Below are 901,336 nucleotides of genomic sequence, written 5' to 3' on the forward strand. Positions count from 1 at the left end.
CCTTCACCGTATGAGACACATGATATTTAATTTCTTAAAATGCACACAACTGCAAAGTTGGAGGTGCATGCACCGCACCGGATTCGAACCCGCACCCTCCGAAATATGAGGCAGAGGTCATATCCACTGGGCTATCACGGCTGTTGTGTACATTATAAGAAATTAAATTAAATTCCACGTGTCTCAAACGGTGAAGGAAAAACATCGTGAAGAAACCTGCATACCAGAGAATTTCCTTAATTCTCTGCGTGTGTGAAGTCTGCCAATCCGCATTGGGCCAGCGTGGTGGACTATTGGCCTCACCCCTCTCATTCTGATAGGAGACTCGAGCTCAGGAGTGAGCCGAATATGGGTTGATAATGAATCTTATAAACTCTTATCTTGGCATAGTGACTTTCGAATTGGGACTACAGCGATAAATTGCAATCGCTGGTATAGCTTGGCAAATTCATTCGTAACACTCCCGATGGTCCGCGCAGGCCGGGAGGGGGTTAGTGATGCCCCGCGCGCACGATTTCATACCCGCGCAATCCTTCCCTCTGCTCCGCGCGTACAACTTCCACCCGCGCAGTCCTTCCCCCCGTCGCCCGCATATCATGGGAGTGTCATCAGCGAACTAGCCAAGCTAGTCCCAATTTTCACCAACCTTACAACGGAAAATTTACCTTTACCTTTTAAAATATAAGTCTAAAACGAGCTAGTGTATAGTTAGTCTTAGAACCAGACTAAATCAGTTTTAGAAATTTCACTAAACAAATTACATTCACTTGATAGTCGTGGAAATCACATAATTGAAAATTGCTATTACACGGACGAACAAACTCCAAATGCATTTTGGATTCAATTTTCAGATAGTATAAAACAATCTACTCTATCTAGTCTGAGTAACTTTAACTAGATAAGTTTTCTAGATCACTTTGAACTCAAATAAATCTCTCATGGAAGAGGGAGATGATATACTTAATCTCATTGTTAAAGTACTGGACCACTTGGTCGTGTATCTCACACAAATATAAAACGTATAATCAAACTATAAATCTAAACAAAAAGTTTACATTATAAATCAACAGTGAACTGACCTGTTATATGTACTTTCGAAACCTTTTCTGATAAACTCATTAACTTATGTTAAATAGACTATCAAAGTAAGTGTTTACTTAGTAAAAGACGATAAAAAGAACATTAATGGTAATACACCTACAGGGCAGGCAGAATTTTTTTGAAAGAACCATAGATTACAAAAAATAATTATAAAGTCTGCGGTTTGAATTCGTAAAATAAATAAAGAAAAATCTATAATAATTTACAGTCATGTGTAAAGAAATGCAAATAAATACAACTTTTTTTTATCTGGTACTTATCACACAGGCTGTTTTTGTGTTATGTCTATGAAACGAATGACATTCTTAACCATCCTTCGTAGACAATAAAAGTAGAATTGCAGGTAAAAGTAACTTCCATATACACCTACGAATATCACGTAAACGTGTTACTCGATGTCGGAGACCAATTAGCGTTGTCGCAGCAGAATAATAAAAAAAAACTTGCCAGTCTTTTATCATAGAGCTTACAACTTTTGAAAACTTTTGCAATAACTAACAGAAAACTACGTCGTACTCGTAGCTGGAGAAGATCGTCCTTATTATACTTTACCCGATTAAGATAATATAAGATGGTGGGATTTACGACTGCAATAATTATTCTGTCAAGTAATAGTAGAATTCTTTGGCACATAACTCGTCCGTGGGTGTATTGATGATTTCTGGCGCCTTAGCATCCAAGGTCCTGATTTATGAGTGCTATCATAAAACACCGTATCTAAATATACAGTGTAATGTCATAGCACGTTTTAATGCAGCAGTATTGCCGTGTTGTGTAAAGGCAAACCAGCACACAGATCGCGAAGTGTAGGCACCATACAAAGTACAAAAGCGGAATGCCCAGTCTCTATACATTCGTGGGCTAATACCGAACAGGCAAATGTAGGTTAAATATTATCTAAATAGGGTTCTTTATATCTCTGTTTTAATAAAAATCTTATACCTAAAATTATATATTTTCTTTTAAATACGGTTACGGTATAAAAAATGTGGGGATATTATTGGTTAAGGTTTTTTTTTGTTTTTTTTTTGTCCCGTGGCAGGCAGGCAGGACGATCTGCCAAGAAAAGAGTTTTATAGGATACCGGGTAAAAAAAACCTCTGCTTTTGATATACTGAGGTTCTCTCCGTTTTGTTTTTAATTTGATTTACTGACATTTCTATAAATTTTACTGTAGAACGGGTTTTATTATTTTGTATTTATTATTTAGTTTGAGGTTAAGTTATTGTCATACATTACACTTCTAAAGTCATAACTCTCCCATTTGGTTTCGCTGTAGTCGGGTAAAAATCATACTCTTCGTGATCCTATTTCAATGTATCAAAGACATACAATATAAAGAATACTCTACGATATTTCTTTTCCTCGCTGGCTATCCTTGCGTCCATATAAAATTTACATTGATATTAAAATCCCTATGCTCATTTTTCATTCCTTTCGCAGCTGAAATGCAATACCCATACAAAATATGGAAAAATTCCACTCGGAATTTCACATAAATTGACTTATCTTAGAATATCCATTCTATTTAATGTACAACGAATACGGTGTAGCTTCGATCGTGGTTTTCTTATTAAAATGGATTCGTGTTTTCGTTTTATCAACTATCGAGCCGCATACTGAACCATGACATTTTATAATTATACTCTTACTTATACCAATTAACTTATATGGTGCTTAATAACTTCATCTATCTTCTAGTAAAAGTCCCATTAAAATCGGCGCAGTCATTCCAGTGATTAGACCGAAACAGACAGAAATACAAAAGTTTTAAAAGTTTGTGCAAATGATGATGCAGAAATGAATTGCCTACATCATCATCATCATCATCTCTTTACCCTTATCCCACTTAAGTGGGGTCGGAAAAATATCTCAATCTTTTCCATTCGTCTCTATTACTCGTCAACTCATCATCTGACACTGACTACATATAGCTCTTGACTCCTAAATGGACGACCGGTCGTATCCGTTACGTGACATGTAAAAAAATATAAAGTAAACTTAGGGCAATAGGCGAGCACAGTATCATGCTCCGCGCGATAGAGGAATATAAAGATTTTTTTAAATGGCTCACAACGGTAGATTAAAACCGCATTCTCTGACTGTCGGCTTCTTCAACGCAGACGGGCTTTTCGGTAAAATACTCGCTGGCAGCGAATGGTTAATACAAACCTGCATTGTACCTGGACCAACAATGCTGTCATACTTTTACATACGAGTAGGTATATTACTTTTTCGCTAGTAAAAATATCGGGTTCCATCCAACACCCAACATTTACACCCTTCATCAAAGTTGACAGGAGCGCAAACTTTACGCATCAAACTTGTTTATTAGATGGCCAAGTTTCCTATAAGATAAGCAACTACATTAACTGAAATAAAAACTTTCATAATTCAGTAAAACCCAAAGTTGGGAAGTCGGTTATACTTGTATTACACTTCAGTGGCTCAAAGCCCCGTCTAATAAAACCAATTGCTATCCAAACACACACAGCTGATAATAATCGTATGTCTGTCTGACTATCTGTTTGTCAAGAATTAGAAAAAGACATCTTCAAAAAAAAAATCAAGAAAAAGACTTTCGATACCTGTATCCTACCCTGCATTACCTATGGTTGCGAAACCTGGGCTTTGACAAAAATCGGGACAGGGACAAACTAGCAAGATGTCAGAAAAGCATGGAAAGAAGTATGCTAGGTTTGAAAGTAATGTACAAAGTACAGATATCAGGTATAAAAATAAACTAACAAACTACTGACACGTATTGATCAACAGAAATGGAGATGGACTGGACATATACTCCGCTGCAAAAAAAAAATGGAGCAAACAGGTGACAATTTCGTATCCAAGGGATGGTGCTAGGAGCCGAGGTCGCAAAACAAAAAGATGGGAGAATGACCTAAAAATGACTTTAGGACCCCTTTGGATGAGAGTAGCGGCCGTCAGAAAACAGTGGAAGGAGTTAGAGGAAGTCTTTGCCGTAAGGCACACTGAAATAAGAGACATTCTATAGTTATAGTGTAGCTTAAATTTTTTTCTTCAATGTGTACTTTTATTTTTAATTTTTGTATTGTATTTATTAGCAACTGTTTATTTCGGGAAATAAAAAGCTTTTTAGTAATATGGATACCTTGTATTGCAATAATATTTTAAATCATAGTTATTTAAGTTACAATAATTCAAATTTTAAGTATACATACTTCTGTCGGTTGAAATGCGACATATTTGCTTCTGTATTTATTATTGTTTCCTGAGATTAAAGGTATGGATCAAATTCTAGTTATGTATATCGAAAACGTTGTTCAAAGGCCATGTCGTTTGTAAGAATACCTGGGCCATGAATATTGCCACAGGAGATTTTATATGCAACAAGCGTTTTTTCTAAAGCGTATCTATAGGGACGAGAGAATTACAGATTTCTAGTCTCGCCGTTCTGTTACAAATAACCACAAGTTATAATAAATCTATGAGCCAATCTTCACTGGCAAAATTCAAAATTCAATTCTACTTTGTATTCGACTATTTCTCGCCTAATATATCATTATCAACCCATATTCGGCTCACTGTTGACCTTGAGTCTCCTCTCAGACTGAGAGGGGTTAGGTCAATAGTCCACCACGCTGGCACAATGCGGATTGGCAGACTTCACCCACGCAGAGAATTAAGACAATTCTCTGGTATGTAGATTTCCTCACGATGGTTTCCTTCACCGTTTGAGACACGTGATATTTAATTTCTTAAAATGCTCACAACTGAAAAGTTGGAGGTGCATGCCCCTGACCGGATTCCCAGAACCCACACCCTCTGGAATCGGAGGCGGAGGTCATATCCTATGATTTAATCTTGAATGATCATATTATAACCTCATTGGCAGTGCTTTATTCAACCCATATATTAATCAATTTCTGCAAGACAATAAGTCCTCAGCCAAATGAAGTGACATTGTCGCAAGTGAGCAACTTCGAAATTGAATTATCTAACTCGGTGCTAAGTTAAAAAATAACACTTATTCGTACTCCCAACTCTATCGGCCTATAAAACTTTTTAGTCTCGATCATATACTCAGTAGATGTGATCTAGATGACGCTGACGCTTGTAGTGCAAAGCATTTACAATGAGCGTTGTGACTCGTGGCCCAGGGTTATAGGATTATTTTCTCCCGTGGTAAAGCAATATACGTTCACAAATATTTACGAACCTTTGAAACAGCCTAAACCTTAGCGGAGAGAGAATATTTTCTTCTACGGATTACTCATAAGGTATATATTAGAAATCCTTTATGTAAATCAGCCGCTTAAGGGTTATTTTATATTTATTTTTGCCTTTCGTGTTCATAAACAAGTATTTTACTAACTCTTCTGGCAATGATATATTGTGTACCTACTAAGTCATAACTCCCAGAAACCCAACTTGGGTTAGTTTAAGGCTTTATTAGCTCAGTAAACGATGCGTGTGTGAAGTCTGCCAATCCGCATTCTGAGAGGAGACTCAAGCTCAGCAGTGAGCCGAATAAGTCCAAGTCAAAGTCAAAATTCATTTATTTCAAATAGGCTTAGTTTACAAGCTCTTTCGAAACGTCAGGTAATATTAAACTTAAGATAATGGTGATAATAATCATTCGAAAACTTAAAATTAAAGTTACGAGGGTTCCAAACGCGCCTTGGTCCGAGAAGAGCCCATAACAAACTCAGCCAAGGCTTATTTTTTTTATTTATCACCATTTTACAAACTTATTTAAAACTAAGCACACAATATGGGTTGATGATGAATGATGATTAAAAATATATGATAAAATCAGCTATCTTAAACCCAAAACAGGCTACAGCTACGCTTACTTTGGGACTAAGTAGTGATGTGTGTAAGTGTATTGTTTAAGTACGAGTGTATCTATACTAATATTATAAAGCTGAAGAGTTTGTTTGTTTGTTTCTTTGATTGAACGCGCTAATCTGAGGAACTACTGGTCCGATTTGAAAAATTCTTTCAGTGTTAGATAGCCCATTTATCGAGGAAGGCTATATATTATCCCCATATTCCTACGGGAACGGGAACCACGCGAGTGAAAACGTGCGGCGTCAGCTAGTTGATTTATAGACGTGATAGCCCATTGAATATGACCTCTGTCTTTAATTCGGAGGGCGTAGGTTCGAAGCAAATCTGGGGCATGCACCTCCAACTTTTCATTTATGTGCATTTTATATCAAACGTTGAAGGAAAAACATCGTGAGAAAACCTGCATACCTGTGAATTTACCTCTACGTGTGTGAAGTCTGCCAATCCGCGTCCGTGGTGGACTTAAGGCTTAAACCCTCTCATTCTGAGAGGAGGCTAAATAGTGAGCCGAATATGGGTTATTAATACTATATCTATACTAATCTATACTAATATTATTATAAAGCCGAAGAGTTTGGTTGATTGAACGCGCTAATCTCAGGAACTACCGGTCCGATTTAAAAAATTATTTCAGGGTTAGATAGCCTATTTATCGAGGAAGGCTATAGGCTATATATTATCCCCATATTCCTACGGGAACAGGAACTATGCGGGTGAAACCGCGCGGCGTCAGCTAATCTATTTATAATTATAATGACGATTCTACAAAATGATATCACAATAATTTAAAAAAAAGAAACAGTTGTAATCGCACATTATATAAACAGTGCTACCAACAGATAAAATAGCGCTGACTTTCATTATTCAAACAAATAAAACGACCGGCAGATTGTAAGTTCAACGAAGCATAAAGGAGATAAGAAAATAACTAACTTCGCAATATTTGCCTCCGCCTCGCTTTATGAGCTTTGTTAAACGGGCAAAAAACGGGCAAATGAGAAAAATTGTTATTAAAAAACTAATGAAATAGTTGCACACTGAACTTTTTATGGGGAAATTATTTTATGTTTTACTACAATGGATTAGTACTTACGAGTTTTTTAATTTGCATATCATTATCACAGAATAAAGATGATCCAGAATGAGTCTTTACGGAACCAATAAAAAAAAACAAACGTCACGCGTCTCCATGACATCCGCATATAGAAAGTTCTTTCTTAATATGTATTTAAAAATTTAACATTAACAACAATCACGTAAATTAATATAATAATCAATAATTGCCCATAAAAAAATACTCCATCTTATTTTTTAGTTTGTATAAACAATTTTTAAAATATTTAAAAACATAAGACGCCATTTTTTCTTGAATAACATTAAAAATTGCTTCGTTTGTACTGACTTGAGAATGAATTTATTCATTTTAGAATTTTGTATTTGGAGCGGCTACGACACCGTTATGTTCCGTGCGCTCTGTCTGCCTATTATTCTTTAATCTGTGATCATTATCTGTTTCTATTCTTACAGACAGAAAGACTTACTTTTGCATTTATAATATTACGAGTAGTATGTCTATCATACTGCCTCTGCCTCATTGGTTACGTGGTAAGCTGGTTCTGCTATGGACATTGAGGTCGACGGTTCGAATCCCTGGTAAGGGAGGCTACTCTGTAACAATATTTTTATCACGTCGACATTGTGAGCTTCAAAGTCGCATCCGTCGCTCTCTGTCTATAGCATCATGATATACAGAGAGAGATAGAAGTGTATTCGAAACTTCACTTATACAAAAACAAAACGTATACTTAAACACTTATATACAAAACATCGTTACAGAATAGGCCTCCAGGGCAACAAAAAAATACTCTATTGGGATTTTTCCTATCTATCTGTTATAATGAATAAAAATGATCTGATGATGATAATAAGAGATACGAGTATCAACGTAACTGCAATATGAAACTACCCCCGATTTACCAATATGGAAATTTAACGACGTTTTTCACGTCAAAAGCTAATAAAAATCTGCAAATCCAATTTAAATTTTTTGATTCAAAGGCCATATTTTCTGTACGCTCCGACCGTCAGAGGCAGAGCATCCGATCTACGACATATCCTATTTATAGTAAATATTGTCAGGAAATCGAACTCCACTGGGGTCCGTAGTCAAGTCAAATAGCATTTTTGTTTTGAAAGTAGTAAACGGTTTGTATTTACTTTTTATATACTGACTAGCTGACGCCACGCGATTTCACCCGCGTAATTCCCGTTCCCGTAGGAATATGGGGATAATATATATTCTATAGCCTTTCTCGATAAATGGGCTATCTAACACTGAAAGAATTATTCAAATTGGACCAGTAGTTCCTGAGATTAGCGAGTTCAATCAAACAAATTCTTCAGCTTTATAATATTAGTATAGATTGCCGAAAAAATATGAGTTAGTGATTAAGTACATATTTTTTTATGAATACAGACTCTACAAATTAATGGGTTAAATAAAGTATAACATGAGGAATCATATCCCACAAGTCGCAATAACTTACTTTCGAAAAACCCCGTTAAAGATTTTTTAACAGAATTTTAAGGGAATCTTTAAGGACAAATGATTGCCACGAAACTAAGGATCTGATTATAGACATCATTACTCACGGAAATATAAAAAAAAAAAAATTTTCTTGGTCAATTGAGGACCTAGACCCTTTTAACCTATTAGCTTCTAAAGCCACTACTTTCATTCAAATTTTGATTACCTATTTAACCCCCTTCCATTTTTATTTTCGTACCTGCTTCGTAGTATTTGCTCAAATAGTTTTATTTGAATCGATCCAGTAGTTTCTGAGTGTTACATTTAAAAAAGTGGTAGGAGCATCCGCTGACAGATCTTCATAAAATCAGGCAGGCTATACATAGGCTGATAAACATATAACCTTCCTTTGTATAAATTGTTGATAAATAAAGATCTTTTCTTTCTTTCTTTCCTTTGCATCGTGGGCACAGATTAATCAATAATATGATGGACCGTACGGAACACGACGTTGTCGTAGCCGCTCCAAATACGAAATTCAAAAACGAATACATTCTCGAGTCAGTACGACACGAACCGTCGCATTAGTTATTAACGGATTCCGCATTAGTAATTTTCAATAATATTCAAGAAAAATGGCGTCTTATGTATATATATGTATTTTATACTAGCGGACGCCCGCGACTTCGTCCGCGTAAAAATCGATGTCAACTTGCAACCCCTATTTCACATTCTATTTTGCAAGTTTTATAACTTATACCTAATAAATAGTCCACTTATCTACATTTACAAATGTACCTAGAAAAATTAAGGACTCTCCGTACAAACTTTCTAGCCATATCTGATTTTAAAACTTTACAAAAACTAAAGAAGATGAAGTAAATTTTTTTATTAGTAACTATTGATTATTATATATATTTACGTAATTGTTGTTAGTGTTAAATTTTAAAATACAAATTATGAAAAAAGTGTGTATATGCGGTTGTCAAGGAGACATGCGGCGTTTATTTTTTTAATGGGTTTCACCGGGTGCAGTACGTTGCTTGTAAAGACTCACTCTGGTTACTCTGTGATCGTAGGGTAAAAATTGCATTCTCTTACCATTTATTAAAGTTCTCATAACTGAGTCACGATTAAACAGATCGGCCATGAATAAACCAAACGCAATATGGACGCTGTAAACCGGGAACATTTTCGACGCTCCCAAATTCGTTGGAAAAAAATTGGATTCTTTAGCGTGTCGTTATAAAACCAATTTGCAAGTGATAGCCACTCTGCGCGGTGATGGCGCGGAGGGCTTTTGTAAGTAATTTGGACTCAAATATACTTTTTAAAGCCGTGACAGCCCAGTGGATATGACCTCTGCCTTCGATTCTGGGGGCGTATGTTCGAATGCGGTTCCGGGCACCTCTAACTTTTGATGTGCAGTTTTTATGAAATTAAATGTTACGTAGCAGACTCAGAAGTGATTACAAATATAAGAAAACTAATGTCAAACAAAGGTTATGATTCACAATATTTGTCAGGACGACATAATTAACCAATCAAACTGTAACCAAAATAAGACCCTAGAATGGCAAAGAATGACCTTGATTGAAGTCACGCACTTGTGAAATTTGTGTTTAGGGTTAAAGGCGCCTTTGACTGTTAACAAACCCATAAAGAATTACACAACAAGAGATGTGGACGCCTCGAACGCCACGAGCACACTGAAGCCGTCCGTACCGCAAGTCGTTGCAACGCGGCGATAACACGTATCTCAAACGGTGAAGGAAAAACATCGCGAGGAAACCTGCATACATTATTTTCTTAATTTTCTGCGTGTGTGAAGTCTGCCAATCCGCATTAGGCCAGCGTGGTGGACTATTAGCTTAACCCCTTATTCTAAGATTCTTTTAACACTAGACAGCAGAGGCGTAGCTACCGCCGTAACAATACGGGGCCCCCGGGCTACAGAGGCCCCTTACGTGTGAAAGCTAAAATTTGTAAAATGTTATTCAAAATCTCACTTAATACGGTGCTTCCCGAAAAAAAAAAAACATAAAAAACTGACTGTATAGATTTTGTTCAATTTCAAAGTTTAGACATTTTCATTGTTTATTTTAATATTCCCAGTACCATAGGCTATATTTTATCTTCGTATCCCCACGGTAACGGAAATTACTAGGCTAAAATATAATATAAAATATTCTCTAAAGGCTAAACATTTATAATGCGACAGAAACATTTCTTGTTTTTTTGTTTTAAATAAAATATGCAAATTTTGTAACATAATCAAGGCTTAATTCACCAACTAAACACTGTCACAAATGATCCTACTTTATCACATAATCCTAGCGCTACTGAATGTATTTCTAAACGTTTATGTTATTCGTTCTAAATAACTCCATTGTATGTTTATAAAAACATTCAAATTGAACGTAAATTCCATTTGGAGGAATTTGCATTTTAATGTTCCGCAGAAATTTTATCGTAAAATACATTTGAAACGAATTTCAACGAAATTCCATTGAAAAGCACCGTCAACGTTACCGTGAAACGCAATACTGTATTCGTGAAGTGTAGGGATTTTATTGTAGTGTTCTTAGATAGTACCTACTAGTCGTCATCCCGAGATTTCACTGACGTATTGGATAGAAGCAGGCGTTACTTTGCGGAAGTTCATCATGATTATATAATGATTTATTTATTTTGCTATCATCCGCGAAAATTCGGCGAACCCATGCGACAACGTCACCCAGGTCCGACAAAATACTCTCTACGTACGTTTCACCCCGAAACCGGAGCATCCTCAGGAGATGTTGACTCTACAACGTGCAATTGCAAAGTGTCGTTTTCGACCTTTGCTTCGTCTTTTATAGACCAAAAAGTAGGTGGGGCAAGAGGTGGGCGTTGCCAAGATACTCATAATATAAGCGATTTAAACATTTTTATTAGTGGTGACTTCGATAACTCTATTTGTTCATTTAATAAGGTAATTCCTGACTTATTATGTTTTATTATTTCTAATTGTTCCAAAACGCATAGTCGTAGGCCTTTATTGCAAGTGTGTAAAATGTCATACATATGATTATCTGCCAGCTTATGACCAGTATCTAGGAGATGCTTTGCAAAGTGCGACCTTTGTGGACGGTCATTTCGAACAGCGGATATGTGTTCCTTGTAACGTGTATCAAAATTCCGACCGGTTTGACCAATATATGTTGCATTACATTCAGAACATTGCAATTTATATACTCCCGATTTATGTTGCTTTTCTAGTTTATCTTTACCATTGCAAATATTTTTAAGAGAGTTATTTGTTCTGAAAGCCACATTTATATCATGCTTTCTAAGTGTTTTTGCAATACGTTCCGACACTGGACCAAAGTATGTTAGACTAGCTTTAAATTTTTTAGGTTTTTCTAATGGAATTCCATAAAGTTCTTTTCTAATCAACACCAATTGTTTCTTATTGATTATTCTATTCACAATATTCGGGTTGTATCCATTCGAAATGGCCATGCGATATATTATATTTAATTCCTTGTTATACTGATCCCTAGTTAGAGGAATGGACATCAGTCTATGAACATAACTATGGAAAGCTGCTAATGAACAAATAGAGTTATCGAAGTCACCACTAATAAAAATGTTTAAATGCGATGCGAGATAAATCGCTTATATTATGAGTATCTTGGCAACGTCCACCTCTTGCCCCACCTACTTTTTGGTCTATAAAAGACGAAGCAAAGGTCGAAAACGACACTTTGCAATTGCACGTTGTAGAGTCAACATCTCCTGAGGATGCTCCGGTTTCGGGGTGAAACGTACGTAGAGAGTATTTTGTCGGACCTGGGTGACGTTGTCGCATGGGTTCGCCGAATTTTCGCGGATGATAGCAAAATAAATAAATCATTATATATTCACTGACGTAGTTCCCGTTGCCGTGAGAATACAGGAATAAAATATAGCATATGATACTCACAAATAACGTAGCTTTCAAGTGGTAAAAGAATTTTCAAAATCGGTTAAGTAGATCCAGAGTTCAGGAGTAATCTCTAGAACTACTGAACCGATTTTGATTTTGTAGGGACAAAACCAAAAAAAAATACCTATAGATTATATTAGTATAGATAACTCATATAAGCTTTTTATTATTATTATAGATAACTTGTCTTAGCTGACTGTCGGAGCCTTATTCGCACGAGAGTTTTTTTAATGGACGTTAAAAATCGTTTAAATATAGTATGAAAGAATGAATGTCTATTTCTATGTATTTATTTATTGAAAATGCAACACTGCTAGAAAAAAAAGCATCGTGTTTTAAAAATTCAACGCTTTTTTAACGTCTGTTAAAAAAACTCTCGTGCGAATGTGGGCTGACTGTCCATCTGAATAACCATCAGACCGACTGACTGACACATCGAAGCACAGCTAAATCTACTGAGTTTAGCAAGCTGAAAATCATTCGCCATCCAACGGTTCTTAGAAATTGTATCTATAAAGAAGAGAAAAGATTTTGAAATTCTTTATTACCTAATGTATAGAGACGTGATAGCTCAGTGGATGTGACCTTCACCTCCGAGTTCGGAGGGCGTAAGTTCGAATCCTGTCCGGGGCATGCACATCCAACTTTTCAGTTGTGTGCATTTTAAGAAATTAAATATCACGTGTTTCAAACGGTAAAGGAAAACATCGTGAGGAAACCGGCAATCAGATAATTTTCATAATTCTCTGCGTGTGTGATGTCCGCCAATCCGCATTGGGCCAGCGTGGTGGACTATTGGCCTAACCCCTCTCATTCTGATAGGAGACTCGAGCTCAGCAGTGAGCCGAATATGGGTTGATAATGATGATGATATATGATGAGGAGGTATATATAAATTGAAACGTTTATTACAACCGTTTAGATTGCAATCGAGACAGACCGTAGATCCAATTAAGCGATCTAGTTTAGAGACGGAATAGATAGGCATCTAATTCCAATTGAATGGTTGCATTGAACGGGAGGTATGATGCATCTATTAGGTACTACCAATGATATAATTTTATACTATAGATCGGTTACGTCAAAATTTAAATACTACAAAATCACCGCAAAAAGTGATTCGAATAATAGGGCTACAACACTGAGCGCACACATGCACAATTTTGTTTTTAATTAATAATAATAATAATAATTATCTTTATTACCATACTTATTATTAGGCATACATAAAATCAATTTAATTTTAATTATTGAGCTTAAGCTATAATACAAAAATGAAACAAAAAAAAGAAACCATATAATTAAAAAAATAAAATATATAATAAAAAGAAAATATATAATTTCCTGAACACACAACTCGACATTGTAGACGATATTTATGAGTTATTGGTTTAAATAACGTTCGTTGTACCACAACTAACATTGAGTTGATTATAAATTTCCTCTTTTGAGCGCCTCATTTTTCATGCGCTAGTAACACATCTAAGTAGGTAACTGTAACTTATTTTTAATGCGCTAGTAACAGTATTTAATATCATTAACTATAACTACTTCTCTGGCATAATAGGAACGTTTTGTCATCGAGAGGTCTTGACTTTGATTTCAATCAAGAGAATTTAATCAAGGAGGGCATTTCTCATTTCAAAAACCTTGGCTGAGTTTGTTGTGGGCTCTTCTCGGACCAAGGCGCGTTTGGAACCCTCGAAATAGTCGAAAACTTTAATTTTAAGTTTTCGACTATTATTACCACCATTAGATTAAATTAAATTATGACGTAATCCTGACATTTCATACTTGCTTGTAAACAAAGCCTAATTGAAATAAATGAATTTTGAATTTCAATTCAACTTTTACTTACGTACTTTTACGTACTTTCTGCATCAATTTTGGATATTCCAAGTCCAAGGCTTTTGACGTCAGAGTTTTTTTTTTACTTTTATTCTTTACAAGCCCTTGATTACAATCTCACCTAATGGTAAGTGATGGGCTAACTTGTTAGGAGTAGGATGTAAATCCACACCCCTTTCATTTTCTACACGTAGATACCAAACGCTAAGTCGCTTGGCGATACGACTTTACCGGTAGGGTGGCAACTAGCCACAACCGAACCCTCCAGCCAAACCTGAATCGGCCAAGCCGTGGATCGAATCCAGGACCTCCGATTTGTGAATCCATTGTGCGTAGCACTACGCCAAGGAGGCCGTCACGGAGGCGTCACAAAGGGACGGGGTTCCTATTTCAAAATTAGCTCGCCCTTATACCTTCGAAACTTAACTATAAAATTAATCTCGCTAAGTGAAAATAAATTACAAGGCCCTTTATTTCAATCCCAGAGATAATTTGAGGCTAAAAGTTATCAAGAGGGTCCGCAGAATGGTTAGACAGCTCTGGAAATTAGTTAGAAAGACCTAAAAAAAGAAATACTATTTTTTAATGCCCTTAATCCTTAAAATAGCCTTTAAATCATAAAGTGGCGTAGCTAGGTAACAAAGAACTTCTTAGAAGAACCAACTTATCTGGTTAGGTTTTATATATATTCTAGCTGACGCTGCGCGGTTTCACCCGCGTGGTCCCCGTTCCCGTAGGAATACAGGGATAATATATAGCCTATAGCCTTCCTCGATAAATGGAAGAAATTAGGAGATCCGCAGAATTACCTAAGTCACCAACATAGCTCAACGAGTTGCGAAGCTGAAGTGGCTATGGGCGGTACATAATAATAGTTCGAAGTAATAACACATAGTTCGAAGAGCCGATGGACGTTGGGGTCCCAAAGTATTGGAATGGCGATCCCGCATTAGTAAGCGCAGTGTTGGTGGTTCCCCCATCAGGTGGACTGACATCAAGCGAGTCGCAGGGATTCGCTGGATGCAGGCGGCTCAGTATCGTGATGTTTGGCAGTCTCTACAAATGTCCTGCAGTGGACGTCCATCGGCTAATATGATGATGATGATGATGATTATGTTGCAGGTTTCCTCACGATGTTTTTCTTTCACCGTTTGAGACACGTGATATTTAATTTCTTAAAATACACAGAGACCGGATTCAAAGCAACACCCTCCGGAATCGGAGGCAGAGGTCTAGTAGATAACTAGGCTATCACGGCTCAGTTATATTATTTATACTTGTATATACCTAAATACCAGTATTACGCATTTAAAGGTATTAAATTCTACAATTCCATTCTATTCGTAACTGGGCTTAACCGGAACAATGGGAATTCGCATTCGAGTCGCCATTATCAAGAATTACTCCTATTGAAAGTGAACAATGCGACCGATAATATGTTAAGTCTTTAAAAACCTTTCAAGAGCGCTTAGGGGCTGTATGATTGTGGGAAGAGCAATTTACGACTATTAAATATCTAACGGTTTTACTAGGTTACAAAAAAATTGTAAATGTTTTAAACCACTGGCATGTCTCTCAAAAAGTTCAAAGTGTTTATTAAACGCAAGCTCGTAGGAAAGTCTTATTATTGACCTGAATTGGAATAACTGAAAATCAGTGCTGCATACTTTTTTTGTTTATGAAGTATGTGGCAAAATGCTGAGTTACTTACTTACTGCTGAGATACTTTTTCTAGGTTATTACTAGGTTCATATTGCAGGGCGTTATTATTAGGTATATATTGCAGGGCGATCTTCTTTTATTACTCTAGCTATAAGCTATATATTTAGAATTTTATATTGTAATGTGTGGCACTACCTAAAAATAAAGATATTTCTTTTTTTCTTTCTTTATCATAGCTGGGCACCGTTAATCAAATAGTTAACTTCGCTAATCCGCTACAAAAATAGTTAGCTTCGTTAAACGTTATAGATAGCATTACATTTCGGAAGAATTAACGCAAGTTATCGACACCCCTTTCGGTATCTACACGGCATCGTACCGGAACGCTAAATCGCTTGGCGTTACGTATTTGCCGATAGGGTGGTAACTAGCCACGGCTGAAGCCTCCCAAGCCAAGTGCTACTAAGGATGAAAAAAAAATTTTGACGGCCTCCGTGGCGCAGTGGTATGCGCGGTGGATCTACAAAACGGAAGTCCTGGGTTCGATCCCCGGCTGGGCAGATTGAGATTTTCTTAATTTGTCCAGGTCTGGCTGGTGGGAGGCTTCGGCCGTGGCTAGTTACCACCCTACCGACAAAGACGTACCGCCAAGCGATTTAGCGTTCCGCTACGATGCCGTGTAGAAACCGAAAGGGGTGTGGATTTTCATCCTCCTCCTAACCAGTTAGCCCGCTTCCATCTTAGAAAAAGAAAATGTAGTGCCTCGACAAAGGAATCGAAACTGGTACTCACTTACCATTGGACCAGCGACGCGTTTATAGTAATAGGTCATCTGAAAAGATCCCTCAAAATCCAGCACAATATACGAGGCGGCATACATAGTCAACACTCCGTATTCGTGTCACGATCGACAATATCTTCGCGCCTAAAGAAAAGAGCACTCACGATATTATCTCAAAATGGAAGACGGTTTTAATCTCGGATATACCTACCTACCTCTATACTCACTCTATTCTTCTCTCTACCGCTAATATTTGGTAACAATTTTAAAATTGTTTTTACCGTAGTTAGTTGTATCTTCAAGTGGAAGGACATAAAGGAGAGGAAGGCCAAAGAAGAGATGGTTGAATTGTGTGAAAGAGGATATTTATGTACGTACAAGTACGCAAGTTTTCAACACGCAATTGAAAAATTTTCCACGAATTTCCCAAGAATAAATAAAATATTCAAAAATGTTTTCGCTGTGTAGAAGGCACATCATAAAATTAAAATATGAAAGATCTACTCACAACTTAAGCTAATTTGTTTTCGAGAAAGAGAAATGTAAAAAGTAACTGCTAACAAGGTATACTTACAACATTTTGCAGTCAGTCTAGAAAAATATTTTATTTAGGTATACTCGCGCGTTCTTGTTGACGCCCTTGTAGAAAGCTTGCGATAGTCAGACATACTTTGATTATGAAATATGAAAAATACGGAGCAAATTGAGAACCTCCTCCTTTTTGAAGTCGATTAAAAAGGAATCCGACCATTTATCATATATTGCTGGGCCTGGATTTAATGAATGAACCGTTACAATACCCAAAGTGGCATAAACTAACTATACGCCCGCGACTTTGTCCGCGTGGAATTTAGTTTTTCACAAATCCCAAGGTAACCATGGATTTTTTCGGGATTAGCCTATGTGTTAATCCAGAGTAAAATATATATTTCCATTCCAAATTTCAGCCAAAATCGCTTCAATAGTAGCGGCGTTAAAGAGTGACAAACTTTCAAACAAACATACATCCATACAAACTTTTGCGTTTATAATATTAGTAGGATAATAATATTTAAGCCTACCTACGGATTCGTGACTTAGTCACTCAGTGGGCGATGGAGCGAGTTATGTTTGGAGTTTAGAATCGAATCTAATCAGAAGAAGAGATCCGCAGACAAACCAAAGTCACTGACAAAGCTCAGCGAGTCGCTAAGCTGAAGTGGCAATGGGCAGGCCAAATAGAAGAGCCGATGGACGTTGGGGTCCCAAGGTGCTGGAATGGCGACCCGAACCGGAAAGAGCAGTGTTGATCAACCCCCACTAGGTTGACCAATCGCATAAAGCAACTTGCAAGAAGCCGCTTGGTGTTTGGAAATCCTTGCAAGAGGCCCATGACCAACAGTGGGCGTCCATTATCTGGTAATGTTGAAACCTAAAGGGGTTTGGATTTCATCCTACTCCTAACAAGTTAGCCCGCTTTCATCTTAGATTGCATCATCACTTATGATCAGGTGAGATTGTAGTCAAGTAACTTAAAGTGAATAAAAAATAAAAAAGTGTATCCAGTCGCAGGTCCTTACCTTGGTGGTAACACTTCGCTAAAAACCCTTCGAATTATCTTGAAAAATTTTGACGGCAATGAATGGCACTTAATACTCCCTTTAACGAAAGGTTAGTAACTGGCAACCGTTAGGTACATGATTTCACATAATATGCCTATAAAAATATTAAAAAATATATGAACGGTTAAGGGTTTGGACCCTTGAAACCCGCTACCTTTCAAAAGACAGCACAACTCAAACTCCGTAAATAGCTATAATACTTACCTATACCTATGGTTACCTATGATATGGTAAAGGGAGGCGCTGACAAACATTCAGCCTTCATAAAATGAGGTAAGTCTGATTATCACAAGCTCTCAGTCCATTGCAAGGTGGAAAGGGCGTGACACGAAATAAAAAAGCGAAAGGGTAGTTGTCGTAGTATTATTTATGAGTAGTTTTCTTTTGTTTTCCCTGAAATACCTTTGTTGGAAAGTCAAAGTCTTTTGTCCAAGTTACTTTTGATATACGGATAAAAGCAAACTTTGGTTTACTTTGTTATTTTACGTCATCATGATCAGTATATTTGAATAACAATACAGGTACAGACCTCCCTTTTTGTATTACTTCATCATGATCACATCATGATCATATAGCCCCATATAGTTATATGTACAGACCTACCTTATTATAGTAGATGGGTTTTGGAACTTAGACCTGCCACGCGTCTACAGTGTAGAATGGCAAATTGCAAATTTCCAACTCCATGATAATAATATGATGCTCATGACTAAGAACACTGAATTTTTTTTAAAGAATATTTGCCATAACCGAGGAACCATTCGCCATGTTTCCTCTACGACAATATGCTGGTATATGCCAGAGACACAGAGAGCATTTAAGCCTTAGGTTCCTATTACCATTATCATCTGATACCTTCACCCTCCTTTCGCCATATCTTTTTTTTTAATATGACCAATATTCCCATTCTCCTCCAACTAGTCGGGAAAGACTGTATTAGGAGTGGGTACGACAATAGACCAACGGGTGGAGATCGAACCACCACTCCTCGGTGATAAGTCCGAACGTACTCACCGTTGAGCTATTGAGGCTTATTTAGTTGAGCTATTAATTTATTATGAAACACGACTAAAACTCACGTAATACAACGTCGGAGTATACACGTTTAGTTTGGATCGTGCCGCGTTGCAAGAACCAGCTCATGACTAAGGGCCCCGTACGGGTTCGAAACTAGTCGGGCGTAGTCCGACGTTGTATTACGTAAGTTTTAGCTGTGTTTCATAATAAATTTATATTAATAACTCAGGTAAAGTTTGTGGTATTGTAGAGGATAATCTCTGGATCTACTGAATTGATTATGAAAATACTTTTATCAAGAAATCTTAGAAAGCCACATTATTTGTGAGTGTCATAGGCTTTATTTTATCACGGTATTTTTACGGGAACGGGAACTACGCGGTTGAAACCGCTGCTAGTAACTGATAAATAGCTTTTCTAGAACTTTATTAACCGTTCCAAAAAAGGAGCTTATGAATTAATTCTGCTTGTATGTATTTACGTTTGTATGTTTGTTTTTTAGCGGTTTTCAACCTCTGACCCGATTTTGATGACGTTTTATTAATTTAAAAGCACATTTTCTAGAGAAGTTATACTTAATATCGGCTCGATTTTCCTTAAAAAACATACATTCCGGATCCGCTGTCGCGGTCGCTTTCGCTTCCATCCCCGCTGTGGCTTTCGCTTCCGCTCCCGCTATCGCTTCCGCTCGCCCTCTGTTGACATTTTCAGACAGCAAACGCATTTGTATATGACAGCGCAGTCAATTCAAATACCACAAATACAATATGCGGCTAATGAACCTATCGATCCGAGATAATTGCATTATTCACTAATGCGTGATGAATTGCAGCATTTTGGATTTGTATATCAGAGTATAGGACATTGTTGGTGAGTCGTTATCCAAAGCACTTTAGGATGATAGAGTCAAAGGTTTGATACTTTGTTCAAGAAATAAAATATTAATTTCTTTTGCTTCCAATACTTACGGATACTGTACGGATTTATACTTTCAACTTTTATTAAAACTGACACGATGTCAGTTTTAATAAAAGTAATAAGTAAGAAAAAGAAACGAGCTCACGAGATTACCGCCATGTGGAATGTTGAGTCAACTATTATTGTTTCGATAGTCGTTTCAGTCAATGGTCTTATAGCAAAAAGCTTTGACCAACGTCTCAAGAAGCTTTCGCTAAACTGTTGGGTCAAGGGATACAGAAGGCAGTGATTCTTGAGACAGCGCGTATTGTGAGGAGGTTCCTCACTCTGGCGCACTGACCACCGGTTGCTTGGGCACTCAAATGTCCTGCAGCGGAGGGATTGAATTATTTTTTATAAATTTTTAATACTTTTTTTTCTATTTTATATTTTATCAACATTGTTAAAAATTAAAAAAAAGGATAAATAAATAAATAAGAGATTCATAAAAGGTATTTGTATAAAGATTATATTTTTTACCTCTTTCTAATATTAGTAGGTATAGATTCGACTTCCGCATTCGCTGGTTTTCAATTACAGTAATATAAGTTTGACAGTTATAGAGTAGGGAAAGGTGACAAACTTAAATATTAATACTTATAAAAGCTCGTACAGAAGTTTCTGTCAAAACTTCGCTATACACGAGATAATTCCTTGAAGTTTCGTCGATTTAAATATATTAAAATTGATATATTTGGACAATATTAATTTCGTATAGTACATGAAATAAGGGTTCGAATTATATCAATATTAATTAATATAAGAGGATTTCATTAAAAAAAAACAAAGGATATGGTTCAAAATTGTATGGAGCCCAATAGATCAGTTATTGTACCCTGGCGGAAATAAAAGAAAATATTTTTTTTAACTATTTTTGATTATACAAATCTACGAATTTACTTTAACTCTATCGAAACAATATTCATTCTCTCCTAAGAAATGCAACACTAATAGGGGTAAAAATACGCGAATACGCGAACGCGTGGGGCGAATTGATGACGTTTTCAATCATTTTCAATGCAGTAGTCGATTTGACATTTGCTGTCAATTGACATGGTATAGTTGCTTTATGGGCGCCATCTTGTTATAAGTAAGTTGTAGAAACTTGGTTTATTTTTTTCCTTTTTTTATTTACTTATTTAGATTTTAATAAAATCCTTGATTTATTTAATTTTAATAATAAGGGGTACAATTATAATCTGAAATAGACCATCTCCTTTAAAATTATGTATTTTTTTAATTTTTTTCCAAACGACAAAAACGCTGTCGCTGGAAAATAGAAGAGATAATTGAGATTATTTATAAAATATATACCTTCTATCCCAAAAAATCTATGGTTCCCGTTGGAATTTGTGAATAACTGAAATTGATGCGGACGAGGTCCAGCACTGCAAAGATAGTTTTATATATTGTTTAGTCCTCAGACTTTCAAACGTTTATAGCACAACTAGGCAATTTACAAAGTAACATTTAATCCAGAAAATATAACACAAACATACTTTAGCGAAGTCAAATATAAAGTGAAAAAGATTTGCTCAAATCCCACCTAAATACTTAATGTAGCCTCAAAAAAGAATTCGTAATCAACTTATTCAGCGAAACGTAATGACCTCTACACACGCATTTTTAAAGAAATTGTACGCGGGAGAAAAAGTTTACTTTACACCATAGACTAATATAATAAGCAGACGGTACCTCGCTGTCAAACAACTGCAGCAGCATCATGGCGCCAAGTATCTTTGTATATATGTATATATGTATTGCCATTGTTACGAGTAGGATGAAAATCCACATCCCTTTCGGTTTCTACGAGGTTGGCGGTACGTCTTTGCCGGTAGGGTGGTAACTAGCCAAGGCCGAAGCCTGGTCTGTTTTCGTATGTGCATCTGTGTGCGTGTCGGAGTGTACGTATATTTACAAATTCGCAGAATTAGGGTGCGTCACTTTTTAGCTCAGAAGACGGTATCTGGACTTTTTATTACGTCCATGCTTTATACATACATACGCAAATTGTATTTTTATTGAAACTCACGAAAGTACCGTCGCATATTAACATAATAACGCTTTTTCATCCGTATGTGCCGAAATCATTAGTGACTTCTGAATTATTCAGAAGAGAAAAAGACATTTAATGCATATATTTTGTGGTAGAATGTATTACAAGCTTGAGTAAGCAACGACGTCGTTAGGGTTATGTTCGTTTGTATTTTTAGTGTAAAGGTTATATTAGGTTTGTATAATGCAAACTTATAGAAAAATCTCATTAGGTATCATATAAATATAAAATGATAATCATCATCATCATTATCAACCCATATTCGGCTCACTGCTGAGCTCGAGACTCCTCTCAGAATGAGAGGTGTTAGGCCAATAATCCACCACCCAATGCAGATTGGCAGACTTCATACACGCAGATAATTAAGTAAATTGTCTGGTATGCAGGTTTCCTCACGATGTTTTCCTTCACCGTTTGAAACACGTGATATTTAATTTCTTAAAATGCAAACAACTGAAAAATTGGAGGTGCATCTTCGGACCGGATTCGAACCCACACCCTCCGGAATTTGAGGCAGAGGTCTTATCCACTGGGCTATCACGGCTTCAACTGGGCTATCACGGCTTTGTTTGTATGTATTCTGTTCTATTTATATAGATCGCTCTAGTAAAATTGCTAATGCCGCGGTATCCAGTAGAGCGGTTCTAGGTTTGATTACCAGCATTTTTGGTTATTACCATCTTGAAATTTTAATTAGAATTGGACCTGTGGACCCAATATATCGGGTTGCAGGTAGTCGTTGGATGCAGGCTGCACAAACCGTGTTGTTTAGAAGTCCTTTAGAGAAGCTTAAGAGTATGTCCAGCAGTGAGCATCCATTAGTTAATGATGATGATAACCCAGGTTAATACAGTAACTCGAAAACTGTATAATCATTGAGCTATTATAACCTAGAGGATAACCTCTGTCTCCGATTCCGGGGGGTTGGAATCCGGTCCGGGGCATGCACCTCCAACTTTTCAGTTGTGTGCATTTCAAGAAATTAAATATCTGTCTCAAACGGTGAAGGAAAAACATTGTGAGGAAACCTACATACCAGACAATTTACTTAATTATCTGCGTGTGTGAAGTCTGCCAATCCGCACTGGACCAGCGTTTTGAGAGGAGACTCGAGCTCAGCAGTGAGCCGAATATGGGTTGTTGATGATGATGATGATGACATACAAACGATATAATTCCATTATTTGTTTATTTTATCTTATTTATTGCACGGAAAATTAAAAAAGAATGACAGACATGTGCAAAGGCAGTCTTATTGCCAAATCAATTTCTATCTACCTCTGGATAAAGGAATTCAATTATCAAAGTCAACAAATCGTGACATAAAGACGATGAAATTTCTCGCTATTTTAAACCAATGTCACAGACGCCTTGATGTTATTTTGTATCGTAATATCAGAAGTGGGATCGTTTTTCAGTCTAGACATCCAAATAGTTGTCGAACAGGATTAGTGTAAACAAAATAATCAACCAGCCCATAACAAAAGTCGTTTGCTCTCGAAAGTATCTGCTTACTGCAAAATACACAACATTAACTTTAATTGCGTTGAAATAATCTTCGCTGTCTCAAGTGAGGATTCGTTACAAATTCATTTATGTTGATAAGCCTTAGTTTACAACCACTTTTGAAACTTCACCCAAGATTCCAACGCAGATTAACGGCTCCACAGATCTATATCGTACGCATCGCATCAAACGGATTTTATAAATTGGCAACCTCATAACACTACGATGGTCCGCGCGGGCGTGTAGCAATGAATGAAAAACCCACGACTGATGCACCTCACTTCCCCGCACGCACGGTTTCACACCCGCGCAGTCTTTCACCCCGTAGCCCGCATATCATGGGAGTGTCATCAACGAACTTGCCAGACTATTCTTTGTATAGAATGAACGGCCTCCGTGGCGCAGTGGTAAATTTGCAAGACGAATGTCCTGGGATCGATCTATGGCTGGGTCGATTGAGGTTTTTCTTAATTGGTACAGGTCTGGCTGGTGGGAGCAAAGACTTACCGCCAAGCGATTTAACGGTATGCCGGTGCGACGTTGTGTAAAGCCGAAAGGGGTGTGGATTTTCATCCTCCTCCTAACAAGTAGCCTGCTGCCATCTTAGATTGCATCATCACTTACCATCAGGTGAGATTGTAGTCAAGGGCTAACTTGTAAAGAATAAAAAAACAGTCGCTCAATTACGTCCACTGATCGGCATCGTACGGATCGCATGTCACGGATTGGTCCGAGTCGCAGAGGAGAAGCCCTTTGAGAGTTGTTCCGCCCATCTCTCGTATCGCATCGCAGAAGCATCGCCTGGCGGGGCTCGAAAGCAGAAGCAGTTCTACCTTCGAGGACCGCTAGGCGATGCTTCTGCGTTCACCCAAAACCCCCAATGACGCCGCTGAGATCTCATTCAGGAGACAAAACACTATTATTGAATGAAAGTCTGTCAGGTCTCATTTCCCACCAAGAATGTTACCAATAAACCTTCGAATGGCAGAGAATAACCTTGAGTGAAGTCCCGGACTTGTGACCGAAGGATGTAGGTTTAAATCTAGTTAACACTCCCTTTCTCCACTCAAGTCATTCTCCCTGCCTATCCCAAAATAATCCATGAAGGATTATCCAACAAGAAGTGTGGACGGATCGAATATCACATCACCTAAGGCACTTAGACAATCAGAAAAAAAAATAGAAACTTCTAATTAATTTGTTTGAAGTTGACTCTATCGAGAAAAACGCTGAAAACAATATTTTCTCAAGTGAATCACCTCCACAAGTAAGTTACTTATCAAAGTAAAATCCAAGTCAGTTACTTACTCGACACTTTTAAATTAAGTTTCAAAACATTCAAGAGTTATTGAAAGACTTGGACAGACATTTTCATTTAAAAAATGATTATTAGAAAATAGCTTCTTAAAAACTTTATATTATAAAAGAAAAAATGTTCGTGATTATTTAAATAAATTAACTTTTTGATCGACATCCAAAAAGCAAGTGCCTGTTAGAGCCATATGTACTTATAAGTTACCAATTTTAAAGGGATTTATTATTATGTGAATGCATGTTTTTTCAGGAATTATTGCGATTTGAATCATCATCTTCATCATCATCATTATCAGTCGATAGACATAGGCCTCTTGCATGGACCTCTAAGCAACGACCAACACTGCGCTTTCCGGTGCGGGGTTGCCATTCCAGCACCTTGGGACCTCAACGTCCATCGGCTCTTCGAACTATGTGGCGATTTGAATGCATATTTAATTTTCTTGTAAAAAAATAATAGTTATGATAACATTTTCGGAATACCTTGAATACCAAGAAATCCTCGATCTTCACCACCCTACCCGAAAAAACTACCACCAATCGATTTAACGTTCCAGTATGCTGCAAAACCGGACAAGTGCGAGTTGAACTCGCCTACTGAGGGTTCCATACGTAGGATCATTATAAATTAATGATCAGGAATCTAATCTAACAGTTTCTGCCGAGCTTCTCCCAAATTTCAAACCTTTTGTTTTTTAAAAATTATTTACAAATGTTTAATAATCGTATTTTTTCTAGACTTGTTGTGTACGACGATGTTACTTCATAGTTTTAGGTCAACAGGAAGTATACTATGAGTTTCAAATCCCTTGAGTGTCGAAATATGCGTTTTTGTTAAAAAAAAAAGACCGAATCTTTTTTTAAAACTTAGTAGTTTTAATTTTTTTCACAACTCCATGAGACCGTAGCAGGGGAGTAGCTACTGCCGTATCAGCCGTATCAACGATACGGGGCCTCCGGACTACAGACGCCTCTTACATGGGAAAGCAAAAATTAGTAAAGTGTAATCCACAATATATCTTAATCTGATGCTTCCCGGAGAAAAAAACAAAAAACTGATTAGAGTTTTTCGGGATTTGACGCTCGTCTAACGAGCCCGGCCCCTCCAACTAATTTTGATTTAATTTTGACTAAAGTCTACGATCCAAGGCAAGCTAAGCCACTGCAGCGTAGACTTTAGTATACGGTTTAAATTTCAATTTGATACGTCCACGCATTCCTAACATAAAGGGACTTGACAGACACATATACGGATAACAAAGTGATCTAATAAGGGTTCTGTTATTTCCTTTTCAGGTATGGAACCCTAAAAAGTCAGGATATTCTTAGAACGTAACATCAGATTCTCGTCACGGTGACAGGGGATCATAAAATCGTGTGTCGACGACAGCCGGTCGTAAAACGTATATTAAACCATACATGCTACACAATATTTTACTGCTTCAACTTTGCTTGTAAAATAAAGATTTAGAGAACAAGCAACACTTAACTCTAAATATTACCTTTACATAAAGGTTATAATAATAGGGATGATAACAGTGTTTATTTTTTAAATTAGAAGTTTGCTAATAGTAAAGTAATTTTGTAAAAGTAACAGGATATCTGCGATCATTACTATCGGAGCTACAGGGATTCAAAGGGTCAGATTTGCGGCGCTGCCACGGATCCCTGAAAAACGCTCCATACAAAATGGTACGATTTAATGACGTCGTAGGTCATAATGATCGTTAGATTTGTATGGGCGCTCGAACAAAATTACTAATATCTTTTATGCGTTTATGTTTATACTTCAAATATTGAAAAATGTCACATATAATGTAAGGAGGCTAAAACTGTATGAATTTTTATCTAATTACGATAGAAGATTTTTAATAGATTTTTAATTTTTGTAATCTTCAAATATCCAGACAATCTTTGCATTTTATGTATATTCAAACCTAGTCATCATCTTTATTGTCAAGCCATATTTGGCTCACTGTCGAGCTGTGAGCACGAGTCTCCTCTCAGAATGAGAGGGGTTAGGTTATTACTTAATATTTACTATTGACGTGTATTCAAGGGTTAACTTGCAAAGAATAAAAAAAAGATAGATGCAGATTTTAAAACATAACCATTCCGCACATTGAGTTTGATGTTCTCCCCCAATTCGAGGAATGCCCCACGCAATTGGCAACACTGACTACGCCATTACCTCGCTACAGCACGCTCCATATAGTTCGTTCTTTATAATTTCGACCTTTCCAGAAAATGAAGCAAACACAATACCGGTCCGTTGTCGGAATTTTCCCCGAAAACATCGTAGAGGTATGGAATGAGCACTTCTTTAATATAACACAACCAGCTTTTCTGTTTCTTTAATACAATGTACCTTTTGTTGTGGTTTTCGAGAATATAATAAGTGCAAAAAGGTCGGGTAAGCGTATGGAACTACGGGTATTATTTATTATTCTTTTAAAGGAAATTGCATACGTTTTTATAATAAACTAAGCTGCTGGAATGTCTTTCAAAAAGTTCAAAGTGTTTATTAAACGTACGCTTTTGGGAAAGGCTTATTATAGTGTTATCCGTACTCCGTGGCGCTGTGGTATGCGCGGTGGATTTACAAAACGGAGGTCCTGGGTTCGATCCCCGGCTGGGCAGATTGAGATTTTCATAATTGGTCCACGTCTGGCTGGTGGGAGGCTTCGGCCGTGGCTAGTTACCACCCTACCGGCAAAGACGTACCGCCAAGCGATTTAGCGTTCCGGTACGATGCCGTGTAGAAACCGAAAGGGGTGTGGATTTTCATCCTCCTCCTAACAAGTTAGCCCGCTTCCATCTTAGACTGCATCATCACTTATCATCAGGTGAGATTGTAGTCAAGGGCTAACTTGTAAAGAATAAAAAAAAAAAGAAAAGGAAACATTTTACAACTACTATTTGAATATAACAATTCATAATAATCCCAACATAGTTTTCTTTTTACGTTAAGAACCAACGTATAATTTCAGTGGAAGTATCATGTTAAGTTAATTCCCTGCGGTACTGTAGTCTTCATTACATACGTTTCAAGGAAACAAGATGGTAGGGAAATTACGTAGCGGTGCATGTTAATTATAATGAATATGAGCTTGTAAGTTATATGAATGTTGGATACTAAATTAGTCGATTTAATGGAGTTATTTAACAGCAAATCGGTTTTATTTTTGATCAACTGACTTCAAAAATTTTTCGTTTCGTTCGTCCGAAATTCCTCAGTGCCTGAAGACAAAAGTCTTCGAACAGTGCGTGTTGCCAGTGATAACCTATGGATCGTATGGATAAAACGTATATTAAACCATACATGCTACACAATATTTTACTGCTTCAACTTTGCTTGTAAAAAAAAGATTTAGAGAACAAGCAACACTTAACTCTAAATATTATCTCTAAATACTATACACAAAGGTCATAATAATATGGATGATAACAGTTTTTTTAATTGTATATAGATTAGGAGTATGCTAATAGTAAAGTAATTTTGTAAAAGTAATATATGAGATCATTTCTTTCGGAGCTACAGGCATTTAAAGGGTCAGATTTACGGCGCTGCCACGGATCCCTGAAAATTGCCCCGAACAAAATGGTACGATTTAATGACGTTGTAGGTCATAATGATCGTTAGATTTGTATGGGCGCTCAAACAAAATGACTAATATATTTGTTATTTGTGCGGTTATGTTTATAGTTCATATAATGTAAGCTAAAACTGTATGAATTTTCATCTAATTACAATAGAAGATTTATAATATTTTGAATTTTTATAATCTTATTTATTTTGCAAATATCCAGATAATCGTTGCTCGTTTTTATGTATAAATTTGTTAACCTTATTTACCCGAATTCATCATAAAAATCAATATATTCAAACCTAGTCATCATACCCATTGTCAAGCCATATTTGACTCACTGTCGAGCTGTGAGCACGAGTCTCCTCTCAGAATGAGAGGGTTAAGCTAATAGTCCACCACGCTGGCCCAATGCGGATTGACAGACTTTTATAAATAGGCAGAATTAAGAGAGTTCTCGGGTATAATCCTTTTCATGAAAGAAGTCCCCTAGACGCAGTGCTAATGTCTCAATGACGTTCATTGTCATTTGGTAATGCGCTGTCAATTTTAGTTCAGGTTTTAGCCACGGGACTTCTTTCATAAAAAGGAGACTATGCAGGTTTCCTCACGATGTTTTTCATCCAATGTTTGACACACAAGATTTAATTTATTAAAATGCACTGAAAAGTTGAAGTAGCCTATTATTTTAATACTAGCGGACGCCCGCGACTTTGTCCGCGCAGGATTCACTTTTTCTCAAATCCCGCGGGAACCATAGATTTTTCCGGGATGAAAAGTAGCCTATGTGTTAATCCAGAGTGAAATCTATTTCCATTCCATATTTCAGCCAAATCGCTTCAGTAGCCGCAGCGTAAAAGAGGAACAAACATCCTTACACACTTACACACAAACTTTCGCCTTTATAATATTAGTGCTTATAAACAATTTTGAAAATTCTTTTTTTTTTTGGAAGAGTATATTTCCAGATTGGTTCCATTTTATTTTCATGAAAATCGGTTTAGTAATTTTGTGTCAAAATCAAAATAACTGAAATATGTCTTTAAAGTCGGTTAAATTTTTATGTAAAAAAGATTGTCTTTATTATAGTTAGATAGATTTATTATTGACGTGTAGTCAAGGGCTAAGTTTTTTTTATTCTTTACAAGTTAGCCCTTGACTACAATCTCACCTAATTTTAAGTGATGATGCAAACGTTGACTAAAGATAATTTATATCTGCCTAAAAAATTTAAGTACCATATAGCTTCTCTGTTGGCTTACAACTTAAATGAGTCAGTTACAAGTGCTGTAACTCAGTCTATTGACATTAATATGACATGTAATAATAGTGGTTATGTTTCTATTGACCAGAGTACGAATGATAGTACTGTCTCAGTTGTTAATTGTAATTTAATCGATCCAGTTACAAGTATTGTAACGCAGTCTTTTGACATGTTTACAACCTGTACTAATAGTACAAATATTTCTATACCTGACTGCAGTACCAATCCTAGTACTGTTACAATTGAAAATATTTTAAACTAGAAAATACGACAACGGAGATGCCCTGTAACATTAACCTTGTACACCAAAACATACAGAGCATCAACGGCAAGGAATTAGAAGTTGAACTATTTGTAGAAAAATTCAATATACACATCTTATGTATTACGGAGCATTGGCTCACTAACTCACAGCTGTCAGTACTTAATATTAATAATTATTCATTGTCAAGTGTGTTCTTCAGAAGGGCTGGTTATGGTGGCTCCTTAATTTTTTTACATAATAACTTAAAATGTAAGGATCGAAAAGATATAGTTAGCCTTTCTGTAGAATGCATTGTTGAACTATCCTGTGTGGAGTTGGAACAAATTGTTATAGTATGCGTGTACAGACCCCCTCCGGCTGACTTTGATCAATTTGAAGAGGTAATGGAAGATGTAATGAGGCGATTGTGCACATCTTCCAAACAAATACTGATTTGCGGCGATTTTAATGTTGATATTCTAACAGAAAACTCAAAGTCTGTTAGGTTTCTTAACTTATTCAAATGTTTTGATTTGACACATGCTTTTAACGAACCTACTAGGATAACCGCAACATCAGGTACCTGTCTAGATAATATATTTTATAATTGTGTGCTTGAGAGAAAGAAGATAATAAATAAATTAAGCTCTGATCATAGTGGTCAAATAATTACTATTTTAAATAATAAAACCAATATCAATCAATGGGTAAAGTATAGGCCAATAACTGAAGGTAAATTAGAGCGATTCAAAAACACAATTATTTCTAAAATTCCAAGTCTTGCATTTGAAAATAGTCATCCAGACTTGCTCTTTGGTACACTTTTCAAGACAATAGACAGAGAGTTTAGTAAAATTTTTAACTTCAAACGCATTAATGCTAGCCAAAAATTAAAGTTTAGCGAATGGGCTACTGTAGGTATCTATAAAAGTAGAGATAAATTGTACGAGTTGTACGAAGAAAAACAATATACTCAAACGCGAACTTATTTAGATTATGTAAAAAGTTACTCAAAAATTTTCAAACGTGTTTGTATTCTTGCGAAATCGTTACACATCAAACAGAAAATAATTGAGTCTGAGAACAAGATACAAACCACCTGGAATATAATTAATAGAGAATCAGGAAAAATCAAACCGCGTGATACGAGTTTTGAATTAATTGTCAATGACAAAAAGATAAACACTGATAACGAGGTTGTTAATGCCTTTGAAGATTTTTTCCAGAATGTTCCTATCTTGTTAACAGATTCACTGGATTCGTCTGCTACGGAAGCCCAGAGACTATTAAGAGGCAATGTTAAAGAGTGCAACGATCTTTTTGAATTTCACCATATAACTGTATCTGACATTAAAAAATCTTTCAATTTGTTAAAATTAAAAAGAACTGGAGATCTGTGGGGCATGTCAATGAAAGTAATATCTAATATAATTGATGTCATTGCTCCCCACTTAGCCATTATTTTTAATGAATGTGTGGACTTAGGTATTTTTCCGAACCTAATGAAGCATGGCAAATTGATACCACTTTTTAAATCAGGAGACAAATCAGATCCTAATAATTATAGACCGATTACAATATTGCCAACACTTAGCAAGGTCTTTGAAAAAATCATATTAAATCAACTTTTATGTCATTTTAATTTAAATAACTTGTTTCATCCTGAACAGTATGGTTTTACAAAAGGTCGCAATACAACTGATGCAGGGGCTAAACTTTTAAAACATATTTATGAAGCATGGGAAAGTTCTAAGAATGCTATTGGTGTGTTCTGTGATCTGTCCAAGGCGTTCGATTGTGTTGACCATAACACTCTTTTACTCAAGTTAAGCCACTATGGCATCAAAAGTGTTGCGCTTGATCTCATTGCCTCTTATCTCAGTGATAGAACACAAAAGGTATGCATAAATGATATAAAGTCGCACGGTTCCACTACCAAAATGGGCGTCCCACAGGGTTCAATTCTGGGTCCTTTTTTATTCTTAGTGTACATAAACGATTTACCATTCCATGTCAGCGGCATATGTGAGATTGTACTGTTTGCTGATGACACATCCTTAATTTTTAAGACGGACAGAAATAAAGATAACTCTGACGACGTAAACCGTGCCATGTCGCATGTGTCGCATTGGTTCACTGCAAATAATCTACTTTTAAATGCCAAGAAAACTAAATGTATTGAGTTTTCATTGCCAAATGTAATAAAATTAGAAAAGTCTATAATGATCGATGGTGAAACACTGGAAATGGAGAGTTCCACAGTTTTCCTGGGAGTGACCTTGGATTGTAAACTTCAGTGGGGTGCTCATATAGAAAAACTGTCTGGTAAACTCAGCTCAGCGGCATTTGCAGTGAGAAAAATAAGACAGTTCACTGATATTGATACAGCTAGGCTAGTTTATTTTGCGTACTTTCACAGCGTAATGTCTTACGGTATTTTATTGTGGGGCAAGGCTGCCGATATACAATCTATATTTGTACTTCAAAAAAGAGCAATTCGAGCAATATATCAATTAAAATCACGCGAGTCCCTTCGTCAAAAGTTTAAAGAAATAGGTATACTAACAGTAGCCTGTCAATATATATATAACAGTATAGTCTATGTAAGACAAAATATTAATTTGTACAAACGAAAAGGAGATTTAAATCCACGTCTTACTAGACACGGGCATAAGTTAGTTATTTCTGCATATCGTCTCCAAAGAGTAAAAAAATCTTTTGTAGGTTTGGGTGTACTCTTCTATAACAAGATCCCCAAGACTGTGATGGACCTGCCAATGCATAGCTTTAAGCAATTTGTTAAAAAACATTTACTTAGTCGAGGTTACTACAACATTGATGAGTTCCTTAAAGACAAAAGCGCTTGGAGGCCATTGGATCAGCTTCCACCTTCACACAGGAAATAAAACTATAAGAAATTGTAATTGTTATCAATTGTAAATTATAATACTGTATGACTTTTTCAAAAGAGCCACTGTTGAGTTTCTTGCCGGTATCTTCTCAGCAGAACCTGCCTTCCGAACCGGTGGTAGAATCTTTACAAATAGTCAACTGACGTGTCAAAAGTGCTTGTAAACTGAGCCTACTTGAAATAAATGATTTTTGATTTTGATTTTGATTTTTGATTTTGAATCTAAGATGGAAGCGGGCTAAATGATTAGGAGGAGGATGAAAATCCACACCCCTTTCAATTTCTACACGGCATCGCACCAGAACACTAAATCGCTTGGCGGTACGTCTTTGCCGGTAGAGTGGTAACTAGCCACGGCCAAAGCCTCCCACCAGCCACACCTAGAAAAATTAAGAAAATCTCAATCGGTCCAGCTAAGGATCGAACTCAGGACCTCCGTCTTGTAAATCCATCGCGCATACCACTGCGCCACGGAGGCTGTCTTTGAAGTCGGTTCAATTTTTTATGTAAAAAAATATTGTCTTATTATAATTAGATAGATTTATTATTGTCGTGTAGTCAAGGGTTAACTTGTAAAGAATAAAAAAAAGATAGATGCAGATTTTAAAACATAACCATTCCGCACATTGAGTTTGATGTTCTCCCCCAATTCGAGGAATGCCCCACGCAATTGGCAACACTGACTACGCCATTACCTCGCTACAGCACGCTCCATATAGTTCGTTCTTTATAATTTCGACCTTTCCAGAAAATGAAGCAAACACAATACCGGTCCGTTGTCGGAATTTTCCCCGAAAACATCGTAGAGGTATGGAATGAGCACTTCTTTAATATAACACAACCAACTTTTCTGTTTCTTTAATACAATGTACCTTTTGTTGAATGTACGTTTTTATAATAAACTACCACATGAAACTGCTGGAATGTCTCTCAAAAAGTTCAAAGTGTTTATTAAAAGCAAACTTTTGGGAAAGGCTTATTATAGTGTTAATGATTATATTAATGATAAAAAAGCTTGGTGTTTAACTGTATTATACGACTGTGTGCTTAGTTTTAAATAAGTTTATAAAATGGTGGTAAATAAAAAAAACTTGTCTGAGTTTGTTGTGGGCGCTTCTCGGACCAAGGCGCGTTTGGAACCCTCGTAACTTTAGTTTTAAGTTTTCGACTATTATTACCACCATTAGATTTAATTAAATTATGACATAATCTTGACCTTTCAAAAGTGCTTGTAAACTAAGCCTCATTGAAATAAATGAATTTTGACTTTTGACATTGACTTTATTATGTAAAAATGACTAGACTACAATTTCAGCTGATGGTAAGTGACGATGCAATGTAACGTGGATACTAACTTGAAAGGAGGCGGATGAAAATCCACACCTCTTTCGTTTCCCTTAGACATCGTACCGGAACGCTAAATCCGTAAATCGCTTGGCGGTACGTCTTTGTCGGTAACTAGCCACGACCGAAGCCTCCCACCAGTCAGACCTGGACAAATTAAGAAAACCTCAATCAGCCCAGCCGGGGATCGAAACCAGGACCCCTTGTCCGTCTTGTAAGTCCACTGCGCATACCGCTGCGCCACGGAGACCGTCAAAATGCTTGGAAATGAAATGTATTACATGACAGGCTACTTATATACCTATTGTTAAATGGTGATAAACCAAAAAAGGATAAACCTGGCTGAGTTTGTTGTGGGCTCTTCTCGGACCAAGGCGCGTTTAGAACCCTCGAAACTTTAATTTTAAGTTTTCGAATAATTATTATCACCATTATCTTAAGTTTAATATTATTACCTGACGTTTCGAAAGAGCTTGTAAACTAAGCCTATTTGAAATAAATGAATTTTGATTTGATTTGATTTGTAGTTACTTTAGTTACTCATTATGGTAGCGATGCTTGTGAGATAATAAATTTATTTATTTATTTATTTATTCCACCAGCGACTGTTGCAGCATTTACAATCTAAAAAAAAACACAAACACAAGGCTCTGCACAATCAAATGAAGGTAGACACGGCATGCACAATTCCGTAATATTCAAATAAATTAACGATTACATAAAATCAGTTTACATAAGAAAAAAAAATACATTTTAGAGTAACAAGAAAGGGAAACATTTTACAACTACTATTTGAATATAGTATATATGAGTCCGTGATAGCCCAGTGGATATGACATCTGCCTTTAATTCCGGAGGGTATGGGGTCAAATCAAGTCCGGGGCATGCACCTCCAACTTTTCAGTTGTGTGCATTTTAAGAAATTAAATATCACGTGTCTCAAACGGTGAAGGAAAACATCGTGAGGAAACCTGCATACCAGAGATTTTTCTTAATTCTCTGCGTGTGTGAAGTCTGCCAATCCGCATTGGGCCAGCGTGGTGGACTATTGGCCTAACCCCTCTCATTCTGAGAGGAGCCTCAAGCTCAGCAGTGAGCCGAATATGGGTTGATCATGATGATGATTTGAATATAACAATTCATAATAATCCCAACATAGTTTTCTTTTTACGTTAAGAACCAACGTATAATTTCAGTGGAAGTATCATGTTAAGTTAATTCCCTGCGGTAATGTAGTCTTCATTACATACGTTTCAAGGAAACAAGATGGTAGGGAAATTACGTAGCGGTGCATGTTAATTATAATGAATATGAGCTTGTAAGTTATATGAATGTTGGATACTAAATTGGTCGATTTAATGTAGTTATTTAGCAGCAAATCGGTTTTCTTTTTTATCAACTGACTTCAAAAAAAGGAGGAGGTTTGTTACCTCATAACTTCCTCATTTATTAACCAATCTTGAAAATTATTTCTTTTCTCGGTAGAGTATTTGTCCCATTAGTTTTCACGAAAATCTTTTTAGGAATTTTGAGTTTTTTTTTTTTTAATTTATTTTACGGCCTTGGATACAAGTCCTTATAGGCCCTGCTTTAAATATTACATTTTTTCTTAAAAATAATACAAAGCACTTAAAATTATCGTCGTCGTCGTCTAAATATACTAATCTAATTACTACTGTATTTTACAATTTCTCTATTGTATTACTAATGAAATCTAAAACAGGCTTATAAAATAAATGGTTCCTCAACAATTCCTTAATGTGGCGGGGGATTTTGAGTTAAAATCAAATTAACTCAGAGAGAAACAAAAAAAATTAACGGACTTAAAGACTTAGTCTTTGGTCTCGCCTGATGTCAGCCACTGACGATCAAGTTAGCTCAAATATCCACGGCCAAAGCCTCCCACCAGCCACACCTGGACCAATTAAGAAAACCTCGATCGGCCCAGATGGGAATCGAACCCAGGACCTCTGTTTCGTAAATCCACCGCGCATACCACTACGCCACGGAGGCCGTCAAAATTATAGTTATTGTTATGTTAGCATAAGTCCTCATCATCATCTCCTTACCCTTATCCCACTTAAGTGGGGTCGGAAAAAAATATGTCAATCTTTTCCATTCGTTTCTATTACTCGTCAACTCATCATCTACTCCTTTTACACACATGTCCTCTTTCACACAATCCAACCATCTCTTCTTTGGCCTTCCTCTCCTCTTATGACCTTCCACTTGCACATTCAACATTTTTCTAGTAATATGACTTTCCTCTCTACGCATTACATGTCCATACCAAGCTAACCTTCTACTCCTCAATTTTTCTGTCACTGGCGCCACCTTTAGACTTCCTCTTATATACTCATTCCTTATTTTATCTATTCTTGTCACACCACACATCCATCTCAACATACGTATTTCATTCACATGCATTCGTTTACTATCCATCCCTTTCACCACCCAACATTCTGATCCATACAGCACGACAGGTCTTACAACCGTTTTGTATATTTTACCCTTAAGTCTAAGAGGCATTCGCGGGTCACATAGTACACCTGAGAGTCCTATTATATATTCTTTCTTTTACAACTAAATTTAAAGGCACAGTCTTTCATCAGATCTATACCAACCAAATATATAGATATTCAGTCATCATCATTATCAACCCATATTCGGCTCACTGCTGAGCTCGAGTCTCCTCTCAGAATGAGAGGAGTTAGACCAATAGTCCGCCACGCTAGCCCAATGGCAGATAGAGCTGTGCAGGTTACCTCACGATGTTTTTCCTTCACCGTCTGACCGTTGTATATGATTTCTTAAAATGCACAGAACTGAAAAGTTGAAGGTGCATGCCCTGGATTGGAGTCCAACCCACACCCTCCGGAATCGGAGGCAGAGGTCATCCACTGGGCTATCACGGCTCATACTAATAGTTATTCTAGACCCTTCTGTGTATTAATTTCAAGCACTAACTAGATCGTGTGTGTAGATTACGCGTGACTTGTTAACTTATGCAAAGCAATACGGGATTATTATTCGACCCATGTGATGTATTTAGCCATTAATTTAATATATGGACATTGATCGTCTTAGGGTCTCTGCACATTAACTCGAAATTAGCTTAAAAATCTTTTTGGAGTGTGTGACAAACATTATTTTTTAGCTTTCAGTACATGACAAAGATACAATTAATGTTTATTTCTTTAATAATAATTTTATGTTTATTCCTTGGAACGTTCGATCGCTTATTAGCGATAAGGTCGCCTATAGTGCATTTTTTGTATTTGTTGTATTGTATATTCTTTGTGGTGTACAATAAAGTAGTTTTTGCTATTATAGAGGTTTAATGTTTCGATCTACTGAACCGATTTTGAAAATTCTTTAACTAATAGAAAGCCCTATTATTCGTTAGCATTGAGGCTATATATTACCCTCGTTCTCATGGGAACGGGAACTATGCGCATCGACGCGCACAAAACTGCGAGGCACCCCTATTTTCCCTGTAGAAACTTTTTTTCCAAACTAATATTGGACATATTTTGAAGTCCTATCTAAAAAAAAAACCCACCGACAGGATTGAGAACCTCCTCCTTTTCGAAGTCGGTTAAAAATAAGAATTATCAAAATCGGATTACACTGTAAAATGTTATGCGTGGCTTTACATTACAACTAATGGGTACACAATCAATCATCCCCTGTTTTCCTATCATTAGGGTTGGATTTTTATATCAAAATATGGGGACCTGATTCGAAATATACACTTTCTAATTAAAAATCGGACTACTCAATAAAAAGTAACGAGTGTTCATACATAAATAAAAAAAAATATATATGGTCGAATTGAGAAACTTCCTCCTTTTTTTGAAGTCAGTTAAAAAATCCACGTTGAATTGTTTACCTTCTCTCTGTCTTTCGTCGGTTGAAAAAGCACGTACTACAAAACACAAAAAAGCTTTTTGAAAGGTTAAATATAGGAGGGAAACAGAAAGATTTATAAGAAAATTTATATTGTAACATTGTTATTTCCTATTTCCTACTACAAGGTCGTCAAAACAAATAAAAGTTTCCATTTGTCTTCAAATAACCAGGGCTGTCACACGAAAAATAAGCAATTATTAGAAGTTATTATTAAGCAATTATTAAAATCTGGATTTCAGATTATGGGATTGCCAAAATTGAATTCGAATACCCCATAAAATATTTCGTAAAACACGCCTTAATAGAATAAATATGTTTATCCAAGATTTTTAATTTATTCCTGTAATTTAAAAGTACTATCATGCAATTTGATATAGGTAATGTTATATACATACAGTATAAGTACACAATATGTGATAAGATGGATGCCATTACTCTAAGGAATATTATGGGTATAGATCTCATTCCAAGTTTTCTCAAGTTTGTTTGTTTGTCATTTATAAATCGTCATTGTTAAAGAATTGTTAATTTAATAATACTAACATCATAAAATATTATTATTTATCTAATTAAAATAAAAAGAAAAAATAGTAGTATTATGTCGTATTGACTGTGGAATTAATGAATATTACTTTTCTTTTCTTTTCTAGGATTATTTAGGAAGTTTGAAGTAAGCTTACTATTTAGTGACAACCCTAGATACAGCTAACACGAATAGAATAATCAGTTTATCTATCGCCAAAGAAATATTCTTATTGAGTCATAAAGCCATCGGGCGACATTTACAGGCTGAACCCCGGATTACTTGTATATCCCTGCGCAGGAATCACAATAGTGTGAAATATAGAGGAAATTGATCCGATAATACGGTTGTCTTGATACAGAATGATAGAGTTGCCAGTGTACCGTTTTATAAATGGTTTATATTATTTTTATATTAATGTGGGTAGTTCTTATCTCTATTATTATTAGTTGAATATGTTACTTTACGAGTAATTCCACGTAACTATTGAATTTTAGAATTTAAGGGCCCCGTATGGGTTCGAAACTAGTCGGGCATACTCCGACCTAATATAACGTGAGTTTTAGCCGTGTTTCATAATCAATTAACTATTGAATTATTAAATTTTTTTTTAATAAAACATTATTTAGTTGTTATCGTTACAAAACTTCAAACTTCAGATAAAGAAATCTTTCTGAGTTTGTCGCTCATTAGCTGATCCTGACTGACTGACTGCCATTACGAGTATATCAACGCTTAACCAAAACTATAAAAATAACTAGCAATATTGACTCAATAAGAAAAAATATTTGGAAAGGAGATGGTCCATTTCAGGTCCACTCTAGTACCCCGTATCATTAAAATTTAAAAAATACAAGGGTTTTATAAAAAACTAAATAAGTGAATAAATCTAACTAAATAAAAAGAAATAAATAAAATTAAAAACCCAAGTTTTTGAGTTGTATCAAGATGGCGCCCATACAGCAAATATGACATGACCATTGACAGCAAACGTCAAATCGACTACTGCATTGAAAACGTCATCAATCCGCCATTATTACCCACAGTAATGTTGCATTTCTTGGGAGAGAATAGGGATGATGACAGTTTTTTAAATTGTATATAAATTAAGAGTATGCTAATAGTAAAGCAATTTTGTCAAAGTAACAGGGTATCTGCGATCATTACTTTCGGAGCTACAGGGATTTAAAGAGTCAGATTTGCGGCGCTGCCGCGGATCCCTGAAAAACGCTCCATACAAAATGGCACGAGTTAGTGACGTCGTTGGCTCGCTGATCGTTAGATTTGTATGGGCGTTCAAACAAAATTACTAATATCTTTGTTATTTGTGCGTTTATGTTAATGGTTCATTTATTGAAAATGACACATTTAATGTAAGGAAGCTAAAACTGTATGAATTTTTATCTAATTACGATAAAAGATTTTTATTAGATCTTGAAATTTTATAATCTTATTTATTTTGCAAATATCCAGTCAATCTTTGCTTTTTATGTATAAATTAGTTAACATTGACCTTATTTATCCGAATTTATTACAAAAATCAATATATTCCAACCTAGTCATCATCCCCATTAATATTATTTCGAAAGAATTAAAGTAAATTCGTAGATATGTATAATCAAAAATAGTTAAAAAAAAAGTGTGTGTCAGCTCCGACGCACAGATGGAGTTTACTCTTTTCAATAGCAACGCCTGAAAAGTGAAAGGTGCGCAAGCGAGGTGCAGCGCTGCGTGCGCGCCCACCAACAGCGTGCACGTGCGTGCGGACGCGCTAGGCATGTGAACGCTGTTGGCGGCAGCGCACGGTGAAAGGTGCGCAGAATAGGTTGCGCACAAAAAAGGTAACGCTATGCGTTCATCGAATTTTACTGCCCATATTTTTTTCATAACGGAGGCTATATATGAAAAATCTATTCTTAAGGAGTGAACTCCAATAAGTTATGAAATGACATGCGTAACGTTTTTTGTGCGCAACCTATTCTGCGCACCTTTCACCGTGCGCTGCCGCCAACAGCGTGCACATACGTGCGCACCCATGTGCACGCTGTAGGCGGGCGCGCACGCCGCGGCCTGCTGCACCTCGGTTGCGCACCTTTCACTTTAAAGGCGCGAGTATTGAGACGTGCTTCGGGGTAACTTTTTGTTTCATTTTAACATGCACACTTTTTTTGTTGGTAAACAGTGCACATCGAGTAGGGCTTTAGTAATGCTTATGTTAAAGAAGACTAAATTTATAGAATTGTAAAAAACTAATAGACTCTATAATATACTTCACATTATATATTTTACTCTTACAATGATATAATCATTAAAATAAATTAGAAAGTTGCGCACTAAAGGTGCGCACCAAAAACGTGACACTTTTTCGTTAGTTCAGTTGGTTTTACCCCTCGGATTTTTCTCATACCGGGCGCCTTATATATAAAAAATCGATTCTTAAGGAGTAAACTCCAAAAATATTGTCTTTTATTTACGCCAGGGTACAATGACTGATCCTGGGCTTTATGCAATTTTGGACCATCTCCTTTCTACGTTTAAAGGGTAAAAGTATAAGAAACTTTGTATTAAATCTTTTAGGATAAAGGTTCCGACAGACAAAGTCATAAGAGTCAAGTAGTTTTCGTAAATCCAGTTCACTCAACCCCCAAATAACCGCTATTGTGTTATATAGAATTGTAATAAAGCTATACAGTCCACGAATAAAGCCATACAATATCTTTGCGCTCGTTAACGTCGGCCTATTTTTCGCACTTACCCTTTTGTGTACCGTGCCCTTTTGTCCCTAAAATGTCACAATAAATGTACCCAATGTGATAGTGTAACATACAACTAAGCGAGCCAATGAGAAAATTATACCGGCGACATTTGTTCGAGTGACCCTCGTTTAATTCAGCAAAAGGGCCCGACCTGTCCTTGCCCCGAACAAATGGGGGAAACTCGGAGCTTTTCAGAAAACTACGATTAGGATTAGTTTTAGGCTACCTTTTCATCACCGGTATTACATAGCTGCACGGCTATTCTCTAACGATTTTTTTCTCGCAAGTGCGAGTTTCGAATTCACCGCTATCTTTCTCATTCTATAGTATAGTGTTAAACATGACGAGAGATGGAGGTGGAGGGTGGAGGAGGGTTAAAAATATTCAAGACATATCTCATACATACATTTGTGATAGCCCAGTGGATATGACCTCTGCCTCCGATTCCGGAGGGTGTGGGTTCGAATCCGGTCCGGGGCATGCACCTCCAACTTTTCAGTTGTGTGCATTTTAAGAAATTAAATATCACGTGTCTCAATCGGTGAAGGAAAACATCGTGAGGAAACCTGCAAACCAGAGAATTATCTTAATTATCTGCGTGTGTGAAGTCTGCCAATCCGCATTGGGCCAGCGTGGTGGACTATTGGCCTAAGCCCTCTCATTCTGAGAGGAGACTCGAGCTCAGCAGTGAGCCGAATATGGGTTAATGACGACGACGACGATCTCATACATGCAACATCCTGAAACGGTAATTTGTTTAGGCGGTCGATACTTACGCCATTGTAATCACCAACCGATTCAAACTTAAAATGCAACCTAGACCCGCTCTGTAAGCCCCCGAGTAATGGCTTTCTAAATTTAACGTCTCAAATGTTATCGCCGCGTTGGCCGTTTGTTTTTAATAAATAATGTAGGAAATAGTAGTCTGTAACGGATATGACGTCGCTCGATCTCGTGTTGGCTTCAGTGTGCTCGTGGCGTTCGAGCCGTCCACATCTCTTGTTGTGTAATTATTTATGGGTTACTTGGGATAGGCGGGAAGAGTGACTTGAGTGGAAAAAGGGAGTGTTTGATATCAGTCAAAGGATCCTTTAACCCTACACACATCGTTCACAAGTGCGTCACTCCACCCAAGGTCATTCTCTGCCATTCTAAGGTCTTATTTTGGTTACAGTTTGATTTGTTGATTAAGTTGTCCTGACAAGTGTTGTGAATCATAACCTTTGTTCGACATTAGTTTTCTTATATTTGTAATCACTTTTGAGTCCTATAATACAAAGCCATCCTATTGTGAACCAAGAATAATTAACCAACTACTTCAAAAAGGTGCTTAAGATAAACGCACATTCGTAATCAATATGTCAATGTTACTTTTCATGCTTTTCTTGTAAGGCAATATGACAGATACATTTCATTTAAGGCTGTCACAATATGGGCAGGCGAGCGACAGTTGTTTTTTTAGTGACTCCCCCATAATGGAAGCATAACGTCATTACTTTTGTCCATTACCAAATGAGGGTAGTACAATATTGTTTTAGGACGGAAACTTTAATTGGTGCAGGTGTAGTCATAATGTTAAACGTCCAAATTGAATAAACATTCAGAAGATAAGAAAAGTTAATGTAAGTTATGATAAGTCTATTTAAAAAGCCTCAATAGCTCAACGGTATAGCAGTCGGACTCATCACCGAGGAGTGGTGATTCGATGCCCTCCCATTGGACTATTGTCGTACCCACTCCTAATACAATCTTTTCCGACTAGTTGGAGGGGAATAGAAATATTGGTCATATTAAAAAAGTAACAATTATTCTTTTTTAAAAAATATGGTTAAATGTTTACTTTCCTACTTTTTAAAAGATGTTCATAATAGCTCTACGATAAAATGGCATAGTTCTTCCAACCAACTGGAGAGGAATGATATGAAATACTGCTTTTCTTTCTTCCTAAAAAATATCAGCCTTAGATCAGCCCACAATTGGGAATACTTGTCTGTAAGCCATACTACATCTAAAGGAAAAGCTTCCTCTAGTAATAGTAAGACTTTACCTTTATACAAAGAACTCCATCCACGTTCTCATAATCCAGAATAGAGAAGTCATCATCATCATCATCCATCCACATTCGGTTAGACATAGTCTAGCACGCTGGCACAATGTGGATTGGCAGATTTCACACATGTAGGGAATCAAGAAAATTTTCCTTATGATTTTCTCTTTCACCGTTTGAGACATGATCTTTCTTAATTTCTTAAAATGCACTTAACTGAAAAGTTGGAGCATATCCCGGACCGGTTCGAACCCTTGAACCAGTGTCGCTTCGGTAACCGCGCGAAGCAGTTGTGTCGGAGTGAACGTCATAATATTATTTCTCGCGCGCCGGCCTTGAAACGACCGTTTCGGCCGGCCGGCCGTAGCATAATGAATGCTGCTGAGATTACTGCGTGCGACGATGACATGGAAGATACCGTAAGCCAAAAAGCAAGGCAACAAATTATTGAAGATTACCTTAAAAATATTGACGCGGATATGTCTGAATCATGTGGTGAAGATTTGCGAACCCCCAAGAGGCATAGAATGGATGAAGATGAAGGTGAATGGACGACAGTAGGAAAAAAAACAAAGACTGATATTATAGAAATATACATTTCATTTTCGAAGATATTGCCAAAACAGTTTGCATTTGCTAAACTTCTAAAAAATAACAATATAACAGAAATTGAAAAAGTTAAATACATGAGCCCCTTCAAAATAAGACTTGACGTTTGTGAAGAGAGTGCTCACAAAATATATAACTGCAAGGACTTTATTGACAGAGGGTGGAGGATATATCGGGCGATGGAAAGAGACATCTCTCATGGTGTGATAAAGGGAGTTGATCTGGATCTGTCATCGGAGGACATTTGGAAACGAATTGAATGCCCCAGCAAGATTGAACTAAAGTCTGTAATGCGCCTCAATCGACGTAGTGAATCTGCCGTGTCTGGTTGGTCTCCAAGTGAAAGCGTCCGCTTGAGTTTCAAAGGCGAAGAATTACCACCTTACGTGATAGTAGATGGCCTCAAAATTAAAATCGTACCATTTGTGTTTCGAGTGTCGCAATGTTCTCGATGTTGGAGACTGGGTCATTTCTTAAGAAGGTGCCCTATGACGAGAATGGTATGCCCTAAATGTGGAGGAAAACACGAAAATTGTTTAACGACATCCTACAAATGTGTTAACTGCGGCGGGAACCATATGGCGATGTCAAAGATATGCCCAGCTTATCTGAAGGAGAAGAAACTACGACAAATCATGGCGGAATGCAATTGTACATATAAGAAAGCTTTAACGATATATACTTCATCCAAGGAAGATATACCTACGAGACCAACGTCACCTGTTATTCCTTATACAGTAGATCCCAACCCATTCGCACCGTTGTCTACGGATAAATCAAGTTATGCAGAAATTCTCAAAACTAGCGCAGACATTCATACACTACCGAATAATAGAAAGCCACCTAGTTCGAGTACACCAAAAGCAGCAAGGGCACAGAGAAGAAGGACCTCAGAAATATCCGTAGAAAATAGTATTAGACCTGACGATGTTAGCTGGAAGGAAAAAGATGCAGAACCTAAAAAGAAGTTCCCTTTTGCAGAACTCTTGAACAGACTAAAAAATATACTATTTTTAAAAGGAATTTCTATGCAAGATAAATTGAAAAGTATTGTGAAGTGTTGTTTAGATTGGGTGTTTTCCGCATTGATGGAGTTTTTATCTGACTGGTCACTATTACAAACAATAATTGAATCTTTCATCAAAAATGGCTAACAATAAAAATTATAATGTTAAACTGAATATTATACAATGGAATGCTCAAAGTATAAAGCCCAAGTTATTGTCGTTTCAAAATATTCTCGTGCAAGAAAAAGTTCACATTGCTGCCCTAAGTGAAACTTGGTTAGGATCAAACACATCTCTTAAGGTAAAAGATTACAATATTTTTCGCAAAGATAGGATTGATTCTTTTGGGGGGGCCGCGTTACTTGTACATAAATCTATCAAAACTGACCTGATACAATTACCAGATATGGGGTCAGACATACAAATAATCGGAATTAAAGTCTACAACTGTGATGATATAGAATATATTATTTCTTTATATTGCCCGTCATATGCGCGAACAACTTTAAAAGACTGGGATACCCTATTTTCAAATTATCGAAAAAAATCACTTATCTTAGGCGACTTTAATGGCCACCACGTGAGTTGGACTAATAAGACTGATACAAGAGGGATTCAGATATATGACGCTCTAGAGGATAATTTGTTATATTCATTAAATGATGGAACACCGACGCGTGTGATTTTAGTTAATGGCCAGCTCAGGAAGTCAGCACCAGACATATCCTTAGTATCATCAGACATTGCACTACAATTTAATTGGTCTGTTTTAAATGAATCATTGGGAAGCGATCACTTAATGATAAAGATTTCAACTGAATTTAGAGCGCAAGCTTTTATTTATCCTCGAAGGAATTTTAGAGCAGCAAATTGGAGTGGTTTTAAAAAGAAATTAGAATTATTATTTAAAAATTACGAGTTTAATAATGATTTACAGATTTCCTATGACACTTTTATAAATAATTTAAACATTGCAGCAGATTTGCATATACCATACTTAAAAATCAACCCGAACCCTTCAAATAAATTTCACCCTAAACCGTATTGGAATTCTGATTTATCTAAATGTGTTGCAGAACGGCGTCTAGCTCTGTCGAAATTTAGACGTAACCCAAATCCTCTTAATTTAGACAATTTACGCATAAAAATTCAAGAATCACAGAGAAAACTGCGCAATGCAAGCAGTAAAGCGTGGCAAACATTTTGTAATAATTTAGATGCGTCTTGTAATCAAAATGATATGTGGCACAAAATGAGATGGTTCAAAGGTCGAACTGTTCCTAGAAGTAATGTTAATAAAGACAATTGTGTTAAACTCTTAGAATGCCTTACTCCCGATTCCGCTGCACCCGACAGGCCATTATTTGTATCAAAAAATGTAGCATTAGATTCCGAAATATCTCTTACTGAATTGCAATCCTGTATGAAAAATAAAGATACAACACCCGGAAATGATGATATATCTTATACCATGATAAAAAATCTTCCTGCTAATGGTAAAGGTATTTTACTTCACTTGTATAATGCCTTTTTGGTAAACGGTTTTGTTCCTAAACAGTGGAGAGACATTGTTGTTATTCTCATTCCAAAACCTAGTAGAAATCCGGATTCTCCTAATTCACTACGGCCGATTTCAATGATTTCGTGCATTTGTAAAATTTTTCATGGCGTCCTAATCAGAAGATTAGAATGGTACATAGAAAAAAACAATATCTTATTACCAGTAACAACGGGTTTTCGAAAAAGTCGTTCTTCCTTAGAAAACTTAACTGCTCTTGTTTCCCAAACACAAATAGCTTTATCTAAACGCTTAATAACTATAGGGTGTTTCATAGATCTTGAAGATGCTTATAATAACGTAGATATTACAATTTTATTACAGACATTGGACAAGTTGGGAGTAGGGAGTAAATTGTGCAACTACTTATGGGACTTTCTAAGTGAGAGGAATTTAAAAATTAATGTAAATAATTCATCTATAAATAGGAGAACTGGTAAGGGATTAGCTCAAGGTGACCCATTCTCACCGTTCCTTTTTAATATTGCGACGATAAGTCTGTGCAAATCCATAGACAGTAATAAAATTACAATTTCTCAGTACGCCGATGATTTTGTTTTATATACTACTTGCAAAAACATTGAACAAGGGTCCCAAATATTGCAAAGAGAGATAAATAAATTTGTACATTCAGCTGCCCAACTTGGTTTACAGATATCATCAGAAAAAAGTAAAGTGTGTATTTTTAGAAATGGATTCAAAAATGTAACAGCTAATTTAACAGTGAACAACGTCACGCTTCAGACAGTTGAGTGCGTTAAATATTTGGGCTTGTGGCTAGATTATTCTTTGAGGTGGGGATTACATATCAATGAAGTAAAAACGAAATGTTCCAAAATTTTTAATGCTTTTAAAGTTTTAGCAGGTCCGGGATGGGGCATTCATCCGATTCATTTGAGACGTTTATACATTTCCATAGTTCGAAGCCGTTTAGATTATGCATGTTTTCTGTTAGCTAATAGTTGCGACACACATCTAGGTAAATTAGACAAAATTCAGAACCAATACATGCGCATCATTGGTGGCTTCATTAGAAGCACTCCAATTCATGTAATGGAATCCGAGCTCCATTTACAACCTCTATCTATCAGAAGATATTATCTTGCGGGAAAGTTCTGGTTTAAAGCCATTTCATATTATCCAAATGATTTTGATAAAACTTTGAACAATCTCACCGATTTATGCAATAATGGACATTGGAGACGCAAAAATAAACCTTTGTTAGCTGAGATTCATGGTCAGTTTAAAACCACTCCATATCATAAAATTTCTACATTAGAGTGTTTTTCTTTAGATACTTGGGTCAGTAATGTGAATTTGGAAAATGTAGTTTGTACAGATATTGAAGCGATGAACAACTCAAAAAGGCGATACGACTCTGTAGTGTTAAAAAATACTTGTCTAACTTACCTAAGTAATAAATATAGTAAGTGCTATGCTATTTATACTGATGGCTGCAAAGGAAGAGATAAGGCTGGATTGGCCTTTTTAGATATTAAGTCTAATAACGCAGTTAAATTTCAAGTTAACAGCCTTATGTCTATTATGCATATTGAGTTAATAGCTATAGCAGAAGCTTTGGCATATATTGACTCCCTCATTCCTGGTAACTATGTCATTTTCAGTGATTCTAAAAGTGCCCTTCAACATATTTTAAGATGTACTACCGCAGTATTTCGTGGAGTACCAATTGCTTACGAAATTTTAAAATCATTACAAAAGATCCTGTCCGAAAAAAAAAATATATACATCCAATGGATACCATCTCATATAGGTCTTCCGGGTAATGAGGAAGTAGATCGTCTAGCAAAAGAGGCTTGTTTTGTTGATCTGAAATTTGAAGGCCTTCCTTATTTTGCTGATTTATTTTTTTTAGTTAGAGAGAAATGCTTTAACTTGTGGAAGGAACACTTTGATTTAAGATCTCGTACTAAAGGCATATGGTACAAAACAATCCAACCATCTCTTTCACGGTCGCCATGGTTTGCCGGGGTTAAATTAAGTAGATATAATATAGTGTTAGCATTAAGAATTCGCTCTGGACACATTCCACTAAATGGATTTGCATACCTTGTTGGGAAATCTAATTCGCCTAAATGTACAGAGTGTGATATCATTGAAGACGTTTATCACATATTGGTGGAATGTGTTCGGAACGAAAGAGAGAGATATTGTATTAATATTAATTTACGAGAAGTGGGTGAATGTAACAGGGTCCTAGCCCAGCCCTTATCTAAGGAGGCTAAAATGTTGTTTAATTTAAGTAAGACAGCGATTAATCGTAGGTAAATAAGTATTATTGTATGTATAATGTGGCTCCTATGAGGGTGGCATGTTCAATTATGAACAAACCCTCGTTAAATAAAGAAGATTTAAAAAAAAAAAAAAAAAAAAAAAAAAAAAAAAAAAAAAAAAAAAAAAAAAAAAAAAAAAAAAAAAAAAAAAACCCTTGAACGGAATATGACCTCCGAATCAAAAGCAGAGGACAGATCTACTGAACTATCACGGCTTCGAATAGAGATGTACCCTTAATTGGTCAAAATCCAATTTGCATCCAACTGTCCCACACTAATGGATTTTTAAAATGATCTGTCTGGATCTGGTTAAAAGCATCGTCAACGTTTCCGTAATTCAATATTGCAATGCTGAAGCCTCAGCGTAATGGAGTTTGTCTGACGCACTTTTATATAGGTACAGCTTTATTAAACAGGAAATACAAAAAAGAATATCTTTTATTCTGAAACACGGCTAAAACTAGGGAAACCGCTTTTTCATTCAATGCCGCAAATATCAAGTTTGGAGCAAGATAGTGTTAGTTATGTTTGTTTACAAGAAGACGGTTCCAATCAAGATGACGTTTAAGATCCGTCGGAGAGTGTAACAGAACCTTTACTCACTTTTCAACCCTCAATGCGCGCTGCGAGCGGCAGCACGCGCTGTTTGGATCGTGCCGCATTGCAAGAACCAGCTCATGACAAAAGGCCCGTATGGGTTCGAAACAAGTCGGGCATACTCTGACCTTATATCACGTGAGTTTTACCCATGTTTCATAATAAATGAATATGAATAACACTCACTATAGTTTAAATTCTAGAATACCTTTTATAGTGAAAAATAACAATACAAGTAAATAGCCGCTGCCAAGCCACTGGATGCTAGCATCTCCCGACCGTTGTGTTTGGAAATCTGTTTGCAAGAGGCCTATATCCAGCAGTGGACGTCCAACAGCTGTTAATGATGATGATGAAGCTCACTCACAAAATCACTGTCTTTGGGTATTTACCTAAATAGCTTTGTGAAGGTCATTTCATTGTAATGACAATGTCAATGTCATGACAATGTCAATGTAATGACAATGTCAACGTCATGTAGCAAATAGCTTTAACCAACACCTTAAGAGGTTCTCGCTTAACTGCTGGATGAAGGTCAGATACAGAAGGCAGTGATTCTTGAGACCGTGCCGTGCGTATTCTGAGGAGGTTCCTCACTCTGGACCGCCACCGGTTGATTTTTAATATTCGTAGTGTTCTGTATATTATTAACATTTTATTAAGTTATCCAGCGAATCGCAGGGATTCGCTGGATGCAGGTGGCTCAGTATCGTGATGTTTGGAAGTCCCTACAAAAGGCCTATGTCCTGCAGTGGACGTCCATCGGCTGATATGATGATGATGATTAAGTTAGAAAAACATTTATTATCCCATCAATATATGTGTCTCATTAATATAACATGACCCACTAAACATTTCCATTTTGTTTAGCCTTTGATTTCTTTACACAAATGTCGGTTTTGGGGTTGTTCTTAATTACGTGTACCCAAGCGTGACTAAGCGGTGTGCGGGTAAAGGAAAGAAGGTAATTACCCTGGTTTTAACACCTCACTTTACTGCCAAGCCTTTTATGACCCAACAAGTTTCTAAGGCTGTGACTTTTGCTTGTCAGACGCGTGGTTGTTTTGTTATGTAATGTAATTATATTCAAAATTAGAATTAATCTAACTGTGTATGTTTGTTATTTCTTATGTATGTATGTTTGTTATTCCTTCAGCTGCAACTAGCGATTTAGCTGAAATATTAATTACTTTTGTGAATCAGCTTATAATTGTTGTCTCTTTATATAGTATACTTGATATCTTAGATTATATTGTAGATTAGATTACCTATGAATTAATGGATATATATAGCTAAGAAGTGTAATGATACATAATGTAAAAATTGTAAAAGTTGTAAAAATCTTTTAACAGCTAAGCATTAACGTAATTTATCAATATAATTAAATGTAAGCATGAATTTATTGTATTTATATATTATTTATTTATAGCATGAATTTATTGATTTTCCTTATAAATAAATATATAAAAAGTCTTATTTATATCCTTGGAAAAACCGAATGTGACGCGGAAATTCAGAAGCATCTAGTATTTCCTAAATTGTGTTATGCAACGGCAATTATAATGATTAAATGATAAATAAAATATTATAATTTTTTTTTCAACTTTGTTATAATAATGCTTGATGATAAAAAATATAGGTAAAGGTAAAGCGGTACTCCCCCAGGTGAGCCCTGTCAAAAAGAGCTCTACTATTACTAAACACCTGAATAGTTTGTTCCACTCCGTGGCACAGTGGTATGCGCAGTGGACTTACAAGACGGAGGTCCTGGGTTCGATCCCCGGCTGGACCGATTGAGGTTTTCTTAATTGGTCCAGGTATGGCTGGTGGTAGGCTTTGGTCGTGGCTAGTAACCACCCTACCGACAAAGACGTACCGCCAAGCGATTTAGCGTTCCGTTTCCATGTCGTGTAGAAACCGAAAGGGGTGTGGATTTCATCCTTCTCCTAATAAGTTAGCCCGATTCCATCTTAGACTGCATCATCTTACCATCAGGTGAGATTGTAGTCAAGGGCTAACTTGTAAAGAATAAAAAAAAATAGTAAAGATAATATTCTATTTATAAAGATAAAAGTAGTCAAAACCACAGAACAGCAAACGCTAAAAGCTAACGCTTTTAGCAATAGAAGTAGCAAGGAGGCGTGGCCCGCGTATACCCGGGTGTGCGGAACATCGCAAGCGTGTCCGCGCATGTACTAGCAGTCTTGTTTTATTCTGTGACAAAAGGATTAAATAATATTCAACTATAAAGTAAGGGTGACATATTTCATTTTTCACTAAATATTAAACAGCCATTTAGACCACGCCCCTGGGTACGCGGGTTTCAATACAAAGAATTGACACTTTATAAATCTAGTTACCTCTTATATCTGTGGTTAAAACGCCCCGCTCTGACTAATGTGACATGAGTGTTAATGTAGGCGCGACACACGGCCCATAATTACAGATGTTTATTCGATTTGTGACAGTACCAGTATGTTTTGTATGGGATGTGTTTAGTTTGCAACAAATTGCAGTTATTGTTGTGGCAACAATGCGGTATTTGTGCATAGGAATTGCTCATTAACTGCTCGATATGTTTCAGAGGTTTTGATTTATATTCTACAGTTCAGTTTGATTTATATTCTAGACATGATTTTGTTCTAAACATCGCGCGTGTTTTATTTTAACAATGAAAAATAATAAATAAATACATTTTATATAAATATGGCTTCCTATTCGCCGTCGCCGGGATCTGCATGTACTTTCTCTTCTGTACTGTGTGCTCTTTAATCCAAAATATCCTCCTTATCTTAAGGAGAAATTCACATTTCTGAGAGTGCAAATAGAACTAAGAACATGTCGTGCTCTTACTCTGTGTATGCCTTTCCATAGGAGTAAATTTTACAAGTGTTCATTTTTTGTTCGTGCTATTTGTTAAAGTGAACGCAGCCATCATCTGACATTTGGAACGCTCGTGTCATGTGTCACTGTCAAATGTGCTGTCTATTGCTTTTTCTCTCACTTCTGCCATTGCATCGGACGGGTTCTAATATAATCCAAATCGCATCTTTGTTTTACTTATACTTTACTAATCATAATTCCGCTGATTAAAGTGTTTATTAATACATCTTTTGTATTCATTTCACAAATAGTTTTCATTAGGTCATGGGCCCAGACGCCCGATTAGTTTAGAATACGTAAAAGTCTTAAAAAACGTTTCACCACGCGGATGCATTTGGATTAGATCGGTGTTAAAATATCGATCAAAAATGGCCGTCGCAGGCGCACACGGTTTCGCCCCAATTGAAAGATTATCTGGGCGCGACAATTATGGCACGTGGAGTTTTGCCGTAAAAACATATTTGGAGCACGAAAATCTTTGGAAGTGCATCGACGTGGCGCCGGATGCAACGCTTACGAAGGAGGAAGACATAAAGGCAAGATCTAAAATCGTCCTTCTTGTGGAACCAATGAATTATATTCACATACAGGACGCAAAGAGTGCGAAGGAGGTATGGGATAACTTAAGAAGGGCTTTTGACGACTCAGGCCTGTTGAGAAAGGTAGGTCTCTTGCGTGAGCTAATCACGACAGACTTGGAGAGTTGTGGTAGCATAGAAATTTACGTTAATAAAATAATCACATGTGCACACAAGCTCCGTAACATTAAATTCATCGTAGATGACGAGTGGCTCGGAACACTTTTGTTGGCCGGGCTACCAGAATCATACAAACCTATGATTATGGCGATGGAAAGCTCAGGTGTGGCTATCACTGCTGATCTGGTAAAAACGAAAATTTTACAGGATGTAAAGGCTCCAGACAACTCATCAGTTTTTTTCTCAAACTTTTACAAAGGCAAGCCAAAGAGCAAATGTTCAGGTTCCAAAGCGAACAATAAAGGTCCCCGCTGCTTTCGGTGTAATAAATATAATCACATAGCCAAATATTGTACATCTAACAGCTCAAATCAAAAGAATAAGTCAGAAATTAACAATACTTCTTCTTCCAGCTATGTTGCAGCGTTTCCAGCCTCACCTGGGTTGGAAAATGGATGCTGGTACATTGATTCAGGAGCTGCGATGCACATGACAAACAAGAGAGAATGGCTATATGACTTTGGACCTGCTTCGGTAACAAACATTAAGGTAGCAGATAATAAAATATTAACAGTAAAAGGCTGTGGTAAAGTAAATATAGAAACATATAATAGTGAGAATAAAGAGAAAATAGGTACTATACAGGTCAAAAATGTTCTGTATGTGCCAGAATTAGCTGTCAATTTACTGTCAGTTCGTCAGATAACACAGAATAACTGTCAAGTGAAGTTTACGAAGGATTGTTGCAAAGTATATAAAGATTCTAAATTAATTCTCACAGGATATACAAGGAACAATTTGTATGTAGTTCATAATGAAACCTTTGCTTTATTGTCTACATTACATTTATGGCATCAAAGGATGGGTCATCTAAATTATAATGATCTTCAGAAACTTAACGAGTCCACAGATGGAGCAGATATAGAGTCGAGTAAGGACAATGTGGTATGTAACACATGTCTGAAAGGCAAACAAACAAGGCAGCCTTTCAAGAACACTGGTACAAGAGCTTCCGCCCTCTTGGAGTTGATACATTCAGATGTATGCGGACCTATGGAGGAAAAGTCTCTCGGAGGTGCCAGATATTATGTCACATTTCTCGACGATTATTCTAGAAAGGTATTTGTTTACTTTATACACTCTAAATCTCAAGTACTCGAAAAGTTTAAAGAATTTAAGAACTTTGTAGAAAATCAATTAAATGCAAAAATTAAAACACTAAGATGTGATAATGGCAAAGAATATGTTAATGAGGCATTTGATAATTTTTGTAGAAATTCAGGTATTAAACGTCAGTTGACAATACCCTATACTCCTGAACAGAACGGTATGAGCGAGAGGATGAATCGAACATTAGTAGAACGTTCTAAGTGTATGCTTATGAATTCCAGCTTACCTAAGATGTTTTGGGCCGAGGCGGTAGCTACAGCTGCATATATAATCAACAGAAGTCCTACAAAGTCCTTACAGTTTAAAACGCCTGAAGAGGTATGGACTGGCATCAAACCTAATATCAGCAATATGAAAGTGTTTGGTTGTAAAGCTATGATGCATGTCCCAAAAGAGAAGAGATTGAAATGGGACAGTAAGTCAAAAGAACTTATTTTTGTTGGTTATTGCCCGGAATCTAAAGGTTACAGATTGTTTGATAAAGCTGAAGGAAAAATCATGAGGAGTAGAGATGTTGTGTTCATAGAGGAGAGTGTGAACAAAGATTTTATTCTGGTACCACTTACAGAATCTCAAGACAGCGAATGTTTAAAGAATTTAGATGACACCACAAACAGCTCAGAAAGCTTTAATGATACATTGGAGACTGTCAATCCAAATGATGAAGATTATGTCCCGGAGCATTCCATTACTATAAGTGAGACACCTGTGTGCAGTAAGAATTTAAGACCAAGAAGACGCAAAGTAATGCCTACCTTTCTCTGTCAGAATGAAGATATGAGCTCGTCAATTGAGTCTGACCCTGAAACTCTAGAGCAAGCGTTGCAGTGTGAAAATTCACAGAAATGGATTGACGCCATGGATGATGAATACAAGTCATTATTGGAAAATAATACATGGACTCTCTCGGAACTCCCTCCTGAGAAGGTTGCTATACCGTGCAAGTGGGTGTTTAAAACTAAAATAGATTCAAATGGAAAAGTTTCTAGATACAAAGCTAGATTGGTTATAAAAGGATATCAGCAGAGGCAATATATTGATTACAATGAGGTATATGCACCAGTTGTGAGATTAACTTCTATAAGATACCTATTTGCAATTGCAACTAAACATCAGCTCAAGATAGAACAGCTGGACGCTGTTACAGCATTTTTACAGGGTGACATAGATGTTGAACTATATATGTCCCAACCAGCCAGATATGAAGATGGGACTAAAAATGTTTGTAAATTAAACAAATCTATCTATGGTTTGAAACAAGCCAGTAGAACATGGAATTTGAAGCTGGACAACTTTTTGAATAATATTGGATTCTCAAAGTCAAGGATAGACCCTTGTGTTTATTATAAACATGGAAACACAAATATTATGTTTATAACAGTTTATGTGGATGATATCTTGCTATTCTATAACTGTTCAGAGTCTGCAAACAAAATAAAATTTGAAATGAAGAATAACTTCAAAATGAAGGAGCTTGGAATTGCTTATTGCTATATTGGATTATGTATTACATATAGTACTGAAGGAATAGCTATAGATCAAACAAAATACATAGAGAGTACATTGAAACGTTTTGGCATGGAACAATGTAACTCTGTTGGAACCCCAATGGAACCAAATATAAAGTTTTCAACTTCTGAAAAAATGGAAAACATACCTTACCAAGAAGCTACGGGCTGTTTACTATATATTTCACAGGGAACTCGTCCAGATATATGTTATGCTGTACATACACTGTGTCGTTATAACAATTCACCTACTGCAGAGCATTGGAATGCTATTAAGAGGTTATTTCGATACTTACAAGGTACTAAGAACCTCCAGCTCTGTTATAGAAGGAATATCAATGAAGATATTACAGGTTTTTCCGACTCTGATTGGGCATCGTGTTCAGAAGACAGGAAGTCATGTACTGGATATATTTTCAAATTTCAGGGTGCTGCCATATCATGGAACTCTAAAAGGCAACATACTGTTGCCTTATCCACCACTGAAGCAGAGTATATGGCACTCGCAGCAGCTGCTCAGGAAGCTATGTGGCTAAAGCAGCTACATACTGAGTTTTGGCCTTGTGTAAAGGCTACATCTATAAATATGTTCTGTGATAATCAAAGTGCAATTAAACTTACAGGTACTTTTAACTATCATGCTAGAAGTAAACATATTGATGTCCGCCATCACTTCCTACGAGACAAAGTTCAATGTGGTGACATCGAGCTATCATATGTGGGCACTGATTCGATGATAGCGGACTGCCTGACCAAAGCCCTGCCGAAGCCGAAGCACCAGATGTTCCTGGAAGCCATGGGACTGCGTTCAAGGGAGGATGTTAAAGTGAACGCAGCCATCATCTGACATTTGGAACGCTCGTGTCATGTGTCACTGTCAAATGTGCTGTCTATTGCTTTTTCTCTCACTTCTGCCATTGCATCGGACGGGTTCTAATATAATCCAAATCGCATCTTTGTTTTACTTATACTTTACTAATCATAATTCCGCTGATTAAAGTGTTTATTAATACATCTTTTGTATTCATTTCACAAATAGTTTTCATTACTATTAAGCTATGGAATGCACTCCCAATGGACATTCGGAAATCCAAATCCCTTGATATGTTTAAAAAATCCGTTAAGTCATCTCATTATCTAAGTCACTAGTTACATATTTTATTTTATTAGAATATTTATCATACGACATAATGATATATTATATATATTAGTTTATTTTATGATATTTATAATTATTATATAATTTGTGTATTATGGTTTATGTATTAGTGTGTAGTTATTTGTATGTATGTATATGTACATTATTATTACGCACACACCACCTACAGTTGTCCTAATAAGTTCCTAAGCCTAAGGTTGCCTGGAAGAGATTGCTACTAAGCGATAAGGCCGCCTTTTGTATTCTACTTTTTCTTGTGTTTCTGTTTTGCTTGTTTTCTTTTATTTTTTGTGGTGTACAAATAAAGAGTATAGTATAAATAAAAAATAAAAATAAATAAAAAAAAATGTGTTCATACAAAGTAATTAAAATAATACCGACTATCCATGTAATACACGCCTTTATTCAGTCGTCGCATATAAATGCCTATAAGGGACACATTTTAAGATCTATTCACAAAAGAAATATTATTATTTACTCCGAAAATATTCATTTTAGAACACATATTCCTTGAACATTTTGAATGAATTTTGAGGTCTATTCAAGAATTCATAATAGGTATTTTCATTTACCTACCTACAGATTTTTTTTGTATATTTAAGTAAGTAGGCCATATATACCTTTTTACCAGAGAAGATGTGACTCAGAAAGAAGGCAATTTTACGAATAGCATGGCTCTTTACACTTCCCCGAATTTAGAGAAGCGACTTATTCTGAGAAATATCTCAGAAAATAGCTTATTCTTAGCTATAAAGATCTTCCAAGAAATAAAATGAATGCTCTTTACAAAGAAGTGTTATTTCAATGGACAAAATGGACGCTAAAAGTCTTGTAAATTCTTATAAAGTCAACAAATTGTAGTAAGGACGCGGACACACTGTTCGCGTAACTTAGCGATTTGCTGCTACGTTTTTCGCTAGCTTGGTGGCTTTGGGAAAATAAATATTTAATTTAATTTAAACTCGTTGTTTAATTATTTTAATTAAAAAATACTTGATCGGATCGGATCGGATTGGATTGCCTATAACGAAAAAAACACTTGTCATTATTAGCCTATTTAAAAAGCCCACTATAGAAATGCTTAGACTCGTCACGCTTCACCAATGTTGCTCGGTGGGTTATACCTACATAATGTATGTAATACCAGATATTAATGTTTCAAAACCAGGAACTCCTGATCGACAGCGATGTAAGCTAATATGTATGTGGGACTAACGAGGAAAACAACAATGCATGCATTGAAATGACGAAAACCATATCAAGATGGATTTTTGAGGAAATTGCGGACATACAAACATGCATACATACAGTGGCCTTTAAATAGGGTATATCCTTATTCGCGGGCGATACGTTCTATAAAAGTAACGCCAAATAGAATGGTATTTTACAGGATTATAGGGACTTGGGTGTCAAAAATTTGAAGTTGAAAAGGTTGAAGTTTTTGACCATATTGAATAATAATTATCTACCGTCTTAGACAATGGATTTACGAATTTTGTAATTGTTTTCTTGCTTGACAGTTTTTAAATTTCATTGAGGCTGATATTCAGCAATGGCTTTCTTTAAAAATGCACTGTACTACGTCACATTTACTATTCTATACGAGTACAAGTTGTACAAAATGGAAAAGTCCTTGTCCAATACTAGTTCGTAATAAGCCCCCAGGATAAGGAGTACATTTTTGAATCTATGAAGTGCACACGTTACTTTCTTTTTTAAAATAATTAAAAAAAAAATAAACGCAAGCTGCATGCCCCATTGTAAGTGCAGCCTAAGCTTTCTGAAGTAACAATGTAGCTAAGTGATAGGAAACTATCTTCCGTAAACAATGTCACACGTATCTAAAACTCTTCACAGAGACATTGTGAAGAATCCAAACACATGGTCGAACTAACTACTCGTAAATAAAGTAAATAAATGCGTAACATTTATGTTTTTTTTTAATTTTCACAAAACGGTCATTACAAAAAAACAAATATTTGTGCAATCAACGATATGACGTCACGCAAAAAACTGACTTCTGACTCTGCAAAATCGCTTTTTGAAGTAGGTACCTGTACTTAAAAAAATTCTATAACCTAAGTGTTATTGACAAAATAGACATATTAGGTATACACATATTTTAAAATTACTGCTCTGTTACTTACAAATAACGTTTTACTAATGAAAACTAATGAAAACTAAAGGAATTTAATATACAATATACATATGTATACAAATCTAAACAAATAATTATTAATGTTAACTTTTTTTTAACGGTCCACTACTGCCATACCTGCCTCTGTATAATAAACGGGTTATGTCAATTAAGGATCTAAAACGCTGCTCCCAATCGGGTTGGCGGTCTTATTCATGTTAGATTATTTAGCTAATTTACCGTAAGTAGCTTCAAAATTGTTAATATCAAAGCTAAAAATATCAAATTGTTTCATGTCATTATACGTCAATTACATAGCTTTCATTTGCGTTTTGCGTTTCATGTCAAGTCACACGGGAATGCTGTCGAACGGGATAAAAAGTATCCTATGTCCTTCTCCTGGCTCTAAGCTATAATTATAAGTGGAGTAACTAACACGACTTTCTTTTATATATATATATATTTGATATGAGCAACTACCCTATTGTAAAATATCACATCACACATCACATGAAATTGCAGAAAACTCGCGACGTGAGTTCGCAAGATTAGAAAAGGGAAATGCGGTTGCGGTGTTTGCATTATTTATCAAGCTTTTATACCGGCATTGTCTCGCACACACACATACCCAGGTGTGCATAATTGAGTACTTCAACCCAGAGTTTTGTCACCTTGCAGACACGAGAAAATTGAGACATACGAGTATATTACTAGCTGCCCAACGTGCTCTCTTCTTTCTTTCTAGAAATTTCTATCATACAGAGTAGCGTACACAAAGTCTTGTAACTAGGGTATCATCATCATCCATCATTATCAACCCATATTCGGCGCACTGCTGAGCTCCAGTCTCGTCTCAGAATGAGACGGGTTAGGAAAATAGTCCACCACGCTGGCCCAGTGCGGATTGGCAGACTTCACACACGCAGAGAATTAATAAAATTATCTGGTATGCAGGTTTCCTCTCGATGTTTTTCCTTTACCGTTTGAGACAGTATATTTAAAATCTTAAAATGCATACAACTGAAAAGTTTGAGGTGCAACTAGGGTATGCACAGCATGTACAAAATTGAAAAATAATTCTTCTCCAATATCTGTTCATAATGAGTCTTTGAAAAGGCATTTTTTTAGAATTTTTTCATCATGCAGAAAACACAACAAAATAGAAATATACGAGTATGTTAGCTGACCCGGTCAACATGCTCTCTTCTTTATTTCTAGAAATTTCTATCATACGAAAACAGTGGCATACACACGTCTTTTAACTAGGGTATGCCGTATGCACAGCATTATATGTATGTCGTAAAAATCGTAGAGTCATTAATAAAAATATGAACAGAACCGCTGACCTAACCTTGGTCATCGGCTCTGCCAATTACAATAGGTATGCTATGCTTAACCTTACTTATCGCATACACAATAAACTACTCTTAATTTTACTATTTTACCCTGGTAGTTGTGGTAGAGGAAGCACATCGAGCAAGTCCCAGGACTTGTGACCAAGGGTGTGGTTTAGCGCCTTTTAAAACTAGTAAACACTCACCAACCCTGCTCGACATGCTCTCCATGCCCACGTAAACAATTTAAGATCAATAATTACTTCATCATGTACAAATTTTTTTAACATCAACATTTTTTTTAACGTAAAAAAACTATCGACCGAAAGAGGACTAACTAACTAATTTTGAGTTTTCGACTAATTAGCACCATTATCATTAGATATAACATTACCTGACGTTTCAAAAGTGTAATCAATAAATGAATTTTGACTTTGACTTTAAATTCAAATTGTGTAACTGTACAACAAAACGTAGTAATTATGCGTAAGTGTCATATCAAAAATTTAATCAAACTCAACTCAGTCAAAACCGCAGACAAAAGCTCCTCGTATAAAGCTTTCATACGACCCCCGTGGTCAGTGCCCGCGTACCGGAACGCTGAATAATAAATGATACGGACCTGCGAAATTGGGCTTAAATTCTTCGCACAACATCGCTTCGGATACATTCATTATGTCGAATTTTTTAGTAAATATTTTTCTTTTAAATTTGCTAATTAAATAATCACAGGGAATAAATTTGTGAACTATAGGTATATAGGTGCTGGTATTCTCACCAGTACGAGAATTTCCTCTATTATCTAGGCAGGTTTCAATCACCGACGGCCTCCGTAGCGCAATTGTATGCGCGGTGGATTTACAAGACGGAGGTCCTGGGTTCGATCCCCGGCTGGGCCGAGGTTTTCTTAATTGGTCCAGGTCTGGCTGTTAGGAGGCTTCGACCGTGGCTAGTTACCACCCTACCGGCAAAGACGTACCGCCAAGCGATTTAGCGTTCCGGTACGATGCCGTGTAGAAACAGAAAGGAGTGTGGATTTTCATCCTCCTCCTAACAAGTTAGCCCGCTTCCATCTTAGATTGCATTATTACTTACCATCAGGTGAGATTGTAGTCAAGGGCTAACTTGTAAAGAATAAAAAAAAAATTTAAATTGAGTAATTTTCAAATCCCTAATGAAAAAACTTTTGTAAGTAAACCTATAAACACAATTCACCAGATAATATTTGTCTGAATACTAAATAATATTACTTCAAAGAAAATCTTCCACAAAGTTGCAAAAAAGTCAAGGGTACCATTAAAACATATTATAAATGGCGGTAACAAAGTATGGAGTATAAGTTAAAAACTTAAGTGGCCTATAAAGAGTGTACGCTAGAAAGTGATCGTTAACTTGGTTAAGTGCCCAACTTAACCCATTACACTGTTTTAAATGGCCTGTGGCAAAAAATGAGGCCATACTTTGTAGTTTAAACTAGAGAACCAATTTGCGTATATTTTACCTGACGTAATTAGAAAAGGTCATCATAATCATTAACTTAACGCAACTTAATAAACTTGAGTGACTTCAAAATATTGCGAATCGGTTTATATTCGTCATCAACCCATATTCGGCTGAGCTCGAGTCTCCTCTCGTCCACTACGCTGGCCTAATGCGGATTGGCAGACTTCACACACGCAGAGAATTAAGATAATTCTCTAGTATGCAGGTTTCCTCACGATGTTTTCCTTCACCGATTGAGACAGGTAATATTTAATTTCTTAAAATGCACACAACTGAAAAGTTGGAGGTCAGGAATCAGATTCGAACCACACCCTCCGTAATCGGAGGCAGAGGTCATATCCACTTGGCTATCACGGCTTCATTTCGGTTTATATTTAGCCTTCGCAAATATGACCACCATATATCTGAATTTTGTCATAAACTTAAGTGGCTACCTATTCGTCGTCACCGGGATCTGCATGTACTTTCTCTTCTGTACTCTTTAATCCAAAATATCCTCCTTATCACAAGGAGAAATTCACAATTCTGGGAGTGCAATCAGAGCTAAGAACGTGTCGTGCTCTTACTCTGTGTACGCCTTTCCATAGGCCGCCTTTTGTATTCTACTTCTTCTTATGTTAATTGATTATGAACCACGGCTAAAACTCACGTGATATTAGGTCGGAGTATGGCCGACTAGTTTCGAACCCATACGGGGCCCTTAGTCATGTCATCGCATCACATCATTGGGGCATCGCGGCACGATCCAAACTGCGAACGCGCGACGCGCGACGCGCTGCTGCTCGCATTGCGCGCTCGGAGAGAGGTTGAGTGGTGGGGAGTGAAGGTTCCGTTACACAATGAAAGAAATAGCGGTTTCTACGCTGTGGGCAGCAACCATTCATGATCCTGATTATAATGCTGGTTGCTGCCCACAGCGTGTAAACCGCCATTTCTTTCATTGTGTAACGGAACCTTCACTTCCCACCACTCAACCTCTCTCCGAGCGCGCAATGCGAGTTTAGCCGCGATGCAAGAACCAGCTCATGACTAAAGGCTCCGTATGGGTTCGAAACTAGTCGAGCATACTCCGACGTAATATCACGTGAGTTTTAGCCGTGGTTTATAATAAATTAATATGAATAACACTCACGATAGTTTAAATTCTTCTTATGTTTCTGTTTTGCTTTTTTTTTTAATTATTGTGGTGTAAAAATAAAAAGTATTAAATAAAAAAAAACAGCCGATGGACATCCACTGCTGGACATAGGCCTCTTGCATGGACAACACAACGGTCTCGAGCCGCCAGCATCCAGCGGCTCCCAACCCGCATGATGTCCTCGGTTCACCTAGTAGGGGATCGAACAACACTGCGCTTTCCGGTGCAGGGTCCCCATTCCAGCACCTTGGGAGCCTAGATTCCTTCGACTCTTTGAACTATGTGGCCTGCCCATTGCTACTTCTACTAATTCTGCTACGCGGCCTTCGACTTTCAAACATTCAGAATTCTCGTATATCGTTCCTATCGTTAACTTATTGTGACATACAAATAAAAACTCGGAAATAAACACGCATGAAATTGTTGATAATAAGTACCTATATCAAAAACTTTTTAATATAATATCATAAACACAAAAATGGTGAGCAGGCTTGTTCAAGATAGGTACCACAAATACAAGCAGGGATCCCGTAACCTTAAAAGGTCCGGTAAAAACATAATGTCTATAAAACTATACCTAAAGCCTCATGTAAGGTTTGATAATTTCCGCCCACGGTTGACTTTTACGTAAAATTTACGTACAAAATGCCGATGTCAAAAATTGCCCGCTTTATGGGGATAGCACCCCAAACATAATCACCATAAAACAACTCCACTCCACTTTATCGCACCCTTTCTATATAAGGCAAAAAGGGGGCATTTTCACCTGACATAAAGTTAAAAAATAGATCTGTGGTTAATTGGTCGAGTTTTAAAAATATAATTGTTGAAAATAAAGTACAAAATGGAGTAAATTTGTACGTAGTAGAGTAGAGGGACAGGTGTACTGTCTAATTTACTCACTCGTCTGTGATTTTTGTTATATATTCTTTGTCTTTGTTATGTAGATCTCTCATAAAATATTTCCTGGTAATGTATCGGGTATCAACTAATAAGCTAAATGTTTGTTATACTAAGAGCAAGAAGTTCTTAACTAATTGTAGTGTACAAATAAAAACCATTAGTTATATTTTTCATAAACGAAAAACATCAGTAAAGTAATAACCGATATCGCAGATTACTTATAGCAAAATACCTTACTTATTGTCTATAAATGTGAGCCAATATATCGTCCCTAATAGAACAAAAAGAAAACGGAAAAAATGTCTTCATTTAACGTGAGGACGGAGAGAAATAAACGGCAATATTTTAAAAATGGCGTCTGATAAAAACGAACAAATCGTCGGAAATTCGTCAATAACATAACTCGAGAATGGTGATGTATTTTAACGAAAGATGTTAACAATTTTCAACCTTATAGTGAAAAACAGAGAATTCATTTTAGAGGCGTATATATTTTTTTATTGTTTCGTACTTTTTGTTGTTGGTAACATTTTAATTTTTCCACGAACAGTTCCTAGCCACACTCTCCAAAGTATAGGTATTAGTCCTTTAAACCATCAAAAAACATGCAACGTTTATTTTTTAAAGAATATTTGCCGTATATGTATTTTTAAATATGGTCCCAACCCTCGTCGGAACCAACGATATTACTAGAGATATGGCGCTAGCGCGGCTAATAGTCTTAATTTCATTTAGTTGCTTATTATACAACGAAAGTTATTTAAACAAATAATGCCTAAATACTGTCTACAATGTCGAGTTCAGTTCGGACTACTTTAGTATTTTAGTCGAGTACAAACAATTTTTGGATTTGCCACCCAAAAATCTTTTGTACTCGACTAAAATACTAAAGTATGTACGAGCATGAGCATACTTACCACAGATTAGAGATTACCCCTAAAGGTGCTGATAGACTTGAGCATTCACTTGTAACAGAACAGAATTTGCCGTTTTTATATTTGTCGAACTGTACAACGAGCCGAGCGAAATCTACCAAACGCTCTATTCGATGCTCGTCAAAGATATTCTTCATGAAGATGTCAGACTTGACAGTCGCGTGTGCTGCGTTTATACTCATTGGTTATGTTAAAAAAATATAAAGGCAGAAGCTTGGCTTGACAAAAAACACCAAGCAAATCTGCTCGCTAGAACGTGCGATAGAATGCTCGCTAAAATGTCTTCGTATTTTTCTGTGATTGTAATGTAACATTCGCACGAATGCTCATTACAAGTGAATGGTCAACTCTATCAGCACCTTTAGTGAGTCATTCCGCCCATGGCTTCTGCTGTTGCCTTCAGGCTTCATCAGGTGACGCCGCTGAGGTCCCAATATAGAAGAGAGATAAATATATCTATATTTATCTCTCTTCTATATCTATACTTATAACAAAACTCCAACAGGTCAAATTCTGTACATTGAAGACATTTTGAAATTTTTTATTGGACATTCATTATAATCGATACTGAAGCCAAAATATTTTTTTAACCGACTTCATTTCGAGTTCTTGTCTGTGTCTGTCCGTGTTTTTGCGTCCGGGCATCACGCTGAAACTACTGAATGAATTCAAATGAAACTTGCCACGATTTGAGACCATAGTACGGTGAAGGTTATAGGATACTTTTTGTTGCAATAATTAAATCAAACAAGGGTTAAAAGTTTGTATGAAAAGTTCTTCATTTTTAGAATTAAAGTTATAAAAATTTGTCCAAAAATCGTAAAAAATACACGAACTGTAATGTGATTTAAAAAATTTTAAAATTCAACCCCTAAAGTGGTGAAATAGGGGTTGAAAGTTTACATTGATTTCCACGCGGTCGCGGGCTTCCGCTAGTCAAAAATAAGACCACAGATATAAAAAAGTGTAGCTTAACCTATGTGAAGATAACATTAGAGGTCACAACTAACTCATATGTTAGCAGTAAAACTTTGGCTACATCTCGAATATTCCATTATCAATTCAAACTTTGCACGAGTGGATTTACCTACTCTCAGTGTTTGCCCATGCATTATCTACATGAAAGCGACCAATTTAAGTGTTATGCTATGGGTTAAGTGTTGATATAAGCGTCCGCTAACATTGTGCAAGACGGGGTAAGAATAGAAAACTTGCTTATTGGCTTATTTTTAACCGACTTCAAAAAAAGGAGGAGGTTCTAAATTCGACGTGTATGTTTTTTTAATGTATGTTACCTCATATCTTCTTCATTTTTTAACCAATTTTGAAAATTATTTTTTGTTTGAAAGGGTATACGTACAGATTGGTCCCATTTCATTTTCATGAAAATCGGTTTAGTAATCTTGTGTTTAAATCAAAATAACTGAAATACGTCTTTGAACAAGTCGTTTTAATTTTTACACGCTTTATATTAACTTCACTTATAACTATGTATGTAAGAGAATCTTGGAATCTCAATTTGACCCACTTCCTGGTCTTCGTGTAGGATGATGCTGGAAAACAGATGCTGGGGGAGCATTTCACATCTTTGTAGTGCATATATTTTACAAAGGTTGACCCAGGTCTCGAACCCAGAACCTCTTGAACCGAAGATATAAGCAGACCACTTGACCAACAAGACAGTCACAGTTTTATAAAGTTTAAATCAATTAGATTTGTTGTTTACCTCTGTTTTCTAATATAACGTAATTAATTTGTCAAATACTAACAGCAAAAAGGCTTATTTTATTTATACATACACTACCTACCTGTTTCCTCAAAACCTAAACCAGGTAAAAGTAAAACGAAAAGCGGATTTGCTCGCCGGGAAGAAAGCAATCACTTTCAAAACTAATACAAACTTGTGGGTAACCACAAACTTCGTAAAAGCTCAATTACATTGTATAAGTTATGTTGTTATGCGTTGAGTGGAGTTAGGGACGTTTGATAACCTACAGATAGGTATAACGGAAAAGTGAAAGTTTTGCCGAAAGTATAAGTAAAAAGTTTTCCTACTTGAACTAAGTAGATATGATTTTATTCCTTATCCAGTTTGGGGCATCATAATCAAATGGATGTTGGGGTCCTGACATGCTATAGAATGGCGACCCCGCACCGGAAAGCACCGTTGTCGACCCCCGTTAACGTGTCGCTATCGATGGATGCAGGCGGTTCAGGGTCAGTGTTTGGAAGTCCATACGAAAGGCCTATGTCAAGCAGTGGACGTCCATCGGCTGATATTGATGATAATAATAATCAGGGCCGTCTAAAAGAATTTTAAGCAAGGTACGCAAAATTGTAAATATTTTCAACACGGATCTTCGCGAGTCGTAGGGATTCGCTGGATGCAGGTGGCTCAGTATCGTGATGTTTGGAAGTCCCTACAAAAGGCCTATGTCCTGCAGTGGACGTCCATCGGCTGATGTGATGATGATAATGATGGATCTTCGTGCCTCGGAGAGCTGTCATTATTGATCGTAAAAGAGTTTGTTAATGTAACTAAACTTAACTTAAGCCTACCAACCCCCTTTCGTCTAATAGGACGGTCTGGCTGATGGCGAAGCAAGCAAAAGAGTGACTTACTTACCAGAGCCATGCTCTTTTAATTAACATTAAAATTAAACCATTAAGTTTTAATCTTTAACTAATATAAACCCTTTGCCGGTAAGATAGGTAAGAGGAGGTTATTAAAAAAGTTATTTCAAGTAGACTCGAGCTTGCCTGTATCCGTCGAGAACGGTTCAAATCAATAACAAAACTAATATAAACTCTAAACTTATGTTTGCGGATGCTCTACCGTACAGGCTTCGTCAATGCTTATACAATATACATTATATAGATATTTTAGTTGTAAAATTAATCACATTACTTAGTACAATTCTTATTTTTAGGATTTCACGTTTCAAAAGAAATAATAGAATATAATAGTTTAAACAACTAAAAACAACGCTTTTAACACGCACTAAAAATTACAAATGGATGTTTTTTCGTATTCCTGACAGCTAACCCTTTCATTTGATAGCCATATAATGGGGGTGCATTTCAAATAGCCTGTCTGTAATCATATTGGATTTATCACTGGATCTACCTACTAATCCGATTTTGAAAATTCTTTTATCACATTACATGTGAGTGCATATGCTATATTTTAACCCCGTATTCTCACAGAAACGAGAACTACGCGGTTGAAACCGCTGGGCGTAGCTAGAATTTGATATAGATACATACATTTGTGACATCAGTTATATTTGAATATTGTTATCTGAGTCGTGCAAAGTGTCTGTCCCTTATATCTGGCGCGTGTAATCCCCATGTCACACGAAGCTGTCAGCTACGTGACGCGGTATGACCCAATTCCCCAGCCACATGATCAATAGACGGCATCGATTTCACTATAAGTGTCCAGAGAATAAGAATTAATATAAAAATCTTCGGATTTAGCACATTTTCCGCATGTACTCGTAGTATGTAGATTATTGCGAAGGTGTCTAAAGAAAATTTGTGTTATTATTTTTTGGTATTCAACAAACTATATCACTGAACTGAGACTTAGATCTAAAATTATTACGAATTAGAGTTACATAGTAAAAACCACCGTAAAACATAAATCAAATATTTTATTATTAATAGTATAGGTACTCGTACGTTACAAAATATGTTAATATTCACACTTGTTTCAAATGTCTCACATTTGAATATTGTTATCTGAGTCGTGCAAAGTGTCTGTCCCTCGTATCTGGCGCGTGTAATCCCCATGTCACACGGAGCTGTCAGCTACGTGACGCGTTGTGACCCAATTCCCCAGCCTCACGCTCAATAGACGCATCGATTTCACGTCAAAAATGTCCAAAGTATAAGAATTAAATCTTGCTATAATATTACGGTGGTCTAGGTAAAGAACAGCAAATCTTGCTAGATAACATTCGTTTTAATGTAAGAAAAAATATTATAAGCGATAGCTCATTCGACGCAGACTAAAATTCTGAGAATTCTGCAAGCCAAGAGCAAAATTATGGCATCAACGTTTTGATAACAACTTAAAAACCGTGAGTGATATTGAAAATCTAAAGAGGTCCTTAGGGAAGAGAAAATTACCTACCTAAAAACTGTGACTCAAAAATTTTCAACATAAATATAGTTCTGAAGATGAGATTCCATCTGGCCTCAAAAACACAGGCAAGTCACCGCTATATACGCTACACGGATAGTTTTTTTTTATTGTAAGTAATACTAGGTATAATAATAATTTAAAATATTGAAAAAAAATTAAATGATTTGCAGACCTACAGGAACCGACTACCGTCAGAATTCTTCTTGGAGCCTTCTTTTATCCCACCCGCGACTTCGTCCGCCCTTAGAACTCTTTAATGCAGCCCTATCACAAAATCCGTTCTCAGTGGATTCGAGTGTGGGAATTGACTTTATGGGAGATTTTTCAAGATTTGCCGCTCGTCTATTGCCCCCCTCCCCCCCAACTAATTATTTGCCCCCTCCAAGGCACACTACGCCACTAAAAGTAGTGTTACAAATAGTACCTGCTTCCCGCCTATTTTGTATAGATAAGTGTCGCCGCCTAGCGTATAGTAGCGTCATTTCATTTCATACTTTAATGACTTCCGGTTATTATAGTTAAATTTAATTAAGTAACAATGATTTATCAATCTGAACAGTGTAGAGGTTATTATTAATTATTTATATAAATATAATTATTTATTTTACATGATATAAATTCATCATTGGTAATTTTACTCTTAACAAATTGTGACGTCACGTTATGATTTATATTGTATTTAATTTCTCAACTTTGTGTTTCGATATTTTAATATTATTTTACGATCATTATAAATATCCTCTAATTAATTAATGTGTTTTAAATAGAATTATAACGTTTGGTTTGTATAATAATACTCCGGAACTATTATTAAAACGTACTTGTATTGTTAACATATTCGTGCTACCAACAGTAGACACTAACTTTGCATATATTATAAAATAGAGGGTTGTTTAGCAGATTCATTCTTATACTACCGTGCGTGTAATATTAACATTATAGAGGAAGCTATGCTGAAATTGTTATCGAATAAATTTGTGTACAGTGAAACTATTATTTTACTTCTCCAATCTCCCACCTTCTGTTACAGTAGCTATATTGAGCCCCTCCAAGGCACTACGCCACTAAAAGTAACTCATTATAGTACACGTAGTTAGTATACTTCTAAGCATAAGTATACGTAGTAAGTATACTTATGCTTAGAACGCGCTACATAATCTAATACCTATTGCATTGCCACACGCTCTCTTAATTAACATGCACTGTTCCAGCGTAATTTCATTATGTTGCATGTTTCCTACGAGTCGCTATTTAATACGAAACTATTACACTACTTACCTACTGTCCTACATTTATGTTAGGTAGCTGCATTTCTTTTAAATATATACAGGGTGCTCGGGAGTATTTCCCATAACTCTAGGGTTCTTCTTAATTAATTCTTTAACAAAAAATAATTAAAAATGTTTAAGGAACATGTAATCTAAAATGAATATTTTCGGAGTAAATAATATTTATTTTGTAAATAGATCTTAAAATGAGTCCCTTATACGCGTATTATAATATCCATATAATAATGACGTATTTATATTCATGCTCGTAGGGAGGTACAGCCCGCAAAGCTGTTAGTTACTCGAGCTCCACAGCTATGCGATAGAAGCGGAGCGGGATGTGGATCGAGAACCGTTTCGTTTCGGTTGAAAACCGGACGAAACTACAGGCGAAACCGAAGCTGAAATTCGTTTTCGGTTTCAGCCGTAAAAACTGGTTTGATAGGACAGTTGATAGTAATGTGAGATACTCAATGTGAATTTAAGTATAGCTGGCCCCCCTTAAAAACAAACCTGGCTACGCCCATGTTTATATTTTACAATTCAACGTTGTACTTAAAGGAGGGTGTTACATGGATAGTCGGTATTATTTAAATTACTTTGTATAAAAACGTAATTTTTAACGTTCCGACGTGGTCTCGTTAATACGTTAAGGTTGGAAAATACTCCCGACCAACCTGTATAAAAGCGAAAGGTCACTCACAAAATATCGTAAATAGCTTGATGTTGAAAGATGAAGTAGACCTTCCACTAAGAACATATTTTGCAACAGGGCCGGATTATGGAGGTTTAAACGCGGACGAGGTCGTGGGCGTCCGCTAGTTTCTCATCTACTAATAGCTGTAGAATTAAACACAACTGCCTTGTAGGTCCTGAATTCGCTTCCTTGATTGAGGTATGAAATGAAGGGATTTTCTTTCTTATAGGAAATTTTCAGTAGCTAGACGGAGTTAGGAAGTTAGTGAAGGTTACAAGACCACGGTTGGTTACGGTTACAAGCCGTCAGTCCCTGTCTAGAAAACCATTAAATTTTAAACAGCAACCATTAAACTTGCAAGAACCAGCTCATGACTAAGGGCCCCGTAACGGTTCGAAACTAGTCGGGCATATTCCGACCTTATATTACGTGAGTTTTAGTAGTATTTCATAATCAATTATAGCAACTATATAGCAGATAACAACCTAATTAATTGATATAATATTGTAGGTATATATATCTACAACAGAGCTAACTCAATTTAGAAAATAAAAAGTTGTCACAAGCTGGGATCGAATCCAAAATCTTCCGACTATAAACAATTGCGCCACCGAGAGCTTTTTCATACGTCAAAAAGTAATTTAAGTCAGGAAAAGTTGTTCCGTTTCAAAATTCTCACAACAATTTATTCCTTTTATTTGGTTTGAATCTTTTGAATGTGACGTTGATTCACATTGAAAATTGTTTTCAAAAGTTGTACGAGTGTTATGAGTTTATAGCAGCTTTACATTCAGAAATAATAAACATCTGGTAATGAAGGCGTGGGCGCTTGGTACCTTGTAAAGTAAATTAAGTATTACGTTCAGAAATCAAAAGGTTTCATAGCCTGAAACGGCTAGATCTTCTTAACATTTTATAAAAACTGACGACATCTGTGGCGCAGTGGTATGCGCGGTGGATTTACAAGACGCAGGTCCTGGGTTCGATCCCCGGCTGGGCCGATTGAGATTTTCTTAATTGATCCAGGTCTGGCTGGTGAGAGACTTTGGCCATGGCTAGTTACCACCCTACCCGCAAAGACGTACCGCCAAGCGATTTAGCGTTCCGGTACGATATCGTGTAGAAACCGAAAAGGGGTGTGGATTTTCATCCTCCTCCTAACAAGTCAGCCCGCTTCCATCTTAGACTGCATCATCACTTACCATCAGGTGAGATTGTAGTCAAGGGCTAACTTCTAAAGAGTAAAAAAAAAGATAAATAAATAAAAACTGTTTGATATCCAATGGCCATACCAAAAGTAGGTTATAGTCTATGTTTAGATTGTGGTCTTGATAGGTACCTAGCAGATTTGTAGGTCCAGACTCTCAATCGTCCGAATACCTACATATACCAATACTTTTATAATATCGTTCCGAATAACATGAAGAAACGATCTGCCGCCTGACACATATCTATGTAATTTCATGGAAATCGCTTGTTGTCTGGGGAAGGGTTGCTGAGAAAACAACTCAACGAATCGCGAAGCTACCGTGAAGTGGTAATGGGCACATAGTTCGAAGAAAGACGAAAGACGTTGGGGTCCCAAGGTGCTGGAATGGCGACTTCGCACTAGATAGCGCAGTATTGGTCGACCCCCCACCAGGTGGACTGACGAGATCAAGCGAGTCGCAGGGATTCGCTGGATATAGGCGGCTCAGATTCGTGATGTTTGAAAGTTACTACAAAAGGCCTATGTCCTTATGTCCTGCAATGGACGTCTACTGGCTATATCAGCCTGATGATCATCGATATAAATCGTTAGATGAGCCCCTCCATATTAAAGAACGCTCAATTTTATGTCATTATCCAAAGACGTGAACGCACATCTTATCTTAGTACGTAAGAAGCGCAAGAGTGGACGTGGACTTATAAAAATATTTACTGTTTTTTTCTTATTTTAATCCCTTTGGCCTTCGTGTTCATTTTGAAAGTGTAAAAACACAAGCCACGACATGAATAAAGAGTGTAACGAGTGACGACGTACTCAATGTGCAAAACCAATGACAATTCCGCGACGCTTTGAGGCCCATCTAACGATCTACGATTGATGATGATGATGATGATGATGATGATGTTTCGCCTAATAATGACACAAAACATTATTCATTTCATACACAAATGATATAAAAACTAAAACTGATTTTTTTATGTCTCATATGCTCATAGGAATAATATCGCTCTGTAACTTATGAAACTAAAACAAAAGTAAAACTACTCAGCTAAAGACGGCAGCCTCATAACTGCCTGTAATGTTAGCCACCCACGGTCCGACATCCCCACATGTTTGCAGCGCTGCTGGCACGACGTCCGGTAAAACTCATCGCGTACTATCTACTTGCACAAACTGCAGGCAGAGTAACAGGTGTGGCGTCCAAGAATTCAAATTCAGAATAAACACGGTCGTACGCACTATGCATGCGCCAACGCCAACCACCATTCTACTCCCAACCTCACACGAGATACTTTTACTGACATCGATGCTACGATAGGTACAATAATGGCGGCTCGATAGGCTTTGTATAAATATTGGTAATGTTATCTCTATTGTACATACATCCAAGTTTCTCTATTCGTATATATTAATTTAACTATACAAAACATACATACAGCCGAACGTAGAACCTCCTCCTTTTTGGAAGTCGGTTAAAAAGTTATTATACCTACACTCAAGTGCGTGTCATCACACTATCATATTTCACACTAATATTATAAAGGCGAAAGTTTGTGTGTAGGTAAGTGTGTATGTTTGTTCCTCCTTTACGCTGTGGCTAATGAAGCGATTAGGCTGAAATAGAAATAGAATTTACTCTGGATTAACACATAGGCTACTTTTCATCCCGGAAAAAACCATGATTTCCGCGGGATTCGTGAACTGTACCGCGGATGAAGTCGCGGGCGTCCGCTAGTTTATTATAAACGTGGGGATCCAATCTGCCACACCGGTAGGACCGTGGGTAGCTAGCTTAACATAACTACTTATGATAAGTATTAGTACCAACTCAGATGAAGACGGCAGCCTCACAAGTGGCCTATTCCCCAGTTTTAAGTAGTTCGCCAGTTGCGCCCGTGTTCATCGCGAGCGTCTATCGAGATAAAACTTACTAACAACTCAATCTGTCTTTCTTCCCAAGTTCCATTGAATAAAACAAACTAAGACACAGCTATTGTTTGCGCGGAGTTCGCAACTCGCAAGTTCCGAGATTTAATCTCAACTGAAGGCACAGATTAGTACTGAAAAGATTCAATTGAGTTTCCAGTGGAAAGTTTGTGTAAGGCGAGAGATTGTTGACTTTAAAAGAGTAAATATTTACAGTAGCGTAGCGTGGAGTATTGTAGACGTGTGCGGTCCCATTAGTAAGGCCATTTTTCTTCGTTAGTTAGCTAAAACCCCAAAAACTACCCAAATTTTGCTAACACCTTGCAATTTAATTTAAAGACAAATTAATTTAATTTAAAGATAGCTATTGAAAGCTATTGAAAGTCTTCGAACAGTGCGTGTTGCCAGTGATGACTTACGGATCTGAGACTTGGTCGCTAACTATGGGCCTAATAAGAAGCCTCAAAGTCACTCAGCGGGCGATGGAGCGAGCTATGCTCGGGGTTTCTCTGCGTGGTCGAATCAGAAATGAGGAGATCCGCAGACGAACTAAAGTCACTGATATAGCTCAGCGAGTCGCGAAGCTGAAGTGGCAATGGGCAAGCCACATAGTTCGAAGAGCCGATGGACGTTGGGGTCCCAAGGTGCTGGAATGGCGACCCCGCACCGGAAAGCGCAGTGTTCGTCGACCCACTAGGTGGACCGAAGACATCAAGCGGGTTGCAGGGATCCGCTGGATGCTGGCGGCTCGAGACCGTTTTGTTTGGAAGTCCATTCAAGAGGCCTATGTCCGGCAGTGGACGTCCATCGTTAACAATGATGATGATGATGATGATTGAAAACTTGCTCTATTTTCGTAATTAATCTGACGATAAGTAATGTTTGCGTACTCTCTGATGATCAGTTGATCTCTCGGTTAATTGCTTCCTCTGGGCTGAACACTGAATCTACATAGTAACACAACTGTAGCACCTAAGTGCAACTGTCCCCCTCTTGTCCAAGGCTTGTATTTATAGACTATCATCTATATATAATCTATCATCAGCCTAGGCTGTCAATAGATACTATCCTTTAACGTAGTTAAAAAATCTAGATAGTCCAAAGTTTCGCGTGTCTTTTTTTACTTCGAGGTCGTGGGCGGGAATCCAATGCGCCCATTCCTAGCTACGGCACTGCATTACTCACTGAAAATAATGCATGGCCATGCGTGTACTGTGCTACGAAAACTTACTAATAATAATAATAAATGATTTATTTAGCTGCGTACACAAACAATTTACCTAAATATAAAAAAGGGGGTAAAAAACACAAAAACATAAAGACTAGATTAAAATTTTGCAAAGCTTGGTTTCCTGGTAACTAACTAAGAGTTAAGTTGGTACTAACTAAGAGTTAAGTTGGTACTAAGAGATACACTGTTCTTTTAAGGGTAAATATGCACATTAATTATTAACCTATTTTAGTCCGTATCAGACATCCTTATACTATAAGAAAGGGGAAACGGAAGTAAAATTTCTTCAAATATTTTAAAAGTAAGTAGCTAAGTGTTTTATTAAACATCGATGAAAAAAAAATTATAAAGCTTACTTTAATTAAATTTTTTTTCTAACGTTTTCGTGTATTAGATTCACTTAGTTTCCTTGGAGTAGGTATATATATTCTTTGGTCATAATATAGTTCATTTTTATACTGTTGTCCTTCGGAATGTTATTCGGGAATAATAAATAAAAAATGGAATATTTAATTTACTAATTTTTTATTCATATTTTACCCTTACTTCAAAAGTCTTAAATTACTATCTTAGTTTGTCTAACATATAGATGCCAACAAATCAAAACTTAGCTATAATTTTGTACAGTGTTCTAAGAGGTAAACATCAGATCAATTACTGTAAAGTATTTAAATAGTCTGTTTATTTAGAAATCGAAGTCTGCGTAGATCAAACACACATACCTACTGAGTTACTATAAATATATTAGTATAATAATGTCATACAAAAGTCATGATTAAAGTGAAAAAACTACCTTTTTTAAGCCAGAAAAATAACGACGGTCGGACGGATTTTGAAAAAATGAGGCATATCGAGATTTTTTTACTAAGTATTCTCACATTCATAGATAGAAAAAAAACTAGTATAATTAAACAGTAAGTACTGCGTACCATATCAAAAGAGTATTCTAAAATGTACAGTTTTAAAGAGTGAAAAAATAATTAATTTTCACCTTAACTAAAGGTGCACTTACACGGACATTCAAAATTGTTTCATTCTACACAATATTGGTTAACTTACATAAAAAATATTATAAATCAAGGAGCAATTTAAAAGTATTACTGAAACAATTTCAAAATTGAAATTTCTCCAGATTGCTCTACCCATGTTGCTGAGCAAAAGTTGCTACACTTTCCCTTATAAGCGCACCGTAAAAGACATTAATAAATGCTAAACATTTCTGACACTATCCTTAATCAGTTTGAATTTGACAGCGAAGCAGAATGTTGGTCTCTGAATTTGTAAAAAAAAAGTATTTGTTAAACTTCCAGGAAATCAAATAATAAACAATTCAAATAATAATTAATAAACAACGGGGAGCAATTTAAAACAAAATCTTTGAAATCAATTATAACTGAAATTCCCCAAAATTGTTCTATTAATTACTCCAAGATATATACGTATCCAAGCAATAATTGCTACTTTCCCGTGTAAGCGCACCGTAATAGACAATGACAATATTTCTGACAATACCACATAGGTTAAATTTAGGTGACGATGCAACACAGAATGGTGTATATTTACATAAACATGGAATAATTATTATTGTGTACTTTCATGAAGTTGAATAACACTACTAATGATTGCTAAATCACAAATACACAATAAATTACTGTTAGCTATGGTTGTCTGATCCTCGCTGTAATACAAGGAAAATTATAATATTATCAGTTTGTTAAACACCAGTGTTTATGCGATAAACTAAAAAAAATTATATTTGTCTGACGTGACGTGTCGTGACGTATCAAAACAGAATCGGTATCATTTTGTATGACGATTACACTTAAGCCGTATTTATATTTGTCTGACGTGTCGTGTGGTGACGCATCAAAACAGAATCGGTATCATACGTTTTATATGCGGCACGACATGTCACAACACATAAGTGTAAACGTTGCCATAGAAAAATGTATGATACCGATTTTGTTCTGATGCGTCACGACACGACACGTCAGACAAATATAATTTCGCCATAATGTGCGCGCGCGGCAGTACTGTGTTGTGACGCTGTCATGTCAGCGTCGGCTGAGGCTGTATTAATTAATAAACATTGTCCTGATGCGTCAGAATACGACATAAAGGCGGAATTACATTTGACTGACGTGTCGTGTCGTGACGCATCAAAACTGAATCGGTATCATACAATTTGTATGGCAACGTTTGCACTTATGTATTGTGACATATCGCGATGATAAATGTATGATACCGAATCTATTCTGATACGTCACGACAGGACACGTCAGACAAATATAATTTCGCCATAATGTGCGCGCGCGGCAGTGCTGTATTGTGACGCTGTCAGCGTCAGCTGCGGCTGTATAGATTCAAACCATTGTCCTGATGCGTCAGAACACGACATATTTGTAAACACTTGCCATCACGTCATGTCACGACACGTGACGTCACATCCGCCAAATATAAATCCGCCTTAACTGATTTACAGTTATTTTTTCCACTTATATGAAATAATTGTCAGTTTTATTTGTCCAAACACCATCACTGGATCACAAGTGAAGTTATTGTCAGTTATGTTTGGGCCGCAGCCCGTCGAGCGATTCTCAAATGTTGTTCATGTCGTACAGAACCTGCGCAATCGTTCGAGACGCCTCAACATTGCTCAGCGCTATCACAGCTAGGTGCGCTTCGAACGAACGGAGGAGCCTGAAACAACGTTTTGATACATATGTTAGGGGTGGCGAGAAAAGAAACTCGAGGTTCACAAACACACCACTTTAATAACACAACTTCTTCGAATATAATCACAAAAACTGACCCCGGAACCCCCAACGGAACAAACAACAAGAAAATAGTCAAACATCAATCTTTTATCTATACGTATATTGACAATATTGTAATCTTTAATAATGTAATTTGTTTTTTTTTGTAATTGTTTTTTTTTTGTAATTTTTTAGATATAATTTTTTTGTTTTTTATATTTAATTTTATGTGACTTGTTTTTTAATTTTATTGCTTTTAGTTTATTGTAGTCTGACATTTCTTGCATATTAATTTGTATTGTGTAATTTGACATTCATTCATTTCTGACAACTGTAGTATTGACATAATATTAATTTGTGTACGCTGTGTTAACCTATAATTAGCTGTGCAATAACTACTCATATATTTATTTCAATGTAAATCTTTAACATGTGAAATTGTAATAGCTGTTGGTTATCCTAATAAAAAATAAATAAATAAATAACTTCACTTATGAATTACGTCAATGTACGTTTTAAAATCTATTTATTTATTTTAGTTTAGTTTTAAGAACAAAGAATTATTTGGTACCTACGTATATTGACAACACTACAGTTTATAACAAGGTTGTTTGTAACATCTAATGTAGCATATCCGTCAATACAAATGCCTTCTTATTTAATTTTCTAACACATATGAATAAAATTGAAGTATTGGATAGAAGCAGGCGTTACTTTGCGGAAGTCCATCATGATTTATTTATTTTGCTATCGCATGCATTTGCATGCTCGTGTGGAGCATACTTAATAGCACGTTTTTAGTATGTGTAACAGTACCTTTACGGTTTCACTTCGTTAGATTATAATATACCGAAAAACGACACGTTATATTGTAATCAGTATGTTCAGTTTACAATATAACAACAGATTACAATATCGCGAGTGAGAATATAAACTAACGTATTTTACAATTTAACGGTAACATATACAAAGAAGGGGGTGAAATAGGGGTTGAAAGTTTACTTTGATTTCCACAAGGACGTAATCGCGGGCGTTCGCTATATTTATATAAAAGCGAAAGCGACTTTACTTACGCAAAAAGTATAGAAAATATATACTTTACCTTCTTCCAGTGTTAGAATAAATGACGATATTCCTCAATATCAGGGCAGCCGTAAGCCGAATGCTTTTCGTCACGGGGCCTTCATTCTCATCCTGTGATAAATAAAACATTACATAACTACTTATCATTTATGAGATTAAAACAAAACGATACACAGACACATAAAGCGAACAAAAACAAAAACACCAACAGTTAATGTGAGTTATAACAAAAAAAAAACCTCTCCTTATTAGTATCTGCATATTAGAAAAATATTTGCAAATGAAAATTCCTTCAACCTCTGGAAATAAACATACAAATCGCAAAAAAATATAATAACAACATTTACAAAATAAATAAAAAATACGTGTTTCGTTGTCAAAAACACGCAAAAAAAACTTATAGATAACGCCAAATTTACGATACATACTTAAGCCGCATTCACACGAGAGTGTCTTGATTCTTATAATTTCAAATCAAATTAATTTATTTATTTCTGTAAATTCAATTTTGAAAAGTCAAGTTTCTCTACTGAGTAATTCTCTACTTACGGTTCAGAAAGCAGATTTTACTGAGAAGAGCCGACAAGAAACTTTGCAGTTGCTCTTCTTATAAAGGTAATTAAAAGTTACATTTTAATTTTCGATCTGTTTTAGATGAAAGCATATCCGATTGTTTCAATCTTCCGAATTATCGAATCTTGCGATTAATTGATTTAAACAAGAGGATATTTTGCGTTATCATTACTCGACAATATTCAAAATTGACCCGAATAAACCTTTGAAAATGCTAATTTTCTACAATCTTTACAATTAAATTTTGTGAGATTTTGACTCATACATTTGCAGTTTGCAGTTTAACTTGAAAGTTTCCAACTCAGCGAATGTGTTTCTTAAATTATCAATTTGTATTGTACATGATTTGCTGCAGACAGAGGGCGTTGGGTCATGATGGAGGAGGCCTTTACCCGAAAATCGGTACCCAAGTACCCGCCCAAAAAAAGGAACTACAATAATGAATAATAACAATCAACAATAAATATTTATTATTTTAGAATTAAGCTTATGTTAATCTAAGTTAGTTTTAAGTTCTTTATCCTTATTAATTGTTTGTATTAAATTATTTTACATGATTACCACGTATTTAAAATAGCTTTATCGTTTTCTCGGAATGACACTCTTCTGTGAATGCAACTCTGTAACTTACTTTTACTTTAAGATAGTGAGCAAACTAATTAATTACTCTACCTAGAACATAAAGATGAAATTGCAACACACACCAAATGAAAACGATGCAAAATAAAAAACGCAAACGGACGGACAACAAGGACGACACAAAAACAGCTAGTGCGGTGCGGTGTGAACATGCGTGACGGGGCTAGGGCGTTACTCTGAAAGTGGTCACATTGTGATTTTATAGTAACAGTTGACGAAATTTTGTTTGTTGATAAATATTTTACAGTTTGACTTTGGTATAACTATGTAAATAAGTTTGATTAATTTTGAAAAAACTAAATCAAGATAACGCTGCTGTGCTATGACATTATATACACTGTACTTACCATCAGGTAAAATTGTAAAAAATATTCTTTAGATACCCTGTTTGGTGGTAACAATCTTAAATGAGATCCTCGCACATTTAAACGAGAAAATTGAGGCTCAAAAAACGCTAACAAATGCATTAATAGTAATTACTGTTTCAAGCAAATATTAGGTGATTAAAAACTAAACTGAAATGTGATTTCTCAAACGTAGATCTTTTATATATTCAGTGTTTTGTCACATTACAGCAGACAATAAGGTTATGTATGTACAATGTATAACTTCCACTTTCGTTCGGTCCGTTATTAGGACACCCTGTATACGTGTGACGCCAAGCCCCGCCACAAAGCGATGCAAACGAATCTCACCAATGTATCCGGCGTGCAACTCACATCGTCCCGTTGCTGCACACGGGCGCGTGTTAGTGACTAGTGGGCACATCACGAGTGGTGGTCATTAATTGTTCAGTGTGCAACCGACACGTGTACTCGCACCAGTGGCGTGCACAGGGTGTTTATAATCCGATTCAAACATTATCGACACTAATTATACTACACTTACTCGAATTTTGGCAAAACCGAAATTAAATTAAAACCCAAGTTTTTTAATTATATCAAGATGGCGCCCTTAAAGTAACTATGACATGACAATTTGACAGCAAACGTCAAATCGACTACTGCATGGAAAACGTCATCAATCCGCCATTGTTAACCATATTATTGTTGCATTTCTTAGGAGAGAATGAATATTATTTCAAAAGAGCTAAAGTAAATTCGTAGATTTGTATAATCAAAAATAGTTTAAAAAAACAATTTCTTTTATTTCCGCTAGGGTACAATGACTGATCCTGGGCTCCATACAATTTTGGACCATCTCCTTTTAAACATGTACCTTTATTAATATAAAAGTTATCGCAATTTTCCCTTTCCAAATCTTTACAAGCCTCTACTGTAAAGTACACTTTTACGAGTTAGCGTAGTATAAATAGCTCGTGTCGTTATGACGTCACGGAACATCGTGTATTAAATCGACGAAGGGGCATCCCCCGCGCGCCTCTTTCTTACCTGCAGTTGCCTCACACGTATTATTAGTATCGCCGCACACGGAAGAAACGCCACAAACACCTAACCTATCACCACCTAAAATTAAAAGCGGTTTTTTGTGACGTATGGCGGCTACCGGCATCACCGGCAGTGTGTGGAGAGTTCATATATAATATATGAAAACTGCAGAGAAGAGAACGAGCGATGGCGGCATTTTGTGGCTGTGGCGTGGCTCCCATGTGCGCGGACACTAAAGCGGCTCAGAGATTGCGTTTCTATCAGGTCGTGATCGAATGGGACAAACCTACTAAACTATATTTGTCTCATCACTACAATGAACAGTTCAAAAACCTTTTACGCCAGTTCGAAGTAACATACACGATTTGTCAGAAACGCAATCTCTAAACAGCGGACTTTAAGGTGTAATTTACGTACTACCTGTGTGAAGCAACACTCGCAGCTAACTTCAGAGACGTCACAAAGTTTGAATAGGACTGTAACTAAAGTAACTACTATACGTACAATACAAAGTGGAAAATTCTTTAATACAATTTTTCATTTCTGCATATGACGTGCACGCCACTGACTTGAACTAGCATAGAATATCGCAGACCATGAAAATGTTTATTTGTGAATTATGAGCGTATAGAAGATTCCATTTTTTAAGTTCTTCTTCTTTATTTCTTTGGAACTCAAATATTCACGCTCCTACATCGAGGAAACAGAATTTCACATAGCTTGGCAAAAAAGTGTAGAAACGGAACTAACTTTTTTTCCCTCTTGCAACACTGTTCAGTCAGTTGTTAGTGTCTATGCTGTCAGTCTAGGGATAATTTACGAAATAAATAGATTGTGGGAAATTGTCGGAAGTGAACTAATATTATTGTGGCATAAGATGAATATGAATGTCTGGCAGAATTCGAAACCAAATTTTGTCTGACCTGAACAATGTTTACCGAAGAACGGCTGGGGTGACAGGTTTTTATTTATGTTGGGCTCTAAAGTATTTTACAATATTTACATGTTTTTAAAGCTTTAAGTTAACGTTTTTCGTATTCGTGTTGCCATATTGGTGTTAGTGGCGCCCTTATTAATTTCTACTCTTTTTTGCCAAGCTTTATCAAATTATCTATTATCGTCAATTCTTAAGTCGCAAATCGCGATACACATGGTAAACATGGTATTAGAATAGAAATGTGACAAAAATACTTCATGTTAAACCACTTTGACCGGTCCATCAAAATGGGTAATTCAACTAACCCACATGAAGATGAGAAGATAATTATAATTGCAATAATAAGCTTAGCGGGACTGCACGTAGCTATTGTAACACGAAAAGGAGATTCCTTTATAAACAATTAGCCCTATATACCTACCAACTTTCATGTACTTTAGCTGAAAGTTCTGTCTAAGGATGCCTTTCCATCAAATATGCGTAGTCAAAAATATTGGCGCCACATGAGGCAATTTTGGTGTTTTTAGGTAGTGCAGTTTGTTGTTTCATGTAATCAAAATCAAAATTCATTTGTTTCAAGTAGGCTCTATAGGTTTAGCTATATATGTAGGTATATAGCTTTGCAACACTCCCATAGTATGCGGACGACACTCCCATAGTATACGGGCGACGGGGGGCGAATTAATGCGGGAATGGGAAATCGTGCGCGCGGGGCAGTGGCCAGGTGCATCAGTTAAGAACTATTTATGAATTGTGTCTGTCAGAACAAAACAAGAAAGACAAAGACTACCATGTCTTAAACGTATGCTTTAAAACACCTGAGAATAATCTAATAATCTCTACACGTAAGATTGATGCAATTTATGTAACGCTATGACAATGGAAAGGCTACCTTACACATAAAAAACCTAGTGAATAAAAATAATTAAAATAAACAATCATAAATCTATTTTCCTTCAGGTATTAAAAAGTTAGATAAACACAAAGTATATCAACATAAATTGATTATGTATCAATGAAACATTAAAACAATTTCCGATTAAAACGTTATTCTGTAACGATAACTTAATACTAGACAGTGTGAGTATTTTGTTTTTACCTCTCTATCTATAGTATCTTATAATACAGAGAGAGATAGAGACAAATTTAAGACAGACTGTCAATTTATGAAGCTGTCGAAAATTTGTTAGAATTTGCGAGTTAATATTGTGACATACATAGCAAATATTGTGTATACTGCTTACTAATGCTAGTTAGTGTATTGTTTGTGCAAATCCTATGAGTCCTCGTCAGCGCAGCACAGGCAAACAGTGCCGGATTACGGTAACTTGAATCAGGTAGCTCTAAACAATTTTCCATGTATTACCGTAGGTAGAATATGTATGTGTTGTTTCTCCTGCCTTTATCCCATGATAAAGGGGGGATCGGCACAATACGATTTGACATGTTTTTTAGAGAGTCTACAATTTTTTTTTCTCGATTCTCTAAGGTGCCTCCTAGGTGGGATGCCCTAAGCCAGCGTTTTCCATCAGGTGGGTCGCGACCCGGCACCGGGTCACAAAAAATAAATACCGGGAATATGTTGTAAGGAACAAACCCAACTGTAGCAAATCAAGCAATACAATTTATACTGCCTTTTGTCACATCGTTTTCGGCGGACTTGGATGCCTTGGTCAAAAATAACCAGCTTCATACTCACTGATTATTGTAATACGAGAACATATGGGCAATGTTTATTTTTAATAATATTTGAAATCGGTATTTTACCTAATACCGATTTCAGTTGGGTTCAAAAACTTAAGTGGGTCACGAAGGAGTATGGAAGGAGATGGTCCATTTCAGGTACACTCTTGTACCCCGTATCATTAAAATTTAAAAAATACAAGGATTTTATTAATATTTATTAAAGTATATAAATCTAACTAATTAAAATGAAATAAATAAAATAAAAACCCAAGATTTTGAGTTATACCAAGATGGCGCCCATAGATCAACTATGACATGACAATTGACAGCCAACGTCAAATCGATTACTGCATTGAAAACGTCATCAATCCGCCCTTAGTAGTGTTGCATTTCTTGGGAGATACTAAATATTATTTCGAAAGAATTAAAGTAAATTCGTAGATTTGTATAATCAAAACTAGTTTAAAAAAATAGTTTCTTTTATTTCCGCTAGGGTACAATGATTGATCCTGGGCTCTACACATTTTTGGACCATCTCCTTTACTGGGTCACAGTAGTACAAAGTTTGGGAAACGTTGCCCTAAGCAATTGCTTAAATAGCTTATAGGCGGGCAACAGGTGTATTCTTCATTCCTTAATTGACATACAAGCGTGTTGCCGCCTCTGTTTTTCGTCCCACTATCATTATACAGTAGCACTTCTGTACTGCGTGGGCGAGGACTCATTTATACAGGGTGCTTAAATCAAATAATTTATTGACAATTGTGGTAAATCTGTCATTAGAATACTTTGCCCATGATATCTTTGTCTACAACTAATTTATTATGACAACTGTCTGAAAACATGTAATGATAACGATTCTCACCATAAGCTCCCGTGGGTTCATGGTGTCTGTGGCATGCTTGTTGAGCGCTGCCAACGCCGCGTTGGGCGGGTATCCCACTGAAACTGGCTTGTTGGCTTCCGCCTCCGCCGCTATGTGACGCCGCGAGTTGAATATCGCCTTTAGTGCCTAAGGGAAAATATACAATTAAAGATATTAATTTATTAACGGAATTCTAAACACACAAATAACAAAGGTATTTCTAAATTTGTTTTAGACAAATCAAGTATTTTTACGTAGTTTTATACCGTTTTAAAGCGATCTGCGGCAGCGGATGGTGATGATGAAAAGATCTATTTTTTATCACAATGGGACGAAAGAGATATACAAACGTCGACAGTCATCTTATAGCGCCCAACCTAAGCGAGCTGAGCGCAGGTGGTGCATTCCAGAATATTCTATGGGAAATTTAAATGACAGGAAGTCTTCAGGTGTCACCTGGGGACACCAGGGGACTTCCTGGAGACACCTCTAGCTGGTGGTTACAGCTAGTGACACACGAGTGGAGCTCACGTGGGGGCTGCAGTGTTTGTCGGTGAGGTGGTTGAGCAGCGCGAAGGTGCGGCGCGGCACTCGGTCGCAGTCGAGCCACATGCACGGCGCCTCGCCGCCCGCCGCGCTCGGGCAGTGCGTGCGCGCCGCGTGAGAGAACACCTCTGACGCGTTCGAGAATATTCTGTAAAGAGTAAATACATAGTTAGGGTCTTAACCGGCATATTAATTCAAGGTTGTTTGTTTTGTTTTTAATTTAAAGGTAATAATATAGTCTAATGTCACTGTGGCTATGTATATCCGTGGTGTCACCTGGATCGAGGTAGCAGCTGAAAATCAGCGCCGCTTGGCCAAGTACTTTGCTTGGTTTATGCGGCACAATGCTGAGCTGTTACCTTTTTTCAAGGTTGTGTCAAACATGATGAAGTGGTTTTTGATGCTTCAACTACTTTAGTTTTGATTTTCAATTGATCAGGTGGTTGAAGCATCAGACACTACAATACCTAGTGCTTACTTAGGCATTGTGGTGTATGGCACAATTTTTTAAATAAATGTTTTTTCTTTTCTTCTTTTCTTTCTAATTGTCTCAAGTACTTATACTTATATATATGACGGTGGGACAGACTAAATTGTACTTCTGATAACGGAGAAGCCGTAGCCTCAAAGCAGGTTCTAAGCTTTAAGTGTCAAGGATGGCAGATACACAAAGTAACACTATCGATCATTACCGGAACGACCGCCTTACTTGTTAATACAGTTCTACACTCTAACTACTATATTGATCAAGTATAGCGCTGATACTATCAGATGTAGACCAGGATTAACTATTGTGGAGCAGGTAGTCAAGCACGAGCGAGATTACGGGCTGGCAACCGCCAGTGGCAGGATTAAAGACGTCTTTTGCAACCGGTTAATGCTCTCCTTCCTCGCTCGAGTTGCCTCCCAGCCAACTAACTAACAATGCAATGGCCGGACTATACGGATAACTCACCCACTAGCTTCACTAACTGCTAAAATGACTAGATCCAGCTAAAGCGTTCACCTGAATACTTTTCTCAGATATCGTCAACTGACGGATGTCCATAGACAAACAACTGACAGATAAACAACACGTACTCCTTGACGTTTCTAACAGATATCGCCGCCTAATTAGTTACTCTAATGTAAGATGGCGCTACTATTCAATCCTCCGACATATATAAAAATTTTGTCTGTCTGTTTAATCTCTGATGAATCGATTTATTGGGATTGTCACTGGAAGATAGTTTAGATTAACTGTTTTAGTTTTTTTCCTAGTAAAAAGCGGATATATTACTTTTTATTACGTTTTTAATATTAATATTAATAATATTTAAATAGTTTTAAGTACATAGCCGTTAACTAAAATAGGTGTAAGTTAGCCTTAGTTAGTACCTATATTCTAGTGTTATGTTGACTGTATGTTATTTGTATAAAAACATGCTTGTGAATAATATTTCTGTTTAATAAAGAATATTGAAAAACAAAAAAAACAACTGGAAGATAAAGCTGGTTATTAAGCAAAATGTGAAAATACTCACTTCCCACAGCCTCGCCAGTGGCATATCCACGGCGTATCTTCCACTCCAGGCGGTAGAGTCAACGGCGGAGGGGTCACCGTTTTCATGAGAGGCGGCGGTTTTGTCTGACAAATGTGGAAACCGATTAATCCAACGTCAAATTAACTACTCAATACATTATGACATAATTTCCTTCTGTAAACAGGTATAAATATATTTTACCAGAAAACCAATGGCGAAGAAAGGTTATGATTCACAACATTTGTCAGGACAACTTAATTAACAAATCAAACTGTGACCAAAATAAGATTCTAGAATGGCAGAGAATGACCATGAGTGGTGTCACGCACTTGTGAACGTTGTGTGTAGGGTTAAAAGATCCTTTGACTGTTAACAAACACTCCCCTTTTCCACTCAAGTCACTCTTCCCGCCTATCCCAACTAACCTATAAAGAATTACAACAAAAGTTGTGGACGGCTCAAACGCCACGAGCACACTGAAGCCGATCGTACGATGAGCGCCTTCTAACGCAATTTTCAAATAATCATGGCATAATCACAAGAATACTTTCCAAGCCAGAATAATCTCCCGGTGTGCCAGTGTTCGAAGTCATTTAAGCAAATTCGGGGGTACGAGTTGATTAAGTAAAATGACAATTACCTCTGTAACGGGTTGGGAGATGACCATTTCCTTGTCGCCGATCTTCGTGTTGCCGACCATGACTGGTTGTCGGGTTATCACTTGACGCATTACCGGTTGTTGCTGACTTTGACCCTTCTATAAATAATAGAGACAAATTGTATTTTTATGTAGCTTTGTTTTAATAAATAATAATAATAATTTGTTTCTATAAATAGTAGAGACAAATTGTATTTTTATGTAGCTTTGTTTTAATACCATTTTAAATCGTGAACAATAAAGTGGACAAAAATTTATAATATAATGGTTGTGTGGGCAAACCTCCGGCTCTCATGCGAATTGATCAGGGGCCCATCAACTAATCCAGTGGGAAACCGGGCGTTCGTAATACGGCGCTACACCGCGAAACGAAAGCCTTCAAGTCAGTTAGGCACTGAACTACTTACGGTCGAAGGGTCGCGAGTTGACCTAGGTTGGTTGACCCTAGCTGACGGGCGATATGAGTATAATGTGTCTAGTGTAGGTCGAGAATGTTGTATTTCAATGTGTCACCCGTCTGCAGGCCAGAGCGATCCTCTTCCAGCCACTATGTACTTCAATGTCTAGATAATTTTATCGTTCACTACCGCGGCATAAGCGCTTAACTTCGTCAAGTAAGCTGCAACTACATGTCTCAACGCAACAAAGATGGTCATACGGAAACAAAAAAAACACTAATTCTCCGTTACAAGCTACACGCGTTTTGCTTCAACGTTCGGGCAACGCGAGCGCCGGCCCTCAATTCAATGTGCAATCGCACCAATGACCACACGGTCCGGTGCAACAATGAATCTCCCACCATGACCTCAGCCACGCGGGTCACTCCATCCGATCCAAGCATCAATTTAACAATACGTCCGCGACGCCATACACAACAAACACAAGTGTTGGTCGCGCTGGTCATGGGCGACTGATTCCTCTGAAGCTGTTGGATGACCCGATGCACGCCCCACTTCATAGGCGCGTTAAGTATTATCTGCTGGTTGTTGGACACTGCTATTACTAGATAACCTTACCTTACTGTGTCCCCCCACTCTTCGCCTCACAAGTGCTAGACGCGCTGGTCGCGGGCGCCTGACTCCTCTGAGGCTGTTGGATGACCCGATGCACGCCCTACTTCATAGGAGCTTTCACTATGATCTGCTGGTTGTTGGACACCGCTATTACTAGATAACTTCACACACCTTACTCTGTGTCCCCCCACTCTTCGCCTCACAAGTGTTGGATGCGCTGGTCGCGGGCGCCTGATTCCTCTGAGGCTGTTGCATGACCCGATGCACGCCTTGCTTCATAGGCGTGTTCACTATGATCTGCTGGTTGTTGGACACCGCTATGATCTGCTGGTTGCCTTGCATCAACTGTTGGTTACCTTAGAAACAATACATCATAATGACCAGCATTTTTTTTAATGGTAGGGCCAATCATTTCTGCTTATAAGAGATAAGTTAAAAGCTTGGATACACCAAGTTACTTCAATGCTAGTTGGCAGGTTTAAGGACAATTTGCTTGTTATAATGCAGAACAGCTTTTAAAATATTTGTCAGTATGTTTGTTTATTGCTCAAACAGCAATCGCATAGTAATAGACATGATGCTGAAAAAAAGTTACAAAATAAGTTTTAGAACTTTTTATATTTAACCTTAGTCATAGATTGCCTTATTAAGGTTGCTTATTAAGGTTGGTAAGCTTTTAGTAAATAAATAAGTAATATTTAAATCAAAATAGAAATTTATTCATTGCTTGCCGTCCGAAATAATCAAGGCGGTATATCCCTAGACAACCTTTTTTTATATAGTGCTTTTATACTACTAAGCTTACCTTGAATTATTTGTTGGTTGCTCCCAACTATCTGGTTGCTCGCAACTAATTGATTGTTCCCTACTAACTGGTTGTTACCAACTAGCTGGTTGCTGATAATTTGATTGTTGCTCGAGGTGCTGATTAAGGCTGGCGGTTGTTTTTGGGTGACGACAATCTGTTGTTGCGGTTGCTGGTTGACTATTTGCGCCTTGTGCGGTTGCGGTTGGGTTGTTATTATAGGTTGCTGACTCGGCGTTATTTGCGGGGCGTTCTGTATTGTGAAAACTTCAATTAGCTTACAATGTAATATTTATTTCTTATTGACAAGCTCTACTAAAACTAAATACTTAATAGTTACTATAAAAATCTAATACAGCAAAACAGTGCTTAGGCCGCCGGTACAGAAGTAAGGGTGTAGGATAAAAAGTGGATCCACAATCAGCGACCAAAAAACGTCCTCACTCAATGAGTGCCAAACACAACTTCTTGGCACTCAATTCAAATAGTCGCATTTGCAAATTCAACCGTAAACTCAATCATTAAGGTTGAATTTTCTCTGAATTTGGGATTTTATTGAATATTGGACTACATTTAAAGGCGTTTAAGTATAATTTTCTTTACCAATAATTCTAAAACTGTCAAAGCAAAATTGGTCAGTTGTTAAGTGAAACTTTCTACATGACTGTGCGTCCTTTTATTGTAAGATTTCAATGTGAAGGACTGAGTTATGTGGTTTGATTATAAATATTAATCAACTAAAGTGGTCAGATATAATTAGCGAGGTAAAACCGTCGCATCTTGCTTTCTTTTTGCTGTTTAGTAAAATTTTCTGTTGACTCTTAAAAAATAAATTGTTTTTCAAAATTATCTATTGACTACTAAAAAAAAGTGGTTGGAAAATTTTATGTCTAATTTTTTGAAATCTGTTTTGGTATTGTATAATTTATTTTGCCAATTAAAAAAAATAAAAATAACATTCAAGCAGATAAAATATTTTTTGAGTTAATTCAAGATGGACTGTTATACCATTGTCTACATAAGTCAAATTTTTGAAAAAAATAAAATAACATAAACGATACTGTACTTAATAGTTACCCAAAACCAATAACAAAACCATTACTCCATGATTTATAAAAGAAGCTAAAGATAATATAGCAAATAAGAAAAAATACACCAAGATACCAATATTTCATGCTAAATCAATATACAAATGATACTTTAATTATATCAACGAATCTAAGATACTCAGTACAGAGTAAACCATAATAATATACTATTAAATAACAAAACAATCAATACCTAATGATAATATTTATTACCTGCTGAACGTTATAGAGATAAATAAAATATTCTAAACATTTAAAAAACACTACAAAATTAAACTAATCATTCCGAAAACAACTTCCCTTTATGAGCTCTATACTAAAAAAAACTATAAATAATCCGTTTTTAAGGTATTTTACTACTAGATAAATTAAATTAATTGAATTTAATTTATTTGTTTTCGATTACTAGCAAAACTAGTAAAATTTTCTCGTACTAAATCAATAAGCAAATTACTCAATAGTTTCCTCTCCCACGCGAGTGGACAAAGTCAAGTCTCAACTATAAAAAAACCTAAAGAAATCCAAAATGCTAGCCACACACGTAACGATTTACTTGCGCAAGTTTACTTGCAAAAATATACTTCTTGTAACGTGTATTGGAAGATACTTGCAATGATGTTGATTTGCGATTGCTACCAACGCATGTCAGTCATCATCATCACCATTAACGACCCATAATCGGCTCACTGTTGAGCACGAGAATCTTCTCAGAATAAGAGGGGTTAGGCTAAAAGTCTACCAAGCTGGCGCAATGCGGAATAGCAAACTTTACACAAGTAAAGATTAGAGAAAATTATCAGGTACGCAGGTTTCCTAAAGAAAAGCTTCGGATTTTTCTCTCCCGTTAGAAAAACGTGATATTTAATTTCTTTAACTGTAAATTTTGGTCGGAGATGGGTCGAACCTACGCCCTCCGGATCGAAGGCAAAGGTCATATCCTCTGGATTATCACGGTTCATACATTACGTTACGTTATAGAACTCTATTACAAAGATAAATTTACGCAATTGAATCGCTAAGTGTATAGCTATCATTACAAAACCCGTACAAACAACTAATTACTCTCCAACATGCATGTACAGAAGCGGTGCAGTGCTGTGAACCTGTGTGAAGGTGGTTTTGACCACGGCTATGGGTTGTGAAGTGCTGACGAGGGTGGGTTGACTCACAATCACCCTTTGCGTCGACTGTATCACCCCCGAATTCTGTATTCAACAAGTACTTATTATATATAACTTAGTTTTAAGTACCAATTTCATGTAGTCAATAAATTCCCTGTTAATTTCTTAAGAAGCTTGTTATTTATTTTTATTCCATGACAAGTTAACCCTTCACTGCGATCTCAAATTAAGGATGCAGTCTAAAATGAAAGCGGGCTTACTTGAGACTTCGAATAAAGAAAAATATGTAAAACTGTTCATTATAAATGTTAAGATAGTAACAAAAACTGTTGGACATATGCCAACCAAAACACGTGAAGCCTAACAATGAAATAATTATATAATAATTTATATTTCTATGACAGTAATTTTGTATTGGAACCGTCACTATCTCTCAGAATTCAAGAGAAAAATAATTAATAAACTTTTAAATGCAATTTACAACAAAATTAGGAATGTATCACACTTAATACGGGGTTTACACTCAAATCTTGACCCAAATGTCCGTCGTATCACCTTCTACATAGATTGTACACACAATTTATGTTTATGATTGGAACACGCCATTTATATTGAATCATTATTAAGATTTTTATGGCACTAATACTTAATACTGTAATGTTGCCACATAATTGTAACATATTTTTTATTAATTAAAATAAAACTTAAATAACTTAACTTTAAATAATAAAAAACAATATAGTAATACGATTGAAGCTATAGTGGAGTAAGATACACCTTATTCTATACATCCTCTTACCTTAATGTTCACCAAAGATAGAAAAATGTTTGTTATATAACAGAAAAAATGTTATTATACAAGACAGACATATTAAACATTATTTTATGTAACGAACAAACAAATTATGAGTGTATGAAACAAAAGAATTAGTAAAATTATAATGTGCTTAACGTTAGAATAGTGCTTAAACAAGTCTTACTTATCTACGTTTTTCTTGCAGCCGTTTTCAATAACCTAACCCAAGATTATATAGATAGATAGCTATCCTCGATTATCAGTAACAGTCAAACTAACTTTACATAGTCAAACTATCTGTTGTATTGAAAAGCAGATAAGAACAGAAAAATAGATTTTCTTAACTTTAGTAAGCGAAATGGTGTATAGATAGGTTATTGAAAACGGCCGTTACCCTATATATCTGTAAACCGTCGATAAGTTGCCTAGCAACGCTGTTATTAATCTCAAAATTGCGATAATAATAAAAATAAAAATGTATAATTATTTTAACGTAAGGCTTAAGCCCAACTGAGCGAAATATACTAATTGCTGAGGATTGATGCAGACATATTTACAGATAGATAGATTAATAAAACCGTTTCAAGCTGTTGGAAAAGTAATGAGAATCAGCAAAGTGCGTGTCAAGCCAAGCGCAGCGCAGGATCCCGTAGTCGAGCGTTAGAATATAAGAATAAGAATAGTTTATTTGAAATAACTCAGTACACAAATTGCAATGACGTCCTGACCCTTAAACTAAGTAAGCCCGTGTCTTAAGGGCCAGTGACTTCCCTAGGTACATATGCATAGGTACTGACAGTGACACAAATGATGTAATTATATATTAGTATATGCAAAAGTTACTTCAATAGATTATAATCAACTGAATAATAGTGATTTAATAAACTGTAAGCAGGTTCAATTATTTTGTCAGCTTTCAAATTACTGATTTATTTACAATTTTACGGTAACATAAACATGCCTTTTTGTACCAGCTTCTGTCAAGCTTAGTTAAATGAAGGATTGATACAACTAAAATGTATTTTTGTTTTACTGCGGAACCCTACAAAGCGGTGATCATTTGAAAATAAAATGATACCTTCATTTTATATTTCCATTTTATAATGTACTATTTAACTGTACAATAATTCACTAAAGGACACGTGACCCAAGGCAATCGAATGCGAGAAACTAAGAAACTATTGCCAGACTCATAACTTTTATTACTACTCCATAGACATTTGATAACCTAATTTGATTTATATACAAAACAATAGCAGTTCTAAACTAACAATGATTTTAGTTTTTTTAATAGTAAATAAGAGGGTAGATGTATTATACATGGGCCTGACAGTCTATTCCAAAAATATAATCCCGTTCGTTTAATTTATTTCAGATTCATTAATTTTGAAATAAAATGAGAAGTATTCAAGTATCAAGCCAACAATAAACCTCCTCTTTCGTAGAAAAAAAAAAGCTTGAAATATATTTAAAATGATGTATAGTACAGTACATTAATTTTAAAAATAAAAGTTTGTTTGTTAGTCGCCAAAACGGTCTCGATTCGCATTACGGCTTGACTGGCGTATATATTAATTGTTATATTCATCTCAATACTGAGATGTTTTAAGAAATGAGAAAATTAGGAAAAGCCCAAAGATACAGTCAAAATAGAATTAAAATTTCCAAGAAATAAGCAACAAATGAGATATAAATGAATGCTCAGTGTATGTTAAACGCTGTAAAGCCCGCAGAAGTCCAGCTACGGTATACATTACTATTATGCCATAGGTTTGTGTTGTCATGAATTTGAAAAACATGCTGACGAATTACAAAACTTCTTAAATGTTTTTCGTCACCATGTGTTGCAAATTCATATCTCTATATTTCTCTAGCTCTAGTGTTGTGTTAAAACAGAGACGTCGTAAAAGTAGTATTGGGATGATGACAACGTTTGAATGTACTGTTTTTATGAGATATTGGGGTAAATAAGATCAATATTAATTAACGAATACATAAATTCCTGTATTGGACTAATATCGGCCGTTATCAGTCCAATACAAGAAAGCCTTTAACAATAAACAATTTTTTTTATTATTGTTCTCTTTCTCTGAGAGAGAGAGAACAATAATAAAAAGTAACACGCTAAATACACACGCTAGCGAAAAAAAAATTCAATTATGAAAAAATTTAAACATCCTGTTAAATTATGTTTCGTAAGTATGAAGTTGTTGAACATTGACCTAGTTAAAGCTAACGTGAATGACCTCAAAGGAACCGACCAACCTCATAGTTTAAAAATGTGATCATCCCTATTTTAAACTAATTAAACCCACACATGAGTCTTGCATGCCAGAGCTGGAGCTTTTTCTATGGAGCGCTTGGGTGAGCTAAGGTGATTATAGGAGGTACAAAATCTCGCTGCAGGCGTCGTAATAAATAATATGAACAGAGCGGATTCCCTTGAACTTACAGTTTTTATAGCAAGGCATACTCGTAGTGATTCGTGTCGATATCGATAAAACTAAATACAATGTGAAATAAATTCATGTTTGTGTGTGCAAGTTAAATTCTGAAATTTTTCATTTAAATTTAGTAATAGGGACTTTTAAATATAAATATTTTAAAATAAATTTCAATTATCAAGTTTTTATATAAATGCTCTAACATTTAACACTAAAGTCATAACTGATCTCAAATTCTACAATGATGAGGTCTAGGTTGGTGCGCGCTTGTTTAGTTTAGGAAGTAATAGGAAAAGGTCGACAATCGAAAGTCAAAAAATGGTTCTATTTTCGCTGCCAGGAATTGACTCACGCAAACTAACAGGACAAGTTAAATAAAAACTTGTAATAGAAATCGTAGACCACGTGGAGAACGGTAATTATTTAACGATAAGATATCAAAAACAACACTATTCAAACCACATGATTTATGACACCTAAATCCATAAATCGTAGATTACGTGGAAAACCGCAAACCTATATCGATAAGATACCATAGACAACACTATACAAAACACGTTATTTATATACACCAGCTGAAGCGAGATTTTGCCAAAGAGTATATAATAGCGACAGAAGTGATCAAGTAAAGGTTAGTACAGTAGCTAAATCTTCAAGTATGTAACCTGAATGATTTGCTGTTGAGTAATCGCCTCTGTGGCCTGCGCAATAAGGTTGTTTAGCGTCGCCTCGTCCAGACCAGATGGGTTGTTCACCTTGCGTGTAAATTTTAATAAACATAATATAAATGCTTAACATCTATATGCATTAGTTAAAGAACAGTACCTTCTAGAAAGTCGATTGACAAATAGGAGGGCCCTTCTGTAAATGTTTTATAGCTCCACAGTGTGAACTTCGAAATCGTCTGTATCCCTCCCTATTTATATCACTATGTTAGACAGAGAGGAGTAGAGATTAATTCGTGACTTTTACTGACGAGTTATAAAATCATTGATACAGCGTCAGTCACACAGTACAGTCGTGTATCCCTCTCTATCCATAGTAATGTGTTAGACAGAGAGGTATAGTGATGAAGTCGAGACTCACATTGTCGAGTGTTAAAATCATTGATACAGCGTCTGTATCCCTCTCTATCTATAGTAATGTGTTAGAAAGAGAGAGATAGAGATAAATTTTAGACTGACAAGGTAGAGTGTTAAAATCATTGATACAGCGTCTGTATATGTACAGCGTCTTCTCTGTCTATAGTAATGTGTTAGACAGAGAGGGATAGAGATGAATTATAGACTGAAATGGTCGAGTTATAAAATCATTGTTACAACATAGCGCTGTAGGTGTTAGAACTATGACACTTATTATAAAATAATTTACATATTTTATGTAATCCATAAAATGTTTTTAGATCTCTTCTTTAATATTATAGTCTACGATACGCTGTTTCTTTCCCTCACATTTTGTAAATCGACTTTATTTTTCGGTGCGTCTATATTGCTGTTTCCATAGTGGAAGAAAATTGTAAAAAAAACATTGTACATGGTTTAAATTTAAAATTTAAACAACTGTAGGATCCGAGAATAACAATTTAACGTGAAAAATACAATTTAAAAAATATATAGTCCGATGCAATATTTATGACGTTTCCGAACGTCATGCGTTAAGCGCATTTAAGATTTTAGGCACCCCGGTAACGCAGGAGCGCAGCGGCAGGGTCATCCATACCTTATTTCGGAGACATCTTATAGATTACATTCATAGATTACATTGACTATACCAACAAATATTCGGTCGCCTATAATATTTTTAAAGTTATAATAATATTTTATTCAATAATAATATTTTATTAAATACATTTTATTAAATATAATAATATTTTATTCAATAATAATATTTTATTAAATACATTTTATTAAATATAATAATATTTTATTAAATACATACCGTCAACGTCAAAGGCCCGGCGCCAGGGTTCTGCACTATGATGATAGTTTTCTGCATCATATTGCCGGGTATGTTCTGCGTTATGTAGCTAAGTCCTCCTGAAAAAGTTGCATGCATATCAATACAATAAAACTGTAAATAAAACAAAGTGTATGTCTGTGTTTTCAAGATAACTGTTTTCAAGTGGTAAGTAAGGTAAGTAAGTAAGGTAAGTAAGGTAAGTAAGGTAAGTAGGGTAAGTAAGGTAAGTAAGGTAAGCAAGGTAAGCAAGGTAAGCAAGGTAAGTAAGGTAAGTAAGGTGAGCAAGGTAAGTAAGGTAAGTAAGGTAAGCAAGGTAAATAAGTAAGGTAAGTAAGTAAAGTAAGTAAAGTAAGTAAAGTAAGTAAAGTAAGGTAAGGTAAGGTAAGTAAGTAAGGTAAGGTAAGTAAGGTAAGTAAGGTAAGTAGGGTAAGTGCCAAAACATAAACAAGGTTTTTATAATTTTTGTCTAAAAGAAAGCGTTTCAAAGATTATTATAAAGCTGAAGCTGTGTTTCTTACAAAAGCTGAAGAATTTATTTAAAAATTAGCGGACGCCTGCGACTTCTTTACCGTTAAAATTAATGTAAACTTTCAACCAATATTTCACCTCTTTATGAGTTAAATTTTAATAATTCATGAATCACATTATATTTTGTATTATTTTTATGACTTATAATTAAATTTTAACTTTTTAAACTTCAACTCTAAAAATAAAGGACTTTCCTTTATTTATATTTTAGGCTCAAAAAGTACCCTATGTTTTTCTCCAAGGTCCTATTTACTATAATACCAAAATTCATCTTGATCGGTTCAGCCGTTTAGCCGTGAAAAGGCTACAGACAGACAGACAGACTTACTTTTGCATTTATAATATTAGTATAGTTACCTTGCGTGTTGCTTGGTGTGGCGATGATTTGCATTGGCTGTTGCATGAACTGTGTCGCTTGAGTTGGTATTTGCTTTTCTGTAAAAAACAAATATAAGCGACTCTTATACTTGACAGTTAGACAGAATTACTCAACTAAGACGAAATAAATTGTCGCCCGTTGCATTGTATCTTGTCATATTTGCAGATTATTTGTAGAGAACATTAGGTATCTGTATATAGATTAATATTATAGTGATTATATTATTATTTATTATTATATAAATGGATATGATGAAACAAACTTATCAATTAACACCCATAACACAAGCTACACTTACTTTGGGGGTTAGTGTATTGTCCTAATATAGTATAATTCTCATCAAAAACAAAAAAAATCGAAACACTCCGCCTTAACAGTACTTGCGGACTGAAGTATATTTTTATGAGAAGTATATTTATGTTTTTATATTTTTAATAGTAAACCATTCTTATTCCTACCGAAGGGCATTGGTTGTCGATGTCATTACAGATATGATGCTTAGACACCCTAATATGGGCAGCACTTTGTAGGTATGCCTTGCATGCCCAGTAAAGTGTTACTCTGTTTATAAGTGATGGTTATCCACTTACCATAAGGTAGACCATCTGCTTGGTCCATCAATTATTACTATAATAAAATCTCCAGTTAAAAAATATTACCTTGTAATATAATCTGTCCGGATTGTGAAGCTATAATGTTTTGTACGTCCATCGGCTGCACTTGTAACATGGGCTGTTGCATTTGCAGCGTAGGTTGTTGCACCTGAGAAGTATAATAAAAACATTACCGGCCGTTTTCAATAACCTACCTATCCTATAATAACAATCAATTCAATAACATTCAGTTTCCTATTTTTTCATTTTAATGTAAGTACGTAAATTCAAGTAAAAATTTATCGTTAATATCGATTAATAATTGTACACAAAATAATAAAATGTTAAAAAGAAAATAAAAACAAATAATTTTGTGCGTAAAATCATTTTGATTTTATAGTAAAATGAAACATTTGAAAAAGTTTGGATAGACGAGAGGGAAGAAGCTATCTGTCCATAGTCTAAGATAGATCACACTTATCTTTGTCTGTGAAAAGCAATGTAAAGATAATCGAGGATAGCTATCTATCCGTAATCTTGGATAGGTTATATGTCGGCCGCAAATCAATATATAGCGATGCCTCATTAGTACGTTGCATTGTGTCGTCGCAGCGGATTAATGCACACCTGCGTTGCAATGAAAAAATTACGTCACAGCTCAAAATGACAGCACACAGTCAGTGTCAACAATGCATACAAAACAATTAAGCAAATAATTAATTTATTAATTATAATTAATTAATTCTTCCGTTTAATCGTTGCGTGCGTCGAAGCGATGCTTTTATGTGGGATGTTATTTAAAACATATAGAAAACGACGCGACGTAACGCAACGTACTAATGGCACAACGCATATAATACATACATACATATCGAAGCAGGTAAAATCAGAGTTCGCTACTTTCATAATAGATGGCTCTGATGTTGGAATAGTACAATTGTTTCAAAACAGATGGCGCTTTAATTATAGCGGGAGCCTGGTGCATTTGCAAAGTCGGCTGTTGTACTTGGAGAATCGGCTGTTGCACCTTCAATACATTTTACATTACATTTATACACATTGGTTTCTCTACCTGTATAGCGGGAACCTGGTGCATTTGCAAAGTCGGCTGTTGTACTTGGAGAGTTAACTGTTGCATCTTGAATATATTTTACATTACATTTATACACATTGGTTTCTCTACCTGTATAGCGGGAGCCTGGTGCATTTGCAAAGTCGGCTGTTGTACTTGGAGAGTTAACTGTTGCATTTTGAATATATTTTACATTACATTTATACACATTGGTTTCTCTACCTGTATAGCGGGAGCCTGGTGCATTTGCAAAGTCGGCTGTTGTACTTGAAGAGTTAACTGTTGCATCTTGAATATATTTTACATTACATTTATACACATTGGTTTCTCTACCTGTATAGCGGGAGCCTGATGCATTTGCAAAGTCGGCTGTTGTACTTGGAGAATCGGCTGTTGCACCTTCAATATATTTTGCATTACATTTATACACATTGGTTTCTCTACCTGTATAGCGGGAGCCTGGTGCATTTGCAAAGTCGGCTGTTGTACTTGGAGAGTTAACTGTTGCATCTTGAATATATTTTACATTACATTTATACACATTGGTTTCTCTACCTGTATAGCGGGAGCCTGATGCATTTGCAAAGTCGGCTGTTGTACTTGGAGAATCGGCTGTTGCACCTTCAATATATTTTACATTACATTTATACACATTGGTTTCTCTACCTGTATAGCGGGAGCCTGGTGCATTTGCAAAGTCGGCTGTTGTACTTGGAGAGTCGGCTGTTGCACCTTCAATATATTTTACATTACATTTATACACAATAGTTTCTCTACCTGTATAGCCGGAGTCTGGTGCATTTGCAAAGTCGGCTGTTGCACTTGTAGAGTTGGCTGTTGCACTTGCAAAGTCGGCTGTTGAACTTGCATTGTCGGCTGTTGCACCTAAAATAGTTTACATTGTATTTAAAACTTCAATTATTTTAGTTTCTAATGTATGTAGTTCATCTTCGAACTGCTTAGGTCATTCGCATTTTCAATATGTCTATTTAGGCTGTATCACAGTATATATTTTAAAAACATCATAAATAACATAAAATATAAAAGCTTTTTAAACTAAACTTAACTTCTTTGGCACTCATTTGCACCATACAAAACACTGCATAAAGCTAGAAACGCATAAAAAAATCTAAACACTAAACACCTTTGCCAGAGCACCGGCCAGTATGAGCCCACGCGGTCGCTATTGGTACAGACATGAAAAAACACAACCGATTACTTTATTGCGGTATTAATACTGTACATTTTTGTAAATTGAGCTACTGACATAGTGCACTTTTCAAATTGTGACCTTCAGGTCATTATTTACATATAGGTCTATATATTTAGAGATGAGTTGGCTTTGGATGTTTTAGTAAGACGAATAGATTGGCAAAAACGTGTAGAACGAAACTATTTATATTTCTCTCTTACAACACTGTCAGTTGTTAGTATATGCTGTCAAAAGTCTCAAGATTATTTACGAAATTATTAGATTGTGGGAAGTTATCAGCACAATATGAAATGCAATTCGTAGTGGCACCCGCCAAGTTATATCACGTTTATAAGAGACGTCTGGCAGAATTCGAAGCCAGATGTTGTCGGATCTGGACAATGTTTACCGAAGAACGATGATAGGTTTGTATTTATTGTTGAGCTCTGAAGTATTTTACAATATTTACATGTTTTTGAAGCTTTTAATAAGTGTTTTCGTGAATAACCTGTCGGCTTTGAATGTTAAGTTGTTATGGTTACGTTTACGTTGTCAATATTCGTGTTGCCATATTGGTGATAGCGGTGCCCTTATTAATTTCTACTCTTTTTTGCCAAGCTATAGTGCGTTTGTGTGTATTAACTGAAAATGAAATATCTCTTTAATTTCACACCCTGTTTATAACTGTTTACCTTCAAACCAATACATCAAAAGCCAAATAAGACTTTCAAAAAACATACTATACAAGATATGAATGATGAATATGAAGATGTTCTGTAACAAGACATAGCGGGTTAATAAATGCTACATCAGAAATACAACAAAATTTTACCTGCCACCAACTGCCATTGTTATAAAGTTGAAAAATAAATATGCCATCCAAAATTGTAAATAAACATAGGTGAGAACAATCTTTGTCCAGTTAGCTAGTAATTACAAAGGGTGTTCTAACTACTTACTAAACCTGCTAACTTCTAAAAGGGACAGACAGCACTTTCGTAGCCACAAGCTATATACAACTAATGTTGTAGCTATTGCACATATATGTCACCGTAAAGTTGTACACCGTTAGATTATAATCTATTTCACGACATTGTGAACTGTCGAAGATTGTGAACCACAACATACTGCTTACAATTTAACGTTTTATTATTCGGTAGATTGTAGCCGGGTTACCTTTTAAAAATACATACATACATATTAATTATTGTAATGAATATGTATGGATGTATGGGAAACCGGTGTTTGTATCAAGCAGTATGAATTTCCTTTTCTTTGGGAAGTTTTACCTTTGTCAAAATTATACTTCGCCACTGGAAGAAACAAATAAAGCCTAACTTATAGTACTATTATTAAATCCAGCAGTTTAAAATACCATTTCAGTGACAGTTGTACTTGTCATTTTACTGGCTGGAATTAATTCTTCGACAATAACCATTGGTTTCTGAGTCACTCAGGTACCGGTTCTTTGGAGTGTGTAGCGGTTCACAATCTTTCGACAGTTTACAATCTCGCGAGTGTTATCGCCGCGTTGCAACGACTTGCGATATAAGGCGTCCATCGTACGTACGGCTTCAATTCAGTGTGCTCGTAGCGTTCGAGCCGTCCACATCTCTTGTTGTGTAATTCTTTATGGGTTACTTGGGATAGGCGGGGAGAGTGACTTGAGTGGAAAAGGGGAGTGTTTGTTAAAAGTCAAAAGTACCTTTAACCCTACACACAACGTTCACAAGTGCGTGACTTCACTCAAGGTCATTCTCTGCCATTCTCGGGTCTTATTTTGGTTACAGTTTGATTTGTTAATTAAGTTATCCAGACAAATGTTGTGTATCATAACCTTTGTTCGACATTAGTTTTCTTATTTTTGTAATCACTTCTGAGTTTGAGATTATAATCAAACAATAGTTACAATTTTAAGGTGTCATATATAAAATTCAAAACCTTTGCCTTACGGATTTAATAAATTAATGGATGATAGCGTACGATATGTGCAAAGTAAGGTACTTGAACGTGTAAAGTTAGCCGCCATGTCAGTAGCTCGTCATAACCAACACAAATGATAGTTACTTACCAAATCATCTTCATCTTCGAGCGCCGACGCCGCGATCGCCGCGTACAAGTTTGCGGCGGTTTTCGACACGCTCTCTTGGGGAGAAGTTGTCTAGCGATTAAAATACAATGTTAAAACCCCGTTTTGAATAAGGCTTCTACCTCATCAGTGCGTTGCGTACGACGCAGCGTCATTATCGCGACGCTCCACGGTTTTACCCACGTAGTAACCGTTCATGAGAATACGGATATAAAATCTAGCTTCTGACACTTACAATTAATGTGGCTTTTTAGTGGTAAAAGAATGTTCAAAATTGGTTTAGTAGATCTAGAAACTACCCCATACAACACCACAAACTTTGCCTCTTTATAATATTTGTATAGATGACATGCTACATAAAAAGGTTGCGTGCGACGACGCAACGTTTTGACGCACGGCGACGACGGTCGGTATTCAACCATACATTATTGACACTGAGTGCTTGCGTCGTCCTCTTGCGCTGCGACGTCGTGCATCGTCGCAATACTGGTGTGGCTTACAATGCGTCGATTCAACGCACTAATGAGTCATCGGCCTTAAAGTTGAACATCGATTTTTTTACGCAAGTCTGTAATTTTACAAGTTATATTCACTATACGAATCGTGGAGTCCGTTAGTAATTTTAATTATACTACCTCGGTGGTATCCTCGACCTTAATCTTCTTATTCGGAGGTTCGGTGTATGAGTGATCTGTCACCACCGTCTCCATTATATGATCCTTTTCAGACTTGATACCCTGGATCACGCTTTGCTGGATCAACTGCGGTAACAACTGATCGTTTTTGATCACAATTTGATTCTGATCATTCTTGAACTGCAAAAGCCCTTGCAGCTGATCGCTTTTGAGTTGTATGATTTGACCTTGATCATTCTTGATTTGTATTAGCTGTCCTTGTTCGTTTTTGATTTGGAAGAATGGTCCAGATGGTTGTACGTTGTCTGTGTTTATTTGTATGAGTGGGTTATCTGACTTCACTTGGACTATTTGACCCGTCTCTGTTATTTGTATGGTCGGTGCGTTGATCTGTTGACCCATTGGTACAACCTGTACTGGAGGATTGGACTTTTTCTCCAGGAGGTCAGCTAGCATTTTGTTTTGGGCTGATTTCTGTGGAAATTAATTGAAATTAATATTTCTTCAAACAATAATTTAATAATAATAATATAATATGGCCTCGTGAAATATCAAATTCAAATTGTTTATACTAAAGGCTCGGTTTAGTAACAATTTTGAAAGGTAAAGAAAGGAAATATTTCAATTGATTGGAAAAGTTTTCTCCATCTGACCGCCAAACTTCAGTTTGAAGAGGGCACCTGATGATGACGATGTTTATTAAGGTTAAGTTATGAATATAAAGTTGAAATAAAATTACATACGATAGTCAGCTGCGCCTGCTCATCGATCTGAATTTGCACGGGCTCTTCTTTTGGTACTGAAAATTAAAAAAAAATGTATTGTAATACTGTAGAGGAAAAAAAAAATCGGAGATAAAATGTAGCTTGTAGTTATGTATGTCGGAAAAACCAGATTGATATTAGAAGCGGATTTAAATAGCTAAACACGATTATTGAACCAGGTCTAATAATTCCCACAATACAATATTATCAATAAACCCTCGCAGAGAATAACCTTGAGTGAAGTCCCGGACTTGTAACCGTTGTATGTAGGGTTAAATACGTCCTTTAAAACTAGTTAAAACTCCCCTTTTCCACTCACGTCATTCCACCCGCCTATCCCAAAATAATCCATGAAAGATTCAAGGTGTGAACGGATCGAACGTCACGACAAGAATGAGCTAGGACACCCCAGCGGTCTCCCACTACTTCTCGCCTAACTCACGTAACACTTCGTTCTATCGACCGATCGAATGTATCACTCGCGCCAACATATATATTTCAAATGTCAGTCACATCTGTTCAGTAATTATTGCATAATGATAAAAAAAAAATGAAGCCGTGATAGCCCAGTGGAAAACATCGTGAGTAGACCTGCATACCTGAGAATTTTCTTAATTCTCTGCGTGTGTGAAGTCTGCCATTCCGCATTGGGCCAGCGTGGTGGACTATTGGCCTAACCCCTCTCATTTTAAGAGGAGACTCGAGCTCAGCAGTGAGCCGAATATGGGTTGATAACGACGAATGATAAAAAACCGGACAGTGCGGGTCGGGACTTGCCCATCGAAGATTCCGTTAAAATGATACTTCGTCATAAATTGAGAACGTAAATCACAAGTGTTCCCGGGATAAAAATTTTTGACAGACAAACAGACAGATGGGTGAAGAACAAAATTATCCTATTAGGGTTCAGATTTTTTTTCTTTTTGAGTTAAGTAATACTAAATAAATACCTAGTACTTCTTCTACCGCACTGACGATCATCTGAAAGAGACAAAAAGGAAATAATAATCAACATATAGGATATAATGAGACGATTATCTTAACATCCCATGGATTCACCGTGCGGGTGCCGGGTCTATTGCGTGGTAGAGAGAAAAACTCCGAGCAGATTCCTGAACTTGTGACTACAGGATGTAGGGTTAAGTAATTCCTAGACTCTCCTCAACACTCCTTGGTAAGATCCTTGTAGAGCAGATTTGGATACTCGTTCGAATATAGAACTAGCTGCACTTCACTTTTATACTGTGGTCCTTCGGAATGTTAGTCTCCCACCGCACAGTAAGCTCTACAAGTACTAATCGCTTAGTTTGTTTGGACAAAAGGTTTAATAAAGTCCAATCAGGTGCAGAACCTAGGATTGAGTAAGGCTTCCTAGATGATTTTGTTATTGAACCTGCTTTGACGAAGTTAATTTGTCTTTTATTTGTAGTCAATCCTTTTTGAGCTCTATCTACTGAAGTGAAGTTAAAAAAAAACCAACACCACGACTGTGAGACGCTATACTTTCCTTTTTTCGAATATTGTGATATGGGTATGAAATTCGAAGGAACCTCAAGAGGTTTTTTTTTTATTGTTATTATTACCTTTTCGCCTTGCACGTTCTGGCTGGTGGTCACGCCGCCTGGTATTATTGTGGTACATTTGATCAGCGCCTCAGGATCCACTTCCATACCCTGAAATTTATGTATCATGATGACAAGTTGTACTCTGCATTTCATCATATCAGCCGATGGACGTCCACTGCAGGACATATGCCTTTTGTAGGGACTTCCAAACATCACGATACCGAGTCGCCTGCATCCAGCGAATCCCTGCGACTCGCTTGATGTCGTCAGTCCACGTGGTGGGGGGTCGACCAACACTACGCTTTCTGGTGCGGGACCGCCATTCCAGCACTTTGGGACCCCAACGGCCATCGGCTCTTCGAACTATGTGCCCCGCCCATTGACACTTCAGCTTCGCGACACTATGAGCTATGTCCGCATTTAGCCTAATATTATAATATAGTCTATCCATCATTATAAAGTGCAATCATCACCCCAACGCCCTCTAGTACCTATTAGATCAGAGTTTGAGTTCAATAAAAGTAGGATTTTTCGACTGTCTTAGTTTGGGAAGACAGTTGCAAGTTAGTAACGCCCACCGTAATTACACGTGTAAAATTAATTTTATGGATGGAAGAGTAAACAAAAATAACAGAACACAACTTATATCATGTAAAAAAATGTTTAATTTAAATTCGAAATAGTGGTGCTCGGGATCGCGCCGCCCGGGTGCAACGCACAACCTGCACCATAGGTAGAGATGCCTCTGATCATTATCAACCCATTTGCGTCTCACTGTGAAGCACGAGTCTCCTTTCAAAATAAGAGAGGTTAGACCTTAGTCCACCAAGGTGGCCCAATGTGTACGACCTAGATATTGTTTCAAAAATCAAAATTTATTTATTTCAAGTAGGCTTCAAGTTGACTATTTGTAAAGATTCTACCACCGGTTCGGAAGGCCAGTTCTGGTGTTTACTGGTGGGTATCATATTATAGTATGTAGATGATATTTTGTCAATTGATTTGTCGTTTATATTAATAGGTAAAAAAAAATTATTAAGACCTAAATGGTGAATAGGCCAGCTGTACTGGGCCGTTATCTATACTATAAAGCTATTATCTATACTAATATTATAAAGCTGAAGTAATTTGTTTATGTGTTTGTTTGATTCCATTAATTTCAGGAACTACTGGTTCGATTTGAAAAATTCTTTCAGTGTTAGATAGCCCATTTATCGAGGAAGGCTATAAGCTATCATTTATCCACGTATTGCTACGGGAACGGAAACCATGCTGGTGAAACCACGCGGCGTCAGCTAGTCTATACTAATATTATAAAGCTCGGAGTTTGTTTATATGTTTGTTTGAACCCGCTTATTTCAGGAACTACTGGTCCGATTTGAAAAATTCTTTCAGTGTTTGATAGCATTTATCGAGGAAGGTTATAGGCTGATATCATGCCCGTATTCCTACGGGAACGGGAACCACGCGGGTGAAACCGCGCGGCGTCAGCTAGCTAAAACTTACTGTTGTTTGTGTAGGCTGAACCACAACAGTGCCGGCCTGTGTCGGCACTACCCTCTGTTGACTTTGTTGTCTTTGAGCAACCTATATTTAAAATACAATATGAATCCATAGCTTAAGAAAATAAATACTAAATATTAAAAAAAATCTTTATAATATGGCGATTACTCATTTTTAATGATTAGAAAAACAAATATTAGGAATTACCAAGTATTTTATAAACGCGACAATAATTTTACATTGAACAAAGTTATAAATAAAGGTATAACTAATAAGACAAAATGGCAATTGTTACTGAAAATGTCTCATTGAATAACTAAAAATTATGTAATATAGCCATACTTTTCTATTAAAAGAAATTTTAAAACAACTTGTTCACGTTTAAAATGTCACTCAAATTGAAATAATTTATCTAGATAATACCCATTCCTACTCAAATTATCCTAATAGTTTTAGTAAATTTCCATATTGCAATCAAATTAAAAAATACTAAAAACCTCAACATGCTTCCAACAAGCCCTAAAGCCTCCCGCACACTGATGCGTTTTGCATTTGCGTTCTAAATTGCGTTGTATATTACACATGGCAGTATATAAAACTTATAAATCCTGAGATTTCTGATACTGAACAGATACTGTCTGTGAAAAGAAATTGATTACTTCATTAATTTCTTATCACAGATCGCTCAATGAAGTAGTCAGTACTTACTTAGTTCAATACTTTATTAATATCAGTTGTTTGGAACGAATGAACGTCTTCTTTATCTCGAATTTTCTTCAAAATTTAGTCCTAATGCTTAGGACTTTCAAACAAAAATATTACGTACGATACCTTTGCTTAATATTTAGTAAAAAAAAATTGCTTTAGCAAAAAAAAAAATATTACCTACATCTTTGAAATGTTTTTGAAGATTAAAGGATGTACTGACACAAATATGTGAGAAGTGAAAATTAATGTTGTCATTTCTTTTGTTCGTTCTTTTGACGTGACAATGTCTTATAATTCGATGGAGCCGGCTGCACACTCGAAAAAAGATGACGTCGGGTTGCCAACTTTTTTTTACAACAAATAAAGTATATTCTGGTCTATGAAGATTATTTAACAGTATTTTAAAAAAACAAACATTTTATTTTGAAAAATGCAACCATTATATCAATATTTTCTTATGACGTTGTCACGATCAACTATCGTCAGTAAACCGAGTTTACAGACAACATATTCTTTTTAACCTAACGCAAGGAGCACTTAGAACTTTTATTTGCAACGCAACCTTTAAACGCAACAGTGTGTGGGAGGCTTAAGTCTTTACGCATGCCTAAATTGAGTAGCTACCAATAGGTTAGTTTTTGTCATGCTTAACTAAATTTTCGCTACTGTTTACGAATCAGTTTTTCTCATAACAGGTTTTAGTGTTTTAATAAGTACTTTTTGTACATGCATTTTGTTAACTTTGTTTCATTTAACTCTGTTGAATTTTCTTACTACTGTGTAGATACTTCATAAATCATGTTGCCAATACGTCGCGAGTTTTTGTCCTGTCTAGAAACTAAACATAACATAACTATATATAAAATAAACACACAAAATTGTTCTGCGTGATGAGCATACTATATTAGTTTCTAATAGTCTTTGGTGAGAAATATTTTCCAAGTTCACAATCTATAACCACTGTACAAAGATAAAAATAAATTCATTACAGAGTATACATATTTCTGACAATTCTATCCTAAGATCACCAAATCTAGAAATCTAATAAAAACACTTTACAAAGATAAAAATCATCACAGAGTACGCTTATTTCTATGACGTCTAGCGCAAATTCACCAAATCTACAGTTATGATTATAGACCGATTTTTAACAAGTCAGTTATCTAAAAATCTAATACAAAATCGCTATTTAAAGGTATTCAATTATTATATGCTTATTCCTGTGATATCTATCTATCCAAAGACCACACTAAATCTAGAAAACTAATAAAAATTTTGCTCTGTAAGGATAAAAAATCATTACAAAGTGTGATAGTATAAGTAGCTTATTTCTTTTGAATCTATCCCAAGATCACCAAATCTAGAAATCTAATAAAAAATCGCCGTACTGAAATGAAAAAAAATCATTATAGAGTATGCTAAGTTGTGTCACATCTATACCAAGATCACCAAATCTAGAAATCTCTTAAAAAACCTCTGTACAAAGATAAAAAAAAACAATACAATATGCTTATTTCTGTGATATCTATCCCAAGATCAGCAAAACTAGAAATGTAATAAATAATCTCTCTACAAAGATAAAAAAAAAATCATTAAAGAGTGTACTTATTTCTGTGATAAAATACTCGTATATCCCAAGTTTTTAAGTTATGATTATAGCGAGACTTTCATTAAAAACCATTAGACGAAGAAAAAAATAATTATACAGTATGCTTATTTCTGTGACATCTATCCCAAGATCACCAAATGAAGAACTATTATAGCTAGACTTCTAATAAATACATACTTTACAAAGACAAAAATCGTTACAGAGTATGCTTATTTATGTGACATCTATCCGAAGATCACCAAATCAAGAACTATTATAGCTAGACTTCTAATAAAAACATACTTTACAAAGACAAAAATCGTTACAGAGTATGCTTATTTATGTGAAATCTATCCGAAGATCACCAAATCTAGAATAATTTAACTAGACTTCTAATAAAAACTCCCTTTACAAAGTTAAAAATCGTTACAGAGTATGCTTATTTCTGATGTAAATTTCTGTGTAAGGTTAAGTTAGTATTGTTAGTAGACTTACTTGCGCGTGCGTTGCTGGGGCGGGGCTTACTTTGTGCGCTAGGAGGTGTTTTATGAGCGTGGTGTTGGACGCGGTGGATTCCAACGCTTGAGACAACGCTGGGTGCGGTGGCTGCTGTTGGATCTGCAATAAAAAAAAATATGTATCATATTTTTTGAGATATCTATACTATTATAACGCTGAAGAGTTTGTTTGAACGCGCTAATCTCAGGAACTACTGGTCAGATATGAAAAATTCGTTTATTGCTAGATAGCCCATTTATCGAGGAAGACTACAGGCTATATTTTACCCCCGTATTCCTACGGGAACGGGAACCACGCGGGTGAAACCGCGCGGCGTCTACTAAATAATTAATAAAAAAAAATATTTTTTAAATATTTTTTGACAAAACGCTATCAGTCATTATGGTCTATATTTTATCTGTTTCATGACGTCACGTAAGCCCATAAACACCAAACTTTGATTTAGTTGAACCTAACGGTTGAGTGTTTGACAAAGTTATAAGTTATTCCTTCAGTGACATCAAGTAACATAGTGACGTCACAAAATGGACGAAAGCGTTTTTGACGTTTGGAAAAAATTAAAAAATATAAATTTTTAAATCTGCACTAATCTGCATTGGACCAGAGTGGTGGATGTCAACTCCAACTTTTATAGAGAAAAGATAAATGGAATATCTCTTTACCTATATATATAATAAGAGAGAATAACCCAAGAAAGTTCTATGCACATTTAACTACTGTGTGATATCCTTGTTTTTTTGTTTATTGACTTTAAATAGTAACTCAAATGCGAGGGAATTTTTGGTCAAATATAGATATTTATTTTTTACTACAGTAAATACATTTTGACTAAACACACAGGATTACAAAAATGGTCGAAGTACTATAACCGAACTATAGTTCCGTAAATTGACAACAGATGGCGTTTTACAGATTAAAAATCGCGCTAGCGTTTTTAGTTACACAAAGTTGAACTCTGGCGTTCAACGTTTTACATGTGAAATCAGTTCAGTAGTTTTAAGATTTTTTGGATACTATTTCAGCGAATAAATATTTGCTAGAAATAGTCAGAATTAAAATAAATGAAGTTAAAAGTGTAAAGTGAAGTAATTAATTACTTTGCTTTAAACAATAAACAAGACGTCTTCCTCCTTTTTTCAAGTAGAGTCGGACAGTCGGTTAAAGACAAACAATAAGAAATAATGTAATCTAAATGGCATGACATTATTATTTACATGCAATTTGCTTATTATGATTTTAATTATTATTACTTCTAATAAAAATAAGTCGGGTTTTCCTTCCTGACGCTATAACTCCAGAACGCACAAACCGATTTCCACGGTTTTGCATTCGTTGGAAAGGTCTCGGGCTCCGTGAGGTTTATAGCAAAGAAATTTCAGGAAAAGGTAGGGGTAGGGTAGGGGTAGGGTAGGGTAGGGTAGGGTAGGGTAATGTAGGGTAGGGTAGGGTAGGGGTAGGGTAGGGGTAGTTAAAAGTTTACATCGAGTGTCACGCGGACGAAGTCGCGGGCGTCCGCTAGTTACTTCTAAAGTTCAAAATTGGTATTTTATAAAAATTAAATGCGTTTTACAATTATATCACAGTTATAACTCTGGGTTAAGGATTTTTTTTAGAATCAGGCAATAGGCATAATAATGTCATTTCATAATTTTTTAATAGTATTTTGTACTATTAACATTGTTAAAAAAAATGGACAAATGAGAGTAAAAAAATTTTTAGGTATTAAAAATAATTACTAATTACTATTTCAAGGTCGAGAGCAGTGATAGCCCAGTGGATATGACCTCTGCCTCAGATTCCGGAGGGTGTGGGTTCGAATCCGGTCCGAGGCATGCACCTCCAACTTTTCAGTTGTGTACATTTTAAGAAATTAAATATCACGTGTCTCAATCGGTGAAGAATAACATCGTGAAGAAACCTGCACACCAGAAAATTATCTTCATTCTCTGCGTGTGTGAAGTCTGCCAATCCGCAATGGGCCAGCGTGGTGGACTATTGGCCTAACCCCTCTCATTCTGAGAGGAGACTCGAGCTCAGCAGTGAGCCGTATATGGGTTGATGACGAAGGTCGAAAGTCAAAATTTCTGTGTTCAGTAAAAATTTTGAATCATCGTAATACTTTTGTGGGTTTCTTTTTACATTATTATAAAAATAACAACATATTTTTTTTTCACTTAAAATTAAAGTGAGGGTTCCAAAACCCTTTCTAAAGAAAAGGGTTTTGGACAACGAAGCACAGTTGTTTACCTGTGGTTGTTGGGGTACTGGTTTCGGCTCGCTGACAGCCGGTTTGTTGGTCAGTTGCGCCTTCAGTATGGGTGACGACGGACCTGCTGGAGATAAATCATAATTTTATTAATAAAACAAGTAGCTAAACACATTTTAGCTGTTTTTTTTTTAAATTGTCTTCAGCGACTATTAATTTATAATAGGATTCATCAGGATTTTTTTTCTCGAATTTTCGAGTTCGGGTATGGTCAATATCGCAATAGCGAAGATGACCGTTTTTTAAATTGTATAAAAATTAAGAGTATGTTAAACCAACTTACCAGCAGATGGATTGGTCCTATTCTGCACATTCTTCGCTCGTATACCGACGTATACGTGTTGAGTTTCGCCTGACGATGTGCTTATGGTGTTGGGTCCCACGGTGCCACCGAAAACAGTTCTATAAAATAAGTAACAGCACATAAAATTCAGATATTGCTGAAATTACTATTCGATATCGACGATCTTATTTTATTGCAAAAAAAAGAAAAAAAAACCTCAATCGGCGCAGCTGGGGATCGAACCCAGCACTTCCGTCATGTAAATCCACTGCGCCACGGAGGCCGTCAGAATATGTGTCGACATTATTTCTTCTGTCGTCTCAAAATGTCGTGGTATCTTAGGTTTAGAGACTTTTTGAGGCAATTTTTTCACACCTGTTGTTGAAGGAATTCTTCGTAGGACGCTCCCATAGACACAAAAATAAGTACACTATATCTCGCTTTCAAAAACTAAAGCACCATAACGCGCCGAGTGGGAGTGTGTTAACTTCACACTCTATGTGTGAGTGTGAAGTGCCCTACCTAAATATAGGAAAGACAGAAGTCTTCGAACAGTGTTGCCAGTACCAATGGTTCTGAGACATGGTCGCTAACTATGGGCGTCATAAGAAGGCTCAGCGTCACACAGCGGGCGATGGAACGAGCTGTTAGGAGTATCGCAGAAGAACCAAAGTCACCGATATATCTCAACGAGTTGCGAAACTGAAGTGGCAATGGGCGGGGCACATAGTTCGAAGAGTCGATGGACGTTGGGGTCCCAAAGTGCTGGAATTGCTGGAATGGCGACCCCGCACTAGTAAGCGCAGTGTTGGCCGACCCCCCACCAGGTGAACTGACGTTATCAAGCGAGTCGCAGGGCTCAGTATCGTGATGTTTGGAAGTTCCTACAAAAGGCCTATCCTGCAGTGGACGTCCATCGGCTGATATGATGATGATGATGATGATGATGATGATGATGATGATGATGATGATGATGATGATGATGATGATGATGATGATGATGATGATGATGATGATGATGATGATGATGATGATGATGATGATGGACTTGACTTTATATTACGTCTGTGGCCTCTCCTCGCCAGGCCCGCCCGACACGCTCGCACTCGTGGACACGGCGACTCACCGGACGAGGCGCGGGAAGTGCGCAGGCGCGATGACGCCCTTGCGCGACAGCTTGGTGCAACAGGCCAGGTACGCTCGGTAGACCTCCGCGGCGTCGCTCGTGCTGTTGTCGTTCGGCGGCAGCGCCTCGTAGGACGCTCTGAGCCAGGCCCGCACGACACGCTCGCACTCGTCGACACGGCGACTCACCGGACGAGGCGCGGGAAGTGCGCAGGCGCGATGACGCCCTTGCGCGACAGCTTGGTGCAACAGGCCAGGTACGCTCGGTAGACCTCCGCGGCGTCGCTCGTGCTGTTGTCGTTCGCCGGCAGCGCCTCGTAGGACGCTCTGAGCCATGCTTGCACGAAATGCTCGTTTTCCTATAAGCACAAATGCCAATTTTAGCACAGTTGTATCGGCCAACTCACTTGCTTTGGCAAAATCCTGGTGCAATTCGGATGGCACACACATGGACGATTTGCTACTCACCTGTGGTCTCTTGGAGTAGAATTTCCCTTTAGACTTTATTGTTCTATCGACTAGAGTCGGCTCGTATTCATACGAAGTAGTACGAATTGTTGCGTGACTTAAGTGGGGTGTAGTAGGGGCTCGAGTTGTGGCGAGGCGCTTGATCCTTCCACGCTATTTTGTGTAATAATTTATGGAATATTTTGCATATTTTGTGTAATCCTTTATGGACTATTTTCGGATAGGCGGGGGGAATAACTTGAGCAGTGAAGGTGAATGTTTAATGTACATCATGAAGGGATCCCTTTTAAACCTGCGCCCAGAGTTACAAGCCTTTGGGACTTTCAAGGGTTTATTGGTTACATTCAATAATTGTATTATCCCTTTTAAATCCACATCTGATGTCATCGTCTCCAACATCAGAAATGGGATAGAGAACTTGTGCGCTCATAATAAACTAAGGAATGTAGCGATATCTCAGACTCCGAACATCAATATCTTACTGTTAATATGTCTGTGTGACTGACAAGTCTCCGTTACGTGTGTTAAAATCTCTAAACGGTCTATTTTTCGACATAAGCATTGTAAAGACTTTCTGTGTGCTTCTTTTGGAATGCCCTTCGAGCATCCCTTTTCCCTACCACCTACAAAATGGGTATCTTCAAGTCAAGAGTAAGTAGGCATCTTCTAGGCAAGCGCGTTCAACCATCATCGCTTACCTCAGACTAATTACATAAGGACTAGTATCACACTCAAATTCACTAACAAAATTGTCTATCATTTTTTGAGGAAAACGAGCTTAGATTAGGTATATATAATTATAATAATAAAACTGGTCGAATTCCATACATTTATTCGTAATTTGAGATTTTACTTATACCATTTGTAACAACAAACGTTACCGTGGCATAGAGTACTAGTAGCGTCATATAGAATCTATACTTATAATACGAATTCTTTACATTTTGAACATTCTGTACATTAAAGATATTTTGAAAATTTTTGTTGGGGGCATTATTTAATCCATACTGAAGCTAAAAATATTTTCAAGTCGTGGGCATCCGCTAGTCATAAACTGAATTAGAAGTTGATGACCGTTTTTCTTTTACGCATTTAATTTTTTTTTAGTTTATAACAACTACGAAACATCGATTCTACAGAGACAGTTCTTATAATCGCATATACTTTGACAGAAAAGTAACCTCTAACGAGGCAGGTCCTTATGTAATTAGTCTGAGTCGCTTACTGTCAAGCATGATTGCAGCCAAGCGATCACCATGTAAAAAAAAATCGTCCTGAAAAAGGCGTTGATCCGTTGCGACGACGCAAAGCAACGCACTGATGAGAAATGGCTCTTAAAACGTTCGCTGCGGTACGAGGTCAATTGACCTTGTACGTCTAGCGTGTTCAAGAGTACCACACTAGAGGAAAGTACATAAAAATCAGTGCCGCAGCGAAAGTTTTAAAGTAGTTTCAATAAATAAATACCTGCACAGTCCTCTGTTGTATGTGCGACTGTTGCAATGTAGACATGGGCGCTGTGGTGGGCACCGTGGGCGCCAGGTTCGACACCGTGGCCAAAGGAGGCGGCTCCGATATTTGCTTTGAAGGCGTGCTCGGTTGGGACTGTAATACATTTTGGTATTTTGCTGTCATAAAAACATCATCATCATCTCCTTACCCTTATCCCACTTAAATGGGGTCGGAAAAATATGTCAATCTTTTCCATTCGTCTCTATTACAAGTCAACTCATCATCCACTCCTTTTACACACATGTCCTCTTTCACACAATCCTACCATCTCTTCTTTGGCCTTCCTATCTTCTTATGTCCTTCCACTTGCACATTCAACATTTTTCTAGTAATATGACTTTCCTCCCTACGCATTACATCTGTCATAAAAACATATAAAAGCGAAATCTCTCATATAAACATATAAAAGAAAGGTCATCAAGATATATTGAAAACCGCTTGACGTACAAAAATGTAATTTGGAAGGGAGGTAAGATTTGACGTCTGCTAAGAATAAATTTCTATGAAAAAAAGCGACGGGGCCAGATTAAAGTGGTCTAAGGGTGGACGAAATCTCGGCGTCGACTTTCTAGTGTAAATATAATTTAAAAAGACTTACTAATTAAAATATAATTAAAAAAAAAAATTTTTTTTGACTACCAGTTGACGTAACCGACTGAAATTCTATAGCAATACGTTACTGAACCTAAAAATATCATTTATTGCAAACTCAGTCAAGCTTCGCTTTGATATAAGTGCACTTCTTCCCTATATTTTATCCAATTATTCCCACGAGAACGGGAACTAAGTGGGTAAAAACCGCAGGGCTAATCTATATACAGGGTGTCCCATAATTAATGGATAAAACGCAAATGGTAGATACACCACCTAATTATCTAAAACTAAATTAAGTGGTGTGGTGTATCTACTATTTTCATTTTATCGATTAATTACGAGACACCCTGTATATAAAAGAAAGTCAGTTTTGTTACAACACTTATAACTCAAGAACGCCTGTACCTATTTGGCTGATAAATAATTGGTGGCGAGGTAGCTTAGTACTTAGAGAAGGACATAGGAAACTTAGGGTAGGGGTAGCGTTGAGTAAATGTATGCTAGGGTAGGTGTAGGGTGAGAGTATGGTAGGGTAGGTGTAGGGTAAGTGTGTAGGGTAGGGAAGGGCTAGGGTAGGAGTAGGAAAGGGTAGGGTGGGAGTAGAATAGGATAGGGGTAGGGAATGAGTCAAAGCTCAATACACTCTCAATAGCTCAACAGTAAGAGCGGTTGGACACATCACCAAAAGGTGGTGGGTTCAATCCTCACTCCGTTGGTCTATTGTCGTACCCACTCCTAGCACAGTCTTTCCCGAGTACTTGGAGGGGAATGGGAATATTGGTCATATTTAATACATGTGGCAATATTTTTTTTTGTTATAAAATAAAAAAAAAAAAGCTTGCCCGTGTCCGCTAGTTTTAAATATGTTATAGTAGATGTGTTTACCTGTGGCGCTGGTATGGGGTGCGGCTTGTCGGGCTCTCTCTCGACGCTCGCGGCGGCTTGCGGCCCGCTCACCGTCTCCACCACGCGCATCAGTATGCACGCTCGGGGGCCATAGCTCTGCGCCTGTACAGCTCAGACCAATTATAAAGGGACCTGTATCGCACTCATACTCACGCACAAAATTGTCTGTCATTTTCTGAAGAAAACGAGCTTAGATTTGGTATGTGTCTTATACTAAACTAGAAGTTTTTGGCCGTTTTTTAAACAATTCAATTACACAAAAAGGTATTTTTACGGAGCTCTTTAACCGACGAACACGATTACAACTATTTAACATCGATTCTATAGAGACAGTTTTTATAATCGCATTAGATCGTTGATCATATACTTTGACAGAAAAGTAACGTCTAGCGTGGCAGGTCCTATACAATAATTGGTCTGAGCTGTACAGTCATGGTACGAATTCCTCGAGTACTGGCAGTGTTAACAATCATTATAGAAAGAAGGTATTAATATAAAAGTTATATGTTACGACAGTGATACTACAAATGAGAGCGTAATCATTAATTAATAACTTGAGTTCAGTTCTTTGTTGAGCAGCGTGCACACCGTCACGCTGCTCGCGTTAGTGATTTTATGCGAGAATGATTTATTGACCTTAAATTGTTTAGTGTGGGCATGGAAAACATGTTGGACAAGGAAGATAAGTGTTATTGCATTCTAAAGGGATCCCTTAAACCTACAAGTCCTGGGACTCGTTCCAGATGTTTCCTCTATTGATATACAAGATGATGGTACAATCTCTGTCACTGCTACGCGTCGCGTTAGACATTAACAATCAATATTCATCATCATTGTCAGCCTATTCTAACGGCTTACTACAGGACCAGGCCTCTTTGTTCATAGGAAAGAAGATATGGAACTTAGACCCATTAAGTTGCCCATACTAAATAAAAAAAAAATTGAAATCAAGTGGTGGTCAGACATTTGTCAGGGGGCAATTTACTATAGGACGCACCAAAGACTGGAAGATATCTTGGAAGGAAATCGCCCCACTACCATAGTTGATAGGTTTTGTCCGACTCAGTACGAATATCACATCACACATCACACACATCAATTTGTTCCTGGGCAATGACTTCCAACTATTAAGTTTTAGCATAAACTCGTACACACAAACGCTAAACGGACTTCTATAATAAACTGGCTGTAAGTAAATTTACTATAAACTAGCGGACGCCCGCGACTTCGTCTGCGTGAAACCCTACTACTACGCCTACCCCTACCTTACCCCTACCCTGCCCCTATCCTACTACCCCTATGGTAGGGACCATGCGACGGCGACGGAAGCTAAAAAAATGGAGTAACTTCTCCCGTTTTCCCAACATTTCCCGTCACTGCTCTGCTCCTATTGATCGTAGCGTGATGAAAAGTATACTATAACCTGCCCAGGAGTATGAAGAATAATTGTACCAAGTTTCGTTAAAATCCGTCGAGTAGTTTTTTTTTTTTCTATAAAGAACATACAGACAGACAGACAGACAGACAAAAATTTTACTGATTGCATTTTTGGCATCAGTATCGACCACTACATGTACAGAATTGATCTCTCTACAGATCTAAAAATGAATCGCACAATGCGTTGGTAAGCGCATAACTCAACAACGCCTGGACCAATTTAGCCAATTCTTTTTTTTTAAATGTTCCCTGAAGTTCTAGGATGGTTTTTACAGTGAGAAAAATTCGAATAATTGCCGGAAAAACCATAAAAATAGCCCTTCTCTTTTTACCATACAAATGTAAACGTAGTCAATTTGAGTTTAATTGTTATTGTATAAAGTTCATATTCATAATAATTAGAAAACGGGGTAGGGGTAGTTGAAAATTTACATCGAGTTTCACGCGGACGAAGTCACGGGCGTCTGCTAGTTTATTATAAGTATAGATTAACCGTACCTCGACGGTGACCAGTGAGACCAGCGTCTGAAGCAAGCCGGGCACTCTAGCGACGGCCTCGCACGCACGGTCGCCCAGCCCCGTCAGTGCGTACACGCACTCCAGCGTGCACACCAGCACCATGATGTCGCGTAGAGTCAACAGAGCGCACACGTCACTGTACACCTGAAAGTAATGGCACAGGTAATGTCACTACTGTGATATGACATAACACTGTATCTTCAGATACAGTTTTTTGTAGTAAAACTCTACAAATGAGGTCCTCACACATTACATATATGTCAGAGGATTGGATGGTAGCGCCATCTTACATTGATTAGGTGGCGATATCTGTTAGAGACGTCAAGGAGTGCGTGTCGTTTATCTGTCAGTTGTTTGTCTGTGGACGTCTGTCAGATGGCGATTTCTGAGAGAGCTCGCGGTGAAGTGTATTCGGTTGAACGCTTTGGCTGGATCTGGTCAGTTTCGCAGTGTGTTAGGGAATTGCATGAGTCAGTTATCCCTATAGTGAGGCCACTATAATAATAACATTGCATTGTTAGTTAGTTGGCTGGAAGGCAACACGAGCGAGGAAGGAGAGCATTAACCGGTTGCAAAAGACGTCTTTAATCCTGCCACTTACAGTTGCCAGCCCGTAATCTCGCTCGTGCTTGACTAATTGCCCTATGATAGTTAATCCTGGTTTACATCTGATAGTATTAGCGCTATACTTGATCAGTAATATAGTTAGAGGGTAGAACTGTATTAGTAAGTTAAGCGATTGATTCGGTGATGATTGATAGTGTTACTTTGTGTATCAGCCATCCTTGACACGTAAAGCTTAGAACCTTCTCTTAGACTACGGCTTCGCCGTTATCAGAAGTGCAATTTAGTCTGCTCCACCGACATATACTGTATGTATATGTCGGTGGAGCAGACTAAATTTACAGACATTTAAAAAAAAATACTTTAAAATACTGTAAATTCTATTAATAGTATTGCACTGTACCCTACCTACCCAAGTAGGAACAATGACGGAACCTTCATGCAACAAAGAAATGCAATTTCTCAAATACAGATTGTTAATGACTTTGTGGCAGCGTTGATTAATAAAGCAACTAAGATTTTTGCAGCAGTTGTAATACTTTCTTTTTACATTTTTTGGTAAGTAGAGACAGACATCTTGGTGAAAAAAATTGACAATGAATTAAGACGCGTGCACCGAAATGACAAGACAGAATCGCAACGGCACAGATTAATATTTCACAACTTTACAGACCCATAATACATGTAATGTCAGTTAGACGGAGAATTTTGAGTGACACCAACACAGAGCGCGAGCGCGAACACAGATATTTATTTTATACAGTGTTTTGTCACAATATAGCTATGTGAATGTCACAAACCTTGGCTTCAAGCGATTTAAGCAACGCGTCTTCGTTCGCCTCATTTTGCGCCAGTTTATTGAGCAACTCCAAAGCCGCCAGAACTCTTGCACGGTCCTGTGACACTAGTGCAGATTGTATCGTAGACAACACGTGTCTAGATATCAAACACGTCGCTGGATCCTGAAAATAATAATTTATTTAACTTGTATTAACAACATAATTATTTTTTTATAAATAATGCTAGGCCAATCTCTGGTCTAGTTTTTAGAGTTCCATAGTCCAAAAGAAACCCTCATAGTTTCCTGTCTGTCCGTCCTCGATTTAGCCCTGAGGCTATTACTACCAGAAAGCTGTAATTTAGCATGAGACATTAAAAATGTGAACGTGAAAGTAGGTAATTATAACTGACTGTGACGTCACCCGAGTCTCAGCTGAAATCAGCGCTGGGCATTGCTTTTCTGCGATGAACGGCTATTGCTGAGCTGTAAACCCTTTCTGTTTGGTGTCACAGACAGTCATATAATATCTTAGATAGGGTGTACTGTTTGTGACACTAAAAATGAATAAACTTATTTTCTTTCTTTCTTTCCAAAATAAAATCTTGAGAAATATTTTTTTTACCTACATGTCACCCTGGGTATGGGTACCTTTCACCTCATGTAAAGTGAAATTTTGTTTTTTATATTTCATTTTTATTGTATCAGCTATGCTTGAGAGTATTTAATGTAAAGTGGGAATTATTTTTTTTTTTACTTGTTTATCTTATAGTGTGGGGTATCGTTGGATGGGGTCTTTGAAAGATATGAGGGATCTCTTATAACTATTTTTTGATTGGATCCGTTTGTGAAATATTAAGGTTTTAAGAGCTAATTCTTTTTCGTTATACTTGTACAGTATTTTAGATATTATATTTTCATTTATATCACATGTAAATACATACAATAAAATGAAAAACAGAAAATAATCTACATATTTTACCTTTATGATAAGTTCTGTTGAAACATTACCCAGGGTATCCAAACCACTTTGCCTCAATGTTCCGACCCAACAGTTTGCACAGAGTAACAGGAATCTGCAAAAAAAGTTATTTGTATAAAAAAAATCTTATTATTTGTATACAAGATTCCACAGCAAAATTACTACATTAATCAACTTATTAGACATAAACCAGTTTTTTTTATAAATAATAATCGGAATAATATTATCTATCGGAATAATTTTTGTCTGTTTGCTTATCAACATTTAGCCACAAATATTTTTTATATAAATAAAACTAGCGGACGCCCGCGACTTCGTCCGCGTGAAACTCGATGTAAACTTTCAACTATCTCTAGCCTACCCCTACCCTACCCTACCCCTACCCTACCCCTACCATACCCCTACCCTACCCTTACCCTACCCCTACGTCAGGAAGGAAAACCCGACTTTTATTTTTTTTTATAAAAAGTATCCTATGTCCTTCTCCTGGCTCTAAACTACCTCCCTGCCAATTTTCAGCTAAATCGGTTCAGCCGTTCTTGAGTTATAAGTGGAGTAACTAACACGACTTTCATATATATATAGATTTAAATATTAGAATGAAAGAGAGTAAACGCGTTACGTTGCTTGTTAGTTCAGTAGAAAACGGAGTATCACCTGATCAGTGTAGCGTTCCTGGCGAGATACTGCACGTTCTCCTCGTGGAAAGACAGCGAGCGCACAATAGACGCAATCTGCAACACGCGCTGCGTGTATACGCAACTCGCGCCGCCCGCCAGCTCCGGCGCGAACAGCTGATCTTCTTCCGAAGGTTCCGTCACCCAGTCTTCAAGCAGGTCCTTTAACGGTGAACAAACAATAAATAAATAAATTCCAAACATTGTTAAAGAATATTTGAAAAATGTCATAATAACCATGATTTTTAAAATGTTTTATAAGACAGAACTCACACTCTTATAGTTTGACTAATATAACACTTTTGCATTAGCAAAGTAGCCGTATCGCTATAGTAGAAAAAATTGTATGACGTGAGATATCCTCTCATTGGTGGTTTCTTGTAATTTATACATTAGTTGTCTGATAGATCAGACACTGTACTGCTTAATACAAAAAAAAACACAGCAAGCCAGTTGTGACATTAGACTGTATCTTCATATACAGTGTTTCAGTAACACTTTTACTCATGTTTTATTGTGCATCAGTCAAATATAAGAAAGTAAGACTCCTATATAAGTTATTTGCAAATTATATACTAGCATTTAACTTGTCAAAACCTGATAGCCTAGTGACAGACTTAAATTTTTTGTTTCACCAAGGTAAAGGACCGAAAAGTTTAATATTTTTTTAAGACTTAAAATACTGTAAAATAATAAGACAACATACAAGAAAACAATACAAGAAGAGTATATTGCAAAAACAATAGTCAAATCTGTTTTGAAAGTATGTTTTGAAAAAAATTGTGTCATGACAAAACACTGTATCTAAATATTTAGATACAGTGTTTTGTCATGTCACAACACCAGTTGCCCTATAACATAAAAAAAAAAATTTGACACATTTAGATAAACACAACACTTACGTCTTCAATAATCTTCTCCAAACAGTCATCATCTCCCTCCCCTTGCATCAAACAGTCTGTCAGTGTATTATGAGCTGCTAGAGCTTGAACCATCAGTTCCGGCTGTTCTATGCCAGGCTGCATGAACTTGGTCTCGTCTGCCAGTTCCTTAGCACCACCGCCACCAGCTCTCAGCTGCCAGAACTCATGAGGATATCTTCCTCGGGCTTCGTAGTATGACCGACCAATGGTGTCTCTTAGACTGGCTGGAAGTAATTATTTGGTATCAATTTTCACATTTTCACATGTCCAATAATTATCTTTCCTCGCCAATTAAGCAACGAAAATAGTTGACAAACACAGCAAAACTTAGGAATTAACTCTATGATATCTCAGAATTCAGCTTAGCTAGGAACTAGTGAGTTATCCTACCTCTTTATCTTCAATCAATAGACACCTACATTGTCTTATTCGTTTTTAATCAATTGCATTCCGAAATAATAAACTAATTAAACAGGCAAATTAAATAATAAAAATTTGCCAAATATCATCACTTAACAATAGCTCACTCCAAACTAAAATTAATTTTGAGAGCAGTGAAATAAAGTCGACATTATTAAATTTTCAAATTTAATTCAGGAAATGTCAAGTATTGTTTAAAAGTAACAAACACAATTCATAAATAAAGTTCAAAACTAAAAAAAACTTACAGTGGTTATAAACTCCAGCATGCGCCAATAAGAAGTCCAATATATGAGGGGTTGTGCTCAAAGGCAGTCTATTAGAATGATCAGCGGCGAGAACTGTGCAGACGTTAACAGCAAAGTCCTGCTCATTGGGCATGGGTGATAGCAATGATAGTGTCAACCTTTCAGATGGACCAGCAATTCTGTTGCCCGGACGAAGAGTTTCTCCTGATGCTGCAAGGTATAATATTTTATTTATTGTAATAAAATTCCTCATGCTAAAAGGCGGGAGGCCCAAACTGTTTTTCAGTTAGCATGGGTACAGTGACATGGGTACGCCTGTATGACGTTCATAATACATTCTATTATTGTGAAGCGCAGCAAACTTTTAAGAGAGAAACGAAATGTCACCTGTAGTGGGCCATTAAAATAGGTCTGATAATTAACGAATATGAATCTCTTATTGTATGTCTCCTCCAGCAATCTTTACTGCTCTACTCTGCTCTCCACGTGCTCCACAACATATTTCATGTAGACAAAATAACATATTGTTGACCACTAACAACCAACCCGAAATATTGCCCTATTTTGTTCCAATAGGACTAGAGAAAGGGCTACATTTCTGGTTTGGCCATTATTTATTGACTAGCGGACAGCCGCGATTTCTTCTGCGTGTAATTTAGTTTTTTAAAAATTCCTTGGGAACCATGAATTTTTCCGGGATAAAAAGCCTGTGTGTTAATCCAGACTAAAATCTATTTCCATTCCAAATTTCAGCCAAATCATTTCAGTAGTAGCAGCGTTAAAGAATCACAAACATACCAACAAACATCCATACAAACACCCATACAAACTTTCACATTTATAATATTAGAAGGATTGTCTATCTTTTTCTACAGTACAATTACTTGTTAATACACTGATATGATGTAATGTTTTAATGCACTAAATGTATCAGAACAAGGCGTAAGGCTATATATAGGTGACTTATGTATTGAGTGCATCACATTAAATGGATTGTTTTTTTTTTCTGTAAATTGCCATCCATAAAATGTGGATCAGTGGACACACTTGTACGACATTCTATACAAAGAATACTACAATCTGTTTGATGCAATGTGTCTGACACTTATGTTGCGGATATGTTAACGCTTACCATTATGCAGAAGAAGAGAAAAACTATAAATGTTTTAGTAACCTGATATATAAGTTCCACCACCAAAGGAAATCCTGGGCATTCCACTGCCCCTTCCTCTCCTAGGATCTTCATCCATGTCGTTATCATCGTCCCTTCCTGGTGGCCCTTTGGCTCTTTCATACCTGTAAAAAATATATTATATATATAATATATTTAAACTAAAAAAAAATTACTTTACCAACCAGTTTTTTCCAAAACTGACTTAACACAAATTATCTAGCTACACAAAAGCATGCTTCTTTGCTGGACTAGAAATTGGGCTCGAGCTATGATGAAGCACTTTATTCTTATTCAATTCCAGAGTTGACATGTCTTTTAAAATATACATATACCAATTTTTTCAAGTCAAAAAATAAAAGATTTTTAATCATTACCCAAACACTTACTTTTCCAAATATGTGCCATATATCCTTCGTAGTAGTGTAGATCCATTTACACAGGGATGTGGTAATCGTAGTTGGCGTAAAAATGATTCCCACGTGTCATTTAGATTTACCTATAAAAAAATCAACATGGCTAGCCAATAAAATGCCACAGTCAGGCAGGAGAGAGACTATTCTTGCCATTAGCCTATTTCAGTGGCCCTGGCCTACATGGCTAGGCCTCCTATAGTATGCGCGTTATCATCTGAGTCGTCCGGTCATAAAAGTCAAAAAAGATAGGAATGTGCAGCGCGCCTACCTGCGCACCCTAATTATCGATAAACGGCTACCTGCGCACGTGCTAATGATGAGTCAATAATGATTTGGACGATTCTGATTGGTCGGTTTCTAATGTAATTGCATTGCGTATTTTTTTTGCTATAAATGTGTTTACTGCAATTAAATAAATACATTCATGTGTTACTCGTTGCGCACTATGGATACTTTATTTTCTAACGTTGATCTGAAGAAATTACATGGCGATATTAGCCCTCAAGCTCGAACACTGATTCACAACGTATTTCTGTTTCTCAATGAATTGAAAAGTGATCCGAATAAAGTGGCTTCTCTAAATTTCAACAAACCACGTGAAATGGCCGCATTTGTTTGTGGTGTGAGCAGAGCGACAGTGGACCGAATCAAGACGGAAGTATTTAGTTAATAATTATATAATATGAAATATGTATTATATTAAATCAAATATTGTTAATTTTTTTAATTTTGTGAACAAGATACGATAATAAACTTTACTTATCGATAATATGTCTTTCATTGTTACACCCTTCACTAGACGGCTCCATAAGACCCATAAGTGCAAGCGAGATAGATATAGAGAAATGATTTATGGCCCTAAGACTCAGTTGTTAACGATAGTAGTATAGGAGCTAGGAGGATATTTGAATCAAAGCAAGCCCACAGGGATAATGTTCAATTTCATTAGCATGTGTCAACAACATGACACTTGTGAAAACAAAATGTCAACCAATAGCAGCCCATCAAGATTAACATTCTCTCTTTCATTGCATTGGACAAGAGAACTGGGACTGGGGCAACTTTGCCACAATTGGTTGACATTTGTCTTTTCTCTTCATGAGATATGTCATGGTGCACATCTTGGGCATACATTAAGATCACTTTTGTGTTTCTGTGCCATGGTACACTAACATTCAGAATATATATAGCTATGTGGTTAGTCGGTACTCCGTAGCAGTAGGTGAGAGGACTACAAGCAAAATCTCTCTTATAACTAGCTTAAAGAACTTGGCCTCTTGGGCTTTGGGCTTGAGATTAGTACAAACAATCAAACAAACTCTTCAGCTTTAAAATTTTGATATAAATATGACAAATACTCCTCATTTCCATCCAACTAAGTGAATAACTTGGGTTACCACAACATCCAAACGTGCAAGCATCGAACATTGGACTTTTCTCTAACCATGGAGTTATCGTGGCTTCTATAGTTACCTATGTGTAATGTATCATGTGTAATGTGTATAGATAGATAACAAACTTACCCTACTAAGGCCTCCCCGCTGTATAACAAGTGAATAAAGTAAGTACAAATCTATATCTACTCCGTTCACTACCGGTATTTTGTACGGTATACTGAAAAAGAAAATTATGTTTATATTTCACACATTCGTATTCCACGTACGTTCACTGGACATTGTGTAAGTTCTCATAAAATGTATACTCACTTTTTACTCTCATTAAACTGTTTTAAATCCTTTAGAAACGTTTCCTTATCCCGCGCATAATTTCTGGATTTAGTATTTATTTGTGATTTTGCCATTATTGAACCTTACAGCGGAAAGGATGCTCACTGAGTTACCAACGGACACACGCGTTTGCTTACAAACAATCAACTTTAGTTGTGAAAGATTTTATCAACAAACATTTTAATTTATGATTTATTTGTTAAATTTAAGGTTTATTTGGAAAAAATGCCTTCACATTCAACCCAAAATTAGAATTTATCGCGTTTGACCATAGACAAAGATAATTTATTTATTACACTTTATGCCACAGACTATATGTGTTTGACCATAGATGACATGACAGATGTAGATGATAAATCACAGACGTCAAAACTAAATCCACGTTAGAAATTAGAACTAATAAATATACAGTTTATAATCTCGGCGATTAACTCGCTGAGCACGAAAGAACCATTTATATACTCGTGGATACTCGTTTATGAGTTATGAATGTCATTTTGGTGTCTGATGATGAAGACGAGGGACGAGGAATTATCATTAGAATTTTTTTTAACTAAGGATATGTTTGTTTATTTGTTAGCTTAAATATCGGTAATTACACATTTTTGTAGATACTCATACTTTTTGAGTTATTTATGAAAAGCCGCTTTAGATTTTTGTGATTTTTCATGATAAAAATGCATGATGTATTTTTATCATGAAAAATCACAATCTTCGTTTTTTAATAACTCCGAAAGTATTACTTTATTTCAAAAACTTTATATAAAAATTTTGCTTACAATTTGCTTTTCTTTTGGTTCCTGGGGTTCTTCTTATCAAAATAATTTTCACCCCCGAGAAAGGGTGCATTCACCCCCACGGCAATAGCGGATTGAAGTTCAACAAAAACGGAAACCCTTCAAAAAGTGTACTTTAGCTATGTCTTTTCTATCCTTACATTTTAGGATATGCAAAAAAATTGTGCCATCATAACCAGCCCTTCTGAAGAACAGATTTGACAATGAATAATACTGACAGCTGTAAAGTTAGTGAGTCAGTGCTTCGTAATATTTATGATGTGTATATTAAATTTTTCTACAATTAAATACAATATGAAGGTAGATCAAAATATGTAAATTACTTCATGTAAGAGTAAATCTTAGGTCAATTACCATAGGACCTGCCTCGCTAGACGTTGCCCCTCTGTCAAATGTATATAATCATTATCTAACGAGTTTATAATTATTTCAAACTACGTCTACATAATTGATGTTCCATTGTGTTAAAATAACACGTGTGTGTATTACGATTTAAATTTATAGTTGTGTGTAGTGTAATAATAATAATATTAATAAGCCCTTTATTCTGTGTAAAGCAATTTCAATTTTTATATACATTACATTAAAATTTAGTTTTTTTTTTGCAAAGAATGTCTCTTAACATAGTGTGCCTTTCGGCATAGGCCTCCAGCGACTTCCACTGCTCTCTATCTAGTGCGACCCTTCTCCAGTTTGGTACTGCTGTGAGCTTTAAGTCATCCTCCCATCTGAGGAACTGTTTGCCTCGATTCCTTCTGCCATCTCTAGGGTACCATTCCGTCACCAGTCTACTCCACTTCCCCATTGTGTCCCTTAGCATGTGGCATGTGTGTGTGTAGTGAAAGATTTGTTAAATATTTTCGACCGCATTGGTCGATTTCTCATCAAGCGGGTTGCAGGGAGCCGCTGGATGCTCGCGTTTTGTTTTGAAGTTCATGCAAGAGGCCTATGTCCAGCAGTGTACGTCCATCGGCTGTTAATGATGATGATGATGAAATATTTTCGATGTGTGAGCTTAACTTGTCCCCCTCAAAAACGACAATTTTGTTAATGAATGTGGAATGCGATACTAGTCCAAAGATAATTAGTCTGAGGGGTAAATAAATATTATAGAGCGACTTTGACGAGTCAAGGACAAGTCCCGTGCGCTCCTGTGTCTATAGTGATCTGTGGTCTATACTGTGCTGTCAATGTCAATGTTATTTTCTGATGATTTTTGTCTATGAAAAATCATTAAATAGTAAACATTGACTGACATGTGTGGTGAGATCTGAGAGGTTATAAAACGTTGAGATTTACAAATTATATTTTCATGTTCTAAAATATCCAAAGAAAAATGGTGAAAAAAAAAATAGACAACCGTATAAGGGTTATGATAGAAAATGGGGTAAAACTCGGCCACCGGACAATGTTTCTCCTTGTAGGAGACAAAAGCCGAGATCAAGTAAGTGTTGTAAAATTTTGCTTAAAATAATAACATACATTGATTAAGTAATATAATTCATTTGATATTTAATTACATGTTACTACTCATATAGAAATTCGCACAGCTATATGCTAAAAACTTGCTATTTCAGCAGTCGAATGGTAGAGTAAAACTTTGTAATTAAATGATATTTTTTTTCAACCTAAGCCCATGTTTTCTATTGTGCGTTATAACAAAACAAAAAGCAAAACGTTCAGCGATACGTCGGTCTTAAGATAAACTTAAAGTAAAATTAAGTATTAATTTAATTTATTTGTTCATGATTAGGGATTTATACTGTTTATAGTCCTATAATATTGACGTTGAAATCTTCAACTGTAAAAAAGATCCTGTTTCTATGTTTTTAGGTACCCATCTTATATGATATGCTAGTGAAATCAACAGTTAAAGCTCGTCCAACAGTGCTATGGTGCTATAAAAATAAAGATGAAGCAATCAGCAAGTAAGCCATAACTTTGTATTTTCATTATGAAATTTCCCATATGTAGCCTGCAGCACCCTTAATGCCCATCTCCGGCCCAGGCCTAAACACCTGGCTATTTACTTATATCTGAAAAAATCTTGATAATTTTACTCTAATAATGAAATTACTTTATTAAAAAAGGTTTGCTACAACTTTCAGTACATTTTTAATTTGTCCACAACGGGGACAAGCTAAGATTGTTTACATATATAGCATATACATACCATACAGCTTGAAAAAAATTATACAGCTTTGGTACACCGGTGAACATTTTGCCCTAGAAGAGTGATAAAAAAAATATTTTTCTTCAAGAAACAAACTTTTATTAAGCCAAGTAATTAACCAGATCCTTATTTATACAGGCAGGTACACCCCCATATACTTTTATATGGGGGTGTACCTGCCTTCCCTGGGCCAACATTATATTGGCTGGTGGGCATTCTCCTTTATATTATAGACAAAATTTATAAATTAATTACCTGAATATTCTCAATATTGCAAAGTGTGCAGCTGAGGCATTAAAACAACTTTTAAAATCTTATTATGCCCTTACTAAAAATACCACAAGATACATTGTTTGGTTGCATGTTAGGCCTACTGTTTGGATTTTTCTTGCTACCACAAGATGGACCAAACACCGGCATGATGGTGCTGAGATATTTGTCTGGAAAAGAAAATTCTCAAAAAAATGTCTTAACTTTTATTTCAAACTTCTACTTTTATCATAAATGTTTTATCTATATTTCAGTCATGGACGTAAAAGAGCAAAGAAGATAGCTGCTGGTAAATTAGAAGTGTCAGAAGAATCTCTCTTTGATTCATTTAGAGTTGCCACTACTATACATGGTAGATACTACTCTGAGAGCCATGCTATGCTTGGACAAACTTATGGTGTTTGTGTTTTACAGGTAACTTGGTTTTGTATGTCATTCTGTGGGGGTATAGATCATAAGGTTCTGAGTTAATTGTGGGTCAGGGCTACTAAATATTGAATTTTCCTTTTATCTGAGATAGTCTATAAATAGCTGTCATTTCTTTTATAATAATTTCACAGGATTTTGAAGCTTTAACACCAAACTTGATGGCCCGAACTATAGAAACAGTGGAAGGAGGTGGTCTAATTATATTCTTGTTGAAAACTATGGACTCATTGAGGCAGTTGCACTCTATATCTATGGATGTTCATTCAAGGTAAAAAATTTTGAATTTTGACAAAATCTTTAAAGTGACACATTAGTCATTGACCTCTTATAATGAAAGGATGCACAATCATGTAGAAAATTTCACCTCAAAACTGGTCAACTTTGCAGTTGACAGTTTTAGAATTTTTGGTAAAGAAAGTTATACCTAAAGGCCTTTAAATATAGTCCAATATTCAATAAAATGCCAAATTCAGAGCAAATTCAACCTTAAGGATTGAGTTTATGGTAGAATTTGCAAATGCATCTACTTGAATTGAGTGCCAAGAAGTTGTTTGACACTCAATGAGTGGGGTCGTTGGTCGCTGATTGTACATCTGTTCATCATCATCATCATCATCATCATCATCATCATCATCATCATCATCATCATCATCATCATCATCATCATCATCATCCATCATCCATCATCATCATCATCTTCAGTATTTTGATGTACATAACAAAAAAAATATCACTTGTCTGAAACTGAAGGAAAAACATTGTAATAAAACCTGCATACCAGAGAATTTCTCTGCATGTGTGAAGTCTGTCAATCCACATTGGGCCAGTGTGGTGGACTATTGGTCTAACCCCTCTCATTCTGAGAGGAGACTCGACTCAGCAGTGACCAAATATGGATTGATAATGATGAATGATGATGAACAAAAAATCTTTATTTTGATTTTAAATTTTACTGTGCTTCAGATTCAAAACAGAAGCCTATGACACAGTGGTGAACAGATTCAACGAGCGATTCCTGCTGTCCTTAGCTGATAACCCTCGATGTCTTGTTCTGGACGACTCTCTGACTGTACTGCCTATATCATCTAAAACTGCTCAGATAGAACCTGTTGATGCTGTCCCAGAGGTAAATATTTAATATTATATTTAATGGCCCCAATAGCTCAACGGTAAGAGCGGTCAGACTCATCACTGAGGGGTGGTGGTTCAATCACCGTCCTGTTGGTCTTTTGTCATACCCACTCCTAACACAGTCTTTCCCGATTAATTGGAGGGGAATGGGAATATTGGTCATATTTAAAAAAAAAAAAAGATAGGGCAAATATTCTTTTAAATAAAATATATTACTAGCGGACGCTCGCGACTTCGTCCATGTGGAAATCGATGTAAAGTTTCAACCCCTATTCCACCGATTTTAAAATTTTCGCATGTTTTATAGGTACATGATAAATAGTCCACTAATCATTTTACAAAACTATAACTCAAAACATGAATGATTTGTATCAAGAAATTTCAACCCTTTAGGGGTAGAATTTTTCAAAATCTTGAATGACATTATTTTTAGTATTTTTTTGGTAGTACACATAGATTACATTTTTACAAATGTAGCTTGAAAAATTAAGGACTTTCTATACAAACTTTCAACCCCTGTTTCAAACAGACCAGGTAACTTATCTATATAGTACATATGTTTTCTTACAGCGAGTAAACCCAAAACTGACGGATCTGGTGACGTCACTGTCGGACACGCCGCCGGCCGGGCCACTGGTCGCGCTGTGTCGCACATACGAGCAGGCGACCGCTCTGGTCGCGCTCATCAACACTTTGGCGGACAAACAGACCAGGTAACTTATCTAAAATATATAGTATGTAGATGTAACGTGTTTGTCTATAGGTTTTTTACAGGATATACTTTGCAGAGAGTACACAGGAACTTTTGACGGCCTCCGTGGCGCAGTGGTAAGCGCGGTGGATTTACAAGACGGAGGTCCTGGGTTCGATCCCCGGCTGGACCGATTGAGGTTTTCTTAATTGGTCCAGGTCTGGCTGGTGGGAGGCTTCGGCCGTGGCTAGTTACCACCCTACCGACAAAGACGTACCGCCAAGCGATTTAGCGTTCCGGTACGATGTCGTGTAGAAACCGAAAGGGGTGTGGATTTTCATCCTCCTCCTAACAAGTTAGCCCGCTTCCATCTTAGACTGCATCATCACTTACCATCAGGTGAGATTGTAGTCAAGGGCTAACTTGTAAAGAATAAAAAAAAAAAAAAAACTTTTTAATCTAGTTCCTCCATCACCATTCCACTACAGAACGGTGAAAGTCCATGAACAGTGGCATTTGTTGTTGTTGATATCCAGCACGAAATGTGTTTCAATGTTTCTAATAAGAACATCGATGATATAGAATACCCTTCCTTTTCTTTGCTATAAATAAAGGAGTGCTATAAAAACAAAAAATCAGATAAATCGAAAAATTAAATTGGTTAAATTTTGTATTGAATTTATTATTTCGGATATTCAAAAAGATTTAGTAGAACAAATGACAATGCTCATGATGAATGAATCATCTAAAATGTTGACAAATACACCGCGAGTATTTCTTAAATGACCGAAAGACCATGAATCCCTTCGCGTGATAATCTGTTTTCACAAAATTTCCTAGACAAAAAGTAACCTATATGGTTATCCATATTATCTATCGTCATTCTAAATATTAAACAAATCAGTCCATTAATCGTGGCGTGAAAGATAAACAAACATATTCAATTACACACACGAACTTGTCTCCTTTATAATGTGAGTGTAATTGAAAAAAAAAAAATCTATTTCAGGCCTCCTCACTGCCTCACAGCAGCCAGAGGTAGAGGCAAATCAGCCTGTCTAGGCTTAGCCGTCTCCGCTGCCGTGGCTTTAGGCTATGTGAACATCTACGTCACCTCCCCGCACCCAGAGAACTTGATCACATTGTTCGAGTTTGTACTAAAAGGATTGGATGCTTGCCTTTATCAAGAACATATTGATTATAACATCGTGAGGTCGACCAATCCGGATTTCAAGAAGGCTATTGTTAGGATCAATATTGCGAGGAATTCGAGGCAGACTGTACAGGTATTGTAAATTTTATTAATTATGTTTGTCATATTGTCAATCTGCTTTAGCAGTTTCTGGGAGACCCTAAAATCATATTAATACAGATAATATTTTTTAAAAAGAAAACATGCTGTATAAAGCTGTAACAAATTTTACTGGTGATGATGTTTTTTATATTTTATTTTATGTCACACAAATGAAAGAGTTATTGGATCAAATGATATATAGGTGTAAGGCTGCAAAATAGTTATTTGCTGTGTGTGTATCGAATACTGTGCAAGTGAATCGATAAATAAAATAATCCACATGCAAAGCAAGGGTTCAAAAAAAATCTTGCATTTATAGCATGCGAAACTTTCGCTTGCTATAAATAAATTAAACTTTATATCTGAAAGCATTAATGATAGTCTCGCTCAAGAGAAATAAACTGGCAAGTCCTAGTTTGCTATTACTGACATTATATTGACATGACATGAGTAATATTGCTCAGCTACCCTATTTGCTTGAGAATATTTTTAGCAATTTAACTCAATCGCTAAAGAGAGTAGACTGTAATGTTTTGCTCACTGCTTCCCTTAGACTACCTCGGCCTCGTTCGGTGTCCATCTTTTATACGTTAACACAAACAGTATTTCACAATCCATGGCATAAACATGGTGGTAGCGGCCATCTTTGAAATTCAATTATCTCTTTGGTATGGATTGACTCTTTGGTTACTTGTCAGTCTATGACTGACATCTATACCCGTATACTACATAGGCCATTATAAGGTTACTGATTCTGTTCAACAAAATCTCAGATCAAGGCTAAGTTGGTCAATGTACAAACAGAACTCCTAATCTTTTACAGTACATAACACCGGACGACCATTCTCTACTGTCGGTAGCTGACCTGGTATTGGTCGACGAAGCCGCCGCCATACCACTAGTGCACGTAGCTGCAGCAGCGTCAAAGGCGCCCTTAGCTTTCCTGTCCTCAACAGTATCTGGGTACGAAGGGACTGGACGAGCTTTGTCCTTGAAACTCTTCGCTCAGTTGCAAAACGAGAACAATGCTCCGCCGCCGGTAAGCTTTTAAAAATCCCTTAAGACTATGCAATAACTGACTACATATTATGACTCAACAAATGAATTACTTAAAGTAAAAAAGGTCATGTGGTTTAGTCCTTAAAGATAAAAGCGCTTGGAGGCCATTGGATCAGCTTCCACCTTCACACAGGAAATAAAACTATAAGAAATTGTAATTGTTATCAATTGTAAATTATAATACTGTATGACTTTTTCAAAATAGCAACTGTTGAGTTTCTTGCCGGTATCTTCTCAGCAGAACCTGCCTTCCGAATCGGTGGTAGAATCTTTACAAATAGTCAACTGACGTGTCAAAAGTGCTTGTAAACTAAGCCATTCCAGCACCTTTTACGACATACAATAATTAAAAAACAAAAAGGGATACCCTTTAGGATTACCCTTTTTGTTTTTTAATCAACACACTTTTTTTGACAAAGCAGCTTTTAAGGCTCCGCCCCTGTCGGTGGGGGTTGGCCTTCCCCCGCGCCCGATTTTAATATCTAAAAAGTGGCCACGTACAATGAAAGTTTACACCAATTCTCGCGCGGATGACGTCGCAGTTTTCTGCTAGTACTATATAAAAATACATTTATTTACAGATAAAATTAGAAGAGCCAATACGTTACCGCGCCGGTGACCCTATAGAGGGTTGGCTGAACTCGTTCCTGTGTCTCGAGGCGCCGCCCCCCTCGGTGGGGGTTGGCTCCCCCCCGCCCGCGGCGTGCGAACTGTTGCGAGTGAACCGCGACGCGCTGTTCTGCTACCACCGAGCGGCCGAGGCGTTCCTGCATCGACTTGTTGCTATATACGTCGCTAGCCATTATAAGGTACTATATAAAAGAAAGATATCCTATAGACTGTTGGCTAAACTTCTCGTTCCTGTGTCCCGAGGCGTCGCCCCCGTTCATGAGGTTTGGCTCCACCCGCCCGCGACGCGCTGTTCTGCTACCACCGAGCATCCCAGACTTTTTAATGGGATCTCCGCGGCGTCACCGGGGGTTTTGGGCGAACGCAGAAGCATCGGCTGTTTGGACCCGGATGCAGAAGCAGATGAGATGGGCTGAAGAACTGAAGAATTCTCTAAGGGCATCTCCTCTGAGACTTGTACCTCGTTTTGGAGAGGTGTTTTGGTCTGAGTGTATCGTAAAGGACATTTTTCGGGCGTCTAGATCTACAATTGGCATTGGAATTAGGGTTAAATCCCAATTACAGGTCCTCGCTCTTTATAGGAGGAAAGTGGCTTAAACCCATACCATGCCGCTCCATGTTCTAATGCGGCGTAGACTCATGTTATAATGTTGGTCTCTGTGTAACAATCACTATCAAATAATAATGGTAATGACCGGAACTGACAGGATAACGTGATCTCCGAGGCGTGGGTTTGAATAAATAACTTCCCATCTGTCGTCTGAGAATGTATCGCCGTGGAGGTTTTATGTTAGTATATTGATATGAAGAGGACGATTGTATTGATATGTATATTTATTCTTTCACTGATTATAACAATTGTATATGGATATAAAATAAAAGTACAATCAAAAAGATGAAGCGGTGTGAAATGGAGAACCGGTAAAGATGTAATGAATGGGCGAAACAATATATCCACGCATTCTCGAGGTCGAGGGAATTCTAAATACAGGGATAAATTTGGCCCACGTAGCTTTCTAATGGTCAAAGGAATTTTTGTTGAGTAGTTTTTAAAATCGATTGAGTAGTTTATTAGTTTAGGCATTATTGTACTAACGGTTATTTTAAGTTTCTGTCCAAAATTTCTACAGAACAGTCCCAACGACATACAACTGTTGGCGGACGCGCCTGCGCACTGTCTCTTCGTTTTGCTCGCGCCCACACCTCCCAAATCGACGAGCATGCCGGAGATACTCTGCGTCATACAACTGTGCCTCGAGGGAAGCTTATCTGACAGGTAATTTTGAACAATGGGGATGATGACTAGGTTTGAATATATTGATTTTTATGATTCATTCGAGTAAATAGACCAATGTTAACTAATTTATACGTTAAAAGCAAGGATTGTCTGGATATTTGCATAATAAATAAGATTATAAAATTTCAATCGTGAAAAATTTCAATTTCGGACCTGGGTGACCTTGTCGCATGGGTTCGTCGGCTTTTCGCGGAGGATAGAAAAATAAATAAATCATTTTATAATCATGATGAACTTCCGCGAAGTAAATCTTAGATAGAAGCAGGCTTCTATCTACGATTTCAATCGTAATTAGATGAAAATGTTTAGATGAAACAGTTTTAGCTTCATTAAATGTGACATTTTTCAATATATGAACTATAAACATAAACGCACAAATAACAACGATATTAGTAATTTTGTTTGACCGCCCATACAAATCTAACGATCATTATGACCTACGACGTCATTAAATCGTACCATTTCGTATGGGGCGTTTTTTCAGGGACCCGTGGCACAGCCGCAAATCTGACCATTTTAATCACTGTAGCTCCGAAAGTAATGATCGCAGATACCTTGTTACTTTTACAAAATTGCTTTACTATTAGCATACTCTTAATTTATATACAATTTAAAAAACTGTCATCATCCCTATTACATTGTATTTATTTTGTATGTTGTGTAATGGAGAACAACTCCTTTAAAAGTTCCAAAAGAAAATCGCAAGAAATCACTGGTTATATGTACTATATGTATAATAATAATTAATTATTTTTTTTTATTTCCAGATCAGTAAAAGACAGCTTAGGCAGAGGTAGAAAAGCTGCCGGCGACCTGATACCCTGGAATATCTGTGAACAGTTTGGTGACAAAGATTTTCCGAAACTTTCTGGCGCGCGGGTGGTTAGGATAGCGACCCACCCTTCCTATCAACGTGTGAGTGTCTTAATCTTTACTAATATTGTAAGTAAGTAAAGCTGAATTTATGGAGTAATTTAGATCTACATTTTGCCCACGGGAACGGAAAGTACGCAGGTGAAGCTGAGCGTCAATTATACGTAAAACCGTAAGGTAACACGAAATCTTGAAAACCGCTACAAATTTGAAATTTGGCAGGGAGGTAGTTTATAGTTAGTATTTGACAATACGAGCCAAAACGTCTGCCTGTCGGCCATGATGGTCTATATTTCAACTGTTTCATAACGTCACTATAACAAATTCTATATATAAAAACTATATGAGTCAACTACCCTATTCCAAAGCCCCGAACCCTAGTTCGTAGCAATACAATATTAAAACATTGTCAATGTAAACAGATGGGCTATGGCAAACGCGCTTTACAACAGTTAGCGGCATATTACATGGGCGACATCCCATGCCTTGACGAAACACCGAGCGATGACGAGGAAAAAGAAACTACTGGCAAAGCGGACTCATTGCATACTGAGACTATAGTTCCAAGGTTAGTTTATAGTATAAGAGGCTGTGGTAGCTTAAAAACCTTTAATAGATTGACTAGGAAGACTCATCGACATGATGAAAAAGACATATGACCAATAGCGGTGGAATTGAAATATGGCGTTCTCTCTTTCGTTGTGATGGGACAAAAGGGAGGCCGATATTTTAAATTTAGAATGAAGCTAGCTTCATTCGGATATAATTTTTCATATTCATCAACATTAAAAACCCATATGCGGATCAGTGTTGAGCACGGATCCTCCCAGAATGAGAGGGGTTGTCTATAATCTCGCATACGGCTCGGGCTAGCAGTATCGCATTAGCTGTAATTTTAACTTAATTAAATTTAAACTTACCGCATTTATATCACAATATACTATTAATTTAGTTGTGTAATCAAAAACAAACTTGTTTTTTTTTATTTATATATTTTGTTTTCACTTATTATAGATCAAAACCACCGACTTTACTAAAGCGACTAACTGAAGTGAGGCCGGAACACTTAGACTATTTGGGGACCAGTTTTGGACTTACTGAGGAGCTTCTCAAATTTTGGAAATCTCAAAAATACATGCCCGTTTATTTGAGGTGAGCTATCATTTAATAATTAAGGAAGAAACATTGCATAATATTTATTTTCTGATTTCGATTTTTAATATTAGAAAGTCCAGTCTTTCCTTTCTTTCTTTAAATATTTTATTGAAGGTTTTCTGGAGATCGCTTTTAGCGATAATACTGCCTTTGTGCATTTTACTTTTCTGTTGTATTTTTTTATTTTCAGTATATCTTTATTTTTTTGTGCTACTTATTCTATTCCAGTCAAATGAGGTTTAGGTTATATTACGAGTACGACTATCAGGGTAGCATTAAGGGAAGTATTTATTACACGCCCAAGGTGTTGTTCTATATTAAAGGATGGTTTTTCCAATTACTGGGTCTGTCATCATTATAAATAGTTCAGGAATTGGGCAGTTTTTGTCAAGTTTTTCTCTAATAACAAAACCTCTGTTGTTTTTGATTTTATTACAAATATATAGTTTTAAAGTGTTTTCTTGTACTTAGTCCTATGATGGAACTATAATGTAGGTTCGTGCCATATTTCATACGGGTATCCCTTTTGATTATTGAAATACGCGTATTTTGCAGAAAAAATTTTCGTATCTTTTCATACGTAATTAGTTTGATTTTCCACAACTTTACGGGACTGTAGATCCGTTTAAATTTCAACCTTCACGCATTATTACTGAGAAAAGCGAAATAAAGGACAGGCAGATACACGGACAACAATGTGATATTATAAGGGTTCCGTTTTTTCTTTTTGAGGTACAGAACCCTAAAAATGAGCACGATAAAAAAAATTGTTAGGGTTCGTCGTCTTACTTATATTTTTCAGTTTCTTTTTCAGTTTTTTTTACAATAATTGTTATTTATCACCCAGTACCATCGTGCTAGCCCAGTCGATGACGTCTGACCTCTGCCTCCGGAGGGTGTGGGTTCGAATCCGGTCCGGAGCATGCACCTCCAACTTTTCAGTTGTGTGCATTTTAAGAAATTAAATATCACGTGTTCCAAACGTGAAGGAAAACATCGTGAGGAAACCTGCATATCAGAGAATTTTCTTAATTCTCTGCGTGTGTGAAGTTTGCCAATCCGCATTGGGTCAGCGTGGTGGACTAAGGCCTAACCCCCTCTCACTCTGAGAGGAGACTCGAGCTCAGCAGTAAGCCGAATACGGGTTGATAACGAATACCTAGTACAGGTTTCCACCTAGTACAGGGGCCAATGCAATTTTTATGTAATAATTGACTTAATGAATAAACGTTTTCTTTTAATTTTTTTTCATTATTGTCAATTTACAATTTCAGTCAAAAAGCAAACGAATTGACAGGCGAACACTCGTGCATTATGTTACGATCAATGCAAGACTCGTCGTGGTTGGCGGCATACAATGCAGACTTCAGACAGAGGTTCTCAAGGCTTTTGGGGAGGTGTTTTAGGAAACTACCCGCGTCTCTGGCTTTGTCTACTCTGTTGAATGATAGCGTGAAGATAAATAAACCAGGTGAGATTTAATTTTTTTTTAGTTATTAAATATTATTAATTAATATGAATTTAAAATATTTGTTCTGTTGAACATTCATGTGCGACATAGGGAATATGAAACTTAGGTGTATGCCTTTAAGGTCGAATTTAGATTGCAGCTGCGACTATTTTCTATTTATCTATTTAATAGCACTCTAACAATATTAAACATTATATCATCATCATCATCAATCCATATTCGGCTCACTGCTGAGCCCGAGTCTCTTCTCAGAATTAGAGGGTTTAGGCCAATAGGTAGTCCACCACGCTGGCCTAATGCACATTGGCAGACTGTCATACAGATATAAAGAAAATTCTCTGGTATGCAGGTTTCCTCACGATGTTTTTCCTAAACATTGTATAAAATATATAAATATTTCGAAAATGCATATTCTATTGCTATTGACAACAATAGAAAATTCTGGAGTTTTTATAATATTTTCATCCTTCTTCGTAAAATTTAAATGACCTAACTGCCCTGTATGACCTTAAAAATATGATGATGATGATGATGATGATGATGATGATGATGATGATGATGATGATGATGATATTATAATTACACTAAGCGGCTGGACTTGATACCGAAACTATATGGATTAGATCCCATTTGGATTATGGTTTTACCCATTTCTAACACAGTCTTGACGACTACAATACAATTAGTATTACTATTGCTAAATCATTTCGATAATTTGCAGTACTAACAAAACAATTGATTGAGCAATATCTATCCGGACATGACCAGTCCCGTATCGAGATGTACTGCAGACAGCAAGCGGACTATAGACTATTGACGGACTTATTGGTGCCGATGGCCAATATTGTGTTCCATACTAAAGTTAAGCTCAAACTGGAAGCTATACAACAGGTATGAATGATTAATGTGAAATATTTCATTATATCGAAATTAAAACGTATTTTTAGCAAATGTGTGCTTTGATTTAATTTCAATCCATCCCAATCTGATTGCATGTATTTACATATACCCAATCGTTTTGTAATATTCTTTCTAGAAATTCTGAGTTCTCAGTTCTCCAAATTGGCAATTTTGTGGTGCACCACGCCCATACCTCAGAGAGCATTAGACATTAAGTCATCGGTCCCTGTCTGTCACTGTCCTCTTTCCGAATACACTCTTCTCTTCTAGAGTTCAATCTCCTTTTCCAGAGTTCACTGTCCTCTTTCAGAATTCACTCTCCTCTTCCAGAGTTCACTCTCCATTTCCAGAGTTCACTGTCCTCTTTTAGAATTCACTCTCCTCTTCCAGAGTTCACTCTCCTTTTCCAGAGTTCACTGTCCTCTTTCAGAATTCACTCTCCTCTTCCAGAGTTCACTCTCCTTTTTTCAGAGTTCACTGTCCTCTTTCAGAGTTCACTCTCCTCTTCCAGAGTTCACTCTCCTCTACCAGAGTTCACTCTCCTCTTCCAGAGTGCACTCTCCTCTTCCAGAGTTCACTCTAATCTACCAGAGTTCACTCTCCTCTTTCTTCTTTCAGAGAGGTGTTTGTCGTAGACAAATTTGTCGTGGGCCATCAAAATAGTCTAATAATGATGATCGTGGTGGATTTTATGTAACCTTCTTTTACCAACAGGTAATATTTGTAGCAATGGGCTTCCAAATGAAAGACGTCGACGACATAGCAAGCGAACTGACGCTCCCCGGATCTCAAATTCTGGCTAAATTCTACGAGGCGTGCAAGAAGATAAACGCTGCGCTCAACTCCGTTCTAGAAGTAACCGTGGCTAAAGAGATGGGCATAGAAGACAAGATCTCAGAAGTCAATACTGAAGAACCGATGAAGCAGAGCCTACAAGAAGAATTGACGAAGGCTGCCAAGGTATTGTTACTCTGTGGTGTAGTTTTCAGTTTTTGGAAGATGAGGAATAAATTTAGTTTATGAATTGATGACTTTTTTTATTTACCTAATTTTAAAACTTCAGTATTGGACCTGTTTGTATTTGCTTGTGTGCGATTTTGTCAAAAACTACCTATCCGTTTGTGGTCAGGTTTTCCATCCATAGTTTCATGTTTAATATTATATTAGTTTCGTTGACACAAAGTATTTGGCAAATGAGAATATGATTTTGACCAATGTTAGCTCCCAACGCCATCATGATTTAAAATAGCAACTGTTGAGTGTGTCGTAATGGGCAGCAGCGATAGTGATTGTACCATAATTTTGTGACAGAGGAAACACCTCGAGCAGGTCCCAGGACTTGTGACCTTGGGGGTAGATTTAAGGGATCCGGTAGGTTTTGCCGTGAAAGACGGGCAAACAAACAGACACACACACTTTAACATTTATAATATTAGTATGGATAGCTATCACAGCACTATAACAGATTATTATATAAACAGATGAATAAATAGTATGAGTATGACGGGTAAACATGGGAGATAATTGTTTAAAAACACCATCCGTAAGTGAATGCACTTGTTGTTCTTTTCTCCACTTATTAAATTTTTCGTAAGTAGGTGTTTCATTTGTATCCATCTTCAAATTAGGGTCACCATTTTCACCACCATACAGGATGTCATGATCTCACCCATGTCTTCAAATTCGCTCTATTCGCAACTCAATAAAAATTAAATAAAAAAATTCCACAGATAAGAACGCAGCATTTCATTCCAACTTAAAGTTTTTTTATTTATTTTTCAAAACAATCAGGGCCTTACCTATAATGATTCTATTTTCGAATAAAACCTCCTCCGTTTTATAGTAGGCTAGTGCTTGGCTAGTACTCGTAACAGACAAGAATTAAAAAACCAAAATTACTTTAGCCCCTTGAGGCTGAAATGCTTGTTTAGCCCCGCTGTAGAGTGGTGTTTTTAAGCAAGAGTAGTGAAAAAATTATTTATTACATTATGTATATATCATTTTCAGGACCTGGAAAGGAAGCAGCGCAAAGAGCTATCCAAGCTGATGGGTGAAGATCTCGCTCAGTACCGCATCAAAGGCAGCGATCTCGACTGGGGACAAGCGCTCAAGTCGTCCACAGAGAAACAACTTGTCTCTGTTAAGAGGTATGAATACCAGCACTGAGGAGTCTAAACAACCCGATTCCTAGCGGCTTACCTTATAAAAGTTTTCCTTTTGTCCAAACAAACTAAGCGAATAGTACTTATAGAGCTTACTGTGCTGTGGAAGACTAACATTCCGAAGGACCACAGTATAAAAGTGAATAAATATTATGACCTAACAAATGAACTAACTAAAAATGGCTATGCAGTTAGTCTGTACGCCGTAGAAGTAGGTGCCGTAGAGGATTACCAGCAAAATCTCTCTATAACTTGCTTATAGACCTTGGCCTCTCTCTAGAAGTGCAGCTAGTTCTATATTAGAACGAGTATCCAAAGCAGGTCTAATAGGATCTTACCAAATTTGGCTAGGGAGAACAACCGAGCAGAGAACGGCGAGTGTTGATCGATCGTTAAGGAATTCCTTAACCCTACATCCTGTAGTCACAAGTTCAGGACTCCGCTCGGAGTTCTTCTCTACCACGCGATGGACCCGGCACCTGCACGGTGAATCCATGAAATGCTAAGATATTCGTCTCTCCCATACCTATTTCGATTTTCTTTCGAGGAATTCTTAGTATTAGCCCATAGCTGGAACAGTGTGGTTGGTTTAAGCCCCAAGCCCTGTAGATATCTTTTATGTTTACAGTGGTGAAAAACGTCTGGGTGAAGACAGCAAAGAGATCGACGAATTGATAGAAACACACTCTAACAATAAGAAAAAGAAGAAAAAGCATGTTAGAAATTAATAAAGTGTAAGTTTTACTGCAAAAATGTTTTATTTCATACCTCACACCAATGTACCCGCAATATTTTGAAAAAGTATGTAACTGGCAGTTTTTAATTTTATCCACTTTATGAATAGTATGAAATATTATAAATTTAATGGCAATTAATAAACTTACTATAAAAAAAGGACTTATAAATGGAAGGAAATGCTATATGTCTGTTTTATTTTATGGCTAAACCGCTGAGACGATTTGGATGAAATTCGGTATAGGGGTATGGATCTTGGAGAAGAATGTAGTTTCTTTTCATCTTGGAAAAAATCCATGGTTTCCTGGAGATTACTTTTTTTTTATTCTTTACAAGTTAACCCTTGACTAAAGCGGGCTAACTTGTTAGGAGGAGGATGAAATCCACACCCCTTTCGGTTTCTACACGGCATCGTACCGGAACGCTAAATCGCTTGGCAGTACGTCTTTGCCGGTAGGGTGGTAACTAGTCACGGCCGAAGCCTCCCACCAGCCGAAATTTATAAAAAGTGAATTTTATGCGAACTGGTCGGGTCTCGGTGTTACATATATCTTTATTATGCGAAGATTGCTAAAAAGCTTTTGCAAAGGCCCCTAATCTTCAATCAATCGTCGTGTCTGGAGGACCTTCTTTCATGAAAAGGACTATAGAGGTCATATCCACCAGACTCGGCTCTGAGGAGAACAATACATTGTGTGATTTGTTTTTTGTCCTACGAAGTGTTACTGTATATTATATAGTACGAGATCCAGCATAAGGAATATCGTCATCATCAACCCATATTCGGCTCACTGCTGAGCTCGAGTCTCCTCTCAGAATGAGAGGGGTTAGGCCAATAGTCCACCACGCTGGCCCAATGCAGATTGGCAGACTTCACACACGCAGAGAACGAAGATAGTTCTCTGGTATGCAGGTTTCCTCACGATGTTTTCCTTCACCGATTGAGACACGTGATATTTAATTTCTTAAAATGCACACAACTGAAAAGTTGGAGGTGCATGCCCTGAACCGGATTCGAACCCACATCCTACGGAATCGGAGGCAGAGGTCATATCCACTGGGCTATCACTGCTCATTTCTTTTCATTCACACACTTTCATACTTACACACAAACTTTCGTCTTTATAATATTAGTGTGATTAAAGATAAAGGTAAGGTCACATGTGATTAAAAAGAAACAACAGATTTTTTTCAATAATAATTTCTATAATTATTGTAATATAAAAAAGTGTTGGTAGTTATTCAACCCTTGGAATAGACAATAGATATTTCCTCTTAAACATAACAAATATGTGGCGGGAGAAGGGACGCGGCTCGTAAAAAAATACTCTTTCTGAATCGGCCCCGCCTCGCCTGCCTCGCTCCCGCATACGCTAGACTTCACCATTTTAGTACAATATAATGTGATCTAAGAAAAATAATATTTTCGTCTAACGCCCGCTGGGGGGCGTGTGGTAAACAATTTTATACTATCATTAGTTTGTCACTTATATATAACACGCACTACCTTAAACGAAACGGCCCGACGTATCCCTTGCGAAGTTACAATGTTACAACTTCATTATGTTGCGTAACACTGTGGGCGTTTGACCACGTGACCACGAACTTATTCTAAGCGAACATCGCGGACGCCATGCTAAGCCGTGTTTAGCGCAAAACGTTCTCACACCAGCCTCGCGTTCACTATCGACTAGGTATATTAGAAAATACATCGACTACAAAACATAATTTTAGAATATCGGCTGTTACAATTTAAATCTACGTGTTACAAAAATGTTTTCGTTAAAATTTATCTCACTTTTTCTTCACAGGATACTTTCTTTTTTTCTTTTTAATTCAAATATTTATTTGATCTCACTAATAGCGTATTAATAAAGGTAGCTTGCTTGAAATATGAATGGTATTGAATGTGAATAGTTCAAACGGAACTGTTGCTGAGTATCCCGTGAAATGTTAGTCCTAAGCGTTATAACATGCTTCATTTAAATGCTATCTTAGAAGATTGGTGAATACATTGTATAAAAACACAGAGGTACAGTAATTGAGAAGGAATTGCACTTAGGAAGGTTTGCGTCTCTTGGCACTTTATCTTACAAGTTAACTAATCAATATAATTGGAAAAACCAACAAAATGTCACTACGTATTTAAAGCTGACAGGAGAGTATGTATTGTTTTATGCTAAATCGAGCTAAGACGAATTCTTGTTGTAACTAAGCTAAGCTAAGTTGTAACGTTTTTCTGATCGGCTTTTATCGTCATGTCTGGACTTAGCATAACACAAACAGCTGAAGTTAGAAGCATAGATAAATTTAGCTAAAAATTGGCAAATGAAATATAAAATTCATAATAATAATTAGAACCACGCACATCGATGAAATATTAAATACTTAAAGTTAAATCGTTTCTAGATATTTTAATTTTCGATATTATCATAAAATATATTTTTTAAAACGTCAATAATTCGAACTTAGTTGTAGGGGTTTTTTGTAAGCAGTGTACTTACAGCGTAAGTTTACGTACAGACAACAATATTTTTATTGCCCGTAATGTGATCAAATCGAGCAAGCGATAAAAACCCGTATTCGGTCATTATTAAGGTTTAGTTTCGATATTCGACTTTGTTTGTATGCGAAATTGTTTGTATGCGAAATGTTGCTGCCTGTACCTAACCTAAGGATTCAGGTGGACTAGTGAGGAGAAGGGACTCTATACACCTTATTATTAATAATAATATATCCAAAGACACAAAAGCAAATCCACTAGACTTATTGCCACTCTTAAATTATTGCTACGACATATACGACTGTTCTACTTTTAATATAATAATAATAATATAATATAATAATGTAAATATAATCAATAATCCATTACAACATCCAATAAAACAAAATATTATTAAATATTATTGCGTTACTTTAGTCCTACTATAAATGCCTGTTCACACTTAATCGCGCGGGAGACAACGATCGTAACATCTTTTAAGGCTTTCGTATTCAGCAAATCATATTACAACTTACAAATTATCGCATTTGTGATTATGATCAAATTAAAGAAACTCTTCACAATAATAATTGTTCTAAATGTTAGAAAAAAAAATCGATGTTTTTTAATATTTAGTATGATTATCGGCGTTTAAATGATGATCATATATTAATTCAGCGAATTAATATATTTATTATTTTTATTTAGAAGACTCTAAAGAGCAAGTATGTACTTTTATAATCTTCTGTATGTAGCTTTATGTGAAGCCATTACGAATTAGTAAGCTAGTAAAATGATCAATAAAAGCAAAAAAAAAAAACGCCCGATCTGTCGCAATCTCCGTCGCTAGTGTGAACAGGCACTAACTCAGAAGGGGTTTACTTGTAAACGATATTTATTTCTAGATTATTGCGTGCATTTTGTATGTGTGCAGTGCGAGAGATTTAACATGGGCTCAGAATATGGAACGTACTAAAAAACCGACAGCATTTTTTACAATTTCAAGACAATATCCTTTGAAACTGTCTAGAATACTTTCTGTGCTTAAATATGTCTTTGACATAGCAACTATCTAGATTGGGCGAGGGATTTGACAGTATATTCAAATAGTTAAGTTAGGTAAATGATTTTATGTTACGTATTATTATAAAAAAAACGTTCGACATATGTGATAACTTAAACTAATTGAATCTAAGTTTGCTTTAATTAAATTAAATTAAATCTAATTTATTATTGAATTTATTTCTCTACTGTGGATGGAGAAGTGTGAAGAACATTTTGACAGCAGCAACATAGAAACTTTTAAAATAATCCGTGGTCGTAAAATACCCCGAAGTTCGCTCTTTTAAGTGTCAAACGTGCCAACTTCTCGTTTACGGATCCCTGAAAAACGCCTAATACAAATTGGTGCGAATGACGTCGGTGATCACAATTAACGTTAGATTTGTATGTGCGCTCAAACAAAATTTCAAGTATCTTTGTTATTTTGTGCGTTTATGTTTATGGTTCAAATATTGAAAAATGACACTTAATTTATGAATTTTCATCTAATTACGATAAAAGATTTAAATTTTATAATTTTATGTATTTTACAAACATCCAGACAATCTTTGTTTTTTACATATTATTAATTAGTTAATATTGACCTTTTTACGCGACTGTCTCGTAAAAATCAATATGTTCAAATCTAGTCATCATCCCTATTGTTCGTTTCTCTTTCGAGGAGTTCTAATCTCAAGCATTTTTGCATATATGATCTAATACAAAATATTAATTTACTTATATACTTAATCAATTAAAATAATGGATAACCAAGGCTAAGTGGTCCGGTTTTCTAGTAAGTCCTAAATTCTGAGATCACTGGTATGGGCCCTGTTTCTTAAATCTTAGAATCAGAGTCCTGACTGACATTAACCACATCGAATCTTTGAATTGAACCACTCAAGTAGCCATAATTTTTAGATTTTGTGTTAAATTTGAAAGATACTGAGAAAATCTGACTATGTATTCTATTTTCAACTGACGAAAACAGAGAGAAAGCGTGTATAGTTTTTTTTATGTATGAACACGTCACTTTTTATTGAGTAGTCCGATTTTAACATTTTTTTTACTTTCTAAAGTGGTTCAATTTTAACATTATGTATGTAACAGCGCGTTCCTTTATTTGACCCAATAGTTTGCTTGATAAATTACTCACTAAGGCACAATTTTATCTTTAACTTTGAACTTTATTTAATTCTAAAATAAATTAAGTCAATTCCCCTCATTGCCGTGAGGTATATATCTAGCTGTTGTCTACATTTTTTATATTTACGTTTTGTAAACACGGACATGCAAAGTCTTAGCACTACCTTAAGTAATTATGATTCTTTTGATTCGTTTCAACTTATAATTAATACATTTAGCAGATGATAGGTACACAAATTCTGTAATTGAATTCTAAATTAATATACATTGAAATAACAAAACCCTGCGTCTAAATGTAGTTTAAAAATGAACAACCAATTAAGCTTAATTTAATGAACAAAAATCACACCGGTAACTGTAGAAATATTAAAATAGATTACTAGTAGTATAGTAATATAAATTGTAAGTACAATAAATAATACGATAAATTAAACTGCAGTACCCACTTATCTATCACATTTTTTAGAAGAGACTTCAGGTCACAAAACCCATAGATACATCATTTTGTAAGGTCTGTTCAGATGCATGGATATGCCGCGCGGCGTTTGCTAGTAGACGCCAAGACGCAAGGCCAAGTTCTAACGCTATTCTGTAACTATGTTTTTAGTAATCGACAGTGTGTCTCGAACTCGCCCTTATCTCTCTCTTTCTAACACGATGACGAACTAAAGATAGAGAGAGAAGAAGACGATATCCCAATGTAGAGTTGTATAAATATCGTTACAGAATAACCAAGACAGGCAAATTGCGAAGACGGTAGACCTGGGCTACCAATAATCCGATATTTAGGCGACTGTGTGTCAACATTTTATAGAAATCGGATGTAGCTAGGTATTTTGAATATGGAGAAACAATTTCTTAATGTTCTTTCATGATATTTAATAATTTCTATCCCTTTCTCCAGTTTCCTCTTTTCTCCTAGATCGATCCCTTAATAGCTAATTTAGAAATATCTACTAATAACTATTTCACTTAATACTAATCTGCATGAACGAGTATCATCACTTGCTATCGCCATCGAGTACTTACATATTCAAAGTAGCATGAGTAATTTCAGTTGAGTGCTGCAGTTTTTATCTATCATATTATTTTTGTTTTGATGTTCCCTCTTTTTAATAAAATGGTTTAAAATACATATTTTTAAATAGATACCCTATCTATCGTATACAAAAAGCGCGTATTGAGGATGCTTTTACAATGCACACACTTCACATTTGCTTTTTAATATTCTCGGTAACAAGCCATAAAATGCAAGTGTTATATCCTTTAAGCATTCTTATAAGCTGGATCCTGATTCTCAATAGGCACCACAGTTAATGATATATACCTAGATCTAATAGGCATCTACAAGAAAACAATTTCTGTATATCTATCACAAAAAGCTTGATCTCACTAAAAATGTGTTTCAAAAATATTCTAGCAATCATCTGTCCCAATGAAAACGCTTTGAATCTTATCGATATTGGCGTTAAGAAAATACTATTATAGGCAAACTACAAATGTCTTCGCCTGCGTGGTACAGAGGTACTGCAGGAGTATGACATCAGAAGGTTGGCGTCAAACTCATTCATATTCATTTAGGCTTCGACAAACAGATCCCGAATTTAGCGCACGGCACTTGCCTGATTATGATTGAATTATGTTGTACTATGACGTATGCAAAGCTTAGTCGCGCGATTAGGTCGTTCTGTATGGTGAAGCCTTTATTCCTTCAATGGCACGAGTGATGACCTCTCCTTCCCTACGCAGGCGAGGGTTCATTCGGGATATTGTAACAGAGAATCAGAATCCTGTAAATGCTTTATTGGGTCGCTCGTCATTTATCAAACTAACAAGCGTAGGTTTATAACTTAGCTCGTCAAATATTAGGTACTTAATAATATTGCCAATTTTATATTTATTACCTTGGTTTAGAGTTTCTTATTAGAAATCTTGACCATATTGGTATTACATTTGACCTGTAAAAGTGTATAAAAAACAAATACCTATATTTATTTTGAACTTCATTCGCGATCTAGCCGAATCTTAAGGCAGTGTCTTATGACCTTATAACACTTTATATCTGGAAGCTTGCAGCGAACTTGTTATAACAAAACATCTAACATTTACTACTTAGCTACTTTATAATATATTTTAGAACTTTTTTATTATGATGCCATTTTATATTTAAAAAAATATAAAATTCAAATTCCATAATCACTACGTACTAATTGGTGAACTTGTTACCTACTTATAATGATGCAGAACCAACCTTTTTCATAAAATAACACATATTGTGTTTTTAGATATGAGTGCCCTTTTCTCTGCATTTATAGACCAAGACCATACGCTTTATTATGTCAACCTAAACCTCCTTAGTATCCGCTTATCGCAATCCGTAAAATTGCTGATATTTAAAAATAGAGCGCAGTTTTTTTTTAATTTACGACTCTGGGTTCTAGCTTTTTTGAGCCTTTTATGTATTCATGTGACCCAAAACTAGTTTGGATCCACATTTGATACCTATGCTCGATGTAGGTACGTTTCGTATTAGTATACTAGATGTAGATACGTGCCGCATTACTCTGACCAGAAATATAAAAATCCTTGTAAGGCTGCCACAAACAATTTTTCCATTGCTATCTTAGTAGCAGTTTGGGTAATTTTCAATCCGTCCTAAACCGGGTCCTGTGAGTTTTAAGGCAAACCACTTTGCCCGAGTGAAACTCGGGGAAACTTGTGTCCCCGGTAATATATTCTACATCCTTGCTAATTTATTTAGAAGAAATTAGTTCCTCCATTTACCGCATCATGGCTAAGATTTTTTTCTGGTCAGATTATAGCCAGCTAAGTAAATTCATCTATCACGAATAATTCTATACAAACCGGGTCCACATACTAACTATAGAAGTTTTAGTATCTACTATCGATTTGCCAAATAAAATCTACCATAATTACTACTTCAAGCAGATGTGAGCTTTCGTTAAACTCGCCTATTTATTGCTCCACACATTTTATTATATCAATTATTTCTAATAGGTCTGAATTTATAAACTTACCACCTTAAATATATCCTAAAACACAGATTTAAATCTAAGACTGCAATTGAAACATTTATTTAAGGCATATCATTTACTATCTGTTGGAGGTGCGATCTTAAAATATAATGGTAGTTTAGTAAGGCATATACGTTCACTATAACTTGTTACATGCATTTAGTACTTACAATTGCTAATTCAGTTCTATACAAAAATTATACTTACTTCCATTCAAAAAGGTTTTTTAATCTTCTTTATAAAAGGCTTTGTTCAATTCTGAACATGCCACCTTCATTAGCAAAAGGGGTTGCCATATATAAAAAGCATTGATCTAATTGGTTTTTTTAAATACATAATAGTACCTACACATAAATAGGTAGTTGGTAACTTTGTGTGAAGATGTATCTTGAGATGGAGCTCTAATGCGACTAACCTGCAGATTTAACTGTAGGTACAACCAAACTGTTTAGTTAAAACGTCTGTAGGTAGGCAAAACTGAGAATCAGCGGCGTAGCCGCCGTATGAATGATACGGTGCTACCGGACTTGGGAGCCCCTAATAAGTATAAGCAAAAAAATGTAATCTACAATCTCACTTAATCTGATGCTTCCCGAAAAAAACATATTAAAAAAATTGCCTGCATAGAGTTTTCACTTCACAAATGACAAAAGTAAAAACTGCTACTGCTGACAACTGTACAGTTTTGTTTGATGATATTTGTTTTGATAAAACTGAAAGTCTGTAGCCTGCAGGCTGCATATAAGTATAAAAGATTGTCTCCTTATCGAAGCCCACGTTCCTCTAACTCCGAGAACTCCCATATAAGATGCTATTACTTATGATTCGTTCCTCCTTGAGAGCTAGTCTAGAGCCAAGGACAGCTCGCTACGCTTGCCCAAACCCCGTCGGGTGAGGTTTGGTGGCCACGACCTCGATTTGTTGTTGGGCGTGGTCGCAAAAGCTACTATTTGACCACGAACGGTCGTAATGCGGCCACAATGTCGGACTATTGCAGTTTTCGTTGTCAGAGGAACAGCTCTACTAATTTAGATAGTTGGCTTTTTTTTTTATTTATTGTAGCGAGAAATTCGTATAGAACTGAATTAGCATATATTTCTTGACTAAGATAACCTTATTGCTTTATTTTATAATTGCTTTTTTGATCCAATTTATATTATATTTTTATTAATATCTAATTTACTATAACAGCCATACTTCTCGCCGTGCGAAATCAAAACGTGCCGTGGGAAAAGAAAGGAAAAAAGAAAAATAAAAAGAAAATGTACTATACATAAAAATTATTGTATTCTATCATCAATAACATAGGGTATAGTTACACAAAATAATAAAATTAAAGGAAAACAAAATTTATACATATCTCTTAACGTAAATATAAAAAAAAAACAAATCATACATGCTATCAACACAAAATGTTACTAAAGAAAATGAAAAACAAAATAAAAACAGTATTTTACAATTTCCTAGAACAACCGCCTAACGCTTCCCCAAACAGCGTTCAAGTTATCTTAAGATTATAATTAAAAAAAAATGTCGTTAAGAATTTGGCGTCAATTTTAGGATTCATTTTTGAGATTAGCGCATAATAGACATTTTTTGTGGTCCGAAGTTTGTAACGACGCGTGCGAAACGTGGTGAGGTAACTTTACAATACAAAAGAACGCACAGGGCCGCGAAATAGGCTAATTTTTATTTAATCTATATGTTTGTTACGGCCAAAACCCGAAATACATTGCACCTTGTTCAGCAATTCGGATATTTAAAATATAATATTCAGTTTAGTCTAGACTAAAACCAGGAAGCCTTTATACTAGATAGGTAGATAGACCGTGACAAAAATACTAGATCATAGATAATCTAGCATTTATTTCATACTTACTTGTCACAGTCAATCTACCTAGACACAGACAAATTTTAATAATCACACACAGCCTTGGATTTATTAATGAATTAGTAAATCAATAAACGCTCTGTGTATTGAACTGTGAAATAATGTATAAAAGCACAAAATATTTTTTTACATTGTCATTTTGTTCACGAACTTACTAACCGGATTTTCATGCAGATTTTACAGGAAAAATAAACAAAAAAAAAAAATATTTTTTTTTGGCAAATTTAATTGTAGAAAATCTTTCGACAAAATACCAATTTCTTGTGAAAAGAGCCGCGAGAATCTGAGAACTCTTTATTATTCTTTGATGCCGAATTTTAATAGATTCTAGACCCAACTTAAGCCGGATTAAAATAACTAATATTACGAACCGGCGTTTTAATTGTAGCAGACTATTCTGTGGTGCAAGAATACTTCGTGTTTTAGCCGAAACATGGGTACCTAGTCTACATTTATTATGTGTATAATAATATGTAATATTCTCTAGCCATTTACTCGTATTGCAGATTATAAAGGACACTTGATCGAATTAAATCTAACACCAGAGCCGTTATTTCTTTATTAACTTAAATAATAATCAATTAAGCAACAAATCGTTACATTATGTACCGTGACATTAAACACTAAGAACTAACAAAAAAAAATAATAATAATTAGAGTAATTTAAAAGTACACTTGCGAGTTTCCAAACGAGATGCAACAAAAAAATGTTGATAAATTTATAATAAATAATAAATCAAATCATTATACTCAACACTTGTCTAAAATAAGAATAAAACAAAATGAGTACAAACAAGGTCACGAGACTTTTGCCATATTTAAGGCAGATTAGAGTAAGGGCCAGCGCACACCACCCGGCCGGTTAAAGGATCTTAAATTATCTAATTAAAAACTAAAGCTTCAAAAGTTTTGAGAATACATAATTTCAAAGTAACTAGAATAAATTATCTAAAGGATTAGTATTTAGTCAAAATATATATCATTTACCTAAATAACTGAACAATAAAAACAAAAACAAGATGGATAGGCCCTGGATGGGTCCTAAACATCGATTTCCTATTAAAAAGTAGATGCACAATCAGCGACCAAAAAACGTCCCCACTAAATGAGTGCCAAACACTTGGCACTCAATTCAAGTAATCGTATTTGCAAATTCAACCTTAAACTCAATTCTTAATGTTAAATTTGCTTTGAATTTGGAATTTTATTGAATATAGGACTATATTTGAAGGCCTTTAGGTTTAATTTTCTTTACCAATAATTCTGAAACTGTCAAAGCCAAATTGGCCAGTTTTTAAGTGAAATTTTCTACATGATTGTGCGTCTTTTTAATATAAGAGGTTAATGGTCCGAAAGTGATTTATAGTCTAACAAAATGTGAGTTGATGTGGTTTTGCCGGAACACATGACATGGTTGTACAGTTAACATTTACTATATATTTATTTTAATGGCAATTTTTTTTTAATCTCATTATAACCGGACCAGTTATATAAAAAAAAACCTGGATTAAGGACGCCACGAGTATTTTTAGCAGTCAATGCCTAGTATGTAAGAAATTAATTTATTTTTCCAGGTTTTTTTGTGTGCGCTGACTTAACTGTGCCTCGTGAACCTCAAATTTCAAGTTAAGTAATCTTCGCATCCTGCGCAGTACAAATAAATTAAACAACGTCCATAATAAATAACAAATTAAAAAAAAAAATATAATATTTAAATAATTTGTGCGAATCGTAAGTACCGATGTTGAATGGAACAGAAAATATAAAGATTTCAAAGCAGCCATTATCATTAAAGAACTTTGTCTGGAAATTACAACGAAGTAATTAGAATTTTAGATTACCACCAATTTATCTGTAATTCTATAGTTTATTCAATTAAAAAAAATATTCAATTAAAAAAATGTTCAATTTACCTAAATAATTATAATAACATAAAATCGAATTTTTTAAAAATTAAAAAAAAAAACGTGACTCCAGGTGTCACTTTGAAATGTCAATATTGGATAAAGTAGTAAAGTAACAATAATTTACAATCCATACAAAATTGCTACGACATTTGTCAATGTCGTCGCTAAATTGACAGACAAACAAAATGATCGCTAGCATTGTTAGCGTCAGCTCACTTTTACAATGTGAAAGCTTTACATGAATAAAAACGCTGTCGTCCATTTTGTGACGTCATAATGTTACTTGATGTACTAAACGTCAAACTAATTGTTTATGACTTTTTGTCAAACGCTCCGTTTGTAAACGATTTGTTAACGTGACGTCATAAAACAGTTAAAATATAGACAGGCATTTTGGCTCGTATTGTCAAAAATATTTTAAATTTTTTTTTATGTAATCACGTCTCAAAAAAATATAATATTTTTTTAAACATAATGAACAATTTAAGACTATTTAAAAAAAGTGTCAACTAGCCTATTTATTATTATCAGAATTTAACTTGTACACAGATAAATTGGCGGCTTTATCTAGTCCCCTGTGATGTACCACGCTTGGATTTTTATTATAAAAAAAGACAAAGCTTTATCACAGCTATATTGTGATGAAAAAGTAATGTATGTTACCGTGCCAATAATAAAAAAAACACTAATAATAATGTCAGCACGCCTCTTCACAGTGACTGTTCAAAATGTTCAAGTATGAAACAAACGATAGTCGCAATCATCGTGAACAGCCATTGAGTGTCCCTTAGGCAGCCGATCGCAGCATAACACAAATCGCAATAAATTAACTACCATTAGGGATACCATTTTTCATGAAAGAAGTCCCGCGGCTAAAACCTACTACACAAATGACAATAGGTATTAAAAAATTAGCGCTGTGCCTTTGGGACTTCTTTCATGAAAAGGACTTTAAGGTATAACGCCGGCTCGCGTGCTCCGCAGGTAACTAAGCTTACGGTAAATACGGAATTGTTCAAAATCGCGCTCTCTATCTACACTAAAAAATTACACTAAAACCGAACGCTGCAAGCTTCCCTAATACGAACGCTTAAAATATAGTGTTGGATCAATTAGCATACGAAATCTCGTTTTGGTATTTAATAAATCAATCGCAGTTTGTGATTCTTTTTATTTGTGCAATTGATTATTATTATTATTGCATAAGAGATTTCGTTTTCACGCAACTTTTGTTAACTGTATATTATTATTTTGCTAAAAACGCGTTGTTTAATGTGATGTCCGCAATTAGCTGGCTTATAGCACACGAGAATTCGCATGCCAATGAAGTTAACGAAAATTGTAGCATTAATTACCATCACTATTAAAACGTTCACAATAGTAAATCATTGAAGAACCATATTTCTTGTGATATTAATAATAAATTTTCCGTGAATACTCGCACTATCACGCCAGGCCTCATATCTACATTCACACGATAATTTCTTATTTATTTATTTATCTTATTTATTATTACATTCTTGACCGCTTACTTATAAATATAGTTTAGATACATTATAAATTAAAATATATAGAATGAAAACTACACATATCTTATAACATACTATGTACAAGGCATCTCGCTTCTTATTAACAATATTACATGGTTTGTGTTTTGTCCATATTGTTTTGTGTTTGCAACTGAACGCAAACTTCGTCACCCGCTGTCGTGACAACAATACTATTATATTCATTAACCAATTTTATATATAACATATTTAACAATATTTTTAACTAATGGTAATTTTACATTGAAAAGAATAAACCCGATGTTTTTTTTATAAATTATTCTACAATTATTAAAACGCGTTTAGATCCTTAAAATAATTGTATCTTTCGGCTTCATAAAATCCAATTGTTATATTATGTACAAGTATTATGCGTTCATCACGTATCAAAATACAGTTTTTTTGAGTCTAGCCTATCATTTAAATTTAAATAAATCATTTAAAAAAAATTTGACATAAGTTCTCATTTTGTATGGAAAATATGACAGCTTCATACAAAATTGACAAAAAACGTAACATCCGTGTCACGTTTGATCCTCGAAACTTAAAAAAGCTCACGAATTATTTCACAGCACTGTTGTCACGGCGACCAGCAAAACGAACTTTATACAATCTTACTATAAACTTCCATACAAAAACCTATCTGGCACTAACATGTATATCATTACAAAATGTATAATATATAATTGTATTTACAATCACAACTTAAATTTGATAAACAACCTAGAAGAGAAAGATATTTTGGTGTTATGTTATATATGGATTCCGTTTGCGAAACAAATATCAAGTTAACATTGATAGCTTTCATGATACTATAGACTGTAAATACAGACCATTGAAGGAAGAATCTTAGAGAACGTTTTGTTCAAATATGTGTGAACCATTTACTCAATTACTGTTTGCAATATATGTTAAATCAAACTTTGACGATTTTAGGCCTTTAAATAAACCATGACGATGTTCGGCATGATGTTAAGCCGAAATCATTGGCGTTTTCCATGATATAAACAGCCTATAGTAACCACAGAAGCGATTATTGCACATACTTTTATCCAAAAATATATATATTATGTGTTTGTTTTTACATACAAACGCCTGTATTGCCTCATTCCATTTCACACGAATTCGGCTTTTCATTTTCATGTTTACTTAGCTCGCACAAATGGGAATCAAATTATTGTCTATCCGAAATGTTAGCGTTACGGAAGTCAAGTTTCACATTTAATCAAAAAATACAGAAAAACTGATCACCAACACCCAAATGTCGATTGATATGTATACAAGAAAAAATAGATTTGTCAATCATGCTGCATCATGAAACTTTTTTGCTCGTGAATTTATTGATCAATTAGTGTTCAATCATTTCATACACCCAATACAATACCCATAGTTCGAGTTTGGACGCCTAGACGTCATCGAAGGTTTTCAAGTATTAAAACACTTTATCGTTGAAAGTAAAAATGACACTTGTTGCATTTATATCTCACATACTTCATTCATTGATTTGTTTCAGCAAATTCTCACTTAAAAGGTGTTGGCTGAGAGACATTAATACAAGTCGATCCACTCTGCTCTGACGATATGGTGTATCGCGATAAGGGTATAGACTGCGCACGAATTTAACTATCTTACAGGTCACGCCAAATCACTCCTAAACCGATCAGAAGAAATATAAACTAATCTATACCAAACTACGCGTTCCGTCAAAGCGATAGTCAAACTGAAGTTAATTGCGAACAACTACATGATCCCTTTAGTGTTGAGATATTACTCGATTGGCCCGCGCGAGAGTGTCGTACAGCTGCATAGAGAGAGCAATACGCACTGCTCTCGGATAATCCTTTTAGAAAGATAAAAACAACGAAAAACACTTAAGATATGATTATTCTATCACTTAGTTTATTACACCGAGGCGCTACTGCATATTTTTAATATTGACAATCGTGACACCTGAGTCATGTTTTGTATGGAAAAAATATCTCAATTTGTATGGTCAACCAATTTGTCATTGTCTAAATATGTGACGCTAAAGTCACGTTTGCCAACTTAACAATTGCACTAGCAGCTCTGGAGTTCGCACACCTGTCCGACTCTCGCGCTAGTCGCTTTGCGACTATATATTTACAATTTATACACATTTTTTTTTTGGTCATCATCTTGGGAAGTGAACGAAATGGGAAGACAATTTCCTCATCATTTTTGGCAGTCGGCACTGGTTCGTCCAAAGGTCATTCGATTCGTATCGTTTTCTGAGAGTTTCTTCTCTTTTTATCTTGTTTTATAAGAAATTTATACATACATATTATATCATACGAAAACCATTATTCATTTAAAAACAAACAATACAATTTTACAATGGCAACAATCAGAAATATTATATTTATATTAATTTATGTAATTAAATTAATCTAAGTAATTTGAATGTAATAATAATAATAATTGTAATTGAAACTAAAATTGAAAGAAAAAATTCAGAATTATTAAATTAATCATTAAAAACACATATAATCTGTGACCGTTTTCAGTAGGTCAAAGGTTTTTAGTTAAATAAACAATGAATATTTGACTAAATATCATATTATATAATTATTTGAACTGTTTACTGTAATTATATAGATGAGAAACTTGAAATTCTCTTTGTAATAATCATATCCTATTAATCTTGCAATCGTCATTGCCGTAATATATTATTATTATTGCGTACAAAAATCTAGCATGAAACTATTTCTCGTAAAAGTTAACCAATAAACATCCATATTCAATCATAGTCAATGATAACTCACATACCCTCTACTTGTGTGGGTACATACATGAGTCATACAAATGTCCAGACGAAGCGATTTACGAGGAAATCGCGTCACCAATCGTATGAACGTCTTGTATGATCACATGATCTTACAATCACGTCATTGGCTACGAAATCGCTTCATCCGGAGTAAGTAATTGCGTACAGAAATACAGTTTTAGTAATATAACCGTATTTATGTGACGCTGTTTATTTGGATCGCTTTTACTGGCCGATTACACATTATCACAAACTTTTGGAAGTAGTTCGCATTTATTGCTAAGTACGGGCAATATAAAGCCATTTTGTAAATAGCACCCAAGCAGACGCCCAGCTTAGCCGTAGAGTTTGTGGAAAGTTTTCCTTGCTGAGCTGAATTATTAAATCATTTCCCTTGTATGCAAATAACTCTACCGCCAGGCCGAGACAACTGGGCAGGTACCTATTACATGTATTATTCTCTAGTATAAAAACACACATCGATGATTAATTCTACTAACGCAATAACTGCAATAATGATCAATTTCAAAAATATAATTATATTACCAAGCAATAATTATTATTATTTATTTATTTTATTACAGTAAAATGTGTTATATTACATCACATCAAACTTGGAACCAATTAGAACTAAATACACTTATTAAAAACTGTATACTTGAAACGTTGCGAGTGCCATCATACTGTTAGTTTGTTTTGCCCTTAACTATATAATAATAATAATATTTTATATATAAAGCGATATTGTTTGTAGAGTCCGGTTGTTTGTCTTAAGGGTCTATTCAAACATATCATATCATCATGGTCAGAAGATAATAATGTGCCAATCGCTAATTGACGCAACATGTTTCTCGTTTGAAATTGTCAAAAATGTCAACTGCAATAAGGGTAGACAAGGATTGCTTCCATTAGAGGACATGCACTAGAATAACCAAGATTCTTGTAATATATGAGATACTGAGCACATTAATAATAATCCATCCCTTTACAGATTATGTTTGAATAGACCTTTCAGTTTACTTTTATATTGTTTGTTCATTTCCCTCTTTGTTTTAGCAATACATCGAAATGGAGTCGTTAAAAAGCTGTCTACTTGCATTATAATATTTGGACACAATACAAAATTATATATTGTTGCAAATATGTCGCCTTCGCTAACATATTCTGATTCTTCTACAAGTATTTGATTATGTAGATATTGCTAGTATGACTCCATCCGATTCATTGTTCGCTAAGATACGCATTGAGGCTCTTGTGGCCAAAATATAGAGGTCACGTTAGCCTTACTTGGTGTTTCTAAGCGTACTCTAAAAATTATAATTTCTCTTGTCTCCGATCAAAAGTACACCAAAATATCACAATAAATTTCTAAAAATGATATAATTAGCACATTATTATTATTAAAATTAGCAAAAACTCGTATAAAATTTATTCTCAATAATATTTTTTTTTATAAATACACAAAACTCTGTAGAACTACTAGATCAAATGTCACAGTCATTTATTTATTTATTATTGCTTTTCTTGAATCAAATTTAGTACAGCTACTGAAAATATATTTTATTCTGATTAATTAATACAAAGCCGCGAGATTTGTACATTTTTAAATTTACAGCTTTTAAGTAAAAGCCAGGCCAAGCGATGCTCGGTTTTCAAGGTACTCTTTACTTATCGTCCGGTGAGCGATCGGTATTAACTTCACACACACACACAGGTGACACAAATTTTTTAATGCACAATTTTGGTGGAATCACTAATATGACGTAAGCTAACGTGTCACAGTCAATTTGTATGGACGGCCAACTGTAAATTGACAGTTTCATACAAAATTGACTAATCAACAAGACTCCAGTGTCACTTTAAGATTTTAAACCGCTCCGATAATTAATATTTCTCAACTAACCAAAATATTAAATATTCCGCCCGATGTTTTCCCCAATTTCTTTCTCTTTATTTTGCGTTTTCAAAATTGCGTCTACAATATTCTGTGTATCTAAGTGAGTTCTAACCATATTGTATGTCTTAATACGCAGTACTTGTTTACTTTTAGATCTTCTTGTGTGATCTTCAATAACATTTTTTATTACATTCCTAGCGAAAAGTAGATATGCTAAGCGGATTTAAGTTCATTCAAGAATGGTGTATTCAAGTTCAATAAACTATTTTTGTCCGTATATATTCAATATAAATACAAATAAAAAAAATATATTGAGAAATCAAAAAAATGTGGTTTTATAAAAAAATGTGTTCGTTCATTATAAAATAGACCGTTAAAATATTGAATTGCTTTTAAAATTACTAAAGAATAATAAAAAAAAAAAAATATTATTTAAACATTCACCAATGAAATAGAAAAATAAGAGTTACATCTATTTTCGAAACTAAATTACCAATGTAATAAGTATAAATGATAAATCATGATTGTTCATACCTTCGAAATAAAGGGATTAGTCGAAATGAATGCGTGATTTAAAGTTAAAATCTTAGGCTAAATTAGTCCAAAAAACGATTAAATAGTGAAATCCTATAGATAAAATTTGCGAACCAAGTTTCATTGGAAGTATTAGAACTTGCATAAAAAAGTAGTTTGTCGTGTTGCTGAAAATGTGGACTTCGTGATACGAATTATTGTCCTTTTTTCAGATTTTCAAATACGTTTTCTGTGTTGTTTAATACGTATGTAGGAGTCTGTCTTATTGACATGTTTATTAAATATCGTGATGTAAAACCTTATTCCTCGAACACGTTATATAAGAGAAATGTGCGCTCACATTCCCTTGCCTCAATGAGTCCCTACTCTCGTATAAAATCACTATAATCTCATTTTGATTATTAAGACGCAATGTTTAAGAGTTGCTTATGCCTCATTATAATGCCTCATTTCGTTTCCATAATCTCTTATATCTTTACATACATTACATTATAAAACCCTTCTTATGTTATAGGTGCGAAATTCGGAGATGAATATTGCCACTAAATTATTAGAGCGTGTCATATTGAAGTAATTTCGGAATTGAGGTGGAATTTTTCGCAGATGCGATAGTAACACAGTCTAATAAAATAATCATTCCTGAATTTTACATCCATTTCAATGAGGTTCGTGCGTGAACGCCAAAGTGCGTTTTCAACTCTATCTCGCGATTGTGTTCTTTATCTGCCTGCTTAGCTTTTAATAATAATCACTACAAACAGACAAACTTGACGATTCAAAAGTGCTTCTAAATTAAGTTTACGTATACTTGAAAAACTAATCTAGTTTAATTTATTTTTCTGTTCGATCTGATGTTATGATATAATAAGTCCATCGTCACATACTCCAAAAAAAATGTGGCCTTAAATATTACCACACCCTGTTTTATAATACTGAAATAGATAAAGTCACACAAATCCGTCAGGGTTTCAGTGTGTTTAAGTGTCGTGGCATAAACCAAAGTTTAATTCACATTTCACGTGATGTGATTGATCTATTTTAATATTATACAAAATTACTTTAAATTCTAATAGAACCTGTTCAATAGAAACAGTCTTGAAAAGTTCAATATGTCAGTTAATAATGATTGAAACTCTCTACGAATAGTAAAACTTGCGTCTTGTGAATGGACGGTTTAGACGCAAGAAGAGATAAAACTGAAACGCAACATTGCGTTCACGCTGTCCATAATCGAATCCATCGAATCGAACGAATCGAAAACTATCAAATCACCAGGTGTCACCACCGCATCCACCAACTGTCACTTCCCGAGTCATCATGTGGAATCGAAACCGTCGTGAAGCGGAAACTAATGAATCGAAGTATCACCACCCACTGTCACTTCCCGAGTCACTGCACACAGAGTACCTGTACGCGTCACTGGGTGCACAGAGTACCAGTACGCGTCTATAGCGCTCGCTGCTGTGGGCGCCAGGCGCGCGGTCACTCGCGCGGCGCGTTCTTGAGCAGCGATATCGCGTGGCGCACGTACTGTACAAGATGGCGGAACGTCGACGACAGGGACAGCGGGCCGCACTTGCGGTCAACTGCTATGAACAGATCTGGAAAGAGATTAATTCACATTTAATAATTATGTTACAATTTTAGATGTATAAAAGGCGAGACTTGAGCGGCGGAACGAAAATATTGCCCTCTTTCGTCCCATCGGACTGAAAGATAAGTGCGATATTTCTGATAAAGTGTTTTATCTAGTTTTTGGAGGCAGGCAAAATCATTTTAGCAGTGTTTGCGTGAATCACCAGCATCTCGGGACCCCAACATTCATCGGATCTTCGAACTACATGCCTCGCCTATTGTCACTTGAGCTTCGCACATCATATTCTATTATTCATCATCATCATTAACAGCCGACGAACGTTTACTCATCCTTTCCTCAGTCCACCTAGTAGGTCGACCAACACTGCGCTTTCCGGTGCAGGGTCGCCATTCTACCACATTGGATACTATTAGTAAATAAAAATGTTGGTAATGTCACCTTGGTTCGCGCGCAGCCGACACAGGCAGTCGGCCTGCTCCCACAGGTCGTGCGCCACGTACAGGAACGTGTAGTACTTGGTGAGCTGCAGCAGCGCGTTGTGCGCGTGCACCGGCACCGCGTGCACCATGCTGCAGTAGGGCGCGGCGCCGGGCGCGTGCGGCAGCGAGCAGTAGCCCGAGGAGCCGGACCCGGAGCCGGAGCCGACGGACCCTGCAGGGGAGGGCGACGGCGACATGGGCGACGCCGAGCGCGCCGACGACGCCGCCGCCGCGCCGCCAGGCAGCGCCTCAGCACACGCGGGCTGAGGAAACAACACACATAATAAAACTCCCTGATATACGTAGCATGTACGAGACGGGATAGGTCAAGGAAGTTTTTGAAACATCGTTTCTAACAGCATTTGGTAATGCTGTGGCATTCAACAAAGACGGCCTAGTAATCAATTTCGTTTTTATTTCTTTCAAATTTTTAAATAGAATAACTACACACCTTCTGCTGATACTCCTGTACGATCTTGTTGTACTCCTTCACTTCCCGATTGTACATCTTGAACATCCGCAGGTATAGCAGAGCTTGCACTCGGAGGCTGTGGTCACAAAATAGCACCGTTACAATAAGAGATCCAATTAAAGCAATTGTCTACATATTATCAACTAGAAGTAGACTTTACTTTCTGGACAATCATTATGAATAGGGATTAATTGATTTATAATGCTATTAATCGCGAAAAAGGCTCTAGGCATGTTTCAATCCGAAACAGGAGCACCTTCAGGAGATTTCATTCCTGTGTTTGGCTGCAATCACGCTTGATTATAAGCGATGTGCAATGCGTTTTTCTTGTACGACCAATCTGCGATCAGTCTTTAAACAAACGTGTTGCGAGTGTCATTGTCATGTGGAGCTCGATTCTCATTCAGTGCATCCTGTTTTCAAATGTCCAGGTCGAGTATGCGTTTACGTTTCAGAGGCTTCGGACAGTCATCAGTCAATAGTCTTTTTGCCAAGATATAAGGATGAGTAAGGATGATAGCAAAATAAATCAATCATCCACAATTTCACGTTGAACATTGATTCACACTGACCTGAGGATGTCCAGTTTGCTGAAGGTGGAGTGAGGCGACGCGCGGAACCGCTGCGGCATCGAGTGTATCGACTTGATGTACTCGATGGTCTCGCGGTAGATGGTGAACGCCTTCTTGGTGTCCAGCTCCAGCTCCAGCACGCGGCCGGTCAGCACGAAGCACAGCACGGACTCCAGGTACAACATGACGCGCGACAGAGGCTCCTGCTCGCGCTCCGCCGCCGTGCGCAGGCGTTTGGCTTCTGTGAGGTAGTACCTACACGGAAAAACAGACACATTTGTTTTAGATAACATTGTAAAATGGTGATGAACAAAAAATCCCTGGCTGAGTTTGTTGTGGATTCTTAGCGGACCGAGGGAACCTTCGTAACTTTAATTTAAAATTTTCAACTTCAATTATCACTATTAAATCATGACATAACTTGACGTGTCATAAGTGCTTGTAAACTAAGCCAAGGCACCAGGTGTCACGTTTTGCTATGTGAGGCAGTATCTTCGCGAAAAAATAGACAAACTATTTGCTTCAGTGAGGTAGTATCTATGCAAGAAAATAGTCGCGCGTTTTTTTCATGTGAAGTAGAATCTACACAAGAAAATAGTATAATACACACGGTTGGTTTCTGTGAGGTAGTATCTACGCGAGGAAATAGACACACTTCATGCTTATGTGAAGTGGTATCTTTTCGAGAAAATAGACACAAGTTTTGTAGAGGTACTAGTACTAGATGTCACGTTTTGCTTCTGTGACGTAACATCTAGACAATAGACGCATGTTTTGTAGAGGCACCAAATGTCACGTTTTGTTCATACAGCATTGCATAACTCATAATGAAAAAAAACGGGCGCCATTTTGGAATTTCTTATAGCCAAAGAGTGGTAATGTAAGTTGCGTTCAAGAGAGGGTTCTTACTTGTGGTCTAAACTAAAAAAAAGTGTGTGTCAGTTTCGACGCACGAATGGAGTTTATTATTTCAGATCGACTGTCTAAATAGGTGTATGTTGTCCCGCAGCATACACCAGTCACTATGCCAGGTCTGGCTGGTGGGAGGCTGTGGCCGTGGCTAGTTACCACCCTACCGCGACAAAGACGTACCGCCAAACGTTCCGGTACGATGTTGTGTAGAAACCGAAAGGAGTGTGAATTTTCATCCTCCACCTAACAAGTTAGCCCGCCTACCTTATCTACCTTAGATTACATCATCGCTTACCATCAGGTGAGATTGTAGTCAAGGGCTAACTTATAAAGAATATAAAAAAAAACTATGTACGTCTCAACTACCTACGCCTTAAAAGTGAAAGGTGCGCAACCGAGGGGCAGCAGGCCGCGGCGTGTGTGTTTAATGTAAGTAGCGTTTGGGAGGGGGTTCTTACTTGTGGTCTCGCTCCTCATCCGTGAGCGCGTCGGCGGGCAGGCGCTCGAAGTACGAGTAGTAGATGGGCGTGCGGCCCCCGCGTCTCTCCAGCGCCGCCAGCGCCGAGCCCGCGCCCTCCAGCGACTGCGGACCAGGGAATGTTGATTAATACATCGCTTATCTATACTAATATCATCATCATCATCATTGTCAGCCGATAGACGTCCACTGCTGGACATAGGCCTCTTGCATGGACTTCCAGACAAAACGGTATCGAGCCGCCAGCATCCAGCGGCTCCCTGCAACCCGCTTGATGTCTTCGGTCCACCTAGTGGGGGGTCGACCAACACTGCGCTTTCCGGTGCGGGGTCGCCATTCCAGCACCTTGGGACCCCAACGTCCATCGGCTCTTCGAACTATGTGGCCTGCCCACTGCCACTTCAGCTTCGCGACTCGCTGAGCTATGTCAGTGACTTCAGTTCGTCTGCGGATTTCCTCATTTCTGATTCGATCACGCAGAGAAACCCCAAGCATAGCACGCTCCATCGCCCGCTGTGTGACTTTGAGCCTTCTTATAAGGCCCATAGTTAGCGACCAAGTCTCGGATCCGTAAGTCATCACTATATATATTAATATTATAAAGAGGAAAACTTTGTTTGTATGTTTGTTTGTTTATTTGTAATGAATAGGCTCAAAAACTACTGGACCGATTTTAAAAATTCTTTCACCATTCGAAAGCTACATTATCCACAAGTAACATAGGCTAAATTTTATTTAGGAAAAAAATAGGATTCCGTAGGATATTTGGGTTTTTTCGACACAAGGTCTAAAAAATCAACCAGAAAAGTTACTTATTTTGCGTACGGGTAGGGGTAGGGTAGGGGTAGGGTTGGGGTAAGGTAGGGGTAGGGCAGGGGTCGAGTAGAGGTAGGAAGGGGTAGGATTGGGGCAATTGAAAGTTTACATCGAGTTTTACGCGGACGAAGTCGCGGGAGTCCGCTAGTTATTAATGATTAAACGAACTTACCTGTAAGTGAAGTTCTATGATAATTATGCGAGTCGCTTCATTCGAAGATATAATTTTACCAAGTAGTTTCCTTTAACTTACAAGCAAACACCGCACGTTTCAGAGATTTATTTTCTTTGAACCGGATGTCAACAAACAAAGTATTCACCCACTTTGATCTAGCCCCACTATGCCATTTGTTTCAGTGTTGGTCGCGTTTAATACATCGCTTATTATTCATCGTAATATCCGCACTAAAATTCGACTACAATTTTTATTTTGTCTTTGCCTTATAGATGCCGGCTGCATGCACGAACAAGTGTCACGTTGAACTGAGCGTGTTAGCGAGAGCAAGAGGTAGAAACACGCAATAAAATAATAATAATAATAATTAAGTGATGCAACCCGCTTGATATCCTCGGTCCACCTAGTGTAGGGGTCCACAGGGAGCCTGCTGGCGGCTCGAGACCGTTGTGCTTGGAGGTCCATGCAAGAGGCCTATGTCCAGCAGTGGACGTCTATCGGTTGATAGTCACAAGTGGTAATAACAAAATATAATTTAAAAAAAACGTGCAATTTTCATCAATATTTTCATAAAATTATTGTCCGTAAACCAAATTTACAGACAACCAATTTCAAATTCAAATGTCTTTTATTATTTTGTATAACTGATTATAGCGGGATGCGCACCGTGAATTTGGCGCGTCCGCGGGATACCTCGCCTGCGGGCAATACTTACATGTTCGATGGGCGGCGTGGGCGGCGTGGGCGGGGGCGGCTTGGGGCGGCGCGCGGGGCGCTGCAGCGCGCGCAGCGTCTCGGGGCGCAGGCGCGACAGCGGGATGCGCACCGTGCACTGGGCGCGCCCGCGGGACACGCGCTCGCCTGACATACAAACATATTAATAACAGAAAACCTACGTTTTTTAGTATTAATTAAGTATATATGTCGAAGGTAAAGCTAGTCCACACGCAACATTTCTAGTTGCAAGAATTTGATGTTTTAAAATTTAGACTCGTTTATAATTGTCATAAGAGCAAAAATACATGGCCAAAAGTGATGACGAAATGGAGACCAAGGGTAAAAGAAAATTAAAAAGATGTGTGAAAAGAAACTTGCAAATAATGGAAAAAAAAAGATCAAGAAATGCAGAAAAATGGTTGAAGAGGCGCTACATTCTTTGTAGGCAAAGGATGTAGCTCCGAAGGTATCGATGTAAGCAAGTCTTACCGTTTAAAGTAGCCACGAAGCCAACGTCAGCCTCAGCCCGAATGTACCGTTCTGGTGCGATCCTTTCCACCCTCTCCAACTTGTCCCCCGGCAACCGGTCTATCGACAACTTATCACCCGACAACCTCTCGTGCCCAATTTTATCACTTGCTAATCGCTCGTGTCCAGGTTTCTCAGCCAGTAACCGATCGTGACCGATCTTCTCGTTCGATATCCGATCGTGACCGATCTTTTCGTTCGATATCCGATCGTGACCGATCTTTTCGTTTGATAATCGCTCGTGGCTGATTTTGTCACTCGATAAACGCTCGTGGGTCAATTTCTCTATTGATAGCCGGTCGTGAGAAAGTTTGTCACTCGACAATCGCTCGTGCGAAAGTATATCGTTCGACGAGCGATCGTGCGATAACTTGTCACTCGACAACCGCTCGTGCGACAGTTTCTCACTCGACAGTCTATCGTGTGACAATTTATCACTCGACAACCGATCAAACTTCTCGCTCGGTATCCGCTCGATCGACAGTTTGTCACTTTGTATCCGCTCCAACATCTTTTCTCCCGACAACCGGTCGCTGGATTTCCGTTCCGACGACGAGAGAGACGACCGATCCGACAACCTGTCTGACGACAGTCGGTCGGAAGACAGTCTGTCTTGCAACCGGTCGGTGGACAGTCGGTCGGGTGGTAACCGGTCGCTGGACTGTCGTTCCGGGAACCGATCGGTTCTGTCCGGTATCCGGTCGTTTGAGGTTCTTTCCGTCGGTCTGTCGGGTATTCTGTCGGCGGAGCGGCGGTGTCCGGGGCCTTTGGAGGCTCTCTCCTGTATCCTCTCGTTGGTCATCCGTTCTTCCCGTTTCCTGGTGATCGGCTCCGGTTCCTGGGGCGGCGAGACCCGGGCGATGGCCTCCTCGTTCCGTCTCTCGACCGAGCGGTCCCTGACCCTGCGGTCGTCGTCATCTACGATGGACACTGGCGTCGCTTCGATGATCGTCACTTGACCTTTGCCCTTTCCACCTTTCCCCTTGCCTCCTTTGCCGCCTTTCCCGCCGCCTTCGTCTTTAAGTCTTTGAGTGAATACCTGGAAATAGAATACAAGATAATTAATAGTAATCTCCCAAAATATTGTAAGTCACACTTATTCGACTTCTTTTTGTTTTTGTTTCATATGCATTGTATATTTTACTTTATTTCCTTATGTACCCCAGAGCAGAGCGGAAGAGCTTTTTGACAGAGGTACAGAGTACTACAGCTCTGATTAAACAGTGAAGGGCAGCACATTATAGGACTTGTTCCTGGCATGCTCTAGAAAGTGTTTCTCTTTTATAGAATAACTGAAGGTCATCTGCTAGTATTATCTAATCTCCTGTATGTAATATAAAAATCTTGTCACAGTGTGAATGTTGGCATTCCCCCAAAGAGTCTCGATCAATTTTAATGATTTTTATTATTATATATTTGGTAACTATTAAGCAGTAATACTTGATCTCTTGTAAAATAATAATTAATATTCCTCCTATCTCATTTTTAATCGCAATTTGTGTATTTGTATGACATAAAATATGGTATAACAATATTTGTGGGGTCAGCTACTAGATATAAAAGGCAAGCTCGAATTGGAGAAACTATACCTTGCGGAATATGTGCGTCTTAGTGCCTTGCATGGGGTTGTGTTGCGGGGTCTCCGGCTCGGGCTCGCTGTCCGGCGCGGGGGACGGGGGCCTCGTCTTGGGGGGCCGGCCCCTCTTCTTCTTGGGGGGCATCTCTTCAGGCGTTCGAGGGGTTCCTTTAGGGGGCCTGCCACGTTTGACTCCCGAGCTTTGGGAGCTGTTGGCCGCACTTACGGAGGGCGAAGGCTGGGTCCGAACCTGATTATTAAAAACATAAATATTTTTTTTTAATAATAAAAAGACCGTTTAATGTAAAATGCCTTAACATATAGCAACAGAATGTTTGCGACGACAAATGAGCCCAAACTCGATAGGTTTATGTTCTTTAGTATAGGGGTTCCCATGGCCAACTTTTGACTCTATCATTGGACCAATTGTACTCCATAGTACCACATTAGTAATGTCCATAGTACCTACCATGTTAACTAATAATTATCATTTATATACCCAAATACCTGAACATCTTAAATACTTATAATAAATCTGTAGAGAGGTAAATTCTGTACATGAAATATATTTCCAAAATAACTATCAGGGGGTAATCAGTGATCGATACTGATGCCAAAAATGCAATCAGTAAAATTTTTGTCTGTCTGTCTGTTCGTTATAGAAACAAAAACTACTCGACGGATTTTAACGAAACTTGGTACAATTATTCTTCATACTCCTGAGCAGGTTATAGTATACTTTTCATCACGCTACGATCAATAAGAGCAGAGCAGTGAAGGGATGTGTTCGGACTCCATTTTTACAGCAATACTACTGTAAGGGCTGGATTAGAGGTCTAAGGGCGGACGAAGTCGCGGGCGTTCACTAGTATATAATAAGTCTTTAGCCCTATTCTATAATCTATACTAATATTATAAAGCTGAAGAGTTTGTTTGTTTGTTTGTTTGATTGAACGCGCTAATCTCAGGAACTACTGGTCCGATTTGAAAAATTCTTTCAGTGTTAGATAGCCCATTTATCGAGGAAGGCTATAGGCTATATATTATCCCCGTATTCCTACGGGAACGGGAACCACGCGGGTGAAACCGGCGCGGAGTCAGCTAGTAATGTTTATAAAATTCGTGATTTTCAAATTCATCTATATCTTTTTTTAACCGTAGAGACATAAAGTCCAATTGGACACTCGTGCTGTCGCTTTATAAAAACATTGTCACATAATTGCTATAGAGAATAGTATGTAGGTAGTTGAGAATGCAAAAATACGAAACCTTTTGTTTATACATATGGACTTGTCGGTTGAAATAAATACATACCTACGTATATCAAATAACATGTTTAGACTGCACTAGCAGCAAAGATGCAAACGCATCAAAGAGGTAGGTACGTTTAGATATAAAAAACGTGGCAACTAATTTGATACCTTGTAACAATACGCAGAAATTATAATTTGATGATTTTTGTTATTGTTGGTACAACGATGTGCGCCTAAAGTAAACAATACAGTTTAGTTTTCATGTTCAAATTTAAAAAGTTTTAACACAAAAAATATGGTAGAAATGGCAATTGAGCTAAAATCTTAATATTTTGCCTTACAACTGTTGGAAAATATAAAATCTTAAACTAATCCGGATTGGGAATCGAACCCAGGACCTCTCTGTTGAGAACCACAGCACTACCAACTGTGCCAAAGAGGTCATTAGATAACAAACCAAACTAGCAGAATTCCCGCGGTTTCATATGCGTAGTTTGTATAGCAGTTTGGATTTTACCACGTTGCAAGAACCAGCTCATGACTAAGGGCCCTGTATGTGTTCGAAACTAGTCGAGCATACTCCGACGTTGTATCACGAGTTATAAATTAATAAAATATAGCTCATAATATTCACAATTAATGTCGCTCTCTATTGGTAAAGGAATTGTTAAAATCGAATAAGATCCAGATGTTCAATAGATCTACAATCATACACACTTTTTTATAATATTAGTATAGACTATTAGTAAAATCCCCGCGATATGCTCGCTGATAAATTAGCTTTCCATTTGTGAAGGAATTTTTAAAATCGGTTCAGTAGTTTTGAAGACTATTTCTATAAAATCAATCAAACAAACAACTTCTTCTTCTCTTCTTCGTGCCCACCACGAGATATTGTGTGTGTGAAGTTAGCAACAAATGACTGCGCAATGAATCAATAACGGTAAAAACGACGCGGACGGGGAGCCGGCTAGACGCGACCGCTCATCTATACTCATTCCGCAGCTAACTTCACAAACACAAAGATCCGGGGCGAGCACTATAGTTATAATATATTTCACAGAACTTTTAGCAGATACGTTTAAGTAATTCAGGAATTATAGATAGTTTATATAAACACATTAGGTTAAGCCTGTAATGTTTATATATATTTATTTATTTAAATATACATATATATCTATATATATATATATTTAAATAAATAAATATATATAAACATGTATAAACATGTATATATATGTATAAAATAAATAAATAAATCTATACTAATACATTATCCACAAGTAACCTAGGCTAAATTTTATTTTGGGAAAAATAGGGTTCCGTAAGATATTTGGGTTTTTCGGACACAAGGTATAAAAAATCTACCAGAAAACTGGGGTAGGGGTAGGGGTAAGCTAGGGGTAGGGTAGGGGTAGGATAGGGGTGAAAGTTTCATCGAGTTTCACGCGGCCGAAGTCGCGGGCGTCGGCTAGTAAATAATAAAGCTGCACACTTACCGGCGCCGGTCGGGGGCCCTCGTCGTCGCTGGAGGCGGCCGACATGCGGCGCGCGGCCTGCGAGCGGCGGCGGCGCGCGCCCGGCGACGGCGACGACGCCTCCGAGTCCGACAGCTCCGATATTGGACTCTGCGATGACAAACAAACATACATTCATAAAAAAATCTACTATATAAAAATAAGTCGGGTTTTCCTTCCTGACGCTGTAACTCCAGAACGCACCGACCGATTTCCACGGTTTTGCATTCGTTGGAAAGGTCTCGGGCTCCGTGAGGCTTATAGCAAAGAAAATTCAGGAAAAAGTAGGGATAGGGTAGGGGTAGGGTAGGGTAGGGTAGGGGTAGTTGAAAGTTTACATCGAGTTTCACGCGGACGAAGTCGCGGGCGTCCGCTAGTATATAAATATATAATTTTATTAGTCGACCTAAGAGCCCGACAGTTCCGATATTGGACTGTGCAATGGCAAACAAACGTTCATTAATAAAACAAAATGAAAAAATAACCTGTTCCAATGTAGGTTCATAATAAGTCAAGGTAGGCAGTGAATTTTTGCATCTATGAAATGCACGCCATTGATCCCACCTAAATTTTCCATACAAATTCAATTGTTTCATCAAGATCTTCAAAGTCTTAATTCCAGCAGCTTCACTATTGAAAAAACTGATTCAAGAAAAAAAAAATTGAAAAATCCGAAAAAAAAATATAACTTGGCCACCCTAGGGAGTTTTGGAAATCTATTCAAATTAGTTATAGATAATTAGGTGGTGTACCTATCTACCATTCGCATTTTATCCATTAATTACACCCTGAATAATATAATGAATATACCTCAATAGCTCAACGGTAAGAGCGGTCGAACTCATCACAGAGGGGTGGTGGTTCGTTCCCCGCCCCGTTGGTCTATTATCGTACCCACTCCTAATACAGTCTTCCCCGACTAGTTGGACAAATGTGAATATTGGTCATATTTAAAAGATATGGCAAATATTCTTTTATTAAAAAAAAAAAAAAAATCATGACATTTTAAGATCAAACAATAAGTATAAAGGGTACACAGAAGTATAATATATAATAATAATATTTTTTTTATTTAAACGCAAAAAAACCAATACAAAATATGCTTAGTTTAAACTTGGGTCGTAATATGCACGAAGTCAAATCTTAAGCCTAGAAAACTACGTCTAACTGGAATGGTTAATAAACCCAATTCCAGATGTCAAACAGGTCACAAGGATCATAAATCATTTTCTGTTCATGTCTTGGTGAACAGATAGCCAATACGAGAAAATTTTATTGTGCATATCTTCACAGACGAGCTGCAGTATTGCATTGTTAGAGTTCCCAATTATTTTCCAAAAAGATGTATAACGATAATAAGTATAATAAAGTAAGTAATAAATAAAATAAGGTAAGTATAGCGACAAATATAAATAATATATGACAGAGTTGTGCTCACCATTTTCAGACAATCTATATCTATAAGCTACAGGAAAGAAAACTGTAACTTGGTCCAGACATGGTAAAGGAAATGACTTCGCAATTGCTCGGGGGGCCTTGCCACTCGATGTATATATACCCTTCCCTCCACTTACGAGATCTATTTATACCACTTGCTTTCAGAGTGCCGACTGCCGATGCAATTGCAATTCTGTTAAAGTGTTAAATTGTAACAATAGGGTGTGTACCTACAATAAAGATTTGAAACAATCAATGCGCTGAATTTTCAATATGGATATGCACTGAAGGAAAGACAACGTGAGGAAACCTGCATACCAGAGAATTTTCTTAATTCTCTGCGTGAAGTCTGCCAATCCGCATTGGGCCAGCGTGGTGGACTATTGGCCTAACCCCTCGAATTCTGAGAGCAGACTCGAGCTCAGCAGTGAGCCGAATTTTTATAATGATGATGATGATGCACTAGAAGTTGGCTTTTTTCGAAATTTTCAACATCCACTTCTTCAGAACATAAAAATAAAAAAATAAACAACAGGATATTTTATTATGACTGCTTTCTCTCTCTAGGATCTACCAAAAAGAAAGACGCTGACTTTAATATAAAACATTTTTAACAAAAAATCTGAATCGTCTTCAAAGTTACAAATATAAACTTTTTCACTGATCAGTTTGAAGGCGGTGCCACGCCAAATGGGCTCTTTGGCCCATAAATTATAAATATGGACTGGAGAAGAACCAAATTTTCTTCAAACTATAAATAGTATGTCTATTTTTGTATTACTTAACTTTAAAGAAAATTGAGGTTTAAATCTTAATCCATGTTTATAAATAAAACATGGCCGTTTAAATACATTGTTTTTTTAGCACTGCACCGAAACACGTGCAAATTGCGCTGCCATGCGCCGGTTAACCTAAACAGTATATTATGTAAAGCCACATGCAGATGTAACTGTAATTTCACTAACTCATATATTTTAAACCTAAAGACACACTTCTAAACTAACAATTAATTAACTTTGAGCAACTATATTGATAGCCAGTCATATAAATTCAATCTCCATATAACTACAGAAATATCATTCTCTAGTCGACGCCCTGCGGTTACACCCGCGTAGTTCCCGTTCCCATGAGTATACGGAGACAAACTATAGCCTATGACACTCACAAATAACGTGGCTTCCTAGTGGTAAAAGAATTTTCAAAATAGGTTCAGTAGATCCAGAGATTACCCTCTACAAATACCACACACTTTATCTCTTTATAATATTAGTATTTTTCGACTTCATCCGCCCTTAGACCTCTTTAATCCGGCCCTCTCGCAAGATCCGTTCTCAGTGGACGTCTACTACCTACGAACTACCTCTCTGCCAAGTTTCAACTTTATACGTCAAGCGCTTTTCGAGATATCCCTCCACATTTATATAATAATAAGATAAGATAGATGAATGATCATAAAAATAAAGAAAATATCAAAGTGAAAATAAGTTTCCTACCATATCCGACATGCCCGATATGTTCCCATGAATGGCGCCAACGACATTCCATAGCGTGTCTTTGATTGTGTTGTACTTGTACATGATTTTCATCTTCTCCTTCGGGGGTAACCCTTTTATGTTGCTCTCTAAATTGACGAAACAATTCCTCAAATTGCTCTTCAGTATCGTCAAATCCAACCACTTCTGGCGAACGGGTCGTCCCTCGCGCGACACCATATCGTGAATGCGTTTTATGACAAAATTATATAAGTCTTCTTCCATGTTTTCCATTGAGAACTTTCAAATACAGAATGTTTCAAAACTCAAAAAACTTCACTACAGAACTTATACAGTTTTTTGGAAAAAGGTTATAAATTAAATGAAAGGAGTTACAATGAATGTCGTCGTGCCAAAAGTCGAATAACAAATGCCTGTTACTTGTTAGCACTCGGGTTCGGTTGGCGTGGTTCACTGAATGCTGAATCAGGGACCCATGTACGGGGAAGTGTTTATCTCAAGTAACCCAACACCTGGGTATATAGACACGTTGGCAACTAACGTCATAACTACCTATAATTCTATGTGTGCAAAATCATAGCCTACAAAAAATTATAATTATTCAATAATTGCAATAGCACGCGTTTATGTAACAAACTTACAAAAATTTAATTATGTCTGAGTATCAATAATTTTAATATTATTGATACTTAATATACCTATATTGATAAAACCGAATGTAATCCTACTGAAACATGTCTAACCTATTTTATTACACCTTGTATTAAAATAGGAGTACATACTGGAAGATTCAGGAGTGGACCATTGCTATGTTACTAGATATTTTATTTATTGATATGAATATTATTGTGAAATACTGAGAACAAAATTTAAAAGCCGAGTTTGCTTGTAGGTTTTCTGACCATGACTTCATACAAAGTTCTACTACACATTGCCTTACACTACACTAGTGTGCACAAAAATGTTCTGCCTGTCCTAAGGACCTATTGCTACACTATTGGAGATGGAATTTTCCATTTTGAATAGCTAAAAACCTCATTCTTGTCGTGACGTTCGATTCGTCCACACCTTTAATTGGATAATACTTCATGGGTTTTCTTTGTATAGGCGGGGAGAATGACTTGAGCGGAGAAGGAGAGTATTAACTAGTTTTAAAAGAAGTTTTTAACCCTACATCCTTCGGTCACAAGTCCGGGACTTCACTCAAAGTTATTCTCTGCCGTTCGAGGGTTTATTGGTAACATTCTTGGTGGAAATTGTTAGACCTGACAGACTTTCGTTCGTTTCGTTAAATTCTGATGTCAACCTGTTTCCGACAGCATGTGTCGGAAACGGGAAATATGCCATGGTATCTTGGGTCGTAAGGTCCAAACATTCAACCTACCGGCTTCTCCTTGGCGACAGCGAGGACGTTGCTAAGGTCCGCATGGTCTGGCGGTTGCGCTGCGGGCGGCACGAAGTTCCTCAGGCCCCAGGAGCTGAGGCAGGGCGGGACCGCTGGCTGAGGGTTGGGCGGCGTCGGCGCGGTGGGCGGCGCGGCGCCGGCAGTCGACTCCCCCGACGATGACTCCGTGTCATCAGAGTCTGATGGGGACGACTCGCTGCCAGAACTCGGACTGCCACCGATTGGTGAAAGGATTCTGTGAAAGAGAATGTCATTTTGTTAAGGGGGTGACTTGGCGATATATTTATTCTTGTTACTGAGATGATGGCAATGATAATCTTATACTATAGACAGGTTAAGTCCCTACAAAACCACCGCAAAACGTGATCCGAATTTAGGGACTATAAAAATATATGGTTTTTACACTTCCTGAACACAACTCGACATTGTAGACCACATTTAGGTATTATTTGTTTAAATAACGTTCGTTGTTTATTAAGCTACTAAATGAAATTAAGTAAATTTTCCACATTTGTCTGCTTCAGTTTTGATGCGCTAGTGTAAAATATGATTGGATGATGGTAATAAAATTGTAAAATCAATGTAAACAGACAAACTAGTAGTTTCAAAAGTAATTAAAGCCTACTTGAACTAAACGAACGAACAAAAACGAACTCACTCTTGAGCTCGGCTGCCTTCTATTGAGTACCTTCAAAATACAAGAAGAAATGAACTTCTAAAACTCTTTTATGTTAATAATCAATAATAATTGATCATTATAATTTTTAGTGATTGCACCATGCAATAGTACTTACATCACAGTTTATTTAAAAACTAATATCGGTATTTTAGACTTAGGTATTAAAAATACTCGATAGAGTAATGTACCAACATAACTACCATATAGAACATCATAATTATTCTGATAAGACTCTGTATAAGTCAAAGTCAAAATTCATTTATTTCAAATAGGCTTAGCTTACAAGCGCTTTCGAAACGTCAGGTAATAATATTAAACTTAAGATAATGGTGATAATAATCATTCGAAAACTCAAAATTAAAGTTACGAGGGTTCCAAACGCGCCTCGGTCCGAGAAGAGCCCACAACAAACTCAGCCAAGGTTTATTTTTTTTATTTATCACCATTTTACAAACTTATTTAAAACTAAGCACACAGTTTAACACCAAGCTTTTTATAATTTAAATACTCATTAACACTATAATAAGACTTTACTAATAGCTTGAGCCTATGAACTCAAAATTTAAAACTTTTTTTTTTTTATTGTTTACAAGTTAGCCCTTGACTACAATCTCACCTGATGGTAAGTGATGATGTAGTCTTAGATGGAAGCGGGCTAACTTGTAAGGAGGAGGATGAAAATCCACACCCCTTTCGGTTTCTACACGGCATCGTACCGGAACGCTAAATCGCTTGGCGGTACGTCTTTGCCGGTAGGGTGGTAACTAGCCACGGCCGAAGCCTCCCACCAGCCAGACCTGGACCAATTAAGAAAATCTCAATCTGCCCAGCTGGGGATCGAACCCAGGATCTCCGTTTTGTAAATCCACCGCGCATACCACTGCGCCACGGAGGCCGTCAAAACTCTACATTAACAAGAATTGTCTTTGTATATCAGAACATGAGTTCAGAATATCATTCCATTCAAAGAACAAACTAAACATAGAACTGTTGCCCCGAAGTCCGAAATGGTCACAGATAAGTTGACTCCATTGATTACATTTGCCCAAAGTTTGCCGAACCAACCGTCCACGCTTGAATTGCACGATATGGTAGTTTGTACGTGAAGTTAGAAGGTATCCCGCAATTTGTTGGGCCAAACAGTTTTTTTTTTAGTAACTTGCCACAACTTTTAGCGTTTTTTATGTTGCAGTATTCGACTGCTAGATTAAAAAAGTTTCCTCAACCTTATTGACTCAACTCTGTTTTTCCGTTTACTTACATTTATGTCCGTGCAATAAATATTGTGGTAAATGCAAAAGTAGGTTTGCGAACGAGCAAAACTAACGTTCCTTACACACGAGGAAGGGAAAGATAAACAGAATTGCGGGGCCCGCTCAATTAAGACTTAGCAACTAGTTCCAGGGTCTGTACTCAATTAGTATAATTTGAGATCTTTTCAGGATTGGCTTTGTTTTGGGTGTTTTGTATAAGGCCTTCCACACACACGCAATAATACTGTCAAATTAGAGTAAGGTTTTGTCAAGTCGTGCCCCTAAGAAAATAATGATGTCGGGCTGTTTTACACTACTTTATTGGCAACTAGCGGATGCCTGCGACTTCGTCCTCGTGGAATTCAGTTTTTCACAAATCCCGCGGGAACCATGGATTTTTCCGGGATAAAAAGTAGCCTATATGTTAATCCAGAGTATAATCTATTTCCGTTCCAAATTGCAGCCAAATCGCTTCAGTAGCCGCAGCGTAAAAGAGGAACAAACATACTTACACACAAACTTTCGCCTTTATAATATTCGTGTGATGTGATATTAGGTATCGAGTGTGTGTAGAACACCTAAAAGAAAAGCCTTATTTTGCCAAGAGGAGCGATTGTAACTTGCGAATGCGATACTCCAATAGACTTCGTAGCAAATATCACAGACTAAAAAAAAGCTTCGAATACAGTAACTGGGCGTCCAGAGGTTTTTAATAGGATTCCATATAGTATATGTATATGGTAATAAACTAAAAAAGGATAAACCTGGCTGAGTTTGTTGTGGGCTCTTCTTGGACCAAGGCGACCTTTGGAACCGTCGTAACTTTAATTTCAAGTTTTCGAATGATTATTATCACCATTATCTTAAGTTTAATATTATTACCTGACGTTTCGTAGCGTACGTTCGAGCTTGTAAACTAAGCCTATTTGAAATAAATGAATTTTGACTTTGACTTTTGACTTTGACTATAAAAAATTAATACGTTTAAAAATAAATTGAAAGCTTGGCTTGTCGAGAAGGCTTTCTACAGCTATTACGAATTCCTAGAAAATTTTTATGACTTTATTGTAAAATATAATTTAAAAATATGTTTAACCGATAATTTATAATGATTTGTGACGATTATTAAGAACATTTACGAATAAATAATGATTATAAGTATGACTTGGCCAATGAGACAATTTCAAATAATCACGCATACACACACACTATAATCTCTTAACTATTGTTACTGTGTGGACAGGGAAGTTATTAATTATGTCTAGGAAGGCGAGCCACGGCCTTCCACATGTCCAATAAATTATCGCCGGTCACGAAACTGTTCGCAGCAAGTAATAAAGGTCCGCAAGGTGCTTCAATTGAATAGATACTAATCTACTCGTATATTACGAGTGAGAAAGTAGGAATCGTGGGTCTGTCTGTGACTTGAATACAGGGCCTGTAGCCCTGTGGCACGTCGATTCTCTTTCTACAAACGCTAACGTTTCGAAAACTAACAAAATGAATGGGAATGATATTCACTGTCACGTGATCAAGTTGTCGATCGAATCTGTCATTTGCATACATTTTGTTAGTTTTCTAAGCGTTAAAGTTTGTAGAAAGAGAATCGATTATCGACGTGCCACAAGGATACAGGCCCTGAACATAAAACACTAATTTATAAAATGTCTCTCTGTCGTTCTGTCTGTCTGTATATCTATTCCGACTAATCTCTGGAATCGTGGAATTTTCATGCAGTTTCACGAATTTTCATGCAGTTTTTACAGGTAAATTAAGCTAAATACAGGCTTGGTTTTGACTGTATATTGTATGCCTATCTGAAGTCTTTAAAGGAAACATGGCTTTAAATGATTTTCGACAAACTCTCTGTCTTTCCCTCTCCCGCGGCAATGCCTTGTTGCGAGATCCCCATCGATTGGACTATTGTCATAGTCACAATTAAAGAAAAACCAAAATAGATGTGCATGTCAAGCACATCGCGACCAATACACGATCAGTTTTATCGGATGTCTTGCCGTTAGCGCTGCGGGCACGTGAACTTATTGGATGGTGAGTGGCTAGCTTAGTGCTTTACTTTTATAGTACTTTAAGAAGTCCAAGTAAAGTAGAGACTTACGGTTCTAAAGTCGTGGTGGCAGCCACCTCATCGTCACTCTCAGACAGCCTCAGGTTATTGACCACGTCCCTGTAAATTATACATCCAATATATTAATTAACGAACAAGCTATGTTCAAAGTATCTCGACGTGATCGAATCAGAAATGAGGAGATCCGCGATCTAACCAGTCACCGACGTAGCTCAACGAGTCGCAAAGCTAAAGTGGCAATGGGCGGGGCACGTACTTCGAAGAGACGATGGACGTTGGGGTCCCAAGGTGCTGGAATGGCGACCGCGCACCGGAAAGCGCACTAGGAAGACCGATGACATTAAGCCGGTTGCAGGGAGCAGCTGGATGCTGGCGGCTCAAGACCGTTGTGTTTGGAAGTCCATGCAAAAGGCCCATGTCCAGCAGAGGACGTCCATCGGCGGTTAATAATAAAATTTTTAGCTGGTGGGAGGCTTCGGCCGTGGCTAGTTACCACTCTACCGACAAAGACGTACCGCCAAGCGATATAGCGTTCTGGTATGATGTCGTGTAGAAACCGAAAGGGGTGTGGATTTTCATCCTCCTCCTACCAAGTTAGCCCGCTTCCATCGTATATTGCATCATCACTTACCGTCAGGTGAGGGCTAACTTGTAAAGAATAAAAAAAAATACCACACGCTAATAATATTCTTCAATTGCCTCGTTCGTTCAACGGTTAGCCTATGTGACATTCGAATCGCGAGGTCCTGAGTAGAGCTTGAAGAAGTATTGAGCTATTCTTTCCTTCTAAGAAATTGTCAAGCAGGAGTGTGTGGTGCTACATCCCGTGACTTGGAGAGCACCAACGATTTTATACTATTAGATATGTTACGTGCCTACAAAATAACCGCAAAAATTGATTCGAATTACTGAGCGCACACATGCACAATTTTGCGTTTACCAAGTAAACTTTACTTTACATTATATATTTAAGTAGTTTTAACACTTCCTGAACACGTCGAAATTGTAGACAACATTTAGGTATTATTTCTTTGCCTCCTCAGTTTAGTGACACTGGTGACATGTCTAATAGTATAAAAATATTTGGAGAACAGGTTAAGTCTGTCGTAAAATAGTAAATAATTAATTAACATCAAATTAATTAACTTTACTACTACTATAATTTATAACAGAAATTATGACAGTTTTACATAGGTACGAGTATTAATTTGTTCACTTAGGTATTGAAAAAAAAAACGATTCTGTGATGAACTATAATAATTAAAAAAACTTCTAATGAACAACAACAAAAGCAATTAAAAGTTGAAACATTAGACAGTCAAAGTTTATATACCAAAGTCAAAGTTTATATATTTTATCTGACTGTAGATCAAAAATTTATTGAAAAAAGAAATTCCATTAATTAATTTCAAAAAGAAATAAAAATCTATTATCTAAATTCTGAACTTAAATTAAAATAAAAAAAATACTTTGTTGCATTAAAAATTAAAAAAAAAAGAACGATAAATAGGCAATAATTAATATTATTAATTATGGAAATAGTTCAACTTACGGCGAGACAGAACTCCTTGAGTTTGATATCCGGTTGTCTAAACCTGGAAAGAAACAAAAAATAAATTAATACATTGAGTAATTAGTTAAATACATAAATAACTACATTATTAAACTAAGTTTCATCATCATCATGTCAGCCGATGGACGTCCACTGCAGGACATAGGCCTTTTGTAGGGACTTCCAAACATCACGATACTGAGTCGCCTGCATCCAGCGAATCCCTGCGACTCGCTTGATGTCGTCAGTCCATCTGGTGAGGGGTCGACCAACACTGCGTTTTCTAGTGCGGGGTCCCAAGGTTCGAAGAGCCGATGACAGCTTCATTCTATACCAATTTTATATATATAATTTAGCATGGCGTCTTTAATCTCATTGTCAAATGATTGAAAATGCACGCCTGATTCTCATGACAAAAAATCCCACCTACATATCCAGGAATCGAATTCGTGACCCATTTGTTAACATCTAACCATACCATTCCACTGCACGTATGGTACACAAATTAACATACATTAGCTTTAAAATCTCTTAAGCGGTAAAGTACCTTGGGTTACACTCGAATACTGTTTTCAAATACCATCATGTACGTACTTAAAGATATCGAGATTGCAAGCAACTGTGTATGTTATTGTAACAAACATAAGGGGTATTTTGGCATGCACTCAGCTTGCGTAGTGGTATGAGAAACGCCAGAGTGTTTGTTTAGGCGCTGAGCGGCAATGTAAACAGTCATTGTGCGGGGTTCGACTCCCGGCCGATACCCTGTCGACTTACAAACACCGACCAACGACTTTATTGTGTTACGAGAGTGAACTTATTGGTCACCAAAATTCAATTTGTATAATAACCACGGGATTTTTCAGAGATGAAAAGTAGCCTATGTGTTAATTCAGAGTAAAATCTATTTCCATTACAAATGTCAGGCAAATCGCTTCAGTAGCCGCAGCGCAAAGGAGGAACAAACATAAACACTTACACACAAACTTTCGCCTTTATAATATTGGTGTTACTAATAATAATTATAACTAGCAATTATTAACGTTTAATGAAGATGATGGCATTCGGGTAAATAAGATAAATATTAACAAATTAATAATAAAAACCAAAACTGTTTGTCAACTAAAGTACCTACGAAGACCTACGGAGACCCAAACAATTATTTAATTATTAGTTTATTTTTTTTTTTGGTACAAATGTACGACAAAGATAAAATCTAAAATGGTTTATTTGTTTATTTAGTTTATAACGCAAAATTTTCCAAGAAAAATATTATCGTTAATTTATTGAGTATTAAATTCAAAGGAGAATGTACTTCGATTATTATTTAGCTATAACAAATAGGTGTCAATAAACATTTCAGTCTGCGATAGACGCTCAAATCCATTAATTCATTGGGTCGTAAACCCCCGAGCTTCAGACGCCGGTCATATTAATATTAAAAGCCTACAAGTTTAGGTATACCAACCTTTTATTTAGACCCATGCCATTATCTAGAGTATACATTCCAGACCAACACATTAGTGCAAAAGCAGACTAAGTGTTTTGCAAAATATTTTGTCGTATGCACTACATATAAATTATAAGTATGTATTTATAATTTAGAGGCCATCGAGTGGTTGAAATTCGACCATAATTCATTTAACTATGCTTCTAAAAAAAACATACATACAGCCGAACGTAGAACCTCCTCCTTTTTGGAAGTCGGTTAATAATAATAATGATGAAAGGTAACTAATAAAATGATAATTTAAAAACTTGTAAATGGATAACTTGTAAAAAATAAAAAAAAGGTTTTTTTTTTTCAAGTTTTTAATAGTGTTTTAATAATTATATTGTATGTAAAAGATTGTTAAAAAATAAAAAAATTAGAAATAAATACTTAAATGAGAGATAGAAAATCAAAAGTTTCTAATACTTAATAAAAATGAATAAATATATTTAAATGAATGTTTTTGTTAATTTTGACATTCAATAAGACCTACTCTTACCTCGTACTGGAGAAGTATTACTCAGTACAAATACGAAATTTCGCATATTGAATTTATATCAATATGTAGGTATTTTGTAGAATAATAAATAAATAAGCGCGAACAAAATGTATAATGTATAGTGTTTTTATACAAATAACTATTTTTTTTCTAAACTTTGCAAAATGAAGTCTATTAATGAGTAGTACCTATTACATTAAATACTTAGTATCTGTCACCGATTACAAGATTCTTCTAAAAACAATTCTAGATTAAATATTCTGGATACAAATCTAAGCACACATTTGTTCCAGTGGCATATCGCCAGTGTGGTCCAAGTAAGACGGCACGTGAAACGTAAGGGGGGCACGTACCTACTCGTAGATAGCAATGACCTAGCTCTCCCGCGGGTCGCCGACCTACGGGGTGAGCCGTCTCTGAGGGAGCGTTCACACCTAGCGTAAGCTCTGCTGCTGTAAACAGGCTCACTTTCTGCCCTAGTGTAAACGGTCTCTATGTTCACACTAGGGCTGAAAGTGAGCTGTTTTTTTTCTCTACCTCATCATCGTCAACAGTAATTATTTGCAACCCATTTTGGACTCACTGTTGAGCACGACGCTGGCCCAATTCGGATTGGCAGACTTCACATAAACCCAGTGGATATGACCTTTGCCTCCGACTCCGGAGGGTGTGGGTTCGAATCCGGTCCAGGTTTGCAACACCAACTTATCAATTGTGTGCATTTTAAGAAATTAAATATCTCATGTCTCAAACGGTAAAGGAAAACATCGTGACGAAACCTGCGTACCAGAGAATTTGCTTAATTCTCTGCGTGTGTGAAGTCTGCCAATCCACATTGGGCATGTGTGGACTATTGGCACACTCATTGTGAGAGGAGACTCGAGCTCAGCAGTGAGAATACGGGTTGACAATGATGACGATGACGATACGTCACATAACATGAAAAGTATCATAATATATGCCAACAAAAAATGGCACCACATGTAAAAAGCTTGTCATTATTCACAGGAAAAGCAGGAAGGCATTTGTTATTTCTTTCTAAGAAACATACACAGATCACAGTGATAAAGCGGCCCGGCTAGTGTACCGTAGCGTTGTGCGAATGCAAATGTAATGTGTCCTTATATTCGTCCGTATAACTGTACCATGTAAATAATTATGTTCGTAGTTGACTTCCACAACAGCAGCGGCGTTAACATGCAACCAACGAGATAATCTCGTGGTGAGAAATAGACAAAATTCAACCAATGGCGGTGCAACCAGAAATAGTGCTATCTCTTCTTCCATTGCGTTCGGACGAAAGAAATGGGACTGGGACAATTCCGCCACTAAAGAAAATGATCATCTAAAAGTATAAAAGTTAATTATAATCTTCTTAACATAAAAATGCAACCAAAAAATCTGCTAGATTGATAATCTTTGATTACTGAAGCTAACCTACTAAAGGGACCCCGTATCAAAACTGGCACGGTGCTAACGTAAATACTTAGGTGCTAGTAGGAACTGCAAAACGTGTGAAAAATGAACCTTACGACCTTTCGTATCCAACCCAACCGCAACAACCGATGAGCCATTGAGGTAGATGTAAACAAACAAAACCAAGTCCCATTGTCAAAAACCTGAACTTCTGATTTCACGTGACAGCAACAAAAAGGGCAACAAGAAGCCAGAAAACAATCAAAAAAATGCCATGACGATATTGCTTTAAAAGGGGTATAGAAATTTGTGGAACAGAGACAAAAGGTCCCTTAGGCCCATTGTCCCGCAGAAAATAAACGAAACCCGAATAATACGGCGTTCTTACATTTTGTAACTTTAAAACTTTTCTAATTATTCAGCTCTGGGTGTGAAGCAACGAAAGGGAGGCACGTTCCGTCTAATATCCTTCAGAATTCCTAGTGAGATATGGTATAAATCTACTTAATTCATAACAATTAAGCATTGACCTCTTATAATAAAAAGACGCACAATCATGTAGAAAGGAGAATGCCAGATCCTGAACCAGTCCTAACTCGGAATTTTGCGGAAAATGTAGATATACTAAATATATTAAATTTTTAAATGATTGTTTTTTAATAAACCATTTTTACTGTTAAACTCCGGAATAAAAATCTGCCAAAAAAAGTAATTATATCCATTACGTTATTTCCTCATAGCTGACATTGTTTACTTATTTTTTAAAAACCTTATTTCGACCTTAGGTTCGAGCCCTTTAGAGCGTTTTTAGTGCATTCTAATTATTTTATGTTCAAAATGGCTAGAATCCAGAGCTGCGAAGTCAGATCAAAATGTAAAAATAAACTGTCATAACACTGTCAAACTATCAAAACTCGTAATAGACACCTCGGAGTAATTTGAAAATAATAAAATCACGTTTTTTTGTAATGTATTGCATGTGCTAAGTGCTTCTGTATTTACAAAAAGCCAATTATGACGCTTTATCGTTTTTTATTTCATAATAAACTGCACATATACTTAACCTTAAACTCAAACTTCAACTTGGATTTATTTTTATACCCCTAGTTATAAAGGGTTAAAAGGTAATATTTGTTTAATAGTACAAAAAATCCAATAAAATGATATATAATATATTGTTGGAAATTATTTTTTTTAGTGGGTCAAACTTCTATACATTGTCTGGCATTGTCTTTTCACTTAACACTGACCAATTTTGCTTTGACAGTTTTAGAATTATTGGTAAAGAAAATTATACCTAAAGGCCTTTAAATATAGTACAACATTCAATAAAATTCTAAATTCAGAGCAAATTCAATCTTAAAAATTGAGTTTAAGGTTGAATTTGCAAATGCGACTACTTGAAATGAATGCCAAGAAGTTGTGTTTGGCACTCATTGGGTGGGAACGTTTTTTGGTCGCTGATTGTGCATCCACTTTTTAGTAGGAGATCGATGCAATTAAGCTACAACAAGCAAGAAAGCAAGGCGTACCTTCAACCGAGTCCCACACTCTGGCAATACGACAAAACTGTTTATAAGGAACTTGAGCTAGCGGTAAATTGCAGACGCTAGGTGGGTATTACAAGATAGGCAAGTATGGGGGAAATAATGACGTCCGTGCACTTCAATTGTTCAAATGGGAAACGCCAACTAACCTCACATTAATCTATTAACTGCCCCGTTGGTCCAGTGGTGGATCTGTTCTGCTACGGATCCAGACCTCCACGGTTCGAGTTTTGGGCCGGACTATGAAACATTCTTTTGTCCAATCTACCTATACTACTATTAAAAAAGGAAAGATTTGATTGTTTGTTTGTTTGCATTGAATAGGCAACGATACAACTGAACCAATTTGAAAAATTATTTCACTGTTGGTAAGGCTACACTATTCCCGAGTGCTATAAGCTATATTTCATCCCCGTATTCCTACGGGAACAGGAACTACATACTACGGGTATAACCGCAAGGCGTCTGCTAGTCGTAAATAAATTGTAAATAGCAGTCTGGAACACCTTAATTCATCACTACCAATCATTATCACCTTTATTATGACTGAGATGCCTCAACGACATTATCTAGTACCGAAAGAAAAAACAGTGTCGACCAATAGCGGCGCAATCGAAAATATCACCCCATTGCAAGTAAAGAGGGAGCGACATATTCGATTTTGCCGCTACTCGTCGCTAATATTATGTCTTTCTTGTCAGGAGAGTTATTAAGGCTTTCGGTACCATTGTGATTACATAATGCGTAACTCAGTTTACGAATCAAAAAAACCGTTTTTGTAAGATTAAATAAAAAAAAATCCACCATTTAAATAAATATACTACAAAAATAAACTTACAAACTTTCTAATTAATAAACAAATGGGTTTAGTTTATTCGCGTTATTTCTCTACGCAACTAAAGTTACTACCTCCATTGTTTTGTTAAAAGCCATCACTTAACAGAGTCGACATGTTATGGGAAAGATTAAACGAGACAAGAGACGTCTTTGTCATCACAAAGTTACCATTAAGTGGAGCTATTGTGATGCGATTTATAACACCGTAATGAAAGCAGAATAACGAGTAAATTGTTTTAAGGATCTCGATGTTTCAGTAGTTAAAATATTCGGCTACGAATCATGAGGTTAGAATATGAAAATGGGATTTTTTTGTTACATAAGCGCTTGACCGTAATCATGACTGATGGTAAGCAATAATGCTGTCTATGGCGGACCGCGCTTACCTATAAGATGCTTATTAACTCTTGACTTGATACCCATATTGTAGGTGGTAAGGAAAACATAAGCTGGCATTCCTTATACGCAGTGCAAGGTGCGTATAAGGAATGCCAGCTTATTTATGTTATTCTTATTAGGAATAACGAACTGCTAAGATGTGGCATGACCTTCCGGCGTCTGTCACGCTGCGTTGTGTGTCGCAATGTCGTCGTCAGAATAGTAAAGGACATTTTTCTGGCTTCTAGATCTACAATTGTCTTTGGGATCGGGGGTGTAGTTGAAAGCCTCAACCACTAGTTGGTTGGGGTGGGTGGCGGCGGCTAAAATAAGCTGATAATGATGATGTGAAAAAAAAAAAATTACGAGGAGGAGACCGAACGTACAACCTCACCCTTTTTGGAAGTCGGTTAAATATCGCCTTTATTAGTAACGTCAAGGGTCTTTCCTTTGGTCAGTAAGTAAACGTACCTTATTTCACCTTATTTCATTTAGATTTATTAGTGCACCCACTCCAAGCAAAATATTTTCGCTTATTGGGTGAGATAGAGGAAATATAGATCAAAAGACTTGGTTAATTAAATAAAAACATGAAGCATCCACTTAATTACGTCAGACAACTGAAGCTGTAAGTGTTCATTGTTCGAACATCATAAATGTAGTTAAAAACAAAAACAATAAGTTCTTATAATTTATTATAGAATCAAACAATGCAATATAAATTAATAGATACCTATGAACAGGTGACACGTAATAGAGACAGTAGTATCTGTTTATAGTCTAGGCGCCGGTGTGATGTTAATAATGTCAATTACTACATTAATAATTAACGACACTACTAGCATGCCACTTGGATTTTAAACTCTACTGTCATATTATATTCACATAGCTTTTATTTGATCTGTCAATATTCAGTTATATTTCATTAATTAATTTATAGGAATTAAAGTTATACGAAATTAATAAGAGAGGGCGTTACCAGAAATGTATGTTTGTTTTTTAAATAGAGCCGGCTTCACCACCTTCTAGTGTGCTAACACACTAGAAGGTGGTGAAGCTGGGAAAAGTTCATGCAAACCGATTCCCGCCGGGTTACTTTTAAAAATGCATGCATATTCACTGCTGTACTGTAACCAGATATATGAGAAACCAGAGTTTGTATCATGCTGTATTATGAATTTCCTTTTCTTTGGGTCGGCTTACCTTCATCTAAATTCCATTCGTTACCACTGTGTGTTAAGTCTAACAGCTAACTGTAAGCTTTGTCACTTTTTTATTTTACGCCAAATGACACAGCTTTAACTTGTGAATTAGCTATCAAACCTTTATCAAACCTTTAGTGGTGAAACCGGTCCCGGTATTTTAATTAGCTGACAAGTCGCAATTTTAGTGACACCTCGAATTTATAATTTTTATTTTAACTGGATAGTGGGTACTGTACTTAATAATTAACCTATTTCTTTGTAACTTAAACCCTTAGCCTTAGTACCTTAGGTAAAACGTTATACAAAACACACGTCCCAAATAATAATTAAAACGTCATTAGTACTATAAGCTACTGTACACGGAGTACACTAGTTGGGTAATTAACTTAATGGCATATTACATAAGGCGTTATCGACATCGACATTTAAAAAAATATTACCACCTTTTTTTACAAAACGTTTTATAAATCAAACGGCGTACAAATCATTCAAATTTAAAACCCCAGATACTAGCTAGATCAGCTTATCAAAATGCATTGCAACAAAGTAGTTTATTTTTTTTATTAAAAAATATTAAATCGTACTTCTTTAACAAAATCAGGGATGCATGTAAATCATCTCCACCACTTTCGAAGGGTGTTAAGGGTAAAAAGGGGAGAAATGGCACATCTCTTTTCATACGCGAGAGTTCACTCAGTCATTTCACCTGAGCTAATGACGGAGTGAATTCCCGCTGCGAATAATATTCTCTTTTTAAAAGTATAAAATAATTTATAAATAGAACATACACTACATTTTTCAATTTTAAACCAAAACCGGAGTTTTATAATTATGGATACTTTAATTTAGCTGATTACGTTAACACAAATTTGAATATTGTATTTTAAGTAGATCATTTAGGGTGATATGAATAAGTTCAATGAAAATGTTATAAAAAACGTAGTACCAAGAGTATTTCAGTGCCTTATCTTCGGGTAAAAAAATATTTTATATTTTATCCTAAAGTATTTTAATCAAAATAAACTAAATAATTTCTAATTTTTATTTCGTTCATATTTTCAGTTTAGCAGTTTATTTTATTGTTAATTTGTATCATCTAGTCGGTCATACCAAAATAGGCCGCGAGTGCAGTCGTCTTTGTTCATGTTCAAATTAGTTTAAATGGCATTGTGATCGACGTAAACAACGCAGTTCAAATTCAAACGATGTCCCTTTGTTATTATTATCCTAATTAGTTATAATGGTAAGATAAACAATGTAAAGGTACATGAATAATTGTATATGAAGAAAGTAACTATTTATGTTTACCTACCGTCAGATCAGTCTAAAGTATTTACCTATTAAAAAAGAAAAAAAACCAGTATTTTGAGCTATTGTGCTATGATAATGAGTTACAGCTGAATGCTATCCAATCAAATTCAATTACCTCAAGTCCTATCAAAGCTAATTAAGAAGTCCCTTTAAAACCACAAGGCTTGTCTATTTCCGCAAGGGAGTAAACTGTTCGGCATTCAAATTACTGGAACGTATACATAAATGTTGTATTGCAAATGTTTCCGGAAAGAGGGTTATGGGCAGCCAAGCGAATCCGAGTTAAAATCATAAAACCGTGGCATAGAGGACGCGTCGCAAAAATTAAATTAAAAATTCTTTGATACGGGAAGCTTGAAGAGGCCCGTGTACACAACTAATATTCCTAAAATCTCAAGTTAACGCTTGCAAATTTGTGCCACAGAGAAATAGGGATGTTCTTTAAAAGAAAATATGTTAATCTAAAAGGCAAACCTTTGATTTTTAGCCTTGACTGATGACTTTTTTTTATTTTTTTACAAGTTTCTTGACCAAAATCTCATGATGCAGTCTAAGATGGAAGCGGGCTAACTTGCTAGAAGGAGGATGAAAATCCACACACCTTTCGGTTTCTACACGACATCGTACCGGAACGCTAAATCGCTTGGCGGTACGTCATTGCCGGTAGGGTGGTAACTAGAAACGGTCGAAGCCTCCCACCAGCCAGACTTGGACCAATTAACAAAATCTCAATAGGTCCAATTGAGGATACCACCGTGCCACGGAGGCCGTCAAAATGACTGATAGTAGCATTTTAGCAAATTCTTATATAAAACCCAAGGATTTTAGAGGTCATAGTTACAAATTTGACGTCAGCCAACAAATAAGTCAACATTTGAAAGTCACACAAAGTCGCAGTCTGGTACGTTTAAGTCATCGCCGATGCTAATTGGCTAAATTGATATGTTGTACAAGACAATGCGGCAGTAGATAAAACAGATAGCGATCGGAGATTCGACGGCGCGTATTCCACAGACGTCCGGCTGCGGACACAGATTTGGATGCTGCGTTGTTTATTTTTAGATTTATAAATACCCTCAAAACTTTTTACTTATACACATTTGTTACATTTACATAATATATGTTGCAATGAGTTTGTCAAGGGAACAAGATGACCTCGGATTTATTATATACCTTAATTTAACATCAAAATTTAAGGCTATGTTATTTTATGATTTTATAATTTAAACATTTATGTGTTATTATTTATAATGAAGACCGGGGTTGGGTACTGAAAGTATATATTTCCCAGGCAGATACTGAAATTTTCTTTTTTTAAATCTGACTAGCGTACAACGAAATTAAACATAATTAACCTTACAATAATAATTTTTAAATCATAATAAACGTGTTCTTTCACTGGGGCTTCGCTTGAACATCCACTAAATAAACAAAACAATTGTATATTGTTATGAAACACACTGAATCAGAATTAAAACCCTCAATAAACATACCGCAAATAAAATCCCGACCAAGAAGCACGTCGCCGCAGTCGATAAGCTGCTGAAGCAAAGTGATTCGGTTCTGATATCCATAATCCGACGCGAGCAATCCCAACATTTTCACATCGTTCCAATTCACTTCCACTTAACACTTTATTTTCACTTCAAAGAGTTTTAGCTGTGACGTAGACACTGCAAGTTTTCATACCTACTTGTAGGTATTATTTATATTTATACACATTTGAAGGTTAGCATAAAAAAATCGCCCAAAAATTAAATTTCGCCTAACTATAATAATTCCATAGTTAGAAATAGTTTCAAATAACACGTTAGATTTGGCGCGAAGACACCGGCAGATGCGCGCGCGCCGGTCCGGACGTCTCTGCGTAAGCGTCTTCCGAAAGCTATTAAAACAGACAGGTGGTGACAACGAGCCCCTGCTTCCCCTTACGCGTCGCGCGACCAGTCGACCGATCCATCGCCCGACCTATCGCCCGACCGTGTTCCCGATCGTACTCTCTTATACAAATCTAATTCAAACTTTACTTATATTTACGGCGACCCTTTTCAAAGAAATGTGGAGTAGTGGTACCGTTGTATATCTGTGTTCTAATGTTACACGTGCATCTCATCTTACAACGATCTATTGAGAAATTGCTTACTTAAAAAATGCGTCTTTTGTCATAGGTTGGTTGTTACGAAAGTTTCGTAATTTTTTGTTGTAAGTAACTACTAATTTACGGCGTAGTAAACTTTAGATACTTATTTATATAATTTATTACCTGACTTACAAAAAATTCGTGTGTTTGTTTATTTTACAGGTTACAGTTAATTTCTGTTTGGGTGAGTTAATTTCATTGACATAAATTAAGGTTGTCTCTTAAGCTAATATTCTATTACAACCATTTGAAGCTACCTGCCTATTGTTATGTATTTTCTTAACATTTGTATATTGTAGAAATTATTAAAAAAATATTTTAATTTATTACATTAGATGTTTGAAAAATTATTATTCTCAAATCTATACTAATATTATAAAGCTAAAAAATTTGTTTGTTTGTTTGATTGAACGCGCTAATCTCAGGAACTACTGATCCGATTTGAAAAATTCTTTCAGTGTTAGATAGCCCATTTATCCAGGAAGGCTATAGGCTATATTTCCGTATTCCTACGGGAACGAAAACCACGCGGGTGAAACCGCGCGGCGACAGCTATTTAAAGAATAAAGACAACATATTCACTATTCCAATCATCTCACATCACATCGTGCACATAAAAACGACATCACAAAAAATTACCAAGAGTCCATAACAAATAAAAGCGGATCAATAATTTTAGTTCCCTCTTTACAAACGTAGTAGACACGCGGGTTATTAAAATCGATGAGATCAGACCATTCACAAAACGCAAGTGCGGCGGAGTGACTGCGCCCGCGCCGTTGCACAATGCACCCTATAGCGCACGCCATAGGGTGTAGAACCCCGTGCGTGAGGACGTCCCTCCGTCCCTCCCGTTCGCTATTATTACTCCGCAGTCCGCATCCGAGGCGTAGGGTTGAGCCGTTGATTATTATTCGCACATCAACATGTTTGCGTTGCATCGATTGTGGGCTAGACGCCCGCCGCGGCGCCTATACCTCCGTGACGTCATATAAACTAAATATTTGTGACGTCACAAAGATTTTACCTAAATTACACAACTAAATGATAATATCGATGTGGGCTAGACGCCCGCCGCGGCACGTATACGTGACGTCACAAAAATAAACATTTGTGACATCACATAAAAATAATTTTTAGGTAAATTACGCAACTAAATGATAATATCGATTGTAGACGCGGTCTTCGCGACATCGCAAATATTTAATTTTTGTGACATCACTAATTTTGTTTTCTTTTTTAACAAAGTTACGCTAAAAATGGAAGATCGATTGTTAACGCGACCTCAGTGACGTCACAAAAAAAATGTTGACAAATTACGCAACGAAAAGATAACATCCACTGTAGACACACGCTAAGGCACGTAACCGACGTGACCTCTATGACATCACAAACAATAAACGTTGGTAACGTCACTACCTTACAGGTTATTTATTTTTAAATTGTACAACGAAACTACTACTAGTACAAGTAGATTAAGTCAAGAACTATTTAATTTAAGTCATCCATACTGCGCCTGAAACAATTCTTCGAAGACAATCCTCTATACTACTAACTAGTGTATGGTCTATACCAATAAAATAAATTCCGATATTAAGTTATGTACTAAAAACATGTACACATAATGACCTTCAATTGCACACAAAACTCCAAATTACTTGAACTAAACTAGACTCCACTTCTATTAATCCTACAATTCATTCATTACATTCATTACAAAACAGTGAAACGATGAAATCAAAATACGCTACAAAATACAAATCATCTCTCACAATATTCACCGCACTAAAATATTTCTATACCCACAACAAAACGATTGTTTACAGTCCAAGAGACGCCTACAAAAGTTGTGAATGAATTAAATAACCAATTTATTTTATACATAACAATTAGTCTTTTATATCTGTTACGAGTAAACTACCGGGAATTCTATTTATGCAATGTCACTCTTGTTAGTAATTTCGTGATATAAAATCCAGTAAAAGTTTAGTACAAACTGAAGTATGTATGCAATATTATTGATATTATACTGTTTACGTTATCAAAGTATCCTACTAAATATCAATTGTTTATGTAATTTCATATTGTTTAGTTTGAAAAGTGCATTATATGACTTTTAAATAGAACTACCTACATGTTACATCGTTTCATATTAGTTCCGTTTCAATGCATTCAAAAACAGTTTATAACTATAGTGCGTCTGTATGTGACTAATCCATCTATCACGGTATTGTAAAGTGCATCACTATACACGGATATTTTACCGTCATCTCCATGACTATAAAGTATAAACATACAAGTATACATTAAGTAGGCACTGCATGAGTGTACTGTCGATATTTCACACGTTTTCTAACACTTGTGTACTTGATAATGGCGTGTTTATTTATGCGAGACAAAAGTTCTAGCGAAGAGACGAGCGGTGCATCAGCGCTTGTGGTGCGGGTAGGTACAGTCGCGCGGAACGGTGAGGCGATGACGTCACGAGACGTCGCGACAAGGCGACGCGCGCGAGTGTACTGACCGCACGGCTTTTCGGTTCGGACGCACCTCCTATGCACTATTTGCCATGCATTGGCAATAGTGGGGATAAGCTGCGATTAATGAAAAGGGGTTGATGATGAATACGATTACGACGCGTTCGCATTATTCAAATATTAAGTGGCTACTACCCTCTATTGACTGTCCGCCCTCTCTTCGCACGGGTAGTACAGCTTCGTCAAATTGAACTATTGATTTTAATCGGCATAAAGTCGACTTTAATCTGTATCTAGACTCTAACATACTAAATCATAGTTTAATTTAATATTAATCTAATCTATTTATTAACGCCAAGTAAACCTCTTAATCCAGTAAGGTGTGTTTTTTTCGACATCTTATTTACGTTGTTCTGAACTTCTTTTAATCTACCCGCAAATCAAATTAAAACGCAAGATGCGAGTCAGTTGTACATTAGATAATTAAAAAAAAATTACTCTCTTACTATACTCGTATAAATAAAATTTACAAATTTCACAGTTACAGTAATGTATGTAGTAGATATGTAATTTTATGTACGAGTATTCCAGAGCCCGATTCCCATTGAGAAGGTCCACCACATTCAAACGGAAGGCTAAGACGCAATAAATTCCAAACAAATCACTATAATAACAAAACGAAGTCAAACAAAAAAGTAAAACAGTCTAAATACCGCGAACTTCACTCCGCAGCGAAGACAAGACGGTAAATCCTAATTTTATCTACGGCGCGATTAATGAGCAATTAAAAGCATGTGCATCTGAATATTTCAAGTGAGCGCGCGGCGGCGACGCGTGCTCGTGCTGACGTCTCGGCGTCGCTGCTGGGCTATTTGCGTATCGACGATTGCTTAAGTTGAACGAGCTGCAATAAAAAAAAAGCGAAGCCTGTCGGCCCAAGATGCGTGCCGCGAGATATATTTTTTATTGTTTATTAGTTAACCCTAGACTACAATCTCACCTGATTATAAGTGATGATGCAATCTAATATGGAAGCGGACTAACTTGTAAGGAGTAGGATGAAAATCCACATCCCTTTCGGTTTCCACACGACATCACACCGGAACGCTACATCGCTTGGCGGTACGTCTATGCCGGTAGGTAAATAGCCACGGCCGATGCCTAACAACAGCCAGACCTGGACCAGTTAAGAAATTCTCAATTGACCCAGCCGAGGATCGAACCGGACCTCTGTCTTGTAAATCCACCGCGCATACCACTGCGCCACGGAGGCCGTAAATCTCGTGAAGAGAAAAAATAAATATTGACCAATTGCTTGGTATGGAAAATGTCTCTCTCTATCTCTATCGATACTTATTGTAATTTTTTGTTACATATATTTTGTTGGATAGCCAACATGACACCTTTTTTTTGTTGGTTTCTACACGACATCGTACCGGAACGCTGAATCGCTACACCGATGTGTAGACAAAATCATAATCTCTGTGGGCGCGCATGTTATGCCTAGAGCAATGACAATCTATCTATGATGATGGAGCTGGTACAGACCGCTGTAATCGAATCACGTGGGTTTCCTGCAGCCTCCGAATGGGAAGAGAAAAGAAGCGAGAAGAAACAATTTTCCAAGGGAGTCAAGAAGAAGATAATACGCAAAGAGAGCTCGTTTGATTTGGTTCAAATAACAGATAGTTTAATAGGATTATTGGAGGTAGTAGGTTGTCTCTACTTAGTCTATGGACTTGATAAGAAGGCTCTGAATCACTCAGCGTTCGAAAGAGCGAGTCAACATTAAAACAAAAAAGAAAAAAAAAAACATTCGGTTGTCTGTAAAGTCGGTTTACTGACGATAGTAGAACGTGACAACGTCATAAGAGAATACTGATGGAATGGTCGCATTTTTCAAGAGAAAATGTTTGTTTTCTAAAATATTCTAAAATACTGTTTAATAATATTCATAGACCAGAATATACTTTATATCTTGTAAAATAAGTTGGCAACCCAAGCGAGGGAACGACGCATGACGTCATCTTTTTTCGAGCGTGCCGCTGGCTTCATCGAATTATAAGACTTTGTCACGTCAAAAATAACCAACATTGAATTTCAAGATCCATTATGGTTTTCATACACAAACCACAGAACGATATTTAAAAAAAGAAAAAAAAAAACAAGAAAAAGAGAATCATATTAAGGCACTGTGAGGTCACTTGGTGGCACGTGTGCGCGGCATACGGAGTGCGTGAGGCGCAGGTGCCCAACAGGTGTGCGAACCGATTGTGCGGTCGGAGTGAACGACAGACGTGAGGCGTAACATGCAGACAAAGACACGCACAGAACCCGATGTTTGCTGTTTACATAAGTGGTTTTGAATAGAAGCAGGCGTTACTTTGCGGAAGTTCATTATAAATAGTGACTAATTTATTCACCAACATTCTCTAAATTGGGTTAGATCTGGTCTAGGGCTTAGTCCGTGATAAGCCACCACCCTACCTCTAACCACTAACTCTACCGATTATGCCAGCTTCCATCTTAGACTGCATCGTCATATAACATTAGGTGAGATTACAGACAAGGGTAACAACCAAGCAACAACGGGATCCGACAGTAAATCATCTACGCACGTTTCAAACCGAAACCGAAGTATTCTCAGGAGATGTTGACTCTACAACGTTTCGATGCGAAATGACTTCGCTATTAGCAAAATAAATAAATTAGTTACCTACCCACTAATTATGTGGTTTTACTTCAACATTGATCACGCACTGCGTCTCACTAGATACAGAATCATGGAGTTAAAACCTCAATAACTCAACGGTCAAAGGATGCCGGACTCACCACCGAGAGATCGTGGTTCGATTCCCCGGATGCTGGACTGGTTAGTACACAGCCTTTTAACTAGTTGGTGGGGGAATGAGAATATTGGTCATAATTATAAGATATGGCAAATATGGCTTTAGAAAGCGTAAATGCATCCAGTGAATCCCCGGGTCGACCGTGTTGGTCGACCCGGGGATTTTCACTGGAAGCAGGTGGCTCAGTATCGTGATGTTTGGAAGTCCCTACAAAAGGCCTATGTCCTGCAGTCCATCGGCTGTTATGATGATGATGATGATGATGATGACGAGGGCAATGTATTCTTTATAAGAACATCCTTTGGGAGTTTGATACAGGTGGCTTTGGGAAATGCGAGGTAGCAGGTTTCAAGGGACGAGACTTTCTAAGTAAAAAAATCTTAATTTTTCTTCATATTAAGCTACGTCTACACTTGTACCAGCAACTCAGATCGTGGTCAAGCGAGAACTAATGTCATAAAAAAGAGCATGTACATTTGGAGCAGACTATTCATAATGCGTACTGATCACTCGCGAGTAGGGTTTCCAGGTTCGCCGAAATTAAAAGCAGGACAGTCCAGCCAGTTTGGTCTGACATTTGGGTAAAAAGGCCGAACAGCCTACATTATTGAGGTGTACGTCAGTATTAATAGGTACTTACGAAGATTTTTTTTCGTGTAAAATCAAGTAGGTATTCATGATTTTTACCATATGTTGTTCTAACAAAGCCGGACAACGTTTATTTCGGCCGGACACGGAAAAGAAAAGCCGGCTATGTCCGGCTTTATCCGGACACCTGGCAACACTACTCGCGAGACTTAATAATATTAATTAAATGATGCGTGAACCAATCGCTGCACTAACCGCACGCGTAAATCGAGAATAATTGAAAATAAACGAAAATACGAGAGATGTGAAACCGATAAACTGTTTTAGACCGTTAACGCGTTTCTATAACGAGCACAGAATAATCTATTCGTGTACCGAATCGTTTACTAGTCGTCGCAACTAGTTTTGGCGTGATTTTAATATTTGAAAACATTTTTAATATACATTTCTTAGTTATAGTTGATGGACGCAGAAGATGGACCATGTAAGTGAAAAAACATCGCTTATAAAAGAACGTATTAGCAGAAAAAAAGCAGTAAAAAAATCTCCAGTGGTGCTAACATGAGAACAAATGAAAAGAAATCGACAAAATGTCTAATGGTGGCGGAGTATGTCCCAGTCCCATCTATTTCGTCCCAACGCAATGAAAGATAGAAGAACACGTTTTCCGTTTTTTCAATCACACCACATTTGTCTATTTCTCTTCACGATACTTTGTCTATATCTCTTCACGATATTATCTCGTTGGTCGCATGTTAGCGCCACAAGCCCAAGATGCCAGAAGATATTGTCCACTTTTGTCTATATCTGTCGCTCTCTTCGTTGCGATGGAACAAAAGAAAAAAAGCGATATGTAGACACACGAGTACGTATCTCGTTATCTCGAGACGTGCAAGTTTGCTGGTACATGTAACCAAAGTGTTGGAGCGAGCGCAGCTCTCCCAAGAAGGAGGGGTCTCTTGTAAGTCTCAGACCTTGGCTTAGAGGGACGTTGGGACCGATGGTGTTCGTATTGAAGGCTGTGAGATCACTAACGCCCCTATGATCCTGGTTCGATGTAACATTCGCAGAATATAAGAAGTTCAAATGTTACTGTAATTACCAGAATAAGTAGAACTTCTCAGGACGATCTCTATCAAAAAAACCCAAAGTAACAATCTACTTGTTTAACTAATTGTACTCCAACAACTTTGACTTCTTTGTTCAGCTGTAGTCACGCAAGCGTGTAATATCAACCCAAAACATACACCAAAAAAAAAACGAAGCCAACCACAATTAAAGTCAGGTTCACTGAAAGGAGTTTTCACGATAAACCCCGAAAGCCTTTTTAAAACATTTCACAACTGAAAAGAGATTTTAATCTGTTTTTGTTCACGCAATTTTTGTTGGTCATACACAATAAGCGATCCATTATCATCGTCTACGAGGCATCGCTTACACGTGAATGCGCTGAAATCACTACCCCAAAATTAATATCACCCGGCCAAATTAAATGGCCCGCCGGCCCGATACCGCGCGTATGTATAATACGGGACACATTCGTTAAGTTGCCCTTCCACCTGACTTGTAGGGATGTATTTCAGATGTGAGGTTAGATCTGGGTTGCGATACCGCTATTTCATACTCGTCTATATAATATTCATCTATAACAAGTTTTATTACAATTTGAATTTTATTTCTATGTGATGCCAAAAATAAAATATCACTAACAACGGAGTTGCCATGTAAATAAGCGATGTCACATCGCTGTAACTTTGCAGAATACAGGGCCTGATTTCAAAATAATTAATTTTAAGCTATTGCATAGATTTTATCGCGGGCTTTGAGCACGGTGACCGCATCAAGAAATTCCGTAACGTAAATAAACCTAACACCCAAGCCAAGTGCATCAAAACAAAAATTTAAATCACATAACTTTCACTTGTACTCATATTTATTATTTTCTTTGACTCAAAAGTTTTATTGCTACGTACCTATTGCATGAGATAAGATAAGGTAGAGCTATGAAAAATCACACGGCTTGGTTTCGTAAACTATCGTACTCGTATGTATTATAAACCTCACTTAGTCCGGTTATTACACTCCCACTACATGAGTTTCAAAATTTCATATGAAGCAGTCGTTTCATAATGTACTATATATGTACGGGTTTGGCCTTCTTGAATCAAATTATCAAATCAAAAAATTCATTAGTTTAAAGTTGTCAATATATTCGCACAAGCACCATTGAAATGTCAAATCTGACTATTTGTAAAGAAAACTCAACAGTTGCTCTTTAAAAATGCTATTATTTATTTTACGTTGATATAATATACTCCTAGCAAAGATACAATTGTAACACTTCTATCGTTAATAGCTAAGGCAGACAGCACAGTGGAAAGGCAGCATTAGTCATGTAAAACTAAGCGTAAATCACCACCAATTTGTTAAATAGCTGCACGCAATTATGGCATTAACACGAACACAATAGAGGTTATTTACGCTTGCACGGTTAAAGCCGTCGCCCGCTCCACAAAGGACACCGTACGTGGTTGCTTCTAAAATGCTCCGGTTAGCGTTACCCCTCTAATTGGTAAAGTAACGCAAACAAGCGAAAACGCTAAACGCGTTACATAAATAAGGTGAGTACTTTGTATGAGAAAAAATTTAACATACCAAACGTCTATGAATTTGTTTTGTGGTTTAGAATCTTACACTAATTACAGATGAAACTGCCTCGGTCGTTGTTACTTTACTGTCAAAGTAGGTATATGATCAACGATCTAATGCGATTATAAAAACTATCTCTATAGAATCGATGTTTCATAGTTGTAATCGTGCTCGTCAGTCCGTAAAAATAACTTTTTGTGTAGTTAAATGGTTTAAAAAACGGTAAACAAGTTCTAGTTTAATTAGACTGAGTTTAGAATAGATAAGTACTTTTGCCTTGGTTGATATAATATGTTCGTTATTTCAGTCATTCATTTATCAACCCATATTCGGCATACAGCTGAGCTCGAATCTCCTCTCAGAATGAGAGGGGTTAGGCCAATAGTCCACCACGCTGGCTCAATGCGGATTGGCAGAATTCACACACGCACAGAATTAAGAAAATTCTCCTGCGGGTTTCCTCACGATGTTTTTCCTTCACCGTTTGAGACACGTGAGACCTAAATCCTTAAGTACTTCGGACACATTGCCTGAAAAAAAAATGGAGATAATCTCGAGAAACTGATGGTTACTGGAAGGAAAAAGTCACAGCCCGATGCGTTGGTGTGATCTGTGGGAAGTGACTGATTACTTGAATGGTACGAGTTACATAATAACCCTGCAGATCCGCACCACACTTGAGTCCACAGTCAATGCTTTCCGTGGTGGACACAACCAAACTAAAACTCATGGGCAGAGGTCAAGACTCTCATATATGAGGAACACGACTGTAGAAGGATTGTCCCAAGGACACTATTCTTTAAAAGAAAATGCAGGTATCAAAACACGTAGAGTTCATCAAACTGTGTATATGTGTGTGTACGTACGTATGTTATTGTGTACGACTTACAAGTAATCAAAGAAATTCGAGTAAGACGACGCCTTACAAGTCGCATTTAACTTTTTATAAGGTTTCTCCAGTTTTAGATAAAAAGGTAAAGTAAAGCACTACTTACACTTAACTACAAACAATCGGTACACTTAGTGAATTGTTGAAACGGATAAATGTTATCGATAAAAATGTATTTTTGTGATATCGATTTATTAGTAATTATACCACTATTATAAGTGATATAATTATTTATGATTTAGGATTTAGGTTTCAAAATGGAGTAAGTTACGAGTTATAAGTTATCTTTTTTAAATCGGGTTCGCATTAATTATACTATGTGAATTGATCTATGGGTGGACGAATGCTAAATGCTAAATCTCATCTCATATCTCGAGGAGTTGAGAGTAAGTCTCACCAATTATCATATAATTTTTTCCCGGGGAAAAGTGTAATTTGGTTATTTAAAGTAAAACATGTTTCAGACTAAAATAAAACTTAATTTAACAAACAGGACATATATTTATAAATTACAGATTTCCACATGATATTTTGGGACGGTAAAGAGTCGAAAGAAAATTTTAACAAAACATTAAAGAGCTAACAACACAACATCGACAAAACTGAACACCACAACACAACACTAGTAATAATCACGTTCGCTTATAAAATCGAAAGTAAAAAAAAAACATCGATAATTCAGCATAATCGCTTTCAAACGTATCGATATCTTGTTTTGCACTTGTAAACGATCACGGCGGTGCATAGCATCACGCATCTCTCGGCTTTAATTAATTTAATTAACAGTACGACATATAGCGAGGCACGCGAGGCAAAAAGAGCCGCCCGCCTCGATCGCCCGATGACAATGGGTCGAATAAAATCATTGCGTAATCGAAATCGCTCCACGCAGACCTTAATGGGGTTGTTAAAATTCCGTGCGGGGTCAAAAGAAGTCTACCGCGACGCGATAACTTTGTGCCTTAATGGCAACATCCTTATCTCTAGATATAATGCTGGAAAGTAAATCTTTAAAAAAGCAATTCACAAGAATTAACTGATTTCGTTTAAATTGTTAAAAATTGAAAATTTTTTTGAAATATAAACATTTGCACTATCCCCAAAATATAGAGTGCTTTGTCCAGTTTTCAAAAACTGCGAAATTGCACAGCATTGCGAGCACATACCTACCTCCTTTACTTTAGGATAAAACACTACTTAGTGCGTTATTAACTGAGTCGTCGGGCCATAATAATATATACCAAGCCAAAAGAGATCACTTACTGATAAGGCCTGTAAATTTTGTATTTTATTTTTTTATGCAATAAAGTTATTATAAAAAAATGTGAATGGCCACAAACTCCTCCAACAGCCAGGAAGACTCCTTTGGAGCATTTACCACGCTGCTGAAATGCAGATTAGCGAGCGGGTTAGGACAAATCAATTAAACAAATAATGACGTCACGACTCAGATCATAACGCGCTGACTACGTGTAGCTCACCTAGATCTTCAAAAGATAGACAAGCTGGTACTCGATATAAAGACTACTTGTCACCTGCCTATGAGTTCTAACAACCATTGCACATCGGAGATTACTCCACGCATTCTCTAGTTAATGGAATAGTTAAAATTGCGGTCGAGGTCAAGTGAAACTCGCCGTCGTGTTCAAAGTTCAAACTTACAGCTCGATCGGAATATGATCCGATATAGGACGATTTTATAACGATAACAGCTGAAGCCGCGCGGTTTCAATCGCGTGGTTCTTGTTCCCGAAGGAATACGGGAATAATATATAGCCTTCCTCGATAAATGGGCTATCTAACGCTGAAAGAATTTTTCAAATCGGACCAGTAGTTCCTGAGATTAGGGCGTTCAATCAAACAAACAAAAATCTTCAGCTTTATATATCAGTAAATTCAGTAGATCCAGAGAACGTCACAAATTTTGCATATTTATAATATTAGCATAGACAAACATTACGTTAACTAATAATACATTTTTAAATTCAGAAGTTCTATTAGTTAATGAGCGTTTTTTTATTCTACCAAAAAACTAATCGGTAAGCAAGGATATCGATTATTTGCCTTGACGACCCTTTAAGCTGTTGGTTCCCAGTACTTTTTTTTATTTATACTTTAATATATGATAGAGATCTTCACACACAACTCGCATTGGTACAGCGTGGTGGGTCTAAACCCCAAATCGCTGAAGAAAATTGCCGATGTAGTGGCGTAAAATTAAGAAAAGAATATCCTCTCCCGAACCGGATACTCGAAGTAGGTCGCCTTTCAGACGCTGTAGCCGGATATTAGTAGGTGAAAATGAATTTCCCATTTCCAAGGCGATATTTTTAACTCAGTCTTAACTTTAACTCAGTTTAAATAGTTTATTTAAGTGTTTTTCACTGAATCCTTATCGTCATTTTCTGTTCATAAAACAAACATTCACAATACCTACTACTATGTTTTATTAAAAATTTATTGCCATTTTTATTTTTATATATTACGTGGTTAGATAAGATGTCCTAATAAATGGAACATGGAACTTTTGACTGGTGGGAGGCTTCGGCCATGGCTAGTTACCACCCTACCGACAAAGACTTACCGCCAAGTGATTTAGTGCTCCGGTACATGTCGTGTAGAAACCGCAAGGGGTGTGAATTTTCATCCTACTCCTAACAAGTTAGTCCGCTTTCATCTTAGATTGCATCATCACTTACCAAGTGAGATTGTAGTCAACAAGGACTATCATCATCATCATTAACAACCCACATTCAGCTCATTCAGTTGAGCACGAGTCTCCTATCAGAATAAGGGGTTAGGCCTAGTTCACCACGCTGGCCAAATGCGGATTAGCAGAATTTACACACGTAGAGAATTAAGAAAATTTTCAGGTATGCGGGTTTACTTACGATGTTTTTCCTTCCCCGTTCGAGACACGTGATATTTAATTTCTTAAAATGCACTTAACTGAAATGTTGCGTATTCAAACCTACGCCCTCAGAATCGAAGGCAGTTGTCATATCCACTAGGCTACCACGTCCTATATCTACACCCACAATAAATTACTCAATTATTTAAGGTATTGGCACGAAAGAAATTTACGACGAACAAGTCACAGGCACGCCATCCGATAAAGTTCAATTTCGGTTAGTGTAAATAACGCCTTTATTATCCCGTATATTAGTATCCTGCACGGGAATTAAAGGAAAATGCGTCCTAATGAGAGGAAATCAAGATTGAATTTTCCCTGTGAAAACGTGTGGGTTATGTCATTTTTCCACGTCAACGCAGGGTCGGGGCGTCGTTGCGGTGAAACGTCTTTAATATTGAAGCTAGGAGAGGTTAAACAAAGGAGAGGCTTTGGTTATGGGAATTGCTAAGGGAATTTACATTCGACCAGATACTCGCACTACGGCGTATCATGTTTTGTGCAAGGAGTTACGGCCATTTGGCTTATATCACCGTTTAATTGCCTTCACGAGTTACTCAAATAATACCTATGCCATTAATACCTATGCTAGCATACTTTAGACTTTCATAGAATGAGGCATATCTGACAATCGCGGGTTCTTGGAGATGTTGTACAAAGGAGGAGCTTTGGTTATGGGAATTGCTACGGGAATTTACATTCGACCAGATACTCGCACTACGGCGTATCATGTTTTGTGTAAGGAGTTACGGCCATTTGGCTTGTATCATCGTTTAATTGCCTTCACGAGTTACTCAAATAATACCTATGCCATTTATACCTATGCTAGCATACTTTAGACCTTCATAGAATAACGCATGTCTGACAATCGCGGGCTGTTGGAGAGGTTGAATAAAGGAGGAGCTTTGGTTATGGGAATTGTTACGGGAATTTACATTCGACCAGATACTACGGCGTATCGTACATATGGCGAGTTACTGCCATTTGGCTTATATCACCGTTTAATTGCCTTCACGAGTTACTCAAACAGTGTAGATATAGTATACATATAATATGTACACAGAAATGGCATGGCTACACTCTAACTTCGGATGAGAAATAAACATGGCGGTGGTCTGTGGCGTGCACTTCATAGATATACCTACAAAAAATACACTTCCTATACGTTGAGAACTTAGTTACGCTCTGGTACTACGAAATCATTATACGTCAACGCATTGCAAATAAACAGTGGCGGCGTGATCAAACAACAGAATGTAGGCGAGGCAGATAGAAGATACGCACTCGCGACTACTTCTCGCGAGTCTCTATGTAGTTGGTAGGCGACTGATAGTTTACCGTTGAATGCGAACGCATACACCGCCGCAGGCCGCGGGTTAGGGCCGGCACACACTCGCGACAGTCGCAAATAGTCATCAATAACGTATGATATGACAATCAATACTGAAAAGATGAATTCATCATCATAGTCATCATTAGTCGCCGATGGACGTCCACTGCTGGACATAGGCCTCTTTCCATAGACTTCCAAACACAACAATCTCGAGCCGCCAGCATCCAGCGGCTCCCTACAACTCGATTGAAAATATTAATTAGAAATAGGTCATACTTGAAAAGTAGGTAAAAAGACGCAAATGGCAAATCAGATTGAAGATTCGAACTTGCGGTAACTTTCCGCGAGATTATCTTAGTAGGCGACTGATAGATTACTTTGAAATACCACGATTTTCAACCGTCTGTACCCAGTAACTCCTAACACAAATTCGTATTCATTCAATCATTTAATGATCCGCACCTTACAACAACAATTAATACGGTTAATGACAGCAGGCAATGATACGTACGATGCGGATCTGTGGACGCCTGCCATAATCCAATCTCCACAGTAAATTTGAAAAAAAAAAACCGCCTATCACAAGTCAACTCACGCAACGAGAATTTTGTACTAATTTAAAAATAATCAAGTTAATTTTTATCAATTGCAAATAAGTATTTTTCAGGATTTTTAAAAGGAAATACAACGGTTTTCAGATTCTATGTCGCCCACAACAAAAAGTCAAGTAACATTTAGTCTTAGTGACTGCAAAGTGTGCGAGCGGCCTGCGTTATGGGATATGGGTCTACAGAGGATTTCTCATACCCATTTGTATGTACGAGCATCCAGTATGTGCCATTTGCGAATGCCTATTCAAATCGTATGACGTGTTTATATTTTGTGATAAGTTGGAACATATAGAGTAGAAGAGTACAGCTCGACAAAAGCGTGGCTCCTTTTTGAATAAAGAGGTTTTATTTTTGATAGAATGATGTAATGCAATTTCGCAAACTTTTATTTCATTGTCTGGATATAACATGTGAATTATTATTGATGAAACACTGCACTTCACCTGTCGTAATAGAGTCAAATAATGGCCCGCTAAATCGTATTACAAAAACGTTGAAGGTCTAAGCCATGGAACATATTTACTCAGGAGAAGAATGCTAAGCTTCACATCTCTACAATCAATCAATCGATCAATCAATTTATTTCTTTGCAGATACAAATGTATCTTGCCAATTAGGCATGCAAATTATTTATTAAGTACTAGCGGACGCCCGCGACTTCGTCCGCGTGAAAGTCGATGTAAACTTTCAACTACCCCTACCCTAGCCCCACCCTACCCTACCCCTACCCTATCCCTACCCTATCCCTATCCTACCCCTACCCTACCCCTACCCTATCCCTACCTTACCCCTACCCTACCCCTAATTTTCATTTCCAATAAACCTCACGGAGCCCGAGACCTTTTCAACGAATGCAAAACCTTGGAAATCGGTTCGTGCGTTCTGGAGTTATAGCGTCAGGAAGGAAAACCGGACTTATTTTTATATAGTAGACTAGCGGATGCCCGCGACTTCGTTCGCGTGAAACTCGATGTAAACTTTCAAATACCTCTACCCTACCCTACCCTACCCCTACCCTACCCTACCCTACCCCTACCCTACCCTACCTCTACCCTATCCTACCCCTACCCTACCCCTAACCTACCCTACTTCTACCCTACACCTACCCTACCCCTACCCTACCCGTACCCTACCCTACCTCTACCTTACGTTGAAATTTTTCCTGAATTTTCTTTACTATAAACCTCACGGAGCCTGAGACCTTTCCAACGAATGCAAAACCGTGGAAATCGGTTCGTGCGTTCTGGAGTTACAGCGTCAGGAAGGAAAACCCGACTTATTTTTATATAGTAGAAGAAGAAGATAATGATTCAAATGACAATTTCACCAAGGATAACGTCTAGTCCCGCTGTGGGTTGTTATAAATATAAGGAATCACATTATCACAATGACGATATTAGCCAGGTATTTTTGTCTATACTAATATTATAAAGCTGAAGAGATTGTTTGTTTGATTGAACGCGCTGATCTCAGGAACTACTGGTCCGATCTGAAAAATTCTTTCAGTGTTAGATAGCCCATTTATCGAGGAAGGCTATGCTATATATTATCCCCGTTTTCATACGGGAACGGGAACCACGCGCATAAAACCGCGCGGCGTCAGCTAGTTATATATATCTCGGTGTATGATTCAAAACCACTGAGCCACTACATTGTTTTTCATAGTGTTTTCTATTTTACGATCTTCTAACATAGTTTTTGATATTACATAGTTATCATCATTTACGCAAAGTGGCATTAGTACAGTAGCAAATACTAACGTCATATTAATAAAAAACCGTTAACTAAAGTAATTTAGTTGAAACAATCGTAAAAAAAACGTGTGTGTCTCGGGACGCTTAACAGAATTGATAACTTGAACCTGCTGCCGTACGCGTAACAGAAATGGAATTTAGACAGAGTGGCGCTCAGTATGCGTTACGTTACGAAGCAGTTTACTTAAGAAGTTATCACTTCAAAAATGACTACCCCTTGATGTAAAATGGATAGGAGGAAAGGTTAGAGGATCGCAAACACGAAAAACGGATACCGAGATACATAATTGACACACAGGTAAGTTTCCAATCGTAAGTGCAATGTAAACAGTTCTCCCCCACAGTGCGGAGCTAATACGAATACAAGCTATCCGAAGCATACACTCCGCGGTGCGAACTTGAGCGTCGATACACTTGAATCATGAATGCAGCCGGTATATAGGTCGGCATTAGGATGCAGCGGAGATCCGCAGATGGACCGCTCCTAACACATTGCACAGTGTGTGAACTCGTATCTACGAGTATGGCTTGGATATGTGAATTATTAATGTTTAGTCAGTGGTGTCGTGTAGAAATAATAATGGGTGTGGATTTTCATCCTCCTCCTAACATGTTAGCCCGCTTCCATCTTATATTACATCATTACTTACCATCAGATGAAATTGTAGTAGCTAACTTGTAATCATCTAGATGTGGTGGTTCGAACCTCGCCCGTTGCACTTTTGTCGTACCCACTCCTACCACAGTCTTTTCCGACTTATTCGAGGGGAATGGGATATTTAAATTTTGGTCATATATAAAATATATGGCAAATATTCTTTTAAAAAAATATATTAACCGATTAATCGTAATCGACGGTTATCGCAATATGAAATTAATTAATTCAAATTTTTAAACATTCGACCCCTCACTAGGTGGACCGAGGTCATCAAGCGGGTTGCAGGGAGCCGCTGGATGTTGGCGGCTCGAGACCGTTTTGTTTGGTAGTCCATGTAAGATGCCTATGTCCAGCACTGGACGTCCATCGGCTGATAATGATGATGACTTAAACATTCAAATCAGTTAATTGAAATTGGTATTAATTGTTGATGGAAAATGAACAATTTCAATCATTGTGATTTAATTTGTTTTAAAAAAGATATAGATTTATGTATATGTTCAACACTCGAACAATTACGTAAACAGAGATTATCTGAAAATTAATAAATATTAATGACGAAGTAAGAGAAAAAAAAATACGCAGATTCTCGCTTTGTGAAAATAATAATATCCACGCCATAAAAGCATTTCTTTTTCAAAAATCCCCCGCCCTTTGTTACAAACGCTCTAAGAATTGTGAAAGTGCTCGACGAAGTAACCGTTTGGTACGAGTAGGTATAGTTCCCGGCAAGTAAGTTGAACCAAAAACGCGGTCATCGGCGCAGGTACACACACAATTATAAAACAAAGTGTTAGAAGCATGCTCCGTGGTCGCCCATTACACTAAATTAATGTGTCAAATAATTGAAAATTTTGTATGCAATGGTGATGTCGTCAAAGCGTGCTAACATGCGACCAAGTGAAGAGAAATAGACAAAATATCTGTTCCAATCCCATCTCTTTCGTACCAACGCAAAGAATTTTTTTTTAAATGACTAATTCCCATTCCCCTCCAACTAGTCGGACAAGACTGTATTAGGAGTGGGTACGGCAATAGACCAACGGAGAGTGGATCGAACCACCACCCCTCGGTGAAGAGTCCGACCGCTTTTACCGTTGAGCTATTGAGGCTATACTCATTGCCAATGTAACATCTATACTAATATTATAAAGCTGAAGAGTTTGTTTGTTTGATTGAACGCGCTAATCTCAGGAACTACTGGTCCGATTGGATAAATTCTTTCAGTGTTAGGTTGCCCATTTATCGAGGAAGGCTATAGGCTATATATTATCCCCGTATTTCTACGGGAACGAGAACCACGCGGGTGAAACCGTGCAGCGTCAGCTAGTAATGATATAAGTGTAACATTTTGTCTATTTCTCTTCACGAGATAATCTTATCGGTTGAATGTTAGCGCCAACGTTGTTGCTATTGTAACTCGTCCATAGGTACGTCGCTAACATCCGAAAATTTCTGCGCATAGGTCAACTTATAGGCCGCGTACTATACTCGTTGGTACCTTGTAACCCTTTTTAATTGAATTGACGTTGATTTAACTCCCTGTAAATGCTGGCTCTAATTTGAGGGGACTAAAAAACCTTGGCTGTACGCCGTCGTGAATAATGAACCACGATTGTTACAATACATTTAATATGGTATAGTCAATTCGTTCATGGGAAGTCCGTTTCGCTTTGTATGTATTGGTAGAGTATAAACTGAATGAGCATTGTTTCATTGAACACTAGTCGACGCCCCGCGGTTTCACCCGCGTAACCTATGACACACTATGTAAAAGAACTTTCAAAATCGGTTCAGTAGATTCAGAGATTACTCCCTACAAACACCACAAACTTTAGCTCATTATAATATTAGTATAGAAATATGGATAAGAGTTCCTTGTACACTATGCGCCTATATTATGCACTAATTGTTTATAGATCTTTTATACACCTTACCTACTTACACAAAATAACTACTTGAACGTTATGAAGAGGAAAGTTGCATTTTTGGCAACCCCAAAAATTATATCTCTATACATATAAAAGGAAATGGATGGAAAACTTCAAGGAATGAACAAAGCTCAGAATACAGAAAACTCCAGAAGGTGTGATAGAAATGAAGCCGTTGAAATTACTCTATTTTTGGTGTAATTTCACAAACAAGCGATTAGACACAATGCAAGCCGTGTTGTGACGTGCTATATAGGTATAATTTTTGGACACAATGCGTGTTTTATAATGACAGCTGAAAGTGGTTTCTGGTGTTTTTGAACAGGTTTTTATACCTGAATGCACTTTAATATGAAGAAGATACCTGATGACGATGACATATAATACCGATGGTACATAATATATCATTGGTAATATATGGCATCGTAATCAAACACCGGCGATTTCGTCGGCCTGGATTACCTCGACCCTTCTAATTTCAAGGAAGAGAGATGTAGGTATTGTTATGTAGAGAAAATTATAGCCATGAAACATATTAAGTCTCGAGATCACTTATAGTAACAGCTCAACACTAAGCCAAAGTCCAAGTAGTTAAATAATTCAAGTTTGAGGTACCGAGTCGAGTATGAATTAACGTGGCTCCCTACTACTGGGTAGTGGGTAGCGGGTAGTGAGTAGTGGGTGCACTACAGTAGTACAGTAGTAAACTCCGCACGACGGGTGTGTACGAGTCTACGCTCACGTACACCCCACTAGGGCACTAGGGTTGACAACGATACATTTCATTTGATGCGTAAGTTTGACATGGCATCGAAAAATACAGTGCCTGATTAACTTTGCGCTCAAAGAAATCTTCACCTGTGTGCCCCCCCCCCCCCATATTCTTAAGTTATAACAGGACTGTCCGTGCTTGCGTAGTGTCATACGTTGACAACCGTCAAACCAAGAAGTGTAGATACCAAAGATACACTTCAAACATCAACAATATTCAGTTTTGAACAAGCAAGATTCGTCCAGACGGAGATTCATCATCATCATTCATGAGATCATTAACATCTTCCGGTTTTGGGGTGAAGCGTGTGTAGAGGATTTTTGACGGATCTGGGAGAGAGCTTAGATATGTCACTTTTTCGAAAATAAAAGCAAAATAAATAAATTAGTCACTATTTATAAGTCAATTAGTTACTGTTAACGTTGATCTTCCATCACCTCCTTTACAATGATCTCCTGTTTTTCGAAACGCAAACAGTGGCAACCCTATCCGTACTCGTGGCCGTGGGAAGACAGAGGGGTGTAGGTACGCCCCCCTCCCCCGCCCGTCACGGCGCGCGGGTCAATAGATGGCGCCTCACGATTAATATTGGCTTATTGAGAGGAGAACGGTATTTACATCGGGCGCTATTGAAATTTGTTGTTACAAACGGGGCGATCGGAGTTATGCATATATCAGCTACCAGCAGACGCCCCGTGGTTTTACCCGCGTAATTTCAATCCCGAGGTAGCACGGGTATGAAATATGGCCATGTTACTCGCTACACTATAGCTTTCCATTGGTGAAAGTATTTTTTCTAGTTTTCAAGTTTTTTGTGTAGTTGTTTCGGAACCTGTTCGAATCAAACAAACAATCAAGTTTTACCTCGAAACCCGAGACCTAATGATAAAAAGTCTAATAGACTAACCGCGGCAACAACGAGGCAATTCTATCGATCGTAATATTAAGTATTTTTATTGATGTAAAGAGACAAGTGTTAATTTTTTGTTTTACTTGAAAAATAATTGAAAATTATTAACGAGTAGGTACTTAACTTGATCTTATCACAACTGGGTCACAATTATATTTGAGTATCTTGAAAAAAGATCTATTTCAGTGAAGAATATCTGGTATTGACTTATCAAGTATTAAAGATAAAAAATAATATAATAAAAATCATGTAATGTATACCCGAATTAGCACCTACTTCGCAGACTTACAAATCTTTTATACTTCAAATAAACAAAACTAATCAAATTAAATAACCCCAAAAATAAAACATCAGTCAGAAAGAAAGAGAGAGTTAGAGAGAAATATAGAGAGAGAGATAGAAAGAGACTGACAGAGCAGAGAGCGTTAAGTAATGAAACACTAGTACTCTCGCAGTAATGGATTTGTCTTTTGGGATCGCAATTCGATGCAATTCCCTCGCACCGCATAAGGAGCAAATCTCGGTCTCGGAATCCCACTTTCTTTAACTTCTCTATTCTAAGTCGGTGCACGCCGCCTTGAATGCGAACTATTTGCAATTGCACGGATATATGACTTCGTGTGAATAAAGTGACCTAACTCAAAATATGACAATTTCTACGATATTTCAATATGGTGTATTAACCGTGGAAAACATATTCTAACACAGAACAACAAATCTTATCTAGATTAGTAATCTAAATATGTGGATTTTCATCCTCCTCCTAACAAGTTAGCCCGCTTGCACCTTAGACTGCATCATCACTTACCATCAGGTGAGATTGTAGTCAAAGGCTAACTTGTAAAGAATAAAAATATTGAGTATTAACTATATTGATGTATGTTAATAACACAATTATAATTTTTATTAAGGAAATCAAATGGCCTACTTTAAAAAAATACTGGAACTATAAATAGTTTCGATTCAAAGTCAAATTCCATTCAGATCGCGACCTTATATCAATGGAACCGGTTTATTAACACCTAAAATTGAACTACTTAATATTATGTCAAGCGAAATAAATCTATACTAATATTATAAATGCAGTAAAGTCGATCTGTATATATTATTTTTTTCAATATAAGGTATTTATTAGTATATTTTGATATGTATTTTATTCAATATTGTAGGTATTTGTGTAATATTGTTTATGTATTAGGATGTAAATTATTTGTATGTATGTGTATTACTAATACTATGGTTATTTTTGTTTTACGCCACCTGCTGATGTCCTTAAGTTTTCCTAAACCGAAGGTTGCCTGGAAGAAATCGCTACTTAGCGATAAGGCCGCCTTTTGTATGCTGATCTCTTCCTAATTTGTTTTTTATTTCACTTGTTTTTGTCTTTGTGGTGTGCAAATAAAGTATATTTATCTTATTTATCTTTATCTTATAAATCCGAAGAGTTTGTTTGTTTGTTTGGTTGAACCACGCGGCGTCAGCTAGTTTATAAAATCTGCGAGGAGGTAACAGAAAGGATAACAAACGAGTGCATTGCGTTACCCAGATTCCTCAGTTCCTCGCGGAATCGCAAATTAAGTACGTTATGCATTAAACGTTTGCTGAAAAAGGGCAAATTCTGTATCAGGTCACTTTTGTTCTGAAGTAACGATATTATTTACTGAATAAAGCCTTTGTGTGAACGCAGCCGGCACGAACAATGAGGCGACGTGTGAATTGCTGCAATTTGAATATCAAATGTAGGTCCTCGGTACCACACAGCTATCATATAATATTTAAAAAAATGGAAGCACACTTAATAATACGTTCAAGATGCTATTATATGGCTTATATTTCATTAAATTTATCAAGTAAATGTGTACGATTAGATATTATGTAGTCTTAGCCAGTTTCTTCATGTAAAGTAACAGTAAAAGTAGTAAGTAGTAAAGAAGCCTTTATTTTTCAGTGAATAAGACCGTCACTTTTGATGTCACTTGCGATGAAGAAACTGGCCGTTAATGACTTTTTCACCTAATAATCGTTAATTTATAAGAATATTTAGGTTAAAAATTGCGATAAAACCTATCTACCAAGTTGGACTATATTGCAAATAGTAGATTTTTTTAAAAAATTAGTTTAAAGTTTCGGTTTTACATACACATATAAGGATGTGTATGTAAGTATTGCGACATTACTTTAGAGTATTTTAGAATACTTCAGAACTATAACGTCACAAGTCAAAATAAAACCTATTTAATAAGTTAAATGTATCAGAGAATCAAGTTGTAATTAACAAAAAAGTAAATCTACCTATATCCAATGTCCTCGCTTTCTTTTCTATAGAGATAAAAGCGAAAAAGCCCACGGCTTCAAATTGTCCGTATTTAAATAAACTTAATGAAAATTTATTTCAGCCGCCGCGGAGTGAGGTTTTCAAGTTTACTCTTAATAAATGGCGATCTAAAAGTAGGCTTTAGTAATGGAGATTTCAGTAGTTCAATTTGTTAATGACTATTACCTTTTTAAATAAGTTATATTAAGAAAAGAAAAAGAAAGCGATTAGAATGAAAAAAAAACAAAATAAAGAAAAGTAAGGCTTTAGTAATGGAGATTTCAGTAGTTCAATTTGTTAATAACTATTACCTTTTTAAATAATAATGTTTTTGGCTGGTGGGAGGCTTCGGCCGTGGCGAGTTACCACCTTACCGGCAAAGACGTACCGCCAAGCGATTTAGCGTTCCAGTACGATGCCGTGTAGAAACCGAAAGGGGTGTGAATTTTCATCCTCCTCCCAACAAGTTAGCTCGCTTCTATCTTAGACTGCATCATGTCATCATTTATTCTTGTAAAGAATAAAAAAAAATAGTTATATTAAGAAAACAAAAATAAACAACAAAATATACAAAGAGAACAAATTGGGATTTCGATTGAAAGCCTATGTTTTACGAATATATTTTCTTTAGATATATAGTAATTTATTTAACCTATTTGTTCTTTTTCAGTTTCCAACTTTATCACTACATGAAAATTCAAGTTCAGTGCTATAGTTGTGAAAAGTTAATAGACAGACAGACATACGTATTTATTTTCGCAATTACAATATTTGTATGAATTCTGTTGTCATGCATCCTCTAAATTTCAATTTTATATATGCGTAATTCCTGTTCAAGTGAGAATACGGGGTTGTAAAAGTTCTTGTGGTAAAAGGATTTTCTAAATCACGTTCAGTAGATCAGAAATTTGTTGAGTTTTTTCCGAACCAGTGGTAAAGTCTTCACTAAATAGACAAACTTGATGTTTCAAAAGTGCTTGTAAACTAAAACTAACACAAACTTTACCCCTTTATAATATTAGAATAATGAAAATTTAACATGTGTTTTCACAGTGTACATTACAAATTAAAAAAGCTAACGAAGATAAGATTCGGTACGCCACTGAAAAGTGAGAACTTTCAATTGAGGCTTTTGAGTAAATACAACTTAACGAAAACGAGCTCCATTTGTTGAAGCAGTGGCGCAAGTTTGTAAACAATTTACATTAAAGCGGTGCCTTTGGAAAAATCAACAGAAACAAATTGGGCAAATCGTATAATGAGCAATAATAATGCCCACTACCTTAATATTTTAATCAACTTTTATTTTCAACCAAGTTCAAAAAAAGGAGGAGGTTCTCAATTCAATGTTTTTTTTGTGTAGTTTGTTACCTCATAACTTCGTCATTTATTAACCATTTTCGAAAAATCTTTTTTTTTGTTTAAAAGAGTTCCATTTCCAGATTGGAATTGGAATTTCATTTTCATTTCATTCAAAGTATATCACAATTCATTTTATAATTTCAATATCGATACTTATGTTGGCCTCATTTGGCGAAAATTTACAATTCCGCCAATTAACTTCTTAGGCCTTAGAATTATATTTAATACTAGCTGACGCCGCGCGGTTTTACCCGCGTGGACCCTGTTCCCGTAGTAATACGGGGATAATATATAGCCTATAGCCTTCCTCGATAAATGGGCTATCTAACACAGAAAAAAATTTCCAAATCGAACCAGTAGTTCCAGAGATTAGCGCGTTCATACAAACAAACAAACAAACTCTTCAGCTTTATAATATTAGTATAGATATATTCAATTCCGCCACTTAACTTCTTAGGCCTTAGAATTATATTTTATATATTCAAAAATATTGTAGTTAAGCCCTATCAAAATTGTTTGTTTTCGTTTTATAGTAGTATAAAATTTTTGGTAATCAAATTAATGCTTTCTAATCTATCTAAATGGTGATTGAAATCTAGATATCTGTAGCCAAATGAATTTCATTTGATAGCTTATCTGGCAGTTCGTAAATTGATAAATATTTAATGTAATTGCCTCGATAATATAATCGATGAATGTTTGATCTAGAACGGTCTTCGAATACATAATATAACAATGATAAATAATATAAACAGGCAATTTCACATATATCGAGCCAATAAGCGATGGAGAATTTAATCAATATACATAAGACTTGTATATAAAACGCACTATATTTTAAATATATAAATATTTTTTTTTCTCAAAATACAACAAAAATAATAATAATCAACACTCTACAAGGCCCTTACCACAGTAAAAATATACTGTGCCCTTACTGAGCCGGATGTAGATCAAATAACATCTGTATCTTGGTTGCAATTCGGTGACCTCTTTGGGGAAACCGAAGGTTTTGTCTGTGAAATTATGGACAAAAATATAAAGACTTGAAACTACCGGAAACATATTATGAAACATGGCACTCTAGACATCTGTCGAGCGTGTCATCGTCCTGGGGAGTCCCTCAGGCATATTGTGTCCAACAGAAGTCGGTGGTTTTAACAGACTCAAAAGTGATAACAAAAATAAGAAAACTAATGTCGAACAAAGGTTATGATTCACAACAATTGTTATAAAAATAAATAAAATAAAAAAGCCTTTTATTTCTTGCATAAATTTACAGAGTTTTATAATAACTTAATTATATGTTTTTTCACAACAATTGTTAGGACGATTTAATTAACAAATCAAACTGTAACCAAAATAAGACCCTGGAATGGCACCTTGAGTGAAGTCACACACTTGTGAACGTTGTGTGTAGGGTTAAAGGATCCTTTAACTGTTAACAAACACTCCCCTTTTCCACTCAAGTCACTCTCCCCGCCTATCCCAAGTAACCCATAAATAATTACACAACAAGAGATGTGGACGGCTCGAACGCCACGAGCACATTGAAGCCGTCTGTACCGCAAGTCGTTGCAACGCGGCGATAACAGTGGAATACCTGGACCCGCAGAAAGTTGGGATCTTACCAGGACCACGATCTTCAGAAATTAAGGCACGACCACAGAGAGAGAGAGAGAAAGTATTAGTGATTAGAGAACTAATCAAGTCGATTCTTAATAGACATCAAAGTAATGTCTCACTCAAGGTAAAGTAAATCGAGAGTCTGCGGTTGCTAAATACGTATTAAGCAAACGAAGACGAGCCCGGGCCGAGAACTTCGCAATAAACACAAGTTTCGTTTAAAGCCTTTGAGGAAATTAACTGGGAGAACTAAAATGGGACCATCTTTGGCGGCAACACCCGGGGATTGTTTCATTTGCAACTTATAAATAGGATGTCTGATAGAATCAACACAGCGAGAACTTATTAATTAAATTAACTGTTTGTTATTAAAAGACTCCATTCTCCATACAAACACAGTCCCAAATTATACGATACTAGCTGACGCCGCGCGGTTTCACCCGCGTATTCCTACGGGAACGGGGTTCCCGTTCGGGGGATAATATATAGCCTATAGCCTTCCTCGAGCTAAAGAGTTTGATTGTTTGTTTGGTTGAACGCGCTAATCTCAGGAACTACTGGTCCGATTTGAAAAATTCTTTCAGTGTCAGATAGCCCATTTAACGAGGAAGGCTATAGGCTATATTTTATCCCCGTATTCCTGCGGGAACGGGAACCACGCGGGTGAAACTGCGTGGCGACTACTAGTATTAGTATAAGTATAAGATAAGTTATGAGTAAGCTAAGCTTACAGGCTGTATTAAGCCAGAAAAGCCTGACAGAAGTTAGTCACTAGTAAGTAAGCACCTGACAAGGATATAGAGTTATTGAACCGATTAATTACGGCGCGGGCGGGGCGATTCGGAAATCCCGCGAGCCCCAGGTGAAGCAAAAACTTATTTTGCCATAACAGAGGTAAAGTTAACTTTATTATACTTAAAATAAATAGCTGTCTTAGAACACAAAATCCTTACTAATATTATTAATGCGAATATGAGTTTTTTTGATTGTTACGCAACACGCTTTTAAAAATTATTTCACACATTAAAAACTACATTATTAGCGAGGCTATAAATAAGTATTTTATGATATATTGTCACATCCTGTCTTCCGAACCGGTAGTAGTCTCTACTTAGTCTTTTCTTACTTTCAAAAAGTGCTTGTAAACTATGGCCATTTACGTTAATAAACAAATTTTAATATACGATACGAACAAAACTGATATACCTACCTAAAGAGGTAAAGTTTGTGGTATTGTAGGGGTAATCTCTGGATCTACTGCACCGATTCTGAATTTTTTTTTACCACTAGAAAGCCACGTCATTTGCGAGTGTCATAGGCTATATTTTATCCCCGCATTCTCACGGGAACGCGTCCGGTAATAGATATTGTAACAAAAGCACCATCCAAAATGATATAACGTAGGTAATTACGGAGTTTGTCTTCGGCGAAACGAAGTGAATCGCTTTATAGATGGTATCGTAAGCCTCCGAACCGTTTGACGTAATGAATAAGTCAGGCACAGAGATTTATTGTCACGGCCTCCGTGCTCCTCCGCGGCGCCCTGACATTTTGTTACGGCCTACGAGTACATAGTGAGTGGCCTGTAAATATGCAGCATAGGGCATTTAACTAGGGTAGGCATTATACATACAAACTGTAAAATGGAAAATTCGTTGTCCAATACAATGTTCGTAATGAATTATCAGGGCAGGCAGTGAATATCCATATCTATTTTTTTCTTTGAATATTTTATTGGCAATTACTGGCTTACTAAATATTGTTCAATCAATGTTTACTTATTCTCTAATTTAATAAAAACACTATAATATAACTTGTTTATTATTTACTAGCGGACGCTCGCGACATCGTCCGCCCTTAGACCTATTTAATCCAGCCGTTACAGTAGTATCGCAGTAAACATGGAGTAACTTCTCCCAATTTCTCTTCACTGCTCTGCTCCTATTGATCGTAGCGTGATGAAAAGTATACTATAACCTGCCCAGGAGTATGATGAACAACTGTACCAAGTTTCATTAAAATCCGTCGAGTAGTTTTTGTTTCTATACCGAACATACAGACAGATAGACAGACAGACAAAAATTTTACTGATTGCATTTGTGGCATCAGTATTGATCACTAATCACCCCCTGATAGTTATTTTGCAAATATATTTCATGTACAAAATTGACCTCCCTACAGATTTATTATAAGTATAGATAAAGTTCTTTCTTTTTTATATTTTCGTTCTTTATATAACACAAAGGAAAAGCTTATTTTCAAAGTATTACCTACGTCAATAGAAGATCGATGTATTACATACTTTATCCACATTGATGAATTAGTCAGTTAGTCAACTTGCATCTATAAATTTTCATTTAAAATCGATAAATAAAGATAAAAAAATGCCTAATCTACAAAGACAGACGCTTAACACATCGCTTAATCTATAAAGACAGTTGCTACGCTCGACATAGCTTACTTTAAGCACGCAGTACTTAAAAATACATTTGCAGTCGCGTGTTTCGGCACTCTAATCGTGGAATTTTAAATGACTTTATACACATTGACCGCCTTAATCGGTCTTTCTGTTACTAACATTGACATTGCTTGCATAAACTATTTCGTTTATAAGGCTGGACGCGCATTATAACCGGGGTGTGATTCCTCTATTTTTAACGAACTTCAAAAAAACGAGGAGGTTCTTCGACGCGTATGTTTTTTTTTAATGTTTGTTAACGCATAACTTCATCATTTCTTAACCCATTTTAAAAATTATTTTTTTCTTTAAAAGGGTATACTTCCAGATTGGTCCCATTTAAAAAAAAACCGAAGTAAAAAGATTTCATTCTGTTATTATTCTAATAATATAACTACTCGTACATGACATTCACAGACAAATCAATATAATTTATCATTGCAGGTAGATAGCTGCTACGTGTATATACCAGATATTGAACTATTAAAGCAAGTGAAATACTAAAAATTAACAATACACTCATCTATATTTTAAGAAAATAATTAATAATAAGTTTTCAGTTGCGTGCATTTTAAGAAATTAAATATCACGTGTCTCAAACGGTGAAGGAAAAACATCGTGAGGAAACCTGCATACCAGAGAATTAAGTGAAGTCTGCCAATCCGCATTAGGCCAGCGTGGTGGGCTATTGGCCTATCCCCTTTAATTCTGAGACGAGACTCGAGATCATCAGTGAGCCGAAGATGGGTTGATAATGATGATGATGAATTAATAAAATCACAACATCATAAACACTCTCTCTGAATATCATAAATACTAACTAACAACATAATGAATATGTCTCAGATAACGTTTAAATGTCACGAAGTATTACGGTGAACTGTGAATCGGCAAGATATACGAATATCTCGAGCAGCAGCACTATATGGTCGTTTGCATAGCGCAGAATAACAGTACAGAGATTTATATTGAGCCGAGCGATGTCGGCATTTGTACGATTAAGCTAATCGCACATCACCGGAAGGCCATAGTAGCATGAGAGTTAAAAAGACGATGCGTTATAACGCGGCGTTAGCGAGCGTAGCGTATAGTATGATGTTGAATAAAGGTTGAATACGTAGTTGGTAATAGTACTAACTACATAGAAATTGTCCTCCAGTCATACGACTGGAGGCTTGGGTAAAATGCCCAGCTGAAGCTATGGTCGAATATCCTATCACAAACCCCCGGTGTCCAATAAAGCGCGCATTTTCTGTGCTTGGGTAAAATTCCCAGCCGAAGCCACGGTCGAAGGCCCTATCAGTAACTCCAAACTATCCGTTAAAATAACTCGTGCGAATGAAGGCTAAGAGTGCACGCGTTAACACATCAGACTATTTTCTACTGACTTAGGTAGGTAGTAAATGCGGAGGTTTTCTAACAATGCACTATGATACAAGGTTTCTCTAACGGAACCCTAATTCTGTACCACACTAACATCGCTAGGATGTCTTTTTGTCTGTCTGTTTATACTAAAATTAATAGTATTCACTCGCGATTACGGTGAACTGTGAACGATAAGATGCGACTACCTCAAGAAACGCAGTATGGTCGTTTGCATCGCGCAGAATAACAGTAGGACAGATTTATATTGAGCCGAGCGATGTTGGCATTTGTAGGATTAAGCTAATCGCACATTACCGTAAGAGTACACACACGCGTTAACCCACGCACTATTTTCAACTGACTTGGGTAACTAACTGACAACTGACTGGAATGCGGGGGATTTCTACTGTAATAATTATTATCATCAAGTTTCTCTAACGGGACCCTAATTCCTTATTTAACTATAATGTGGCGTGCACAATGATTTTAACTAGGGTAGGCATTAAACTTACGAATATTATAAAATTAAAAAAAAATCATTCTTCAATTCAAGTTCGTAATAAGTCCTATCTACGAAGTGCAAGCTCGATTGAAATGACTTAGTGGTACAGACAGACAACCAAGATTTATATCACAAATACAAAGAGTAAGTATAGACTCTATAATATTCTCTTCTTTGTATTTATGTCAGGTATTGTATGTGTGTTATTTTAATCATTGTAACAGCACTTATGGGCCTTATTAGAATCAATATCACTCATCTGGCGATGGAGCGAGCTATGCTTGGAATTTCTCTGCGTGATCGAATAAGAAATTAGGAGATTCGCAGACGAACCATAGTCACTGACATAGCTCAGCAAGTCGCGAAGTTGAAGTGGCAATGGGCAGGCCACATAGTTCGAAGAGCCGATGGGCGTTGGGGTCCCAAGGTGCTGGAATGGCGACCCCGTACAGGAAAGCGCAGTGTTGGTCGACACCCCACTAGGTGGACCGCGGTCATCAAGCCGATTGCAGGAAACCGCTGGATGCTGGCAGCTCGAGACCGTTGTGCTTGGAGGTCCATGCAAGAGACCTATGTCCAGCAGTGGACGTCCTTCGGCTGAGAATGTTGATGATGATGAACGAATTTTCCATTTTACGGTTTGTATGTATAATGCCTACTTAAATGCACGCCACTGCTTGGCTGTATACTCTCTTCTTTGTATTTGTGTTAGGCATTGTCTGTGTGTTATTTTCATTGTAACAACACCTTTATTTAATTTTGTATCAAGCCTGAAAGCCCACTCACGCCAGTGCATGCAACAAACGTTGACGCAGCGTACCCATACGAGTACGTATGATCACTTGATCAGTTAACGTAGTAACCAGTTAACGAACAAACGACTCCAATCAATCCAGCGCTAACACGCGTCTGTTCCTAACCTATAGAGGCTAGGGTGGAATCTGGCAGCCAAAAAAGACTATAGTGATTTTATGCCCAAACGAACTAGAGGGTGTCTTCACACGTAAACGTTTTGTATCCATAATAACTGACACCGCGCGGTTTCACCCGTGTGGACCATTTCCCGTACGGGAATACGGGGTAGAATAGATAATATTATAGCCTATAGCACTCGATAGGATAGTGAAGCATCATAACAGTGAAAGAGTTTTTCAAATTTATTCAACAGTCAGAGCCTATTCAAAACATACAAACAAAAAATCAAATATTTCCTCTTTATAATGTTAGTATAGATAATATAGATTAACTGAAATCTCAACCTGTCCATCGTAACTTTAAATTAGCCTTGGAGCCCTCGTAATTTTAATTTTAAGCTTTCAAATTTAGGTACCCACACAGCCGTACGTTTCAAAAGTGCTCGTAAACTAAGCCTACTAGGAATAAATGAACTTAGACTTTAGCCGGTTGGTAGATCGTCGAAATAAGACATTTGAATATCGTTCATACGACAGAAGGTGTGAAATTCCGGAAAAGTTATCTAAGTCATTATCCCATTCTCGTCGCCCACTTAGTAAGTAGTATATTACTGCATTGACAAGACAATAGTATTTTATGTGCGAAAGTAATATCTGTCTGTTTATCTCATAGCTAAACCGTTGATCGATTATGATAAATTTCAATTCACATAGCGTTATGAACCTTTACAGCAATAAATACTTAAGTTTATGACTTTACTTTTCACAATTACTGTCACTATCAGCTCATTTTATGTCACAATGCAACTATATGATCATTTAGAATCGTCAAGCAGTTGAAATGTAAACGGTTGACGGATTAAAAAAAATATTGAGTCTGTTTACTTGTCTATTGTATCATCAGTAAAATGACATCATCAACGAAATAATACACAACACTGTGTACATACACAACTGAAACAATTTGTTTACAAGCAGGCGCGCGTTTAATCTAAATATTATTAGACGGACGGATGCGAACGAGTGTGAAGTGACCCTAATTCGTGAATCGTCCCCCGGCGCTATGTCGCATGCAGGTACGAAAGTTATTCCAACCTATTTCAAGTGGCCCTATCTATTCGCAGCCATAAAATAAAACCGGTGCAATATTAGAATCGGCAATATTCAGCGATTCTTTTGGAATTCAACCCGCGGAACAAAGCTTCGTGCATACTGTATAAACTATTGGATCTGTCATCGCTCGTTTTGTAGTACTGGACAAAAGTTATATAGAGCAGCTTATTTGTAAAAAAATTTTCAAAATTCAATTTTTTTTTTTAAATTGGCTCAGTTAACAAGCAGTTTGAAAACGTCAAGTTACGTTGTGTTGTTTTGATCTTTTTTTTATTATTTATTTTTTACAAGTTAGCTCTTTACCACAATCTCACCTGATAGTAAGTGCACCTACTTCTAGATAAGTTTGTAAGATGGTGGTTAACAAAAAAAATAAACCTTGGCTGAGTTTGTTGTGGGCTCTTCTCGGACCAAGGCACATTTGGAACCCTCGTAACTTTAATTTTAAATTTTCGACTTTCCTTACCACCATTAAATCATGACATAACTTGACGTATCAAAAGTGCTTGTAAACTGAGCCTAATTAAAATAAATGAATTTCGATTTTTACTTTAAATCTGATTAGGGAATAACCCCATTTTACGAAACCGCTTTAATTAAAATTCCCCATCCATTTGCGAGCGATTTAATCGAAAAGTCCACTAAATCCCGAGAAAGGACACGAAAGTACGACTTTAAAACATCAGCACTAAAAATAGTTAAAACCAAAAATCTAGAACAATCCGCGGGGCTAGTTAACGCAGAGTTTCAGTCGGCTTCGCAAAAATTCCATTAGCGCTTAACCGCTTAGATATGTCTCATCTAAAGCGAGTCCTTTGTAGTGTCCGAATGCACGCAAATATAGCTTTTATCACAAGTAAATACGGATTATAATCCAATGGGACAGCAGCGTGGAGTACCGATAATCGCGTTGCATACAGCCATAGGGTTGTACAGAGGTGAAAAAAAATTTAATTAATTATTTTAATATAAGAAAGTTTTTATATGTCACAAAATACTCAAATGAAGTAAGGTGACACTGACCTTTTCTACTTCATTCGTTATATATTGATTAATAGTGGAAAGCCCGTGACTTCGTCCGCGTGGATTTTAGCTTTTCACAAATCCCGCGGGAACTATAATGGGGATGGTGACTAGGTTGGAATATATTGATTTTTATAATAAATTCGGATAAATAAGGTCAATTTTAACTAATTTATACATAAAAAGCAAAGATTGACTGGATATTTGCAAAATAATTAAGATTATAAAATTTCAAAATCTAATATCGTAATTAGATAAAAATTCATACAGATTTAGCTTTTTTACACTAAATGTGACATTTTTCTATACATGAACTATTAACATAAACGCACAAATAACAAAGATATTAGTAATTTTGTTTGAACACCCATACAAATCTAACGATCAGCGAGCCAACGACGTCACTAACTCGTGCCATTTTGTATGGGGCGTGTTTCAGGGATCCGCGGCAGCGCCGCAAATCTGACCCTTTAAATCCCTGTAGCTCCGAAAGTAATGATCGCAGATAGCTCGTTACTTTGACAAAATTGCTTTACTATTAGCATACTCTTAATTTATATACAATTTAAAAAACTGTCATCATCCCTATTGTTTATATACATACAAAACCTTCCTCTTCAATCACTCTATCTATTAAAAAATCGCATCAAAATCCGTTGCGTAGTTTTAAATATTTAAGCATACGGGATGAGAGGGACGGAGAAAGCGACTTTGTTTTAAACTATGTAGTGATTATTATCAATGCCGTGCTGTCGTACCAACGTTGTTTTTTAAAAAGTTTTCTCATAAAAAGCTCGGTAAATCGAAAATATTGAAGTAATACTACTATATTTTACACATTGCCAACTAAAACATGAATAAAAAAAACTAAAAAAAACAAAAATCGTCATCTTAAATTAATATTATAATTTTGCAGATGTCCTGGCGAGCGACAACCCTGGCGGTGACCGGCAAAGCCGGGCAGCGTTGGTATTCATTATTATTCAGTTAGCGCAGCAAATATTTCTGCGGCCACGTTTGTTTTATGAGTTTATCGCGCGCGACGCGACGTCAGGGCGCACGGGGCTTGTGTTTTTTTTTCATTATTTTTTTTTTGTTTATTTGTTGCGATTTATTCATTCGCGTCGGCGACAGGTGGCGCTGGCGATCCGTGCCCGCGATACGTGTAAACTGCCTTTAATAATTCATTCTAACTTTTATATATCCTCGAGCACTCGTTCCCGACGCAATGTGGTGCGTTTTTATCTGTGTTCGCATTTTTTTTTACGTTTAATATAAACATTATTATCGTTATGGTTAATATTATAGATATATTACTCGGCAGATGTTCGCTACTTTATTTTTAACCGGCTTATAGTTGGGCATGTGTCATACTAGTGGACGCCTGCGACTTCGTCCGCACTTAGACCTCCTTAATCCGGCTCTCTCGCAAAATCCGTCCTTAGTGGACGTCTGCTACCTACGAACTACCTCCCTGCCAAATTTAAACTTTGTACGTCACGCGGATATCGAATGACCTTTCGCATCTATACTAATACAGCTTGTTTGGGGATAATCTCTAAATCTTCTGAACCGATTTCAAAAATTCTTTTACCACTAGAAAGCCACGTTATTTTTGAGTATTATAGGTTATATTTTATCCCCGCATTCTCACGGGAACGGGAACTACGCGGTAGAAACCGCGGAGGGTCGGCAAGTACTAAAATTAAAGAAATACTATGAAATACAGTTATATGTTATATCCACACTACACTATACGGTCAGTGCCTAGTGGGAGTTTTCAATATTTTCATATTGTTTCAATTCCATAGAAATTTGCGTTTACGTTGACGCGATAGTAACAGTGTCAAACTGCCACCATACTAAAGCCATACTCAAGGAGTACTGTTTACCAACAAACAAATTAAAAATGAGGGTATAAATCGCTAGTCATTTCACACCCAATAATAATTATAATTAACTTGTTATTAAATTAATGAAAATAAATTTGATTAATATTAATAAGCTTAAAACAAGTAGGTATAGTTAATATATTTTGAATACTATTTTATAAAACACCAAATACATAATTTAAAATAAAAAAAGTCATGAAATTACTACTCTCATTTCTAATTTATTTGTTGGTAATAGTCACACAGCGGGCGATGGAACGAGCTATGTTAGTATCTCTGCGTGATCGAATCAGAAATGAGATCCGCAGAAGAACCAAAGTCACCGACATAGCTCAACGAGTTGCGAAGCTGAAGTGGCAATGGGCGGGGCACATAGTTCGAAGAGCCGATGGACGTTGGGGCCCAAAGTGCTGGAATGGCGACCCCGCACTAGTAAGCGCAGTGTTGGCCGACCCCCCACCAGGTGGACTGACGACATCAAGCGAGTCGAAGGGATTCGCTGGATGCAGGCGGCTCAATATCGTGATGTTTAGAAGTATCTACAAAAGGCCTATGTCCTGCAGTGGACGTCCATCGGCTGATATGATGATGATGATGATGATGATGATGATGAGAGTATTCATCAAGAAAGGCCTGTAGTATAGGCCCCTCTAATTACAATCATTATTGTATGGAGCGTGAAAATGTAACGAGCAACAAAAGTTCGCGATTAGTTCGCAAAAGTTTTCCATTAAAAAAGATTTAAAAGTAGCACTTCCGTACTCCAGCGGAGCCTTCAGTGGTCGCTCAAGTTTGCGAGCTTACAGTCAACAAAGAAAACAAAACTGAACTTGGCAGTTTTGCCTGCGTTTCTAAAGAATTTTCCGCTACGAAACACTCTTGAATGCGTTTTGTATGATACAAAAATGTTAATTGGTACGAGTATAAACGGTGGATTTCAACTCGTTGTGAATTATGTATTACTAGCTGACGCCGCGCGGTTTCACCCGCGTGATTCCTGTTCCCGTAGGAATAAGGGGATAATATAGCCTATAGCCTTCCTCGATAAATGGGCTATCTAACACTGAAAGAATTTTTAAAATCGGACCAGTAGTTCCAGAGATTAGCGCGTTCAATCAATCAAACAAACAAACCAACAAACTCTTCAGCTTTATAATATTAGTATAGAAGTATAGATTACTAGCTCTTTACCGTGGTTTCACCAGCGTAGATCGCCGTCTATAGTTAAAAAATTAGCTTGTGTTTTTCTGACAATCTTTCTCTATGCTTCATCCAGAATTATTTAGCTGTTTTGATCCGAGATTAGGTTATTCGAACTTTTGCATTTATAACATTATTGGCAAACTCCCCGTAGTTTCACTCGCTTAGTTCCGTAGGATTACTATGTTACTCGCTGATAATGTCACTTTCCATTGGTGAATTTTTACAATCCAGTAGTATCTGAGCCATATGGTAACATACCAAAAACAAAATCTTACTATAAATATACGACTAGCAGACGTCCCGCGCGTATTCCTGTGGGAATACGGGATAAAATATAGCCTATGACACTCACAAATAACGTGGCTTGCTATTTGTAAAAGAATTTTCAAAATCGGTTCTGTAGAACAACCCCTGAAAACCTCACAAACATTATTTCTTTATAATAAGTATTAGCTACATTAATTGAAATAGAAGATAGAAAATTATTGTTTTACTAGTATTTTAATAATATTCAGTATTCCCCTCCTTTTCAAAATAATTACCCAACAAATACAGAGGTCAATAACGTTTCAAAAAAAAAAAAAGAAGTTTTTACACGACCAAACAGTCATACTAATAAAAATGAAACGTCATCGCGCGGGTGTATTTCTTCGTTCATTCAGCACCGAGCGGAGACCGGGAGACGGAGTTTTTCGCGTCGCAGCCGCCGAGGTGGCCAATTAGGCCGCGGCTAAATGGGCCTTTTGAGTTTTTATCGTCGCAACTTTGGGTTAGGGTTGTCAACCTTTGGTACTGTGTACATAAACTAAGCAGACCGAACGTCACAAACTGTTGTATATCATGTGTAAGTTACAGCCAATCGATGTTTTTTTTGACATTTTGCAAGGATATAATATGATAATTTTGTGGTTAAAAGTTAACTTTTATTATTCGACAAAAAACGGACGCACTTTGGCCAGTGTGCATCCGATTTATTCAGTTTATACTTTCTCACTTCTCAGATCAGCGTTAGATTATTAAATTTATTAAAAATTGAAAATCATTCAGGGGTCAACAGTTACATGACATTAATTAGTGATGTAGAAAATGTGTAAGAAAGGGAAGCCAGAGGGCGCCATAACGAGTAACGTTACGAAGCGGTTTACCATCCTATATGAAGTTATAATTATTACTTCAATTAAAACGTAAACGTAATTCTAGAATTTGTATATTATGATAATAAAGTATTAGAGCTATAATTATATTTGTTTCAATAGTTTCAACCTCTACTTATAAAATAATATTTATAAATAAGTATATAGGCACAAGAAGTCCTAATGGGATCCGTCGAAATCCAATAAATGTAATTTTAGTCCCAAGTTACATAACATGTAGGTATATTTACCTCATTTCATGTTATCAGTAGGCCTTACATGGGACCCACGGCATTAATTTGGTGATTTTAGTCCTGCTGATTACATAGAAGACGGAGGAAGTTAAGTTAACCTATAAGTTAGTTAAGTATTAAGTTAGTTATAACCATCCTACTAATATTATAAACGCGTAAGTTTGTGTGGATGTTTGTTACTCATTAACGCACTAAATCGATTTGAATGAAATTTAAAACGAAAATAGATAATACCCAGGATTAACACATAGGCTACTCTTTGTCTCGGAAAAAATCATGATTTCCCGAGATTTGCGAAAACCTGATGGTTATGATGGTATGAATGTTTGTTACACTTTCACGCCGCGACTACAAAACCGGATTAACTGAAATTTAGAACGGAGATAGTTTATAACCTGAATTAACACTTAGGCTACTTTTTAATCCGGAAAAATTAAATTACGTACTTATGTTTCGCGGGTCAAACCGTGGGGCGCAGCTAGTGATAAATAAAAGCTAAATAGTCCACTTACCGGGTTTGGTTAGGGGTTGTTTGAGATCGTTGGTCAGCTGCGGGTTCTCCTGCACCTGCAATGATTTATATCCATTTCAATTCAATTCAGTGGTGTGCATAAGGTTCACACCTTATGCATACCACAGCTCAATGCGTGTGAAGTAAACTTACCCCTTTGCCCACCGCCCAAAGGCGACTCTAAAACCCCTTCAGGTCCTTCAGAACCGATTTATGCGTCAGACCGCGGGCGCTCCGTGGTTTGTGCTCAATAACGACCTACATAGAGACTTAGATCTCCCCACAATAGCCCAATATATGAAACAGCTCTCAAAAACTTATATTGAGAGAACCGCCACCCACCACAACCAACTAGTGATTGATGCTTGCAGCTACATCCCCGATACTAACGCTGATTGTAGATCTAGACGCCCAAAAACGTCCTTTCAGTTCCTGACGATGACTTAACGAGCGACAATGCTTCCCAGGGAAGGTCCGAGTCTCAGAGGAGACGCCCCGTTAGAAAGTCGTTCCGCCCATCTACTCTGCTTCTGCCTTCGGGCCCCATCAGGCGATACTTCTGCGCTCACCCAAACCCCCCGGTGACGCCGCTGAGGTCCCATAAGGAGCCTACATCACTTACACAATCAAGAGAAAAAAGAAAAAAAAACTTACCCTATTGGTGAAGTCGTTGAAGATGAACTTGTTCTCCAGCTCCTTCCTCGGCGTGGCCGCAATCACCGACAGCGGGGTGGGGAGTGACTTCATTTCCTGACCACAGAGTATAACCATTTATTTTTTTATTTAACTTAAGTTTAAATCTTAATATAACGTAATAGCAATGCAATGATAATTTTTATTTTGAGGAATAGTCTATTTATTATCACGCTAGGACTAATAGGAGCAGAGCACCAATGAAGAATATTTCAAAATGGAGCATTTTTTTTCCCTATTGAGAGCTTACGCTGCGTAAACGGTTAAAGTTTCGCAAAAATCATGTATGACAGAATTGTTCCCCTCAAAAAGTTCTAAAAAAAGTACGCGACAGTGCCCGCGGGATTCGTGAAAAACTGAAATCCACGTGGACGAGGTCGCGCTCGTCCGCTAGCTTGATAAAAACCCAATATGAATCAGGAGTAGATGATTCATCATCATCATCATCATCATATCAGCCGATGGACGTCTACTGCAGGACATAGGCCTTTTGTAGGGACTTTCAAACATAACGATACTGAGCAACCTGCATCCAGCGAATTCCTGCAACTCGCTTGTTGTCGTCAGTCCACCTGGTGGGCGGTCGACCGACACTGCGCTTACTAGTGCGGGGTCGCCATTCCAGTACTTTGGGACCCCAACGTCCGTCGGCTCTTCGAACTAGTAGATGATTATTTAAAGACAGTGAATGAATGAAAATGAATGAAGGAGATTGACATATTTTGCCGATCCCACCTAAGTGGGACAAGGTACAGGAGATGATGATGACTATTTAAACACAAGTTCTCTTTCGAACACTCCAATCATCTCCTGTTTAATCCATCCATAAAAATGCATAATTTAATAAGTTTTAACCAGTTTAAACCAGCAAATATAACGTCCCTGACTTCCGTTACAATGCAAATTTCAAAAATGCTACCCTACTGTTAATTCCTAAACAACAATGCTTACAGCCCACGGGATTAATTAATGAACTTTGTCATAGTTTAATGACGTCACTAATAGGTAGCCGGTACCGTCGAGTGGCTTCTAATTTACATTTTTAAACCCCTAACCGCGTAACCGTTGGAACAATTTCTCAAAACAAATATACAATTCAAAACTTTACCGCGTTTAAGTCTCACGGTTATGTAAATATGCGGGGAAGTTCAAAACTTGAGATGCAAGTTAACGCTATCGGAAACTTTTCAGCCATTTTCCTACGAACGGAGTAAAGTAAAGATTCGCTCCGCAAATAGCCCACAAAGTATTGGAGCGGTCGGTCTAAGCTTTTAATCCTCTCCCTTAATTAATGTTTAATAATTACTAGTGTAAGATGAAAATGTAAACGACTACATTTTAGTAAATAAATAGTGATTTGCTTTTGATTTTCTCAAATGTGATAGAATAATGAATAGTAATATATCAATCTTTGTAGGTATACCTAACAGGTAAGATATTTAGCTATTAACTTCATTCTTAAAATATAATTTTATCAATTAAAACATTACTATTTGGATACCTAAATATAAATTCGTAATATAAACTACAATTAAATCTTGTTATTAATTTTCTTTGCAAGTCTATGCAAGAGGCCCATGTCCAACAGTGGACGTCCATCGGCTGATAATGATGATGATGATGATGATGATGATGATGATGATGATGATGATGATGATGATGATGATGATGATGATGATGATGATAATGACGACGATCATGATGGTGATGATTTAATTTCACGTACCTTTAATATACTTTCTATGGGAGGCTGACTGCTGCTGTCGATGGTATTCTGCGAACAAAACAATGCATTTTAGTTTCTGTATTAGAAATAAGTTGTATCCTAAATAAATTGCACTTTCAGACGAGAGCCATCAAATAAAGTCTTTGGCTCTTTCTAAAATAAGAAATATCCGGCTCTTTGCATTTTGTGTAATGTCATGTGCTAAATTATCTGTTTCACTTTGTCCTCAGAAGTCCCAAACAACAGTCCCTAAAGACAATGCTTCATGATCAACCCATACGGCTCACTGCTGAGCTCGAGTCTCCTCTCAGAATATGAGGGATTAGGCCAATAGTCCACCACGCTGGCCCAATGCGTATTGGCAGGCTTATGTGGACTTACAGCAGTGACCTATGACAGTAAGCTTCCATAAGCTGATGCGATGATAAAGTATTATAAAAATGATATTTATAATATAACTAGCTGACGCCGCGCGCGTGGTTTCCGTGCCGGTAAGAATACGGGGATAAATTATATATATATACACACGGGCCTATAGCCTTCCTCGGTAAATGGGCTATCTAACACTGAAAGAATTTTTCAAATCTGACCAGTAGTTTCTGAGATAAGCGCGTTCAATCAAACAAACAAACTCTTCAGCTTTATAATATTAAGTATAGACATAATAATAACGTTTAGCCAAATCATTAGCATTCTTTTGACTACTCTCGATATAGAAAACGACGCAATAGTACATTTGCAAGTGACGTCATTACTACACTTGCAAATATATAGTATGGAATATTCGAGAACATTCCCGGATTAATGGGATACTATTTACCTACATTCAATAAAACACAAACATAAAATGGAGTTGTAACCGCTAAACGCTAAAATAAACCGGCGATAAGACGTCGTAAAAATTGAACAATTTTGCAGAAACCGGGAGAATATAACTATTTTTATGGCAATACATTATTACTGCTCAGCAAGTCGACCGATTAAACATTTCATCCGTTTATTCGTAGGGTACAAGGAATTTTTCCATACATACTAATATTATAGTGGATAGTGACCCTGCTTTTTTTCGATTCCCACAACTGGAAAATATTTGTGTGATGAGCATGAGTGTTTTCCAGTGTCTGTGTGTAGTTATACATTATATAAGTATTTATATGTAGTATATAATTGTATATTAATATTATAATATCAACTATCTTAGCACCCATAACACAATCTACTCTGTATGCTTACTTTGGGGCTAGATAGTGATGTGTATTGTTTAAGTATATTTATTTATAAAGAGGAAAAATTTGAAAGTCTGTTTGTTTGTTTGCATTAAATTTCTTGTTCTAAAACTGCTGGACCGATTTGAGAATTCTTTCACCAATTGAAAGTTACACTATGAGCGAGTAACTAGAACTATATTACTAGGCTATTCACGAGGTCTATTGTCCATTGTCCAGCAGTAGATAGACGACGTCATAATGATGACAAAAGATAATAGAATTAAAATTATCGTGTTTATGGTTAAAACTCATATGATTATAATGTCATATTAAGTCAAACTAGTTTCACTACTACACCACTATTACACTATGACTAAGGGTCAGTATAGGTCCGAAAAAATTTATCGTAATATTATATATAACAGAAGGTATGAAATGAAATGCAAATACACTTTATTGTACACCACAAAGAAACATACAATACAATAAAATAATAAAAAAAAACGTACGTGGTATGGTACGTGGTATTTCATTTTATAATATTAAATTTTTAGGTTACCTTAGTTTTATTTATCTTATTAAAATAAGATTTAGCAATTACTTTTAAATCATAACTAGAATAATGAGCGTCAACTCGCCAACAAACTGCCTGTACAGTTTGGCGAGAGTATCGATATGTTAAATAATTGTTATATTTTATCAATAAAATAAATAAAAAAAAAGTACGTTTAATTTGGACTAGATGGCGTTGTACTGTCCTAATGTATATATTATTGAATATTATGTACCATCATCTCCTTACCCTTATCCCACTTAAGTGGGGTCGGAAAAATATGTCAATCTTTTCCATTCGTTTCTATTACTCGTCAACTCATCATCCACTCCTTTTACACACATGTCCTCTTTCACACAATCCAACCATCTCTTCTTTGGCCTTCCTCTCCTCTTATGACCTTCCACTTGCACATTCAACATTTTTCTAGTAATATGACTTTCCTCTCTACGCATTACATGTCCATACCAAGCTAACCTTCTACTCCTCAATTTTTCTGTCACTGGCGCCACCTTCAGACTTCCTCTTATATACTCATTCCTTATTTTATCTATTCTTGTCACACCACACATCCATCTCAACATACGCATTTCGTTCACATGCATTCGTTTAATATCCATCCCTTTCACCGCCCAACATTCTGATCCATACAGTACGACAGGTCTTACAACCGTTTTGTATATTTTACCCTTAAGTCTAAGAGGCATTCGCGGGTCACATAGTACACCTGAGACCTGTCGCCATTTCATCCATCCCGCATTCATTCTACTTTTTACGTCTCGGTCCACATTGCCATCGTTTTGAAAAAGCGACCCGAGGTACCGAAAATCGGAGCAAGCTGGTAGGGTTACATCATTTAAAGCAATTTTGGAAGATTGAGATGTACCGCCAAAGTCCAAGAATAAGTATTCAGTTTTCGTTTGACTGATTCGTAGACCAACACTTTCCAATTTCTCCTGCCATTTTCCCAGTCTGCTCTGTACCTCAGATGCGTTTTCTCCGACAAGTACAATATCATCGGCGAACAGCATACACCAAGGTGCTTCTTCCTGTATGTCTGATGTCAGAGCATCCATTACTAGGAGAAACAAATAGGGGCTTAAAGCCGATCCTTGGTGTAAGCCCACCTCCACTTGAAACTTGTCAGTAACACCAGCTTCTGACCGTATGCTCGTGCATGCATCTCTATACATTTCTTTCACTATTCTAACATACTTCCCAGGTATTTTCTTCACGTTCATAGCCCACCATACAACCTCACGGGGTACTCTGTCATACGCTTTCTCTAAGTCAACAAACACCATGTGGAGATTCTTTTGTGCATTCCTATATTTCTCACACAGTTGACGCAAAGCGAAAATGGCATCAGTTGTACCCCGTCCTGGCATAAACCCAAACTGATTTAGAGTAACCTCACTCTCCTCTCTTATTCTCTTATCTATCACTTTCTCCCAAATCTTCATAGTATGTGACATGAGCTTTATTCCTCGATAGTTGTTGCAATTTTGGACATCACCCTTATTTTTAAATATGGGCACCAACGAACTGCTGGACCACTCTTCCGGGATTGACTCTTCGTGCAACAACTTATTGAAAAATAAAGTCAGCCATTTCCATCCATCCACTTTCAGGCACTTCCATGCTTCGACTGGTATACTGTCAGGCCCTACCGCTTTACCACTTTTCATACTTTGCACTGCCAATTTTACTTCATCTATACTCACCTCTTTTACCACTGCCACATTCATTGATACATTCTCTAATTCGCGATTCCAGTCATTCTCTTCGTTCATCAACTTTTTAAAGTATTCCTTCCACCGACCTTTTATTTCTTCGTCATTTGTCAAAATTTATTGAATATTATGTACACTTAGATGAAATTCGGTCAAAACTATGAGGCATACAGTAAATAAAAGTAATTAATAAATACGTCAGCAAAGACGTGTCTTCTATAAAATAACCTCGAATTTATAACCTCTAGGAAGTAGGCCAAAACTAGTGTTGTTATAAAAGAGTATGGAAGCACATTACGAGTTCAGCACCTTATAGCACACACTACACTATAATATTGTTTGCAAAACATTGTAGCAAAGACTTTCTGCGAGTAGGTCACAGAGGTTGCGACATACTGGAAAAGAATAGTATAGGACTTAGGGATCTCATGTATAATCATACCAATTTCAAGACCATTGGAGGAGTTCTCTATCTCTTTCGTACGTACCTCGTCCAATAGTTATCCTACGTGGTTACACACATATCCCACGTTAGACAGTCGATCATCATTATCAACCCATCTTTGGCTCACTGAGAGGGGTTAGGCCAATAGTCCACCACGCTGGCCCAATGCGGATTGGCAGACTTCACACACACAGAGAATTAAGAAAATTCTATGGTATGCAGGTTTCCTCACGATGTTTTTCCTTCACCGTTTGAGACACGTGATATTTAATTTCTTAAAAAGCACATAACTGAAAACTGACTGACTGACTTTCTGGTGGTAAAAGAATTTTCAAAACCGGTTCAGCAGATCCAAAAATTCCCCAAACTATCCCATCAACTTTACCTCTTTGTATTATTAGTATAGATATAGAAACGATCGTTAAAAAGTCTATCTCCCTAAGCCCACCAACCCGCATTGAAGCAGTGGGATTACTGGAGCGTTGTGAGTCTAATCTAAACCTCCATCCATCCATCCTCCATCCATCCATCCATTCTCCTCCGTCCATCCATCCATCCATAACAGAGGAGTACTGTTTCCAACAGTGTTATTAATTACAGTTACTTTACCTATGCCTCATACCACTCAATACTGCATCAAAAATTTGAAGCAAGTTGTCGAGATCCGTGGTAAATAACGAAACACAAAATATTATATAAACAAATTCGCAAAATCAAACGATTAATAAAACGTCATCGAAAAATAGTTCTTATGCAGGATCCATTTAGGAAAATAAAAAATATGAAAAAAAAAGCTATTTTTCCCGGTAATATATTTCGCTTTGTCAACGGCCGACGGTGGCTTTTCCCCAGTTTTCCATTAAGATAGGGGGAAAATTCATAGGTGCCTCATGTTTTATTTATCTTTTAAGACAAACTCGCAGTTATCTAATAAGAAAATAATGTTTCGCCTTTATTCTTTAAGTCACCTTGAGTCGGGTGATATATTAAGCCGAGACTCTCAGAAATTGTGATTTATAGAGCCTCTTAGAGTTCGCAATAATGGTAAACATAACAACTCTGCTCAACGAAAAACGTATTAACATAATATTTTCTTTATGCCTTCAAACTAACATGATACGCAGATAAGTATACCTAAATAAAATTCTTTTCTTTCTGTCTTATAAACATTTCGTTACTTATACTTTTACTAGCGGACGCCCGCGAGTTTTTCACAAATCCCTCGGGAACTATGGACTTTTCCGGGATAAAAAGTAGCTTATGTGTTAATCCAGACTATCATATATCTCAATACCAAATTTCAGCGAATTCGGTTCAGTAGTCGAGGCGTGAAAGAGTAACAAACATTCATATCATCAAAATCATCAGTTTTCGCAAATCTCGGGAAGCCATAGATTTTTTCGGGATAAAAAGTAAAATCTATTTCCATTTCAAATTTCAGCTAAATCCCTTCACTAGTAGCGGCGTTAAATGGTAACAAACATCCATACAAACTTTCGCGTTTATAACATTAGTAGGAAGTAGGATGTTTTAAGGTTTTTTCATTCTTAATTTTAGAATAAGATACTTTTGTTTTCAAAGAACTAAAAGTAGTTGTAACTTTGTCGGTTCGTCCGCGTTATTTTCGGTTGAATTGGATTTTTTTTTTACAATTTTAATTAGAATTTTTCCAACGAATATCCAACATCTATTCAAATATTGAAGTGAAGTTGTAGGGGACTCTGAATCTACTAAGCTAAAATTTTTTGAAAATTTTTTTTTCAGTGATAGTAAACCACATCTCTTATTTATTCCAGAAGTCTGAAATAAAGTTTTGAAAGAAAAAGCCCCTATCACCATGGTTTGCTACGTTCATTTTATCTGATTCGCCATGAATATCACATATTACACAAAGTTTGAGTAGTGTGGTCATGAATAAATACTTAGTTCGTGAGCCCAAGGACCATTACGAAAGCTATTTGAAAAAATTTGGAGTTTAGTTTCAAAACAATTGATTCTGATTTACCGCTCGCGGCACGCAAACTAGATGGAGAGTAAAATCCTACGTTTAACTTTCAAGTTTCTGCTTTGCGCAACGTTTTCAAGTACTTTACATAAAAAAGTGCTTCGATATAGTACTCGTATAGGTATATCTATAGTAATATTTTATAGAGGTATAGTTTGTGTCGTTGTAGGGGGTAATCTCTGGACCTACTGAACTGATTTTGAAAATTCTTTTATCAATAGAAATCCACGTTATTCGTATATAGTGAGTGTCATATATTTTTGACGGCCTCCGTGGCGCAGTGGTATGCGCGGTGGATTTACAAAACGGAGGGCCTGGGTTCGATCCCCGGCTGGGCCGATTGAGATTTTCTTGATTGGTCCAGGTCTGGCTGGTGGGAGGTTTCGGCCGTGGCTAGTTACCACCCTACCGACAAAGATAGGTAGGTAGAAAGGATAGGAAGGTACGATGTCGTGTAGAAACCGAAAAGGGGTGTGGATTTCATCCTCCTCCTAACAAGTTAGTCCGCTTCCATCTTAGACTGCATCATCACTTACCATCAGGTGAGATTGTAGTCAAGGGTTAACTTGTAAAGAATATAAAATATATATATACCATAACCAGCTTCAAATATTCAAACACTTGAATGGAACTATATATGGCACGGGACTTTGTATGTTTGTTAAAATAAATGCGCAAAGAAATGCACTTTGTCGAGCGGTGACCTTCAAATCCCCTCTCATATTAAGGAGAGAGGTCTATATAGGCAGATGATAATGATCGAGTTGGTTGAGTTAGTTGTGGGCTCTCTAGGACCAAGGCGCTTTGGAGCTCTCGTAACTTTAATTTTTCGACTTTAATAATCACTATTTAATCATGACCTAACTTGACGTTGCTAAAGTGCATGTAAACTTAGCCTAATTAAAATAAATTATTGATTACACAAATAATTTTTGGGAAACAATTACAAAAATTTATAAAATCATTTTTATTAGTCTTTTATATAGTTGTTACATTGTTTAAATTTAAATTAGCAAAAGATATAGTACATACAATAGATACAATAGTTTTAGAATACTCACTTGTGATTGGACCCCATTCGGCATCCGTAAAGGAGGCGGTCGGTGCGGGACCGTACCCGAAGTGAGCCCCTCGGTCTGAGAAACAAAAAAAAATATATAAATTAGTATATTAGCTACAATAACTTAATCGCCTAATTAATTATATCGAGAAATACTCAATATTCAGAGAGGTCTTAGTAGTTAACTTATTCAAAACCGGATTGTGGACATAAACTCACAGCTCAACGACGCTGCCGCTTATGTTTTTTAGTAATATAATACCTACAGATGGGTAGCTTCGTCGCTAAACTATGGGCTAACTAAGAGTCAGCGGGTGGTTGAGCAAGGTATGCTTGGAACATCTCTGCGTGATCGAATCAGAAGTTAAGAGATCCGTAGAAGAACCAACGCCACCGACATAGCTTAACGATTTGTGAATATGAAGCAGCAACAGGACGGTACATAGTTTGAAGAACGTTTGATGGACGTTGTGGTCCCAAGGTGCCAGAATAGTGACCCCGTACCGGAAAGTGCAGTGCAGTTGATACCCACTAGTTAGACCGATGATATCAAACGAGTATCAGGGAGCCGAACTATTAAATATATTATATAATGATTTATTTATTTTGCAAATATTGCAAAGTGTCTTTGCAATTGTATGTTGTAGAGTCAACATCTCCTGAGGATGCTCCGGTTTCGGGGTAAACGTACGTAGAATATTTTGTCGGACCTGGGTGACGTTGTCGCATGGGTTCGTTGGCTTTTCGCGGATGATAGCAAAATAAATAAATCATTATATAATCATGATGAGCTTCCGCAAAGTAACGCCTGCTTCTATCCAATAATAAATTTGTTTCCGAACTGTATAACCGCTTATCTGCGTGTACACATAGTGTTGTGCAACCTAGGCATTGACACTGTCGATCTCTCTTATCAGCATCGTATATCACTTTACTTTTATGATGGGATTAAACGTAAACACATTATCATAAAGGTTGGCCAAGGTCAGGATTTCCAGTACAACTTCTGTCGCGAGTTTTAAAACCTTAAACCTAAGTTTTAAAATCTCTCTTTTGTAATAGAAACAAATTGGTCTGCTAAGACGTGCTGACTAATTCTAAGATAACAAGGAACTGAAGGTTATGCTACTTTCAACGTAAAAAGTGGTAGAAAAACTAATTATTTGCCTAAAACCTATAATATTCATTCATTAGCACAAAAAACTACTTTTAAGAAGAAGAACAAAGCAGCTAAATGCACTCATGAAATGCATCTCTTAACTTCTAGTAAAACATGAGCAAAGTGGCACGAAATAAAGAGACTAAAGTCTTCCCGACGATAGTCCGTGTCAATTTATCGAACAAACACCCCATACACATTTCATTTCAAACATGGGAGTGAAGAATAAATTATTAATGCTTAATAGCATTAATAATTTATTCATCGAAGTATCTTGAACACTGGTATACCAGCAGAGTTACTTCAAAAAGAAATGGAGGTAGCTAAAAGAAATCAACAAAGCATTAAAACTTCATCTCCAGTTTACAATAGGAACTAAGTGGCCCGAGGCATGGAGACTAAGGACTAGACGACGATAGTTCGGTGTCAAATTATCGAACTAATGCACTATAGATCTCCTTTAGAACAAGGGAAAGAGAAATAAATTATTGTTGATACTATTAAATGTATCGAGAACACAGAGAACACTGGTATACCGGCAGAGTTACTTCAAAAATAAAATGGAGGTAGCTAAAAGAAATCAACAAAGCGTTAAAACTTCATCTCCAGTTTACAATAGGAACAAAGTGGCCCGAGGCATGGAGACTAGAGTCTCGCCGATAGTTCGGTGTCGAGTTATCAAACTAAAGTAACGACTGCGTCTGTTGAAAACTTTTGCGGTGCTTCCCTTTCATAACATCATTTTATTATTTGAAAACTTGTTTAAAAACATAGTTGTTAGACCGAGAGCCTGTGATATCTGAAATAACTACGCAGACGCCGCGCGTTTTCACCTGTGTGGTTCCCATTCCCGTTGAAATACTCATATAACACTCAAATCATCATCATCATCTTGGATAGAAGCAGGCGTTACTTTGCGGAAGTTCATCATGATTATATAATGATTTATTTATTTTGCTATCATCCGCGAAAATTCGGCGAACCCATCCTCAGGAGATGTTGACTCTACAACGTGCAATTGCACGTTGTAGAGTCAACATCTCCTGAGGATGCTCCGGTTTCGGGGTGAAACGTACGTAGAGAATATTTTGTCGGACCTGGATGACGTTGTCGCATGGGTTCGCCGAATTTTCGCGGATGATAGCAAAATAAATAAATCATTATATAATCATCATCATCATCATCATATCAGCCGATGGACGTCCAACGCAGGACATAGGCCTTTTGTAGGGACTTCCAAACGATACTGAGCCACCTGCATGCAGCGAATCCCTGCGACTCGTCCCTCCCTGATGTCGTACCAACCAATTAAATAAATAAATACGGGATAAAATATAAGGCTAGTTTTTAATATATTTTCCTTAACATAAGATGATGAATGTCCAAACGAAATGAAACAGTGTCCCAAGTCACCAACCACTATGTGAAAATCACATCAATGATTGAATGAAATGATTGTATGAAATGAATTAATGAAATGAACGAATGAAATGGACGAATGAAATGAACGACTGAAATGAACGAATGAAATGAACGAATGAAATGAACGAATGAAATGAACGAATGAAATGAATGAATGAAATGATTGAATCACACAAATCGATCCAGTAACCTCTGGTAATAAAAAAAGACGTCGACCATCAGGGATTACACTCTCTTGTTAGGAAAATAATTTGAATATAAATGATAGCAGAGCATGAGGCGCGCGCAATTCGGCGGCCATTGTTATGCAAAGCTCAGTTCGAACGCTACATTCTGTAATCGAATCACTTGACGCCATTAAACGATTTATTATACGCCGTAAACGAAAGATTTTTTAATGAACAAAGTATAGTATAGTTAACTTTTGTTTGACCCATCATTTAATTTGTTATGTTCGATTGAACGCGCTAATATCTCAGGAACTATTGGTCCGATTTGAAAAATTCTTTCAGTGTTAGATAGCCCATCTATCGAGGAAGGCTATAGGCTATATATTATACCCGTATTCCTACGGGAATGAGAACCACGCGGGTGAAACCGCACGGCGTCAGCTAGTTTGTTATAAAAATATACTAGTAATTAGCAGGCTCGACTGTTTGTTTGCACTTCGCATATTCTAATGTGGAATTCCCGATGTGGAATTCCCGGCCCAAGTCAATCCTAACCACCCGGCAATTTACTTATACCTAAAAAAATCTTGATAATTTTACTTTAATAATGAAATTATTACTTTATCAAAAAAAGTTTGGTTCAACGTTTTATGACATTTTTAATTTATCTTTAATTTGTCCACAAAGGGGACAAGCTAAGATCGTTGACCATACAGCCTGACTTTAACGATTTTTTTTAAAACTTATGATTAGTTTGTTTGTTTCTTGTTTTTTAAGCTTGTTGGTAACAAAAAAATAATACCACTTAAAAGGTCCGAAATATATCGATATTAATTAATAAAAGTTATGGATTTCTTATAAAACTCAATTTAAAAATCATGTATTCTTTAAAATTTTCCAAAAGTCAAAAACGCTGTCGTCCATTTTGTGACTTCACTTGTTACTTGATGTACTAAACGTCGAACTAATTGTTAACAAATATTTTTGACAAACGCTCCGTTTGTAAGGGATTTGTTATAGTGACGTCATGAAACAGTTGAAATACAGACCATCATGGCCGACAGCCGTTTTGGCTCGTATTGTCAAAAACATATTTAAAAACTAAAATTTTCATGTAATCACGTCTCAAAATTTTTTTTCCATCTAAGTAGAACGAAAATGAACTATTTAAGACCATTTAAAATAAAATAAAAAAGAAAATTTAAAAAAAAAGTGTCAACTAGCCTATTGTCTATTAAGGATTTGGTGTTAATGAAAACTTTATAAGTAGCTAACGTGTAAATCTCTATGGTATGTAAACACAACGCGAGTTGCGGAAGCCCGAAAAAAAAATGAAGATCGACACTGAATAATGGATCGACTTAAGTTTAACGAAGTTTACAAAAATGTAATTCGGCACTCTTATCTCAATAATCGAAAACTGCCACCGCGGACGATATTAAATGGAAAGCACCTCGACGACGCGAGGATAATTTCATTTCTTAATATTTTCTTAGCTATTTTGGGAGATGACGTCTCATTATAGGATAACTTAATTTAAGGAGTTTTAAACAGCTTTCGGTGGTTACAACTGTACGTATACTTTGAGTTGAAATAAATACAAAATATTAAAAAATACAGGTTTACAAATTATAATTCTAGGGTCCAATCACATAATTAGTATAACAAGTCTACTAAAATTAACACAAAAAGTTTCATGCATTGTAATCCAGGCATTAAAAGCAGCTCTTCCATTTGACAGCTATAGAAAAACAGCGAGTGTTTAAAAAGCTTTCACGGCTTTCTTTCGGTAAGCAGACCTTCAGTTTTAACTACTCAGTTTAACTGTACCTACAATTTTATCTACTTAATCGAAACATTAATCAAAGTTTTTAGAAAAACTGTACAGTTAAAACTGGAGGATATTTCACACGCACGATTTAACTGAGCAGTTCGATAGTACAGTAAACACTGCTGGTCTGTAGCTCGCATAATAGAATAAATATGACAAAAACAGTGGAACTTTAATGTAGGTCAACTATTATAATGCAGAAAATTGTTTGTTTATAATATAATTAACTTTATATTTAAACATTTTCATTTTCATTTGACGATAAAATAACAAGTATTTTTTGAAAATGCTTACTGTACCAATTCAATATCGATAAGGTAAGTAAGTTCTACATTGACGGTGCCAATAAAGGTGCCACTTCATAAAGTAATTGAGCATTTTGATCTCGTGTTTAATCTGTAATCAAAATCGAAGATGAGAGGGCGAGCCTCTGTGAGGACAAACGGAGCGCGGAACGTGTAAGCCGAGGGCCGAAGGGCAGAGGGAGTTTCCTTATTTACTTTGTACCTTCCGAGTATTACATTTCGATTGTGTTTGGTGATCCTACTAATATAACGTAAGCTAAGCTGCAGGCTAATTGACGTATATGCCTACTGACAACCCTTCGTAGATATTTTACTGTGGGTAAATGACATTTCTCAGTTGATCTGATGTTTATTTTAATAGTTTGTTAATAAAGACCAAATTAGTGAATATGCCAGCTTGATTTGTTGATTGGTTGGCCATTAAAATATTACACTTTGGGCTAAGCGTGTGTGTACCTTGTTAAATTAATCGTAATTTGTATCACTTTTTCCAAATTGGCGGTCGTGGGATAAACCTCAAACCAACCCCAAAAACTAGAATAAGAACTTTACAGTAACCTCCTTGATAAATCTATACTAATATTATAAAGCTGAAGAGTTTGTTTGTTTGTTTGAACGCGCTAATTTCAGGAACTACTGGTCCGATTTGAAAACCCCTTTCAGTGTTAGATAGCCCATTTATCGAGGAAGGTTAGGCTATATTTATTCCCCGTATTCCTACGGTAACGGGAACCACGCGGGTAAAACCGGCGTCTACTATATAATTGCATTGTTTGACGCATACAAACTAATGTAACTTTTTAATGGTACCTTTACCAGATTGTATACTATACATAACACAGTGGTGTATTGATGCTTTTACAATTTCTCTGTCTTGACATGCTAATTGTTGAGGTATCTGACTCCACAGTAGTCTAAGTGTTCATTTACACGAGCGGCAGCTGCTCGACTCGACTTCAATCGGCGACCGCCGTCGACCACCTCCGAGAGTCGACTGCAGTCGACTGCGGTCGTCGGTAGAGTTGCCGCTCGTGAAAATGAACCCTAAGGTGATCCAATTAAAAAAAAAATTACCTTATTGAAAGGGTACGGTCGATGGTGGACCCGGCCATTGAGAGCGTGTACAGGCTTCTTGAACTCGTTCTCACGTCTGGATGGGTGACCTGGAACAAACAGAAACTCAGGTTAATAACTATAACATATACTTAATAAAAAGCAGTGATAGTCCAGTGGATATGAACTGTTCCTCGTGCATTTAAAAAAAAAATAATATCACGTGTCTCAAACGGTGAAGGAAAACATCGTGAGGAAACCTGCATACCAGAGAATTATCTTAATTCTCTGCGCGTGTGAACTCGTGATTTACAAACAAAAGATTCACTGAACAAAACAAACTCCGGGGATCAAATCTTGGACCTCTTGGATTAATCGTGGAGAGCATGACGCTAAGTTAGCATCATTTACTTGTAATTCCATAGTACCTAAGTAAATTAATTAACTTTCAGTAATAAGTGACAAAACCTGCCCATCAAGTCTGCAGCAATAACCAAGTTCTCGGGCATGCTCCCCAAAATTGAAACTACTTTTTTGGCGCGCGAATTTTTGGGCGAAGAGTAAAAAAAAAAAAGAAAAAACATTACACCACCGCAATTTTCGTTCCGGTCGCGCGCTGCTTTTCTGGAGGGAAATTAAACCGCCGGTGTTTCTCTTTTAAACGTCTAAAACTTTAAAAAGCTGAAAATGTGAGGTTATTTTGTTCTTAATTACCCGCGCTGTTATTTGGCAATACAGCCATCAGTCTAATCTTTTAAAAGTCTTTCAAATATACTTTTGAAAGATTAGATTGATTAGATGTCTTTCATTTATAAATGACGACGGCCTCCGTGGCGCAGTGGTATACGCGGTGGATTTACAAGACGGAGGTCCTGGGTTCGATCCCCGGCTGGGCCGATTGAGGTTTTCTTAATTTTCTTAATTGGTCTAGGTCTGGCTGGTGGGAGGCTCCGGCCGTGGCTAGTTACCACCCTACCGATACCGACAGAGACATACGCCAAGCGATTTAGCGTGTTATGTATACTCATCACTTTATTAGAGTAGTTTAGTTCTATGGTGATCTCATTTCGTTGCGCAAAATAATATACTCAGAGGCACAATTATCCGTCCACCTTCGTCGTCTCGTTCTTCGCGTCATATTAAAGTGGGCGGGTAATTGTGCCTCTGAGTATATATTCGTTTCATATTAATATTCAAAATCGTATTAAAAGATTGCCCGTGAATACATAAATATTAGAATGTATACATAAGAAACGTTTATCCAAACCATTGTTCAAATTTGAAAGCTCTTTTCAAAATTACCTATTATTTAGTGTATAGGAAGAGGACTAAAGTATAAAGTAACCTATACAAGTGAACTACGTTCGAATAAACTATCATAGACACGAACAGCCATACATACATGTTATTTTATGACACAAAAACATGTAATTCATATATAATAATACTTAATTGTGACAGCACAAAGAACTAAACAACGTATATAATATTATACTAATATGTGTATATATAAACAACGATGTTCACTTTTAACACATCGCGTTCGCATTACGCCTCAAATCGCCTTTATGCGGCTACATAAAAGCGTCCTGAAGAACTCTGTTATGGTACTGCCACATCTGTTGTGTTTCTATTTAAATTTTCTTTTAATTTACCGACAACTTATACAACGTACCTATATTTCACCTTATTTAAATTTTGAATTCCGACAAAAACTGTTATGTGCACGACAAAAACGTATATTTCACCTTATTTAAATTTTGACTTCCGACAAAAACTATTATGTACATGACAAAAACGCATATGTTACCTTATTTAAATTTTGACTTTCGACAAAAACTGTTATGTACACGACAAAAACGTATATTTCACCTTATTTAAATTTTGACTTTCGACAAAAACTGTTATGTACACGACAAAAACCTATATTTCACCTTATTTAAATTTTGACTTTCGACAAAAACTGTTATGTACACGACAAAAACGTATATTTCACCTTATTTAAATTTTGATTGCTGATAAACTGTTATGTATATTTTTAGTAAAATAAATTGGAACGGTTATACAGATATTAAATCACCATTAAAACATGACATAACATTCTAAAAGTGCTTGTAATCTAAGCCTAATTGAAATAAAAGTAATTTGAATTTGAATTTGATATCTCCCAGGCTAGCGCGCCACGACGAACTTTTTAGGAAAATTGTTTTCCATCAGCCATTGCATGTACACATGAATCTCGTCTATTAAAGACTAGAAAAAAGTGTCATTACAAATTTACCGATATATTTACATGGTAATTTTATTTAGGTTGTCAATTAAACAAAGGAACAACTGGATAAAATACACGTTTCTTCACGCTAATTTCAGGTCCAACAAAACAGATTTATTATTATCATATATTACTATTTCATATCGTTTTGACCCAGAGAAACATAAAATTTTTCGAAAAACTAACACAGAATAAGCTTTATGAATAACAAAATCTTAAATATATTTATTATTTATTCAAATATTGAAATTATATTATGTATAAAGAATAAAATAAATATTGTGATATAAGTATTACACTTATGTGGGCATTGCCTTATAGGGAGAGCCAGTCTCGTCTAACGGGGGTGGAATCTCGGCTAGGTGTTTCCCTGGTTTATGGAGATTGGGAACAGGACAAAGCACGTCAGACTTATATGCCTAGACTTTACCTATTATATTATCTGCTAGCTACTTTCACAACTCGTACTGTAATACATTTTTGATATCACCAGGTGATTTTGAATTTTTGAGTTCAATATTCGTTCGAACGTCACATTGTAATATTGCCTTTATAGTTTCAACTAGCTGACGCCGCGCGGTTTCACCCGCGTGGTACCCGTTCCCGTAGGAATACAGGGATAATATATAGCCTATAGCCTTCCTCGATAAATGGGCTATCTATCGCTGAAAAAATTTTTCAAATCGGACCTGTAGTTCCAGAGAGTAGCGCGTTCAATCAAACAAACAAACAAACGAACTCTTCAGCTTTATAATATTAGTATAGATAGATAAACATTAATTTTTTTTAACACTGCAACTGTACTGCAGCGATTTCCTGCACTAAGAGTGCAAGTGGCTGTATATAATAGTGACCTGTCCTTTCTTCAATCAGAGGAGGCCAGGGCGCTGGTACAGCTTTGAAGAAAATTAATTAAAGTCATCTAAATTATAAGATTAGATACAACAACTAAGGCTGCCTTACAAAGCGACATAGTCCAAAACAGGACTCAGCTCCTTAAAATAAAGATTTAAAAAAAGACACTCCTTATAAAAAATGCGTACCTCAGTACTTCTCTACTTTTTCTGCATACAGGACGAAAGTACTTATAAATATGTTAAATTCTAAATTATTTGTTGTAAGGTAAAGTGCTGAATTATTCGACTCTTCTCCATAATATTAGTGCAAAAAAGAATAATTTTTCTCTACTTTCTTTAAATATCATATACACTTATGCGATAGTAAAAAATATCGAAACACACAGAAGAAAGTGTCATACAAACTAACTATTGATAGAAAAACAGTTTTTATTTCAAATACATATAAAATAGAATATAAAACCGCTTGTTCGAAGAAAAACCACTTGAAAAAATAACAAACTAATTTGCATTTGCATTATAAACGCGACGTATTATCTAATTTAATATGCAAAACCCACATGCCTAGTTATCGTGTCTTTTGATTGCAGATAATGTGGTTGTTGTAGCATTGAAAACATCATTTTATGGTAATGACTAAGCCCTCATTCGCACGAGAGTTTTTAAACGGACGTTAAAAAACCGTTCAAATATAGTATGCAGTTAAATGAAGGTCTATTACCAACGTCCAAAATTGAAAATAGAACACTGCTCGAAATAAATGATTTAATTAAACAAATAAAAAAACATAAAATATAAAAAAATTGAAATGAAAAAAACAAACTCAGTTCAGAAGTGTAGAAAGCACTTAAAAAACAGTTATGGGATAGAATTATTTTTGTCTATATTATATAATAGGTCTTACATACTTACATATATACATACAAGATACGCGCGAAAAACATAACCCTTCTTGCATTCGGGTAAATAACGGTCGTGTTTTAAAAACGCTGTCGTGTGAACATATAATTGGGAATGCATTTGTTGTATTTCAACGCTTTTTAACGTCCGTTAAAAAAGCTCTCGTGCGAATGAGGACTAAGTCGGTGGACGTCCACGCTGCCCTGCGACGTATCGATTGTTGTGATAGGAAATAATTTATTATGGTATTGTTACATTGTGTACAGTTTACCGTACACCATTGTTTTTCCGCTTTATACCTTATTGAGTACCTCTCATACATTTTAATTATTTTGTTAGTCACCAACTGAACTATTATACAACTTTTACTAAACGCAAGCTTATAGAAAAATCGTATTATAGTGATAATGAATATATAAACGACAAAAAAGCTTGAAAATAAAATGTCTTACATGACTGGATACATAAACACCTGTTGTTAAATGGTGATAAACTAAAAAAGAAAAAACCTGCCTGAGTTAGTTGTGGGCTCTTCTCGGAACAAGGCGCATTTGGAATCTTCATAATTTTAATTTTAAGTTTCCGACTAATTATTATCACCATTATCTTATAATATTATCACCCACACCCGCCTACCCGCACCGGAGCATCTTGGTGGGTCGAAGCTCCATATCCCCTCTGTAGACTGTATGATGAGGAAAGCTTGACCCAGTTTTATGCCTAAATGTTATGAGCCTATTTTAAAGGTTACAGGGTCAGGCATTCCTCATTATGCAGACGGGATATGGAGCTTAGACCCACCACGGTGCGCCAATGTTGGCTAGCGTGGTGGGTGATATGCTAAATTCTTTAACAACCACCGTCATATGCTAATAATAATGCCAGGTATTGGCGTGCTTTGCGAGGCAAGGGAATGTAACAACACCAATTTCACAACTTTTGCACAGAAATAAGAGCTCAGTATTTCATAGCTTTGGCTGATGGGAGGCTTCGGCCGTGGTTAGTGACCCTACTGGCAAAGGTGTACCTCAAAGCGATTTATCGTTCCGGTACGATGTCGTGTAGAAACCGAAATGACTGTGGATTTTCATCCTTCTAATACTTACAAGTTAGCCCGCTTCCATCTAGATTGCATCGTCACATATCAGGTGAGATTGTAGTCAGTCAGCCTGTCAGCTCGAAAACAGGACTCGAATCCGTGATCCGAAGCCACATAAGCTGACTGTTTGTACAAGCAGGCAGGCAAGTTGGTAAAAGTAACAACTTTTCAATAGAATTCACTTAATAGGCTTTCGCTCCAGTGCAACGACTTGGCTGGTAAAATTCAAATAGTAATTAAATTTCTCTGAATGAAATGTTTGACAAAAGACGGCGACCTATATTTACTAATTAATATTCTAAACAACACTACTTCATTGCACATTATAAATTATTGTAAATGAGGTTCTCTTGTCCAGCTAGTCTCGGAAACTATTGTAAGAATTTTTATATGCTTTTAACAATAAATCTAAAAATATACTCGTACTTAAAAACAGAGTGGATGGTTAGGCATATTTTTTCATGTTTAATGATTTTATTTCTTTTTGTAATGTACAAATATGTTAATTGTTCGGTAAGGTATTATGCGGTTCGTCTGAATTATACGCTCTTAATATTTCATTTCATTTCACGCATCTGTGAGTTAACACATGCAGTCTATTCATCTAATAACGTGCATATATTTAACTAGCTGACGCCGCGCGGTTTCACCCGCGTGGTTCCCGTTCCCGTAGGAATACGGAGCTAATATATAACCTATAGCCTTCCTCGACAAATGGGTTATCTAGCACTGAAATAGTTTTTCAAATCGGACCTGTAGTTCCTGAGATTATCGCGTTCAATCAAACAAACAAACTGTTCAGCTTTATATATTAGTATAGATAGGTTTGATAGTGACTCAAATGGAACCTACTTTTATATTTTAAATATTCAACCTATGTATGTCAAATGTATCAGCAAACATTAATCTTAACATAGTTGAGAAAATTGCTCGGTATGTTTTATATTATAACGTGAAAAATTGATAAGTTTACCTTTTAATTTAAAAACATTCATCGTATGTAATAGGATTTCTAAACAAATACTAATCTTAGCATAGAGGAGAGCTACTCGGTTTGGCTTTATGCAGTCAGTATGAATAATTCACTCGCAAACATGAATATTTCTTAAATATGACAGCGTCTTATATACATTGTTGTAAGACATTCAACATATTATAAGTTAAAGGTTAACATTGTTATGAGAATTGTTCGGTATGGCATAATGCCATCCATCTGGATAATTCGCTCGCTATATCACGCGTCTGTGGGCTAACGCATACAGTCTATTTATCTAACGACGTGCAATACGCACATACCGGTACGTAGCTGGCATGTCTCGGCGCTACTGCGGTGCGCTGATTTGCCGATTATGTTAATTATGTGGTCCGATAAAAATATTAATGACGAAACTGAGCATAGTTCAGAAAATTGTTCCGCATGGCATTATGCGGTCCTGAATAAGTCACTCTCAATATCACGCGTCTTTGGGCTAACACATTCATTCTATTTAATAATATGTACTTTTTGAAAACACTTAACACAAAAATTTCAATTGGTTTATAAGCAAACATTTATTTAAGCATAGTTTATTGAATTGCTCGGTATGGCATAATGTGGTCCATCTGAATAATTCGCTCGCAATATCACGCGTCTGTGGGCTAACGCACACACTCTATTTATCTAACGACGTGCAATACGCACATACCGGTACGTAGTTGGCATGTCTCGGCGCTACTGCGGTGCGCTGATTTGCCGATTATGTTAATTATGTGGTCCGATAAAAACATTAATGGCGAAACTGTTACGGGCTAAAGCTACGAGTAACTTTGGTTGGGCAACTGATTTTAATATAGTTTGGTATGGCTATTATATATAGCCATACCAAACTATATTAAAATTAATGTTATTTTAATTAGGAAACATTAATCGCCTGTGTGGATGTTTATATATTTTTAAACGACTTTAAAAAGGAGTCCATACACAACCAGTATGTTTGTATATGTGTCCGTGATTTTGTCAAAAAAAAAATTACTAATCCAATTAAGCTGCGATTTTCATAATAGAAAGAAGGGGATTGGCATTTCATTGAAACATTTCTCTCATTTCAAGGCTAAAATAATGTATCCTTCCATCATCTATATCTATATAATAGGAAGCAATCTATTTCTGTGCTAATCAAGATCGTGTTCAGTGGTTGACGCAGAAATAGGTAACAAATTAACTAGTACCATATTTATACCTAACTACTTAGATAACTTAAGTAATCGTCAAAAAGTAATTGAACATAAAAATCAAATGTATTTGATTACCCTTGCTCTAGGTACCTTTACTCAATAATAATTGAATGCAATATGAAATAATATTCTCCCGATAAGATAACTTTATCCTATACACAGCGCAATCGATAGCCGTATCAGATAAAAAAAAAATATCAACAAGAGAATTGCACTCCCCGTCCAATTACCCATGTACGTCGCCAGTGATTGGTCAATTTTCCGTCTTCTATTACTGGCTACTTGCTTACTTGTGTTGCTTAAAGGGACAATTCACACTTGTCAGTCAACTAATCACAAATGCCAGTTGATCGTAATAAACTTGTTTTAAACCACCAGATAACTGTCTAACTCGGCAGTCGGCAGCAAAATTAAGATATATTAAGACTGATGTATTACAAAACACCAAGAAGACAAGTTGAAGTTTAGTTCAGCTTAAATATCTTAAACTTTGAGATAGATGTACCTATTAGTACATGTACCTATTAGTACATGTTAGTAGCCAGTTAACAAGTTCCACATCACAGTTAAACGTAACAAATTAGTTTTCCAATGTTGTTTCATAACGGACAGGGGGTTCAGCGTGCTCAAATCTAGCGATTAGGAAACAACTAAAAACTGTACTATTTGGTTATGTAAATTTTTTACTCGATTCTCATTATTATAAAGTACTTAGTACAAAGCTTTGTACCTGTAACATGTCATGTTTAGATTTCGGCAGACGTAAATACTATGCTGCGATTAGTTCTTGGCTTTTTTAGTCTTGGTTAATTGAAAAAATCTCAAAAACAGATATAATCATAACTATAAATGAACTGAAGGCTCCATCTCATGTACGAACAAGTGTAGTGCCCCCCCAACAAGGCGGGATCATAATATAGGAATGAGCGGCTCATAACTGAATCCCATTCCGAGATGTTAAGAAGCCTTACAGCACGATCCCACGGGAAAATGCTATTACACGTCACAGTCGACAGTAACATCATAGCATCACACCGTGATGTAATTTTAACATTTTCAAAACCAATTTGAAAGTATATAAAATAAAAAAATAAAACAAAGCAAACCGTAATTTGCCACCCACATGTATCTACTATTTTTTTATTTATACTACCGTCATTTTTAGGGTCACCATTTTGTTTTAGTAGGTATACCAAATACAAACTTTCGATCCCTTAAATTCCAGAAATATAGCGCTTTTTTATTCATCATTAGCGCAATTATTCATCATTATCAAACCATATTCGGCTCACTGCTGAGCCCGAGTCTCCTCTCAGAATGAGAGGGGTTAGGCCAATAGTCCACCACGCTGGATTGCCAATGCGGATTGGCAGACTTCACACAAGCAGAGAATTAAGAAAATTCTCTGGTATGCAGGTTTCCTCATGATGTTTTTCCTTCACCGTTTGAGACGTGATATTTAATTTCTTAAAATGCACACAACTGAAAAAATGGAGGTGCATGCCCCGGACCAGATTCGAACCCACAGCGTCCGGAATCGAAGGCAGAGGTCATATTCGCTGGGCTATCACGGCTCATAAAAAAAAGATTTCCGTTTTGATATATTAGTATACGTAAGAAAAGACTATGTATTTATATCGGAGATCAGCCCGTGAATCAAAGATGTCACCCCACATAATCTAGTTCCAAAATTTATTGAGCAGGTTCCGTTCACAAATCACTTGGCATATGGCAAACGGCGGGTTTTGCATTCTGCACAGCATTATTTATATTAACTTGCTATGCCAGTCGTTTTCCTTAAATATATAAATCTTATAAACTATTAAGAATAGAATGTCAATCATAGCAATGTTCAGTAAAATAATTTTTAGTTTTTTACTTATACTATTATTAATTAACTACTCGTATGAAAAAAGAACGATATGAATATTTTATTCAAACACCTTGTTAAAGTTAGGTATTACATATAGAAACACCAAAGAAGCTCCGGAATAAATAACAACCATTTAATAAGTACTAACACTGATACAACTTACACATCAATGGGTACTAATATTTAAGTGACACTGTGAGACGGTGATAACAGAAGCAATCACACATTTGTTTGTAACATCACATATAAATCGTAACTCAAGACCCCAAAGATAATGCATAATAATATCACAATCTTTACGAGTTGCCAACAACGATCGTGTAATAAAAACTGTACACGACTTTGTAACTCGTATATCGCTGAATGTGGTTCATAAGGTCACGGCATGTGATCCTCTCATATGTAGGCAATCTGTATTCTCGTTCATACTCCGTATATGTGGACGATTTGTATGCATTCCTAGATACACAAGATAATAATATGTGGCAGACATCACTAAAATACTGTGGTGCAAGGAGTTGAATAACAAATAGTGACACACGGAGAATGTGTGCTTCGACACTGTGACATTCCAGTGTTATCGTTGTCGTAACCGAATTTGGGTGTCGTATGCGTCAAGTTTGATAAGGCTGACGATACTAACATAGTGTTAGCACTAAAATATTATGAATTTGACACGCATAGATGATACGGATGACATACCGATAACATGTGCAGTCCTAGATACACGAGACAATATTATGTGGCAGACATCAATAAAATACTGTGGTGCAAGGAGTTGAATAACAAGTAGTGACGCTCGGAGAACGTGTGCCTCGACACTGTGACATTCGAGTGTTATCGCTGTCGTAACCGAATTTGTGTATCGTATGCGTCAAGTTTGATAAGGCTGACGATACTAACGTTAGTACTATAAATATTATGAATTTGACACTCATAGATGATACGACGGACATACCGATAACATGTGCAGTCCTAGATACACGGTATAATATTATTGTGTGGCAGACATCACTAAGATACTGTGGTGCAAGGAGTTGGATAACAAATAGTGACACACGGAGAACGTGTGCTATGACACTGAGACATTCCAGTGTTATCGCTGTCGTAACCGAATTTATGTGTCGTATGCCTCAAGTTTAATAAAGCTGACAATACTACCATAGTGTTAGTGAGGACTGACACATATAGACGATACGACTGACGTACCAAGAACATGTGCAGTCCTAGACACACGAGATAATATTGTGTGGCAGACATCACTAAAATACTGTGGTGCAAGGAGTTGAATAACAAATACTGACGCTCTGAGAACGTGTGCTTCGACACTGTGACATTCGAGTGTTATCGCTGTCGTAACCAAATTTGTGATGTCAATCTGTGTACTATGCGCCAAGTTTAACAAAGCTGAAGATACTGACATAGTGTTAGTGTAAATATTATGACACACATAGATGATACGAGTGACATACTGAGAACACGTGCCTCGACACTGTGACATTCAAGTGTTATCGGTGTCATAACCGAATTTGTATCTTCAATCCGTGTCAACTTTGACAACACTTGCTGACGCTAACAAGTGTTAGAACATACTCCATGTTTGTGTAGAAGTACTACCCTAATAATATGTGAATAATATAATTCAAACAAAAATATTTGACTTAAATGTGTAAAATGATAAAAACAAAAATAAACCAATCATACAACTGTCTCATTAGAAAAAAAATTAATGCGTTTTGGTGTATCTTTGATCTTGCCAGTCTCATCATCGTCATCATTATCACCTTATATATTCGGCTCACTGCTGAGCTCGAGGCTCCTCTCGTAATGAGAGGGGTTAGGCCAATAATCCACCACGCTGGCCCAATGCTGATTGGCAGAATTCACACACGCAGAGAATTAAGAAAACTCTCTGGTGTGCAGGTTTCCTCACGATGTTTTCCTTCACCGTTTGATACATGTGATATTTTAATTTCTTTAAATGCACACAACAGAAAAGTTGGAGGTCCCGGGCCGGATTCGAACCAATGCCAATGCAATTAGCAATGCTTCATCCAGATTTTATAAAGGAACTCTAAATCTATAAATAACATAGATTTAACAATAAGCCAAAAGAATTACTGCGCCTATTTTTATGGCTGATTCGGCTCAGTGATAAAGTACCTACAGATATGGAATTTTATTACACACTAAGTTATGTTCAAAGAGCTTATCACACGAGACTTCGCCTACACACATTTTATATTTCCCCTGTAGAGATTTCTTTACTTCGATATTCGTATTTTATACATTTCACAAGTTATTATCAAGACAACTATACAATTTATATTTAGCATAATTCAATAACAAATATTCGTATCTATACTAACATTATAAAGCTGAAGAGTTTGTTTGTTTGTTTGCTTGAGAGCACTAATCTGAGCAACTACTGGTCTGATTTGAAAATTCTTTCAGCTTTAGATAGCCCATTTATCGAGGAATGCTATAGGCTATATATTATCCCCGTATTCCTACGGGAACGGGAACCACGCAGATAAAACCACGCGGCGTCAGCTAGTTTATTATATTCGTAAGATTAACTAAATATTGTAATAGCCTAGATCATAGGTATTTAAAAGTAAATAACCAATTATTATTTAACAATACTTACTTAACTTATGTGATTCATCATAAGTAACATATTTATTGAAATCCATTGTACTATTATCCGTTTTACGAAACAACACTATGAAATCAAGTACATACTTACGGTAAATATGTGAAATATGAGAAAACTACTCGGTATAAATATGCCAAGTCGAAAAGAAAACCATGTTCTGTGGTATAACAGAAAATTGACAACTTAAAAATGGCGGTACATTAATATAAAAACGAATGGAATAAACATTTTGATTAAAAAAAAAAAAAACTACTAACGATATCAAAAGCGGCTAGTAATGTACTGTATAAAATTATTGTAACGCTTTATTTATAAATTCATATCTATAACACTTAAACGTACAGTACTTATCTGCATTTTCCCATTAATTTACTCGTAACTTGTCTGCCACAAATGTTAGACGGGAATTCCCCTACTATAAATATTTAATGCTTTTCCAACGCTTTGCAGTCTGTGACTCGCTAGCGTTCGCTTACGATGTTTGTATGTCTAAATCATCTCATATTACGTGAACTACCCTCATGTTACATTTTACACTAACGCATAATTTATTGTACTTTACAACTGTACATTACTATTAGGCTACTTGAGAACTGTGAAACCTGCGGATAATGTTACAATGGAAGAAAATTTATAAACGACTAGCAGACGCCACACGGTTACATTCATCAAGAAATCTCGAAATAAGATTGACGTAGAAAAATTAAATTCGGCAAGGAGGTATTTTATAGTTAGTAGGTGTCCGCTAAGAACGGATTTTACGGTAGGACCGGATTAAGGAGGTCTAAGGGCAGACGAAGTCGCGGGCATCCGTTAGTAGAATATAATTCGCCATTATAGTTCAAAAAATTTTTGTATCACGTATGGGTACGACGACAATCTAGCGGGCGGAGATGATAATACTTGAAAATCACATTAAGTTGTGATACGAGAATTTTCCTCCCGTAAAACAGTAATTTTCGAGATATCACGTTATTGAAGCAAAGAGGCGATATATTGAAATAGAGGTGAACGAGAGTAGACGTTTTAAGTATTTTTTTAAACAATAATTCCCCTCCAACTTCTAGAAGAAGTCTGTATTAGGAATGCGGACATTATAATACTTGAAAATCACATTAAGCTGTGATACGAGAATTTTCCTCCCGTAAAACAGTAATTTTCGAGATATCACGTTATTGAAGCGAAGAGGCGATATATTGAAATAGAGTTGCACGAGAGCAGACGTTTCCAGGCACTCTGCGGAATTGCCTCCCCCACTCGAACAATGGCCGATCCGCTGTGAAAGTATTGAGTGTATTGGCGATGCACCGGCGCGAGGCGGCGGGTAGTCTACCCGGGGATATAAATCTGGCGCGAAGTAGCCTGTTGCATACCAACGGCGAGATTAGACGGCGTGGATTAGATTGAACCTAACATACCCATACGGGATGTTTTTAAGACAAGGATCTAATAGGTTTTTGAGTTTCCTTGGCTTGCGTCATTGATACATTTCATTGAATTGCATCATTTTCATGATATTGAATCGATATTTAAACAATTTACGACTGCATAACGCCTGTTTTACACTAAAGGCGATATTAGACGGTGTGGATTAGATTAAACTTATACCAATACGGGATGTTTTTAAGACAAGGATCTAATAGCTTTTTGAGTTTTCATACATTTTATTGAAGTGCATCATTTTCATGATATTGAATCGATATTTAAACAATTTACGACTGCACAACGCCTGTTTTAAACTAAAGGCGATATTAGACGGTGTGGATTAGATTAAACTTATACCAATAGGTACGGGATGTTTTTAAGACAAGCATCTTATGGGTTTTTGAGTTTTCTTGGCTTGCGTCATTGATACATTTTATTGAAGTGCATCATTTTCATGATATTGAATCGATATTTAAACAATTTACGACTGCATAATGCCTGTTTTATACTAACGGCGATATTAGACGGTGTGGATTAGATTGAACCTAACATACCAATACGGGATGTTTTTAAGACAAGGATCTAATAGGTGTTTGAGTTTTCTTGGCTTGCGTCATTGATACATTTCATTGAAGTGCATCATTTCCATGATAATGGGTCAATATTGGAAAAATGCGATTTAATTCAATTCCATACCAATATAACGCCAAAGTGTCTTGGCCTCGCAATTTAAAATGCATCTTATAGCAAAAAAGTTACGGAAAAGTTTTTAAGCAAACAAAAACAAGTAAATATTTAATAATTTAAAGAACAAAACAAAACAAAGTCTTCTCTGATATAACACGTGACATTACAACCGTTCGTATGAAATATTCAAGAAAAAAAAACAAAAATGAATACTAAAACGACACGAACGGCGAAACCGCAAAATAATTTGCAATGCATTAAAAAGCAATCAGGTGTCGGTGCGCCGGGTGGCATACGGCGTACGACGCGGGAGACCAACGTTGGCCAATGACACCAACGCTGGCCAATGACACCAACACCTGCGGCCGTTGACAGATGCGCACGCGCACACTCGCGTGACGGACGCGAGAATAAAGTTAAGCCTTATACACACATGCGTCCGTTATTGACGACTAGCTGACGCCGCGCGGTTTCACCCACATGGTTTCCGTTCCCATAGGAATACGGGGATAATATATAGCCTATAGCCTTCCTCGATAAATGTGCTATCTAACACTAAAATATTTTTTCAAATCGGACCAGAAGTTCCTGAAATTAGCTGAATGAATGCAAAAAAACTCTTCAGCTTTATAATATTAGATGATGAATGACAAAAAAACCCTTTACTACAATCTCGTCTGACGTAATTTACCCCATAACTCTAACGGTTTCTACGCAGCATTGGAAGGCTAAATCTCTTGGCGGTACGTCTTTAACTAACTAGCGACGCTAATAGGCACTATACTACTATCGTTAACAACTGAGTCTTAGGGCCATAAATCATTTCTCTATATCTATCTCGCTTGCACTTATGGGTCTTATGGAGCCGTCTAGTGAAGGGTGTAACAATGAAAGACATATTATCGATAAGTAAAGTTTATTATCGTATCTTGTTCACAAAATTAAAAAAATTAACAATATTTGATTTAATATAATACATATTTCATATTATATAATTATTAACTAAATAAAATTAATCTTCATCTGAGTCTTCATCATCAGAATCTTCGTCTTCTGCCAAATTTATTATAAGCGGCGCGTGATCTCTAATTAGAGCTTTTTGTAAATCTTTGTTTTGAAGTTCTTCGGCATGCCTAACACATTTGGCCCAGTCTTCTCGTGATCAGAATCGTCCAAATCATTATTGACTCATCATTAGCACGTGCGCAGGTAGCCGTTTATCGATAATTAGGGTGCGCAGGTAGGCGCGCTGCACATTCCTATCTTTTTTGACTTTTATGACCGGACGACTCAGATGATAACGCGCATACTATAGCGGGAGGTCGGAGACCAACGATGGCCAATGACTTCAACCTGCAAGCGTTGACAGATGCGCGTGCGCACATTCGAATACACTTTTTATGCGGCTTTCTTTTTACAAGGGCTTTCACACACATGCGTCCCGTTATTGACGATTCGGAATGAATCACGGGTCATTAAAATAAACTGAATTTCGACACAAACATAAGCAAAAAAAATACACCATTGTTGTTTGCGTCAAATTCTGCGCAAGTGTGAATGAAAACTTACAAAACACTTCAATACTGACGTCGACTCGTTCATTCTGCATGTTACGATCTTTTCTTTTATTTATGAGCGTGTTTTAAATTGGATTCACCGAAATGTTATGACTTCGCCTCTGTATTTACATGTTTTGCTAAAGAGGGATCATTGCCAAAACCGTCATGCACTTCCTCGTACGGATATTTTTAACCGACTTCCAAAAAGGACGAGGTTATACGTTCGGCTGTATGTATGTTTTAAATAACGCGCTCCATTTTCCTGTTTAATTAAAGTTAAGTTACTATTGCAAAATAGAAAGCGACAAAGGCCTTTATGTAACGTTAGCTAGACGGGCGTAAGGTTTGATTCTGCATATTTAGAAAGTGAAAGCTTTTGAGGGGCTTTTAATAGCAGGAATTTTTGGCAGACTTTAAATTTATTTTATACGTTTTGGCTAATGAAATTAGAGACAGAAATCGCCTGCCAAATTAATTAATTCTGAAAATTATAGTGCAAATATTGGTATAACTGAGTTTTGGTACTTATTTATAGGTAGTAATGTATTCACACACAAAAAAGTAACTTAATAAAATTAAAAAAAACGCATGATTTTTTATTTGTTTGCTTTCAATATATATATTTTTTTTTAATTTTGCGGGCGATTTCAGTATCTACTTTAATTAGCCAGACTCTATGCATTTCACGTGTTGTGTGTCACGTGATATTATAGAGAGAAAAAGAAATTATTATTCCAAACTTCGATAGGTGTGATAGACAATTTTTAAAAAAATTTTTAGGTACTAGTTAGACAATAATTAATTAATGTATTTTGTAAACCTATTTTATCATAAAGAACTCTCGTGCGACCTAACTCAAGGTCTTTAAATCCGAAAAGTCTAGTTAATTTTTTTTAATAAGAAAGCAATTGGACTGTTACAATTTTCAACATAACCCTTAGAAGACTTCGTAGTTTGACAGACAATACTTTGCGCAGCTAAATTAAATAAACAACAACTTTAAACTACTGAAGAAAGTTTGTTTTTGATCTCATTTTAAAATTCAAAATCTTAAACACTAGAGTCACTTGTGAGAGTTTCAGACAGGTACAAGGTAAGCAGTAAAATGACTAACTCCTACCAACTTTGCCTGCGAACGCCGTGACTTAGTCGAAAGTTTGCAAGTTATATCAATAGACGGGGCACGTACTGCCGCAACCGAGGTTGACTTCTTGAATATGATTTCTAGTATTGTCTCTATGAGACATAAAGACAGTTTAACCTTAATTAGTGATTGTGAAGATCTTATTCATCATCATCACCATCATTATCAACCGATGGAGGTCCACTGCTAGACATAGGCCTCTTGCATGGACTTCCAAACAAAACGGTCTCGAGCCGCCAGCATCCAGCGGCTCCTTGCAACCCACTTGATGTCTTCGGTCCATCTAGTGGGAGGTCAACCAACACTGCGCTTTCCGCATCCGTATAATTATGACGTAGCCAAGTTTGACGTATTTTAAAACGCAAGGATAGATAAAGGCGTGTAGATAGATAATAAGATAAATGGATAGTCGGAATTATTTCAATTACTTTGTATGAAAACATAAAAAGTTTTTATTTTATAGTTTAAAAATACTAGTTTTTCAGTTTGAAGTTATGGAAAATACTCCCGAGCACCCTGTATATGTACTCGAATACCTATAAAACACACAGAGACAATATCAAAAGCGTATGAGTTAATCCGATTAGGCTAAATAGGTCAGATTCAAAGGGAAACCACGGCAGGGTTGTATCCATCAGTACTGAGTCGATATCTAACATCGCAGCAGGTGGCTATAGTCTGTATCCATTCGCACGGTTGGCAAAGCGGAAACTATAGGATCTATCGATAAGCGAAGGCTTCTATTGGGATTTAGTAATCAACCTTAAATGTGTTATAAACCAATTTCACAATATTTAAAGGTAACACGATTATGTTTTACCTAACAACAGCATGGCCAAAGGGATAGGAAATAGAAAATGCGGAATAAAGTACATAACCTCTGCTTCCGATTCCGGAGGGTGTGGGTTCGAATCCGGTCCGGGGCATATGAACCTCCAACGTTTTTAAGGCGATAATAACAAAGAGCACCTAATTTTTATCTTATGTTTTATTTAGGAACTCTAAGTGTCAAGTGCGCAACCTATCCCAAAACTTTTGAGCAATCTGAATATACCGAAAAAATTCATGGTACCGGCGGGACGTGCGAAAAACTGAAAATCAAGCGGGCGATCAAAGTTGAAACATTCTAAATGGTACCGAAAACGATTTCTATATAGATAATTTGTCTGTCATGGCATGACCGCATTCTGAATTTGTCAAGACGCATTGTCATGGCCTTATACGATTCGTCATATACATGACGCACCATGACGCGCGACTATCAATGAAAGCTCATTAATTAAATCACACCAACTATTGGATGTAATTTAGCAAGTCAAGACTTATAGACTAAGAGCCTGTGAACCCCAGACCTTCGTAATTCTAAAATAGCTGAAATTTTGTCAGCTCAAGCCCCTACCGTAAGTATGTACGGTAGCCAATTATGGAGTTTGGACCGTGGTGGCTTTGGGAGGTAGCAGGTTTTAAGGATCCAGACCCTCAATGAGTGTAATTATAAAAAGTAAAAAAGTATAAAGTGTAATTTTTTTCATGTTTTCCTCGTCATAACATGAGAAATTATATTACCACTCACTTAGCTTTGCGACAACCCTTCGAAAAACACTATTTAATTTGACACTTCAAGGGTCTTTAGCGAAGAGTTTGCAATGGAGCCAAGTGTCTAACAAATGGGGATATCATTTCTCAGAATATACCGATAAAATATAAAAAACTAGCGGACGTCCGCGTGGAATTTAGTTTTTCACAAATCCCTCGGGAACCATGGATTTTTCCGGGATAAAAAGCTTATATGTCCAAATATAAAATCCAATATAAAATCATCCATTCCAAATTTCAGCCAAATCGCTTGTGTACTAGCGGCGTTAAAGACTAACAAACATCCAAACATCCATACAAACTTTTGCGTTTAGAATATTAGTAGGATAGTAGGATATATACTTTATACTTAGACGTTTTAGGGTCTGGATCCTTAAAACCTGCTATCTCACAAAGCCGCCACGGACTAAATTCCATAATTGGCTGCCGTAGTTACTTATGGTAGGAGCATGAGCTGACAGACTTTCAGCTTTTATAAAATGTCGAAGGTCTGGGATTCACGGGCTCTCCGTTTATTAAATCCATGACCTTTGTTATGCGATTGTCGGTAAAAACAAACCTTAAAAGGTTTGCGCGGCACGTCGCGTCGTTTCGTCAGTCAAGGCCGTCTGTGTATCATCACACATATATATATATAAGGAGGTCAATGCAAAAATGCCTGGAGGTTTTCCCTTCGCTATAAGGATAATGTGCAGTCGTAAAAACACGTAAATACATTCTGATTGCGAGGGAAAAGAATTTCTCATATTGTTGTTGTTGCAGGAAAATAATACGTATCATTGGTAAATATTGAGCTAAGTAATATGTTGGTAAGAGTTTATCCTCACTTTATGATGATATCGTCCGGGGAAGCTCTACCACCACCGGTTTTGATATTATTAAGAGTTTATCCTCGCTTTAGGAAGATATCGTCCGAGGAAGCACTACTACCACCGGTTTTGATATTATTTCAAGTGTTAACTTCTTATGGGAGAGTAAACAGCTTCGTAACGTAACGCGCTACGGCACCACTCTGTCTGACTTCCCTTTCTCTAACGCATACGGCAGAAGACTTGAGTTTTATCGAGTGTCCCGATACGCCCATGTTTTTTTTATATATTTATATTTAATAAGCTAACTATACAGTATTACTGAGTTTCGGTTAGAACGGTGGTATGAGGCTTAAACTAACTTAGATTTAATTGAGCCAAAAAATATTTAAATTTTATTTAAGATAAAATTACTAGTGAAATTATCAATGTATTCTTGTATCTATACTCGATACTAATGTAGGTACATATAAAGCTGAAGAGTTTGTTTTTTTGATTGAACGCGCTTATCTCAGGAACTACTGGTATTTATCCCCGTATTCCTATGGGAACGAGTAACACGCAGAAAAAACCGCGCGGCGTCAGCTAGTTTTTTTATAATACTAAATAAACAACAGCAAATGTATAAGATAACTCAAAACAAATAAACAAAAGCTCTTACTAAATAAATAAATTTGGACTTAGACTTTGGACTTTGACTTTTCATCGTATTTACGATATCAACTCCAGCCACATTAAAGCACTTTAAGCCAACCGCAGTCCGTATTCCTCGCACGCAAAGCGACTCCTTCATTTCCACCTCACCTTCATCATCGTCCTTCCTTCCATAATTCCGAACGAACAAAAGATTTTATTACAAACACAGAATGTTGATTCAGGGTCGCAGCCATAATGTATGTTATAAAAGCTCGGGCGCATTAGAACTGATAAAGACATCAACAGACTAACAGCGAAACGGCGGCGGGTACGTTCATTCATACGTACGGGCAGTTCATATGGAATGAATAAGTTTACATTATATTCAAATAGGTACACTATTAAACTGCTACATTTACAATTCATAATAATAATAAATAATTTACAATTCAAGACAAACATCGGGTGAGATTGAAGTCAAGAGCTAACTTGTAGAGGATAAAAAAGACAATTGTGTTTAGTTTTTTATAGATCTTACATTTCGAAACATTAAACCTTAAAATTTCCATAATTCATCACTTTAAATAATTAGGTATTACTTTGGCCACAGATTCTTAAACACACAGCCACAGAGTGTTTCGATTAAATAGTTTGTTGTCAGTTTAAATATTAATAATGACATTGCAAAACTTTCTATAATAGATAACTGCGTGTATGCACTACACGGAGAAGTAATTTTAGCTACTCCGTGTAGCAAAAAAAAAGTGTAACGAATATTTCACCGTTTTAAAATTAGGACTCCTAAATGATTTCAAAATTATTTTATATGCATATTCTGTACATTTCCATTAATAACTGTATGTTAGTAGTAGTAATGTAGTAGTAGTAGTGTAGTTAGGTAGACAGAGAGACAGATGGACTTTTATAATAATTTGGACAGAGCGCGGCATCGCTGACGAACCACGTTTGATGTGGCAACGCCTTAAGCGTATCAAAACTTTCTGAATTCAAACCGCACTCCCTCGAGGGTGGTAGGGGGGGGGGGGGGGTGAGATAGTCGGGGTAATCACGACGAATTGGAAAACAAATCTCATAATAATTACAACTCAGAATATGAGTATTAAATGTATACGTTTTGGTACTAATTAGTAAAGAGCCTTGAATGTATACTCCACTACTCCCGTCTTTTCAGTCACAAATCTGACTAGAAAAACATTTCTTTACTTTTCAGTTAGTAGTCAAAATAGTAAATTCTTTTTATAAATACTTTTATATTACTAAAATGACAGACTTCTTACTTTAGCTTTCCGTTCGTTCCGACTTTCGTTTATTCCATCCATAGAGAAAAGGAAAAGTGTGTGTTAGCAATTAGTCATTCATGAAGATCCTAACTTTTACTTTTTATCTGATTTTGCAAGGTCAACCGTTTCCGTTTATATATTATAAAAAAAATGGTTCCGTGTAGTGGGGTGTCATATTCACAGCGGTGTGCACTTCATAGGTGCAAAAATGCATTGCGCACCTTGAAGACTCATTACAAACCTGTGTTGGAGAAGGAGTATTTACCATTTTTTAGAATTTTTGCCGGACCATATTCGAACCCCCCGAATCGAAGGCAGAGGTCATATCCACTGGGCTATCGCGGCTTTGCACGCCATATATTTTGATATACAACGGCACACCAATCAGATCTCTTATGATTTTCTAAACGCTAGGACGGTACTGACAGACAAGAGATACACACGGTAAACTTAAGGTTGCCATTGACGGTCAATTATTCTCATGTTTCTGATAATCAAACGGCAGTACCCACGCGGCTTAATATAGAAGTCATGTACGCAGCGACCAACACACGATCAATTATAGTCGTGGGTGATGCAGAAACGTGAGAATAATTGACCGTTTGTGGCTAGCATTATACGACTCCACTTATGTCAAAGATAAAACATAAATACAGGCAACGCACGTCACAATATAAAACCGGAACATCTTCAGATATGGATTCCACGGCTCTAATAATTCCCATTTCGCAAAGTCGAAGCCTTTGTGGCAAGGATTTGTCAGATTTATCGCGGCAAATAGCAAAATAAATTTGATATTTATTCATCTTAAATACACTCGCAGTTCCTCTGAGGTCCAGCTAAATGTTGGAAAATGAATCCCGACGGGCCGGGGAGACCGCTTTGTGGACCCAGGATAATCCTCCACTGCACCGTAAATAAGCAGTACAATATTACACTCGGTTATTATAAGCTAGCGAATAAAAGTATACACCGGGAGACGGCGGTGGAATTTTAAAGAGGATTGGATAATGATGGATGGATGGATGGATGGATCAATGGATGGATGGATAGATGAACTATCTTGGCCTAGTTCGGACTACTTTAGCATTTTAGTCGAGTAGCGTACTAAACTACTTGCTACCGCTCTAAAATCGTTCGTACTCAACTAAAATGAGTTTGTTATGCTTTAAGGCCTTAACTACCTAACCGATCATTTGGAAATTCTATGTTGTAGATTAGAAGGGAAAATTGTAAATAAGGGGGGGGGATATTGTCCCTTCGGAGGAGTATGAAGTAGCTTTTAGACGCTGGCTATTATGATAATTAATTAGCGCAATAGTGTAAGTGGGTGTGGAGTAAACATATTGTAATGTACAGCCTTAGTTTTTGTAACTATCTACAAATAAATTACACACACACAATTTCCATCGCCATTACTTTAGAGTGTTCTACAATTTACGTGAATGAAATCAACGCCTTTTAGTTAAAGATTTAAGTAATTTTTTTTTCATTCTTTACAAGTTAGCCCTTGACTACAATCTCACCTGATTGTAAGTGATGATGTAATCTAAGATCTAAGTATCCTAGATAATCAATAATAGATATTAACTATTAGGTACTATATCCTATTCGCTAAGATTGATTAACAAGTGTGATCGACTTTTTCTATATTATTTTCTTGGGAAATGTTACGGTGGCCTCTTATACTAAATCACATACTCGTACGAGAGCATGTTTATTGCGTTTGTAATGTAAACCCCAAGTAGGCTTTTCAAAATGGCAACGTATATTTTGTAGCGAAATCCGTATTGACTAAGGAGTAAGTATGGTTTAAGTGGTGTACCTGTCTAACTATTTTTCTTTATTACTTTTGCAAGCGCGTTTCGCATATGTTTTTATACTACAAAATACACTTTGCATGTGAGGACTGTGTGCTTTTTCGACGTCTCAAGAGTCTTTATAAATTGGTGTAGTTTAAACCAAAAAAATTAATTCAGTTTTCACAAATCTCACGGGAACGGAACCATGGATTTTTTCCGGGATGAAAAGTATCCTACGTGTCAATCCAGAGTAAAATCTATTTCCATTCCAAACTTCAGCCAAATCGCTTCAGTAACCGCAGTGCAAAGGAGGAACAAAGATACACACAAACTTTCGCTTTTATTATATTTCTAGGCGTCCGCAATGCATCTGCTGCAATTCGTCTATTACTAAGTTGTACCTATATTAATTTATTGACATAGATTATAAATAGTAAATCAGAGCTATCACCCAGTTGTGCCTAGCTACCTACTTCTATATGCACTAGGCTCAATGATATTTTATACTAGAGCTATCTCTAATATATGCCCTATGTGCCCTATGAAACTAGCGCATCAAAACTGAGGCGGCAAATGTGCATAATTGTCTTAATTTCATTTAGTCGCTTAAGAAACATCGAAAGCTATTTAAATACGTGATACCTAAATATTGTCTACAATGTCGAGTTGTAAGTTTAGAAAGTGTTAAAACTATATATTATACGTATATATATTGTAAGTAAACACAAAATTGTGCATCTGTGCGCTCAGTGGTGTCGCTAAATTCGAATCACTTTTTGCGGTGATTCTGTAGGCACGTAACATATCTGTATTATAAAATAATCATTGACTAGGCTACGCATTGGCGTAACATCGGCTCATAAATATCGCCAGCCGATAGCCAACGTCGATACGCAAATCGCATTATTGTTTATGCCCCCAGTGTCTTATTGTATTCAAACGCACTGCATTCTGCAATCGTTTAGCAAACGTGCCCCGTCTATCACTGTGACGGATTTTTAATCTATGCTGTATCGTTTATGATAATTTTCATGTTAAACTAAACGATATTAGTTAGATAAAAGAGCTGTGTTTTTAACCGATTTTGAAAACGGATGTTCTGCATTCCATACATTATGATCCTATGTTTGTGTGTATTGCAGTTTTGCATAAACGCGATTTTTTGAAAAACTGATTCTATTATGATGGGGTTCTCGATATATAAATGCATATTTATCAGGAAAGGGTTTAGTGTATAAGTGAAAGGCAATTCTTTTTGGTTGCTTTACGAGTATTATTAGAAAAAATCTATTTCTTGGACTATTTATGTACTCACACATAACACCTGCTTTCCGATTTGTTGGAGGGTAAAAGAAAATATTATTCCAGTTATAAAAATATTAGGTTAACATTTTTATTCGAGATATTTTTTTCGGAGGCAAGCTTTTTACACTTAACTGTTAATGATTCTTATTATCCGAGATCCCCGCTTGAGTTAGTTAATTCAAATGAAAATTTAGTGAAAATGTTCAGTATCACGTTTAAACTACCCAATAACCTGAAATTAATTTATAGAGTTACAACTTTATCATCATAGTGGCTGATAATTAATTATTCATCATTATCAACCCATATTCGGCTCACTGCTGAGCACGAGTCTCCTCTCAGAATGAGATAGGCCAATACACCACGCTGGCAGAATGCGGATTGGCAAAGTTTACACATGTAGAGAATTAAGTTTTAATTTAGGTTTAATCACGATGTTTTTCCTGCACCGTTTGAGACACGTGATATTTAATTTCTTAAAATGCACACAACTATCTGAAAAGTTGGAGGTGCATGGCCCAGGCCGGATTCGAACCGGAATCGGAGGCAGAGGTCATATCCACAGGGCAATCACGGCTCACATTGATAATAATTATCAAATTGGGAATAATTTAAGTATGTTAAAAAATAATTATAAATAATTGGACAATAATTATAAATCCAGAAGCAATACTTACATCGCGTATTAAGCGATTGTTAAGAGGAGACATGTAGACTTCAAACGGCATTTAATAAAGCTTCAAGCACCTCCATTATAATTTATAACGAACGTGAGAGACTCATTAAATATCGTACAATGTTCTGTTCAAGCATGCCACAGCCTAAAGAGATTAAATTTTAATTTTTTTTTTTTCAATAATTTACAGCCAATGAAATCCTAGTGTCACGGTGTTTGTTATAAAACTCCTCCGAAACGGCTGGGACAATTTTTATGATATTTTGTGTGCATAACCGGGTAGGTTAGTAACCTATCGTGTAAGTTATATATAAGCTGTATTAAATAGATTAGTATAAGTTTTTTGTGAGTTATTATTAGATTTGTAATAATAGGACTGACTTGTAGATACCCTGTAAAGTCGGGTAAAATCGGGCGTGTCTGAGAATCAGCCATCTTTATTTTTCATATAACAACAACGTTTGCCGGGACTTCGACCGCGTGAAATTCAATTTTCATAAATCCCGCAGGAACCATGTATTTTTTCGGGATGAAAAGTAGCTTATGTGTTAATCCAGAGTAAAATCTATTTCCATTCCAAATTTAACAAACATCCATACACACTTTCGCATTTATAATATTAGTAGGACACGAGCAAATAAATTGGAATAGTCTTACGGCTACCGAGATTTATAAAGACTTATTACACTGTGGCGCAGTCGAGGGCCGTGAATTATAACGACGGGGAATCGACTCATTAAATAAATATCGTACAAGTTACATTCAACATTGGAAATTAAACAATTCCGACGCCTCGAGACCAGAATACTAATATATGAGAAGTTGCATTTATTTTTCTTTAAAGGACATGTCAATTCATTTTTTTTCAAATTGACTCAAAAGCAGTCGTCGGCCGCGGCCAAATTCAAAATGAAATTTTCCAAAGTGTAATGAAGATGTTTGGAGTTACTAAAAAGTTGTGCGTGTGTGTAATAACAAAGAACGAAGAATATATACCTATGCCACTAAGCGTTTGTGTTTGGCTTTGTCCATGATAAGGTTACTGCCCATAAATGACCACGCTGGTCATTCTAGACCAGGGCCGGATTTTGTCGCACCGGTGTCGCTGCCCGACACCGGCCTGTGCCATTCATAAAAATCCAGTCAGTTAAGAATGGTTTTACCGCCATTAGTCGGTTGCAGGGAGCGGCTGGATGCTGTCGGCTCGAAATCGTTGTGCTTGGAAGTCCATGCAAGAGGCCTATGTCCAGTAGTGGACGTCTAGCAGCTGATAATGATGGTACTGATGATGAATAAGATCTTCACAATCACTAATCAAGGTTAAAGACCTATTTCTAGAGACAATATTAGAAATCATATTCAAGAAATCAACCTCTAGTGGACATCTATCGGCTGATAAGGTAAGGTAAGGATTAAGCGTTGTTTTCGGTTAAAAATGTATACTAAGGCTTTTCACGAAAAATAATAGGTACGTATTTTAAAATATCATCAAAATCAGTTTTGGGAAAAAAGAGATTCTAACACAAGTATAGTAATAAATGCTGTAGGTAGGTACCTATACGTAAGCATGAATGACAGTAAAAATCATACATTTTTATCTCACGCGTATGTGATCGTAGTCACGCGCCAACCACAACTTCTGATATCATGTGTTACACTAAAAATGTACATGTATTAGCCATGTGATAGTGTGTGCGATTCTGATACGCGGTTATGAGGAAAGGCAGTACGTATAAACAATGATTTCGGATCGCGAATACGCGTATTCGTTCATATGCCAGGAGCATTATTGAGCTACGTGATCCGACTTGATTAGAATATGAATCGACTTATTGGAACACACATACAAAAAAAAATATATATATACAATCGAATTGAGAAACCTCCTCCTTTTTTGAAGTCGGTTAATTATTTCATAGCTAAACTAATATTAGAGAGAGATAATATTTGATTGTTTGTCACTTACGATGTAACTCAAAAATTACACGATCGATTTTAAAAATTATATTACACCCAGTGGCGTGCACTTCATAGATGCAAAAAAGCATTGCCTATCAATACAATACCTATGTGGGACCACAGAACACATAGTTGTAGGTACAAAGAATTTTTGAATTTTTACATATAATGCAACAACAAGTTAAAAACCTTATGCAAGCCATTGCTTCCACCATTAGAAAGCTAAATCCTCTAGTCTATATTCTATCCCCGCAATCCCACAGGAACGGGAACTACGCGTTATCATTCCATCTAAACTATAAAGAGATAAGATTAGATTTTTTCTGTTTGTTTGTTACGATGTAACTCAATAGCTACTCGACCGATTTTAAAAATGATTTTACCGTTAGAAAGCAACATCCTCGCCTAGTAACATCGACTGTATTTTATCCCTATCTGCCCTCGGGAACGGGAGCTACGCCGGTGAAACCACAGGACGTCTGCTAGTCTTTTACTAGGTATACGAATAATGTAAAAATACCTATAACGAAACACCATGCCATCTTTTTCGTGTTTCTACTGTTACTGAAGCGATTTGGCTGAAATTTGGAATGGAAATAGATTTTACTCTGGATTAACACATAGGCTACTTTTCATCCCGGAAAAATCCACGGTTCCCGCGGGATTTGTGAAAAACTAGATTCCACGCTTACGAAGTCACGGGCGTCCGCTAGTTTGACAGCAACGTAAATTATAAAGAGAGGCTTTACGAACGAAACCAAATGTTAACAAATAGGTCGCTAATTACATTGCAATTTTCGATTACGAGACAATTACACTAAAAGGCCCGACCGGTAATGGCTCGGATTAATGCCAAGGGTGAGCGCGCATCAAGATGCGGGGGAAATAAATTATAAGCGAAGAGCGTAGGCTTTACCTATTAGCGGAAAGGTCAAATATATTTGACGATCACTCTGACCTAACTGTGATTTTATCCGATTACGGAGGCAGGGTACGTGCCTATATCATATTGATTGCTATTTGCGTAATATATGTTAAAATCCGTTAAAATAGCCGTGATAGCCTAGTGGATATGACCTCTGCCTCCGATTCTGGAGGGGGTGGGTTCGAATCCGGTCCGGGGCATGCACCTCCAACTTTTCAGTTGTGTGCATTTTAAGAAATTAAATATCACGTGTCTCAAACGGTGAAGGAAAACATCCTGAGGAAACCTGCATACCTGAGAATTTTCTTAATTCTCTGCGTGTGTGGTGGTGGCGTGGTGGACTGTTGGCCTAACCCCTCTCATTATGAGAGGAGACTCGAGTTTAGCAGTGAGCCGAATATGGGTTGATAACGACAATGATAAAATCCGACTGTGACTGTGCTAAAAATCTTGGGGCTTCATACTTATAACGCATACGATATTATCGATTTGTCTACGCCCTCCTGATTCAAAATAGAATACCTTTAAATTTATTTATTGCAAAATTTTACTTAACATTGAATATTAAATTATAAATATAATAATTATTCTTTAAATATATATTCAATATTCTTTTTTAAGCAAAAGTATCAAAGAAAAATATTATTAAGTCATTGTCTTGGCTTGCCTGATTTTAAATAAAATACCTTCGTCTATTAATGAATTACCTACAAAATTAAACCTATCTTTAAATAAATTGTTGTCGCTTGCACATAAAAAATCATCCACTAATATATCCCTGTCATAAGCAAATCTTGCTTACCAATTTTAACCCCAAGTTTCCCATTATCAAAAAAGGTATTAGTAAAAAAGATTGCGAAGTCAATTGTCTGGGCTGGTTTGATTTTAAACAGACCTTCTGTCTAAGTAAATACAAAACTAATCCTATCATTAAAATAATTGTTGTGACGGCGACATATAAATAATTCATCCACTAATACCCCCGTTCAAGCAAACGTTGCAAATGAATTTTTCACCCCCCACGCCCGGTTTTCCAGTCGGCGTTAACAATTTGTCAAAGCGGCGTGCCGTAGGCTTGAAATATGAGGCTTGATATAAAAACGTTCACCCACCTAAAAACATAACATAAACATACAACTTGAAAATTACTTGCGAAAATCTTGCTTTATACTGCTGTGTACAAAGAGATGTCAACTACTATGCGTAGGGTTGCCAAAGTTTCTTCGACGAAATACTCGTATAATATCTACGTAAAAATAAACTATTCACAAATAAATAATATATTTCAGTGAAAAAGAAGATATTATGATGAATATGAGATGTGTTGATCATATTTGTTAGCATTTCTTGCATCTTTTAACAACATGACATTAATATCTTCTTTCTAAAGTCTGAAGTTTCTAAAGCATCCGAATAAATCAGTCTATGTTAAGGTACCTTGAAAAAAATTCAAAATAAAAGATTTGTGTAATTGTGGATAGTGGAACGACGATATGCTTAGAGGACGATTTAGGTCAATGGGTCGTTTGCAGGTTTATTGGATCAATCCTGACGCCCCAGTGACCATAATTAATACTAAAGTCGTTAGAAATCTATATTATTATACTATATATTTATTTGGTTTTTTACGTTTTCACGGTTAAACCGTTAAACCGAACTGTAGGCTACATTATTAATGAGTAGCAGAATTTTACCGCCGTATTCCCGCGGTGACGAGAACTACGCGGGTAAAACCGTCGGGCGTCTGCTAATATTAAAATATAGTACCAAATATAGTAGAGTATTGTTGACAACCCTAACTGTCCGGTAGAGACTACGTTCGTAGTAAGCTGGCGGGAGCGGGGGCGGGTGCAGGCGGGGCCTTCAATACAATAGAGCAAGGCCGCTTCGAGACATTAAGTGTGTCATTAAAGCTAGATTTATAAAGCTGCTCCGTGTTATACATCACTTCGAGTTATATGGGAGTTAAAAACAGACAGATTTTATATTTACCCAAGTTGTAACTAAAACAATAAGATCATTAATAATAACAATTATTTCTTTACGTACAGTTTTGTAAGTACTAAACAGCGTTCCACATGCGAGTGTTTCGAATTGAAATTCTGTTTTCCCCGTGAGTTGTAAGAATACATGGTCGGTGAAAACTGTGTTTTGTGACATGGTTTATTTGATTACGAAACTATAAAATAGTGTAAAATAAGAATTAGCCAACTAGAGATAATTCGATCTTAAACTCGTAATCACCTACCCCATCTTTTCGCCACAGACAAACACACAAACACACAGACAGTGACTAGTTGCCACCCTACCCTAGTCAGAGATATGGGTGGAATAAACTTGTATCTCCAAGTAAACCCGCTTTCATCTCAGCCTGCATCAATACTTAACAGGTAAGATCGCAGTCAATGATTAACTTGTCATAGAATAAAAGAAAAAAAGATATACCTCATTCGTCGAACTTATTACACCATTTTTTACCCGCGCGGTCAACCGCTCCCGCTAGCCAGTGCAATGTGTCACCACCACAACCCTTAATCCCCGGGGTCGGTCGGCGATATAATGAGACTAAATAAAACAAGCGCTCCACAGCGGCATGACTTTTTACACTGCGCCGTTTATTACTGCGCTTACTTATGCTTTTTTTTCGATATTTATTACTTGTTCAATTATTAATTGTGTTTGACTTACATCACTTTTGTTTGTTGTTGAAAAAATTGAGATTTTTGAATGAATTGAAGCATGACAACAAGTGGGTGAAGTCTGTCAAACGAGCGAGCTAGCGTAATGTACTATTAGCCTAACCCCTCTCATTCAGAGAGGAAACTCCTGCTCATCAGTGAGCCGAATGTTGAGTTCTTAATGATGATGATGAAGCATCATATTTTTTATTTTCCTTTTTTAGATTTTATTACATTATGGTTATTTAATTGCATTTAATCGTAGCGTCAACGTAACTGATAATGCTCCAGTTTCGTAGAGAAACGCATTTATATGAAGTTAAGCCGTCCGCTAGTATGCGTATGAATTTTCAAAAGGTAACCCGCCAGGAATCAGTTTGCTGGGACTCTTCGCCTCTGGTAAATACTGCTTATTTACTGAAAGTTTCGATAAGGACAGAATATAGTGAAGATTGTGCAAGCACAGACAATGGAGGGGTAAAGTTTACAATTTGCGCTTAGACACAGTTAATTAGTTTGCTATAACTTGGAACGGTGATTATGGAAACAGGTCAAACGACAATGCTTAAAATACATTAATGATACAATGCATTACAAAACTTTACAAACATTATTAGCCGTGATAGCCCAGTGGATATGACCTCTGCCTACGATTCTGGGAGTGTGGGTTCGAATCCGATCCGGGGCATGCACCTCCAACTTTTCAGTTGTGTGCATTTTAAGAAATTAAATATCACGTGTCTCAAATGGTGAAGGAAAACATCATGAGGAAGAATTTTCTTAATTCTCTGCGTGTGTGAAGTCTGCCAATCCGCATTGGGCCAGCGTGGTGGACTATTGGCCTAACCCCTCTCATTCTGAAAGGAGACTCGAGCTCAGCATTAACGCATATTCGCGTTGATAACGAATTATAAAACTACCTAGTCGTATTTTACGGACTTCAAAAAAGGTCTTAGTTTTTAGCTAGAGCTCTAATAAAATATTCTAAGGCATTGCATTCGTTATATACCTCAGACAAATAAGGATTTAATCTACACCCCTCCGGAATCGGAGACAGAGGTCATATCCACTGGGCTATCACGGCTCTTGGTGTTCCAAAAGTTGTCTCAATATTCTCAAAAACCACTTACGTACGTCACACTGTATATAAATAAATAAAGTCTTTTATTTCCCGAAATATACATAGTTGTTAACAAATACATTACAATAATTAAAAATAAAATTACACATTTCAGAAGAAAAAATTTAAGCTACACATTAAGTCTCTTATTTCAGTGGGCCTTGCGGCAAAGGCCTCCTCCAACTCCTTCCACTGTTTTCTGTCTACCGCTATCCTCATCCAAAGGGGTCCTAAAGTCATTTATAGGCCGTCCTCCCATCTTTTTGTTTTCCGATACTGTATATAGGTATACAAATACATTATATTTATTTTTTTAATTACTACAGGAAACTCTTCTGTTAAAACACCAATAATTTTGACACTTTTTAAACATAGATAAGACACTTTTATTTATACTCGTACATAATTAGTGTACAGTAGAAAGGTCAGGTATCTCGGCCAGCTCTTGACACACTCAATAGTCCCCATTTGCCTGTAGGTTACAAAGGTCAACACCGATTATTATCAATGCTGTAGCCTATATGGTTTCCGATCACGAGGTCTTGGGTTCGAATCCTCGGACGGTCTACGTTTTTCTTTCTTCTAAGAACTTTTCAGCTGAAATTCTCAGCGCAGAGTTCGTTAGTTGGTGGTGTTACATCTCCGTGCCTTTGAGAGCACGTAAAGACGTGGGTATAGGTCATTATCATTAACATCTGATAGTGGCCGTTAACTTTGTATTTTTTAGGTCTAAGCCCGCCAACCTGCATTGAAGCAGCGTGTTGGGTCTAAGGTCTAAGGTACCTACATCAATTGTGTACCTGGAACATCAATTGTAGTGGCCCATTAGGTAGTGGGCCACTACAATTGATGTTCCAGAAAGTCATAAGCATACTATATACTAATATTGTAAAAATGTAAAACTTGTAGTATTGCAACCCCCTACATTATTTCTAGATCTACTGAACAGATTTTGAAAATTATATTACTACTAGAAAACCACGTTATTTGTGAGTGTAATAAGCTATATTCTATCCCCGTATTCGCACGGGAACGGGAACTACGCGGGTGAAACCGCGGTGCGTCGGCTAGTGGCTGTTATTGATGTACCAGAAAATCATAAACATAAAGAAGACTTATTACGATTATCATGAAAGCAGCACACAAGTCTAGCCTCGTCTACACGCACACAACGACACAAGAAACAATAAACGTCAACCCGTAAAATTTAAAGGCAATTCCGGGCAGCGGATCTGGAAATCTCAAAAAAAGCGCTACAAAACTCAATAATGGGGCGCAATGTAAAAAGTCGGGAGCGGTTATGAAGCGCTTCAGCGGTTGTTTTATTTACTCTCATTATGTCGCGGACCGGGGAGATTACGGGGCGGCGCGGGCGATTGATCGCGGGGTTTATCGACTATCGATATAAGTTAAAGGCGATTTATCGATATAATTGTGATCGGTTTAAAAGGGACAAGTGCTATAAAATCACTATGTTATAGAAGTCCTGATTTTCACGAATTCAAACGCAATCCGCCAACTACAATAGGGATATTGTTGAAACTGTACGTCTGTACCACGGGTAAAAGTCCGTTTATATCTAAAAACACAGTGCGTCACAGACAAGTAGCGTGGCAGACACCCACAGACACCGTCTATTCACACTGCTCAGCAGCAGCTAGAGACACTTAAAGTCCATTTCATGACTCAAGTCCCCCAGACGCAGAGCTAATGTCTTAATGGCGCTTGTTGATTGTCATTTGGTAATGGCGCTCTTATTGTCATTTGTGTAAGGCGCTGTCAATTTTAGTTCAGGTTTCATGAAAACGACTCTACAGACATGAACCGCACAGACAAAATATTCTTTCCGCGAATACTGGCCAGGCGCGGCCTGTGTCTGTCAAAATCTACGCGGTCGTGTTACGACAGATATAAATATGTTAATAAACACTGAATAGAAGAATATTATTTTGTCTGCCACGGCACGTGTCTGGCACGCTAAATGTCTGTAGATATAAATGGACCTTAATGAGTTAATGTTTGACCTAACGATCGCTTTTAATGTTAAAACGAAGGAAAAACAGAAGATTGAGACATTTAGACTGCATCAACACCCAAAATCAAATTAGATTTTCTCTCAAAGATTAACAACGTTCAAGACGTATTAAAATATTTTCACCCGCCACTGAATGCTAAAGTAGGACACTGAAAACTAAAGCAATAACTTCCAGACGCGAACGGACAGATGTCTGTGTGTATTTACATTAAATTTAGATCATCCGGGAATAATATCTGGAACTTTATATGTTTAAGATCTATTTAATGTCAACAGCGAACGTGATATACAACTATGAATATATATCATACGGTAATGTTTCTTTTCTTTAAATTCAATTGGAATATGCCATGGCTATCTAATAAGAATATATATATGTCAAGGAAGGAAGGAATACGAACTTTAAAATTATATACTAGTATAGTAAACCCTTCTCCGAAAGATATGCATTTTATTTAACAACGAAATCATCCCCATTTTAACGCTAGCTATTGACCATCCAATAAGCTCATGGGCTTGCAGCATCACGCTGCAGGCTCGTGGACTTATTGTATGGTAGTGGCTAGCCTAATTTGATAGCAGTTTTAAAGAAAAGCGCGTACACCACAAACATACATAATATAGGTAGGTACCAGTGGCGAAGGATGAAATTTTGAAATAATGAATATGTATGTATGTATTTTTAAAAGGTAACCCGACGGGAATCGGCTTGTATGGACTCTTCGCCACTGGTAGGTACTCGTGGTAGGTATCATGCCAAAAGCAAATAATTACTATGGTGAAAGAACTACCGGCTACATGGTACCTAAAATATATAATAAAATTGAGTGGCTCAAAAAAGAAAGGGAGATCAGTGAAGGAGTCCTCAAGAAGAAATTAAAGAAGGTTTACCTTGGGGACCCCATCACTGACGGATTTACTTAATAGAAATTGTTTTGCACCTTTTGTATTTTTTTTTTGTATTGTTTCATTTTATAATATTAAATTCCTAGGTTACCTTAGTTTTAATTATCTTATTAAAATTAGATTTGGCAATTACTTTTAAAAAATAACTAGAATAATGAGCGTCAACTCGCCAACAAACTGCCTGTACAGTTTGGCGAGAGTATCGATATGTAAAATAATTGTTATATCTTATCAATAAAATAAATAAAAAAAAAAAAAATCGTACAATACTCTAATACAAAATGTCATTTTTCTTTAGAGCAAAACCTACCCTCCGAACCGGTGGTAGAGTTATTACAAATACGCAAACTTTCAATCGTTTTTAAACGACTATTATATATTAATAACAAATTATACATAGGTAAGATATATATGTTAAACTATATGTTAAGCTATGCCAGCAACTATACCTACCCATACCTAACCTGACTGATATAATAAAAAAACACAATTTAACGACTTAAAAAATAATTGTAAATCATAACGACTGGACGTTCTAAGTGAAAACTTCTGACGATCACGCAAAGTCAGTGTATTGTCCTTTCCCAAAAATACCAAGCATGCCTAAGAAACCACTTTAACAAATAACCAAAAAACACCCAGCATGCATATTAAGCCACTTTAACAAATAAACAAAAACTTCAAAACTACAAAAAAAAGCCATCGTAAAATAATTTAAAGTAACAATAACCAACAATATTACCGAGAAAAAGGAAAGAGATAACAAAATACACAAAATGTAAATACAACCAACAAAAAATCTATCCGACAAATATTTACAGGTGTATACTTCGACGCGCAAAACATTTTTAGCTCCCCGTCATATACGGCATCCAATAATCCTCCCATCCCGACGGATCGAACCAGTAAGCTGATTTGTAAAGTACTCCAGCATGTTAAACTTTAATTCCGTCTAACCGAGACGAAATTAAACACTGCAAATAATATCTATAACAAATAACTTTACCTCATTAAAATCTTAATATCTATACTAACATTATAAAGCTGAAGAGTTTGTTTGTTTGATTGAACGCGCTAATCTCTGGAACTACTGGTCCTATTTGAAAATTTCTTTCAGTGTTAGATAGCCCATTTATCGAGAAAGGCTATAGGCTATGTATTATCCCTGTATTCCTATGTGAACGGGAACCACGCGGGTGAAACCGCGCGGCGTCAGTTAGTACTCGTCTGAATGCGAAAGGCCATTCATCACGGAATCTCGGAAACCGCTTGATGTACAAAGCTGAAATTTGGCAGGGAGGTAGTTTATAGTTAGTTGGTATCTACTTAGAACGGATTTTGCGATAGGGCCGGATTAAAGAAGTCTAAGAGCGGACGAAATCGCGGATGTCGGCTAGTACTAATATAATAAAGAGGTAAAGTTTGCGGTCAATGGGGGTATTCTCCGGATCTACTGATGTGATTTTGAAAATTCTTCTACCACAAGAAAGCCACGTTATTTGCGAGTGTCATAGGCTATATTTTATCTTCGTATCCTTACGGGAACGGGAACAACGCGGATGAAACCGCGGGACGTCGGCTAGCGTTGTATAAATTAACTTCGACCGAAATTGAGAACCGTAATCGATTTCGTTTTGTTCTACAATACGGTATTATGGCATCTGTTTGTAATTACGGAAAGATTAATGGGTGAATCGACAAAAACAAAAAAAAAAACGAAAGACACTTCGGGCATTCGTATGGTTGATTTATGATGGTGGCACACTTACAAGTATAATGTTTCAATTGAATTAAATTGAAGCTTTATCTATGACCAGAAACCATTAAACTCTTACAAAAAAAATAAAGTCATTGACCAAAAAACATCGTCACTAAACGAGTGCCAAAAACAACTTTTGGGTGGACTTTTAAAGTAGTAGCATTGCAAATTCAACCGCAAACGAAACTTATTCACCCTTATAAGGTTCATATTTTGCTCTGAATTTGCTTTAATAATGAACTATAAGCGATAGGTATTTAGATTTAATTTTATTTAAGCATTCTAAAACTGTTTAAACACAAATGCGGATACTTCTAAATTGAAATTTTCTTTATAATTGTGTCTCCATTTTGAATGACATCTCGATGCCAGGAACACATTTAAAACAACGCTGATTCACTGGTGTTTGAATCGAATAGAATTGAAGCATTATCTATGACTAGAAACACATTTAAAACGACGCTATCTCACTAGCATGAGACGTCGCGGTACACACAACAGTACAGTGTGACAAATTGGACAGGTTTACTTACAAACAATTCGTTTGCAAAGCTGTTTATAATGACATTTTAAAGTATGTGTGTGTACTGTGGACAATGTAAAACATATTAAGTACTTCGTTTTTTTAAATTGTTGTTCAACAACGGATGGCATAAGTCTCTATTCTCCTCAAAAACTTTAAATAGAATATGGTTTTTCTTCAGTAACTAATAGATATCATCTAACATATTAAGATTAGCTTCAGGATAGAGTTTTTTTGGACAAAACATTAAATAATAAAAAGAACAACATGTTCTCGACTTAGTATTGATAAAATGTAAAACAATAAGCCACCTAACATTGACGTAGTCAAAATACAAAATACGTCAGGTGTGGGCGTTACATTAGGGATTAAAATGGGTTCCAGTAAAAAAAAATAAGAATACGTCCTCAATCACCGTAGATCATTTATTATCGCATGCTTTAGAGATACGAGTATATAATGAATGTATCAATCGAGATCGGTAACGGAATTAGCCGCACATAGCAAACTGTTCACGACTTAGTATTAACCAAATGCAAGCAATAAGCCATGTAATATTGGCGCAGTCAAAATACATCAGGTGTGGACGGTGCATTAAGGAATAAAATGGGTTCCTGTAAAAAAAAATAAGAATAATCGCCGCAGATCATTTATTATCGTATGCTTTAGAGACACGAGTACATAATTAATGCATCAATCGGGATCGTTAACGGAATATTTGTAGAAAAATTCAATATACACATATTATGTATTACGGAGCATTGGCTCACTAACTCACAGCTGTCAGTTCTTAATATTAATAATTATTCATTGTCAAGTGTGTTCTTCAGAAGGGCTGGTCATGGTGGCTCCTTAATTTTCTTACATAATAACTTAAAATGTAAGGATAGAAAAGATATAGTTCGTCTTTCTGTGGAATGCATTGTTGAACTTTCTTGTGTGGAGTTGGAACAAATTATTATAGTATGCGTGTACAGACCCCCTCCTGCTGACTTTGATCAATTTGAAGAGGTAATGGAAGATGTAATGAGGCGATTGTGCACATCTTCCAAACAAATACTGATTTGCGGCGATTTTAATGTTGATATTCTAACAGAAAACTCAAAATCTGTTAGATTTCTTAACTTATTTAAATGTTTTGATTTGATGCATGCTTTTAACGAACCTACTAGGATAACCGCAACTTCAGGTACCTGTCTGGATAATATATTTTATAATTGTGTGCTTGAGAGAAAGAAGATAATAAATAAATTAAGCTCTGATCATAGTGGTCAAATAATTACTATCTTAAATAATAAAACCAATAGCAATCAATGGGTAAAGTGTAGGCCAATAACTGAAAGTAAATTAAAGCGATTCAAAAACACAATTATTTCTAAAATTCCAAGTCTTGCATTTGAAAATAATCATCCAGACATGCTCTTTGGTACACTTTTTAAGACAATAGACAGAGAGTTTAGTAAAATTTTTAACTTTAAACGCATTAATGCTAGCCAAAAATTAAAGTTTAGCGAATGGGCTACTGTAGGCATTTACAAAAGTAGAGACAAACTGTACGAGTTGTACGAGCAAAAACAATATACTCAAACGCGAACTTATTTAGATTATGTCAAAAGTTACTCAAAAATTTTCAAACGTGTTTGTATTCTTGCGAAATCGTTACACATCAAACAGAAAATAATTGAGTCTGAGAACAAGATACAAACCACCTGGAATATAATTAATAGAGAATCAGGAAAAATCAAACCGCGGGATATCAGTTTTGAATTAATTGTCAATGACAAAAAGGTAAACACTGATATCGAGGTTGTTAATGCCTTTGAAGATTTTTTCCAGAATGTTCCTATCTTGTTAACTGATTCACTAGATTCGTCTGCTACGGAAGCCCAGAGACTATTAAGAGGCAATGTTAAAGAGTGCAACGTTCTTTTTGAATTTCACCACATAACTGTATCAGACATTAAAAAATCTTTCAATTTGTTAAAATTAAAAAGAACCGGAGATCTGTGGGGCATGTCAGTGAAAGTAATATCTAATATAATTGATGTAATTGCTCCCCACTTAGCCATTATTTTTAATGAATGCGTGGATTTGGGTATCTTTCCGAACCTAATGAAACATGGCAAACTGTTACCACTTTTTAAATCAGGTGACAAAACTGATGTTAATAATTATAGACCAATTACAATACTGCCAACACTTAGTAAGGTTTTTGAAAAAATCATTTTAAATCAACTTTTAAGTCATTTTAATTTAAATAATTTATTTCACCCTGAACAGTATGGTTTTACTAAAGGTCGCAGTACAACTGATGCAGGTGCTAAACTTTTAAAACATATATATGATGCATGGGAAAATGCTAAGAATGCTATTGGTGTATTTTGTGATTTGTCCAAAGCATTCGATTGTGTTGACCATAACATTCTTTTACTTAAGTTAAGCCACTATGGCATAAAAAGTGTTGCACTTGATCTCATCGCCTCTTATCTTAGTGATAGAACACAAAAGGTATGCATAAATGATTCAAAGTCTCGCGGTTTTTCTAACACAATGGGCGTCCCACAGGGTTCAATTCTGGGTCCTTTTCTATTCCTAGTGTACATAAACGATTTACCACACCATGTTAGCGGCATCTGTGAGATAGTACTGTTTGCTGACGACACATCCCTAATTTTTAAGAGTGACAGAAGTAAAGATAATTCCGACGATGTAAACCGTGCCATATCGCATGTGTCGCATTGGTTCACTGTTAACAACTTACTTTTAAATGCAAAGAAAACTAAATGTATTGAGTTTTCATTACCAAATGTTATAAAATTAGATAAGTCTATAATGATCAATGGTGAAACACTAGAAATAGAGAATTCCACAGTTTTCCTGGGAGTGACCTTGGATTCTAAACTTCAGTGGGGTGCTCATATAGAAAAACTGTCAGGTAAACTCAGCTCAGCTGCTTTTGCAGTGAGAAAAATAAGACAGTTTACTGATGTTGATACAGCTAGACTTGTTTATTTTGCGTACTTTCACAGCGTAATGTCTTACGGTATTTTGTTGTGGGGCAAGGCTGCTGATATACATTCTATATTTGTACTTCAAAAAAGAGCAATTCGAGCAATATATCAACTAAAATCACGCGAGTCCCTTCGTCAAAAGTTTAAAGAAATAGGCATTTTAACAGTAGCCTGTCAGTATATATATAACAGTATAGTTTATGTGAGACAAAATATTAATTTGTACAAACGAAAAGGAGATCTAAACCCACGTCTTACTAGACACGGGCATAAGTTAGTTATTTCTGCATATCGTCTCCAAAGAGTTAAAAAATCTTTTGTGGGTTTGGGTGTACTCTTCTATAACAAGATCCCCAAGACTGTGATGGACTTGCCAATGCACAACTTTAAGCAATGTGTTAAAAAACATTTACTTAGTCGAGGTTACTACACTATTGATGAGTTCCTTAACGACAAAGGTGCTTGGAGGCCGTTGGATCAGCTTCCACCTTCACACAGGAAATAAAACTATAAGAAATTGTAATTTAATTGTTATCAAATGTAAATTGTAATACTGTATGACTTTTTTCAAAAGAGCAACTGTTGAGTTTCTTGCCGGTATCTTCTCAGCAGAACCTGCCTTCCGAACCGGTGGTAGAATCTTTACAAATAGTCAACTGACGTGTCAAAAGTGCTTGTAAACTGAGCCTACTTGAAATAAATGAATTTTGAATTTTGAATTTTTTGAATTTTGAATTAGCCGCACATAGCAAAGTGTTCACTACTTAGTATTGCAAACAGTAAGCCACGTAACATTGGCGTAGTCAAAATACGTCAGGTGTGGACGGTGCATTACAGATTAACATAGGTTCCACCAAAAAGAAAAATAAGAAGGTGTCCTCAATCACTACAGACCATTTATTATCGCAGGATTTAAAGGAATGAGTATATAACGAATGCGTTAACGGAAATAGCCGCATATAGCAAAGTATTCACGAATTTTATATTAATAACAAAACGTAAAAAGTCAGCCACGTAACATTGGCTCACAGTCAGAATACGTCAGGTGTGGACAGTACCTACATTGCGGATTAACATAGGTTCCAGTAAAATAAAAAAGTACGCGTCCTCAATCGCCGCAGACCATTTATTATCGCACGCTATAAAGGTACGAGTATGTAATGAATGCATCAACCGAGGTCGTTAACGGAATTAGCCGCACATTGCATGCGCACAACTCCGCGCCGTCGACTGCAACTAATCAAGAGTGCAATTGTAAAGCTACCGGCTGCTGTGGGTTATTTTTATAATAAATTGCATTGGAGTGTTCATAAATACATGTCTAATTTGACGGACTGAATAGTCATGACCGGCAGTGACAACGCTTTGGAAATTATATCAATAATAAATAAAATTAAAGTTGTTTTCTCAAGTGTGTGTTTCTTTCAAAATAATAAAACACAATCAAGTTTTTTTTAATGTTTGTCTTTTTGTTTATTTGTCCGGTCTAATTACTGGAATGGCTGAACCGATTTAAATGAGACTTTCACTGGAACATACTCGTAAACGAGGTTAATGATACTTTTATATCCCGGACAAATCCATGGCTCCCACGGGATATGGAGCGTTGGGGCATCTAAAGTAAAGTAAGCAATTAAAATTGCAGATAAATAAACGCTTGCTTAGTTGATACAGTGGTTATGTCGTGATCATAGATATATGTCGTGAACCACATGTTAGGTCTATAGAACACATAACGTATTCATAAAAATGAAGGCTGTTGTTCAACTGACCTACATTCAATATAATCACATATCTCATTCACGCCTACCTTTATTTTGTACGAATATTGCCTTTACCCTCTAACGAAGTGTAAATCCGGTTCTAGTAGAGGGTACTATTGGGTTTATCGGGTATAGGTAAATGGCTTATGTTCGTGTTTTCAATTTAAACGCACTAAATTCGAGCAATCCCCGTGAAATGCTCCTGTAGCGACGAGGCAAGGTCGTTAACGGAATTAGGCACACCACTGCACAACAAGTATACAGTTAGGTAGGGAAATTTTTGTGAATGTAGTGCTCAAATAAAATCTAACAATTATTGATCACACTACAAACAGCTATTCTAGCTTGTATAAAAATGAAAGTCAAAGTCAAAATTTATTTATTTCAATTAGGCTAAGTTTCCTACCACTTTTGAAACGTCAGGCAAAATATTATTAACATAATGATTATGATTAGTCGAAAACTAAAAAGTTACGAGGATTCCAAATGCGCCTTAGTCCGAGAAGAGCCCACACTAAACTAAGCCACGTTTAGTTTTGTTTATCACCATTTAACAATATTTAAGTAGCCTGTCATTAAGTGCCTTTAATTTCTAATCTTTTTTATCATGAACACTATAATTCTGTAAGCTCCCGTTGCATAACATAACATAAATAAGTAACCACGCAATTATTAGTCTATATCTAATTAAATTCCCCGCATTTGTTTCCCCACGTTAGTTTTCATTTGTTAATAATTAGTTATTTTAAATTCTAAAATATTATTTTTTTATGTATGGTTTATCGGTACTTAACTGTTAGATTGTTAGATGGTATTGTTTTATCGCAAATAATCGCACACTGTCGCGAATTCGGGACTACTTTATCCGCCGATTGTATTTAGACGAGTGTGATTGTTATTTGTACAAATTATTCGATCAAATTGGCGGTACACAGATTTCTTTAATTTATCATTTTATTCTATTGTATGTTAAATTCTATTGATAAAACTATGATCAGATACTATGTAATTACTTACTATTTTCAGAAACTGATGTGTTATGTTAAGTAATATATTTGTTTTAAAATATTTGTTTACGACGCTTCCTTCATCTTCTGATTAGTGTCGGACAGTCTAAACGTAAGTGTTGTCACTTTAATAAGACAGAAACCGGTCCTTATTTTACTACTAGCTATATAGTTCCTGAGATTAGCGCATTCTATCAAAGAAACAAACTCTTCAGCTTTACAATATCAGTATATATATATTTTTTTTATTTAAATATTTTCGCGATTCAACTTTTACGAACTCTTTAATAAGTAAAGTTAACGTTGTTAATAGTTAACAAGTTCTTTGTAACACAAAGGTAATAAAATAGCCCAGTTAAATGTACTAAGTCTGATAAGCGAAAGTACTTCAGCTCGTTATCGGCGTATAACGTCACACCATAGGGTTGTCACTCGCCACTTCGTCATCACTTTCCCATAAATAGCAAAATAATTTAAATAGACTTAGTTTACAAGCACTTTTGAAACGCTAAATTTGACTGTTTAGATAGATTATAGACTACTAGAGGCGTGCACGGGGTTCTCACTAGGGTAGATACTGTACTTAAAAATAGTACAAAATAGAAATATCCTCCAATACAGGTTCGTAATAAATTCTCAAGGTATGCAGAGCGTTTATGCATCTATGAAGTGCACGCCACTGTAGACTACCACTAGTTCGTATGGCAGATTATTAAATTCATGAATTACTGTTATAGAAAAACAAGTAAAACTCAGGAGAATATCAGGATATAGCCGACTAGTTTCGAACCATTACTTAATCATGAGCATGATAATCATTCAACGTCACCTATACCGAATAAATTTTAGTCATGTTAGTTTTAACCATATTTATATTGCAGTATATATTATGAAAAACACTGACGGTACGGGTAGTTTAAATTCCAACGTGATAAGAAAGATCGATGGTGTGTGACAGCCCTAGCCGCGCACTTTAAGCGACTATTGTTTCACCCCCATTAATTGTTTACATGAATTAGGTACATGCAAAAACCGTTCGTTGCTGATAGCGTCCTACAATGCAATGTAGATATTCTACATAATATTAACTTGTATGGGCAAATGTTCATTCTGTAATTATAATATTCTTGTAATTGTGGAAGTAATTATATTACTATAGTTACGATAACTCACTCAGCTTTTTTTAAATTAATAACATTTGTTTAACATAAAGATGGAGCCGACTTCAAAGATGTAAATACATCTTAATCTTCAAAGATGTAAATTACATCAGTAATTTTGTGTTAAAATCAAAATAACTGAAATCAGTTATTTTGATTTTAACACAAAATTACTAAACCGATTTTCATGAAAATGAAATGAGACCAATCTGGAAGTATGGTCTTTCAAACAAAAAAATAATTGTCATAATTGGTTAACAAATGACGAAGTTATGTTCATGACATGGTAATATGCCTTTTTTAACATGCATATTTTTTACGAGAGTTTGCTTAAAGTAGTTAGGACAATATTCAACCGGGCGGGCATCAAACCAAAATCAAAACAAAGGACTTAAGTCAAACTCAAGGGTTTAAGTCAGACTCAAAAACCATAAGAGCTGTTTCCTCGTAAGTCCTTAAACTGACTTTGATAATATAACTCGGTATTTAAGACTATTTTCATCTAAGTGCACTTCATAGATTTGTATTGAATGCCAATTTCACAACTGATAAAATCCGATTCGCAATTACCTACCGAAGCTATTCAAGATTATCTTTCGATCGCTCAACATTCCGCTATTTGCTCGTTTCCAATTCAATTTTGAACTAGGATTTGCTGAACTATGAAGATTCGTAACGAATACTCTGAAGGTAAAATTTAAGTTTGCTAACCTAATAGCAATATAATATAAATATCTATAGGTCAGCAAAAAGAAAAAAAAATGCCATTTGAATTTCCCAAGTAGTGATTCATCATTATTATCAGCCCATTTTTATGGCCTAATGATATTGAACCGAACATCATCATCATCATCATGAGAGAATCATCATGAGAGGGCTTAGGCCAATAGTCAACTACGCTGGCCCAATGCGGATTGGCAATTATGACATATATCATCCATTTTTTTTTCAATTGACGACAAAAAAGCGCTTGACTGCAATTTCATTATCATCATCATCATATCAGCCGATGGACGTCCACTGCAGGACATAAGCCTTTTGTAGGCATGTGTTACATAAATAAAAACATTCTATTCTATTCAATTCAAACAGCGAGTATTTAAAAATTCAATCAACCGAAACGATCGTTCAATAGTTGACTCTCGTGTTTGCTCTATTTATTTCTAAGCCGCAGTTCGACAAACTGGATTGTTTATGAGGCTCTATCAATAGGGCTTAGTGAAAATAGAACGAGCAACGAAAGTGGGAATAAAAATATATTTTATCTCGAACGACAGAGAGAGTAAGAGTATGTAGTGAGTAATCGAATGATTGTAAGAGTATGTTATAATACTATAATAGAATTTGTTTAGATTGTTATTTATAAACAATACAATACCACAAAACTAAATTATTTAAAAATCCAAAACTGGACCCACGAAAATGACAAAAACTATACTAGTATTAGAGAGGTAAAGTTAGTGGTATTGCAAAAAATATAAGGGTAATCTCTGAATCTACTGAACCGATTTTAAAATTTCTTTTACCACTAGAAAGCCACGTTATTTGTGAGCGTCATAGGCCATATTCCATCCCCGTATTCCCACGGGAACAGCTAGTAAAAAAAAGGAAAAAAACTGGATATATATTCAGTTGGAAGCATAATAATGATTAATATATTAACTACTGACCGGATTTTCGTCTTAATTCTACAAATTCAAACATCAAGTTTGTAGACTATAAGACTATAATCACCTGAGAAGAACTCAGAAGACAGTCTTTACTGGGTAATAGTCGTATCTACTCTACGTTACAATAATTGTTTTTTTTTTTTATAATAATAATAATTCTCTTGAGAAGATGAAAGTCGATCCAATCGCTTCCAAACTTTAATAAATTTATCAAATTCTGTAAATTTGGCTGGTGTACTAAATATCAAATGTGTTTTAACACATTGTTTTAATAAATATATTTACACGTATACAAAATACACAAAAATATATATTAACAATAATGAAATCATCCGAGAAAATACAAATTCCTCGCGAACGACGTCACGAGCAAACGATGTGTATAGAAACAAACGCATGCAAATCCGAGGTGAAAAGCTAGTGATAGTATAAAATCCACTTTGCAGTACGCATCTACATATTTCAATCAACTAAACCGTTCGTTCAATCGTTCACACTCATGAGGATTTGCTCTGTTTATTTATAAACTACAATTTGTCTAACTGATTGGTTTATCTATCCATTAGAATTAGCTTTATTGAATAATAGTTTATTTTAAATTCCATTCATATTGTACATTCATTTTATAAGTAAATATTATTAAAATTTTAATAGCTATTAGAATAAGTTAGTTTAAGTTACTTATTACGCGAAAAGTAAAAGAAAATATACAAAATCGCAAAAAAACTAAGTCTATACAATAATTATTTAAAAAAAAAAACCAAGTTGTACAGTACAGAAAATGTCTAGTTAAAATAAAGTTTTTTTCTTTAACTTGTAGGAATAGTAATTACATAAATGTCGAGTTTTAATATCAAGCAATTTAGGAACTACCTACACTTCTGGAAAAAGTTATCTACCTTATTTAAATAATAACTGACGCCGTGCGGTTTCACCCGCGTGGTTCCCGTTCCCGTAGGAATACGGGGATAATATATAGCCTATAGCTTTCCTCGATAAATGGGCTATTTAACACTGAAATAACTTTTCAAATCGGACTAGCAGTTCCTGAGATTAGCGCGTTCAATCAAACAAACAAACTCTTCAGCTTTCTAATATTAGTATAGATTGACAAGCTATTGGACATTCAAAGAACCTTACCTAACATAGTGGCATTATAGCCGACGCGAAGGAATCGATTGAAGTTGTTTTTTATTATTTATTTATTGAATAGAAGAAAAATATTCCACACATCGATGTAACTGTCACATACAAAAAGGCTTTCGAAAAAAACAATGCAAACGAAATGCGACGGCTAGTCCGGATCGCCTATCTAAATACCAACCGTGTTTGGAAAATTCCGTAAATATTCGAACATTTCAGTCAACCGAAATCATCGTCCAATCGCCCGCACTGCCTCCCGTTTGCTCTATTTATTACTAAACGACAGTACGACAAACTGGGTTCTTTATAGGTCATTTGTGCCCCACATAAACAAGTAAATTAACTTAATTAATTTATTCAAACCTATTTGAAAGAAATGTTTTTTCTTGCAGTGGAATTTATATAGAGGAATTCATAGACGTTGTTGGGGCACCCACAGTGGAAATTTCACCCACTGAGTGTCAAATTCTCAAACAAATATAGGTTAAATTCGACACTTAGCGGCTAAATGATCCCCTGGGGGTGCCCCTACAACGACTATAAATTCCACTGATAGACGTTGTGGGGATCGTTCATAAAAAATAATCTATTAGTTCACTACTGTACGAAAATACATGATCATTCAATTGAACCAAATTGAGCGATCATTCATTCACACTCACTCTCTTTTACTCGATATATTTCTAACCTACAGTTCAACAAACTAGTTCCTTTATGAAATGTACTTCTATAGAATGTAGCCATTCTATAGAAGTAAACTGAGAGAAATAAAAATATTTTCCACAACTTTACAGTTTAATAAATAAAAACATTGGCGGCACATATATTAATTACCCGGAATGTTAAAACTATCGTGAAAAGCCAAGCTAATATGAGGGTAAATAAATAAGTATATTATAAAGAAGTAAAAAGTTTACTGAAAATAAAACTTAATGGTATATATTAATAAATACATTTCTTAATAATACAGGCGCACGGCAGTGTTTAGGCCAAGTTCTAAAAAGAACCCCCCTACGATACTCGGGCAGTGTGCATATTAAATAGGAATCATATCAACTGTTAACTAACTAGTACATTCTAATAACTGAAGAGTAATAAATAATTTTAAGTAGGCATCTAGGTCGAGGGAATGAACTACAAATGATGTAAGCCCAATTCCCCGATACCTTTCTAACCTTAAAATAGCGTGTTAAAACACAATACAGAAGGGTCGCGGGGCCACGGCTTTAAAGAAAAGAAACAGCGGCAACGACGCTACACCCAAAAAAATCTTTAAACTGCTCGAGCTCATAACGACGCGCTGTTCGACCTACCTATGTAGCAAATAAAATCAAGGATGGACTTTTTTGTATAAGCAATCCCACTCAGAATACGCAAACATCTCATTGCAAAATTAACGGCACCGGTATTCATCTCAAAGCTCTAAAAATTTCTTTGTAGACAAAGAAATGACGCACTGTGTATTCTACTTTTTTCGTATACGAAAACCCTTTTCAGCTACGAATATTTATTGGACAAATATTAAAACATTATATGCAAACTAAATAAAATACAAAATAAAATTACGTAGTTAAAATTATAGCACAACGAAAAAGTTATCATAATTTTACATTGCTACTTCGTTGACCAATACAAACAAATACAATAGATCAGTAAACGCCTCAGAGAGGCAACAGGCGACCCTCGGGCGGGCAGCTTTCTCGCGCAAAGAATTTCTATCGCAATTCAGCGCGGGAATGCTGCCTGCGTGATGGGCACCCTACCAAGGGCGGCAAATTTCGATAATTATTTCTAGGTATTAGTTTTAATTTTAATTTATTTTAATTTTGTAGTTGTAGTTATATTTCCTTATATTTTATTTTTATAATAAGTTTAGCTAATTTAAGTATTATCTTCATTAATAAATACTTTCCTAATACAATCGTATAACAGTAGCTTTCATCATTTAAAGAACGTTCTTTTAAGGTTAGGTTTTTAAACAGAACTATGTTTTTGATATATCGCAACTGTGTCAAGCGTCAAGATCGTGGCCCAGCGTTTATGATTCACGCCACAGACAGACAGCAGTAAATCAAGGGATTTGCAAAGTTTACAATAATGCAAAAGCTGCCGCGGCTTAGCCCGAGGTCCGCAGTTTGTTCACTCTATAATCGCACTAATCCTCCGTGGACTATTGCTAATGTAAAGTCCAATTAAACGTATCTAGTGACTGAAAACTTTATCTATTGTTTAGACTTTTGATGTTCTGTTTTATGATGAAGGTTTAGTGTTGGTTATAGTGGTAAGATGATAGAACAAACCCAATTCAGTGTGAACTATATTTATGAGCTCCAGCAAAATGAAGATGCATTTCTAAATAATTAGGAGATTTCATAATCAGGAATTATAATCTAAATCTAACAATCACATTAATCAGATCAGATTCACACTAATCACATTTGACTGTAATTTGGAATGGACATAGAATTTACTCTGGATTAACACATAGACTACTTTTCATTCCGGAAAACCCACGGTTCCCGCGGGATTTGTAAAGATTTTTAAATCCATGCGGACGACGTCTTGGGCGTCCTTTAGCCTTATTTATTACCTATATAAAATATCGTAGGTTTGTGGCACTATATGACGGTTCTACTTCCCGACGAACTCGTAAACCTCTACAACTATACTCTTAACCCTATACTCTAACTATATAGGGTTAACCCTAACAATGTATCATCCAGCACATTGAGTATGTGCAAAGACAAACAAACGGTGTGAGAATGTAAAGTTATTCATACCAGCGTATTCAGCGTATCAATCTTATACAAATGGCACAACGCATTGAGTTGTATCGGTGCGCGATATAAATAATTCATCGCCGCCGCAGCCCGCGTCGCTACATGATCTACGAGTCAGCTCTCATAACGAGCGTGTTAATAAATCTACATCATCTATGTTCAATTGAAAATCGGGACACCTGATACCTTGAATATGCTTACCTATCTGATAAGCAAGCTCTGTCTAGCGGCCATAAATGCTTGTGTAGGTTTTTTTGATACTAATAGTCGTTAAATAAACAATTAACTGTACAAAGTCTACAATTTTGGATATTAAGGGAGATGCTTTTACCCGGTAACATAATTTCCGACTATGAAGATGATGATGATGAGTATGTGAGGAGAACGTGGGAGATAATAGTTCAAAACACTCCTGTCGTAAGTGAATCCATTCGTTGTTGTTTTCTCCACTTTACCTAGTTAGGTATTTAAGTAAAAGCGTCTCGCCTTTGATGGTAACAGATTGAAAATCTCACCCATCTCCAAATTAGGATCACCATTCTCACTAGATGAAGACAACAACAACAGTTAATGTTGAAAAATATGTAAGTTACGGTCACAAATTTACAATGAATTTCTTAAAAAAAATCAAGTGTGTGTCTGCACGCCAATTGTGTTTCAAATTCTGGCTTTTTAATTTTATTTTTCTTTTACATGAGAAAAAGGCAAAGGTATTACACCGTACAGGATGTCCCATGTCTTCAAATCTCGCTCTATTCGCAACTCAATAAAAATTAAATAAAAAAATGATCGCATTCCACAGACAAGAACGCTTCATTTTATTCCAATTTAAAGTTTTTTATTTATTTTTCAAAACAATCAGGGCCTTACTTATAATGATTCTATTTTGAAACATTATAGGTAAGGCCCTATGAAACCCTTCTCCGTTTTATAGTAGGCTAGTACTTGGCTAGTACTCGTAACAGACAAGAATTAAAAAAACAAAATTACTTTAGCCCCTAGAGGCTGAAATGCTTGTTTAGCCCCGCTGTGGAGTGGTAATATGACAGTGTTTTTGAGCAAGAGTAAAATACAGTTTTTTTTATGATATATTTATTTTTAATTTAGAGTATCTTAATTATAAGAATCCCTTATAGGGTATAATAGGCCTCCCCTAGTTTTTACTTTCCTTCTTTTAATAGTAATTTCTTGTTTTTTATTTTCTTTTCGTTTTTTTTACCACAGAACTCACGTGACTCGTTTCTAATTCGGATTTTCTGCTATTCCTAACGTTATAAAATTTCGTTACAGTTACAGTTAAATAGACACACAATCAAACGTCACAAAACAGTTGCGTCACTCCCCATATTGTTTGAACAGGTAGGCATGATCTCAATTAAATTGGTCCAGAGTTTCCAAGCCGTCCGCCGAATCCCGACCGTTTTCGTCGAGTCCTTTGATGGGGGCATGAATTATACATGCAAAACGGATGAGCCAGTTACCCGAGCGCTGATTGTGGGAACGTAAGCTAATGTGTACGGCTCATTCGCTATTGTTCGCACGTACATTGTCTCTAATGGCTAATTTAAGTTCGCCCCCAATTTCTTTTACATGTGTGTATACTTACGTTTTACGACTATGGTTTGGATTACATGAATGGTATAGTAGAGGTTACATAACGGCTTGTATTTTTAGGGGGTTTGCTATTGGATGGATGGAAATGGAAGTAGAAGTTGAATTAAAACCCAAAAGGTCATCATTTAAACTAACGGAACCGATCAAGCTTCGCTTTGACTCATTCCCTACCTACACCTATCCTATTTTACTCCCACCCTACCCCTATCCCGACCCTACCCCTAGCCTACCCTACTCCTACCTTACCCCTATTAGTCATACCAATTTGAAATGTTCCATCAAAACATCCAATCTCCATTTTAGAGAGGTAGGAGGTTAGAAAGAGATAAAAAGTAGCCTATGTCTATTCGTCGCTCCGTTTCGCCGTGAAAGACGGACAAACAAACAGACAGACAGACAGACACACACACTATCACATTGATAATATTAGTATGTATTACATAATACGTTTCTTTTCAACAACAAAGTATAAAACAAAGTCTCTGTACGCTTAGATTTTTTTAAACTACGAATTTAAAGGTATACATAATTAGATAGTGTTACAATAAGTGTAGTTTAACATTGTTTTTCACGTGGACAAAGCCGCGGGCGTCCGCTAGTTCACTATAATGTTACTGAGTGTAGAAAGCGAAGTGATGGGCGGGACAGTGGCAAATGCAAGCGGAATCATATACCGTGCTAATAATAGCATGATATGAATAACTAACACATAATATAATATGTAGGTATGTACATACTACTAAAGTGATACGTTATTTCAATCCACTCCGCTACATTTAACTGACATAATATTGGGTCACTGTATTAATAGTAAGCGTCCACATAGGTTGGTGGGAGGCTTCGGCCGTGGCTAGTTACCACCCTAGTGGCAATAAAAATGGCGAAGACGCCTCCTAACAAGTTAGCCTGTATCCATCTTAGATCATCACTTACCATCAGGTGAGATTGTAGTCAAGAGTTAACTTGTAAAAAAAACATAACCACATCGTTCGTATCGGAGGCATCGCATCCGAGTGGAGTAGTGATTTATCATTTATGTGGAAGGTTTTGGCATATAATTTATTTATATATTGTGTAAATTTATTGAAATATAGCGATAATTGTTGAAAGATACGGAAAAAGTCGAGCCGTCTGACACTGCTTAAAGCCTTTGAAATGTTATAACAAAAATATGTATTGGTATAATATTTCTCATTTATTAATTAACAAAACAGTTAGGCGATGTTATTATCTTTTAAGGATAACTTACTATATAATACCTACCTATTCTATTTTCCAAAAAATGGTCACGTACAATGAAAGTGGACGAAGTTGCGGCTGTCCGCTAGTTTTTATTTACTCAAGTACTTACTACACTGCGGTAAGTGATGCAAAAAGGGCAGGCGTGTGTGTCGTGACAGCCACTGCAAGTGACACGTTGAATCATTTATTAGTACGCGGCTCGCTATGATTTCACTCCATATATCGTGCTGCGACAACAAACCGTTTCGACGTAAATAAATGCCCAGCATTTTACGTTAAACGTGACATTGTTATTATCTACCGAATACCTACACTAATTTAGTTTTCTACTAGCGGACGCCCGCGAATTCAGTTTTTCACAAATCCCGCGAGAACTATGGTTTTTTTCGGGATGAAAAGTAGCCTATGTGTTAATCCAGAGTAAAATCTATTTCCATTCCAATTTTCGGCCAAATCCCTTCAGTATCCGCAGCACAAAGAGGAACCAGCATATTACATTCTTGCACATACTTACATACAAACGTAGCCTTTATAATCGTCGTCGTTATCAACCCATATTCGGCACACTACTGAGCTCGAGTCTCCTCTCAGAATACAGCCTTTATAATATTAGTGTGATTCTCCTGAGGATTATCAACATTTCAACCTCATGAGGATATTCTGGTTTGAGATTGAACATACAACATTTTTAACCGTCCAAATTTTTCCGATCAAATTTTTGGCAACAGTACGTTAAAATAATAACTGAATGAAAAATTTATGACGACAAATTAATACATAAAAATAATTTATACGAGCCTCGGGCAATTGTTAGTGTAGGATTTACGATCTCTTGCTATTTAGGACAAAATGTCGTTATCGGTTTTCTATTAATTTATGGCATGCCGCCGGAGATAAGAATGTACTGCTTATAGCCTTAATAGTTTCATAACAAGCCCTGTGTTACGTGCTGCTTGCACATTAGAACAGAGCTTGGTAGCGCTTGACACAGAATAGAGAGACATATTGTAACAGAAGAGATACAGATAGACATATGTAAGACAAACGTAAACAATTATATCGTGGTGGTGGAAAAATAACATACACGAGATTTTACACATACTTAAGCTTATGAAGCTTACTTAGAATGCATGAAGACAATCCACGACTTTCATTTTGACACAATAACTATAGGTTTTTTTTATTGCGAAAGAATACAATAAGGAACTTAAAATAACTATAGTTAATTATTATTTTATGTAAATATTGTACTGAATATCTTAAATATTGTAAAAAAATATGATTTTAAAAGAGAAACTGTTGAGTTTATTGTCGGCTCCATTCAGAGTCTCTACAAATAGTCAAAATTCAAACGATTCATAAATTTTGAAGACTTGAGAATGGACGATTCCCTGGGGGCACCCCCACAACGTCTATGAATTTCACTGTGAGTATCCAATGTTTTTGTTCCGTCAATAAGCATACAAAAACGCATACACACGGACGAAAGCGAGTGAAGTAAGTACAAAATTTCAAGAATGAAACAACTTTAGAGAAACTGCTAAACTTTAGGGAAACTACAACAGCTTACTCTAAAGCTGGAAAAGTATTTAGCCGTTTCGGCTAAGTTTGCGAGGAAATACGCGAGCATAATTGCTGTGTGCAAACGATTTCACAAACACTCGGACAATTATCAAAAATTAAAAAAAATAAGACGGTACAAATCGTTATTCTATACGTGTACACACTTCCTTCACTCAAAAACTTGCATCATAAGTCATAACTGTAGTCGTCGTTATCAAACCATACTCGGCTCCCTGTTGAGCTCTGGTCTCCTCTAAGAATGAGAGGGATAAGGCCTTAGTTCACCACGCTGGCCCAATGCGGATTGGCAGACTTCACACACGCAGAGAATTAAGAAAATTCTCTGGAATGCAGGTTTCCTCACGATTTTTTCCTTCACCGTTTAAGACCCGTGATATTTAATTTCTTAAAATGCACACAACCACGCTACCGGAAATAATGTTAAACCATTTTATAGCACAGTTTTTCAAATTATTTTTTTTTATTTAAAGTTATTCAACAATTTTAGTGTCAATATTCACGATCTCTCTAATGGACGAGCACCTTTACACCAAAGCATACATCGCAAACATTTTTATTTAATCAATATAATTACTTTTAAAAATTATTGTGACACGAACCAGTGGTACGCGTATTTTAAACACCAGGTAGGTTGTTTAAATAAATTTGTATTTCAAAATGAATAATTACAACTAAAGTGACATAGTAACAGCTGCTGCCAGTTTATTGAGCCGGGTGGCGCAGTGGGTAGTGACCCTGCTTTCTGCATCCACGGCCGTGGGTTCGATTCCCACAACCGGAAAATATTTGTGTGATGACCATGGGTGTTTTCACAAATAAATACACACAGACACTCTGTGTGTATTTATACATTATATAAGTATTTATATGTAGTATATAATTGTATATTAATATTATAATATCAACTATCTTAGCACCCATAACACAAGCTACTCTGTATGCTTACTTTGGGGCTAGATAGTGATGTGTATTGTTTAAGTATATTTATTATTTAATATTATTTATTATTGAGACAAACGTTTCGGTTGACTGATTATTATTATTATTTTGTTTTGTATTATTTTGTTTTCACAATGCCCCCATACAAATTTATCATGGTGACACAGCGTCCGTGTGTCACCGACGTGACAACACGTCGCCAGCTACACACGGAATCATTTATTACCTACCACGACCTGTGCCGAAATTCACTGCGCAAAAGTTTTTTTTTTCTTTTTCACTTGACTGACCATGGAGGATTATGTTTTTAGCTCTCATGTATAAAATACGTGGTCACTCAATGTGCTGGAATAGCGACCTCGCACCGGAAAGTAAAGCGTGACAACCCACGAGGTGGACTTCGGGCATTATGCTGGTTGCAGGAGTCGCTGGATGCTGGCGGCTCTCAGCCCGGTTTATTTGGAAGTCTTTCAAGAGGCCTATGTCCAGCAGTGGACGTCCATCGGTTGTTAATGATGATGATGATAATAATGCCCACCGTTTTGAGCCTCGTAAGACGACTCTGAGTCTGGTTTGCTCTGCTCGGAGTATCCGAGTGGATAGATAGAAGTAGGCGTAGCTTAAACATGGCCGGGGCACATTGTTCAAAGAGCCGATAGAAGTTGGGGTTCCGAGGTTCTTAACTGGCGACCCCGCATTTGAATTCGCAATGTTAGTTGACCCCACTGACTGACCATATCAACAAGCTAGTCCTGGGGAGTCGCTGGATGACTGGAGACAGGTCAAAATAGATCGGTCCTAAAGGTTCAGAGACCTTGGTTTTTAGTGTTCGTCTGCGCGTGCAAGAATGCGACGGAGTTTGACTCCTTTGTCTCTTTTCTTGATATGAGTCAACCTTATTAAAAGATAATAAGGTTGACTCATCTAACATAAACAATACTAATTCGATAGCACACGGAATAAGGGTAGGACCCTTATATATCGATATCGATAATATATCGATAAAAATTAATAAAACTAAACTTAATTTAAAATTTATGTATATTTTAAATTTTCAATCGACGAAAACGCTGTCGTCCATTTTGTGTTACTTGATGCCAAAGTAAATAATATCTAATAATTTTGACAAACACCATTTGGTTAAGGTTTTGTTTACGGGCTTATGTGACGTCATGAAACAAATAAAATACAGACATCATAGCCGATAGCGTTTTGGCGCGTATTGTCAAAAAAATGTTCAAAAAATTAATTTTAAATGTCTCAAAAAATATGATAATTTTTTTCAACCTAGTAGAACGATAATGAACAATTTCAGAACCCTTTTAAAAAAAACTCTTTAAGCCTATTCTTTTTTATTATTCTTTTTTATTTTTTTTTTATTCTTTACAAGTTAGCCCTTGACTACAATCTCACCTGATGTTAAGTGATGATGCAGTCTAAGATGGAAGCGGGCTAACTTGTTAGGAGAAGGATAAAAATCCACACCCCTTTCGGTTTCTACACGGCATCGTATCGGAACGCTAAATCGCTTGGCGGTACGTCTTTGCCGGTAGGGTGGTAACTAGGATTCTAACAGATCAAATCAATTTCCTAGCAATATTCGGGTACAAGGATCTTATCTAAGAGTAACTCCTAATTCTTTTTAATAATTTACCACTCCCGTAGCCGACACTCGTCGACGTGACAATGCGCCAGTAACGACGGGATAAATTGTTTATCAGAATTCGGCAGAGCACTTTGACGTGATGCGCCCGCACCAGAAAAATTCACTTCAAAAACACCAAAAAGCCCGTCCGATTCACGTCCCTGGAATATTTTCATTTGGCGTGCGAAATAAAATTTTATTGCTATTGTTTTCAAATGAACGTAGAACGTGAAAAGGCGGGATGTTGATAGAAACAATTTAAGAATTAAAAGCAAGCATTTATTCGTCACTAGCTTGGATTATTCTAGAGATAATTTAATTTGATGATTATTATTTTAAATTGTGTTACATTTTTACTCGTTTCCATTTCATACGGTAAAGATGATCAATTAATTCTTAAACAATTATGCCATTTAACAAATTATGACACTATGTAACTTTAAATCTATACTTAAATTATAAAGCTGAAGAGTTTGTTTGTTTGATTGAACGCGCTAATATCAGGAACTACTGGTCCGATTTGAAAATTTATTTCAGTGTTAGATAGCCCATTTATCGAGGAAGGCTATAGGCATATTTTATACCTGTATTCCTACGGGAACGGGAACCACGCGGGTTAAACCGCGCGGTGTCTAATAGTTCTAACAATAATAATCGAAAATTATTTTTTTAAATTGTTGTAAAGGTTTGGAGTTACGACTTCGGCCGTGGCTAGCGGAAAACCTATGTTATTTTACGTTCCAGTGCGGTATCGAAAATAGTTTGCGACATGGGTTGAACTATTCTTTGCTAAGATTTCCTTATACTGTGCAGGATTATGTCAAACATCACCAGATATCACGTATGTATACGTGTTATCTAGTTTAGTAAAAAAAAAACTAAAAGCTCATCGCAGCTCATAAATCGAAAGCATTAAATCATAAAAAATAAACTAGCACGTTTAAGGCAGAAATATAATCCAACAGCGACGAATAAACACAATTTATATTTCGTCGGAAACGACAGAAAAAAAAAAACGTTAAATTCGATATCATTTTTAAAGCGGGAAATGCGACATGGAATGGAAAATGAAAACATTGGAGTGTGAATTTACTGTTAAATACGTGGAGCGGAGTAGGTATGAATTAAACTGAACAAGGTGTCGTCCTTTTTTTGCTTTTAACTAGTATAATCTAAAGAGCTAATTTGCGCCTTGTGTCTTAATAAATTAATAACCCTCGGGTTTATGTATATAAAACTATACACATATAAAAATGAATGTACACGCGTACAAAATGTTTCAAATCCTTGTTCCTAATCCACAGTGCAAAGATATCGATCCTAAACAGTTTGTTTGTTTGATTGAATGCGCTAATCTCGGAAGGCTATAGGCTATAAATTATCCCCGTATTCCAACGGGAACGTGAACCACGCGGGTAAAACCGCGCGGCGTTAGCTAGTGTATAACACTACCATCTTCCGTTTCTCCTATTAACTACAACGTGGGTATCTTCGAGTCAATAATGAATAAACAACTTCTAGACATACGTGTCTACGTGTTCCTTCTTCACCGTGGGTTATATCCTCATCCTATAAAAGATTACTAAGTCTGTCCTACATTTATTTAGTTATTTGGCCTAGATTTTTATTTATTTTTACTTAAGTATTATTTTTAAAACTCATCCCATTTTCGGGCAAAGGCCTCCCTCAAACTCTTCCATAGGTCAATGTTCGTTTTTTAGTGCTATGGTCATCTCGCACATGATCTGGCAGGCCTGTCCTACATACCTACCTGATTTAAAATCAATGTAAAATAAAATTTAACACAAAATAACTGACGTCACAATTTGTGATTTGGAAACAGCGTGAAAACAAAAAAAAAGTCATACAACGGAACAAATATTTCAAATGAGCCATTACGCAAATAGGGTTCGCGAGACGCGGGCGGCCTCCAAAAAAAAAAAAAAATATATACGTCCTTTTTTGTTTCAGGTGAAAATTTTAAGATTTCTGAAGCAGCTCGCGGCCGCCTATCAAATAACTCAGCCTTTGTTATGGTAATGCCGCCCGGAATTACCCCCTCTGTGTAATCTCGAGGTATAAAAAGTTTCCAACGCTGCATAAAACGCTTTTATTTTCGACTGTACCTTGGATTCCCGCTCGGTAATTGTATGCAATGATATCTGTTTTAATTAATTCTGTCTGCATCATAATGCATTGCTTGAAATACTTTGAATAATATTTATTGTCAGAAAGTATTGTTGCTCGTGCGATCATACTTTTGTATTGTCACGTAGGATGTTAACAATTTGTTTATCATTCTTATTTAGAGATAATCGGAGGATTGTTTTTAATAACTAATTATATTACACTACACCTAACTACTAAGTAACAAAGTTCAGTTTTGTTATATGCCGCTAATTAGGTTTGATAGCGTGGATTAAGTTATTGAAAAATCTGACGAGGACTCACTCGTGGCACAATGCGAGCTATAGACCTTCAGTTTTACCTGCGCAGTTTCAACGGTAAAGTTAAAAGTGTGTAGGCAAATCTAAAAACGGCACAGTTAATCTATCAATTTAAACTCATTAGATAAAGATTTTGTATTTTGTATTTTTTGTATTTTGTATTATTAGATAAAACTGTACAGTTAAAACTGAAAGTCTGTAGCCCGCGAAGTGTAATTTTTGTCTGTCCATGATGCAATAAGTTTCAGATTGAATAACAACCGGTACAGTAAATGAAAACCGACAATAGGCACCCAAGCAACTCTTCATCATCCTTAGGATATTCACATTCACATACTATAACAAGCCTCAGTTCCAGAATCACAAGTACGGCACTGAATTACGCAAAAAGAGCCTCATTCCATCAATCACAAGAAAAATAAATTTCGGTTTCAGAATACCTACTTACTGTCTCAACATGACACACGACTTCACAGCAAAAATATCTTATAACAACCATCACGTAAATAGGATTTTCTTATGAATACATATACAGCCTAAAAATATACCTGCGTTGAGGCTCGGGAGCTGGGACAGATCTGCCTGAATTCTGTTACACTCGATTTATCAGAGCGCAATATGCCTTCTTATTTACGCGGTATAAGGCACTCCTACGTAATTCCGTGAAACTGAAAAAAAGATTTGATTTGGTCCTTTTAAAGACACATTCACGGGTTTTAAATAACTAGCTGACGCCGCGCGGTTTCACACGCTTGGTTCCCGTTCCCGTAGGAATACGGAGATAACATATAGCCTGTAACCTTACTCGATAAATGGGCTATCTAACACTGAAAGCATTTTTCAAATCGGACCAGTAGTTCCTGAGATTAGCGCGTTCAAACAAAACTCTTTAGCTTTATAATGTTAGTATAGATGTCAAGGTCACATTGTAGGGTAAGTTTGAGTACGTCTTATCTGAAGCATAAATGTTAAGTTTCATATTAAGTTTATTAATTTCACCGACAACACAAAATTGTGCTTGTATTTTTCCAGACGAACTCGGTCAGAAAGATATGTACCTACTACTACAAAAGTTGTTCGAATTGAAGAATTATAACCGTGTCACTTATCAATGCCATGTAGTGTTTGTGTCTACTAAATAGATACCTACAACACTACATACACTATCACATGTACATTGGTAGTGGGGGAAATGGGACAGTCTAGTCTGTCACCGACGCTCGACCGGGGTGGTCGTGTGCGATCTGCTTGCCATACTAGTGTAGGAATAAGCCAGTGATTTGCTTATCTCATAGTAAGGACAAGGGTCCTTACAGTTACAAATAAAAAATTAAATTGAAAATCAATTAAAAACACGTAGCGTTATTTTATGCCACGGTATACAAAACAAATCACTAACGGGTGATATAATCTATTGTTAAGTCAGCTAAAAGTTGGAGATTACTGAAGCACCCAGTGTCAAACAACTCCACTTTTGTCATGCAAATGCGACGGGATTACACTGTCTAGTGTCTGTGCTAAATATCTAGCAGTAGAAAGATTTAAACGTCGCTGAAAAGTATACAAAACCTAGTCCCTACCTGAATTATAAACGCAAAAGTGTACTTGTTCGTTTAAAGTATTTTCGTATAAAACTATTTTTGCTTCCACTAGAACTTTACGTTGTTGGTGGTAGGTACCACAAAACAGACATCACTAAAAGCTAACGCTTTAGGTACAGTACAAGTACAAAAATAAACGTATATATATTTAAACTAAAAAAATAAAATGTTTTTTTTTAACCCTAAAATACCTGTCCGTGACACTGGGTTACACACCTCTAAATCCACATACAAATAGCGCTATTCTGTAACTATGTTTTTATTATTTTATTTATTTATTATTCTACAAAATACATATTAAAGTTAAGCCTAACCATAAATGCAACACAAACAGATAAATATAAATGAGCATAAATTGACAATGCGAGTTTCGAATTCGTCTCCATCTCTCTATCTATAATATTGTGTTAGACGGAGAAAGATACAAAACCAATTCGAAACTCACACTGTCGAGTTTATAAAAACATCTAAACAGAACAGTGCTACAACATATAAGCGTAACTTTGGAACTTCACGTCCCGAGTCCCCAACTTGTATACAAAATTAAATCGAATTTCCCCGCCAACGACTCGCAGAATCTTTGAACCCTTTGAGAGAATGTCCGTCGCGAACGATCAAACGGAACCGAGGCGTGTAGCTGCTAGCTGCCGCGCACTGGGGAGACTGCAGACGAATGGTGTAGACCAGTGATTCCCAAAGTGGCCTATATCGACCTCTAGGGGTCTATGACAAATTGCAAAGGGTCTATTATGTCAGCGAAAAAAAATTTGGGTGTCTATTAAATAAAAATGGTTTCCACGATAGAGGATAACACATAAACTGATAGTACCTATTTTTTACATCATATTATCTTATAATATCAAAACATATACATTATTTTAAAAGGAACTATGAAGTAAAAAATGTATTATATACGTTTATAAAATTGTGTAAGTTGTAGGATACAGAAAATCAATATCAAATAAGTAGGGGGTCTACCCAACCCGGAAAAACATGGCAAGGGGTCTACGACACAAAAAAGTTTGGGAAACTCTGGTGTAGACAATTTAATTAAGTCATCATTATTGACAGCACAGAATAAATTGTACACTGTATACTGACGGGTTAAGATTGATTTTGTTTTTACGGCAAGTTTACCGTGACTGTGTATATCAGTGGATTGCACAAAGTTATTAACTAGGGGACTATACGTCAAAATTGTACAAAATGGGATATCCTTGGCCAATACAGGTTCTTAATGAGTCCTAATTAATGATCTGAGATAGTTTCCTTGGCAACACGACTATTTGTTTTTATGAAACTAATTGTAAAATCAAAAATCTGACAACGTATTTACCAAATGGTAAAACCATATGAGTCGAATCTAATGAAGAAACGAAAACCAAAACAAACAGTTTAGGCTGTTGAGCGTAGCTGTAGCTTTGGCACTTTATCGACTCGTATGTTTTGTGGTAAAAACCTATCTTAGAATGTGATATACTTAGGAACTATAGAAAAACACGATAATGGCGGGTTTACTTGAAGGATTTAATTCCATCTACCCATAACTCTGACGGTGCACCGCCGGACCTTGGCAACAAGATGTGTAGAGTAGAGTGGTAACTAACCACGGCCAATGGTGTTTTATATGTTTTATAGTGCCTAACCTAGTTAAAAACCTTGTGCACACCACTAACCACGGCCAACGCCGATACCACCAGACAAAGTCGCATAAAAAAACATTGTCATCAATAAATACCTATTGCTCAATGCTCATACCTCAAGACATTTAAGTCCTGATTTGTTACCAAGGGACGATAGACGTAAAATGTTGTTATATATAAGCCATATCTAATATATAAAATTCTCGTGTCGCGGTGTTCGAACTTGAACTCCTCCGAAACGGCTCGACCGATTTTTGTGATCCTTAGCGTGATTGTCGGCCAGGGTGGAGAATCGGCCAACATCTATTTTTCATCCCCCTAAATGTTAAGGGTAGTCCACCCCTAAATTTTTTTTTTTATTTTTTAGGCAAAATTTTTTGTTTTTATTTTTTTATGACACAGCATACAAAAATACTTACAACCCTAAATTTTCACCCCTCTACGATCAACCCTTATATTTTATTTGTTAATTAAAAACTATAATTTTTTTTGGTAAAATTTTTTTTTATTTTTTGATGACTTACAATAAAAAATCTCATAATACTTTCAATTTTTCACCCCTCTACGATCAACCCCTATTTTTTATTTGTTAATTATAAACTTTAATTTTTTGCCAAAAACCCTAAAATAGCCCTTTTCTTTTTCCCATACAAAGGGGGTAGGGGTAGGGTAGGGGTAGGGTAGGGGTAGGGTAGAGGTAGGGTAGGGTAGGGGTAGGGTAGGGGTAGGGTAGGGCTAGGGTAGGGGTAGGGTAGGGGTAGGGTAGGGGTAGGGTAGGGGTAGGGTAGGGGAAGGGTAGGGGTAGGGTAGGGGTAGGGTAGGGGTAGGGTAGCGGTAGTTGAAAGTTTACATCGAGTTTCACGCGGACGAAGTCGCGGGCATCCGCTAGTTAATATATAAAATTATGTTAGAACTTTAAGCCCAACAGTATTAATCAGTAAACCGAAACAACTTGATATAGATTATAGAGGGTTCACCTAACACGTTAGGTAATCTAAAAGTTTAGATAGCCCCAGAGATGACAGTAACTAATATTAAACGTAGTTTTGTTTATACAACAGTACACAGATAAACATAAAACTTCAGACAGTGTTCTCTGTTTATACGTCAAAGGGGACTTTGAGCAAAACTTTAATTTAATCTCTCTCTCTCTCTCTTTAATCTGTGTCCCACACGCTTAGTAGATATTTTACCATTGGAATTGCAATTTGTTTCTACCGCATTTTATTTTAATCTACATAATATGCTAGATACAGGTACATCAATGTCAAAATAAAACATTTAATTATTAGTGTCATCATCACCTCTTTATACAGGAAGAAAATTTTTTTAGTGCGGATATTTTTATATTTTGTACATAAACAAAATTTAATGAACACGTATTTTTTCTTTTTTTTTTTAACTCAAAAATAACAAAATTATCGTTAGCTAAAGTTATTTACTTTTAAACAGAATTTTAGGGTCACCCTATTGTGCGTTTATTTTATTTTCGTTTGATACCTAAAGGACGTCACCAGATCACTTTTAAGCTGAATATATCTTGTTTAGTAATAATATGTACATTATTTTGTTATTTTAGAGACATAAATTAAAAAAAAAAATTACATAAAATGTATCGAACTGTTTGCAGATTTATATTCTATTAATGATACAGAACCACGAAAAAAAATATCCGCACTAAAGACCGAATCACCCTGTATGTATACAACAGTAAGGATCAACAAATCATGTAATTCGCTTTACATAACACACCTTTTACGCACATACATATAAACAAAAGCTCAACAGTTAAACCAATTCAGGAATCTCTTTTCAAAATCCAAGTTTACAAATTCATTGGTCCGTATGAAAGGTCCATTCTTCTTTATTTTATTTAGGACAACAATTTTGTACATCATTTTCGAGGATGCAAGAGAAAACACAAAGTTCAAAAAGAATCAATACTGCAATTTTACGCCAAACAAGATAACATATTTTTGGCATGTTATCAAGAAATAAATTGGCGGAAATACAGTATGATACTACAGGTAAAATGTTGTAGATGTCACGGAAAAGGAACGCTGGCGTTAGTTCTAGTACTAGAGCCGTTTAACACATGTGTCGATCTTTACTGTGAACTGACTCGTTTTATTTATTACACGAATGCACAAAGAAAAGAGTGTATTGTTTCAGGATTCATATGAGTTCATGAATTATGTTATTAAACCGTAACTTCTTGAACAACTTGTTTGAACAAATTTTCATATACGGCTTGACGAGAATTCCTTATTTTCCTAAAGAATGTGTACTATGTATTTATATTTAATCGGTCGAAATCATTGGCGTATCTAGGATTATTTCCTAGGGTGGACCTGACCCCGAAATCAAGTCTATTATTAGTATCATAATAGAATTCCATATCGGTAGCCCAAAATCCTAGGGTGGACACAGGTCCATTCTAGGGTGGGCACGGCCCACCTGGCCCACCTGCTATATACGCCTATGGTCGAAATGTATCTTCTATCAACTTTACATATTCTATGTTAGCTATTACCAACATAAATATATCAAATAAAGCGATGACGCCATCTTGTAGGTCAGATGAATAACACTAATTTCAATCAAGAATTATTGTTATAACCGTGTTATACGTTCAAATGATTTAGCACTCAAACATCAAATGGATAAGGCGAGTTACACACTTGCAAGGTTAGAAACGTAAAGATGGATTTGAAAAAGTGTGGATGAGGTAAATGCTTCCTATTATTATTATACTGTAATTCATTGATTATAATTTAAATTTATAAATTCTGTAATAACTGATTAATAAAATAATAAATGAATTTAAGTTAAGTAACACTCTAACGCACTAAAGAAAGATACACACCTAGCAAATGTAACATTCTATTCGATTTATCATATAAAATAGTTTTATAATTATTTGAAATCATTATTTTAATTCATAATAATCTACAATAATTTAAAGAAAAAAACTAATTTTTCTGGTTCAGTAATTAGTGATTGTATAGCCGATACGAGATTGACATTCATAAATACCTATTACTCATATTCGTACCTATATCAAGACATTTAGACCATGATCAGTTTCCACCGGGACCATAGACGTGAAATGTTGTTCTAAATTCTAATCTAAAAGCCTTATTAATATAGAAAATTAGATTAGTCGGCCAACTTTAAACCCAACAGTATTATTCAGTACACGAAAACAACTTTATATAGATTATAGAGGGTTCATCTAATACGTTAATCAAAAAGTTTAGATAGCCCCAGAGATGACAGTAACTAATATTAAACGTAGTTTGTAGTATAATCCATACAAACTTTCGCGTCTATAATATTAGTAGGATAGGATGATTCTTAAAATTCAAAGCGATCATCACCCGTGTGCACTAAGCCGATACCGGCCCCCGCTCCGCGCGGATCACGGCGCGCAATCACCGGCCGAATAAAGTGCTAAAATAATGGAAACTGCACAATAAATCCATTTTAATGCCGGCCTCGCCTCAGCCGATATAATGCCGCCTGATTCTTTAAATATCTCCGCTTTTCAAACCCGCCGTGGTGGTACTTTTAAATATTACCGATTGCATTAACATTTTGTGAGAACATTCTCGGTTGTTCATTTCGTTTTTACAGGTCCGGTCAGGTTACAGGTCCAAGAAACTCGTGCGAAACTATTTGCATCCCACATTACTAATTTGCACAGCAAAAATTTGGGTTTGTGTTTCCTGACACTTATAATTTAAACACCTTCAAAGCAAGAGTGAATAGGCATCTTCTAGGTAATCTGTGAGGGTTCCTTATGGAGCCCTAAAAACGAGATTATCTCGTTGGTCGCATGTCAGTCAATAAATAAAGAGGTGTACTCACAGGGCGCGGGGCTGGCGGGCTCGGCGCAGATGCCGATCGACTTGCTGGGGTCCTCGATCAGCGTCTGCGCTAGACGGTAGTCGCCCAGCTTTGTCTGGATCTGCTGGGTCACGTGGTCCCTGTCACCGGACACCTGCAACAAGGTAATATGACATGTTACTGATATGTACAATCAATCAAACAATCAATCAATTTATTTATTTGCAGATACATGTTGCGACCCCGAACTAGAAAACGCAGGGTTCCCTGGACGCAGACGGCTCATGATCGTGATGTTTGGGAGTCCCTACAAAAGGCCTATGTCCTGCAGTGGACGTCCATCAGCTGATAAAATGACTAATATGTTACCCAAGTAACTGATATTTATACTAATATTCTAAAGAGGTAAAGTTTGTGGTATTGTTGAGGATAATTTCTTGCTTTCACTCCTAGAAAGCCATGTTATTTGTAAGTGTTATTGGCTATTATATCCCCGTATTCTTGCGGGAACAGGAACTACAAGGGTGAAACTGCGGGGCGTCGGCTAGTGTAACAGACAATTAAAGTTTATCTACTGTAGAAAGCATCTCAAACATAGACAATTAAATGAATATCAATCAAATTTTTTAGAAAAAAACTGTACAGTTAAATGACTGACACTACAAAATATGAGCGATTTAACAGTTGAAACTGCAGGCATTTAGCTTGTGTAAACGATTTATATGACAAACAATAAAATGATATTTCAAATTAAACTTAAAATTTTCGTGAAAAAGAAATTTCAAAATACAAAAAAAAAACATAAAACTCAAAATCAATCATCAAAATCATCTCACAGACACTAACATTTATTTGCAAAATAATGGTTCACAAGTTAATTTCATAAACCATTCTAAATTCAACGCCCACAATCAGATGTAGATAACATCATCTCCTGACAGCAGTACAAAGGGACGTGTGAACTTTTAGCGTAGGGGCATCTACGATATCTGACATACTTGTATGAACCCAACACCTCACTGGTGAATTTACATTACAATACTTTAGAATTACAATACATTGGCATTACGTATGCAAGATATGTTATCACATTAGTGGGTGTATAATACACCACCTGTTTTGCTATGTCAAAGGTCGCCTAAAAGAGATCCATACTGAGCGATAAAGCTGCCTTTTGCATTCTACTTCTTAAATATTATAATTATGGTTTACGAGTATTTGTTACTCACTGTCATATTTGCATTACAATACATTGGTATTACGCATGTAAGATATGTAACAGTAGTAGGTGTATACCACACCTGTTTTGTTATGTCAAAAGTTACCTGAAGATACTGGCGATAAGGCTGCTTTTTGTGTTTTCCTTATTAAATATTACTTTTCTGTTTTACGAGTACTTGTTGCTCACGAACATATTTCATTACAATAAATTGGTATTGCGCATATAAGTAGTAGGTGTGAACCTATTTTGGTATGTCAAAAGTTGCCTAAAGATACTGGCGATAAGGCTGCTTTTAGTGTTTTCCTTATTTAATATTATTTTTCTGTTTATCGAGCACTTGTTGCTTGTTGAGCACAATATTAATTTCGTGTAGTACATAGAATAAGGGTCCGAAATATATCGATCGATACATTTTTTTAATCTAGTAGAACGATAATGACCTGTTTAAGACTATTTAAAAAAAATGTGTTTACATTTTTTTTTAGCCTTTTAAGATTGCTATAAATCTAATTTCTAGCAATCTTAAATTCGTAAAAAGCACCTCATCGTTATATTTTCTTTGGTAACCATGGTGTAAATACACCATTCAAGGAACACATTCCAATTTCAGTTTCCGTTCGATTTCCGGTTGGGTCAATTCGGGAAACGGTCTTCTTTAAATTGGCTGAAATTTGAATTTTTTTCCATGGTTCCATTCCGTGTCATGTTACTAATAAGAAGCCAATGAATTTGTTATGGGAATCGGCAAAGTTTATTTTTTATTGGCGAGAGAAAATTATATTGCATAGATATAATCTATACTAATAGGTATAATACAGCTGAAGATTTTGTTTGTTTGGTTGAAAGCGCTAATATCGGTGATTATTGGTTCGCATTGATATTATTTTTCAGTTTGTGAAATAAAAAAAAATGAGTAATTATCGTCTCTTCGCCCATTGCTAATTCAACTTAAGTCGCTGAGCTATGTCAGTGACTTTGATTGAACTTCGGCGGATTTCCTTATTTGTGATTCGATCACATCGATCAAAACAGCTCGCTCCATCGCCCGCAGAGTGACTCTGAGCCTTCTTAAGACGCTCATAGTTAGCGACCAAGTCTCGGATCCCATAAAAAAATTACAAAAATAGATACATTCGGTTTCATAACAGAGATTCGCAATAAAGTTGCAGTATATACTACGTGCATGCATTTGCTGGTGCAGTGACATTGAGGCGATTTATTTAGGCCGCCGTCCCGCGCGTCGGCGTGACGACTGTTCGCGGCCTTGCGATATAGGTATGACGTGGACAATTATATGAACGCTATAGCTACTGCCCATGGGTTCTGCGCGCGCGATTTATTTTTACATAGTCGCGTAGTCTGTGGAACGCTTAATACATAAATAAGTAATTGCCACACACTTCTAACTGACCTGGCACATGCACAAGTGAGCGGTTTTTTTGATAGAAAGAGTGATTGAAGAGGAATAATTAAATAACATGCATTATTCTCGCGGGATTTGTGAAAAGATAAAATCCACACGGACGAAGTCGCGGGCATCCGCTAGTCTATTATAAATATAAATCTGAGCTAATAAAAAAAACCGAGCTAATAAAAAAAAGTACCTTCTACTTATCAAGCATATCACACCCAACAATGATAATGATAAGGAAGGTCATCAAAATTGAAATAATATTTTATATCTGACAATTTATACCAATTAAAGCTAGGTAGTTCATACGAATTAACAACCAAGGTATTCAAGCGCGAATAAGGAAGTAAAGTAAGACATGAAAATTAATTTCGTGCATTAATTGTTATCATCGCGAATATGTTAAATGATAAATGTGCACGCTAAAATAATTGCACAATCGTTAAACTTGGCACGATGTTGTTTGACATTTAGGAAGAAATACGTACATGTAATCGTAACTATGGAAATTAAATAATACACGTCTCAAACGGTAGAGGAAAAACGTCGTAAGGAAGGAAAAAATTGCATAATTTTCTTAATCCTCTACTATATGAAGGCTGCCAATCCACATGGGGCCAGCATGGTGGACTATAGCCTAACTATAATGAGAGGAGACTCGAGCTCAACAGTGAGCCGAATATGAATAGTTAATGATGATATATGCGAAAGTCTGTTCGTTTGTTTGTTACGTTCTCGCGCCTAAAACACTAAGCTGATGAAAAAAATAATTTGACAAAGCTATTAACATGCCTATATTTTATCGAACGGGAATTACGTGGTAGGTGTGGGAAAAACGCGGGTGAAGCCGCGGAGTGTTGTTAGGATAAAATACAATTTTTTTTATTTAAGTTACTAGCGGACCCGGTCAAGCTTCTCTTTGACTTATGTGCACTTCTTCCCTATACCTACTCTACCCCTACCCTACACCTAACCTTCTCCTATCCTACCCCTACCCTGAATACATTATCTTAATTTAAATACAAAAAACACACACGTATCTATCTATAAGGTATCTTCGAATAAACAAGATTTGACTGTATTTACAAATTATTTTGATTTCAATAGAAAATTGTCATCGCAACCCTCATTCGCACAAGAGATTTTTTAACGTCTCCATTATAAAAGTCTCGTGCGAATGGGGTCTCAGTCTCCGTGAGTCACGCACCAAGTGTCGGCAATACGTCCGAGTATGCACGAGTATGAATAACGCTCTATTTTAGAGGTGGTGAGGAATCGACCACATTTGTTCCAATCAGGCGCGTTTATGACCATTTTCAATAACGCGTAATGACTCTGAACAAATGCTGCTGGGTTTTGTTGTCTATGTAGGTAGATAATATGCTTCGTGGCTGATTTGTTAAGGTGATCATTTTCCAGTATTAATCACTATGTGAGTCATACATTATGGTGATCTTACTCGTAGTAGCTATAAATACAGAATATTTCAGTAAGTATTTTGTTAGTAAACTATTTTTCCCTGAGAAACAGACGGAATACAGAATTATCTTTGTTTTTTCCAATAGTAGGATTAGGGTCACAGCAAACATATCAACTCGGAAAGGGATCGTTACCGTATCGCCTAGTTTTGTGAGATTGTCCCGAGACGTGGCAATTACGATATAATTCCGATTAGTGTGCGTAGAGAAATATTTAATACTAGCGGACGCCCGCGACTTCGTCCGCGTGGAATTTAATTTTTCGCAAAACCCGCGGGAACCATGGAATTTTCCAGGATGAAAAGTATATGTGTTAATCTAGAGTAAAATCTATTTCCATTCCAAATTTCAGCCAGCCTTCAGTAGCCGCAGCGTAAAAGAAGAACAAAAATACTTACACACACTTTCACACTTACACACAAACTTTCGCCTTTATAATATTAGCGTGATTTATAGAATACCGGAGGACTCGAGTTTATATACGATGACGATCCTTTTTCTGAGCTGGTGTGTGCCCAACCCTGAGAATTATGTTCAGTTAGAAGTATAATGACGTCAACGTCTCACAACTGGCGTTTTGAAGACCAGACTCCCATTATAACCATTATTGAGAAAGGACACGACCAATTCAAGAACAAAAATCTGTTTTCGATCGTGTTTTGTCACTTGTCTATACTATAATATTCGTCTCGTTTAGAGCGTATAGGCACACGATACTGATCAAAGATAGTGCCACCCACTCGTTCGGACAAAAAATACTGGAGATCTCAAGTCGATACGATGAGGATCCCTTTCCGAGTTGGTATAGTGTGCAATGACACTAAGACATTTTTTCGGTTAATTTGTATAACATCTCCGTTTCATTTTAAGTGTACTTATTGAAGACTCCTAACAAAACCGTAATTGGGGAAGGACACGACCAATTCAAGGATAAATATGTTTACGATCGTGTTTTGTCACCTGTCTATATAATATTCGCCTCATTCTGAGAGTTTAGGCACGCGATACTGCTCAAAGATAGCACACCCGGTCAAACAAAGGATACCGGAGGACTCGATACGATGACGATCCCTTTCCGAGTTGGTATAGTGTGCAATGACACTAAAACATTTTTTCGGTTTAATTTGTATGACGTCCACGTTTCATTACAAGTGTACTTATTGAGGACTCCTAACAAAACAGTAATTGAGGAAGGACACGACCAATTCAAGGATAAACATGTTTACGATCGTGTTTTGTCACCTGTCTATACAATATTCGCCTCGCTCCGAACGTTAAGGCACGCGATACTGGTCAAAGATAGCGCCACCCACACGTTCGGGATGATTCACTTTAGTACTCACAAGACGCGCTTTAACGCGTGTTATTATTGTTCGATCTCGAGAAGCGAGAAAACTCGCTTATTGACAGGAACGACTATGTTAGTCCCAAATACTATAGAATATTATTGACAAAAATGTGTATTGGTAAGGATGCTTAAATTGAAAACTCAAAAAATATCAATAAAAAACAAATTAGAGAAGAATCGTTCATTTGCGTCTACGTCATAGGTATTTGATTATTATACCTTTTACCATAAAATATATAAAAGACCACGTTGATTTGAATATAATTAGACTTCTTTTTATGACAACGAATTATATTCGCAATTATGTATGCAAATTCAAAGAAACAAAGAACGCTCAAATTTGTTAAAAAAATCACGTAATTGCAATTAGCAAACGAATAAGGAACTTCTCGAGATTAATTATTGCAAAATTAATTTTGATATAATATCTTCCTTTTGTTCACGCTCCTCGCTAATTTAGCTTTAAATAAACAGTAGAAATTAGAATATAATATAAAAACATGACGTTTTTAAATCATTTTATATTTAATCTGGGACATTTTATATTAAATCTTAAAAATTAAGGAAGACGGTTTAAGTTAAGCCCAAATTCGCACGAGAGGTTTTTAACGGACGTTAATTAATCAGTCGGTTGTCAGATTAATCTGAATTAAGAGAACTCAACACCACTGTTGAAGTCAGTAGTGGGAATGATAATAGTGAGTTATTAAAAATGTACGGCAAATATTCTTTAAAAAAAAAAAACAAAAAAAAATCTATGCATCAGAAAAGAACTTCCTACATTCGACAAACAGTTCACGAATACTATTATCGTGATTAAAATGATGTGTAAAGTCTGGGTGCAAGTGGAACTCTCAACAAAGATTCATTTAAAAAATTTTTATATCTGCCAAAAATATATTTTTACGATGAGTTGCGGGGCATTGTCTCCCCGGCCGTGGATTACTCTTTGTTTGGGAAAGTAAAGGTGGGCGCTGATCGGCGATACGCGATGTAATGTAACATTTATGCTTTTATATGGTACACTGCATATGCTGACCTGTACACCCTTTCTTTTTAAGGGTTACAGACAGACATGCTGTCTTTAGGGTGTGATACTGTTTGTAACTTTTAAATCTGAATAAATTTATTTTCTTTCTTTCTTCCTATTTTCTTATTCGAATAAAATCTAATTTATTTTACAAGTAAACCCTAAGATGACTCCCTTACGGGTACTGGAAGAATCTATTTAAAAACAGTTTGGTTAACATGTGCTCTGGAGTACTTTTTTTTTCTCCGTCTCCTATAAAAATGGTTGAGGTGTGATTCGATTCGGAATTGAATGTAGATAGTTTTTGAAAAAATTGAAAGCCCGCTCGCATATATTGCAAAAGTTATGAACAATTGACTAAAAATAAAAAAGGGATTCAGTTTTTGACTTTCAACTCAAAAACTATTTCAGATATTTCTGATTTGACAAAAGACTCAAAAAGAACAGAAAATTTCCTTTTTGCAATTTCAAAAAATGCTCGCTTTGTAACATGTTACATTACAACTTGTAACACCGGTCATTACCACCTTAATGTTGTATTGTTACCGTCTCTCTTAGCTCACAAAATGCCTCGTATTGCATTTCCACTAAGATATTTAAGCGTAGTGGCAAACAAAGGATTTAAATATACATATACATTTTTGGACGCTCTTATAAATGCTCTGTATACACATAAATATACTCAGAGGCACAATTATCCGCCCACTTTAATATGACGCGATTATATTAAAGTGGGCGGATAATTGTGCCTCTCAGTATATAAAACGGTAGAAATTTAAAGTTTTACAAAAATTATAGTCTCTATTTCATCCTTTATTTCACCAACCTACACGTTTTATTTTTGCGACCAGTGGTCGCAAATTAAAAAAAATTACAATGAGTAGGTAATAGTACTATAATAGCTTAATACTTTAAACATGTACTTCACTTCTAAGATATCTGCGTAGAATGATTTACATCCTAATAAATAAATGAAAAAAAAAACGCGTTACCAAAAGACACCATTGTCAAGGAAGCACTAAATTAATTAATTAACACAATAACGCATACCATTAAATTACATACATGAAAAAAAAAATTGGTGATCACGCATGGAAGCAAAACATTATAAATAGTAGTGGCACACAAGCAATAGACTACGTAAAATTCCTGTGGCGGAGTTAACCCGAGTTTAATATACAAACAATAAAAATAGACGAGCCAACAACACAAACAGCGCGAGTTGTTAATTTATTCAAAAGAACCGTCCCAACACGCCATAGCGTCGGGTGTCCGCGAAGCTTCTACGACATATATACATCCACACACGTCCCAACTTTGTACTCCCGACTTACGTTCCAACTAACACTTCGTAATTGATTCTAACATTATGTCTGTGCTGATAGTGAAACATACATTTTCTAACGTCTTTCACAATTCTGTACTTGTACTTGAGAAGTCGCTTGAAGGACTAATTTAAGAATAGCGCTGTAGTGAAAACCAAGTTTATCAAAGTTGTGTTATAAGTTTGACGTGTCTGTCTGTCTGTCTGTTTGTCAGTCTGTCTATGGCACCATAGCTGAAAGTAGGGAAGAAGAACGACGAACACGAGTGGGATCTCAAATGAAATCGCACTGAAAGAGAATATTAATGCCTTGATAGAGAGTGTAATTAATAACTTCATGACCATCGGGAGTTTTTCAAAACTATCAATTTTATGATAAATTATAACATCTCGACTTTAGTAAAGTAAAAAAGCGACGCTCATACAACATAAGTATAATATGTCAATAATGTGAATAAATTCGTACATCTGTTGCAATAAATCGCCGACAGTAAAATCAAGTTTTTACAAGTATCAATATGATATTGTATATCCGAAGTCAAAAACGATTCACGAACGACCCTAAAGTAACGCATGTATCTTTAAGGTCTTCTAAACTTCAAATTTGAAAGTCAGCGCGTGTGTAGTCAAATTTGAAAGTCGGCACGTGTGTAGTGGTGCGCGCGAAGCTGCTACGCCATAAATATGTCAACAGTGCGAGTAAAGTCGTTCACATGTTTTAGCGCGGCTGCGATAAATCGCCAAGTCCCCATTCACTTTAAAACAATCAAGTTTTTATTATTATGATATTGTATATCCGATGGTGCTTCACAAACGACCCTAAACTATCGCATGTTTCTTTAGGGTGTTCTAATATTCAAATTCGAAAGTCGGCGCGTGTGTAGTCAAATTTTAAAATCGGCACGTGTGTAGTGGTGCGCGCGAAGCTCCTACGCCATAAATATGTCAATAGTGCGAGTAAAGTCGTCCACATGTTTTAGCGCGGCTGCGATAAATCGCCGAGTCAACGCCCGCCCGAGTGGGGCACGGCGTCGCAGTCGGGCTCCCAACGTTCGTTATTTATCTTCTAAACCATTGATAATGTTTAATCAAAACTCCACAGATTATGCTCTTATTACCCCATATATCCGTGGGCCGTGATAGCACAGTGGATATGACCTCTGCCTCCGATTTTAGTGAGTGTGGGTTCGAATCCGGTCCGGGGCATCCACCTTTTCAGTTGTATGCATTTTAAGAAATTATATATCACGTGTCTCAATCGGTGAAGGAAATAATCGTGAGGAAACCTGCATACCAGAGAATTATCTTAATTCTCTGCGTGTGTGAAGTCTGCCAATCCGCATTGGGCCAGCGTGGTGGACTATTGGCCTAACCCCTTGAACGCGCTAATCTCAGGAACTACTGGTCCGATTTAAAAAATTCTTTCAGTATTAGATAGCCCATTTATCGAGGAAGGCTATAGGCCTGTTATCCCCATATTCCTACGGGAACGGGAACCACGCGCGTGAAACCGCGCGCCATGCTTGAATTTTTAAAACAAAACACGTAAGATTTTGAAACTCGATCGTGTGTGGCTGGCGTTAAGTTACATTTGAAGATACAGTAACATAATAATATTTTCTGATAACTAATTTATATGTTCATTAGCTTAATTGACGATTTAATTAATAATAATTACATCCTATTCATAACAAGTGGATTCCTAAGAAGTCTTTAAAATTATGTTCTCGTATAGACATACCAATTTAAGTACCAAGCGATTAAGCGTTCTATTACTTGTGATAGGCGCGCTTCCATATTAGCCTACATCGTCACAACTTTAGGTAGCATCGTGGTCAAGGACTCACTTGTCACTAGATAAAAAAAAAACAAAACAGAAGTCCTGGAAAGCCCTAGTGGAACATTCGTTTCGTTTAGGATGGGGCGGGTGACAGTTCGTTAAACCCAAAAAAGTTTGCCGCGATAATAGTGCCTATTATGAACATCATACAGGCGACTGTCACCGTACCCATGCTATCTGTAAAAGGCTTCAATAACGAGTATTGCCGCAGTTGTGGCAGGTAATAAAACATCAACAACAATATAGAAAATACCGTAAACGAAATTGATCGTATAATTCTTGTTGACAAATTTATTTGCTCTTGCCGCTATGGCCGACTCTCAGCCCTTTGTGAACGTTAATAATAAATGCTGGAAACATAAGCTTTTATCCCATGAGGGAAAACTTTATATTTTGTTCTTTATGCTCCTGATGTATGGGACAACAAAATGAACCATTTTTTCATCTTAAATTGAAGCAAATTCCTATAACTGAGTCTTTTAAAACTTTAATTCATTTTTCAGTAAATTAGTTTCTGTTATTTATTCGTGCCGTGGTAGCCCAGTGGATATGACCTCAGCCTCCAATTCTGGAAGGTGTGGGTTCGAATCCGGTCCGGGGCACCTCCAACTTTTCAGTTGTGTGCATTTTAAGAAATTAAATATCACGTGTCTCAAACGGTGAAGGAAAACATCGTGAGGAAACCTGCATACCTGAGAATTTTCATAATTCTCTGCGTGTGTAAAGTCTGCCAATCCGCATTGGGCCAGCGTGGTCTATTGGCCTAACCCCTCTCATTCTGAGAGGAGACTCGAGTTCAGCAGTGAGCCGAATATGGGTTGATGATGATGATGATGATTTATTCTACTGGCAGAACAGATACCTAAGTTTATACAGGGTCACTGGAAACGGATAGCAAATCCCTTTAAGGGGTGATAGTAGGGATCAGGGATCATTAGGTATCAAATTGAATTTGGTTACATGGGGCAGAAATGTACCGATTTCGAAAAAAAGAGGCTTTTTGTATATCACATAGCACTAATATTATAAAGCCAAAAGTGTGTATAAGTGTGAAAGTGTGTAAGTATGTTTGTTCCTCATTTACGCTGCGGCTACTCCAGCGATTTGGCTGAAATTTGGAATGGTAATAGATTTTACTCTGAATTAACACATAGGCTACTTTTCATCCCGGAAATTGATGATGATTCCCAAGGGAATTGTGAAAAACTGAATTCCACGCGGACGAAGTCGCGGGCGTCCGCTAGTATTTTAATAAATTTTTTTTTGTTTCATTTCACTGCGGCTACCTTAACAAATATTACTTCATTATTTATCCATTTAAACACAATCCAAACCGTACAAACCACGATCACCGCAATCATATCACAGAAACCGCACAGCCGAAACCCCCACAATATAAAAGCAGTAAGACAATACGATTATAATATTATCAAAGAACATTTTTCTGCGCAAAGACGTCGGCATGTCGAGGGGGTGAGGCGGACGAGCGGGGGGAGACAGGGGAGAGAAGGGGCGGTAGTAATGAGGCCGTCTAGACGCCCGTATTACACTACAATGCTATATTGTATTTGTATTATTCCCCATACTTCTTCATGCATTCCTTACCCCAAAACGGTGTAGTGCAAGTCATGCAAATTATTGTTATTATTTATTATCGAAGGGTGAAATTGTCTTAACTCCAAATAAATAAAATTATTTCAATTACAATTGAATTAAGATTTCCCATCTGACAGGATGTTTAGATTATTTATGTTTAGGTTGCCTGGAAGAGATCACTATTAGTGATAAGGTCGCCTTTTGCCTAAAAATTTATGTGTTCTATTGTTATTTTCTGTTTTGTGCAATAAAGTTGTTAAAAAAAAAAAAAAAATAATAAGATACGAGATAATTATCAGTACCTATATGAAATTTCAATGGCCCATATTGTACTTTAGACTAATGAATTTAGAACTCTAGACTCACCACGATGCTCCAACAATAATTCACTTGGTATATTTACACGCCCATGTAGTCATAGTTATAATACTACTACTATATGCTAAGTCCGTTTATATCTACAGACATTTAGCGTGCCAGACACGTGCCGTGGCAGACAAAATAATATTTTTCTATACAGTGTTTATTAACATATTTATATCTATCGTAATGCGGCCGCGCAGACGTTGACAGACACGGGCCGCGCCCGGCCAGTATTCGCGGAAAGAATATTTTGTCTGTGCGGTTCATGTCTGTAGAGTTCTTTTCATGAACCTAAAATAAAATTAGCAGCGCCTTATACAAATGACAATAACACTGTAGATATAAACAGACCTTTAAAAATGAAATCCTTGTACCTTAACCAACGTATACAGTAAGGTGTCCAGGCGGCAGTTTTGTGAATACAATACGCACTTACAAACGATTTTACAGAACGAACTTCCCAACATATTATTGAGGGAAGACAGATGCAATATTTCATAGCATGACTGGAACTCAGGACGTCATAATCCGTAAATGATCATTATAACAACTTGCCCCTCCAGACAGTCATCTTAATGATAAAATATAAAAAGTAAAAAAAAAAAACACAAACAAACAAGAAAACACCGTGAGCGGAAACCTCGGAATTGATCCGAATGGCCTTGCCAAGGTGATACTCAAACTGGTCGAGATAAAAAAAAAAGAAAAAAACTTGTATTGACGTCGCTCGGTAATTACATTACATCAAGTGAACACCTTTAGCCTCTGAGAATGTAAATTTATTATTTACTCTGCCAGTTCATTGGAATTTTATTTATTAGGCAACTGCAACACGCTACAATTACATATTTCATACTAAGGTCTTAATCTTACTACTTTATTTTTTGACTACATTAACGCAAAAATGCCCTGCCTACCCTGACGAATCAGTATTCGAGAAGGAATTTTCGTATACCTACGTGTAATACTTACCCTAACTAAAAGCTTTGTGCACACCACTTACTCGGAATTTATTTACTAGGCAACTGCAACACAATATAATTACATATTTCATACTAAGGTCTTAATCTAACTAGTTTACTTTTTGAATACATTAACGCAAAAATGCCCTGCCTACCCTCACGACTCACTACTGAAGTGTATTGCAGATGGAATATTCGTAAACCTACGTGTGATGCCTACCCCCTAACTAAAAGCTTTGTGCACGCCACTTGCTCGGAATTTATTTATTAGGCAACTGCGACACGCTATAATTACATATTTCATACTAAGGTCTTAATCTAACTAGTTTATTTTTGACTACATAAACGCAAAAATGCCCTGCCTACCCTCACGACTCACTACTGAAGTGTATTGCAGTAGGAATATTCGTATACCTACGTGTGATGCCTACTCAATTAAAAGCTTTGTGCACGCCACTTACTCGAAATTTATTTATTAGGCAACTGCAACACGCTATGATTACACATTTCATACTAAGGTCCTAATCTAACTAGTTTATTTTTTGAATACATAAATACAAAAATGCCCTGCCTACCCTCACGACTCACTACAAAAGTGTATTGCAGGAATATTCGTATGCCTACGTGTAATACCTACCCTAATTAAAAGCTTTGCGCACACCACTTACTCGGAATTTATTTACTAGGCAACTGCAACACGCTATTATTACATATTTCATACTAAGGGTCTTAATCAATCTAGTTTCTTTTTTGAATACATAAATACAAAAATGCCCTGCCTACCCTCACAACTCACTACTGAAGTGTATTGCAGTAGGAATATTTGTATACCTACGTGTAATGCCCTAACTAAAAGCTTTATGCACGCCACTTGCTCGGAATTTATGCATTAGGCAACAAGCTATAATTACGCTTTTCATACTAAGGTCTTAATCTAACTAGGTTATTTAACTTATTCTACGCAGCTGCACAGCACGACAATGAAATTGCTCTCGAGTTATAACAATAAATTATACAATTTTATACGTTATAATTTTTTTATTGTATAAATATACGATAAGCGGTTTCTTACATCAATACATATAAGTAAAATGGAAGTGTCTGTGTTTTCAAAATGACTACGTTTTATCAAGTGATTACATAAAGTTATTTACACGATACCAACACATAATCAAACTTTTAAAGTCATTCTGTCTGTCTGTTTGTCTCGGCTTATCTCTGGAACGGCTGAACCAATTTAAACGAAACTTTCACTAGTAGGTGGACGAGGTCATAGAGCAACTTACAGAGTATTAATAACCATATTTATTTTATCATATCTATGCAATGTCATTGAAAAAATCATCTTGTCATATGTCAAAGCATCAAAGAACGATCAGTCGTCTTAATGACTAGATACAATTTATCTTAACCTTTCAACTAAGTATCTACACTACATTGATGATAATTTTATTGATCCTTGATGATAATTTTATGCACACTTATTAATTAAAATGTCTGCCTATCGCAAAACAAGTTTGTTAAAAATCACGCTGTGTTTTAAGATTTCTGCTCATAATAATTTACATATCTACAATCTATGTCAAAGATATTGATGCAATGAGCAGAGGCGATTATTATAAGAACATTATTTATGTCTCTAAATTTTATTTTTCAGAACGTCAATTAAATTCGTTCGTAAGTAACGATTGAATGTTACCTATAAACGGCAATCAAATAAATTTCATACTATCTACGAAAATGTGTAAATTATTCATAAACAATACATTATTTCATATTACTAGAAATAATAAAATTGGACTCAACCGTTGTCCACGAAACTAAATATCCTTTTCCTTGATTTATCATTAAACTAGTCTTCGCCAGCGGAGATGAGGTCCCCGATATCTGACATCATTCAGACGTGGGCTAATAACTCACGATCTCGGGGGCGCCCGGACTGATACACTCAGGCCAAAACACCCTTCCCGAACAGTCCTCTAAGCCGAAGTCCGAGTCTCAGAGGAGACGTACTTAGAGAGTCGTTCCGCCCATCTACTCTGCTTCTGCCTCCGCGCCCCATCAGGCGAGCTTACCAGACCTATCAGACAAAACACCACCGTTCACACCTTACACGATTTGTCCTATCTGCGACTATTAAAACGCTTAAATATCTTTAACGCTGATTTACGCTCGTATGCTTCTAATGGCTATACACCGCGGAGGAGCCTAGGAATCTGCAAACATGTGGCACGACGTGTGGCAACGCGACCGGTTGCATTAGCAAGTGGAACACACATTTGATTAAATAGCTCTTGACTATCTCGGTATTCATTTAGAAACTAGAAGTACAAAACTTAACCAATTTTTATAAAAGTAACTTATAAAATTTCTGGTATAAATTTTAAACTCCCATTTAATACAAGATTAGGTTTTTTGATTTTATATAATTTTTTTGTTTAAAAAAAAAATAGATGATTGAATGCCTGAATCTTGACTATTCATGAACGCATGTACGCATTGAAAGATCTCGATATTACTATACTAATATATAAAGCTGAAGAGTTTGTTTGATTGAACGCGCTAATCTCAGGAACTATTGGACCGATTTGAAAAATTCTTTCAGTGTTAGATAGCCCATTTATCGAGGAAGGCTATAGGCTATATATTATCTCCGTACCCCTACGGGAACAAGAACCACGCGGGTGAAACCACACGGCATCAGCTAGTATGAACTATAATAATACGAGTATGTAATGTAATAACAGTGGTGTCAACCAGATCTAATTCCTCATTATTAAGCTTAACATTGGCCTTTACTTGCTGCATGTTAGGTAATGTAATTTTTTTGTATTTTGTTTTCTTCTTATTGAGCACTCAGTTATTAGCTTCAATAAATACTAGAGTAATGTAGTACAGCACAGCTCGTTTGATGTCAAAAAATCATTTTACCATATTGAAATCGTCAAAACACAAAGGCTACTTTTCATCCCGGAAAAATCCACTTTCACCGGATTTGTGAAAAACGGAATTCTACGCGCACGAAGTCGCGGGCGTCCGCTAATCTTCTATATATATGACCCACATTCCCTTTCCCCTCAAAATAGGCAAAAAGTCTGCCTTATTAACCAAGGCGTTATTGAGTTATTTAATAAACAAACACGTAGATAGCTAGTATAGGTACACTCACAAAAACCTCTAACCTTACATTAAACGTTGAAAACGTTCAAAGTTAAACAGAACTACACGAGCATCAAGAACCAACAAGTATGTGGAATTCACTTTGATAAGACGCAGTTGAGTTTTAATTACAGTTGTACATATAATATATGCATTAGTTAGCGAATGTTGCACTAGCGATGCACAGAACTGGGTCGTGTGGCGCGCCGAGCCGAACCATAAGTCGGCCGCCTCTGAAACGTTATTATATCTTCTCTTTGTTCATTTGCAGGCATTTTAACTCTTCGACGTATCCGTAATTGCGTCTAATCCATACTAATATTAGAAATGTGAAATTCAGTGAAATACACGCTTCTACTACACAACCGATCATCATATACCTATACTAATATTATAAAGCTGAAGAGTTTGTTTCGTTGAACGCGCTAATCTCAGGAACTTCTGGTCCGATTTGAAAAATTCTTTTCAGTGTTAGATAGCCCGTTTATTGTGAAATGCTACAGACTATATTTAATCCCCGTATTCCTAAGGGATCAGAAACCATGCGGGTGAAACCGCGCGGCGTCTACTAGTAAAATATAAAATGTTAAATGTTGTAAAAAGGTATAAAGAGAACATTTTATCCCGAAAAAGGGAAGGATGAAAAAAAAAGCTTCAACGCGGACAAAGCATAGGAAAATATATAGTAATAAATATATTCAAAAACATACTTTTACATAAAGGTTTGCCAATTGATGATTTATATGCCCATACACATTGGATTTCTCTTGTTGGGATTCTTTCTCTCAGATTGCATTTTCAATAAACTTTTAAGCTCATAATTAAGCCCTAAATTACAAATTGTAAAATGTGTGTGAATTAAAATAACGTATAGATATTCAAGAATACGAGTAGAAGAGCCGATAGACTGTGGGGTCCCAAGGTGCTGGAATGGCGACCCCACGGTAGATAACGCAGTGTTGTCAGACACCCAGAACCTTGCAGGTAGCCGTTGGATACTGGCGGCTCAAAAACTTGATGTTTGGAAGTCCTATGTCCAACAGTTGCAACGATAATTATGATGATGATTGAAATTAAAAAAAAATATCAATTAACGAAGTATTCCATTACTAATTTCAATTTTTCAGCTATACAAAGACAAGGAACGGATAAAGGAAATCCCGCCAAACAAAGACGGCGTCGCAGCAACACAACCGCTGGGCCCGTCGCCAGTGGAAATAGAGCTGACAATATGTAAACACGACACCCACCAAGCGGAACACTCTCGTTATCACCGGGGCAAATATTGGACAAGTAAATCATTTGGCAACAATTTCCTCCGCGGCCCGACGGAACGTAAGCGTAATTACCGACGTCGAGGCGTAAACAACTGCGGCCTCGAACTCACTTAGCGTTCGCTCGACCGAAACCTCGGAGCGAGACTCGGCGACGTTAAAAATTGCTCCAAGAACAACAGATGTGCGCGATATTGCGACTAGCACATGGACGACAGATCGCGCGACGATAAGACATTCTGACACAACACGACAAACAAAAGACGAAGGGCAAATATTGGACAAGTAAATCATTTGGCAACAATTTCCTCCGCAGCTAGACGGAACGTAAATGTAATTACCGACGTTAAAGCGTAAACAACTGCGGCCTCATACTCACTTAGCGTATACAGCGACACTAGGCGACGTTAAAAATTGCTCCAAGAACAACAGATGTGCGCGATAATGCGCCTAGCACATGGACGACAGATCGCGCGACGATAAGACATTCATAAGACACAACAAAAGACAAGACAAACTCGAGAACCACGAAAACAAGAGTTTACATGATTTTACCACACAGGACACAGATCGCGCGACAAATATCACATATTCATCAGATACAACGCGATACACAAGACGAGAGAAAACCAAAAGACCGAATTGATAAAATTGCTACTATACCAATTTGCGTTTCAGTCGCGTTGTTTTTGAATATCTCTCTGGGAGAACGGTCATAGCTTCCTTAATGATTGGACAACATAGGGGATGTTGTCATGACATTTAACAGAAGTCGGTATTAGAAAAAGTTATTTCAAGCGGAGAAAATCCACATCCACTAGTTCTTAATCTTATTCAGTGTGCCACATGCCAAAAGTATCACAACATAAAGTCTCAAGTGTGTACGAACCCTTATACATAGGTCATCAAAGTAAATGTGCAATGCAGTGGCTAACGATCCGATCTTTGTTTGTCCACGAGTCACGTGGACGTTCCATAGAACCGCACAATTCATACTAATCGTAACTTACGGTGTGCGGTCACGCGATATGAAAACACTGTTACAACAATATAAAGGCTTCTTAGAAATTGGCGCAAAACGAAAGAATATTCCCCATGTTACGTGTACGAGATTAAAACGGTTGCATGTTAGCCGCGTATCGAGTCGCCTGCAGTAGATGTTCACTCTCACATGGACTGAGGGCCTGCGATAGTTAGACATGCCTCATATTATGAAGGCTGAAGTATTGCCAGCTTAAGGTCCAACCCAAGGCGAGTACGGTAGCCTTTGTTTTGATCTGTGACTTTGGAAGGTTTCAAGGGTCTAGACCCTCAATGGACCACGTATAAAGCGTATTTTTTAAATATTTACCTCGATATAGTTTAAAAACCATATACCCAGTCGCTTGTCACTTGCATAGCGGCAATAATTCAAAAAACACTTAAAGGTAACACGGTTAAAGGTAAAACTCACTCCCTACCCCTATCCTATCCTACACCTACCCTACCCTACCCCTATACTACCACTACCCTACCACTACCCTCTCTAAATCTCTCCGTAAAAAACCGTGCTTCAAGGAATATTGTAAAAAAATAATTAGCGAAATCGTTTCAGCCGTTCTTTTTTTGCGCTTTGCGCTTAGCTACACATTTCATATACGAGTATTTATTTTTATATTATTAAAGAATATATATACTACTCATAAGATAAAATTCAATAACTTATTCTACAGTCTTTAACTAGATATTACTATAAGTCACTTTGTTCACGTGATCTATACTTACTAATGTTTTATACAGGAAATATTTGATTGTTAGTTTGTTTGTTTGCATTGAATAGGAAACTACTTAACCGACTTAAAAAAATATTTCACTGTTGGGAAGCTACACTATCCCCGCGTACTATAGGATAATTATTCCTATATTTATACAGGTACGTCAACCACGCGGGTGAAACCGCGCGGCGTCAGCTAGTCTTCAATATAGCACTTAACACTACAGTGTTCATGAAGTATATCTGGCTGTCGCAAGCTCTCGTTCTAGCTAGCTAGTTCAGCACGTGTGACAATATTATTGTACCTTTCCGTTTGTAGATGTTATGCTCGCTTTCTATTGTGTCTATGTAATTGAAAGCGATACAGAACCTCGAGTCGTCTTTTATTTAAACTACTTTGTATTATTATCCTGTATCACTTATCGATAATAATACAAAGTTGTTCAATAAGGGAATCCACTGTCTTCTAAGGTACAATTTACGTTAATTTATTTAAGTTTGGGAGTTAGGGACGTGCTAACGACACTACATGTATCACATAACATATCAAACGTAGCAAATCAAATAAAAATTCATTTATTTTAGGCTTAGTTTAAAGTATTTTCGAGCAAACGCTAAAAATATTTTATTTACTAATTCCATAGGCAGTTTTAATCAAAATCAAAATTCATTTATTTCAATTAGGCTTTGTTTACAAGCACCTTAGAAAGGTCAAGTTATGTCATAATTTAATTTAAATTAATGGTGGTAATTATAGTCGAAAACTAAAGTTACGAGGGTTCCCAACGCGTCTTGGACCGAGAAGAGCCCCACAACAAACTAAGCCAAGGCTTTTTTATGCTTGATTTTAAATAAATGAAATTTTGATAGCTGATCCTATGGCCTCCTAGCACCCTTATCATTTGAGTTCCTTAATGATAAAGGTGCTTGGAGGTCACTGAATCAGCTTCCACCATCACACAGGAAGTAAAACTATAAGAAATTGTAATGTTATCATTAATGTTGTAAATTATGGTATTAACTAAAATGAATTAATGGTAACATACACTCGAGGAACTGCTAAATGGACCTTTTTACTAGAAAATTAGAATTTACAATTACTAGTCCACGAACGGCACCTTAAAGTATGGATCAGCTTCCACCTTCACACAGGAAATAAAACTATAAGAAATTGTAATTGTTATCAATTGTAAATTATAATACTGTATGACTTTTTCAAAAGAGCAACTGTTGAGTTTCTTGCCGGTATCTTCTCAGCAGAACCTGCCTTCCGAACCGGTGGTAGAATCTTTACAAATAGTCAACTGACGTGTCAAAAGTGCTTGTAAACTGAGCCTACTTGAAATAAATGATTTTTGATTTGATTTGATTTGATATGTATATTTTACATATAGAAACTCGAGTATGCATACAGGTAGAAAATCGTTCTTAATGATACAAATTAGCAAACGAAAAGTTAAAATTAAACAACGAAATACAAATAGAATCCGAAATTTTGGAGCAGATTCGTACCGTGGACTTAGAAGAGCAAATAGCTCTCTCGCATACGAAATTATTCAATGTCGAAAGTAATTATTAAGCTCAGTATAAATGTACCTATTTGTATCTAACCATCATTAATCTACCTGTCGTAAACAATACTTGACGACCTCCGTGGCGCAGTGGTGTGCGCGGTGGATTTTCAAGACGGAGGTCTTGGGTTCGATCCCCGGCTGGGCTTATTGAGGTTTTCTTAATTGGTCCAGGTCTGGCTGGTGAGAGGCTTCAACCGTGGCTAGTTACCACCTACCGGCAAAGACGTACCGCCAAGCGATTAAGCGTTCCGGTACGATGTCGTGTAGAAACCAAAAGGGGTGTGGAATTTTCATCCTACTATTAACAAAGTTAGCTTGCTTCCATCTTAGATTGCATCATCAATTAGCATCAGGTGAGATTGTGGTCAAGGGCTAACTGAAAGAATATAAAAAAAAATAATAGATTAAGAAGATTACCTACTCAATTATCTATACTATAGACTAAAACACGATTATGTACGGTTAAATTAGATAAAATTACCAAAAATTTAATAACTTCAATAAGTGACATAAAATAAAGCAACAGAACACAAGGCCAACGAATTTCGATGCGACTTTATTAACATTTGATGTAAAAAAAAAAAACAATTTATGTATTAGAAAAAAAAACCGGAATGCACGAGACTGTGTAAACAAAATTACCACTGCAAGGAAAATCTTATAAGAAAACTCCCAAGTAGGAAACATAAATCGACATTTTATGTTGCTATAATAAAAAGAAATAAAAAATAATAAAAACTCGAAATAAATTAATTGAATAATAAAAAAGTTATGAGCGTTCCATTATGTTGCCGTGAACTGGAAAATTGTATGCAGTTCAATGTGGAAAAAGGCCAAGTGCCAAACGTTTCAATCGAACCAAACGTAATACGTATGTATCGAATTATTAAATGGAAATAATTTCATAAATATTTTTAACTAGCGGACCCGGTCAAGCTTCGCTTTGACTGACGTGCACTTCTTCCCTATGGTGGGAAGTGGGGGGTTAGAAAGAGACAAAAAGTAGCCTATATCACTTTCCATCCTTTTAACTATCTCCACTTAAAAAAACCCTCAACTTTTCAACTCAGTTTTGTTTTATTTCTTAATCTAGGTTAGACAACTTATGTAGTATTTCACCCGCGTGGTTCCCGTCCCCGTAGAAATACAGGGATAGAATATAGCCTGTAGCCTTCCTCGATAAATGGGCTATCTAACACTGAAAGATTTTTTCAAATCGGACCAGTAGTTCCTGAGATTAGCGCGTTCAATCAAACAAACAAACAAACTCTTCAGCTTTATAATATTAGTATAGATACTAGCCGACGCGATTTCACTCGCGTAGTTTCCGTTCCCTCGAGAACACAATATAGCCTATGAAACTCACAAATAACGCGGTTTTCTAGTGGTAAAACAATTTTCAAAATCGGTTCAGTAGATCCAGAGATTACCCCCTACAATTACCACAAACTTTACCTCTTTATTAACCCCTGACGCAAAAACAGGGGTGTTGTAAGTTTGACGTATCTGTCTGTCTGTCAGTCTATTGAAGCGATTTCAATTTAGTTTTTTTGTACTAAAGGTGACTTATATGCGAGTGTTCTTTTGACATGTTTGATGAAAATCGGTTGATCCGTTTAAAAGTTGTGGAATGTGAAAGTGGGCAAGAATAACTGAATTTTTGCAAATATACTCGAGTGGGGTCTCAAATGAAAGCGCACTGATAGAGAATATTGATGACTTGATCGAGAGTGTAATTAAAAAATTCATGATCTTCGGGTTTTTCAAAAGTTTTCAATTTTATATGAGTTATAACTAGCTGACGCCGCGCGGTTTCACCCGCGTGGTTCCCGTTTCCGTAGGAATACGGGGATAATGTATAGCCTATAACCTGCCTCGATAAATGTGCTATCTAAAACTGAAAGAATTTTTCAAATCGTACCAGTAGTTCCTGAGATAGCGCGTTCAACCAAACAAACAAACAAACTCTTCAGCTATATAGTATTAGTATAGATACTCGTATTAGTAAAGATTTACACAATTATTAAGGCACAACAACATATGCACAACAAATGATTGTAGCACATCCAGTGTGCTGGGAGTAATTTACCAAATAACAACACAACAATTGATTTATTCGTTAATTAATTACACTGGGCCGCTAGTTGGTAATCTGTGTTGTTGCCTAAATAACGCTTCGCGGGTGTTGTTGCCAAACAGAGAATCCGGTTTCGTTAGCAGACGCGGCGCTGGCGATCTCTTCAATTTTATTGCTTTACATTTTTGTAGGTCAAGCGGCAATGCAAAATATACAAATTGCATTCGTTTATACGAAGCCTGCGACAGCTAGATATACCTCATGAAAAAAAAAGAAAAAATCATTTTTAATTTTTTCATTTCATTTTTCAAAGCGTATGGGTGTTTTTCCAGTGGTTGTGTTTATTTATTCAGTACATAAGTATTTATATTCAATAATAATATTAACACCTATACAGGGTGCTTGGGAGTCTTTTCCATAACTATATATTGTTAAAGGAAAATTAATTAAAAATGTCTAAGAAACTTGTGTTGTAAAATGAATGTTAGCGCCACATACCTCCGAAAAACCCTTCGAAAAACACCGTTAAAGATTTTTTATAGAGAACTTTAAAGGTAAGATTACATAAATGCCATAGTCTGACAAACTTTAACCTTTGCTAAAATGAGGCAAGTATAGCTAACGCAGGCTCGGTCTATAATAAAAATACCAAATCAATTTATCTCATTTTAGTGATTGTGAATATTTTTGATTGAAGACTGGTTATATTTAATTGGTGTTACGAAACATTGATAAGGTCTTTTTAATGCAGATATTTTAAAAATACATTCGCTATGTTCTGTGTTGTTAAAAAAGAACAATTAACAGATCTTATCATCATTTAAAGGTAAGTAACACACCCTACAAATTGCCTGTATGTATTGTTTGTAAAACTTCATGTGCCAGTAATATGCCTGTAAATTAGCGAAAACAATAAATGCATTTCTTGATCCAACCACAGAATAAAGATGATCCAGAATGAGTTTTTACAAGCAGCGTTGTAAAACCCATAAAAACGTCACACGTCTCCTTGACATCCCCGCATAACTTTTTTCATAATTTGAATTTCACCGACACGTCACCGTCGTGTTCCGTACGCTCTATATGCCTATTGTTCTTTAATCTGTGGGTCCAACTATGATTGTATTTTGTGGTCCAACATGATGATGATGATGATGCCCCAAAGCCGATTTCGGCTACAACGACGCTTCTGACTCCTCAAATCTGGGTAAGGAACTCGGATGTATAGTTCTCTGGTGTGCTTTCCAGTGACTAATGTACCCTATTTTGGCCTTAAAAGTGCGACTACATAGGGCACAAGTTAGCACACCATCACAGTAATTGTATGGAATAGTCCAACATAGGTTTGTATTGAGTCCTTAGAGTAGGCAGTGGTTTGTTGCACGTATGGAGTGCACAGCACGTTCAAGCACGCAAGTACTCACCCTAAAAGGCGCGGGGAAGAGCGACGAGGTCTCGGGCTCGGCGGGGCGCGCGTTGGACATCTGGTGCGCGCGCGCCTGCCGCTCGCGCTCGCGGTCGCGCTCGCGCTCGCGGTCGCGCGCCTCCCGCGGCTCGGCGGCGCGCGCGTCGTGCTCGCGCGCCGGCCACGCGCCGCCCGCGCCGCCGCCGCCCCCGCCCCCGCCCCCGCCCCGGTCCCACTTGTCGTACCTGCAACAACACAACAACACACTTACAATATGTTTTATATATATTTATCATCCATGCATTCTCGTACAAGTCTAAGGTCAATCATGACTAAATCACGAAAACCGTCATTTTTTTTTATTTTTTATTCTTTACAAGTTAGCCCTTGACTACAATCTCATTTGACGGTAAGTGATGATGCAGTCTAAGATGGAATCGGGCTAACTTGTTAGGAGGAGGATGAAAATCCACACCCCTTTCGGTTTCTACACGGCATCGTACCGGAACGCTAAATCGCTTGGCGGTACGTCTTTGCCGGTTTGTCATCAACCCATATTCGGCTCACTGCTGAGCACGAGTCTCCTGGGAGAGGATTTTCATCCTACTCCTAACAAGTTAGCCCGCTTCCATCTTAAATTGCATCATCACTTACCATCAGGTGAGATTGTAGGTAAGGGTTAACTTGTAGAGAAACAAAAAATCAACGGGGCGTCTAGAGTCCGGTTAACGGAGCGACTAGCAAAGCAGAAACATGTTTATAAATCAACATCTGTCGGTGAGTAGCTAAGCAACGATTTTTGAGATAGAGGGAGAGAGCGATCGGAATAAGACAATATTGAAGACAACCGTGATAGTATTGGTGTGGTCTGACCTTTAGTGACCGGTAAAAGATATGCTTGGAGGTGCTTGGAGGCGAGCGTAAACGCACTGGTGTGCCCTGCCCTTTAGACCACCCATTAGGAGGAAACGGGTTGAATACCTACCGGGCAAAACAATGTCCAACGCAAATAAACGATATCGACTAGGGTTGCCTTTAATCTTTTTATATTACAAGTACCTACCTATGATCGCTTTTAGATCGACCGATGTGTAAGCGCACAATTAGTGTTGGTGTAGATTGATTTTTAACTTTTCCGGTATCTTAAAGAGCCAAAAATGAAAGTATAAGAAGCGCGACTTCGTCCACGTGGATAAGTACTTTGAACCAAGACATTTTTATAAAGCCATTTAAAGTACTACTTAATTTAAAATATATAAGCGTACCTACAGACGGCGAGAACTTTGTAGCTACAAGTATCTATTGAGCTAGATTTCGATATCTATGAAGGTAAAATAATAATTCTGTTTTCATAAAATAAACAGAGTAAAGTAGCGGCGTTGTTCTTTCTATCAAAATTCATAAAACAAAAACAAACTTATTCGCTGCTTTACTCTGTTCATTTTATGAAAACAGGGTAATTTTTTTGCATTCCATACACGGATCGCAATAAAAGGTGTCTTGAATTCAATTCCTGCTAGTTGTACTTTTGTCATATTACAAAAACAAACTTATTCGCTACTTTATTCTGTTTATTTTATGGAAACAAGGTTATTTTTTTGAATTCCTTGAACGGATTGCAATAAAAGGCGTCTTGAATTATTAAATTCCTGCTATTGTCATATTAAAAAAACAAACTTATTCGCTACTTTACTGTTTATTTTATGAAAACAGGGTTATTTTTTTGCATTCCTTAAACTTGAATTCAATTCCTGCTAGTTGTACTATTCTACTAGGTGTTTCCTTTTATTGAAGAGGAATCTACACTATTAAAAATGGAATACAAAAAATGTGAATCATACTTCACATATTGCTTATTTTACATTCTTTTTACTAGTTTCCACAGCAAATATCTTCATGGTAAAATTACTCATACAAAAAACCAGATTACGAACATCTGCGAGTCAAATTCCATCTAAATCCGGTCAGATATTGCGTGATTGGGTAACAAGCTTCAAAAATTTCACATTTATAACATAAGTAGGTAGAACATAAAGCGACGGTTAAACGGTAATTATTCAACATGAATATTAACAAGTCAATATGATACTGAACACTTATTAGCGGTCTCGGATTCTCGCGACCCAATTTCGTAGCTCATTTGACAACCCTAGCGCGTAGTGGCATCGGACGCGTTTTAGTAATAACTAGATAACAAACACAAACATATCGCTTTGCTGCTTTTATCTTTGTGTATATAGGTAGGTGTGTTTGTAATTACTGAAAATAAGTAACGACTAGCCGACGCACCGCGGTTTCATCCGCGTAGGTCGCGTTCCCGTAAGATTACGATACGGGGATAAAGTACAGTATATGTTTAGGGTAGGGGTAGGTCAGGTATCCGACAGTTTCTCATAAATTAACATAATATAGGTAATGTGGAGTCATAATGCTTTGCATCGGTTTTTACATTATTGCGATATCTCCAATCAAGTATCTTGTTTACATCTCTTTTCCTTATTATTTTATTTTTTAATTAACTCAAGTATTTTTTTCGAGCAATGCACGTTACTTGCTCAAGGACTTGTAAATTACATGACATTTAGTAACACCAACAACTTCCGGCTACTACTGTTAATTTATCGAAATGAAAACTCAATAGTCTATTTTTTTATCTCAAATCGCATCATCCTTTGTCAAAATTACACAATAGACCAAATATGGCAGTTGTCGCAATTAATATGTGCCTACCAGTTACACAAGTAACAGTTGCAGAGTTATACATTAATCGCTAGCGTCTAATGGTCATCACTCACTAGCCGCATATTGTCCGATAACGGAGGGATGTGCCCTAAATCCGTGTACCACAATATCACAATAGAACAATAAACGGGGGCAACAGGGACAACTTGAGGATTTGACTTCTTGGTTATTGAACCAAGAAGTCAAATCCTCATTCTTACTATCCGTAATCAAATAAGATATCTACTGTATCAATAAGACAGTTGTCGCAATGAATATGTATGTATCTACTCGTTACACAAGTCACATGTGTCACCAGTTGCAGTGTTATGTACTAATCGCTAGCAGCGACTAATGGTCATCGCTCACCAGTGGCATATTGTCCGTTAACGGAGCGATGTGAATTAATTTCTTGTTCTACAATACCATTCACCAATAGAACAATAAGCAGGGGCAGTAACTAAAAAGTCTACTTCTAAGTTTGTATCCGTAGTCAAATAAGATATCTATTGGATCAATAAGACAGTTGTCGCAATGAATATGTATGTCTCTACTCGTTACACAAGTCACATATGTTGCAGTGTTATGTACTAATCGCTAGCTTCTAATGGTCATCATTCACTAATCGCATATTGTCCGATAACAGCGCGATGTGACCTAATTTCTTGTACAACATTATCATTCACCAATAGAACAATAAGCAGGGACAGTAACCAAGAAATCAAATCCTCATTCTTACTATCCGTAGTCAAATAAGATATCTACTTGATCAATAAGACAGTTATCGCAACGAATATGTCTCTACTAGTCACACAAGTCACATGTCATCAGTAGCAACGCTGTGCACTAATCGCTAACGACTAATGGTCATCGCTCACCAGTCACATATTGTCCGATAACGGAGCGATGTGACCTAAATCCGTGCGCCACAATATCGTCCGACAGAACATTGTGCAGGTGCAATATACATGTGCACTCAGCGTTACGCCGCCGCAGGTAATCCATTAAACTTTTAGATGACCGCCGAGATTATTCCCGCAATATCGTAGTAATATAGCAATATGTCGACTAAAACTTGAACTTTTTGGCAACTTATTTTACCTACAATCTAACACATACCACATACTCGGGCAGCTCTCTAAGACTCGTCATGATCTTGCCGGGCACTGTCAAAATTATAGTAATTACTATTTTTTCTTTTTATTCTCTACAAGTTAGTCCTTGACTACAATCTCACCTGATGGTAAGTGATGATGCAGTCTAAGATGGAAGCGGGCTAACTTGTTAGGAGGAGGATGAAAATCCACACCCCTTTCGGTTTCTACACGGCATCGTACCGGAACGCTAAAGCGGCACGTCTTTGCCGGTAGGGTGGTCTGACCTGGACAAATTAAGCAAATCTCAATTTGCCCAGCCGGGGATCGAACCTAGGACCTCCGTCTTGTAAATCCACCGCGCATACCACTGCGCCACGGAGGCCGTCAAAAACTTTTTGGTAACTTATTGTACCTGTAATCTAGCACTACCTATACCTCTAAGACTCGCCATTATCTTGCCGGGCACTGTGAAAATTATAGTAATTACTAGCGGACGCCCGCGACTTCGTTCGCGTGAAAATCGATGTAAACTTTTAACCCCTATTTCACACCCTTCTATTTCTATTTTTTTACATTTTATAAAGCATCATAGTAGCTTCAATCTTTAATTTCAGGTCAATCAGTCGAAAATCTAAGAAGATTTATACAAACTTTCATCCCCTATTTTATCCCCTTAGGAGTGGAATTTATCAAAATTATTTCTCAAGGGATGCCTACGTCATAGTAGTTTTATGTATGCAGTCTCAGCCCGATCGGTTAAAACATGACAAAGTTTCATACAAACTTTCATCTCCTATTTTATCCCTTTGGGGGTAGAATTGATCAAAATCCTTTCTTAGCGGATGCCTACATCATAAAATCTACCTGCATGTATTAGATTTTTATCGATTGTAGTCGAGGGCTAACTTGTACAGAATAATTTAAAAAAAAGGATAAGTATGTTTCACCACGTAGACAGCAAAGTAGATATACCCAAACACATCTCGCATAGAAGCCATTAGTGTAATAGTGTCGACCCCTCGGCCACACGCGTGATAAACACACAGTCGATATCGATAAAACTAGCATATCCTGCAATTCGTTTGAAAGCTACACTGCAGATTCCCATGCCAATCCATTAAAACCTCTCCCTTATCTTCGTTTAGCGAATATTATATTATTTGAATGGGAGTAACGTTCATTTAGAAACGTTACACGTGTAATATAGGATCTTTTTGATTTGTAACTTATTAACATTAATATTTAGGAACCCAAATATGGTAAATGCGCCTCGTTTGTTCAATATAATTATATTATATAGGCCTAAATAAGCTGATGATGATGAATTTTTAAAGGTTTGGTTTTAAATTATATAATAAAAAAAAATAATAATAATGTTATAAGGACAGAAATGTATCATTTGTTGTTTATAGTCTGGAAAGTGTCAGGCGACGGGGGGAAAGACTTCGCGGGTGTGAAATCGTGCGTGCGGGGAAGTGAGATGCATCAGTCGTGCATTTTTCATTCATAGCTACACGCCCCCGGCCCGCGCAGACCATCGGGAGTGTAACGAACGAGTTGCCAAGTTTAAACATTATATCCCGAAGCCCGCCAAACCGCATTAGAGCAGCGTAGTGTATCTGAGCTCCATATCCTCCCTCCTACCATTATGAAAAAACCCTCATTCGCACGAGAGCTTTTTTACCGGACGTTAAAAAAGCGTTCAAATACAACAAATGCATTCCCAAGCACATGTTCACACGACAACGTTTTTAAAACACGTCGCTTTTTTTCGAGCAGTGTTGTATTATCAATTTCGGGCGTTGGAAATAGATCTTCATTTAACTTCATACTATACATATTTGAAGGCTTTTTAACGTCTTTTTTATAAAGGTTGTAAAATCCAATGTTTACAAAAATATAAAGGAGAAACTTTCAAGTTTAGTTCATATTACTTCAAATCGCTTCCAGCTATTAGCGATGTATTTGAGAAGCTTATTTAGATTATGTCAAAAGTTACTCAAAAATTTTCAAACGTGTTTGTATTCTTGCGAAATCGTTACACATCAAACAGAAAATAATTGAGTCTGAGAACAAGATACAAACCACCTGGAATATAATTAATAGAGAATCAGGAAAAATCAAACCGCGGGATATCAGTTTTGAATTAATTGTCAATGACAAAAAGGTAAACACTGATATCGAGGTTGTTAATGCCTTTGAAGATTTTTTCCAGAATGTTCCTATCTTGTTAACTGATTCACTAGATTCGTCTGCTACGGAAGCCCAGAGACTATTAAGAGGCAATGTTAAAGAGTGCAACGTTCTTTTTGAATTTCACCACATAACTGTATCAGACATTAAAAAATCTTTCAATTTGTTAAAATTAAAAAGAACCGGAGATCTGTGGGGCATGTCAGTGAAAGTAATATCTAATATAATTGATGTAATTGCTCCCCACTTAGCTATTATTTTTAATGAATGCGTGGATTTGGGTATCTTTCCGAACCTAATGAAACATGGCAAACTGTTACCACTTTTTAAATCAGGTGACAAAACTGATGTTAATAATTATAGACCAATTACAATACTGCCAACACTTAGTAAGGTTTTTGAAAAAATCATTTTAAATCAACTTTTAAGTCATTTTAATTTAAATAATTTATTTCACCCTGAACAGTATGCTTTTACTAAAGGTCGCAGTACAACTGATGCAGGTGCTAAACTTTTAAAACATATATATGATGCATGGGAAAATGCTAAGAATGCTATTGGTGTATTTTGTGATTTGTCCAAAGCATTCGATTGTGTTGACCATAACATTCTTTTACTTAAGTTAAGCCACTATGGCATAAAAAGTGTTGCACTTGATCTCATCGCCTCTTATCTTAGTGATAGAACACAAAAGGTATGCATAAATGATTCAAAGTCTCGCGGTTTTTCTAACACAATGGGCGTCCCACAGGGTTCAATTCTGGGTCCTTTTCTATTCCTAGTGTACATAAACGATTTACCACACCATGTTAGCGGCATCTGTGAGATAGTACTGTTTGCTGACGACACATCCCTAATTTTTAAGAGTGACAGAAGTAAAGATAATTCCGACGATGTAAACCGTGCCATATCGCATGTGTCGCATTGGTTCACTGTTAACAACTTACTTTTAAATGCAAAGAAAACTAAATGTATTGAGTTTTCATTACCAAATGTTATAAAATTAGATAAGTCTATAATGATCAATGGTGAAACACTAGAAATAGAGAATTCCACAGTTTTCCTGGGAGTGACCTTGGATTCTAAACTTCAGTGGGGTGCTCATATAGAAAAACTGTCAGGTAAACTCAGCTCAGCTGCTTTTGCAGTGAGAAAAATAAGACAGTTTACTGATGTTGATACAGCTAGACTTGTTTATTTTGCGTACTTTCACAGCGTAATGTCTTACGGTATTTTGTTGTGGGGCAAGGCTGCTGATATACATTCTATATTTGTACTTCAAAAAAGAGCAATTCGAGCAATATATCAACTAAAATCACGCGAGTCCCTTCGTCAAAAGTTTAAAGAAATAGGCATTTTAACAGTAGCCTGTCAGTATATATATAACAGTATAGTTTATGTAAGACAAAATATTAATTTGTACAAACGAAAAGGAGATCTAAACCCACGTCTTACTAGACACGGGCATAAGTTAGTTATTTCTGCATATCGTCTCCAAAGAGTTAAAAAATCTTTTGTGGGTTTGGGTGTACTCTTCTATAACAAGATCCCCAAGACTGTGATGGACTTGCCAATGCACAACTTTAAGCAATGTGTTAAAAAACATTTACTTAGTCGAGGTTACTACACTATTGATGAGTTCCTTAACGACAAAGGTGCTTGGAGGCCATTGGATCAGCTTCCACCTTCACACAGGAAATAAAACTATAAGAAATTGTAATTTAATTGTTATCAAATGTAAATTGTAATACTGTATGACTTTTTTCAAAAGAGCAACTGTTGAGTTTCTTGCCGGTATCTTCTCAGCAGAACCTGCCTTCCGAACCGGTGGTAGAATCTTTACAAATAGTCAACTGACGTGTCAAAAGTGCTTGTAAACTGAGCCTACTTGAAATAAATGAATTTTGAATTTGAATTTTGAATTTGAAGCGGAGTAATTTAGCGAGCAGCCGAGCATTGTAATTAGTTTAGCGAACAAGCTCAGCCGGTTTACGATCTGTGTCACAGGATACCCGTAGAATAAAACACAAGTTCCGCTTATATTATAGCACGACTTTTGAGTTTTATGTTACACGGCACGTGCGTTTGGTATTATTATAATAAAATACTAGCGGACGCCCGCGACTTCGTCCGCGTGGAATTTAGTTTTTCACAAATCCCTCGGTAACCATGATTTTTTCCGGGATAAAAAGTAGCCTATGTGTTAATCCCGGCTATAATATATCTTAATACCAAACAGCTAATTCGGTTTTGTAGTTGAGGCGTGAAAGAGTAACAAACATTCATATCATCAAAATCATCAGTTTTCGCAAATCTCGGGAAACCATGGATTTTTTCCGGATAAAAAGTAGCCTGTGTGTGTTGTGTGTTAATCCAGAGTAAAATCTATTTACATTCCAAATTTCAGCTAATTCACTTCTCAGTAGTAGCGGCGTTATAGAGCATCAAACATCCAAACATCCATACAAACTTTCGCGTTTATAATATTAGTAGGATTATATATGTCGAAGAGTAAGATAATAATAGATAGCACCATCTTACATTAATTAGAGTAACTAATTTGATAGCGATATCTGTTAGAAACGTATCTGTCAGTTGTTTATCTGTGGACATCTGTCAGTTGACGGTCTCGGACACAGCGCAGCTCTTAAGTTTATTCAGTTGAACGCTTTAGTTGGATCTACTCAGTTTAGCAGTGAGTGAGAGAATTGGGTGAGTCAGTTATCCATATCGTGAGGCTATTGCATTGTAATTACTAAAATGGAAGCCAACACAAGCGGAGGAGAGGAGTATTTGTTAACTGTAAAAGACGTCTTTAACCCTACTACTAGCGGTTACAAGTCCGTGATTTCGCTCGTGACTGACCCCTTGCCATAATAGTTAATCCTGGTTTACGTCTGATAGTACCAGCGCTATACTTTATCAATATTGTAACCTGTAGAAGTAAGTCAACGGTATTGATTGATAGTGTTACTTTGTGTGATTTGACGTATCCATCCCTGACGCAAAGCGTAGAACCTAGTCGTGACATATCACGATATCCCGATATTCAGCCTGTGTGATTTAGTCTTCCTTCGATAATAATCAGAAGTGGAATTTAGTCTTGACTTCCTTAATCCAGCCTTTTTGCAACATCCGTTCTTAGCGGACGTCTACTAACTATAAACTAAATATTATAAAGAGGTAAAGTTTGTGGTAATTGTATGGAGTAATATCTGGATCTACCGAACCGATTTAAAAAGTTCTTTTACTAGTGGAAAGCCACGTTATTTGTGAGTGTCATAGGCTATATTTTATTCCCGTACTCTCACGGGAACGGCAACTATGCGGATGAAACCACGGGACGCTAGCTAATATATTATAAAGTTAGGTAATTATGGTGATCGCAATTTCTAGATGCTTGAGTGGTGGACTAGGTATACATACTAGAATACATTCATTCAACGATAACTACATTACGCTTGTAAGAAGCCCTGCAGATGGCAGCCTTGCACTTTTTGCGGACTAAGAAGTAACGAGTCAAGTCTCTAATCGATTAATGTCAATTGCACATTGACTTATGAGCCGCAAGTATATTTTCCAATCATCATCGATATAAGCCTTTCTCTGAAAAACTCTTCTTAGTAAGGAAAGTATTTCATAGCCCGACCCAAAATTCGAACTCAAGACCTTGTGATCATAAACCACAGAATTATGCTAATTACTAATGCATAATTACTTATGCTAATTACTAAAAATACTACGTACGTTCGGAACCCTAAAAACGAGACAGTTAATAATATTTTCCAATACATTTTGTCTATTCGATATTGATAATAGGGATGATGACAGTTTTTTAAATTGTATATAAATTAAGAGTATACTAATAGTAAATCAGTTTTTTAAAAGTAACAGGGTATCTGCGATCATTACTTTCGGAGCTACAGGGATTTACAGGGTCAGATTTGCGGCGCTGCCGCGGATTCCCGAAAACCTCCCGATACAAAATGGTACGAACTAATGACGTCGTAGGTACATAATGATCGTTAGATTTGTATGGGCGGTCAAACAGAATTACTAATATCTTTGTTATTTGTGGGTTTATTTTTATAGTTCACATATTAAAAAATGTTACATTTAATGTAAGGAAGCTTAAACTGTATGAATTTTCATCTAATTACAATAAAAGATTTTAAATAGATTTAGAAATTTTATAATTTATTACAGTCCATTTTTATTATAATTATTATACTAATTTAACTAAAAGTTCAAACAGCGGAACCATCTGTGTTGTAAGACAACATTTTTATTTTAAATTGATTAATTTCCGATGAAAAAAGCTGTATGGTGTCAAATTCAATCAATTAGCCAACTATATAATTGATAAACCGTGACAACATTCACCATGCTGTTTCACTTGACGTGTGTATCACTAGTCGCAAACGATACCGTCAATGTACAAGTAACATGATCAATCAATACCAATATTTTGTCAGCCATTGATCGTATTGTACCGCTATCGCACCATTGCCGACATTCACCGCGCCTTAATAGAGCGGTTAGTAACAAAAGCGTCAATGTATGACGTGACAATGGGCAATCAATCTGGTTATTTTGTCAGCTTTTTCCTATTACCGGCCTTTGTGCCAACAATCGCGTTGATTGATAACGGCAGCCGTGTTCGGGGGAATTTATCAAGTTTGTATTAAATTATTTGCCCGCTATCAATTTTATTAGTCGTCGTCGTCATCAACCCATATTCGGCTCACTGCTGAGCTCGAGTCTCCTCTCAGAATGAGAGGGGTAAGGCTAATAGTCCACCACGCTGGCCCAATGCGGATTGGTAGACTTTACACACGCAGAGAATTTAGATAATTCTCTGTATGCAGGTTTCCTTACGAGGTTTTCCTTCACCGATTGAGACACGTGATATTTAATTTCTTGAAATGCACACAACTGAAAAGTTGGAGGTGCATGCCCCAGACCAGATTCGAACCCACACCCTCCGGAATCGGAGGCAAAGGTCATATCCACTGGGCTATCACGGCTCTAATTAAGCGTACTAATAATTAATATTATTAGTACGCTCATATTAAATGTTGTTTAAAAGTAGTTGAATATTGTAGATACATTATTCGTGAAATAACATGAATTTTAATTAAGTACCTACTATATTAAGGCACGACTATCTTCGTCAATAAAGTTGAAACTAGAATATTTTGCAATATTATTAGTTTTACATAGAACATAAAATAAATGCTGGAAAATTCACAGAAAAGCAAAAACGACAGCAGCAAACAATGAATATGACCTAAAATACAAAATTAAGATATACCTATATAGTAGGTATCTTAACGACATCATCATTATCTATACTAATATTATAAATCTAAAGAGTTTGTTTGATTGAACGGGCTAATCTCAGGAACAACTGGGCCGATTTGAAAAATTCTTTCAGTGTTAGATAGTCCATTTATCGAGGAAGGCTCTAGGCTATATATTATCCCTGTATTCCTACGGGAACAGGAACCACGCGGGTGAAAACGCGCGGCCTCAGCTAGTCAGACTATAATAACGGTCCATTAATGGGCCAAGCCCTCCTGCTTATGGGAAAGGAGATATGAAGCTTAAGCCCACCATACTGTTCCAATGTGGGTTGGCGGAAATCGGGTGGTATTGTTAAATTAAAAGCCACCATCGTAGTATAACACCACCACCTTCCCAACTTCGGGTTGAGAATTTTACTGATCTTAGAAGAAAAAATACTCAGTAGGTATTCCATGATCCAGCCCGGGATTCGAACTCACGAACTCGTGATTCAAAAGCCAAATAGACTAAACATTGGATCAACCAGGGAGTCTTTATTACGTACCTACTCGTAAATACCTACGTAGTTTAAGTTTTTGTTTATTTACCTGAGCTTCAATATCCCTACAAAAAGTACAAAAGTACTTTTTGTATGAAGGACTTCTTAGTAACGCGTTCCATAGAGGTCGACTTGTAAAAGTCAATCCATCCATACTAATATTATAAATGCAAAAGTAAGTCTTTCGGTCTATCTGTTGAAGCAATTTTGATATACAGATTAATTGGACCTTTGACCAAGTCATGGACTACTATTTATCGCAAAAATAAATAGAAATAGGTAAAAACTATGGTTTAAAGTTTGTAGAAAATTCCAGTGATTTTCAAGTTACGGAGTTATAAAAATCATACAACATACATCACGAAATTTTAATGTAATTTTGGAAATTTCACCCATTTTTGTTTTATTCTTTACAAGTTAGCCCTTGAGTGCAATCTCACCTGATGGTAAGTGATGACACAATCTAAGATGGAAGCGGACTAACTTATTAGGAGGAGGATGACAGTCCACACACCTTTCGGTTTCTACACAACATCGTACCGGATCGCTAAATTGCTTGGCGGTACGTCTTTGTTGGTAGGGTGGTAACTAGCCACGGCCGAAGCCTCCCACCAGTCAGACCTGAACCAATTAAGAAAACTTCAATCGGTCCAGCCGGGGATCGAACCCACATACCACTGCGCCACGGAAGTCGTCAAAATAGAATAGTAATCAACCATCATTCTACCAAGATATATTAAAAAAATTGTATACAGAATGGTTAAAAAGGAGTGAAATAATACACCGATTTACTCTCAGACGAAGTCGCGGGCACATCACTAGTATCGACCATAAAAAACATTTTTTCCCAATTCATTCTGGCCGAATGACGCAAGTCTTTATAGAATTACCTACGTTGAAATGAGTGACATGTTAATTTAAAGAATAAGAATATCATATTTTATTTTTGTCGGCACCGACAAACACTATTGTGTTTTGTTTGTATTGTTGTATAAGATTAGCTAATGCGGGCTACAGACCTTCAGTTTTAACTTACAGTTTTATCTGATCAATCAAAATTGTTAGAAAAACTGTAAGTATAGTCAAAACTGACGGACACTACACACGGATTTAACTGAACAGTTCGACTGTTCAGTTAAAACTGCAGGTCTGTAGCACGGGTAGCTGCATTGTATTGTTTTGTTCAGAAAAGTCATTCTTAACAAAACAAGATACAACTAAACTAGCAATTAATCGCCAAAGTTTGTATGGATGTTTGATACTCCTTAACGCAGTAACTACTCAACCGATTTCGCTGAAATTTAAAACGAAGACTAACACATAGGCTACTTTTCATCCCGGAAAAATTCATGGTTACCGTGGGATTTGAGAAAAACTGAATTTCACCAGGACGAAGGGAATTATTCGCGGGCGTCTGCCAGTATTTAATATATATATCGATTCATGAAAAATAATTTGGACAAATAAAATCGAAGCGTCTTGGTTATGAAATCGACTCAAGTAAAGTGACGGCAAACGGCATGATAGTGTGTGCACCCACCTAGTACCTAACCTTACCTAGTTAGTAAGTCGCCGATAGATTTTAGTAATTCTTGGCTCAAACTCGCCACGGTTTTATCCACGTAGTTCCCGTTCCAGGAAGAATACGGCGATAAAGTACAACTCACGTTACTCGCTGATAATGTAGCTTTCTATTGGTGCAAGAATTATTCTAATCAGTGTATAGGTTTAGGCGTGTGAGCGTAACAAATAACCTAAGTATGGATGGATTCACATCTGTGGGAGCGTACCATGAAGGTCAATTATTTTTTGATATACTTCGTGAGACCAGTGTGAGTTGTTGAACCTTTATAACCTAATAGTAAATAGTTAAGGTCACGTGTAAATTGTTTCAACCTGACACTTCAACACATTCAAACTGCGCTTTTACATGTGAAACTACTGAGGTCCGAGACGAAAATAATACAATTTAACCTACACCAATGATGTTAAATACTATTAGATGTGTTACTAGCGCATGAAAAATGATGCGCTCAAAAGAGGAAATTTCTACATCTCAATGTCAGTTATGGTCAACAAAGAACGTTATTTACAACAAATAATACCTAAATATCGTCAACAATGTCAAATTGCGTGTACAGGAATTACAAAAACTATATATACATAAATATATAATGGAATTAAAGACAAAAATTGTGCATGTATGCGCTCAGTGTTGTAGCCTATTCGGATCACTTTTTGCGGGGATTTTGTACGTAACCGATCTATAGTATAAAACTATCATTGACCTACACCACAAAAATCCTGACATCAAATAAAAAAAATTAACACTTCTAAACGCAACGTAATTAGAATTTAATTCTCAGCCCAACATGCACACGTTAAAACATTCCCATTTTAACATACCTATGTTCTTTACCAACCCCCTCGTATTCCTAAAGTCACCCTCTGCAGGTCATCGACCGTAATTCAAGAGGCTCGAGGGCATCACATAATACGCTCCCTTCGAAATAAATATAAACACCTAAACTATTCGTATCTATTAATGTCATTTTTCATTTAGATCAATTTATATATTTATCCCTCGTTACAAAAGAGAGGTGTTAGGTATAACTGTGACAGCTTATTACGACGGATTAACTGATTTTCTCACGGTTTTTAGACATGTTTCACCAAAATCGTTTCGGCAGATTTGATAAGTGAAAGTTAGGCTGCACAATATTATAAAATTAATAGATATCCTCAATAAAAAATAATTATGTACATTACGAAACTAAGTTAGATTGACTAACGGAACCCTAAAAGTTTAACAAAATTATAAATGTTACAAATAAATCAAATGACATGCAAGAAAGCAGGTATTCAGAAGCAATTAAGTGTCACATTATATTTAAACTTCTTAAGCAAGTTAAGTTTGCTTGAACCCGCTAATCTTAGGAACTACTGGTCCGATTTGAAAAATTCTTTCAGTGTTAGATAGTCCATTTATCGAAGAATACTATACAGGTTATCTGTATTTCTACAGGAACGAGATCCGCCGGCGTCAGCTAGTAATAAATAAACCTTTTTGCGAGTTACCCTCTCATTTTCGAAGCAATGTTTATTTAACACATTACACAGAACAATAATCAACTAAACGGTGCGCTTTGAAGTCACAAAAGAACCATCGAAATCGGTTTAACTCTGACAGAGCACGATAATGAACAATGACAACAAAAAAACCTAATATTTTTTGAAATTGGTTGAAAAGCAAACGAGAATTGAAATCTCGCTTTAAATTTTTCAATAATCCCTCTCTTTTGTGTTCAGATTTTCGATATGGTATCTTGAGATTGTAACAATTTAATTTAATTTTTTTCAGAAAACAATCACAATAGAAAGAGTGTATCGAAAAATGAACAGCAGTAGATGAGAGGAGCATGACATGATAAAAGCAACGCGAAATTGGATAATTGAAATAGTTGTATAGATGAAGCCACTACATACAAATACTTCTGATCATAAAAATCTAATCAGTCCGCCTGAACAATACTTGCCGACCGACTATTTCGATGAGACATTTTTGATGAGAGGTATATTAAATATATTGGCGCACTTTCTTTCAAAAAATATTTGTTTTGTCTATCTATTGTTTATATCTTTTTTTTTTTTATTCTTTTACAAGTTACAATCTCACCTGATGATGCAGTCTAAGATGGAAGCGGGCTAACTTGTTAGGAGGAGGATGAAAATCCATATCCCTGTCGGTTTTTACACGGCATCGTACCGGAACGCTAAATCGCTTGGCGGTACGTCTTTGCCGGTAGGGTGGTAACTAGCCACGGCCGAAGCCTCCCACCAGCCAGACCTGGACAAATTAAGAAAATCTCAATGTGCCCAGCCGGGGATCGATCCCAGGACCTCCGTCTTGTAAATCCACCGCGCATTCCACTGCGCCACGGAGGCTGTCAAATGACGTCTAATGACGTCGTTTAGCTTAATGTATGTATTTATAGTAGTAAGTAGTAAAATCAACATTGCAACAGATTGGACATATAATTTCTAGGACTCCCCTCTAGAAGTCCCCAAAAATTTAGACATTGCTATAGATATAAACCTTTACAACATAACTCTCACAGTCCAAATTGAACGCAAAATGTTAGGTTTAACACTTTTTACTAAAGAAATTTGTGATGTGTTACAACTGTAAAATTTTTAGTGTGTGAAATTTAGAACTAAAAGTACCATAAGTAAGGAAAACACTGTTCTTTTAATTATAACGTAGGTATAAGATTTCAGCCATAAATATTCTTAAATTAATAAAAGTAATTTATAATAAAAAAGTCTTAATTAATATGCTTCACTCGTAAACAAAATTAATATTGGAAAAAAACTCAATCCTGTAATTGGTGGAAACATATATGAAATCTGAATCGAATGAGGCCTTTTAGTTTATCTTCCGATAAAAAATAAATTTAATATATTGATACAAGAGTACCGACGCTCGCTACCGACGGCCGGCTCGGTCGTTGACTCCCTATCATTTCGAGGGCATGAATTTTATCAGACCAAAAGATAGCTAATACGCAATGTCACTCGATAACACACCACGAGGGCACACAGAAATTAGCGATTACTCAAACACACGAGAATTCCATAGAAGTATAGACATACTAAAAACATTTCAAACAACAGACATGTATACGCAAATTAATTAATCAACACTTACAATTTAGCATACATTTGCGCATACAAAACATGAGAGAGCCGCGTGATTACAATCGAGTATCGTTCGACTTAAAGGTCACGATCGAAACCTTTGGATTGCGATACATGGAAATAAGCTTCCCACTTCCGATGCCGGGCCGCGGGTGACAATGTTTGCGTGGGGGAACGCTGCGGGTCAACGACCTCACAGAGAAGCCTACAGTTCTTTAAACAAATACGAGCATCTTCTGTTTGTACAACCGCGGTGGAACAATCACAACTTTTATTGCCGCCTAATTAGACCGACGAAGTTATAATTAAGACGAACATTTTTTGGATAGGTGTAAAGCCAATGATTAATTAAAACGTACACGTATACTGTGTTCTAAGAGCAATGAAATTATTTAATAAGCGGAAACAGAGTCACATTACAGTGAATTGGGAGCAATAAAAATTAAATTTGATATCTAATTTAGTAAGTTTAATTTAAATTTCATAGAACTATATCCAATAAATGTAACTGTAAATTCTAAAACTAACAATTTATTCATAAATGCACCTGGAATGAAGTGAAGAAGCGTTTCTCAGTGAACGAGTTTGAAATTGAAAATATCTTAAGAATAAGAATATTCGAGGGATAAAATACTAAAGATTACTCGTAAATATTTCAACGCTGAAGACGACCTCAGACAATAAACAACTAATGTCGGGCGAGCAGCTGATGCTATTAAATCAAAACGTTATCTTGACGTACGAGTATGAGTTACAATTAAGCTAGAAGCTGAGAGACAGACAAATGTAGCTGCTCGAGGGATAATAAGTAATAAAGATAATGCATCACATAGTAAAATGGAGAAAAAAGAAGTAGGCAAAAACGAGCGAGGCAGACGCAAACTTGGCTCGGATGTTTGAAATAACCGTGAAATACTTCATATGAATAGTTTGTAACATAAAATACTGTTTAATAAACCTCAACTCATCCCTAAAATACATTAAACATCAGAACAACGTTTTGAAAATCTGATGTAATATTCAAATTATTTCACTAGGCAACTTGCAAAGTAATTCTGACTCTTTTCTGACAGGGTAAATAAATGTTTGATTAGGTTTTTAGGTTACCTCGTTTTACAGGTACATAATATTTTACCTAATATAAGTTACGAGTTTTCTGTATAAGCCGTCTGAACCTCACAGACCGTAAAAGCCAGAATAGATACAAAGTAGGTCACAACTTACTACAATCAACAATTTAGGGGAGGGTCCTGCTGTTAGTAAAATTTACCGGGTAATTATAGAGATTTATTGAATTGGTTGATGATATTTTGTTAAATTAAGGTGTGAAATATATTAAGTGTAAGTTACTTGGTCAAAACTTAAGCTATTCTATAATATTTTGGATAGTTTGTGTTTGTCTGATGCAATCGTCTAATTTTATCAAAACAGCTCCCAAAATTTCGACACCAGCGTGAATATAGATGACCTAATTAATGGGATCGGAAAGTTACTGTAATTTATAACATAAAGTGACACGTCAAAAGCACAGTGCAATTCTGTCTGCAGTAATTAATGAGCTTCATCTATATATAGATTCTGTTTTATTTGTTAAAGCGGTTATCCATTACGTAGATTGTTAGCGAACCTTTGTTTCCGGGTCAAATTTGAAAGCGGACTTTAAAGGACGCAATGATTATTAATCTCTCAGCGGCAAAGGGTCCTCTCATAAGAAAATATAATTAGTCCATCCATCCAGTAGTTATCACGTTAAACAGGCGACTTTTCGCAATTTTTTGCTCATTTTTTCTTTGAAATATGATCGCTGTAAACAATTCTAGCGCTGTGGCTGCTCGCTTTTTTTGCTCGCCTCTTGGCACGATGTTTTCTACAATCCATTAACGTGGTTCGACCTTATAGCTATTAGGTGTAAGGGTGAAAATTATTATTATCGACACCGGTTGGTCCGCCCGGATGCATTAATTCCAGTCGTTTTATAATCAGTTTAGCGTCGTAATTGGTTAAATTGCACGTTTTGTTTGGTCATTGCCGTGTATGGGCGGACGCTGTATCTTCCAATAGCTTCTAATTTACATTAAATTTTAATACCTGTTTGTATAAATGTAATTTAATAGCAATATGTCTGTTGTTATATGTTTTGTTCTGTTTTGGGTGAATTAATTTTTTTTTTCAAATAGTATGAAGTAAATAAATTGACGGGTTTTATACTTATCTACCTACTACCTTTTGACTTTGGTTACAAAGTCAAAAGTTTATTGCTCAGTGTTGTATAAAACATTTGTCAGTTTTTGTTTTACAAGCGTTCTCTTGGAAGTAATTTAAAATTAAAACATTCCTTCCTTTAATCAATATCTATTAAATTTAACGACACCAGTAACAATTAGTTAATCGTTACATACCAGGAAAAGTATTTCAAATGTTTTTTTATTAGCTATACATTCACCTGCATTGTAGTCCAAAACACCTTTGCTTCAATTCTTAGTAAGTTAATTACTGTCGTCTACATATTAGGTGTGAACATCCTACCGATCGAGTACTACAGAGTCCATAAATATGTATACAAGTACAATTCGATCCATATTATCCGTATATAGATTTTTATGACTCGGACAATTATTAGGAAGATATTATCATGACCTTTATATGAGTATTTATTTCTACGTATAAAAACTATTCCAAGTAAAATGCAAACTATGTCAATATGTATATAATTCTCGATGTAATTATTATCAATCAATGCAATAATGATGTGGTTTCGGGTGAGGTCAACATTTAAATTACTTTCAACTACTTGATATTTCAAACTTTCCCAAACATTTTATCGATTGTTTCGTTTAATCAGTTGTTTATTTGGAATTTCTCTATTATTTTTTTGTTTAAAACCACTTTTGTGTACCCCTAATAAAATCACACGAGCCGTTTTCGGGTTCAAGCGAATTTAAGATTCTTTCTTAGATAGAGATTACTCAGTCTATTCTTTAGATTTTTTATTTAGAATATCATGAAAGCAAATTCAGTTTTGGCCATAAATTACTTTATCGGATAGCTTTATTGGTACCTGTACCTACAACACTCTATTTTCTTTTACAAAAAGGATAGTACAAACTAAACAAATAGATCATTAGCAAATGCTAACAAAGAAAGACACAAATAAAATAATAGTAGAACGAAGTATTAAGTTACAAATCGCGTATGGAAGGTTGACTCTTACCTACCAATTCAGCTTATTGGATTTCGTTTGAGCTGGGGAACACGTAGAAAAACGCTATCGGCACGTACCGTTTGCTGAATACTACAATACCATATAAATGTTACAACAACTACTACTAATAAAATTGAAGTCGTCCATACGGTTTGCTTACTTAAATACATGGCCATCATTAAACAATACGTTTATAGTGTCCGTCTGTGATTTCAAAATAACTGTTTGATGAAGTGCTTTCAATTATTTAAACGATACTGTATCACAAACTTTAATCTTTGGAACGGCTGGACGATTTCAATGGGATTTTCACAGGACGTTAGGAAGGTAAACATTATTGAGCAACATATACTTTTCATACCGGAAAAATCCATGGTTCACGCGGTATTTACCTATGACACAATAAAATTCACAATGGCTCTATTATAATGCAGTTTTGTTTGAAAGGTAACATGCTTAAGTTTGTTCTTAGCTAATCTAAATGAAGCTAATAAAAAAGTAATAATAAACAAAAAAAAATCATACTTATTTTTTTGTTTTTGAAAAAAAAACTGTCATAAAAGTCAAATTTCCCAGTCATCAATACACAGTAACGGCTCTACCGCTGCTATACAATCTTCAATATCCACTTAAAGTAAACAAATTTACAATATTTTCACTTTCCGCAAACAAAACAATGCAACGCAACGTAAACACAATTAGGTAAGCAAACTACGAACCATACCTACTCGCAAGTCGTAAGCAGATGTTGACAAAGCGAAAATCGTCATACATTACGGCGTCTAAATCATTAACGGCTGTTAAATAATAATTACGAGTGACGTTGTTTGCACTAAACACAACGCTTAACAGAAATGTTGGCGAACTAGTTACTCCTAGTTATGAATTACACAATAGTATTCCTATTCTCATAACAAACGAAAAGTGCATATCTAACAACAACTATTAAAATAAATATAACGAATTTGATAAATATGGCTGTTAAATAATTATTACGAAGTATGCTAGTTATGATTTGCAAAATAGCATTCCGATTCACATATAAAATGAAGAGTGACTCACAACATTTATTCAAATACAAAGAACGAATTCAGTAGACATAAAATATGTTAAACGATAATAATTTTATTTCAGCTCCGCGTAATATAGTAAGAAATATTATTATGATAACAAAAAAAAGGTTGTTTTAAAAAAATAGGGCGAAGAAGAAATCGGGAACAAAGTAACAGATATTAGATTATGATTAACAAATGAGCTGACAGCTGACCATAGAATAAAGAAAATATTAAACACTTCATGGGATTTTGGATGCGATTATTAGATATTATAATATCATCAGATATTATATTGTTAAATGTAACTAAGAAGCAAACTAATAGTACGGTAACTAAAACCATAAACCAGATAAAGGAATATAAGGTAACTGTAGAAGTGAAGAGGTATGTATGAAAGGTATGTCTCACAATAATTGTTTTCGTTGTTTTCATTAAAGCGAGGCGGCCACTAAAGCGAGCTCGGCGTTTATGTGCCGTAAAATATGATATAACGCGGGTGTTATTTTGTTTTATATAACTAAAAACCCATGAACAGAACAGAAGGAGCAGGGTAATAGAATTTAAGTATGTATGTTCTAATATAAATTTAACGAATTTTCCAAAATGAGGATGTTATAATTGTACAATTGGAACACACTTCTATGCTCATTTTCATTTCTATAAATACGAATATTCTGCAATAGACTTTAGATATAAAGGACAGATTCATTACTAGTTAATTAATTATTATTAGTTAGTGCAATAAATTACTTGCACTATTATTCATTACATCTAGTAATTGACAGTCTAATGAACTGAAGATATTTCATCCACAGGAATTAGAATTGCTAGAGGTTATTCACAATTTTTAGAGTGGAGAAAATTTTATTGATTTTTACTTATTATAACATAAACGATATAAACTGTAGTTGATCAATATACCGTACTCCAAGCTTATTCACGCATCGCAAATCAAAGCCCTCCTCATAGGATTTCGCAAAATCTACTGAACCATACTTTTCGCGAATTCGGAACTTATAACTTAAGTAAGACAGTATTACTGGGAGCACATCGGTAACTCCCTTTAGCTTAAAGATATCTATTATATCTAGATACTAGAGAAACCTCGCCGATTCATCCACGTTGTTATCATTCCTGTGGGAATGCGGGGATAAATTATAGGTTATGTTGCTCCCTGATAATGTAACGTTCTTTTGGTGATATAATTTTTCAAATCGGTGCAGTACTCTTGAGTTTTTTCGTTATATATCAAAATATAAATCTTTCATCTAATATGCACGTATATGAAATTCTCCCGAAACGGCTTTACCGATTTTTATGAAATTTTGTGTGCATATCGGGTAGGGATGAGAATCGGTCTATATCTACTTTTCATATCCCAAAATGAATAATTTATAAAGTTCCGGGTCAACTCGTATTAGTATAGAAGTATAGATTAGATAACAAGAAACATTTGCATTTAGATGTAATTCTAGTTTGTTGAGTAAACAAAACATTTTCTATGCACAGAAACACAAGAAATACACGAGCCGCATAATGTTGTGCTTTAAACGTTATTTAGTAGAGCAATAAAAATGCAAAAGCAGGCTTACCCAACACCCCCGTTCAAGGTGGTGACCACGCCCGGCCTCTCATAGCACATATGCATATTACGTGCTGTCGCACCGTCAATCCTTGTGCCCTTGTTACCACTGAACGAAATCTTGAAAACGTTACTGAACACACACAATCACAAAACGATAAATCCAACTTTTTGCACTTTTCGCATAATCTTATCAGTCACTTAATCTACACCGCGTACGAACATTTTCCTCGGGATGGAAACATTCATCAGCCGAAACACAATCCTTTTATGTACCTACGGCGGAATAAAAAAAGGTTAGATGCCCCGTTTTCAATCGATGTAAACCAATCAGTTGACTGTTAATATTCATGGCATGTCTCGCTTTGTCGCTGGAGTCCAATTATATTCATATCGATACCGATTATACATTTTACGTCCAAAGTGAAACCCCCCGGCTTTTATATCCTATTAAACTTGCCGAAACTTGGAAATTTGGAAGAAAATGATTACCAATTTCGACCTGTAAAGTAATTTAATTTGAATCGGCCAACTTTAAAAGGAAACATTTATTTAAAATTCATCATTTTCCTCGTTATGTTCTCTCGTAAACGACTCTCCGTTTTACGAGTTTGTTGTAACATTATCTACCGGCGGCCATATTGGCGCGTCATCATCTGTTACGTCACGGATAAAGGAAACAACGTGAAACATTCTCGCTCACATGTATCACGCGACGCGAATTGCTACGATGTGAATATTGCTATGGTTACCAAATATTTCCACTCGATTCTAGCAGATTGATGGCCACTATCATTCTATATGGCACCTTTTTGCACGCGCATAAGCTTTTTGCCGCCATATATTTTTCGTAAATGGCACTATCGACCTTTTGATGTTCCGAACACTGTTTGTAATGAACATCCGTGTCTTTAACATTTGAGCGCATTCAAAGGTTATGTTGAACAAACAAAAAAAATTTAATTCCATTTTAATTTTAAAGGTTTCTTGGTACAATTAATTGAAATTAACAGCAACGTCTTTGGCAACTAAAGAAATATCGTTTAATCATCGAATTTGATTAATAGTAACATGTTTGAAAAATCACTTTAATTACAATTTTCAATTTAATATCATCAGGTTCTTCAAATTAAACTAATAATTATAGGTAAAATATTAAAATAATAGAATATAAAAGCAGAAAGAGGTCAGAAAATAAGTAAGAAGCCCCAAAATGATAAGTTGTAATCCCAATTTAAGATATAACGATTCTGCTCGGATTTTCGGGACAGTCGATGATTAATTGCCACGTTCGCTTGCGAATACTTTTTTGCCTTATTTAAGAAGATTCCTCAGTCTATTCCAATGATTTTTTTTATGTTACTTATAATTTAACTCAGATCTGACTTTATTATTCCGCTTACGATCTTTACTGTTAAACTGATGTATATAGCTCTTAAAGTGTTGAAATTACTACTAAAACCCTTCACTTAAATAAAGGCTTTGCGACCACAATCTTGTGTGACCACGGCTACCAAATTTACAAAGGCTTACCGCCAACCGTTTACTGGATAATACAAGAATAAAAAACAAAGTAGAAATACAGAAAACATAAGAGACATAAAGATTACGACAGAATATTTTAAATAAAAGTATCTCTGTATTGTACTGAGCATCATTTGCACTAAAGTGTGTCAGAGGCGAGTGAAGGCGATAGATTCCACTGTTAAATATTAAGTGCGCATTCAATTTGATCAACATTATATGGAAAAGGCCATTTTCTTTTCATTGTCCTATATTTTTCTCAGTACTTGTACAGGGTCTTTCAAGAATTACATTATTAATGGTTAAGGATAGGCATCGGATGAGTATTTTACAACAAAACAACTCAAATATGCTGAAGAATTAACTATTTATCAGAGGACTAAATACTCATAAAGACACACAAGGTTAACAACTAATTTGAACCTCAGACAGACAAACAAAATCCTTTATCTATGGTGGCATTCTTTGTTCTCCACAGACCTATTGGACCCATTACAAATCTCTTGCCTGAAATCACACACAATACGCAAACTTGTACACTGCCACCTGATGATGAGTTTACCTACTGCATTATCAACCACAATCATATTTTGAACACTACCCTCGAAACTGCATATGCTTTAGATCAAACTTGGCAAAGCAGGCGTAATCCATGGACACACAGTCAAGCCACAACACCCTCGCAAAAGGCCAGTATCTATCCGCCATAAAGAAACACAAGGCGTTAAATAGAATGCGGTGTTTTTCGCAGGGGTCATGACGAGCCATTACGCGGGCGTTTTCGCGCGTGATTGATCGCTGTTGGTTGTCGAAATACATTTCACGGGGTTGTGTGCTGAGACTAAATGCGTAGTTCATCTTGAGGGTGCCCTACTCCATTCAAGAGATGATATCAATAATTCCACCTATTTTAAAACTATCATACGTATTAAGTGCTAACTGTTGTGGCCAAATATTTTAGGGCATCCAAAGACAAAACACATCATCATCACTTCAGTCAATAGGCGACCACTGCTAGACATAGCTCTTTTTTAGTCCCCGCACATTGCCAGTTCAGCTTTGGGACTTTTTGAGCTATGTATATAACTTGGTTCTTTGCGCATCTCCTCATCTCTTATTTGCTTACTCAGAGATACTCCAAGCTTAGCTTGCTCAATCGCCCACTGATTGTCTTTTTAAAACGGCACAACTAAAGAGTAATAATTATAAATGTGTCTCATTCGGTTTCTTTAACTCCAAACTTGACATATAAAAATCTTACTTAATTTAACAGAATTATATTGCACGAACTACGACGTACAGTTATGAAATAAAAAGCAGACTCCAATTAAATACCAAAAAGACGCTAGGACGAATAAAGTTAAAAGAAAACGTAACTAAGTCTCCAAGAAATATAAGAAACAAAGATTCAAAGTCTGGGAGAGTGTATTCAAATTAATGCGGGTGTAAACAAGACCAGTAATTAAAATTGTCAGTCAAGGTTGATACAATACTCAGTATATATACGAGGAAACTTCTATTGGAGCCAAATCTCGCTTGTGCCACATTTCAAATACATTAACCCACTTTAAACCGAGGTCAACCTGGTCGCCTTGTCACTTGATTTGACGATACCATCTTGTTTAGGCTTATTATCTGTTGTAAGTGTATTTGTATTGAGAGATTACCTCAACAGGTGCTTTTATTTACTATGATATCAAAATATTCTTATCGATTTCAACTTTCTGGTGCAGTTGGTAAAGCTGTGGTTTTCGACATAGAGGACCTGGGTCAGATTCCCAGCTCATGAATTTATATTTTCTTAAATGGCTCAGGTTTGGTCTGGCCGGTAGGTAGACTTCAGCCGTGGCTAGTTATCTTTTTCAAGCATGCATCATCACTTAACACCAGGTGAGATCGTAATCAAGGGTTAACACGTCGTTAATAAAAAAAAACTTCTATTTGACCTCGTCAATACAACTTTGTCTTTGTTCAACTTATGATTTCAATGTCATAGATAAATAACAAGTCACAAAAAACTAGTTTTGGTGAGTTTACGGTCTCACCATTATTATCAACTTACAGAAATATAAACAATCATAAAAAGATAAGCCTCCACAGAACTCAATTCACGGAAATAGTCCCGAGAGATATAAAAATCTTTGCTTTTGTTCGGTAAATATTTGGGGACAATGTTTATTACTTTAATGTCACGAGACATATGAGTTTCTTCATATTTTCTTTGAAAAGATGAGAAATCCTTTGTGAGGGAAGTTTGCATACGCTTCCAATAAATCGAGAATGGAAAGGTGATATCAATCAAACGACCATTCCAGAAGAATCAAGTCTTATTTTAAAACTCTAACAAAAAATATACACGCGTATGTCATCTTGTAGAATCATACACCTTGAGATTTATTAAAAAAAAAGAAAGGGCACCACTGTTTAATGCAAAAGTTAGACCTTTGCTAATGAAATCAGGACTTTCATAAGTTACTAACTTTCCAGATTCATTATTAAATAATATAAAACCATTAAACACATGTATATGACGAGTTGTACAATCAACTCTATTGAATATCTAAAAAATAAAATGGTAATGTAAATAGTTATTAAATAGCAAATAGAAACAGCCGTAGGATAATTACTTGGGATTATGAAAAGCCTAAAAGTAAATCAAGTAGACAAACATAGGCTTGAGGTAACTTCAAATATTTTCATCATCCTAATCAACAACTTCATCAAAATCTGATCAAGGGATACTTAACAATATGTATTTTATTAACTGATGACCTTTGAATCAGTTACGTAATCTTGTTGTCGACTCCTTTGTGTGACAAAAACCATTCTTCGGATTTGTCGCAAGAAATCATTTTATTGGAAGTACTCTCATTGTTGATACTTTTTGTCCGAATCACAATCATAGATTTACTTCATTGCTAATTCAATTCAGTTACTATCATTACTCAAACACGTTTCTCATTAATAACAATATGGTTTTCCTCAAGACAGAACGTACCTACCTTGCCATTGTAAATTAGTTTTGAGTAATTTAAGCTGTCTTTACATTCTTTGTTGTCGAAAATGTATGTTTTTCTAAAGATTTAGAAGTTTTAGAATGTAGTATTACGTGATAGCGTATAATAGTTGCTAGTCAATACAAGTAATCTGTGTTGTCAATACTTTCTCTATTTATAGATAGATGTCGTCGAGAAGGTGAATGCATCACCTTGCTATAGCGCGTCCGACTTTTTATTATGTTTGCGTTTCTCAATCTTAATTTGAATATGTACTCTGTAATGATGGAAAAGGATGAATATATAATTACATCCCATTACGACATTGAAGATATCAAAATATAAAATTAAAACGCAACAAGTGAAGTGACCGATCGGCATTCGAAATAGTTTCCCAGTTCCAGCGATCAAGCGTCATGCATGAGTCAACATCATGGACACCGCATCCATCCGCGTGTTCTTACAAAAAACGCCACGGAGCAGCACTATTCCATACAACAATCCAACACTGCAATCCAAGTGTTCCGAGTCACAGATTTCACTGCGAGCGGCGAGTCGGGCGCGTTGACAACACGCGCGCATTCCGATTCACGTCACGTTTGCCCGCGTCCGTGCGAATACCCGCCAAAAGTGAAGTGATCACTCGGTGGCACGGGGGAGGCACCGACGTCCAAACGGCATGCGACGTAGAGCGCGACTGCCGACTGCCGATTGCCGTGCCGATGCCGACCGAGGCGGGGCGGGTGCGACGCACGCCACTCGCAGGTTATCGTGAGCCGCTACACAGATAATGATGTCAAAAGTGGATCGGACTAATGCTCTCTATTATGTTGTAAACGTTCCAAATAATCCGGTGTTGCAGCGTCAGCCTCGCTCGCTTCCTTACGCATTCGAACATATCGTTCATCGGGAATGACACTGCGTTGTCTTGATAATCAAATCAGCTATGACGAGTTTACAAGCACTTTTGAAACGTCAACTTTGAATATTTTAAAAGACTCCACTTCCACTGATTCGGAAGGCAAATTCTGCTGAGAAGAGCTGTTAAATAAACTTAACAATTGATATTTTTAACAATCATTTATCACGTGATTTGTTAATTTCTTCTATTGCTGCATTACCTACATTACCATTATCTATAACATCAATTAAAACTTTAATTATATAAACTTCGCAACTAGAATTAAAATATAACAAAGGTCATATATCAACACCGATAATGTGACTCGATACACGTAAGAAAACTCTACCAACAAAAAAGAAGGTATCGCTCCTTAAAATGTGGCAGGCGCCGCTTTTAGAGACCGACAATAATTTTGATGTCCCATAGCCATTTGGCACAAACAAAAACTAACCTTAACACGAAGAACTCACGAATCTAAATTCGAACGGAATTCTGTGAACCCACTGAGAAAGATCTCGGTTAAATCGAAAATTGTTGTTACATTAACGATTCTTTTATTATGCACTCTATCGTAACTGTGTTGGAGTTGCTTAAGCATTGTCCGTTTTAAGGCAAATGCCACGTTTTGTGTTCTTGAATAATATTGGTTCTAGTGATTCTGTAAAAAGCGACCGTATATAAAAGTAATAAGATTTCGTTTCGGTATTCGCAAAAATGCGGTTGTTACGTATTACCATTTAGCAAGACGCTATGTGGCTCGCAGTATTTTGGTCGGATTAAGAAGCGTTCTTCGTTTGATGAATGTATCAGTCGGCTGGTTACTTCACGGCAAGGTTTATTAAAGAGCCATGACGTGTTGCGTGGAAAAGTATACTTTTCCGCTCATATAGTCATATTACAAACATCAAACGTAAAGAACAAAAAGCCTATGTTAAAGTTATACACAATCAAAGCAGTGCAAACATAAATATAACTTAATAAATCAACATTCAACACTACATAGGAGTCACCTACCACATGTTTATTACACTAAATTTAGTAGGAAACATGGCAGTTAAAATAAACTCCGACATCAATTAGCATACGTGTAGTGCCAGCTAAACTGTTGAATTGCGTTAGTTACAAGGTGCTATTAAAGTTCTGTTAAACAGGTACAGAGGGTGTTTTCATGAGGGAGGATAAATTTTAGATTCACTAAATTTTAGTTATGTACGAGAAAGTAATTTTACATTTAATACTAGAATAAATAAACATCATCAACTGGCAGATATTCTCCTATAAGAGAAAGGATTTGAAGCTAAAACCCACCATGCTGCTCCAAAGCGAGTAATCACTATCAACGTAATAATGTTTGGCACTCTTACTACGTACGCTCGCTCATAATCGTAGAGAATTCTTAGGTTTTTTTTTTTTAATCTTTACAAGTTAGCCCTTGACTACAATCTCACCTGATGGTAAGTGATGATGCAGTCTAAGATGGAAGCGGGCTAACTTGTTAGGAGGAGGATGAAAATCCACACCCCTTTCGGTTTCTACACGGCATCGTACCGGAACGCTAAATCGCTTGGCGGTACGTCTTTGCCGGTAGGGTAGTAACTAGCCACGGCCGAAGCCTCCCACCAGCCAGACCTGGACAAATTAAGAAAATCTCAATCTGCCCAGCCGGGGATCGAACCCAGGACCTCCGTTTTGTAGATCCACCGCGAATACCACTGCGCCACGGAGGCCGTCAAAAGGAGGTACGAGATAATGCAATTTTTTATAAACTGAATCTAAAAACAAATAATCAATACCTAACCACACAAGCTAACCAATAAGCTAACCTAAAACGAGACAGATTTCAATTAAATGCTTACAAACTATAATTAAAAAATATATACCTACTTGAAATCTGAAAACTATTTCTAATATCAACTTTACTGACGTTCGATCTAAATTAAATGCTGATAAACTAACACCAAACTAAACTTTTAACTACTTATCATCCTTTAATTTTAAAGAAAAATTGTCCTAATGAATATAGTTAAAGAGCCAGATAGCCAAATCAATGGTTAACCAAATCATATAGACTGGAAAGGGATTAAATTAAAGGACACCATTGAAAAAAATTAACACGCTTCGCATCGAGCCCTTGTAAAAGAATCCTATTATCGGCCATTATATGAATTCCATATAGATAAGTAATATGTGGTGACCCAAATTTCATGACAAGTGGAACGGTTGGCCGGCTGGAGCGGAAATAGGCGTATGATCCCGAGGGAGCGGTGAGGGGAAATTTAGGGCCACCGGGGGACGAAGTCGAGCGCACTCGGTAGCTTATTTCACTATTCGTTATAAATTAAATGACATTGATTAAGGTGAGACGAATGAAAAAAATATAATAACCGATAGGTATACGGTACGTTCCATAGGTGCAATAACTGAGCAAGGTCAAACGTAAAATTAAAGTGCAAAATACGTCAACGTGTACATTGTATACGAGCAACATTGATTTTTTTTTTAATTTGGCGTCTTAAATACTTTAGTTACTTTGAGTTTACGAAATACGTAAGGTATATTTTATCATTTGCTCAATATGAATAAAAATATTCTCTACTTGTCTCTTGATAGACGAACAATTAATTTTGGAGCAGTGGAGTGGACTTAAGACTTCTTGATCTTCAAGTTTTCTTTGAGAAGCCAAGCAATGAAACTTCATTAAAATAAATGAGGATGAGTTTCATGAAGGCTAAACTAATAATGATAATAAACCAGAAATAGTAACAAAATTAATATAATACTAATATAATCTATACTAAATATTATAAAAATAAATAAAATAAAAATAAAATAAAATAAAATTCATTTATTTCAGGCATACACCCATATTAGGAAAAATATAAAAACAAAAATAAAATTAAGAAGTCGAAATACTATTGGTAAAAATAATATATAAAGCTGAATATTTGGTTGAACACGCTAATCTCAGGAATTACTGGTCCGATTTGCAAAATTCTTTCAGTGTTAGATAGCCCATTTCGAGGAAGGCTATAGGCTATATATATCGCATTCTCACGGAAACGGCAACCACGCGGGTGAATCCACGAGGCGTCAGCTAGTTAATAATAAACTGACAGGAGCATAACACCTAAGCCATCATATAAGAAAGACTATATGAAGCTCAGCACAGTTTGTAGATAGGAAAACTTTATAATGGATACCATTAATCAGCAGCGTAAAAATAAGAGGTAAATTTTAAAATACACCACATCCCCTACGTTTAAAAATCTATGCAGCAAAGCTTTTGTTGAATGAATCTTTTTATTCAACGTCACCCTTCTCCGACGCAGGTGCAAGTGATATTAAAGCAAGATTTCGGAATTTCTCACGGGATTTACTTAGATACTGGACCCTTTTTTTTTTCAATTAAGTTTATTTTTTTATCTTATGTAAATTGTCTCTGCTATGGTTCTCTGGATACTAAGACTAACTGATGTGTAAACATTATAGTTTACAATATTGATAAATAAATACGTAATTATAATATCATGATAAACATACTCAAGACACTGAAAAACGCCCATGATCATCATGTTTACCACTGCGTGAATCAAACCACTGCTTAGGGTACAAAAGGTCAGTTTCACTTCTTATGTCAAAAGGGCGTCAAATATCTTAATGTGAACAACAAGCAAATGAATCATCATCTCGTTCTTTATGATTGAAGCCAGGTAATGTTGGCACATGTCCTCTTCTTCCATTCACTTCTATCAAACGCTATCTTATCATTTAACACAGACACTTCATTTCCAAATGATAATTAATCATCAACTCTTTCTTATTGAATCCACTCTAAGCTAGTTTGCCACATTTCTCCTATTTCATTCACTTCTACCATACGACAACTTATCATTTCACTCCCACTTTCCAAAGCAATAATAATCATCATCTCCTTCTTTATTCCACGTTAGGCAAATTTCTCCTCGTACATTCACTTCCATCATACGTCAACTTATAATTTTACACACACACTCCATATCCAAATGATGATCAAAATCTCCTTCATCTTGATTCTATATCAAGCATTTTTGCCACATATCTGCTTTTCCATTCACTTCTGTCACACGACAACTTACAACTTATTATCTTTATTTTAAGCACCTGAGTCCGTTTTGGACTATGCCGCTTTGTAAGGCCACCTTTGTATTTAAACTAATCTTATAATTTAATTAATTCTCTTAACAATTTTTCTATAAAGCTGTAAGTCCTGCCCTGGCCTTCTCTGATTGAGGATGGACCAGGGCACTATTACAGCCGCCCACCTCTCTTAGTGCAGGTAATCTTTGCAGTACTTCCCACTGTACTGTGGGAAGTCTGTACGTCGCACTGAATCGTTTCTGACACACAACACAACTTAACATTTTAAACATACACTCTATCTCAAAACAAATGATAAAGATCGTCTCCTTCTTTATTCCAAGCTACGTTTTTAGCTACGAGGTTACGTTTTCCTCTTCCATTAAATTCTATCCTACGACAATTTGTTTACACACACACCCACACTGATCATCTCTTTGGTCACCCTCTCTGTATTTATCCCATATAGTATCACGAATTGTAGATAATAGTGATAATTAATGAAACCCTTATGACATTATAATAATATGGTCCATCTAGCAAATTCGGCCAAACCGATTTAACACGGGAGTGCCGCAATTAATTATATTCAGTTGAGCGAAGTAATCCCATTTCCCCGGCAACAACCTGCCCGGGCTCCCGGATTCCTGCCTTAAATATGCACATGGACAGCTCAATTATGGAATCACGGACAATGAAAGCTAATATAAATCCATACTTCCTTACAGTACATAATATTACTCTACTATACTACAACCTTTCTTGATGAGTACTGTTTACCAACAAACAAATTAAAAATGAGGGTATAAATCACTAGTCGTTTCACACCTAATAATAATTACAATTAACTTGTTCTTAAATTAATGAAAATAAATTTGATTAATAAGCTTAGAACAATTAGATATGGTTAATATATTTTATAAAACATTTTATAAACAAATCATACATAATTTAAAATAAATAAGTTATGAAATGACATGCGTTTTGTACCTTCATTTCTAATGAATTTGTTGGTAAACAGTACTCAGCAAGAAAGGCTGTAGTATAAGTATCCTTACTTAGTAGTTTGTTACGCTTTATTGGCTAAACCACTAAACTGATTTTCAAAATTTCATCACCAATGGAAAGTTACATTATAAGCGAGTATAATGTGCTATAATTCATCCCTGTAATCTCATGGGTGTGGAAACTACACATGGATAACAATGAAAGATTAATATCCATACTAATATTATAAATGCGAAAGTAAGTCTGTCTGTCTGTCTGTCTGTTACCTTTTCAAAATTAAACTATTCAACCGATCCGGATGAAATTTAGTATAGAGATAATAATATATTGGAGCAGAACATAGGCAGCTTTTTATCCCAGAAAGAGCTATTCCAGCGGGATTTGTAAATTACTGCATTTTACGTATACGAAGTTTCGGACGTTTGCCGTAATAATTTGTTACGCATTTGGCTACACCACTAAACCAATTTTAAAAATTCTTACAACAATGGAAAGCTACGTCATCAGCAAGTAGCATAATCTTTAATGTATCCCCTGTATTCCTACAGGTGCGGGAACTACACAAGTAAAAACGCAGCGCAACCGCTAGGGTAAATAATGATATAAAAATTCGTACTAAGAACTTCACAAGTCTTAAACCAAACCAAAATTATGTTAGAATAGAGCCTTTCCTCTAAAGATATATTTCGTATTGATAAATCTAACGTTATTTATCGAACCGTCAATTATATTAACGACAAAAGCTATAATTTGAACCGCTCGCAATAGCTATTCTTATTGAATTGAAGGTATAAAAGTACTTCTTCGAGAACTATAAACGTAAAATATAGTTCAATATTTATTATTCAATAGGATTTTATTTTTGATTTTCCTATGTAGTTTTCTTTTGTTTTTGTATCTACATTCTGTCAGCAGCTTTTTGTTCATTGACATTATTATCAGTGATAGCAGACGTCCCGCGGTTTCACCCGTATAATTGCCATTCCCGGGAAATGTTGGGAAAAAACAGAATCTATGTTACTCAATGAAGATTTAGGTTTCTAATAATGCAAGAATTTTCAAAATCGGCTAAGTAAGTTTGAGTTAAATCGTAAGAAAACAATAACGAAAAATCTAGTTTTGCCTCTGTATAATATTACTTTAGATCTTATCTAAAACATACTGTTTTATTTTTATTAAGTCAGTAAATAACCTGCACCGTTATCATCATCGTCATGTCAGCCGATGGACGTCCACTGCAGGACATGGCCTTTTGTAGGGACTTCCGAACATCGCGATACTGAGCCGCCTGCATCCAGCGAATACCTGCGACTCGCTTGATGTCGTCAGTCCACCTGGTGGGGTGTCGGCCATCGGTTCTTTGAACTATGTGCCCCGCCAATTGCCACTTCGCGACACGTTGAGTTATGTCGGTGACTGACTCTTCTACGGATCTCCTCATTTTTGATTCGATCACGTACCGTTGTACTAAATTGTGTCTTGATACATCTACGTCTCACATTCAAGTCGACAGTTGCCTAAGTCGTTCCAGACTCACCTTCGCTTGATTCACATAAATGAAACGATCAATCCTTTTAAAGTCTGTCCTTACGCGGGAGTCGCGTTCCCCCGATGTTTATTTACAAAGGGAATAAAATCGACGTTTCGACAATCTCGTGACCCCAGCAATTTGTGGAGAATTGGCAGATTTTCTGCGGTAGGGGAATTCCGTAACCCTTTAACTCTGGAGCATTATTTGAGTTATGCCACAATACGAGTGGATTGACAAATGCCGTCTGCCAAGTTTTTATACGTCACTAGTTTATGCTCATGACTGCATTCAGTTTCATCGGTTTAAGTATTTAGTATTCTGAGATACAGGTTTTTCAAACTTACTTCGAGGACAAGTGAAAAAATATATAGTGTGAGGATAGTATATTAGTCAGGGGATCCATCCCTAAAACATTTTGTACACATGATTACTAACAAGCAAATTTTCGTGTGTAGCTTCATCTCGATGAGACGTTCAGCTTTTTTAATTACGAAAATTCTTGATTCTGGTAGCTAACTGAGTTACCAGGAAATGAAAATTCGAAAGCGTCGGAAAGAGATAATGTACCACGCAATTTATAGAACAATGTGTCTGTTAAATTGAATAACTATTAATTAAGCAACAGTAAAAAATAGCATCGTTATTGATACAAGTTGGGAGGAGGGTACAGTAGAAAGATTTTACTAACCAGATGATTTTTTACTGTTGCTTGTACGAGTTATGAGCCGTGATAGCCCTGTAGATATGACCTCTGCCTTCGATTAGGAGGGCGTAGATTCGAATCCGGTCCGAGGCATGCACCTCCAACTTTTCAGTAATGTGCTATTTAAGAAATTAAATATCACGTGTCTCAAACGGTAAAGGAAAAACATCTTGAGCATACCTGAAAGATTTCTTAATTTTCTACATGTGTGAAGTCTGCCAATCCGCGTTTGGCCAGTGTGGTGGACTGAGGCCCCTAACCCGTCTCATTCTGAGAGAGAACTCGTGCTCAACAGTGAGCTCAATATGGGTTGTTAATGATGATGATGAAGTTACTACACAAATATTAAGAGACATTATAAAGCATGCTAAGTGCTAACGTAGATAGATAAACATTAATTGTTAACTCGAAATGACAGCGGAACACAATAGCTTTTAACTGCAGCCTAAAAATACACAAAAACGAAGCGCATTTTCATTGCAGACCGTGTATATTTACGTACGAGCCACCAGGGGATTTATATGCAAAACGATAAACGCGAGGATGATCCTTAGCGTTATGAATATAAAGGTGATAATGGTTTAAAGAGAATCGCAATAGATTGCACGTGTAGCCCGTCGTACCATGAACAAAGACATCTGAAACAATCTGAAACAGAGCCCATGTTTATTGAGAACGCAAAATATTGCATAGAGTACAGTATGATTGGATGCATGAACATACGATTCCGAAAGATACTTTCAAGAGTAATTTTTTGTACATTTGATTGTAAGTATAACTTATGATTGCTGTGAGCTGTGTTAGCCTTGTGGATATGACCTCTGCCTCCGATTCCAGAGGCTGTGGGTTGGGGGCATGCACTTCCAACTTTTCAGTTGTGTGCATTTTAAGAAATTAAATATCACGTGTCTCAAACGGGGAAGGAATACACGAGGAAACCGGCATACTAGAGAATTTACTCAATTCTCTGTGTGTGTGTGGGCCAGCGTGGTAGACTATTGGCCTAAACCCCTCTCATTTTGAGAGGAGACCCGAGCTCAGCAGTGAGCCGAATATGGGTTGATAATAGATAACTTATAACCATAAATATATCGACATAAATAAGTATTTTAAGAACTGTCGTAAGTAACCCAATTCTAGGCTGGGTCGAAAAAAATAAAGAGATCTAAATAACTAACTAACTATTAAAAATAATAACTAACTATTAAAAATAAGCGGGCGCCACAAAGTTTTACCCGCTTAATTCCCACTTTTGTGTTTAATTTCATTATAGTTTTTACACTTCCGGAAAACACAACTCGACGTTGTATACATTACTTAGTTATTATATTAATTGATTATGAAACACGGCTAAAACTCACGTGATATTACGTCGGAGTATGAGTTTTAGCCGTGTTTCATAATCAATTAATATGAATAACACTCAAGATAGTTTAAATTCTAAAATACTTAGTTATTATTTTAATAATAATTTCATTTATTTCCAACTTTGAGCTATAACACAACATTTGACAAATTGCAAAAGCGCACATAAAGGCAGAAATAATCAAAACCAGCAATTTAAATATACGAGTACACATTTCGAGTACGTTTTCACAGTCATTAAATTCACGAAACTGTAAACAAAGCGATTACTTCCTATATATTTATATGTGGGTAGATATAAAATAAAACAGAACCCTAAAATCTTCACCCCGCGCAGCGAGACGGAAAAATACGACGTCGTTCGAATATATAATACTCCGAGAGCTGTTAACAATTTTTGTAGGAGAATTATGTAATCGATGGTGTAGTTATCAGGTGTCCTAGATGAGTGGGTTTCGATTTCTGTTTATTTTTTAGAACAAACAGGGTTTAATTTACTCAAATACCTAACCACAGGTTAAAATCATTTTTGCTCGTAAATTAAACGAGACATTAATTGTTTTTCCTAACTTAGAACCTAAATAGTATATGACTTGTTATTAAGAACACAAGAAATTTTTAAATAACAAGTTTCTTAAATAACAATTCTTAAATAACAACAAACACAAACCTATTCAGATAGACATTCAAAATAATTTAATAATTTTGTCACTATACTTATAAACAGTCAGATAAGTTACAATTGTCATTATATTAGAGTTATACTCAGGAAAAAAAATTAATTAAAATCTCAATTTATATTTCAATTCGATTCCGATTCACAGTTTTGGCGAGACTAACGGACATCAATTCCGTGTTTGCGTGAATATAAATATTTTTGACATTAATGAGGTGGTCTTTAAGAAATCGCTTAAAAACGATGAGAGCGGCAATCGTACACTTTTATATTTAAAACTTATCTTAAGTTGTGTACAATAAAGTGTACTAAATTCAATAAAAAGATTTATTTCTGAATTAAGAATTAAGATTTAAGTTTTAGATTTATAATATAGTACTAAGCTAGCGAATTAGGTGATACCTGTAAGGTTAGTTTTAAGTTATGATGATAATAAATAAATAAATAAATTGATTAGTAAAACGCGTCATAATGATTAACATATTCGCACCACCGGCTCCCCAGCTAATACGATTGTTTCTCTATTCGAAACGCGACATGCAAAGTATGAAATAATTACGGCAGTGAGAGCGAGCGACACGTCCCCACAAGCCAACCCCCTCTTTGCCTCATAGCCCCCCCTCATATAGACTGACTTTCCACTAAGGATGCGCGAGACTACTGCGATGAACGAAGACATTTTTAACCCCTAACGCAAGGGATGTTATATGTTTACCGTGTGATTTTGTGAGCGTGTGTTTGTGTTTGAAGTTGTGATTTAGACGTGGCTTATTTTAATGAGTAAACATAATACAAATTGAATGAACCAATTCAGAAATATCCATTAGCCAAATTATTATAGATACATGTTTTTATTTTTCCAAATTTTCTTAACCGTTACGAATAATGACAATAATGGAGTAAATATGCATTCATGCACGATAATCATTTGTAGGTTTAATTTTGTAAAATATTTTAAATTTCCTTAGTTTTCCACGAAGTTTTTTCCACTAAATACAATAACGCAACGAAATAACACAATAAACACGAAAAATAACAACCTAATGGTTTGCTTTCCTCATAGAACAAGATCCCAGTGCGATCTCACACAAACTCAATTTCTTAAATATGAAACCTTAGGTTTTCAGAAGCGTCTCATGCTTTGAATACCTACCTGCGTCTTTGTGGATATCTTGGAGAAAAAGAGCTGAGTCAGATCGCGCTGGTATCTAGGTCTATTAGTTGTGGAACTTTGTCATAACTCCCAAATTCTCGAAAAAACTCGAACTGGCGCAGTGGTATGCGCGGTGGATTTACAAGACGAGGTCCTGGGATCGACTCCCGGCTGGGTTGAGGTTTTCTTAATTGGTCCAGGTCTGGCTTCGACAGGAGGCTTCGGCCGTGGCTAGTTACCACCCTACCGGCAAAGACGTACCGCCAAGTGATTTAGCGTTCCGGTACGATGTCGTGTATAAACCGAAAGAGGTGCGGATTTTCATCGTCCTCCCAACAAGTTAGCCCGCTTCCATCTTAGATTGCATCATCAGTTACCATCAGGTGAGATTGTAATAAAAAAAAATCATCAGTTACAAATAGGTGAGATTGTAGTCAAGGGCTAACTTATAAAAAAAAACTAAAGAAATAAAATAACCAACCCCTAAAAAATTACGTTGAATGAATACTACTGGAAATCAATGACTTTCTATATCATCATCAGCATAATAATATTCCAGGCCTCCTCTCCCTTAACGAATGTAGAGCACTGAGCACAAAAGCCTGCGTTTCAGCGAGTATTTAAAAACTCCAAGCGACACTTATCCACTAGAGCTAAACAACGAATGCAACGAGTCTATCGGGGTTCACGCGCGTGCTTCGCTGCGTTAACTGCGGTGCTATGACATTACACTGTATCTTAATATACAGTGTTATTTAGGCAAAAAATAGGTGAATATTGTATGGCTACAAACGCTTATCATTATCACAAGTCTCCTCTCAGAATGAGAGGGGTTAGGACAATAGGCCACCAAGCTGGCCCAATGTGACTTGGCAGACTACAAACACGTAGAGAATTAAGAAAATTCTCAGGTATGCAGGTTTCCTCACGATGTTTTTCACATAACTTAAAAGTTAGACGTGCATGCCTCGGACTGGATTTGAACCTACGGCCTTAGAAATCGGAGGCAGAGCTCATATCCACTCGGCTATCATGGCTCCTTATTATTATTTTCATCACAAATGCCTATACATCAACCTATTTTGACGTCTTACTACAGAGCCAGGATTCCCTCCTTATAAGATAGGGGATGTAGAGCTTAGACACATTAAGCCTTTATTGGCTTAGGGTGATAATCTTTTGACTATTTAACAATCACTATCAGATGGTAATGATAATAACCGGGGCGGACAGCTTCACGTGCTCTCCGAGGCACGGGGTGTAACATTAACAACCGGAGTTGGGCTCCGGGCTGAAAAAATGCATTGAAACTTTCTAGCAAGAAAAATAAGATTTCATAGGCTTGACCCAGAAAAAAGGACCTCGTGGTCCTGGAGAATGTTTACATATACCTAATGACTATTAAATGTTTTTTAACACTGCTAAATTATTAATAATACACCGTATCTAGCAAATTACAGTGGACTAAAAACAAAAAACTGCAATTTAAAAAAAAAAAAAAAAAAGAAAGTTTTTTAGATACAGTGTTTTGTCATGGCACAGCAACGTAGCCGCGCACCCGTGGAAGGGTAGCCTTACCACCCCCCAGACCCCTAGACGTTGCAGCGAAATATGGCCTCAAATGTGGCAAAAAGGGACTTGTTGCTTTATCACTGCCATATTTTCGGACTGCGAAAGGTTAATAAATGGGTGACAACATTTTTGCGTACTTACCCCTACCCACCCGCTGTGTTTTTTCCGTCAGGTGCCCGCATAATTCGACGCACCTTTTTTTCTATTTAGACAGCTTGTGGCTTTTTTAGAAACACTTCGTACGGAGTTTATAAATTTTTAAACACGACGCAAATACGTAATGATTTGTGATGATTCCGACCAATCTCTAAATAGTAAAGAGTAGAGTGGGGTATATTGTACCGCCGTCGCCGAATGATTTGAATTTGAAAACATTATAATTCTGTTTAAAAAACAACGCAGCCTTAACCCTCAACTACTTGTTATTATGTAGTGGCGTAAATAATTCCGCAGATTTTTTTTTTGATTTGAATTCACACGCACGGAGGTCTGAGTCTGGCTGGTGGGAGGCTTTGGCCGTGGTTACCACCCTACCAGCAATGACGTACCGCCAAGCGATTTAGCGTTCCGGTAAAATGCCGTGTAGATAGTAGAAGGAGTGTGGATTTTCATCCTCCTCCTAACAAGTTAGTCCGCTTCCGCCTTAGATTACATCATCACTTACCATGAGGTGAGATTGTAGTCAAGGGCTAACTTGTAAAGAATTAAAAAAAAAACAAAAAAAAAAATTTGCGCGCGAAATTTTTTGTTCATAATAAAAAAAATTGATTTTCATATATATTTACCCCATCAATAGGTACATTATAGTCGTAGAAATACAAGAGGTAGACCACAAGTGATCCAATAGAAACAGAAAACAAAAAATTTCAACACAAACACACTTGGTCAGCTTCCAATACCAATAAATAGCAAGAAAATGTCCGACACCAAATCCGCGGGGCGAGCAAACTTTTTGCGGATACATTTTAAATATAAGAAATCCGTGTAAAACGAGGAGTTGAGTGAAATACGGCGCCTCAGCCAGTATTTGAGCATTTTCAACGGGCAATATTTTATCTCGAGTCAGTACGTAGCCCGTCTCGGTCTCAAGTCGGTACCGAAGCCATACATAATAAACAACATGCACTTTCAGTATATGGGTCGACTTGCATGTCGGTTGGAAGCAGATCGCTGCGAATATATTAGACTCCCTGTGAGCTGTGTTTACAATTTTTCCCACAATAATGCGGCCCTGCGCATTTCAATGACACGCTAGGTAATGAAAGAATTTTTGATTACCACCCCTTCATTAGTGTATGAGTTTTTCTTTTTTTTTCCGTATTTTTCCTTGCTGTCTGTATTAGGTACAGAGATGATTACTGGCACAGTTAAAGCCACGCAAAAGGGTGTTTGTCTTTTGTTGATTGTTGCGTCATGTGTTTAGAAAGAATAAACGCAATACTTTGAAATAATTATTATTTGTTGAAAAATTAAAATCCACCAACTGTGTAACTTTATTTTTTTTATCTATACTAATATTATAAAGATTTAATATTTGTGTAATTCAATATCACGTGTCTCAAACGGTGAAGAAAAACATCGTGAGTTAACATCAAATAAGTTTGTTAATTTTCTGCGTGTGTGAAGTCTGCCAATCCGGATTGGGCTAGCGTGGTGGACTATTGGCCTAACCCCTGACCTTCTGAGAGGAGACTCGAGCTCAGCAGTGAGCCGAGTATGGGTTGATAATGATGAATGTTTGTAGTATTGTAGGGGGTAATCTCTGGATACACTGAAAACGATTTTGAAAATTCAACACACACATTTAGAATTCAGTACAGCTCCACTAATAGTCACAAACATTAATTATCACTTTTCAATAACCGCATATATATTTTTCATTGCCGCATAAGGAAATGGCAATGATGCATCAAGGAAATGCAACCGTTCAAATTATGCAAAACGCTCGCCAATGTCACTTGGTGAAATGTGCAATGCATTTAAATAAAACGCTTAATAACGATTCAACTATTCAATGTCACAACTCACACACACAGCGCACGCTGTTTCGCCAATGCCGCGTAAAATTCCCCACTCTTCTTCGTGTGAGTAGGTATTTTTTTTTTTTTTTTTATTCTTTACAAGTTAGCCCTTGACTACAATCTCACCTGATGGTAAGTGATGATGCAGTCTAAGATGGAAGCGTGCTATTTTGTTAGGAGGAGGATGAAAATCCACACCCCTTTCGTTTTCTACACGGCATCGTACCGGAACGCTAAATCGCTTGGCGGTACGTCTTTGCCGGTAGGGTGCTAACTAGCCACGGCCGAAGCCTCCCACCAGCCAAACAATAATAATTTTATACTATAAATAGGGTACGTCCTATATATATGCTATAGTTATAGGGAGTTTAGTTTAGGGAGTTTCAGTCAGTTATATGACATTTCAGTGACAGATGCACTTGTCATTTTACTGACTGGAATTAATCCTCCGAATATACCTACATCACTGAGCGCACACATGCATTTTGTTTTTAATTCCATTATATGTATATTTATGTGTATATATATATATATAGTTTTTACACTTCCTGAACACACAACTCGACATTGTAGACGATGTTTAGGTATTATATCTATGCTAATATTATAGTAAATAATATTATAACTACTGGTCCGATTTGAAAAATCATTTTAGTGTTAGATAGCCTATTTATCGAGAAAGTCTATAGGCTATATATTATCCCCATATTCCTACGGGAACGAGACCCCGCGGGTGAAACCGCACGGCGTCAGCGAGTGTTTAAATAACGTTCGTTGTTTATTAAGCGACCAAATGAAACTAAGTAAATTTTCCATATTTGTCCGCCTCAGTTTTTATGCGCTAGTGCCTCATCTCTGGTATAAAATATCATTGAGTATAAAACAATAACACATATACGTACAATTTTAAAATGGCGTAGGTTAGTAACCTTTCAATGCAGTTTTATACATGACAACACACTTTTAATTTATTGCAGTTCAGTGAATAATGTCTATTGTTATGATTATAATGATAATTGACTCAACATACACAATTTATGGTCATATATAAAAAATATGGCCAACCTGGTGTAAAGTAAATAAGAAGTGAGAAAACCATAGTGACGAAGCAAAAGATCGTATGGTATGCAAGAAATACGCATTACTATATTTGTAATAGAATAATTAAGGTGATTTTTATATACATTTTTTTCAGTTAGCCCGTAATGTAATTTAGAATTTAATTACGTGATATGTGGCATTATCTTCTATACATATATAGGTATACATATATAAATGTATGTATAAATTCTGTACATGAAATATATTTCAAAAATAACTATCAGGAGGTGATCAGTGATCGATACTGATGCCAAAAGTGCAATCAGTAAAATTTTTGTCTGTCTGTCTGTATGTTCGTTATAGAAACAAAAACTACTCGACGGATTTTAACGAAACTTAAAATTATTCAGGTTATATTATACATTTCATCAATAGGAGCAGAGCAGTGAAGGGAAATGTTGGGAAAACGGGAGAAGTTACTCCATTTTTACAGCGATACTACTAACAAAGTAAGGACTAAAGTAAACGCGAGCGTCCGCTAGTTTAAAAATAAAGATCTTTCTTTGTTTCTTGTCTTTCTTTCTTTCTTCTACCAATAAATAGTATCGAACCCGTCGATCGTAGATCGTTAGATGGGCCCCGAAGCATCGCGGAATTGTCATTGGTTTCGATTTATATCGATGATGGATCCCATACTGTTTCAAAATACGATACAACTAGAGAATAACTGCAACTCGGTCGCGTTTTTTGATATTAGTGTAAACAAAACTGACAGAAAATAATCTTTAAACTAGGTTTTTCTTATTTTATTACGTAAATACTTCTCTATTATCGCTCTGTCAGAATTGATCGAAGTATATAAATACTCTGATTCTATTCTATTATTGAATATTCATCTAAACCACATTTTTCATGCCCATGTTTGTACCTATTGTATAATTTCGCTGGTCAACACCAATTTTTCAATAAAAACCACACGCATATAAATCGTCGATGTCGCCGCAAACATATTTCACCGAAACGAAAAAAAATTGACTAGATAAGCGAAATCAATTTTTCTAGAACACCTAACTGCCACACCCAACTAGCCATTAGAGGCATTGCCTATAAATTTTCCAACTTTTTCTGGCATATAATAATAGGGAGCGATCAATCTTTTCGTATTTGGGCATACGATCTACTTTTAAAAGTTTCCTCTAAACGTTATGTTATTTGAATAAATAATTCGAAGATATCTTCCAATGTCGACCCAGATATTACCTTGGCTACAAGATGATGAGGTTCCTATATTTGTAAAACAACTTTTATTTATTTTTATTCATCATTAACAAACAGGGCCAGACCACTGTCATCTTACAGGAGTAATGACTAATGAGTATATAGAGCGGTAAACCCACACACCACACTGCTCCAATGCGGTTTGACGAGTTTATGGTAGTACTGTTGTATTTTTTTTTTATTTTTATAATAACTAACTACAACTCGTTAACATTGTCTTCTTACTTCATAACATAACTAATAATTGTGTAAAATTAGCTCTTAAAAGCTTAATGTTTTACAAACGGATCTCTAAATCTAAATATGTTGGTAGAAGACCCCTCTTAACTTTCAAAGACCTATTCACATTTCACACTATGAAATAAACGAGTAAACAAATATTCATCCCCACTTTATATGTAAGGTATTTTCAAGATTTTATTGTACGACTTTGTTCACATTTTTAATGATCATACTCATGCTAATTTACCGCCTTCTAGTAATAGTCTCTTCGCTAAACGGACAGATGGACGGACGGACGTGGCGAAACTATAAGGGTTCCTTGTAGACTACGGAACCCTAAAAACACACTGGTGAGAGATAAAACACTACGCGTAGTTAATTAGTCTCTGGAATTAACGATCAAAGGCCCACCGCGGTCATTTCGAACGCATAACAAGCTATCAATGCCAAGGTCCGACGATGCCGACACTTACAATGTATATGACATTACGTAATGTTTTGTTGTTCGTCAAATATGACAATTCTACGTATGTCAAGGCCACGAACATCAGATTTATGTTTGCGGCGTCTACGTGGAAGTTATAGCCACACGGATAACAGCGATTATTGTTTCGATTCTAATTTTGAATTCTTTTGACATGCTCACTGGCGAACAACTGGAGAGCAGCTTTTCGTAGCATCCATCAGAATTTAATTATCCCTTTAGCGATTACGTAGTCGAAAAGTTTCTTGTGAAAGAGCGTGGCATATCCTAGCGCACATCGACGTACGTGTATGTCGGCGTAAACAATCGCTTCCCGTCGCAGTACCATAGTACCATACGTTTTTATATGCACCCGAAAAAACTGCGATGCGCTCGAGTTCAATTAAAAATCATTGAAATTATACAATAGAAAACTAATTTATTTGAAGTTCTGAAACGTCAAGTTTGACTATTTGTACAGACTCTACCATCGATTCGGAAAGCAGGTGATCTCATTTCGATTAAATAAGTATTAAAATTAAATTGTTAAATTAAAAGTCCCTCGGATTCCCATCACCAGCCAATTCGACGCCCGTTTGATTTTATATGATGTTGTAATTTACATTTATTATGTGGCATTAGTAGTATTTGATTAAAATAAATATTATTTTATTACGCTTGACGCTAACGCTTGAAGCGTAGAGGTGATAGTCGTGGCTCAAGGATATAGTTTGTCTGAATTTAAAGTATTTTATATCTGATATTATTATAGTCGTGTATACTAAAACTGAAAGAAATATTTAAACGAATCGTAAGTACCTCCAGTTTATACACACAAACGCGCTTGGTCTTTTCATCTTACAACTACATACAAAACAAAACGGCCATTCTGGTATAGATTTAATACAAATACTGATGTACGACCGACACAAGGATTTATGTAAGTAAGCGATTTTACTACCGATTCATTATATGCAAATGTACTCCACGGTGATTCTTAGCAGGGTCGAAATAAAGTTTATAATTCAACAAATAAATTTTACATTTTATATTTATTTAAAAACTAAATTCAAAACAATTAACACACAATGCTAACACCTAGCGACTCGGCGGTGAATAACAAACCGACGGATATTATATTGAAGAAATAATAACTAACTGAAGAGAAGAGAACAATTTACAACAATTTACAATTTACAAGTAGAGCAAACTGACAGAACTGACAAACTTAACACACGGACAATTAAACTAACTGTTCAATCAAAACTGCACGACGTCTGTAGTGACAAGCACTTTTGAGACTTGAACTTTTTATTTGCTACCGAATGGCAGATTATTGACAGCTGACCATAATAGGGATATAACATGAGCCTAATATCTTCCAACCAATAAGTATCCTGTTACAAGCTCCTCAATTACAGGTGGTAATAATATTAATTAATTATTTATGATATTGTAGTGTTCGTATAAATAAGAGGGTTATTTGACGACTTGAACTCAGTTGTTTGTTAGGCAGCGTAGACAACGTCACGCTGCCAGTTGCGTTAGTGATTTTGTGCAATTATTTTTTGTGTTGTAATAATTGTTTATCACAAATTGTTTACTGTGGGTATGGAGAACATGTCGGGCAGGGAAGGTGAGTGTTGATGCATTCTAAAGGGATCCCTTAAACCTACTCTTCAGGTCACAAGTCCTGGGACCCGCTCGAGGTGTTTCCTCTACCACACAATACAATGGTACACTGTCGCTGCTACCCGTTACGTCACAGTCCAGTAATATAACATAAAGTTTTTAGACGACCTCTGCGGCGCAGTGGTATGCGCGGTGGATTTACAAGTAGGAGGTCCTGGGTTCGATACCCAGCTGGGCCGGTTGAGGTTTTCTTAATTGGTTCAGGTCTGGCTGGTGGGAGGCTTTGGCCGTGGCTAGTTACCACCCTACCGACAAAGACGTGTAGAAACCGAAAGGGGTGTGGATTTTCATCCTTCTCCTAACAACTTAGCCCGTTTCCATCTTAGATTGCATCATCACTTACCATCAGGTGAGATTGTAGTCAAGGGCTAACTTGTAAAGATAAAAAAAAGGTTGATTAAAAAGGCCGTGTTTATAAATAAATGCAAGTGCTATAAATACACGAACGACAAGGCGCCATGATTGGCCACAATTTTTATAATAAATGACCACGAGTGGGTCGCCCCATTGTTTGCCCATAGCCGTTGATAATATAATTAATAAATTAATGAGCGGAATGGAACAGGTCGGGTTATATCGACGCGAGCCACACTCGATGCATATTTTAATGCGAATTTACTCGTATTTTAACACAATAAATATATAATATAAAGACATCGTTAAAAAGACGAAACATTTCTGTTTCAGCGGTTCTGTTAAATATTTTTTGTGAAATAAGTTTATTATAAGTTTAGAAAGAAAATGAGATTATTCATTTTTGGTGTGACAAACAGTACACCCTATCTAAGATATTATATGACTGTCTGTGACACCAAACAGAAAGGGTTTACAGCTCAGCGATAGCCGTTCATCTCAGAAAAGCAATGCCCAGCGCTGATTTTCAGCTGAAATCACAATTAAGTATACTTTTAAGTAAAAGTTCATTGCGACTTCGGTTCAAAAGGTTCTGGGTTCGAATTCTGGTTCGGGCTGTGATATATGTTGATATGATGTGTTGCGCATATCCCGGACCCGATTCGAACTTACACTCGATTCGAAGGTAGAGGTCATATCCACTAGGCTATCGGAATAGTATGCATGAAGTGAAATATCCAGCCGAGCTAAGACAGTTGCGGTTAAAGGCTTTCTTATAAATGTTGATCACCTTGACTCGACGCTGACACGTGCTAGCTATTACGTACCCGCGCACTGAATCCAAGTCGTTTCTGTAACGCCAGCCACACACAGTCAAGTAACTGTCAAGTCTGAAGCGCGCTTGGGGATGTGGGCAGTGAAAAAAATATCGAAACCATACCCGCTATTTCGATATTTATTTAAACTTTCTTTGTACACCAAAATTACACAAAAGAAATAGAGACATTATGAAGAAAGCAGAATACAAAAGGCGGCCTAACCGCTAAGTAGCGATTTATTCCAGGCATCCTTAGGCTTAGAAAAACATGAAGATACTAGCTAGCAAGCGGTGTAAAATAAATATAAAAATACTGATACAAATAAATTACATCCTAATACATCTATACTAATATTATAAAGCTGAAGAGTTTGTTTGTTTGAACGCGCTAATCTCAGTAACTGTTGGTCCGATTTGAAAAATTCTTTCAGTGTTAGATAGCCCATTTATCGAGGAAGGCTGTAGGCTATATATTATCCCCATATTCCTAACCAAAAACCACGGCTAGTAAACAATAAATTATGGTGGTGGAGCGTTTTTCTACCAAGCCATCTTCCAGACTGGTGTCTAGCAGCAAAAATGCCTCCTGGAGAATGTCCGACAAGGTTGTCACTTGATTATCTTCGTTTAGGTATTCGTCGTTCTATCAACTATAAATGTAGGTAGAAATTAACGGTATTTCATTCACTTTGACCTTGACAAGTTAGCAAGGCAAGTTTGCGTAGACTCATCAGTTTTATCGATTGAATAACGAACAAACAAGCATGCGGGTAACCTGATGTTAAGTGATTGCCGCCGCACAAGGTCATTTCCGCTAGAAAATCACCGCGGCAGGGCACATAGTTCGAAGTTGTTGGAATACAAAGCGCAGTGTTGGTCGACCCCCCACCAGATGGACTGACGACATCAAGCGAGTCGCAGGGATTCGCTGGATGCAGGTAGCTCAGTATCGTGATGTTTGGAAGTCCCTACAAATGGCCTATGTCCCTACAGTGTACGTCCATCGGCTGATATGTTGATGATGATGATGAATTTTACCGCCTTGGGGAAACAGAGGGATAGAAAATTCAACCGATTCACTTACCCAAATGAAAAATTAACCTGCTCCAGCTTATTATCCAGGGAAAGATAAAGGGGAAACGAAGGCCTGGTCGTAGACGTACATCTTGGCTCAGGAACTTGCGCCAATGGTTTGGTATGAGTACCAGATCACTCTTTCGGGCAGCAGTGAACAAAGTTAAATTAGCCTTAATGATTGCTGACCTCCGATAGGAGATGGCACTATAAGAAGAAGAAGAAGAAATGAAAAATAATCTTAAAAAAATAATTTATGAAACAAATAAAAAAACCCGACTGCATAAATGATACAAAAACTGAAAAGAAAAAAAACAAGCTCAGTCTAGAAGTGTAGAAATCAATTAGAAAACAGTCAGGACCTATTAAAAAATGTAGACGAAAATCATTCTATTAAATATATAATAAGCCCTTGAATTTGATTACCATGTTGCAATATTAAAAAAAAAAATACCTCGATTTTATAGCGTCTCACAGTCGTCTCGTTGGTATTTTTCTAATTTCAGAACACTTGGGTTATTAAAACAAATCTAACGATATCTGAATTACGTAAATCCGTTCAGTGATTTGGAAGATATGGAAGAAGAGGTAATAAAGAATATTACATACACACATACAAGATACGCGCGAAATACATAACCCATCTTGCAGTCGGGTAAAAACATCGTAAGCGCAAGCGAACCCGCGGTAAACATCTAGTACCTATACCATGTACTCGTACAAGAATTACTCGTACAAACACATTAGCCATGCATACTGGCGATAGGTTTCTCATACTACAAGATTGATACCAATTTATTTTTATTGTTAGCAGTAGCGGAATCTATATAAAGAACAGTCGGATACTTAGAAATAGATTTTTAAGTGTGTGTGAATTGTATTTGTGTAGGCGACTGTAGGTATTGCGTTTGAATTGTCTGATAATTTATTTTTATGATGGGAAATATGTTTATTGAAATAACCCACAATGTTTATTTATCTATTTATTAGTAAATAGCAGACGCCCTGCGATTTCACTCGCGTAGTTCCCGTTCCCGTGGGAATACGGGAAAAAAATATAGCCTATAGCACCTGGGTATAGTGTAGCTTCCTAACAGTAAAAGAATTTTTGAAAGAGGTTAAGTAGTTTTGGATTCGAGCCTTATACCATGCAAACAAACATACAATCAAATCTTTCCTCTTTGTAATATTAGTATAGCAAACGTCATGCGGTTTCACTCGCGTAGTTCCCGTTTTAGTGGGTATACGTAGACATATTATAGGCACTGTAAACCAAATCACGTGTTTTTCTATTGATGAAATAATTTTCAAAATCGGTTTAGCAGATCTAGATGTCACCCCCTACAACCTCACAAATTCTCATTAGGATAGGGTAGGAGCATGTTAGAAGTAGGGTTTGAGTAGGGTAGGGGTAGGTAAGGTTAATTTAATAAAAAAGGTGAAGGTATTAAAAGAAAAATTAGAGATTCATAAACAAAAAATTTGACATTCATAAACACACATTTCCATTCATATACACCTTGTGAAGTTAATAAAATAACATCAAAAAGGGAGCCTCAATTCACCGAGCGCAGTGGATTTAAACGTAAAATCCAAAGGGTAGTGAAATCGGATTAGAATCCCAAGGCAGTTGATAAAACCACCCTTACTGTAACATGTAGGCTAATGTACTTGTGCGGGTATAATGTGCCCCTTACACGGGTGGGGGGGATGTTTATAGGGTCGTAATTGTAACACATTTTATTTGAAAACCTTACAGTGTAATACTACTATAATAACTTGTGTAGAGACACGTTTATCTTTGTACTAGCTGACGCCGCGCGGTTTTACCCGCGTGGTTCTCGTTCCCGTAAGAATATGGGGATAATATATAGCCTAAAGCCTTCCTTGATAAATAGGCTATCTAACACTAAAAGATTTTTTCAAATCGTACCCGCAGTTCCTGAGATTAGCGCGTTCAAACAAACAAACTCTTCAGTTTTATAATATTAGTATAGATTCCAATTGCAAAACTATACCAAATAGCCTTACATAAAAACCCTTTTATGATCATTAATAATTTAATATTATCAGCTAATTTTAACAGCCAACAGTACCAGCGGGCCTATTCACTAATTTGGTCTTTATTAACAAACAAAAACTACTAAAATAAACTGAGAAATGTCATCTACCTACTGTATAATATCCACGGGTTGTCTATTGGCACCGGATGACATTTGTTACATAGAATCAAAGTTAGTGAATTGGTCTGTTGGCTTCTAAAACTAGATAGAGAATTTTCTGATTAAACAGCGTGCACTTCGTAAATAGAAATATTCCCTACCTAACCATAAGACACATTACAACCCTGTATTGAGGGAGGAATTTAAGAAGCTACCTACCCTCAATAAAAACCTTGTGCACACCACTGGTTAACATTCTCATAAAAATCAATCTTGAAGAAACCCTGTGAAATACCTGCATGTCTTTTTCAAATCGACATATTTAATTACTAAAACTCTTCCATTACCTCCATCCACTATCGTACCTTTATAAAAAGTTTCAACATTCAAGTAGCTAATTTTGTAGAGAACTTGCAACCGACTTGCAAAACAGACAAATGAAAGTCATTGTTGTTCAACACATACAATTAATCAAGTTGTAAATAATGGGAATGATCCCATAAAGGTGCCGCGATTGACGTTTTGCCGTGTCAAACCAGAATACACGCTAACGACATGTCGCAAGACAAAATAGTGTACGACATTTAGTATGAAACAACAAAGCCTGGTAAATGCACGCAAAAAATATTCTCAAGGTTAGTTAAAAAAAAAAATCAAAATCAAAAAGCATCAAAATAATTACTTTAAATAAGACAATGTGTTTCAGGAGTCGATTCTAGGTCAATTTTAAATTGATAGTCAGTCTATCAATCAGAAAGTCATATTGGATTACGAATTCAGGGTTCATTTACACTAGCGGCAACTCTACCGACGACCGCAGTCGACTGCAGTCGAACGCCGTTGGCTGCCGCCGAGACGACGCTAACTGCATGCGGTGGCCGCCGTCAACTGCCGCCGAGACGTCGCCTGCGGACGTCGGTAAAGTTGCCGCTCGTGTAAATGAACACTTCTAATTTCAAAATTTTTATCAAAAAAAAATCGACTATAAGCAGTCGATTTGTTTCATCATTTTATTTATTTTATTTGGTACATATATGCGATAATAATAGGTTTGAAATATAACATATAATAAAAAGTCGTCAGTAAGGCCCTACACTAATTATAACAGTCTAACAACCACGAAATCAAATTATAACACCGAGGTGAGGCAATCGAACAAAAATACCCGTACCTTCTCACGGGTGAAAACGGTATCGACGCACGCGCAACTTCTGCTAAGGTCAATGCGACAGTGTCACTGTCTCCTTTACTCGCAACACTATTGTGAACAAGAGCGAGCAGGACAATAGTATAGATATGCAAATGGAACGGACGATAAAAAGCGAAGCATCTGACTTAGGGCAATTGTGCACTGGACACGATTCCGAGAAAATCGGTGCGGTCTGATGTATATCCTGAGTGACTGTGGACGGCGTGTGCGTGACGAATACTTAATTAAAAAACGAACACTACATTCGATCACCACTTAGTCGAATCAATAGACATGTAATTTTGGTCTGAAACGGTCAAACAACATAATATTTTTACTTGTAAAAAGTTTTAGCACAAGGTTCAAGTCTCATAACACACTCATAGCTAAAAGTTTCAAAAGTGCTTGTAAACTAATTGTAATTCAAATAAATTTTGACTTTTGAATTTCTTGCGCTACAACTTTTTAATCAAATATTATTCCCGCATAATTAGAATTTCAAAGGTTTTTCAAAAACAAATTTTATTCAATTACGTGTAAAACTTGAGTGATTTTAATTAAATTTTATAAAAGTATCGCCCAAATCGATAATCCCTTATATTCAGTAATACAAATGAAGTCATTGTGTAAACTTGAATCTCAAATGAATCGGCTCTCGAAAGACTCACAACTGAGACGGCAATAGTGCAAAAAGCTCTGCTTAATCAAGCACGAAGTCTAGATGAAAAAAATTAAACGAAAAGTCTCTCTCAAGAGCATCTCCTGTGAGTCTCGGTGGCGGTTTAGAGGAACGTTCTTCCCCACAGAACATAAAGCATTTAAGCTACGATTTAACGGTTCGGTCCGATCGTAGACAGTGCACAAGTTACTTTTAAATGTAGCGGATCGTGATTGATTAGATGCACCTTTTTTTTTCGGTCGCCCAGAGCCTTCCCATTGTTCGGCCGTAGCTTTGCTGATGACAACAATGGGGCCGGCGTTTACAGAAAACTGGAAAGTAATAAATAGCCGGTAATCGTAAACAGTGGACGGACGGCCGTAAATCCAACGAGCTGAAGGGCCAAACGCGTCAACTCACGAGTATGCGGCGTAATTGCAAAACGCGCTTGGCAACAGTGTTTCACTCGTAAATGCTAATAAGTAACATTTTACATCGATAGCCCTAGCACGAGGTCGCGTAGCTCGCAATCTTTATTTGCTTTCGACTAATACCTCGTAAATCCCACAGGTTAAAGGGCGCATGCGAAAATCCCACATCAACTTATGAGTGTGGTACAATTGTGAAGCGCACATGGCAATAGTGTTTCACACGAAAGAACTAATAAATAACGATACCTATAGCACCTAACTCGAAAGTGCGAATTTCGAATTCTCCTATATCTGTCTCTTTTTATAGTATCGTGTTAGACAAAGAGAGATATGGGTGAATTCAAAACTCGCATTTGCGAGTTATACAAAGCATCGTTACATAATAGCCCTGGAGACCGCGGAACCCGCAAAGGTATGTTGTTTTCGACCACACCTACATATTATACTGTTTTAAAAATGACCTAGACACCTAGATAACATTACATTGTTATTAATTAAGTTAATAAGATATACGAGTAACTATTACCTAACGTTTTAAAATCACTTTTCAAACGTTATCTTTTACTAAATATTTGTTTTCAATCTACCTATAACAACATGTTGCAAGTTGGGCGTGCATTTATTAACACGAAACTTGCTTCTAAGATACATCTGTACTGTCTTTCGTAATCAAAACGTTCAAAAGCATTATTATTTTTGTATTTTTACTCCTACGCTTTTCTGAATTGTTTAATCACTCATAATTATAAAATATCTTCTGGGAAATCGATAAATTAATCGCTAACAGATAAACTTTCAAAAACCGATAGTTACGAAGTACAACGATACTCGTACTAAGGACAATGGTTTTATTCTTAACTGTAAGTTTAGACTCTACTTGTGATTTATCTTTAATAGAAAGCCTACTTAAAGCAAACAGATTCGATTGTCTAACGGTTAGCCTATTTGGCTACGGTTCAGAACGTCTTAGATTCGAGTCTTAAATCAAGCTAAGCAAAAGGTAATTTTTTTTTTGCTTTAAGGAAAATCTTAATAAAAACCTGACTTTGGAGGTTGATGGTAAGCGCTTAAAAATAAGAAAGCACGTTAAACTGTCATCTTCAGTCATTATAACTGTACTATACATATACAGTGTGCGTGCACTTCATACATGCAAAAATACACACCTTACCCCTGAGGACTTATGAAGAACCTGGATTAGTAAAGTAATTCACCGTTTTGTGCAATTTGTAAGTATTGGGCCTAACCTACTTAAAGACCTTGTGCACGCCACTGACGTCGTACACCATCTGTCATGTGCATGACATCATGCCGATCGCGACCAATACACGATAAGTTTTATCGGACGTCAAGCCTTTAGCGCTGTAAGCATGTGGGCTGATCGGACGGTGAGTCGCTAGCATTATACAAACATGGACATTAAAAGAAACTCTGGAAACTTTTTATACAAATTCACAGTTACAAACTATAGACTTACAAATTAAACCTAAATTAGAAGAATAGAGTGGTAAATAAATTAGTTTACATTTACGTCGCCCGCTGTTTACGTACTCAGTTCATGGCCACCCGACGGCGTGTCTGTGGAACGGCTACCCGTCTCTTTCTCACTTACGGTTTGTATACATGAGTCATACACCGGTCCCTGTCGCACGGTGATTTATAGTCTAGGAGCTTTTATGTCGCTATCGCTACTTGTAAATGAACTGCGGACTTGGCTATCAGAATTAAGACGCTATAAAGTAATTATATTGGTTTTCTTCGCAACTACTTGGAATACAGATTAGATAGCAGTTACTATAACTACCGATCGGTAGTCAATCATATTAACTAACTAATTAACTAACTATAGGTCCCATAGGGTCAGTGCACTGGCTTAAAAACATTTGAAGAACTTTTCCGCCTAACAAGGAGAAATTTAAAAAGCTGACCGCCGACCTATATTAATGGAGAGGCACTTAAAGAAGAAGAAGAAGGTCCCACAAGCTTAACTAGTTACAAATCTAAAGTTTAGTTAGTTTAGTTAGTAAAAGGAATAGTTAGGGAACATAGGTCTCAAGGTGCATTGGAAAGGGCAGTATTGTTCGACCTCCCACTGAGTGAACTAATAACATAAAGCGGGTTACTGGGATGAAATGAAATCCGGTTTCTTAAAGTAGTGTCATGCATAAGGTTGATAACTAGGGAAGGCATTATACAAATAAATTCTAATAAGAAAAATTCTTTTTCCGATTCAGTTTCATAAGGAATCCTCAAGCAGTGCATTTTGGCATAAATGAAGTGCTCCACTACCCTAAAAATGGTGCTATTTGTGCTTAAATTGTGCCGTTTGCCATATAAATCCTACCGAATCGATTTTAGATAACAATAAATCATTACTAAAAAACCGGTCTAATCAATGTTCCCTGCGAGATGCCGCATTAAGACAAAGTACGTACGCATATAGGCAGTGCATTTCAATTATGAAATGCACGCCACTACCTCAAACATTTATTAATTAAAGCTTAAATTGTGCCGTTTGTGAATACCGGATTAACAATAAATCATTACTAAAAAATCGGTCTAATCAATGTCCCTCGCGAGATACCGTACAAAGACAGTGTACGTACGTACTACGCTACACTTAGTTGTATACATGTGAACGTACAGTACATCGGGAGCGTGCTCTGTTCACATAATACCGAGTCTGTTGCACTCTGCATAATTAGTTTCGCCTATCCACTCGCACTCCATCAATTACGTGAAAGTACGTCATTTTCTAATTTCTATTTTAATTACTACTCGCATTACACACTGCACAGTGTAATGTGTGTACGAGCACTTTTTGCTTTTTTGCACTTACACTCTTCTTATATTCCTCGTTCTATAATTAGACGGCCCTGGGTTCGATTATCATCATTATTCTTCTTCTTAATCGTACACTCTTGGCAGAGTGGTTGTGGTTGCAGCGATGAGCGAGGCTTTCTGTGCAATGCTCCTCCATTTTTGGCGATTGACTGCATTTTGAGTACACTCCGCCAAAGATGACTGTGTAGCAGCCTTAACTAAATCCGTCCAGCGCGTTAGAGATTCAAATCGTCATTATTAGGCCTTTCCAACTACAGGAGAAGCGATTTGGATTTCAACCCCACTACGCTGCTCAAATGTGGCATAAGGATGTTTGCCTCACAATCAAATGTTCGTCACAATAAACTACTAGACGTGCTCTCCGAGACATGAGATTGTAACCAAGATCAACAACTTCCTTATTCCTCAATGTTTCAAAGGGTGACTCAAGATTCGAATCCAGATAATCATCCGAAATAAAAAGTAGCCGGTACGTAAATACAGTCAATAGTCTATCTCTGTTCCAAATTTCAACCAAATAGGTTTAATGTTGGCCGTAAAAGCGTAACAAAGAAACAAAATTCCCTTGTCCATTAACAATATTGTGTACAGTGATTTAACCGTGTAAAAATAAAGGCACAATTCATTGAATTGTACCTATTTATTTATTTTTAAAATGTATAAATTTCTAAGGAACATTGGGAACCTACAAACTGCGTAAATATGACTAGAAAATCACACACTTCAATTTCTATGAAATTCGTTCTATTACACAGTACAAATAAGCGACCATGGAGTTACGACTTAGATGTTTGTATAATCGCATAACCTTTCGTTTTCTATGGAATCTATTTATTTGTGTAAACAATGCTGTTTACTTAATATTACATTCGTTATACGGAACTGGATACTTTAGGGTAAATAGTATTATTATGGTGTTTATATAGAAATAATCAATTGAAGAATACGTAAAAAACCTTTATAGGTATAAAAAAGCAATGAATATGATTATATGATATGATATGATTGATAAATCATTAATTTTAATTGTAAATTAAGTCTATTCTAGTAGCGCTGTTTAAACTGTAACTATGTTTTGTCTCCATCTCTTTCTATCTATAAAGAGATAGATACGAATTCGAGATTCACGCTGTCGAGTTGTATAATGTCAGCCACTGACGATCAAGTAATCTCACATGCCTGCAGCGCATCTTGATCGTCAGTAGCTGACTTAATAAAAACATCGTTAAGGAAAAGCGCTACTTTTACAGGACTATACTCGAGCATTCCCGTATTCCAAGCGATACAGACCAGTGGCGTGCATTAGGTTGAGCTACTAACTAGGGTAGGCACTGTACGTGAAAATGTACAAAATGGACAATTCCTGTCCCAATACAGGTTCGTCATGGGTTTGCAGGATAAGCAGTACCTTATTGCATCTACGAGGTGCACGCCACTGATATAGCAACTATAGTGAAACCTTACCGGCTCGACTCCAGCATCATTTTGGGCGGCCTGAAATGAGAAAACAAAAACAAAATTAACATAATGAAACATAAAATATAACTTAAAAACTAAAAGACGTTAAGAAAACTAAAAACGTTGGGTAGTTAACAAAGTATAAAAAAATTAAGAAAAGATTACAAATGAGACGAAAAGACGGTAAGACAATAGTTCAGTGGAAATGAATCAAACCCACATCCCGATATCAAATACAGTGAAGCTATTGAGGCTGATTTGCTACAGACTCCATAATGGGACCTCATAAGCAACCATCGAAAGAGATATAAGGTTTGGGAGGTCACAGTATTTTTGCCCAGAAACCCGAGAGCTAGAAAAAATGCGGGGGTTACGAAACTACTCATTGCAGGCAACTCTTGTGAGACACGGACCTTAGAGTACCGATGGTAGGATTCGTGGAGCATTTTTACAATCGATTACTATTAAGTTAAACTATTGGTAAACTCTCCTCCTCCCAACTTGTATCAATAAAGAGGTTGTTACTAACCAGCTATTTTCTTTACTGATGTTTAATTAATAGAAATACAACTTAACAGCCACAATGTCCTACAAATTGCGTGGTACATTATATCGTTTCGACGCTCAGAAATTTCTATTACCTGATAACCCAGTTAGCTTCCAGAAACAAAAAATTTCGTAAATAAGCGTCTCATCAAGATGAAAAATCAAGAAAAGAAGAAAAATCACGAAAAATTAACTTGATAGTAATCAATTATAATAATGCTCCTCGGATCCTGGGCTATGGGGATTGTGGTCTGAGTTCCGATATCAAAAAATGGTTGAAACGGATAGGGACATTGTATTTCCTTATAACGTAACTTAAAGACGAATCGCCAATACGTCACAAATAAGAAAACATCGAGGAAAAACTTACAACAATGCAAGGCCGCGATCGCAGAGCGGAATAAAAATCAGACATGCAAATCCGATATTAAATATAAAAAAAAAAACTGTATAGAATCGTATTGGATAGACGTGGAAGCAATCACGATAATCTTCCGCTGGTTGTAGCCGATATTCGACTGTTGGGTATTAATGGATAGCCCCGGGGAACATTCAGATCGTGTTACTTTGCCCCGGGGATCCGGGAATTTTCAGAAGAAACGATGAAAATAGTTTTGGCAATCCAATAAATTAAAATAATAACTTTCGCAAAGCATATTTTCAGCATATTTTTTTACAATCAACGAAGAGTTGAAAGTAGACATAGAGTTCTACTTGCTAACTCGGTTGATTTTACAAAATTGAAGCTTCCTAAGTCATTTGATATTTTGCTAGCAAGCTGTCGATTCGGAAGGCAGCTTTTAGAGAGAATAAACGACAAAAGACCCGTAGTTTCTCATCATCATTTACAATATTATATATTTAATTATTATTTACATTTTCACACTTCTTGTGTGAATTTGAAAATGCTGACCAAAAAAACGCATTCAGGCATTTTTTACAATAAGAAATGTATTAATCGTATAATAAATGTGCTTTAACATCCAGAGTACCTACCACGGTTCCATCAAATTTAAAACAAATCTTTTTAAAATAAAACATCAAAACAATAGGTTAGAAATAAGAAAAAAAAATATTTTATCGCAACGCACAACCATCGCGATAATATTACGGCAATAACTTTGTAGCCAATATCCACCATTGAGTATTAATCGACGTGCCCGGGGAATATATATTTATCGTGTTATTTAGCCCCCGGGGTCTGTTCCTCTCCACCCGGCCGATACAAAGAAACAATTACCGGCGAAGATAAACGGTTTAATTTCATGTTGTTACCTAAATCAGCCGTAGGTACCTACTGAACATCTTGCTTATGCATTTTTAAATAATAGCTATCTTAATAATTCAGATCAAATATCACGATTTTTAGCTAGAAGCCTCATAACGCCGACCAAAGACAGCCAGGCATTCAACGCTGAAGCGTGTGCAGTAATGTGGCCAGTGAAAAAAACACCGAACCTACACCAATAACCATTTTTCAACTAAGAAGCGAGTGTAAGATGTCTCAGACTCAGTTATTGAGAGATGAAATAATGCTCGGAGAAGGCGAAATGGAGTCAAAAATGGGAAGATTCGCAGAAGAACCCAAGTTTCTGGCAAAGCTGTAGAGGTAATGGATAGGGCACAGTTCGACGATCATGACGTTATGGACTTTAGTCTCAAGGTGGTGGAATGTAGACCCTAAACTGGAAACCACAGCGATAACTTGACTTTAAACGTGTCGCAAGAAGTTGATGTATGCAGAGTCTGTGGAAGTCGTTAAAGGAGACATATACCTATGAAGCAGTCAATCAGATGATGATGATGATGGATTCTATAAGCATAAAGAACAAGTGGGAGAACTATGTGGCACTTCGGCTGAGAAATCACCGCCATGTTAATTTTTGCCTCGGTATTTTATTCTAAGACACTAGTTATGTGTGCAATTTACAACTTTAAGGACTTTCAAACACCAAAACAAAAAACAAAAACGTTGCTGGGAGCCGCAAAAAATTACGAGACGCGAAAATTGTAACTTAATTCATGCATCTCTTTTGCGATTGTCAATCGATCAAAATCTAAATTAACACTCTAATTAAAAATAGTAAAAAACTCTATAACCTTAATCCCCAATATAAACTGTAACAAGCAATTCCATATTTGCTTTCATATTAAAAACCCACGCTGGAAACGCACTTTCGTCGACTTTTTTTTATCAAGAAGTGTCATCGAAAGTGCGTTCAGCCAAGCGCAAAACCTGTCATTGGTAACAAAAACCGACGCCATTACATAAACCGTTAAATACAACTTGGAGGAATCCGTGGGGAAAGTGTATTACAATTTATCTGTGGGAGTAATTATTCAAGTAATAAGTCCGCGTAGCAAAAGTTGTGTGCACTATTGATTTTATTTATTAACTAGCTGAGTGCCTAGTGGCACTTTTCATACTGAAATTCTAAGGAATTGAAACAGCGCCATCTTTTGACATTACTGCACAACTGTTTCAATTTCATATAAATTTGCGTTTACGTTTTCGCAATCATCACAGTATGAAAACATTGAAAACTCCCACTAGGCATACCATAGGAAGTTAGATAACATACTGCAACATAGGTAACTGTAAGGAATTGTTGAAAAAAGGATATTACAAAATTCACAAATCTGCAAAGTAATGACTGATTTACTTTTATGTTGTACAATAAAACGGAAAGCCTATTTTTTCTACGAAAGCCAAGAAAATATTCCATGAGCATTCCCAACTGTGTCTATACCAATCCAATCTATAGTTAATACCAAATTTATTCAAACAAATTCATAATTTTCATTTTGATTTAGCCTACTTGATTAAAGAAATGTAAACAGAGAACTATAAAGTACCGCACAGAAATCAGCAATGTTTGCAAGGAACTTCCCAGAGACTATACATCTGGTTAAAGCTTCTTTAATTTTATCAGCTCAAGCTTCTTTAATTTTATCAGCTACCACATTCTTTAGATCTAAATTCAGCAATGCTGCCCTGGTAGCTCCTACTTCCACTATTACACTAAGTTATAACACATTATTTCCTACATCATACGTATTCGTTATCAAGACCGCGCCAAGGTCCAGCAGGTCATCGCTACGAATCTAATTACGTTACTTTCCATGGCCGCGCGTCTTATCACTCTTATCAGACCCCTTATCAGCTCAACTCAAGTTTTCGCAACCCGCCGATAAACAATCGGTATGAATTTGTATTGAACTATGTACAAATACAATCGAGTGTAACCTAGAAAGATACAATGGATCAATATTATTTATTAAACAGTATTAACAATGTTAGCAGAAATGAGTTTTTCCCCACAGCTTTGAATTTTTATTTTTATTTTATTTATAACAACTTTATTGCACAAAACAGAAAATAACAATAGAACACATACATTTTTGGGCAAAAGGCGACCTTATCACTAATAGTGATCTCTTCCAGGCAACCTAATCATAAATAATCTAAACATCCTGTCAGATGGGAAATGGCAATACAATAAATTATAAGTAATATTCACTAAATAATAATGAATTTGTGGATTGAATGTGTGGATTAGTAATGAATAATGTATGGGTGACCAACTTTGCTCAGTTTTATAATCAACGACATTATATTGTACCTACAGTATTAATTTTTTTTATATAGCAACACCAAAGATTTTAAACTATTAGATATGTCACTAGCGCGTCGAAACTGAGACGAACAAAGATGGCTAATTGTCTTAAATTCTTTAAATCGGATAATAAACAACGAAAGCTATTTGAATAAATAATACCTAAATATTGTCTGCGATGTCGTGGTGTGTGTTCAGCAAGTGTCAAAACTATATACAATAAAAAATATATAATGTAAGTTAAAACAAAATGTCGCATGTGTGCTCTGTGTGAAATAGAATAGTAAGCTAAATCGGATCACTTTTTGTATAGGCATGTAACATATCTATCTAGTATATATAAAAATAAGTCGTGTTTTCCTTCCTGACGCTATAACTCCAGAACGCACGAACCGATTTCCACGGTTTTGCATTCGTTGTAAAGGTCTCGGGCTCCGTGAGGTTTATAGCAAAGGTAATAAAGGTAGGGTTGGGTAGGGGGTAGGGTAGAGGTAGAGTTAGGTAGGGGTAGTTGAAAGAAAAGTATACATCGAGTTTCACGCGGACGAAGTCGCGGGCGTCCGCTAGTCTAGTATAAAATGTCGTTGAGTAACACTATCACAAAATATATTTAACGCCCTAAGTTAAAAAAAATAATCAGGTCATGAATTTAGCAGGGAACATCATTCTTCTTCTTCTTCTTTTCAATAACAAGGATCTATCGCCACTTTAGAATAAAAATTAATTTGTATTTGTGTGAAGGACTTATTACCACCTTCTATTAATTCATACCGTCCGAATCTTGTTCAAAACTCAGATATGAAATTTTCAAAACCACATGATCATTAAAACGGAATTCGAGAAATACGAAAAAAACATCCAGTTTATACGGATCCTTCAAAAAGCCCTGCAAAAACGGAGCCTCTGCGTACACCGGATCTTGTAGAAGCAATTACAAAAAGAAAATAAAGAAAATGCTACAAACAAGCTTCAGTTTATCAATCCAATTTGTGGTTTGCTGGTGACCTTTAAAAATTCCACAAGACATTTTGTACTAACCAAACAAACCGAATTCTTATGGGTTTATATTTAGCATTGTTTTGTTTTGTATCCGCATTACATTTCTGAGAACGCAACAATTTTTTTGCGCAATTGAAAACCCTCGGCCCATTTTTTGAAACATTTAAAAACTTTCGTCGGACATTTCACGACTCGAGCTAGCAAGTTTACAGTAAGTACTTCACGATAACATTAAATTTAACGATCACAATTGTCCGTTGACAATTTCGCCGGGTTCGGAAATTTTCCGACAGTTCGAATCTGGTCGGCCGAGTGTGCGATAGCCAGACATACCTCATTCTGTAAAGGCCAAAAACGAGATGTCCGAAATTGAGCCCACTTTTCAGAACGACACAGAAATAAAAATTGTACTAAAATTTTGGATATTTTACTAGATTACTCCATTAGAATCTAAGCCGGAATAATGTTCGCCATCAGGGAAAATAAGTTGATTTAATCATTTTCACACCGATCGTGAATGATGTTTGATTGTCAATTGTTTTTGCCAACGCGGGCTGTCAATGTCAAAGTCAATCAATGAATGAGGTGTCATTGTCAAATATTATGCCAAATAATCTGTTATCAGACTGACAGTTTTCCTATGGATTTGACAACATATATTGTCATATTTTGTCTAAATGTGTTAGTAACAAATCCTTATTATAACTTTTTTACCATATGTGGTAGAAGTTTACTACATTCTACTAAACTCTATATTAACTGGCTACCATACTTAATTATTTCAAGCGGACCCCACATAGTAGGACCACGCTAGAAGGAAAAAGAAGAAGACTCGCTGTGTGAAAACCTTAATTGGCCCAGCCCAGGATCGCACCTCCGTCTTGTAAATCCACCACGCATACCACTGCCACTGAAACCGTTAAAAGGTGCATTGGGTGACCAACTTTCAGCTTTCATAAAATGAAGCATGTCTGTCACCCGCAGGCTCGCAGTCCAGGTCGAAGGCTCCGGAAAAACATTTAAATTTAACGATCACGATTGTCAGATGACAATACAATCGGTTACCGAAATAACGAATGACAACGCGAGACAGACATCGACAGTTTGATTTCAGGAAACAACTATAAACCTTTGACCGCAAACTGTTATTCCACTCCGCAGTCCACGCCATAGTTTCGGCACTGACAAATTTTTTGAATGCTCGTTTTTTTCCTGCGGCAGAAAAATATATGATCGAATAAAAACGTATGGGAGTTGATCTAATCTATATTAAATTAGTCATATCTAGTAGATATATTATTTGGTGAACCACCGAATCCAACTCGGCTGGGCCGCATTCGAGAAACTTCGCGATATCTTTTCGTCCGAAATTCCTCAGTAGCTGAAAACAAGTCTTCGAACAGTGTGTGTTGCCAGTGATGACCATCCGAGATTTGGTCGCTAACTATGGGCCTCATAAGAAGACTCACACAGCGGGCGATGGAACGAGCTATGCTAGGAGTATCTCTGCAAGATCGAATCAAAAATGAGTACTGCAGAAGAACCAAAGTCACCGACTCTACGTGTCGCGAACCTGAAGTGGCAATGGGCGGAGCTCATAGTTCGAAGAGCCGATGGCCCTTGGGGTCCCAAGGTGCTGGAATGGCGGCCCCGCACCAGAAAGCGCAGTTTTGGACGACCCCCCACCAGGTGGACTGACGACATCAAGCGAGTCGCAGGTATAAGCTGGATGCAGGCGGCTAAGCATCGTTATGTTTGGAAGTCCCTACAAAAGGCCTATGTCCTGCAGTGTCCATTGGCTGATATGATGATGATGATGATGTATTTCTAGTAATTTCTAAAATTTTAAAATACTACTACAGACAGATAACCCCTTCTTTAATCTTGTAGTTAAAATAGAACTAAAACTAATAATTATGAAGATTTTAAATAGTCAAAAGAAATTTAGATACATAAATTTTTGCTTAGAATCAACTTATATCCCCACATATTTAAGAAGGACGACCGAATTTCGTAGTAAGCTGTTAAAATAGTACTAAAACTTATACAGCTTACTTAGCATTTCGTCATAGAACAACCAAGATAAAGTACAGAAATGAAACAGCTTTTATCAACGGTCAAAGTAAAAGATTTTATAATGGCAAACAACGCCGGTGCTGAAAATAATGAAGATTTAGAATAGCTAAAAGAAATTCAGATAAAGGATGGCGTACTTTCGTTTTGAATACAAAACGCGGTCACAAGAAACGTGAAAGACCAAAGAAAAGAATGGACTTTTTTTACGCTGCATCTTAAAGATAATAGTTGTTAGGACAATTTGAAAAAACAAATACAACTGTAAAATATTATGAATGCCAGGTATTTTTTTTTTTGTTTTGAGGTAGGTTATATTTTTAAGACTTTTGCAGTGCAATAAAAATATGCTTTATTGAATAGTGCCTTAAAAATGTTATACTGTTAACGATATTATTTCCTACCGTTTATGGGTGTACATTTTTCTAAGAAGAAGTTAATATTAAATATGTAGTTGTAATAGGTAATCCCTTACACTTATTTTGGTCAAACAGTTTTTATGTCCACTTAAATATACTTACTGTGACGAATAAAATAAAAAGAAATGAAAATCGACTTTATGCGTGGGTAAAAAATACAAACTTGCAAACACTGAAACATACATACACTCATCAAATTTGACACACATGTATAGACAAATTTATACAAAAACTGTGCATTCCTGAGAATATTACATACATACGGGTCGAATTGATAACCTTTATTTAACAGTCGGTTAAAAACATTCGACACTACTTTTCATAATTGACATGAAACCATATCATTTACTTTTGATGAATTAGCAGAAGGACGGGAACCAACAATTTAGAAACAAACAAAAATGGAACATTAATATCTCTCATTTCTGAGGAGATGCACGGCCTCCTTTGAAGCACGCCGACGATGAAGGCATTTCGCAAGGCCAGGATGTAACGGATATTATTATTTTTCCAAACTTTAAAAAACGCGGTACACGTTTTAGAGGCTAATGAGAGATCTTGCGATAGTCACACATATCTCATTTAATGAAGGCTGATAGTTTCTGCCATAGTTTTGTATGAATCCTTATTCACAAGTGGCTGTGACTTTTCCAGTTGTGAAAAAGGATTCATACAAAATTTACGAAGCAATATTCAACTCGTCAACAATAGGAATTTGAATATTGCAAAGATTTGGTGATCGAGTAAAACATGACCAGAAATGTGCACAACCAACTTCCACAATCCGAGGTAAGACTTTTTATCAGGTAAGAAATCATTAACACGATCTATGTTTAATAAATTACCTAATAATTGTATAAAAAAATAATACCCTATTGTAGGAAATAGTAATCTGAGACGGATATGACGTCAGGTGGCGCGCGCGACTTGTTTTCGTAAAGAGTAGGGAGTTAGAGAGGGGTACCGATCGCTTGCGGGAACGACTTGAGATATAACGCGCTCGTCGTACGTTCGGTTTCAGTATGCTCGTGGCGTTCGAGCCGTTCACATTTCTTGTTGTGTAATTCTTTATGGGTTACTTGGGATAGGTGGACTGTGACTTGAGTGGAAAAAGGGGGTGTTAGTTAACTGTCAAAGGCGCCATTAACCCTACACATAACGTTCACAAGTGCGTAACTCCACTCAAGGTCATTCTCTGCCATTCTAAGGTCTTATTTTGGTTACAGTTCGATTTGTTAAACAATTTCTGAGTCAGCTACAACTATAAATTTTTACCTCAAAATTTAAATATTCTTGCATGGAGATCACCCCCTAGCCGTGACGTGGTTCTCAAAAATCACCCCCTATCTGTAGCACCACTTGCCCCCCTTAGCGTGCACTCTAGTTCGGCTAATGAGCTGATGCACCTCTATTCCCATCTCTCCCCACCTATATAAAGCACGGCTGTTTTCATTAGCTTGTATCTTAACACTTAAGTGCTCTTAGTGACATTTTTTTTTATTATTTTAATTGACTTTCTCCGCGTGCTATGCACATTGCATTTTTTTCGAGTGCAATTTGAATGCATTTAAAATTAATATCATTAGTCTGTTTTTCTTGTATTTATAGTTGTATATTTATATATTTTTTTAAATATTGCTCTGCTCTGGTAAGGCGCACTTTCACAATGGATTCACTCGTATTACTAATTTATACAAATATTATCACTTAGTAATATTCAACGTTGTTCTACCATAATGAATTTTCAGATCAACGTAATAATTTTAATTTTTAACCGATTTCAAAAAAAGGAGAAGGTTCTCAATTCCACGCGTGTGTCTTTTTTTGCTTCGCAATATGAATTGTCTTAAGACTTTTTTCGTAGTATTAACTAAAATCGTTTCAGTTGAATTCATCCAGTAGTTTGGGAGTGATACGTTTTAAAAAAATGCTTGTTTTTAACTTTCTTGTTTTTGTAATACATTGGTGTGATAATGCCATAATGAAAAATTGGATATTATTAAAGAAACAAACAATAAAACTGATACAAAGTATATGTACAGTCCATAGACACCCTCGACACCAAAGGGTGTATTGTATAACAAAATAATAAACCAACAAACTTCCTGGCATCATGCAGGAATCGTAATGCATGCTTTTCTGAGTTCAAAACTGTAAATAGAATGCGGTCCTCGAATTATTTACACTCTATACCTCACAGCGCCTGGTCTATCGCTTATTTATACGAAGATTTGTTATTTATAGAGCAATCTTATTTCATTTTAAGATTATGGCGAGAAACGATTAAGAACCGCCTTTGTATAAACTCGGCTATTAACAAAGCAAACCAAACAAATAAAACCTCAAAACATTATTGCAAATGTCAATGCTATCCGCCAACGGAACTGTTGGTGCATATAAAGTTAAAAACGATAAACGCTAACTGCCAAGTCCTAAAAGTAATAAAGATTAGTTCTAGTTGTAAAGTGCCATTAACAGGACATGCTAGATTTTACAGAGCCGCGTCCGTTCGCGTCATGAAACGATTTTATGGCTATTTTAGTTTTATAGGTGAAGATCATGTCTTCGTGGTGCGTTCGATGTTACACGGTCATTTGCTTGCACCTTCGCTGACCTCGGTGTAAACTAAGTTGAAATAGACAAAGAGCTAGCGACAATAAGAATAGATATAATGATAAATTGTAAACAACTAAAATTAAACACATCACACATTTTGACGGCTTCCGTGGCGCAGTGGTGTATGCGGTGGATTTACAAGAAGGAGGTCCTGGGTTCGTACGCCGGCTGGGCGGATTAAGAATTTCATAATTGACCCAGGTCTGGCTGATTAGAGGCTTCGGCGGAGGCTAGTTACCACCCTGCCGGCAAAAATGTTCTGCCAAGCGTACAGCATTCCGGTACGACGTCGTGTAGAAACCGAATATAATGGATTTTCGAAAAAAACTGGGCTTAGGGCAACCCTTCGAAAACACTGGTTAAGATAAAACTTCAAGGGTCTCTAGTGAAGGGTTGCCTTAAAGCCAATGGCGAATGGGGATATGATGTCTCATATTATGCCGATAAAAATATAAAAAAAATACACTTTATACTTACAACCGTAGACTCTAGATCTGATCTTGAAACCTGCTATCTCGCAAAGTAACCACAGTCCAAACTCTATATTATCTATTCTTACTAAAAACTATAAAGAGGACAGATTGATTGCTCATTTGTTTGCATTGGCTCTGACTGTGGACCCTATATTTTATCTCCGTAATCCCACAGAAAAGGGAACCACGCGGTTAAAACCGCGGGCGTTCGTATTGCAAAAATATTAACACTCCGAAATTCTCCAATTCTCCAACAAATACATTCTCATGACTTGAAATAACTGAAAATAACAAGGCCGGAATATGGAGAGCATAAATTCCACACGCACCCTAATCTAAATGTGATTTATGATCATCGAACAGGTTCACTTTGTTAGCATGTTAGCGAAAGGCCAATTTATAGTTGATATTCTATTGAGAGCAAAGTTACAACGCACGAAACTCTGCTCGGAGATTATCTAGACCAGTGATTCCCAAAGTGGTCTATATCGACCCCTAAGTCTATCACAACCTGCAAGGGGTCTACGTCAGCGAAAAAAAAATTCGGGGTCCATTAAATGAAAATGGGGGTCCACGAAAATGATCTTATCACATACACTGATAGTACCTATTTACTTACATCATACTATCTTATATCTTTATTATTAAAGCATCAGGTTTATCCTTCCCACTAAAAATATTGACATATTGCTTATGTCATTTTATTTATAGTATATTTTATGTTTATTTAATGTTACGTATATTTTACATAACAGATACAATATTTGATTTTGTGTAGTTTTAATTTTAATTCAATTAATAAATGTATAAATTAACATACACATGTTAATTTATGTGTTTTTATTTTAAGTTTTTAACACTAAACTTCACTACAGTTACAAATTTACAGGAAATCAATATCAGGTAAGTAGGGGGTCTACCCAACACGGAAAACCATGGCAAGGGGTCTACGACACAAAAAAGTTTGGGGAACTCTGATCTAGACGCATAATAACGTTTCACAAGGCCTTAGTACGAGATTACACAACTCGTAAGCTTCGATAGTTTTCAAATAGAAGAAAAAAAATTCAAAATTCGTTTATTTCTCGTAGTCTTAACATTTTCTATTATTAATTAATATTTAGTAACACTTCTTCTTGTTGTTACCACATGGCTCCACGGAAGACCAGCATCTGGTGCATCCATCACCAACGTAGCAGCACATGACGAGTGGTGACCATTTTGTGTGTGTGTGTGTGTGTTATTTCTTTCTTTTTTTCTTAATTTACAAGCACTTTAGAAACGTCAAACTTGACAATTTGTAGAGACTGGCTATAAACGCAACATTCATTATCATTAAATACGATTGATACGTCGTGAACGACTGTCCGTAGATCTTCTCGACCTCACTCACGGCTTTGAAGAAATCAATTTACCCGGCTCGGCCTTCAAACGTGGCATCTGCATCTGTCCAATAGACAGATTATAAGAACCAAAGTCACCGACATAGCTCAACGTATCGGCAACGAAGCTGAAGTGGCAATGGGCGGGGCACATCGAAGAGCCGATGGACGTTGGGGTCCCAAGGTGCTGGAATGGCGACCCGCACTAGAAAGCGGAGTGTGGTAAAGTACAGGAGGTTTTGTTCTATGTTTTTTTTTTAACTACTGATTAATTTGGGAAGGGAAGGGAACATTTGGGTCACTTTTTTCTTTTTTTTAGATACTCGAAATATTTACATGTATTCCTTATTTATCTCGTACTAAGGGTTTTAAATCCACATATTGTGTGACCTATTTGTAACGTTTGAGCCAAGTACACGTATGTATGTTGATTTGATTTCATGTCAACTGAATGGGCAAGTTGAACACCTGGTATACAGAGTTAAGACAAATATTATAGCCGCCCCGCGGTTTCACCCGCGTAGTACCCGATCCCGTAGGAATATGTGGATAAAATACAGCCTATGACACCGACAAAAAACGTGGTATTCTATTAGTAAAAGAATTTAAAAAATCGGTTTAGTAGATTCAGAGATTACCCCCTAAAACCTCACAAAGTTTAATTCTTTATAATATTAGTATATAAGTATACTAAGAAAGAAATATATTAGTGTAGAAGTATATTAAGATAGTACTATACTAATAGCATTAACAACTGAGTCTTAGGGCCATAAATCATTTCTCTATATCTATCTCGCTTGCACTTATGGGTCTTATGGAGCCGTCTAGTGAAGGGTGTAACAATGAAAGACATATTATCGATAAGTAAAGTTTATTATCGTATCTTGTTCACAAAATTAAAAAAATTAACAATATTTGATTTAATATAATACATATTTCATATTATATAATTATTAACTAAATAAAATTAATCTTCATCTGAGTCTTCATCATCAGAATCTTCGTCTTCTGCCAAATTTATTATATATTAGTATCCATAGTGCGCAACGAGTAACACATGAATGTATTTATTTAATTGCAGTAAACACATTTATAGCAAAAAAAATACGCAATGCAATTACATTAGAAACCGACCAATCAGAATCGTCCAAATCATTATTGACTCATCATTAGCACGTGCGCAGGTAGCCGTTTATCGATAATTAGGGTGCGCAGGTAGGCGCGCTGCACATTCCTATCTTTTTTGACTTTTATGACCGGACGACTCAGATGATAATGCGCATACTATAGCTTTTGTTCGGGAATAATTGGGACAAATACTGGCGGGTAGTTACGTAATGAACTGTACGGAGCAGTAATAGTAACAGGATAGATCCGATTGCAGCTTGTAACGATCTTGCGGGGCTTTCCGCTTGACAACCAGTGAGATGTTACCACCTTTATAGGTGGTGCGGTAGTGCGCTCGTAGTTCGTCTCGCCATTCGCGACGCTCGCGATACGAGCGGGCACGCGAGGCGAGGACGCGTCGAGGTACGAGACGATGTACTTACGAGGCGCGAGTGTTACTGAGCTATTACAGTGTTACACCGTACTAAATGTAAGAAATAATGAAAATGTATTTATTCAAAATTAAAAGTTACAGACAGTACCATATTTTAATGACAGCATATCTGTCTGTAAACCTTCAAAAGAAAGGATGAAAGCATAATCAACGGCGCTGATTTTCAGGTGAGACCCGTATGACGTCACAACTAACATAAAATATATAATACCCTAATAGGCATATTATTATATGCCCGCGTGGAATGTATTTTTCTTTTTTAGATAAAAATAAGACTTAAAAAAATTTCATATTGATACAAGTGGAGCGCACTTGGCTAAAAGAATACTTTCAACTAAATAAATATTATTCGAACGGCCTAAAAAACCTTTCATTAGTAGTGAAAATTAAAAGACAGGCAGATAGACATAAAAATAACTCCATGAGCAAAAAGTGTATTGGATTGGATTGACATCCAACATTTTTGTCACGTACGTTTTTTGTCTAGGCTACGTGGTATTATCGCTCAAAATTTTTCAGTTTTAGCGAAAAATTAATTAATCAATTATTCAATAATAAATTGTAAGAACATGACAGATATATTACATATATTTAAGTGACCAAGCATTCAATCAATCCATATAGCAAGACTGAAAACATGAGTATTTGGAGCAACATTTTTCAGTTTTATACTTAGCACATACTATTGTGTCAATGACGAAAGCGCGATCTCTAGATCAATAACGTCTCACTGTCGACAACGGTATTGAGCCGTATTACATGTGTAATGACTACGATCCCATTGATACCATACAATTTAAGAGAATTAAATCAGTTTGATATTGTGGACTTTTATCGTAAGGTAAAATACCCTTTTAAAAATAAAATGCAGGCTTAGTCCATAAATATAATTTTCAGTTTTTAAGGCTTCAAATAGACTTTTCAAAATATATTCTTTTCAGAATATCGTTAACTGTATGTCACAAAGTGCGTGTACTAAAACAAATTATTAAACGCAATAATATATTCTTATCAGAATATTGTTGACTGTACGTCACAAAGTGTGTGTACTAAAACATATTATTAAACGCAAGCTTTTAGAAAAATCTCATAACTGAGTTAATTATGTTATTTTGCCGATACGATTCGACGACCTTGGTATTGAATTGCACTATACGATACTTATATAAATTAGTAAAAAGGTGTTAAACAAAAAATATACCCTGGCTAAGTGTGTGTGCTCTTCTCGGACCAAGGCGCGTTTGGAACCCTCAAAACTTTAATTTTATGTTTACGACCAATTATTATCACCATTATCTAATAACTAGCTGACGCCGCGCGGTTTCATCCGCGTGGTTCCCGTTACCGTAGGAATACAGGGATAATGTATAGCCTATAGCCTTCCTCGATAAATGGGCTATCTGACAACGAAAGAATTTTTCAAATCGGACCAGTAGTTCCTGAGTTTAGCGCGTTTAATCAAACAAACAAACAAACTCTTCAGCTTTATAATATTAGTATAGATTACCTGACGTTTCAAAAGTACTTGTAAACTAAGTCTAATTCAAATAAATGACTTTTGACTTTGACTTTTGACTTTGACTTTTGACTTTGACTTTGACTTTTGACTTTGACTTTGACTTTTGGCTTTGACTTATGATCCACACAGACGAAGCCGGGCTAGTACAGTAGTACACAGCTCGCTGTAGGTGATGCTGGCTCGACGCCAAGCTCACAATGCCCTAGTCTCGGGCGTTCGATATTTTGTAAAGCTTTAGGTACTAGCATTTATTTAATTTGTACACAATTATGAAATCTATCCACCCACTGTGGTACTTTATCGCTACTGGAATACCGCAGCAGCGATTACACTTCTTTGTATGCACGTATGTACTCGTATGTATGTATGTATGTATGTATGGAGAGCCGAGATAGCCCAGTGGATATGACCTCTGCCGTCGATTCGGCGAGCTCAGGGGGCATGCACCTCCAACTTTTCAGTTGTGTGCATTTTAAGGAATTAAATATCACGTGTCTCAAACGATGAAGGAAAACATCGTGCGGAAACCTGCATACCAGAGAATTTTCTTAGTTATCTGCGTGTGTGAAGTCTGCCAATCCGCATTGGGCCAGCGTGGTGGACTATTGGCCTAACCCATCTCATTCTGAGAGGAGACTCGAGCTCAGCAGTGAGCCGAATATGGGTTGATAACGACGACTGTGGTACTTTATCGCTATCGAATACCGCAGCGACGATTATACTTCTTTGTATGTACGTATGTATGCACGTAAATGTGTGTGTGTATGTTTGTGTGCCCAAGTGTGTGTTTATAGTTAGAGCATGTGTCTAAATGAGTTTATCCCAAATAATTTATCTCTAACATATACGTGATTTATAGCATGTAGGTGCCATTAGACTCGTCTTAGTTGTTTAGAATGACAAAGTACGAGTCAGAAAAAACGAGAAAGTAGTCAGGGATCCCTAGAACATTTTGTACACCTGATTACTGACAAGCTAATTTTTCGTGAGTAGCTTCATCTCGATGAGACGATCAACTTTTTTATTTACGAAAAGTCTTCATTCTGGTATACTATCAATAACCTCGTTTATTGATACAACTTGGGAGGAGGGTAGAGTAACAAAAGTTGTTACTAACCAGCTGTTTTTTTACTATTGTTTAATTAATAGTTTAATTAATAGTAACAGTCACAATGTCCTACAAATTGCGTGGTACATTATCTCGTTCCGACGCTCTGAAATTTTCATTTCCTGGTAACTTAGTTAGCTACCAGAAGAAGAGTTTGTTTGTTTGTTTGATTGAACGCGCTAATCTCAGGAACTACTGGTCCGATTTGAAAAATTCTTTCAGTGTTATATAGCCCATTTCGTGATAGCCCAGTGGATATGACCTCTGCCTCCGATTCCGGAGGGTGTGGGTTCGAATCCGGTCCAGGGCATGCACCTCCAACTTTTCAGTTGTGTGCATTTTAAGAAATTAAATATCACGTGTCTCAATCGGTGAAGGAAAACATCGTGAGAAAACCTTAACACACGCAGAGAATTATCTTAATTCTCTGCGTGTGTTATGTCTGCCAATCCGCATTGGGCCAGCGTGGTGGACTATTGGCCTAACCCCTCTCATTCTGAGAGGAGACTCGAGCTCAGCAGTGAGCCGAGATAGCCTATTTATTGAGGAAGGCTGTAGGTTATATATTATCCCCGTATTCTTACGGGAACGGAAACCACGCGGGTGAAAACGCGCGGCATCAGCTAGTAATAATAGTAAACTGCATTGACCCATTATTTATTGTCTCTACAAATCAATAAAGACCACGTTGGGAATCCATATATGAACACGTAAACAATATTAGGGTGCAATAAAATATTGACAATCAGATCCAAGTATTCTAAATTAAAATTTCCTCCAATTCAAATTGGCTGCAGAAAGAAAAGAATCTAACAAATACAACTGTTAACATAATATTTGACATCGTTCACAATATTTTCACAGGTAGTGAAACATGACCATCGTTCGCGGTGAAATGTGTTTCAAGCTCCAACGATCCCACAGCGGCGGTGGTCGTGGCGGTAACAGCGTGACCGTTCTCATAAAATCGATATTATCTAATAAACAAGTTTTATTAACTTTTATTGTGTTGTCTCCCCAACAATGAACGGAATCTGGATAATCAAAACTTGCGTGAGAACTTAAGTCTACTGAGAGACCAAAGATTAGGTGCTATATTATATTTTTGACGGCCTTCGTGGCGCGGTGGAATTACACGGAGGTCCTAGGTTCGATCCCCGGCGGTCCAGGTCTGGCTGGTGGGAGGCTTCAGCCGTGGCTAGTTACCAAAGGCGTACCGGCAAGCGATAACGATACGATACCGTGTAGAAACAGAAAGGTGTGTGGATTTTCATCCTCTTCCTAACAAGTTAGCCCGCTTCTTAGATCGCATCATCACTTACCATCAGGTGAGATTGTAATCAAGGGCTTACTTCTAAAGAATAAAAACCAAAAAAAAAAAACAACAGTCTAAAAAACTGACGTCTTCTCTTATATAGTTGCGTTTGCGTTTACAGATATATGAAAGATTCTTGTTTCGAGTACAGCGTAAATTTTTATATAAAAACTAAACGTAGGCGTCCATTGATCCGCATCGTACGTATCGGACGCATCGCATCTAACTGATTTTAGTATTCTTTGTATCGAAAGTCATACAAGTGCGTCCACTGATCCGCATCGTACGGATCGCATCAAACGGATTTTATCTACGGTAAAATTTAAAAGCCTCCCCCAGGCTTTTAAATTCTGCCTAGCTCGCCTGTTGGTTTCCTTATAAATATTAATTAAATAATAAATAATTATGAAACACAACGTGCCTACAGAAATTTCTCTCACAAAAATTCAAAAAGGCTCGATTGATATGATTTTGTTTGTTTAATTACAGCGGTGATTTGGGAAAAAATGGCTTCTATTTATGGGTAATTTGGGTGATACAAAGTCCAACAGATCAAATATAAATAAAATTAATCTAATAACGAAACAAATGCCTTCAAAAAAGACATAATAATTGAAATCCGACTAATATTTTACTTTACTTTAATTTTTTTACTACTTTAATTTACAAATATAAACCAAGTTTGCCGTTGCCACAGTGTAATTGGATAGTAAACACTACAAGTATCATCCCAAAATAAAGTAGCCCGTGTCAATTAATGATCGTTATATAGGTAAAGTTGGCGATCCGCCAGCGTGCATTGCCCCAGTCTACTCTAGAGCGCTCGATAGTTCTCCCGGTGGACGGGCACCACTAACCCAGCGTGGGATTTTTTTTTTATTCTTTACAAGTTAGCCCTTGACTACAATCTCACCTGATGGTAAGTGGTGATGCAGTCTAAGATGGTAGCGGGCTTACTTGTTAGGAGGAGGATGAAAAATCCACACCCCCTTCGGTTTCTACACGGCATCGTACCGGAACGCTAAATCGCTTGGCGGTACGTCTTTGCCGGTAGGGTGGTAACTAGCCACGGCCGAAGCCTCCCACCAGCCAGACCTGGACAAATTAAGAAAATCTCAATCTGCCCAGCCGGGGATCGAACCCAGGACCTCCGTCTTGTAAATCCACCGCGCATACCACTGCGCCACGGAGGGCGTAAAATTAGCGAGGGAATTAGCGAGGGAAGTATACAGAGATGTCGCGTCGTCACGTTAGGGTTCATTTACACGAGCAGCACGCCAACGGCAGCTGGCAACTGCTACCGACGACTGCAGTCGACTGCAGTTGACTGCCGTCAAGACGTTGCCGACTGCAATCGACTGAGTAAATTTTACTCGACCTGCCGCTTGCCGCTCGTTTTCTCCACTGCTACCGCGCGAGTCAATGTCAAAGGACAATCTTTTAGCCTAAACGAGCAACTTTTTGCCCAAGTAAGTAGGCAAGTATGGAGCATGGATCATAGTGGATTGTTATATTTTCTTCGTAGTCTATACTAATCTATACTAATATTATAAAGAGGTAATGTTTGTAAGTTTGTAACATTCTTTGAAAGGGGTAATCTTAGGAACTACTGGTCCGATTTTAAAAATTCTTTCACAAGTAGAATGTTACGTTATCGGGGAGTGCTATAGGCTATATTTTGTATTGGTATCATATATATTAGCAGAGTTATCACAGTTTTTGTCATACAGGTCGGACCGAAACTCCTCATAAACAAACTTATTCGCATGCGCTGCCTTAAATCATTGTGTAAAATGGAAATCAATGTATGGGGTCTTTATGTACCCTTATAAGTTCTACAAAAAAGTCCGCGACGCCATATATTTATCTTCTATATATTATTATTATATATTAGATTTTTTTTACACGGACGAAGACGCGGGCGTCCGCTGGTCTATCATAAAAACAAAAATTCCACCCCTTAGTATTTCACAAGATCCCAACATAACAACTGAAACCTACCAATTCTTTTCAGAATATTCAAAAAAAAAACAAAGTTACAAAACAATTGCAAAAAGTTTCGAGAGGAAGCCAAAAAAATTGTGTTTTCAAAAAACGTGAAAAACTCCGCAATAATTGCCAACGATCCTTTGTGAATTGTTCACGTGAATTCAAACTTTGCGTAAGATTGAAAAAAAAACATTTTCAAGTACCTAACTCATGAAACTGAAATGAAAATAAAATTATATTAACTATACAAACACAATAAACAAGGAAGAAACAATAATTAACAGTAAAGTTTGTGCTGTTGTAGGAGGTACTCTCTAGATATACTGAAACAATTTTGAAAATTCTTTTACCACTAAAAAGCCACGTTATTTTTGAATGTCATAGGCTATATTATATCCCCATATTTTCACGGAAACAGAAACTACGCGGGTGAAACCGCGGGGCGTCGGCTAGTAATAATATAAATCAAGGGCTCATTTTCAACATATTACACTAAGTTAGAGACTACAGACTACAGTCTCTTTAATTAGAGTTATTAGATTTTAATCCTCTTCACCGTGATAGCCCAGTGGATATGACCTCTGCCTCCGATTCCGGAGGGTGTGGGATCGAATCCAGTCCGGGGCATGCACCTCCAACTTTTCAGTTGTGGGCATTTTAAGGAATTAAATATCATGTGTCTCAAACGGTGAAGGAAAAACATCGCAAAGAAACCTGCATACCTAAGAATTTTCTTAATTCTCTGCGTGTGTGAAATGTGCCAATCCGCACTGGGCTAGCGTGATGGACTATTGGTCTAACTCCTCACATTCTGAGAGGAGACTCGAGCTCAGCAGTGAGCTGTAGGTTGATAACGATGAATTCTCTTGGCTGGTGGACGAGCAACACTAAGAATCGGTGATTGATAAGTTTACGCCGTTACAGTCTAAGAGCCTGTGATGACAAGTCTTTCGTCATTTGATAAAATCTGAAAGTTTGTCAGCTCACTGCTACACATTACTACCATACATTAATTCTATACCATACAGACATTCGGAACATAGCGGCTGTGAGAGCTAACTAGTAACAATGATTCTTATATAAATCGTATTTTTTACATTTTCTTCATGGTAGTATACGAAACCATGGGCTCATTCAGACAGTAAGCATCGAGAAATCCTTAAAGTTTCCTGCATTGAACGGTGTTTTTTACGAAACTAAATGTCTTTATAATTTTTCACATGACCACGAAGAAAATATAAAAACTAACCATTACATACGTGGATAATTAAAAGTTATTATTGGGGTCCCAAGGTGCTGGAATGGCGACCCCACACTAGAAAGGGCAGTTTTGGTCGACCCCCCACCAGGTGGACTGGCGACATCAAGCGAGTTGCAGGTATTCGCTGGATGCAGATGGCTCAGTATCGTGATGTTTGGAAGTCCCTACAAAAGGCCTATGTTCTGCAGTGGACGACCATAGTCTGACATGATGATGATGATGATGATGATGACACATAATATTTGTTAACGGCTACCTACCAAAATCACTATCCTAATTTTATAATTATATCTACTACACTTATCTATGGTAAGATTATGAGCTGACAAACTTTCCGCATTTATAACATGACGAATAGCTGTCTATCACTGGCTCCTAGACTATAATTTACGCGTCGAGTAATTGAGCACGCGTGTTGTACTGTGCCTTCACCTCATTCGTATTTATATTGTAATTGTTGATAATAATAAACAAATGTACCTTTAAAATAAATACCATTTGGTGCGCGAAGAATATTGATAAGCTGAGAATGTTCTGAGACTGTTTATTACAAAAACTAGCTGATGCCGCGCGGTTTCACCCGCGTGGTTCCCGTTCCCGTAGGAATACGGGGATAATACATAGCCTAAAGCCTTCCTCGATAAGTGGGCTATCTAACACTGAAAGAATTTTTCAAATCGGACCAGTAGTTCCGGGATTAGCGCGTTCAACCAAACAAACTCTTCAGCTTTATCTATAGTTATACATGTTAGTGACGTGCACTTCACACATGCAAAAACAATAGTTGAGTAGTGAAACTACAAAACCGATTTTAAATCTGGGATCTGCCAGTATTTTTTATGGGACTAACTTTTTCGCACAATAGGTATTTGTCCATATTTAACAGAAATATCGGCAAATATAAAAATACGTTGTTAAATAAATAAGCCATTTATCCCTAAATTTTACAAGATCCAAAACTTATCTTAAGAAAAGATTTTTATTGTTTATTATCTTATTGTTTTAATTAGGGAAAAGCCATCTCCATCATCGATAAACATACCTACATGTACAAAAAATAAACATGCATACTATTGGTTACCCTACCGATAAAGACGTACCGCCAAGCGATTTCGCGTTCCGGTCCCGTGCCGTGTAGAAACCTAAAGAGGTGTGGATCCATCCTTCTCCTTAACAAGTTAGCCCGCTTCCATCTTAGATCATCACCATCAGGTATTCAAGAGCTAAGAAAAAAAAACAATAGGAACCCCTCTTATAGGAAAGTCGGTTAAAAACCGAATCCATAGTAATAAAGCAGCCAAACGCCGCGTACCAGTTACGAAACAACCAAATGCTATGATTACTTGTAATTTGGAACAAACAACATCTCGCTACAGCGGCGTTGCATGGCGGGCACAATCTAGGTCACGCTTAGCGGCTAAACCGCTAATTGACTTGTGATATCCCCCCCTCCCAGACATCTGCATTAATGCCTAAATGGAATTATGGTGCGCTTAGAGTTGTAACCGGGAAAGTTGGTGCATCATCTTTGGTTAATCTATACTAAATACTAATTATTATTACAATCTGCCCATCACGGCTATGTCTCTAGAGAAGGCCTGTGGTGGGCAGACCTTCGAGATTTACTAATAATCTATACTAATATTATAAAGCTGAAAAGTTTGTTTGTTAACGCTAATATCAGGAACTACTGGTCCGATTTGAAAAATTATTTCAGTGTTAGAAAGCCCATTTATCGAGGAAGGCTATATGATATATATTATTCCCGTATTTCTACGGGAACGGGAACCACACGGGTGAAACCACCCGGCGTCTTCTAGTATAATATAATACTGATTTTATAAAGCTTTCTATTAGTATAGATTCATAATCATCATTATCAACCCATATTCGGCTTACTGCTGAGCTCGAGTCTCTTCTCAGAATTAGAGGGGTTAGGCCAATAGTCCACCACGCTGGCCCAATGCGGATTGGCAGACTAAAAATTATCTGGTATGCAGGTTTCCCCAAGACGTTTTTCCTTCACTGTTTGAGACACGTGATATTTAATTTCTTAAAATACACACAACTGAAAAGTTGGAGGTGCATGCCCGGACCGGATTCGAACCCACACCCTCCAGAATCGGAGGCAGAGGTCGGCTCACGCTAGTATAGATTTATACCTACTTAAAATAGCTACTTACTAATACCCGCACGAAAACCACGAATAAATCAAGATTTATCAAATTATGTTAACCCAATCTTCCCTAAAACATATATTTAGCATTAAAATAAAAAAAAAAACAAATAAATTATGTAAGCAATAATTTATCTGGGTTCCAATATAACAAACACAGGATCATGTGAGATGGAAATTCGCAGGAGAATTGGGATGGCCAAAAGTGCCATGTCTCAACTGCATAAAATTTGGAAAGACAGGAACATCTCCTTAAACACAAAAATGCGTCTTGTCCGGACTCTAATCTTTCCTATATTCACATATGCAGCTGAGACATGGACTATCAAATCAGCTGATCGGCATCGCATAGATGCCTTTGAGATGTGGTGCTGGCGAAGAATACTCCGTATTCCGTGGACAGCGCATAGGACCAATGCATCGGTGTTGAAACAACTCAACATCTCGAAAAGACTTTCCATCACCTGTCTTCAGAGGATCCTTGAGTACTTCGGTCACATTGCCAGGAGAGAAGGAGATAACCTAGAGAAACTTGTTATCATTGGCAAAGTGGAAGGAAAGAGACCTCGGGGACGTAGCCCGATGCGTTGGTCAGATCAAATCCGCACCACTCTCGATACAAAAGTACACGATGCTCTACAAGTCGCGAAAAGCCGAGCCGCATGGCGTGACATCGTGCGGAAAAAGTTATGAATGTGTAATAGGGGTCACGACCCTCAGTAATGAGGAACACGACGCGGAGAGAAGCAATAATTTAATAATTGACTTAATGGAGCATTAAACAAAAGTATTAATTACCAAACAACAATCAATTACATCATTCGTGAACTACCGAAGGAGCTTAGGAACTTGAGAGAAGAAAAACTTCCATTTTGCACAAAGCAGTGCATTCTCAAAAGGCGAGTGCAATTAAACAAAGTTTTAAGTCAACTTCGGAGCGTCGTTTAATAGTTTTCCAGATATTATCAGAAACTAACAAACAGGTTTATCTTCCAAGTTATTTTTGTAATTTTAAGTGGATTAATTGTTTTAATTTAAAAAGATGAGACTTATTTGTAGGTATGTATGATTTGTATATGTCACCGTTACATTATAAAATACGTTATAATCTCACTCGTGATATTATAATCTGCCGTTATATTGTGAGCTGAAAATGCTGATTACAATTAAAAGTGTTATTTTTCGGTATATCTATCGGAATAATAATCTATCGTTAAATATGTACACATTCTAGTGATTCCCTTCTAGTGGATCTCAGTTCTCACCAAAAAGCATCCCAAGTTGTCCTCAGAGCCATCCTGATTTTTCTGAAGGAAATCATTCTTAAAATGAACTATTCATTTACACATGAACTTCCCTAAACCGAAAAAATAACAATTAATTATAGAGAAATCGCAGATCTTTGTTTTAAGTCCAAACACTTACATTTGTGTTTGTTGCGGTGTGTGTTTCTTAGTATTTTAAGTCTTAAAAAAATATTGCCAATATATTTAACCACGTGCTAACGCGTGACTTATTTCTCGTTCATCAACCCATATTGGGCTCACTGTTGAGCACGAGTCTCTACACAGAATGAGAGGGATTAGGCTAATAGTCCGCCCAATGCGGGCCAGCGTGGTAGACTTCACACACGTAGAGAATTCTAATGTATGCAGATTTTCTCACGTTGGTTTCCTTCACCGTATGAGACATTTGTATTTAATTTCTAAAAATACACCTAACCTGAAAAGTTGGAGGTGCATGCCCCGGACCGGATTCAAACCTTCGCTCCAATCGAAGGCAGACGTCATATCCACTAGGATATCACGGCTATGTTTCTGCATCTGTAGATATCTATATTAATACTAGCGGACTCGCTCAAGCTTCGCTTTGACTTATTAATTTATTTATTTGCACTTCTTCCCTATCCCTACCTTACACTACCATACTTCTACCCCTACCCCTACCCTACCCCTACCCTACCTCTACTCTACCCCTACCCTACCCTACCCTACAACTACCCTACAACTACCCTACCACTACCCTACCAATACCCTATCCCTATACCCTACCACTACCCTACCACTACCCTACCCTACCCCTACCCTACCCCTACCCTACCGCTACCCTACCCCTACCCTATCCCTATACCATACCCCTACCCTACCACTACCCTATCCTAGGATTTAGGGGTTTGAAAAATAGATGTTGGCCGATTCTCAGACCTACTGAATATGCACAAAAAATTTCATCAAAATCGGTCGAGCCGTTTCGGAGGAGTTCAAGTTCGAACACCGCGACACGAGAATTTTATATATTAGATTATAAAGCTGAAGAGTTTGTTTGTTTGTTTGATTGAACACGCTAATCTCTGGAACTACTGGTCCGATTTGAAAAATTCTTTCAGTGTTAGATAGCCCATTTATCGGGGAATGCTATATATTATCCCTGTATTCCTACGGGAACGGGAACAACGCGGGTGAAACCGCGCGGCATCTTCTAGTTATAGTGTAGAGTCATGGCACGACAGAGCGCAGGTGTTATTTTTTCTACCGTACAAAACGTATTGTTGAAAACGAATCGCATAATATTTTTATTCATGAGATGTAGTTGCGCTGTTGAATTCGGAATTAGATGCATATTAATAAGGCACTTACCTTCGTACATATTGTATTATCGCTGTATATATGACCTTGCAGGCAGGCCCAAGGTCATAGTTCGGTTAACCGCTGACTTGAATTACCAATAAGTTACATGACTTGTTATAATAAAACCAGTGTCTATAATAATATCTAAGTACTGGAACTTATAAAAAAGATAATTGATTTACTGACTGACACATCAATGGATAGTGTATACTTTAGTCATATCTATTACTAGCGAACACCCGCGTGGAAATCAATGTAAACTTTCAAGCAATATTTCACCACATTAGTTTGAATTTTTGTATACCACTATATTTCTTAGTTTTTTTTATGATCCATTCATCCATTATGGATGAATGGATTTTTATCCATGTTCGTCTTATTTTGGTTACAGTTTGATTTGTTAATTAAGTTGTCCTGACAAATGTTGTGAATCATAACCTTTGTTCGACATTAGTTTTCTTATTTTTGTAATCACATCTGAGTCTGCTAAAAAATGGTCGTAGCTATTTAAAACTAAAACCTAAAACAGCAAAACGCAGGGAGTTTCTATGAAAATGTCCGCTTGTTTTCAAATTCGAAACTGTATTTTACGAGACCGTTATTGCCGGCGGTCAAAAATTCGATTCGGAATTTCCCGATAACCGTAACTGTAGCAAACTATTTATTAGCAAACACTTTTTTGCTCTGTAACAAATATAACATTTTTTTATGGATTTTCATTCGACTGCCGCGGGAAGTTTTACGTTTTTCGCACGTATACAGGGTGCTGGGGAGTATTCCTCATAACTCTGGGGTTATATTATTTTCAAAAGAGCAACTGTTGAGTTTCTTGCCGGTATCTTCTCAGCAGAACCTGCCTTCCGAACCGGTGGTAGAATCTTTACAAATAGTCAACTGACGTGTCAAAAGTGCTTGTAAACTGAGCCTACTTGAAATAAATGAATTTTGAATTTGAATTTGAATTTGAAAATTAATTAAAAATATTCAAATATCATGTGTTCTTAAATTAATATTTTCGAAATAAATAATATTTCTTTTGACGTAAAATTCATTCTTATAATTATGAAGTAGCCAAAGTTTGAAATTTTAATATGAAAGGATAGATAAAGGCGTGTGTTACATGGATAGTTGGAATTATTTGAATTACTTTGTATGAAAATATAAAAAGTTTTTATTTATTAGTATGAAAAAAATATTAGTTACGCAGTTCGGCTCCTATAAGTGGACTCGTCAACACCTTGAATTTATGGAAAATACTCCTCAGCATCCTGTATATAAATGTGTCTTATTACCCAGTAAATAACCAATTTTTTCAGTGGTATGTGGGAATTACATAACATAGGTTAACATATAGGCTCAAAAGGACTAGAACTTAGAGCGGTGAAGTCCCAACCTTAAGACGAGATCCCCGATATCTAACGTGACCTGGACGTGGGTTTTCTACTAACTCACGACCTTGGGGACGTCCGGACTGATTCACTCAGGTCACGGTTACCCCCTCCCGAATGGCCCTCTAAGCCGAGGTCCGAGTCTCATAGCAGACGCCCTTAGAGAGTCGTTCCGTCCTCTATGTTTATTTCAGCCTTCGGGTCTCATCAGGCGATGCTTCTGCGCTCGTCCAACCCCCCGGTGTCGCCGTAGTGGTCCCACATGGAGCCATCGGCACTTACTCAACACGAAAAAAATATATATTTTATAATAGTTTGAGTGGTTAAAGCTTTAAAGTGTAACAAACTCACATTCAAATTTTTTTTTTTTTTTTTTTTTTTTTTAATCTCTCAATATTCCTGCAATCTGTCTTGAGACATTCAGCGGGATTTTAAGTATTTATATTAAGGCGTGTTAGGTGCAAAATCCAGTGATTTGCCCATATATAATAATGTAGTGTCTATTTCATGACATCTTGTGGTGCTCGTCTCTTGAGCCTTTTGAAAGTTGTACCAGGTTTCTTCATCATTAGGTTCCTTGCAAGTTGATTTGGATGTTTACGAATACGCATTTGGTATGTTTTCAGTGAGTGTGCAACTTCTGTCTTTATAGTCTTAATTTTTAGTTCACGATGCAGGCGATCATTTTTGAAGTACCAAGGAGCATTGGTAATCATGCGCAGCATTTTTGACTGGAACCGTTGCAGAATTTCTAAATTCGAGTTTGATGCTGTACCCCAAAGTTGCACTCCGTACGTCCATACCGGTTTAAGTATGACTTTGTATAATAAAAGCTTATTTTCCAGCGATAGTTGGGACTTTCGATTTAAAAGCCAATACATCTTTCTCACTTGTTGGCCAAGGGCTTTTCTTTTCGTGAAGATGTGTTTCGTCCAAGTTAGCCGTCTGTCCAGATATATACCTAAGTATCTCACATTCTCTGACTGAGGGATCTTAACTTGATTGAGTTCCACTTCGGGACATGTATCGCGCCTTAGTGTGAAAGTCACATGTACGGACTTCGATTCGTTTGCTTTTATTCTCCAGTCCTTTAACCATTTCGATAGACAGTTCAAAGTTCCTTGGAGTTTAAGAGAAGCTCCAGATGCAGTTGCATCAGCTGCTAAAATGGCTGTGTCGTCGGCATATGTGCCGGTGACCACATTATCTGCATTCGGAAGATCATAGGTGTAGATCAAATACAGTAAGGGGCCCATAATGCTGCCCTGAGGGACTCCTGCTTTAATCTTGAAAAGTTCAGTCATGCTATCACCATGTTTTACGTAGAAATACCTTTCCTCAAGGTAAGACTTTACAAACTTGAAATAGTTGATAGGTAGATTTAGGTGTACTTTGTAAAGCAGTCCATCATGCCATACTCTGTCGAACGCCTGTGATATGTCCAAAAATACTGCTGAAATATACAGTTTCTGTTCTAGAGCATTATTGATTTGCTCTACTAGTCTGTGTACTTGCTCTATTGTCCCGTGTCCTTCCCTGAATCCGAACTGGTGCTCTGGGATAAGATTGATTTCAATCAGTTTTACCATTAACCTCTTTATGAATAGTTTTTCCATGACTTTAGAGAGAAGAGGTAAGAGGCTGATAGGACGATAAGATTTAACATCTGTGGGATCTTTACCTGGTTTCGGAACTAGAATTATTTCTGCCACTTTCCATTGTGGTGGAACAAAGTTTCTATAAAGGATAGAGTTGTAGAGCTGTGTTAAGAAAGTAAATCCCTTGGTTGGTAGTTCTCTTAAAGCTTTTGCCGTGATGAGGTCATAACCTGGGGCTTTATGGATTTTAAGACTCATGATAGCCGCCTTTACTTCTGATTTTTTGAATTTCTTAATAGGCAGATCCAATTGGTGGGGTGTGTTCAGGAGTTCAGTTACTGTTGCTTCTTTAGTTGAACAGAAGCCCTCATGAGCTGTAAATACTCCAGATAAATGTTTCGCAAAAGTTACGCTTTTATCTTGGTCATTTTGGGCCCAGCTGCCGTCAGCTTTTTTTATAGGAGATTGATGAACAATTGGTCTTTTCAATTTTTTTGTTGCTTTCCAGAGGGAATAGTCTGTAGCTTGTGTAGCATCAAGGTTTCGCAGATACATACCAACATCGCGATTAACAAAAGCCGCGAGTGCGTCCTTTAATTGTGAAGCGAGCTGATTGAATTTGAATTTATCTGGTGGGTACTTTGTAGACTGCCATGTTTTTCTAGCCTGGCGCTTCTTCTTTATTAGTTCGAGAATGGACTTTGGATAGAAGTACATGTCTTCTGTGTATGTTGTGAGGTCGGGAGTAGATGACCATGCTGCTTGTTGAATGCAGTTATTGAATAATTCCACTGCCTGAATAACTTCAGAATCAGAGGTCAGAGGTATTCCGCAATCAAGTGAATTTTCTACTATCTCTCTGAAGTTTGTCCAGTTTGTTTGTTTCGTATGCAGCTTACAAGTTCTTATATTTTGTAAAAATTTACAGCTTAACAGCACAATCACAGGAGAGTGGTCAGAGGTTAAATCGTAACAGGAAAAGCATCTTACATTAGAGCCAGGTACTCCTTTTGTGATTACGAAGTCAACTAAATCAGGTTTCTTTTTTGGATCAGCAGGCCAGTAAGTTGGTTCACCTGTAGACGAAAAGGCGAGTTGTAGTCTCTTGATCGATTTCAGCAATTCCCTACCCTTTGATGTTGTAAGTCTTGAGCCCCAATCTGTGTGTTTCGCATTATAATCTCCACCCGCGATAAATCGGTGACCAAGTGTTTGAAGAAAATTGGAATAATCTCTTTCCTTTAAATTATGTTTTGGTGGTATGTATACTGCTGTTATATTGAGCTGATCCTTAGAGTCACTAATTATTATGCTAGTCGCCTGTATTTCTTCTGTACTGTACGAGTTTGTAGCGTAGTGTTTGATTTTATCTTTTATTAAAATAGCGGAACCACCGTGAGCTGTGCCATCTGGGTGCATTGTATGGTATAACTTGTAGTTCGGGATTTTAAAGTAGCTCTTTTGTGTGAAGTGGGTTTCCGATACTAATAGTATATCGACGCCATTTGTTTCTAAAAATAGTTTAACTTCTAAAGAATGGTGTGACAGGCCATTTGCGTTCCATAAGACTATTTTGAGTTGCTCGAATTTTGACACAAGACTGTCATTAAATTGGTGAGTAGATTGGTCACGGTGCATAATTGATTCATGATTTGATTGAACATATTTATTACATTATTAATATCATTTGGATTATCGGAAGATTCTTGGATATTAGAATAATTTTTTGGTTTTGATTTGTTTTTAAGGATATCTGCGTAGCTCGTTTCAGGCATTTGCTGTTGTTGTCTCAGCGTTATTGGATTGATTGGTATTTTAGGCTGCCCTGATTCTGTAGCAGGTTTTTTAGGGCGTAGAGGAGGATATTTCTGCTTCTGTAGTTCTTTATAGACACTGCATCCCTTGTAATTTGCCGGGTGATTTCCACCACATAATACACACTTGACTGAGTCTGATCGTTCTTTGCGTAAGCAGTCTTTTGAGGCGTGATTCCCAGCACATTTTATGCACTTGGGCTTGCGGTGACAATATGCTTTGGTATGTCCATAGTTTTGACAGTTAGCACACTGTGGAATGTGACGGGTTGGTCTTGGAGGTTCAAATGTTATCCGACAGTTTAGAAGGCTTTTGACGTCGTATATTTCTTTATTGTTTTGTTGTGGAGATAGTTCCACTATGAACATGTAAAGTGGTTTCTTAGATATTCTTTGTTTTATATTCCAGATATTAACTGTTTTGTGTCCAAGATCTAGCAGAGCTGCCTTTATTTCTTCCAAGTCAGTGGAAGGGTGCATCTTCTTTAGGACTACCCTAAATGATCGTTCTTGTTTAGGTTTATATGTGTAGTAATCTGTACCTCTCGTATCCAGCTGTTTCTCTACTTCCCTGTAGACTTCTTGAGTTTTGAATAGAATTTTTACTCTATTACCGCTTAATATTTTTAGCTCATAATTTTTACTTGCATATTGGTCTAGAAGCTGTTTTAAAGGTGTGATATTTTCTACTCCATCCACAAATATTGGAGGGGGCCTTGGTATTTTCTCAGCTGGCACAGCTGATTCTTTGTCTTCAGCGTCCAAATCCAACTCTTCAAAAGAGTTGGAGGTTTGAATTGGTTGACTTAGCCAGTTACTATTAAACTTGGTCTGTTTTTGTACATTGAAATTGTTGGTAGGGCTGGTCATAGGACGTTTTTTGTAGTTTGATTTGTCTGTTTTTATATTTTGTGCAGCTTTTTCGCCAACGATACGAGATTCTTCAACATTACTCACCGAACTAGGTACACGTTGGAAGAAACTTGAATGTAAGACTTGTTGCACATATTTTCTGTTTCCAGTAGCATGAACTTCGGCAGCGTCCTGAGAACTCTCTCCTGGAGAGTCGTCGGTCACATTGCCTGGTCCGGGAACCGGGGAGCGCCGGGGGTTAGCCGGGTTAAAAGACATCGCATTCTCAGTATATTACTAGTATTTAATAATACTAGTGTAAATAAATTATTGTTTATATCACTTATTTATTACGCCTTACGCAACAAATAATGTAGGCCATCGTAACTCGCGCGGCGAGGCCGGTAAGAAACGCGGACGGTAGCGCTGTGTCAGCAGTTTAACTGTGAGCGCAACACGGGTGTTCTAATTGGAGTGAGAATTACGAATCAATTTTCAAATTTATAACAAAATTGATGTTATCGCCGCGTTGCAATGACTTGCGGTACGGACGGCTTCAGTGTGCTCGTGGCGTTTGAGCCACATCTCTTGGTGTTTAATTCTTTATGAGTTACTTGGGATAGGCGGGAAGAGTCAAAGGTACCTTTAACCCTACACTCATCGTTCACAAGTGCGACTTCACTCAAGGTCATTCTCTGCCATTCTAGGATCTTATTTGGGTTACAGTTTGATTTGTTAATTAAGTAGTCCTGACAAATGTTGTGAATCATAACCTTTGTTCGACATTAGTTTTCTTATTTTTGTAATCACTTTTGATATCCATTATCCACATAGATTTGTTACGTGTTTGCATTCGAGTCAGCTGAAATGCGGCAATGGCGCAATCTGGATAGAATATCTGAAGCGAGGAATGAAGCGTGCAGCATAAAACCATAATTACAGTAAATCCCACAGCGACCGCTAAGCGCGGCATCTTTATAATTGCCAGCTAAATTACTGGGTTTCTTGGTGGATTAGTCCGGTAAATCGTACTTGTTTACTGTCGTGTTGTTTATTACTTTTACATCAGTCAGAATATACATTACTTGATTTAAACAGTAATGTTAGTAATGTTCATCAATTAACTTATAGTATTTTACTAACTGTAGCTAGGGGTTAATTTATAGTGTTAAATTTACCCCTTTATGCTTAATCAGTTAGAATATTTTACTTAGTACTTAAGTCAAATAGTCAATGAAAACATAAAAAATGCATATTCCGGTTGTCTTTTTGTTTTCCGGTTATTTGAAGTCAGAAAACTTTTGGTGCGGAGACGAAATGATTTATATCGTTTAAAACAATATCTAATTAAAAAATAAAATTCTACTGACTTCAAAAACACAAACAGTAAGCCAAATTTGGGTTGCTAATAGGGTTGCCATCATTTTTCGAGAAAAATATAGTAATTTTTCAAATTTAGCTATAAAAAAATATAGTACGCTTCAAGAAAATAATTTTACGGAATAAGTAAAAGATATACGTTTATTTTTATAATGCTTTTTCACATGCAAATTTTAAATAATAGAAAACTAAAAGCTCGCTTTTTATCGTTTGCTTAAATAAATAATCGATAATACACCATTACATCTGTCGAAAACTAATGTTTATAAAGTTTCAAAATGAAGATTTGTTTGTTAGATTGAGTGTTTAAAATATAGTATTTTTGCGTATTTCTTCAATACTATACATGTACGCAGACCTAAAATATAGTACAATACTATATACTATAGTACGGTTGGCAACCCTAGTAGCAACTAGGGTTGCCATCCTATGATGATGATGATATTTATGTATGTATAATATTAGATTAGGCCAATCAATACGGAAATTGCATTAGAAATGGCGATGACTAAATTCTATATGTTCATAGTGGATTAACTTGTTAAAAGCCCTCTTATTTAGGAGTGTCGATGATTCATAGATCAGCTGGTGTAACAAATACTCGTATTTTAAGGTGACTCATACGCATCTCGATATTATAATCTTGACACTACAAACGTGTACATTAACACCAATTAAACTGACCCAGTTTCCGTTTAGCCTGACACTTGAACAATTTTAATGACATTTACCTAATTTACCATTTTATAGGTACTACGCGTAGCAGAACCTCGCGGTTTCACACGCCTAGTTCCCATCCCCTAGGGGGTAAAATATTCGTCCGTGACCAAACCATATTCGGCTCACTGCTGAGCTCGAGTCTCAGAATGAGAATTCTTAGATGAGAGGAGGATCTCAGAGGAGATCTGGCCCATTGGGGATTGGCATTGACACGTGATATTTAATTTCTTAAAATGCACACAACTGAAAAGTTGGAGTTGGATTAAATATAGTCTGTCTTTTCCTAATAACGTAGCTTTCTATTGATGAAAGATTTGTTTCTTTACAAGTTTACCCTTGACTACATCATTATTTCTTTTTAACTGACTTCCAAAAAAGGAGGAGGTTCTACGTTCGGCTGTATGTATGTTTTTTTGAGAAATAGTTGAATTTGTTTTTTTTTTTCAATCAAATGAAGATTTCATGCAGTCAGTGTGACCAGCATCGTTAAATCTACACTAATACTAATATTTATAAAGCTAAAGAGTTTGTTTGTTTGATTGAACGCGCTAATCTCAGGAACTACTGGTCCGATTTGAAAAATTATTTCAGTGTTAGATAGCCCATTTATCGAGGAAAAGGCTATAGGCTATATATTATCCCCGGTTTCCTACGGGAACGGGAACAACTCGGGTAAAGCCGCGCGGCGTCAGCTAGTAATTTATAAACGAGAATCATTTCCAGGGTTAAATATACCTACTAATATTATAAAGAGCAAAGATTTGATTTTTTGTTAGTTTGCTTTAAAAAAATTTGAAAAATTCTTTCACGGTTACACTTCTTAATTTTCCCTGATGAACATAGGCTTTATTTTATCCCCGTATTCCCACGGGAATTTGATCTACGCAGGTAAAACCGCGGCGTTGTGCTAGTAATAATTATATTATCACATAGTTGAATGAGTAGAGTTAATTCAGACGTTGATAACGTCGACATCTAAGCGTCGAGGGAGCCATAACTGTAGCTGCGACAAAGCTTGTCAACGACTATGTAATGTTGCCTACATTAAACAGCTATAAACAGACACATTTAGGCCTAAATACAACATTATATCTCTTGTCTCTTGTTCCAGTATAAAAACATTACAATTAAATAGAGTATGACTTTAATTTATTATGAAACACGGCTAAAACTCACGTGATACAACGTCGGACTATGCCCGACTAGTTTCGAACCCATACGGGATAGTTTGGATCGTGCCGCGTTGCAAAAACCAGCTTATGACTAAGAGCCCCGTATGTGAATTTTAAAAAAAAAGCTTCAATAGAAAGCATCATCATCATCATTATCAACCCATATTCGGCTCTCTGAGCTCGAGTCTCCTCTCAGAATGAGAGAGGCTAGGCCAATAGTCCACCACGCTGGCCCAATGCGGATTGGCAGACTTCACACGCGCAGAGAATTGAGAAAATTCTCTGGTATGCAGGTTTCCTCACGACGTTTTTCCTTCACCGTTTGAGATACATCATATTTAATTTATCAAAATGCACACAACTGAAAAGTTGGAGGTGCATATGCCCCGGACCCACACCCTCCGGAATCGGAGACAGAGGTCATATCCACTGGGCTATCACGGTTAGAAAGCATATAAAGTCCATATTAACGAGTGTGTTAATAAAAGTAACGACGGCGGACGACGCGGACAATCCGCCGTCAGCTCCGATGCTCCGAGATAAGCCAATTCGCTGAACGCTCGCGCTCCCGTGTTCCGTTCCCACGCACCGCGCAATGGGGCGCGGCCTCACTGCGAGCGGACCAGTTATCCATCATTCGCATGAGAGTTTAACGAACGTAAAAAAAGCGTTCAAATATAGTATGAAGATACTCGAAATAAGCGTCAACGCTGTCGTGTGAACATACACTCGGGAATGTTATATTTGAACGATTTTTTTAACGTCCGCTAAAAAAACTCTCGTGCGAATGAGAGCTTACAACAAATTTTTAAACGCTTAAACAGCGAGCATGCGTTTCTTTAGCAGGCACAACATTTGACTTACGACATCTCGTGAAGACAAAATGACCAATTGCGACCGAACAGGAAATGTATAGCTCTCTTTCATCCTAACGCAACAGAGTGAGATATTTCCGGTTCGCCGCTATTCGTCGATTTGTCTTCAGGATATAATTTCGTGACCTGATTGTCACGCCTACTAAAGATAAATGACAACCAATGGTCATTTTCATCACTGGTCTAAAAGATCAATTACCATAGTACATAGAATATACCCTAAACTAAAACATAGGCTAGGCTAAATCCATGGTGTTTTTAAAACAAGATTTAATACGGAATTACGCACGTCGGCTAGTTGATAATCGACCCATGTTATTATTAGTCAATTAATTATGTTATTGACACCATTGAATAGCAAAAATAACACTCACAAGTTGATTCCATTGTTACGTCAATTAATTAATTAATTCCGGCACAAAGTTCATTAAAAATCAAAGCTTTACAAGCATACGCCAACTCAAAAAAAAAATAATACATCAATTAGGCAAAATTTTCTCACCATTATAATATAAGGAATAGTTGTTATTACTAATAAAACAGCGTGCAAAATTACTTAAGACACGTAATTAAATATAACGACACCATACAATTAAATAACGCAACGTTTTAATACATTCAAGCCATTTCGCCGACAGATATCCTATATTCGTTCCCACGCGCACTTTTGTGTTCTTTGTATAAGAGATTGTACTTTCTTCTTACATGAATTTCAAATGCACGGTCGCGAAGTTTCGTCGAACTTGTACAGGAAGTTTTCAACTAAACTCTTTATAAAATGAAATGATATAGGTCCTACGAGTATATCCTATATTATAGGATATACTCGTAGAGAAAGAATTGGGTTTTTAAAAGTATAATGATAATATGAAGATGTTTGTATATTTATTAAATCTATACTAATGTTATAAAGAGTTTGTTTGTTTGTTTGAACGCTCTAATTTCAGGAACTATTCGTCCGATTTGAAAAATTCTTTCAATGTTAGATAGCCCATTTATCGAGGAAGGCTACATATATATTATCCCCGTATTCCTACGGGAAAGTGAACCACTGAGCGGCGTCAGCTAGTTCGCATGTATTTTGTAAGGAATGATAATTTTATCATATAATAAGTATCTCGAGCATTTTCTTAACAAAATAAATAATTTATTATAATTGCTATAAATTTAATACCTATACTGTTATTTCTTAGTTTTAATTTCATTAATAAATATAATTTTAATTATATAATATATATTAACTTAAACAATAATAAAATAATGTTACAAACATATTTAAATTTACGTCAACATTCAGAGTCATAGCTCCGCTTTCGCTATGTCAAAAAGCCCACCTCTAAAAGCACCTGGCCCAAAGGTGCCCATTAGGCTTCTGGCCCAAAGGTGCCCATTAGGCTCCAGGCCCAAAGGTGCCCATTAGGCTCCTGTCCCAAAGGTGTCCATTAGGCTTTTCTTAACATAGTTACAAGTTACAAATTTAAAAGTCAAGTCCGCTATTTTTTTTTTAAAGTAGCACTAACAGTAGCGGCACACATTTATATGATTGTCAAGCCATTTCTCGTCATAATATAAGCTCCACTAGACTCCACCATTAAAATAACAAATCTCAAACTCGAAATTGTTTGTATAGCTGTAAAAACTTAATTTACTTAGTAAAGTAACTACGTGAGAGAAAATAAACTTAAGAAATAAATTAAATACAACCGGTAATGTTATTCGAGTTCAAAGGTCGACAAAAATTTACAAATTAATGGCCCGCGGAGTAAGTTACCGCAGGTTTCTTTTCTTAAAGAAATTGTATAATTATTTTGCTTCTTTCGCCATAACGAACGTTTTATTTACAAAACTGAGTTGCCTATTTCTAAATGACTTTTTCTCAGTGTTTAGCCTTTGCGACTAGAGATCATGTGGATCTAGATTGGAGTCCTGGTTCGTATTATAAATTATGTTAGGTTTTTCTTCCTTCCGAGAAAATAGTAGCAGCCCGTACTTGTTACGTTAAAGTGCCCTCGATCTCGGTCGGGATCATTAACATCTGATAAACAGAGTCACACATTATAAATAACACAATTTTATTAATGTAAATGACACTGTAAAGTTTAAAAAGATACTTGAAAGTTAAAAAAAATTAAATCTTATATTTAAGTACCAGGGTGATATAGGCCGGCAAGAGTTAACGGAACCTACCTCAAGTGCGGGGAGGGCGGACACGTCGCGGTCCTCGACCCGGGACAATGCGTGAACCGCCTTGACCCGCGAACTCATGCCAACCTCCTAATGCCCGCTACTATCCTGGTACTTCAACCCGATTATTCCCGAAAAGGGACGATGAACCTGCCGAGATCGAGGACCAGTTAAGTGCTCTCTTAACGGCCAATGTCGAAAACGGTTATTAAAATGGGTTGCTACAATCTTATACAACCTCTTCTCAGTTGATAATAATATTTGATTTTTTACGCAATGATCACGCATTTTTGATTGACTCAAATAAATATGAAGGTAGAAATATTAGGTAAGTAAAATAAATAAATAAATAAATATACTTAAACAATACACTGCCTAGCCCCAAAGTAAGCATACAGAGTAGCTTGTGTTATGGGTGCTAAGATAGTTGATATTATAATATTAATATACAATTATATACTACATATAAATACTTATATAATGTATAAATACACACAGACACTGGAAAACACCCATGTTCATCACACAAATATTTTCCAGTTGTGGGAATCGAACCCACAGCCGTGGATGCAGAAAGCAGGGTCACTACCCACTGCGCCACGCGGCCGTCTTACCGGTAAGTGTTACCATCAATCAAAAACATAAATAGGAACAAACATCTGACAATCAACTTATAACACAATTGCCTTATAAAAACAGCACATAATCAAAAATAATTTATAGAATTTACTAGCGGATGCCCGCGACTTTGTCCGCGTGGAATTCAGTTTTTCCAAATCCCGCGGGAGCCATGGATTTTTCCGGAATGAAAATATGTGTTAATCCAGAGTAAAATATATTTCCATTCCAAATTTTAGCCAAATCGCTTTAGTAGCTGCTACACAAAGGAAGTACAAACATACACACTTACACATGAACTTTCGCATTTATAGTAGTGTGTGATAGTGTGATGTGATGTGATAAAATCGAACTTGATCATAACTAATTTCAGAGACAGAAACCAATTATTTATTAATCGTGTTTTTAGTAGTGTACGAAGCAAATGTAGCATAACAACATTTGCCGGGTCAGCTACTAACTATGTACGAAAAATTAGGTTTAATACTTATCAGTATCTCGAATCATTATCATGCACTGAACCTGGTAAAAACGTCGTTATCAACCCATATACGGCTCACTGCTGAGCTCAAGTCTCCTCTCAGAATGAGAGGGGTTAGGCCAATAGTCCACCACGCTGGCCCAATGCGGATTGGCAGACTTCACACACGCAGAGAATTAAGAAATTCTCTTTGTGCAGGTTTCCTCACGATGTTTTCCTTCACCGTTTGAGACACGTGATATTTAATTTCTTAAAATGCACACAACTGAAATGTTCGAGGTGCATGCTCCGGACCGGATTCGAACCCACACCCTCCGGAATCGGAGGCAGAGGTCATATCCACTGGGCTATCACGGTTCTCCAAAAAAAAGGTAAAGGCGTCATCAACCGTGATTTGAGTGAATGACCCGCCAACCTTGGCACATGCGCCGACCACCCAAATTCGCTTCGACTGTAGATCTGCGTATACGAGCATAAAATTAAATCAACCTTGCAAAAAGGTTTTAAAGTGAGCCGACACTTCTAGACTTCATTAATTTAATAGTAAATTAGTTTATTACAGAGCTGAGAATGTTAATAGTATCACACCTGTATGGGCACGCAAAAATATATCTACATATTTTTGTGTGCCTACTTGCCTGCGATTTGGTACGAGTATTTTTTTTTATTTTTTTAGAAAGCAAGTTTTCTTTAATATTGGTACGTTAATTATTATTTATATCCATACAAGCTATACATATAATATCTATACTAATAAATCTATACGAATTTGTTTAATTGAACGCGCTAATCTCAGGAACTACTAGTCCAATTTGAAAGATTCTTTCACTGTTTGATAACCCATTTATCGACGAAGCATCATTCATATCCCCATATTCCTACGAGAACGGGAACCACGCGGGTGAAATCGCGCGGCATCAGCTAGTCATTCATATAAATATATCAGAATAAGCAGCTTCTCGGAGCCGGTCTTTTATAGGGCCTATAATTTAATTTAATTAAATATCTAAATCCTTTCCGAGACTAGGAAATAATGTTTGCGCTTTGCACGCATGCCTTATCGTAAAGCGGTGTCGTTTGTCCACACTCCACGCATCTTGGCTGGGTCTAGTAAGAGATTACACGTCTCGAAAACTTGGATAGTAATCGACATTATAAAAGCCACTAGATACTATGACTATGGATATAGAGACCGACATTGCAAGCAAAAACCTTCTAATGTCAGTTCTGAAGTGTTAATAAAGCATCATAATGCCGATTTTTAACCGACTTCCAAAAAGGAGGAGGTTCTACGTTCGGCTGTATGTATGTTTTTTTTTTATGTATGTCCAGCGATAATTCCGTCATTTGTGGACCGATTTTGAAAATTCTTTTTTTGTTTTAAAGGGTTTCATTCCAGGGTGGTCCCATTTTTTTCATGTCAGGATCTGTAATGGCATCCTGGAGAAATCGAGGGGAACTTTCGAAAATCGTAGGGACGGCTAGTGCGTTTGTTAGTGTTTCCATAAAGTATTTTAAACCATTACAATTTTATGAAGGTCTGGAGTTGGTCTGATGATGGAGCCGAAACACAGACGATGGAACTCGTCAACGATTTACAGCAGGTACCTTTTGTTTTTACTTTACTTATTATTGTATTCCTCGGGGATATTTATGAAAGATACCTGTATGTACTCTAACAATGTGTGTGTTAAATACGATGAAAATCAATTGAGTTATTAAATTAGTAATTTAAAGTGTTAGTCCAATCACATGGGATTATACCTAATTACATTTTAGATTTTGTACTCTCGGGTTTCTCATTTCTTTAATTAATGATCCTCAGCAAAAGGTAAAGCCAGAATGCAAATACCTACTACGTTAACGGTGTGACTCAAACCAATCGAATGTCGTATCCGGCTCGAGGGTACCTTTATCGAAGCGCGAAGCTTACTTTCTTCTATTTTTTTCACCTTTAATTATTTTATTTTTATATTCACATATTATATTTCTCATAAATACTGAAGTCTCATAAAGGAGCCTACGGCACTTAAACAATCAGAAAAAACTGCAATAAATGGAAAAACAGAGGGAGTTCGATATCGAATTACGTTTTGGAACTCTCGCTAGTGCCACAGAGGTAAGAGCCGAAGCAACCGGATGGCGCATCCGGGCCGGCGGTACCGTTATCGAGGCGCGTGTACCAACTTGTCGTTTGGCGTCCCTTGATGATGCGACCCGCGGCGTACTATAATCGAAACCGTACTATATTCGTTCCGAGTACACCTTCACACCTGGAATATCTACATACGTACATAATTTATCATCATCATCATCATATCAGCCGATGGACGTCCACTGCAGGACATAGGCCTTTTGTAGGGACTTCCAAACATCACGATACTGAGCCACCTGCGTCCAGCGAATCCCTGTGACTCGCTTGATGTCGTCAGTCCACCTGGTGGAAGGTCGACCAACACTGCGCTTACTACTGCGGGGTCGCCATTCCAGCACTTTGGGACCCCAACGTCCATCGGCTCTTCGAACTATGTGCCCCGCCCATTGCCACTTCAGCTTCGCAACTCGCTGAGCTATGTAATACATCATTTATACCTGAAGTATAATAACTAATAAGTATATCATGAGAACCAAGACATCGAACTAATCGTAGTAATAAACCATGGAGAGAACCTAGACATCGAACGAATCGTATTAGATGGTGTGGTTTCCAAAAAAATCTCAAAATCAGTGGAATTACACCCCGTATCTCAGAGAGCACGTTAACCCGTCGATCCCGGTAATTAACATCAAAATTATCACCTTATGTTTGTAAATTTGAGATCACATTGGAGCCGGAATTCGGACTTGTTATCGCCGCGTTGCAATTCGGACTTGCGGTACAGGTGCCTTCAGTGTGCTCGTGGCGTTCGAGTCGCACACATCTCTTGTTGTCATTCTTTATGGGTACTTGGGATAGGCGGGGGGAGTGACTTGAGTGGAAAAGGGGAGTGTTTGTTAACAGTCAAAGGATCCTTTAACCCTACACACAACGTTCACAAGTGCGTGACTTCACTCAAGGTCATTCTCTGACATTGTAGGGTCTTATTTTGGTTACAGTTTGATTTGTTAAGTAAGTTGTCCTGACAAATGTTGTGAATCATACATAACCTTTGTTCGACATTAGTTTACTTATTTTTGTAATCACCTTTGAGTCTGCTAAAAGACTTAGATTAGGAGGAATCCTAATCTAAGCTTCGAATTCCCCTCTCATCAGAAAAATACTGTAACCAGTAAACAGATACTTCTGATAGCCGTACTTTACCTCTAATTTCAAAACAACCAGTACGTTTTCTTTAAAAGACTCGTAACGTCGTCTCCGCAAAAGCGTTAAGAAGACGTAAAATTGTGGCCAGTTTAATTCTTAACAGGCACCATGTGATCGCAGTCTGGCCGCGTCGCTGCCAAGTAACTTGCAAGAATTGTCATAACACAAATTTATTGCCGTTTCCATTGGCGTAATACAAAATGGAGTGGATGTTATGGCTTAAAATCTGCTCACCGAGATTTATGACGCGATTTGGACAAATGTTTATAGTTATTGTGGGTCCTTTTAAACTGGTACCGTATTTATTTCGACTTGAGAACGGAATTTACTACCTACTAGGTAGGATTTTGTTTCTTGGAAAAGATGCGTCATTGTGGTTAATGCACTTTTAAAATGAGACTAGAAAAATTAACCACACTTTCAGGATGTAGATAATACGAGTACATTATGTATGTACAATGCACATAATGTTTATGTACTCCTAGTACAAATTAAGTAAAAAAAATAACAAAAAACGTAAAACAAATTATTTACCTACTGTATTTGTTATGTACTTGTAGCTCTTCTATTTTCGGATGACGGTGTAACGATAACTATGTGATGGCAGGTTAGCCCATGATGCTAAACAAGCACATACTCGAGCGTCGTGGGGACGCTCTCCAGTACATTTTGTATTCTTAATATGATTATATACATAAGTTACAGTACGGTCGTGGTGACCTATTCATTAACTTGGGGTAATTTAAAGCAACTGATCAAAATTGAGATTATAGGTAAAAATGTCATCCTGTGGCTACTCACAACCCTCTATGTATATCATAGACTTTTGACAATAGGATAGGCTTTACGGAATACGAAATGGGCTACATGGGCTATTTATAATGATGATCATGATCACAGTAGAACAGTTATTACTAAAGCCCTCACAAAGTAAACACAAACACACGCGGGCAACAAAACGGCACACGTATATGACCTATGTGTTTATCGTTTCATCTCTTTCCCACGCCCTCCATGCTCATTATAAAACCGTCAAAGCCCCATTAGACAGTCCACCCGTTATCGATAAGCTGTTACTTCCCTAGCGATATTGCAAGCAAGGTGTTGGCAATAAATTACAATACTTGTTTTAGTCAAGGGCGTATAATGGGATAGGAAATTGAAAACAATTTTATTTGGCTACAGATTTTCGATTTGGAAAATTTCAACACTTGCGTGTCACTTTAGTATAAGTGATTATCGCCGCCTATTATTATAATTACAATTAATAACTTTAGCAACACCATAAACGTTATACAAGCTAATACGTTTGAAAGAATTCTATACTAATCTACGCAAAATTAATAATTAATTCGCCAGCGTGGTTCCCGTTATTAGGGCATCAAATCCTACCAATCCTACTAATATTAAAACGCGAAAGTTTGTATGGATGTTTGTTACTCTTTAACGTCGCAACTACTAAACCGATTTGGCTAAATATTCAAAACAAAGATACATAATACCCGGCAAGTCATTTGATCGGATTATGGTCCAGAGACTGATTTCTGATAGACCAAGAAACAAGAGAAAAAAATAATACCCTGTATTAAAACAAAGGCTATTTTTCATCCCGGAAAAATCCATGGTACGGACACGGACTAAGTCGCGGTCATCCGCTAAGTATAGCCTATACTATAGGCTATACTAGCAGACGCCCTGTGCTATAAATAGCACTCGGGGTTAGTGTAGCTTCCCAACAATTTTTAAAATCGGTTCAGTTGTTTCATAGATACGGCCTATTCAATGCATACAAACAAATCTTTCCTCTTTTTAATATTAGTATAGAAGTATGATGCCATAAAAAAAAGAAAAATTAACGCCGATAATATTTCTTACCCAGGAATTAAGAATTTCTGGAATGGAGTAATTAATGACTACTATCACACTATTGCAAACTCGATAAGTTTTATTTAACGCAAGGCTAAGCAATCGTATTGCAATGATTTTTTTTTACTCAAATAAGATAAGCAACAATACAAATTATTCTCGTAGTTTATCGATAAGAACTATTAACCTCACTAAAATTATTGTAGTAAGTATTTTATTGATAAGAATATACCTCACTAGCTACTAACAAGGTGTTACTAATAACGTACAGGAACTGTTTCTAGGCTAAGGACAGGATGGGATGGTTTATGCTCCCATTCAATATGACAATTGTAACATATAGATTTATGGCTTGGACATATTGTTTACAAAAATATTTGAGAAAAGTAACATGTAAAATCTAATTATTGTAATTTTTAGAAACGTCGCGAAAAACTTTGTTTAAGGGTTAGTTAGGTTGGGTTTTTCATATTTAAACCGTTTCTGGTTTACCGCCAAAAATATATGCTGTTAAGTTAGGTTAACGTAGTTTTAGGTCAAGGTTAATGTTTTTACACTTTAAACAACTATCTGTTCTTTTGCGAACGTCCCAGGACTTTTATTTTTTGAAATCTTACTTTTTCAGTCTATTAAAGTGTTTTTCAGATACCATGGGTACGGTGACAGTTCGTTTCACTCTTGAAAGTTTGTCGCGATTCACAATAATAGTACGTATTGCGAACGTCTTAAGGCAATTGTCACCGCACCCATGCTATCTGAAAAACACTTTCAAAAAAAAACCAAATTCATTTATTTCAATTAGGCTTAGTTACTTTTGAAAGGTCAGGATTATGTCATAACTAGCTGACGCCGCGCGGTTTTACCCGCGCGGTTCCCGTTCCCGTAGGAATATGGGGATAATATATAGCCTATAGCCTTCCTCGATAAATGGGTTTCTAACACAGAAAGAATTTTTCAAATCGGATCAGTAGTTCCCGAGATTAGCGCGTTCAATCAAACAAACAAACTCTTCAGCTTTATTATATTAGTATAGATTCAATTTAATCTAATGGTGGTAATAATAGTCGAAAACTTAAAATTAAAGTTACGAGGGTTCCAAACGCGCCTTGGTCCGAGAAGACTCCTTTAACTTACGAAATACTCGTATACCTACTGTATCACCGGAACAGAGGTCAGCAAGCATTAGAAAAACAAATTGCAAATTTCAGCAAAACATGACAAGTTAACAAAACGTACAAAAGCGGAAATCGAATCCACGACCCACTTGCGTCAAACAGACATTCGCATTTCAAAGTCACGCTCAAACTTACAACGCTCACGAAACCTTTCTAATCAAAAGTCTCAGTACAAAAGTGGGGTCCACCGTAGTTATTGTTATCGAGACGGGGTCAAATTACAACATCTGCCAGTACAGTCTACAACAAACACTATAAACACATAATATTTACTAATATAGCCTCTGTGGCGATTGTAATAAAGGCTATAGAGCAGTGCCATAGGTTAGTTGTACGTGACTCAGCTGTGGGATATGAGCTGTTTCATTACTGAGTAAAGCAATTTATGCAATGAGCCAAGTTTACTATATTCGCTGACTAACCTATGCCCGTGATTTTGTCCGCGATGATTTTCCGTTTTACCATATTAGTCTCGAATTAGATATGACCGTCACCCATCTGTTTATTGAGCAAAAAGTGTTTCATATCAAATTTCAAATGACCTTCACCCATCTATCTATTGGACATAACTTGTTTTATATAAAATTTTAACATCGTCATCTACCTATAATCAGCAGTTGAGCATGAGTCTTCTCTCAGAATGAGAGGGGTAAGGCTAGTTTAGGCCAATAGTCTACCACGCTGGCCCAATGCAGATTGCCAGACTTCACACACGCAGATTATTAAAAAAAAATCTGGTATGCAGGTTTCCTCACGATGTTTTTCCTTTACCGTTTGAGACACGTGATATTTAATTTCTTAAAATGCACTATGTCAATCCGCATTGGGCCAGCGTGGTGGACTATTGACCTAGCTCCAGCGAGAAACGGTCGAGATTCTGGATTCTTGAGACCTTCTACTATACAAAGCCAATACAATCCAAACTCCATAATTGACTGGACTGGACTGGAATGAAGTATATCGCACGGTCTGAGTCCATTTATAGTAATTATTGTACTGATAGCCGTTTCAGTAAGTGGTCCTTAAGAAGCTTTCGCTATTTTATAATTTAAACTATCGTTAAGCTTTCGCTATCTGCTGGATCAAGGGTTGGAAATGGAAGGCATTGATGCCGGCTCGTATTGTGAGGTTCCTCACTCTGGAACCCTGACCACTTTTGTTTGGGCACTCAAATGTCCCGCAGCGGGAGGGTTAATTTATTTTATAAATTTTAAATAGTGTTTTGGATTATTTAACATGTTAAAAATGTTAAAAATTAATAATAATTGTATAATATTTTGTATTCAAACAGTAATATAATGTGTTACTGAAACCGACGTCAGACGTGTTAATATCAATGCAAGAATCGATATCAGAACGATAAGTTAAGATAAGATTTAATCCGACTAATGTCACGTCTTATAACGAAGGCCAAGATAACATTCTTGCTGCCGATTATTACTGAAGAGTCGATTAATTAAAGGCCATCTCAAATAAGCCCCTAATGCTCAGAGGTCCGGTAGTTAGCGGAAGGTACCAGATTCCGAGACGTGAAAAAACATAACACTTGAGAATTTTAGATTACTAGATAACAATTAGGAAATTAGGTAGGTACGTAACATATACAAAAACCGTATGTTAATATTTAAAAAAAATATATAGGACACTTGTGTGTCCATCCGTCTCTCCATCCGTAAAAGTCATCCCTCTTCTTTTTTTTTATAATTTTATGGGATTTTTTGGTTTCAATAATACCTAATAATTTGCGTAAGAATTAGCATTAGCCTATTTACACTATATTTTACAGAGGAAAGATTTATATTTTTGAATATTTCTTTGTGACAAATAAACTCAAAAACTACTAAGGTACATTAACAAGGAGTAACATAAGCTATATTTTATCCCCGTATTCCCACGGAAATGGGTACTTCGCAGTTGAAACTGCGTGGTTCTCCTAACTTCAAATAAAGGTTTTTTTGCCTTCGGACACTGATTATCTAGATTTATTTTAGACAGTTAAAATACAACTAACAAAATGTGAATGGAATCGAGCACCGATGGTTCTGTACAAATAAGTTACTTTATTTCAAACACAAAAGTATTGTGGAAGTACTGTAACTGTTACACTTACAGGGTCAACCCAAACTCAATACTATACTAGTAAATACAAAAAAGATAACATGGCGTATGTATCACACCAGTATCTACACCTCAGCCTAATGGAAATTATCGCTCCATCGCCACATTCCAGCCGTGGCGGCCCTCAAAACAAATAATAAAGGAAACGGGGGTAGACCACCCGCAGGCCGCTAGGTATTGACTGGATTACCGACGCCACAGCTGCCCCATGAAATACGGGGTCACCATAAATTATGACGCCTTTACAGACATGTCCTACGAGGTGCAGTGTCGCTCGCAAACGACTAAGTATTGTAAAATGCCTTCCTGACCCGATTTGCGTGCTATGTAATTAAATAAATAAATAAATATACTTAAACAATACACATCACTATCTAGCCCCAAAGTAAGCATACAGAGAAGCTTGTGTTATGGGTACTAAGATAGTTGATATTATAATAAATATTTATATAATGTATAAATACACACAGACACTGGAAAACACCTATGCTCATCACACTAATATTTTCCAGTTGTGGGACCCACTGCTCCACGCGGCCGTCAAATTTTAAGTATACTATAAATCACCGTGATTTTATACAATTACTGTTAAAAACAAAACAAAAAATGTTTAAATTGGAAATTCAAATAATGAAAAGAGAATCCTTAGTGTACAATTGTACAAGTCTTCAATTTTTTTTTTGTCATGAATCAAAATCCTTTTCAAGGAAATACTATAACAACCCCGTCAACCCACATTGGAGCAATGTGTTGGGTTTAAGCTTTATATTCCCTCTCCTCTGGTCAAGTACTGGGATGTTAAAACAGGTTGACCATGACGACCCCACTTTTTCATGGTATGTTTAATTACAGGTATTATCTTTCATCATCATAGGCTAGTCTAGTGTAGTAGCCTAAGAGCCTGAAAACCCCAGACCTTCGTCATTTTTTATAAAATGACGAAGGTCTGGGGTTCGCAGGGTCTTAGCTGTAAGTTTGTTAGCTCAGGCTTCTACCATAAGTAAGAACACGGTAGCCAGTTATAGAGTTTGGATCGTGGTGGCTTTGGAAGGTAGCAAGTCTTAAGGGTCCAGACCCTCTTATATTATGCCGATTAAAATATAAAAAAATACACTTCATACTTAGACAGTTGAGGATCTTTTTTTATTCTTTACAAGTTAGCTCTTGACTACAATTTCACCTGATGCTAAGTGATGATGCAATCTAAGATGGAAGCGGGCTAACTTTCGGTTTTTACATGACATCGGTCTGGATCCTTGAAACCTGCTATCACCCAAAGGCACTACGGTCCAAACTTCATTCTCCAGTTGTAGTAGGAGCATGAGCTGACAAAGTATCAGCTTTTATAAAACGACGAAGGTCTGGCTGTTGCTGGCTCTCCGTCTATAAGTAAACATACATTAAAGCAAATAGAGGAAGACTAGACGATCGGTTCGGTAATGAATGGACTAGCGACATTTTAGCTGCCCTACGGATATGTCCCACTTTTACTGAGGTCAGGTAGTGTCTCACTATGTCAAGGTCCTCCCGGATACGACCTAGTTCTGCAAAGTTGTGACTAATTACAGATAATATCGTCGGAATTGCAATTACTATGAACGCAACAAACAATAAAGCAAAGGGAAGGGCAGGAGACCTACTACGTAATACTCTATAGCCGCCCCATGACACGTAGGGTGACCATATATCAACGTCTACCCTGAAATATTCCTATTTGGAGTTGTTATGAGATGTTAGTCATAATGAGCGGGACCGACATCTAAACGTAAGCGTCAACTTATCAACTTATCCCTATCGTATGCATAGGACGCATCATATCTGTTAAATGGAAATGGTATGTTTGATATCAAAGTTAGGGTTCCAAACGCGCTTTTGTCCGAGAAGCGCTCACAACAAACTCAGTCAGAGTTTATTTTTAGTTTATCGCCATTTTACTTTTTTTTTTAGAACTAAGTACATTTAGAGAGCCGTAATAGCCCAGTGGATATGACCTCTGTCTCCAAATCCAGAGGGTGTGTGTTCGAATCCGGTCCGGAGCATGCACCTCAACTTTTCAGTTATGTGCATTTCAAGAAATTAAATATCACGTGTCTCAAACGGGAAGAACTTCGTGAGGAAATCTGCATACCAGAGAATTTTCTTAATTCTCTGCATGTGTGAAGTCTGCCAATCCGCATTGGTCCAGCGACCAATGGTAACCAATGGCCTAACCCCTCTCATTCTCAGAGGACAGTCGAGCTCAGCAGTGAGCCGAATATGGGTTGACAATGAAGTACATTTACATCGTTAATCATCATCGAGTCTAAAACAAGATCCAAGTGCTCGTTAACGACTGATCTTTTTCAACTTCCGTCTTCCGGCGTTTAACCATAAATAACCACAGCCCAGCATCCCCCAAAAATGACGTTTTAACAGAACATTAATCTGATAAGTGAAAACAATTGTCAACGGCACTCGGGCGGCGTCGCGCGAGGCGCTCGAAATAGAATAACTGTCACGGAGGGCGTACGTGTTTATTTACGCCCTAATTCAAGGCACGTCACGGGGTAGCCTGCCACCACCATACCCCGTGTCACTGAGGGTATGCGATTACGATTAATCTATCTATACTATAATACTTAATAAGTACTTGTAGAGCTTACTGTGCCGTGGGAGACAAACATTCCAAAGGACCACAGTTTAAAAGTGAATAAATATTATGACCTAATAAATTAACTAACTAACAATGCCTATGTAGTTAGTCTGTACGCCGTAGAAGTAGGTGCGAGAGGATTACCAGCAAAATCTCTCTATAACTTGCTTAAAGACCTTGGCCTCTCTAGAAGTGCAGCTAGTTCTATATTAGAACGAGTATCCAAAGCCTCTCTAATAGAATGTTACCAAATTTGATTGATAGGCAGGGAGAACAACACGAGCAGATAAGGGGAGTGTTGATCGATCGTCAAGGAATTCCTTAACCTTACATCCAGTAGTCACAAGTCCTGGACTTTGCTTGGTGTTTTTCTCTCTACCACGCGATGGACCCGGCACCTGCACGGTGAATCCATGGAATGCTAAGATATTCGTCTCATGTATTGTTGAGCACGGGTCTCCTCTCAAATGAGAGGGGTTAGGCTTAATGTGGATTGACAGACTTCAAACACGTAGAGAATTAAGAAAATTCACAGGTATGTCTCAAATGAGAGGGGTTAGGCGTAATGTGGATTGACAGACTTCAAACACGTAGAGAATTAAGAAAATTTACAGGTATGCCTCAAATGAGAGGGGTTAGGCTTAATGCGGATTGACAGACTTCAGACTCGTAGAGATTTAAGAAAATTCATAGGTATTCCTCAAATTAGTAGGGTTAGGCTTAAAGTGGATTGACAGACTTCAGACACGTAGAGAATTTAGAAAATTCCCAGGTATGACTCAAATGAGAAGGGTTAGGCTTAATGCGGATTGACAGACTTCAGACACGTAGAGATTTTTTTATGTTACGTAGAGGTATGCAAGTTTCCTCACAATGCTTTTTTTTACCATGTGAAACACGTGATATTTAATTTCTTAAAATCCACATAACTCAAAAGTTGCAAGTGCATGCCCCGGACCGGATTCGAACACACGCCCTCCGAATCGAAGGCAGAGGTCATATCCACTGGGCTATCAAGGCTCGCATGGTTCACTTGAATCTGAAAAAGTTCCTTAATTTCAATAAAGTGACCAGAAGTTTTATTAAGCGATAAAATATGAACATTTTGTAAAATAATAGCGTTGTGTCGTTCGTTTCCATGGCAACTTCGTTGTTAGTGACTATTTAATTTTGACATTCTATAAACAAAGTTCAAATTTGAATAAAACGTGTAATAGACGAAAAGTTCGTTAACAAGTGTAAAATAGCGGAATCTCACCCCAGAACATAGACAAAGGAACAGGATAGAAGAGCCACAGCCTCAATGACTCATAAGCCTACGCACGTCTAAGTTTACAACGAAATTAAATAACTTTTTATTGTTAAGTCTGTCTATTCCCATATACTCGTAGCCTCAGAAACAGGTAGGTAGAAGTTAGATGTACAACAAACATAAATTCAACAAACTATCACCACCGCAGGGTACATAGATTATTATTTTCCGCGCAGTAAATTCAGTTAGGCATGAAACTGTGCCTGCCTATGAAGAAGTTAGCGCCGCTCGCAATCTACAGCTGCCGGCGATGTCTCTCCTGGCGACTTATTTCCTTGCATTTCCGTTGTTGTTACATTTCTCATTTTATATTCTGTGTCATAGATTATTGACAAACCAATACAGATGCGACATTTTAGTTGGACGTCATACTTTATTGGAAAACTCTATTGCCACCAGTTATCTTGAAATGAATAGATTTTTTGTTTAAGAGTATGTCAAGTTAGCCCTTGACTGCGATCTCACCTGATGTTTAGTGAGATTGCCGATCCTTTCAGAATGAGAAGGTTAGGCATTAGTCTACCACGCTGGCCAAATGCCGATTGGCAGACTTCACACACGCAGAGAATTAAGAAAATTCTCATGTACCTACATAGGTTTCCTCACGATGTTTTTCCTTCATCATTTGAGACACGTGATATTTAATTTCTTAAAATGCATATAACTAAAAAATTGGAGACTCCAAATCGAAGTCAGAGGTCACTGGGCTATCACGTATGATGATGATGATGATTATGATGATGAATTAGCGATCTTAGCAAGTTTTACGATAGAAACACGAACAGAGTTGTGCAATATGCAGTTTCCTGGCGCGCTTCTCTCCGCGTTCAATTTCCGACAGAGCGCAGTGGAGGTTCATAAAATATTCAATTCAATGTACCTATTACTTCACACTGGATTTCTTTATAAATTCGACATGAAAGTGTTGGTATAACAACTTGCCGTTTACTTAGATAAAAATACTTGTTCCGTGGGTTTAATGGATAGTGATAGCACAAACGTCATTGGAGCCTCAGTAACTCCGTAAAGGTCATGGGTTCGATCCCCGACTACTTTCGTATCAACTCCTAACAGTCTTTTCCACTAACAAATAAATCTACTACGTATTTCTATTTCTACTCCCATTTCGTAATCTACTCAATTTGAAACCTCAAACTATATGTATAATCACAAAGCTATTCATTCCTACACGCCGAGAGAAAATAAATAAATAAATAAAATGTAGGAGGTCTTGTCGATACAAAATTAAGGAGGCTATATGCCCATTGCACAATGACAAATTTATATTATTTACAAAGTTATGTTAATTCATTTATTTCTTTTATCACGGTTGTATAAAAAGTATTGTATGTCACTGCACGTAATTAGCGATTGTAGCACTAAGACACTCGTGGTGCAATGACCCTCATTACATGACATAAATAACTATTAACTAAATCTTCCTAAAACTTTGAACGTTAATTGTCAACGCGCAATGCCTTACATGGTATACTAAGTAAGTATACTAAATTAAATATAATCAAATAATTTAATAATTTAAAAGATCCATTGACATTGAAGTGGTTGAAAAAAATAAGAAAGTGTGACAAATATGTTTGTAATACTGACAGAACACATGAATGGTGCGCGGCATCGAATAAAATGCAAGTCCATGACGACATCAATTTTCTTCGAGACTACATGTCCAATATTTTCTCAACGAGCTTAAATTCCAATATAGCATTTTGCCCTCCCAGTTTGTCAGTCAAATTAGGCGTGAAACAGAAAGAAGCTCCCTCTCTGCAAAGTTGTAGCGCATTTTGCAATCTCTACTAACCGTACTTTTTCCACGCGAATAACTTTGAGCATCCTTTTAAATGTTTTCGATTCTCAAAACAAGTTAGCCCTTAGCTTTAACTGAGATGTTGTCATTTATCGATAGACACCCCATGGTGAAAATGTGCATCCTGTAACGACTTCCAAACACCAGGGTCAAGAAGCGCCGGTTTAAATAGGCAGGCGACCAAAGAATAAAAGGGCCACATAGTTTTGAAAAGAACAGCACTGCACTTTCCGGAGCATAGTTGCCATTCCAGTACCTAACTAGGAACCTCAATGTCCTTCAGCTCTTGGAACTGCGATACCACCATTCTATCTGGTTTATTATGCGCCGCCGTCACAAACGTAAACAAAATAAATAAACAATGCAGATAAACGAACAAAATAAATAAACAATGCAAACAATTCTGGTGTATGAAGATTATTAAACAGTATTTTAGAAAAACGAACGGTATTTTATTTATTTACTTGTTATGACGTTGTCACGTTCAACTATAGTCAGTAAACAAACTTTACAGAGTACAGACAACCGTTTTTTTATTTCTTTATATATTTGATTTTTATTTTGTCACCCAAGAACGTATCCCTTAAAATCCCATATAAAATACCATTCCATATTCACGGTTTCTGTATTCGCGACACAGTTAGGGAACGTATCCCCCGCGAATAATGAGCTTTTACTGTACATAAATTGTTAAAACAAGAGGTTTAGTTTAAGATTCAGCAGTCAATACATTATACACGGCGAGCAGCGAGCAGCAAAGTAAAGTTAGGCATGAAACCGTGCAGAAGCTTACGTACTATTTCTAAGTAGTTAGCGCACTTCGCAATCTGCAGTCGCCTTCCACGCTACACGCCCGGCGACTAATTTCCGACTCGGCGAACTTCCTAATTGTTACATTTCTCATTTGATATTCAATATCTCGATACAGATGTATCGTACGCTTTCAGGAGTTTCTTACTGAATAATGCTACGGTGTGTGCGTGCGAGTGTTTGTTGGTTTGCAACTACATAGCACAAAAACGAATATTAATCGGCTTTATTTTCACAAACGAAGCTAAAAACACTCTCGATTAAGTCATGAATATTCTCTTTAGAGGACGCCTTTGTCAGAAGACAAGCTGCAGACTAACGACCGTTTGCCGATAGAGATTGTTATTATTATTTACTAAAAAAAAATGTTATTTTATTTAAAGATTTGTATATAGTAAGTAGTTTTTTTAAATGTACACTGTAAACAAAACTCAGCAATAAAGGCTTTTTATTTTTATTTTTATTTATTTTCTTTCAGTTCGCTTTCATTTGAGACCCCCCTCGAGTAAGGTATATTTGCAGACATTCGGTTATTCTTCCCCACTTTAAAACGGCTCAACCGATTTTCATCAAACATGTCTAAGAACACTCACACATAGTTCTCACACACACATATTTGCCTACTGCTTACTTACCCATGGTGATAAACATAGTGATAAACTTTTAGCTTTTATTTAATTAGAAAGGTCTGGCTGTTACAGATTCTCTATTCATTCTATAATATTCAAATTCAGTCTAAGATGGAATCGGGGTAACATGTTAGGGGTAGGATGAAATTCTTCCCTTCGGATTCTGCTCGACATCGTACCGGGACGCTAAATCGCTTAGAGGCACTTCTTTGCCGGTTGCCATCTACAATCGGCCGAGCCGGGGTCGAACCCAGGACCTCCGTTTTGCAAATCCACTGCACCACGGAGGTCGTCAAAAGCCTCTATAGAAGAAATAGTAATTTAGTACAATTTGTTCGTATATTGCATACCCTATTTAAAAACCTAGTGCAAGCCACTGCTTTAAACGCGCCAGCGTAAGTACGAGCGACACCAATTAAATTTCATTATATTGTAATCGATTTCCGCGACAATCCAGAGCTGTGTGACAAAAACTTTCGCACGGTTCACACCAAAAGTGGAACGACACGACCGGAATAATAAATCGTAAGTGTTCTATATAAAGGGTCAAGACGAGGCCACCTTTTTTAATGGCAATCCGTTTTTTTTTTGTAAAAACTAACTGTGATCTGCAGTTTTACCCGCATAAATCGCGGAAAGAATATCGAACTTAATGTAAACTATGGGCTATTCCATATTATAATAATCCAAATTATATATTTTTTTTTAGCAATTATTTATTTTGATTTTTTGTACGTAGGATTTAAGTCTAATTAATATGTACACACGTGAATAATTACCTTAGTGAGTTAATTGTATTTCTCATATAAGCGAATTTAAAGTATTCTTCTGAGAAAATAAAGATCTTAAACCAGATTTTTGTAAAGTTTGCACTGAGATAGATTCTCAGTGCAAACTTTAAAAAAAAATGTTAGTGGCACCAACATTCCAGGAATTTTAGTGGTGTTACAACCTCATACGTTTGGGTCATTATCTTAACACCTGAGTAGTATAGTGGATCAATGCCCTATATCTAATTTGCTAGCTTTATAAGAAAAATTCAGTGGATCATTAAAATAGTATAATGATCAATGATAATTGTATACTATAGATCGGTTACGTCCCTACAAAATCACCGCAAAAAGTGATCCGAATAATAGGCTACAATACTGAGCGGAATCATGCACAATTTTGTCTTTAATTCCATTACATATTTTGTATATATAGTTTTACACTTCCTAAACTCGACATCGTAGACGATATTTAGGTATTATTTGTTTAAATAACGTTTATTGTTGACCACAACTAACATTTTCCTCTTTTGAGCGCCTGATTTTTCATGTGTTAGTAACACATCTAACAGTATTTAATATCAGCGACCTCAGTGCAAATTTTCATTTAAATCCGTTTAACCATTCAAGCGTCAAGTGTAGAATAAAATATATCAATTTTGATCTACAATTCAACGTTTATTGATAAGATTAGAAGATAAGATAGTACCTAAACTAAAAATAATATTCAATGATCACCTATGTATTTATGCATGACAATCTTTTATTTGAACTGTTCGAGTTATGGGCTAATTCCAATTCCAAAAAAATGTTAGTGGCACGTACTTTCCAGGAAATTTAGTGGTGTTACAACCTTTGGAAATATTAACCAATAGTATTGCACAAAATCTCCGCTCCTCTTAAATGGACAAGGACTTGCGAGCTAGTTTAAAAATTCATATGAAACCGGTAAGAAGAGCGGGAAAACGGAGCGGAGAATCACGTCTGCTACTCCGCTTCGCATTACTTTCTCACTTCGCTCCGCAGCCTCACTCCTCTCCGGTGGACAGACACACTACGCAACTCCGCTCCGCATTAGTCAGTTTCTCCGCTACGCTCACTCACTCTGCTCTGGTGGGCAGGCAGCCTTAGGGCTCTATAAGGAAAAAGGCATCGGGCCATTAAAATAGTATAATGATAATGATTATATTTTATTTAACACTCAAGAGATTCATTTAAGGTCAATAAAGTCCATAAGTACCCGTAAATAGCGGCTAAGTGACCAAGTAAGTACTCCGGCTTAAATCTATTTATTTGACTGCAATGATGACAAACGATAGCTAAAACGCCAAAACAGGTTCCATCAAGTGAAAGTCTCTCGAATTGCAATGCATCTTGTACCTGCTAAAGGACATAGCACACTTACCATCTCGAAAAGAGATAGAAACCGTAACGCCTCGCCTTCATGCAGTCGAATCCTTTATGGTTTGCTGACCGCAGGTTGCTGGCGAAGTGATACGCGGGGTAGTAAGTAGGCGTAACATGCGACCAACGAATTATCTCGTGAAGAGAAATAGACAAATCTCAACCAATAGTGGAGCAACTAGAGATACAGTTATCTCATTCATTGCATTGGGGCGAAAGAGATGAGACAGGTACAACTCCGACGCCATCGGTAGACATTTTGTCTATTTCTTTTCACGAGGTATGATGTTAGTCGCATACTGGTCGCGTAGTGGGAAAGCGTGCAAGTAGATGTGTGATCGAGTAAGGAGACGTAAGCGCGACGACGACGGCGAGCCGTAAGATTTGTTTTTATATATATATATATATATTTTTAACCGACTTCCAAAAAGGAGGTTCTACGTTCGGCTGTATGTATGTTTTTTTTAAGAGATCTTGTCCCGAGACGAGGCGATTAGGTTAGCCCTCAATCGCACGAGAGCTTTTTACTGGACGTTAAAAAAGCGTTTAAATACAACAAATGCTTTCCCAAGTATATGTTCACGCAGCAGCGTTTTTAAAACACAAGACTTTTTTTAAGAGCAGTGTTGCATTTACAATTTTGGGTGTTGGAAATAGACCTTCATATTCACTTCATATTTTATTTGAACGCTTTTTAACATCCGTTAACTCTTGTGCGAAAGAGGGCTTACGAGTCAGATTAGTGTGCGTTTCAGTAACGAGTGTCATACAAAGATTTCTGGACGGCTCGAGTCGATACAGTGCTGAACCGTGTCCGAGTTGATATGTGTGCTATGACCCTAAGATAGATATCGCTTCGCTTAAATAAGATCCATGACGTTGGGGGACGTTTATATAAAGGTTAAGAAAGGATGGAGTGGACTTCACAGAAATCATTCACTGTACCTTTTAGCTGCTATCTCTTGAATAAGTGTTAAGTGGTTAGGTACCTCCTAATCTTATCTTTATAAAATACACACCTAACAACAATTCAACTTCATTGCAATCAAAACGTTGCTTTTATTTATATACAACTACACATATAGGTGTATAAAATAAATAAAAAGCAAAAGAAATACCAATACAAAGAAAGGTTGATACAAATTATGTGAAATCCGTATTATTTCGTAAAATATGTTTTATGTTATTTCGTGGAATTTTGAACTACCACCACCCTACCGACAAAGACGTACCGCGAAGCGATTTAGCGTTCCGATACGATGTCGTGTAGAAACCGAAAGGGGTGTGAATTTTCATCCTGCTCCTAACAAGTTCGCCCGCTTCCATCTAAGACGGCATCATCACTTACCATCAGGTGAGATTGTAGTCAAGGGCTAACTTGACTTGACTTGAACTTAAGGTGCGATCCTTACGATCCGGATAAGTGGACGCATGCACTTGTATGACTTTCAATACGAATTCTACGAACCGTTTGATGCGATGCATCCGATACTTAGGTACGATGCAGATATGTGGAAGCCTACCATAAGCCACCCCGCATTGTAATTGTAACAGTATGGAATAATCTATATATTTATATAGGAGAGGGCTACAAGAGCCTTTAAACGGGCTAATAAAGATATGCCATGAAGAAATTTTATAAAAAAAACATCAGGTATTTTTTTAATATTCGTAAGTACTTGACCTTAGTTCACCACTACGAACTCATTAATACGAACAAGGCTGCATCCAAAAACGTACCTGCAACAGAAAGAAATGCAAATTTATTTATCTAGGTCAGCTGGGTTGTAAATAAGGAGTAGGTAATCTTCATGAAAGGTTCTTTATGACATTGTGAACGTAAAACTCTACGAGGCCTGATAGTGACGTCATCGTCTCTCTATGTACAAATAAGCAGGTACATAATATAATCATATAGTAATGATTATATTGTCTCATCCCTAACCAAATATAATAATAGTACCAAAACTTCTCAACAAGAATAAAATTTAAAAAAAACGTTCTACCGATTTCAAAAAATTTGGAAAAAATAGAATCGATCCTTAAAAACTTAACACTAATGATTTTAAAAAAAAGCAAAATAATAATTTATGTTATTGTATCATCATCATCATCATCATATCAGCCGATGGACGTCCACTGCAGGACATAGGCCTTTTGTAGGGACTTCCAAACATCACGATACTGAGCCGCCTGCATCCAGCGAATCCCTGCGACTCGCTTGATGTCGTCAGTCCACCTGGTGGGGGGTCGGCCAACACTGCGCTCACTAGTGCGGGGTCGCCATTCCAGCACTTTGGGACCCCAACGTCCATCGGCTCTTCGAACTATGTGCCCCGCCCATTGCCACTTCAGCTTCGCAACTCGTTGAGCTATGTCGGTGACTTTGGTTCTTCTGCGGATCTCCTCATTTCTGATTCGATCACGCAGAGTTATTGTATAAATACTCAAATATCGTTCGCATGTTGTTAACATATAAATTGTTGGTAAAATAGTCAAACCATTAGACAGTAATTTAAGGCGATAGCGTCAGTAAAACAAGGTATTTAAACAGAAGAAGGAGATCAAAAACCGTCGTCAAAACTACGAAAATTTATAAACCTTTTAAGGGTAAGCAAGCGCGTTTTATTTACTGTCACTATGCACGATTGAAACCGTCATTTACATTAACACAAAGTAGCAAAGCTGTCGCTATCGTGATGTTATCTCTTAGGCACTTATACACTGGGGCGTCGACCGACTTCGACTGGCGAAAACCGCTCAACTTATTATTACTTCGTGATAATGTTCAGAGGGAGCTATGGGGTTTTTGACTGCCTTGTTGGGTCAGTAATTAGCTAATGCGAGTTCTTGGAGATTTGAATCGGGCTATGATATAACATATTTTTATTAAATGCTAAATTAGGCTTATGCTTGACTACACATCATGCCCGAAGGAAAGCAATGTTGAATTCTAAGTTACAAAAAACGCTTTCCATTCATTATTATCTGTTAGTGCTAGTTACGAATATAATCACGCCTTATCACCTTAAGATCGTCAAATCTTCCAGCAATGGGCTCTTTCCATACTATTTTTCGTAGGACATTTTAGTTTCAATGTGTGAAGCGTTGTCTGTGTATATTCGAAATAAATAACCGAAAGAACCAGTCAGTATATTATCTTAACACGCAACAATCAGGGCCACTTTTGAGTTTGCATTAATAAGAATATTAGCTACATCTTTTCAAGCATTACTGATATATTTTCTCTCTAACTAAACAAAATGTTGCTTTAGTCCTTCATCCGTATTGTCATTTGAAACTGTTCTGTCTCTTTTATATTGATGTTTATCGCGGCGGTTTCAATGAAGCGTTCGACAAGCTAATGTATAATGGTCTCAAGTCCGTACCAAGCAGCGACACGGCCCTTTCCATCGGCCTTGCCACTCTGACCTTTCTATTTCATTCGCAATACCATCGCCGCAATGAGCTTCCACTGTTACCCGTGTATACGTTGCTATAAATGTAAACAAAAGAAAAGTTAATCACGAAATTCGCGCGCCACTGCACCATATTGTAACATTTATCCATAATAGCAACTCCAGTGGACTGACAATCCAAAATCGCCAAAGAGGCTATTCCCATACAATATTATCAGTAGCAATGATTGTGATTTTTCTGTTGTTTGGGTTTCCTCACTTTTTTATAGTAATAATTGACAGCCTAAGCTGATGACCTTCTTGATGGTAATTGGAAACCCTTTGGGGTTACTTGAAAATTTTTGTTCGTCTATTTCTTTACATATATTATTACTTACGTTACGATAGATTTATCGTAACTTTAATAGAATACGATAGTAGAGTATTACAGAGATAGCCGAAACTTCGCTAATTTCTTTGCAAAGCCACCCACGTTAGACATTTACCAGATAATAGAGATTTTATACACGCCAGGATATTTAAAGGTCACCAATTCGATATCCCCAACGCTCGCGGGGGCGGCACTGAAGCGATAGTTTAATATTACAGAACAATACCCTGCGATTATTACGCCTTTCCTGTTATAAGACCTGAAAGATTGTCAGCTAATTCTCCTTATATCAGTACGGCGACTATGGAGGTCGGAACATAGTGGCCTTGGGTGATAGCAGGTTTCAAGGGTCTGTACCCTCGATCGTCCAAGCATAATGCTTAATTTGATATACTCGGTATATATTACGTACCTCGGTACGAGGAATCATGTCCCAATTTGCTAGACACTTAGCTTGAACGCAACCCTTAAAGAGAGATACTTTTTATCTTTAATAGTGTTTTTCACAGGATTGCCACTAATACCTCAATATAGTCTCATATTATGCCGAAGAAAATATAAAAACTTAAGGCGGAATTATATTTGTCTGACGTGTCGTGTTGTGACGCATCAGATCAGATCTTTATTTTTTAACCGACTTCCGAAAAGGAGGAGGTTCTACGTTCGGCTGTTTTTTTTTTTATGTATGTCCAGCGATATTTCCGTCATTTATGAACCGATTTTGTTTGGAAGGGTTTACTTTAAGGGTGGTCCCATTTTTTTCATGTCAGGGTCTGATGATGGCATCCTGGAGAAATCGAGGGGAACTTTCGAAAATCGTAGAGACGGCTGTGCGTTTGTTTGATCAGAAAAATGTTATTCCGCTTTTAATCTTTATACTTGAACTTCGCTAATTTCTTTGCAAAACCCCCACGTTTTACCCACGTTAGACATTTACCAGAGAATAGAGATTTTATACACGCCAGGACATTTAAAGGTCACCAATTTGATATCTCCCACGTTCGCGGGGGCGGCAATGAAGCGATAGATGAAGCAGAACAATACACTGCGATGGTTACACCTTTCCTGTTATAAGAACTGTAAGTTTGTCAGCTTATTCTCCTAACATAGGTAAGTAAGGCAACTATGGAGTTAGAACCGTGAGGGCATTGGTAGCTAGGAAGTTTCCAAGGGTCCAAACTGTCAACCGTCCAAGTATAATAAGTAATTTTTTTCAATACTCTCTTCGAAATCGTATGAGAAATTATGTCCCCCAGATGCTAGACTTAGCTTAAAGGGCTTAAACGTAAGTTTAATACTTTAATAGAAACACTATCATATTCATAAATAAACATTAAGATTTAAACTTAAATTTTCTTCAAGGTAGAATGGACTTAATTTCCTCCTAATTTTAAACTTAAATCCTAAACCGCGTTTATAAAAAGCCGTAAAAGTGTGATCTTTAATAGTGTCTTTCGATGGGTTGCCAGTAATACAACATTATTTCTCATACTATTCCGAGGAAAATATATTTCTAATTAGGCGGTTGAGGGTTGAGACCCTTGAAACCTACTAACTCTCAAAGCCACCACGATCCTAACTCCATAGTCACCTAATGAATCTATACTATACTAGAAGAAGCTTTTATAATATCTTTTTTTAATTCTTTACACGTTAGCCCTTGACTACAATCTCACCTTATGGTAAGTGATGATGCTATCTAAGATGGAAGCGGGCTAACTAAATTGGAGTAAGGTGAAAATCCACACCACTTTCCGTTTCTACACGAATATCGGAACGCTAAATCGCTTGGCGTTAGGTCTTTGCCGGTAGGGTGGTAACTAGCCACGGCCGGAGCGTCCTACCAGCCAGTCTGAACCAATTAAGAAAACCGCCGGGCCGAGGGCCGATTAAGATTATCTTAATTGGTCCAGGTCTGGCTGGTGGAAGGCTTTACCTTTTTCAGTGGCTAGTTACCACCCTACCGGCAAAGACGTACCGCCAAGCGATTTAGCGTTCCGGTACGATGTCGTGTAGAAACCGAAAGGGGTGAGGATTTTCATCCTCCTCCCAACAAGTTAGCCTGCTTCCATCTTTTTTTTTTATTTTTTTTCTCTTCTCAATCTTAGACTGCATCATCACTTACGACCAGGTGAGATTGTAGTCAATGGCTAACTTGTAATGATAAAAACAAAAAACCATCGGCCCAGCCTGGGATATGAACCCAGTACCACCATCTTGAAAAAAAGTCAAAAGTCTGGCTTTCCACAGGGCTTTCTCTAGAGAGACATGGCCGTGATTGTAATAATAAGAAGGCGGCAGTCAAATCTTCCCCCGTCCTATTTAGTGGATAGCGGGGAACCTTTATAAAAATCCTAATGCATTGGAAATGTTCCGGGGCTCGAACCCGGGCGTTGAATAAGAATGAGGTTAAATTGGATCAGCGCACACCCGCGCACGCCGTCGACTCACGTTCCCGAACATGTTTGTATTTTTCGACGTATGGGGTAAAAACATAGGACTGCTGATAAAGACTACAAGCCCCTAAACAAAAATTACATGTGAAATTAACCAACATGAATAACGCTTAGAAGGCTGTTACTATATCAGAGAATAACTCTGAGCACTCTGTACTCACCACTGTACCGCTCAGAAATGACGGCGTAGTGTTCAGAGTTATTTTCTGATATAGTAACAGCCTTCTAAGCGTTATTCACGTTGGTTCATTTCACAAGTAATTTTTGTTCAAGGGCTTGTAGTCTAATAGTCTTATCACACTAATATTATAAAGTCGAAAGTTTGTGTGTGTGTGTGTGTATGTTTGTTCCTCCTTTGCGCTGCTACTGAAGCAATTTGGCTGAAATTTGGAATGCTTATACATATATTTATTTACACAAAACTAAAACACAAGAAACTTTTTTTTTTTAATTTTTGTCTGTCTGTCTGTTTGTCTAGGACTTTCACTGGAAGATAAAGAAGTTAATTAAATAACATATCTGCTAGTTTTTTGACATTTGAAATACATATTTGAAAAAATACGTGATTTTTAAATTAAATTTTATAAGAAATCCTTAACTTTCATTAAATGATATCGATGTATTTCGAACCCTCATTCCATGTACTACATGAAATTAATATTGTTTATATTACATTTAATACGAGTCAACTACCCTATTAATTAGATATTCCTTGGTATAAAACGTGATAGAACTCAACACCCGCTGCATAGTGTGATCACAAAGAGCAACAGTGACATCCCTACGAATAACAACATTGAATCGACCCGATATCATTGTTCTACATTCATCATTTTGTTGTGTCAATTTAAATATTTATGGAAGATAAATCCACAGGTTTAGCTTAGCAAACTCGCTATATTTTATCAAAGGGTTGCATTCAATTTTTCCAAGTTATTGATGGCCTGGTTAATTGATTTTAACCAAATTTATAAAAAAACTAGCTGACGACGCGCGGTTTCACCCGAGTGGTTCCCGTTCCTGTAGGAATACGGGGATAATATAAAGCCTGTAGCCTTCCTCGATAAATGGGCTATATAACACTTTCGTAGTAGTATAGTATGCGCATTATCATCTGAGTCGTCCGGTCATAAAAGTCAAAAAAGATAGGAATGTGCAGCGCGCCTACCTGCGCACCCTAATTATCGATAAACGGCTACCTGCGCACGTGCTAATGATGAGTCAATAATGATTTGGACGATTCTGATTGGTCGGTTTCTAATGTAATTGCATTGCGTATTTTTTTTGCTATAAATGTGTTTACTGCAATTAAATAAATACATTCATGTGTTACTCGTTGCGCACTATGGATACTAATATATAATAAATTTGGCAGAAGACGAAGATTCTGATGATGAAGACTCAGATGAAGATTAATTTTATTTAGTTAATAATTATATAATATGAAATATGTATTATATTAAATCAAATATTGTTAATTTTTTTAATTTTGTGAACAAGATACGATAATAAACTTTACTTATCGATAATATGTCTTTCATTGTTACACCCTTCACTAGACGGCTCCATAAGACCCATAAGTGCAAGCGAGATAGATATAGAGAAATGATTTATGGCCCTAAGACTCAGTTGTTAATGCTATTAGTATAGTAGAAATTATCGCGTTCAAACAAACAAACAAACAAATAAACTCTTCAACTTTTTATTACGAGTATTAGTATAAATATGTTGTGTGTTCGAATCTTTAAATTTTTGAGCTTGTAATGGAGATTTCGTAATTTGAAATTTTACAGATAGGGAAGGCTCAACTGTTGAAGTTTCTTTTAGAAGAAATTAATTTACTATTTTACAAATGGGGCCATATATTTTGATAGAACCGGACTTGTCCTCATATCATTATTTGTCATACTTTCCGTAGTAAGTATTATACATATATGTTTGCTTATTGGTAATAGTCTAAAAAATACCTCTATCCCGCAGTGGACATATATCAGTTCATATTTTGATGATGATGATGACTAATACTTCTTTTATGAAGATGGGCTAGATAAAACAATACAAATCTAAAAAATGTTGGTCAAAATAACATAATTTAAAGAGAGTACTAAAAAACTTATAACAAAGCAAATTACAGATAATGAGATGAAATTTTGGATGTTTACCTTTGTAACTTAGCTTGGAATTCATAAAAGGCCTAAAAGGTCACAACCGTCGATATCCACCGAAACAAAAAACCATTTTGTAAGAATACCGGACAAGCGTGCCAGGTAAACATTACCTCCTTTATATCACGGTTGAATACAATAGAATACGATATAAAGGTATTTATAATGTAAGAATTACTAATAAGCGCTATCTCTAGTCAGCACTACATAATGGCAATTAAAAAACAATCACTAATAAGTATTATAAAGAAATAAGTTAAACCTACTGTAAGCCATAAATATTATCACAACTGCCATGAAATAATTTCATTAATATAAGCTCATAAATATGTCGCCAAAGTTGAGTAAGCGGTAAAATAAGGCCCTAATTAAAAGGCATGCCAAGCGTTATGAAACTAGTATAATGTGTACTAAAATGTCCGTCTGCGAATCCAGTCAAGGCAAAAAAAAAAAATAATCACTACCGATTCCGAAGTATGGCAGAAATTTGCTACGACACGCACGCCCAAGTGAGCGGCCCCTTTATTTGACAGCAAATTAATAATCACCAACGAAACCGGAAAGCCGTAACGCTCGTCCGCTGCGATCTAAACTGGACTTTATAATGTGAGCATCAAAGTCTCAAGTGAACATAGAAGCCAAAACAAATGTCCTTATGCAATTTTAATCCTTACTGTTGGCGACATTAAAGCGTAAATCGAGCACCGGAACGAAGTTAATAGGATGTAATTTATCCGGGTTAAAACGCTACGTTGCCGCTTCGGGTGTGGTGAGAGCGGGACGGACGAGCGTCGTTGTACCGTCGCGAGGAGGACAAACATGTTTTTACTATTGCGTATTGTAGTCATTAGTCGGCGGGCAGGCAGGTCGCGGGCGCGCCGCCGATGCCGTATTGTGGGAACGAGGTGCGAACACAAACGTCGTAAGCGGCATTTCTCATTAATTTTCAGGAAGATGCGAAATTCTCTCATTGCTCGCCCTCGATAAATGGCTTTCAACTTATTTCACACTTGCCGAACGTTAACGCGTTAGAAATTAAACGCTCATTTCCGTATCCGCGAGGTGCTATCTCCACAAAATTATCGTAATAACAGCATTGTGGTACGGCCCAATAAAAACGTTCACGACCTTTGCCAACTATAATAAGTTACATTGTACGTCCTCATTTACTCGACGCTGAATGAAACGCAAAACAAAGCAGTGACGACTGACATAAATAAGAACGGCGTGCCTTTGAAACGCTGTGAACTTATTGCCATTGGATAATGAGTATAGGAACTCGATTAACAACTTGTTGCCACAAGTCCATGCATGGGGATAAACCCAATAACAGCTCTAACAGTTAAGTAATAAGAAACTAATACACGCCACGTGTTAGATTCTTGGAAGTTTGTATTTTTATCAGCTATGTTGTTTCTTTGTTCATTATCGTTTCCATTTCACTGTCTTAACGCCAAAGCTATTTTGACATTTTAATAATGTGGCGTTGACTATTTGGATATTAAGAACAGTAAAAGTAAAACAAAAGAGCAATATAAAAAAGGAAATAAAAAAAAAATAGTTCACAGAGTTAAATCCACCAAACAAAAAATAGTACCTACCTATGACATAAACCTTTTTAGATTGACGGTTCGTAATTATTGACTGTGTCTTATCAATCAAGATATTTTTACTATCAATTTCAACACATTAAGCTTGTCAGTACAGCTTAAGCAGTTTGTGTGGTTCACCGGGACGATAGCCTTTTTTAAAAAAAAAAATGCAAATCATCAAACTAACGAAAATTTACTTAAAGTATTTACCAAAGTGTTTACCTATTTGATAAAAGAACCTCACCCACATTCTAAAGGAAGCGTGCAGTAAACGCGGTATTATGTACCGCGCTATGCTCCGATAAGAGAGTATTTATAAACACACCGAAGCACAATATCAGGAGCCGACAATCGCTTACGAAATTTTTATATAACATCTATTGTAATCTTGTTTTCAAATTACTGACTAATTATTTTCAAGTATGTGCACATTTTATTGCACTTTTCCCATGTGGGCAAGTGGTGTGTGAATTTAATATTCATCTAAATAATGCTGCAAATCAAACAACTAACAAATACTTTTAAACCGATTTTACAGTAAATATTAAATTTTAAACTTTTTATATTTAAAATTTACATACTTACTTTATTTCGAGGAAGTACATATGTAGTCTCTTATGTAGTGACTTATGTAGTCTCTAACATATTGTTCACAAAATAATTTTAAATTAAATTGCAAGTATAGATATTGAATGTCTTTAATTAGGTAGGTTTTTTTTTTTTTTTTTTTTTTGTCTATGGTTGGCAAACAGTAAACATTATCTTGCAGAAAGTCCGTCAAAAATAATTAAAAAACAGTGGTTAATTACTTTAATTGTGAAAACTTCCACAGTGAACGAAAAAATCAAGTGACAAAGAACGTTTCTAGTAAATAAATAGCGATTATAAACATTGAAACAACATAAAAATCTTAACTTTGTAATCCGATACTTTGAAGTTACGTTGTTACAGTGAGTCATTGTGTGACAGCGACATTCCATTGAAGTGTTTTTTAATTCGAGAATCACCAATTTTCTACACATCCTAAATCGAAATTAAAGTGACTAAGTGACTAAGCAAATAAACAGTGATTAAAAGTTTGAAACATCATAAAAAGGAACTTTGTGTCGAATGTAAATAAACGAAAACGAACAATAGCGATATTTCCTTTTAATAAACTAGCGTCACGGCTCTGAGTTCTAGCTTTTTGAGCCTAACGACCGTAGACAGAGAAAGTGTCCACGCTAGCGACTTATCATCCAACTGGAGTGTGTAAATTAGATACTAGTTACAAGTTACCAATACACAAAAAAAAAAAAAAAAAATTAAATGGAAATGGAGGGACAATTTAAAATACTTTTCGACCAAATCAAAATAGAAATGGAAAAACAAGCTAATTCTATATTCGAAAAAATGAACGAACAATTGGAACCATTAATAAAAGATAACAAAATTTTGAAAAATAAAATAGAAATATTGGAAAAGAAGATAGAATATTTAGAAAAAGAAAAAAAGAAGAATAATATCATATTGTTTGGATTAGAAGAGAAAGGGAGTTATTCTTCTTCAGACTTGCTCCAGAGAGTACAAAACATTCTTAAAGTAGATCTGAAAATTACCTTGGAAGCAAACGATATATCGAAAATTCACCGCATCGGCATAGAAAAAGAGAATAAAATAAGGCCTGTTCTTATTTCTTTTACAAACAACTGGAAGAGAAACGAGATACTTAAACAGAAGAAAAGCCTAAAAGATATCTATGTAACGGAAGATTTTCCTAAAGAAGTATTAGAAAAAAGAAAGGAATTAAAACCAAAACTAATAGAAGAACGTGCGAAAGGAAATACTGCATACTTCAAATACGATCAACTGGTAGTGAAAGAAGGAAACCAACAAAAAGAAAAAAGGAAAAGAGATCAATCAACTTCGCCGGAAGCCCAAAATCAAGCCAAAAAGTCAGTGGGAAATAATTCATCAATAAAAGATAACAGGAAAAATGCATTCGACTTAATGCGATACAGATCAAATTCTCTTTCCAACACGCCAAACGTATCTAAGTAGCAACTAAATAATAGCAACCAGAAACAAGATAGCCCCAATCCGGCTGGTCCCCGTGGGGTTACTGGACCACTACCCCCCACTAAAAATACATCCTTACACCAAAAAAGAAATAACAATAAAATTTATATTGCAACGTTTAACACAAGAACATTAATGTCAGACAATAATCTAGAAGAATTGGAAGACGCTATTAGGTATATCAAATGGGATATCATTGGCCTTTGTGAAGTAAGAAGATTTGGAGAAGAGATAAGAGAATACAGTGAATTTATTTTTTATTTCTATGGTGAAAAACAAGGTATACATGGAATGGGATTCCTAGTAAAAAAATATTTGAAAGACAAAATAATAAGCTTCCAAGGAATATCAGATAGAATTGCAGTACTTAAAATTCAGTTATCAGAAGCCAAACAACCAACGTCAATTATACAAGTACACGCACCTACCGAACAAGATACAAAACTAGCTAAAGATAGATTCTACAAAGACCTGATAGAGTTGACACAAAAAACGAACAAAAACACAATCTTGATGGGAGACTTTAATGCTAAGGTAGGCAGCAAGTCAAACAAAGACGAATTCATCTTAGGAGATTACAGTTATAATAGCGGTGACAGAAATGACAATGGTCAAAGGCTTATTGATTTTTCTTTTGCACATAACCTCAAAATAATGAATAGTTTCTTCAAAAAGAAAATGTCTAGAAAGTGGACCTGGATGTCCCCAAATGGAAAAGATAAAAATGAAATTGATTTTATACTCACAAGAAACGAACACACATTCAGTGACATTGATGTTGTAAATAAGTTGAATTTCTATTCTGATCATAGAATGGTAAGAGGAGTTTTATACAAAAGTAGCAAATTGAGAAAACATATTAATTACTCAACCAGAAATACGGCAACGACATCGCCTATACCACAAGATATATTAAAAAAATTAGAAAACACGCTAGATAACATTGAAGAAACCAAAACGCTGCAAGAAAAGTACAATTTTTTGGAAAAGGAACTGATAAATCTAGGCAAATCAAGTGTCGAAAAAGAAAAGAAAAATAAACTAGGAGAGGAAACACTAAAGCTAATGAAGGAGAGGAGAAAAATGCTAAATAAACGAAAAGAGAACAAACAAAACATCTCTACCATTAGTAAAGAAATTCAAGCATCAATAAGGAAACACAGAAAAAAAGAGAGACTGAACGTATTGAGAGTACAAATAGAGAAAACAGGTGGAATACAGAAAGGTCTAAAACAGCTAAGAGATTATAAGCAATGGATACCCAGCTTGAAAAACAAAAGTGGAAAGAAAAATGAGAAATTGACATCAGAGAGGTTGTCAATGGCTAGAGTAGCAACAGAATTTTATAGAAAACTATATTCGGAAACAAGCGAAACAAGATCATCAGAGTTAGAGAAGGATGCACATGAAGAACAAATACCCTGCATACTAGAGTCAGAAGTTAAAAAAGGCATAACAACGCAAAAATGTGGAAAAGCGCCTGGAGACGATAAGATCTCAAACGAAATTCTAAAGGAATCTCTAACCGCAATATCCAAATATATGACACATTTATTTAATGAAATAGTGGCTACCGAGCAAATACCAATTCAATGGACTAAATCTACTATTGTTTTAATACACAAAAAAGGTGACAAAAATGACATAAACAATTACAGACCCATATCTCTAATGTCTAATATTTACAAAGTGTTCTCTAAAATAATACTCGAGCGGATAACAAAGAAATTGGAAGAAAACCAACCCAGAGAACAAGCTGGATTTCGCGCCGATTATTCTACCATAGATCACATACATGTCGTGAAACAAATAATTGAAAAACTCAATGAATATGGACAACAGTATTATATGGCATTCGTCGACTATAATAAGGCTTTTGACTCACTAAGTCATAAGTATATCTGGAAAACGCTGGAAAACCAAGGTGTAGAAAGTAAATATATAAAAATCATAAAGGAGATATACAGAAATACTAAAGCAACGGTCCAGCTTGAACAACAAGGTGAGGAATTTGATATTCAGAGAGGCGTCAGACAAGGTGACCCTCTCTCACCTAAACTTTTCACAGCAGTGTTAGAAGATATATTCAGAAATTTAGACTGGAGGGATTCCGGAATTAACATTAACGGAGTAAAGCTAAGTCACCTAAGATTTGCTGACGACATCGTTATATTTGCTGAAAGACCAGACTTACTACAAACCATGATACAACAATTAGATTACGAAAGCAGTAAAGCCGGTTTATCCATGAATCCAACGAAGACAAAAGTAATGACGAATGCTTCAAGGGAAAATATTGAAATAGGACAGGAAATTATAGAATATGTAGATGAATATATATATTTGGGGCAAATAATATCTACTAAAGATCAAGACTCCAAAGAAATAAACAGAAGAATAAGCAACACTTGGAAGCGGTACTGGTCCCTTAAGGAAATTGTCAAAAATGAAACAATACCAATATCAATAAAAAGCAGACTGTACAACGTATGCATCCTCCCATGCCTGACCTATGGATGTCAAACCTGGCCTGCTACGTACAAAAATAACCAAAAGCTCCTTGTCTGCCAACGCAGTATGGAAAGAAGCATGTTGAATATAAAACTACGGGACCGTTGGACAGCTTCAAAAATAAGGAAAAGAACAAAGGTGAGCGATGTACTACAGAAAATAAGAAAACTGAAATGGAATTGGGCAGGTCATATAATAAGGACAGATAAAGGAAAATGGACAAAGGATGTAATGGAGTGGTATCCTCGAAACGGAAAAAGACGTCAAGGACGTCAAATCAAAAGATGGGAGGATGATTTACCAAAAGGGTGGAGGAGGTTAGCTCGAGACAGAGATGAGTGGAAAAAAGCGGGGGAGGCCTATGTCGCAGGACAACCTGACCTACAAAGTGGTTGCTAAAATTATATTTTATTTTATTTTTAGTTGAATTTAAAAAATTGTATTAATTATAAGTCAAAATGTAAAAGGTCAGCGAATAAAGGCTTTTATTATTATTATTATTATTAATTAGGTAACAAAATGGGACACGTCCATAAATCTCCTAATGCATGGTATCATTAGTGTTAATTAAAACAAAAACCCAAATAGGTACTAAGCCGATATAATTAGTTAATTTCAGAAAATATTCAGGTTCAAAATTGATTAACTTAATTAGTGCGTTAACATTGAATTCGGTCTGAACTCGTACAATTGGATATTTTTATTTAAATAGGTAACAATTATTGAACTACTACCTATTAAGGTAATATATGTACATTTATGTATAAATTATAAATAAATAAATATACTTAAACAATACACATCACTATCTAGCCCCAAAGTAAGCATACAGAGTAGCTTGTGTTATGGGTGCTAAGATAGTTGATATTATAATATTAATATACAATTATATACTACATTTAAATACTTATATAATGTATAAATACACACAGACACTGGAAAACACCCACGCTCATCACACAAATATTTTCCAGTTGTGGGAATCGAACCCACGGCCGTGAATGCAGAAAGCAGGGTCACTACCCACTGCGCCACGCGGTCGTTTATGTATGTATGTATAAAGTGTACTTACTCGAGCGGGGATCAATTACATTTGGTTGAGTAGATGATAGGAATAATAAACGGTTATAATACTAGCTGACGACGGTTTTACCCACGTGGTTTCTGTTCCCGTAGGAAAACGGGGATAATATATAGCCTATAGCCTTCCTTGATAAATGGGCTATCTAACACTGAAAGAATTTTTCAAATCGGACCAGTAGTTCCTGAGGATTAGCGAGTTCAATCAAAACAAGAGTGAATAGGCATCTACTAGGCAAGCGTGTCCCATCTTAGACTGTATCTACACTTACCATCAGGTTAGATAATGGTCAAACGCGAGCTTATTTGCATTAAAAAAAAAACAAACAAACAAACAAACTCTTCAGCTTTATATATTAGTATAGAGTATAGATTTTCACTTTAAGCAGTGGGGAAAATATTATTGTTAGAGTACGCTGCTTTAACGATACATGGACCATAAATAATAGGTTGTGCTTGTTCTACAAATGTAAAGGAAACTGGAAGGCAGTTATTACTATGTGTAACATACTTGCAACCACGCAAACTAGACTTCGTATCAAATGACGTAATTTAACATCGCAACACACTAATGTTATAAAGGCGAAAGTTTGTGTGTAAGTGTGTATGTTTGTTCCGCCTTAGCACTGCGGCTACTGAAGCGATTGGAATGGAAATAGATTTTACTGTGGAATAACTCATAGGCTACTTTTCATCCCGGAAAAATACATGGTTCCCGCGGTATTTGTGAAAAACTGAGTTCCACGCGGACGAAGTCGCGGGCGTCCGTTGTAGTAAACTAAATATCAGGGCAATGGTATTGGGGAGTATGCATGACCCTGTGTGTGATTCCGTATCGCCGTCAACCAGTAGTCCTAGTCGTAAAAACAAATAGACATATTTCAACCAATAGCAGCGCAACCGAAAATACCGCTATCTCTTACATCGCCTTGGGAATAAAGAGAAGAGACTGCGACAACTTCGCCGCCATTGGACGATATTTTGTCTATTTCTCTTCTCTTGGTCGCACGGTGTTGACTCAGATACAACATCGGAGTAGGCTCGAACCCATACGGCTCCATTAGTCATTGCAACGCGGCATGATCCAGACTGCGACGCGCGCGCGCGGCCGCTCGCAGCGCGCGTTGAGAGAGGTTGAGGGGTAGGGAGTGAAGGTTCCTTTACTTTCTGAAGATTCCTGAACGTCTTGACTGGACTCGTCTTCTTGTAAACAAACCGAACTAACACTCTCTTGCTCCAAATTTGTTATTTGCGACATTTTTTTGCTCAAAATCCCCTACAAGAAGTAAGGCTTAGTCTTGTAAATGACCATTTAAACCAGTTGAAGGTGATACAATTAGAAAACAGCCTGCGTGATTATTGAAATATATAGTAATCAAAGTTCGTAACCTCATTATGAAATGTCAACTCAAATGAATTCAACACGTTTGCTCGTTTGATAAAACATTAGCAGCTGTTGTCTGGAGGAGTGTTGTCGTCGGATTACGTCTAATGTGTTATTATATCAATAGCTAATTTACATTAACTGTCGCTACGTGTTATTCTGGGATCACACAATTACTAACAGTCCGGGATACGTAGAACAATTTTTTCAACTGATTACTATCAATTTAATTTTTCGAACTTGACTTTTTGACTTGACTTTGATTTTGGTAGCTAACTGAGTTACTAGAAAATAAAAATTTCTGAGCGTCGGAACTAGATAATGTACCACGCAATTTGTAGGACATTGTGGCTGTTAAGATGTATCTCGTTCCGACGCTCAGAAATTTTTATTTCCTGGTACCTCAGTTAGCTACCAGAATCAAGAATTTTCGTAAATAAAAAAGTTGATATTCTCATCGAGATGAAGCTACTCACGAAAAATTAACTTGATAGTAATGAAATGTACCTGCCAAATGTTTTACGGAACCCTGACTATAACACTGTCCTAAATGACACTTAAGGGAAATGTACAATAACAAAATACATGTGTATTTTCATATTTAATCAATGACTATGAAGTTAATTAATAAAATTCAAGCCTATGTTTCATATAATTTAACTCATATTCTTTAATCGGATGTTTGCATCGACGTTTGCCACTAAATCTGGAATACTTCTGGAATAGCACATCTTCATTAACAACCTATATTCAGTTCACTATTGAGCACGAGTCTTCTCTAAGAATGAGATGGGGTTAGGCCTTAGTCCACCGCGATAGCCCAACTGCGGATTGGCAGACTTCACACACGTAGAGAATTAATAAAACTCTCAGGTGTGCAGGTTTCATCACGATGTTTTTCTTTTACCGTTCGAGACAAGTGACATTTAATTTCTTAAAATGCACATTACTGAAAAGTTGGAGGTGCATGCCCCGGACCGGATTCGAACCTTACACCCTCTGAATGGAAGGCAGGGGTCATATCCACTGGGCTATACATTTTATCTAGGTATATTTACAATAAAAAGAATTTATGCTGGTGGAAAAAAAAAATCATTGCGGTAAAAAGCAAGAAAAATTTATTTACGAAACTTGCACCAGACTTTCCAAGAAATCATTATAAAGCACAAATGAGTACGATGCACCTAATAAATAACCTTGGAGTTTTGGGTATATAGTACATGCTCTAATAACTCCTTTTAGGAAATCCAAGAACTTCAAAGTGAATTTTCTATGAAAACTCGATTCATACATAGTGTTTCGTGAAACGTTGCTGGTGCGGTTCTGGGAAAGTTTTGATTAGCTACCTACTCATTTCTGACTCACAATAGGGTAACCAACATACCGGCTAATTCAGACTTATTTATTTTTAAACCAACAACAAGTAGTACTGGAATATATATTTCCTACTACCTCGACAATCGTTATGGTTGGAGTACGAATTATTTTGATGATTTTATTATAGTAAAAGTTACAAAAAATACGAATTGTTCAAAATAGTAAACACCGTAAAAAATAATTTAAGGACGTTCCTACAATATTTAAAAATAAATATGTACATATTACTTTCTATAGGTACTTATTACAATTCAGCAGGTTTAATATTTACTCGTAATTAAATTCTTTGGTCTAGAAAACGCACCTCATGACCCTCATGGTCAAATAAAGACATATTTTAAAAATCAGTTAAAAACTCATAAACCGTCATAAACCGTAACCGTTATCATTTTAAAAATAATGATACACGATAAAGTTTTGTCGTTTAAATATATTTCGATGTACTGTAACAGTAAGATGATTAAAGATAATGCATTAACATTAAAAATCAGAAAAGAAATTCCAAAAACCAATCGCAACGTAAATCTAAACCATGCATAGAGCAACTTTATTCAAAAATATCAAAAAATTTCCACTCGTTCCGAATTAAAAATGAAACAAAAAATATTTCATCATTAACAACCCATACACGGGACATTTTATTTCTTAAAATGCACAAAACTGAAAAATTGGAGGTGCAATCCCTGAACCAGATTCAAAATTACTCCCCCTGAATCGAAGGCAGAGGTTATATCCACTGGGCTATCAGATAAAAAAATATTTACATACACACAAACTAAATTATCCCTTATGTCCAGGATTATTAAATCGCTTGGTCACCCTACTCAGACGGTCTAGCCTTGGGTGCCGGTACGTCGATACTCTAAGTTTCAAGTACTTACTCCGTTATAACGATTTTGCACCTAATTAGGTTCCTTTGCCAAAACTTTTACACGACTCTAACAGACTTCATATTTCGGTTAAAAATCCACGGTTTTGGGTTATTTTATTATCTTTGCCTAGTAAAAACGGAGCCAGGGAAGTTTTAACGCCGTTTTTATTTCTCCGGCAAAACAGAAATATCTGTGTTCTGTGTTCTGGTGGGATCTAGGTACTTGCTGATACAGGCGACTTTTTTTTTTTAATTACGTGGAACATCTCAACTATTAGAATGCTAGCCACCCACGGTTCGATATTATTTGTTATTTTTTTTTAATTTTTTACAAGTTAGCCTTTGACAATCTCACCTGATGGTAAGTGATGATGCAATCTAAGATGAAAGCCGGCTAACTTGTTAGGAGTAGGATAAAACTCCACACCCCCTTTGGTTTTTGCACATTGTACCGGAAAGCTAAATCGCTTGGCGATACGGTCAATCGGTCCAGCCGGGGACCGAACCCACGACCTCCGTCTTGTAAATCTGCGCATACCACTTCACACACGCAGAGAATTAAGAAAATTCTCTGGTATGTAGGTTTCCTCACAATGTTTTGATCGCCGTTTGAGACACGTTATATTTAATTTCATAAAATGCACACATCTGAAAAGTTGGAAGTGCATGCCCCGGACCGGATTCGAACCCACACCCTCGGAAGGCAGAGGTCATATAGAGGGCTTACACGGCTCTCCTATTAGCTACTATACAAAAACACTAATATAATTATTATAACTATATGATTGTAACTAAGTTAAAAACTTCATTTAGTTTAACTAACTTACCAATATTTAGCCTTATGATCAAAATGCGTAAAGATAACAAAATTATCTTGCATTTATTTTTTTTTAAATAAAAATTGAATCACGAAAGCCGAGGTCAAAACGCAAGTTACATTATGATTTAATAAAAGGCATAAAATATTATAATAATGGACAGTTGATAACTAAAAGTTAACCGAATGTAATTGAATACGATCCTTTATACTCCCAAAATCGGTAATGAGGGTCCCTATTAAAATAGACGCCGGCACTTATTATAGAGATATTCGGTTACATTACAAGACACTGAAACAACCACAAATACCGGGATGGGATTCAGAAAATTGTAAACGGATCAATTTTATACCGCACTACCTGTGCCCTGCGGTTTCAGTCGCCTATTTTCCCTTCCCGTGGGAATACCTGGATAAAATATAGCATATGAAACTGAAGATGTAGCTTTTTTATCCATTGGTCTGCAAAACTGCCCAAGCAAAAAACGGCAAAATTCCCAAACTACCCACCTCGAGCGACCGAATTCGCCCGATTTTATGAACACAAAACATGAGTAACTATCTATACACCATTTCAAAACACTGATTTTCTAGAAAAATTTAAGTAAGTAATACATCTTCAAATATTGAATAAAACTATTAATATGTTTAATAAACATGCGGATGTTCGATATTCAAATAACCTTTGTTTGTATGTAATTTGCAACCCGTGTACATTTCAGTGGCTAAAGTAAAAGATTTTTTTAAATCAGTCGAGTAGTTTTTGAACGAAATCGTAACAAACAAATGAACAAACTTTAACGAATTAAACAAATCTTAACTCAACTTCCTTGTGGACTATGGGAACCCTAAAGATGACAAATTTGCATCCCCATTTTGATATTATTATCGCGACATTTTATTTTCGCGACAAGTGAAGTTTATCTGTCTACCAATATTAATCAAAATCGATTTAAGCGTGAAAATCTAAAAGGCAGATATCAGTAGGTACTAAGGATGGGATAAGAACCTTATTTTCACTCGATTCAATATCACTTTTCAACCTTTCATAAAAAAGGATTACGTATCCAATACGATCTAAACAAACGGAGCAATACCTTCGTGTTTTTCAATCGCAAAACGTCCAAGTCATAACTTTTTATAACAATAAAATAGAATTTGTGGAATGTAGGTTACTAGGTTACTTATTTCTAATTCATTTATGGCATATTTTTTTAAATATAAGTGGTTAAGACTTTGCTTGCAGTGGGTCCGAACCTGCTTAAGCGTAGCTTAAGTGCTTTTTGTTATGTGGTCCGAACGACAACAGTCGTAACACCATGATGATGACCATGGTGTCCTGTGGGGTTATTATGTAACTCGGTGTACCATTTAATGAGTCACTATGTGGGTTTTCATCGAATTTTCGTTTTTGCAATAATCTAATATTGTGTTTTCAACGAAATAACATAACTATGGTCATTTTACGTAAAATGACATTGGTATAGTAGTGATAATAGCAACTATAACTATTCACTAATTTGGTATTTATTAACAACCTATAGTCAGGGATCCCTAGAACAATTTGTAAACCTGATTACTAATATTTTTTGTAAACTTGATTACTATTAATATTTGACGGCCGCGTGGCGCAGTGGGTAGTGACCCTGCTTTCTGCATCCACGGCCGTGGGTACGATTCCCACAACTGGAAAATATTTGTGTGATGAGCATGAGTGTTTTCCAGTGTCTGTATGTATTTATACATTATATAAGTATTTATATGTAGTATATAATTGTATGTTAATATTATAATATCAACTATCTTAGCACCCATAACACAAGCTACTCTGTATGCTTACTTTGGGGCTAGATAGTGATGTGTATTGTTTAAGTATATTTATTTATTTATATTATTTAATAAGCTAATTTTTTGTGAGTAGCTTCATCTCGATGAGACTATCAACTTTTTTATTTACGATAATTATTCTTGATTCTGAGTTAACTGAGTTACCAGGAAGTGAAAATTTCTGAGCGTCGGAACGAGATAATGTACCACGCAAATTGTAGGACATTGTGGCTGTTAAATTGTATAAGTAACAACTTTTGTTACTCTACCCCAGTGATTCCCAAAGTCTATGACAAACTGCAAGGGGTCTATGACAAACTGCAAGGGGTCTATGTCAGCGAAAAAAAATTTGGGGGTCCATTAAATGAAAATGGTTTCCACGATAGTGAATCATAACATATACACTGATAGTACCTATTTTTTACAACATATTATCTTATAATATAAAATTGTGTAAGTTGTAGGATACAAAAAATCAATATCAAATAAGTAGACACGGAAAAACATAGCAAGGGGTCTACGTCACAAAATAGTTTGGGAAACTCTGCTCTACCCTAATCCCAACTTGTATCAATAACGAGGTTATTAAAAGTTGAAACTAACCAGCTATTTTTTTTACTGCTGCTTAAGTAATAGTTATACAATTTAACAGCCACATTGTCCTACACGACTGACACATGACTGATACATGACTGAGGACATCAAGCGGGTTGCAGGGCGCCGCTGGATGTTGGCGGCTGGAGACTGCTGTGTTTGGAAGTCCATGCAAGAGGCCTATGTCTAGCAGTGGACGTCCATCGGCTGATAATGATGATGACGATTGTGATGTGTGTAATCACCCTAATAATATAAAGGCGAAAGTTCGAGTGCGTGTATCGAAATAGATTTTACTTTGGATTAACACAGGCTACTTTTTATCCCAACCCCTACAGAACAATCAATACAGAATGTCACACCAACGACAAAGACGTAGACGTTCGGCAAAGACGTACCGCCAAGCGATTTAGCGTTCCGGTACGATGCCGTGTAGAAACCGAAAGGGGTGTGGATTTTCATCCTCCTCCTAACAAGTTAGCCCGCTTCCATCTTAGACTGCATCATCACTTACCATCAGGTGAGGTTTTTTTTTTTTTTTTTTTTTATTCTTTACAAGTTAGCCCTTGACTACAATCTCACCTGATGGTAAGTGATGATGCAGTCTAAGATGGAAGCGGGCTAACTTGTTAGGAGGAGGATGAAAATCCACACTCCTTTCGGTTTCTACACGGCATCGTACCGGAACGCTAAATCGCTTGGCGGTACGTCTTTGCCGGTAGGGTGGTAACTAGCCACGGCCGAAGCCTCCCACCAGCCAGACCTGGACAAATTAAGAAAATCTCAATCTGCCCAGCCGGGGATCGAACCCAGGACCTCCGTCTTGTATATCCACCGCGCATACCACTGCGCCACGGAGGCCGTCAAAAGGTCAAAAAAAAAAACGGGAGACGCGGGCGACCGCTAGTATTAAATAAAGGCATTTATCCTCCTTTCTTTCTTATTTCAGTGATGATAATGAAGCCGCGGGAATGAGCAATTATTTACATATTAGAGAATCTCACACAATTTAGGGAACTCGTGACACTATATCCATCAGACACGGTCAGCGCGCATATTAGCCGCAAAACACGGACACGGGAGATAGCAATAGTGGTTACCTAACTACTAATGTGACCATTTAATTTTTGCCTCAAATCAGGACACTCTTTTAACATAATATATGGCAATAAAGTGCCATATATGTTTTAAATATGACCAATATTCCCGTTCCAATCCAATTAGTAAGAAATGACTGCGTTAGGAGTGGGTACGTACGACAATAGATCAGTGGTCGGGGATCGAACCACCACCTCTCGGTGGTGATTTGTCCGGGGCCGAACCCTTTACCACTCCGCTATTGAGGCTTTTCACTTAGATTTTTGACTATTAAACTTACTAGTATGCATGTATGTATGCTAATAACATAACGTTAATCGCCTATCCAACTAACTACTGAAGATAGGAAACTGAAATTTTGAACAATAGTTTTGTATTGTGACATAGAATCACTAAAATCAATCAATGGCAATCTTAACTTTATTGGAATTGGACATGAATTCCTTTCTATTCCCTCTGGATTTGAAGTACACTCATTGTAAGTGACAGAGTACTGACGGACGCTCGACTGCAATAACGCATAATGGCGTAACGAACTTGCCAAGAAAATTACTATTCACTCTTGCTTTGTAGCTATACTCTTTGTAGCTGGTAAGAAAAATGGAATTTGATGAAGATCCCGCGTTCAAATTGGATCAACAATTTTTATAAACATTTTTACATACAGGAATAAGTAATACAGAACTTCCATTTTTGAAGGCGGATAAAAATAGGACAGTCTCACTGAAAACGTGACGTGTGGCCACATTAGCCATAACGTGAGTAATAACGGATGTCACGGCCGAATAGGCCGCGTCGAACCACGTTCGAACAAGGTTGAATTTACTAGCTAACTACCTCCCTCCTTCAGTTATATCTATTCCATACTATAATGAAATTGTAACGAAGCTGTGTCTATTATAATATACTAACCGACACCCTGCGGTTTCACCTGTTTAGTTCCACTTCCCGTGGGAATATGGAGATAGAAGCCTATGGCACTCGCGAATAACGTGGCTTTCTAGTGGTAAAGGAATTTTCAAAATCGGTTTAGTATATCAACAAATTAACCCTACAATACCACAAACTTCACCTTTTTATAATATTACTCATTAAAGATGAATTGTTTGTTATTTTACTCGGACAATGTAAAGTTGTAAGATAAAAGTAGGTAAAGAACAGAAAAAAAATGAGAAACATTGCTCATTTAAGGTTAAAATTAAAGAAATACAGATATTTTAACCCGCAGAAGACATCAAGGGATAACGAAATATCTAAGTCAATACACTCTTTTGTCCCATCGTAACGAAAGAGACAGAGAGCGTAAATCTTTCGTATAAAAAAAAATTAACAAAAATATTTAACCGACTTCAAAATCACAAAATAAACTTAAAAGCGAAAAATAACATCGTATTTGTTACATTTAGATCACTTTATTTTGTGTTTTTGGAGTCGGTTAAATTTTTTTGTTAAAAATATTTTATTTTTCTGTTTTTTGTGTGTCCTAGCATAGTGAACGCAAGCGCTACAGTACGGGCAATTTCGTTATTTTAATTCTAACACAAATACTGTACCGATTTTCATGAAAACTAAACGAGACCAATGTGGAAGTATACCTTTTCAAGACAACAACGAATTTTCAAAATTGGTTAAGTAATGATGAAATTATGAGGTAACAAACAGCAAAAAAAAAAAACAATACGCACCGAATTGAGAACCCCCTCCTTTAATTTTGAACTCGGTCTATAAAGACTAATATGGCACAAATGTCAGGCCTGCAAGATAGATCAACTGAAGTAGTAATGGAGCACCATGATATAAAAAATCCAAGCCAAAATAAAAAATTAAAATCCAATGATTCTTGTAATCGCCCATGACATACTGTGTTACAATGAATTTTCCAAATGATCAACTAAGTGTAACCGAGCGAGTTTCCTTAACCCAAAAGTATAGTCGTCACGTAACATATGGTTGGATGACCTTACTGTGCCCGTGTTAATGAACTTGCTCTGAGACTTCAGTGTCGTCTACGCTTCACCAAATACTAACAGCTGCTTTAAAGAACGGAAGATATTCAGAACTGTACCATGTCTAACCGGTGGTAATATAAAAATATAGCCAATAGGACGGTCGGCAAAATTGAGGGTATATACTTTAGTATTGAGTATGGTATGTACCTCTCTATGTATAAAAAAAATCAGTAATTAACAAATTAGTGGTACAGTAGCAAGTGTTTTTTTTTCCTGTTATAAAGTACCTACGAGCCAAAAACTACTTTAGTGACGAATTAGTAATTTGTTATCCTAAAATTATAATATTTAAAGTACGGCTCACTGCTGAGTTCGAGCCTCCTCTCAGAATGACAAGGGTTAGGGCCAAAAGTCCACCACGCTGGCTCAATGCGGATTGGCAGACTTCACACACGCAGAGAATTAAGAAAATTCATTGGTATGCAGTTTCACCGTTTTTCACCTCACGATGTTTTTGCTTCACCGTTTGAAACACGTGATATTTATTTTTTAAAAATGCACACAACTGAAAAGTTTGAGGTGCATGCTCCGGACTGGATTCGAACCACACCCTCCGGAATCGGAGACAGAGGTCATATCCACTGGGCTATTAAGGCTATTTAGGCTATTAAGTAACAAACACATACTTTTAAATATAAATAAATGTATTCAACTATACCAACAATTAGTCGCCTTTTCATACACAGATAATAGCATTCCCCTTATCTCTACCCTCCATACCAACCGTTTTGTACCACACTCTTTCAAAACCACTGCATAGAGATCGTGCAGTTCTGAAATCAAAACAGTAGCGTGCTCTAATGTTGTGAGGGCTGTATGGTAAATGTAAAATTCGCCCGAGTCAGTTACCTAAGCCCAAAAGTAGCGGTCACGTAACATATGGCCGGGTGACCTTGCCGCGCCCATGTTAATGAACCTGCGTCTTCCGAGTCCACATCTATACGCCTCACTAAACATTAACAGCTGCTCGTTCGCTAACAATCTTTGAAGGCTATGTAGATATTTTATACACCGCTTAGAAATCGTGCAGTTCGGAACTGAGACATGCAGTGTTTTTGCCTATTCTTCTTCTAATTTTAAATTTTGAAATACGTCAACCTTCACTGCGAATAGAAAAAATATATGGGAGACAAGGTATTTATAACTAACTACCCAAGTAATATTAAGACTTTATCGATAATACGTTAGGTACATAGCTAGTAATATACCTAGATGTATAAATAATATTTTTTGAAAGAAGACAATTTAATGATTAATAATTAATTTGACACGGCCAAATGCCTGAAATACAAAAAATTCAGTATCACGCTATTAAACTGTCACTCACTGTAGATATCTTATCTGTTTCTATCTTGTTGAAAAGTTATGTAACATCACAACAAGGAATCACCGATTACAGTAAATCCATTGTAATGAATTATAATATTATACAATACATAGGTATTAGTGCACGCGAGAATAATATTACAGGCTATATTTTAATTTCCTTAGTGTGAAACTTCCCAATACAATAACGCTATATATATTTTACACCTTCAATTGCAAAACCAATAAATTTATTCCGTAATTATCTGTTGTTGTTTGAATTATAATTAAATTGATATGTAAGAAATGTGGAATTCATCAAACTGTCTGCTCATTTACAACTCTATTTTAATTAAATCACATATTTATTGTCGAGTAATTCCAGGAAAATTTAACGCTTCAACATAACTGTACGATCGCTAAAGAGTAATCTAATAGATTGATCTTATACCTACGAGATAGTAAATCTTTGATTTATAGTGTTACTTAGTATTTAATGACGTTTGAAATTATAATCCCGCTGTTCAGGCATTCGTTAAGTTTAAGAATATTTGAAAGAAGTATAAGAATTCCAAAAATGCCGCGGCCAGTATTAAACGCTAATATCTTCATCGGTGTACATATTTGATATTGATTTTGCATTTTTGATATGGCTACTTAGTTACATATTTAAAAACAAAACTTCTTAAAAATTACTATGTGTGATCGATATTTTAACTAATCATTTACAAGATTTCCATTTTACCCCAATTTTCGCAGGAAACTCAACTCTCAACCAACCAGTATGTGACAAGGGCTATTGCCTTTTACAAATAAATAGGCTATCAAATACTAAAAGATTTTTTCAATTCAAACCAGGAGTTTCTGAAATCAGATGCCAAAGCGGTCAAAACAAAGTTTGTATGGATGTATGTTTGTTTGGATGTTTGTTACTCTTTAACGCCGCTACTACTGAGGCAATTTGGCAGAAAATTGGAATGGAAACAGATTCTACTCTGGATTAACACATAGGCTACTTTTCATTCCGAAAAAACCCATGGATTCCCGAGATTTGCGAAATTCTGATGATTTTGATAGTATCAATGTTTGTTATTCACGCCTCTGGTACTAAACCGAATCACCTGAAATTTGAAGATGAGATAGATTGTAGTCTGGATGAACACATAGGCTACTTATTTATCCCGGAAAAAAATTGCATGGTTCGTGGACGAATTTGTAAAAAACTAAATTCCACGCGGACGAAATTACGGCATCATAATAAAAGTATAATATAGATAAAGAAAAGGTGTATAATTCATCAAAAACCCTATCCAATAGTAAATATGACTAAAGATACAACTAAAATTCCAAGTTGACTCCGCATTCAATTAAATGCAAAGGAATACAAACATCCAAGCCAAGCGATGCAATACAAAAGCAAAATGTTCATTTTAAAGCCGCGAGTTCTAGTTTGAATAATATATTATGGGCCGGCTAATAAAATATGCCTGTTTATGTCGACGATGGCCCGCTCGACTCGATATATCAGCGTATTTATCTAATTTAGTGCCACATTGTCTACGCTCGCGGACCCGCGTGGGTCGCCCTGCCCTTGCCGGAAATGTGCGCGCGCCATTATAGTAGGGGAGCCCGGGATGCTAAATTTGCAGTAACTCGAGCGTCATTGAGACCGATTACATTTGGTAGATTAAATTAAATTAAAGGAAGAATAAATGGTTATTTACTTTTTCCGCTTTTAGCGGTGGAAAAAAACTATAGACTTTAAAAACAATTTTTATTACTTTGGCTTACTGAAATTGTAAGAAAATTTTAGCGATTAATTAGGAGATTATTTCCTTAAAAATAAGTAAAAAATTAATCGCACTCGTACCTCGAGCACTAAAATATAAGGGTTTAATTTTGTAACTTTGAAACCCTCCCATTCCATTACGTTACGCTCAAATCGTCAGATTTTCGAAATGTGCAGTTTTTAGCTATCAACTCACCTACCTTATCTTAATCTGACGTGCTGGTTGAGTATTTATGAAGTTGGTTTTTTTTTGGTTGCCCTAAACGTACCCACCAATATTAAGGGCTCATACTCGGTGGAGGTACTCGACAAAGTATAAGGTATAGTCCCTTATGTTTATCTGCCGCGCTCGAGTAACTGCAAAAATCCCCTCTTCGGCTCCTCTACTATTATATCGCATGCGAATAAAACTGAACGTGATCTGCGCGTGTGACGACGGCTTTATAATTTTGCAAAGAGTTTAGCTATAACACAGGCCGGATGTATTTTTTTTTATTCTTTTACAAGTTAGCCCTTGACTACAATCTCACCTGAAGGTAAGTGATGATGCATTCTAAGATAGAAGCGGGCTAACTTGTTAGGAGGAGGACGAAAATCTACACACTTTTCGGTGCCTGCCACCAACTAGACCTGGACCAATTAAGAAAATCTCAATCGGTCCAGCCGGGGATCGAACACAGGACCTCCGTTTTGTAAATCCATCGCGCAGACCACTGCACCATGGAGGCCGTCAAATCATGTAAACAACTGTCAAAAATGTAACCAAAATATTGTGACCCTGAAAAAACGCAAGCTACAGTCGACGTCGAAAAGGTTCTTCATTCAACATTTTCGTAGTATGCCAGCTATTTCTTAAAAACTATTGACCGGATTAACCTACCCATTGGAACAGCGTGGTGGGTGCAATGGTGATAATGATGGTTGACCAGATTTTAATGATGTTTTCGTTATTAATAGCCATATATTTCAGGGAAGGTCTCATCGGTACAGAACCGATTTTGAAAATTCTTTTACCACCAGTAGTTAAAAAGGCTATATTTTATCCCCACATTCTCACGGGAACGGGAGCTACGCGGGTGAAACCACGGGGCATCGACTAGTTAATTATAAAATAACTGAACAATACTTTTTAGTCAGAACTTCTTTTTCTTGTCCGTTAAATCGTGGATACTTATTTAACTGTCAGTTTACATTCACCCAGCTATAACTTCTTAATGTCTCCATCCGGCTGGAAGTTTTTTTTTACCATAAAACCTATACCATACGTACAACCGTTAAGTTTTAATCAGCAAAAAACACCAAATGGATCCTCATTATTACAAAAGTTAAACATAATGTTAATTTGTATTCATTCTACGTACCGACCAGCCTATCCGAAAATACGTTTGTAGAATAAGTATGTAAACGTGAATCATTTGAACCGTATTTCGGGGTATTTATAAGGTCATTTTATTTATTGGTATTTAAAAATTAATTAAACATAAAACCTTTTAAGCACCTTGTACTGTACGAATGTGGGGCTTTTTAACAATCAATACAAAAAGACAAAGCGTGTGGGCTTAATAAATTCGCCACATAATAGTTATTAATGCCACTGTCGTGTAATGGCTAATTACGTGCAGTGGCATACAACACTTCTTCTACTACCATGACAAAATAAATAAAAGAATTATCAAAACTTGGTAAATACTCTTTTATGGCGTTGGGCATGGCCTTTTTGATTTTGTATCTTATAAGGAAGCCTTAATTTGTGTTGCCAAAGCCATGGAACAATTTAAAAATTAAAAAAAAATTGTAGCACTGGTTTACTCGTGTAGTGTAATGAACATTACCAAACGACTTATAGGAATGAATAGCTTTGTGGAGTTTTTATATTGAGAGTATCACGAAATGGGGGTAGAAAAAAAATTTCTTACGTCACCCGTACGTGGAACCACGGTCACTGTTACAATCAGGACTGATTCTCCCTACTGGCTGGGTTGCGGTGGCCAAACGTTCCCGTGACCCAGTCATCAAGCGAAGAGTCGGAACACCGTGGGGTTTTATTCAGCTGAAATCCAACATAACCTTCTTGCCTCCCCGTGGTGAGAAGGTATCCATGAGGATTCACCCACGTAAACAACTACATCGTGATAAGCTGAGGATCGAGTCTCACAGGAGAAGCCCTTATCGTAACGTTCCGTCCTTACATTTTCATTAACTGCCCTAGGGCTCGCCTCTGGCAGATTCTTCTTCTTTTTCAAGCGCCTCTCCGACCAGCGAAAGTTAGCAGTCACCTTCGTAAACTCTTCTTTATTTTTCGCGAAAATAATTGACCAACACTCGCGACAAAGAGACACAGATTTTGCGTTTACCCCAGTCCAGTTAGTCCCATTAAATTAGAAATTCTATAATGACAAACCTATATCCTGTTTATTTTTCTCGACAATTGTCAACTCTTATTTCTCTCAATCGACCCGCAATCCATATTATGAAACCTTGCATACTCGTCAGACAGAAATACCATATGATACATTTTCATCCAGGAAACGCATACAGGAAGAGTTGCGGGCAATGGTTAGTACAAACTATAAAAGTCTGTCTGTATGGTCAATTCCAACGCGCGCCGATATAACACAATCCTTTTTGCAAAGCAATAAGCGTCGATTATAAACAGCATCATTACAGGCTTGCTCGTACTGCGGGCGACGGGTAGGCAGTTGTAGCCAGAGAGCTGGTCAACAGTTATGAGTAATTGAAGCACCGTGAAAATCTAACTTAAACTCAAAAAAGGTGGTCTATGTCAGGCTAGGTCCATACAAAATGGCGATCTTCCAGCCATTTGTCATTTTTGAAACGCGAGTCTTAACAAAAACGGAACTTAAAACGGAATCAATTTGCCATTATAAGCTGTATTAATTAGTGTAGGAATTGCAAAAACTCCGGTGCATCTTTTTATTTTTATTAATTTTCTTTTGGAATGCCATTCGATATCTTCTTAGTTCTAATTAGCAAGTAAGACCAGATGTATGTCTTATTTTTTTACATTGGAAATAGTAATATGGGTAAGTAAGGACGCAAAGTTTAATTTGAAAAAAAAAAACTATGAGGGATCTAGACACCTAAGAAAAAAAAGAGCAAACTTAGTTAGGTATTTCTTTTTTATATCTATTTTACGTAATACATCTTTAGAAATCATTGTGAGTGTATTTAAAATACATCAGTATTAGAGTAGACCTGACTGATGGGTACCTACCTAGAGAGAGATAAATAAGCATATTTTTTTAGTAAGCAAATTAAGTTATTTAAGATTTTTACAATTATGAAAAATTCGTTGAAACGTAACAAAAATTGTTCTCGAGTTTAAAATTTACACTATTATTATACTATATATTTACTTCTTTAAATTTAACATGGAATAGTAAAATTAGAAAAAGAGATGTAAAATTTCCACAATCAGAGGATCAAAAGTTTTTAATAACGATATGTTTCTGTATAAGGACATTTAGAAATTTTAAAAATGGTAAATAATTTAATTTTAGACACATTAAATATTTTTAAATACCGCACATCATAATGTTCGCCAGCTCTCCGAGTATAAGTACTTACGTGGCAAGGTGCCTGCATGTATGTGAGTGTGTGTGTTTGTGCCACTAGTTTATTGCTCCGGGCATTGTCCTCTAATGGAGGTCTGTCTGCGCAAAGAAATGAGCCACTTGCACGACGGTTGTCGTATTATTTTTAATCGACTTCCGAAAATGTTTAAGATTTTTTATTCCTTTAAAACCTTTTTAAAAAAAAAAATTAAACCGACTTCAAAATCACAAAACTAAAAAGCGAAAAATAACATCGTATTTGCTACTTTCTGATAAATTTGAAGGCGGTACCATGTTATTGATGTATTCATTCAAGCTATATAAATCTTAAAATTCAGGATTTTTAGACAGTGCTTTCAGAAACGGCTTTAATTACCACAGCACTAACTTGGTACCGCCTTCAAAGTGATCAGAAGGTAGCAATGATATCCATGATGTTATTTTTCGCTTCTTAGTTTTGTGATTTTAAAGTCGGTTTAATTTTTTCGTTTACTTTTTCTAACAAAAAAAGATTTTTTAAAATCGGTTAAGAAATTATGAAGTTATGTTTATACATTAAAAAAACACACGCGTCGAATTATAAACTCCTTTTTTTTTGAAGTCGGTTAAAAAGTCGATGGTCCTGCTGACTGTATGTTGCTGTAAATCAATTTGCTGACCGTTTGTTGCTGTAATTATAATTTTTAACGTAATATTATGTCAATTGAGTTTACCGTGTGACTTGAATGACTTATTTTCTGTCTGGTAATGGTATTTTTTTCATTTTGATGATTTAAAAATTTAAAAAAAAACGTGATGTTCCTCAATTTGCTGACTGTTTAACTATTATTTTATGCCAATTGTTATTCCCGTAACTTGAATCACTTATTTTCTGTCTGGTAGTAATGTTTCGAATGATGTAAGTACTCGTAGTTCATTAATTTTAAGTGCAGTAGTTTTACTATAATGATTATTTAATAAGCTTTGCTACCAGAATAGTTTATTTTATTATCTTTTGAGCACATTGTTTAAATATAAACCTGAACCTGGTGGAAGATATATTTTCTTTTAAAAAAAACCAGGTAAGTATTATGCATGTATTTTAAAAGTGATTAATAATTAATCAAACAAAGCAAATAGGTGTAATGGAGCATGACAACAGTAAAACGGATTAGAAACGAATCCAGGACCTTTATGTTATTTGCCAAAAATGTATAGTTCTTGTGCGGAAGAGCTATATCACAAAAAGCATGCCACTCAATAGGCATATTATAATTACTTTATTAAAATAGTAAAAGTGGTGTTTACGACTAAAAACTGCACACGAAAACAAAATTTTACAGTAAACCTTGAAGCAAAAGACTGACATTGCAGTAACATTGACCGAGGTCATGAATCAGTATTATTTCGGTATATTCGCCTGACAAGCGTTTTGCCGCTTTATTTTATACTTCCGAGATGCTTTTACTGCAATTTGTGCATTTAAAATTACACCGTTTGCACATTGGACAGATTTCAATGAAATTCACACACATACTCGTAGTTAAAAGAAGCAATTGATTTTTGTCACTACAAATGTTTTTTTACAAGACTGCAAGAATAATAATAAAAAATAAATCTTTATTTATCAAAACTTCATATCACAAATTAGGTTGAAGCCCTGCCTCAACAAGGGTTATGTTTTTCGCGTGTATCTTGTACATGTATGTATGTAATATTCTTTATTACCTCGTATCTTTTAAACCGCAGAACGGATTACGAAATTAAGAAATCGTTAGATTCGTCTTAATAATACAAGTGTTCTTAGATAGGTGAAGTTAGAACCAATACGACGACTGTGAGATGCGATTTGATACCCATATCGAAGATTACGACATGGATATCAAATTCAAGGGCTTATCAAGAGGATTTCAAAATGGTATATCATGGCCACAATAATAAAACTTACAATTAGACAAAACGTAATTTATGAATCGCTGTACAAAATACGCGCGGCGGATGTTTAGGTGCGAGCAGGTTAGGCAGCCGGTTTTTTAATCATTTTACAGATAACTTCTGTCCCAGTCTCAATGATACAAGACATATAATGTTTTTCCCTATGCATCTCTATGTCCTTGCGTATAACCCTTATAAAGTGTACTCAAGAATTTTATCATCATAAATTCAGCAATAACGCAATTGTTAACTAAAGAATTTGTAAGCTTTTGCAAGGTAAAAATTATATAGGTACAATAGACCCGAAAATCTTTATTCGGCAGTAGAACAAAAAAAATCATTATTATTATTGAAAATTCGAAGAAAAGAAATCGAACGCCTCTGATTAAAGTCGACCGATCGCTGACGCCTAATGGAAAGCGAACAAAAGTTAATACTGGATTAATGGCGATTCGATCGAGATAATAAAGCAATTAAGAGCATTCATTGAGGGCTATTGGCTATTGCCTCTTAATAGTTTATGCGGTGTTTACATCCGAAACAGCCGCGCATAAATAACCGATGCGAAATAATTAAGCCTATTGCTACCGATCGCGTAAGCGCCACGCCTAGCGTAACCTTAGCGTAAATACACAACAGCGATTCCTTAGGACGACAATTTGAATACATTTTGTCGTATCTCATAACTCTGAGATTTGGGCAGAACAGCTTCGTTTTTTTTGTTGTATCGTGTTCTTCAGCAAAGACACTTTTATCATCGATAAAGCCATTTAGTAAGATTTTGGATATACGATCATCATTCATCGTTCTTTTAGTAAAATCACGGTTTTGGACAAAAATACACCAGCTATTTTATCAATTTAAGAAGATATTTCTTAGATTTTTGTATCGGTTCCAAGTACGTCCAATAAAACAGTGAGTAGCAAACATTCGAAACAGCCGCGCATAAGTAAAATAACCGATGCGTAATAATTAAAAGCCTATTGCTCTGGCCGTGGGTAGGCGTCACGTTTAGCGTAATCTTAGCTTAAACACACAACATTTGTTTAACCACAATATAAAAACATTTTGTAGTTTTGTCGTATCTCATAATTCTGAGATTTGGGCAGAACTGCTTCTTTTTTTTTGTTAAATCGTATTATTCGGCAAAGACACTTTTATCATCATAAAATGATGCAGTTTTGTAGGATTTTGGTGTACCTACCAGTTACTACTTACAACCAGTAGATGATTTTATCAGAGCAGATAGATAAATAAAAAAATATATTTATTAATTAATTAGACACAACCTGTATCGTTCGTCGCCCGTGTGAACTTAGGTTTAGATTAACCAACGCGTGCGAGAGTAAACAACTTTTTGTTACACGTATAGGGTGGATGACTGGTAGCCGAAAAGCTTGTTTGCCCGTTATGTAAAAATAAAAAAGAAATCATTAAAAACCTGTTGAATTGCGTTAATATATTAGTAGTAGTACTCTTGAAAAATTTCACCAGGGGAAGTACTGCCACGAAAAAGCACTGATATGCGTGTGTGTAGGCGCATTCATTAAATTATGGTGCATTGCAAAGTTATGTGCCAACTCATGATATAGACGATGAGGCGGGTTAATTATAGTAAAATCACATTTTTTCAAGGAAAATAATAAAACCTTCTACTGAAAAGTATGCATTTAAATGAGGAAAACTCCATCCAAATCGAATCAATAATCGAGTGGACATACATACGTTACAAGTAAATACAGGTCAAATACACAAAACCTGTGTTGAAGTTGCAGTTTAAAAGCAAATTAAAAAATAAACTAAGTTCTTAAAAGCTCTCTTGAGTTTAAACTAAATTAGCAACACTGTTCCAGATTCAAAACACCAATATTATCTGACAATAAGTACGTAAAAGATAGTACGTATTGGATACATTAAAGACAATCTGAACTTGAGCTCTATGCTAATAAGACGTAGGTTCAAAATAGCACACACTTCCGCGAATCACACCAAGGTCGCATGAATTTGTAATTAATGAATTTTATGATAATCAAGGCGTTGTGCTATCAACCTTGGCGCAATTTTCGGGAAACTTGGAAAATTTGACGTGATAAAAATTTATACTAACACGGAATGGGCGGTCGGGTAGTTTAGACAATGATAAATTTGTGGTAAGTAAATACTAAAATATCAAATGTGAAAATTCTTTTATAGGCCGCCGCCCACAATTTTATTCCCATAATGTAAATATGTAGGTGTACCCACTAGGTGGACCGAAGACAAGCGGGTTGCAGGGAGCCGCTGGATGCTGGCCGCTCGAGACCGTTTTGTTTGGAAGTCCATGCAAGAGGCCTATGTCCAGCAGTGGACGTCCATCGGCTGATAATGATGATGATGATGACTTATGCGGGTACCTATTGTTTGTTAGTTTTTTCGTTCCATCGTAACATCTAAATGCTGCCATTTATTGAAAAAAGAAAAATGGTTTTACTTTTTAAATTACTTTAATTATGTACTTATAATTAGTTTATCGGTATTAGTGTTTTTATTTTTTGGAACAAATGAGTATTTAATTTTTAAAGGTAATACTTAATGAGTCTTTATTATACTATATCGTAAGAGATCGTCGCCCCTGCCAAAGATGGGAGGATGACCTCAGACAGACAGCAGGAGACACATGGAGAAGGAAAGCAAAAGAGGTGCAGGTGCCGGGTTCATCTCGTGGTAGAGATAAAAACTCCGAGCAGAGTCCCGGACTTGTGACTACAGGATGTAGGGTTAAGGAATTCCTTGTATTTTCCTTAACCTTACATCCTATATTTATAGAGTAAAGCCAAAAGGCGTCTCCTAGTACTACATACTTAAGTATAGCAATTAGGTAGGTTGGTAGTCTATTGATCAGATCTATCATGAAACCTGTTACAAATGATACAAGACAAACAATGTTGTTTTTATTGGTCGTGACGCCACATTAACGTAAAAACTCGTTTCAGATGCTAATATATGAAGTAATTGATGTACATTGTAACTTATGTACGTATGCAATAAATGACCTATTATTATCCGAGTAATGAAAGTCTTCATCAACATATATCAAGTACAACTAAACGATGCCGTGATATCCAAGTGGATATGACTTCTGGCTCCGATTCCGGAGGGTGTGGGTTCAAATCCGTTCCGAGGCATGAACCTCCAACATTTCAGTTGTGTGCATTTTAAGAAATTAAATATCACGTGTTTCAAGCGGTGAAGGAAAAACATCGTGAGGAAACCTGCATACCAGAGAATTTTCTTAATTCTCTACGTCTGCTAATCCGCATTGGGCCAGCGTAGTGGCATAACCCCTCTCATTCTGTGAGCTCAGCAGTGAGCCGAATATGGGTTGATAATGATGAAACGACGCCCCGCGGTTTCATTCGCGTAGTTCCCGTTCCCGTGGGAACACATGATTAAAATATATCCTATGTCAATTACAAATAACGTGGCTTTGTAGTGGTTAAAGAATGTTCAAAATCGGTTCAGTAGATACCCTACAAACTTTACCTCTTTATAATATTAATATATAAGTATGAATTGAAGGACGTCAGACGTAGGAACTTATGTAGGTACATTATTAAATTAATGACCTATTATTATACGAGTTATGAAAGTCATCATCAACATATTATACTGGTTTTATGTATTCTGTGTAATTACTTATGTCAATAGGGATGATGACAGTTTTTTTAATTGTATATAAATTAGGAGTATGCTTATAGTAAAGCAATTTTGTAAAACTAACAGGGTATCTGCGATCATTAGTTTCAGAGCTACAGGGATTTAAAGGGTCACATTTGCGGCGCTGCCGCGGATTCCTGAAAAAACGTCCCATACAAAATGACGATTACGTACGATTTAATGACGTCGTAGGTCCATAATGATCGTTAGATTTGTATGGGCGGTCAAACAAAATTACTAATACCTTTGTATTTGTGCGTTTATGTTTATAGTTCACATATTGAAATATGTCATATTTAATGTAAGGAATCTAAAACTGTATGAATTTTCATCTAATTACGATAAAAGATTTTTTAAAGACGGTGCTTTTTTAGGCAAATCCGCCATAGAATTAAGTGTATCATCTAACATTAAGTGATAACGCACTAAATTACACTACAGTTAAGAAAACCTCAATTAGCTCAGCCGGGGATCGAGCCCAGGACCTCCTTATAAATCCACCGCGCACACCACTGCGCCACGTTTTAGACGAGGCACGATACTTCTTATCGTGCCTCGTCTGATGAAGGCAAGTAGCAAGGTATAGCTTGGCAAATTCGATCGTAACACTTCCAATGGTCCGCGCGGGCCGGGAGGGGGGTAGAAAAGCCCCGCGCGCTCGACTTCATACCCGCGCAGTCATTCCCTCTGCCCCGCGCGCACGACTTCACGCCAGCGTAGTCCTTTCCCCACGTCGCCCGCATATCATGGGAATGTCATCAACGAACTTGCCAAGTTATAGAATCTACGCTTACAAACACCCTGATTGCTGTCAATCAAATAAATTTGAAAAAAAAAACCCAAGATTCGAACCCAGGATAGCCCAGCAACGAGTCAACACACGCAACTGTGCCAGTGTGGACTATATTTAGAGGCGTGCAATAAGCAGACGCTAAACAGATAGTATCGGCAATCGTACGTTAGCGACGATAAGCAGATACGTTGTCTGTATTACAATAAACGTTCAATTCAACTTACGACCGGTTTTTATTGGCACTACTATAGCTTGGCAAATTCGTTCGTAACACTCCGATGGTCAGCGCGGACCGCGGGGTTTGTGTGTGCGCGCACGCACGATTTCACACCCGCGCTTTCTTTCCCCCCGTCGCATGCATATCATGGGAGTGTCGTCAACGAACTTGTCAAGTTATAGGTAATTAGAACCGTGATAGCCCAGTGGACCTCTGCCTTAAATTCGGAGGGCGTAGGTTCGAATCCGGTCCAGGTTATGCATCTCCAACATTTCAATTATGTACATTTTAGGATATTATATATCACGTGCCTCAAACGGTGAAGGGAAATCACCGTAAGGGAACCTTGCATGCCTGAGAATTTTCTGAATTCTCTACGTGTATGAAGTCTGCCAATCCGCATTGGGCTAGCGTGATGAACTATAAGCCTAACTCCTTTCATTCTGATAGGAGACTCGTGCTTAATATAGCCGAATATGGGAATACTACTAGAGTCTAGGACGGATATGACGTCACACGATCTCGTATTGACGCGTGCCAACGCTAAGTGACGCGACTTGTTTCGTAAAGAGTAGGGATTTAGAGAGAGGTAGCGATCAATTGGCGGGAACGAATTGTGATATAAGCCAACCGGCTTCCGTATGCTCATGGCGTTCGAGTCGTCAACATTTCTTGTTGTGTAGTTCTTTATGGTTTATTTGGGATAGGGAGCGTGATTTGAGTGGAAAAGGGGAGTGTTAGATATCTTAACCCTACACACAACGTTTACAAGTGCGTGACTCCGCTCAAGGTCAATCTCTTCCATTATAGAGTCTTATTTTGGTTACAGTTTGATTTGTTAATTATTTGGTCCTGACAAATATTGACCTTTATTTCGACATTGGTTTTCTTATTGTTTGTAAACCACTTCTGAGTCTGCTAAAAATATATTAGTGATGATGGTATTATAATTTCACAAGCTAACCACTCAGGGATCCTGCTTGTAGATTTATGTACAAACTAGTACAGACCACAAGTATTTCTACGAAACGTTCCTACATCTAAATCTAAACGAAATTTCAAATTCACAAGCCCAACTCGCTTTTAAAGTTGGGGGAAAAGTTGAAGCGCCTTAGTGGGTATTTCCTTTCCGGCGTACGCTACTTTTCCAAATCAAAGTATTTGAAGTCCGATCTACTTAGGAACCTCGAGCATTTCATTTATTTCTCTAAACATCTTCAATATGTCGGATACTCGTGTATTAAGGTGTATTGCGCACTGCAGGTGATTCACATATGCCCCTCGGAAAGAATGCAAATTGTTTGTCATAACTTCTATTTTCTTGTAGAAAGTAAACCTTTTGTGAGTTAGTAGTCGACAGTAGAGCTGTGATAACCCTATGGATATGACCTGTGTCTCCTATTCCGGAGGGTGTGGGTTCGAATTTGATCCGGGGCGTGCACTTCCAATTTTTCAGTTGCGTGCATTTTAAGAAATTAAATATCACGGAGAAGGAAAAACAATGTGAGGAAACCTACATACCTGAGAATTTTCTTAATTCTCTGCGTGTGTGATGTCTGCCAATCCGCACTGGGCCAGCATGGTGGATTATTGGCCTGACCCCTCTCATTCTGAGAGGAGACTCAAGCTCAGCAGTGAGCCGAATCGTTGATAACGATAACGAAATCGACAGTCTTATGCAAAAGCAGTCGAATTTTAGAAATGTTGTAGAGATTTTCTACTTGATATGTCTAGCCGACGCCCCGCGTTTCACCCGTGTAGTTCCCGTTCCCGTGACAATACGAGGATAAAATATAGCCTATGATAGTCACAACTAACGTGGCTTTCTAATGGTAAAAGAATTTTCAAAATCGGCTCAGTAGATCCAGAGATTACTACCCACAATACCGAAAACTTTACCTCTTTATAATACTTATTAGTATAGAAGTACAGTACAACCATAAACCCAAAGATTTTACTTCATTGGTTATAGTACTGAGACGTTAGAAACGAGCGCTGGTGAGCAAAACGGAAAGAACGAAACATTATATTTATCACCTGGCTCTGAGTTGCTAAGCAACGGTTTTTTGAACTTTATTTTATGCGTTCCCTCCCCCTGTATTTCTCTAAATACTAGTAATAATTTGGAAAATGACCCCAAATAATTAAAATTCACAGAAGTAACCACAGAACATAAAGCTACGCCTTTTATAAATCCGTGTTTGTGACGGTCATTCATCAAATCTGGGCCCATCAATATATTAAAATGGTAATTTTATAATTTCATTTGATTTATAGAACTACTACTAAACATTCCGGTTTCAATCTTAAAACACACACAAAAATACCGAAATAGGCAAAAGTTTCACCATTCCGATATCCCCATTTTGCATACTCGTAAAACGGCACATGTCCTAATGTGTCAGCATCTTATTTTGACCTAAATAACGGAACGTACACGTGTAGGGGGGTCGACCCCCCCCCGCTCGCGGTGTAGTGTAGTGTGTAGTGTTGTGTTAGCCGCGCATTAGACAGACCGACCTGCGCAGTTCAATATTTAGTGCCTTTTAAACACAAAGTACAAATAAACTTTAACTTTAAAGTCGTATTAAGTTTAAATTAAGAAACAAACAAAATATAGCTACACTTTTTTTTTCTTTACAAGTTAGTTTATTACAATCTCTCCTGATGGTATGTGATGATGAAGTCTAAGATGGAAGCGGGCTAACTTGTTAAGAGTAGGATGAAAATCTAAACCCCTTTCGGTTTCTACACGGCATCGTACCGGAACACTAAATCGCTTGGTGGTACGTCTTTGCCGGTAGGGTGGTAACTAGACACGGCCGAAGCCTCCCACCAGCCAGACCTGGACCAATTAAGAAAATCTCAATCTGCCCAGCCGGGGATCGAACCCAGGACCTCCATTTTTATAATTCACTGCGCATACCACTGCGCCACGGAGGCCGTCAGATCATACATTCGAAGATATCAAGAAGAAGATTATACATCTATATTCTATACGCAATCAAAAGTCTATAGTAAATTTAGTAGAAAGTTTAATAAACCTCATGCTCATAACATAACTATAACGTATATGAAGCTACTAACGGAAAATTAGCATGATGATTGTAAAAAAAATATTGAAAATTAAAAAAAAAGAATATCAGTTTAGTAAGCGTCAAAGCATAACCAACAAACAGACAAACTTTCGCATTCATATTAAAGTCCGGGGAAATTAACAAATATAAAAAGAAGACATTGAGAGGTGTTACAAACGCAATCCCTGAGCGGCCGGACTTCACGAGTAATATTAGTCGGGATTAGTACGTCATCTCAATCTGGATAAGTGCGTGTTGCCAGTGATGACCTATGGTTCCGAGACTTGGTCGCTAACTATGGGCCTCATAAGAAGGCTCAGAGTCACACAGCGGGCGATGGAACGAGCTATGTTAGGAGTATCTCTGCGTGATCGAATCAGAAATGAGGAGATCCGCAGAAGAACCAAAGTCACCGACATAGCTCAACGAGTTGCGAAGCTGAAGTGGCAACGGGCGGGGCACATAGTGCGAAGAGCCGATGGACGTTGGGGTCCCAAAGTGCTGGAATGGCGACCCCGCACTAGTAAGGGCAGTGTTGGCCGACCCCCCACCAGGTGGACTGACGACATCAAGCGAGTCGCAGGGATTCGCTGGATGCAGGTGGCTCAGTATCGTGATGTTTGGAAGTCTCTACAAAAGGCCTATGTCCTGCAGTGGACGTCCATCGGCTGATATGATGAAAAGGTGACATTGACAGATGTTAGAAACACAATCCCTGAGCGGTCGGACTTTGCGAGTAATAGTAGTCGGGGTTAGTACGTCAAGTCGACGTAGTACCATCCCAGTGTACGGGTGACTCTTACCTCGCGGTTGAGTGGTAACTTGATATCGTTCCTCGGGTATCATAAAATTGTACAATGGCTGAAAGCATTTTATATTACACGAGTTGCATGCAAAATAACTTTGACCGAGGACCAAGAGACGCGACTTTGAACGTAAATTCGCTCTTAGCTGCAAGTAGTCAGGGATCCCTAGAACATTTTATACACCTGATTACTGACAAGCTAATTTTTCGTGAGTAGCTTCATCTTGATGAGACGATCAACCTTTTTATTTACGAAAATTATTGATTCTGATAGCTAACTGAGTTACCAGGAAATGCAAAATTTCAGAGCATCAGAACGAAATAATTCTTAAATAATATTTTTTTTTAGTCCCCTATTATTTGCTAGATACAGTATTTTGCCTATTGTGCGTCGATGTCATAAAATAGATGATTCTTTCTGGTGAGTTTAGTTAAGTATAACGACTAAATATTTGTTAGTAAAATCGATACAATTTAACCCTTCTGTTTTGTCTAAGTTTAGTATGATTATATATTAATCGATGCGGCATACTAATGTAAAAACTACTTGGTTTGACGACAAAACGACTAATTGTTTGATTCTCACATCTATGAATTACGTTGCAGCAGCTGACATTAGAATATGAATAAACCCTTAGTAAGAAATATCAAATTTCTAACGTGAGCTTATTTAACAAGTTTTCTCTGGCGCAGTTATGTGTACTTCACATAATATAAAGTCTGGAGGAACGTTTACTTACCTTGGATTTATTTACAAAGCTGGTACGTTTGTCACGATGAAAATAAAAGCGTAGCCCTTTAAAAGTGGAATTCATAGACGTTGTTGGGCACCCCCAGGTTATTCCCCCCCCCCCCCCCATTCACCCACTGAGTGTCAAATTCTCAAGCAAATAGAGGTTAAATTCGACACTCAGCGGCTGAATATTCTCCTAGGGGTGCCCCTACAACGTTTATGAATTCCACTGTTAGTGCGCTACTATCTTTTACTGCCGCGTAACTAATATGAAGCCTTTGAAAGTGTTATAGTGTTGAGTACCGCGCTCGAAAACAATTAAACATATTTTCTTCGATTTCATCATAATCATCATCATCATCATCATCATCATCATCATTATATTCACTATCACACAACTGAAAAGTTGGAGGAGCATGCCCGGGTCGGATTCGAAGTTCGAACCCATACCCTTCAAAATCGGAGGCAGCGGTCATATCCACTGGGCTATCACGGCTATCTTTTTACAAACGTTTAACAAGGACTCGGTAACGATGTATTAAAATGACGAACTAAAGCGTTAAATAGGTTAATTTGGATATGACGTGCATTATCATCATTTCAGTCAATATACGTCGACTGCTAGACACAACCCTCTTGGAGACACCGCGTCCCGTGCCGCCTGCATTGAGCGAAACAGTTTCGATATTCGAAAACTACGAGAAGCGTGCAACACTCGCACTAAAGGTAATTTGATGACGAAAAACACGCAATAGCTGGGCCAATGCACCCGAATTAAAAAGTCATTCGCTTTTTATTGGCACATCTGCGGGGGGTGGCTAGTGTAAACGGCCGTGTTATACCACCGCGGACGCGCGGGGACCGCGACCTTTCACTTTCTCCGCAGAAATGCGCGAACGCGTGTTATGCTTAGCGTAGCTAAGTATACAAATTATAATGTAAAGTTGTTACAATAGACCGAGAGCCAGCAGTTACCAGACAGACATCATTTTATGAAGGCCTCCTTGGCGCAGTGGTATGCGCGGTGGATTTACAAAACGGATGTCCTGGGTTCGATCCTCGGCTGGGCAGATTGAGATTTTCTTAATTGGTCCAGGTCTGGCTGGTGGAAGGCTTCGGCCGTGGCTAGTTACCACCCTACCGGCAAAGACGTACCGATTTAGCGTTCAGGTAGAATGCCGTATAGAAACCGAAAGGGGTGTGGAATTTTATCGTTCTCCTAACAAGTTAGCCCGCTTCCATCTTAGACTGCATCATCACTTACTATTAGGTAAGATTGTAGTCAAGGGCTAACTTGTAAAGAATAAAAAAAAAGACTGAAAAAAAGTCAGCCTATCACTCCTAATGATGGGTACTCGTAAGTATGGTAGCCAAGCTATTATAGGACTTGATTTAGGAATGTAGCAGGTTTCTATGATCCAGATCATCAATTGTATATCTAAATATAAAACGTAATTTCTAAGTGTCTGCCATCAGGAGTTGTCAGTCAGAAGTGACCTTTAGCAATAAGGCCGATATTACATGCTCAAATGTATTTTCTGTTTGTTACTGTCTTCTTTTTCTGTTATCATTTGTTTTGTATGCAATAAAGATTTTCTTTTTCTTATTTTTTGTATTTTTTTCTTTTTTTCTTATATCACGAGGAATCATATACCCAGTCTCTCTTCGTTAAAGACCTTTAGAGTTTGATATTTAATTTTCTCATTTTATGCCGAGAAAAATTAAAAAAAAAAAAACAAGAAAAAGAAGAAATATATTTTTTATTCGTTCATTAACGCGCTAAGCTAAAAAAAAGTTACGCTTTACACTTAGACAATGCAATCTTAAAACCTGCTTTCAAAGCCAGCTTTATGATTGGCTACCCTGCTTACCTATGGTAGGAACATGAGCTAACAAACTTCCAGCCTTCATAAAATGAAGTATGTCTGGCTGTCGCAGACTCTTATACTATTACTGTGTGTAATTTATTACAGACAAATGATGTTACTTTGACGTATTACTTATGTTTTTTAATGAAGAATCTTGTTTGGTTGTTGGTTCCAGTGAAGGGGCCTAACAGGACAATCTATCCGTCGTTCTAGCACTAAAGGGAAAGTGCTGACTAATTGAACAAGAATTATGAAAATCAACGCGGGCGATGGAGCAAGCTATGCTTGGAGTTTCTATGCGAGATCGAGAACTGAGATCCGCAGAAGAACCAAAGTCACATAATTAGCTCAGCGGGTCAGGGCACGTAGTTCGAAGAACCAATGTTGGGGTCCCAAGGTGCTGGAATCGCAAACCCGCACCGGAAACGCAGTGTTGGTCGGGAGACCGAGGACATCGAGCGGGTTGCAGTCGTTTTAAACATTGAGAAGTTACGGAGTAAAGGATATTAGTTATCGATAGGTCAATTGATCAACCTATCAATCGCATATGATCGCATCGCATATATGTATAATCGCACGTCAAGGTCAACTGATCAAACATATGTAACTTCCATATTTATTTTTAATATACTAAGCGTTAACGTTAGTAGAAAATAATCGATTCTTTATAGAGACAAACAATAGATAAAATAATCGCTTGACTTGATACCGACACAGAAATGGGCGTCTATTTCGCAACTGTGCGATATTTAAATTATCGTATAACAGCTAATGAGAACTGCAAGTGGATTTATTTATTGAACCGGATATTACGTGATCACGATGTCACAGCCTAGCGGCAGCGATGTGCTCTACAACCTGCCTCAATATTAGAAAATTGCACATAAATATATACATTTAAATAAATGAAATAGATTGTCTAAACAAATTATCGCCATCATCATAAGTTTCAACCCACATTCGGCTGACTGCTGAGCTCGAGTGTCCTCTCAGAATGACAGGGATTAGGCCAATAGTTAATATAGGTTTCCTCACGAAATTTTTCCTTCAGTGTTTAAGACACGTGATATTCAATTTCTTAAAATTCACACAACTGAAAGGTTGGAGGTGCATGCCTGAGAATTTTCTTGATGAGTGAAGTCTGCCAATCCGCATTTGGCGAGCGTGGTAGACTAAGGCCTAACTAACATTCTGAGAGGAGACTCGTGCTCAATAATAAGCCGAATAATTTTTGTTAATGATAGGATAGGGGCAGATGTAGAGATTTAATCCTGGCTCACTGGGCTGTTAAGAAAGGCTGTTAATGATGACACACTGACTAATTGTAGTCACTGTTTCAAACATCAGGCAACTTAGGTATGGGCGTATGGGCCCCTAGGGGCTTTATATACTACACAATTACAAACTAATGATTTTAAACTTATTTCGTGGTTGTTCATTATGAATATTATTTATTTAAACGGGTACATACCCCGATAAATCGACATTAAAAATCTCGTCATTTTATCGTGGTATGTACCTGTTTAAATAAATAATATACACAATTACACAAAACATAATTACAAACATACATACAGAGTACATATTACTTGTACTATGCGACGTTTTACGCCCATCTACTTGAGGAATAACCTCATATGTCAATAATACTTCACATACCGGAATAAAGTAATACTGTCTAGCGGTAGTGTTTTTTTAAAGACAATCTCTATCCAAAAAAGTCTCAGACTATTTACATAAGAACTAGCATCGCAACCAAATTCACGAACAAAATTGTTTGTCATTTTTTGAGGAAAACGAACTTAGATTAGATATAATATATCTTTTTTTGTTTATTTATTTATTAAGGAAAACAAACAGCTTTACATATTAAAATTAAACTTATCTAGTTGTTGACATTAAGCCAGCGAAGTTTTCACATTTATTTTGAGAAGTAATTACATTACAAAAGTACGTAAATAAAATACAATAGATACACTTAGTTTTTTATTTTGGCTTGTATACATTTGTCTAAGGTAATCTTATACTAAACTAGAAGTTGTTAAATGTTTTTTACACCATTCAACTACAGAAAAGGGTATTTTTACGGATCTCTTTAACCGACGAACACGATTACCTACAACTTTGAAACATAAATTTTTATAGAAACAGTTTTCATAATCGCATTAGATCGTTGATCATATACTTTGACAGAAAAGTAGCGAGGCAGGTCCTTATGTTATTAGTCTGAGCAAAAAAACTATACAACTATGTTTTAAAAAAACATACATACAGTCGAACCTCCTACTGTTTTGGAAATCGGTTAAAAATATAGTGATCATGGTAGGAAGTAAGCCCTGTTAGTTTCGAAACCTGTGTTCGATTAAAAAAAATCGATGATCACGATCGACCCCAGAGTTAGGCCATCAGATTCGTTCAGTGAGACAAATCCACTTTCTCCGCATCGCCGGGCGAAGTAAAAAACGTAACAAGACGTAACACAGTACACACTTGCGACTAACGATATTTGAGTAATATAGATATGATAGATGCAGAAAATAGATAGAGGAGTAGAAGGTTAGCTTGGTATGGACATGTAATGCGTAGAGAGGAAAGTCATATTACTAGAAAAATGTTGAATGTGCAAGTGGAAGGTCATAAGAGGTGAGGAAGGCCAAAGAAGAGATGGTTGGATTGTGTGAAAGAGGACATGTGTGTAAAAGGAGTGGATGATGAGTTGACGAGTAATAGAAACGAATGGAAAAGATTGACATATTTTTCCGACCCCACTTAAGTGGGATAAGGGTAAGGAGATGATGATGATAGATATGATAGATGCGTTACGTCACAGCGAAGGATCCTAACGACTAAATGATCAAGGCCAGTGATAGATGAAGTCAGAGGTCATATACACTGGTATATGACCTCTGACTTCAATTCGGAGGGAGTATGTTCGAATCCGGTCCGAGACATGCACCTCCAACATTTCAGTTATGTGCATTTTAAGAAATTAAATATACGTGATATTTAATTTCGTCTCAAACGTTGAAGGAAAAACATCATGAGTAAACCTGTGTACATAAGAATTTTCATAATTCTCTACCTGTGAGAAATCTGCCAATCCGTATTGGGCCAGCGTGGAGGACTATTAATTGACCCCTCATTGTAATAGGATCTGGAATAGCACATAGGCAACTTTTTATCTCGATATTCTTACAAGATCTAGGCGGACAAAATCGGTACTAGCATACTATCCGGTGAAACCAGTGATTTGGCAACGATTTTCTGGCAATTAGATTTATGTCAGTCTACAATACAATACAAGCGACAACTTGTCGCACGACACAAAGATCAAGCGACAATTTGTCGCACGTGTGACACTACCCAAAGCAAGTCTAGTAAGGCAAAAAGAAAACATCTCTTATAGCGTCTCAGACCTCGGCATGACCCAGTTTGTGGGACGGCGACACCGTTTCTATTGCGCGAATCTAATGCTAATGCGGTCCCGATGTTTAATATTTTAGTACTGAGTAATTTATTTCATCATCAAATCGTTTCAATGAACCCCAAAAATCAGTTAGTACCAAGTTTTGGTTATAAATCATATCATCATGAATCATATGATTTTTTTTATTCTTTTCAAGTCAGCCCTTGACTACAATCTCTCCTTATGGTAAGTGATGATGTAATCTAAGATGGAAGCGGGCTAACTTCTAAGGAGGATGAAAATCCACATCCCTTTCGGTTTCAACACTGCATCGTACCGGAACGCTAAATAGTTTGGCGTTACGTCTTAGCCGGTAGTGTGGTAACTAGCCACGGCCGAAGCCTCCCACCAGCCAAACCTGGACCAATCAAGAAAATCTCAATCGGGATCGAACATTGCCGTGCCATGACATTATTTTTAGATACAGTGTTTAGTGATCCCCCCCCCCCCCACATGAGAAATGCATAAATAGTATGGGAGTTGTAACAGAAACTGCAATTTATCAACAATTTATATTTTATATATACATTGACATGGTTTGTCAAGGTAAAACACAAAAAAAAACCATATTCTGATCTGTTTGACCCTATTTCGGAAAAAAACAGAGTTATATGTTGACGAAGTCGCGTGCATACACCAGTATGTATACTAATATTATAAAGCTGAAGAGTTTGGTTGGACACGCTAATCTCAAGAACTACTGGTCCGATTTGAAAAATTCTTTCAGTGTTAGATAGCCCATTTATTGAGGAAGGCTATAGGCTATATATTATCTCCTTATTCCTACGGGAAAGGGAACCACGCGGGCGAAACCGGGCGAACAAACAAGGTCTTCAGCTCTATTATATTAGTATAGATTATGATACACGGCTAAAACTCACGTGATATTAGGTCGGAGTATGCCCGACTAGTTTCGAACCCATGCGGGGCCCTTAGTCATGAGCTGGTTCTTGCATCGCGGCACGATCCAAACTGAGTTTTAGCCGTGTATCATAATCAATTAATATGAATAAGACTCACGATAGTTTAAATTCTAAAATAGCTTTGTTACATGTAAAAAAATAGTTTATTTCAATTGGGCTTAATTTACAAGCACTTTTGAAAAGTGAGGATTATGTCATAATTTAATTTAATGTAATGGTGGTAATAATAGTCGAAAACTTAAAATTAAACTTACGAGGGTTCTTGGTCCGAGAGCCCATAACAAACTCAGCCAAGGTTTTTTTTTTTGTTAACCACCATTTTACAAACTCATTTAAAACTAAGCACACAGTCGTATAATAACAGTTTAACACCAAGCTTTTTTATCATTTATATATATTAACATATTAACATTAACACTATAATGAGACTTTTTTAATAGCTTGCGTTTAATAAACACTTTAAACTTTTTGAGAGACATTCCAGTGGCTTCATGTGGTAGTTTTACCAATTTTTTTGTAACCTAGTGTGGTGCGCAACAATTTTATTTTTATTTCTGACATTAATATTATTACAATCACACCTTCTTTTAAAATAAAGGTAGAGGGATACCTATTATACTTAGGCATATTATGCTTAAGAATTGAATATCACGTGTCTCAAACGGTGAAGGAAAAACATCGTGAGAAAACCTGCATACCAGAGAATTTTCTAATTCTCTGTGTGTGTGAAATCTGCCAATCCGCGTTTGTCCAGCGTGGTGGACTATTGGCCTAACCCCTCTCACTCTGAGAAGACTCGAGCTCAGCAGTGAGCCGAATATGGGTTGATAATGATGATGATAATGATATTATGTTTACATAATTAATATTATCTAATACAAGCCTTGCTTGGAGTTTCTTTACGTGATCGAATCAGAAATGAAGAGATCCGCAGAAGAAGTCACTGACATAGCTCAGCGAGTCGCGAAGTTGAAATAGCAATGACTAGGGCACATAATTCATAGAACCGATGGACGTTGGGGTCCCAAGGCGCTGGAATGGTGACCTCGCACCGGAAAGCGCAGTGTTTTCTTAATTGGTCCAGATCTGGCTGGTGGGAGGCTTCCGCCGTAGCTAGTTACCTACCGACAAAGACGTACCGCCAAGCGATTTAGCGTTCCGGTACGACGTCGTGTAGGAACCGAAAGGAATGTAGACTTTCATCCTACTCCTAACAAGTTAGACCGCTTCCATCTTAGAATGCATCATCACTTACCATCAGGTGATTGTAGTCAAGGGCTAACTTGTAAAGAATAAAAAAAAAGTATAATTATAATATTGATGACACATTCAAAACATGTGTTTAGTACCTAAAGCATACAATGCATAGAGTAAAGAGACATGCTGCGGCGTACCTATTTTGAATAATAAACCATAGCCAAGTTTCTATACGCCTAGATATTGCTGGGTCGATAACTCGGCCTCATATTATATTTAACTTAAAGTATCCGTCAAAGAGACAAAGAAGTTCACACATTAAATCGATTCACACGAACGCTGTTAGAACTGTGGGTTATAAAAAGCAGTGTTTTCTACACATTTTATAAGCTAGTAAACGCGCGCGACTTCGTTCGAGTGGAATTGTTTTTCGTCTATCTTTTTTATTAAAAAAAAATGTTTTTTTAATAGGCTTAGTTATACTTTTGAAACATCAAGATTCATTACAATTTGTAAAGACTACCACCAATTCGGAAGGCAGAACCTGCCTGAGAAGAGCTAGCAAGAAACTCAACATCATTAACAACCCATACTCGACTCACTGTTGAGCACGAGCCTCCTCTCAGAACGAGAGGGGTTAGGCCTTAGTCCACCACGCTGGCCCAATGCGGATTGGCAGACTTCACTAACAGAGAATTAAGAAAATTCTCAAAATTCTCAGGAAGGGTTTTCTGACTATGTTTTTCCTTCGCCGTTTGAGACACGTGATATTTATTTCCTTAATAGGCACATAACTGAAAAGTATGAGGTGCATGCTCCAGACCGGATTCGAACCTACGCCCTCCGAATTGAAGACAGAGGGCATATCCACTAGGCTATCACGGCTATAATGCTGTCTTAACTTACTCGTATCTTTATTTCTAACTTCCCTTTGAGCTTTTAAGCTTTTATGGAAACAGACCCCGAAACCAATAAATATTATCATCATCATACTCATCATCAGCCCAATTTAAAATTCCCCTACAAGGCCTTTATAGGAAAGGGACTAGCAGTGACATGTTTTCATCTATTTTTTTTTAATGTAACACACTTGTTTCAAACAAAATTACCTTATTAATAACAAAGGAAAAACGCCATATTGCAAAGAAATTATGAGAACCACATTCAAATAAAAAAGTAAAGTAGTTTCCAAGAAACTCATGGACATACAAACGTAAATCATCAACTTGTAATTAAAGTGTTTATTAAAGAGTAGCTGAAGCCGCGCAGTTTCACCCGCGTGGTTCCCAGGGATAAAATAGACTATCTAACACTGAAAGAATTTTTCAAATCGGACCAGTAGTTCCTGAGATAAGCGCGTTCAAGCAAACAAACAAACAAACTCTTCAGCTTTATATTAGTATAGATACTCAACCTACTCGTATTGTCAATACACTAACATATAGATTAATGTGATTTCAAAATAGCTGTGTTTTATCAAGTTGTTTACACAAAACGAACTAAAAAATCAAGCTTTTTTTTTATTTTTGTCTGTATGTCTGTATGTCCGGGCAAACCTCATTTGATGGGACTTTAGATAAAGGTTATTGAGTAACATATAGGTTACTTTTTATTCCGAAAAAATCAATGGCTTCGTGAAAAACTAAATATCACGTAGACAAAATCGCTGGCGTCCGCTAGCATAATATATTAAAAACAAAAGAAGAATTTAAAAAAAAACAACGTAGCTACAACGCAGCCGTATCATAACGAGGCGACGACCTTCGTAAAAATAGATATCCATAAAAAAATAACGAGAAATACATCAAAGGGAATGTCACCTTTTCGATCGAACACAGAGCGGTGAGAGTCGATCACCCAGCTTCTTACGAGAGCTCTCGACCTGGGCCACGACATCGTATTTCTAACGGATTAGCAGATTTAAAATCTATACTTATAATAAATCTGTAGAGAGGTCAATTCTGTACATGAAATATATTTCCAAAATAACTATCAGGGGGTGATTAGTGATCGATACTGATGCCAAAAATGCAATCAGTAAAATTTTTGTCTGTCTGTCTGTCTGTCTGTCTGTCTGTCTGTCTGTCTGTCTGTCTGTCTGTCTGTCTGTCTGTCTGTATGTTCTTTATAGAAACAAAAACTACTCGACGGATTTTAACGAAACTTGGTACAATTATTCTACATACTCCTGGGCAGGTTATAGTATACTTTTTATTACGCTACGATCATTAGCAGCAGAGCAGTGAAGAGAAATGTTGAGAAAACGGGAGAAGTTACTCAATTTTTTAAGCTTCCGTCGCGTGTACAGCCTTAATGGTTAAAGCTACATAGAAATTAGGTATGACGGAAATGTTCTCCTTAAAATTATCTATAAAAACACAACCGCATATGTATGTCTATTTTTTATGGTTGACTCACAATAACACGTGTAACTCCCGATAGCTTAGCAGTTCGGAGCTTTCTAATTATATTTGTCTACTCTTATGTTTATAACACTCATCACTCATCCCTAACTAAAAGAGTTAACATTATTACCTATTCAATAAAAAAGAATCATAAAAATCGGTAAAGAAACACCAAAGTTATACAAGAAATACGCTAAGCCATCGCGCGTAAATACTAATTCATGCTATATGGATTATTTTTGTGTAACGGTTGCCCCCCTCGACGCGACTCGCGGGGGGGGGGGAATAAATAAAGAAGTGCAGCCTTGATGAGTAGGGTAGAGGTAGGGTAGGGTAGGGTAGGGGTAGGGTAGGGGTAGTGTAGGGTAGGGGTAGGGTAAGGGTAGGGGAGGGGTAGGGTAGGGTAGTGGTAGGGTAGGGGTAGTTGAAAGTTTACAACGAATTTCACGCGGACGAAGTCGCGGGCGTCCGCTAGTCAAAAATTAAATATCTATATTTTTTATCAATTTTTATTCTTTACAAGTTAGCTCTTGACCACAATCTCATCTAATGGTAAGTGATGATGCAGTCTCCTTGACGGCCTCCGTGGCGCAGTGGTATGCGCGGTGGATTTACAAAACGGAGGTCCTGGGTTCGATCCCCGGCTGGGCAGATTGAGATTTTCTTAACTTGTCCAGGTCTGGCTGGTGGGAGGCTTCGGCCGTGGCTAGTTACCACCCTACCGGCAAAGACGTACCGCCAAGCGATTTAGCGTTCCGGTACGATGCCGTGTAGAAATCTAAAGTGGTGTGGATTTTCATCCTCCTCCTAACAAGTTAGCCCGCTTCCATCTTAGACTGCATCATCACTTACCATCAGGTGAGATTGTAGTCAAGGGCTAACTTGTAAAGAATAAAAAAAAAGTCTAAAATGGAGGCGGGCTAATTTGTTAGGAGGACGATGAAAACCCACACCCCTTTTCTCTACGGTAAATCGCTTGATGGTACGTCTTTGCCGGTTGGGTGGAAACTAGCCACGGCCGAAGACGACCACCAGCCAGATCTGACCAATTAAGAAAATCTCAATGGGCCAGCCAGAACGTCCGTTTTGTAAATCTACCACTGCGCCACGGAGACCCGTCAAAATATCTATACTAATATTATAATTCCTCTTTATAATATTAGTATAGATAGTATAACTTTGTTTGTATGTTTATTTGTTTGGCTCAAAAACTACTGGACCGATTTTAAAAATTCTTTCACCATTCGAAAGCTACATTATCCACACGTAACATAGGCTAAATTTTATTTTGGGAAAAAAAATAGACAGACGAAACCACAAAACAGACGAGCGGACAGACGGACGTACGAGTACTGCGGTGTCTTAGTAGTAAGGTCTTATTTTACCATTTGGGTACGGAACACTAAAATATAGGTACCTGGTTTTCTACTAAAAGCTTTGTAAGCACTTCCGTGCACCAAACCAACACATGGTCGCCATATTCTATCCAGACGGTCACAAATACCCCAACAATGTATCAATCGGTCGCAAATAGATTATAATCACGCTCTAAAACATATAAATAGGCGCGCAGAGTTCGGCGGACGAAAATAGATCGTCTACGGGGAGAATTGTGACATTTACTTTTTAAACGATCAACCACCCTTACCTTGGCCATTTCGAAACGACCGTTCCGAGAAATCGTTGACTACTTTTATCCATAAGGTATTTAGTGTAAGAATGGCAACATATTTTAATATTTTGTCTGTAATGTGTCAATGACAGTTGATAGCGACTGTCACACACTGAGAAAACCACCAGGACACTTTTGTAACGGGCTTCATGATGGTCTTATATTGTAACCTGTAATAGTATATAATCCGTAAGAAATCAGTAATAAATATTATGATATTAATAACTAAAAAGTATTTCATTACAAAAATATACTTTTAGTAAACAAGTTGCAAAACGAGCTAGCTTTGGAAATATCCTAAAGAAAAATTAACGAAATATAATCACTTTTTTAGTGGTTAAGTACTAGCGGACGCGCGCGACTTCGTCCGCGTGAAACCCTACCCCTATCCTACTTGTACCCTAGCTCTAACCTATCCCTACCCTATCTCTATCCTACCCTGAACTCCTCAATAAGTTTTAAGTAAGTAATGGTAATCTCATAGCCCGACCCTGACCTCGTAATCCTAAGCTACATAGGATCACCGGCACCACTGGACCAAAGAGGCAGTTACCACGAAGTCGCTAGCAACTACTGTTGCGTCAAACAAACCATTATGCGACTAACTAAAGAAATAGACAAATCAATGGCGGCGGAGTAGTCCCAGTCCCATCACTTTCATTTCAACACATCGAAATGCGATACTTCCAGTTGCGCTGCTATTGATTGACATTTGTCTATTTCTCATCACGAGATACATTGTTCAGTCACGTGTTAGTTAGGCCTACATGTGTGCATTTCTACCGGCTCAGTCCACTAATACGCAGCGTAAAGGAACAATGGACAGCTCTCGGCATTTAAACAAACCATTAGGCGACTAACGAAATATTCTCGTGAAAAGAAATAGACAAAATGTCAACCAATGGCGGCGGAGTAGTCCCAGTCCCTTCACTTTTATTTCAACACATCGAAATGCGATACTTCCAGTTGCGCTGCTATTGGTTGACATTTGTCTATTTCCCAACGTCGTTCGGACGCGTGTTAGGCCTACATGTGAGCATTTCTAACGGCTCAGCCCACTAATACGCAGCGCAAAGGAACAATGGACAGCTCTCGGCATTTTTTCGCTATCCGCAAACAAAGAGTAGTGCCGGCGAAAACCCAACGTTTACAAACGAGAAGCATCCTCCACACTCCACGTTTTGCTTAGTGCACTCCACAATACAACTGCTCGTTGAGAACACTGCAAAGTTAGTTTTAATAATGTTCTGTGGTAATAAAATTAATTAAGCCAAACAAGCGCACAATATTTTTTTTTTTAATTTTTTTATGAGTATACTTAAATATCACGAGTCGCCTTCTCTGCTAGAGTCCTTAAAGAGGACAAATTCGAATGAAAAAAAAAATTAAGGTAATACTGATCGATGCAACTAAATAGAATTAACCAAGTGCTTAAAATTAATAAAAAGTCTAACTTGTTTCATCATTCATCATCATTATCAACTCATATTCGTATCACTGCTGAGCTCGAGTCGCCTCTCAGAACAAGAGGGGTTTGGCCAATAGTCCAATACAGAATTTCCGTTTTTGAAATCGTTTTCATTAGCCCGTATTAATAAACTATGATCAAAAGCCGAAAACTAACGCATATTATATCTAAATACGAGTACCTACTTAAAATTGAAAGGTCACTAAATATCAAAACCAGCTTGACGTAAAAATATCAAATTTGGCAATAAGGTAGATTATATTTAATAGACGTCCTTTTAGGACGGATACAATACATAATTTAAAATAAATAAGTTATGAAATGACATGCCTTTTCTACCTTCACTAGCTGACACCGTGCGGTTCCACCCGCGTGGTTCCCGTTCCCGTAGGAATACCGGGATAAAATATAGCCTATAGCCTACCTCGATAAATGGGCTATCTAACCCTGAAAGATTTTTTCAAATCGGACCAGTAGTTCCAGAGATTAGCGCGTTCAATCAAACAAACAAACTCTTCAGCTTTATAATATTAGTATAGAAGTATAGATTTCTTGTTAAACATTACACATCAAATAGGGCTGTAGTATAAGTACTATGAAGTAAAGCCGAAAACAAGCACCAAGCATAGAAGGCATGATGGCAAAACGTTGAAATATCTGGAAACTCGTTTGCAAACGGCGCGTGGCTATCCGGGCCTGGCTTAATTGCTCGTTCTCTACTATTATTAGTTTCCATCAATCGTCTGTCCAGACGCATTCGCACTGGGGGCGACTTTAATTCCGTATTATCTTACGGATTCAATTTCACTAATAGCCTAATCGTAAATATTTTCTTTTAAACCGTAAAGACATTTGTAAACTTACTTACTCGTATTTATAATTGGTTTTCGACACATACTTATCTCTTATTTTCTTCTTTTAGAGTTTAGACCATTATAATGAACCGTTGTTTTTCAGTTACAATTGACGGTAAATGAAAAATTAGTATCAAGTGTTCATGAGTTTATTAGTTTGTGTATTTATGGGATCATTATCAAATATTAATGTTAATAATAGGGTAGTTGACTCATATCAAATTTAATATAAACAATATTAATTTCTTATATCACACTAATATTATAAAGGCGAAAGTATGTGTGTGTGTAAGTATGTTTGTTCCTCTTTTACGCTGCGGCTACTGAAGCGATTTGGCTGAAATTTTGAATGGAAATAGACTTCACTCTGGATAACACATAGGCTACAAACAAATCCCGGAAAAATCCACGTTTCCCGCGGGATTTGTGAAAAACTGAATTCCACACGGACGAAGTCGCGGGTGTCCGCTAGTAGTTCATAAAATTAGGACCCGAAATATATCGATAAAGGGTATGGTAAGGGTAGGAGTAGGGTAGTGTAGGGTAGGGATAGGGAAGAGTTTGACCGGGTCCGCCAGTAAGTATATACATAAATATATAATGTAAGTAAACACAAAATTATGCACTACGCGCTCAGTGGAGTCGCTAAATTCGGATCACTTTTTTCGGTGATTTTGTAGGCACGTAACACATCTATATTACAAAATAATCATTGATTTCTGATATATAAGAGGAAGGAGGTCCAACCTTGTAATGGACCGTCAAAACAGGCTGATAATGATACACCTGTCTACTGCAACAAAATTATTTGGTGTCCGGTGAAGAAACGCGAAAACAACTCAAACGAAACCGTCCAAGCTTGACACGATAATCGTTCATCGTTCGAATTGCGAACAAATAGTGGGACAGTAGTAGGTACCTAATAGTAGAAGAGCCGAAGCGGGCATTCTTGCAGTTACCCGAGCGCGACAGATGAAGATAAGGGAGTATACCTTACATTGTTCAGTACCTCCACCAAATATGAGCCCTTAATATTGGTGGATTTAGGGCAAACATAAAAAACTAACTTCAGAAATATTCAACCAGCACGTCATATAAAGATAAGGGGAATTGATAGCTAAAGGTTTTCATTTCGATATCTGACTATTTGTGGCGAAACGTAATGGAATGGGAGGATTTCAAACACAGGATTACAAAATAAAACCCTTATATTTCTGTTATCGAGCCACGAATGCGGTTAATTTTTTAAGGAAAGGAAGGAAATAACCTCTTAATTAATCGCTAAAATTTTCTGACCATTTCAGTAAGCCACAGTAATAAAAAATTGCTTTTAAAGTCTGTAGTTTTTTTCCCACCGCTCAAAGCGAAAAAAGTAAATAACCATTTATTCTTCCTATCATTTTATCTATCAAATGTAATCGGCTTTGGTAACTGCAATTTAAGCATCCCTGGCTCCCCAACTATAATAGTAGAGTAGGATTCCGATACGGCAGCCCATTGGCATGCCGCCATGGTTCGCTCGCCGCGGCGTCTCAGTCGCTGAGCTATGCACCGGCGACCGGCCGGACTATCCCTGTCATGTTGGGCCCAGCTGAGGTTTGAATTGTTTATAACATTCATTGGGCGGATAACAGAACGCAGGTTAATTTAATTCTAAATTCTTTATTTGTCTTGAGCTAGGTAGATACTTGGCAGGTAGGCACAGAGCCGTGATAGCCGTGATAGTAAAGCAATTTTGTAAAAGTAACAAGGTATCTGCGATCATTACTTTCGGAACTACAGGGTCAGATATTTAAAGGGTCAGATTTGCGGCGCTGCCGCGATCCCTGAAATACGCTCCATACAAAATGGTACGAACTTATGACGTCGTAGACGTAGGCAATTAATGATCGTTAGATTTGTATGGGCGTTTAAACAAAATTACTAATATCTTTGTTATTTCTGCGTTTATGTTTATAGTTCATTTATTGATAAATGTCACATTTAATGTAAGGAAGCTAAAACTGTATGAATTTTCATCTAATTACGATAAAATATTTTTAGTAAACTTTGAAATTTTATAATCTTATTTATTTTGCAAATATCCAGTCAATCTTTGCTTTTTATGTATAAACTAGTTATCATTGACCTTATTTACCCGAATGTATCATAAAAATCAATATATTCAAACCTAGTCATCATCCCCATTGTCTTGCGGAAATTGAAGATCGTTTTTTTCGTAGAGCCAAGTAATCAAACTATACACTAAATGACTTGAAACATACATGTATTAATGCTAAGAAATTAAAGCAGGTGAACCAAACTGCATGATCACTAAGCAAAAGGTGTACCAGTAAAACACTAACCCTTTTCTATAGAATAAAAAAAAAAACACAACCCACTCGGAACGTGTCATGGCCATCGTTAACTATAACATGGCCCGTCTTACGGAACACCCAACATCTCCATAGCTGTAGCTATACGAATGTGAGACACTTGGATGGATTCCATTCGGATGAATCAATATGGGCCCATAGTTTGTGTCTACATACTCCTACATATCTTGGTAATATACTAAAACATTACTGTACCTACACAGATACTCTTTTATGTACTAATCTTACATATATTATGTAATACATTATATTATATTATGTAATACATATGTTAATTTTAATATTATATTTACGTATATATTATATTATATTTATTTAATTATTTATATATATATAATTACATATAATGTATTGCACCTTCCCGCTCTTTCTTCGCAAGTTCTCTCGTCAGGGGTTGCCTGGTAGAGATTTCTTTTAGTAATAAGGCCGCCTTTGCATGCTAAGTTTAATTTATCTTTTTATTGTTTTAATTTATAATTGTATTTTTGTGTGCAATGAAGTATTTCTTCTTCTTCTTCTTACAATCCTAAACATACATTTGTCTGGTATTTATAATATACTAAAAACGTACAATTCTTGTACCTACTTAACCAATGTAACAAAACCAATGTAATAAAAAACAATAATTGTAGGAGTAGATTATAAGATTAGTACATAGAAGAATACCTATTTCTCTAAGTACTAATCTTATAATCTACTCGTAGAGCCTAAAGATCCGTTTTTCTGGTATTTATAATAATATACTAAAACGGACAATTCTAGTACCTACATAAGTATTCTTCTATTTACTAATTTTGTAATGTATAGCCTAAATAATCCGTTTTTCTGGTATTTAGGATACTTATCTTCATCGATGAGTTCATAGTTAGATAGTAGTAGCATTTTTGCAAAATAAAGTATTATCGTTTTTGCAATCCCCTATGTAACTAAATCTATACTTCAGCCACACGCGATCTGTACTGTTTACCAACAAACAACTTAAATTTTTTTTTTTTATTCTTTACAAGTTAGCCCTTGACTACAATCTCACCTGATAGTAAGTGGTGATGCAGTCTTAGATGGAAGCCGGCTAACTTGTTAGGAGGAGGATGAAAATCCACATTCCTTTCGGTTTCTACACGACATCGAACCGGAACGCTAAATCGCTTGGCGGTACGTCTTTGCCGGTAGGGTGGTAACTAGCCACGGCCGAAGCCTTTCGCCAGCCAGACCTGGACTAATTAAGAAAATCTCAATCTGCCCAGCCGGGGATCGAACCCAGGACCTCCGTTTTGTAAATCCACCGCGCATACCACTGCGCCACGGAGGCCGTCAAAATATTGACTTTTGAATTTACTTGAATATTTGGGTATAAATCGCTAATCATTTCACACCTACTTAAACCGTAATTAACTTCTGTTAGATATAGTTAATATATTTTGAATAACATTTTACAAACAAATACTAAATAATTAAAAATAAACATGTTATGAAATGACATGCGTTTTCTACCTTCATTTCTAATTTGTCGATAAACAGTAGATCGACTAGGACTGTACGAGTAGTACGAGTAAAACTATGTATTATATATATTAGAATAAGAAGAAAATATATGGATAAGAATTTCTAAGGTTTAGAGAAAAAATTCTTTAGTTTTACTCTACAAAACAGAAATATCCATCCAGTCCCGTTACAATATTCTCTTAGCACTTAGTTACCATAAGACTATATAATTGTACGTTCCTTGAGGAATGACGTTAAGAAGTGACAAATTGTGAGATTATATTCTTAGTTAGAGTAAGTTATTCTCGAAATAACGTAAGACACAGTCGTTGGTGTACGAAAGCTGGTCTGGCATTTATTTCGTGAACTAAGTACCGGATTTGGTTTGAGATTTATTCTGGAATTAACGAAATAATAGGATTACTACTGTCGCGACGATATCTTAAAAAAAAAATCAAAATCAGATCATAATCGGTCCATTGTTTTAGAAGCTGCGACACAGACAAATACACAAATAGACACACGAAAATATTTACGTCCGGGGCTAAAATTAAAAAATAGCAAACTGAAAAAAAAAACATGTTTGACTGTTTAAATGAATGAATGAATGCGTATGAATTGTGATACGATTTTTTTTATGGCCTCCGTGGCGCAGTGATATGCACAGTGGATTTACAAGACGGAGGCACTTGGTTCGATCCCCAGCTACGGCCCGATTGAGTTTTTCTTAATTGGTCCAGCTCTGGCGGGTAGGAGGCGTCAGCCGTGGCTAGTTCCCACCCGACCGACAAACACGTAAACAAGCGATTTAGCGTTCCGGTGCGATGTCGTGTAGAAACCAAACAGGGTGTGGATTTTTATCCTACTCCTAACTAGTTTCTATCTTAGACTGCATCATCACTTAAGTGAGATTGTAGTCAAGGGCTAACTTGTCGAGAATAAAAAAAAAATAACAATTTCGCCAGAAAGTGTAAAAGAAGGTATGAACAATATAAGCCGAGCACCGTTAATAGACTACAAAGATATTTCTACACAGAAGAAAATATGAGAATGCGTTTATTGTTGTTTGTTGTAGTAATTTAGCAAGTTTAAACAACTAACAAAACGCATCCGCCGTAATATATGGTTACCAACTTTCCTGTTTTCTCGGGACTAGTCCACAGAATTTTTTTTTTAGTTCTTATTATCGCTTATCGAATAATAATTCGATAAGCGGACGTGGTAAAATGTAAAAAAAAATCCTTCAGTCTTGAATCGCTTTGGGGTAAGAACTTGTAAGTAGCTTTTTTTTTTCATAAAATGACTCTACGACTGCGATCCCACCATGAAGTATTGAGAATCATCCTCGATGGACTGACTATTGTCGTACACACTCCTAGTCCTAACCTAACACAGTACCTATTGACGGGACGAGAACAAGAATATAGGTCATATTTAATATTTTATTCATTTAAATTATATGGCGAAATGTAATTGCCATGATATTATGACTATTTTTTTAAAAGATATAAGTATTAAGTAGTACGGACATCGGTCAATAAAGTCCCGAAATTCTGAACAGAAAGATGGTATTCCCAGTCGCGTATCAAGTGGCTTACGTAACGTCCTATTTTCCTTTGTCCATAAACTGACAGTTTAGTACGCACTTAGGTAATTGGAATGTGATCAAGATCGGCCCTTACACTTTTAATAATAAAAAGCCGGCCAAGTGTGAGTCGGACTCGCGCACGAAGGGTTCCAACTTCCATACCATCTTTAAAAAAGGCGAATAAGGAAGTTAGGGAGTTAGAACGGTTAAGGGAGCCCCCTGCCCCCTTTCAATATTCATATCTGTGAAAATTACAATTGTTTATAGTCTAATATCCGTATTAGAAACGACGTTCACACATTTGTTTATTGGATGAAACTGGAAATGGAATGACAGATGTTGATCACGTGAATGTCATTCGCATACATTTTTCTAGTTTTCGAAGCGTTTGCGATCGTAGAAAGAGATTTGACCTGCCACTTGGCTACAGGGCCTGAATTAGCCTATAAGCAATTAAAGCAATTGCTTATTGGGTTTGAACTCAGGATCTCTGTCTTGGAAATCCACCGCGCATACCACTGCGCCGCGGAGAGCATCGTAATTCACATTATGTACCTATTATCAAAAAAATGGAATGCCAAAAAAACGGCGATAACAGAGAGATTACAGGCGCGTGCGCATTCGTTTTAATAGCAGCAATTATCGACAACATAAAGTTATATGGGTAGGAGTTAGTACACAATTTATGTACAAACTAGCAGAAGCCTGCGACTTCGTCCGCCCTTAGACGCCAAAATCCTTTCTTAGTGGACTAGGATTATCCTTTGTAGTTATTATTCAGTAACTGGGTGGCTTTTAACAGGTTAAAACTTAAAATATTTTAATTAACTTTTGATTTTTTTGTTTTTTACTAATAGACTCCGAAACTACTATACCAATTTTAATTTTTTTCTCAAATGGTAACGTACATTATAAGCGCTACATAAAGCTACATTTTTGTATTTTACCCCATTATGTATGATCAGCCAATGGACGTTCACTGCAGGACATAGGCCTTTTGTAGGGACTTCCTAACATCACGATCCTGAGCCGCCTGCATCTAGCGAATCCCTGCGACTCGATTGATGTCGTCAGTCCACCTGTGGGGGGTCGACCAACACTACGCTTTCGAGTGCGGGGTCGCTATCCCAGCTCTTCAAACTATGTGCCCCGCCCATTGACACTTCAGCTTTGCAACTAGTTGAGCTATGTCGGTGAATTTGGGGTTTACCCCATACTTCCACGGGAATGGAAATTATGTGGGTAAAACCACGGAGGTCTGTTAGTATTGAAGAAAATGATTATATTTTATTATAATTTAGGTAAGTAGGTACTTACTAGGGTTGCCAACCGTACTATAATATACATATAGTATTGTACTATATTTCGGGTCGCGTAATATATACTTTTGAAGAAATATATACTTAGTACACAAAAATACTATATTTTATTTAAGCGCACTATATTTTATTATAACTAAATCTGAAAAATACTATATTTTTTTATATGTACTGTTGGCAACCCTAGTACTTACTTAGTTATTTTCATACTATATTAATCCTTTTGTATTATATAATTAACGCGCAATGTAAGCACTTAGTTGAGTTGTAGGAGACATAGACATTTAAAATAACTACCTACTGCATTATAATTATAATATATTGAAAACTAAATGAAATATTTAACAACTCGAAATGGAACTTTGTGGTTAAAATTTAAATTATTTATTATTCATAGCAAAGTTATGAGTGTTTGACCTCACATTGTTATCAGCAAGAAAATGGGTTAATTTCAATACCAACTGCCACAATAGCAAGTCTAATCAGCTACGGAAAGCGTGAATTTTATTTTTGTTTTTAGTGTTGAAAGTTACCAATTACTGACTGGCAGGCTAATGTTAATAATGACTTTTCAACTACATGTACGGTGTAATCGTGGTTTAGATTTAATCTTAATTCTAAATACATATCACACTAATATTATGTAGGCGAAAGTTTGTGTGTAAGTGTATGTTTATTTTGCTTCTTGGCACTGCGGCTACTGAAGAGATTTCGCTAAAATTTGGAACGAAAATATATTATGCTCCAGATCATCACATAGACTTCCATCCAGGAAAAATACATAGTTCCCGCGGGATTTGGGAAAACTGAAGGCGGTGCTAAACCGATGTTGTGTTAATTTAAGCCATTTCTGTAAGAAAAACCTAAATCTATGCTGTCTGAAAAACCTAAATCTTTATGATATTCTTACATAGCATTAATTAATAATTAATACATCATTGGTTAGAACATGATATAAATAGAACTTAGTATGATGTTATTTTTCGCTTTTTAGTTTAATCAGTATGTCTTGTGTTTTTGAAGTCGGTGGATTTCTTTGTATTAAATTTTTTTATTCTAAGATATTTTCAGTAAAAATTTTCAGCCCATAATTGGAAAATTGGTGATGTTATTGAGTGAGATGTATTTATAGATCATAGCAGTTAAAAAAACTAACAGTTGCTGTTGATCCTTATAATATGATTTGAATAACTATCACCCAAAACAGAGAAACAGTTTCCAGGGCTTGTAAGGCAGAAGAAGGCCTAAGAAGTTAGGAATAAAGAGCTCTAATAATAATAATAATAAGAGTCTTTAATGAGAGTTTGTCTGATTGTCTTTTAGGACAAAAGCCTCCTCCATGCTTTTCCCCAATTCTCGATCCCTTGCAGATTTTTCCCAGTTTCCCGCTGCCACCTTTTATATTTTATCGGTCTATCTCTGCTCAAAGAGCTGTACTAAAGTGGTTTTCCGATAGCTTGGGTATGGTGACAGTCGCCTGTATGACGTTCATAATACGTACTATTATCGAGAATCGCGGCAAACTTTCAAGAGTGAAACGAACTGTCACCTGCACCATCTTACATGAAACAAACTGTAGTACTAAAAATCTAGTAAATGTATATGGAGTATACAATGATAACGGGATGGACAGTAGACTTTGGAGTTACCAAATAACAGTGCCGTATCATAAGGACAAAGAATACTTATTCAGGTACAAAGTTTGTCTGTCTGGATCTGACATACCATTTAGGTTTGGTTCAATAATTTCTTGTACATGGCAAATACATAATACTGTTTAACTACCTAAAGAGTTATTATTACAAATAATATGTGCATGTTTTTTGTCTTCTGATCATAATAATTTCTCTAGTTACTAACATGTCTGAGACTTTAAAAACCCCCATTTTTTGTCACCTGGACACAAATGACAACTTTTGTTATTCTGTATAACATACCTAACTACATTATATATTGTTTGGTTAAATACCCAATCCTACAGATTTTCTTGCATTTTCAAAGATAATTATACTTGTTTATTCAATGAATTTATTCTAAGTAGTTAAAATTTGATGCTTTTTCAAGTAAATTTACAACATTCTACAATGATTAAAAGTCAGCAACCTATAACATTGGAACATTGACAACAATGCTAAAGTAATCTAAATCTAGGACATAGACAATGCTCTATCAATTAACTAGTCTGTTTTATTTATAGAACGGTACTGTCGGTTTACTCTAAGGATTGCATATTTGTAATATTGTACATCTAGAGTAATATTACATAGAATATGAAATATGCTTCTTTTATTACTACTTGTAAAAACTTTAACGAATTTTTACTGCTTGACAGACTTGTGTTTACGCTTAAAAACAATACTGGCTGTTGGAAAGCAATACTCAATGGGGTGTAATTAGCCTCATCATATATCATCAAGTATCTCTCATAGGAGGCTGTAAATACTTTTACAGCCTCCCACCTTATAAGGGATATATGGAGTCTAGACCAATCACACTGCACCAATGTGGGTTGGCAAATTATAACATGTGAGAGATAACCCCTACATAGGATAGGCATATGCCACTCTTCAGCTGTTCAGTTCGGCTTGAATAAGTTATTTAACCATTTTTTGTTGAAGTTAATTTGATATTGTATCTGTGAGCGGAATGCTTATAAAATGCTGTAACAGATGTTATGATAATTCTGACATGTGACATACTTGCATATTAAATGAAGGTGAAGATTCCTAGGATTCTTTCTATTTTTTTTTTTTTGGTTAATTTAACTATCTTTTGTATGTATATGAATGATGTATGAATAATATCCATGGCTTTAGGACTTACTATAACAACAAATAACGGCTGTGGCTAAAAGATCTGATCTGATCTGAATCCTGACCAAGTTGATTTTTAAGTGATACAGTCACCCCAAAATAAAATCCTTTTCTTTTATTTGCTGTATAATGTTATAACCTGTCATTATAGCAACAAATCATATCATAAAATTAACAGGAGATTTAACAGTGCATACATATGTGTACAAACACAGTTAGATATTATCTATATCCTTGATCTCAAAATCTGAATTCACTAACATGATTGTATTTTAGAAAATGAAAGCTTCCGAACTTGACATTTAGTAGGTTGTGTTACAGGATTTGCCTTGAAGTATTTTTGTGTCCCTCTATAAAGTAACAAGGTAAAACATAATAAACTTAAGGCTCAAGTTATACTCCAAAGACCCTGAATAAACGAATAAACCATCTGATGACTAACACAGATATCAGAGAGCCTAGCATGCATCAATGACATATCTTGTGAAGAAAATAACCACATAATGAAAGAGAGAGCAATAATTCTGGTAATCCAGCTATTGGTCAACATTTGTCTTTTACATGTCTCAAGATTTGTAGAGGTGTCAGTAAAGAATAAAAAAAAGCTTATATGTTAATAATAGTAAACTGCAGGCTAATTCACTCACTTTGACATATGTTAGTTGACATATACAAAATTGAAATTGTATGTAACAAATGTCAGTTGGTGCCTCGTGACAACCCTTTGTGGATATCATACAGTACATAAATGACATTTTTCAGTTGATATGTTTATTTTATTAGGTTGTTACTAAAGACCACGTTAGTAAATAGACCAGCAGGACTGACATGCTCTTTGAGGCAAATGTCCACCACCAACATCCTAACTTCACTGAGAAATTTTACTAAATATTTTTACAAGAAACAGAAGCTCAGTATTGCATTACCCAACCAGGATTTGAACTCAGGACCTTATGGTGCAATGCTCCATGGTTTTTAAAAGAAAGAGAAGCTCAGTATGCTATTGCCCAACATAGGATTTGACCCCAGGACCTTGTCCAAAATCTCGTAAATCCACCGCACATACCACTGCACCATGGAGGCCGTCAAAACCTTTGACTCTGTAAGCTGTCACAGATCAAATCGCTGCAGTCAATCGCTGACTTATGCTGATACAATCTACCCTCCTGTCATTGTATTGAATAATTTATCGCCAAACTCAAAATTTAAATTAAGATCTCTTGTAAGTCTGGGTAAAGTTAATCATATTTTGTTATAATGTATTTATGTATAGGTTTTTCTTTGTGGTTTTCCTCAATCATCAGTTATAAAATAAGTACAGCTCGGAAATATGTGTGAGTGTTTTTGTTATATAAATAGAAATGTAATGAGATAGAAATTCATGTTTTTTTTTATTAGCTTTGAATGTTACATAGATTATTCTGCAACATATTTAACTTATAATATTAAATGGGTTCTCTTGTCAAGTTTTACTTTGGATAATACAATGATTATTCTGCAACTTCTTTAACTTGTAATATTAAATGGGTTTTCTTGTCAAATTTTACTTTGGTCAATACAATGAATATTTTGCAACTTCTTTAACTTTTAATATTATATGGGTTCTCTTGTCAAGTCTTGGTTTTGACAATACAATGATTATTTTGCAACTTTTTTAACTTTTAATATTAAATGGGTTCTCTTGTCAAGTTTTAGTTTGGTTAATACAATGATTATTCTGCAACTTATTTAACTTGTAATATTATATGGGTTCTCTTGTCAAGATTTAGTTTGGGCAGTACAATGATTATTCTGCAACTTCGTTAACTTTTAATATCAATTGGGTTCTCTTGTCAAGTTTTAGTTTGGACAATACAATGATTGTTCTGCAATGTTTTTAAATTTGGATAACACCGTGAGGAAACCTACATACCACAGAATTATCTTAATTCTCTGAGTCTGCCAATCCTCATTGGGCCAGTATGGTAGACTATTGGCTTTACCCCTCTCATTTTGAAAGCAGACTCTAGCTCAGCAGTGAGCCGAATATAGGTTGATAATGTTCTCATGTCAATAAAACAATATTATTCTGCATTTTTTAAACTTTGAATATGGGTTTTCTTGTCAAGTCTTAATAAATATTGATAGATCACATTTATAAATAATTATTCTGTAATACAACTTTATGTGATAACTTTGTGGTGCATTATAATTGGGTCAGTTTTTTGTTTTCTCTATTATTTCAAATTCATTTAATTTGAACAGTCATTTGTTTACTATATTCTCACATTACGAAATATCAATGTTATTAATAAACTACAATTCTAACAACATGTTATGTAAAAGTAGGCATGTTATTAGTCATTAAAGTTTTATCAAAGTTTTCAACTAACTTTATAACTTTGTTAGCCATTGAAATGGTTTGTTTTATATTATAAAATAACGTTTATAAATACAAGCTACTGTAACTTCATGATAAACGCAATTAGCATAGGTACATAACTTTTATAATATATTATGTATTTTATTTTACGTGATTTAGATTACTTGTAATCACGTATTGTAGAGCGCTGTCTCTCTCTCGACCGTTGCGAGTGACATCGAGCCATCTCTGTTACTCCATTCACTATATGGATAAGAGAAAGTAACAAAAGAGAACGAATTTATCCCAACCTCAATATACAATAAGCACTGCATCCGTGTCTTAATCAAAATACTCATCAGCTATATCATTGCATGCACGACAACATACGAATAACAAAGTGATAACAATAAACAAACTTCGACCAATCATAACCTATAATTCACTAATCGCTCAAGTGTTAATTAATTTTATTGAACTCACGTATTTGCTAATCACTGGATATCACTTTTGACGTGTTCTCGACATAAATACGTACATCGAATGTATACAAAAAAGTAAACAAAAAGCATGTAAACTAACCCTTTCTTCATGAGCCAGCTCTGATGGTCCCTGACGATTTAGGAATGTTCCAATGAAGAAAACACTCATCCATTTTACAAACACGCATCGGTTATCACAATTTAATTTACTTATGTTTGCACTTCTTGTCACAATCAAAATATAAATCCACTTTTCGTTGCGCTAAGCGCAGACGTCACTGACAAACAACCAAAGTGAAGAGTTATTGCACGGGATCGCACAGAAGAAAACACTGTACGTTTTCAGGGCCATTGCGTTGATTTATCACAATTCTTATCACTTTACGTTATTACATTACTAATCACTTTGTTTAAATCGGCTATTTATAAAAATAAAAACGTATAAAGCGAAAAATTATGTAGTAGACAGCACTCGCGACGTTGCACACTACAGATCGGGCGTTTTCGTGTTACACGCACTCACACTGACACACGAGTAGACAAGGTAACAGATAACAATAGCATTACAAACTTTATTTCATCAATGGCAACATTGATGGAAACTAATGTATGAAATTATTAAAACTACGAATACTACTACGAATTTTGTACAAATTGTTGCAATTTATTGGAGTATGCAAAAATAATATTGTTCATATTATTGTCAAACTAATAGAAATAAACTTCGATATTTCCTGATATTGCATTTTAAAAATAGATAGCGTCTACGGCATTGGCTCCCAAAGTGGTGGGTACTGTACGTTGTCGTAACAAAAAAGGGGGGTTTACGGTTCGTAAGCGGGGGTCCATTCATTTTATCTAGTTTCATACTGAATTATGTTAATTTTTGTTGTGTTAATGTTTTTATATAAAACAAGTGAGATTTTTAAGCCCTTGTGCTGTAAGTAACTAGATGTTACAAAGTAAAGATTTTTGACTGACCAACTTTGCTTTTTTACATCCACTCACTTATAAATTAACTAATTCAGCAATCAGTTCTCACTTTTAACGAAAACTGATAATTCATTTTGTAAATTCGATTGGAACTGAGCCGTAACGTAAATTTTGAAAGAAAGAAAGAAAATATATTTCATAGTTAAATAAGTACATATTTTTTCCAAATTTGGGAAATGAACGGAACCAGCTAGGTTTCTAAATTGGTATATGAAAAAAAATACTTTGGGAACCTCTGAAGTACGGTATAGATATTATTTATGCGGGTAGACCGTCGAATCTTTACAATTAGCCGGTTGCAATTATTCATGTGCATTTTAGGCAATGATTTATATTGTACTTACCTAAAGTAACCGTCTTAGTTTCTTCTTGAATTTCAGTTTTCAACCAAAAAAACCCTTAACCAGTCAGATTATGATAATGGTTTTTTGGTTGACAACTAACATGTTCGAGATGGTTCAAGATCAAAGATAGTAATTTTAATTATCTTTTCAAGCGATTGAATCTTTGAATAATCAGTGGTAGGTATTTCCAAGTCATGCTACTTTGAATTGAAGCTATGCATTATGCAAGCATTCTGAGGGATGCTCAATTTCTCATAACATTAGCTTAGAGCGTGTTTTAGTCTCAATGATAAGGTGTGAATTAGATGATTAAGACCGCATGGTAACAGTAAACAATATGCAACCAAGCATGCAATAGTCTGTAGTTTGGTTCATATATTTAAAATTTTATTAGTTAGGTTTTGCAAGTTTCGTTTGCGTTAAAATAGCCTCATCATCAATGATTTTTTACTAGTAGGTATAGTCATCATCATCATCATCATCATCATTATCATCATCACCATCATTATCAGCCGATAGACGTCCACTGTTGGACATAGGCCTCTTGCATGACTTCCAAATATAACGGTCTCGAGCCGCGAGCATCCAACGTCTCCCTGCAACCCGCTTAATGTCCTCGGTCCACCTTGTAGGTAGGGGGTCGACCAACACTGCGCTTTGCGATGCGGGGTCGCCAATTCAGCACCTTGGCACCCCAACGTCCATCGGCTCTTCGAACTATGTGGCCTGCCAAATGCCACTTCATCTTCGCGACTCGCTGAGCTATATCAGTGACTTTGGTTCTTATAGGTATATAGGACTTATAGTCTTATACATACATATTATAAAATTGTCCGTCAATCATAATAATTAAAGACTGTGTGGAAGTGCCATCTTTCATTATAAAAGATGGCACTCTAGACATCTGTCGAGCGTGTCATCGTCCTGGGGAGTCCCTCAGGCATATTGTGTCCCGGTGTTCTCACCTTGCTAACGGCGAATACTTGCACAGACATACTCAAGTAGCCATGATAATCCACCAACAGCTTGCTCTTCAATATGGCCTTATCGATTTTGAGATGCCTTAGTATAGGTACGACCCAGCGTCAGTTCTTGAAAATAGCAGTGCATTGCTCTACTGGGACCGAACGATTATCACTGACAGGTATATTGTAGTCAATAGACCTAGTGCTAGTCGATCGGTCAGTGCGTCGTGCAATAATTGTTGACATTACTGTTCCACATGATGATAATCTGTTTAAAGCTGAAAAGGAAAAATATAATATCAAAATACTTAGACCTTGCTCACGAAGTTACCGCCATGTGGAATGTTGAGTCAACTATTATTGTTCCGATAGTTGTTTCAGTCAATAATCTTATAGCGAAAAGCTTCGACCAACACCTTATGAAGCTTTCGCTTAATTGTTGGATCAAGAGTGGGATATAAAAGGTAGTGATTCATGAGACGGCGCGTATTGTGAGGATGTTCCTCACTCTGGAGTCCTGACCACCGGTTGCTTGGGCATTCATATGGCCCGCAGCGGGAGGGTTGTTTTTTTTTTATAAATTTTTAATAGTGTTTTGTATTTTATATTTATATTCACATTGTTAAAAATTAAAAAAAAAAGAACTAATAAATAAATGAGAGAGTCTAAAAAGACTGTGTGGATACATCACAGCTAGAAGATGGTTCCACGAATGGCACGTGCGTGGAAAAATGATCTGGAAAATTCAATTTCAAAGGTTGAGCTAAAGAAGTTTTACGTCAAAGGGTGAGCTAAAGAAGTTTTACGACAAATCACTTTCACTGATGTAAAACTACACAATGAGCGAGTAAAATAGGTTATCTATTTCCCGTATTCTAATTTCCAATGAGAACAAGTGAAACGCGGGTGAAGCCTCGGAGCGTTTGCTAGTGCTTAAAAAGTAGGAGCCTGATGTGTTTCGGCGTAAAGAACTTACTATCTAACGCACTCCGTGTTCTTCAAAGTCAACTTAGCTTTACCTTTTTAGCGATCGTGAAGTCTTTACAAATTGTAAAACTTTATAAATTATAAAACAAAGTCCTCCTCCGGGTCTGTCAGGGTTTGTCTATCAGTTCGCAACAAACTTAAAGACCACTGTACGGATTTTCATGCGGTTTTATCAAATACTAGCGGACACCGTCAAGCTTCGCTTTGACTTATGTGCACTTCTTCTCTATCCATACTCAACACTACTCTACCCCTACCCTTCCCCTCCCTAAACCTACCCTATCCCTATCCTATTCTATCCCTATCCTACCTCTACCATCCCCCATGCAAAAATACCCTGCTTACTCGGAAGACTAATCCTAATCTGATTCTGTATTAAATCTGACTAATCCTGTATTAATAAGATATTTTTTTCCATTTTGTACAATTTAGTTTATTATAAGTTTATCAAAATTTATGGTTTAATATGGAAGTCCTGTGGTTGTTGATAAAAAGCAAGTAAATGTGCAATTTAAATAATAGTAACCTAAAACAGCTGTTCGTGGTAGTGTTGCCATTATACCAAATTATCTTCACCTAAAAAAAAGGTGAAACTGAAAGTTTGTGTGTGTATGTTTGTCATGCCGCCACTACTGAATCGATTTGGCTGAGATTGGGTTGGAGAGATAGATTACAACCTAACTAGGTTCTCGCGGTATTTTTGAAAACCGATTTTTATGTGAATGTAGTCACAGCCGGCCGGTCCGCGGCATACACATCCAACTTTTTTTTTTCTCTAAGATGGAAGCGGGCTAACTTGTTAGGAGGAGGATGAAAATCCACACCCCTATCGGTTTCTACACGACATCGTACCGGAACGCTAAATCGCTTGGCGGTACGTCTTTGTCGGTAGGGTGGTAACTAGCCACGGCCGAAGCCTCCCACCAGCCAGACCTGGACCAATTAAGAAAACCTCAATCGGCCCAGCCGAGGATCGAACCCAGGACCTCCGTCTTGTAACTTTTCAGTTGTGTGCATTTTAAGAAATTAAATATCACAAACCCTCTCATTCTGAGAGGAGACTCGTAACATATCATACACCCCGGACCGGATTCGAACCCACACCCTCCGGAATCGGAGGCAGAGGTCATATTCACTGGGCTATCACGGATCTTAAAATATACAAAAGTACATAAAACTATAATTTTATTTAGAATTTTTTCTTATTTAATTTTTTTTTTAATTCTAATAAAATATTTCTTTTATTTATTTAATTTTTTAGAACCTTAATTTCAATTTCTTCAAATTACCGGTGGTATTGGTGACGTTTGAAAAGTGCTTGTAAACTAAGCTTATTAGAAATAAATGAATTTTGATTTTGTAGGTACCTATAACAAGCTTTTAAAACACTAGTCTGAAAAAGCTCTAATAGTGATTGATGTAGAGACTGTGGCGCTATGGGTATTTACTTCTATATTTATAGCTTCCTAGAATTAACAGACTCTTGAGTTATTTTACTAACAACTTTATCTTTTTAATAACAACGGAATTATTAAGTATGCAATTTTCGAGTTCCAGCTAGGTATAAATAACTCTTTAAATAGGAATTTGCTAGTTAGTTACTATAGTTTTCGTCGTAATTTCACTGTACGAGTATATCCTACTCGTACGCTCCTACTCCTAACTCTGAACGTGAATTTTTTCACGTATCCATAAATAACCGTGTAGCTGGTAGAAGAAGGGAACACTTGATTAACATGCATTTAAAACGTCAATATTTGACAAACGAATCGAAATCGAAATAATTACTGTTTCCAGACCCGCTATACCTACTTTATAAACTACCAAACCGACGATACCCCATACTATGATATACAAGTGAAAAAAAATTATCCCCACTTTAAATGTAGGGAAGGTACCCTAAAAATATATTTTACAACTTTACCGACATTTTAATGTTCATACCTACTTATATGCTTAGACCATTAATAACGGTCTAAGCTTATATGCTACTGTATTTAGTAGTAGGTAAGTCGGTATCGCCGAATCCAGCTCGGCTGGGCAGCGTTCGGGAAACTCCGTGACATCTTTTCGTCCGACATTCCTCAGTGCCTGAAGACGAAAGTCTTCGAACAGTGCGTGTTGCCAGTGATGACCTACGGATCCGTAACTTGGTCGCTTACTATGGGCCTTATGAGAAGGCTTAAAATCACCCAGCGGGTGAGGGAGCGAGCTATGCTTGGAGTTTCTCTGCGTGATCGAATCAGAAATGAGGAGATGCGCAGACGAACCAAAGTCCTGACATAGCTCAGCGAGTCGCGAAGCTGAAGTGGCAATGGGCAGGCCACATACTTCGAAGAGCCCATGGACTTTTGGGGTTCCAAGGTGCTGGAATGGCGACTCCACACCGGAAAGCGCAGTGTTGGTCGACCCGCCACTAGGTGAACCGAGGACATCAAGCGGATCGCAGGAAACCGCTGGATGCTGGCGGCTCGAGACCGTTATGCTTGGAGGTCCATGCAAGAGGCCTATGTCCAGCAGTGGACGTCCATCGGCTGATAATGATGATGAGTATTAAGTCTCGGCTCTAAACCGCGGACAGACAGACGGACATGGCGAAAAAAAGCATTTCGTAAAAGAACTCGTCCGACAAAGCACTACCACCTTGCTTATTTCTGTCAGTAAAGCATTGTTGTTTTAGTCCAATTTCCAGTGTAAACACAGGCATACGAGTCTTAGTACCTACGCCATCCGGTTGATGCATATGTCTTTAGTTTCACCAGCGTAACCCCGGGGATAAAATATAGCCTATGGCTCTCACAAATAACGTAGGCAGCTTTCTAATTTTAAAAGAATTTTCCAAATCGGTTCAGTAGATCCAGAGATTACCCCCCTACAACACTCGATACTTAACTTTAAATATTAGTGTACTGTAAATAATACTAGCGGACGTCAGACTACTTTTGATTGAAATTTGGTTATCCCGCTGTAGCAATGGTAAAATGAATTTTTTTGAGAAAAAGTAGCGTATTATAAAGGCCTCCAAGGTCCAATTATCTCTATCCAAATCGGTTCAGCGGTTTGGCAATGATAAGATAACAGACAGACACGGACATACTTTCGTATTTATAATATTAGTATGGATAAATAAAAATATATAAAAATATACAACACATCAAGGCTCCCAAGGACCTTAAAATGAGTAATAAAACAACAATCTGTAAATACACAATTTTATTAGAAAATGAAAACAAAATTCTTACACTACCTAAATAAGGCACGACGTGTCAAAACAAACCGTACGCGGCGGAATATGTCACAAAAGCGGAGGCAACGGATGGATCGACAGGCATTAACGATAACACGGCGTGTGGGGCCGGATCACCTGTGCACTTTTTGAGATTTTACACAGACATCATGAAAATTATCCGATAATTAACACAGACATCATGAAACTATCCGATAATTTACATAGACGTCATGAAAAGTTTCCGATAATTTACACAGACATCATGCAAGCTATCCGAAATTTTACATATACATCATGAAGACATTCCGATAATTTACACAGACATCATGAAAACTGTCTGATATTTTACACAGATATCATGAAGACATTCCAATAATTTACACAAATATCATGAAAATAATCTGATATTTTACATAGAGATCATGTAAACTTTCCGATATTTTAAACAGACCTAATGAAAATTGGTCCGTTATTTTACTTCGACATCGTGGAAACTATCCGATATTTTACACTGACGTCAGTCATTAAACTATCCAACATTTTACACACACATCATGTAAATATCAAATATATGTGTAATGTACCTATTATGAAACTTGTCCGACACTTTAGACGGACTTCGTGAACGTTATCTGATTTTACTAACTATCCGATAATTTACAAAGACATCATGAAATCAATCTTTACACGGATATCATGAAAACGGATATCATGACCCGATACTCTTTTTTATTAAACCAAGATAAGTTGAATGTAATAATTCCCAAAGACATTAAAAATATCCATTTAAAAATATATGAAAATGATTTGAAATTTAAAATGTTCAAATAGTGTATCTGGTTGTAATGCTGAAGTGTAAGTTATTAAACACGTATACAGATGATAAATAGTAACCAAATTGACCATGACTTAGCTTAATTAAATAATTTCTGTATTTACAGCCGGTCATCCAATATATTTAAGTTAACATGCATTTCATATTTTTTACTCACGTCATTCTCTAATGTCAAATACTGATTTTTTTTGACTGTTAGTATTATTGACGTTATTTCGATAGTAATCGGTTGTGAAATATAATTTACTTAAATAAGTAGCTGTTTTACAAAACCATTAATGTCACATTATATAAATTGTTTAAAAAAAATAATGACTGGGTGGTTGGGATAAAACATGAAATCATAAACGTGACATTAGTGACTTTTAAAGAACACTTTTTCCTTTAAAACAACAACAGAAAAACTTCTTTATAGTCAAATTTATATTAAATAAAAAAATATAAAAATGTACGTTAAAAAAATATATACGGTCGAATTGAGAAACCTCCTCCTTTTTTTTGAAGTCGGTTAAAAAAAGTAACGCTCCAGGCGGTACTCGGAATATTATACAATTTACATTAAAACCAAAGTATGGCAAAGTGAGAATAGGAAATGTCATGACATTTCATGACATCAATATATTCAGTTCCAAAATCAAATTTTAAAAAAAATCTAACAACATTTATGTATCATCTCAAGTGCATCAAGTGATTTTGTGCCATAACTACTTGTATATTGTAATAAATTTTCATAGTATATTTTGTTATATTCTTTTTGCGGAGTAATATAATAAGCTGAACTGTGTTAACGATATGTATGTATGTGTGTATATTAATGTATGTTATTGATTTCTTTTATAATATAGATAGGAAAAGCAGTAGGCGTTACTTATAAAGATTTAAATGTAGATTAATAACAAACTTTACATAATATACATGAATAATTTATTAGTATACATATAAACAGCTTTGTACCTAACTATGTATAACTATATGAGTGTTTTTACAGAAACTGGATATTTTCGCATTTTTTTTATTTAAATACTTCGTTGAAAATCGTGTACTACATTGTGCGTGTAAATAATTTGCATTCGTGATACAAGTTTAAACTTTAGATATGAATAAATAGCAATGTTTAGACTATAGTTTGAGTTTCAGTAGCATTAAATTCACAGAAAAAAAACGGAAGTTTTTTGGATGGTGCAAATTGAGCTTGGTTATACAAAACAAATGAAACGCTAAATTGACAGTTGCTTATATATTTAGGTAGACAGAGAAGTAAATAGACGAAAAGATAGATTTATGGCATTCCGTCAAAAAAATAAAACAATTTATCCATGGAGTCTGTAAATAAATAAAGAAAAGAAAGAAACGAGACATTCTGTGTAAAGTGTGCTGTATTGTGACACAACGATATGTCAAACAAGTTTGACAGTTATTGACAATTACTAATAATTATGCTTTTTATATGAAAGTAGTGTAAATGTGCACAAAATTACAGAGACAACTAGCTGCAAATTAAAGCAACAAATTAGCTTATAATATATTAGTGAAATTTTTTATTGTAGTGTGTTGTGAAGTCAAAATCCCGTAAATCAACGGCTAAAAATAAGACTTACAACGGCGTCCAATCAGTTGTCAATTCCTTTCTCTGTCTACGACAATTTAGTTTCTACAGAAATCTACAAAAAGAAAAATGACATTTACGGATTTACAGATGTCAATTTAGCGTTATTGACTTAATAAAAAAATTGTTCACGAAAAAATAGTTGTAAGCATACTTGATTCAAAAAGACACACGTATTTTGTATATAATATAATAATTTCAAGATCTAAATAAAAAATAAACGTTCCTCTGTGAATACAATCTCTAGAACGGAAATGCAAAAATTTTGTCTTATTTCTGAAAAATAAATAACCAACTCTGTTAAGTTGATACTAGATTAATAATCACTATGCGCTAAATTTGTAAATAACGTAGTAATAATAATAATATCTTAGTTTGTATGTTTTTGTACCAAATCATGAATTCAGGTGGAAATTTGGAATTTTGAAAGAGAGCGGAATATAAAATGAGTGGAAATTGGAGACTTTTCAGTTTTCGAAAAGTGAATTTCCTAGCTCAACTAAAGGACAATAACAAAATTTTTAGACAAAAAATTTTGAATGTCGAAAAGTGTACATTAATTTAATTTTTTTAATATAAAAAAAAAATAATATCAAAATGTATGTCAGTAAAAGTGTATGTGCATTAATTTTGAAAATTGTTTACAAATATTTAATGTCAGGAACCATAGTTATATTTTATTGCTTTTAAGCCAAATACTTATATTCCGTGAAAAATAAAAAAATCTAAAAATTATTTTAGAAGTTATTATAAAAGTTTTTGACACTCGTCAGGATTAAAAAATTTCGTACAAAAATTAACCTAATTTTAGGAGATAAATTATACAAAAACAAAATCTTAATCGATTGTTTTCTTACATTACTTCAATTAATTTAATTAACTTTAATTATTATTACATCAAGTTGGGGTATTTTCTTGACAAATTTAAATCAAAAAATCAAACACTATTTATCAGGGATTTATACAAATAATTTTGAATTTATATTAAAAATACTGTAGTTGCTCCAATATTTAGCTAAAAATCATTTCTAATATTATAATATACATACACAATAATATAAATCCGTTCAAAATAGTTTTATTAACAATGGATTGTTAATAATCGATCGCATATTATACAAATTCGATATTCGATTTTCGTTATTTGTAATGCGCGATCGTCTTTACAAATAAATAAAAAAAAAATATTATCAATATTGTTACCATAGACAAGAACTGGTATTTTTTTAAATTTTAATCTCAAAAGGTAAAATTCGTAACAATACTGGCAACATTTTAATCAATTTTTACTCTATAGATTATCTACATTTACAAATAAAAAAAAGATACGAACGCGGTTGGAAGTTCGACAATAGACACCGAATTTTGTTAATCAGTCGTATTGTTTTAAAATAAGGTTCATTGTACTTTGTCAACTAGTCGCTAGCAATTTTTTTTTTTCATATGATGCATTCTAAACTTTTCTATAATCTGTTTAAAAGCCAATAAAGCAAGAAGAAAAATATGTCCAATGGTTACTGAAGTGTATCCAAAAAGTACACTGAGTTGAAAAGCCAGTTATTAATAAAAAAAATGAAACTTGAGTATGTGAACTAGATAATAATAATAATTGATAATTAAATCCTTCAGTGGACCAATATTTAAACTCATAGACACGAATTTTGTTCCACAAGAGGAGAAATATATAACATAAAGTGAAAAAGAAAGAGTCACTCCACGAAAGTTGAACAAAAGAGAGCTCAAAAGGGGATTCAAAAAAAAATTGGAATTACAAATAGTTATCAAATGTTAGGTACCCCCAAATATTAGGTACCTGGTTTCTAGAGACTAGTCGACAGTACTCACTGGCTTATAAAATCACACTAGAAACTTTAATCTTCCATATCAAAAAATTTTCATTGAATTATTTCCGAAGTAAATCCTAAAAGAACAGCGAGAAATAGTTATATTTTAACTATTTCATGACGTCACGTTACCAATTTTTTAGCAAACGGAGCGTTTGACAAAAATATTATTACAATAAGTTTGACGTATCAACGAGTCAAGTAAAGTTGTGACGTCACAAAATGGTCGACATCGTTTTTGACGTGTGGAAAATTAAAAAAAAAAAAAGAAATATTTATTCACTTTTATTAATTAATATCAATATATATCGTACCCTTATTCCATGTACTACACGAAATTTATATTGTTTATATAAAATTTGATATGAGTCAACTACCCTATTATGTTGCCAGCTTTACTCTATTTTACCCGCCTAGAGATACATAGTAATAGACGACAAGATGGCAACACTTGATTAATTCCGATTTTTGCCACGCGTAAACTCTTGCGCGCATAGTTTCTAGTGCGATCTTATATTTAGTATAGCTAGTATAATTAAACGCTAGATTTAGTTTTACATAGTAATACAGGCGCTAGAGGCCCAGTAAGTTGGCACAACAAATCGAGGGTCAGTATTGGTCCGTTTCTCCTGCCGGTGCCACTGAGTATACTGATGGGGGTCTGAAAATAATGATAAATATGAATAATTACGTTCATAGCTTTCTATATTAATTATTACCAGAAGGAGCTGCTATCCCTCAGTAAAATAAATGGAAAAAAATGACTTGTGGTTGTCATTTAATCTATACTAATATAATAAATCTGAAGAGTTTGTTTGTTTGTTCGATTGAACGCGCTAATCTCAGGAACTACTGGTCCGATTTGAAAAATTATTTCAGTGTTAGATAGCCCATTTATCTTTTATATTTATATATAATTTATATTTTATCCCCGTATTCCTACGGGAACGGGAACCACGCGGGTAAAACCGCGCGGCGTCTACTATTTTAATATATGGGCCGAAATTGGATTATTTTTTGATAGAAATGGTAGTTATGTAGTTGCAATGCCAAATTGTAAATTTTGTAGCATGTAGAGCTGAAAACTGGCCATAAATAGGACAATTAAGGAGAACTTATTAGGCCAACTTTGAAAGAAATCTATATTTGCCTAATCAGTTAATTTACTTGTTACAGGTGCGCAATAATTCGTATTCCTTTGACATAAAATTCATTGCATTATCAGTGTCAAACTGACAGTTGACAGTTTTAATGAGGATTTGACATTAAATTGGCACATTGGTTTACATTAAATTTGCTATGAGTCAACTACCCTATTGGACGCCTAGCGACGAGCCAGTGCGGGTGGGGTCGGGTGGCTCTAATGAGCTACGACCTTTATGGTGAATGGTGATGATGATGATACCTCAGGCCTCTCCTCGGCGCGGGCAGTCTGGAGGGCCGCGGCAACGCAGACATGCGATCGACACCAGTAGACGGTCGCGGCTGTTCTACTTGCGGAGTCGCCACTGAAGACACATGTCAAAGTTTAATGACAATAGACGACAAATATACTCAGAGGCATAATTATCCGCTCACTTTAATATACTCGCGTCATATTGAGTGGGCGGATAATTGTGCCTCTGAGTATAGATAGGGAGCCGAAGAGGAGATTTTGGGATTTATTTAAGAGCATCAGAAAAGAACCTTACATGCTGTTAAATATCTCCACCAAGTATGAGTCCTCAATATTGGGCAACACAAAAAAAAACATAATTTCAAAAAATTTAATATTTAAAAAACCAAAGAGAAATTTCATTCTCTAAGGTTTTATAACTATTCTTTTTCTCGAATGAGAGAGTAACAAAATAAAACTTATTATGCGGGCTACATACCGTCAGTTTTATCTTATCAAAATTTCTATGGAAATCATCTTTTTCTCAGTTTTGCACAGAGACTATTTCTTGATTAACTGAACAGTTCAACTGCACGTTTAACTGCAGATATACAAACATGCAGTTTTAACTGCACTTATGCGGTCGTATAAGTTAAATTTTTTTGACGTCATCATTCGCAAAATGGTGGTACTTTGAAAGTTGATAATATGTCCGATGTTTCAAAAATTAATTTTGCAGAAAAAAATGATATTTTTTTTAAATATTGGATAGAAGCAGGCGTTACTTTGCGGAAGTTCATCATGATTATATAATGATTTATTTATTTTGCTATCATCCGCGAAAAGTCGACGAACCCATGCGACAACGTCACCCAGGTCCGACAAAATACTCTGTACGTACGTTTCACCCCGAAACCGGAGCATCCTCAGGAGATGTTGACTCTACAACGTGCAATTGCAAAGTGTCGTTTTCGACCTTTGCTTCGTCTTTTATAGACCAAAAAGTAGGTGGGGCAAGAGGTGGGCGTTGCCAAGATACTCATAATATAAGCGATTTTTCTCGCATCGCATTCAAACATTTTTATTAGTGGTGACTTCGATAACTCTATTTGTTCATTTAATAAGGTAATTCCTGACTTATTATGTTTTATTATTTCTAATTGTTCCAAAACGCATAGTCGTAGGCCTTTATTGCAAGTGTGTAAAATGTCATACATATGATTATCTGCCAGCTTATGACCAGTATCTAGGAGATGCTTTGCAAAGTGCGACCTTTGTGGACGGTCATTTCGAACAGCGGATATGTGCTCCTTGTAACGTGTATCAAAATTCCGACCGGTTTGACCAATATATGTTGCATTACATTCAGAACATTGCAATTTATAGACTCCCGATTTATGTTGCTTCTCTAGTTTATCTTTACCATTGCAAATATTTTTAAGAGAGTTATTTGTTCTGAATAATATAAATAATAATATAAATGTGGCTTTCAGAACAAATAACTCTCATACTTTTTGGTCTATAAAAGACGAAGCAAAGGTCGAAAACAACACTTTGCAATTGCACGTTGTAGAGTCAACATCTCCTGAGGATGCTCCGGTTTCGGGGGGAAACGTACGTAGAGAGTATTTTGTCGGACCTGGGTGACGTTGTCGCATGGGTTCGTCGACTTTTCGCGGATGATAGCAAAATAAATAAATCATTATATGATATTTTTTTTTGCGGGATTCAATTTTTAAACAATTTTGTTAAATCAGAAATTAACTTAAAATATAAATACATGCATGTACATTTTAAATTTGTCAACAAAAATTTGTTTAGAAGTTAGCCATTGTTCTTTGAGTCCATTAAAACAGTCATCAGAAAAATTTCATTTAATTTAGCTACAGACATTACTTATAAAAACGATGACTTGAATTCTGAATTCGCCTGCTAGTTTGGATCAGTATAGGGTTTTATATTTTCTAAATTGACTCAGGTCTCATCTGGTGGTAGTTACTTGACCGGCAAAGATATACCGCCGAGCTCAGACCAATTATTATATAGGACCTGCCTCGCTAGACGTTACTTTTCTGTCAAAGTATATGATCAACGATCTAATGCGATTATAGAAACTGTCTCTATAGTATCGATGTTAAATAGTTGTAATCGTGTTCGTCGGTTAAAGAGCTCCGTAAAAATGCCTTTTTGTGTAATTGAATTGTGTAAAAAACGGGCAAAAACTTCTAGTTTAGTATAAGATATATACCAAATCTAAGCTCGTTTTCTTCAGAAAATGACACAATTTTGTTCGTGACTATGAGTGCAATACAGGTCCTTCTATAATTGGTCTGAGCCGCCGAGCGATTTAGCGTTACACAATGTCGCATAGAAACCGTCAGAGGCAAGCCCTTTCTCAGACTGCATCGTCGCCTAACAGGTGCTATTGCAGTCAAGGGTTAACTTATAATCAAATTAAAAAAAAATAATCCTGTAATACCTGTAGCGGTCTTTGGTACCGGCACAGAAGCTGGTCTCGTTATTCGCAGTTGAGACGTGCCCGCTATGGAGTATGGTCGAGTGGTCGGTGGCTGGAACATCAAAATATTTTATGTATATCCTGCTTGTATATGCACTTCATAGATGCAAAAATGCACTGTCTACCCTAAGGGCTCAATACAAACCTATGTTGGAACACAATACGTAGTAAGACAAGGAATTTTTCACTTTTTCTTATAGGGCATACCCTAGTCAAAAACCTTAAGCACGCCATTGTCGACTTGTTAACATTCATACATTCGGTGGAAACCTGAGTTGTGGATTTTCTCATCAAATACTTTCATACAAGTTCGCTGGGGTAGGGTACTCTTCTGATGATCATTTTTTGAGAATATATTTAATAATAAAAATGAATCCTTATATCGCTTGGTCACGCCATCACGCGTGAACGGCTGGACCGATTTCACTATTTTTTTTATGTGTTTGTTATTGTCAGAAGAAGGTTCTAATGACAGAAAAAAATAAACAATTTAAGGGGGTAGGGGTAGGATAAGGGTAGGGTAGAGTAGGGTAGGGGTAGGGAGGGGTAGTTGAAACTTTACATGGAGATTCACGCGGGCAAAGTCACGGGCGTCCGCTAATTTATTTAATAAATAAAAACTATGTTTTTCATTGATTCTGTTAGAACATCAAGATAAGGCAAAAATATCATATTTTTTAAACTCTTAAATGATATTATTCAATATCTATTTAATTTAAATAAATTACGACCTTGATTATGCGCATGTAAACGACGAATCAACTATGAATATCTGTGCCGAAAAATCATTTCGCCTCTAAGTTTTTTTAATGATTCATCATCCATGATTATTAAAATATAAATGTTTGTAAATTAAGTGACAGTAATAGATATAACCATAACTGTTCTTAGTGGGATTCCAGGAAAATACTTATATTCATTAAACTAAATAGATTGAAGCACACAGATTGGTTTAAAGCAAAAATAAGACAACCTTTAGTTTGATGATTTTTGGCAAATGCTTAGCTAAAATATTCTCCCTTGAAGATATTTTCTTTATATATATATTGTCAGATGACACTGGAATTTAATTTTAAATCACTTGTTTCCAACAAATAAATTATAAATCACCAGTTTCCAGCATGCGTTGGTATTCCCGGTTATATCCCCACAAAAAATTACCCACAATATCAACCAAATTCGATAATTAAATTAACACACAAATACAAACAAACATTCAATTTTATATATTAGATAATGATAGAATGACATTAGTAAACTTACCGGTGCATAGTGGTTGCGTAGCGAGACGGGCACGCCGCTCGGACTCACCGCGCTCAGCCGAAGCTTCACAAAATTGAACCGTATCACCGGGGAATACGGCCCATAGCATAAGCAATAATAATAACAACCTATTTGATTCATTTTTTTTTCTTTCTTTTTTCCCGTAAGGAAAAGGCTAAGGTCATCGTACAGCCTTTTCTTAAGTGTATATTTAATTCAAAGAACAACATATATATATTTTTTTATTATTTGTTCCCAAATGCAAAGATCGGTGACCATACAGCATAAACAGTATTTTATATTTAATGTTTTTTTTATTGTCCCGTTTTTTGTGATCGTACAGCCAATTCAGAAATATTTCTTACGAATTCAATTTATCTTCATTTTAATTGACTACAAGTGGTGGTTTAAAGTATTACAAATTATTATTTTTTAATTAAAAAATTAAGTCACATTTGTTAGTGTCAAACCAAAATCATAACATTGCTGTTGGAATAAAGTATAAAAAAATACAGTCAAAATTCAGAAAAGAAAATAAATTGTCTGTTTTGCTAGTTGTCAAAAATGATTTCACTGTGGCCTTGACACGTGTAGCTATAGACATATTTGAATAGAGATTGGACGGAGTATAAATGAACTGATCAGCGTGCCGTTATCTGTCAAAAGATATTCGATTTTGACATCGAGTAAGACGTGATTTCCACATCACACTACCCTGAACCATCTGACAATTTGTCAGACCTTAAGGTCTGCAAAAACGGTCACGCGTTTTGCTGAATCCATGCATAAGTTCTATGTTTTGATAGAATATGACGTATGTTATGAAGGCTATAACCATCTATCTACGGAATAAAGAATATTCGTTCTCTGGTTTTAATAAATATAAACTGAATTTATATTATGCCATGAGCCGTACCCTTGCAAAACATATAGGATTAATGTCACATAAATTAACACAATGGCAATGGAGAATTAGTCACAATAATGGAAAATACCAATAGCTTGACTAGAAATATAAAACAGCCTTGGTTTTGGACGCCACAACTATTTTTATCAATCTGCGCTTAGTACAATAATGTAACTAAATTAGTTCCAATTTTCCCGCAACATAGCGAGGTTATTTATTTTTCTAGTCAGACTGTAATAACTAAATTAACAAAACACTGAATTTAGTAACCCACCACCAAATTATTTTTATCTAGCACCTTAACACATTTCATTGTCATTCAGACATTGTTTCTATTAAGTAATAGCCGTGAAATCACAAATAACAGTGACTTATTACATACATTACTTGTTACATCTTGCGTTCATTCGTAGACAACACAAGCGTCATATATGAATATGTTGAGATGCCAGATGCTACTACTATTTTACCCAAACTACGAGTTAACTAATTTAACCAATAAAGTAATGGTTTGCCACCATAAAAAATATGTTATCACAGTGTAAACAAACGGTTTAACATTTATAACAGAGAATTTTGTTATATTTAATTTAATTTCATGTAGTTATTTCTTCTATTAAGTCATAACTACACTGGGTTTTTACCTTTAAATAAACTATTATTATTATTATTATTATTATTATAACTTCGCCATATAAATAATTTTACATTCTTTTGAGCGATCATTAAGCATATGTGAAATATTTTTTGTAGCACTCAATTAAGCTGCAATGTAAATTATATTACTATTCAACAGGCTTAATTGACTTTATAATATCCTTCAAGATATTGGCATAACCCAGCAGAAAGCCAAGAATTCACTAACATATATCGTCAATTATGATTTCTAATCTAAAACATAGCTCTCTCTTTTGTCACAATGGGATGAAAGCTAAGATTAATTACCTTTGGACTAGTATCACATTCAAATTCACCAACAAAATTGTCTGTCGTTTTCTGAGGGGGACGAGGTAAACTCACACATCGAAAATATTTAACACCAATAAATATATCCTGTGTCCGTAAACTACACACAACTATAAATTTAAATCGTAATACACACACGTGTAATTTGAACACAATGAAACATCAATTCTATAGACGCAGTTTGTATATAGGCGTTAGATCGTGATCATATACTTTTGACAGAGGGGTAACTATGGTAATTGGTCTGAGGATAAAAGGGAAAGCTATTATGTTAAACAAATATAATTATCCCAGGTCTATTAGTTATATTATAATGCACTTATTAGTAAACAATCATTGACCTCTTGTAATAAAAGGACGCACAATCATGTAGATCATGTATAAAATTTCACTTAAAAACTGGCTTTTTAGTTTTGTCAGTTTTAGAGTTATTGGTAAAGAAAATTATACCTAATGTCCTTCATATATAGTTCAATATTCAATAAAATCCAAAATTCAACCTTAAGAATTGAGTTTAGGGTTGAATTTGGAAATGCGACTTCTTGAATTGAGTGCCAAGAAGTTGTGTTTTTTCAATTGGGACGTGTTTTGGTCGCTGATTGTGCATCCACTTTTTTAATAGGAGATCGATGTAAAAAATGCTTACATCTTTAGGCGCGACAAGTTGACTTTGAGGCCGTTCTCTACGCAAAGTCTCCGTCCCCTGTCGGACCAGCGCTGGAGGATTCAGTAGCGTTGGCCTGTCTTGCCTCTCTTGTTCCTGATGTTCTTTCTGCAAGGATGATGAAAAGCTTTTATTTAACTTTTTTTTTAAAAGAATATTTGCCATATTTTTTTTTAAATATGACCAATATTCCCATACCCCTCCAATTAGTCGGGAAAGACTGTGTTAGGAGTGGGTACGTCAATAGACCAACAGGGCGGTGATAGAACCACCACCCCTTCGGTGATGAGTCCGACTACTCTTAACGTTGAGCTATTGAGGCTTAAGTAACTAGCAAAATATATTGTATGTATGTTACGGTGGATTCTTTGAACTCAATTTTGAAATAGATATCTTCAACCGACTGAGCTGAAATTTTGTATACACGTTAAGTTTGGATGACAATGCACGATATGTTATATGACGTCATTCAAAATGCAATATGGCGGACCACACAAGATGGCGGAATAGTTATTTTTAATGCATTTCTACAATATGGGTATCAAATGATTAAGATAATCAATTTAGAGAGATCAATTTACATGACGAAATTGTTACTAGTTTACTCGGATTTTCAAATTGCGCGTCAAGCCTTTGTTATCATATAAATTTTAATAATTTTTATCTTTTTAGAGTGTTTAAATAAAAGCTTTTTGTAAAAACCTTTTTTTAAAAAGCTTTTTGCTTTTAATTTATTTACAACTCAAGTTCCAGAAGTAACTGGTGCTAACATGCGACCAAGTGAAGAGAAACAAACAAAATATAGTCCAATGGCGGCGGAGTTGTTACAGTCCCATTTCAATGCAATGAAAGAGATAGCTGTGTTTCCGGTTGCACTTTGAAATTTGACTATTTCTATTCACGAGATTATCACGTTTGTCGCACATTTTATGTAGAAAATCATCAGTTAGAACAGGGTTTGGAATATCCTTCCCAAGTCAAACAATGTGTGAATATGAATAGACATCTTCTAGGTAAGTGTGATCCTTCTTAGACTATATCTACACTTACTTATGAGGTCATGGTAAAACACGAGCCTATCTTTATCTTGCGCTATCCGTCGTCGACGCGTGGTGATGCCCTACAGCCGCGCCCCTGCGTTACCGGTGTTACCTCAGTATTGCTTAACGTTCCGAAACGTCATAAAGTTTGTACACGCACCTGATGCGTGGCGGTAGTGTAGGAGTCCCTTCGTTGCGGCATAGTGAGAGCGGAGTGCACGGGCGGAACGGGCGCGGTCGGACTGAGCGCGGGGTTGGATGCGTACACTCCTCGTCGGACCATCGTCCGCCCCGCTAACACTCGGGCCGCGGTCGATGGTGGGTTTCCTATAATAATTTAAATATCTTAATTGAATATAAGATTTAAAAAAAGAAAAAATCGCGAACAAATTTATGATTAAGAACGCCGGATTGGTTCTAAACAGTATATCTTAATTTAATTTAAGATGATTTTAAAAATAAAAAACATCGCGAACAAACTTATGATTAAGAACCCCGGATTGGTTCTAAACTAGTATTTCTTAATTGAATTTTATGTGATTTTGAAAAAAAAAAGCGAACAAATTCATGATTAAGAACGCCGGATTGGTTCTAAACAGTATATCTTTATTGAATTTTATCTGATTTAAAAAAAAATCGCGAACATATTCATGATTAAAAACCCCGGATTGGTTCTAAACTAGTATATTTTAACTGAATTTTAGATGATTTTAAAAATGAAAAAAAAAAATAGCGAACACACTCATGATTAAGAACCCCGGATGGGTTTTAAACTAGCGCGCATTTCTTCAGTCACTCATTAGGTATCCTATTAAGTTCCTTATGTGAACTGTACTGCCTCAGTTTTGATGTCGGCAAATGGTCTTAATTGAATTTTAGATGATTTTAAAAATAAAAATAATTGCGAACAAATTCATGATTAAGAACCCCGGATGGGTTTTAAACTAGCGCGCGTTTCTCCAATCACTCACCAGGTATCCTATTAAGTTCTTTATGAGAACTGTACTGCCTCAGTTTTGAAGTCGGCAAATTGGTCTTTCTTGAGACAGTCGCTGGGGGTGGCATGGCACTGTATATTCCTGGAATTACATACAAAATAATCCATTTAATTTTTTTTTGATTCATTTCTATATGGTAACGGGTATCCAAAGCTTGGCAAGTTTGTTGGTGACAGTCTCATGGTATGCGGGCGACGGGGGACGTATTAGTGGACAGTCACTGTCGACAACTACACGCATTAGATGACCTGCGGCTATTTGGTTGTCTAGACAACCAAATGACTTATAATCAATATCTTATATCAATATCATAAAATGTTTTTTTATTAGTTAATAGGAAGATTTGCAATATGGAATACAGCTCAGGGGTTCTGCTTGTGACTCCAGCTTCTCAATAATTCACAGAGCTGAGGACTACATACTCAAGTAAATGTTCAATGCACCATGGTTCATTAAAAATATCGACATCCATGAGTATATGTGTTTGATACACATATACTCATGGATCTCGATATTTTTATGAACCGTGAAAGAGGAAATCCACTGGCAACTCACTATACCAGACTATCTTAAACGCCTGAAAAGAAAAAGAATCTTGGAGCTGGAGGTGTAATAGGCCAGTTTCAGAACATTATGGATGTCTCCAGTGGGGGATACTCATGTCACATACCAACATCCAACCTAAAACTCATCTGCTCAGTCTTTTTGACTGATTGCACGATATTACATGGAACAAAAAAGGGCAAATATTAAAAAAAAAAAACATTACCATTATCTGTAGGCGAAATTCTATTCACAGTTGGCTTTTGCATTTGAGTTGGGTTTAACAACTTCCTTTCTGGAATATTCTTCGCTGCCAATATATCCCTTTTGGCTGACGATTTTTTGACCATTGTAGCACTATTAATGACCGTTGTGTTCAAATCATACGTTCTGACCATATTGTCAGCAGTATTTGACACTCTTCCCACTGTATAGGACTTGTCATCAATGGTATCCGTATATATCGGTGATATAGTATTGTTGATGTCTAAGAACTCATTCTTTGGTCCCTTTCCAAGGGCTATTAGAGGTGTCGACACTGCCAGGGTGCCTGTTGGGGTAAAAGATTCTATCATTAAGTGCAATAATATAAAAATATTACAAAAAAATACAATAGGCACGTGTAGAGCTTAAAGATATTCATAAAAAAGACACTAAAATGCTTTATAACTTCTTTAAAGGAGAAACTCAATCTCCATACAAACTCGAGCCCAAATTATACTAATTATACAGCGCTGAAAATTGTTTTTTATAATCGCATTAGATCGTTGATCATATGGTGTTATAGAAAAATAACGTCTAGTGAGGCAGGTCCTTACCTAATTAGTCCGAGTCTCATTCTTAAGCTGTTTTTAATTTAGGCTATTAGCGAACCGCCATTCGGAATAGCGTGGTGGTGGTGGTTCTAAGCTCTATATAAGGATGAAGGCCTGGCCCTTTAGGGATCTGTTAAAATAGGCTTAATTAGGATTCTTTTCTTCTTATGTAGTGTTAGGTACTTACGTGGATCAACAGGTTCAGGCACGCTTTCGGGGGGACTACTCGAGCTGAAAGTGCCTGTATCGGTGCCTGTGCTCTCACTGGAGCCGACCATCGCACGCTCTTGAAGACCCCAATCCTGAAAGTGCATTATTAAATTACTAATGGTAGTGGACACTGTTCGCCAAAATTTCCTTTTTTAAAAAAGCCAGTATTAATCCAAGATATCTTCAAGATCAGTCAAGATATCTATCTTCTTTCCAAATTCAGGCAAATCTATCCAGCCACTGTGGCTTGAAGGAGTGACAAACATTTAAGCATAAACTAAATTTGACCTTCATATAAGTGTGATAAAAAATCACAAGAGCAAGTCTAATGTAGGAAAATGTTATTACAGCTTACCTCCTGATTCAAATTACTTTCACCAGACTCGATTAAACTCAACGTGGCAGAATTTATGTCTATAATGTTATTATCATCTGCCTTCACGTAAACAACTGTCGCGTCCATCACGTTGTTCTTAGGAATGGTGGGAGATGCTTTTTTGAAGGTCGCAGTTCTTTTAGGCGTCTCCCTCACTAATTCCTCCGGCCTTTCATAGTTGTTCATGGCTCTCCGTCTCGATAACAGTTCAGAGGCATTTTCTATACTCTGTTTTGGCACTGTTATCGTCTGATTTGGAAGCTGTATTGTTTTCACAGGGGATGTATCTACTTGGTTCACCGGTGAAGTTTTCTCTGGCTCATTCGGTAGTGCCTTTCTCGCCAAAGACAACTTTTGTCTCGCCTGTATAATCTCGTTTAGCTCCTGTTTATCGAGGGTCACGTTCATACTGTTCTTTCCTTGTTCGACTTGATGAGATTTCGGAATGGCCATTTCTTTGTAGAAAGCGTCGTCGCATTGAAAAGTTCTGTTGAAGTTTTCCTTCTCTGCGTCGTTTTCCCGCCTGAATTTGTTGTTGGAGTAATGTAGGGTGACCGTTTCAGACATGTCACCATTGGGTTTGTTTTTCGGGGAATTTTTGGGATGCGGCACCCCTAAATTATTATCAGAGTTTTCATTTAGAACTTTGTCGATTTGGCTCGCCTCTTCTTTAGATTTGGTGTAACTTTCCGAGTTCTTGATTGAATCCCGTTTAGTGAAACTATTGTATAGATGACACCTCGGTCTTGCTGATAGAAGCTTTTCCGACTGTTCTAGATGAGTGAACGTTGCGGAACTGAATATATTCGTGTCAGTTGTTTCAGTTTTGGCTTTTGATGTATTTGAAATTATGTAAGACGAGTTCACAGAGTTGACTAAACTGGGTGGTAGGGAGTCCATGAAGCTGTCGTTGTCAGGGTATGTGGTTTGAGAGAGGAAACTCGTGTTCATGTCTTTCTCATCTAAGATACTGAGGGTCATACTTGTCATCATTGGGTCTATGCTAGGTCTCCCTGACATTGGTAATCCTATAAATATAATAGAAAAATATTTAGCCAGACAATTAGATAACATGTAAAGTATCTTATCTTGGGAATTTTCTAATTTTTTATAAAGCAGTAAAGATAAACATTTAATCATGCTATATCTGAAACCCTGATAATATTAGGTATAATCGAGAAAAATAGATTGATTAGCTCCTTGTATTTGCTACTTTAAAAATATTCCTCAGAAAGTTTACCTGAATCTCTCTGAGATTTCCTACTGTCCATAGATTCTGCATTGAAGTTCCCAGAGTGTTCCATGACCATCGATGACACGAGGCTCGGGGGAGACATACGCATGAGGGACTCTCCGCTTTGATACATGTGCATGCTGCCACTCTCTTGCATTATGTGCATAACTCCTCTGAAAAATACAAAACAAAATTATAAAGATTGTGGTGCTGATTTAGTATCTGTCTGTCTGATACGACTTGTGGTTATGATTTTTAGGGTTCCGTGATCCACAAGGAACCCTTATAATTTCCCCATGTCTGTCAGTCCTCGTTTTGGCGCCGAGACTACTAGAAAGCTGTAATTTAGCATACGACGGGTTTGCGAAAATTATTTTTCAATTAAGAGATCCGTTTGTGAAATATTAAGATTTTAAGTGCAAAATTTTGTTAGAGTAAATGTTCCCACCCTCTTCCAGCTAAATGGTTTAGATACATGAAAAAAATTACCGAAGTATGATTACCGAGTATATCAAGGAATTAAAAGGAAAACTATAACAGCTAAGTAGCGATTGATATTTAAACAGTTTGAGTCGACAAACTTAGAGCATGAATAATAATAAGCCGTAGTTATTGGGTCAGCGTGGTGGACTATTGGCCTAACCTTTCTCATTCTGGGAGGAGACTCGAGCTCAGCAGTGCCCCGAATATGGGTTGAAAACCGTAAAGTGCTAATTTAATTTACGGAACCCTACATGCGCGTGGCCCGACACGCACTTGGCGGATTTATTATAATTTGTATTTTATCATCCTTCAAATAGACTTCTATACAACTAAATACATAATAACTCTTTTAATAAAAATCGAAACAACAGTCTATTATGACAGACTTTCGGTCAATTATTCGAAATGACTTGCTTTGCTCGGCGGCGAAATAAAAAGCCGTGAAAGCGCTGACCGCAAAGAAACTAACTTCATTTGTGATCGTTCGAACGGTAACGGCAAGGCATTGATTTTCAAATGCTAAGATTGCACACAAGTTACATAGTAGTTTTGTTAACTAATTCTGTTTTTATAGCTCTAGAATTCTGTTCTATGCTTCTTTGGTCTAGTGGATCTTTTGGCAATAAAATTCAGTAAAACTCTCATTTATTTCAAGAAGGCTTAGTTTACAAGCATTTTAAAAACGTCAGGTTTGTAGTGACTAGTGACTACCCGTGATAACTAGTGGATATGACCTATGCCTTCTATTCGTTGGGCCTAGATTCGAATCCGGTCCGGGGCTTGCACCTCCAACTTTACAGTCATGTGCATTATATGAAATTAAAAATCACGTGTCTCAAACGGTGAAGGCAAAACATCGTGAGGAAACCTACAAACCAGAGAATTTTCTTAATTCCCTGCGAGTGAAGTCTGCCTATCCGCATTGGGCAAGCGTGGTGGTCTATTAGCCTAAACCGTAAGAACTGATGAGTGATTCTACTACAGGTTCGGAATGAGGTTCAGTGTTCGAATTTAGAGAAATTTAGGATTTTACGCAATACATAGATATTAGTTTTTTTTTAATATATAAAAGCGAGGCCGCTTTGCTACTCTTTGTCAGACGAGCACCAGTTTTAAACACAAAAGCTTTCTGAATACTTACTTGTTGAATGTGTTGTGTATATTATGCGCTGGCTGCGAGAGGTCAATGTTGATAGCTTTGAAGGGCACATTCTCAGGAGCATTCTCTACATCCACGTCTTCCAGCTGGAAAAGAGTAAGATACATCTGTTAATAAAATAATTTAGAGGTAAAGGCATCAAGCCATGAGAGCCGTGATAGCGCAGTGGATATGACCTTTCAGTTTCAGTGGATATGAACAACTTTTCAGTTGTGTGCATTTTAAGAAATTAAATATCACGTGTCTCAAACGGTGAAGGAAAAACATCATGAGGAAACCTGCATACCTGAGAATTTTCTTAAATCTGCGTGTGTGAAATCTGCCCATCCGCATTGAGCCAGCGTGGTCGACTATTGGCCTAACCCCTCTCATTCAGACAGGAGAGTCGGACTCAGCAGTAAGCCGGTTAAGGGTTGATAATGAAAGCTTGGTGGCTTATGGTAGGCGTCCACATATCCGCATTGCACGTATTGGACGCATCGCATCAAACGGATCGTAGTATTCTTTATTCTTCATTATACATCAAACGGATTTTTTATCTATACTAATATTATAAAGCTGAAGAGTTTGTTTGTTTGTTTGATTGAACGCGCTAATCTCTGGAACTACTGGTCCGATTTGAAAAATTCTTTCAGTGTTAGATAGTCCATTTATCGAGGAAGGCTATAGGCTATATATATTATTCCCGTATTCCTAAGGGAACGGGAACCACGCGGGTGAAACCGCGCGGCGTCAGCTAGTTTTTAAAATGCGGATCAGTAAAATTAAGGCAATTATCTGCTTTTGTTCGCCTCAGTCTTGACGCGCTAGTGACATATCTCTATTAAAAAATCTTTGAAATTATGCAACCACAAAAAGCTTCTAGTTTGTCTATGTCATGCATAAATACCGTATAGTTTCCTTCACTACAAAACGGTCAAAAGAATACAACGAAAAATCTTCATCTCACGTAACTAGATCTGCACTGAAATTGAAAGTGATCCACAGTCACGACATCTATTTCATAACAACTACAGTAATTGTATAATTTAGGTATGCGACAAAAGGTTGACGGTTTAAGATTACATTACGTATATTTTTAACCGACTTAAAAAAATGAGTTTATCAATTAGATCCGCATGTCTGTGATACCGTCAGAATTGCACAGTTTTCGTATATGTTAGTCTATACCAGCTTCAAAACACACTCGTACAGTACACAGCATAGATCGTCAACGTACCCATGAAAAAATAATTTTTAAAAATCTCTTCCTTCAGGGATAAACAAAGATTGAGTAATTGCATGAATGTCCCTAACATCCGTAATCAAATTTTCATCCGATATTCCATTTACTCATTCATAAGATATCTTCGAACAAAGTCGATCGATCTGTCCGGCTAAGTAATGAAAGTAGACTTCAATCCAAATGACTCACAGCGCGTAGGTGGTATATTCCTGTGAGTAAACATTCTGGCAAATGAATAGCAGTCTTCTTGGCGTCTAAGTTCTGTCATCATGAGATATTATTATATTTTTGTGTATGAGGTAACATCATACGTCAAAATCAATGGCGTATCTAGGATTACTTCCTAGGGTGGGCCTGGGGTGGGCTACATATTATTGAACAGTCGTCATTCGACTGAATTTCGTTAACAATATTTGTGCAGGCAGAACTCTGATATGACTCGACTAATTTTATTATTTTTTCTTTGTATCTAGGGTACCAGGCACCCGAAAAGGTCTTAATATATTTTCCAAAAACTTTAATATAGGTTTTTCTTTATTATAAGTTGTAATGGTTTTTTTTAACGGCCGCGTGGCGCAGTGGGTAGTGACCCTGCTTTCTGTATCCACGGCCGTGGGTTCGATTCCCACAACTGGAAAATATTTGTGTGATGAGCATGGGTGTTTTCCAGTGTCTGTGTGTATTTATACATTATATAAGTATTTATATGTAGTATATAATTGAATATTAATATTATAATATCAACTATCTTAGCACCCATAACACAAGCCACTCTGTATGCTTACTTTGGGGCTAGATAGTGATGTGTATTGTTTAAGTATATTTATTACTAGCGGACGCCCGCGACTTCGTCCGCGTAAAAATTGATGTAAACTTCTCTACCTCTACCTTACCCTACTCGTAAACCTACCCAACCCTACCCTACCCTACCCTACCCCTACCTTACTCCTACCCTACCGCTAACGCTAACCCTTCCCTCCCCCCACCTTACCCTACCCTAACCCTACCCGTAACCTATCCATACCCTATCCTACCCTACCCCTAATCTACCCCTACCCTACCCCTACCTTACTCCTACCCTACCGCTAACCCTAACCCTTCCCTACCCCTACCTTATCCCTACCCTAACCCTACCCTACCCGTACCCTACACCTACCCTACCCCTATCCTACTCCTCCCCTACCCTAGACGTTCCATATCCTTCCCCTACCTCTACCTTGCCCCTACCCTACACTACCCCTACCTTATCCGTACCCTACCCTACCCTACCCTACACTTTCCCTAAATTACCCCTACCCTACCTCTATCCTACCCCTTCCCTACCTCTATCCTATCCCTACCCTCAGCAAAATTGGTCCAGCGTTTTGTGCGTGGTGCAATGACCAAAAGACTATAATTTCCCAAGCGACTTCTATGCTAATACTATAAAGAGGTAAAGTTTGTGTGGTTGTCGGGGGTAATCTCTGGATCTACTGGACCGATTTGGAAAATTCTTTTACCAATAGAAAGCTACATTATTTGCGAGTGTCATAGGCTATGTTTGGTCCTCATATTCATACGGGAACGGGAACCACGTAATTGAAACCGCGGGGCGTCATATAGCCGCATTTCTGCGACTTTCAGAAATTTTGTATTATCTCCGAAACTATATAACTAATTAACATACTGTAAAGGGCAAATCTTATCTCTATAATATCCTTGTTATTATTAAATAATTTATTTTGATAAGGATTTAAGTTTAGTTGTGTAAATAATGACGTAAACCTTAATTTAAAATTTAAAAAATTTATTAAAGTACTAAAGGTACTATATCTGCTAAAATATAAAAGATAGATATATGGTGTCGCGGACTTTTTTGTAGAACTTTTAAAGGTTCAAAAAGCCTCCATACATTTATTTCAGTTATACGCAATGGTTGAGGCAGCGCATGCGAAAAAGTAAGTTTTTCGGTCTGACCTGTAAGAGAAAACCCGCGATATCTCAGTAGTTATATATGATAGAAATATAAAATATAGCCTATAGCACTCCCCGATAACGTAGCATTCTACTGGTGAAAGAATTTTTAAAATCGGTCCAGTAGTTCCGAAGATTACCCCATTTCAAAAAATTGTTACAAACTTACAAACTTACAAACTTACAAACTTACAAACTTTACCTCTTTATAATATTAGTATAGATAGTATAGATATGTATATTTATTAATTATTTATTTATTTATTTAGTTATTATTTGATATTTTAAATTATATTTTGTGTAAAATTATTAGTATTTCCGCGTCCATCATAGAATTTCAAATCGGTAGCCCAGTATCCTAGGGTGGGCACTGGACCATTCTTGGGTGGGCCCGGCCCACCCGGCCCACCCGCTATATACGCCAATGGTCAAAATACATAGATAATTAGATAAAGGTTACCAATACCTAATATTCTACCTCTAAGAAAGTTATTTTAACATATAATACCTAAATATTGTCTAAGAGTCGAGAAATATAATGTTAGTAAACACAAAATTAAGCATGTGTGCGCTCAGCGGAGTCGCCAAATTTGGATCATTTTTTGCGGTAACTTTGTAGGCACGTAACATATCTAATAGCATAAAGTATAGTTAAACAAACCACTTATAAAACCTCCATCTTTTCAAAGTCAAAGAACCCCGACTTCCACGCGTTTCAACGTGTACTTTCAATATTATAATTATGATAATATCTTGGTAGTAAGCTAGCGTAGGTCATGAAATGTTTACTCTTGGCAATGACACTAGACATTAGCGTCGTCTTCCATACAAATAAACTATGACGTCATTCTAAAACATTTTGCCGAGGAAACTGTATTCTATCGTACAGTATAAGATACTTTATAAGATTATTTTTTAAGAATATTATTTATACCTTTTTTAGAAATATTACCGCTAAGGTAAAAAAGGTAAAATCGTAAGAATTATTAACAGTTTTCACTGTCGCTTCAGTGGTTTTGGATTACGAGGTTCTGGGTTCAAATTTTGGGTCGGACTGTGATACAATGAGACCTTTTTTTATTTCAAGAAAATCAGCAAAAACTCTCAGCTCGGAGTTGGGAAGACGGCGATGTTGCCGGTGCCGTCCGGTGATATTATAATCATTATCAGCTGATAGTGATAATCACAAAGTCATACATTATCACCAATCAGCATTGGAGTAGCATGGTGGGTTTAAGCTCCATATCTATTTATTTATTTATTTATTTCCCCTTTCAAATAAGGATATCCCCTTTCAAATAAGGAGAGAATCCTTTCCCTGTAGTAATCCATTAACATAGACTGAGAATGATGATGATGATGATGATGGTGATGATTCATAAAGACTGTGTCTATCTGTCTGTGTGGTACAACAATAGACCAACATTCGATGTTAAATAACCGTGGACCTATCAAAAGTCAACCTTAGAACTATTGACTTATAGTCGACGTACAAAAGTTTCCTCGATAACTATAAAATAATAATCTTTTTAACATAAAAATGGAACCAACTTCAGTTATTTCGATTTTAGCACAAAATTACTAAACCGATTTTCATGAAAATGAAAAGGACCTAATTCGGAAATATACTCTTTGTAACAAAAATAGAATTTTCAAAATTGGTTAGAAAATGACGAAGTTATAAGGTAAAAAACATTAAAAAAAAAACATATGCCTCAAATTGAAAAACCCCTCTCTTGAAGTGGGTTAAAAATAAGTAAGTAAAGTGTTTTCTTCGTTTTGGAAATAAAACTTTACGACCTTCAATACTGGTTTCTAAATGACAATGTTGTTGAAATTGAACTGTTAAGCAACTGTACAACGGATTAGAAGAAAAAAGGTCTTTAAAAACTATCTTCTTATCTTATTTAGCTAAGGTATTCATTTCTGCTAAATTCTCCCTCTATGTATGTATGTAATATTTAGCTAAGGTATTCATTTACATAATTACTAGCGGGCGCTCCGGGATTCACCTGCGTAGTCCCATTTCCCATAAGAACACAAGGATAAAAATATAGCCTATGTTACTCGCTGATAGTGCAGCTTTCCATTGATGACAGAATTTTAAAAATTTGTTTGGTTATTTAGGGGTGAAAGCGTAACAAACAAACTTTCGCATTTTTTATAATACCAAAGTAGGTACTACATACATGAATATTTGATTAGCTCACCAACTTGGGAAGCTGAAGTTTTACTGATGACTTTAAAGCGAGAATTTCTTAGAAGAAAGTGAACCATTGTTTGATAGCCTCCCAAGTCTCAAACCGAGGACCTAATAATCCATAACCACACAGACACATACAAATTATTATACGTACAAATTGCACAAAATTCCTTGTATGCAGTGCATTTTTGCACCTATGAAGTGCACGGCACTACGAATACGAATAGGTATACGACTTGATAAACAATATAGACGAAAAAAACCAATATCACTCCGCATAGAAAGTCTATAAAAATAAAATTTTAAAGAATTCATTCTATCGCTATTTTTAGCCTTGTGTTTGGCTTTCATCGACATTTCTTTGAAAACGCGACCATTTTGAGCCGCGCTAATGACGTAAGTTCGTAAATAATTGATTTGTTTTACTATTTTCTAGCTGTGATAAGAGCCGTGATAGCCCAGTGGATATGACCTCTGCCTTCGATTCGAAGGGCGTAGTTTCGAATCCGGTCCGGGGCATGCACCTCCAACTTTTCAGTTATGTGCATTTTAAGAAATTAAATATCACGAGTCTGAAACGGTGAAGGAAAAACATCGTGAGTAAACCTGAGAATTTCTCTGCGTATATGAAGTCTGCCAATCCGCATTGGGCCAGCGCCAGCGTGGTGGACTATTAGCCTAACCCCTCTCATTCTGAGAGGAGACCCATGTTCAACAGTAAGCCGAATATGGGTTTTGATGTTGACTAACTATTTTCTAAGTTTGAACTGGTAAAGGGCAGGGTATTTGAAGAGCTGAATGTTGGGGTCTCAAGGCTGGAATGTCGATCCCGTAATGGTAAGAGATGGTACCCCCCTCTTGATGGACTGTTGACATTAAGCGGATTCCAAGCTAATGCGAGCTGCAGACTTACTGTTTTAACTGATCAGTTAACACGTCCGTGTGCAGTGTAGTGTCCATCAGTTTTAACTGTTCAGTTTTTTTATCGATTGAAATTTCGATTAGATTCATTATCAACCCATATTCGGCTCACTGCTGAGCTGAGTCTCCTCTCCACCTCCTCTAGTCCACCAATCTGGCCCAATGGGGATTGGTAGACTTCACACACGCCGAGAATTAAAAAAATTCTCAGGTATGCAGTTATAGTCACGATGTTTTCCTTCACCGCTTGAGACACGAGATATTTAATTTCTTAAAATGCATACAACTGATAAGTTGGAGATGCATGCCCCTGACCGGAATTGGAGGCAGAGGTCATATCCACTAGGCTATCACAGCTCTTCGATTAGATAAGACTGTACAATCAAAACTGTGCAGTTAAAATTGAAGGAACTGTAGTCCAGGTTAATGCAATAGACAGTCTAAAGAAATAGACTAATGACAAAATCTAGACATTTCATAAGTGTGCAGACACGCTGTATAGGTAAGCTAAGTAGGTACATAAAATCGCAATACAAATATATCCAATATCATTTTACGCAATCCTACACGAAGAATAATATTTCACGAAGGAATTGATATCTGTCCCTTTGCGGTCAGTGGATGTTTGTTACGTAGTACGTATATTATAATACTGCTACTATTTGAAATCAATATAACACAACTATAAGTTATCACTGAATTATACTAATATAATATTAATTGATAAATGACAAAAAAGGAAGATAAAATATACTTATCGATCATTATCGATCGATAGCAGTTACATATTTTTAGTTTATAAACCAACACAGAAACCCACTTCTATTAATAAAATGGTCATTGTTAATTTAATTTCACATTCAGTAGTAGTGTTTCCCAAGGTAGGTCTTTTTATCCAAAGAAATACTCAAGACATATACAACGCTTGAATAATGTAAAAAATAATGATAGTTATACGCCGAATTATGCACCGAAAACGGTACTGGTACTTGTAGAAATTGTGTAAAATGATAAGTTTATGGAAAAATATCTAATAAAGAAAATATTGAAGAATTTAAAACTACTGCAAATATTCTTTCGTCAAATCAGACCAATAAATCTAAAAAATAACGTATACAAAATAATAAGACGACCCGAAGTAGGTTGACACAAAAACGTAACGGATTTGTCAATTAAAAGTAAAAGTTTTACTATAAGAAAATTATAGATATCGTAATTCGTCATTAATAAAGAAAATATTGAAGAATTTACAACTACTCCAAATAATCTTTCGTCAAATCAGACCAATAAATCTAAAAAAATAACATCTACATGTTGACACTAAAACGTAGACACACTAACGGATTGGTCAATTAAAAGTAAAAATTTAGCTTTATAGACATAAAACTAATAAAGAAAATATTGAAGAATTTATAACCACTCCATACAAGGTTATCTTTCATCAAATCTGATCAGAAAATCTACAAAATAACATCTACTAACAGCACTAAAATAATAATCGCCTTAGATAAGTAGGTTGACACCAAAAGGTAGACCCACTAACTAACGGATAGGTCAATACAAACTAAATTTACAAGCTATAAAAAGATCAGCGTTACCAAATCGTCTGTAACGGTATCAATGGACGCAATAAATTGCGCGTGACCGGCAGATTCGAGTTCCTTTCAATTAAATCCGATACTACCAAGATAAAACTCTTAATAAATCTGCCTCGACGATTTCGCAATGATTGATTTGGTATCTTATTTAGAATACGAAACTGTAACTTTTAACACAGAAGTAACGTTACTTTTAGACCAAAGGCTTGGCCTGCTTAGCCAGACATACCTTATAATAAAAGCTGAAAAATAGTCAACTTACCAAAGATAAGTACGGTAGCCAATTAGAGGTATTAGTCTGTAAAAGCTTTAGAAGAAGAAGATTTCAAGGGGGCTCAATAAACTAAATATTAAATGTAACTTTTTAATATTTTCAACGGGATATCATGAGAAATCATGTCTCCATTCGACAGACCTTGAGCTTCAAGGCAACTCTTCACTGGAGACTTTATTGACCCTTAAGAGTGTTTTTGGGTTGCTGCGAAGTGAACTGATTCGGGAAATGATTTGTCTTATATGCAAAAGAAAATAGTGAAAATAACGCTTAAACTTTTGAAACCTGCTACCTCCCAAAGCCACCACAACTTGAACATGAGCTGACAATATTGATAAAATAAAGTAAATCTGGTTATCGCAGACTTTTTTTTTGCTCCGATGGATATGCAGGATATATATGCAGGATTATAAGCAATATAATTTCAATTAAATTTACATAAGATCTCATTGAAAACAGCATTGGTATCTTTTGGATTTTTAAATGCACCTTAGGACATTGACCTCAGATAATTATAAATTCAATAAGAGAATGCCCTTGCTATTGCATTCAATTATTTTATACCAATTAATATACTAAAGTAATCATCATTCATCATCATTTTCGATGGGAATCCACTGCAAGACATAAGGCTCTTCCAAACACCACTGTCTTAAGACGCCTGCATTCAGCGGCTTTTTAAATTTTGGGGAGATGTAATAAACAATTCACTAACAAACAAAACGTATCAACATTAACATAATCAACGTTAACACATACTCGTATTGTTTTAAATATTACTATTACTATTTCATCAGTTACACTAACAAATGTTTCATATTCCACAAAAGGTTTTTGAACTTATAGTATTGTAACTAATTTATCATTCTTATAAATTGATTGTTTGTCCTTCAAATAATCTAGCTATCTAGGAAATACGTTTAAAGCTTAACGTTAATCTTCTTTACGGCCTTCGATAGTCTGACGCTCTAAGGTCAAGAGCGATTAAACGAGGTTCCCATAAAACTGTACAAATGATTGTTTTTATGCACTACTAAACACAGACTACAAACATTGGATGTGATGTCATTTCAAACAATCTGATTCACATTAACGAGTTCAACTCCCTTACATTAAAACAAAATTACCGGTTTATTAAACCAGCTATAGATGTTCCAACGCGGTTTCTAGTGTATATAGAGTATCACACATTTAAAGCTTATGTCAATGACAAGAAAGCACTAGAAAACACAGTGTTGGTCGATCCTCCACTAGGTGGACTGACGACATCAAGCAAGTCGCAAGGATTCCATTCACCGGATGCAGGTGCAGCTCAATAGGTCGTGATGTTTGGAAGTCCCTACAAAAGGCCTATATCCTGCAGTGGACGTCCATCGGCTGACAAGATGATGATCATGAAGATGTCAATGTAATCACAGAAAACTATCGCAGAAACTTTCAAGTATAATATATGAAGAGGTTAGAGCCGTTTAATATTTTAGGGGCTGAAACATTGAGATTGCATCCTGCAGCGTTCTTGAGGTGCATGTTCTTAATTAAACCGTAATAAACGGACTGACCAAATGAAAGTTACTAGTGTAAAAGAGAAATATTAGAGATAAATAAACTTGCATAACAACTCGATAAATTGACAATGAAGATCAATAAGAACGAATAGCGAATACAACGCATTTCTTATATCTCAAAATCCGCGGCCGACAAGTTGGCGTGTCTGTATGTGCTTCGTGAAAAAAAAAAAATTACCTGCGGGTCATCGTCGTGGGTCAAGCTTCGCCTTTTCATTGCGTACTCTTTAATCGCATGGCTATTCTCAGTGTTGGTGTCGACGTTGAACGTTTTCAGTCTCAACATCGGGCTGATTGGTCCCAACGGGTTGCTATATTTGTTGTATGTGAGATATTTGTTCGGTGATGTATTGAGCGAAGAGTGGGGAGACATCGACGGCGGGTTCGACGGTACTTCAACGATGCTTTGGATGCTCGGACGCTGCATACGTTTCTTTGGCTTGACGTATGTGCGCGAGTCGAATTTGTGCTTATCGGGCAGTGCCACCTCATCTGAAACAAACATCATGATCAGGAATTGATAGCACACCGATGCACAGTTATATTTGTCAGAGCTAATGTTTGAAATTTTACAAGTCGAATATACATAATCTAAAGTCTGATAAACACATTGTTTTTTACGAAAATCAGTTAAATTCCTTTCCATTTAGCCCTAAAAATACAATCTAGTAAGAAAATATTACATTCTTATAAAGCACTAAAAAATAATTGAGCAGTAGGTATTACTCGTAAGTGCTGGTATGTGTGTGTCAGGTATTTTAATATTTTTCAGAGTAATTAACTTTCCGACTTCTCTATAACCAAGGACAGAAATTAATACAACTTGAACTTGCCATACTACTTCAATGTGGATTAGGTTAAAAGTGTACCTAAGGTAACAAATTCCGACTACAACATGACAATTAATTCATTAATCATACACAACACGAATAGTAACAAGAGATCGACGATCGCAAGTCAAAGTATACAAACAATATTGATTTAGTGTAAGTCAAAGTCCAAACATTGGTTTAGACAAGTCTATATTACGAACATTCCACACAACCATAACGAGCCCACAACAAACTCTACCAAGTATAATTAAAGAGGAAATATCTACACCTATACCAAGGTTGCTTGACATAAATCGATGGCTTTATCACAACATCATCCATTGAAGCTAATCTACGTCTAAATAATGGCATCTATTAGACACACGGAAATGATTCCAGTTGCCGTTAGTACATAACTTTTCCTGTCATTATTAACATTAACACCGTTATAAAACGAAGCAATGACATCCGGAGAAAAAAAGAAAGAGATTTTACATAATAGATTCGCGAGGCAATCTGCCAGACGCAAATAGTGAATGTATCACTGAGACACTTAGTCTGACATATCTAGGGCAAGAGAGTACGTGAGCAATTAGTGAAAATCAAAAAAGAAAACCGCCGGAAGCTTCCCGTTGGGTGGAAGGTTATAACCGGAAACTATCTTCATATGCGCATTGCAATTAAACTTTGAGCGTTCATACGTAGTTTTTGTGATGAGCTTTTTAGATTTCCAAATGATAACTACCGGTAAAGCTTATTTCAGCACAACTTATGCAACATCGGGATGGTGGAAAAATTAGAGCAAACTTAAGGAAGAAAGAAAAAAAGATTTTTAAGTTAATTTAAATTTGTACTTCATATCACAATTGAGTTAATGTTCTTTTACAATAGATTGAAAAATATCTCCACAAAGCGTACCAAAGCGCAAATAATTAAATATTCAAATAGGCGCCAAAAAAAACATCGCTTTGAAATCATTCCGTAATCTATACTTATACGAATAATAACCTATACTTGTTATGGGTATTCTGTAATCTGTAGAGAATTCAATTCAAAATAACTATCAGGAGGTGATTAGTGATCGATACTGATGCCAAAAATGCAATCAGTAAAATTTTTGTTTGTCTGTATGTTCGTTATAGAAATAAAAACTACTCGACGAATTTTAACGAAGTTTGGTACAATTATTCTTCATACTCCTGGGCAGGTTATAGTATACTTTTCATCACGCTACGATCAATAGGAGCAGAGCAGTGAAGGGAAATGTTGTGAAAACGGGAGAAGTTACTCCATTTTTACAGTGATACTACTATAAGAGCTGGATTAAAGAGACCATTAGGCAAGTTAAAAACAAATGTTTTACAATATTTGCTTTGAAGTGATAGATCATGTGATAGGTAAATGATATATTAAAAACATTTACAAAGAGGATAAAAACCTATAAAGATCTAGCTAAGTACTAGATTTTTATAGCCAACGTTATCGGCGAGGAATTTTCAAACTGCAGACTGATTAAATTATACCAAGTAAGGTTAGAGCACCATAAACCAAGTCAGGTTTGGAATGAAAGTGAAAGCATTAGGATACTTGCTAATACATTTGAATGCTAAACCATGCGTAGGTGATTCCTACCTATACAATGACATCATTACATTAGTTGAGGACATAAAAGGATTTGCTTATCAAATTGAGTTATATAAATAGGACGAGCGTGATTGATTCGTACTTATTCAAAGTACTTGAGTTTATGAATAAAAATGTATTCAGACTTTCAAGTACTAAATGATAATGGAAATGGATTATTAGTATAACGACCTATAAACATTGCTTATACTAAAGCTTATTCATAAAAATGTTAGAAGGATTTAAAAATGAAAAACGTTTAACTCTTGGAATTTCGAATGAGTATTTTTTTGGCTATTGCATATTAGTATTTATTACCAATTTTATAATTCAAAAACACTCTACGTAAAAAAAAATATTTTAAAAATTCAGAATACTTCTGTATATGTTGTGGTAGTTTCATCACTATCAGATTAATATTTTTAAAAAGTTGGAGAAGTTTACTTTTAGGAGATGTAGTAAAGACTTTATTTTTTTTAATGTGTGTGTATGTATTACATACACAAATTGAACAAAGTACGATCGTAAATATCTCTCTTTGAACGTTTTATCACTGTACACAATCAATACATTATCCTACACACAGCATAACAGTTAAATAAATTGTCAACCACAAGGTACCTTGAAAACATTAATAAAATTAGCAATAACAAAATTGATGTTTACATCATAACGCTAAACTATGGTTCAACTAAAGTGAATTAAAACTCACATGATTGTAACTCACTTAATTCAATTAACGGCATTGTAATAACACTTCCCAACAAACAATAAAACAATGCAATTAATTTTGTGGTTCTCACAATTGAGTGATCAAACTGTCTTCCTACGTAAGTAAAAGCCATTCGTAGAATTGAAATTGGGCATCCCACTTCTGAAACTATTCTGGAGTTTTTCTAAATTTTCCGTAAGAGATCGCTACCAAGCGATAAGTTCGCTTTTTGTATTCTACTCACTTTATTACTATTTTCCTATTCTACTTGTTCTTTGGTAACAGCACAAAAACGTTTTAACTTATTTTTAAAAGAAACATGGTTACTTACTGTTTCTGTACTCTCTTTCTTGGCAATAGAAATTTAGCTTAAATTCTCTTTATTTTTCAATTAAAACTTTTAATTTCACTTTTCATCGTCAGATAATTTGATGACACGCACCAAAACAATTACAATTATTAACTAAATATCACGATCTTCTTCAAATATTATTTAGACTATTCTAATTTCCATAATGAAATAAAATGACTTGTAAGGGAAATTTAGTAAAACGTTTCAGGATTTACTAATAGGTTTTAAAGAAAATGAAAACAATTTACCTGGTATGTAATTTTTTTTCTTAAACATGATGAAAGAGTAATAGTAATTTGAATGCCACAACAATACATCAAAGGGTAAGATTCGTACTGACATTGTAACTATAATAAGAATTTAAGCCAACCCTTTACCGTTAACTTTTTGAGGCTCGGGATTGGGTGATCAACTTTCATAGATCAAAACAGGTGGATCTCGATTCATGTTGTTCTTGTGTTATAGAGATCACACATAAGTTCATAAATCCGCATGCATCGCAATAATAGATTTCTATAAAATAATGAGAAATAGCCATTTAATAATAATTGGGTTTTTATAAACTAAACAAAGAAAACAAGAAATAATCATATACAACATGAACTTAATAAAAATACGAATTGTAAATAAATAGTAAACATCAAAAAAATAATTTAATTAGTTAATTATTATTAAAATTTTATAATAAAACACGGCTAAAACTCACGTGATACAAGGTCGGAGTATTCCTGACTAGTTTCTAACCTATACGGCGCCCTAAGTCGAGGCTGGTTCTTGCCAAGAAATTGTAATTTGTGAAATTTTAATATGAAAGATACTCACGAAAGTTTAAATTCTAAAATAGTCTTTCAATAAAAAACATGGTCATATAAATAATAACCCTTAGAGGGGTTGCTATAGGGCGTAAATCTCTACCGTGTCTATTTCCATATCAAAAAAATCTTAGAAGACATGTAAAATTACCGGTTTTTGGTTTCATGAGTTGTGGAAATAAGAGAAATTATACAAAAGTCGACGATGATTTTTTTTTATAACATCAATAGCGAATTATTTATTTACTGCGCATAAGTATATACTCATAGTTTACGGGATAACTGTCAACGCAATGTTTCCGAGTATCGGGCTCATTTGATTAGTGCGTATCAAACTGCCATAGTAATGCTGGCTTTTAATGCGGCAAGTGCGGTGTCAATATGTGCAATCACCTTTACTATTGTAACGACTACAGAAGATATACAACAAGTATCGGTACATAACTGGTTTTGCAGCTGACGACATCCTTGTGGACCGGTAAAGTGACAATTATGTCTGGCACAGTCATGCACTATGCACTTCTAGATTTCTAGTTACTACCAAAATGGCCCTTTTTGGAAAGTTTAACTAGGTAAATTGAATATCAAACAATGGGTCTATGGTAAAAGCTGTGAATCAGATTGGCATTCGTAGGAATACAACACTTTCGAATTTATGGTGAATTTAATAAATCGAAAACCATTGAATGGTACTCTGAAATCTTAGGGAGGCCTTGATCGGAAAATAGTGACAATGCTGCGAAAACTAATCGGCTAAGGTTAATATATACGACTGGACGCCCGCTACTTTATCCGCGTGTAATTCACAAATCCGTCCATGTTTTTTACAAATCCCGCAGGAATCGTGGCTTTTACCGACATAAAAAGTAGTACATACGTTGCTCAGTAACCTCTTCTATCTTTCAGTGAAAATCTTATTAAAATGCGTCAGCCATTCCTGAGTCCCGGACAAAAAGAAAGAAAGATAAAATTTTTAAAAAAGCAAGTTTCTGTTTTAATACTGTTTAAATAACCACAAGCACTTGTTAAAACAGTTATTTTGAAATCACAGACAGACACTTTTTTAAATAATATATCGTATTGAGTATTGATACAAATGTAAGATACCTAATATAACAATCTAAACGTGTGAAGACATAAAAGTTAAATCAAAGCGATTTATGTGTGATGCCGCGAAAGAATCCTGTAAGCGGCTTTAATTAGTTTTTGCGGTTTTTATTATTTAATTATATTTATAAGTACTCTTTTATTAGCATCATTCATCATTATCAATCAAGCACGAGTCTCCTCTCAGTATGAGAGGGGTTAGGTCAATAGTCCACCACGCTGGCCCAATGCGTATTGGCAGACTTCACACACGTAGAGAATTAAGAAAAAATTAAAGTAAACATGTTTCCTCATGATGTTTTTTCTTTACCGTTTGAGACACATGATGTTTAATTTCTTAAAATGCACGTATAACTGAAAAATTGGAGATGCATGCCTCGGACCGGATTCGAACCTCCGCCCTCCGGAATTGCAGGCAGAGGTCATATCCACTGGGCTATCACGGCTCTCATTGATTATGATGTCATTAGTAGAAGTAATTACATTGCAGAAGTTCATTATGAGCAATGAATGATTTGTTTTGCTATTCTCCGCGAAAAATCGACAAATCCAAGAGGCAACGTCACGAAAACCTTCAAAAAAACCTCATATTCAATTTTCACTAAATCCAGAGCAACCTCAAGAGATAATAGTAAAATACTAACACTTTCAACTAGTTTAGTAAATAATAGTCTAAGATCCGGCATTAAAAAAAAATATCCTCATCTGTTATTTATTAGTGATGAGAAATAAATGATAGAAGATAGATAATATTCAGTGGCACATTGCAAATAGGTTGCCTATACAAAATCAGTCACATTTATCATATTAAACGACTACATAACTGAACTTATTTTTTTTTTTTGGCAACTTTATCTGGCAACCCCATAGTTGGAGTGTGAAAGCAGGCAACCTTTACTTTTTCAATTGGGTATATTCTATTAACTAGTGCACGGTTTTTTAAATTAATGAGGGAAGGATTACAATAAATAAAAAAAATCATATAATATTGTTTGGCCGCAATTAAATTTAATGTAACTTAACCTATGTGCAATGTGTCAATGTGAATATTCTCCATCATTTATTTCTTATCCCAAATAAGAACCCATATGAGTTTATATATTTCATATGCTGGCTCTCGTACTAAGACTAACACTTTCAACTAGTTTAGTACAAAACTATACGGGGATAGACAATAGTCTTTAGTCTCAAGGTCTAACTAGAAAAACTTGTTGAACGAATTGTCACAGTGGCAACATTTCTAATACACGTCCATATATGAGTATTACGATGCGACTTATAAGGTATTTTTGTTCGGAAGTAAGATTAACGAAGTATTTTTTCTCATAGCTATAAATAGCGGGCAAACGATATGAAGCTTCGATCCACCACCCTGTACAATACGGGCTTGCGGGTTTATGATGTTTTTACTCTTGTAAGATCACAATCAGGCAGCAAATGATAATGACTAGAGCCGCTGTTTTTAAAGTGTTTTCCGAGGCACAGGGGTGTAACAAATTAGAGAGAATTTTTCGGAAGAAAAAATAGTTCAATTTTTCATAGCCTGACCTAGGAGTCGAACCCAGGACCTCGTGATACGAAGCTACATAGGCTACCCAACGGACCAACGATCAATCATTGCATTTTAAATTTTTAAAGTTTGGCTACGTCATAATTACAAGGGACACATTTATTTACAAAAGAAATATTATTTACTCCGAAAATATTAATTTTAGAACACAAATGTTCTTTGAACATTTTTAATTAATTTTCGGTAAAGAATATAAACCCCAGAGTTATGGGAAATACTCCCCAGCACCTGTATATGTTTGCCCTAATCTCTATTTATAGTACGCAAGTACGATACACGAGTAGGAAGTTTCTAATATGGGAAAATTGTAGTACAACAAGTCGATTTCCTCAATCACTTCCTACGTGGAATCTGTACTATTCTTCGATAACGGTAGAGAACAAAAACAACGCTGCATTTCTATAGTTTCGTATTGCGACAATGGTTTGATGCTGTGAAATCAATTTAGTAAGTGTAAAATCACATAAGTAACTTTTTGACTGATTTCAAAAAAAGGAAATGGTTTTTCAGATGTTTTTTTCGTCATTTATTAACCAATTTTGAAAAATGTTCAACACGCTTGCTGCGGCACTGTTTTTTCTGTACTTTTCTTGGTACGGTACGAGGTTTTTTGACCTCCTACTAAAACTTTATGTGGTGTGGTACGAGGTCAATCGACCTTAAAGACGCTAGACTTGCTAGGTCAATTGACCTCGTACCGCAGCGAACGTGAAGAGAACTTTGTTTAATATACTTTCAGATTGGTCCCATTTCATTTTCATGGAAAATCAATTTAGTAATTTTGTGTAATAATCAAGATAACTGAAATACATAAATGTCGATGTTTCTTTGAACTTTATTTTGATACTAGCGGATTACCGCAAAATCGTCCCCGTGAAATAAATTTTGTTACAAATCCCGCGCGAACAATGAATTTTTCTGACATAAAAGGTAGCCTATGTTCTGCTCTAAGATCCAAAATATCTGTGTATGTAAAGTTCATCAAAATCGATTCAGCGATTAAACAACTAACCGTAACCGTACCGTAGTGCTCATGGCTGATAAAAAGAATTTATAAATAATTTATTGAGAATGTTGTTAGATGCAAACAAGAATCTATAAATTAATATGTAAAGAGAAAACTTTGTATTCCTTTATAATCGTACTCCCTGCACGCAATATGGAGATAATCAAAGAACTAAGAATAATTAATACTTTCATTGTCAAAGTTTACAGAAAAACTGAGTGTTTGTTTGTCACCCATAACGTCAAAACGTTTGTGCAGGTTTATATGAAACTAGCTGACGCCGGATTCACCCGCATGGTTAACATTCCCGTGGGAATACGGGGATAATATATAGCCTATAACCTTCCTCGATACGAGTAAATGGGCTATCAAACACTGAAAGAATTTTTCAAATCGGACCAGTAACTTAGTTTAGTAGAGATTAGCGCGTTCAAACAAACAAACAAACTCTTCAGCTTCATATTAGTATACACTTTAATCTCCGAAATGAAAAGTTTTTTATGTAGTATATAGCATGTATATATTTTTGTTATTTTGTTATATTTATCAAAATATAATGATTTAAGCATTAGAGTACGAATGAGCCGTGATAGCTCAGTGGATATGACTTATACCTCCGAATCCGGAGGGGTGTGCACCTCTAACTTTTCAGTTGTGTGCATTTTATGAAAATACCTGAAAATTTACTTAAATCTCTGCGTGTGTGAAGTCTATACCTACCAATCCGCATTGGGCCAGCGTGGTGGAGTATTAGCCTAACCCCTCTCATTGAGAGACTCGAGCTCAGCAGGGAGCCGAATATGGGTTGATAATAATAAGACTGATAATAATTGTCAAAAAGACAATTATTATCAGTCTAAGATGATTATCAGACTAAGATTATAATAATTGTCAAAAACTACTTTCAATTTTAAGGTAAAGGTTTAAGGTAGCTTAAGAATATTATCCAATTTTAACATCTGAATCGGCCTATTAATTATGATTATCATGATCCATATTACACACATTACAGAATCTTTGTTAGCAATCCGTGAACCATATCAAATGTGAGCTGGATAAACTGCCTGGATCATTATTGTCCTTTGTCCATATGAACAATTGAATTGTCTGCATTCATCTTCGAACAATTATTAATTGACGCTTCCGTATTGAAGATAAGAGGAGTGTATCAAATCAAATCAAATCAAAAATCATTTATTTCAAGTAGGCTCAGTTTACAAGCACTTTTGACACGTCAGTTGACTATTAGTAAAGATTCTACCACCGGTTCGGAAGGCAGGTTCTGCTGAGAAGATACCGGCAAGAAACTCAACAGTTGCTCTTTTGAAAAAGTCATACAGTATTATAATTTACAATTAATAACAAGTACTGTTTACATTTCTTATAGTTTTACTTTCTGTGTGAAGGTGGAAGCTGATCCAACGGCCTCCAAGCATCTTTATCATTAAGGAACTCATCATTTATTTATTATTATTAGTATTTTGTATTAATCTCTCAATAAGTTCAAAGATTTTATAAAATGCAAGCTTCACTATTATAGACAAATCGTATTATTGTATTAATGACTATACAGGATGTTTGGGAGTATTTTCCGTAACTCTAGGGTTAAGTACGATCGATACGATATGTATAACAAAATAGCTTGGAAATCAAATGTATTACATTACTGGCTACTTGTATACCTATTGTTAAATGGTGTTCAACTAAAAAAGAAAAAATCCTGGCTGAGTTGTTGTGGGCTCTTCTCGGACCAGGCAACCTTTGGAACCCTCAAAATTTTAATTTTAAGTTTTCGACCAATTATTAATCATCTTACCTTACTTTATCAGCCGATAGACGTCCACTGCTGGACATAGGTCTTGCATGGACCTCAATTTTGAATTTTTCAATTCGGACCAGTTCTCGAGATTAGCGCGTTCAAGTATACAAACAAACAACCTCTTCAGCTTAATATTAGTATAGATTCAGGTCTAATTTTCGCGCTAAGATATATATCGTGAAGACAAAAAGCATATTATCAGTTTTAAAAATATTGCTCTCTTTTTCTTCCCATCACAACGAGAGTTACTGGTATATTAGCGATTGCACTGCTATTTGTCGGTATTTGTCTTTATCTCTTATCTAAATATAACGCAGTATGCATCTTAGGCCTACAGATTCGATTAGTGAAGTTTATAAGGTTGGTTGTTGGTTTCATAGTATAGTAAATAAGTATTACAAACTCAAGACCAATTTCGAATTTTTCAGAATAGATAAAGAAAGATATTTAAAATCAACTAGTAACCTTGTTAGACAATTTTATGCAATATTATTTTATATTGGACATACCAAAATCTGGAAAATGGCTTGGAAGGAAAATGCCCACCATTGTTCGTCTATATCACTTTTGTCTGGCTCACTGTGACAATCAATATTTTATTCCTGGACTCCAAGGTCTAATATAAGGTCTATTTTAATATTTTAATACCTAGTTAAATAAAAAGTTCCTGGCTGCAGATAAAGCAGAAATGTGCACATTGCTGGATAGAATACAACAAGTCAGCATGAAATTGGGTATTTCTATCAACAAAGAAAAGACCAAAATCATGGTCAAAGACAACTTACATGTGTTTAGAGTTTAATGGTGTAGTCAACCAACAATTAGTCGGAGATTTATCTCTGATCATAAATACGAGTAATGGCTCCTGTAACCTGGACAGTGGCGTGTACAATGTTTTTAAGTAGGGTATGCACTATAGGTACAAAATGAAAAATTCACATCGCAATACAAGTTCTTAATGAGTTCTCAGGGTAGGCAGGGCATTTTTGCATCTATGGTGTGCACGCCACTGAGCCTGGACATATGAAGAAGTATTGATGGATGACCAAGAGTGTGAATAGCCAGAGATAGATCAAGATGGCATGAAATTTTAAGGACAAATTCAGAGACGGAGGTGATCATGACCCTCAAACATAAGGTTTACAACTCACAGAAGCAAAAAGGTACAACAAATGCCACTTACTTTTGATTATTTTATCCATAATGTTGTACAGTTCTTTCTCCAGCGCAAGATACTCTTCATCTTCATTGATGGGCCAGTCGCAGGCCAAATTGAACTCCACCAAGTCCACCATCTGGCCAGAGTCCTCTGGTATTTTGTATAACCTGAGAAACAAAATATTATTTTAATAAAATTTTATACATAAACCACACTGGACACTTAGATTTTGTAGTCAAAGAAGGCTATTGTTGTACTCCTGACTGTTTTTCTGAGTATTTTTTTTTATTCTTTACAAGTTAGCCCTTGACTACAATCTCACCTGATGGAATGGATGGATGGGAATATTCATTAAGTCATATAATTTAAAAATACATATAGCCAACTCTATCACAACTGTTTTTATGCAGGGTATAGCTACCGCCATAAGAACCTTATCAATGAAGGGCCCCTGGGATATAGGAGCCCCTTATGTGTGAAGGCAAAAATTAATAAAATGCAATCCACATTCTTACTTAATCTGGTAAAATCTATAGATTTTGCACTTCAAAAATGACAAAAGTTAGAAACATCATACATAGGTTAAGTCACTCATATTTATTTTAAGCAAACACTTTGTTTCTTTTGTGAGAAAAGGATCAGGGTCACATGACCCGGATCTGTACATTGTACAGCTCTGTGACATTGTTCATTTCCATAGTGACTTCGTTGTTAGTGTCATTTTAATTCTGGCATTCTATAATCATACAGTTCACATTCAAATAAGTGGTATTGTTGGCAAAAAGTTTGTCAACAAGTATAAAATAGTAGAATTTGGATCAGAGTCACGTGACGTGAGTTTAAATTTTTTAACCATACTAAAAAACAAACAGCGAACAATGCTGCTAACAAAGCCTAAAAATAAAATTATAATAAATAGTACTACAACATCCTTGCATGCAAAATTATAATAGGGATGATGACAGTTTTTTAAATTGTATATAAATTAAGAGTATACTAATAGTAAAGCAATTTTGTAAAAGCAAGCAAGGGTATCTGCGATCATTACTTTCGGAGCTACAGGGATTTAAAGGGTCAGATTTGCGGCGCTGCCGCGGATCCCTGAAAAACACTCCATACAAAATGGTACGATTTAGTGACGTCGATGGCTTGCTGATCGTTAGGTTTGTATGGGCGTTCAAACAAAATTACTAATATCTTTGTTATTTGTGCGTTTATGTTTATAGTTCATTTATTGAAAAATGTCACATTTAATCGAAGGAAGCTAAAACTGTATGAATTTTTATCTCATTGCGATAAAAAAAATTTAATAGATTTTGAAATTTTATAATCTTATTTATTTTGCAAATATCTAATCAATCTTCGCTTCGACAATCTTTGCTTTTTATGTATAAATTAGTTAACATTGACCTTATTTACCCAATGTATCATAAAAATCAATATAATCAAACCTAGTCATCATCCCCATTATAAGATAAAAAAAATAATAATTAGATAACTTAAAAATTTATCTGTTCAATAAATACTGATAAGTAACTTTATCTATCTTATCTAATAGTATGAGATCCAGCATAAGAAATATATACCCTCATCTGTTATTTAATTAGGATAAGAAATTAATGATACAAAATATTAACATAGACACATTGCACATAGGTCGCCTAGTTAAATTGAGGCCAGATAGTATTAAATGATTAATTCTTTTTATTTAATCTTCTTCCTTTATTGGTTATTAAAAAAAAAATACACTAAATTAGTAGAATATATCCAAAAGAATACAAAAAGTAAAGGTTGCCTTCTTTCACACTGTACTTGTTGGGCTGCCAGATATAAACAGTAATGTTATCTACGAGTATATATCCTCATCAGGTACATCATCTAATAAGTCAAATGAATGTTTATTTTATGATTAATCTGTATTAGGTTGCCTTTGATCTAGTTTGTAGCTACCAGATTTTTTATACAAAACTAGGGTTTGTATAAAAAATGTGTTTGGACAACCTATTTTCAATGTGTCATTGTGAACATTATATATCATTTATTTCTCATCACTAATAAAAAAACAGATGAGGGTATATATTTCTAATGCCGGATCTTAGACTATAAGCGAATGAAACCAAGTCAAGCAGAGGTATCCTTTATCCTGAATTCAAATTAGTAAATATCTTTAATTTTTAATTACTTTGGTATCTCTTTTTATAGACAATGGTTAGTTAGTTAGTTAGGGTTAGGTTGTAATTGTTAGGTGTACAGACATACGTCTGCCAGACACATTAGTGTGTGAAACTGAAGGAATTTAATGAAGTAGAACATCTTATTACAGTAAAATATGTTTAAATCTTGACATAGATAGTATCTAGTTAAATAAATTGAAAACTTATATTACCAAGCAGTATCAAATATGGCTTGACTAGAACCAAATTATTAGTAAGTAGACTAATTTTATCCAACTTCTACCTTATTTGATGAAAAATATTAGAAACTGTTACATTGAGACATAAATTTTATATTGTTTTATATTCTAACTAGCAGACTCCACACGGTTCACCCGCATGGTTCCCATTCTTGGGAATATGGGGTTAAAATATAGCCTATAGCACTCGGGGATAGTGTAGCTTTCCAGTAAAACAGTGAAAGAATCCTTCAAATTGGTTTAGTAGTTTCAGAGCCTATTCAAAACATACAAACAAACAATCAAATCATTCCATTTTATAATATTATTATAGATTATTAAAACACAATTTAGTTATGTACATCATAATTAAAAAAATATTAAATACTGAAGTTAACGAATAATGTGAGAAATCTATTACATTTAATGATAACAAATAATTATATTGCATTATAAACAAAGAATATATATTTATCATAAATAAAAAAGTAATAGTTTACAGAAATTAGAACATGAATACGAACAGGTGTGAAGTTGTTAATCCCAGAAAATTGGTGGACGACTTTTGTAAAGATTGAAAACTGACCAGAATATATATGTAATTTCTATTGATATATGATACTTTATATGAATTATTAATTGCTTACCATGTCTGATCATCAGAAAAATCCAAGGAATCCACGTCAATCAAGTCGAAATCAATCATATCTTTGTTTATATTTTGATCAACCTGATTCATAATATCGAATAAAACAAGACATCAATTTGGCACTGTTCACTAGTCACACACACAATTTGTATTCAATAACTACATTTAATATATGAAATTACTGTAAATATTAAAAAGAAATGCAATATTTAATAAGCACTACACGAAATTGTCCGATACAAGTTTACAATTTATTTGGATTTGACAGCTGCCAAAAATGTGACGAAACAACGGTAAATCCCATAGACTGAATACAATAATCTAGAAATTTATCTAAATCGTCTGAGATCTCAGACGCGGATTCCCGCGACTTTGTCTGCATGAAACTCGATGTAAACTTTCAATTAAACATTCAACTACCCCTGCACTACCCTTCTCTACCCTACCCTCTCTACCCTATCTCTGGCCCTACCCCTTCCCATCGCCGTCTTGAACTAGGCTGGGGCTCTTGGACACACAATAATTTGGGTACCATTTGGAAGGGCGCGTGGAATTCAGTTTTTTGCAAACCCCGCGGGAACAATAGATTTTTCCGAAATGAAAAGTAGCCTTTGTGTTATAAAGAGTAAAATCCATTTTCATTCCAAATCGCCGGAAAATTGACAGAGTTTTAAACTTTCATCCCTATTTTATCCCTTTAAGGGTAGAATCGATTAAAATCCTTTCTTAGCGGATGCCTACGTCATAACATGTACCTGCATCCTAAATTTCATTTCCCGATCCGTCCAGTGGTTTGGGCCAAGGAACATATTTACTCAGGAGAAGAATACCAACCTCATACAAAAAAAGCGGCACTAAAATTACCGCCATCTGTGGAATGCCCCCATTGAAACAATTTGCCAACGCGGGAAATTCAAAGCTAATATATTGTTTTTAAATTTTCACAGTTCAGCTTTTGTAGACGGAATAGCTTTAAAATAAATATTTTTAAAAACCATTTCGATTAATTAATTAATTTAAACAGATATTTATAAACTCTGTCGATTAATTAATTAATTTAAACAGATTTTTAAAAATATTTACTTTAAAACCACTCCGTCCCCAAAAGCTGAACTGTGAAAATATTAAAAACAATATAATAGCACAATATTTTAGTAACAAGTAATTGTATATAATAAATTAAACAATAGAAAGAATAACAGTTTCAAGTTGAAATGTCTTTATTATCAAATAAAAAATCTTATGCACTTACACAATTACACAATTGGGTGACTTCACTGAGATATTTTGGAAAATCAAGTCAATTATAACGTAACTAATTCATACATAAAAATATAGATTGTCGGGATATTTGTACATATGATAAACTATGCAAACGTCACGCAGTTTCACCAGCGTAGTTCTCGTTCCCGTGGGAATACAGAGATAACAATTATGGCCTAATCCATGATTATAATGCTGTAAGAAATTTTTAAATCAGCAAAGTAGTTTCACAGCCTATTCAATGCAAACAAACAAATAATCAAATTCTTCCTCTTTCTAATTAGTATAAATTTCATAAACAATAAAATTATTAGAATTTGGCTAATGAAAGTAGAAACTGAAACCACCCGCCAAATTTTAAAAAATCGGAGTAAATTCTCAAAATTATAGTGCAAATATTGGAATAACTGAGTTTAACACTTATAGTATAGGTAATAATGTATTCACAAAGAAAAACTAATCTAAATAAATTATGAAAACACATGTTTTTTTAATTTGTTTATATGATTTTTAAATTTGGCGGGCAATTTCAGTCTCTACTTTCACTAGCCAAAATTTACAACCGAATGCGATAACATAATATTACTTTTAGGCGAATCAATAGAGCATTTACCCTCTACCTCCTCAGAAACAGCTCTGATTTTGATGATTATTTTTGTTCAGTTTGTTTCTTCATATCATTTGAAATCAGAAACCTTTTGGAGTGAGGATGGAACGATTTATACTATTTAACAATAGTTATGCTATTTATATAATAAATAATTAAAAAACAATCACTACCAAAAACACAAAGTTATGCAGTAAACTAATAAGCTGAAGAAAACATTATAATATTTTCTATCTACTGATTACTGAAGCCGGTGCCAATTGTACAATTAATGGGTAGGCAATCAATCGTACCGTTTTTTTCCACCTTAAGGATTCGAATTGTTTTCCGAAATTTATATGGGACCTACTTCGAAATAAACCCTTTACAAAAAGTAAAGAATTTTCAAAATCGGTCCACTCAGTAAAAAGTTACGCATAGTTTAACATTACAATAAATGGGAAAACAATTAATCATCTTCTATTTTCCTACTATTAGGTTTGAGACTTAGGAATATACCCGTTCTATTAAAATAAAGAATAATCAAAATCGAACCACCCAATAAAAAGTTAGGCTTGGTTTTACATTAAAATGAATGAGAAAACAATCAATCGCACATTTAGGATTGGAATTGTTTTTTAAAATTTATATGGGAGCTTTACAATCAAAATACCTTTACAATCTATAAAGAATTTACGAAATCGGACCACTTCGTAATAAGTTACGCATATTTTTACAATACATTAATGGGAAAATAACCAGTCATCTCTTGTTTTTTTTAAATTTATAATGATTTGGGACCATTGTCGGAATATACCCTTTCTATTTAAAACAAAGTTATTCAAATCGGAATTTGAAGACATGCTTGGTTTTAAACTAAAACAATCAAGAATGATCAATCAAAAGAATTATCAAAATCGGACTACTCATGTTAACAGTTATGCTTGGTTTTACATTACAAAAACAGGGGATGATTGATTGTTTAACCATTAATTTTAGTATACAACCAAGTATAACTTTTTATTGAGTGGTCCGATTTTGATAATACTTTTTTATTATAAAGGGTTCATTCCGAAGATAGTCTTTTAAAGATATGAAAAAGCAATTCGAACCCTATAGCTAGGAAAACAATAGATAACTAATTGTAGGCCCATTAATTGGACCATTGGCTTCAAAGTGATCAATAGATAGAAAATATTATAATATTTTCTTTCGTTTGTTAGTTTTCTGCATAAGTTTGTATTTTTGAAGTCGGTTGTATTTAAAAAAAAATATGTATAAATAGCATAGATATTTTTTAACAATTTAAATAATTTCGTCCATCAAAACATTTCTGATTTTAAATAACATAAAAAACATGACTTTAAAAAAAAAATCATCAAAGTCGGAGCTGTTTCTGAGGACTTCCAGCATATGCTTGTTTTATTTATTATTTGATTCCATTATTTCTTTCATAAAAACGTGACATTTTTCGTTATGAGAAGTACAGACATAAAGAGACGAATTTTAGTATTCCAAAGAATCATGGTGCAGGTGCCTGGTCCATTGATTATATTTGTTACATCAATTGTTGTGACCTGTAATAGAAAATTTCATTTAACATGACTTTTTAAAATGCACTGAAAATAAATATTTAGATAATTATATATTATAAGAATTCCTATTCTCATCAGGGACATTTTTAGTCTATTTTCTGCTCCATTTACAAAAAATCATTTTAGGAAGCTCAGCTGTAACCTTGAAAAGTATAGAAATATGGATATTTTGTTACATTATTTACAAGCTGACTTTTATTATTTTGAAGCTACTTCGTCCATGTGGAATTCAGTTTTTCACAAATTTGCACACAAACTTAAAGAGAAATTATAATGTGTTTATTTCAGTTTTTAAAAACAAAACTGTAAGAGTATCTAGGAAACATGTAGTTCATTGTTATTAAGCAGGTCAAAACTACCTTGTTCGTTCAGTAGCTAGTCCATGTGTTTTGGATCACGAGATCCTGGTTCTGTCTTTAAGAGATACTGAGTTTTTGCTTCTGCTAACAAATTCTTAGTCTGGAGTTGGGAAGTTGGTGGTGTCACACCCCGTGCCTCAGAGAGCATGTTAAGCCGTCGAACCCGGTCATTATCATTAACATTTCTGATAGTGATCATTAATCAATGTAATAATATCAACCTAAGCCGAATGAATAAAGCAAGTTACCTTGTGCTATTTTGCAAAAATGCCAGCAGCAACGTGGCTGCAGTAGTGTGGCTCGGGACGGGTACAGCTAGATCTTCATCTTTTATTTCTGTCTCATGATATTTAACAATATATCTTCATTTTACAGCACCTGCAAAAATAAATCAGAAGTTATACATTTTACATAATTATTATTGCATGCACTGCACCTGCAAAAATAAATAAGAAGTATACATTTATGGGGTGTAAGGGGGAGGCTAGTACCAGTCAGCCTCTCCAACTGCCAACATCACCTGCACGTGGTGCACCCTGCAGATTGACCGACGAGGCTCTGGCGACCGACCAATGGCGGTTTAACCATTCTGATTCAGCTAGACTTCACAAGTACCACAGACCGGTGTCAGGCAGCAGCGATACCGGTGCGAGAAGTCTAGGTCTGCGAATGACCAACCCGCATGCCCAGCGTGGTCATTTATGGGCATTACCTTGCAATGTATAGTACAACACAACAAGATCCATGCAAGAGGCCTATGTCCAGCAGTGGACGTCTATCGGCTGATAAGGTATACATTTTACATAATTATTATTGTTACCAGTTAAGAGGATAATCCCAGAGGATGTTGCTATTTCGTGATCTAAACCAGACATTTTCTTTTAGCATACTACTTGTAGAGCTTACTGTCCCGTGGGAGACTAACATTCCAAAGGACCACAGTATAAAACTGAATAAATATTATGACCAACAAATGAACTAACTAAAATGGCTATATGGTTAGTCTGTACGCCGTAGAGAGGTGCGAGAGGATTACCAGCAAAATCTCTCTATAATTTGCTTAGAGACCTTGGTCTCTCTAGAAGTGCAGATTTGGGTTACCAAATTTGGCAGACCTTACTATGCAGGGAGAACAACACGAGCAGAGAAGGGGAGTGTTAATCAATTGTCAAGGAATTCTTTAACCTTACCATTTGATCACAAGTCCAAGCTCTGCTCAGCGTTTTTCTCTCTGCCACGTGATGGACACCCACATGGTGAATCCATGAATTGGTAAGATATTCGTCTCAAAAAAAATTATGTTGTACACTAAAATAATTTAGTTGAGTAGGGTGAGGCAAGCAACAATGGCCGCGTGAAATACAGTTTTTCACAAATCTCCCTTGATTTTTTCAGGAATAAAAGTTAATTTTAGTGAAATTTATCAATAGTTTTTTCAAGTGATTATATATATTATTACACTTTTTCAAGTGATTATATATATTAAACACTTATAATATTATTATAGTTATATACACAATACTAAAATGCAAACAAGGTCTTTTAAATTTTTCGTCTGTCTGTGTTTCTGTTTCTCTGGGATAATCTTTGGAACGGCTGAACCGATTTTAATTGGACTTTCATTGGAAGATAGAGGAAGTTATTGAGCAATATTTAGGCTACTTTTTATCCCAGAAACATGGTTCCCGCAGGATGTTCAAAAACTGAACATCACACGGTTGAAATCGCGGGCGTCCGCTAGTATTATAATATTGGTTAGCCAATGTGGTTTTGGATAACGAGGTCGTGGCTTCGAATCCTGGGTCAGGCTATCAGATACTGAGTTTTTCTTTCTTCTAAGAAATTTACAGTTCTCAGCCTGGAGTTGGTAAGTTGTTTGTATTACACTCCCGTGCCTCGTCCAGGTCTTTATCATTAACATCTGATAGTGATCCACAATGAATTTTACTTTATCACCCTTAGCTCACCAACCTTTATTGTAGCAGTGTGGTGGGTCTAAGCTCCATAACCCCTTTTCTATAAGGTCTGGCTCTGTAGTGTCGTTAAAATAGGCTGATAATGATGATGAAGCAGGTTACCTTGTGCTATATTGCAAACATGCCAGCAGCAACTGTGTGGCTCAGCACTGGCACAGCTAGACCTTCATCTTCTATTTTGCTACAGCTGAAAAATTAAACATAAAGAATAAATTTTATGTATTTTCACCAGTTAAAAAACAAATAAAAACTAAAAGAATTTTATCAAGTGAAAAATGTGAAGAATAGATTATGAAAAAAAATATATAGAATTGAATTAAGAGCCTCCTCCTTTTTTTGAAGTCGGTTAAAAATAATTCAGTTAAATTCTCATCTTGGAGTTGGGAAGCCTTCAATTCCGATTATTATCATTAGTATCAGATAGTGGTTATTAATTAATTGAACATTTTCACCCTAATCCCACCAACAGCATTGGAACAGTGTGGTGGGTCTCAGCTCCATAATCACTTTTCTATAAGGCCTGGCCCTGTAATGCCGTTAAAATAGGTTGATAATAACGATGAAGCAGGTTACCTTGTGCTATTTTGCAAGCATGCCGGCAGCAACTGTGTGGCTCAGCACTGACTGGCACAGCTAGACCTTCATCTTCTATTTTGCTACACCTGAAAAATTAAACATAAAGAATAAATTTTATGTATTTTCACCAGTTAAAAACAAATGAAAACTAAAGTAATTTTATTAAGTGAAAAATGTGAAGAATAGATTATGAAAAAAAAACATAGACTCGAATTGAGAACCTCCTTTTTTTTTGAAGTAGGTTAAAAATGTGAAAAAAATTCAGTTAAATTCTCTTCTTGGAGTTGGGAAGCCTTTAATCCCGATTATTATCATTAGCATCAGATAGTGGTTATTAATTAATTGAACATTATCACCCTAAGCCCACCAACAGCATTGGAGCAGTGTGGTGGGTCTCAGCTCCATAATCACTTTTCTATAAGGCCTGGCCCTGTAATGCCGTTAAAATAGGCTGATAATGATGATGAAGCAGGTTACCTTGTGCTATTTTGCAAACATGCCAGTAGCAACTGTGTGGCTCAGCACTGGCACAGCTAGACCTTCATCTTCTATTTTGCTACACCTGAAAAATTAAACATAAAGAATAAATTTTATATATTTTCACCAGTTAAAAAACAAATAAAAACTAAAAAAAAATTATTAAGTAGAAAAAGTGAAGAATAGATTATGAAAATAAAAACATAGAAGTTGGTTAAAAATAATTCAGTTAAATTCTCATCTTGTAGTTTGGAAGCCTTCAATCCCGATTATTATCATTAGCATCAGATAGTGGTTGTTAATTAATTGAACATTATCACCCTAAGCCCACCAACAGCATTGGAGCAGTGTGGTGGGTCTCAGCTCCATAATCACTTTTCTATAAGGCCTGGCCCTGTAATGCTGTTAAAATAGGTTGATAATAACGATGAAGCAGGTTACCTTGTGCTATTTTGCAAACATGCCAGCAAAAACTGTGTGGCTCAGCACTGACTGGCACAGCTAGACCTTCATCTTCTATTTTGCTACACCTGAAAATTTAAACATAAAGAATAAATTTTATGTATTTTCACCAGTTAAAAAACAAATAAAAACTAAAAGAATTTTATTAAGTGAAAAATGTGAAGAATAGATTATGAAAAAAAAAACATGGACTCGAATTGAGAACCTCCTTCTTTTTTTAAAATCGGTTAAAAATGAAAAAAAAAATTCAGTCAAATTCTCATCTTGGAGTTGGGAAGCCGATAGCAAAATTTCACATATTTTCACCAGGTTAAAATCAAACAAAAACTAAAATAATTTTATTAATTGAAAAATGTGAAGAATAGATTATGAAAAATGTAAAAAAAAATCAGTTTAATTCTCATCTTGGAGTTGGGAAGCCTTTAATCCCGATTATTATCATTAGCATCAGATAGTGGTTGTTAATTAATTGAACATTATCACCCTAAGCCCACCAACAGCATTGGAGCAGTGTGGTGGGTCTCAGCTCCATAATCACTTTTCTATAAGGCCTGGCCCTGTAATGCCGTTAAAATAGGCTGATAATGATGATGAAGCAGGTTACCTTGTGCTATTTTGCAAACATGCCAGTAGCAACTGTGTGGCTCAGCACTGGCACAGCTAGACCTTCATCTTCTATTTTGCTACACCTGAAAAATTAAACATAAAGAATAAAATTTATATATTTTCACCAGTTAAAAAACAAATAAAAACTAAAAAAAATTTATTAAGTGGAAAAAGTGAAGAATAGATTATGAAAATAAAAACATAGAAGTTGGTTAAAAATAATTCAGTTAAATTCTCATCTTGGAGTTTGGAAGCCATCAATCCCGATTATTATCATTAGCATCAGATAGTGGTTGTTAATTAATTGAACATTATCACCCTAAGCCTACCAACAGCATTGGAGCAGTGTGGTGGGTCTCAGCTCCATAATCACTTTTCTATAAGGCCTGGCCCTGTAATGCCGTTAAAATAGGCTGATAATGATGATGAAGCAGGTTACCTTGTGCTATTTTGCAAACATGCCAGTAGCAACTGTGTGGCTCAGCACTGGCACAGCTAGACCTTCATCTTCTATTTTGCTACACCTGAAAATTTAAACATAAAGAATAAATTTTATATATTTTCACCAGTTAAAAAACAAATAAAAACTAAAAGAATTTTATTAAGTGGAAAAAGTGAAGAATAGATTATGAAAATAAAAACATAGAAGTCGGTTAAAAATAATTCAGTCAAATTCTCATCTTGGAGTTGGGAAGCCGATAGCAAAATTTCACATATTTTCACCAGGTTAAAAACAAACAAAAACTAAAAGAATTTTATTAAGTGAAAAATGTGAAGAATAGATTATGAAAAATGTAAAAAAAATTCAGTTAAATTCTCATCCTGAAGGTGGGAAACCTTTAATCCCGATTATTAACATTAGCATCAGATAGTGGTAATTAATTAATTGAACATTATCACCCTAAGCCCACCAACAGCATTGGAGCAGTGTGGTGGGTCTCAGCTCCATACCTCCTCTACTATATGGAGACAATGATGAATGATGGATGTGTAGGATTAAAATAGCTTCTATGAAACATAACCTATTTTAACATACCTATTGCCTGGTTTCCATCTGTTTATCTGTTTATTCTATTGTCTTCTTTTAAATTATCTTCTTGAAATTTCTTAGTCTGGCTTGCAAGTAATGCTAAATTTGGGCTCATTTTTTGTGAGTTTGTTGGTACTGAACTTCTGCGAACATTGTTTATTTTTCAAAGCTTTGATTGCTTTTTGAGACATTGTGTAAATATTTTTTATATTAAAAACCGTCGTCATGCGGGTAAAATTCATGTGAAGAAGCAGGATTGCTGAAAGCATTAGGTATATATTTTAATTTTAATACATAATAAACTCTTATTTATCTCTCTCTCTCTCTCTCTCTCTCTAACTGCTTTATTGGTTCAGTGTAACTATCAGGAAATTCTGAGTTTGAGTCCTGGGTTGGTCTATGAAATATTGAGCATTTCCTTCTTTCACGAAACTCACAATAAAAATCTATACCAATATGTATCCAACCCATTTTAAAATTAAATGTCTTAAATGGTGAAGCATAACATTGTGAAGAAACCTGCATAACTGAGAATTTTCTTAATTGTCTAGGTGTGTGAAGTCTGCCAATCCGCATTGGGCCAGCATGAAGGACTAAGGCCTAACCCATCTCGTCCTGAGAAGTGACTCGTGCTCAACAATGAGCCGAAAATGGGTTGTTAAACTATATCTATACTAATATTATAAAGAGGTAAAGTTTGTAAGTTTTTCACTTTTTTTATAATGGGGTAATCTTCGGAACTACTGGTCCGATTTCAAAAATTCTTTCACCAGTAGAATGCTACATTATCGGGGAGTGCTATAGGCTATATTTTATATTAGTTTTTTAGACATTAGACACAGTTTTTGTCATACAGGTCGGACCGAAAATCCTCTTAAGCAGACTTATTCGCATGCGCTGCCTTAACCATTGTGTAAAATTGAAATTAATGTATGGAGGCTTTATGTATCTTTAAAAGTTCTACAAAAAAGTCCGCGACATCATATATCTATCTTCTATATATTAGCAGATATAGTACCTTTTGTGTTTTTAATAATCACAAGGATATTATGGAGATAAGATTTGCCCTTTATAGTATGTTAATTAGTTAAATAGTTTCGGAGATAATACAAAATTTCTCAAAGACTCAGAAATTCCGCTACATGACGCCCCGCGCTTTCAATTACGTGGTTCCCGTTCCTGTGCGAATATGGGAATCAAACATAGCCTATGCCACTCGCAAATAACGTAGCTTTCTATTGGTAAAACAATCTTTCAAATCGGTCCAGTAGATCCAAAGATTATAATTTTAGCATAGAAGTCTCTATTTTCCTTTGTCATCGCACCACGCTCATAGGGCTGGACCGATTTTGCTAAGGGTAGGGGTAGGGTAGGGTAGGGTACAGGTAGGGTAGGGGTTGTGTAAGGGTAGGGTAAGGGTAAAGGTAGGGTAGGGGTAGGGTGGGGTAGGGGAGTGTATGCCTAGATTAGGGGTAGGGTAAGGGTAGGGCCTACCCCTATCCTAGGGGTAGGGAAAGGGAAGATTACGGGTAGGGTAGGGTACGGGTAGGGTAGGAGTAGGGTAGAGGTAGGAGATCGATACTGAAGCCTATTTTCTATTTTTTGTCCGTCTGTTTGCCTTTTTTTTGACCGGGCATCACGCTGAAACTACAGAATGAATTCAAATGATACTTAAGACGATTTGAGACCATAATACGTAGAAGGATAATAAGATACTTTTTGTCGTGAAAACAAAATCAGAATTGGGTGAAGTAGGGGTAGAAAGTTTGTACGGAAAGTCCTTAATTTTTTTAGGTACAAGGTATAAGTTATAAAACTTGCAAAATAGAATGTGAAATAGGGGTTGAAAGTTGACATCGATTATTACGCGGACGAAGTCGCGGGCGTCCGCTTGTATGTATTATAAAGAGGTAAAAATAGTGGTGTTCTAGCAGGTAAACTCTGGATCTACTGAACCAATTTTGAAAATTCTTTTACCACTAGAAAGCCACGTTATTTCTGAGTATCATAGGCTATATTTTATCCGCGTATTCTCAAACTGCAGAAAGTTGGTTAATATTTATATTAACACATTACACACATCACTAACTAGTCTCAAAGTAAGCTTAGCTTGTGTTATGGGTAGTAAAAGCTCAACTAAATGAGGAATGTTCATAAATAAATTATATATACTTTATAAACTCCAAGCCCACCAACCGATACTGATGAATGAAGGATTAGTAGGATTAAGTAGCATCTACAGGGTGCTCGGGAGTATTTCCCATAACTCTAGGGTAGCTCCAAGTTCTATAAGGAAAATTAATTTAAAATGTCTAAGGAACATGTGTATTAAAAAACTTTAATAAAAACAAGTCAACCGACTTCAAAAACATACTTACTAAACTAAAAAACAAAAAATAACATTATACTAAGTTCTATATATCATATTATGTTCTAACTGATGATCAGTTTGAAGGTGGTGCTAGCCCAATGATGTATTAATTCAAGCCATGTAAGAATATCATAAATATTTAGGTTTTTAAGACAGTGTTCTTTCATGTAGTTCTTTCAGTAACAGCTTAAATTAAAACAACACCGGTGTAGCACAGCCTTCAAACTGATCATCAGTTAGAACATAATATGATATGAACTTAGTATAATATTATTTTTCGCTTTTTAGTTTAGCCAGTATGTTTTATGTTTTTGAAGTTGGTTGAATTTCTTTTATTAAAATTTTTTATTTTTAATAAAAGAAATTCAATTTTAGTGAAATCATCCTAGATATTGATCTAGCGCCAAAGGTATGTTGCTATGAGTCGTGATAAAACATTGTATTTGATTGTGTCTGACTTAGAATCAAACTAATTACTACTGTGAACCATCGAGGAGTTCCCTTAACTGTCTTCATTACCAGATCCCTCATACAGTCACAACCCATCTAGGTGGAAAGTTCTCATCAATACAAATTTATCAACACATGGTAGCTACTGTGAACCGTTGAGGAGTTCTCTTAACTGTCCTTCGTCTTCTTCACCAGACCCCTAATACAGTCACAACCCATCTAGGTGGAAAGTTCTCCTCAATATAAACTAGTAGCTAAGGTAGCTATAAGTGGACTTGTCAACACCTTGAATTTATGAGAAATAGGCCCGAGTACCCTGTATAAAATGTAACTTAACTATGCCTAGTTTGTTTCAGCTGATGCTATATTTATGAACAGCACCAATACATATAAATAAAATTTAAGTGTATGTCTGTGATTTCAAAATAACTGTGTTTTCTCAAGTGCCTATATACAATACTGACATACAGCCATACTTCTTTAAAATGTTCATCTGTCTGTTTGTTTGAGCTAATCTCTGGAACAGCAGGGTCATTTTAATGGGACTTTTACTGGAAGATAGAGAAGATTATTGAGCAACATATAGGCTACTTATTATTTGGGCCATTACTTGTTATTTAACACTCACAACCACATAGACACTGAAATACATCCATGCTCATCACACTAATATGATGAGTTCGATTGCCACAACTGGCAATGGCATGTAGATGCAAAGAGCAATGATGCTATCACTGGAGAGCTGTTGCTGGTGTTATATCCCTATATCTCAGAGAGTATGATATGCTATATATCCCAGTCATTAACATTAACACCTGATAGTGATCCTTTTATAATTTAACTTTATTACCCCAAGCCTATCAACCCACATTGGAGCAGTGTGCATTTTACAGTAGGTGTTTAACTTAACTTCTTATTCTCTCTCTCTCTTCTTCTTACAGGCAAAACATCTCGTCTTTTTAACCGACTTCCAAAAAGGAGGAGGTTCTACGTTCGACTGTATGTATGTTTTTTTTTTTTTTTTTTTTTTTTTTTTTTTTTATGTATGTCCAGCGATAATTCCGTCATTTGTGGACCGATTTTGAAAATTCTTTTTTTGTTTTGAAGGGTTTGATTCCAGGGTGGTCCCATTTTTTTCATGTCAGGATCTGATGATGGCATCTTGGAGAAATCGAGGGGATCTTTTGAAAATTGTAGGGACGGCTAGTGCGTTTGTTAGTGTTTCCATAAGGTATTTTAAACCACTACAATTTTATGAAGGTCTGGAGTTGGTCTGATGATGGAGCCAAAACACAGACGATGGAACTCGTCAACGATTTACAGCAGGTACCTTTTGTTTGGGCTTGATTTATTTGTATTGATGAGAACTTTCCACCTAGATCGGTTGTGACTGTATTAAGGGTCTGATGATGAAGACGAATGACAGTTAAGAGAACTCCTCAACGGTTCACAGTAGCTACCTTGTGTTTGGACTTGATAAATTTGTATTGATGAGAACTTTCCACCTAGATGGGTTGTGACTGTATTAGGGGTCTGGTGATGAAGACGAAGGATAGTTAAGGGAACTCCTCAACGGTTCACAGTAGCTACATTGTGTTTTGACTTGATAATTTTGTATTGATGAGAACTTTCCACCTAGATGGGTTGTGACTGTATTAGGGGTTTGGTGACGAAGATGAAGGAGAGTTAAGGGAACTCCTCGACGGTTCACAGTAGCTACCTTGTGTTTGGACTTGATAAATTTTATATTGATGAGAATGTGACTGCATAGGGGGTCTGGTGATGATGACGCAGGACAGTCACCTTTCACGATTTTCTGAATATTCATATTACGTGTGGATAAAGGGGGAGTAAAATTTTGTATATGAGTTAAGGTAGTATTTTTAAAATTGGGATTGTAGGACTTAGATACTTATTATAAAAAAATAACGTTTCAACTAATTGCTTATTAATTTGTGTTCACACTCTGTAGGTGTGCTAACACTAAAAATTAAAAAATAAAAATTTTAATAAAAAAAATTCAACCGACTTCCAATTCAAAAATTAACCTAAACTAAAAAGCAAAAAATAACATCTTACCTATGTGCTACCTTCTGATCAGTTTGAAGGCGGTGCCAATCTAGTGTCATGTTTTAATTAAAGCCGTTTCTGAAAGAACCACAGAAATTTTGTAATTTAAACGGCTCTAATTAAAACATCACTGGCTTGGCACCGCCTTCAAACTGATCAGAAGGTAGCACATAGGTAAGATGTTATTTTTTGCTTTTTAGTTTAGGTTAATTTTTGAATTGGAAGTCGGTTGAATTTTTTTTATTAAAATTTTTTTTAAAAATGTGGATGACAAACCATTCATAGTTCAATGTAAAATTTATTCTAAAAGTCCAATAGTCTAATCATTGATTATCTGGACATTACTGAAATAAAGAGAGTGAGTAAATTTAATTAAAAATACATAAACATACTACGCATGAAGAGACAGATGAATATCTTAGCTTTCCGTGCAGGTGCCAGGTCCATCGCCTGGTAGAGGGAAATACTCCGAGCAGAGTCCTGGAGTTGTGACTACAGGATGTAGGGTTAAGGAATTCCTTGACAATTGATTAAACTCCCCTACTTGTGTTGTTCTCCCTGCTTAGCCAAATTTGGTAAGATCCTACTAAGAGCAGCTTTGGATACTTATTCTTCTTTCTCTCTTTCTTCTACATAGAAGTTGCTGCCGTCCTAAAGATGCCAAGGTCTTTAAACAAGTTATAGAAAGATTTTGTTGGTAATCCTTCTACGGCAGACAGACTAACCACATAGCCATTTTTACTTAGTTCATTTGTTATTATTATTTATTACAAAACCTTGATAAGAACCAGGTGAGAAATATAACTAAAATGTCCGGAGGCAATCTGATGATAGAACAGTTACACAGATGAGGGAATTCCTCAACTGTTCACAGAAGCTACATTGTCAAAAAGAAAAAAAAAGTAAAATGTGCAAAGCTTAGGTCTTATAGCTAAAAGCTATTTCTTTCAAACAACCTTCAATGAAAAATGTAGCTTATTATTGGCAAAAACTTTTATAAATCAAGGCAAGAAAAATATTGCCGAAATGGCCTCCGTAGCACAGTGGATTAACTACGGAGAAGTCCTGGGTTCTATCCCCGGCTGGGCCGATTGAAGTTTTCTTTCTGGTCTATGTCTGGCTGGCTAGTTAATACCCTACTGGCAAGTGATTTAGTGTTCCGGTGAGATATTATGTAGAAACAGAAACGTGTGTGGATTTTCATCCTTTGCTTAACTAGTTATCTCGCTTCCATCTTAGATTGCATCATCACTTATCATCTTATTCTATAATTATGTCAAAGAACAGATTTTCGTACAAAGTAAACTAACATACTCTTCATTAGTCTGCCTAGTGCCTAACATAATTATAAAAACTTGTAATTGTAGTTTCAAATTAACAAATTGTTCTGGTTCATCATTACATAATTATAAACTACTTATTATAGATTCAAAAATAAAACTCAAATTTTACTTTACCTGCCTTTAGTACATATACCTGTGGTTTAATATTGAACAGTGGTATAGTAAAAAATTTACTTCTGGTAACAGATACTTTCAAATTAGTTCATGGAATTTGCTTTTCTCAGATGTTTATTTTCATTACCATTTCATAATTAACCTTATGTTGCTCCAGATTAAGCTACCTGTGACAACCAAATGAAAATCTGTTTAGTAGATCCAGAGAAGTAAACATTCAGACAGCTGCAGGTCAGACAGTTATTTGGGGTGCATTGCATCTACAAACCATAATGTGTAAACCCAGCATAATTGTATAATTGAGCACGAGTTTCATAAGAATTAGTAGGATTTTAATAATTCCCATATCTTGAGAAGACTACTAAGAAACCTAATTAACTAACTAATGTAATCATTATCTGATCAATAGCTATTATTAAAGTATTTTATTATTAGCTAAAACTTAAAGTAGGTACATACCGGAGACTAAATTTGTAGAATCAAGTTTCGGTAATCTCTGTAGGGTCTTCTCTGGATCATCGGCAGGCGAAGAACCACACTCAAAGCATTTTCTTTTGTTCTTCTTCATACTTATAGAGACACTTGAAATAACAAAGTCTTATTTTTAACATGAAAAACCACAACACTCAGATGAAACGTAAAAGACTTATAGATCTTCTCAACATCAAGAATGGCGAGGATATTACACAGCAGGTTGCTTAAATCCAATCCATGAAGAGGTCTTCATAAATATTAACAGGCCGTGGCAAACATTTATTTTATTATTCGTGAATTTGTGTTTTAAGATATTTGGTGAAATGACGCCATTTTCATTTTATAACATTTTTATTTTTTATTAAGTAATTGGGGTTGCCACACTTCGTTTAGAAAATCTTACCCATGCGTTACTAAAACAATATTCAACGAGAGTGTCTCTCTATATTTTTATAGAAGAAAAGTATTTATTCAGTTATTAAAGTCATATTTAAATCTAAAAATGTATTAGATTTATCAAAATATTATGTCAGGCGTGAGCTACTAATGATAATAATATTGCTACAACTACCAGACGGTAGAACCGTATGGATGATGACACCACAGGTCTAGCCCCCGTAGGTATAACCAAACTTTGTTCGAGAGTTGACCCGGCCTGGTTTGGGCTGTGCGTTGATAGATTACTATGTTAGACAGTTAGTCAATCAGTCAGTCCTTTGACCTTTGAGTTAAATATATTTAGATTTTTTTAATAAAAATGGTAATAATCAAATACAGTATGATATAATGATCCTAAATGCCGCCGGTTTTTTTGGTTAAGATTACGATAGCGGTTTCTGATATGAAAAATCTTCGGTTAGGTATATCTTTAATGTCAATATTAGATATTGTCATTCTTTCGGGGCCACGAGCCCCGTGTGTCCATAAAGTAAAGACGATATTGCCTCTACCCCTACCCTACCCTACCCCTACCACTACCCTGCCCCTACCGTACCCCTACCCACCCCTACTTTGTGAAATCGGTCCAGCCGTTCATGGATTAATTTTTATTTAATTTTAAATAGATAATTTAGTTTGAAAATACTGTACATTATAGAATTAAGCTTTATTGTTGATGGAGCCATGATTTTGCTGACACTGAAATTTGAACTTCATGGCGCTATCATTTTAATCATGTTTCAGTCTAACGAGTTTCGTGAAATTATTCCGTTCATTAGCTTGAACAAGAAAGTTTATATTCTCTATGTTTATTTTTGTACTAGGAAACTCAGGAAACTTAACGTTCTAAATGTCTCAATGACAGATTTCAACTTCTGGTTTGTCTGTGGCTCTTTCTTTTGTCTACGGACACGTCGCGAGCACGTTGTTTTGTGAAATTAGCGTGTAAAGTTACAAAAATGTCGGCCCATCTTAACTGGATGATAATCAGGAACAACAACGCCTTCCTCGTGAAGAAGCGAAACATCAAGAAGCCTTTCAGCAAGGAGCCCAACAATGTGACTAACCTCAACGCATTCAGATACAATGGCCTCATCCACAAAAAGGCAGTTGGTGTGGTCGAGAATCCCAACAGAAAAGGTTTTACTGTCGTGTACAAGAAGGCTAAGGCGACAAACAAGCCAGCAAAGAACCTGGTTCGCCGTCCATTCAAAGCTGGCGCGAGGAGATCGCTCCACAAGGTAAAGAGGTTGCTCAAAGCCAACAACTACCGCAAAGACTTGGCCAAGCCTACTCTTCGTCGTGCCTCAGCTATCCTCAGATCCCAGAGGCCTATCAAAGCGAAGAAACCTAAGGCGGCAGCGGCTAAAACAGAATAACTTTGTATGTAAGCTTCCAATAAAAGTATAAAATCCATTTGTTGATATTTTTACTTGAAATCCTAACCTCTCTATTTTTAGTTATTGATAATATTGCATCTAATAAGATACTGTTTGCAAATAAATTTTGCTTTGTTTTTGAAAGTGAGAAAAGTTAATATTATGAAAAGGTTGAAAGATTTATTTATGGTAAAGACATCAGTTGACTTTGGTTTTCAATAAAGACCTTAAAATAACAGATGTTGTAAAATAAAAGATTTAGTGATGTGATAAAACAACTTCTCAACCCTACACTTATATTACAAGTCGCAATCTCTACTCATTATTTTTCTTTTTGTCATACAATGGACCAGGCACCTGCACAATTTATCCTTAGAATGCTTAAATGTTCATCTTTGGTGCAACAGCTTAAGATGCTTTCTGAGACGTGAGGGTGTAAAACCACCAATTTCCTAACTCTGGGCTAAGAATTTTAACCGAAAACTAAGACTGTCTTCCTATGAAGGCATTATTTGCTCATTATACCCATATTCAGCTCAATGTTGAGCTTGAGTCTCCTCTCAGAATGAGAGGGGTTAGGCCAACAGTCCACCACGCTGGCCCAATGCCGATTGGCAGACTTCACACACCCAGAGATTTAAGAAAATTATGTGGTATGCAGGTTTCCTCATGATGTTTTTCCTTCACCATTTGCGACATGACATTTCATTTCTTAAAATGCACTCAACTGAAAAGTTGTGCATGCCCCGGACCGGATTCGAACCCACACTGTCCTGAATCTGAGGCAGAGGTTATATCCACTGTGCTATTATTTGCTTATGTAAGTATATTGGGTACAACAAAATAAAAAAAATCTAGTTTTCACAAGACTTTTTTTGCTATCTTGCTATCTGAAAAAAATTATAAGTGACAATGCAGTCTCAGATGGAAGTGGGCTTACATTTTTATGTAAGGAAATCTAGCAAAATAAAATGCTTCATTTGAATATTTATAATTTTTATTATTTAAAAACAAACTATTGTAATACAATCTTGTGTTCAGGACAAATGCAACAAATAGAGCCTCATACATGATATTCAATAAATATTATAAAATATTAATTTGTAGCAAATAAAATAATATTACATATTTTAAATATGAATATCTTATACATATAAAACAAGAATTATTTTACATAATACATAGCAAAGACATTATACAGTATAATAATTCCATATTTATTTACACCATGTTGAGAAAATCTGATAGATTTTTGGAACTAAGTGTTTTTATGGTTAAAAGTAAGTTTTAAGTTAAAAGTAGAGTGAAGTAGCAGAATGGGTCAGGCAACAAAAAAGAACTAAACAGGATCCTGATTGCCGATTTTTTTCATACCCTTTTTACCTCTGACACCTGACAGTGTGAACATAATTTAATTTTTTTCAAATTCATCTCTATCTCTCTATTTAAAGCATCGGGTTAGACAGAGAGAGATAGATATGAATTAATATTTTTTTCCTGATTTATTGTACAATTAATATATGTGATACTAAGACCTTTAATTAAGTTAGTAAAAAAGTAACTAACCATAGAAAATAAATTATAGAAGCAAGACAATTGTCTTTCAAATTTTGTTTTATCTTTTATATTTCTAATACAAGAATACTACTTCTATACATATACATATTATATCTAGGGGCTGGACATAAAATATTTTCTAGTAATGGGACTGGTAGGGTATAATGCAGTATTTTTTAGATTCTCATTACTTAATGAAGAGTGCATAATTTTGTGAATTTATAATTTTGAAGGGAAATATCTTGTAATATCACTTAATAAAATAATAATAATTCACCATTCAGTAAATTTACCAATGTTTATAAAAAAGTTAATATTTTTCAAATTCAAATTATTTATTTGCATTCCAAATTTCAAACATGGGTTTACAAAACCACTAAAGTGTACTCTTTCAGGAAAAAAAAAAGATATGATAAAACATACCTAGATAAAAAATAAAAATCATATGATTAAAAATAGAACCTCCTTTAGGAAATAGGTAGGTACATAATAATTATGCACATATCAAAGCACAGCCCCTATTAAATTAACTACCAGTTATACAACTACCACATTGAGGGGGGGGTGTTAAAGCATTAAACTATACACAGGTACCACTACGATAGTCGAGCATATACAAAAAGCCTCAGGTACAAAATACATAGTAGACGTGGAAATAAAAGGCACAAACATTTAACCTATTTGTTATTAAAGGCACAATACACCAAAATTGATATCTTTGCCCCAAGTGTAAGTTTTTTGAACACACTTAAACATGTTCACAGTATTGGCTGAGATTTTACAACATGAGTCTTCACTTGCGCAATCAAGGGGTGCGGGGTATGATGGATGAGAGAGGAGAGTGAAAAGTTCACTTTGCTCATGCAATACGGGGTTTTTTGATCCCGTATTAAATATTTTCAGTGTGGAAGGTATGGTTCAGGTTTCCGCATCCATTGTCTAGCTTTCATGGTAAATATACACAACATTAGGACGAGTTTCATACCTTTGTCTAATACAATAACTGAGAAAGAGACATATAGCTACAAATTTCCACGTTTTACATAAAGGGAAATTGAAAGCACAGCTTAAGTGAACAAGTTTGTTTGTATCAAAAAACTACACTCAAACCACTTAATGTAATACATAACCTATATAAAAAATAGGTCGATTTATATTGTGATTTTCATGAAAAGTATGAGAAAAACTATAATGATAAATATAAACAATTTTACCCATTTTTAGGACGATGAAAATGTAATTTGACTTTAAAAATGTGAATCACATTACACACATTTAAGATTAAAATGAGACCGTAATTTTTGAGAGACATAAAAGATTTTTGAGACACATGAGAGAGAGAGAACAACGTAATATTATTAGAATGATGTCATATGATGACGTCATCGTCGTAGTGAAGACATTTATTTACCACATTGGTGCAAAATTGTACACAAATTCTATGCCATGACCGTAAGTTTAGGACTCATTGGCTTTCCCTCAAAATTAGTGACATCCCTTTCTTAATGCGCGCTTTTGAAAAGGATGCCACTATTTCGAAGGTTTCACTTCAATTTAAAACTCATGTACAACTGTATTAACACCAATTAATATAATATATATACATATATCTATTTTTCGTTAATTTTTGTGCTATAATAATGTATGGATTTCTTTATTGTTTATATTACATAATATTGAAATTCTCTAGTGATTATAATATAATAATAGTATTATTATGTTTTAGTCAAATATAAAATAAATAAGTGAAAAATAACTTTCACTGCATAAATTGATATTATTATGAAAATTCTTTGTGCTCATTATTTAAGAAAAATATTCTCAGTTCATACAATATACTAGAAAGCTCGTGAATGTCATGCTTTTATATGCTATGCTTATTAATTATATTACAATTCATTTATGATTTTATTTTAGGCTATCTATACACATATCCTACATATAGGCACACATTTAATTCCTCTACTCTTATATTTTATATTGTGTTTTCAGAAAAAAAATACATATCCTGAATTGCAAGAAAATTAGCTTTCTACTAAGATTATGACAAATATTTAGAATATGGTTTGTTTAGACATCAGTTGAGCGAAAAATACAGTAAATTGCGTTGTTAAAAATATGACTATTAGTAGATATGGTAGACTAGCATAACAGATATAAGCCAACTATAAAAATGTAGAAATGCATGTTTTAGAATTTAAACTATCGTGAGTGTTATTCATATAAATTGATAATGAAACACGGCTAAAACTCACGTGATATAAGGTATATGCTCTACTACTTTCGAACCCATACGGGGCCCTTAGTTATGAGCTGGTTCTTGCAACGCGGTACGATCCAAAACGGATGAGTTCGAAACTAGTCGGGCATACTTTGACCTTATATCACGTGAGTTATAGCCGTGTTTCATAATCAATTAATTGAAATGCATGTATTCCAAGTTACATCTCTTTATGATATAGATATTGTAGTTTATGATGAAGGATTGGCATTGATTTTGTTAAGGTAGGCAGGATAAGTGCATTTGTGTATGTAAATTAAAGAAACGTTAGCAAAGCATTTTCAAAACTATTGTTTTAAAATAAAATTAAATTATTTAATTTTTCATTGTTCACTTCATGGATTACTTTGCGTACCTACTTGGATGATTTTCAAAGTGCAAAATAATTCAAAAGTCAATTCAATTCCATTATCATCAATAGATGGTGAGGCAGTGAAAATGATTGGAAAGCGATCGTATTATTGTCAGAACTATACAAATTCTAATCGACATATTAATATTGTTGTAGAAACAGTATTCGACCAATACAGTATTATATTGGTCGAATACTGTTTCTACTGTATAATTTACTGAATGAGGGTCATAGCTGATTCAAGCCCATAACCAATGGCTCTAATGCACAAAATAGTAACTAGCATCACTGGATTGCTTTCCTTGCAAGCGGTCATAACTTCAGATGGTGCAAAACGAGTGCCAGGCTATATAATGAGCTATGACCTTTAGAATGAAGAATATACAAATTTATTTGATTAGAAACTCTAACACGCTGGCCACGATATTTGGATTGAGTTAAAAAAATGTATTATTCAATATTAGTTACACAAAAAAGATTTAACTTTAAGGCTTTACTTATGCATGCTTTATTTTCAGTTACCTTTTAGAATATAAACTATCGTGACTGGGTGGGTCTGGAATAGGGATGATGACAGTTTTTTAAATTGTATTTAAATTAGGAGTGTGCTATTAGTAGGTAAAGCAATTTAGTAAAAGTAACAGGGTATCTGCGATCAAAAGGCTCAGATTTGCGGCGCTGCCGCGGATTCTTGAAAAACGCGCCATACAAAATGGTACGAATTAATGACGTCGTAGGTGCATAATGATCGTTAGATTTGTATGGGCGGTCAACAAAATTACCAATATCTTTGTTATTTGTGCGTTTAAGTTTATAGTTCATGTATTGAAAAATATCACATTTAATGTAAGGAAGCTAAAACTGTATGAATTTTCTAATTTGATAATAGCAGAAAATCTACCGGGAATAACTCAACAGATATTAACATACTATGATAGCTACTGAAAACCCAGTCTAAGTTAGGTCTTTGATTGTTATTTTCAGTAAAAGTCATACATAAGTAAAACCCCTATCTACTACATTATATTGATTAAATGCGAATAAAGAATGAATTAATTATATCATCAATTTGCACTGAAAACAGTATTGTGGTGATATTAAAAAAGATACATTTAAATATATTTTAGTAAAAAAATCACTTACCACTATTTTTTTTTTAAATATAATTATCCTAAATAAAATTTGCAATAGTGACTAGTACAAAAGAAATACGCATAATCGTTTGTATTATTAATGAATGACACAAAAATTTGTACGTTTAGAATAAAATATAGGCAAGTAAATTCATTTGGGACAAAATGGTGCTAACTGGACACACAATTTCCAATTTGACAGTTCCAAAATTGGCTGCATCCTTTACAGAATGCTCCCGTCGAATAAGGATAGCATTATTTTAAGACTGTTAATTTAGTATCGTGTGAAACAGAATTAGCATCATTAATGACATATCCTAAATACGTGATTAATTACTTTGTTTTAATTATCAACAACTTATTCGAATTTTTCTATAACCTCTATATCCGTTGTAAAGGCCTTGATGCCTTGAGCAAATTCATAACGCGAATCCCGGCGCGAAATGCGACAACAACTGTAATTTGATCCACATTATAGTGTTTTTCAGATAGCATGAGCATGGGTACGGTGACAGTTCGATTTACTCCTGAAAGTTTGCCACGATTCACGATAATAGTACGCATTATGAACGTCATAAGGCAACTGTCATACCCATGCTATCTGTAAAACACTTAAGCAAACTTTCGCGACTGCTTCTATAATTCGCGCTGCAAAGATTCGACTAATTTATGAAAACAATGCGCGAATACCTGAAACTATTTTAATGTTTCGCGGTATATTCCGAAATTCGCGCGTGATTCGCATGTGAATATGGAGCGTGTATTATAGTCTATTGTTAAACGGTTGTTACGGTTTGCTTAAAGGAAGAGATAATTGCTGTATTGATCTTTCTCATCCCTTTGGGCGAATAACGCAAGTATTAGCTTATGGTCTTTGGGCTCTGGAACAAAATATTTATACATGACTACTAAAATTTTGTGTATGTGATATTCATGGCGAATCAGACAAAACTATGAACGTAGCGAACCAGAGTGGTGGGTTATTCTTTTTCAGAGTATTTTCCAGACTTTGGTGCATTCGATAACATAATATATGCTCCTTGAAATTTGTCCGAAAAGGTATCACTTGATTTTAAATATATTTCTAACTTTCTGACACACTATCATATACATAAAATTTGAGCAGTGAGTTCATAAATAATTTAGTTTCTGAGTCAAAACTCCCCTTGTGAAACTTAAATGCGACTAATTGTAAGCATCCACAGATCCGTATCGTACGTATCGGACGCATCGCATCAAACGGATTGTAGTATTCTTCGTATAGGAAGTCATACAAGTGCGTCCACTGATCCGCATCGAACGGATTTTAACTATCGCAAAATTTAAAATCCGTTTGATATTGCATCAAAAGGATTTTAAATTTTGCATCCGATAAGCATGATGTGGATATGTGGACGCCGAAGTTCAAAGTAACTCTACTAACAAAGGCTTCGCAGTGCACAATTTTACATGCTAACTTGTGACGTTTCATCTCCTTAACTAACTTAACCACATAACTATACCAATAATTTTGGGAATGTCTCAAAGTGTCTTAACACTATCTAAACACAAAATACACTGACTTAATTTTACTTAGGTATAAAATTAACATTCAATTTGGATTTACCACATTGCAAAAAATGGGCCCATAACCTAATAAGTTTGAGTTAACAATAAACAAACCTATTTTGTACGGGTCTTGACTTGATTTTATTTACCACTAGAAAGCCACTACATTTATAAGTGTCATGGGTTACATCTTATCCCTGTATGCTCTCGGAATCGGGAACTAACAGTGAAATTCATAGTCGTTGTAGGGGCACCCTCAGGGGATCATTTAGCCGCTGAGTGTCGAAATTGAAATTTGACACACAGCAGGTGAATGATCCCCTGAGGGTGCCCCCAGAACGTATATGAATTCCTCTGTAAGTGGGTAAAACCGCAGGGCGTCGGCTTAGGTAAAGTCAAGGGCATAATATCAAACCAATTTTTTTTTTAATTATTAAATATATAGGTTTGGAACAAGTAAAAAAACTAATTATAATTGTGGCAAATCCAAATCAAGTGCCAGTTAGCGTCAGGACTAACAAAACTTAGTCCTAGACAAAACTAAACTCACAAGGACAGTACCCTGTTAATTCAAAAGCGAACTTAAATCCCTTGGACTTTCAACTTGGACCTTTAAAACTAGTTAAATTATCACTACGAATTGTCACACAATCATCTAATGTTCTAAAAGGCTGTGTGGATCAGACCTTCGATATTTTATAAAAGTTAAAAGTTTGTCAGTACTCCTACCATAGGCAACTTAGTTATAAAAAATACTTTAGGCTAAGGTACTATGTGACAAATAAAACAATTAATAATGACTATGTGATTTGTCTGTAAGCCAAAGAAGTGGGTACAAGAGGAATGCCAGCAAAATATTTCTATAACATGCTTAAAGACCTTGAAGACCTCACTAGCAGCCAGGGCCCGATCCCGTGGGGGGAGTTTTTGCCAGAGCGGCAATAATGAGGGGCGGGTAAAAATTAAGTGCGGCAAAATGGAGTTATTTGACTTATTTGATTTCTTTCAACTCTCTCTCTCTTTCTCTAGTTGGCCTCTCATGACAGGATCGTGACCATCTTAGAGAGTTATCTTTAGATAGACAATGCTTTGCCATCAAGTACAGTCTCTAGCCATTTGAACGGCTCTATATAACTACTAATATATTATAATAATAAATATTTTATCATAAATTTTAATAGTGTTTTATATTATATTAACATAGTTAAAAAAAAGGAAAAATAAATAAATGGGATAAAAAAAGTATTTTTGGAGAATGTAAGTAAGGGTCGGCAAAATGTATCATTGCTCGGAGCGGCGATATTTCTGGATCGGGCCCTGACTGCAGCAAGAAGTACGAGTATATTAGAACGGGTATCCAAAGCTGCTTTATAAGAATCCTAACAAATTTTAGAACACACTGTGAATCCATGGAATGCTATACCAAAACTTGCCCCTGATATGAGAGTGGGCTGACAAACTTTCAGCTCTTGTAAATTAGCAAAGGTCTGGGCATATACAGGTTTTATAATACTTTAAAAGTAATACTTCGATCACTGGTCGATGATATTTTAGAACAAAACACAACCTACTCTGTCACAAGCACCAAAAACTAAAATGTGTGCGTTTTTGCTTCGAAAAAAGTCCACCACAACCATAAGGTTGTAAAGACATAAACGAGATTTCTTAATTTACCCAAAAGAAAAATGAAATACTCAATTTTTGCTTTATACAATTTCTGTAGTAACTTTGTGATATTTTGTCAACCAACATAGATAAAACAATACTAAAACAAAATGGCGTTTAAGCAAACATGATTGTGAATACTATCTACACTAAAAACGACTTAAAAAATTATAACTCACACTGAGTTAATAATTATTATTAACACAGTTTAACAATAATACAGTTCGGAAAATCAGTGCGATTTACTATTTGTTTGGTTTGTACAAATAGAGTTTGTCGACCTGAGATTGGTAACATTACAAAAAAAATTATAGAACGCCATTGTGATATTACACTTCTCAGTGACTTTGATTTAAAAAGTCGAGGAAAATTTTTCAAATAGTGCCAACTATTCTATTATACTGTTGTACTTACCTAGTAAGATTTCGGCAATTATAAACGGTACAAACACTCAAACATACCAAAATAAAGTGTGTATTCAAAGTGTGTTTCCTTAACTGTTTTTATGTGTCACTTGTTGATCCAGTCTATATGATACTGTTTCTACGTATTCTGGCTATACTATAAAACGTGCAGTTTTTAATTAGGGTAGGCGTTATGCTTGTGATATTATGTATTCTGTGGTTATACATAAAATATTGTTTTCTCAAGGTAGGCTGTGAATTTTTGCATTTATAAAGTGCACGCCACTGACAAACAGCAGGTCACATCGCTAGGAATATAATCCAAACTGTATTATTACTAAACTGCGAAAAGTTACATGTACAATCGCCTCAGAAACTCAAACGTGGTCACCCAAAAACACAATAAACAAGTTATTCACACGCTAATTTGCTGTCAAACGAACTGAGAGCTATCCCAAACGCTTGCAAAGCGCACAAAGGATATCTAAAGTCCATAGTGAAGACATCCTCGGATATCCTCCCGAATTGCATCACCACATAGTCCGGCTCCGAATCGTGGACTATCTGAAAGTTCTTAACACTTGCCTGGGTAACTCTTCCATGGAAATTAAGCACATATGACTGGGTCTCATCGTTCCATACTGGTGTTTTGTTGTGCAATACAACAATGTCGTCCAGGTTCTGGCCTTTCCAACGTTCTAGAAGGGTTTCGCTGTCATCTTGGGGTGCTATTGTAACCCGTTGACGGTCCGGCGTCATACCGGGGAGAATGACCGTCATTTTCCGGGGGCCTTTGAAGCCTAGGACGTTTGTGTCCTGGAAAAATATTTAAAACAGTTAAATAAAGGAGAAAATTGTGTCAATTCGAATCACGATTTCAATGACATATCTTTTTTTTGAGTCGTGATACCCCAGTGGATATGACCTCTGCCTACGATTCCGGAGTATGTGGGTTCGAATCCAGTACGGTGTATGCACCTTTAACTTTTCAGTTCTGTGCATTTTATAAATATCACGTGTCTCATACGGTGAAGGAAAACATCGTGAGGAAACCTGCATACCAGGGAATTTTCTTAATTCTCTGCGTGTGTGAAGTCTGCCAATTCGCATTGGGCCAGCGTGGTGCCTAACTCCTCTCATTCTGAGAGGGGACTCGAGCTCAGCAATGAGCCGAATATGGTTTGATATGGAATATTTTTTTATTGTAAGACCAGATAGACCTTGACTGCTATCTCACCTGATGATAAATGATAATGCAGTGTAAGATGGAAGCTGACTTACTTTGAAGGCTGATAAAAAGGTGATATTTTTATATCCTTTGCTTGTATATTTTGTGTCAGGCCTTACATTTCTCAAAGTGATATTCATGAAAATGTGTAAGTAGTAAGGGTATTGATTAATAATTTTAAAAAATCCGTCCAAGTGTAAATAGGGGATGATGGGAGTTTACACCAAGTTTTTGTGGATGAACCTCAGACCTCGGTTAGTATAATCTATACTTCTATACTAATACTATAAAGAGGTAAAGGTTGTGGTATTATAGGGGGTAATCCCTGGATCTACTGCACAGATTTTGAAAATTCTTTCACCACTAGAAAGCCACGTTATTTCTGAGTGTCATAATCCATATTTCAGCATCGCATACTCACGGGAACGGGAAGTATGCGGGGCTAGTATCATATAACTTACGTATACAACCGCAGCCAACTCGTGTCGAGGCGGGTCCCTGTGGTTCTTCCGCCACGCCTTGCCATTGTCATATACTGTGAACGCGGTGCCGAGTAGGTTGGACCTTAGCTTGCCCGCAAAGCTGTCCGCTTGGCGAGTCAACTCAGTCGGGTCCGTTGACATCAGGTAATTTGAGGTCGCTGATTTTTTGCGTTTGCGGCCTGGAGTAGAGAAAAAGGTCATGAGATGCTTATGGGATATTCAGACTAATTAGTAGCCGTTATGGGCAGAGCAGGGCTAGGGTTTTCTCCTGATAGCCTGTAGGCTTAAAATTCGACAAACTACATATCTCGTGAAGAGAAACAGGCAAAATGTCGACCAGTAGCGACAAAGTTGTCCCAGTACCATGTACCCAGTACTATGTAAGTACCATGCACTGAAAGAAATAGAGATATTTCCGGTTTCGCCATAATTGGTTGATATTTGTTAATTTCTCTTCACGAGCATATCTTTGATCGCACTGTTGTCTTAATAGTGAGCAATAAGTAATTAGTATGGGTCTTTAAATTTATTTATATACTTTTCAAGTATGTAATATTTTGTGTTTACAAATTAAGGCCCTTAACCGTATCTAAAGTGATTAACTCTAAATGAGGTAAGTATATTTCTCTACCAAATGCATTTAGTTAATTAAGAATAAGAATAAGAATTGTTTTATTTGAATAAACTCAGTACATAAATAGCAATGACGTCCTGGCCCTTAAACTAGGTAAGCCCGTGTCTTAAGGGCCAGTGACTTCCCTGGGTACATATGCTACATACAATATCCATACAATATCCAAAAGAATTTTTACAAAGATCTTAAAAATACATTACTAAAAAAAAGTTTATAATTATTAATTTTGTGTGCATGTGTTAGTGCGTGTGTGTGTGTGTGTGTGTGTGTGTAAATACATGCATGCGTGAAAGTGCGAGTATGGCTGTGTGTGTGCGTGCGTGTGTGTGTATGCGGCTGTGTGTCGTGCGTATGAGTGTGACTTATAACTAGACTTCTTTAGTATTAATATTATTAATACTAAAGAAGTCTAGGTAATTGAACAGTTTAGTTTAGAATTTCAAATGTGCTTACCAGCAAGCAAAAACACTTTCTTCCCGTAATCTTTTTCGAGATGCAAGAAGTACGTGGGATACAACCCTCTGTCCATGCCCTTCCTGTCGCGCGCTATCCGGCACTTGTAGAGCGTGCCGTGTTTAGCGGGAGTTATTACGAACGTCTCCACAGCACCTTCCACTGACCCTTCGATTTCTGCCGTCTGGAAATATATAATAAGACATAAAATCCAACTGTTTCTATATATTTATCGCTAACTTTAGGACTCGTCAGGGATTGCTGAAGGTAAAACATCGTGAGGAAACTTCCATACCTTCTCTACGCGTGTTAAGTCTGATAATCCGCATTGGGCCAGCGTGGTAGACTATTAGCCTAACCCCTTTCATTTTAGGAGGAGTCTCGTTATCAACAGCGAGCCGAATATAGGTTAATAATTATGGTAAACTTTTGGACTCTTAAGCAAAAGGGAACGGAGTATTTCTGCGTGATTAAATCAAAAATGAAAGAGATCAACAAAATTAATAAAGGCCTCTTGTATGGACTTTCAAAGACCACGGTCTCGAGCCGCCAGCATCCAGCGGCTCCTTGTAACCTGCTTGCGGTCTTCAGTCTACCTATGCGGGGTCTTCTCACTGCACTTTCCGATGCAGGGTCGCCATACCAGCACCTTGGAACCACAATGTCGATCGGCTCTGAGCTATAGGTACCTTTGATGGCTATGGTTCTTCTGCGGGTCTCCTCATTTCTTATTTAATCACACAGAAATACATCAACCACACATACCTACATATTAAATTCAAAATAAACAGATATTTTCGGGAGAACTTCGGAAATCAGATGACAACATTAAACTTAGAATAAACAAAAGCTTACCAAATACAATCGCTTCATTGTTGTAAAATTACTGTAGGTATTTATACTCGTATTAATATAATAAACACAATATCACGTAAATATAAATTCCGAGAATTATCAAAGTTTTCCAAGACAATTTACTACGACCTGCTATTGCATTCATGAATAGAGTGCCAATGCAAAATTTACAGATAATGAAAACTCATGGCTCATGAGTAAACAATACGTAACCTTAGTAGCCTACGTCATTTAACAGGAAATTATACTATGACTACTACGATCGTTCCCGGATAAAAAAATAAATATGCTATACATTTATCCATTACAATATGGGGAAATATAAACAACAAGAGATAGTTACAATGAAATTATCTTCAAATATAATATAGTCAATTTATGCACAACAAGCGGACGCCCGCGTGGAATTCAGTTTTTCACAAATCCCGCGGGAACCATGGATTTACCGGGAAGAAAAGTAGCCTATGTGTTAATCCAGACTAAAGTAGTAGCGGCGTTAAAGATAAATAAACATCCATACAAACTTTCGCGTTTATAATATTAGTAGGATTGAAACTTGACTACGTCAAAATTGTTTTCGCGGCAAAATGCTTTACTTTCCTACGGCAGCTGTTTATTAATAAACTAACACGACGTCCTGCGTTAGTTCTCGTTCCCGTGGGAATACAGAGATATAATATAGCCTATACATTTACAAATAGCATGACTATCTATTGGTACAAGAATTTTCTAAATCAGTTCAGTAGATCAGAGGAAACTTCTACAATTTCACAAACTTTACCTCTTTAGCAAATTCCCATATTTTATTCAGTACACTGTGAGGTGTACGTGCCAACTATAATATCAAGGCATACATGTCTGAGAACACCTACTCAGTAATTACCAACAATGTACATAGTGACGCCGATTGCGTCATCACAACATTTGAGTACATTCCCGTATATGTTTGTTTTTCAATTCAGAATATAAGATACTAAGTGTGACACGCGCATGGAGAGGAGTTGCAAAAATTCTCGGTATACCTATAGTTTGAATTTATATGAAGAAGGAATGCACAAAGCTTATTTTTATATAATGATTTATTTATTTTGCTATCATCCGCGAAAAGTCGACGAACCCATGCGACGACGTCACCCAAGTCCGACAAAATACTCTCTACGTACGTTTCACCCCGAAACCAGAGCATCCTCAGCAGATGTTGACTCTACAACGTGCAATTGCAAAGACAGTCTTTGCAATTGCACGTTGTAGAGGATGATTGCGGATGATAGCAATATAAATAAATCATTATATAATCATGATGAACGTCCGCAAAGTAACACCTGCGTCTATCCAATATTTAAAAAAAGCATATTTTTATTTATCGGCTAGCGACGCCCGCTGCCTCTGTAGATATATGCTTTCTAAGATTTAGAACATTTACCTGGCTAGGAGAACTGTCTCTCTGCGCTCTGCTCTGCAAAGGCGCGACCGCTGCATCAGCACATACGTCATCGGTGCTTGCGTCGCGCCCCATGCTACACACTGGCTAACTTTCTTCTTTTTCCTTACTACCATTGTAGATATATTCTTCTCAAGATCTAGAACATTTACCTGGCTAGGCGAACTGTCTCTCTGCGCTCTGTTCTGCAAAGGCGCGACCGCTGCATCAGCACATACGTCATCGGCGCTTGCGTCGCATCCCATGCTGCACACTGGCACACTTTCTCCTTCTTCCTTACTACCTTTGTAGATACATTCATCTCAAGATCTAAAACATTTACCTGGCTAGGAGAACTGTCTCTCTGCGCTCTGTTCTGCAAAGGCGCGACCGCTGCATCAGCACATACGTCATTGGCCCATGCGTCGCGCCCCATGCTGCACACTGGCTAACTTTCTTCTTCTTCCTTACTACCTTTGTAGATATATCCTTCTCAAGATCTAGAACATTTACCTGGCTAGGAGAACTATCTCTCTGCGCTCTGTTCTGTAAAGACGCGACATCGGTGCTTGTGTCGCGCCCCATGCTGCACACTGGCTAACTTTCTTCTTTTTCCTTACTACCATTGTAGATATATCCTTCTCAAGATCTAGAACATTTACCTGGCTAGGAGAACTGTCTCTCTGCGCTCTGTTCTGCAAAGGCGCGACCGCTGCATCAGCACATACGTCATCGGTGCTCGCGTCGCGTCCCATGCTGCAGACTGGCACACTTTCTCCTTCCTCCTCACCGCTGCCTTCCCCAACATCATCTCCGACTGTTAGCACTTCTATTTGATTGCCAAGTTCTGTAACGATTTGTATTTTAGCATTATAATATCGGCCCATCTACACGCCTGATACCTTTTGTAGAAATTGTCAGAGGTATCAGATAACTCTTCCCCAAGTAACCCCGCTTCAATCTTAGACTGCATTATCATTTTACATTAGGTAAGTTAGCAGTCAAGGGCTAACTTGTAAAAGAATTTAAAAAAAAACATCTATTACAGGACTTCAATATGGGAGCTCAGGGTTGTGGTATTGAGGTCCAAACACCATGAAACTGGGTTCAGTTTCATGGTGTTTGGTTTCAATGTTTCCCTGCTTTCAATGATTCCCTGAGACTCGTACATAGTTTTTCTACTTCCGATTTAAAGCAATCACACTAATATTATAAAGGTGAAAGAGTGTGTGTGTGTGTGTAAGTGTGTATGTTTGTTCCTGGGCTGTGGCTACTGAAGCGACTTGACTGAAGTTTGGAAAAATAGATTTTACTTTGGATTATTATCACACAGGCTACTTTTTATCCCGGAAAAATCCAAGGTTGCCGCATTCCGGATTTGTGGAAGACTGAAAGCCAGGCGGACGATGTCGCTTGCGTTCGTTAGTTTACAATATTATTATTTTAAGTTGGCTTAGTTTACAAGTCTGTCTGTTTGTAATGGCTCTACTACTGGTTAGACGGACAAAACTACTGAGAAGACAAGAACATGGGACAACAAGAACTGTAATTTCACTAAGATCCATACCATTCAAGCCATAACACAGGAATGTTGTGTGGTGACAAAAAAAGATACAGTGGTAGTACTTTCCTAAATTAGCTCTCACAAAGAACACTACCAACCTTACCTACCAACATTATCATATTTCTGTATGTGTAACAACTTTGATTGAGTCAAGTCCAATATGATTGTACTGGATCAACAAAGAACAGTAAGCATGAGTCACAGTTAAAGTATAGGTAACAATTACTCATCTATACACCTAACGTTTGTTCTGACGAAACAATCACTTCCATGAAAATTTTATTTATTTATTTACAAGCAGATGTCCACTACTACGCCTATGTGGAACCCATCTATCAAAGCAGAATATCCCCTGATGCATTGTTTTTGCTATATAATCTCAAATGGGCAGTGTTTTCAATAATGCTGCCAGGCTACTCAATTTTTTCTGCCACTTCCAATAATTATTGTTGTCAAATATTTCTACTACTTTACACAAAACCTAGGAAAATTGTATACCAAAATCTTCCTTAATCATATAGTGGTGAGACCTACTTGAAAAATGGTGTAGGACTTTGTTAAGTAATAAGTATAGATAAAAAATTGTGCCACTATGTTTATGATTCATCCACACTTTATCTATATAAAACGACTAGCGGACGCCCACGACTTCGTCCGCCTGTAGACTTCCTTAATTCGGCCCCGTCGCAAAAACCGTTCTTATCGTACGACTACTATCTATAAACTACATCCTCGTCAAATTTCGAGATTTATATTAAGACAGACACATTGATATATTAAAATTAATAAAAGTTCTGTTTTCCTTCAGTTTTCTTTAAATTTTTGGCACTTACATTCAATAAATAAAAACAGTATTTTTAATAAATTTAAATGGCCCAACATACTGACAAATTATACAACAAAAAGTACACAAAAGCCTTAAAATCTCCAAAACTAGAAGATTTTCAGCTTCTAGTTTTGAAGATTTTAAGGCTTTTGATTTTACAGATGACGTTTCTGGTTGTATACTGTCAGTATTTCCAAATTTGACTAATTGCTTATACTACTACCATATGGGAAGGCAGGTTCTGCGAAGAAGAGCAAATATAAAACAGCAAAATCGATTATTCATATATACTAATATTATAAAGAGGTAAAGTTTGTGGTGTTGTAGATCTCTGGATCCACTGAACCTATTTGCATATTCCTTTATCTCTAGAAAGTTACATTAATTGTGAATGTCATAGGTTATATTCTATCCCTGTATCTCACAGTGGCAAGAACAACACAGGTAAAGCCGCAGGGTGTCAGCTAGTTACTAATAAATTAAAAGTATAACTATAGCAATTCTCTTTTAGGTCTTATCAGCATTGCCATTCAGCTATTTATCTCAATTATACGCTTAGCATACAGATTAACATTATCAGATACATAGATACAGGATTAATATTATCAGGTTGATAAAAGTTAATTAAATTACAAGCATTTCTGGGAAAGTTACACAACTTAGAGTTGGAATAATAAGATAATAAAAGAAAACCAGCTATTTGATTTATCAAAGTTTTAACTTAAATTATTTGACATAAACAGACATTCATAGCGGCAAACATTCATCATATTAGTAGTTTGGGAAATCAATATATTTGACTACAGTTTAAATAGTGTACAATCCATCACCATTCATCATCACTATCAGTTCACGACAGGGCCAGGACTTTCTACTTACAGGAGCTTAGACCATGTAGCTCCTAAGCAGGATGGTGGGTTTATAGTGACATTTCAACTCTTTATTAACAGTCTTTACCAAAACCTATTTTATTTAAAATTCATAATTAAAACCCCATTACTATAAGATTTAATAAAAAAATTGTTGGAATTTTGTTGTTTAAAAATGGGATACCCCATATGCAATGTTGGTTTAATGTTTGTCCTTCAGATTAAGTTAATGTGGCATAATCTGCTTGCTACTGCCTAAACCATTTATGGACAAGTTGAAGTTCGGTAAATAGTTATAGGATCAACTTATTTTACTGCATTGGAACTCATGCTGAGAAACATCTAGTAGTTAAATAAAAATAAATATAGGTAATTAAATTAAGCATCACTATTTTTTTAATATTAAAAATGTACTATGTCAAATATGGGAGAACAATAAATGATACTTACCGTCATAGGTTGACATTCTGTTTGTTTGGAGAGGAATGACTTGGTCTGGATTTACTGGCGACATGAGAAATTGCATCGGACCATCATAGCCTGTTATAAAAAAAATAAATAAAATGCATACTTAGCAAAAACAAAATAGGGGTACAACCATGCAACACACGCTAAAAATAAGTAAATAAATGATGAAATAAGATGAATTCAAACATTACCATGGAGTTCTCTTGACCGACTTCCAGATATAGGACGCTTTGCAGAACCTACCCTAAGATCATTCGCTTGGACCATACCAGAATTCTGCCTTTTTTGTTTCATCTTCTGTTCCATTATTTGACGCTAAAATTATACAAAACTTGGCACTTAGTACAAATTAACACATTCAATACATAAATAAAGCACTTTTACTAGTTTTTATCATAGAATAAATCCATTTTCTTAAATTATAATTTCGTGGGAATTTTCTTACTTGCTGTTCGAGTTTCTGGTCCCTTAGGCTTATAGAAGCCATCGCGTACAATTATTTTATATTGTGTTTGTAGTTTATAGAGAGCTTTACACTATTTAAAGCTTTGATAATACTTTTATTTCAAAATTCAATACAATTATTGGCATTTTGTAAGCTCATTTTTGTTTATAAATCATCTTGCCTACCGTTGCCCCGAGAATCGAGTGTTGTCAGATGAAAAAATATCGTGCCTGTTTATTTTATTAAAGCATTAGGCCCAGTGGTTTCCAACATTTTAATTTTTTCTACGCCCGTATTCTGATTTTGTGGTACCTACTTTATTATACATATATACCTGCTTATGAAAAAGTGCATTTTATATTTTGAGAAGTGCAACGTCACGTCTTGCGCTTTTCGGTGGATTTGGTCGATTTGTTGGTGGTCAGTAGGTATCTATTGTCTGTTTTGTGTTTTTTTCATCTTGATAAAACGTTACCCAGGATGTGCCATGCTGCCATGGACACCACGCGGTACACAGAAAAAAATATCATCGCTCACTGTGTCAACGTAATGCATTATTTGCAAAAAGGCATTCAGTATTTAAATCAAAACCCGGAACAGAGCAACTGTTAAGAACAACTTGTAAGCAGGCAAAGCTTCAAAAGAGTTCATAGTTTTCTTGAAATATAGAATTTGCATGTTATGGTAGGATTTATTTTGTGGTTTTTGGCAACACTCCATCTGTCATCGTGGTCGCCTTTTCGATATGTCACTTTGACATTTGTCATTTGGGGTTCTCTTTCAACATGGCTCCTACCCGGAGTATTATTGGATTTTTAAATCCAAAAGCTTTATGTGCCGTATTTACTAGTAATATATCCAAAACCTCGTGCCGGTTTGTCCACAGATGTAATTGCAGCCATTTGTTAGGGACCCCAGCAGTCTCTTTCGCGGCGTTGGGTCGTAAAAATTTCAAGTGTAAGTTTTCAATTTACATGCTATCATTACATCATTTCGCTCAAAAACTTCGTAACTACCTTTGATACTGCATTTGCTTACCATTTTCGCTGTAATAGTACTTCAAGTTATTCTTGACTATCATTAAATCAAGTCCAGTGTTTATATTTTACCACATAACCTTAAATGTTTTGTAGATATCGTAGATGGGCCGAGACATCGATATTTTCACACTACGAATAGTTTATACACTAGAATTGATTATTATAAAGTACTCGGCGTTTCGAAGAACGCTTCTACCAAAGATATTAAGAAAGCATACTACCAATTAGCTAAGAAGTATCATCCTGATGCAAATAAATCTGATCCAGAAGCTTCCAAAAAGTTCCAAGAGGTTTCTGAAGCGTATGAGGTAAGACTGAATATCCAATTTTAATTTTGTAAGTATCCTGTACTATTAGCAATTTATAGAATCAAGTTTCAGCTACTGAGTTTTTACTATATTCAAAATATTATTTTTGTCTTTTTGTATTCCATTATGAAGTAGCCTTTACTATAAACATCTAACAACAAAAAATCAGTTTATAGACATCAAATAACCACTAAGAAAAAAAAAGTACTATCATTGTGATTGAGATGTGATAGCCCAGTGGATATTGACAGAGTGATCTCTGCCTTCAATTCGCAGGATGTAGGTTTGAATCTGGTCCGGACCAAGCACCTTTAACTTTTCAGTTATGTGCATTTTAAGAAATTAAATATCACGTGTCTCAAACAGTGAAGAAAAAGCATTGTGAGGAAACCTGCATATCTGAGAATTTTCTACATATGCTAAGTTTGCCATCTGACATTTGACATTGCTCATCGGGCCAGCGTGGTGGACTAAGGCCTAACCCCTCATTCTGAAAAGAGACTCATGCTCAACAGTGGACCGAATATGAGCTGTTAATGATAATGATTATGACAATATATAGACTATAATAGCCATCATTAGGCTATTATTGTCTAGTTTTTTCTTATTTTGTAGATCCTGTCAGATGAAAACAAACGTAAACAGTATGACACATACGGCACAACTTCTGATAACATGGGCATGGGTGGCCCGGGAGGTAACGAAGGCTTCACACACCAATGGCAATACAAGTCCACCATAGACCCTGAGGAACTGTTCCGTAAGATATTTGGTGATGCTGGGTTCAAGAGCGAGTCGTTCAGTGATTTTGCTGAAAGCCAGTTTGGTTTTGGTGCTTCTCAAGAAGTGAGTATTGAATTATTGAACCATCAGATGCCCAGCGGTTTCACCCCTATAGTACCCATTACTGTGGGGGGAATATGGAGATCAAATATGGCTTTATGATCATTTGGGATAATAGGGGATTCTGATGCTGAAATAACTAAAACTCAGGCCAGTAGTTTTTCAGCCTATTCAATGTAGACAAACAGTCAAATCTTTCCTCTTTAAAATATTAGTTCTAGCTTTCTATATTGTCATGAGCATGGGCCCTTAGTCATGAGTTCGTGACTAAGGGCGCTGTATGAGTTCGAAACTAGTCGGGACTTTATATCACGTGAGTATTAGACGTGTTTCATAATCAATTAATTATAATTAGATGTACATAATTATAGTCTAACCAGAAAAATAAACTACCATTGTCTGGAAAAACTAAACTAATGCTGTCTATTATTATTATACAGGTGGTTAAATTTACTTGTAGCAGACACTATGCAGATATTTTATATTTTGCGATCAGGATAACTCTCATATAAATAGTATAATATATAATAAATGGGTAGCAATGTCTTCAATTCACATATTAAAATATTGATAAACGGTAATTTTGCAGGTCATAGTGAATCTGCGATTCACAGAAGCAGCTCGCGGTGTGAACAAGGACGTCAATATAAACATTGTGGACACTTGCACCAAATGCTTAGGGTCTAGGTGTGAGCCCGGCACCAAGTCTATCAAGTGTACCTATTGCAATGGCTCTGGCATGGAGACTTTCTCTAGAGGTTTGCTTATCATATATATTTACATCATGAAAGACAAGATAATTTTTTGGTATAGTAACAGTTACAGAACAACCAAAAAGGCCCATCTGGGAAACTATTACTTCTAACAAAGCAATTCTTCACTGGATATGCTAGGAATATTTATATGTGCCTTATCCTGCGACTCACACTGAGGCATAGGGCTTCAAGCTTAAGTTTTATTATACTCTGGTCTTTATAATATTAGTACAGCTTGGTAACTTCGTTCGTAACACTCCCGATGCGGGAGCAGGACAGAGGGCGTGTAGTGATGAATGAAAACCCCACGACTGACGCACCTCACTACTCCGCACGCACGATTTCACACCCGCGCAGTCTTTCTCGTTGTCGCCCGCATATCATGGGAGTGTCATCAATGTACTTGCCAGACTATAGGGCAGTATTAGTATAGACAAAATTATTTGAAATTGCAGGTCCATTTGTGATGCGATCCACCTGTAGGCACTGCCATGGAACAAGAATGCTTATTAAATTTCCATGTGCTGAGTGTGAAGGAAAAGGACAGTCGGTAAGTACAAATTATACCAAATAAATCACTACTGTAGTGTTTGTGTATATTAAATAGATATACACAAACACTACAGTAGTGATCTACACTACACTACAGATTTAAAATCTACATACACTATCTCATATATATTGGTAGTGGGGGCAATGAGTCAGTCTGTCACCGTCGTTCGACCTGAGTGGTCGTGTGCGGTCTGCTTGCCTTACCAGTGTAGAGATGTGCCAGTGTTTAGCTTCTCTTATAGTAAGGACGAGAGTCGTTACAATTACCAAATGCATAAACGTCTTTAAATGTTTAACTCTTAACTGCCTTCGTTTTGTTAGGTTCAACGCAAAAAAGTGACAGTTCCAGTTCCAGCAGGTGTGGAGGATGGCCAGACAGTGCGCATGTCGGTCGGGAACACCGAAGTCTTCGTCACCTTCAAGGTTGAGAGCTCAAGTTACTTCAAACGTGACGGACCGGACGTCCACACTGATTGCACAGTATGTATTTTTGTTATACTATCATACGCCATGAGGTTTCATTCGCGTACTTCTTGTTCCTGTGAGAATCATCATTAGCAACCCATTTTTCGGCTCACTGTTGAGCATGGGTCTTCTCTCAAACAGGGGGATTAGGCCAATAGTCCACCACACTTTCCCAATGCAGAGTGGCAGACTTTACATTGTAGAGAATTCAGAAAATTCTCAGGTTTGCAGGTTTCAATTCTCAATTTCAATTTTTATTTTTTTGAAATGATGAGGCATCGACTTGTAAACATATAAACTCGGAGCTTTGTCTTTAACAAGGATATTTATCTATATTATGTCTTTTTCAGATCTCGATATCTCAAGCATTACTGGGTGGCACTGTGAGAATACAGGGCTTGTATGAAGACCACACAATACAGGTTTGTTATGTTAAATAATAATAAAATCCTCTCAACCCAAAGCTAGGAACACATTCTACTTCTTTTATTCACTTCTGTCAACTTGAGGCATAGGGATTAAACCTCATGTGCCAGTAGTTTCAATGGTAATGGCTATAACTTGTGGTAGCGACGGCGTTATCGCATCCTCATGCCCCTTTCATTGGCAGTCCAGTTTTTAGCAGGATCCCGTTTTCTGTAGGATCCAGTTTGTTGGCGAATGTGTATCCTGCATGCGGGATCCTGCTAAAAACCGATCCGGTCGAATTGTGCCATTCGGCTTTGTCACTAGAAACTAGATCCGTAGTCCAGTAAGAAAGCGGGATCCCGTTTAATTACACATATTATACTTCAATAGCAGTATTCACATGTTACTTTAACTAATTTATACATAAAAAGCAAAGATTGTCTGTATATTTGCAAAATTAACAAGATTATAAAATTTCAAAATCCATTAAAAATCTTTTATCGAAATTAGATGAAAATTCATAGTTCTACCTTCCTTACATTAAACGTGATATTTTTCAGTAAATGAACTATAAACATAAACGCACAAATAACAAAGATATTAGTAATTGCTTTACTATTAACGGCCGGCGACGGCCGCGTGGCGCAGTGGATAGTGACCCTGCTTTCTGCATCCACGGCCGTGGGTTCGATTCCCACAACTGGAAAATATTTGTGTGATGAGCATGGGTGTTTTCCAGTGTCTGTGTGTATTTATACATTATATAAGTATTTATATGTAGTATATCTATACTAATATTATAAAGAGGTAAAGTTTGTAAGTTTGTAAGTTTGTCACATTTTTTAAATGGGGTAATCTTCGGAACTACTGGTCAGATTTTAAAAATTCTTTCACCTGTAGAATGCTACATTATCGGGGAGTGCTATAGGCTATATTTTATATTGGTATCATATATATTAGCCGAGTTATCACAGTTTTTGTCATACAGGTCGGACTAAAAACCTTTTAAACAGACTTATTCGCATGCGCTGCCTTAACCATTGTGTAAAATTGAAATTAATGTATGGAGACTTTATGTATCTTTAAAAGTTCTACAAAAAAGTCCGCGACGCCATATATCTATCTTCTATATATTAGCAGATATAGTACCTTTTGTGTTTTAAAAATTATTAATTTTATATACTTAGGTTTACGTCATTATTTATACAACTAAACTTTAATCCTTATTAAAATAAATTATTTAATAATCACAAGGATATTATGGAGATAAGATTTGCCCTTTACAGTATGTTAATTACTTAAATAGTTTCGGAGATAATACAAAATTTCTAAAAGACGCAGTAATTCCGCTATATGACGCCCGGCGCTTTCATTTACGTAGTTCCCGTTTCCGTGTGAATATGGGGATCAAACATAGCCTATGACACTCGCAAATAACGTAGCTTTCTATTGGTAAAACAATTTTCCAAATCGGTCCAGTAGATCCAGAGATTACCTCCTATTTCTCTTGGTCATACCACCACTCTCGAAAGACTGGACCGATTTTGCTAAGGGTATGAGTAAGATATAGAAGTTACAGGGTAAGGTAGGCTACGGGTAGGGACGCGTAGGGGTAGTGAAGGGGTAGGGTAGGTTTAGGGCCGGGTTTAGGGTATTGGTAGGGTAGGGGTATAGGTAGGGTAGCGGTAGGGTAGAGGTACGGGTAGGATAGGGAAGTGGTAGGGTAGGGGTAGGATAGACGTGACATAGGGGTACGGGTGGGATAGGGGTAGGAAAGGGATAGGGTACGGGGAGGGTAGGGGTAGGATGGGGGTAGGGGTTGGATGGGGGTAGGGGTAAGATGGGGGTAGGGTGTAGGTAAGGTAGGGGTAGGGTAGGGGTAGGTTTGGGGTAGGGTAGGGGTAAGGTTGGGGTAGGGGTAGGGTAGGGTAGGGGTATGGTAGATGTAGGGGTTGGGTAGGGTAGGGTTGGGGTAGTGGTAGGGTAGGGGTAGGGTAGGGGTAGGGTAGGGTAGGAGTAGTAGTAAAGTTGACATCGAAATTTACGCAGACGAAGTCGCGGGCGTCCGCTAGTAATTGTATATTAATATTATAATATCAACTATCTTAGCGCCCATAACACAAGCTACTCTGTATGCTTACTTTGCGGCTATATAGTGATGTGTATTGTTTAAGTATATTTATTTATTTATTTATTAGCTTACTCCTAATTTATATACAATTTAAAAAACTGTCATCATCCCTAATATAAAAACGGCAAATGCTCGATGTTCTGTCACAAGTGAATGCTTAAGTCTATCAGCACCTTTAGATCTCCTCTTTCTCGACACAATAGGGCAGAGTCAGAGAATGAGATCTCTTTCTAGCCTACTCTATAGTGCAGAGTCAGATAATGTTGACGTGACTTTTGTTTCAGATTGTCCCAGGCACGTCATCCCATACAACGATCCGTCTATCGCGGAAGGGTATGAAGCGAGTCAGCCAGCACGGCTATGGTGACCATTATGTTCACGTCAAGATACAGGTACTAGGTTCACATATACACATGGGTTATTTGATAACAACCCAATTACTAGGGGAGCCAATTAGGGGATTTGAAATGGATAGTTTTCAAGATATTCAAAAAAATAGACATTAAGCCTTTTCTCCGAAACTACCAAACCTAAAATTTTGAAAAAAATACATTTAGCTTTCTACGTAAAGATTTCTGAAAAACCTCAGAAATATAATTTTTTTTGAATATAAAGGTCACTTCTGGAGGGCAAGATGAAAATTAAAAAAAAAACTTTTTTTAATTGCATCGTGTGATACATCAAACAAACGAGCTCAGTAAGAGGATCGTAAATATATTTTTTTGTAATTTTGAAATAAATAGTTTTTAAGATTGTCAAGAAATTAGACCATTCTCGCCCCTTTTCTCCGAAACTACCAAACCTAAAATTTTTTAAAAAATACATATGTTTTTTTAGCCATGTTTCACCCTATTCTAAAATTATGTTCTATTTCAAAGTACCATTTATCACTATACCAAAATTCGTCTAAATCGGTTCAGACATATATACTTTTGCATTTATAATATAACTAGCGGACGTCCGCGACTTAGTTCGCCCTTAGGTATATAATATTAGTAGGATTATTATTATGTACAGAGTAGTATGGAAGAGCATCTTTATAGAAGTTAGTTAAAAATAGCATTTATCGCCTTTCTAGGTACCAAAGTCACTAAGCGCGAAGCAGAAGGCCCTCATCTACGCGTATGCAGAGTTGGAGGAAGACACGCCCGGGCAAATACACGGAGTTTCATACGATAGAGACGGTAAGAGAAACTAGAAGTTTATATACGTCACTATTAACATTATCATCATCCTTTTACCCTTATCCCATTTAAGTGTGGTCAGAAAAATATGTCAATCTTTTCCATTCGTCCATTTTCACAGAAACCACCACTTTTCATGCTCTGCACTGCCATTTTTACTTCATCTATACTCACCTCTTTTACCACTGCCACATTAATTGATATATCCTCTAATTCGCGATCATCATTCTCTTCGTTCATCAACTTTTTAAAGTATTCCTTTCTTATTCCTTCTGTTAATTACATTACTGTTAATTACATTATGTAATGTCACTATTAACAGAAGGGTATGAAATAATAAAACGTAGTCGTACATAGTAATATAGATAAGTGTTTCGCATTACTGACTGACGATATATAACGAATAGTCTGAATTACTATCACCAGGAAAATATGCATACATTACAAAATTTCCTTATAATATACGCTAAGGAAGGATTTTTGAAAATTCAACCCTTAAGATAGGAGATGAAAGTTGTAGTTGTCCTTTGATACAAAAGTCTCACAAGCAGATGATACTACCAACTCTTGCTCTTTAAAACACCATATCTGATATCAAACTTGTCACTATTAACAGAAGGGTATGAAATAATACATAGTAAAATAGATAAGTGTTTCTCATTACTGACTGACAGCATATTATAATGAATAATCTGAATTACTATCACCAGGAATATATGCATACATTACAAAATTTCTTTACTTAAGCATTAAGGAAGGATTTTTGAAAATCCATTCCCTAGGGGATGAAAGTTGTAGTTGTTCTTTGATAAGAAAGTCTCACAAGCAGATGATACTACTATTGCTCTTTCAAACACCATATCTGCTGTTAAACTCTTTACATTTTAGTACTTAATACATACTTTGTAGGCGACCTTATTATGAGAACGTAAAGTACCTTGAAAAATTTGCTAAAAATCAATGTTAATATCCAAAAACATTGAGCATTTTGTAAACTTTAATTGATTTTTTTTGTCAAATTTTGCAGCAACCCAAAAAAGCGATAGCCCAAAAGAGTCCGAAACTGTTCATGAGGCAAATCGCGAACCGAACGCTAGAGAAAAGCCAACGTGGATGTTTCTAGATAGCTTGATTGATGCTTTCGAGAGGAATCGAAGTACATTCCTCGTAGGCTTCTTTTCCACCATAATACTATTTATGATTATCGCTTCTAATGATGTTTATGATAGAACTGGCATGCAGCAATATTTTGAAGAGCACGATAGAACTGAGCAGGGTATAAATCAAATAGACCTGCCTCTGGGATATAGAGACACGATACGAAAACAAAAAGAACAAAACCCTGAATTGTATGAGGCGTAATTGGCTAATATTTTCAAAATAACTTAACACCACTTTTAGTAAATTTATGAACTGTAGTTGAAGATTTCGTGTCGGTGTTCTTAAACATCATAGAGAATATTACTTTAATGGGGTCTAACGCGTAGACAGAGAATTAATTAGACAAGTGATTGGCACGATGCTGTAAGTCAAAAGATCAATTTTGGCATCACAACACTATTGTAAGCTAATTTGTTGCTTTATTATTTGCTACAAGTCGAGGCTGTGATTTTGTGCTCAAACTACTTTTATTTTATATTTTTTTAATGTAGTTAATAAGTATCAAATTCTGTTAATTAGTTATTGACAACTGTCAAATTCGTTTAAACTCGTATCTAAAAACGACACGTGTTATGCCATCGAATATCGAATCGCCTTGTGTTGTTTCATACAGAATCCATGAATATTTTTTTTTAAAAGAATACAATGAATGTTCTATCTGTCTATTTACTCCTCTGTCTACGGCGTAGCGTATGCTAAGGTCGTACACGAACATTGTAGAATGTAGAAAAGTTGAGGGGATCTTAATTTTTTCGTCTTTAAATATTCAAGATATATCGCTATTTTTTTAATATACAGTGGTATTCGCTTTGTTATTGTAAATAGGTAGTTAGAATGCATAATGTATAATTTAAATATACAAAAGGTTGTTAGTAAATCCGTAAGGATATAGTATGATGGATGTACTCAGTATTTATGAAATTGTTGAAATGTAAATAATTTTCAGTAATATATGGGAATTTTGACTAATTTACTGTTGTTTTATTTGATATACCTTTATAAATCCTTTTACGCCATCATGCTATAGCCTAAAGTAAATGTCTACAGTTGAAGAATTACAAAAATTAAGTACTCAAAAAGTACAGTACAGACTTATTGATAATGTTAGAAAAGTAATTTTGAATTACAACTTATAAAACCTGACAGATTTTGTTGAAAATCTATAGTAAATTGTACTTTATTATTTTAAATAACTATTTAAAGACTAATAGAAGCTCACGGCTTCTCTACCTCTAAAAACACTTTCAAAGTTCCTTCTTCCGACCCTAAAGATGAAATTTCCAAAAAATTCATTCATAGTTCTCTATCTCGTAAATGAAAGTAAGTATGGAAAGTAGCTTGCTAGCGTTAAATACACGGAAGGAGAAGTATGAAATTTCGCACAGATAAATGGAGAAGCAGGGCAGAGACCACATCTCTTTAACTTTTATGTTAAAGAGATGTGGTCTTTGGCAAATAGGACCTTAAGGTTCAAACTCGAATTTCGACTATTGACATAAGATAGGCTTCGAAAGTTATGCCATTTATAGATTTGCTGACGGAGTCTGCCATTTCTAGTATTGATGGTTTAAAGTAACTTACTAACTATAAATTTTGCTCTTGTAGGTAACAAAATATAAAGAAAGAAGCACTTTTGTAAGTTGCAAGAGTTATGAATAATGTGAGTTTTGCACGCAACGTAAGTTATTGTCTTGAAGTTATGCGACGAACACGAGAAAAATACAAAGTTATATTAAATGTAATTTACTCGTAACTAACTTGATAGTTACAAGAGCGTCAAATGCACGTATTTTTGTTTGTTTGTGTACTAGAATGGAGGATATTTTTATATTTTAGAAAAATACATAATATAATATACTGACTCGTTGGTGCGGTGTTTAATCTACGAGTATACTGTAGCTTATATAAATAATAATAATTATTGCCTTTAACGGATCAACTTAACCTAACAACATTATTTTAAAACGAACATAAAACTTGGATAGAAGCAGGCGTTACTTTGCGGAAGTTCATCATGATTATATAATGATTTATTTATTTTGCTATCATCCGCAATCATCCTCTACAACGTGCAATTGCAAAGACTGTCTTAGCAATTGCACGTTGTAGAGTTAACATCTGCTGAGGATGCTCCGGTTTCGGGGTGAAACGTACGTAGAGAGTATTTTGTCGGACCTGGGTGACGTTGTCGCATGGGTTCGCCGAATTTTCGCGGATGATAGCAAAATAAATAAATCATTATATGAACATAAAACTTATTGTAGTATTTGCAACTTGCTTATTTTCTGTTGACCCGTTTGCCAATAGACAAATTCAGTCCTATAGTTTCTATTCTGATAGGTATAAGCCACTCTATTCCACATCACTCCAGCTACTTCTCTGATATCATCATCCCATCTCTTCTGCGGTCTACTTCTTTTTTGCCTACGCACTTTCTTATTCGTGACCTCGTATCATGTGCACTACCCATTGAGTCTTCTAATTTTTAGTGTTTCATCTATGGTTTTTGTTTTATTTTTGATAGCATTATTAATAATAAAAATAATTTATTTATTCTTCAGTGTGCCTAATCTGTGGCTCAGGGTCATGGAATTTATAGATTGGTTGGGCTATGAAGTATTAAGAATTTCTTTCTTCCGACAAATTCGCGGTAGTAGCTCGAAGATAAGGCAATTTGTTATTTGTGTACTTTATTTGAGCAAAGGTCGGACTGTAAATGTATTGAGGTTTGAAATACTTCCAACAAATTCCCAACAGAAAGTTAGACAATCTGGGTATATTGGCCCTCGCCCCGATAGATATTTTTACAATTGCAATCTACCTGATACCTAAATCGCGTCCTATAACGGAGGTAGGTAATGTTTGACATTATGTATTTTTCTAAAATTAGAAACAGTTTATTCCTAAGTGTTATCCTAATTTTTTTACCCGTTTTAAAGGTCTTAACGTTACTTACTGCATTTTGAAAACTTACCTATTATATTAGACTTACTTACCTTACATATTACTACAGGAATGTACCTAGGTAATTTCCAAAAATAATATTTAGCATTTTTTTATAAATTACACTAGTTTTACATTATAGTCCCATCGCAACGAACGAGCGATATTTTCGATTTCGCCGCTACTAGTCGACATTTGTCTTTCTCTATCTGTGGGGACGGTGGGTTATCAGAGTTAGTCTATGCACCAAACATCATACCGAAATAGCCTAGATATTCATATTTAATATAGAGAAATATTCTTTGGTACAGGTAAAAAAGTTTCGATATCAGAGCCTCAGAATTTAGTGGACGCCGTGAAGGAGGCGCTCAAGGAGAAGAAGAATATAGAGGGCGCCACTACAGATGCTCCGGAGGACGACGATTTGAAGGAATCTAAACGCAGCAAGGGATAAACATATGTTACTAAATCTCTACAGTTTAACAATCATACAGTTGGGAAACATAATATACTATAATATGTATACGCAGAGTAGATAGGACTAGGAAAAAAAATATACTTTAAGTAATGTTCTAACAACGTCGGAGTTTTAGTTATAACAAATGTTCCCAAACTCGATTGAGCGATATATAATTTATCTATATGCAGTGTAGATAGGCCTAGGAAAAAATACATTTTAAAATATACAATTAAATGTCCTACATTATTATCAGAGTTGTAGTTAAAAGAAATGAGCCCAAATCAATGGTTTTAACTTGGTGAGTTTAGGAATTAGAAACATATAAATGTATGGTTCAGGGCGTAGGAGGCTGAAAATTCATTACTGCTCGAGTTCTATGAGCTGTTGGCTAAGTGTATACACGATGTTTCCAACGGTATGATTGCTAAACGGTAACATTAATAGATTTGCTATGCATTGATATTCTGCAAAGCGAAATATTTAATAGAAAATATTCCAAATACATTAAAACCAGTTTTCAGTTTATTTTATTTTAATCTGTCTTATTTCTTCGTAGACGTTTTTTTTTATTTTTACAATACTGTGATATGGATTAGTTGTGCAAAGATTAAATCAGGGTTTCTCAATGTGGGGTACGCGAAAGGTCAAAATTAAGGTTAAAATAGTCCAAAATTACTCCTAACATTGAATGCATTTGCGACAAGAAACAAGCACACCCAACACATTAATAATACAAAGACATTACTTTTGGTAGGTATTTTATGTGTTTATTCAAATAAAAACCTTATTTTTTCTTCAATAGTCAAATTGATTTTTTCTTTGAGGGGAGTTAGTAAGGGGTTCGCTGTCACTTGGAAATTTTGAGAAACCCTAGAATTAGATTACCTGTAGACTTAGGTAACTGGTGGTTAACATCTTTGGAGACAATGATTTTCATTGTATAATTTGAATTATTGTTATTTTACATTTTGTAGTAAATGCTGTACATAGGCCGTTGACTAGTTGGTAGGAAGTGGTAAATAAATATTTCCAAATATGTATATTTGTTTCATTTATTTTTTGATACATCAACCTCGATATATTTATAAAAACTATTTTATCAGTAAACTTACCTACGAAATTACCTGTTTATACAGATGATTTTCAAAGGAAGGGAATCGAATTTTAGACTTCTAACAACTCTCATTATTTACTTTCTGAACTAGGGAACTTATGCCCTAGTTCATCTAATTGGGCTTACTAGCAGTGGCGTCACAGTAAAGATATTACAAGCAGTATAATAACTCGGCCGTATTTTTGAAATAAATACCTACAGCCGCGCGGTACGTAAACATGTGATAGGGCTGCCCGCCTCCAGCATTTTAATTACATTTGCTAACTTTGTGTTTCCACTTAGTTTTGTGATTGTAAATAAACTTTTTTTATATAAACAAATAAAATACTTTGTAAATTGTAGTAAAATGGGAAGTGATAAATAAAAATGCGTGTTTTTTTAATTGGTTGATTTAATTAAGGCTGATACTACGTCAATGATCTTGAAGTGATGCCATCCAGGTATTACCTCCACACTACGTGAACAAATGAAAAAAAAGATAAATACCTTCATGAAATTGTAGTGATTTAAAATAGATAATGAAACAATGAACAAACGCACTAATTGTCCCTACGATACGATAGTTCCCCTAGATTTCTCTAGGATGCCATTATCAGATCCTGACATGAAAAAAATGGGACTAACCTGAAAGAATATTCATGCAAACAAAAAAGAAATGGTTTAAAATGACGGAAATATCGCTGTAAATACGATACGATCCTTTTTGGAAGTCGGTTAAAATTCTTGTCACCAATGCCAAGCTGAGCAAAAGTTTTATGAGCTTGCACATTAAAGCGCATAAAATCCGCCATTTTGATTTTTTAAGAACTAAGTTACCCAGTGACACTCGGCCTATCTAGACGAGTCTAATGACATATCATTTATCAGTATGTGTGCTTGGCAAATTTGTTCGTAACACTCCCGAAGGTCGGTGCGGTCCGGGAGGGGGGTAACGATGCCCAGCGCGTACGACTTCACACACGCGCAGTCCTTTCCTCCCGTCGCCCGCATACAACAACAAGTCATAACATTCAAACTCATACTCCTCCTTTGGGCTTCGCCGCAGTCGGGTAACAAAACACAAATGATCCGAGCACAGTCACACAAAACATTGTACAAGCAGTCGAGGTTTTTAACACAAGCTTATCGTACCTACTGTATCGTGATTCATGAACCGCGTATAACTACCTATTTCAATCGTGTCAATTTCTTTCCTTTACTCTATTCACTTTATTTACTAATCCATATACCTACCTTTATTCTGGAGATAAAAGGAAATACCTTATCCATTAAAAAATACAAGATTATGTACCTACCTACTAATAAGTAAATTTATTTTAAAGTCTTACCTTTCAGAGTTTCCAGGTAACTTAAAAAAATTTATCTCTGGATGGGATAATTTTGAATTCATGCATCCAAAAACGGCACAGTATTTCCTACTGGTCATAATTAAAAAAAATCTAATACTATTAATACACTTTACTCTGTTAATACACCGTGCGTTCGTTCGTCACCGCGGCACAGTCGCGACTGTCTTCACCCTACGATCACCCCATGTTCGAGGTGCGTAGGTATAGCTCGCGTTTCGACCTCTAGTATGAAGTCCAACTACTGGTTGTAATATCTTTACTGTGGTGGCGTGCATAAGGTGCTCAGCCAGGGCATATACGTACGAAAATAACAAAATACGAAAACTGCAATAAAGGGCCTGTAGCCATAAGGCACGTCGATTCTCTTTCTACAAAAGCTAACAACGAACAAAAAATGTATTGGAATGACATTTGCTGTCGACAGGTCACGTGATCAAGTTGTCGATCGGATCTGTCATTCCCATACATTTCGTTAGTTCCTCCGTGGCGCAGTGGTATTCGCGGTGGATTTCCAAGATTTGCCCTGGGTTCGATCCCAGGCTGGGCCGATTGAGGTTTTCTTAATTGGTCCAGGTCTGGCTAGTGGCTACGGCCGTGGCTAGATACTAACACGTACCGCCAAGTGCTTTAACGTTCCGGTACGATGTCGTGTAGAAACCGAAAGCAGTGTGGATTTCAACATAGTCCTAACAAGTTAGCCTGATTTCATCTTAGATTGCATCATCACTTACCATCAAGGGAGATTGAAGTTTTCGAAACGTTAGCGTTTGTAGAAAGAGAATCGACATGCCACATGGCTAGAGGCCCTGATATTATGAGTTTTCAGGGTATGCAGTGTATTTATACATCTATGAAGTGCACGCCACTGCCTACCAGTCTGTTATCCAAGCTTCAAATACTTGAACTTATTATAACTTGAGCTTATTTCTTGTTAGTTTTAACGCAGTCTTCGCAGACGTCCGTTTGGAACAGGCGGTGTGTTTGAGATAAACATACAAACACGGAGCTATTTCGGCGTAGAGTTGCGAGGATACAAGCAAGCAAGCACATCGCACCTTCGACGTAGAAACCGTAGAGGATCCTCACGTAGCCTTCTACCTGTTAAAGGTGGTCACGGTTTGAATTTTAGATTTTGTTAGATTAACAACTAAGATTATTTGTTAGATTAACAACTAAGATTGTTGTTAGATTAACAACTAAGATTAACAAACAATAAGTTGACGCTTAAATTTATTTTAATTAGGCATAGTTTATAAGCACTTTTGTAAAGTCAAGTTGTATCATAATTTAATTTAATCTAATGGTGGTAATAATAGTCGAAAACTTAAAATTAAAGTTACGAGGGTTCCAAATATGCCTTGGTCCGAGGTCCGCCTTAATTTGTTAGACTAACAAATTGAGCACAACTGACTGGTGTTTTGACTATTTACTTATGTGTCAACGGGACTGGTCATGTCTAAAAAAAGGCTTGGTTCACAGACAGTTCTTGGTTTTTGACGGCGAGTGGTGGATTTACAAGACGGAGGTCCTGGGTTCGATACCAGGCTGGGCCGATTGAGATTTTCTTAATTGGTCTAGGTCTGGCTGTTGGGAGGCTTCGGTCGTGGCTAGGTACCACCCTACCTGCAAAGACGAAAGGAGTGTGAATTTTCATCCTACTCCTAACAAGTTAGTCCGCTTCCATCTTGGATTGCATCATCACTTACGATCAGGTGAGATTTTAGTCAAGGACTAATTTGTAAAGAATAAAAAAAAACTTAGGTACTCTTAAAGCACTTACGCTACTGGCTTAGCATATATTCTTTCTTTTGTCTTTAAATACAAAATGAAAAGGCATACGTGCTCCAATCCCCCCGTAGTGGTAAACTCCAGCGGGAACATGAAACTCTCGAGGGGAGTTTTATGGCGCAGCACACCAAACGACAGCACACCGAAAGTATAGTACGAGACCGTTGCGAGTGGGATGCACCGACCCGCTCCTATCACCCCGAAGCAACACTGGAAACAACAACTTATATTCGGCACACTGTTGAGCACGAGACTCCTCTCACAATGAGAGGGGTTAGACTAATAGACCACTACGTTGGCCCAATGCAGATTGGCAGACTTCACACACGTACTTAGAGAATGAAGAAAATTCTCACGATGTTTTTCTTTGATCGTTTGAGACACGTGATATTTAACATCTTAAAAATCATAGCGATTTAGAGTTCCGGTACGATACCGCGTAGAAACCGTCAGAGGTATGGGTAGAACAAACTAGTGCCTCTGCCAAGTAAGCCCGCTTCCATATAAATATATTATATCTACAGACATTTAACGTGCCAGACACGTGCAGTGGGAGACAAAATAATATTCTTCTATAGCGTTTATTAACGTATTTATCGTAACGCGACCACGCAGACGTTGACAGAGACGGGCCGCGCCCGGCCAGTATTCTCGGAAAGAATTTAATGTCTGTGCGGTTCATACAAAATTGACAATAAGACCGCCATTACCAAATGAAAATCAGCGCCATTAAGACATTAGCGCCGCGTCTGGGGCACTTCTTCTAAAAGGACTTTATGTGTCTCTAGCTACCTGCTGGGCAGTGTGAATATCGGTGTCTGTGGGTGTCTGCGACGCTAGTTGTCTGTGTCTGTAGATATAAACGGACCTTTACTCGTAGACTGCACCATAGCCAAAATCAAGAGAGATCTCAGTGAAGGCACAGTAACTTGTTATTGAATAAAAAAAACAAACCGGGCTGAGAATTTCTCGGAAGAAAGTTATCTCAATACTCCATAGCCCGACCCAGAACTGAACTACCAAGACAGTTTTGTATATTTACCTACTTATGTACATTCATCATTAGCAAAACATTTTCGGCTTATTGTTGAGCCCGAGTCTCCTTTCAGAATAAACAGATTAGGCCAATAGTCCACCATGCTGGCCCAATGCGGATTGGCAGACTTCACATACTAACGAAGAGAATTAAGAAAATTCTTATTGAGGTATGCAGGTTTCCTCATGGTATTTTTCCTTCACCGTTTTGAGACCCGTGATATTTAATTTCTTTTGTACACTAGGTACGTATTTTTGACAACTTGAAACTTACGATAACAGATCTTCGTGTATTCCACTTAGAGGCTTTTATTAATTCCGAATTTCGGCTGCTGTTCTGGCTATCTGAAAACAATATCCAATAAGTAATCAATTTCATTATTTTTACCTAAAACTAAAGTATTAACAAGTACCTACGTATTGCTAGGCATAAATAATACTCAGCAACACAGTTGTTACTGTAACATTCGCAAAGTGGTCTACATATTTTTTTCATTTTGTTTACCGTCGAGCGAGCTCGTTCAAGTAATAGGTAGAATTGTTATTTTATTTATGTAACCAGTTAGGTACTTTAATAAAATTATTGTTTCGTTGTGCAAAGGAAATGTAATAAACAGACATAATAAAATAAAGCACTGTGTTTAATTAAAACAATTAGTTTACACAACGACAAAACCGCAAACAAGAGCGGTGTCGTTTTTTGAGGCGACGCAAGATGGCGTCGACCAGGAGCGTAGCTACTGCCGTATCAATGACTAGCTGACGCCGCGCGGTTTCACCCGCGTGGTTCCCGTTACAGTAGGAATGTGGGGATAATATATAGCATATTTCTTCCTTGATAAATGGGCTATCTAACATTGAAAGAATTTTTCAAATCGGACCAGTAATTCCTGAGATTAGCGCGTTCAACCAACCAAACAAACATACTCTTCAGTTTTATAATCTATACTAATATTATATTATAAAGCTGAAGAGTTTGTTTGTTTTAACGCGCTAATATCAGGAATTACTGGTCCGATTTGGAAAATTCTTTCAGTGTTACATAGCCCATTTATCGAGGAAGGCTATAGGCTATATTTTATCCCATTATTCTTGCGGGAACGTGAGCCACACGGCTGACACCGCGCAGCCTCTGCAGGTATTACGTATTATTATAGATACAGGGCCTCAGACTGCAGAGGTGGACTGATGATAAATGAGCGGAAATGTGCCATTATGCCAACTACACACGATCATGTTTACTGGCAATGGGGGATGATGACTAGGTATGAATATATTGATTTTTATGATACATTCGGGTAAATAAGGTCAATGTTAACTAATTTATACATAAAAGCAAAGATTGACTGGATATTTGCAAAATAAATGAGAAGAAATAAAGTTCAAAATCTATTAAAAATCTTGTATCGTAATTAGATGAAAATTCATACAGTTTTAGCTTCCTTATATTAAATGTGACATTTTTTAATAAATGAACTGTAAACATAAACGCACAAATAACAAAGATATTAGTAATTTTGTTTGAACGCCCATACAAATGTAACGATCAGCGAGCCAACGACGTCACTAAATCGTGCCATTTTGTATGGAGCGCTTTTCAGGGATCCGCGGCAACGCCGCAAATCTGACCCTTTATATCCCTGTAGCTCCGAAAGTAATGACCGCAGATACCCTGTTACTTTAAGAAAATTGCTTTACTATTAGCATATTCTTAACTTATATACCTACAATTTAAAAAACTGTCATCATCCCCATTGCGGAAATGTGCATTATGCCAACTACACACGATCATGTTTACTGGCAATTCTGCAGCGCAATTAGAGAGAGATGTGGGCAGTGAAAAAATATCGAAATATGGTTGGCTTCGATATTTTTTCAGTCCGTTTTAGGCTTGACATTAAAATTGATCGTGTGTAGCTGGCGTTACACTGTAGCCTTATTACTACCTACTGGCCTACATAAATGGACGCAAACATAATAAGTTTATAGTACATACTCACGTAATTAGCAAAAGTTGCTAACGCTAATGTCAGTACAAATATGAGCCCAGCCCTAAAAACTGCTACTCTACATCGTTTGGGGTTCTTTTATTACAAGTAATTTAAGTATACCTACTAGCAGACTTCCGTGATTTCGTCAGCTATAAAATAAGCTTAAGTATAGGTACTTTTATCGAAGCCGTGATTGCCCAGTGGATATGTTCGATTCCAGTCCGGGGATGCACCTCCAATATTTCAGTTGTGTGCATTTTAAGAAATTAAATATCACGTGTTTCAAACGGTGAAGGAAAACATCGTGAGGAAACCTGCATACCAGAGAAAGACGCGGCTAAAACAAAAAACATGCATACAGATTATTTGTTTTAGCCGCGAAATAATAACATCACAAACAGACATTCTATCGTATTTAATATATTAGTAGCGGACGCTCGTGACTTCGTCCGGTTGAAATTTTATAGTTTCAAATCCCTTCGGGAGCCATGGATTTTTCCAGAATGAAAAGTAGCCTATGTGTTATTCAGAATAAAATCTATTTCCAATCCAAATTTCAGCCAAATCAGTTTAAAATTGATAAAAATTTCATACAAACTTTCACCCCCTATTTTATCCCCTTGGGGGTAGAATTGATCAAAATTTTTCTTAGCGGATGCCTATGTTATAACATCTACCTGCATGCCGAATTTCAGCCCGATCCATCCACTGGTTTGGGCTGTGCGTAGATAGATCACTGTCAGTCAGTCACCTTTGAGCTATATATATAGATTATGGATGGATACAAGTAAAAGTAAGCCTTTCAAAGCAGGTAAACAAAAAAGCCGTTTAAATATCAAGTCTAAAGTTCAAAGGTTCACCATAATTTCCTTCAAAGATATTGTATGACGCGATAGAATTACACTGTTCGTTAACGTTAAGCAAGAATAATTACCTCTTTTGTTAAAGTTGGGTGTGGTGAGCTCGCCCACACTCCCGCTAATTCTGTCTCCCAGGTGTCGAGTTACCGTCTCCAGCCGAACTACGACGCAGGTGCTAGCATTTACCACTGGAATTAACAAAGTTCTGGGAACAAATCCACCGTAACTACAGCTACAGAACGTTAAATTACCTTTGTATGCTATTAGGGGTTTTTAAGGATCGGTATAAGGAAGGTGTTTTTCAAATAGCATGGGTACAGTGACAGTTCGTTTCACTCTTGAAAGTTTGCCGCGATTCACGTTTATAGTACGTATTATGAACGTCTTAAGGCAACTGTCACCGTACTCATGCTATCTGAAAAACACTTTGTATATTTCTTCAACAGTACACAGAACCTATAGGATACCAATACTAGTTACATGTACGGTTGGCAACCTTACTGTACAATCACCTTAAAATAATCATCCTAAAATCATCACCTGTAGTTTTAATTAATAAGTGGATATTGTTCACGTTACTTACTTAAGTAAATATGAGTGGGGATGGCTAAAATGGCGTAAATTAATGCAGAAGTTCTTCCCCAGAGTGTATGCGGCACGGGAGCTCCAAAACCTGAAAATTTTTGGAGTAATTTACACTATTTTAAAGGAAAACATCGTGAAGAAACTTGCATATCTACCAGTTTTGTTTTTAATTCTCTGCGTGAGTGAAGTCTGCCAATCCGCATTGTGCCAGCGTGGACTATTGGCCTAACCTCGGTCATTCTGAGAGGAGACTCGAGCTCAGCAGTGAGCCGAATATGGGTTGATAACGAACAAACGTTATATTTTCCAGAGTTTAAAGTAGCTGATAAAAAAAAAGTTCAACCGTTTCCTAAGCGGTCTCTTAAAATATAATCACAGCTATAACTCAAGAACTCATAATAATAACAGCTCAAGCGTGGCTAGAACAAGCTTATGACTAAGAGCTGTATGAGTTCGAAACTTAAGAATCACGTGAGTTTCAATCGCATTTATTGCGGTTAAAGATCATTTTTAAGGATAATGTACAGATCTGTATACGGATTTGTTCTACATGTGAACGCTATCAATAAAACAGCCAATCAGGCATACGAACTCCGTGTGTGGTCACGAATTCTACAATAAAGACTACAAGCCCTTGTGAAAAGAACCAACGTGAATAACGCTTAGAAGGTTACTATATCAAAAAAATAACTCTGAGCACTATGCCGTCATTTCTGAGCGATACAGGTGAGTACGTGAGAGAATGGAATTTCTCATGTACAAATGAAGAGTTACAACTAATTATTATTAATGTTCGGCTTTGTTATATTGTTAAAAATGATTAAAAATAAATGTCGAATAACATAGTGTCGTACTAAAATGGTGGTGCCGGAAGTCAGTTCATTTGTACCTGAGAAATTTCACTCACTCACATACTCGAGTACCGCTCAGAAATGACGGTATAGTGCTCAGAATTCTAGTTTAAATTTAAGTTCAAGCTGGTAATCAGTCACCCAAAGCCGTCATAACGTAAACAGCGAACAGGAAGGTTCCAGGCAAGTTCCAGAACTTTCCAGGCTTCAGTCTCGCACCGTCACCCACTGCTTGCATCGTCAGTTTCCTTTCATCCTCTATGCGTCTTTCTATCGCGTGCCGCCATTTTGGTGACAGCGGTGTGATCTGGAATTCAAATTCAAATATTCATTATCATCATCATCTCTGGTATAGTATCCCACTGAAGTCATCATAATCATTATCAGCCGATGGACGTCCACTGCTAGACATAGGCCTCTTGCATGGACTTTTCTTCGAATCATTTAACCACGGCTCGTTGACAGAAGGGCTGGCTCATTTTCTGCGTAAAGGATCAGCCTGGCTGTCCAGCGCGGAAATGCAGCCAGTATTCTTGCCACCATTCCACGTGGGCATGATTTGTATAGTTGTTATGATATGTTTCTTATTGTATTCTTTTTCAATAAAAAAAACATATACTTAACAAATACTGTTAACGTATTACAAGATATAAAAAGGCTTTTTTATTTTCATTTTCATTTTTAAGCGTGTAAACTAGAGTTTTTTTATTATTATTATTCTTTACAAGTTAGCACTTGACTTGATTACAATCTCACCTGATGGTAAGTGATGATGCAGTCTAAGATGGAAGCGGGCTAACTTGTTAGGAGGAGGATGAAATCCAAACCCCTTTCGGTTTCTACACGGCATCGTACTGGAACGCTAAGTCGCTTGGCGGTACGTCTTTGCCGGTAGGTTGGTAACTAGCCACGGCCGAAGCCTCCCACCAGCCAGACCTGGACAAATTAAGAAAATCTCAGCATGCCCAGCCGGGGATCGAACCCAGGAACTCCGTCTTGTATATCCACCGCGCATACCATTGCACCACGGAGGCCATCAAAAGAAATTTTATTACAGAAAGATCTAAAGTTCTAGCATTGATTTTCCCGCCCGCCTACAGTTTTCCGAACACATTATCTATGATTATATCAGTTAGAGGTACGCAAGCAAAATCTGCATAAATCTGCAATCCAATATGAGCGGGGAACAAGATAAATCTTCCGCCCGCGTAATGTGATAAATTTTAAACACGCTTTACACCAATGTAGTCTTTATTTACTGTGCAATAAAGACTACTAACGTACGCGTAGTTCTTGGATAAAGTAACGTGAGACTGATTAATTGCCACAGAAATCCCTCGGCTGAGATTCTATGGGCTAAAGAGTGCCTTCCAAGCTATTTATCAGATGTGTTTTTTATTCAATTTGTGCGTTAGAAATATTTAATGTTGATAAATTATTTTACTTTTATTTAAAGGCATTATCAAAGACGTGATAGGCCAGTGGATATGACCTGGCTTTTTGGCTGGTGGGTTACCACCCTACCGACAAAGACATACCGCCAAGCGATTTAGTGTTCCGGTATGATGTCATTTAGAAACCGAAAGGGGTGTGGATTTTTATCCTCCTCCTAACAAGTTAGCCCGCTTCCATCTTAGATTGCATCATTGCTTACCATCAGGTGAGATTGTAGTCAAGAGTCTTGTAAAGAATAAAAAAAAGTTTTCGATTCGAAGTGCATAGGTCCGGGGCATGCACCTCCACAACTTAAAATTTTACACTTACACAAATTAAAATGCACATAACTTTGCAGTTGTGTGCATTTTAATAAATTAAATATCACGTGTCTCAAACGGTGAAGGAAAAACATCGTGAGGAAACCTGCATACCTGAGAATTTTCTTAATTCTCTACGTGTGTAAAGTCTGCCAATTCGCACTGGGCCAGATAGTGGACTATTGGCCTAACCCCTCTCATTCTGAGAGGAGACTCGAGCTCAGCAGTGAGCCCAATATGGGTTGCTAATGTTGATGATGATGGTAGATATAAGTAGATATTTTATAACAAGACAAAAACGCAGGCCTCAAATAAATTAAAAAGAAACCGAAAATGTTTTTTATTTAATATTTGAGTAAAAATAACTGTTTTTATTTATTTCTCAAAAACTTCTTGTAACTAACTGTTAATTAAATTTGAAGCTAGCGAAGCGGGCACAAGTATTTCTAGCTTTAAACAAAAAGAACTAACTAACTGAACTCGCTGAACCTACGTAATACAAAAACTACTAACGTTCCATTGTAAGTACATTTTCCTGATTGTACTTATACGAAGTTTGAAAATTGTTGTCCAAATGAACACAAGCTTCAATGAATGCAACACGAAATGGTGTAACAGCCTGCCATAGCCAGACCTTCGTTTTATTTTAAAAGCTGAAGGTTTCTTTGCTCATGCATCATCAAAGAAGCTAATCAACAGAAGCTTAATTTATTCCAGGAAGTTCGTTTGGCCTTGGCGTTTAGTGGTAAGATGACAGACCAAGCGCGGTTGTGTAATACACTTAGCCCTCATTCACGAGAGTTTTTTTAACGGACGTTAAAAAGCGTTTAATAATAGTATAAAGTTACATGAAGATCTATTTCCAACACCCAAAATTGAAAATGCAACACTGCTCGAAAAAAGCGTCGTGTTTTAAGAACGCTGTCGTGTCGCTGTTTTTTTAACGTCCGTTAAAAAAGCTCTTGTGCGAATGAGGTTTTAAGGATCGTTACGATAGTATGTTTCTTTAGATTTTTACGCCAACGCTCTATCTGTGAAATGTCTTTCATTAAATTATGTCTATAACAAAAACAATACATCAAAAACAAATAAACTTAGACAAACCGCAGGCAAACAAATAATAAATCTAAGTTATATTTTTCGGGAAGATATGAGAACTTGTGTCTAAATTCAAGAAAATATAAAAAATACGTTGTCCATCTACTTCGAGGACTTTTAAGCCTTTGTATGGGGCGTTTTTCAGTGATACGTGGCGGCGGCGCAAATCTGACCCTTTAAATCCCTGTAGCTCCGCAAGTAATGATCGCAGATACCCTGTTACTTTAACAAAATTGCTTTACTATTAGTATACTCCTAATTTATATACAATTTAAAAACTGTCATCATCCCTTTGTATAGGTAGTGAAAAAGGTCTGACTATCGCAGACTATCGCTTTAAAACGAACCCAAACACCAATGAATACAACACGAAAACTCTGTCGGCGTTCCATTTTGAAATTGCATCTCTTGTTTCATCTATCCGTAACTGGAATGTTACGAATGGCAATAACTTCCGAAAGCGATGTACAGAAAACAGCGTTGAAAAACAGTTTAGATTTGGTCGTGTGTGTACAATGTACATACGATTTTATTTGTTTTAATACTCTTAAAACTTAGTAGGTACATTAGTTTTATTTGTTCTAGTTCTCTTAATCCTTATAACAATTAATACTTAATACTTATAGGTTTATACTTTAATTCATTACACAAATAGATCAATCACATAAACTTTTTACATACAAATATTTTTTTTGTGTGTGAGTGTTTCCATCATCATTTTCAGCCAATTTTACCGGTGCATTCCTTATAGGAGAGGGGATATGGAGCTTAAACTCATCAAACTGCTCCAATGTGGTTTGGCGGGCTTAGAGTGATAATGTTAAATTAGTTAACGATCACTATCAGATGTTAATGATAGTGACGGGACCGAACATCTTTAACCCTCATTCGCACAAGAGTTTTTTAACGGACGGAAAAAATTCAAGTCTCGGGCGTCCGCTAGTCTCCTATATTTTCTAACACTGTCACAATAAAATAAAACAAACCATTTGATGCAATAGTAAGACAGAATGAGATCGGACTGAATGCAAACTAAAAATTTAAATTCCATTTGACACTAAACTTCGTTTACGCTGCTGTGTTTGCGAGACCATTGAAACTTAAACCGCATAGTCCAGGAGCCAGGGAATATTTTTACGTTTGTACTTGTACATATGTTTTCTGTGTTTCTAAATCAAGAATTCTTATAAAAGTCTATATTGTGATGTATAGTTATAGTATACTATAGTATAGTTGCTAGGCGTCACATCAAGATAATAGTAGGTGCTCAAGTTTCGGAAAATTATGTTGATAGTTTAGCTATTAAAATCTACTGAATTAGTGAAAAACTTAGTTATTGGAATAACTAAGTTTTTTACTTACGTTTTTTTTTGTTTACTGTGTAGTAGTGTTTTCACACATACGAGTTTTTACATTAGTAGATTTTTTAAAATTTCAGTCTCTACTTTCAGTAGCTAAACTCTATAGTCTGGCAAGTTTGTTGATGACACTCGCATGATATGCGGGCGACAAGGGGAATGACTACGCGGGTGTGAAATCGTGCGTGCGGGGAAGTGAGGTACATCAGTCGTGGGTTTTTCATTCATCGCTACACGCCCCGCACGGACTATCCGGAGGGTTACGAACAAGTTGCCAAGCTATAGCAATCAATTGTAAAAATGTTGTCCGGCTTTTGGACTAGTAGACTCACCGATCTATTAACATGCATGGCGTAGTTGAAAAAATTTACATTCATAGACAAAATTGAATTGAAACTTTCAGTTTTATGTATCCATGAATATTTATTACTTAGACAATATTGCGACCAAAGTATTAAAAATATTTTAAGTGCTGTCTGGTCACAGAAAAATGTAATAACTATTTTAGTCTTGAAGATGTCTTCTAAGTTATTCAAAGTTTTTATTATGAAAACTTTCTTTATAAAGATTCTCTTTGTGAAAAATTTAATTTTTAACTGTGGTTGTAAGCTGCCCTATTCACTATTTTGGTCTTTATTATCAACCTATTAAAATAAACATGTCGAACAATGTTATATTCGTCATCAACCCATATTCGGCTCACTGCTGAGCTCGAGTCTCCTCTCAGAATGAGAGGGGTTAGGCCAGTAGTCCACCACGCTGGCCCAATGCGGATTGGCAGACTTCACACACGCAGAGAATTAAGATAATTCTCTGGTGCAGGTTTCCTCACGATGTTTTCCTTCACCGATTGAGACACGTGATATTTAATTTCTTAAAATGCACACAACTGAAAAGTTGGAGGTGCATGCCCCGGACCGGATTAGAACCCACACCCTCCGGAATCGGAGGCAGAGGTCATATCCACTGGGCTATCACAATATATACCTACTGATAATATCTACCAGTAAGCACCAGATGACATTTGTTACATAGAATCTCAATTTCGTTATGTCAACTAGCAAACGTCAAATATAGTGAATAAGCCTGCTTTAGTTTTAACAGTACAGTTTTCTAATGATTTTGATGGAAATTTCGATTAGATAAAACTCTACATCTAAAACGCAGTTAAAACTGAAGGTCTGTAAACCGCATAAGGACTGAAATTTCATTATTAATAAATTAAAAATTTAAAACAAATACATGTATAAGAAAATATGAAGTGTAACTATTTACAATCTGTCAAAACCCAGAACCAACGGTACCCACCCTGCCTCATCATCATCATCATTAACAGCCAATGGGCGTCCACTGCTGGACATAGGCCTCAAGCATGGACTTCCAAACACAACGGTCTTTAACCGCCATCATCCACTGGCTCCCTACATGCTGCTGCCTTCTGATGTCATAAATCTACATAGTGGGGGGTCGACTAACACTGCACTTTCCGGTGCGAGGTCGCCATTACTGCATCTTGGGATCCTTTGGCGTCCATCAGCCCTTCGATCTATGTCATCAACCCATATTCGGCTCACTGCTGAGCTCGAGTCTCCTCTCAGAATTAGAGGGGTTAGGCCAATAGTCCACCACGCTGGCCCAATGCGGATTGGCAGACTTCACACACGCAGAGAATTAAGATAATTCTCTGGTATGCAGGTTTCCTCACGATGTTTTTCCTTCACCGATTGAGACACGTGATATCTAATTTCTTAAAATGCACACAACCGAAAAGTTGGTGGTGCATGCCCGCAACCGGATTCGAACCCACACCCTCCGGAATCGGAGGCAGAGGTCATATCCACTGGGCTATCACGGCTATCACGGCTCGATCTATGTGCCCCACCCTAACCCATATGTTAAGGGTGAATAATTAGATGAAGTATATATATTTAGTAAGATAAAAAAAACTAAATGTTTATTTGAATATTTGGCAATGTAATAATGCATACATCTTTTGCCCAACAATACAATAATGAATATGAAGACATAACATAATATTATTGGCTTTTAATGAATTTTATTAATGCCAAGTAGGCACAACAATACAGTATTTATGCCCCTTTCCAAAAAATCGCCGCATATTCAGTAAATAAATACATGTCACGTTATTCAGTTCGTGATACGTCCGACGTGACGTGGGTTGAAAACGTTAGAACAAAGCTTGTCTTACGAGCCAGCAACGAGTAATATAGTAGGGGAGAAGAGGGAATAGTTGGATTTACTCAAGCGCATGAACATAAGGTATACCTTACATGCTTTGGCTGGTAGGAGGCTTTGGCCGTGGCCGCAAAAACGTATCGCAAAGCGTTTCGGTACGATGCTTTGTAGAAACTGAAAGGGGTGTAGATTTTCATCCTACTCCTAACAATTTAGCCCGCTTCCATCGCAGATTGCATCGTCACTTTCCATCAGGCGAGACTGTAGTCAAGGGCTAACTTGTAAAGAATAAAATAATAAAATATAAAAAAAAAATGTTGTTGAGTAGGTACCTTCACTAAGTATGAGCCCTTAATATTGGTGAGCATGGTAATAACTACTTCAGAAATACTCAACCAGCATGTTAGATAATAAGAATAAGATAGGTTAGTTAATAGCTAAAAGGCGTGCATTTCGAAAATTCGACGTAACATAAGGGTTTTCAAATTACAAAATAAAACTCTTGTATATCTGTCCTCGAGCCACGTGCGCGGTTGTTTTATTATTTTTTTAAAGGAAATAATCGGTAATATTTTCTGACGGTTTCAATAAGCCTGTAAAGTTGTCTTTACTCTGTAGTTTTTTCCCCATTGCTGAAAGCGAAAAAAGTATTTCAATCATCTATTCGATCTAAATGTATTCGGTCCCCATGAGGCATTAGTAACTGCAAATTTAAAGCCGCGGTCTCCCCTACTATAAATAGGTATGTGGATTGAGGAAAACGATACGTTATCCTGAACTCTGAATGCTACTCAGTTCTAAGTATATACGCTTTGTTCTAACTCTATATCATAAAATAATAAATAAGGATTTCGTGAATACAAAATATTTACATAACATTTAAGTGATTTAAAAGAATATTTTATTTTTTTTGCCGGTAGGTGCTAACAATCCACGGCTGGTGCCTGTTACTAGACCATATTATATAAAACAATTTTAAAATAAAAATAACTTAATTTAGCCAACCCAGTACCTCTCTGTATAAAACCACAATTACTAACTAACTATCACAATTACTAATTACTAACTAACTGCAAGAGGTCATGAAAATCTATTTAAAAAATCAAAATATATTAATACTTAATGAGGCTAATTTCTACTTATACTTATTATAATACAGAGGAAAGATTTGATGTTTGTAGAAACGTACAAACATCAAATCTTTCTAAAAAAAAGACACATTATCAGCGAGTAACATATATTTTATCGCCATATACCTACGGGTATGGGATCTACTCGGGTGAATCTACTAGAAGGCAGTGATTATTGACGGATACAGAAGGCACTGATTCTTGAGACGGCGCGTATTGTGAGGAGGTTCCTCACTCTGAAGCCCTGACCGCCGCGCCGGTTGCTTGGGCACTCAAATGTCCCGCAGCAGGAGAGTTAATTTTTTTTATAAATTTTAATAGTGTTTTGTTTATATTAACATTGGTAAAAATTAAAAAAAGTAAATAAATAAACGAGAGAACAATAATCTATTAGATAGATAGAAAAGTTCAATATTTCCTACGTGCGAAAGTTAGAGGGAGGGTATATTCTGTTAGACAACCACATCTGTCAACACGCTGTGCAGCATCCATCACATCCCCGGAAATTGTCCTCGGTATTAAATTAACGATGAGCGATACATCACATTTATAACACTGTTACACAGAAAAGAGCATTTTATTCCTCTGCCTTTTATTTCATCCCTTTCCAACTGTTACCTGGAATTGTACGTTTTTTTATTTTTTATTATTCAATGGCAAATTCCTGAAGCTCAGTGCCTAAAGACGAAAGTCTTCGAACAGTGCGTGATGCCAGTGATGACCCAATCCGAAACTTGGTTGCCAACTATAGGCCTTATTAGAAGGCTCAAATCACTCAGCGGGCGATGGAGCGATCTATGCTTGGAGTTTCTCTGCGTGATCGAATCATAAATGAGGAGATCCGTAGAGCTAAGTCACCGACATAGACATAGACATAAAGATATCGCATAGTATAAACTAATCGAAATATTATTAATCACTCTACACTGCCCCATATTACCTTCATAGCACATATACGAAGCCGAGGCGGGTAGTACTGAATAAATAAGTTTTGAATATTAAAACTTCGAAGTCTGAACAAAAACAGCGGTAGTTGTACGCCTAATCTAATGATAATGATGACACACGCTTGCTTTCGATTTATACTTCGACGAGGTATGTTTAAATCGATCAAATAAACACGCTCCTAAGAGACAGGGAAAACGCGTTAAGACTCCCTCATCCCATTTTATATTTACGGCCTTAACATTTAGAAATGCAAATTAAATGAATTTGTTATGCAAAATGGACTTTAGGCTTTTAAGTCGGGATATTGGCGTGCAACCAAATTCGAGCAATTGAAGATTGTACCAGTTTTTGCTCTGTTTCGTTTGCGTTTAATGTCGGGATTATATTTAAAATATAAATTTAGTTACATATATACATGAAATAGGGGTAATAGCGCTAGTGTATTGGGTACCTTGCCTCTGGGTGAACAATTAGATGGTGTGTATTTGTTATAATTATTTTATTTATTATAAATTTAAATTTAATATACTGTGTAATTCTTAGTTTTAATTAATATATTATAGTGTTTTGTATATTTTATGTAGAACAAGTTAATTAAATTAGTGTTGTGAAAAAAAAAAAATATACATGAAATTAATATATTACAATAAGAATTATTTTTAACTATACTCTAGGTTGGTAACTATGGAGATTTTTCTTTTAAGGAAGAATCCTTTTAACTTATGCTTTGGTCTGAATTGGGCCTCACCAACTAACGGCGGTACCAATGAGTCAGTTAATGATGATGTTAAATTAAAATATTTAAACATTACACACATCACTACTTAGCCCAAACTAAGAATATCTACAACCTGTGTTATGGGTCGTCGTCGTTATCAACCCTTATACGGCTCACTGTTGAGCTCGAGTATCCTCTCAGAATGAGAGGGGTTAGGCCAATATAGTCCACCACGCTGGCCCAATGCGGATTGGCAGACTTCACACACACAGAGAATTAAGAAATTCTCTGGTGTGCAGGTTTTCTCACAATGTTTTCCTTCACCGTTTGAGACACGTGATAGTTAATTTCTTAAAATGCACACAACTGAAAAGTTGGAAGTGCATGCCCCGGACCGGATTCGAACCCACACCCTCCGGAATTGGAGGCAGAGGTCATATCCACTGGGCTATCACGGCTCACGGTGTTATGGGTACCTACTAAGATAGCGAATTTTATCATATATACCTATTTATAAACTACATATAAATAATACCTAAATATTGTATACAATGTCGAGCTGTGTGATCAAGAAGTGTAAAAACTAATATGTAATGTATGTTAACTCAAAATTGTGCATGTGTGCGCACAGTGAAGTAGCTAAATTCGGATCACTTTTTACGGTGATTTTGTAGGCACGTAACATATCTATAAAATAAAATATCGTTGATTAAAACATAATTGCAAAAAACTAATGGACGAACTCGTGTGGACGAATTCGCGAGCGACGCCTAGTTTGTTGTATTAGATATTGATCTAATAGACAATATTCCAGTCTCCTGCAGACATTCTAGTCTCCTGAATTCCATTAAAATGACTGAGACACTAGACTCTAGAGGTTTGACGCGTCTAGTTTAGCAATTGGCCACAGGAATCAAAGGAATCTCAGTTTGTTTTGAATATCTAGGGAATCCCAACCTTGCGGAATAGATAATAGAGCACGAAATTGAGATTTCCGAGTAGATATTTGCTTATACAATCCTGGCTTACAGATGCCAACCACACAGATTTGTTTTACTTTGGAATGTATATCTCTGGTTCGTATTAAAGTCGGGAAGTTTGAACATACTTTATTAACTTGTTTTTTTTTTAATAATTAATATTAAAGCAGACTAATACATAAGAATTTAAATAAATTAAAATATAGAATATTTAGGTACAAACATTTATACAGGGTGTTGGGCAAATACCCTATCAAACCAGGAGTTAGGGATTAATAATACATGCCTTTGTAGATACGAGCTTCCTAGTCAGAATCCTGATGGAGATATGAGGACTTCAAGAATTTGCTTAAAACTTCCACGTGTCATATCTTCCTCAGGATTCTGACTCGTTTTTTTTATAGGCATGTGTTATACCGGACGGATTGATAGGGTATAAATTATTATAAAAATAATATCATATCATTGGTAATATAATCCGTAATATTTTTCAAAAAATAGATTTTTGAAATCTTAATCACAGTAGCTACAGTGTTAAGAAAACTGATTCAAGATAGAAAAATTGGACAAATCCGAAAAAAGTATATAACTTGGTCACCCTAGGGATTTTTAGAAACTACTCGTATTCAAATGAAATAAAAAAGGTATGCTAGCTATAAAAAAACTCCACTAGGTTGTATTATTTTTATAATCTTGTATTTTCTCAATAGAACATAAAACTAAATATTGAACATAAAATTATTAATCTTGTATTTATAGTTTTAACTCGTATTACTTTAACACGATGTTCGCAATAAAAATAGTATAAAAGTAATTAATCTCCTGAAAATATTACCGTTTAATTAAAAAATATCTAACACAACGTTCAGTAATAAATTATTATTATTTATAAAGCATATTGGAAAATTGTTTCAAGAAAATATTCATAGTATCTCTTGAGTCTACTATTTATTACTTAATATTTTTTTTCTATGAGTTGTTTTCCAATATTTTACTATTATTTATATATGTTTTTGATATTATTGGTGTGTCAATCATACAAAAATTCGTTTACGGAAATCCAAAAGGTAAGTCACAGGTTTCCAGAGTGTATCTCGACAAAAAATTTAAATTATTTTGTTTTTTTTTTCTATAATTTTATGTTGTGTATTTTTCACAGGAAAATTTTAGCTTAGCTTCGAGATTACTAGCGCTGTTTTATTGAAATATTGAAAATAAAAAAATAATTCTCTCGGATAGTATCTCGGGGAAGTATACTAAATTTTTAACGATAAACGCAAGTTTTGGAAAATTCCATCCTACTAAGTATAATTTGTTAACCTTAGATATAACTCTCAAGTTCGAGTATTGAACAAACCAACTTACCAAAAGCTTGTGTTCAGAAATTTTCTCAAGATATTAACTTGCATACTTGTCGTAAAACTTTATATTCAAAGTTTGTAGAGTTACCATGAATTTGGAATTAATTTAGCATATTTACCGCTAAAAAGTCCGTTATGGTGGTTATGGTAATATTATTGACGGGTCTTTAACGTTTTCCTTCTATTTTGAAATGTTCATGCATAAAAATGAATTTTCATCTTTAACAAGTTAACTATAATATGTGTTGCTCGAATTAAACATATATTTATTTTTTAATTAAATTTCTTTCATTAAAATTTAGTTTTATAATATTAGATAGTCAATTTTTGTTTTTACAAATGTTTTTACATTTTATTAGTAAATATGTATATTACACTGAAAAAACCTGCTATACATATAGATTGAAAAAAATAATATATGGCAATAATTGTTTTATTTACTAGAGAGTATTTAGATTGTAAATAATCTAGCATGTCCTGAATTCCTGACAAACAGTGTGGAACATCGATCGATTAACATAAGACAACTTCTACAAACTCTATACAAGCTAAAGCTTGGTTGTTGTATGAAAGTATTTAAAACATTTTGGAATAATTAGCATATCTATACTAGAATAACAGACTTTAATCGCGTAGGATTGTATACTTTTTCGAATTAAACTTTTACTTATAAGAAATCCACACCATCTAATTGTTCACCCATAGGCAAGGTACCTCAGACCAATTTTTGTATAGGACCTGCCTCGTTAGACGTTACTTTTCTGTCAAAGTATATGATCAACGATCTAATACGATTATAAAAACTGTCTCTATAGAATCGATGTTAAATAGTTGTAATCGTGTTCGTCGGTTAAAGAGCTCCGTAAAAATACCTTTTTGTGTAATTGAGTTGTGTAAAAAACGGGCAAAAACTTCTAGTTTAGTATAAGATATATACAAAATCTAAGCTCGTTTTCCTCAGAAAATGACAGACAGTTTTGTTCGTGACTATAAGTGCGACACAGGTCCTTTTATAATTGGTCTGAGGCAAGGTACACAATACGCTGGCGCTGTTACCCCTATGGATGGCAAGACTCATCCTAATGTCTATGTTGGGTAAACCACATAAAAACTGTTCGGTACGGATGGACAAAATTAGTTCATTTTTGTGAGCATTTAATATATTACATTTCTTAGATTTATTTCATCATTATCAGTCCATATTAGGCACACTGCTGAGCTTGAGTGTCCTTTCAGAATGAGAGGGGTTAGGCCAATAGTCCACCACGCTGGCCCAATGGGGAAGTGCACACTTCACACACGCAGAGAATTAAGAAAATTCTCAGGTATGAAAGTTTCCTCATGATGTTTTTCCTTCAACGTTTGAGACAAGACACCGTTTAAAAGAGGTCATATCCACTGGTTTATCACGGCTCTTAGATTTATTTATTTATAATATATTATTACTATACCGTTTGATTTTGTTGGCAAAGACTAGTTGCGTATACAGGCTCCCGACAGGACAATAATTCAAACGATTATTCTGTAAACAAGAGTCCAACTCACATCATAGTGAGCAGCTAAGGGCACTGATGTGCCTGAATGCTCGTCAAAAACGCCGAATGGCTTTGCGGTTGGTGTTATTGCTTTTTCAGTTAACTTTATTGTCTATGGTCTTCGTCAGAGGTGCCCAAACTTTTTTTCTCGTGGATATGTTTTTCAGAAACTTCTTTGTTTAAACCTCAGTCCTCAACATAAAATTAGTGTTTTTGACTAATGTGTAGATTTAAAAACTAATTTCTTTGAGGCATGGGGGTGTGACACTTCCAAGCTCCCGACTATGGGTTGTTACAAATAATTTCTTAGAAGCAAGAATAAATCAATAGGTATTATATAGTCCAACCAAATACTTCATGATCCGTGTTTGCATCTGATGACCACTGGATCAACACTGGGAGTAATCTAATAATATTGGAAAGTCGAAATTGCATTTATTACTTTTAGCAGACTCTGAAGTGATTACAAAAATAAGAAAATTAATGTCGAACAAAGGTTATGAATCACAACACTTATCAGGACAACTTAATTAACAAATCAAACTGTAACCAAAATAAGAGTTTAGAATGGCAGAGAATGACTTTGAGTGAAGTCACGCACTTGTGAACGATGTGTGTAGGGTTAAAGGATCCTTTGACTGTTAACAACAATTAACACTCCCCTTTTCCACTCAAGTCACTCTCCCCGCCTATCCCAAGTAACCCATAAAGAATTACACAACAAGACATGTGGACGGCTCGAACGCCACGAGCAAACTGAGGCCGTCCGTACCGCAAGTCGTTGCGACGCGGCGATAACACTACTTGTTTGTAACGTTCGCTGCGATAAGGGGTCCAAAATGCCTCGTATATAACAGTGTGCAAGTGAGACACATATGGAGGTATGAGTACAGGGAACAAAACACCCCGTACCAAAAGAACGAAATTTACAGATAAATCACTGCTCCTATAAATTGTGTTAAATGTCATGAATCCTGGTTTACAATTACTGAGGTTCGATAAGCAACTTTGGGTACCACTGGGCTACATCATAACCCACAGACCCTCGCTGGGGAGACGGTACTTATTTCCTTTTTTTATTTATGAGGGCACAAAAATTGCGGGTAGACTATGAATTTGTAATTTAATGCGGGTGATACTCTTAACGGTACTACCGACATTCTTTTCTTATTCTGTGTGCTGATATGACTCCATTCTTGCCTTCATATACTGCGGCTTTTCTTGTTATGGTAAACTTTGGGTGGTACAAAGTTAGATCTAGGCATTTTTATGTACTTAATACGTATACGACTCAAATGTTTATAGGTATACGATTTCGACATGTCAATAATTATAACAAAACTATATTTTCATTATTAAAATAAAGTATAATTATTTTCAGGTAACTGGTTACTTAAATTATAATTTGCAACAATTTAAGACTTCTGCGAGTATATAGTGTTAAAATTAAGTTCCTTTACGTTTGGACCATTGTTGTGCCCGAAAAAACAGCTCTCGTCATCAAATATAGATTGGCTCGTCTCATTTTTACTCCATGCAGACGTTCTTTCCTTTGGAAGCATGCGATGAATGATTTCTATTTGTCTATTTACTTCTTTTTCTAAGACTTAGCAGTTTTCCACTTTACTATAATCATGCCTGATGGGAAGCCATGATGAAGTCTAGATTGAAGCGCGTTTGCCTCAGATGCCTTTGCGAAGTTAGCTTTGAAGGTGCACAAATCATTCCACATCTTAGCTCTGATTAGAATCGGTGATATGCAACGTTTCAAGTAAGTCAGACTGTAGACCAAGATAATTTTATTTATTTATTTAAAGCACGCCAACAATACACATATTAACCATTAAAAACAATACTTTATTATTTTTTGTGGCATATTGCCACAAAAAATCTGATATGTATACTAACACTAGGCGCACATAACATTTTATATAATTTCATGTCAACACTTTCATAATTTTATACTATAGATCGATTACGTCCCTACAAAATCACTGCAAAAAGTGATCCGAACAGTGAATCCACAATTTTGACTTTAATTCCATTATTTATTTATGTATATATAGTTTATACACTTCCTGAACACACAACAATATTTAGGTATTATTTGTTTAATTAACGTTCTTTGTTGAGATGTGGAAATTTCCTCTATTAAGAATAAATAATTCAGAATTGAATTAGGGAAAATGAATGTTACGGTATTATGTTTTAACAATTAAAAAAAAAAGAAAACTACCGGTTGAGTAGCTTTTTTTTTAGTTTTTTTTATAATAATAGTTTTGGTATATTTTTTATTAGTTTATTAGTTGTTAAAATATATTAGTCATCATCCAAACTGACAAACAAATCAGGAGTTCAAAAATGGACTTAGAGTAGCTTTTATTCGTCAGGTATAGAAAATAAATTTTAGAAACTAGTGAAACCAGGGAGCAATCCTACTATTATTATAAACGCGAAAGTTTGTATGGATGTGAACACCGCAACTACTGAACCGATTTGGCTGAAATTTGGATTTACGAGATTTACGAAAATCTTATGATTTTGATAGTATGAGTGTTTGTTACTCTTTCACGCCTCGGCTACTGAACCGAATCGCAAAAAAATCATAGATCCCGAGGGATTTGTGAAAATGTATATTCCACGCGGACGAAGTCGCGGGCGTCTGCTAGTATAAATTATTTGTAAAAATACATTGTCAAGGACTTGTTTGGATTATACAAATCAACTCGAGTTATATATCGATAGAGTGCGCCGTTACGCTCGTGTGCATTCGTAAAGGGTATCAGTGGTTCAAAGAATCAGAAATCCTTATTGGGATAGGGTTACCATGACGTCCGGAATATAGGGACAATCCTTGTATATCTAAATGATTTTTAACCGACTTAAAAAAAGGAGGAGGTTCTCAATTCAACGCGTATGTTTTTTTTAAATGTTTATTACCTCATAACTTCGTCATTGATTAAGTAATTTTGAAAATTCTTTTTTTGTTTTGAAAGATATACTTCCATATTGGTTCCATTTAATTTTCACGAAAATCTGTTTAGTAAAATACGAAAATATGTTAAAATCAAAATAACTGATATATGTCTTAGAAGTCGGTTCCATTGTTATGTTAAAAGATTATTATTTGACAAGTCAACACATTTACGTATTGTCTATGAATGAACGTATGATGTAATTTTCAGTAATTTTTTAGTAGGTAAGCCATTCGTTTCATAGACATAACTTGGAGCGTGATTAAAATAATTTAAAAGGTATTATTTTTACAAATTATGCGTTCCTTCTTATCGATAGTATCTGAGTTCGATTTCCTCGGAGTTGAAGAGCCTGTAGACTTTTCTCATTATATTATATTCTGTTTGGTCACCTCATGGACCAAACTCCAGCTATTATAAAAAGTTGAAGGTCTTGCCTTCATAGGTCCTACACCATTACAACACAACCAAGTTAGCCCAATACTTTGTTATGTTGTTTAGTAAGTATACGTTACACGCATACTTATTTGTTTTTGCGATAAAACGTAGCCTATATGTTGCTCCAGAACCTCCTTTACCTTCTAGGGAAAGTCCTTTTAAAACCGATTCAGCCGTTCCAGAGATTAGCCCGGACAAACAGAAAGACAGATAGACAGCCAAAAGTTAAAAAAAAGCTTGATTATGTTTTCGTGTCGAGAAAGTAGCTATACCCATTTGAAAAAACATAGTTATTTTGAAATCACAGACAGATATGTATTTAAGTTTCATTTATATATATGATCATGTGAGATCACAGTCAAGGGTGCATTTTCCATTTAATAAAAAAATAATTGTATTTTGTCACGATACTTTATATCTCAGAAGTAAAGAATACACACAAAAAACCTAAATCTATACGGACATTAATCATTCTTTGTAGAAAATCATTGAAACAACTTCTAATTCTTGGTTACAGTAGTCATAAACGTATAAAAATATAAAAGTAACAATAGTTCTTTGTGCTATGGTCTCAAAGGTGACAATAAAAGATAGTTTTACAAATAAGGGACTTGACTCGCGGCAGGATTTCTCAAACCGCAGTAAAGTCAGTTCTCAAGCAAGTAATAGTCTAGTTAACAAATGCTTTTCGCAAACTTTTTTAGCAGTCACGCAAAAATTTAAAGTACTTGTAGGTATCTTTAATTTTGAAAAATATGTAGATGACTTTGAAGAGTCGTGATATGTCGTTGAAGCACTATCGTCGTCATCAACCCATATTCGGCTCACTGCTGAGCTCGAGTCTCCTCTCAGAATGAGAGGGGTTAGGCCAATAGTCCACCACGCTGGCCCAATGCGGATTGGCCGACTAGACACACGCAGAGAATTAAGAAAATTCTCTGGTATGCAGGTTTCCTCACGATGTTTTCCTTCACCGATTGAGACACGTGATATTTAATTTCTTAAAATGCACACAACTGAAAGTTGGAGGTGCATGCCCCGGACCGGATTCGAACCCACACCCTCCGGAATCAGAGGCAAAGGTCATATCCACTGGGCTATCACAGCTCTTTCGCACTATGCGTGCGGGTTAATATTTTTACGTGACTCCCATGTGCCTAGTGGCAGTTTTCAATGTTTTCATACTGTGACTATCGCTTAACCGTAAACGCGAATTTCTAAGGAATTGAAACAACGCCATCTAGTGGCACTACTTCATAACTGTTTCAATTTCTTACAAATTCGCGTGTACGGTTAAGCGATAGTCACAGTATGAAAACATTAATGTTTATTTCTCCTGAAAAAAAAAGGACTTGTTAACCAGACTATAATGTATCGGAGACGAGATGACGAGACACGTACTGAGGATATGATGGTAAATACTTTATACGTCGAAAGACGTGACAACGTGTTTTATTATGTGGGTGGATCATAAATTATACACAGCTTGTGGGTTTATGAAGTAACCGAAAACGTGGATAGTTTTTTATCTGCCATGACGGTGGATAAAATGGTTCACCATCACCTCTCAGAACGAGAGGGGTTAGGCCAATAGTCCACGATGACCCAATGCGGACTAGCAGACTTCACAGACGCAGAGAATTAAAAAAAATCTCTGGTATGCAGGTTTCCTCTCGATGTTATTTCTTCATCGTTTATGACACGTGATATTTAATTTCATGAAATGCACACAAATGAAAAGTTGGAGGTGCATGCCCCAGACTGTATTTGAACCCACACCCTCCGGAATCGAAGGTAGAGATCATATCCGCTGGGCAATCGCGGTTCATGGATATGGACCAAAGTCAAATCAAAATTAATTTATTTCAAGTATGCACTTTGACTCGTCAAGTTTGATTATTTGTAAACTCTCTACCACCGGTTCGGCAGGCAGGTTCTGCTGAGTAGAGTCGGGAAGAAACTCAGAATTTCTAGAATCTAAGGATACATCTGGGTACATCTGCTGGGTCTGATCTTACTACAAATTCTCAGTGGTAGTCTGCGTAATTTGTGTTACAGGCAGTAACGGTAAACTATCACTCTTGGTCGCAACCCATTGAATGCGTTGCGACCAAAAGTGATAGTTTACCGTGAGTGAGTGAGTGAAAGCTCAAAATAAAATGATGTCTCGTAAGGTAAAAGCGGTGTGGAATCTATAGCTTTAACATTATCAAAGCGAAAGTAAGTCTGTCTGTCTGTTTGTTACCTTTTTACGACTAAACTACCGATTTGAATGTAACCCAGAATAGAGGAAAAGTGAACCTTGAAGCAAAAAAAAAAACAGATTTTACGCGCACGAAGTGGACGACGTGAAAGTGGAGTTTTTAATACTTTTCTGAAACTGAACTCAGATTAGAAGGACGTTGAGAAATATTGCAACAAATAATCTTTTCTGTTACATTTCTTTCTTCCTTTGAACAACAAGATAGTTCAATGGCAACAAACACGAGCGTATCAAAATGTAATTACCAAAGTGGCGTATAATTTGCCAGTTGCACGTAATCCAATATACATGATCAAACAGTGGCTCAGTAATTTAGTCGTGATCTGCGAGTAGATTACCAGTGATAATTGAAACGCTTCCATTCGATTAGACCAACTGGTTATGTGATTATAACACAATGGGCTTGTCAGCGTGACAGGTACATAAAGGCTTCTGGTTGTATTAACAAAGGACATATCATATACATGACACAGGTTGTTCAACAATTAATGGATCAAACGGTAGTGGAAGATACATTACCTAATTATCTAAAACTAGAGAGACGAATATCTCAGCATGGATCCATGGATTCACCGTGCATGTGCCGGGTCCATCGCGCGGTAGAGAAAAAAACACCAAGCAAAGTCCAGGACTTGTGACTACTGGTTAAGGAATTCCTTGACAATCGATCAACACTCCCCCTCTCTGTTGGTGTTGTTTCTCCCTGCCTTTCCAAATTTGGTAAGATCCTATTAAAGCAGCTTTGGATACTCGTTCTAATATAGAACTAGCTGCTCTTCTATAGAGGCCAAGGTCTTTAAGCAAGTTACAGAGAGATTTTGCTGGTAATCCTCTCGCACCTATTTCTGCGGCGTACAGACTAACTACATAGCCATTTGTAGTTAGTTCATTTGTTAGGTTATAATATTATTAAAAAAATAACCGTAAAAAATTTGTAACATGGTCACCCTATTTTCAAAACTATTAAGCTTGAATAGTTTAGTTTAATAGTTTAATATTCCTTGTTATTATTTTTATCATTGAATGCATCTATACCAGCCGATAACAACTGAAACTATTCAATCTCTTGAGTTTGTTTTAAGGTATCCAACAAAACATCACATGGTATTTTCGGAATCGGTGATGTAAGAAAAAAGGTAGGTATTAAAAATATTCTCTCGCGGACCAAGTCATAGGTACCCGCTAGTTATTTATAGGTACAAATAAATAAAATTACAGTGTTTTTTCGTAATTTTAAATCAACAGCTTTTCATTACCAATTTAATTTTTTCGCATTTAAAAGCATTACAAAAAACTGTCTGTCCGTATGTCCGATATCTGAAATTATTAACTATTATTAAAATTAAACTATAATTTATAATTCTTAATTTCAGTAAAAAAAACCTACTCGCAAGATATTTTTTAACATCCTAAAGGACATGGCCAGTTTCTCTATGGCCCTCAGCCTAGTAAGTACCCAAAAGTTATAATAAAATGACCAGTCTTGATTTTTTGGATTCAGAGAAGAATCAAATAATGATGATCAAATTATACCTAAAGAGAGGGGTAGGGCAGGGGTAGAGTAGGGATAGGGAAGAAGTGCACATAAGTCAAAGCGAAGCTTGACCGGGTCCACTAGTAACTTAATAATAATGGTGAACTCCCCATCCTCACAAAAACGTCAAGTTTATAAGGATGACCATTTATGTACCTAATTATGTAACACTTTTTGTTTTTTGTACACTAAAATAAAAAAAAAGGTAGCTTGGCAAACATGGGTCATCTCCTTCTATATGAAACACTTTCCATCCAATAAACAGATGGTTGAAGGTCGTTTCTAATCCCGATCTACTACTATAAGGCAGGTTTGTACAACGCTCAGACTAATTAGATAAAGACCTGCCTCGCAAGACATTATTTTTCTGTCAACGTATATGATCAACGATCTTATGCGATTATAAACACTGTTTCTATAGAATCGATGTTTCATAGTTTAAAATCGTGTCTGTCGGTTATTAAACCTCCGTAAAAATACCTTTTTATGTAGTTATATGGTGTAAAAAACGAACAAAAACTACTAGTTTAGTTTAAAATATGTATGAAATCTAAGTTTTCCTTAGAAAATGGCAGAAAATTTTGTTCGTGAATTTGGGTGCGATACTAGTCCTTATGTATTTAGTCTGAGGTACAACGAGAATTTCCTCCCTTCACGAACTTCAAAGAACAGCTTTAGAGAGACAAATTTGCATTGCACATTTACAAGTAGGTAATAGTGTTCACTAAAAAGCTCTCAGCCAAGGGTAAGAATAAGTAAAGAGTATTTAAATAAATTATGCTCTCTGCGTCAGATTACATTAAAATATCCTTTTGAATCCTTTTAGTTCGAGGTGAAAATTTATTGCTTATGACGAAACGCATAGTGAGAAATACAAATCTATTTAGATGAGCATTTCTTGTAGGTAGTATATAGCTGTATTTGTTAGGTCCAAAGATTAAGCCTTACCATCCAGAGAGGTAATAGCGCCAGCGTATTGGGTACCTTACTTCTGGGTGAACAATTTGATGGTGTATTTCTTATAAATTTTAATATACTGTTATATAATTTATTTTAGTTTAATTATTAATATGTATTTGTTATTAGCTGAATAAATGAACTTTTATAGCTGTATGTATTTATTTTATATTGAAATTAATTAATTAATCACAGGCGCTTAGTTGAAGGGTTAATGGAGTCTAACTTGCTTAGATACATATCTTAATATAGGGTTACTTTGACCACTTAACGCGCTGAAAAAATAAATGTTAAAGTGAAGTTAAAAAGTTACAACAAAAAAGGGACATAAAAGTCCCCGTGACACCATATTGAATGTTTCAGTACTGGGTACAAAACACCCCGTACTGCAAGAATAGAAGTTACAGATAAAGCAGTGCCACAATTAACGTGAGACAAGAACGCAAGGTTAATAAAACCGGGCTATGTCACAAGTCACAAGTTAAGTTTTAGTAAAGGGTTAAAACGCCCCGTACCGTATGAACGGAACATAGAGTCAGAGTAAAAGATACAGTTAAGAGTGCGCAGCGCGTCGGTACGATATGGATAAAATTCGAAGCGCAAACGAGACGCCGAATTATGACTTTCACGTGAGTGAAAACCACGGAGCGATTGACGCGCGACGCAAATTTTATGACGGTGAGCGCCAAAACCATTTTTACCTAATTGCAAGTAAATTAAACAACATAACGAAAAACAAAATGGCCATGTTCAAGATATATACCTAATTTTCTATACAAAACAAAAATTTAAGAAAATAAGTTTGTATTTCCTGAGATTGAAAGCAAAATGTGAGCAAAACATGTATTTTTCAAAAAAATAAACTATCGAGAAAAGTTGTACAAATTGTGTATTTTGTATAGTCGAACGTATAGTATAACGAAGATAACACTTTTTATCATTTTCCCAAATATCAGGCTTTTCCAGAATCTGAGATCCAGAACCATTTGTAACCACCAAATTACATATTGCACACTCTTAAGTGCCACAGTAAGCGTGAGATAAGGCTATTGTTAAAAAAAGTTTACTCCTACGTCAATCAAGTAGCCTGCTGTCATTTTGATTTCAAGTAATCGTCATCATTAGATCGTAGTCGAGCACAGTATAAAAAAATATTTTTCAGTCGAATAAACTTTCGATTAGATACATTTCCGCTTGACTACATTCACACCCAGTAGACGGAAAGTAATTCATACTAAAGGACGGGATTCGACTACCCAGAAGGTTCACTCTTCCAGATTTGATTTTGCGTAGGAATGTGCGACGCAAAGCAATAGTATACATACTTAATACCTATACATTATGTATTAAATCTAACTTTGTGTTAACTGCTACATTGGTTCCGTGGTAAGCTGGTTCAGTTACGGAAAATGAGGTCCAGATTTCGAATCCCGGTCAGGCCGACAAAAAAATACGTTAATGGGATTTTTCTTGTAAGAAAAATCTTTTTAGCACCCTGGAGTTGGGAAGTTGGCAAGGTTGGTACACCCCGTTCCTTGGAGAGCACATAAAACAGTCCGACCGTGTGTCAGTCTGCTGTCTCATAGGACCATGAGAGTGCACCAGTGCTTTTGCACACATGTGCACTATAATATCGCTTGCGAACATGATTAATCTCTTTTTTTTTTTTTTTTTTTTTTTATTATATTCTTTACAAGTTAGCCCTTGACTACAATCTCACCTGATGGTAAGTGATGATGCAGTCTAGAAGCGGGCTAACTTGTTAGGAGGAACCGGAACGCTAAATCGCTTGGCGGTACGTCTTTGCCGGTAGGGTGGTAACTAGCCACGGCCGAAGCCTCCCACCAGCCAGACCTGGACTAATTAAGAAAATCTCAATCTGCCCAGCCGGGGATCGAACCCAGGACCTCCGTTTTGTAAATCCACCGCGCATACCACTACGCCACGGAGGCCGTCAAAAAAAGGCTCGTGGTCGAAAAAAACAAAAAATCAATTCGATCGGGAGCATATTATGTTATTACTTATATAAATGCGAAAGGTCATTCTGCGGGATTCGTTCAAATCCTGCGGGAACTATGAATTTTTCCAAGATAAAAATACTGTAGCCTACATTCAGTGTTTAAGCTATCTTCACAAATCGGTTCAGTAGTTGCGATATGAAGGAGTAACAAAAATACACACTTACACAAACTTATTATATAAGTAAAATAATGGTGATAAGTCTAAGAGCGAATGTAGCGAATAACCCAATCAACTGAACGTATTTCCCGGTGAAAGAAAGGTAATACAGAAGGTAGTATAATAACTGAAGTTGGATGGTATTTCATCAGTACTTTACTAGGAAATTGGTGATATAAGTCCCAGATGTCGATCACTCGTCACCAAATGGAAAATTCTGGAAAAGCTAAAATATTATACGATGTATCGTTTATTTTATTCACATCGAACGAGCCGCCGAGGGAAAACGGAAATATGCCCGCGTCCCAATTTGGAAAATTCATGAAAATGAAATTTGATAGCCCACCACAGGGATTCGGCGTTATTATATATGACTTTATTTTACATAACTCTTTTTGATGGGGTTTGATGATGGAGTTAAAAAAGCCTTTGCGTCATCAGTAATTTTTAATATTATTCTAGAAAAATGGCGTCATAAGTTTTTAAATGTTATAAAAACTGTTCTCAAAAAATAAAGAAATAAGGAGTATTTTTTTATTGGTTATTATATTCATTTACGTAATTGTTGTTAGTGTTAAGTTTTGAAATAAAAAATATGTAAAATGTTTGTATATGCGAATATCAAGGAGGTGAGTGACTTTTGTTTTTGTTTATAGGTTTCACCGGCTTCAGCATTCCGCTGGCCTATTCACTAATTCGGTCTTTATTGACAAATAATAAACATCTGAGAAACCAACTGAGAAATGTCATCTACCTACTGTATTTCTTTTTACGCATTGCTCATAATGAATCTCACAGAAGAAGTGCCTGCACGTATTCAATAAATGTATAACTTTTACGATAACTTACTTGTCTTAACTCCGTCGCCAAATCTATGACCAGTTGATTTTGTTCTTTCTCAAATTGTAATGAAACTTTTGCTTCTTGTGGTCCTAGAACACATAAGAGTAACGAACTTAATCTACAAAAAACATAGAATGAAAGAAACAAATACAAACATAACGTTCAAGATAATATAGATTACCTATAAGTAGGTATTTGCAATGGTATTCATATATCGCAAATAGAAAGCTTGGTAAGAAAGTACCTAAATATATGCTTTTTGATTAGAGATCTCATATCACCTACTACATCCTGATTGTTTTTCCACGAAGTAGAAAATTACCTAACCCAATTAGTATCCGAACTCTACTTGACCGGCGTACGTATAGAATTCCTATTACTTAACAAGGTTTAATTAAAACCATCTTGATTGCAAGATAGATAATCGTACTGTAACTTAATTTCTTTGAATATTAAATTTTACAAGCTTTTATTTAACGTAGCCATTATGGAAGGAACTTTGCAGTTTTTTAAACAGTCCTCCGATTGATATGAATTTTGGCTATATGGCTATAATATGACAGATTCCGTGTTATGTTCATAACTATCCGGATACAGATAAATCATAATATGAACTGGTTTTCTGATGAAAATACGATAAAAAAGTAGATTCAATAAGGCGCCCCTATAGTGCAGACAAAAATTTTAATATCAACCACCTAAATTTTAATATCAACATTACTGGTACGATTATGGAGTTGTTTTTAATGAAAAACATACTTAATAATGTCTTTAAACCTACTTAAAAAGGTTATTTGACATATTATAATGGTTTAAGAATACATATTATTATTTTATAACAAGCAGAACCTCGTAGTTTCGCTTGCGTGATATTTATTCCCGTAAAAATAAGAGGTTATAATATAGCCTATAGCACTCAAGGATAGTGTAGCTTCCAAACAGTGAAAGAATTTTCCAAATCGGCTCAGTAGTTTTATAGCCTATTCAATGCATACAAACAAACAATCAAATCTTTTCTCTGTATAATCTTAATATATAAATGCAAAAGGTCTTCACAAAATCTCGTAAACCGATTTAAGTAAAAACATGAAATTTGGCAGGGAGGTAGTTTATAATTAGTAGATGTCCGCTAAGAACAGATTTTGCGATAGGGCCGGATTAAAGAGTCTAAGGGCGGACGAAGCTGCGGGCGTCCGCTAGTAATAATAATAACATTCAAATGCGAAAGGTCATTTATCACAAAATCTCTAAAACCGCTTGACGTACAAACATGAAATTTGGCAGGGAGGTAGTTTATAATTAGTAGATGTCCGCTAAGAACGGATTTTGCGATAGGGCCGGATTAAAGAGGTCTAAAGGCGGATGAAGTCGCGGGCGTCCGTCATTATTAGTATAAATAACTTACCTTCAAATGATTGAATAGTGAACACTGCAATGACAGTCCAAAGTATCAAGAACGTGGTCAACCCTAGTTGGCACAGAACACATCTCAATATAACTGAATATAAACTCTCTCCAGATAGTTTTGGCGCTGGATATATTCTAAGCCACGTGTCTGGCACCTACAACAAATTTAACTTTTGTGATTTGGAAATGTGACCATTTATCTAAGTATATTTTACGCGAATTTCTAAAGAATTGAAACAGCGCCATCTATTGGCACTACTGCACAACTGTTTTAATTCCATATAAATTCGCGTTTACGTTAACGCGATAGTAACAGTATGAAAATATTGAAAGCTCCCACTAGGCACCCTGGACGCAGTCAAGCACCGCGTTGACTGTTACGCAAGCAACCCATAGGAAGAAAACTATCGACGACAAACAGTGTTTTAGCTATTATATATATATTATATTTACAAACTTTTGATTATCTAAAGTCCGCATTCAAAATTTGAGTCACCATACGAGTGTAGGTAGATTTTTCATATTTGCAACAATCTAACATGGTTATTAACCGACCTCGAAAATAGGAAGAGGTTCTCAATTGGTCGCGTATGTTTTTTTTAAATGTTCATTACCTCATTACGTCATCATTTATTTACGAGCTAAGAAAGAGTAGGTATACTTCCAGATTGGTCTCATTTCATTTATTTATTTATCATACAGTAAAAGCTTATTATTCGCGGAGGATACGTTCTCTAAATGTGTCGCAAATACAGAAACTGTGAATATGGAATGGTATTTTATATGGGGTTATAAGGAATACGTTCTTGGGTACAAAATAAATAACAAATATATAAAGAAAAAACAATTAATTGAAGTTATTGATTAACTATAGAAGTTATCTTCAGTCTTAGACAATAGTTTAAAGAATTTTTAAATTTTTTCTTGCTTGACATTTTTTAAAAGCTTCTATTCAAAGTGATTTTAAGCAGAGGCATTCTTAAACCATCCATTCACAATTTCGACAATATGTATTTGCAAGTAAAATTTTAAATTTGCAGATTTTACGTCAGTTTCGTCAGTCAGATCCGCGAATAACGAAATATTTAGCCGCAAATATAGGAATTGGGATGCAATTTTATAAACCGCGAATAGTGAAAACGTGAATAAGGAGTTTTTACTTTACCTAAATCGGTTTAGTAATTTTGTGTTAAAATCAAAATTACTAAAATACGACTAAGAAATCGGTTCCATTTTACGTTACAAAGATTATTATTATTTTAACGTTCCGACAACATCGCTATGTTATCGTTTCGTTGAAATAATTTCGCTATCGCTATAATATCATTTCGTTACTAAATACATAATAACAATTATCTTTGCACCTACAAAATTATTATTTCGATACTTATTCAAACCGAGATTTTATTCTTTCAAGAACACGTCCTCAATAACTACCGAATGTGATTGACCGGGATCTGTAGAACATTTTTTACAACAGAGGGCCTAGTTGCAGTTTGATACTGTGACGATCGCGTTGACGTAAACGCGAATTTCTAAGTAATCGAAACAGCGCCATCCAGTGGCACTGCTGCACAGCTGTTTAAATTCCATATAAATTCGCGTTTACGTTAACGCGACAGTAACAGTATAAAAATATTGAAAACTCCCTGATTACTATTAAATTAATTTATCGTGAATAGCTATATCTATAGTAGTCTTTAGACGTACGTTTTTAAAATCTAAATAGTACCTTATGTAAAATAACTATTTCCTTACTATCCGTTGTATTTATTGGCTTATGTCCTTCGTTATTTATAGCGTCAGGTACAATTTTTTTATTACTTTCTAACATTTTGTTACTAATGTTTTTAATATTTGGCTCATTTTTATTATTTTTATTTGACTGTTTGTTAATAAAATTATTGAAATCTATTTGTTTAAATTTTCTAAAGTCACTCCGTTCACTATTACATGCACCGGGTAGTACTACTTTGTGTTCTTTGTTAATTTTACGTTTAACGTTAACCACGTTGACACCATGTTTAGATATCACTGTTTTGACATTAAAATCATCGCCACACAGTTTCACTGTCCTATCAAAACTAAATGTACCTTTTTCAACATTATCCCGATCATTGGTCTTATTTTTTTTGTACAGCGGTTTAACGAATATGTTTGTTTTGAATTTTTCACTCAGTGAGTTTTTCATATTTCCTATGCTTTCGTTCCTGAATCTGGAGGGAAACTGTTGTGTAAAGCCTAGTACGATAGCGTGCAAAAAACTTAAAATTATCAAGTTCCGGTACAGACGTTGAGCCACCAGCGGAACATCGAAACTTTTAGGGAAATGGGGTTTAAACTATTAGAAATAGCAAACTTCACGAAGCAAGGGTTTTAAATGATTAAATTCAAATGTTCTATTATTTATAGAGGAAGTTTTACTCTCACCTAACATTTACGAATGTGAAATTCTATTTGTTGGAACAAAAGGGTAAAGATAATTTCAAAAAATACAGAATTGACGGAAATGAAACTGAAATCTGAAGCTGACGCACTCAGAGCCTTTCATTAATTTTTAATGTTTTTACTTATTTTTGTATTTTTGTGTGCAATAAAACATTTCCACTTTTTTCTTTCTGCCACGTTAGCCAATAAGAAAAAGGAGAGAATTAACTTAGAAATTATAAAATATACTCACACAAGCATTTACTAGTATCTAATGGTTCGTGAAGATAATTATTTCTGTAGTTGCCTAATTGCATTTTAATTTGGCCCCGAAAAATATTTAATTCACACAATTTAAATTAGAGTCTCAATAGCTCAACGGTAAGAGCTTTTGGACTTATCACCAAGGGGTGGCGGTCGTGGTCGTGGTCGTTCACCACCCCGTTGGTCTATTGTCGTACAGACTTCTAGCACAGTCTTTCTCGACTAGTTTGAGGGTAAAGGGAATATTGGTCATATTTAAAAAGACGTAGCAAATATTTTTTTTTAAAATATGATCAATATCAGTACATCAATAATCTATACTAATATTATAAAGCTGAAGAGTTTGTTTGTTTGTTTGTTTGTTTGCTTGAACGCGCTAATCTCAGGAACTACTGGTCCGATTTGAAAAATTCTTTCACTGTTAGATAGCCTATTTATCGAGAAAGGCTAGAGGCTATATATTATCCCCGTACTCCGACGGAAACGAGAACCACGCGGCTAAAACCGTGCGGGGTCAGCTAGTTAAATATAATTAGATACATGGAGATAAATCTATTCAATTAACGACAAATACGATACGCAAACTTCCTAGCCGTGCCGTGCCGTGCCGTGCCGTGATAGCCCAGTGGTTATGACCTCTGCCTCCAATTCCGGAGGGTGTGGGTTCGAATCCGGTCCGGGGCATGCACCTTCAACTTTTCAGTTGTGTGCATTTTAAGAAATTAAATATCACGTGTCTCAATCGGTAAAGGAAAACATCGTGAGGAAACCTGCATACCAGAGAATTATCTTAATTCTCTGCGTGTGTGAAGTCTGCCAATCCGCATTGGGCCAGCGTGGTGGACTATTGGCCTAACCCCTCTCATTCTGAGAGGAGACTCGAGCTCAGCAGTGAGCCGAATATGGGTTGATGACGACGAAACTTCCTCGATAGACAAGAGCAGCATCGTTCAATAGTTAAACTTTACACTAGCTGTACAATGTACATCGTATTTTCAACACAGTTCGCCGGCGAAACTTCGCACCTGAGTTTAATTTTCATTGCAGTCACGGTTTGGTTTCCAATTTACCTCTCACGTCAGTGTCTCGGAGCACCGAACGAAGTTAAAATGGACTGAGCCTGCGACAGTTAGACATACCTCATTGGATAAAAAATATTAATTCCGTATAGAACTTGGTTAAGGGTCTAAAACATACCAGTATTATTAAATAGTAAAAGATCATGCTGTAAAGAAGTTAAAAATGCGTATTTGATATAGTTTTTCAAACGCCAAGAACACTGTCAGATATTTCGTGACGTCACGTGAACCTGAAGTTATAGTAAACAAAGACACGTCAAACGATATTTTACTTTAACCCGATTTATATACTTTAACTCACAGTTTTCCTGGATATTCGTCAAATACGTTTAAAACTTGATCACGTGACCTATCGATAGTGAATGTCATTCCCATACATTCTTTAACCGACTTCAAAAAGGAGGAGGTTCTCAATTTAACACTGTTTCTCTCTCTCTTTCTTTCTCATTTAAGGGGGAGGTATACGTGACTACGGCGTCAGTGTGGGTACATCGTCCGCATTTTTGACTGTAGTCTTAATCCAAAAAAAATATGCAAAAAATATATGTTGATATACACAATATAACGCATGTCCTTGTGGTTTTCAGCAATGTTAATTTAATTTTTAAATATCCTATATAAATACGCAAAGTAGCCTCTGTTTTCGTAACTTGTATCGATTTAACTTCCAAACTATGACTTTTGAGTATTTTTCTGTGTCTTTTATTAGTATTGTTACATATGGTAAGAACACAATACTAATGGATTCATGCTATTATTAATGTAAACTATGTTCTTAATAATTTATAATGATTTTATTTCATAATTAAAACTATCAAAACGCCTGGACAACCCCGCGGTCGCCTTGTGAAGACAGTGCGGGATGAGGCACTGCACTGAATGACGACCTCCGTGGCGCAGTGGTATGCGCGGTGGATTTACAAGACGGAGGTCCTGGGTTCGATCCCCGGCTGGGCCGATTGAGGTTTTCTTAATTGGTCCAGGTCTGGCTGGTGGGAGGCTTAGGCCGTGGCTAGTTACCACCCTACCGACAAAGACGTACCGCCAAGCGATTTAGCGTTCCGGTACGATGTCGTGTAGAAACCGAAAGGAGTGTGGATTTTCATCCTCCTCCTAATAAGTTAGCCCGTTTCCATCTTAGATTGCATCATCACTTACCATCAGGTGAGATTGCAGTCAAGGGCTAACTTGTAAATAAAAAAAAAGTGTGTGTGAAAGGAGATGCGAGATATTTCACCGTCCTGCTCATTCGATCACAGTCGTTGTCGTATATCTCTCTCTTAAAATGAAGAATGTCTGACTATGACATGCCCTTGGCCCACGAAGTTAAAATGTAAACGTTGTGGTCATGTCACTTGGCACCATTATTTCGCTTCTTGACGCTTTTCAATGGGTTTCGCTTGAACATTTGTTACGGTGTTACAAACGTCTGTTCTTTGCCTAATGTAAAATGTTTAATTTAACTAGGTTAATGTGTTTTACAATGTTCGTATGGTAATTGGATGTGAACTGTTTCATTAAATTAGGTTGATGTTCTATAATATCACCTGATGGTAAGTATTAGTAAGTAAGTGATGATGCAATCTAAGATGGAAGCGTGCTAACTCGTTAGGAGGAGGATGAAAATCCTCCTGAAACGCTAAATAGCTTGGCGGTACCTCTTTGCCAGTAGGGTGGTAACTAACCACGGCTGATGCTTCCCATTAGTATTCCAAGGCATTTTTAGCAGTTTTGACGGCCTCCGTGGCGCAGTGGTATGCGCGGTGGATTTACAAGTTAGAAGTCCTAGGTTCAATCCCCGGCTGGGTTTTCTTAGTTGATCCAATTCTGGCTGGTAGGAGGCTTCTGCCGTGGCTAGTTACCACCCTACCGGCAAAGACCTACCGCCAAGCGATTTAGTTCCGGTACGATGTCGTGTAGAAACCGAAAGGGGTGTGGATTTTCATCCTCCTCCTAACAAATTAGCACTCTTCCATTTTAGATTGTATCATCACTTACCATCAGGTGAGATTGTAGTAAAGGGGTAACTTGTAAAGAAAAAAAATCTTGAAGCAAAAAATCGCGATTATACACGATGGATTTTAATGGACGTCATGTCGGCAGCGCTGCAGGTATGTGAGTCGACCGTGGGAGTATTACAGAATAGGGGATATGTTATTTAATTTCATAATAATTGAAGTTAATTATCTTATGAGAGTAGATATAAGAAGATAATGTACAATAACCATGTTCAAACGTCGCGTCGGAGAAACGTTCAAAGAAAGTTTAAATTGTGTTTTCGTTGCCTGTCGCTCAACTGTGCCTCTCTTCAATTATAATTTCATCTCGCACCTGTTTATTACAATTGTCTTACTTAATTAATTCAATTATATTCAAATAGGGGCAAACCATACCATTTGGTGCTGACCCATATAAATAAAAATATTGATTCTATATCTGTAGGAATATCGACATAAATACCCATATTTATAAATATAAACTGCAATTTTCAAAGTAAAGTGGACCCAATCACTGTTTAAATTCCACTTTCATCATCATCATCATAATCAGCCGATGGACGTCCACAGCTGGACATGGGCCTCTTACATAGACTTCCAAACAAAACGGTCTCGAGCCGCCAGCATCCAGCGGCTCCCTGCAACCCGCTTGATGTCTTCGGTCCACCTAGTGGGGGGTCGACCAACACTGACATAGCTCAGCGAGCGACGCTGAAGTGGCAATGGGCAGGCCACATAGTTCGAAGAGCCGATGGACGTTGGGGTCCCAAGGTGCTGGAATGGCGACCCCGCACCGGCAAGTCCACTTTACTTTGAAGAAATTTGATATTTAAATCCTAATTCATGTGTATAAATAAGGCCGAAAAGTAGACTGTGATCTATACCAAACTATAGTCTATGTCTGTGCCAAACTTCATCCAAATCAGTTCAGCCGTTGCGTTGATTGAGTTACAAAAACCTCATAAAATAGTCGATAAATTTTCTGAACATTTTCAACATTCTGCGTAACTTTCTTAATTTTTCATTCTATAACCTTTTGCGAATTATCAGAAGACATGAAATACATGAATGAAATCGGTTAAGTCGTTATCAAGGCGAGGTTATCAAGGTGTGACCAAGAGAAATAGGGATTAATTTTTTATCCGGATGAGAAAAGAAATCGTATTTTTTACTATTTTTACCCGACTACGTCAGAAGGAGGGTAATGTTTCTGGAGCCAATGTATGTGTGTTTGTATGCCCATTTGGCACACTCTACAGCCCAAAGACGAGACATTTGACAAGTCATTTCGTTCTTCAAATTTGTGGCAATGGCTATTTAAATTTTCAAAACGAAAAAAAGGTAATCCTACTACCTCTTTGCCAAATTTCAAGCTTGTGACATAAAAATAAAGTAATTTCTCTAAACTTGCGAGAGTCTTTAGATCTCTTTAATCTGGCCCTATCGCGAGATCTGTTTTTAGCGGGAATTTTTGAATTATCATCGTTTTATATTTATTTCGCTATATTTTCCTGTAGTTTAGCGACTTCTCTGACGTAGTTGGTAATGCTGTGGTTCTCAACATAGAGGATTCCAAGCACTGCTCAGATAGATAGATATATTATTTAATACACATAACAGAATATATGTACAAAACTACAATATTCATCAAGAAATTAAATAGGTGGAATTAAAAGGCGGTCTTATCGCTAATAATCTCCTTTAGACAACCCGCTATGTAAGTTCTAAAATTGGCTCAGCTTTGGTCTAGTAGTAGGCATCGGCCGTGGCTAGTTACCACCCTACCGGCAAAGATGTACCGCTAAGCCATCTAGCGTTCCAGTATGCATAGAAACCGCCAGAGATATCATCTTCATCATCTATCAACCCATATTCGGCTCACTGTCTCACTCGAGCGCTCGAGTCTCCTCTCAGAATGAGAGGGGTTGGACTAGGTTAGGTAAATACACCACGCTGGCTCAGTGCGAATTGGCAGACTTCACACACGCAGAGAATTAAGAAAATTCTCAGATACGCAGGTTTCCTCCACAATGTTTTTCTTTCACTGTTTGAGACACGTGATATTTAATTTCTTAAAGAGGTATTGGTGGAATAAACTTTTTACCTCTGCCAAGTACGCTTCTTACGAGTATACCTACTGTATCATCACTTATCATCAGATGAGATCAAAGTCAGTAAAAAAAGTTTCTTATTCAAGTGTAAGTAAACACTGGCCGTAACTAACAGTGACGGAAACATGAAAATATTGATTTCCGCACCTTTTGCGCACCAAATTTGCGTTGCGGCGCGCGCATCTGTCAAACTGAAGTTTTCATGTCTAAGAAAATTTTTCGTGCGATGTGAATTTTCTTTTATACCTATTTAACCATATAAAAAAGTCTTTAAAATAATCTTTAATTATTGAAATATAAAGTGAACGTGAAATTAAGATAATAGTAAGTGATGAATACAATATTTGAGGTTATAAAAAATGTAGGTTACTGTGCTTTGTGAATTGTTTGTAAATTGTGCCATGTTTACACTATCGGCTGTGTTATTACTTGTGTGAGTAAGCTATGCTGTAGAAGTGATTATAATCTAACTTTAATCTAGTATATAAATAGAAATACCAGAGTATAAGTCACCATATGGACCGGCATAAATTATGAATTCACTTATAGATGTACGATTTTGTAGGATTTCTTTTAACTAAGACAATGTGCTTCAAAAATGTCGAGATGTCTACGAATATTCGGAGCTTACTCTTACCGTCTGTCACGAAGACATTCCACCATCCTTCTTATAACCTCCTTTATATTACTGATGACGATAATCCTCCAGCTGTACGCTTTTCGGCATCAAGATTTACCCCATTTTTCATCCAGAATCGGTGATTTCGAATATAGACCTGGCGCATTTTTAGCAGGACAACACCCCAATGAAAACACTAGTTACTGCCATTTCAATTACGGTCTTCCAGAGACTGTAGTTTGGAAAAACACCCCTGTGTATCATTCTCCAGAAGGTAACTTTAAAAGCGCTTACATGGTGATATACAATGCTGTTCAAGGCACAGCATTCGCTAATCATTCCAAATACAATGCGGTAACGTATGCTACGCAAGCGACACCAGAATTTATCTACCATATCGTGGAAATAGCAAGATTTTGGGATGGACCAATCAGTCTCGCAGTGTTTGTACCAGATTACGATTTAGATATCACCATGCAAATAATGAAACACCTATGTCGATGTTATTCAGCTATGTCGAAAGTATCTCTGCATCTTTTCTTCCCGAAACGGCATCGGCCGAAATTAAGGCAGGAGATCTTATTAACTTACCCAACAACTATGGAGACTCCGACTACCACTAAAAATATGTCAGCAGAAGAGATTTTGGCGAATAAAATTGAGAGATATAGGAAATTGAACAACAAAACAAGAGCGGAATACATACAGTGGGTGAGAAAAACAAAGATAGAAAGAATGATGGCAAAGATGCCAAAACAGAGGGTAGTACCGAAACTGATATTCGAAGATTGTTCTGGAATGACAGATTTCGATATACGAACATTTAGGCATGATAAAAATTTGATATATCCAATAAACGTGGGCAGAAATGTAGCTCGGAACGCTTCAAGGACGAACTACTTCATCGTGTCAGACATAGAGTTTGTGCCGAGTGACGGATTAGCGACGAAATTTCTGACAATGGTGAGGAAACTTATGGGCGATAAGAAACGGGACGAGGGATGTATATTCGCTAAGACGGTCTTTGTAGTGCCGCTGTTCGAAGTTGAGAAGGGGACGGAGATACCTCGCGACAAAGACACGTAAGTTGATAAATGATCCTTTCAGCGTTCAAAGTACCTGCATTCGTGTGGACGGGTTCATTGTGAGTAACAATGGGCAAATGTGCCGTGGGTGTAGATAAGTGCGGGTACGTTGTCTTCGTTCACTAACACGCTCTAAAGTGCATCAAGTAAATGGATGTCCAGCGCAGCGATAGAAGCATATTCACTTTAGAGTAACTTAATTCTTAACCAACAAGGATACACTTCCGTAAAGACAAATTTCTCTAAGATATAGTTAACTATTATCATAAATAGATCAACTTTATAATTTACATACGTTTCTTCTTCGGTTTCAACCTAGTTTAAAATTAGTTAGAAGTCAATTATGGATATAAGTACTTTTTTATTATCTTTAAATTTAAGTAAACATGGTTCCTTATTACCGTTGATCACCTACGCTATAACTTGCAAACCGTCAATTTCAGTATTATTTTATATTTTTTTCTACACATTCTTTTGGACTTTGGAACAATAAAGCTAGGAATATTGTAAAACATCCTAAGTTATGTTAAGGAAACATACCAATAGAAAGCTACATTATCAGCAATTAACGTAAGCTACATTTTATCCCCGAACTCCTACGGGAACACCAACTATGCGGGTAAAACCTTGGGGAGTCTGCTAGTAGCATATCATAACATACATTGTCGTGTAGAAATCGAAAGGGGTGCAGATTTTCATCCTACACCTAACAAGTTAGCCCGCTTTCATCTTAGATTGTACCATCACTTATCATCAGTTGAGAGAATTAGGTCAAGGGCTAACTTGTTAAGTATAAAAAAAATGCTCAGTATGATCCAGAACCCGAACCAAGATCCTCGTGATCCGATGATTGCTACAGATAATTGTCGATTAAAATTCTTCAATCCGCGTTATGTAACAAAGAAATAATGTCGTAAATTCGTCGTCCTCCATAAAATTTTAAGCTGTCGTTGTCAAGCCACATAAAACGCGAACAAAATGAACCGGCAACGTTTTACGATTGATATAAAGGTATGGTGGGGCTTAATAACGGTCTTAATGTAAGTTTATACTTAGAAGAGACTTGAAGAAAGTTCTCTGTCTATTGTCTTTTCTTGTCTTGTCTAATGTACGAGTAATCCTGGTAATATTATAAACACGAAAGTTTGTGTGGATGTTTGTTAGGTACTCTTAAATGCCGCAACTACTAAACCGAAATAATACCCTGGATTAATACTCAGGCTACTCTTTGTTAGGAAAAAGTCCATGATTTCCCGAGATTTCCCGAAAAACTGATGGTTATGATGATATGAAAGTTTGTTACTCTTTCACGCCACGCCTACTGAACCGGATTAGCTGAGAATAGTTATAGATTATAACCTGAAATAACACATAAGCCACGTTTTATCCCAAAAAAAATAAATTATGTGTAGGTACCTACTTATTTTTCGCGTGTAACAGCGCGGAGAGCAGCTAGTAATATTATAAAGAGCTAAAGGTTGAGAGTTTGTGGTTGGATCTACTGGACCGCGTATAGCCTGTGTGACTCCTTTTACGTGGGAATACGGGGATAAAATATAGCCTAAGACACTCACAATTAACATGGCTTTATATTGGTAAAATATTCAATAAAATCAGTTCTGTAGGTCCAGAGATTACCTCCTACGAGTTCAGTAACTTTACCTCTTTATAATATTAGTTTAGGAAAATATTACAAGTATGAGAAGACAATCTTGAGCAAGGCCTCGTCGCTGCGTTTTTACCTAAGCCTAGAAGAAGAACTAGTAGCGTATTAGAATTTTTAACTTCATTTTTAAAGCCTACTATACTTTTATAGTCATACTTTTATAGTCATCACGACGACGAAAGTTTCCGGCTCCCCGATTGTTTTCCCTAGAGCCGTTCAACGTTCATCGGAACTGAACGACAAGTGAAACGTGTGAACATTGACAGCTCATTTAGCTCACTGAACGTTGGAGTTGAAGTAAAAAGACCGATATAAATTAGAAAGCATTCTTCGAATTCCCTCAAATAAAATATAGAGAACAACTTACGCGTGGATATTGAAAAAAATGAGACAAGGCGATTCGATATTTGGTTTCATGATGCGTGTTATTTTTCGGGCACAACGATGACTTATACAAAATAAAGTTATTGTGAGCATGAGAATAAATTTATTGCAAACTTATAACCAGTTAAAGCTTAAAATAATTTGTGAAAAAAAAATGTCCAGTTAGATAATTTTAAATGACAAAATTTGTAATATTTTAATTGAACAACATGCAAATACGGCAATCAATTGTCTATTGACTTTTTTGTCTAAGTCACTGAAAGCTGGAGTTATGCAGTCTGTGACGACGTATCAGACAGAAAGAAAACGGTAGAAGGTGGCTAGCTAGTGTAGCTTTATATAAAACTACTAAGAAACTAATTTTTAATTCAGTGAGCTCTGTATTTGGTCCGTGTGCATAAAAACTCAATCCTTTACGATTATAGGAATGAATTTTTGTTATTTAATTGTACCTAATATATTTTTTGAATAAGCATGTAGGTAATTGTAATAGTAATGTAAAAGTAATGTAAGTAATTATTTCGGAAGACGGTTCTAGGAAGAATCTTCTACACAAAGAAAGGTAAAACATAATAAAAAAATAAATTAAATCAATTAAACTCTAGTCTTTATCAAGTTATTACGGGACCAGCGGCGTAGCGGGTAGTTATAAAAATATCGTCACCTAGAACCGAGCGCTGTAATAAACGATCTATTGCAGATACGCTGTGATCTCGTATTTCGTAATTATCCTAAAATTTCCCAATGGTGGCGAATACGGGTTTAAGAATATTTTTATAGTGTTATTCCGTTAGGTATAACAAAAAATTGAGATGTGATGCCCAGTGGATCTCTCTGCCTCTGCCTCCGATTCCGGAGGGTGTGGGTTCGATTCCGGTTCGGGGCATGCTGGCTTTTCAGTTGTGTGCATTTTTAAGAAATTAAATAGCATGTGTCTCAAATCTGTGACGGAAAAACATCGTGAGGAAACTATGTAGGTTTTCGAGAAAATTAATTATCTGCGTGTGTGAAGTCTGCCAATCCGCATTGGGCCAGCGTGGTGGACTTTTGGCCTAACCCCTCTCATTTTGAGTGGAGACTCGGACTTAGCAGTGAGCCGAATATGGGTTGATAATGTTTTAGAATATCGATTTTTCGACAATGTTAAAGTTGTATTACATTCTTTGACACCACATCCAGAATCATAATCTGCATGCTTTTTGCTTTTAAAACTGTGAACAGAATTCGATCCTCATACCCATCCTATGCACACTCAACTCATCACAGCGCCTGGTCTAAAAGAATACGTGGTAATATGTTAAAGAATTTTTCATTATTTTTTTTTCCAACAGTTTGGTGAGCCTTATGACGGACAACCGTGCGAAGTACTTCCACCAGAAGGTGTGTGCCCACTGTCAGCGTTTCCCCGGCCTGCAGTCCTGGTTGTTGCGACCGTCACCCAGCGGAGTTGAGGTATTTATAGTGTAGGAATAGTCTGAGACCTATATGACGTCGCTCGATCTCGAGTTGGCTCGTGCCGACGCTAGGTGGCGCGACTTGTTTCCGTGAAGTTAGGGAGTTAGAGAGGGGTAACGATTGGTTGGCGGGAACGACTTGCGATATAAGGCGCTCGTCGTACGGTCGACTTTAAGATGCTCGTGGCGTTCGAGCCGTCCACATTTCTTGTTGTGTAATTGTTTATGGGTTAGTTGTGATAGGCGGGGAGAGTGACTTGATTCGAAAAGGGGAGTGTTAGTAACTATCAAAGGCGCCTTTAACCCTACACACAACGATTACAAGTTCGTGACTCCATTCAAGGTCATTTTCTGCCATTCTAGGGTCTTATTTTGGTTACAGTTTGATTATGTTACCTAAGTTGTGAATCATATTCTTTGTTCGACATTGGTCTTCTTATTGTAGTAATTGCTAAAAATATATATTCTATTGTTAAAACATTTTTTACGATGTACAGACGGGCGCTTTTGTATTTTAAACTGTAGAAATGTCGACAAAGCATAAAATAACAATTTTTTATATTGTTAATTATTCATATTCTGGACTGAATTTTTTTTTTCATCCAATTTTCAATATATTTGATTTGATATAAAATAGTTTTCATCCACTAATCAGTTCGGAGAAGGTCGTTTTATATATTGGAATCTTAGATTATAGCTTGAAATATTCGTTTGTAATGGTCCGCACGGTCCGGGAGGGGTAGCAATGCCCCGGACGGACTTCATACCCGCACCGTCCTTTCCCCCCGTCGCTCGTATATCATGGGAGTGTCATCAATGAACTTGCCAAGCTATACGAATTCTGAAAGATAAATAGGTATGAAAAGTCTAAACTTCGTTCCGAAATTCACGTTTATAAACACGAGATGATTGTACAGACGTTTCAGCGTTTAACGCTACAAAATACATCCATCAAAGAATATTTTATAATGTTTGCGTCGCGCTAAAAGGCAGTCATCCGTATCTGTCGGGAGACTCGATTGAAGTGGCACTGAGTTGACGCAGGGCAATTGGATTTTGCTAAGGAGGATAAATTTTGCTCGTGCAAACAAATAATATCTGGTGAAAGCTCAGCCGTGCCATGCTATACTACGCCATGCCATGCCATGCCATGTGTCATGCCATTACTCTGTTTCTTTGGATACAGTGTTTTGTGATAACACTTAAAATTAGTAAATATATAATAACTGGCGGATGCTCTGCCGTGCCATGCCATGCCATGCCATGCCATGTGTCATGCTATATATTACTCTGTTTTTTTGGATACAGTGTTTTGTGATAACACTTAAAATTAGTAAATATATAATAACTGGCGGATGCTCTGCCGTGCCATGCCATGCCATGTGCCATGCCATTGTATATTCAGATGCAGTGTTTTGTGATAACACTTAAAATGAGTTCTTGTATAGAAAAAGTAGCGGACGCCCGAGACTTCGTCCGCCCTTTGACCTCCTTTATCCGGCCCTATCCCCGACCCGATCCGTTCTTAGTGGATACCTACGAACTATAAACTACCTCCCTGCCAAATTTCATCTATGTACATCAAGCGGTTTTCGAGATTTCGTGATTTGAATGACCTTTCGCATTTATATAATAAGATATACATATTACAAGTTAGCCAGTGACTACAATCTCACCTTCTGTAACTGATGATGCAATGTTAGATGGAAGCAAGCTAACTTGTTAAGAAAAGGATAAAAGTCCACACCCTTTCGTTTTCTACACGACATCGTACCGGAACGCTAAATCGCTTGGCGGTACGTCTTTGCTGGTAGGGTGGTAACTAGCAACGGTCGAAGCCTCCCAATAGCCAGACCTGGACCAAGTCCGTCTGGTAAAACTGCTATAATGCAAATTGAACTTTGTAACAGTAATTAACAAAGTCGATATTTCAGCCCATGTTGATCGCGCGAAGAGAGTACCCCTACCACAGATGGGAGCCTCTGTACTTCGGCACCAAGAGCGAGCCGTTGTACAGCGAGATGCTGTCTTGGGAAGGACGACAGGACAAAATGACGCAGGTAATTTAGTTTGCGTAAAATTAATAATTTTATTTGTATCATTACATACACTTAATGTCACTCAGAAGGTTGTGGGAACATCTTTAAACACGAAAAACCGCAAAAGTCTTGGACCTACCGTTTTTCTGGGGCTCCATCTAATGAGTCAACATTTAATTATCTTTTTTAGGTTAAGTTTTTAACTAGGGTAGGCATTATTCGAGTACGAAAAATTGTACAAAATGAAAAATTCGTCCTTCAAGCTTTGTAATGAATCGTCAGGGGATGCAGTAAATTTATGAAGTGCAGTGCACGCTTAGATGGTTTGGTTACGCCACTGCTCAGATGGTATGGTTACGCCACTCCTCGCATAATTTAGTTACGCCACAACCCATATGGTATGATTACGCCACTGCTTAGATGGTATAGTTACGCCACTGCCACGCCTATGAGCCTTTTTCCTGTAAAGGTTTAAAAAATCCAGGCACTTATTGGATGTGGGTGGTTAGCGTAAAGGTTTTTAAAAAAATCTGCTCAGTCGTAGTCCGCGTGGAGTACCTGGACTGACACACAAGAAGACCCAAAGGCTACAAGGCCTTAGCCCCGAATGGGGCTAGAAGAAAATGACCGGGGGAGCAAGATCCCCCGCGTCTTACCCGGGCAAGAAGGCATAGCCTCTCGTCCCGTGTCCCCACCCGGATTTATTTATTTATTTATTTTTTATTTTTATTTATTTTATTTTATATATATTACCTGGGAGGAGATGACCTGCCTGCATTGATCAACTGTAATTTTTTTTTCTCTTTACGTGACATGGCGTTTATGCAGGTCTAGGAGTGACAGATAATGACATTGAGTGAAATCCCGGACTTGTGACCGAATGATGTAGGGTTAAAACGTCTTTTAAAACTAGTTAACACTCTCCTTCTCCACTCAAGCAATTCCCCCGCCTACCCCAAAATATTACACGAAGGATTATCTAACAAAAGGTGTGGAGAGATGGAACGACCGGCCTTCTACTACTTCCCACCTAACTCATGGAACACGTCGTACTATCTCAGCTCGTGACGACACAAGCCGACCAATCAAATGGCTCACTCGCGCCGACATACTAGGCCTATCAGAAAGTTAGAGGAAGATATAAAACATCAATGAAATATATTCTGTCAATTTATCGTAGTATTAAATTGATTCTATTGTGTCCCTCATTCTGATTCAAAGTAAACTAAATCCCACTAAAGTTTATATTCAACTAATCTGGCTAATAAAGTTTACAGTTTACTCCATTCTATTGTTTCGCTAATGAAGATTTCTGTCGACATTGAACTTCGTTATCGTAATATCATAAAGCCTTCGCTAGCTCGCGAATACAATATTCGCTTTGAGAAGTTTAGATGCGTTAGTGCAATTTAGTTCACCTTGTCTGAAACTAGGGTTAATTCTGTAAGTCGAAATGTAATTTGTATCGTATGTAGCTAACGGGTTCAATATACAATGTAGTTACTTATAGCGATATTGCCTGATGGCCTCTGTGGAGCAGTGGTGTGCACGGTGGATTTACAAGACGGAGGTACTGGGTTCGATCCCCGGCTGAGCCGATTGAGGTTTTCTTAATTGATCCAGGTGTAGCTGGTGGGAGGTTTCGGCCGTGGCTAGCTACTCTACCGACAAAAATGTAACCCCAAGCGATTTAGCGTTCTGGTACGATGTCGTGTAGAAACTAAAATGAGTGTGGAATTTAATTCAACACTAAAAGTGTTTTATAGTAATGGTACACTTTATTAGTTAAGTGTAGGTAGTTTTATTATTTTTTTTATTTACATATTATGAGAGACGTGATAGCCCAGTGGATATGACCTCTGCCTTCGACTTCGAGGGCGTAGATTCGAATCCGGTCCGGTACATGCATCTCCAACTTTTCAGTTATGTGCATTTTAAGAAATTAAATATGACGTGTCTCATACGGTGAAGGAAAAACATCGTGGGGAAACATGCATACCTGGGAATATTCTTAATTCTCTGCGTGTGTGAAGTCTGCCAATCCGCATTTGGCCAGCGTGGTGGACTCAGGCCTAACACCTCTCATTCTGAGAGGAGACTCGTGCTCAACAGTGAGCCGAATATTGTGAAGATGGGATATGGAGTTTAGACCCACCACGCTGCTCCGATGCGGGTTGGCGGACGTCACACACGTAGAGAATTAAGAATATTCTCTGGTATGCATGTTTCCTTACGATGTCTTTCCTTCACCGTTTGAGACACGTGATATTTAATTTCTTAAAATGCTGAAAAGCATAACTGAAAAGTTTGAAGGTGCATGTCCAAGACCGGATTCGAACCCACGTGTGACTTATGTCTACAGTGTTTAAATATATCTACTATGTTTTTGTTTACTTCCAAATAAACCAGATGCTAGAGATGTGCCTGCAAGAGTACAGGATGGTTGTGCTGGACGGCGGGTTCCTCTGCCACGCGGCCGCAACCAGGAACGGGTCTCGCCACAACCGGGCGGAGAGGATGAACCATCGCCGGTACCAGACCATAATAGCTTCGTTTAGACATAAGTATCCAAGTAGACCCAAATGTAAACTGATGTATGGTAACTAATTTACTAATTTATTATATTTCATGTGATATTAATTAATTGTCTATTATTTCTGTTGATACATTTCTTGCAAGGTAAGTATCATTTTATTGGCAAAAAGCAACATAATATGTTTATTATATTTAATACTATTGGATGCTTCGTCCGCGTGGAAATCAATGTAAACTTTCAAACCCTATTTTACCAGTTTAGGGGTTGAATTTTAAAAATGTTTTAATCACATTATGTTTCTTATCTTTTTTATGATATGTTAACAAATTTTTGAAACTGTCACTCTAAAAATGAGGGCCTTTCGATACAAGCTAATAACCTCTATTTCACCCTCCTCTATTTTTATTTTAGGATCAAAAGTAGACTGTAACCGTAGACATATACAGGTTGTTCCATAATTAATTTACAAGTCCTAGCTACATGTAGTCATATACAGAGTGTTTCATGAATAATGGGTAAAAGTTAAGTGCTAGCCTAATTACCTAGAACTAATCAAATTAGTTTTAGATAATTCGGTGATGTAAGCACTTAAATTTTATCCACTACTGGCTGATGCTTGCGGTTTCGTCCTAGCAGAAATTAATTAAAAAAAAATCCCCGGGAATTATGGATTTTATTGTTTAAAAAGCTTGTGTATAGTTTGCCAAATTCGTGGATGACAATCCCAAGATATGCGGGCAACGGGGAGGGAAGGACGGCGCATGTGTGAAGTCGTGTGCGGGGCAGAGGCTGGAAGTAAGGTGCATCAGTTGTGGGTTCTGTCATCGCTACCCGCCTCCCGGTCCCCGCGGACTATCGGGAGTGTTAAAATCCACAGTAGCTAGTAAACTACTACCTAAACTACTTTAAGACCTCAGCTATTAAAGTCAATTTTTTTTTTAATTTTGCTTTTTATCTGTGTCAAATAATAGTTGTATAGAGTAAATAACTTTTAACACTAAATTTAATTTAATACGAGTACATTATAATACTATATTACAAAATATTTTTTTGTAAACAATTATATTTTATTAAATCCAAAAAAACATCATACTGTATATTATATTGTACGTCACTATTTTGTTCAACTGCTTCTTCTAACTTCAAGTAAGTAGAAAAAACATAATTTTCAAATTCTAGTTTAATTTCTAGAACCGTTCAACCAAATTAGCGATACAAAAACAAAGTGATTTAATTTATCCAAAACAACCAACTTCATTTGCAATTAATATTAAATGTTGGCACACGCCGTGTTGTCAGTGATAATATTGATGTAAGTTTCAATTGAAATAGATTGTTTATTTTATATTGTACCTTCTAAGCTCGTTTTATTAAGGCTGTGTTAACACTATTATTTTAGTTTTCAACTAGCGGACGCCCGCGACTACATATGCGTGAACCTCAGTTTTTCACAAATCCCGAGGGAACCATGGATTTTCAGTTAAAAAGTAGTCTCTAGGTAGCTCAAGAATTTATTCTATCTTCCAATCATATTAAGTCTTAATAAAATCCGTTCAGCCGTTCCAAAGATTAGCCAAGACAAAAATAGAGACATAAAAATTAAAAAAGCTTGTGTTTTGATAAATAAATACAACCACTTGATATAAATTTAAGACAGTTATTTTGAAATCACAGACGGACATTAAAATTTTATTTATATGTGTTGTTAGTGTATGTTGACAGATAAGGCTGTTTTTGCATGAAATTGTTTATATATAAAGCCGAATAATAGCCATACATTTTAAGAAATTTAATATCACGTGTCTCAAACGGTGAAGGAAAACATCATGAGGATACCTGCATACCAGCAATGACTAAAGCGAGATCACACGCCTGCCCCGGGGGCAATCAACATTATAGGTACACCTTTAGGGGCAATTTGAAATTTTCTCTTCACACGTGTCAGTCAGAAACTGAACGACGTGTTTGGAATGATGCCAGTAACTAAAGACTCGGTATTGTTTGGCTCTTACATCAGTTCAAACACAATAAAAAGGAAAACTAAATTGTACTGGGTAAAGAAGTTGTTACAAAAACATAAAGAAAGAAAGAAAAGTAAGAAATATCTTTATTTTTAGGTAGTGCCACATATTACGATATTAAATTCTAAATATATAGCTTATAGTTAGAGCAATAAAAGATGATTCCTCAGTGCCTGAAGACAAAAGTCTTCGAACAGTGCGCGTTGCCAGTGATGACCTATGATTCCGAGACTTGGTCGCTAACTATGGGCCTCATAAGAAGGCTCAGAGTCACACAGCGGGCGATGGAAAGAGCTATGTTAGGAGTGTCTCTGCGTGATCGAATTAAAAATGAGGAGATCCGCAGAAGAACGAAAGTCACCGACATAGCTCAACGAGTTGCGAAGCTAAAGTGGCAATGGGCGGGGCACATAGTTCGAAGAGCCGATGGACGTTGGGGTCCCAAAGTGCTGGAATGGCGACTCCGCACTAGTAAGCGGAGTGTTGGCCGACCCCCCACCAGGTGGACTGACGACATCAAGCGAGTCGCAGGGATTCGCTGGATGCAGGTGGCTCAGTATCGTGGTGTTTGGAAGTCCCTACAAAAGGCCCATGTCCTGCAGTGGACGTCCATCGGCTGATATGATGAATAAAAGATGAACGCCCTGAAATGTGTGGCATAACCTAGAAAAAGGCCCCAACTCAGCATTTTGCCACATAATACCCAAAAACAAAATGCAGCACTGATTTTCAGTTAGGACATAACGAATCGATCGTTGAAGTAATTGGTTAAATACTTACCTTTACAAAAGCAAAACTATGCCAAAGAGATAATCAAAATTTTTCAAAACATTTTCTTCCTATATTAACATTCATTGCACCAATTAATGCACCAAAAAAAAACATGATTTTTCTATTATTGAAAAAAAAATAATTTGTGTTAATATATTTTTTTATAATAAACTTTAAACTTTGTAATAAGTTTTTTCTCATTATTTAATTAGGATTAAAATTAGGAGATTCGAAATGTGTACTATTTAATGAGATGATTGTTTCTTTTCATTAGCCAGTAAGTACGTATTTGATTATATTTTATAGTTTGTATTTTTATCATTAGTAGAACATAATAATGTATAATAGTCATGAAAATCATTATTCTATTGTAGATAATATGCACAAGCGATATTTTAACGTAAAATTTTAGTTGTTTAATAAACTTTTAAATTGTTGAGATTCATCCAGCCATATTAAACGCTCTAGGGTAACATTTAGTTACATAAAATTAATATATGTAATACTTAATGAAAACTATAATGTTGTAATAATAAAGGAGATGGTCCAAAATTGTATGGAGCCCAGGATCATTGTACCCTAGCGGAAATAAAAGAAGATATTTTTTTTAACTAGTTTTGGTTATACAAATCTACGAATTTATTTTAATTATTTCGAAATAATGTTCATTGTCTCCCAAGAAATGCAACATTATTAGGGGTCATAATGGCGGATTGATGACATTTTCAATGCAGTAATCGATTTGACGTTTGCTGTCAATTGTAATGTCATAGTTGCTCTATGGGCGCCATGTTGATATAAGTCAAAAACTTGGGTTTTTATTTTAAATTTTAATGATACGGGGACAAGAGTGGACCTGAAATGGACCATCTTCTTTAAAAAAAAATATAGATTTACGTCGACTATGTAGTGATCATAGTAAGTATTATGAAATATATTTTTCTTTACTTGTATAAATTTTATCTATTTGTGTATTATAATATTCATACTATCTTATGAACAGCACTAAGTACGTCCTACTTGAAAATAATAAACTTTATGTAATGAAAATAAAAATGTGTATTTATTCTATTATCCGTAATCAATATTTCCATTTCATTTCCTTAATTATATACCAACAATAGGCTAGTTGTCAATTTTTAAAAGGGTCTTAAATTATTCAATAAAGATTTTAAAAAAATATCATATTTTTCGAGACTTACATCAAAAATTATTTTTAACCTTTTGACCTTTGTAACTTTTTTGCCGGCACGATGTCGATTCTTCACATCTTTATAATAACACCGTAATAAAGATGTTAGAACTATGATAGCCCAGAGGATATGACCTCTGCCTCCGATTCCGGAGGGTGTGGGTTCGAATCGGGTCCATGGCATGCACCTCCAACTTTTAAGTTGTGTGCATTTTAAGAAATTAAATATCACGTGCCTCTAACGGTGAATTAAAACATCGTGAGGAAACCTGCATACAAGAGAATATTCTCAATTCTCTGCGTGAGTGAAATTTGCCAATCCGCATCGGGGCAGTGTGGTGGACTATTGGACTAACCTCTCTCATTCTGAGAGGAGACTCAAGCTTAGCAGTGAGCTGAATATGGGTTGATAACGAACGAAAGGTGTATACAAAAATTCAGGTCACGAGGAATTTTTCCCCAGATAAAACCTAAAACGACTGGCCATGTTTTTAACCCCTGAGACGTTAAACTCACGTAAACGACTCACGAACTCGCCTAGTCCATCGCGCCCGCCTCCGCCCCCGCTTTCGCTTGTTGTATGTGAACAAGCACTCAAAGTTCAAAAGGTCAACGCGGGCGAAGTCGGAGGCGTCCTACTTTTTTTTATTCTTTACAAGTTAGCCCTTAACTACAATCTCACCTGATGGTAAGTGATGGTGCAATCTAAGATGGAAGCGGGCTAACTTGTTAGGAGGAGGATGAAAATCCACACTCCTTTCGGTTCCTACACCGTACACGGCATCGATCCGGAACGCTAAATCGCTTGGTGGTACGTCTATGCCGGTAGAGTGGTAACTACCCACGGTCTCCCATCAGCCAGACCTGGACCAATTAAGAAAACTTCAATCGGCCCAGCCAGGGTTCGAACCTAGGACCTCCATCTTGTAAATCCACCGCACATACCTCTGCTGTCTGTTTGATCTTAGATATATATTAAATGTCTGCTTACGAACCGTATACAATTTCCTCAATATAGAATTTAATATATATAAAAAATGATTAATGTCTCGCTGTGTAAACAGGTGTGTAGGCAGAGGCAAACAAAAGGCAATATATTGGAATTAAGAGCAAATACGTCTGCATGCTATGTCCACAGTTCGACAAAAGGCAGACCTTTTATTGTAATATTTGTACGGAAACAGAATTTCATTTCGAATGATTGAATGTACGTAGTAATTGACTTTTATTACAAGCTTTAATTTAAATTCTTCTGTTACAAAATCTTGGAATTTAATTAGAACTCCTAACGTTTGATTGGATTCCAATTAGGTATTGTTTATTGAAATGGTAAATTTGGTATGATCCGTGATAGCCCAGTCGGATCTCTGCCTCCGGTTTCAGAAGATGTGGGTTCGAATCCGGTCCGGGGCATGCACCTCCAACTTTTCAGTAGTGAGAATTTTAAGAAATTAAATAGTACATGTCTCAAACGGTGAAGGAAAAATATCGTGAGGAAACCTGCATACCAGAGAATTTTCTTAATTCTCTGCGTGTGTGAAGTCTGCCAATCCGCGATCGGCCAGCATGGCCTATTGGCCTAACCCATCTCATTCTGAGAGAAGACTCGTGCTCATCAGTGAGCCATATATGGATTGTTAATGTAAACGATGACGAGACATTTTAAGGAAAGTCAAAAACAGGTTTGTAATGAATATAATTAATATAATTTCTGCATTTAATGCGCGCGCTTTAAGTAAATAACTTAAAGCGTGCTTTAAGTAAATAACTTGAGAAAATTTCGTTTAATAGTAGTAAAGAAATATAAGTAGATTTCAAAAACAATTTATTAAAGTAATAAAATATAAAAAACAATCTCGTAACTAATACGGGTGTCTCAACTCCTGTGGCAGACTGTAACAAAAGAAAAATATTCATAAGACAAAGCTAAATTGAATACAATAAGAAACTTAAGCTAACTTATAACTAACAGAGGTAACTAATAGAGCTATATAAATCATGCCCACGTGGAATAGCGGCAAGAATACTGACTGCATTTCCTCGTTCGATAACCAGGCTGATACTTTGATAACCTGAACCGATTTTGATATTTTTTTGATATAGAATAAAACTGGATTTAGATAAGTCTATAATGATCGATGGTGAAACACTGGAAATGGAGAGTTCCTCAGTTTTCCTGGGAGTGACCTTGGATTGTAAACTTCAGTGGGGTGCTCATATAGAAAAACTGTTTATTGTGGAGCAAGGCTGCCGATATACAATCTATATTTGTACTTCAAAAAAGAGCAATTCGAGCAATATATCAATTAAAACCACGCGAGTCCCTACGTCAAAAGTTTAAAGAAATAGGTATACTAACAGTAGACTGTCAATATATATATATATAACAGTACAGTATATAATTAATTTGTACTAACGAAAAGGAGATTTAAACCCACGTCTTACTAGACACGGGCATAAGTTAGTTATTTCTGGATATCGTCTCCAAAGAGTAAAAAAATCTTTTGTAGGTTTGGGTGTACTCTTCTATAATAAGATCTTCAAGGCTGTGATGGACCTGCCAATGCATAGCTTTAAGAAATGTGTTAAAAAACATTTACTTAGTCGAGAGTACTACAACATTGATGAGTTCCATAATGATAAAGATGCTTGGAGCCCGTTGGATCAGCTTCCACCTTCACACAGGAAGTAAAACTATAAGAAATGTAAACAGTAATTGTTATCAATTGTAAATTATAATACTGTATGACTTTTTGAAAAGAGCAACTGTTGAGTTTCTTGCCGGTATCTTCTTAGCAGAACCTGCCTTCCGAACCGGTGGTAGAATCTTTACAAATAGTCAACTGACGTGTCAAAAGTGCTTGTAAACTGAGCCTACTTGAAATAAATGATTTTTGATTGATTGATTGATTGGAATTAGGTACGGAACGTGGTCTGTGAACATTACATTTGTGAATAACAAATCCTACTAATATTATAAACGCGAAAGTTTGTTACGATGTTTGTTACTCTTTTACGCTGCGGCTACTGAAGCGATTTGGCTGAAATTTGGAATGCAAATAGATTTTACTCTGGATTAACACAAAGGCTACTTTTCATCCCGGAAAAGGCCATGGTTCCCGCGGGATTTCTGAAAAACTGAATTCCACGCGGACTAGGTCGCGTGCGTTTGCTAGTATCGTCGTCACTGCTGAGCTCGAGTCGCCTCTCAGAATGAGAGGGGTTAGGCCAATAGTCTACCACGCTGGCCCAATGCGGATTGGCAGACTTCACACACGCAGAGAATTAAGATAATTCTCTGGTATGCAGGTTTCCTCACGATGTTTTCCTTCACCGATTGTGACACGTGATATTTAATTTCTTAAAATGCACACAATTGAAAAGTTGGAGGTGCATGCCCCGGACCGGGTTCGAACCCACACCCTCCGCAATCGGAGGCAGAGGTCCTATCACGGCTCTTTGCTAGTATACATATAAATAGAAGAGTCACTGTGCTCATTTCAAATAAATTGACCTAGATAGTGCCAGATGGACCAGGATAAAGAAGGCACTTGTGTCATTTTTCTTTTTTTCTTTTGTTGCCTTTCATTCGTGTTCTATTGTGACAAAAGCTTTGCCGCCTAGATACTTTCAGCCATTTGTGTCGTTAGTCATTTTCACAAGATTCGTGGGAGGAATATTATATTTTCCCTGACGAGGCTGACTAAGGACACAACACCTATAATTATTTAATTACTCGACTCAAATATTTACATTTAATTTAAAAGGACACTATCCTGAATATTTTGCAGGCCTATATGGACAACATGTTTATTTGTAAATCTGTTGTGGTCAATATATACAATAAAATGGCCATGTTTATCTAAATAAATATGATTATTAATATTATTAGCGGACACCCGCAATTCTGTTTTATTGAAATTACGTTTTACGCACAAATCCCGTGGATATCATGAACCGGAAATAACCTCTATACCTAATTTAGCCTATGTGTTAAATTAGGATATAATCTATCTCCATTCTAAATTTTAAGCAAATTGGTTGAGTAGTTGCGGCGTTATGGAGTAATAAACATACACATTTACTATACATCATTTTATCATTATCAGCCCATATTCAGCTCACTGCTGAGCTCGAGTCTCAAAATGAGAGGGGTTAGGCCAATAGTCCATCACGCTGGCCCAAGGCGGATTGGCAGACTTCACACATGCAGAGAATTAAGAAAATTCTCTGGCATGCAGGTTTCTTGACGATGTTTTCCTTCACCGCTAATTGGTCACTTATGATTAGGTTGACTTACTTAGGCTGTATAAGATGAAAAGGCATTTTCCTCACAGCCTCCTCCGCTATGTCGAGAGGGAAAGCGAATTCGATCATGTTCTCGTTCAAGCAGTCATTGTACGTGGAGGCTAGTTGACATCTGTCTGACATCCCTTCGATGCTGTCGAGGCAGAGTCGGGATATACTGTGTAGTTTGCGCACAACACGGGAGTTCTTGCCGTTGACCAGGCTTGCTAGATGAACGAGGAGATCTCGGTTTACCTGGAAAATAAGTTTTAAATAAATAAATGATCATCATTATCATAAACAACCCATATTCCCTGTTGACGACTCCTCTGAAAATAAGAGGGGTTATTAAATTAAAGGCACCACAATGGCCCAATTGTGGATTGACAGACTTCACACACGTAAAGAATTAAGAAAATTCTCAGGCATGTAGGTTTCCACACTATGTTATTTCTTTACCATTTGGGACCTCGAATGAGAATATTGGTCATATTTAAAAAATAAATATTCAATAAAAAAATATACACTTTTTCGTGGCTTTCTGCTCCAGCATGCACGACGAAAGCATTTCCCTGACCTGGTGATAAGCGGCAAGTTGGTGAAGTCTGCTCTGACGTCTTTAGGTGAATCGCGGACCTTGAAGACACAGGACTGATTCATGGGTACTAAAGCATCTATTAAGTTACCATGCTTGTTGGAATATCTAAAGGAAAAACGGTTGGAATGCTTGATACACACTTTCCCGTGGCTGATGACGTCACTCTGCTCCAGCATGCATGCCGCGAAGCATTGCCCCGACCTGGTGATGGGCGGCGAGTTGGTGAAGTACGCCCTGACGTCTTTGGGTGAGGCGCGCACCTTGATGACACAGGACTGAGCCATGCGTACTAAAGCGTCTAGGTGACCTTGGACCTTTGGAAACATAAGAACGGACGGTTAGATCTTTAAGATCTTTAACAGCCTGTTTTAAAGGCCTACTACAGGCCCAGGCCTTTCTCATTATAAGAGAGGGGATATGGAGCTTACACCCTCCACGCTGCTTCAAAACGGATTGGCAGGCTTAAGGTGATAATGTTTCTGTAACGACCACTATCAGATATTTATACTTTTTATACTAATATTATAAAGCTGAAGAGTTTGTTTGTTTGATTGAACGCGCTAATCTCAGAGACTACTAGTCCGATTTGAAAAATTCTTTTAGTGTTAGATAGCCCATTTATCGAGGAAGGCTATAGGCTATATTTTATTCTCGTATTCCTACGGGAACGGGAACCACGCGGGTCACGCGGGTCACGCGGCGTCAGAAGTACGGGGACCGATAGCTTATGTACTTTTCCGGTCTGTTTTACGGTCGTGAGCCACGTGCATCCAGCGGTTTCCTGCAACCCGCTCAAGGTTATATAGATACAACGCTAGATGGATTAAATTTGAAAGTCCGAGAACCCTCAAATTCCCTAAAATTAAGGTAGGCAAAGTTTGCAAGCACTTTTGAATCGTCAAGTTTAACTATTTGTAAATACTCTACGACCGGTTCGATAGGCAGGTTCTGCGGAGGAGAGACGGCAAGAAACTCAACAGTTGCTCTTTTAAAAAGTAATTCATACAATATTGAAATAATTTTCAATTGTTAACATCATTAAAATTTCTTCTATTTTAACTTTCTGTGTGGAAGTAGAAGTTTATCCAATGGCATCTTTATCAATAAGGAACTCATGAACTGAGTAAACACCCTAAATATGTGTGACGAATGGTGATTACCTTGGGGTCCGTAAAATCAACTAATGTTCCAGAGAATCCGTGTGGTTGTCCGGCCAGCGTTTGCGCTACTACACTCAACAATATGAAGAGCAGCATTGTTCTGTAAATGTAATGAATGCCATCGAAACTTGTAAAAATATACCAACTCTCGCAACTTAGTTCTTCTACCGTAAATAGTTGTGAGATCCATGTAATAAAAAGTCGGTTACTTTATGCAGTCCGTTGAGATTCAAGTAGAGGAGCTAAAATACTAGGTTTTCTTTCTTCTAACAAATATTCACTACAAACTCAGTGAAGTACGAGTACGTTTTTTGATCGACTTCAAAAAAAGGAGGAGGTTCATAATTCAAGTCTGTTTTTTTGTGTGTATGTTACGCGATTAGTCGAAGACCCTGGACCGATTTGAATATACCTAATTTCAGAAGTCTCGAGGAGGATTTAATCAAATATAGAAGTCTTTATTGCACACGAGATTAAACTTAAAGTAACAAAAATAAAAAAAAAAAACAGAAAACACAAGGTTGGTCTTATCTAAAAAGGTAGAGCAATTTATACATTAGGTGTATAATTTGCTAGGTAGGGTCACGTAAAGACCCGGTCAACAGTACCGACTTGTATGCGAGTTTTTCTCCATAGTTTCCTGTAGCTACGTTTATTATAAGCAGCTGCGAGGTAATTGCGGCTGTAACAATCGCTATTGTTTTTATCTGCCCTATTGTGTGTTTCATATAGACCTGTGTCTGCGTAAAACACAAAAGTAATAGTTTTACTTTACTAACGTTACATATGATATTTTGGATTTTCTACAAATTGTCAAATCACCGTAATACGACGTAAGGAAAATATCGTATTGCGATTAGTAACACCAATTATTATTATTAATTATGATAAAACGAAGTCACTTTAACTACTGTCTGTATATAAATAATATAATAATAATGAAACTATTGAGTATATTAATTGTAGATGAGCCCATGTTGATAAAAAGGGATTCACTCAAGCATAGCGGGGATCGGGGTCAAGTGTAGATGATAGGAATAAAAGAAACTACAATGTTTCCGCTTTCGGTAGTGAGGAAATACAGATTTTTAAGATGATTTATATTACTTTGGCTCGCGGGAATGGACAGATTATATATTATTCTTATATATATTATTCTGGCCCTTTAGAATTTAAACTATCGTGGGTGTTATTCATATTAATTTATTATGAAACAAAATGGAGTATGCCCACAATTTGGGCCACGTTAACCAGCTCATGATAAGGACCCCGTATGGGTTTAAAATTAGCCGGGCACACTTCATCACGTTAGTTTTAACCATGTTCCACAATAAATGATTTTTTTTTTCATTGTTTTATTTTATTTTTTATATTAGGTGGGGGTACTGAACAACAGGAAAGGTATCATCATCATCATGTTCTTCTGTCACACACGAGTACATTCCAAGATCCACTATTGAGCTCCTCTACTATAATGATAAATAGTCCAAAATTCTAAGACGATAAGACCGTAATAAAAAAAAACAAGAATGTCTGATTAGTTAACAATAGAAGAAGAAGAAGAAATACACTTTATTGTACACTATAAACAATAATAAACAATAACTTATAATAAGATGTAGAAACTAATGTACAAATGGCGGTCTTATCGCTAAATGGATGTGGATTAAAGTCTGAAATATTGCAAAGGCTACTTTTAACCACGATATTCCCACGGCAAATGTTATTCCCTTGGGAATATCGTGGTATCTAGAAGTAGGTGCAGTTGCACTGTACTCTAGTACAGTAAGCTAGATTTAAATATTTAGTAAGAACTTACAATGTATTTTTAAAGGAGAAATTACTACACTATAAAAGTTCACTGCACTGTAAAAGTTTGAAGATAAAGACAATGTTCTTGGCTTCTCCTTGTACAATACTGCAGTAGTTTTTCACTAGTCAGAATTAGGTATATGAAAAAAGGAACATGCGAATGGGAAACAATAAACCATTGTATTGATATGCTTACCATTCATTCGCCAGATGCTGTGATAAGAGTTAATACGTAATCATTTCAAAAATTAAAAAAAGAGTTTGTCAGCCTGAGGTTCCTACCATAATTAAGTACGGGAGGCGATCATGGTCCTATTGGCCTGTAGAACTAAAGGTCCTTATCTTATCAGCCGATAGACGTCCACTGCTGGACATAGGCCTCTTGCATAGACCTCCTAGCACAACAGTCTCGAGCCGCCAGCTTTCAGCGGCTTCCTGCAATCCGCTTGATATCCTCGGTCCACCTAGGGGGTCTAGCAACACTGCGCTTTCCGGTGCGGGGTCACCATTCCAGCACCTTGGGACCCCCAACGTCCGTCGGCTCTTCGAACTATGTGGCCTGCCTATTGCCACTTCAGCTTCGCGACTCACTGAGCTATGTCAGTGACTTTGGTTCGTCTGCGGATCTCCTCATTCCTGATTCGATCACGCAGAGAAACTTCAAGCTCGCTCCATCGCCCGCTGAGTGACTTTGAGCCTTCTAATAAGGCCCATAGTGAGCGACCAAGTCTAAATAAATAATAAATAAATAAATAAATCTTTATTAACCAAAAATAGGTCTTGGACCAAAGTTCACTTATTCCATAAAACATAGGTACTCATATAGATGTAGCAAGGAATCGTAAGGAACGTTTTACATCTTTGTTTTCATACACAGCTAGGGTTTAGAATACCTTCCCAACTGTTTCCTAAATCTCATAATTTGGGTATCATGAAAACAAGATGGAATTCTCCTCTAGACAATAGTGTACCATTTTAGATCATATCAAAACTTACCAGCAGATGAGATCATTGCCAAAACCTCATCAACAGTAACAACCCATTTTCGGCTCACTGTTGTGCACGAGTCCCCTCTCAGAATGAGAGGGGTTAGACTAATACCACCACGCCACGACAGACTACACATACGTAAAGAATCAGGAAAATTCCCAAATACGCAGGTATCTTTACGATGTTTCCTTCACCGTTCGAGACACATGATATTTAATTTCTTAAAATGCAACTGAAAAGTTGGAGGAGCATTCCCCGGACCGGATTAAAACCTATGCCCAAATCGAAGGCAAGGGTTATATCCACTGGGCTATCAAAACAAAACAAGAGTGAATAGGCACCTTCTAGTCAAGCGTGTCCAACAAAAAAAAATTAAAATTCATTTATTTCAAGTAGGCTCAGTTTACAAGCACTTTTGACACGTCAGTTGACTATTTGTAAAGACTCTACCACCGGTTCGGAAGGCAGGTTCTGCTGAGAAGATACCGGCAAGAAACTCAACAGTTGCTCTTTTGAAAAAGCCATACAGTATTATAATTTACAATTGATAACAATTACTGTTTACATTTCTTATAGTTTTACTTCCTGTGTGAAGGTGGAAGCTGATCCAACGGCCTCCAAGCATCTTTATCATTAAGTCCCAATCCAAAGTCCCATCTTAGACTGTATCTACACTTACCATCAGGTTAGATCATGGTCAAACGCGCGCATTAAAAAAAAATACGACTATTAAACGCGAAGCTATCTTGATTAAAAAGCAAAATAACCCTCTCACAGTTTCATCTCCGTATTTAGCATGTTATAAACAGCACACGCGGTTTACGAAACCGCAGAAAGTGCCGTAAAATGATCATTTGTTACTGACGAGAGACAAATTGTCGTCGTCGACGCGCGCGGTGGAAAATTTTCAATTTCCGCTGGTATTTGTATAATTTCGAGGCTCTATAATGGACTAAGAGCTTGTTATAGTCAGACAAACCTCTTATCCATTCATCATCATTATCATTATTAACCCATATTCGGCTCACTGCTGAGCTCGAGCGGATTGGCAGACTTCACACACGCAGGGAATTAAAAAAATTCTCTGCATGCCCCGGACCGGATTCGAACCTACACCCTCCGGAATCGGAGGCAGAGGTATCCACTGGGCTATCACGGCTATTCGTAGGAATATGGGGATAATATATAGCCTATAACATTTCTCGATAAATGGGCTATCTAACACTGAAAGAATTTTTCAAATCGGACCATAAGTTCCTGAGATTAGCGCGTGAAAACAAACAAAAACTCTTCAGTTTTATAATATTAGTATAGATTAAAAAATATATAAAGACTGAAAGTTTCTAAACCTATATGCCCCTACCATACAGTACCATAAGTACAGTGTTTAATTATGGAGTTTGAAAAGTACGGGTTTCAAAGGTCCAGATAATCTCATTATTAACAACCACTGGCGTGCACAAGGTTTTTAACAAGGGGATGCACTATAAGTAAAAATTGGAAAATTCTTTGTTCAACTATGTATTCTTTGGTCCAACATAGGTTTCTATGTAGTCCTTAGGGTAGGCAAAGCATTTTTGCATATATGAAGTGCACTGTTAACAACCAATATTCGGCTCACTGTTGAGCACGAGTTTCCTCTCAGCGTGAGAGGGGTTAGGCTAATAGTCCACCAAGCTTTTTGGTATTGGCAGACTTCACTAACGTAGAGAATTAAGAAAATTCCCAGGTGGCAGGTTTCCTCGCGATGTTTTTCCTTTACGCCCTCCGAATCGGAGGCAGAGGTCGCTATTAGGGCTCTAGATACTCTTTTTATCCAAGAATAAAAAGTAACTAAGAAAATTAATAATAAATTGGTATTTTCTTCATCACAGTATGTCTCCACTCACTAAACCCTCAACTTCATGTGAACCCTTGCATGGAGATAATTAAAGTTCTCTTATAAATCATTAACGGAATTTCCGAAGGGTTGCTGCAAGGCTAGTAACTGGATATTGATTGATGATTTCTCATAATATGTTGAGGAAAGTGTAAAAAAGTACGCTAACTTAAACGGTTGAGGGTCTGAACCCTTAAAAACTGGTATCTTCCCAAACCACAGTGGGTGAATGTAACAGGGTCCTAGCCCAACCCTTATCTAAGGAGCCTAGAATGTTGTTTAATTTAAGTAAGATAGCTCAGACCAATTATAGAAGGACCTGTATCGCACTTATAGTCACGAACAAAATTGTCTGTCCTTTTTTGAGGAAAACGAGCTTATATTTTGTATATATCTTATACTAAATTAGCCGTAAATTATTATTATGAGCCGTGATAGCCCAGTGGATATGACCTCTGCCTCCGATTTCGGAGGGTGTGGGTTCGAATCCGGTCCGGGGCATGCACCTCCAACTTTACAGTTGTGTGCATTTTAAGAAAAATTTATATCACGTTTCTCAATCGGTGACGGAAAACATCGTGAGGAAACCTGCATACCAGAGAATTTCTTAATTCTCTGCGTGTGTGAAGTCTGCCAATCCAGCGTGCCAGCGTGGTGGACTAATGGCCTAACCCCTCTCATTCTGAGAGGAGACTCGAGCTCAGCAGTGAGCCGTATATGGGTTGATAACGACGACTAAATTAGAAGTTTTTGCCCGTTTTTTACACAACTAAATTACACAAAAAGGTATTTTTACGGAGCTCTATAACCGACGAACACGATTACAACTATTTAACATCGATTCTATAAAAACAGTTTTTATAATCACATTAGATCGTTGAACATATACTTTGACAGAAAAGTAACGTCTAGCGAGGCAGGTCCTATACAATAATTGATCTGAGTAAGATAGCGATTAATCGTAGGTAAATAAGGTATTATTATATGTATATACCCTCCTATGAGGGGGGAGGCATATTCAATAATGAACAAACCCTCGATAAACAAAGTAGAAAAAAAAACCACCATAGTCGGAACGCCATAACTGGCTAACGTATTTATACCTATGTGATGTTATCATAGGCTGATAATTATCAAATTTTCAAATTTTCAGCCTTCATGTATGTCTCATGTATGTAGGTCTGACTATGACAGGCTATCAGTCCATAATGTTGTGCGGAATAATTAAAATTACTTTGGTACGTGTAAACACTGGATGTATACATTCAACTGGTAATCTCACGAAAGTGTGTTTACGTTAATCATTAAATAAATACAATTTTATGTTTCGGTTATATGGACGTGCGAATAAATTTACACAACAAACAAAACACTTTAACTATACCTACATCTAAATATTCTTTACGAATGTAAAATATGGAAATTCCGTAGAAAGATATGAAGGGGAATTTAACGATTTAATTTACGATTTAATTCTTATTTTTTGAATTTCTACATAAAAAAAAAATCAAAAAAAAAAATTTAGTTTACAAGCATTTGAAACGTCAGGCCTTCAAACGCCTTCTGTGCAATGCTCCGCCACTTTTGACGATTGGCTGCATTTTGAGTACACTCCGCCAAAGATGACTGTGTAGCAGCCTTAACCAAATCCGTCCATCGGGTTGGAGATCGACCTCTGGATCTTTTGCCTTGCCTTGCACTACCAACCGTTCTATAGAATCATGATTTCTGGAGATGTGGCCAAAGAACTTTAAGACCCGTAAAAGCACAGTCGACGAAAGCCTTTCTTTTATCTTTAGTTCATTGAGTATGGAAATGTTGGGTCTGAATGCTGTCCAAGGAATCCTCAACAAACGCCTCCAACACCACATCTCCAGGGCATCGATCTTGCGACGGTCTTGTAGACGCAAAGACCACGTTTCTGCACCGTAGAGAAAGATTGGAAAGACAAGACACCTCATAAGTCGAACCTTGGTGGTTTTGGTGATTCTCCTTCCTTTTATTTCATCATCATCATCATCCATCATCATCATCATATCAGCCGATGGACATCCACTGCAGGACATTGGCCTTTTGTAGGGACTTTGAAACATCACGACCATCCATCAAACACGACAAACCGCTTATTTTTTTTTAAATATCTTATATTATTTTTGACACCTTCAAAGTTAGAGTGAGTAGATGAAGAAATTCTTTATTGCATTAAAAATAAAATATATATATTGGTACATAAACCCTACTAATATTATAAACGCGAACGTTTGTATGGATGTTAGTTACTCTTCAATGCCACAAATACCGATTTGGCTGAAATTTGGAATGTAAATAGATCTTAATCTAGTTTAACACATAAGCTACTTTTCCTAAAAATCCATAATTCCCAAGGGATTTGTGAAAAACTAAATTACACTCAGACGAAGTTGCGGGCGTCCGCTTGTATTATCTAATCTAATCACCTAGCCTCACTTACCCCAAATAAGATCTAATCATTGCTTTTAAAAGCCTATTTACTATTAAAAATAACAAAGGTTTTTCTTTGTTTAGACCATTCTAGATATAGACTCGGTAAAGGTCAAAACTAAAAGCACAAGATTTTACGAGCAAAAATCATAAAATAAAGTTCATACCATCCAAACAACATTAAAACCTGAAATTCGTAAAACCTGCTATTTTAATAAAAGCTTTAGAAAACCTATTAAAGGGTTTAACGAGATTATGCACAAAAGAATGTTTTCAAGCCAAAGAACCAGTTTTCAAAGTCTTCAACAAAGTAAAAGTAATTAATTCATATTAAAAATTGTTTAAAAGCCCCGAAGACTTTTTATGGCTAAGTAGGAATTTGTCAAGAAAAGATTTTTTAACCTAGCCTAAGGATATTATCAAACAATAAGTTGAATTATCTTTATTATCGGTGGCGTACTTTTGATTTTCACGCTTAAGGTCTTAAAATTCGTAACACTCCCGATGGTACGCGCGCGCCGAGAGGATATAGCATTGCCCCGCGTGCACGACTTTACACCCGCGCAGTCCTTCCCCCCCATCGCCCGCATATTGTGGAAGTGTCATCAAAGAACTTGCCAATATTGCGGGCCGAGAGGAGACAGCATTGCTTAGCGCGCACGACTTCATATCTGCACAGTCGTTCCCTCTGCCCGTGCGCACGACTTCATACTCGCGCAGTCCTTCCCCCCGTCGCCCGCATATCATCGGAGTGTCACCAACAATTTGCCAAGCTCATTTCGCTACTAGCGGACCTTTCGAGGTTAGAACCTGCGTTCCCGTTTCCGAAAGAACACAGGTTATAGTTAGATAAAATATAGCAGGAAAATAATAAATGTAGCCCTATAAACGGCTTTAGAGCAGCATGGCGGGCTTAAGCTCCATAGAAATATCCTTTTTTCTAAGAAGAGAGGAAATATACTTAACTATTTGGACGACATCAGGATGCATTCTCAAACAACGGACCACATTTTGAAGTTTTGAAAAGCGACTAACACGTTAACCCTTGACTACAATTTCACTTAATGGTAAGGGATGATGCAATCGAAGATAGAAATGGGCTAACTTGTTAGGAGGAGGAACCACACCCCTTCCGGTTTCTACTCGACATCGCATCGGAACGGTAATTCGCTTGGCGGTACGTCTTTGACGGTAGAGTGGTAACTAACCACAGCCGAAGCATCTCACCACCTAGACCTCAACCAATTAAGAAAACCTCAATCGAACCCAGGAGCTCCGTCTGGTAAATCCATCGTGCATACCACTGTGCCACGAAGGCCGTCAAAATAGTTACTCGTAAATACCTACATCATATATATATACTTAAACAATACACATCACTATCTAGCCCCAAAGTAAGCATACAGAGTAGCTTGTATTTTGGGTACTAAGATAGTTGATATTATAATATTCATATACATTTATATACTACATATAAATACTTATATAATGTATAAATACACACAGACACTGGAAAACACCCATGCTCATCACACAAATATTTTCCAGTTGTGGGAATCGAACCCACGGCCGTGGATGCAGAAATCAGGGTCACTACCCACTGCACTACGCGGCCGTCAAATATATAGGATAAGCTAGGCATCGATTTTACTTGACATAAAAAATCGGCAAGAACGAATGTAAACATGGCACCGATTTATCTCTACACGAAAAAATCTGCAAGTCTAAGCTGAGCGTCGATAAAAAGACTCGTTTTTGGGACTAAATCAAGCAAATTCATGCTCTCCCGAGGTTTCTTTGTGTGATGTTTTACGGCACTACGACGGTTTGTACTTTACCCGGCACGTGCCCGGTCGAACTAATGACGGATAAAAACGTTTTTCCCCGGTTCGAATGGACCTGACAAATTATCTTTTTAGGGGCCTTTTTCAGCCCACTGCCGGAACCGGTATAAATTAAACAGTTACACCGGATTACAGAGCGCCATGGTAAATTGTTTTTTACTAAGCCTGTATTAAGAGGAAAGGTATGAACGAAATATAATTTATTTGTTACATTTTAATTAACAATTTCATTTATTTGTTATGTTTTTGGTCCTGCAACAGCTAGATATGCAATTTCGAAGGCCACGGTGGATTTACAAGACGGCGGTCCTGGGTTCGATACCCGGCTTGGCCGATTGAGGTTTTCCTAATTGGTCCAGATCTGGCTGATATGGGAGGCTTTGGCCGTGGCTAATTGCTGCCCTAGCGGCAAAGTCTTGCCGCCCAGCGATTTAGCGTTCCGGTTCTATGTCGTGTAGAAACCACAAGGGGTATGGATTTTTATCCTACCCCTTACAAGTTAGCCCGCTTCTATCATAGATTGCATCATCACTTACCATCAGGTGAGATTGCAGTCAAGGGCTTACTGTATAGGATAAAAAAAGATAGGCCATTTTATGAAGTAGTTAATTAGTAGGCTGAAAGTTAGTCAGAACCTCAGAATAGAGTAAAACACCAGAACATGCTCCTGGTAAAGTCAAAATCAAAATTATTTTATTTCAATTAGGCTAAATTTACAAGCACTTTTGAAACGTCATGTAATGGTGACAACTAACTAACTAAAATCGAAAACTTACAGTTTCAGTTACAAGGTTTTACTAATTATCTATAGCTAAGTATGCGATCGTTTATATAAATTTTCAACGCTATAATAGCTAGACGTACAAAATAAACCATTTTTAGAAGGTTGAAAGTTAGTCTCCTAAAATAAGTAAGCACAGTAGCTAAATATAGATTTTAACTGTGGTTTCATAGGTCTAAAATCTATTAATATTTGGATATTTGAGGATTTAGACTAAATTTATTATTATTATAAAAAAAACTTATTTATGATGTTTTATATGTGTGTTAAATTTGTTTCTTTTTCCTAAGCGCAGGTCATTTCCCTCTCGCTATCTCTCACGTGAGGCAACTCCAGGGTAAAAGGATACATTTGTACAGTGCAAGATAAATTATAAATATCAACAATAAAGGCTCAAGAAGGAAAAGAAAAGTGATATATGTACACACAAAGGGTGAGCTTATCCTTATAGTCTAAGAGACAGTCATGACCAGACCTTCCTCATTGTGTAAAAACTGAAAGCCTGTCAGACCATGTTTCTGTCAGAATGTAAGAATGGTCCAATAGGACAAATTTAGAAATAAACTTTTATAAGAAAATAAATTAATTCAGACCATATAGGAAAACAGAAATTAATATCAAATTTTCCTCTGATGACATATCATACAATATTGAATGTGTTGACAGTTTAACTTTAGGTAGGTATGGTCAGGCATTAAAATTGACAATTATTGAAATTGGAAACATCATATTCAAGAAAGAAAATTAAACTTGTTTAACTGACATGAAATCTACAATATCTTCATTTTCTGCCTATATATAGATATGGAGCATCCATATCTTGGTTAAGATATGGGGTATCCTTTACTTCAAAAAAAGGTGTATGTACGCATCCTCTTACACATAGGTAAATAAGTATATTTTTAACCGACTTCAAAAAGGAGGAGGTTCTCAATTCGGTCGGTATTTTTTGTTTTTTATAAAACAACTAAAAATATTGACCCTGCCCTGCATATGTATTTTTGAAATATGCTTCAACCTCTACTACTACTAAATCGCTTCATAAACTTCAGCTATTATAAAATGATGAAGGTCTGGCGTCTACAGGCTCTCAGTCTATTATACTACTTACGAAGAATATATTATTTTTGTTTGTACTGATGACATATATGTCTCCGTGAGTGATGGTCGGGATTCCGTGATGGAAACGGTATGAAATGTGCGCGCTCACAACAGTTGTGCGAGTACTGTGACCTAATTAATGAAATTAATTGAAGATTTTTTTTATTCAATTACAGGTTAATCTTAGAGCAGTGATAGCCCAGTGGATATGACCTCTGCCTCCGATTCCGGAGGGTGTGGGTTCGAATCCGGTCCGGGGCACGCACCTCCAACTTTTCAGTTGTGTGCATTTTAAGAAATTAAATATCACGTGTCTCAATCGGTGAAGGAAAACATCGTGAGAAAACCTGCAAACCAGAGAATTATCTTAATTCTCTGCGTGTGTGAAGTCTGCCAATCCGCATTCGGCCAGCGTGGTGGACTATTGGCCTAACCCCTCTCATTCTGAGAGGAGACTCGAGCTCAGCAGTGAGCCGAATATGGGTTGATGACGACGACAGGTTAATCCTGCGTTTGTTTGAGTGCGATTTCACCTGATTTTGAGTGACGAAGCTTAGTTTTTTTTATTGAGAAAGAATACACTATGGATCTTCACTAACTTAAACTATAACTATACAAAACATTTCGAAGTGGCAAGAATACTGGTTGCATATCCGAGTTGAACAGCCAAGCTGATCCTTTGCGCAAAAAAAGAGCCAGCCATTTTCAACATCGAGCCATAGACATTAGTTTTTTTTTTAAGTCATCACCACCAGTGAAATAATTTTAAGATTTTTTTGGCTTGATTGTTGCGATTTAACTCAAAAACTACTGGAGCGATTAAAAAAAATCACCATTATAAAGTTGCATCTTCACAGAGTAACAGGCTATATTTTAACCCTGTATTCCTACAGGAATGGGAACAACGCGGGCGAAAGCGCGGGTGTTTGCTAAACTTAGATACATTTAGTCGACAGAATCAGATTCACACGGGTCTCAGCTGAAAATCAGCGCCGTGTGTTATGCTTGTATATAGTACACGGCATATGCTGAGCTGTACACCCTTTCTTTTTTAAGGGTTACAGACAGACATGCTGTTTTTAGTTAAGGATACTGTTTGTAACTTTTAAATTTGAATAAATTTATTTTCTTTCTTTCTTTCTTTATTCATATAAAGCTTTGAATTACACACGTCATAAACTAATAAGCAAATAAGTTAATTTATGAACCTATAGCACTAAACGTGACATTACCACACAATATACAATATTAATAAATGAATTAAGACTGAATTCTGTTTGTACGTTTTATTAAATCAAGAATCAAGAGAGGAGCGAAAATTATGGACCAAGAGCCTGCTATAGCGAGACATACCGCATTTAAATGATAGTTTGGAGTGCCAAGCCAATCATGGGCTTAATGGTTGGCAGGTTTTAAACGTTCAGACCCTCAACAAAGCGTATAAAGCGATTTTTTTTTATATTTTCCTCGGAATGATATAGGAAATCATGCAACCCTTCAATAAACACCGTTAAGGATTTTTAATAGAGTTTTTCAATATTGATTTTTATTCTAACAAAAAAACCCACCTTAGGGCAATTTAGCCGTACCATACCATGGTGAAAAACTACTAAAGCATTGATTTTGTACTTAGTAATTATTTTAGAATATTTTGTTTCAGCTATTGAAACTTTAATTTTTGCTTCTACAAAGTAAGTTATTTCCAAAAAAATTGTCTCATTATTTTTTTACTTTACACGATTTTTTTGTACTTTTAAAATGTCACAGTGAAAATAAATTGTACTAGCCAAAGTTGTACTTCTAGCTTAAAAATATGTTCATTTAATAAGAATAATATAAAAAAGTGCATGAGTACTTTTTTACTCTCATTTATTTATTCGTCCTTTTTTATTTTTAACAATGTTAATATAAAAATATAATACAAAACACTACTAAAAAAATACAATTACATTAATACATTACATTTTTTTTAAAACGCGTCAAATTGCTATTTTCGCTCTGAAAGGGGTTGATTATGTAAAATCGTTACCTATTTATTAAAATTTATTCCTGTCACTTGAATAACAAAAGAATTTACATTGAATCAAAATACAAGTAGTTTAAAATGACAAACTTACATGGAAAGTGTAATCAGTAGATATTTAAAATATTTTTTGGTTACTGAATTTAACTAGGAAACCATAACACCCCGCCCGTCCGTTCGTCTCTATTAGAGATTAAATCTTATTATATCCAGTAATATAGTCCATGGAAACCTTAAAACCTGCTTCCAAAGTCACCACTACCAATTAGGATAGTTGTCAAACTTTCAACCTTATTTTTTAACAATGTAGATACAAAGGCAAAACAGTCATAAAATGAAGAAAGTCCGGCTAACACAGGCCCATTACGAAAATATAAGATAAACGCGTACGATGAGGGCGGCTGTATAATTATTTAATACCTTGTAATATTATATTATACGATAATTTTCCATTGCCCTCGGGGTATAATTAAATTCATAGTATATTAAATAGGCGGAGATTTCGTTGACTTATTGCTTCTACGTGTTACAAGTCTACGGTAATAAAAAACTAATACCGAGCGTGTGGGTCACTTAATGTTAAGTGATTATCCAATGGTTTTAGGTTCGAGTCCTGGGCTACAAATTTTCTTCCAAGATGTTCTTAGTAAATATTCCCAACTACCGTACGTAGGGAAGTTAGTAGGGGAGAGGTGGTATGAAAGGGACACGTATTGAAAGGGACGATTCGGAAATTACCGGTAAAATAAAAACATTTTTACTACTCTTGCTCAAAAACACTGTCATATTACCACTCCACAGCGGGGCTAAACAAGCATATTAGCCTCTAGGGGCTAAAGTAATTTTGTTTTTTTAATTCTTGTCTGTTACGAGTACTAGCCTACTATAAAACGGAGGAGTTTTTTTCGAAAATTGAATCATTATAGGTAAGGCTCTGATTGTTTTGAAAAATAAATAAAAAACTTTAAATTGCAAATAAATGCAGCGTTCTTGTCTGTGGAATGCGTTCATTTTTTTATTTAATTTTTATTGAAGACATGGGACATCCTTTACGGTGTAATACCTTTGCCTTTTTCTCATGTGAAGAAAATAAGATTAAAAAGCGAGAATTTAAAAAAACAAATAATACACACTTGATTTATTTCAGAAAATAATTGTAAATTTGTGACCGTAAGTTTCATATATTTCAACATTAATTGTTATTGGTGTCTTCATCTACTGAGAATGGTGATCCTAATTTGGAGATGGATGTAATTTTCAATCTGTTACCATCAAAGTCCAGCCGCATTTACTTAAATACTTACCTACGAAAAATTTAATAAGTGAAGAAAACAACAACAAATGAATTCACTTACGAAAGGAGTTTTTTAAACTATTATCTCCCACGTTTACGTCATATACTCGTTATTCATCTTCACAGTAGTCGGAAATTATGTTACCGGGTAAAAGCATCTCCCATAATATCCAAAATTGTAGACTTTGTACATTTAATTTTCAATTAAAAAAAACATTGAATATTGAACTAAACAATTTTATTTTCTCGCATTCGTAGTGAAAAGCAGAGTGTAACACGCGGGGCTAAACCCATTATATACTCGGTTTCTATTTAGGCGGCCCTCGACTTACGTCTCAGGCCCTAAAAATACCTCGTATATAATGGGTGTTTTTAGCCCCTTGTATAACAATCTACTATTTAGAAACAGCACTACTAATGTTGCATGGCAACTTCAACGCCAATTCGTTCGTGGCTAATTTCATACGCCTTTGAAAAATACGGTACTACGGTACGGCTACGGTCATCATCATCATATCAGCCGATGGACGTCCACTGCAGGACATAGGCCTTTTGTAGGGACTTCCAAACATCACGATACTGAGCCACCTGCATCCAGCGAATCCCTGCGACTCGCTTGATGTCGTCAGTCCACCTGGTGGGGGGTCGGCCAACACTGCGCTTACTAGTGCGGGGTCGCCATTCCAGCACTTTGGGACCCCAACGTCCATCGGCTCTTCGCACTATGTGCCCCGCCCATTGCCACTTCAGCTTCGCAACTCGTTGAGCTATGTCGGTGACTTTGGTTCTTCTGCGGATCTCCTCATTTCTGATTCGATCACGCAGAGATACTCCTAACATAGCTCGTCCCATCGCCCGCTGTGTGACTCTGAGCCTTCTTATGAGGCCCATAGTTAGCGACCAAGTCTCGGAACCATAGGTCATCACTGGCAACACGCACTGTTCGAAGTCTTTTGTCTTCAGGCACTGAGGAATTACGGACGAAAAGATGTCGCGAAGTTTCCCGAATGCAGCCCAGCCGAGTTGGATTCGACGGTTCACCTCTTTCTCGAAATTGGACCTACCTAACTGGATCATATGTCCTAGGTATATGTATTCGTCTACAATTTCGAGTGCAGCGTTCTCAACTATAACTGGGTGGAGCGATACATGAGCATTACACATTATTTTTGTTTTGCCCATGTTCATTTTCAGGCCCACCTGTTGAGAAACGCTGCTGACCTTAGTACCATGCTCAATGACCTCAGCAGCGTTTCAACGGCTACGGTATTGAAAAGTATTTTTTCTGTGATAATTGTGTAACGTGTTATCGAGTGCTGCGATATATTTATTTATGTTTTAATTATCTCCGTGAGTGATGGTCGGGGTTCCGTGATGGAAACGTGCGAGTGCTGTGACCTAATTAATGAAATTAATTGAAGATTGAAATAGAATTGAAATCAAAAACATCCCTTTCATGCCACCTCTCCCCTAGTGTTACATCTCCGTGCCAAGGTGCTGGAATGGCGACCCCGCACAGGAAAGCGCAGTGTTGGTCGACACCCCACTAGGTGGACCGAGGATATCAAGCGGGTTGCAGGGAGCCTCTGAATGCTGGCGGCTCGAGACCGTTGTGCTTGGAGGTCCATGCAAGAGGCCTATGTCCAGCTGTCTATCGGCTGATAAGGTAAGGTACCCAGAACATGAGCCACCAGGATTCGTAGCTGAGTTACACGAGATATAAATTAATCTGAAATTGTACGATACATGATTTGTATAATCAAACATCTAAATTGAACATTTCGAAATAATTACAGCAATTACGTATTCACAATATTGAATATCACAGATGAGTTTCGGATATCGCGATACCAATCTTAATTGTGTTGAATTAAATTGCACGAAATCGTCCAACCGAAATTTCAATCATTACAAAACGATCTTCCATTAAAACGGGCATATTGTAGTCAAAATTTACAAACAAAGAAATAAATATTGAATTTTAATCATGAAGTTAATAACTCTAACGATAAGTTTAATACTTCTGGTATTAATGACGTCATATGTTCTATGTGAAGATGCAACAACCACACCAGCTACAACAGCTCAAGAAGAAGAAGAAGAAGAAGCGCCACAGAAGAAGAGTTGCTCTATCTGGTGCTGGATACAGAAGATAGCCATGTTTGTTATCTCACAGCTGTTGAGTGGTTAGTGTCGAAGAAGTTAGAATTAAACGGTGAATGCTGAAACTGTGCCTATAATTAAATCATTTCTGTTTGTTTTTAAATTACCCCCGCAAATTAATTTGAAAATTAATTTACCCCCCCGTGAACGAATTTTTCAAACCAGTTAAAAGCTCAATGCAAACAAACAAACAAAATCAAATCTTTCCTCTTTATAATACTTACTAGCTGATGCCGAAAGGTTTCACCCGCGTGGTTCCCGTTCTCGTGGGAATACCGGGATAATATATAGCCTTCCTCGATAAATGGGCTATCTAACACTGAAAGAATTTTTCAAATCGGACCAGTACTTCCTGAGATTAGCGCGTTCAATCAATCAAACAAACAAACTCTTCAGCTTTATTATATTAGTATAGATTAGTATAGATATTAGTAAGTTTATATTTAATTTTAAGTCAAGAAAAAAGAAAGCGTTAATAAGGAGTTTATCAAAATGGTCCCTAAACGGTACTTTAGAGGTTTTTAAATAAGCTGAGTGGGTTTTTAGGGACATCGTGATAGGCTTTATTTAGTGAAGAGCCTTTATGGTCGACGAGAGCACTTGTCGATCGGTTCAAGCGTTTTACAACCATCTCGGCTTAGAACCAATTCTCAAATACTAAATGTTATAACAGAATGGCGAATCAAACTTTGCGTTCCCGTTTACTATAGGCACTCATAGTAAGTAATTAGATTAAAGTACTAGAGACCGCTCGTGACTCGGTCTGCGTAAAGTTCTTTTTCTTGAGAATCTATACTAACATTATAAAAAGTTTGTTTGTTTGATTGAACGCGCTAATCTCAACTACTAGTCCGATTTGAAAAATTCTTTCAGTGTTAGATAGCCAATTTATCGAGAAAGGCTATATATAAGCTATATATTATTCCTGTATCTTCAAGAATGGGAATCACGCGGGTGAAACCGCGCGGCGTCAGCTAGTACTAAATTTTTCCCGTTTACTATTATTTTATTTATTTTTGTTTATTTTTTTACTCGTAGTAAAAAAATAAATTAAAAGTACTAGAGACGGCTCGTGACTCGGTCTGCGTGAAGTTCTTTTTCATGAGAATTATTTATAAAATGAGTTGAAAAAACAGTTAACATGGATTTTTACTAATTTTCTATTTTCATTTTTAAAAAATTTAAATTTCGTTTATTATATGTAGAATGTAACTTGAAAGACCCATACGGTGAGGATTTCCTCCTATTATTCGGAATTATAGAGCTTATAGACACTACACTACTCCAATATGGATTGGTGGGCGATATTATTGCTGTTATATACCCTAAATTAAAAAAAAATATATTTGAAGTACCTACTTGTAGCTTATTTTGCGGAACTTTAAATTAACCTTATTGTGCTGAAATAAATACTAACGATCGAAGTGGTTTTCCAAAGTTTTATTTCACAGAAGCTTTTGTGGAAAATTGCAAAATATAAAAATGTCGTTGTTTATTGCATTCAAATAGACATTTTGGCTCTAACCAATGACAACTGATGCGGAAATATCATTTTCACTTGATGCAGTCAGCTTTTTGGCTAGGTGCCAATAATATAATCAGTATTAGGGTCATAGCTCACTAGAGCCACCATGCACCAGTCGGGTTGGCCTTGATAACGTTACTTCCTTGAAATAACCAGGTTAGGTGATAAAAAATCACTGTTTTTTGACATAGTGACTTATGTTTTGTACTATGCACCGAAGTATACATTTACCCTAGTGATTAGTATGAACTCCGTTGGCCACCATTAGGAATCTGCAGCAAATACACTATGAAGCTTGTCATTCGGTGTCAAATCGTTGTCGACAGTATTTTACGAGTGTACGTCGTGTTGTCAACGGTGCTCCTCTTGTGGTTAACAAGTTAACCACGTTTTACAAATTAACGATTAATCGCATGAACATTAAGTCGTCTACAAATTTCTGATTAGTCGTTCAACAATTGTTAGCTACTGACGCATCGATCTTGTAGATCAAGTTCCTGGGATGTATTCATCATATTATTGAAATTATTGAATTAAACCTGACAGATTGTCAGTCAATGCTCCTTCCATAAATAAGTACAGTAGGCATTTATAGTGTTTGTATCATAAATATTTTGGGAGGTAAGTAATTACAGAATCTTTCGGAATCCGTACGTTGGTAATGCGCAGTTAATGCACGTTTAGACAGTTTGCGAAAGAGGCGATCCGGCAACACTAAGGAGGGAATGCAAGATTTATCTTTAAAAATCCATACAAAATACTAATTGCATACGACTAGGGTGCTAGGTGGCTCTAATGAGTTATGTTCTTTAACCAAAAGTTACGATCGAGTCAAAGCTATGAGTATAATTTGGTTTATTTGCCAACGGCATGTAACCTGACAGATAAGAAAGCTCGGCACAATTCGCCTTCTGCGCTTGATTTTGGCAATTTAATGGCACGGAAAAGAAAAATTCGAGATATCGTTCCACTGATTCACGTGATGAGGCTAATACGTCAACTTATATACACGGTCCGAACATGTTGAAACTAACACAACCCTGAATATGGATGGATAATGAGTAACATACTTTTGTTTTTTACTAACATTTATTTCTCCTTTTTTTTTAATTTTTAACAATGTTATACATACAAAATATACAAAACACTATTTAAAAACTTATAAAAAAAATTAACCCTCCCGCTGCGTGTCATTTGATTGCCCAAGCAATTGGTGGTCAGGGCTCCAGAGTGAGGAACCTCCTTACAATACGCGCCGTCTCAAGAATCATTGCCTTCTGTATCCGACTCTTGATCCAACAGTTAAGTGAAACATTTCTTAAGGTGTTGGTTGAAGCTTTTCGCTATAAGACCATTGACTGAAACAACTATCGGAACAATAATAGTTGACTCAACATTCTACATGGAGGTAATCTCGTGAGCGAGGTTTAAGTATTTTGATACTTACATACTTACTATTATTCAGCCCATTTTTACTACAGTCAAAATGGGCTTAATACTACCCACTCTAGGGTCATGCCTCCCTCTTTATAGGAGAGAATATTCAGAATTTATAACTAAAGTTAAAGTCAAAATTATTTATTCAATAAAATCGGTAAAAGATTATTTTGAATCGGTGATAAGTAATAACAACATGGATGAAACTGGAAATTAAAACAAAAAGAAGCCCAAAACAAAATTCATACAGGTTTTTTATATAGCCAAACCACAGTTTCTTAAATGATTAACATCTTATGTAGTTTAAGAAATTAAATATCATGTGTCTCAAACGGTGAAGGTAAAACATCGTGAGGAAACCTGCTCTGCGTGTGTGAAGTCTGCCAATCCGTATTTGGCCAGCAAGGTGGACTAATTGGCCTAACCCTTCTCATTCTGGGAGGAGACACGAGCTCAGCAGTGAGCCGGATATGGTTATAAACCAAAGATTTTATAATAGAGGTAATTATATCAATAGCATGTCACAATTGAGACTAACAAAAGGGGCCAATTGACCGCATTTCATTGAGTCGCATAGTAAACAAAGAATGTTATTTAAAGAAACAATACCTAAATATACCTACATATACAATGTCGAGTTGTGTGTTTAGGAACTTCAAAAGGCTCCGTGGCGCAGTGGAATGCGTGATGGATTTACAAGACGGAGGTCCTGGGTTCGATCCCCGGCTGGGCCAATTGAGGTTTATTAATTGGTCCAGGTCTGGCTGGTGGGAGGCTTCGGCCGTGGCTAGTTACCACCCTATCGGCAAAGATGTACCGCCAAGCGATTTAGCGTTCCGGTACGATGCCGTGTAGAAACCGAAAGGAGTGTGGGTTTTCATCCTCCTCCTGACAAGTTAGCCCGCTTCCATCTTACATTGCATCATCACTTACCATCAGGTGAGATTGTCAAGGGCTATCTTGTAAAGAATAAAAAAAAGCTCACTTTCTGCGGTGATTTTGTTAGCACGTAATATGTCTATAGTATAAAATGTCGTTGCATAAACAGGAGAAACTTGCGTTTACACACCACGCTTCTGTACGGAATACGGATCGAAAGGCTTTTGAGATGACTAATTATCTGTAAAAAGGTCTTTAATTAGCACAAAACGTTACATTTCCATGAATATACTTTGTACGCATTTAAATACAGCAAATTATAACCGCCCTCGTATTCACATATTTCAGCAACGAAGCCTTTGAGCTAAAAATACATCAGATTTTCCACTGAAATGTGGTTGTAAGTATTTTTAAATAAATGATTCATGCTTTTCACAAATGTTGTTACATAAATAAAACCAGAAATGTGGCATATATGTGGTTTAAGACATTTATTGTTTTAAAAAGGAATAACTTTTCACGTATTTAAAAGCTATTGCCGTGATAGCCTAGTGGATATGACCTGCCTCCGATTCCGGAGGGTGTGGGCTCGAATCCGGTCCGGGGCATGCACCTCCAACTTTTCAGTTGTGTGCATTTTAAGAAATTAAATATCACGTGTCTCAATCGGTGAAGGAAAACATCGTGAGGAAACCTGCTTACCAGAGAATTATCTTAATTCTCTGTGTGTGTGAAGTCTGCCAATCCGCATTGGGCCAGCGTGGTGGACTATTGGCCTTACCCCTCTCATTCTGAGAGGAGATTCGAGGTCAGCAGTGAGCCGAATATGGGTTGATGACGACGAAGTTAATTTTTTTACATTTGTGATGTTCATGAAAGTACAAGACCAACGGTTACAATTAAAGTGTTTTACGTTTTGTAATTCGCGTATTGACTGGCAAACTTCGATCCCTCAGATCGAACACGTAGTTATGAATAAAGCCTATGCCGCCCACAAATAACGTGGTAAAAGAATTTACAAAATCGGTACAGAAGATCCAGAGATTACACACACCAAACAAACATACAGTTTGTGCTCGTAGGGGGATAAACTTTACCTCTTCATAATATTATATACATTTGTGAAAATTAGTTATACGATGGAATTGTAAGACAAAGACAGTTAGAAATCTATACTAATATTATAAAGCTGAAGAGTTAGTTTGTTTGTTTGTTTTGAACGCCCTAATCTGAAGAACTACTGGTCCGATTTGAAAAATTCTTTCAGTTTTAGATAGCCCATTTATCGAGGAAGGCTATATATATATATTATTCCCGTATTCCTACGGGAACGGGCACCACGCGGGTGAAACCGCGCGGCGTCCGCTAGTAAAATAATACAGGTAAACGTTTGTTATTTCTTTTAACCTTTAAGGCTGTCGCGTGGAAGCCTTTCAATAGAGCTTTTACAGGTAAAAGAAATTCAAAACGACAGAAATAAAATTAAAATAACTTGGAAAGTTAATTCAAATGCTTTAAATGAACTTTGCACTTTGAACTTTGCACTTTTTAGGTTTGAATGCAGGAGTAGTAATAAAACTTAACGCTTTTTTAACATCCTTTAAAAGCTCTCGTGCTTATGAGAGCTTACAATAAATAATAATATATACTCTTGTACTCTGAGTGAACTCACAAGGATTGCTGAGTGGTGTATTTGTTATAATAAGTAGGTAATATTAATTGTAATGTTTATAGGTAAATAGAATTAAGTTTTAAATTTATAATATAGTACTAAGCTAGCGAATTAGGTGATACCTGTAAGGCTAGTTGTAAGTTATGATGATAATAAATAAATAAATAAATAATAGTATAAAACATGAATATGAATAGGCGAAGACTGTTGCTGATATTTTACTCGTAGTAGTGAATCATTATCAACCCATATTCGGCTCACTGCTAAGCTCGAGTCTCCTCTCAAAATGAGAGGGGTTAGGCCGATAGTCCACCACGCTGGCCCAATGCAGATTGGCAGACTTCACACACACAGAGAATTGAGAAAATTCTCTGGAATGCGGGTTTCCTCACGATGTTTTCCTTCACCGTTTGAGACACGTGATATTTAATTTCTTAAAATGCACACAACTGAAAAGTTGGAGGTGCATGCCCCGGATCGGATTCGAACCCACACCCTCCGGAATCAGAGGCAGAGGTCATAGGATCTTGGAGATTGGTTAACTTAGTGGTTTCATAACCATTGGGCTATCACAGCTCGTCAACAAACATGAATATACATGGATAAAGGTAACCCGGGGGGAATCGGCTTGCATGAACTCTTCGCTACTATTGCCTATCTATCTGTCTGTCTGTTTGTCCGAAATATTCTCAGAAACGGCTGTACCGATTTTACTTGGACCTTCACTGGCAGATAGAACCGAAAATTTTTATTTCATAAATAAAACGTCATTAAAAAAAATATTTTTCTTATAGTTTTATTTGAAAACTAGTTTATATAGGTGAGTGCAGTCATTGAAGACTTTGGCCTTCTTGCAGACATCTTGCTTGTGTTGGGTTGCCTCTGCGCTCTCAACGCAATCGCCGCCCTTGTCGTCCATCATGTGATGACTGTCCAGCTGGTGTGCTTGCTGTACGTGTTTCCTAGAATGGAGAGAATTTTCAATTTTAATAAGTAAAAATCTTCTAAATTGTTTGGGCACTTTGGTACCCAAGGACGTTTGAGTAGCGACTACTATGATATTATTATAAGTTCGTTCGTTATCAACCCATATTCGGCTCATTGCCGGCCGAGTCTCCTCTCAGAATGAGAAGAGATTCGGCCAACAGCATCAGGAATCCGAGGCAGAGGAAACCTACAGGCTGTCCCAAAAATTAAGTCAATCCGGAAACCGGCAAAAGGACAAGTCATGGCAGCTATTAGAAAAATATGAAAAAAAATCGAGTTTACATTTGAAGTTATAAGGATTCAAAAATAAATCTTAAAAAATGACACCCTGTGATGATATATTATGTGTAAAGTCCTTAGATACATAGATAATAGGTAAAGTCACTTTATGAATATTTTGCATTCAAATTCTTGTTAAAGTTTGTATATAGAAGAAGAAACTTTGACGTAGAACTTTAGTCGATAGACGATTGTGTTACGAAGATAACTAAACAAGTAGTACTTAGTAAATTCTTGTGAAATATTGATCTTAGTTGAGTCTCGATATCGCTTCTTGGTATCTCCGCTATTTGTTAGCATTTGGAACTGGTAACTAAACAGTTTGTCTATGGTAAACTTCTTGTTAGTTTAATCTTGATAAGTTCAAGGTGAAACGGAACTTGATTGGTTAACTTAGTGGTTTCTATAGGTAATATACTAGCTGTGTCCCGCGGTTTAACTCAATATCCTGTAAGGAGATAGACTTGGCTCTGTAGATCCTTGATGACAATAACAATTTTTGTTATTTAGGACATCTTTGAAAGTACTTATGGAAAGAAATCAATCATCATCATCATTATCAACCCGTATTCAGTTCACTGCTGAGCTGGATGGAGTATCCTCTCAGAATGAGAGGGGTTAGGCCGATAGTCCACCACGCTGACCCAATGCGGATTGGCAGACTTCACACACGCAGAGAATTAAGGCAATTCTCTGGTATGCAGGTTTCCTCACGATGTTTTCTTTAAGAAATCAATAAATACCTGTAAATATCCAAGTTAATTTGCCCACTGCTGTTCATGATGCCGAATTTCTTCAACACGCAGTATATGATACACGATTCGTCAGACTCTTGCAGCTCGAGCCGTTTGTTTTTCGGATACATTTCGTTGAGGCATTGGTCGGCTATTATGTCAGACAAGCGGTCATGGGCATACATGACTGAAATCCTGGCATATGTTGAACTGATGAGCAGGAGGAAGAGAAATATTTCTGTAAAAAAAAAACATCGGTATCAACCTCTGTGACTAACCGACGCTCAGCAGTTTCACTCGCGTAGTTCCTGTTGCCGTTAGAATACGGGTATACAATTTAGCCTACAACACTTACAAATTACGTGGGTTTCTAGTAATAAAAGAATTTTCAAAATAGATCCAGAGATTACCCCTCAACAGCTCAACGGTAAGAGCGGTCGGACTCATCACTGAAGGTGATCGGTTCGATCCTCGCCCTGTTGGTCTATTGTCGTACCCACTCCAAATACAGTCTTTCCCGACTAGTTGGAGGGGAATGGGTATATTGGTCATATTAAAAAAAAAAAGATATGGCGAATATTCTTTTCATAATATTATGTGATGACCTACTTCATAGCAGGATTCTCTTTTACTTAATCCTACGCTCCTATTTGACTTCGAGGGGGGGGGGGGGGGGTTTGATTGATGTCTGTGATATATATGAATTATGTAGATAGATAGATATACGTAGATACTATGTAGTTAGACTAGGTATTAATTTTATTAATTAATTAATTAAATTAATTATTAGCTTAAAGCTGTTAGAATGAGTTCTGTAATTAGAATGTTGTATTGGTAGCTTGGTTGCTGCATTTTGTGAGTGCCCATTCCATGGTGCTGGGAAATGCATTTACGCATCCCTTTTAATGACAAAATAAAAATATTTTTCTTTCTTCTTTCTTTCTTTCTTTCTTTCTTTTAAAAGGGTATGTGGGACTAGCCGAGATTCGAAATACCCATTAAAACCCAGCGGATTGGTGACATCACAGGATCACAGTGATGTTACAAATTAGCACGGATACAAATTAGCATGTGTAATTGGAATGTTTGCTTTGAGCATGCTTATTCAGGAGCATACTTAAAAATAGCATGCTTATTGCTAGCAAATGTAAACTGATGAAAAACATGCTCGTATGGAGCATACTTAATAGCACGTTTTTAGCATCCTATTTTAGAGCATGTGTAACAGTATTCTTTCACCTGATTATCATGTTGAACCATTTTATTCGTAGCTAAATCAGCCAACCACGGAACCAATAAGGTAATTAATATCTGCGCTACATTAATATCCCAACAGTATTTGATTAATAGTGCAAATATATTTGTTACAGGGTTACAGGATGTGACTAATGGGCACTTGAAACGTTACACGGGCAGTAATGCTTCGTTGTAGCAATTATGCGGTGGCCATAACTATATGCTGGTTTAACGGCCTCTCATGGTGATTGATTGACAGAATCTATCTATTCCTTTTCGATTTTAGTGTATAAAAACAAAGAAATACTTAAAGCTAACTTATCCTAATAGCTACACAAATCATTTCCATGTGGAATCTACTTGAACGCCCTGGGACATACATATGCCCGCTATATTTAGCGTGGCAATATTTTTGCCGCTGCAAATTATATTTAAACTGTGGCATTCTCTACGTTGCACTCTAATTGTAGAGTGTGTACAGCGCCTTTTTTATATCGACGACGTACTTGTCACTTGTCATTTGTCAAAATTAGATTTTTGAAGTTTGAAGTTGTTGGTTCTAAGGTTAATTTAATGATCGAAGTTTAATGATTTTGTTAATGAATTTATAAGTTCTTATAGTTGTTTTTATGGTTTTTTATTCTAGAAAATGTGTACTTTAATCTGGTATATAAATATTTTAGTGTTGTGTAAGAAAAGATTGATTAATTTTGAAAAAGTTTAAAAGTTTATAAAAAAAAGTCAAAGTTAAACATTTTTTATTAAAAGTAAATATTTGTTGGCGGTTTAAATAAAACGGTAAAGTTATTCTCTATATTCTCCCCTGCACGACGTGGTATTTTATTTTTAAATACATGCGATACTCATGTCGACGTAACGTTTTTAGTAGATCGGCATCTGTCAATTTTTGGTAATTTTTGGGGATTTTTGGGGGGCGGGGCTTATCGGGGCGTTTGTTTATATATCTGGTTGATATCATGGGCGTACCAATGGTTAATGGCCTAAGTATACTGAAGTATTTCTGCCTTGAATGATGATGTAGTAGTCATGTCAACAGCCAATAAACTGTTGACATGACAAAATTCAGTGTTATTACCGGATGTTATCAATATTCTGACAGCCGGATGCAGTCTGTATCACGTGACGAACACGATGTCAATATACCAACTATTATACGAGTGTCTAAATCTCAGACCAATTATAGAAGGACCTGTATCGCACTCATAGTCACGAACAAAATTGTCTGTCGTTTTCTGAAGAAATCGAGCTTAGATTTATATATCTTCTACTAAACTAGAAGTTTTTGCCCGTTTTTTAAACAATCAATTACACAAAAAATTAGAAGCTCTTTAACCGACGAACACGATTACAACTATTTAACATCGATTCTATAGAAACAGCTTTTTATAATCGCATTAGATCGTTGATCATATACTTTGACAGAAAAGTAACGTCTAGCGAGGCAGGTCCTCTACAATAATTGGTCTGAGGTCTAAATACAAGCCTCTCGTGACGATGGGGCTCACTATAGTATTACAGCGATAGCAATAGGGCACTAAGATACAGTATTCAATTAAATGAAAGTAATTGAGTGATCAAATAAGCGAATAAGTAAATCACGAGTGTGTGCGTATACATTGCAGAAAGATCCAGGAAGATCCTTTGCGCAAAAAATTAGCTAGCTCTACTGTCATTAGTCGAGGCAAAATTGATTATAAAACAGCAGGCATAAAATACAGACACGCGAGGCTTAAAATATTATTCAAAATTTGTTGCCTTACTAAAATATTATATGAAATAATGTTTATCTCTGTGACTTCAAAATAAATAGACGGAACGCCCATAAAATCTGTCTATTTCTAAAAGGTCTCCACAGGGTCAGACGTTATATGTGGAATAATAAGGATTTGATGATTTGACCCACGATGCTCTTCTAGTCCGGGTTGGCTAACTTATTGGCCTTTATATTGATCACTATTAGACGATGATAATGATAACGATCGGGATCGGATGAACGTTCTCTGCAAGGCAACATCGCCATCTAAAAGTAGGAACTGAGAATTTCTCGGAAGAACGAAATCCTACTAATATTATAACCGTGAAAGTTTGTACGTTTGAATGTTTGTTACTCCGCAACTACTAAATCGATTTGGTTGAAATTTATAAAGTAGATAGATTATACAATATACATAAGCTACTTTTATTCCGAAAAATCCATGGTATTTGCGAGATTACTTATATTATAAACGCAAAAGTTTGTATGTATGTTTGGACGTTTGTTAACGCCGCAACTATTGATTCGATTATTAGATATTTTTTTTATTCTCTTCAAGTTAGCCCTTGACTACAATCTAACCTGATGTTAAGTGATGATGCAATCTCTCTCCTCCTCAATAACTCCTAATAAGTTAGCCCGCTTTCATCTTAAATGAAAGCGGGCTAACTTATTAGTAACTTATGAGTAAAATGAAATACACACTCCTTTCGGTTTCTACACGACATCGTACCGGAACGCTGAATCGCTTGGCGGTACGTCTTTGTCGGTAGGGTAATAACTAGCCACGGCCGAAGCCATAAAATTATACACTAGTTATGATTGTGTGAATGTTTGTTACTTTTACACGTCATGAATACTAAACCGAATTAGCTGAAATTTGGAATTGAGATAGATTATAGCCTGGATTAATACGTAGACTACTTCTGTATCCCGGAAAATTCGCGGGTAACACCGTAGGGCGCATCTAGTGTTTAATATTTCTTAGTCCGAACCAAGGCTTTATAATACAAAGAAGCATAAGCTAATCATGGCATTAAAGAGGCATTCCAAGGAGCTCAAATCAGTCCTTTAATTTGAAAACATTTCTCTGGCTTCGTAGCGCATAGTAATTAAAAATGAGAGTCCTTTTTTGCCTCATAGCCCCTGGCTTAAGCCGCCGGCAGTATTTTTGTAATGTATAATAAAAGAATGTTGGTGACCGCGGCTGGCATGTAATTTAATTTAATTTTGGACATGTTTTTTTAATATATTGCCCAATATTTTCCATCAACAGCCCCTTCCTTATATGGTTTATGTTAGATATAACGACGCCAGAATAGGTGAACAAATCTAGTAATGCTTATCATCTAAATTAACAACCCATATTCGGCTCACTGTTGCGCACGAGTCTCCTGTCAGAATGAGAGGGGATAGGCCTTAGTTCACCACGCTGGCCCAATGCGGATTTGCAAGTTGCAGGTGCCTCCTCCAACTTTTCGGTACGGTCGACGGACTATCGGTATATCGTACCTATTGGAGTAGCGTTATGTCGGAATCCAAAATCTCCTCTCTTATAAGGAGGGAGGCTTGGTTTTTTACTATGAATATTATAACTGAAAACACTATTTTCCACCCTTACCATGCCTCAGGGATGAATTAAGAAAATCTTATTATCGTTGCTTGGGTCTGAAGATAGTTAAATTATTAAGTTAAAGATTTTTTTTATTATTTACAGGTGTATAATTTGTTCAGACATAATTTGTTGAGTTCAAATATTTTAACTTTACAGTTTTCTTTCATTGGATCTAATTAGATTTAATGAATAAATTGTAATTTTTTGTGAAGGAAAGTTGTTTTAATTAAATCTAAGTTTTAAATAGAAGAGAGAAGTTATTAACGAAATGCTGTAGGTAAATTAGAACGTGTTTTAATTAAAAAGTAAATGAAGTACTTCATTCAAATGAATGTGGCTTTTAAAAATTATATGCTCTATTAGTTACCTATTCGGGATTACTTGGATTTTGAGGTCAATGGTAAAGTTAAGTAAAACATTTAAGTAAACGAGTTAGATCTCAATTTTCATAATAATCAAGATCACGAGGTTGGATCGCTTACACCCATAAACTATTGTATTTCACATAGTGGAATGGTATGCCTCTTCTCATAAGAAGGCTCAGAGTCACACAACGGGCGATGGAATGAGCTATGTTAAGAGTATCTCTGCGTGATCGAATCAGAAATGAGGAGATCCATAGTCACCGACATAGCTCAACGAGTTGCGAAGCTGAAGTGGCAATGGGCGGGGCATATAGTTCGAAGAGCCGATGGACGTTGGGGTCCCAAAGTGCTGGAATTGCGGCCCCGCACTAGTAAGCGCAGTGTTGGCCGACCTCCCACCAGGTGGACTGACGTCATCAAGCGAGTCGCAGGGATTCGCTGGATGCAGGCGGCTCAGTATCGTGATGTCTGGAAGTCCCTACAAAAGGCCTATGTCCTGCAGTGGACGTCTATGATGATGCCTCTAGTGGAATAACACCCGTCTTTCAAGGGATTTTTTCCCCTACAGAAAGAAACGGTAGGTCTCGTATACATATTAAAAATATTTCTATATACCTACTTTATAGTAGGTAAAGTACAGTCACATTCACAACGGAAAGCTTTTTAAGTATTTTATTACTACTGAATTTTATTTAAATTTTTAAAATAATCATTCATAATTATTTACATTATCTAAAATTAACTAAATTAATACCCATACTTTCAATAAAAATAATAAAAAGGAAATATTAATAATTATATTTATAAATATTATAAGTATAGATTAAGGATCAATGAAAGATTTAAAGAACAACTTCTATAGTTCGTGTAAAGTATTTCTTTTATTAAAACAGTACAAAATTATAAATAACTATCAATAAAGTTCTGTAAACTCAATCTTCAACATCGTTATACGAAATAGCGTACAGCTGCGTGCAGTCATTAAAAACCTTTGCCTTTTTGCACACGTCATGATCCAAATTCATTCCGTTAATATTGTGTGCACACGTTTCACCGACATCCGATATTAAGACCCTTGGATCGTATCGATGGATCGCTTGCACCCTTCTGTAGTAATTGCGTATGTTTATAATGCCATCGTTGGACATGATGCCGAATTTTTTCAACACACAATGTATTATACAAGGTATGTCATTTCTGTCTATATGTAGAGGGTACTTGTATATATTCCGAGGATACATTTCCATGAGGCATTCGTTTGTTACGACGTCACTTCTCTTATCTCGTGCATATAGAATGGATAAGGACGGCTCCGCGTCCAAATTTTGCGTAAAGAATTTGTGCCTGTAGCAATCTATTGTAACACCTAGTGTTATTGTAATAAAGATGTGTAACACTGAAAATGGTAAATTTGTGATATTTCATTTGTTCGTTAGCATATAATATTTTTACGCGAGTATTTATTGGATAGTTTTCACCCAATGGTGGGTGATTTTGATCTGCTAACATTTCTTCTATAATAAATAAACGTAATAGAAACTACAACATGAGGCATGAGTGTTTATAAAAATAATGTCTGTTGAATGGCGGTAAAATTTTTTAACTATTTATCCGAAAAGGTCAAATATATGACATTGAATGAATTCAAAAATTATATTTTTAATAAATTAATTAATGCAAATAAATATAACTATAAAGACTATTTTCAACTAATATTTGACTAATTTGTAATAATTGACATTTTTAAAAATTTTGACATGACTTTCTCATATATGGTTTTTTTTGTACTGTAATTTTGTAGCTTTTGTAATTTAGGTATTGTTCCATTGACACATTTCATAAATATTTTGCACGCCTATAAAGACAAGACACGTTTGGATCGAATAATTAATTGTATATTTAATTTTATAACAAATGTAACCCATGTTTAAAGCAAATAAATAAATTATTATTATTATTATTACATCTGACAGAAGTTATCAAAGAATTTGACTTAGCTGCTAAAGTTCACGAAGTGGATTATTATGATCCATTGGATCTATGTCACCTTTTTTTGCTAAAGTGGATTTATTACACTAGATTAGGCAGATTTATTATTTATTATTGGAAATTATACACTTCTATTGTTTCCTAGTTGGAATTTCGTTAAAATGATTTTATATTTCAGCAAACTAAAACATCCCCGAATTCCATTAACAGCAAGAGGGTGGGTGGATCAATCCGTGAACAAAGTTTCGTATTTCACAAAACTTGTTCAAAAGGAAGCCTTCATACTTTTTGGCCTTCCGGAAAATGTGTCGTCATTTACATTTTAAAAGATTAATTGAAAAGTTTGTCATGCTTGACCCGAGTTTCGTGTGGGTGTATTGAATCCATAATTATTTTCTCCTAGCTTTTTATCATGAATTTGATTGTGAACTTAAATTAATTTATTTTATCGCAATGAATTACAGCTAGAGTGAAATATAGACATTAGACATACAATCTAGTAATACGAGTAATATAATTTTAATGAATATCTTTGACGTCTGGGTTTTTGTAAAGTAAAAATAAAGTTTGTATGTTATATTTACAGCTTTATTACATATCATTTGTTCGTGTGAAATTCTTGAAAATGTCCTACCGATAATACCAACAAAACAAAATCTTTGTCATTTTCTGAAAATATTATGATAGCAATGTAGCTACGACGAGATTTCGAATTTTACAACTTTTATTTCTTTTATTTTCAACAATTTTATTTTAACTAAAAATTCTTACGACGCTACTACTAAATTGACGCTACTTAAGGATAAGCCTGCCTGTACCTATATAACTGTTTTTTATATCATTTATTGGTTTTGTATTCTTAATTAATAATAATTATAGTGTACAATAAAGAGTATTTTCATTTCATTTTACTTAATTTCATAATTGTATAAAAAAAATGTGATGATCAGTTAATTAGGCTTTAAAGCGTAATAAATAAATTCATGAACTTCGATTCTAAAAAAAAGTCCGCGGCGGAATATACCGACCTTATAGTTGTAGTATCTTGTAAAGCAATTCATCTTCTAAAAATGATCACATATAATTAAAAAAAAAAAGAAAAAAAGTTTACATTCTTACGGATGAAGTCGCAAACGTCCGCTAGTCTTAGAATTTCATTACAATATGTCTATAGTCAACAGCGCAACAATGGAATATCTCTTTTAAATACATATAAATAAAATTGAAATGTCTGTCTGTGATTTCAAAATAACTGCACTTTTTCAAGTTGTTATGGCTATTTACTGTCTGTCTGTTTGTCCAGGCTAATTTTTGGAGCTTAATGAGCAACAAGCTACTTTTAACCCGTAAAAATATATAGTTCCCGTGGGATTTGTGAACGGGAATGCGCGGGCGTTTGCTAGTCTTTACTAATATTATAAAGCTGAAGAGTTAGTTTGTTTCTTTGATTGAACGCGCTAATCTCAGGAACTACTGGCCCGATTTGAAAAATTCTTTCAGTGTTAGATAGGCCATTTATCGAGGAAGGTTATAGACTATATATTATCCCCGTATTTCTACAGGAACGGGAACCACACGGGTAAAACTACGCGGTTAAAATTAAATAAAATGATAACTCCACTTACTGTTCATATTGAGTTTATAATTAAAATTAATTCCCAGGTTCACTTCAAATTAACAAAATGCATAGTTCCAGGTGAATCTTATGCAATCAACTGAAATTCGTATTTCCTCGGTGGATTGTGAGTATTGTTTTCAGATTGCAACACAAAATGTTTTATATACTTAATTTGAATTTTGGGAAACAATTGCGTATTGTTCGAGAAGCGATCGATAAGGAATAAAGGCGGCTAAGTGTGAGTTGAACTCGAGCATCGAGAGTTCCGCACATTTGAAAATAGATAACATTTTCTGAAATTCATATTTTTTGAAACAAAATAATTATACCGCAAACCAGTTTATGATATAAAAGGTTTATTTTACATTCTTATCGTATAAATGTAAAATAAACTTACCTCCAATTTTAAGTAATTGTATTAGCTATAGAAGATCAACTAGCTTTGACGCACTATAGTTGCAAAACAGTACCCTCAAACACCAGTACACCAAATGCAAATGGGATTCTTGTAAGTTTTTGGTTACATGCTTCATTTATATCACGATTCTAGAACAACGGGAAGTGTTCTGTAGGCTTTGATTATGTTTGCATTATACGTACCTATAATATACGTAGACATGTCTTTGAGTACGTTAATTTGGATTTTTCACAGCTTGAAAGTATTGCAGACTTATGTGACTCGCGAATGCCTTTTAGAATTAAGGGTAAAATATACAAAACGGTTGTAAGACCTGTCTTGCTGTATGGATCAGAATGTTGGGCGGTGAAAGGGACGGATCGTAAACGAATGCATGTGAACGAAATGCGTATGTTGAGATGGATGTGTGGTGTGACAAGAATAGATAAAATAAGGAATGAGTATATAAGAGGAAGTCTGAAGGTGGCGCCAGTGACAGAAAAATTGAGGAGTAGAAGGTTAGCTTGGTATGGACATGTAATGCGTTGGGAGTTAAGTCATATTACTAGAAAAATGTTGAATGTGCAAGTGGAAGGACATAAGAGGAGAGGAAGGCCAAAGCAGAGATGGTTGGATTGTTTGAAAGAGGACATGTGTGTAAAAGGAGTGGATGATGAGTTGACGAGTAATAGAGACGAATGGAAAAGATTGACATGTTTTTCCGACCCCACTTAAGTGGGATACGGGTAAGGAGGTGATGATGAAAGTATTGCAGACCTACTCGTAAGTATTAAATTGAAATTGATGCAATTAATCGGCTTTAAGAAAAAGACCTTGACTGATTTAAAGGAATCTTGGTAGTAGATAGATAGTTAGAGTAATTTTATAATGGTTCCGTTTTTCTTTTTGGAGTACGGAACTCTAAAAGATAAAGTTTGCATAGGGAAAATGTTTTACACAGGTGGTTGTTTCGTAACTATTATAGTAGTGAACTTGCAGATAGATATATTTGTTAAAGTTAGCCACAAATCTCTATATATATATATATAAAAAATATATATATATATATATAGAGATTTGTATATATATAAATCTCTATATAGTTATACACAAGTCTCTATATAAGACAAAAAGGATGTTAAACTTTGTGCCTAAAAGCACGTTTAGCTTTATTTCCTGTGACTCTTGTGCACTACAATATAAACTAATATTATAAAGCTGAAGAGTTTGTTTGTTTGTTTGATTGAACGCGCTAATCTCAGGAACTACTGGTCCGATTTGAAAAATTCTTTCAGTGTTAGATAGCCCATTTATCGAGGAAGGCTATAGGCTATATATTATCCCCGTATTCCTACGGGAACGGGTACCACGCGGGTGAAACCGCGCGGCATCAGCTAGTATCTCATATACTATACACTCAGTTGAGTCGCTAAATTCGGATCACTTTTTGCGGTGATTTTGTAGGCACGTAACATATTTAAAGTATAAAATATTCATTGGCTAAAATAACAATTTTTATTTTTTTATTCTTTACAAGTTAGCCCTTGACTACAATCTCACCTGATGGTAAGTGATGATGCAGTCTTTCTACACGGCATCGTACCGGAACGCTAAATCGCTTGGCGGTACGTCTATTCAATTCAAATTCAAAAATTCAAAATTCATTTATTTCAAGTAGGCTCAGTTTACAAGCACTTTTGACACGTCAGTTGACTATTTGTAAAGACTCTACCACCGGTTCGGAAGGCAGGTTCTGCTGAGAAGATACCGGCAAGAAACTCAACAGTTGCTCTTTTGAAAAAGTCATACAATATTACAATTTACATTTGATAACAATTAAATTACAATTTCTTATAGTTTTATTTCCTGTGTGAAGGTGGAAGCTGATCCAATGGCCTCCAATACCTTTGTCGTTAAGGAACTCATCAATAGTGTAGTAACTTCGACTAAGTAAATGTTTTTTAACACATTGCTTAAAGTTGTGCATTGGCAAGTCCATCACAGCCGTCTTTGCCGGTAGGGTGGTAACTAGCCACGGCCGAAGCCTCCCACCAGCCAGACCTGGACTAATTAAGAAAATCTCAATCTGCCCAACCGGGGATCGAACCCAGGACCTCCATTTTGTAAATCCACCGCGCATACCACTGCGCCATGGAGGCCGTCAAAAAGACATATGAAATACATACCAAATCTTCTTTTATCGTTTATAATGAGGTTTATAAATATCTCAGTACAGATTTGATGGTATTCAATAAATTTCCAATATGTCATCCATCAATCATCGCTCAGCAACTGTTGCACGACATAAAGTACAATTCTTTTCAGACGACACCATATATCAGATTTCGGACGGATTTTAGTTATTGTAACATTTGCGGTTGTTGTAAATCGCTAATCGTATTGTTGTTATATACTGCGGTATATAACAACAATACGATAGTGATGCGAAAATAACTACTATAAAAATAACGCAAAATTGTCTACTGATGTACATTTGACGACCTTTGTGTTTCTGTTTGTGGATGAATCAAAATTATTTTAGTGCGATACAATCTGTTAATGTTTATGTATAAATTACGGAGATAAATCTTTTGTTATTGTAGCATTTTTTTGTGTATACATATTATATGTAATTGAAAATTGCAGTGTCTCTCTGCCTCTCTGACAGAGAGTTACATATTTGTACCTTTTGCCGTGGAGACCCTTGGGCCATGGAGTCGCAGTGCCAAAAAATTTTTCCGTACTATTTCACCGCGGCTTGTTGCCTCGACTGGTGACAGAAGGGCTGGCTCATTTTTGCGCAAAGGATCAGCCTGGCTGTCCAGCGCGGAAATGCAGCCAGTATTCTTGCCACCATTCCACGTGGGCATGATTTGTATAGTTATTAGGATAAGTTAGCTTAAGTTCCTTATTGTATTCTTTCTCATTGAAAATAGTAGAGCATATTAATTGATTATGAAACACGGCTAAAACTCACGTGATATTAGGTCGGAGTATGCCCGACTAGTTTCGAATCCATACGGGGCCCTTAGTCATGAGCTGGTTCTTGCATCGCGGCACGATCCAAACTGCGAAGCGGCTGCGCGACGCGCTGCTGCACGCATTGCGCGCGCGGAGAGGGGTTGAGTGGTGGGGAGAAGGTTCTGTTATGCAAGATGCAAGAACCAGCTCATGACTAAGGGCCCCGTATGGGTTCGAAACTAGTCGGGCATACTCCGACCTAATATCACGTGAGTTTTAGCCGTGTTTCATAATCAATTAATATGAACAACACTCACGATAGTTTAAATTCTAAAGTAGTAGAGCATGGTTACAAGTAAAGGAGTAAATACAATTATATACTATACTGAATGTTAAACTTGAAAAAATAATCTCACAACTTACAAAAGTAGCAGAAAAAACAATTTGAAAACTATATCGTTTCCTATACTATGTGCACTGTAGCTTGGTGCGTGTGACAGTTGCCATAAGACGTTCATAATACGTACTTTAATAGCGGCAAACTTTCAAGAGTGAAACGAACTGTCACCCGCACCATCCTACAGCGTACGAACTGTAGTTCTGTGCTTAATATTCGTCAATTTAAGATTTCATGTTCCATGACCAGTGCAGAGTACTTAATAGATGCAAATATACATTGCCTATCCTAAGATCATTACAGTCATGTATGTAATGATATGTAGTAATTTTCTGTTTACAAAACACTTAACTTAACCTAGTTATCAGCCTTGTGAAAGCCACTGTACAATTGTGCGTCATCAACCCACATTCGGCTCACTGCTGAGCTCGAGTCTCCTCTCAGAATGAGAGGGGTTAGGCTAATAGATTAGGCATTTTTAGAAATTAAATATCACGTGTCTCAATCGGTGAAGGAAGATATCGTGAGGAAACCTGCATACCAAAGAATTATCTTAATTCTCTACGTGTGTGAAGTCTGCCAATTCGCATTGGGCCAGCGTGGTGGACAATTGTACATAGCCATCCAATTTCAAGTATAAATCTATACATCGCATAATACATTAAGATGATTCGCTAATAATCCACTAAACCACAATATCAGATAACTAATTCTAATCTGCGGTAATAAATACCCCTTACAACGCAAATTCATCTTTGCTGACAGCTTTCAGCTTGTTAGCATAGGATTTTAGCATTTCGCAAGTAGGTATTATTTGCAAATTAAACTCACTATAACAATAATAGTAGCGGGTATATAAAACTTAACACTTTAACAGTCCTTATATAACAAGGTCTTATATAAAACTAGCGGACGCCCGCAACTTCGTCGAAATAGGGCTAAATTTAAACATTTAAAAAAAATTTGAATTACATTATATTTTTTAATGATTGAGGAACTAATTTTTAAAACGTAACTCTAATAATGAAGGACTTTTCATACAAACTTTCAACCCCTATTTCACTCCCTTCTCATTTTATTTTTGCAATAAAAAGTATCCTATAAACTTCTCCGTATTATGGTCTTAAACCGTGCCAAGTTTCATTTGAATTCATTCAGTAGTTTCAGCGTGATGCCTGAATAACAAAAAACACGGACATACAGACAGACAGACCAAAAATCGAAAAAAAAAAATTCAAAATATCTTCAATGTAAAGAATGTACAAAATATATAGAATTCGTATTATAAGTATAGATTTTAGATGGCGCTGGCGTACTTTATGCCACGCTAACGTTTGTTGTTACAAATGGTATAAGTAAAATCTCAAATTAAAATCATCGCCAGGAAACCTGGTATACCTGAGAATTTTCTTAATTCTCTATTCGTGGTAGACACTACTGGCCTAACCGCTCTGATTCTGAAAGGAGACTCGTGCTTAGCAGTGAGCCGAATATGGGTTTATAATCAGTAGTGAAAATTTCAACCTCAAATTTCAAAACATATACCCACTCCTCAAAATTCGAACTAGAGTTCTTCCGTTCAATTTTTTACACAATGAACGACGGTACAAAGGTCTTCAAAATTAAAAATTCTATAAAACTCTTCATTTTGGTTTCTAACGCTCTAAAAATACCTTTGAAATAACATTTCCTCCACCTTTCCGAATATTTAATCAAATTTGCCCGGCGCTGGAAGTTTTTAATTAAAAATTAAACCAGTACTTCGTTTCTGTACAAGTTTTCTACTTAACTACTGCATCAAACTGTAAAAACAAAATTATCTGTAAAAAGTTCGGTTTTTCAGTTTTTTTCCACTACTTAATAGTACAAGAACTGATCATAATGGTAAAATACAAATTATTTATTACTATTATTACAAAGAGCTAAAGTTTCAAAATCAAAATCAAAAATTCATTTATTTCAAGTAGGCTCAGTATACAAGCACTTTTGATACGTCAGTTGACTATTTGTAAAGATTCTACCACCGGTTCGGAAGGCAGATTCTGCTAAGAAGAAACCGGCAAGAGTTTCTTGCCGGTTTCTTCTCAACAGTTGCTCTTTTTTAAAAAAATCATACAATAATATTATACAATTTATGACAACATCACAATTTCTTATAGTTTTACTTCCTGTGTGAAGGTGGAAGCTGATCCAACGGCCTCCAAGCAACTTTGTCATTAAGGAACTCATCGATGGTGTAGTAACCTCGACTAAGCAAATGTTTTTTAACACATTGCTTAAAGCTATGCATTGGCAGGTCCATCACAGTCTTGGGGATCTTGTTATAGAGAGTTTGTGGTATTGTAGGGGGTAATCTATTATGGATCTACTAAACTGACTTTGAAAGTTTATTTACCAATAGAAAGCCACGTTATTTGTGAGTATCATAGGCTATGTATTGAAACTGACGTGTAGTAGTGTCGACGTCATCAACCCATATTCGGCTCACTGCTGAGCTCGAGTCTCCTCTCAGAATGAGAGGGGCAAGGCCATTAGTCCACCACGCTGGCCCAATGCGGATTGGCAGACTTCACACACGCAGAGAATTAAGATAATTCTTTGGTATGCAGGTTTCCTCACGATGTTTTCCTTCACCGATTGAGATACGTGATATTTAATTTCTTAAAATGCACACAACTGAAAAGTTGGAGGTGCATGCCCCGGACCGGATTCGAACCCACACCCTCCTGTCTGTCTGTCTGTTACCTTTTCACGGGTAAACGGCTGTACCGATCAAGATGAATTTTGGTATGATCGTAAATGGGACGTTGGAGCAAAACATAGGGTACTTTTTGACCCTAAAATAAAAATAGAAGGGGGTGAAATAGGGGTAGAAAGTTTGTGTGGAAAGTCCTTCATTTTTAGAGTTACTCTTTTAATTGTTCATCCTACTAATATTATAAACGCGAAAGTTTGTATGGATGTTTGTTACTCTTAAACGCTGAAACTACTAAACCGATTTGGTTGACATTTGGAATGGAAATAGATTTTACTCTGGATTAACACATAGGCTATTTTTCATCCCGGAAAAATCCATGGTTCCCGCGGGATTAGTGAAAAACTGAATTTCACGTGGACGAAGTCGCGGGCGTCTGCTAGTAAATTATAAATAATAAAGGCCCACATGTACTTTGTGTTTATATAAGTATAAACGTAACAAAAACTCAAAAATGTGTACTAGAATACTAGGAACCCGAAAATAATGTCTGTTAACCTTCAAACCTTTGTAGGTGAAAATCTATATTTTCCAGCCTCGTGTAAAGCTCTATTTTAGTGCATTTCCACTGTTAGCTGGCTTTATTTCTGAAAATAGACTCGCTAAAATTGGATGTTTCATTATGTTTTAATATCCGACTCATTTCATTTAGCTTTTTCGGACATGGGTTGGTCTTATATAAACACAAGCATTTAGTTCAATTTTTTCATTCTTTATTAGTTAGCCCTTCACTATACTCTCATTTGATGGTAAGTGATGATCTAATCGGTGGTTCCAAAAAACCACCGACTTTCCAACCCCCAGCTAAAGCTGTAAGTCTCAATAGCTCAGTGGTTACAGGGTCAGATTTATCACTGAGTTGGTGGTGGTTCAATCGCCGCATTGGACTTTCGTCGTACTACTCCTAACACAGACTTTTCCGACTGATTGGAGAAACCAATATAGATATGGCAAATATTCTTTTTAAAAACAGACAAAAAAGCTTTTTTTTACTGAAAATTTTTACTGAAAATTTCTTGAAGGAAAATTTCAATATTTCATAGACTCAGGACTCGAACCCAGGACATCGTGATCTCGTCTTTATTAACTGCCTCGTGCCACATAAACTAACGATTGGACCAACGGGATTTTAATAATGAGTACAGGGTTTTTTTTTAGAATTTAAAGTATCGTGAGTGTTATTCCTATTAATTTATTATAAAACTAAAACTCACGTGATATGACGTCGGAGTTGGCGAATCGCTATCGCTATCGCTATCGCTATCGCTATCTCTATCGCTATCGCTATCACTGCCGCTATCAATATCGCTATCGACTTTCCATACAAACATTAAACCCCTATTTCACCCCTTATCTTTTTACTTTAGGGATAAAAAGTAGCCTATGTTCTGCTTCAAGGTCCCATATTTATCATGATACCAAAATTCATCTTGATCGGCTCAGCCGTTTAGCCGTGAAAAGGTAACAGACAGACAGACTTTCTTTCGCATTAATAATATTAGCACATGGGTTCATAAAATGACCATTTACACTTATAATATGTCATCTATAGAAGAAAAACTAGTCGAGGAAATAGGAGAAAATTTTCAAAGCAATTTATTCGAACTAACGAGCGAGTGAGTTAAGAATTCCATTGAAGCGCCGCTTTGAATTTTAAAATGTGAACACTTTTGAAAAAAAATATGGTCCGAATGCTATTTTATATCCGGCTAGCAGAAGTGTAAGTAATTATTCAGTTATCCTACAAAATATATATTGAAATTTTCACATAAATTAAATTATACCTATATAAAAGAAAGTCGTGTTAGTTACTCCACTTATAACTCAAGAACGGCTGAATCGACTTAGCTGAAAATTGGCAGGGAGGTAGTTTAGAGCCAGGAGAAGGACATAGGATACTTTTTTTTGTAGGGATAGTGTAGGGGTAGGATAGGGTAGGGGTAGGGTAGAGGTAGTTGAAAGTTTACATCGAGTTTCACGCGGACGAAGTCGCGGGCGTCCGCTAGTATAAAATAAATTAAGACTAATAGAATAATAAAATCTAAATTTTAAATAAATAAAATAATCATAACAAATACATACCATCTTCACCACCTAATTATATTTCGTTATTTAGTTTAGTTATCCTGTTATATTAATTACTAGCCAACCCCCAAGGTTTCACCCGTTTTTCCTGTTTCTGTAAGAATACGGGGATAAAATATAGCCTACTAGCGGACGCCCGCGACTTTGTCCGTGTAAATTTTTTTTTTCCAAAAATCCCTCGGTAACAATGGATTTTTCAGAGATGAAAATGCTCGGAGTATCTCTGCGTGATCGAATCAGAAATGAAGAGATCCGCAGAAGAACCAAAGTCACCGACATAGCTCAACGTATTGCGAAGCTGAAGTGGCAATGGGCACATAGTTCGAAGAGCCGATGGCCGTTGGGGTCCCTATGTGCTGGAATTTAGACCCCGCACTACAAAGCGCAGCGTTGGTCGACCCCCCACCAGGTGGACTGACGGCATCAAGCGAGTCGCAGGGATTCGCTGGATGCAGGCGGCTCAGTATCTTGATGTTTGGAACTCCCTACAAAAGGCCTATGTCCTGCAGTGGACGTCTATCGGCTGATATGATGATGATGATGAAACAATATAACCCCATACTTATGGGAAATACTCCCGAGCACCCTGTATAACGTCACGCCATCGAAATAAATCATCTTCAAACCAACAACCCTACACAAATCAAAAGCAACACACTTACAGAGGGAAAAACAAAAGATGGCGCATTAATTCCTCGGTCACATTTGGTTGACCGCAAGCTGAGATTTAAGTGCAATTTATATTGTCAGGGATGTTTTGTTTCGGATTTTCAAAGCGTAGCGGATAACATCTACAACTTGAACATGTATTATCAATCTTATGACTTTGCTAATAAGGTGCAAATTTGAGTACCGTGTTGTAACTTTGTAATGTTAGATTGAAGTCCTTTTAAGGTGTAAAGCAGCGTGAACAAACGTCTCCGTGTCTCTGCGGTCTGAAATAGTGTAAATACAACATACTATTGCATTTAATGTAGTGTGCACACGTGGCTAAAGCTATCTTTCTTTGTGTCTTCGTTATTATTATTATATCATTTTTTAACAAGTAGAGAATAAACATTTCGTCCGGAATTCCTCAGTGCCTGAAGACAAAAGTCTTCGAACAGTGCGTGTTGCCAGTGATGACCTATGGTTCCGAGACTTGATCGCTAACTGTGGGCCTCATAAGAAGGCTCAGAGTCACACAGCAGGCGATGGAACGAGCTATGTTAGGAGAATATCTGCGTGATCGAATCAGAAATGAGGAGATCCGCAGAAGAACCAAAGTCACCGACATAGCTCAACGAGTTGCGAAGCTGAAGTGGAAATGGTCGGGGCACATAGTTCGAAGAGCCGATGGACGTTGGGGTCCCAAAGTGCTGGAATGGTGACTTCGCACTAGTAAGCGCAGTGTTGGTTGGTTGGTGGCTAAGTTACTGAAAATACAGAAAGAATAAGGCATCACAGCTGATATTCACACATCTAGATTAGTCTACGCTACGGCACTGGAAGTTACAAAAAGTACAAACAGTTGTCATAAAGCTAATTTGCATCGCGAAACTCTGGGGCGGTTAAATTAACGAGTTAAAATAAGTTTTAATTGTTTCGGAACCGGCGTTCATTTATCTTATTTCTGCGAAACGAAATTACAAATGTTGCTCTTAAAACGTGCTTCTTTTGCGAACGAGTGTTTAGAGGAGTGAGGCCCAGGGATCATTAGTTCGGGCTTTGAATTTGTTCATTCTCCGGGCACGGTACGGAATTGAAAAATAGATTACTCTATGGTCTTTTTTCACGCCTTTTTTCTTCTGAAATATTCAATGGTACGATGTTTTCCTATAGAATGTTTAAGGTGTTATGTTTTGTCAGGCGTCAGAAGATTAAAATGATCAAATTATTTAATCATCAATTACTAACAAGCTATATTTGGGTTCGCTGTTGAGCACGAGTCTCCACTCAGAATGAGAGGGTTTAGGCCAACAGTCCACCACGCTGGCCTAATGCGGATTGGCAGACTTCACACACGCAGAGAATTAAGAAAATTCTCATGTAGATTTCCTCACGATGTTTTTCCGTCACAGATTGACATTTCGTGATATTTAACTTCTTAAAATGCACATAATGAAAAGTTGAAGGTACATGCTCCGCACTGGATTCGAACCTACGTCCTCCAAATCGAAGGATCGGTCGTATCCACCATAAAAGGTTCCAACCATTTGTTCTTTAAAGTAGATTGTAACAAGTCGTTTAATTTTACTAGTAGTGAGTAAGTATAGCCTTTTTCGATAAATGGCCTACCTAACACCGAAAGAATTTTTCAAATCTGACCAGTAGTTCCTGAGATTAGCGCGTTCAATCAAACAAACGAACAAACTCTTCAGCTATATTAGTATAGATTTGATTGTGTTTAAACTGGCTAAATTATAAAATGGCTTTTCTCTTTCCTAGCTATTTGTATTAATAAAAAAGAGAGATTTACGTTTACTCTTCAAGATGTTTTTTATTAAAAGATATTGGTAAGATTTTATTAATTCTGCGAAGCAGGTATTCTTTGGGAATGCCATTATTCATTGGTCGGGTCAAGAGCCTGATCTCGAATTCGAACAGATATGATGAGATATAGACGAGATATCGAGGTCTTTGGAAAAATATTATTTGAATTGAATTCGAGCCGGTCCCTTTCTGTAATTAAGAGTTTGCACGAGACCTGAATAATGCATGGCGCTCGGCTTGTTTGTCCATCGGAAATAACTCAGAGTTTTATCTCTTTGCCACGATTTGCACTATCTACTCCCTTTTAAAGGTTTTCGATTCTCCGCAAATAGTGAATCCAAAAATAGGAACGTTTGAGTTGTAAAAATACACTTTGACAGAGTAATTTGAATATTTCTGAATTATTTTACGACGCCCCGCGGTTTCACCCACAAAGTTCCCGTTCCTCTGAGTATACGGGAACAGAATATAGCCTATGATATTCACAAATAACGTGGCTTTCTAGTGGTAAAAAAATTTTCAAAATCGGTTCAGTAGATCCAGAGACTAATCTTGTAATACAATACCACAAACTTTACATCTTTATAATTATTAAGTACTAGCTCACGCCGCGCGGTTTCACCCGCGTGGTTCCCGTCCCCGTAGGAATATATGGATAATATATAGCTTATAGCTTTTCTCGATAAATGGGCTATCTAACACTGAAAGAATTTTTCAAATCGGACCAGTAGTTCCAGAGATTAGGGCGTTCAATCAAACAAACAAACTCTTCAGCTTTATTATATTAGTATAGATAAATTATAGATAACCTAGAATGTGCTTTTTATATTCGTTGGTCTAGTAACTAGTGGTTAGTCTATATAGCTATTGATTTCGAAGTCCAAGGTTTGAGTCCTGGGTCGTGCTAAACTATTGAGCTTTACTTTCTTCTATGAAATTGTCAGCAAAGTTGCAGGAGTAGGAAAGTTAGTGGTGTTATACCCCTGTGCCTCGGAGAGTATGTTAAGCTGTTTAATTTGTCTAGGTCATTTAAAGACAGTGGTCGTTAAAGACAAGGTGTAACATTATCACCAAAAGCCCACCGTCTCACATTATAGCAACGTGGTAGGTCTGAGCTCCATATCCCCTCTCCTAAGTGCATAAACATGATATTATCAACTCTATAGTTTACTCAAGGAATGTAAAATGTTATATAAGATTTTGGGTGTTTTCTTTCAAGTTAACGTGGCGCCGCATACCTAATTTGAAATTCTAATTTTAGGGTTATTTACATACATCCCGGAACATTCTCGAGGAACATATTATTACCACATACCTTCATGTGTGAATTTCCAAATACTTATGCTTATGCTAAAGACTTTAAAGGATAGTTTGTCTATGGTGTCTTGTTTGTAATTATTCTGTAAAATTTTCTAGAAAATGTTTGTGTGATTAAGGAAGACACTGGTCGGATCCTGATAGTATGGTTTTTTTTGTGTCTGTTGTTATACCAATTTGGTATTTCATAAAATTAAGATCTAGCCTACTTATATGACTAATTAGTGATTTAACTTTAACCTAAACTTATAATATATTATTATTATACTAAGACAATATTCAATAACTTAATCTTAGTATTATTTAAGTCTCCAGGTCACTTTGTTCACGTGATCTTCTATGTAGCAGTTAACACTACACTATCACTAGTCACTAAACACTAACTCAAATGGTTTGGTCCGTTTAAGTCTTCTCACTGTATTTGGAACGTCGAGAAGCTGAATTACCTCGATGTTTAAATATAACCTCGTGAAATTCTCAAATGTATTGTTAAGGTTAAGGATCGAGAAGTTAATACTATAAATAGCATTAGTTAAAGAAATATTTTTTTATGTAATAATAATAATTGATATATTGATAATAATTGTCGAGTTTCTTGATGGCTCTTCTTAACATAATCTGTGCTATCTAACGTCGTAAAGTCTCGTAAAATAGTCAAACTTGACGTGATATTCAAATAAATCTAATTTGAATTTTACAACAAAAGTGCTGGCAACTTACTTGAAATAAACTTATTTCTAATTTAAAGTTAGTTTGAAGTGATAATTGAAATATTTGTGTGTTACTTTGTAATTGCATTTATTTACTTATTAAGAAAAAAAAGTGTGTGTCAGCTCCGACGCATGAATGTTGCCCCGCAGCATACATCTATTTGAAAGGTGCGCAAAATAGGTTGCGCACAAAAAACGTAACGCTGTCATTCGTTCATCGAATTTTACTGCCCATATTTTTTTCATACCAGGGGCTATATATGAAGAATCGATTCTTATCGAGTAAACTCCAACAAACTCAAAAAAAAAAATACATAAAAAGGACTACACAAACTACACGGATAACCACAAAAATCACAGTGATTTGACGATGGTATCCATCTGGAACTAAACCTAAAAAATAATTTAATCTATAATAAAATCTATAGGGTTACAATAATTTTAGACCATTATTACACTAAATTAAATTAGGCAATTACTTAATATCTTACGAGTATTTCAAATTCACAGGTATATAACCTATACATATGACATAAAAAACTGTTTCAATTTTCTTTTAATATTACTCTCGTTTACCGATTATATTGGCAGGTATTTCGTTATTATAAAATGTAATATAGTATTACTAGCGGACCCGCTCAAGCTTCGCTTTGACTTATTAATTTATTTATTTGCACTTCTTCCCTATCCCTATACCCTACCCTACCTTACACTACCCTACTCCTACCCCTACCCCTACCCTACCTCTACTCTACCCCTACCCTACAACTACCCTACCGCTACCCTACCCCTACCCTATCTCTATACCATAAACCTACCACTACCCTACCCTAACCCTACCCTACCCCTACCCTACCCTAACCCTACCCTACCCTACCCCTACCCTACCCTAACCCTACCCTACCCTACCCCTACCCTACCGCTACCCTACCCCTACTCTATCCCTATACCATACCCCTACCCTACCCTACCCTAGAAATAAATGTTGGCCGATTCTCAGACCTACTGAATATGCACAAAAAATTTCATCAAAATCGGTCAAGAGGAGCATGGCAACGAAAACTGTGACACGAGAATTTTATATATTAGATTTTACATGATCCATTACATTAATACACATAATCCATTCAAATACGTTGGGTTCATTTAATTTTCCGCTATGTAAATTACGTTCTAATACTCAGAGACATTCATATTTTATTATTTGAGTTACAAAAGGATAAAGCCGCCCCAATTTAGCCCAGTTATCCCAATTTGAACCACGCATCTATTACAGAATTACCTAACAAAGTTTACATACGAATTAGTTCGCAAATCTAAATATTTTCAAATAATCTACGTGTTACGTAATATTAATACGGGCTTTGGCGTAATCTGTGATGACCTTTTAGAGGGTTTCAGTTCGTTATAAAGAGATTTTGTTGCGAAGCTTGTATAAAAACCAGTCAGGTGTGTGTTGAACCACGCGGTAGAGACGGTTCCGTAATGTTTTAAATAAATCTATACTAATATTATAAAGCTGAAGAGTTTGTTTGTTTGATTGAACGCGTTAATCTCAGAAACTACTCGACCGATTTGAAAAATTCCTTCATTGTTAGATAGCCCATTTATCCAGAAAGGCAATAGGCTATATATTATCCCCGTATTCTTACAGGAACGGGAACCATGAGTGTGAAACCGCGCAGCGTCAGCTAGTAAATATATAAACTTTCATATTACCTACACAAATCACTACTTAGCCCCAAATTAAGCGTTCAGCAAGTGTCATGAGTTTTATGGTAGCGGATTTTATAATATATATTTATATACTACATACAAATATTTTTATTGTGGGAATGCAGAGAGTAAGGTCAAAACCCACTGTGCCACGCGGTAGTCAAATTGATACGTAAGATATTGATTTATTTTTATTAGTTTAAGATATCCATTTCTTATATCTAGTGACGAACACAAGGTATTTAAGGAGGGTATGCACTGTACATACAAATTGTGCAAAACGGAAAATTCTTCCTCAACACAGGATTGCAATAAGTCCTCAAGGTAGGCAGTGCATTTTTTGTATCTACGAAGTGACCGCTACTGCGTAGATCCATAAACCGTAATCTTTAAATAGAAAACTAACTTACTTTAGAATCGGTAGTTTCAGAGATAAAGAAAGGTATAGACAATTCTTGATCCCCACAATCAGATCATACGAGTACATCAATCTATGGGTCACAAAAATTGGTATGTTCCGTTTTTATAGCCGGACTTACTGAACCCTACAAATAAAAGTTATGGTATCAAACTAAGGCAAGGCGTGGGTAAATTTTAATTAAAACAAAAATGTTTAATATTTTGGGGTTGATTACACAGATTTTTGGTAATTAGGTAAACAGCCAAGGGCCATGGAATTTGGACAAGCAAAATAAAAACTTCCTTATTTAAGACAAACAAAACTTTTAGATAATCAAGGATTAATGAACAATACCTTTCGTATAAAACATGGTTAATTATGTTAAAAAAAAGCTTTTTGAAAAATCGTATTTCATACATCTCCAGATCTTGTAGATCCATCTCGAAAAGTATTGAGATTTGTACTTCGAGTAAGTACCTTAGTAGTATAGTTGGTATAATCTCTAAAGATTACGTTATGCAGCAAACCTCGTCATTATTATTTTTTTTTTATTCTTTACAAGTTAGCCATTGACTACAATCTCACCTGATGGTAAGTGATGATGCAATCTAAGATGGAAGCGGGCTAACTTGTTAGGAGGAGGACGAAAATCCACACCCCTTTCGGTTTCTACACGGCATCTACCGGAACGCTAAATCACTTGGCGGTACGTCTTTGCCGGTAGGGTGGTAACTACCCACGGCGGAAGCCTCCCACCAGCCAGACCTAGACCAATTAAGAAAATCTTAATCGGCCCAGCCGGGAATCGAACCCAGGACCCTCGTCTTGTAAATCCACTGCGCATACCACTGCGCCACGGAGGCCGTCAAATATATTATATTTGTGATATTTAATAATAATTGTCACCCGTAATACACAAATCAACATTAGTGTGGCGGGGCATAACTGAAAAATACCACAATCATCTCTAACAATTACTTTATAGAGAGGCGCTATTTAAAAAAAAACAAGCATACAATTTAAAAAATATATAATTACACTTCACATCACACTAATATTATAAAGGCGAAAGTTCGTGTGTGTATGTATGTTTGTTCCTCTTTTACGCTGCGGCTACTAAAGCCATTTGGCTGAAATTTGGAATGGAAATAGATTTTACTCTGGATTAACACATAGGCTTTTCATCTCAGAAAAATCCATTACTCCAGGTTAATTAGGTACTGTTCTAGTATAAAGTTCTAATGGTACCTAATAGAGCACTCTCGCGTCTGACCCCAAAACTTTGTAGAGACTTGCTCGAAAGTGCTGCGACTGTTAATATGAATCAAAAAAAATAAAAAAATAAAGATACTTGCTTAATTCCTACATATTTACCTGAAAACCTGAAAAACAAGTTTAAAAACTGACAATATTTTTTGGAAGATTCGGATAAAGTCAAGCCTCCAGGAAACTTTCATCTATAACGCTACCAAATGCCTCTGCCTGTGGGATATTATTTTATAGAATGACACCATTCGAGCGAAATCACAGGCGTCTGCTAGTAATAAATAAAATAAGTAGCCTAAAATATAAGATTTTATGTCTATTATCGATGAAAAACAAAGAAAATCGCTTTCCATATATTATCAAGCAACGTTTTAAATGTAGTTTATCTGATTAAAGGGTGATTTACCCCCAAACACCCAAACCATGACCCTCAATTTGTTTTGATTACCTCACACTTTATCACTTCATATATTCCACTCCCTCTAAGGATGAAATAAAATAAAGATCTGTACCTTACTAGTAAAACTCAATACAAATTATATTGTATGATTTAAAATGTAACTTACTAATATACACTATATGTGTATATTATCAATATTTGTGAAACTATTTATATAATGTTATTTATGTTACTAGCTGACAACCGCGATAATGTCAGCTCTAATTTGGGGCTTTTAACCGCAAGAACTTATATGGAGGGGGAATCTTGGAAAATCCATTGTAAGCAAAAGATTTTATTCTATTGGATATGTCACTATCTCGTCGAAACATAGAGAACACAGGTGGATAAATGTCTTAATATATTTTAGTCGCAACGATAGTTATTTAAACAAATAATACCTAAACCTACAATGTTGTTTTGTACCCCGTACCGGATTCGAACCTATACCCTCCGGAATAGAAGGCCGAGGTCATATCCACTGGGCTATCATGGTTCAGGGGTAATACCCAAAACTTCCTTAATTCGAGTTGCGACAACTAATCAAAAGAATTTAAAACTCATTATATTGTCCAACACAGTTCTAAAACCAAATACCTTATTAACCCAATCCCAGTAGTCTAACCAATGGACCAGCAGGCTTATTCACTGTCTTTGACGATTGCTAGTTGACATATACGAAATTGAACGAAATTAAGTTAATAAAATGCGTGTAAAATAGTGATAGCCCAGTGGATATGACCTCTGCCTCCGATTCCGGAGGGTGTGGGTTCGAATCTGGTCCGGGGCATGCACCTCCAACTTTTCAGTTATGTGCATTTTAAGAAATTAAAATCACGTGTCTCAAACGGTGAAGGAAAAACATCGTGAGGAAACCTGCATACCAAAGAATTTTCTTTATTCTCTGCGTGTGTCTGCCAATCCGCATTGGGCGACCGTGGTGGCCTAACCCCTCGCATTCTGACAGGAGACTCGAGCTCAGTAGTGAGCCGAATATGGGTTGATAATGATGATGAAATACGAAATTGAGATTCTATGTAACAAATGTCATCCGGTGCCTACTGGTGGTTAATTATGCAGACAGTATATTGTCAAATGATTTGATGTTTATTTTAATAAATTGATAATAAAGACTAAAATAGTGAATAGGACAGCTGGAAGGCATCCATTAATAATCGCATCATCATCATTATCAACCCATATTCGGCTCACTGCTGAATTAAGAAAATTCTCTGGTGTGCAGGTTTCCTCGCGATTTTTTTTTCACCGTTTGAGACACGTGATATTTATTTTCTTAAAATGCACACAACTGAAAAGTTGGAAGTGCATGCCCTTGACCGGATGCGAACTTACGCCCTCCGGAATCGGTGGCAGAAGTCATATCCTCTGGGCTATCATGGCTCTAATAGTAATCGCGTAAAAAGTATATAAACTGTTATCGCGCAGAAAAACTACCATCAACGGAATAAAATTAAGATTAGGAACATTGTAGGAACATTACTACCACTTTCGGCCCAAACTACCGCACTATATTTTCAAGGCTTACTACTGATATACGAGTATTAGGCAAACCAGGAGAGATTTCCGCCGAATGGATCTTATTTACCTAAGTATTATTTAGTACACTGTTTAGAGTTTAAGGGTTCATATTCGCATTATTCACAAGTAGATGATAACCGCGACTTTGGCCATGTGTATTTGGTGTCATCATAATCATCATAATATCAGCCGATGGACGTCCACTGCTGGACAAAACCTCTTGCATGGACTTAAAAACAAAACGGTTTCGAGTCGCCAGCATCCAGCGGCTCCCAGCAACAGGCTTGATGTCTTCGGTCCACCTAGTGGGGGGTCGATCAACACTGCGCTTTCCGATGCAGGATCGCCATTCCAGCACCTTGGGACCCCAACGTCCATCGGCTCTTCGAACTATGTGGCCTGCCCACTGCCATTTCATCTTCGTGACTCGCTGTTCTATGTCAGTGACTTTAGTTCGTCTGCGGATCTCCCCATTTCTGATTCGATCACGCAGAGAAACCCCAAGCATAGCACGCTCCATCGCCCGCTGAGTGACTTCGACCCTTCTTATAAGGCCCATAGTTAGCGACCAAGTCTCGGATCCGTAAGTCATCACTGGCAACACGCACTGCTTGAAGACTTTCGTCTTCAGGCACTGAGGAATTTTGAGGAAAAAGATGTCGCGGAGTTTCCCAAACGCTGCCCAGCCGAGCTGGATTCGGTTTCGATGCACCTCTTTCTCGAAATTGGACCTACCTAACTGGACTGTGTGTCCTAGGTATATATATTCATCTACAATTTCAAGCGCAGAGTCCTCAACAATAACTGGATGAAGCGGTACATGAGCATTAGACATGATCTGTCTGAGATGATGGACTTAAATAAATGAATAATAAAAATCAAGTAAAATAAAAAAGCTTTTTATTTCTTCTTATTTACAATTAATTAGGTGATAAGTATTTTAATCTGTTAATTGTTAAATTAAGTAAGTTATAATTTTAAAATGTTTATTTTCTTCCCTTTTATTTAAAACCTGTACGGTGAAGGCCTCCTTCAGGTGCTGCCATACTGTTTTTTTTACTATCGCTTAATTAACAGTTATACAATTAACAACCAAAATATCTTACAAATTACGTGGTACATTATCTCGTTCCGACGCTCAGAAATTTTCATTTCCTGGTAACTCATTTAGCTAACAGAATCAAGAATTTTTGTAAATAAAAAAGTTGATCGCCTCATCGAAATGAAGCTACTCACGAAAAATTAACTTGTCAGTAATCAGTTGTAAAAAATATTCTACGGATCCCTGACTACTAATCTTACTTGAAATAAATGAAGTTTTAATTTGATTTTAAATCTTACCTATGCTGTAGAATTTCTTCTACAGCATACCTCGTTACTATAGAAGAAATTCTATAGTATAGGTAAGTATAGAAGAAATTCTATAGTATAGAGGTATGTTATAGAAAAAAATCTTTAGTTATGTCAAGTCTTTGGGCCAGAAACTTACAAGCCAGTGAGCGTTCATTCCTTTAATCCAAATAACACTCGTCTCTGCATTTACGACGTGATTTAACGCTTTGAGTTTTACGAGCCGCACTTACATGGTTTATTTATTTCTATCACTCGTTCAGTCGTTGTTCGGGTTAGTGGTTCTATTTAAAAAAACTACAATGGAAGACTAAAAAGGAGGAGTTTATCTCTCTGCATGTATTTACCTAAGTCATGCATTGCATTTAGGCATCCTAAGATATGCACCACGAGTCATATCTTAGGATATCACTTAACCCAAGATGACGGAAAGGTAAATAATATTGACTAATATCGATAGGCTCGAAGATATCGAATATTATTGACTAATATCGAAGGCTCTTTCATTGCTTTGGTGCAAAAAAGATAGAACATGCGCCGCTATTGATCGATAATATGTGTTTCTCTCATCAGGACAGGAGATATGTCGTTGACATTATATGCATCCTATGCCTACTGTATGGCTATTATGTAACGGTGTTTGGTTTGTAAAAAAATATGGGCAGTATAATTCTATGAACGAATGACAGCGTCACGTTTTTTGTGCGCAACCTATTCTGCGCACCTTTCATCGTGCACGCTGTTGGCGGGCGAACAAGCCGCGGCCTGCTGCTCCTCGGTTGCGCACATTTCACTTTCAGGCGTAGGTTTTGAGACGTACCTAGATAGTGTATGCTATGGGGCAACATACACCTATTTAGACAGTCCATCTGAAAGAGTAAACTTCATTATTTTTGTAACTGGACAGTGTGAGCTTTTATTTCGTCTTTTTCTCTCTTTGTCCAACACCTATTGAATGATAGAGATGGAGTAGGATTCGAAACTCACACTGTCGAATTTTATAGAGCTTCTGATATTGTTGTACTATTAAGGTCAACAAAATAATACAGAATGTAAATATTTGAACGTTGATTCACGGGTAAGTAGGTAGTAAGTAGGCACAGAATTATCATATAAAGTGAAAATCGCTGCACGTGTAATACCCATTATCTGGGGCCGAGATGGGATTTAAACGAATTTGACAGACGCTGCGGAATGTTTTATCACAACAGCGGTATTAATAACTGATTTTAAAAAAGAAAAAAAAAGGAAAAGCATTCAATTGAATTCCTTAATAATAAAGGTGTTTGGAAGCCATTGGATCAGCTTCCAACTTCACACAGGAAGTAAAATTATAAAAAATTGTAATGTTGTTATCAATTGTAAATTATATCACTGTATGATTTTTTTTAAAAGAGCAACTGTTGAGTTTCTTGCCAGCTCTACTCTGTAGAACCTGCCTTCCAAACCGGTTGGAAATTTTTTAAAAATAGTCAACTTACGTTTTAAAAGTGCTTGTAAACTGAGCCTACTTGAAATAAATGAATTTTGAATTGATATTTTCGAGGTAATAACTCAAAAGGAATTAACAAATTCAAAGGATTACTTTATTGTCAGTCTGTCTGTCAAGAATTAAAGATCCTTTAACTGAACGCGTGGAAGTATCAAGTTAAAACTCAATACATATATTCAAATTTACAGTTGCTTGAAGTTGTAAAAAATCCAAAATACGTAAAAAACGTACGTTTATTTCGTTACTCTCAGAAGAACAATTGGGCTATTAGATTTGGCAAGTAATACAATACAGGGAAAAACCTGCAAACAAATAAACTGTAAGATATTTTATTCATATTACATACATATCTACAAGGTACGGCGTAGCAAATCGTAGCACGCTGTAGCTGCTACGGTTATTCGTAATCTACAATAATGTAAAGAGGAATGAATTTCATTTGTTTATAGCAAAAATGCTTTGAAACTACTGAATACATTTTAAAAATTCTTTCACCAATGGATAGCTACATTATCAGCAAATAACATGAGTTACACTTTATCTCTATATTCCCACAGGAACGAGAAGTACGCGTGTGAAACTGAAGTAAGATCACTATTTCATATTTCTTTTTATGCAGTACAAAGCAAAAAGTTCATCGTGTTCTATAAATATTTTTCATAGAAGAGCTAATAATATCAGCTACGTAGAACGCGTAGGTGGCGTTTTCAATACAAAATGGAATACATGTTTGCATAACCCTTTGTAGGGGCTGTTTATTCTTCGCACAGGTTTTTTTTTGATTATTTACAAGTTAGCCCTTGACTACAATCTCACCTGATGGTAAGTGATGATGCAGTCTAAGATGGGAGCGGGCTAACTTGTTAGGAGGAGGATGAAAATCCACACCCCTTTCGGTGTCTACACGGCATCGTACCGGAACGCTAAATCGCTTGGCGGTACTTCTTTGCCACGGCGAAGCCTACCACCAGCCAGACCTGGACCAATTAAGAAAATGTGCCCAGCCGGGGATCGAACCCAGGACTTCCGTTTTGTAAATCCTCCTAGTCATGGAGGCCGTCAAAAATAAAAAGATTAGGTTAAGCGGTATTAGTTTATATTAGAAAAACAAATTTAGAAATAAATAACTGAATAGATTGCCGTAGTCTAGAAAAGGTTTTAGTTCCAGAAAATCCTTGTCACCATTATCTTCTTTTTGTTATGTTACAAATAGTAAGGTGGTACATGCAAGCCTTGGCCAGGCTTAAATTTAAGGGTTTTCTGTCTTGAAAGAAATTCTTGGTATCAATTCAGACAGAATTAGGATATTGAGCGTCGAACGGTTGCTGTGGTTACGGTCATTTTTATAACCATTTTTCATAGTGATGGTTACTCGTACTATAGCTCGGCGAATCGTTCGTAACACTTGCGATGGTCCGCGCGGGCCAGGGGGATAGCGATGCCCCACGCGTACGTTTTCATGCCCGCGCAGTCCTTCCCTCTGCTCCGCGCGCTCGATTTCACATCCACGCAGTCCTTCCGCTCCGTCGCCCGCATATCATGGAAGTGTCATTAACTTGCCAAGCTATAAGAAGAACATTATCACTTTAATTTGACAACCTGCCAGCGGCTTAAGGTTTTAATTCTTCTCCTCTTTAACAACATATGATGAGTTTACCTATGTTTATGTACTTATTATTATTTCCGATATTAGACTAATATCACTATTATTTACAACTTTTGGAATTTATATTAGTTTGCACATTCTTGCTACATTGTACTTGACAAAAAGTTGTAGACACGGACAGACAGTCCGTTTAATCATTCATTATCAACCCATATTCGGCACACTGCTGAGCTCGAGTCTCCTCTCAGAATGAGAGGGCTTAGGCCAACAGTCCACCACGCTGGCCCAATGCGGATTGGCATACTTCACACATGCAGAGAATTAAGAAAATTATCTGATGTGCAGGTTTCCTCACGATGTTTTCCTTCACCGTTTGAGACATGTGATATTTAATTTCTTAAAATGCACACAACTGAAAAGTTGGAGGTGCATGCCCCGGGACGGATTCGAACCTACGCACTCCGGAATCGGAGGCAGAGGTCATATCCACTGGGCTATCACGTCTCTGTCCGTTTAATGTACGCCTTTAATACACAATTCTAATTTCATTATCGCTTTAAAAGGCGAAACTTTCCTTCGTCAAATTATATGACAACGTGACAACAGCCTTCGTTTAAATTTTCCACATCATATGCCAAGGACACACAATCAAAATCGGACTTTATGTATTTGGTATAGAGTTTATATTTAAATGTAACGTTGTGTCAGCAAATTCAATGTCTCATAATGATGTATTCATACGCCTACGCAATGTGTTTCGTATTGTAACGAGTATTACATTTAGAGGAGCGAACAGTGGAACTGTTTCAGTTTTGTGCTATTTTCGGCCAATCGCAGTTCGCCACGTCATTGTGTTAATAGCTATATAAATGAGGAGAATGTATCATAAAAAATCAATATATTCAAACCTGGTCATCATCCCGATTGCTCTAAGGTTTTTAACTAAATTTAATGTTATTAATTTAGGAACACGTTATATAAAATTATTAATAGGTGTAATTACTTTGTTATTAATTTTCCTTTATAAATTGGGGGAGGATAAAAATTACTTTACGACTCATTCTCATATCTATAAATTAATAACACAAAAAGTCTTTAAAATTGGTTAAGCCACCATAATCACAGTGACACGAGACTATTTAGAATATTCAAAAAGTGTCTTTCAAACGGTTACCAAAGTTATTTTCTTTCTACATCATAGACTCTACGTTTATTGTCATTAATTTAGGACTTAGAAAATTATTTCGAAAAGAAGGACTTGAGGAAACGTATTTATTTTTGTTGTACATTTTCTTCAATCTTCAATGTAATATAAAATCGTTTGAGATTTCATATCTTTGCGCTCAAAACTCCATTCTCAATATAAAATAAATCCCCGATTTGAATTCCCACTGATGCGAATAGAAATATGAATAAAACTGCATAAAATTGAATAACATTTTGTATTATTGAATAATTGAATACGAGTATATGGACATATTTGATATATTTATGAGATTGTGTAACTTCAAACAATATCCACAAAGAAGAAATAAAATTAAATTTAGATGATTTGTTTATTCTACATTTACTTTATTCCTTTAGGAGAAAAATGTTCAAATATCCCGTAAAAAGATTGTCAGAGGAAAGTTCCGTATATGCCAGGATTTGTTTGAATTCTGAATCTGAGAACCCTAAGTAGGCGTAGTAGTTTGGACTTTGAAACTGATTCAGTTAAGGCGTGAAAATCCCTAGTTGTAATATTAGTTAGGATGAAGATTGTGTAAAGACACTAAGGACGTTAAAGACCTATGGTGCTGGAATGGAAAGCGCAGTGTTGGTCGATCCCCTACTAAGTAGATCGACGACATCGTGCTTGTTTCAGAGAGGAGTTGGATGCTGTCGCCTCGAGATTATGGAAGCTCTTACAAGCCCTATGTCCAGCAGTGGACGTCCATCGGCCGATAATAATAAAATGTATCATTGTTGGTATAAATAAGAAGGTATTTGATGACTTGAGCTCAGTTGTTTGTTAGGCAGCGTAGACACCGTCACGCTGCCAGTCGCTTCAGTGAGTTTGTGTAATAATGTTGTATTGTAATTATTGTTTATCATAAATTGTTTATTGTGGGCATGGAGAGCATCGTAGGGCAGGGAAGGTGAGTGTTTTTGCATTCTGAAAGTATTCTTTAAACCTACTCTCAAAGTCACAAGTCCTGGGACTTGCTCGAGGTGTTTCCTCTACCATAAAATAATGGTACAATCACTGTCGCTGCCACATTTTGTATTGATAACTCTCTAGAAAAAAAAATATAAATTAACAAAAGGGCCACTTATAATAATTGCCGCCGTATGCAAAGTTATTGCAATAAAATGCAAAGTAAATCATTTATCATGCTCATATTAATCTATATATCATAATATTTGAACGTTTTATCCGTGCTTTTTACGCTAGTGGCCCAGTTTCGGGGAAATTTATAAATAATAGACGCGCCATCTGTTACCAACAGCTTCTTTGTTGAATTTTCATGAATTTTAAAAAGGGAACTGCCGTGCATTGTGTTCCAAGTTTAGTAAACGTACATGGTATTTTCACAGAATTTTCTTGCACGTCTGATAAAAATGTCACTAATATATATAGTCTGGCAATTTCGTTGATAACACTCCCATGATATGCGGGTGACAGGGGGAAAGACTGCGCCGGTGTCAAATCGTGCGTGCGGGGAAGTAAAGTCGCTATACGCCCCCCGGCTCGCGCGCAACATCACGAGTGTTACGAATGAAGTTGCCAAGTTATAAAGCCATACTCGACGTGCATTGTTTACCAATATGTCATTTTACAACTTATTAATTTTTAATTATGTAGTTATTCTATTAAATGTTGTTCTGAATATATCGTATAACTTATTGTTCTAAGCTTATTAATCAATTTTCATTAATTTAAGAACAACTTAATTATAATTATTATTAGGTGGGAAATGACTAGCGATTTCTACCCTCATTTTTAATTTGATTAATTTGTAATTTAATAGAGACTTAAACTCTTATTACTCATATTTTTCTGGTAGTAGGGATTATTTAGCTGTGGCTAGCCACCACCCTTACTTAGTAATAAGGCCACCTAATAAGGCAACAAGATACCAGAAATATTTGAAAGTATGCAATACTTTCAAATATTTCTGGTATCTTGTTTTAATCAGAATTGTGTGTGTGTGTGTGTGAAAATCAGGTTTTCATTTTTATTTTTTTAACCCACAAAGAAGATAGACTTACTTTTAACGGTAAAGTGTGCGAGTTACTACTACTTAATGTTATACTTAAGTTTACTTAGTGTTATTTTATTCTTTTGACAATATGATGTAAATTGATTCTTAATTCTTTTATTTTTTAATTGTATTTTTTTCAAATTAATTAATATTGTTCTTATATTCATTATTTAATTCTTTAATATTGTGTTAAAAGTAATTTCTAGAATGATTTAAATGTAACTAATATAATATTTTGCATGCCAATCGGGCGTGATACAGAACAGATTATATTTATTTGTTAAGACCTTGTAAACTGTATCAGCAAATAAAGGATGATGATGATTGATGATTTAATATATGAATTTCACATAAAGCAACTTTTCCAAGATAACGCTCCGAATATTTCTGTACTTCACACGTGCCTTCCACTTCCAAAGCATTTACATTTAGGAAAAGTTGAGAACATTTTCCGGGTGACAAGTTATGGACAAGTTCGAAAAATCATAAATGTAAATATAGAGTAGAAGATGGAAAAAGTTTGAAACGCCTACAACTGTCGACTCTATCAAAACTTTGAACCAATTCCACCTTAAATTTCGAACATTTTATTTATTTTACACTTTACTAGTTGGCGCACCGCGGTTTTACCCACGTAGTTCCTGTTCCCGTGATAAATATAGCCTGTGATACTCACAAACAACGTAGCTCTCTAGTGGTTTAGTGGAAAATTTTAAACTTCATTTGACTTCAAACTTGATTAACACAAAAATTTACCTCTTTATAATATTAATTTCAGAATGGTATCCTAGGGATGGCAAAAGGAGTAAAGGCAAGTAAAACGTTGGGAGGATGATTTTAAAAAGGTCGCCGGTCTCGAATGGATTGGAATGGCAAGGGACAGAGAAAAGTCGAGATCGATAGGGGAAGCCTATGTCGAAAGACAAGCTGCTAACTAAATAGGAACTATCTATAGTATAAATGTAAATGTAAATAATCAGCAGTAATAAAGGCTTATTTTATTTATTAATATTAATTTATTTATAATATTAATAATATGTAGATATAGATTATAATATTAATATAGATAGAAGTATCTGATTGACAGATTGATTGACGGGTATCTAATGCTCTTTTTACATAACAGCTATTACACAGTGTTATTTGTTAGTCAAGAAAACGTCCTATCATCTGTCTTGAGCTGTCTACATTGACTTTAATTTCTACTAATGCAAGCCCGAAGCGAGTCTAATTAAGCCTAGTGTACATTAAAGGATTTTTATTTTATTTTAGTCATTAAATAAAAATAGTTAAAGTACATGAAATATAAGTTTTTAAATAATATAAAGGTAATTAAGAATGCATACATGCACTTCCAACTTTTCAGTTACGTGAATTTTAAGAAATTAAATATAATTGTCTCAAATGGTGAAGGAAAAACATCGTGAGGAAATCTGCTCACCAGACGTTTGCCAATCTTGGGCCAGCATGGCGGACTATTGGCCTAAACCCTCCTTCCTCTAAAAGGAGACTCGAGCTCAGCAGTGAGGCGATGAAAAGAGCCAAGAATTAAGGATAGAGATTGTGATATAATTATTTTATATCTACAATATAACTGTCATACAACATGCTAATGAATTTTTGATTTAATCCTATGGGTTTTCCAACAAGTTTCAATATGGGTATTTCGTCATATGGCAGGCAACTATGAAGTTACCATCAAGGTAACTTTGGGAAGTAACGCGTTGTTTTTTTATATTATTTAATTCCCATTTATTGACATCATCGCATTGATTGACTTAGCACATACATTTAGAGAGATTCAAAAACTCGGCTACTGAAAAGAACAGCAAATTCACAAGGAATTCTAGATCCATGCAATGAAAATACAATTGAAAATACGATTCTCGTCGTTATGTTAGCCACAAACGGTCAATTATTCTCACGTTACTATAGCACCCACGGCTTTAATTGATCGTGTGTTGGTCACTACATGACGGCTCGACTTGACGCAAAAAATATATTTGTTATTTTTCCTGCCCAAAAGTGTGAAGCACTTGCCCGTCTGTTGGAGACGTTAGATAAAGCTAAGTTAGAAAGAAAGAAAGAAAGAAAGAAAAAAGAATTCGGGCGATTAAATAAAAACGACGTTAATAAATAGGAACGAATATTTTTAAAATATTAGTCAGTCAGTGAGTAGCTAGCCTTAGTGACAGGAAATGTAAAACAAAAACACCAAAGAAATGGCACTTAATATTAATGCTTTCTCCTTTATGATTGATGATGTAAATGGGATAGAACATTTTGAACGTACCTGTACCTACATTGAATAAAAAAAATATCGATCCATGTTTACATTATTAACTAGCTTACGCCGCGCGGTTTCCGCGTGGTTCCTGTTCCCGTATGAATACGGGGATAATATATAGTCTTCCTCGATAAATGGGATATCTAACATTGAAAGAATTTTTCAAATCGGGGCAGTAGTTCCTGAGATTAATTAGCGCGTTCAAGCAAACATACAAACAACAAACTTTATAAAATTAGTATAGATGTTATAGTAATTTTGGTTGTTTGTTACGTTTTTACGCCGAAGTCACTATTTTTTTTAACAATTCTTTCACCAATGGAAATCTACATTACCAGCGAGTAACATAGGCTATTTTTATTTTGACTTGACTTTACCACGGGAACGGGAACTAAGTGGTTGAAACTGTGGGAAATCCGTTAGTATAACATGATGTTCAAAACATAGATACCTGAGCTTCCATAGACAGTCAATTAAAAAGCCATTTTATTCACATAATATTGTTACGGAGAACCATATTACTAGAGACATAGGGTTCATAGTCGCTCGCCCTTTCAAGTGGTTTTGATATCTATTGTTATTGTTTTATATTGGCGAACTCCGTGGAATAAACAACACGCGTGTAGGCGTTCCTAGAATGATCTGGAAGCGTTCTGAGTGGGTATAAATACGCGATGGGGACGACGGAGCGTGGCAGTTTACTTCGAAACGGAGTAAAGTGAACAATAAGTGACACAAGCGGTACAAGTATAACTGAACTCTGCTACGGTTTTGGACTACGGATTGCCTACGTTTGGAAGTGTATATACTTGGCTTAAGGAGTGGAATAAAGTCTTATACGAGTCACCAGGTGTTTATTTCCAAATCCTCGAATCCTCGAATCACCAGGTGTTTATTTCCAAATCCTCGAATCCTCGAATCACCAGGTGTTTATTTCCAAATCCTCGAATCCTAGTTCGTAACAATATTTTTATATGATGTCTTCGTAAACTAATGAAAGGTGTGGGTTAACCTTGACCATTCTAAACTTACGTAGTTTAGCAGTAGTGGAACTTTTGACTTTAAGATATCCACATTTTTTAAAGGCGGTGGAGGGGGAGGTAAAACAAGGTCAAATCCAATAACTATCTGTAATTATGAGATTATGCAGTGGAGGCATCAATTATTTAGTGGGACCTTTAGATGCAAATAACATATTTAGGTACAGTCTATTAATTGGTATAAGTATTCATATTTCTATTTATATATATTATATGTATATATATGTCATATTAATTATTGTATGTTGGCATTTATCTTTATGTTATTATCATTTTATTTATACGCTCTTATCAAGGTTTTTTGTTTTTGGGTTTTTATTTTGTGTCTTATTATATGAATTTTTATTTTGAATGTATTTAAAGTATTTTGATTAGATGTTTAGTTTATAATTATAACTGACTGTGACGTCACCCGGGTCTCAGCTGAAAATCAGCGCTGCGCATTGCTTTCCAGCGATGAACGGCTAATGCTGAGGTGTAAACCCTTTCTGTTTGGTGTCACAGACAGTCATGTAATATCTAAGATAGGATGTACTGTTTGTGACACTAAAAAGTGAATAAACTTATTTTCTTTCTTTCTTTCTTATTTTCTAATTTTCGTGGAAATAAAATATCTTTGTGACGTCACAAAATTGAACTCGGCTTTGAGCTTTTATCTGCTTGTTTACGAAACGAAGCTCGAAATGAGTTTGTCTTCAATGAAATTCCCGCATTTGTGCCACAAATACCGCAACGATGATTTTCATAACCGGGTTACCTTATACTTCACTTTGATACCTTACGAATGTTGTCAAAGTGTATTTTTGATTAAATCCAATGGCATTTCCAAACAAATTCCAATATGGCAGGCAACTATGAAGTTTGCATCAAGGTAACTTTGGGAAGTAACGCGTTGTTTTTTTTTTTTAAATCCACTTTGACAGTGAAAGTTTGTGGATTAAAGTGGGAAAAATATATTTAAAAAAAAATCTCTGTAAAGTCAACTTTTAAAACATTAGATTCTAGTTTAATGAAAAAATCTCAATTAAAGTCTTCTTGCTTGAGTTAGTCCGCGACCTCGGTGCTAAAAGCTTTATTAGAAGTTTAAACTTCTGCCAGTTAGTCACTTTGGAAACTTAGTAATTGCAAATAAAGTCTAAAACACACCGCTGTCGTGACAAAGATTGACCATGTTATGCTGTCTACTTATTCTATACTAATATTATAAATACGAAATTAAGTATGGCTGTTTGTCTGTCTGTCTGTCTGTTACCTTTTTGCGGCTAAACACTGAACCGATCAAGATGAATTTTGGTATAATGGTAAATTGGACCTTGGAGCAAAACATAAGGAGAATGAATAGAATATAAGGTGATGAAATAGGGAATGAAAATTTGTATGGAAAGTCCTTTATTGTTAGAGTTACAGCTTTAAATTTTTTTTCATAAGTCATAAAAATATACGAAATATATATTTTTTTTATTATTATTTGCAAATTAGCCCTTGACTACAATCTCACCTGATGGTAAGTGATGATGCAGTCTAAGATGGAAGCTAATTTGTTAGGAGATGGATGAAAATCCACACCCCGTTGGGTTTCTACACAACACCGTACCGGAACGCTAAATCGCTTGGCGGTGGTAACTAACCGCGGCCGAAGCCTCCCACCAGCCAGACCTGGACCAATTAAGAAAATCTCAATCGGCCCAGCCGGGGATCGAACCCAGGACCTCCGTTTTGTAAATCCACTGCGCATACCACTGCGCCACTGGGTTGAAAGTTGAGATTTGATTTCCACGCGGACGAAGTCACGGGCGTCCGCTAGTAACAGTATATACCAGTATTTTTTTATTTAACCTTTAAGTAAGCACGTTATTTTTTGTAACACTTTTATGGACGCGCGATCTCGCGGAATGCTATAGTTGAAGGTCGAATCCAAAAAAAAAAGTCGACTACCAATATAAAATACTCCATCTTATTTCTTTAGTTTTTGTGAAAAATTTAAAATATTTAAAAACATAATACGCAAACATAAGACGCCATTTTTCTTGAATAATATGGAAAGTTACTGATGCGATGGTTCCTGTCGTACTGACTCGAGAATGTATTTGTTTTTTTGGTTTTTGAATTTCGTATTTCGAGCGGCTACGTCACCATCATGTACCGTACGCTCCATCTGTATATTATTGATTAATCTGTGCTGTATACGAACATTATTTACTTTATGCTAAAAACAGATCTTTCGAACTCGTGATCTCTACTGAAGAGTTAATCCGATTGAAGGTTTAATCCGAGTATCGAAACAGTGACCTGTATTCTCGGGCTTAACCACGTCAGTCAAATTCCCAATTCGTAAGTCTGAAATTCAAATTTTCCGTCGAAATTCAATGGTACAAAAGAAGATAAAGGAAAGGTATGCTCAGGTTTAGGTACAAATAAAAATAGAGGATGAATAACAAAATGATTTTAAGGGCCAGTGAAAATAGGCTAGTTGACACTTTTTTTAAATGGCCTTAAATAGTTCATTATATGTGTTGTGTTTGTTCGGTCCATATATAGACGTTGGACGTTGGGGTCCCAAAGTGCTGGAATGGCGACCCCGCACTAGTAAGCGCAGTGTTGGCCAACCCCCCACCAGGTGGACTGACGACATCAAGCGAGTCGCAGGCATTCGCTGGATGCAGGTGGCTCAGTATCGTGATGTTTGGAAGTCCTTACTAAAGGCCTATGTCCTGCAGTAGACGTCCATCGGCTGATATGATGATGATGATGAGTTCATTATATACAGACAGAGATAGTAATGGATAAGTAGTTGATTTGCAGCCAACCTTACAAGACTCCAGGTACTTAGAAAGCTGAAAGATGCACCTTCCCAATTAGCAAAGAGCACTCATACGGAGCAGAGGTATAGTACATTTTCACAAATAAGGACCAGACCACACGAAGTGGTTTGACATCAATATACTATCGACATCATAGAGACATGATAAGAAAAACATTATTCCATTCCGTTAGCTTCCGTTTTCTCTTTTGTAATTCCATTAGACAGATTAAAATAAACATGAATACTTAAGTTATACAATGAAAACAAAGTCCTCCAAATTCAAACAAATGCTTGGAAAGAATTACAACAACTTTTACCTTCACGAGAAGTGCTACAAATGTTCGAGAATATGGCTTGTTTACTTTCTGCCTACTTAATCCGTAGAGTTTTGAATTGTCTTTAATTATTCTCAAAAAATGTCCATGTTTATTGTTTTTGCCATGTTCATAATAAGCACGACAAATAGTTACAGAAATGTTGACACTTCAAAGTGATCCTTATTGCCCACCTTGCTTAATTCGTTTATTTGCTCTTCTAAAGGTACCGTACTTGATGAACGCGACCTGCGACCGCGACGGGGTCGTTCGAACCACTGTTTAGTATGAATTTATATGGAACACTGAACAAGAGTGTATCGCCATAGAGGTTTTATATATTTGGTATACTTGAATGAGGCGATGTTGTTGATCGGTATATTTATTATTTCACTGAACTGATTATAATAATTGTGTATATAAAATAAAAGGTTTAACAAATAGATGTTGCGGAGTTGAATAATGAACTGACAATCGTGTAATGAAATGGGCAAAACAATTTATCTACGCATGCGCGTTTTACAGCATTCTAAATTCTAAATATGAAATAAATATGGAATGTGAATGTAGATGGCCAAACCTAAAGTGGGCGAACGAAAGAGTTCGTTCGCCACAAGTGGTCGCGCGACACGGTCTCGGGCTTCGTTTAGTGCTCCATATAAATTCATACTAAGCAGTGGGTCGCCCGGTCGCAAGTCGCTGTCATGCGTCGCGATCGCCAAGAACGGAAGGCTATCTTAACAAATCAAAACAACAAACTTTAAACAGGACAAGGCCAACTATTGTCGCGTCTCACCATGTGAACTGGCCCTTAGTTAAATAGGGCGCCTGCTGTAGCGAAATAATAAACTATCGCTTTTAAACTGGAGAAAAGAAAAATTTTAGTTATAGACTACACAATGTGTTCTTAAAATGTACTAAAATTAAAGCAAGATTTTAACAATCTTGAAGAAAGATCCTACTAATATTATAAACACGAAAGTTTGTATGGATGTGTGTTTGGATGTTTGTTACTTTAACGCCGCAACAACTTAACTTATTACTTAACTTAACCGAATTAGCTGAAATTTGGAATGGAAATAGATTTTACTATGGATTAACACATAGGCTACTTTCATCTCGAAAAAATCCATGGTACCCGAGGGATTTGAAAAACTAAATTTCTGGCAGACGAAGTTCGCGGTAGTAGAATATCATCATATCAGCCGATGGACGTCCAATGCAGGACATAGGCCTTTTGTAGGGAGTAACAAACATCCAAACAAACATCCATACCTACAAACTTTCACGTTTATAATAATAGTAGGATTACTTTTTCTTATCTATCTTCACGAGATATTATAACGTTGACCGAATACTATTAGGCATATTGGAAAGCATTAAATGCCCCAATTCTCCCAATATATAAATAGAGAGATGACCCACACATGTTAATGTAATAACATTACAAGTACATTAAATGTACAAAAAATACCTTTTTCTACCTTTTTATCACATTACCAAGGAAAGAAAAAATCAGTCCTTTAGATAGAGATCAAGAAAATAAAAACGTCGTTCTATAAAAACACTTACATCCTAAAATCCTGTAAGATTTTATCACATATAAAGACGTCAAAGGGAACATTGCTAGCAAAAAGGTTTCCACGAATTACTGGACACACTAGGGGGTCATTTCCTGCCCATTAGGTGTATTCACGAGTTATTTATAATGCTTCCATCCTTTTGATGTCTTTCCAAGTATCTCTATTAATGTAATGGTCTGTATAGAGATGGAACCACTTCGTAATATTTGATCTTGAGATGTACTTACAAGATTTTTTCAAATCAAACAAATCAAATCAAAATTCATTTATCAATCAGACTTTCTTTTCTTTAGAAACGTCAGGTAATAATATTATTAGATAATAATTAGTCCAAAACTTAAAATTAAAGTTACAAAGGTTCCAATTGCGTCTTGGTCCAAGAAGAGCCCACAACAAACTCAGCCAGGTTTTCCTTTTTTAGTTTATGACCATTTAATAATAGGTATCTATGTAGCCAGTCATGTAATACATTTCATTTCCAAGCTCGTTTATGTATATCATTATTAACATTAAGGTACGACTTTTCAATAAGCTTGCGTTTAATAAAAACTTTGAACTTACTTTAATTTATTAAGTGGATTACTTTAGTGTATTTTTGGAAAGTGTTTTTACAGCTTAATCTACTAACTTGAACAAATAAACAAAATTAATAAAATATCACGACATCTCCAAATTCAGGTAGCTAATAAGAATTCCTTAGAATACAGAAAAACTTAATATTTTTCTAAACCATGATCTCTTGATCCGAAGTCGTTGAGGTTAATAGCAAAAATTTCCAACTTCCAGTTGTTACTGAAAATTTCTTGGAATAAAGAAAAACTTAATATTGCTTAACTCAAAGGATTCGAACCCAGGACCAGTTGATCCGAATAACAAAAAGCATTTATCTAATGTTTACTATTATTTTTGACGGCCTCTATGGCGCAGTGGTATGCGCGGTGGATTTACAAGACAGAGGTCCTGGGTTCGATCCCCGGCTGGACCGATTGAGGTTTTCTTAATTGGTCCAGGTCTGGCTGGTGGGAGGCTTCGGCCGTGGCTAGTTACCACTCCACCGACAAAGACATACCGCCAAGCGATTTAGCGTTCCGGTACGATGTCGTGTAGAAACCAAAAGGGGTGTGGATTTTCATCCTCCTCCTAACAAGTTAGTCCGCTTCCATCTTAGATTGCATCATCACTTAGCATTAGGTAAGATTGTAATCAAGGGCTAACTTGTAAAAAATAAAAAATCGAGGGTATAATTATAGTGCCCTACTACTGTCATCTTTTCTGAATATGTTCTAACAGGCGATGTTAATGTATGATTAGTAATTTTCACGAGCGAAGCCGTGAGCGAAAGCATTTACAACCAGAGCAGAGCCTGTCTAATATGTTATGCTCAAATTACGCGTTTTCACGGCTCATATCACGTTAAAGAGGCAATCAATCACTCTGAGAAAGTGATGAGATTTATTTTTTTTACTGAGAATGAGGTCGCAAGTAAGAAGTTTTGGTTTTTTCGTATGATTTTAATGTATCAATCAGTTAATCAATCTATTTAGCCAGGCACGTCGATTCCCTTTCTACGATCGCTAATGCTTCGAAAACGGGTGAAGGAAAAACATCGTGAGGAAACCTGCTTATCAGAGAATTTTCATAATTCTCTGCGTGTGTAAAGTCTGCCAATCCGTATCGGGCCAGCGTGGTGTACTATTGGCCTAACCCCTCTCATTCTGAGAGGAGACTCGAGCTCAGCAGTGAGCCGAATATGGGCTGATAATGATGATACTTTTTACCAAAAGCAATAAATACACATAAAATAAAGGAGAAAGGAAAACAAATCCAAGTCGATGTATCGACGATATTAAAAACGTGGATTGATATGTAGGGTTCACCTGTCAAATGTATAATAAATAAAAAAAACGAAATAAACGTGACCTGATCGATGCTTTCGTTTGCAGTGAAAATTTATGATTTTTCAATATGAAATTCCTCTACCAACCATCAAATTCATTTACCATAAATCAAATAATACAAAAAGCTACTGTTTAATTTACAATGTTACGTTTAATCCTAAAACGCCTGATCCTGGTTGTATAATATTTATAAAAAAAATGTAACTAAAAACAAAACCAGCTTTTCAGAATATATATTTATATATGTATTGAGTATTCTTTAATACCGTAATCGGGTATTTTTTGGTAACAAAAATATCCTACTAATATTATAAACGCGAAAGTTTGTATGTATGGACGTTTGTTACTCTTTAACGCCGCAACTTCTGAACCGATTTAGCTGAAATTTGGAATGGAACTTTTTATCCCGAAAACATTCATAGTTACCGCGGGATTTGTGAAAAACTGAATTCCACGCGGACGAAGTAGCGGGTGTCCGCTAGTTACCTTCGACGACCTCTTACTAGGTAGACTGAGGACATCAAGCGGGTTGCAGGGAGCCGCTGGATGCTTGTGGCTCGAGATCGTTGTGTTTGGAAGTCCATACAAGAGGCCTATGTCCAGCATTAAATGTCCATCGGCTGATAATGATGATGAGGTTGTTAAAATCGTCGTCGTCGTTATCAACCCATATTTGGCTCACAGCTGAGCTCGAGTCTCCTCTTAGAATGGAAGGGGTTAGTCCACCACACTGGTGAAATTTGGATTGGCAGATGCAGGTTTCCTCACGATGTTTTCCTTCACTGATTGAGACACGTGATATTTAATTTCTTTAAATGCACACAACTGAAAAGTTGGAGGTGCATGCCCCGGGCCGGATTCAAACCCACACTCTCCGGAATTGGAGGCAGAGGTCATATCCACTGGGCTATCACGGCTCACGTTATTAAAATATAGGCTGACAATGACAAATGATTGTCCATATTTCAGCTACTAGTACATTTTTTATTCAAACTCGAGTCGTTTATATTTCTCGTTCCAAAAATAGTTTCTAGTTACGTGCTTACGTAAACAGCTGCAAATAGCTCGGATCGATGTGACGTCATCACAGGCCATATTTGAACGTTCATTTCATACCAATGGCCATTCAGTTAGAAGGCTTTATGACTTTTTTAATCTATATGCGAACTGATTCTGGGAGCTGCGTTGTGGGTACAGTGGTTAGCCTAATTGGCTTTAGATCACGAGGCCAAACGTTCGAGTCCTGGGTCGGGTTATGAAGTACTAGCAAACGCCCCGTGGGAGTACAAGGATACAATTACAAAATCCCAATTTGACCCGAGTCGGGAATCAAACCCAGGACTTCTTTGTTGAGAAACACAGCACACACAGGACAGACGTCCACTGCAGGACATAGGCCTTTTGTAGAGACTTCCAAACATCACGATACTGAGCCACCTGCATCCAGCAAATCCCTGCGACTCGCTTGATGTCGTCAGTCCACCTTTGGGGGGTTGACCAACACTGCGCTTTCTATTGCGGGATCGCCATACCAGCATTTTGTGACCCCAACGTCCAACGGCTCTTCGAACTACGTGCCCCGCCCATTGCCACTTTAGCTTCGCAACTCGTTGAGCTATGTCGGTGACTTTGGTTCTTCTGCGGATCTCCTCATTTTGATTCGATCACGCAGAGATACTCCTAACTTAGCTCGTCCCATCGCTCGCTGTGTGACTCTGAACCTATTGCATCTAGATATTAAATTCTATCAATTTATTCGGTTTATTGGGTTTCATTTGACAGTTAATGAATGTTGGTAAATTGTTGAAGATCCATTCGGCAAAAGCTAATAAATTACGTTGTTGAGCAGTTGTTAAAGTTTAATTTAGCAACTAATTATTGTTTGAGGAGTTTTCTCATTTTGCAATTAGTTATTGTCTGAAGTTACTTGTATTGATTTTGTAGAGTTGCGCGAGATTTAGATAAATTAACCCCACTCTCTCGCCTTTGTCTTATCTCCGGTACACTTATTAAAAAAAACAAACTTTTATAAAGATGCGTAAGATGCAGAGACATAGTAATTGGTAAATCATTGGACACCTTCCTTGTCCTTTTTTATTTAAATATAATACAATAAATTATTAAAAATGTATTTATTAAAAAACAATCAACCCTTCCGCTGCTGGACATTTGAGTGCCTAAGAAACCGGTGGTCAGAGCTCCAGATTGAGGAACCTCCTCACAATACGCGCTGTCTCAAGAATCACTGCCTTCTGTCATTAGGTACTTTTGGAGCTACAGTGATTAAAAGAGTTAATTTTGCGACACTCTATAAAGATGCTACATACTAAATGGCACAACAGAATGACTTGATTACTATTCTTATAGGGATGATGACAAGGCTTCAATATATTGATTTTTATGAGTCATTATAAAAATATAATTCGGTAAAGCAGTCGGACTCATCACCGAGGGGTAGTGGTTCGATCCCCGCTCTGTTGGTCTATTGTCGTACCCCCTCCTAATACAATCTTTCCCGACTAGTTGGAGGGGAATGGGATATTGGTCATATTTAATAAATATGGCAAATATTCTTTTGGACAAAAAAAATAGTAGGATTATCGTCATCTGAGCCTGATAGCCCAGTGGATATGACCTCTACCCCCGAGTCCGGAGGTTGTGGATTCCACCTCCAACTTTTCAGTTGTGTGCATTTTAAGAAATTAAATATCACGTGTCTCAAACGGTGAAGGAAAAACATATCATATAAGAAACCTGCATATCAGAGAATTTTCTTAATTCTCTGCGTGTGTGAAGTCTATCAATCCGCATTGGGCCAGCGTGGTTGACTATTGGCCTAATCCCTCTCGTTCTGAGAGGCGACTCGAGCTCATCAGTGAGCCGAATATTGGTTGATAATGATGATGATGATCGTCACTCAGAGAGAGAAGATCCACAGCCTCAAAAGACAGCAAATGGTTATAATTTCGCTTCCAAAATGTGACCCACATATACAGGGTGAGTTCACTAAGAGCTTGTTAAATATAATTACATTTAAACATTTGATTATATTAGCATTGCAGCCTGCAGATAGCAGCACAGTCGCCCGACGCGCGGAATCCCGTCGCGGAATTAGGAGGACGTGACCTGAGTTCCATTCCAGAGATATTCCCGAGAGAGAAATGACAAACATAAATAGCATTGTTATTTATGGAGCATCCTGTATTGCAAATATTTTTAACTAGATACCAGCTTTGATATGCTGTGTTTGATTGATTTGTTTTGATAAGACTCTATCTTTTTCACTAATAAAGTTTACTTGTTGAACAAGCAACTAGTATACTGGTAGTGTTATTCTTTCACAGTAAAAGGTAGTATTTTCTAACTTGAAAGTGTGAGTTTTTAAGAACTTTGCCCAGAAAGATCCGGAAGCGTATAGGAGGGTATAAATTCGCGATGGAGCCGACGATCGGGGCAGTTAACTTCGAAACGGAGTAAAGTGAACATTAAGCGTTACCAGCGATACAAGTGAACTATAGCGAACTCGGCTACGAATTGCTTACGTTTGGAAGTGTGTATTTATACTTGGATTAAGAAGTGGAATAAAGTCTTATACGAGTCACCAGGTGTTTGATTCCAAATAATTTTTGATATTGAAATTAGCCTAAAACATAGTTTGTATTCACATTTATGTGCGACATGTCCTGGATTACTCCTGTCACTGTCCTGTGCCGATCAACCTGAGCCAAGTGTCTTTAATTTTGCGGCCAAACACTCCCATCAGACTAAAACGCGAAGGCAAAATGCACGCAATTCAAATAATATGGCCCTTTGAATTTGGGCGTATACAAACATTTTTGTATTCGCTAACATTAAATTTGTTAAAGAATTTAATATTTATATAAAAAGTTTGTTTTCTATCCCTAGAACTCCCAGACAATGCATTTTTTTATCTTGGAATTATCTTGGCTTGCGCTTGACTACAATCTTGCCTGATGTTGAGCAATGATGAGGTCTATGATGAAATGCGCTTGCCTAGAAGATGCCTATTCACTTCTCTTCACTATCTTATGTTATGTTCTGTTATCTTCTGTTATGCAAGCGCATAACAGTGAAAGAGATGTACTTAAAGTTCTCTTTTGAAGTTTAAACCAAAAGAGTTTTATTGTTTACTCCACGTGGGGGCTTTAACGGTAAAATATTACGATATTAAACATTTGCGTAGTTGCAATTTCATTATGATAAAATAGGTATATTTACACAAGGGAAATAAAGCCTTATTTTCCGCGCGTGGGCGTACAAAGGGATACGCAGCATGTATTGAATTTAGTGTAAACGGGAAGTTGATATTTACCCCTTTGTGGGGAATATTTATAGAGGAACACTTTGCTTTGTTACGTAAACAAGTGTTGTTTGCTGGTCCGCCTACTTTGAGATTTTATATTGAATGCCTTGCTAATATTTTATATCGTTATTTTGTTTTATCTGCCTCGTTGGTTCAGTGGTTAGATTATTGTGGCTTTGGATCACGAGGTTTAATGTCCAAGAATCCTGGGACGGGCTATGAAATATGAGCTTTTCTTTCTTCTAAGAAATTCACAGTATGTTTTTTAGCTTAGAGAAGTTTGTCACCCTGTGTCTAGAAGAGCAATCCAGCTAGCCTATTCATTAGCTTTGAGTAAATTTAGTGAATATACACAAAAGTATAGTGAATATACTTAAGTTACGGGATTAAGTATTCACTAATAATTTTATACAAAGCTAACTGATCCAAATTACTATACTTTTCTTGATGAGTACTATTTACTAACAAAGAAATTGGAAATAAATTTTATAATTTGTTTATTTTAGATTATGTATGGTTTGTTTATAAAATACTAGCTGACGCCACGCGGTTTCTCCTGCGTGGTTCCCGTTCCAGTAAGTATACTAAGTAAGTGGATAATATATAGCTTATAGCCTTCCTCGATATATGGGCTATCTAACACTGAAAGAATTTTTCAAATCGGACCTGTAGTTCCTGAGATTAGCGCGTTCAATCAAATAAACAAACAAACTCTTCAGCTTTATAATATTAGTATAGATATTAACTAATTGTTCTAAGCTTATTATTCGAATTTATTTTAATAAATTTAAGAACAAGTTAATTATAATTACTATTAGGTGTGAAATGACTAGAGATTTATACCCTCATTTTTAATTTGCTTGTTGGTAAATAGTACCTCATCAAGAAAGGTTATAGTCTTAACAGTGTGTTTGCTATTTTTCGTTAACAATAGGCTTTTGACGAATATTTTTTTTAAATATAAAAATGGGACCAACTTCAAAGGCGTTTTCAGTTATTTTGATTTTAACTCAAAGCTACTAAACCGATTTTCATGAAAATGAAATGGGACTAATCTGAAACCGCGGGTAAACTTATACCTCTTCTAAGTACGATACCAGCTAAGCTTTAACTAAATAACCAAAGCCCAAGGTTTGTTAAAAAATTCTTGACCCTACCCTCAAAAACATTATTCACATAATTAAAAACGTGAATGTCATAAAACACACATATTTACGACCACCGCCAAATGTTTACGAAACCTTAAATTCTGACCCTTTGAGCATTCTTTGTTGGGTTTCTGTTCCGTAAACTATTTCGCAGTACCTCCATTTGCAACTTTGATAAAAGCAATTTGAGATTTATTCTAATAGACTGAGGGTTGTTTTTCCAATGGGCATGCACTCTTTATCACATGCGGCACTTTAAAGAATGCTTTGAGTTTAAACTCAAATAAATTCCGGAATCGTCGTACTTTTATGACAAGTGAGATCGCGCGAGAAGTTTTGTTCTTATGTGTTTTCGTTCTGTAATGGAGGTGGCGTTTATAGAAAGAGTGTCTGTTACAGTCAGACTTCCCTCATTTTATAAAAGCTGAAAGTTCACAGTCTATGGTAGGACATAGGTAAGTATATTAAACAATTATAGATTTTGGTATGGTGATGGTTTGAGTATGGTGTGGTGAAAAAACGGTCTGCAATTCGGGAAAAGCTCCGCAACATCGTAATTTATTTACTGAACTAATAATGATCTTCCACACGGAGCTCTCTGTGGGAAATCCGACTCGCACTAGTCCGTTTTTTATCCTCAATTTTCCAAGGAAAAAACATATTTTTATACGTTTAAAAACTAAAAACTTTGTAAACTAAGCGTACTGGAAATAAATGAATGTTGGCTGGTGGGAGGCTTCTGCCGTGGCTAGTTACCACCCTACCGACAAAGACGTACCGCCAAGCGATTTAGCGTTCCGGTACGATGTCGTGTAGAAACCGAAAGGAGTGTGGATTTCATCCTACTCCTAAAAAGTTAGCCCGATTCCATCTTAGATTGCTTCATCACTTACCATCAGGTGAAATTGTAGTCAAGGGCTAACTTAAGGGTAAAGATTTTTTTTTATAAGAAATAAGCTCGCGCTTGTCATAAAACATACACGATCTCACCTTATGGTAAGTGTAGATATGGCCTAAGGTGATACGCGCTTGCCTAGAAGATGCCTATTCACTCTCATCTTAAAGATGCCCAAGTTGTAAGAATCAGGAAATACTGACTTCGGGAGGGAGCTCTATACCCTAACCATGCGTATAAGAAACGAAGAAGCAAATTGCTTCGTACGAGTTCTAGGAATATCAATGACGTAGGGATTTTAACAAACATTTAGCTTTTATAAAATTAGGAAGGTCTTACCATCACAGGCTCTCAATCTGTTATGAGTATTCGTTCTCAAATGGAGGTGACGTTTGTGTCTGGGCCATGAAATTTTCCATAAACCATGTTGAACCTGTCTCATAACTGTGCTAGACTGCTTTTGAATTGGTACACTGACGTAGAAAAATGGCTTAACTTTGTTACGTTTGTTCATGCTTCGTGTCATTTGGTTACTCATGAACGAGCTCATGAATGAGGACCCCAAATAAAATGAGAAGTTGGACATACTTAGACCACAGATGATATCTGATAAAATATTTAAGGTTTTAATCTCTATCTCCACGGCAAAAGGTGGCAAATATGCAAATATAGCAAATATTGCAAATATATAACTCTCTGTTATTTTAAAAGATGAAAATAATTTGTTCTGCTTACTTGACACTCGGAATAAAGGCCCAGCCTCCATACAAAATTGGGACATGTACTTTGTGTGTAAGAGTGTGTGTGTGTGTGAGTGTGTGTGTAAGTGTGTATGTTTATTTCTCCTTTACTGTGTGGCTACTAAAGCAATTTGGCTGAAATTTGGAATGGAAATAGATTTTATTCTGGATTAACACATAGACTTCCCGCGGGGTTTGTGAAAAACTGAATTCCAAACGGACGATGTCACGGGCGTCCGCTAGTAATGACATAATAGAATAATCAAATTTATTTAAAGCCCCAAATCAATTCTTTATTTCATAAGAAAAGTGCATATAAACATACCAACGTACTTGGTCTTTTACGAGCCAGTTATAAAAAGTTATAACTTCCAATACAAGCCATTATGTACATTGTTCAGCCCATTGCAAATAAAAGGTGCGGTCAATTGCATCTAGAGAAACGGCAATATAATAAATAATGTGACCAATAAAATACCTTTTCAGATAATTGAACTCAGCCGCTATATTGACTCAATCAATATTTCACTTGCGCTAGCATTTGTTCGTGAATTTGCTCGCAACAATTCTCTCGTATATGCCGGCAAATAGAGAATTAACAGCTTTGTTTAGTACTGCCTTGTTAGATCAGTCATAAGTCTATAATACTGCGTTAAAGTATTGGGTTCTAGTCCTGAATCGGGCAACACAAAACATTATTAACAATCACAACAAAACATTATTGCACAAAATCTGTAACGCGACTAGCAGCGTGACGGTGTCCACGCTGCCTAACAAACAACTGAGCTCAAGTCATAAAATAACATTTTATTTATAAGAAATAAAATATTGAGCTTTTCTTTGTGCTCTTCCATTCTTAGCTCACAGTAAAGAGTATGGTTTAGGTGAACTTTTGGTGTTTTTGATGTTTTCTTACATCCCCGTATCTTGTATTTTTTTTATTTTACATGCTTCACTTAAACACCATATTCTCTTATCGCAAGAAAGCTCTATCCTATAGTGACATTATAATATTAGAATACTAATATTATAAAGCTGAAGAGTTTGTTTGTTTGTTTGATTGAACGCGTTAATCTCGGGAACTACAGGTCCGATTTGAAAAATTCTTTCAGTGTTAGATAGCCCATTTATCGAGGAAGGCTATAGGCTATATATTATCCCCGTATTCTTACGGGAACGGGTACCACGCGGGTAAAACCGCGCGGCGTCAGCTAGTATCCAATAAGGACATTGCCATGCCCTACCCTGCCAGAATCATTACAATAGGCTGATAGTGATAATCACTATCGTTTTTTTTTATTCTCTCATTTATTTATTACTTCTTTTTTTTTAATTTTTTAAAAATATAATCACTATCGTTATTATTAAAGAAATATAGCGTCATTTCCAACATTACTATAAAAGTATACTTATATAGGAGGCTTGAAAAGTTTTAAATTAAAAGGGGTAATTCCATTCTACTTTATTGCCACCCTCAAACAAATAAACGTAGTGGGCGTGAAAGGGTATTGAAGGTTATAAGTGCGTTATCAACTTTGTTATAAACGTGTTGACTATGACGTTGTCACCTCATGTCCATGGGTCAAGGGAGGGTGGTTTTTGGCTAAATAACAACCTTTTTTAATAGCCGTGTTAGCCTAGTGGATATGACCTCTAAAACATCGTGAGGAAAACGGCATACCAGAGAATTTTCTTAATTCTCTGCGTGTGTGAAGTCTGCCAATTGGGCCAGCGTGGTAGACTATTGGCCTAATCACTCTAATTCTGAGAGGACACTCGAGCTCAGATGTGAGCCGAACATGGGTTGATAATGATGATGGTGATGTCCACGGGTCAGTGGTGGCTTTTGGTCAAATAACTACCTTTGTCCAACGCTGGCCCTAGTACAGACTTCCGTCTATTCACTATTTAACATGCAACTTATAATTTAGCAAGTAACTTTTCTTTTTCTGTGAATGTGGTGTTAATTATTCAAAAAATAAATAAATAAAACCCTTGAATGCTTAAAGAAATGTAACGGTTTTATTTCTCTATGCAAAAATCATAGTAATTTTTATCCTAGTAGTTTCAAGTGATTTTCAGATAGCATCGGTGCGGTGACAGTTGCCTTATGACGTTCATAATACGTACTATTAACGTGAATCGCGGGCTTTCAAGAGTAAAACGAACTGTCACCGTACCCATGCTCTCTGAAAAACATTATTAATAAGCACTTAATTTTGAAATAAAACTAATTTTGTAAGGAGTAGAGTCTGCGATAAATCTGAATACATAAGAATTTTTTCATTTTAACAAAAGGGTTTATTAAAATTTTTGAATTCGGTAAAGCAAGTTTTGTTTCAGCGTTAACATCATTCTATTTTATCCATTGCAAGAAGAATAAAAATTGTAAAAGTCGTGCTTTGAAAATATTTACAAAGTAAAAATCATAGATACCATAGGGAAACGTGAGAATGAAATACTATGACATATGTCAAAGTGATGATGAAAGTTTCTACCTCAGATAACTAGATGTCACCAGAACCCACGTCCGAGCCGATAGTTAAAATAAAAAAATAGAGTGAGGCTCACAGAAATTTTAACTTGTTTTAGTTGACTAGGTTTGTTTTAGCTTTGTCGAAATGTATTTTTATGCATGAACTTTGTAATAATAACATCATAATGTAGACAAATCAATGACGTGAGCAATTATTAAAAAACCTAATATTCATATAAATGATCATATAAAATAACACCAACCATACTATCGACTATTGCAACTTCTCTAATGCGAAAACTTCAAGTGCATTAAAACTTAAGCAAAATGATTTAAAAAAATTCTCATCCTGTAACATCGAGTAAGAAAATTACTCCGAGTAAATTCCGCTCAAAGAGGAAAGAGCAAAAGTCTGTTGCACACTACCGCTATTTACCGCTGTCAGTTTAATCACGTCCACTGTCTAATGCAATGGTTAGAATCGTCGAGTGTGTATATGTTCGTAATTTTTTATGTTACTTCGTTGGTCCATTGGTTCTATGTGGCTTTGGTCACGAGGGTCTTTGTTGGAACTCAGGGTTGGCTGAGAAATATTGAGTGTTCTTTTTTTTAAGAATTGCTTAATGAATCTCAATCCGTTGTTGGGAAATTGATGATTTAAACAGGATGGGAGTGCCTCAGAGAACTAGCCACGATACACTATCGGTCCTGCAGGATAATTCACTAACTTTGACGTATATTACGAGTTGATATACGAAAGTTGGTATAGATTCTACATAACAAATGTTATTCCGTGTTTACTGAAAACCCTTCATGGATATCATACAGTAGGTAGATGATATTTCTCAGTTGATTTGATGTTTAGTTTAGTAGGTTGTTATTAAAGACCAAATTAGTAAGTAATCGTTATAAAATCGAATAATATCACTTCAGGCCCGCTAAGTCGCATTGGAGAAGCGTGGTAGGTCCAAGTTTTTTATCTCATTTCCTATTACGATGAAGGCCTGAGCCTTTAGTGAGACGTTCAAATATGTCGATAACGATGCTAACGATGAACTACTCAAAATGTCAAATCAAAAATCAAAATCAAAAATCATTTATTTCAAGTAGGCTCAGTTTACAAGCACTTTTGATACGTCAGTTAACTATTTTTAAAGATTTTACCACCGGTTCGGAAGGCAGGTTCTGCTGAGAAGAAATCGGCAAGAAACTCAACAGTTGCTCTTTTTAAAAAATCATAAAACATTGTAATTTACAATTGATGACAACATTACAATTTCTTATAGTTTTACTTCCTGTGTGAAGGTGGAAGCTAATCCAACGGCCTCCAAGCATCTTTATCATTAAGGAACTCATCAATGTTGTAGTACCCTCGACTAAGTAAATGTTTTTTAACACATTGCTTAAAGCTATGCATTGGCAGGTCCATCACAGTCTTGGGGATCTTATTATAGAAGAGTACACCCAAAGATTTTTTTACTCTTTGGAGAATGAATTCGTCAACTCACGACGGTGCTGCGGTTCATTTATTGCGTTGTTTAAATAATATGCGATCAGTTTTACAGCCGTGTCAAAACTAATTTCAAATTCAATATCTTTAAAGTAGAGCGGCCGCCGATAAGATATGACCACTTTTATTGATGAAGGCGCTAGACAAGTTTATTTTTACAGTTAGTTCTATAACAAGAAAAACAAATGGCCTTAAAATTATAAAGTGCCTTTCGCTTTGACTTTAACGCCCTTACAGGTAAGGAATATAGACAGGCGCATTTGTGTGTAAATCTGAAATAATGTTAGCAAAAATTACTATAAAAACGACAAAAAGCTTCGAAATTACTTGACTTACTACTTATATGTATACGAGTACCTATTGTTAAATGATGATAAACTAAAAAAGAAAAAGCCTGGCTGAGTTTGTTGTGGGCTCTTCTCGGACCAAGGCACTTTGGAACCCCCGTTAATTTAAATTTAAGTTTTCGACTAATTATTATCACCATTATCTTATAATATTAATACCGGACGTTTAAAAAGTGTTTGTAAACTAAGCCTAATTTAAATAAATGAACATTGAATATTGACTACTGGCTATAAAACAGAAACATGCTTATAAAGTATCATCTGTGATTGGTTGCTAGGCAATGGATTTTTGGTGAACGGGTTTCCATGTCACACGCCTCGTACAGAAGCCTTTTTCCTGTTTGTTCCCTAAGGGACATGCAAAGGTCAACACAGCCTATCGAAACGAAATTCTGGAGTTCGAAAGTTTTTTCGTCCAGAGTGCGAACTGTTAAACTAACAATTTTTTTTTTCAGTTCGTCGTTACATGTTTTTACTAATAAAGCCATATTGTAGCAATCTCATTCTCTTACTAAAAGGTTAGGAAATCTCCACGTAGCGATTGATGAGGATAATTCGTAACCAAAGAGCTTTTTTTTTTCAATTTGTCCCCCAGTGGACAGGCAAAGATCGATGACCATACAGCTAACTTAATGAATGAATTCTTGAACTACACAGGTGAAACGGTGTTCTGCTAGTAGGTAATATTCATATTTCTTTAATTCTAGCCACAAACGGTTAATTATTCTCACGTTTCTGTAGCACCCACGACTATAATTGATCGTGTGTTGGTCACTGCGTACATGACTTTTATAGTATGCCGCGTGGGTTTCAGAAACTGAAAACTGAAGAAACTGCCGTTTGCTTTTCAGAAACGTGAGAATAATTGACCGTTTGTGGCTAGCATAATATAAGTTTTTTTAGCAACCTTTAAGCTATTACTAAGATATATTAAACAGTTCTTACTCGTGATTGGCTAAAAAAGGTTCTCATTTTTTCCCATGGGAATACAGGATTAAAATATAGGTGAAAAAAAATCTATAGGCTAAAATCGGTTTAGTAACAAAAAAATCTATTCTTCATAGTGTCAGTTTAGAATACTTCTAATATTTCTACTACTTCTAAATAAAAAATCTCGAAGTAGAGGGTAGTTTAGTAGGGGCGGTTCATAGCCACTTATCAGCTGAACGAGCGCCAACTGTAGTTCTCTTGGAATTTTTCTCAGACGCCGGCGTAGATGAGGACTAATAACATTTTGTTGACAACCTGCGGTGGTGTGACAGAGACGGCGCCGGGGGGAATGACTGAGAGCTGATAAAACCTATATTTTTACTTATTTTATTTTATTTTCAAAATACAATAAGAACATTTGACAATGTACTATTTAGGGTTTGTTTCACCACCTTCTGATAAAAGTCAGATAGTCTAATGTAAGTTTTGTCGCTTTATATCAAGTGAAAAAGACAAAACTTGTGTATAAACTATCCGAAAATTATCGAAAAGTGGTGAAACAGGTCCTCAAAACTGTAATATTTGTAATAATGTTGATGATAAGAAACAATACAAGCTAGCATAACATCAGAAATATAAGCAAAAGTCAAAGTCAATGTTCATTTATTTCAATATTAGGCTTAGTTTACAAGCACTTTTGAAACCTACAGTTATATCATGATTTAATGGTGATAATTAAAATCGAAAACCCTATTTTTAATTTTAAAGTTACGAGGGTTCCAAACGCGCTTTTAAATGTTAGGGGTGTTCTACATTCCTACAATCTACTGGCCTCTCTTCAATTAGAAGAGACAATACAGAGCGTATACCCACCACACTGCTTCAATGCGGGGTGACCATTATAAGAGTGATAACGCTAAACTCTAACTGTTTTACAAAGAATTACTTGCTAAATCTTTTCTGAATTTGAGTTGATCCGGTCCATAAAAATATAGCGTGATATATCATATTTAGCTTAGACTCAAGTTCAAAATTAAATTTGATTATAAGCTGTGATCGAGCAAGATTTCAAAAGAAGATTTTAATTATTGCTTCTTTCCTGAACATCAATCTTACTTTTAGAGTATTCGAACAATCGCACTCCTGAAGCGAGTTGAGTCGATTTAAAAATAGAATTTGACAGACGATCAGAGAAAGATTAATTTTACAACCCTAGTAGTTTCTAGACTAGTAGTTCTACTTTTAGGTTCGGAAAAAAATAAATACAAAAAAATATTAGTAGATTCAGTAAGCAACTCTATATAGATCCGCCTACTGACTTCGCGCTGGGGTTAGGGCGGGCGTATAAGGGCGGACGCGGCGCCTCGGCGCTCACTCGTGACCCAACTCGCCTCCCAACCGGGGTGGCGTCGGCAACGAACGGGAACGACCGCGCGCGTACGTATCAATTTTAAGTTCCATTTTTAAATTTTGAATTTCAAAGTTGGAATTTGTTTTTTTTTATTAAGTGTTTAGTGCCAGATACCGGTGAGTTATGTGTTCGTGGGAAATGTTGTCGCTTTTACGTTGTTTATTTTACCAGCCTTGGAGGATTTTTGTGGATATTTTCAGAGGACAAATGGTTTGGGACGCCCATAGTTTTTGTATTACTTACTTAATAGCATTCTCGGCTGCTTTAGAAATATTATTTCTATAATAGTGTTTATCTTCACTATTTCGTGAATTTCACGTTTCGATTACGTTTTCGTGGACAGTGTTTTTGCATTTACTTTAAAGATTTTAACTAATTTATGATCTACATTTCCTGAATATTAATTAGGGCATTTTTCTTATTGAGTTTGGAATTATTTTCTACTATTTTGGTGATAATTTTTGAAACATTTGCTAATCATAGAACTACCAAATTTCATTACAGTATTTTATACTTTACTTTATTACTCTTTGTAATAAAAGCTGTTACTAATTAGTAAAGTGAATGTTCCGGTATAAATTTTTTTTTTCTAATTTTGATTACGTCTTTTCTAATTCTGTTTCCTACATTTTCTTCTCGTAGTAAGCACCTCTTTAGCTGTAAAACTACAACTTATACGTTGCTGTGCGAAAGAAAGGAAGTCGTTTTTTACTATTTTAACATCAAACTACCATACTGGGCTCAAATCAAACCTTTTCTCTCTTGATAGCTTATAAGGTTTTGGCTTTTACGGTTTGAAATAACCAAGTTTTTATTGACCTTGAATATTTTGTTAATCAAAGTACAACGAGATAGATAATTCGACAGCTGGAAGACAAATCAAGCAACCAAGCAACTCTTAGGTCATTTGACGCAATGATGGATCACTTTATCCACCAGCCACCTTCTACTTCTTTCAGTCACCTGAACTATCTTTATACCAAACACTATTCATCATCATCATCATATCAACCGATGGACGTCCACTGCAGGACATAGGCCTTTTGTAGGGACTTCCGCACATCACGATACTGAGCCACCTGCATCCAGCGAATCCCTGCGACTCGCTTGATGTCATCAGTCCACCTGGTGATGGGTCAACCAACACTCAGCTTACTAGTGCGGGTGGCCATTTCAGCACTTTTGGATCCCAACGTCCATTGGCTCTTCGAGCTATGTGCCCCGCCCATTGCCACTTCAGCTTCGCAACTTGTTGAGTGACTTTGGTTCTTCTACGAATCTCCTCATTTCTGATTCGACTAAGATACATAAAAACACTATTAACACTATTAAAAATTTAAAAAAAAATTCAGCCCTCCCGTTCCGAGGTGTTTTAAGTGCCCAAGCAACTGGTGGTCAGGGCTCCAGAGTGAGACATCTCCTCACAATGCGCACAGCTTCAAGAATCACTGCCTTCTGTATCCCTTGATCCAACAGTAAAGTGTAAGGTCGAAGCTTTTCGCTATAGGAGCATTGACTATCGGAACAGTAACAGTTGACTCCACATTCCACATGGCGGTGACAAAAATGTGTCATAATTATAAGTCTTAATGAAGTTCTTAATTAAAAAAAATAGGTTCTGAGAGTTCATGGGCTTGATATCCGTCCTATGAATTGTCTTATCCACATCTAGCAGAATCTTTACCACTTTGAGAGAAATTTAAGGAAATATTAGGCATGTTTAGAAAATAATGGCTAGTAATAATTGCTTAATTAATTAACTAAAAAAGTGTGTGGAGTCTTAATTGACGAATATTGTTGTATACTAGCCGATACGCTGCGGTTTCATCCGCGTAATGCCCGTACCCATGAGAATACGGGGATAAAAAATAGCTTATGACACTCACGTATAACGTGGCTTTCTAGTGGTAAAAGAATTTTCAAAATCGGTTCAATAGATCCAGAGATTACCCCCTTCAACACCACACACTTTACCTCTTTATACTAGTATGTGTGTATGTATGTAGTATGACTAGATTATAAATTAAATTCTAATTCAAAAACAAATAAGCAAACCAGTCGATTGATCGATAGTGATTACGTTATTACATTTTGCATTATTAGACCGCGTCAAAGCGCCAAAATTATTCCCACATTATCGTGAAAATTCACACCACAAAAGTAATTGTTTTAGAGTTAGATTTACATAATATAAACATATAACGCCTTACTTATGTGTTTATATTATGTAAACATATTTGTTAACATATCGACTGGGCTATCACGGTTCTCTACCTCTGCCTCCGATTCCGGAGGGTGTGGGTTCGAATCCTGTCCGGGGTATGCACCTCCAATTTTTCAGTTGTTTGCATTTTAAGAAATTAAATATCACGCGTCTCAAACGGTGAAGGAAAAACCTGCATACCAGAGAATTTTCATAATTCTCTGCGTGTGTGAAGTCTACTAATCCGCATTGGTGCATGCCCCGGACTGGATTCGAACCCACACCCTCCGGAATCGAATGCAGGGGTCATATCCACTGGCCCTGGTTTGTTTGATTGAACGCGCTAATCTCAGGAACTACTGATCTGTTTTGAAAAATGCTTTCTGTGTTAGATAGCCCATTTATCAAGGAAGGCTATAGGCTATATATTATCCCCGTATTTCTACGGGAACGAAAAACACGCGGGTGAAACCGCGCGTCATCAGCTAGTTTTATATAATCGATACATCTATATGCTATACATCTATAGGCTATACATCTGGCTGTACTTTAGATATAAAAAGCCTTAAGGTCAGACGGTACGCAATAACTCACTCTAAAGGCCCATACTTGATACTAAAGACTAAGAGATATGGGTATGAGACAATATAATGAAGATTTATTGAAGTCATTTATAATATTTCTTTTATACAGGATAATGGATTTTTACTTTTACTTATTTCTTATAATGTTATTTTTTTTTATTCTCTACAAGTAAGCCCTTGACTACAATATCACCTGATGGTAAGTGATGATGCAATCCAAGATGGAAGCGGGCTAACTTGTTAAGAGTAGGATGAAATCCTTTCGGTTTCTACACGACATCGTACCGGCACGCTAAATCGCTTGGTGGTACGTCTTTGTCGATAGGGTGGTAACTAGCCACGGCCGAAGCCTGCCACCAGCCAGACCTGGACTAATTAAGAAAACCTCAATCGGCCCAGCCGGGGATCGAACCCAGGACCTCCGTCTTTTACACACAGGCTGGGACTGCTCGCGTATACTTTCAAATTCCAAAAAAAAAAAATTTTTTTGAAACTATACATCGTTATTACGCTTAAAAAAAATAGTTTATGTCGTTAACATCAATCAGTAACAAATAAAGGTTTGAGTGTTCTTTTAAGAGTTGTACACTCCTGTGACAGAAGGCTCCGCTCTTCCAGAACAAGCCGTAATTGTTTTAATCGCTTTTATCGTGTATATTTTCCAGTAACACGCGCTTGAATTTGGAGCGAAAAATATACTGCATAAGTCAATTTTGTAAAAATCTAAGACACTTAGTTCAGCGTTTAGGTTATTTACCTGTTATTTCACTGAACCAATTCAGGGATTTGTTCAATTCACTAGATTTAGTCTTGTTATTTTGACATTCTCCGTGATTTGATAAAATCCCTTAGGGAATTTACCAAATCCTTGTTTTTTACATATCCCTGCGACATATACTTTACAAACACTGTCTTGTCAAAAATTGACAGGTAAGCAGGTTTCCTCACGATGTTTTTCATTCACCGTTTGAGACACGTGATGTTTAATTTCTTAAAATGCACGTAATTGACAATATGGAGGCAGAGGTCATTAACCATTGGACTATCACGATAACTTTGATAACATAACTTACGATAAAGACAGAGAGTAGTTAGTACTCTCTCTCTCTCTCTCTTTTGTTTTCGGATGTAACGTAACGGTCAAGTTGATAAACGTGCATTCATGTTATGTCATCATCACTGAGCCGTGCCATCCCTTTTGTCTCTCTTATGCTTCAATTTACAAAGAAGTAACATCTCACAATGGAGAAGATGAAAAATGGTGTCCCTTTTGTTTGTTACGTTCTAAATAATGTTATATTTTTTCAATATTAATTTATATAACAAAATGGAAAATTTTATTATTACTATTTCTATGTGTAAAAAATGACTGACTGAAATGAATGAATGACAAAATGAACACCCTACCATCATTCCCTTCGACCCTTACATTCAAAAATTCCTAAACCGACGAGAAGTTCCCTTAACTGTCCTTTGTTTTCATCACCAAACCCCTAATGACAGTCACAATCCATCTAGGTCGAAAGTTCTCATCAATAAAAATTAATCAAGCCCAAACACAAGGTAGCTACCGTAAAAAAAGGAGTTCCCTTAATTGATTTTGGTCTTTATCACCAGACCCCTAATGACAATCACAACCAATCTAGATGGAAAGTTCTCATCTATACAAATTAATCAAGCCCAAACACAAGGTAATTGCTGTAAATCGTTCAGTAGTTCCCTCGTCTGTATTTTAGCTCCATCATCGTACAAGTACGTACGTAAAAGTACTCATTAAAAAAAATTACAAACACACTAGTCATTAATATAATTTTTGAAATTTCCGGCCAATTTCTCCTGGTTTCCATCATCAGATCCTGACATGATAAATATGGGACCACATGGGGAGTATACCCTTTAAAATGAAAAAAGAATTTTTCAAATCGGTTCAGGCATCTTCGAGTAATCGATGTACATACATAAAAAAAGAAAAATACCGGTCAACTTGAGAACCTCCTCCTTTTTGAAGAAAATCTTTAAAAATAGGAACAAACTTGAATTTCGTAGCTTAATTTGAAAGCTTTGACGCAGTTGCATAAAATAGCTCGAGGCGATAGGTGTCTGGGCTCAAACACAAAAGCGTATACCTACCTACAAAGCGGTTCAAATAAAAACTTAGATAAACGTGCATTTTGATAACAATATTTCCTATCTAGTTATGTATTCAATTGTAGTTTATTATTATTTATTGCATAGGTATACATAATCATCTCCTTACCCTTATCCCACTTAAGTGGGGTCGGAAAAATATGTCAATCTTTTCCATTCGTCTCTATTACTCGGCAACTCATCATCCACTTCTTTTATACATGTCCTCTTTCACACAATCCAACCATCTCTTCTTTGGCCTTCCTCTCCTCTTATGTCCTTCCACTTGTACATTCAAAATTTTTCTAGTAATATGACTTTCATCCCTACGCATTACATGTCCACACCAAGCTACCCTTCTACTCCTCAGTTTTTTTGTCACAGATATACATATTGCGTCATCATAATTAAAAACACTGTAATACATTTAAAAATATTTCGTTAAAAGTGCATTTTAAAATCAAAATGCACATTTACTTAAATAATACCAATTTTATTTGCTACGTCGTTCTATACTAAAAAATCGTTTTTATTTTATTACCGAATATTTTAATTTATAGCCGTGATAGCCCGGTGTATATGACCTCTGCCTTCAATTCGGAGGGCGTAGGTTTGAATCCGATTCGGGTCATGAGCCTCCACATTTTCAATTATGTGCATTTTAAGAAATTAAATATCCCGTGTCTTAAACGGTGAATGAAAAACATCGTGAGGAAACCTGTATACCTGACAATTTTCTTAATTGTGTATGAAGTCTGCTATTCCGCATTGGGCCAGCGTGGTGGACTATTGGCCTAGCCCTTTTCATTTTGAAAGGAGACTGGTCCTCAACAGTGAGCTGAAAATGGGTTGTTAATGATGATCATGATAATTTTTTTTAATGAGGAGGTGTTTTATATTAACAAAATTGGTGTTAACTTTAGTTACCTATAGTTTTAGTTTAAGTTTAGGCTTAGTGCTCACCCCACGTTGAAACCAAGGGCCTACTTATTATTGTATGAATCAACATTAATCCTACAGGGAATTATAGGATCCACTTCTAGGGGTCACTGAAGATAATAGCGACCGAATGTAATCTAATCCATCTTGAGCGATGGTCCAATTTAAATTTAAAGTTAAGTACAACTGTAATATAGACTTTGTAAGTGGGTATTAAAGTTCAATTTCGTGTAACTGTTCAAATATAATCCCGCACCCGTCGTACATGTCTGGATACGACCACTAATCCTAAAGGAATCCTCAATACATATTGCTGAAGTAATTTTGTATGTCTTTAAGAAGTAGAAGAAATTTTAATGACAGAGCGTGTCTAGGAAATTACTACCACCATGCTTTACATAACTTTCATCATCATCATATCAGCCGACGGACGTCCACTACAGGACATAGGCCTTTTGTAGGAACTTCCAAACATCACGATACTGAGCCGCCAGCATCCAGCGAATCCTTGCGACTCGCTTGATGTCGTCAGTCCAACTGGTGGGAGGTCGGCCAACACTGCGCTTTGTAGTGTGCGGGGTCGCCATTCCAGCACCTTGGACCCCAACGTCGATCAGGTCTTGGAACTATGTGCGCCGCCCATTGCCACTTCAGCTTCGCGACTCGTTGAGTCATGTCGGTGACTTTGGTTCTTCTGCGGATCTCCTCATTTCTGATTCGATCACGCAGAGATACTCCTAGCATTGCTCGTTCCAGCACCCGCTGTGTGACTCTGAGCCTTCTTATGAGGCCCATAGTTAGCGACTAAGTCGAAACATATGTCATCACTGGCAACACGCACTGTTTGAAGACTTTTGTCTTCAGGCACTGAGGGAATTTTGGAAGAAACTTACTTAACTTTAATTTTAAGTTGTCAACTTGAAAAACTTTCAAAAGTGCTTGTAAACTAAGCCTAATTGAAATACCTTTTGACTTTGACTTGACAGTGGATGACCTCTGCCTTCGATTTGGAAATCGCAGGTTTGAATCCGGTCCAGGGCACCAGATGCACCTCCAACTTTTTCAGTTATTTGCATTTAAGGAAATTAAATATCACGCGTCTCAAACGGTGAAGGAAAACATCGTGAGCAAACCTGCATGCCTGAGTAAAAAGAGATATCTCTTTTCTATTCTATTCAAAACGGAAAAAGTTGCACCCTTCGTACCACATGGAAGTCTATGTTTTTAGTAGCTGCACCGCAAGTAGGTTGCGTTACGGGGTCGATTGACCCCGTATCGCAGCGAATGTGTTAAACATTGTTTTGCACAAGTTCGAAGTAACGGGAGTCCGATAGTAAAACGTTACAATTTCAAAGCAAAAGGATGCTAGTGTTGAAAGAAGATAGTGCAAATTATTCGTAACCAACACTTGAAGCAAGAGTCGTTGACGCAAGTGCCTCACTCAACTCCTAAATTGCTACCAATGTAATCGTAACGTATCGACGGGATGTGTAAAGCTGAATACAATTGAGCCTTGTGAATTTATTTAAAATTTCGACTTAACATAGCAAAAAAGTAGCTTCACGGCGTCTGAACGTTAAAGTCTTATAGACTACGCAAACGATTAGATAGGAAAGGCTTACCTATAGTCAAACTTTGTTTTCCACTAGGACAAAGTCGTAGGCACATAATAGTAAAGTGTGGTTTATAGAATTAACCCTTACAATGTAACAAAATAAGAAGGTAGTGCAAATTATTCCTAGCCAACACTTGAAGCAAGAGTTGTTGACGCAAGTACTCTCACTCAACTCCTAGAGTGCTATAATCGTAAAGTGTCGACGGGACGTGTGGAGGTGGATATTTCGGGGGATCCTTTGAGGTTTGCCTTGTGAATTTACTAATTTTGAGGTAGACGAAAATCCTGGATCGCAATATGAAATTCCGTTGCAAAATTCGGTGTTGCTCCTTCATTCAACTATTTTACATATGCATAGTCGTCTAACGTTGGAGATATTATTATTATAAAATAATTTTCTACTTAGTAGGTTTCAATCCAGAAGTTAAGTATCACGTGTCTCAAAAAGTGAAGGAAAAACATCGTAAGGAAACCTGCACACCAGAGAGTTTTCTTAATTCTCTGCGTGTGTGAAGTCTGCCAATCAGCATTGGGCCAGCGTGGTGGACTATTGGCCTAACCCCTCTCATTCTGAGAATCGAGCTCACCAGTAAGCCGAATATGGGTTGATAATGATGAATAGTAAGTGATAGTACTTAAATTTTACTTTTTTTAGTGGGCAAAGTCTATAAGGATGACAAAAAATGTTCGCAGAGGGCCTGGGCAGTTTATTTCTCATATTTCAGTAACGATAGGCCGTACATGGCCCTTATCGGACAAGGGTTGGTGATTTCATTCGCTGATAAATATAAAAGCCTTTAAGCGTATTTATCGTATAAAAACCTTTTTTTTTCCAACAAATACCTATTTAACAAACATTTTTTTTAACAAATTAGTATTTACATATTGGATAGAAGAAGGCGTTACTTTGCGGAAGTTCATCATGATTATATAATGATTTATTTATTTTGCTATCATCCGCGAAAAGTCGACGAACCCATGCGACAACGTCACCCAGGTCCGACAAAATACTCTCTGTAATTGCAAAGACTTTGCAATTGCACGTTGCAGAGTCAACATCTCCTGAGGATGCTCCGGTTTCGGGGTGAAACGTACGTAGAGAGTATTTTCTCTCTACGTACGTTTCACCGTAAAACTACGAAAACTACGTACGGTGTTTTCTCACCGTAAAAAACTTTTCGCGGATGATAGCAAAATAAATAAATCATTATATAAATTAGTATTTAAAAAGGGAGATAATATGGAGATTAATGAAATTATTTATATTTTTAATCAGTTATAAATGTATATTTCATTGAATGTTTACATTTATATTGCAACTTTTTAGTTAATTTTAAAGTTTAAATTAATTTTAAAATATACTTTATATTTTTTAAATACTTTATAATTATCTTTTACTAGCGGACACCCGCGACTTCGTCCGCGTGAAATTCAGTTTGCCGCAATTCCCGCGGGAACCATGGATTTTTCAAGATTAAAAGTAGCCTATGTGTTAATGCACCGCTTCAGTAGCCGCAGCGTATAGGAGGAACAAACATACACACAAACTTTCGACTGTATAGTATTAGTGTGACTATCCCGGAATTTTCAAATATTAGAAAAAGTAGTAAAAAATTAAGTTAAGCCTTGAGAGTATTGAGACTCTGAATGCTCTAGACTTTACTAAAAGTTAAAATCTTGTTAGTTATCAAGACGGGTCAACGTTATTATCAAATACGAGATTCAACTGCTTATCGAATTACAGCATACCGCTTCGATAAATTGGGTTAACTGGATCAACTCACTCGAAAAACCAACTTTATCAACTGACCGCAAGTCGCCCTATATCCTATTGAGATAGATATCTTGAGCACATTTAAATAAATAGGTGATAAATTTGATAGAAATAAAATTATGAAAACTATAATTTCTAAAAAAAAATATTTGTAATTTTTTTTTTTTTACGAACTTGTCGACGTTTTTAATATTTCTTCAGCTAAATTACAGCTTTCTAGTCTCTCAGTGAAACCACGGACAAATAAGCAGACAGATGGACATGGCGAAACTATATATATACTTTGGCTGAGTTTGTTGAGGGCTCGTCTCGGACTAAAACACATTGGGAACCCTCTTAACTTAAATTTTAAGTATTCGCCTGTACTTACCACCATTAAATTAAATCATGACATAATTTGACGTTTCAAAAGTGCTTGTAAATTAACTAGCTTAATTGAAACAAAAGAATTTTGAATTTAAAAGGGCTGCTCTTTGCCCTAAAAATAAAAACTGTATGTTTAACAAGACAGTTTTTTTAGTTAATGTGTAAATTGTATACAGTAGCGTGCACATCATAGATGCAAAAATGCACTGCCTACCCTAAGAATTCGAGATAACCTATGTTGGACCACAAAATACATAGTTGGACAAGAAATCCAATATTATCTTATAATGCATACCCTAGTTAAAAACCTTATGTACGCCACTGACTGTATACATTTAAAAAAAACTTTTTGTTTATATTTTTGGGGTGTAACACCGCTAACTGTCCAACTTCAGACTGCTTCTGAAAAAATTTCAATAAAAAAAAATAAAACACCCAATATTGCATAGCAGGACCCAAATAAACCCAAAACATCTGGGTCCGTAATCACTCGACCAAAGGGGTAGTTAATCAAAATACTTCACTCGAATTCCAACGAGTTAACAAAACCCTACCCTTAATACACAGTGACCCTTATATTAAGGCGTGTCCCAAACTATATTGAATCAAGGACGTCGCAAATCTCTAGGGTCTTCATAAAGAAAAGTTATCGCAAGAAAGTAAAAACTATTCGTGAAAGCATCTGGCACTAGCCTTGTAATTTATTATCCTTGGGCCCAAAGTGCCCTGAAACCTTGGTGGTAAAAAAAATGCTTTAAGATGATGTTAGTTTTCGAATTGAATTGAAAAATTTACATAATCCATTATTTTTACCCTTGGCGTAAAATTGAGGGGTTCTATAAGTTTGACAGAGCCGTGATAGCCCAGTGGATATGACCTCTGCCTCCGATTCCGGAGGGTGTGGGTTCGAATCCGGTCCGGGGCATGCACCTCCAACTTTTCAGTTGTATGCATCTTAAGAAATTAAATTTCACGTGTCTCAGACGATGAAGGAAAAACATCGTGAGGAAACCTTTTCGTGAGAAAAGTCGTGAGTCTCTGCGTGTGTGAAGTCTGCCAATCTGCATTTTGCCAGCGTGGTGAATTATTGGCCTAACCCCTCTCATTCTGAGAGGAGACTTGAGCTCAGCAGTGAGCCGAATATGGGTTGATAATGATGATAAATTTTACAAATCAGTCTGTGTGTCTTTGTATAGGTACCGGCAAATAAGTTGAACCAAAATGGCGATCATCTGCGCAAGTACAATTATTAAAAGTGTTAAAAGCTCTTCAAACACGTTTCCTTTCTTTTTCCAATTTATTTGTGATTTACTTAAAGACTCAGTTATATTATTTTTTAATTAACTGAAACACTATTCCTTTAAATACGAAACACTTTCTTCTATTCTTCTTGCTTATTCTTGAATAAAATTTAGAGCAACACGATGTCAAAGAATCGTACGCGATTGTGATGTCATCAACGTATTGCTATGGTTACGCGTCAATACAAAAACTATGCAAGGTCCAAGTTACAGGCCGCAACCTATTCATTGATTTGTGGACAGTATGTGGCTACTTTCATAAAATGAGACATCTGGCTATTGCAAACTTTTAGTAAAATAATGTGCCTAGATTTTTAAGAGGTCTGCAAAACTCTTAGTACATTATTGTAGATTTTTAAAAGGTCTGCAAAACTCTTAGTACATTATTGTAGATTTTTAAGAGGTCTGCAAAACTCTTAGTACATTATTGTAGATTTTTAAGAGGTCTGCAAAACTCTTAGTACATTTTTGTAGATTTTTAAAAGGTCTGCAAAACTCTTATTAGTACATTATTGTAGATTTTTAAAAGGTCTGCAAAACTCTTAGTACATTATTGTAGATTTTTAAAAGGTCTGCAAAACTCTTATTAGTACATTATTGTAGATTTGTAAGAGGTCTGCAAAACTCTTAGTACATTTTTGTAGATTTTTAAAAGGTCTGCAAAACTCTTATTAGTACATTATTGTAGATTTTTAAGAGGTCTGCAAAACTCTTAGTACATTATTGTAGATTTTTAAGAGGTCTGCAAAACTCTTAATACATTATTGTAGATTTTCAAGAGGTCTGCAAAACTCTTAGTACATTTTTGTAGATTTTTAAAAGGTCTGCAAAACTCTTAGTACATTATTGTAGATTTTTAAGAGGTCTGCAAAACTCTTAGTACATTTTTGTAGATTTTTAAAAGGTCTGCAAAACTCTTATTGGTACATTATTGTAGATTTGTAAGAGGTCTGCAAAACTCTTAGTACATTATTGTAGATTTTTAAGCAGTCTGCAATAAACTTTTAAAACAACACAGTAGCACCCATTCTCAAACACCGATTCATGCATGAACAAAATCTCATGCAAATGTACTAACCAGATTTGCATATTGTACATGAAATTTAATTAAACTTTTCTTGTGAAATCATTTCGGAACACATTTCAGCTAGACTGTGTAAATGGAAATAGCGATGTTCCGTCCGCTCGCTATTATGTGAGAATGAAAATTTGCTTTGGCGCCCATTTTGTAAAAGCTGGTTCGTTTAGATTGGGTGACTGATAAGTGATAAGCCTTTTGCCTTTCCGCGATGTTGTCGACATTGGTATCTCTTAATGGATTTTTCTAAAGTTTGCTTTGCTTTTCGGAAACTCGCTGAGTCAATTCAGTGGCGTGCACAAGGTATTTAACAAGGGTAAGCATTAATGTACAAATCGTAAAAAAATGGAGAAATCGTTCTCCATCACAGGTTAGTACTGAGCCCTCATGGTAGGTAGTATACGATTTGAAAAATTCTTTCAGTGTTAGACAGCCCATTTATCGAGGAAGGCTATATAAATTATTCCCGTATTCCTACGGGAACGGGAACCACGCTGGTGAAACCGCGCGGTGTTAGTATTAAAATATAAATAAAAAAAGATTATTTAATATTGCAAACTTGAACAATTTCCGTCAAGCAAAGCAAAAATTAATTTCCCGTGAAATAATAAAACTTAATCTAACTTACCCGTCAAGGTTAATTGAGGTAAAAGTTCAAGTTATTCTTCAAGGTGCGGCTTGCCTCGGGAGCTGTTTACGTTCATCAAAGATACGCCTTTCTACTGTAGCGGTTTCCCTTTTTAGGGTTCCGAACGTACGTAGTACAAAAACGGAACCCTTATTATCTCATGTCCTTTTTGTTGGTGAAAAAACACTTCTGTTTTAATTAAATACAGCTAGGCTGGTTTAATTTGCGTATTTTATGCGTATTTCACTCTGTGACATAGGGATTATGTTGTGGGGCAAAGCTGCTTTATGTCAGCAACTAGCTGATGCCGCGCGGTTTCACTAGCGTGGTTCCCGTTCCCGTAAGAGCATGGGGATAATATATAGCCTATAGCCTACCTCGATGAATGGGCTATCTAACACTGAAAGAATTTTTCAAATCGGACCAGTAGTTCCTGCTATTAGCGCGTTCAATCAAACAAACTCTTCAGGTTTAAATAATAATATTTATCATTCATCATTATCAACCCATATTTGGCATACTGAGCACGAGTCTTTTCTCATAATGAGGTAATACGCTTTGCCAGATTTCACAATCCCTAGAGAATAATAAGAAATTCTTATTTAAATATGTAGGTTTCACCGTTTGAGAGACGTGATGTTTACTTTCTTCAGTTATATGCACATAACTGAAAAGTTGGAGGTGCCTAGACCGGATTTGAACCTACACCCTCCGGAATCGGAGGCTGTCATATCCTTTTTATATATTTACTATCGGACGCCCGCGACTTGATCCTCGTAAAACTTTAGTTCCCTATTTCGCGGCATGGTACCTTGCAGAGGTAACTGGGGCCACCATTCTTCATTGGTGCTCTACTCCTATTGGTCTTAGCGTGATAATATATAGCCTATAGCCTTCCTCGATAAATGACCTATCTAACACTAAAATATTTTTCCAAATCGGACCAGTAGTAGCGGATCAGTAGTAGTTTAAGCGCGTTCTAACAAACAAACAAAACTCTTCAACTTTATAATATTAGCATAGATATCGTCGTGATCAACCCATATTCGGCTCACTGCTGAGCTCGAGTCTCCTCTCAGAATGAAAGGGGTTAGGCCAATAGTCCACCACGCTGGCTTAATGCGGATTAGCAGACACGCAGAGAATTAAGATAATTCTCTGGTATGCAGATTTCCTCACGATGTTTTCCTTCACCGATTGAGACACGTGATATTTAATTTCATAAAATGCACACAACTGAAAAGTTGGAGGTGCATGCCCCGGATTCGAACCCACACCCTCCGGAATCGAAGGCAGAGGTGCTATCACGGACCCCACACCCTCCGGAGTCGGAGCATAGATATACATTTTATAAATGTATATCTATGCTCCGATTTGACGGCCTCCGTGGCGCAGTGGTATGCGCATTGGATTTACAAGACGGAGGTCCTGGGTTCGATCCCCGGCTGGGCAGATTGAGATTTTCTTAATTTGTCCAGGTCTGGCTGGTGGGAGGCTTCGGCCGTGGCTAGTTACCACCCTACCGGCAAAGACGTACCGCCAAGCGATTTAGCGTTCCGGTACGATGCCGTGTAGAAACCGAAAGGGGTGTGGATTTTCATCCTCCTCCTAACAAGTTAGCCCGCTTCCATCTTAGACTGCATCATCACTTACCATCAGGTGAGATTGTAGTCAAGGGCTAACTTGTAAAAGAATAAAAAAAAAAAATATATATATAATAGAATAGGTAAGCAACGTGAGAATTTTAATCTAAAATCTCAATTTCTCATTATATTTATTTTCTCATTTTCGTGAGCTCTTGATCCAATTTGGTCTCGAGTCAGATTTATTTTATATTGTAACGTTTCAGTGGCGAAACGTTAATAAACCAATTTGTTTTGTTTTGTTTGATAATACCTTGACCGGTGTTTTCGCCATTATGAACCACGAATTAAGAAAAAATAAAGATCTTTGGATATTTAACCGACTTCAAAAAAAGGAAGAGGTTCTCAACTCGTCGCGTATGTTTTAATTTATAAGGTAACTACTTCATAACTTCGTTATTTATTAACCAATTTTGTTTTTTTTTTGTTTTGTTTAAAAAAAAATTACTTCCACATTGGTGCCGTTTCATTTATATAAATTGGTTTAGTAACTTTGTGTTAAAATCTTTGTCTTTGAAGTCCAAGTCTAAGGGTAGGTACCTCTCATGCCGTTGAGTATCTCCACTAAGTGTGAGCCTTCAATTTTGGTGGATAAGTTTAGAGCAACCAAAAACCATAAGCTCTCGCCAAGCCAGGTATTTAGTAGATATTTTATTATTTTGGTAAAGGAAATAATCTCGAAATAATAAAAAAATATTTTATGACGTTTTTTCCTCGCCTTACAACAATTTATTTTTCATCATCTAGATGTAAAACTTCATGGTACCTAGAAATAACGAAAATTTCATACGAAATTCTCCCTCCGATTTGTACACCCTAAAGAAATTTTCAACAGCTCTTAGTGAGGATTTTACTCTTCGGAAAATTTAATTATGCTAAATTTTAAGCCGATTAAATATCTCGTGATTTAGTCTGAATTTTCACTAACGCTATATGCGATAAATTCTGTATTTTGCAATTTTTTTACGGATCTCTAAAATTGTTGAAAATAAATTATATCCCATGTTACTTTCTAATAGTATAATAATAATAATAATAATAATAATAATATAGCCTTTATTCAGACGTAGGTACATATTTTACAATTTATTTAATTTAAGGTGACACCAACAACTTTGTCTGTTTGCCCAACTTTGGCAAAGGCCTCCTCCATTTCCTTCCATTTGGGTCGGTCCAACGCTTTCCTTGTCCATGCCTCCCCTGCTACCGCCTTTAACTCGTCTTCCCATCTTCGGAACTGTCTGCCTCGATTCCTTTTGCTATTTCTTGGATACCAATATACAATAGTTTTATTCCATTTTTCTGTTCCTCTTATTATATGGCCTGTCCATTTCCACTTAAGTTTCCTTATCCTTGTTATGACATTCTCTATTTTCGTGTGTTTTCTTATTGTCATATTGTTTATTCGGTCTGATCTTCTTATATTTAGCATGCTCCTCTCCATTGCTGTCTGGCATGTCTCTAATTTCTTATTTTGCGCTTTAGTGAGTGCCCAAGTTTGACAACCATAGGTCAAGATTGGTAACACACAGGTGTTGTATAGCTTGGACTTAAGAGACATCTTGGTTTCTGTGTTTTTCATGATTTCTTTTAATCCCCAGTAACACTTCCATGCATTACCAATTCTGGTGTCTATTTCCTTTGACATAACATCGGTATTCGAGATCAGTTGGCCCAGATACGAATATTCCTTTACATACTCAATCGGCTCACCATAGATAGAGATATAGTCCTCAGATGAGTTTGTTATGGCTTTGGTTTTAGAGGTGTTTATTGTAAGACCTACCAAGCTACTTTCTTTTTCTAAGTCTACGAGCATGTTCTGTAGGTGGACTGTTGTTGTAGCGAATATTATGATATCGTCAGCGAATCGTAGATGAGATAATTTTTCACCATTTATGTTAAGCCCATATTGATCCCATCTTAGATTACGAAAGATTTCTTCTAAAACAGCTGTGAATAGTTTTGGGGAAAGTGGATCTCCTTGGCGTACGCCTCTATTTATTTTTATTTCTTTGCCCACTTTTTCTAACTTTATCTTAGCTGTACTATTGGTGTATATATTCTTTATGATTCTTATATATTTATGTTCTACTCCTTGGTTCTTAAGAGACAACCAAATGGCTTCGTGCTCTATTGAGTCAAAAGCTTTGTTATAGTCTATAAAACAGCAGTAGAATGGTACCTTAAATTCCTTGTTTTTTTCAAAGACTTGTCTTACAACGTGTATGTGGTCTAATGTAGAGTATCCTGCCCTGAAGCCGGCTTGCTCTCTGGGCTGATTCTCGTCTAACGGTCCAGTTATTCGACGGAGAATTACTTTCGCGAAAACTTTGTAGATATTAGACATTAGACTAATAGGTCTATAGTTATTCATAACGTCTTTGTCGCCTTTTTTGTGAAGCAAGGTTATTGTTGATGTAGTCCATTGTGTTGGAATGTTTTCCGTCAATAGTATGTCATTGAAAATGTTTTTTAATAATGGTTTAATGTAGTTTTTGCAGTCTAAAAGTAGTTCGTTATTAATTTCATCAGGACCAGGGGCTCTATCTCTTTTTTGAGTTTGGATTGCTTTATCAATTTCTTCTGATAATATCGGTGGTACATTATCATTATTGTTTAAAACTATATTGTTTAATTGTATCTTTTTAGAGTACAATTCTTTGTAAAAATTTGTAGCAATTGATAGAATGTCTGGCCTTCTAGTATTTGTGTTATGGTGGCGGTCTTTTATTTTAGGGATCCAATTTGTTTTATCTGATAAAAACTTGAGGGCTTTTTTAATACCTCCTGTTTTTACTATGTGTTTTTCAAAAGTATCGAGTCTAAAATGTTTTTTGTCTTTTCTCAATTGTTTTTTAATTTCTTTACTTAATTTTGCTATTTGTGCCCTGATAGCTTTTGTTTTATTTTTAGTATTAATTAGGTCGGACCTCTGGTTTAGGAGTTCGTATGTTTTTTTTGATATGTGTCCTTTATCTTTTGGTTTGCTCTCGGTGTTCTCCGGTCTTTCTGTAAGTATTTCATGTAAGATATTGTATTTTTCTTGGGTAGTCAAGTATTGCAGGGATGCTTCTGTAACAGAGTTGAGATTTGTTTCGATGACAGCTATTCTTGCTTTGTTGTTTGGCATTGCAGGTTTTACTTTGAATGGTCGACCTTTTTTGGCTAACGGTGCGTTCAAACGAGCTCTAATCATTCTATGGTTACTATTAAAATTTAAGTTTGTGATGGTTCCACAATCCTCAAATAAATTGGGTTTATTCGTTAAGAAGTAGTCTATTTCGTTTTTATACCGGCCATCTGGCGATATCCATGTCCATCTCCTGGAAGTTCGTTTTTTAAATTGACTGTTAAGTATTGTCATATTGTTTTCGAAAGCCATTTCCATTAGTTTCTGTCCATTTCTTGTTCTTTTGCCGTAACTGTAAGGGCCTAGAACGATGTCTTCACCATTTCTTGGAGTTCCAACTTGTGCATTAAAATCGCCCATTATTATACAGTTTTTGTGAGTGTGCTCTTTAATTGCGATATTGAGGGACGAGTAGAATGTATCAATTTCTGTTTTTGTGGATTGTTCAGTTGGTGAGTATATCTGCACAATAGACCATACTTCTTTGCTTGACGGGATTTTCGTGTTCAATATGGCAATTCTTTCAGATATTCCAATCATTTCAATAATAAGGTTTTTGAGTTCTTTCTTAATTAAGAATCCCACACCATGTCTTCCCGGCGTTTCACCTTTGTAGTATAGTATGAATTGACCATACTCCACAATAGCTTCACCATTTCTTCTTACTTCACTCAATCCAATAATGTCCCACTTGATGTCTTGTAAGGAGTATATAAGTTCTTGTAAGTTTTCTTCGGACCGTAGAGAAAGTGTATTGTATGTTGCAATATGGATGTTTTTGTTATTTTGCTGTTTTTTATCTTTCAAAGTATTCGTTTGGCGTTTAGGGGTAATGTTAGGAGGGTAGTGGTCGCTTTCCCCCGCGGTGACCAGCCGTCTTGGGGTGTTGGTTGTTTCGTTGGGTAAATAGTTTTTGTTTTTATGTTTGGTTTTCCTGTTGCCGGTGTCTATAGGGTGTTTTTTGCGCTTGAAGGTAGTGACAATGACGCGGATCTGCCTCGTGCTATGTAGTCTAGCATGTTTGTCCTATTATTCTTCTTTTTTGGGACTGACGTGGTTGGTTCCATTGGCAGTTTTTCTGGTGAATCACTGCGGTATCTTTTCCTTTTGTCGATTTTATCTTCTTTTGGCTCTTTTGTAACTATCTTATCTTTGACAAAATAACAGATTTTTCCCTTTGCCCTTTCTTCCTTTAGTTGTGGCAGAAGCTGTTTCCTCATTTCTAAAGTTTCTTTGCTGAGATCTTCTTTGACATAAGTGCCCAAGCCTAGTTTCTTTTTGTTCTTGAGGACTTCGTTTCTTCTCCAAAATGTAGTAAAGGTTACAAGAATAGGACGAGGAGTATTATTTTCCTTCTTGCCTAACCGATAAGCGTTATTGATTTCAGTTGAGTTGATATGAATATTCATATTTTTTCCAAGCAAGTTTATAATAGTTTCCATTGGAGACTCGCGGTGTTGTTCCTCTTTTATCCCAAAGAAGATAATATTGTTTCTTCTTTTCTGTTCATCCATTAACTTAATTTTATCATCTAGGGACTGAACTTGCAACTTTAGGTTTTTATTTTCTTCTATAAGGGTTGATAATTTTTCGTTGATACTTTCTGAAACGTTTTTAGTGACTGCTATGGTTATCTCCCTTGTTTGCGCTGCCATTTCTTCTTTCATTGTTTGCCAAAAGTTTGCAATTAATTCTTTATCCATCTTAGAGTAGTATGTGTGAAGTAAATTTTATTAAATTCGTGATGTGAAAAACCACTTTCAAAGTTTGTCGGAACGTCTAAAGGATGCTTTATGCTTCTTCGTATTGTGTCGGCTATCTGTGGTTACGGCAGTTGGTAGCAGTAACAAAACTTTTATTGTATGTCGCCAGTACGTGAAATGAAACGTTTAACTGCCTTTGTTATCACAGACCACAAATGAAGTTTGTTATGTTGGTAGCACGTTCGACTGTCAACTCGTGTGTAGCTAACTTCGTTTTTGTTTATAGTTTTGAAAGTATGTACGTACGGTTACTGGATGACTTTTCAGTTTGATATCTTGAAATCCGCCAAAATGTGTTTATTTACTTCTGGATAACTTGTCACAGTGTGTGTTTTGAGGCGTATTTTCGTAATTTGCACTTGAGTTCTTCGTTTATGCAGTGATTGTAGCTTCCCAAAACAGTGTTTGTTGCTATTTTTCCGAGTTACTAAATTAATTATCCCGAGAGGTTTAATTATACGTCTGGTGCCGTAGACAACCGGAACCGGAACTTCTAATAGTATAGTTACTCTCTATTCGTGAAAATGTTTAAAATCGGACTAGCAGTTTCGGAGCTACACTACACTACAAATAAACAAAAAAACATTCCTCTTTGCGATATTAGTGTGGACTGAAAAGATAGTTGTCAGGGAGTTTCGTAAACAATAACTAAAATTTGAAAAAATCAAATTGCACTTAATAAAGACAATAATATGTACCTACGAGTTGTAGTCAACCTTTTGTAACTTTGTACGAATATTCTTTCTAATGATAATTATAAGTATAATTATCTCTAAAAGATAACAGATTGAAGTATTTCAAACGAAATAAAACTGTAATCCCGTTATAAATCGTAAAACGAAATTGACCCTATTTCAAACAAAAACGGATTTGCCGGATGAAACTCGTAAATATAATGGATCCAGTCAAGTTAGGCCATAAACAACACCGCTGAGCGCGAGCCTTTATTATTCATCAATTGTTTGTTGAAACGCAGTTCAATTTGCCTTCTTGGGACCCTTAATTCTGGTAGTTGTTTGTGAAAAAGAAAACATAAATGGCCTAACTGTGTCGACAAAAGCAATGAAGACTCACAAGCCTATCGCTCTTTTTTTTATAAGAAAATTATTAATCAAAGGCAGAGGTCATATCCACAGGGCTCTCACGGCTCTATAAGTATATATATATATATGGTTATTGTACATATATTTACTGAGTTACATAATATATACCCAACTGAAATTAAACCCCAAATAAATGGCGGCAGCTAAATGTAGAAAGTAAAGTTTTACTTGAGTTTATAAGTCTACGTATCCTATGAGAGTGTTAGTCTAACCGCAATCCCAATTAAGTTATCGTGGCAATCGACAAATTTCGCTTCATTCTGTGCACCATTCGCTTTGACTTGAAGTTATATTAGTCAGTGAGCTAAAATGGCTTTATGTTACTGGGCTTATCTGGTTTTAAACTTAAATGAAATAAGATCCGACTGTTCGATATAGTACATAATTTATAAGTTTACCTAAGTTTACTGTTGCCGGGTAGATAAAATCACTAAGCGATAAGGCCGTCTTTTGTATTTACTTATTTTCCCTTTATTTGTTTAAAAAAATCAAAAGATGTGCGAGGTCGCAAAATAAGATCTTCGAAAATATATTTTTTAGGGTAGTTAAGTACTAGTGTTCCTACATGTAAAGTGAGGTTGATTTTTTTAACTCGTTCATCTTATAGTGTAGGATTTTGTTGGATATTTCTTTGATGATTATATTAGCCTTAGCCTACGCCTGATTACGAAATAAATAAACATATATTGCAAAAAAAATTAAATTTTTTCAAACGTTCAGACATAAAAAAAATTGCTTAATTGATGTGGTATACAATAGAGTTTAAATATACAGAGTTATAATATAAAAGAAAATAAAAAGTTATAATCAGCAAAGTCAAAGCTAACTTAAAAATGCGTCTAATAATACATTTATTTAGACAATATTTTCCATCCCTCTGAGGAGAAAAAATTGCTTCCGAAACATTTCCAAAGTAAAAAATATGAGAGTCAATATCCATGTGGCAATATTTTTTCTTTTTTTTTGGCAGCGCGCTGAAGTTAAAAGGTTTACCATCCCTGAGCTCGTTACTCGATTTATTTTCGAAAGGATTATCTTACTTTTTCGTACTAAGTGCACTTATAATAAAATTGCTTCGACCTATAAGCTTATTTATATGGGTTGGAGGGGAAAGCTTATCCGGTACACTATCTATCAAAGGCTACTCGTAAAATATAATAAACAGCGATCCATCATATCGCACGTCCATTTTAATGTATTCTCTTACAGGACACTGTCATTTATTACTGTGATATATTATAGTTCAAATAATGGATTCTTTTTATATCTATGTGCAATAATATTTTATAGTAGAGATAGGACACTAGCATCAAAACTGAAGCGGACAAATGTGCATAATTGTCTTAACTTCAATTAGTCGCATATAAAACAACATAAGTTATTAACACACATAATACCTAAATATTGTCTACAACGTCGAATTTATGTTTAGGAAGTGTAAAAAGTATTTAAACATAAATATATAATGCATTATAGCCGTGATAGCTCAGTGTATATGACCTCTGCCTCCGATTCCGGAGGGTGTGGGTTCCAATCCGGTCCCGGGCATGCACTGCCAACTTTTCAGTTATGTACATTTTAAGAAATTAAATATCACGTGTCTGAAACGGTGTAGGAAAACATCGTGAGGAAACCTGCATACCAGATAATTTTCTTAATTCTCTGCGTGTGTCAAGTCTGCCAACCCGCATTGGGCCAGCGTGGTGGACTTTGGCCTAAACCCTCTCATTCTGAGAGGAGACTCGAGCTCAGCAGTGAGCCGAATATGGGTTGATAACGTATACGTACGTATATAATGTAATTAAACACAAAATTGTGCCAACGCTCAGTGGATTTTGTAGGAACGTAACAACATAGTATAATATTAAATAATCATTGTCTAATTGCCATTGTGTATATCAGAGACTATTTATAGAAATAATTTAGGTAAGTAAGAATTACGTAAAATTACAGTCTCAAATAGATGTTTTAATCCGGGAAGAATTGAGATAATAAAAAAAACAGTAATCCTACTTAACGCAAAAGGTTTTATGGATGGTTGTATGGATATTTGTTACTCTTTAACGCTGCAACGATTTGACTGAAATTTAAAATGAAGATTAAAAAAAAAGCTACTCTTTGCCCCAAAAAAATCACGGTTCTTGGAGATTGTTACTCTTTAACGCCGCGATTGACATTTTTATTCAGCTAAATCGGTTATATCGAGTAACAAAACATGATTTTTGCGAGATTTGCGTAATTTGCGATTGGAATTATACTCTTTCACACAAAAACTACTGACTGGATTTGGCTGTTATTTGGGAAAAATAATAGTGGAAACTATATTTTAACGTAAAGTCCTTAACTACGCGTTAGCTTTTTGCGCTGTATGTTGTGTGTTAACTTATCCGATGATCGATTCTAATATAGCAGGCAGATTAATGTACGTACCTACTTAGATAATGTAATTCTTGCTCCTCGATGCGAGGGAGGGATTAGGTTTCAAAGCTTCACTGAAAAGAATACGACTAGTCCAATACTTTCTTCATAGTTTAATTAAACAAGGTTCATGACTTTCTTTTTTAAAAAAATTTAGCAGCAATGCTTTTATAATGCTTAAACAGTATTCTGAGACACAAAGACTAAAAATAAATCAAGCTTTAAATACCCAATTAGACTTTATTTGAAAAAAAATTCACAAGCATAACCTTTCGCACGAGAGTTTTTTTAACGGACGTTAAAACAGCGTTCAAATACAACAAATGTATTATATAATGATTTATTTATTTTGCTATCATCCGCGAAAAGTCGACGAACCCATGCGACGTACGTTTACTCTCTACGTACGTTTCACCCCAAAACCGGAGCATCCTCAGGAGATGTTGACTCTACCACGTGCAATTGCACGTTGTAGAGTCAAGTGAGTAGGACCTGGGTGACGTCGTCGCATGGGTTACGCCTGCTTCTATCCAATAACAAATGTATTCCCATGAAACGACGAATGATCAAACGACATCGTTTTTGAAACACGACGTTTTTTTAAGCAGTGTTGCATTTTACATTTTGGGCGTTGGAATTAGACCTTCATTTAACTTCATACTATATTTGAACGCTTTTTTAACGTCCGTTAAAAAAGCTCTCGTGCGAATGAGGGCTAACAGACAGTGGAATTATTTAATTTCAAAGCAAACTGAGTTGTGCTTTGTTTCCAAGCGTATTTTGCAATGAAAAATATTTCTTTCGCAGGATTTTTATTGGACTCCAAATTGTCTGTAAAAGTTGTCATTCTTTGCGTTCCACCATCTTGGATTATTCTTTTATTTAAAAGAATACGAAATTATTTATTTCGAGTAGGTTGTAAAGATTTTAAATGTAAGTATTGCCTATTGATATGAATCTATATTTCTATACTGCTATTATTATAAAGAAGTAAGGGTTGTGGTATAGGAGAGGGTAATCTATTGATCTACTGAACCGATTTTGAAAATTCTTTTACCACTGAAATCCACGTTATTTGTGAGCGTCATAGGCTGTATTTTATGGCCATGTTAATATGGATCTTACAAATGCGCTAGTTAAACCGCGAAGCGTCTGATAGTAATAAATAAAATTAATTATTCATCGCATATTTTTTTATTGGTTTGCAAAACAATGGCTTAACCTAACATATATCAAAAATAGCTTCTATTCATCCTCATGTAATTGTGCCTACTTGAAGCAAACACAACATGCTTACATTCGTTACTTAAGGCAAAATTTATTAACTTACTCTACCTAAATAAAAAGAAAAAAGACAAACAAACAGTAAGATGAAGAAAAATAGTACCTATAAATATATATAATATAAAAATAGTACCTAGGAAGAATGAACCGTGATAGCCCAGTGGATATGACATCTGCCTCCAATTCCGGAGGGTGTGGTTTCGAATCGCATGCACCTCCAACTTTTCAGTTATGTGCATTTTAAGAAATTTAATATCACGTGTCTCAAACGGTGACGGAAAAACATTGCGAGGAAACCTGCATACCAGAGAATTTTCTTAATTCTCATAATAGGGCCTCCGTCTTGTAAATCCACCGCGCATACCACTGCGCCACGGAGGCCGTTAACTTCATGAATCAAAAAATCATTAAAATAAAACTTATTATACTATTGTTTATTCACAGTGACTGAAATTGCAAGCGCCTACTAGTTCGTTAATTAATTAAAAACAAGACCATTAATTAAATTATAATGATATCATAACAATCATCGCTAATGTTCTGGTGCTAATTAATTTTCTCTAATTAAACCTTCAGGAGAGGTATCGGTTGCTAACCACTGTAATTGCCCAAAACCTACTTAATAATAAACGTAATTAAGATCAAAATACGGAGTACATTTTCATGGCAATTTGTTTTATAATTTTCCAACATAAAGGTCGTAGCTCATTAGAGCCACCCGGACCCGACCCGCACCGCCTCGTCGCTAGGCATTAACTTGTAGTCGCCAGGTGGACAATAAATGGACGCCGCGTTGTCACCAGTAAACCTCGCGTGGTCTACGCGTTTTTCCTAGTAGTTTACAAACCAAAGTCACTGACATAGCTCAGCGAGTCGCGTAGCTGAAGAGGCAACGGGCAGGCCACATAGTTTCGAAGGGCCGATGGAAGTTGGGGTCCCAAGGTGCTGGAATGGCAACCCTGCACCGGAAAGCGCAGTGTTGGTCGACCCCCCACTAGGTGGACCGAGGATATCAAGCGGGTTGCAGGTAGCCGTTGGATGCTGGTGGCTCGAGACCGTTGTGTTTGGAGGTCCATGCATGAGGCCTATGTCCAGCTGTGGACGTCTATCGGCTGATAAGGTAAGGTAAGGTAAGGTTACAAGCATTTGGCCCTAGGTGTCCACGTGTCACACCTAGCTATCATCGAGTGGCACACTCACAGTCCGCGTGTGGACATCTCGAGAGCGAGGCGATCCGGTGATGGTACGAAGTTGGTGTAATGAGTGCATGTCATACAAATCCACACGTAGAATATTAACCACTTGAGGCGAGGCGGTGCAGGTCTGCTCCCGGGTGGCTCTAATGAGCTTCGACCTTAAATGTCATTTCGCTAATTGAAGAGGGTGTCATATTTATTTCGAAAGACCCATCAGTTGTATTTATTCGTTTAATTTAAGGCAACTGTTTTTTAATGCCTTCGTTTTTTCTCATAATATTATCCTGTCTTTCTCAATTAAGCAGACTTGTTTTATTAGCTGTTAAAATAATTTGTACAAAGAAATCATACCCTAAAAATATAATAGCCTTGAGGTTGTTTTGTCAAGTGACTTGTCTTTCATTTGGAAGGAATAATATAGTACCAATTAAGGACGAACGAAACAGAGATATGGGTGTTGATGGTTTGTTGACCCTAAACTTTGGCTAAAAAATTTTCGAGTTTTCCAGTTAATGGTGCTACTACACAATGGGTCATTGTGCAGATATTGTAATATACAGGATGCTGGGGATTATTTTTTATAACTCTGGGTTATATTCTTTACCGAATATTAATTAAAAATGCTCAAATAACATGTGTTTTAAAATGAATATTTTCGGAGTAAATAACAATTATTTTATAAATAGACGTCGAATAGAATCTATATATTGTACGAATGTGGGCTTAAGGTTTTTACTAGACTAAGCCCTCATTCACACGAGAGTTTTTTTAACGGACGTTAAAAATGCGTTCAAATACAGTATGAAGTTAAATGAAGGTCTATTTCCAACGTTCAAATTTGAAAATGCAACACTGCTAAAAAAAGAGTCGTGTTTTAAAAAGCTCTCGTGCAAGTGAGGGCTTGGACATATAATAAATAATAATAATAATAAAATCATTTATTCAGCCAATAAAACATGAGATTAATACTAACTTAATACTAAGGCTTCGGCTGAATGGGGCGCTGCCTAAGCTCTGTGCTACGGCTAAGAAGCTGTAACGCTGATTTTTAGGCATGATCCCAGGGTGAGCTCACGGACTGATGAGGAAAGCGTTGCGTCGTTTATTGGTTCCAATATTAGAATAGATAAATAATATACTACAATGTATTCACATATTTATACTAAGTAAAATTAGATTGGGGAGAATAACATTAATATTAAGTGCAAAAAAAAAAAAAATAAGATTACTAAACAACTGTACTGCGAAATATTTGGTTATTGTTTCTGTACAACTAAGATATGTTCTTTAAAAAAAAATTGTAAGATAAAGAGATTTAGCTAGTCTGGTGGTGGTAGATCGTTCCAAATTTTGCAGGCTTTTACTTAAAAAAATTGAAAATTACTTGTTTTTACTGTATTAATACATTTATTAATTAAAATTAGCTTGTTTAATAACAGTTCCAACAAAAAAATATATTAAAATGGCTCATATAATACATTTTAATGCAATCGGGCGTTTTAAACACGCGTGACCTTGGAACGCTCGACTTTTAAAGATGGCTCCACAGTAAGTCGTTTTTAGAAATTCGGACAGTCGAAAGGATATTGCGTACTATGTCCTGTAACGCCTGTCTTATTAGCTGTACCGTACAACAGTCTTCGACCATGTCGGAAGAAATAAGGAAGGAATACGTAAAAACAGTCCTATAAAATGAGATGTGCCTACTATAATATTCTTAGTATAGTTCATGTCCATTGCGTGATACACAGTCGTACCCAACGCTCTCTCGGGAAATTATGTACTTACATTATGGTTTGTGAGTATTCCGGCACAATGTTGTTAGCAGAGATAGAGATGTTGCCTAAATAACATACTGTGTACAACATTAGTCGTGTAATGAGATTCTCTTGTAGACTGTTTGACCGCGACCGAGGTCTTTTTATGTGTTGGCGTATTTAACTTTGGTTTCACATAGTTATGGTGTGTTATATGTTATGGTGTGTAGTATGTTGTTGTGAATTACCTGACAGAGGTCAGTTATTAATATAGAATGCATAATACATGCATTATTGACGTCTCTAGGATTATTTCGCAGGCCTGTCCCCTGGCACGTCGCTGAGCAAAGTCGACACTGAATAAAGAAAGGGGAATGACCATTCCCGGCCCAGACCTTTCGTCTCCGCCCCGCGCTTTACATAGAACTAAAAAATACTTGACAATTTTTGTTTAATAATGAATAAGTTACTTTATCCATAGCGGTTTGCTATAACTTTCCCCAAAAAATAAGTTTCACAACGATATTTGACAATATTATAGTTGTTGTACGACATTTTTGAAGACACGAACATGAACAGTGTTGCCAGCTAAGTGATTTATTTGGTTTAATCGATATTTTAACCGAATACATGTAAATTAAATTATAAAACACAAACATTAAAGTACTGCATACCCTAAGAGTTGTCTTCATTAGTAAATACAGATTTTTCCACTTTGTTTAACTTTATTACTAGTGAATACCCTGATCGACAACCATATGCACGCCATTGCCTTCAACCATCATATTATTTGTTAAGCTTGTTGGTTACATAAAACAATAAATCTATTCGTCTACAGCTTTAATGTTACGTGTGATAAAATAAAATATTTTTTTCTATATCTAGCAAACTTTTATTAAAAAAAATATTTAACCAAATCCTTATTTATACATCATATTATCATCTCCCCCCCCCCTCCCCCTGTATGCGCCAATTATATAAAAAAACACGTAGATGGGAATATTGATAATGTATAAAGACATAACTACAATAATTAATGGATTTTTTTAACCAAATAAAGAGAAACGATGGTGAACAGAAATGTCACTTTTATTTTCAGGAGGAAATCAATAGGGTAATGTCAAATTCTTTTGAACTTTATATCGTTCGGCTTGAGCTATTGATTTACTTCACCAGATGGTAACGAAACCAATTTTCGTTTTTGAATAATAAATATTGACAGCGTTTGCTGACTAGATCTAGTTGGTGACACAATCGAAATTAAACTCTATGTTCGTGGTGCTAAGATCGAATTTTAAGGGTTTTGGGAAGGGCTGTATATTTCTTCTTCGAATTTCCTGAGCAGACCCTTTTCACAGTCAGCAACAAACGGGTGTCCCTAAACGATTTGAGTGTTTGCTCAAAGTCCCAGGTTCATTATGATTCAGACAGTCAAGTTAAGGTATTGCTTTTACGATCTTTGTTTTAAAATCTCGGCATGAAGGCATAGCAAGTTGTTTCTTGTATTCGTTAGTTTTTTTTTTATTATTTGCAAGTTAGCCCTTGACTCTATTTCACCTGATGGTAAGTGTGTTAACTTGTTAGGAGGAGGATGAAAATCCACACCCCTTTCGCTTTCTACACGACATCGTACTGGAACGCTAAATCGCTATGCGGTACGTCTTTGTCGATAGGGTGGTAACTAGCCACGAGCTAGCTAGCTCTGTACCAATTAAGAAACCCTCAGTCAGTCCAGCCGGGTATCGGACCCAGGACCTTCGTCTTGTAAATCCACCGCGCATACCACTGCGCCTCGAAGGCTGTCGCTTGTGTGGAAAGAGGATTTGTTTTTTTTTGCTATGTGGCTTGTGGGGGTCATCAGGTCGCCGGTTCGAGCCTAGATGCGATGATGATGATGATATATATTTACTTGTATTTTTATCTCTTATTTATATATTATTCTTTTTTTTTCACAATGGTGAAAATACAAAATAAATTCAACCCCCCGCTGCGGGACATTTGAGTGCCCAAGCAACCGGTGGTCAGGGTTCCAGAGTGAGGAACCTCCTCACAATACGCGCCGTCTCAAGAATCACTGCCTTCTGTATCCGACTCTCGATTTAACAGTTTAGCGAAAGCTCCTTGAGATGTTAGTCGAAGCTTTTTGCTATATGACCATTGACTTAAACGACTATCGGAACACTAATAGTTGACTATACATTCCACATGGCGGTAATCTCGTGAGCAAGGTCCAAGTATTTTGATACTTTTTCCTTTTCGGCTTTAACCAGATTATCGTCATGTAGAACAGTAATATCAACAATTATTGCACGACGCACTGACCGATCGACTAGCACTATATCAGGTCTATTAGCAACAATATACCTGTCAGTGATAATCGTTTGGTCCCAGTAGAGCAACGCACTGCTATTTTCAAGAACTGACGCTAAGTCGTACCTTTATTAAGGCATCTCATAATCAATAAGGTCTGAAGAGCAAGCTGTTGGTGGATTATGTTGGCTACTTGATTAAGTCTGTGCAAGTATTCGCCGTTAGCAAGGTGAGAACACCCGGACACAATCGTCCTAGGGAGTCCCTCAGGCATACTGAGGGACTCCCCAGGACGATGACACGCTCTACAGATGTCTGGAGTCGTCGTCAACAACCCATATTCGGCTCACTGCTGACTCTCAGAATGAGAGGGGGTAAGGCCAATAGTCCACCACGCTGGCCCAATGCGGATTGGCAGACTTCACACACGCAGAGAATTAAGATAATTTTCTGGTATGCAGGTTTCCTCACGATATTTTCCTTCACCGATTGAGACACGTGCTATTTAATTTCTTAAAATGCACACAACTGAAAAAAATAGAGGTGCATGCCCCGGGCTGGATTCGAACCCACACTCTCCGGAATTGGAGGCGGAGGTCATATCCATAATTAATAATTTTGTACAATTATTATATACATAATTTATAATTAATTAGCAGGTTGGCCTTCGACATAGGCCTCCCCTATTGACCTCCACTTTTCTCTGTCCCTTGCCATTTGTTTATTCAGAACAGGATATCTAAATAAACATGTTTAATTAAGTTCCCGTAGTAGGCAGCCCTGTGTTGGACATAAATTTAAACCATAATCGAAATTGGACCAGCGTTAGGCACGAATCCAAATAAACTTTGATTTTACATAAAGTAAAACTGTCGGGCTAGATTGGACATTGTTGTGAAGCAAATTGCTGCAGTATTTTCAAAATTGCAATTTTGTACGGCCAATTGATAAAATAGTCGCTGGATGTAATTTTATATTTAAAGGAAACAAGTATTATGAGGTGTCGTCATTATCTGATGACAAAGCTGGTTAATTCGTAATAATTTTTATATAGGCTTCTGTTGTGGTGGATAACACAAAAAACGAAATGAAATTCATTTTGCATTTTGGCACTTGGCCTTTAAACTGATCAGTTTATCTGACTAGCTCACAGTTCATCATTATCAACCCATATTCGGCTCACTGCTGAGCTCGAGTATCCTCTCAGAATGAGAGGGTTTAGGCGAATAGTCCACCACGCTGGCCCAATGCGGATTGGCAGACGTCACACACGTAGAGAATTAAGAAAATTTTCAGGTTTCCTTACGATGTTTTTCCTTCACCGTTTGAGACACGTGATATTTAATTTCTTTAAATACACACAAGTGAAAAGTTGGAGGTGCATTTCCCCGGACCGGATTCGAACATACACCCTACGGAATCAGAGGCAGAGGTCATATCCTCTGGGCTATCACGTCTCACAGTTGTTAATCACTTTTCAGTTTTCATGTTTTATAAAGTCAGTTGAATAGTTTTTTTTAAAGATTGTATTTGATTTTCAAATAATTTTTATATTCAGGTTCCATAAATGCTTGTAAAAGAGCTGACCAGAGCACCAACCACGCTCAAACGTACCAAATACGATATATATTTACATTCCCTATTTCAATTCTGTTGACTTTTGCAATTAAAGCGTACAGTTTATTTCCTACGAGGTTAATTAAAAGTATTTATTCGCTGTGACGTCAATTAATATCCCTGTAAGGCAGCTTCAGACGTGCGGCGTGCAATAACGCGGCGTCATTAATCAGAGGTTGCATTGTACGTACTTCTCCATCCGTAGCATATAGCACACCTGTCAGAGTGACACTTGAGAAATTAATATTGCACAGTCTAGTCGTATTTTAATTAAATCTTAACCTTACTATCGTAGGAACTAATGACATAATTCTGAAATAGAAAAAGGGTTTCATTTTCACAGTAGCTAAAATTAAAACATTCTATTTTAATTAGAAGAACCAAAGTCACCGACATAGCTCAACGAGTTGCGAAGCTGAAGTGGCAATGGGCGGGGCACATAGTTCGAAGAGCCGATGGACGTTGGGGTCCCAAAGTGCTGGAATAGCGACCCCGCACTAGTAAGCGCAGTGTTGGCCGACCCCCCACCAGGTGGACTGACGATATCAAGCGAGTCGCAGGGATTCGCTGGATGCAGGTGGCTCAGTATCGTGATGTTTGGAAGTCCTTACAAAAGGCCTATGTCCTGCAGTGGACGTCCATAGGCTGATATGATGATGATGATTTTAATTAAATCTTTTCCTTACTATTACAAGAAATAACTCTGAAATAGAAAAATAGTTCAAATCCAAGTCATTCTGTCTAATGCCTGTTTGTTTTAATATTATGATTAGGTACACTCACAGTAGCTAAAAATAAAACATTTGTGTTATGTAATTTAATTTCAATGATGATTATTATTTTATTATGAGCCAAATATTTACTACATTTTGCTACAAATTTTAATAGTAAAGTATATGGGAATACCTCCAAAACAAACTGCTTTTCATATTTCAATAATTATTATTGAAATTATTGTATTTATTTTAAAATTACAGCATTGTTTCATATTACCACGATGTTAAATAAATTTCTTACCAAATATATATATATATAGAATGAATTCAGTAATAAAGATATTTCTAAAATTATTTATAATTAAAAATATTATAGACTTATATTGAATGATAAAATTATTTCTTAACTTGTTATTACCCCAACGATAAATTCATTTCTTACAGAAAAATATAACAGATTGAAAGAACTATGCAATGACAAGTTGCATATTATAATAACATAAATGACTTTAGTATACTTATTATAATGCTTAAAAACTGAACATCAGTCTAGTACAAAATGTATAACTTATTTGGAGAATCGTAGCAATGTAAGGTAGCTGGATTTCCGCTAATAAAACGTTTTAAATATGAAGCGACATTACCATTTTCAGACCTGCAAAATGTTGCCTCATCATGTGTCCCCATAGTGCCTCAAACGTGTCCCAAATGTGTCCCCACCGTGTTCCCAATGTGCCCCAAACTTCACCCGGTTTGTACATAAATGGGCCGTTAGGAATTATTTAAAACACTTTACATTGTTGTTCATAATCCTTTATTCCTTCCTGACCTTCACCACAATACAGAATAACAGCTGTTTGTATGAAACATAATAACAAAAGCTTTTAATGGACAGACAAAGAAATGACGCGTACATAATAAAAGGGACCTTATATCATTTTAACGAGAAGGCTTGCGTGCTGTGTAAACGAGAGCCTGTAACGGCCACATCTACATCATATTATAAAATCTCTGCAAATTATTTGTTATACAAAATATATAAGACATGGCAGTCTCAAAGTAAGAGTAGCTTGCGTTACGGGGACTTATAGAAATATAGATATATACACGTAATATACATTCATGATTGAATCAGTAATGAGGAGATATGCAGAAGAACCGAAGTCACCGCGACCAAAGTCAGGCGACCCCGCACTAGAAAGCGCAATGTTGGTCGACCCCTCACCACCTGGTGACATAAAGCGAATCGCAGGGATTCGCTCGATGCATGCGCCTCAGAATCGTAAATGTTTGGAAGTCCCTAGAACTGTAATCTTTGGTCCCTACACTTTTGTAGGGCCTATGTCCTATAGTGGACGTCCATCGGCTGATATGATGATGATGACACATAAACACTTAAACTAGGTTTATAATATGAGGAAAGTCTGGTCCCTACATGCACTTAGACTTTTGATTACTATTGTTAAGTTGAGTATCTACTAATGAATTGTATGTGTCATTCTGTGTTTTGTTATTGAAGCTACCATGAGATCCTAGGGTCCTAGGATCTTAGTGGGGTATCTCAAAAAGAGATTTCCCTCGCGAAAAAAAAAAGTTCGAACCCTGGGCTTTTAAAATGGTGAAACTGTTGTTGTATCATGATATTAATTGTTTCTTTGTTTTTGTCTGTTTGTTTGCATTGAACATATCCCCACGTGCTATGGGCTATATTTTTACTCCGTATTGGAACGGAGAACCACGCGGGTGAAACCACGTGGCTTCTGCTATTCTGATATTATGTAAGACATAATCTTTTTAACATAAAAATTAAACCGACTTTCATTTCGATGACACCAATTTTCATGGAAATGAAATGGGAGCAATCTGAAAATGAAATATTCTTTCAAACAAAAAAAGAATTTTCAAAATTGATTAATAAATGACGAAGTTATGAGGTAAAAACATTCATGAAAAAAAAAACATACGCGTCTGTTAAAGATCAAATCAACAAGAACCCAAACAAAACCAAATTATGAAAAAAATAATGTGACAGTGACACTTGTGACAACCTTAAAATTATTGACTTTGACAGTTGTCTGTGGACACATCACGGAAAATTAACCGCAAAATTTCTCTTTCGTATGCGTTGGAAAATAAAATATCATTATTATAAAAGATCATCAAGTTGTTTTAGTAATCAGGAACGTAAAGTAAACTCACCTACCCACTTACTTCACAACAGCATTTTCTAGAAACAGCTGATTACGAAACTATTTCTTCTTTTTTCACTTTTTATAAGCGAGCTGAAAACCACTTTATTTCTGAAAGCTTTCACTGCATTTATTGTGGCACTGTTTACAGCTTTTAAAGTTTTCTTTTCTGTATAATATTCACGCCCTGTTTACAATATCGGCTGCTTGTTTAATTATGCTGCAAGGATTTTGTTTACTTAGCGTTCCAAGGCACTTTGGTCTGAGAGTTGCGAGACATTTTATTTATATTCTGGGGCTTAACCCAACATGCTAGCATGTTGAGTGATGATTTTCGATTTAGGTAGTAAGGAATCAGTTATTTATTATAGTATTTTTGGATACTTAGGATATATTTTAACGGCCTCCATGGAGCAGCAGGTATGATTTCGATCCCTGGCTGGGTCTATTGAGGTTTACTGGTTCAGTAGTATGAAGTTCAGTCGGGGATCAAACCCTGCGCCACGGAGTATAAAAAATATCACGAGGCAAAGCTAGGGCGTTTTCCTTATCAGCGTTCGAAGTGGCGCCAACTGACTGCAAAAGTAGACCCCGTGTAACTGGAATACGTAGTAACAGAAGGGAATGCGAAAGGAGATGATCCAAAATTGTATGGAGCCCAGGATCAGTCATTGTACCCTGGCGGAAATAAAAGTAGATATTTTTTTTACTATTTTTGATTTTACAAATCTACGAATTTACTTTAATTCTTTCGAAATAATATTCGTTATCTCCCAAGAAATGCAACACTGATATAAGGGTAATAATGGCGGATAGATGACGTTATCAATGCAGTAATTAAAATTCAAAAAATTCAAACATTCAAAATTCTTTTATTTCAATTAGGCTTAGTTTACAAGCACTTTTACACTACTACAAAGGTCAGGTATATGTCAAAATTTAATTTAATCTTATGTTGGTAATAATAGACGAAAACTTAAAATTAAAGTTACGTTAGTTAGTTCCAAACGCGCCTTGGTCCGAGAAGAGCCCACAAAAAACTCAGCCAAGGTTTATTTTTTTTGTTTACCACCATTTTACAAACTTATTTAAAACTACACACAGTCATATAATATAGTGTAACACCAAGCTTTTTTATCATTTATATACTCATTAACAATATAATAAGACTTTACTAAAATCTTGCGTTTAATAATCGATTTGACGAATTCTGTCAATTGTCATGTCGTAGTTGCTTTAAAAGAACCGTGATAGCCCAGTGGATATGACCTCTGCCTCCGATTCCGGAGGGTGTGGGTTCGAATCCGGTCCGGGGCATGCACCTCCAACTTTTCAGTTGTGTGCATTTTAAGAAATTAAATATCACGTGTCTCAATCGGTGAAGGAAAACATCGTGAGGAAACCTGCATACCAGAGAATTATCTTAATTCTCTGCGTGTGTGAAGTCTGCCAATCCGCATTGGGCCAGCGTGGTGGACTATTGGCCTAACCCCTCTCATTCTGAGAGGAGACTCGAGCTCAGCAGTGAGCCAAATATGGGTTGATGATGATGATGATGATGAGTTTTAAGGGCGCCATCTTGATATAACTCAAAAAATCGGGTGTTTTTTTTATTTTTTATTTACTTATATTTATTCACTATAATAAATTTTGATAAAATCCTTGTTATTTTTAAATTTTAATGACAAGAGTGGACCTGAAATGGACCATCTCCTTTACTTCAGTTAGTTTAAAACAACACACAATCCACGTTTATAGATTTCATTCAGCGTTTACATTTAGAATTTGTATGCAATACAAAGTACGGGCCATATATCTCGTGACAACGCATAAATTATATGACAGAAACACACTCGCAACAAAACGCCGCGCGAAGTATGTCGCGATAAGAGCAGGGGCTGTTAAATTTATTCCTTGTATAGAAACGGATAAAGCTAAACACACATTTCATAAACTAATTTAAACACAACTTAAACACCTCCGCGACGACCTCGTATGCGAGGTGGATATATAAGACGGAGGTCCTGGGTTCGATCGTTGGCTGGGCCGATTGAGGTTTTCTTAATTGGTCTAGGTCTGGCCGTGATTAGTTACCACCCTAGCAAAGACGTACCGCCAAGCGATTAAACGTTTCGGTACGATGTGTAGAAACCGAAAAGGTTGTGGATTTTCATCCACCTCCTAACAAATTAGCCCTCTTCAATCTTAGATTGCATCATCACTTATCATAAAGTGAGATTGTGGTCAACTGCTAACTTGTAAAGTGAAGAATAAAAAACTCCTACTCCACTAAAGCTAGCAATCCACGGTCCAACATATCCACATGCCTGCAGCGCTGCTGGCATGACGCGTCCGGGAAAACTCATGGTGTGTCGATCGCATCTCATGATGTGCATAACGGTTTGCTTGAAGCAAACTCAAAATTTAAATTCAAATTTCATTTATTTCAATTAGGCTTAGTTTACAAGCACTTTTAAAAAAGGCAAGTTATGTCATGATATAATGGTGGTAATTAAAGTCGAAAAACTTAAAATTAAAGTTAGGAGGGTTCCAAAGCGCCTCGGTCCGAGAAGAGCCCACAACAAACTCAGCTAAGGTTTATTTTTTTATCACCATTTTACAAACTTAAAGTGGCGTAGCGTACCTTCGAGGGTTAGTGAATAGGCCAGCGGGCCCTGTAGCTGTTTAAATAGGCTGATAACGATTTTGATGATAATTAAATGTGTCAACAACATTAACGAACCTTTTAAAACCTGTTGGCGTATTCACTATTTTGGTATTTATTATCAACGTATTAAAAGAAACATTAAATCAATTGAGAAATATCATCTACCTACTGTATGATATCCAATAGTAGGCACCGGTTGACTTTTCTTACATAGAATCTCAATTTCATTAATGTCAACTAGCTTACGTCAAATAGCTTGCTCTTCAGCTAATAATAGTTTATAAAATAGACATTTATTATTTAATTATTGAATTAATATCATTAATCCAATCATTCTAAAAAGCTCATCCATTTGCAAATTGAACACATAAAGTATTTGACGGGCATATAATTAAGGATATTTCTGGAAGCATAAAACTCCAATCACATTCCGTCCGTGCATTTTACGACATCATCGAATAGTAGTCGTAAACGTACGTCATATTAATGTAGACCAGTCAAATTATCTAAAAGCGGTCAATCTCGAAATTAAAGATAAAAGGTGGGTCTATTGGACCTCCTGTCAGAAAGAAGTTCCTTTTATCAAATCATTTATTTGCTAGATTGTGGTACAAAATAATTATTATAAAATATCAAATTTAAAAATCACACTATTCACAATAATATTATAAAGGCTCAAAGTTTCGGTTTAGTAATTTTGTATTAAAATCAAAACATCTGTAATATGTCCTTAAAGTCGGTTTTTATGTTAAAAAGATTATTATATACTTGGACGGTTGCGGGCCGGCCCTTGAAACCTGTTATCTTCCAAAGCCACCACGATCAGACTGTCTTTGGCAGAAACAGGGTAACAAACTTTCAGCCATTACAAAACGAGGTAACCGGAAACGGAACGCTAAATCGCTTGGCGGTACGTCTTTGTAGGGTGGTAACTAGCCACGGCCGAAGCATCCCACCAGCCAAAAATCTGGTCTGGCTATCGCAATTTTACAAGGAAAACAATAACGACTATCAGAAATGAACAAAGAGATATTATTGCGGTAGTAATCAATTAAATGCAATCCACTATCTTTCCCAGAGAGCACGCAGTATAAACACAATTTAATTCAATTTATTTTCCAGCGCCATATGTGATTTTTAATATCAGCTATACTTGTGTTAGGGAGTAAAAACGTTAGAAATTCCATCTTTCAATTGAGTGTCTAGTTCTTTATTTCCTACCTATATATTTATCACGCATTCAAACAATTTTGACATAAGCGGATGCCTGCGACTCCATGAAATTCTTCCCACGGAAACCATGGATTTTTCCGAAATAAAAAGTAGCATATATGCAGTTAAAAAATCTCCTAAACCGTTACACTGGTATCCGTAAAAAGATATAGTCGGATGCATTCTCGTAACTTATGACTTACATAAATTAAAAAAATAGAATCTTTATTTCTCGTTTTCGTTTCGGAACATCGTGCGTTAAGCTGCGCAATACAAGATTTTAGGTATCACCGGTTATGTACGGGCGCAGTGGCAGAGCATCACACTGTGCGGAGACGTCATAAAGATTGCATCCGACTATAACAAACAGACAGACACACTTTCTTCGTTATCAACCCATATTCGGCTCGCTACTGAGCTCAAGTCTCCTCTCAAAATGAGAGGGGTTAGACCAATAGTCTACCACGCTGGCCCAATGCAGTTTGGCATACTCCACACACGCAGAAAATTAAGAAAATTCTCTGGAATGCAGGTTTCCTCACGATGTTTTCCTTCACCGTTTGAGACACGTGATATTTAATTTCTTAACACTTTCTTACACATTTATAATATCACTAGCTGACGCCGCGCGGTTTCACCCGCGTGGATCTCGTTCCCGTAGGAATATGGGGATAATATATAGCCTATAGCCTTCCTCGATAAATGGGTTATCTAACATTGAAAGAATTTTTCAAATCGGACCAGTAGTTCCTGAGATTAGCGCGTTCAATCAAACAAACAAACAAACTCTTCAGCTTTATAATATTAGTATAGATACGTCCGTATTTGTAGGTTCTACCTTCCTTAGTATAACGGTTTTTCAGTATTATGTCTTTCAAAGGTGGTAACCCTAATTTGACTGGGCTACTAATCGTCTAACATTATCATTTAATACCTACGGGATTACGATAAAACTAAAAATCAACCAATTCGTATGTACAGTTCGCGCGGCGAGAGTTTGGCTTTGACCTTCGGATGGAGGGGATTACTGCGCATGGGTACTGTCACGCACACAATACTTTTCCTTTTTTATGTACCAGGTTGGATATTTGAGTGGGTCAAAATTCATGTATAGTGATAATAATGCTAGAAAATAATACGAAGTAGATAAACTTCTTCATTTATTAAAACTATTGATAGTTATTTTACATATTTAAAATGTTTATACAGAGACAGCAATGAAAATTCTAAATAATTGTTTTTAATAAAATTATTTATTCCAAGATACATGTAAAATTGGTACATAAGAACAAAAGAAAACTTAAAATAATTATTAAATACAGTGTGTCCCTGGATAATCTGCAACACCAAAAGGGGGTGAAAGTACACCAAAATGTAATTTAAAAAAGTTAACATTAAAAAAAAGTCTTAGCAGCAGTACTATTCAGATTCTGAATCAGTTAACGGTTTAACGCCTTCTATGAAATTACCGCATGGGTCATTGGTGCTGCCGACGTTGCACGAAATTGTGCAACGTCTTTTGCTTGTTGAGGGTCCGGGTTCAGGGCTTCCTCGGTCGCAGTTGTCATCATCATCATCTTCATAACCATCATCAGAATCATCGTCTTCGGAACTATCATCGGCGCGAATTATAAATTGCTCGGTAAGTAAATCAACTACATAGTCACTCTTGGCGTACTCTTCTTCTATATCTTTTACCTTCTTACATATTTTTTCCCATTCCTGGGCACCCATTAAGGATACTTTTTCTTTGATAAGTTTGGTACATTCTTGTAAATTCCATTTAACATTTTTGCTAGCTACATATTGTTTAATAGTAGCCCATGCCATTTCTATGGGGTTGAGGTCTGGATGGTAAGGCGGTAATCTCAATATGCTATGGTTTGCTTCTGCTAAAATTTGATCTATTGAAAAAGTTTTAAATCTTTCTTTATTAGCTTTTATCATGTTGTACAATTGTGGCTTGAGCATTGTTGAATCATATTGTATGCCTTTATTAGTTAGCCAATTTTGCATATCGGCTTTTTTGGTATTGGAGGACGGTGCTAAATCCCATTGTTTATTGTGGTATGAGGCGTTGTCGACAACCACTACAGAATTGGGTGGTAGGTTGGGAATTAATTGTGTCCTAAGCCATTTTTCATAATTCTCGTAATTCATGTTGTCGTGATAGTCCCCTGTTTTGGTGCCGGCTTTAAAAGTTAATAAAGCATTTGGTATAAACCCAGCTTCAGATCCTGCGTGGACTATCACAACTCGTTGTCCTTTAGAAATGGGTTTTTTTAGTCCTTCCGTAGGGCAATCGCTCCAGGCTTTGGTTGTTGAGTGCGATGAATCTACGTAGGATTCATCTGTGTAAACAATGGGTCTTCCTTCTTGTCGATATTTTTTTATTTTTCTTAAATATTCAATGCGTTGTAATCGGATATTCGATGTTTCTATTAGTAATTTACGGTTGTTTTCTGTTTTTTTCCAGCGAAATCCTAACTCCTTTACAATTACACGAAGACTTGTTTCTGACCCTTTAAAGTTTATATCTTCCTCAAGTTTCTTTTTTAGTTTCCCAATGGTGGGAAGTTCATTATTCGTCTTGTGAAAATTGTGTAAACATCTTTTTATAACACCTTGGTCAAAATTATCAATATTGGTAACTGGTTTAGCTCTGGGACGTTTTTTTCCAGGTGTTCTGAAAGTAATTAGCAAATCGGAACTCTTGGCTTGATTTGCGATATTTTTTACAGTGCCAATTGAAGTCTTAGTGGCCTCCGATGTCCGTTTTTGAATCTGAGCTAATTTACTGACTACTCTATTTAATTTAGAAACAGTTTCCGTTTTCATTACCTGCAAAGTCTCTATAGTTTGGTTATTTTCCGACTGACTGAGTAAAGAAGCAACTTCCTCAATCTTACTTCGAATTTGCTTCAATGAATCGATACATTCGTCAGCTTCTTTCTTTAAAAAGCAATTCACGTCATATATCATTTTCCGTGCTTGCCTTTTTAAAACAATGTTTTTTTTACGCATTTTTAAATCACTTTTTAATATTTAACAAAAAAACTTAAACAAACAAACTCAACAAATAATAACAATCGACAACAATTAACGAAAATAGCAATTCATTTGTGAACGTGATTGTACAACAGGAGTGCGCGGTACGTCGTTTCGGTGCGAGAGGCAGGTAACGACTGGAGCGCCAATCAGAGCACCGCGCACCCGCCCCGCACCCCGCTAATGCCCGTTGATACCCAATTTCTGATTTCTGCGCAATAACGGTCAAAGCCAAACTCTCGCCGCGCGAACAGTACGTTGTTGTTTACCCAACTAATGCACATTTTACACACAAGGGAATAACCGTTTATTTTCACCAAACTACCGACAGTTTGCATAATTTTGCAAATTTTGTGTTCGTACACAGTTAACTGGCTCCCACATTCGATGTTATTATTGTTGTTACGTTAATGTTTACTCGTAAACTCTTTGACCTACTTCTCTGGTGAATAGAAGCAGGCGTTAGTTTGTGGTAGTTTATTATGTACAACTGTAATCAATAAATATAATTAAAAATGAAGTATTTGTCTATGATTTCGACACAACTGTGTATTTTCAAGTGTTCATAATTATTCACATGATAATAAAACACAATTGAACTTTTTTGTGTTTGTCTAGGCTAGACTTAAATGCTTGATATTAAATTGCAGTAGACGGTTGTGTACTTAGTTCTAGATAAATTTGTAAAATGGTGATAACCAAAAAAAATAAACCCTAGCTGAGTTTGTTGTTGGGCTTTTCTCCAAGGCGCTTTTGGAACCCTGGAAAGTTTATTTCAAGTTTTAGACCAATATTATGATTTCTAGTTCTAGTTACTAGTTTCGAAAATGCTTGTAAACTATGCCTCATTGAAATAAACGAATTTTGACTTGACTTGTGTTGAACATTATCGCCTTAAGCTCGCCTACCTGGATCTCAGCAACATGGTGGGCTTAAGCTCCATATATCTTCTCCTATAAGGAGTGAGGCTCTTTAGTGGGCAGTTAAAATAGGTACATCATTATCAACCCATATTCGGTTCTGAGCTCGAGTCTCTTCTCAGAATGAGAGGGGTTAGGCCAATAGTCCACCACGCTGGCCCAATGCGGATTGGCAGACTTCACACACGCAGAGAATTACGAAAATTCTCTGGTATGCAGATTTCCTCACGATGTTTTCCTTCACCGTTTGAGACACATGATATTTAATTTCTTAAAATGCACACAACTGAAAAGTTGGAGGTTCATGCCCTGGACCGGATTCGAACCCACACCCTCCGGAAACGGAGGCAGAGATCATATCCACTGGGCTATCACTGCTCTCAGGCTTATAATAATTAAATGATATTTTACAACCTGACTCAAGACACGAACCTAACCCTTTAGAACTGAAGCGACATAAACTAACCATTGAACCAACGGCATTCTTACTAATGTTTACTATTAATTTATCCGATCAACACTGTCACTGTTGAATTAGTAATTAACAGCATTCCACGAGTAGCGAGGTTGAATGTCAATACTATCTCAATAATATGTTATTAATACATAGCACATACATACTACTAATGATTTTAAACTTATTTCGTGGTTGTTCATTATGAATGATATTTAAACGGGTACATACCACGATAAAACGACGAGATTTTTATTGTCGATATTTCGACCCAGTTGCATGGATCGTGGTCACGACGGGACTGAAGTTGCGAGATGAGAAGTGAAGTCAGCTGTTAGGGGCAAAATCGATCTACCCTCTTTCTTGTTCTTTTTCTTTTTTCAACGACCTCGCGTTTTTGGCTGTTTAGGCAAACCACACTCACGACATCGCTTTTGTTATTATGCGTATCGCGGCGCCCTGGTTTGCACAATTCTAGAATTGTGCAAACCACGCAACTTCAGTCCCGTCGTGACCACGATCCATGCAACTGGGTCGAAATATCGACAATAAAAATCTCGTCGTTTTATCGTGGTATGTACCCGTTTAAATATCATTCATACATACTACTACTCGTACATACTACATAGATATAAATAAAATTGAAACGTTTGTTCGTGATTTAAAAACAACTGTGTTTTCACCCGCGTGGTTCCCGTTCCCGTAAGAATACGGATAATATATATCCTATAACCTTCCTCGATAAATGGGCTATCTAATATAATAAAACTCATTTATTCGGCTTAAGACTGGACAGAAATAGTTAAAACTAAATTAACTTAAAAAATTAAGATAATTATAACTAAAAAAAAACACTTCTGGGCAAATAGTGCCTCCCGATGTGCAGCCTCTATGTTATTCTATTCAATTTATTTTCTATACGTATAGTCTACCTAATACAGTTTATATTTGAATATATATATTTTTATCTCAGCTGAAAAGGTCTAACACTAAAATATTTTTTTAAATCGGACCAGTAAATTATGAGATGGATGGAGTAAGTACTTTGTTTTATATGTATGTACTCAAACCTCCGGCTTCTACGCGAATAAATCAGGGGCCCATCAACTGATCAGAGCGGACAGCCACGCACTCGCAATACGGCGCTACACCGCGAAACAAAAGCCTTCAAACAATTATAGGCAATGGATACTTACGGTCGAAAGTCGCGAGTTGACCTGGGTTGGTTGGCCCCAGCTGACGGCCGAGCAAGTGTGTTATGTGTCTAGAGTAGGGCCACCGCAAGCCGCTTCCAGCTACCACACCACTTCAATGTCCAGAGTAATTTTATCGTCCATTAAATAATAGCGGAAGATATCGTATCTAGGGCATATTTTGCGACACGAGAGATACCGTTTGCTTCAAACCATCATGATGGGCAAGATTGCAGGTAAAAGAGTGGACTAGCATAAAGATAGTCGAAGACCTTTCCGCCTAGCCATGGACAAGGAAAAGTTTAGAAAGCTGACCGCCGACCTTCAGTAATGGAGAGGCATTCTAAGAAGACGATTAAATAATAGAAGATAAATCAAACATCTTGCTAAGAGGTAACAATAAATCACTTTATTTGCACTGCTAAGACACGCAAGGCCTCAATCAAGTGAGGGTCCAATCAAATCGATCCCTTATCCGAGACAATGCGAATTGATGAGGAAACATCAAAGGAACTATTCAAGCGTTGAAGTTGGTATTTAACGTGAGGAGTATACGGACTACCTTTTAGGCACACGACAATTATTTGGGGCCTATTTAGACAGTAAAGTAAACTTAAACCTTATATTATTTGCTACTTGGATACATTTACATATGTTTATTATTTTATAACACATTTCGTAAAATATCGCTTATTTCACCAATTCAATATCGTAATGTCATTACGCACATGTGCCGTAATGTAAAATAAAATGCACATGTGCTGTAATGTCATATAAAACCTTAATCATCCGTCTAATAACGAACGGTACTTTTTAAATCTTGGCAAAGAGTTTTTGTGTCAAAAAAGTGCTCAACATTTTATGAATAAAATTAACTTTGTGAAATAAAATGCAATAAAAAAACATTTAATTTTTAAATTTTAATAATTTTGGCAATAAATGTCAAGCATTTATCTATATCAGAAACACAAAAATAATAGTTTACTTTATGTAATACTGGCTGTTTTTGGTGCATTTGTCTAAAAACAAACGCTGGTGTGCGCTGTGTATGTGATAACTTTGTTATCTGTGCAAAAATGACAAGCGTATCAAAATATCATCTTATGGAAAACAGGCAAAGATGTAAATTAATTTTCAGAAAGTGTGTTCAAAGTGTGAACGCGCGGGAACCACGAATTTTTCTGGGATAAAAAGAGAAAAATCTATTTCCACTCCAAATTTCAGCCAAATCGCTTCAGTAGTAGCGGCGTTAAAGAGTAACAAACATCCAAACAAACATCCAAACAAACATCCAAACATACATCCAAACATCTATACAAACTTTCGCGTTTATAATATCAGTAGGATATAGAAAATAGGATAAAATCAGAGGTTTTCGTATCTAAATCGAATCTTAGACTATGAAAGTTCTATAAAATATTACATTTAGATAAAAGTTCGACAGAATGACTAGTACCACTATGATAAATCGTCTAAAGGTTTATCGACCAAGACATCCCCGACTCAAGTTTCAAGATGAACGCTTAGACGATGACTGGTCATCAATCTCTGTGTAGAACAAAGGGTCTATAGGACCCATCTCGCTCTATCGATATGTTCTTTCAATAAACAGAGTGAAGATCGTTTGTAATTTGGACACTAGACAATAGATCTATAAAATCCTTAATTCGTCTAAATTTATTACATTGATTATTAATAGTCATCAGCAGTGAAGTGCATTTTATAAAAACAAGAACGGCTGATGGGAGGCTTCGGCCGTGGCTAGTTACCACCCTACCAACAAAGACGTACCGCCAAGCGATTTAGCGTTCCGGTGCGATGTCGTGTAGAAACCGAAAGGGGTGTGGATTTCATCCTACTCCTAACGAGTTAGCCCGCTTCCATCTTAGATTGCATCGTCACTTACCATCAGGTGAGATTGTAGTTAAGGGCTAACTTGTAGAGAATAAAAAAAAATACACTAAGGACTCAATATAAGATTATATTGGAAAAGGAATTTTCTAAAGTACAATATGTACTATAGTGAATACCCTTGTTAAAATTGTATGCACGTCACAGATCACTACTATGATAAATCGTCTTCCGGTTTATCCGCCAAGACATCCCCGACTCAAGTTTCAAGATGAACGCTTGGACGATGACTGGTCATTAATCTTTGTGTAGAACAAAGGGTCTATTGGACCCATCTCCGCCGAGAGCGGGTTCATTTCCTTGAGATGTGTAAACAAGATTATTAATTACCGTATTATTGGGATCATAAATCTTCCACCACTTACACTATTAGTGTCACGGATTTGATGTAGTTAGATACCGCATGTTTGTTAAGTACCTGCTATAGCATGATGACAATCCCATAATAGGGCAGGGGGAGGAGGAGGGGGAGGGGGGCGACTGCACGGGTGTGAAGTCATGCGCGCGGGGCAGAGGGAGTGCTACGAACGAATTTTCCAAGCTATAAATTATAAAATTTTGCTTGCTTTTATGACATCAAGTAAAACTTACTTTGACAACTACCTCATTGGTAAGCCTATGGTTTTGGATTAAGAGATCCTAGGTTCGAGTCCACTGTCAAGCTGTGAAAAACCGAGCTTTACATTCTTCTAAGATATTGTCAGACCAATTACAAAATGACCTGACTCGCTATTTCGATGTTTGAGTTTACCTCGTCCCCCTCAAAAAGTGACAGACAATTTTATTGGTGAATTGGGGTGCGATACTGGTCCATTTGTAGTTGGTCTGAGCATCTGATTAATCGTAAAAGAGTTTTTATATCATCCTAACCTCCATTAGAGCATCGGGTGTCTAAGACCACCTCTTCTAGAAAGAGAAATTATATATCACGTATCTCAAACGGTGAAGGAAAAACATCGTAAGAAAACCTGCATACTAGAGAATTTTCTTAATTCTCTGCGTGTGTAAAGTCTGCCAATCCGCATTGAGCCATATGGTGGGCTATTAGCCTAACCCCTCTCAGAGACTCGAGCTCAGCAGTGAACCGAATATGGGTTGATAATGATGACATTTTGATAAAATTGAGACCTATATTTCGTTGTCATTTGTAATGTTTGTAACCTAACCTCCATATATCCACTGATTTATGAGCCCCGCCCATTGCCACGTCAACCACACAACTCGTTAAGCTTTCTGGATGGCCGACCAAAATATATTAATGCCCTCTAATTAAAACCGCCCCAAACAGTCAGGAGTTTTATTTAGAACTTACAAAAACCCTAGACTTTGTAATTAAGAGAACATTCTACAAATGTAATGGACTAAGAGTCTGTCATAGCCAGACATACCTCGTTTTATGAAGGTTTGTAAATTATGTATATGTCACCGTAAAATTGTAAATACTGTTAGACTATAATTTATCACGCCAGATTGTGAATTGTCGAAGAATTGTCGCAACATACTGCTTACAATTTAAAAGGGTTATTATTCGTTAGATTTTAAGGAAGAACGTACAAAAAAAACCTAACATAACGTGACCATTGGTTTCTGAGACAAAATCCAGTTCTTTGGAGTATGTTGCGGTTCACAATCATTTGACATTCGATAACGATCGACGATAACTTTGTTATTTTTGAGTTAAAAAAAAAATACGTGATCATTAAATTTTGTTTATGTACAAAACCTTGTCTCCCTCATGTATACAATCTTCCTGTTTACATGAGGGAGACAAGGTTCATTATGACATCCAGTAGAAACTATCAAAAAATTACAGTTTAACTTGAACAATATAAATAATATGTGATTTTGTATTCATCATCATCATTTAATAGCCGATGGACGTCCACTGCTAGACCAACACCACGGTCTCGAGACGCCAACATCCAGTGACTCCATGCAATTCGATGTTTTTGACCACCTAGTGGGGGGTCGACCAACACTGCGCTTTCCGGTGCGGGGTTACCATTCTTCATAAAAATGTGGTATGTCTGACGATCACAGGCTTTGTCCATAGGCTACTAATCAAGGGAATATTCCACAAAATGTAATTTTGCCTTCAAATAGAGTCGCAATAAATTACGTAGCACTGTAACAAAATGTCCTAAATGTTTTAATCCCAGGTCTAAGTACGGATTTTGGGGCTGTAAAATTCACAGCAAAACCTCTATACGAGTATAATATTTAAAATAATGTAAATTCATTTATTTGTAAGTAAAATGACTGCTTTGGCTATTACTGATTGTGCCTACTGGTTGTATGGTGTGCCTACAAGTTGTTAACTTGATTAGGATCAAGAGCGAACTTTGTAGCTTCATTGTGCTGAAAAAGATGTTTATTTTGAACTCCTTTTTGAGGGAAATTAGGTCTTATATACCTATTACGAATTAATAATTTTAATTCAATTAATGCTTGTAATGCACAGCTGAAATATTTTTTTATTTTACTTTTTTTTGAACATTTTTCTCTAAGATAATGTGACTTAATATGATTTAAATATCTATTAAGTCGCACTTTATTATAGACAACGATCGCCGTGATAGCCTCGAAGGCGTAGGTTCGAATCCGGTCCGGGGCATGCACCTCCAACTTTTCAGTTGTGAGCATTTTAAGAAATTAAATATCACGTGTCTCAACCGGTAAAGGAAAACATCGTGAGGAAATCTGCACACCAGAGAATTTTCTTAATTCTCTGCGTGTATGAAGTCTGCCAATCCGCGTTGGGCCAGCGTGGTTGGACTATTGGCCTAACCCCTCGCAGTCTGAGAGGAGACTCGAGCTCAGCAGTGAGCCGAATATGGGTTGATGATGATGATGATGATGATGATAGACAACGTACTTGCTATCCTTTCCCAAGATATAGGAATTTTGTTATTCGGAAAAGAGACTGCAAAGGCTTACAATAGAGTTAAAGAATGCCTCTATTCATGAAAATTCCATTTAATTGAATCATCAATAAAATATGCGCGGATTGGAAGCCATTCCGCGAAAGCATTCAAATTCGGACATTAAAAAGAAACCTCCAAATAATTCCAATTCCACCTCCAGCAATTACTTTCTTAGTCCGTAATTATTTTATAACCCCGCCACTTTAGTAGTAATTATCGTAAAACGCAAATTCAATTAACTGAGTGAAAGTAATTAAGTGTAATAGAGTTTTCTATCCGAATTAAATGGCGATAATTCTCTTGTGTTTTTGCCTACTGTGGATTAAGGTTATCTTTTAATTTGTTTCTGCCGTTTCCTGCGGACCCTTTGTGGTGATAATTTGGTCTACCAGATTTCCCTGTTCTTATAATATAATCTTTTTGTTTTTTAACTGATCTACTGACTTCTATTTCATATTTTTGTTATTAGTTCTACTTATATTCAATACCTAAAGCTATGCTAACTACATTTTATAAAAATAAAAATATGCTAAATTGACAGTGCCCAGAAGGCTGGCAGTATTCCCTTCTGGTCACGAGAGGCGTCGATTAATCGCTTTGCGATTTCATTAAAAAGAAAGACAGTACTCGGACTCCATCGGTCGAACTAGCGTTTCGACCGCAAACGACTCAAATGCGTAATTTTCGATGAGATTTTTTTTTACTCTGTACAAGTTATCCCTTGACTACAATCTCACCTGATGGTAAATGATGATGCAGTCTAAGATGGAAGCGGGCTAACTAGGAGGAGGATGAAAATCCACACCAATTTTTGGTTTCTACACGTCATCGTACTGGAACGTTAATCGCTTGGCGGTACGTCTTTGTCGGTAGGGTGGTAACTAGCCACGGCCGAAGCCTCGCACCAGCCAGACCTGGACCGATTAAGAAAATCTCAATTGGCCCAGCCGGGGATCGAACCCATCATGCCAGGACGATGTGAAGGTGCAAGAGTGTCCACGCAAGTCGCGTCCCACACCAAAGGCATATCTATCTTCCATGGCATCAATGACACACCGTCCGGTGTCTAGCATCATTAAAAAAAAAACAAAGTTGCTTGCAAGAAGTCCTAACTTATCTGCGCATTCTAATTTCTCATCAAACCCAAGGACATGATAAACACAATACTCCGAAAGCCAATTGGCTTTTACATTTCGAACATAACGCTATCAGATGATAACGGATAACGTGGGCGGTATACCTATATTACATAGATATCTGTTACGAGATAATATCAAAATCGATATCCCGTTATACACAATGGTTCTTGGTACACAAATTTTCTACCTACACGAAAACGTAATATCGCTACTTTATAAAATGCTTCCATTGTTTTCCGTTAAATTTATAATGTATTGTGTGATGTTTTTTAATGGCTTTATTAATTCTTTGTTAGGTTATTCCGTGACTGTGTATTTTGGAAGATATTTATATACGTTCAACATTACAAATTCATTGAGTGGTATAAAATAATATTCGGAGCATATTATCTTATATTTAATTTATTGCTAAGCAAGTTCTCTGACTTTAACTTTCACTTTTTTTTTTTTATTCTTTACAAGTTAGCCCTTGACTACAATCTCACCTGATGGTAAGTGATGATGCAGTCTAAGATGGAAACGGGCTAACTTGTTCCGAGGAGGATGAAAATCCACACCCCTTTCGGTTTCTACACGGCATCGTACCGGAACGCAAAATCGCTTGGCGGTACGTCTTTGCCGGTAGGGTGGTAACTAGCCACGGCCGAAGCCTCCCACCAGCCAGACCTGGACAAATAAGAAAATCTCAATCTGCCCAGCCGGGGAACACAGGACCTCCGTTTTGTAAATCCACCGCGCATACCACAGCGCCACGGAGGCCGTCAAAAACTTTTTCGTTTTTCACACAAAAACATTGTACTACTACTATGCACTTTAATGAATCATTAAATCTCTAGTTGTCTATCACAATCACACCTCCGTGACCCGAAAAACACTGTGTAAGATTAAACTTTAGTAGTTTCTAGTGAAAGCTTGCTTAAAGCTAAATATCTGGGGTTTAAATGTTTTACCACAGACGTTAAACTTGGAAAACAAAGGTAGGAATTGGGACCCAATTTTTTAATCCGCGAACAGTGAAAACGTGAATAAAGGAAGCGTGAATAAGGAGCGTTTACTGTACTGACAATTACATTAAATGAGCCAAAACAGTCGCCGATGCAACTTAACAAGTTCTTTGTGTAACAATTCAGTTGTAAATAGTGTATTGCACTAAGTTGGGTGCATTTCCGGGAATTATGCAGATTCTCTGAAGGACCTTTTCACAGCTAGAAACGTTCATTTGCGAAGAACGGATGTTGGCACATTGGGTTTCGTTTGTGGCGTATCCTTTTGCATAATTACATTTTGAAGAGAAGCAGGCGAAAATTAAATGACAACTTTTTTAATGGAATTGAATTGATTATACATTTTACTTCTGTGAGTTTACGTATCCATAAACAATCGTTTAGCTGGTAGTGGGGGAGACGGGGGGGGGGGGGGGGGGGGGGGATTTTACTGTAACTAAAATTAACGTTCATATTTTACGAACGTATCCCTGAATTGAAAAATAGTATTTTTAAACCCACAATATTAATATTTAAAAATTTATTATTTTAAAGATACCCCATTTTATAAGATTTAAAATATGCCCACTTTACCTACCTACTACTACAATCTCACCTGATGGTAAGTGACGATGCAATCTAAGATGGAAGCGGGCTAACTTGTTAGGAGTAGGATGACAATCCACACCAATTTCGGTTTCTACACGACGTCGTACCGGAACGCTAAATCGCTTGGCGGTACGTCTTTGTCGGTAGGGTGGTACCTAGCCACGGCCGAAGCCTCCCCCTAGCCAAAAAGCCGTTTACGTACGTAACGTACGTTTAGACTATTCGACACTTATGACAACGTAGTGAAACCGGTCCCTAATTCTTTAACTAGAAATAGGAGATTTTTCTCTCTTTACAGTTGATCCAATAATGTAATAGAGCGTTAAATTACCCGTCGGTAATCAACCGCGCCGGTAATTATGCAGATTCCCGAGACCCATTTCACGGCTCGGGGCGTGTGATCCTCATTGAGGGGTTGTTTGCATGTGCCTCGATTGCCTTCCAACCCTCTCAGGCTTGATTGGAGATCTGTTTGAGATAGCGTCCGTTTTAATCGTATTAAGATCGAAGGCGCAAGGAGTTTACTTGACTATTGTTAGGGAAATTAATTATAAGGCTAAGGCTTTATAATTGAAGTGAACGATTATTATATGACATCGTTCATCAAGTAGTTGGCCTATGTGTTTTCCGATCAAGAAATCCAGAATATACCTACTGAGCATTTTTAGCTACTACGAAATTTTGGATGAGGCCATACGAGCGTAATTTTGTGAGTTCACATTCTGCGACGCCCTGTGGCAGGAACTGGACTTTTGTATGAAACCGAATGCAACAAAAATTACGCTACTGACATTTTTCAAAATTGCGTTCGTTTGTGCTCTCCCTTACAATTAAAAATCTCATTCTGTATTTTCCAGAGCACGTTTGTCCTCGGTCCTGGTATCTGATACATGCGTTTTCAAAAACGATTTTATATACGCGTGCATAAAACGCTAGTCCGAAACCGCTCGTAGAGTAGAGTAGTGTTAGGTAAAAACGTGTAGAGTTAAAAGCTTGCCTCTCCATGAAATCTAATTACTTTATGTGCAAGCGATTGCATTGTCGTTAGCATTTACATGAAAACATTTTTGTTGGGATATTTTTAAAGAATATTTACCATATCTTTTAAATTATTATTATTATTATTATTTATTATTCAACAAACAACACATTGAAATTAAGCCTAACCATAGTGCAACACAAACCACAGTTAGTTTTACTGTGCACTGGTTATTATTGCATACAATAAATACAATATTTAGGAACAAACAGAACATTATTAACAAACAGAAGAGGATAAATAAACAGATTAACAAATATGTCCAATATTCTCATTCCCCTCCAATTAGTCGGAAAATACTGTGTTAGGAGTGGGTACGACAATAGTCCTACAGGCGTGGATCGAATTCCGACCTCTGGGTGATGAGTTTGCCCTCCCTTTACCGATGACTTATTGAAGCTTCAAAAATGGGCTATCTAACACTGAAAGAATTTTTCAAATCGGACCAGTATTTCCTGAGATTAGCGCGTTCAATCAAACAAACAAACAAACTCTTTAGCTTTATAATATTAGTATAGATTAGAACGGACAAGTCCTATATTTATTTAGAATTAATAGGCGCTTTTTCAATTACCAATGAACCGCAACGTATTGTATTTTCAGATTTCCATACAATGTTGTGCTGAAATGACGTGTGGAGGGAAAACTATTGACACAAATAGATAAAAAATATAGTGGAAAGTAAATTGGAAGCTTGCCAGCCAGTTTAAAAAAAACCTCTCTCTGTGTTGTTTGAACACAAATCGAGTCGATCTTTTAGATAGATTGCATGCAACCTGTTATGTGGTTTAGACACAATTCGGACACAATGTTAGCACAACAACACACACTTTGTGTTTTATTTTTGTATCTGTAACACAAACGGCTATCAGACAGTGTTTTTGGCACTTTATTTTATACTGTAGTACGAGATCCGGTATTAGAAATATACTCAGATGCACAACTATCCACCCATTTTAATATGACGCGAGTATAGTAAAGTGGGCGGATGATTGTGCATCTGAGTATATTTGGGATTCGAAATAAACGATACAAAATGTCACAGTATGTGACACATTGCACATATACTCAGAAAAAAAATTATTGACTAGTCAAATTGTATATTGATAGTATTAAATAATTATAATTTTTTTAATATATTTAATCTCCAACGCTTAATGGTTATGGTTAATTTAAATAAATCGTTATAGTGCACAAGTGTGTGCGCAAGCACAGGTGCACTCTCTATTCTCTAACTCTATAATCGGATGGGACGGCAGATCGACACGACCGGTGAAAGATCAGGCGCAAGACCAACGGCTTTACGTGCGTATCATCCCAACTCCAGGCTGATTTTTCTGGCAAGATTTTTCTGGCAAGAAAAATCCCAATAATGTATTTTTTTTGTTGGCCCGGCTAACTACGAAACCAATGAGACACTCACTCGCTACGATCACACCCATAAACAATTTTACTAAATCATCATCATCATTATCAACCATATTCGGCTCACTGCTGAGTTCGAGTCTCCTGTCAGAATGAGAGGAGTTAGGCCAACAGTCCACCACGCTGGCCCAACGGGGATTGGCAGACTTCACATACGCAGAGAATTGAGAATAATTATTCTCTGGTATGCAGGCTTCCTCACAATGTTTTTCCTTTAACGTTTGAGACAAGTGATATTTAATTTCTTAAAATGCACACAACTGAAAAGTTGGTGTGCATGCCTCGGACCGGAATCGGAGGCAGAGGTTATATCCACTGGGCTATCGCGGCTCTCGGCTCTATTTTACTAAATACTAGCCGACGCCCGCGACTTCGTCCGCGTGAAACTCGATGTAAACTTTTAACTACCCCTATCCTACCCCTACCCTACCCCTAGCCTACTCCTACCTAGCCCTACTCTACTTTTCGGGTTGATTTTTTACACCTTGTGTCCGAAAAACCCAAATATCTTACGGAACCCTATTTTTTCCAAAATAAAATTTAGCCTATGTTACTTGTGAATAATGTAGCTTTCGAATGGTGAAAGAATTTTTAATATCGGTCCAGTAGTTTTTGAGCCTATTCATTACAATCAAACAAACAAACAAACATACAAACAAAGTTTTCCTCTTTATAATATTAGTATAGATACACACTTAAAGACATAATTTTCCGATAGAAGATTTTCCGTAATTTCAAAGTCTATTCTAATGAACGTTCCACGACCATTCGTTACCCGAACAAATAACTCCACCTTAAAGCCGTTTCACGTTTATTGCTTAGACTTGCCTTTGAGCGTCAACTTTTATGTGAAAGAGAAACATTGTACGCCGTTTGTACGTTTTACCTTTCTTCATTACACTGTGCCGTGAAAATGAAGGCTTTTAGGTGAAAGATAAATATTTGGAGTGTATCTACTAATAGTCCAAGAACCGGGGAGAATTTATACAATTGATTCATCATAATCATCATTATCAACCCATATTCAGCTCACTGCTGAGCTCAAGTCTCCTCTCGGAATGAGAGGGGTTAGGCCAATAGTCCACCACGCTGGCCCAATGCGGATTGGCAGACTTCACACACGCAAATAATTAAGGAATTTCTCTGGTATGCAGGTTTCCTCACGATGTTTTCCTTCACCGTTTGAGACACGCCGTTTGACATCTGCCTTCGATTCGGAGGGTGTAGGTTCGACTCCGGTCCGGGGCATGCACCTCCAAATTTTCAGTTGTTTAAGAAATTAAATATCACGTGTCTCAAACGGTGAAGGAAAATTATCGTGAGGAAACCTGCATACCAGAGAATTTTCTTAATTATCTACGTGTGTGAAGTCTGACAATTCACATTAGGCCAGCGTGATGGACTGAGGTCTAACCCCTCATTCTGAGAGGTAACTCGTGCTTAACATTGAGCTGAATATGGGTTGAAAATGAAAGTTCTAGATACATTGTTATATTCATCCCCCTAAAGCTCAGGCAGTCTTTCCAATAACCGCCAACACTCGCATTTAAAACGTTTCTTCAATTTACGACCAATTCTAATGATCCTTCGTAGGCTATTCGTTGCCCGGAGCAAATAACTCCGAGTTAAAGTTGTTTTATGCTTTTCCTTTTGAGAATTTCTTTGAACGTCGACTTTTATGAGGAAAAGAAATATTGTATTGGCTTTTGCGCCTCTCTCTCAAATGCCAGCGTGAACATAATTTATAACGCCGCGTGTTACTTCTATATTATTTCGTAACTTGACTTTTAACCGTAATTTCGTCTGTATTTTGTTTCAAAGCCTGAAATAACGATCTACTATTATTGCAATTTCAGGTGTTTTGTTTTGATTCATCTGAATTTTAGGAATTTGGTTATAAATAAATAGTAAAACCAACTCATTACCGGCATTACCTTACCTTACTTTATCAGCCGTTAGACGTCCACTGCTGGACATAGGCCTTTTGCATGGACCTCCAAGCACAACGGTCTGGAGCCGCCAGCATCCAACAGCTCCCTGCAACCCTCGTAATATTCTCGGTCCATCTAGTGGGGGGGGTCGTCATTACATCACCTTGAGACCCCAACGTATAATTAGTAATATACGTATATTGTAAGCAATAAATGTATCTATAATAATAGTGCTAGTCGATCGAGTTGAGCAATTATCTTTAGTAATAATTTAAAGTGTATTTTAGTGGATAGTCCTTGGAACTACCGGACTGATTTTGAAAACTTTACTAAATGAAGCCACGTTATTTTTGAGTCTTAGAGGCTATATTATATCCCCATATTCTTAAGGAGCTACGCGATTAAAACCGCGTCGACTAGTTCTTGATATTACTGCTTCACAAGACGATCTGGTTAACGCTTTCAAGTTTTTTTTTTTATTGTTTACAAGTTAGCCCTTGACAACAATCTCACCTGATGGTAAGTGATGATGCAGTCTAAGATGGAAGCTGGCTAACTTGTTAGGAGGAAGATGAAAATCCACACCCCTTTCGATTTCTACACGGCATCGTACCGGAACGCTAAATCGCTTGGCGGTACGTCTTTGGAGGTAGGGTGATAACTAGCCACGGCCGAAGCCTCCCACCAGCCAGACCTGGACTAATTAAGGCAATCTCAATCTGCACAGCCGGAGATCGAACCCAGGACCTCCGTTTTGTAAATTCACCACGCAGACCACTGCGCCACGGAGGCTGTCGAATTTTGTGATAGGTCACCTTTCGCTTTTATATAAACTATGATAATCTGCTTTAATAATAATGGTACATCTATACTAATATTATAAAGCTGAAGACTGTTTGTTTGGTTGAATGCGCTAATCTTAGAAACTACTGGTCCGATTTGAAAAATTCTTTCCGTGTTAGATAGCCCATTTATCGAGGAAGACTATAGGCTATATATATATTAACCCCGTATAACCAGCTAATAATATTATATCCATAGCATTTTTTTTATTCATTACAAGTTAGCCCAATGACTAATTAAGAAAATCTCAATCTGCCCAGCCGGGGATCGAACCCTGGACCTCCGTTTTGTAAATCCAAAGCGCATACCACTGCGCCACGGAGGCCGTTAATAGTACATAATATTATATCCATAGCATTCATATGATAAGAGTGTTTTTTTCATGCCATGTGAAATTTGATCAACAGCATTGTCACCTATTGGCGGTAAAATTTTTTAACTATTTACCCGAAAAGGTCAAAGATATGACATTGAATGAATTCAAAAATTATATTTTTAATAAATTAATTAATGCAAATATATATACCTAACTACAAAGACTATTTTTAACTGAAATTTTGACTAATTGTAATAATTGACATTTTTAAAAAAATTGACATAATCTTATATTGTTTTTTTTTGTTTTGTAATTTTGTAGCTTTTGTAATTTAGGTATTGTTCCATTGACACATTTCATAAATATTTTGCACGCCTATAGGCAAGACATGTTTGGATCGAATAATTAATTGTATATTTAATTTTATATCAAGTGTAACCCATGTTTAAAGCAAATAAATAAATTATTATTATAAAGTGAAACAAAATAAAGTGAAACGTTGTAGATTACTCTTGGGAGCGGCAGATTGCTTTTACGTCACCAAGTGCCATTGTTGAAAGTGCATCACAGTTATAAAGAAATATATACGACAGAAAAAAAAGTAACAAACAAGATAAGTGCGAGCCGAAGTTACCCACCGATGGTTCCGTAGGATTACTATAAGTAGTTCAGGAATCGAATTGCGCAGATTTTGCCGAGCTTTTCAAAACTTCAGATCCCTGTTTTTTTTAGATTTAATTAAAAATGTATTGTGTTGTTTTGAGATTTTTTTCTTGTAATTGTTGTATTTAATGATGTTACTGGCCAAATTTCAGAGTTCTAGTCAGAGTTCTAGTCAACGACAGTCTTATGAGATTGATTCCCATGAGAGTGTCGGAATATGAGTTTTTACGTAAACTTGGAAGTTTGATTGTTTTCACAACTTCATGGGACCGTAGATTTGAGTATAAAGTTTAAAATTCAATTTGATACCTATACGATTCATGTGGACTGACGACATCAAGCGAGTCTCAAGTATTCACTGGATGCAGGCGGCTCAGGATTGTGTTATTTGGACGTCCATCGGCTGATATGATGAATAAGATGATTACAAGAATATATTGATCATCTTATCATCAACCCGTCTGCGGCTCACTGCTAAGCTCGAGTCTCCTCTTAGAATGAAAGGGTTAAGGCCAATAGTCCACCACGCTGGCCCAATGCGGATTGGCAGACTTCACTCACTCAGAGAATTAAGAAAATTCTCTGGTATGCAGGTTTCCTCACGATGTTTTCCTCCACCGTTAGAGACACGTGATATTTAATTTCTTAAAATGCACACAACTGAAAGTTGGAGGTGCATGCTTTAGACCGGATTAGAACGTACGCCCTCCGGAATCGGAGGCAGAGGTCAAATCCACTGGGCTATCACGGCTCATTAAATATATCTATACTAATATTATAAAGCTGAAGAGTTTGTTTGTTTGTTTGTTTGATTGAACGCGCTAATCTCAGGAACTACTGCTCCGATTTGAAAAATTCTTTCAGTGTTAGATAGCCCATTTATCGAGGAAGGCTATAGGCTATATATTATCCCCATATTCCTACGGGAATGGGAACCACGCGGGTGAAACCGCGTGGCGTCAGCTAGTTAATTATATCTATACTAATATTATAAAGCTGAAGAGTTTGTTTGTTTGTTTGTTTGATTAATTGAACGCGCTAATCTCAGGAACTACTGGTCCGATTTGAAAAATTGTTTCAGTGTTAAATAGCCCATGTATCGAGGAAGGCTATAGGCTATATATTATCCCCATATTCTTACGGGAACGGGAACCACGCGGGTGAAACTGCGCAGGGTCAGCTAGTTACTGTGTATAAAACTTGGATTTTTTAATTTAACAAGTTTAATAATATAATGAAAGTTATGAAAATAGCCAGACGCTATCCTACAAAATAAACTTTTCCGTCCAGAGATATCAAAGAATTTGATTAAATTTTTACGCTCAAACTCCCAGAGGATTTATGTTTACTACGTCATAGTAGGTATTTGAAATTTATAGGTGTTTTCTAGAAAGAAAATGAAGTTAAGCTACGCTAAGCACGTACGAAATCCCTGCTGGATTCTTCGCATATACAATGCATTTCATGTTTTCAACATCTTGTTTTATTTATAGAACAAGTTAGCACTTAAATGTGATCGCACTTGATATTAAGTGACAATGCAGTTTGAAATGGGGATTGCACGCGAAAAAACGTATTAATGCATATTGTAGACTACTAAATATTTTTAACTTACCAAATATAACTACACCAAAGATTGGGTACATCATTGTGCTTAGAGCACAAATGTCCATGTGGGAAAGAGGTGAGTAAATTTAGAATCCACGGGCTTTCATGCCAAAGGAGTGGCGGTAGACTATTTCGGCATGGCTCTCTTAATGACATAATAAAAATGGCTCTTGCCACCATAAATATTCCTGCGCTAATCGAGCCGTTAGGAATCAGTCGGGATGATGGTAAGAGACCTGATGGATTGACGCTGGTTCCCTGGAAAATGGGGCGGGCCCTAATGTGGGACGCTACATGCGTCGACACATTAGCACCGTGTCATATCAGGGAGACAGAATCAAGACCGGGAGCCGCAGCAGAAAAAGCTGAAACCGGTAAGTGGCTCAAGTATGCCTCTCTGACAGAGAGTTACATATTTGTACCTTTTGACGTGGAGACCTTTGGGCCATGGAGTCGCAGTGCCAAAAAATTTTTTCGTACCATTTCACCGCGGCTTGTTGCCTCGACTGGTGACAGAAGGGCTGGCTCATTTTTTGCGCAAAGGATCAGCCTGGCTGTCCAGCGCGGAAATGCAGCCAGTATTCTTGCCACCATTCCACGTGGGCATGATTTGTATAGTTATTAGGTTAAGTTAGCTTAAGTTCCTTATTGTATTCTTTCTCAATAAAAAAAAAACTACACCATAAAATACCATTACAATATACCATTTTGGCTGACAGGAAATTTCGGCCGTAGCTAGTTACCACCCTACTGGCAAAGACGCCAAGCAATGTCGCGTAAAAACCGCAATGAGTATTGATTTTCATCCTGCGCCTAACAAATTAGCCCTCTAAAAACATATATTGTATCATCGCTTACCATCAGAGATTGTATAATCAAAGGCTAACCTGTAAAGAATTAAAGCTTCAGGTTCTGAAGAGCAATGTTTTATATGTTTTGTCTTAACGATCTCTCTTTTTCGAAGTCACCATTTAATTTTGTAGAGGATATCTTTCTCATCTCCTGAAGATGCTCAAGTTTTGTAATAAAAACATACGTAGAGGGTCTTCTTACATGAGAAGTTGAAGTTCTACACGTAATTAGCTATTGTAGCACTCGTCTATCTATAGCCATCTAAATACAAGTTACCCCTTGACTACAATCTCACCTGATGGTAAGTGTTGATGCAGTCTAAGATAGGAGCGGGCTAACTTTTTTAGGAGGAGGATGAAAATCCACACCCCTTTTGGTTTCTACACGGCATCGTACCGGAACGCTAAATCGCTTGGCGGTACGTCTTTGCCGGTAGGGTGGTAACTAGCCACGGAAGCCTCCCACCAGCCAGACCTGGACAAATTAAGAAAATCTCAATTTTCCCAGCCGGGGATCGAACCCAGGACCTCCGTTTTTGTAAATCCACCGCGCATACCACTGCGCCACGGAGGCCGTCAAAAAATACATACGTTCATACTTTCTCATTCAGTAATATAGTAGTAAGTACGGATAAAAATCATTCCCCTTTCCTTTAATTAGATTAAAGTCTCGTTAACTGTATTGCTCCTTAGTAAGACCATCTTAACCTCAAGGACTCTCAGCGAGACTCAAGTTACTTAACCGCCAGTGAACACAGCCGGCAAACCGCTAACGCCTTCGAAAACAAACCCGAACAATTTCACAAATTTCCGACCTCATCCATCTCAGAACTTGCCTCCAAATCTTTCACAACTGTGACGTCACACAGAACTTTGTCACACAATCACAGCTGATGTAACTCATCGCGAAGGCTATAGATTCACACGGACTTTACACAAAGACTTCAGACCGCGGGTTGGACTCGCGGAATTACCTCCTTGCCCAGGTTTTCTCGGAGGAATTTTCTCCCCGGTAGTTTCAGTAAACGACGCTCCAAACCGACCTTTTATTCCACAGGAACCATCGACCTCCTATTAAAAGTGGATGCACAATCAGCCAACAAAAAAACTGCCCTCAATGAGTGCCAAACACAACTTCTTAGCACTCACTTCAAGTAGTCGCATTTGCAAATTCAACCTTAAACTCAATCCTTAAGGTTGAATTTGCTCTGAATTTGGGATTTTATTGAATATTGGACTTCATTGGTAAAGAATTAGCTATAATTTTCTTATAATTAAACGGCTCTCAGCGAGACTTTTCGTAACCGCCAGTGAACACAACCGGCAAACCGCTAACGCCTTCGAAAACAAACCCGAACAATTTCACAAATTTCCGACCTCATCCATCTCAGAACTTGCCTCAAAATCTTTCACAACTGTGACGTCACACAGAACTTTGTCACACAATCACAGCCGATGTAACTCGCCGCGAACATGACAATCAAGAACTTACTTGTTCGAACAAGTTTGATAACTCAGACGTTTGATTGGGCAAAGTGAACATGTCTGTGTGTTCTACGATTCTATTTATATAGATACTATTGTACAACTATGAGGCACCGAACTTAATTGTACCTTCGGGAATATTATATAGCTTGTGGAAATTATAATAATGATGGTAAAAGCGAGACCTTTTGATACTTACTCGGTACTTAGAAGATAGATTAAGCCTCAATAGCTCAACGGTGAGAGTGGTCGGACTAATCACCGAGGGGTGGTGGTTCGATCCCCGCCCCGTTGGTCTATTATCGTACCCATTCCTAGCACAGTATTTCCCGACTTGTTGGAGGGAAATGGGAATATTGGTCATATTATAAAAAAAATATATGGTTTTTTTTTGTATGGTACTTTCAGATCAGCTGTTTAAATAATTTTCATAATCATTGAATAAAAATATATAATGTAAGTAAACAAAAAATTGTGCATGGGTAATGTGCAGTAAGGCGTATAAGAGGCTTTTAGACAAAGTAGGAATAAAAATATAGATATAGGGAACTCACAGAGTAATACAGAATGAGTCTTTACAAGCAACGTACTGAAGGCGGTGAAACCCATTAAAAAAAACAAACTAAACAGTTTTTTAAATATTTAAAAACATAAGACGCCATTTTTCTTGAATAATATTGACAATTACTGATGCGACGGTTCCTGTCGTACTGACTCGAGAATGTATTACTTTTTGTCACGACACCGTCGTGTTCCCTATGCTCCATCTGTATATTATTGATTAATCTGTGAAGGAACTCTGGCAGGCTGTCCCAGGGGTATAGCATAACAAACAGGCCTCATAAAGAGCCCCGACAGAGTGCAAGCTCGGTGATACTAACGGCGAAACTTTCGGGCTAATGCCCCGGCGTTATGTGCCGGTCCATATATTTTTATGCGCCTGTTAGTTGGCCTTATAGTTTGTATAGCCTGTTAGTTGGCGTAGTTTGTACCAGACCCCAGGATAATGCTACGAAATAGGTCTCTTACGCAGCAAAATTGCGTGACGCATTGTTCCTTAACCAAGTTAGAACAAAGACTAGATATTTGTTTGACTTTTTATTGTTATCCATAAATAGCGGAATTTGATTTTGTAATACATTTTTTTCTCAACAGTTATATTATGTTTTGTTTTATATAATTATTACTTACTACGTCACTTAACTGAGAGTCAAGGACAAGTTAGTGCTTGACTCTCAGTTAAGTGACGATGCAGTCTTATGGGTAGAAGGTAATTCTACTCATCATCATCATAGACAGCCGATGGACGTACGATGCATCATACTTTTCTTTTATAGACCTCAGAAAAACCACAGCATATACATATATGACATGTCGTCGTTATCAACCCATATTCGGTTCACTACTGAGCTCAAGTCTTCTCTTAAAATGAGAGGGGTTAGGCCAATTAGTCCACCACGCTGGCCCAATGCGGATTGGCAGACTTGACACACGCAGAGAATTAAGAGAATTCTCTTCTATGCAGGTTTCCTCAGGATGTTTTCCTTCACCGTTTGAGACACTTGACATTTAATTTCTTAAAATGCACACAACTGAAAAGTTGGAGGTGCACGCCCCGGACCGGATTCGAACCCACACCCTCCGGAATCGGAGGGAGGGGTCATATCCACTGGGCTATCACGGTTCTCATATTACATATACAAAGGTATAATGTAATTTAATTTAATTAAGATAGAGTTCACGAATCAGTAACTAACGTTTATGTACACATGCCTATCTGTTGATCTAGGATTTTACTTAGAAGTTACTTAGAAGTTACTTAGACTCTGTAAGGAGGGTTCTATTTGAGTTCGTATTAGACGAAGTTTCATAGACTCTAACGCCGGCTCCACATTAGTGCCGTGAATTTCCGCCATAAATTCACGACCCATTCACGACACGGCAAGTCCATGCTCTCTACATTCACAGGATTCTCACAATCGTTTGAAACCCGCCGCGAAATGGACGTAGAATCGGCTGCAATAATAATTTTGTTTGCCTTGTCACTATACCACTATTTAGATGTGGCTGAGACCTTCTTTTAAGTAAAAACCTGTGTCAGAAGGTCTCGCTCTTCCTTAATGACAAATTTAAACTTAACTTAACATGCAACATACAATAAGCGCAGGTTGTGGTTGTGTATGCGTGAACGCCGCGTGTGAAGGAGGCACGAATTCTTTGTCGCTGGACAAAGTACCGGTTCTGCACGGCTATTCTTTAACGATGTTTTGTTTAGCTCGCAAGTGAGTTCGAATTCAACGCTATCTTTCTCATTCTATAGTATCGTGTTAAAAAGAGAGAGATAGAGGTGAATTCGAAACGTAAAAATGTCGTTACAGAATAGCCTCGGGGAATAGTCGTGAACGTATTTGAACCCCGCAAAAACAGTCCACATTCACCTTCGCTCCTATTCACGGTGCTTCACGGCACTAATGTGGAGCCGGCATTATATACGATGGCGTATATAGAAACTTCAGTTACTTGATTCATCCACATGCTGACGTATAATGAAGATAACCTAGTTGCTCGACAGACAATTGAGTCTTGATTATGAATGCCTTGTTAGCCAGTTCTAGGCGATATGCACTTCGTATGCAATATTCGACAAACACCTCCTGATATAGTTCATGACAGACGATGTACTAGTGTTTTGACCTTACCTTACCTTACCTTATCAGCCGATAGACGTCCACTTCTGGACCTAAGCCAGCATGCAGGGATGCATGGATTCATGGATCCCCAAGCACAATGGTCTCGAGCCGCCAGCATCCAGCGGCTCCCCGCAACCCGCTTGATATCCTCAGTCCACCTAGTGGGTCATTACTGACAATGCGCTGTTCTGTTATGACTCACAATGCTGCTAAAATGCCAAGTGACTTTGTGACTCTTAGCAAGACTATATTAGGAAGTTCTAGAAATAATTGAAAATTCAAGTCATCATTTGCTTGTCAATCTAAAGTACATTTATTCCTTTTAAATTGTGATACATTTGTTAATGTTTTTTAAATTATTATAAAAAAAAGTCTATGGTAATAATTAAAGGCGCAAGCTATAAATTACGAGGGTTTTAAATACGCCTTGGTGCAAGAAGAATCCACAAGAATCTCAGAAAGTATTTTATTTTTAAGTTAGATAACTCTTACCTTTAAACCTTGGACTGGTTTCTATGAATTTTGATAAAGAATTAATTAGGTGAGTCTCTGAGACGAAAATTTCTAAATATTTAGATTAATTACGGCTAGCAAGTTTGAAAGAATCTTTATTTTTCCAGTAACAATTATGAGAATGGGTCAACACAATGCCCGAAAACACTTAAATCGAATTTAATAAAATTTAGTATAGAAACGTTCGTTCTATTAGGTTGTATAAAGTTAATCGGGTCAGCAGTTAAATAATGAAACCGACTATAACCAGGGACTTAGCGTGCTCTCCAAGCGGCGAGTCCATCAATATTAGTTACTAAGAATTAATATCATTGGCAATAAATTGTAGTAGGAGAGCCGATCAGAGGATTTTCGGCTTTACTTGAGCGCGACATATGAACTCAAAGCTTGCACGTTGTTGAGTACCTTCACCAAGTAGGTATGAGCTCTTAATATTACAAAAAATAACTAACTTACTCAACCAGCAGTCTTCTAAAAAGCACTTGAAGTAGGTTAGTTCATAGTTAAAAAGTCTATGCTTACAGAGTTGCAGCAGAAAACTGTTGTATTTCTGTACTCGATCTATGATCGCGAGTATTAAGTTTTGATTTTTTTTATATTGAAGGAAATAATCCTACTAATATTATAAGCGCGAAAGTTTGTATGGATGTTTGTTACTATTAAACGCTGCAAATACCGAACTGATTTGGCTGAAATTTGAAATGTAAATATATTTGGATTATTTACATTCCAAATTTGGATTGGATACTCTGGGTTAACACATTGGCTACTTTTTATCCCGTAAAATTCATGGTTCCCCAGGGATTTGTGCTCAGGAGCTATTCGATATCATACCACCTTCGCCTTTTTACCATCGCACTGCAAGACAACGGGTGGGTTTTCATCTCTATGTTGTAGATGTCCCTAGGACCCGTACAAAACGCTTTGCGTCTTCTTTTCTTATACGCACGGCTAAGATTTGGAATACCCTTCCCAAGTCTGTGTTTTCTGAATATTATAACTTGGGTATCTTCAAAACAAAAGTGAATAGGCACCTTCTAGGCAAGTGTGTCCCATCTTAGACTGTATCTACACTTACCATCAGGTTAGATCATGGTCAAACGCGAGCCTATTTGCATAAAAAAAAAAAAAAAATTGTGAAAAACTAAACTCCACGCAGACTTAGTTGCGGGCGTCCGCTAGTCCTAGATTAAATATTTTTTGGCGATTTATACAAACGGTAATAATAAGAATTGTCTGTAAAATCTATAGTTTTCTGAAAATTTGCTTTGAAATCTATTATTTTCCGGCCGTTGAAAGTAAAATAGCACATAATTTAATCTTTCTAATCTTCCAAGTATAATCCTCCCAGTGATGCTCCAGTGAATCCACATTTACCATGATGGGCTCCCCTACTATTCCGTTGCCGTAAGATTAATAAACGCGCAATTACCCGCACACAGCCACACTGGGAAGCGAACAGCTGGTGATAATGTCAGAATGATGAAGGGTAATTAACGGTACAGATTAAATCCCAGTATCTCGATGTTTAGTTAAATCAGTTTATTAGTTAGTGAAGTAAACATCCTTACAGTGGAATTCATTGACGTTGCAGGGGCATTACCATTTACCATTCACCCGCTGAGTGTCGAATTCTCAAAAGTTTAAAATCGACACTGAGTGGGTGAAAGATCCCCTGGGGGCGCCCCCACAACGTCTATGAATCCACTGTTAGATCTTTTTCTTGATTGATATTTTCAATAACTTCACAGTTAAGGAACTGAGCACAAACGGAGCTAGAGTCGATCAGAGATCGTTGGACTTGTCGTATTTGTTACACTTTAACTTTTTGCTTATTTGGAGAAAAAGGAAGATATTGACCATATAAAATATAGAGAGAGTCACCTTGTTTTCGCGCAATTTTATAAAATATGTGCTAATCCAACATAACATTGCTAAAACTCGAGAACCAGTTGAATGACTTAGATTATATTTTTGTTTCTGTACTAAATATATTTTTATTATTATTTATTATTTAGTTAATAAAAATAACTGTAACGTAATACTCGTTTTATTATATGATACAAAATAACGGTCACTTAAATATTGAAAACTTAATCGGGTCAGCCTCTCAAACAATGAAAACGATCATAACCGACGGCTTAACGTCCTTCCCAAGCGGCGGGTCCATCAATATAAGTTAGTAAAAATAATTAATACCCACGCCAATAACTTCTGTTCTGTTTGTCTTAAGATTAATCAACGGGCAGCAATTTTCCACCACACAGCCGTTGGCCTATTGTCGTAACCACTCCTAATAAAGTATATTCCTACTAGTTGAAAGAGAATGGGAATATCACACTTCACACTAATATTATAAATATTATAAAGGCGAAAGCTTGTGTGTAAGTGTGTAAGTATGTTTGTTCCTCTTTTACGCTGCGGCCACTGAAGCGATTTGGCTGAAATTTGGAATGGAAATAGATTTTACTCTGGATTAACATAAAAGCTACTTTTCATCCCGGAAAAATCCATGGTTCCCGCGGAATTTGTGAAAAACTGAATTCCACGCGGACGAAGTTGCGGGCATCCGCTAGTTGGTTATATTTAAAAAATTATGGCAAATATTTTTTGTTTTCATCTTGTTGAGTTATTGAGATTTGGTTCGACTCGACATTCAGAAAAAGAGTTTTAAGAAGATAGTATTTCCTAGTAATATTTTTCACTTTAAACTTTACTTTTAAGCCAAGAGATCAACTGAAAATTTGAAAGAAAATGTCATTAATTTTATATGGAATCTAATTTATAATAAAAATATTGTCTGTTGACAATAAAAACAAAATAGGGAGCAAAATCCGTACCTATAAGTCAATGTATAAGTAAAATTACGTTATAGAATATTATTTTAACTTCGATTAGCCAAATAAACCAATTAACAACGTTTTAGAAGCTGTGAGCTAAGTGAATAATTCAGAAAACGACGAAAATTATGAGGTACTTAAAACTTTCAAAAGTTTTGCCAAAGTTCTAGCGGTTTCTCGGACTAAATTACTTACTGGCTTATTGGTCTCAGTAGGCTGAACTAAATGTATGAACTCGTTAAATTCGAAGGCTGCCTTCTCATCAAGTTATTGAGGATAAGTAGCACATAATCTTCCACTTGGAAAAATTTATGGTTATTTGAATATTTGTATTTGTTAATATGACCAGCTAACGGCTTTTCATGATATTTCCTTCATATGACTGTAATCGTTTTAAAAGAGATGGTCCATTTCAGGTCCACTCTTGTACCCCGTATCATTAAAATTTAAAAAATACAAGGATTTAATTAAATCTAAATAAGTAAATCTAACTAAATAAAAATAAAAAAATAAAATTAAAACCCAAGTTTTTGAGTTTTAACAAGATGGCGTCCATAGAGCAACTATGACATGACAATTGACAGCAAACGTCAAATCGATTACTGCATTGAAAACGTCATAAATCCGCCATTATTACCCATATTAGTGTTGCATTTCTTGGGAGTGAATAAATATTATTACGAAAGAATTAAAGTAAATTCGTAGATTTGTATAATCAAAAATAGTAAAAAAAAATATTTTCTTTTATTTCCGCCAGGGTACAATGACGGACCCTGGGCTCCATACAATTTTGGATCATCACCTTTCTTCGTTGAGATCATGATGTCATAGGATCTATGTATGGGATCTATGTATAATAGTATAATAGGATGTCATTTCTTTCTTTCTAGAAATTTTCATTGCAAATCTTCATCTCGGGGTTGGGAATTTCTCTCCGAGGAACGGGGGTGTATAGCACTTAAAGACGTTGGCTTTGTATTAAAGAAGCGTGGTGGGTCTAATACCCATATTCCCTCTCCTACAGGAAGGAAGGCATGCCCCTTTTCATTGTTATTAAGACTTATAATTATAATATCACAGCGGATGCCCGCGACTTCGCCCGCGTGGAATTCAGGTTTTCACAAATCCCGCGGGAAACATGGATTTTTCCGGGATGAAAAGTAGCCTATAAGTTAATCCAGAGTTAAATCTATTTCCATTTAAAATTTCAGCCAAATCGCTTCAGTAGTCGCTACACAAAGGAGGAACAAACATACACACTTCCACACACACAGAAAGTGTGATGTGATCACATCACACTTTCACACGTCTTCTTCATAGGCTGTAGCAGGCAGGCTCGCGGGTTATCCGAACAAAACATACCCACGCGTATCAGAGATACTAACATTCCAATTCGATCATATCAACTCCGTAATGAAAGAAGTTTTCGCCCGATCTCAACTAGGTCAAAGGATAATAAATAGATATTTCGGTAACATATACCACGTATATCAAAATTATTGTAGAATTCGACTGTCTGTACATACTACGTATAAATTAATATCTTCTTCTATCTTTCTAAATCTTTTGACGGCCGCCATGGCGCAGTGGTATGCGCGGTGGTTTTACAAGAAGGAGGTCCTGGGTTCGGTCCTAAATCGGTTTTTCTTAAAGCTTAAGCTCTTTTTCTAAGGTGAAATAATGTTTTATTAAAGTAAGATTAAGAGCCCAGGATCAGTAATTCTACCCTGGCGGAAATGAAAGAAAATATTTTTTTTAACTATTTTTAATTACACAAATCTACGAGTTTACTTTAATTCTTTCAAAATAATATTCATTCTATCCGAAGAAATGCAACACTATTAGGGATAATAATGGCGCATTGATGACGTTTTCAATGCAGTAGTTGATTTGACGTTTGCTGTCTATTGTCATGTCATAGTTACTCTATGGGCACCATCTTGATATAATTAAAAAACATGGGTTTTAATTTTATTTATTTCTTATTATTTAGTTAGATTTATTTACTTATTTAGATTTTAATAAAATCCATGTATTTTTTAAATTTTATTGATATGGGGTACAGAGTGGATCTGAAATGGACCATCTCCTTTTCAAGATACTTAGGTATTTACCGTGGAGATTCTTCTTTTTCATTAAATTTTTTTTTATAGAAAACGAATTCCATGCAGGGAAAGTCACTCAAAAAAGCTAGTAGAAAATAAGAAGAACATTACTATTCGCGTGAATAAAATGTACCATTTCTACGCTTTGGCGGAATGAATGATTTCTCTGTAGGTGCCTTTTCTTCAGACTTATTTGGGCAGCCCTTTTCACGAAAATGAAAGTCTATTTTCGTCAGTTTCGGAATTTCGTATTATCTTGATCGGCTATTGATACGGAATAAACATCTATATGTTTTAAGTAGCGACATAACCCTGCTTTCTCTGTTGTGTCGTGATATCCTAGTGGATATGACCTCTGTATCTGATTCCGGAGGGTGTGGGTTCTAATCCGGTCCGGGGCATGCACCTCCAACTTTTCAGTTGTGTGCATTTTAAGAAAATAAAAATCAAGTGAAGGAAAACATCGTGAGGAAACCTGCATACCAGATTAATTCTCTGCGTGTGTAAAGTCTGCCAATCTGCATTGGGCCAGCGTGGTGGACTATTGGCCTAAGCCTTCTCATTCTAAGTGGATACTCGAGCTCAGTATTGAGCTGAATATGGGTTGATAACTATCTATATACAACAACCCATATTCGTCTCACTGTTGAGCACGAGTCTCCTATGAGAACTTCACACACCGAGAGAATTAAAAAAAAATCTCAGGTATGCAGGTTTGATCACGACATTTTCCTTCACCGTTTGAGACACGTGATATTTAATTTCTTAAAATGCACACAACTGAAAAGTTGGAGGTGCATGCCCTGGACCGGGTTCGTACCCACACCCTGCGGGATCGGAGGCAGAGTTCATATCCCAGTCTCCTCTCAGGCTGGACTATCACGGGTCTAATCCAATCTTTAATAAAAAGAAAATCTTAATAAATAAATGCGAAAGGTCATTCATCATTAAATCTCGAAAACCGCTTGATGTACAAACCTGAAATTCGGCAGGGAGGTAGATTATAGTTAGTAGGTATCCACTAAGAACGGATTTTGCGATAGGGCCGGATTAAAGAGGTCTAAGAGCGGACGAAGTCGCGGGCGTCTCTAGTATTCTACCTAATATACCTACGCAATTTTATACTCAAGTAAGTGTAAAAAAAGATCGCGTAGACTTAAAAACATACTTCCTTTTATAAAATCAATGCCTCAATTATTCTTTCGTTCGCCAAAACGATAAAATATTATGAATATTTTAACGGTTCAGTCAGTAAGTATTCATTCGATATTCTTTGCAATAAAATGAGGAAAATAAATAAAATTTAATGAAGCACTTTGTTACTTTAGGTTTATGAGATTTTATTGAGCTTTGAGTACACTTGATATTATTATATACTAGCGGACGCCCGCGACTTCGTCCGCGTGGAATTTAGTTTTCACAAATCCCTCGGGAACCATGGATTTTCCGGGATAAAAAGTAGCCTATGTGTTAATCCATGCTCAAATATATATCAATACTAGATTTCAGCTAATTCGGTTCAGTAGTCGAGGCGTGAAAGAGTAACAAACATTCATATCATCAAAATCATCAGTTTTCGCAAATCTCGGAAAACTATGGAGTTTTTCGGAACAAAAGTAGCCTGTGTGTTAATCCATAGTAAAATCTATTTCCATTCCAAATTGTAGCCAAATCGCTTCAGTAGTAGCGGCGTTAAAGAGTAACAAACATCCAAACATCCATACAAACTTTCGCGTTTATAATATTAGTAAGATTTCATATTAGGAAACTAAAAGTTCAGGACATTGTTGTAAGGCCTTACCCTGAAGCTATTGAGTTATTGGTTACACCCTCCCGAATGGCCCTCTAAGCCGAGGTCCGAGTCTCATAGGAGACGCCCTTAGAGAGTCGTTCCGTCATCTATCTTTATTTCAGCCTTCGGGTCTCATCAGACGATGCTTCTGCGCTCGCCCAAACCCCCCCCCCCCCCCTAACGCCGTAGTGATCCCACATGGAGCCATCGGCACTTACTCAACACGAAAAAAAAATACATACTACAATTCCTTAAATATTGTTTATTTTATTCTAACACGTTTGCTTCCAATTTGCTTCCAATCCCGGCGAGGCCGACCAATAAAAATCGTTCAATTGAAAAATTCTTACTGGTTTTATATTGGTCCTTGGAAAAAATCACTATAGTCTACCAATTTCATTGATGACACATGATTTGCGGGCGACGGGGGAAAGCGCGGGTGTGAAATCGTGCGTGGAAGTGAGGTGAGTTTTTTCATTCATCGCTACACGCCCCACGGCCCGCTCCCGCATCGGGAATGTTACGAACGAAGTTGCCAAGCTAATAATCTTATATTCCGTACAATAGAATGACAAATTGGTCCATGCGTCAGGTGACCCAAGAGCTGGCACGTATTTGGCCCAAAGGCTAAGCCTTGCTATCCAGAGGTAGTGTATTATAGAATTAAGAAAATTCTCAGAAATGCAGCATTTCTCACAATGTTTTTCCTTCAACGTTTGGAGACACGTGATATTTAATAGGGATGATGACAGTTTTTTAAATTGTATATAAATTAAGAGTTTGTTAATAGTAAAGCAATTTTGTAAAAGCAACAGAGTATCTGTGATCATTACTTTCGGAGCTACAAAGATTTAAAGGGTCAGATTTGCGGCGCTACCGCGGCTCCCTGAAAAACGCCCCATACAAAATGGTACAAACTAATGACGTCGTAGGTAATGTAATGATCGTACCGGATTCAAATCTACGCCCTCCTTAGAGGTAATATCCACTGGGCTATCACGGCTTCAGTTATTATATGTACCAAGAATACCAAGAAATGTAAACGGAATGTAAACTCTAGGAGGTGTATTCTTTAACAATGTTTTATAACTCGGAAGAGCGAATTTCGAATTCACCTCTATGTTTCTCTTTCTATAGTATAGTGTTAGACAGAGAGAAATATTGGTGAATTCGAATCTCGCATTTGCGAGTTCTACAAAAAATCGTTATGCTAGCCACAAACGGTCAATTATTCTCACGTTTCTGTAGCACCCACGACTATAATTGATCGTGTGTTGGACAGTGCGTACAGGACTTGTATAAGTAGTATGCCGCGTGGGTACGGTGCTTTTCAGAAACGTGAGAATAATTGACCGTCAATGGCGACCTTTACAGAATACTACTAGAATAGGTTTATCCTTAAGTCGCTCAAGATACGGCTGCGGGAAGCAATCATGAATATTTTGCATCAGTCAAGTCTCTCATATTTTATTCATCGTGCACTAGTGTAACTTTAATTAATTGACTCTGAAATAGACTTGCAAGGGCGTTTTATCTGATTCATTAATTTATACACCGAATTAGACATATGAATTAAGTGATTGCTTTTACATTCACCTTTGGGCCTAATATGGCGCCTAATAAGTTTGTCCACAAATGTCTACCGCATAAGCGCTTTATGTTCTATGGTCTATATTTTATATAGGTCCATTATCGCGATGAATCGAAAAAAAATCTTTTAAAAACTATAAACCGACTACGTAAAAAGGAGTCTAGAAAGAACGAAATAAGAAAACATTTTAGATTGAAATAGAGAAATGCATAGGAACAAAAATGGTCATGGTAGAGCCGTAAATGAAAAAAAATCCAACACTGAAAGAATTTTTCAAATCGGACCAGTAGTTCCTGAGATTAGCGCGTTCAATCAATCAAACAAACAAACTCTTCAGCTTTATTATATTAGTATAGATATGTATGTATCTATATTGATATTATACAGCTGATGAGTTTGTTTGTTTGTTTGTTTGATTTATTTGTGTGATAATATCCCCGTATTCCTACGGGAACAGAATCCACCAGGGTGAAATCAGGTAGTTCAGAGGGCCTAGTCGCAGTTTGATACTGTTACCGTCACGTAACGTAAACGCGAATTTCTAAGGAATTGAAACAGCGCCATCTAGTGGCACTACTGCACAACTGTTTCAATTCCATATAAAATTTGCGTTTACGTCAACGTGATAGTAACAGTATGAAAATATTGAAAACTCCCACTAGGCACACAGTATATCAGTCAGTAACGCGCCTTCAAACATAATTTCCTTTTACACGACTTTGTCTTACGTAAATCTCACACTCACTGCCTCACGCTGCGATAATGGCTGACTGTAGTAAACAGGATGGAATCTGGAGCTCACACGTTCGCTCCAATTATAGGAGACGAAAATACATTTCACTAGCGGACGACATCCGCTGTTTCGCTTTTTAGGGTTCCGCACCCAAAAGATAAAAAAATAATTATAAAAAGAAGGAAGGATATGGTCCGGGGCATGCATTTCAGCTATGTGCATTTTAAGAATCACGTGTCTCAAACGGTGAAGGAAAAACATCGTGAGAAAACCTGAGAATTTTCTTAATTCTCAACGTATGTGAAGTCTGCCAATCCGCAATGGGCCAGTGTGGTGGACTATTACCCTAACCCCTCTCATTCTACAAGGAGACACGTACTCAACAGTGAGCCGAAAATGGGTTGCTAATGATGATGATCATGAGGATAAAGGAAAAACCTATTAATAAGACTCCGTCTGTACCTAGAATTTAGAACCTTGAATTTTTAACAGAAGATTTGACGGCCTCGGTGGCGCAGTGGTATGCGCGGTGGATTTACAAGACGGAGGTCCTGGGTTCGATCCCCGGCTGGGCAGATTGAGATTTTCGTAATTCGTCCAGGTCTGGCTGGTGGGAGGCTTCGGCCGTGGCTAGTTACCACCCTACCGGCAAAGACGTACCGCCAAGCGATTTAGCGTTCCGGTACGATGCCGTGTAGAAACCGAAAGGGGTGTGGATTTTCATCCTCCTCCTAACAAGTTAGCTCGCTTCCATCTTAGACTGCATCATCACTTACCATCAGGTGAGATTGTAGTCAAGGGCTAACTTGTAAAGAATAAAAAAATAAAAAAAAAGATGCATTTCTGTTGCCGCTATAATAACAATGCTAAAAAATATTTAAGGGGACTCCCGTACAACAGACATTATTTTTACCGTATTTATAGATAATGGTACGGAACCTTTCAATGCACGAATCTGACTGGCACTTGGTAGCTTTATTTTTCGAATAAAAATGCCTACAATCGATCTTACTGAAACAGCCATATATTTAACATATAACGTTCGATTAGGCTTGCATGTTTTTACTAGGGTAGGCATTACACTTATCTCTGTAACGGAGGATCGTGACCACCTTGGCGAATCATTTTTCGATAGACAATGCTCCTCCATCGAGTGCGGTCGCTGGCCATTTAGAGAACACTGTAAAAGGTTGTGTCTTTGAGAAGATCCATCCATCAGACCTACCTCATGACCTTTGCCTTCTACATTTTCCCACCACAATGTGTAAATTGTCCAAAATAATGCATTTGGCAGTTCTCGGTATTATACGTTTACGTAATCAATTAAAAAAAAAAAATTAAACACATCTGATTTTTTGCGCAGTTATCAGAAATTAACTGCATATTTTCAAGAACACTACTCAGGTTATGCAAACAAAGGTTTCACGTTTCATGTATTGAAGTTCTAATTACTGTGAATTTTATATTGTTCATTTGAATTCGAGATACTACTCGTATATTGTTTTGTAGACTGCCATAATTGTAGAAGTGATGTTTACCTGCCACCGTAGTTAGGTGTTTTAACTTATTTTTTATATATTTGTTTGGAGAATGTAGGTAGTCGGAGAAAATTTGTGTTAGGTTAGGTTAGGTATAACATAATTAAGGCTACTCTGGTGGAATCTTGCCAGGTTAAATAACTTGAGTGATGAAGAGGAGTGTTAAATATTTCAAAGGACGTCCTTAACCCAACTTCCATCGGTCACAAGTCCGGAACTACGCTCAAGGTTTATTCAGAATGATGTCTGCCACTCGGTTTATTGGTTACATTCTTGGAACCATAGTTGTGCGTGGAAAAGTCATACATCATGTCACCAAATATCGATTGTCTCGTTTTTTTCTTACAGAGTCCACATTTTATTTGTTGTTTTTTTGAGGGCCTGTGGTTTATGCTTTCTATCTGTCTATTTACTTATATGTCTATCTATTGTCTCGTTTTTTTTACAGAGTCCACATTTTATTTGTTATTTTTTTAATTTGTTCTTTTTTTGAGAGCCTGCGGTGTATGCTTTCTATACGTCTATTTACTTATATGTCTACGCTATTCTCATTGAGTTTCTGTTTGTTTGGCAGGCAAGCAGCGTTTGGCGGGGGCAGCATGCCGCGCGCCAGCGCTCTCTTGCTGTCGCTAGCGGCGCTCATGCTCGCGGAGCAGTGTGTCTACGCCTCGTACATCGACCCTGGTGAGTTTAGCAGGCGAGCAGCGTTTGGTGGGGGCAGCATGTCGCACTTTTGATGGCGCTAGCGGTGCTGATGCTCGCGGAGCATTGTATCTACGCCTCGTACATCGATCCTAGTGAGTTTGGTAGGCGAGCAGCGTTTGGCGGAGGCAGCATGTCGCTCTCTTACTGTCACTTGCGGTGATCATGTTTGCGTAGCAGTGAGTCTACGCCTTTTACATTGACCCTGATGAGTTGAGCATTCGAGCAGCGTTTGGCGGGGGCAGCATCTCTTGCTAGCGTTAGCAGCAGATATTTACTTTTTTAAATTGTACTAATAATGGATTTTCACGCTGCAACTGAAATTCTAGAAATACCATGATCGTTATTTACTAGCCTATTTTTAATAAGCTCTTTTTTATCCTTTTTGCCAAAAGTTATTAGGTACGCAGACAAAATCCTAAAATCCTAAATGTACCTTAAAATCCTTGATTGTAGTCGATGTATAATCTAAGTTATTATTATTGAATTTGAATATAAATTACAGGTGACGAGGATATCGAAATAACCGGCCCTGATTACGACGAAGACCCATCCGATCTACAACTTCTGCATGATGTTGGCAAGTGAGTTGAATAAAAATACATCCAAAATTACCTAGCCCCAAATAGTTCAAGTTGGTATATCAATCATACCAGACGTTTGCTCGATATTACTTCAATCAATCAATCACTTAATCAATCAATCAATCAATCAATCAATCAATCAATCAATCAATCAATCAATCAATCAATCAATCAATCAATCAAAACAATCAATCAATCTCAATTTTAGGAAAATGTTGTAAGTACCTTTATTAAAGGGATATGGTCAATAGTATTTAAAACTTGAAACAAAGAAGTGGTGTTTATACATGCAGGGGCTAATATTATAAAGATGAAGAGTTTGTTTGTTTATTTGGTTAAATGCGCTAATCTCAGGAACTACTATTCCGATTTGAAAAATTCTTTCAGTGTTAGATAGCCAGTTATCAAGGAAGGTCATAGGCTATATATTATCCCCGTACTCCTACGGTAACGGTAACCACGCGGGTGAGACCGCACGGCGTCAGCTAGTCATTCATAATTATCAGCTTTTTATTGCTTGCTATATTGTTATTTTATTTAGGTGTGAGGGATACGATAGCAGATGAAATAAAATACATATAAATATATACTTACACAATAAAAACATCACCACTTAGACCTAAAGCAAGCCTTTGTTGTGTGTAATAAGATGGCGTATTACGTTAAAAAATTACAGGCATAATGAGGTTTTAGGTAAACGGGCATTAGGCATTGCATTATAGAACTTGGTCCTAGCATTTGCAAAGTGTTGTTCTGTTACAGGCAATGGTCTTCCACTTAATATCTAGATAATATTATATAAATAGATTGCTACATAGATAAAATGTGCTCTTAAAACGAACACACTCCTACTGAGAATTTAACGAAATAATTTAATGAGTCCAATGCAATGCTCAGGCTACTCGGGCACAGGACTAAGCGATCTGCCTGCTAATCGTAAAACCTAAAAATCAAAAAACTATTACTATATAAAATCTTTTTAACAAAAAAATTCAACCGACAACCGATTCAACCGATCACAAAAATATACTAAAAAGCAAAAAATAACATTGTATGTATTTTTCTGTTTTTAGTGTGTCGTTGCATAAGTAAATAAAGAGCATTTTAACACAAAATTACTGAACCGATTTTCATGAAAATTAAATGGGACCAAACTGAAAGTATACTCCTTCAAACAAAAAAAGAATTATCAAAATTGGTTAAGTAATGACGAAGTTATGGAGTAACAAACATAAAAAAAAGAAAAAAAAAACGCGTTGAATTGAGAATTTTTTTTTTTTGAAGTCTGTTAAGAACTGTTTGTGAGACCGCACAAACTTAGGCTAGTATTCGATGATGTGGTTTCAGACGTTCGTCGCTGATCTACGTTTTCAGGCGTGCGTGCATCCGGCGCGGCGGTAACTGCGACCACCGCCCCGGCGACTGTTGCCACTCGTCCTCCTGCCGCTGCAACCTGTGGGGGTCCAACTGTCGCTGCCAGCGCATGGGCCTCTTCCAGAAGTGGGGATGATGTGCCCACCACAACCCCCGCTGCGCCATCGTAAGCGCAGCACCAAATGACCACCGCGTTGTCACCGGACCCGTTGCGTTAGCTTCTCTTTCAACTTCACTTCCTCATATCTTTTTATAGTAGAAACATTTTGAATCGAAAACAGGGACGTAGATTTTAGTTGGGAGATATTTTTGGACCATTTTACTAAAGATTATAGCTTCTACGATGTTGATTTCGTTCCGTTCGGTAGATTCGATTTGCTGTATTGTTTCTTTGTTCTTTGTCTGATTGTTCCGAGCGTCCGCCTACCTGGTTGGGCAATCACCCAGCCTTATTGCCCAATCAGTATGCTTTGACCCTAAGCTCGACCAATCAGAAACTAGACACTGCTCCCAGCTGTGGGTTCTAGGCCTTTTGTTTTCTCTTTATTTCTATACCCGAACCCATCGCTTTGAGCAGTCTTATTCTATTGCGATGTATGTATGTAGAGTTAAGTAAGCTAATAGTAGTGAACAGTAGCTAATTGGTGGTAAACTTATGTCTATAGAGTTTAGAAGATACAGAATAGAAAATATTTAAATGTAACTTTTAAAATATATGTTCTAGCCATTTAAGAGACTAACCGTAAAGAAAAACTTGGTGAAAGACGCTATTATAAGCCTTTATGAAAGACAACGCCACTTATTTGCGATTGGCAACTTAGTATATTAATACTTATTAATGTGTCAAAGTATAATTCTTATAATATAATGAATAAAACGAATCTTTAATGTCTATGCGTCTCTCGGACAGGGGGTATATGGTATTGCAGCCTAGTAGAATCATCTATATGTAGTTTCTTATATTATAATATTCCCGAATACGGAATATAATAAATGTATTATTACTAATATTACTAATATTGGAATATGACAAACGATATATTGTATTAATAAATGTTTATGGACGACTTGTGTTTTCATTTCTTTTCCTTTTCCAAAGCATCGCTATCAACCCTTATTTGGCTCACTGCTGAGCTCGAGTCTCCTCTCAGAATGAGAGGGCTTAGGCCAGTAGTCCACCACGCTGGCCTAATGTGGATTGGCAGACTTCACACACGCAGAGAATTAATTCTCTGGTATGTAGGTTTCCTCACGATGTTTTCCTTCACCGTTTGAGACAGGTGATATTTAATTTCTTAAAATGCACAGAACTAAAAAGTTGGAGGTGCATGCCCCGGCCCAGATTAGAACCCACACCCTCCGAAATCGGAGGCAGAGGTCATATCCACTGGGCTATCACGCCTGTTAAGTCAATGCATAAGGAAGTTAATTAACTTGCTAAGCCTAGCCAGATAATGATTATTACGCCCTGTTAAGCCAGTCAGTGTCCACAAAAAAGCTTTATATTTATTAAATATTTTTATTACGCAAGAGGATATTTTTATCGATATACAAACAAGCGCTTAGCTGCAATCACGCCTGACGGTAAGTGATGATGCATCCTATGGTACGCGCTTACCTAGAAGATGCCTATTAAATTTTGACTTAACTTATAATAATGGGAAAACGGAAGCTAGAAGAGTATTCCACATCTCTATTATGGAGCCTAGACAGACATTATGACAGTAATAGTTAAAAAAATAATAAAAAAACCTAACCAAGTACCTGAATTAAAACAGCACCACGCTGGTTTAATGCAGGTGATGGGTTAGGTTAGGTAAGTTAGTTAACTGTGATAATGTTTCGCTTTTTAACTATCACTGTCATATGTTAATGACCTCACGAGACCCAGGACTTAACCAGCTTTTGGAGGTACAGGGTGTAAAACTACCAACTACCTGCTCTAGGCTTGCAATACGGGGCGTAATACCTACCTACTAATGCCCCATACTGACTGTAGCGATAAAGTCAATTATCATACATAGTATGACGTGTTTGTATTTCGTACAAGTTAGCCCTTGAATCAATCTCACCTAATGGTAAGTGATGATGCAATTTAAGATGGAAGCGGGGTAAGTTGTTAGGAGTAGGATAAAAATCCACACCCCTTTCGGTTTCTACACGACATCGTACCAGAACGCTAAATCCTTTGGCGGTACGACTTTGCCGGTAACTAGCCACGGCGGTAGACTCCCACCAGCCAGACCTGGACAAATTAAAAAAACCAAACCCACTGTATTCATATTAATTGATTATGAAACACGGCTAAAACTCACGTGACATAAGGTCGGAGTATGCCCGACTAGTTTCGATCCCATACGGGGCCCTTAGTCCGTGAACCGTCCGAGTGTAACGGACCTTCACTCCCCACCACTCAACCCATCTCCGCGCGCGCAATGCGTGCAGCAGCGCGTCGCGCAGCCGCTTCGCAGTTTGGATCGTGCCGCGATGCAAGAACCAGCTAATGACTAAGGGCCCCGAATGGGTTCGAAACTAATCGGGCATACTCCGACCTACTATCACGTGAGTTTTAGCCGTGTTTCATAATCAATTAATATGAATAACACTCACGATAGTTTAAATTCTAAAATAAATCCACTTTAATTCCAATAACAATAAACATGTCCAGTTTTATATAACCACAATCCAGTACCGCAGATGCTTCCGTGGACTTCAATAAAAAGCAGATGAATCTCGCTAGAACAAAGGCACTTCAGATTACATTGTCAGAGATAATAGAAATCAGCTGCCGGTTAGCGGCAACAAAATTAGCTTCACAAAGGAGCCAATCCTTAGGGAGCGCGAGCGTGGAAACTGGATTTTTCCGGATTTTCTTTTGACTTTTTTTACGACTCGCGATTGTGTGTTGTGATTTTAAATGCGAATGTAAATTTGTTTGTTATGCTTTCGCGCCTTAACCACTAAACGGTTTTTTATTTTAACAAGTTAGCCCTTGACCACAATCTCACCTAATGGTAAGTCACGACGCAATCTAAAAAGCGCGCTAACTTTTTATACATGGCATGACATCGTACTGGAACACTAAATCGCTTGGCGATACGTCTTTGTCGAAAGGGTAACTAGCCACGGCCGAAGTCTCCCACCAGCCAGACCTGGACTATGCAGGTTTCCTCACAACGTTTTCCCTTCACCGTTTGAGACACGTGATATTTAATTTCTTAAATAGCACACACCTGAAAAGGTAGAAGTGCATGCCCTGAACCTGATTCGAGTCTACACCTTCCGGAATTGGAGGCAGAGGTCATATCCACTGGGCTATCACGGCTCTTACAGCAGTCACGGATACAGATAATAAAGTAAAATCTTCTAAAAAGAATTAATTATTAAAGAACCTTTTTCTTTGAAGAAAAAAATTTATAGACTGATAGGCCTTGCGAATATCTTTCATTAACACTAATAAAACAAAGTTTAATTGAAATGTGTCCTGAAGTATTCATGACGAACTTTCGAAAGTAGCGCCTGTTATCATTCAATATTTAAGGAGATCGTGATTTAAGGAGGTCGTGATAGCCCAGTGGATATGACCTCTGCCTCCGATTTCGGAGGGTGTGGGTTCGAATCCGGTCCGGGGCATGCACCTCCAACTTTTCAGTTGTGTGCATTTTAAGAAATTAAATATCACGTGTCTCAATCGGTGAAGGAAAACATCGTGAGGAAACCTGCACACCAGAGAATTTCTTAATTCTCTGCGTGTGTGAAGTCTGCCAATCCGCATTGGGCCTGCGTGGTGGACTACTGGCCTAAACCCTCTCATTCTGAGAGGAGACTCGAGCTCAGCAGTGAGCCGTATATGGGTTGATAACGATTTAAGGAGAGTTACTTAGATCTACAAAACCGAACCAATGAGTTACTAAAGTACTAAATTACTTCAGCCTGACGGCCTGCGTGGCGCTGTGGTATGCGCGATGGACTCACAAGACGGGGGTCCTGGATTCGATCCCCGACTGGGCCGATTGAGGTTTCCGTAATTGGTCCAGGTCTGGCTGGTGTAAGGCTTCGGCCTTAGTTAGTTACCACCCTACCGGCAAAGACGTACTGCCAAGCGATTTAGCGTTCCGGTGCCGTGTAGAAACCGAAAGGGGTATAGATTTTCATCCTCCTCCTAACAAGTTAACCCGCTACCATTTTAGATTTCATCATCACTTACCATCAGGTGAGATTGTAGTCAAAGGATAACTTGTAAAGAATTAAAAAAAGCCTATTCGAATTATTACAGAACTAACTACTAAGCTGAACCAATTTGGGTTACAAAAGTACTAAATAACACATTTTGCAAATAAATTATGATAATCTCATGTATTCAAAAACACGAACTCAACATAAAGCGTATCCAATAACTGGTGGTACATACCTACGTGTCTCGAATACGAATACCGACTCGTACCTACAAGTCAAGTAGTATAATTTGTATGCGAATTTTGGCTACATTTTCTTAGGGAAATGCTAATACTGAGCCCGTGGTGTATTGTAGTTTAATCTCCGTAGTCTGGGTATAGCCATGTTGCATAGCGATTCTCTTTCTACAAATGCTAACTAAAAAAAATATCATCATTATGAGTCCAATTTTAACCGCCTACTAACAGGACGTCCGTTTTAATAGAAGAGGTGATATGGATCTTGGACCCACCTTACTGCTCCCATAGGTTTTCGGGCTTAGGATAATAATGATAAATTTATTAACGACCAATATCTGATGTTAATGATAATGATTGGTACCAATGGCTTAACGTGCTCTCCGATGTACGGAGGTGTAAAACCACCAACTTCCCAACTGAGAAATTTAACTTGAAATTTCTTATTAAATCAAATTTAACTTAAAATTTCTTAGAAAAAAGAAAAGCTCAGTTTATCCCGACTCAGGATTCGAATCTAAGACCCCGTGATCAGCCACCATTGGATCAACGAGGCAGCGAAATATATGTGGGAATGACATATGCGGTGGAGTAGACTGATCTATCGATAACGAATGTCACCTCCATACATTTCATAGTTTTCGAAGCGTTAGCGTTTGTAGAAATAGAATTGCTGTGTAACTTGGCTACAGGCTGTCTAGTAAACAGTGGCCTAGAGCGACGGGATGAAACTTTTGAACTTATTTAGTTTAATATTTAAGCTTGACAAAGTATGAATGTTTATCTAACAATTTTGTTAACTTCTTTTTAATGGGTTCTTGGAATATTACTTTGCCTTTGATGTTCACTTGCACGTTTTTTAATAAATGAGCTGATCATTACAATCTCTTCCTTTCGAAGGTTCGAATCTGGTCTGGGGTATGCACCTCCAACTTTTCAGTTATAGCAGGGGAGCCTGGGATGCTAAATTACTAAAGCGTCATTGGTATCCATTAGATTTGGTAGATTAGAAGATAGAAAGAATAAATGGTTATATACTTTTTCGCTTTCAGCGGTGGGGAAAAAACTACAGACTTTAAAGACTATTTTTATTACTGTGACTTACTGAAAACATCAGAAAACATGAGCAATTATTTTATAAGATTAGTTCATTCAAAATAAGTAAAAAAAAAATAACCCCGTTCATGGCTCGATAACAGAAATATATGGGTTAAACGAGTATCACTTCAGAAATACTCAAGTAGAGTATTTCTGAAGTTAGTTTTTTTTTGGTTTTATCGTGGTCACGTTTATTAACGTACATTTGATGTAAAACACATTTCTTCCATTAAACCGATGGGTGAAGGTCGTTTCTACTATGGATCTTCTAATAAGTAGCAACAAATAGTCACTATGTTCCTATTACTGTAACTGTTATTAGAAAACAAATAAGCCGGAAACACACATTTCGTTTATTTTTATCGTGGTCACGATTATTTTTTTAACGTATATTTGATATAAAACACATTTTAGCTATTAAACCGATGGGTGAAGGTCGTTTCTACTACGGATCTTTTTTTTTTTAATATCTATAAGTTAGCCCTTGACTACAATCTCACCTGATAGTAAGTGATGATGCAATCTTAGATGGAAGCGGGCTAACTTGTTAGGAGTAGGATGACATACACACTCCTCTCGGTTTTTACACGACATCATACCGGAACGCTAAATCGCTTTGCGGTACGTCTTTGTCGGTAGGGTGGTAACTAGCCACGGCCGAAGCCTTCCACCAGCCAGACCTGGACCAGGACCTCCGTCTTGTAAGTCCACCGCGTATACCACTGCGCCACGGAGGCCGTCTTCTAATAAGTAGCAACGAGCAGTCACTATGTTCCTATTACTGTAACTGTTATTAGAAAACAAATAAGCGGGCAACACACATTTCGTTTATTTTTATCGTGGTCACGATTATTTTATTTACTTTATTAGCTCCATGTAAAAAAAAATAACCTTTACAACCCCGACCCGAATGGGCTGAAACGTAATAGCTATTTGTTTTGGTTAGATCGCCACGATAACGCATATAAATTCGCGTGTAGCAGGGAGGTATATTTTTATTACAACCATCGTTGTATGTTTACTTTTTATTGCCAACCCAACCCTAAAGTTATTTATTTAAATTAGTTTTTTTTTTTATCTTTACAGTTGAGTTATTGGATAGATTAGTACTAGGTAGTTGTAATAAATTTTAACTATAGCTGTGACGCACAGATTAAAAAAGGTAGTCAAATGACCTTAAAGTGTCAGTTGACTCATCTCATCTCATTATCAGCCGATGGACCTCCAAGCATAACGATCTCGAGCCGCCAGTATCCAGCGGTTTCCTGCAATCCGCTTGATGTCCTCGGTCCACCTAGTGGGGGGTCAACCAACACTGCGCTTTCCAGTGCGGGGTCGCCATTCCAGCACTTTGGGACGTCCATCGGCTCTTCGAACTATGTGGCCTGCCCATTGCCACCAAAGTCACTGACAGTTGACTACTTGTCATAAAAGAGCTAAAACCCAAAACTTCAAATAGTTTAAAAAAAATAATAATATAAAAGATAATAAATAAGGCATTTATTTATTATCTTTTATTTATTCTGCTTCAATCTAGCTTGTAAGATAGTCAAGGACGAAAAGTAATCGTTTAAAAATAAACCAAAAGAAACGCCTCATTTTCCAAGTCAGCCTTTCATAAATTGAATTTTCTTTGTCAGATGACCCTCCAGTCAAGGGTTATGTGACCACACAATGTAAGAGCCCGTAGATTAACCCTCGTGACCTATCAAAAAACACAATTGGCCGGAAAATCACAAAATTATTAAGTTACACGAGGTTACCGGTCAACCAACGTATTGAAACTTCTTTTATATTTTAATTTCTGGCTTATTTTGTACGGAAAATATGCAATTTCGTGTTGCAAAAATAAATACTTTTTATAAGGTTTTATTGAGTTTGCCAACCTATTTGGTCCAGAGGGTAATGCGACTAAGGCCTATAAAGTCCTAGGTTCGAATCCAATAGGCTAGATGCGAATGATCGTGAAGACAAAAAGATATTATTTCCGATCAATAGCGCCAGGCGGAAAATATCTTTTTATCTCTTTCATTGCGATAGGATAAAAGAGAAAGGGATTTTTCCGGTCCGGGCGCTCATTCGTCATTTTGTTATTTAAAGTACAGAACCGTCAGTTTTTGTAAAGGATCTAACTTTTTGAATAATAAATCTACTCTTAAAGGTCAATACAGTCGTGCAAGTAATTAAAAGGAAGAGATAAGAAGAGAAATCAATAAAAGTTCCAGCTTACAACTCCGCACGGAATAAAACTCTGCATCAACTGTTCTACGTGATACCCAAGTTTAACAATCATACAGTACAAACAGTACACCTCTATAACATAGATGTGTAAAGATTTTTTTTATTTTTTAGATCTTGGCTTGGATTCATAGCTTAATTCGGACTAGCCATTATATGGATATTATTAGGTGAGTTCTAAGAATATGTCAAAAGCTAACTTGTCATTGAATAAAAAAGGCTAGTTGCTAAATAGGCTTAGCAAGCACTCGAGCATCTACCACTTTGCTATATATTGCATAAGTGATGGAGCGCTCACGTACTATAGAAAAAACAATGGTTTGGCTAAATGTGGGAGTCGCAATTTACGTGATCGTAATTGACCTTTGAAACGAAAAATATTTTGTAGTTCAATTGAATAAGCATTTTTGAACTAAGCTTTTTTTCCGATTCGTGGGTTGGAAAATTGATCAGACTAATAACAGAATGGTATCCGCGAGCCGGCAAATGAAACAGAAGTAGACCGACTAAAAGATGGGAGAACAAATCTTTTTTTTAATAATGAATATTTGCCATATCTTTTAAATATGACCAATATTCCCATTCCCCTCCAACTGTATTAAGAGTGGGTACGACAAAAGACCATCGAACCATCGCCCCTCAGTGATGAGTCCGACCGCTCTCACCGTTTAGCTATTGAGGATTATTATATTAGGATTGAGGAGGATATAGCGGGTCCAATATGGACTCGTACTGCAAAAGACAGGACAGAGTGGAAAACTTTAGAGGAGGCCTTTATCGGAAGACAAGCTAAACCAAAATAATGACCGTTTGCTGATCTCTAACATGGGCAAATTCAAATATAATCTACATGTAAAAACAACCAAAACAGCAATAAATGCTTTTTTATGATTTTTATATTATATTACTTTTTTTTTAGTACAAAATTGTACACCATTATCTTTAGTTCAAATTCTACTATAACAACTGTATGATTACTAAGCTATGCAACTGAGTGAGTAAGCTGAAAGAATCTATAAGTCAACTTCCCACAAAGTCAAGAGTTAAACCATTGCATTGTTTCTGATACAATAGATGTCTCCTTTGTTTGACTTGCGTTTCCGTTTCTTTGTCTAACAGTTTAATTGACTATAGTATGCGCTACCATTCTATACCTTTATACTAATATTATAAATGGGAAAGTAACCTTTAACCTTAAGTATGTATGTAACCCAGAGTTTCCCAAACATTTTCGTGTCGTAGACCCCTTGCCATGTTTTTCCGTGTTGGATAGACCTTACTTATTTGATATTGATTTTCTGTATCCTACAACTTACACAATTTTATAAACATATATAATATTTTTTTTACTTTTAAAATAATAATATAATAATAATAATAATTTCTTTATTTATGGCAACAAAGGCCCATTGGTTAGTTACATTAAGATAACTTATAAAATATGTTAGAAGATACACAATTATATTTAAGAGGATAGAATAAATACATTAACAATCTCCTCACCGCACCAAAACAGAAATAAATTTCTGCAGGATTGGCGAGTCAGTCTTGCTTGCTAACATATTCAAGATACTATTGGGGCTCGTCCGCAGTCTTGCCAGGAGGGATGACTTCCGTTTTCTAATTATTGCATAAAAATCATCTGTCCGCTCCTGCGCAAACATACCTGACGCTGAGCAAAACCGGGGCAAGCCCAACAGCATCCTGAACCCATTGTTATATTGCACCCTTAGGGTGTCCATACACTAAAATGTCTGTAAAACTGTCCAAAATAATGTAAATGTTTTGATATCATAAGATATTATGATGTAAAAAATAGATACTATCAGTGTATGTGTTATGATCCACTACCGTGGAAACCATTTTCATTTAATGGACCAAATTTTTTTTCGCTGACATAGATCCCTTGCAGTTTGTCATAGACCCCTTGGGGTCGATATAGACCACTTTGGGAATCACTGATGTAACCTTTTCACGGGTAAGCCGCTGAATTAAATATGTTGAGGTATATTTAAGCAGGAATTGGGCTAGTTTTGGTTATTGTTAGTTAAAAACAAATTTTTACACGATCGGAGTAGCGGGACGTACGATAGTCTATACTAATAATGTAAAGAGAAAAGATTCTTTATTTGTTTGCATTAAATAAAATCTGAAACCACTAAACCGATTTGCAAAATTCTTTCACTGTAGGAAAGCTACAATATCTCCGAGTGATGTAGGCCATATTTTATGTCCGTATTCCTACGGAACCATGCCGCAAATTAGATAATTTCGTATTTAAATCAATCGTCGACTAGAATTTTCGTATACATTTGTTGCCTATGCTACTATATAAGTAGATATCATCAGTAGGTAGGTAGATGACATTTTGTTAATAGGGTAACTAACTAGGGTAATAACTCAAATCAAATCAATATATAAAAACAATATTATCTTTAATAAAAGTTAAGGATGTCTTATAAAATTTAATTTAAAAATCATGTATTCCTTCAAACGTCAAAAACGCTGTTGTCCATTCTGTGAAGTCACAATGTTACTTTAAACGTCAAACTATTTTTTTTTTAGTTACCATATATTTTTTTCAAACGTCAATACATAATTTTTTATGTAATGGCGCCTTGAAAAATATGGTAATTTTTTCCAGTCTAGTTAAACTATAATGAACAATTTAAATCAATTTAAAAAAAGTATCAACTAGCCTATTGAGTTAAAGTTTTTTTAATAGGTTGAAAAAACCAAAATAGTGAATAGGCCAGCTGGTCCTTAATAGATATAACACGTAGATAACATAAAACAATGGTGCGTGAGTTCATAATTGGACCAATTTGTACAGTCCAATAATAATTATAATGAGCCCCAAATTGGTTCATTAGATAATTTGAAACACTAGCTCCCTTGTTCACGGTAGATGTAACTAATTTGAACAACAACAACAACAACTGAGCATTTCGTCTGTTATCAAAATAATTTATCAGCAATTCTACACATGTGATCATAATAATACATAACATATTGTAGGAAATGGTAGTCTGAAACGGATATGACGTCAATCGATCTTATATTGGCTCGTGCCTACCCTAGATGGCGCGACTTATTTCCGTAAAAGTGGGAGTTAGTGAGGGGGAGCGATCTAATGGCGGTATATCCACCACATCTCTTGCTGTGTAATCCTTCATAGGACAGGCGGGGAGCTTGAGCAAGCAAGCAGTGAAGGTGAGTGTTCGCTAGTCAGAGTCACAAGTCTCTGGGATTGCTCAAGGTATTCTTTGCCATTTTAAAGTTTTATTTTGGTTACAGTTTGATTTGTTTTAATTTGTTAATTAAGTTGTCCTGACACATATTCACTCACACACAAACACACGCACGCACGCATTCACACACACTCATATACCCCCATTTTCACTGCATGTTTTTTTGATGTGTTTTTTCCTTATAACTTATAATAATATATTAATTACTAGCGAAAGCGAGACCTTCTGACACAGGTATTTACTTAAAAGAAGCCCTATTATTGAATGTAATGTTTATAAAACGAATAAAATTCATTTTCGTTTCATTTTCATTTTTTTCATATTGTGATTCACATAATTTGTTCAACATTGGTTTTCTTTTATTTTTCTCAGTCGCGGGCGTCCGTTAATATTACATATATTCAACGGAATATTTCGGTTTTACTACCAACCTGTACTAATAAACGTATCAAAGCAAATAAAACTACACCACTAAACATGATACGCGGTGGTAAACACCGTATGTTATAAACTTATTTAATTAGTTAGAAGCTCGAATATGTACACTTAGTTCTAGTTGTAACTTAGTTTAGTAATATACATAATTTAATGAGACATTGGTACACGGGATATGTACAAACTGAAAACTGAGGTATGTTATATTTACATAATTTAACTATCAACCCATATTCAGCTCCCTGCTGAGCTCGCGTCTCCTCTCAGAATGAGAGGGATTAGGCCAATAGTCCACCACGCTGGCCCAATGCGAATTGACAGACTTTACACATGCAGAGAATTAAGAAAATTCTCAGTTCTCTTCACCGTTTGAGACACCTGACATTTTATTTTCTTAAATGCACACAACTGAAAAGTTGGAGGTGCATGCCTCGGACCTTTTTTTTATTCTTTACAAGTTAGCCCTTGACTACAATCTCACATGATGGTAAGTGATGATGCAGTCTAAGATGGAAGCGGGCTAACTTGTTAGGAGGAGGATGAAAATCCACACCCCTTTCGGTTTCTACACGGCATCGTACCGGAAGGCTAAATCACTTAGCGGTACGTCTTTGCCCTTCGATTCGAATTCGAGCTCACACCCTTCGGAATCGAGAGCAGAGGTCATATCAACTGGGCTATCATGGCTCTTTATTTTTACATACTGGTAGTTAAATTAACTGACCCTTTGATCCTGTAGTTAAACTTATGTAAGATCGGAACGGATGTGAGACGTGATAGATAGCCTAAGGCAGGGATTCTCGAACTTTCGGCTCCACGAACTCCTTCGAAAAAAAATAAATTTGAATGTTGAAGAAAATAAGGTTTTTATTTGAATAAAAGGTTTGGCTTATAGTACCAAAAGAAATGTCTTTGTAATAATAATGTAATGGGTATCCTTGTTTTTTGTGACAACTGGATTCAATGTTAGGAGTTAATTTTGGACTTTTAACCTTAATACTGACTCGGTATCAGTTATCAAGCCACCGTTACGTAAATCTTGTCGCGAACCCCCTGCCGTCTCAAATGGCAAACCCCTAGGGGTTCGCGTACCCCACTTTGAGAAACCGTGGCCTAAGGGATATGATCTGTCTTCGATTCAGAGGGAGTAGAATTGAATACAGTCCAGGGCATGCACCGCCAACTTCTCAGCTATGTGTATTTTAAGAAATTAAGTGCTTTTTTTATTCTTTACAAGTTAGCCCTTGACTACAATCTCAGGTGATGGTAAGTGATGATGCAGTCTAAGATGGAAGCGGGCTAACTTGTTAGGAGGAGAATGAAAATCCACACCCCTTTTCGGTTTCTACACGACATCGTACCGGAACGCTAAATTGCTTAGCGGTACGTCTTTGTCGGCAGGGTGGTAACTAGCCACGGCCGAAGCCTCCCACCAGCCAGACCTGGACCAAAATCTCAATCGGCCCAGCCGGGGATTGAACCCAGGACCTCCGTTTTGTAAATCCACCGCGCATACTACTGCGCCACGGAGCCCGTCAAAAACAAACTCTGTGCTTCAAACAGTGAAGGAAAACCATCATGAAAAAACCTGCATACCTGAAATTTCTTAATTCTCTTTGTATGTGAAGTCTACCAATCTGCACTGGGCCAATGTGGTAAGTATTAGCCTAACCTCTCTTATTCTGAGAGGAGAGTCATACTCACAGTCAGCCAGGCTGTTAATGAGGATGATGATTCTAAGCCCACCAGACCACATAAACAGCGTGGTCGGTCTAAGCTCCATATATCCTCTCACATGAGGAGGGAAGGTAAGCCTCCTCTCTTTCATCATCATTATATTTTAATTAGGATACATTAGATTTATAATTAAGTTGTAAAATAAAAGTATTTTGTTTTGTAACATTTTGAAAGTGGTTTTGCAAGCAATGTTTGCTTTAATACGATTTTGCATACGCAAGCATGTTAGTTCATAAGTTGATTTTGTTGTATGTGTAAAAATATGTAAAAGTCGCTAGCAAACTTAATAAATAAATAAATAAATAAATATTAGTTATCATTAATCATAATTAATTTCAATTTTGTCTACATTCCATATTTGTTAAACAAGTTACCAAGAGATTTCTGTCAAAGTTTAATATAATGTCAGGGTGGTTTAAACTTCCGACATTGTCGCAGGGCTGTGGCGTTGTTGCCAGTTGTTACGAATCAATTAAGTTATTTGTATGGTAATATTATATAGAGCTAAAGTCTGTTCGTATGTAGCTGGTAGGCGCCATCATCATTATCCATATTAGTGTTGCATTTCTTAGGAGATAATGAATATTATTTCGAAAGAATTAAAGTAAACTCGTAGTCAAAAAAAAATCTTTTATTTCCGCTAGAGTACAATAACTGATCCTGGGCTCCATACAATTTTTGACCATCTCCTTTTGTCATTAAATTGTTTACCTTATTATATGTTTTGGTTTTTACTGTAATATATACTAAAACTCAATAAATATATGCGTCTAAACTGAAATTTGGTCAAACAGCCCCGGTCTCCCCTACTAAATCAAAATTCATTAATTGTAAGTACTATTTAACTTACACTTAACTTAGCTTAACAAGTACTTTTGAAATATCAGCAATCATCATCTTAACAGCCGATGTCCTCCACTGCAGGACATAAGTGACATAAGCCTTTTGTAGGGACTTCCAAACATTACAATCCTGAGCAGTCTGCAGCCAGTGAATCTCTGTGCCTCGCTGGATGTCGTCAGTCCACCTGGTGAGAAAATCTATACTAATATTATAAAGAGGTAAAGTTTGTAAGTTTGTAAGTTTGTCACATTTTTTAAATGGGGTAATCTTCGGAACTACTGGTCCGATTTCAAAAATTCTTTCACCAGTAGAATGCTACATTATCGGGGAGTGCTATAGGCTATTATATATTTATATTGGTATCATATATATTACCCGAGTTATCACAGTTTTTGTCATACAGGTCGGACTGAAAATCCTCTTAAACAGACTTATTCGCATGCGCTGCCTTAACTATTGTGTAAAATTGAAATTAATGTATAGAGACTTTATGTATCTTTTAAAGTTCTACAAAAAAGTCCGCAACACCATATATCTATCTTCTATATATTAGCAGATATAGTACCTTTTGTGTTTTAAAAATTATTAATTTTATATACTTAGGTTTACGTCACTATTTATACAAGTAAACTTTAATCCTTATTAAAATAAATTATTTAATAATTACAAGGATATTATGGAGATAAGATTTGCCCTTTACAGTATGTTAATTACTTAAATAGTTTCAACATCTTAGGAAGCGTAGGGGTAGTGTAGGGGTAGGGTAGGTTTAGGGCCGGGTTTAGGGTAGTGGTAGGATAGGGGTAGAGTTAGGGTAGTGGTTGGGTAGAGGTACGGGTAGGATAGGGAAGTGGTAGGGTAGGGGTAGGATAGGCGTGAGATAGGGATACGGGTGGGATAGGGGTAGGGAAGGGATAGGGTACGGAGAGGGTAGCGGTAGGATGGGGGTAGGATGTACGTAAGGTAGGGGTAGGGTAGGGGTAGGTTTGTGGTAGGGTAGGAGTAGGGTAGGGTAGGGGTAGGGTAGATGTAGGGGTTGGGTAGGGTAGGGTTGGGGTAGTGGTAGGGTAGGGTAGGGGTAGTAGTAAAGTTGACATCGAAATTTACGCGGACGAAGTCGCGGGCGTCCGCTAGTAGCTATATATTGACAGTATTACAACGAAAGAGGTACCTCACTGATTTATTTTACAAGTACCCAACAAACTAGTGTATAAAAAGCACTCTAATGTAATCAGGCGGGTAATGGTGTAATAAAGTGGGCTATAGAGAACGAGGGTAAAAAGTATCACATGCTTTTATAACCCTCCTCCGGTTAACCACTATAAATAGCTTGGTGGTACGGTTACGTTTGGTGTAGGTGATAGGCGGAAGCGGTTTTTACTACGAGTTTAATATCAAGTTTATTTATTTATTTATTTTATTAGGAAAATCAACGGCTAATACATTAAGTTCCTGCTTATAACTATGTACATTAATAGAGTAAGTGAATGCTTAGCTACTTATAGATTCTCACAACTTTCACAATTTTTAGTTTATGTCATTAAATTAGTTTAAATCGTTAGCTATAATATATAGTCGTTTCCAATAATTCTGTTACAATTTTAAGTATTTACAATAAAATAAAAACAATTATAAGCTATTTAATTTTATTTTAATAATAAGTTTAGCCTAGTTAAATATTATTGTTTTAGCTAGTATAAATAAATGATTTAATTATAAGCTAAATTACATAATTAATAATTATTGTAGAGGTAAACTACATCACAGGTATAATTAAGATTAATAGCATAATAAAAGTCATATGATTATTAAGAAAAATTACAACTAATAGACATAATTAAAAGATAAAATTAAAACAAAAAAATAGTAGATTGTTATACAAGGGGCTAAAAAGACCCATTATATACGAGGTATTTTTAGGTTAAATAGAAACCGAGTTTATAATGGGTTTAGCTCCACGTGTTACACCCTGTTTTTCACTACGATTGCGAGAAAATAAAATAGTTTAGTACAATATTCAATTATTTATTTTAATTGAAAATTAAATGTACAAAGTCTAGGATATTAAGGGAGATGCTTTTACCCGGTAACATAATTTCCGACTAATGTGAAGATGATCAACATTCTCACTAGATGAAGACAACAATAACAATTAATGTTGAAAAATATGTAAGTTTGTAAAAAAAAAATTAAAAAGCGAGAATTTAAAAACAATTGGCGTGAAACACTTGATTTTTTTAAGAAATTAATTGTAAATTTGTGACCGTAAATTTACAATTAATTTCTTAAAAAAATCAAGTGTTTCACGCCAATTGTTTTTTAAATTCTCGCTTTTTAATTTTTTTTTCACATGAGAAAAAGGCTAAAGTATTACACCGTAAAGGATGTCTCATGTCTCAAATCTCGCTCTATTCGCAACTCAATAAAAATTAAAAAAAAAATGAACGCATTCCACAGACAAGAACGCTGCATTTCATTCCAATTTAAAGTTTTTTATTTATTTTTCAAAACAATCGGGGCCTTACTTATAATGATTCTATTTTCGAATAAAACCTCCTCCGTTTTATAGTAGGCTAGTACTTGGCTAGTACTCGTAACAGACAAGAATTAAAAAAACAAAATTACTTTAGCCCCTAGAGGCTAATATGCTTGTTTAGCCCCGCTGTGTAGTGGTAATATGACAGTGTTTTTGAGCAAGAGTAGTGAAAAGTCAATTGCTACACTTCTAGTTAACGGTTAAAGATGTCAATTATTGGTACAATTAATGTTAAGAATTAAAAATTTTGAAAGAAAAAAAAATTTTTAATTCTTTTTAATTTTTAATTTATTATCACATCATACTAATATTATAAACAAACTTTTGTGAGTGTTAGTTTGTATATTCGTTACTCTTTCACACCGAAACTACTGAATTTACCTTACCTTTCCTACTACCTCGGTTCGCCTAGTGGGTCGACCAACATTGGTCGCTTTTACTGAATTTATTTGAAAGAAATTTAAAGTTTAAATAGATTAACACTATTAAGCCAAGTAATAGACAAGCGTGTGTGAAAAATTCTGAAAAAAAAAGGATCGTCTATTTGTTAAAAAAAAGTAATAAGTAATATATGACTGTATTTTTCATTTATTTATTTACCCTTTTTTATTTTTTAATAATGTTATTAATACTAAATATAATACACAAAATATAAAACACTATTTAAATTTTACGAAGCAAAAGTCAACCTTCCCGCTGCGGGACATTTGAGTGTCCAAGTATCCGGTGGTCAGGGCTCCAGAGTGAGGAACCTCCTCACAATCACTAGGACTAGTGCTCAACTGTGAGCCGAATATGGGTTGTTAATGATGATGTTTGGTACAACTTTAAAAAATGTGGTGAATTTAGGTTATCTTAGTTTCAATCCAATTTTTAAGTTAAGAGACACTTAAATAATAAGACTATTATTTGAAAAGGAGGTTGGCGAAAGTGGGAGTCACACACTGAAGTGTAGTACACTCGTACATTTGTATTGATTAAAACTATTATTTTGTATAATTATATGTAATAATATATACTAGACACGGGCATAAGTTAGTTATTTCTGCATATCGTCTCCAAAGAATAAAAAATCTTTTGTAGGTTTGGGTGTACTATTCTATAATAAGATCCCCAAGACTGTGATGGACCTGCCAATGCATAGCTTTAAGCAATGTGTTAAAAACATTTACTTAGTCGAGGGTACTACAACATTGATGAGTTCCTTAATGATAAAGATGCTTGGAGGCCGTTGGATCAGCTTTCACCTTCACACAGGAAGTAAAACTATAAGAAATGTAAACAGTAATTGTTATCAATTGTAAATTATAATACTGTATGACTTTTTCAAAAGAGCAACTGTTGAGTTTCTTGCCGGTATCTTCTCAGCAGAACCTGCCTTCCGAACCGGTGGTAGAATCTTTACAAATAGTCAACTGACGTGTCAAAAGTGCTTGTAAACTGAGCCTACTTGAAATAAATGATTTTTGATTTGATTTGATTCAATATGCTTGCAAAAAAAATATTGATATTTTATAGAACGGGAATCAAAAGAAAAAAAATGCATTTTATTAACAAAAAAGTAAATAAAGCAATCACGCAGTTGTATGTCAGCGGTGCTGTTTTTCACATCTATGTATAAATAAGTTACCTACTAATTTAAGGTATATCTTTTTTCCCTGCTTTTTAAGACTGCTTACCATTTACTTATTTCTTACTTTAATTACGATATATAACTATTTATAGGTTTCCATTATGCACGCTACTTCTATCAGCTAGTCCCAAAATACATGCAATCTCGCCATTCTCCTTTTTAATTACTTTTTTCGCCATTTTCTTGTAGTTGATGAGTTTAAAAGAAAGAGAGAGATGAAACTAACCCTCGGTAGGTGTAAGTCAGAGTACTGACTTTACTGACTGAGGCGTTAATTTAACCTCCTTTTTTAAAACAAATGTAAAGTTATCTATCTCACAGAGGAATGTCCAATTCGATCAGTTGTTGCCTCATTTAAGACGCGGAGAGTTGCTCAGGGGTTTTGTCGGTATTCTGGCTCTAGCCTGCGAGTCCCACACCCTCCTGAGGGTTCCAGGCATTCAGGAGGGGCAGTGGTGGTTGTGCTTCGGTTGAACTAATATCGCTCTAATGAACTATGACCTTTATATTTTCCTTTGCCTTATAAATCGTTATGGCAAGTTTACCTTATTGATACATATTCCCGGATTTTCCACGACATGATCCTTTATATTTACGTAATACTGTGTTATCTATTATATTTAATATACGGAATCTCTGATTAATTCTTTAGGTCTTTACAAAAACCATAATCCACACTAAGTTGGGAGCATACGTTATAACTGCCCGATACATTCTAAAAGGTAAATAAAAATTGTTGCCTTTTTATTTTTTGGATTTAACGATATATTTAAAAAAGATTCTAATAATATAGGCTTGATATTTCATGTAATAACTAGCTGACGCCGCGCGGTTTTACCCGCGTGGTTCTCGTTCCCGTAGGAATACGGGGATAATTTATATATAGCCTATAGCCTTCCTCAATAAATGGGCTATCTAACACTGAAAGAATTTTTCAAATCGGACCAGTAGTTCCTGAGATTAGCGCGTTCAAACAAACAAACTCTTCAGCTTTATAATATTAGTATAGATTTTTTGGCAAATTCGTAACACCCCTGGTCCACGAGGGCCGGGAGGGGAGTAGCGACGCACCGCACGCACGACTTCATACCGGCGCGGTCTTTCCGCCTGCCCCGCGTGCATGACTTCACACCCGCGCAGTCCTTCCCCCCCCTCGTCGCTCGCATATGTATATGGGAGAATCATCATCGAATTTGCCAAGCTTTATAATGAGTCTTAAATAGAAAAATAAATTTTAACAAAAAAAATTATAAAATAAACAGAAACAAGAGATAATTAGATCTCTTGTTTCTGCTTAAAAGTTATGTCCTTTATTTACTAGACCAGGGCAAATAAATCTTTTATTCGTCAGAATGAATTTCAATACTGAAGTCTGAAAAGTTGTATAAAAAACTTCCATTCAACACTTATTTTCTCTGAAATTATCAGCAAAAGTTCTTTGGATAAAAAGTTATTAAAGATTAAAAAAGTTTCTACTTTGAAGATTGATAAAATATCCAGCTCATCGAATTAGTTATGTATTCATCTCTCGGTAGTGAGTTGTCGGATGGAGTTTTTAACTCAATACAACTCTGAAAAAAGCGAATATTTATTAACTGGGTAGGAGATTTTAAAATTCTAACTTAATAAACATGAGACCGATGGTTTAGCAAACAAACAACCAAATTGTCCTCAATTATTATCTATGATTACATTTAGGATTCCCTTTAATTATCCACGAAAACCTATCGCTCCTTTACATCGTCCGCTACGTAGAACTGTCCTTGGTACCAAATCTCCTATTCCTAGATTAAGTAAGACCTATAATAATATCAGTTCAAAAATTAAAATTAACATTTACTCTAAATCATTATACAGTTTTCGGAAAAAAATCATCTCTACTTGGTACTCTTATGACTAAAATGTGCTCACCTTATTTCATTTTCTTCCTTTCTCTCATTTTTTCTTCTATTTCAGTTAATAATACTAGTGTGTATGTTCTTTATTTGTGATATTTAAGTTATCTTTTATTTACTGTTCTTCTTTATTTCATGCTTATTTGTAAGTAATCACTAAATCAATCAATCAATTTATTATTTACTACACCTTAAGTGATTTATAATTTAGTTACATTTTATTATTTTAGTTAATGTAAGTGATTGTAAATAAACCTAATAAATAAACAAGTTACTATGGAGTTGCAGTACCAAAAAATTTTACCGAATCATTTCACCGCCTAGTTGCCTCGACTGGTGACAGAAGGGCTGGCTCATTTTTAGCGCAAAGGATCAGCCTGGCTGTCCAGCGCGGAAATGCAGCCAGTATTCGTGCCACCATCCCACGTGGGAATTATTTGTGTAATTATTAGGATAAGTTAGCTTAAGTTTTTTATTGAGAAAGAACATTAGGTTTTGATCGCCTCGTACCTAAAAAAACTCAAACGGTCCCCTTTTTACCCTTATCAATTATAATTTGTCTGACTGAATGTCTTTCTGGCTGTCAAAACCTTTTTATCAAGAACATTTAAAGGCATCAAGTTGAAAAAACGCCAACACAATCAAAAAATACTTTTGTTTTTTGAGAAATTAAATACCACGTATCTATCTCAAACGGTGAAGGAAACCTGAGAATTTTCTTAACAATTTACGTGTGTAAAGACTGCCAATCCGCATTGAGCCAGCGTGGTGAAATATTAGCCTAAGCCCTCTCATTCTGAGAGGAGAGTCGTGCTCAACAGAAATATAGTTCTTTTTTTTTATAAAGAATATTTGCCCTAATATGGCAATATTATGAAAGCGTAGTATTAGTCGACCCCCCACCATAAGCGTAGTATTAGTCCACCAGGTGGACTGACGACTTCAAGCGAGTCGCAGGGATTCGCTGGATGCCGGTGGCTCAGTATCGTGACGTTTGGAAGTCCCTACAAAATGTCCTGCACGTCCATCGGCTGTTATGATGATGATGATGTATTAAGTTATAATTAAGATATTATCTTTTAAATATGACCAATATTAATTGCAGGTGTTGCTAATGATGAATAAAAATACCTCAACCTTTTATTTAATAATCTATACTAATATTATAAAGCTGAAGAGTTTGTGTGTTTGAACGCGCTAATCTCAGGAACTATTCGTTCGAGTTGAAAAATTCTTTCAGTATTAGATAGCCCATTTATCGAAGAAGGCTACAAGCTATATATTATCCCCATATTCTTACGGGAACGGGAACCACGCGGGTGAAACCGCGTCGTCATCTAGTCGAGTATAAAATGCTTCAAATCCAACATGGCCGTTCTGATCTACATAAGACCTACCGTAAGGTTGTGACCCTCTTAGCTCGCTCGATCACCTCTCGACGAGCGTGTCATCGCTCTTCATAGGTCAATTCCCTTCCATGTTACGCTGATGTGCCAATATTGCACGGCGCTGGAAAATTGCACTTCACTACAATCTATCTTTTAAAACGATGCATAATCAAACAAGCAGTGTTTTATATAAGAAGTACGAGTATCTATAGTAATATTATAAAGCTGAAGAGTTTGTTTTTTTATTTGCTAGAATTATCTATACTAATATCTCAGAATACAGAAAACCACCAGAAGCCACGTTTAGATGTCATTCTATAGTGCGCAGTGTGTCCAAAAATTGTACACAACAGCCTGCACTCGTCGCAATTCTCACCCGCGTAATGTTGCTAGTACATGAGGCTGTTAAATTTTTCCCTATTTTGTGGTAAAAATTTATAATGTTAAAAGGAAAACAATAAGTGTACAGTTCATCACATTAAATGTTAACTTGTATGGTAAATAATAAAAACAGTGGGACCAGTTTTCTAGTGATTGCTAAGAGTCAGCAAGAAAATGAACTCTAAAAAATTCAAGACAAGGACAAATAAATAATAGATATAATAAGACGGTTATTATAAAACTTATCAACTAACAAACTAAAGAAATACATATTTACAATAATAATTTTATATATTCCATATAATTATATTATATTATTATTATAAATATGTATTTCAATCGTGTGCACAGTTATTATTATCTCGTCTTATTTCTCTAATTTTTATGTCTCTTAAAATTCAAGTATAAATAAGGCCATTGAATTGGTTTAATATCTTTTAATAATGTGTTTTGAAGATAAAAATATTTTATTTAATCCTCTTGCTCAAACAAACAAGCAAACAAGTAGGTACACAAACAAACAAAAGACCAAACAAGCACACGAAAACAAACAAATGTGCAAACAAATACACAAACAGACAAGAACGAACGAACTTATTATAATATAGCACGCCATTGTTATTTGTAAAATTTTAAAGCTTTAAGATTATTTTACACTTTCTTTATCTGCGCTGATTACCACAATTTTATTTCAACTTAATTGCCGGAACCTATGCCTACCTATTTAGTTGATTAATATTTTACATAAATAATAAATCCTTGAATTGAAATTAAAAGTAGGGAAAATCAAAACAATTACATTGGCAACACTTACAAAATGAAGTCATCGGTTTCTATGACAACTAAATTCACGTAAAAATTATTCATTATTTTAACATAAGAATATTTATTTGTGCTACTTACACGTGAAATGTGATCCTATTCAGTTTCTTTTTTTTACCAACGGCATTTTTACACGAAGGAATAGCACAAGACGGCTTAATTTAATTAAATTTGTCACCTGTATAGCACGTCAAACAACACGACAAACACAGAGTGAGTAATCGTAAAATGTGTAGTTTAAATGGCTTCACTTCTTTGCGCTATCACTCCTTCTGGTGGTTTTCTGTATTCTGAGACTAATATTATAGAGCTGAAGAATTTGTTTGTTTTTGTTTGAACGCGCTAATCTCAGGAACTACTGGTCCGATTTGAAAAATTCTTTCAGTGTTAGATAGCTTATTTATCAAGGAAGGGTATAAGCTAGATATATTATCACTTTAAGTCGCTCGTACTTATATAAAACACTGCTGATGATGATGAAGGTTTCACCCGCGTGGTTCCCGTTCCCGTAAAAATACGGGTATTAAATATAGCCTATAGCCTTCCTTAGTGAGGCTTGCCACCACACCCAAATGACGACCACGACCAGTCTGTCAAGAGTGAAACAACAAACTCTTTGTCACAAAGAAGAAGAAGAGATAGCCTTCCTCGATAAATAAGATATATAGAAATCGGACCAGTAATTCATGAGATTAGCGCGTTCAAGCAAACAAACAAACTCTTCAGCTTTATAATACTAGTATAGATAGGAATGTGAGTTTGTTTTTGTAACACGTTCATACCTTAACTACTCAACCGATCGCATGCATATTTACAATACCATCTGTTTATTCCGCAGCTGTTGAAAATGAAAATACCGTATTAAAACGACATTTTCGCATTTCCAATACAAAGTTTACACGCTTTTGTTTTGTCTCTCCGTAGCGTTACATACTAGACTAAGCGCCTGCTATAGCCAGACTTATTCCAACTTATAAACAACTAGCCGACGTCCTACGGTTTTACCAGCATAGTTCCCTTTCCTGTGAGAAAATGGAGATAAAATATAGCCTACTAGCAGACTTTGACTTTTGTGCACTTCTTCCCGATCCCTACCCTCTACCCCACACAGTGGCGAAGTATGGAATTTTGACGAAGGTAAGCCGTCCCAGCCGTCCTAGCCGTGATAGTCCAGTAGATATGACCTCCGCCTCCGATTCCGGAGGGTGTGGGTTCGAATCCGGTCCGGGGCATGCACCTCCAACTTTTCATTTGTGTGCATTTTAAGAAATTAAATATCACGTGTCTCAAAACGGTGAAAGATAAACATCGTGAGGAAACCTGCATTCCAGAAAATTCTCTGCGTGTGTGAAGTCTGCCAATCCGCATTGGGCCAGCGTGGTGGACTAACGGCCTAACCCTTCTCATTCTGAAAGGAGACTCGAGCTCAGCAGTAAGCCAAATATGGGTTGATAATGATGATGATATTAAATTTGACATGAGTCAACTAACCTATAGGCTATCTTACTTACTTAAATATCATGAGTTCTGGGCTGACCTTTCATCCCTCATAAAATGAAGTATGTCTGGCTGTTGCAGGCATTCGTTCTGTACGAGTATGCATACAAAAGTCATCGCTTGTTTACGACAACAAACGTGAGGGAACAATATGGAAATCCAGTGGCAGCGTACCTCGGTGACATGTACAAACGGTTACGAAACTTTTATACTATTTTTATAGTTCAAAGGGAAAATACCGAAATACTTTGTAGTCTGTCTGTCTGTACTTTTTTTATTTACTAGCGGACGCCCGCGCCTTCGTCCTGCGTGGAATTCAGTTTTTCACAATTTCGCGGGAACCATGGATTTTTCCGAGATAAAAAGTATGTGTGTAAATCCAGCGTAAAATCTATTTCCATTCCAAATTTCAGCCAAATCGCTTCAGATGCCGCGGCGTAAAAGAGGAACAAACATACTTACACACTTACACACAAACAAACTAGCCTGCTTCCATCTTAGACTGCATCATCACTTATCAGGTGAGATTGTAGTCAAGGGCTAACTTGTATAGAGTTAAAAAAAATGAAACCTGATTAGATAATAGAGGAAATATTCTGCCTATTCTCACCAGCACCTATATACCCAGAGTCCACTAATTTACTCCCAGTGGGGAATTGCCTCCACAACGATGAAAACGAGATACATACATACACCGATATACATAATAGGTCCGCGATAGTATACACTTTTGTAACACATTTGCTTGTAAAGTATCACTTATTTCACTAATTTCAATATCGTAATGTATCTCATTACGCACATGTGCTGTAATGTAAAGTAAAATGCACATGTGCCGTCATGTAATATAAAACCTTTATAATCCGTCTAGCGAACGGTACTTTTCTAACACTTCGCAAAGAGTTTTTATGTCAGAAAAGTGCTAAACATTTTATGAATAAAATTAACTTTGTGAGATAAAATATAATAAAAAGCCATTTAATTCTTTCATTTTAATAATTTAGACAATAAATATCAACCATTTATCGATAACAGAAACACAAATATTAATTTACTTTATAAGTAATACTAGCTGTTTTTGGTGCATTTGCCTAAAAAAATAACGCACGCACTTCGCTATCTATGCAAAAATGACAAGCGTATCAAAATGTCATCATAATGAAAACAAAGATGCAAATTATTTTCAGAAAGTGTATTCAAAGTGTGTTTCCTCGCAAATGTGTTATAAAACGTCGTATGACATACAAGCGCTTTGATAATTACAGCTTCTGCTTCCTTACCATAGCTCTCGCCTTTTGGCTCGAGCTTGCAATATCGCCTCGGCTGTAATTTTCAACTTACCGCACTTATATTTATATATTATTATATCATAATGTACGATTATGATTTTATGACGAAAACACACATCTATACTAATCAATACTAATATTATAAAGCTGAAGAGTTTGTTTGTTTGAACGCGCTAATTTCAGAAACTACTAGTCCGATTTAAAAAATTCTTTCAGTGTTAGATAGCCCATTTATCGAGGAAGGCTATAGGTTACATATTATCCCAATATTTTTACAGAAATGTGAACCACGCGGGTGAAACCGCGCAGCGGTAGCTGATAATCAGTACAAATACGCCCCAAAAATAATAGAACTGGGTAGCTCAAACTATTTTCTGAGTCGATTAAAATAATGTAGGTTAATTCCCGAGTGAACCAAATTGGCCCAGAAAGTCGAATGTGATCTTATAAGTCACGTTTAGAGTTCCCGCCGCTTAGATACGGAAAACTGCGTAACTCGTAAGCCAATTACTTAGTTTCTTATTTATTTGTCTTGAAACTTCGACTTTTGTTCAGAATTTTACAACAAGTAAGTACTATTTGGTAGTACTAAGTAACAGATAGCAGGTTTAGTAAAAAGGAGGTTGGCGAAAGTGGGAGTCACACTCTGGAGTATCGTACACCCATACATTTGTATTAGATAAAAGTATTATTTTATAAGATGCTTGTATAAAAAACTTGTATTTAGATTTTACAGAACGGGAATGACAAGAAAAAAAGTGTATTTCATTAAAAAATATTCTACTTGTTGCCTACGACCAAAACGCCTTGATGTATTTATGAAGCAATCACGCAGTTTTATGTTAGCGGCGGTGTTTTCACGTTAATGTATGATAGGGTACCTACTAATGTTAAGGTATATTTTTTTTCTTCCTGCTTTTCAAGACTGCTTACCATTTGCTTTTTTCTTAGTTTGATCACGATAAACAACTATTAATAGGTTTCAACTATGTACGCTACTTCTATCTGCTAGTCCCAAAATACATGCGATCACGCCATTCTTCTTTATATTCGCATAAAGAATACGCAATTAAATATTGTAGAATTTACTGCTCGCTGTCTCTGAGGTTATCCTATCTGACCCAGATCACGAGGTACTGGGTCCGAATCAGTGGCGTGCATTCCATTGATGCAAAAATGCTGTGCCTACCCTGAGGTGTCATTACGAACCTGCATTGGAGAAGGAATTTTCCATTTTGTAATCAAATTGTACATAGCATACCCTAGTTAAACATCCTGGGCATGCCATTGGTTTGAATCCTGGGTCAGGCTTAAGAGTTGATAATGAGTTATTCTTTCTTCCATATCTTCTCTCCTATAGGGAGTGAGGCGTGACTCTGTAACCTCTGACTCTGTGTGAGCCAAAACTTTACAGGTATGCTCTATCTTTGGAGTTAAAAGTAAAAATTCCTTTACGTATAACTCGTCTGAATTAAGTTGGCATCTGGCTTAAATGACTTTCATCAATCACATCGAATTGCAGGCTGGCAAATCTTATGGCAGCCTTTACAGAGAATAATACTGAATAGATTCAAAGGACCTATGTTAGATATTATAGCCACTGTAGTGTTTGTGTATACTAAATATATACCTACAATACTACATACTATCTCATGTACATTGGTAATGGGGGAAATGGGACAGTCTGTCAGTTCTGTCACCGGCGCTCGGCCGGGGTGGTCGTGTGCGGTCTGCTTGCCATACTAGTGTAGAAATGAGCCAGTGATTAGCTTATCTTATAGTAAGGAGGAGGGTACAGCTACTATGTCTGTAATTTTTAATATCAATTAATATTAAAACCAATTTACAAAACTCCCCTGAAACTGTCTGAAATATCCAGAGACCATGCATAAATATAAAAAACTAACTAGCGGACGCACGCAACTTCGTTGTCGTAAAATATTTTTTTTTTTCACTTCGGGAAAAAGTAGCCAATGTTTTACTTTGTCTCTATAGCAAAGTTCATTCAAATCAGTTTATAGTTTAGCCGTGAAAGGTAACAGACAGACAGACTTACGCTAATATAAGTATAGATTTATATACGAATACGTAGAATAATTTTATGAAAATCAGTTCAGTACGGGTATAATTTACTCGTACCTATTTAGCACACTCCATGGATAATCTGCAATCGATCGCGCGGTCTCAGGGACACACGTGTATTGAAGTTGTGTATTGTTATCGAGGTCCTTTGAAATACAGTAACGTGATATACGATTTCAAATGATACATACATGATTGATATGCCTAGATATATCCAATAACACTGGGTATAATTGGGAGGATGACAGATTTTTAAATTGTATATAAATTAAGAGTATGCTAATAATAAAGCAATTTTGTAAAAGTAACAGGGTATCTGCGATCATTACTTTCGGAGCTACAGGGATTTAAAGGGTCAGATTTGCGGATCCCTGAAAAACGCCCTGTACAAAGTGGTACAAACTTATGACGTCGTAGGCAATTCATGATCGTTAGATTTGTATAAGCGTTTAAACAAAATTACTAATATCTTTGTTATATCTGCGTTTATGTTTTTAGTTCATTTATTAAAAAATGTCACATTTAATGTAAGGAAGCTAAAACTGTACGAATTTTCATCTAATTACGGTAAAATATTTTTAGTAGATTTTATAATCTTATTTATTTTGCAAATATCCAGTCAATCTTTGCTTTTTATGTATAAGTTAGTTAACATTGACCTTATTTACCCGAATGTATCATAAAAATCAATATATTCAAACCTAGTCATCATCCCCATTCTCTTTATTCTTTGTTTGTAACGAAAGGAAGCTCAAAATCAAATAGCCCTCGGAAAAATAAGCTATTTACGGCAGCTTGCAAAGTACTACTTAATACAGGTGCAGCATACGTAAAATAGATGCAACATACTTAGTAATGATGCAGCTTACTGTGCCGTTTAGAAGCAACACCATAGGGAGCTTGTATAAACATGGTGCCAACTACAAGCGTCTGGTTTGCTACTGGTTTCCTGGGGCGGGCCCTAATGTGGGACGATAGATCATCATCATCATCCCGCTCACTGTAGAGAACGAGTCTCCTTTCAGGATGAGAGGGGTTAGACTAATAGTCCACCACGCTAGCACAATGCGGTTTGGCAGACTTCACACACGTTAATTAAGAAAATTCTCAGGTATGCAGGTTTCCTCGCGATGTAATTTAGTTATTTATATTTAATTTCTTAAAATTTACACAACTGAAAAGTTATATTATTTGATTATGAAACACGGCTAATACACACGTGATATAAGGTCGGAGTATGCCCGACTAGTTTCGAACCCATACGGGGCCGTTGGTCATGAGCTGGTTCTGGCAGGATCCAAATTGCGAAGTGCAGCCTGTCAGTAATAATCGTTCGGTCTTAGTAGAGCAATGCACATAACTGACGCTTGGTCGTACCTATAGTAAGGCATCTCAGAATCGATAAGACCATACTGAAGAGCAAGCTGTTGGTGGATTATCTTGGCTACTTGATTATGTCTGTGCAAGTATTCACCGTTAGCAAGGTGAGAACACCCGGACACAATATGCCCAAGACCCCCCAGGACGATGACACGCTCGACAGATGTCTAGAGTGTCATCTTTCGTAATATGATTCCGGTAGTTTCTCGTCTTTATAACTTTGTCCATAATTGCACAGACATAACCCTCGGTTTCCCAAAAAGGTCACCGAATTGCAACCAAGATACAGATGTTATTTGATCTACATTCGGCCCAGTGTGGGCTTTGTAGAATCGTCCATGCAACTCCTTGCTCCTCCATATTGCCACTCGATCTGAGTTACTAATTACTCTTTGCCTAGGGATAGCGGGGTAAGTCCCTTGTCCACTGCAACGATAATTATTATTAAGATAAGCATAAGTCCCTTTTGTATTGACTCTTAATAAAAAATAACTAGTAACTAAGCAAATAAGTTAGAACAAGAGTTTGTTTTCAATCGAAGGGCCGTGAAACGAAACGCGGGCGAGGAAATTGGAAATCTCACGTGTAATGGGAATTCCGACCCGCCTTTCGAGCGTACCGATTTATTCGCGAAGTTTCGAGTGCGATTGTTATTTGATATGTTAGACAGCTGTTGCTTCAAATTCGAGCCCTGGAACTGACAACAATGCAGTGTGAACTATGTGCAGCAGTGACGTGCACAAGGTTCTTAACTAGGGTAGGCACTGTTCGATAATTATTAATCTGAATTTTTTTTGATTATTTCGCCTCGCGAAGGATTGAGACGAGTTCAAGAAACTGACTGTCAACCTTCACTAGTCGGAGAGGCACCTTAAGAAGAAGAAGAAGTTTTTTTGATTTCTGCAATTGGTAATATTGAACCTACCGCCCGTCTCACGGCTTGCGATTGGCTGGTTTCGCCAATGCAGCCAATGTTATCAAAGCACGCGTCGCCACCATCGACGTAGTGACGAAAGCATGCTGAATGCTAGCCGGTTCGTAACCGCCTCAGCGTGTTAAAATTCGGGAACTCAATTACCGCTGTTTTCCGTGAAAACATAAACTTTGTACCACCCTGGGTGATGTTTTGTGCCGTGCATGTAAAGGGATCCCGCCGTCAGTGAAGCATTGGACGTTCCAGCCGTTTTTCTGCCGGTCAACTGGGTGAGTCAATTATTGGTAATTGCAGATTTCATCACAACTATAGGTACAGAACGCAACCTCTGAACCAGCCACATATATATAATATTACGGTCCTTCGATATAACCAACAGGCACTATAAGTGCCTCAATAGCTCAATGGTAAAGGAGCCGGACTTATTACCGAGAGCTGGTTCGATCATCGTCTGCTGGACTTTTGTTGTACATATATGGCAAATATTTTTCCTAAAAATATGTGAACTGCACCCCATTGACAAAGTATATATAAAGAAATAAATAAAAGCTGCTGTTCAAAAAAATGTTACTCTGGAATATAGAATTATACTCATTTTTTAGCCGTGAGCCGTGATAGCCCAGTGGATATGACCTCTGCCTCCGATTACGGAGGGTGTGGGTTCGAATCCAGTGCGGGCATGCACCTCCAACTTTATAGTTGTGTACATTTTAAGAAATTAAATATCACGTGTCTCAATCGGTGAAGGAATACATCGTGAGGAAACCTGCATACCAGAGAATTGTCTTAATTCTCTGCGTGTGTGAAGTCTGCCAATCCGCATTGGGCCAGCGTGGTGGACTATTGGCCTTACCCCTCTCAGTCTGAGAGGAGACTCGAGCTCAGCAGTGAGCTGAATAAGGGTTGATGACGACGACGACGACTAATTTTATTTAAAGTATTTATTCGTTTCTATTCTTTTAGTATGTCGTATTTCTTTGATAAAGATCATAAAATATAAAGTTATTCAGTAACACGGTGTAAATAAATTTAGTGGTACGTAAATTACCTAAAACATGCTATAATATTCAAGGACATTTCAGCTTGTTTTCTGGAGCTGCTTGGGGAATTTATTAACATTCTAAATCAAATTGAATGCCCACTCAAATGAGGCGTTTTATTTGTTGTTATTTTAACTTCTACGTCTGCAGACACGACATTTAATTGTGTCAAAACCAATGATAATTGTATACTGTAGATATGTTACGTGCCTACAAAATCACTGCTAAATGTGAGCCGAATTTAGTGACTTTACTGAGCGCGCAATTTTGTCTTTATAATTGCATTAAATATTTATGTATACAGGCTGACCCGTACTTAATGGATAAAACGCAAATAGTAGAAACACCACCTAATTAACTAAAACTAATTTGAATACTTTTCCAAAAATCCGAAAGTTATATATGTTTTTATAGGATTTTTCAAATTTCTATCTATCTATCTTGAATCAGTTTTTTCAGTGCTGTAGGTGATATAATTAAGATTTTGAAAATATGATTTTTTTCAAACATTACGGTTTAAATTATTAATATTTTTATAAATAAAAATGTTACTAAATGTTGTTTCGATGTGATGTTAAAACACATTAAAATTCTAAAGTAGTCTATAAGTAAACCTTAAAGTTTCACCATGTGGCACGTCCGTATGTTTGTCCGTCCGTCTGTCCGCGGTTTAGCGAAGAAACTATTATTAACTAGAATGCTGAAGTGTGCATAATTATGTACATTAAAGATGAAGACAAAGTCGTGAAATAATATCTCGAAAAATATTTTTTTAGTATAACGATACAAAAGGTACCTTACATGTTAAGTGGGGATGATTTTTTTTACACGTCAACTCATAGTGTGAGGGTATCGTTGGACAGATTATTAAAATATATGAGGGGTCTTCTACCACTATTTTTCGATTTAGGGATCGTTTGTAAAATATTATGGTTTTAAGAGCTAGTGTCGCTTTCTATTGATGAAATTTGTAATAATCTATGAAAAAGTTTCTGCTATTATACCGAACAAACATAAGCCCAGTGTACGACTTTATAGTGTAGGAAATAGTAGTGGTCTTGAGTAGAAAAGGGGAGTGGTAGTTAAATGTCAAAGACGTCTTTAACCCTACACACAACATCTACAAGTGCGTGACTCCACTTCAGGTCATTCTCTGCCATTCTAGAGTCTTATTTTGGTTACAATTTAATAATCAAATTGTCCTGACAAATATTGTAAATCAAACCAATGCCGAGGGCATTGGTTTTCTTATTTTTGTAATCCACTTCTAAGTCTGATAAAAATAGATAAATAAAAGCTATTAGTTTACCTTAAAATAGAATATTTCGTAGCAAAATTGCCCGACTCACGAAGATGGCCTATTTTAATCCAATACCCATCCTACCTTTCAGCTTAATTAACTCGATAGAAGCTTTATCAAATACTGGATTATTAGGTAAAAGCATTGTTCAGTTTCGCTTCGGACTTTATATTTTATTTTCTACTTTGTCCAGTGATTTTATGCGACTTCATAATATAATGCAACATTTTCATCAAATTAATTAATTCATCATTATAAACGGTCCACTATCGGGTTTTATTAACAACCTATTAAAATGAACATCAAGTCAACAGAGATCATTATCATCAATCATTTACTTAATCGAGGTTACTACACCATAGACGAGTTCCTTAATGATAAAGATGCTTGGAGGCCGTTGGATCAGCTTCCACCTTCACACAGGAAGTAAAACTATAAGAAATTGTAATGTTGTCATCAAATGTAAATTATAATATTGTGTGGTTTTTTTTAAAAAGAGCAACTGTTGAGTTTCTTGCCGGTTCCTTCTCAGCAGAACCTGCCTTCCGAACCTGTGGTAGAATCTTTACAAATATTCAACTGACATATTAAAAGTACTTGTAAACTGAGCCTACTTGAAATAAATGAATTTTGAAATATGAATTTGAGAAATGTCGTCTACCTACTGTATGATATCCACGAAGGGTTGTCAGTAGCCACCGGATGACATTTGTTACCTTATCTCAATTTCGTATATTTCGTATCTTATCCTTATATAGCAAGTCGTTCCCGACAACCGATCACTACCCATCTCCAACTCCCTACACTTTAAATAAACAAGTAGAGCCACCTATCGTCGTCACGAGCCAACACGAGGTCGAGCAACGTCATATCCATCTCAGACTACTATTTCCTACAATATAGAAAACTAGCTGACGCCGCGCGGTTTCACCCGCGTGGTTCCCGTTCCCGTAGGAATACGGGGAATATATAGCCTTTAGCTTTCCTCGATAAATGGGCAATCTAACACTAAAAGAAATTTTCAAATCGGACAAGTAGTTCCTTAGATTAGCGCGTTCAATCAAACAATCAAACAAACTCGTCAGCTTTATAATATTAGTATGCTGTTAAAGTCAACAAATTGCTTTGTTTTCAGCCTCTAGTTAACAAAGTTCCTATAATTGTAACATCCAATAACTCCGAATAACTTTTTAAATATTTATCACGACACTGAAATATATCTGTAGTTTTCGAGGACTTTGTCATATTTTTATTGGGGATCAAATTTATGGGCTTCTATCGGCAGGTCAATACACATTTTTCACAGGAAAAATGTTGAGAAATGTCCCCGATATTTTATATCCATCTACAAAGAGGGGTTCCTTGTTGTTTTCTTTAACAACATAGCTATGGAGGAGGTAAAGAGCACCATTTCTGTGTATGAAAAGTTGTTTGTAGAAATTAGAGTATCGCCACAGTGGCAATTTAATTTTAGAATAAGTTATATTTACTTTGCTAGTTGCTAAGACTGTTAGTGATTATTATCTACTAGCAGACCCAGTCAAGCTTCGTTTTGACTTATGTGCACATCTTCCCTACCCTTACCCTACTCTACCCTACTCTTCATCTTCTATCCGTAAAAAATACTATCAACCTGCTTGTAAATCTATATCTATCTAAATCTATACTTCTATACTAATATATAAAGCTGAAGAGTTTGTTTGTTTGAACGCGCTAATCTCAGGAACTAGTGGTCTGATTTGAAAAATCTTTCAGTGTTAGATAGCCCATTTATCGAGGAAGGTTATAAGCTATATATTATCCCCGTTTTCCTACGGGAACGGGAACCATGCGGGTAAAACCACGCGGCGTCAGCTAGCTGTAAATATTAAACGCCCATTTTGGGACATATACTTTTAACTTGACCTACGAATATAACTAATCAAGTTTCATCTACACCACCTTGTTTTCGTCACATTGACTTTTATTTTAAATAATTAATTATAATTATTTAATTTATTGAGTTAATTAATAGTAATAACGCCCTAAAACCTACATGATTTTAGTGGGTTTACTTAATTATACAACCAATTAATTAAAATTCCTATAAATCCTGTAATTTGTGGGATATTCTCTAAAATATATATTTTAAAAGCTCGGTCTTGAACACGACGTGAGCAGTAATTAAGAGATAAACACAACTCCCACATTTTCCTAAATAATACCACTTGATCCCATATTAAATTTCATATCACGTATCCCCTAATTTTGGTGTTATGGACATAAATATATAGCGAAATTTCTGACACGAGGGTACTAAGCTGTCTATACGAGAGATACTAAACTAATTTACTCCCTAATATTGTGTTAGGCCAGGGATCGCCAACCTTTTGTTGGGAGAGCCAAAAATAACAATTTACAAAATTAAACAAATATAGTATTTCCTTCATTATTTTTTTTTATTATTTTTTTATTTTTTACAAGATAGCCCTTGACTACAATCTCACCTGATGGTAAGATTGAAGCGGGCTAACTTGTTAGGAGGAGGATAAAAATCCACACTCCTTTCGGTTTCTACACGACATCGTACCGGAACGCTAAATCGCTTGGCGGTAAGTTTTTGCCGGTAGGGTGGTAACTAGCCACGGCCGAAGCCTCCCACCAGCCAAAATTCGCAACCTATTTTGACGGCTTACTACTGGATCAGACCTCCCGTTTTATAGGAAAGAGGATATGGAGCTTATACTTATCACGCTTCTCTAATGCGGGTTGTCTGGCCGAATAAATACATTTTATAAAAATATAAACGTAAAATTTTATATAAAAATTTATTTTATTTTTTTTTATTTATTTATTTATACTTTATTGCACAAAATAAAACAAAAACAATAACAAAGGAAAACATAGAAAACAAGTATGTGCAAAGGCGGTCTTATTGCTTATAGCAATATCTACCAGACAATCTTTGGATAAAGGAATTAATGTAATTAAATGCGGGATAGTGCAACAAAAAAAAATATATATATAATAATAAAAATAGTATATTTATATATAATACATGTATAAATATAAAATATACATAATATATAATAAAATAAATATATAAATATACCTGAGTAATAATTATAAAGAAACTTCGAATTACAACTATACAGGTAATATTTGAATAAACGACTTTTAAAAGTTCCCAGTGTCTTTGAATTACGTATTTCATAAGGAAGACCATTCCAGAGAGTAATTGATGTACGTGTAAATGACTTATTATAGAACTTAGTGTGGCTAGGAGGAACATGCAACCGACTGTTTGTACAAGCTCTCAAATTTTGGCGCTCAGTATTTGAGCCATGAAAAGAAAATTTCTGTTTTAAATAAGAAGGAGTGCAAGGATGATAAAGGATGGAGTATAAAAGAGACAGAATATGCAGTTTACGACGTTGTCTGATAGGAAGCCATTTCAGACGAGCACGATATTCAGATATGTGATCAAACTTGCGTAAACAGAAGATGAATCTAATACACATATTCTGAAGACGCTCAAGTTTGTTGAGCTGTTCTTCAGACAAGTCAGGATAGGAAGAGTCGGCATAGTCTAAGAGTGGAAGAATAAGAGAATGCGCTAAGGAAATTTTTGTTTTAATGGGAAGAAAATTCTTCCAACGTCTAAGGCATCCGATAGTGGCAAAAATTTTTCGGCTCACCTCAGCAATTTGTAGGGTTAAAAATTATAATGATAATGAGTAATAAAATTACCTACTCATTTATATACTCAATATTAAAATTAAAGTATTTAAGTAGATAATTAAAATAAATAATGCAACTATAGAATTTAGTAGTAAACCAATAGGTATATGGACATTGATTGGCTTTTGAAAGTTTTGATAAATTTGTCTCATAACTACGAGTTGTTGGTAGACATGACTTACTGATACCGACTCATGCTTATGAGCTCATAGCAAAAACTATTTAAAATCGTGGCACATAGTGATTTTAAATTTTAAACAGTCTTTTTAATAAAATATTAATACACATCCACGAAATTCAGTTATCATCACAAAGCCAGCGGCAATTATCCGGTTTTTTTTTCGTAAAATGTAACCAATGTATAAAAGTGGCCGGATAAACAGGCCGTTATACAAAAGTTTTAAAAAGCTTGTTTGAGTTGTATAGTAATTTATATAACTATAAGCATTAGAGTTATTTTAATATGAGAGAGACTGCAATTTTATTGATTAAGTGTTGAGTTACACGTATGCAAGTAAGAGCCAAAATTTCGCAACAAAAGGGCCGCAGGTTGTCGACCCCTGTATTAGTCACCTCCGCTGGAGTATACGTCAGTTGTGCAGAGCTTGTACGTGATCGAATAAAGAACATAAACTCTATTAGATGTAAGCGAGTTTAACGACCTCTTTTTTGGCGGTTCTTTGACGATCTCAGTAAGCCAAGCACGCGACTAATGTGTTATCTCGTGAAGAGAAATAGACAAAATGTCAACGGTGTATGCGGGTTTTCTCACGATGTTTTGTTCTTCACCGTTATAATTATTTAATTTAGAGGTGCATGCCCTGGACCGGATTCGTATGTGTGCCTTTCGAATCGTAGGCAGAGGTCATAACCACTGGGCTATCACGGCTCTATATAAGCGTTAAACAGTGCAAATTGCTGCACGAATGTATAAAAAATCAGTTTAAAGCACCCACAAGAGTTTACCGAAGTCTGCAAAGCTTTTTAAACGATCCCCGGTATTTTTTAAACAGGTCTATGGAAATCAAAAGCTTTGACTCCGCGGAAACTGAGAGTCGATTTCCTTTTTGCAAGTGAAATTTCCAATTATCGCACACCAAGGGCCGCTTTCGTTAGCTTTAATGAAAAAAGTTTTTCGTTGGTTTTTCGGTGGAAAATTTTTGGGAATAGGTGTAAAGTCGTATGTAATCAATGCTTTCCAATACTGAGACGTGATAGCCCAGTGGATATGACTTCTGCCTCCAATTCCGGAGGGTGTGGGTTCGAATCCGGTCCGGGGCATGCACCACCAACTTTTCAGTTGTGTGCATTTTAAGAAATTAAATATCACGTGTCTCAAACGGTGAAGGAAAAATATCGTGAGGAAACCTGCGCGCCAGAGAATTTCTTAATTCTCTATATACATACAATGATAATTTTATACTATAGATCGGTTACGTCTCTACAAAATCGCCGCAAAAAGGGATCCCAATAATACTACACTGAGCGCACACATGCACAATTTTGTCTTTAATTCTATTATATATTTATGTATATATAGTTTTTACACTTCCTGAATACACAACTCGATATTATAGACGATATTTAGGTATTATTTATTTAAATAACGTTCGTTGTTGACCACAACTAACATTGAGTTTTGTATCGTCGTTATCAACCCATATACGGCTCACTGCTGAGCTCGAGTCTCCTCTCAGAATTAGAGGGGTCAGGCCAATAGTCCACCACGCTGGCCCAATGCGGATTGGCAGACTTCACACACGCAGATAATTAAGAAATTCTCTGGCGCGCAGGTTTCCTCACGTTATTTTTCCTTCACCGTTTGAGACACGTGATATTTAATTTCTTAAAATGCACACAACTGAAAAGTTGGTGGTGCATGCCCCGGACCGGATTCGTACCCACACCCTCCGGAATTGGAGGCAGAGGTCATATCACGTCTCAGTATTGGAAAGCATTGATTACATACGACTTTACACCTATTCCCAAAAAATTTCCACCGAAAAACCAACGAAAAACTTTTTTCATTAAAGCTAACGAAAGCAGCCCCTTGGTGTGCGATAATTGGAAATTTCACTTGCAAAAAGGAAATCGACTCTCAGTTTCCGTGGAGTCAAAGCTTTTGATTTCCATAGACCTGTTTAAAAAATACCGGGGATCGTTTAAAAAGCTTTGCAGACTTCGGTAAACTCTTGTGGATGCTTTAAACTGATTTTTTATACATTCGTGCAGCAATTTGCACTGTTTAACGCTTATACTAGAGCCGTGAATTTTAAAAATTTTTAATCCCATTATATATCTTATTTTTTTCTATGTTTTATGAACAAATTTTTTAAATTGTAACTCTAAAAATGAAGGACTTTCCATACAAACCTAACCATTTTTCCGTTCCAACCGTTTCAACCCCTATTTCACCCCCTTCTTATTTTACTTTCGCAATAAAAAGTATCTTCTGTCCTCCTCCATATTGTGGTCTTAAACCTATGCTAAGTTTCATTTAAATTCATTCAGTAGTTTCAGCGTGATGCCCGAATAATAAAAATACACGGACAGCAGACAGACAGACAGACAAAAAATCGAAAAAAAATAATTTTAGCTTCAGTATCGATTATATAATGCCCCCCTTAACAAAAATTTTCAAAATATCTTCAATGTACAGAATGTACAAAATGTACAGAATTCGTATTATAAGTATAGATTCTAGATGGCGCTGGCGTCCGTTATGCCACGGTAACGTTTGGTGTTACAAATGGTATAAGTAAAATCTCAAATTGCGAATAGAATTCGACCAGTTTTATTATAAGTATAGATTATATAAGGTCTAGGGTACGGGTCAGTTGACTTTACTCACCGAAAAATATCGCCTGTACCGAATATAAGATTTGGAGCATTCGAAAGATTTTCGCAGAGAGTGGCAAAATAAACGTTGTTTACCGTTATCACATAGTATTGTTTACGCTCGTGGCACGCAACAAATTTCGTATTTACGTTCGATACGTGACTAAAAACGCGTACATTGTGAATCTGCGAGCAGTTTCCCATGTTTATTTTATCCTAAAACGGCGTATTAGAGGGTAGTGATAAAAATTTAACACGTATCGGTGTTTGTTATGAGGGTTTCCCGATAAGAGTTATAATATATAAACCGTGTGTTTTTTTTTATTCTCTACTAGTTAGCCTTTGACTACAATCTCACCTGATGGTAAGTGATGATGCAATCTAAGATGGAAGCGGGCTAACTTGTTAGGAGAAGGATGAAACACACTCCTATTGGTTTCTACACGACATCGTACCGGAACGCTAAATCGCTTCGAACGGCCGTAGCCTCCCACCAGCCAGACATTGGACTAATGAAGAAAACCTCAATCGGCACAGCCGGAGATCGAACCCAGGATCTCCGTCAAAAATGTGTATCTTTTATGTACTTGGGTAAGTTTAGAAGGGGTAAAGAAACTTTTAAATAACTTATCTGGACAAATTAGCTTGTGGAAAGAGAATCATCGTGGCTACAGACCCAGGTGATTCCGCAGGGCTTCCGCTAGTAGTACATAAATATACCCAAAAATAAGAAGTAAATAGATCTCGAACCCAGGACCTCACGATCTCAAGGTTATTGGGCCAGCAATGAAATTACACACAAACATCGTTATATTATTTGGCCATAAGGGATTTAATCATCGGGTACTTGAGTCGATCAGACAAGAATGTCCTAAAATTGGATTTCCATGCCAAAATGGAATCCGCAGTATGTCGTCGAGATCTACCTACTTTCCTCTTATTGGATTTGAAGAAACTCGGTTCTTTACTTTCCATTTTCGCGCGAAATGTAACATGGGATTTTAGTATTAAAATTATCATTTAGTAGTAGCTATTTTGTTTATTTATTTATTTACGTACACTTACAATATACATATAGAGACATACACAAATAATATATAACTAGCTCACATTGACTTATACGTACATCTATGACAAGTGCACACAACATTCACTAAAAACTAAAAACATGTAAACAGTCAAATATCACACAAGGAACAAAATAACAGATATAACTTAACTTAATTATTATGGGGAAGAACTCACCGACAGATGATCGGTGAGTTTTTTTTAAAGACATTATAAGAATTGGAAAATATGTCGATGCCAGGCATAGAACGTGATAGTTCATTATATTTTGCGCATATACGAGCAACGGGGGCTTGGTTTCCGAGATGTGTTCTATGAAATGTTTTACGCTTCTTGCAATGACGGGGATATCTAATCGGATCCGAAAGACAGACCCGGTCAAGTAGGTTGCTGCACTTCACCTCATAATGTACTATGTTATGTAAAAAACATTGGTCGCGTATTTCTCGCCTACTGCGAAGAGACATCTCGCAGCGCTCGCGCGCCCACAATTCACCTCTCTTATATAAAAATACTAAATTGAAATCGCTTCATCCGTTCGGGAGGTATGGTGCCACAGACAGACACGTCAAACTTATAATACCCCTCTTTTTGCGTTGGGGTTTCGTCGTTATCAACGGCTCACTGCTGAACTCTAGTCTCCTCTCAGAATGAGAGGGGTTAGGCCAATAGTCCACCACGCTGGCCCAATGCGGATTGGCAGACTTCACACACGCAGAGATTAAGAAATTCTCTGGCGTGCAGGTTTCCTCACGATGTTTTCCTTCACCGTTTGAGACACGTGATATTTAATTTCTTAAAATGCATACAACTGAAGGTGCATGCCCCGGACCGGGTTCGAACCCACACCTTCTAGAATTGGAAGCAGAGGTCATATCCACTGGGCTATCACGGCGTTGGGGTTTAAAAATCGTAAAATAGAAAAGTCAAGTCATAAGTGAGGAAGTATTTTTAGCTAAATTGGCCTGTGAAAAGCAATAACATATCTCAGATAACTCGATATTTCCAGATCACAAGTTAAGGGCCGTTTCGCGTTACTCCTGCAGTGCAAATTCCATCCCGAGGGGCTTCGCGGTTCGTTTACTCTCTGACTAAGATAAAGAGAGAAATGAATGGAGATGGGAAACGTATTCAAATATTTGATTTAATTTACGCGTAAAAAAACATTTATTCCTTTGTCATTATTACTTCTTTTATGACTATATATTTAAATAGCACATGCCTTGACGTTTGATTCGCGTATTTCCCGTTCCCGTAGAAATACGGAGATAAAATATAGCTTATAACACTCACAAATAACGTAGCTTTCTATTGACAAAAGAATTTTTAAAGTCGGTTCAGTAGATCCAGAGGTAAGCCTCTATAATCTCACAAACCCACAAATGTATTCTAGTGTAGTCACTAAAAACTTGATTATTCAGACATAAACCGTACGAATTTATTTATTTTATTCATACGGTTTCGGGTCAATGGTATATTTTTATTAATCCGAAAATTAATCAGATGGACGTTAAAATAGTAAACACTAACAGACGCCACCCCGCCGTTTCACCCGCGTGGTTCCCGTTCCCGTAGGAACACGAGGATAAAATATAGCCTATAGCACTCGGGGTAGTGTAGCTTCCCAACAGTGAAAGATTTTTTCAAATCGGTTAAATAGATCAAGAGCGTATTTAAAACATACAAACAAACAATCAAATCTTTCCTCTTTCTAATATTAGTATAGATAGACGTATACGTTTAGATTTTTAACGTATTTTTATATTGCAACATATATCATAATACACTTTTTACGAAATATATAGCACAGTCAAACTTTATCAATGAAATACACGTGATGTACGGAACAGGCAAATGGATTTGCTATAAATTTGTTTTTATATGTATTCCAAAGACTTGTTGTTACAGTCAAACAATACCATACATAATGGTCCCCAGACTGTATACAAGTTATGACATTGACACAGGTCGAAACTGGTCAAACAATAGTTAGGTGACATATTTCGCAAAAAATGGATTACAGACAAAAACTTATTCGGTAAAAACTTTTGCCTGCAAACCAAACAAGTTCACTCTATAAATATTCAAGTTACTTTTCAGTCAAATAATCATCTGATTTAAACGGAAAGCTAGCGATAAATAGGACCATCTGTAGAAGTTAAACAGTAGCAACAGTTATGAGAATATTACTACTACTCTTTTTTTTTATTTTTTTCAAGTTAGCCCTTGACTACAATCTCACCTGATGGTAAGTGATGATGCAATCTAAGATGGAATCCACACCCCTTTCGGTTTCTACACGACGTCGTACCAGAACGCTAAATCGCTTGGCGGTACGTCTTTGTCGGTAGGGTGGTAACTAGCCACGGCCGAAGCCTCCCACCAGCCAGACCTGGACCAATTAAAAAAACCTAAATCGGTCCAGCCAGGGATCGAACTCAGAACCTCCGTCTTGTAAGTGCACTACGCCACGGAGGCAGTCACTCGTTTGAAGGACCAATGCGAAGCACTCATGGGTCGTGCCAGCAACGGGAGAAACATTTGGACTAAATAAAATATTTTTGCATTATTCGTAGAGGGTCTACGATTTGGCTACGACACTGCTACGGTGATTGATTGTACTATAGACCACGCCATACTTCAAGTCCACTCTGAACACGAGGATGGATTCCTCGATGAGGAGGAAGTCCACGAGAAGGACAGTAAACGAAAAAATCCTATGCGGACTAAGTATAAAAACTGCACAATTCGACATGTTGCTATATTTAAGCGGTCTCGAAGTCAGTGATGTGATCGAAAGTCTACAATTGAAAATTGACAATCAATAACCTGAGGATGTTCCGGTTTCGTGAAGAATATCAAATTGAATTTATTATTATTTGTTCTGGAATTGTAAATTTTGGTACTAGTAGACTCAGACCATCATTATCCTGCCGGATTATTTATAAATTTATCATTTCTTTCATTTACAAATCGATCTCAAAGCCGCCTATTTTGTCCAATTACATTACATATATACATATAACTTTTTTTTTATTCTTTATAAGTTATCTCTTGACTACTGTCTCACCTGGTGGTAAGTGATGATGCAGTCTAAGATGGAAGCGGGCTAACTTGTTAGGAGGAGTTAGGAGGTATGTTGCGCTATGGTGAAGCTTTTTTATAATAATATAGATATAACAATTTTTTTTTATACTAGATATAAAATAAAACTATAATCAGAACAATTCAGAAAATGCTGCCATTGAAGTTGAGCGAAAAAATGAGACGGTGCTATAAAATTACGCATGCATTTGTTTCATTCCGGGCCTCTTTTTACCCTCTCTATGAATTTTCAAGTAGTTCCTTTGCATGGACCCTCTCTTATTCATGAATCTCACACTCTGTAGAGGCAATTTAAAAGAACTGGAAAATATGCAGAAAATATACACATAGCAACCTGCAATTTGGACAGTAGTTGCCTTTTGTGCCAAAAAGATTCACTCGGTCAAGATTTTCGGAAATTTTAATGTTAAAAAGATAGGGAGTTGTGTTTTTTTAAAAAAAAAAGGTAAGGGGGTTTTCAACGTGGGCGAAGTCAAAGCTGTCAAAGATATAAGGATGGCTTACTTGGTTAGTTTAATTTTACTTCGTTGCGTATAGCGGATTCTTTTGAATTTGTTTTGACTAGGATTAAGGCTTAATTTTTCATAATTGTCAACCTCTCCTTAGGGGTGGACTTGTTAAAATCCTTTCTTAAAAGATGCCTACGTCATATTAGTTTTATGCATGTAAAGTCTCAGCTCGATCGGTTAAAATTGACAAAGTTTTATACAAACTTTAATTCCCTATTTTATCCTCTTGGGGGTAGAATTGATCGAAATCCTTTACGTCATAACATCTACCTACATGCCAAATGCCAAATAACAGCCCAAACCGTCCACCTTTGAGATATATATATATATATATATATATTTAGATAGATTTATTACCACCCTCTCTCAGCTATTTTGAAGTCGATTACAAGGCATATAATCTCCTTCAATTAGGAAGCTCTCACAGAATCTCGCTACAACTTTGCATCCATCAATCATCAACGCCATGGGCTTTTAAAACTCACTTTAGATATTCTTAAGCTGAATATTCTGTTATTATAATACTTTTAATGGTTTACGCAGCGTAATGCTTTTATATGTATTTTTTTCACAAATGATGTGAAAATGTGTTTTTCACTGCTCTGGCTCAAAATACTGTCATATTACCACTCCACGCCGAGGCTAAACAAGCATTTCAGCCTCTAGGGGCTAAATTTGTTTTTTTTTTTAATTTTTGCCTGTTACGAGTAAAACTATAAAACGAAAAAGGTTTAATTCGTTAATAGTTAAATCATACTAAAATAATGACCTCAATAAAACGAAGGAGGTTTTATTCGTAAATAGAATCATCACGGGTACGAGTACATTAATTAAGGCCCTGATTGTTTGATAAAAAATTGATATTAGAACGAAATGCTTTTTTTTTTTTATTTGATTTTTATTAAGTTGCGAGCCGCGTCTCCAAAAAGCATTGGAGACTGTACTGAATTATTTTTTTTTTGCAATCGTAGTGAAAAATATAGTGTAACACGAGGGGTTAAACTAATTATGAACTCGGTTTCTATTTAGCAGACCTCGCCTTACGGCTCGTGCTCTAAAAACCTCATAATAATGGGTCTTTATAGCCCCTTGTATAACAATCTACTATTTTACTGACGCATCTTTTCTCATACGGTTATTAGTAAATTTGTTACATGAATTGTGAAATGGATGCTCCTATTATTTATTATCAAACGCATTGTCAAAAATACAATATTTTTTTTCATTACATAAATATAAATAAATACATAAATTTATACAAGCAAAAGTTAATTATTTATTAGGAAAGTATGTATATTACTGTTTAAATTATTACGTAGGTAAATACTACTTACATTACAACGGGGAGTGTTGATCGATCGTCAAGTAATTCCTTAACCATACATCCTGTAGTCACAAGTTCAGGACTCTGCTCGTAGTTCTTCTCTACCACACGATGAATGAAAATGAAATAGGAATGCTAAGATATTCGTCTCATATATAAAACTAAACGAAATAGTTATTGTAAATTACCCAAGGACGTAGCCCCTCATCAAAAAAGATTTATTCAGAGCTATAAAGTACAAACGCCAGTAACTTTATTTATTAAAATCATATTGCTGAGCCAAAGAAACCATAAAGAAGATATAATCAAAGAAGGAAATCAAAAAGCAATTGAAAATGAGTACCTACAACATCCCCTATTGTAAATCTACGAATATTTTACGATGGTCGAAGCTTTATGTCATAAATAAAACCCAAATCCAATTTTTATAGGTTACGTTTTGAGGCATAATATTGTAACTTTTCCCTTAGACTTGCAGACGTAGATTTGGGTCAAGCATTATGTAAAATAGTATAACCCCACACCAAAGTAGGTACCTACTCTATTACATGACGAGCACTGTGCCTTACTAAGTTCCAATAAAACTGGTTTAAGGCATTTTTTGCGTTTTATATGACTTCGACGACCTAGCGCAGTGTTATGCGCGGTAGATTTACAAGTTGAAGGTCCTGGGTTTGATCCCCGGTTCTCTTAATTGGTCTAGGTCTGGCTGGTCACCATACCGGCAAAGACGTACCACCAAGCGATTTAGCGTTCCAGTACGATGTCGTGTTAAAACCGGAGGTGTGTATTTTCATCCTCCTCCTAACAAGTTAGCCAGCTTCCATCTTAGACAGCATCATCACTTACCATCAGGTGAGATTGTAGTCAAGGGCTAACTTGTAAAGAATAAAAAAAATTGAGTTTTAATTTCGAAGACCTCCGTGGCGCAGTGTAATGCGCAGTCGATTTACAAATTGAAGGTTCTGGGTTCGATCCCGGGCTGGGCCGATTCAGGTCTTCTTAATTAGTCTAGGTCTGGCTAGTTACCACCCTACCGGCAAAGGCGTATCACCAAGCGTTCCAGTACGATGTCTTGTAGAAAACGAAAAGAGTGTGGATTTTCATCCTCCTCCTAACATGTTAGCACGCTTTCATTTTAAATTGCATGATCACTTACTATCAGGTCAGAGTGTAGTCAAGGGCTAACTTGTACAGAATTTAAGAAAAAAGCGGATATCTGCGACTTCGTCGGCGTCAAATTCAGTTTTTCTCAAATCCCGCAGAACCCATGGATATTACCGAAATAAAAACCCTAGATGTTGCTCTGAGTCTAAATCGGTCCATCGGTTTGAGTCCTATGGACTCATATGGTCACAAACCGATGGACACAAAGAAGACCGGTCTTTTAGGTCACGGGCTTAAAATTGTTAATTCCGTCCGCGTTCTAACTCACCCTGATGTCCTGACTCGAACAGTAACTCGATAAGACTAAACAAGTTGAACCCTCGTAGCGAAGAAAATACTTGTTTTAGTTAAAAATTCCTCTTTGAAATTGCACGAGAAAAATCTATCTAACACACAGAATAAAGAATGATCCAGAATGAGTATTTACAAGCCCGCCACGCGTCTCCTTGACATCCGCATATAGAAACTTTTTTAATTACGTAAATTAATTTAATAATAACCGATAGAAAAATACTCCATCTTATTTCTTTAGTTTTGAGTTTGTTTGTTTTTTTAAAAGATAATTAAAACTAAAAATTAGCATGCAAAGGCAACCATAAACAATCTCTAACAGGCAAATCCCTGATGAGTAGAGTCTTGCGGTATTAGGTAGATACGAGTAAGTAGGAGTACGTAGGAAGGAAAACCTCAGTCGTCTTAATGACATAATAAAAGCAAACAGTATACTTTGTTGTCGGATGTAAACAACGTAAGAACAACAAACAAAACTTATTTGGTCATTTATTTCCATTTGCCCCCAGCAGATCGCTGCTTTTGATATGAGGTCGACGCGTCTACCAAAAATACGACACTATATATAAAGCAGACTAAATTGTGACCTTTTTACAATCAGAGCCGAAATATAACGTATCGATTAGATTAGGAACATAACAGTTACTTTGAGTGGGGTTGGAAACAACTTAGAAGTTGTTCCTAATAAATTATTCGTAACAATTATACTCGTGAGCCGTGATAGCCTAGTGGATATGACCTCTGACTCCGTTTCCGGTCGGTGTGGGTTCTAATCCGGTCCGGGGCATGCACCTCTAACTTTTCAGATATGTGCATTTTAAGAAATTATATATCACGTGTCTCAAACGGTGAAGGGAAAACATCGCGAGGAAACCTGCATACCAGAGAATTTTCTTAATTCTCTGCGTGTGTGAAGTCTGCCAATCCGCATTGGGCCAACGTGGTGGACTATTCTTCTCGGGCCAACCAACGTGTGTCTGAAATCCTCGTAACTTTAATTTTAAGTTTTCGACTAATTATTATCACCATTATCTATTGTACGATTATTAATGCCAGTCAGTAAAATAACAAATGCAACTGTCACTGAAACGTCATTTTACTATAAAATTTTATTATAAATAATCCCAGTAATATTATAAACGCAAAAGTTTGTATGGATGTTTGGATGTATGTAACTCTTTAATGCCGCAACTACTGAACCGATTTGGCTAAAATTTGATTAACACATAGGCTACTTTTAATCCCGAAAAGATCCTTGGATTCACGAGATTTACGAAAACCTTATGATTTTGATGATATGAGTGTTTGTTACTCTTTCACGCCTCGGTTACTATACCGAATCGAATGAAATTTGAAGTAGAGATAGATTATCGTCTGGATTAAGGATTAATATAGGGATTGGTAAAAAAGTAAATTCCACACGGACGAAGTAGCATGTCAGTGACAGTTGTACTTGTCAATTTACTAAATAGAATTAACAATTGTACAATAATAATATTATTACCTGACGTTTCGAAAGTGCTTGTAAACTAAGCCTAATTAAAATAAATGAATTTTTACTTTGACTTTGAAGCAGAAGGAAAGTCCAAAAACATAATATCCCACATCATCTTGCATAGCATATAATAGTATTCCGTTATTAGGCAAGTAGTCGGTCAAAGCTTTTTAACGACTTCACATAATATCGTGAGTACTAGCGCCGTGTATCAATTGTGCAGTTTGGCAAACATGGTTTTAGAATTTAAACTATCGTGTATATATGGTTTTAGAATTTAAACTATCGTGAGTGTTATTCATATTAATGTTTGGATCGTGCCGCGATGCAAGAACCAGCTCATGACTAAGGGCCCCGTATGGGTTCGAAACTAGTCGGGCATACGCCGTGTTGCATCAATCAATCAATTAATATATGGTTTCACACAATCTACCATATACCCTATTACACAATATATATGTCGTAGGGTTGGATGGTAGCGCCATCTTACATAGATTAGGTGGCGATATCTGTTAGAAACGTCAAAAAGTGCGTGTCGTTTATCTGTCAGTTGTTTGTCTGTGGACGTCTGTCAGTTAGCGATCTATTTTTTGTCGCATGATGGCATTGCAATTTGCAAACCAAAATTCCAAACACAGCAACGCCTGTACGGTCAACTAATTAAAAAGTGTTAAAAAGTAACATTATGTCCAATAAGACAAAGACCATTTTAAGTTAGTGTTAGTCTATTTATTTCTCCAAAACTGCAGAACTGGATGAAATTTCGTAACGCCGTATAGGTACCAAAATCTGTTGCAAAGATTTGGTTCGTTTGTTACATGTACTGTACTTGCACTCACAAAACTTTTTTATTGTTATAGTACACAAGTCAAATATAATTACCCGCCTTACTGTATGATTGGTAAGCAGAGTTCCAAGCGCACATCTTGGTTAGCTGGCTATATGCCAGTGCCATTAGCTGGCCCGCCTAATTGGCCGTCTGCCATCGTCTTCGATAGTCGATACTATTTAGATATTTATGACCTTTTTCGATTGAATTTCTAAACGAAGGCCATATATTAGGAGTAAGGATTCAGATAATCATTCAATTTCACGCCAGTCTCCATTCCAGCACCACCTAGGTACCACAAAATCTTCGAACTATGTTCCCCGCCCATTTTAGCTTCGTTACTTTTTGAGGTTTCTGCCACCATCAATTTCTCAGCCCCCGGGCACTTTCCAACTCCGTGCTGAGCACGAGTCTCCTTAAGAATGAGAGGGGCTAGTCTAGTCTTACGTACACGAAGATAATTGAGAAAATTCTCTGGTATGCAGGTTTCCTCACGATGATTTTCCGTCACCGTTTGAGACACGTGATATTTCTGAAAATGTACATAAGTGAAAAGTTGGAGGTGCATGCCCCAGACCGGTTTCGAACCTACTCCCTCCCGAATCGGAGGCGAGAGTACATAACCAATGAGCTATCACGGCTATCACAGAAGATTTGACCCAAAAATAAGGTAGAAGTAATTCATTTTTGTAGTCGATCAAAAGCATGAGACATCTAGCTAAATATAAGTCCTTGAACACATCTGTTGGTGACACAAATCGACCGAGTAATCAAGCGAGGGAGTATAATGAGCCAGATGCCGACAACACTCAACGCATAATCCGATTTGTGTAATTTATTTAGACGTAGAAGATTAAGAAGCGATGAGAACGGGAGAAAGGGTCGGGGATTCGATACTATTGTGTGCTTTAATATAATAAAATAACACTTTGAATTCAAAATAATCAAAATTTATTTATTTCAAGTAGACTCAGTTTACAAACACTTTTGATACGTCAGTTGACTATTTGTAAAGATTCTACCACCGTTTTGGAAGGCAGGTTCTACTGAGAAGAAACCGGCAAGAAACTCAACAGATGCTCTTTTTTTTTTAAAAAAATCATACAATATTATAATTCACAATTGATGACAACATTACAATTACATATAGTTTTACTTCCTGTGTGAAGGTGGAAGCTGATCCAACGGCCTCCAAGCACCTTTATCAATAAGACACTCAATAGTGTAGTGACCTCGACTAAGTAATTATGCTTTTTAACACATTGCTTAAAGCTATGCATTGGCAGGTCCATCACAGAAACATACATTAAGAAAATCCACTTGCCTGAGTATGGCCATAATTTTCTCAATCATCCAAATATTATGGCAAATTATAGTCACGGACCGAGCATCACGCTGAAACTACTGAATGAATTTAACTTACCACGATTTGAGATCATAATACCAACAAAAAGTTTATAGGCATATACTTTGTAGTGACAATAAAATCAGAAAGGGATGAAATAGGGGTTAAAAGCTTCTATGGAAAGTCCTTCATTTTCAAGTTGCATTTACTACTACCATCAGAAAAATACTAAAATTAATGATTCGAGATTTTTTCAAACTTTTTCCGTAAAGGAGTTAAAAAGGTGTTAAAGCGGTTTTAGTCTCAATCACGTTTTGAGTTATATTTTTGTAAAATGATTTGTGATATTTACACAGTCGACCCGTATTTCTACGAGAACGAGAACCACGCAGCGTCAGCTAGTCATCATCATCATCATTAACGATGGACGTCCACTGCTGGATGGACTTCCAAACAAAACGGTCTCGAGCCGCGAGCATCCAGCGGCTCCCTGCAGCCCGCTTGATGTCCTCAGTTCACCTAGTGGGTAGTGGTACTCAAGTCAGTTAGTATTACCAATATAATCCTTCCAGGTCGCAAAGAGTGTGTTAGGAGTGGGTACGACAATAAAGTCTAGCGGGCGGGAATTGAACCCACGACCTTGCAGTAATAAGTCCGTTCCCACTACTGTGGAGCTTGAAGGCTTTGATGTACATAATCTTATCATCAACATCAACCCATATTCGGCTCACTATTGAGCACGAGTCTCCTCTTAAAATGAGCGGGTATAGGCCTTAGTCTACCTCGCTGGCCCAATGCAGATTGGCAGATATCACCCACTTAGAGAATTCTCAGGTATCCAGGTTTCTTGACATTTTTTTCCTTCACCGTTTGAGACAAGTGATAAGTAATTAATTTCTTAAAATGCACATAACTGAAAAGTCGGATTCGAACCTACGCCCTCAAAATCGAAGGCAGAGATCATATCCACGTCTCTTAAGTACACAAATCCTATAAATCTTGGAAAAATCACAAATAGAGATACTTACATAAAAGAAATACACCGAATTCGCCTTAAAAAGGATCAAAACATATTCGTTTACCTTTCGATACACGATTTATGGGATTTGTAGACTATTTTCCTTTCGTAAGAATCTTAAGAAACGGTTCTTTGAGAGATTTGGAGCATACCGTATTAGTTATTGATGTAAAAATATTATTTATCTACTAATAGAAAACATTTAGACAAATTCTAATTCTTGATTATTGTTATTAATTTATTTGATTTGTTTATTTTAATTTATTTGACTTGGTTAATGTTAATTTATTCTTAATTTTTAATTTGAATTGAATTTATTATTTTTAAATTATTTTCATTGTTTAATATTCATTTTGTAATTTTAGATTTATTGTTGTAACTATTATTTCTGTTTGCTCGAGAAACGAATTGGGAAACTGTAATGTTTCTCTGGGCATATTTCATGTGTATAAATAAATAAATAAATAAATTGATCCATGCGTTAAGTGAGCCCAGAGCTGGCGCTTATTTGACAAAAAGTTTAGCCTTACCATCGCCAGAGGGGTTATAGCGCCAGCATATTGGGTACTTTGCCTATGGGTGAACAATTAGATGGTGTATATTTCTTATAAATGTTATCGCCGTGTTGCAACGACTTGTGGTACGGACAATTTCAGTGTGCTCGTGGCGTTCGAGCCGTCCACATCTCTTGTTGTGTAATTCTTCATCGGTTACTTGGGATAGGCGGGGAGAGTGACTTGAGTGGAAAAGGGGAGTGTTTTTTAACAGTCAAAGGCGCCTTTAACCCTACACAATACGTTCACAAGTGCGTGACTTCACTCAAGGTCATTGTTTGCCATTCTAGTGTCTTATTTTGGTTACAGTTTGATTTGTTAATTAAGTTGTCCTGACAAATGTTGTGAATCATAACCTTTGTTCGACATTAGTTTTCTTATTTTTGTAATCACTTCTGAGTCCGCTAAAATAATTATGTAATAGCACTTATCAAAGTATTGTATCAGTTATATTAATTAAACATTTACCCATAATAACATCACTTTACAGTATATTTAGCCACTCATCACTACGCTCACAAAGTACTAGATTGGGGTCATTAGTTATTCAAGCTTACTCAATATTCACGGACGAATCCAAGAGCGAAAGCTAGTATACATTAAGCCTTTATCACCCTGGATCCAAAATAGAATTAATCTTATAGTGGACGTTTGAGTTTTTCTTATATTTGATACACATATCTAGGTATATGAGCTTTTCTTATATCCTTTCCTATAAACTGTGAAAAGATTTTTGCCGTTCTTATTTTATAGGATTATTCAGTATACTCCTATAAAATAAGAACGGCAAATATATTTTCAGTGATATATCAAAAGAAAATCATACCTTCCTTATTTTTTACTTAGGGAAAATTGTTATGTATCAAGTATCTAGGATAGCCAGATATCTTTTTTTAGAAATGCTAAAAGATTGTCAACGTATTCTACTGCCATAGGTGAGTACGGCAGCCATTTTTTTTTTCTTTTCAAGTTAGCTCTTGACTACTATCTCACCTGATGGTAGATTGACAGCCTCCGTGGCGCAGTGGTATGCGCGGTGGATTTACAAGACGGAGGTCCTGGGTTCGATCCCCGGCTGGGCCGATTGAGGTTTTCTTAATTGATCCAGGTCTGGCTGGTGGGAGGCTTCGGCCGTGGCTACCACCCTAGTAATCACGTGACCTGTCGATAGCAAATGTCAATTTAATACAAGAATTTTCGAAGCGTTTGCGATCGTAGAATGCCACTTGGCTACAGGCCCGGCTAAACAGAAAAGACAGTGAAATGAAACTTTATAAATTATGGCAATTAATTCACTAAGAGCATAGCAAATAGACGGAACAAACGCTCTTGAAGTTTAGTACAGTAATTTAACCTCTTATACAGGATGCTCGGGAGTATTTTCCATAACTCTGGGGTTATATTCCTTATTGAAAATTAATTAAAAATGTTTAAGGAACATGATTGTGTTCCAAAATTAATATTTTCTGGGGTAAATAGTATTTCTTTTGTAAATAGATCTTATAAAATGTGTCTCTTATCCGCACCGTTTTAATTATGGCGTAGCCTTGTTTTACGTATTTTAAAATGTAAGGATAGATAAAGTCGTGAGTTACATGGATATTCGGAATTATTTGAATTACTTTGTTTTATACAAAGTAATTCAAATAATTATAATAATAATTATAACATAAAAAGTTTATATTTTTAGTTAAAAAATATTAGTGATACTATATGCTCCTGAAGTGGATTCATCAACACCTTGAAGTTATGGGAAATACTATACATCCTGTATAATTTGTACAACTTTAGTTCTATTTGAAGGTCACTTTAGCGAAGGGTAATTTTACAATAAAATATGCTGATAATGGTGTTAAAACTTACATTATTTTCATAGAAGTGTTTAAAAAATAAAACATCGCATTAACGATAACTTTTAATGGGTAAACTTTTAAGTGTACCCTATAATAAATTTAATAATTTAAATAAAAGTATTTAAGTTAAATTAACTGCATTATGTGACAAATCAGATGAAAGAACTTATTAAGAGGATCTCAAATATATATTTTTTTCTTATTTGAAATGATTATTTTCCAAGTTATTTAAAAAAAACGACGAAAATTGACCTATCCCCCCCCCTCTTTTCTCCGAAACTACTGAACCTAAAATTATCTTGATATCTCTAAATAAAAAATATCTTTAACTAACGTTGTAAATCATTCAATATTGTGCCTACCAACTTGCATATTATTACGAGTATAAATCCTATTCATCAAAACTAATGAAGTTTTTTTATTAAATACTATGCCTATTACCTACGTCTGTACTCTATAGGACTAACTTAATAGTAACAGAGTCCTCTTATATAAATCTATTCCCACAATACCGTATTAAGATCAGATAAAACAACGCCTCTATACTTATAAAGACATCTTTGCAACGAAGTTCTTCACTTTAAGAACGATCGTCTGCAAGTTGTAATTTAACTTGAAGAGTTAAATTACTAGTTGCAAATGGCTGCGACGAGACTGGCAAGGCAACATAAATTACCTCAACGGTTCTACAAAACGGCATAGAGTGCAATTTGTAGGTTGTAGGTTCAAATCCAAATCTTTTAATACAACAGGAGAAGTATATTTATCATGCTTCTATCGATTCATCAACATATCAGCCGATGGAAGTCCACTGCAGGACATAGGCCTTTTATAGGGACTTCCAAACATCACGATCCAGAGCCGCCTGCATCCAGCGAATTCCTGCGACTCGCTTGATGTAATCTACCTGGTCCCCACCATGGTTCTATTCATTTTGCCAAATAGGTTACTTAAGGTTAAATAAACTTGTTGACTGGTCCTACTCATTTTGCCAAATAGGTTACTTAAGGTTAAAAAAAAACTTGTTGACTGGTCCAGCTCATTTTGTCAAATAGGTTACTTAAAGTTAAATAAACTTGTTGACTGGTCCTGCTTATTTTGCCAAATAGGTTACTTAAGGTTAAAAAAAACTTGTTGACTGGTCCAGCTCATTATGTCAAATAGGTTACTTAAAGTTAAATAAACTTGTTGACTGGTCCTGCTAATTTTGCCAAATAGGTTATATACTTAAGGTTAAAAAAAACTTGTTGACTGGTCCTACTTATTTGCCAAATAGGTTACTTAAGGTTAAGTAAACTTGTTGACAGGTCCTAATCATTTTGCCAAATAGGTTACTTAAGGTTTAAAAAACTTGTTGACTGGTCCTGCTAATTTTGCCAAATAGGTTATATACTTAAGGTTAAAAAAATACTTGTTGACTGGTAATACTCATTTTGCCAAATAGGTTACTTAAGGTTAAATAAACTTGTTGACTGGTTCTACTCATTTTGCCAAATTTATATTACATAAGGTTAAAAAAGTAGGTTAAAAACACATCACTCACGCAGTTACTTGTCACTCCATAATCAAATATTAATAAGTAAACGTCAAACGCCATAAAAGGGTTCCGTGCAGTCATGCATGGTATGTAGGTATGGGGTCTCGTCGCGACCCACGGGGCACGTCACATTGATGCTGATCCCTAATCCCGTCAAAGGGTTATTGCGTACCATTTTCAGGTCAACCTCTCAACCGTCTGACATTTTGTTAGGACCCTTAATAACAAGCTACGAATAACTGCCACCCGATTTTAGGGAATTCTGGAAATTCAGATTTTTTTAAATAAATAATACTAGCAAGTTATTTTTACCCATTAACCATTTTTATTAAGGCAGGCGTCCACTGATCCGGATTACGTATCGGACGTATCACGTATCGATCTTAATGTGATCTATACTATCTATACCAATATTATAAAGCTGAAGAGTTTGTTTGTTTGTTTGTTTGATTGAACGCGCTGATCTCAAGAACTACTGGTCCGATTTGAAAAATTCTTTTAGTGTTTGAAAAATTCTTTCTTTCAGTGTGACCGCCGCCGAGAATCGACTGCAGTCGACTGCAGTCGATTGCCTCCGATTCCGGAGGGTGAACGTTCGAATCCGGCCCGGGGCATTCACCTCCAACTTTGCAGTTGTGTGCGATTTAAGAAATTAAATATGAAGTGTGTCTCAAGAAAAACATCGTGAGGAAACATGCATGAGAATTTTTTTAATTATCTGCGTGTGTGAAGTCTGCCAATCCGCACTGGGCCTGCGTGGTGGGCTATTGGCCTAAACCCTCTCATTCTGCGAGAAGATTCGTGCTCAAAAGTGAGCCGACTATGGGTCGCTAATTATGATGATGATGACGCACATGAAGCATAAGCTGATGATCTCAGATTGAAGGTGAAATTAAAGCTAATTTCACCTTCAATACTGTCAGTACTTCAATCTGAAGTACTTACAAGTCGTAAATTCCTGAAGGAATATGTTAACTTAACTAAATACGTCTTGTTTTACTTTCGAAGTTCGAAACTTTACGTAGGAAAAGGAAAACTTTTACATGTCAGGCCCACATCTTTTATTGAGCTAACTTTTTGTATGTGACATGTATCATGAAAATATTTGCAAAAACTTTCCGATTAAATATTTTTTTCTACCTAAATATCTCAAAATACTATCATTTCCTCGTTGAAAAGTTGACAGCTGCTTTGGCATTCCGTAGTGACCCTGTCTATTGCCCAAGGGTGTAGGTTCGATTCCCACAACTGGAAAGTATTTGTGTGATGATCTTGAATGTCTTCCGTCTGTCTGAGTTCGGTCATCATACTCATCATGTCATGGGTCATAGGTTCGATGCCCGCTCTCTGAACTATTGTTGTTATCATCATCATCATCTTTAACTTAGCTTATTGTTGAGCACGAGTCTCCTCTCAGAATGAGCGCGGTTAGGCTACTAATCTATCACGATGGTCCAAGCGTATTGGCATATTTCACACAAAAAATTGTCAGACATGCAGGTTTCTTCACGATTTTCCTTCACAGTTTAAGATACGTGATATTTAATTTCTTAAAACGTAACTGAAAAGTTGGAGGTGCATGCCCCGGACCGGATTCGAACCTACTCTCTCTGAATCGAAGGCAGAAGTATCCACTATGCTATCACGGCTCAAACTACCTACTACTATCACTATTGTGTAATCACTCGAAACAAAGTATATTCGATTAATTGGAGAAAAACATACATTCGGGTAAATAAGGTTAACTAATTTATACATAAAAAGCAAAGATTGACTGGATATTTGCAAAATAAACAAGATTATAAAATTTCAAAATCTATTAAAAATCGTTTTATCGTAATTAAATGAAAATTCATACAGTTTTAGCTTCCTTACATTAAATGTGACATTTTTCTATAAATTAACTGTAAACATAAACGCACAAATAACAAAGATATTAGTAATTTTATTTGACCGCCCATACAAATCTAACGATCATTATGCATCTACGACGTCATTAAATCGTACCATTTTGTATGGGGCGTTTTTCAGGTATCCGCAGCAGCGCCGCAAATCTGACCCTTTAAGTCCCTATAGCTCCGAAAGTAATGATCGCAGATACCCTGTTACGGCATACTCCTAATTTATACTCCTAATTTATATTCAATTTAAAGAACTGTCATCATCCCTATTATTAATTTGAAAAGAACATATATACTTTACTGTAAAACAAATATTCTTTTTCAAAGAATATTTATTTTACAGTAAAGTATATTTTCATTTCGTGTCTTGAAATTTAATAAAAATATTTTTAAGAGGAAAATGTTAGAACGAAATTGGACCTTTTCCTCTAGGGTTTGATGCACCTCTTTGCCCTCTGAAGCGTGGCGAACGGTTTGACATCGCCGTATACGTGATATGTTGAGAGAACATCGCTACTTTACAAGGTAAAGGCGGGGAAGCGAAATAGGTGATTTTAGTCCGATCGTAAATGTGTCTTGACTCCAGAATGTATATCGAATCAGAAGCGTACTAAAGTAGGTACCTAAACTACTAGGTACTACCAAAAGAAATGTTACCTAAGACTTGTTTTTATGACAGTTAGCCCTTGTCTGCGACTCACTTGATCCTACTTCCAACTAATATTATAAACGCGAAAGTTTGTATGGATGTTTGGATGTTTGTTACTCTTTAACGCCTCTACTACTGAAGCGATTTGGCTGAAATTTGGAATGTAAATAGATTTTACTCTGGATTAACACATAGGCTACTTTTTATCCCGAAAAAATCCATGGTTTCCTGAGTGAAACAAACTGTCTCCCGTATCATGCTATAGCGCACATAGTATAATAATATTAATATAGATAATGCGTGTTGCCAGTGATGATTTACGGATCCGAGACCTGGTCACTAACTGTGGCCCTCATAAATAGACTCAAATTCACTCAGCGGGTGATGGAGCGACCTATTGGGGTTTCTCTGCGTGATCGAATCAGAAATGAGGAGATCCGCAGACGAACCAAAGTCACTGACATATCTCTGCAAGTCACGAAGCTGAAGTGGCAATGGGCAGGCCACATAGTTCGAAGAGCCGATGCACATTGGGGTCCCAAGGTGTTGGAATGGCGACCCCGCACCAGAAAGCGCAGTGTTGGTCTGCGCTGTAAGAGGTAAAGTTTGTGAGGTGGTATTAAAAACCCATATTCGGCTCACTGTTGAGCACGAGATTCCTCGAAGGAGTAGAGGGGTTAAGCCTTACTCTACCACGCTGACTCAATGCGGATTGGCAGACTTCACACACGCAGAGAATTAAGAAAATTCTCAGGTATATGCAGGTTTCCTCACGATGTTTTCCTTCACCGTTTGAGATACATGATATTTAATTTCTCTGAATCTACTCAACCGACTTTGAAAGTACTTTACCAATAGAAAGCCACGTTTCTTGTGAGTGTTATATGCTATATCGATTTATTTTTCATTTTCTTATTCATTAAAAGTTTTGTTCTGTAAATAGCAAAATTTTATTTATGGTTTATTATAATAAAAATTGATGGCAATAAAAATTGTAATAAATATATGTTAAATTTAGGTTGAAATTTTTATTGTAAATTTTCACATCAAATATAATTATGTTATAAGGATAAATTATTGAAATTAATATTTTAATTGTAAAAATTTTGCATACTGTAATCAGTTGAATGTATAGGTGACTCAGTATTTTTAAGACCAAAACATGTACCACATTCTAGCAAATAAATGATTTGATTTGATTTGATTTGATTTGATTTATATTTTATTCCCTTGTTCCCACGGGAACGGGAACTACGCGGGTGAAACCACGAGGCGTCTATAGTACCTACAAGTAAAAGTTGTATAAACCAACCGTTTGTTTGTGGCCTTTCCTTAATTCTAAACTTCAGCGGTACTAAATTCATAATTAGGTCATTTAGAGTCCTCAGCGCGACGCAGGTCACATTAAGCGTCGCGTCGCGTCGCGTCGCGTCGATCCCGGGCTTTATTACTGTCATGATAATCGTTAAGCCGCAAAGTTATTCTGAAACGATTCGTACTACTAACATTTGTTGATCTAAGCGCACGGTAGTATAATTAAATGTATTGAGTCCTTGTCTCGTTAAGGGACTGGCGTGAAAACCGTGTAATGCGAGAAGTCGTTTTAAGCATCGATATAAATCGTTAGATGGGCCCCTCCATACTAAACCGCACAATTTTATGTCATTGCCCAAAGACGTGCACGCACATCTTATCTTAGTACGTAGCAAGCGCATGCTGTGAGTGGACGTGGACCTAAAAAACTATTTACTGTTTTTTTTTTTCATTTTAATCCCTTAATTATGCCTTCGTGTTCATTTTGGAAGTGTAAAAACACAAGCCACAACATGAATAATATAAAAAATATTTACTGTTTTTTTTTTCATTTTAATACCTTAATTATGCCTTCGTGTTCATTTGGAAGTATAAAAACACAAGCCACAACATGAATAATATAAAAAATATTTACTGTTTTTTTTTTTCATTTTAATCCCTTAATTATTAGCCTTCGTGTTCATTTTGAAAGTGTAAAAACACAAGCCACAACATGAATAAAGAGAAATGTGTTACGAGTGATGACGTACTCAATGTGCGAAACCAATGACAATTCCGCGACGCGTTGAGGCCCATCTAACGATCTACGATCGATGGTTTTAAGCGTGATCGTGTTAAGCGGGTTCTACTGTATATCTATAATATATAGTAATAATCTATAATATATACCACCATATCAGCTGTATCAATGACTAGCTGACGCTACGTGGTTTCACCCGCGTAGTTCACGTT

At 36.5% G+C, this 901,336-nt stretch overlaps 14 protein-coding genes and 1 long non-coding RNA gene across 31 annotated transcripts; 6 read left to right on the forward strand and 9 right to left on the reverse strand.

Moving 5' to 3' along the window:
* The first annotated feature begins 44,132 nt into the window (after nt 1-44,132).
* On the forward strand, nt 44,133-45,524 carry LOC112057315 (uncharacterized). The gene has a single exon (XM_024097809.2). The coding sequence runs from the start codon at nt 44,133-44,135 to the stop codon at nt 45,522-45,524; it is 1,392 nt and encodes a 463-aa protein (XP_023953577.2).
* Nucleotides 45,525-76,184: 30,660 nt separating this feature from the next.
* On the reverse strand, nt 76,185-127,999 carry LOC112056309 (AT-rich interactive domain-containing protein 2). Its single transcript, XM_052888578.1, has 37 exons — nt 127,687-127,999; nt 127,504-127,594; nt 125,954-126,063; nt 125,568-125,689; nt 124,394-124,603; nt 123,705-123,949; nt 122,783-122,964; nt 122,126-122,219; nt 121,166-121,327; nt 119,781-119,945; nt 117,825-117,947; nt 116,301-116,438; nt 114,555-114,724; nt 113,241-113,359; nt 112,939-113,021; nt 110,668-110,790; nt 107,880-107,960; nt 106,392-106,481; nt 105,759-105,789; nt 104,788-104,843; nt 104,045-104,518; nt 103,392-103,481; nt 100,906-101,013; nt 99,123-99,225; nt 98,442-98,519; nt 97,536-97,633; nt 96,263-96,352; nt 92,340-92,441; nt 90,149-90,401; nt 89,515-89,699; nt 88,313-88,429; nt 87,673-87,776; nt 86,135-86,297; nt 85,604-85,750; nt 81,423-81,482; nt 79,535-79,626; nt 76,185-78,376 (listed from the first exon to the last, which is right to left on the reverse strand). The coding sequence occupies exons 1-37, from the start codon at nt 127,779-127,781 to the stop codon at nt 78,274-78,276; spliced, it is 4,857 nt and encodes a 1,618-aa protein (XP_052744538.1). The 5' UTR covers nt 127,782-127,999; the 3' UTR covers nt 76,185-78,273.
* Nucleotides 128,000-129,737: 1,738 nt separating this feature from the next.
* On the forward strand, nt 129,738-144,792 carry LOC112049043 (RNA cytidine acetyltransferase). Its single transcript, XM_052888577.1, has 18 exons — nt 129,738-129,948; nt 130,338-130,432; nt 131,202-131,361; nt 131,508-131,644; nt 132,340-132,502; nt 133,078-133,220; nt 134,208-134,484; nt 135,316-135,531; nt 136,133-136,360; nt 137,312-137,457; nt 138,246-138,393; nt 138,774-138,919; nt 139,366-139,503; nt 140,781-140,977; nt 141,699-141,868; nt 142,592-142,837; nt 143,885-144,024; nt 144,668-144,792. Exons 1-18 carry the CDS (start codon nt 129,841-129,843, stop codon nt 144,765-144,767), a joined length of 2,958 nt encoding a protein of 985 aa, XP_052744537.1. The 5' UTR covers nt 129,738-129,840; the 3' UTR covers nt 144,768-144,792.
* Nucleotides 144,793-153,743: 8,951 nt separating this feature from the next.
* On the reverse strand, nt 153,744-522,411 carry LOC112049814 (AF4/FMR2 family member lilli). Of its 3 annotated transcripts, none has more exons than XM_052888787.1 (21): nt 521,995-522,411; nt 395,511-395,540; nt 337,879-338,104; nt 314,065-314,197; nt 248,248-248,336; nt 242,288-242,362; nt 235,283-235,330; nt 233,518-233,613; nt 232,865-232,919; nt 184,037-184,079; nt 182,515-182,583; nt 178,446-178,701; nt 174,114-174,242; nt 171,375-171,611; nt 169,747-170,824; nt 169,256-169,401; nt 167,530-167,654; nt 166,160-166,414; nt 165,567-165,663; nt 165,075-165,378; nt 153,744-164,640 (listed from the first exon to the last, which is right to left on the reverse strand). In XM_052888787.1, exons 1-21 carry the CDS (start codon nt 522,003-522,005, stop codon nt 164,522-164,524), a joined length of 3,621 nt encoding a protein of 1,206 aa, XP_052744747.1. In that variant the 5' UTR covers nt 522,006-522,411; the 3' UTR covers nt 153,744-164,521. The 3 variants fall into 3 exon arrangements, with proteins under 3 accessions (XP_052744747.1, XP_052744746.1, XP_052744748.1); XM_052888786.1 differs by lacking the exons at nt 395,511-395,540; nt 521,995-522,411 and adding exons at nt 360,263-360,528; nt 365,237-365,478; XM_052888788.1 differs by lacking the exons at nt 232,865-232,919; nt 233,518-233,613; nt 235,283-235,330; ... (4 more) ...; nt 395,511-395,540; nt 521,995-522,411 and adding an exon at nt 194,215-194,444.
* A 5,970-nt stretch (nt 522,412-528,381) lies between these two features.
* Nucleotides 528,382-571,352, reverse strand: LOC112054785 (uncharacterized). 3 transcript variants are annotated; one of them, XM_052888622.1, is made up of 15 exons: nt 570,999-571,348; nt 567,984-568,126; nt 557,166-557,479; nt 547,231-547,334; nt 545,613-545,779; nt 544,352-545,400; nt 543,974-544,088; nt 543,198-543,521; nt 542,402-542,509; nt 541,591-541,757; nt 540,373-540,498; nt 537,854-537,916; nt 536,552-536,642; nt 534,103-534,205; nt 528,382-533,358 (listed from the first exon to the last, which is right to left on the reverse strand). In XM_052888622.1, the coding sequence occupies exons 1-15, from the start codon at nt 571,088-571,090 to the stop codon at nt 533,307-533,309; spliced, it is 3,018 nt and encodes a 1,005-aa protein (XP_052744582.1). In that variant the 5' UTR covers nt 571,091-571,348; the 3' UTR covers nt 528,382-533,306. The 3 variants fall into 3 exon arrangements, with proteins under 3 accessions (XP_052744582.1, XP_052744583.1, XP_052744584.1); XM_052888623.1 differs by lacking the exon at nt 537,854-537,916 and having other exon boundaries at nt 570,999-571,352; XM_052888624.1 differs by lacking the exons at nt 567,984-568,126; nt 570,999-571,348 and adding an exon at nt 560,735-560,893.
* An 844-nt stretch (nt 571,353-572,196) lies between these two features.
* Nucleotides 572,197-587,404, reverse strand: LOC112054786 (uncharacterized). Of its 10 annotated transcripts, none has more exons than XR_008252029.1 (12): nt 586,738-587,404; nt 586,279-586,445; nt 582,103-585,165; nt 579,937-580,073; nt 579,340-579,424; nt 578,899-578,983; nt 578,274-578,362; nt 577,833-577,917; nt 577,353-577,441; nt 576,882-576,966; nt 575,052-575,181; nt 572,197-574,426 (listed from the first exon to the last, which is right to left on the reverse strand). It is a non-coding gene; the product is annotated as an uncharacterized LOC112054786 (long non-coding RNA). The 10 variants fall into 10 exon arrangements; XR_008252023.1 differs by having other exon boundaries at nt 579,937-580,189; XR_008252027.1 differs by lacking the exon at nt 586,279-586,445 and having other exon boundaries at nt 579,937-580,189.
* A 670-nt stretch (nt 587,405-588,074) lies between these two features.
* On the forward strand, nt 588,075-588,606 carry LOC112053219 (60S ribosomal protein L28). The gene has a single exon (XM_024092565.2). The coding sequence runs from the start codon at nt 588,150-588,152 to the stop codon at nt 588,567-588,569; it is 420 nt and encodes a 139-aa protein (XP_023948333.1). The 5' UTR covers nt 588,075-588,149; the 3' UTR covers nt 588,570-588,606.
* A 942-nt stretch (nt 588,607-589,548) lies between these two features.
* Nucleotides 589,549-606,973, reverse strand: LOC112053214 (protein king tubby). Its single transcript, XM_024092555.2, has 7 exons — nt 606,754-606,973; nt 606,500-606,623; nt 606,291-606,380; nt 603,244-603,428; nt 600,307-600,490; nt 599,199-599,398; nt 589,549-598,325 (listed from the first exon to the last, which is right to left on the reverse strand). Exons 1-7 carry the CDS (start codon nt 606,793-606,795, stop codon nt 597,921-597,923), a joined length of 1,230 nt encoding a protein of 409 aa, XP_023948323.1. The 5' UTR covers nt 606,796-606,973; the 3' UTR covers nt 589,549-597,920.
* Nucleotides 606,974-607,506: 533 nt separating this feature from the next.
* LOC112053217 (protein tumorous imaginal discs, mitochondrial) lies at nt 607,507-620,041 on the forward strand. Of its 2 annotated transcripts, none has more exons than XM_024092558.2 (10): nt 607,507-607,710; nt 607,887-608,101; nt 608,717-608,947; nt 609,534-609,702; nt 610,155-610,249; nt 610,573-610,731; nt 611,067-611,138; nt 613,540-613,647; nt 614,334-614,439; nt 615,467-616,569. In XM_024092558.2, exons 1-10 carry the CDS (start codon nt 607,539-607,541, stop codon nt 615,799-615,801), a joined length of 1,662 nt encoding a protein of 553 aa, XP_023948326.2. In that variant the 5' UTR covers nt 607,507-607,538; the 3' UTR covers nt 615,802-616,569. The 2 variants fall into 2 exon arrangements, with proteins under 2 accessions (XP_023948326.2, XP_023948327.2); XM_024092559.2 differs by lacking the exon at nt 615,467-616,569 and adding an exon at nt 618,855-620,041 and having other exon boundaries at nt 607,508-607,710.
* A 2,033-nt stretch (nt 620,042-622,074) lies between these two features.
* LOC112053218 (uncharacterized) lies at nt 622,075-633,136 on the reverse strand. Its single transcript, XM_052888542.1, has 7 exons — nt 633,119-633,136; nt 628,718-628,883; nt 627,724-627,813; nt 627,215-627,328; nt 624,564-624,634; nt 623,306-623,464; nt 622,075-622,564 (listed from the first exon to the last, which is right to left on the reverse strand). Exons 1-7 carry the CDS (start codon nt 633,134-633,136, stop codon nt 622,388-622,390), a joined length of 795 nt encoding a protein of 264 aa, XP_052744502.1. The 3' UTR covers nt 622,075-622,387.
* Nucleotides 633,137-662,324: 29,188 nt separating this feature from the next.
* Nucleotides 662,325-675,758, forward strand: LOC112053220 (uncharacterized). Its single transcript, XM_024092566.2, has 4 exons — nt 662,325-663,828; nt 667,213-667,333; nt 669,270-669,395; nt 671,784-675,758. The coding sequence occupies exons 1-4, from the start codon at nt 662,726-662,728 to the stop codon at nt 671,979-671,981; spliced, it is 1,548 nt and encodes a 515-aa protein (XP_023948334.2). The 5' UTR covers nt 662,325-662,725; the 3' UTR covers nt 671,982-675,758.
* Nucleotides 675,759-677,756: 1,998 nt separating this feature from the next.
* On the reverse strand, nt 677,757-682,035 carry LOC112053216 (uncharacterized). Its single transcript, XM_024092557.2, has 4 exons — nt 681,940-682,035; nt 680,920-681,093; nt 680,195-680,436; nt 677,757-677,787 (listed from the first exon to the last, which is right to left on the reverse strand). The coding sequence occupies exons 1-4, from the start codon at nt 682,033-682,035 to the stop codon at nt 677,757-677,759; spliced, it is 543 nt and encodes a 180-aa protein (XP_023948325.1).
* A 22,560-nt stretch (nt 682,036-704,595) lies between these two features.
* On the reverse strand, nt 704,596-706,109 carry LOC112053222 (uncharacterized). Its single transcript, XM_024092570.2, has 2 exons — nt 705,809-706,109; nt 704,596-704,761 (listed from the first exon to the last, which is right to left on the reverse strand). The coding sequence occupies exons 1-2, from the start codon at nt 705,982-705,984 to the stop codon at nt 704,596-704,598; spliced, it is 342 nt and encodes a 113-aa protein (XP_023948338.2). The 5' UTR covers nt 705,985-706,109.
* Nucleotides 706,110-764,187: 58,078 nt separating this feature from the next.
* Nucleotides 764,188-842,744, forward strand: LOC112053221 (U8-agatoxin-Ao1a-like). 3 transcript variants are annotated; one of them, XM_024092567.2, is made up of 4 exons: nt 764,188-764,275; nt 839,592-839,701; nt 840,225-840,303; nt 841,651-842,744. In XM_024092567.2, the coding sequence occupies exons 2-4, from the start codon at nt 839,617-839,619 to the stop codon at nt 841,811-841,813; spliced, it is 327 nt and encodes a 108-aa protein (XP_023948335.1). In that variant the 5' UTR covers nt 764,188-764,275; nt 839,592-839,616; the 3' UTR covers nt 841,814-842,744. The 3 variants fall into 3 exon arrangements, with proteins under 3 accessions (XP_023948335.1, XP_023948337.1, XP_023948336.1); XM_024092569.2 differs by having other exon boundaries at nt 841,678-842,744; XM_024092568.2 differs by having other exon boundaries at nt 764,225-764,365.
* On the reverse strand, nt 803,293-804,033 carry LOC112047729 (uncharacterized). Its single transcript, XM_024084943.2, has one exon. The coding sequence runs from the start codon at nt 804,031-804,033 to the stop codon at nt 803,293-803,295; it is 741 nt and encodes a 246-aa protein (XP_023940711.2).
* Nucleotides 842,745-901,336: the final 58,592 nt, after the last annotated feature.

Source organism: Bicyclus anynana, chromosome 23, assembly GCF_947172395.1.
Source record: "Bicyclus anynana chromosome 23, ilBicAnyn1.1, whole genome shotgun sequence".
Classification (NCBI taxonomy): domain Eukaryota; kingdom Metazoa; phylum Arthropoda; class Insecta; order Lepidoptera; family Nymphalidae; genus Bicyclus; species Bicyclus anynana.

Bases quoted from the DNA above. Each gene is read 5' to 3' on its own strand.
- LOC112057315 (XM_024097809.2), top strand. From the start codon at position 44,133: ATGAATGCTGCTGAGATTACTGCGTGCGACGATGACATGGAAGATACC.
- LOC112053216 (XM_024092557.2), bottom strand. From the start codon at position 682,035: ATGCTGCTCTTCATATTGTTGAGTGTAGTAGCGCAAACGCTGGCCGGA. The intron at 681,094-681,939 runs GTAATCACCATT...ATGTTTCCAAAG, and splicing joins TTGATTTTACGGACCCCAAG to GTCCAAGGTCACCTAGACGC. The intron at 680,437-680,919 runs GTGTGTATCAAG...CTTATTTTCCAG, and splicing joins ACGTCATCAGCCACGGGAAA to GTAAACCGAGATCTCCTCGT.
- LOC112053217 (XM_024092558.2), top strand. From the start codon at position 607,539: ATGGCTCCTACCCGGAGTATTATTGGATTTTTAAATCCAAAAGCTTTA. The intron at 609,703-610,154 runs GTTTGCTTATCA...TTGAAATTGCAG, and splicing joins CATGGAGACTTTCTCTAGAG to GTCCATTTGTGATGCGATCC. The intron at 614,440-615,466 runs GTAAGAGAAACT...CAAATTTTGCAG, and splicing joins AGTTTCATACGATAGAGACG to CAACCCAAAAAAGCGATAGC.
- LOC112053218 (XM_052888542.1), bottom strand. The intron at 627,329-627,723 runs GTAAGTAACGTG...TGTTAATTCCAG, and splicing joins CCCCACTCATATTTACTTAA to TGGTAAATGCTAGCACCTGC. The intron at 624,635-627,214 runs GTAATTATTCTT...TATTGTTTTCAG, and splicing joins ACCCAACTTTAACAAAAGAG to ATAGCCAGAACAGCAGCCGA.
- LOC112053219 (XM_024092565.2), top strand. From the start codon at position 588,150: ATGTCGGCCCATCTTAACTGGATGATAATCAGGAACAACAACGCCTTC.
- LOC112053214 (XM_024092555.2), bottom strand. From the start codon at position 606,795: ATGGCTTCTATAAGCCTAAGGGACCAGAAACTCGAACAGCAA. The intron at 603,429-606,290 runs GTAAGTATCATT...AAATCGTTACAG, and splicing joins CAGAATGTCAACCTATGACG to AACTTGGCAATCAAATAGAA. The intron at 599,399-600,306 runs GTAAGCACATTT...TCTCTACTCCAG, and splicing joins GAAAGTGTTTTTGCTTGCTG to GCCGCAAACGCAAAAAATCA.
- LOC112049814 (XM_052888786.1), bottom strand. From the start codon at position 360,318: ATGCATATGTGCTATGAGAGGCCGGGCGTGGTCACCACCTTGAACGGG. The intron at 235,331-242,287 runs GTGAGTATTCTA...TTTTGTTCGCAG, and splicing joins CGAATGGGGTCCAATCACAA to AATACCATCGACAGCAGCAG. The intron at 170,825-171,374 runs GTATAGTTTCTC...TTCTATTTCCAG, and splicing joins AGACGCACATATTCCGCAAG to GTATTCACTCAAAGACTTAA.
- LOC112053220 (XM_024092566.2), top strand. From the start codon at position 662,726: ATGTCGAGATGTCTACGAATATTCGGAGCTTACTCTTACCGTCTGTCA. The intron at 663,829-667,212 runs GTAAGTTGATAA...TTTTTCCAACAG, and splicing joins ATACCTCGCGACAAAGACAC to TTTGGTGAGCCTTATGACGG. The intron at 669,396-671,783 runs GTAATTTAGTTT...CAAATAAACCAG, and splicing joins GACAGGACAAAATGACGCAG to ATGCTAGAGATGTGCCTGCA.
- LOC112049043 (XM_052888577.1), top strand. From the start codon at position 129,841: ATGGTGAAAAAAAAAATAGACAACCGTATAAGGGTTATGATAGAAAAT. The intron at 137,458-138,245 runs GTAATTTTGAAC...TTTTATTTCCAG, and splicing joins GAGGGAAGCTTATCTGACAG to ATCAGTAAAAGACAGCTTAG. The intron at 138,394-138,773 runs GTGAGTGTCTTA...CAATGTAAACAG, and splicing joins CCCACCCTTCCTATCAACGT to ATGGGCTATGGCAAACGCGC.
- LOC112056309 (XM_052888578.1), bottom strand. From the start codon at position 127,781: ATGGCAAAATCACAAATAAATACTAAATCCAGAAATTATGCGCGGGAT. The intron at 97,634-98,441 runs GTAACTATACTA...CAACTTTTTCAG, and splicing joins CACACCAAGCAACACGCAAG to GAGGACTTAGCTACATAACG. The intron at 96,353-97,535 runs GTATGTATTTAA...TTTACACGCAAG, and splicing joins CCGGGCCTTTGACGTTGACG to GTGAACAACCCATCTGGTCT.
- LOC112047729 (XM_024084943.2), bottom strand. From the start codon at position 804,033: ATGAATTACGAGAATTATGAAAAATGGCTTAGGACACAATTAATTCCC.
- LOC112053222 (XM_024092570.2), bottom strand. From the start codon at position 705,984: ATGTATGCCCATGACCGCTTGTCTGACATAATAGCCGACCAATGCCTC. The intron at 704,762-705,808 runs GTATTTATTGAT...TCTCCATTCTAG, and splicing joins ATTAACTTGGATATTTACAG to GAAACACGTACAGCAAGCAC.
- LOC112054785 (XM_052888622.1), bottom strand. From the start codon at position 571,090: ATGAATCAGGTTGATCAAAATATAAACAAAGATATGATTGATTTCGAC. The intron at 568,127-570,998 runs GTAAGCAATTAA...TTTGTTTCTCAG, and splicing joins TTTTCTGATGATCAGACATG to GTTATACAAAATACCAGAGG. The intron at 541,758-542,401 runs GTGAGTGATTGG...AAATTATTATAG, and splicing joins AGAACTTAATAGGATACCTG to GAAACCCACCATCGACCGCG.
- LOC112053221 (XM_024092567.2), top strand. From the start codon at position 839,617: ATGCCGCGCGCCAGCGCTCTCTTGCTGTCGCTAGCGGCGCTCATGCTC. The intron at 839,702-840,224 runs GTGAGTTTAGCA...TATAAATTACAG, and splicing joins CGCCTCGTACATCGACCCTG to GTGACGAGGATATCGAAATA. The intron at 840,304-841,650 runs GTGAGTTGAATA...ATGTGGTTTCAG, and splicing joins CTTCTGCATGATGTTGGCAA to ACGTTCGTCGCTGATCTACG.